General features: G+C 44.6%; 2 protein-coding genes across 2 annotated transcripts; one reads left to right on the top strand and one right to left on the bottom strand.

Annotated features, from left to right (window-relative positions):
* The first annotated feature begins 60,505 nt into the window (after positions 1 to 60,505).
* On the top strand, positions 60,506 to 202,859 carry LOC147683760 (arylacetamide deacetylase-like). The gene is made up of 5 exons (XM_086944129.1): positions 60,506 to 60,775; positions 112,703 to 112,925; positions 153,443 to 153,512; positions 154,137 to 154,308; positions 201,427 to 202,859. The coding sequence occupies exons 1-5, from the start codon at positions 60,638 to 60,640 to the stop codon at positions 202,033 to 202,035; spliced, it is 1,212 nt and encodes a 403-aa protein (XP_086800255.1). The 5' UTR covers positions 60,506 to 60,637; the 3' UTR covers positions 202,036 to 202,859.
* A 51,941-nt stretch (positions 202,860 to 254,800) lies between these two features.
* Positions 254,801 to 836,009, bottom strand: LEKR1 (leucine, glutamate and lysine rich 1). Its single transcript, XM_086944128.1, has 12 exons — positions 835,912 to 836,009; positions 708,058 to 708,272; positions 568,584 to 568,703; positions 546,067 to 546,242; positions 506,363 to 506,548; positions 392,578 to 392,659; positions 374,950 to 375,027; positions 370,095 to 370,298; positions 352,648 to 352,741; positions 340,801 to 340,965; positions 290,569 to 290,868; positions 254,801 to 255,314 (listed from the first exon to the last, which is right to left on the bottom strand). The coding sequence occupies exons 1-12, from the start codon at positions 835,957 to 835,959 to the stop codon at positions 254,913 to 254,915; spliced, it is 2,070 nt and encodes a 689-aa protein (XP_086800254.1). The 5' UTR covers positions 835,960 to 836,009; the 3' UTR covers positions 254,801 to 254,912.
* Between the last annotated feature and the right edge of the window lie 241,574 nt (positions 836,010 to 1,077,583).

Here is a 1,077,583-nt window from a genome sequence, read left to right as displayed (position 1 = left end):
ATGTCCCTGTGGAGTCAGATGTAGTTTCTTGAAAAGTCTTCCACAAAGATGTAATCATCCAAGACATTTCTAGATGTGCCTCTTGAGTCAGATGTAACTGTCTGCAATGTATTTCACAATGCTTCAGTATTGTAGTAACTGACTCCAGGTAGCTGTAATGTATTTCAAGGAAATGTATTGAGTTAGTTACAAGAGGAAGAGTTTTAGAGTTGCAGCCCCACCAGGAGCAGTCTGCCTGCTGCTCAGTCCATACTCCAAATGACACACTCAAGCATCCAGGCACCCAAACATTCCATTCAAGACTCTCACACCAACATTCTATGCATCACATTCACACTGGCTGAGCAGCTAGGAAGTAAGTATCCAGATAAATACAACACAGGTTACAACATAAAACAAAAATAGCAACCACAAAGAAGAAGAAGGTTCAAACAAGGAGAACCCAAAAAAATAGAAAAATGGAAAAGTAGAATAAAAGCGAGAAGAAAGTGAACCCAAAGCTTGAAAGGATCATAGCAAAGAAACCAAGAAAAGTCAAGTGTGAGCAAAGAAGAAACTACCACGGAGATATCAAGAGTAAGTACCAGAGAAAATGAAATAACAGATTAAGACTGAAGTATATGAGAAATGGAAAGAAAGAATAAACAATGTAGGAAAGAATAAACAATGTAGAAGAAGTTCATAGAGAAATATACAATATATATATCACCCACCCATCATCCTCAAATGATATATATTTTTTAAACATTAGAAATCGCTGACGGACACCCGTACAGACTTTCCCCAAAATACAGGTGAATAAACAGACCACAAAAATGGAACACCAACACCCAACAACAACGGAAGAAAATAGTTAGGGAAAGGAAAGAAGACTGCTGTCCTTAAAGCTAATCTGACCAAGGGGAAAACAACAGCGCATGTGGCACATGGTAACAACACACTACACAAAATATTCCTCAAAGAAGGGTATGTAAAGGTAATTCACAAACATGGGACACAAACCCATTGGACACCCTGAGGTAGGGGTTGTGTGAATAAACACAGTGCAATAATAATACACATGGGACTTACACCCACTAAAACTCCAATGTGGAGGTTAGCAATGTGCACACAACAATAGAATACATGGGACTGGTACCCAGTGAAACCCCTGTGTGGAGGCTAGAAACATTAAGCACTGAACAAAAGAACACGTGGGACTTGTATCCTTCGGAACTACGTAGATGGGCCTAAAACCCACTTAGACTGCGTAGATGGGACTAACACCCACTACAAAAACAATGGAAAAAAACATGGGACTTGTACCGATTGGAACTACGTAGATAGGACTAAACCCCACTACAGACTGCATAGATGAGACTAACACCCACTACAAAAACAATGGGAAAATAAAACATGGGACTAACACCCACTACAAAAACAATGGGACTTGTACCCATTAGAACTAAGTAGATGGGACTAAAACCCACTACAGACTGCGTAGGTGGGACTGAAGCCCACTACAAAAACAAAGTGTGAAGCAAAGGGTGACCACACTCATGAACTGTAAACACATCGTTGAAAGAGACTAAAAATCATCAACTTTGAAAAGGGAGAGAAACCCCTTAAAACACCCCTCTAGTAAGGGTAAAGACTAACTGTCCATGTCTCTTGTATTACATTCCTTTAAACTAAACATTAGCCGGTGAGTGACCTCACGCTCGAGTAGTACTACTATAGACACAACCTCGTAGTGTGCACCCCACTTGAAAAGAAGATGTCAGGAGATTAGCAACTAAGAATGCTAACAATACACCGCAAAACACAGATCTAAGGTATTTTCATGTTGTGAGACCTTTGTGATAATATGTGCCCTCATCTTTTCTTTACATGCTTGTTTCTTTAAGTAAATAGTCTCACTGTGAATGAAAATAAGGCTTTATTTAGTGGCTTGTATTAAACAATAAGGTTCCATGTCACAATGTTGAAAAGAATCTTGACGTGGGCCAGTGAATCTTCACTTTAAGAACAATTGAATACGTAATAATGAAAAGAGCTCTTGAGATTTTATTTGCAAAGACTTATTTAAATTGATATTGACAGAGGACGCATTAAACGCACTTCCTCGATCTTGACATGCAGACGTACTCGATCCTGACACGCAGACGCTAAGCGATCTTGAGACGTAGACGCTAACACGGAGAGGACGTTCACTTAGACTGTGAAACGCAGCGTTCATCCAATCAAGACCGGGCATACGTATTAATACGTCATCACAGTAGTACGTCTCGAGCGTATCTCGAGCAGAATTACTTTAAAAATTATTGCTTTACTCAGGAAATCCTTCAATCCTTCAAATTTTAACTAAACCTTCCACCGTTCTCCTCACCAAATATAATCATAAAATGGTGAAAGTATCTCATGTATTCCGCCGCTGGGAAGTCACCGCTTCTCTTCTTAAATTAAACAGCCGCTGAAAGAGTGGTGCAGGTTATTTATTTCTGTGCTGAGGTTGTCGTTTCTTCAATCGTCGCCAAAGAAATGTAGTGTTTACTACATTTAAATAAGAAGCAGAAACAAGTACAGCTGAAGATGTGGGTTTATTCAACCAAGGATGAAACTGTCGAGGAATATGTGTCAACTCTCAGGAAGCTAGCGTCCTCATGCAATTTTGATCAAACGTTGGATGAAAGAATTCGAGATCAGTTTGTTTTGAGATATGCGCATGATAACATTAGAAAAGAACTTTGGTTGAAGGATGAACCTCCCCTGGAAGAGGTGTTAGTCATTGCTAAACAAGTCGAACATATGACAAAATGTGTTGATGAATTAAAAAAAGAGAAAGACAAATCAAATATTACTGACGTGAAGGAAGAAGCAAAAGTAGAAAAGGGTTGTATATCAAGTCAAGAAACAGAGTGGGAGTGCACAAGAGAAACAAAATCCTATGACAAATGTCTCTTTTGCTGGTCAAAGTAACAGATTTTCTTGTTTTAGGTGTGGACAATTTAGCTATTTAGCTAATTCTCCGAATTGTCCTGCACTAGAAGTCTTGTGCAATTCATGTGGTAAAAAAGGGCATTTTGCTAAATTTTGAAGAACAAAAACATATAAGAGTGATGTTCCAACAAAAAAATGGTCACAACTTCAAGTAAGAACCGTTAGTTTTGAAATTAATTGTAAACCTTTGGATGATCCTTCTCACCCAGTTCATGTAGAGAATTGTATGATAAATTTTACATTCGACTCTTGTTCTCAAATAACTATGATTGACGAAAAGTTGTTCAATTTAATGTTTAATACGAAAGTGATCTTGTTGAAATGTGATGTTTCTCCGTTAGGATATGCTGATAAACCTATTACAATGATAGGCTACTTCATGGCTGAAATTGAATTGGGTAGCTGAATAACTGTTGGGAAAGTTTATGTGACTAAAAAGGGTGATTCGTTGCTGGGTTGGATGCATCAGCGTGAACTTGGAGTAAAACTTGATCCTAATGCCTCACCTCAACTACAGATTCAAGAGGTAAAAGAGTTTATACAAAACAAGAAGGGTGATGAGATGTCTAATACTTTCTCCGAACAATTTCCAAATGTATTCAAAGAGAGTCTAGGGTGTTTACGGTGATACAAACATCGTATTAGATTAAAAGTCGATGCTATTCCAGTTGTGGCAAAAGTGAGGAGGATTCCTTTAGCAGAACAAGTGAAGGTACAAAAGGAAATAGAAAAGCTTGTCAAGAACAATATAATTGAGCCAGTAGAGGCTACTGAGTGGTTGGCTCCTGTAGTAATTGCCAAGAAACCCTCAGGTGAAATTCGCCTATGCATTGATTTAAGATCTCTAAACAAGGAAGTGGTGGTGGATAGATTTCCTCTACCAAACATAGATGAGATGGTTGGGAGTTTAGAAGGGGCAAGATTTTTCACTACCCTGGATCTAGCTTCCGCGTACCATCAAGTGGAGTTAGATGAGTCTTCTCAAAATCTAACTGCTTTTATTACTCCTATGGGCACTTTTAAGTTTAAGAGAATGCCATTTGGCCTCATCTCTGCAGCCTAAGTCTTTCAACCTATTATGTCTAATATTTTAAAGGGTTTAAATGGTGTTAAATGTTACCAAGATGACTTGTTAATATATGGTAACAATATTCAGGAACATAATAGGCGTGTATGTGCTGTTCTTAAGCGTTTAGATGAGGCTGGAATGTCACTAAAAAAGGACAAATGTACGTTTGGTGTAGAAGAGGTTAATTATCTAAGACATCGCATTACTAGTGAAGGTGTTTTTCCCAAGAGAGAATTGGTTGATTCAATTGACAAAGTCAAGAAGCCACTTGACAAGGAGGAGTTACTCTCTTTTCTTGGCATGGTGGAATTTTATGGGAAGTTCATTGTTAACTTTGCAGATAAAACACACAATTTGAGGAGGTTAACGGCAAAGAATGTAGTTTTTGATTGGACTTCTGTGTGCAAGAATGAGTTTGATAACATCAAGAATGAGTTAAAAAAGGCTCCCTCACTTTATGCCTTTGTTCCTGGTCTTCCCACATATTTATTTACTGATGCAAGTGACAAAGGTCTTGGTGCTCTTCTAGTTCAAAGGAAAAATGGTAATGATTCTCTCATTTTTTGTTCATCAAGATGTCTTAGAGGATCAGAATTGAACTACTCTGTGATAGAGAAGGAGTCTCTTGCTATTTTTTGGGCTTTGAGGAAATTTAAAAATTTGATTTGGGGTACTAAAGTGCGTATACTTTCAGATCATAAGCCTTTAAGGGAGGTTTTCTTAAAAAAAGGTTTAGATGCCATTTCTTCAAGGATCAGGAGGTGGATTATATCTTTACAGGAATTTGATTTTGAGGTACAATACATTCCTGGTGTAGCAAATAAGTCTGCTGATTGTTTATCGAGATTAGTTGACACTGACAATTTCGTTGAAGAAGACATGAATGAAATAGATGAGTACATCAATGTGTGTGAAGTCACTGAGGGTGCGGTGGATGAAAGTGAATGGATGAAAGAATTGGAGAAGGATGAGGAAATTTGTAGAGTTATGTCTTGTTTGAAGAATAATGCTTGTTTAGATAAGCCGTGGTCTTTAGTCTCTGGTGAACTTTCTTTTACTGATGGTTTATTAACACGAGGAACGAAATTGGTGCCTCCTCTAGGTATTAGAGGAAAATTATTATCACATGCCCATTGTGGTCACTTGGGCATTGTAAAAACCAAGGAGATTCTGTGTACGCAATTTTGGTGGCCAGGAATGAATTTTGAGATTGAGAGGTTGGTCAGAGAATGTGTAGAATGCTGTGTGAGTGACAAATATTAAAGACAAAACAGATGCCAATGGTTAGTAGAGTCTTGCCTAGTCGCCCTTGGGATGAGTTGGCTATCAACATTGTGGGACCCCTCTCTGGTGTTTCAGATACTCCGTACTTGATTGTGCTTATTGACTTATATTCAAGATGGATAGAAGTGAGTGCGGTTAGGGACATTACGTCTGATTCAGTCATCAAATTTTTGGAGAGTATTTTTAGAAAGGAGAGTTTCCCTAATAGCTTACTCTCTGACAATGGTCCTCAATTCTGTTCAAGTGTGTTCAGTGAATTTTTTAAAAAATGTGGCATTATACATAAAAGGTGTTCTTTGTATCACCCTGAGACTAATGGTGCTGTGGAAAGGGTCAACAAGACTCCTAAGGAGTCAATACAATTGGCTAGATTTTCTGGCTTGAACTGGAAGATAACTCTTCAGGACAGAATTAATGCCTATCGCTTTGCTCCTCATTCATCTACTGGGAGGTCTCCTTTTGAACTGTTTAAAGGAAGGGTTCCCAATACCCTATGGTGTCCGGGTTGAATGAAAATGAATAAAGGTTTGGTGGATAATGATATAGGTGAATGGAGGGACAGAGAGATAGATAAGCAGATTTCAATAAAAGTATATTTTGATAACAGAAAATGTGCAAAATATCAGGTGGTCAAAGTGGGTGATTTGGTAAAAATTAAAACTCCAGTTGGATGTAAACCCTGGTCCAAATATACCGATGTCCAACCTATTACAAAGGTTTTTAGCAATGCAATCAAAACACAAGATGGGAGGATATGGAATAAGAGTCGTATTGTGGTGATTCATTCTAAAAATTCTTGTCAAAATATTGGTGAGGTTCTTAATAATACTGGAAGAAATTTGTACATTCCGGATAACAACTTCTCTGATGGTGCTACCTCGTTATCTACATGTAAGAGGAGTTAAAGAACACGTAGAGCTCCTATCTATATTAAGGATTATGTTTAAACTGTTTTTTTCCTGTTCTATGATACTTACTTTTGTTTTTTGTTAGAAAGGAAGACATCTTTTCTTTACATGCTTGTTTCTTTAAGTGGTTAGAATCCCTTCATTGTATTCTCTTGTAGAATTCTGCTGTGAGGCTTGGATTTGACTTGTGTCAGTTAGTGGCTGAGGTTGAATAAACCCACATCTTCAGCTGTACTTGTTCTGCTTCTTATTTAAATGTAGTAAAGACTACACCCTTCTCACGTGTAATCCTCTCCGTAGGTCGTTAAAATATAAAATCAGGTCAAAAATTCACCCCGATCCATTCTAGGGCAGAGTGTTGCTTATGATCACTGTCTAAACAGATGCCCCGTGCCTCTCCTTGAGGTAATCTGATCAGCGCTTATTGGATTTATGCCTCGATGTTGCCAGTAGACTTTCTAACTTCGCTGTCGGGCACAGCTTGAGTGCAAATTACAATTCCATACAAACTTGCTGGCATCACCAACAATAAACCAAAAGAGAACACTGTGAGAATGTTGTGGGGCCCAAATATTGCAGCTACATACAAGGTACTCATGTGCTGTTTTGACACCTGCACCAAGCGTATTCTTTAGAAACCAAACCGTGGCCCTCGGATGAGCAGGCGTTCTGTAGGAAACATGACAAACTTGAAGGAGAACTTTCTTAGTATCCATGCCAATCACCACGCAGAAGGAAGAATGCAGCACATACATTGCGGTGCACCGGATGGCCAATACCGATCAGACCAAGCCCGCAGCTTGCGTGAAGTAACTCATTTCAAAATGGTGGCCCACATGAGTTGCATGCGGCGGGTGGCTCCAGGCGTGTGCGTGCACTAAGAGTTGCCACTTAGCAAAAACGAAGTAGTGAAGGCTGGATCATCATGAAGATTCCAGGATTGTGAAGCAATTCCATGCGACTCCCAAGCTGAAGGTAAGTGCACATGTGTAACTTGACTCGTGCCCAGTTTGAAATGTAGCGCTGTGGTTGAAATGCCAAATTAGTGTCAATCAAAAAGTCCCATACAACTCGCCTGTAACATGGCAGAATTATCAAGAATTACAAATGCAAATAGATAGTACTCACAACTAATGTGTTGCTTTTTCCACCGGCACTACATCCATGGTGCATTTGAAAACTCGGCATATGAAAAAATCATGTATTGCTCCGCATCAAAAACACATGCACTGCATGCCACACTGTCTTTCAACAAGAATGAAGACGAAAGTAACACATTCTTAAAAAGCAAAGCTGTCCTTGTTAACCGCATCCGTGCGGCGCGAATTCCCCGCCCATGCTGACTCCGCCTTGCGCGGGCGGAGTCATGACAGAACGGTTCCGTCATCAGCACAGCTCAACCGACGCTGATGACGGAACCGTTCCGTCATCAGCATCAAAAGGGTTAACCGAGAAGGCACGAAGAGGTAGTGTACAGCAACCACCACTAGAGTGTTCACACAAAGCTTACAGTTGACTGTAGCTTGTAGGTAAAACCGTTATAGATGTAGAAAGTACCCACTGAAAAGATGTGGAAGTGGTGAGGATCACACCACTTACTCACTTGAATAAATGTCAGATGTACGTTTCAAAATCTTCCACAAAGTTCCAACTCCGCAAGGCATTACTTGACTCTCCTCTCGAGTGAGATGCAACTGTGTGAATAGTCTGACACAATGATACAGTACTGCAACATGTTACTAGACATACTGCTGTACTCAGGTGTAACTGTTTAAAAAGTCTTTCTATTTCTTCAGTATTGCAACAAATTATCTAAAGTTCCAAGTCAGCTGCAACTGGTTGAATTCTTTCATAGAGCTACAGTCTTTTTTAAGACATTCCTAGATGTTTCATTTTACTCAGATGCTACTTATTCTAAACTCTTTCACAAAACTGCAGCCCTGCAAATTATTCTACATATCCATCTCCAGTCAGATGCAACTACTTGAAAAATCTTTCACAAATCTGCAATTTCTCAGCTGTTACTAGGTACCCCTTTTGAGTTATTTTCAATTACATGAGAAGTCTTTCACGGTGCTGCAGTACAGCAAACCATTAATAGAGGTTTCTCTCAACAGATTCAAAAACGTATCAAAAAGCTGCTTTCCACAATCCCCCAGCTGTTGAACAGCCCTGGCGAGGTGTGAAAACTGCTCCTATACAGAGGCAATGGCCTGGGTATGGGGAGCTGTTTTAGATCCCCACAGCTGAAAGCCCAGTTGTGCTATGCCCAAGAACCTAAGCTATTTTAAAGGGAACTTCCCTTGCACAAGCAAATGTAGATGATACCTGGCCCCTTCCTTTGTCCTCTCAGTCAGGCAGACAAAAAAACAGTGAGGGGGAAGACTGGCCCAAGAACTGGTTTGGAATGACCACAAAGACTTCACTGGGACTACTTCCATAACCTATTCAATGTTGTGGAGCCTGCTGCCATGCCACGCTGAAGGATTTTGACTTTCAGAAAAAAAGCAGACTAATCACCAAAGTGAAACCTCTGACCAGGTAGACCAGTTGATGCATCTAATCTGTGCTTCATCGCAGCGTGCCTAAAATACTCCCTAGGTCCCAGTCTACTGTTACTTTTGACTACCATTGATCCCTTACGCTTTTTAGTGATATTTTTACATACATTTTTCAAAATGTAAATCTGTGGTTCCCCTTTTTGGATTTTTGGCATTTGGGCGTCTTCTTCCTCATTAAATGTTTCTCTAATTGGAGTGGGATTTTTATTGTGCTCTATGTTTTATTTTACCTGTTATAGTATTGCTAAATGCTTTACACATTTTCTCCAAGTTATGCCTGTCTGCTCTGGTCCAAAGCTACCAAGGGTTGAGCTCAGGGTCAAATTACTTAAACCTTTTAGATGATCTAATAGGATAGGAACTTTATTACTTATGGTGGATCTTTATCCCCTCAACTAATACACCACTTTCTCACATAGGTGTTCAGTGGTGGACTCCGGAACCCGTGTTTAGTAGTACAACTCAGCTATTAAGTTGAAAACTGAACATTTCCAAATGTAATTGACAGCAACATCGATTGTTGATTTTTAATTAGATAGGGAACCCCTGAGAAAGAAGGGGCAAGGGGAAATGTGTCCCAAATTTATTTTCTGGTGCATTCTCCAGGGCTGGGATCAACACAGGCTCTGCCAGTATAAGGCCTTCTGACCTAACTATCTGACCTGGCTATCTAGCTCCTGGAGCTCAGTGACAAGTATTTGGAAGGGGAGTTGCAAGCTAAATTGGTAGCTATAGCACTGGGAGAAACGACGCCTGCACTGGAAGGAAAGACACTGGCCTTGGAGGAGAAGAATGCCAGCATAGGACTCCTGCAGTTCAATGAAGATAGTGGTAGCAATGGTGAGATGTCTTCTAGCTTTGTGGTGAGGGGTGACATTGACAAATGGATCACTTCCTCTTAAAGAGAATTGAGAATGGGCAGGTTAGGCCAACATCACGGGGGCTTACTCTGAGAAATAGTACCTTTACAGGGAGAGGGACACACCCCTGACTCTAGAAGAGGGGGTAGCAGATTCATGCACTCACATAAAAGATGCCCCAGTGCAGAGGTTTGGGCTTACACTTGAGGAGCACCGGATTTTGTAGATATCTCAGTGAAAGCACTGGAGGGATGCGTGAAAATGCAATGCATTCATTACCTATGATGTGTAATATATTCTGTTCATGAAGTAGAACATTTTGATACAAGCATCAAGTGGATTCCAAACTGTCTGACCACAGGCAGCTTGGAAATACAGTTTATGTGTGGGTAAGCACTAGGGAGCATACGAAGTCCTGGGGATGATCCCAAGAAAACAGATCCAGTTCCTGCTCAAGGGAAGGGTAGGAGCAACAAGGATAAAAATAAAAGCGTTCTCAAAGGTGCCTCAAAACCCAGATCAGGAGGGGGAGTTGTGTACTTTTCCTAAACCTAAGTGGTATGGGTACAAGGGAAAAGAGTACTGTACCACCTCTAAGGCTGGGCTGTCATAAGCCCGGCTTGAGAAGGGAGACTCTGTTTGTTCTAAGAAGCACTTCCCTCTGATGGGCAGTTCCAAGGTATTGCAAGTGTAGGAATTGGGATGTAAGTTGGCCAAGTGGAAACCAGGGTTTGAACAGAAGACACCTTAGTCTCCATGGATGTTGAAGCTATGGCCACCTTACCACCCAGCACAGCGAAGTATAGGCAATGGCCAATTATTAGTGCCCCCAGGAAGAAGCTTGAGGGATACAGGAGCCAGCATGACCACTGTGGTAGACAGGCTTGTGTAACCAGAACTAATCACCCCTGATGTTTTATATTGGGCAGTCAACCTTGACATTGAGGAGGAACTCCTTCCCATGGTGATGATCACCTTTGACAGGGGAAGGGCTACTGGCCCCAAGAAGTCAGCTGTGAACCATGCCTTTCCAGTGGAGTTCCTGTTGGGAAACTACTTTAGCTACCTTTGCTTGTGCAGAGGTGAAAAGGAGCAACCATGATGAAATGAGGGGGTCTGCCTGTGCAGGTATGCTTGGCCACAACTCATCAAATCAAAGGGAGCTAGAGTTTGAAACAATGGCTCAGGTTCCTGCAACCAAGAGGCAGTAAATGAGATGAGAGAAACCAGTCTCAAAACTACCCACGGCCCAGAAGGAATCTTAACACCAGGGAGCCTAAAGATGATGAACATCCTGTCCTGAGAGACTTGCAACAACATTTCGAATCGCGTTGGGCAGGTTGACCCTCCAGGGAGGAATTCTATGAAGTGTGGAAAGTATTCCCAACTCTTGAAAGCCTCCAGCTCTAGACAAGGTCCAAGAACAGGCAGATACCAGTAGAACCCATGGGGTTTCCTGGGAAAAGGGTGTCCTGTACAGTGAGGCTAGGGACCCATACCCTGGGACAAACAGAATTCTTCACCAGCATTTCAGGGTTTTCCTTTTAAATGTATCCCATGATATTTAATTTATTACACACAGGGGGTGAATTAACTCTAGGAGAGTTTTGATGCTCCCATTAGAAGTCCTAATATGTTTTCACATCAAAGTCACATGTGGTGCTTAAGTAGAGAGGAATCACCCTAACCACTCTAAAACCAAGACCCTACGGGCCTTAAAACATAAATGTAATCCTTAGCACACGCCTAATTAGGGAATTATTTCATCAGTAATGAACACACGAAGAGATTCTTTCTGGACTTTGTCTTTAATTTCCTGTGCCCTACTGGGCACAAGAAATTAAAGATAAAGACCAGAAAGAATCTCTTTGTGTGGTCATAACTGATGAACTAAATTCATGATATTTAATTTGCTCGCATATGTGGCCGACCAAAAGCTGGGACAGATTGGTCAATCACCTTTAATGGCCTCAGATGTCTGAAAAGGTGATGGAGATCTGTCGCTCATGCGCAATCTATCAAGCCACTATCAAGACAGGAGGACAACACAAGGCTCTCCTGACCCCTCTACTCTTGGTTGAGACATCTTTTGAGAGAGTGGGAATTGACACTGTCTAACCCCAAGACCCTAAGAAATCCTCAGAGTGCAGGTTCACCTTAGTGGCCGTGGAGAACAGCTTAAAGTACCCTGAGGTCATGCATCTGAGGATGTTTGTAGCGGGCGCTTGTAGCGGCCAAGACACTGCTTGTTATCTTTATCAGAGTAGGGTCCACAAAGAGACAATCTCAGATAGTGGGACAAACCTCATGTGTTCATACTAGAAGGGTATATGGGATGAGTGTGGGGTGACTTGCAAGTTCACTACTGATAGATTTGGGGGTCTCTAGTTGGCACAGGTCAGTACTTGTGACAAAGAGGGACCCTCTCCTCTAGTCAGGATAAGGGGGATTACACTCATAGAATAACCCCTGCTCACCCTCTAGGTTGCGTGGCGCGATCAGTCAAGGCTTATTTCAGAGGCGCTGTAAGTTGAGCAGTTCTGACCACATACAGTAACCCAGTTACAACTAAGTATGGGTGAAATTTGCGAATTTGCGGTACGCGAATTCGTGCGAATACGTACTCGCGGTCAGCAAAATTCACGAATCTGTGCGAATTTGCGGATTTTTTATTTTTACGTGTTCGCAGGTTTTTTTTCAGCGCAGCTACCGCGAAGGTACCCATGCAGTCGTACATGGGTGCGGCCATCTTGTTTTTAGTGTTCACGTTGCGTATTTCCGTTTCCGGGCGCTAGTTGCATGCTCGCGTTGGGCATTTCGTACTTGCGGGGCGCAATTACATGATCACGTCCATTTTTGTGTGCTTGCAGGGACAATATCACGCAAACTTACCCATGTGGTCGTAATGGGCGTGGCCATCTTGTTTTTCATTCATTGCTATGGTTCTGGGCATGCTTTTTCTATCCTGCTTTAATCTTTGCAATCCTTTTTTTGTTTGTTTGAACTTTTTTTTGTTCTTTTTCACTCATTATCTATCCCTCTATTTTTCTACATCTATATTTTGTGTTTTTTTAAACTTTTTGTTGCTTCAATAACTACTTTTTTTGTTTAGCTCTCTCTTTTCTTTTCTTTACTTTTTTTCCCTATTCTATTCTTCTTTCACCCAGGACCATGGCATAGGGAGCCGGCAAGTCTAGGGTGAAGGGTCCCGCACCCCGTAGCCGGCTCCCTTGCGGGCACATAAGGGGGGAGGAAGTAACTAACCGGGTGATCATTAGCACGGTGGAGGTGGCCGCACTGGTTTTCTTTGTCAAGCGCCACCTCCCCAAGACCATCGCGGCAGGTGGCAGGCCCGGTACCGAGTACGGGCTCCGGGAGTGTCGCCAGCTATGGGGAAAGGTGTGACGGGCCATGTATCGGGAGTCTGGGGCCCAGCGCACCTACAACCAGGCAACGCACCAGTGGTCCGTCATCCTGGACTGGGAACAAGACCTGCTCGACCTTCTTGGCATGGAGATCCCTGGGCTTGGTGAGTAGTAGTAGCTATTTAATCACTACTTTGTTTTCTCCTGCTCCGTGTTATTATGATATTGCAAATATTTGTTTTTTCCGAAGAGCAAGAATTCTGCTGATTACATTGCAGGTAAATTATGTTTCAAGAGCTTCTGTGATTGCAGGTGCTCGCCTGCTCTCTGGCGGTGCTACTATGCTTACTTGTTTTCAATTTTGTGCTCATTTGGCCTGGGTGATTATGTATGAGTGTACTCTACAGAAGTGTGTAATGCTAGACACTGGAGATTACATTGCAGGTAAATTATGTTTCAAAAGCTTCTGTGATTGCAGGTGCTCGCCTGCTCACTGGCGGTGCTACTATGCTTACATGTTTTTAATTTTGTTCTCATTTGGCCTGAGTGATTTTGTACGAGTGTACTTTATAGAACTGCGTAATACTAGATACTAGAGACCCAAGTCCAGTCCTTCCTTTGTACTCCTGCCACTAAGAAGGGATAGTGGTAGGGGATTGATAGTTTGAGTATATTATGACTGGTTATTTAGTAGGAAACTTTAGTGGTCTGCAATCATGACGGACTGTCTGTCACTTTGCGTGCTGCGGAGTGCTGCCTGCCAGTCCTAGTAGAACCTTTTTGTAGTTGGTTTAGTGAGTTACATAACTCTCCCAGTAGACGGTCCACAAATCCAGCCATACTTATATCCTAGTAGACCACATCAGATAGGTCAATAAATTTAGTGCAATTGTTGTCTATTTCCCTGAAATATTTTGTTATTGTTGTTTTTAAATGTTTGATTTGGTTGACAACATTCATCCATGTTTGTGTCTTTCTTTCATGTTGTACAGCTGCTCCCCCCAGGGGCCAGAGAACAGAGGAGGAGGTAGCAGGGCCAGCGGAGCAGGAACAACAGCAAGGCCAGGATAGGTCCGCCGAGGGCTCCTCTGCTGGCCCCAGTAAGTTTTCCTGTTAATATTATTAATTATACTTCTCTATCTTTTACAGCACCTATTTATTCCAAACGTTCCTCATAATTCTATTTTTCCTAAATCGTCTTTGATCTTCTTGTAGAGTGTTTCTAAATTCGTATCCTGCCTCTACCATGACTCTCTATGCTACTAAAAAATTATTATTAGTCTGTCTATGTAGCTAACTAAGCTTGCACAGTTGGCAAAAGGTGTTAAACAAAACTCCTATTCAGCAATAGCTCTAGGCACTGAGTGCAATCCTCTGGGTTGCCAATAATGTCTATTGAAGTCTTCTAAATGTTTATGCTTTGACAATTCCCAACAATAAAATGTCAATGGCCACCAAGAATAAGATACTAGTTTACTTTTTTTTGTAAAATTTGTATTTTTCATATAACAAAAAGGAAAAACACAAGAAAGCCGCACCGAGGTGCCGCACATGTCCCCACACAGGGGGAAAATAAAAAAGCAAATTAAAACGGTGGTGACGCTACATCGCGAAGATAAAGATCAGTCAATCAGTCCAGGTACTTGCAAAAAAAAAGCCATAAGAAAAAGCCACATTGGTGCTGAGTTTTGCTATATCAAAATGTCCCATCAAGCAGGTCTTCAGGCTATACAAAACCATGGAAATGCACCAACCGGTGAAAATAGGCACCTCGGTTGCAGCAGAGGAAAAGAAAGAGAAAATGCAACTCCCCGCCCCCCCCCCCACCCCCCCCCCATGACGGTGACGCATACATACCACATTCATTCAGCAGGCACACTAAATTTGGAAGAGATGTAAGGATCTCAATGATGCTGGGCAAACAGCCGAAGGCAAGCCAGTAGATAGGAAGGTTACCAAGGGACCCCACACATGCTTAAAGTTCTTGTAATTACCGAGGAAGATGTCCGCCATTCTTTCCAGGCTCAAAAGCCTCCAGAGTCTCGCGTGCCAAAGGGATATCGCTGGTGCCTCCTTCCGTTTCCAAGCCGCCGCCAGTGTGAGCTGGGCTGCCCCCAAGCACAGCCATAGAATCTTTTTATCCGAGCGTGTCTGGTGTTCAAGACCGGAGTCCCGCAGGCCCAATAGCACAAAGGCCATAGAGTCCTCAATAGGATATTGAAGGATATCCTTGATATGGGAAAGAATTTCATCCCAGTACGGCCTGATCACCGGGCAGTCCCACCAAATGTGGCGGAAGTCCCCCAGAAGTCCACATCCCCTCCAGCACTTATCCGAGGCAGCCGGATAGACACGGTGGAGTCGAGTCGGACACATATACCATTGCGTGAGAGTCTTTAAGTGAGCCTCCCGTAAGTGGATCGAGTGGTTAAATTGGTTCATATCCCTCCAAAGCGCTGACCATTCGGCGTCGGTGACATCCCTATCCACCATCTCCTCCCATTGCTCCATATATCGTGGCCTAGGTGACAATTCAGATTGAAGCAGTAACTGATATAGGAAGGAGATGGCTCCCTTCATGGTAGACGTCCGTAGCAGAAAAGCATCAAATTTCGAGGGAGGCCTCGTAGCTGCCTCCAGCACTCCTGGTGACGTGGCCCAATGTAGCAATTGGACATGCTTATACCTATCAGTCTGCGGCACCTGGTAGTCCCGCATACAGTTAGCAAAGGTCAAAGAATCAGAGCCATGAAACAGGTGAAGCAGCGCCCTGCACCCACCCTCCCTCCATGCGTCAAAGGGTCCCTCGGCAAGCGCCAGTGGAAAGGCCGGGTTGAAATGCAATGGCGTGAACGGAAATGGGAAGGTTGTCCACCGCTCATCGCTAGCCAAGGTGTCCCAGACCTTCAGCGTAGTGCCCGTGGGGGTACTGATGTAGGCATTCAAGGGGCGGTCTTTCTTCGGTTTCCAGGCTAAATCCCAGATGGACCGACCCGCCACATATGCAGCCAATGTTTTTCTGATAGCTGCTGCGACCATTCCACCATGACCCTCAATTGGGCAGCCTTATAATATAGGTGCAGGTCCGGGAGACCAACCCCACCCTCCGACCGAGGCCGGCGCATGACTGTGAAGGACAGACGGGCACGGCCCCCTTGCCAGATAAATTTCAGTATCTGCGTTTTGAGCTGTCGGAAGTAGGCGCTATCCAGCGGAATAGGTAGAGCCTGGAACAGGTATAAATATTTGGGGAGAAGGACCATTTTAGTCGCATGTATCCTACCTAACCAGGACAGGAATTTAGGTTTCCACCTCTCCAATTCTGCCCGGGTCTTCGTCAGGAGGGGTGGGAAGTTGGCCGCGAACAGTTTACCCACCGTCGGAGTCAGGTGTACTCCCAGATAAGTAATCGAACCGGATGCCCACGCCAATGGTGTCAACGCCCGTACTTGAGCCACGTCAGTTTGCGATAAAGTCAGATTCAAAATGTAAGACTTGCCATAGTTTACTTTAAATCCCGCGACATCCTCAAATTCAAGCAAAATTTCCCTAACGCAGGGCAAGGAGCCAGCCGGATCCGCCATCGAGAGCAGGACGTCGTCTGCGAAGAGCAAGATTTTATGTTGCTCTCCCGTGAACGGTATGCCCTTTACGCCTTCATGTTCCCTCACCGCCATCGCCAGAGGCTCAATACTGAGCGCGAACAGCAGGGGAGAGAGGGGACACCCCTGTCTGGTGCCCCGCGAATGTGGGAAGAAGGCCGATAGGTGGCCATTCACTGCCACTCTCGAGCGTGGGCTGCAAAAGTTTGACTTTACCATAGTGATGAATTTGTCGGAACAGCCGAAGGCCATTAGCGTATTAAACAGAAAGCCCCAATCCACTCGGTCGAAGGCCTTCTCCGCGTCCAGGCCCACCAGCACAGCCGGTATGCGGAACCTGTCCGCCTTTTCGATGAGGTGAACCACTCTACGGGTATTATCGTGGGTCTGGCGACCTTTAATAAAGCCAGATTAGTCTGGGTGGATAATCGCCGGCAACAGATCCTGTAGGCGGCTCGCCAGAATCGCCGAGTATAGTTTTGCGTCAATGTTAAGTAAGGCTATGGGGCGAAACGAAGCACAATGCTCCGGGTCCTTCCCTGGTTTCGGCAAGACCGTGATCACCGCCTCGGCCAGGGACCCTGTGTTCATTCCGGACGACGCCATATCATTAAAGAGAGCAACTAGAAAATCAAAGAGCTCGGTAGCATACGTCTTGTAAAAGACCGCAGTGTAACCATCCGGACCCGGGGCCTTGTGTAATTTCAAATTTTTTATGGCAGAGAGAACCTCTTCTCTGGAAATTGGCGCTTCCAATAGGTCGTTCCATTCTCTAGATACTCGAGGTAACGGCAAACGTTGTAAGAACCCTCTTTGTGTGTCTGCATCCAGATTGTCCCCCGTATACAACTCGACGTAAAAGCGTCCAAAAATGTCCGCCTTCGTTCCGTCCCGATGTTGCAGCACACCTGCAGCATCCCTGATCCCTCCTATGTATTCCCGCTCCCTCCTATCCTGCAGTTGCCGCGCCAGATGTTTACCAACCTTGTTACCGCATGAATATGATTGTCGCCCCAGTCGCAAAAGCGTAAGTTCGGCCCTATTGGCATAGTGCGCCTTTAATTTGCCCCTCACCGCTGTCAGCGGGCGGAGGGTCACCCTCGAGGGGTTGAGTTTGTGAGCACGTTCGAGCTCGACCACCTCAGCTTCCAAGGCCTCACGTTCCTTCCTCCGCAAGGCGTTAATTTGTGAGTTGAGTCCCAGACATGTGCCCCTGATCGTAGCTTTAAAGGCGTCCCATGTGGTCGACAGTGAGGTGTCCGACGGGGGATTAAGGTCAAAGAATTCTCTGATAGCAAGTCGCAAGGCTTTATTAGATGTATCGTCCCTGATCACTGACGCCGGGAAATACCACTTCCGATGCGACGCACCATTAGCGACCAACGAAGGCTAAGCACCAAGAGACTATGGTCGGAAACAGAGATTGGAAGAATGGTGGCATCTACCACGTCCCCGCGTAGAGATTGGCTAAGGAAAATGGAATCCAAACGGGAGTAGGAATGATGCACGTGGGAGAAGAATGTGCAATCCTTTGTGGTGGAGTGGAAAAAACGCCAGCCATCAACTAGTCCCAGCTGCCCCACCTCATGCTGTGTCGAAGCAGAAAACACCCCCGTGCCTGCCCTATGCCACCCTGAGCTGTCCATATCCTTGTCCCACACCAGATTAAAATCCCCCAGCAAGAATAGATGACCCTCCGCAAAGTCTCCAACCTTCAACAACAGATCCTGTAAATACTTATTCTGACCTACGTTGGGTAAATACACCACCACAAAAGTGCACAGTCGACCTTGAATAAGCCCTTTGACCATCAACCAACGGCCCTCCTTATCGTGACGCACCTCCATAGGTTGAAAGTGCAACGCAGCTCGGAAAAGGAGTGCCACCCCCATGTGTTTCGTAGCGGCGGAAGACCTATAAATAATGGGATAAGCCTTATGGCGGAGCCGCATCTCATCTTTCTGTGCTAAGTGGGTTTCTTGCAACCCCACTATGTCAAGGTGATGATCCACCAAATATTTCCACACCTTCTGCCTCTTCTGCGGTGAATTCCTGCCCTTAATGTTCCATGTCCCTATGCTAATCGGCATTACAGAAATGGACCCCAAAAATCTCTCCTGTCACTCCAATTGTCCCCCTCCCCATACATAGACAACCCCCGATCCAAGGGACGTCCAGGGGGGCCGCCACTCCCCCCCACCATAACCCAAAACTCGCCATCCAACCACAGCAATGTTATCCACGATGCCAACTCGCACGCACACCAGCAGCCATCCAACCAGCAGTCCCCCGTTCCCACCGTCATGGAACCCCCCCCAACACCCCAAACTCCCCAACTCCAACCCCCCCCAGTCGAAAAACAATCAATAGCAAGAACAAAAGCAAAACTGTGAAAGCAAAGACAGTACTCATCGTGTCCAGAAGTCCAGAGTCCGCAAGGGGCCTTCCTTTCAGGAAGTAGGCCGGGGGGACCAATACGGTATCCACCCATGGCCACGGTCAAGGGTGTCTCCTCCAAAAGTACATTCATACCCTCAGACCAGGAGGCCAGAACCCCTCCGGCGCCGATCCATCAGCAAGAAAGAGGTCACGCCGCTCCGGAGCTTTGCTGCGTATCAGTTAATGTAGCCGAAGCCACCAATGCCACCGCGTTGCCCCGCTCCTGCAGGCTGGTAGTGAGGTCCGGTCGCCGCCGATCAGGGGAAGCGCCCACCCTGTGCCAGGAAGACGAGCGGTGGCGCCTCCGAGATGGAGAAGCAGCTGCGTCCTGCGAAGGCGGTACATCCTCCAGGCCCAAGAGGTCCCTCGCCACCTGGAGCGAGCGAATCTGTGCGAGCCGATTCTGCCATCGAAAGATGATTCGAAATGGATGTCCTCAGGAGTAAGCGATGCCATGCTCTCTCAGAAAGGCAGTCACTGGGCGGAACTCCCTTCGTTTCCGTAGTGTGGAGGCCGCTAAATCCTGATACAGCTGAGGGCGGTGGTCCCTGAACTGCAATGACGTGATTGCCCTGGCTTTGCGGAGGATACGCTCTTTCACCTGAAAGTCATGGACACATACAAGAATGTTAGGAGGGGGCCCCCCCTCGTATGGGCAACCCCACTCTATGCACCCTGTCCATCCGAATTTCCCGCGTATCCTCTTCATCCAGTATCTGGAGGAACAGGTCTTGGACATATCCACGCAGGTCTCCTGCCTCCCCATCCCAGGGCACAGCTCGGATACGGATGTTGTTTCTGCGGGAACGGTTTTCTAAGTCCTCCGTGGGCGTCTGTAAGTCCAGGTTCTGCTCGGTGAGGCGGATGATATCCTGCTGCAAAAAGTGCACATCGTTGGCCATACTTAAATCATGGTCCTCCAGGGTCGCCACCCTCTCGCCTATACCATCCACGTCCCTCCGCACCTCCCGTAGATCGGAGGCCAATTGCGCGCGGAGCTCGGAGATGTCTTCCTTAATGGAGGCAAAGAGTTCGGTCATAAAAGCCTTTGTCACCGGCGCCTCATCGTCCGACTGCTTCGGGGAACCACTAGCTCCTGGGGATGCCGGCTGCTGGGAAGATTTCGAAGTGCCATCCTTCCCCGGGCGCCCCTTGCGCTGCACGTTAGACATGGCGGCAAGCAGCACTCCACCCAAGCGCCACGCGGCCAAACAAGATGGCCGGCCCTGCCGCTCTTCCCAGTCCAGAACTTAGGCCTGTGATCCCAGTGACCAAGCCTCGAACTATAGAACATAGTACTTCTAAAAAACGTTCACGGCCCACACAGCAGCCCGGGTCTTCGTTCCTTAGGCGTCACAGGTGACCAGGGTAAAGCTCAAGCTTGCGGACGAACCAAAGTCCAATGGCGGCCATGCACGAATGCCGCCGCTATGCCGTAGGCCGCGTCCTCCTCACGCGCAGATCCGGCCTCACCGGAGCTCGCCGACCTGGCACCGCTCTCCACCACCAGTCCCGCTCAGGGCCACAGCCACTGCCCAGTCTCACCGCCGCCGGCGTTCAGATGTCTCGGGCCTCCTCTCGGCAAACACCGCCGGGCGCTGTTAAACCTCCTCCTCCAAGCCTCGTGGGCCCGCTCCACGCCACAAGCTAGATGACTCCAAGCCACCCCTGTAGCAAAATCTGCCGCCTCGCCGACTAATACGTGGTTCTCCACCTTCAGCCAGCTCCGGAGCTTCCAGGCGGGATCCCAGGAGCTCCGCCCTCCTCCTACATCGGCCGCCAAGACCCAAGAAAGTCCGGGGTCGCGCAGGCCACAGAGCTCAGTCGATCCCATGGTCGATCTTGAAGTCTCTCCGCCCCACCGACGGCACCAAACCTCTCCGCTATGCCAGGGGGACTTCCGCAGCACTTTTGAAGTGAAACCGCTCCCTGAGGACTGTGCTATAAGATGCTTTGTCGGATCAGCGCCGGAGCGGTTCGGAAAGGCGTCCTACTCCGCTGCCATCTTGGCCACCCCCCCACTAGTTTACTTTTTGTTTGGATAGGAGGACATACTACTAGTGTTGCAGGGACTATTCTACACATACAGAACTATGGACAAGAAAAAGGGCATTGATGATGATAGGCGCAGTTAGACTTTCCACATACTTCAGTCATAACAGAAGTTGAACCCCCAATCTCCTTACAGACTAGCTAGTGTGTCAGAGAGTCATTATTTAGCTCCCGAATGCAGCGATGATCCCCAATGATTATACAACCCAGAATATAAGACTATGGAGTCAGAGTCCCAACCTCTCAGAGTCATGGACTCATGCTTGCAAATTGCAAACCTTTTCGCTCACTCACTCACTCATGACCAAAAACCACAGAGTCTATGTCAGTTTTAAAGCTTTATTAAATGTAAAACATCCAGCTCTGTGTGTACTCTGTAAAAAATTGAATTGTGCATTATATAAAAACATTTATTAAAATCAATGTCATATAACAAACGGTGAACAACTGAAAAGTAACTCATTTCACACTTAAATTGTGGGAGAACCCTCACCTGGTTGGAACTTAAAGTCTTGGTGGAGAGGAATCGTTGACGACTCCGCCTAACATATGATGATGATCTTACTCTTGTTCATAGAAGGGAAGCTTCTGTCTGTTATGAGAAAAATGGTGCCTGTTAAAAAGCAAGCATTCATCAGTTGTGCCAAAAAATGTAACATCACAAGTTATGGCTAGGCATAAATAAAAAACATCCTTCCCTGAAGAAAGGGAATTTTTTTGTTTTTAGACTAGAGAGTCACAAATTATTAATTTTGTTTATGTTGTTCTAGTAACTTTGTTTCATTCCTAGACAAAATAGGGAGTTATGTAGATGGCATCTAAACATATTTAAAACATTTTATAGGCATCGGCACAGCCAACCACCAGTGCCGGGCCAGCGTGGAGGTGGGCACTCCACGGTCGGATGAGGTGCCACAGCCAGCAGGAACTGCTTTGGGGGATGCCACGGTAGTGGCGGGCAGTGGTAAGCTATTATATTCCTTACTTATTGATATTGCAGAGTGGGCTCTCTGCAGGGGTGTATATGTTGTACAGTACATGTAGACTTTACTGTTAAGAAGACTTACAAATTTAGAATTATGTTTTTGTCAACCAGGTAGAAGACAGTCACCCTTGACTTCTCATTAGCAATAGCGGCGGGAGTTGATGAGTAGCCAATGGCCTCCTCCAAATTTGACTTCAACTCAGCTGTGAAAGTTTTTTTGAAAAGCCAAGTCAGATCAGAGATGAACTAGATGGATGGGATGGACGAAAAGAGAAAGAAGGGTGTAAGGAAGGATGAGAGAGTGAAAATTAATGACTGGCAAAGAATGATACTTGTTTTTGAATGCTGCTCGAGGTGGCTGGGAATCTGATGCATGGCCGGTTGAAGGCTGAAGCAAGTATGGGTGGAAGGGGAAAGAAAAGAGGACTGCCTGGGTGGGTGAAACAGAAACTGTATGTGTGCACAATATATCCTTTGGTTCAAATTCAAATGCAAGTCAAGCATGGATGCATGGCTGGCGTTTTACAAAATAAAATAAAAAAGGTTGTTTTTCGGTGAGAAAAAGTAAGGTTTGTCCAGTTGAGAGTCAGACATTAAGAAGAATGATTGACCTTTACTTTGAACGGATGGATGCCTGCCTGCCTGGATGGTATCTAACTCATAGTTAGCATAGGTGTATGTAGACAGAGTAGACAGTCACTGGATGAAGAGTGTTACTTTAAAGAGCATGTAACACCGCACGTCCGTGCCAGAGTAGCAAAGCCGAGGAAAGTAGAAGTTGTAATTTTTCAGAATACTACCATGACTAGTAACAGTAGTTTGCAAGCCCAACGCATATCCGGCGATTACGGTGACCACTCACTCACTACCTCTGTTAATAATTTTTTACAACTCTGTCATTCATGTGTGGCCTATTGGTGTTCACTCAATCAAAAATAAAGCACCTAAATGTCATTCCATGTGTAAGCAAATATTAAGCATGGGCAGAAAATTCGTTCCGCTCGCGGAATTTGCGGATTTTCCGTGATTTCACGATCCACGAATCTCGCGAAATCGCGGTAAAATCCGCGAATCAGCGGGGATGCATTTTCAGCCAAGCACTTACAGGGTTACAGCAGCAGGTGCAAAAGTTGAAGCTAATTTTTTGTAACCTTTTACAAAAGGGTTACAAAGAAATTAACTTTAACTTGGGCACCTGCTGCTGTAAGCCTGTAAGTGTTTCCTGGCGCCTTGTTGCCTACTTGCAACTATTCTCTGACCCTGCTCTGAACCTTGAAGCAGGGTCAGAGAATAGTTACAAGTAGGCAATGAGGCACCTGTCACGAAAATTAAACCTCAACAGGAAGCACTGACAGATATAAAAACAAGCATTTGCAATGCAATAGGTCTCGCATTAGGAAAGTTTTAGCTATTGGTCTAGTAAATGACAATTTTTTTGATTTATGTGTTGATTTTGAAAATAGCTAAATTAATAGCTTTGTCATTTACAATGCCAATAGTTATAACTTTCGCAAATGTGACACCTATAGCATTTGTAATGCATCATGTTTTGTATTTACGTGATTTAGATGTATTGACATTACAAATTACAATGGCTTTTATTTTTTTAAAATAAATAATACTTCAATAAAAGTGATTTTAATTTATAATGGCAATAGCTTAAACTTTTGCCAATAACTTTTGTGAACATTATGTTCAGTGTATTTTATTGTCACGAAAATCCAAGAACAGAAGTGAAATATTAACATCTTTTTGTGACATTTGTAATAAAGCTTGAAACATTGAGAGAACATATTTGAACCAGTTGTTGCTGAATGGTTGTGCAAATTGATGCTGGGGTAGCGCTGAGTGGTGCTGTAGTGGTGCTGAGTGGTGCTGTGGTGATGCTGAGTGGTGCTGTGGTGGTGTTGAGTGATACTGGGATGGTGCTGAGTGATGCAGGGGTGGTGCTGAGTGGTGCTGTGGAGGTGCTGAGTGGTGCTGTGGTGGTGCTGAGTGATAATGTGGTGGTGCTGAGTGATGCTGTGGTGGTGCTGAGTGATGCTGTGGTGGCGCTGAGTGGTGCTGTGGTGGCGCTAAGTGATGCTGTGGTGGCACTGAGTGGTGCTGTGGTGGTGCTGAGTGATGCTGTGGTGGTGCTGAGTGATGCTGTGGTGGCGCTGAGTGGTGCTGTGCTGGTGCTGATTGGTGCTGTGGTGGTGCTGAGTGGTGCTGTGGGGGTGCTGAGTGATAATGTGGTGGTGCTGAGTGATGCTGTGGTGGTGCTGAGTGATGCTGTGGTGGCGCTGAGTGGTGCTGTGGTGGTGCTGATTGGTTCTGTGGTAGTGCTGAGTGGTGCTGTGGTGGTGTGATGTTGTTCATGCAGTCGCAGTCTACTCACACATTGAGTCCAAGGACATTTTGCATATTAAAAAATGCAACGTAGTGGTTCCTGCAGTAGAAGTACAATTTGAATTAAACAATGTAAAACAAACAGAGTAGGCTTGAGTTACATTTAGTGTATAAAAGATTAAATAATAACAGAAGAGATATGATTCATTTCATGCACAACAAACAAACACCAATTGCTTTCATCAGAGCCAGGCAGCCAGTGCTGTCCACTGCATGCCATCTCATTATTCATTACCTGTTCCACTTTTTGTCCGCATCTTGTTCTTAAAGTGAAGGCCCACAGGGCAGCCTCTCGTGTCAATTTCAGAAGTAACTGTCAGCAATCAGCATATAGTCAGTAATTCCAGTCCCACTTCTTTTAGGAGACTCTTCTACAAAGCGACAGTTTCTTGATTCTGCGTAATCCAGCCATCTGCCTTGAGGTAAATGGATAAGGGGAGTCTGGAGGAGGAGGATAAAGGAGCATGACTGAGTTGTGAAATTGTGAACTTCAGGAATGCAGACAACGGCACCTTCAGTAAGGAAATAAGACGAAGACATTGCTGGTGATGGAAGGTAAAAGTTGCAAAACAAAGAAAGACACACAGGAATCAAACGTGAATAAGGATGAAAAAAAGGAAGTCAGTATTTCAGACCTAGGTGTCAGGGAAATAGATCTTTTCCTCAAACTCTGTGACTTGCAACGGGAGTAGGTCAGCTAACAGAGAAGAACTTCCGTCACCTGTCGGTGTCCACCTCTTCTTCCTGTGTGGATTCACGTATTTTGTAATCTGGTGGTATGAAGTGCTTATTCATCTTGATCATTGTTAACCTCTCCACATTTTTGGGTGAGAGGCGGGTCCTTTTTGAAGTTACAATGGCACCAGCAGCAATGAAAACACGTTCAGAAGACACACTTGCGAGTGGGCAAGACAAATAATTTAGAGCCAGCTTGGTGATCAGTGGCCATTGACCTCTTTTCCCAAACCAATACATCAATGGGTTGTGATCAATATAGACCTCTGTTGGGTCATCAGATAGGTCTGCACCATCCACTCAAGGCCACCCAGGGGTGCTCCACATTGCGTACCATCTGTGGACTTTGCATCAGCATTGGAACGAACAAACCCTTGATTAGTTATCCAATCCGCTTCCGACAATATTATGGCTGGGCCTGGAGCAGGTGAGGAGGATGATGATGATATGGTTGCTGCTGTGGGTAAAGGCTCTGAGACAAAGTGACTGCCTTCGGCCACAGAAGTGGACCTTGACGCCGGATGGCCTGCTGATTCAGTAGTACTTGTTGCGTTTCCTTCAAATTCCTGCCACTCTTTTTCGAACAGAGTGGCTGACAGAGCTAGCCAGTGTTTGTACTTTGAAACATCTGCTTCTGTAAAAGGAAGGAATGTATTGCTGGCCAGTGCATTTTTGTACCGTGGATCCAAAATAGTGACACAAATGTAATGTTGATCACAAGGTATTTTATAAGCCTTGCATTGTGAAGTAGGTGAGTTAATAAGCTCTCCGCCAACTGATATGCGTCTTGGTTGTCAGTATCACCTTTGAACGTTGAAGACACAGCCTTCAGTTGGTGCTCTAGGATGTGCAACAATGGGATAGCTTTGCCCAAAGTACAGTCCTCCCTGCTGACTTCACGAGTGACGACCTCAAAAGGACGACGCATGTCCGTCAGGCTTTTAACTAGGTCCCATTCCTCCACCTCTAGCCTCATGTCTTTCATAGAAGAACCCAGTGCAAAGACATACTCATTGATTACCAAGCACTGCTCAAACAGACGCTCAAGCATGTAGAAGGTTGAGTTCCAATGTGTTGCAACCTCCTGGATGAGTCCTCTGACTGCCACTCTACGGTCACGTTGAATGATCCTCAGCTGCTTCCGGGCCTTAAAAGAATGGTTGAAATGTGTGCAGATTCTTCGGCAGGTGGTCAGTAACTTGCTGACTTTCTTTTCTTTTTTCAAGAAATCTTGAACAATAATGTTAATGCTGTGCGCCAAACGCGGCACTCTGAAATAGCGTATAAGCAAAAGAGGAGTATCACCAAAAGGACCATGGAAGGTTCTAAATGGGATGTCAAAAAAGGGCATTATCCTTTTGTTAAGAAACCGCTCACTCACCAACCTGGTTGGTGACCTGCTTCATCATTGGGGTCCGACCAGATGGCCGAGTGCCATCCGGGTATGCTGCGACACCTGACTACAGTGGTGCTTGTTTTTTGTGTGAAGTGCAAAAACAGTGGTGTTAAAAATTGTCGTGGTATAACTTGGAGAAAAAAATGTAATCATAAGCTACTGGACAATAATACAAAAAAACAGAGTATAGATACAGGTAGGTTATAATGACCAGTAGTATCTATGTGTGTGTGTTATATAAAAAGATCGGTCTACATGTTTCAACCTGTAAAAGTTAATCCCAGGTTTTTGTCAGGACCAAGTAGGAAAATGGGTGGTGTACACACGCTAACGTATACCCTGTCCTAAATTACTAGTACCTGACTGCAAAATTGTGCAGCAGGCAGCCTCAAAACCTAAATAGGTGAGGAAGAAACAGAGAAACTCTATTCAAGGTTCTCAATTGCTCCGGGGGGCAGAGGGAGGCTAAACAAAACTTAATAGTTTTGTTGTCATCCGAGGTCCGGATACCTACACGCCTCTAACATGTCCCCGTTGCAAAGTGGAGCCGCTGGCGGGAGCCACCATCATTCATGGCCCAAACTATATTACTGCCAATATCCATGGAAACATAACCAATCATGCGCTTTCTTCGATGCAGCCATTCAAAGACTTTACTGTTAAACTCCTCCAAAATGTTTACTGCAGTATGAGATTTCTCCAATGCAAACATGGCTACTGTTGCATGTGTCCGAGTAGCTTGAAAAATTGTGTCTCTGTCAACACCTGCAGATAGCTTCTCTCTAACCCCTGCAAAAGAGACCCAGTGTGCAATGATTCAACTGTAATCAAGGGCTTGGCAACTGGTCCACATGTCTGTTGTCAGGTAGATAGTGTGAACAGTACTCTTCTGCAAAGCTGCCCCAATCACCTCCAGCACATCTTAATGTAGTACTGGAACCGCAACTCTGGCAAAATAGGACCGGACTGGAACCTTCCATTTAGGGCAGACTGTTGCCACAAATTCTCGAAAACCCACCCCTTCCACGAAAGAAAAAGGAAGAAGGTCCAGCGCTAACATTTTAGCCAGCATTGCATTAGAAAGACGTGCCATTGGGTGGTTGCGTTCAAATGGCGCCTCCGACCAAAACATGCTTTTAATAGTGGTCTGGACCGTTTTCTAATGTGATGAGGAGGATCCAGACCTCTTCAACCCAGTTAGGCTCATTGATGTACTCTTTCGCACTGGTATCTCTACCAGACTACTGTGCCTCCTTGATGTTGTTGGGGTAGAGGAGGGTATGGGCGCTACCACTGGAGTGCTGCTGCCAGGGGTACTGTGTGTATCAGAAAAAATGTCTCTCGGTTGTTCACCTCCCCCCTGCATGATCAGCTCCTCTTCGTCATCAGATGCAATATCAATGACTACATTTGGATTTGTACTTTTGGCTTTCCGGATTTCACTTAGGTGGGCCTCCCACTTGATAATGTGGTCTGGCCTCTGGTACCATAGTTGGTACAAAGCTTACCCCGACTAACTACTTGTTTACGAATGGAACAAATGACTATGTTTTCGTCCGTTTTGCTAATACTAAAGAAGTCCCAGACTGGAGATTTCTGGTGGTGGTGGAGGTGCTACTTTTAATGCCAGATGAAGTGGAGGATGGGCGTGGCTGAATTTGCCTTTGTTGTGCACTTACAGCACCACTACTTGAGGTAAGGGAGGGCGAGCTGGATACAGGTCCCTGCCGGCCCTTCTGACGAGAAAATATGGAAGCTGTAGGTCGTGTTGGTGTAGTAGTTACCTGTGTTGGTGGTGGTATCTGTGCCACGCTGCCCACATCCTGCACAGCAGCATTTCGGGATAGGGTAAAAATGTCTGTCTGCTGCATGCCCGCTGGGGCTGGAGTGACGACTGTGATGACTGGGTCGTCATCGTCAGACTGTTCATCAGCAGCAGAATACACCACTTCTACTTCTTGTTCGTCGTCATCATCCATAAGTGAAAGGCTTGCGGGAACCCTCCTTTTAGCTACCTTTGTCGGCTCATGGCGTGCCTCCCTCTCAGACTGCATTGGTGGGTTCCAATCAACATCTAGATCATCAGAAGGAAAGGGGCTTGAAGAAGAGCTTGTACTAGCCCTCCTTGACCTTTTTCTTGCTGGGGATCTGGAAGACAATGGATCATCAGGAGGGGTAGCTTGCTCGGATGATACCTCTGCTTGAATCTCGATTTCCTGATGTGCCCCTACTTCTGGAGGAACAAGCATTGTGGGAAGTTGTGCCTCTCCATGCACCTTTACTTGCGCCTCTACTTGCGCAACTCCTTGTGCCACTCCTTGCGCCACTTCTTGCGCCACTCCTTGCACCACGCCTTGCGCCACTTCTTGCGCCTCTACTTGCGCCTCTACTTGTGCCACTCCTTGCACCACTCCTTGCGCCTCTCCTTGGGCGACTCCTTGCGCCTCTCCTTACGCCTCTTCTTGTTGCACCTGGGGTTGTCATTGCGGCTGTGGTTGAACACTCGTCAGCTGAGTTACACCCTGCGTTGATTGGATGCTACTTTGCGATGAGTCAACGCCAATATCACTAGTCGATGGATGATGAAACAGCAATTAAAAATGCTGCCTCTGCGGCACTCATGGACTTGGGCCTAACTTGGCGTGGTGGCACTGAGACCAATGAAGCGGAGGTGCTGCTCCCCGCTGGGTCCCCGGCGGACACCGCTGCTGCAGGCGTAGTTTTTTTTCACCCAAAAAAGTGTCTGTCGGCACACCAGACTCCTTGGTAAGTGGCGCCACTTGCTTCTTCTGCTCCTTCTTACTGGCAGTGGCACTGGCAACTTTCTGAGTAGAGGAGATACGGACACCTTTCTTTGGGCCCATCTTCTTCAGATGTCAGAACAGCAGGACGCTGTTGCACGAGTTGCAGAGTTGTCTGTGGCCACCACACGTGACGTCACGTGACATTGTGCACACACCGCAGCAGGACTTATTCCTGGGACTACAGCAAGTGATGATGATAAGGATGATTTTGTCAGTCTTTTTGCACCTAAAGCAAAGGAAGCCAGAGGAACATCAGTTAAATAAATGTTGCAAATGTCGTGCTTCAATTAATATTTGCAACTAGGCATTTATTTATTATACACACCCAAAAACGGAAAGACCCAAAATAAAAATTGCAATTCTAATCCAAAATGGATGTTTAATTTAATAGATGAGAGAGACCTCACACAGAGAGAGTTGTTTAATGCACCACTGACTACCCCTGGGCATAATGGATGAAAGCAAGGTAGACTGGTTGCAGGCCTATGGCACAAAGCACACTGCCTGGCTTCAAAATGGCCCCTAGACCCCCACCCACATGGCCAGGCCCTGGACCAGGCCTCAAAATGGCCCCCCACCACAGGGCCAGGCCCTGGACCAGGCCCCAAAAACAACACCCAAAAAAATCGAAATACACACAAAAATCCCCCTAATCCAATGCCATCCATGCCTTAAATGATGTATAAAATCAAGAGACCCCACAGAAAGACTTTGCCCATGCACCACTGACTACCCCTGGGCATAATAGATGAAAGCACGGCAGACTGGGTGCAGGCCTGTGGCACAAAGCACACTGCCTGGCTCAAAATGGCCCCTAGACCCCCACCCACATGGCCAGGCCCTGGACCAGGCCTCAAAATGACCCCCACCCACATGGCCAGGCCCTGGACCATGCCCCAACAACAACACCCAAAAAATCTAAATACACACAAAAATCCCCCCAATCCAATGGCATCCATGCCTTAAATGAAGTTTAAATTCAAGAGACCCTACAGAAAGATTTTGCCCATGCACCACTGACTACGCCTGGGCATAATAGATGAAAGCAAGGCAGACTGGGTGCAGGTCTATGGCACAAAGCACACTGCCTGGCTTCAAAATGGCCCCTAGACCCCCGCCCACTTGGCCAGGCCCTGGACAAGGTCTCAAAATGGCCCCCAACCACAGGGCCAGGCCCTGGACCAGGCCCCAACAACAACACCCAAAAAATCTAAATACACACAAAAATCACCCCAATCCAATGGCATCCATGCCTTAAATGATGTTTAAAATCAAGAGACCCCACAGAAAGACTTTGCCCATGCACCACTGACTACCCCTGGGCATAATAGATGAAAGCAAGGCAGACTGGGTGCAGGCCTATGGCACAAAGCACACTGCCTGGCTTCAAAATGGCCCCTAGAGACCACCACCAACATGACCAGGCCCTGGACCAGGCCTCAAAATGGCCCCCACCCACATGGCCAGGCCCTGGACAAGGCCCCAACAAAACCCCAAAAATCGAAATACACGCAAAAATCACAACAATCCAATGGCATCCATGCCCTAAATGATGTTTAAAATCACGTGAACTCACAGAAAGGCTTGGCCCATGCACCACTGACTACCCCTGGGCCTACTTGCTAGTGTGGCTTTAACACGCACCCCAAAATTACAAAAAACATCCACACATTTAATAACAGTGAGCTATTCAATTACATGCCATAAATGATATTTAAGTTCAACAAAACTCACAGAAACAGTTGTATCATGCACCCATGACTAACCCTGGGCCTACTAGATACTGTGGCTACCCACAATATATATTTTTTAAAGTTGTGAAAAAGTTTATAAATTGTAGTTGCAGCAACTGCAATGCCCCTAACAAACAACACCAACTTACTTATAAAATCTCAAATCCAAAAGTGATCCAAACAAAAAGTCCTCAAAAACAAATATCCAGCAGCAGCCACAAAGAGTAATCCTTCCAGCTCCAGATCCAAATGAAAAGTGACCAGGACATGGACAAAGCACTGGGAGGAGCCTGCTGGACAGGAACAGGAAGTTGGAGACTCTGGGGCACTTATTTCCTCCCAACTCCGCAAAAATGCACTCCTTGCACAAGTGCAGCCAAATGTCAATCTGAGGAGTTATTCTGATCCAAATCATCAATTTCAGAAGGTTTATGCTGCCAGCGATAGATTTCTTGTGCAGAATTGCAATTTTTGCTATTTCGGGAAAGCGAGCTGTTCAAATCTCCCGCCGGATGTCAGCTGCGTGGCGCATCGACATGTTCGCAATTTTTTACTCTCGCGTTGCGTGATCGCGGGCTCTTATGACGTATTCGCGTTCTGAAAGTCTCCCAGTGCAAGATGGCGGGACGCTATGACGTACTGGCAGTCAAAAAGTCTTGTGCGATCACACCATGACGTACTCACGGTCGAAAAGTCTTGCGCGTTCACACCATGACCTAGTTGCAGTCGAAAAGTCTTGCGCGATCACGCAGCAATATCGAAAATGGCGCAGCGCATGCAAACTGGGAGGAAAACAACTCTGCGAACTCAGAATCATGGTAAGTCATCGCCACGCGCGTCAGATTGTATTTTGACCAAGCAAAAAAAATCCGGCACCTCCCGAATTGCGAATTCTTTGACAAATTTGCGCAATTCGCGGACCGCAAAATTGCCAAAAATTTGCAAATTCCGCGAGCGGAATGGATTTTCAGCCCACACTTGGTGACAACACTACAAATGGACACCACAAGGGTTTTGTATAAAAAATAAGTAGACTTTCTATAGAGTTACCACAAGACCATAAACGACAAAAATACAACTATAATTACTTTAAGATGGTAGATTTAAGCTTAGTTCAGCTCAGTTCTTAGTTGTTACACTCTGCATCAATGTACCTTAAGTTGCGCTGCGCTTCCACGACAAGCAATGTCGCAGCGATGGGAAATGCGGCAAAGTTCAGATACAAAGAAATAAAGACGTAAAGATCTTCCAGGTGCGTCACGCTTCTCGGGGATGCGAGGAGTTCTCGGTTCGATGCGTGGACTGCAGCGGCGACACCTTTACGATGAGACGACAATAGCTCCAGAGGCAACTCTCTTCTCCCACGATGCATTAAGCTTCCGCTCAATGCGACAACTACAGCCGAGACATCCAAGATGCAACGGCAGCAGCTCCGACGGCGGCGCGCTTCTCGGGTAGGCGAGGTGCTCTTGATCGATGCGGTGCAGTGCAACAGTTCCAGTGTTGACACCCTGCTTCGGAGTTACGACCGCAGGCACTGCAACGGTGACACGCTTCTTCTTGTTGAGTCGTGCTTCCAGTTCCTTGCGACACGCAGTTCTTCAGAAGGCCCAAAACAGCAGCAGGCTCTTCCACAAGAACTCTGGGGAGCTGGGGGGTGAAGTCTGTTGTCCCTGAGACTTCAGCAGGAGGCAAGCTCTTTTCCAAGGCTTTGGAGATCCTTCACAAGTTGAAAGCAAAGTACACAAAGTTCCTTTCTCCTTCCTTTGGCAGTAAGGCAACCACTGCAGGCCAATCCCCTAAGAAGCACTTCAGCTTGGGACTAGTCTCTCCTCAGTTTCTTCAGGTTCATCTCCTCAGCAAAGGTTTCTTCTCTTGTAGTCCAAAGTGATCTAATTTCTTGGGATCAGGGTCCCAATATTTATACCCCTGTTAGAAATGGGATCCCTGGTTGGCCAGGGCTTGCGCCAAAGTCAGTCAGAGACCACCATTCCTAAGTCAGGGCAAGGAAGTTACACACCAAGATAACCCCTGCTCACCCCCTTGGTAGTGTGACACGAGCAGTAAGGCTTACCTCGGAGGCAATGTAACTTAAGTATTTGCGCACGCAGCCACCAGCAACAACATCCCAGGCCCCCCACAAAAGGAACTCCACACAAGGTATATGTAAAAATAGCCTTTGTATTACAAAACACATTAGATAGTAAACACACACTTTACAATGTGCCAGAGGCACAGGCATAATTTACAGAGGATATATGTACAGGACAGGGCCACCTGGACCACTGTCAGGAATAAGCAATTTTAGAAGTAACATTTTTAAAACATAGAACATATACTAACTGGCGGCGGATACGGACCGTACCTTCCGTTATGGTTGCGCGGGATAATGCGAGTGATCTCCTCAGTAGGCCTGAGAGGGCGGTGGTGACCCGCGTGCTGCAAGCGTTTGGTCGGGGCGACCAAGGTGTGGGCTCAGAGGAGGAGGGGGGCAGGGTGCGGGCGGCCTAGCGAAGCGGACGCGGCTCAGGGGAGAGTGGCGCGGCTCGAGGCATGAGGGCGGCCCAGGCACAAGCTGCCGAGGTGCAGGATGCAGGTGGCCCAGGCTTCACAAGGAGCGGTGCGGCTCTTGGCGGGGGCGGCTAGGCACGAGCTGCAGGGGAGTGAGCGAGGCACACTTCAGGCGAGGCCCCAGCGGCCCAAGGAGATCAGACAAGTCCCAGCAATTTGTCAGGGAAGGCACAATAGAGTCCACTGGTCCTGGGACTCTGGTCAGGGGGCAAGCTCAGTATCAGGCCCTTGGAGATAGTTAAAAACCAAATAATCATGTAGCACACAACCAGTAATCACCGGTAAGAGGTAAGTACCACCTACGCAACCCTAACCAGCTTAGGAGAATGTCACGCAGGGAATCAGAACCTCCCTAGCAACACCTGTACTAGGAAGAACAACCACCTAAGTATCACTATACATTTAGGGGTATAAACACGAGAACATTACACATGATGCATCACAACATTCAGAGGTGTAGGAGTAGAAAACACATGATGCATAACTATACATTCAGCAGTGGAAGAACAAGGCACATGACGCATCAAAAAACACATTCAGAGGTGCAGTAAAGATCAATTCGCAGAAATCACATTAGCACAGAACTTACATCAAGTCCAGGTTGCGCCACTGCGCGAAAAACCTAAACGTAGCAGCTGCCCAACACTTGCTGGGCAGCTGAGTACAGGGACAGAACAGGGCCTAAACGCTGGCACTAAGTGCTGCTCAGCTGGGGAAGGCCAGGGTAGGGATGAAGGAGTGCAACTCACTCCTGAGTCCAAAGTACATGTGTCCCTAAAAGAAAGAAACCTAAACGGTGCAGCTGCCCACTACTTGCTGGGCAGCTGTGACTCAAAACTGCGACCAGGGCCCTCACTGGCCCTTAGGAACAAAGACTGCGCAGACTGCTGGAGCCATCTGGCTCTGAAATAAACCATGTGTATTTTGGGGGAGCCCTCTAGGCTCTGAACATACAGATTGCGCAAACGGTGGAGCCCTCTAGGCTCTGAACACACATGGTCCCTCTGGAGCTCGCTGGCTCCTCAAAGAACTATAGGCCCCCAAAGGTGGGGCCACGGGGCTCAGCACGGGCCCCTCTGGCCCTTTATAAACAAATGTGTCCCATGTTGGAGCCACGGGCTCTGGAAACGAGGCATGTCCCTTGGAGCTCTCTGGCTCCTAAACTAGCTATGTGCAACCCAGAAAAAGAACTGGCCCCCAAACACTGCGGAGCGCACTGGCGCTATAAATTCCGATGCACCTGTTAGAGCCACACACAGGCCTGTAGGAACAGACATGCCCCGAGGAGCCGGCTTTTAAAAATAAACATGGCCCCAAGTTGGCGCGACCCCCCTATCAGGCGGGGGTCGCTCAGGAAATCGTCCTAGCCCCATCCCCCAATGGGCACTACAAGACTCGAGCCCACTTACCGGGACTCAGTAGCAGGATTCCGGTCTCCTCTGCACATGCGGTGGGGGCAGGCACCGGCAATGTGCCTCGAGCCCCCTCTGCCTTCCAGCTGCCTTTGGTGGTGCCGGCGGGTCTCTCTCAGTCAGGGGAGCCCCGCGCAGGCAGGCGCCACCGTTTGTTCCTCCGGGCAGCTTTTTCTCATCGTGCAACCCACCCAGAGTCAGGCACGACAGTGCCTGACTTCCTATTTTTGCGGCGCGAGGGACGCAGCGGCGATTCAACAGTGGCAACATGAGGGGTGGGCACCCTCGGTTTTAAAAATAAAAGTAGAAACGGGGTGGGCACCCGTTAAAAACATATAAAAAGGGGTGGCACCCTTAAATGAACATATAATGAACATTAAGATGCAGGGTGGGCACCTGCGCACTCGGGGGAAGACAAAGGGCAGGAACGCTTCCCTCCTAGGGAAAACAACAGCGCTCTGCCCACCATTAACAATAAAGCACCCACGAGGTGCTGGGGGGGCACAGCCACTACCAAGCCCCCAAGGAAGGACCCCCAAAGCAAAGGTCCCAGCAATAAGCAGCAAAAGGTCTCCAGGAAAAGGAGCACAGTGCTCCCAGGGGTATTCAGGTTAGCAAAAGCCTCCAAGGATAAAGAAATAGTGCCAAAGTCTTTACAAGGTCCTAGATCAGAAGCTAGTCAGAAGGGTCCCAGCAACAAAGTCCATCAGCACTCCAGGGGCTGGGCAGGGCCCAGGGAGGCAAGCCTTCCCCAGGGCCCCAGCAGCAGCACGCCCCTGGTTGATTCCAGTCAGAAAACAAGAACATTTGACAATAGGTCACAGCCTCCTTTTATACAGAGAAATCCTTTGTCTAAGGTGCAGGGTGGGGGAAGAACCAGTTGCAGCTGGTCTGGGAGCACCCTTGATGTGCTCAGCCCCTCACTCTATTCACTGGCAGGGCTACGGACATTAGACACACCACAGGGGGTGGAGCCAGCGTTGTGTGGGGAAAGCCCAGCCCTATTCAGGACCCAGGTGCACTCCTCCCCAGCCATCAGCATGCTAATTTCCACACTCACCACCGGGCAGACCAATCCAGACTCCTGGAGCCAGGCTCACCAGCCAGCTCCAGCCAATCACACGCCAGCACACTCACTGCACAGACAGGCACACTTCTAGAAGTGGCACTTCCATATTAGACACAAACATGCTGCACGCATTATTGCGCAGCATTCAATCACACGAGTCCGCACATACCAGACTCGAGCCTGCACACGCCACGCATCAGGAACTACCAGGGACACATACATTCCCCATGCATTCCTATGGGACGGCAGGCCAATCTCACACACACACTCAGGGAGCGCATGCACTTTACATTGCGCCACAGTGTCAACGTGCGCAAAGACCAGAAATCACTATAAATATTTAGTAATACCAGGCAAAAAGTTCAGGGGTGAATCTGCCAGAAGGGCCAAGTCCAACAACCCCAAAATCCTTTGTTCTCTGAGGGGAGAGGGGCCTTTGCCCAGTCCAAACCAGTTCTGAAGCACTCTGTTTACCAGACTTCTCCTTTCCTTTCACAGTGCAGGGTAGGCACATCAGACACCCCACAGGAGGTGGAGCCAGAATTGTGGAAGGCAAGTGCAGTACTGGAGCACTTTGTTAACAGGATTCCTTCTCTTCTTTCAGTGTACAGGGCAGAGACATCAGCCACTCTGCAGGGGTGGAGCCAGCATTGTGGAAGGCAGGCACAGCCCTATTCAAAGGTTCAGGTGCAACTCCTCCCTCCCATCTAGATGCAGATCTCTTTATTCACCACCGGGTGACTCAGCCTGTCTCCTGGGATTACCCAGCCCTGTCACTCACAAAAACAGACATAAGAATACACAACCTAGCAGAGGCAGGGTTAAATAGTTAGACAAGCAAATACCTACTTTCTAAAAGTGGTATTTGCAAACACAGAATATTAAAATAAACTTTACTAAAATATGTATTTTATTGTTCAGGCATACTAAAATCGAATTTCTACCATGTTCTCTGAGACAGTTAGGATTATAAAATGTTATAGCTCTAACAGCCCATTCTGGCCTATGGAGAACAGGTAGCCTTGCAATAGTGAAAAACAAAATTGGCGGTAATTCACTATTAGGACATGCCACACACACCAGGGCTTGTCCTACCTTATCCTTACAATGCACCCTGCCCTTGATGATGGAGGTGTTAAAAATGAAGGTGTTAAAGATGAAAATCAAAATAAAATAAAGGGAAAGTCTCGCCGAACTTGTTGCTGAAAGAGCATGAGCTTTCCCGTTTATAGTAACTGGAAAGGGAGCTGACAGGAGTGATTCCCCAGTGTGAAAACTCAAAGGACTTGAGGAGGACTTCAGTTTCAGCTGATTATGAGCTATGGTAGCTTGAAGGTTCAATGGGGAGAAACCGTCCTCTCTGGGGACCAAAGGAGAGTATGAGTGGAGAAGGAAATTATATAGTGAGTTACCGTGCATGCAAAGCCTTTACATCAATGAATGGAATGTTAACTGATGTTAACAATAATAGCAGTTGTCACAATATGATAATTCCAAGATTATAAAAAGCATAACATTTCATACTGGTCGTTGAGACGCCTAGTCTGGTTCATGAAAGGCCAGCATGTAGCTATATACATCCTGCGGAGGTTTCCTGGGAGATTGCTCCCAGCCTTCTTTAACCAGACTCAGAGGTCCTCTGACTGGGTGTCCATAGAAAAGCTCAAAGGGACTGAACCCTAGAGATTTCTGTGGCACCTCATGGTATGCAAATAGTAGGCATGGTAAGAGGACGTCCCACTTATGTCTCATAGATTCCTCAAGACCCATAATCATGCCCTTTAGCGTTCAGTTGAAGCTTTCAACCAACCCATTTCTTGGGGGTGGCAAGGAGTGTGAACTTGTAAGTTACACTGCACTCCTGCCACAGGGACTTCATATACTTGGAACTGAAGTTGGGTCCCCGGTCAGACACTACCTTGCAAGGGAATCCCAATTGAGAGAAAATTCCCATCTGTACTCGTCCCACCACAGGGGCCGTCACTGTCCTCAGAGGTATGGCTTCCGGGTACCTGGTGGCATGGTCCACCAAGATCAGGATGAACCTATTGCCCATGCCTGTCTTGGGGTCCAGTGGCCCCACAATGTCAATCCCCACCCGCTCAAAGGAGGTACTGACCACAGGGAATGGCTGGAGGGGAGCCTTGTGCTTCCTCCCACTCTTTACACTTGCCTGGCAAGTCTGGCAAGTCCTGCAATGAGAATCAGAGCTCTTGCCGGTTGGGGCCAATGAAAGTGGGTGACAAGCCTTTCAAAGGTCTTATCCTGCCCCAAATGTCATGCTAACGGCACTTAATGAGCCAGCCCCAGTAGGAAGGCTCTAAACTTCCGGGGTACCACCAGCACACAGGTTGTCCCAGGTTCAGCAACCTTAGGCTCACTATACAGGAGACCATTCTCCCAGTAAATCAAGTGTGAACCTGACTGATCACCTGCTGCCTGGCTTGCACCCTTTTGCCGCAAGCCCACAAGAGAAGGGCACTCTCTCTGCTCCTTTCAAAATTCCTCCCTGGAGGGGCCTCCTTCTTGCTGCCAATGGGTCAGCTCAGGCAGTCCCCCAGTTCAGCTACTTGCTTCGCCAGTAGGCTCCAGAGCATTCCCCTCAGGGTCTACCTTCTCCTGGGCCGTGGGAACTTCGTGGGGCGGTTTCCCGTGCCCCTCGCCACTTCTCTCTTCAGCAGGGTCCTGGGCATCCCTCTCAGGCTTCAGGTCCTCTTGAGAACCCCTACTGGCTGACATTGACCGGGTGGTCACGCACGCGCAGTCATGCAGTCCAACCATCTTCAAGTGAGTTGTTTTCTCCACCTTTTCCCAAGGGGAGTTGTCCAAATAATTTCCCAACAAACAGTCAACAGGCATGGCGAGCCTCACAGCTACCTGAAGAGTACCAGAGACCCCCCCACTCAAAGGGAAGCTGAACCATTGGACAATGACTCTCTGGGTTGTCGGCGTTAACAACTCGGCAAAATACATGAGGGACAATATGCTCTTGAGACACCAGGTGACACCTGACAGCTGTCACACTGGCTCCTGTATCTCTAAGAGCCTCCACCTTTTGGCCATTGATGGTCACTCGCTGCCCATATTTCTTAGTGTTCCTGGGCAGCTGAGCCTTTGGGACCATCTCACTGTCTGCTAAAGAGACTAAGGTCATCTGTGTGGGACCCCACCCACCTTGGACTTCAATCTCCTCCCCCAAGGCTACACTAGCCATCTGCCGGGGCGGAGCATCATTTATTTATTTATTTAATTTGTATGGCGCGTTATAACCACAGGGGTCTCTAAGCGCTGTCTGACCAGAATTACGTGATAGATGTTATATTCACTTGAAACCAGCTGTGCACCTAAGGTCTGCTCCATGCTTGTTTGAATAGTACAGTTTTTAGTTTTTTTCTGAAGGAAAGTAAGTTACTTTCCTTCCTGAGCTCTGGATCCAATTTGTTCCATAAAGCTGGGATCGTGTTGGAGAAAGCACGGCCCCCCACCGTGGTCAATTTAAAGCGGGGCTGAGACAGAAGAGTGGCGTCCGACGAACGCAAAGTCCTACCCGGTATGTAGGGGGATAGTCGGGATTTCAGGTATTTTGGTGCTTTGCCATACAAAGCCTTGTGAGCAATGCACATTCCTTTGAAGATAATTCTCTGGCGAATTGGCAGCCAGTGCAACTCCTGCATCAAGGGAGAGGCATGGGCATTTCTGGGTTTTTTAAATATCAACCTAGCTGCATCATTCATGACTCCCTGTAGTTTGTCCAGCAGCCGCTGTGGCAAACCTAAATAAAGGGAGTTCCCGTAGTCCAGCCTAGCCAGAATTGTGGCTGAGACCACGTGTCTCAAGGTAGAGAATGAGAGTAGGGCAGCGATCTTCCTAAGTTGTCTTAACAGGCCTATACTGGTGCCTACTACGGTGGTAACTTGTTTTTCCATGGATAATTTATTATCCACATATAGGCCTAGGCTTTTAACTGCAACTGCCGGCTTTGGGGGTACACCCAGCTCCCTAGGCCAAAATTTATCACTCCAAGGGTTACCCGAGGTGGAAATGGGTAGTACTTCCGTCTTATCCGGGTTAACTTTCAGGGAGTTCTCGGACATCCAATTGACTGTAGTTTTCAATATGTCCTGTAACCTGGTGGATGCTCCTGGACCATCATCCAGCCGGATAATTATCTGGGTGTCATCGGCATAGTTGTACACTAGGCAGTCCATCCTATTCAGGAGAGCAATTAGTGGCTGCAGGTAGATGTTAAAAAGTAGTGGGGACAAGGCAGATCCCTGGGGGACCCCGCAGGTGATCGGAGCAGGGGTAGAAAGTAGATCCCCCAGCTGCACTCGTTGTGTCCTACCCTGCAGAAATGATGTGAGCCATGCATGTGCTGTACCCACGACGCCAAAGGATCTCAACCGCGACAGAAGCTGTTTATGGCACACGGTGTCAAACGCCGCGGAGAGATCCAGTAGTACCAGGGCGCTCGGTGTTTTTACATCAGCTCGCATCCTTAGCTCATCCAGAATGGATAGCATAACTAGTTCCGTGCTGTGATTAGCACGGAACCCTGCCTGATTGGTCTCCAGCACGTTGTTACTCTCTAGATGGCCCGATAATAGAGCTAACACATGCTGCTCAATTACCTTCGCCAAGAAAGGCAACTGGGAGATGGGCCGGAAATTTTTCAAACATTTTGTGTCTGCTCCAGGTTTCTTCAGTAAGGGGATCAGGCGAGCCTCTTTAAAAGCTGAAGGGATCTGTCCTGTACGAAGAGAGGTGTTCAATAGATGCAGAACCTCTTCCTCTATTCCTGGCATTGCCATCTTGAATATGTCAGGCGGGCAAGGGTCCACCAAGGAGCCTGATTTGACTCGGCCTATGATTTTGAGTAATTCCTGTTTGGAAATAAGGGATAGCTCAGCTAGAGGTGGAATGTTTAGCGGGCCAGTGGGGTCCGGTATGTGCGGACATTCGAGGGGTGCAGTTTCTGCAATTTCATCCAAGATGTCGGATATCTTCTTTATGAAGAAATCCTGGAACCTCTGACAGTCCTCCTGGGTGAACTCGGGACTTTGCTCCTTGTTCACCCTGAGCTCCGCCAGGACCCGGAAAATTTCTTTTTGCGGATTTCTAGCAGTAGTTATTCTTTCCTCAAAGAAGGCAGCCTTCCTTGATTGTATGGCTAGTTTGTACTGGGCTAAGGATGAAGTATATTCTTGTTTGGAGATGGCGTCGTACTTTTTACGCCATGCCCGTTCTTTCTTCCTCACCCCGCGTTTCATCTCTCTAAGGGAATCATTATACCAAGGCGCCCCGGCTCCTCTCGCCACCTTCTTCATCCTGCGGAGAGGTGCCACCACATCAATGGCACTCCCCAGTTTATGCTGGAGATGACTGCATAGAGCATCAACGTTGGCATCCTGCTCTTCGTCTGAAGGATGGTGTTCTAGGAGGTAGACCAGTTTTTCCCCATCAAGGTTTCTCCATTTGCGGGCCGTTTTCCAGCCCTCCTCAGGTTTGGACAGGGGGCCCCTCAATGTGAGTCTACCCTTTATTAAAAAATGATCAGACCAAGCACAAGGAAGAATTTCCATGATACCCTGGGCTGGCATGGTGGTCCAGACTAAGTCAAGCACATGACCTTTCTCATGTGTTGGTCCCTTGACCTGTTGGATAAGACCTAAGGAGGAGACCGCCTCCTCGATCTGTAATGCTTGTCCTTCTTTAGGGGACTTTTCCCAGTGATAGTTGAAGTCTCCAACGATCACCAATTTATCATATCTTGTACACAGGTCCTGGACCAATCTTACAAAGAGGGTAGGGAAGTCAGGCGACGCCCAAGGTGGCCGATAAACCACCAAGAACACCACACAGACTGCTCCCCTCCTGAGCTTAACCCCCATAACCTCAGCTCCTCCAAGGGTTTCAGAGAGGAACCTAGTGGCACGGAGGCCTGACTGATAAAAAAGGGCAACTCCTCCTCCTCTTTTAGCTCCCTCCCTGTTAAGATGAATAGCCAGATAGTTATCTGGAAGGGCCGCCACCAAATCGGGCGCTGAGCAATCCTTCAGCCATCAGTGGGTGCTTGTTTACCAAACAGGCGGCACCTGGTATCATTCGCCTTATGACCCAGGTCACCCCACTTGTAAAATTTCAGGGGCCCCTGAGGATTAGGACTATCTGTCGGGCCCCTTGCTTTCTCTCAGGGGGAGGCTGGGAACCTTTCACGGGGGACTACTTTGGGGCCCTTTGCGGAACTCCTTGTGTTTACCCTTGTCCCTTCCACTCTTCTGCTGGGGACCCTGCCCACCTTTGGCTGAGTCTCCTGTGTGACCCTTCTGGACCCAGGTGCTCACCCAACGGTCCACCTCCTTAACAAGCTTCCTAGGGTTAGTCAGCTTGCTATCTATCAGATGCTAGCGCAGCTCTGGAAAACAATTATCAGACAAGTGCTCCCATGCAATCAAATCAAAGAGACATTGAAAACCATTAGCCTTGCTGCCCTTTACCCACCCATCCAATGCTTTGCAAAAGAAAGTGACATATTCAACCCAAGTACTGTTTTCTAACTTTTTACATTTCCTGAACCTCTGCCTTTACAGCTTGGGTGTCAAACCATATCTAGACATCAATGCATCTTTCATGTGGCTGTATGAATTGTGGACATCAGAAGCCAAGCCTAACAGTGTATCCCGCCCCTCACTAAGGAACCTTCCCCACAACCCCGCTCCCCAATCTCTCTCAGGGACCCGGTAGGAAGACATGGCTACCTCATAGGCTCTGAACCACCAACTAATATCATAATTTTTGTAAAACTCCTTCACATCCTTGGGAACATACACTCTACTTTCTGTATGTACTGACTGTATGCTGCTTCCAGAGGGAGTAACTGCTAATATTTTGGTTTTAAACACCAACTCCCTCAAAACATTTTCATGCTCAAACTGCATTTTCTTTCCCTCAAGATCTAATCTTTTATTTTCTAATTCCAGCTGCCTATCCACATTGAACCTGGTCATGTGCTTTTCATACCTTCTTGATCTCTCTCTGTCCTCCAGCTCCTCTGGAGACAGACTCTCATTAGAAGCATTGCTACCTGCAGGGGAAGGTATTATCTTCCTTCCCAAGCCCAATGGCTCTTCCTGTTGTCCTTCTGCATCATTATCATCATCCTCCTCAATCTCAGGAGTTTTTCTTGCTTCTACCCAGGCCCTCAGCGCCTTGTAGAATTCTTCTTTATTGGTGCACCCAACAGTGGAAACCTTGAATTTCTTGCAAAAGTACTTCAGCTGCTTTATTGTGTAGCATTCCAGCCTCTCTTCTTCCCATTCACAATTAAGAGAGACTACAGATTCTGCTCTCTCTACTATGACTGAATCAGGCATCTTTCAAAAACAGAACAAAAATCCAAAAAGGAATCTACCAAAGAGTATGTGGTATCGTTATGGTCTGCACTCACTAAGTAGTGTTCACCGGTCACTGTACATGAGTCACAAATGCAAATTCAGAATCCTCACCTCTGACTTCCAATGTTAGATTTGGGGATCTCTAGTTGGCACAGGTAGGTACTTGTGACAAATAGGGATCCTCTCCTCTAGTCAGGATAAGGGGGATTACACTCTTAGAATAACCGCGGCTCACCTTCTAGGTTGTGTGACGCAAGCAGTCAAGACTTATTTCAGAGGCATTGTAAGTTAAGCAGTTGTGACCACATACAGTAACCCGGTGACAACACTACAAATGGACACCACACAGGTTTTGTATAAAAAATAAGTAGACTTTATATAGAGTTATCACAAGACCATAAACGACAAAAATACACACTATGATTACTTTAAGATGGTTGATTTAAGCTTAGTTCAGTTCAATTCTTAGATGAGACACTATGCGTCAATGTACCTTAAGTTGCGTTGCGCTTCCACAACGAGCAATGTCGCAGCGATGGGAAATGCAGCAAAGTTCAGATACAAAAAAATAAAGATGTGAAGATCTTCCAGATGCGGCACGCTTCTCGGGGATGCAAGAAGTTCTCGGTTCGATGCGTGGACGGCAGCGGCGACACCCTTACGATGCGTCGGCAACAGCTCCAGCGGTGACGCTCCTCTCACACGATGCGTGAAGCTTCGCTCAATGTGACAACTACAGCGGCGACATCCAAGATGCGATGGCAGCAGCACCGACAACAGCATGCTTCTTGGGGATGCGAGGTGTTCTTGATCGATGCGGTGCAGTGCGACAGTTCCGGTGGCGACACCCTCCTAAGGACTTGCAACGGCAGGCACAGCGACGGCGACACGCTCTGACCTCGTTGAGAGATTCTTCTCCTGATGCAGTGCAGTGTGATAACTACAGCGGCGACACCCTCCTTCGGAGTTGCAAAGGCAGCAGCAGCGACTGCAACACGCTTCTTCTTTGTTGCGGAACGTTTCTCTCCGATGAGGTGCAGTGCGACAGTTCCAGCGGCGACACCCTCCTTCGGAGTTGCAACGACAGACACAGCGATGGCGACACGCTTCTTCTCGTTGAGTCGCTCTTCCAGCTCCTTGCGACACGCTGTTCTTCAGAAGGCCCAAAACAGCAGCAGGCACTTCCACAAGAAATCTGGGGAGCTGGGGCGGTGAAGTCTGTTGTCCCTGAGACTTCAGCAGGAGGCACGCTCTTTTCCAAGCCCTTGGAGACCCTTCACAAGTTGAAAGCAAAGTACACAAAGTTCCTTTCTCATTCCTTTGGCAGTAAGGCAACCACTGCAGGCCAATCCCCCAAGCAGCACTTCAGCTTGGGAATATTCTCTCCTCAGTTTCTTCAGGTTCCTCTCCTCAGTAAAGGTTTGTTCTTGTAGTCCAAAGTGATCTAATTTCTTGGGATCAGGGTCCCAATATTTATACCCCAGAATCCTTTGATCTCTGAGGGGACACGGGCCTTTGCCCAGTCCAAACCAGTTCTGAAGCACTCTGTTTACCAGACTTCACTTTTTCTTTCACTGTGCAGGGTAGGCACATCAGATGTCCCACAGGAGGTTGAGCCAGCTTGGTGGAAGGGAAGTACAGTCCTGGAGCACTTTGTTTACAGGACTCCTTCTCTTCGTTCAGTGTGCAGGGCAGAGACATCAGTCGCTCCCCAGGGGGGGGAGCCAGCATTGCGGAAGGTAGGCACAGGCCTATTCAAGGTTCAGGTGCAACTCCTTCCTCCCATCTAGATGCAGATCTCTTTATTCACCACCGGGTGACTCAGCCTGTCTCCTGGGATTGCCCAGCCCTGTCACTCACAAAACCAGACATAGGAGTACACCACCTAGCAGAGGCAGGTTTGAATAGTTAGACAAGAAAATACCTACTTTCTAAAAGTGGTATTTGCAAACACAGAATATTAAAGTAAAATTTACTAGGACACGTATTGTATTATTCTGAGTTCAGGCATACTAAACTCGAATTTCTACCATGGTCACTGAGACAGTTAGGATTATAAAATGTAATAGCTTTAACAGCCCATTCTGGCCTATGGAGAACAGGTAGCCTTGCAATAGTGAAAAACAAAAATGGCAGTAATCACTATTAGGACATCCCACACAGTCCAGGGCTTGTCCTGCCTTATCCTTACAGTACACCCTGCCCTTGGGCCTACCATAGGGGTGACTGATATGAAGAAAAGGAAAGGATTAGGGACTGGCAAGTGGGTGCACTTGCCCAGTCAGCTTGACAGTACCAGACCGCACGCAGGCTCTGCAATAGCAGACCTTAGACACATTTAACAAGGCTGCTTCTGTGGGTGGCACAGCCAGTGCCAAAGCATCTAACACCAGCAAAAATACATGAGGCAACAGCAAAAATGAAAGGGAGACCCACACCAATGGTGCCAGGCCTAACAACTACCTATTTTCACCTCCAAATTAAGTGGCTTTTGGAGAGAAACAGCAAGACCATTAAAGTAATTGTTCTGGGATTATCTAAAAACTTCTACAGTATTGGATGTCCGGCTACCTTCCCTTTTATTTGCCTGCAGGGAGGTTCCACAAAATATATTGGGCTTAGCCACCTTGCACATTTGTATGGACACCCTGTGTTAGGTTCCTTAAGCCTAGAACAAGAAGGGTATGAAAAGAGTCTCAAGGAACCCAAAGACTAGATCTTGGCCTGCGCTCATGAAAGGGCTAACATAAACTTGGGGATCAGTTCGGAATGAGTCAAGAACTGGTATGGCCAAAAAGGCTACCTTGGTAGAATTCCAGCCAGGCTAAAAGGAGTGGGTTGTGGAGCTTGTGGCACTCTGGGCCTGCCAGGGCACATAGACTAAGCCCTACACAGTGCTGGAGAAGATTGGTGAAAAGGTAAAATAAAAACAATAGATAGAAGTCACACAAGAATCAAAAACACAATAGGATCGCTGCGACCTGCTACGTGCATGGCTGGGACTGTAAATGACAATTGTTGGAGGTACAGGTTGGATAGGTGCTAGGTCGGGGCCTGGGGTTGGGCGGCCGCGGGTAACAGTATTGATTGCTTTGGTAATATCCTGGGCCCTCCTCCGATCAAACGTGACATTTCTCTTACTTTTTCTTCTTCTTCATCTTTCTCCTACATTTCGGGTACTCTTTTGGGGCGACAGACACACTGCTAGGGGGGGGTTGGCCGTAGCCTCTGCATGCGTGTAGGGTGGGGGGTTATTTCTTCGATCGTTTCAGTTTCTATGGGCCTCTTTTTTCTCCCTTTTTCTCATCTTATCATTGTTATCTTTTATTCTTTTCCTTTCTTATTTCCTTGGGTCAGAGGGAGGATTGGGAACTTGCGGGTAGCGATTGGGGGTCACTATGTGGCGGTTTCATTTTCTATCCTGACTTACCTGCTTGCAGTCGATTGTTTTGCGGATAATGCTTGCTGATTATTATGATGTTCGTTGCCCACTTCTGTCCTCATCGTATTGTTTTGACTCGGATCCTTCTTGACCTTATTGCTATGGACTCATTTAAAAACTTTAAAATTAAACCTCATTATCCTGCCCCTCGGTGGCGCAATTATGTATAGTGTAACTTGGATTATTCGTGCCTGCTCCGATACGCTGCTGAGTCACCTAATTGCATGCTGATGTGCCTTTTATTGTCGAGGCCGGCCTGTGGGTTGTAGGCCCGTATCTGTTTGCACATACTGTCTAATAAAGGTTTTCCAAAAAAAATAAAACACAATAGGATTATGATCGTACAGGTATAGCTAACATATTTACAACATTTTAAGAACTTCTTTGAGGGACATGAAAGGTGATGTAATTAATTCTGGAAGTGACTTTGGAAGAGAAGAGAGTTGAGGTCAGTTTTGAAAGCCTAGGTAGAGGTGGTAGTATGGAGTAGTGGAGTAAAAAAGTTCCAGATTCTGACTGCATTGCCTGAGAAGGATTGAGCCATTGATCTTTCCCTTTTGAAGGTGGGGGCTAAAGCAGTAATTTTTCTGCATTACGTGGTCTAGAGCCTCCAGAGAGTTTTGGTTTATTTGCCAGGTATCGAGGAGAGGTAGTGTGCAAGGCTTTGTGGGTGATACATGCAGTCTTGTAGATTGATCTTGCTTCGATGGGAAGCTATTGAAGAGAAAAAAGTATGGTGTGATGTGGTCACTTTTTTTATCCCCAAAGACAAAACGAGCCACTGAATGTCCACACATAGCTGGTCACATTGGGGCATAGAGGCAATGTACAATGCTTAATATGTATAGACATTTGTGCTGAGGTTCAAAGTTTCTTTGGGAGGCAACACAGTTAAATTCCAGGGCTCATTATTACCAGGCCTGCCTAGTCTTGACTCCACCCCATGCCTCCTTCTACCACACCCCTATCATTCATGTATCTTCATCTCAATCTTGGAGGTTCTTTTTCATGCCTGCATTCTCACTTCGTCACTATTTTCCTCTGTTTATCTTTCTGCTGTTGACTTTTTTTCTCCTGTTCTGCCTTTCTATCTCTTGCTCTGAGTCATGGTTATCATAATAAGCTGCAATGGTTCAGTGTGCCGGTTCTTATGGATTTGTATTGTCTACAGACCATCTTCACCTCTAAATGTCACAGAGTTGGTGCTGCCGGCAGCAACACATGAAGACAGAGACAAGCAACCAGGGCTCAGTGTTTCTTAGCCGTGTTGTATGGAATGCACACATTTACTTTTCGAAATTGAGACCTAACTGTGCTTTAAATAGTGCAAACACATACAAATAGATGTTGTGCTCTGATGTTAATCAGGCGCAATAGCTCACGTTGCCTGCCACCTGGGAATAACAACACAAAGCAAGCACCAGAGGAAAAGAAAGAGCCTTCCCTTTTTTCATTAACTCCTCTTGTTCAGCTCCCTTGTAGTTCAAGCTTCAATTCTGATGTAGTGCTAATGTAATAAACATACATCAACAAAGCTATTAGGTCTAGCTTTTTGGGGGCGCCAATAGGGTTCTGACAGGTAGTTAGTTGGGTATCATAGAATGAGGTTTGGCTTTTGTTATCATTAATAGGCTATGGTAAACTATTCAAAGATGGCCGACCATACTTCTCAACTATTCATTCCACTCTGCCTGTTGCAATACTATACTGGAATGGTGTAGATTGGATTTTTAAAAAGTGTTTAAAACACCTTTCAAAAATAGTTTCTTAGCTTGTACATGCAGAAGTGGCCCTCTTTCTGATTTTTATTTAACTCTTTACTAATAACACATTATGTAAAACCTATTAAAGATGGCCACTGTTAGCAGTGCCCATTCAGAATGTGGATCGTTGCAATAAGAAGCGAGGCACAGTACTCGCTTCTGGGAGCTGCCTGGCTCTTGCAATTCTAAAGAAACAGATTTATTGTTTAGAAGGAAAAACAATTCTGAAAACGGAGGCACATACTGTTCCACCAGCCATGGCAATGGCAAGTAAAATGCTGTCACTTGGACAGAGGAAAATCAATGACTTAAGAAAACTGACCCAGTACCCATGAATTAAGCTGTGGCGGGTGGAAGCAAAGTGTGAAAGTCACTTTAACAGACCGGTGGATGAAGACCACGGGCCAAAAGGCACTGTACATGTTGAACACAAGTAGTCTAATGTTACCCACAGATATCTCAAAAGGCAGACTCAATTAGTACCTCAGCCAGGGGCCGCATTACTGTTTTCCTATAGCTTCCATTTGGCTGTGGCTACTTGTTCCCGGTCCTTATTCCCATTATTGTGATGCTTGCAATTTTTGATAACTTTTTCTACAGAGACACTTCAATGAAACAAGAAAAATCAGATTGGAGTCAAATATACAGAAATCTAACTTGTCTGATGAAACATTACTGCACCCAATTTTCGAAACGTCCCTTCTTCTGATTTTGTCCCTGCATCTTGATGCTTTCAGAAAAGCTTGGTAACATTATCTTGTAGTCTTAAAACGTTGTTCTAGACAGTCAGATCTGCATTGTGCAATATTTATGTGTTGTAATAATCTTTATTGTGACGTTTAGTGTACTATAAAATAGCAAAACATCTGAATAATAAATTGGCTCAGTTAAAAAATGTCACTTGCATTAGCGTGACTTGCTCAGCACTAAGGGTATGCGCACAGTCAACAACTACCCCGCAATTTCCTCTGGACAATTAATATCTGACTGTTTACATGTGCACAGGTAAGTGGCCCATCAGTTAGCATGTTCTTTTTATTAACATCACACCTAAATGATTAAGTATTTCATTGTTGCTTTGACTAAATACAACTTTAACTGCCTACTAGATCATAAATCATGAAACTACACAGAGGGGTTTTGAGGCAGCCCCTTCAGCTTTTTGTCACTTTTTGTCAAGTGAATTCAGTTATTCTTGCTGATAGTGTTTTTCCCATTGTCATTGTGAGTCAAATTGTTGCTTTTCCACATGGAGGTGAAACTGATTAGGGTGTGCACCCAACTAATGGGCCGACTATGATGCCGTCGTAAAAGGCTCCAACTCTATAGAGGCTATCGGAAAGGAATCCCACCGGTCAGTCCAGCTGGCTTCCGACGGGCTCGGAAGCCCATCGGCCAGTCCGAATGTGGTCTGTGATCCCTAGGGCGGCTCTTTCTGCCCTTGGGATTATGATGTTGGGTTGTGGCTGCCTTTCCATGCCTGCCTTTCCGACACCTTGAGGTGCCTGCCACGGGTGCAGGGATGAACTACACCTGCCATTTTACAATGAGAGCTGTTAAATTTGGGGGTCTCTAGTTAGCAGAGGCAGGTATCTTTGACCAAATAGGGACCCTTGTGTCTAGTCAGGGTAAGGGGGTACACTTCTAAAATAAACCCCGCTCACCCCTTGGTAGCTTGGTACGAGCACACAGGCTTATCTCAGAGGCAGTGTGTGAAGCATTTGTGAACACATACAGTAACCCAGTGATAATACTACAGATGGACATCACACAAGTAGTAGTATGAAAATAACTATTTTTATATAGACTTATCCCAAGACCACAAATGACAAAAAAACACAATACTGTACTTTATAAATGATAGAATTAGCTCAGTTCTCTTTAGATGTAAAATGTGACACTTTAAGTTCAATGTACCTTTAGATGTGTAACGCTTTACAACAAAAGTGTTGCAGGGAAGGTGATGTGTTGGTTCCTTACACGCAAGAACAGTGATGCGGCGGGTCCAAACTGCGCTTCCGTGGTGATGCGACCAGCAGCGCCGTGATGCGATAAAAATCCGCTGCAATGAAACAAAATGGCATCTTCTTCTTGATGCGAAAACGATGCATGCATGCCTGACGACCGTGCAGCGATTCAACGTTTCTTCTAAGCATCGACAGGCTCTGCCACACACTTCTTCGGTGATGCAATGGGTTCTGCTGCGACGGTGACACTCTTCTCCGGTGATGCGAGATTCTTCGGGTGATGCGATGGTGACAGCAGCAGCGGCGGTACGCTTCTCCGGTGATGCGGCGACGTCTGTGGCGAAGGTAACACTCTTATCTGGTGATGCGACGACAACGGCTACCGGGGCGAACCGCTTCTTCGTCTTAAGTCGCACTTCCAGCTCCAGAGACACAAAGTCTCTCAGAAGGCACAGCACAACAGCAGGCACTTCAAGTCCAAGCAAGGGAAGGCAGGGGAACTGGTTGGTGATGTCTGTTGTCCCTGAGACAATCAAGAAAATAATAAAGAAATACTGGGGCCTAGTCACATCAGAGATTGGGATCACAGAAGATCGATTGTTTGCATTTAAACGTGGACGAAACATCAGAGACATTGTAGTCAGTGCATATCTGGAAACGGCAAAACCACGACTTAAGAACACAACTCAGTTTACCCCCAGTAACTGGCGATCACAAATGTGGACACTGTAAAAGCTGCCCCCTTACCATTGAGGGAAACAGTTTTTCACACAATAATCGTACGTACACACTATCTCATTTCACTAACTGCAACAGTACCAATGTAATATATGCCATCAAATGCACTTGTGACAAACTCTTAGTGGGACAAACCACACAAAAGATCAAATGCAGGATCCTACAGCACATTAGTCAGATTAGATGCCATACTCAAGGGGCACCATTCGTTGATCATTTTGCCAATTCTTCACATCACCCAGAAAGCATTAGATGAACTGTGCTTGAAAAGGTACATCTACACCCTAGGGATGGTAACCTCTCTGCTTCTCTCAATCTAAAAGAATGCAAGTGGATCCATCTACTCAATACGGTGACTTGTGGATTGAATGAACTTGAGGAGACCAACAGACAGATGGGCCAACTTAGAAACAGATCATATTAGTCACATTCCATTCCATGACATGAATGTACCACTGAGACTAGGTACCTACTAAGCTTCTGTTTACCACTTAGGTAGCCACGTATTTCCCGACACGTGGCAACTTCCAACATCCCCAAAATAGTTGCACTCCAACGTATATTGATGTTTAACCCACATGATTTCACATCATAACATTCTTCCAAAATTCATTGTATATGTGTAGTGCTTGGCCTTTGACATACTGTGCAATTCAGACACAATAGTGTACTAATTTTGCCCACACCTTGCAAATATAAATGTGTTTGGTTTTCATATATTTATACAACATAGGGGTTAGGCCCACTGACAGGAGCCAGGTAGGGCCTAGAATACAAATTACAAAGCAGAGTACCTGGGTTCCCACTTTTTGAATTTCAGAAAAACACATTATATTCTTTTAGTGGTTGGGTTTTATTATTTAACCTCTTATTTTCTTCAATTTGAATATTTTCTGAATAGGAAATCTCTTCTATTCTCAGAAGACATATAATACAATAACAACACTTTATATATATACAATTACTCTTCGACAAAATCCGTCGAAAATGGTCCGTCGGACATGAAGAGGAATAGGCACGAAAATATCTATCTATAAGCCCTAAATATCGGAATTCTTATAGTTGAATGGAGAGTGACTGAGGCTTCGGTATTTTGCAGAGAGAAAACCGCTCGAGAGTGAAGAAAACCTCGGGGATAAAAAACGCGGGGACCGGCTCCTGGCGCGTGTCGGAAGATTCAGGTGAGAATGTTTGGTAGTGACTGGGGGAAATGGTTGAAGGTAAAGGGAGAGAATGCATAGTAATGTGTGCATTGGAATTTCTTGTGACAGGATCGGCAGAATAAAAGAAGATAGCCGCGTCCAGAAAGTCATCATAATTCTATACAGGTACGCTGAATGAAAGGCTTCACAAAAAGGGTTCGGAATATAAACCGATGGGAGAATATCGCAATGCCATATACTCTCTTTTCCACAGAGCTGACCCCAGACCCTGAACCTCTGTACCACCACGCAGTACGAAATACGATTTGAGTGCACGAACCAGAAGTAGACATAAGGTAGGCGCTGCTCCAGTGTTCGCTGTCAGAAAAACGTAATGTAGCGTAGTGCATACGATGAGTGAACTAAAACTTTGGGGCATATTACCAAGCAATAGCGATAATTATCGCTATTGCTTGGTTAGAGACAAAAATTTACCGCTGAGCTGCGGCGATTTTTACCGCAAATAAACCTTGGTATTACCAAGGTTTATCGCAAATGCGATACAAATCGCCGCAATGCATGAATATCGCTGAAAAGTCAGCGATATTCATGCATTATCGAGCTAATGCTCTTAGCCATGTTATCCACCTCCCATTGGATAACATGGCTAAGAACTGCTCAGGGCAGGTGTTAGCTTTTGGAGATATTAGCGCTTAGCGCGAATATCTCCAAAAGTTGGTAATAGGAGATAGCGATGTTAGCGACTGTTTTCAGTCACTAACATCTTGGCACGCCCACTTTGCAATTCATTAGTGATAAATATCACTGACATGCAAAGTGGGGCCCAAGATGGTCACTATCTCCTACTAGCTGCCGCTAACTGGTGTTAGCGACAGCTAGGTAATAGGGAGATAATTTTATCTCCACTTTCTTGGCTTTTAAAGCCAAAAAAGCAGAGATAAACCCCCTTGATAATATGCCCCTACGTTTTTTGCAGAATAACTATCGCTGGCTGCCACCCACACTGTGGAAACTATTAAACATCTACTACTTAGAAATCACCTCGAAGGTATGTGAAGTGACCTTCTGGGATTGATAAAAGCGCGAGAAAGGATAGAAATACCAGTGCTGATTAGTTTATTCTTATTTTTTTGCTTCACAGATTATCCATCCTTTGCCTAGAATAAGAAGCCCTGATGAAAGCCCGTGAAGAATATGTACGTGGCTGGAAACGCGTCGGCATTGTTTTCATGATTTGAATGATTTAACTAAGGGCATTTTTTCATGATTAACTAAGACATCCTAACAGATTGAAAGAATTCATTATATCGTGAAATGGTATTTTGATAAGTAGGCAAATATTTGACATGCTGCTTGTATTGATGAATTATATCAAGTAGCAGGTTGGAGCAATTGTTGTACATAAGTGTGTTAATGTTGTCAAATTGATTTCATCGAAGAGTAATTATATATATTTGTATTTAAAGTGTTGTTATTGTATTATATGTCTTCTGAGAATAGAAGAGATTTCCTATTCAGAAAATATTCAAATTGAAGAAAATAAGAGGTTAAATAATAAAACCCAACCACTAAAAGAATATAGTGTGGTTTTCTGAAATTCAAAAAGTGGGAACCCAGGTATTCTGCTTTGTAATTTGGTTTTCATATATGACATTGATGTACCCAATAGACCGATGTCTGTATTTTACACAGCCCCATGTTTCAATTTCAAAGTATATTTAGAACTGTTCATGCACTTTTGCATGTAAATGAACATAACTTAAAACCAATCTGTAGTTCAAGATTAACAGAGGAGACAACAATTGCAACATTGTATGAGCTCTGGGATCTATAATTTGCACAGCTCTCTGATGTTTTATTGTCAAAGTGTATTGAGAAATGTTGATGCATGTTCCCACTGAAATGACCATAACCACGATGCACTTTAAATCAATATGTAATTCAAATTTGACAGACGAGACAAGAATTGCAATATTGTATCAGTTCTGTTGGTACTTGCACATCAGATAGCAGAAACCATTGACATGTTGTTTAGAAACACACCAGGAGTCATCACAAACTTGACCTATCCCCGGTAAGTCTGTTTTTCATGCATACTGTCTGGTACCTGCCGGTTTTAGCTGCTGCATGCATAAAGTGCACGTAAGACGCAGGAAAATAGTACATATTTTCAGCACGCCAAGTTCCGCAGCTCCAGAACCATTTTACGGATTTCTGCCGCCAGTCAGTCACCAGATGGTACGTGTCCTGTAAATTTCTGCCCAGGGGCGGCTCTAGGCTCATGGCGACCCTGGGCAGGGAGCGTAGGTAGGGGACCCCGGAAGAGGGGGTCCAGGTGGGGCGGAGCCCCCCGGACGTCAAGATGGAGTTTTAATAAAGCGTCTAGAAAAGGCATTAGATGATCAGTACCTGTGGCTGCTCTTACCCTTTTGAATCTGTCTCAGAACAATAACATTTAGGAGGAGGAGGGTATATTGTGACACACAACTTGAGGGACTGGCACAGACGGCTGCAGTGCCAGGGTCATGAGAGGGGCCCCGGACCCACAACTGCCTCACAGAGAAAGAATCGGTGGCCTCTTTGCCAGGAAACATCCCTGCCAGGGGCCACCACGAGTATCATTCTGCTCATGGATATCATCATTATTTTGTTCTTGTTTATGGTCGTCAGCGCCTGTTTTACCTAGTGCATCAGCAGTACTCTGGCCGGAGGATTCTCCATCTTTAGGTATCTCTTGGGTGATAAAGTTCAGGATTGCTCCTTCCTAAGACGCTACGAAAGCCTGCTGAGCCGCCTTTCTCTTTTGTTTCGAATAACCAGATTTGTGTACTCGAATTCTCTTCATTTTGCTTGCAATATTATATATGCCTCTACCAGCGGGCCAGCAGTGGGTAGGGAAAAAAAGAAGCCAATCAGGAACCAGGAGGAACGCAGGCGCGGAGGCCAGTGAAGAGGGGGGAGTCAGGGTGTTTGGAAGTTGAACAGGCTGCCAAATCCCTGCCAGGGGCCACCATGCAAATATGTATCCATCCTCAGAGGATTATTATATAAAGGATATATATTGGCATGGCGGCCCCTGGGGTTTGGCGGCCCTGTGCAGGTGCGCAGCTTGCACATGCCTAAGGCCGCCCCTGCTCTGCCTTATCTAGTTTCGCATTCATTTGATGAGATAATTTAGACCCGTCCTTTCATTCCTGTTTCAAAGCCAAATGCAGCTCTGATTCATTATGATGTGGTGCATGGCTTGATTTACACGCCTGCTAGGCGAAGAATTCTAAGTCCCAGCAGTACACTCGACAGATATTTCTATGATTCACAAGATATGTGCCGTTTGGAGTCCAGCGTAACTAATACATTTTCCGCGAGATCGGGCAACACTGTCTGAGTCCCGATGTTCCTTCTTCTTTTTCCTCAATTACAATACAGCCTTGAGCTTCCATTACGATGCACTCTGTGTACTTGCATTTTGGCTTGGATTGCATTTGCCACTCCAGGTATGTCCCTCTTTGTGATGACATGCCTTCATGCCATGATTCTCATTTTAAAACATGCAGTCAACAGATTCTTTGTCAATACATTAGGCCCCCTAACGGATGAATTCATGTAATTCAATTACAAAGCTAGGGCAACCTGTGTCAGTATAATTGGACCTTGTTTCTTAGGGATGTATGTCGTTACAACGCATGCTTTTTCCACGCATGCCTTTACAATGCAGGATTTACAATGCAAGTCGTTACAACGATTTGCGTTGGGGGGCGCTGGATAGTGAATAGTTTAATTTACTATTCCAACTCCAGTCCCCGTGGATAGTAGGGAAGGTTTTGGATAGTAAATTAAACTATTACCTATCCTACAGCGCCCTCCAGCGCAAGTCGTTGTGACGACTTGCATTATAAATCCTGCATTGTAAAGGAACTGTGTGGAAAAAGTTTCGTTGTAAAGGATGTTTGCTGTTTCTTAGTATCTCTCTGTGAAATTATTTGCACAGTAATTGTTCATCCTCTTGAGTAATACACAAATTTTGTCACTTTATTACTTCACTCACTATGTCACTATTGTCACGTTCACATGCGCCGTTTTTTAATTAAGTTATCGGACAGCATTTATGTCTTGATAATTTTTGTCTTTGTTTCAAATTTTGCAAATATGAAGTAAAGTACCTTTTCTAATAAGAATAATTAGATTTTTCTCTATTGTGTTCAAGTGCACGTTGTATTTCAATCACGTTAATTGCATTGTGTATTGAGAACCACAAAGAAATTGTTTTTACCTGATAGAACCAATTGTCATATGTACAATACATGCCCAGGTTCTGAGGGATACTGGGTTACCCCATTGCTTTATATATAGTCCCTGAGACTTCAGCAGGAGGCAAACTCTTTCTCCAGCCCTTGGAGATCCTTTACAAGTTGATTTGAAAGTAGCACAAAGTCCTTTCTCCTTTCTTTGGCAGTCAAGCAACCACTGCAGGCCAATCCCCCAAACAGCACTCAGCTTAGGGATAGTCTTCTCCTTAGTTTCTCTGGTTCCTCGCAGCAAAGATTCTTCTTGTTTCCCAAAAGTGATCTAACGTTCTTGGGTCTGGGTCCCAATATTTATACTAGCAAATCCTTTGTCTTCAAAAGGCAGAGGGTCCTGTACCTAGTCCAAACCAGTTCTGTGCAGTCCTGGAGCACGTTGTTGACAAGACTCCTTCTTTCCTTTGACATTGTGGGCCAGGGACATCAGACACACAACAGAAGGTGGAGCCAGCATTGTGGAAGGCTGCCACAGCCCTATTCAGGTCCTAGGTGCTCCCCTCCCATCACTCTACATGCAGATGGGTCTATTCAGCCCTGTGCTGACTCACACTGTCTCCTGGAATCAACCCAACCCCTGTCACTCAAACTCCAAACAAGGAATACACAACATAGCAGAGGCAGGCTTGAACAGTTAGGCAAGAAAATACCTACTTTCTAAAAGTGGTATTTTCAAACACAGAATGTTAAAACCAACTTCACTAAAATATGTATTTTATCATTCTGAGTTCAGCATACTAAACTCGAATTTCTACCTGGTTCCCACAGTCAGTTATAAGATGTTATAATCAAACTGCCCATTCCGGTCTATGCAAACAGGTAGCCTTGCAATACAGAAAAACTAAATTGGCTGTAATTCACTATCAGGACATGCCACACACATCAGGGCATGTCCTACCGTTTACATGAAATGCACACTGCCATGAGGGTACCTTGAGCCTACCTTACGGGTGACTCATATGTAGAAAAGAGAAAGTTTAGAGACTGGCACTTACCAAGTCGACATGGTAGCCCAAGGCTGCACACAGGCTCCGCAATGGCAGGCCTGAGCCATATTTTACAAGCTGCTTCTGTGGGTGGCACAACCAGTGCTGCAAGTCCACCAGCATCATTTGATTTACAGGCCCTGGACACACATGGTGCACTGCACTAGGGTCTGACAAGTAAATCAAATGAGCCAATCATGGAGTCACTAATCCATTACATCAATTTGCAATAGAGAGCATATGCACTTTAGCACTGATCAGCAGTGGTAAAGTGCCCAGAGTCATAAAACCACCAAGAGCATGTCAGAAAAAATATAGGAGGAAGGCAACAATTTCAGGGATGACCCTGCAAAAAGGGCAACGTCCAAACACCTATTAACTATAAACCAGCTACTACCTACTTGCATAAAGTGATGCCCTGGACATGGGAACAAAAAATGTACATGTTATTAGTTCCACTTTAGATTGACCTATCTCCCCAGCAGATTTTTGTAGTCTCCTGGGCAGGCCACTGTCTCCATTTGAATATGCCCCAGGTCAGGACGAACAGCAACACCATTAGGAACACCTTCTTCCTTCACCCTCCTTATCAGTGAATGAATGCATGAGATATCCTTCTTTTTGCTGCAGCTATGCTGCTACTGTCCTCCACCAAATCAGGTTGAATGGCTCTACGTCTGCTACTCTAAATTCTACTGGATTTAAGTGTTGCATGGAGTTTCAAGTTTCCTAGGTAGTCCTGTTACCACCCAAAATAAAACTTTCCAACGCTCTTGTTCACATATCCTAGTCTTAAGCAAGGTGCATCATACTAAGCACATAGTTGAATATAGTGATGGCAACCATGTCTATATTTTGTATCCAACCCCATAGTGAGAGTTTCAAGTGGCTTCAGAGTTTCTGATTCCCAGGCATTTGAAGTTATAGCCCACTCATGTGGAGGGAATTGCTGGATTGTCTTATTTCAACAGTGTTTTGTGTTAAGTGATGTTCTTCATATTTACCCCTTTAATCAGTTTATTCCCTAAAAGATTGAAAAGAAATTATATCTATTAACTGCTTGAAAACTATTTGTGGATTAGAGATTGTCAACATACATGAATATTATAATTCTTTTTCTTGTTATTGAATGAAGTTCCACAGTTGGTTTTGAGTATTGGTAGGGCAACGTGTTTTCCATATCTATGTTAATGCATATACATTTCCCCTGGTGAATGTAAGTTTCGTGATTTTGCCCACTGTGATATTAAATCTACTTGACTTGCTCTCAGTAGGTATAGGATGTTCTGTAGGTTGTTTGTGCTCCAGGATGTTCTGTAGGTGGGGCATCCTGTAGAAGGAAATCACATGGCAACCTGCCACCCTCCCATGCGGTTTATGTTGTAAAGGCTGCTATGCTATAAAGATGATTTGCAAATGTGTGATTCACACACATTTGCATCTGCTGTGCAACTGAGAGTAGTCCTGGGGGCAATAGAAAAAGAGACATGAGCTCTTGACTTTGTCATAGGATTCCAAGTGTAAGCCTCAAATCAGTGCTTCATTTGTGTTGGTGTTTGCAAGTGGGGCCCATCGGCACACATTTTTGGGGATCGTGACTTTAATCCAGAAGAAGAGGCAGAAATGCAGAGAAGGATAAAGGAGGAGAAGCAGAAAGATGGGAAAATGGGCACAAATTCAGAATGCAGGAATGAAAAAGAACCTGCAAGAGTGAAATGTAAGGACAAGGAAGGTAGAGTGGTGTAATAAAGAGGAACAGTGTGGAATCCAGGCCAAGCAGCTACCCCAATATCCAGCAGGAAGACCCTTGCCTTATTCTTTACAAATTAAGCGCTACCTTAAATGTATTTGTTTGTATTTATGTATCTATTCCACCCTGCTAAAAAAGCAGGTTTAAAACAAAACATCTTAATCATCCATCTCAGAGAGGTGCAGTCCATACACAGAGAAGCCCAGTTGCAGGCTTCCCCAGTATTTTAATAATATTTAAGCACAGAGTGAACTTGAATTCTGGAGAGCATTTTGCCAGCGTGCCCTGAATGTCTCCTCAGAAAAGAGGAATTAGTGGAGGGATCAGTAATCCAACTTCAGTAATTCTGCTCCCCTGGTAATTCTTTAATTCTTCACAAAGTCCCACCCAGAAATTCTGTTTGCTGAAACTAAACAGGTGTGTCGTGTTTCCACGGCTACATAACCCCGAAAGGGCGGTAACTGCTGTTACTGGCCCCATCATATTTAGAAGCAAGAAAGCAAGTTAAATAATTGTTTAGACATAGAGTGATTTTTTCTTACGGAATAATTGTTGGCAATCTATTTTGCTGAGCATTACGATTTCCTATTTTGTTAAATGTTAAATCATAAAACAGAGCTATGTCCTTTAACTCGAATGTCTTGCATAACCACGCACTGTGCCAGGTCACACAGATAAAGCCTTGAGACAATGGCTAGCAAGCCTGTTCTTGAAGCTGCCCTGTGCAACCCCTGTTACTAATTCACAGCATGGACTGCTTGTGGTTTGCCAAACCCCTGCTCCCTTCTGATTGGACAGAGGGGACCTGAGTCCAAGTTCCACCAGGTGTCAGGTGAAAGCTGCAACTGTAGTGAAACCCCGTGTGTGGCTGTTCTGAAGGAGATTTACCTCGAGCAGCACCGAATGAGTGGGTAATTTACCATGGCCTCGAAATTACTGTTCTTCACAATCGCTGCTATTTTTGTGGCCTATTGTTTGTATAAACCCCTTCCAGAAAACACCGAGGAGAGATGGAAAATGACTGTATTAAGTTGGATGTTGGGAGCAATTACACGTGTGGTAAGTTCCAAATTGTATCTTCAGACTCTAGAAAGTAGTGTTTGCTGCTATATATATTTGAAACATTTTAAATATGTAACTAAACCCAAGAAGCTCCTCTAAAAATGATATGTCTAAATGTATTATTCGGTATCGTACATCATATGTAGCTTATTAAGGGTTACTTACATATGTTTTTTTAAGCTATGGAACGGTTTATGAACGGAATATTGTCTTCATTGCCAGAATATATTAATCTTTATTTCACAATGCTGTGGATCTATTTCCTGTACATGTCTGAGTCCTAATTTAAATAGAACAACGAAGACACAGATCTCTAATTATGCAATATTTATGCAGAGTTTAGCTAACTCCAGGAAGCGGAAGTGGAAACAGAGATTCAGTAAGTATTATACAAGCAATCACATTCAATAAACTGACTATCCGCCAGAACTATTTAATTAATCAATATCGGCCTCATGTACAAAGCAATATGGCAGTCGCAAAGTTCAAATCCGAACCTGGTATTTTTAAATGTGTGAAACTCAAATTGTGATTCGGTAACACATTACATAATCGCAGTGTGGATTGGCGAATAAATATCGAATAGGCCTTTGCAAAGGGTGTGTCAAGGGGTCCTTTCCAAATACCCATTTCTTTGTGTACTAATGATTTGAGACTGTAATCCTTTCACAAAACAGTAATATTTTACCACCAAGTCAAGGGAGATGGTAACCATTCGCCAATGAGAAGGGGTCTCCACTACGAGGATACCTTAGCTCATGTACTGTGAAGCTAAGCAAGGGGGTGCCCTAGGGCTCTTGCTTGAGCCCGGCCTCATTCAATATCTATGTGGCCCCCACGCTCTGGTACTACAATGATGGGAAACAGTAACATGTGATGGTCTGCTCCTGACATGTGCATCCTGGCTTGATAGATGGAGCTCCTTCCTGAAGCACAAATGGAGCTTACTCCCTAGAAGAGGCAAGTGATTCCCACTTTGGGTCACGGGCAGAGATCCAGGGTCAACAAACACGTCTTCAATTTGGATGCAGTGCATTTTTGTGGGCTGCCTTCTTAGGCTTTTGCAATACAGGGGACAGCTAAGAAATGGCCTGAGTGAAAGCAAGCAACCAGCTGTCATATCCACTGAAGGAACACCTGAAGGAAGACCACGATTTTGTACAAGTGTTCATATGTATGTATGTTTTGGTATTTACATAGCACAAAGCTAAATGGAGAGAAATAGACTGTTGCAATGGATGGCTGGGAGATGATTCACAGTCCGTTATATCAAGTGTAATTTAACATACTTGCAGCATACACATGTTTACATTACACAGATGCATTACATACCATTAGTAATCCACAAGGTCTCCATATCGTAGTATACAGGCACTGGTTTTCAGATCTGAATGGTACGAGTGGATGACTGGGTGTGAAGTTTCAAAGCCCAACACAGAAGCAACAGATATTCTAATCTTCTCTCATTAGATGTCCCCTCAGGCGCTTCATACTTGCCTTTGCTCTTCCCAATCAGGCCCCCAACCAATGTCTGTTCTCTCTGCATGAATTTCGGGTTTTCTCTTTGAGGAAGAGCTCTTTCTGCCCCCTCAGAAGAGGAAACTGTCCTTCACCTGTTTTCTGGTGCTCAAACTACTACCTAAAATTCTTCCATACCTTTCCAGTTAATCCTGTCATCTTGATGTGCAGGCTACTATTTTAGTCACCTGGGTTATTGCAATTCCTTATCTATAGGCTCACCCTCCTTTTTGACTCATAGACTTCAGTGAATTTCCGGTTGGCACCGAGGGTTCCTACGTCTTCTTCTTCAGCATGTCTCAATTCTTTTCATTGGTTGTCTTCGTACAAACACGTCCTTTTTAAATCGATGTCAATTGCCTTCAATGCTTTTCATTGATCTAGTTCAGCTTATCTTTAACAAAAATACTTTCGTCATTTACTTGGTTGTTCTCTTATGCCTTTTTAAGGACCAGTTGGTATCAGTTTCAAGGGTCAACCGCGTGAACAGGGGGGCCTTTGCTGTTGTGGTAGTGAAACTTTGGAACCTTCTCCCGTTTCATTGTAGGGCTCATGATCAGTTAATGTCATTTCAAAAAGCCCTGAGAACAGGTTTGCTTTCTCACCAGAAACAGTTTTCTCTGCTCTTACTTCCAAAGTACAGTATCTCTCTGTTTTCTTCTTGCTCTTCTCCGATTTGGTCTTTCTAGTGCCAGTTCACCTTTTAGATAGTTGTGTATCACTCAAAACACATGAACAAATACATCCATCCATCCATACAAAAATAATTAAATAAATATATACATACAAGAATCATGACACAAATACACAGTGCAAATTCCCAGGATGGAATTAAGGATCTCAGGGGCATATTATCAAGGGGGTTTATCTCTGCTTTTTTGGCTTTAAAAGCCAAGAAAGTGGAGAGAAAATTATCTCCCTATTACCTAGCTGTCGCTAACACCAGTTAGCGACAGCTAGTAGGAGATAGCGACCATCTTGGGCCCCGCTATGCATGTCAGAGAAATTTATCACTAATGACATGCAAAGTGGGCATGCCAAGATGTTAGCGACTGGAAAGAGTCGCTAACATCGCTATCTCCTATTACCAACTTTTGGAGATATTCGCACTAAGCGCGAATATCTCCAAAAGCTAACACCTGCCCTGAGCAGTTCTTAGCCATGTTATCCAATGGGAGGTGGATAACATGGCTAAGAACATTAGCTCGGTAATGCATGAATATCGCTGACTTTTCAGCGATAATCATGCATTGTGGACGATTTTTATCGCATTTGCGATAAACCTTGGTAATACCAAGGTTTATCTGCGATAAAAATCGCCGCAGGTCAGCGATAAATTTTTGTCTCTAACCAAGCAATAGCGATAATTATCGCTATTGCTTGGTAATATGCCCCTCAGTTCTATAGGAAAGAGTTGGTAGACTGCCTTCCCACAAGGGGTACAGGTTCAAAGGCCTGGGCCCTTGAACTAGAAACAGCTGGGAAAAACCACCAGTCTTCCCATTCCTTGAATGTGGAAGGCAGGAGCCACTATAGACTATGTACTTTTGGTCATGTCAGACTTTAAGTGGGTTAGACCCGATTTAGCAGACCCCTTTTCTCTGATGAGGGAATGCCACTGAAAATTAGGTTCTCCTGTACTGCAGTCAGAGTATGTTATTTTCTACTCATTTAAAGCCCTATGTAGATTACAAATGGTTGAACAGAGTCAGAGTCCCATAAAGTTCCTTGCCAGTGGAAAAGATTTGGGGCTAGATGTGCTAAACATTTTTTTACGCCTTCGCAAACAGTTCAGTTTGCAGAATCAGGCCATTTAAAAAACACAAAAATGCCTTTTCTTATGTACAAAGCCCATGTTGCAATTCATTAATCTGTTATCAAATCACAATTTGTGTTTGCTATTCAGTATTTGGAAGGGGTGGGTTTGGGAATTCCCTTCCAAATGCCAATTCCCACTTGTAGGTATGAATGTTTTGTGACAGAACTGCGTTTGCAAAACATTTGTACTTTACCACCAACTCAAAGTTGATGGTTATCCATTAGCAAATGGGAAGGGGCCCCCTAGGGGCCCCTTCCCCTTTGAGAATTGTTGCGTAAATATGCTTTATGAGCAGGCAGTGGTCCAAGGAACTACAGCCTACTCTTAAAAAATTAAACTTAAACATTTCCTATTTTTCTATTCAAATGCATCCAGTTTTCGTTAACACCTAGGCCCCCGTCCTCCCCAGCGTCGCGGCGGAATTACCGCTGCGGCGCTGGGGGGAAGGGGGGCCGTGCGGCGCCGCCATGCTGGTGACGGAACCACTCCGTCACCAGCCACGGGTGGGCTGTGCTAATGACGGAGTGGTTCCGTAACGGCCCGCCCACCCATTAGAACGTGCCATGCAGGTGCGAAATTAGGGCCGCGCAGGCGCGGTGGCCGGGCCGTGACGGAAACACTCCGTCATTAGCACAGCCCACCCATGGCTGGTGACGGAGTGGTTCCGTCACCAGCATGAATGGGGTTAAAGGAAAACGGGCTACGCTTAATAAAAAAGATTGCTGTATTTTAAAGCAATCACAGACATGGTGATATGCTGGCCCCACCAGGCCACCATCCCTGTGATGGCAGCAAATAGTAGTGGGTCACAAATTGCTACTTACCTCATTAATATTCATGAGGTATGTCTATTAGCGACTCTCTGCAAATGGCTAATGAAGCTCTGAATGTTGGGAATTGCCTCGTTAGACACAGGGTCAAACCACTGACTTTTAGTAGTATTAGTACCAGGAGTATTAGTAATAGTAGCATTAATAATAGTAGTAATAGTAGAAGCAAAAGTAGTAGTAGAAGCAGTAGTAGCTGTAATAGTAGTGTTAGAAATAGTAGTCGTTATCATATTAGTAGTAGAGTAATGATTCTGAATTGCTTGACTACCCTGTGGCATTTGTTAATGCTAGATGTGACACAGCAAAGCTTGGATAAACTAGAAGGAAGAACTAAGACGAAAAAGTTTTTTTAATTAGACCGTATTGTTTCCCATGGAGCCTTCAAAGTGCATTTTACATGCGTAGTATGCTACTCCATCTACGTGCCTAGAGAGGGAGGTATATGTAGAGTTAATAATAGTACATCTAGACTTAGATCTATATATTTTCCTTCACTATTATGGGGTAGGTATATTAAAGATGTAATACTTTTTTCAACCTGAAATTTTGTCTACATTTTGTTTAGATGATCCAGTTGCTCCCCTTAGTAGATTGTCTCTCCAGGAGAAACAACTTAGCAATGAGCATTTAGGAAAAGAAGTAGTTGTAAGTAAGAAACACATTTAGAAGAAATATATATATTTTGTACAGTGGTGGATAAAATAGGACTGTAAAATCAGGATTTCCACGCAAACTGTGAAATGTGTTGGCACCTTTTGGTGGCAAGATGCAAACGAGACCGATTCATTGAGTTTACACATTGTGGCTCCATTCAGAAAGGCTCATGTTAAAAAGTATATACTGACTGCCTTACAGACAATGGATGGGCAGAGATGCTGAGCAATATACAACAAATCATAATTTCTCTTTTATAAATGTGCCCTCTGTGCTATTATCTCTGAAGCCTTAGATGAAAGATGGGATACATTTAAGTATATGAGCAAATGAGGCTATGTTTTTCCACACAAACGACGTAAAAAAGAGTAAATGGAAAAGTCCACCTCCCAAATGAGAACAGGGTTTCAACTCTGGAGAAAAAGATTAGTTCAAGTTATTGAAGGCCATTTCATGCTAAATTGTGATATTTAGTTAAAAAAGGTTCCGTTGGTCAGGTCGTGAGGGATTACAGAGCAATGGACATAGAAGTGTAGTAGGGACCAGTTGGAAAGAGTCTGAAGACATATTTCTGAAACTGGGATCAGTGCCAGATATTAAGAGCAGTCCAACAATGTCACCTAAGTGAGGCTGTGTCTCCCAGGTGGCCATCCAAATGAAGATGTCATTTGGCTAAGACATTCACAGGATAATGGACTAGTGGAGAAGTGTGGCTCACTGGTTAGAGCGGCAGACCCTGATGCAGAGGTCTGACCCGGGACCAGGGTTCAATTCCTGTCGCGGCAGGGTCTTGGGCTCAATGTCTGCAAACCCGATAATTCTTGCCACGGTGCCTATTCTAATCATGGGTCCCACTCTGCAACTCTTGGCAATAGCTTGCTTAATCTCCACACCGGCTGTAATCGCTAAGGATGCCTGGCTTCACCTTGGGGTGCCCAGGAGTGGGCGCCTCACAGGAACAGACCAGGATGGGTTCCTCAGCGGTTCAGTGCGGGGACACACTGTTAAGTGTAACCAGGCGCTTTATAAACTCAGTTACTACTACTTTACTAATTCAAACAGTAGTGACTGTGAAGTGGGATTAAGGTCAGTGGTAATGTATGATTTTAGACACGCCCACCTCCAGAATGTCTAGGATTCAGAGAAACCTCCTCCCAAGATTTTAATGAAAAAGACCACTTTTAGAATTGTATAAGTAGAAGCAAATACCAGACTATTACATCTTTGCTAGAAAGTTACAATACAAAATGGCGAATTAATTAAACAAAATAAGTGGTAACATACATAAGAGGTGTTTGTGAATTTGTATTAGAAATTCATTAAGGAGGTAATCCTACTGTAGGCAATATGTATCTGAGTATTGGATAGAAAATATTTGACCAAGTTGGTAAGCATATGTTAAGGGAAGTTGTCAGCAAGCCTTCAAGGTGCCCTAACTGAGCTGCATAGAGTAGGCATAATTATATCATTTAAATCATAGAGTAAACACCTGAGTGGAAGCATATCAGGAATGTTGGTTAATTAATAACTTAGGGATATTCTAGTCTATACTTAACCCTTGTTCCATAGGCATTAGTTGCCATTTCCAGCATATGTGTCAGTGTAAAACTACCAAAACAAGGGGTGTATAGTTACGACAGAAAATGGAGTTTGCAACAAATGTACAAATGATAGATGATGCAGATTGTTTGCTCTTTCATGTGTGCACAGTTCCTGGGAAAAACACTTAGTAAATCAATGAAACAGTAGTATTGCATCACACATAATTAGGTACTAAGTACCTGGAGTGGAGCGGAGTGGCTCATTGGTTAGAGGTTGCAGACCCCAAAGCACAGGACGGCCCGGGACCAGGGTTCAATTTCCAACGCGGCAGGGTCGTGAACCAGGGTCAGCGGACTCGATAATTCTCGCCTCGTGCCTACTCTAACCAGGGATCACACTCGGCAACTCTGGGCATTAGCTTGCCTCATCTCCACAACGGCCCCCCACAAACGCCGGGGATGCCTTGTTTCACCTTGGAGATACCCAGGAGGGAACATCTCACAGGGAAAGCCAGGATGGGTTCCCCAGCGGTCTATAGCGCTAGGACGCCTCCGGGTAGCAGTGCGCTTTACAAGACACATACATTTACATTTACTACATCTGTGGCAGCAGAGACAGAGGGTCATACAACAGCAAGATAACACAGCTTCTAAATATAAAAACAAATCTGACATTGTACTAAGCTCTGTTATTAGCTCTATTTTGGCCAACGCTGGCACTGCAATGGTTGTCCATCCTAAAGGCCTTTGCTGGCCTTTCATTCAAATATCACTGTGTCACCTGTATTTGATGGCAAGTCTCTTATAGTAGGATACTTGCTACTGTAGGAAAGTGCCTCGTTTGACATGGTTAGACCCCCACTTTTTGCCTAATGTCTGATGTAATTTTGAACTGTGAGTGCACTGAGTCCCTGCTGTCCAGGTGTTCCCAGTGTCAGATCCTCATTCCCTACAACTGTACCATGATTGGCACACTATCAGGTGTCTCTGTAGGCCCCAGTAAATGCTACCCATAGTGCCCAGGGCATGAGGACAGGAGAAGGTCACCTAGGGACACCTCACCCGGTTCTGGCGGTGCTGCTATTGCAGGCTGTGTGTCAAGATACCAGACAACCTGAAGAGTAAACATGGCACACAGCCCTGTATGCCATGCGAACCCTGCACTGCACAAGATATAGGGAAGCCACCCCTATGGCAGGCCTTTATCCTTCAGGCAGGGTGCACTATATCCTATGTGAGGGCCCATCAGCACAAGCAGATGGGCTCCTATGATATACAGTCCATTCTGGGTGTTGTAAGTGAACAGGGAGGCCATAAAGAGTACATGGGCTGATTACTTGTTCACACATGTTTCCTTGCTCCATGATGACTTCACTGATTCCTAAGATGTATAGTACCAAACATCTTGTCTTAATAAATCCATGCTCATGCCAGTATTGGGATTATTACAAAATTCACACAGGAGACCCTGCTAGAGGGTCCCCTGAAACATACCAAACCCTGGTTTTGTTTCTGTCTGGTTTTAGCCAGTCTCCCATCAGACATATTTCTGTACCCGTGAGTAGAGAGCCAGAGCTCTCCTAATTCAGGAACAATGCCTGCTCTAGGCGGAGGTTATCACACCTTCCCCCCTGCAGGATCTGCCTCAGCAGAAGCATGAACTTCAAAGGACATGCTGCCTTTGCATCCTGCCCCCAGCCTCTGCTATTAGAAGCAGATGGCGCCCCCAGTCTTGCTCTAATGTTGGCTGGAGGATGGGCGGGAGGTAAAATGGAAGTCTACCTTCACCCTGCACCACCCCTCAGGTGGGGCAGATGAGGTAGACTCCACTTTTCACTATCTGTCATCTTGAGAATGGGGATAGTAGCCAGTTAGAAGTCAGGGTTTGACCACCCCCAGGAAGGCTGATCATAAAGAGGGTAGACACCTTACAAGTAGGTAGCTCATTGGCTACTACCTTGCTTCCCCTAAAAATGCCCCTAAATTCAGGTTTTCGGTGGCTCCCTGAGAATCTGACTTCAGATTCAATGGACACAGGAAGACAACAGAAGAAGACGGCTGCAGTTCAAAAACTGAGACTTGATGCAGAAGAAATAGGCATAATCCCCCACTGCTGCCATAACCCAACAATTGCAACCTCCTGTCTCTCCTGAAACCTGTGAGGCCCTCAAGAAACCATAGATCATCTCAGCCTTCTGTAAATTGCCAAAAACCTCTCTTTGTGCTAGAGGCTAAAGTCCCCAGTGTCCGCTGGTAAAGGAACCACTGTGGCGAGGACCAGCACACTCCATGTCGACACGTCTCACCACTGAAAAGGAACCTTCCAGCCTCCAGGCCTGTGGTTCACCAGTCTGGTGGAATCGACCCCTGCACGCCTCCATCAACTCAGGGGATCCTCTCTTCACAGCAACCAACGCTGCAACCAGCCCCACTCTTCAAAGCCTGTACCCTCTTGCCAGTGGCATCAACGGCATACAGCAACAACGTTAGCACAACTGCCTCTACTGGGGTAGGCTGCCCTGCATCACACCTGTGGCTTGAGAGCTGCTGGTGATCTCCGAAACCAACACCCATGTCCACTGATACATCAGATCAAAGTCCAGCCCAACTGCCTATGATACCCGAGTCCTGGACACCCAAAAACCATAAACCTTCTTGGCAAGATCACCTCTGACCTTACAATGGACCGTGGTCATCTGAAACCCATTTGCAGAGTCCTCCTTCCAGCAACTGCAACGGTAACTGAGTTGGTGAACCTCTGCTCCTAAGACTCTACACCCCCTCCAGCCACAACAACCGCTGGATTGGCAGTATTGCAAATTCATTGGCTTCCAGTGACCAGCTGCCAGTGATGGTGGCGGTAACCGTGTTGACAGCCGATTGAACTCATTTACCCTTCCATTGCGCTTCCCGCTGACGTGATGGCAACAATTTGATGGTATCAACCTCTGAATGCCTAGATAGTGAATGTACTGCATACTTTGAACTACACTGCCTTTATTTCGATCCCCGAAAGTATACACATTATTTATTCAACTATTGAGACTGTACAGAGTATATTTCCAATTTGAAGTCTTGCTAATCAAAACAAATATAAAGATTCTTGTTATTTTTATACAAAATTGGTCTCAGATTCATTCGTGAGTGAGTGTCTAATTTATCGCCTCTGTGAGTACAACAAATGCTTAACACTGTCCTCTGATAAGCTTAACGGCTTACCCACACTACCACAAAAAGAGAGTTAGTATTATCAAATTACTACCTCTATCTTCCTCTGCAGATTTATTTGACTCTCTACATATTATTCTTTATTTCAGAACACTGTACAGAGAGGGGGTATCTTACTTTGGTGGATCAGCAGTGGGGTACACAACTTTGTATTTGTTGGACCACTTTGTCAATAAGTGAACACAAGAGTGCATCCATAAAAATTGCCTTTAGATAGTCTAATTTTTGATTTGGCCTATTTCTTTCCCAAATTTCTAAAATAAACTGCTAGGGCCTTGGATAAGTCCCTGAAACACACAGTTAAAAATTTAAAAGGCAAGTACTTTAGTAAAGAGAAAGTATTTTAATTGTTTTTGTCATTTTCGTATAAAGATCCCAAATTTAGTGAAATTAAGCCTGAAACCAGTAGCCAGAACTCCTTCAGAAGACCTCCAGCTAGAAAGATTGACCAAGAAACAGATTTTAGAAAACCAGCTCCTGGAACTAGAAAGACAAAGAAAAGAGTTGGGCTTAGGATCCATGGATGGTGACAGCATACAAATAAATATGAAGAGAGAGAAATCTTTGAACCTAAAACTCCTAAAAGGAGTTGTCCCCCCCATATGTAGAGGGTGATGATATCACCAAATATTTCACTGCTTCCAAGAGAGCTTGTGTAGCAACGGAAGAAACATTGGGGCTCTCTCTCTCATGGGAACTGTCCTCAGGAAAATGTTTGGTCAGGCTCTTGACATTTAATAAGGCAGATTCTAAGACCTATGAACTCAAGAAGGCTACCCTGATTGAGCGATATTGTCTTACCACTGAAGAGTATATGATAAGGATCAGGGAAACTCGAAAAACCCAGAGTCAGTCCTGGGTCGAATTTGGAGACTTTTCATTGAAAACACTAGATGGTTGGTTAACAGGGAACAATGTGAAAGACTACGAAGGGCTTTACAATTTATTTGTGAAGGATCATCTTTTAAGTATTAGTTACAATGAGAAGCTACATTAGCATTTGGTAGACCTAGGTCCACTTTCTCCTCTAGAGTTGGGAAAGAAGGAAGACCACTGGTTCAAAACTAGGGTGACCAGAACTATCACTGGTGGGGGGAGACCAAAAGAAAGAGGCCAACAAGCCCCTGCAAAGGAAAGAGGGCAATCCTAAAAACAACAGGGCATATTAGCAAGAAATAGCGATATTTATCTCTAAATCCGCTTAGCGCATTTTTTTTTTAATCGCCGCCTACCGCTGGATATGTTAGCGGAGAAAACATGCTATTAGCAACGTTTTTCTCCATTGTGCTAAAATATCCAGCGATAGTGGCGAAATGCGTGAATATCGCTGGAAATCCAGCGATATTCAAGCATTAACGCCAATGGGGACTTCACCTGAAAATTCACCTCCCATTGGATAAACAGGTAAGTCATGTTTTTAGCAGGCGCTAGATTATAGCGATAATCATGCTTAGCCTGATTTTTTTTATCGCTATGCCTGCCTTGCTAATAGACAATAGCTTTGTTAGCGACTGCTTTCAGTCGCTAACAGTTTGGGTACACCCACTTTGCATTTCATTAGTGATAAATATCGCTGACATGCAAAGCGGGCCCCAAACCGGTCGCTATCGCCTAAAAGCTTTTGCTAATAGGGTGATAAAAATATTGCGGCTTTAGCGGCAAAAAGTGCAGCTTAAGCGGCAATAGGGCCCTTGCTAATATGCCCCAAAGAGTCTTAGTCAGGCCCCCAAAAAATCTGTTCAGGACGATGGGTCACAAGACTCTTCATAGCCTAATGGGTGGATTCCAGTGGAACAATTGAAATCCCAAGAAGGCTTGGTGCCAGGACTGTAGGTCCTTGGGGCACTGAACTGGAGACCCTGGCTGTGAACACAAGAAAATGCCTCTAGCCCTCCTGAAGTTAATGCAGTGGCCAATCTCCAAATGGGATCTTAGGAGGGCCCTGACCATGTCAGAGAGCTCACTGGGGCAACTCTCATAGAAGATATGAACTTAGCCACCTTAGTTGTCTGGCCCACTAAAATACAAAAATATGGATAGCATCCTGTGGTTAATGGTTTTAGAGTGGAAGTATTGAGAGACAGTGGTGCTTGTGCCACCAAGAGGACTCAGAATCTAATGTCTCCTGATCAGTACATATCTAGAAAGTCCAATCCAAACACCACTGCTGACAATGTGACAACAAACCATCCCATGGCAATCATGTCCTTTGACTGGGTGGGTGCTAGCAAGAAAGAGGTAGCTGTCTCTCAGACAATCCCAGTTGAATGTTTGCTTGGTAACAATTTGGACACCTCACACTGAGCTGAGTAAGAACTAAGGATACATGATGAAATCCTAGGAATCACACACAAGATATCCTAAGGGTATTCCCTTTAGGACTACCACTATCCCTGCTGTGGCTATGACCCTTATTGGTGTCTTTACCAGGGTGGGCTCCCCATACAAGGTGGTACCAGCTTCAAGTTTGGCTACCTAACACTCATGTAGAATGGGTGTGCAGTGACTTATAAATGCACTATCTTCTACCACCCACAGTGAAATGACCTTGTTGAAAGATTCAACAAGACCATGAAAGGTATGATTGGTAGACTCACTGTAACGCTCCGAAGGAAATGGGATGTTCTACTACCATGCCTACTTTTGGCCTAGAGGGAAGTGCCACAGAAAAAATGTGGGGTTCTCTCTATTCGAGCTTCTGTTTGGTCAACCTGTCAGGAGCCATTGTGTTTTGTGAAGAAGGAACAGAAGAAGTCTCTTGTCGAAAAGCAGGACATAGTGGACTATGTGCGTGGCCCCCGCTCTTGGATTGCTGAGTATATGGAAATGCAAACCACAACCTTGAGGCCAGCCAGGAGCTCCAGAAGCAATAGTATGACCAAAAGGCTGCTATTCCATCCTAGAAAGAAAAGGGGAGGTCACCTACTTGGTAGAACTTGGCACTTGCCGGAACCCCAAGCAGGTCTTCCATGTGAACTGCCTTAAATTCTATTACAACAGAGCAGATGTGACCATGTTCATCATTACACATGAGGATCAGGAAGCATACAGTGAACCCAAAAGATGGGTCAGTAGAAGGAGTGGTCTTACCAGACATCCTCACTGCCCAACAGCAGACTGATTGCAGGCAAGTCCTAAAATAGTTTGTTGAGCTCTTCTCTTTGAACCCTAGTCAGACTAGGTGGTGTACCCATGAAGTGAACACTGGTGAAAGGATACCTGTCAAAAACAAAATTTACAGCCAGTCTGATCACATGAAAGAGAGCATAAAGCTGAAGTAAGCAAAATGCAGGAATTGGGAGTAATAGATACACGATCACTCACAAGGACTGCACCAACGGAGTAGGAGGAGGAATCGCCATCGTCTACAGGAACACTCTCAAAATCTTGACAAACACCGACGACACCCTCAGCACCGCCGAACACCTGCACTTCTAGATCCAAACACTGACCCCAACACCACCCTCAGAGAAACCCTTGTCTACAGACCCCCCGGACCCCGACAACAGTTCAGTTCAGCGACTCTATCGCTGACTTCGACAGCACACATGCCTTTGCCTCCACGGACTACATCCTCCTCAGGGACCTGAACTTCCACCTCGAGAACAACAACGACTCCAACTCTTCCACCCTGATCGACAACCTCGCCAACCTCTGACTCGTCACAACACCCATCCACTCCGCTGGCCACACGCTTTACCCCATTTTCACCGCAAGCCCCATGTCTCCTTCAACCACACCGCCAAACTCCACTAGACCGACCATCGCTGCATCCACTTCTGGAAGCCCACCACGCACCACCGCACCCAACAGATCCCCTGCTGCTGCTGCTGGACCAAAGTCACCGAAGACCTGCTAACCACCACCCTCAGGGAGAAAATTACAAAAAACAATTTGATGGACAGAATGTAGATCAATGTCTTACATTCACCCCAGTACAAGGATCTGGGCCTAAATCCATCGTTTTTTGCACTCCACACCACCCTGGGTCAGATAATGGCTTTATGCAAATCAGCTCTGACCCTGTGCCCCATGGGAACAGTCCAGTCCGAACTACAACAGCCATATCTTTCCCAGACCGGAATCAAGCATCCGAGGACCGGACCGGTTTCGAGATAACACCTCTCATCAGCCCGGCTAGCTTGACTCCAGTGGTGTGGAGGCTCTGGGACCCACGTCTGAGCTACCCCAGTACACTCAGGGAGAAAATTACAAAAAACAATTTGATGGACAGAATGTAGAACAATGTCTTACATTCACCCCAGTACAAGGATCTGGGCCTAAATCCATCGTTTTTTGCACTCCACACCACCCTGGGTCAGATAATGGCTTTATGCAAATCAGCTCTGACCCTGTGCCCCATGGGAACAGTCCAGTCCGAACTACAACAGCCATATCTTTCCCAGACCGGAATCAAGCATCCGAGGACCAGACCGGTTTCGAGGTAACACCTCTCATCAGCCTGGCTAGCTTGACTCCAGTGGTGTGGAGGCTCTGGGACCCACGTCTGAGCTACCCCAGTACACTCAGGGAGAAAATTACAAAAAACAATTTCCTCGAAACCGGTCCGGTCCTCGGATGCTTGATTCCGGTCTGGGAAAGATATGGCTGTTGTAGTTCGGACTGGACTGTTCCCATGGGGCACAGGGTCAGAGCTGATTTGCATAAAGCCATTATCTGACCCAGGGTGGTGTGGAGTGCAAAAAACGATGGATTTAGGCCCAGATCCTTGTACTGGGGTGAATGTAAGACATTGATCTACATTCTGTCCATCAAATTGTTTTTTGTAATAACCACCACCCTCGCCCGGAGCCCACCCACAGACCCGACCAACCCCGCCGCAGCCGCCCGCAACCTCAAAACAGTGGTTTAACAACTGCGCCAACACCCTTGCCCCGCTCAAGAAACCCTACAAAAGCCACACCAGAAAGAAAGCGAGCTGGTTCTCTGAAGACCTCCAGGCCTGCAAGCAAACCTGCTGAAAGCCAGAGAAGAACTGGATCCATGAACGAACACCGGAAAGCTACGCAGCCTACAAGAACGCCACAGGCAGACACCACCACCTCATCAGATCCGCCAAAAGGGCCTCCTTCAAAACCCGCTTAGACAACAATGCACATGACAGCAAAGAGCTCTTTAATATCATGAAGGAACTCTCCAACCCCAGCTCCAACACCAACGACATCCCACCTTTGTAAGACCTGTGCGACTCACTGGTCACCTTCTTCCACCGCAAGATCGCAGACATCCACAACAGCTTCAATGCCGCGACCGCCCCGGCAATCGCTGAGACCCCCGCCCCCACGACCACCACCCGCACCAACCACCTGACCTCTTGGACCAACATTAACGACAACAACACCATCAAGATTATGAGCTCCGTCCATGCCAGATCCCCGTCAGACCCATGCCCACACCACATTTCAACAAAGCCAGCATCACCATCACAACCCACCTCCGGAAAGCCATCAACATCTCCTTCGAGACAGCAACCTTCCCGGAGAGCTGGACGCATGTCGAGATCAACGCCTTACTGAAGAAACCGAAAGGCGGACCCCAAGGACCTCAAGAACTTCTGACCCATCTTCCTGCTCTCGTTCCTGGCAAAGGTCATCGAGAAAGCCGTCAACAAACAACTGACCAGATTCCTTGAGGAGAACAGCATCCTGAACCCATCCTAGTCTGGGTTTTGCAGCAACCACAGCACCCAAACTGCCCTCATTGTCGCCACCGACGACATCAGGACCCTGCTAGACAACAGAGAAACTGCGGCCCTCATCCTCCTGGACCTGTCAGCTGCCTTCAACATGGTCTGCCATCGCACACTACCAACACTCCTCCACAACGCCGGGATCCAAGAGAAGGCCCTGGACTTGACCACCTCTTTCCTCTCCGGCAGAACACATAGCGTCCGCCTGCCCCCTTCCGCTTCGAAGCCACTGAGATCATCTGCGGCGTACCCAAGGACTCATCCCTTAGCCCAACACTGTTCAAGTGAAGTAGTGTGGCTCACTGGTTAGAGGCGGCAGACCCGAGAGCAGAGGACGGCCCGGGACCAGGGTTCGATTCCCGGCGCGGCAGGTTTCTGGAGCAGGGTCAGCGGACTCGATAATTCTCTCGCCTCGGTGCCCACTCTGATCAGCAATCACACTCGGCAACTCTGGGCATTAGCTTGCCTCATCTTCACTAACGGCCCCACCAGACCGCCGGGGATGCCTGGTCTCACCCTGGAGATACCCATTAAGGGACCATCTCTCAGGGAAGCCAGGAAGGGTTTCGCAGCGGTCGAAGCGCCTTGGGACCCTACGGGTAAGTAGTGCGCTATATAAATGCCTATACATTTACATTCAACATCTACATGGCACTGCTCGCCCACGTCGCCCGACTGCACAACCTCAACATCACCACCAAAACCAACCTCTACGAAGGAATGAAGGCCGTCGCCAACTAGATGAGAATCAGCCGACTGAAGATGAACTCGGACAAGATGGAGGTCCTCATCCTCGGATCCATGCCCTCGGCCTGGGATGACTCCTGGTGGCTGACCGCACTAGGAACAGCTCCAATGCCCATGACCACACACGCAACCTAGGGGTCATCCTCGACTCGACCCCCTCCAAGACGAAGCAGGTCACCACTGTCTCTTCCTCCTGCTTCAACACCCTTCGCATGTTCCGCAGGATCTACAAGTGGATCCCCACCGATACAAGAAGGACGGTCACCCAGGCCCTCGTCAGCAGCAGACTGGACTACGGAAACGCCCTCTTTGAGGAGCCTTGGACAAACTCCTGAAACTGCTCCAACGCATCCAGAATGCCTCTGCACACCTGATTCTCGACATCCCTCACCGCAGCCACATCACACCCCACCTGAGAGACCTTCACTGGCTCCCCGTCAACAAGAGGATAACCTTCAAGCTCCTCCCGCACGCACACAAAGCACTCCCCAACACCGGATCAGCATACCTCAACAGCGAATTCAGCTTCTACACCCCCACCCACCAGCTCTGCTCCACCGACCACACCCTTGCCACTGTCCCCCGTATCCAAAGAGTGACTGCCGGTGGCAAATCATTCTTCCACCTCGCCGCCAAGACATGGAACACCCTCCCCATCCGCCTACGGCAGACCCAATACCTTCTGACCTTCAGAAGACTCCTCAAGACCTGGCTTTTCGACAGTAGCAGCGTCCCCCCACCCCTTAGTGCCTTCAGACCCTCACAGGTAAGTGGTGAACTTTACAAATACCTTGATTGATTGATTGATTGATAGATCCATCTGAGAGCCCCTGTGTCAACCCAGTCATCTTAGTCCCCAAACCTCAAACCCAGGATTGTAAGAAAGAAATGAGGTTCTGTGTGGATCATAGGGGCCTCAATGCTTTGACCAAGATCAATGTATACCCAATTCCTAGGGTGACTAACTGATTGACAGGTTAGGAGCAGCCAAATATCAGAGTACTATGGATTTTACCTTAGGTACTGGCAGACAGGTCTGCCTCCAGGAGCCAAACTAGAATCTGCATTTTCAACTTCAGACGGGCATTATCTATTTAATGTAATGTATTTTGGTCTGAAAAATGCACCTGCCACTTTTAGAAGTCTTTGCTTTCTTGAAATCCTATAGTGAGGTTTATCTTGACAATATTGCTGTCCTTAAGTTCCCCTGGTCAGATCACCTGATCCACATTAGGAAAGTATTGGAGACTCTGTGCAAAGCAGGCCTCTTTATCAAGGTAAGCAAGTGCCAGACAGAGCAGGGACAGGTTGTTTATGTGGGTTACCTTGTAGGAGGAGGCCATGTCAAATATTGCAACCAAAGATACACACTATTCTGGACTGGGTAGCTCCACCAACCCAGACTCAAGCTTCCTTGGCTTGACTGGGTACTACCGGAAGTCCATGAAAATTTATGGCACCATGGTGGCCCCTCTCACAGGACTGACCCCCAAAAGAATGCCCAAAAAGTTGAACTTTATGGTGAGCTGTCAAAAGGCTGTTGAAGCTCTGAAAGAAGAGATGTGCTCTGCACCTGTACTGAAAGCTCCAGATTATGCCAAGCAAATCATTGTGCAGACTGATGATTTGGAACATGGGATAGGAGCATTCATATCCGAAATACACAATGAAGGTGAAGGCCAGCCTATCGCTTTCATAAACAGAAAGTTACTCCTCAGGGAACAGCATTGGTGTGCCATTGAGAGGGAAGCCTTTGCTGTGGTTTAGTCGTATCTGAAGAAATTGAGGCCATACCTGTTGGGCTCTCACTTCATCGTTCAAACCGACCACAGGACTTTCAGATGGTTAATGGAGATGAAAGTAGGGAACCTCAAACTGCTCAGGTGGTCCATATCCCCACAGGGAATGGACTCTGAAGTGGAACACCTATCCAGTATCCGGGACTGCCCATGCTAATGCAGATGGTCTTTCCAGGTTCTTCCACTCAGACAATGAAGACCTAGTAGGGGAAGGGTTTTCTCACCCTCTTTCATTTGGGAGGGGGTCATGTGGAAAATGCTTCTTTTGATATAGCTAGCCCCCCACTTTTTGCCTGATGTCTGATGTAATTTCGAACTGTAAGTGCACTGAGTCCCTGCTGACCAGGTTCCAAGTGCCAGCTCTCATTTCCCTAGATCTGAACCATGATTGGCACACCTTCTGTTGCCTCTGTAAGCCCCAGTAAATGGCACCCCAGTACAAAGGGCATCAGAACAGAAGGAAGTCCCCTTGGGACCCTTCGCTTAGATTTGGTAGTGCTGCTATTGCAGACTATGTGTCCAAGGTACAAGACAAACTGAAGATTTGACATGGCACACAGTCCTGTATCATCCACAATAAGGAGCTCAAGAGGGAAACAGCCAGTCAGGTCGCAGACCACTCACAAGCAACAATAAACACAATAGACCTGACTGTAAAGGACATAATCCAATTTCTATTTATAGAACCCGTGGTGGGGGACTGCTACCTCAACCCAACTGCTGATTTTTTCAATAACCAGTCTGATCCAGTCCTAAATGTCCCAAACATTATTTATTATATAAACACATATTTATCAGTCCAATCCATGTAGCTATACCCCCTCATGAAAGGTGTATACAAACAAGAAATTGTGTGAAGGGGAGAAAGTACCTCACGGAAGCTACCAATGTACAGATTTAAGGCAACCATCCCTGAATCCTAATGTATGGTGATAATTAGGCAATAAATAGCAGAAAGAACCAAGGCAATAGAAGTATTTATCAAAAATACAAATTATCATTTATTTTTATTTTTCACAAATGGATGACCTAAGATATTCAGACGTTCACATTCATATCCGTCAATCACTCTCCCATTCAGAACTATATACAGATTAAAAACATTGTTGATATGGTAACATTTTGCACCAGGTTGATAAGTTGACATGATATGTTTTAAAAATGGATTCAATCGAAACAATGTGGCACAAATTCAAATGACTGGTGGTATTTTTACCCTCCGAGCCCGCGCCCTGCCCCAGGAGTCGACACACATTACTTGGGGGGTGCAAACCCACTCTCCTCTCCTCGTCCAGCGGCTGGGCCTCCAATGCAGCTTTGTGAATTGGCAACGGCGGCTCGGGCCGGCAACTCAGCTCCTCCGGTACAGCCGGTACGGGCCGCTTCAGTTACGAAGATCTCAGGCTACCACAAAGCACACACACACAGTGTCGCTGAGTCTGCCTGGCTTTTCACTAATTAGGCTGCATAAATATTCAATCTTGGCCCCTCTGGTATGTTTCTTAACTTTAGGGCCTTGACACCTTCGGGTAGCAGCAGCGCTTTGCAAATGCAATTGACATTAACATTAACTCAACACACAGGTCTCAGGATGCACGAAGATCATGGGCACTGTGACTCACTTTAACTCCTGTGCACACGATAACAAGGTAAATCCCCACAAAGGTCACCCGCACACAGCAGCGATGAGACTCACTTGGATTCTGATACACATGATACCAAGGGAAATCTTTACAAAGGTCTCATGGTGCACACGCACACAGCGTCAATGAGACTCACTTGGATTTAGGTGCACACGATCACTGGACAATCCTCACAAAGGGGTTCAGGCTGCACAAACCACATGCACACAACGTTGCTGATCCTTCCTTGGACTCCAGGTGTCCACGATTACAAGGCACACCTTATGAGGGTCTCAGCTGCAACAGGTAAGCACTCACAGTGTCGATGAGACGTTCATGGAAACTTTTATGTTCCTGTGTGTCCGAACAGGGAGCCAGCTCCCCTCGGGCACTTGGGGATAAGTTACTTCAGGACACAGCACACAGCAAAGTCTTTCAAGCAGGGGGACACAGCACAAAGCAAAGTTCCTTTAGCATTTCCTTGGTTAAAACAGCAAACTGCAGGCCAGCCCCAGAACACACAGCAAGGGTCAGTCCTATCCTTCAGTCTCTTCAGTTGTTTCTTCCTTGGCAAAAGTCCTCTTGACCACGAAGTAGCTCCAGACTTGTTCACACTTGATCAAGCCATTCTCCAAAGTTCAGTGACTTTAGCTTTCATAGTTATACCCCTCAATGGCTTTGAAGTCTTGGTGCTTCAGAGGATACTGACCCCTGTTCAAACCAGTTCTGGGTGCCTCCCTGCCAGTGACACCTTTCTTCCTTTGATTAGTGGGGGTCTGTATTCTCAATCGCTCAGCAGGAGATGGGACAATTGTTTTATAGCAGCAACCCAGGCCTCTTCCCCTCTAGGGGCTTCTCCTCCCCCTTACAGTGGGACGTGTGGAGGATTTGTCTAAGACAGGGTCCAGTAATGCATTAAAATCACCAGCCTTTATAATAGTATTTATATTTTCTAACAGTACTTGAATTAAATCATTTAATGGGGAGGGGTCATCAATATTTGGTCCAAAATATGTGATCATCGAGTATTTTGTTTAATTGATGTTCACAATCACTATCAACCATCTCCCCCTAGGGTCTGCAATAACATCTAGTATTTTGGCTTGTGCTGAATTCTTTATTAAGATTGCCACCCCTTTTACATTACAATTTTGATTTGTGCATGCATACTGATTTATCCAGCTCTGACCTTTGACTATCTCTTCCCACTCTATTTTCCAAAGGTGAGTCTCCTGTAACATAATAATATCATTTTTTGATTGTTTTAAGAAGAGCAAAATTCTCTTTCTTCTAGCTGGCACCCTTGACCCATTCAATTTCCAACTTAATATCTTAAGACTGCGGGTAGTATTAATATTAATCATTTTAATTTATTTACCAGGGGTACAAATCCTTGGCATGCTTTGATCACAATATGTTTTTTACTGCTTGTAAGGACCACTTTTTTTTCTTTTTTCCCACTGCTCCCCACCCTGTGAATTATATACAATAGTGCGTGTGCACCGACTCTAACCCCCCCCCCCCTGAGTGCCCTCCCTTTAACCAAATAGGGCATTCTGATCTGCCCTTTCCTCACCTCTCCATATTAATCATGTTTTATTCATTTTATCCTCTACTCCTAGACTTTTAACTTTTCATTTTTTCTATTAGGTTTACAACTTCACCTGGATCCTTTATATTGAACATCTTGTTGTTCCACATTATTTTTAATGTGGCAGGGAACTTTAGTTGGGCTGTAGCACCTAGAGCTTTCAACTCCTGGATGTGTTTTCCTAATTCCCACTGTTGATTCTGAGTCTCCCTGGCTAGATCTAATTGGATCCTAAAAGACCAATCATCTTTTGTGAAAGTGCCCACTTTTAAGCCTTCGGCAAGCAGCTTCTCTTTTATAATGTAGGTGTTAAAATATACAAAAATTTTCCTTGGCTTAGATATATTGGGATTCTTTCTCAATGGATCCCTATGCACCCGTTGTATATCTCAAAAGTCTTAGCAGACGGTATTAACTCTTTTATCAGGGTTATAACAAATTCTTTTACATCTCCCCCTTCTTTCCCTTCAGGGATATTTAGGATGCTTAAGTTGTTCCTCCTAGAATGATTTTCTAATACCTCCACTTTCCCCTGTAGTAGTCTCTCGCTCGCTTTTAACTCTGCTATTTGTTTTGAATTACCTGCCGTTTCCTCTTGTACTGTCTCTAAGGCCACTTCTAAGCTTCCTATTCTTTCTGAGAGGTTTGTAAGTTTACTTTCCAAGCTCTCGCAGACATCGCAAATCTTTGCTTGATTCGCTTCCGAAAGTGTGAACCTATTTTTTATTTCTTCGGAAAGGGCACGCAAAAGACCCCCTGTATCTTGCGATATACGCACTACTCCTGTGGTTGCAACTGTTATCTCCAAAGCTGGAACCTCGGAGTCCTCTCCTAGTCTGATCTCAGAATCTAATACGTTCTCCCCAAACACTTGGAATTTATTAGAGAGAGGGAGCCCCCCCTGCCCCGTACATTTGCTCTATTCTTTAAGTGAGTGTGCCATTTCCTTGCAGGGGATTGCTTGGAGAGGGGTGTTGTGAGTAGAAGGTGGTAAAGGCAGCCCCTCCCTTTCCTCCCTTTCCTGAACCTTGAAGTAAGGTCTTAATAAGGGAGTAATTTTTATTTTCCTGATAGGTGGTTCGTGTGGGGCTGCCTGTTTTTTCCCACTTTTCTTTTTCTGCTTATGTTCAAACAATGTCCCTTTAGATGCTGAAGTTAACTTGTGAGGAAGTAGTCTGGGAGATCTTATACCAGTATGTGCGGGTACATTATTGGGGGAAATTTTCAGGCGGGATATGGCTAATTCCTCCTCCCTGGGTAAACCTAGGGAGAAATCTGCCCTTGATATCCTCAGAGTATATCTAGAGGTATCGGGAGGCTTCGGTGGCGCATCTGAGATATGTTGTGTCTTGTCAGCCTTTGTTGTTTTTTGTCCTTTCCCCCTTACAGCAGTATGGGGGTACTTTTAGGGCACATAGGCTGGGGTGCCTGGAACTCTAGTAATGGTGCATACACCCGGGGACTTGTTCTGAAGCTGCCCCCGGTGAGAGTTATTGCTTCTCATTTGGAAATTACACTTATGCAATGCAAAAGGGCAACACCAATGATATCCTAAGGGAGAGAAAGTCCTGGCAGTAGTGAAAGCCTAAAAGGTTTGGGCCTGGCAAAGCGTTTATTTTTACAGGTCAAAATGGCAGCTTAAAACTGCACATACAGGCCCTGAATTGGCAGGCCTGGAACATGTTTAAAGGGCTACTTAAGTGGGTGGTACAATCAGTTTTGCAGGCCCACTAGTAGCATTTAATTTACATGCCCAGGGCACATGCAGTGCACTTTACTAGGGACCTATAAATACATTAATTATGCCAGTTTGGTATAAGCCAATGTTACCATGTTTTAACCAGGTATTACAAGCACTCTAGCACTAGTTAACAGTGGTAAAGTGCACAAAGTCCAAAAGCCAGCAATAACAAATTTAGCGATAATTGGAGGAGTGAAGCAAAATGTTTGGGGATAACCCTGCAGGGAGGACCAGGTCCAACGCAGCCCTCATCCAGCCTAAAGCCAGGGTAGAATAATCATTACCTTGATTGACTTCCTTTCTTAGGTAGTAGGAACATGATCACTGGCCCGATAGTGCAGGGGCATTTTCCAGTTTTACAGCTCTCTAAACTCAGTTGGATCCCTCTGTCTATACTCTCCTGAGCCACTGAACTGTCCCATAGGGAAGCCTTCAATCAAACAACAGCCAAAGGTTTTTTATAACTTACCTGTTGTGATGTCACAATTTAAAACTAAAAGGCCCATTATGATGTTGGACGGATCCCTGTTCGTCTGACATTGGAAGCAGCAGTCTAACCTCTGCATTATGATGCAGATCCAATTGGGTTGTCATTGGACAGACAATCCACAAATGGTGGCAGTGGCTGCTCAGCACCGCCGTCAGGATTATTATGTCCATTTCTGACAGCCTTTCCATGTCGGACTTTCGGACATGGAAAGACTGTCGGAAAGTGACTTTGAGGGCCCCCACAGCCTCCAGTATGAGGCCTCGGGGGGCAACCTGAGGCTCTACCCCAAACATCCATCATGCATGTGGCAGGCACTGCATGGCACCTGCCACATGGTGCATGAGTGTCTTAAAAGTTTATCTTTTCTATTAAGGCTTGTGCTGCAGCCCGCAGCACAAGCCACAAAAAATATATACTTTGCGACCACTGTGAAGGCGGTCGCATCGTAATAATGGATGCGGGACCACCGACTCCTTGTCGGGCAGTCCGGTTTCCACTAAGATGTTGGTCTGGCGCTCGTCTGACCAACATTGTAATGGGCCCCTAAGCTGTTAAAATTCAGTGGTATTTGCAGCAGGAATTGCAGAGAAAGAGAGTGATCCTTTCACCTTGAAATTCAAATGAAACGTGACCAGGAGATGGACAAAGCATGGGGAGGATTCTTCTGGACAGGAAGAGGAAGTTGAAGTCTCTGCGGCACTTTCTTCTTGCTAAAAAATAAAGCAAAAAAAAGTGTGCTTTGATGTAACAAAACTACCTGAACCATCTTTTCGACTACATTATTCAGATAATAGGGTATTTTTTATTTGATATAGCAGTCTCTGTAATAGAAACTCCACTTGAGAAGCAGTCCTGACCACTGGCGACCACTAACATTACAAATGGTGCCGAAAAACTATTTGGTGACCGGAAATCATGGCACAGGCCAGACAATTTTACTTGCAAGTGCACGTTGATGGAGCTTTGCATTCTGGCCATGAACATCGTACTACTTGAACAGCAGAACAATTCTGCCACATGCCGATTGGCAGCATTTGGCAGGGAGTCTGTGTTACAAGTGTAATGCGGAGTAACCAAATTTAGCCATTTTTCCTGAATGTTGTTTAGACTTGGGGCCCTTTCAAACCATTAGAAATCCAACAATAATCTTTGTAAAAAATGTAGTAGTTGTTGTAAATATATAAGAGCATCATCTGCATACAACATTACAATATCGGGCTTCAGAGTGCCAACTCCTCTGGCTGCCCTAACAAATCTAAATTAAGGGATACTGAGGTGAACGCAGGGGAACATTGCTGCTACTGAAATTGATAATTTGCCCAGCCGCTAGCTCGTATTTTGCACAAGTCGTTTCAAGTTTTAAAAATCTGTTTTACTTTCCCCATATTACCTGACTGTATTTCTTTACCAGCCCTTCGCTCTCTGGTCTGCCACGGGTGCTCCCGTTTGTGCGGAGGGAGACTTGGGCCAAAACTCGTGATTTGGTGCGGACGCCATCTAGGGAGGAAGGGGTTAGCGGTCTAGTCGGCTGCTACTTCAGGGAAAAGAGGATAAAAGAACGAAGATGGCCTGGACGCACAGCGGACGCGCCGCTGGTGCGCCAAAGGCGCGCCTAAGGCAAGCCCGTCTGCGCCCGGTCGCCCCCATCCAGGACCAGGGGCCAGGACCCCTGTAAAAATTGCGAGGACTAGATACTCTACAGAAGATTTGTATAGACACAATTTACTCAAAGAAAATAACTGTTAACTTAGAAGGGATTTTTCAACAGGCATGCCCATAGCTAGTTATTGCAAGTGTTACAAACAGAGATGGATCACCCCTCACAATATAGAGAAGACTTATAAGGTACCAAGGAGGTCAGAAACAAGTCAGAACTGGGACTGTGGATTAATTAGTAGCAGATCCTTGCATAAACACACAATTGAATTATGTATATTACTAGAGGACACAATACTAGATGTCCTATTTGTAAATAAAAGCTGGTTCAAAGAGGACTCCTTTACTGATATAGTAAATGTTGTGCCACCAGGCTATGAGTTGAATAGACTGGATAGGATGGGCCAGATAGGAGGAGGACTAGCCATTATTGTGAAAAAGGAGCACAAATGTACAATGGAACAATTTGCTCTGAAAGGCTGTGAAAGCCTCCTATTCTCAATACATCTATCTCCAACCTTTACGTTATCAGGCCTATTAATCTATTGACCACGGCGTCCTTATGGGGAGTTCCTAGAAGAACTACCTAACACAATGGCCAGTTTGCTACTCAAAAAAGCTCACATTACGATACTTGGAGACCTGAATCTTCACATGGAAGACAAAAGAAATCCAATTATAAAGAGATTATTATCAGACCTAGAAAATCTACAACTGGTTCAGCTGGTAAAAACAGGTGCACATAATAAAGGCCACACCCTGGATGTGGTAATCTCCAACGACCCCGATCTCACTTTTGCCTCCCCTGTTCAAGTGCCTAGGTTAGAGAATTATTTTATTCCTTTCAAGGTACGCAAGTCAGGAAATGAGCACAGAAACATTGCACTGAAGAGCGTGGTAATGAAAAGTTGTTGGGTTAAGATCAATCCGGGCAATTGGGGGGACATTTTAACAGACACAGTAAACTCACAATCAGAGACACCAGGGTCAGCTGAAGTAGGCTACCCACGATGGGAATTCTGGCTCACGCGCTCTCTAGGCGTAGTAGCACCTAAGAAGACTCACAAGCATAGAATCAGAACCAGAGCAGAAGGACGGTTTAACTCCCAGCTATTGGAACAAACAAAAGAGTGTAAAACAATCTAAAGAGAGTGGAGAAAAAGTTACAGTCCCCAACTCAAATCAAGGTATAATTTGGCTATTAGAAAGTATCATGATAACATCAAAATGAGCCAAGCCAAATATTTTGAGGAAACAATCATGAGAGCTGGGAGCTCTGCAAGGGAGCTGTTTTCAATAATCAACACCCTGACCAACTCATCCATCGATAGTGGCCCATCCCAAACTTCAGAGGACACAGGTGCAATAACTTAGCTTCATACTTCCTCTTGAAGGTGACAGACATTTATAGTGGCTTCTTAACGGCTGGAGACCACATAATAGCGGAGGAGGAGGAAGAACATGTAGTAGCTTCCATACAACAGGTTATTACCAATTTCCCAAAGATGGAACAGAAGGATCTAGAAATCTTACTAGATACGGTAAAGTCTGGTTCACCTCTGGATCCAGCACCTCCACATATCCTCAAAACAGTAGCACCCATTATTGCACCAACTCTAATAAAGATCATGAATCAATCACTAAAAACAAGCACAGTTCCAATGGCCTGGAAACATGCGGTGATAAAACCACTGTTACAAAAAGCTAATGCAGATCAATCACAACCATTTCAAGTACAAGAAAACAACATCTTCTCCAAAACCATGTCTCTGAAGTGTGGAGTACCACAGGGCTCCTCACTGAGTCAAACACTTTTTAATGTGTATGTGGAACCACTTGCAAAAATTGGATTGGAATTTAATATCTCCATGACTTCATATGCCGATGATATGCAGCTGATCATCTCCCTGGACCCAACAAACTGCAGGGATGCTGAGAGAGTGTCCTCATGTCTGGTAAAAGAGAAAGAATGGATGAATGCAAGTTGCTTGAAGTTAAATGGAGAGAAAACTAAGCTATTACTCATTGGAAGCAAGGCAATACAGAGACCAATAATAAACTGGCCGGCATGCTTGGGAAAACCACCTAACCCGGCAGAAACAGTAAAAAATCTGGAGTTCTGGCTAGAAACAGATCTCTCTATGATCGCATAGGCCAATAAGGTCATAGCAACCTGCTTCGGACTTCTTAGAAGTCTACGGAACATTCTAGGCAGAATACCCACTCAACTAAGGAAAACAGTGATCCACTCGCTGGTAACCTCATGACTGGATTATGGAAATTCACTATTCCTGGGGAAACCTAAATATGTTACCCAGAGGCTAAAGATGGCCCAGAATGCTGCAGCAAGAATACTGTGCAACATACCAGCGTCGGAATCAGTAAAAAAACACCTACAGAAACTACACTGTCTCCCAGTGGAGGCAGAATAAAGTTTAAAGTTTTGGTCATAACTCACAGAGCACTGCACAATAAAGGCCAAAAAAAAGGAAGACATCTAATCCTAATTTCCCCCTACATTCCAAATAGACAGCTGCGTTCCAGCGCAGAAGAGAGGCTAGTACAGACCAAAGTTATTAGGGAAAAATGGGGAGGAAGATCTTTCTCCCACTTGGCTCCCAAATTATAAAACTCCCTATCACTGGAACTCACGCGGATAGAAGAGTAGCTGCAATTCTGCAAAAAAAATTAAAACATGGCTGTTCACGCAATATCTGTAAGGTAGAACTTGCCCAAACTCAGTACCTGGCTGCTCAGCGCTGGGAAGCATAAGGGGAGCCATGCTCTATATAAATCCATTGTTCATTCATTCAAGGGAGAGAATGCTCCCCCAGTCGGGCCCATGTTGAAGTGAAACTTGTAGGGTGCAGAAATTGCTGGACCCAGTAAGGGTAAAGGCTGTCTCCTTGTGGTTTTACCTCCTCTGTGTATTCTGCACCAATTTCAAGTTTGTCCTCTTGTGTGACCCTAGGGCATTTAAGTACTTAGGAGCCTTTAATTTGACTGAGATGATTAACACTTTCATCTTCTCCAAACAACAACAGTGTCTCTCTTTCTAAAAGTAGCAGCCTAACTCATGGACGCAAAACACATCTATAACTTTTAGGCACACTATACTAGTAAGTACCTCCAGTATGGTAATTAATGATGTGTCCTGACTCGCCTCGGCTTGGTTCAATGAGTATGTAATATACTGGCACTTTGCAGCATCTTTTCTGGAATGGACTCCTGCAGAGTATGTATAATAATGTTCTACAATGTGCAGTGTACCATCTTCCTGTACCTCTGCCCAGGGCTCATGCAGTCCTGTTGCCATGTCTCATCTCCTTCTCACTGTCAAACCACTAGGTCTATTACTACTTCTGCCCCCACAACATTACCCCCAGAGTCACAATGCTCATCAGTCCTAAACTCTCCTTCCAGCTAGTCCCATAATTCCTCAGGGTGCATAAAAAAATATAAGCACCCTCCCACGCCACTCTCAATATTGTGGGAACAAGAGAATGAACCTGATATTCAGTGATCACAGTTTCTATTTTACAGTCAAGAATTATATTTTCTCTGGGCCTGAAATTTATGTGTATAATCTGGAAGGATTCTAACGGTTTGAATCTCTAAAGGAAGGATCCCATTTTTCCAAGCCGATTCATGAATGCTATCTCTGTCTTAGTAGTTGATTAACTTTGCAATTATGGCTCATGGTGGAGCACCAGGTGGCAGACAGGTGACCAGCACTCGATTGGCTCTCTCTACTACAAAGAAAGCTGACAACCTGTCCTGTCACATAACCTCTCTGAGCCACTTCTCGCTCCTTTGTGAAGCCTATACTTCTGCGCCTGAGAAATCCCACAAATTGAAGATTACCCCACCTTAACCATCCTTCCATATCTTCCAATAGATCATCAAACCTTTCAGACAGAGTATGTACTATGACTCTTAGTTACTTCACTTCCTGAATTCAGCTGCACACGTTTTGGTCAGTTTCTAGCGAACGTACATTAACCTTCTGAAGGAGAGTCCTCTTAAAATCTGCTTTCAATGTTATGGGATCCATTTTCTCTTTGCCATGTTTGTTTTTATCCCCTGATGGCAGTCAGGATTGGCACACCTGTAGACTCTGACAATCCTAATGTGGTTAAGGGCCTGATTTAGGACTTGGTGGGACTGGTCCCATAGTTGCTTTATTGGCAGTCTTCCTGCCTGCCATCTTGGTGGTCCACCTGCCCGAATTAGATGTTGGCGGTCTGTAGGGGAAAATACTGCTGCAGTCCTGCCACCTCGGCTGAGACTCCTAATCCCATGTCAATAGCAGCGGAGCTAGAAGCAGCTTTGGGACACACCTTCCAGCCATCCAGATTATGATGTACCATTCCATTGAGCCTTTGGTGACGGGGTCAGAGCCTTGCACGGGTCGGCGGAATCTAATGGACAGAGGTGAAAACTCATTGTTTTTTGGGGCCCCACTTTGGAATCCGTCTTGTACACCATTGTCCAGGTCCATCCTGTGCTGCTGCTCCCTGCCCACGATGGTCAGCAACCCCATTGTAGCTGGAATCAAAGGTAGGCTTCCATTTCACTTGTCCTATGCAGTGTATGGCAACATTTACTTCTACCTCGTGCCAATTAATATGCAACAAAATGGACAGTACACATTAGCTACATATACATAATGACACATACACAACATATATATGTTTTTTACTATATTGATATATAGTATTTACCTGTCTTTACACCAGCAGGACCTCACTACGTCATGATTATGCTAGCAGGAGACTGCCGGCACAAGTTCTACATCTAAATCAGAGGGCGGCTGAGTACTGTCAGATAGCAGAAAAGACCTCTGCGGTGGCAGGTAGCTGCCTACCACGGCAATATCTATATACGGTGGTCAAACCGCCATGGGTATAACAGCGTCCTTAGGATGCCGTGGTGGTGGGATGGCAGTAAGACTACCAAGATCTAAATCAGGCCCTAAATCCACTTTGCTGCCAATTTATTTTGCAGTGGCCTTTCCTGTGCTTGTGAATTGTTCTATTCACATATTCTGGAGTCTTTATCAGACATAGCGCCTGATTACCACTTTGGCAGTGTAGGAGCAGGTCAACCACACCGCCCGCTCCCGCACCACCAAAGCTCCCCCTTGGCTGACCGCCAGATTCCAAGTATTTTTGTAGTCTGGCTGAACGTCCTTTGGCATTTCCACTGTGGTGATTTTCAAACAGGTACTGCAATGGGAATGTGAAATACCATTCCTGCATGGCATGGACTTAAGTCCATGCCATGCAAGAACAGGGGGTGCATGAACATAGGGGGGCATAACAGGTGCCCCCTCCATGTATCCTTAGGCCCGAGGCACAAGGGGGCCATCTAGGGTCCCCTTTGTTGACTCTGTGCCTCACTTTTCACAGTGGGCTCACTGCTGTGAAAGTAAGCTGGGGAGGAAACTCGTAATATGCTTGGTGGTGCCGCAGCAGCACCATCAAGCATATTGTAGCCTTAGGAACTCCACACCACTGCCGGGGACTGCGAGCCCCAGCAGTTGCAGTAATCCCCTCATGGTCTTACTGATACACTCATAATGCAGCAGTCGGACCACTGGTGCGGTAGTCCACAACTGCCACCGCACCTACACCACAGGTTCAGTGATCCCATGGACTGCTTAACTCGTAATCAGACCCTTACTGTGTACCCTTTTGTCCACAGGGTTCTTAATTACTCTAAGTAAGTCACCAGATCTCGAACGATTAAAAGTTTGTTATTGCATTTTGAATTTGGACCAGTCTTTTATATATATATTACAAGCCCCATAGTTGTCAGTTGGACCAATTAACAAACTTATTATGCTACTAATTAAAGCTAGCATTCGCAGTTAACATAATTCACAATTGGAAAATCTCATTCCAGAGTCACAGAATCAGCAATCAAAGCACTTTCTACTCATCAATGAAACATTCTCCCTCAAATGTATGTCTGTCTAGTGAAATTTCCATATTAACATTTCTGATCAGAGGGTCTGGTTAGTAGTCAATTAAAGGTGGGTGTAGCGCAGGATTTGGGGTGTGTACTCACCCCTTTCTTGTTCTTTACATCAGAGATCAACATGGATCCCTTTCTTTAGGTCCCCCCTTCACAGCAGCAGGTTCACCCCGAGGATTGCGACCATGTTCGTGTTGATGTATACGTGAGTTCTTTTTATACCATATACCGATTGCCTGGACAGGCCACATATGGACCAGATTCCGGCAATGTGTAGATGGTATTTTTCCACTTGTATCGTGCATATGTGTGTATCGGACATATATGCAGTCGAAATGCTCGCACAGGCATTCGTCATTCAATCAATCAATCAGGGGTTTATAAAGCGCGCTACTCACCCGTGAGGGTCTCAAGGCGCTGGTGGCGGGGGTGCAGCTCCGGATCAGTCGAAGATCGAGGTCTTGAGGCTTTTCCTGAAGGTGTACAGAGTGGGGGAGTGTCTGATGTTTACTGGGATCTTGTTCCAGGTCTTTGCTGTGACATATGACATTGATACATATGGAAAGCTAATCACTACCACAGCAAAATTTCCGCAGCCACACTGTAGGCACCATGGTAACTCGTAATACGGCAGTTGGTGTTCGGGTAGTCGGACCGTCAAACTCCTAATAAGTTCTTTAAATTTAAATCCCATAGGAAATAATGTTAAAAGTAAATTAAATAAATCCCATTAATTAACAATACAAATACAAATAATGTAATGTTTATAATTACGCATAAAAATAAAACATTTATTATTGATGAATACCATATATTAAGTTATTAATTAATATAACATTGATTTTTCTTTAAGTATAATTGCATTTCCTTTCATTAATTCTATACATAACTTTTCTTAACTATTAATACATTCTCAACATGTATTTTCTTAGTAGAGGTGGGAATACATCTTTTAATAAAAGCTTCAGAAAAATAATTGTTATTTTAGACATTGGGGCCGAATACGATGCTGGGCAGACCACAACCAAGTGACCGGCATTTGCAGTCAGCCCAACATCTGTCCCTAAGGCCTGCCCTCCACATTAAGATGCAGCTGGCGGAGGCATCGGACAGAGGGACCATCAGCAGGAGCATCAGAAAAACCTCAATCCCATAATGACTGCAGAGCCAGTTCTCGGCCCCACAGTCGAGATTATGATGTCACTTTCCGACAGTCTTTCCATCTCGGCCTTTCCTGCATGGAAAGGCTGTTGGAAAGTGACTTTGGGGGCCTCTAGCGGGGCTCCTATCTCTCCGCGCCTCTGCTATGGGGCCTGGGGGGCACCTATGATACCCCATAAACATCCCTGTACCATGTGGCAGGCACCGTATAGTGCCTGCCACACAGTGCAAAGATGTTTACAAGCATCCATTTTTCAATGGCAGCTAGTGCTGTGGGCCTTTTCTGCCCACCGCATAAGCTGCCATTGAAAAATGTATGTTTCCCACCACCCACAGGGCAGTCGCATTCAAATTATGAGGCCGGAACCGCCGACCTATGGTTGGGCAGTTCCAATCCGCAACAGTATCGTGCAGACTTACGTCCACCGACATCATAATCAGCCCCAATAAATGTAAGTTATTTATTATTTAGTTTAAAATTGAGTTGATAGTTCTGTATAGCATTTTAAAAAAAATCCACATATAAGGGGTTGATTCCGATTCGGTAAAATGCCCTCCGAATAGCCAAACTGAGCTTTTTTCCCATACAAATCGTATGTAGAACTGTACCCATACGTACGATGTGGTACGATGTGTACCTAAAGCAGTTCTCCGTACGAATCGTACCGAAGACCATACAACTCACAAATCCGTACGAATCGCATTCAGAACGCGCAGTACGCGATGTCCGTACGGATCGAAGCTGCATTTTCCAACCCAGCAAGTACGAATCATATCGACAACACTTCGTGCGACTCTTTTTCTACGGGAGCTTAAAACGTCCGTAAAAGCAGATTTTGCCCCAAAATGCGTATAAAACGGACCCCCCGGGTACGGTGCGTACACCCCTTGATTGCATGGGTACGGTGCATCGGGGTACGGTGCGTACACCCCTGGATTTCAGGGGTACGGTGCGTATGTCCCCCTGCATACAACCCATGATCGTAGGTGTACGGACTGTAGGGGTACGGTTTGTACATCCCAAGGTCGTAGGTGTATGGTGCGTACACCCCGTGCGTACACCCCTTGATTTTAGGGGGACAGTGTGTATGCGATAGTGTTGCCCTCCATACAAATTGCTCATACGCAACGTTTAACTTACGAATCGCGTACTCATTCCCCGGTCCGGATCGTACTTGGCGGGTTGTACGGCATTTTTACGAATTATACGGTTCACTGTGCCGGTCGATGTCGTATGGATTTACACTTCATTTTCGTACGGTTCGCAATGATTCGGACGTATTTTCTCGCACCGGATCGTACTACGCGATTCGGACAGATCCGTACGATTTGTACAGAAACGGCTACGAATACGCATCGTCGTACAGATTTGTTTCCCGAATCGGAATTGACCCCTTAATGTGTATATATTTGTACAATTTTTTGATATTACTATGTACATTCAAATATTTAAAATATTTCTTCAGTTAGATAAACTTTTTTACTTTTCCCTAATCTTTACCATCAGGAGAATCTAAATTTGGGATGTAGCTCTCCCCAAGGTAATGCATAGGGAAAGGTTAAAAGCATTTATGATATAAAACAATGTTCATGTTAAGTATCAAAATAATATAATTTTATATATTTATTTTAAAGGTAGAACACAAATGCTACAGCAATAATAACTTAATTTTGAAATACATATCTAATCAATTTAAATACATTAAATTTAATTAAAGTTTAAATAAAAAAGAAATTTTCACCCCAAAAAAAAAGAAACATGTTTTGTAATATGCATTAATAATAATTAAAAGTGGAGCTCGGAATAATTAAAAATATTTCAATTATATTTAATAAACTTTAACCCCTTGCATGCTGATGACGAACCCCAGCCGTCATGCACTACGGTGCTCGTGTGCTGATGACGGCTGGGGTTCGTCATGGCCCGCCCCTGTTCATTTGTTTACAGCACAGGGGCGGAAACGGGCCAGCAGTGAAGGGGTTAATTACAGTTTAATTTCTGAATTCAAGAAACATTGTACAACATTTTTTTAACAATTTTAAACATTATATTAGATTCATTTATATTTGTAAGACTTTCAATTAATTTAATTTATTTAACTAAATTTAATTTAATTTACCATTATTTCTTCTGAATTTTATTTTAATTATCTACCACCATGATTATTTCTTTTGGAGTGATTTCCAATGTATGTTCCTGAACTTACTACTGTATCTAATATCTATAAGCAAATCTTTAAGAAGCTCGTAAATAAATCTACAAAATTGCAAAGTTGGATGGCTGACAAAGATACCCTGTCTCAACGTCGCCAAGGGTGGCTGGTGTTGAAATCATATTCCACTTTAAGGGAATCAGCCTTGCTAGTTGCGCCTTACCACCCGAAGATCAAACAATTGTTTTTGACCCTAATATTTGGAGAAATACCCCCGCTAGATCTCTTGCCAGAACGGAGGATGTCCGGTCAAAGTGAAGATCAGTCTTGCCGTCTATGCCACCACGATTCAGAAAAGGGGGTGGTGATGAACAGAGTGTCTGAATTAAGCAGACCACTCTTACCCAGTCCAAAGATCAGGGCTTGATCCATCACCGTTTTTTAGCTCACTGCACCATCCCAGCTCAGAACTTGGCTATATGCAAATTAGTCTGACCCTGGCCCAGTGCATCATGGGAACAGGGCAGACCAAACTACCAAGCCAATTCTTATACTGGGAAGGAAACAAGCTACCGGGGACCGGTTTCTGGCATTTCAGCCGTCTTCGGCCCGGCTTGCTTGAATCCTGATGGTGCAATGAGCTAGGGACTCACATCTGAGTATACCCTTCCACGCTTATGGTGGACAAAAATGATTCAGAAAAGGGGGTGGTGATGAACAGAGTGTCTGAATTAAGCAGACCACTCTTACCCAGTCCAAAGATCAGGGCTTGATCCATCACCGTTTTTTAGCTCACTGCACCATCCCAGCTCAGAACTTGGCTATATGCAAATTAGTCTGACCCTGGCCCAGTGCATCATGGGAACAGGGCAGACCAAACTACCAAGCCAATTCTTATACTGGGAAGGAAACAAGCTACCGGGGACCGGTTTCTGGCATTTCAGCCGTCTTCGGCCCGGCTTGCTTGAATCCTGATGGTGCAATGAGCTAGGGACTCACATCTGAGTATACCCTTCCACGCTTATGGTGGACAAAAATGATTCAGAAAAGGGGGTGGTGATGAACAGAGTGTCTGAATTAAGCAGACCACTCTTACCCAGTCCAAAGATCAGGGCTTGATCCATCACCGTTTTTTAGCTCACTGCACCATCCCAGCTCAGAACTTGGCTATATGCAAATTAGTCTGACCCTGGCCCAGTGCATCATGGGAACAGGGCAGACCAAACTACCAAGCCAATTCTTATACTGGGAAGGAAACAAGCTACCGGGGACCGGTTTCTGGCATTTCAGCCGTCTTCGGCCCGGCTTGCTTGAATCCTGATGGTGCAATGAGCTAGGGACTCACATCTGAGTATACCCTTCCACGCTTATGGTGGACAAAAATGATTCAGAAAAGGGGGTGGTGATGAACAGAGTGTCTGAATTAAGCAGACCACTCTTACCCAGTCCAAAGATCAGGGCTTGATCCATCACCGTTTTTTAGCTCACTGCACCATCCCAGCTCAGAACTTGGCTATATGCAAATTAGTCTGACCCTGGCCCAGTGCATCATGGGAACAGGGCAGACCAAACTACCAAGCCAATTCTTATACTGGGAAGGAAACAAGCTACCGGGGACCGGTTTCTGGCATTTCAGCCGTCTTCGGCCCGGCTTGCTTGAATCCTGATGGTGCAATGAGCTAGGGACTCACATCTGAGTATACCCTTCCACGCTTATGGTGGACAAAAATGATTCAGAAAAGGGGGTGGTGATGAACAGAGTGTCTGAATTAAGCAGACCACTCTTACCCAGTCCAAAGATCAGGGCTTGATCCATCACCGTTTTTTAGCTCACTGCACCATCCCAGCTCAGAACTTGGCTATATGCAAATTAGTCTGACCCTGGCCCAGTGCATCATGGGAACAGGGCAGACCAAACTACCAAGCCAATTCTTATACTGGGAAGGAAACAAGCTACCGGGGACCGGTTTCTGGCATTTCAGCCGTCTTCGGCCCGGCTTGCTTGAATCCTGATGGTGCAATGAGCTAGGGACTCACATCTGAGTATACCCTTCCACGCTTATGGTGGACAAAAATGATTCAGAAAAGGGGGTGGTGATGAACAGAGTGTCTGAATTAAGCAGACCACTCTTACCCAGTCCAAAGATCAGGGCTTGATCCATCACCGTTTTTTTAGCTCACTGCACCATCCCAGCTCAGAACTTGGCTATATGCAAATTAGTCTGACCCTGGCCCAGTGCATCATGGGAACAGGGCAGACCAAACTACCAAGCCAATTCTTATACTGGGAAGGAAACAAGCTACCGGGGACCGGTTTCTGGCATTTCAGCCGTCTTCGGCCCGGCTTGCTTGAATCCTGATGGTGCAATGAGCTAGGGACTCACATCTGAGTATACCCTTCCACGCTTATGGTGGACAAAAATGATTCAGAAAAGGGGGTGGTGATGAACAGAGTGTCTGAATTAAGCAGACCACTCTTACCCAGTCCAAAGATCAGGGCTTGATCCATCACCGTTTTTTAGCTCACTGCACCATCCCAGCTCAGAACTTGGCTATATGCAAATTAGTCTGACCCTGGCCCAGTGCATCATGGGAACAGGGCAGACCAAACTACCAAGCCAATTCTTATACTGGGAAGGAAACAAGCTACCGGGGACCGGTTTCTGGCATTTCAGCCGTCTTCGGCCCGGCTTGCTTGAACCTTTGCTTCACATCGTCTGTGTTTGTCCCTCTTTGATGGTTCAACAAAGAGTTCTATTAAAAGACGGTAGAAGTTGGTGGTAATTTGCGATTCCTTAAGGGCATTTTGCTAAATTTTTTTTGCTACATACATTGCATTTAAGGAATTGCAAAATTTGCAATTCCTTAAATGCTATTGCAAAATAAGTAATCACAAATTTTGCGATTGCTTACTTTGCACCAGTTTTGCTTCATACATTCCATTTAGCAATTTCGGCCTTTGCGAATTCGCATGATACATATGGCCCTTAGTCATTTTACCTTGAGACTCAATTGGCCCATAAGCGTTGGTAGGTAGCCGTTTCCTAGCCACAACCTTTAGTAGTGCTTGTGACAGTAGACTCCGGATGGATTTTTTCAACTTGTAGAATTTCCAGGTTAAAGAGTTGGCAGCTGCCTGTTGTGAAGTAATGTGTGCTATGCGATGCCCCCTGCAGTCCAGCCACACACCTAGGTATTTGTATGAAGAAAATTCTTAATTCTGTTCCCTCTGCAAAGCCATGCTCCACGCGTTATTACCTTTCGATTTATGATCATCACTTTAGTTTTTGCCTTGTTGATCAATAATTAATTTTCTTGACAGTACTTGACTACTGTGTTAAATAGCCTCTTTAGCCCTACTTTTGTCTGGTCTAGTAAAACAGTATCGTCAGCAGTAGCTGGATTTTATGAGTGACCATTTTCACAAGGAATGCTCTTGTTTCTTCTAGGGCTTCCTTTAGATCAGATAGGTATAGATTGAACAGCAGGTGGGTGAGCATACAGCCTTGCTTTAGACCCTTGCTGGTGTCCACCGTTGTAGATGTTGTCCAGCCCACCATCACTTTTACTTTTACCCATGGGCTGAAATATTATGCTAATATGGCATGTTTAGATTGGCCCCAAGTTTACCCTGTGAGACACAGTCAAAGGCGACGCCAAAATCAATGAAGCCAAAGTATAAAGATTTTTATTTTTCCAACGAGCACTGTTTCTTCTATCAGGTGAGAGATGCAGAACAGATTGTCCTCAATGTGGCGCCCTTTTCTAAAAATAAGCAAACACAAGGAGATGGACGGAGCGCTGGAACTTTTCAGACACTAACCCCTAGTCACAGATCTGGTTTGAAGCAATCATCGTTCTTTAGCTCACTTCGCCACCTCAGCTCAGACCAAGCCAGGTCTTTCCTTACGTGGGTCCCTTGCTCACTTTGCCACTGGATTGAAGCTAGCCTGGCTGATGAGGAGTGTTACACCGAAACCGGTCCCATGATGCTTGTTTCCGGTCCAGGAAAGACCTGGCTTAGCAGTTCAGGCTGGACTGTTCCCATGAGGCACAAGGTCAAGACTGATTTGCATTTAGCTGGATCTGAACTGGGGTGGCGAAGAGAGCTAAAGAAAAAGGATGGATTCAACCCAGATCTGTGACTGGGAGTGAGGGTTTGAAAAGGTTCAGCACTCTGTCCATCATTTCCTTATGTTTTCCTTTTCTAAAGTCTTTTGGCATGGTGGAACCAGCTTTTTTTCCTTCAGCCCATTTTCCAGTTCCTTGTTTAAAATATTGGTGTAGCATGTTCTCCCTATATCCAGTAAAGCTATCAGTCTGTAATTCTCCGGATTTTTAGGCTCCCCTTTTTTGTGGATTGCTACTAGAATCAGAGCTACTCCAGTAATCTTGGAAGGTAAGATTGGAAAAGGAATGTTATCACCTTGGCCCTTTTTTAGATGACCTTTTAAATATGTCTGCTGGGATGCTATTGGGTCCAGGTGCCTCATTTACAAGAAAAGAGCCAATCAGCTTTTCAATTTAGGTTATGGCTCTGTTGAATGTTTGCTTACATGCTTCTTTGTTGACATTTGCGATCTGGAAGGTTGTTTGGTGCTGGATCATTGAATATTTTTTTTGTGGGCTTCCCATTGTGCTGGGGAGATGTTTGCAACCTCTTGTTTGGGGTACAGCACATTCAATGCTGTTTTTCCATGCCCAAAACCTTTTCTGGTTGTTTCATCTTATGATCTCATGTACTTGTGCCCATTTGTTTTTCTCTTCTTCCTTCCTTTTCGCGTTTAGATCGTTAGGATCTTCTTATCGCATTTGTTTTATTTCTGACAAGTTTGTTGTCGTTATTGCTCCTGTGCTGTTCCCCCAAGGCCTTGTTTAATTGTAACTTCGTTTGACTTATTTCCATGCAGAGCTTCATTGGTTGTGCATTGTTTCCCCCCTGATTTCTGCTGAATGTCGTGCAGTTAGATACAATTTTCTTGAGGAGCTGGGCCCATTTGCACCATGTAACTTCTTTTTTTCGAGCTCCCTTCACTTTGTTTTGGTTGTGGTCTAGCATTTTTTCTGTTGCCCTGCTTAGCACCTTCTGATTGCTGGTGACCCATTGTAATCTTTTTACACATTCTAGTCCCTCTGGTTTGCCAATATGCTGCTGCTGGGAGTGCCGATCAGTCAACAGAATCAGACTGCGTTTTGACATTAAGTGGTACGTGGCTATCCTGGTGTGCAACTCAAATGAGTTCACATGCTGAAAATGGGCTATTGATATCCACATGTAAAACAGGGTTGGTAATGTTCTAGATTATACAGGTATGTAGGTAGCTGGTGAATCTGTGGGGAGCCTGCCACATATGAGCCATTAGCCTATATCGTTGAGCTATGTGCTGACTTCCGTCACATGCTTGTCCTGTCGTTGGAATCTGGAGTTGATCTTAGGTATGTTCCATGTTCGATCCTCTGACTTATGCCATATGTTGTTGACTTTTATAGTCATTAAGTTTGCATTAAAATCTCCCATTAGGAGCCATAACGAGTCCATGCGTGAAACTTTGAAGGCTTTCCATGCCTGAAGAATTGAGGCCAGCGCTTTCTCACATTTGCACTTTGCTTGATGTAGATATATACTGCCTATAATTAATGGCAGACCTCTTGGTTGATTGCTTGCGGTGCTCTGTGTGATGCACATGACAATATAGTTATCCTTCCCTATTACCAGTGAAGACACTGATACCATAAGTTAATTCTTCATGCAGATGGAGACGCTCCCCAGGGCGTAGCTCCAGCTGCTGATGCAGTTGATGGGGATTCATACACCGTGAGGTCCTCCAGCCAAGGAGTAAAATCTAACCATGGGCAAAGCACTACGCTATGCTCGTGTAGTTTGCGAAGTTTGCGCTACTTCGCACTACGTGAATTGCAAGTAGCACAGTGCAAACAAGCGTGGCTTAGTGCAGCGGTCATTTTTTGCTTGCTCGCGTTCCTCAACGTCAAGTTGGCGACCGTGAGCAAGCAAAATTACATCCCGGTGAGACTTTTTCCTCGTTCGCGATCAGCAACATCAAGTTGCCGGTCGCGAGCGTGGAAAATAAACCTCCCGGCGAGCTTCTCAACATGGGGAGGTCAGGTTTCTCATTGCAAGTGGTCGGGTATGCTCGCGACCGCTCACAATAAGAAACTGCCAGACCGCGTTGAGAAAGCTGCGGCTCAAGTAAAAATCTATTTGAGCGGCAGTAAAAGAGATCTCGCACAGTGCAAGATGATGTTTTCAATGATTGCACAGTGCGGACAAGCATCCGGCACTGTGCAATCATCGTGAACAGCACACTACGCAGTCCGCGTAGTGCTACGCGTAGCTCGCGTAGTGTGAAGTGCCCTTCGCGTAGCTACCCGTAGCGCTACTTCGCCAACTACGCCCAGGGTTAGTAAAATCTAGAACCAATGTTTCATGCACTGAGATTATATCCGCCAAACTTAAGGATGATATTGCTTTACTTTTGTTGTTTGATTTTGAAAGATTCCTGGCATTTCTTTGAGGAAAATGTATACATGGATGGCTGATTCTTTCTTTTGCGCTGGGGCTCGTTGTTAGGGCACCTTGCAGCCATGGACAGTCTGTGATCTGCTTTAGGCTGGAGTTGCATGTTCAGTTGTTCCCAGAGGCTGTAGGTATGATCATTTCTTCGCCCGTGGGAACCAGTGGAGGTTTGATTGCACTTTTTGCCCCGATCTGTCTTGAATCCTGTGGTTTTTGTTCTCTGCTTGTGGATCCATCTTGCTAGCACTCTCTCCTTGCATGGTATGTTTCATGAATATAGCTGGGTATTTTGGAACTAAGGCATTTCTGATTTTTATTCCCCATTGCTCTATATGTGCTTGGTTTTCCCTCAGAGCTTGGAACTGTTTGGAACTTGTGGAGGTAACGTCTGATCACTCATTTACATCGCTGTTAGCCAGTTGGAGAAAAGCAACTGATTCAATGTCCCTTGTGTTAACTGCTACCAGGCCTGGGTTCTGAGCATAGCTTGTTTAAGAGATCCTATTTGCGCTTTGATGTTTATTCTTCGTATAGTATGGTATTTTTGTTTTACTTTGTGATCGGATGAGGATATTGCTCAGGCTCAGTATGGATGCAGTATCTGAGCTTGGGGACTTGCTTTCGGGCCTGGTTCTTTGGAGTTGATCCTTGTGTGATCTCAAGACGACATGAAATTATTTGGAGTCTCTTCCCCACTTCGTGCTGCCGCTCCAACTTTTCAAACTGTATTCTGGAGTGTGGAGTAGAAGGCGGCAAGTCATCCCCTGTGAGGCACAGTATGGGGTTTGATGTTTTCTTTTCTCTGATTTTGTCATGTGCACTGGGGGCGACTGCTTGGATCTTTGCTGCATTCTCCTGGGTGCAGCTTTCATCTTTTAGTGTAATTGGTAGTGGGCTCCTCCATGTGGGTTGTGTAATGGTTTTCTCTTCCTTTGCTCTTCCCCAACTGAAGGCTGGTGTTATCGAGTTTTCCCCAATAGGGGTAGGGTGCTACTGAGCTTCCTCCTAGACTTATTAAGCTTCTTTAATCTTTTCTTGTTTTTCCTCGACATTGGTTGTGCCTCTGGAGGTGGCCTTTCCTTGTGTTAATTTTTTCGTCCTTGCTTTTGACCTCCTGAACGTTGATTCCTGGGTTTTCAGTCGACTTTCCTCAGGTCATGTTTGTACCTGGGTTGTGCTGGGATGCATGAGTGCTTCCTTTCCACTCTGTATTGCTAAGTAATACAAAGTGCTTGGGATTGAAGGAGAGCATGCTCTTGGCTAGGGATCACATTTGAGTTCCCAGGCATGGTCTGCCTCTTGTCTGGTCCCTATCATTGACACCTTTATTTTAAGTCTTCAATAAGGGTTCCCATTATCTGCAGGAGGGAAGAAAGCTTTTCTATCAGAGGGCTACATGTGCATTGTGGTTGTCATCCTTCGATATGGCAAAAGCTTGAGTCCTCAATGTTAGTTTAGTACGTCGAGCTTCCTGTCTTATGTCATGAGGAGGTAGCCTATTGTTTGTAGGAAGGTTACTAGCATGTTCAATTTATTTGTGTGGAGTGAGGCAGCCCAGGCCATTGCAGAGATTGTGCTGCAAATTTTGCTAATTTTCTGCCTTTCTAGTTGTTTATAAGGTGCAGCCGGGGTGGGGGGTGGTCATTCACAATAAGAGCCTGCGGTGTTGGTACAGCTGATTCTGTTGCCAGAGCTTCATCATAGTCAATATTGCTGCCCCCCCCCCAGGATTCATGTACAGCTGTTCTCTATCAGTCCACTTCCAGTGTAGAGATAAGAAGTGCTTGCTTCCGTTTTATCCCGGTTAGCCTTTTCACAGAGGCTGTCAGTGGAGATTGCATGTTTCCAACTTCCACAGGTGGGTTCTTGCTCTTTAGATTGTTAGTTGGTTTGATGGATATCGAGATGTGCGCCTATAAGAAGTCGGGAACAAGGGATCCTTTTCTGGTTTAGGAACCATAGCCACCAGAGCTTCCATCATGGTGGTAGGGAGTGCCCTCCTCTCAAGAGCCTCTTTGTACACCTCCAAGAGATGATCTATCAACTGCTGGGCAAATTGTTTATAAAACTCGGTCAGAAGGCCATCACTACCAGGACATATTGCAGATTGCATGTTCATAATTACAGTTAACCTCTCCTCTTTAGCAGTTGGAGCTCCTAAGGTCTCAGCGTCCGTCTCCTCCAGGGTAGGGAGCACCTAAATAATCCGACAGGGTCTGCGAGTGGGCCGGTGGGGCTGCTGTGCTTGTCTGCTGTAAGTGATCTGCAAACGCTGCAAGAATTGCTGCTTGTGTGTGTAACATCTCCCCTTTAGCAATATGAAGTTGCAGCACCGGAGCCTGTTCAGTTTCAGTGCAAATTAATTGCGCTAGCAGTTCTGCTGATCTGTCACCCTCCATATACAGTCATTGTCTATAAGTGGTATATCTATTTAGGATTTTAGACTGGACAGAGGAAAGTGGCATTTTATCCCAGTGCCAATTGGGTTTTAGAACCAGGGTTGGGACAGTGGAACAATGTTTGAATCTTAATTTGGTTATTAACAAATATAACACCGCCCGCTCCTCCCCCATCTATTTAGCCTTTATGGACCTATCATCCGCTTTTGATTTGGTTAATAGGTCCAAACTTTGGTCTATTTTATTGAATTATGGTTTGGACCAATCATTGGTCCACTTTTTAGCATTCCTACACACTGATCTTAAAGCGCAAGTAAGGATAGGACTGGGAGGGGAGTTGTCAGGCCCAATTAAGGTAGGAAGGGGAGTTAGACAGGGGTGCCTTTTAGCACCCCTGCTCTTGATTTATTATATCAATGGACTGAGTAATCATCTGAAACAGTCAACCCCAGATGTTCCTATAATTAATGGTAAATTGTTGCCTGTACTTCTCTACGCTGACGATGCGGTCCTAATGGGCCGCACCCCGAACTCTTTGCGCACTCTGATCAAAAGTTTCGCAAAATATATGGATGGGCTGGACCTATGAGTGAATTTTAAAAAGTCATTTATTATGTCATGCGGACCAGGGAAACGTCAGCTTAATTCCATACTGGTAGGGAACGACAGACTTACTTCCACCCACAACTTTCCGTATTTGGGGATGGTCTTTGCTGCGAATGGCTCGTGGACTGGGCACTTGGCCCACTCCACGAGCAAATTCTCAAAGGCCATCAATTCTATTTTAAGCCTCCCCCAAATAAAGAAAATAGGTGCCATTGGAGCAAGTTTAAGGATTTTTAAATTGCAATGTGTCCCAGTAGCTACCTATGTGGCAGAGATATGGGGTCTGGCGAGGATTCAGTGCATCCAGCAGGAAGAAAATCGGTTCTGTAGAAAGCTGCTGGGAGCACCGATTGCCACCTCCCAATACATTTGCCATAAGGAATTAAATGTACATTTTATATGTGATTTCATTAGCACCCGACCCGCGCAATTTTGGCACTCAGTTTGGAGGAATGAATCAGCTACCCTGACCCAAGAAATTATAACTGACTGTCTTAAGTGCGAAAGAGGAATGGAAAATCCTTGGCTCTCGGGGGTCTGTAAAAGTTTGTGTAGCATTAATAAATATAGCACTTTCTTAGACCCAAACAAAACTAATTTTGTACATAAGAATGATCTGAAGAAAGCACTCTACGCACCTTACAACACAGATAGGGCCAGGGAAGAATCTAAGAAAACCACAGTCCTTACCTACATGGGCAGGGAATCATACAGGTATCCTCTATTTCTATACCTTACCCTGCCAATGATAAACTGGGAAAGAATTCTTTTGTTTTGATTGAGGGCAGGAACTGTAAGATTCTTGTTAAACTTTCCATTGGGCTATCAGCCCTCCCCCGATAATATAAGATGCCCCTGTGACGTGGTGGGCGCACAAACTGATCTGCACTTTTTCTTCGTTTGTAAATATTACTTAAAATATGTAAAATGGTTTTTAATTCCCCTTTTTAATAAACATAGACCAATTAGCATGGGGGAATCTTATCAACTGCTGCTTTCCCTGGACAATGAAGAAATAATTTGTCACTCTAGCACTTTTTTGAGAATTGCTATCCGAGCACGTAAAATGATGGATAGTCCTTGACTTTTCTCTGTTTTATAACTAGTAACATTTGTCTGAGGCCTACATGACTTAAATATTTTCATATGGATTTTATAATAATACTGTCAATTTGTGTATGTGCTTTTATGAATTCTTGGAATTCGAATAAAGAGTTAAGAACTGAACTGAACGGTATATCTATGCTTCTCCAAACAAGACCAAGCCTCAAGTAACTCTCCCTTAACACGTTGGGGCCTTATAGAGTGTGGACTCTAGTTTTTACTCATGTTTCCAAGTAGTCAATATCTGCCTTAAGTTGGTGTTGGACCCCATAGGTAGTCCTCATACAGATTCCCCTGATCACAACTTTTAGCGCTTCCCATTCAGTGGCTCTAGTAGAGGTGGAGCCCCAATTTTCCACAAAATAATGTTGAATAGCCTCCTTTACTGTTTCCACATGCGGGGAGTCCATGAGGGCCTCCGCCCGAAGCCTCCAAAGCGGGATAGCCGGTCGTCCGGGTCCGCTTGACACCGTCAATGACAGCGGAGCGTGATTGGATATATAGCGTGGCAAATAAGAAATGCCTTCCGTTGCTGCAGAAAGGCCCGTGGAAAGACAACAGTGATCAATTTGGGAGAATGTTTTAGCCACCGAAGCAGGAAAACTCTCTCATAGTTGGGTTTTGGGCTCTCCATTTGTCCCTTAAATGCATACCCTGGAGTATATCAGCTAGGGGCGCTGCCATGCGGGGTTTAGTATGTTCCCTCGTGGGCTCCCTGTCTAAGGTCCCATCAAACACAAAATTTAAATCCCCAAAGAGGAAAATTTCAGTTCCGATATAGAGAGTCACCGCCTTTAAAACTGCAGGGTAGAAATCAGCACAGTCTAGGTTGGGGGCAAAAACGTTTATGATGCAGATCTCTCTGCCCTACCATCTACCAAATACTATGACAGCTCACCCCTCTGGTTCATGTACATGCTGGATATGGTGAAATGGAACTCCAGGCACCACCCAGACGAGTGCCCCATGTGCCAAGCCTGAGTATGATGTGGCGTACAACTGTCCCCTCTCCCGTTTCAAAGGACTCAGTAGTGAATTCCCCCAGATATGTGTTTCCAGCAGTCATGCTATTGCTACGTTATATTTCTGCATATATTCTGCAGCGCGTATCTAGGGCAGATAGCTCCCAGATATTCCAGCTAAATAATTGTCTGTGCTGTCATATTGTTGTTGTAAAAAGCAGCTGGCATCTACCACCTCCCTGAGCGAAACACCTCCTCGACGGGGCCCAAATCCGTGTACCATGGCATAATGTATTGTGACCAGTAAACTTCCCCAACAAAAAAAACAACTCCCTAAAGGAAAACAATGCAATCCCTTACCCCCCCCCCCCGGGCAGTAGTAAAAGTTCACATGCGCAATGAAGAATCCACATTAGAGACAGTACGCACCACCCCAAACTTCTCCAACTCCCTTTTCCCCCAATCCTGTAATGGCTGCACAACCTTTCCAGGGCCGAGGCCCAGGCCAGCAGTATTCAACATATCAATATAAACATTAAATCAAATGCTGTGCAGGTAACGTTGAGGCGCGCAATCACTCTCAAGCTCCCTCAGCAGACCTGGGCTCTATCGGGGCGTCACCATTCCAGCAGTTCAGACAAAGCCTCCCAGACATTGTACATCAATGCACTTCCTAGGACCACGTAATATCAGATACTTGAGGACAACTTATCTGCACAGTTCAGTTGTTAATGCTCAATTCAAGAAGAGGGTCCCGACCACTGCCTAGCCCCCCATCGTCCCGCACAAGATCTGGTGTTAGCGCCACAGAGTCCGGAACCACCTCCGAATCCAAAGCGTGTAGGGTCCCATCTCGACAGACTGTGGCACGGCCTAGGCTCATTGTTCTCCTTTTAGGTTTCTGATGGCTGAACTGTCTACGACCTCCCAGTGTGGACTGCAGGAATTAGTCCCCCAGAACTCGTAGAGAGCACCAACCTCCATCCCTCCGGGACTTTGGCGTCCAACCAGTCTCTTGCCTCCTCTGCCGAGAAAAAATACAGGACACGACCTTCACTCATCACCCAAAGTTTCGCCGTGAACATAAGACTGTATTTCAAATTCTGATCCCGATGGCGGCACTTGATGGCCACGAAGGTCTTCCTCTGCTCCTGAACATGCTGTGTATAATCGGGATACACCGAGATAGAGTGGCCTTCGAAGAAGAATTGTCGTCCGCTGTGAGAGAGCTGAAGCAAAAGGTCCCGATCCCTAAAATTAAACAACTTTGCAATGATAGCCCAAGGGAGGGCACTAGGTCTCAGGGCGGTCGCCAACGCTTGATGCGCTCTCTCCACATTGAAGAACTTTGATAACTTTGTAGGGGCCATCTCTCGGGTAATCCAATCCTCCAGGAACAGATCAACTGCAGAACCCTCCACCTTTTTAGGGGAAACCCACAAAACACAGATTTCCCGGTCGGGATCGTCCTTCAGCATCTTCAGCCGGTCATCGAGCTCAGTCACTTGACATTTTAACTCCACTACCGTGGCACTAAGGCTTTTGACTTTAACTCTTAGTGCACCAGTATCTTTCTCCGTTACCGTCACTCTGTCTGAAACTTTCGGATGGTCACATCGCTGGAGATTAACGTCAATAGCCAATTTGTCAATCTTCCGAATCATCTCATCTCTAGTGGACTGGAAAGCATGCAGTGCATCCATCAGTGTTGGTGCCTCCTCTGCCCCACACTCCGCAGTACTTCTGTCCACTGCTGGTTTCTCACAAGCTTCGTCAGGGCCATGTGAGACTGGCTGGGCATAGTTTAGTATTTTATTCGCTTGCATCTTCACTGGCTTGTCCTTCCCCATGGCTCATGGAGGACTATTCAGGAACGCCTTATGAATAACACCACTCACATGGGGGAACAGCCAAAGCGCCTCTACAAGGAGCAGCAAGCGTAGCTCAGCCACGAGTGGCTCTCTTTTGCAGCCGGTTATACTCCCCATAGAATCACTGTTGAGGCACGGATCAATGAAAGCATAGCTGTTCAGTACTTTTGTAGTCCATCATTCACCGAGGCCACTGCTCAGTGACCCTAATGAATTGGGTGTGGAACTAAGACAGAGGGGCTCCTCTAGACTCTCTAATAGTGGCAGGAACTCAAAGCAGGATAATCAGAGTGCCAATTAGTGTCCAAACCATCGCCTGTCACCAATGCACCTCTTAGCGTGATCCCGAGTTCCTACAGGGATCACCTCACAGCAGGGCATGTCAGACTCACCATGCGTTCCTCACAAGGCTTCCCAGACACTTAAGGTCAGTAACATATTCCACTTAGATCTCCGTGGGGTTCCCAGCAGTGGAGCACCCAGCCTCTAATAATGAAAATGGCATGCAGAGGATCCACTGAACACCAGATAAAGTCCAAAGACTCTAAGCTTGACTTGACTTAGTTTGGACCAGCCATAGGGAGAGAGGATGGTGCAACTGTCTTGCCTACAGACTCCTCTTGGTGCAAAAGCCATACTGGCCTAGCACCGGTGCCTCCATGCACCAGGGACTCTATGCTGCTCAGCTGCCTACTCTCCCTCTCTCTCCCTCTTTCCCCTTGCCCCCTGTCCTTTTTGACCAGCTTAGTGCCAGCTTTTATGGTTATTGCTGCCACCCTCGGGCGATCACTGATGATTTGTCCAGCAGGCCCTGCCTGTACACTGCAGGACAGGGAAGCGTCCCACTTCTTGGTGACATGCAGAATATTATTGGGCATAGGGTGAGGAGGCCAACTCACCCAGTAGCCTGTATCAGTATCGTTGCTTGGAGCTCCTTGGGCTTGCCAGGAGGATCAGGTTGGGATGTCCGCTCAAGTTGCACTGTTGTTCTCATCTTGCTGCCCGCAGCTCCCGCGGTTCCGGGCTGCTTTGCAGAGAGCATACTGTTTAGTTGCGGTCACAGTCACTCCCCCAAGGTCCCCCACAAGCAGTGCGGGAGGTGGGGAATAGTAGGTGCCATGGGAGCCCCGGGGAGTGAGCTGCGTTAGGTCTGAATGGCGGCGGCTGCCATGCTGCAGTCACAGGTTTCCCCCCCTTTATGCGTCGTGGCATCGAGCCGTGCAGCGAGAATATGTTTCAAAATATAATTTAGAATTTTCAAAGCGAGGATGGAGCAAATATATAAAATATGAGAGACAATCTTGATTTGATATTTGCAAGTCTCCTCCACCAGGACCAAAGCAAGGGAGACCAAATACTTAAAAAACTGGTAGTTTTAGATTTCAAGGCAGAGGTATTGTAATCAATAATCCTCATGACACTAGGGACACCAAATGGCAAGACATTTATTGGAGACTAGAAATAGATGAGTTTAATTGAATTCTCTCCAAATGGTGCTAAACATAAGGCAAACAATAAAGGAGAACGAGGACAACCCTGTCTAGTGCAGTTTCCTCACAAAATGACTTATGGAGAATTTACAATATATCCATTTATTGAGTCTACAAAAAAATTTGCGACCTACAAAGATACATATTCAATTCATGAAAAAGAAATATGTAAAAACTTTTTCGGAAGGGGCTCTCAGAAAGCAAACATGTGCAAAAAGGACAAGAATTGACAAAATGCATGCCCGGGTTTGTAACAATAGCGAAAATAATGAGGATTTGATGCAATGATTATACATTATTTAAAGCAAAGTGACAAGATTGCAAGAATTATACAGAAACATTGGAATGTAATTATGAATGAGGAGGCACTGAGAGAACTGGTGAACAGCAGGTTATTGATGGAATCTAAAAATGATATATTAGATGACTGTTGCACACAGTACAAGTTCATATTAATTAATCATATTACAGTTAATCAAATTAGATAATATTGCTTAAAGAACTGATTAATGGATGACTGAAAGACTATTGTGAACTCAAAAAAAAATGTAGCTGTGACTTAGTGAATGATAAGCAAAAAGCATAAAAGAAATACATGACAAGTTAAGTGGTTTTTGACTTTCATAAATGATCCACAAACACTTGATTTAATCTCTGTGAGAAGAAAATGTATTTTGGGGAAAGAATTAGAGCTCACATTTCACTAAAAGTTAGAGCGGATATATAAGGCCCAGTAACATGAATAATTATAGAGTACAATGATGGACCAGTGCACATAAATACATTTAAAGACAATAATGGTAGGTGCTATCTAGAAAACTATGCTTTAATGTCTGCTTATTTATTGTTAAAATGTATTTATCCAAATAGGGAGTCTGACTTTTCTTTACTTTCTGTTTAAATTCTAAAGGTGAAAACGACCTTTCCCCTGAAGACAGAACAGTTTGTAACACATATAATAACACAATGAGAAAGTATGATATAAATAAATGAAGGAATATGAACGGAATACTTGAATAAACAAAAATAAGCATGAATGTGAAATTTTTGTAACTGTGGGGCAGATTTATGTTGTGTGAAACACCGGTGGTGCAACCTGCTGAGTGATATTTACAAGCACATGTAAAGCCAGCTTGCATAACTTTATCTGTGCTTGTAAATATCACCCATTTTCATGCAAAACTTTGGGCCATAGGAACTGCACTTTTAGTGACGTTCCCAGGGTGATAGGGGCCTTGCCTTATGTACAAGGCAGCGTTAAGCCACTTAACGTGGCTTAACGCTGCCTTGTACATAAGGCACCCTTTCACGCTAACTGAGCGTGAAAGGGGCGTGCAGTGGGTGTTGTGGTGGGCGTTCCACTGTAACACCCATTGTAGTTGATGCTGCCCCCTATGTACAAGGATGGCATACATAGGAGGCAGCAGCAAAATTAAGACTAGGCAAATCCCAGTCTTAAATTGGCGAAACGAGGAGAAATTAATTATTGCACGAAGCAGCACACATGAAAGTTACAAAATAGCATTTTAGGCTGGTTGATGTGCAGGAAGGGACACCTTCCTACACATAAACAATCCTTTCCTGAACGCGGACACCCTTGAACTCTGGTGCAAGTGTGCCTGCATGGACGCTAAGTTGTTAAACTTAGCGCCATCGCAGAGGGCAACACAAGGCTGCACCACATTCTTGTAAATATGGTGCAGCCTTGCGTTTCAGAAAGTGGCGGATCATGTCGGTAAGCCAAGGGGGGTAAAGACACGCTCTGCAACTTCACTGTACATATCCCCTTTGTGTGATAGGGGCGTGACATGGGTGTTGCTGTGGGTGCTCCCATGCAAAACCCATGTGTACTGATGCATTTGCAGATTTATGAGCAATGGTAAATTTGGGAATGCATCAGAATGCTATGCCACCCTAGGGGTCGCGTAGCGAGGTGCAACGAGGAGAAATGTTTTAATTACTCCTCGTTTTTCCCTCTTTCAATGCATGCTGCATTCTACAGGATGCAGTGGAAGAGGACATCACATTAATTGATATTTTTTTGTGCAGGGAGCTGACCCTTGCAGCACAAAAACAATCTCAGACGCAAGTATCCTTGCACCGTGGTGCAAGGGTTCCTGCCCCGGTGTATGGCAGCATTTTGTGCATCAGCGCAGGGGGAAGCACACAGATGTGTCATACTGTTGGAAACATGGCACATCCCTGTGCTTCGAAAATAATGCCCAGCGGCACAGCAAAATGACTTGCGGCACCGCTCTGCATTAGTTTCTTGTAAATCTTCCCCTGTGGGCCTTTGTGTGTTGTGAGAGTCTCATCATTAGTAGCAGTCATGTGTATGTACTTCCTATGATTTGGAGGGGATTAAGGTGCCCCTATACAGTTTTAACAAGGAGCTGAATATTATTTGTCAACCAGGAGAGAGATAAACTTGGTATTGTATTTTGTGCAGTTGTTACTCATCGAAAGCATATATAGTAACATCAATAAAGACACAAGACTATAGCCTGATTTCTTGTTTGTTCAACTTCCACCCTTTTTATTGACATTGAGCCAATGTCAAATTACTTTAAAAACTACCAAGCATTTGCATGCAACTGAATAGGTAACATTGTTTTTGTTTTGGGACATATGTGATATGGCATTCTAAGTTTTACATGTAAATTACATTTATTACATGGATATAGGATGCTGAAATTATTGTTGTTTTATTTTTTGCAGGCCGAGTTTACTGATATGATTGGGATGGTGGATTATGTGGACATTATGAAGCTTGCTGTTTCATCAAACAATGTCCCTGCAACATCAGATGAGAATGTCACAGTGACCAAGACAACATTTAATAATGTTCCTGTTTATTTATATGTTCCAAAAAAGTCCTCACATACTCAAAGGAGAGCAATGATTTATTTCCATGGTGGAGGATGGTGCATGGGAAGTCCCGGTAGGTCACATAGTAAAATATGTCATTTATAGAAATAAGATAATTAATGATTATTTATTTTTAGTTAATACTTTCTTATTCTAAGTAGTGAGTTGAATAAAATTTGAAAGAGACTGCTGTCATTTACATAATTTACCTCATGTTCAATGTGCACTTGTCGGTCTGGCAGTGTGATTTACCTCCTCTCCAAACCTCGCTCAGTGACTTCAGGTGAAGTTGAACACTGAAGAGCTCGAGGAGGAGGACACTAGAGTTTTCACATTCGTTCTTCACTCCCGTTAAGTTTATGGGTCCTTCACATGATGGATAAGTCCAGGAAGAAGCAGCGTGTTTGGAACCAAAACTGAGGTTTTTTCAGTATGTGTTTTCTTCTGTTTCGTTTTTTCCTTAGAAGGCCAGAATCAAATACAGCCAAGACTTGTAGAGTCTTAGAAGCAGAGGAGTCTATCTTGTAAATGGATTTTGGACTAATTCAGTTGTTTGTCAAGGTGTAAGAAAACGAGTGGATGTGTCTCCAGTTGACTTCTTGCAAGTGTGACTACATCCTAGGTGGATTACGACCTAAAATTAATATATAAACACCTATAATCTTGAAAACCATTGGGGGACAATACATTGATTGATATTGTATTACCCAACCTGTAGCAGCTGTTTGTTTTATTACTGTGGTTATTTGTTTATGTCCTAAGACTTTTTGTTTGTATCATGAAGTTCATGTCCAGAGATCCTGAAGCAAAAACAGAAGGAATTGGAGAAATTTGTATTGGCTGCTATTTCTAGAAAAAATGGTTGATTAGTAGGTAATTTCTCATTAAATCAAAATTCAATCAATAATTGTTTCATTGTGAGTAATTTCCATAGGCTATAATTGATCACCACCATATACCGTCTTTCTTGTTTCCTTGAGTAGAGATGTCTAGAGTTTGGCTGAGGAATATGGCCAGTACAATAGTGGGCAGCACTTTTTTCCCTTGGGTTATTCCATTCATGATACTCTACATGACAGTTTGGGCAAGTAAACAATGATCCTCCAACCAGGTTTGAATAAGGTCATTCATATGATGTCTAAATCCATCCACTGGACACAAAAAATGTATGAGGATTTGTTTGGGTTAAGGTTTTATCTCTGCCTTTTAAAAAGTATGGCAGAATTGAAAAAACAAGTCAAAAGTCAATGCCCCTTCCATCTGCCAGGTATGTCCCAGTTACGACTACTTTAGCTCACAAGAAGAGAGACATCAAAAAAAGATGATAGACCCATTGATTTCGCAATTATGTCCCAGATCCTCCAGGACCTTCTTTCTACTCCTTTCTATGTGGGCCATTAAGAACCTCTAGTTATGCCGCCCCTCCCTTATTCGCCAATATTTTAGTGGCACAAACATGCCCTGGAAAGGCAGCAATGACATTATATGAGCTCACAAATATGAATGTTAAAGATCATAGAGAGAGACGTTTTTGTATAGGTGAAGGTTATTGCGAATCTTCGTTCAACTCTCAATGCCACAGCTCATGCTCTAAATGGCATAAGGAAAAGATAGATCTCCAAGGGGACACTGGCAAACTGCATCATTTCATTTGATGATAGATTCAAGAAGTTACCTTATAAGGTATTCCCTTCCAAAGTGGACACCCTTTTGAGAAGTATTGAGCTGCAGTCTTATTATAGATAGTTTGGGCAATTTACAAGAACTGTTAGGCACAACTGTTACCAACATGAATAAGAATATAGATGGTTTCAAACCTGATGCACCACCAATTGGTCATCACTGCTCAGATATGGCCATTTGAATAGGAGAAGAAAACCTACTATAAAAACAAATGAAAGTTTCAGGGTCCTGTTCAGCATGAAGGTGTATATTTATTTTCATGAGCAATAAGGTAAATGGTGTTGTTTCGTAAATGATGTTGATGACTCTATAAGAGAAGTTAAGGATAGCCAAGGTTAGCTCACGTCAATCAGAGTAGAGGTTAGATTAGTGGATAACATGTTGGTGAGTAAAATGTGGAAACCCCTATTTATTTAAATTATGTTGTAGGTAAGAGAAAGTGGCCACAGAGAATATCATTTGAAAGTCCTTGAGGAAAGCCCCCAAAACTTATAATCCACCGAATATAACCAGGCAATTCTAGATTTTTGCTAATGGGTATGTAGGAGACAACTCCGGAAGGGCTCAATCATGTAAAGCGGAATGCCTGACTAGCTCACATCTGTTCAGATGCCCGATTTACCAGCAAAACAGGTGGAAGAAATCCACATGGAGTACTATATCATTAATTGACCATCACTTAAGGCTCAGGAAGCTTAATACCTATGGGAGGACATGAAGCAATTCTAGTAAGAGACCCAAGGAAATCAAAGACAAGGAAATCAATCTAAGTACTTGCCCCTCCAAATGCTGGTTATGCAAAGAATGTGATACTGGATACAACTTACATGTCTAATGGTAATCATGTTAAATTCATTCAGGATACTAACCTTTGACTTTCAAATATAATTTGAGGATCTGGCGTATGTTAAATGTGTTAATATTGCATTAGTAGCTTTCAGAAATGATTGCATGAACTAACATTAGTTACTTTGACAGTGAGGACTTAGTGGATTTAATTTAAGCCCACCGAGTAGTCTTCAAGGCAATACAAATTGACAAAATCATTCACTCTCATGCAAATGCACTGGGCTCATTTTCAAACACTGCTTAGGACCCTTTTAAGGCACTTGAAATTTTCTGACGTAGAGAAATGCGCATACATGATATACTGAGTTAGAGAGGTGTCTTAGGCCATAGGAAGGAAATAATTGGCCCTGGCTGGTAGGCACTGAGGAGAATGGCAGCCAAACATAAGCAGGCAAAAAAATGTGAAAAAGGCAAACTTCATATGACTAAACTGCATCTTGTGGAACATAGCTAGTCTATACATAATTTTAGAATTTTCAGATGCACTAAATTATTTGCAATATTTTGATCTTTGTGGCTTCAAGAAAGCTGGTGTGACAAAGACTCTGGAAACAGCCTCAGCGAGGTTTTTACCATGTTGTGCCTTTACCACACATTTTTTAGCATGCATATTTTTGCCACGTGCATGCCTTTACAACGCATGCCTTTACCACAGATTTAAGGTAAGTTGGGGGTGTGGGGTTCTTCCCCACAAATACATGGTTTGTATAAATAAAAACAATGCATGGTAATGGCATGCGTTGTAAAAGCATGTTTGTGGTAAAATCATGCATGGTAAAAAATGCATGGTGAAGGCATACAATGCCTTTACCTGAGTTGTACCGCCGTACATCACAAAGACTCTAATAAGCCCAAGTATCAGTCTTTTTCTCTTGATGCCACAAGGGAGTCCATATTTTATGTTTACTGTCTTTCATGTAACTGACCATTGCATGAAATATGGCACAGCACCAGCGTTAGCAAGAGTCACCTGTAGATTATGTCACTTGCAGAACTCACGCTAAATGCGGCTGTTCTGCATCATTCAGAGCTGTGTCAACAAAGGCAAACTGCTCTGTGGAGACCAGCACAGGAGTCAAATATGTAAAATGTCTGCTTTAGGATAAACAACACAAGTTACATGTACATATATCATATGATATGCCACTTGGCTCTTTGCTTGTGTCTGTTTTACTAAAATCTAAGGTTTTGTACTGGCAGTCTCCAGACACACCCTTCAGTGCAAGATCATTTTGAAATATGAGGGTTAACTGTCAGTATAAAATATGTGTTGCACAAGAAGGTTGATTAGTCACTGCTCTTTGTAGAGTTTTGTATGCCTCACTCAGAGTCCCATAAGCCCTTGCACAAATCCTTAGTATGTCTGGTCCCAAGTTTAGAAGAGTAAAGGGAGGCTGGAAATTCCAGTGTCCACTATATTTGACTGTTGAACAACAAGTTAAAAAGTACTGATCATATATGAACTTATAAATCTGCTTGTACTGTCTAGATACCATGGGGCTGATTACGATGTCGGTCGGAAAGGATCCGAATGGCATTTGGGTTCATCCGAATCTGATTCAGAACCTACCTTTCCGACCAATTCGGAAAGCCTTCCGGCCGATCGATTACGATACTCAGAAATCATTCGGATTTTCGGACTCAGTTCTAAACTGCATTTGGAGTAACAGAGTCATTGGGAGCCAACTCGTAAGGGTCTATGGAGCACGTTTCCGACCGACGTATTACGATGTCGGATTCAAACAGACTTTCCGAATCGGTTGTTCTGACACGCATTGGCTGTCGGAATACCACTTTGGGGGCCATAGCAGCCCCCCCTTCACCTGGGGCCCTACAAATGGACTCCGTGGGGGTACCCATGGAGCCCCTGTTCAATACCATGCACAGTGTGGCAGGTACCATGGGGTGCCTGCCACAGGGTGCACAATCTTCCCCACCCACCCTTTTTTTCAATGGGAGCCTGTGTAGTCGGTCAGAACACAGGCTCCTATTAAAGTCAATGGAAGTCCGACCGAACAGTGTTCGGAATCATTGTAATCGGTTGGTCGGACTCCCTGAATACGATTCGGTCAGAAACCATTCCGAGACCAAGTCGGTCGGAATGCTTTCCAACCGACATCGTAATGAGGCTCAATGTATTACTGGATAGTGACTGCTGTGGCATGCTCATTATAATGGTTGGAGGGGAATGGGAGGAGAGGGACAGTTGGGAAGTTCTGCTGTTCTATTCCTAACAACCCAACAAATGAAAATAAATTTAAAAAGTACTGATACTGTATTAACAGTCAAGTTAGCATCTGTAGATGGGAACCTGGATTGCTTTGATTATATAAATCTGAATGTCTAGATAACTGGAGAGGTGCTATTATGAATTTCCTTCAAAAAAATGTTTCTGCTTGAGCACTTAATAACTATAGATCAATCTCACTTTTAGACACTCAAGCAAATGGTATCCAGGCCAAGTTCTACAACACTTTGCAGACTGGGCTGCAAACACAACATAATTCAGCAATATCAAATGTTTTTTAGTTCAGACTTCTCTAAGGTAGATAAGATAGGAGCTTTAACCAATAATGTTCTTGATCAAGTGACAGAAAGGTATTGCAGGCTTTATGTCTGTTGAACTGTCTAGAAATACATGTGAATAAAACTAATACAGTAGTATTTTAAAAAAGGGGAGGCCCTTAGAAACCTAGGGGTTATTCTCAAACAGCATTTTGTGGGACATTTTGTAGTACTACACAACATACTACAAAATGCTATTTTCAAACCTAAGTGCAGAGTTTATTCCACTGCCATTCCCATCTTTTTCTGTAGGAAATAGGTGTGCAGTTTCTGTATGGACCTAAGTTTTTTCAGTAAATGTGCAAAGGCAGGGGAGTGGCAGGAACATGTCTGTATGTATGAATGTTTGTATATATATGGATGGATGTATATGGAATTTCTATAGTGTTAACCTAGAGAAAAGGCAGTGGAGCACTGTATATGGTCGAAGGTAAGCTTTAAGTTGGCAAGTAATTGGAGAGGAAGTTGAGTTGTGCATTGTGGGGTAGTCTTCCTTAAAGAGGGGAGTCTTCAACTCTTCACGAATTTGGAGCAGCATTGGGATAGCCCTGATTGATACAGGGATGTTGTTCCAGTTCCTGGGTGCATAGATGGAAAAGGACTGTTGTCTTATTTTGTGTTATTTACACGTCTGAAAATGGGGAATACTTATGACTAAAGGGGAGGGGAGGGGGAATGGGTGGAGTAAGTAGGGGCTCAGGAAGGGAGACTAACCACCCTCAAGAGAGAATACCCATTCCTATTAAAAAACAGCACGTCTATGTCTATGTAGGGGTATTTATAAGCGCAACTGCTACTCCAAGGAGTGTCCTGGCGCTGAATGCCAAAAGGTAACAGTGGGGGCAAGGGAGGGGATTATGGGGTAGAGAAAAGCCACGCTTTCAGCTTTTTCCGAAACAAAGGAGTAGACTTAATGCTTCTGAGGGTCAGAGGCAGTTTGTTCCAGAGGGACAGGCCCAGAAAGGAGAGGGCCTTTCCCCCTAACCTGGCTTTTTTAATACATGCAGTACTGGCTAGGAAGAGATTTGAGGAATGGAGATTTTTCTGTGGGACTTCGAGCGAGATCCTGTGTTTTAGGTAGCAAGGGCCCATTCCGTATAACGCTTTCTGGGTCACAAGTAGTGTCTTAAAGATAATTATTTTCCTTACTGGAAGCCAATAGAGACTCTTCAGAAGGTTTGATACGTGAGCATCATGGGGGAGCTCGCAGATAGTTTGGCCCGCTGCATTCTGGACCAGCTGAAGCCTGTCCATCAGATACCTGGTCTTGCCCAAGTCTTGCCCAAGTAAAGGCAGTTCCCATTATCAAGACGAGATATGATCAGGGCTTAAATCACCTGTTGCCTGGCTGCCACAGACAGAAGGAACAAAATCTTTAGAAGAAGACGCAGGAGGGCAAAGCAAGTGCCCACCACCAAATTTAAATGGGTATGAAATAGTCGCTGATTTTCAAAGTCAAAACCCAAGTTTTTCACCACGTGATTTTTGATGACGGGTAGGCACATCTGCTGCCCAGAAGGATTGCAGCTGTGTTTCTGCATGCAAGCTAAAGAAAAACAGCTTTGTCTTTTCCGCATTACATTACAGCTGGTTCACAGCCAAACACCCAAATACCGCTGAAAGACAAGTACTAATTAACTTGCCAGCGCAGGGTTCGTTGTTCTTCCACATGAACAGCAGCTGGGTGTCATCTGCGTAAGACACAATTTTTGCCCCTAAGGATTCCACCAACGTAGGCAAAGGTGTGAGGTAGACATTGAACAAGGTCGGACTCAGGGCAGAGCCCTGCGGGACACCAACCTTCAGTTGTGAGACATGGCTGAGTAGGGATTACACCATACTACCTGCCCCCTCCACTCCCCTCGAGGAAAGATGCCAGCCATTTCCAGGCCAACCCCCAATACCAATTGAGTGGAGATGTGTCAGGAAGATCTGGTGTGAGGCCATATCAAAAGCGTCTGATAGGTCTAACAAGACCATCAGCGCCCACTTCCAGACCAAGTCGGATGGAATCAACTGCCTCCAGCAGTGTTGTTTTGGTACTGTAATTAGGGCGAAAGCCTGAATGGCTGGGGTGAATTAGGCAGTAGGGTGAAGTAGGCAGTAGGGTGAAGTAGGCAGTTCCTTTCAAGGTTTAATGATAGCTGCTGGCTCACATGTTTCTCTAGAAGTTTAGAGAAGGCGGGAAGGATGGAGATTGGCCTATAGTTTAATAGGTCAGAGGGGTCTGCCTGAGCTTTTTTAAGCAGCTGGATAACCTTTGCTTGTTTTCATTTGGTAGGTACTGTGGCTGACAAGAGGGACGTTTTTAGTATCTGGTTCATGAGTGGGTTAATAGCCTCTGCCCCAAGGCAAGAATAAAGGAGTGGGCCTGATCCAGCGGGGAACCTGATTTGAGGCATTTAAGGCATGCAGAGAGCCGTCTAATTTGATTGGAGAGAAAGAGTTCATAGTGCACACTTCAATACTGATGGTTAGGTCATGGCCCGGCTCTTCCTGGCTTTCTACTAACCCTAAAGCGACACCTGGCATGTCATTTCCCACACTAGGAGGTGGAAAACTAGCCTGAATGATATCTATTTTTTCATGAAAGAACGAGGCGAGTGTCTCACACCATTCCTCTGATGGGAGTTTCTGATTGGAGGCTTATAACGGTACTTGTCCAAAAAAGGAGCTAAAACAGCAGTACAGGACTCCGGATCAGAGCTGGAGTAAGTTCAGCACCACACATGGAGTTACGGAATTAAAATAAAACCCTATAAGAAATAACATTAAATTAGATTACCTAGTCAAAAATATAAATAAATATATTTTAGTGTTCAAAATGTGTTTTTTTAATTTAATAAGAAAATATTTTGATGGTCATTTTTGCATTTAAAAAATGATGTAACAATAAATGTTATTAAAATATAAGCAAATAATATTATCAAATTCCATATATCACTGTCAATAAGTATTAATGAATACCCCAAAATATTTATTTAAATTTAGGTACAACTATATTTTTAATGTAACCTTGAGAAAAATAATGGCCAAGTAATTAAAATAGTAAAATAAATATACAAAAATAATTTACTTTCATATACTATTTTTTTTAATCCTCATTGCCCAGGTATACAAGAGTTATACTCCTTGATCACTTCCGAGATGGCGCCAACCAGTGATTTTATATTTACCAGATTGGTTCACTTTACACCTTGCCATCTACACTCAACCATAGGTGGCTGTTTCTCCCAATCGTCTATAAGACACCTCTAGAGTATTTAAGCAATATGGTATAGAGGGCTAATCAATGAACTATTATATAAATGATTGTTCCCAGTTCTCAAGGGGAGCCAAACTTCATTCTGCTTACATTTACGTTCCCTATCTAACCTATTGGTGTATTTTATTGACGCCCACCATTCTATTTTATTTGGAGGAGTTGCTTTAACCCAAATTTTGCATATTTCCCTATGAGCTAGTAAAATTAGATCAAATATCAATTTTTTGTTATGTTTTATCAATGAAACATAATTATCGGGAAACCCAAAGAAAAAACAAAGATTTGCTTACCTGGAGCATTTCTCCAAGTATTAAAAGAATTGTGTTACATCCAGCCAGAAACCTTGTATCGATGGGCATTCTACAAACATATGGATGTTACCACCTTTTATTTACTTTCATATTTTACAAAAAATATTTTTACAAACGTTCCAAGTTGAATAAAGTGCTTATTTTTTCCTTTAATTTACCATAAGGAGACTCTGCATTTGGGGTGGAGAGCTCTGCATGGCAAAGTATATGGAAAAAGTCTTCATTATTTACCACAAGGAGGTGTCCACACCAGTGGCAGAGACCTCTAGATGTTAAAATATAAGGAAAAGTAAAAAAAGTTTTTTCAACTTCGGAAAAACATAAAAAATATTTGTTATGTACAATATTGATGTAAATATTTTTCATATATTTCTTTTAATTGATGAACTAAAGAAAATGGTAATCAGCCCTTACTACGAATCAGTCACCCTGCATGTTGTTACAACGCGGTCGTTACAACGACCGCGTTGTAACAACGCATACCATTACCCCGCAAGTCGTAACAAAGACTTGTGGAAGGGGGAGAAGGTGTTGGATATAAAATCCAACACCTTCCCTACTGTCCGCACAGACTGGAGTTGGAATAGTAAATTATACTATTCCAGCATCCAGTGTATGTGTTGTAACAACCACGTTGTAACAACATCTGGAGTGACGGCAAGCGGAATTAAGTGGCATATTCAAATAAAATATATGACAGTGCTATCAACTACAAAAATGTAATTCTTTAAATTTTATTTAATTATATTAAATCTTTTGCAAGAATAAATTAAAAAATAGATTTTCATCGGAAGTCAAATATTTAAGTTTGTATTATGCATGGGGGCGTGGCTTGGTCGGCTGCAAGATGGCCGCACTCTGAGTGGGCTCTGCCGGCCAAGCTTAATGTCTGTAAAAATCCTGTTGACATCCTTACCCTGGCTGCACGCGGACGTTAAATCCAGACTCCCCCGCAAGTGAGGCGCTGAACCATTGTGCCGCTACCTCCCGGTCGGGCCCTGCGGCGGTGCTGCGCCCTTGATTAGGGATATCGGGCCTATGACCTCTGGACCACGAGGTCGGGCCTTCTCTGCCCGGAACTGATGGTGACTGCTGGGCGCCGCTGAGACCTCGTCTGCTGCCCACGGGCGAGTGGAGCCGCCTCTGTAGCTTTGCGGGCAGGGCTGGGGGCTTGCGGGCCGTTCCGCCCAACCTGTGTGCTGTGGGGTAGGCGCTGTGCATTTGGCTGCCTCCCGACTGCTCTGTGCAGCCACTGCGAGTACCCAGGCTCGGTGCAGCGAGCAGTAGGCCCCCCGTGACTCCCCACTCGCCTTTGCCGTAGTTAGGTGTGCACCCCCCTGACGGCTGTTCACTTCCAGAGCTGCGTGGGTGCTGCCTGCTGCCTTCTGTGCCCTGCCTGCCTCTAATCCTGGCTTTGATCCTCGCTTGGGGGCTGCACTGGCAAGATCGGGCCTCAGTCCTGCTGTGGCCCCGCCAGCCCCTGGCTTGTTCTCTTCTTGTCGCCACCTAACTGGCCCATCTAACATCACCACTGCTGCACCTACTGCACCCTGCTAACTGGCGCTGTGGCCCTTGTGGGCCCCTTGGGGTCGCTTGTTCCCTGCTTTACCCCCTGCAGCTCCGCCCGGTGCCTGGACTCGCCCCGCCGCTCTGGCCTCGCCTCCCAGGGTGCCCCCTGGCTGGATCATTGCCTTCTGCCTGTTGAGCCTGGTCAGGTGGCTGGGTGCATGGTGGGTCTCCACCCTGGTTCCTCCTATGGGCTCACTGACTTTTGGCTTTACAGTGCCCTCATTTGACTAGCTCACCGTGGCCCTGTGGGAATGGGCTGATTGCCTGTATTGAACTGGACTGCAACCTGTTGTGTATCCTGCTTGACAACCTCAGTAGCCTGGTGCCTCGGGGGAGCTCTTCCTGGTTGTGCCATCGTTCATCCACACCACTTCTCAATCCCAGGGGCTCGACATATATTTATTCCTTTCAAGGTTTCTCTTCTCCATTCCCCAGTGGCGTCATTGTGTGGAACCTACTTACCTCTCACTGCATTCATGCTGCCAGCTGTTGGGGGTCTGCGGGCCTCTGGCTCTTTTTAAATGTATCCTGCCTCGTGTGGGCCGCTCCTCTGCTGCCTGGGCCTCTCATCATGGGGAAAAATGACGCAAAACAACCCAGTATAGCCTTCGAGCTCTAGAGGTCCTCTTGCAAGGACGGTGCGGGCTCTGAGGGTGTCAACTCAGCTGTCACCATGGAGGCCTCTTCAAATCGTGAGGACGACCTCAAGGCTATCATGCTGGACGTAAAATCTACGGTGACGGGTATAGCTACCCAACTGGACCAACTCTCAGCCCGTTTGGACACACTGAAGGCCCGTGTCTACTCCCATGATAACCGGATACTCCACGTCGAAACCAGAGTGTCGGACGCTGAAGATGCTGCCACCCAAGACCGACAGTAACTACTACAGATGGACAAGATCTTGACCATTATCCAGGACAAGAATGAGGAGTTGGAGGCTCGCTCCTGGTGGAGCAACCTCCACATCACAAGTCTTCCGGAGTCCACCAACATTTCTAGGATGGAGGATTTTGTGGAACAGCTGATTAAGGAACTCTTCGGTGACGTCCTCTCCCCGATATTCATTGTGGAGCGTGCCCATCATTCTCTCGGCCCACGTCCCAGCCCCAGGCTGCCTCCACGCCCCAGCATCACCAAGATCTTGAATTACCACGATCGGGACGCCATTCTTCATGCCGCACGTGACAGGGGAACCATCACCCACCAGGGTAACGCACTCTCCTTCTACCCGGACTATACCCTTACCGTCCAAGCCGCCCGGAGAGAATTCCTTCCTGCCAAGTGCATTCTTCAAAAGCACGAGGTTTCGTACTCCCTGGCCTATCCGGCGAAATTGAGGGTTCGACAGGGCATAAAAACACTTGTTTTCCCTGATCTCAGCGAGGCCATGTCATTTGCCAAGAGACTGAACAAAGATGCCCGCTCCTCCCCTTCTACATCTCAGCCCAACAGGGCTGGTCGTTTCAGTGATAACGATTGAATAGTGTAGACATTACTGTTTTTTTTACCCTCTTCTTGAATGATGTCTGTCATATCTTTAGCTTTGCCACCCTGCTTTTTGACAGGGGTGTATGCCTAGCCCTGCCATGCCCTCATGGGATGATTCCCTTTTCTCCCATCGTTCCCTCCTCTCCTAGTTGGGGGTTCCTGGGGTGGGGCGAGTGGACTACTCAGCCTGATTGGGGGGATTGGAGTGGATGCAGGGTTGGTGGAGTTTCTAGGTCTGGGGTTGTTGGGCTGGGATGGGGTGCGGGGTTGTGGGGTTATTTGCTCCTCTATTGAGGAGGTGGCTTCAGTTCACCGCAGCATTGTTGTTCAGTAATGCTTCCATATGTTTCGACACTGACATTGTACTGTGCCTACTGCTTTGGTTCTTCACATTCAGTCTTGTATGCCACACTGCATTGTGCTCTCTGACTTCCTCTGTTCATGCTCACTGCTCATGTATTGATGGTCAACCTGTTGCTCCACTGGTCCCTTCCTCCCTTTATGTGCTGCATCTCCTGCAGTTTGTTCCGTGTGGTGCTATTACCGCTTCCTGTGGTGATTTGCGCTCTGAGCCATGCCTGTTAGTTGGACGCTTGTGCGCCTCTCCCGTACTGCCCAGATTGTAGAATATCCCCGTGGGCCATCTCAAGTTGCCTGCTCTCCCTCCTGCCTGTGCTACTTGCTGCCGCCCTCTTTCTTTCCTGTTCCTCAAGTGTGCTGTGCTTATTTGCGTGGCTTGCCACCTGCGCTGCGTGGTGCTGCACGTAAAACTGCCCCCCTTATGGCTGATGTAGTTTGCTGGTCCTGGAACGTTCGGGGCCTGAATGATCACCGCAAGACCTGATTGATTCACTCACACTTACAGCGACACAAAGTGGATATATGACTCTTACAGGAGAGGCACTTTTTGGCGGGGTCTATCTCCAGACTCCAATTCCGTTACTGGGGGGAATCCCACTCTGCCACCTACTTGTCATATGCCAGGGGTGTCTCCATTTTGATACGGCTGGGCCTTCCTTGCCAGACCCGGGTATTCCTTGATCTGGAAGGCAGGTATGCGATCCTCCATGGTTTACTACTTGCTCAGCCTGTTACGATTGCCTTGGTCTACAGTCCCAACTGCAATGACGCAGACTTTTTTAATCACATCTGGCACCTCAACTCCTCGTGTGGCCCTGCGGCGATACTTTGGGGGGGGGACTTTAATGTCACTTTATTGGCGACTTTGGATCGATCCGGTTCCCATACATCTCATCTGCGCGCAGCTGCAGCTCTCACATCTATTCTAACCAATAACGCTCTTTATGACGTTTGGTGCCACTCCCATCCCGACGCTCGGGAAGGCACCTGCTTCACTGGCACAAGGGGCTGTTGGTCGCGCATAGACTTTTGGCTGACCTCACCGGACGCATTGTCCTGGCTCACCGACGCAGTGCACATGGCTCGCACCTTTTCTGACCACGCGCCGGTCCGGATCTGTCTCCTCTCTCCTCATTCCCCGCGACGGACCTTTACTTGGCGCCTCCCCCCTAACGCCCTCCGAGACTCTGCTTTTTGTGCGAACATCCAAACCGCGATTACTAATTACTTTGATCTAAACGTGGGCTCTGTGGAATCTGCTTCCACCTTATGGGATGAATTTAAGGCCGTCATTCGGGGTGAATGTATTTCCAAGCCGGTCGGTGTCCTTCGATCTATTCGTACCACTCTGGCTAAGCTGTGCTTATTTGCGTGGCTTGCCGCCTGCGCTGCGTGGTGCTGCACGGAGGAATTCAAGGATCTGGATGCCGCCCAGGCGGCGCACCCCAGTCCCTAGACGCTGGCGCTACTGTGCCAAAAACACACTCAATTCTCGGATGAGGCTGGTTGTGAACTGTCCCTTTTGGGCAGAGAGGGTCGGGCGCGTCGTTTTGGCGGGGGAGACCGCCCGGGGAGCACTCTTGCTAACCTTCTATGCCCACCACGCGCCGCTTCCTATGTCACGGCCTTAAGTGATGGCAACCCGGAAAGGACTACCTCTCCGGAGGACATAAAATCCCGCTTTCTCGACTTTCATTCACAACTCTATTCTGCTGGCACTCCCCTGCCACGGGAGGATTTCGATCAATATTTCGATTCCATTGTGCTGGTCTAGTTGGAAGACTACCATCGTAAATTCCTTGACGAACCGTTCTCCAGGGAGGAAATACTGGCTGCCATCAGTAGTTTACCCGGAGATAAGGCCCCCGGCTTAGATGGCCTGCCAGCCTCGTTCTACAAAACGTTCACCGACCTCTTGGAACCACATCTGGCAGCTATGTATAATGACTCTTTCAATATCGGTCTCTTCCCGCCTTCCATGCACGAGACGCTGATAACCTTGCGCTCTTAAACCCAACACGCCTGCTGACCATCGCGACTCATACCGCCCCCTTTCTCTTATAAACATAGACAATAACATCTTTGCTAAATTGATCGCCTCCTGTCTTCTTATACTTATGCTCACCATTGCTCTCCCCGATCAATTAGGATTCATTCCCAGTAGGGCTACCTTGCACAACCTTCGTACAATTTTCTCTGTGTTGCATCAAATTAATCCTAACCTATCGGCTGTGGCTGCCTTGCTGGACGCCACAAAGGCGTTAGATACGCTGTAGTGGCCCTTTTTATTTTACATCCTGCCGCGTATGGGCTTCAGTGAAATCTTTTTGCGTAAGGTTAAACTCCTTTACACCAATCCCTTGGCACGTCTCCGCATTAAGGGCCAAGTCTCCGACCCTATTATTATTGCTTGTGGCACACGTCAAGGGGGTCCGCTATCGCCTATGCTTTTTGCTATCGCAATGGAGCCCCTGCCCGCCAGATTGCGACAGCATCACACCCACGGCGGTATTGGTTTCTCGTTCCGCTCCCTGCTTGTCTCAATGTACGAGGACAACGTTACTCTATATGTCTGCCATCCTCAAGAGAACCTTAGCCCTCTGGTCCGGGAGATCATTCGCTTTGGTGGGCTGTCGGGCATCCAGGTGAACTGGAGGAAGTCGTTTCTATTCTCCTTGAGTGATGCCACGTGCCATTCTCACCTGATTTTCCGTTTGAGTGGGCTTCTGGCCCCAGGCGCTACTTGGGTATCTGGCTGAGTAGGGATCTGGATGAACTGTGAAGGTCAAACTTTGCGTGTGCGGTAGACTGGCTGGAATCCAGGAGTCCATTGTGGAGCCAACTTCCGCTGACTCTGGCGGGCCGCATCGCAATCGCCAAAATGGTGGTCCTTCCTAAATTTCTCTACTTGTTTTTAAACATCCCTATCCCCCCCACTTCTCATTTCTTTCACAAATTATGCTCCCTAATAATTTCACTTGTTTGGGCGGGTAAAGAGCCAAGAGTAGCTTATGACATCCTTACTCTACCCATGTCTGCCGGTGGGATGGACGCGCCTGACTTCAGGATCTATGGCTTGTGCACCCAGGCCAGCTTCCTGCACTTCTGGATCTACCCCTCCCCTTATCAGCCTCATGTCGCAGTGTAGACAGATGTAGCGTCTCCCTGGCCTCTGTCCACAGCTTTGTTTGTGCATGCGGTGCGACCTCGGGCTGAGGTTGACACCTTCGAGACGCTGCAATGGGCCTGGTCTGGCCTGCGCCGACTTTCTGGCGTCCCTATGCTCTCTTCCAACTCCATACTAATAGTGAACCACCAAGACTTTCCCTCACTTCAGGCTTCCAGCATGTCTAGGAATGCGACACGCTTAGGCTTGAAGACGGTGGCTGATCTATATGCGGAGAACATCTTTTATCCGCTTCCTGACACCTCGGGCCACTGGACATGCTTTTATTCTACCAGCTGCGGGCCACTTGCCGGAAACTGCACCCCACTTTCCCTCAGCCCCCTCCCACCATGCCGGTTTTGGATTTCATCTATACTTCCTCGTCTCCACACAAATTAGTCACCAAATTATACACTCTCACCCTAGTGTATACCCCTATTTCCTCTGATCGTGCTCGGGAGGCATGGGGTGCTGATCATGGCATTGACATCTCGCAGGCTGACTGACTATATTGCTGTAATCAGACGAAGACGCTGTCACCGAACTACCGGCTTTGTCGGATCCATTTCAAGTACTTGCACAGGCTTTATCGCACCCCGGTGCAGCTACACAGGCTCGGGCTAACTCCTGGTGACAATTGTGTGCATTGCACTGCTCCTGCTGCGGACTTTGCTCATCTAGCTTGCCTATGTCCTATGGTCTCGGAGTTCTGGCAAGCGGTGTGTTCCGCCATTTCTGACATCACCGGTGCTGCAGTGCACCCCGATCCACCTCTGTGCCTTCTCGGTTTTGTCAAAATCTGTCCTGATGCTTCTCGTTGTCTTATCGTGATGCTGCTGGTCCTTGCTAGGCGCAGGGTGACCATTTGTTGGGGGAGCCAATCTTCCACCAAGGTTGAGGGTTTGTTGGAAGAAGTCTCTCGTATTAGACTCTACTATCGGAGTTCTGGGATTTAATGCCTGCCAGGTCCCGACCTGTTGACATCTGGTGCCCTCTGGTTACATACCTTCTTTCCCGTTCCCACCCCAGTGGCGCTGCCTCTCCCGTGCTCCCCGCCGGCCCTGAGTCCACGGCGGCCGCCGGCGCTGGGCAGTGCCTGCTCTCTCCCTTGCCATGGGCGCCTCCGCCCTTTTTATTTTTTTATTTTTTTAGTTCCCCAATGCTGTCGCTGCTTTGTGTGTGTTTACCCCGTGAGGGAGGGACCTCGGTGTTATGGAGCTGTGCTATCAACTTTCACGATCTTTTAATATGCTGCAAGATGTTACCTACCTTTAACTGAACTCTTGACCTGCTCTGTGTTTTGTATATTTGAACTGCAGTATGTTAAATAAATCAGATACAAGAGAAGTTTTGTACAGTGTACAGCTTGAACTCAAGTATTTCAAGGTGCTCATACATGTGATAATGCAGAAAAATAAGGCAAAGGGAAATAAATCAATTGACGAGGTTGAAGAGGGCAAGCCAGGATTAATATCAGGGTTTCTGGTTTCACATTATGAAATTCTATTTCTCTTTAATCTAATAATCAAATTACTTTCTTTGTACACCTAACTCTCTCAGTGTAGCAATAACAAGCAGAGAAAGCTTACTCCAAGGTGAGGTAGAGAGATAGCAATTAAGATACAGCATAACACAGTATTATCAAATCTATGACTGTTCTAGAGACAACCGGCTTAATTTAGAGGCCCGGATGGAATGAAACTCTCAAAATATCTCCATGAGTCACTGTCCACAACATGTACATGCTTCACTTCCCCTCCACCCACCTTCTGCCCTCCCAATGTCCACTCCCACTGTGCTCTCAACAATGTGGGGTACTGCAGACCAAACATTTACGCCCCTAGAAATTGTTTTTTCACGTACCAATGATATAGAGTAATATAATTAACTATGTGTATTTTAACTGATATAAGTTGTCATATTAAACAGATCCACATTATTTGGAACTTAAAAACTCATCAGCCCATAACCCTGATAACAAGAGTCAGAGTCAGTTCTGTATACATTGATATCATACCAGCAAATGCTGAACCTTTTCATCACATTGTATAGTATTCAAATGTACTGTTTAGTTCACTGTCAATATTAATGTGTTGACTCATCATGTTTCTTTCAATTGTAAGCGTTTGCTCTCTATCTTCACCTATATGTCCCATTACAAGTTGGATCCCTAGTATATTTATTTTCATAATCTCATTTTCTGTGTCTGTGTTGGCACATAAGCGAATTAAATGTGTGTGGTTAATTAATAAATACAACTTTTTAAAATGTATACATATCTTAAAGACTAAACAAAAAATAAATATTCCTACTGTGACATTTTAATTTGTATTTAACACATAATACATTTTGTTAAAAGTCATCTGTTGACATAACTTTAAGTATGTTTATTTCTTTAACAAAAGTTTAAAATTACACTTTAAAATTATAAAACAATTATTTAATACCTATTTATGCCACTTTCATTATACATAATTAAACGAAATGTGCAAATATATGGCAACATAATTTTATTTATTTAATGTTAGCTTCTAAGGGGTGTTCTTTCAAGTCTCAGAATCCAATATTATCTTCAGAATGTGTTGCAGCACTTGTGAGTGCCTGTCTGTGGTGTTTGACTTACTCCAATGCTTAACAGTAGTACATGTACTACTGTTTGACACCTAAGGGATGCAGTAAGTTGAGACGTATAGTTTGTGAATTTCAATGGACCTTCTTTTTGAGTTGGAGGCTTGTAGTAGCCTGTCCCTCCCTAAACCCCTCTTTATATTTTCCTTACCCCCTTCCATTTTATAGCAAGCATTACCAATTTTCATCCAGTTCCTCTTGTGCTTCACACATTTAGTAGGTAAACATAGGTATACATGTAATTGCCTTCATAAGCACTGTTTCTCTCCTATATAATGCAGGCTGCATCACAAGTTTTTGGGATTATAGATTGAAACTCCATATGAAAAAACAGGTATTACAACTGAGGAGTGGTATAAGAGTGGTATAAGTGGAGAAGTGTGGCTCAGGGGTTAGAGGCGGCAGACCCGGAAGCTGAGATCGGCCCTGGACCAGGGTTCAATTCCCTGCCTCGGCGGGTCTTGGGCTAAAAATTCCACGGTCTCGATAATTCTCGCTCCGGTGCCTTCTCGACTCACGGGTTCACGCTCTGCGACTCTGGGCAATAGCTTGCTTAATCTCCACAACGGCCCCTCGCGGCGGGATGCCTGGCTTTCACCTTGTGGATACCCTGCCGGGGCCTCTCACAGGGGAATACCAGGACGGGTTCCCTAGGCAAGCGCCAGGATGCCCTTTGTGGTGACAGGTCGCGCTAAATAAGTATACCTACATTTACATTTACATTTACATAATTCCTTTCAAAGAGTATCATTATGTTTGCATAACTGGTATGACAGACCAGGCCTGTAGACTTCGTGGGGCTTCTTCGGAGTCCTAAATGCACATTATCTGCATTTGTGAGACATTGCTATCCCAGACACGTTTCTGGTTGCACCCGATTTCCTTAGAGTTACAGATAAGATCATACCATGAAGCAATTATGGCTGTTTATCGCCGCAGCAAGATTCATGAAATTAATGCAGTATGAAATAAAGCTGCTGGAGGCAGCTTCAGATTAAGCTAGGCCACAGTAAGTGTTGCAAAATATAAGACCATCCTGTGCTGCAGCACTACGTGGCCTGTTAGTTATTAGCTGTAGTCAACATTTGGCTGGTGATGCTGAGATGAGAAAACAGTGGGACGCTTCGACTAATATGATAGTCTAAAAACTACAGAGAATAATCACTTTATAAACTTGTACTGTAGCGCTGTAATGCATTGTCACATTATTCTCTTGAATTATCATGATGTAACAAATCCCCATTGATGTAATCCAGACTGCCTAGGGTAGTTTTTATTTTGTGGATCGAAGCGGGGGTTGGAAAATTGAGGGAGCGTTCGTGCAGCATGTCAGCTTTCCCCCATTGAACTATTATGTGAGTATTTCGCAGTGACGTAGAGCGTATGGCAGTTTTTATACTTACCTATGATCTAGACTAATAGGAAAAATCAAAAAAGCTATTTTATTGTATGTTTTAGCTTGTCCCGTCGTTTTTTTATTGGTACTGAACATTTTGAATGCTTTTGTACATTTGTTACATAACAGAAACATTAATCAAATTTTGTTGCAAGGGGGGGGCGAGTGCTCCTTCTGTAGCTTATTGAATATGATTTTGTAAGACAAGAGAGGCACTACTGTAGTGCAACAGTATGTATTACAAAATGCAGTTTGTGAACAGGACCCTCTGTCAAGAGTAGTGCTCCTATCCCTGAGCCAGTCTGCCTACTAGCTAAGAAAATGCTTTTAAATCGCATACAGGATGCCTTCTCAATGTTCAGCCTGCAGGCTGAGGTTGCTTGTCGGGTGCCAATACTTTTTATTACTAGAGTGTTTCGGTTCTTTATCTATAGCACAGAACGACTCACATTGGGAATTAGCATCTGCCTTCTTGCAATTTTTAATTGTGTAAAATAGAAAAGACTCTGGTAGAGGCCAAGACAGTTTTACTGTAATTGGAAACATAACCTCCAAATAACAGTATATTTTACTGGCAAGCATTCTTACACATAAGCCATCTTCCCTGTCAATTATCTTTAGGTGACTAAGCAATTCTCTTCAATCAATAAGCAAAAAGTAGGCTTCTCTTGTTAAAAGAAGATTTTGAATTATGAGCCCTGGTGGCTAGAAAAGCAAGCAATTAATAAAGAAATATTACAATTTGGTGAGGGCAGCTGTTAGACACACTGACGATGAACTAAGGTTTATAAACAGAAAACTTTCCAATGATATGCATTAAGGTCCTAATTGCTAATTTGGAGGTGCAGTGGTGGGGCAACATACCAGTGGTGAGGCCACCTGCCAGATTAGGAGTTTCCTCTTATCTGGCGGCTTTTCTTGGTGTTCCCATGGCAATACCTCTAAAAATGGGCACCGCAACGGGAACACCAAAAACAGTTACTGCAGGGCATGGACTGAAAAGTCCATGCCATGCAGGAACTTGTGTGCATGCACACAGGGGGGCACATGTTGTGCCACCCTGTGTGCATCCACATGGCTCAGTGTCACCAGGGTCTCTGCCTGGGTGTTCATTGAAAACGAACTGCCATGAAAACCCTGGCGGAGGGGAAACTCTTAATATGGACTTCTAGAGCCGATGGTAAACCAGTAGACCTTTTTAAAGCTAATATTGTTCTTTGGAGCCCATTACTGACACAAGTCATGGCAGCATGTTTTACAATAGGATTTATTGATACCTGGTCGGAATCACTTCTATGAATATATGAAAAAGGTGACCGTCAGAATCCTGTCTGTTACCAGCCAATCTCTTTACTTGATTCATTGGTCAAGGTGGCAGGACGCATTGTACTAAATAAGCTTGAGACTGGGATGAAGCCGATTAAATCTTATCTGATTTCCCATTTGGCTTTCGACCAGGTCTTGGTACGGTGGAGCAGGGACTTAATTTGAACGTATTAATCGGGAAATACACGCTGTCCAAACAGGGTAGACTGTTTTTGGCTTTTGTAGACTTATCATCAATCTTTGTTTTTGTGGAGCACAATGAATTATGGATTATAATGGCCGATCTAGACGTTGAGCAACCGCTATTAGATTTTCTGAGGCAATCATATACTGGCATCAAAGCAAGGATATGGTATGGCACTACGGGTGAGTGTACCACATTGTTCAGCGTAGAGAGAGGGGTTAGACAGGGATGTGTTTTGGCACAATTTCTTTTTACATATGTATTAACAATTTTGGCCAGGCATTGTCTGATCAGTGCCGGGATCTACCACAAATTGTAAATCACCCAATACCTGCCCTTCTCTATGCTGATGATGCAGTGCTGATGGCACACACTCAGCAGTGGCTCCAACGTCTATTAACAAGTTTCACTACTAAAATGCAGAACTTGGGGCTGCAAGTAAATAAATTGTAGAACTTCATAATGAAATGCAGGAAAGGGAACTTAAAGTGCAGGATAATCTCGTAGACAATAAGAAGATTGACTTCACAGAGACATATTCGTCCCTGGGTATCTTATTTGACCAGAATGTCTGTTGTTTTTTAAAGCTACGACAGCCTTGGCTAACTTTTCAAGGATGTTGGTCAAATCACTGCCCGTAGAAATAATAAACATATATAAGGCCAAGTGTGTAACAACTGCTAATATGGAGCTGGTGTATGAGGCTATTGTCAGCCACCACAACTGGTGGAGAATGCCTTTTTTTAAATTTTACTAGCTGTTGCAGGTGGATGTTCCACCTATGTAAGCCATGTGGAGCTGGGACTACCTTATCTATCAGATATAATTAAGACACAGCCAATTCTTTTATGACATAAGATCTGGTCTTCAGAGAAAACCAACCTTAATAAGGATAATATAAGGGACTGTTTTAAATTACAGCAGGTACTCAGTATACATTGGATTAGGTATATCAAAGATTTCATGAGCGACCTAGGTCATCTGGGATATTATAAACAGCCGGACTCCCTAGATCTAATCAGCAGAAAAGATTTAAAAAGAGAGTGCATGATGTTACTGGAGACTCTTAGATTATCCTCGGAACTGCGAAAGCAGAATGTTTGTACCAGTCAAATGATCTTGACCACTTATGACATGCAACTGTATTTACAATACCTGGACGGGACACAAGACAGATTTGTTTTAGCCTGTTTTAGGTTGGGAAAACCTAACAAGCTTTCCTGATTGGTGATGTTCCCTTTGTAAATGTCCCTGTGACGGTACGTCACAGCAGACAACAATTCATGTTGTGCTTGTTTGTAAATTTTATGAAAAACATAGAAAGATTTGCGTTTTACCGAAATTTAAGGTTGCTTGGGTTCAGGCAATGTCGCCCAGCATTTTGTTTGCTTAATTTGTTATCCAACAAGTACATTATGTTGTCTATGGCAAGGCTTTTAAATTGTAGAAAGACCATTAGATTGTGAATTTTTGGTTACTTAAAAGTGTCTGTGTTTTATGATAAATTCTTTTTAATGATAGCGATTGTTGCTGAAGGAAATTCATTTGTAATCAAGATTTCTGTATATTTACCTAGTTTATATACAATTTTTAGCCTTGTAAATATCAACAGTTTTTTTAATATGTATTCTGCTTTTATGGTTTCCTCTGAAGAAATCGAATAAAGCCTATTTGACTTAACTTGACTCTGTGAGTCTTTGGACAATGATAAGAAATATTTTTGGGTGGAATGTATAAAAAGTTGCTACAAGAAAGAGACATCAACCAAAAAAGGGAATCTAAAATGGAGACTAAACGCGGGCCATGCGACACCCTCCCTTTAGTGAGAAAAGAGACTTATGCAGTATAAGCTAGCCACTCTAAAATCATTTAAAAGGCATAGCATTATACAATATACAAATAACATAGGCGCAATCGAAAGTCATTAGAACTGCTAATCATAAAACCCAGAAAACTACTAAAAAATCAGTAAATACAAATGATCCACAGTAGCCTGAAGAGCAACTCCAAAGACTAAACTTGGCCAGTTACATAAACAAGGGGAATCCTACTTACAGTGACTAGGAGGAGTGTTACCCACGAGGGTGTGGGCGCACTTAGTGTTTTGTAAAATACCCCTCACACACCAAAAGGCCCCTTGGTGTCATGCTTCATCATAGGGGTCTTCCCACCCCTCTAACGGGATGCGGCGTGCTGCGACCTACGACTACGTGGGAGCACTGATAGTAACGACTATGTGTGGTGCGTGTGGTGTAAGTGATAGGGATATTTATGTGAGAGGTGGGATTTAGTGAAGGGTTAAAAAGTACCTGGCTCGTGGGTGTATAGGAAAAAACTTTATTCACAACCCCGGGCTGGTACTACTAAAAGAAGTGAAGTGCGAGGTTATTATCTGTTGTGTTTATGGACAGTACCACATGTGTGCGTCGACATTTTTTGGAGCCTGTGCTCCTTCTTCAGGATGGGGGCACAACTTCCCCACCTTACTCACGTTTCACTACTTTGTTTTGTGTAAATAACAAAAAGTGAAAAATATATTTTTTAAGTCTATTAAAAATATCGGCTATAGTGTGCCTACAGCGTTTTTTTGGCTCAGGATACATGCATTTGCATGACCTGAAAAAAGGAAAAGAAAAATGGATATGGTTACCCTAATTGTGGGTGGCTCAAACAGGTGCAGTCACCTGGAACAAACCATTTGCGCAATTGGCCCTGTAAAAGAAAACAACAGACAAGACATACAACATAGAGAACACACATATTGTTTGTAAAAGAGGAAGTATTGGTCATACTCATTAGATATAGCTTGCTTGCTTGCTTCATGAGCACTCTAGAACGTCTGGAATATGTTGGTGACATGAACAACAGGCTCACTTGAGTAAAACGAACTTCAGAGTCCAGAAGGCCTTGGGAATAGGCCACACCCAGTTGGGACGGACAATCTGTTAATACATTTATGACTGTTGGGCACTCAATACCCATCATGCAAGCCTCTGAGGAAGAACAATGTATGAAACGTGTCAGGCTATGCTGTTCTACTTTTGCTGTGAGGTGCCTTGACTTTCACTGCAGCAGCTTCCATTAAATGTTTATACGGAACCAACCAGTGTGCAGGCTTGTCTGTGAGGGTAACTCTAGTGAAGGATTAAAGATGGCTAACCCAGCCGTAGAGGAGCCCCGCCACATAGCGCAGACTTAAGGCGACGCCAACCGGCGCTCGCCATTTTCGGGACTGGTGCGGACTTTGGAAGCGCTTAAATTGGACAGCGTTATGTTTCTGAACCGGTCACAGCAACCCACAAGGATTTTATGAATTGGAATATGTTGGTGACATGAACAACAGGCTCAATTGAGTAAAACGAACTACAGAGTCCAGAAGGCCTTGGGAATAGGCCACGCCCACTTGGGATGGACAATCTGTTAATAAATTTATGACTGTTTTGCACGCACTACCCATCTCGCAAGCCTCTGAGGAAGTACGATGTATGAAACGCGTCAGGCTATGCTGTTCTATTTGTGCTATGAGGTGCCTTGACTTTCGCTGCGATTCAGAAAAGGGGGTGGTGATGAACAGAGTGTCTGAATTAAGCAGACCACTCTTACCCAGTCCAAAGATCAGGGTTTGATCCATCACCGTTATTTATCTCACTGCACCATCCCAGCTCAGAACCTGGCTATATGCAAATCAGTCTGTCCCTGGCCCAGTGCATCATGGGAACAGGGCAGACTAAACTACCAAGCCAATTCTTCACCAGAAAGGAGACAAGCTACCGGGGACCGGTTTCTGGCATTTCAGCCGTATTCGGCCCGGCTTGCTTAAATCCTGATGGTGCAGTGAGAAAGGGACTCATGTCTGAGTATACCCTGCCACACCTATAGTGGCCAAAAACGATTCAGAAAAGGGGGTGGTGATGAACAGAGTGTCTGAATTAAGCAGACCACTCTTACCCAGTCCAAAGATCAGGGCTTGATCCATCACCGTTATTTATCTCACTGCACCATCCCAGCTCAGAACCTGGCTATATGCAAATCAGTCTGTCCCTGGCCCAGTGCATCATGGGAACAGGGCAGACTAAACTACCAAGCCAACTCTTCACCAGAAAGGAGACAAGCTACCGGGGACCGGTTTCTGGCATTTCAGCCGTCTTCGGACCGGCTTGCTTGAATCCTGATGGTGCAGTGAGAAAGGGACTCATGTCTGAGTATACCCTGCCACACCTGTAGTGGCCAAAAACGATTCAGAAAAGGGGGTGGTGATGAACAGAGTGTCTGAATTAAGCAGACCACTCTTACCCAGTCCAAAGATCAGGGCTTGATCCATCACCGTTATTTATCTCACTGCACCATCCCATCTCAGAACCTGGCTATATGCAAATCAGTCTGTCCCTGGCCCAGTGCATCATGGGAACTTTCGCTGCAGCAGCTTCCATTAAAATGTTTATGCGGAACCAACCAGTGTGCAGGCTACTCTGTGAGGTAACTCTTGTGATGGATTAAAGACGGCTAACCCAGCCGTAGAGGAACCCCTCCGCATAGCGCGGACCTGAGGCGATGCCAACCTGCGCAAGCCATTTACGGGACTGGTGCAGACTTTGGAAGCTCTTAAATTGGACAGTGTTATGTTTCTGAACAGGTCACAGCAAACCACAAGGATTTTATGAATTTGAATATGTTGGTGACATGAACAACAGGCTCACTTGAGTAAAACGAACTACAGAGTCCAGAAGGCCTTGGGAATAAGCCACACCCACTTGGGACGGACAATCTATTAATAAATGTATGACTATTGGGCACTTACTACCCATCATGCAAGCCTCTGAGGAAGTACGATTATGAACTGCGTCAGGCTATGCTGTTCTACTTGTGCTGTGAGGTGCCTTCACTTTCGCTGCAGCAGCTTCCATTAAAATGTTTATGCGGAACCAACCAGTGTGCAGGCTTCTCTGTGAGGGTATCTCTTGTGATGGATTAAAGACGGCTAACCCAGCAGTAGAGGAGCCCCGCCGCATAGCGCGGACCTGAGGCGATGCCAACCAGCGCACCCCATTTTCGGGACTGGTGCAGACTTTGGAAGCTCTTAAATTGGACAGCGTTATGTTTCTGAACCGGTCACAGCAACCCACAAGGATTTTATGAATTCGAATATGTTAGTGACATGAACAACAGGCTCACTTGAGTAAAACAAACTACAGAGTCCAGAAGGCCTTGGGAATAGGCCACGCCCACTTGGGTTGCACAATATGTTAATAAATTTATGACTGTTGGGCACTCACTACCCATCAAGCAAGCCTCTGAGGAAGTACGATTATGAAACGCGTCAGGCTATGCTGTTCGACTTGTGCTGTGAGGTGCCTTGACTTTCACTGCAGCAGCTTCCATTAAAATGTTTATGCGGAACCAACCAGTGTGCAGGCTACTCTGTGAGGTAACTCTTGTGATGGATTAAAGACGGCTAACCCAGCCGTAGAGGAGCCCCACCGCATAGCGCTGACCTGACGTGATGCCAACCGGCGCATGCCATTTTCAGGACTGGTGCAGACTTTGGAAGCGCTTAAATTGGACAGCGTTATGTTTCTGAACCGGTCACAGCAACCCACAAGGATTTTATGAATTGGAATATGTTGGTGACATGAACAACAGGCACAATTGAGTAAAACGAACTACAGAGTCCAGAAGGCCTTGGGAATAGGCCACACCCACTTGGGATGGACAATCTGTTAATAAATGTATGACTGTTTTTCACGCACTACCCATCACGCAAGCCTCTGAGGAAGTACGATGTATGAAATGCGTCAGGCTAAGCTGTTCTATTTGTGCTATGAGGTGCCTTGACTTTCGCTGCAGCAGCTTCCATTAAAATGTTTATGCGGAACCAACCAGTGTGCAGGCTTCTCTGTGAGGGTAACTCTTGTGATGGATTAAAGACGGCTAACCCAGCCGTAGAGGAGCCCCTCCGCATAGCACGGACCTGAGGCGATGCCAACCGGCGCAAGCCATTTTCAGGACTGGTGCAGACTTTGGAAGCTCTTAAATTGGACAGTGTTATGTTTCTGAACCGGTCACAGCAACCCACAAGGATTTTATGAATTGGAATATGTTGGTGACATGAACAACAGGCTCAATTGAGTAAAACGAACTACAGATTCCAGAAGGCCTTGGGAATAGGCCACACCCACTTGGGACGGACAATCTATTAATAAATGTATGACTGTTGGGCACTTACTACCCATCATGCAAGCCTCTGAGGAAGTACGATTATGAAACGCGTCAGGCTATGCTGTTCTACTTGTGCTGTGAGGTGCCTTCACTTTCGCTGCAGCAGCTTCCATTAAAATGTTTATGCGGAACCAACCAGTGTGCAGGCTTCTCTGTGAGGGTAACTCTTGTGATGGATTAAAGACGGCTAACCCAGCCGTAGAGGAGCCCCGCCGCATAGCGCGGACCTGAGGCGATGCCAACCAGCGCACGCCATTTTCGGGACTGGTGCAGACTTTGGAAGCTCTTAAATTGGACAGCGTTATGTTTCTGAACCGGTCACAGCAACCCACAAGGATTTTATGAATTTGAATATGTTAGTGACATGAACAACAGGCTCACTTGAGTAAAACGAACTACAGAGTCCAGAAGGCCTTGGGAATAGGCCACGCCCACTTGGGTTGCACAATATGTTAATAAATTTATGACTGTTGGGCACTCACTACCCATCATGCAAGCCTCTGAGGAAGTACGATTATGAAACGCGTCAGGCTATGCTGTTCGACTTGTGCTGTGAGGTGCCTTGACTTTCACTGCAGCAGCTTCCATTAAAATATTTATGACGAACCAACCAGTGTGCAGTCTTCTCTGTGAGGGTAACTCTTGTGATAGATTACAGACGGCTAACCCACCCATAGAGGAGCCCCGCCGCATAGCGCAGAACTGAGGCGACGCCAACCGGCGCACGCCATTTTAGTGGCTTGAGCACACTTTGAAAGCGCTTTAATTGGACAGCATTATGTTTCTAAACCGGTCACAGCAACCCACAAGGATTTTATGAATTGGAATATGTGGGTGACATGAACAACAGGCTCACTTGAGTAAAATGAACTACAGAGTCCAGAAGGCCTTGGGAATGGGCCACGCCCACTTGGGACGGACAATCTGTTAATAAATGTATGACTGTTGGGCACTCTCTACCAATCATGCAAGCCTCTGAGGAAGTACGATGTATGAAACGCGTCAGGCTATGCTGTTCTACTTGTGCTGTGAGGTTCCTTGACTTTCACTGCAACAGCTTTCATTAAAATGTTTATGCGGAACCAACCAGTGTGCAGGCTTCTCTGTGAGGGTAACTATTGTGATGGATTAAAGACGGCTAACCCAGCCGTAGAGGAGCCCCGCCGCATAGCGCGGACCTGAGGCGACGCCAACGGCGCACGCCATTTTTGGGACTCGTGCAGACTTTGGAAGCTCTTAAATTCGACAGCGTTATGTTTCTGAACCGGTCACAGCAACCCACAAGGATTTTATTAATTGGAATATGTTGGTGACATGAACAACAGGCTCACTTGAGTAAAACGAACTACAGAGTCCAGAAGGCCTTGGGAATAGGCCACGCCCACTTGGGACGGACAATCTGTTAATACAGTTATGACTGTTGGGCACTCACTAACAATTATGCACGCCTCTGAGGAAGTATGATGTATGAAACGCGTCAGGCTATGCTGTTCTACTTGTGCTGTGAGGTGCCTTGACTTTCGCTGCAGCAGCTTCCATTAAAATGTTTATGCGGAACCAACCAGTGTCCAGGCTTCTCTGTGAGGGTAACTCTTGTGATGGATTAAATACGGCTAACCCAGCTGTAGAGGAGCCCCGCAGCATAGCGCGGACCTGAGGCGACGCCAACCGGCGCACGCCATTTTCGGGACTGGTGCAGACTTTGGAAGCTCTTAAATTGGACAGCGTTATGTTTCTGAACCAGTCACAGCAAACCACAAGGATTTTATGAATTGGAAAATGTTGGTGACATGAACAACAGGCTCACTTGAGTAAAACGAACTACAGAGTCCAGAAGGCCTTGGGAATAGGCCACGCCCACTTGGGACCGACAATACGTTAATAAATTTATGACTGTTGGGCATTCACTACCCATCATGCAAGGCTCTGAGGAAGTACGATGTATGAAACGCGTCAGGCTATGCTGTTCTACTTGTGCTGTGAGGTGCCTTGACTTTCGCGGCAGCAGCTTCCATTAAAATGTTTATGCGGAACCAACCAGTGTGCAGGCTTCTCTATGAGGGTAACTCTTGTGATGGATTAAAGACGGCTAACTCAGCCGTACAGGAGCCCCACCGCATAGCGCTGACCTGACGTGATGCCAACCGGCGCATGCCATTTTCAGGACTGGTGCAGACTTTGGAAGCGCTTAAATTGGACAGCGTTATGTTTCTGAACCGGTCACAGCAACCCACAAGGATTTTATGAATTGGAATAAGTTGGTGACATGATCAACAGGCTCACTTGAGTAAAACTAACTACAGAGTCCAGAAGGCCTTGGGAATAGGCCACACCCACTTGGGACAGACAATCTGTTAATAAATTTATGATTGTTGGGCACTCACTACCCATCATGCAAGCCTCTGAGGAAGTACGATGTATGAAATGCGTCAGTCCATGCTGTTCTACTTGTGCTGTGAGGTGCCTTGACTTTCGCTGCAGCAGCTTCCATTAAAATGTTTATGCGGAACCAACCAGGGTGCAGGCTTCTCTGTGAGGGTAACTCTTGTGATAGATTAAAGACGGCTAACCCAGCCGTAGAGGAGCCCCGCCGCATAGCGCGGACCTGAGGCGACGCCAACCGGCGCACGCCCTTTTTGGGGGCTGGTGCAGACTTTGGAAGCGCTTAAATTGGACAGCGTTATGTTTCTGAACCGGTCACAGCAACCCACAAGGATTTTATGAATTGGAATAAGTTGGTGACATGATCAACAGGCTCACTTGAGTAAAACTAACTACAGAGTCCAGAAGGCCTTGGGAATGGGCCACGCCCACTTGGGACGGACAACCTGTTAATAAATTTATGACTGTTGCGCACTCACTACCCATCATGCAAGCCTCTGAGGAAGTACGATGTTCGAAACGTGTCAGGCTATGCTGTTCTACTTGTGCTGTGAGGTGCCTTGACTTTTGCTGCAGCAGCTTCCATTAAAATGTTTATGCGGAACCAACCAGTGTGCAGGCTTCTCTGTGAGGGTAACTCTTGTGATGGATATATATATGATATAGATGTAGTGAGCAAGGCGGACTTGTCCGCCGAAACGCGCCTGGTCGTCTTTCTTGTGAATAAAGAGCCTTGATTAAGAATCCCACGGAGTCGGTGCCTGTTTTTCGGAAGTCTTTGAACATAGGATTGGGTATATATATATATATATATATATATATATATATATATATATATATATATATATATATATATCCATACTAATAATATAAAGAGAGAGCCCAAACCTTTGAGGCGGGTAATCTCAGGAACCACAGCACCAATCACAACACCCAATACAGCGTTGGAAAGGGCAGTTGCAGCAGAATGACATAGGCTATACAGACGCCAACCATATACATTTAAAAGGTAAAAGAACCGTGCCAGCAAAGTAGTCCCTTGTGGGCGTGTCTGCGTTGTGCTGTGGGCGTGTGCTGGGGGCGTGACAAACACTGGGGGCGTGTGGTACTTCCACCCTTCATGCCATGTCTCATATTGTGTGCTAATCCCACCCTGCTCCCTTTAAATACCCCTGCACCCCATGATCATAACCCACCCTTACTCCTTAAAATACCCCAACACCCTTAAACACTAACCCATCTTAACCCTATAAATATACCCTGTACCCCAAAACCCAAACCTATCCCTAAACCCTAAAAATACCCCTATACCCCAAAACCCAAACCTAGCCCTGAACCCTATAAATACCCCTGTACCTCAAAACCCAAACCTACCCCATAACCCTAAAAATACCCCGGTACCCCAAAACCCAAACCTAGCCCTGAACCCTAAAAATACCACTGTAACCCAAAACCCAAACCTACCGCTGAACCCTAAAATACTGCTGTACCCCAAAACCCAAACCTACCGCTGAACCCTAAAATACCCCTGTACCCCAAAACCCAAACCTACCCCTGAACCCTAAAAATACCCCTGTACCCCAAAACCCAAACATAGCCCTGAACCCTAAAAATACCCCTGTACCCCAAAACTCAAACCTACCCCTGAACCCTAAAATACCTCTGTACCCCAAAACCCAAACCTAGCCTTGAACCCTAAAAATACCCCTGTACCCCAAAACCCAAACCTACCCCTGAACCCTAAAAATACCCCTGTACCCCAAAACCCTAACCTACTTCTGAACCCTAAAAATACCCATATACCCCAAAACCCAAACCTACAGCTGAACCCTAAAATACCCCTGTACCCCAAAACACAAACCTAGCCCTGAACCCTAAAAATACCCCTGTACCCCAAAACCCAAACCTAGCCCTGAACCCTAAAAATACCCCAGTACCCCAAAACCCAAACCTAGCCCTGAACCCTAAAAATACCCCTGTACCCCAAAACCCAAACCTAGCCCTCAACCCTAAAAATACCCCTGTACCCCAAAACCCAAACCTACCCCTGAATCCTAAAATACCTCTGTACCCCAAAACCCAAACCTTGCCCTGAACCCTAAAAATACCCCTTTACCCCAAAACGCAAACCTAGCCCTGAACCCTTAAATACCCCTGTACCCCAAAACCCAAACCTACCCCTGAACCCTAAAAATACCCCTATACCCCAAAACCCAAAACTATATCTGAACACTTAAAATACCTCTGTACCCCAAAACCCAAACCTAGCCCTGAACCCTAAAAATACCCCTGTACCCCAAAACCCAAACCTAGCCCTGAACACTTAAAATACCCCTGTACCCCAAAACCCAAACCTACCCCTGAACCCTAAAAATACCCCTATACCCCAAAACCCAAACCTAGCCCTGAACCCTAAAAATACCCCTGTACCCCTAAACCCATACCTATCCCTAAACCCTAAAACTACCCCTGTACCCCATAACCCAAAACTATATCTGAACCCTTAAAATACCCAAACACCCCAAAGCATATACCTCAGTACCCCAAAACATATACCCCTATACCCATACTTACCTTATCCAAACATTAAAAAAGAACATGCTTTTACCATTCATGCATTTACAACGAATTTCATTGTAAATGTATGCGTAGTAAAAGCATATAAAATGTAATGCCATGCGTTATAATGGCATTGCGGAGTCATGGTACTTTCGTAATTAAAGTATGCGGAGTGATGGTATGTGGAAAGAAAGTTGCGGAATAATCGGTGTTTACCCTCCCCCGGTAAGTACATTGGTGGCACGGCAGCCCACATCTCCAGCAACATACTCATATTTTTTCACCACCCATTTGAAAAATGCACAGGTCTCTCTCATTGATGGCCAGCACCAACATACACTTTTAGACACACCGCCCGCCACAAGTTCTAGAATTGCGAACTTTAGAGCTGGGGAGCTACGTTCGAATCTCGGCATCAGCTCAACATCCTGTGATTCCAGGCAAATTGCTTTGTCTCCCCGTGCCTACCACAAATGAATGTTTTCTTCTGTAATGTAAATTGGCCTTATGCCATGTTGTCGAGTTTGCGCTATATAATATTGCAAGAAAAAATAAAATAGGGAAACTCGAGTTCACACACTACTGAACGCGCACTCTTAAGTGCATCAGCAGTGCACTGTGAATCGGAGCGTTTCACAGGCCTGTCACAGATAAGAAATGCTATCAAAAGGAAATCCTAGAAAACAATATACTACTGCCCGGCAGCAATTCATACCCGGACAACATCGGCACAGGCTGCTATCAACAATGAAATCATAAACCAAGGACTTATAGAAATTGAAGACTCACTGTATCTATTAAGCGAGAAGTCCTTACAAGATTTCAGCCTGCCGCCAGCGGTCCGAACTAACCTAACTGGATACCACAATATCGCTACCGCACACAATATTCCAGAGCTAAATAACTACCTTGCTCAACACTTGCCTAACTTAGTTCCCGATCAACAACTCGCCTACAACACCATAGTTGATAGTGTTGAAAAGAAGCAAGGCAAACTATTGTTAATAGACGCCCCCGGTGGCACATGAAAGACTTACCTAATCAACCTCATACTTGCCAAAGTTCGATCTTCTGGGAATTTGGCTCTAGCTGTTGCTTCATCTGGAATAGCTGCCACTTTGCTAACAGCTGGGAAAACAGCACATTCTACCTTTGAACTGCCTCTAACAGTTTCCTTTGAAAAGGATTCAATATGCTCTATTCGGAAAAACGGACCTTTGGGGACACCGCTTCAAAATGTGTCTCTTATTATGTGGGACGAATGTACAATGACACACCGCTCACATATTGAGGCAGTTGACAGAACTCTCAAAGACATTAGAAATTCATACAACATAATTGGGGGTGTTACTTTTGTGTTTGCTGGTGACTTCCGACAAACGCTTCCTGTGGTGCCTACAGGAACGCGGGCTGATATACTAAAAGCATGCTTAAAAGCATCACACCTATGGAACTCTGTACAATCTATTACCTTGCGCACTAACATGAGGACACATTTAGGAGTTGGAGATACACAATTTGCAGATCTTCTAATAGAAGTGGCCAACGGAGACATACCTGACACAAATGGCTTTACCAACATACAAAACTTAGGTAAGCGTCTCTGTACACTACATGAACTCATACAACATGTTTACCCAGACATCAAGCATCTTCTCAGCAAAGATTACACATGGATTTGCGAAAGGTCTTTAGTTGCCACCCGAAACTCTGCGGTGCATCATAATAATGAACACATACTACAACTATTCCCAGGTGAAACCACAATATATAATTCCATTGATACAGTATTAGATACACAAGACGCTGTGCATTATCCCCAAGAATTCCTCCACTCACTTAACCAGGGCTTCCCCCTCTTACACTCCAAATGAAAGTAGGTGTTCCTATCATGTTATTACAAAACCTACATCCACCAAATCTCTGCAATGGGACGCGCCTACAAGTTAAATCTCTTTTACCTTATGTAATAGAGACTACTATTCTCACTGGCCCTGCTGCAGGACAGTTAGCCCATATTCCCTGGATACCCATGATCCCTACTGATCTACCATTTCAATTAATACGCTTACAATTCCCTATTAACATTGCTTTTGCATCCACCATTAACAAATCACAAGGTCAGACATACAAAGTCATTGGGATAGACTTACGAGAGGACTGCTTCACTCATGGACAGTTATATGTTGCGCTATCGAGGTCGGGGAATTCCGACAACCAATTTATTCTACTTCCTGATTCTCACGAAACACGAAATGTGGTGTACCGTGAAGTTTTGAAGTTAATGTTATTTATAATACTAAAACCATTGCTGCCTAGCCTTTTTTTACCCGGACAACGTCGGGACGGGCCGCTAGTATATATATAAATAAATATATATATATATATATATATATATATATATATATATATATATATATATATATATATATATATATATATGTATAAATATATATATATATATATATATATATATATATATATATATATATATATATATATATATATATATATATATATATATATATATATATATATATATATATATATATATATATATATATATATATATTACCTACTGGCGATAGCCAGTAGGTATATATAGTTAGGATTTTTTTCCTATGAGACTTTTGAAAATTCTATGTCTAATAACTTTGGCGTTTGTGGACGGAATCGGCTGAAATTTTCAGGAAAATGGCACATTTTGTTTCTGAGCAGCTCCTGAAAATTTGGGGGGGGTTCGTCAAGGGGGGGCCGAGAAAAAAGGGGGGTCCCAAAACGCGTTTTTCCCATGTTAATTTCCATAGGGCGGTTGGACTCACTTTTAGCCCGAACGGCTGAATGGATTTCCACGAAACTTGGCAAAATTGTAGGGACTGTTAGCCCGATGTGCCTTTGCTAGGTCTCAATATATGTGCTTCAGTGGATTTTGAGAAATTAACGTTTAAATCAAGATATATATCTGTAACAGCGCTCCGGGCAGCGCTCCGGTTCGCGAACTTTTCGCGTATCGGAACTTTGCAAAGCGAAGCTGATTGGCTCTCCGGTGTCTGTCAACATTCTAAACAGTCCGGTGCGGCCGCCATCTTGTCTCTCGGTAGGATCGAGAGACAAGAGGAGGCCAAAACAAAGGGGGAAATGAAGGAAAGGGGGCAAGGTAGACCCCTCCTGACCCCCTGGGATTGATGAGGGGGATATTATAGAGCCACGCCGGGCCCAAAAAAAAAAAAAAAAACATCCGATTTTTTCGCCGTAGAGACGCGTCTTGGTTCGCGAACCGGGCAGCTAACCGGGCAGCTAACCGGGAAGCTAACCGTCAGTGTAACCAAAAAAAAAAAAAAAATCCGATTTTTTCGCCGTAGAGACGCGTCTTGGTTCGCGAACCGGGCAGCTAACCGGGCAGCTAACCGGGAAGCTAACCGGCAGTGTAACCCAAAAAAAAAATCAGATTTTTTCGCCGTAGAGACGCGTCTTGGTACGCGAACCGGGCAGCTAACCGGGCAGCTAACCGGGAAGCTAACCGGCAGTGTAACGGGAGTCTGAGGAGTAGCTGATTGGCTGTCAATATTGTAAACAGTCCGGAGCGGCCGCCATCTTGTCTCTCGGTAGGATCGAGAGACAAGAGGAGGCCAAAACAAAGGGGGAAATGAAGGAAAGAGGGCAAGGTAGACCCCTTCTGACCCCCTAGGATTTATGAGGGGGATATTATAAAACCACGTGGGGCCAAAAAAAAAAAAACAAAAAAATCCGATTTTTTCGCCGTAGAGACGCGTCTTGGTACGCGAACTGGGCAGCTAACCGGGCAGCTACCGGGAAGCTACCGGGAAGCTAATCGGCAGTGTAACGGGAGTCTGAGGAGAAGCTGATTGGCTGTTATCATTGTAAACAGTCTGGAGCGGCCGCCATCTTGTCTCTCTGTGGGATCGAGAGACAAGAGGTGGGAAAAAAAAAGGTGTAAATGAATGAAAGGGGTAAGGCAGACCCCTCCTGAACCCCTAGGATTGATGAGGGGGCTATTAAAGTTCCCTGGGGGGTGAAAAAAAAAAATTTGCGATTTTCGCGGTAAAGGTGCTTCCTGGTACGTTAACCGGGCAGCTAACCGGCAGCGTAACGGGAGTCCGACATATTGTGTTTTTTGAACGTTTGTGATATGTGCACGTGTGGATTTTGTCTAATTAAGGTTAAAAAATATATATATATCTTTAAGCGTGTTCTGGCGCGCTTACGTTTTGGGTTTGGTTTGCGCTGCAGAGACGATACGTCACGGTTATGCGATGCATCATGAGGCGTCTCACGGGCTACGTGATACGTCACTTAATAAAGAATATATTTTACAGCTATAGATATTAGCTTTTAAAAAACCAATGAAATTCACAGAAAAAACCATAGGTTATAGACCATATATAGTTAGGAATTTGCATTTACAAAACCTTGAAAATTCACTGAAAAAACCATAGGTTATAGACCATATATAGTTAGGGATTAGCATTTAAAAAACCTTATTTTATTTGCACAAAACCATTGAAATTCCATATATAGTTAGTTGCACTAACTATATATCGCGGACCCGCAATCCACTGCTAATGATGTCACATATTACATCATTCATGACATGGTCAGTGACATCACTGATGACATCACTGATGACAACACCCAGTGACTGTATGTTTCTGTAAAGTTAAAATATGTCTTACATATTGAAGAATGAGTGGATGTATAAGTGTCTGGATGAAGGATTTAGTAGGTGCATGACTGACTGTATGAGAGAATGATTAAATGTGTCTCACTGAGTGCATGGGTTAGTGATTAAAGTGTCTTAATTTGGCAATCAATATTTATGTTCTTCTGTAAACTGCTGCATGTTTAAATCAGTAGCTATATCAGTAACTATATGGGTTATTGAATGGTTGCCCAAGTATTTGTATGGGAGACTGAGTGTGTGTGTGGGTGGCTGGGAGGTGTATAACTCTGTGCATAGATGTGTGAGCGGTTGATTCCCTAGGTGTATGGGTTCAAAAGTGCATGTAGAAACAGCTGTATGGACAGTTGACTGTGTGCATGAGTATATTGGTGAGTGAATGGATATCTCAGTTCTACATGTCAAAGTAAGTACATATGTAAAGCACACTCCATGTGAGAGTTGACATATATAAATAACTGAACATAAGAGTCAGTGAATGTGAGAGTGGCTGTATGAATCATTGTGAACTTGTATCAAGGATTGTATAAGAGAGTAAATATGTGTTAGTATATGTTTGAATAAGTAAGGTGTGTATAACTGTATAGTTAAGGAAATGGAGATGTGATTGATTCTTTGCATGACTGAATAGGTGTGTGAGTAACTCCATGGATGTGTGACAGTCTGTGAGTGCCTGTTTACACTGAGTGTATCAAAGGTTATATTAGAGTCTGAAGATGTATTATCACATAAATGATATCATCAGTGATGTAATCAGTAATGTCAAATGAGATGTCAGTGATGTCATCAGTGATGTCATTTGAGATGTCATCAGTGATGTCATCAGTGATGTCATTTGAGATGTCATCAGTGATGTCATCAGTGATGTCACTGACCATGTCATGAATGATGTAATATGTGACATCATTAGCAGTGGATTGCGGGTCCGCGATATATAGTTAGTGCAACTAACTATATATGGAATTTCAATGGTTTTGTGCAAATAAAATAAGGTTTTTTAAATGCTAATCCCTAACTATATATGGTCTATAACCTATGGTTTTTTCAGTGAATATATATATATATATATATATATATATATATATCGAGGAGCCCAAAAATGAATTTCACTTTGAAGCCTGTTATGGGCTTTTTGAATGTGTCAGGAAACTGTAACCTATTTAAGTGGCTCTTAAAAGGAGGGGTGGTAGCACAGATAAGGTGCAGCTTTGCATTGTGCTTATCTGCCCTGCGTACATTCATCAGTCAATATGGCATCATTTTGGGATTATATGGTCAAAAATTGTACAAATGTGACTACAAATGGGAAGCTAGGTATCTGGGTCAAAACAAAAGTGTATATCACTATTACAGTATGCCGCCTAAGGAGAGAATTTAGACCTTATATATGTCAGCAACAGAGTCTACTGCTGCACATCACAAACATACTCCTATCTCCGATCAAGTATGGAGTATGGGTCGAATCAGGTTTAGATATAACACCATCTGCCTGATTTAGAGTGGACAGTGTTATATGTTTTTTATTCATCGGAGAGATCTGCCAAACTTTTAGCAAACTGATAGGAACCACCATGATGGGGATTGCTCCCAATGACTACAGATGTCTGCAAGACTATCAGACATCGTTAAATGTGGAGGAGTACTTTGCCAGTGCAACAGTGCATTTTTTGTCATCGCCCTGACGGAGTACAACCACATTCTGTAATTTAAGTCAGGCTCTAATTCATAATTCTAGGTCTAATGGAAAAGCTTTCTCCTGATGAAAACTGGTAATAAAAGAATAGAGAAACCCTTGATGTGAAAATTGATTTTTCTTCATATGAAAAGAGAATTGAGATTAACAAAACCTGACTTGTTATTTCAATTTCTTCAAATATCGATATTGCATGGTGGCAGCCAATGCCTGAAAGGTAATGCCAAAAACTATAAATTCCAGGCCAATATATAATTGTGGAGCTACTTTGCTAAAGTCCCAAAATACTGCAGCAATAACATGGATGCTCCTACACTGCATGTCTATGATTTAAAGTAAAATAATTTCAGGATGTGAGGGAAACTCCTTTCTTATGTTCTAAAGTCTTTTTTTGAAGAGACATTGGTGCAAGCACCACAATGATTTTCTCCTGGAGTGTTCAAATTCTCCACATTCCAGACATAACGGGGAGGAGGTGATGATCACGTCCTCGACATTGCAGAGGTTATAAAACACCCTTAATTTTCTGATGTTTTCCCAGCATATTACTGGATCTCAAATACCTTTTTAACATCCTACAATTATTTTGAAGAGACGAATAAAATGTGTACTTTAACCCAAGTGTTTTTTTGTAAGTAAACCCTCATCAGAATAGGGGGTAAATGATCATACTAGAATAGTTGGATTTGCTTTGGTGCTGCCAAAGTCAAACAAATTACTTCCAGGCACATATATAAGCTTGGAATGTCAAAAAGAACTTCATTGGGAAATCTCTCCTGCATCTTTGTTAAATAGTTGAAAAATATGGGTTAATATGTAAATTGTCTTTGTGCAGAAAAAAACTTAAAGAGGACAAATTGGTCGTAGTAAAAAATTGAGAAGTAGGGCAGTGACTTCTTAATGTGTAAATTCTGAAAGGCATTTTAGCCCATATTTATGTGGATTGTGACCAGTTGAAAATATGCTGGGATGATATAGCTGTAAAAATAAGTTTAACAATTTCTCATGAAAAACAACTACTCCAAAAAGTTGTTCCATTCAATGACGACTCTAAGGGCCTGATTTACAAGTTTGGCGGACAGGTTACTCCATCACAAGCGTGACGGATATCCCGTCCACCATATTACGAGTTCTATTACAAGTAATGGAATATAATGGGACTCGTAATACGGTGGACAGGATATCCGTCACGTTTGTGATGGAGTAACCCATCCGCCAAACTCATATTCAGGCCCTAAATAAGCTGGATGAAAAAAACAGCAGAACATGTGGAGTATGAATGCCATATTGTCAGCAACAAGCATGATTATCAACCTAGAATAGGAAAATTGATAACTGAAATGTTCCAAATATCCTTGATAGAGCAAATAACGCAGTTCAGGTGTGCAGACGTATACAAATATATTCAAATCGGGAGGCCAACTATGGAATTGTATGTGAAAGTGTTCAAATGTTCTTTTACACTTTTGAGCCTTAGATGGTCTGATTGTTTAATCTTGCCCAATACTGAAGATATAAAAGAGCTTTATAAGAGTCTGTGATATGTTTAACATTCTCAGATTTTGTATTTTCTGACCATTTCCATATGCTAGTTAGCCTAATTTATGTTCTTTGTTGTATTTGAAGGTCGCAAAGATATTTTTAATATTGCAGGCTTCAGTTTGTTTTTTTGCAAAAAATCTGAAACATACAGGAAGGTTGAAAAGCTCCAGTGCAGTTGGACTTTAGTGTGAAAATGAGGAATTTTTGCAAGTATAATTTTGCACTATTAAAATTTGTTTTATATCACTGTTGAGGCAAATCCAATCCAAATATTAACTTTAATTCAAAATGCCTGTGAGTGACAAGTGAGACATGGTTCCAGACTACTAGCAAGAGAAAGCTAAACATGTCAGGCACATGCAAAAAATCTCTCTATTTCATGGACGAGAATAAAAACCAAAAACTGGGATGTCAGAAAGGAAACTACAAACAACAGTGGGCCTGGAAGCTTTATGACACTACACTCTTTGAAAAAATAACTTTGCACAACCCTAATTATTTGACAATTTATTTAACTGTGTCTAGTTTATATATCACTTACTTCACAATACCATATAATTCTGTTACTATCACAATTAACTGTATAACTTTAAATAGTAATATTGAAATAATCGTTATATATAGGCATTGTTTCGAAGTTGTGCATCATTGTTTTAAAACCTTCTAGATAAACATTTTTCTTATGATTTACCCTATTGAATTGCAGCCATGAAGCCATACGATCTTCTCATGAGATGGGTTGCGCACAGGCTAAATACAGTAGTTGTGTCAGTTGAGTAAGTATTTAGTTTTTGATGTTTTCAAAATGTGTACTCGTGTTTTATTATGATACAAACTGTGACTTTCCAATTAATTACTTAAACGTATGACTCGTGCACTGCACTCACTATTAAAATGTGCCAGTTCAAGACTCGCAGTTGTGGCTCCTCCGCTAAGGCGGAGGAGCGTTGCCCCACTGCCTTGAAGCAGTAAAAGAAAGGAAAAAATAAAATGATAATAACATAATGTTATTATCATTTTATTTTGCCCTCCTATTGCGGCATGCCTTTTTACAAAACTGCCGATTTCGAATGTATGCGGACAACTCTTGGTGATACTTTCACATTGTGACTTTACAAAAGGACTGAAAATATAACACCAATGTATTTGATTGCTATGCTCCAAATGACTAATTAACACATTTTTCATAAACATTGAAATATAATTACAAAACAAAAAAGGTTAGATTTGATGTCATTTTGTCAGAAAGGAATGACAGAAACTATAAATTTAAAAAAGCCATCTGAATTTCTGCAATCTATTACTTCATTTGAGCTTGGGGTTACATAACCACACATGGAACTGTGTGGTATCTGAAAGTCTACCAAAGAGATTGAAATAACACATTATTTCTCTTGCAGCTACCGGTTAGCACCCGCTCATCATTTTCCAGTACCATTTGAAGATGCATATGCTGCTACAAAGTATTTTCTACAAAAAGGAATTCTTCACCTGTACAATGTTGATCCAGAAAGAATTTGTGTGTCAGGGGACAGTGCTGGTGGAAACTTGGCTGCTGCTGTGACACAGCAGGTATGAGATTGTCACTTGTAAGCGAAAAGTATTCTTATGTTGTAATCGAGCCAATTACACATTGCAAGAACTGACATGGTTTACAACAGTATGTACCCTCCTTTTGTGTACCTGGTGCAGATTAGAACTGTTCCCAACAATAGAGGCACAATGATGTCTACAATGACATGAGTTAACTCTTTGATTGAACTAAAGGGAAAACTCTGAAGTCCACATTACAAGAAATATGGTAATTCCGATTTGGCCATAAACATAATAATGGTGGCTGAATCAGTATTACAAGAGTGAAGAAATATTGCACATCTGAGGGTCTTCCCTATGGAGATATTAGCAGGAAAAAACTGGTGAAATACACAAGATGGACAAAGGACTAGAAGTGGGAAGTGAGAAGAGCATGTAGGAATTCAAGTGGAAACCCATTTTCTACTAAAAGTCCCAGTTCCCATTTCCAATATACCAGACACCTAAGCTCAGTCAGAATACTACTTGCACAAAGCCATTGAATACGCAGAACCACATCCACCTGACATTTTTCTCCAACCTTGCTTCCAAAGCCTGGAATAAACTGCCTCTGCACATCAGAGCCATCTCCTCATTTCTTCTACAAGAAACTGAAGATAAGGCTCTTTGACTGGCCTCGGCCCAGGCTTGGCCTTAGCTACTCCTGCTTTTCAGCACCAAGAAACCCTCCAGGGTGAGTTGTGCTCTATACAAATAAACACATAACATTACATAACAGAGGCTCAGAGTGTCCAAGAATTCTGCACCGCAGATTGACCAAAGCCCTTAATATTGGAATTCATGGATGCTCGGTTACCAAGGTGGCATGATGCCTTAAGAGCTGCACGTGTGTTGGAAAGAGAACTATGGAGACTGAAAGTGGTGGTGCCCTCACAAATGTGTGATATTAAGCAGGTAGTCTATGGACATCTGGGTTCTTAAGGCACTTACTAAAGACACTTGTGATGGTTGCAGCTACAAACTGCACCCACAAGCACATCACTGGCCTGTCTTTGGAATGTGGCATGGATTCCATCCTATAGAGGAGTGCAGTCTTTCACTGCATATCTACATGGCGGGGTGATCAATTCTGGAGAGCTACTAGACACTTTTTACTTTCTCAGGAAAGATGGCCAGATGGTCAAATTTCTGTACACCACTTTTTTGGTGGTACACACTTAGGGGGCCGATTATGATTGCGGTTTTTCCGCATCCTCGGGGCCGGCGGAAGCCACCGCCGGGCCAGAGGATGCGGAAAAACCACAGCGGACTGACCAAGGACCCACCGCCACATTAGGATGGCTGGTGGGTCCTGGTTTCCGTCCGCAGCTTTTCCGCTGCGGTTGGCTTACAACCGCGGCGGAAAAGCTCTGATATGGTGACGGTGTCTCTCAGACATCGTCCGCCATATCAGGATGGGCTTTAAAAAGTGCTTTTCCGCGGCGGGTTTCCCGCCGTGGAAAAGCATACGGATCTTCACTGCAGGGGCCCGTTGCGGGCCCCCTAGGTGAAGGGGGGGTGGGGGGTGCACATGGGGGGTACCTATGGTACCCCCCAGCATTTGCATGCAGAAAGCGGCAGGCACCACGCGGTGCCTGCCTCGTTCTGCATGCAAATGCAATGCGTGCATTTTTAACATTGCCGCGGGTGCAGCTTGAAGCTGCACCCGCTGCAATGTTAAAAATAGAGGATGTGACCGCCAGGGTGGCGGTCACATCCTAATTGCACAGGAGGGAACTCCGCATGCCATGCGGAGGTTCCCTCCTGCTCTGGGGTCGCGGACGGACGCAAGTCCGTCCGCGATCCTAATCGACCCCTTAATACTTACAGAAGGACCTTTGTGCCCGGGCACCTGTGTCACTGTTCTAGAGCAGATGCATCGGCAAAAATGACCCTCATTTTAATGAATCTGTTCACTATCCATACATTATGAAACACCCACTCTATTATGCACAGCCACTGCGTTTGCTCCTCCACATAGAGTATCGCAGAAGAGAAAGCACAACTATTTTCATCCCTTCTGTACTATGTATTTATTTCAGGAGCAAAAAAAAACCTGTTTTGTTCACAAGTAAGACTAAGTTAAATGTTTTTCATGCACACAAAATGCAGAAATTTCAGATTATGCATATTTTGCAACATTTTACTTAATTCTTTGCTCCATTATGGTGCTGAGACAGAATATTGAGTTGGAAATATCGACTTACACAAATATCGAGTTGAAAATATCATGATCCAGAAATATCAACAGCAAGAATATCCTGGTAAAGAATATTGAATTTTAGGTAAGAAATATCATTAAAAAAATATAGAAGTCATTAATATTGTTGCAAAAATATAGATGTTTCAAATATCGATTTTTTAATTAGTTATGTATTTTACTTTATATTTTAAATGTAGTGACATATGTTTTTTGTATAAGTATTGTTTATGTTTTTAATATATGTGTTACATTTTATGAATTAAATTTTGATTTTTTTTGTTCCGTAGCAAGTTGTGGGTTTTATAGCGGAATAGGGTGGGAACTAATTTAATTATATTAAATTAAGGATTATTTTTTATTTATTTTATTTAGATTTTATAGCGTTAATTGTGGAAAGTAATTTATTTGTTAGTTAATTAACATTAATTAATTAATTGATAATTGATTATGGTAATTCTGTGATAGTTCTATGTGTGGATTGTAGGGTTTATGGGGTAAAGGGTGGGAAGAAATGTATTTTTAATTATTTGATAAATAGTTCTTAATATTAATTAATGAATTGGAAAATAAATATGGAATTTGTTTAATAATTTTAGGTGTGGTTTGTGGGGTTAATAGGGGTAAAGGGTTGAAAGTCATTTTTGTTTAATTAATCATAAATTAGTTGCTCATTAATATTAATAAATTGATTTCTATTTAATATTTGTTTATATTTTTTGTGTGTGTGATTTATTGTTATAGGGGTACAATGTGGGGATTACATTAATTTCAATTACTTTATAATTAGTTGTTAAATGCTATTCATTTTTTTTGGGGGGGATCTCTGAGGAGGGAAAGCAAGATGGCGGATTGAAGACGCCACGGAGCGGTAGCTCTTACAAGTTCTCCCTAATTCCTCAAGGTTAATGGAGAAGAATACCCTTTATGCTGTTCGAGGTGAAGGCGAACGCATAAGAAAACCTTAGAAAGAGAATTAAAAAGAAGTTCAGCGAATGAAGGAATGAGTGGATTTGAAAAATCTTCTACCTCTGCTACCTTCCAGCTGGTTGATGCTACCGCTGCTGCTCCTGCGCGCCCGATACGGTTGGAAACAACTAGGCGTCTGACCTCCGGGGGTGTTGTGCAGTGCTAGGAGGTTGCTTGATTTTTGGCTTGGCTACTTTGGTCTGGGGCCACCCATACTCTCAGACGCGGCGCTCGCGTCAAACCCAACAAACGTTTTGTTTGCAGCGGGGAAGCAAACCTGCTTGACTTCCAATACAATGGCGCCAAAACACATACCCAGGTCCACACGGGCTGGGAGAGGACCCCTGACGGAAGATTTAGCGATGGATGAAGAATCTGAAAATGCGGCCATTGTGATGGGAAAAACAGCAGCGGCGGGTGCAGGTGCGGTTCGCCTATCGTCTGCTGTCTCTGAGAAGCTGGGGAAGCCCGGTAATCCGGACCCACAGGTCGGTAAGCAGCAGCAGCAGCAGCTAATCCGTCCCCCTCTTTTTGTTGCCCCGGATAAGACTCTCTTAGCTAAAGTAAAGACTGACTTGGTCATCAGTGGTAATCCTGGCAACAATGTTGCATCTACCTCTAGTATGCCGGGACTAGGTAACAATCTTGCAGCTGATGACTATGAGAATGAAGGGGGTATTGGTAGCGATCTGAATATAGAGCTTGCTGAGGTTTCCAGCTGTAATATAGGTCAAGCGCTGAGTAGTGAGATAGCGCTAAAGCACAATTTGGCTCCGGAGAAATTGGGGGGCGCTGAGAGTATGTTGAATGGGGAAGAAGCAGAACTGGGGGTCGTCCTTGCAAATCCCACCTCTGAGGTACCCAAAGCTGTTCCTATTGAGTACTCTGAAAGAGTGACGGATGGTAGGGCGAGTACCATGAAAAGTACTATTAATATCTCTGAGAGGGGTGAGGAATACTCTAATGATGTGTATGAAGAGTGCTTGGAAGATGAAGAAGAACTAAATGGATCTCCCGTTGATGTGGCCAAACCATCAAGACGCAAAAAAGGAAGATCTAAGGCAAAAAATAAATTGAAGAAAGGAAAGAACATTAATGCCTCAGTTCTCTCTACCTCGAAAACTTCTTCAAACATACGAGGAAAGCCTATCAGAGATGAGAGCCCTCTGCAAAAGTGGATACAAGCTAAAGGGGGGGTTAAAAATATGGCATTGCGCTTAGCAGGGACTAGCCCTACTTATGGAGAAAATGTGAAAACTTCCCATAAGTCTGCTGACTGTAATGCTCCTTCCCCGGTTTTGTCTGTGGCTCCTTCTGCATCAGTCAGGTCTGATATTATTTCTACGGTTGGGACTGAGCCTCAACTTGAAAATGATAACACTATAACCACATCAGGAAGAACAGGAGTAGCAAATGAATCGTGCGTGGAAGCATGCTCACCGAACCCGCACATATCTCTAACTCAGGCAGAAGAGGACACGGCTAGTACATCATACACAATGCCTCCAGCTACTTCTGAGTCCTCATCACTCTATATAATTCTGAAAATCTTAACAGAACATCGGCAGGAAGCGCAGCAGCACTTTCTCCAATTAAGTGAGAATAATAATAACATGCAGAACTGTCTACTAGAGGTGACCAGCAAGCTTGGTGGAGTCACAAAAGAAATCGAAGAGCTCCAACAGAGGGTGGTCGGTGTTGAGGAAATGACCGTTCGTACAGAGGCTTCAACTCATCAGCATGAAGCAGAGATTAAGGTCCTCCAAAGCAAACTGGAAGACATGGAAAAAAGACAAAGGAAGCAAAACCTCAGACTTTTTGGTGTTCCAGAAGGGTCAGAGGGATCCGACCCCCGCGCATATGTGGTCAAATTATTCCAAAGGGCTTTTCTAGACTTGACCGACTGGGACTGGGACTGGCAACTTCAAAGAGTGCATAGATTACCAATAATTAATAGAAACAAAGAGAGTAAATTTCCTCGCCCCTTTTTGATTTATTTTGGTAATTTTCTACTTAGGCAGGCAGTATCTATTAAAGCTAGACCTAACTCCCCAGTTATAATCGAAAATGTAACATTCTTTGTGAGATCCGACCTCAGTAAGGCCACTATGGATAAGCGATGGAAGTTGCGTCAACTCATTGACCCTTTTAAATCGGCGGGTGGGCAAGTATACCTTCAGGAACCAGCACGTCTTAAAGTAATTAAAGCTGGCCATACATACTACTTTACTGATGTCAAAGAAGCTGAGTTACTACTCTTTAAATTTTGTTAAATTATAGGTGTGGTTTCACTTCAAGTTATGTTTTTTTTTTTTTCTTAAATATTTGCCTGCTAAGTCTTTAAGGATTTTTACTGATAAACGGTTATCCGTAATGGCTCACTGTTATTCTTTTCTTTAACACCTTTTCTTTCTTCCTTCATGTTTGATCTTTCTCTTTTTATGAGCAGGATAAAAAGCATTTGGCTGATGGAAGTTGATGTAGGAATTTTATATAGAAATCCTTGGTTTTCTGCCTTCTTATCTAGGTATTTTTCTTACTGATTGTAGTGACAGGAATTCAATAGAGGGAGACGGGAGATTTTGAGGCTACCTCTCTGTTAGGCTGCCCTTACAGCGGCAGCAGGAGATAGAGGGGGGCTTTCCCCATAGGTACAAATGGGGGGGCATGAGAGGGGAGGGTGGTAGAGGTAGGGTCAGGGAGGAGGATAAAAACATTGAAAATTACAACACGAGCACAAGGGATGTAAAAGACAAAAATAGAGGAGCTTTCACATATATGTTAAATCAGAAAAATAATAGTATATTCAGCTCAATGAAATGTATCAAATCAGATGTTTAGCCTGGAATGTTTCATGCCTTAATAGTAAAAGTAAGAGGCGACTAGTATATGAGGAATTGAGAATATATAATCCTCATTTGGTGCTACTAACAGAAACCCATATTTGTTACAAGGATAGGAAACTGTTAGAGCAATTGGGTTATGAGGTAATGACTTGCACAACACTAAGTGATTCTATTCGCGGAGTGGCTATTCTAAAGGAAAGGCAATTAAGAGTAGAGGTAATTAAAACGGCTTCCGACAAAGGAAGGAGGTGGGCAATAGCACGAATCAAACTGGAAAATTGCAAATATGTTTTTTGTGCTCTATACGGACTTAATATTGATGATCCATTTATTTTTGATTGGTTAAATATTGAATTATTAGACTGGGAAGGGGAATTGATACTTATGGGTGATTTTAATTGTGTAAGGAATTATGAACAGGATACTATGAGGCAGGGAGCTTTCCAACGTATGAGTAAGACACGAGCCGCTATATTAGAACTTTCCCGCTTACATAATATAAAAGATGTTTGGCGAAATGTATACCCCAATTTAGCAGGGTTTACTTACTACACAGCATCTCATAAAATGTGCTCACGCATTGACATGGCATGGGCTTCTGATAATATTTTAGAATCTTGCACTATGGAGATTTGCCCAAGAGTCACATCGGATCATAATCCAATTCTTCTTCGGGTCAACATCACTTCAAGGACACACAAACCTAGGCTATTTTCATTTCCAAGATACTTATTAGTGGATTCAGTATTTATTTCTCAACTTAAAGAACATATGAAAGAATTTTTAGAAATTAATACTAACTTTGCTTCACTTATCTATGTTTGGGATGCCTGTAAGGCCAGTATAAGAGGATTCGCCCAGCAGTTTATACTTAGACAGAATGCAGAACGAAGGAATGAGATTTCGGTTATGACATCTAATATTCAGACACTTGAAAAGCACTTGGCGTAAACTCTTCGACGCGGGGCACAAAGCTTGCAAAATGCCGCTCAATTAGAACTAAAACTAGTAAGTCTCCGATCTACTAATAAAAACTTCGGCAATGCAGCGTGAGAAATCAAGGTGGGAGACAGTGGCTTAGAGCTATTGGAGATTCTGGGCAATCCTAAAACCTTGCACGTTTCCGTGGGTCCTTGAATGAGGGGGAATTGGGGATGGTGTGTACAGGGGTTGGCTGTAGGTTATCTCTGCATTGATGGTTATCATATACAGTGTTGTACCGAAAAATGTCAGGAACGTATGGTTTTGGTTGTGCAGGGACTGTATGCAATGCAATGCTATATGTAATTATCCTTTATCTGAAAAATAAAGTGTTTAAAAAAATACAAATAAACACATATAACAAATACCTACAAATATTATATTAAAAAAATTAAATATAAGTTCCAAACAAATATTTTTACTTAAAATTATTTAGAAACAAAAACATTAATTATTACATATATTTACTTATTTTATTTCCTACCCTATAACACCACACAATTCACAAACCACATCTAAATTGAAAATGAATGTACTGCCTCAACTAACAATTAATTACACAATTAAAACTTATTTTCAATTAAAAAATGAATAGTATTTAACAACTAATTATAAAGTAATTGAAATTAATTTAATCCCCACATTGTACCGCTATAACAATAAAGCACGTAATTAACATTATAATGTGCGTTTTAATTTTTTTTTTATTATTAAATATATTTGTGTTCGAATTTTTAACATACTTATATATTTTTCAATTTATTTAGTTTTTTAAATATTTTTATTGTTGTTAAAATGTCGTTTGTTTTTAATTTGTAACTGACTGGAGTGAGAATAATAATTGTTACTCCTCTGCAATCCAAAACGTTCCCTACTGTTGCAGTCACTGGAGTGGGAATAGTAATTTTTACCCCTCTGCTATGCAACACCTTCCCAACTTTTACGATTATTGGAATAGTACATTTAATCCTGCCACTATCTAACTCTTTCTCAACCGTTGCACTCACTGGAGTGGGAATAGAAATTTTTAGCCCTCCGCCATCCAACACTTTCCCTACTGTTGCACTCACTGGAGTGGGAATAGTAATTATTTACCCCTTCGCAATCCAACACTTTCCCTACTGTTGCACTCATTGGAGTGGGAATAGTCATATTTACCCCTCCGATGTCCAACACTTTCCCTACTGTTAAATTCACTGGAGTCGGAATAGTAATTCCTGGCCCTCCGCTATCCAAAACTTTCCCTACTGTTGCACTTACTGGAGTGGGAATAGTAATTTTTACCCCTCGCTATCCAACACTTTCCCTACCGTTGCACTCATTGGAGTGGGATTTGTAATGTTTACCCCTCTGCTCTCCAACACTTTCCCTACCATTACACTTACTGGAGTGGGAATAGTAATTTTTACCACTCCGTTATTCAACACTTTACCTACTGTTGCACTCACTGGAGTTGGAATAGTCATTTTTACCTCTCCGCTATCCAACACTTTTCCAACTGTTGCACTCACTGGAGTGGGAATAGTAACTTTTACCCCTCCGCTATCCAACACTTTCCCTACTGTTGCACTCACTGGAGTGAGAATAGTAATTTCTACCCCTCCGCTATCCAACACTTTCCCTACCTTTTCACTCACTTGAGTGGGAATAGTAATTTCTACCCCTCCGCTATGCAACACTTTCCCAACTGTTGCACTCACTGGAGTGGGAAATGTAAGTTTGAAAATGTTTAAATACTTTAATGTTTCAATTTTTAATATATGGTTTTTTAATAGATTTTATGTTATTGGTACATATATATATTTATATATTTGCAAATTTGTATATAACTTTAAAATTATAAAATAAATGAAAATGAATAGTTTATTTATTGTTTTAAAGTAAATATATATGAATTATTAGGTATGTGTGTTTAACTTTTTTTAATTAAATATATTTATTATATTTCTAAAATTTTATATTAAATGTACTTAATTTTTTTATATTAATTTTATTATTTAACATAGTGAACATTTATTATTTTATTATATATATATATAAGTAAAATTCAATATTTTGTACAACTATAGTTTTTTACATTGATTTTTTTCAATATTTTTGTACTTACCTGTTTAAGTATAGGGAGTCAACATTTTTGCATTCTATATTTTTGCATCCATATTTTTTACTTCTATATTTTTAACATTGATATTTTATCAGTGAAACCTCCATTATTACTGGTTGAAGCACAAAATGTTTTGCAGAAGGTGTTCTCCCTGCAAAAGCTCCTGCCGGTATCTTGAGTGACTTTTGAATCGGAAGGAAGCCCTAGTAATTAATTTTCACATGAGATGCCATCAGCAAGGTAATTTCCAGATTTTTCACAAGAATGTCCTCCTGAGATACTTTTGTAAAAATGCCCATGATGTCCAACCTTTTAGTAGAGCTTACTTCCCAATTGTTTTCAGCCATAACTCAAAGAAAATGTATTAATTGACTGCATTAGATTGTGGGGTGCTTCATAAATATAGGTATAAATTCATCTTTTGTCATGTGTTGCTGTTTTTGGCTATCAAACTAAAACAAGCATTGATATGCTGGAGTGGAGTGGAGTGGTGTGGCTCACTTGTTAGAGGTGGCAGACCCGAGAGCAGAGGACGGCCCGGGACCAGGGTTCAATTCCCGATGCGGCAGGGTCGTGGACCAGGGTCAGCGGACTCGATAATTCTCACCTCGGTGCCTACTCTAACCAGGGATCACACTCGGCAACTCAGGGTATTAACTTGCCTCATCTCCACAACGGCCCCCCACATACGCCGGGGATGCCTGGTTTCACCTTGGAGATACCCAGTAGGGACAATCTCACAAGGAAAGCCAGGACGGGTTCCCCAGCGGTCTACTGCGCAGAGATACTCCTTCGGGAGTCGATTCTTGCGCATTACAAACCCACAATTAATTAATTAATTAATATATTTCTCCCTAAATGGCAAAGAAAAAAATATTCATTTGTGAGTGAGAGGTAAGATCAGACGTATCTCTCAAAAATAAATCTTTAAGTCAAAACCCTTTTCTAGATCTCCTCTCATGAGCGATCCTATGTACCTTCAACATAACATTAGACCTGGGAGAAATTTAGATTACAACAGCATCATTCGAGTAATTTTAAGAATTGCGCACCACGCCTATGATGCACAATTCATAAATTATGCCATTAAGTCACTTCACATAAATACTCTCCATTTGCTGTTACAAATGTAGCACAAATTGCTAATTATCACGGCAAATGCACTCAATCAACAGAGAGTGAGAGGGTGTTCTTTGCCGTGCTTTTGTCAAAACGCATCCTTCTGCCAAGAAATGACACAAGGATGAATTTCGCCCTAAAATATAGTGAAACATATTGTGAAAATACTCAACCCCGCCTGCTCCTGCACTTTACTTGAGACATCGGGCCGGGGGAGGACTACCCTCCCTGACTCCCCGGTCTCCTGAGATTGCCTGCTTGCCTGGAGGTGCATTAAATTGACATTGCGGCCCCGTGGCCAATGTACTCAGCCCCGCCAGCTCCTCCACTTTACCAGCGACATCGGGCCAGGGAGGACTACGCCTACCAGACTCCCCGGTCTCCTGAGATTGCCTGCGCACCTAGTGGTGCATTCAATTGGCAGCGCGGCTCCTTGGCACGGAATACTCCCAAGTTGAGCTCGGGCCAAGGGCGGGCACGTTCGCGCCGGTCAGAGCCTGGAGGAGGCTGGGCTGGGCAACCTCCATTGGTGTCTGTTCGAGGACAAAGAGTTCTTGAGGAGGACCTTGTCACCAAGCGCATATTCAATTACAGTTGCTCTTGTTCTTCCCTTTTTCTTTCTTTGAATATCTGGGAAGGGAACACACAGCTCCTTTGAGGGGGAAGCCTTACTGCCATCCTCGTCAACTGTTGTTACAGTCCCAGTGTCACTCACCTGAAGCAGGATGGGCAAACGGAAAGCCAAGGGAAGTCTGAATGATGCCCCAAACAGGCTAAATGGCCTGTTGCGAGTGCTGCAGGTAATTGCGTAGTGGACGGCATAGACACCTTAATAGAAAAAGTCAAAACCTGCTAAGTGGTCAAAAGAAGCCACACAACACTGGTCAGAAAATGGCATATATTTTCAACCAAAAAAATAAGATGAAAAAGTCACCACTCAAAGTTCCAGCTCCCTATGGGACAACTTTGTGCTCTGCTCATTCTAGTGATCTATGGAACAGGGAGTAGCCGGACCCTGTTCTCACGTGTACTTTTCCTGGAAATGGTAATATGATCACCAATATTGAGGCAACAGTTGCCTTGGACATTGAATGTAAAAATTGGTTTGTCCCTCTTGCTACATGCAAGAAGGAAGTGTCTTCCAAAAAGACAATTATTAAGATTATATCCACTCCGTGGCCCATGTGGCTGAGTCTAGGAGTATGTAGGGGAACAGACCTGGTAAAGTAGACAATAGCACTCTTTACAGTGCACTGTCTGATCTTAAAATAACAGTCAAGAAATTAACTCTAGAGGTACTATCACTGAGAAAAACTACAGGGTCTCTCACGGGCCAGCTTAGCAGGGCATGCCTAAGTACAAATAGAGGGATGAATATGGGTAACACCAACACGCAGAGTAGAGATTGGACGGATATGGGAGAGGGCCTCAGGAGCTCAGGGATCTCCACACAAACTATGATGTTTGCACCCCAGAACAAACCAGAAAACAATCACACACACCATCAGCACTATCAGCGCTTTCAAACTCCAATGCCCTCTTTTTCCAACGGCGAGAGGTTTACCTTACTTCACAATCCACAGATAGATTGGGGTTCACAGGGCAGACTCTGCAAAGACGGGAATGTTTTAGGGGAAATATACCCAGAGCCAGAACTTACCTCTGCAACTGTTTCACCAGAGGTGTTTGGTCTAAATTCCTATTTTGGGCAACCGCACTCTGTTGATGAAAATGGAAAAAGCCTGGAGGGGGGCAAACAAAGGCAGCCCATGGAGATCACTAAGAGGGCTCAGCAATAAAGTGGATATGACAAACATTCCCAAAGTGGGTTGTGCCTTAGAAGAATCGAGCGATGCGCTGATTAATAAAGTTACTCATTGGATAAGGTAGGTGAGGCAATTCCGTTCCATTATAAGGTCAGACATAATAGCTGCTAACTACTGTATCACAGACAAATAAATTGACTATATAACATTGGATTTGGTTAGTAGAGACCTAGTTAATGGTCTAGTCAATCTGGACCTGTGCACTTTACCCCTTAACAGTTCATCTATTCAATTCAAATACTTTTTACCCAGCAAGAACCTGGTATCTAATCCACAACATGTGAAATCAACTGTTAATTCCAACAATAACAACTCTAGTGGCCACTCACAACCAGTGATCAAGCATACCTGACATGTTCAGGGACTGTCTCCCCATTACGCTAGGTCATACACTTCAAAGGAAGGTGATCACTCTGTTACCCCTTCACAGATGGACCAGCCGCTGGGGGACCTCACGAATAGTTTTATGGTGAGGCAGTCCTTCTCTCCAATTACCAGGCCACAATCCACCCTTATACAGCAGCCCCCCCAAGAGGTGAGGCAATCCTTATTAACTCTTGATCCTACAAAGAAACTGAGACTTCTGTCTTGTAACCTAGAAAGTATCAGGTCTAGAATCATTAAGGAAGAGTAGGGGAAATTTGTGGATAACTACGACATATGTCTATTTTAGGAGACCTGGGCCACAGAAAAAATACCTAGGCCCCCATTAGGATGGCGGGCGGATCCTAATGCCGGAATGACCCCCACCATATTATTATGGCTGGGGGGTCCGCGGCGGACGGAAAGACCATCCGCCGCTTTTACGACCGGGTCGACCTTGTGACCGGGCGGAAAAGGGTTCTCTATGGTGGCAGTCTCTATCAGACACCGCCAGCCATATTAGTGTGTCTATTTTCCAATGCCTTTCCGTGGAAAGGCATGCGCAGTCTTTTTTGGGGCCCGTAACTCCGGGGAGGGTGGGGGGTGCACATGGGGGGTACCTATGGTACCCCCCAGCATTTCAAAGAACAACGTGGCAGGCAACGCGCGGTGCCTGTCACATTGTGCTTTGAAATGCACTACATGTATTTTTACATTGCGGCGGCACAATGCTAAAAATACAGGATGCGCCCGCCACTGTGGCGGGTGCATCCTAATTTCCCACACGGGACCCCCACCCTTGTGGCGGGCGGTCCCTTTCCACGATGGGATGGAGGGCGGGCAAAGTCCGCCCGCCATCCTAATGGGGGCCTAAGAGTGGCTTTCACCAATCATAGTGCGGAAGCTGTACCTTCAAAGAAGGGCTGCCCTGCAGGTGGATCCATTATCGGGATTAAATTGATCTGGGGCTTCGCATTACAAAAGAATGACATTGATTCAAGTAATATTTTGGCCTTGAACATCACAGGTACCACTATAAACAACTCATTGATCCTGGGTAATATTTACAACAGATTTACCTTCCAACACCACAACTCTCCCACAATTCTCGAACTAGACAATTTCCTTGGAAGGGAAGGGTCATCATATAATTTAGTCATCGCAGGGGACCTAAACACAACTTTCGAGCCCTATAAGATAATCAAAAATTTAACCATTGAAGAGGATGCCACATTAAGCATCACATCCTTGAGTCAGGAAAAGCCAGCCAAACATGTGAGGGTAGCATTTCAAGTCACCTCTCTTTCCCTGAACTTTGGGCTGAGGGCTGTCAATGGGTGTTCCTCCTCTGACTTAAAGCTTGGACATACATTCAAAAGAGCTAACTGCAAAATAGGATTGATTATTTTCTGCTCAATGTACTTCTTTGGCACAAGCTGGTTGATATGTGGGTAACTGAGAGATCCGACAGCGACCACAATGCCTTAACCTTACTATTAACAGATGTGCTTAACACATATAGGCTTCCCTCATTTACAATCCTGCCCACTCGAACTGTCCTTAGCAACAACTGAAGGAGGGTTAAGTGGCCTACTATTGTTAGCAAAGCTGACACTGTCAAAAATCTAACATATATTGGTACAATTTCTAATCAACATGAGCAGTAGGGGATCTGAGAAGCAACCTCTGGTGGTCACATTTACAAACCTACTCAGTAACATCAAAAAGATTTTTTACAAGGGAACCATAGGTAAAACAATGGTTCAACGAGTTCATGTAAGCTAGCTAGACAAACTTTGATGGAAGCGGTCAAGAAAAGCTCAAGAACCAAGGTAGCCATAAAAAAGGACAGCATATGAAAATGCTCAGACAGAGACTAATAGGAATTGGCATGAAGGTTATTGAAGAGATTTGCGAGCCACAGCACATGTCAAAGATAGTAAACAATTTTGACACCTAATATCAAAAGGTCTAAAGGTATAATTGGAGAAGAAAACTACTGCATACTGCCCCAGACCTAGGAAGAACACGTTGGCCAATTGTATGCAGGACCAAAAGATTTTAACAGAGGTATTACTGATTATCCAGCACTAGACCTTGATATAGACCCACTTATTTGTACTCTAGAAGAAACTTAGGACGATATTAACACTCTGCACTAGTGCAAAGCCTTTTTCTCTCTTAACCTAATATTTGGAGTGTGATATTAAGTTATACCTTTACCACTATTTTAAAAGGGGCAGACATTCCTAACTCTTGGCTGGGTGCCGCGTTAGTGTCCATTTTTAAATAAGGGGACAAAACCAACCGAGCAAATTAAGACCCATCTGCCTCATTGACATTTCACAAAAAATATTTTGTCTGCAATTGCTGAACAGACTTCTTGATTGGCTGAATGATGAGAATATATATTATCACCCCTGCAGGCGGGATTCAGAGGTAGTACTAGAACCACTGATCAGCTTTTTTTATTCTTATTGATATCATGGAAATATGTGACAGTTAAAAAGGTAAAAAGGATCACTTGTATGTCGTGTCTGTCGACCTATGAGCCGCATCCGATTTAGTCCCCCGCGAGAAACTGTGGGAAGTCCTAAATAAGATGGGGATTCTGAGGAATTTGCTACAAACTATCATTAGGCACCACAAGGACAATGATGTCCAGGTCAGGTGGAGGCTAGAGGGTGAGTTGACTGACCGGGTTGTGGTGAATAGAGGAGTAAAGCAAGGTTGTGTCCGCGTCTATTCTCTTCACCCTTTACATTAATGTTCTGAGTGAATGTTTAATAGACTGCAAAGGTGACCCCCCCAAATTTGCAGGACAATTAGTGCAAGCACTATGTTTTGCAGATGACAGGCTACTTATATCTAGAACTCCGTCAGGGCTGCAAAGGCTAGTGGATCTGTTTGGTGAGGCCGATGAAGAATTTGGTTGGGAAATTAACACCTCGAAAACAAAATTCATGGCAGTCAACTGCCACAAGTCATACAGGGAGAAAATAAGGCTGGGCTCTTCCCTACTTGAGAAGGTAAAGGAATTCAGCTATCTGGGGGTAAGGATGTCTAATACACAATCATGGTCCCTACAAATTGCAAAAAGTCAGCTTTCGTTACAACAGGTTGCAACTGCCCTAACTAAAAACTGAGGAACTCAACATATAGACCACGGGCACCACTGATCCAAGTTTACCATGCTCAGGACATTGGGGCGGTACTTTAAGAGCTGTAATATGGGGCCATATTAACATAACTCCCATTGAAAAAAATCAAAAACCAGTTCATAAGATCAACCATGGAGCTTCCCCGTAATGCTCCTTAGACACCGATGCGTCTTGACTTAGGACTGAAGTATGTCACTCATGTGATTGCTTTTAGGCCCCTTGCCTTTTGGATTCGCATTTGGTCAAACAACACCCTGCTACCTCTAAGAGCATATCTACTCCATGTACTAACCGTTGATACTATAGGAAGCATCAAGTGGTTTAATCTCATCAAGAACTGGATGGTCAAAGTGGGTATGAGCGACCTTTGGTTGGATCTCAATAGCATTCAAAAAAGGTCTCTGACTAGCCTTAAAAAGAGATACTGGAGTCACGTTAATGATACCTGGTTAAACATAACTATGTAAGGAAGGCTGACAGGTAGATTCATCAGTTTTAAAGATAATATGTATCAAGAAGAACTCTTAAAAAGTATAGAACCACAGTTAGCGAAATCCCTGCATTTAAAATGTAGGTATAGCATTCTACCGGTTAACAGCTTCTGTAGCAAAAAGAATGGTGCTAATACCTCCCCCTTCTGTCCTGTACGCATGACTGAATTTGAAACCGAAGCACATTTTTTATTCTTCTGCCCCAAGTATACACAGATTAGAAGAAACTGGTTAATCCCTTTCTTAAGAATTTTAGCCACAAACCGATTGGTTGAGATCAATAGGATCCTAAAGAGCGATTGCACAGACTTTCTAGTTTTTATGGTATCTAGATATCTGTTACTGGTCTGGAACCTGAGAAACAGTATACTGAAACTGTTGTGCACTAAGTGAACCAACTAGACGTTTTACATGTGTTCTCTCTTTTATCGTGATCCATTGCTCTGTAGACTAGCATTAACTTCTTTGCCCTGGGATTTTTATGAGATGTTAATTATTTTTAGAACCAAACTAGTTTTTATAATATAAACTTGCATGTAGTGGTTGAAGGATTGAATAATGCATGGATCACTGTGTGAGCATACTAGAGATATGAGAACATGCGTGACATCAGAATCTACACAACCTATCACGAGCAATGCTCTTGATGCCACATGTGGTTTTTACATTGATCCCAAGTGGATGTTGTGGGTTTTACCATTTCATTAACTACGCACGCTTGGTCTAACTTCTAATGAACTTGTTCTTATTCCAGCAATTCAATCTTTACTTAGTAACTCAAACGTAAGAATTCTGCACTTAGCCCTTGACCTACTGTTACAGCGGATAGCAGATATCTTCACTACAATGAAGCTACAACGTGAACTATGGTTAACTCCAACACTTAGTGAAATCGAACTAGACAATCAATTATTGTAACTGAATTGTATATAATCTACTTAAGTGCTGGGATTTTATCAGCTAATTCCTTGAATGGTAATTGGATCTTTTTAGTTAGTTGTTTATGTTGACTTGCTTTTATGATTTTTTTAAAATCGAATAAAGCGATTACTACTACTAGTAAAAACTAACAGTTTGCTTTTCATGTAATTATCCATAATTTTGTGAAATTTTGCTGTAATTACGCAAAAGCCAATTACACAAATGTTTGACACTAGTACAGAACAACGATATTACTTGCACAGAAATTAGCTGTAATATAACAGGGATTTTGCCAATCTGTGTTTTTTTACAAAACAGAAAATCCACAGCCATGTTCAACAAGAAAAGAAAAAGCATCATTTATTATTAGTGATTTGTAGAAATTATCCTGGAAAAAATATTTGCTGATTACCATAACCCATTATAAACAAAAGATCACTCTCCTAATTTGAAATGAACCTACTATAAAACTCCAAAAACGGAGCTGGGATTGATGGTTTAAAAAGTATCTCTTTAATTTGCTCATTCATCCTTTTTTCCATACCCACAATGCTGAGCAGGATCTGAAGGAAAGTCTTCCTTTTTGCCCTGATCATTCCCTTTTTTTTAATGATGCTGGTGGTTCCTGATTCTGAAAGTGCTCTCGACTGTGCTTACCAGGCCCAGGATCAGTTCTCCGACCTCTAAAGGTATATGGCAATTGGTGTAATTCTAATTGTCAAAGACAACCTACCTTCAAGTCCCCAGTATATGGTAGGGCATGTATGTTTAGAGATTCCAGTGAACAAGATGCACTTAAGTGTGCACTGTTATGATGCCTGGTGTAGTTTTAAAGCCAGGCCTACCTTGCAGGCTGGTTTTAGGATAAAACGATGTCCAAATTCGAAAAACCAGGGACAATATAAAATATGTTTTATATGCCCTGGGAAGGAAAAACATTAAAAGTCATGTTTCTCTACTATAGTGCCACTAGCACCATAGGCTTACATGGGGTGGCTTTATTAAACTTTATAAAGTCTATCTTTGCATTGTAGCTAGCTAACAGTACCATGTGAAGTATCAAAGTATGGTTACAATAAATCCAATGACTTGCCATGGTTAGTATTATTAGAAATACAGGAAAGTAGTTATAGAACGTACAATCCAGAAGTTACCTAAAGCAGCCCTGCGGCAGCCTCTTCTGATTGGTCAGCCTTTTGACAGCCTGAGCCAAGCTGCTCCATGAGTAGGATTGAAGATGCTTGGGACTACAACAATACAGCTATTTGGTGGGAAGAGGTTTGCTTCCTGGAGAAGCCAGGGAGAAAAACGTGACTGGGTAGATAAGCTGGACTTCAAAGGCAGGAGCCTTGGCAGAAAACAGATGTCAGAGGACCCAGACAAACCCCACTAGCCAAATGGGAGACCCCCTAATTAGATTTGAAGAGGGGCTGGAAGGGGAGTGTAGTCAGGTGTTTGCCTCACCTCTAGGTTGGATTACACAGACACACACACCAAGGAAAGATTTTCTCCATTTTTATTTTTGATAGAATAGCACATTCTGGGTCAAAAATATGCCACACTTCAGAGGATGTGGTCATAGTAGGGGAGGAAGCTTTATTCACATTGGTTGGGGTGTACCCCCTCCTCAAAGCACAGAATGAAGGATAAATGTGGCAGAGCAGCAGCACAGAAAGGGAAGGACTGCCCTGCTGGACCCATGAACTGCACCATAGAAGGCCTGTACTCTGAAAGAATGCACCTGCTACACTCACAAGGCTCCACTAAGAAAGGACTGTGCTGACTCAAAGGAAAAGAAGTGGACTCCCTAATCAGCAACATGTACAACATAGCTGGAAGAAGTCACCTACCAAAGCCAAAGAGAGGATCACCCTAGCTGACTAGTCCAACTGGATGTTTCCAGAATTCTGCAGCTGCTTTCTGGGAAAGCTGAGTTCTGGCCCCCAAGAGGTAATCCAGAGTCTCTGAAACCTTGGCATGAGCAAGTGGGCACTTATTTTCTCCAAATAAACTCAGAAGCAACCAGAATTCAAAGTTTAGAAACTTTTTGCAAACTTTTGCAGAAAAGGTCCGGGAAGAGACCGGCTCGACATCAAGCGTCAAACCGCCATTAGTGACTTACTAATCAGCCTGACCACGCTGGTTTGACCATCTGAAAGCTCTTTAACTCCTCGCCGTCGAGGAAAAGGGTTTTCACAGGTTCACTGACGGATTTTGATGCAACAGGCCTCCGTCATCAAATCAAACTTCGGATTCATGGAACCTGAAGACTTGTCATCAAGAGTAAAGCTCCAGGAAAAAGTTAAACTTTTGATTTCATCTTTAAACATTCATATCTCTGGTTCCCTACATTGGATTCCTGTCATTTTGGTGTTGTTTTGAAGATTGAAATATTTTACATTTTTATAAATTGGTATTGGGTTTTTTATTGTGTTGTGTATTTTCATATTTACTGTTTTTGTGGTATTAAATGCTTTATGCATACCTGTCTACTAAGATAAGCCTGACTGCTCGTTTGCTCAACTATCAAGGGTTGAACAAGGATTACTTTACTGAGGCTTATCTGGATCTATTAGTGATTGTAGTATTATTACTAGCTGAGAATGAATAACTGCACATGCTAATAACCCTGCTTCCTATTGTAACATTTCATCTGAGGAACCACTGATTGAACTCCAATTCCTCTTGCTGGCATTACGTCAAGTTTCTTGATTGTGGGCCCATGCAGTATGTTTTTTGGGTCCAAAAGGAAATCAGGAGACACAGATGATGAGAATGTGAGGTACAGGCCATTGAATGAAATGCACTCTGGCACTGAAGGACGTCAATATGGGGAAATAAAAATGAGCAGCACAGATAAATGACGAAATGTAATAAATAAACACAGTAGTGGGACACCTACACAATAGAGATAATTAGATAAATAAACAAACACAGAAATGAGAGGCTTAGGCACTATGGAGGGGAGCTTTAGGCACTGAGAGGTATAAACACATTGAAAATAACGGATCTATAATGCAAAGCACCCATGGCAGCACATTTTTGAAGCTCGTTTAAAGTATGGTAGGCGGCCCGCCATCTGGCAAGTTGGTTGAGAGTATATCCTCTGCCACCTTGGTTTGAACACAACTCACCATATTCAGAGATCTCTGCAGGCCCTGAGAAGATACATGTGTCTTCTGAGGATTCACTGTCACAGCTGCTCATCTGATGGCACTGAAGGTTTGGAGGGATATAAGTTCCTTTAGCATTTGTTACTATGCAAATATGTTTGAGCATACATGTTGGTACTTTTGTGTTTTTGGTTATGAACAAGCATCTCTGAGGGTCATTTTCAAATCTGAGGTGACAGCTGAAGTGGCTATAAAGGAGGTGAGTTGGAGAAGTTGAACTTAAGTTGATGGGAGGAACAGTAACACTGAGGACCAGGAATAGAAAAAAAACTTGGTTGTGCATGCAAAGTGGATGGTGCAATTTTCGTCTTTGTGAACAGTGATTGATCAAGCAGATGTGGGGAACCCTTGCACTCCTCCTAAAATCATAATAAAGTTACAAATTCAGACATAGTGTAGAGGAGGAGTACCTTCAAGTTCAGTCAATTTCTCAGCAGGGTCCACCCAAAGGCATTTTGAAATCTTCTCCATCTCTCGCTTGGCAGTTAGTGCAACAATTCCTTCAGTCCTCTCATGGAGGGAGCTAGAGAAGATACACAGAATTCTTGTAAGAAATTGGGAAATTAGTCAAAGGTGGTGACCTATAATATCAATCCAAAAGTCACTATATAAATCTGAACTCAACCTATGATAGTTATGGCCCAGTGCAGACAGGCCAACAGAGTAACACAGTCTTTAATACAGCATAATAAGAATTCAAAACAAATGAGAAAAATAGAGTACATTTTAATAAATAAAATGACAAAAATCAAATAAGGGAAACCACAGGTATAAAGTTTTAAATTTGCGAAAAGGGTGAATCACCATCCGTGGTTAACTTGAGTCAGCATAATTTGAAGTCAAATACGATGGAGTAAGCATCAGATACAAAAACCAAGTTTGATTGTGTCTGAGATTTAACATTGTGACTTTGGGCCTCATTACGATGGTGTTTGGACCCCCACCGTTGTTGTGTAGTTCCTACAAATCTATATAGGATCTGCGTGTTTCAACAACTAAAGCCAAGGGATTGGTGTCCAGACTGATTTCAGACACCACCAAAGGATAAGTTAGCCTTTAGAATAGCTAGATCACAGTGCCCTTTAACCTTACCAAGGAGCAAATGTTTCTGGCAACTATTGAACATGACAACCCTTGATCCTTCAGGGATCGTGGAAACAGTACAGTAATTTTTGCTCAGTCACTCGTACTCACTTGCTCTCAGAGAGATACACAGAATAAATTATGGGGACATTTTTAATAAGCATTTACTGAACCAGCATCATTCTAGTATAAAACATGTTTGCTGCGACAATCATTAGAAAGAAACAGATGTATAAGATGACAAGCACCAACAGAGTGAATAAAAGATAGATTTCTACCATGGTGCTAAAACAGTGAATATATTCAGGCATATAGATACATGGCAGTAATCAAGCGTTCTCCTAAGATGCAAACCCTATCTAACTGTACCTAAGTGTACCTAGCATGTATGTAGGTATAAAGCCAAGAATCCCCTAGGAAAGAGCCAACCCCATTTCCTGATCAGAGAGACTAAGGACCCTGTCTTGTCTCGAGTTGGACACCCCGCAAGGGCTGTCAGACCACTGCGTGCTACAAGTTCTGCGTGCAGGACTCTCATTGTCTTGTGTCAGCATGGAAGCTACTCCTCTGGTCACCCAGTGAAGATGTGGTTCTCTTAAACCCGAAAGGTACCCTCAGGTGTTCTACCTATATGGGTAATGGTACTGTGGGCCTGTAGTCCAAGGATGACAATAGCGGTGTGGTAGACCTGGCATCTGTTGGGTGTTTCCCCTTCCTTTCTTCTTTATGACGTCCCAGTTTTGATAATGTTTTTGCTGGTTTTGTGTCTCTGCACACTTTCTGACTGCTGTTCAGTGTTAAAGTGCAAGTGCCCCTGTTGTAAATTGTTATTATGGATTGGTGTTTCCATGATTGGCATCTTTGATTTACTGGTAAGCCCATAGTAAACTGCACTGAGTGTGCCAGGGTCTGTAAATCAAATGCTACTAGTGGGACTGAGGCACAATGTGCCACCCACATGAGTAGCCCTGAAAAGGTATCTCAGACCAGGCACTGCAGTGTCTGCGCACAGTTTGTAACTGCCATGTCAACCTGGCAAGTGCACCCACTTGCCAGGTCCTAATATTCCCTTTTCTTACATATAAGTCACCACAATCTGAGGCCCAAGGTACCCCTGTGGGCAGGATACTGTGTGTGTTAAAGGTAGAACATGTACTGGTGTGTGTGCAGCATGTTCTGTTAGTGAATTACAGTGCATTTCATTTACCTCTATGGAAAGGCTCTATGTTCCATAGGATAAAAATGGGAGTTTTACTTATAAAATCTTATAAGCATACCTTCCCATTGGGACAAGATAGGGAAATTGAGTTTAGTATGTCTTGACTCAGAATGTAAAAATGCATCTTTTAGTGATTTTTATGTTCTGTGTTTGAAAATACCTCTCTTCAAAAGCAGGTATTTTCTTGCTTAGCCATCCTGTGTTCCTCTGCTGGGTTTGTGTATTGACTGCCTAGTTTTGGAGTGATAGGGGATGGGGATGTGCATTCTCTCAGACAGCCACCGGGGGCTTGATGTGCTTCCTGCCTTTCCTGAATGACTCAGGGCTGGGCTGAATAGACCTGGGCTGCATTCAAAGTAGGTAGGGGAGTTTTCACTTGCACCTGAATAAGCCTGGTCTGCATTTAGAGTGGGGGAGAAGATTTCCATTGCACCTGATAGGCCCTGTCTGCCTTGTACAATTCTGTCTCCACCTCCTGCTTGGAAGCTGGGCCAGAGAGGACCAAACTGGTTTGAATTAAGCACAGACACTCTGCCTGAGTGAACAAAGACATTTTGAATATAAATATTGGGGCCCAGGCCCCAGAACTTTCGAACTCGCTAGAATCAAGGCACCTACAAAGAAGAAGACCTGGAAAAGCTGCGGGGAGGACACTGCCCCTTTGCTGTGTTTTTGCTTTGTTGACTTGGCCTGCAGTTACTCCTTCTGCCTTGGGCAGTGAAAGGACGGGACTGAACTTTCTTTACTTGTGCTGAGTATCCCCAAGGGCTTGAAGTAGAGCTTGCCTCCTGTTCTGCCGTCTCAGGGACTGCAAAGACTTCACCAACCTCTGGGTACCACTTTTGGAACTGCTGTTTCAGTTGCCATAGAGAAGGGAAATGCAACTGACTCTGTCACTGACTCCGTCACTGAGTCCATGTCCTGAAGGCACTGCAGAGGGCACCGCCACATCTCGCACTGCAACCCTAGTCTCACCAACGACGAAGACCGCCACCGCTGCCACCGATGCAGGGATATGTGCAATGCGTTTATTTTGGACTGCAGTGTGTGATGCAGCCTGCAGCACACATCGCAATACCAAATATACAGATTGCGACCACCTATAGGCGGTTGCATCCTAATCCCGATGGCAGGAGAACTGACAGCTAGTTGGTCGGTCCTTTTCCCGAAAGGATGGGGGCCGGACGCTCATCCGACTGCCATAGTAATCTGTCACTTTTTTTCAAAAATGGAATTCAAAAAAATCAAACGGGGCAAGGCAGCTGGTGGTAGCCAAAGAGGGCTCCATGAGTTTAAATAACCATTGAACGTGGTCCAGTGAACACATTGGTTTTGGTGGAGAAAGCTCAGAGCTTGAGAAATTTGGATTTCACACCCAGGGAAGTCCTCTTACTGGCCGGATACTTTTGGAACCTTCGCCTGGTCAGGATTTCATCTTTCGTACTTAGTCACTTTTTTTTACCTTGGAATCCTTCAGCAGGGGAGGCAAGATGGTCGCTGACAGGCCGTAGTGAGCAGTCGCCTTTTTCCTTGCTCCTACTATGCTGAATTTTTGCACTACCTCTGAGTGCCACCGAACACTGATTGCTGCTTAAAAATCAAATGGAGCACCTGGAAAGCGGGGTATGCCTCATTCATTTGAATTAATTCACTGCATTATTGCCGGGTTGGCGAGAAGTACATTGCGGCTACCACATATCTATATCCGGCAAAACACGTTAAGAATTGACGCTCCGCATCAAGGGGTAAGAGGAGCTAAGAAGCAAGCTATGGCCCCTCGACTTCAGAAACCACAGAGCGATAAGAAAAAAGAAGCGGACAAAGCTATTTTTAGTGACCCGGGCACAGCTTCGATTTCAGTCACAATGTTGACTAATCTAAGATCAGCAGCCCAGTTACGTAGAAATAGAAGACAGGAGAACATGGAGAATACGGAAATCGCTCCTCCTGAAAGAAGCACGAAGTCGAAGGATAAGGAAAAGAAGCCTGCAGCGATTAAAAAGACTACTAAACGACAGAACAGTGAAGTTTCTACCAAGGAGGCAAAGCTACGACAACCTACCCTCCGAGAATCATTTGCGACCCAAACGCCAGGACCGGTAACCTCCGCCTCACCCGCAGCCCGTAGGATAGGAGACGGCAGCGCAGGAGATCCAGTAGAGACAGAGGTGCCGCATAGCTGCATGATGACAGAACCAGGGCGGTAGAGGCCGCCGCAGCCATTGAGAACGACGTGCAGAGCTCAGAGAGGCAGCAATCATCAGCGCATCCCCCTGCGGCCACAGTCGCTGCGTGAAATCAACAAACTACAACGGCTGGCATACACGCTGGGACGGCTGACGGCAATGGTGATGCACACTCGCAAACACAGGTGATGCAAGCAGATTGCGGGGATTTCAAAAAGCAATGCAGTAAGGGGGCGCGGCTGGGGGTGAACCTGTACTATTGTCTGGGCATAATGCTGAAACTGTTGATGGTAGAGAATCCCTGCTGGAGGCTGATAGTTGCATCCTCCCCCCACCTTTATTAGTGACTCATAATGTGCATACTGATGTAAAATGCATATCTCCAATACTTGAGGTTGAAACAAGTCACTCTAGGGATCATGAGGTTTGCCCGGAGAAGGGCCCGGAGCCTACTATGTTATTACCATCGGACATAGAACAGATATCGCGTTCTAGGGATAACTACCCTGATACTGATGCGCTGAGGGTAGAGGTGGCCCAGACCCTGTTGGGTACAATATATGTACTGAACCTAAAGAACAGATCAGGGGTAGGCTGCTCAACCCAGGCTCTCCCAGCGATGATTGTTTCTACTCTGTCAATGATGAAGAGGGTGAGGAAGAGGACGATGAAAAGACAGCATCTGGCTCTACAACGGAAAGTCAGCCTGACACTTCAGAACCTGAGGGGAGAACAGATTCAGCTGCGTCATCCCATGAAAGCGCATTAGTGCACAAGGTATGCACAAAACGGAGGGCCAGGCCGTTGAGAAGTCTTAAGAGTAGATCACACAATCGGGCAAAGATTAATGTGAGTCCGACCCATGCAGAAGTATCCAAAAAACTAGACTGAGACTATTCAGCAACCTCCCAGTTTTACCAAGAAGGGGGCACTACTCTACCTCAGACCCAGAATAACAACCCTGGGCAAACAACCACCATGGATATGCTCTATGCTACTCTGAAACAAATGCAGGGGGAGGCTAGAAGTGAGTCTCGGAGGGCGAAACAGGCTAACCAAAAAATACAGGGCTCACTACGCAAGGTGAATAAACTCTATGCAGATATGGAAGCCAGGGTCACAGAAGTGGAATCAAGAACTGAGAGACTAGAGGAAGACGTTGGGAAATGGAATGAGCTCAAAACCGAGCAGGAAAAGATGGTGTTGGATGTCCATTGGAAACTTGAGGACTATGAAAATCGACAGCGAAGGAACAATGTTAGACTTCTAGGGGTCGTGGAAGGAAAAGAGGGACAGGATGTACGAGCATTTGTTGTTACCTTACTTAAGGGGGCTATCCCAGAGTTGTCTTCCTGGAATTAGGACAGTGAGATATAAAGGGCTCACAGGTTCCCTATGGTACAAAGAAAAGAGCAGACAGCGGATAAACCGAGGGCGATTCTGATATATGTAGGAAACTTTCTATTAAGGCAGGAAATTATGGATAAAGCCAAACCTGAGACCAGACGATCCTACAATGGCACGACTTTTTTTGCCCGGTCGGACTTCTGTCATGCGACAGTGGAAAGGCGATGGCGCATGAGGCAAATGATAACCCCTTTTCAAAATGCTGGTTGTGAGGCCTATTTAATGTTCCCCTGTTCGCTTAAAGTTATAGATAACAGGCAGGTTAAGATTTTCTTTTCAGAAATCAAAGCGCAGGCATATTTGGATGAGGTGAAAGGGAGGAAAGAAGGTTCAAAGTCTATGATGGAGGCCTCCAAACACCGGAAGTAATGGTGCATAGCTCAGAAAAAGGAATAGTTAGCAGCAGCAGCAACATCTAGCGGTGTGTATCTCAGAGACATGGATTTTTTGAGCAGGAGCAGGAGGGGCGGGTGACACTTGGGGCTACAGCAGTCACGTATAGGTCAGGACTGACCATTTGCCTGTAAGGGAACGGTGGGAGGGAGGAAGGGGGGGAGGGGGTGGAAGAGGGGTACAGAGCACATTGTTTTTTATTTGAGCTATCACATGCAGGGCAGTATAGAAAAATGTGATGTGTCTAATCGGGAGAAGGTATCCCAGCAATAGATAAATGTTGAAATACTGTATGTTACTGGTATGAGCTTGACGGGAAATCTACTTGATGTACACTAATGAGTATACGTGTAGTTACGGTCAATGTTTGCGGTCTAAATGACCGAATTAAAAGACAGAGGGTTGCAACCTGGTTAAGATCTCTAAATGTGGATTTGGTTTGTATGCAGGAGACCCATGTAGAAGGGGGGCAAGGTTACCTATTAGAACAACTGGGATTCACTGTACTAGCATATTCTAAGCAAGGGGCTAAGAATAGAGGAGTGGCAATATTAGCAAAGCGAGGGATATTTTAGTAAGGAGGAAGCTCGAAGACCAATGGGGGAGATGGGTCCTAATAGAGTGTAAAGTTAATGAGAAATGGATTACTGTAGGCTGCGTTTATGGCTCAATGGAAGATGATCCGGATATTCTGGATTTCTTGGATTTGGAATTAGCCACCTGGTCCTCTACTGTATTCTTGACTGGGGACTTCAATATTAATGGGGCAGGTGGACTGGGTATGACTTCCGGCGGGGGTTATCATGGTAGGAAAAAGAGAGTTTGGCGCTCACTATATAACCTTATAAGGAACAATGCGTTAGTGGATGTATGGGGGGCCCTAAAACCTGCTGAGCAGGGTTTTACTTATTACTCAGCCCCACATAAAGTCTGTGTCAGACTAGATTATTTTTTCATCTCATACTCTCTGCAACCTAAAGTTAAAATTGAAAGACTACCGCGGTAATATCCGATGACAATCCCCTGATTCTAACACTAAATATTGGGGGAAACACTGATATATTATTACACAGCCCCACATAAAGGGGGTCATTAGGATCGCGGACGGACTTGAGTCCGTCCGCGACCCCAGAGCATGAGGGAACGTCCGCATGGGCTGCGGCGTTCCCTCTGTGCAGATTAGGATGTGACCGCCAGGGTGGCGGTCACATCCTCTATTCTGAACATTGCTGCGGGTGGAGCTTCAAGCTGCACCCGCAGCAATGTTAAAAATGCATGCACAGCATTTGCGTGCACAAAGCGGCAGGCACCGCGCGGTGCCTGCTGCATTGTGCACGCAAATGCAGGGGGGTACCATAGGTACCCCCCATGTGCACCCCCCACCCCCCACTACACCTAGGGGGCCCGCAATGGGCCCCTGCAGTGCAGTTACACATGCTTTTCCACGGCGGAAAAGCCGCCGCGGAAAAGCATGTTTCCATGCACATCCTAATCTGGCTGAAGGTGTCTAAGAGACACCTTCACCATTTTAGTGCTTTTCCGCCGCGGTTGTAAGCCAGCCGCGGCGGAAAAGCTGCGGACCTAAACCATGACCCACCAGCCATCCTAATGTGGCGGTGGGTCCTGGTGGGTCCGCAGAGGATTTTCCGCATCCTCCGGGCCGGCGGTGGCTTCCGCCGGCCCGGAGGATGCGGAAAATCCTCCATCCTAATGACCCCCAAAGTCTGTGCCAGACTAGATTATTTTTTCATCTCATACTCTGCAACCTAAAGTTAAAATTGAAAGACTACCACGGATAATATCCGATCACAATCCCCTGATTCTAACACTAAATATTGGGGGAAACACTGATATGGTCTGAACTTGGACATTTGAGAGAGGGCTACTAAAGGATGATGCCTATATTATGCATATGAGGAATTGGATCAGGAGTTTCCTAGATATTAATAGAGGTAGTACGGCAACAGGGAATATGTGGGACTCTTTTAAGGTGGCCATTTGAGGGGAGACAATAAGCTTTAGTGTAGCAAGTCGAAGGGGGGACAGACAAAGGGAGGCGGAACTGGTTCAAGCAGTGGCAGAGGCAGAGGAGGAATTAACTCAGAGTGTGCTTAGAGGAGCCCCGTTAGATCAAGTATTGATTAGAATAGCAAAAGCAAGGATGGAAGCGGAGGAGGGTATAGCTAATAAGGCAGCGAAAATATATTTAGCAAACAGAGAAAGATGTTATGAATTCAATGAAACTGTTGGCCGTACGCTTGCCATCCGCACAAGACAGAATGTCTCTGTAGGGCAAATAAGAGAGATACAGGATGATGCAGGAAAAATAGTTACAGATACAGAAGGGATTCAAGAAGTCTTCAGAAAATGTTATACCTCCTTGTATGATCAAGAGTGTCTGACTGATATTATCAAAACAAGCAACTATCTACACAATATACCGGTAGTTACTCTATTAGAAGAACAGACTAATACATTGGTGGCTTTGTTTACACCAGAAGAAATATTGACTGCTTTAACCAGCCTCCCGTCAGGGAAGGCTGCAGGACCTGATCAAATCTTGCTGGAATTTTATAAAACATTTTGGGATGTAATTAAAAAGGATTTTATTACTACAGTGCAGCAAGCACAGACAGGAATATCAACTCCAAATAGTTGGGCAGGGGCGGACATTGTTATAATCTTGAAAAAGGGTAAGCCGTCAAACCAACCTGGTTCTTATAGGTCAATAACCTTAATGAACACAGACACAAAAGTATATTCAAAGATACTCGCCCTGAGAATAGCGAAGGTAATTGATTCTCTGGTTAGTATTAATCAACACGGGTTTGTACCAGGGAGGGGTACCACTCATCATACACGAAAGGTTATTACTTTATTTGATTTTGCAGAGGTTACAGGAGACCCGCTCGCAGTGATGTTATTGGATGCTGAAAAAGCTTTTGACCGGGTCTCCAGGGATTTTCTTTGGTTCATTTTGAGAAGGGTGGGATTTGGGGAGGGAACGGTGAAAGCCTTACAGGTACTATATGCAGGACCGACCGCTCGTATAAAAGTAAATGGGGGGTATACATCATCTTTCCAGATAAAGAGGGGTTCACAGCACGGGTGCCCTTGCTCCCCGCTTTTATTTGCCCTTTATATGGACCCATATATAAGGCGTATAGAACTGAATGACAATATTTCTCCAGTAGAGACAGGTATGGGCCCTTCCAAAATACTGGCCTATGCTGATGACGTGGCGATTGTAACACCTAGACCCACAGAAGCTATAGAGCTGGTTGAGGTAGAAGCGCAAGTATTTGGAGAAGTGTCTGGCTATGCCCTCAACACTGCAAAAACACAAATTATCAAAAACAATAAGATAGATTGTACTGATTCCCTGGTGGTCCAAAGTGGAGTTTACTTAGGGGTAATAATAACCCCAGATTTAGACAACCTTGTGGATTTAAATATATCGCCACTAATAAATAAAGCCAAGAAGGACTTAGACAGACTAAATAATATACATTTTTAGATAGTAGGTAGAACTAACATAGTCAAAATGATTTTTCTTCCAAAGTTTTTGTATTTATTTAGGGCATACCCCTATTATTTGAAGGAAAATAGTTTAAGCTTTTGGAACATATGGTAAACCGATTTGTGTGGGCACATGGGAAGACTCGAAGGGCGCTTAGATACATGGCATTGCCGAGGGAACGAGGGGGGTGGGCCCTACCGGATTTAAAATTTTATTATTGGGCAGCATGCCTCCAATACATGGCAGGTTTGCTTGGAGGAGCAGAGAGTGAAGGATACTCTGAGCTAGGAACGTTGGCAATTTACTCACTAGTATTGGGGGATCAAGCGGAAAATTTTCTGTTGAAGTTTACAGAGTATAGTTATTTTAAGAGAATTAAATTTAAAACGGTTATGGCCGCTTACAAGATTTGGTTTTCTTTTTTGAAAAAATTTGGTTTAGGCAAATATAATGCTTATACAAGGTTGAGTAACAATCCTAACTTTCCTGGTGATATATTCTCATGGGTAGTGTTTTCGGATTGGGGCAAACATGGGGTTTACAGATTGGGTGATCTGATGGGAGTAAAGGGGGTGATGCAGTTCAATAATTTACAAGCAATATAGGGGCTAGATACTAACCATTATTTTAAATATTTGCAAATTAGAAGCTTTATTTTGACAAAAGCTGGAGGATCGGCGGGATTTGCAACAAACTAAATTTTGGATATTATACAGGCTGGTACAGATTGCACAATTAAAAGATTTTATTCCGAATTAATAGAGTATCAACCAGATGATCTGGAAAAATATGAAGGTAAATGGATACAAAAAGTGGGTGTAGAGAAGGAAAGTTTCCATAGATCCTTGGAACTAGAGCAGAAATTATTATGCTCAGCATCACTTCAGGCACAGCATTTTAAAACGCTGTATTTTCTGTACTATACTCCATCTAGGTTGGTGCAGTGGGGAGCAGTAGCTGGCACTACATGTCCGAGATGTGACAGCACTCAGGCTGACCTAGTCCATATGTTTGCTACCTGTCCGCACTTAAAAACAACCCAAGACGAAGTATTTCCTAAAAGTTCACTAACAATAGAAATTAACCTAACTCCATAACTTGTACTCTTAGGAACAGATGATAGTCTTGGCAAGACTAATCATCAGCATTTTATCTTTTTGGCTATGGCTGTGTAAAGACTTTGTATTGCTACAGCATGGCTGGATCGATTGCCGCCCACTTTCCATCAATGGTTAAAGAAACTATTAGCTGCCTTTAACCTTGAGAAAGCGATTTATGCAAGGAGGGGCAGAAAAGGCAAGAAACTTGGAAACTAAATTTGGGATCATATACAGAAGTGGAAAGAGAGAGATCCAGGGTAGATTAGGAAATACATTGTGCTAAACCTCTGTTTTATTATAACTGTACATCTTGATTTGCCTTCATTTTTATTGTATCTTTTTGTTTGATCTATTTCTATAATTTTTCTATGATTTGTGACAAGTCCTGCATGTTAAAATATAATTAATTTTTTTATGTGTTCTATACAACGAAAATGGGGGGGGGGACTCAAATAAAAATATTTTTTAAAAAAAGGAATCCTTCAGCAGGACAAGGATGGCAGCAGATTGTAGCTGAAGAGGGTTCTGCGAGGCTGGATATCTTCTCTACAAGGTCCTGCAAAACCTGATTTGAGCTGCGGAAACACTCTAAGCAGGAGAAACCTGAATTTTCAGCTCAACTGCAATGGACTTTGGGCAGATCAGCTTGACAGGTTTGTCCCAGTCCTCTGGAGGTCTTCAAGTTTAAACATTTTCTAAGTTTCTGTTTGGAGGTAAGATAAGTCCAGCCAGGTATATGCCAAGGGTTCCATAACCTTAGGAACAGCACTTGGGGGTTTGGACTCTCTCGAGCAGACCCTAACAGTAGTCTCCACGGTTCAAGGCAGGTCCAGTAGAAACTGATCCTTTTGGCAGTTGCCAGAAAAGGACTCTTCTAGCGTTTTCTGTCCCTATACCTTGAACAGGAGGTCACCCTTCTGACCCTTAGACTGCACTTCTGGGTACAAGAAAAAGCAGGTCCAATTCTCCAAGGCCCCTTTCAGTTCATCACCAGCATGCTCAGTCCTCTTCTGTTCTTCCTCAGGTCTAGGAGTGCCACAGCACTAACCACTAGAGCAAACGTTCTGATGGGAAAACTTACAACTTTTGCAGCAGATCCTGTCTGCCCTAGTGCAAACTTACACAATGCCCCTTACTCCAAAAATCCAAATTGTGAAAGCCTTCTCCTTTTCTGCAGAGCCTGGGTGCCCACCCAGAGGCATGTCCAATGTAATGAGCAGTACCTTATCTATGGTTACTCTCTACATCCAGACCATTATTTCTGTTCTGTGGGCAGATAGTACACCTCATTCAGGGATATTGCCACCTGTGTGACACAAGATTAATACAAGATTAATACAAAGTAGCAATTGGGAGGTTCAGGCAGGGAAAAGATAACTTACTAAAAGTTAATTTTCCTTAATATTTATCAAGCACTAGACTGGCAACTCCTGGTGTGTGCCCATCAGTGTAGGGCTTCTTCTTGGGACATATAGTGTCACCCTTCTTGCACCATGACGGGAGACAGTCATAACCCCAGGGCTGGTATGATCTTCTTGGCTTCTACCCACTGAACTCTTCCATCCCATGTTCTGAAGAGGAATGGGACTGCCTTCCCTGAAAACTATTTTGGGGACCTTTAGAGAAATCCCTTGTTTTATTGGTGGCTCACTTCCTTCTGTGGAAGTAGTCCAGAACCACATTTCTTGGGGTTCCTCCCAGTTACCTTCTTGGACACTCTAGTGCTGAACTGGAGGTCAGATTCTTTCCCAAGCTCTCTGGGCACAGGTTGGAATCTATCAGGTGCTGGCACATCTCTGTAAACCTATTAGTCAAGATGTTTTCCTATATAAACAAACTGCACAGCCCATCATAATGCTTACTTTTCTGTCCTTCACTCAACCTTCAATTTCTTTGCTAAAGGCATCTACAAAGTCCAACTATGACTGGTGTGCCTGTTTCTGGTTATCTCAGAAGGTTAGGTGATAATTCTCTGAGGTAGAGCAAATCTGGTTATGAGGACCTCTTTCATGGTGCCATATTTAAGGTGGTCAGATGCATCTAGGGCCAATAATATATCCCTTTCAGCATGTACTTCTACAGGCTACCCCTCAGTCCTCCTCTGGGAATCTTGGAATTTGTAAATCACCTCATAAGCTGAAAACCACATAACAATGTCATCCCCCACATATGACTTTGGGGACTGTACTTTACCATATAGAGAATTCCACCAGCAGGCAGAAATCTCTGTTAAAGTATGGGGGAAAAAAGGTTATTTAAATACAAAACATGTTTTACATGACATATTAATGTAAAATATTTTAATATATCTAGTTGAAATGTAGAACAAAGGATAAATGCCACAGCACTATTAACTTTTTTTAATTAATTCTGTAATGAATTTATATTTATTAAATTACATACAAAAAATTATAAAAATTAAATTTTAAAATAACCCGATTGATTTTAATATACTTTAATAACTATTATAAGTGATGTATAGAATTAAATGTAATTCAATGACATTTTATAAAGTTAAGTTAATTTTCACTTTAAAAATGCTTCTTAAAATATTTTGCACCTTAATATTAAACATGTACTATTTGTATTAACATTATATTAAATGTATATATATTTTTATCTATTTAAAATAATTTGATTTAATTTAACATCATTTCCTGTGGTTCTTTTTTGTCTCTACCTCTATTATTTTCTATGGGATGGTGGTGCAGTACCAGTGGTCATATGTAGTGCTGGCCTTACTAGTACTTTGGCAGCAGTAACAAATACACTCATAAATGTGACTCTACATCCATTTTCAGTGGGTGGTACATGTGAGATACATTTTTTTAGTTCAAAAGAATTTTATTTGATAGTAATAAAAAGAGAAAATCAGGCGTCAAAACAGAATACAATGGAATACAAATTTAAAGACTCTTAAGCAATAAAAAAAAAGAAATCTGGGTACAAATTGAAAAATGAAGAAGAGATATAGGAAAAATACATGAATATAAAATATGGCAATCATAAAAACATTGAGAAAATTTGAGAAAATTATACATTGAAGGAGAAATGGAATGTATCGGGCGATTAAGGGGGTTTGGGAACTTCTTGTTGTGGAGGTAGAGGATGAAACAAACGTTTACTGCAAGAGTCCAAATAAAGTGTAACTGGAGTCCATAAGTCCATGCGTTTGACAGCCAAACATGCCGGGAAAACATGAGTGGTATCGAGCCTGTGGTTATGACATACATTAAACCACCATGCTTTGAAAGAAATTTTGGAGAAATCCTTCCAGTTAACTGTTAATTGTTGGAAAGCAGCAGCAAGTAAAAGGTCAACAATTTGGGGTTTCAAGTCAACATCATCCCAGCAAGGGGAAAGGCTACCCATAAAAATATGTGTGTGGGAGAAAGGGATAGAAGTGTGGAAAATCACATTAATTTGAGCCCAAACCTGCAACCAAAAGCTACGAACGTGAGTACATAAAAATAACATGTGGAGTAAATCAGCTTGTGGAGATGAGCAGGACCAGCATGTGTGAGGAGTATTAGGAAAGCGTTTGTGCAGGTCAGAGGGTGTGAAGAGGAGTCTGTTATAAATAAAAAATAAAGTCTGAGTGAGTGTTGCTGCCCTTGAAGATTTGCGGAGTTTGGTCCAGATTTTGTCCCAGAAGGGAACTGACCAAGAGACAGACAAATCATGCTCCCAGGACTCCTCGACTCTGGATTTAGGTCTTGGAGTATCACTGGCGTGAAGGTATTTATAAATAGCAGTAGCTCTTGGTGCAGTGCGTAAGAAGAAGTGGAGTGAGGAGGTGAGAGTGGACGGGGGAGAAGAAGGGTTGGGTTGAGTGAGGAGACCGTATTTCAGTAAAACCGTGTTTTTAAGGGATTGATATTGACGTGCAGAGGAGGCGGGTAAGTCATAAAGGATACGAAGTTCATGAAAAGATAAGAAAGAGGAGTTAGAAAAAAGTTGGGAAATCCATTGTAGACCTCGAGTATGCCAAGATTTCCAGAAAAAGGGTCTGTCCCGAATGAGTAAGGAAGTGTTATGCCATATGGGGGAGGATAGGAAATCGGCAATAGTGGTAGGGGGTGAATGAGAGGAAGAGAGGAGTATTTTTGTGGTAAACTTATGAATCGGAGTAGAAACAGATGCGGGTTTGTGAGAGAAGGAAAGGTATTCGGAAAAAGAGAAGGGAGATAGAAGAAGGCGTTCGAGTTTGGCCCATAATGGACATGGGGTATCAGGATCTTGGAGCCAAAAAGAGGCTTGTCTTAATTGGAACGCCTTGTGATAGGCTGGGAAATCAGGGAAGTTAACCCCACCCTCTGATTTAGGGCGAATCAAGCGCGCCAAGGACATTCGTGGTTTCTTTTTGTTCCAGAGAAAGGAGACTAGAATGGAGTTAATCTGTTTGAAAAATTTGGATGGGATGGGGACCGGAATATTAGAGAGCGTGTATAAGACAATGGGAGATAGCATCATTTTTATAGTGTCTAGGCGGCCCCACCAGGAGAGGTAAAGAGGATGCCATTTGGACGTGAGATCTGTCAATTTTTGAATACATTTGGACATACACAGGGAAACGGTATCCGGGATGGTGGGGGCAACATGCATTCCAAGGTACTTGATATGGGAAGGTTTCCATGTGAAGTTGGAGGCGGCAAAATCTGGTTTAAATGTAAATTTGGTTAAAGGAAGGATCTCACATTTGTCATTATTAAGTCTATAACCAGAGATTTGGGAGTAAGCATGGACTTCGGTAAGAAAAGCAGGAATGGAGAGAGAGGGGTTGGAGACAAATAACAGAATGTCATCCGCATAAGCAGCTAATTTGATGTGGGAATCTGATAATTGGTAACCATGGATGGAGGGGTTTTGACGAAGCTTGGAGAGGAAGGGTTCTAAAGCCAAGTTAAAAAGAAAGGGGGATAGGGGACATCCTTGACGAACGCCTCTTTTTAAATCAAAAAATGAAGAGATTTGACCGTTGGCGCAAACCGCTGCGCGTGGGTTAGAATAAAGCAGTGAAATTAAAGATGTGAAAAGAGGACCAAAACCGAACCATTGGAGGGTATGAAACAAGTAAGTCCACTCAACCCTATCAAACGCTTTTTCAGCGTCCAAAGCAATGGCCGCAAGAGGGTGAGGTAAAGGGCGGGATTTAGAGAGAATGTTAAATAGGAGTCTGGTGTTGTCAGTGATAAATCGGCCTTTTACAAAGCCGGACTGTTCTTCACCCAATAAGTCTGGGAGGAGAAGGTCGAGTCGTACTGCAAGAGATTTTGCGAAAATTTTGTAATCAATATTGACCAGAGAAATCGGCCTGTAATTTTTGCAATATTGAGGATCCTTCCCCTCCTTGGGTATGAGGCAGATATGGGCGTCTGAGAAGGAGCCCGAGGAAGAACCCAAGGAGAGGAAAGTGCTGATAAGAGAGTGGAGTCTGGGTATAAGAAGCTTTGAAAAGTGGAGAAAGAATTCTACTGTGAAGCCGTCAGGCCCAGGGGCTTTGTCTTTTTGGAGTGTTTGAAGTGCTTTGAGTAATTCTTGTTGGGATATATCGTGTTCTAATTGAGAAAGGTCAAGTGGAAAATGTGATGGTTTTTGTATAGTGGAAAAAAAAGTGTCCAGTGAGTGGGAAGATGGGTGAGTTTCAGAAGAATATAAGGTCTCATAGAAAGTGGAGAATGTAGTGAGAATGTCTGCGTCTGTGTGTTTAAGGTTCAAGTCAGTATCGTAGATAGATTCAATGTTTAGTTTGTTGTGTTTCACCTTCAGATAATTAGCCAAGATCTTGCCAGCCTTGTTTTTGCCCCCATAAAACTTGGCACTAGACTTTAATAAATATAATGATGCATCATCTGTAGATTTTTTGTTAAATTTCATCTTAGCATTGATAAGGGCGGTTAGAGTTTGCTGTGAGCGGGAGGTAAAATAAGAATGCTCCAATTTCTTAATATCTAGAAGGATGGTTCTAGTAGCTTCTCGAGCAGCTCTACGTTTTTTAGCAACAAAGCCAATGATAAAGTCCCTCGCTGCCGCTTTAAAAGCATCCCAAATAGTATGTTTGGGAACAGGAGAGTTATCGTTTAGGGCAAAGAATTCATGGGAGAAGGAGGTGAAGGCGGTAGTAAATTTGGGGTCCAGGAGAAGAGAATTGTTGAAACGCCAGCGTTTAGGGCCTGTTGATTTGGGCAAAAGGTCCAATTGAACTAATGTAGGGGCATGGTCAGAAAGTAAGATTGGACCTATTTCTGCGTGAGAGAGAGTCTGGGCAATATTGTGGGTAACAAAAATGTAATCGATTCGAGATTGGGAATGATGACATGGGGAGTAGAAGGTAAATTCTTGGAGACTTGGGTTACAAAGACGCCAAGCATCAGTAAGTTTATGTTGGGAAATGGTTTGGGAGAAGAATTTGTGAGGTTTGTTAGGAATGAAATGTGCTTTGGAGTTTCTGTCTAAAAAGGGATCTAAGGGCTGATTGCAGTCTCCCGCTAAAATGAAATTATCATCAATGAATCTGGTGACGTGCTGGGAAATGAATGCCAAAAGGTGGGATCGCCAGTGGTAGGGGCATAAACATTTAGAAGAGAAATTGGAACATTCTTAATGGAGAGTTTAACATAAGTCCATCGGCCTTCAGTATCTGACTCTTGAGCAATCATAGAGGGAGAGAGAGCTTTGTGACATAAAATAGCAACTCCATTGCGTTTTCCATCCCCAGGGGAAAAATAAACATCACCCACCCAGCTTCTTTTCAACTTAACAGATTCTTCAGCAGACAAATGGGTTTCTTGCAAAAAAGCAATGTCCACATTTAAACGCGAAAGATGAGACAAAATTCGTTGTCGTTTGATAGGTGAGTTGATACCCTTAACATTCCAGGTGATTATTTTAAGAGACATTTCATATCAAAGAAGAGGAAAAAAAAAGAAGAAAAGCAGAAGAAGATAAGAAAATTCGAAAGGGACCCAGAAGAGTAAGAAAAGCGTAAAAAGCCAAGAAGAATAAGGGAGTCGATGAAAATCAGCGTAGTATAATAAAGAGTAAAAGGATGAGGAAGGAAGAAAAAGAGTGAAGGAAAGGAATGTAGAAGCGAGTTGTGTAGTGAAAAGGATAAGGTAGTCCAAGAAGTAGTTAGAATGATAGGTGGAAGACAATAATAGTAGAGTATTCGAAAACCAAGAGAGAGAGACACCTGTAAAACATAAAAAATCGAGGAACATAGAAGTGAAAAAGATACAAGGAGGGAGGCGAGGAACCGGGAAGATAGGGGAAACATACTTACGGAGGGTAGAGATGGGGAGGGTTGATCACCAGGGGAGGGGTACGCGAGAAGATGAATGAGGGGGGAGCACCAGGCAGAGGAGGCAAGCGTCCAGTGCAAACGAACCAACAGGTCGGGGGAATGACGCCATAGATATCGTAAAACCTGCAAGGAAAAGGGAGAAAAACAATAATGAATGAGACAAAGGAGAGAAGGTGAGAACACAACAATAAAGAGTGACAAAAAGGCACGTAAGTATACGGCAATGAACAATGCTAACTAACGAACAAGGATAGAGGAAAGCAATGTGAGAGGAAGAGCAAGAGAACAAGAGAACAGGAGCTGCCGAAAAACATGGCAGAGACAAACAAAAATACATTCAACAAAGCACGACAAGCATGCAGAATGAATGAAATTTCAATGCTTCATCACGCCGAAATCATGGCGGAAAGGCTGATGAGGAGCTGGAGAAGTCCATATCAGAGGCTTGAGTTGCATTCAAAAAGCTCCGTAGGCGAACAGGATCTTCATATGTCGTAGTTTTGTTGTTGTAGGTCACTCTGAATAGGCAAGGATGGAAAAGACCGTATCTGGCTCCAATGGCACGAAGTTCTGGTCGCATGTCCAAAAAGGCCTTGCGGCGAGTAGCTGTGGCTTTTGCGTAATCCTGCGCAAAGAAAAGATTGGAACCAGACCATTGTAAGCGAGGTGAGGCACGAGCTGCTGAAATAACTTTGAGGAGGTCAGTATAGTCTAAGAAGTACATGATGACACCTCTTGGTCGTGAAGAGGGAGAAGAAGTAGAAGGAAGGCGACCCAACCGGTGTGCACGCTGGATGTTAAGCGTGGTATCCTCAGGTAGATGGAGAAGCTTGGGTAGAAACGATTTGAAGAAGGCGATGGGATCAGTCCCCTCAGAATTTTCCGCCAGGCCGTAAAGGCGGAGATTGTTGCGCCTGTTACGATTCTCCAACTCCTCAACTGCTTTTGAAGAGACGAAACTTGAGATTGCATGTGTGTTACTTTGGAGGATGACTCTTGTAAAGCGGTCAAGGAATGTTCTACTGTGGTTACTCTGGCATCCATCTGAGACCAATTGTCAGTGAGAACCTGCAATTTAGAATTAGTTTCCTCCATGAAGGGTCTGAGGGCTCGAATTTCTTCCAATAACAGCTCCATGGAAACAGCCGATGTGGACCCCGTTGGCGATGGAGGATCCTTTTTTAGGCGTTTTGACGTGACCTTCCCCGGAGGTTGGATGGGCCGCTCCGTGTTGGACTGCGACATTTGAGTGATAAACCCCTGGGAGGCCTCGAGGTGCGCCAACGCAGAAAAGACTTTAGAGTTTTTAATGAAGACACGTCGTGGAGGCTTGGAGGTGCGAGAGAGTGCCTTTTTTTCCATAAAGATGAAGAACAATATTATCCAGTACGAGACCAGAGGCAATGAAGAGTATGCGTTGAAGCTTCTAAGTGAAAAACTGCGCAGGATGCAGGCATGCCCTGAGGTGAGGAGAGTAGGTGAAGCAGCGACCAATTCTTTAATTGAAGGAGTTAAGACAATGATGTCGAGAGCTGAGAGCCACCATGGTGAGGAGATATAAAGAAATGGCACTTTGTAGAGCAAAGGAAGTCCGTCAAGGAGAAAACATCATGAGTGCAAGTGGAGCAATTGAAGGAAAGCGAGTAAAAACCTTGCTCAAAGCTGCCCCAAATAGTAAATACTGTTAGAAGTGCGAGCAGGAGAAAAAGCAGCGCACATTGGCATAAAATTAACGTTGTCTGAATGCACCTGCAGGGTATCTGAGGAGATAGAAGTCCATTCACTCAAAATGGCCGCCCAGGAGACACAGAGGCGAGTTAAACTCACTAAAATTCGTTAATAGGCAGCATATGGCATACGTTTGTAGTGAGGAAGTGCAGGAGCAGGAAATACCTCATTTGGAAGATATAGCGTTGTGCAGGGCTCCGTGGCAGAGTCGCAATGTTTTGGAGCGTGAGCGCCGCAGTCCGCGCTGAGAGGGAAAAAAAAAAACAAAATGGCGGGCGCGACTTTCACTCAGCCGCGTCCGCCGCAAAAACACCAAAAACGGGCATTCCGGCGCTCGAAAGGGACCCCAAATGGAAGCTCTTCGTCCGCTTCAGTTTCCGATCATGGGAAATCCGCCTTGCAAGTGCAGGTACGGTGTTGAAGGTGGCGAAAATCCCAAGCGACCGGGAGCGCTCACATCTGCGCTTCCGACCTCGCCGGGCGCCAAGCCACGCCCCCCGTGAGATACATTTTTGAGCAACTTTACACTCAGAATTTGTGAATAGTCAAAAAGTAGTAAGCTTATTAAAACGTTGAAGTCACCTTTGTGAATCTGCCCTTCTGTCAAGGTACACAGGCATGTAAAACATTTATAAATGTACTTACATGTTGAGTTAAACATAGTAAATTTGTACCTTACAGTGGTTGTTAGTATTCCACACTCAATATTGCTGCAAGTTAATATCTTGCATTCAGCTTTGTTGAAAGGTACATCTATTTTGTCACCTATATTCTCACACAGAGACCTGACTTTATATATATATATATATATATATATATATATATATATATATATATATATATATATATATATATATATATATATATATATATATATATATATATATATATATACACACACACACCAAGGTATCCTACAAACAATCCAGACAATCCAGTCCTAATGATTCCTACTCAAACTAATCTTTACTTAATCTTCCCTAAACCTGCTCTACTTGTAGATCATAACACCATACATTTTGGAAAGGTAGCAGTATCAGAATATTCTTAACAAGAGACCATCTCACCTTATCATATAATCCAGATTGCACCATCTCTTCTTTCAAAAATATGCCTTGTTCCAGAAGATCAACCCATTACCTTAGGATCTCAATCCTTGGTGGAACCGACCTGTTGCAAGATCACATTAAATTAGGACCCCTCTTGCTTTCTTAAATTATGTCTATTGCCAATAATTTCCTCAATGTGGTTGGATGTGTGCGTGTGGGCCAAATATTAGTACTAATCTTTGTACAAACACTTGCAGAAACTGGAGAGCCTGTCTATTGTGCAAAATAGTCACTAAAAGGGAAAAATAAAATCAACAGCACAGACACTACATTTATATCTAATAGTTTGTAAACTCTTGATGAGACCCAGCACCATTTTCTATAAGTCTTAGGGCAGTGGTGGCTGGTGACATTTAAAAGTGGTGGGGCGTAATAGTGACGCCTGAGTGCACCACAGCCAGCGAGCGCATTTGTATAGTCAACACAACTATGGTGTTACAACTGGTTTTAAATTATAAAAAGAGTCAGTCTTAAACTATACTGCCTACCATTATTGCTGACATGTGGCACCTGCACCATATAGTCCACTTTTGTTTTATGTAACAGTCCCTATGTAATGATTTACACACATATGCCATTGTCTCTGTATAATGTGCGTGTTTATGAGATGTAAATGGCTCTGAAATCCTACACTACACAGCACTACAAAACAAAAGAAATGCATGTGAGAGAGGAGCTATGGACAGATGGGGGAGGAGGCTATGTAGGAGCATAGTAGATGCATAGAGACAAGAGAGTCCCAGGTGGATTCGACTTACAATGATTGCATGTAAAGATGAAGCTTGTCTTAGCTCACTATTCAGTTTATGCCTTGAATAAAGATGATGATGCATAACACAATTACACGCTGTGCCATCCGTGGATTGGATTTTGTTACGAGGCATGTTTGGCTAGTTTTAGTTTATACCCCGATTACTAACTTGAATTTTACTGCTAGCGTTTGGAAGCGGCTGCTTTCAGCACAAACCAGTGTGTTTACACTTCCAAACGCAAGTAGTAAAATGCAAGCCAATTCGCATCCAACATAAGCCATCTGTCACTGCTGAGTGATTAGCCAGGTAGTACGTCTTCATCATGTACAAAATACTTAATAATTAAGGAAGCTTGATTGTTTAAATAAATACTACAAGCAGCACTCTAGTGACTCTACTTTAAAACACTAACACATAATTCCACTGTTAAACATCCAATGCTCTGCCGCTTATTCTCGATTAAAATTCAAAACATTGTTTCCTGCCCAGTCCTTTTCACTGAGTCTGATGTTAACAGTAAACTTGCTGCGTCTCGCGGCCTATCTTCTTCACACTGCTTGCTATCTGGCCAAGACGGCCTCGATCTGAAGTGCTGCATGAGTCAGTGGAGAGCACGGGCAGGAACAATAAATAGATACAATTACAGGCCTGCAGGAAGCATATTTATGTTTTTTTATTAAATCACTGCCGGCGCTTCTATCCATTTTACATATAGATTGGTAAATCACATTAAAAACATTCTTTTAGGCACGTGTATCCACAAACACAACACTTTACACTCTGGCTCAAAACTTGCAGGGGGCATCAACTGTGAAAAAAACTTAAGATGGGTAATAATAGAACGTGGCCGAATTCTTCTAAATGATTCTCTCTTCTCACGGGATTAAAAAGGAATTACGTCACTAAACAAACAAAAGCTTCTGCAACAAACTGGATCGACACAACAGTAATATGTGCTTTCACCTTCCGGCAAGGCGCGTTGTCACAAATGTACAGAAACCGACATCAAGAGCGCTGTCACGAGGGAAGGAAGACCCCGCAGAAAAACATGGGAATGTCAAACACAAATATGCAGCTTGTTCTGGGAAGATTGAATAGACTATACCAGTGCAGTGCCCAGTCTGTGTAACCCTGATCTGGGAAGTGTGACAGGGTAGAAACATATTTCGAACCGCTGCCAAGCGCTTGTGAGTACCTGCCCTGCTGCCAAATGGAATTTGAGCATTGCCGTAGACCTTTGGGGTACCTTGTGTTATCTGGGTTCTTGGTGTTGTGCTGATAATAACAGCAGGGTTTGGTTTAAGCAGTCAGGCAATCTAATCAGATCCATCGCAACAAAATGGTGTTTGCGATCGCAAAACACAGCTTCACTATTTAAGCAACACATTCTGTTTGCAATATTGCTAATCGAAAAATTAGCAATTAGCAAATATGCAAATCATACTTCATTGCGGTTTATTTGCAAAATCACAAAATGTGACAAAACAATAGCGAAACTCGCAATTATAGAGCTCACAATTTGTGATTTCGTTAAACGGAATGCATGGAAAAAAACGTAATTTGAGAATTGTCGAAATTTGCAAATTAGAGAATCGCAATTACCACCAAGTCGGAGCAGGTGGTAACCAGGTGCAAACTATTTAAAGAGGCCCACAATGCAAAAGATTTTTTCCACAATGGCTGGGCTGTATGTGATAGCCAGGAGGCTGCGACTCAGAGCTGCCTCACAGAGAAGGAGACGCCAGGAAAGGATCTTTCGAGCGAGCATAACCCTGTTCCAGTGGACTGAGGAGGAGATCCATAAAAACTACAGCCTGGATGAAGAGAGCATCCTGGAATTAATGGCGGAGCTCAAACCTATGCTTGAACACCCCACACGCAGGACAAACACCATCCCCACCCATATCCAGGTCCTGTGCTCACTGCACCACTTGGCATCAGGTAGCTTCCAGGGGGTGATAGCCACAGTAGAAGGGGTCTCACAGAGTGCATTGTCGCACTTTTTCCATGGGTTCCTTGATGCCATGGTACAGAGGCTGCATCACCACATCCACTTTCCCAGCACACTACAGGCACTAGACCAGACCAAGCAGGAGTTCTATCAAATTGCACAATTTCTCCACATCATTGGATGCATAGATGGGACCCATGTCGCCATATCTCCCCCTCCCAGAACGAGTATGTTTTCAGGAATCACAAATCCTACCATTCCCTGAACATACAGGTGGTGTGTAATGCCAAGCACATTATCACCGACATCGTCGCAAAATACCCAGGCAGCACACACAACGCTTTCATCTTCCACCACAGTGGGATACACCGTTGACTCACAAGTGGGGAGTTAGGTGAGGAATACCTACTAGGTAATTGCATTTGTTCAAAGGACCGACTAGTAAAGGACAGCATTGGCAGGACAGTGTTTAACCATATTCCTCCCACCCCACAGGTGACAGTGCGTATGCGGTCCATGAATACATACTAACTCCTTTCCTGAATCCTGCCAAAGCTGGGAAGCGGAGGTACAACAGTGCCCACATAGCAACCAGATGTACCATTGAGCAGACGTTCGGAATACTCAAGAGTCATTTCCCATGCCTATATAAGAGTAGAGGGGCTCTACAATACAGCCACCAGACCTGTTGCAAGATAGTGGTAGCGTGTGCCATGCTGCACAACATCGCCACCAAGAAAGGTACACCAGTGGAGCTCACCGAATCAGAATCATCAGATGGGGAGGGTCCAGCTCCAGGACGCATGCAAGGCAGTGTAATTGGTGCAGCTGATGGGCGCCAAAGGCGAGATGAGATCACACAGAACTATTTCTAGGTAAGAAAAGATGACACAATGCTAAATATCTATTACAAGACTGTGCTCAATTTCCTTTAGTACAGGATATATATCGGCACACAGCCTGTGTAGTACACAATGTATTGTTCAGTGTCCAACACATGTTAGATTCACAGTGAAATTGAACAATCTTGACCAATTGTCTGTGTACACTGAGCTGATGCACCCTTCTCCATGTCCAAATCTGAGAACCTCAACTGCGGCGCTGACGGCCCATAGCCCTTTGCTGTGGGTGCACAATGCCCTCTTCACCTGTCTCAGAAGCCCTTCTGTGACGCACACTACGGCGCCTGTCCGTGCGGGCGACGGTGCAATGCTGCTCCTGCCAGATTAGGCATCCTTGTCTGTTGGAGTGAGGACTCCTGGGCAAGTAGTGCCACCTGAAGCTGCATACTGATGCTGTGCCTTGACATCAAAGAGGTCGCTGTGGAAAGGCGGTTGACCGCCTTAGTGTAGAGGTCTGGGTGCTGTCTCCCCCTGCGCTTAGCAGCACTATCTGCCCTCATTTCAGCACAGAGTGCCTCCAGGGCACCCCTCATTTCCATGAAGACAACCCTGATTTGCTTCTGTATTGACCGTATGTTTCTTGCCTGCAGGCGCTGGACTTCTAACATGTGGCCCTCCAGCCCTCTGATTACTGGGTCCTCTCCTGTGACTGCTGCACTGGTGGATGCTCCTGTGACTGCTGCACTGGTGGATGGACATGCCCTGCGCCTGGATGGTATTGGCGGTATTGGATCTGCACATGCTCGAGCACAATGTTGTGGCTCTGACTGTCCCTGGACTGGTTGGACCTCGACATCGGTGTCCTGGGCTTCCTCCTCCAGCGGGGGCAATGGTGGTACTGCAATCCGCCTGCTGCATTTAGGAGGGATAACTGGGCTGCCCTCCTCCTCCCTTTCCTCCTCCTCCTCCTTCTCTTGCCCTGTCTCCTCTGGGTTGGGGGATTCATCCTCGCCTCCACTGATTGTTTCCTGTCTTTCTGTTGGTGCTGTGGACGTAAATGCACACATTAATTTTCTGTCCTGCCTTGCATTTGTCATGCATTAAATTTTACTGTTTGGAGTTACATGGGTCCTGTCTGTCTATATTTTGCCTTTCATGATGATTACATACTGGTTGAGACTGGCTGGGTGTCAATGCTCCACTGTTGGGTGCATGTGACTACATCTCCCATAATGCATTAATGTGTGTTCTTGTGTACCTTCACTGGACTTATAGTTTTGTTGTGCCCCTGGGTCTCTCCTGGGTGTGTGGGGAAAGTAGGGAGGTATCAGGAGTGTGATGGCATGCTTCTTACCTTGTCTTGGTTCTGGGGGGTTGGAGCTGTCCAGGTCTGCCATGGCCATAACACTATCCGGATGCAGGGTCCCCTCAACCATTTCCTCGAGTGATGTTGAAGCAGTGGCAGTAGAGGTCCCACCACCGGTCTTCTTAGCCTGCTCCAGCCTGGCAGAAACCTTCTCCTTTGTGCGCTGGCGCATGTCATACCAGTGCTTTCTGAGGTCTTCCACGCTTCTGCAGGTGACACTAATTGCGTTGACTTTACGCTGGATGTCTGCCCATATCATTCTCTTGTGTGTCTCAGGCACATGCAGGGACTTCTTGCCAAAGAGGAGCTCATGGATAACAACCATCTCCTGAATCAGGACCTCCAGCTCACTTTCTGAGAACTTGTGTTTCCTTTTCCTGGGTGTCTCCCCCTGCTGGTTGTCCTTGCTGGCCATGTCTCAAATCTCTGTCATTGAGTGTAGCACTGCAGTGATGCCTCACCTCCACTCCTAGTCTCTCACTGTGCTTCTGAATTTGTAATGTCATCAAACTGCACCTGAGTTTCCGATTCTCAAAATTGCGAATTTGCTTTTTTGCGATTTTTTTAATTAAGGAATCGCTATTTGGCAGATCGCAATGGAAATAGGAATTTTTACGGAATCGCTATTTTTTTGCAAGTTTTTATTTACATACCATTTTGCAATTCTCAATTCGCGATTCGCTATAAATCGCTATTTGGGAATCGTAAAAAGGGAGTTTGATAAACATGGCCCTTTGTTCCTGACATTACTCTCATTGTATTTAAGCCTGTTAACATGAGTTATAGCTTTCAGTGAACAGTTTGCATTAGGTAGTGAATAGTTGGATAAGAACATGTGCAGCAATGTATGAGCCACCTGCTTTTAATTATGTTTGTACATAAGACGTATCTCTTTTTAGCACTATTATTGAGTAATAAAGCATTTAGTATCCTACTTCCCATTGATTTGTCTGTCATGAAAATAGGCTGGATTCTAAACAAATTGCAAAAATATTGTCTTTACAGCTACAAGAGGACAGTGAAGTTGATGTTAAGCCTAAAGTTCAAGCTTTGATCTACCCTGCACTGCAGAACATTGACCTGGACACCCCATCATATCGCGATAATAGTGACATGCCTGTTCTTCAGAGGAAAAGCATGGCCAGGTTGTGGAGTACATACTTTGTCACTGACAAGTCTTTAATTGAAGCCATGGAATCCAACACACATATCACTTCAGAATCAAACAATCTTATTAAATTTGCAAACTGGAGTAACCTCTTGCCTGAAGAGCTGAAAAAAGATCATGTTTATCACAGCCCAAAAGATGGAAGATCAGAATTTCTGAAAAAGTATCCTCAGATTACAGATCCTAGGGCAGCACCGCTTTTGGTTGATGATGAAAAATTGAGCAAATTGCCCCTAACATATATAATCACCTGTATGTATGATGTCCTAAGAGATGATGGGTTTATGTATGCAGCAAGACTCAAACAAGCAGGTGTGCAAGTTATGCATGACCACTATGACAATGCATTTCATGGAATGATGGCCTTGATTACCTCTGCGACAGAACAATCACTTGGAATTAGAATGGTCGATAACTACATTAAATGGCTGAATGACAATTTGTAAAGAACATCAATTAAGAAAGCATTTTTTGGGAAAATAAACTTTTCACACTGAAAATGTTCAATAAAAAATTACAATTGAATGCAGAAGAAGGAATCCGATTAGGGGTTGTATTAGTATGTTTGTCAATGATTTTGAAAATTGTTTTCTGCAAATCATGAATAAGGTAAACAATTGAAATGTAAATCTCTTAAAGTATAAATGTCAAATTATTTTTTACTTTTTGCTTAACATTACATGCTGGGCTTGGTGATTGCAATGTGGTAAATGATTTACGATAACTGCCTAAGACAAAAAAGGCATGGTATTGAAAGCTAGTAGACTAAAATATGATTTTGCCTAATGATCTTCTGTACGATCTTGTTATTGTTGGGGAAAAATAGTTTCCACATTACAATGTAGGGTTTGTACTACGTAACACAGGTATGTCTTATTTTAGAAATTAAGCAATAGCATATTTTTTAGATATTGCGTATTTGTAATAATAGCCTCCTTCTCCCTCCTCAAGTTTATTATATTGTACAGGGAGAAATACAATAGTTAAATATTTATTTTCTGTGTACTAGAAAATTGTTATAAGTATAAACACAGACATCCGCAGTTTATGAATGTAGGGAATCACCACTTTCTGTTTTCAGTACATGGCATGGGACATAAAATGGCAAAGCAAACAGCAAACAGCAAATCCTCTAGATCTGGTTTGTAACAGAAAGTATCACTTCATTTCTTTATGCAGTTATGTGTGTGTGAAGGTTTTTTGTTGTAAAAATTACCAACTAATAAAGAGGCACGTTCAGTCACAATCCTGCACTATGAACTTGGGAAAAGCTTGTTTATGAAACGAATTTATTTCAGCACTATAGAGAATTTACTTCCAAACATGGTGATTGTGGCTACTGTCATCAGGGTGATTTGAGGTCTGTATCAATGAAGGAAAGGATTCGAAGCTATCAGCATTTTGGTAACAGTGGGTACAGAGTAGACAATTTCTTCTTTTAAATTGTTACCCATTAAAAGGGCAGGGTAATCTATGGCAAAGCACAGGAGTGCCTTTAAAGGTATCACAAGCCACTTCTGAAAGGAGTGAATCGGATTGGGCAAAGTAGTTCCATAATGTACACTACTCACTGCACTATTGATTCATATGCGATTCAATATGTTGCATATCATCGAGCCCCTGTTTTATTATCCACCTACATTGACGCTGTCAAAAACTGCGTAAACTCTGCCACGAACAAACTGGACATTTACCTATGTGTAAAGAGGTGGTCTGCATTGTCTGCGAGAACACTGCCTTAGCGTTTGTCAATGCGTTGTTGGGTTTTAGAATGTCTTGAAAACGTTGTTTGCAAAATGTAACTCACCTTAATCTTCAACTCTGTAGAGGTGTAGATGTCCACAATGTGTTTATATTCCACCCTACAGGATAGGACGGTCTTCATTCTAAATCAAAGTAATCCATTTGGACCATATTTTTCTGGTCACCACAGTTGCTTCTTAAGTTAGGGGTGGGGTCACAGCATCCTCTGCTGTGAGCAGAGAGGTTCTCACCCTTCTGCAGCCGACTGCATTTTTCCTATTCCAGACACTGATTTAAATATTATCTCATGCAGCTTTTCTTAGGATGTATGACGTTACAACGCATACTTTTACTCCGCATACCATTACAACGCGGTATTCACAACGCATACCACTACAACGCATAGCGCTTTGGGGTGCTGGATAGTGGTAAGTATGATTTACTATTCTAACTCCAGTCCCCGTGGACCCTAGGGAAGGTGTTGGATAGTAAATTAAACTTACCTCTTATCCTAGAGCGCCCCCCAGCGCTATGCGTTGTAATGGTATGCGTTGTAATGCCTGCGTTGTAGTGGTAGTGCGTTGTAAAAAATGCGTTGTAACAGGTGAATACCCTTTTCTTATGAAGCTCCTTAGCAATAATGTTGGATTCCAGCAACATTAATTTGTGCCATTGTAGACTGCAAACCTGCCAGCATATAACAAGCATTGGCAGAGGCCTGGCATGTTCAAGATCGATGCAGCTGCAGAAAAGGTCTTTTACAAGGACGCATTGCCACAGGACACTGAAGAAGTAGTGAGATGCATTTGCTTGAAAAGGCGTTCAGAATAATGCAGTACCACAACATGTTAATAGATGCCCTTCTTTAGTCAGATGTAACTGATTAAAAAGCCTCTCAGAATGTGTGGTCCCTCAAGTTGTTACAAAATTTCCCCCACAAGTAAAATGTGTTTGAAATGTCTATCACAAAGCTGCAGAGCTGCAAATAGTTACTAGATTTCCTATAGTTTTAGTGACAAAAGGCATCAATAGACATTCCTCTTGAAGCAGATGCAACTGCATGATAAGTATTTCAAAAAGCATCAGCTCCACAGGACATTACCAAATGTCCCTGTGGGCTGCATCGATCTTGAACATGCCAGACTGTTGCCAATGCTTGTTACATCCTGGCAGGTATGCAGTCTACAATGGCGCACATTAATGTTGCTTGAAAAGTCTTCCAGAAAGATATAATCATCCTAGACTTTTCTAGAGGTGCGTCTTGTGGCAGATGTAACTGCCTGAAATGTCTTTCACAATGCTTCAGTATTACAACTAATTAATAGAGGACCCTCTCAAATCAGACTGTTTGAAGTCCATAACAGAGCTGCAGTCCTTAAAACGTTCATATATATTTCACTCTAGTCAAACGCTACTGCTTGGGAAGTTTTTCACAAAATTACAGCTTCACTATATGTCCCTATTAAGCTAAATTAACTGCATACCGTCTTTCAGAAAGCTGCCGTACCTGCTCCTGTAATTACATGTTCCTTTCTAGAGAGATGCAACTGCTTAAAAAAGCTTTCGTAAAGCTGCAGTAGCACAGGATGTTACAAGATTCTCAACTAAGTCAAATTCATCTGTGGAAAAATCATTCAGAAAGGTTCAGTATCTACCACTGTTGTTGGATGTCCCTCTAGGCTGAGATGCACCTGCTTGAAAAGTCTTTCTGAAGAATTCCCTCTCAAGTCAGATGTACTGTTTGAAAATATTTCACAAAGTTCCAGTTCCGCAAGAAATTACTAGACACTCCTCTCGAGTGAGATGCAACTGTGTGAAAAGTCTGTCACAATGATACAGGACTGCAACACTTACTAGATGTACCGCAGGATCCAGGTGTAACTGTTTGAAACGTCTTTCCAAATCTTCAGTATTGCAACACATTATTTCAAGTCCCAATCAAGTCAGCTGCAACAGGTTGAATTCTTTGACGGAGCTACAGTCTTTCAAGACATTCATAGATGTCTCATTTTACTCAGATGCTACTTATTCTAAAGTCTTTCACAAAACTGCAGTACTGCAAATTGTTCTACATATCCCTCTCCAGCCTGATGCAACTGCTTGAAAATTCTTTCACAAATCTGCAGTTTCTCAGATGTTGCTAGATACCCCTTTTGAGTTATTTGCAATTACATGAAAAGTCTTTCACGGTGCTGCGATACAACACACCATTAATACACTTCTGCCAAGTAAAAGGCAACAGATTCAAAAGCTTTTCAAAAAGCTGCTTCCAAGAATCCCCCAGCTGGTGAATAGCTCTAGACAGAGGCACTGGCCTGGGTATGAGGAGCTGTTTTAAAGACCAGTTGCGTCTTGCCCAGGAACCCAAGTTATTTTAAAGGGAACTGCCCTCTCACAAGCAAATGTAGATGATACCTGAACAGGACCCTTCATTTGTACTCTCAGTCAAGCAGACATCAAACCCAGTGAGGGGGAAGACTGAACCAAGAACTGGTTTGGAGTGACCACAAAGACTTCACTGGGACATCTTCCAACACCTATTCAATGTTGTGGAGCCTTCCTCGGAAACAGCCTGCTGCCTTGCCACGCTGAAGGAGTTTGACTTTCTGAAAAAGGACTAATCACCATGGTGAAACCTCTGACGAGGTAGACTAGTTGGTGTATCGAATCTGTGCTTCTCCGCAGAATGCCTACAATCCTGCCTAGGTCCCAGTATACTGCGACATTTGAATACCATTGATGCCTTACACTTTTTGTTGATATTTTTACATAAATCTTTCAAAATGTAAACCTGTGGTTCCCCTTATTGGATTTTTGGCATTTGGGTGTCATCTTTCTCATGAAATGTTTTTCCAATAGGAGTGGGATTTTTATTGTATTGGATTTTTGATTTTACCTGTTATAGTATTGCTAAATGCTTTACATATTTTCTCCAAGTTATGTCTGTCTTATCTGTGCCATAGCTACCAAGGTTTGAGCTCAGGGTTAAATTACTTAAAACTTTTAGTTGATCTAATAGGATAGTAACTTTATTACTTGTGGTGGAGCTGTAGCCCCTCAACTAATAAACCACTTTCTCACATAGGTATTCAGTGGTGGAATCCAGAATTTGTGTTTAGTAGTACAACTCAGCTATTAAGTTAAAAACTAGAAATGTCCAAATGTAATTGACAGCAACATTGATTGTTGATTTTTAATGGTCTTTGGGCAATTTTTGACCTTTCCAAAATTATTTTTATTCCATTTTTTGTAACCTAAACCTAATGGAACAAGGAAATGGATCTGGCTACCCTCACAGTAGTGGAGATGAAGGATCTGTGAAAAGGAAGAGAACTAAAAATGTGCCTGGATGCTAGGATTCCTTCTGAAAATTAAGAGATTGAGGAACCCCTGAGGAAGATGGGGCTAGGGGAAATGTGTGCCAAAATCCATTTTCTGGTGCATTCTTCAGGCTGGGAACAACACAGGCTCTGCCAGTATAGGCCCTTCTGACCTGGCTATCTGGCAGTTGTAGCTCAGTGGCAAGTAGTTAGTGGCGGAGCTGCAAGCTAAACTGGCAGTTATAGGACTGGGGGAAAATACACCTGCACTGGAAGGAAAGAAACTGGCCTTGGAGGAGAAGAAGGCCAGCCTAGGACTCCTACAGTCCAATTTAGATAGTGTTAGCAATGCTGATATGTCTTCTACCTTTGTGGTGAGGGGTTACAGCTGACTCCTACACTCCCTAAAAGACGCCAAGTGCAGAGGTTGGGGCTTACAGTAAAGGAGCACCGGAAAAAGTCCTGGGAAACACACAAAGATTCACAACAATTCTAGGCTGATTTTGAAGATATCTCAGTGAAAGCACTGGAGGGCTGTGTGAAAAGGCAATGCATTAATTACCTATGATGTGCTATATATTCTGATCAAGAAGGAGAACATTTTGATACAAGCATCAAGTGGATTCCAAAGTGTCCGACTCCTGGTAGCTTGGAAAGACAGCCGATGTGTGAGTGCATACTAAGGTGCATACAATGTCCTGGGGATGATTCCAAGAAAACAGATCCAGTTCCCGCTCAATGGAAAGATAGGAGCAACAAGGATAAAAATAAAAGAGTTCTCAAATCAGGATGGGGCGTTGTGTACATTTCCTAAACCTAAATAGGGTGGGTACAAGGGGAAGGAGTACTTTACCACCTCTAAGGCTGGGCTGTCACAAGCCCGGGCTCAAGGTGGGAGAATCTGTTTGTTCTAATAAGCCCCTCCCACTGATGGGCAGTCCCAAGGTATTGCAACTGTAGGAATTGCAATGTAAGTTGGCTAAGTGGGAACTAGGGTTTGAAAGGAAGGCACCCTAGTCTCCATGGATGTTAAAGCTCTGGCCACCTTACCGTCCACCTTGGTGAAGTACAGGCAATGGCCAATCAATAGTGGACCCAAGTAGAAGATTGAGGCATAAAGGAGCCAACATGACCACTGTGGTAGACAGGCTTGTGTAACCAGAACTAATCATCCCTGAAGTTTTCTATAGGACAGTCACCCTTGACATTGAGGAGAAAATCCTTCACATGGTGATGGTCATCTTTTAATCAGATGAGGCTACTGGCCTCCAAGAAGGCAGACGTGAACAATGCCATTCCAGTAGAGTTTCTGTTGGGAAATTACTTTAGTTACCTTTGCTTGTGCAGAGGTGGAAAGGAGCAACCATGATGAAAAATGGGGTCTGCCTAAGTAGGTAGGACATTTACTTGATCCAATATTTTCTAACATTTCACAGTTGGAGTCGAGTCCCCCCCTTCCCCTGCCATGGTCCGATCATCTATTAGTACCGTTTGTATGGAAAATCCGCTCGGACCTACCACGCGGTACACCTGCTCGCACCTTAGAGAGGGCCTGGTCTAAGCTCTCTGTGGAGAGTCTGACCCGGACACTAGAACAATCAGCCCCTCTATTGGAGACAGACCCATTAGTGGCGGATGCTAACTTCCGGAGTTGGCTGAATAATGCTTTAGATGTGGTACTTCCGAGAAAAAATCTAACAAAGAAGAGTAGTGTCTTTAAATCACCTTGGTACACTATGGAACTTAGAAACATTAGGAAAACTTGTAAAAAATTAGAACGCCTATGGCATAAAGACTGGGCGTTGAATGATAAAGCGGCGTATCGGTCCGCCATGAGGCTTTACAAAGCTGCCCTGAAAAAGGCCCAGGTGGCCTATTTCGAAGAGAGAATTTAAACTTCTTCCAATTCGTCCGGGGAAGCGTTCAAAATAGTCAAAGAACTTCTCAAGGTCACCTCTCCCCCTATTAGGCAGGAGAGCCTTGAATCAAGGTGTAACCAACTAGCTGATTTTTTTGACACCAAGATTAAAAAAATCTTAGACAGTCTACCATATAGTGAGCCTATTCCAGATTCCTATGATCAGGCCGCTTCTTGTACTGGCCCCTCACTGGATTCTTTTACCCACATATCTAGAGAGGACTTCTGTGAAGCCCTGTCATCTATGAAAAGTGGCTCCCCAGCGGATCCTTTGCCTATGTATATTTTTAAACGGATCTCAGATGTAATCGCCCCTTTAGCCACTGAACTCGTAAATGCCTCCCTCACTTGTGGTGTGGTCCCCCCTAGCTGGAAACGGGCTAGGGTAAAGGCCCTCTTAAAAAAACCTGGGCTTGATCCTTCCGATCTGGCAAACTTCCGCCCAATATCATTACCAGGCCTTAGTAAAATCGCGGAAAGAAAGGTTAACCAGCAGCTTTCTTCCTTTTTTGGAAATTAATAAACTGCTACGTAATTCCCAAACAGGTTTTTGCCCAGGTCAGGGCACTGACTCTGCCCTGATAGCGGTAGCGGAAGAGGCAAGGTGCATCTTGGATTCAGGGGGATCTGCAGTTGCGATCCTCCTGGATCTAAGTGCAGCATTCGATACGGTGGACCACGGAATTCTAATTCAGCGCCTTGCCAAAGTTGGAGTCTCAGGCATGGCCCTGCAATGGCTCTCATCTTTTTTGAGCAATCGATCATTTCAAATCTGCGAAGGTTGCACACTCTCTAAATCTATCCCACTCCAGTGTGGAGTACCTCAGGGCTCTTCATTGAGCCCTACCCTTTTTAACGTTTATATGGCCCCAATGGAGGATGTGGTTAATCCCTTTGGGATCAAAATAGTTACCTACGCAGACGACACCCAACTAGTCGTCACGCTATCCCAACAAGAGAGGTGCTCGGAAAATCTATTTGCCTGTCTTTCGGGAATTTATTCCTGGATGACCAATTCCCGGCTCAAACTGAATGGAGCAAAAACAGAGCTTATGCTTTTTGGCCACCAATTAACATCTCTACCCAAGTCCATCTGGCCTCCCTGCATGGGTGACTTCCCTGCCCCCAAAGATGAAATCAAAAGCCTAGGGCTATGGTTTGAGCAAGACCTGACCTTCAGGACGCAAGCAAAGAAAACAGCAGGTGTTTGCTACAGCCTACTCCGGTCTGTGCGGAAGGTTCTTCCACTCTTGCCTTTTCCGTCCAGGAAACTGTTAATCCAGGGGTTAATTTTATCTAGACTGGACTACAGCAATGCCCTGTTCCTGGCAGCGCCCGAAGCCACTATTAACACTCTCCAACGTGTTCAGAATTTAGCAGCTAGGCTGCTTACCGGCTCATCAATAAGATCCTCGGCTAAGACGGCGCTGAGATCTCTTCACTGGCTGCTGATCCGTGAAAGAATTACATTTAAATCCATGTGTATAACCCACAAGTTGCTTCAGGGGAAGGGACCCCCTATTCTTAGGGATCTTATTCGCCCCTACAAGTCTTCTCGATCTCTCCGTTCAGATCTCGGAAACTTGGCCATTGTCCCCAGAGTGAAGAAAGTGCGCTTTGGGGGACGTCGTTTCTCGGTCAATGCGGCTACACTTTGGAATACTCTTCCCGCAATGATTCGAACGGAGTCTAGTCATCTGAAGTTTCGTAAGCTCCTTAAAACTTTTCTTTTTCCTAAAGAGTCTTAACTAACGGTACCCCTCTCAGCTGTTTCTTCTTGGTTCTGCAGCGCTGGGACGCTCACGGGCAGCCATGCGCTTTATAAATCAAATTTCATTTCATAGCCACAAGAGTCAAACAGCCCATCAAACCAAAGGGGCCTGGAGTTAGAAACGGTGACCCAAGTTCCCGCAACCAAGAGGAAGTAAAAGAGATGAGAGAAACCAGTCTCAAAACTTCCCACGGCCCAGAAGGAATCTGACCACCAGTGAACAGCTCTGGAGCCTAAAGAGGATGACATCCTGTCCTGAGAGACTTGCAGTAACATTTTGAGTCACTTGGGGCAGGATGACCCTCCAGGGAGGAATTCTGTGAAGTGTGGAAAGTATCCCCAACTCTTGAAGGCCTTCAGCTCTAGACAGGGTCAAAGAATAGGGGGATACGAGTGGAACCGGTAGGATTTCCTCAGAAGAGGGTGTCCCTGTACAATGAGGCTAGGAACCCAAACCCTGAGACAAACAGAAGACCGGTTCTCCCCAGCATTTCAGGGTATTCCTTTTAAAATTATCCCATGATATTTAATTTTCTCCCATATGTGGCCAACCAAAACTTGGGACAGATTTGTCAACCACCTTTACTGGCCCCAGATGTCTGAAAAGGTGAAGGAGATCTGTCGCTCATACACAATCTATCAAGCCTCTGCCATGACAGAAGGACAACACAAGGCTCTCCTGATCCCACTACCCTTGGTTGAGACATCTTTTGAGAGAGTAGGAATTGACACTGTCTAACCACAAACCCTAAGAAATCCTCAGAGTACAGGTTCACCTTAGTGGTGGTGGAGCACACCATAATGTACCATGAGGTCATGCCTCTGCGGATGGTAACTGCATCTGTGCGGCCAAAACACTGCTTGGTATCTTTATCAGAGTAGGGTCCTCTAAGAGGCAATCACAGATAGTGGTACAAATGTCATGTGTGCCTACCTGAAGGCTGTATGGGATGAGTGTAGGGTGACTTACAAGTTCACTACACATTATCACCTCCAAATCAAGTGACTTTTGGAGAAAATCAACAAGACCATAAAACTCATGGCTATGGAATTATCTAAAAACTTCAACAGTACTGGATGTCCTGCTACCTCCCCTTTTATTTGCCTACTGGGAGGTACCACAAAAGAGAGTGGGCTTAGCCACCTTGGACATTTGTATGGGCACCCTGTGTGAGGTCCCTTAAGCCTAGAGCAAGAAGGGTATGAGAAGCCTCCCAAGGAACCCAAAGTCTAGATTCTTAGCTTGCGCTCATTGAAAGAGCTAACAAAAACTTGGAGGCCAGCTAGGAGTCGATTAATAACTGGTATGGCCAAAAAGGCTACCTTGGTAGAATACCAGCCAGGTTAAAGGGAGTGGGTTGTGGAACTTGTGGCTCTCTGGGCCCTCCAGGGCACATAGTCTAAGCCCTACACAGTGCTGGAGAAGATTGCTGAGGTAACTTACTTGGTAGACCTTGGTACCACTAGACATCCACTCACGGTCATCCATGTTAACCATCTGGAGCCCCACTTTGACCGGGAATACATGACCAAGTTGATAGGTGCTGATGCAGGAGAGAAGGAGTAAAATGAACTGCTCCCAGACCTATCCCACATTGCCAAGGATGGTTCAAAAAATGAAGTAGCGTTCTCCCCTACACTGACAAAGCAGCAACAGAGAGGCTGTTGTCAATTGTTGGGCCAGTTAGCTGAATTGTTCTCCCTGATGCCTTCAATGACCCGGTGGTGTGTACAATACATTAACACTGGTGACAGTTTAACTGTCATATATAAAATCTACAGGTTGTCAGGCAAGGAATAGGCCAGCATTTAGGCGGAAGTGGCCAAGATGTTGTCCCTGAGACTGATTGAGCCCTCCAGTAGTCACTGGTCCATCCCACTGGTGCTGGAACTCAAGGTAAACCCCCAAAGAAGGCCTCAGTATTGTGGTTCTTAGTGGATAACAGAGAACTCAATGCCATCAGCAAGACTGATGCACACCATATTCTCAGAGGTTATGAGCTTATTGAGCGGTTTGGTAAGTACGTTTGAGTTGACTCCATGCACTGGCAAATTGCCCTGACTGAGGGCGCTAAGGACACATCACCATTTGCATCTCCTGAGGGGCACTTTCAATTCAAAGTCATGTACTTCAGGTTGAAGAATATCCCTGCCACCTTCCAGAGGTTGGTCAACCAGGAACCTCCTCGGCTGGAAGCTTTCAATGTCACATATTTAGATAATGTTACGGTCTTTAGCTCCACCTGTCAGGAACACCTGACCATCCTCAAAGAATTTCTTCATGACTTGCATCATCAGGGACTGACTGTCATGGTCCGAAAGTCCCAGATAGGACAAGGGCCTATGAAGTACCTAAGCCACCTAAGCCACCGAGTTGTTGGGGCTCATGTGCAGCCTCCCCAGCCCAAGTTCCAGACTGTAATGGTTTGGGAGCCTCCGAAAACCCAGACTCAAGTCAGAGCCTTCCTGGGTCTGACAAGATATTACAAGAGGTTTGTCTAGGTGTTTGCCACATTTGTGCTCCCCACAAAGCTGACTTCTATGACGAAGCCCAAGTAGGTCACATAGAGTGAGGAGGTGAGGAGAGTCAAAAGGTCTTTTACACCCTGAAAGAGGCACTGCGCACCACATCTGCCCTCATGGCATGTGATTTCAGCAAAGTGTTTGTGGTCCAAACAGATGCTTTACAACATTGGGGCAATGTTAATACAGCTTAATAATGAAGGTGAAGGTATACCTGTTGCCTTTATCAGCAACTCCTCCATAAAGAGCATTATTGGAGTACAACAGAGAAATAAATAGGACTTAGCTGTGGTTTGGACACTGAAGAAGCTGAGACCATACCTGTTTGGGACTCACTTCTGGGTTCAAACTCACCCCTGAACTTACTGGTGGCTAATGCAGGTGAAAGAATAGATCCCCAAACTGTTGATATGGTCCATTTATGTGCAGCGTAGAGTGGAGAACAGACTGGAACTGACCACCTCTATGCAGATAGCCTTTCCAGTTTCTCCTGCTTAGATGATGTAAACTGCCAGGCGAATGGCTGAGTTCCTCCTTGCCTTTCATCTGGGGCATGGGGCATGTGAGAAAGTCCCTCTTTTGTGTGGTCATCTCTATTTTTGGTGGAATTATGCTGCTGGTTTTTATTGACGCAGTGCAATGGGACACTGCTAAACAGGCCCCAGCGCATGTGATCTGATCCCTAAAACATGCAAAATTGGCTTACTCCTAATAGGCCTAACATTATTATAAAGCCATGGTATATGGTGTGCTAAAACACACCCCTGCCATGGAAAGGTAAATATTACAAATATACTACTGTTCCATCCGCTGGTGTGACAAGACAGTCATGACTCCAGGCCTGCCGCTGTAGGCTGGATGCTGCAGTTTTAAAACTGTCGTCCGGAGAAAATCTCTCTTTTAAATATTAAAAAGTCACCCCTAGGCAGGCCTTGTAGTCTGCAAGGCAGGATGATTGTATATAAAAGGAGGATATGTAGAAATTTAAAGTTAACTTGTTCTTACAGTGACTATTACCCTAAAGTTATTTGCACTATAGGAATGCTGACTGGTCCCTAGAGGCACATTGGGAAGCAATATTGTATATCAATTCTGCTGTCTTAGGCTAATGACCACAAAGAGCAATTTTGGAAATGACCGCCTTAATGACGTTGGATTTTTGGTAAATATTAAGAAAAAGGGACATTTAGAAAGTTACCTGAAGTCCTGGAGGGTGGTTTCCATTAGTCTCCAACTGTCAACCAGCTGGTGAATAGCCCTTATCGGGAGTGAAAACTGCCCCCAGAGCAGAGACAATGGGCTGGGTGTGGGGAGGTGTTTTTGTTCCACTGACAGGAAGACCAGCTGGGTTGTGCCAAGGAACCTAATTTACCCCAAAGCCCCCCGTCACAAGCAGGAATCAGTTGACATCTGAACAGGTCACCTTCCTTTGTACTCCCAGTCAGACAGGCACCAATCCCAGGTGGATGAAAGCTGCCCCCTGAACTGGTTTCAAGTGACCACAGAGGAAGAGCTGCTCATTATCCTGCCAACACCTCTGGATGGGCACTTAGGCTCTGCACAAGGAGAGAACAGCTTCTCCATCTTAAAATTTAGTAAGTAAGGGACTCTGTGGGATTATTTCCATTAGGGCACAGATGAACTGCTGCAAAAGTAGATAGGGTTGCCCTTGTGGACATTTGTCCTATTGGTAAGGAAGGGGCCATGAGCAACAGGCATCCACAAGCTAATGCCAGACTTAAATGTGGCACCCAATAGACACCTTCTTCGGAACACTCTGGACCTGTGGAAGAATAGAAGGACTGCACCTGCATTTTGAGCCTTGTGAGGGGACCTTCACTTAAATCTTTCAAAATTCACAGTTCCCCTTATTGAGTTTTTGTTGTTTTGGTGTCATTTTGGTAATTAAGTTATTCTCTATTTTATACATTGGAATTGTATTTTTATGGTTTTGAGTTTTTGACATTTTCACTATGTTGGTGCTACTAACAGCTTCACACATTTTCTCAAAGTTAAGCCTGTCTGCTCTGCGCCATAGCTATCAAGGTTGAGCTCATGTTTAAATTATTGAAACCTTTACTTGACCTAAAATATTAGTGCCTTTATTACTTGTGTTGGACCTCAATCTATTAAAACTAATAATCCATTTTCTCACACACATTTGCTGAACGCCTCAGAACTATGTCACAAATATGAAATATGCGTAAATAATTTTAACAATGCCATATTTTGTAATTTGCTCAGTGGTGGTGCACAACTATTAAAATCGGTGGGGCGCAGGTTTCCGTAAACTCACTGATATGTTGCCACTTCCGGCGACAATGATAACGAGCAGGAAGGAAGGTTGTTTAATTCCTGCTTACTAATCCAACCAATCCTGCAGCTGTTGAATGCAGCTCCAGGATTGGTTGGAGCAGGTTAACCCAGTGCTCATTTTGAGGCTGTAGGCCTGTGCCTGCAACTTATTGTCTGTTTTACAGCACTGTGATTGCATGGTTTGAAGTGCGCGTGACAGGTTGGCCGGCTGTAGACAACCAGCCAATCTGTCATGTGCACTGAGCAGTCATCCTGCTGTACACAGGAATCTGTTTGCCCCCGCCCCGTCATCATGCTTGCGCTGGCGCGACCAGCAGCAAACAGAATAATAGAATGGTAATGACCATTTTCTTATTCTGTGTGTACCTGCTGCACTCGCAGCAGGTGGAGACACTTCTCTGCCTTAATGGAGGAGCCAGCGATGAATTTGTACCCAACCTTAGTTATAATAAAAATATCAGAAAACTGCGATTCATATATTGTTATGCCAATAAAGCCTTTTATTAACAAGTGGGGCATGTAGCAGTGCTTTAGAAACTAATCTATTGATGTTGCATTCCCAAAACTTTCAGACTTTAACTGAAAAAAAGTTCCATTTGTATTCACTAGAGGGCAACAAGCAATTCCATGTCAGAGGAATAACAAAGCTAAACCTGCGTGGTTTTAGCCAGTACATTGAGCGGTACATGTTTGCTTTACAAAATTGATATTGTATAAGCTATGCACTAATTGCAGAATGCTCTTTTTTTATTTATTATTTGAGGTAAATTGTGGGGGAGGTTTTCAAAACTTTTGTGCTGGTTTAGCCTCACAAAAGTGACGCAAACAAGCGCACTTTTTTTTGCTACTTTCTTTCCAGTGCAAAACATGTTTTGCACTGGAAAGCACTCTTTAAGTAGCGTAAAGCAGCTCAAAGCACTGCTTTGCGTTACTTAGCGCGGAGGGGGCATTACATGAGTGATACATTGGCCCTCCCATGCAACCACCCATGCCTTTTGACGCAAAACCATATTTACAAATATTTGTAAACATGGTTTTGCGCCAAAAGGTAACACTCCTTCAAAGGAGGCGCTAACAGGAGAAATGCTTTTATTTGATTTGATTTGATTATTCGATTTATAAGGCGCAACGAATGCCCGGAGGCGTCTTGGCGCTGAGGACTCAAGGAGCGTGAAGCTAGTGTGTAGATGGATTAGATATCAGTTTGGAACAACCACGTTTTTACTTTTTTTCTAAATACTTGAAGATCTAAGCTGTTTTTGATTGTGAGCGAAAGGAGTTTCCAAAACTTGGCGGCTCCCAGCAAGAAGCTCCTTCCTCCCCATCGGACCTGCTTAGACCTGGGCAGTCTATGTTGTGCAGATCTGAGATTCCTGGACGGTGCATAGTATTTTAAGCGCAAGGTTAGGTAAGCAGGACCCTTTCCATGAAGTGCTTTGAATGTGATACAAAGAGTCTTAAAAATAATCCTCTTCTTAACCGGGAGCCAATGCAAGGCTTCTAACTGTTGGGAAACTGTTTCATGCTTAGGGATGTTCAATATTAATCTGTCTGCTGCGTTCTGCAAGCGTTGCATCTTTTTCAAGAGTTGGGTTTGAATCCCCACATACAGTGCATTGCTGTACTCTAGTCTAGAAAAGGCCAGCGCAGTCACCAACGTTTTTACTGCCTCCAGTGGCACAAAGGGGCAGACTTTCCGAATCATTTTAAGAATTGACCAGAAGCTGGAGATAAGGCAATTAGTTTGACTGTCAAAGGTCAACCTACAGTCAAACGTGATCCCAAGATTTTTTGCCTTAGAGACCGGTATTGGGCAATCCCCCAGATCTACAGGCCACCACTTCCGAGACCAGTTCATCGGATTAGCACCCAAGAGTAGAACTTCGGTCTTACTGCAGTTCAGTTCAAGACAATTGGATTGCATCCAAGAGTTGACATGGGTCATGTAGTTGTTAAAGCGATCAGCCACCTCCTCTTCATTATTGGTTATGGACACAACAATCTGCGTGTCATCTGCATTGGAAATTACTGTGAAACCAAACTGTCTAATCAAAGCAGCCAAGGGGGACACGCAAATATTGAACAGTGTAGGGATCAGAGACGATCCCTGTGACACTCCGCACTGAAGATTGAAGGTATAGGAACTGGCATCACCTAATTCAACTCGAAAAGATCTTTCCGTGAGGTATGATGTTAACAGAGTTGTAACGGATTCTTGGACGCCCAGATCAGACATTCTGTTAATAAGAATTTTGTGATTGAAGGTGTCGAAGGCCGCCGACAGATCTAATAATATAAAGGCGGCCTTCCCGCCCTCGTCCAATGACTTTCTTAGCTCCTCACATGCGGCGATTAGAGCAGTTTCAGTTCCATGACCCTTTCTGAACCCAAATTGAGAATGGTCGAGCAGATTGTTGGAGGAAACAAAGGCAGTAAGCTGGATGTTAAGCAGTTTCTCCAGAACCCTAGAACAGAAAGGGATTCTGGAGATTGGCTGATAATTATTAGGCTCGGCTGGGTCTAGATGAGGTTTTTTTTAGTAGCGGTAACACGAATGCTACGTTCCATACTTCAGGGAATTTTCCATGTAGTATTATTCCCGAAAATAGATCACTCAATTGTTCGCCAAGGGTCTCTGGGAAGAGATGAAAAACTTTTGGGGGGCAAGGATCAGACGGGGCCCCTGATTTTGTACCCATTATGGTTTTAGTGATTTGATCCATAGTGGGAGGGGAAAAGGAGAAACCAGGAAAGCTCGGAGTAAGAAAACTCCTTTGGGATGTGGATTCCTCAGGGAGCTTAGTAAAGGTTTTATAAACTAGTTCCACCTTGTTGGCAAAAGCCTGACCCAGTACGATACTTCTCCATCCTTTTCCGACTTTCCGTGCACACTGCACTGTGCAGCACGTATGCAAAGTGGGAAAAGCGTTGCATTGTGCCTTGTATGGTATTTTGTACAGGAAGGGTACCTTTACTGTACAAAACCTATGCTACACTCATGCACACACCTTAGCGTGGTGGCGCTAAGGTGTATGCATTTCGCACAGCTGCTGAGGAGAGAACCATATCTTAAAAAATATGGGCTCTCCTGCTCCCTCCCTGTTGCACATCACGGCGCTGTCCTGCAGGGGGGCTGCGTTGTGTTGCTCAACTTTTATGAAAACCTCCCCCTGTATTTCTTGGTAATCTACTGTTTCTGTAATAATGCAATGCAAGATACAAATAGTTGGATAACCTATAGATCGTTTGTAGAGAAGTAAGTGCAGCAGCATTACACTGGCTGCTCACAATGGACAGGTATACGTATTATTGCACACCTGCATTTGATAATAGCACATCCGCCCCTAATGTCGAAGTTCAAGTCAATGACACTGGTTAGGACTGCAGCGCCATTTATGGTACTCGAGGAACTAGACTGCGACAACTGTTTTAATTTTCTGGACAGTGGTTGGAACCACAATTCGAATCCTTGCCCCAGAAACATATACAGCAAGGGATCCAAGCAACTGTTGGAGACTGCCAAGCACATAGTCGCCACCACCGTTTTCTGTTACATTCTGTGGAGACCACAGGTGGTACAATGATGAACGAGATAATGGTGGTGCAACATTCTCTGGATGTGACAAGGCAAAAAAACAAACGCAGAAAACGAGAAAAAGTAGGACAATCACAGTTATATGTTTCTGGACTTTTTCTTTCTTCAATGTGTGCTGCATGATATGTTTTACGAACAGCCCGTAGGATATTTAAATAGCAGCAAACAGGATGGAAAACCCTAATACTAAAGCCGCATAATCCATAAACATGACTCTAGTCCTTGATATGAGCTCAGAAGTTTCGAAGCATCTGGTGACGTTGTCATGTACAAACATGCGAGACAAAATTAAAGGGAAATTACCAACAGTGGCAACTATCCATACAAGAAAATAAATAAAAATTACTTTTTTAACTGAAACAATATGGCGACAAATGAGGGATACATTACGGACGATTAAGAAAAATAAACTGGCAGTCATGTTGATGTAAAAAGCGCACAACGAAATACAACAAAGGACATCACCAAAGCACCAGCTTGCTCCAGAGTGATAGTAGAACACTCTGAATGGAAGCGTAAGAATGAAAAAGATGTCGGCCGCAGCCAGGTTCAGCAAGCAGAATGTGCCAGCACTCTTCCTTTCAACCTTTCTGCAGAACACAAACAGCGGGTCAGATTTGACATCGGGCCAATTTGGTATGGGCAGGGACTGCCGGAGGTCCCCAAACCCTTCGTTAACCATCATTATTAACCAGGACATGAGAGGGATTTCTTCGGAGTGCGCATGCGCAGAGGGCCCGTTTACCGTGGGGGTACACCCCCTCCCCGTTTACCCCCGTACGCCCTATTAACCACGCCATTCCGTCAAAGTGCGCCTGCGCAGAGGGCCCACTTACCGTGAGGGTACCTTGGCCCCCCAGTTACCACCGTACGCTCTATTAACTCCATTAAAGGGGGCCCTTGCATCTCTGCGCCGTTTACTGGCGTCATTGTGCATGTGCGGGGTGGCCAACCAGCCTAGAGAAAGCGTGAATCTCCCCTCCCCGCACCCATGTAGCCAGCAGGCTGTAACTGCCCCTGGAGTTCTAGGAGAGACAATTTGTCCCTCCCTTTGGGCGAACCCATTTGACAATGGTGCCGACCCCTAAGGACCTTAAATTAACTGCTCACCAATGATGACCTTACCGCCTGACCAAGCCATAGCAATAAATACGACGATTGATGACCTGTAATCAGGAGAAAGTTCTGAGGAACAAAACGTATTAGTCAGACACTCTTCTCATCCATAAACATTTGTAACAAAAATGTGAAAACCTTCCTAAGACACACTAGCAATCATCTGTTTCAGGAAATGGTGGGTGGGGAAAAAGAATTACAGCCTCCTAGAGGCTGGAAGGGCAGGCCATGGCGCGCAGGAGTCAAAGAGCCAGACTCTCACGCTCTAGGGCCTTTTAACCCCTCATCGGCCAGGCCGGATCGAACCGGCATGGCCTTTGTTCCCTAGTGACCCGGAAGTGACTCAATCACTTCCGGGTCACCAGGGGACCCGGGGTAGCGGGTGGGGGCCAGTGCGCCCCGCCCCTAACCGGGCCCGCCTTTTCTTATGGCCGGGGACTGCCGGAGGACCCCCACCCTTCCGTTAACCAACATTATTAACCAGGACATGAGAGGGATTTCTTTGGAGGCGGGGGGTCCTACACCCCGCCTGCCGTATTTATTAAAACATACAAATATATCAAACATTTTAGTAAACAATATTTACACAATTACGCAGAAAACATTCCATGACATTCAATTACAATTGATATATACAGATATCAGATGGCTAACTCCACAAAAGTTGATGAACAGACTCCAGATTGTCATGAATGACGCGGCCAGACTCATTTTTAATAAACCAAGAAGATCCCATGCCACCCCCCTTCTCCGCAAGCTTCATTGGCTGCCAGTGAAACAGTGGGCCAAGTTCAAGGGCCTATGCATTACGCAGAAAGCCATATACGGGCAAGCCCCTAAATATATTAAGGAACGTCTTGTCCCGTATGCCCCTAGCAGGAATCTACGATCAGTAGAGGCCGCACTGTTGGTCTGCCCACGGTTCAAACTGTCCTCTGTAGGAGGGCGCACTTTCTCCTACACAATTCCCAGTGCTTGGAATAAACTGCCAGAGAACCTGCGCAAAGAAACAAGTCTGTTGCCCTTCAGAAAAAAGCTAAAAACCGTGCTGTTTCAGGAAGCTTGGGGTACCATCTAGCTTGCTCCCCTTACAACTATGCGTCCACTCTCAGCTAAGCGCTTAGAGACCCCTGGGTGATAAGGCGCTTTACAAATCCAAAATACAAATACAAAATACAGATACAAACTTAACCTACTTCTAGTACAAGGTATTTCCTATCTGAATCTAACGTAACAGTCACATTATACAATATTTGTTTTCTGCGTATCCTATTTGGGCCTACGGCAAGGTCACTTAACTGGTGTCAGATCCTTATCACTTAAACCACACCCTCCTGTCAGAGTGCGCATGCGCAGAGGGCCCGTTTACCGTGGGGATACACCCCCTCCCCTGTTACCCCTGTACGCCCTATTAACCACACCCTCCTGTCGGAGTGCGCATGGTCAGAGGGCCCCGTTTACCGTGGGGGTACACCCCTTCCCCTTCTTCCGTCGAAGTGCGCATGAGCAGAAGGCCCACTTACCGTGAGGGTACTTTGGCCCCCCGGTTACCCCGTACGCTCTATTAACTCCATTAAAGGGGGCCCTTGCATCTCTGCGCCATTTACTGGGGTCATTGTGCACGTGTGGGGTGGCCAACCAGCCTAGAGAAAGCGTGACTCTCCCCTCCCCCGCACTCATGTAGCCAACAGGCTGTAACTGCCCCTGGAGTTCTAGGAGAGACCACTTGTCCCTCCCTTTGGCCGACCCCATTCGAGATTGGCGCCACCCCCTAAGGACCTTAAATTAACTGCTCACCAATCATGACCTTACCGCCACAGGCCAGCGTAGTTGACCGACTATCTGGCCCACCCTACCCTCCTACACTGAAAGGTCATGCCCTCCCTCAAAAATTCCATTTAGGCAAGCCATTATATTTTTTAGCCCGACTATCAGGCCCTACCAACTTACTGCAAGGTCATGCCATGTCCCTATCCGCCACTAACTAGGCAAGAAGATCCCCTGCGACGGCTTCATCTCCCGGTGTGAACAAATGGACACCGACTTTAAAGAAGCACGGCTTCCCCCATATCTACCCCTGCACTATAGTCTGTAAGTGTCAAGCCCTAGCTAGCCTCAGCAGTTTGTTACTAGGTATTTGTTTCCAACGACCCAATGGCCTCACAGACTCGCGTCCTTCCATTGGAGGCTCTGGAATGTCTGGGTGTACCCTGGTGCACCAACATGTCGCCCCACTATACAACACTAACTGGGCCTAAAGGTCTTTCTGAAAGGTTTCATTCCCTACTCCGGACGCACAGACAACATCTTTGGAATCCCTGGAGTCGCTGTTACAGGGCGTACCTTGGCCGTAGACGTGTAAAAGAAACCTACTTCAGTGTTCCTGACCACCCAATCCTGCTCAAGTTGCGGGGTCATAATGCTGGGGCTGGCCTGCGCATAGGAACTTGACACACCCCCTTGGAGCCACTACCTGGCCTCCCTCAATAGCATCCTGGTGCACCGGATATTCACGCCTCCCCTGTCAATGCTAAGCGTTGTTGGTGAAACTATACCATTGTAAGGCTAACCTCTGTGCAAGCCTACCTTCCTATTACGGAGCCTCCTAACACCACGCAGTGTCAATTATGAAGGCGCCCGCGAGCACAGGCGCTGTCATAGCAGTAACCGTTTCACAAGGGTGTTGTTGTGATGCCTCCCCCGTAATACTTGTGCTCTTGGTCAAGCTGTGACGATATACACCTGTAATACAGTGCACTGCCCATTTCCCACAACTGGCAACACAAATGGGTGACAATTACACACTTCAACTATAATGCATGGGTAGCACCATCTCATGCTGGTACTGCTTGAGCCGTTGAATTGATCGCCCATTGCTTGCCACTCCCATTCCTGATGAACGGGTCCACTTGGCTGTCCACCTCTTGCAGTTGTTGCAGTGTGGAGCACTTCCCAGGTATCCGCCATGGATCCGGTCATACATAAATGGAAAAACAAACACAAAGGATTAGTGTTTCTGGCATCCTGACAAAAGATGCAGTACACATGCCTGTATTACATTGCTGTCACATGCTAAGCCTTAGGTAAGATTAGCACCATATGCATTCCATCCAACTTGCAACTGCAAGTATTTAGCATAGCATCAGTCTGTGTCACATGCAGAGCATTTGAATTAGTATTACAGTGAGGGTGCCTGGTAATATGACCTTCATTGAAGAATAGACCTGGAGTCTACAGTAAATGCAATAGCGCCTTCATGATTACTTAAGGACAGACCCAAGTGTGAAGTGCAGTAAAATAGCGCAGCCAAGCACCTTTCTTGCCAGGCCTTTGCTATAGGTACTCCCGAAATCCATCAACACATACGTATATGAGCGTATCTGTGTGACATGACACCCGCCAAAAGTTTACATGTACCAGCACATCGTGCCCAGTGCTTTGGACACAGGCCCCCAAAATCCAATGTACCGCTGCAACTGCGCGCAGGGATACACTTGAAGGTATGACAACAGGGCCTGGGGTGTACTGTTTTGACGTCATCAGTGTTACGAGTGTACCTGAGTAACCCTCCCCGAGGCCGTTGCCAAGTAAAGAAATCACTGTAATATGCTAAGCACACTTCCCTCAGTAAGTAACAACACCCTGTTAAAAACTTGTAGCCCGCCCCAGAGGTAACCTATATGTAAAGAAAAGAATATTTTGGGCCATGTTTGGTGTTGTAAGTAAACTTGTAGGAATGACAGAGGTAGCCAGGAGGTATATTTTCATGTAGAGGGTTTATTCATAAGAAGTTACAGGTTACAAGAAGGTCTCAAGAAGATCTCATAAAGGTCTTAAGTAGGTCCTAAATTGGTCCCACCAGGAGCAGCATCTTGGCTACTCAGCCCACTCTCTCCAACTGTCATTCTCCACACAAGCAGGCACACCAACATTCCAATCTCTCTCTCATCAGGCACTCCAACATTCCAAACAGACATCACATTCATCCTGGCTGAGTAGCTAAGGAGAGGATGCATCAGGGGTAATCAAGTTACAACACATCCCCTTCCCTTGGCGAACAATGAACAAGAATAGTCTACAACTTCTGTGCAAGGAAAGAAAAAGGAAAGTAGAGTGGCAGGGAAGAAAGAAATGAATAAGTAGAACAAGGAGACTGGAAAGAAGAAAGAGTGAAACAGTGCAAAAAGCTACAGTGTAAAAAGCTTCAAGATAGCACATCCCCTTCCCTTAAGGAAAAAAAAAACAATTAATGGAAATAATCACACATTGCAAGTAAAACGTAGCATGTAAAACACTGCAAGTACAACATTCGAATAAAGCCAAGTTAAAGTACAAAGAAAAGAGAAAATAGAATAAAAATGAGAAACATATGATGAAGAGAAAGAAGCAAGAAAGTAATGAATACATTACAGATATTTGATTATATGGGGTTAGGAGTAGTTACAGACCCCATCGCGCATGAACAAAGAAAGTTGCTCATAGCACATTACATTTCTCAAATAAAGTAAGAATTAGAAACTAAAGGGCATAACACTTGAAGATGGGTACATTGCCCATAGCGCAACAAAACTAAAGGTGGATACACTGTCCACAACACGACAAATCCAAAGATGGGTACAGAGCCCACAGCGCAACAAATCCAAAGATGGGTACACTGCCCATGGCGCAACAAAACCAAAGATGGGTACACTGCCCATAGCGCAAGAAAACCAAAGATGGGTACACTGCCCAAAGCGCTAAAAACTAAAGATGGGTACACTGCCCATTGCGCAACAAAACCAAAGATGGGTACACTGCCCACAGCGCAAATGCCCATTGGGTGCAGCAAACAAATGGATGAGCACAAGAAACCGTAAATGGAAATAAAACAAGTCGTACTGTTACATGAGTACATGTAAATGGTGATGTGAGAGTGAGAAGTAAGGAAAGCTTAAGTTGCTAGACACACAAAACTAAGGGGAATGAAATCAGTGAAAAGGTGTGCACTACCCCAACTGAAAGAATGTAATAAATATAAGGAAACCAGCTCCTAAACAATAAATCCCCTAAGTAGAAGTCCTAGTGCCAAGAAAATACTTGCCATAAAACAAACTAATCAAGACTCAAGCTCTCAGTAAGACACCATAGCACGGGAAATGCTTAACACATGTGAATACTAACACAGTAAGTATGACACTCGAGACTGCAATGTTGAATAAAAATTGACTAAAGTGCCAATCAACAAAATTATAAGTAAGATGTATGCAATCCGAAAGAGATTGTATAAGAAGGTAACAATATTATACTGTATACAAAGGTATATGTGCATTTTACATGGTACAGTACATGAGAAAGAACACATTGTATTCTGACAGCAAAATGATTAAATGTAGAAGTCTGCAAAAACACGGTTCCACATTGACGGAAGCTGGTCCTGGTAAGTGTCCCACTCGAACTTAAGTGGAGACAGGAAAATTTCCACTAAAGGTTCAAGAGACAGTCCAAAGTCAATAAAAATGACGATTACTCCAACAGGAAACAATGCTAGAGATTGGGTCGTTGCTCCGATCCGATGCGTGTGAAGCGCAGACACAAAACTAGTACCTGAGGAGACTCGTTATCGCAATCGAATATAGGTGAAGACGATGCAATGTTGAAGGTTGGCAGCAAACGGCAGTTAAGTGTGACAAAAACTGCACATACATACTATGAGATAGCAAGTCCACGTACAATTCATGATGGTGGCACGCTTGTTGACGGTATGCCGGGTGGTTCACTGCACGCCAGGGCAGCAAGACGTCACATTCGCAGGACTCAGAACGTCACAGAGAAGGGCACGGCAGTGTAATTGAAATGTAGGTAAGTGCGTGCTTAAGCTCGTGGTGCATTTTCAAAGTACAAAACTGGCAGTTGCTAATGAACGTACTCGCCATGACAAAGTCTAAATTCAATCTTGAATTTATAAAAACATGTTTCACCTATCCATCGGTACTAAGCATAGACAACCAGCCAAAAGTGATCGTAACACACTGTAAGAAATAAGTCCAGTAGCCGCTTTTTTTTTCCTCGTAGGACCAACGTACAGTGCAGGTTACATTCTCCACGCTATACACTCATGAGGAAATAAGTAGGCGGTAAACAGTATTTGTGGCAAATATAAATAACACTGTTGTTTGATCACTTGCTCCATCAAAGCGCTGCCTCTAATACTAATACTGTTGGTGCCAGCTGCATAATGGATACAGTTATTCTCCAATGAAACTCATTTCATGACAACGGATAAATCAGTAGTTTGGCAGCTTAAAGTTTTCACGGCAAGTAGAATATCGATAGCTTATTAAAGGAACATGAAGCGCCCTGAGCAGGCTGTCCAAGTGGTGGAGGACACTGGTGGGACTCAGGAGGGCGTTCTTTTCCATGTATTAAATTTCTAAGTTGCTTTGCCTTGTTCCTTATACGAATAAAGTTCAGTAAAATTAAAAGTTTCCTCACCTCCTTTATTCTTGTGGCTATAACACGTAGGGTTGCTTCAAGACTGTAAGGAGGGCGTTCTTTTCCTTGTACTTATTTTTAAAGTTGCTTTGCTTTGTTTGTTGAGCGAATAAAGTTTAGAAAAATTGTAAGTTTCCTCACCTTCTATATTCTTGTGGCTGTAGCACGTAGGGTTTCTTTAAGACTGTCGCCAAAATGTTGTAAGTAAACTTGTAGGAATGACCGAGGTAGCCAGGAGGTATATTTTCATGTAGAGGGTTTATTCATAAGAAGTTACAGGTTACAAGAAGGTCTCAAGAAGATCTCATAAAGGTCTTAAGTAGGTCCTAAATTGGTCCCACCAGGAGCAGCATCTTAACTGTCATTCTCCACACAAGCAGGCACACCAACATTCCAATCTCTCTCTCATCAGGAACTCCAACATTCCAAACAGACACCACATTCATCCTGGCTGAGTAGCTAAGGAGAGAATGCATCAGGGGTAATTAAGTTACAACATTTGGCAATTCACCAACTTCGTGAGGTGGCACTAAAGTGATAGGTCTGAAAACACTTTTTTTTTCAGGACACCCCTGCAGGCGACACCATTAGTGGTGCAAGCCCACTAGCAACCTTTGGCTCACAGGCCATGGCACCCCCCCCTGTATAGCTACATAAAACCGTAAACCAACTGTGAAACCCATTCCCGCTATTTCTGTTCCTACATCGTCCCTGAGATTATACATCAGAGTACCATATTGAGGGATCTAACCCCATCAATGCGTCTGCAATTGCATGGGATACGTATAAGGGTTTCTCAGTCGTTAAACTAAAGGTAGGAAGTGTGACCCGCCGGCCAAATGTGGCTATTAAAACCAGGTTGCGTAGCCCTGTCCTCTGTTTAGAAGCTGAATAACCTAGTGCCTGTGCCATAAGTACTAGAGTCATTACCCCGCAGAGCTTGACAATGTTTGCAAGCAGCATAGCTTAGCTGATTGAAATTAGGCCTTCAATGAGAGTGCCCTTGCATAGCCCCAGTTATATACCTGGGCACCTCTTCCTAAATTACAACAAGTGATTACATGCTGTCCCTTGCGTCAACTGCTTTCCGGAACATATAAACTCCTTTTTGATTAATGCCTAGTTGTATTACCCTCTGGCTAGCTACTGAGAGCGCTTTGCCCAGCCTCGTACCATAGCTGCCAACACCGGGACAGCTCACAAACTGGCCCCCTTTAGCGACCAGACTAACAGTTCTATTCCCAAGAACAGACCTCATAATGCAAAGTACCCCCAACAGAGCAACTTGACATTGTTTGCCAGTAGAAATTGTTTAAGTGTTTGGAGTCCCTGGTACTAACCAGCATCCTTCTACAGTGCCTTGGGTGGTTGTCGCTGAATAATTTGGAGTCGTCCCAACATGTAATCTATTGCAGGTGTAAGTATCACCTATATGCCCTGAGTTTACCTTGCGCAATAGATAAAAGACCCTTCATGGCTAGGATCATGAAATGGAAGTGAGCCCTTCCCACCCTAAGGATAAGTGTACCGTATACCTGCAGAAGCCTTAATATTTAGACACCCTTTCGGAGTAACCCCAGTGGGGGATAAGGAAATAATGCCAACAGGCAATTGGATGCTAACTGCAGAGGGTGTATTGACCCCCTGTGATCCAGGACTGTTCCACTTCTGCCCCACAATTGCACCCTCCACCAGGAGACCTCAGTCTTGATTCTTCGAGGTGCTCAAGATTTAATTTGAAGCAACAGATAAAAAAAATATGTGGCAAAGATCATGAGGTTGAACATCAGCCCTGCCCCCTATAGCCAAGGGCAAGTATCCAGTCTATCTGCAGAAGCCTTCAATATTCAGACACCCCTTACGAGTAACACAGTATAATGTTGTGCGTTTGACAGAAGCTGAGAAATCATAGGAGGGTGAGTGATAGTGGACCCTTCGTGGCCTTTGAAGGATCTTCAAAGAGACTCGTTATAGTTCCCTCAGAGTATCCTCATGTCAAAACTGAAGCATTTTTAATGTTACATGCAAGGAAGCCTTATTTCGGTGCTTATTTATCATATGCAACTAACAATCATTGACAAAGCCAATAGTCCTGGCTTGTTGTGGGTGTATTTCTACTTGTATTATATATCTGGATGCAATAGCAGAAGCAGCAAAATACCAGTCAGGCGTCACACTATGCCAAGCATGGATTCTTAGCTAATGTGTTTTAAGCCCTGCCCTTAACTACCTTACACACGCCCCTTTGATGGACCACCATGTTTTTCCTCCCCCTTCAAAAACCTGGATGCGCCTGTGTATTATCATGTTCGTATGCCTGTGTGTTTGACAGAAGCTGAGAAATCATCACAACGAGTCACAATTACACATGTTCGCTGTGGCCTGCAATGCCCACCGCGGGGAATTACAGCACCTTTAGAATGCCTGGCACAGGCAATAAGAAAACTGTTGATACCAGGCTCGAAGAGGGAAGAGAACTCTGGGGTGGGGCTTCCCAATCTTAGCGCCGCCCGTGGGATTTCCTAGGGGGGTGACGAACGACTCCTTTTATGGTGCACATATCGCCCCGAACAGGAGAAAATTGCCCCAAGTCTTTTTACTTCAGCCCTGCAAGCTAGCGCGAAACTATCATATGGGTCATGCCATGTCCCTATCTCTGTTATATTTCACAATAGTAAAAACATGGTGTATAGCTGCCCTGAAGTAAATTGTTTATACATCCCAAATGCTTAATGCGATAAGCTAAGAACAATAAGCAGCCCCCCCAATGTGCGCTGCCTTTTATAAGAGCATCGGTTACGTTTATGCAAAACGTCCTGCTCCAGGTCAGGTGTGAACCCACCACCTCGGTATTGCTCCCTGCAACTACCGCTGTACAAGCACTGCTCGCCAACCGATCGCGCCATTGGCCCCACGGGGAGCAGTGCCGCAAGAGGTACTCTTCTGCTTCAAAATCCAACAAACAGTGTGATCGTGCCTTTGCGTGTCAAAGCCTGTCACTGTCCTCCTTGACTTGAGCTCCCAATAAGAAGCAATCTTTCAAAAAGTAAGGGCAACACCATTGTGGAGCGGGGGCTGCATGATTAAGGACCAGCAAAAATGCCTCTTTAATTAGAAATAAAACAACCAGTAGAAAGCCTCAATAGGGGCTCAGCAACAAAAAAGAGGCTACAGTGCTACGCTTATGGAACACTCCAGGCTCTATCGAGCTCCTGGTTCAATGCCCTGTGCAGAAAAACACGACCTTCTCTGCTGTGCTGTCTGCAAGCAACCTCTACCTTTTAGTATGCAGGCAAAACAAAAAACAGAGGCCCACACAGACATTACCCAGACAAAGACAGATACACCTGAAATTTCAGTCACGCAGCTAGAAATGATACCCGAGGACAACCTGTCATGTTTCCTCAGCACCTCTGATTCTGTCTGAGAAAGAAACATTCACTGCATTTCACAAAGCGAGGACGACTGAACTGAGGGACACACAACGCAAAGCCGCAGACCGCCTCACATAAATTATGCACTGAACGAAGTGTGCTCGCCGAACATGTGGTGGTGAATTATGACACAGCGCGCCCTTCAACGGAGCAGCTCGTAAACAAAGCATCCTTTGTAGCTCACTCATGCCTGTCGCTATGTGCAAGTGACGACTGTGGTGTTGCGCTCTAGTCTCCGGTGCTTGGGGTAATGACGTGCCGCGCCGGAGCAAGAGCGGAACACCGGCGCATGCGCGTGCAGCAAGAGTGAAAGCGCGCGAAGGCAGCAAACGGCAGAAGCGACCGGAGCTTGGGACAGCTAGACGCTCGGCGCTCTGTATAATAGCGAACTTGTAAAAAGGAAATAAAACCTTGTTCCTTCACTTGACCTGGCATCCTGTGCTCTGTGGGGGAAGTAACTATCAACTTTACAGTGGTGACGAGGACTGGGAGCACCCCACAAGCCCCTTGCAGCTACATAGGAGAATCAGGATCTGAGGACAAGACACCTACAGCAAATCAGAGACTGTTGACAGTGGCTCCTCAAGGTGAGCTCGCCCAGAGCAGCAGCGCTATTCACAACAGAGCGTGGCAGCATCGCAAACCCACAGTAGCCTGCAACCACGTGGCACCAAGCCACATCAGTGCAAGTCAGAACCAGCACGGCGCGCAGAGAGGCACGTAGCTGAGACCCTGGCAGAAAGAAGGGACAGGGAGGAGAGTAGAGCACACCTCCCCAGCGCCACACGAGGTGGAACTAGCAGTACACCGGGCAGTCCCAAAAGCCAAGGCGACGACTCGGACAGAGAAGGGAACCCCAGCGCACCTGGCAGCCCAGGGAACCGAGACGGAGGGCCCAGAACAGCGCCCAGAATGAGCAACCAGGCAACGGCTCTAACGGCATCCATCCCCTTCCTACCCAGACCATGTGAACCCCTATTGAAATGGGAGGACTGGAGGGAGTATTTCAAGAACTATGTGGAAGCCTTGGAAGACGAAAACGGTGAGCCATTCCCCAGCGCTAGGAAGAAGAGGTTGCTACTGCATAACCTGGGCCCGGAAGGTGTACGTGTGTTCGCCAACATTGTGCCTAAAGAGAGACCAGACACGGAAAATGACGTCTTCAAGAATGCTCTGGAAGACCTTGACAACCACTATCGACCGGCGGTATGCGTATCCATAGACCGGTACAACTTCCAGCAACGAAAGCAGGAAGAGGGAGAATCGATAGATGACTACGTGGCAGCCTTGAGACGATTAGCCATCAAGTGCAAATATGGGCAGCTACAGGACGAATACATCAAAGACCAAATAGTCATGCACACCACGAACAAGTCGATCCAAGACAAGTTGTGGGCACAGGGAGAAGCGTCGCTCAAAGACGTAATTGCCATGGTAAAGAAAGTGGAACTTTCGAAACCTTGCGCAGACGCAGCCAAGAAGGAAAGCACGCAGAGGCAGATGGTCAATAAAATTGACGAAGCTCCTTCAGCCTATAAGCAAAAGGGATCCACGGGAGAAAGGAAGCAGGATTCCAGGTGGACAGGGAAGCAAACATCTCCAGGTAGACAGCCCACGGACAGTAAATTCTCTTGCTACAGGTGCGGGAGTTCTGCCCACTCTGCGCAAGACAAACGGTGCCCAGCGTTTCGCGCCAGATGCTCCTTCTGTGGCCTGGTCGGCAATTTTGAGAAATTATGCCGCAAGAAAGGGAAGAAATCCATGGTGAAGTGCATAGGGCAGTCCCTGTCGGAGGACCAAACAGAGGAAGACGACGACATGGTTTTGTGTGTTGAAGACCAGGTGTTGGAGGTGACAGGCAAGCGCTCAGACAAGCCGCGCACGGGGATATATGACGGTACAACGCGTACCGTCACAACGCATACCTTTACAACGCGGCCGTGACAACGCAAGTCGTTACCACGACTTGCGTTGGGGGGCGCGGATTTCGAATAGTTTAATTTACTATTCTAACACCAGTCCCCGTGGACCCCAGGGAAGGTGTTAGGATAGTAAATTAACTATTTTTAGACCTTGAGCGCCCTCCAGCGCAAGTCGTGGTAACGACTTGCGTTGTCACAGCCGCGGTGTAAAGGTACCGCGTTGTGAAAACATCGTTGTAAACGATGTTTACCCGCGCACGGACATGCTCATAGGAGGAGTGAAAGTGCACATTGCTATTGACTCAGGTTCTCCTTACTCCATAGTACAGCGATCAGTATGGGAAGAAGACTTTGCGCCCACCCTAGGTCCGAAGTTACACCCGCCAGACATCCGTCCCATTTCATACACCAGCAATGCAATCCCCATGGTGGGTTTCCGCGCCCTGAAGTTCGAATTCAGAAGTAGATTGGCGATCTGCAAGCTATATGTGGCAGAGCGGGGACCATCTGTACTAGGCTGGAGGGACCAAGGTGACCTGGGAATCAAGTTGGATCCAGGGGGCAAAGAGCAAATCCTCTTAACAGAAGACAGCCGCTGGCCACAGCAAGACAAACTGAAGCGGGCCTTTCCCAAAGTGTTCGGAGGCACGGTTGGGAAACTGGATAAGTTCGTGCACAAGATACTCCTCAAGGAGGATGCCCGCCCGGTGTCCCACAAGGTCAGGAACATCCCCATTGCCGTCAAAGACGCAGTCCAGCAGGAGCTCCAGAGATTAGAAGACCAGGGGATAATTGAACCGATTGACAGCTCAGAATGGTTGGCCCCCTTGGTCGTAGCCAGGAAACCCAATGGCAAGGTACGTTTATGTGTGGACCTCCGCGAGCTCAACAAATGCTTAATAGTGGAGAAATTTCCCCTACCTAGGATCGAGGAAATGTTGGCAAGAACAAAAGGAGTATCATGGTTCTCTACAATTGACCTCACATCGGCGTATCATCAGATTGACTTGCACCCATCGAGCAGAAAACTAACCTCGTTCATCACACCCTTCAGGTGTTATCAGTTCCGTCGAATGCCGTTTGGTCTGGCCTCGGCAGCCGTGGTGTTCCAGAAGTTAATGCACCGTCTGTTCAAAGACCTACCAGGCGTCCAGTACTTCCAGGACGACATCCTGATCATGGGAACAAACCAAGAGGACCATGACAATAAACTGACAAAGGTGCTGACGGTACTACAAGAAAAAGGCCTCACCGCCGAGTGGAGTAAATGCAGGCTGGGCATGTCCTCCGTCACATACCTAGGTCATGAAATAGGGAGTCAAGAAATATCCCCCAAAAGGCAGAACGTGAAAGCCATTTGCGATGCCAGAGCCCCCGTCAACAAGGAGGAAGTGAGGTCGTTCCTCGGAATGGCGGAGTATTATAGTAAATTTGTAAGACACTTTGCCACCAAAACTCATAGACTCCGTCAACTCATCAGGGACAAGTCGCAGTTTAAATGGGACGAAGAAGCACAGAGCGAATTTGAAGGCCTGAAGAACGACATAAGTGGAGCAGTACCCCTACATGGACATGACCCAACAGGCAACACCATATTGACTACGGATGCCAGCGAGAAAGGATTGGGAGCAGTGCTGGCACAGGAAAGGAAGGATGGCACCATAGAAACTATCAGTTTCGCATCCAGGGCGTTATCCCCTACCGAGCAGAAATATAGCGTCATCGAAAAAGAGATGCTGGCGGTTACATGGGCCATGGGAAAATTCAGACAATTCATTTGGGGCACCCGCTTCAAACTACAAACTGACCATAAACCATTGATTAAGGTGTTGACATCCTGCGGCCACGACACAACCACCCCACGCATCGCCAAGATGACACTCAAGTTGCTGGATTATACATATGATGTGGAGTACCTGCCGGGCACACAGAATAAAGTAGCGGACTATTTGAGCAGAGCCTCCGCCATGGAAGACGCACCAGTGGCCCCACCTGACACTGACGAGATGGTGGCAGAAATGGCCGATTCGGAGAGAACGATCAGCAGGCAAGAATGGGCCCTAGCGTATGAGAAGGACGGCGAAATGGAGGAAGTCAAACAAAACCTCGTCCCTGGGTGGCCAGAAAAACTGCACCTCAAAGCGGACCTGAGGAAGTACTATCGAGATACGGGAGGAATTATCGATGAGCGACTCAGGCATTTTTATGTACCGGGGCGATAAAGTGATACCTCCAGTGACTTTAATCCCATTGCTACTGAACCAACTTCATGAAGGTCACCTAGGCATCGTGAAAACGAAGGGCAGAGTAAAACAAATGTACTGGTGGCAGGGAATGGACAGTCAAATAGAAAAGCAAGTCAGAGAATGTGTCCAATGCCAGGGAGCGGATAAAATACTGTGACCACTGAGGCCGGCTCTGAGCGACCTCAGAACCCATGGGAAGACATTGCTGTGGACATACTAGGTCCTGTCTTCGACAACAGAGGCATAGCCAAATACTTGTGCGTGGTCATAGATAAATACTCCAAATGGCCTGAGATAGATGTGCAAGAATCCATGGACACGGATGCAGTGTTGAGATTTCTCACCTCACTGTTCTTGAGGGAAGGGATACCGAGGACGATATTAAGTGACAATGGGCCACAGTTCACCTCTGATAAATGGAACAAGTACATGGAGAGGAATGGGATAAAGTCTAAACACACGGCAGTATACCATCCCGCATGTAATGGCCAAGTGGAACGGTTCAACCGTGTGCTGATGGGGTCCATACAGGCTGCCATAATGCAAGGAAAAGATTGGGAATTGGAAGTCCAAAACATGCTGTGGGCATACAGGATCACACCGACGGTGCTAGGATACAGCCCCTTCCAAGTCCTGAGAGGCAGGTTCCCATTTACAAGGGACAATGTGGTATGGAGAGAAAAAACTGTGACTAGCAAATGGTCGCCGGCAGTGGTGCAACACAACCTGGAGAAAGCCCAAAAAGTGTACGCTTCACATTACATTCACAAGGGGCACAGCACCAAAGACACCATCCTGGAAAAGGGGGAATGGGTTAGAGTTAAACTCCCAACTCTCCAAAAGAAAGGCGAAAGCAAGTACAGCAAACCTCTACAGGTTCAAGACGTGCATGGTAGAGCGGCCTTGCTCAGCGATGGGAGAGTGTGGTCCCAAGACCGCATGGCAAAGGTCAACAGGATCTTGCAGTGGCCGGCGGACAAGGAAGAAGAAACTGAGGATCAGAGGCAAACCAAGAGAGTGGAAGAGATGGAGATAAGTAAGGAGAGGCAGAAGGAAAGTCCTGCCCTAGAGGACAATGAAGGGAACGACAGATCACGAAGGAATGAAGGAGCAGAGACTAACAGGGCCCCGGCTGGGGAGAAGGAAGAAGGCACACCGAAGGACATAAGAAGTCTTCCCGGTGAAGGTAACAGGGAAGAGCTCACCCCGGTAAGACGAACCCGTGATGGGAGGGCAGTCACCCTGCCCCCTAGTTTCAGAGACTATGATATGAGTGACTATTGAACTGGAACTACTATTGTTGTTTGTGTTATTGGTAAAAGGAGGAGATATGTGGTGTTGCGCGGAGGAAGAGCGGAACACCGGCGCATGCGCGCGCAGCGAGAGTGAAAGCGCGCGAAGGCAGCAAACGGCAGAAGCGACCGGAGCTTGGGACAGCTAGACGCTCGGCGCTCTGTATAATAGCGAACTTGTAAAAAGGAAATAAAACCTTGTTCCTTCACTTGACCTGGCATCCTGAATCCCTATTTTTAACCCCACCAGAGCGCGTGTACCCACCGCTGGCCTCATCTGTCCACCAGACGACCACTGATCTCCGCCCAATTCTTTCCACTGCTGAGCACACTCGAGGCCTCCGAGCACCTACAGGACCCGTGCTGTCGATGTTCCCAGAGCACCACCATGACTTTCACATTTGCTTCCGCTCTTCCTGCCCTCTACGCTGTTCACCAAAACTGCTTCACAGCCTACAGAGGAGGGGGAAACAAAGAAGGGAGATGCTCCCCAGTCAAGAGTTTACGATCCAGCCCCTCCACACCAACTTTGATCTCCGCTGCCACGTGAAGCCAACCTGTAAAGACAAAAAAGGGAGAAAAAGAATTACAGCTGGAAGGGTAGGCCGTGGTCCGCAGGAGTCAAAGAGGCAGACTCTCGCGCTCCACAGCCTTTTAACCCCTTATCGGCCAGGCCAGATCTAACCGGTCTATCCTTTGTTGCCTAGTGACCCGGAAGTGACTCAATCACTTCTGGGTCACCAGGGGACCCGGGTAATGGGTGGGGGCTGGTGCGGCCCGCCATAACTGCGGCGGGGCCGATGTCGGCCCGCCTTTCCTAAAACCAAGGAGTAGACAAATGAGTAGATGCACTGCTTGTTGTATTCATCGTCTAGCTCACGAAGGCGTTCGTCTTCCAAAAAGAGGTCAGTTTTGGTTCTAATTTGCATGTTGAGCCTAGAAGGTAAAGAGACAAATATAGAAGGTTAATATTGCTACAATAAAGTTGTTGACATGGCCGTAAAGGTACGGAATGCGCTGTTATGATGGTTTTTTTGTGTTTTGGTTTATTTGACTCCGGATTCAGGCTACTCTACGTAACTGGTTGAAAGATCCTATATGAACCGTTTTTCAGCTATGGCTGGAATGACTTGGATGTCTATGGTGGGTTAGCTTTCATATTGGATTAAGCACTTGCATGTCCAGTTGGGCTGTTTACTATGGTGGGGTAGATTTGGATGACATTTTTCTGTAACTCTGACATTGCTCTTACCTGAACCACAGACCTCTGCCCCTTTGCTCTTCTTTGCCCATCTTTGTGGTGACCTTTTGGTGATTTGGGCTTCTGTGTCTATCTATGCTATATATGATATGTGTAATGTGCTATTGATGACATCTGGATAGGTTCTTTTTCTTTTTTCAATATGTGCTTATACTTTTTCCTGCATGGTTATCTGTGTATGTATTATGGAGAGATGCAAATTTTATTAGCAGTAACATTGTGATGTTTGTGCATTGTTCAACAATGTCTTATGTATAATTGTTTATTGTATATAGTGTGTTTATTATATCATGTTTGTTATTCCAGCCTTGAAAAAGTCTTAGTAAAAGACGAAACACGTGTTGGCTACCGTGTGCTGGGAACATTTTAAAGAAACGTTTTATACAGCTTGAATAAAGATTGCTGAACAGCAAGAATAATGTTTTGTCTGGATGCATGATTCTAATTAATGATGTTGTGTCTTGTCCACTTTTGAGTATAGGGATATATATTATAGGTCCCAATAATTGTGATCTTTACTGTTTATGATTTATATGTGACTTAAAGGAGTGCTGCTGGAGTCTCAATTTTTGGTATACTGACAATAGACGACTTGTTCTTTGGTAGTAATACTGGCTCATTGTGAATTTCTTTGAACAACTGAAAAATTGAAATATTGATTTTGCATATACATTTTCACTCCATAGATTCGGATATTTGAATTTTTGTTGTGATATGACATACGATATCTCCTGGTAACATTATGCTTCAACTTTGAATGTTTTCTTTTCTCAAATCATGGTGGAGCTAGCATATTTAAGGTTGTCAAGTGACTAAAGACACATTTAAATTGTTGCCATTTTATGTAAATGGTCACCCCTTAAATGCAGGTATTTGATATTGCTTTTAAAATACATAAGATAACTAGGTTTAAATTATGCTTAAACCTTGAATAATTCCCATAGACCAGTCATAAAGAAAAAAAGGTTCTGTAAGGTTGATATATGAATGAAACTAAAACATTCACTTGTGGCAAGGATAAATGTTATTAAAATAAATGTCTTACAGATATGGATATTTTAAGGTTATATTATAGATTCGGAAATACAGTAACATTTCCAAGTATTTAAAAACGAAAAAATATAAACTCCAGCCATTTTAAGGGGGGGGTTAATAAATAAACTCATTAAGTAATGGAGTATGTATTCATATCAGTTATTTAGGATTAATTTACATTAAACTGTACTAGCAAAGCTACCGATTATATAGCAAAAAAAAGGCTACAATAGTTGGAAGAAGATAAAAAAGCAATAGAGCATTAAATGAGTACAGATATAGTGGTGTATAGCCAGCAATGTAAAAGGGATGTGATATAATTTAGAAAATGGGAAATGCAATCATTAATATCTTTCTATCTTTTAATATTCAGTTTATTGCTCTTAAAGGATTATGGTTGGAAGCCGTTTTTTAAAATCAGAAATATACATTAGTTATTGAATTACAATTAAGCTTCTCCTTGGATCCTGTGCAAAACGAGCAAATGATGGACAGAATGCTGAACAATGCAAACATTCACCTCCAGTCAGAAGAATCCTGGTTTAATCCATCGTTCATTTGCTCACCACGACACTCCAGTTTGGACCCAACCATATGCAAATCAGTCTTGACCCTGCTCCTCATGGGAACAGCCTGAACTACCAAGACAAGTCCTCCCTGGACCGGAAACAAGCATCCTGGGACCGGTTTTAGGGCATAACCCCTTATCAGCCAGGCTAGCTTAAATTCAGTGGTGCAGTGAGCATGGGACTCACGTCTGGGCATACCCAGTAAGGGCGACAAATGCAAAAGGAACAAATGATGGACGGAAAGCTGAACAATGCAAATATTCACCCCAGTATTAAGGATCTGGGTTTAATCTATTGTTTTTAACAGGGAAATGCAGTAGGGGAACTCCGCACAGAGAAGTGCACAAGTTTCTGCAATTCAGATATTCCAATATGTACAGGTGCTCAAAGGTTATCAAACAGCGACCACCTTCCGATGTAAATATGTAGACCTAGGTCCACATGTAGTATAACAGTCGACAACCTGAGCAAAAAACACAAAGGTAAAACACACAAATACAGTCCAAGCCTCAGTCCTCAATCTTGTCTTCTTGCTTTAGTCCAAGGTTCTTATACATCCATATTATAATCTTCTTAACACTTATTGTTAACATTTGTTGTCCAAGCCACAATCCATGTCAACACGTATTTCACCTATACGGCTGTAAGCCATAGACTCCATCAGGGCACTAAAGAAATTAATCAAGCGAATACAGTCATACACTCAGGATAGAGTAATAATAGTCCAACAGAATCTTTAGTTAGAATCCAGCGAAGATAGTTGTCTCACACATTAAATCAGTCATTAACAGGACCATAAGTTCAGAGGAAGGTCATGTAAGACCACAAGTCAAAAAACGATGACACTGGACCTTAGCAACTTTCTTCAAAAAGAAGTGCGATTAGAGTCATTTTCATGCTGGAAATTGGACAAAATACAAGCTTATGAATAGGAAGAAAAGTCTATAAAAATGGCAATTCTAATTAGTGCGAGGCATTTAAAAGTGGTTATTCATAATGAGGAGTGGTACAATTGATATTTTGAATAATTTTTTGTAGAGTTGAAAAAAATCAATTTTCTGATTAAAAACAATGGCTGGGACCTTAGGAGCTTTCTCCAAATGGTTAGAAATTATGATTTTTTGAATGTTTAATCTTTTGAGTGTATGGCGGTTGGATATGAATCATCACTTTTGGAACTAAAATAGGTGTGTAGTCATTTGTATGCACGAAATAAGGTAAAATGAAAGCTTCTGATAAGGAGGAGAAGTCAATAAAAATAGCAAATTTGGTCACTGGGAGGAAAAGAAAGTGGTTATTCAAAATAAGGGGCAATACAATCGGCATTTTCAATAATTTTATGTACAGTCTAAAAAATCATTTTCTGATGAAAAACGATGATCATGGACCTTTTGATCTTTCCCCAAATGGTCAGTAAGGGTGATGTTTCTAATCTTTGATCGTTTGACTGTAAATCGTGTGAATCATTACTTTTGGAACTAAAATGAGGGTGCTTAGAGTCATTTTCATGCTTGAAATTGGACAAAATTCAATCTTCTGAGAAGGAAGAAAAGTCTTAAATAATGGCATTTTTTTCACTGTGAGCCTTAAAAAGTGGTATTCAAGATCCGGTGTGATACAATTTGTGTTTTGGATCATTGTTTGTACAGTCCAAAAAATCAATTTTTCGATGAAAAATGATGACCCCACACCTGAGGAACCTTCTCCAAATAGTCAATAATGGATATTTTTTTGATGTTTAATTGCTTAACTGTAAATGACTATCAGATGTGAATCATAACTTTTGAAACTAAAATAAGTGTGTTTAGAGTCATGCTCCCAAGCTGGCAAAATACAAGCTTCAGAGAAGGAGGAAAAGTCCATAACAATTTCCATTTGGTAACTAGGTGGCCTTATAAAGTGGTTATTTAACATGAGGCACAATACAATTTACATTTTGAATAATTTTTTGTACAGATGCCCCCCCCCCCCAATTTTTTTTTTCATGAAAGACAATGACACTGGACCTGAGGAACCATCTCTAGGTGGTCAGTAATGATGATTTATTTAATGTTTAATCTGTTGACTGTAAATGACTGTCAGATGTGAATCATCACTTTTGGAACTAAAATATCTGTCATTAGAGTCACTTTCATGTTCAAAATCAGGCAAAATACAGGTGTATGAGTAGTAGGAAAAGTCCTTAAATGGCAGTTTTGGTCACTTGGAGGCCTTACAAAGGTTATTGAACATGGTGCACGATACAGTTGACGTTTTGAATAATTTTTGTAAGTTCCAAAAATGAATATTCTGATGAAAAACAATGACCCCCGACCTGAGGTTCTATCTCCAAACGGTCAGTAATGCTGATTTTTTTAATGTTTTATCTGTTGACTGTAAATGACTGTCAGATGTTAATCATTACATTTGGAATTAAAGTAACAGTGTTTAGAGTAAGGAGTAGGAGGGAAAGAGTATGAATAAAAATGGCAATTTTGGTCACTGGGAGGCTTTAAAAAGTAGTCTTTGAACACAAGGCGCGATACAATTGATATTTTGGATACATTTTTGTACAGTCCAAAAAATCTATTTTCTGATGAAATCTACAAACCTGAAACTGAGGAACGTTCTCCGAATGGCCAGTAATGGTGTTTTTTCTGTTTAGTCTTTTGACTGTCAACGACTGTTGGATGTGAATCATCACTTTTTAGTATTTCATCTTTTTATTGAATCATCACTTTTGCAACTAAACTAAGTGTGTGGAGTCATTTTCAAACTCACATTTTGCCAAAATACAAGCTTCTGAGTAGAAGGACAAGTCTAAAATAAGTGACAATTTGGACACTGGGAGGCCTTAAAAAGAGGTTATTCAACATGAAGCTCGATACAATTGACATTTTGAATCATTTGTTGTACAATCCCCAAAAATCTTTGAACCTGGTCCTGAGAACGTTCTTCAAATGGTCAGTATGGTGACTTTTTGAATTTTTATCCTTTGGCTGTAAATAATTGTTGGGTGTGAATAACCACTTTTGGAACTAAAACAAGTGTGTTTAGAGTAATTTTCATGATCCAAATCTGGCAGAATTCAAGCTTCTGAGTAGGAGTAAAAGTATATATTAGTCACAATTTTGGTCACTTGGAGGATTTAAAAAATGTTTATTCAATAGCCAAAAAATCTATTTACCGATGAAAATCAATGACTACGGACCTTACCTAAATAGTCAGTATTGGTGGTTTGGTTGATGTTTATAATATTGATTGTAAATGAATGTCAGGTGTGAATGATCACATCACTTTTAGAACTAACATAAGTGTATAGTCTCATTTTCATGCTCAATATTTGGCAACATACAAGCTTCTGAGTAGGAGGAAAAGTCTATAAAAATTAAAATGTTGGTCTCTGTGAGGACTTAAAAAGTGGTTATTCAACATGAAGCATGAGACCATTGACACTTTGAATAATTTTTTGTACACTCCAAAAAATGAATTTTCTTATGAAAACTGATGACCCAGCACCTGAGGAACCTTCTTCAAATGGTCAGTCATGGTGATTTTTTTAATGTTTAATCTTTTTGACTGTAAATGATTGACGGATGTGAATCATCACTTTTGCAACTAAAATAAGTGTGTTTAGAGTAATTTTCATGATCGCAATCTGTCAGAATACAGGCTCCTGAGTAGGAGGTAAAGTCTATAAAAATGGCAATTTCAGTCACTGGGACGCCATAAAAAGTGGTTACTCATCATAAGGCGCAACACAATTGACATGTTGAATAATTTTTTATACAGACCAAAAAATCTATTTTCTGATGAAAAACTATAAACCCGGACTTGAGGAACATTCTCCATGTGGTCAGTAAGGGCGATTTTTTTAATGTTTAATCTTTTGACTGTAAATGATTCTCAGGTGTAAATCATCACGTTTGTAAATAACAAAAGTGTGTTGAGAGCCATTTTCATAATTGAAATCTGGCAAACTACAGGCTTCTGAGTAGGAGGAAAAGTCTTTAAAAAAGGCAATTTTGGTCACTGAGAGGCCTTAAAAAGTGGTTATTAAACATGAGGCGCGACAAAATTGAAATTTTTAATAATTTTTTGTACAGCCCAAAAAATCAGAGGCCTCATTTATGAGGCCTTACTTTGGTTTTGCGCTTTCGATGTGTCACTTTTTGTGACGCATCGGCGGCGTGAAACATGCCTCATGTTGCGCACTATTTACAAAGTGAAGCATCTAAGCAGATGCATCACTTTGTAAACCCTTTGCACTACATTATACCTGCATCAGGTATAATGTATGCAGGGGGGCATTCCCCCGCAAAAAGCCTCGTAGAAGTGACGCAGTGAAATCTATGAGATTTCCCTGCGTCACTTCTAAGACGCTGTTGCGTCAAAACCTTGCGCCTGCCTCACAGCAGGCGTAAGACTGACGCAGACCCTTTCAAATGGGGCTTGCCCCATGTGAAAGGACGCATTCTGGAGTTGCGTCACTTTTTGTGACACACTCCAGCAATGCGTCTGTATCTCCTTGCGACATGATGCGTCATACATTAAATATGACGCATCAGGTATGTCGCAAGGAGTGCGCACTGAGAAGTGACACATCGCTGCTTTCACACAGCAATGAGTCATTTCTCATAAATGAGGCCCCAAGTTTTTGGATGAAAATTGATATTTCTAGACCTGCTGAAACTTCTCCAAATGGTCAGTAATAGTAATTTTGTTTATGTTTAATATTTTTACTGCAAATGACTGTCAGATGTGAATCTTCACTTTTGTTATTAATTTAAGTGTGTTTAGAGTAATTTTCATGATCGAAATTGGTCAAAATAGAACCTTATGAGTAGCAGACAAAGTACATTAAAATGGCAATTGTGGTCGCTTCGAGGCCTTAAAAAGAGGTAACTCAAAATGAGGCATGATAAAATTGACATTTTGAATCATTTTATGTTCAGTCCTAAAATTGAATTTTTTGATGAAAAACAATGACCCCATACCTGAGGAACCATTTAAAAATGGTCAGTAATGGTGATTTGTTGATTGTTAAAAAATTTTACGGTATCAGATGTGAATCATTACTTTTAGAACTTAAATAAGTGTGTTTAGAGCCATTTTCAGGCTCGAACCAGGAAGCGTACAAGCTTTTGAATAGGAGGAAAAGTTTTTTTTTAAATTGCAATTTTGGTCACTGGGTGGCCTTAAAAAGTGGTAATTTAACATGAGGCGAGATATAATTGACATTTTGAATCATTATTTGTACTGTTCAAAAAATTAATTTTCTGATGAAAAACAATGACCCTGGACCTGAGGAGCCTTCTCCAAATGGTCAGTAATTTTAAATCTTTTGACTGTAACTGACTGCCAGATGTGAATCATCACTTTTAGAACTAAAATAAGTGTGTTTAGAGTCATTTTCATGCTCGAAATCAGAAACAATACAGGTGTCTGAGTGGGAGGAAAAATCTATAAAAATGTTAATTTTGTTCACTCTAAGGCCTAAAAAATTGGTTATTCAACATGAGGCACTATCCAATTGATTTTTTGAATCATTGATTGTACAGTTCACAAAAATCAATTTTCTGATTAAAAAACCATGACTCCAGAACTTTCTCTAGATGGTCAGTAATGGTGATTTTTGAATGTTGAGCCTCTGACTGTAAATGCCTTGCATGTGAATTATCACTTTGTGAACTAAAATAAGTGTGTTTTGACTAATTTTCCTGCCCGAAATTGGTGAAAACGAAAGCTACTGAGTAGGAGGTAAAGTCTGTAAAAATGGCAATGTTGGTCATTGTGAGACTTTTAAAAGAGCTTATTCAGCATGAAGCATGATACAATTTACATTTTGAATGATTTTATATGCATCCAAAAAAAAAACTCTGACCTCGGACCTTTCAAACTTTCTGCAGATGGTCAGTAATAGTGATTTTTGAATGTTTATTCTTTTGACTGTAAATGACTGTGTGTTTAGAGTCATTTTCCTGCCTGCAATCAGGCAAAATACAAGATTCTGAATAGGAGGAAAAGTCTATAAAAATGACAATGTTGGTCCTTGTGAGGCCTAAAAAAGTGAACATTCAACATGAGGTGAGATCCAATTGACATTTTGAGTCATTTTTATACAGTCTAAAACATACATTTTCTGATGAGAAATTATGACCCCGGACCTAACAAACTTTCTCCAGATGATCAGTAATAGTGATTTTTTGGATATTTACTCTTTTGACTGAAAATAACTCTGGGGTGTGAATTATAACTTTTGGAACTAAAATAAGTATGTTTAGAGTCATTTCCCTGCATGAAATCAGGCAAAATACAAGCTTCTGAATAGGAGGAAATGTCTATAAAAATGGCAATTTTGGAAACAGTGAGGCATAAAAAAGTGGGTATTCAACGTGGGGCACAATCCAATTGACATTTTGAATAGTTTATATAGCGTCCAAAAATCCATTTTCTGATGAAAAACTATGACCATGGACCTTACGAGCTTTCTCCACATGGTCAGTAATAGTTATTTTTTTTAATGAATTTTCACTTTTGGAAAAAGAATATGTGTGTTTAGAGTCATTATCTTGGCTGAAATCATGCAAAATACAAGCTTCTGAAAAAGGAGTAGAAGTCTAATAAAATGGTTATTCAGCATGAGGCTCTATGTAAGAAGGCCTTGGGACGATACTACATTGCTCACCAACGAGAGACGACTACTACTTTCTAAAATTCTCACTTCAGGGTGCCAACTTCAGAACGAAGTTAAGGTTATTTAAATAATAAATACGTTTGAATAAAATGTGCAAAATAATACTTAAATGTAAAAATGATAGTGAGGGTGGAATTTCTTTCAATTTTTTTTAAATAATAGTGAATATGAACGTAATTGATATATTGTATTCATGTAATTATTTATAAAACATATAATTTGATGTGTTAATGTGGTGTCATCATTTTGTTAGCTATACGTTAATTATAATTATTTTAAGTTACTTTACATTTTTATTTTCAATTACACTATTTTGATATTTCTTTAATAAATACTAAACTTTATTTTTCCCCATATTGTACCATAAGGAGATCTCCACCCGGAAGGAGGACACATCTGCTTACACAGGAAACGTTTTAGTAGTAACTTTACACTCCTAAATCCTATTCTCTGAGGCTCAAACCCCTGTTTTGAGCAGGTGAATACATGCAGGTCGGCACCTTATGGTAAATTTATACTTGGAAATGGTGACTAGCAAAAAATGTGCAAAGTTACTATTTGGAGCAGTAGTCAGTTTACATGAGTAAATTTAAGCATGTAAATTTACCTTTGTGAATAGGCCTCTAAATGGAAAAGTAAGGGGCTTTGACCTGCCCATGAACTGTGTAAAAAGACTTCCTTCGGCAAGTAGCAACAAAAAAAAATCACTCGTTTTGCAATGCTTGAGTGATCGATGGCACCCAATGGAATCTGCGTAGGTTGACACAGAACGATTTGACTAACATGGATAGGCAGGTGTTTCTAAACTGTTCATTGGCAAGCCTCACATCCTCGTTTAGCAACAATAGTTGAACACGGGTTGCTGCTGCTGCCTCTGATTACAACATTACTAAGCTGGTAATGCACTTCAGTGGATTATTTTGGTCCTGACGGGTAATTTCTGACCACCCCTCCCCTTACGCTGCTGGGGTCCAACTATTTGCATAGACCTTGATGCGTTAAATAGGAAGACGAGATATTATGGTCGAACTGGAGGACAAATAAAGTTAAACGTTACTTTTTTATGTTAAATGACGCCAGAAACACAGACTAGGACCCACATTTTTTTTTTATTAACAAAACATATTTAAAAGTAGTTACGTTGTTTGTTCTGTTTGCTGGTAGTGCTAAAGATTTATTATTTCAAAAACAAAAAAAAAATAAACATTTGTAGGTGCGGGTGTCTTGCAATACTTTGAGTTTGGAAACCAGGTGTAGGCTGCAGGGCACGTGTGCATTTTTATTGCCTGGCTAGTAACACCCATTCTCATAGCGTTCATGCATTCTGTCTCTCGGGTGCAAGACGACACCTGACATTTGGCTGTAAGCTAATGTTCTGCACATTCTTTCCATCAGCTATCTGCAAAAATAGCACACAGAAAAATAGCAGAGCGTTTTCTAAAGATGGAAGCTTGCACAGATGATGAATAGAAGATTTGAAAAGGACGCTCTGATTAATTCTAACTAATGGAAACATTTAAATGCGCCTTAAGAATGAGAACCTTTAGATTTCCATGTTCAATGCAATGTTATCTGTTGTTCAAGATTTGCTTTACACGAAAAACGCAGCTAAACACTTAAAACATATTTGCAACCACAGACGGGTAGCTCTCAATTAAGGGTTGTTTTCCACCGTGGGATTCCAAGTGAAATCAGATAGACAACAAGGAGGAGACTTGAGCAGTCAGTGATGTCATTTGGAAAGCCTTGGTGGATCTACCCTTCTACAATTTTAAGTTGGATATGGATCCCACAAATTCCCTTCTCCTACCCAGATCAGTAGCATAATAGTGGAGGCATAAGGGTGTCATTCGGTTACCGTGGATGTCCTTGTACGGCCTCTACTTCCTCAGCTCCTATACCCTGTGTTGTACCAAACTCTGAGCCCGCTCCAGGGCTATCACAATGATCCTGAACTTTTTTAGATCCCAGGGAAGTATTAGCAGAGGTAGAACACGTAGAAAAGGTGGGAGTCTAACAGAAGGCAGGGCATGTCTCTAAGGGAGCAATAAGGGAGAAAACCTCAGAGTGCAAAGGTCTCAATTTCGAGCATTCTTGGCAGTATTGAAATGATCTACCCAAGGCATACCTCACTGGGCAAAGATGCATTGAACTACCTCCAGGTGCAGACACCACTTCTGGTCAACTAGATGGGGTATGCTGAGCTCATCTGCCAATTCTTCTTCAGGGATTCCGCTAGATAGTCAACTGTCAGCGAGATCCCCTGAAGGTCCAGACAGTGCCCCAGTCTCAGTGTTTCCTGATACAGCACACATTATCCCACACCGCCCTGCTTGTTGGAGCCAATGTTGGTCATGTTGCCCATCAGAGTTTGCACAAGACTGCCCTTGAGGGAAGGCAGAAAGACTCTGAGAGCCAGCTGGATGGCACACAGCTCCCGAAGGTTGATATGGGGCCTATGCTCCAACTGAGATCAGAGGCCTCTGAATCCACTGAGTCCTTGTGACCTCCCCAGTCCAGAGCTAATGCATCTGTCACTGTGATGAGCTCTGGGTAGGGTAGGGAGACGGCCTGCTGGACCTGAGGTTGCTGTCATTCATTCCCTATTGAAAGTCCCGGACCGCTTTGTCTGACACCTAAATGTTGTTCATGAGACAACCCCATGGTTGAGCCAATTTCAAGTGGGGGTTCTACTGCAAATCGTGTGCCAATGGACATAAGGCACCGGAAGGCTACACAAGGCCAGGAGACCAAGAAACCTCAGAACCATTCGAGTTGGAATCCAGGACCAAGCTTGAATCATGTGTCCAGAAAGGCCCCTAAAAAAGAGAACCCTTTGCAACAGCCAGAGGTTTGATTTCAGCTCTTGGGTTGAGAGCCCATAGACAAATGTAGTGAGATGTTTGTTCATAGGTGGCCCAGGGTCATCTGTGATGAGCCCTCCTTCTACAGCCAGTTGTTGACATACAGGGAGCCATGCACTCCTGACCTTCCAAGATGGGCCATTAACATTGCCATCACCATTGTGAAGACATGGGGGGCAAAGTGAGCCTGATGAGAATAACAGGGAATTGAAAGTGTTCCTTACACAAGTCAGAGGAAATGTCTTTGGCCCTCAAGATGGTCACAGGAAAATACATGTCGTCCAAGCTCAAGACACAATCTTTGGCATAGCCAGTAAGCTGCCCCCTTGCTAAGTGCCACAGGCTTGCTTCAGGTGATCAAGTCTTTTTGTTTTTTAACCCTTCACTGAAAAGCCTTGTAGTGCAGGATTTGGACCGCAGAGGGAATCCCAATACCTTTCCCACTATTCCACCTCATAGAGAATCTGAATGCACTTTGCAAGAGGGCATTCTCCTCCACCAGCTAAGCTTTAGGCTCTTCAAATGTAGTATGCCTGCTAGACAGATACAGGTATGCACTCTGGACATGCCAAGTGAGATCTTACCTGCCCTCTCCGAGGAGTTTTAAAATGTATTTTCAATTGGGTCAGGGTCGGCTTGGTTGGGACTGACATGACCTTCAGTAGGGGAGTGGAGGCACAGCCTGATGTCTGTGGCAGGGGCCTTAAGGCATCATGTAGTGTAAGTGTTAGACCTGGCACCATTGGTGTAGGTCTTCCTACCATTTTTGCTGTTGCCTCATGTATTTCTGCTGGTGTTAGATGCTTTGGGCACTGGGCCACTGCTATTCAGTGCCACAGTGCAAGTGCTCCCTATTGTAAATTGATGTATGGATTAGTGATTCCATGTTTGGCTATTTTGGTTTACTTGTCAGACCCTAGTCTAGTGCACTGAGTGTGCCAGGGCGTGTAATCTAAATACTGCTGGTGGGCCTGCAGCACTGGTTGTGCTACCCACAGAAGCAGCCTTGTAAAATGTGTCTAAGGTCTGCCATTGCAGAGCCTGCGTGCAGTCTGGTACAGTCATGCTGATTGGGCAAGTGCACCCACTTCCCAGTCCATAAACCTTCCCTTTTCTTCATATCAGTCACCCCTATGGTAGGCCCAAGGCCAGGGTGTATTGCAAGTATAAGGTAGGACAAGCCCTGGTGTGTGTGGCATGTCCTAATAGTGAATTACAGCCATTTTCATTTTTCACTATTGCAAGGCTACCTATTCTCCATAGGCCAGAATGGGCTGTTAGAATTGTTACATTTTATAATCCTGACAGGCTCAGAGAACATGGTAGAAATTCGAGTTTAGTATGCCTGAACTCAGAATAATAAAATACATCTTTTAATAACGTTTATTTTAATATTCTGTTTGCAAATACCAATTTTAGATAGTAGGTATTTGATTGTCTAACCATTCAAACCTGCCTCTGCTAGTTTGTGTATTCCTAAGCCTGGTTTCTGTGAGTGACAGGGCTGTGGAATTCCAGGAGACAAGCTGAGTCACCCAGTGGTGAATAGAGAGATCTGCATCTAGATGGGAGGAAGGAGTGCACCTGAACTCTGAAGAGGGTTGTGCCTGCCTTCCAAAATGCTGGCTCCACCTCCTGTGGAGCGTCTGATGTCTCTGCCCTCACTGTGAAAGGCAAGGAGAGGTCTGGTAAACAAAGTGCTCAGGAACTGGTTTGGACTAGGCACAGGCCCCTCTCCCCTATGAGAACAAATAATTTTGGGGTATAAATATTGGGACCCCGCTCCCAAGAAATTAGATCACTTTTGGACTACAAGAAGAAACCTTTACTGAGGAGAGGAACCTGAAGAAACTGAGGAGAGACTATTCCCAAGCTGAAGTACTGCTTGGGGGATTGGCCTGCAGTGGTTGCCTTACTGCCAAAGGAAGGATAAAGGAACTTTGTGTACTTTGCTTTCAACTTGTGAAGGATGTCCAAGGGCTTGGAAAAGAGCTTGCCTCCTGCTGAAGTCTCAGGGACAACAGACTTCACCCCCCAGCTCCCCAGAGTTCTTTGGAAGTGCCTGCTGCTGTTTTGGGCCTTCTAAGGGACTGCGTGTCGCAAGGAGCTGGAAGCGCGACTCAACGAGAAGAAGCGTGTCGCCTTCGCTGTGCCTGCCGTCACAATTCCGGAGAAAGGAGGGTGTCGCCGCTGGAGCTGTTGCAGTGCACTTCATCGGAGAGAAGCGTGCCGCAACGAAGAGGAAGCATGTCGCAGTCGCTGCTGCTGCCGCCGTCGCAACTCCGAAGAAGGAGGGTGTCGCCGCTGAAGCGGTCGCACTGCACCGCATCAGGAAAAGAATCTCGCAATCAGGTCGGAGCCTATCGCCGTCGCTGTGCCTGCCGTCGCAACTTCGAAGCCGGAGGGTGTCGCCACTGGAACTGTCGCATTGCACTGCATCGACCAAGAGAACCTTGCATCCCTGAGAAGCGCGCCGCCGTCGGAGCTGCTGACGTCGCATCTTGGATGTCGCCTCTGTAGTTGTTGCATCGTGCAGAAGCTTCATGCATCGTGGGAGAAGAGCGTCGCCGCTGGAGCTGTTGCAGTCGCATCGTAAGGGTATCGCCGCTGCAGTCCACGCATCGGACCGAGAGCTTCTCGGATCCCCGAGAAGCGTGCCGCATCTTGAAGATCTTCACGTCTTTATTTCTTTGCACCTGAACTTTGTCGCATTTCCCATCGCTGCGACATTACTTGTCGTGGAAGCGCAACGCAACTTAAGGTACATTGACACAGAGTGTCGCATCTCATAACTGAACTGAACTAAGCTTAATCTACCAACTTAAAGTAATCATAGTGTGTAGTTTTGTCGTTTATGGTCTTGTGGTAACTCTACATAAAGTTTACTTATTTTTATATATAAAACCTGTTTAGTGTCCATTTGTAGAGTTGTCACTGGGTTACTGTATGTGGTCACAACTGCTTAACTTACAAAGCCTCTGAAATAAGCCTTGGCTGCTCGCGCCACGCAACCTAGAGGGTGAGCAGGGGTTATTTTAGGTGTAAGGAAGATCCTCTGGTGAAAATCAACTTGGGAGTCCTGTGGATCGAAGGTGCTCTTGGGAAACCTTGAATCACCAGGAAGAGAGAAGCATTGCTTACTGGACGCCTCTCCCTGCTGAGAAGCTGCAAATGGCCCATGATACTTGCGACACACTGACTCTAACTGCAGAATGGAGATAGAATTGGACTGCTGGCCCAGAGTCTGAACTTTTGAGTGCCAACTGCGCAAACCCTCCGTAAAGTGGAGGGACCTATTGTGTTTGTGCCAAGACTTGTCCTCAGACTTCGCTGTAGACTTACTCAAATAAGGAGACCTGGATCAGGACTTGAAGCGGGAACAGACCCATGATTTGAAGGTCGACAAGCCCTTCTACTAAAGTTGCGCCATAGTTCAAAGAAGCCACCTATCAGCACACAGAAGCAATTGCTAAAAATGTTTTTGGATTGAGTCTGGCACCTGGAGGAAATCATCAAAAGGTGAGGAATCTGTAGTTAGAAATGCCCATCAGAATTAATGGCACTCATTTTCCCTACATTAGATAGAAGGGTAACCTTGTAATCCTGCAAACCTGGGTAATTAGTAATGTAAAACAACAACTGTTCCCCTAGAGGAGGCAAAGAAGGTTATACTTCCTTTGTATCACAAATTTTATCAACATACATAAATGTTTATACAGTTATATTTATTTTTGTAAATTGTTTCTCCATACGTGTAATCAAGAGGTAGTTGCATTAGAAAACGTATTGTCCGTGAATAGTGACAGGGGTAAATAACAGTGAAGTAACGCTACTTACAAAGGAAAATTAGAAACACTGTAAACTGGTTAATAGTACAATTTTTGAATAAAATAGCTCGACTTAGATTACAGTTTTCACATACTACCATGAATACCACTCAGCAGGTAAGCATGTTGATGTTTCAACAACTATGCTAATTATGACAGGGCCTTCATCAGGACAAGGGTGGTAGGACCCTCGTGTAACAGGAATTAAACTTTGCTCTGTAGGTCCCTCAATGTCAAGGTGCAGGACAGGGGCTGTATTTATGGTGCAAAAATGAGGTTTCCTATGAAATGTTGTGTCCGCCTTGACAGAATTGTTGCAAGTGCATTTGTGTGTGTATTGGTGTGTATTTGCGATGTGAGAGAGAGCAAAAGAGAGATGCATATAACTGTTGTAATATAAATATGGAAAACAAATACATAGAACAACACACTTCAATTCATGATTTGTATTTCAAATATACTCAATTGACACTTCTGGCCCGATTTAGTTGTGTGGATGGGCACACCGTCACATACATGACAGATATTCCATCCACCTAATTGGAAGTGCGATATAGCCAATGCACTTGCAATAAGATGGGCGGGATATCAATCACATTTGTGACAGAGTAACGCTTCTGTCAAACTCTAAACAGGCCTTTTAGTTTTTGCATGTAACTGAAAAACAGCTGAACAGAAACACTAAATCAACATAAGTCACCAAAATAAGCTAGTATAATATGCTGTGTACTTTCATTCGCTCTTCTTTTTTAGTCTCTCATGCATAACGTTGCCATGGAAATATTCATGGTAAAAACATTTTTTTTGAGGTCCACCCCACTTCTACCTTTTCTCCAACATGACCAATATGGATTAAATTTGGAAAGGTTACAGCCTGCATTTGGTACCAGTTCCTTACAAAATTCAGTACTCATTAGTAATGGGAGAAAGGGGAATGCACTATTAAAGCAAAAAAAGAGTGTTCCTATTGAGTGTTGTGCCAAACCCAACTTCGGAGACATAAATGCTTTGTCAAAATCATATGTGTGTGTGATATATAACTGTTTTAATATACATATGGAAATCAAACACAGAAAATGCACAGTTCAATTTATGATTTGTATTACAAATTTATACAGTCATCTGTAATACCAATGCATCAAACAATGTCATGAATGGCATCAATGAAATTTACAAATTAGCATTGAAACAAATTTACAAAATTACAAAACAAACTTAACAAAAAAATGTGGGTTAAGAAACACTTGAGAAAGTTTGTTCCGCTTTTATCTGCAGATACATCTAATCGTTTGAGTAATTGGGTGTCAAGGTCAGACATTCTCTGAACAAATATAATCTGGTGGATCAATGGGAACTCACAAACAGGTTTCCAATCAAAACACAAAATGCTTCACCAGGCAGTCATTATTCAGAATACAAAACTTTCCCAATCGAATGCAATAATCTGTTTTTTAAGAAATCGATCTTAGTGGCTATAGTTAATGATTGTGTTATGGCAGTGAATGTTTTGAGAGTTTAGGTAACCTGGGACCTACTCTTCTATGAGAACACATTGTTGCATTGTTTACTACAAGAAAAACAGTAGCTTCAAAACTTCAACTTATGTCTTTTTCTTGTGTGCCCTTTAGAATTGGTGGACACCGATGACCCAGGAACTGCAAGTCTTGGCTCCAATCTAGATCGTCCAATTCCCACATCAGCACCAGGAGGTCTGGAACCGCTCTGTTTATATTCACAAGGAGTTAAGGTATTACTGGCCTATGATCCAGACAGAATTAATCTCCACTGGGACCGGGCGTCACCAAGCCTAGAGGCAACTGCAATTTGAATAGAGGGAATTCTCACCTCTTCAAAATAGGTCTTTGGCAGACATTTGCCCAATGTAATTGAGCCTTCCTTCAAGGGCTAATCACCCTCATCATCATCATACTCTGGGGGAATCAAGAGAAGGCAGCTTAGTAGGGAGACAATGTAATGTGGGAGGACATTGACTAGGTCAGAGAGGGAGGCCATGCCTTGTGCAACTCTTCAGTTTTTGCCATAAGCTACGCTAGGCACCTCAGAAAAATTTGTAACAGGTCCTGAAACAGACGATAGGGGGCATCTCAAAACAAGTACCCACTCATCCTGCAGTCTGTCATCTTTTCTGTGCCCAAGAGAAGGTGAAGTATAATGCAGTTTTTTTAGAAATGCGCACCAATCTTTGTCACAGTGACACAAGGCAGCCACACAGCTTAGGGTTAGACAGCTGCCCCAAATGAGAGCCCCAAGGAGCCCTGCACCAAAAGGTAAACACAAAACATGTCTGAGATGGATGATGGCAAGCACAACAGAAACACCTATGGTCAAGTGTAGCACAGCAAACAGTACGATCTGAACATGGCCAATTTGAACCATGCTGCAGGTGACATCAAACCAGTCAGCATATGTTGTGGGTGTGAGAGTCCAAGCACTGCGCCGGTACACCACAGTAGCTGCAATATATGAGCATAAGGGGTTGGACCAATCAACTGCTGCTCCCATTTACTGCTATCCACCCAAATGGGCATCATCTGCTTCTGCGACTGATTGCACCTCAAAGGAGCACAAACAGATGGTAAGTTTCACACCCACACCCAGAAAGAGAGGTAGTGATGAAGCACAAACCCCTGCATTTGTACTTTCACACCCTCAGAAGACAGAGCTTCAAACCCGCCAGAGGCTGGGGCCTCAATCCAATGACATGCACAAGAAAAAAGAGGAAGCGTGGTTGCCTCCAACACCATTTAAGCCCATAAAGCAAGTGGGACTTAATAGTAGGGTAAAGGGCAGATTACTGGAAGCAAAGTTTTGTCAACAGGGCCTTTATAGGGTATTCGTGTGGGTAGAGCGGGCCTCTCCCTATTTGAAAAAGAAATGAGACGACAAAGGAGATGGGGAGGCAATATGGCCATCTCTGGTTGTGGAGTTCACAGGTGCTCAATTACAGCATTTTCTCAGATGTTTTCATAAGCCAAAAGTATCACAAATCTTTAGAAACAATCACCTATTGAATTATTTTGTTTAACATTTTTGACATATTCCCCTGAAATATCGAATGGACATTTTTGTTACATTGTCACTACAAGGTCTTTCCACAAACCAAAGAAATGTTATACCATGCCTTTTGGTAGAATCAGAAGAGAGTTTCGTTTGTATGTTAACTTAGCTGCCTGGTTGTTGATGCTCAGTGTTAGACCGAGACCTCAGCTCAAATTAACATAGAGCAGAAAACTTGGCAAAAACGTTTGCAGGATAATGTTTTTAGAGCGTCATGGGTGTATTGCTGAAAAAAGCTAGAATCAAAACACTTAGAAAATTTTAGGTTGAACGGTGAATTCAACTGCTGGTAGTCACAGCTTCATCTCACCCTGTATGCATAGGATGTTGTAATGTATTCTAGACGTTATCGTTGACTTGACTGCCTTAGAATTGCAGTAATCCTTTTCCTTGCTTCACCTACAGAAGATGCTCTTTCCCGTGGAGGGTGTGGCGAAGGTAAGGCTGAATAACCCATTCTGTCAATACTCCTGTGCTTCGTAGGAGCAGAGGCACTAACAGGTCCTAAATCTCCATGACGTCCAATGAGTTTTGGTTCTTTACCAGCGGTTGGGTTTGTGAAGATCTTCTGTGGATTACTTTTGACTAATCCAGAGGGCAGGGTTTGACTGGTTGAAACGTGGTGGGAGGGGAACTTTTCACCAATTTTCTTTAATTCTAGAAGTTGTTCTCTCGCTAGTGTCAAAGCCTCGGTCAACTCAAACCTCTCTTCACATTCTCTTCGCACTGTTTCCTGAAGAAACGTGTTCTGCGGATATAAAGAAAATGTGTGTTTTAATGTACAGGAGCAAGTAATATATTTTATGGTCTTCTAATGCTAAAACATTGTTTTTAAAAGAGTTGTGCATAAGTAGATGTAGATAAAAAATGGAAAAGAGAAGAACAAACCAAGCGACAAAGAAAATAGAAAGTTATGCAGTAAAGGAGTGGGGGGAAAGAAGAAGGTGGAAGTGAACGAACTATAACATTTTGTCTAGGATGGTTATTGTAAAAGTTGAATCGATAATTCTGCTCGCTATAGTAGTAAGACGAGATGTGTGAACCAAGTTACAAAAAAGGAATACAATGGGAGCGGTGATATGGTAAGCAGAGTGATGGAGTAGAGGCCTCTGAAAGCCAGGGCAATTGATAGGAGATAAGGATGACCATTCTAGCACCGAAACTCTTCCGGAGAATGAAAAGGTCAATTCCTTAGAAGTCAGGACAGATGACTAGCAGCAAATTTAGGACTGAAAGCTATACAGTCACTTTGCTAGTCTCTTAACACAAGCCCACAGCAGAACTACAATTGAACAGAGGCATCAGAACTAAGGAAACTTTGTAGTTTTTTGTATTTATTATTATTTATATTTGAAGGCTATTTTCAACATGGCCTAGCTTTCAGAGTTTCGGAGCGATGGACAACAAGGCAGAGATGGTTATGCTTTGAGGAGAAAAGCATTGATTAAAAAAAAATAATAATTCAAGGAACATGGGAAATAATAGGTAGAAAAATATTTCAATATCAGGCACTGATGATAACCAACTAAGCCCTCACACAGAATAAAAAATGTAAACATTTAATTTATTGTTCGAATTAAAAAGAACCCAAAACAAAAGGATTTTTTGCAGGTTTTTGGAACAAAAGTCACAAACAGATTTGATTTATCGTCTCATAACTGGCACAGTGAAGGTTTTATAGCGGAATATTTTATAGGGAATTTTCATATGAAGGGGCTTGCTCTCTTATTTTTTTATAGTTTAAGACTCCCGTGCATAGTAGGTTTTGAGCTCAGTTTTAAAAAAAATTCAGAGTAGGAGCTTTCCTGATCAAGAGAGATTTTCTGTACAAGATGTTCAGAACTGCTCTGTGGATGCTGATGTGAAAAACATTAAGCGCATGTTCTTTCAGTTTGTAAAGTAAGTTTATTGAATAACAGGGAATAAAAATACAAAATGAGAAAAATCATACGAATATATCAACAACAAAAAAAGGAAAGGAAAAGGAGAAATAGGTAAAATGGAGAAAAAGAGTAGAATTGTATTACCGTTCCGTCATGTATATTTTGACGGAATAGTAATGCAATTAAAAAACAATATAAGCAGCAGGATAGTACATTATACAAAGCATATAACATTAATTTAAACCTAAATACGACAATATGATATCAGAAAAAGGAATGTCATGGAGGCTGGACAACCTCATGTTGAATAGGGGTCATAGAAAAAGAACGCTTAGCGCTAGCGTCAATGAGCAATGTAATTGGTGGCCATAGATTTACACGTTTTGTTGCGAAGTAAACAGGGTGAACAAAAGCTGTGTCAAGTCTATGGTTATTGTTCACAATAAGAGGACAAAGTTCCTATACCAGGGTACAAAAGTTACCCACGTATCTGAGTGCAAATAGTCACCCATGCATTAAAAACAGGGAAGAATGGGGGAAAGTAATCCTAAGGTTATAACAAACCGCATACCACCATGCTTGAAACGATAATTTATGTAAGTCTTTCCAATTTTTGGTGATTTGAGGAAGTGCAACCGCTAACAAAACATCTAGAATCTGTGTGTTATGAACTGAATCTTCTAAAGTTGGTGATAGACTTCCTAACAATAGGTGAGAAATAGAAAAAGGGAAATTAGAACCAAAAATGGTGCTAATCTGGGCACAGACAGGTCTCCAAAAGGCATGTATGGGTGCGCATGTAAAGAGAGAATTTTTCAAATCAGCGGATGGGGAGGAGCAACACTAGAAAATGTCAGGTAAGTCGAGGTGTCTTATGTAAAAGGACCAGATGAAATAAAAGTCTATTGTATATAAAAAAAAGTGTTTGAGTTGTTTTAGCAGCCCTGGAGGATTTCCTGATCTTAGTCCAAATCGTATTCTATAATAAAGTAGACTAATTCACTCTGAGGTCTTCCTCCCAAGCAAGTTCCACTTTAGTTTTTTCTCTATTTGGATGTGACATACGTATATGAGCATATATGTCTGAGGCTTTGGGATAGGAATATAGGAGAGTATGTAATTTATTGACAGAGGAAGGAATGGGATGAGTATGAGAGGAGAGTTGGGAGTATGCAGCAGCTCGAGCTTGCTTAAAAAGGTTATATTTAGAGAGAAAAGACAGAGGTAAATCAAAAAGCTGACAAGCTTTGGAAAAAGAAATAAGTATGTTTTGAGAGAAAAGGTGGTTATCCAAATTAGGCCCGTCTGTCTCCAAGATTTCCAATATATAGATTTCCCACAAATTAGTATGCATTTGTTATGCCATAGAAGAGAGTTAAATAATGAGGCTGGATCAGTAGGAGGTGGGGGTGAAGTAGAGTCTAGAAATTTACAAGTGTGCTTGAGGATGGGGATAGATAAAGATTGTGGTTTACAGGACAAAGAAAGGTATTATGAAAAGGAAAAGGAAGAGAGGACTGAGCGTTTGAAGTCTACCCACAAAGGACAATTTGACAGCGATTCATCGAGCCATCTGGAGGCTTGACAGAGTAAAAAAGATCTATGATAGTTGAGAAAGTCAGGATAATTAACACCACCTTCTGATTTAGTTTTTATTAATCTGAACAGTGACATACAAGGTTTTTTGTTATTCCACAAGAATGATAATAGGATAGAGTTTATCTTTTTGAAAAATGTTAGGGGAATTGGAGCTGGAATATTAGAGAGAGTAAATAAAATGATAGGGGAAAGCATCATTTTAATAGTGTCTGAGCGGCCCCACCATGAAAGATATAAGGGATGCCATCTAGATGTCAGTGTGGAGATTTTTTGTATGCAAGTTTCCAAACGCAACGAAACTGCAGTTGATAACAAAGGGGTAAAAGAGAGACCCATATATTTAATATGTTGGGAATTCCAAGAAAGGCTAAATAGAAAAGAAACGGGGATAGGGGGCAACCTTGGCGAACTCCTCTATTTAAGTCAAAATAAGGAGACGTATTACCGTTTACAAAAATGGCAGCTCGGGGATTAGAGTATAAAATTGAAATCAGAGAGATGATCTTTGGGCTGAAACCAAACAATTTGAGCGTCTGAAAAAGATACGACCAATTGACCTTATCAAAAGCTTTCTCTGCATCTAAGGCTATAGCTGCTAATGGTTGAGATAAATGAGCGGATTTAGAAAGGATATCAAAGAATAGGCGGGTGTTATCTAAAAGTAAGCAACCTTTTACAAATCCAGACTGTTCCGCACCGAGAAGTTGAGAGAGAAAGGTCTCTAAGCACATGGACAATGCCTTAGAGAAAATTAAACGCATGTTCTCATATTAATGTGACTGTAACCTGCTTCTGCCATGTTTTCCTCCTCAGGCTAACACTGGCCACAGGATGTGCCGATCTCTGATGCTGTAGTGCCTTGCATTTTGGCCTTTGAGGCATAGTGTGTGCTAGCTCATCGGAAAGCTGTTTATATTTCTGCTATTAGTGAAGGTTATTCTCCCAGGCACTAGAAGAAACTTGTGTGTGTTATGGTATAATTTCGAGATTAGCCTCGCTAGTCAAACTTGTCTCGCCAGTGATGTCAGTTGACTCTCTGATTCACAGACTGTTATTTTTTTTTTTCTTCAGTAAACTTTTTCAGACATCGAAAATAGTGGTAAAAAGGAAAATAAATTTTTGGATCAAAAAGATCACTTAAAATAGAAAGTGACAGGAGCAACCACAAAATGAAACAGCATGTACCAACAAAATTTGAGTCAAGGTATGGCAGCATGCCTGTGATCACAATAGTTTGCCAGATTCTCCAGGGCCATCATGAGAGCAACATATGAATACATTCAGATGAACACACTGTATGGATAAGTTAATCCCCCTGACAAAGTACATGAAGTAGAAATTCAATTGGAGGGTGACACATTGTGCAACATAAGGGTGGTTTTCTGGTATCTTTTATTGAAGGCCTGTGACTTCATCCTAACAATGGTGTTTGGCGTCTCCCCATTGATAGTGATGCACACCCGGGGAGGAAGTAATACTTGAGCCATTTTCTCCCCAGTTATCTGAGGCTTCTAGAGAAAATATGCATACAAAAAGGCTATGAAGGAGGTCTCTGCATTGTATAAGAATCAAACAGGGTGTTGCAAGGGCTTGACACCTTATGATTCCTCTCCAGAGTAAACCACAGGGTGAAGCGCAATATGTATTAAAAGAACGATGCCAGAAGTGATATAAAAGCTATCTTGACGGACCTTCAATATCAAGGAGTGATAGTGCCCTGTCACGTAACCCTGAACAGGGGTCTGTTTCCAGCAGATGAAGCCAGATAACTCAAATTATATAGTTTTGGACTATAAGAATTTGAACTCTCACACCTGCACACTCCTGCAGAATACCCAAGGTCCAGTCTTATTTAAGAAGTAAAAAAATAAAATATTATGTGGGTGTGGACAAGCAAGTTGGCAGCCAGGAAGCTCCAATGTCCCAGGTAAAATCCTGCATAATGCTCCTCTACCATACCTACTTTTACCACTCTAATTGATTCTCCTGTTGATGTGCCCTATATCTGGAAGAATTGAGTGATTGAAGAGTGTAGTGGCGACTGAGTGGCGTAGCGGGAGGCCTCAGGCTGATCTACATGGGGCTTGGGAGTGGCTCTCCGATGGTGGGACCGGGATCTGTAGGCCACAAGATTGCATGGGAGAGCCCAGATGCCTGCACCTGTTGGTACCAGGGAGACTGCAAGGGAGGAGGTCAGCCCAAATAGCTGCCAGCCACGGTCAGACTGGATACCTAAAGCAGCCCTGGCAGTTTGGTTGACCAGCAACAGGGGTGGGGGGGATGCGCAAGTGTACACTGCTGCTCTTGTTACTGGGGCCCGATATTTCAGTGCACTGCAAAACCCATCCCCAGTAACAAAACCAGTCCTGCAGCTGAAAAACCAGCCCTCACCCTTCAAACCTCCTGGGAAAATGCCTGATGCCCGCTGTGGCCAGTCCTGCCCTGTTGGCAGCTGTGAGGGAGCACAGCGCTGAGAAGATTGATGGAGCCGTGTGGCCTAGGAGAGGTGATGCCTGCCAGCCTCTGCTCCCTGAGGAGTAGTGGAGCCTTTGATGAGGTGGTCCGAGGAATGCGCTGGAAGGAGCAGCTTTGGCACTGTGCAGGAGGTGCCCAGGGAGCCCCGAGCAATTGTCATTTTATGAGAGCTGCCAAGAGGAGGTGAGGAGCGACTGCCGTGGAGATTGGATTGGTACTGGAGCAAACCGTGTATGTGGGAAGTGAACTGCCTGCTGGCAAGAACCGCTGGGGCTCCACAAACATAAGGAAATACATTGGCTGACTTACTGGCCCTCGGGGAGTGTGGGGGCATATTCTTTGGTGGCTACGGGATGAGGCGGGGAGACCTGCAGTGGTACTCCCTATATAACTGCTAAGGGGGCACCTAGATGAGTGGGGCCTTCACTCAGGACTTGCCTTGCCATATGTTGGCCCTTTAAAAGCTGTGACTTGCAGGGAGGTTTCAGGGGGCTTGCCTGGGAGACCATAGTGCACCTACTAGACTTCTTGTGCATGCTTCAAGAGGCAAAAATATAAGGGAAGCCCCATCTGCATTAGACAACTAGTGATTCTCGTGAGGACATGGCTAAACTCAGGAGAACTGGACCCCAGCAGGGCACCACCATCATGCAGTACAGGTTGCCCCAACCCATCCTCAGGAACTGTGGGATGAGACTGTTCCCCACCTGACCAAGGAACTGACCTACCACAGGGGGACCCGAAAAGAGCAGAACTGCTGGCAGCTATATAGGACCAGAGAGTGGCCCTAGAGGGAAACATTGAGACAGTGGTTTTTGACGACAATCTACTCAGGGCAGACAGTCGGAAATTATCCGATAAAGTTCCTGTAGCGAAGGAATCCATCACTGAACCCAGAATGGAGGTCACAGCCCTGAGGAAACTGATGGCGAAGATGGAGACTGAGAAGAAAACATTGGAGGTTAGGGCTTAGGATGCGGTGGAAGGAGCAGAGATGCCCTCTGCAGAGTGCTTTCTTGAGGATTCAACCTGTCAGACTTTGAGACCACAGGGCCTCTTTGCGATATTCTCAGTGAAACGAGAACTTGCGGCTTGACTAGGTGGACAGTTGGGTGTTGCTGGAGTTAGCACACACAAGACCCCACATTTCATGGTGTAAGAGGATGGGACCACATGCAATGAGGAGGTGTCATAATCGATGGAGAGTCTCACTCTCTTGAGAGACAAGAGGAGACCAGTAGTGAAAACACAGTGAAGGCTGATCTAAACGCTGCAGCTCTCGGCGAGATGGACCCCTAACTTGTTATAGCTGGTGGCCTTTATTTTCCCTTAATATGTTGACCTGTGATCAGCTCCAGCAAGGTGACTATCAAGGTGGAAGTTGACATTTTTGGTGGTGGTACTGGTGTCTGGCTGCTGAGGTTTCTGGGGTGTCCCTGAATGGCATGTTGCTGGAGGGTGACCTATGGAGAGGAGGGAGATCCTGCGGGTCTAAGGCCTATGTGAGGGAGGCCCACTGCTGTGCCCTATATGTTCTGGTTATTGGGGTGGGGGCACACCTGCTCCTGCCATAGCTTGAATAAAATTTGATTACATGAATTGAAAGTGAGACTTATGGTCTTGGTAAAACTGTATATTCTGATTGTGGAGTTGTGCAAAGTTGTTAGATCGGCCAGGTTTCAATGGGCAGACGCATATTTTTTGGTTTAATCCATGTCTCTCTGGGGTGGGACTGTAGGGAGGGAATATTTTTATGGTGTGGAAAGCTTAATTGGTTTTGCCTTGATTAGTTTGCTGCCTGTTGTTGCTCCAGTGGGTTCTTCTCTGGCCTAAACACTTTGGGTCTGTTGCAGGGAGACTAGTGTGTCTTGGGCACCTAGACTCTCCATAGCGTACATGAACCTGCTAGCAAAAGCGACAACTTTATCACCTGAAGTGTCCAAGGACTTCTATTTTCCCTGATAATACACGGGTACTCATAGTGCGGCCCGCTGGCCGCCAGCAGCCCAGCAAGCCTTCCTTGGCGGCCCGTGGACCTTGCAGACATGTACCTGTTTTAAAAAAAATTTTTTAAAGAGTATCAGCGAACACCGCCTGTTGCAGCAGTGCGGACTCCAAGATACTCTGCTCTATGGGCAGCGATATTCAGAGTGGAGATGCAGAGGCGCTAGGAAGAGCTGAAATACAACAAAGCCTCGTTAGCATATAAATGGTCTTTTAAAGACCTGTGAAGTACTCAGGTGTGGCTTTGTGTGTGCCCGGGAAGCTGTCTCAGGGCTTTGGCATGGCACGCAGGTTTATGGTGCACATATGCATAAGCTTGCTTACCCTGGCTGACAGTAGGGTTGTCCTTCACAACCTACTCTTAGGGAAGGTGGTTCGATGTGTGCTGCAAAGAGCTCTTGCTTTTCGAGACATTTCTAATGGAATGATTACACCTCGCCCAGACAGAGCGAGGGAGAGGGAGACAGAGGGAGAGATAAGGAGGGCAAGGGAGGGAGAGAGACAGAGGGAGTGAGATTGAGAGAGAGGGAGTCAGGGGAGGATCTATGGCAAAATATTGATTACAAAAATATCTACCTACAAAAATATCACAACAAAAATATCGATTACAAAAATTTCCACATCCTATTTCTAACAAGGTAAGTACAAACATATCGAAGAAAAAAATATCGATGTCCAAAAAATCGTTTTAAAATAAATGTGGTTTTTTTAAATAAAAAAGTGTGAAATAAACAAAATAATACTTATAAATGTAATAAACGTAGTTGAAAATATATTATATTTAAAATTAATAAATAATTTAATAAAAAACAAATAATAATATAGATATAATACATAGTAAATACTTCATTAATAACTAAAAATGTATTTTAATAACTTATAAATTAATAAACATATAATAAATTACAAATAAATGTATTCATATAAAATAATAATATAAATAACAATTAATAAAAATGTAAAACACATTTAAAAAAGTAAGTAAATGTTGGATAGCGTAGGGGTAAAAATTACTATTCCCACTCCAGACAGTGCAACAGTAGGGAAAGTGTTGGATAGCATAGGGGTAAAAATTACTATTTCAACTCCAGAGAGTGCAACAGTAGGGAAAGTGTTGGATAGCGTAGGGGTACCAATTACCATTCCCACTCCAGAGAATGCAACAGTAGGAAAGTGTTGGATAGCGTAGGGGTAAAAATTACTATTCCCACTCCAGAGAGTGCAGCAGTAGGGAAAGTCTTGGATAGCGTAGGGGTTAAAATTACAATTCCCACTCCAGAGAGGTGCCGCTCACAGACTGCTGCCGCTGCTGAGCCTTTTTTCCTTGTGGCTTGCGAAGAGAGGACGTCGTGGGACTTCATTGCAGCCGTCTCCTTTTGCTGCCTTGTGCGGGTCTTGCAAGGGGGAGAGTGTTCCGTCTGCCCTAGACACCGAGGGACTGCGAGGTCCAGCAGGCTCTCTGCTATTCAGCTGCTGCCTCTTCCCTCGGCGTTCCCGCCCCCCCCGTCTGTAGTGACTTAATTTCCTTTCTAATCCAGTGACGCGGGACGCGCGCGGGACTTAGCCCGGGGCTAAGCCCAGGAAAAGGGCGGGCCCTCTGAGGCCCTCCGAGGCCAGAACAGGCCGGGCTGGGCTCCTCATTTTTCTCCTGCAGACTTGTAAGCAAGGAACGCTTTTACCTGGTGCCCTTTGTATCTTTCATATTTACTTACATCACTGCCAAAACTTCTATTTCTGCTTTTTCTTATGGTTAACAGTACTTTTTATCTTCAGCTCTTTCTTGTGTGATTTTGTTACACATCGTTGAAATGTCTTCACCCATTCCTATTTTGACTGTTGAGGGGGGAGCTAAACGAGGCACGCTTGATAATTTTGTTATTAGGACGGTCTCCTCGGTCGATAGGGACCTAGTTTTAGCCGAGTGACATGCCAACAGGCGTCGCTCGATTGAACACATTAAGAACAAAAGATCCACAGAGGGCCCCACTTTCTCAGGTCTGCCTCTGCTAACTGATAGAGCTGAAGGTCCTAAGAGCCCAGAGCCTCCACTTGACTCCAGTATTCCCCTACTACTCCAGGAGAGGGTTACCCCCCCAGATTCTTTGGCTGTTTCCAAATTCTGTTATCAATCTTTCCGCCTCGCTGGTTAGCATTCTAGACGAGGTGGAACTTTTGACAGACACCCTGCCACTAGTGACTGAGCCATCTCCCAAGACTAATAAACGGCCCGTAGATGCGGATGCACACCGCTGTCATGGTCCTCCGCCTAAGAAAAGGCGAAGGATGGGACATGGCACAACTAGGAAAAAAGCTACGTTCTCCCCTGTATTAAAAAGCCAGACCACCTACCCTTAGGTTCACTCTCTCCGCCTGTTAACACTATTCTTTCTCAAGATCAGCAGGGACTAGACTTATTGGGGAGTATTGAGAAAATGGTCAGATCTTTTACTTTGCCCTTGGTGGAGAGACTCAAAGAGGATAACTGTTCAGTTGGATGAGCTAGAGAAAGTCTTTAAGGGGTCCCACAAGAGCACTAAGGGTTCAACAGGGGCGCCCTCTGCCCCTACTTCCAGTGTCGTCACCCTGGCTCCTGCGCCCCGGATCCAGGATAAATACCCCAAACAACCTAAAAGTATCCCTTCACAGGTTACTACAACTTCTGGACACGATACTAATAGGCAGGAAAAGGAAGTTATGGGGCGCGTGACACCTAGTTGTCCATTACCCAAACCCATAGTTGCAGATGTCACTGTTAAGCCCGACATTCCTAAAAGACATAGAGTCAATTTGCCCCCTGAAGCAGCCCCTTTCGTGGTAATTTTAACGGGTGTCCCAGTCTTAGATGTAGGCAAGAGAGAAGACCAAGTCCAACTTAAAAATAAAGCCATTCACTGGCTAAAACAGAACCGGACCCTACCCCTTCACTTAAATGGTGAAATACTTATGGTTCGGCGACTTGCATGGTTGGGTCCCAGCCCAAAAAGCATTATAGGGGATATAGTTATAATCAGTTTTAAAGATAAAAGGGCGGTAAGCCACATTCTGAACTGGTCCTCCCTCACAGGCAGTAGCACGATTACCCCAAGAGAACTGCCTTATTTCTATCCCAGAAATATGTTAAGTCCAGTGGTGAAGCCAAGATCGTGGGTTCCCAATGTGGAAAGTCTAGATAGACCATTTAGGCACTCGCAGGTTAACTGTATGAGGAGACAACGCTATCATCCTGAGGGCCATCATCATGTGCTTAGACCCCCATTTGTCCCGCCGTTTGTTAATCCTGCACATTCTGCCCATCAGGCCTATTCGGATCCTTGGAACCACCAGTATCTAAACGACCTTCGTGCTCCACCCGATCCTTGGTCATTTAACCGGTTCCAAATTCCCCTCCATAATCGATACGATAGTCTGCGAGACTTGGAGGGTGTGGACTGACTGAGATGTAAATTTTCCGCATCAACTTGTCCGACAAATTTTTCATCTCCAGCACCCATTAACAGCAGCCCAGATATTTCAGCTGGGCCGCGCTATGTAATCGCCCCAGTCATTGCTTCAGGGTTGCGCGATGAACCTGATTTAGCCTCCACTTGCAAATGAGGCCCTGTTATCCCCGAAGTTCCTGATACCTGTACTGAAGCTACCACTTGTAATCCAGGCCCCGTTATTCCCGAAGCTCTTGATGCTAGTACAGCTAGGCAGATTTGTGAGTTTCCTACTGTTCGTAGCAATAGAGTAACAGCTGCTAATTTTAGCTTACAAGGGAATACCGAGTTTCTATTCTGGAATATTGCAGGGATTAGGGATAGGGTCTTGGATTCTTCTTGGGTTGAGTTCGTTAGTTCATTTGGATTTCTGTGTTTCCAAGAAACCTGGACCACTGAGCCTGTTCACATAAACGGGTAAAGTACTTTTCATGCTGCTGCTCTACCATCTAAACGTGGGAGGAACAGCGGTGGGCTCTTTATATATATTTCGAACCTGCTGGGTGTTGAGAACATTAAGGTAGTCAAAGAGGGAACCTGCTATCAGATTTTATTAATTCGGTTGGTTTCTAAGGTTGACATCATCTTGATCAACATTTACAACAACTTGAACAAATGTTTAGTTGCAGATTTGGTTTCTTCACTGAGCAGGGACTTATATGGGGTTATCACCCCAAATGGGAGGGATTGTATTATTGTTTGTGGGGGGATTTTAACCATAATTTGTGTGATCTAGCGGGGGGTCTGTGGATTTACCGGGGCAGGTGTGGAAGCTTCATCTCCACACTTTTCCCACCTGGATGGGGGCGAATCACTGAACGAAATGTTGGCATCCTTTAACCTAGATTTTGTCAATAGACTGTGCTCCCCTTGTGTTGATTTCAGTGCAAACTTTTTGGGGAGAGGGCATGGTACTATTAAAGATTACATTGTTGCTTTTAAAAGTCATGCCACTTGGTATACAGATTACACTACTCACCCCGCAGGGTTTAGTGATCATCTTCCCCTTTCCTTCGCCATCAAACTACCACAGGCCCAGCATCATACATTGATAGAAAGATTGTCATGGTTAAAATTTTGTGATATGCCTAGACAAAATGGCTACGTTATCAAATGGAGTCATATTGATGTGGAGGCCATGCACAACAAGATTGTCAGGGGATCCCTTGCCGCAATCGAGAGGTGCTTAGATGTCGAGGCCTCCCACGAGGAGACCATGGCAGCCTTTGAGACTATCACACAACATCCGAGATAGTTTGTCCCGAAAGGGGACAGGTTCTATTTCTAGGCCGACGACCAATTCTTGGTTCGACGCCCCCTGTTCTAAGGCACATTCCCACCTTAAGGCTGCATTACATAAAAAGAACAGGGACCCGGCTGAGGTGGCTACCTGTAGAAAAATCTATCGTCTATCCCGAAAGAACTGCAAGAAAAACATCAAACAGGAGGCCTGGAACAATTTGGTTTCTGCTGCTCAAACCAAGGATAGTGCCCAATTTTGGCGTGCAGTTAATGCACCTTTTTTTAACGCAACAAACAATGCTAGGATAGAGTTCGCTATTAGTGAAACTTCATGGATCGACTTCTTTTCGGAAGTTTACAAGCCAGGGGAGACCACAAAGCTAGTTGATATGGAGGGCATAGAAAAGGAGGCATCTCGGATTTTCCAAAAAGTAAACCTGGGAATCTCAATTGGTGAAATGTCCACCGCCATTGAGCAGAGTAGGGGAGGTAAAGCCCCAGGAATAGATGGGGTTCCAATCGACTTGTTCAAATACTCAGCCGACATATGGTCCCCTATATTGAAGAGAGTTATGGATGCAAGTAGCGAGCTGGGTTTTCTCAGGACCTGGTCTGATTCTATCATCATTCCCATTTTCAAGAAGGGAGATAGAGAGAGCCCCTCATGTTACCGCCCTATCTCTCTTCTTGATTCTTTAATGAAGATTGTTGGAAGGGTTGTTTTGAATCGACTATCATCCTGGGTAGATAAAGCAGGAGTCCTATCCCCGGTGCAGTACGGATTCCGAGAAGGGATGGGTACTGTGGAACAGGTGCTGAACTTCACACTCCTCCAAGGGAAATACGTCCAGGCCAAGGCTGGAAAACTTTATGCAGCATTTGTTGACCTAAGTTCCGCATTCGACTGCATTAGGCACGATCGATTGTGGAAGGTGCTGGAATACCTCAAAATAGAAGAGCCTATTATCTCTTTTTTAAGGCAACTTTATGCTGGGGCCAGGGCAAGGGTGAGATTTGGAACCAGTGGGGAATGCACCAAACCCTTTTATGTGAAACGTGGAGTGAGACAAGGGTGCGTCCTCGCGCCTCTCCTTTTTAATCTATATACGAATGAATTAGAGGATGTGTTGGTGTCCAAAGTTATTGATTCACCCAGAAGAGGATTGCAGTCAGCCTTAGACACTTATATTAATTTTATGGAATCTAGGGGCTTGACTCTAAATGTAAAAAAAACCTTTGCGATGGTGTGCACTAGGGGCAAGTCCAAAACCTGCAAACTGTTTGCACGCAGGGAAAAAGTGCAGACCGCCAAAACCTTCTCATATTTGGGAGTAGTCCTTGAGGGCGGGGGACACTGGGGTCCAGCAATTAGGAGCAGAATCCTGTCGTTTAAAAAAGCCACTGCAGCACTCATGGCTTTCTCGCGTAAGATGGGAAAAAGACCCCCTGCAATCTTACTTAAGATCTACTCGGCCAAATGTGTCAGTACAGCCATTTATGGGGCAGGTGTCTGGGGTATCCTAGACACCAGGGAATTACAAACCGTAGAAAATGCTTTTTAAGGTTTATTTTAGCTGTACCTTTTAGTTTATCTGTGTTTAATTGCCACGCAGAGCTGGGGGTCCGACATATCAGTGACCTGATTGCGATGCAACCATTATTACTTTGGCATAGGGTCTGGACCGCAGTCGAGCTAGAATTAAATAGAGAGATCATTCGTGATGTTATGGCTCTTGACAAATCTCACAAAATAGCGTGATTATCATACATTCAAAAGTTTTGTCTAGATATGGGGAAACCCGAGTTTTATAACGCACCAGAGGAGCTTTGTAAGATCTCGAGGAAAGATCTAAAGAAAGATTGTTGGTTTCATCTGGAATCCCTGCGGCTAGGGGTAGTGCTGAATAAAGTTTCGGTAGTGTGGCACCAATTGTTGCTTACATCGGGCAAAATGCAACCCTATCTGAATTGGTGCACCAGGGGCTTTGACAGGTTCTTACTTACTAGGTTCAGATTTGACATCTTTTTCCGCATAGTCTCATTTCCTCATACCAATGACTGGTCAAAAAAGCTTATTAATTGTCCATGCGATGGGAGTGCTGAACAATCAACACTTCATGTGATTTGTTTTTGCGGTTTTTACCAAAAAGAGAGAGCCCGATGGATTAAACCACTCTTGAAATACTATGGTCCTTGGCACCACTGCCACCCAGCTTTACTGTATCTCCAACTTTTAATTGATGAATTGTGTGTGGCTATTATGACTGGATTTTTAAAGAGTGTTTTTAGAAAAAGGAAACATTTAATATGTTCTTAAAACTATTGTATACACAGTTACTTTTCTTTTTTCATGTATTGTTATATATGTGTACATCATGTATCGATTTATGATGATGTTGCTTTTATGATTTTTTATTTTACAAAAATCGAATAAAGCTTTTCTACTACTACTACACTCCAGAGAGTGCAACAGTAGGGAAAGTGTTGGACAGCGTAGGGATAACAATTACTATTCCCACTCCAGAGAGTGAAATAGTAGGGAAAGTGTTGGATAGCGTAGGGGTAAAAATTACTATTCCAACTCCAGAGAGTGCAACAGTAGGGAAAGTGTTGGATAGCGTAGGGGTAACAATTACTATTCCCACTCCAGAGAGTGCAACAGTAGGGAAAGTGTTGGATAGCGTAGGGGTTAAAATTATTATTCCAACTCCAGAGAGTGCAACAGTAGGGAAAGTGTTGGATAGCATAGGGGTAAAAATAACATACTAAATTAATATTTTAAAATAATAAAAAACTTAACTATTAAAAAAATATAAACCATTTACAAATACCAATACATAATTATTAAAAACATGATTAGCAATAAAAAATAACTAAAAGAAATTAATAATAGATACCAATTAATAATAATTTATTACCAAAACAATTATTTAAAAAAAATTATTAGTTAATTACATTTAAATTACTTCCTACCCTATTCCCCTATAAACCCACAACCCACTACAGGACATAATTATCAATTAATCAATTAATAAAAATTAATTACTAATTAATTAAATTAATTACCAGTTAATTAAAATTAATTTATAATAATTAATAATTAACTTAATATAATTAAATTACTTCCCACCCTATTCCCCTATAAACCCACAACCTGCCACAGAACATAATGATCAATTAATCAATTAATACAAATTAATTACCAATTAATTAAAATTAATTACCAATTAATTAAAATTAATTTATAATTCCTAATAAATAATAATTAATTTAGTTAAATTAAATTACTTCCCACCCTATTCCCCTATAAACCCACAACCCGCTACAGTACTAAAATACAAAATTTAATTAAATTACATAAATATAAATTAAAAACATAATAAATACATAATAATATACATAAAAATAATATAGAAATCGATATTGGTAACATCGAAATTATTGACATCGATATTACTAACATCGATATTTAAAACATTGATATTACTAATATCAATATTAAATCTATCTATATAACTTACCTTCTATATTATTTCCCTTCGATATTTAAACATCGACATTATTGTATGTCGATATTTAAAATTCGATATTTTGTCTGTATACCGTCAGGGGAGACACAGGGAGCGAGCGGGAGACAGACAGGGGAGACAGATAAAGGGAGAGGGAGACAGAGGGAGAGGGAGACAGAGGGAGAGGGAGACAGACAGAGGGAGACAGAAGGACCGAGACAGAGGGACGGAGACAGAGGGACAGAGACAGAGGCACTGAGACAGAGAGAGGGAGACAGAGAGGGAAACAGAGGGGTGAGGACGACAGACAGAGGGAGAAAGAGTGACGGAGACAGACAGTGGGAGGGAGACAGAGGGTGATAGGCAGAGGGAGACAGAGGGAGGAGGGCGACAGACAGAGGGAGACAGAGGGAGGGAGACAGACAGAGGAAGACAGACAGAGGGATACAGACAGAGGGAGATAGATAAATAAATTCCCCAAATAAATTGTCCGTCTGACTGTTCTCCCGGTTAACCGTTAACAGAGTAATTTCCAGCGCCAGGAAGCCTGCAAGGTGTCAGTCGCGCTTTACAAATTCTCAAAATAAATAATAAATAAGATAGACAGAGGGAGACAGACAGAGGGAGGAGGGCGACAGACAGAGCGAGACAGACAGAGGGAGGGAGAGAGATGGAGGGAGGGTGAGAGAGAGGGAGGGAGACAGAGAGATAGAGCGGGAGACAGAGTGAGTAAGACAAAGGGAGACTGAGAGAAGGAGGGAGAGGGAGAGAGAGAGAGAGATCGAGGGAGGGAGGGAGGGAGACAGAGAGAGGGAGGGAGGTAGGGAGGGCGACAGACAGAGGGAGGAGGGCGACAGACAGAGGGAGCCAGAGAGAGGGAGGGAGAGAGAGAGGAAAGGAGACAGAGAGATAGAGCAGGAGACAGAGTGAGTGAGACAGAGGGAGACAGAGAGAGGGAGGGAAGAAGAGAGAGAGAGATAGAAAGAGGCAGGGAGACAGAGAGAGAGAGAGGGATGAAGGGAGGGAGACAGAGAGAGAGAGGGAGACAGATAGAGGGAGAGATAGAGGGAGGGAGAGAGACAGACACAGAGAGGGAGACAGACACAGAGAGGGAGACAGACACAGGGAGGGAGACAGACAGAGGGAGACAGACAGAGGGAGACAGACAGAGGGAGGAGAGCGACAGACAGAGGGAGCCAGAGGGAGGGAGAGAGAGGGGAGAGAGAGAGGAAAGGAGACAGAGAGATAGAGCAGGAGACAGAGTGAGTGAGACAGAGAGAGGGAGGGAGGAAGAGAATGAGATAGAGAGAGGGAGGAAGGGAGGGAGACAGAGAGAGAGAGAGGGAGACAGAGAGAGGGAGAGATAGAGGGAGGGAGACAGACACAGAGAGGGAGACAGACACAGAGAAGGAGACAGACACAGAGAGGGAGACAGACGGAGGGAGAGACAGAGGGCAACAGACAGAGGGTGACAGACAGAAGGCGACAGACATTAGAAGGAAGACCGACAACAGAACGCTGTTAGTTCAGCTGACTACCGTTTTTAATCCATAGGTCTCAGAGTATGAGAGCATTGCTGCTAAACTATAAACTGGTGCGAGTTGATACTTGTACTGTTACGTGATTACTACGTTTAAAAAAAATTTTTTTCCCAAAGCACTGCATATTTTAAATTGATTAGAATTTACTGCACCTTATCGCCCGCATCCCTGGTACGCCACAGGAAGTCCAGTTTGTGCAGAGGGAGAGCAGGGTTAATCCAGGTCTTCAGAGTGTGCACAGCCGCCATCTTGGGAAAGGTGGGGACGCGCTCTAGCTGGTGCTACTTCCGGGGAGAGCCTACTTAGGCAAGGCTCAGCCGGACGCCCAGCATTAGAAGGAAGCCCAACAACAGAACGCTGTTAGTTCAGCTGACTACCATTTTTAATCCATAGGTCTCAGAGTATGAGAGTATTGCTGCTAAACTGAAAACTGATGCAAGTTGATACTTGTACTGTTACGTGATTACTAAGTTTTTTCAAAAAATTGTTCCCAAAGCACTGCATATTTTAAATTGATTCGAATTTACTGCACCTTATCGCCTGCATCCCGGGTCCGCCGCGGGAAGTCCCGTTTGTGCGGAGGGAGAGCAGGGTTACTCCGGGTTTTCGGAGTGAGCACAGCCGCCATCTTGGGAGAGGTGTGGACGCGCTCTAGCTGGCGCTACTTCCGGGGAGAGCCTACTTAGGCAGGGCTCAGCCGGACGTGCAGCATTAGAAGGAAGACCGACAACAGAACACTGTTAGTTCAGCTGACTACCGTTTTTAATCCATAGGTCTCAGAGTATGAGAATATTGCTGCTAAACTAAAAACTGATGCGAGTTGATACTTGTACTGTTACGTGATTACTACTTTTAAAAAAAATTGTGTTCCCAAAGCACTGCATATTTTAAATTGATTAGAATTTACTGCACCTTATCGCCCGCATCCCTGGTCCGCCGCAGGAAGTTCCGTTTGTGTGGAGGGTGAGCAGGGTTACTCCGGGTCTTCGGAGTGAGCACAGCCGCCACCTTGGGAGAGGTGGGGACGCGCTCTAGCTGGCGCTACTTCCGGGGAGACCCTACTTAGCCCAAAGCTTAGCCGGACGCGCAGCGGGCGCGCCGCCGGCGTGCCAAAGGCAAGCCTGTCTGTGCCGGTTTGTGCCGGGACCGTGCCCAGTGCCACCACCCCTGTTCATTTTTCAAAAATTAGCCTCTCTCGTGAGGAGCTGTTGGAGTCAAATACGGGTAACTGTGAAAAACCCTCCATCATGCTTGATCACTGTATTACAGTCTCCAGCGGCTGCCCTTCCTGCGGCTTCTTGCTTACAAATCCATCAGTACATCCTAGAGATGGCACTCAGCTTACAAATACCACTGGATGTAAGACTAACAATACTACCCCTACTCTGGCAACTACATGTGTAAATACAAAACTAGCCGACAGGCCCACAGGTGATAACCATAAAATAATAAAAAGTATCCTAATAAACGTTAGATCTATGTCCAAACATAAATATATGCTAGAAACCCTAATAACAGATAACTCGGCCGACCTGGTCTTCCTTACGGAAACCTGGGCGTCAGACTCATCAGGACCAGATTGGAATATCGCTGTCCCTACCGGATATTCAGTGGCACAGGTAGACAGAACAGGAGCAGTGGGGGTGGAATTGCGCTAATATATCGCTCTTACCTCAAAGTAAATGTCTTCCCACAATTAGGCTTGGAAGATGAGACTATGACTTTTAGCGTGAAGGACAAAAATCAAGAAATTCTGTCAGACTTACTGGTGTACAGGCCCCCGGGACCCAGAGCCCCTTTCATTAGAGCGCTTCAAACCTTCCTAGAATCCTGCCTCGATACAGTCACCTTCATGGTCCTAGGTGACTTTAGATACTATTTAGAGAAAAATAATGACACGGACGACGCCACCCTTATCGATAATTTCCAGGGTTTTAGGGTGGAAAAGATAGTTTCAAAACCCACGCATCAAGCGGGCCATACGCTCGATGGCATTTTTACTAACAAGGACCACATCAGGATAACATCGGTCTTATCAGTTCCTTGGTCGGACCACGCAGCCATCTTTTTTAATATAAAAACTAACCTCCCTATCACCCGCCGAAGGGATCATTCTCTTCCAGCCAAAACGCGAAAAATTAACTAAAATCCTATCTGTGAATGCCCCCTCAATAGAAGATAGCAATAGTGGGGCCAATAAATTCAACACATGGATTAGCCAGGCGATAAACGAGTTGGCCCCTTGAGGCAATAAAGAAACCAAGAAGACGACTAGTCACCTCACCATGGTATACTGCTGACGTCAAACTAATTAAACTTAAATGCCATCACTATGAGCGGATCTGGAGATCGATTACAGCATTCAACATAGGAAAGAATATACCAGCCTCTTACTTGAATACAAAATAAAGATAAAACAGGCCAAATCTGCCTTCTTTACCCAAAAAAATCAAGAGGCTTCAAATTCCTCAAAGGAATTATTTAAAACGGTATCGAAATTAGCAAAGTGTCCTCGAGACACTATCTTTGTCCCGGATCAGAATTTTGTGGATAATATGGCCCTGTTTTTCCAGCACAAAGTCCAAGCTGTCTACGACGATCTCCACAATCTTTCTACAACAATAGCAACGGACCACATGGAACAGAATGCACCCCCTGCAAATCATCTTTCTCAATTCTCCCTCCTAAACGAAAATCTGGTCACAAATCTGTTAATTCAGACTAAATCAGGATCACCCCTGGACCCCTGTCCCCCTTACACACTTCATTTGGCCCCTGAGGCAATTAGCTCTATTCTGACCCCTTTACTGAATGTGATAATAGGCTCTAGAGTCTTTCCTCAAAGATGGAAAAAGGCCTGCATAAGGCCCATTTTGAAAAAGGAATCTCTGGACCCATTGGAATCCAAAATCTATCGTCCTATATCGTGCCTTTCCTTACCGGCCAAAATACTTAAAAAAGCATTGAACCAGGAACTAATGGAATTCGTAGACCTAAATAACATCTTAGACCTTACCCAGCATGGCTTTAAGTCATGTCACTCTACTGAATCCGCTTTAATTATGGCCACTGAGGAAATTCGCAGAACCATGGATGAAGGAGGCAGAGCAGTTCTAATACTGCTAGACCTGACTGCAGCTTTTGATACCGTCAATCACGGGGTCCTATTAGATAGGCTCAGAGCAGCAGACATTACAGATATTCCCTTAATGCTACTCAGGTCTTTTTTAGAAGCCCGAGTACAGCAAATCCACTGGGAGGGCCTTCAGTCGGGAGAGTTTTTTCTCCCATGTCGCGTCCCTCAGGGATCGGCGCTCTTCCCTACCATGTTTAATTTGTACGTGACCCCACTGTCAAAACTTATAAAATCTCACGGCCTGTGTTTAGTGTCTTATGCCGATGACACCCAGTTAGTGGTGTCTCTCTCCCAGACGGTGGAAGCCACAGCCGAGCGGTTTCGCAACTGTCTCCTTGACGTAAAGAGCTGGATGAGTAAGAACTTTTTAAAGCTCAACACCGAAAAAACCGAGGTGATTGAGTTTGGCCAAAAACCCTCCATCTGGAGTCACCTATGGTGGCCTCCAGAAGCTGGCACATGCCCAGTCCCAGCAAAAAAAGTCAGGAACCTGGGCTTTAGGTTCTCCGGAAAATCCTGCCATATATACCTCTCACATTGAGGAAAACAGTGGTTGGAGCCCTGGTACAATGCTGTATAGACTACTGTAACGCTTTATATCTAGGAACTGGTGAAAAACAAATCGCAAAACTTCAATCAATTCAAAATGCGGCAGCCAGAGTCCTGCTAGATCTCCCCAAGCGTCACCCGACATCGAATGCACTACGGGTACTTCACTGGCTCCCTGTCAGGCGTAAAGTGCAATTCAAGGCCCTCTGTCTAGTCCACAAGTCCCTTAATGGAAGGGGGGCGGAGGACATGACAAATCTCTTTCCTCGCTATGTGCCGCCCCTCACATTAAGATCTAGCAGTCTGGACTTGATCTGTATGCCTAGAATAAGGAGAGTCCGATGTGGCGGAAAGTCTTTTTCCTACCAGGCAGCGAAACTATGGAGCACCATGCCCATTGCGCTCCGCTCTGATTCAAACAGGATCCGTTTTAGAAAAGCTTTGAAAATCTGGCTCTTCTCTATGGTCTAACTGGCAGTCCTGTTCACCTTCCTTCTATAGCGCCAAGATGCCTCGGCTTAAGGGCGCTTAACAAATAATTCAGTCAGTCAGTCAGTCAGAGGACGACAGAAAGAGGACGACAGACAGGGGAAAACAGACAGAGGGAAGGAAACAGATAGAGGGAGGGAGATAGAGAGAGGGAGACAGACGGAGGGTGGCGGCAGACAGAGGGAGACAGATAGCGGGAGATAGAGGAAGGGAGACAGCCAGAGGGAGACAGACAGAAGGAGGGAGAAAGAGGGAGGGAGACAGACGGAGGGAGACAGAAGGAGGAGGGAGACAGAGGAAGGGAGACAGACAGAGGGAGACAGACAGAGACAGACAGAGGAAGGGAGACAGACAGAGACAGACAGAGGAAAGGAGACAGACAGAGGGAGGCTGACAGAGGAAGACAGATGGAGGGAGACATAGGGAGGGAGAGGGAGGGAGACAGAGGGAGGGAGGAGGGCGACAGAGGGAGGGAGACAGAGAGAGGGAGACAGAGGGAGGGAAAGGGAGGGAGACAGACGGAGGGAGAGGGAGGGAGGGAGACAGAGGGAGAGAGGGAGGGAGACAAGAGAGAGAGAGGGAGGGAGAGAGAGGGAGGGAGACAGAGAGAGGGAGAGAGCGGGAGACAGAGTGAGTGAGAAGGAGGGAGACAGAGCGAGGGAGGGAGGGAGCGAGAGATAGAGAGAGGGAGGAAGGGAGAGAGAGGGAGGGAGGGAGGGAGGGAGACAGAGAGAGAGAGTGGAAGAAAGAGAAACAGATGTGTGTATGCCGGGTCTGGTTGCTTAGTGGACGAAGGCGTCCGCTGCAGGGGCCTGTGTTCAACTTCATGGTCAGTTTTTTTTTGCTCTAGCCCCGCCCCCTCTCACACTGACCCCGCCCCCACCGGTGCAGCCCTCGGCCACAAACCACACTGTAAATTTGGCCCCTGAGAGAAAGCTTATGAGTACCCATGTGATAATAGAACCACTGGCACTTAAGACTAAAACGATCTCCATGGTTAAGTGATAGAGATTGGAGAGTCCACACCTCTGGTGTTCTTGTATGCTTATGACACACTTTCTGTCTTAAGGAACCTTGAAATTCACTGCCCCACTTGATGTAACTACTGGAGGAATTTGGGCGGGGTTTCTCTGGACACCAAGTCAATCAACACAAGAGCCTACTGTTCCCCTAGTCGGCTTAGCTGGGCTGTAAAGGGAGAGACTCCCTGACCTGGGACTAAGATGTATGCTTTCCGGTACCTGGCAGTTCAAGCTGCAGCAATGGCAGACCAGCAATATGCCTATATAATGGGGAGGGTAATAGAGGGGCTTTGGGGCACTTTTGGTGCATGCTTCCACTATCCTTCATGGAAAAGGTGGCAGTAGCCAAGATGGTACTGTTACCACGTTGTTTATATCTAGAAAACACTCTCTGTCACCTAAAACTAGAAATTTTTAAGCAGATGAACAAGATCTTGGTTTGACAGGTGTAGGCGGGTGGGCATTCTAGGGTGGCACTGACAACCCCTCATGTGGACCAGGAGCTTGGAGGCCTGGAACCACCGAAACGTGAACTGTAATATTAAGCGGACCATATTCAGCATACTGCTAAGTGGTTGGGCAAGAAGGATAACTGGAAGATAAAGTAAATGTGGGGGTCCTTGCGTATACTGTTGATGAGAGGGGAAACCAATGGGCTAGGGTGCCATACAAAGTTTGATAGGCCACCCAAATCTTGGAACAAATTGTTAAGAGGATGGTCAGACATTAACTGTTTGTCAGAGACTTAGGCATCTGAGACCCGCAGCCGCCCGTTCATCAGATTAGCAATGACATGGCTGTAGCTTGATGGTGAATGAGGGATGCCAACTACTTGGATACTTATACCCTAGGGATCGGTTTAGAAGGCACAGGATACCTTAGGGGTTCACCCAGCAGTTTCTGCAGTATGCTAAACTAACTGGTACTGCGAGGGAGGTGTGGAAGGGTTTCCTTGCCTCCCTTCTTATGGCACGTGTTGTTAGGAGCCTCTTGATGTTTCGCACAGGAGGTCAACTTATAACACTAAAGTATTGGGCCCTGAAGTCCGATTCTCCTAAGCCTGAGTATAAGGATAGACATGCCTGGGATGCTGATCTTAATGCCTAGCTGACTGACAGGGACTGGATGAGGGTGTGTTTACTGGTATGGAAAGTATTGGGAAATGCACATTTTAAGCTACCACACTTTCATTTACTCCACCACATGTACCTCACCCCAAGCATATTGGCAAACATAAACCTGACCAAGTTGCGGGATGGCCCCCGTTATGGGGAGGATGGAGGGACATTCTGTACGTGGGATGCACCTGCCCGCATATGTAGGAATACTAGCTTGGGTTGTAGAGGCTGTGAAGAAGGCCACTAAAATCCCATTGCCTTTGATGATGAATCAAGATTTCTAAAGCATGCAGCTACTCTTGGGAGTGTCCCAGTGCTAAGCTCACAAGGAAAGGCAACTTAGCCTTGAGAAAAGAGCCATGTTTTAAGCCTCTTTCTAAACATGAACAGCCCCATTAAATGCTACTGGCCCTTTCTGGAATGGCCAAAGGGGGCGAAAATGCAATATATATTTCTTCAGTTGGCCCTGCAACTAGCAAAGTAATGGACTTCCACTGGGTGGGTGAGCATGTGCAGTGCCAGCACTGAGCTGTGGATACGGGATACGCTAGAGAGGACCCCAGGGGTAGAGACCCAAATAAAACTAACCAGTGAGTGCAGGATGACTTGACTACCTGGGACAACATCGTAGACCACCTCATTGACAGGGAAAGTACTGGGGAGCCAGCAGACAATCAAGATACCAACTAAGCGTCCAGTAAGATTGAGATGTAGGGAAGGTGTACGTGTGATGTCTGCACAACGCATAGCAAGTTATGATGAGTTAGAAACTCATCCAGTTGCGCACTGTGCACTTGGTGTTGTCCTACACCTTAAATATTTTTACTCGTACACTTCTTTTTACAATTGATTAACAGGTATTTATTTTCATAATCTGATTTGTTCAAATTATCATAACAAAATACATTCTTTGTGCATTAGTTCACTTTCTATCACAATTTATACAGTGCATTGTTTAGTGATACTAGTATTTCCACAATATAACCATTGATCACATTTCACATTTTTCACTCCTTGCCCAATGCATTTCGGTACCGAGGTGAGTGAGGGTGGTGAGGAGCATGGGGAGGGTAGGCCAGATGTCCAGAACTATGGGATTTATTGTAATGCATTTAACTGTACTAAATACATGGCAAAACAACAGCATGAGCACAACAGGACTGTTATTGACTGTTTTGGAATACACATCAAAAAATGACTAGCTATACCTAGTAGAATTTTTAAACCAAAATATAGACCCTGAATCACACAATTTAATGGACATCAGATTTGGCGTATCCAATATGCAAAAACACAGAAGAGTATACCTTTATAATACAATAATCAACAAAAAAGGGTGAACTCACAGTAGCCACCACCAAATGCTTAATAATGAGCAAGAAAGTAAGGAAATGAGGTGAGTACTAGCAGATGTCTTTGACCAGGCTACTTGGGACTACACTACCTCACGCACTTTTGTCATCGATTGTGCTACACTGGCCCTTAAGAGAATTTGTTTTCAATATCAGGATGCTATCTACCTGCAAAAGACAGGGACTTCTATGGGCAGCACATTTGCTCAAAGTATTGCGGGGTTATACGTTCACAACTTTGAACAGACCCACATCCTGGCAGCAAGCAATCCTTACACTCTCAATGTTATCCTGTGGCAGAGGTACATTGATGATGTGCTTTTAATCTGGCAAGGCTCTGAGGATAGCCTCCTAGCTTTTTTTGACTGGGTTAATACTTGCGACTCACATCTAAAATATACCCACCATTACCACCCAGAGACCATTGTATTTCTTGATGTCACAATAACGAGAGTCAAAGATCGTTTAACTACGAAGACTTACTACAAGCCTACCAGTAGAAATAATCTACTCCATTTTTCGAGCTTTCATCCGCGTTCCTTGCGGACTAACCAGCCATTCGGTCAGTATCTACGTATTCGTAGAAATTGTAGTGATGTAACAGATTTTAAAAAGCAAGCACAAGATCTTACTGACAAGCTGGTTAACAGAGGATACCCAAAGAAAATCCTAAAACAAGGTTGCAAAAGGGCTAGAAATCAAAACAGGGAGGCACTTTTGGAGGACTATGAAAAGGACAAGCAATCAGAGACACCACTTACATGTGTGACGACTTATAGCAATATTTCAAATGCTGTAAGCCGTGCAAATGGCAAACACTGGAATGTCTTGGCCAGCAGTGGGAGTGATTGGAAGAAACCCCTATTTTCTTATAAAAGGGAAAGGAGCCTTAAGGACGCATTAGTACATACTCAGCCAAAAAACAATGATGCAGTCCAGGACCAAAGTGTATTAAGCTCCTGGGGCCTGCCTCCTGTTAAAAAGGCCATTTCCCATGTGGCCGATGCAGTGTTTGCCACTTAACTACTGCTACAAAGACACTGAACCTGGAAGCAGACAAACTGTGGCATCTCAGAAGTCATACAAACTGTAACTCCGCTAATGTAATTTATGTAATCACGTGCCCTTGTCACCTAAGGTACATGGGCATGACCACACGAAAAATTAAATTACGCATTTACGAGCATCGCAGTAATGTGAGATGCCGCAAAGGGACAACAAAACTGACTACTCATTACCTGGACCATGGACATTGCCCCAATGACATCAGATGGACGATAATAGAACAACTCAGACAGGGCAGCGAGAACACCATCTTTGAAAAGGAACAAAGGTGGTTTTATCGTCTTTCCACACATACACACGGATTAAATGATGACATACCTTGGGGTTCTGTGATGCGACAATAGATCTGGCCCCCTTTTTCTTAATCTTTTTCTTAATCTGTTTGTGTATGGATAGGAGGCATACAACCCTTTTTGTAATTTTCACGTTAATTGTCCCAGATTTGGTTACTGACTGACAATTTATATCACATTAGCCTACATAAGATCTCTTGAATGCAAAAGGTAAAACTGTCAAAACAGTCCTTTCTATAAATCGAGAACTTCCCTCCCCCCACACACCCCCACACCCTTAACCCCCTCCACTTCCCCCCTGAATAAAGTTGTTTGAAAAGAAAAAGCGAATGATTCAAGCGTTCTTCGTTTTTTATATATCAACTTCTCTTTAAGAACTATTTGGATCGGTAACCACATGATCACAAGCCACGTACCATTAGATCACACAGATTCAGTGAATGTAATAGGCAAAACCGCTACCACAGGTTTTTCCATAAATTAGGTGCCCCACTGTTCACAAATTTTCCGATAATCTAGCTCTTGTCAGCATAATAAACTTGTTTTGAAACAAAAAAAAGAGTGATTTGGATGCTCCTCTTTCTCATAGCTCACCTTCCCCTTTAAGAACAACTCGGATTGGTAACCACGTGATTACTAACAACGCCGGGCACGTAAACATAAAAACAAATGGCGCCACCGGCTCAGTGTATACGGGCCGTGGAAGTAATCGAAGTAGGTTATCCGGCGGGGAGTCGCTCAGACGAAAGTGAGTCTCCTGTGTGTTTCATTACTTTTGGATCTAATGACTTCTGAATGTGTGACTGTCGAAATACAGTCTTATTAGTTTTGTTTTTCGAAAGGTAACCTAAGTTGAGATGTAAGGCTTATATCTTTACAGTACATCCGGGCGTGAAGGTTTCCCCTGCCATTGGCCCAAGGGGTTCTTTACCCTAATTCGAAAAGTGAGTTAACATTTTTTATTGATATAGCCTGCTCTTTCTGCTACTAAAGGTGTATTTTTAATCGTATTTTTATCATATACGGGCAACTTCTCTTTAAAGAAAAATATTGCAGATGCCATTAAAACAGAATGGATATTTTGTGGCTCCCGCTGATAGTCAACAATATAGGTGGAGTGCGTCGACAGTAAATACCGAAGTTAATCATAAAGCTTTCTTCCCGCCCTTTTTTTTACCGCTAATGGAATGACATTGGTAACAATAATTTTGTCAGAGCACCCTATCTAGAAAGGCCTGACTATATCCAGATGTCGCAAATAGGCGGAATAAAAAACGAAATTACGAGGTGGGTTCTATTAGACTGACATTTATATCTATATGAGAACTTCTTTAAGAGTGATGAAGCTGTGTTATCCCCATGCACTCAGAATAAACAAGAAAGAGTCCCCTACCCACTAAGATGCGCGCTCAATTTTCATTGAAACACAATGGTTTCTTCACAATCTTCAACAGATTCAAATGACGTCAATAAAACGATCTTTCAAAGATGACTTCCATTCATTTATTCATCAAAAGTTCAATGGTTCATAATGATATTCTTATTACTCATATCTTCCTTTTTTTCATGGTCTTTCAAAACACCCAATGCATTTCGGGTCTATCACAAGAGACCCTTCGTCAGGGGTCTGTAAAGTAAGTAATACAGGACCAAATTAGAAACTCCACATTCTAATCAATAAAACAAGTGCACGTGCAAAATGAACGCAAATATGAAGTAGATTAGTGCACAAGGCCGGTGATCGAGTGTAGTGATCCAAAGGGTCTCTTGTGATAGACCCGAAATTCATTGGGTGTTTTTAAAGACCGTTAAAAAATCGTGATCAACTCCCACCAAATTACAAATTGAGAGACCCTCTCACCAGTAGGTGATGCAATTAGCAATAGAGTTGCTGCGGCAACTGAATGGGGTGAGGTAGCGGCAGTTGTCAGCACTGCACTGCCCAGGAATAACCATGAATTTTCTGATACTGTGGTGAAACAGCTATGCAGGGAAAGCCAAGCTCTTGCTCATCTTTAAGCGTTTTATGGAGAAGTCAGGCTTCTCTCTGAATAACCGCCCACCATCAAAACCCATCAAATGACTGATATTCCCAACAGCATAGCCTTGATATCTCTTGAAAATCCAGAGGAAAGTATTCAAGCAAGCTGACGCAGCATGACAGTCATGCCCAAAGACAGTGTGACAGTGCCCACAGAGGCAAAACAAAACTTCAGGATCTGTTTTGATACATCTAGGACATCACTCACAAGGTCAGAGAATGGCTTCTTCTAATTGTCTTGCAGGCTGACAATCTTGTGTTTCTCCATTTCCTATAAAGCATAGTCATATCAGTCCAAAAGGTGGGTGGCCTTAGCTGTGTGGAGAGCCAAGCTGATGGACACATACAATTTGTAGCTCAAGGTGTCAAGATTGTTGAGTCCCCTGTCCGTGGGTGTCAAAGGAAAGGTGTTAGGGTTCTTCATTGAAGATAATGTTTGAACCACCAGACACTCCAGAAACAAGTGGAAGGGTAAAAGGTGCTGATCACCCTTTGTGTGCCTATGACATTTGGTGATGTGCCTGTGGACTCCCAGGTCACAAAGGGGTTTACCCATGCTCTTATTACAGTGCCTATGAGAGCCTCACTGTTGGGAAAAAAGGTAAAGCCAAGGCTTTTGAATATGAACTAAAAATCTCCTCCACACAGCCAAACCTTTTGCCCTTGGAAAGGTGTTCATAACGGAGTTCATTGTTTAAATTAGCCTTGACTTTTTCCTTTATAATATGAAAGACACTTCCTCTCATCAACTCCATGGCACACACCACAGTTTGCTCCATTGTTGATTGTTGCCATAAGATTGGAAATCGGTGCCCTTAAAGGGCTTGAGCAAATGAGGGACAGAACCCTAGCCAGTTTTTTTGACTTCACTATAGGCACCAAGGCTATGGAGGTGCACCAGTGGGGTCAGAGCCACCAAACCCGGAAAAACAACCTCCCTAGGAAAGAGGCTCAGTGGGTTGTGGACCTGAAAAGATCCAACCAGAAAGCCTCAACCTGTGTGGGGTGGGTTGAAGCACTGGACAACTGTGGTCTCATCCTTTTATTGGGTAGGGGCATCCAACAGTCATGATACTCTGAGTAATCCAGACGGTGGGACCACTTTCCCAGGGAAGTAAAAGACCCCTTTTTCATAAGGCCCTTTTTGTGTATTTTGTGAGAAGAACTCTTAGGACAATATTTCCTAGAAGGGACTTACCTTTGCGAGATGGGGTCTGCTTAGAAGTCTTCCTGCATGCCTTAGCCAAAAATAACTTGGACTCCTGCTCTCTGAAGTGATGTAATGTGTGAGGTCATAAGCAGTGCATTGTGGGGACATAAGTTATAGTTAGTTCAGCTAACCATAACACTTGGAGTTTCCATGGACTGTGTGTGTAAAATCTAGACCTAACTATAACGTCCCTTTAACCTGTGTTTTTTAAGTCAATATATATATATATTGTTGTCATTTAATTATAAAATATTTTAAATAATCTATAATCAACGATCTGATCAAAATGCGTTGGCTGGATGATGCTCTGTTTGTACCACCTAAATATAAATAAAGCAGATGACTGAATTGGACACTTGGCTGGACTCAATATTTGGACAGTAGCGAATTTGGGTATTGTCTAAGGTGCACCACTCCATTGATTCTTTCGGTTGTTCTGCATCTGCAGCTGCACCTAACGACGGCGAGGGCAGGGGTGTTTGTACACTAACCATTGCTATACTAAAATAAGGAAAAAAAAAAGAGTGAAGTGCGGCCATCACAGTCCGCCGTGCTTTTCTAGTAAACATGACTCACAATAGTGTCCAGTAATGCCCCTATGAACAGGTTGTGCTGAGAGGGCACCAGGTGAGATTTGGGTACGTCTAACAAAAAGCCCAAGTTGAACAACAGATGCATTGATATTTGCAAAAATGCAGAACCATCTCTGGGCACTTTGCTTTGAGCAGCCAGTCGTCCAGATAAGGAAAAACAGGAATCCCCAACCTTCTGAGATGTGCTGCTACCACCGACATCACCTTTTTGAAGACCTGCGGTGTGGAAGTAGGACCGAACGGAAGGACTGCAAACTGGTAGTGTTGAGAACCCACTGTAAAACAGAGATACTTCCAATGTGACTTCAGGATGGGAATTTGAAAACATACATCCTCCAAATCGATCAACACCATCCAGTTTTACTGCTGCAATGCCAGAAGAGCCTGAGCCAGGGTCAACATCTTGAACTCAAGACCCTGAGGTCTAGGATCGGCCTCAATCGGCCGTCCTTTTTGGGAATGAGGAAGTACTAGGAGTAGCATCCTGATACCTTTCCTGCTACCACCTCTATCGCACCTTTTTGCAGTAAAGATAGAACTTCCTGCTGAAGTAGCAACAGGTGCTCTTCTGAGCACCAATCCTGATGGGGGCGAAAGGAGGGGGGAACTCCCGGAAGGGTAGGGCATATTTATTGTTCACAAGGTTCATCACCCAGAGATCTGAAGTAACAGACCTCCAATTCCGTAGAAAACGGGACACCAGTCCTCCCATGGGACCAATATGCTCTAGGATGAAGGAGCTAGAGCTGTTTTCCTGCAGCACCAGTTGGAGGGGTAGGAGAGGAAGAGAAGAAGGAGGAGGAGACTTTCTGCTGAGCCATACCTCGCAAACGACCTCTACCTTTTGCCCTGTATGACCTGTACAGAGGGTTTGCCTGTTAATGCTGTTGCAGCTGCTGCTACTTGGCTTAAAAGGATAATGTTCTGCCAAAACTGTGAAGCCTGCGGTATCCAAACACCCCTGGACTGAGACTGGAGACCCAGTGATCTTGCTGGGGTTCTGCTATCTTTAAAGCGCTGCAGCGTCGAGTCCACTTTGGCACCTGTAGAAAAGTAGGATCTGTTTTTATGGTTACCCCCACTTTTTGCCTGGTGCTATGCAGTTTCTGACTAGGGAAGTATATAGTTTAATAAGGAATGTAAGGAGGCCCGTAGATTCCGGAGAAAGCAATAAAGGGTGGTGATATGCCTACGGTTCGGTCTGCTAGGCAGAAATACAAGAAAGCCCAGGAAGGGGCAAAGAAATCCTGGGATGATAACAGATGGCAGGAACTTAAAAGGGCCTGTGAAAATAAAAACCAGAAAGTATTCTGGGATGTAGTAAAATGGGACAGAGATGGCTGCCATGCAGAACCAATTAATTACATAAGTCAAGATCAATGGGTAAAGCACTTTCAATCACACTATGAGTGCACTAATGATGATGATATATGTTTATTATGACGGTTCTGCCTTTAGTACAGCGGATGTTGACATTGCACTGGTTACCCTGCAGGGAGGCAAAGCATCAGGTCCTGACGGAATTCCAGCCGATATTTTTCTTTTTGATAAAACTATATGGAGCCATTATATTTTAATCTTAATGAATGAAATTGCCAAAGGTGCGTCGGTTCCAGAGTACTGGAAAGGTGCTGTGATTATCCCAATATTTAAAAAGGAGGATAAGTCACATCCAGGGAATTATAGACCCATACGTTTAGTTGATTCATCTCAAAAGATCATGGGTCGCCTCGTACTAGACAAAATCCTGGATTGGCTTACGAGCAGGATATTTTAACACCTCTTCAAGCAGGCTTTCACTCAGTACCATTGACCAGACCTTTCGCTTCACTCTTCTTTACTAGAAAACGGTGGTCTTGGAAAAAGGCAGCTTGTTTGCTGCCTTTGTAGATCTAAGGGCAGCATTTGACCTCATATACCATAAAAGATTGTGGAGAGTATTGTATGATTTGAAGATGCCCCATGATCTATTATCCCTTATAGCTAGACTCCACCAGGACACCTATGCGAAAATTAGGTGGGGAAGTCAGGGTCAGGTTACCTCCTCATTCAGAGTGGATATGGGGGTAAGACAAGGTTGCGTTATGGCCCCAACTTTGTTTTCTATTTTTATAAATGGGGTTGCAAAATTCTTGGAAGATACCCCAACGGACACACCTAAATTGGCGGGCGTAAGAATCCCAATTCTTATGTTTGCCGATGATACCCTCTTAATAGCAAAAAGAGCGGCTTACAGCGTGCATTAATACTTTTTGAGGAATTTTGCCTTATGCGGGGTCTCGAGATAAATGTCTTAAAAACAAAATATTTGACATTTAATCCGCAAAAACCCTCAGGCGGAGCAATGCTGCTGAATAAGCGCCCCCTGGAGAAGGTGAAAGACTTTACATATTTAGACGTCATTATTCAGGATAATATGAACTGGGGTAAGCATCTGGACATCGCAACATTAAAACATCACCGGCTAGCAGGTATTATATTAGCCGAATTTAATGCATCCTTAACTAAACCAGTGAGTCCACCTTTGACCATTTACAATATGAAAGTTGTCAGTGCAGTTTTATATGGGGCGGAACTTTGGGGGTTTAATAATCTTTCCAAACTGTCTGTAGCGGAAAATAGCTTCCTCCGAAAAATTGTGAACCTTCCACAAAGCACCACGGGTACAGACCTTACTTTACGAGCTAGGAAGGAAGGCTTTGGCAGACAGCGCTAGATTACGCCCCCTGCTGTACTGGCAGAGTATCTGTAAAACTCCTGAATTGTCATCATATGCTGAGGGCTTTAAAGATCTAATAAGTACTGATCGTTTTAAGAAGATTTCTTGGTTACAGCAGGTTAGATCACTATTAATAAATATTGTTTTGGTGGCCCTATGGGAGAACCCTGAGGACACCTGGTTCCCGTCAAGAGAGCAAATGAAGAAAATTTACTGGGGATGGGTTGATGCCACACTTTCAGGAATTGTGATCCCTCGACATTGACGGGTCATTTCCTTATGGCTAAACCATTACAAAAATTAGAGGCTTATTGGAACGCTATCACAAAGCCACATGATAGGAAGCTCTTGTTTCAACTGAGAGTGGGCACCTTACCCGTCAAATCGTTTACGGCAAGGTGGGTGGCAGCTGTGGATACTTTTTGCCCCAGTTGCAACGAAAGCCGAGAGTCTTTGGCCCATTTGTTATTTGTGTGCCCTGCCTATATAGTTCCAAGGCAAACATGACTGGCTCCTATTTGCCGAACCCTGGGCAACATCGCATCGAGCAAATGCGACAGATCCATACCTGGAGTCTGGTAAGCAGGATATACTGGATTCAATACTGTGGGTTCTGATACCGCTGGAGGAGGCAACCTACTTGGCTCTGGCTGCTGCGCCGGAATCTCTGGAGCCGGGGGTGGTATGGCCGGCAGTGGAGGCCTTGTTTCCCTGGGCGCCGATACTTCGTCCATGTGGTGACGTCAGAGAACCGGAGACCCCGACTTTAGTGTTCCATCCTTTGATGAACGACATTGAGATAAATGGCTCTGCTGCTTTTTATGTTTACTCGAGGACTTCGAGGTATGTGGAGTCGGTGACTTGGACTAGAACAACGACCTCCATCGACCTCCTTCTACCTCTTTTCTGTTCTTTTGCCTTAGACGTAAAGAGCTTCGCCTGCACGACGAACACTGCCCGACGTCGTGGTCCGATCTTCATGGGAGTCAATAATGGACATGTGACCCTCACATTCCATGCATGGATTAAAACCAGACTTTCTCTGGGTAGCCATGATCGCTACTACAGTTACACTAAGTACTCACAACAAAGAAATTCCCTGAAATGGAGTTCTCTGGAAAAACTGTTACGCATCGATGGCGCAGAAAAAAGGGAAATGACGTCAGCACGCCGACGTGGTCTTCTTATGGCTCTGATGACATCACACTAAGTTGCGTGCCAAGCCGTACCATTGTGATGTCCTCGTCGATGTGGGAGACCTATGGAGAAAAGTTTCAGTGGAATACTGCACATGGGGTAATGCAAAAGGTGAGGAATCCACAGGGAGACATTCATCAGAACAATAACTATGTACTATTTTTATATATTTTTAACATTAAATGATACATATTTATAATTTTTAAGATTTTAAATAATTTAATTAAATATTATTTCCTGATGGGTTTAATTTTTATATCCACAGTACCAGTGGTTGGCCATTTGTGGTGCTGGACCTATTCATTTAAAAAAATTTTTTGCAATAGTACATTACAATTGCAGTTAGGAGGAGTATTGTAAATAGTCTCTTTCTGACAGAAAATTCTGCCAATTTACAGGATGCACATATTACTGAGGACAGTGGCGTAAGTCATTTTGAGGAAATGTTTTGGTCTTCTCCCATCATGAGTGAAGGTCAGAGCTTGGGTGAAGGGAAATCCGCTATTGTGTTCTCTTCTCTGCTGAAGAAGTAAGGGCACAATGGGGCTGTCCAAAAATAAGGCCCCTGGTCCACATGGGATTCCACTTGACCTTTACATTACTAATATGGACATCTGGGTACCAGCTCTTACTACTAATATTAATGCAGCAGTTGTAACTGCCCCCCTCGGTACATGGACGGCATCCACCATCGTCCAGGTTTTAAAAAAAGAAGAGAAATAGTAGCAATGTTTACAGGCCAATCTCCCTGCTCGACTCGGTGGTAAAGGTGGCTGGACACATTCTGTTAGACAGGCTTTCTGGATGGGCAGATAAAAACAATATTTTATCAGAAGTTCAATACGTCTTACGCACAGGACAGTCAAAGGTTGATCAGTGTTTGAATCTTTACATGATCCTCAACAAATATACCAATGCCCATTCCGGCTCCATCCACTTGGCCTTAATGGATCTTTTTCCCACGTTTGATCGTGTTAACAGAACCAAGCTCTGGACGATCATGCTGGCTGTTGGAGTAGATAGAAACATTGTTCTTTTTTATGAGATCTCCTTAGACGTACCAAGGTTGCGGGACCGCCACTGCCGCAACGAGTCTGGCAGTCCTCAGATGGCCATACTCGTAATCAGGCCCTAACTGTCTTTTTGGCATTTATATTTGCCACTTCAGAAAAAAACAAAACAATATCTCTTTCAAATTTAAAAATTTCTCATTCTTTATAGAAAAATGTAGTTTTGGACATAGACTCCCTATAGGATGGGTGACAAGAAATAGGAAGCTATTCCAGTGGAGAACTCTAATAACATTAAAAACGGCATGGTATAGTTGGCACACTTCAGTCAAGGGGAGCTGAACTGAATTATCTGATGTTCTCTCATTGTATTAACTGAATTTTAGATAATGCACACAAATAACATAGATTTCAATGTATCATTACACTGCCTACATTTTTCTTCATTGAATGTATTTATGTTGAACATCTCTTACCTCTTCTTGCACTAGACTGAGATTGTGCAATAGCTTATTATGTTCTTGTATTATCCTTTTTAATTCATCTGATTTTTGGTCCAATTCTTTTTTAGTTTCTTCAGAAAAGGAATACCCATTGTTCTGTTCATGTTTCAATCGCACCTCAAGTTCAGTGATCATATTTTTGAGGCTCTGCATTTCTTTTTCTTTAGCTTCCTCTCTCTGCATAAGTTTACTTTGGGCCTCCTGAAGCTTCCCCACTAATAAATCAATTTCCATTTGCTGGTCATGTCTGGTATTGCTGATCAAAACCGGAATCTGGAAGATGATTTTGAAGAGTAATATTACTGTTGGACTTTTGATTTTTATAATTTATCACATCTTTATTACATCAAACAATGCATGCCTTGTCACCCTAATGAATAAATACTACATTGCCCAAACAATATTATCAGAAGATTGATATCTTTACACCCATACATTACATGAAAAGCTGTTGCATCTTTTACCACACAGAGTCCTTCTTTAGAGGGCAGTAGAGGAACAGCTCCAAACCAGTGCCTGTCAACCATCGTCTCTGTTTACTAACCTCTTTCAGATGACAGGAAAACAGTTTTGCCTTTGTTGGAGCTGTTGCCGACTCCACCATCGAGAAAACATTTCCAGCAGAACCACACTGGGAGGAATAGCATAAGAGGTGCTACACTATTGAGCATGACAACTTCGATATCCTGTCGGACATTATCTCTTCTCTCCAGGTCCGCCAATTGATTAGCTGCATGCTGGCCTACTTACCAAACAAACTTTAAATGCATGATATCTATATTAAAGGCATAATATCTATATTTTTTATGAAGAGAAGCAGTAATGCTTCAATATGCCCTGATTTCAGCTACCACCAAATATTCCCAATTATCCAACTTTAGTATCTCAAAGTAAAGAATATATAATACTAAATACAGCTAACTAAAAGTCAATTTAGGAAAGACCTTAAACGTGTAATTCAAGCCAAACTGAATACCATGTACTCAATGTTCCTCAGTTGACATCATTCTGAGAACTTCCTTGGAAGCTCGTCATTTGCGTTCTTCTCTAAAAAGGAAAAGACTATCGGAATATTAAGGAGGTCTTAAATTAGTATAAGTCAAAATCTGCTGCTTTTTTTAAAATTGCTGCTGTATGTCATACAAAAGTATTCAAACCAATAAAGTTATGCTAATAATTAGGAACATTTTCAATGACAGGAGTTTCTCTGAACAAGAAAGGGAGCCAAGTTCTTAAAGATTAACTTGCTTTTTTCCTGGAACCCTAGAATGGTTGTCTGTCGAGGTCTCATGGAGGAGGCCCTCCCAGCCACACTAGAAATAGTTCCTTATGGGAGTTCTACCTATTGGTTTCACATGGACGTGGACAATGGTACATTCTCTTAAAACAGCTGATTAAGTTTTACCAGGAAGAAAAAGTAGAAGATTCTGGATTATGAGAGGTCTCAGCCTCACTCAGGAAAATCCTCTATGTGGAATTTTAGCTTTGCATGGCATCTTTAGAGATCAGCTGCCACTAGGTATTTACTGTAAACAGGATTTAAATCACACTGTCTGTAGTGAAGATAGGAAGACAGTGTGGCAACTGTTGTAAAACAGAGTGAAATGTCTCTAAAAAAAAATGCAACTCAGACACTTCTTAATATCACAATTTGAACTAGACTAGAATGAAGACTCTCCTAGCTCTTTCTATGGAGAATCCATATATCTAGCATTTGAGTTGTTCCTACATCTTCCTGCTTCAAGGATAATGGCCCACATGCATCAACAATGCCATTGGTGATTCCTTATTCGCGAAAAATAAGGATTCGCTAATAAGGAATAGCAAAAGGCTATGCATGAAGAAATCGCTAAAATAATTGCGATTTCTTAATATTCCTTAATTGCGACTCGCAATAGGAATGAATGGGAAGACATTCTCAATTTGCGAATCGCAATTAGCGAATCGTAACTTGAGAATGCAATGTCAAGGGTGCAGGGGTGTCCAAAAGACTCCCTGTTGCACCCCTGAAATTGATCTGTGCACATATGTTGCGCACACACATGCCCTTAGGCTTTTTTCAAAGTTTTTGCAAATTACCATGAAGTTGAACTTCATGGTAATTTGCTACTCCTATTAGCGAAATCGCTAATTTTTTTACTTTGATGCATTGCATTTAAGGAATCTCAATTTGGGATTCCTTAAATGCAATCGCAATTTAAGGAATCTCAATTTAGAGATTCCTTAAATTGCGATTCTGAGAATCTGCCCGTTTGCAACCGTTTTTTAGCTTGATGCATGTGGATGTTCGTCCGAAAATGGGGAAGTCTAGTTTTATAACTAAGCATTGAAGGACAATTGGGCCCTCGTCTGCGGTGGGCTGCCGCCAGACATGCTGGAGAACTAGCTCTCTGTAAACTGTTTCATTGAAAAAGGTCATATAAATCAAAAGGGAACTGCTGCATAGGAGAGGATTCCTAGTTAAGTGGAAAAACTTCACTCAAGAATGGGTTAGATGCAATTGTATATGGAGAGATGATCAGCTGTGGACTACCGGAACATGATGTGGGCTTAATCATACGATGAGAATCAGAGTGGTGAGTTGGGCGAACATGTAAAAACTGAGTTGTAGCAAGTAAATTATTGCAAAAATTTACATCAAGGGTATGGGGCACTAGAGACTGGCCATAAAGAATTCCTGAAGATGTATGCATGTTCTTGTAAGACTACCAGTACTTTTGTAAATAAGGGTCCTCCATAGTCAAGCCAGAAGATGGATCAATATCGAAGAAGTCAGGACCTGCATGAGACGTTTGTCAAAGCAAGTGCAATAGACCACGTGGAGATTTTAAGCATTTGCAATCTATGCTGCTCGGGGATAAGCTGACCTTGGAGATCACTTATCTATTACAGACTGGACTGGCTAAATAATTGTTTGCTCTACTGTTTTAATATGTGTATGTTAGAATCCTACAAACCAAATATCCCTGATCTTGTGTGTGACTCAAAGGATCACAAGGGGTGGTTAGGTTTGGGCAACTCTACTGAGGACCCTTGGAATTTTCTCTATTTTTCCAATTGGGATTTAATATAGATTCCTTCCCGCATTGTGCCCTAAAGGTTTGCTTTTCATTTTTTCATAACTTTTGATTTTTTAGACATTTTTCTCAGCATGGATTTTCTATATTCTTAATTTCCTAATGTTTTGTTGTTTGGTTGATTGTAACACACAACTTCTTAAGTATTTTCTCTGATATTTCTGTTGCTGGTATAGAAAGCAACCAAAAGGAGCAAAGGTTACCCTTAGTGAAACTGATCTAATCATATGGGTGCTCCTATTTGGTTCGAGTGGGAGCTCAGTCATCAACTTTCTCCAAAAATAGGTCAACATTATCAATATAAGAACACATTCTCCTAATGATGGGCAGAATCTCTAAATTGTCTAACGTGAAGTTATTATGTGTGGGTGGTACACCTCCTCCAATATCATAATACTCACTATTCCCTTTTGTATTAGCTACACACTGATGTGCCTAGTAATGATATAAGGTAAACAGTATTTATATTTTCATCCAGCATGTTTTTCCTTTATAGTCATTGAATCATGTATTTTATGCATAGAGAAATGTCTAATTATTTTGTTCTTTCTTTGTTGTTTGAACTTAAAATTCAATACAACCATATGAATGAAAAGAGTAAACAAAACATGTTTTGCTAGGTAGACTTCTTATATGGCTTGCATGGAATTATTTAACACCATCATTGCTGCAGCAATTCCCCTACTGTGCTGAAGAACTCAGAAAACAATACAATCATGACGAGTTCAGCTCGTCATGAGCGTACGAGAGGTGTACCTCATGACGAGCTGAGCTCGTCATGAGCATCAAAGGGGTTAAGGCCAGATGTACGACCACTTAATTTTGCGCCTCGCCATTTGTGACAAATTGATAGTCGCAAATTGCATGGCGCAAAATCATATGTAAAACAGTGTGTTTAACACTGTTTGTGATTCTCAATGGGGTCGCAAATTGCGAGGCTCATTGATATTAATGAGCCTCTCGCTATTCGCGAGCCCATTGAGAATGACAGGCCCTCCCAGGGATGGTGGCTTGCTAGGCTCAGCAGACCACCATGTCTTGGATTGCTTTTAAATAAAGGAAAATGGGATGAATTTTTTTTTAAATAAATTAAATGTTTTCGTTTCATTTTGTCGCTGGGACCACTACCTGCCCTTAAAAACTAATTCTGCATGCATTTTCAAAGGGGAAGGGCGTCCCCAGGGGACCCCTTTCCATTTGTGAATGCATTACCACCTACTTGAAGTAGGTGGTAATTGTGAGTGTTTTGTGACCGCAATTGGTGTAGCAAAACATTGGTACATGGGTTTGAGACTAGCTATTTGGAAGGCAACGCCCCTTCCAAATAGCGAGTTGCAAAACCTATTTAGCGAGTTGCAAATAAATTGCGACTCACTAAATAGGCTTAGTACATGGCCCATGTTGTTTCTGCATGCACAAACGGGTTCGAAAACCCGTTTGCACATGCAAAAATAGGTCGTACATCTGGCCCTCAGTTACTTAATTTCAGTTCTTCAGTTCTGGCATCTACACATATTCACATGCTTGAGTCATTCCATATACTTAGGATTCCCCAGTATTTTAAGATAGAATTAAATTAGTCATAGGCATGAGCACCCATATTTGTCTAGTAACACATTTGACACAGCCTGAACCTCAGCCATTGAAGTGAGTATGCTCAGAACTCCACTCCACTTAGAGGTTACCACAGTATAAATGGAGTCGCCTTAATTTTTCTCTGGATCTTTCATAGGCTCAAATGCCTAAATCAGAATAGCAAGCAGTAAACATAGTAGAATGTAATGAAATGGTGAATATGTTTTTCTTTAAGGAAATGGGTCATGCACTATATAAGAACATGCTGCAGCATTAATGTCCAGGCAGTAGTATTTGAGGTAAATGTGTGTCAGCTCTTCCAGGTAAAGGCTTGGCAATGTTATAGAGCGGCATTCTGAGATACAGCACCGCTGTAGTGCACATGCTTCTAGTTGAATGTGCAGTCACTGTAACCGTGAGGAGTTAATTGTCATTTGAGCTATGGCTAGGTTCGTTTGGGGACAACTACCATCTAAGTAACAGTCAGTTTAAAATACCGATTTGCATGGACATCAAGAGAATGGAATAACTGCTTGGGTTGCATCTCTATGAGCCTGGCCCATACATTCTGGAGAAGCTCGTCTGGTGTATTCAAGAAAAAGCACATAGTACAACTCTAGTGCCTGTCACAGTGTCCAGCTAATATTTGATTCTAATCTTTATGCATCAAACCATCTCGCAAAGTCCACGAGGTACATAGTATTGCAATCTCTATAAGCCCGTCTCTCTTGCACAAACACCTTGCTGAAATTAGTTCAAGGATCCAATTTTGAGTTGGGTAGAAATTAAATATCCACTGATTTCTAGATAATGTGTTAACATTAGAGAAGAAAATTAGTTACTTACCTGTAACTCTGGCTCTTCAGTATTGGTATCTTTCATAGATTCACATGCTTGAATCATTCCCCATCGTCGTAGTGGGAGTCCCACGGTACATTTAAAGCAGTAAGTAATTCCTTTAACATTGAAGTTAATGGATAATAAACATTCACTTTAATAGTTTGTCCTAGTCATTAGGAATGGTCCAAAATCCAGCCAATGAAGCGACAGAACACTCACCACAAAGGCTTCAGGCTTTCAGATTTTCTAGTGAGAATTTAAGAGTATGAGATAGCTAGGGGAGCCTCTATAGAGAGGAGGGTGAGTCACATGTGAATCTATGAAAGATACGAATACTGGAGAACCACAGTTACAGGCAAGTAACTTATTTTCTTCTCCAGAATTGGATTTTTCAAATATTCACATGCTTGAATCCGAATAGATAGCAGTGATACTATTGGAAAATATTCATAAATGAGAAAAAAACATACATAAGCTTTGTATGTATATATACAATGTATGCATATATCTCTCTCTCTATATATATAGATATAGATGTATCAACATAGATATACTCCAGTCCAATATCTATTAAATCTATTAAATCGTAACTTTGTTTTAAATAACAAGTATAATAAAACCATTAAGGAAGGTGGGAAGTAAAAGAAGCTCACCTTAGTGAAAGAGATTACTGAGAACTGCTTGTCTCACAGCTGCATCAGAGTTGTCTGCGGCATCCAGAAAGTAATGGCGAGTAAAAGTATGCCTGCTGGACCACATTGCTGCTCTGCAAATCTGTTGTATGGGCACACCGGCAAAGAGGGCTGTTGATAAGGTGACAGCTCTGGTTGAGTGGGAATTCACTATAGAAGATAGTGGTTTGCCTGCTTGTTGATGGCGAAACAGTATGGCTGATAATATCCATCATGCTATATTCTGTTTAGTAACAGGATTTCCTTTTCTGACATTTCCATATGCCACAAACCATTGGTCGGCTTTCCATATGCTGACACTCTTCTGAAAATAGAATTTAATACATCTTTTGAGATCCAGGGAATGTAGGGATCTTTCTGCTGGTGTTTGCGGATTTGGGAAAAAAGTCTTTAAGAAAACAGCCTAATTTATATGAAAATCTGATGGGATTTTAGGGATGAAAGTTGGATTAGTACGAAGGATTACACACTCCTTTGTGAACTGAAGAAAAGGTTGTCTAACACAAGATATACTTTAGCTCGGCTTTTTCATTAGGTGAGCTAACGCAATGTTGATAAGCCAAGGTGGTTGGGGCCGCTTTATTGGTGGAAACATCCTAAATAAACCCTTTAGAAACTGTTTTATGATTCCTGAAGAGCAAAGTAATTGTGAACGATTATGTCTTCGAAATCTGCATATTGCGGCAAAGGGGACTTTTATGGAAGAATGAGAGAGACCGGATCCTGCTAACGAAGGTGATACAGAAGTTTTTGCTCTGGTGGAGTTTGAGCACCAGTGACAAAATCATTTCCACTTGAGTTTTTATGTTCTACTAATGGACTGTGCCCTAGCATTAGTGAGGACTTCTCGGAAATCCAAAGGGTGGCTAAACCGGCAAACACATAGTGTTCAGGAGCCAAGCCAATAATCGAAGAGTTGTCGGATCTGAATGATGGACCTGGCCCTGATTCATCGTCAACAGGATCAGTACCGGTCGTAACTGAATGGGTTTGCAATCCGAGAGAAGAAGGTGTTCCATAAACCAGAACTGGTGGGGCCACCTGGGTGCTATGAGCAGGATCCAAAAAGGTTCTTTCTTCATTTTCCGGAGCAACCTTGGGATTAAAGAAATTGGAAGAAAAGTGTAGGTATATATCTGACCAGTCAATCAAAAACACATTCCCCCATTATCCCAGTTGGGGATGCCAACTGGTGAAGTACAGGGCTTTGCGGTTCTTGCTAGTCGCAAACAAATCCAAACTTGGTTTGCCACACAAATGAAAGAGGTGGTCTAGCATTGGTCGGTGCAATTCCCACTCGTGGCTGACAGAGCTTGCCCTGTTCAGGGAATCTGCAAGAACATTGGACACACCTGGAACGTGTTCTGCTGTTCAGTTTATAGTGTGTTGAATTGCCCAGTTCCATATTTGCTGAGCTTAGAGAGACAGTGCAGTCGATCATGTTCTGCCCTGTTTGTTTAGATAGTGCATAGTTGTAGTAGAGTCTGTTCGAATTAACATCGATGCTCCTGAGATTTTTGAAAGGAAAGATTTCAGAGCCAGGAAAATAGCCTTAAGTTCCAACAGGTTAATACGTAGGGACGGTTGTTCGATGTCCCATTTCCCCTTGACTGTCAAACCCTGTAGGTGTGCTCCTCTAACCTTCAAGGGCGGCGTCTCTCGTAATTACATATTGCGGTCAGTCGATCAAGAATGAGCGGCCTCTGGATACATTGGGGACGCCCATCCACCATTGAAGTACATCTTTCATCTGTGGTGTTATTTGAATGATATCCTCTAAGGTGCCTGAGGACTGTATACAACAAAGCGGAATATCTGGGTCATAGGATGAGATGTATAGGTATGTCCCAAGACAGAGCGATTGGAAAACTAAGAAATCAAAAAGGGAGCTAACCTAAGAGAATAATCGGTGGGTGAGAGATTCTCATCAGACCACCCAAGATGGCGGAGTGTCCTCATGTGAGATGGGATATGGATCCAGGCAACATCCTGACCGACCATCATATGACGGTATAGTTGCGGATACCAGTAGTTGTCTCCATCCAAAGCTTATTCTCAATAGGTTGCTGATGAGGTGCAGTGTTAGTGAAAGGATGTGAATTAAAATTGATTACCAGAACAAAAAGTATGTTTAATAAGTATTGATCTGGTATCAACCATAAACATTACGCCTAGTAGTCTGACAATATGACTACTGAGTAAGGCTGTGCAAGACGGTCGATATGTTTCAGCCAAAGGAAATGTATCCGGCTTTCTTCAGGACCAAAAATAAGATGAAAATACTACTGCACAGGGAGTTACATGTGAAAGTGATTATATGCACCAAGGAAAAAGAACATCCTACCCGGACCTTGGAGCCCCAATGTTTCCAGGGATGTTAGGATAATGTGATCCTTACCTATAGAGAAAAATAGTAGAGAACCACATACAAATTATAGTAAATATAGATCTCTATGTTTGCCAAACAAAACGTGCCCAGAACACACATAGAGTGATACTAACTCTATAATATACCCCACTGTAAAGCCTGAATTTGAGGTATATATACACTTTGCTAGCCCATTAACTTAAGTATTGCTAGCGGTTTGCGGAAGAATATTCGGAAATTTTTAAATAATACTTACCCAACTTTGTGTGGGTAGTAAACCTCACCTCGCCCGGCGTCCTGCTCGGGAAAATTGAGGCACCGCTCTATTGTGCAAATTACAAATACAAAGAAGGGACAATGAGAAACCTCGTCCCCACTTAGTTTACCAGTTTTAGTCTTGCACAATATATAAAAAACCTGACTGTTAGGCAGTGTGAAAATAACTGTGTATTAGGCCTTTGGAATATCGGGGTCGGTAAACATAGGCCTTTTTTGACCCTCTTCATTTTGTATTTTTGGCCTGAGGACTGTAACCAATGACTGTCCAGTTCTTCCTGTAGAGGACTCATGTGTATGCGGCAGTTGGGAATGAGAGGAATGCAGGATGAAAGCATTCCGGGTAGCAACTTGTTCCTTCGTAATTAAATATTTTACAAGGAGTAGAGTTGCCAGACTGCATATCTTTTCCTGCCTCTCCTGTGAGGATTAGACCTTTTCCTGCAGGGTGTCGATAGTTGCTCCTAATAATGTTCTGACATTCAAGGGTATTAGTTGAGACTTTTGAACATTGATGGACAGCCCTAGAGACTAGAGAAGAGATAGGCACTCTTGTGTATCTCTGTTTTCCACTGATGAGGAGGTTACTTTTATAAGGCAATCGTCGAGGTATGGGAATGTTTGAATACCTGCTTGTCGTAGATGAGCCACTGGGGCTAAGACCTTGGTAAGCACTAGAAGTGCTAAACGAAGGCCAAAATGCAAGACTCAGAACAGATAATTTGCGCCGGCCACTCTGAAGCATAACACTTTCCTGTGTTTGGGATGAATGGGAATGTGGAAATAGGCACCTAGAAGATTCAAGGTCGTCATGTAATCTCCTTGATTCAAGAATTGTAGAACTTCCTGAAGAGTACATCCAAAATGTTTGCTTCTTTAGAAACTTGTTGAGGTGGTGAAGGTCCAAAATGGGGCACAATTCTACTGATTGTTCTCCTTATGTAGTCAAATCTTGAATAAAATCCTGTCCCTCTTTACGCACTTGGTTCCACTTCGATTGTTCCCTTGCGCAACATGATGTCTATCTGAGGCGGCAATTTTGTTAGATGAGAAGGAGTAGGGCCCGAGGTGGAAAATTTGGAGGAATCTGTTGAAATTCCAATGCGTCTTCGCTGGAAACTATTTTGAAGACCCATTTGTCAGTTGTTATAGTGGACCAATTGGAGAGAAAAAAGGAAAATTTTCTAACAACCTCTAGGAAAGAGGTGTGATTTGTGACCGACACTAGAGATTCATCACTGCTTGGAGGCAGGTGGCTGTTTGTAGGATTGCTGATGCTATAGTGCAGTGGATTATCAGGATTGTCCCTGTTACGGCTGAAACTGTTTTTACTGCTTGTAACCTACCCAAAAGGAAGAAGTGTCATGGCCTCATGCTCCAAGAAATGGCTCTTTTTTAAATTGCAGGGTGCCTAGCACATTCGCTGTGTCTGCATCCTTTTTGATTGCTTGTAGAGCTTCATCAATGTGCTGAACAAATATGGATTGGCTATCATAAGGCATATCGATGACCTTAGTTTGCACCTCCTGGCGAAAAGAAGAGACTCTCAACCATCCCCGTCATCTTAATACTGCCGCCCCAGACAACTGATGGAAGCCCGTTGAGGATATATCTATTGCACAATCAATTATTTCCGCTGAGGTCCTCTTCACTCTTCACTTCCTGAAGGATCTTCCATGTTTCTGCTCTTGACTCCTCAGGCAACATATCTATATACGCTGAAATGTCCGACCAGTTTGCTTCCCTAACTGTGGTCGCTGCCAAAGCGTAGAATTTTTTACCAATGGTGTCAAGACATCTCCCGTCCATGTCTGGAGGGGCGGACTGAGGTACAGAGGGATTTCTATCGAAACTTTCAGCTGGCTGGGAAATTACAGAATCCTTCTTTGGCCTACCAATGAGGCAGGCAGGAAGGTTATCAGGTGCCTTGTATCTCTTTTCCAGCTCAGGTAAAACAGCTGGAATGGGAATCGTTGTTTGTATTACTATCAGGCCTTCCTTCTATATGAAATCCACTATGGAGATTGAACTAACTTGCCGCTTAGTCTGTTTATCAAAATCATATAGGAAACAATCAGACTGTTTTGTGATCATGGGGATCTGAAATCTCTTTGCCGCTCTTTCCATTAGAGCATGAAAACCTCGTCTGTCTACTGGAGGTGGAGTTGAAGGAGATGGTGTTTGTATTTAGTAATCATCCAGTTCTCCTTCCTCTCTTTCCTTGTCAGTAGTGCGATGATCCTCCACCTGAGCTTGCAGGGTTCTAGGAGGTAGAGTAATGGTAGGGGACGTTGGAATTGAAGATGAACTAGGAATCGGAGTTCGAGGGATTGAGGTAGCCAGTTCTGACAGTGGGAATCTGTAGTAGTAATCTTCCACAATGTGTTGTAGATTTGAAACTAAGGGAGCAGGCATTTTAATCATCTTCTCTCTCTATGTATTTTGGTGGTTAGGGTCATGAGAAAATTAGTAATATTTGTTGTCTTCCTCTTGGCATTTAATACGAAGTTCTGAAGGGCTATGTGCCACACCACACATGCCCTCCTCATGATAATCCTCATCATCATACTCAAAAAGTTCTTCTGGAAGGGGCGTGGCCAAGATGGTGGAGTAACATCGACTCCACGGAGCTCCACTTGCCAGAGCTGATATTCCGCTACAACACGGCCACCCTGGGACCCAGCATGCCGAGGAGGGGGGTCCGTGGCCCGGAGCAACAGCAGCTGGTATCAGGCTGCGCTCTTAGTGCCTGGGCGGTTCTGGGAGCCGTGCAGCGGAGACGCGGGCAGGCTGTGCGCGATACCGCTCATGTAGATGGCTGCATAAGTTGAGGAGTCAGGCGGTGCGGTGGTGAGCTTTATTGCAACCGACAACGCTGTGGGGATTCTGGACAGCGGGGGAGGACCTGTGCAAGGACAGGAGTTCCAGACGCAGGCCAGAACTGCTGTGAACGCTCTGCTGCCATTTTAGAAGGTGGGCCAGGGGAGCCCTCGGAGCCCAATTGTGAGATTCAGCTGCCTGGAGAGCGATCTGGCCTGGTAGACTTCGGGGGCGGTCTGGGTTCCTGGGAGGCGGCCCAAGCCCCTCGGCGGGTCTGCGAGGGAGGACCAAAGAGTGCAGGCCCCCAGCAATAACAATGAGGGCCAGTCCAAAGGTAGGCCGGACTTTATGCAGGGTGGCTTGAGGCCTATGGTGGGTCTGAGGGGCCACAAACATGCGGGGGCGGTAGGAGCACTACCCCCTGAGGGCAACAGAGGATATGACACCCGGGCCCTTAAAGATTACACCTGAACTCTCTACCTTGACGAACCACAGACAGGTTGCAAGTGAAGGGTCAAAATAGGGGGTGCTCACCTCCCTAGGCGGAACCAAGGACAGCATACGGTGCACCCAGGACACCAGGGGGGAAAAGGATCTGAGACTGCCCCACACTAGTGCTGGATAGAGGAAGCACAGTTGCACCCCGCTGACTCGCTGCAGACCCGGATATACCAGGCCTACTCAGGGAGGGTCCCTTAGGCCCCTGAGGGGTAGCCCGATCGAGATGACATCACATCAGGCGAGAAAAGGACCACAATCAAAGATCTTTTGCAGAAACACGGTTCTAAAAAGGTAGATGAAAGTGGCCTTGATCAGCCGCCGGCTAACTTCCAAGAGAAGGACATGGACCCTGCTTGTGAGCACAGAGAGGAACTGATCACTCGTAGCTGCCTGGAACAACTCTTTGGCACCCTCAGGCAAAACTTTGCAGGCCTAAGGCAAGATGTGGCATCTGACATTAAGCATATCAGAATAGAGATCCAGGAACTGGACCACCGCATGGACTCACTCAAGAGGACCGGCTACTGCAGAGAAGAGAAGCTCTCTGACCATGCCTGGACATGCTGGAACTCAGAGACCACAACGAGGAACTCTGCCTCCGCCTAAAAGACCTTGAAAACTGACGGAGATGGTCCAACATCTGCATCAAAGGAGTGCCACTCCAGGCAGACGGCGGGAAGCTGGAGTAGTGGGTGATTTGCCTTTCCTGACACATCACACCAGCGCTTCGGGACAAGGAGATTACCCTGGATCATTATGAACGTGACCCGAGACAAAGTGGCCATCTCATTCAAGGGAATTCAAGTCGGAATCTATCAGGACCTCTCGCCACTCACTCTGCAGTGGCGCAAAACCCTGAAACCAGTTACTGCTTTCCTACGGGACAAAGGAATCCGCTATCGATGGGGGCATCCCTTCAAACGGAACTTTGTGTGGAAGAAGGAGATGCAGGCAGTATGGTCACTAAGAGAAGCGCAGGAAGTACTTGGCATCACCTTAGAGGAGGGGAGAGTTCTGGATTCTCAAAAAGAGGACATGGCAACCCTGGGGGCACCAAAACCAGGTCGGCGGCGTGGGACCGGGAGGGTGAAGTGCACACGACCCTCTGAGTTTGAAAGGCAGAAAGAAAGAGAAGCCCTGCTTCCCAAATTGCAGAATTGAGATGGTACTGGAGAGACCTTTAACGAATGAAACAAAGGCCATGTATCCTACCTCTGTTTATGGGCAAACAAAGGCCGCCGGTGAGTTCCGGGTGGAAAACAAAATCGACCTGGGTGGATGGAGTTTGCTCCCATCAAGATGACTACCGACTGCCAGCCATATAGACCCAGACACAACAGTGATATCAATGCCCACTGGAGGGCTATTCTCGTTATATGTGTTTTCTTGTTCCGCTCTCTTCTCAACCTTTGCTCTCTTTTCTTCCCTCAGCGTTGTTTAAAGATATTTCCCCCACAGTGAGGGACCGGGTACCACCTTGACAAGCGGGTGACACAGGGAGCTCCACGTCTGTAAAGACCACAGAACCACTGGGGTAGTCTCCGACAAACACGGGGGCCTCCTTCTGGGGATGTTCTGCTTGCGATCTTCAAGGGCACTAAATCATGGAAGGTCTTACCAGGGGGTCCTCCATATGGGGCAACAGCACCAGAACCGTTGCATCTTTCTTCCCTGGACAGCGAGTGGGGTTGGGTTGGAAGAAGATTCTCACTTTCAGGACACTGCTAACCACCACTCTCCCCAGCTGGTGCTTTTTGGGGGGAGACCACGAGCCCCCTATAAGTCTATCCCCGATACACCCCTTGGCTTTCCCTTGAACTACCCCCATGGGACCCCTTAAGATTGTGATACTGAGCTCTAATGTCCGGGGCCTAAACTCACCTCTCAATAGGTGCCCGCTTCTTGCACTGCTTAGACATACACACTGTGACATCTGCCTACTGCAGGAGTCTCACCTTGTATGCACTGACTAGAAATGCCTCCGGTCAAAATGGTTTGACCAACAATATTTTTCTTCTGTGGCGGGGAGTGGCCATCCTCCTGGCAACAGACTTTCCGGGAACAGTGCTAAGTATGCTTGCGGAAACGCTGGATAGGATGTTATCCATATGGGTCACACCTACACTATTGCCTCCCTATACAGCCCAAATAAACACTAAGACGCATTTCTCAAGGAAACTGACTACTATCCTCGAATCCCCGGACAAGGACCTAATACTGGGAGGAGATTTCAATTAAGTATCTGACTCCCAAATGGTTAGGTCTAAACAACGGGTGGGATACTCAGGCTCCCTTTCGGACTCTAAGAAACAGAGGCAGAGAGACGTTGGATTGGCGGATGCCTGGAGACATCGCTATACCACTGCCGTGGAATACACTTTCTTCTCTGTAGCCCACCAAACCTATGTCCGCATTGTCTCTTCATGACTTGCCCACAAGTCAAGAGGGACACGTGGGAGGTCTAGATAGGTACAGCTGCTCTTTCGGACCACTCCCCGATTTCCCTTGAGTTACAGCTAGCTGGGGAACATCCACGTCAGAAAAAATTGAGATTAAACCACAAACATTAAAGAAATCTGAGAGGCCATACAAACTTACTTAACAACTAACGATGGTGGTTCGGCTTCCGTTTCCCTGGTATGGGGCACACTCAAGGCAGTTATAAGAGGACAGTTTTTAGCTGTAGCAGCTAGCCTGAACAAGGATAGGAGAGACAAAAGGACCAACTGGAGTCATAGATCAGGGAGTTGGAAGGGGTACATCGCTGCACTGGATAGGTCAAAGTCAAAGTAAGAAGGTCTTGTATAGCGCAACATATCACTGTTAGGTCTCAGGACGCTTGCAGATATAATCAGACTCACCAGGTTGCATTAGTTGGGGAACAGCCAGGTCTTTAATTCCCTACGGAAGGACGGATGATCTGAGATGGACGAGATATGTGGAGGAAACTTGTTCCAAAGATGGGGGCGAGATAAGAAAAAGATCAACCGCCATGTCTTGCGGTGTATATCCTTAAAGGGTTTAAAAGACATTTAGAACTAGATCTCAAAGTTCTAGTAGGCTGGTATTTTTGCAACTTTTTGCCAAGGTACGCTGGGCCAGTGTGATAGAGACTCTTACGTATGAGGCAAAGAGTCTTAAATTTGCCTCTCAACCTGATTGGTAGCCAATGAAGAGATTTCAGATTGGCACAGGAAGATGATCTCATAGGTAGATCCAGAATAAGTCTAGCAGCAGTGTTTTGGAGGGTTTGTAGTTTGGCATAAAGGTGGTTGTTGATAGAAGCCAGTAGGACATTGCCGTAGTCTACTCGACTCATGATTAGGCCCTGAATAAGTGGCTTGTGAGATTCGATTGGTAGCCACTTGAAAATCTTCCGCAATTTGCGCAAGATGCCATAGCAGGTGCACACTACACTGTTTACATGAGCTTTCATCGAAGTTTTATTGTCGATAGTGATCCCCAGATTGCATATAGTTGGTTTAGGAGATGGACAGAGGCTCAGTGACTGGGGCCACCAGTCGCTAGACCAATGATCTTCAGCTCTGCCAAACAGAATTATCTCGGTTTTGCTGCAGTTCAGTTGCAGTTTATTTTGACACATCCAGCTGTCAATGTGGGTCATGCATTTCTTGAACCGATGATAGTGTCCGAAGGGTCAGGGCCGAAGGATATCAGCAATTGGGTATCATTGGCGTATGATACCGTTTCAAAGTCATAGGATCTAATTATCTTGGCCAAAGGAGTAACATACAGATTGAAAAGCATGGGACTCAAAATGGATCCCTGCGGTACGCCGAAGCATACTGATCTGCTGCATGCTGCCATGGGGCCAAGGTGCACAGTGGTAGAGCGATCTTTTAAATAGTTGTTGAACCAATCCAAGGCCTACCCCTGGACCCCCATCTCCCAGAGTTGTTGTAACAAAATGTCATGGGAGATGGTGTCAAAAGCGGCTGATAGATCCAGCAGCACCAGAATAGCTGATTCCTTCTTATCTAGGGCAAGCCTGATATTGTCGATCATTTCGACTACCGCCGTTTCGGTGCTGTTCGCCGCACGGAACCCCGATTGAGAGGGATCGAGAAGACTATGCCCTTCTAGATGGCTAGTTAGTTGTCTATTTACTAAGGCTTCAAGGACTTTCCCAAAATAGGGCAACAACGAGATGGGACTTAGCGACACTGGGGCCCTCACCCTACAATGTTTATGGCCGAGGTAGTGGTGATACCTAAGCCGGGTAAAGACCCATCAGATTGTGCTTTATACCACCCCATATACCTATTAAATGGGGATTTAAAAATACTCACTAGCATTCTTGCAACTCGTCTGGCCCCCTATATGCAAGGTCTCTTGGACCTGGACCAATCCGGCTTTATCCCGGAAAGCAGCTGTAGTGATGGGACATGGCGAATGTGCCATCTCTTGATAAAATTCAGCACACACAGCAACCCGCTCTGCTCCTGTCCGTGGATGCAGAGAAGGCTTTTGATAGGGTTCACTGGCCATACTTTAAACAGGTGCTATCTAGATTTGGTATAGGCAAACGGTTCTTGAGGTGGGTGGACTGTATATACAGTAGACCAGAAGCGCGCATCAGGGTGAACAGGGTTGCTTCTCTGCACTTCCGGAATGTGAGGGGTACCCGCCAGGGGTGCCAGCTATCGCCTCTACTATCAGAGCCTTTTGCCAAAAGAGTCCACCACGACCCACTATCACCAGGATTCAGATGGGAGATAGGGAACACAAAGTCTCGCTTTATGCGCATGATGTGGTGCTCTTACTCACGCAGCCTTTTGCCTTCTTACCTCCCCTCCTAGGAGACATAGAAGCCTTTAACCAAGCCTACAGCTTTAAAATTAACATTCAGAAAATGCAAGCCTTCAGCTTAACCATCCCCAAAGCTGACCAAAACAAGCTGACGGCGCAGTTCTCATTTATGTGGGCTTCGGGGGGGGTTTCCTTACCTGACGCTTCAAATATTCCCTACAGTCGAAAAAAACGGCCCAGGTGAACTATTCAACGCTCTTATCTGAGACTCGAAAGGAGCTCCTGACTTGGAGGAAACAAAAAATGTGATGGTTAGGCAGGCTAGCTGCTATTAAATGACTCTCTTGCCATGCATCGTGTATGTGATGCAGACTCTCCCACTATAGCCTCCATCATGGCTGGTGGCCCAACTACAGCACCTTATCTGGTGACTTAATCAGGTGAGGGAGGAGAGCTCAAATGGCACGTCACCAAAAATATCTGAGACAGGAGGACGTGGGACCCGGTGGTCCGTACTTGGAGAGATACTTTCAAGTGGCACAATCGCGATTTATGATCGAATGGTTTAAATCTGCGTCAGAGAAACACTGGTGCTTTATCGACCGTTCAATCGCAGGCATGCATATTTGGAAGGTATTTGGAAGGTACCCTGACTTCCTATCTCCCCAGTTTTGCAGTCCACCCTCAGGGCATGGGACATGGTGCAGGAGTCCTGTGTACTCTCAAACCCCATTTCACTATTGACCCCCTTCATAGGAAACCCAGACTTCCCCCCGGCTAGAGAGGGGAATAGCTATCTCAAATGAAGGCCAACTGCAAAAGAATTGGTGATCTTTTTGACGAGAAGGGGGTAATGGAATTTTCCCAACTCATCTTTGAGTTTGGAGCACCCAGAGATGCGTACTGGCAATATCTTGCTTTGCAACACTGGGAGACTCAAGCACAGGTGTGCCCCGATGCTAGCCGCACACTAACCAAGTTTGAAAATGTTACATAACCTGAAGTTCAGATAAGCTCATGCTCTCAGATATATATGCCTTCTTGAATATGCCTAAACATAGTACTAAATCCCCTGCGCAGCATCAGTGGGAGCCCAAACTTGAACATGGGTTCTGCACCAGAGAATGGCATCATATTATCCATAGGGCCACGGCTTCCTCCTGTAGCACTGCTGGGAAGGAAATGTTCCTCAAAATAGCACATTACTGGTACTACACCCAAGCCAAAATCGCGTGGTGGAAGCCTTGAGGGGACAATCGTTGCTGGTGCCACTGCAGGCAGATCGGCAATCTCACACAAGTTCTCTGGCAATGCCCGAAGATACAAGCTTATTGGGACTCAATCATGCTGGACATAGACACCATTTATCACACAGAAAAACAGATTCCCAAGCTACACCTTATTGGGACTCCCTAATTCGCTTACCTACCGCCTTAAGTCTTGTCGAGGGAGAGTGATCACTTTAGCGGTGGGCGCCGCTAAGCTGGTGTTGCTGTCTAAATGGGGAACAGACAAGCTATAATATGGGTCTTTTCATTGATGTGTGAACCCATGATGATGGTGGGAGTACTCTCCTCCTTTTGAATTCACCCTACATATATTAATCCGGACCATTTTTTATGTCCAATCAAGATATCTATTTGACAAAACTCGTCAGATTACTGAAGGATATGTACTGTATATATTCTTATTAGACCCATATTATATGGGCCCACACCCAAGTTCTGTAATGTGTAATGTGGTGAATTTATCTACAGAGATTTGTGCTTGCCCTGAGGTACTCGTCGGGTGATTCTACCCGAGATGAAACGTGTGTCAGCTATTGGCTACATTTGGTGATGTTATGCACATCAACTTACCCACTATGAATTTATTTATTATACTTCTACGTTTATGATAAGGACAACGGAAAATAAGAAAATAAAGAGAAGAATATTATTTGAGAATATTTTGAATCTGGACAACTTTATTGGACTGATTATTCAATATGTTTCAACTCTGAATGTTAATTTGCTTTCTACTCGGGAGCGATATTTTGTTTACTGTTTATCTGCTGTGGACTTTTAGTTACAGAGGATTTTAGGAACGTGGGTGGCAGTTTACATTTGGTTCCATGGAGCAATCTCGAGAGAATTTTGGTCATATTTCTACTTAAATATTGGTTTTGAGCAAAGTGTAACCTAGCCATGTTTCTACATTTACTATCACTGGAGTACAGATCACCCTCAGCTATCCGGTCTCCTCTATCCTCCGACTTTCCCCTTTTTCATTCTATCTCCTTTCACTGCATCTCCCAAAAATAAGCATTGTCATATCGCTCCCCGCCGGCCAGTGTATGTAGGTGGCGGCTACTGTTACTTTTGCATTCTTAAAAATATTAACAGATTTAAACCACAAAACGTTCTTCTGGAGGACTAGGGGTACCTTACTAGGAGAGGTATGCACAGGTAAAACATTTTGATGTGAAGATCTTAGTTTAGGCTGGGATAATGCAGATGTAAGCGCCTTAACTATTTGTACATTCGTCGACGTAAGCTGATATATTTTTCTGTGTAGTAGACAAAATCGTCGATGAAGGAACTGTCAACGAAGTACCCGGCAATGGAATAGTTGCTGCCAAAAAACAACCACCGACGGGGCCCCCGTCGACAGAGCAGCCGCCGATGAATCTTCCATCGATATCTTGGACTTCATTGATGTCCGTCGTTGCAAGCCTGTAGTAAAATTATTTGGGTCTGCTGACGGAGCCACCCTTGATGCAGTCGAAGTTGGCAAAAGATTTTTGGGTTTGAGGGGTGTGGACAACTGCAGCAACGATGAAAGAGCCATCTACAAATCTTTCGACAATGCTCCTTTTTCTGAAGAGGCCGCATCCGTCCACGATGAAGTTTTGTATATTTTCATCAATGTTTTCCTAGAAGATGTTGCTGTCGATGTAGAAGGTTTCACCTTCACAGACACTATTGTTAATGGAGATGTAGAAGAGAACATGATAAGTTTAGACTGTGAAGATTAAACGGTCGATGTTGTTGTAGCAGAAGTGACGACGAAATCTGTCACCGACAAGGGGGTTGAAGACGTTTACGTCAACGGTAAACTTATATTCAACTTCTGAGGTGATAAAATTGTCTCCGGTAGAGATTTTGAAGTCATGTTGACCTTAGTGGAGGTTGTAGAAGGCATCAAGGGTAACCAATGTCCCTTATGAGAGGTGCACTCCTTCCTGGAGGTGGTAGGCTGATCCTCAGCCTTCAACGAATGGTGCTGCCTCTTTATGATCTTAAAAGCCTTAGAGGAGATGATTTCTACATCACCTGCTCTCTTTTTTGAGGCAATAGTTTTGAGGGAGGTATCGCTGTCATCATCAGACAGGGGGTTGTCCTTGGTTTTTAACTTCTGCAGCCACAAAAGAAATCTTCCCTCGCTAGCTCTCAAAGTCGCCTGAGAGAAAGTTCTTCAGATTTTGCAATCTTTCACCTGGTGATCAGGGTGATGGCAGTAAATGCATTTCTTGTGAGGATTGTCTGAATGGAGCATCACCTTTCCAAGGCATCACAGTGCCTCTGCAGAATCACCTTTCCAAGGCATCACAGTGCCTAAACAGAGATCTTTTAGTTGTAGACATGTTGTTTAGAAGAAAGATTTGTCAAGTAGGCCAGAAAAAACAGTACTGAGCATAGCTCAGGGAGACTCCCTTCACATGATGTTCAGTCGAGAATCTAAAAGCCTGGAGCCTCTATGGTTAGGGTTCTACAGGGTACTGTTGCCTGATTGGCTGGACTTTAGACCATTTCTAATGACTAGGATGAGCTATTAAAGTAAATGTTTTTCTCCATTAACTTCAATATTACAGTCATTACTTACTGCTTTATATGGACCGTGGGACTTCCACTTTGACGATGGGGAATGTTTGAAGCATGTGAATCTATGAAAGAACCAATGCTGAAGAACTATATACTAGTGGAATTCACTCTACAGTCCTTTTTCTACGTTGAAGAAATTAATATCAATGGATTTTCTTCTGATTTCAACATTCGATAACAACAATCAGGAATCAAAGACTTAATCATTGCAACCAAATTAAAACCAGGCCTCAAAGATTCTCGGAATCCCAATCTGGCAGAACCTATGGGAAGGCATTGGGGCGCATATGTACCAAGGCATTTTGCATTCCCAAAAAGGTGCGAATCACAGTTTTGGGCCATTAGGACATGTAAAATGTCATTTTGGTATGTACGAAATGCATTTTCTATCAAGTAGCAATCGCATTTTGGAAATCGCTAAACAGGAAATTGCTAAAAGGGATTCCCAAATAGCGAATCCCCAACCACATGTACAAAGGGGTTCCTAATTGTGAATAGTCACAAAATGGCCTTTTAGGAAATACAACTACCATCAATCTGGATCAGGTGATAACCATGTGAAAACTATAAAAAGGCACACAAAATGCATCTGGCTCTCTCAGAATGGCGTCCCTCTATGTTTTGGTGAGGAGTACGAGGAGTTTGCTGGCAGAGAACAAGGAGACGGGACAGGCTACTTAGTGTGAGAGTCGCCCTGTTTGAACAGAGAGAGGAAGAGATTTCTGAGAAGTACAGACTCAGTAGTTAGGTAATCCTAGACATACCTTCTGAATTACAACCTCTGCTTCCGACCCAAACACTCAGGAGAAATGCAACCTAACTACGTGTACAGGTATAGTGTTGTCTACAACTCTTAGCTTCTGGTAGTTACCAGGGGGTCATAGCAGTGGCAAGGGGTGTCCCAAACCACCGCTTCCAGGTTGTTTCGTAGGTATCTGGACATCATGGTTAGCAAAGTTAACCAATACATATATTTCAAAACCTCCCATAACTATTGCAACAGGTTAAATTAATGTTCTACCAGGTAGCACAGTTCCCCAATGTCATAGGCTGTGTTGATGGCAGACATATAGTCATATGTCCCCCCTCAGCAACTTAATTCATATATAGAACAGGAAAAACTCTCACTCACTCAATGTGCAGGTAGTGTGTGATGACTCCCATATCATAACAAACTTTCCAAACAGCACCACTTCATTTTCCGACACAATGGAATACCAAACCGACTGTCACAAGGGGAAATTGGTGATGGTTTTTTACAAGGTAAGAGAATTGCTGACTCAATGAATACAAAGCTAGAACTGTTTGTGTAATGTGACCTAAAGGCATTCCTTATCATGCTTTTAAGGAGACAGCACATTTGCCTTGCGTCCCTGGATACTCACACCGGATTTCAAGGACAAGAACTGAAGTACAGTACAACAGGGCACACAGGACAATGCACTCCTTCATTGAGAGGACCTTTGGGATACTGAAGTACAGGTTTCCCTGCCTCCACAAGACAGAAGGAGCACTACTGTACAGACCTGAGATATGCAGTAAAACCATGCCACCTGTGCCATGCTACACAATATCGCCATGAGGAGGGGTCCGCACAACATCAGCATTGAGGACGAATCTGACCCAGATGATGAATTACCACCACTACACGTGCATTAGGATGGGACTCGTGCAGCAGAGGGCAGTTAATGACACACAGAAATCAACAACTATTTTTGAGGTAAGAGTGATTCCAACATCTAAGAAATGGATATCACACATGATGGTAATGAATGGTGAATAACTGAAACATTGCCCTTTATTCAGGTTGTGACAATAATGCAACTCTCCTGAATCAACACTATCTATTGCAGATTTGCCATTGTGCCAAATAGGCAACAAAGTATTTAACTACAAACAAAAAATTAGTGTACAGACACATGACTCTGAGTGTTCAGTGGATTCACTTATTCCGGCTTCTGCGGTTGGCTGCCTTGTCAGCCACACTGACCTGTAGAAGATTGCAAATGTCGGACCTAGAATTGTTTCAGAGTGTATTCCTGGTAATGCCTGCCTCCTGCAAAGATGTGCCACTGAGGCTAGAGCCTTTTTGCTCTCAGGTGGGGGCAGAATGTTGGGGACACAGAGTTTGTGGGTTCCTTTATTTTCAAGGGATGTAGCCACTCACCTGACCTGCAATAAAGTGCTACCACTAGCCTGGACAGACCACACCGCCATTCAGTTCAAACTGGCACCTTCCAACCCCCATCAACACAAGGTAGAGCCCAAAAAAGAGAAAGTAACAAGAGCCTGGAAGAAAGTTAAAGGCTCTGAGTTAGTAGGCCAACTAAAGACAACGGCCCGCCCTCTTCCCTCAGTAGTAGAGGACGCCACCACCGCCTACACTGAGTAGATAGATATAGCGTGCAATAAATTAGCCCCAGCGAAACTATAGACTCCAAAGGGCTCTCAATCATCAGCCCCTTGGTTTTCTAAAGAACAGAGGAAGCAAAATCACGCCTGCAAACGCTCAGAGCGTGCTTGAAGAAGAGGCTATAGTAATGCTGACAAAGAGTCCTATAGGCTGAGCCTTACCCTCACTAAAAAAATACTATTTAATACTAAAAGGCCGTTTTTTTACAGAGCAAATCACTCAGGCAAAATCCTCTCCTAAAGAACTTTTTAAAACAATAATAAAACTAACCACCCCAGACACCCCTAAAAATCAGAGCTGTCCGATTCATGTTAGAACATAGCCACCTTCTTTCAGCAGAAGGTGGAAGCCATCTTTTGCTCATTTAAGCTCTCCCAAACAGTGGAGACACTGGTTTCAGCTGTGCAGGTGTTCAGTGCAACCAAGTCACAATCCACTCTAGACAGATTCTCACCACTAGAGGAGCAGGATTCCATTAATCTCCTGGCCTCCATCCAATCGTGATCACCATATGACCCATGCCCAGTGTCAGTGCTCCAACAAGTCCCAGAGCTTATTGGTGCGGTACTCATCCCACTGTTTGATGCCATGTTTGAGTCTGGCCAGTATCCCCAAAGATAGAAAATAGCATCCATTCTTCTGCTGCTTAAAAAACAATATCTTGATCCTAAGGACCCTAACAACTATAGACCAATCTCTTGTCACCCCCTACCGGCTAAAATGATTGAAAAAGTAATGAATACTCAACTAAGCACGTTCCTCCAAACAAACAATATATTAGACCTGATGCAATATGGATTCAGGACAGAGCACAGCACAGAGCTTACCTTGATAAAATCCACAGAAGAAATGAGAGAAGCTCTGCACCAAGGAGGTAACACAGCATTGATTATGTTGGATCTCTCGGCGGCCTTCGACACAGTCTATCATGATGTTTTGATGAACCGTTTATCAGAAGGCAGGGTACAAGGTAACGTCTGGAACCGCCTGAAATCTTTCCTCACAGAAAGAATTCAAACTGTGGACTTAGATCTAGTCCACTCAAAACCTTTTTCCTCTCTGAGTGGAGTAGCACAGGGCTCGTCCCTTAGTCCCACACTTTTTAATGTCTATGTGACACACCTGGTGACCTTGATAAGATCTTTTTCGTTCCAGCTTTTATCTTACATAGATGATATGCAAAGAGTGCTGGCACTTAGGCCTGGGCAAGAGGCTAAGACAGGAAGAAGATTATAAGATTGCATGAAAGTGGTCAGGTTGTGGATGTCTACGAACTGCTTAAAACTCAACTCAAGCAAAATGGAGGTCATTATTTTTGGCAACAATACCAACTTCTGGACGCCAGACTGGTGGCTAGAAGAATTGGGGACCCTCCCCGAACCAACTAAGAAAGCAAAGAATCTGGAGGTCATAGTTGACAACAAACTCACCTTCGATGACCAGGTAAATGTGGTTGTCTCAGCTAGCTTTCATCTTCTAAGAATGATAAGGAAGGTAAAGTCATTTTTACTGGCAGATAGTCACAGGACGGTGGTTACTTCACTTATCATGTCGCTGTTGGACTACTGCAACAGTCTATACCTAAATATCCAAAGAAAGCACCTAAATAGGTTCCAACTAGTGCACAATGTGGCAGCCAGATAGCTGACTGGGACCCCTGAGTTTGTCTCTGTTAAAAAAGAATTAAAACAGTTACATTGATTCCAGGTCAAACAACGGATTCAATTCAAAGCTCTCTGCACGGTTTTTAAGGCACTCCAGGGAGCTGACCCCGACCATTTGAAACAGCGTTTTCAATGGTACGTTCCCAGAAGGAGGCTCTGCTCCATGGGAGCAAAAGCAGTGATTGTACCCCCAGCCAAAAAAAGTTAACTAGGGTGGTAGATGTTTTATCACATGTGCCGCAAGGGGCTGGAATGCACTTCCATTCCATCTTATGAATACCACTGAGCTCATTACTTTCAGGAAAGGACTGAAAACTTAGCTTTTCACCTTATAGGCACCATACGCCTCAGCAATCGATAGGCATTGATCAGCGCCAGGACACCCTAGGGTAACCGTTGTGCTTAAGAAAGTGAATTAAAATAACTATTACATTTATATATATTTATAAAAAAAAGAATTGTACCACATTTTATTTTGCCAAATGCAGCAGTCACTAAAAGGAATGTGTCAAACAACTGGATAAGCCAGTTGGATTCTTTCTTCCATGAGGAAATCTCTGAGATTCAAAAATTAGCTACCTCGGAGGTGTCACAGGGCGACTCTCTTTTTTCCCTCCTATCACCCTGGAGCATTCTCTGACCATAATGAACAACTTAAAATCGGGGTCTCGGTACGATCCCTGCCCTGCAAAAATACTTGCGGCTATGGAAGAGATCATTAACCCAGAGGTTAACAAGGTTCTGAACTTGTCATTGAGTAGTGGTCATGTCCCGTTTGGAAGAGGGCCAAAATCCTCCGCCTGCTAAAAAAAACTACTGCGGATCCTACTATAACACCTAACTACAGGCCTATTTCCCTCCTGCCTTTCTTTGCGAAATCTATTGAAAAATAAGTGAATTCTATAATCACCGATTTCACGGAAACTAACAGCCTTCTCCACATGAGCCAATCTGGTTTCCGTGCTAATTTTAGCACGGAGACAGCCTTACTTGAGATATCAGAATCCATTAAGGAGACCCTCAACACAGGAGGAAGAGCAGTCCTATTCCTATTAGATCTGTCCGCTGCTTTCGACATCGTGCCCCATGACCGTCTCCTGCAGAAGTTAAGGGAGTGTGGTCTTGGTGGCACTGTGTTAGAATGGTTCTCCTCCTTCTTGGAGGCTAGGAGCCAGGAGGTCTAGTCCCCCGCCTTTTGCGGCTTGCATTCCGCCCATGAAGGTAGGTGTCCCTCAGGGATCTATTTTAAGCCCTTTGTTATTCAATCTCTATCTGGCTTCCCCCGTCCCTTTGGCCGAGGCTCATGGTGCAACTATTATATCCTATGCTGACGTTACTCAGCTGTTGTTCACCTGCAAAAGGGGTGAGGAGCCCGATGGGAGAAAGGATTAACAAATGCCTAAGTGAGGTCTTTGCCTGGTTCAGATTCAACCAACTGCAATGTAACTGAGAAATCTGAGGTGATCCTTTTTGGGTCATTTACCCAGGAAGCATGGAGGCGCTGGTGTCCTAGTGATATATCACCCCCTCAGTCATCAGTAGGAGCAGTGAGAAATCTGGGGGTAAAAATGGAAGCCTCTCTTGACATGAAAACTCAAGTCAAATCAGTAGCAGGCACCTGCTATGGCATCCTGAAAATGCTCCAGAGATTTCTTCTCTTCCCCTCGCTCAACCATAGAAGGACGGTGGTCCAGGCCCTTATAACATCAAGACTGGACTACGCAAACGTCCTATACTTAGGCCTTCCGGATAGCCTCCTGCATAAACTCCAGGTTGAGCTATCCTTATGTTGGGTCCTAGAGAACAGATCTCCCTTCATCTAAAGAATTTACACTGGCTGCCTATCTGCAATAAAATTCACTTTAAGGCCCTTGTGTTGGCTTTAACACACTAGATATGCTCCCTCAATGCCTATCTATTCCTTATATCAAAAGATCTCATATGGGCTACCTAGTACATGTAAATACAACAGTGACACTTAACATTTTCATTACTTTTATTATTTCATTGTTTATATACCTTATAGTTTTTCATTTTCATTTTTATTTTTTGCATTCCATGTATTTTTTTCACAAATAAAGAAAAGCTATTTATACAAATGTATACAAAGAGAAAAAATTCATATGAACAATTGCATAAAATGTACATAATACCAATTCACATACACAAATACACATAAAGAAAAACAACAACCCTGGACTGACAATTAAATACATCCATATCACAACCAATCAAACGCATAACACTCTCACAAACTTCATTCAAACAGTATCTGAGTAAGGGGGAGGTTATGTATGACAAAAATACATCCACAACCAGATAGATTCTTGTATACAGAGCACAAGGCTAAGCATCAGGTCCACGCCCCTTCATCAGGACCTTTCCAGATACCCACATCAATTTCACAGCACCCAGGGGACAGAATTAGAGGATTTTTATTAATATGGACAGATCAGCTATACAGTCAAATGTTCAGGGAAAATATCTTCCTTAGTTCACGACAAGTCCTCCCGCTCTCTCCAGAACAATGTCCTAAGACAATGCGAAGTTCTATATGTATCTTTCCTATAAACCAGTGCGAGAAGAGGCCGAACATTTTCTTAAAATTGCAGGAATGTAGTATCAGAGGGAACCTTCTTCACATTATCATTCGAAATGCTTTATTTTCTTCCGCTGAACATTCCAACTACGTTCTATAAAGTTTCAAAGCAGTGACAGTTTGTGTACTCTACTTCATGAAGACCGACGCCTCATACTTCTTCAAACATGTGTTAGCCTTTAAAGCACTTCATGGCACTGGAGCCCCATACATGAGGAAGCGGGCGTCTTTCTATACTCTGAGTAGAAATGTAAGATCTTCTCAACTACATCTGATGACGGTGCCTAGGTTTGTCTGCTCGCACAGAGGCGCCCGCTCCTTTCAAGTACAATCGGCTCGCCTCTGGAATGGGCTGCCTACTACACTCAGACAATTGGATGATTTAGGGCTCTTCAAAAAACAACTCAAAACATGGTTATTCCTTGATCAATCCATCTAGAGAGTCTGCCTCGTATTGTTTTTGCACGCTCAGCTTAGTACCGGGACACTCTAGCGAGTAGCTGTGCACTTTATAAATAATTAAATAACATAACATAACATAACTCAAACTAGCCCACATGACACATCCTGACAGCAGTGCCCGTGTGAGCCTGTATGTTTACAGGTCCCTTGCTAGAGTTCTTGAGACTACTGCCAATTGGTGTATGGAATGGATGAAGGCATCAAAGCGTGCCAGGTATTGCCTGTGCCTCTGTGTCTGCAAATGGTGCTCCTTCTCCATGGCAGCAATCCACCGATTCTGCCCTTTCTGCATGCATTCTTAGCAGATGCCTATTGAAAGTTTATCATTTGGTTTGTAGGTGAGGTATAAAGATGATTGAGTTCTCCAGGCCATCAAACCCAGGAGAACTCTCTGCCATGTCGTCATTGACATTCACATTGTGGACTGTTGCTGGGTGGCATCTATGCTGTCTGTGTGTCTAGCCCACAGATGTTGTTGTGTCCTTGCTTTGGGACTGTCCCTCATCACCGTCCACAATGTCTGGTAGTGGGGCAACAGCTGCTGTCCTAGCAGTTGGAGATGGAGTGTTGGGCATAGGAATTGGTAATATGCTGTCCGCCATTTCCACGTGTGCCAGTAACTTCTTCAGCCTCAATTGTTTCTGACACATCCTGGGTGGGATATGTAGACATGCATATATATATATGGTTAGTGGAAATAAATGGTTAATGTCTATTCACTACATTGTTGTAGCTGTGCTTCATGTGTTTGTGACATGCTTGTGATGTAGAGATATGTATGTTATAGTCATCAGCACACCGTACAGCATTCTGGTTTGGCGCACTACAATGCCCATGATGCATTGCCAAGGTAGGTCAAGCATCTCAATGGAGTTATTTATGCTGTGATGTTTTATTTTGGGAAGCACAAACATTATGTTGTACTACTTAAGTAAAGGGGAGTGCACTTCCCTAGGTGCTGTCTTCAGGATTGGAAGTGTCAATGTCTGACACTCCCACCACACTTTCAAGTTCCAGTGTCCCCTCCATGAGTGTCTCCATGGGTGTGAGAGGGGGTGTTTGTATTGTCCTCCACCTATGCCAAGACCCTTAACCATCCTGCTGGCCACCTTCTCCTTTGTGCTTGATCTCAAATTATACCAGTGTTTGCGTTTCTCTGGGTGGTCCTCCGTTTGACATCTAGGGAGTTAACTTTCTCCAAGATGCTGTTCTATATCTTGTTGTTTTGGCGCTCTGGAACAGTGAAAGAGGCTTTCTCAAATAGCTTGTCCATATGTGCTACACATTCATCTGTGAAGAGCTCCAGCTCCTTTTCAGAAAACCTGACATTTCTCTTCCTGCTCCCAGAATCCTTGTCCCCATCTTCCTTGGACATGGTGCAGTTCAGTCACAGGTATTCCCTTGCTAGTGGTGATGCAGATGCACTCCTTCCTTCCAATACCTTCCTAGGCTTCTGTGTTGTGGCCACATGCTGTATTTCTTAACTTCCTGGTCTGACATCATCATTCTACATCTAAAATATGACTTTTCCTACATTTTAAATTTCCTATTAGGAGATCACAATTTTGCGATTTCCTAATTGTGATTGCAAATCCATAGGAATCGCTATTAGAGAATCATCAGTTTCATAAATCTCGTTTTGGAATTCCATTAAGGCGATTTCTACAGATTCGCTATATAGAAATCTCAAATCCTAACTTTTATACATAAGGCCCTTGGTTTCAGCTTTGCCAATGAAGCCTGAAATAAGACTTTAAGATGAGCAGCAAGACAATTGGGCTAACTGCCTACTGCCCTCTGACGGCAGCACTGACTTCGTCTTCATTCAGGCCTCTGCCACTGTCTCCACCAAGGCCTCATCAAGGCACCAATAAAAGGCAAGATGGGAGATCCAAAGGAGTGATTTCCTGACTTAATAAGAAATTTCCCAAATAAATCAGAATGAGTCTAGGGAATCTACTATCCTTGTTTTTAGAAAACATTGCAATCTGTGAGCTCTTTGTATTTGGGAATCCCAATCCCAATCGGATAAATCTGGGAAAGCTTTATGCAAGAGCTTAACCATGTATGCTCGGGCGTCGGCCCCTTCTGACCCCTCGGGAATTCCAAAAAAGCGCAGGTTCTGGCGCCTTTGGTGATTTTCCAGGTCCTCAACCTTGTTCTTAAGTGTCATAATATCTCTATCCTGGCAATCTGAGGATATAACAGTGGTAGCCAGAGTTTCCTCTACAGTGACAATCCTCTGTTGAATTTCAACTATCTCCTCCGTAACATTATGCAGTTTGCCTGTGACCTCATGCAGACAGCTCTGCATTTTGCAGTTGTCTTCCCTTAGTTGAGAGGCAATCTCTATTAAGGCTAGACCCAACTCCCCAGTGACTGTGGATAATGTTACATTTTTTACAAAATCAGATCTTAGCAAGGCCACAATGGACAAGCGGTGGGAACTGCGCAAACTGATAGACCCTTTAAAATCTATGGGGGCAGTGGTCTATCTCCAGGAGCCCGCCAGGCTTAAAGTTATAAAAGCAGGCCACACACGTATATTCAATGATTTCAAGGAGGCCGAACAATTCCTGGCCTCATTGGCAGCTGATCACTAACCACCAGAAATATTGTTTTTGATTGTTCACAGATAGCTGATTGGTTATTCCTTTTTTCTGTTTCTTATTTTCACTCATATTGTTCATGCGCTCTATTCCTTCAATATGATACCTATGTATGATTTAACACGGAGGGAGAGGGTCCTTGGGGAGCTCCCACTGACTGGCTGCCCATCCAGCGGCAGCAGAAGATAGGGTTAGGCTTCCGGGTAGGTACAGGTTGGGGGAAGGGATTTAGGCCTAGGCCAGGGGGAGGTTGTGGGAGGGGTGGGGGGGCAACTGAAAAGGGTGGCACAAGCAGGCACGATGTGTGGTACAAATTTATAATCTTAGAATTGGTATATTTTTTTGCTGAAGCAGTTATTCAAAACATCTCTGAATTAAGACATGTGTCAAGTTAACTGCCTTGCATGGAATGTTTCAGGGCTCAATAATAGAAGCAAAAGACAGCTTGTGTTTGAAGAGTTAAGAATGTACAATCCTCATTTTGCATTATTAAATGAAACACATATACGATACCAAGATAGGAAAATGCTGGAGCAAGGGGGGTATGAGCTTGTAAACTGTACACCTCTGAATGCGTCTACCCGTGGAGTGGCTATACTTAAGAAAAAATTATTCAAGGCTGAGATCAATAGGGTCGCATCTGATAAAGCCGGAAGATGGGTAATCGCTCAAATCACGCTATCTAGTCTCAAATATACCTTATGTGCAGTATACAGATCTAATTACGACGATGCAGCAGTTTTCGACCGTCTAAATATTGAACTATTAGGGTGGGAGGGAGAGATACTACTTATGGGGGATTTTAACTGTGTCATAAATTACGCAAAAGATACAACTAAGAGCACTACCTCACATCGAATGTGCAAGACCAGGGCATCTATTTTAGAGCTAGCCCGTATACATAAATTGAAAGATGTCTGGAGACATTTATATCCTACCTTGGCCGGATACACTTACCACTCTATACCCCATAAAATGTATTCACGCATAGATATGGCTTGGGCAACGAGTCATATTTTGGAGAGCTGCAAAATGGAGATTTGCCCAAAGGTAACATCGGACCATAATCCCCTAGTGGTAACCTTTAAGATTAAATCTAAAAAGAAGGAACCTAGATTATTTTCTTTCCCCAGACATCTGATATCCGATATTTCGTTTATTCCTCTCCTGAAAGCACATATAAAAGAATTTTTAGAGTTCAATATCGACACGGCTAAAATCACTTCAGTATGGGACTGTTGCAAGGCCAGTATCAGAGGTTTTGCCCAGCAGTTTATTATACAGCAGAATGCCAACCGGAAAGAAGAGATCGGGCGTATAACATCAGGGATAAGGGGGCTAGAAGAACACTTGGCTGAGATTGCTAGAAAAGAAGGTGCAGGTGCTTCTCACAACTTAAATAAAGATAGATTGGAATTTAAATTAACCACCCTACGCTGTGAAAATAAGACATTTTTAAGAGACACAGTCACTGCTAAACTACACAAATATAAGACTTTACAATATGAGAGTTGCGACAGAATAGGAAAAATTCTAGCTTATAAAATAGCTGACGACAGAGCCACCTCACTAATAAAGAGCATAAAAGGGGCAGACGGTACTAATTATACTCACCCTGATCAGATACTGCAACAATTTGCTGATTATTACACTAAGCTGTTCACCCCTGAGAGCGTACCCCCAATGGAGATTGTGGAAAACTATATTAGAAATAACTGGCGGTCCGAGAATGATACCGGAGATATGGAAGAACTAGAAAAAGACTTTACTAAGGAAGAACTAAAATTAGCAATTTTTTCTCTTCCATCTGGGAAGGCTGCAGGAGAGGACACTTTGCCTATTGAAATTTATAAAATTGTTGCGATGAACTTATCTCTGTACTTTGCTCGGTCATTAATCAGATTATCACAATCGATGGGGCCCCGACCTCCTGGAATACTGCTAAAATTATCTTCTTCTTAAAGAAGATTAAAACACCTACGGAGTGCGGGTCCTACCGCCCAATTTCTGTGATCAATGCTGACGCTAAGGTATTTGCTAAATTAATAGCCATAAGACTCTCCCCCTTTATGACTAGATTGGTCAGTGAACATCAGCATGGTTTTGTAGTAGGCAGGGATACAACTCAGCATGTAAACACGGCTATCACAGTGTTGGATATGGCTGCTACTAATCCCTCCCCACTTGGTATGATATTACTTGACGCTGAAAAAGCCTTTGACCGAGTGGGGTGGGATTATCTATGGGCAATTCTGAAAGCAATGGGGTTCAAAATTAAATTTTTAACGAAGATCCAGGCACTTTATTACCTCCCTAACGCTCTAATAGGTTACGACTGCTTACTCTCTACTAAATTCCCAATAAAAAGAGGGACCCGGCAGGGATGCCCATTATCACCTCCATTATTTGCTCTCGCCATGGAACCCTTCATTAATGCCATACAATCCCAGGCGATGATAAAACCATTTACATCTGGGGCAAACTCGCTTAAAATTACAGCTTACGCAGACGATTTGGCAGTTTATACAAGTGATATGATTGAATCTATGGCAGGAATCATCAAAGAGGCAGAATCTTTTGGAGAAGTTTCGGGATATAGGTTAAACTTGGGAAAGACTCAAATTATAGTTAATTACAAACCACTGATACAAGTAACAGGAATATGCCATGCTGCTACCTATTTAGGCATCAAGATAACATCTAATATTAGGGATATCCTGTCTTTGAATTATGATGCTTTATTAAAAGATACCCAAGCTCTCCTTAAAAAATGGCATAAACTGCCTTTAAATCTTATTGGGAGAATCAATCTTATTAAAATGAACATCTTGCCAAGATTCTTGTACTTATTTAGATGCATTCCTCTGAAGATAAATAAAATATTTTTCAGGAAACTTGATGGCATACTAGGCAGCTTTATATGGGGCTTTAAAAAGAACCGCAGAGCACTCTCTTCTTTGAAACTACCATTTATAAAAGGAGGGCTAAACTTCCCAGATTTCAGAATGTACTACTTTGCCTCATTTTTGGGGCGGCTACAGAGCTTGTTTAACTCCAGCAACCCATATTTTTTCCATCGATTCATGCTAGGATCAGATTGCTTACAGTTTTTGGCTAGAAATAATGACCCGAATTACTTTAAAAGAGTGAGGTTTAAGACTGTGAAAGATATAATCAGTATATGGAGGATATTAATGATCCAGAATAAAGTATCATTTTACCATCCTCTTTTAAGTCTTTGGAACAATCCGGGCTTACTGAGTATCTTTATTGATTTAGGATGTAAGATATGGGCAAAACAAGGCATAATGAAATTGGGGGACTTATACGGCTCATCAGGCTTTTTGGAGTTTGATACACTAAGGTTATTATACAAGTTACCAGACCACACTTATTTTAAGTATATACAAATACGCGATTTCCTTATAGGGAAACAAAAACTTAAAGAGATTGTGGAGTCAGATTTTTGGCAATGTATGTATAAAGGAGTGGGGGATAAGAAAGCCACCATTAGCGAAGGATACAGATGCTTTACTGAAAACAAATCAGATGAATGCCCCAAAATAGCACAGAAATGGGCTTTACGGTTTCCTACTGGTATTACTTCGAATGAAATCTCCTCCTTCTTATACAAAATTGACACGTTAGTCCACTCCTCAAGCTTAAAACTACAAGCATACAAAACAATATGCCAACTTTATCATACCCCCTTACAAATAAGTAAATGGGCCTCTAATAATGCTCTTAATGATCGCACTAAGTGCCCAAAGTGCCACCTCCAAGCTGCTGACTTAGAACATATGTTGGTCCTCTGTCCAGTTCTTGCTCCGTTTTGGGACAGCTTAGAAAGAATTCTGAGATTGAAAAAAAATTATTGATGCACCATTAACATTTGAAATGATCCTCTTAGGTCTTCAGCCTACTCCATCTCCATTTCAAAATTAAATTTTTGTTCTGTTAGGATGCGCAAGGCTGGTTTTAGCTAGAGCTTGGATTGCGGATCACTCGCCTCATGTAAATGAATGGTGGTGCTTGGTCAAAGAGATACATCATATGGAGTTATCTTTAGCTAGGAAAAGAGGTGTTAAAGCAATGACTAAAATAGAGAGAATCTGGGGATGCATGTTTCCTACTTGTGAACTAAATTAATGTGATTTGAAGCCCTGTTAAATCTTAATTTTGATTTTACATTTTATTTGTGCCAATTTCTCTCATTTATCTTATTTTCTGCTTCTTGTAATTTCAGCGCAGATGCTGGATGTATTGTAAAATGAAATACTGTTTTCTGTTTGTGTTAAAATTTGCTTGTGACACCCATAAAATAAAAATGTGATTTCCTGAACAAAGGCACTAAATAAACAGGTTGTATTTGGCTTTAACTGCAGATACAGTCAAGCGCAGAGCTTCTCTGCCTCTTTGACCACAAACATAAAACATGATCGTTCTTGAGAAGGCAGGGCAGGAGGAACTGGAAATTCGTCTTCTGGGGATGTTTCAGCTCTGTTGCCATTTTGGAAGTCTACTATTTTGCAGTTATTATGCCATCTGCATTGTTCTCCTGGTCCCAGACTCTTCCCGAATATAGCTCTGAATACCTCCAAGCATCAGCTTGAGATCCAGAAACATACAGAGGGCTAATTTGTCAGGCCAGGTAACCGTCTTGACCGGGATCTTGTCATTAGAAAATAACTTATGCTCTATTTTTAGAAGGTTTCATGGCAATATTGGTAACAGGCAAGGGTATCATAGGAATTTGGATGACCCAACACTAATGTTGAAGCAGATGGCACCTAATTCAATTCTGTAGGTTCCATCACTGGCACACAGCCTTAAGTGGATCTTGAAATCTTGACGGTGTCATTACCAGAGGCAAGGGAAAGGTCAATAAAGGGTGCAGACCCAGATCTGAAGCAACCGATGTTGTAACAGTACCAGGAGGTGACAAAAAGACAACAAAGAACTGGCAAAGCCCATAGTTCTCGGCAATCCAAGAGTTATAGGCGTTGGCAATGTTAATGCATTTATGTACGGCTTTGAGATCCCAGCAGTAGTATTCATTCATGGGCAGTGCCCCCTACCCTTCCACCAATTCATGATCAGTAAATTGACTATGAATTTGGGAAATAGCGACACCTGTAACTTGCACTGTTTAGAGCAAGCATTGGCAGAGCAAATAGGTCTGGTTTTGACTATTATCTTTTGGTTTTGCCCATATTTGTCAACGTTTTTCCAAAACTGAAAAAGTGGACTACTGTTTGTGTGTACGGGTAAAAGCAGAATGTCATCTCTCACAGAGAGGTGGGCTAATTACTAAAGAGGTCTGACTCATTGACTAATCAAGTATGATGTGATGGGTGGAAATAAAATGGGAATTACACAAGAGACCAACGGAAGAGGAGAATTGGTAAAATTCCCTATATGTTAGTACATATTAGTGCCTAGCCGTGCCTAAGCCAAGCCACGCCCCGCCAGACCAAGTGCTGCAATCGCCGAGCTCCAAGCGCCGAGCGGGAGTAAGGAGCAGGAGCGGGGGGTCACGGAGCAAGAGGACACGGAGCAAGCCTACGACAGCCGGACACTAGCGGCAAGCGGGCAGGCGGGCAAACCGCTACAGATTTCCACCCCAGCCTCGGATCATAGCGGAGCCCTCGGGGCGAGGCAGGGTGAGACGAGGGGAGCGGGAGCGGCGCGAGCTGGAGGGCTCGCCGAGCGCCACAAGACTCTGCACACGCACCTGAAGCAGAGAACGCCGCCGACCGCCAGCCCCCATTTAGCCCCCTTTCAGCCCCCATTTTGCAGACTCGGACATTCAGCTGGATCAGTGAATTCAGCAGAGTCTGCAAGGCAAAACCTTGTAAAACTTCGGAGGCTCCTAAATGTGTAAGCTGGCAATAAAAAAGGGCGTTTAATTGAAGCACCAGCCCTAAGAAGACTAAGCACTACGGAGAAGTCGGAGATTTATTAAACACGACAGAAAATATAAGTGTGGCAAGGCAGCAGGCGGAAGGCAATAAAGGCAGAACAGAGGTAAGTGAACAACTCTTAACAAAAGTAAAAATTAATAATTAAGAGTTACCACCTTTAGTTGAACAACAGTTTTTTACCTAGAAATGGTACCTAAAAGAGGGCAAAAATTACGTACGGTGGATGAACTAGGAAGGAGTAAATCATTGGAGGGCTCAAAATCTCTGGATGAGAGCCAGGAAAGTCATGTATCATCTATGGATATTAGTAAGGGGAGACGAAAGAAAAGAAAAGTCAAAAGAGCAACGAAGAATGCCCAGAAGGCAAAAAGAGGCTGCAATCAAAGACTAATAAACAGAAAGAGAACACGGCAGCGTCAAAGTCCATAAAGGAGTTTGTAGGCAAACACTATAAATCATTAAACCCAGCAATAACATCGGATCTAGATGGAGAAATAGTGGAAATTGGCGGAGAAATTGGTGAAAATTCAGGCTTGCCAGATGAAAATCAAAGACGGTCAGATAAGGGAGAATACCAGGAAGAAGTTAATCTTGACACCGAAGAAGAAGGGGTGAACCGCAAATCTTTAAACCAGACACTGCAGAGCCAAAACCATCAAATCTCGGCGCCTTGACTATCATCATCAACAAAGATGTTCTCACTGTTGTCACCAGGGAATGAAGGTCACAGGGGAAATGAAGGCCAGAACCAGAGCGTTATCTGGGGAGGCGCGCCAGATCAATTTCAACAGCAACATCCACCGCAAAAATCCCCAATACATCAAGAGAGCATAAGGACAAGTTACCCAGTAAACCCTGTCAGAAATACTACACAGGATTCGGTGCTCTCTGAAACTCCTACATCTTCGCTGATGGATTTAATCTTGTTACTTCAGAAGGCACTTCAAGGAATCCTGGAAGTAACTCTCTCAAACAACGGAGTGATGAAAGCTCAGAAACAACATCTAAAGAAAATAGAAGAAGAACTAGGAGAAATAAAGAGCCAATTGCCAAGCAGGGTAAAGCCAACTGATATAGCCCCACCAAGGGAGGAAAGTGACATGATAATACCGGAAGAAGAAAGCATGGTAATTTTTGAAAGATCGACTAAACCCACAGAACAAACAGCAAAGGAAGCTGCAGAGTCTGCGGACAGTGTGTATATATCAAAAAGACCTATGCTGATAAAAAGGCGCGGGGGTATGTCACACTCGGGGCCAGGAACAGGATAGGAAAATCCAGGCAAGTGAAACATGCAGGAATGAGAAAGGGGAAGGAAACAACGACGGGGGGGGGGGGTGCAGTCAGGATTAAATGCCTCAGCTCCGACATTCATAACACATAGACTTACACATGTAGAGGCAAAAACTTCAAAGTCTCCAAAGACCCCGAGAGAACCAAGGAAAAAGCAGATTCGCAAGGAGGCCACTGAGAACCCCCCCTCCATCCGTACGACGAGACAAAAAGTAAGGCCAATGGATGAACGTGTTACTGAACAAAGGTCAGTAAGACCACAGGTACACGAAGAACCCAACATGAGAAAGAAAGGACGGCAAGTAGGGAGAACAATCGCCAGTCAACAGGCGCATGAAATAAACACAAATTTATATGAGAGAGATGATAACAAATGGCTATTTCTGGACCTGATACCAGCTGGGAGGAAAGAGAAGCCGACAAGAAAAACTAGTCCCCTGAATAGGGCACTGATCTTGACCGTATTTGCAAAATGCGGCAGTCTGAGGGGGATCGGTACTAAAGACCTCCAGCATGTTGGCTTTGTAGAAAACAGATATGGAAAGGAAATAACAAAAATCACCCTTTATTCAGACCTGGTTAAAAGGGCAATCCAGAAAGCCTCAAATGAGATAACGCAACAAAGAATAAGGATTATCCCAGAGAGCGAAATAAAAACCTCTAAAGATAACAATTTCTTAAAACAGCATGCCGGGCTACAGAAGAGACAAGTGATTCTCTATAAAGAAATAAAAGGTGATCGAAGCTGTCTGAACGTTTTAATAGACAACACAGGGAATGATTCCTCATGGGGCAACTGGTCGTTACATAGTAATCCCATGGGAGAATGCAATGAAAGTAATTCGGTGGATACAGAAGAAGAAGGTGGTTTGAGTGACGTTGAATAGGATGGAGGGGGTTCGCAAGAACTAGGTCTCTTAACCTGGAATGTAAATGGGCTAGGCAATGAGCAAAAACGGGAATATATAAAGGAATCCATAAATAAAGTGGAAATTGCCTGCCTGCAAGAGACCTGGTTATGCGACGACACCCCAACCTTTGATGGATACGCCCAGATACATCAGCCTGCCATAAAGAAAAATCGTGGGAGGCCCTCGGGGGGGCTGTTGACATTGGTATCAACAAAAGTAATGAGGGAATTAAAACTGTTGAATACAAAATGTAAATGGGTTCAATCAAGTAGAATAGAACTCATGACGGTGGAACTGACCTACAAAATGTTGATTTTAATGAATGTATACATGCAGTGGGATAATGGGGAGGAGTATGAAAGGGAAATGAGGTGTTTTAAAGAGGATGTAGACAGTACTCTAGAAAAATATCCCGCAGACATAATAATAATAATGGGCGATTTCAATCATAAACTAAACCCAAAAAAGGCAGACCTTTGGAATAGGGAACAGTTAGAGGTATACAGAATAAACCCGGCTAGGTTCCCAGCTGGGGAAACTTCGAAACAAGACCTAGAACTAATACACACCTTAGGAGGCAGGGGATTTCACTGCGTAAATGGGAGAATAGAGACAGACTCACTGGCAGGAAAAACGTTTATCCAAGGGCAACAGAACTGCCCAATTGACTATATATTCTTGCAGGCCTGGAATTTCTACCAGATTAGGGACTTTAGGTTAGAACAAAAAGAGGTGAGTGATCACAAACTCCTACACATAGTAATATCGGAGGTCGAGTACCCCAAACGGGTGATGACACGTTTAACTGAGGAATATATGGAAAAACTGAAGGCCATGCAAATAAAAATGGCACCTGAAAACTGTGAGAATAAAAAACTGGAATGGTTTATTGGAAAATTAGAAGTTGTTCAATGCCTAAAGATAAAATTAAAATGGGATAATCCCATAAGGGTAAAACAAATAAACCGAGGTAAAGGGTTCTCTGTGGCGTGCCAAAATAAGAAAAGGGAGATAAGAGCAGTACAAAGAAGACAAAAAAAGAACTTTACACAAGAGAGACAGGAACAGCTAGTTAAGCAGAAAAAAGAATTCAAGCAAATGGTATTCACCGCAAAAAGAATATATAAAGAAAAATGCTGGTTAGAACTATTAGAAGCCATAGAGAATAAAAATCTAAGGCAATTTTGGAAACTAGTAAAGGCTGCAGCTGGAACAACGGATGGAGAATTAAATTGTGTGGTGAGTGAGGCAGCATGGGAAGTGTACATAAGGGAACTGTATGGGGCAAGGACTCCCAGAGAGGAGGTGGAGATCAAAATATGGCAAGAAATCTCAGAAGACCTATTATTTAAATTTAATGAAGAACAAGTTGAGCTCACAATAAAAGAACTTAAGCTAACTCGGGCAGCAGGCCCAGATAATCTTCCTGCAATAATTCTGAAGACCGAGGTTAAATGGTGGGCAAGATTCCTTGCCAAGATGTTCCAGGTAGTCCTAAAAGAAGGTGTAATGCCTCCAACCTGGAAGGGGGCCATAATTAGGCCAATCCACAAGAAAAGGAGCAAAGAGGCGCCACAAAACTACCGGCTGATTAATCTCCTAGATATAGGTGAGAAAGTGTTTTCTAAAATTGTACTGAAACAACTGAATGCATGGGTAGACGAGTTCCAAATAATTCCCACAGAACAGGGTGGATTTAGAGCGGGCTACTCTACAATAGACCACGGATTTGCTCTATGGGCGATGGCGAGGAAGTCGACGGAACAAAATGGTAAGCTATGCTGCTGTTTCGTCGACTTCAGAGCAGCCTTTGATTCTGTGGATCGGGCCTGCCTATGGGAGACCCTAAAGAGGTTAAATATTCCTAAAGACCTCCTCACAATAATAAAAGAACTACACAGGGAAAACTGGGGGCAAGTAATCAAGGATACGGTGGGTTCTCTGACCCCAAAAATACCCATTGCTAATGGATTAAGACAGGGCTGTGTGCTGGCCCCCCAGCTTTTCTCGATCTTCCTGTCAGATCTCCCGGCACATCTAGAGGTGGAGGTTAGTGCCAGCCCTAAAATGGATGGAAACAAGATACCCTGTTTATTGTACGCGGATGATCTGGTAATAGTAGATCAGACTGAGAGAGCCTCCAAAGGAAGCTTAATGCTTTCAATACATATTGTGCTAGTAGATATTTAACTATCAATCTGGATAAAACTAAAACCCTATGCTTTGGGAAAAAGATAAGCAGATTCAGTTGGTATATAGGTGATCTCAAATTGGAGACAGTTAATGAGTACCGATACCTGGGTATATAGTTCGATAGGACTCTAAATTGGAATACCCATTTGGAAACTCAAAAAGCAAAGGCACTCTCTTCCATATGTGGCCTGAAAAGGTTTAATGGGGACTATGGTGAGATGTCACACCGACCAATGCTTAGAGCTTTTGAGGCAATGATCCCCCCTCAAGTTTTATATGGCGCAGAGATCCTTTATTTGAGCGGTAAGGGATCCTGGGACGTGATAGAGGGGAATTGCATAAAAAGGCTCCTATCGCTTCCTCAATCTTCTATGATACAAGCCATCAGAACAGAAATAGGCACAAAGTCCTGGGTGATACAAACCCAGATGGCTGTGATCAGATTTTGGAAGAGATTAGAAGACCCTGAAAGTCAAAAAGTAGCACACTGGTGTCGCAAAGAAATTCAGAAAAGTGAGCTAAAATGGGCAAAGGTCAGTAGGGAAAAATTGAAGGGAATCTGTAATTCATTAGAGATCGACTTGGACCTGGAAACATATCAAATCCTTAGTGCCAAAGGTGATCTGAAGCAAAGGGGGAAAGAAGTTTCCAAATCGCTTGATATAGGCTATTTAAGAAAGAAAAAATCAGTGGCGCATATGCTAAATGCTTGGTCCTATGAAAACTGGTTCCCCTACCTTGATAGATTACCCAATCGCGGGTTCAGGCAAGAGATCCTGAGGCTTCGAATTGGGATTAACCCATGGCTAATAAACAGAGACCTTAAAATAAAAATGTTAGATCAGGAAGGTCGCTGCAGGTGTAAGCTGGGAACTAAGGGAGACCTGCTGCATATCCTGTTAGATTGTCTGGCACTCCTAGATCAGAGAAAACTTTGGCTGCGCCCAGTTTTTTTAAAATATGATATAAAAACAAGGTCGCAGGCAGCCAGCCTCTTAACAGAAATCCCAGCCATCGATATTGCAATTGCCCTCGGGAAATTTATAAAGGTGGCCCTGAGTGCATTGAGATCCAAAGAATAACATGTACTGTATGAATTTTAGCGGAATGAAATTGTTTGTAGTGGTAAGAATGTGAATAGGTTTTTAACATACAAATATAAGATTTAAGATAATTGTAACTTTTATTGGCATTTTGTACTTTTGATAATGGTGTGTAGGATCTTTTTAATGGACAAATTTTTTTAAAATAATTTTATGAAGTTATTGTGCATACTCCATACTGCGTCATGTTCACTGCATTGGTTAAAGACTATGGTCATAATAAACATATATTTTGACTTGGAAAAATATAATTGTATTAACACCAGAAGATTTTGGCTAACAGTAGACTTTAAAATCAGAAGTGCGGGATGAAACGCTATATGCATAACAGGTTATTAGTATTGGAAGTGTTGGGGGAGGACATCAGTCAGAGACTAAGTACAAAACAAGTTATCAGTCAAGTTACATTCACTGAAGCAATACGAACATAGATGCACAGGGAGTGCATGCACCACAGAAATGAGGTTGGTCGCAGTATGCCTTGGTTGCTTTCCTAGCTCCCGGCCTGGATGACAGAGCTGCCAGATTATGAGCACTTAAAGAGATATCCCATATAGGTAGGCCTCTGGGAAGGTTGTTTAGATACCGACCTTCCATTAATTCCCCACATGTTATTATTTCTCAGTTCAACTTGACGCCAAGAAAATGAGTACCACTGACTGAATGTCAGACTGTATTTGTAAAGCGTCCAGCCACTCTGGGCCTCTTGGCAATGACATTTGAAAACCTTTCTGTGGTGTTTGTCTTGGTAGGCCTTGTAACACCCGCGCCAAGCAGCACAGTTGGACAGTGAGTGATTTACAAGTGCAGTTAGTCAAAGGTACACATTTTCTTGGCTTCTTAATGGTATGAAATGCTAAGGCGCCTTGATAAGTGACTGACGGCCCCATGGCGATTTAAAGGCATTGTAAGTAGGGGCTTTCCTCGTGGACCAGTGAGCCTCATTCACACCACCATCACACTGCTTTAAGTCCAGAGAATCATTATTAATTGCCTGACCCAGGCATCTGCCCTGTGCCGGGTTTCACCAAGGTGACTCAGGGGCGCAAAGGGGGTTAGCAAGATACCCTGAGCATACAGAAGAGACATCAAGGTAACCACTGGTAAAGGAGGGGGAAACAAATGAGCCTGTGGAATAACCAACGCGCCCTTGGGACACGCAGGGGATATTAAGCTGCCCACAGATCGCTCAAGTAATAAAGTGCACATCGGACTCCGAAGGGGCAGGAAGAAGCCCTCAGGGCCCAGGAGAAGCACCTACGTGCCCTGGTGATGAAAGTGCCTCAGAAGGCAATCATGACATGAAGCATCAGGATGGTACCAGGATGCACTAAGGACTGCGAGATGGCACGGTGCAGTAGATACCCAGAGGTGCCTTCAGGACCAGGAGAGGAGATTGAAGACCCTGCTGAGTGCCTAACAGGATCTGAGGAGATCCCAGCACGCAGTTGGGGGTTACAAGGAACCCTCGTGGTGAGGAGGATGCAGAAACCACAACAAAACACCCCAAGGATGCACCTGAAGCCGATGTACCGGTTCAGCCACATGGGATGGGTCAGGGGACCCAGCCTTCTGTCGGGCATTCTTTTCACCTGGAACATGCATGGTGGGCCCTTGTCAGCCTGGATTCCAGACTAGGGCCTTCTTGCTCCCCAGCAGTCTCTGTTTGTGAAAACCAATCAATCAATCAGTACATTTATAGAGCGCACTACTCACCCGTGAGGGTTTCAAGGGCTGAGGGTGGGTTGCTACTACTGCTCGAACAGCCAGGTCTTGAGGCCCTTTCCACTGGCAAGGAGGCAGCTCACATGACAGAATGCAGCAAAGCCTGCACCGAGAGCCAGACCAACCATGCCACAAGCCAACCAGGGGCTCCAAGGAAGAGCAGGTGTTTCATGAATAGGGCCCAGAGCAGCACATCCACAGACTGAGTGGGGCCTAAGAACTGCAGATGCACTGGTGGCAGGGGGAGGTCGGCATGCAAAACCAGTGCACGCAAAGCCCACAGATTGCATCACACTGTATACTGACACAGGCTGACTCAGGGTACAGGGGCAGCCTCTCCACACAGGGACAGGTTGCACACACAGTGAACAACCCTCTTCTCCATCTTGGGGTCACTTGGAGGTGCTCAGCATGCGTCACCAACAAAAAAATCCTTTCATCCGCATGGCCTGGGCAAGGCGGGCGGCAAGAGGCATGGCTTAGCAGCAAGCGCTACCAACCAATGAGGTCGTAGCAGTGGAACTAATGACAGGCATTTACACAGTGTGCACTAGAAACTGGCTGGTCCTTCAGTTCTCCCATTATGTACACCTCAAGGGTGAAAGTGTGAACCTGCCCTGCATGGAGTCAAACCTAAGACCTGTGTAGGAAACGGGTGAATCGATGAGATACATAACTGATTGTGCCACTTGTAACATCCTGGTTACACACTATAGGCATCTCTACGCTTTGCTAAGAATGAAATATGGCTGGGTCTAAACTGGGGTGGCTTGGTGAACAAAAGAATGATGGATTTAACCCAGATCTCTTGACTTGGGGTGAATGTATGATTTGTTCAGGATTCCGTCCATCACATGTTTGTGTAGCACTTTTTGCCCTAAGTGGGATGGGTATGCCCAGACGTGGGGCCCTTGCTCACTTTGCAATGGATTCCAGCTAGCCTGGCTGATGAAGGGTAATACCCAGAAATCGGTACCAGGATCAGGGCCGGACTGGCAGTAGCGGGCACCAGGCAATCCCCCGGTGCGCCGCACGGGTGGGGGGCCGGTTTGGGGCCCCTGGGGGCACTTTTTGTTACAGGGCTTTTTTGCAGCTAGCTGCAAAATCGGCCCTGTATCAAAATCGGCCATAAACCGGCCCTGGCAAAGCGCTCGGCGGCACCCACAGCCCCCGGGGGGAGGAGGGCTGGCTGAGCACTTTGCCAGGGCCGGTTTTGGTTCCCAGTCCGGCCCTTCCCAGGATGCTTGTTTCCGGTCCAGGGAAGACCTGGCTTGGCAGTTCGGTCTGGACTGTTCGAATGAAGCACAGGGTCAAGACTGATTTGCATATGGCCAGTTCTAAACTGGGGTAGCATTGTGAGCAAAAGAATGATGGATTTAACCCAGATCTCTTGACTGGGAGTGAATGTATGATTAATTCTGCATTCCGACCATCATTTGTTTACAGGCCGATTAGGCGGGGCCTGAGAGGGAGGGCAGTGGCAGTGGAAGACTTTTTTTAAGACCACGTAATACGTGGGTTGGATGGATCTAACTCAAATGTGGTAAATTCTGGGGCAAGGAAGGGTAACTGAAGTAATGAAGGTCACCAGTAAGCAATCCGCGCACTTGTAGACTTACTGCCTGTGAATCTCATAATTGGATCTTACGAACAGTAGTTCAGTTCTAATCCTGAATTTCCTCTACGTTCCCCCCAACCGTGTGTGATCTTATACAGATCACTTCATCTCCCTTGACTTCAGTACTGAAACTGTTACATCAGCTAAAAGCCTGCGTTCTTAAAAAACGTTTTAATCTGCCCATTTCTGTTTACAATCACTGCCCGACAGAGGATGCCGAGCCATACAGCGGTATTTGAAATTAGCACAGACAACAAACATGCTGTCAGCCTAACCCAGCCTCTCAGTACAGCATGCTTATTCCTACACCATATCTGAATGCGAGGACAAGATGAGGGAGGGGGGTCAAATAAACAACAGAGCTGTTGTGGATGACATTCAAGCTCAACTTTCACCCGCTTATTCACTCGCTCCCTCACTTAAGCACAAATGTGGTTGAGAATCGACCTAGTTTAATAACCCTGACTCAACGTACTAATGAACAAACCAGTGCTCCTAATGTGGGGGAAACAGCCTGAACAAGGGTTTTTTAACAATAAGTGGCCTAAACGATTCATAAACAACGACCTGCAACTGAACCACGACCTCCTCAACAACTACTTCATTAAACGAGTGACCTTAACAACAACTTTAAACACGAACAATAATGTAATAAATTTAAAGAACACTTCAATTGAAAACTAGAAAGTTTTAATTTACCTTGTGAGGCCAGTAGATGGCACTGTAGGATTGTTTTCAAATGATGTTTTTATGCTGACCTGTTTTTTTTAATCGCTTTAAATAGTGCATTTGGTTTTAATTTTCCGTTTGATATGCCGCTAAATAAGTTAGCAATCTAGCTGTGACCACTTTCACATCCCAGCTTCACAGTGTCATTCTGTGTGATCTCTGCCATTTTGCACTTTTTTTATTCAGAATCGATTACTCAGTGCTAAAAAATAAAGTAAGTTGATGTGGCATCAAGCAGCTACTGGAATATATATTATCATTTTGAGAACAGACCACCCGGCACTAACGCTTTTTTATCTGATTCTAGCAGTTTTTTTTTTCATCACTACCATCGCCCTTTTCGCGGGTTTCATTACTTACTTTTTCTCCATTCTTCTCTGTTTTCTGCCATTATTTCTGTAGCTCTAGGAATGGCTCTGCTTTGAGTAATTACATGCTTGATAACAACATCCTAAAACAGCGTGGCCCAGTTCGCAAAGTGAAAATAGATTTTCCTTAATCAAAAGTCAATACCAGCAATATTTTTCTTTATTTCAAGGCTGGAAATTAAAAGTTTGTAGCATTGTAGAAAGTGACATTAAAATCTGAGGTAAGTGTCTACGTGTAAATATTAGTATTGGTAAAAAAGAAAAACACTGTAAGAGTGGCATTTTCAAAGATAGAAGGTTTTCATTTCCACTAGTTAAAAAATATGGGTAGATTCTCTTTGTATGTCAAAAGGAATGTTTTCGTAGTTCAATTAAGTCGTTGTTCAATACTTAGTGGTTAGCATTTGGTCGTTGTTTAGCCTTCGTGGTTTAGGCACTCGAGATTTCAGAGGTAGTTGTTTAATCATACAACCCCTAATGTGTGCTGGACCTGTCGCTCACGTAACAAAAATTACAAAGTAGTCCCGAAATAGATGAAAATGGCCACTGCGTATGCTTAAAAAGTATTTGGGCGGTGTGCTAGAGGAGGGCTAAACACTGGAAGAGGCATGACGTATGCACGGCATTGACAAATTGGAAGGCCTAAAATTAGGGTGATAATGGTGCCAGCAAATGGCAAGCCTATGGGCTGGGCTGTAAGTCCAGAAGTAGATTCTGCATGTCTCGGTTCGAGAGAGCGCATGCGCGCTGTCTAGAGATGATGCCTAGCAAGGAGTGATAAACCCACAGAACACAGTGAGGTAGCCGATCTCGCTTGAGAATTATCGTTATTCATCAATGCCCAACTGAAGGCCTGAGTCTGCTTAGGCTTAGAAGAAACAGGCAAACAGTGAACTTACTCAGTTGGTTCATTTTAAAGAAGTGGAATAGGATCTGAAGAAAAATCTGACAGGACTTTGTGGGTCTGCCTTTTTTATGCTGAAGTCTTTCCTCATTGCTCAAACTCCAATTTTTTGGAGGAACAGGAGTGTTTCGGTTTCTTGTGCTTTTGTCATTGAGAATGGCATCTTCAATTATTCTTGTGTGAACAGACAAAAGAAAGAGTAATTGGCCCTGGGATGGAACTGAGGGCCTGATTTATATATATTGGCAGAGAGGGTACTTGTAGGAAATTGGATTACTGGTTGAGATGGTGATTCTCAAGTCGTAACCACAATTCCTGTCAGGGTGAAGACACAAGCAAACTCCAAACCTGTACTTAAAACTTTGGTAGCTTAGCACAAAAGCAGTCAGGCTTAACTTAGTGGCAATGTGTAAAGTATTTATGCAGTAATTCAAACAGCAATAAAGTGAAAACGCAAAACAGAAAAATCCCACACCAATTTAAAAAAATGCACTAAAATGTATAAATTATTTGACACCAAAACGAAATCAAAATCCAATCAGTATCAAAGAAGATTTGTTTTAAAATGTTTAGTAAAAATAGCACCTAAAAGTACAAAGCTCCAACTGTGGTTATCTGGTTACACCGGACTGGATACAGTGACCAAGTTAGGCTCGCTGAGCAAATTATCTTAAATCCTGGTTGCGGAGTGTTGCAAGGTCCTGCATCGAGAATGCGTCATGCAGGAGCGGTTCAGGGCTGAGATGTCAAAGTCCTGCATCAAGGGTGCCTTACGCAACGGCGGTTCCGAGGAACTGCGGGTCCGGGATACAAAATTCTGTGGCGAGAATGCATTGTGCAACAGCAGTTCCGAGGAGCTGGAGGGCTGTAATGTGAGGTCCTGTTTCGAGGATAGATTGCACATCGACGATTCCGAGGAGCAGTAGGACTAGAATGTGAGGTCCTACATTGAAGATGTGTCGCACAGTGGCGGTTCAGAGTAGCTGCGGGCTGTGATGCAAGGTCGTGCTTTGAGGTTGCGGCGGTTTCAAGGAGCTGCGAGGTCCTGCAATGGGATGCGTTGCGCAGTGGCTGTTCCGATGCGAAGCTGTGAGTCAATGTAGGTTCTGCTTGGACCACAGCTGGGCTGGTAGAGAACCTTCAGGCCCACTTTAAAGTGCTCTGTGTTGGTACAAGAAGATGCTAACTTTCTAAAAGCGTCATTTTCTGAATTGTGAATCAAAATCCAACTTTACCATTAAAAAGGGTTTTAAATTACAATATTTCAGACACCAACCTCAACATTCCTACCTACTGCCAATTGAAAGTTATCACTTATAATAATCCAGTGTTATCCTATGGGACAGGCAGGCCTTGCAGTAGTGAAAAACAAATTTAAAAGTACAAATAATAAAAAGGAAAGATTAAGCCTGGCAAAAAGGTTTATTTTGACAGGTCAAAATGGCAGATCAAAACTGCACTCACAGGCTGCAATGGCAAGCCTGAGACCTGTTTAAAGGGCTACTTAAGTGGGTGGAATAATGAGTTCTGCTGGCCTACTAGTAGCATTTAACTTATAGGCCCTGGGTACATGTAGTACCACTTTGCTAGGAACTTACAGGTAAATTAACTGTGCTAATTTTGCCATTTTTTAAGGAGGGAACTCATGCACTTTAGCACTGAAGGAGTAAGGGAAAACGTTTGGGGAAAGACCACTGTAAGGTTGACATGTCTAACAGTACTTCGTTGCAACATCGAATGAGTTCCCTCTCTGCCATTATAGTGGCCCACCTGCCAAATGTAATTGTCGGAAGACCTTAAGTTTGGCCACTGCGTATCAACTGTGGCCAAACTTCTCTGACATTCTGACAGAGGGAGCGTAGGTAGGGGGCCCCGGAAGAGGGGGGGGGTCAGGGTGTTTGGAAGTGGAACAGAGCCGGAGGCCGCCAAATCCCTGCAAGGGGCCACCACACAGATATGTATCCATCCTCAGAGGATTATTATATCAAGGATATATATTGGCGTGGGGGCCCCTGGGGTTTGGCGCCCCTGTGAAGGTGCACAGCTTGCACATGCCTAAGGCCGCCCCTGTTGGAATCAAATAAAATGCAGAGCAATGGCTTGGCAAGCTCCGGATTCCAACATCTATTACATATGGAAAAGAGGTACTAAACCCACTTTTTCCACTTACGATCTGACAGATCCTTGCCCCATGCCATCAATCAGGGTAGGGATAGGGGAGGTATTACTTCAAATAATGTACGGATCTAGTCAGCAGCCTGCAGAAACGTCACCGCGAAGTGCTCCAGTTAGCTAAAATATCAAACTCCAAAGCATGTAACATTGCTGAGACCAGGTGCCCTCCAACTCCAATGATTAGTTTGGATATATACAGAAAGTGCATTTTAATAGCTCCTCCTCTGAATTTTAGTCCTTGACAAGATGGGACTCTGGCAATTAATTGTCAAATGATCTGTTTAGCTGGCCCTTTCAGAATATAAGACACCTTTTGCGAAATCAGTCACTGTGCACATTTGCGTACATCTTTGTGAATAGGTCCAATTGTGTTTACTTTAATAGAAAAATTAAGTTGCAAACAATTAGCATTTCTTAAAGTGGTAAACCACACCAGGAATTTAGGGAGAGAACAGAATGTACTGTGTGAATAAAATGTAAGCGAAAGTAAAAGTAGGCACCTTCAAAGAAAACAGTGTATTGTGTGAACCATAATCAAATACAAACCAGACCAATACACAAATGGAAGAAATACATTGCTTAGGCAATCGTGTTTTGCATACACTTTGTGAAAAAGATTCATTCCACGAGTTACCAGCATTATTACAAACTGAAAAGAAATGTTTCCATAGTAAAGTTCTTTCTTCTTACAATCCCTACTGCTATTACCAATGTTCCTCAGTTTCACACACACCTTCTTCTGCATTTCCTCCTGATCTTTTTGGTACATCCGTATTAATTCCTGATGCTTTTGTTTCTCAATGTCTAATTCAATCATTGCCTCTTCTTTCAATCGAGAGGTGAGCTCAGCAATTTCCGATGAATGTGTTGCTCGTTGTTTATTGAGTTCAGATTCCATCTGTAAGATAAAAGATAAGACAAACACAATATTTCCATGTGCATGATATTTAAGTATTCCACCTACTCCAAGTCTTAGTGGACTATGTTGTAACTCGATGGTGCTAGTCTCAATAAATATCCTAATTAGATAAATAAAAGTGATATAAACATAAGTAATACTTCACACACTGTTAGTAATGGGATTTTTGGTAGGCTAGGGCATGTGCCAAAGCCGGGCAGAAACCACCACTTTAGTCAGGATAAGGGAGTTACACTCTTAAAATAACCCCTGCTCACCCCCTTGGTAGCTTGGCACGAGCAGCCAGGCTTATCTTAGAGGTAGTGTGTAAAGCATTTGCAACTAGCCAACAGTAATACAGAGTAAGCACTACAAAAGGACACCACACCAGTTTAGAAAAATATCCAATATTTTTATATACTTAAGACAAGACCAAAAATGATAAAAATCCACAATACAGTACTTAGAAATCTTCGGTTATCAAAATATGCTTGAAAATCAGTTCCTTGATTTTGATAGTTCCATCTGGGGCTATCACGGCGCTGTGAGCAAACAAATCTAAACAGTTCTGGCTGACCGTTGGGTCGTGGGCCAGCTACGATGTAGGGAAGACCCGCAAACAGCAACTTTTAGAAATGCAGGGCATCAGTGATCTGCCATTGAGCTTCTGAAAGCACTGCGTCTGCAGGCGTCTGTGCAGGAGTCATCGGGCCCTCGAAGTCACACACGTTGCAGATCGAACTCCTCTCAATTGAAGTCAGGAGCGCTGACGTCTACAGGCGTCGGGTGCTACGGTGCGAAGTGCAGTAGTGCGGCGTGCGGTGCCCTGAGGTCGCGTTGTGAGCAGCGGCTCGGTGGCGGCCTCAGACGGCATCGTTGGTGAGACCACGGTCATGCTGCATAGTGAATACGGTGCTCGTCGCTGTGCTGGCAGGTTGCGGTGCAAGCAGAGGCGTCATCGTTGCTGAAGCGCTGCCGGCGTCTGATGAACTGTAGTCGATGGTGCCGGTAGGCCAAGGCTGCAGTACGGGATGAGGACAGTGCGTTGTGTAACTTTACGAGCGATGCCCTCGAACCATGGTGCAAGCAGCGGCGTAGATTTTAGCGTGGAGAGGGGATGTTGGGGATACCAATGCGTCGTCATGAAGTGAGGCGGTGCGGAGTGCAGTACCCAAAGGTTGCGGTGTGAACAGCGGCTCGGTGGCGGCATCAGCAGGCGGCGTCGATTAGACCAGGGTCGCGGTGAAGCCTTGTGGTGGGCCCTCTGTGGTGCCTTCAGGACACGTAGTCGGCAGCGGCGGCGTAGTAGACGGCATCGGGTTGCTTTTTCTTCTGTTGCAGCACAAAACACACAGTCCCCAGTGGTGAGGGCAGAAGAACTTGAACTTCCAAAAATAGCTGGTGTTTCCCATCTTATGTTTGCAGATGGACTTGAAATACAGCAGACGAGTACCTCCCACTATACAGCATACATAGGACGTTTTATTTCTTGGCTTGGAGAACTAATTTCTTTACTTTTAACCAATTCCACATTACAAGATATACTGCTTTGGGATTATCATTTGGTGAAAGGCTTGTTTGTAGAAGCATCAGTAGTAAGAATGTACACTTACATTTACTCAAACTAAAGGTGTACCTTCTCAATCAAGTGAGGGTGTAGAATCATGGGCCTTTTCAGTAGTATGTACTACAGCAAAAAATGTTTGGGGAAAAATGATGAAGGATTTCCCCACTTAAGTACAAAAGTATTGTAATTGAGCTAACCCAGAAAGTCCCTCCCTCAGAGGCTGATATCCCTCGGAGGATGCTTTCCAAAAGACAAATTTGATTCAGGAATGGTCCATCCTATTCTTAAATACAACTATTTCGCAAATTCCACAAATTTTCAGAAATAAATGGTAAATGGTAGTAGGTATCTTGATTAATTCTCAGACTGACTAATACAAAAAGCTCTCTGCTGTGGACTTCCTATAATGAAGATTAAAAGGCCTTGAGAGTACAGAACTTTGGAGTATGTTTGGCTGAGTCGTATGGAAAATACAATAAGAAATTTGTATGTAAGAATCATCCTCATCATAAACTTTATTTAGATCACCAAGATCATAAAAGTACATCACAAATAGATATTTCATATGAAAATTCATAAAACATGATAGCAATGGGTCGTAGAAACATATGCAACAAGCATAGGGACCTCGCAGGCTACAGCACTTGAGATACAAATGAAATCGCATTAGCAACAGAAGAAAATATGATGAAAATGCGCTGGCCCGTCCTATTCCATAAATTAATCCAGCACACTAGTTAAAAAGCACACACACCTTTGAACCAAAATATATATTAGGTCCGTGGATAGCAGTGGCAGCATACATTAAGTTGCCTCGGTATAAAGAGTGGTGTGGTGTGGCTCACTGGTTAGAGGCGGCAGACCCGGGCGCAGAGCCAGCACGGCATCAGGGTTCAATTCCCTACGCGGCAGGGTCGTGGACCAGGGTCAGCGGACTCGATTATTCTCACCTCGGTGCCTACTCTAACCAGGGATCACACTCGGCAACTCTGGGCATTAGCTTGCCTCATCTCCACAACGGCCCGCCACATACACCAGGGATGCCTGGTTTCACCTTGCAGATACCCAGTAGGGACCATCTCACAGGGAAAGCCAGGACGGGTTCCCCAGCGGTCTACTGCGCAGAGATACTCCTTCGGGAGTCGATTCTAGCATATTAGAAACCCACAGTTAATTAATTAATTAAAGTGTCCCGTACCATAACCACATGTATCAATCAGAAACCAGGGCCGGCTTTAGGGCAGTGCAACTGGTGCGGCTGCAATGGGCACTAGGCTGTGGAGGGGACCCTGATCTCAGGGGAGGGTGCTTTATTTAGCAATAACTTATGATTGTCGAGATGAAAGGCACTTGTGCCCTGTGGAAGTGAGAGAATCAAAAGAGGCGGTCATGTGGGGGGGCGCCAAAAATGATGGTCACATCGGACCGGCCCTGTCAGAAATACAGGCCATTCAGAAAATGGCAACATCCCGTAGACCATTTTCAGTATAAAGAGCTCAGTGCAATTACAGTTTGAATGGGTCAATAACACACGGCGTACAAACAAACTGTATATAAGATCCCTGAGACACCTTAGCAACATAAATTAAATCGAACCAATAGAAAGTGACCGATGAAGTTACAGTTTGTTTCAGTCAATGAGCTGGGAAGGAGACAAAAAAAGTTTCGAAATCCCCAGGTCATTGTTCAATTAGCAATAAAAACATACAGTAGAAATGATCTCAGTATAAAGGGCGCGTGTAATTGCATCATAAATACGTCATAGACCACAGGAAGAGATATAATAAAATAGCTCAGGCCCACAGTGAAACCTTTCATCTCTCCAACACATTTATTAAGAGGACGCTTGCCTTGCAAGCAGAGTTCCTAAAATCCTAGGAGATGAGTATCAGCATGCAATAAATTGTCTCTATGTTATTACAAAATAAATCGATGAATGCCCTGGGGAGGGAAATTAACGATTTTGCAATCCCCAGGCCCGTATCCCACTTCATTTCGCCCACAAACGTATATGTACTAAAGCGGCAAGCTATGAAGCGTAAACATCAATCAATCACTTTCTTTATGCAAGCCAAATAGTTACTTTTCAGTGGCAAGGTTACCTCGAAGATTATGTACCTGACACACACATCTATTCAGGGTGATGCACACAACGTTATCTTAAAGCAGTATGTACTTGGAAGAGGGCTAAACTTTAGTAAGAGAAGCAACCAACAAGCACCAAACCTATATTTGTCTCCCATGGGGAGAAGATTGTTGTAAGTTAGGGACAAGATGCTGGAATGGCTTCCCTCTCCTTTTCAGGCCCACAACATCCAATCTTGGAAATTACTAAAACTTCATTTGTTTAAGGGCAGAAGTCCAGTGCCTAATGGCTGATTAGATCCGCAAAGGCATTAATAATTGTGAACACTCACTCATCTATTTATACCATATACACTGAAGACAGAAGCATATACAGTGGCTCTTAATATTCGAGTTGCTGGGTTAATTACATATAAACAGATGCAAAAGTATGAAGAGGGTCTGAGGGGAAACTCAATTTATAGACCAACTTGCACCCTGTCCCCCAACTAAACCATCAAAAAACACTAAAGGGGGTGCAAAGAGTCTCAAAAGATACTGTGGAAAAAACTACACACTCAAAAGTAGTGTAACATCAAGAGGTAAAGGAACCAACCCAAAGGAGATAGAGAAAGCACAAGTAAGAGTACCCATCAGCCCACCCGTGGGCGGAACCTCATCATTTGGGTTTTTTTAAGATGTAAACTGGTATCCACTAGAACAATTAAGGATCTAGTGGATACCAGTTTACATCTTAAAAAAACCCAGATGATGAGGTTCCGCCCACTTGTGCTTTCTCTATCTCCTTTGGGTTGGTTCCTTTACCTCTTGATGTTACACTACTTTTGAGTGTGTAGTTTTTTCCACAGTATCTTTTGAGACTCTTTGCACCCCCTTTAGTGTTTTTTGATGGTTTAATTACATATAACCAGTCCCAATATGTTTACATATGCTGAGGCTGGTGTCAAAAAATATTTAAAAGAACACAGGAATGTGGTGAGCCCCCACTGATTGACGAGGTGGAAAAAAGCAGCTTCCCAAATGTTGCTCCCCACATGCAGGCAACACTTGTCTGCTTAGATCTAGTTACACTTATCCACAGGAAGCTTGGAAGCATTCAAATGATTCCCTTAGACGCACTTCCAGAGACAAGGAAATTCAGGCCAAGGATCCAATCGTGAAAACTGTGACATCTGAATACTGTTGGGAGAGTAGTATATGCTTCAACTGTCTTTTTGATACCTTACACACTCCTTCCCCAATAGAGGAGGCATCATAGAGCTGTGAGTAACTTCATAAGGAACAGGTTGAAAGAATGATTATTTCTTCAGTTTCAGACAGCGAGAGGAAGTCAATTCAAAAGCAGTGCTCATATCCCTGTAAAATTCTGAATCCTACATCCCAACTACAAACATAACTACATAGCCAATCTAAATTAAGTCAGCACATTCAGCAGCACAGATATAGATTTGCCTGATGGTGGACCTTTTCAAAAATATACAAATGACGGAGCAGAGTTAATTTGGCTCCAAATCACAAGTTCAGCAATGTATCTGCTTCATACTGGATGAGATGGCCACCATAAGAATAAATACCCCAAACTAATTGGTGCCTTTGGGGTAATTAAGGCGGTATTATCATATAATAGCAAAGTGGTGATCTAGTTGCTATTTCCATCAAACTTGTTTTGTGCTATGTAGTTATTTCCAGTTCCCATGAGACACACCGCCCATGGTAGTAAGTGTAAAAGTGATTAGAGTGCTTGTAGGTAGGTGCACATGCCTTTCTGGTGTGCACGTTTGGCGCTTTAGTGCACGCAATGACTGGTGCTGCTGCAGAGGTGCAACATACCCAGACTATGAAGACCCCAGCCCTGTGAGTGCATGTCCATTTCACTTCCAACTGCTAAGGTGTATGGTGCATCCTGGCATTCAGTGATCTCGCTGGGATGGCGCTGGGTGTAATGTGTTGGTTGTATGTCCTCTTAATGTGCTTACGGCTATACTGGTGTGAGGCTATGCTTGTGCTTCATGAGTACTCTGATCATAATGTCTGATGTCACTAGCTCCACTGGTGCTACAGTGATGCTACTCTCCACTGCCCCTTTCACATTACTATGCCATTCATTTTAGTCTCCTCCTTTCTCTCTCTCTATATATATAATTTTTTCAAATTGTCAGATTTCTCCCTCCTCCCATACTGTCATAATGAATTAAACAGAATAAAGTGAACTCAATTTAATTAAAATTAATTTATTTTATTTGTGAGTACTCGAGAATGTGTGCAGGTGATGCATTCTCGGTGGAGAGCGTGTGGATGGGTCTGCAGGTGAGCACAGTCACCTGCTGGCCCAATGTCTATGCTAACATGCTGTGCACCAGTGTGCTCATGTATGAAGGTGGGCATGCCTGTGTGTTCCAAGGGCCATGTATGGGCTGACATTCAGGGTAGCGAGTCTTTTTATCCCGCTCAAGGAGCTCTTCTGCTTCCACTATATCTCGGCATAGCTTATACCTTTGTATGCTTCAGGACAGCAGTTTAAATGCAAAAAATAAATATGCCTATTATAATAGTGCATAATATACATTGTGATCATGATGCAGTTATTATGTTGTATTTATATCATGCTTGCTACTGCACTGCCTGTGTTTGTCAGTACTGCAAATAATAAGCAAAATTGTTACCCAACTGAATGGTAGTCAACTTAATACCCATGAAAGGGGAACATCTGAGATTACACTGCAGCACGTGATATCTGTGCTGAATGAGCAATTCACTAAAACGTAAGATCTTTGTTTTTCTAAAAAATCAGGTACGGTAAAGAGAAAAGCGGTACAAACATAATCTATGCGGCATTTCCACACTAACCTACCTTTGGGAGGACCATCTCTACCTACATAGATGGATGCTCAGGCTCCATTTATTTCCAGTCACCCACAGAGGCAGCAGTTTAGGTTTTGCCTTTTTGTGATATGAATGCCTTCACAAGGGCATCCCAGCTCAGGAAACCATGTCTACCAGACTTCAATCAGGGATAGATTTAGTTGACCTGACTCGAGCTCAATCAGCCACACACATGCAAAACTCGTTCTAAACAAGGGCTTACCTTTTACCTCATTCTTCTCCACTTTGCAATCTAGACGTTTATCAGGCAAGCTTCATAGCTCTCTCAGAAAGGCACAACCTTTTATTGGTACAGGTTGTTGTGGCCAAACTGGGGCCTGTGTAGCTCACTTTGGGATTCTAAATGATTCTCTTTGCAGTACTTTATTAAAAAGGTACTCCACCAGAATATCAACTACAAAATATTATGTGGCCAAAATATTGTGGCAAAAATATTGAGGACCTGAATATCCTGAACGTCGGTGTACATAGGTTAGCACTGGTTTATTATATTTAACTCTACAGCTATATACCTGGATGACACATAGATATTCAAGGTACATGGATGTGCAGTGAAGGATGTAAATGTAAATGTAAATTGATACTTGTATAGCGCACTACTCACCCGCAAGGGTCTCAAGGCGCTTGTACGAATACCGCTGTGGAACCCATCCTGGCTTTCCCTGTGAGGCGTCCACTCCTGGGCAGCCCCAAGGTGGAGGCCAGGCATCCTTAGCGTTGTGGGGGCCATTGTGGAGATTAAGCAAGCTATTGCCCAGAGTTGTAGAGTGGGACTCCAAGATTGGACTAGGCACCGAGGCGAGAATTATCAGGTCCGTGGAATTTTGAGCCCAAGACCCGCCGAGGCGGGGAATTGAACCCTGGTCCTGGGCTAGATCTCTGCATCAGGGTCTGCCGCTCTAATCATTGAGCCACACTTCTCAATCATTGAGCCACACTTCTAGTAGATCTATACTTACCTCAGTGGCGTAGCTGGGAGGGGGACAGGGTAAGCAAGTTGTGTCTGGCGACTACCACCATGCTCCTGTGAACAAGTAGTCTGCCGGCCGCCAGACGGCGCCCCCCCCCTCGAACAATGCGTCTGTTAGCTGTCACGCCCCACCGCTCTTACCTGCACCAGGCATAACACTTAGGGTCCCCCGGGTGGCAGTAGGTCTATCTACGCCACTGACTTACCTATATGCACTTACCTTCTCGATATTTTGGACCTTGACATTTGTGCACAATATTTTGGCCCCATAACATTTTTGGCTTCGATATTCCATCAAACAACTATGTCTGGTGGAGGATATGAGGGAGGAGGGAATAGAGGGATATAACAAGCATTTGCAATGCAATAGGTCTCGCAGTTATGCGAGTTTGAGCTATTGACATTGAAAATTACAATGTCTTTTATTTTTGTTTTTGTTTTAAAAACATAAATAAAAGGCATTGTCATTTACAATGCCAATAGCTTAAACTTGTGTAACAGCGAGACTATTGCATTGCAAATGCTTGTCTAGACTTGGCTAAAGAGGGGAACAGGGACAGTAGTTCACCTTGGATGAGGGTCTCTAGCTGACATTTCTGTGGATGGAGTCTTGCAACATTCCATGCTCTTGCCCTACCTTCTAGGTAACTAAAACAAAGGTCAGCAATTTTTTAAAACAATGCAACCACACGGATACAATTGTGGCGTTAGTAAGGACGTGTGTAAATTGCACAGGAATGCTGGTGCTCCCATCGGGCTTTGCAAAACAGACATTACCTGCAGCAGCTTCGCTTCCAGGAAGTCAAACGAGGTCACGTTGCAAGCTACCAAGCTGGAAACCAGCTGGGATGTCAGGCATGCCTACAAAATAAATGCAATGCTGAACAAACCATTCATTGTCGTTGAAGTAGTTCAGTGCTTAACGCACCCTTATAGAAGGGTCAGACTGGTGGTGTGTGTTCAGTTCTAAAGCCCCTAAAGACCTCCACGGCTGACTGCGCGTTACGGCAGACTTTCTCACAGTCCTTTCCCCCCTTTGAAAGAATGAAATACACACACTAAACGTAAACAAACAGCTGCTTATGGACATAGAAGGTTGTCCTCTCCACTTACACCTGAGCCTGAATGAGCAACCGGAGAGACTGTAGTAGGAGGGGCCAGGAAGTGTTTCTCTGGAAGGCAGGTCCCTGCCCTGGCGGTGGGCGGCAGTCAGCACGGGAAGCAGCAGTGGCGCTGTCAGCCTGCAGCAGGTCGCGAGCACCATCCTTCTAAACGGCAGAGTGCCCGCACGCTGCCTTTACCAGTCAACACAACTCGAGTCAGTTGAGGCAGAGCGCAGCTCCAAACGCCGCCCCAGCAGAGTGTGCAGCGCGACTCCTGTAGAGGTGATGAGATCCGCTGTTTGTTTTTTGTGTTTCTTTCGGAGATGTTACCGTATTTTTAAGCGGTGGCACTCACAAATGAGATGCAGCTAAAGCAGGGAAAGCCTTAACTCAAGTTAGCTGCCTCCTGTCTGGGAGGCGACGACGTTGCAGAGTGCCACCTCCCACCCTGATAGTGCCGCCCATGGAGGTGTAGATTGTGGTTGTGCATCTCTTGTGACGCCGTGCACATCAGACGCTGTGCGCGCACATCATTGCTCTTGTCTGCCGTATGTGTTATAAATGCATCACGCTTTCACCTTAAGTGAAAGCGCGATGCATATATAAACACGCGTGTCTGTAAGAGATGCCGTGCACGAGCGTGCACAAGCGAAATCTCCAGTCCAGGTGGGCCGGGCCTAATGCCGACAGGGCAGACACCAACCCCGCTTCCAGAGAAGCCGGACACAAAAGCAACGACAATAGATCTCGCCAAGGAGTAGCAGCGCTTGCGGGCTGCAATGCAGGCGAGACCTAAAAAGCAGGGAACAATTGTTGTCCGTGTTTTTCTTCTCTATCACTTTATTGTTATTTGTAGGTCATATGGGCCATGTTGAATATAACAATCTCAAAACAAATAAAATGTGTTATAAAAAGAAAAAAAGAACCAGTTATTAGATGTTAGAAATGGGGGTCTCTAATTGGCAGAGGTAGGTACCTTTGTCCAAATAGGGACCCTTGCTTCTAGTCAGAGTAAGGGGATACACACTTTAGATAACCCCTACTCACCCTCTTGGTAGCTTGGCACGAGCAGACAAGCTTATCCCAAAGGCAATGTGTAAAGTATTTGTACCAACAATCACAGTAACACAGTGAAAACACCACAAATGGACACCACACCAGCTTAGAAAATAAAATCCTTGTATATACATTAAACAAAACCAAAACGACAAAAATCCAGCATACACATTTAAAAATATGACTTTCAAAAGGTTTCAAGAACTTTTACTATGGAAAATGATAAATGCATGACTTTTCACCAAAGTACCTGTAGATGTGTCAAAGTTCCAAAGCCAAACAGCTGCATAGTCGGAAAACAAAGGGATACAACACTCCTGAGACCTTGGGGAGGCGATGCGACAGTTCTGCAACACGCAGAGGATGAGTGAGTTGCGTTGAATCCGGTCTGTATGGGGAGTGATGCGTTGATTCTTCGTGAAGGTTCCAGTTCACAGGTGATGCTTTGGGAAAGCAAACCCGCACAGGTACAATGCGTGGAATTCCGGGATGCATCGGCGATCGATGCGGTGGCATTGAGCAGCGCTGCAACGGTCCTCTTCAGCTGCAATCACTCGATGTGTCGATTCTTGCAGCGGCGACAGGCGCTGCAACGGTTTTCGCAGGGGCGCCGGGATGCATGGAAATTCTTCTCGCAGCAGATTTCTGGGGAGCTGGGGGTGAAGTCTTTGTGTCCCTGAGACTTCAGAACAGGAGGCCAGCACACTTAAGGTCCTTGGAGATCTCCTCTAGCAGGGGACACAGCACACAGCAAGTCCTTCTCATTTTCTTGGCAGAAACAGCAACTGTAGGCCGACCCCAGACACACAGCAAGGGCAGTACTTCTCCTCAGTTTCTCCAACTCTTCTCCTTGGCAAAGGCTCATCTTGAGTTCCAGGAATTATCTAAAGTTCAGGGGTTTTAGGTCTAATACTCATAACCCAAAATGTATTTGTTCTCTTTGTGCAAGGGGCTCTGAGCCCAGTTCAAACCAGTTCTGGGGGGCACTCTGCAAGTGCACAACAACATCCATTGTCAATATGAGCCTTGGCTCCAGACACACCACAGGGGGGCGGAGCCAGCATTGTGGAAGGCAGGCACAGCCCTATTCAGGTACAGGTGCTACTCCTTCCACCACTCCAAATGCACATCAGGCCTATTCAGCCTAGTGCTGACTCATCCAGACTCCCGGAGCCACTGCACCTCCCTAGCCCCTGTCACTCCAAAACCAGACAGTCAATCCACAAACAGGCAGAGGTACACAGGACGGATGACAAGAAAATAGCCACTATTTTCAAACACACAATTTAAAAAACAGCTTTACTAAAAGATGTATTATTAAATCCGGAGTTCAGGGATCCCAAACTCAATTTTTCAATCTTATCCCTATGAGAAGATATGCTTGTAAAATGATACAATGCATTCCCCATTCTGTCCAAAGGGGAAAGATAGTCTTTCAATAGTGAAAAACAAAATTGGCAGTATTTCACTATCAGGACATGTTACACACACCAGTACATGTCCTACCTTTCACATACACTGCACCGTGCCAATGGGGGTACCTAGGGCCGACCATAGGGGTGCCCTATATGTAAGAAAAGGGAAGATTAGGGCCTGGCAAGTGGGTGCACTTGCCAAGTCGACATGGCAGTTAACAAACCCGCGCACAGGCAACGCGGTGGCAGGCCTGAGACATCCTTTCAGGGCTACTCATGAGGGTGGCACAATCAGAGCTGCAAGCCCACTAGTAGCATCTGATTTACCAGCCCTGGCACACTCAGTGCGCTTTACTAGGAGCCTACTAGTAAAACAAATATGCCAATCAGGAGGAAACAATCACAATAACAATTTACAGAGAGAGCATATGCACTTTAGCACTGTTCAGCAGTGGTAAAGTGCCCAGAGTCCTATAGCCAACAAACACAGGTCAGGAACAAATAGGAGGAAGAAGCAAAAGGTTTGGGGACAACCCTGCAAAAAGGGTCATTTCCAACACCAGAAAAAACGAATCCACTGCTCTGATCAGAACACGTGATTACCTTTGCTCTCCAGCCATCATCATTCAGCATCTTCTGCCTGAAGCCTTCTTGGAGCTGCTCGATCCTGTTCTGATGAGACATCATTATCGACTCTCTGGAAAAAAAACAAGCGCTGAGAATGCGGAAAAATAACAACACTAAACAAAAGACCTCTAACTACACTGTCGGTTCCAAGCAATTTTAATGCTATTCCTTTTTCTCTAGTGCCTGAGCTGAAATTAAAGTAAGTCTATGTAAATGCTACCTATACACGAATCTTTGGGCTTGTTTCTCTATGCTTACAGAAAATTGAGACATTTAAATGATTATTTTCATACAATTCTAGTTCATGAGTGCTTTTTGTGATTATACGATGATTGGCATATTCAAGCTGCAGCATCAAAAAAGGCCTGGGAACTAACATATACAGAAACTATTTAATGGGAATTTCTCACATTGTCAATGCCCAAACTATTTTCTTCAAGCTTTGTGGTGGTGCAACAGATTTAATTAATACTGCAGCCACTAATAGATAACCCTTTCCTCCAAAATGTGCAAGGGACAACAGTTTTTAACAGGCCTTGAGAAAGCCACTAGATTTAAATGTTTGCAGTGTAAAGACTTTTATGGTGTTTAGTGGTAGAAAGGCATTTCGAAATTAAAAGTCGTCATGACCGCGACTAAGATTCTGCAGACTAGTACCTTTGCTGGACTTCTGCCCATAGAAACAATCTGATTGGCTGAGGGGGGCTTCTTTTCCCATCTGTCACATTACTCCTAAGGGAACAAAAATGTCCTGCGAACTCTCACAGGAGCTTACGCTGAGATTTGCTTGACACAACATGAACAGAAATGTTGCAGTAGCCATTTTAGGATGTGGGGGACTCACGGGCCTTACATATTGTAATAAAATATTACTTTAAATTGAAAACAACCCTAGTAATTCACTGAAAAAAAAACAAAGGTTAAACTGACATTATAGTTAGGTGTGGTAATATTATCTTACTGTGCCTTGAAAGAACCAACTCAGAAATTCACCGACAAAAAACAAAGGTTGAAATGATGTTATATTGTCAGTTTAAACGTAATGTTTTAAACTAAAAAAAGCACTTAAATTCAACTTTTCTAGGTATTTCAAGTAACTATTATTCCCGTCCTCGCCTTGCACTCCTTGTGACCTCACATATTACATCATTCATGACGCGTTTCATGACATCATTGGTGACATTACTGATGACAGCTGAACTGACATCATTGACGACAATCCTGTGCATGGCAGGGGCGCAAGTTATAGTTGCTTGAAATAACCTTGATACTGCTCTCAGACTGGGGCAAAACAGGTGGGAAGGTAGCTAAAAGAACTTAGCAGATAGTGGCTCTATCAGCAGATTACATATAGCATTATTGACAAAGTTGAAGTGACGTTTTCCTACATTTATAGGAATTGTGGGGATTTTACAGCAGCTGTGGAAAAGTGTTAAACTAATAAACTCGAGACAAAAAAGCATTCCATTCCCCTAACGTTCATTTTATGCAGTGTTTAGGAATCGGGAACTGAAATCTGGTAGTGGAGCACGATAGGACCAATCAATAGTGGTGCACATTTCTTTGAATGTAATTCACATTTTAACCGGCAAACACTGCAGTCTCATTAGTGATAGGCTATTGGGGTAATCTATTCTTTAGTAGGCTGTAAGCCAGCTCTGGGTCAGCAGAGACATTTTCCTCCGCCCCAACCCCGCTTAGAGAACAACCTGACAAGCAGGCAGGGATCTCTTTGCTGAAAATGTACCAGTTGGTGTGGGGGATGCTTTTTATGAAAAGCAGAATGTTGAGAGAGATGCATATTGGTAAAGCCACCCAGCATTCAATTTTATTTTTTAGAAACAAATACACAAAGAAGGAGTTTACTTCCGAAACGCTAATGACTTAATTTAATTTTAATGATAACTTTATTTCGGTCGAAAAGACCATAAAAGTGCAGATAAAATACATACAAGGCACAGTTCATTTTAAAACAATAAATAGAGAACCAATCAATATTAAGATAAAAAATTGATTAAACTCAGCAGTTATCAAAAGATCAAAAAATATAAAAGTCGTAATTAATCACAGGCATTATAGAATTTTTTTCCTTCTGCGCCACATACCAATTAGAAAACGAGATACAGCAAATACTATGGGAGAAGAAGTATCATACATTAGAACCCTGCAGGCCTGTATACAATGTCTGAACCCCAGGTTCCTACATAAAGGGATCAGCCAGCCTTTCCTTATTGTTACATACGCTGGACAGAAAAACATGACATGAGGGACATCTTCTCGTTTATAATTGCATGCCGGGCAGACTCCATTCTCTGACTTAGCCCATTTAGAAGTAAATGCCCTGACTGGTAGGCTACTGTGCCTTAGTTGAGTGTATAACTTCCTCGCAAGAGGCGGTTGGATTGCATCTAGGAATTCCTCTAGTCGTGTTTCCGATTTTACTAAGAGGAACTCTACATACAGCCTCCCCAGAGTAGCTGATCTCTGTAGGGCTAAGTAATTTTGCCGCTTCCGCAGATTTCGGAGTTCCAATCTGGATATCCTCGGGCAACTCAACTCCGGGGTCTCCCAAAGCTCAGGCAACCCAATCTGGGCACTAAGAGCCTTAATATGAATTAACCACGGGATATTTTTGCTTTTTTAATAGACCCTAAACCTCCAAGAATTCCGCTCTATAGGAGGCCAGCTCAGGGACTGACCCGAGCCTCCTCCAATAGAGCAAGGGCCGTGCAGCTACCAACTCCTCTATCGACTCCAGGCCCAAATCAAATCGTAGAGGAATAAGTGGTGTACTTTGTGGTAAATCTACCACATTCCCCATAAAACACTGTTCCACCCTCAAGAGGTTAGATGTATTCTTATGGCTCCAAAGTTCAGCACCGTACGTTGAGGTTGTTCTCGCCTGGAGTCGATATATTTCAAGCACCGGAGCTGCCGGTTTGAAGTCTGATGTTCTGTGGAGCTTACTAATACCCCCTGCTATTTGTGTTAGCCTGAGAGCTGACTTAGAAAGTTTCAAGCCCCAATCAAAATCTTCTGTCAAAGTAATACCAAGATAGACAAAGGGTTTGACACGTTCCAGGGGTTTACTATTAAGGACGGGCTTTGGGCGGGTCTGCCTCGGGGGATTGAATATCATATACTTGGTCTTGTCCAAGTTGACCTCCAATCCACGCAAAGCACAGAAAGTTGCAAAACCGTCCAGAATACGCTGGATGCCTGATGATGTTTTGGATAACAGCAGAGTGTCATCCGCAAACATCAGAGTGGGCACCCGTCCGGTAACCAGCCTTGGAGCGTCATTGTCTATTACACCATTTAAGTGGTCCACAAGACCATTGATGTAAAGACAGAATAGCGTGGGAGCCAGGACGCACCACTGTCGTATACCCTTTGAAACTGGAAAGGGTGCAGAGAGATCTCCATACCTCCCACACCTAACTAGGGCATAATTGCCAGTGGGTAATCTAATTAGGATATTCAATAAATAAGACGGGAGACCCAAGTCTGTTAGAACTTTCCAAAGCTTTTCCCTAGGCATGAGGTCGAAGGCGGTCCGCAGGTCGACAAAGACAAGTTAGAGGCTGCCACCCTCTACTCTTGCCGTTTTCCAAAATAAAGTCTGCAGCCGAAAAATTTGGTCCAGGGTTTAAATACCCAGGCGCGCAACACCCATTGGGCTGAACGGGCTTCAGCCCCCCCCCGTCGTCATCTTCAGCCCGGGCTGCCAAGGTTCAGATGACAGCCCGACACACTTTCCTGATTTACAATGATGTAAAATAATGAAAGTATTAAAACCGTTTCTCCAGTTTCATTTGTATTGAAGGCTCCACTTTTATTCTCGGATGCTTTAGTATCCGAGATTGTGATTTAATGACCCCTTCTAAGAGGCCCAGAACCAGCCCGAGCCAGCCGCCTCTGAAGGTTTCAGTGACCCTCCCTGCCCCCTACCTTTTGGTTTCTTTCAGAGGGGTGCCACCGAGGTGATTTCCTTGCCTGAAGCAGGGATTTCACCTAAGCACGTTTGATGTGCGGTGCAGCATGGAGTGTGAAGATGTGCACAGCAGGGGGATGTGACGCCAGCAGGAATTCCTTTACAAAGGAAAAGCGTCACCTGCACTGGCCATTCCTTTACCCCTGCTGTGCACATCTTCGCACTCTCTGCTCCAAGAGTCCTGTTGTGCGAGCTTGAGTTTCATGACTCACCTCTCAAGTGAGGCCCGCCTGCCCTGCGCATTTTGGACACAGCTTTTCGAGGAACACCTCAACTGATTTTTTTTCTCAGGAGCTGTCCTCACTTGTATCCAGTCTGTACTTGGAGCATTCAACCCGCAGATCTGCACGAGGAGAGGAGACACACTGCAATGGTAAATGTTAGAGGGGTGTGTTAAGAGCACCACACTTGCGTCCTGTGGGTCCTGTACGGGCATTCTTCATGTGACCCGCCGCTGTGCGCAAAGTACATCCCAGGTTTACGCGCATTATCAGTTTCCCGACTGAACACAGTGAATAGGGGCGCACAATAGTGCTGCTCATTCATCCTATGGCCCCTTCATTGGTTGGAAGTGATTGTTGGGGTGGAGAGGAGCTGTGAATGTGCGTAAGCACGGATATAGCACCTAGTGGGTTTTCAGGCGCGGTGCGTCCATAGGGGCGTGGGGGCGTAGCCCCCCCCCCGCCCGCAGCCGCCCGCAGGAGACACCGAGGGAGAACTGACAATGCATGCCAGTCAGCATGACGTCGGGAGGCGTCATGTTGATTGACATGATTGTCACCTGGCAGGCAGCAACACGAGTGCCCATGCGTGGGGACAGAGGGTGAATTTTTTACCCCTGCCCACGCATGCGCACTTGTGTTCGTGCTTTTTTGCGCATGCCCATTAGGAGCCCTTCGGTCTCCTAATGGGCGTGCTGTGGGCGTAGAGTAACCTGTGCCCCTGCAGCGCCAGGATTGGCTGCAAGGGGCTGCCAGTGCCATTTGACGACGTGAAGGTGCCAAGGGGTTGAGGAGAAGAGGAGGTGCGGACCCGGACTTGTTGTCATCATTCTGTTTTACACTGGTACTAATAATGTTGAAACCTACGCCCGACTGTGTTAACAAGTGTTAAAATGACAACATAATGCATTAATACTTTCACAAAATTACATCCATTATGGCACATAATTTGCCATTTCTTGCTACATTATTTAGTCCTCCCTTGCCGCGTATTTAAAGTCACCCTGGCAATAGTTGTTTCTGTACATAGTCAAAAATTTAAAAGTATCTAGAACAATACACAAATGACTGTGACACTCTAGAATATAAGGTCTGAGCTGTACTAATGTGTATTCGGGATTGGAGGACTCAGGTTCGAATTCCAGCTAGATAGATCAGGGAGTAATGTACCTACAGCAGTGATCTTTCTGTAACCTGCAGGTCACATAACTGATGAATGAATGATGTATGGATGCAGGATGGGTGGGTGGGTGGGTGGATGGATGGGTGGATGCATGAATGATGTATGGATGGATGCATGGATGCATGCATGATGGATGGATGGGTGGATGCATGGATGGATTGTGTATGGATGCAGGATGGGTGGGTGGGTGGATGGATTGGTGGATGCATGAATGATGTATGGATGGATGCATGCATGATGGGTGGATGCATGATGGATGGATGGGTGGATGCATGAATGAATGATGTATGGAAGCAGGATGGGTGGGTGGATGCATGAATGATGTATGGATGGATGCAGGGATGCATGCATGATGGATGGATGGGTGGATGCATGAATGGATTGTGTATGGATGCAGGATGGGTGGGTGGGTGGATGGATTGGTGGATGCATGAATGATGTATGGATGGATGCATGGATGCATGCATGATGGGTGGATGCATGATGGATGGATGGGTGGATGCATGATGGATGGATGGGTGGATGCATGAATGAATGATGTATGGATGCAGGATGGGTAGGTGGGTGGATGGATGGGTGGATGCATGAATGATGTATGGATGGATGCATGGATGCATGCATGATGGGTGGATGCATGATGGATGGATGGGTGGATGCATGATGGATGGATGGGTGGATGCATGAATGAATGGTGGATGGATGCAGGATGGGTGGGTGGGTGGATGGATGGGTGGATGCATGAATGATGTATGGATGGATGCATGGATGCATGCATGATGGATGGATGGGTGGATGCATGAATGAATGGTGGATGGATGCAGGATGGGTGGGTGGGTGGATGGATGGATGGGTGGATGCATGAATGATGTATGGATGGATGCATGGATGCATGCATGCATGATGGGTGGATGCATGATGGATGGATGGGTGGATGCATGAATGAATGATGTATGGATGCAGGATGGGTGGGTGGGTGGATGGATGGGTGGATGCATGAATGATGTATGGATAGATGCAAGGTGGTTCGGGCTCGCTCGCTGCAGTGCAATATGCAAATTAGTTTACGCCTCACCACTTTCAAATGTCACCAGCCGCCCCTGTGGGTTTTGGCACTGGTGACAGTGCTCGTGCTGGCTATGAAAGAGGCACATTGAGGTAGGGTGCATGGAAGCACCTACAGTTGGTACCTGGGGTTGCACTGTCGCCAGATGCTGGCAACAGTGGCCCAACTTCTAATAGGAAGGCGCTACCAGCTGAGCAGAAAGCAACTCTAATTTAATGCTTGACTGGTCCGTTCTATAATCAATCCGATTTTATTATTTTTAACAAATCTTGCCACTGGAGGGCCTTACTTGGTTGGAAATAACATGTTGGGCCGTGGTACCCCACAATATTTGTGCATCGATGGATGTAGGTGCTTGGATTCGGTTTCTGCACTCCTGGGTGGGCTGTAGGGTCACATGGTGAAGTGAGAGCAGAGATCCTGCGTTGAGAATGATGGCTGTGAAGTTGTGCGACACCTGGTGTGTCCTCACCTTACACCAAAAGTGTAATGGAGGTGGTGGTCAGGAGCGCGTGCTAGGCCTCAGTTCAGCTGTGTGGGCTTGGGGCAGTGATGCCTCAGATACCTGCCCCCATGTCTGCTGAGTGGGCCGGACAGTGGTACTATGGAAGGGTGGTACTTGCAAGTGATGCTGTTGCAAAGCAGATCGTAGCCTCATTTTCAATTAGCTAATCGCAAATAAGGAATCAGTGGGAATCTCAATTAATATTGCGATTCCTACATGATTACCGTTTTGCGAGTCTCAAATAGCGATTCCTTATGATTCGCTATTTGAGCCTCGCAAAACGGCCCGATCATGAATCAGGCTGTTACAGCCTTATTCATGAAGGCTAAATCGGCTCGCAAAGGGCCGGATTCTGAGAATCCGGCCCTTTGCGAGTGCGATTTTTGCATTTGGGATTCAGCATCCCAAATGCAAAAATCGGTAATTGCTAAATCGCTAAATTGCGAGGAATTACATTTAAGGAATCTCTATTTGAGATTCCTTAAATGCAATTCATGAAGCATTTGAAAATTGCGAAAATGCAATTTTGGGCCGCTATTTACCGAGAGGTCAGACCTCTCGGTAAATAGCAAAAACTTAGAAAAATGCTTTTAAAAGCATTTTTCTAAGTTGCATGTTGCACACACACATGTCCTTTGGACATGTGTGTGCGCAACACCTGTTTCAATTTGCATTTAAGGGGTGCTACAGGGTGTCCTTTGGACACCCCTGGCACCCTGTAAATCGCTATCTTATTTGCGAGTAGCAAATTGCTAATCGCAAATAAGGAATACTCCCCATGCATTCCTATGGGCCTTTTGGCCCATAGGAATGCATGGGGAGTTATTCCTGATTTGCAATTAGCAATTAGCTAATCGCAAATAAGGAATCAGTGGGAATCGCAATTAATATTGCGATTCCTACATGATTACCGTTTTGCGAGTCTCAAATAGCGATTCCTTATGATTCGCTATTTGAGCCTCGCAAAACGGCCCGATCATGAATCAGGCTGTAAGATTTCCACCACTCAGATTAATTTCATATTTCCCTGTATCAGTCCCCACTAATTCTGTTTGGGTTCCAGAGTAGCGTGCTACCCACCAAAAAGCGCTTCAACACCTCATATGGGGTAGTAAGTGCTATATAAATGCAAACCTTTTCCCTCTTCTATCCCTGCGCTATCCTTCTCAATCCAAATAACAGACTAACATGTCCAGTGCTCAAATTACTTTCATATTTCATTATACTAATTCACCACTGATCCTCTATGGGTCCTAAAGTAGCGTGCTACTCACCGAAAAAGCGCTTTATCGCCTCATCAGGGTTAGTGAGCGCTATATAAATGCAATTATAATAGGAGCTGCGCCAGCCGAAGAGTCCCCTTTTTTGTGTGAATTATATCTGTGAACAGTCTAGGTTTTTCAGAGAGTAGCATGTTGTTCTGGGCTCTTTTGACCCAGTTTCATGGGCATTCCATTAGAAAAAAGGGTGTAATTTTAACCATCTACATAATATTGTTGTGAGAAAATTTAATGTATTTGAGTGACACTTTATTGCAAGATGAACACATCCCTTGTCTGTTATATAAATGGTTCACATTACCCTCTGTTCTCCAATTGAATTCTCATAAAACTGATTGTTGTCTAGTTTCGAATGCAGAATTTGCCATTTCTTTTTCTTAGCTTGGCCTGAGCATTACCCGATCCTGATTGTCTGCCATTTTAGCCCCGCCCCCATTGATTAACATGTTAACCACGCCCCTTTGTATGTCATGTTAGCCCCCCCCGAACTTAAGACCTAGTTGCGCCCCTGTAAATACCTGACCTAAACCCTGCCTGGAGTGTACTCAGTATATCGTTTTCCTCCATCCACCCTTGGATCCTATCCAAGATGATCCTGCCCATTAGTTTTTGTGTTGTATCTATGAGGCTAATGGGCATATAGTTAAATGGGGTTAGTGGGCAACCTTTCTTATAAATGGGGACGATCTCGGCTCCTAGCCAGGTGCCTGGTAGATCAGTCCCCCTAAGGATTGCATTAAATAGAACAACCAAGTATGGTGCCCATATTTTGGGTTAAGAACAAAATAAATCCCCAAGCAGTTTATCAAGGCCAGGGGCTTTGTTAGAAAGTAGCCTTGCTAATGCAAACTCAACCTCCTTCAGAGTAATACTCTCAGGTATTACAAGATGGCACCCCTCCTGATCATTCCAGAAGCCCTGCCACCGGTCGTCGCCCAGATCCCCCGCCAATCGATACTCATGGCGGGGGCCTGGGGTGAGGAACGAAGGAGGCTCCGTAGCTTCACCCATGATCTGGTCCGTCACCCCCACCAAACTATACTCCTGACAGAGTTTAAGACCCGAAGGGGGCACAGCCTCTAAGTCCAGGTCGGCATATAGTGCTCCAAAGTGTGCTTCCCACACTGAGGGTGCTATGTTCTGGGTTAGAGCCGAACTTCCCCATCTCACACCTTAGGCAACAAGAGCCCAAAATGACTTGGAGTCCTTACATGAGAGTGCTGATCTAAGCTCCTCCCACCTAGTCTCCTCCCAATCCCACTTTCCCCTAATGATTGCCTTTTTGTAGAGCAATCGTGAAATCCTGATTCCTGCTCTGTCATTAGTTTTAATTGCAATGAGCAGGTCTTTTTTGCTTTCCTGTAGGAGGTGCCATACCAGGGATGTGTCTTGACCTGCTGGTACTTGTTCCTACTCACAGGGCAAAACACATCCACTAGCGCTACAGCCAACTGCTCGTGGATTTCCACAGCTCTACCCTGGGAACCCGGATCCTCCATCTCAGAAATCAAAGGTATAGCTATCTGATAGATTTCGGCAAGTTTGGTGGGAGAGTCCTGGAAATGGGGCCATTTAACCCTGCGCCTATTGTTGAATATCATAAGAGGCAGGGGTTCAGAATTAAATTCGGGTCCAGGATTTGTCAGCCCAAAACTCCCTGGCTTGAGTGTTCGGACAATGGCATTGTGGTCACTGTCTTGTCTTGGGAGAACCCTGAATTCTAGAAGTCTATCCCAGTGTTTAACCTCCATCATTATATATTCAATCGTTGAGGTTTGCTCTAGTCTGTTAAACGTAACTGACCCCGGTCTGTCAGGTTCCAGCCTCCCATTACACGCCCGCAGAGACGCTGCAAGAGAGAATGATTTAATTTGGAGGACCAACGGGGTCCATGCCCTGACAGGAGGGATCAGGGGATCAAGGACATGCCAAAACAGGTCCTCCTCGTCCTGTTTACCCGACTCTATGCTAATAAGGGGCTCAAACTGACAATTAAAGTCACCACCAAGCACTATTACGATCGAAGGATCAAGTGCCTGGATAAAGTGTTTTAATATATTAATTGTGTCAGATTCCTGCCCATATTTGACTGGCCTTGAGTAAATATTTAATAAGGCCACCTGGAGCATATTTGAGGGGTTAAGAGTACACACTGAACATCTAGGGAGTTAGTTGGTATTTGGACAGCCTGGACTCCCAGGTGCGTGCCCACCCATATTGATAGGCCTCCCGATGGTCTCCCCCTGCCCCTGGTTGTTGCCAGAATGTCAAAGGTTGCATAACCGGGACTTCCACTATCCTCCAAGGCCCATGTTTCCTGCATCAAGCAGATATCGTGCATTACCATAAAGGAGCTCCACTCAGACAAGAGCAATTTATGTTTCATCCCGGCCACATTCCAGGATAAAAATGTTATACTTCCAACAGCTACCCCACCATTTGCTGACAGTTTCCCCTTAGCTCTCTCAGGACAGCTATCACCAATGGCATCCATAGACTGTATTCTCTCGTCCCTAGTCTCACCACCAGCTAATGCGACATCAGGGGTACATGCTCCCAAGTGATGTACCCTCGCTCCCAATTCCATACTAGACTCAGTAGTCGAATGTTGAGCTGTTATTACATTATCGGGGACAGTAGTAGCAACATTATCCTCCAGTGCAATTGCTAGGGTACATAGACTACTGATGGTTTGTAATCTAGAGTCTTGCCGCTTCGGGCGTCAATCCACCTGTTCCAGCAAAATAAATCTATTTCTTTGGGGGAATAGCGAGGGTAAAGGGGTATACGACTCAGAGCCCTCCCAAGTTGCTCTCCCCTGGTGGAATCTATGTGGTGGATAATTTTGGCCCCCTTCATACTGGACACCCCTGCTCTGACCACTCCTCTTCTGGGGAGTGGGATAGAAGTATGACAAGTGAAGGGTAACAATTTGGGAGTTTGACCAGGTTGGCAACCCACTGCAGATGTGTTCTACAGCACATCTGTGCATAAAGTTAAGTACAACACAATTTCCTGCAATAGTTTTTGGTCCTAACCCAATCCACTCTACTCTCCTGACACATAGTATTTCCCCAGAACCATTAGTGGGAGAAGGCCTGTTGGTGTTAAGCCAGTTTATACATTTATTTTTGAGATCAGTGTGATCCTCCCTTTTTCCCTGGCTTAGGGGAGGAACCCCAGCAAGCACCACAACATATCATATGGTAGAGACTCGGGAGGGAGATTAATGGAGGGTAGCTCAATTGAAGACCCCTTTGCTAGGGTATTTCTACTAGATTGGGTTTGTTGATCCGAGTGCTTTGTACCCACTTCAGGCACCCCCTTCACCACTACATTACTTCCACTACCGACTTTTCCAACCCCAGTCAGAGGAAAAGCTGTTTCAGGGGTAGGATTACCACTTGCCTGAAGGGGTACGGCTGGAATATTGTTACTGGCTGGTAGGCTTTTTGGATCAAAAGTTTATTTGGTGATGGTGGGAGTCAATTCAGTGACTGGAATCCCAGCAGCTTTATGACTGGCTGGGGTGGGTTTAGGGTGAAGAGTAGTCTTAATGTTGCTAGGGATCTCCCTAACAGCCTGTTTCCCCAGTGGACTGGTAGGCTGAACTCTCCCTGGACCCATATTATTCATTGTAGAAACTAATCTATCCAGTCTGGATGACAAGGATTTGATATGTGTACCAATGAAATGTTCCATATGGGCCTGGAAGTCAGCAAGTAAATGAGTAACCCATATGGGTGTTCCCATGAATGGTTGAGATGGACCAGCAACAACTGGTATACAATCAGGTATAAACATGTTTTTTTTCTTCGATTTTTGGGGGGGGGTTTTGGTTTCTTGCCTCTAGGCTGGAATTTAGGGACTTTTTCTACTACAGGATGTGGGGGTGATTTAGCAACCTCGGGGCTGTCAATTACGTCAAGAACAACCTGAGCACAAGGTAGCTCAGCGAAGCAAGACGTAAGAAAAAAACTAGAGTCAGGGGGAATAGCTGTGATTACTGAGAACTTCGCTCACTTGCTGCAACGGAGGGACTGCAGGAGTAATTGATAAACGCCTTTCTGTATTTTCTATGACAGTAGCCACAACCCCGATAGTCTTCTGTAGCATCTTGTCTATGGCTGTCAGGGTCGGGAGTGGTTGTGTCTTAGCCGCCTGATGCCTGGTCATAGAGCAGGAATTAACAGATTTAGCGTTTTTACCCTTGTCGCTCATTGTTATCTGCTAGAAAGAGCAGCTCCCACTGTACACAGTATTTCTTCCCTACAATATTCAAGTTCAAACTACACACCGAGAGGAATATTTATATAAACAACCATGTGGTCAAGTGCATATACATTAAAACGAAAAGTCCATTTGGAGATTTTGTCAGTACCTTACAGATAGTTCAGTCTCCAAACAGTGGTGCGGGTGTTAGGGGGGTGGCCCAGCCCGGCCTCCTCTGGCCTCGGACGGCCACAGACGGTCCCGCCCTTGTCCTGGGCTTCTCCCGGGACGCTCCCGCGCAGCGGATACGGTGGCTTATTTTATATCACATGTGGTGTCTGGTGGGCGGGGCTGGTAGCTGAATGTAGGACCAGGTGATATTGGTCAGGCAGGGACTCCTGGTAGTTCGAGTCCCTGCGTGCTGCAGCGCAAGTGTTCCTATCCCCCAGCGTTTCCTCCAAGGCACAGATAGCACGGAAGCCAAAATCACAAGTATGCCTCTCCCAACTCCTGCTGACGATGCAGCACCCCTAATGACAATAACCACATGTAGGAAGATGGCTCTCTATATAGTGTACTAAAACGAAGAACACTGTGCAGAGTGCCCAGTGGATCCCGAATTGGTATACAGAGGTAAAAGCAGATAATTCTAATGTTCCATTTGTGGTAGTGTGAGAAGCAGTTAGGCATACAAGTGTGTAGTGCTAAGCATTCTTTGTACTTATAGAGGCAATAAATTAGATACACACTCAAGAATAAATCCAAGAACAATATATAAAAATAGTATCGATTTTTATCGACATCACAACAGGCAGGGACTTTTCTCCCTGCATGTTGCGGCATTTGTCTGTATTTCCAGCCTGGGACCCATTCAGGGTAACGATGCATCAGCCCCTAATAGGAAGCACATCATAATGCATAAAAGGCTACTGCCCTGTGGCAAATGGCTGTCCACGTTGGTTGTAGCTCTACGATTAGTCAATCAGCGGTTCTCCCACCTTTAGATGAGTATGCAGGGCAGGAGAACTGTCAATTTACAGTTCTCCTTGTGAGCCAAACTCTAACGTACCAAATGGTCTTGCTTCAAGTTTGCGGACAGGGTACCCGACCACAAACATGGTGGAGAGGCCATTTTGCCAAACTGACTATTCGCCCACTATATTTAGAATCGAGCAGAGCATCATGCATTTGCTGGCAGAAGCCTCAAACTGACCGCCCAATGGACTTTGGGCCATTGGTGTAAGTACATCAGATCATCCATCTTATTTAGGATGGACATTCTGATGTACTTTTCTTCTGTTCAGGTACCACCCGGATAACACACACAACAATGAACAGAAAGCGATAACCCCAACCTGCTTGAACATACTTCTAGGGATTCAGAGTAATTTGCTTTTTCAAAAACAAACTCCCACTTTGGAAGTTTGTTATTATCTGAAAAAGAGTTTCTGAGCGGGTACATAAAACATGGCTTCTGTTCATTGAAATGTCACTGTCTTCAGCTGAGCTGCTAGGCGGCGTCTGCTCTGAAGGCATAGAGACCTCCACCAGTCAGTTTGCAACCTCTAAATATGGTGATCTGAATGTCCATTTGGGCAGCGGAGTCCATCATTCGGCTGCACTGGAAGAATGAAGCATAGGCAGCCAGGGTCCAAATGCCCACCAAAATCTTTTCTTCATTAGAAGAAAAGTTTACTGCACCAGACAAGGCATAAAAGGGGCACTTCACAAATCTATTTTTAAATGTGGGAGCTTTATTCGTAGTAGGTTTCATACTACGATTTGAGTATATTGCTTTCTTTTTGGGATTTCCTAAAAATCTTCAGAAGTGCTCATTTAAGCTACCACAATTGTAGATTTACACAAGCACTCCTTATGCCTTACAATTACTGCTTTGATGGGCAATACAGCACACTAATGTGGATTAGCACATCAAATTATTTTTATTTTTTCTGTGCAGGAAAATATTTTTGAGAGTGGTAAACTGTCCTTTCTCAACTACTTACCCTAAAATATGAATATGTTTGGGGAACGCTTACACTCCATTTGCATTCTTCTGCTTTTTAGTGTACTTTTACACAAGTAATTGGGACGAAAACAAATACATGCAGACGGTATTGGAATAATCACGATGTTACAGCTTTGTTAATATTAGGTGCCTCCTTAAAGGCAACTCCACAGTGAATGGAGAGTTGCTCCTCTGCCTCTCCAATCGCTTATCTGTAGAGGCAACTCCACTCCGCTCCTGGGAAAACCCATTTCATACCTCTAGCAGGATTTCCATGGTAAGACATTCCATCTACTCTCCCTTTTCTACTGAAATTTACAGCAAATGAGTCTCTTCTACTTACCTTTGACAAGTGGCTTTCAGAAGCACAGAGACACCCAGTTTGGGTATCTGCGCACTATATAACATCTCTGGAAAAGCATACATTAAAAAAATCATCTGATAGCAGAAATATCCACAAATTCATATTCTATGAATCAGCATATGCCATTTACAACTACAGTTACGTTGTATTTGCTCCTAACTTGGGGTCTATTCACAAAGGCATTTCATCTTCATTATCAATCAACTTTATTTCGGCTTACTGTTCCATAAAAGTGTATATTACAAGATAATAAATATACCTAAAAACATTATAATACAAATCTCTCGTCGTTGTTATATAAATATGTAAAACAATCATACTAGATCAATTATCAGAAGGCTACCACAATACTCAGACACAAGACCATGGAACAAAAACCTAAAAAAAAGCCCTTAAAAGAGGGCTCATTACGGGTCCACTATGTTACCCCAATTATCTGAGTCATTGTCTAGAGTGGGGAGCTCAGACATACTCATTGAGATGGATAAGCTAAATCTGTGCACTATGATAATCGATAAAGTATGATTTGTAAGACAAAACCTAAATATAATTTTGCTTGTGGATTTCTCCCAGCAGTCCTTGTCCTATTATTGATCACTTCTCTGTGTTCATTACTTCATTTGGACCTTATTATAACTTTTGAAAACCCTAAGAGATCATCAGAACATTAAGAATGCATAAACTAATTATATGCAAGTTAAAATCCTTATAAAATGTAAAAATATTTGGTAATTGAAATTTGCAGTCATACAACGTAATTTATTACTTTTTGTCCACCAAGACCTGATATCGAAATCGAGAGCCATAGCTACTTAGCACAGGAAGTAGTACTCTAGAAGGCCTACTTCACATACTCACAAATGCCATTCACAGACCTCCAGTTGGCGATATCCTCCTTTGCCTTACCAATCGCTTGTCTGTAGAGATCGCTGCCATGAGTGTGAAGATCTTCACACAAAAAGGTCTCTGTTTCAGTAGTAAATGTGGGATGGAAAGAGGGAGTGACAGGAAAATAAGGACTATTTGCTACAAAATGGGAAGGGTTCAGGGAGGGAGATCTAAATAATAAAACACACCCACAAAGGAATAAAACAATTGCTTTTTCCAAAAGTCGAATTGAAATCTTTTACAATTGTATTGTTGATAAAACAGGCTTAAATTTACTTTAGCCAAGCATAGGAGTATGTAAAGCACCACACGTGGCCACTCACTGGCACAGCAAAACACTATCATGGAAATCAAGACAAGCAACAAATAACATTGAGCTTCTAAAAATATTAGTTTTCTAATTTGACATTAATAGTTTTTTTCAACATGATCAGAAAATGTCAAGGACAGTTTTAAGTGCAAGTAACATAAATCACTATTTAAAACAGGGAATCAAAAACATGCAACACACAGGAAGTACTTGGAACGTGGAGGTGAACAGTCAATACTCGCATCCATAAACAGGAGAAACTAATTACAACAACAACCCCTCATACACAGTCTGTCCACATAAGAGAGCAATGTGATGGATACAGAATATAGGGCCACCTCAAGCAAGCACATGTGCTGCCTATATCCTGGAAAAGTTCTCCTTCACCAATCTCCTCTTTTGCCATTTCCTGAGGTTACGCTCAGTCCCTACCATGTGGCTGTTCTCTGCTACTGTCTGGCAGACCATGTAGTTCCTTGTAATGACCCACAACAATGGCAGATATAATGAATGTCTCCTTCTCAGTGATCTTGCTGTTGCTGTCTGCATCTTGGAATATGTATGTGTTATGTGGCCTTCTGTTAGTCAGGAAGTCCAAGCGGGAGAAGGAAGAGATTGGTGTGAATGTTTTATTTATATGTTTGGAGAGGTACTGTGTGTATGGTGTTTGTGTATTCGATCATGTGTATGCTATTTACCTATTCCCTTCCAATCAAAGTTTCAGCCCCCAGCATTGGAGATCTCCACCACTGAGGTGGAAAATTCCTAAAATAGGCATTGAGAAGATGCCTACCCATAAATATACTATAAGCTTGTAATTGCTATCTATAGTAGAATGCTCCACCACCTCATATTAGGGGGTGAAACTCATTAATCCTACTACTAGGAGGATATTTCTGGCCGGGATTGGTGAATATCATCATGGCGGAGTTCTCTTCATAGGTAGAGATCTCTCTACTTGCGGAATTTCACTTTGTAAATAGTCTCAAAGGACATTAAAGGATGTACATTCTACAAGCACTCAAAGATGGATGTACGTTGTTACAACGCATGCTTTTACCACGCATGCCTTTACAACGCAGGTTTTTCAACGCAAGTCGTTACAACAACTTGCGTTGGGGGGTGCTGGATAGTGAATAGTTTAATTTACTATTCCAACTCCAGTCCCCGTGGATAGTAGGGAAGGTGTTGGATAGTAAATTAAACTATTACCTATCCTACAGCGCCCCCCAGCGCAATTTGTGTAATGACTTGCGTTGAAAAACCTGCGTTGTAAAGGCACTGCGTGGTAAAAGTTGCCTCATAAAGGATGTTTCCCCTCAAAGATTTTTAAAACACGGACATCCAGTCATACACAAACGTGCAAAGCAAAATGTCAAACTTTGTCTCATTTACCTTTCTTGTTTCAGCATTGCTACTTCTTCTTCTGCCTGCCTTGCAATAGTTTTCATTACTGCAAGTTCATTATCTGAGTGTGAGACTCTTCTAATTATATTTTCCTCATTTCTTTTCTTTTCTGACAACTCTTCTAACACCTGTTTGTACTTTTGCTGGTAATCCATTAAAAACATTTCTTTTTCTCGTAGATCGGCAGCAAATCTACGGAGAAGGGTGATACAAACACAAAAATGTCATTTAATTCTATCACAAAGTGCCATCTGGTGTTTTACTATAGGAACTTCAATATGGCATTATCTGAACACATGTGACAATATTTAGCATCCAATCAGATGATTTGCTTGTCCTGCACCTTCACACACAATTAAAGTAACCTATTACATTGCTTGATCCTAGGATATAAACACAAAGGGCCTGATTCCCAAAGGCAAACTTACACCTTTGAGTAAGTTTACAAGTGTTTGCTCTTCACAAAGGTATTTTACTAGTAGTACCTTTACAACTGCAGAGGCTACCCACCTAAAATGGACTGCAGTGGTGGTGCTAAGTGTAATGAAGCAATCCTGATAAATAAATGGTAAAGCTGCTTGTTTAGTGACAAAATCAGCCAATCATGAAAGAATATAAGACCAAATGTACATAGATATGTGTTGCAAAATGTGGTTTCAAATTGTGACCTATTTTTTTGTGACCAACATCTAATTTTGTGAAGCAAACTTTGTAGTAAAAGGTCGGTTTGCAAAATAAGGAATAGTAGGGGGTTGTCAGACCTGCCTTGTGAATATTAATTAAGCATCTCAAAATTTGAAAAATGTTTGTTATTTTAAAGCAGCCTCATTTGTTTGAAGAAACCAGGGTTGCTTTAAAAAAAAAAAAAAAGAACTTTTTACATTTAAAAAAACTTCAGTTAGCTTTGCTGGGTAACTGATCAATTGTACGAGACCGTAATTACGGCGACAAACCATTGATACATAGGGTTCAGATTTGGCATTTTGAATCCATTTTGCCATTCAGAAAAATAATTCTGTATTGTAAAATGTGTTTAGTATATTAGAAACAACTCTTGCCCTGGTTGCAAACCCTCTGAGGGTCTACGACTGGTGAAACGTTTTGTACATCTGAACCTTAGTTCTTTCATGTTATGAAGAGATATGTAGTCTGTATTAAACCTGTGCAAAAGCATGTACTGTAAATCGACTACAATCTGTGGGTATGGTTGATTTTGTCTTGACTCAAATCTATTTTATTTGTGTTGCTCCTCTAATTAAAATAGGGATATTTTGCATGCTAAGGTTATGTTTTAGTTAGAAGTGTAAGGTTGCTTCTACAGAATGTAGCACAAGGTTGTTGAAGAAAAGAAATATTTGGCAAGGCCCCACGTTATGATAAAAGAACACAGGGAGCAAAAATAGTTATTGCAATTTATGTGTTACTAAAGTTGTGCAACATGAACTGAATTGGAACTTTTTTGAGGGCATACCTGTTCAGAAATGTTAATTTGAGCACATATATTTTAATTAATTTGATGTGTATAAACAATATATTGGTTCTCATCCAATTGTTTTTAGATATTGCAAGCTTGAGATGCTGGTGGCCTTGAATCATCGGTAACCTGTTGGGATGTTACAACACAAGTCAGTTAAGCGATACATAGGCCATCACATGGGCCTAGAACATGGACTGCAATGACCCCAGTCCTACGTTTACCAATACTAGAGGTACCGGAATGGGGGAAATCAGCTCCATTATGAATGGACTCTGAGGGACGACTTAGGACAATGGAATTACCAGGCAATTTGTAATTCACGATTCTTAGCCGAAATCGCTCTGTGAAAGTAAAGACAAACGAGGCTGGGTCCGATGGGGACGCTAAATGCTGTTAAAAGCCCCATCGGAATACAGAGGCCACTCGTAATGAGTGTCTTGGATAAACCATGAGGAGATATTCCAAATTGAGTAATATTGCTGTTTGAGAAGCCTGTTTTTGTTGCATAGCTAAATAGTCTTTTTTGAATCTAAGGTTGTAACTGCAGACATCTGTCATCTTAAGGTATTTGGTATTCAGAAGCAGTCTAGTGAGTTAAATCATGCAGGCATGTATCTTTATTAAGAAGAACTGCAAAGTGGGTTTGGAAACAGGTTAAGATTAAGTGGTGCATTTTAGAAGATTCCAAACATTGTTTCTATTAAAGTGTTTCTTTACTCCTCTTACCCCTCTCTCCTACGGCCTTCTTTCTCTCTCTCTTTATTATTTCATTTCCACTCGCTTTTCCAAGAAATGCAATCTCTGTTTGTGTTAACACTAATATCTCTAAAACTGAAAGTGTAGCTTCCGGGTATTAGTATTATTGAATCTAGAGCTCATTTCAGTATCATCAGAGAATGAAGAATTAATTAAGGCACACACTGACCAAAATCTTTTAGCAGGTCGTAAATGTGACATGTGTGTGGGGACTTCTGTCTAGGGTGGAGGAAGAGGGAAGGGGGTGTGGAGACTAGAGAAGGGAGGAGGTAGGTTAGGTCTAGAGGGGTGCATTGAAGGTGAAAAAAGTCAGGGGGGAACGAGGTTAGGCTGTCGTAACAGCGAAAGCCTCATGGAGGTTTACTAGCTAGAATTACCAGCTGATAAAATCGGGTCCGGTATTCCAGCACCCAGGAAAACCTTGCGCAGGTACAACAGGTCAGCGGTGAGCAGTAGTTCTGCTAAGACTGACTCGTAATAAGGGACATCGTTTTCAAACTAGGCAAAGCTTGGTGGAGAACGCAATATTAGATCATGTGTGGCACATGGTGAACTTCAGCAACTTTCATAACAAAACAAGCAGTGATGTTGACAAAAGGTCTTACCTTTAAAGATGAGTCAAGACCTTTTGGCTTTGACAATAGTGGGTTTAATCTTTCTGGCATTTATTGAAGCATGTCCACCTCTTCTGGTATCATCCAAAGCCCAGTCTCTCAAATAATATTCAAATACCTCGGTAGCTTAGTAAATGTAATACTTGTCAGTTGAAAAGTCTTGGCCTACTCTTGAAGAAGGTTTAGAACTCCAATTGGTAACATTAAAGCAGCTTCACCAGTTAAGGAATTACAGATTACCTTGGCGATGTCATATAAATTGTCACATGCAATATGTATTTTGGACAAGTTAAGGTTGCACATCTAAAGGGAATTTCCCTTCTTTTTACAAACCAATGTATAGTTTATTAGATGAGTTAAACAGCTTCTAGTTACAACAAGCTTCATAACATACTTTAATTTGTTGATATTGTTTCTATGAGATACTCTAGCAAATATCTGCTCTTATAGAGGCAGAAACTGTGAAGTGGGCAATAACTTCTTCCCTCATGCCCCCCGGCTCTTAGTCCAATCAAAACCTGCATTGCATGTGTTGATAAAGCGTCAATACACCAAACTAGAAAGGACGTGGGAGACCCTTTGCTAAATTAAGGAGAGAGACCTTACACTAATGGATAAGGAGGGAGAGAGAGTGCCCTAATTCTGACCATGGAGGGTCGATAGCTATAGTGGAGGAGGGGAAAACCTGCACCAATGGGAAGCTATCACGAAAAAAACTCTTCACTATTAGAGGTGGGAGGGAAATTGAGGTAAGGGAGAAAACGTAGGCTGGGTCTCACCTAGATGGTGACTAGCGCTCTCTGTCACTAAAAGTGAAATGAGAAAATCAAGAGCCCTCTTGGCCAGTGGGAAGATCTCTTCACTGTGTGGCAACCCAGATCTAATAGTGTCTGGGGATGAGTGCCTGAAACATTTCAGCACACCATCCATCATCTCTTTGTGTTTGTATTGTTCGTCCTAAGTTGGCAGGGTATGCCCGGATGTGGGTCCCTTGCTCACTTTGTCCCTGGATTCAAGCTAGCTTGACTGATGAGGGGTGTCCGAAACCTGTACCAGGATGCTTGGTTCTTGTCCAGGGAAGACCGGACTTGGCAGTTGGGGCTGGACTGTTCCCATGAGGACGGGGTAAAGACTGATTTGCATATGGTTAGGTCTGAACTGGGGTGGCGCAATGAGCTAAAGAACGATGATGTATTAAACCCAGATCTAATAGTGACTGGGGGTGAGCGTCTGAAAAGTTTCAGCGATCCGTCCATCATCTCCTTGTCTTTGCTTTATTTGCACTAAGTTGGCAGGGTATGCCCAGATGTGGGTCCCTTGCTCACTTTGCCACTGGATTCCAGCTAGCCTAGCTGATGATGGGTGTTACCCCAAAAAACAGTCCCAGGATGCTCGTTTCTGGTCCAAGGAATACCTGGCTTGGCAGTTCAGGCTGGACTATTCACATGAGGAACAGGCTCAATACTGATATGCATATACATAGCTCTGAACTGTGGTGGCGAAGTGAGCTAAAGAACGATGACGGATTCAACCTAGATCTAATAGTGACTGGGAGGGAGCGTCTGAAAAGTTTCAGTACTCCGTCCATCATCTCCTTGTGTTTACTTTGGCAAGAAGAAGTGCCAGAAAGAAGGCACCGAACGATAAGCTGTCCGTTATCCTAGTAAGGTTACCATTATTATTAAAATGTTGGTCAAAGCTCTACAACAGAGCAAATAATCTTATCCACTTTATATAACCTGGAAGGGGTCGAAAAGGCCATTCATGAATAAAAGATATATGATGTGTAAATACAATAGAGTTAAACCTGCTTGCCTGCTCCACTCAGCACAAGTATCTCATAGTAAAGACGAGCCAATGCAAAGTTTACAGCTGCAAATATTATTTCATCTACCAATATTTGAAGGTGTCAAATTCCTAGATGTACAGAAAAACGGTGTTTATGTATGATAAACAGTAGCACTTTGAGGGACAGAAGTCATCAACAAAAATGTACCGTGACTTGTCATCTTCGGCATCACGCTCCAGTCGTTCAAGTTTTGCCTGGTATTCGTCCGTGTCCTTTGATTTCATCCTGGCCCATTGAAAAATAAAGCACAACGTGTGACTTCTATTAAACACGTGAAAGCAAAGTGGATCATCTGTTTCAGCTCTCATATAAAAATGAAATAGCACATCCTGGGTAGATTAAACATATAATCCCTAGTGTTTTGTTCACTCCATGTGACTCATCATTTCATCATGAGGGCGCTGGCATCCCCGCCCCTCCCCCCAGCATTCCCAGCACTAAATTACATGTACAGTCAGTATTTGCTTCAGAATACATACAGTCTGTACATCCCCGGTGCTCCAATTATGTTATTCCAAGAAATCTAGCATTTCGCTCTCAAAATCACTGCATTTATTCTCCGGTGACTCAGTATTTCACCCCCAGTGCGTCACTCTTTGCTGCAGAATGGCTCTCTGAAAGTGTCTCAATTTTCTACAAAAAAGCTCTTCGCGTTCCCTAGAAAGCCATCACCGGTGAGCTATTCACCCTGTCTATGACATTTATATGTTCATTTTTGAGGCCGAGACCATTATTTATAGATGTAATTCTACTTATTCATATAATGTAATCAACAGAAGCCACACAGATTGTGTGCAGTTCTCTGAAGTTTTCAAGGGTCTAATTGCCATCCCCTGGGATTTGATTGTTGTGCTCTTGTCAAGCTAATTCACATCCTGTCACCACTCCATTGATAGCCCTATAGTCTGCATCCCCAGTACCCCAGCACTAGGTAGTTAATACCCTGGCATGTCTGAAGCTCATTACACTTGTAAAAGCATCTTCCAAGCCTCTCACAAATGTAATCTTAATTCACCCCCAAAAATTTCCCCTCAATGTGAGAGTAGTTCCATCAGTATTCAGCAATACATTCAGAAAGCCTACTTCTAAAAGGATAATTTAGGTGTTTCAAAGTGCCTGTGATTCTTCTATTCTATTGTGTGTATCGGACGAGAGCTTACTTTTTTGTAGTTAACATTTTTTTTAAAATTTAAAATATTAGAATATAAAAAAAACTCACAACAGATTTCACACATAGGCAAACCAAATCGTTATGAACAAAGTTAACCTCATCAGCACTCTAATTAGAGGAAAAAGGGAAAGTAGTACACATTCTTCTAAAAATATAAAATAATAATAATTGCCAATAGGATGACGAGCCAAGATACACCAAAGGAGCACTTGTATTCATATGCCATGAACTTAATACCCAAATCAATCAACATGTCAAACAGGTGATATGGCTAAACCTTAAGTATTGCTCAATGCACCATGTGCATCACGACTTCTCTGACTTTTGAGGGGCCAGTTAGAGTCTGTCCTGTAAAGTGTTGGGTGTGGATATGAAGTAACTTTTAGGAAGAAAGAATTGTGAGTGAAATATGCACTTCTGAACCTCAACTCTTTGCATTGCATTGTTTATTAAAAAGAAAATAGAGGCAGAGCTAGAAAAACAATGAGCTACATGCATAAAAATTGTAAATTGCAAGTCCCAATTGCGAATTCCTGAGAATCACAACTAGATAATCGTAATTTACAATGTATGAGAGGTCAGATAGCGATTCCTAGGGGTTCACAAATTGCTCCACCTCTAATATTAATGAGGTAGGTCGCATTTTGCGAGCCCCTAGGAATCGCAAAATTCACAGGGATGGTGGACTGCTGAGGCAACCTGGCAGGAATGCCTAGCAACAAATTTCCAAATTGCTCATCATTTCATATATTACATGCTACTTCCAGCACCATTAGGAACAACATCCTGCAAAGGCACCACTTGTGCAACTGCACCTCTTCACCTCCAGGGGATGTCTCAAACGACATCCCAAGTTCAGCCTTCACACCTTGATGCAGTCCTACACACCTGCACTCAACTACAGAACAAAAGTTCTAGCAAAAGGTTGGCTTTAGATTTACTGCAGCTAAACTGTGGAATTCTTTACCTTTTTCTCTGAGAATCGTAGAGGTTCTTTCCTCCTTTAAAAAAGGTTTAAAAACCTATCTCTTTCCTAGGACAGTGTAACTGCCACGACAGCATAACATCACGTATGGTGTTCTAAGAGTCAAAGCGCCAGGATACCCTTTGGGTGACAGTACGCGCGGTACAAATAGGCGATACATACTTTAAAGCATGGCTGAACCCTTGAGGGGTTGTTTCCTTTAAGTCCCCTGAGACTTAGGGGGGACTTTCCTCTCTTGTGCTGGGGGAGTCTGCATTGCTCCTGCAGTTCACCCTGCACCTTTACACACAAATGGTGGTGGCCCCATCCTCCTGGGGCCACCACACCCAAAACAAACAGGTTTCCTTGCAGGCTTCTGTATGCCTTGCAAGGCATTAAGGGGTGCTTTCACACTTTGCGTGAATATCCTAGCAACTCTTTAGGGGCCCGGGCCCCACACCTTCAGATAAGTGAGGGAGCAACTCAGGGAGTCCACCTACGGGTGCTCCCAACTGGCCAGCACCTTCGCGTGCTGCCGGGGGAGCCAGCTTTCCATACTGGTCTGCCCGAGCAGACACGGATGATGCTGCCAGTCGGGCGGGGCCTCTGGCAGTGAGGTGGCACTCCCCCCTCCTTTCTCTTGCTGCGGGAGAGTGCGCGGGCACTCACCCCTCCTTTCCACTCACACTGGGGCCCGAGTTGGGGGTCCCGGGCCCCCGGAATTCCTTCATGGGGAAGGTATTGGGAGGTCTTCTGTGGGGCCCGGAGTTGGGAGGTCCTGGGCCTCTCGCACCATTTCCTCGGGGATGTGAAGGCGCTCCCCTACCTCCATTCTCGTTGGGGGAAGGGTGGGCTCATTGCACCCCGGAGGTGCTATTTCATGGGGAACGCAACGGCGCTCCCTGACTTTACTTCGAGGAAGGCCCAGGTTGAAGAGACTGGGCCCTGTGGTACCTTCACGGGGGATCAACAGCACTCCCTGGCTTCACTTTCTTCTGAGGGCATCGCCTCTGACCTGACCCACCCGGGGGCACATCCAAGACCCGTGGAAGTGCCTTGCGCGCTTCGTCGTTGGTCTGATCAGAGGTGAAAAGCTGCCTAAATTCTGGGGGGATATCTCAGCCCCCAGGGGACCGATTTTCACAATCTTGGCCTCTTCTTGCTCCTGGTGGCAACCTTCTCACGTGGCCTAATTAAAACTATCGCTTTAAGAATGATGAGAAAGTAAAAGAACCACCAGAGCCAAAGGCAGAGGTTCCAGTGTGAAACTGTTGTGGCTGTGGCATTTGCCATATCTGTAGCTTCCAGTTTCTCCACTGATCTTAACAGAGCACCCCCTATTCCAATTAAAGTTCAACTAAAGTTGCAAGTAGTGATTTGGTTTGACCATCTTTGTATGGTAAGCCCCGGTGCTCCTCCCTACCAAGCTGGTTTCCTGGAACCTTCCTGGCATTAAAACAAAATTGCCATGTCCAGAGTAGTGTAGCTTTGTGGATCGATTCGATCTATGTTTGTTCCAGCGAACATGGGCTGTCACACCACAGTTTCAGACTGGGTTCTCCAGTTTTGACTGACCTGCTCACTCCTCAGGGAAGGGCAGACAATCAGGGGGCCTTGCACTTTGGGTAAAAACTACTGTGGCTTGTACTTCTAAAGTTATAGATCTTGGTCCCCTGATGTGCTATGTATACTCTTGCAACTCACTCAAGGGTTTACATAATGGTTGTACAATGCTTATTGTAGGCACAAAGGTAACAGGGTTGGTTTCACTGCTATTGATATAATCAACATGCATCTTTCATCTCCCCCAGCTGGTGTATTTAGAATTGTGCCCTGGGATTTTAATTGCAATTTTAAACCCCTTTGCATTTTCACTGACACACTTAGTGGAGAGGAGGACGAAGTATGGAGAATTCAGGATCTTACACTCTACCTAATCAAAAAATGGTCTTCAGCAGTTCTGCAATTAAATACCTTTACCCTAAAAAATGGTCCGCGAGCCTGCAATGGGAGGATCCCATCAGATAAGAGAGGATGGTCACTGTTAATCACCAGTGTGGGGCAAGTCGCATAGGTTATATATTGATGGATGTCAGGTTGTGCTCGCAAGAAATTGATGGAGGTGGTCTCCAGGCAAGACCGCACCCATAATGCCTTGAAGCTCAACTTGAGCTCGCTGGGCCCTACTACTTCACTTCATGACTTAGAACCCTTAGATAGGAGACTTTTGCCAACCAGTAAAAGATGTAGGCTGAGCTTGAATGCTATTGCTGCTACTCCAACTATACAGGCCCAGCTATATGAGGCCATTGCTGCAGCTTTGGAAGCAGTTCACTTTCAGTGTCCTCATAGGAAGACATTAACGACACCCATAGTTCCTTGTTCTGCACCATACAGGAGTTTTTTTTGGTAGAAGCTAGGACTCTTCCAAAACTGGCTCATGCGGCAAAATGGTTTACAAAGTTATGTTGGGTAGCGAGGCAGGCCCTGATGGTAGCTATCAAGGGAGGGACTAGAGCTGTAACCCAGAAAGCTACAGATTCCTATAAAGCTGTATTGGCCAGGGCCAAAAGAGATCATGAGATGGCTAGATGGCAGACATTGCTGGCTGCATCTAAGGGAAAAGACCATTGTTCCTTTTGGCAAATGGTGGCTAATAAAGGTCTGTACCCCATAGCCCTGCTATGCAGTAAGTAATATAACAGCTGCTGCTTGGATTCAACACTTCTCAGGTCCATACACCCATGACGTGGGGATGATGAGTAGACTTTGGTGTCAACCGTTGGCCCCATACTGAGTTCAGTTTGAAGGTCACATGAGGGTGTGGCCTTGGCCACACACGCAGAAGGGCCAGCCACCCAAGTGATTGAACAAATGAGTGTCAATCATCAGGTGTCTCGCTTGTGATCCCAGACCTATCTGCGTGAGTGAAGTTGTTGTGGCTTTTAATTGGATCTCACCAGGAAAAGCGTTGGGCCTTGATATGGTGCCTGGGACTCGTTTAAAGCCAAGAAAGAGATTTTTGTACCCATATTTTGTGCTTCTCTTCAATAACATCATGAATGGGCTTACCATACTGCGGACCTGGGTAGGGGTTGACATTGTCTCATTCTATCAGAAGGGCCTTAGGTCTGTCCCGTCGAAATACCGCTCTTTTAGTTTCCATGACAGCTTACATAGGCTCTGTAGCTGCATTCTGTTGAGCAGGTTACAGGCTTGTATTGATAATGTAGGAGTGCTAACTCCTCTCAAAGCTGGACTAAGGGCTGGGACAAGCATCCTTGACCAAGTGTTCCAAATACAACTAATCTACTTGAAGAATGTCATGCTGGAGGGTGGGTGCCTCTATGTCATCTTTTTCGACCTTTGTTCGGCCTCTGATCTAGTTGCCAGGGAAGGCTTGGGGGCAGTTCTTTTTTTTGTCCTCATCTCACCTATAAGCATATTTGCAGAATGTTACAGCCGTTGTTATGGACCTGGGCTACCTCCAGCCAACAGCGCTTGCTTAGGTCTCCCGACTGACCCCTTACACTGGAGTTAAGGTGTAATCATAGGACCGGGTCCCTTCGCGCTTAGTTACCAAAACAGTCTCAGGTCTCGGCCCACGGTGATAAGGGGTTGCCAGAGGCTGATTGAAGTGCTGCTGGAACTGGCAGGGTCAAGGCGAGCCATTGCAAATGCTGAATTCAGCCAATCCTCTGTTCTTGGGGGGTTGGGTCTTTCCATTTCACACAGATTTCTCTGCGCGCCAGCAAGATAAGGCATAATAATAGTCCTCTATCCTTCACTGCCAGGTCCTTTGATGAGGAACAATCATCCGCAAAAAAGACTAAAGACCCATTGACCACGATGTTTATGTCAAAAATCCTGCACAGATATTCCCCAATCCCTTTCCAAAATGCTCCCAGCTCTGCGCACCCAAAAATAATATGAATATCGTTTGCTTTAGGGGCCATACATCTGTGACATTTCGGCTCAGGAATTGGGGGGAATTTTGCTATTTTAGCTGGGGTATAATAGATACGATTGGTCACAAAAAAATTATTTTTCTTTAAACTAGCTGATTTTGTGAATTTATAAAGAGGTTTTAAGGAAGGTTCTAAAAGCTCCCCTATTACAGATTCAAAGGGCGATTGATTCCACTCCGAAGCCTGTGATGGAATACCCTTATCGCCTGCTTCAACCAGCTTTCTATACCAAATCGAAACCTCTTTCTTCAGCAGATGGTCCGATGTGAAAAGAAGGTCTGTGTCCCAATCTCCCCTTATACCCCCGCTTTCTGCCTCGAACCAGGATTTCAGTTGTAAAAACTTAAATTTGGATATGCCAGGGCCTATCTTAGCTCTCAATATTTCCCACGAATGAATACTGTTTGCGTCCCCCAAATCTGACCAAGTAGAAGCTCCAGCTCTCCTAATAGGGGCAGCCAATCCGTCTTTAAGACAGAGAGGAGTCCCCGGGGAGTCCCAAACAGGGGCATGGTCTGAATAGTAGCCTTTCCCACACCTAGTCCTTACTTTGAACCAGATTCCTAATGCATTCTTTAGGACCTTCAGGCGCAATCTTTAAAAAAGAATTTGGTGAACAAAATTTATAGAGAAACCTTTCTGCCTTGCCCCCTCTTCGTTGTTTATCAGCTCACTAAGCAGAAGCCCCCAAGCTGAGACCGCAGGTTTTGTCAAAAGCTTCCGGGTGGCTTTAAATTGAAATGCTACCAGGTACCAACTGATATCTGGGAGGGCTAACCCGCCTTTGACCAACCTCCGCCTCAGCTTCTTCCATGACAACCTCACTCCTTTATCCCCCATACCAAACTCCAGATCTTGCTCTGTATTTTCAAAATGCCCTGTTGGGGGAACATCAGGGGAACAGCGTTGAAGATATATGTCAACTTGGGGAGGATAGCCATTTTTACTAAGTTTACCTTACCATATATGGTTAGGGAGAGATTCTTCCACCTTGCGAACAAAAGGTCTAATTCATTAATGACTTTTTTCAAATTCAAAGGGGCAATCTTATCCAGCTCGCTTACTATGGTGATGCCGAGATATTTAAACTCTGTACTGATCTGCCCCCTCCATTGTGTCATATTCCAGCACATTACCTCCGTCTTGGAGGAGTTGGCTAGGTATCCAGAAATTGAGCCAAACTCTCCCAAGAGGGTCTCAACCCTTGGCATTGTTATTACTGGATCGCTGGAATAGAGGATAATATCATCGGCATAGAGTGCTATATTTGATGAATACTGCTGAGATTTAAAGGGCAGGATTCGTTCATCTAACCTTATTGCCTGGGCTAACGGCTCTATGTATAAGTCAAACAGCAGGAGAGAGATGGGACACCCCTGCCTAGTTCCCCTCTGAATCTCAAAGCTGGAAGTGAGCGACCCATTTATCAGGATTTTTGCTGAGGCTCCCTGGTAGCATTGTCTTAGGGTATGAATGAACACGGGGCCAAAGCCCATTGCTTCCAGTACCTCCCAAAGAAAGGACCAACAGACCCTATTGAACGCCTTGGCGGCATCTAAAGCAATTACCACCAAGGGTTCTGATCTCGCTGTGGCCAGATCTATGTTGCCAATGAGAAGCTGCGTCTGGATGTAGCTCCCATAAATAAACCCCTTTTGGTCGGAATTGACCAGTCCAGGAGCCAATTTAGCCAGTCTCCCTGCTAATATACCCATAAAGATTTTATAGTCGGAGTTTAGCAGGGAGATTGGCCGATAGAGTCAGCTCTCAGAGGGTCCTTCCGAGGTTTGGGTATCAATACAATGGTTGCTTCTCTCCATGAGCTGGGGATTTTCCCTGTTGAACTATAAATTGGCTGAAATAAAGTCCCCAATATCGGGGCTACCTTGTCTGCCAGAAGTTTATAAACCTCGTTTGGGAGGGCATCCAGACCAGATGCTTTCTTATTTTTAGAAACCCTTATTTGAGTTTTTATCTCCTCCAACGAGATCGGGGACTCCAAAAGGTCTCGCCTGCGTTAAGGAAGATAGAGATTTAGTGCTCAACCATGTCTGTATTTGATGTTTTGAAGGATTCAGGTCCTCCTTATAGAGATCTGTAAAGAGGGAGAGAAGGCAGTTCTTTATGTCCTCTATATCTGGGGATTAATCCCTACTGCTGTTTATAACTAGCTCGCTAATGTTGTTTTTAGTGTGGTCAGTTCTAGCTTTCCATGCTAACAAGGCACTGGCCTTCTCACCATATTCTTAGTTCTCCATATTCTTATTTAGCCATTGAGCCTTACATTTCTCGTCTAACTTCCCTCTAAAGTCTAGCCTAGCTATCTCAAGATCCTCTTGCACTTTACCCACCCTTTCAGGTGGACCTCCTATCGCCAGTAGAAGTTCAGCTTCTAACTTCTTAATTTTATCCTCTCTCCATGTTAACTCACGGCCTTTAGCTTGATTTTTAGAGCATATAAGGCCATGTAGCCGAACCCTGAGATTAGCCCTAAAGGCGTCCCAAACAACCTCCATAGCCGTTGAGCCAATGTTGATCTAAAAACACTCTAGAGAGGAAGCTTTGATGGTCAGGATGATATCGGGGTCTGTTAGCATTCCCCTATTGAGTGTCCATCTCGTCTGGATGGAATTTGTTATTATTTTGCATGAAAACGAGACAGGGGCATGATCGGAAAGGTGGCTTGGGAGAATAGAAACAGCAGAGGTTTTAGTCAGGAGTTCTCTACTCACTAATATATAATTGATCCTAGAAAAATTATGGTATCTTTTACTGTAAAACGTGAACCCAGCTACCTCTCCCATCATGCCCCTACAGACATCTACCAAACCTAGGTTGTGCATCAAGTTTTTCATACCACGCCAGATAAGAGGTGCCCCTATATAGTGGCCTTGATTTGATCTGTCCTTAAGGGGGTCTAGGAGGACATTAAAGTCCCCCCCACGATTATTGGAGGATTCTCCAGAATTAGTTTTGAATACAGTTTAGAGATATATGATGAATCGTCCACATTTGGGCCGTAAAAAGAAGCACAGACTAAGTCCATGCCCTCAAGGTCCAAATGCGCGATGACCCACCTCCCAGTTTGGTCTGTCTGAAATGATTTTATGGAACACGCTAACCCTCGCTTTATCAAAATTGCAACTCCACGAGTATTTATTGTTTGGTTAGAAGAACAAAATCTCTCAACCCAATGAATGTTAGAAAACAATTTTTTAGATTCCTCAGCAGTTAAGTGTGTTTCTTGTAGGATGCATATCTGTGCCTCAGAGAGCTCTAAATACTTCATTATCAATCTCTGTCTCCTTTGACATCTTAGTCCGTTAACATTCCGGGAGATAAAGCTATTCTTACTGCGCTGAGTTACTACTCCTACCATTCAATCAAAAATCTTTGACCTAGAGCCACTGGCCCATATGCTAAACTCCTAAGGTGAGATGAGTATTTTTTCATTTTATCCCTTGGCTCCCCACCCAGTGCCCCCTGCCAACCAACCCACCCTCCTGTGCCCCTTCACTCCCATGAGGAACCCTCCCTTTTTAAATAGGCGAAGCCTATTTAGTCCCGCCCACCTCAAATTAGAAAAAGATTTTTACAAATGGAAAAAGATGAATGAAAGATCTTAGCTACCGTGATGAAAATCAATTTATACTATTGTCGTACCCCCATAGTAACACCTTCTCTTAGTTATTTCCCGGATTCCCTCCTCTGATTTTTGCCATGAGCTCATCTAACTCTTCGGTTGTACAAACCTTATGCATTTGATTATTAAACATAGCTCAAAGCTGAGCTGGAAACTTCAGCTGGGCCTTAACACCTAAGCTTTTTAGCTCTTCTAACCTACTCAGAAGCTCCCATTGCCTGTTAGCTGTTGTATGGTATATATCTGATCTTATCTGAAAGGTAATTGGCTCTTGCCCTGTAAGTGAAAAGGAGACTGAGCCCTCCCTGAGGCCTGCAGACAATATTTGTTCTTTAACAGCATAGAAGAGAAAGTTAACCAAGATATTCCTGGGCTTATGTTGGCCAGGCTTCTTCCTAAACGGATCTCGATGGACTCTTTGGATCTCCTGTACTAGGTTTATATCCAGAAAACTCTTGAGGACTGTCCCCTGTAACAACAAAATAATAAATCCCTTTGGATCTGTCCCTTCAAGAGTCTCTGGGATATTGAAAAGTCTCAAATTATTTTTCCAGGAGTGATTCTCCAGCCTTTCTAGATCATCTCTTAACGCCCTATTCTGAGCTGCCAGCTTTGCCATGTCTGTTGTGGCGGAGCTTATTGCCTTCTTAATGACTGGAATCTCTGCTTCAATTTGGTCTGTTCTTGCTGCCACCTCCTCCAGTTTCTGGGCCAGCACCTCACAAGAGGATTTAATTGCCACCTGGTTTGCTTCGGAGACAGAAAATCTGCTCACCAGTTCAGCCTGATTCATTTCTGAGAACTTGAAACTAGTTATCATCTCCCCCTTCATTACAAACAGGATGTACGACAAAAAATGCGCCACAGATTCATTATTTCCGGGCATCCCGAGGTTTTCAGACTCAGCTTCCCCAGTTTCGGTGGTCATAGTTATACCATCAGAAGAGGTTCCCCCAGAAATTAATGTCTCATTCACCCTTTCTTGTGTGCCATAGGAGTCCAAGGGGGGGTTGTGCTGGATATGCGGGTCCTGAACTTCTAAGGCCTTGAATCTGTTATACAACATAACCTCTGCGTGAGGTTGAGATTCAGGCGAGATCAGAGATAAATTTACACTAGGTTGTTTAGTCCCCCTCTGCTTACATTGCTGGAACGGGGTCAAAAGAGGAGGGGATTCATTGTCGCCATCTGGTGTCTTAGTTTTAGATTTACTTTTAGATTCAGAAATCCCTCCATCCTGCTCTACTTGAGTGTTCATTTCAGCTGCATTACACAAGTTTGCAGTGCAGGACATGACTCTCTGATAGGTTTTTAGAGAGGGTTATTTTAGTTTTTAGAGCAATCCTTTTCTTTCCCCTGCCTTTCCCTCTACTTTTTGGAACCTCCCTTGTTTTTATTTCCACTTCCCTCATCGTGACGCTCCGCTTCTTCTGCTGACCCCTAATATTGGTCTCAAAAATGGGGGGGGGATATTTTGGGGGTCACTATGGGCTGAATTATATCCTCGTTTTGTACCGAGTGAGCTGCCCTGGCCCTAAGAGTATAGCGACCTATTTTTGGAGGAGATAGAGACCCTTTAACCTCCTCAGCCACCCTTTGCTCTTCAGGCTCCACTCTCCTCACCTCCATACAAAGGGAGGAACAATTCCCAGGAACAAAGCCAGCCTCCCAGTCCCTATATATCGGGGGGGGGGGTCGCTCCACCAGGGCCCCCACCGCTGAAGAAACCGGTACTCAAAATCACCGCTGGCAGGCTCACCCGCTGCGAATTACATACACTGACCTCTAGCGCCGCTTGCATCGGGGGCGCGTTACACAGCCTCGACAGGCTCGGCATACCTACAGAAACAGACCCAGCGTAACCAGTTCCATAGCTTCCTGCCCCCACTTTGTTTATATTATACACTAATGACCTGAAAACCTCTCTAGAGCAGTGCAAGCATGATGCCCCACATCTGGCAAACAGGAAGGTCCTAGCATTCCTGTTTGCGGACGACACCTAAAATCCCATTTTTGTAAAGCGCAAACTACTCACCCTTACAAGTCTCAAGGCCCTGGGTGCCATCGTGGAAATTAAGTGAGCTATTGCCCAGAATCACATGGTGCTAAGCTGAGCTGAGCTGCCGCCGGAGCTAGGGATCGAACCGTGAACCCTGTGCTTTGAAGTCAGCTGCCCTGGCCGCTGCACCACACCGCTCCACTTTACTGGTTTTGAGAGCCCCGATGTGTATCCAAATTTTATTGGGACCAGTTTGGCGTCTTCTGCAAGCAGAGAGGGCTGGAGATCAACCTTATCAAAACAAAATATATGGTATTGAATCCCTGCCAGATGACTTGATTGCACCCAGTCCTTAAGGGTTGTTCACTGGAGAGGGTCTGTGCCTTTAAATACCTGGGCACACCCTCAATGAGCATTTTGGTTCGACATCCCAGATCAAAAAGTGTAAACTCAGACAAAAACATTATATTGATGGTATACTGAGAGGCTCAAAGGGCTCCAGCTTTCGCCAATAACACCCTCATTGAAATTTAGAACTTGAAAGGTGGGTGGGGTCTCTATATGGTGGGTAACTCCTGAGGCACGTCAATGTCAATGTTATGAAACTGATGATAAATCATTTTCTCTGAATCCCCACCAATCTTCCTGCCAGCACTTCATTAGTTCCACTCTGATTAGACCTTGGTATTTTACCACTTACCCTCAGAGTAAAACTCAGACCCCTTCTGTATTGAAGGGGGATCTGATCCTCAGCAGACGTATTGTCCTTTCGGATGGGACTAGAAGAACTCTTAAAACTTCCTGGGATCCCATAGTTGGGGTATATTAGATGATGTCTTGAAGAAACTGGGTGCGGAAATATGTGGGCCCATCTGGAAACGTCATGTGGCATTTCCATGTCCATGATTAAGGTGCTGCATTGGAGACATGCAGATGGTAGATCTAAAGGACTAGGGGCGCAGGTAGACTGACCACAGCTTTTCTGGAATTTAAATCCACCTACTGTCTGGAAGAGTAAATGGAAAGAATCGAGCCCCAGGCTGCCAGATTTCTTTATATCAAGTTCGGCATCAGGACCTTGCCGATGTGATCATTTATTGCCAAGTGGCAACGTCTCCACAGCGATGCTGTACCCAACCTCAGCTGTCTTTTTGCCCTGAGGCTAAGGAAATTGTAGGCCATGGTTTGTATTTTTGTCCGAAATATCATGTAAATAGGAGGAAGTGGATCTTGCTGCTGTGTCGCAATCTCAGCTTTAGGGACTGAAAAATTGCAACTAGGATACTTAAGGCAGACCCTGCTCAACCAATTGTATTTGCTGTTTCTCGCTTTCTTACATATATGTGGAGACACAGACAGGAAAGGGTCAGCCTGTTGCTGCTTAATGCCTAGGGTCCCGAATCTGTGTGTTGTATTTTGCAGTTTCTGGTGATTTTATAAATTGTATTCTGTTTTGGAATATGCTCTTCCAGGGCATGTTACAGTGCAATTATGTCTAGGTGTTTTGAAATGAACTTTGCCTCATACTTTTAATTGTTGCGATTTCGGTCTCTTATGCTGTTAATTCTTATGTCCCTTTTTGTTTTTAACTATTTTATATCTCATGATTATATGGATTTTAATGATTTTATTGTTTTAACTTATTGTTATATCTGCCTTTATGGCAATTGCCGAAATAAAGTCTAATAAAGGCTTAAGGATAAGATTATGATTAAGAATACAAATTAAAATACAGATCCTACGAAACTAAATAAATACTTTTCCATCCAGCTTCTGAAGGAACTTTAGATAATTTCACATGGGAAGAACAAAAAATCTTTAAAAAAAGGAATTAGTTACAAAACAGAGCAGGGAAATGTGCTGGAAAAAACTAATAAGGCACCATAGAGGGCCAGTAAATTATGTTATCTACGTAACCAAAAAATGATGCATTTCTGAAAATATATTAAGAGAAAATTGGTACCAATAACTACAGGTACATGTTAACTTTTTTTCCTCCTTGAGCGAAAGGAGAATTCAAACACTAATAAGCAGATATAGTGCCATTACATCCTCGGGTCACAAACCTGATTTATTTGGTAATCTATTATACACACATGTGCGCGCGCGCGCGTGCACACACACACACACACACACATGCATGACAGTACATCTGTCCTTTGTGAATGCTAGTCCACCCTCTATCTCCTCGATTGCCGTACCGTGCAGTATAGTCACTTGTTTAACAGAGCAGAGGGGGATGTTATAGTACAATATTTTACTCTGACAATGTGTTCATTTGTTTATAAAACACCTAAATAAACTAAGTAATCCATAATCCAGCAGTCAAAATATTGCACATCTGTTAACTGACCAAGAATTCTTCAGATCTTACTTTTGCATCATTCTGAATACTCACTTGTGCGTAGTCTCACTAAGATTGAAAAGAACAGATGGACATCTGTGAATACAAATAACCTGCGTGGATTCAGAACCCAAACAAATATTTAATGGGAAAATATTAGCTGAATAGAATCATTTAACAAAGCATCCGTAATTATGCGTCAGCACCAACTAAATATATGATGTTTACAGCTTCTGTGGTTGTGTATGCCCTTTGTGTGTTTGGTAAATGGCTAAACTTAAATCATTCCTAACTCACCGGTATTTAAATACGAGCAGATTTTAAAATATGACTAGGAATGAGGGGTTACTTGACAGTAATTTTCAAAATTGCATAACAGATTTCCTCCGCTTTGTGAAACCCTTGAGTATTTAGTAACATAAGCAATCAGTGAGAGATCTGTCACAGAATTACTATTGTTCCAATCTTAATATGCAAATATGGGCTGCAACCACCAAACCATTCTTGTCATTTGTTTTCCAAATCATTTTCATTGGACAGTTTCATTTCCAGAACAATACATTCTCATGATTTGTATTATGTTGATGAAAACGTTCTGACATAGATACCGAGTCTTCTTCTCCTTGTAGAGAGTCTGAAGTTTTCTAGGTTAAGCTTAACAGATGGGAACATAACAGACAAGATTCCCAGACAAGCTGCCGGCCATAAGACATGATTTATGTTTGAGATTTGCTAATTATTGAATCCTGACATCCACAAACAGCTTCTTACCCTGGCCACGTTCATCACAAATGATACGTGTTTGGCAAATCACACTTTGCTAATATATTTTGAACCTTAAGGGAACCTTCTTGCCTTCAACTGAACCATTCAAAGGTAGTATATGCTTTGCAAGTTGGATCGTTCTTAGACTTATGTCTTACATGGGAAACAACCTTAACAACATGGGCATCACATCTTGATGCCACTACAAAGCGGTCATTACAACGACTGTGTTCTTACCACGCAATGCCATTACTGCGCAAGTCATTACATAGACTTGCAGTAGATGACATGCTAACATTAGAAATAGTATAGTTTACTATTCCAACACCTTCCCTACTGTAACGTAGGCTGGACTTAGTATAGTAAATTATACATTCCTAATGTCAGCGTGCCATCCACTGCAAGTTGATGTAATGACTTGCGTCGCAGTGGTTTTACGTGGTAACAACGCAGTCGTTGTAACGACCGCGTTCTAATGGCACGCGTTGTGATAACTCGCATTGTAACGAGTCATATTGGTCTTACATACGTCAGCATAGGCTTTACCTTTTATTCTTCATAGGGACCCAATGTACCATTTCCTGCATATATAGTAAGTAGTGCTGGATGAAATCCAACACTTTTTGTGATCTCGACTTCCGTACTGTACATAGCTTGCGTAATCTCGGTGCTGTTAGCTAAACGTAAATCAATGACATTTGGGCTCAAAAACATTTCGAGCTGAAGGCAAGGCAAGGCAAGGCAGGTCAGTGAGTTATACACTCACCACTGACATCTTCTGAAACCTGCCGGTCATGGATTTAAATGTCAGCAAGACCAAGTAAGCCTTCTAGCCTTTAGAAGTCAACCAATTGGGTATCATAACTTTGGGTAACATTTTTTATGTTCAGTGATTAGAGCAAGCAAAGACTGTTCCACAAAATTCTATAAACAAATACTTATCCTCATTTTAATTTTTCATACTTTCAATCTATTTTTATCTATGTATTTAAATCTCTGGTGGGATCGTTCTTCCCTGCCCTCAACGCCCTTTGCTGATCTACAGTTTGTTTTGCACCTGCTGATCAGAGAACTAGTTCCTATGGCTCTCTGATCAGAACACTAGTTCTCTGGGCTTCCTGATCAGAAAACCACTCTTGGGGCTCCAAATTAAGGTGCTGATTAGCATGGCAGGCGGACTTTGTCCGCCCGTCATAGCCCCAGGAAATGGGACCGCCCGCAATACATCCGGAGGTCCCGCATTTGCAATTTGGATGTGCCCGCAACACTGGCGGCCGCATCCCGCATTTTTAACATTGCGTCAGGCGGTGCTGCCAGCAGCACCCATCGCAAGGTTAAAAATGCAAGTTGTGCATTTGAATGCACAACGTGACAGGCACCGCGTGGGCCTGCCACGTTGTACATGCAAATGCAGGGGGTACCATAGGTACCCCCCATGTGCACCCTCCACCCCCAAAATACCTGTGGGCCCGCTAGGGGCCCCCAATGTCAAGGACTGCATGCCTTGCGCCACAGAAAGGCAAATCCCCGCACGTATCCTAATATGGATGGCGTGTCTACCAGACACGTCACCATATTAAAACCTTTTCCACCCGGTCTTTCCGTCCGCCGGGGTCCCCCCCGCCATGTAATGTAAATGTAAATGTCTTTGCACTTGTATAGCGCACAGCTACCTGCAGTGGGTCTCCCGGGGCTTGTACGAATACCGCAAGGGAACCCTTCCTGGTTTTCCGTGTGAAGTGTCCACTCCTGGGCACCCCCATGGTGAAACCAGGCATCCCCGGTGCTGTGGGGGCCGTTGTGGAGACTAAGCAAGCTATTGCCCAGAGTTGCAGCGTGGGACCCATGATTAGAATAGGCACTGAGGCGAGAATATCCGGTCAGAGGAATTTATGAGCCCAAGACCCGGCGAGGCGGGAATCGAACCCTGGTCCCTGGCCGGAGCTCTGCATCAAGGTCTGCCTGCTCTAACCATTGAGCCACACTTCTCCACCAATGCCCCCCGCCATAGTAATATGGCGGGGGGGGAATTGGGTGGCGGACAGTGGATTATGGCGGGCGGATGGCCATCGCCAGGCAGGCAGTGGCGATCCGCCCGCCATTGTAATCGACCCCTTAGTGTTTTTTATGCTAACTCTACTAATTAATTAATTACACATACAATTGCAGTCCTTAAATATTCGTACATTTTTTTCAGGAAAAGTGACTGATGACTATTACCGTAGATATAATTTTACATTTATTTTGGCTTGAGGATATTTACACTTTCAGATCATGTCGACGGTAAATGTAATTTATCTTCTTTTGAAACGGTTGGATTGACATGTTGGATCACAAACATGTACCGAGGTGACAAGGTTGGCCACATTGGACATCACATATTGATCTTACTCGGTAATATGTCAGATTATCCTATATAAAAAAATACATTTTGTAACATAAACACTGTGTCCTAAAAATATCGTCCCATTTGAGGGTTGGTATTGATTAACTCCAGTGGGGAGATCTTTTTTTAATGATATTGATATGTTCAGAAGTTCCTCAAATACAGTTCCTGTCTATATTATATATATGTTCTGCTGCACCTAGAGCAAAAGCATGCCATTCTGAAAACACATCTTTCTTTATAAGGGGCCAAGGGGAAAGGTTTACCCTTCACTCTGAATATCTCTATCTGAACGTTGTAAAACAGTGTGAAATATTGCACACGTGCATTGATTTTCCAAAGAGGGAGATGTTGCAACTTTAGACCAAAAACGGCTGTCCTATGAAATAGGACTTTTGTGCTTGATGACTTTCAAAAACATCAGACACTCACAGTGATAAAAATGGGGGCAACACAGCTAAACAATGGACTGAATTGCTTGAAGAATATCCCACGTATAAATATTTTTATAAGCAAGAATATTTAAATAACTCACAGAAGCATATCTTTGTAGTGCTGCATTTCACTAGTCACTTTTTGAAGATTGAATTCTGCTGTCTTCAGTTGGTTCTGCAAATCTGTAGAAAGAAAATGACTTCCGATGAATGACTAATTGAGCATGAGACTGACACCATTTAGATAGCAGCATATGAATTTCTTCTCAGGTGCCTTTTACAAGAAGACCAACACGCAGACATGAATGGAGAATTCGCAGCACTGAATATTTATGTGTATTTGATATGCCAGTGCAGGGCTTCTTCCTTTCACAAATTTGAAAGTGTTAAGAATGTTTCTGTAATCACGAAGAGTTTTTTTAATTGATTTGTTGTAAAATCATTTTTTGCAGACATTTTAGTAGATTTTGTTACTGAAAGTGTGCAAAACTATTTTAACAGATGAATTTCATATCTAAACTGATTTCACTTTAGGTTCAAACAAAATATAGAGTTTCAGTGGTGTATGAAGCCTATTTTCAGCTTTAGAATGCTTAAGAAAATATTTGCCCTCTAAGTATCAAAGACATTGGGTCAAATGTCCAAACTGTGCATAACAATCAGAGCAAATCCAATATTACTACACCCCAACTTCCCTTTCCATGTCTGGGCAGTCATACTTATTTGCCTTACTTCCGCTTTCAGACACAATCTCTACTTTCTGCCATGCCTTCTAATGTTCTCCTCCTTTCTTGTATTTGCTACCCTTCACCTGTTTCTCATCCCACTTTTTATTTATTAATTTAAAGAGTTTTATATAGCGCTAGCTAGACCCCAGGGTATCAGAGCGCTTTACATGAGTTCAACAATGTTACAGAGTTACATTCAGTTACACTTACATTAGTTACAGATACAAACATTTAAAGAGCATAGAAGACTCGGAAATGCAGTGGAAGAAAGGGAAAGGGGTATGGTAAAAGGGGTAGGAGGGAGATATGACGGAGACGAAGGGAAAGTCTGCCCAAGGTCTGGTTGGGTAGGTGAGGGCCGAGGGGGAAGTCCACAGCCCATCTCCTCTATAGCTATCCAGTAGCTCCACGGGGCATCGGCCAAATGGCTAGGTCTCAACAGAAAAACAGTTAACCCCTTCGATGCTCATGACGGAACGGTTCCGTCATGAGCATCGGTTGAGCTGTGCTCATGACGGAACCGTTCAGTCATGACCACACCCATTTCCATTAGGGGTCAGCACCGGGCGGTAAATCGTACCGCACCGATGTGGTTAAAGAGTATAGAAGATGAGATTAAAGGAGCGTAGAGTGGTAGGGGTTAATGTAAAGAGGTGAGAGGGAGGTACGCTCCCTATTTCATGTTACTACAGCCTAGCTTCTCCACCTCTCTCCCTTCTCCAGTCACTATTCTCTTGCATCTCTTCCAAGCTACTTCCTCTATATCCTAATTCTAATTTACCATCAGGTGCCCTCATCCAGTAATCGCCTCAACTACCTCAGTCCTCTGCTCTCTTTCCTCCTCTTGTTCCTGACCTTAGCCTACATTTTGCATCAAACGGGGTAAGCAGTCTGGTCGGCTTATTATTGACGCAATCCAACAACAGCCACCTTTTGCAGCCTGATCAGTGCCAAAATGCACCTTAATTCGATGTTCACCTCCCAGGTGGAAAATGTATTTGGTATGATTGAACATCAGCACCATGAGTTCGGAGCAAAGGCTGGATGCCTTCTCGCTCAACAGCTGAAGCAGGAGGAGGCCCACCGCTCCATTCCAGCTCTCAAAACACAAGGAGGCTTTATCACTAACCTTATCCAGATCTCAGAAGAAGTTGCATCTTTTTTATAAGGACCTTCATTCCTCAGAAGTTGAAGACTCAATTTCAGAGGGGAAATCGGAGGTTGGACTCCCTATCAAATACTATAAGATAAAGGAACAGACTGTGCTGCCATTATTGACTATGGGCCAGATGTAGGTAGACATTTACCGACCGGTAACGGCCGATTCGACCGTTACCGACCGGTAAATGGCTATTCTAGATGTAGGTGGCCTATTTTACCGAATCGGTAAATTTACCGAATCGGTAAAATACCGAATCGGTATTTTTACCGAGTCAGTAATTTTGAAATGTAGGTCTGACTCTTCTGAATCCCACAGGCCTTACCGATTCGGTATTTTACCACCCAATCCAATTGGGTGGTAAATTATCGATTCCAGGTGTGCACGCACATGTGTGCATGCACACCTATGGCATGTGACAGACGGACATGCCCTTAGGGCATGTCTGTGTGCCACATGTCACACATGCCTTAAATCGGGGTGCTAGAGGGTGTCAAAGTGACACCCCCTGCACCCTTGCAAAATTCGGTATTTACCGAATCGGTAAATACCGATTCGGTAATGACCATTGATTCCTATGGGCTTCAATGCCCATAGGAATCAATGGGCATTACCGAATCGGTATTTACCGATTCGGTAAATACTGATTCTTACAGAATCGGTAATTCAATTACCGATTCTTTCTACATCTCCCCCTTCTATTTTACCAATTCATAAATACCGAATCGGTAACATTCGGTATTTATGAATCTGTAAAATATACTTACCTACATCTGGCCCTATGTTTTGAAAAGACGTATGATTCAGATACTATACATCTGGAGTTAAATAGAGCTAACATTGTATTTCTTCCAAAGCCGAATAAAGGCCCTCTTCAATGTGAATACTATCACCCCATCTCTCTTATAAATACAGACTTAAAAATACTGGGTAATGTATTGGCCACCTGCTTAAAGAAATTAATCCCATCTTCAATTAATAGATCCCAAGTGGGTTTTGCTCCAAGACGCTAGTCTTCAGCCTCCTGTTCCACTTCATTTGGTTGGCCTACAATTATCATGGCAATAAAGTGGCGATTTCCTTAGAAGCCAAGAAGGCATTCAATAGGGTTGAATGTTCTTATTTATTACGAGTCTTACTGAGAGCGAGATTCAAAGATCGCTTCATCCCAAAGGTAAATCTTCTATACCATTCCCCAATGGTGACCCTCAGTTGTACAGATTTCAATGCAAACCATTGGCATTGCACAGAAAACCAGTCAAGGCTGCCCCCTCTCCCAGGTCCTTTTTCTGTTGGCACATGAACCTTTGGCTGCTAAACTTCAAGCATCCAATACTATTCCCAGGCATCCATACAGCGGAGGGGAAAGTGAAAATTCTATATGTGGATGACATCTTACTTCTACTCGACTACCCAGACCTCACCATTCCATTTCTCCTAGACATTCTCAACAAAGTTGGACACTAATCTGGCTATCAAATTAAATGAATAAAAGTGAGGCTCAACCTCTAAATCTAATGGCATCAGCAAAAGTTCTGGCAGTGCTACCTTGTAGATGGTCCACTCTGATAATCAGATACCTAAGCATGATGATAGGCAATAACTTGACGTAGACAGCACAGGAAAGCACAAAAGTCCTGCTTACAGATCTCAACAAGAAATGTCTACTCTAGGGCTGTCGAAGTAGGGTCGAATTCAAACAGTGAAGATGGTGACTGCACCTTTCTTTAACTATCTCTTTGGAATTACTCCAACCGCCATTCCGGCATACATGAGTCACAAACTTGACAACCTCTTCTAACACTACGTGTGGAACTAATGGAAACTTACACTTAAAATAGGTAAGCTACAGGCCGTCACAGGAACAGGAGGTCTCCGCCTGCCAGATATGTCACTCGACTATGAAGTGCACCAACTGGCTTATCTCTACTCGAAAGACCTGAAAAGTGCAACTAGCATGAACTCTCCTCATTGGGGTGAATGCCCACACTGCTCCTTACAATGCTACACCCACGGCTGAGGGTAAAATAAATACTGAGCTAACTGAGCTGATCCAAGTATGGGAAACCACAGATCAGCTTCTTAAGGTCCATGCCTACGTCAAAGCCCTGCTCTGGAAAAACAAATTGATCCACATTGATGGTCAATGATAAAGTGGAAGGACGGAGCAGACCGTGGAATTCACACTATGGATCAACTTTGGCTTGTGGAGGGTCATAAGTCCTTTGGAGATCTACAGGAGTAATTCCATCTAGGCAACTCTGGAAATATCTACAACTCAAACACTGACTACAATGTGCTAAGATGCCCTTGGACAATCCTCAGTGCTGGTCAGTCAGCATACGATTCAAAAATATTTACACAAGTGCCCCACAGCAGTGGGAGAAAAGAAAGGGAAGGTAAAAGTGCATTAAGTGGGGGTTGTAAAGGTGTAAGGGAAAGGTGGTGAAATTGTTATCATGACAAAATTAATTACAATGGAAGTGGCTTGTATTTGCCACAAGATATCATGATCATTTTTAACATTGCCATGCTTGAAAGTATATACAATATCACAGTTGTAAATCACTGTTTGTAGTGGCGGGCATAGAACAGAAACACAGTCGACGTTTCGACCCTCAATATAGTGTAGGTTGTTGTGATCCTTACAGAGGGGTCTTCCTCGGGACTAGGAAAAAGGGGCACCTGGGAAAATGAAAAAATGAGTACTAAGTCTAAATTGTGCGATCCATAAATTAAAAATGAAAGGGGAGGGTAAAATAACACTAAGCAACTACCATGCGCCACCCTTGGCATGAGGTGGTTAAAGTGCGATCAGGCCCATAGGCTTACTTGGACAAAGAGCAGAGGGCTGGCACCTAAAATGAGAATTGGATGCCATCAGAATAAATCAAACAAATTAGATTCATGGAGGTACCGGGGACATGAAAATAAATCAAAACCTACTAGAATTAGGTGGAAGCTGCAAAAGATTCTTCAATTTACAAAAGGCATGGACCCAAAGGGTCACGTACTCAATTTGATAAATCAGAAACAAAAAAGAAGAAAGAGGACCCCCACTTAATGCACTTTTACCTTCCCTTTCTTTTCTCCCACTGCTGTGGGGTACTTGTGTAAATATTTTTTAATCGTATGCTGACTGACCAGCACTGAGGATTGTTCAATGTGATTAAAGAACATTGAACATAATAATCTGTACTGCATTAGGGTTATGTTGTTTTATTTGGTTGAAATTTTCATTGTCTCTAGTGATTGCACACTGGGACCTTTTCTCCATGTACTGCTTCATACACAGGTCCCAGTGACTTATTTGGGTCTACCCTTTATTTATAACTAAGATGCCCTTGAAGGCAGCGCTTCCTGAATCAGTGATACATGATCACCTATGAAAGTGGAGCTCCTTCACTGGACTTATCTCTGGCTTACATAAAGTACTAATAGATAAATTCCACTCTACTCATCTCCGACGCATACTATGAGGCAAATGGCAAGGTCAAACAGGCAAACTTTAATCTGAAGCACGATTCAAGTTTTATTTTTTCAAACTGCTGCAAGACCGTTATTGGTCTCCGCACCATCTAACAATGGCTAATTGGACTCCTACAGTAGTGTGTTGGAGATGCAATCATCCAGATGGTGACATTTTGCATATAATGTACTCCTCCTGTCCCTCTATTCAGACATACTGGCAGCAAATCTAAAATACATTGAACTCATGCAATGATTTGGCTTTACATCCTTCTTTGGAATTCATGTTTACCCACGACACATGGAAAGTGGCAAATTTTAATAATCATACGAAATGATGGATTGACATAGTGCTTGATGTGGCCTCAATGGTCATCCTCTGCCCTTGGAAACAAGTGACACTCCCCTCTCATACTGACTGAATGAAAGATGGGTACTACACCACGCTACACATTGAAATTGGAACACTTATTGGACACCGTTCACCTTCAATTTCTCCCACATGAAGAGACATTGCTTTTTTGAAGAATAATCCAACTCTGATGAAGTCTGCATGGACGAAACGCGCTGGCTGGGCTGATGTGCATATGTAATACACTGCAGTAAAGCGGATTTGTAATAGACGAATAAGACTACCGAATAACATCTGTATCCTATTGTACTTTCAATCAAGTTATACATATTAAGAAATTGTAAGCTTTTTTTCATTTTTGTTCATCAGTGTTTGGATTTTCTGTGACTTCTAAGCAGTGGGTACCATTAAATACTAATGGGGTTCTCACAGAGAAAGTCAAGGACATGGGAATCTATACAGTGTAAGCAACACTTGGTTCTGGCTTATCCTTCCAGTCCACCTGAAATGCACAGGACTGCAAAAATCAATTCAAACGGTCATACAGAGAGTTATTCCATAATTAGATTATAGTCACAGAGAGAAAGACCAAGGACATCAATATTTATATGAAACAAATCTCATTTTTATATAATCTTTACAAAAAACAGTACTTAGTCAATCATTTTAACATTAGGCGGTTGTCAGAAGTGAAGTGAAAAGGAAGTGCTCATGTGCAATGTGAATGTGAAAGGAAAAAAGAACAATCAGGAAAAAAAAAGAGCAGAGATATCCTATTTAATATGGTTGGTTGGTTGGTTGATAGCTTTATTTCGATATGCAAATATCATAAAAGCATTACAAGGAATATATAAAATAGCACATCGAGGCAAGAAAACTGTACAAGTTAAAAACCAAGTCGAATAAAAGTTCTATAAACTGTACAACAATAAATTATTTTAAAAAGAATTAAATTGATATAGACAGTCTTTTCGAGCAAATCAACCATGCCCATTTTAGGAATTTGGAAACGCCACAAACTATAGGGGAGGATGTATCGGTTAGTAAAATCCGTAAGGCCACCATATACTGGCGAGTTCCCAATTGTCTACAGAGAGGTTTGAGCCAGTGTCTTCTTGGGCGGGTGTAATCAGGGCATTCAAAAAAGAAACGAGCCACAGTTTCAGGCCTAGTTGTGCATAGTGCGCAGTACGGTGACATCTGCGCGGGCGTATTCCATCGTGAGAGCAGGTCTCCTAGAGGTAAGTTGCCTACTCTAAATTTAATGTAAAGTGCCCGGTTAGCTGAAATTGTAATTAGATCCAAATATGGCTCATAAGCAATGACCTCTTTTATTTTCAAATAGGCTGCGGTGGTATTGCAGTGATGTGGGTTGCTAATGAGCTCGGCAGAGACCCACTCCCAATATAGTTTTTTCAGAGTTGCTTTCGGCGGGGCAGATCGTGTAGTCCAGCAAGACCCCAGACCTAGATCTCCCAGGAGGTTTTTAATGTCCCTGAGCCACTTGATCTTGTGCCAGCCACCCATTCCCATCACCTCTGACAGCCCATCCGCATATGATTTCAGTTCAGGGACCCTCCACAGACGAGCCCATAGAAGGAGGGGCCGGAGGCGAGCCTGGTCCTTAATTGATTTGCAGCCCGCATCCAAGAGCACCGGAACTGTTGGAGTGCTCAGCGGAATGGCCAGAAGGTCCTTCAGAAATTTGTTCTCAGCCTTGGATAGGGCTTCCAAATTACCAAGGCCCCATAGCTCAGCCCCATAGAGGGATGCCGTGACAGCTCAAGCTTTGTAGATGTCGATTACTGGAGCCACACATTGCTTCGAGGATTTACGGTACTCTCTCAACAAAGCACCCCCAACCCTTTTGTGGCTAAGGGTCATTTTGTCAATGTGGGGTAACCAGCTCATGACATCACTCACTCGGATCCCTAGATAGTCGAATTCTGGAACTCTCTCCAGGGGAACAGAGTTCAGTACTGGAGGACGGCCAAACCTGCGTGGAGGGTGCATGATCAAGTATTTGGTTTTGTCCACATTGATGGCAAGCCCTCTTTTTGAGCAGAAATCCTGAAAACGGTTCAAAAGCTTCAGGAGGCCCTATTTAATGTATACAACACTGGTTGGATTAGGTGATTTAGTCGACTGAACAAATGTTAGGACTATATTCAATATCAATCCACTTTCCTATCCCTTGGATGGCCTCTGGATATTACGCTAGGGTCAAAAGAATAGTAATACAGGCCAAAGAAAGTGAATGTCGACGTTTCGACTAGTCTTCCGTGATAGGGGTTATTTCTTCCTCCGCATGCGGTTCTTCATCAGGACAAAAGGACAACCGTTATGTGGGCCTGGACAAAACCATAAACCATATGTTGTCCAAGTTGGATAGTTCTTTATTTGTAGAAAAGCTGAAAGGGTGGTCCCCACGACAGGAGAGAAGGACCCCCCTATGATGCCTCCAAAAATGTTATACTGCAGGGTAAGTAGCTCAGTTGTTGCTTGTTATACAGTCAACTCATCAGACAATTCTTTGTATATATCTCCAGGGGGCCTTAGTTTAAAGAATGTGGAGAGGAATGCAATCCTTCCAAAAAGGGGGCCAAATCCCTATCGCAGTCAAGATCCCCACGTTACCGCGCTAGCACATGGATGCTGAAAATCTTGTCCGCATCGGAATGGGGCCGTCTAAGCAGTGGGGTCACGAAAAGCAGAGCATAGAGAATTGAGATATTGACTGAAAGTTTATACTAGTGCAACATTGAATGGCCCCCACTGCTAGTATTTGTATATTGAATGAAATATATGGTGGGGCCTGCCTAACAAGAACAAATAATTTACAGCCTTCTGGATAAACTCCCCAGTTCAAAAGCATATCGTGCTTTTTTGTCTCTAAGGCATTCGTCCCTTTCTGAACCTTGGCACTCTCTTCTTCTTTCTTGTTAAAGACTTCATTCAGTGTTCACTGTGGATGCACAATTTGATCTGATTGCTTATATTGAACATTTTTAATAACATAGACTCGTCGGAATGAGGGAGGCCATACAGTAATATTATGACTTACTAGCGACTAGTTTTTCATTTGACGTTTCTTTTCTATTCAGTAATTAATTTGTAAAAAAAATAAGTGCCGGGGCTCTCGCCAGGAGGCAGCTTGCAGCAGCACATTTCTCCTGTTAGCGCTGCCTAATACAGAACCAACTACTAACAATGAAAGTGGGGTGAGGATGTGGAATAAAGGCCAGAGCTGCCTACTTTGGAGCTGGGGGCACCAGTATCGAGTCTCAGCATAGGCTCAACATCCTATGATTCTGGGCAAGACTCTTAGGGCCAGATGTAGGAAGCCAAATAGCGACGCCAAAATTTGCAGAATTTCAGCCTTTGCGATTCCAATTTGGCTTTGAGCAATGTAGGTAAGATTAAACCTACTCGCAAAATAAGGAATCGCAAAATTGTGATTCCCTATTTTGCGACTGCATTTAAGGAATCGCAAACTGCGATTTCTTAAATGCAATGTAAGTATCACAAAACAAAGTGCACTTTAGCCTTAAGGAATCACTAATTATCACCAACTTCAAGTTGGTGGTAATTAGCGAGTTCCTTTTAAAAAACCCTTTTACACAAGTAATGCAGCCATGATCCAGGAGAGGTACAAATACACGTGGAGGAAGGGAGGCTACGCCAGATGACCTATAAGAAGCAAGTGATGAGAGTGACAATGAAGCCAACAGATGGTAAGAAGTGGGCAGTCTCCAAGCCCACTGATAGAAAACACAAAGGGCCTCATTACAATGTCAATCAGAAAGCAATCCGACCGACTCCTTGTCGGAATCGTTTACTACATACTGGGGTTTGGCGAGCCCGATCAATCGATCACGATGATTCCGAACACCGTTCAGTCGGACTCCTGTTGACTTCACTGGGGGGCCTGTGTTCCGACCAACAACACACTGCTCCCATTGAAAAATGGGGTGGTTACGTAAAACCTTGCACCCTGTGGTGGGCCCCCTATGGTGCCTACCACACGGTGCATGGTTGTAAAGAGTAAAGCGGAGGCCTCCGTGTAAAGGGGGTCCTGCTATGGGCCCCCAAAGTCAGTTTCCAACAGCTGTTCAATGACAGACAGACTGATTCGGAAAGAGTGTCTAAATCAGACATCGTAATACGTCGGTCGGAAACAAGGTCAATAGTGCTGTACGATACAGCACCGACCGACTCTGAGACTCCGAATGCCGGTTGGAACCGAGTCGGAAATACTGAACCGTTAACTTTTATCGCAATTGGTCGGTCGGAAACATGAGTACCGACACAGGTTAGGAAAATCCAAATGCTGTTCGGAGCCTTTCCATCCGTCATCGTAATGAGGCCCAAAGTGTTGATGAGACAGCATATGCACTGCCTAAAAGACCTAAAAAGGGAAGGAGCACTGTGCTTCAACAACATCAAAGCAATAAGCACAGGTGTTCAAATACGAAAAAAATCAGCAATGGCATATAATTTGTTAATAGCAAATTCACAGCAGCAAATGAATACGGTCATATATTCAATGATGGTAAAAAAAAGTTCTGTCCATAGCCTGCATTGCTTTCATGACATCAAATGATTGCATTTTGTGACCAGATCACTATTCTTTTGCATGCAAGTAAGTCTACAAATAAAAAGACCTAAACAGAATTAAACAAACCTGGTGATAGTACAAATCATGAGAAATTATGACCATCCGTTAACTTGTGCTTAACCAATCCTAGAACTATACCAGTGGATGATTCAAATAAATGGCTTTTCAAAGGATCTCCCACATATGGAGCATGAAAGTACCACTGAGTAAACACCAACTTTCTACCATTGCAATTTCTGGACATCCTACTATGTTCTACAGGTTTGCACCTTATTCCTTGCAGTGCTACTTGGCTTCGGACATTGGTTTTACTACTATCCTACGCAGCTCTACCACATTCAGGCCAAGGGACAAGTAATAACTACAGCATTCTACCCCACAGGGAATCATATATTCCTGCCTGGCTCTTGGTTATTCAATAAACGTGGTCAAATGTATGTGCAGTAATTATTAATCAAAGCTTAGCAGATTCCCCTTTCATGATACTTTTCTAGTTCCATGTTTATTCTGCTAAAACTCTATTATTTATTTTAAAGCTAAATCTGAAGAATTTACGCCCAGATTGTATTTATCCTCAATGAGGTCCACCTTATATTAAACCAGGAGACCTCCTAGAAGATAGGATTATTTCTGCTCTGGTCATGTCTTGTAACAGCCCCAGAGATATTTCGGAAGCATTTCACTTCATGCTCTATGACACAGGTTTTATCATAACACATACTTAACTAATCCAGCTAGGCCTACAGATTGGATTTGCCTTTAAATATTTGACTGGACTACCATAACAAATCCAGGCTGATGACCAGAGCAACAACTGTAGTATGTTAGAAACTGTCCTAGCACCATAAAAGGACATGCAGAGCTATGTTTTCTTCCTTTGTAATTTCCACAAGTCAGAGATGGAGGCAGTGCTTAATTTGGTGCTCAGCAGCGGCACTTCATTGGTTTCCGGTGCTCGGCACCGGGATTTAATTGTCAACACTGCACTTAGGACAGTCTGCCACATGGTGGCGCTGTTCATCTAATTTAGAGGTGAGCAGAACAACGATTGTTTATAAATACAATATACATAAAAAAATTGCTAATACCTGCCTCCCCAGAAATTTCTTTAGCTTTGGGGACCTGGAAAAATCTGATCTGTCGCACTTGCAGGTCAGAGAGATGGTTAGTAGTTGGCAGTGATGACAGGAGCGATGGGTGATGCAAGCTGCAGTGGCCTCCTGGTCAAGGCCCTGGCACTTATTGTTTTACAAATTAAGCACCGGATGGCGGAATAAATATGTGGACCTCAATTTCTTGCTCCCATTCCATCTGCTCCTATTTAATTACAAACTCTATCACTATAAGACATTTTGGTCTGGATGCCAATTAATGTTAGTCAATATTTTCTTAGACCTTCTAGTAGCCAAAGCCTCAAATGCCAGAAACAGTAAACACACCCAATAAGCAATTTACTTTTATTTTTCGTGCCTGCCTCCCGACTTGCCATTGCTAGCTGAGCTAAACAGGAGACATATACCAGCTTAAAAAAGCAGGAGATATATACCAGCTTTGTAGGAAAATTGGGTCTGCAACTTATGGTTACCCCATTTTTTTTTTAATCTAATGCTGTTTTTGACTAGTCTGAATGGAATCCTGCTTATCAGGACCCCAGTCTATCTGCTTTCTAGCTAAACTGTTGTGTTAGTATCTAGGTGCAATCCCAGATTGGATACTGGGGTACCCTTATCAGTCCATAACATATGGTACCTATATACCCAGGGCATAGGTACCAGGGAGATCTTACATGGGCTGCAGCTTGTAATGTGCCACCCATGAGAGACCATTTAAAATGGACCTACAGGCCTGCCATTGCAGCCTGTGTACGTTGGTGCATGCACCACTTACTTAAGATATAGGTTTACTATATCTAAGGGCCACTGCACATAAAACCTATAAGCCACCCCTCTAGCAGGCCTTTGCAATCCTGAGGCCAGGGTGCTTGGTTCTAAGTGAGAGGGTGCGCCTTCATAAGCAGGATACCTGAAGCCTACGGAGTCTGTTCTCCCGGGTTGCCAGTGAAGCAGCCATATACTAATACAGAGGGGCATTACGTGCCCTCGAGCTGATCATCTCGAAAATGGCGGTAACACACCCTATTGTGTTTGGTGTCAATCATACCCACACACCGGTAACCCATGTGAGAAGTATGATTCCACCCACCGGGAGAGCCCTCCCTTAAGCTCTCAGTGTTCCCGGTACCATCCTTCTAGTCTCGAACAGCACAAAATGGTTGCTGCCGACCAGAGACACATTTCTGTCCTCCTGCTGCTAAGCCAAGCTCAAGCAGGAGAAGGCAGGACAATAGGCATCCTGTCACAGGGAAATGTGACCACCTCCCAGACAAGATTTAGTGTATTGGGGCTGGGTGGATGTGTTTGCCAGCGCCTGGAAATCTGCATGAGAGGCACTATTGGTGTCCCTCTACATAGTCCAGGGCAAACCAGTCCTGGGAGCCTTTGGCTCCCGCTCTGGTGCGAAACTGGACAAAGGACATGGTAGAAACCTCCCCCTGTCCAGACCCTCTCCTGGGTGGGTCCACTGAATCTTCCCAACCCTTTCCTTAGGGTACTTAAGGGCTTACCTGAGTGTAGGTACCAAGATTCATCATGGACAAGATTCAGAACTGAAACCACTGCACCTCGACCGTCTGGGCACTCTGGACTTCGCTGGACTTCGTTTGGGCCTGACTTCATCTTCCTCTCAATCTGCTGCCTCGTCTGCACCTGTGCACCATAAAGGATCCGTGTAGGGCCTGGGAAGCTTCCAAGATACCTGAAGATAATCTCCCTTGCAGTGAAGGAGTAACTCCCCTGCATTTGCAGGTACTGCAACACTGCTGACCGGTCTGCTGATCTCGAGCTCCTATGGACTCCGAAGGGTTCAACAACACAGGAAGTGGGTTTCTATGTCCCTTGAGGCCCGAGCTGCCCTCTCACCCAGTTTGAGGTCAGAATCCCTCGTGGGGGCTGTAATACTCGAACCCCTGTGCACTGCATACTTTTGCAAGTGCAAATGCTTGTTGACAATTCTGCTGCAAGCGCATTGTGCTCCAAGTTGCCCCAACCTCTGACAACTTCTCCTTCAAAGATCTTCAACCACATCACACTGTGTGCTCCCTGGCCTGTTGTTGTTGTAAGGCTGCCCGAGGTAATCCTGCGACTCCAGTGACTTCGACTTGTGGGTCATGTGGATGGTCAACTATGTCTTCTTTGGGCTCCCCTGATTGCTCTGGGCTTGCCCTGACTCCACTGCTTGTGGTAAGTCTCCAGGACCTTGCTGGGCCCCTTCCTGCAACTTATTTTTCCTGTGTGGGGTGCTTTTGCCAAGGCTTTTTGGTGCTCCTGCCGGACACCGACCCCTCACCACTCAACATCTTCTGTGGGACAGCTCGTATCCAGCTCCTGGTTATCCTCAGCATCGACTGGTCCCCACAGCTGCAGAGTCAATGTCATCGACACCTATCCTGACGCACCCAACAATGGTGGGCATTGGTCTACTGAGCCCCCCGTCACTCTCAAGGGACCCAGACTCTGTCCCCTCTGCTTTCTGGTACTCTTCACCAAGTACCCACATTTGGATTCCCACGGGCACTTTCTAATCTTCCAGCAGCGGCACTTTCCTGAAGTCCTCCATGGGGTTTGAAAGCGGTTTCCAACCCTACTTCACACCTATGCACCCGGCTTCACTGGGATAGGTAACTTGGGTACCACGGTATCCACGGGTGGGGTGGCTCTCCAACCTTCTGTCTTCCAAGGGGTTTCTCCAGGGTCCACTAGGAAGGGTCCTTAATCTTTAAAAATTCAAACGGGACTTGCACATAGACTTGTACGGAGCACGCAGTTGTGTACTCACACTGCACACACTCTCCATGATGTCCCTATCTACTCACCTTCTGTGGTTCCTTGGGGTTCCAGAAAGTCTACATCCTCTCGATATTGTCCTGACTTGAGTCGTGGTGCTTATACCACTTTGGTTTGCCCCCCCATGGCCCGCTGTGTATTAGTGCTATTTACTGTGATTTCTTTGCTATAGTATTGTGTGATTTGTGTATATCTCTGTGTGGGAGATACTGGAACATAACCGAGAGCATTAGAGAATAAATACATATTTTTATAAATTCCTTGTATGGTTCACTTTCATGTAATCTAGACTATAAGATTGCATTCTGGTAAACAAGCTACTTTACACTCTTTCAAGACTAAGCCTGAAGGATACTCTCCACCGTTACCACTTGGATAGCTTTCTAAGGTTGTCTGAAACCTCTTAAATCACCATAAGGGTTGTCTGGACAGGTGCAAGGTGGCCACTTACATTAGTGGACACCATATCACCAGGCCAGCCTCTCACAAGCTTACAAAGTAAAATATTCTTACACAGGGCCTCAAAATTCATGTAGACATCTCCATACTACCAGATTTTTTTATGACTGTGACACAGACATTTTTCAGCTCACACATAAGGGCAATAAATAAAACCACAGCTCTAACCAAAAAAAAGCTCTGTAAAGGCCCCCTAAATATAATTTGCTTTTATGTAAATATTTCACATAAATTACACGTAATGCACACTAGCACTTAGCACTGTATATTAGTGCAAAATGGATGTATTTCACACTAAAAATATAGCTAAAACATAACTGCTGTGAACAACACTTGCTGATGTTATTGTAATTTGTGTTGATCCCATGTTGCTGTGTGGCGTAATGTTATAATTTCATGAATTTCGTGTTACAAATGTAAAACAAAAATAAGGGGCCCACAAAAAAATGTATGTCTAAACTGCCTAATGTTTGCAACATAGGAAGGTGAGATTAGAGAGTGTGCAGAAACATTGGTGGTGTTTTGATTATTTTCTGTGGTTCAAATACAGCAGGTTGAATTAAAAAAATGATATAATTGGATGAACTCATATTGAGAGAGAATCTATCATGCAATGTGTTTTACACATGAAATGCTGTGCATTGCGGTAGCAGTTCACATTAAATTATTCTGTTGCGTACTGCTTATCGATGAATTTAGCTGCACAATTAATACAATCCCACTGGTCAGTCAGTCAGCAGACTAGAAATAGAGAGCTGACTGACTGAGTCGGAAGAAGAGCAGTGTATGGAGGGGCGGGGCTGGACATAGCAGGTGGGAGTGGTAGGCGCACTGTACGTGCGCATGTATGTTTGGCCGGTTTTCTTAGGCCAGCCAAACAGACACACGCATTTAGGTTTCTCCAACCCTGTGTTGCACAGCCGGATTGGATAAACGTCACAGGTGCCTAGGCACTGTCTGAGCATCAAACTACCCTGCTCAGACCAGTCTTGGTCTCATAGCAGGAGAGCAGCGCTGGGATTGGGTGGGGAGCCTGAGCCCCAGTGCATGCTGGGACTCCAGGAAAGCTGGAGAAGAGGACCAAGGCAGCCATGTACTCAGGTAAGTTAACTTTAAATTATTATTCCCCTGTCCCACCCCCTACTTCGGTATTGTGGCAGCCTCCACTGGTATATTATATGCCTCAAAGACGGTAGTGTTGAATTCTGAAAAATTTGAAATGTAGAGCTCAGTTTCTGGTCACTGGAGGGATCAGCAGTTAGATTGTGCTGACAGCTATATGCTGAAATGTTGAGATTTTCAGATCAGACAATAAGACGCCTGGAGGTTCCATGTAAATGTTGAGCAGCAAGAAATATATAATCCAGGCCCTGGAACAGGGCACAGGGAAGGACACATAGGTGAGAGTGGTGGATCTCTATTTGAACACATTGGGGTCCTCCGGAAGAGGACAAAAAACTATCCAAAGGTCTTTCCCAAAGAACTCTCTGCATACAGGATGGCCTGGAAATCCTTAAGGTGACTTTTCCTGCTATCCGAAGGACTGCATTCTCAGCGATACACTAATGTGCGCAACCTGATTAATGAGTGAAGGTGATTGTTTAAGTTGATGGATTTTACATGTTCCTCTGCAACACTTTCCTCTGTAATTCTCATACGAAGCACCATTTGTGCCTTTACTCAAATGTAACAGATTAGAATTGTTCAGATTTTTCCTGAGTTGGTGTAGGACTAGATGATGAGAGGTTGCCTTACCATAGCATAGCATTGGCAATGTGGAGCTGGAAGAGTGCTGCAGCAGTATTCAGTTATTGTTGTAGTTATGTAGATGGTTTGCAGGTTTGTAAAATGTTTTAAAGATCAACAATAATCACAGCTTTAGATTGAGTGAGATCCTGGATCCAGCAGGTAGTGGTCCACTGCACAGGAGATCTATTTTCGGGTGTAAGGGATTTTGTTCTTGGAAGAGCATAAAATTGGTCTCCAAAATGTAGCTTTGAGACCAATGTCTGTAATAGGTTAATGACAGTGGTTGTCCTCTCCAAGTATAAAAAACAGAGGGCACCATCTTTCACCAACTTGCCTCCCTAGGTACATCTAGGGGCCAAATGTAGGAAGCCTAATTCCGGTCGGTAATGGCCGAAATTACCGAATTTCGGCCGTTACCGACCAGAATTAGGCTTCTGTGATGTAGGTAGCCAATTTACAGATTTGGTAAATACCGAATTCGTATTTACCGATTCGGTATTTACCGAATCATTATTTACCGATTCGGTATTTACCGAATCAGTAAATGACTTGTAGGAAGCACTTTGAAGAGTGCTTCTGTGCTTTAAGGATTCGTTATTTACCACCAACTATTAGTTGGTGGTAAATAAGGAATACCTCTGTAAATGCAAATCAGTGCATTTACACCAGAGCCATGTGGCAGACATACATGCCCTTAGGGCATGTATGTGTGCCACATGTGCACACAAGCACTATTCAGGGGTGCAACAGGGTGTCAATGTGACACCCTGCCACCCTTGACTCTTTCCCTATTTTACCAAATTGGTATTTACCGATTTGGTAATTCACATTAATTCCTATGGGCCTCCCAACCCATAGGAAGGAATGGGAATTACTGAATAGGTAAATACCGATTCTGTAAATACCGAATTGTACCGATTCGGTAATTTTTACCGATTTTTTTCCTACATAGCATTTACCGATTCTAAAATACCGAATCGGTAAAATTCTGTATTTTAGAATCGGTAAATGTACTTTACCTACAGCTAGCCCTAGGTTCTTAAGCACCGTTTTAATGAAGAACAGGAATTTTCTTTATGTGTAGCTCTAGTTATGGCTTCAGAATACATTTGTGACTTTTATTTTAATTGAGTTTGCACATCTTGTCAACACAAATCAATAAAACAACTCTGAACAGAAAAAAGCAATTTCGGTCACAGTAGGTGGCTGAGTCTCCTTTCACATTTTGCAGAATTCACAGTCCCAGAAGCTTAGTGTTGAGAATGCAAATTACGTTTTACAAAATAAAAATGATTGCTTGGGACATCTGCTAAGGATTTTAAGAGGTAGAAGTGGAGAAAGAACACACTACTCAAAACAATGAGAAGGTAAACAATACAGAACTGCTTCATCTGTAGAATCCTATCCTTACACTTGGACCGCTGTTAAAACTACTCTCTGGCTTTATTATATGATTGAACTCAGTGTACTGAGCCCTTGTGTTTAGTGTGACCAGTCCATGTTCATATTCTGTTCTCCTCGGTATAACACATTCTTGTGTATGCTCTTGGCTGTGACTAGCACTGCTTTCCCTTGCACTATATTAGAGTCTGTATTATGAGTAAGTATGGGCGAAAAATTCGTTCAGCTCGCGGAAATTGCAAATTTTTGGCAATTACACGATCCGCAAATCGCGCGAAATTGCCCAAAAATCCGCAATTCGCGGAGTTTTTTTTCTTGTTCTCGTTTCAAAAATACAATCTTGCGCGCGTGGCATAGACGTACCATGATTCTGCGTTTGCTGATGAGTTTTCCTCCCTGTTCGCGTGCGCTGCAAGATTTTGGTAGCTGGCCGATCGATGCCGCGATCGCGTACACGTCATTGCGACACGAAACAGGAAATTGCGAACACGAACATGTCATTGTGACCCAAAACAGGAAATTGCGAACGCGTCATTGCAACCCGAAACAGGAAAAAGGCATCGCGAGCAGGCTGGTAAAGTGGAAACAACATGTTCGCAACCGTTGCAACCACATGCGCAAGTTCTCGTTCCCGCACTGGTAAAAAAATCTCGCAAACAATAAATTTGCAAGCTCGCGGAATTTGGCAGATTTTTGCGAATCGCGATTACGAATTTGCGCGAATTTGCGTATCCCGAATTCGCAAATTCTGCCCATGCTTAATTATGAGTGCTGTATTCTGTTATCAATGGTTGTTCTTCTGAATATAGTAATACCTTCAAGTGCTGGTGATTTTGTAGTTGCTTGCAATTTTTGTGTAACAATCTGCTTTTGTTTATGTATTATATGGGGTACAGGTGTTTGGACAGGATAACCCATTTTCTTTTGTTCAAGGTACTAGTCATTAGCTACAGTCATTCCGCCCACGCCGTTTACGTACAGTCAGGTATGGCGGCCGATCCTTTTCATATCTGGGTCCTTTTCACTGGAACAGACTCCCACTTCACATTCACGTTTGTTCTGATTTTGTCTGCTTCAAACGGCTATTAAAAACCCGGCTCTTTTGATAGCATTTCTTTTCTTTCACTTTCCTTTGGGTCTGTCCTTCAGCACTGAGAAACCCCTTTGGGGGCGATTCGTCACATTATATCAAGTTTTGGTAACATAGCATAACATTCCCATGAACATGTGGTCATAGTTTGGTTGACTACTCCTCTCCTTTCCCTAAGTTTAAAAGATCCCTCAAATTACATTTTAGAACTATCAATATTAATAAAGTTACACTGATTATTTGCCCCATCAATCTACTTTTTCCTATTGACCTGGGCTTGATCGGGAGCACCATTTTTAAAGACTTTTTAAAAACTTGATTTGCCTGCGGATAAATTCCCCCCAAAATCGAAAATACTCATGAAACACCCTATTACATGAGAAGATTTCCCTGGGCCCTGCTATCTTTACACATATTATGCACTTGTTTTTTCCCAAATTCCACACTGGATGGAGGAAAGCAGGAAAGCATCATGTGCTTGAACAGCACTAAAAGCAAGAGACGTCACTTAAGTGGCCTACAACCCAGGGCCGGACTGGCTACCGGTCGTTTTAGCATGCTGCTGAGCTGGGGGCTGATGTCACTGCGGTGGGGGCTACTTTTGTTGATAGAGAGCTGCATGTGCTACGAAATAAACAAAGCAAAACAAATTTTGTTCAGCACACGCAGGTCCCCATCAATGAAATCAGACCCCAGCTCGGCAGCATGCTAAAACGCCTGGTAGCCAGTCTGGCCCTGCTACAACCCACGCCAAAATCCATACAGAGCTACTTGTGCTCAGATGCAATGCAACCTTCTAGGGCAGACCTTTATTTATATATTGCTTGCCTCACGCTGTAAAGTCATTGAGTCGTTAAAACAATGGACTGAAATATGCTCGGACCATTTACATGGGGCTCAAACTGGAAAGAAAATTTCGGTCTATCACTTTTTGATTTCTAAGTGAGATGTGCCCAGGTGTGGGTATACATTTATCTGTTTGAGGCTTTTCACTTCACCAAGCTGACCTTTATAGACAGAGGTCAGATTTACTAAAAATTCCTGCAACTCGGCACAGCAACAAGAATTGCTGCTGATGCACTGCCCTGCATGAAAAGGAGAGAGCAGCCGTGCTCCAGCACACACACATGTTCCACAGTGGAAGGGTGTGTGCGTTACTTAAGGAATAGGTTTTGTACCCTTCCAGTACAAAAAGTACCCTTTAACACTTTTGCTGCTTGGTATATATGTGCTGTACAATGCCAGAATGAACTGGCAGAATGGCTGGAGTCTTCCAATCAGCTGCTACCTAGTTTCAAGTCCTCTCAGTTCGACCTTTCACTCACGCCATTACATAAAGCAGAAACACAGTTCAGTTATACATGACAAGAGACTCAAACTCAGTGAGGGCCTGATACTGAGAGCCAAACCCCAAAGGGCACTTGACCAGTAGCAGAGAGAAGGCACTGAAAAAATATGCAAGGGTCTTGGAGCGAAAAAAGGAATGTAGAACAGTGGTTCTTAACCTTTTGACTACTGAGGACACCCACTTAACCATTACTGGATCCCTGGGACCACCACTAAATCATTATTGGAATCCAGGGACCCCCCACTGAGTCATTACTGGAAGCAGGTGACCCTGGCCAAAGCTTTTTTTATGATTTGAACCACATAACAAAACACACAAAAAGCAGAATAATGCATCCATCAAACTAACACATAAAATATGTAATCATATATTTAATTCACAAACAAATATGAAGAAATAAATGCATTTTAATTTCAATGGGAAGGTTGGAGCATTTCTAAATCCAATTGCCGATGATACTCAGCTCAGATCTACATCAAAATCTCATTACTAGAGGAGATCAACTATTTGAATTAGGCTAGTCAATTGACTGTTCAATGGCTCCCCAGCAACCAACTCAAACTAAATACACAAAAAACGGAGTTCCTCTCATCCCACCCCCCTCCCAAAGCACTACTGGCATCCAGGAATGGACTAACTCGACAACAGCACTAAACTCTACACCGACCATAGTAGAATCTGCCAAATCTCTCAGTATAACCCTGGACAGCAACCTGAATATGCGTGACCACATCAACTCGATGTTGAACAACAAAGTGGTTCTGTTGGGGAACGCAATTGCTTTGAAAACGTATTAAATGCAAAAGATATATGTGGTGTGATATATCAGAAAATAAATAGACACACTGACCACAACTGAATAAGAAGGTAAATCTTTAGTATTTAGCCTTTAAGTTAGTTTTCAAAGAGCATGGTGCTCACTGTCCAAAACAACAATACAAAAACAAAGGTTACATTAAGTGAATGAGTAGTGATAAGTGACTGAGTGCTCCAAACGATTATACAAAAACTAAACACATCATACATATAAACAAAAAACAAAAATTATGCAAACTATCCACTGTACAACACAATAGTTTTCAGGGAAATAAATTCTTTCTTTGGTAGTTGAAAATCTGTGTAGTTGGATATATAGACAGAATGTCGACGTTTCGACCCTAGATAAAATGTGGTGTTTTAAGTACATCCATGGCGGGTCTTCATCAGGACTGGAAATTTGTAGGAAAGCCTCAATTTATGCCGGTGTATCATTCATTGGTTCTTCTACTTGAGGTGGAGATTGTCCTACCTTCTCATTCAATTGTGGTCAGTGTGTCTATTTAGTTTCTGATATATTACACCAGATATAGCTTTTGTATTTAATACGTTTTCAAAGCAATTGCGTTCCCCAACAGAACCACTTTGTTGTTCAATTTCCCTGACCCAGGTTCTGAGGGTACTGGGTTGCCCCATTGGTTTTAATGGCATCAACTTGATGGCCAAAACGGCCAGGTCTCACCTGAGCTACTTGAGGAAACTCAAACCTTTCCTTGATGCTGCGGACCTAAAAACCGCAGTTCAGGCCTTAGTTACCTCCAGAATTGAATATGGTTGCTCAACCCTATCTGGCTTACCCAAGATCTCCACAGCCCCACTAAAATCTTGCCTCAACGCTGCAGCAAGACTCTTAATATGCTCAAAAACATTTGACCACATTTCACCGCATCTGAAGGCACTGAACTGGCTTCCTTTTGAAGCCAGAATCCAACTCAAATTTGCCTGCATCACGCACAAAGCGCCCTCACACAAATTCCCCTGTATATCTCGCCCAGAAAATCTTGGTATCTGGGGGAGTCAGAAACTCCCGGTCTGCCAGAGACCTTGTGCTCCAGCCACCTCGCTTCCGTAATGAAAACGTGTATAATCGTGCCTTCTCTGGGGCCAAATCAAGAGTCTGAAACTCGCTGCCACCCTCTATCAGAAGAATACCTTCACTGTCAAAAAAGGAAGCTAAAACGTTCCTAATGAGCAAGTTCCTCCCATAAATCGCATTCATTGCCCACACCGCCCTGCGGCATTGCTTTTTGTTTTCTGCAAAATTCTAGTCTGTTTGGTTGCTCTTGTCTTTGTTCTGATTTATTACTCCCTCAAATATAATTGCTAGTTATCTCTGCATATTGCTTGCATGTTGCAGCTCTGAATATTGCATATGCCCTGTTATGCCTGAATGTAGTCACTTCCATTTATCCCTATCCATGTTTATTGCCTATGTCAAACTTCTATTTAACGTGTTATCCCTGTAAAGCGCTTTGACACCCTAACGGGTCACGTTTGTGCTCTATAAAACCTTAAATAAATAAATTGAAGCCATTAGACTGCCTACAACATCCTGTTTGATGCATTTGCACTGCTCCCATAAATAAATCTGAGGATATAACTTGGTTTTTAGCCTCCAATATCAAATTCCTTCACTTTTGCAGAACTTTCTAAAAATGTCAGTCTTACGTTTAGCTTTTTTTCTCATACACACCTTTTTAATCTGTTAATATAATTTTATGTACTCCCTAAAAAACAACACTCCCAGCACATTAGACCAACTTAGGAGCTGATAGAAGGGATGGATCGGGTACCTTCAGGAGGAAGACTGGAGAGATGCACTGATAGCACCCAAAACAGTCACCACTTCAGCCAGACTCTGTCTGATCCAATTGTACTACCTACATGCTGCATACCTAACACCAAAACAACTTCATAGCGCAGGCCTGAGACTAAATGCACGCATTGCATACAGGACCAAGCGGACTGCTACCACATGGTGTGGTCCTGCCCTGCTATAGCACGATATTGGGACTCCATCGAAAAGGAACTCTCAGAGGTTCTGGGCTGGAAGGTCCCATATAATCCGTTAAATGGGCTCCTGTGAATCACGGATTGGTCTAGGTGGCGCCAGATCTGACAAGTTGTTCCTAAACACAGCTATGGTAGTGGCCAAGAGGAATGTTGCAGCGAACTGGTCAAACTCTGTCCCACACACTATAACGAAATGGCACAGGGGGGGTGGACTAGTCTGCCACACAAGAGAAGGCTTTGTATGAGGCCAGAGGGTGCCCAGCGAAACATCACAAAGTCTGGGGCAGATAGAATAACAGCACCCCACCATAGGAAATGTGAGCAGTGTTCGAGGTTTAATGAGACTATGTATTGTTGGTGCTTTTCTTCACATGTAACATGAGGATTTTTATAACTGCTGAAACATGCTGCATCTGATTGCTGCTGGTTTATTTTCTCATCCCTGTGTAAAATCAATAAAAGTGATTATAAAAAAAAATGATTTAATGTATCAAGCAGCACCATGCGAGTTGGCATCGTGGACACCCAGGGAGTCCTGGACTACATGTTAAGAATCACTGATATAAGGCAGGCCACAACATTAGAGCCATTAATAAAATACATTCACAAGTAGAACCGGTGCATACATGAACAGCAGAACAGCTCCAGTGTATGTAGCAGTGAAAGACAACGAGAGAGGCTAGAAGATGGCTCCAAGCAGAGGTGGAATAGGTGCCGCCCCTGGAACTTCAATCCAACTCTTTGATTTTGGCCTGTTTCACGAACTTTCCACCAGGTGGCAGTGTTTCCTAGCATATAGAAATGGAGAAACCTGAAAAGTAGACTTTTTCTCTCAGGATAGTGTAAACACTGCAAAGATAAATAAATAACAAATCAGCAGTCTTTACTTTGCTGTTGAAAGGATTCGATTTTGTGGTGAATCTGATTTGTGATGATGGATTATTATATATGGTAATTTGATATAGTACAGCGTGCAATTCAATTTTATATTAAGTGCAAATCGTATTACGTTTTATACCGCCTTTCTAAAAAACATTTACTTCACATTATTCCTAATCAAGCAACATTCTGTTTATTGAATTTGCTGAAAAAAAGAGTGCACCAGATTATGTCAACTCGACAAGATTTTTAAAGTATGTCAAAATGAATTTGACCTGTTACATTTTCACTGAACATTCAGGCAATTTGTTAATGTTTTGACACGTTTCATGGAATACTGTTTTCCAATTTTCAGCTGAGATTTAACCTTATGAAAGAGAAGACAGAGAGAATATGGGGCATATCAGAGAAACATTGCAACGTAAAAAAGATATGTCCACTTGCACCATTTCTGCTGCTTGTGAAGTAAAGTATGAGCCAACTGATTTTGCTCCCCTCCAAATCACAGAAAGTTATTTGCACTAGAGCAAGCACTGAGAAAGTGGATTATAATGTAATAATAATAACCTAACACTAAGCCACAGATTTTTTCTCACATAGCCCTTTATAATACCAGTAGCAGCTGCTACCGGACAGAGGTGGTTGGGAGAGGGTGGGAGTGGGGGCGGGGGGGGGTGAGTGAGGGGGGAGTGAGGGGGGGGGGAGAGATTAGGCAAGCGGGGTGGGGTGGACGAGGGGGTGGACGAGTGGTCAGGGGGATTAAGAAACAAAAAAAACCTTACCTTGGAACAACCGGCCGCCTTCCTCTCCTGCGTCCTCTTCCATCTTCTTTTCTCCAGTCTGGCCGGCAGCAGGTAGCACCCGGGCACACAGGCTCCTGTGACCCAATCAAGCTACAATGCAGCGTTATGTTTAAGCAGGGGCGGAAAATCCGTTCCGCTCGCGGATTTCGCGGATTTTCGGTAAATTTGCAATCCGCGAGATTTGCGAATTTCCCGCAAAATCCGCGAGCGGAACGGATTGGGTCAAAAGTTCAAACTGACTTTTGTAACTCTTTTAGAATGGCGCTGGCAAGCTACCAGAGCCATTCTAAAATAGTTTAAAAAGTCAGCTTCAACAGGAAGCTCTAATAGATAAAGTAAAGCAGGTGCTGCTCAAATTCAGTTCACAATCATTAATCACCCCAAACTTGGGGTGATTAATGATTGTGTAACTTAATTTGACCTTCAACTGGAGCACCTGCTTTACTTTATCCATTAGTGCTTCCTGTTGAAGCTATTTCTAGCTATTTTAGAATGGCGCTGGCAGCTTGCTGAGTGGGGCTGAGGGCAGAAGGGCACAAAAGTGGGACAGAGGGCAGAAGGGGACAAAAATGAGTGGGGCAGAGGGCAGAAGGGCATAAAAAACGAGAGGGTGGCAGTGATTAAGCAGGCAAAAAAAAAAACCTGCAAAATTGCAAAACGCCTCGCGAACACCCACGAACCCGCAAAGTGCCTCGCGAACACCCGCGAACATGCAAAAATAAAAAATCCGCAAAGTCGCGCAAATTCGCAAATTTGGCGGATTGCCAATTTGCAAATCCGCAAATTCGCGAATTGCCAATTCGCAAAATTCGCCCATGCTTAGTTATGTTGGTCTGAGCGCCGTAGTTCGGCGCTCAGATGAAAACAGGGAGCCTGTGTATGTTCCCCACCAGGCTGCTGCCATTACAGCCAGGTGGGGAGCATTTAAAGTGCGTACGAACTGTTTGTCCAGCCCAAGAGAGGTGGACAAATAGTTAATGCTCACTTAGGGAGTGCAAACTACTCCTCCCCTGCTCTGGCCAGCACCATCTCACATTGAACAAGGCCACGGTCTGCATGCATTAGGAAAAATAAAATGATAATAACAATACGTTATTGTCTTTTTGTTTTTCCTTTTTGCACAGTGCGGCCATGCTCCTCCGCCTTAGCGGAGGTGCCACCACTGTATAATACATGTCTGTAGACCCAGGGGCATATTTGTAAGGAGTTAACATCACCAGAAAGTCACTTTTCTGCAACGTTCTGGTGGCGTTATGTCCTTCGCCTTATTTACAAGGTGGCATTAAGCCACTTAACGCGGCTTAACCCTGCCTTGTAAATAATGCCCCTATTCATAAAGCACTTAGCGTGAAAGGGGCAGGCAATGGGTGTTGCAGTGGGCGTTCCACTGCAACACCAATTGCTTTTTTGACGCTGACCCATATGTACAAGGTATGGGGCCGCGCCAAAAAGACCGTGAAATACTTAGCCTTAAACAGGCGATAAGAGGAGAAATGCTTTATTTCTCCTCGTATGTTGCTCTTGCGGGAGGAAATATAGGGTAGAAGCAAGTCAGTCAAGATGTTTTGAAATGCAAGTTTCAGGACTTTAAAGTCTATACATAGGGACTTAAACTTGATTCGCTTAGCCATAGGCAACTAGTGGAGACGGTGAATGGCGCTAGTCACTGAGCAGGCTCTACGCAGACCAAGGAGAGATCTTGTGGCCGCATTCTGGACTCTCTGTAGCCTCTGTATTTCTGACTTGTTTGCACCCAGATACAGTGAGCTGGTGTAGTCAAGTCTTGACATGATCAGGGCCTGGATGATGATCTGCCTGGTAAAGGCATCAAAAAAGCCCAGGATGGGGTTGAGTCCTCGCAACAATCCAAAGCAGGTTCCCGACACCTTTTTAGCTTGAGTCTAGAAGTTAAGCAAAGCATCCATCTAGACACCTAAATTATTCACTGCCTGCTTGGGGGTAGGGGAGGTGGCAGTACCTAGGCTCTTGGACCACAGAGCTCATTCCATAGGCCATGGTATCACCCGTGCCAGTTTCCAGGCTGTAGCAAGACCATTTTCCTCAGAGACCTATTCATCACCTGTACTAAAGGACGCAGGATAGTGGGAAGAATGGTCCGACATGGTCGGGCTTCAGTGAATCGACTGGAGAGCCCGACTTGATTTTAGAACAAAGGGTGAGCAATAGATCCGGAAGAATAGGAGAAAGGCCTCTAGTGTACCATTAGTCAGATTGCGAGATGCCTCAGGGGGGTCGAGTTGGACCATAGGATTAAGGTGTCCTTTCCTGCAATCACCCCTACAGCACATGCACCCTTTCAAAATGGCACTAGGGGGCCTGCGCTGACGCTAGGCAGCTTGTTTAGTGCCAGCGATAGAGGAAACACAGGTGTGCGCCACATTTTTGTAAATATACGGCGCATCCCTGTGTTTTGAAACTGACGGAGCATGGCGTTACCAATTTTTGCATAACTCCTCACACTGCGAGTTTCTTGTACATATGCCCCCAAGTCTTCCAGTTTAATGGTACTCATGCTCCATTTACTGATGCCCGAAGATTTGAAGGTCAGGATCTAGAGATCCGGCAAGGTGTCCAAAGCGAGCATTTAACTCACCGATCTATATGCCAGGTATGCAATCATTTACAAAATATTTTAATCCTGGGCGTTTTAATTAACAAATCCTGATCCATGAAAAACACCGTCGTTAAAAAACGAAGGCAAACTGATTTTGTCCCATTTATTCTTTTTAAGTAGTTAAAAAGTAGAACGACCGCATTTTGACTCAAACACAAGCCCTTATTTCACTTTTAAAAAGTGAAAGAAAAGTCTTGGCACGTAAAGAGTAAAACCATCGTGCAGCGAGTTTACTCTATGGTTGTACTGAGAAGGCTTTCTACAGAATTTCTCAAGTAAAACAGCATTGGTGAAAACGTACCAAGAAGGAAGTGAAATTGGAATGAGACCAAAAATAAATTCTGCAGAATTTCTGGCCAGAAGAGACAACATAGTAAATGTTTACAATAGCTACCACGAAGACTGTTTTGCTGAGTGAAGGCAATTAGCAAGGGAAGGACTCGCTCAGTGGAAGATAGTGAACGGCTACACACAGCCATAATCATGAAATCAAAGAGACGACAAGCTACTGCCCTCCACCACCACACCTCAACCACAACATCTAATGAAGCGTGGTCATGGGTGAAGCATTCCATGGGCAAAGGACCACCGATCTGACACTCTGGAGTAAAACAGTCACTGTGGCACCAAAGAAAGACACATTAACTGGTGATGTGTGGCATTAAGGCCATGTCAGCTAATTAGCATGCATGGTGTTTATTCATGCACATGCATGATTATTTTTATAAACCTGGCATAAAACGATGAGCATTCTTGCTGTTACCCTAAGGATGGTCACGTGCTGGGGTACAGCGTGTGCCAGAGCCTGTACAGCATTATGCACAACCTAAAACTAGGGCTGGGCGTAGTTTGCGAAGTAGCACTTCGCGAAGCTACGGGAAGTGCACTTCGCACTACGCGAGCTACACGTAGCAATACTCAAACTGCGTAGTAGCCTATTTGCACTGTGCAAGAAGCCTTTTGCAATGATTGCACAGTGCGGACAAGCATCCGGCACTGTGCAATCATTGAAAACGGTATCTTGCTCAGTGCGAGCTGTCGTTTTCGCCTGCTCGAGTATATATTTTTACTCGAGCGGCAGCTTTCGCTACGCGGACTGGTAGTTTCTCATCGTGAGCGGTCACGAGCATCCGCGACCACTCGCAATGAGAAACCTGACCTCCCCGCGTTGAGAATCTCGCCGGGAGGTTTATTTTCCATGTTCGCGATCAGCAACTTGATGTTGCTGATCGCAAACGATGAAAAAGTCTCGCCGGCATGTCATTTTGCTTGCTCGCGGTCACCAACTTGACGTTGAGGACCGCAAGCAAGCAAAAAATGACCGCTGCACTATGCTACGCTACACAACGCATGTTTGCACTGTGCTACGTGCAGTTCACGTAGTGCGAAGTAGCGCAAACTTCGCAAACTACGCGAGCGTAGCGTAGTGCTTCGCCTAGGCTTACCTAAAACCATGAAATATGGGCTCCTGCAATGTTCCATTTTATACAGCCGGCTGCTTAATATGGACGTGTCTTCTCTATCTGGGTTGCTTAGGAAAATGGAGTAAAATTCTACATGTATGCATAGGCTATGCAAATCGTTTTTGATCTGCGTCTGCCGTGGAATTCAAGTTTTAATAGTCTTACATCTGTGACAATTTGAACCCCCATCCTACCAGGGCTGGAATGGGATTCCAAAGCAGCCCAGGCAATTTTGTCAGACCAGCCTCCCCACTTCCCAGGGGGAGGAGTTGTGCAAGTGTAAAGCACTGCTAGCTGCTTTTGTTAATGATTGCCGATATTGCAGCACTGTTGCAGAACTGTCCCGACTAACAAAACCGTCCCCACCGCTACAAAACCAGCCCCCACACTTCCAGCCTCAGGGGAGAAACGCCCGATGCTCGCTACGTCCAGTCCGGCCCTGCATCCTACTTATTAGTCAACACTGGATGGCCAAAAATGTTCTAAAGCTCAATGCCTCTAAGACAATATATATTATTGGCAAAGATCCAGCAACTACACTTCCTTGCTCCTCCATCTGGCTTGATACAAGGGGGCCATCTCCACCTCCTGCACAAGCAGTGTGCAATTTGGAAATAACAATTTATGTGGAGTTGAAATGGATAAATATCTGCTGCATTCTATAGATAAAGACTTGTATGCTCTACTAATGTCTACCATAAAGACTGGGAGGTCGCCTGTCTTGAGGATTTAATGAACATTTGTCCTGTGTTGCAATGGGTATCAATATGGAGAATAAAAATGTGGCTACTGCTAGCAGCCTGCAGGTTGTACATATATGCATTGTTTTAATGGGTGGTGGAGTATATCCTGTACTGAAGTACTGATTCACCATCTGCAGTTAAGTATTGATTGGACACACTGAGGAAATACAAGATCCAAACTGGAGATGATAGCAAGTCTCTGGTGAAAAGAATTTGAAACAATCAAGTCGGTCCAGGGCCCCCAGTTAACCAGGGATAAATAGTTATGTTGCATTTAACCCCTTTGACGCTCATGACGAGCTCAGCTCGTCATGAGTTACGCCTGTCGTACGCTCATGATGAGCTCAGCTCGTCATGAACCGCGGGTTTTCGCAAAAGTCAGCGCACAGCGGGAAAACGCGTAGCGAGCATGGGGTTAAAATAAAACATATATATCAGTGTGTATTTCCTGATGAAGTTGGGATGAACTAAGAAACAACCGAAATGATGTGTCAACAATAGTTTTGGAAAATAATGTTATGATCAGTTTGGATACTCTTGGAATTCTCTTTAGGATTAAATCTGTATGTATTATTAGATGAGCATGAACCATAGAATGGGATGCGAAATATTGTGATTAGTTTATGTATTCTGAATAATATTAATATTAGTAATTAGTTTAGGTATTTTAAATACAGATTGTTTATATTCAATGGATGTTAAAATAAATAAGAATGATGTTTTCATGTATATAATTTTAAGTTGTATTTATGTTGTTTAGGTATACAGAAAGAAAATTACTAATGATTACATGTACATTTATATAGTGTTAATTTGATACCACCATAGAAAGTGTATTTTGTTTATGTGACATACATCAGGATTTAGGCATCTGTAAAATTGTCATGTGTAGTTTCTACATTTGTATTTTGGTTGTGAAAAGCGCATTTTTTATATTAGAAGATCTGTATGTAAACAATGATTCAGCACCAATTTATGTCTCGCATATATTTGTAAAAAGCTGAGAAATGGCTCGGCAGCAGATATACATTGGAAGAGATTGTCTCAGAGTAAGAATGATAAAATGAGAATTACAAGTATTGCACAGTTTTTTAGTTCTTCCCTTCACAAATTTCTTCAGGCAGAGTATCTAAGATTAAAAATGTAATATTGAGACATCTAGCTTTCTTTGCAATGCTACTGTGCATAGAAAAGCTTTGCATAATCTAAACTTTCTGAGAAGAATTATGGACACATTTTCCAGACGAAATATACTGCAAGTATGCAAGTACTGCATATTACACTTTGTGGGTCCTGTTCAGCTTGGCTGGGCACATATAGCATGACAATGTATTTCGCTATACAAAGAAATAACTTAGCACCGGCACAGCCCAATGGAAACAGGGACAATGTGCAAGCAGAACCAAGGGTGGAATTCAGAAACTTGGCAAAACTTTACAGATGAAAAACGTTGTACACACCTAATTTCCAGCACAATGTGGGCGAACATTCGTAACCAAGTGCACATTTCATTCCCATGTCAATAGACAATAGGCAGCTCATGGGAAGAATGCAGAACAGTGAAGAGGAAATTTAAATACTTGAGAGAAAAAATGAAAACAGGTAATTGTCTCTTGAAAGTCAAGATATATCCCACTGTACTAATGCGTTTTTCATGCCAGAAAATACAATTTTATATACACCGCAGTGACCGCATGTAAGGACCTGCATCAACTAAATACACAGTTGTTTCTTTTTACACTCTATTTCTATTGGAAACACTACAGAAAAAAAACTTTATTTAAGAGACTGGCATTAACACACAGATCTTGCATTTAAAGAAATAGCACAATCACTACCACTTATGTTAGCTATTTTACACTCAAATCTATGATCCATGGTCCACAGCACCAGACCAATAATCACAGCTGAAGGCTCTTCGTGCTAACAATCTCTGTAAAAACACTAAAGCACCACAAATCAAACTTCTTTTATGGTAAGGTCCACTCTCTGCTCCACTGTACACTCCAGTTTAGCACCCATCATGCCCCTCCCAAAGCCTCAGGATTCCCACCTTGACTTCTAGGAGTGGGTCATCTCTCTCCAGCCTTTAATCGCGTACCAATGCTTCAAACCTTTTGGCTATAACCCTAGGACCTCTAGATCTTTGGCACACAAGGATACCATAGTTTTGATCAATACTCCAGTCCATCATTTCCCAAGTACATTCTAGAAACTACAACTTGCTAGGAGCTAATTACTTAGGGCCTGATTTAGAGTGTAGTAGACAGGCTACTCCATCCCACACCTGACAGATATCCCATCTGCTTTATTGCAAGTGTATTTTATATTATGGTAATAAGGCGGACAGGATATCCGTCATTCTTGTAGCAGAGAATCCATCTACCAATTATACATACAAGTGTCTCTTTAAGGAGAAGACAGGCCTTAGTGGGGGGGGGGGGGGGGGCGGGGAGCCGATTTCATTATCTGTGAGCATACTAAAAGAAGATTTGGTTGCTGGTGTGGCCCTTCTGTGATTTTTGGATTTCAAGTTTGGCGAGCAGGTATCTTTGTGTTCCTGGTTGCCTCCTGAGAATTTGAGCTTATTTGGTATGGAGTCCATTTAATAGAGGATGTTACATTTGCGCTAACGTGATTGGTAAATCAAGTCTGCTCTCAGAATGATGGTAATGTAACATGTTACACATCAGTAGCACAACTAATACCCCGGCCTGTCCCAAAAAGGAGAAAAAAATACATCAGAATGTCCTCCTAAATAGGGCAGATGGTCTGAGGTACATAGACTGATAGTCCGTTGGCCCATGGATCTAAAATGTATTCCGGATGAACCAGCTGGGCACTGCCAGTGGAAACATGATGGTCTGCCCAATTCTAAATAAACCAGATAGACCATCAGTTTGGTAGACAGTGTATACCCCAACATTTGTGGCCGAATACCTATATCCATCAAACTTTAATTAACCCATCGGTTTCTTGATTGGCGAACAAAGAACGCTCTGAAAAACGAAGAACAGGAGCCTAAGATGGCCACCACGTTTGCAAGTTGAAAGAGTCTAGTGGCACCTTGGAACTTGTAGTCTGTCTTGACTCCATCTGTATTTTTCAAGTAGTGTGTGTGTTGAAGCCACAAAGCCTCCCACCAAGCAACTCCCACAGGTTGCATGTAATACTGACCTCTTCTACTGTGAAAGATCCATGCACAGAGAAAGATCTGAGGAGTGGATCTCCTCTCCCATCCAGTATATACAGGTGAGTGCGATCTACAGATAATACAAGAGGACTAACTAGAATCATAATTTATAATGGACGCAAGGAGAAAGCAGGATATAATGTTGTTTTGAGGTGGGTGAAAACACTGTCTTTGGTTGTTGATATAGTGGAGTCCTTCATGTAGTATAATCTTTAGTGATAGCAATGTGATGCTTGTTATGAAGACTAGGAAAGTCAATGTGAGATAGATCAAGGTTGTGGACAATGGAGCAAAATGGGTTTTGTGGGTGAAAAGTCTTGGATTTGTCCAGTAGCATGAATTGGAACCAGGCTGTGTGGGCTCCTTTCCTAACATGATTTTTGAAAAATGGTTGAGTCAAAAATATCCTCAGGGATTTTGCACAGGACGAGGTGAACGTTCAGAAACCTCCCAGATTCATGCTGGTGAGCCAGCCCTGGGCTTGCGAATGTCACATCATTATAGATGATAAACACAGTCTTGGCCAGACTGAGTTTAATGCAAGCAGTAGACTTCCATGTATGGACGGTGCCCAGGCATGGCCTGAGCTTATGGATGTCACTCGCCAATGACACTTTAAAGTAACGTTGAGTGTTGTTAGCTTACTGAAAAGGGCAAACAATGACCTGCTGACTGAACAGCTCACCTAGTAAGAGGCATTCTACAGCGGTGCAGAACCAAATAAAAGGCCATGGCTAAATTCTGAGCAAACCCCTGCTGGCTTAATAGCAGTTTACTGACTGTCAACCACTACATGGTAATTTACCAGCTTGCACACACATACTTTCTTGATATCCTACCTTTGAGATTTTCTCTCTTTTGGAAATCTTTCCTCAGTTATTAACTAAAACAGCTTTATGTTGCTCAAATAATCCATGTTTTTGACCTGTGTTGCCAGAGTTTCTTAAGTTTGAATATCCCAGTCAAATTTGGCAAAGTGTACTGCAATCCATTTGTGATCTGCAACCAGTGTCTACTGTTTTTTCCAACATCCATCTATTCTATCTTGTTATATCTTTGGAAGCCTGCATTTTAGCAATCTACCCTCTTTCTCATCATATTTCTGTTTTTGTAAACAGATGTTTTCTCTTACTAAGAGTTATATGCAGTTAACTTGATGCTATTCCTAATCCTATCAATGTCTCCTCCATTTCCCACCAATCCTATGTTCTACAAGACTCCATAGTCTTTACTCTGTAGCTCTGGTTTCCACCACAGGACCAATCATAATGACTTCATGTGCCTCGCATACTAGGTCTTTTGTAACCTAGATCCTCTTTGTCATCCTTAATCTTGAATGCCTGCTAAGAATTTCATCCAGTGTCTTGATAAAACAAAATATTACGCAGCGATTTCCTTTGTACTTTCCCTACTGGTCAATCCCTCATTTTCACAAGAGCATAGTTGTGATCCGTCCATGGAATGTGCACTATTATTTCATCTTCATAAGTATTTGGTTCTACAATACTTTTAGTTGGATGGTGAAATTTTGTCAAACAAGCATGCACGCATGATTGTCTAAATGGTAAGTGAGGATGATGGCTGGGATGTACCGTTCACAAACTGAAAGGGGAACATATGGATTTATGTGTCCATTCATGCCCATATTGGGTTTTGGCTAATTCTATGCTTAAATCTCATCCACAATACATTATAGCAGCAGTGTCTACCTCCATATGAACAATGGCCCAGATGTACTAAGTATTTCATTTGTCACAAATGCTCTTAATTGGCATTTGTGACCAATAAAATGATTTCTCCTATGTACTAATTTTTTTTGTAAGTGCCGGGAAAAATTGTCCAACTCCTAAAATGGGATAAATGAGATTCCAAATGGATACGGCTTTGGTATCTGTAAAGGGCGAGTTAAATGTGTCCCATACAAATACTTAATTACCATTTTATGTATCAATGTTTTGCGACTAAAATATAGTTGCAAAACATTGATATTTTATAGACAACTGAAAGAAGGTGGTCCCTTTAGATTCTCTCCCTGTTTGTGAATTGTAAAAGAGAATAATGGTTTGTGGAGGAGTAGGCAGTATTCTGGGCAACCCCTGCCATTCTCTGTGCTCCTTATCTATTGTTCTGCTAAAAACATCAACATTTTGTTAGGAAAGAGTTGCAAGCAGTTCTGTGGAGCAGACTGCAACAGGCTTTGGCTTTGAGCCACAACCTATTTTGAAGCACACCTCTGAAACCCACATCAGGTACACTCAGCCCCCAACTTGTTCAATGTGGTGTAATACTTTCACCCAAAACATTAGTGATATGTAAATGGGGCACCATATAACTTGCAACATGCACAATTTCAATTGTCTACAAGGCTTACACTGTTTCCCGCTATGGATTCACGCATGTACGACTATTGTGTTATCAGCGATGTCATCAATTATGTAATTTGAGATGTGATCAGCGATGTAATCTGTGATGTCATCAATTATGTCATTTAACATGTCACGAGTGATGTAATTTGTGAGGTCATAGGCAGTGCATGGCTGGTGCGCAAGCCATAATTTGCACAGTTAATCATAACTAGCAAATTTCAGAATTGTTCTTTATTTATAAACATTAGTGTTTGTGTTATTTCAACACCTAACTATAACATCACTTTAACGTTTGTTTTCTATATGTCATTTCCACAGAACTATTTATCATTCTTTTTCTGACTGAAATGAACAGTGTTTGCCAAAAGTGCAGCAGATTCCAACCTTGAGGCACAGCATCTCATGACAGGAGGTATTTGCCAAGTTAAAGATGAGTTTAGCTGGGCCGCACGGAGCCAGATGACTTGCCTAAGGGTGTTATCATTCAGAGGCTCTGCCCAGGTTGGAACTCTTTCCTCTAGACAGTATTTCCTCGGCACCAGCTACTGACTACATTCTTGTATTATTATTAACCTATTTACATGGCAAATAATCAGATTTATGGATCAAAGACAGGGGATGGCAACAGTCTCAAAACATGTTCAAACACAGTTCCCTTTTCCCTGTGAAAAATTAATCAGACATTGTTAACATTCAAATGTTTATGTTCTAATTTATTTTATTGGAACAATTATAAACGTAGTGCTTACAACAAAACGCAAGAAAATTAATTTTAGCCGGCCAGGAACATAGAACTAACTATCACCTGGCAATTTGAACATAAGCATTTTTAGTGGCACGGGTTTCCTCTTTATTGACCCCTAACAATGTGTATCTCTTTGGTTGATTTATTTATTTGTTAGCTTAATTCAGTATGAGCATTTCCAAAATCGGTCAAATTGCATGGCATTTCCTAGTCACATGAGGCTGGTGGTATTGGTTTGCAAGATTGTGCCTTATGGCTAAAGTACAGTAAAAATTCTAAGTGTTTCACTATAAATGCCATCTGTGAACACGTTTTACAGGTGATCAATTTTTTACTTTAGTGCTGTCTGCACTTTTACGAAAAAGTGGTAACCACAAACTACACAAGCCACAGATCTTCTCAGTTGTTAATTATGGCGTGCAAAGAAAACAGACTTTTCTGCCATTCGGAGGAGAAATTTCCATGAACAATCAAGCTCCAGCCCAGCGAGATATGTTCAAGAGAGTAAAAACTAAAACTGCATCTCCCATATTTCTTATCTGAGGTGGCTCCTATGAATAAATTGTTCCTGGGAAATCAGGATCTCACCATACTGCTCATTTCCACTATGTGCCAGTCTGTAATACTGAATGAAAATATCATACTGTTCCTTTATGAAAAGATAAACGTAATACATGACTAAATTAAGCCAGCTCAACAAGCCTTAACCATTGTGACTTCTCCCAGCACCTGAGCAACAAGCATCCTGTCTTCAGTAGACCTCAAAACCTTTGCATTGTTCATTAGTAAATTAATATGGAATGCAGTTACATATTTATAAATACATTTTATGTATTCATGCTGCATCCTTCCTGCCAGGGCCGGACTGGCTGTAGCGGGCACTGGGCATTTCCCTGGGGGACAGGAGGGTTGGGGGCCGGTTTTGTGCCCAAGGGGGCCGGATTTGTCACTGGGGACTGGCTTTGCAGCAGTGCTGCAATATCGGCCCTCTGTAACAAAAGCGGGAGCGGTGCTTCATGCTAGCCCTCCCCCCTCCAGATCCTGGGACCGGTCAAGCAGCAATCTGCCAGTGCTGGTTGCTGTTCCCAGTCCGACCCTGCTTCCTGCTAGGGCTGCGGTGCCTGAAAAATGGCCCAGGTTAAAGGTACCTGGGGTTTTGGTAAATCCGTAGATGGGGAGAATCCAGGCCATTACAAGTGGACCCTGAGGGTCCCCTTAGAAATCAGAAACTACCCAGGCATCGGTAATTGCAGCTCCCATTTCCATGGTATTTCCTCATTTTGCACCCAGATTTGACCACTGAGATTAAATCTGCTTTCCTCAGCTGACAGCTCCATGTAAAAATAAAGAGATCCACGGAAACATTATGGGTCTTCTTTTACCGTCCTCATCACTCTAGTGAGGGTCTACTTGGCTTCAAAGCACAAAATATACACCAAATCAGGGAACAAAGCCTAGATGATAGAGATTACCTGCATCTAATAAAAGGCAATGCTCCTTGAAATCCTGTCTGTCAACAAATCTTAAAGGCCTAATATATGTGTCAGCGCTTTTTACATTTAAAGGGGCTGATTGAAGTATTGAGGCTATGTGTGAGTCTATTTCAAACAAGTGCCCTACAATTAGCCTAACATTTACCAGGAGGATAAAGAATTTGCACTCAGATCCAAAGAAGGAAGGATTCAAAGAACAAACCATGAAGGATTATTAAAAACTAGCAGCCGTTCGACGTTGCCCGGGAGCAATTAGGCTTCAGGGCCCCCTCCCGCCCCACTTTTTTAACCTGCATACATCACTTTTTCTTCCTGTAATTTACTTTGCTTCAGGGCCCCCGCCCGCCCCACTTTTGTAACCTGCACACGTCACTTTTTCCTCGTGCACACGTTATCCACCCCCTTACCTCCACTCCACCCAAGGGACGCAGGTTAAAATTCCTCTGGCTACACGTCACTTTTTCCTCCTTTTCCTCCTGTAATGCACCGTTTGTCTGACATTTGTAGTGCACCGTTTGCGTCCTCTTTCTTGTCCTCAGGCTTCCCCGACCGCCGCCCGCCCGTCCCGTCCCCCGCCCGGCCCGGCCCGGCCCGTCCCCTGCCAGGCCCGGCCTGTCCCGTCCCCCGCCTGCCCCTACATGAGTGCCCTTACCTCTGCCGGCGCTGCTCCCGCGTGTACGCTCGCACCACCGCTCCTCCCCTGCGCCATGTCCGCCGCTCCTCCTCCGCCGCCGGTCCTCTGCTCCTGACGTCACCGCTCCTCCCCTGCGCCATGTCCGCCACTCCTCGGACCCGCTCCTCCCCGTGCTCCTAACGTGACCACGCACGTCGCGGCCGGCGCTACTTTTGAGGGACTACTTTTTGTTTAATCTAAAATTTTAAATAACGTTTATTTTTTTAATTTATGTAGCCTATAACCATCTACACACCCTGCCGATTTCAACGGTGTATCGGGTGTGTAGATTGGCGCAGTGGTTTCAGAGTTTACCCGCCTCAAAGCCTGAAAGTTTCTGCTTTATTATAGTAGTATAGATTAAGAAACGATAGGGAAGGTAAAAAGCACTAGTCGAATCATATCAAAATGCTTGAAATGCAAATAAATATGAAATACCATTGGCAGTGGAAACTAAGGTATAATCCACTTGATAGGCAGCATCAACACATTCTGGCACAAGGTAAATGAGAAACAAGCAATACACGTCTGTATCTGAAAATGATTCCAAGTACAGAGTGTTGAGGTAGCATGGAGTCTATTCTCTAAGGGGGTCGAGAAAGACCTGGCTTGTTTCACAAAAGATGGGGTTGTATAACTTTCTAGACAGAGAAACTGCGCTCAAGGTGGCCGTGAGCGGAGAACGGCCCCCGGCCGTCCGAACCCTGCCCACTCATTAAAACCTCAGCACCGCGGCGGAATTTGCGCCGCGGTCAAGGGGTTAACAACCTATAGGTAAGTGGAAAGCACATCACATGGTAATATTGACATTTGGCCTAAATATAGTGAATCTGCTGTACTATGCCTTACACAGAAAACAATACCACATCCAAAATATAAACATCGCCTCCATTTGGCTAAGGAAGTTGCTTCAATTTGTATACAATTGTAAAATCTGTCAGGTCTGGGAATATCAGAAACACAATACATTACATTTTATAAATGTTACAGTGCGAGCTCGACCATAGAACTAACTCAGGGCCTGATTTAGAGCTCAGCGGACGTTTATTCCATCGCAAACATGACGGACATCCCATCCGCCATATCACAAGTGCCATTGGATAAAATAAATTTGTAAAGCGGCCAATGGAAAATCCTGTTACAGGGTAGCCCGTCTGCCCAACTCTAAATCAGTTGTCAAAAAAGGAGGGGTTTGGCCCAAAGGATTAGAGGGTAGGTAGGGTCAGTTGTACTACATAAGAAAAAAATTACCTAAGCCTCTAGTGACTTCACAACACTTATTCATATGAAGTAAGATGAACGAAAACTAATACGTTTAACTTAGCAGTAATTTCTGCCTTTTATTTCATTTTTTTTAAATTAATATCTTTGATCACAAAAAGAACACATAGTCAACTAAACGAAATACCACATTAGTACTTACACAGTGAAAATGAACAACGTGAAAATGTGTTTTGACATACAATTACAAATAAACTCATAATAATCAAATATCAATACAAACAAATGAAATGTCACAAAGAACAATCAATATATACACAATACGAAATACAAAGGTGTCATCCACAATGATAAATTAGACAACTAGCACCCTTCTATTTGGGATAAATCAAATCCTTTGAAATATCAGGGACACAAGGGGGTGTATTTGCGATATTTAACCAAGGAGTTGACAGACAAAGGAACTGAACTCCTTGGTTAAATATTGCAAATACACCCCCTTGTGTCCCTGATATTTCAGAGGATTTGATTTATCCCAAATAGAAGGGTGCTAGTTGTCTAATTTTATAAATCACAATAGACACATTGAGTTTGTGACGATTTAGTATTATTACGTAAGAATAATTACTAATTGTGGTATCTGCGGCCATACACAATTTCAAACATATACAATTCAACACTAATTAATTATTTGGTCTTTGACCTAAGTCATAGTGACACAGTTGCTAAAAAACAAGCATTTGCAATGCAAAAGGTCTCGCATTTGCGAGCGTTTGAGCTATTGGCATTGTAAATGCCAATGCCTTTTATTTATGTATTGTAAAAACCTGGTAGTGGTGCGTAAACACGCACTTTGTACTTACCGACGTTGCTTACGAAAAGCAATGCTGGCAGTAACTAAGCCTGTTTTACTGCCAGCTGTGCTTTTCGTAAGCAAGGACTATAAGTTAAAAAAAAGTGCATGTTTATGCACCGCTCGCAGTCCCTCGTGGTGCTCTGCAATGCACTTTGAGAAATCTCTGTTGTGCGCCCAATTTTCATTTGATTCACACTTCGAAACTGTACTGGAGGAGGAATCTGAGACAAATTTGGTACCTACCGCTACCTAACACTTCCAGGTACTTAAAGACTGAGCTGACGGTGCAATCATTTCAGTGCAGACGGCCCAGCTACACATGAACCCCGGCTTCCAACTAACCACAAAACGATCCCTCAGCACCTTAGGGCACGGCACACCAGTGCTAAGAGCTTGCTGTAGAAATCCAAATACATCTAAAAACTTCCTAATAAACTCCATAATGACAAAATACCCGGCTGTGCTACCGACTTAATATGTAAATTCCTGAATGTGCATGTATACACTTAATTCTGGGGCCTTTTTAGTCTTTGGGGCGCTCAATTTTGCCAAGAAACATATGGCACAGAAAAATCCGCCATTTGCTCTTTCGCCGAGCTTCACTTCATTTACATGTCAAAACCGGGAGCCCTGGTGCTCCGGGAAAGGGGCAAATCCTCACTATGAAAAGGTCTCTAAAAGTAGGCGTTTGCAGAGCAGAAAAAAGTGCTGCACAGCAACGCGAAAATACATTTAAAGGTTTTTTTTTTTATGGATTGTGGAGGCGGAGCCTGGAAGTCGATGGCGCCTGATGCGGCTGCGGCTCTGGGATCTGCATGTCTTCATCTAACACATTTTAATATTGGCAGCGCTGTGAAGTCCTGGCTGACTTGTGGGAGGTGGATGTTTGTGAAGGAGTGGCACTAATTAACAAGCATTTGCAATGCAATAGGTCTCGCATTTACAAGAGTTTGCGCTATTGGCATTGTAATGAGAATGCCTTTTATTTATGTTTCGGTTTTTAACCAGTTAACCGCGGCGGTAATTCCGCCGCGGTGCGGGCGTTTCCGTGGGCGGGCGGGGCCGCGTTGGCCATTGGCCGACGGCTGCACTGGGAAGGTAGTCCTGCCGTCGGCCACTGGCCGACGGCAGCAAGGAAAGGGTTAAAACATAAATAAAAAGGCATTGTCATTTACAATGCCAATAGCTCAAACTAACGCAAATGCGAGACCTATTGCGTTTTGGTTTAGGTTGATCTCATAAGGTCTGACAACAGCTGCGCTGTCAACCCCGACCTTAAAAGGGCACAGAGGAGCTGGTGTCATATAGGTTTATCAGGTTTCTTCAAAGAGCAGCAAAAACAGCGAGCAGAGTTATGCTCCATAGGCAGTAATCTTGGGGTGAAGAGGAAGAAGCGGTCCCCAAGGCAGGTGAGTGCTGCCTGAAAGTCGAATTCTAGGCATTTGCCTTGTGGTATGTAGCACAGAGGCGCATGGCACAGGGATCATTATAATCCTATTTGATAGACTTTTGTGCATTCATTTACAAAGTGGCCCATAATTTAGGATTTCTTGTAAAGCTTCCATGCACTGACCTAATTGAATCTATGCTGCATGCAAAGGGAAGCTTACACAGCAAAAGCCATGACTTTAAACAATCTAAAAAAAACAGCAGTGCCAGGTAAAAAAAAATGGATATCCTCATTTCAATCCTTTCTGCTGTATTTAGACAGCTAACTTTATCATCCAAAGCTTACGGGAGTTCCCATCAAGGTGTTGCTTTCAGCTGAGACCAGATTCCAGGTAGTTTTCAAACACAAATGTTTGATGAGTGAAGCCAAGTCTCGATTGACGGTTTTTAAGAGAAGCTCAGGGCGCATTTCAAGACGGCATACGATATGAGAAATGAATTCAAAAGCAATGGAATATGCATAATGTCCATGTCTAAGAAGGTCTTTGCTGTCTCCTCCTCCTGCTACAACACCCTCTGCATGCTTTGCAGGATCTACAAGTGGATCCCGACTGAAACAAGAAGAACGGTGACACAGGCCCTCGTCAGCACAAGACTGGACTACGGCAACGCACTCTACGCAGGAATCCCAGCCAAACACCTACAACAACTACAACGCATCCAAAACGCCTCCGCCCGACTGATCGTCAAAAAAGGGGTGGTTGGGGAAAACCTTGCACCCTGTGGCTGGTACTCCATGGTACCTACCACATTGGGCATGGTTGGGGAGAGGGGTCCCTTGGGTACCCCCTTGGGCTACATTCGTAAGTCTCAGTATGAAGGGGGTCCACAACGGGCTCCCAAAGACAGATTCTGGCTGCTGTTTTGTCTCGAACAAACTAAATCAGAACGGCAGTCCGAATTTGTCATCGTAATCATTTGTCCGGAAACCATGCCCATAGAGCTGGACGAATTCGGTCTGAAAGACTCAGGCTGTCCGGATGCCTTTTGAAACCAATTTGGTCTAATCGATTGGTTTCCGGGGATCGTAATCAGTCATTGGGAAATCTGTACGATTCTGTAGGAAACAAGGGTTCCGAACTGGTTTCTACAATACCAAATCCCATCCGGAGCCTTTCCCAACGACCTCTTAATCAGCCCCTTAGTAGCAAAGGAGTGAGAGACACCTGCCGAATTCCCTTTTGCTGAAAAGGTTGTACTCTTATTTGAGGACTAAGGAAATCCAATGTGACCCTAATATTTTGGGTGTAAAACAACAACACATTTACTCATGGGAGCCCTGTACTTATTATCAAGAGAATTGAAAACCGCTGACTCTGAGTTCTCTTTCTTCAAGAATTCTTGAACCTACTTAAGTATCAAGTAAGTCAAAGGCAGTAAATTAAGCTTTTTTTTGGTGAGGAGGACACCAGACTATACATGTCCTTATTCTTTGATGTAAACAATGGTTTCTTAATGACCAGACCCAAAAAAGCTTTTCAATCACTTATAATCTTCATGGACCAGTGATTGTGATCTTTTGTGATTAGTGAATTATGTTGCATAACACAGATTACACTATTTTCTCGCTTATCCTTTGTTGATTTTCAGAATGAGCTAATGCACAGTACACTCAGAACTGCATTTGGCTTCCGGTGCAAATTTGTAAATTTTCCACACTTTTTAAAACTCTCAATACACTGAGTGATGACAAAAATGTGCAAGAAAGCCTTTTCTTTTTAAAATCTTTCATGATATTACCAGGTGAGTAATGAAAAGTAGCATGTGCCTGTACCAAGAACTGTGCCTCAGGAACCACAGGCCGACTTAACCTTAGACACCTCAAAGTTTGATAAAGTGAATACCACGGAGTTGGATACCATATATACTGCGCCACAAGAAAACGAATTTCCTCAGAGCAGCCTAAGAAGCAATGTTTCACCTATATTGCCAATCAGAAATACTGAGCTTCAACAACTATATTTACATGGCTGTACATTGCTGTAGATTCTCCCGCTCCACTATATAGTTGTCCTCTTGACTTCTTGTTTCCCCTATGGACTGCTGATCTAATGTTTATGATATAAAACAATTTTTTTTTTTACAATAATTGATGCATGAGAAAATGTGATGTAAAATTAACTACTTTGGTTACAAATAAATTACGAAAACGAGGTAGGAGAAAAAAAAGACACTGGACTATGAAAATATTGGCGCTTCAAATATTGTGTCAGTAGATCAATGTCCATGGAAAATATGAACCCCTAAAGAACACTGTTTTTTCTGTTTTATATAGCGCAACCTCGACCAAAAGGTACTAGAGCACTTTACATGAGCCTCAGTTACTTTACACAAGGCCACTTTTTTTTTTTTAAAGGCACATGGAGATTGATCTACTCAGAATCACAGGATATTGAGACAATGCTCAGACTCTTAAGTTGTGCCGGTGTTTGCCGGTGCTCGGCACTGGCACCTATTTGTAAACACCAGCATATAGTATGTATGAGAATTTACCACAAGGTGGCGACTTATGAGTATTTTTAAACAGAGTTCATTACTAGAGCAATTAACTATTTAAGCCTACTTCAACCTATAGTTTAAAGTGACATATGGGTAGTGCCAGCTGCAGTGTACCCGTGTGAAATCCCTTGGGCACTCACACTTGATGTTTTACAAATCCAGCACTCTTCAAAGTTCTAAAGTTGACGGCTCTGGGCTTAATGCCACATTCTGGCCTGTGCCAGAACAATATGTATGAGGTAGGAAGCCTTCTGCGACCCCACCTTGTAGAAGAGATTGCCAGAGGCCTGCGAGGAACAGCAGACCTCCAGCCCTGCATTCCAAGTCACAGAACGTTGACATTTACTCTTAAAAGCACCACTTATCCCTAAAGGGACAAAAGCTGCTTTCAAGAATAAACGTCGGCATTCAGTGCGCAGTCTACAAGCAGGGGTTTGGCTCATTCAGGAAGAGATGTCGTTTTACAGAAAAACGACCTCCAGTCACCCATCAATCCTAAAGCTCAATTACTTGTGAATTTACTGGCTCTTGAACTTTCCCCCAGATGCATCAATAACACATTTTGCTATTACTTATTAGTGAAAAATAACGATTCGCTAATAAGGAATAGCTAAATGCTATGCATGAAGAAATCACTAAAACAATAGCGATTTCTTAAAATTCCTTAATTTCGACTCGCAAATTGTGAGTCGCAATTAAGGAATACCTCCCCATTCATTCCTATGGGCCTCTGAATGGGAAGACAATCTCAATTTGCGATTCTCAATTAGAGAATCGCAAATTGAGATTGCAATTTCAAGGGTGCCAGGGTGTCAAAAGGGGATGTATGTCGTTACAACGCGGTTTTACATCGCAGTACTTTACGACGCATGTTTTACAACGCAAGTCGTTACCACGACTTGCGTTGTTGGGGGCTCGATAGTGAATAGTTTAATTTACTATTCCAACTCCAGTCCCCGTGGATAGTAGGGAAGGAGTTGGATAGTAAATTAAATTATTTACTATACTGGAGTGCCCCCCAGCGCAATTCGTTGTTACAACTTGCGTTGTAAAAGTTGCGTCGTAAGGGAACTGCGGTGTAACATCCGCATTGTAAAGGATGTTCCCCGTCAAAAGGACACCCTGTTGCTCCCCTGAAATCTGCATATGGGTACATCTTGCACACACACATGCCCTAAGGGCATGTTTGTGTGTAAAATGGAACTTTGAAAAAAGCACTTTAGTGCATTTTTCAAAGTTTTTGCAAATTACCATGAAGTTCAACTTCATGGTAATTTGCTATCCCTATTAGCGAAATCGCTAATTTTGTTAACTTTAATGCATTGCATTTAATGAATCTCAATTTAAATTCCTTAAATGCAAGTAATCGCAATTTTGCGATTTCTTAATTTGCGATTTTTGCATTTGGGATGATGCATCCCAAATGCAAAAATACCGGTCGCAAAGGGGCAGATTCTTAGAATCTGCCCCTTTGCGAGCGGATTTTACCTTGATGCATCTGGGCCTTTGTCTCATGTCAGACTCATTTCTTCTTTAAAAAAAAATAATTTTGTTTAAAAAGCAGATGACAAACCTGTGTGACTATCATTCTTGAAACTCTATATTAATGAAGAATTCTACACCTTCAAAAAGGTAATTGGGCAAAAAAATTCCTCACTTCCACAACTCGCCATCAAATGGGCCTCTGGAAAATCGCTCAACAATGAGCAATTTGAGCCACTTTTTACGACAGATAAGGTTACAAAGTTAAAGAGAAACACAGACAACAACAACCTCACCAGTGTCACCATTTATTAAAGTCCAAAAGATCAACTACAGGGGCTACGCTGCCAAGAGCTACACTGCAGTCACTGTGGCACAGAAAGAATGATAGACAGATCAGATCAGATACACTTTATTTTGGCGTAAAAACACACCCATAAACACACATTACAAATATAAAAAGTCTTTAAAACAAATCCACATCTCAAACAATCAACAAATGAATAAATACATGATAAAACACTCGGAATAAAAACATACGGAAAGTACCAGTGATATACAGCTTTAATGTATTAAAATACCAATTGTTTTCTCTTGGCAAGGACACTCTTTAAAAATGAACAAACACTACTTCAGAGTGTAGGTGAGTTAAATGATTGCAAGTACAGCAGACCCTCTGATCATCTTCTAATACCACATGCTCTGATTTAGTTTTTTGGTTGTTTTTTTTTTGGGGGGGGGGGTTATAAACCGCAAACTGAACCTGAAGGTATTAGAGCACTTTACATAAGCATCAGTTGCATTACACACGAACACATTAATTGTGTTAGGCACAGGGAGATTAAGTGATTTGCCCAGAATCACAGGATGCTGAGTGTCCCTGCAGAGACTCGAACCCAGCTCTCTAGTTTCAAGGTCGACTGTTCTGGCTGTTAGGCCACATCCTTTCCCCTGATTAAAGGGACTAAAAACCTTTTAGGGTAAGTGTAGGAAGCTGGCTCTGTACATACTATACCAAAGTGAGGTATAGTGTGCACAGAGTCCAGTGCAACCCCAAAGGTAGGCAGAGGTAAAAGTAGATAGCACCTTACTCTCTATTTGTGGTAGAGGGGTTGAGCAGTAAGGCTTTATCAGAGCGTAGAGTTAAGCATTTGTTGTACACACTCAATTAGCAAATGATATCACACACTCAAAGACTGAACTTCAGACCAACTGGTTTTGTATAAAAATATTATTTTAGTCATTTTATTTCCTAGAACCAAGCAATCCTGGCACAGGTAAGTGATAAGTACTCTGCAGTAATAATACAGTTTGTAAACAGTTTGTATTGCAGTTGTAACAATACTTTTGGTTTGATTACAGTAGAACTACTGGTAATGCAATGCTTTGAAATATTGTACATGTACTTTGTATTGGCTTTTCAGTAGAATATCAATGCGATTACTTTACAGATTACTTTTCATACACAGTGCTGTATACCTAGATACTACACAGTGCAGTAATACCTGGATACTGCACTAGAACATTTCCTGTAAACAGGTAAGTAAAAGCGTTTTGGTTTTTGTGTTACAATTTTAGAGACTTTTATAGATTTTCCAACTCCACACTTAGAAAATTTTCACAGAAAAACAGTCAATGTTATCCTACATAGGAAATAGGTTTGTCGGTTCAAAGGTAAGTATTCGGTTGTGGGAGTTGGTATTCTGGGGGTAGACTCAGGGGTCCCCCAAGGCCAAGGTTGCACTCTTGTTACACCCTCAGCGGCATTAGGGTGGCCAGGTGCAGAGTGTTGAGGCCCAATGTTATCCAATAGGGGATAGGGGGCCTCTGGTTGGTGGCTGCTTACAAGCAGGCCATACGGTTGTGGGAGAAAAGCTCCTGGACTTAAGCTCAGGGCAAATGGGGATTCAAGCCAGCCCAAAAGGTGGACACTCAGCAGCACTGGGGCTGAGTTTTAGAGTGCTGTTTTGGCTTCAGGCGTCCAGTAGCTTTCAATGGAGAATCTCCAGTTTGCAAACATACTGCAGGCTCGGGACGAAGGTCTTCTGGGTGCGACCACCACTTGGAGAGGTAAGTTGGGATGCTTGGGGTTGGGTAAACACCATCGGTTGGGCCACCCAAGGCCGTGGGGCATTGGGTTCAAGGGTGTCTTTTAGGGTTGGATCTTCTTAACAGCTCCTGGTCGCGGCTGGGGGGTGGGCTTCCGGATTTAGGCTCCAGGTGTCGGCTGGAGGCTTGAGGCAGGTCAGAGATCACCAGATCTTGGGTCAGGATCACCGGGGAGACCTCCTCGTGGTAGTGGGCCACTCAAACTAGGGCCATGGGTGTCAGGTGCAGAGTGGTGCAGACTTGCAGATCTTTCCAGAGCTGGAGTGTGTTGGTGAATAAATACGGTGTTCACAGGAGACAGAGTCTTTACTTTTAAGGCAGGGCAGGTCCTCTGGATTCTTGAGGCTGCTGGCTGCAAGACACACAGGAGTTTCGCTTCTGCAGGTTCGAGGTGGGGTCAGGCCGGTAGGGCTGGGCCAAGTCAGTAGGCATCCTCCTCTTAGCTTCAGCATGGCTGTTCGGTCCTTCTTATTATTTTCTTCTTGTAGTTTCTTGTCTGAGGAGGCAAGATTCAGGGTTCCCCCTAATACTAGATTTAGGGCCGTTTTAGGTAAGTAAAGGTGAGGACCAATGGGTCTCTTCCTTGGGGTGATACACTCCTTATTATGCCAACCTCCAGTGGGAGGGGGCATATGCCTCAGTCTGGTTGGCCAGGGTCCCCCATCTGCAAGATGGCAGGAACTGAGAGTTGTGCTTCACCTCGCCTCCCCCACCTAAGGGGTGGGGTTGGCAAAGGTGGGCATACCTCTTTTCCTCACTTATGTTTCCAGCCGATTATCCCGCCCAAAGTGGGGGTGAGAACTGGTGGGGGCCAGTTCCGAAAGCAGCAACAGGCCTGGGGAAGCTCACAAAGTCGGCAGGCCTTTGAAGCTTCCCCTTCGTGGACCCTGCCCACCCTGAGGGAAAAGGCTCAGCAACTCGTCCATGGAGGTGCATTGTTTCAGGCCCCCAGGAGCACCAGGCTCTCGACCCAGGGGTCGAGAAACATGTCTGGTGGTTGCAGCTGAAAGCAGCCACTCACCCTGGACACTATTGGTAGGTAGATTTTCGGGGGGCATCTAAGATGCCCTCCGTGAGCATTTTTCACTAAATCCTACACTGGCATCAGTGTGGGTTTAATGTGCTGAGAAGTTTGGTACTAAACTTCTCAAGTTTTCATTGCAGCCATTATGGTACTGTGGAGTTCGTAATGACAAACTCCCAGCATCATATACTCTTAATGGCAACACTGCACTTACAATGTCTAAGAATTGACTTAGACACTGTAAGGGTACAGGGATATGCACTTCTACCCTCCCCACTGGTATGGTCTCCCCAGCTAGAGGGGTGACTGATCTATGTCAGGGTAGTGGGTTGTAAGGCATGTTTTACACAGGGATGTGTGCCATGTCGACTCTTCACTTTGTTCTGCACCAAAACTTGCAACCTGCCAAGGCAGTGTGTGAGTGTAAAGGTACAGGACCTCTAAGGGTGGTACAATAAGTGCTTCTCCCATTTAGGCCTTACCTGGTCACAGTGCCCTGGGTACCTGGGGTACTATTTAACAGGGTCTCGTCCTGATTAGGAACGCTATCCTGACCCAAGTAAGATTGGCCTAAGATAGACAGGAGGGGGAGGAAAGGAACTCAGCTTTCCCCAAGTCAGACGTTTCCTATTTGATATACTGCAGCCTGGGAATGGCTAGGTGTAGAAAAGTGCCCCTTTTTGCATGGTTGCCCCCACTTTTTGCCTAATGTTAATGTACTTTGGCTGAGTGTGCCCTGGGTCCCTGCCAACCAGGTACCCAGGGTCTATGTTCTTTCCCTAAAACTGTACTGTTGCAAAGCCCAATTGGCAACTCTCTGGACACATGTAAGCCCCTTGTAAAAGGTCCCATAGGTACCAATGGCAATGTGACCCAGAAACACCTCTAAGGGCTGAGGCACATATTGTGCCACCTTGACAGGCCCTGTACCTTTGCACACACATACTGGAATTACAGGCTGAGTGTCTTGGTGCAGAACAAAGTGAAGAGTCGACATGGCACACATCCCTGTGTGGCATGCCTACAACCCACTACCCTGGCCTAGGTACGTCACCCTTCTAGCTGGGTGCACTATACCCGTGGTGAGGGTACAGGTGAATGAGGCCTGTACCCCTACAGTGTCTAAGTCAATTCTTAGACATTGTAAGTGCAGTAATGGCATAAAAGGTAAATGGTCTGGTAGTATGCCATTACGAACTCCAGAGTACCTTAAGTGCTTTACTGAAAACTGGGGAGTTTGATATCACATTTCTCAGCACATGAAACGTGTGGGATTTAATGAAAAATGCACTCAGAGGGCATTTTAGAGATGCCCCTTGAAAAATTACCTACATCTTGTGTCCCGGATAAGTGGCTGCTTGCGAGCTGGCAACAAAAGACATGTTTCTGGACCCTTTGGTCGAGAGCCTGCTGCTCTCGGGGTCCTGAAATAAAGTACATTCTGGCACGTGGTGCCAAGCCTACTCCCCACTGGAGGATGCCATAATGGGGGTGTACCTACCCCAAGGATGGGACCTATTGGTCTCGACCTGTACCGACCTGAAACACCCCTAAATTTGGTATTTTTGGGCAACCCTGAACCTTGCCTCCTTAGACCAGAGCCGAAAAGAAGAAGCAAGAAGAAGAAGGACTGAAAAGCCATGCAGAGAGAAAAAGAGGATCAGACCAACCTACTTGGCCCCAGTCCTACCGGCCTGTCCCGACCTCAGACTCCTCCAACTAAACCATGGTGTGTTCTGTAGTCAGCAGTCCTCCAAAACAGGGAGAACCGGGGGCGGAGCCAGGCCGGGGGCCAAGATGGTCGCCCGGGCTCCCGGCTCAGTCGACCATCTCCCCCTGCTGCTGGATCTAGCTGTCGAGGCGGCGCTGCCGACACCTTCCTGGACGTCGGAGAAGGACCTGACCCGCCGAGAGTGACTCCGGAGGCTCTCCGAGCTTAAGGGACTTAGATATGCCTTCCCGGTCGGTGTGGTCTACGCGGGTCTCGGAGCCGGGACCTCGCGTGATACTGCAGCCGGCCGCGAGTGGAACAACAACGGCCGGGAAGACCCGGAAAGAGCCGGTCACCCGCCATGGCGTTCTGACCCGCCCCGAACAACAACCTAGCGTTCGTTGCTGTGTGCCGTCCCCCCATGCCAGACAGAACCCCCACCCCTCCCCCGAATGCTGCCTTGCTAAATGAAGACGTGTGACGCCGCTCTTTGTCTCCCTGATGGAGCTTAGTGCGACCCGCTTGCAGCTGCCTGTATCCCGCGCTTCAGGTGATCAGGGCCGGTTGATGCATGGCGATTTGGCGTCGCTCGACGCACTGGGTGGCACAGATGGGACCTTCGGTGGGGCAGTTGAGATGGCTACCACATCGTGTGCAACCGGTGGGACGCTCGGATGGTGTGGACTCCGGCGGCATTTATGCCGTGAGCCCCATTTGGTAGCGATATCCCCATGGAGCCGTACCCACCCGTGGTGATGGCGACGCGCATTTCAACAGGAGCGCGGAGATCGGATGCTCCCTCCCGTGTTTTAGCAGCACAGCGTGTGGATTGGGTTCACGTGGCGATCAGACCCCGGCACAAGTGGAAGTACGAGAGAGCCTGATGTCGGTATTTTCTCCATGTGCCTTTGTTCAGTGACTCCCTCTACAATCTTTGGTAAGGCCCGGATGGGTGTCTCTACGCGACCCTACATGTTGCTGAGAAGTGATAGTTTGTGTGTGGGGTCTACTTGATCGTTACAAAGGGCATCGTCGAAATGGCGCTTGGTCCATGGGCACATGGAGTGGTCGGGGATTCCATCGGATGTGAGGCTTGTGGGGACTCATTTGTTGCCCTTTCCCATGTGGCTGACATCGTCATGCAACCCAGACAAATTGAACTGCCTACTCTTTCTGAACCGGACTTTGTCTTGCTGCGCGGGAGGCGGTCGTGGGCTGTGAACGGCTCTGGAATATGTCGTGTCCTGGTGTACTGCAAGATTTCCTGCCCCTCTCCGGACATCCTTGACTATTGTACTCTTGGTGTTTTGTTGGCAACGCATTGTGCGAACTGGGACACGTCTCTGATTAAGGCCGAGTGGGTCTGGGTTTCAAAATGGTGATCGTTTTCCTCAGATGCTGAAAGGGGGGGCCCTCATTGAGGTTGGGTGACTGGGTGAGCTGGCGGGGCAACTACTGTTCTGTTTCGGTGGGTGCCCCGGATATTCTGTAACAGCGCTGTTATACTTGTAAGCTATGCGGGGGGGCCGGGGGCCTGTACTGGGGGACCCCCCATTATATCTTTTTCTTTTATATTTCCTCTCTCTTCTATATTTCGGGTTCCATACACTGGGGGACAGGCACGCTGCTAAGGGGGAGGCCGTAGCTGTAGGCAGGGGTGCAGGGTGGGGGTTAGGGGGGGGGGGTACTACTGTTTTCCTTTTTATGTTTCTAGGGCCTCTTTTTTCTCCTATGTCTCTCTCGGCCTTCCCTTCACTTTTCCTCTTCTTCACTTCTTCTGGGAACCGAGTAATAGGCTGCTCTCTGTACGTCCTAGTGGTACAGATTACAGGGGTGGATGTCTCTACAAAGTTTTATGTTGCAGCGGGCATATACTGTATTAGTGGGCGAAATGTATAGCTTATTGTTTATCCTGATTAAGGTGCGTTAGCGCCAACGTCCTGCCTACAGTAGTCCTGACTGTGAATATCCTGATCTGTGATAACCCTTTGCTTTTGTATTATTGGATTGTGCGGCATCAGTTCCTGTTTTTTCCTAAAACTCTCAAAGAAACCTCTTTAATCCTGGTACCAATATGGTACAGACATTATCCTGAGCTACAACGGGGCATTTGTGAGGCGGATTGTTGCACTCTTATGGCTTGATTGATTTGCTTTGACCGTCTCTGTACTACTGGCCGGCTGTGATGGTTTTAGGCCCGTGATTGTAACTGCTTCATGTAACAATAAAGGTTTACCAAAAATTTAAAAAAAACCAAAAAAACAGGGAGAAACTGCCCTGCCTTTGCGACTAAATAGGACTTTGTCTTGTGAGAACCGGACTCACTCAAAAGTAACCGACTCTGACTTCAGCCGAGTCCGTGAGTCACCAACACTCTGCTTTCGGCTCCCCAAGCCTAAGTGACCCAATAAACGCAGCAGGCCCTTCTGACAATCCTAGTCCACAAACGCTGCGGTCACAGAACGACGATTCCCAAAGATCCCCTTCACCTCATCAGCCACTGACAGACTCCAAGGGATCCTCGACCGAATCTGCAGCTTCAGCCAAGACTGCATCCTACACCCGGCTACCTCGGTGCCAGTGGCGGTGTAGTTCCACCGTTGACCAAGGGGCCTTACCATGCTGATCTCAACCCCAGGAGCTTTTTGCTTTCCAATCTGGTGGCCTGCTTGCCACAGTCCCCAAACCCACGACTGTGCTTAGCCCATTGGCTAACGTATGGTCCTGCACTTGGCATCCAGCCGCCTCTGTGCCTCTGGAGGTGCGATTCGAGTACCAATTTGACCGAATCCTTCCCATTGACCCTTAAATCCTGGTTCTGCCTTATCAGGACTAAATGTGGCTTAGGAGTAACACTGTAAACCTGTGTTGAGTTTGCAAAGCACATTGTCTCATTTTTCCTTCCCTCAGGAAATGCACCAGCCTTGCATCTAGAGATACCAGGCTGCGTAAGAAAAGTAATTAAAAAGTAATTCTGACTATCTGCAAATACAAAGTAATTCTACTGTAAAATAATTCACTGTATCCAAACTCAATTTAAATTGCATATGCTTGCAGGGTATTTGTATACCTACTTGTACCAGCCCTGGCTTGGTGCTACAAAAGAAATATAACTAAATAATCTTTTTACACAAAGCAAATTGGTCAAAGTTCAGTACTTGGGTGTGTGTAATCATTCCTTGCCTGGGTGTGTACAATAAATGCTTAGCACTACCCTCTGATAAGGCCTTACTGCTCACCCATACTACCACAAATAGAGAGTAAGGTACTATCAACTTTAACCTTTGCCTACCTTTGTGAATCCACTGAGCTCTGTGCACACTATACCTTCCTTTGGTATAGTATATACAGAGCCAGCTTCCTACACTAGGTGTCTATCACAGGCAAAGGCAGTCTAAGATCACCTTCCTGTTCAGGACTGCATGTAGGATCATCCAGATGGTGTACCATCTGGACCAATTTGATAAGATATTTGGCAAACCCAACACCAAGCTCCTGACAGACAATATAGGTGGCTTTGGCCGGGAGTACACCCAGGAGGCGACACAGGACCCCGTTCTCTTCTACAGCCGCGGCCGGTAGTGGGAGTACCGGCTGGGCGGTGACATGGGAAGGGGGAGGGGCAGGGTGGGGGGTAGTAATGTATGGATTACGGAGTTTAACAAGTAAGTAAACATATAAATAAATAAAACAAATTTAGTTGCGCGCACTGCATCGCATTTGGTGATGCAGTGCACACAACGAAATTCGTTTTATTTATTTATATGTTTACTTACCTGTTAAACTCAGTAATCCATACATTACTGCCCCCCACCCTGCCCCTCCTCCTCCCCGCGTCATCGCCCGTCCGGTACTCCCACTACTGGCCGCAGCTGCTCTTCTATCTGGAGGGCAGAGATGTAGCCTCAAATGCCAGCCCCATAAGAGAGACTGGGGAGCCATTTGAGTCTAAATAGCTCCAACAGGGGGCAATGGGCTTTTTGCTGATGCGGCAGGCTAAGCTGTAATAAAGCCAGCAGCGCAAGCAAACCTTTGAGAGGCTTTGTACTTACAGGGACCACAGATTCCCTTGGCATAGAGGACCACCACCAGATAAGAAAACTCCTGGGTAGAGGCAACCTGATGGCTTTTGGGGATATATATACTTCCTGGCAGCCACGACTCCTCCACTATAGCGGAGGAGCGTCCCCCCCAAAAACAGCAAGAAAGGAAAAATAAAACAACAATAATTTTATTTCTCCTTTCCTGTTGTCTTAAGGCCGGGGTCTAGGGGGTGACAACATTGAGGGGAGGGAGTGTGCACTACCTTCAGTGCACATGACGGTTTGGCTGGCCATCTCAGGCCAGCCAAACCATCATGTGCAGTGAAGCTCAACTCCAGCTATATTGCAGAGGGTGGCAAGAGCAGACACAGGCTCCCAGTCTGTCCTGGAGTGCTTATCGAGAGCGCTCAGGCCAGTCCTAAAGCTGCTCTCATGCGAAGGTATTTTAATCATTTTTTTTATCACCCTCCTTCGTGACCCCTATGCCTCCCTAACGCCCCCTCACCGCACTGCCACTTCTAGCAAACATCGGCCGCTACTGATTCTTGGTTTCATAGATTTGGGCCCACAAAGCATGATGTAGGTTTTCAAGCGATTAGTGGTTAGGCCCAAACACCCCATGAAACCAACACATTTCTGAAAAAGGGTGTTTAGGCTCTTATGTGTTCTTCTCATTAAAACAGCGCCATCCATGTAAAGTAACGTGGAGACTTTTATTTCTGTTCACCATCAGGACATCAGAAGCACAGGCAGACAAAATCTCCTCAAGACCGTTGATATACAACAGAAAGAGGATCGGGGCATTTGGCACCCCTGGTGAACGCTCTTCCCAAATGGAAAGTTGGAGGTGCATTTGCCTGCAGGACCGTACCTAAGAGACACAGATAGATCAAAGTGTAAGGCTCACAAAAATTGGACAAGCCCAAGGTTAACTCCCAGATCACTCAGCAAAGCCTACAGCTTAGACCTAAGGTGCTAGACAGGTCTATGAAGGTCAGGCAGATAAACCCCTACTTAGCGATGGTATCAGTGGCAGCCGGCATGGTTCGCGGTGCTGGCACTGGTGGTTGCAAGGGGCTTGCGGGGGGGAGATATTTTAATTGTTTTAACTTATCTCGAAGCCAGGTCCCGCGTCTCTGGTCCTGCCTCCTACTCCAGGAACAGATAGCAGGCAGCCAGTCTCCCTCTCCTAAGCCAATCACAACACTGCAAGTCAGCGTTGTGATTGGCCAGAGCCCTGTAACACTGCGCTCAGCCAGGGGCTGGAGGGGTGGGCATGTTCTCCATGCAGACTGTAATGCAGCCTGCATGGAGACCGGGGAAAGTGTGCATGACTGCTTTGGGCAGCCCGAGAGGGCTGACTAAACAGCCATTGCGCACTTCGCAGTGGGCAAACCACTCCTCCACTGCTCTGAAAGCAGAGCAGCCTCACTCACCCGCAAAGCAGCAGGACACGAAACATAAAGTGATAATAACTCTATGTTATTATCATTATATGTTTCTACTTGGTACTGCTTAAAAGCAGTGAGACGATGCTACTCTGCCACAGCCGAGGAGCTGCCACTGTATGGTATGCTTGCTAATTCCGAAGATGTAAATTAAGACATTATCCCACTGTAGGAAAGTAGGATATGCTTCTTATGGTTACCCCCACATTTTGCTTGATGTGATGCTGTTTTTGACTAGTCTGACTGAGATCCTGCTAATCAGGCCCCCAGTCTATTTTTTTCTCCTTAAACTGTTATGTTAGTACCTAGGTACAATCCCAGATTGGATACTGGGGTACCCTTATTAGCCCCCGGTATATGGGACGCATGTACCCAGGATATAGGTACCCCAGAGGTCTCCCATAGGCTGCAGCATGTATTATGCCACTCATGAGTGACCATTCAAAATGGAATTACAGGCCTGCCATTGCAGCCTGTGTAAGTTGGTGCACGCACAACTTACTTAAGATATAGGTTTACTATATCTAAGGGTCACTGCACTTAAAAACTATAAGTCACCAATCTATCAGGTCTTTAAAATCCTGGAGGCAGGGTGCTTGGTTCTAAGTGAGGGGGTGCATGAACAGGACACCCCTGCAGCCTTTGGAGTCCTTTCAGAGTCCATTCTCCCAGGTTGACACTGCAGCAGCCATATAGAGGGGCATAATGCGACGTGACGACCATCTCGAAAACGTATGCAACAAACTCTATCGTGTTTGGTGTCAAATATGTTTGAATCATACCCCCACACTGGTAACTGATGTGGGTGGTATGATTCCACCTGTCAGAAGTGCCCTTCATGGGGTTCCCGGTGTTCCCAGTACCAGCCTTCTAGTCCCCGACAGCACAAAATTGTTTGCTGCCGACCAGAGACACCTTTCTGCCCTCCTGCTGCTGAGCCAAGCTCGAGCAGGGGAAGGCGGGACAATAGGCATCCTGTCACAGGGAGGTGTGACCACCTCCTAGACAGCATTCAGTGTATTAGAGTTGGGTGGATGTACTTGCCAGCGCCTGAAAGTCTGCATGAGGAGCACATTTGGTGTCCCTGTGCATAGTCCAGTTCATATTAGTCCTGGGAGCCGCTGGCTCTCACTCTGGCGCGAGACTGGGCAAAGGGCATGGGAGTAACCTCCCCTCTGTCCAGGCCCTCCCCAAAGAGGGTCCCCTTACTCATCCCAACCCTTTCCTTAGGGTACTTAAGGGCTTACCTGGATGAAGGACTTTAAATTAATTGTGGACAAGATTCAGAACTGAAACCACTGCACTTCGACCGCCTGGGCACTCTGGACTTCGCTGGACTTTGTTTGGGCCTGATTTCATCACCCTCTCAGTCTGCTGCATTGTCTTTGCTTCTGCACCGTACAGGATCCGTGCAGGACCTATGGAGCATCCAAGACACCTGAAGATAATCTCCCTTGGAGTGACGGAGTCACTCTCCTATATTCGCAGGCACCACAACACTACTGAATGTCTGCTTATCCCAGGCTCCTACGGACTCCGAAGGGTTCAACAACACAGGAGGTGGGTTCCTACGTCCCTCGAGGCTGGAGCTGCCCTCTTACCCAGTTGGAGGACAGTATTTCTCATGGGGGGTTCATTATCTGAACCCCTGTGTACCGCATACTTTAGCAAGTGCATGTGCTTGTTGACAACTCTGTGACAAGTGCATTGGGCTCCAAGTAGCCCCAACCTCTGGCAGCTTCTCCTACAAAGATCTTCAACCACCTCGCACTGTGTGCTCCGTGGCCTGTTGTTTTGTGAAGCTGCTCGAGAACCTCTTGCGACTCCTGTGCCTCTGGACTGTGGGTCCAATTGAGGGTCATCTTTGTTTTCCTAGGGCTCCTCTGATTGCTCTGGGCTATCCCAGACTCCCCTGGTTGTGGTGAGTTTCCAGGATCTTGCTGATCCGAACCGTACACTTCCGTGACTTCCTACATGGGTAGCTTTTGCCAAGGCTTGTTGGTGCTCCCGCCAGACACCAACTTGTCAACACTCGACATCCTTCGTGGGACAGCTCGTATCCAGCTCCTGGTCATCCTCCGCATCACCTGGTCCCCGCTGCAGAGTCAAGATCACCGTCAACTATCTTGAAGCTCCCGACATCGGTGGGCATTTGTCTACCGAGCCCCTGGTTACTCTCAAGTGACCCACACTCTGTCCCCTCTGCTTTCAGACACACTTCGACAAGAATCCATGTTTGGATTCCAATGGACACTTTCTCCTCTTCCAGCAGTGGCACTTTCTCGAAGTCCTCCACTGGGGTCGACGACAGTTTCTGACGCCACTTCACACCTATGCACCCGGCTCCCCTGGGCAAGATAACTTGGGTACTTCAGTAACCACAGGTGGGGTGGCTCTCCAACCTTCTATCTTCCAACTGTATTAAACGAATGGTGGTCCTGAAGTCCGCCAAAGGCACTCCCCTGCTGTCTTGCTGTTACAGGAGACACAGCAGGCTGGGAACCAGTTGTACTCTCGTAATCCGGTATGGGTATGAGAGGGTATTCCATGCATAACACACAAGGAGCTTTGGAGGGTCAGAAATCCGTCTACACAAAACAATCCACTATGTAGTCTCCCATGAGTCCCATGATTCTTGGGGCAGATATGTGGTGTTCAAGGGAACACTAGTGCGGTGCCCTGCATCTATCCTGAATGTATACACCCCCCCTACTTCTGAGTAAGGACACATTAGTGTAACTCCAAGTCCTGATATTAGAACTGCCACCATGAACTAATATCGTAGGACATAACTTTAATGATGTGGTAGACCCAGGGATGGACTCCACGGGTCCTATGAGTTCTGTAAACAAGTCTGGGGGAGTCAGCGGGATTGGATAGCCAGAACAGGACTCTGTGACACTTGGAGGGCATGGAACCCCTATGAGCAGATCTACAGACATTCATTGGGCACTCACAAAACGCTATCATGGATCGATCTTATAATACTCCCAGCACTTGACCTGCCACGCACAATGGAGCCCCATATTCTGCCCCGGGTATTTCCAACTACTCTCTTGCAACACTGCACTTTGCCTCCCCGAGAGAGGCACTTACCCGTTCTGATGCCTCAGTGCATAGCACCTCATTAACCCTCCCTTTACGAAATAGCTCTCACAGGAAATTTTAACATTTCTCGCAACTAATAAAAACTCTGCCTCCTCCCCTGCACTGTGTTTTGGGCTGTGGGGAAGGCTACCATATGAGGCACGGAGAGGACATAACTTGGTGTAGGCAATGGGATGTGTGCCAATGAGTGGCCGACTTAGAGAAGGAAGTGATACAGCTAGAATACTACTATCAGAAATGGCTGTCCAAACAGAAAAAATGCCATCCAAAGAGGGTCAGGGCGTCCATCTCACATTTGGCATGTGACGAGGCCCGGAGATGCTGGGTGGCCTCGACCAAGTTGGTATACAAATGGTGCGATAAATTGAGGAGGTTATTGTACTGGCTGGCTCCGAGGGACACCTCCCCTCGCATGGTTAGCTGGGTAATCAATGGCCACAGAAACAATCAGTAAAAGTGGTGGATAAAGCAGCAACATTCGTGACATACTTTTGCAGGCTCTACACGGCTCATCCACAAACCTACAGAGAAACGACCCACTCACTTATGGAGAACTTACCCCTGCCAGAACTATGATCATCCAACCGCCAGGAACTTGAGCAGCCACAGTATGCTGAGGAAATTCAGCAGGCTATCCAGGGGATAAACAGTGGGAAAATACCAGGCCAGGATGACTATCCGGTTGAATGCGACTGTTCATTTAGCGATGCCTCCTGCCCCTCCTCCTTGATATGCATCAAGAAGCAATTAACAGGGGATATGTTCCTCCAGAATTTGATTCGGCCACCACAGTAGTACTACACAAGCCTGGCAACCCCGCAGACCAATGCTAATCCTACCAGCCAATATCTCTCATTAATAATGAACTTAAAATGTACTCCAAGGTACTGTCCAATTCGCTTCTTCCTTTGCTGTCCCACCCGGTTCACCCCGACCGAAGAGGTTTTATGCTGCATCGGAGCACCAGACATTGCTTTCAAGGGTACAGCGGCTCTGGCTCATTTATCATAGCTAAAAGGGCCTTGCCACCCTACTGTTGCTGGACTTTGAGAAGGCTTTTGATTCTGTTGACTAGCTCTTCATGGAGGATGTCCTAATATGACTGGGCTTTGATCTGTGATTCTGTTCATATGTCAAGATCCTCTGGCACAGGTCCACATCAATGGCACTCTCTTGTATCCCTTCCCAATCGGGCGGAGCACCCGACAGGGATGTCCAGACTCCCCTTCCTTATGCACTCTGGTTATAAAGCCACTGACAATAAGGGACCGATGCAACACCCAGGTTCTGCCCGTTTCTTCACAGCCACCGAGTCAATGAATGAAATTGATAGCTTCCTGACATTACCAGTGTATAGAAATGCCCAAACAGTCACTGAGTTACTAGGCTCATCCATCTCCCCTTCCCTTTTATGGTTAAGATGCCTAGGTCGCTAGTTCCTTATAGAAGTGTACTATATAAATGTTATATTAGAATAAATGAAGTTCAGAGTCAGAGTCAAAAACACTTTATTCGATTAAGTTAAAATCATAAAAGTATGCTACACATCCAATATTGATCACAGGAATATAGAAAAACTTTTATATAGAAAACGTTAAAACAAGAGACATTATGTACAAATTTTCAATAATAATCAAAATATATGTACAGAAATTTTATACAGCTACATCATATTTACACTGACTATAGATTCCTTCGAGTTTTTCAGTTCATTTACACAGATTGTACTAATGAGTTTGCTAAATGATCTATTTACAATTATATTTACAGATCTATAATACAATCATTTTATAGCACCTATAATACAATCATTTTATAGCACTACCCTGACAGGGCGTACAGACTTTTACAGGGAACTAAATCAAATAGTCGGTGATTGGAGTCTTTTTTGCCTGGACCGAATAGACGTTGTAAGAAAATTGGCTACCCCATACATTATTAAAGGTGTTTCCATTAGCTGTAGGAACAGGAAAGCCGGTTTGACTTGAATAAACCTTTGATCTTTCAGTATAGGCTTGATATATTTCTCTCTAGCATTTCTAAAAAAGGGACAAAAAAAGAGAAAATGCAAAGAATCCTGATCTGAGAAATCATCACACTTGCAGGGGGCGTTCTCATGGGGCTTACACCACTTACTATATTCACCCAGCAGAAAGTGAGCCTGGTTGAAACGAAATTTAGTGAGAAGCCACCGGTGGAAAGGTTTATTTACTATCGCCAGATATGGTTCGATAGCTAGAGATGTAATAGTCAAAAAATGTGACCTTACAGTTGGCTTCATAATTTCGCATGACTCTCTTTCAGCTTCCCTTTTCTTTGTATATTCAGACTTTACCCAACTAATGTCCTCTTTTTTTAGACCTTCTGGGTTAGTATATAGGTCGGGCGGCCCAGATATCCTGCTGTTTTTTTTATGTATGAGAGCCACTCAATCTCTGCCACTCGATCCCGCCCCATACAATCTCTGATAATCTTGTGATTAAGTGTTAAGTTGGGATTAAGCCAAGTTTTAATCCATGCCCTTAGTGGCGCCAGGGACAACATGTCTTCAATATAACCTACCCCCAGTTCCATATGGACTGAAAAAGCAGGTGTGGATTTTGGTAGACCCATAACGGATCGCAGGAACATATTCTCCGTTCTTTGAATGTGGGTTGTGTTCTTATAACCCCAAATAGAGGCTCCATACCTGGCTATTGCCAGGGTTTTAGCTTTGTAGATGGATAGAATAGCCTCTGGTGGTTTACCGCCAAGGCGTTTTGCGAACCCCAGTATAGCAGCAGATGATCTTTTTACTGCAGCGGCCTTGTTCTGAATTTGTGGTGCCCATGTCCCTTTCTCGTCGAACACCACTCCTAAGTAAGTAAAAGCTTTAACTTTGGTAAGTGCGGAACCATTACAAGACAGGGTTCTGATGTTATTCTTGCGATTACCCACAGCCATAACATGTGATTTTCCTACGTTAATTACTAAATCCAGATCTTGCATGAAAGCCCCAAATGTATTTAATAAATGTTGTAGACCCCTAGGGGTCCTTGACAGCAGTACCGTGTCGTCGGCATATAAAAGTACCGGCATCATGGAACCGCCCATGCGGGGTACGTCTATAGAGGCCGCTTCTAGGGACTCTCCCAGTGACTTGATATAAAGGGAGAAGAGCATAGGTGCCAAGATGCACCCTTGGCGCACCCCCTTCCAGATTTAAAGAAAGCGGTACAGTTCCCTTCTTGAGACATGCGGATAGTTGCCCTTAAGTCACTGTGGAGTCGCGCCAAAAAATCCACAAGTGCTCGGTCCAGTCCCTTGTCAAGGAGTATTGTCCACAGCTTTGACCTATTAACTAGGTCAAAAGCTGTGGACAAGTCCATGAAGGCCAAATACATCATCCCCCTTGATGCTACAGTATATTTGCTCAGTATAAGGTGTAAATTAAGGCATTGATCTTCTGTACCTCTGGCAGATCGAAAGCCATACTGAGCTTCACACAAGATGTCTTTATCAGTGGTCCAAGCTGAGATTCTTTCTAGTATTATTTTACCAAGGATTTTAAATGAGGAATCTAGCAGTGATATGGGCCTGTAGCATCTAGGGTCCCCCCTTTGACCCTTCTTAAATATGGGGATGATGACAGACTGTGACCAGGTAGTTGGGGGTCTTATCTTGTCTATACCAACTACATTAAAAACATTAGCAAGTACAACTGACCACATAGCTGAGTTAGTTTTAAACATATCGGCGGGTACGCCATCTGGACCGGGGGCCTTCTGTGATGCCATATCCTCAATTGCCCTCTGTACCTCTTTAATGGTAAAGCTTGATAGGGTGTCATGTGTGTAAATCAGTGTTAGGTCTGATTGTCCTAAATCAAGATTGCTGCCATAAATTCTTTGGAAATGATCCAGCCATTCCTTCTCAGGGATATTTACCTCCAGTGGCGCATTTTCTTTCCCATTGAACAGAGGGGTATTGACAATGGTCCAGAATTTTGCGCTATCCCTCAAGGTAGCTTTTTCATACAGATCCTCCCAAGCCTGTTTCTTTATTTCCCTTTTCCTCATTAAGATATCCAGGTTATACTGTTTCCTAAGCCTAGCCACCTCCAATCTATCACGGGGTACCTTTTTCAAAGCTTTATGCAGTTCTCGATGTGATTTGGAGCATTCATTGTTAAACCACCCCTCTACCTTTTTCTCTCTCTTTTTAGTTTTACATTTTAGGTCATCTGCCACCTGGCGGCAGATGGATTCAAAGGACCCAATAATATTCCCTCTAAATTTCAGTGGTTCCCTGCAGACATTAATATCACTACCCACTTTCTCATTTAGGGAGTAAAGGAAATCCTCTGGTATAACTTTGCTCCATTTCACCCGTCTCCCCTGATCCTTTGTAATTATATCTGCAGCGATGTCTACTTCAGGATTTTTATTAAATAAAAACAGGTTGTTATCCTCCATGTTCAGCACAACCGGGTTGTGATCACTGTGTGTAGTGTGTATAGCATTATAAAAAATAACATTATGCAACATAACCGGTGAGATGAATATATAATCGATGATAGTATTACAATCCCTAGCACTATAGGTTGGGACCCTTTCGTTACTATCAAAGAACTCTGGTTCATATAGTTCATTCTCTAGAAGAAGATCTTCTAGAGCAGCCCCTTTAACAGAATGTTCAAAATGTGGGGGTAGAAACATATCTAAATTCAGGGTATCTCTTAACTGACAGTTTTGTGGACATAGATGTACATTAAAATCTCCCAACAATATAAAATATACCGGCGTAGTTTGACTCTCTTTAAAATTATACATGAACTCATTCAGGGAATTGACATTTTCAATATCATCTGTGCTTTGGGTGGTATTATAAAAATTAATATAAACACATTTGGATTTATTAGTCAATGTGACTTCCACAACTAAATAGTTTTGGGATGACGTATGTAATACCTTCGCAGATCCATTCATTTTAACTGATATTAAAAACTGCAACCCTCCTTTATTACGTCCTGAGTTCGAAGGTTGTGCTGCTAGGAAATAGGATGTATACCCATCTAACCAGAAATCGCAGTCCATGTCCCACGTCTCCTGTAGAGCTATCACATCATATTCTTTTAATAGATCTAACCATTTTATATCATCCCTTTTCGAGCGGAGTCCTGCGATATTCCAGCTCATTAAATTAGCAGTAATACCCTTTTTGTTTCTAGTGTTAGATGTGGGCAATAGGTCACAGAGATTATCACAGGTAGCTAGTCAATCAATGTCCTCCAAATTAGATAGAGCAGAGAACCTGTTTGTTAGCTCCAAGCCACTTCTTGTTTCGCATCCCTGTATTACATGGGTTTTAGGTAACATGCCAGTTGTTTGGGTCGCCCAAGAGCTAATAGAATGGGTTTTAGTTGGAATTACATTGCAGGTAGCCCTTTCAGGGAGCATCTTAGGTGGTGCTGGTGGGGGGTAGAAGAAACCTAAGGGGACTGCTCTAATCCTATCTTCTTTGACCTCTGTAGCATCCCAGAATAAACGGGAGGCCTCATGGGGTCTGTTAAAGTTAACAATCAAAAAATCACCAGAAAGTTTTTTCTTAGAATATCCCACCCAGTCCACACGTCTACCTGTCTGGATGCATTCAGAGATATTATTTGGGCCAGTACAGTTTGCATCACACCATGTTTTTATATTAGCCAACTGTGTGTCATTGGACTCAGATTCCCCTGGTTTTAATGCAGGTATATTCACCAGAACAGCAACAAAAGGTGTAGCTTCTGGTGGAAGGTGAACTGGCGGTCTCGGGCGCTGTCTTCTGGGCCCTGCTGAGTTATGCCCATCTTGAGAGGGTACCATGGATTCAGCCTGGGGTGGACAAGGTTTAGGTGCCAAAGGTAACTTAGTGGTAGATGTACTATCCACTTGCCTAGTGCCACGACCATTTGACGTTTGTGGTGGAGCAGGTGGAATCTGGGGATACGTTATTACAGTATTCCCCTGCTCCATAGGGGATTGGGGTTGTCTCTGAAGGTTAGAAAAAGACTGTGGGGTGGTTTTGGGTAGTGGGCACCGAGGATCTTTCTCGAAAGATGTTATATATTTATTAATCCTATCACATTTCTTTAGAATATCAGAAACACATTCCCTTAGAGTGTCTATAATGTCAGTGGAGATTTGTATGAGTACCCCTTCAAGCTTGTCAACAAGGACCTTCTCCACCATGTCCTTGATAGAAATTTCCAGGGCACTCAATGAGGTATTTTGTTGCTTACAACGCGGTGCACCATGTGTCTTTTGTTTGTTAGTGCGCTTGGTAATCTGGGGTTCGGACTCAGGCTCCTGGGTGCAATCATGTGAAGAGTGCTGAAGGACTTGGCTATTGTTCACTTGACCCTCTTGACCCTCTTGTTCCGGTGCATTGTCTGTGTCTAGTTGCCTAGTGATAGGTGCTTTTTCAATCAATATTACCGGGTCCAAAGGGATTGGTTGTCTAGTCAGTGTAGACAAGGTTTGACTATTCACCAATATTGGGTCCAAGCCTAGTTCACGTTCTTTATCAGAAATTTCCTGGTTCAGCTTGCCAACAGCTGAGGTCAAGAAAGTCATTATATTAGATGATGCTGGTGCTTTTCGCGCAATTTTAGCCTTAGTTGTGCCCCATTGATAGATGTTTGAAGTTTGCGCTTACCCATTTTCCGAGGTGTAGATTGAAGGGGGGGTGCCCGTCCCATCCCCTGATGTCCCCGGACGGCCACAGACGGCCCGCCCTCTGCCCGGGCTCCGCCCGGCGCCGCCCGCGCGCGTCCGCGATGCGGAGGAAGCTGTCGCCTTTTGTAGCGCCTCCTGGCGCTTGTGCAGGAAGTGGGCGGTGGGTTCAGCAGGGCTCGCTGGGAGTTGTGGTCCGCTCCGCTCCGCGGCCGTGCGATGGCGCTGCACAGCGGCGGGGGCGACCACAACGTCAGGGACCCAGTGGCGCTGTGCGGTAAAGGTGGTGGAAGCGACCCCTCCTGGAGCCGGTAAGTTCTTGTTTTGTCCCCCGCTCCTCTCCGGGAGCTGTCGCCTTTTGTAGCGCCTCCTGGCGCTTGTGCAGGAAGTGGGCGGTGGGTTCAGCAGGGCTCGCTGGGAGTTGTGGTCCGCTCCGCTCCGCGGCCGTGCGATGGCGCTGCACAGCGGCGGGGGCGACCACAACGTCAGGGACCCAGTGGCGCTGCGCGGTAAAGGTGGTGGAAGCGACCCCTCCTGGAGCCGGTAAGTTCTTGTTTTGTCCCCCGCTCCTCTCTGGGAGCTGTCGCCTTTTGTAGCGCCTCCTGGCGCTTGTGCAGGAAGTGGGCGGTGGGTTCAGCAGGGCTCGCTGGGAGTTGTGGTCCGCTCCGCTCCGCGGCCATGCGATGGCGCTGCACAGCGGCGGGGGCGACCACAACGTCAGGGACCCAGTGGCGCTGCACGGTAAAGGTGGTTGAAGCGACCCCTCCTGGAGCCGGTAAGTTCTTGTTTTGTCCCCCGCTCCTCTCCGGGAGCTGTCGCCTTTTGTAGCGCCTCCTGGCGCTTGTGCAGGAAGTGGGCGGTGGGTTCAGCAGGGCTCGCTGGGAGTTGTGGTCCGCTCCGCTCCGCGGCCGTGCGATGGCGCTGCACAGCGGCGGGGGCGACCACAACATCAGGGACCCAGTGGCGCTGCGCGGTAAAGGTGGTGGAAGCGACCCCTCCTGGAGCCGGTAAGTTCTTGTTTGGTCCCCCGCTCCTCTCCGGGAGCTGTCGCCTTTTGTAGCGCCTCCTGGCACTTGTGCAGGAAGTGGGCGGTGGGTTCAGCAGGGCTCGCTGGGAGTTGTGGTCCGCTCCGCTCCGCGGCTGTGCGATGGCGCTGCACAGCGGCGGGGGCGACCACAACGTCAGGGACCCAGTGGCGCTGCGCGGTAAAGGTGGTGGAAGCGACCCCTCCTGGAGCCGGTAAGTTCTTTTGTCCCCCGCTCCTCTCCGGGAGCTGTTGCCTTTTGTAGCGCCTCCTGGCGCTTGTGCAGGAAGTGGGCGGTGGGTTCAGCAGGGCTCGCTGGGAGTTGTGGTCCGCTCCGCTCCGCGGCCGTGCGATGGCGCTGCACAGCGGCGGGGGCGACCACAACGTCAGGGACCCAGTGGCGCTGCGCAGTAAAGGTGGTGGAAGCGACCCCTCCTGGAGCCGGTAAGTTCTTGTTTTGTCCCCCGCTCCTCTCCGGGAGCTGTCGCCTTTTGTAGCGCCTCCTGGCGCTTGTGCAGGAAGTGGGCGGTGGGTTCAGCAGGGCTCGCTGGGAGTTGTGGTCCGCTCCGCTCCGCGGCCGTGCGATGGCGCTGCACAGCGGCGGGGGCGACCACAACGTCAGGGACCCAGTGGCGCTGCGCGGTAAAGGTGGTGGAAGCGACCCCTCCTGGAGCCGGTGTGTTCTTGTTTTGTCCCCCGCTCCTCTCCGGGAGCTGTCGCCTTTTGTAGCGCCTCCTGGCGCTTGTGCAGGAAGTGGGCGGTGGGTTCAGCAGGGCTCGCTGGGAGTTGTGGTCCGCTCCGCTCCGCGGCCGTGCGATGGCGCTGCACAGCGGCGGGGGCGACCACAACGTCAGGGACCCAGTGGCGCTGCGCGGTAAAGGTGGTGGAAGCGACCCCTCCTGGAGCCGGTAAGTTCTTGTTTTGTCCCCCGCTCCTCTCTGGGAGCTGACGCCTTTTGTAGCGCCTCCTGGCACTTGTGCAGGAAGTGGGCGGTGGGTTCAGCAGGGCTCGCTGGGAGTTGTGGTCCGCTCCACTCCGCGGCCGTGCGATGGCGCTGCACAGCGACGGGGGCGACCACAACGTCAGGGACCCAGTGGCGCTGCGCGGTAAAGGTGGTGGATGCGACCCCTCCTGGAGCCGGTAAGTTCTTGTTTTGTAAATGAAGTTACAACGCATATCATTACAACACGCGCTTTTACAATTCAGTTTTTGCAACAGCAAAGCCATTACAACTCCTATTTTTACAATGCAAGCTATTACAACGCACATTCATTGACATACATAAAGATGACCATTACAACGCCAACCATTATAATGCATACCATTACATTGAATAACAGTACCAAGACTAATAATTATCCTATGTAAAACATGCACATATAACACTTTTTTTAAAAATAAGTAAATTTTGTTGTAATGGCATGCGTTGTGACAGCATGCGCTGCAATGGAACATTCGTTGTAATGGTTGCGTTGTAAAAGCATTACATTGCAATGCATGCGTTGTAATGGATGTTTCCCGTTATTTTCATCACCTCTGACGGTGAAGCGCAGTGGGGGCCTCTACAAGTGGGAGAGGGGAAAGAAGGAAACGAGAAAGCCACTTGCGTGGCCTACTACTTAGGGCCAGATGTAGGTAGGCTTTTACCGGTCGGTAACGGCCGAAATCGGCCGTTACGGACCGGTAAAAGCCTTTTTCTATGTAGGAGGCTTATTTACAGATTCGGTAAATTCCGAATTGGTAAATGCTGATTCGGTATTTACCGAATTGGTATTTTCCGGAATCGGTAAATAAGATGTAGGAGGCACTTAAAAGAGTGCTTCTGGACTTTAAGAATTCGTTATTTACCACCAACTATTAGTTGGTGGTAAATAAAGAATTCCTATGTAAATGCATAAATGTGCATTTACACCTGTGCCATGTGACAGCCATGTGCATGTATGACAGACATACATGCCCTTAGGGCATGTATGTATGCCAAATGTGCACACCAACATTGATCAGGGGTGCAACAGGGTGTCAAAGTGACACCCTGCCATCCTTGACTAATTCACAATTTTACCGAATCGGTAATTACCGATTCGGTAATTGACATACATTCCTATTGGCCTCCAGGCCCATAGGAATCAATGGCAAATACCGAATCGGTAAATACCGATTCGGTGAATACCGCATCTTACCGATTCGGTATTTGTTACCGAATTTTTTATCTACATTGCAATTACTGATTCGGAAATACCGAATCGCTAAAATTCGGTATTTCCGAATCGGTAATTGTAAATTACCTACATCTAGCCCTTAGTTCTTTAGAATGTGCCACAACAAGTCAATGTAGTCTCCCTTTTTGTGGAAAAAATTTCAATGTATTGCTTCCTTAGTGGTATTATGATTCTTGACACATTGCAAGATTCTGAGCCATGCAAAGCAGAGGCGGGTCGATTGATCCGAACAACGCGCATGGTGACAACACACGCTGCCATACGAGACTCCGAAGACTTTTTAAGTATGCAACCATGGAGAAAGGATTTTCTCTATATTTCTACTAACTACTATCCTTTAAGCACACACTACGCCCAGAGGAAGCCCCAGGCCAGAAGGCCAATGTGAGGGGGCGAAAGACGTGTTGGCTGTTAAATGTTCTTTCTCTTTGTCTTGGGGATCTTTTAATCCGCCTCTGCTTTGCATGACTCAGAATCTTCAAATGAGTCAAGTATCATAATACCACTAAGGAAGCAATAAATTGGAATTTTTTCCACAAAAAGAGTGACTGCATTGGCTTGTTCTGGCGCATCCTAAAGTTCTGTTCTAGAAATGGGGAGGGGGTTCCATTGTCAAAAACAAGTAACCCACACCATATATGCTCTATTAACGCAGGATTGCTAAGGATCTGGACCCATTGCCCCCCCCCCCCCTTTCTCTGACTACTACTTAGTTCGTCGCCTGTCACATCAACACAGTTAACTTCAAATCCCGGCATCCCCACTTTCTGTGATCCTCTGCACATCATGGAACGCGGTCATCTCAGCTGAGAGCTTTGGGTGTGTTCCGAGGCGTGCGCACACAATAAACTGTTTATTTGCATTCTCGGAAATAAAAAAAAAAGGACACAGAGGACACATTACGCTTTGGCAGGCATACGGGGAAAGCCGACAGCAGACTCGATTCGCAAGCTGCACCCAGAAGACTTCTTATCACTCGCCTGCATTCGCATTCGCATTTGTCCGGGTGCTTGGAAGGGAGCATTGTCTGTAATGCTTTGACACCACAAATACCGAGGCGCCCTGTGCACGCAGTAAACTGTCATTTTACAATTTGCTCCTGGCTGCTGTATTTAATGAGTCTCAACATCATGTACTGTCAACGGATAAAATCCTCTGCTTGCTGTACCGATATGGGTGCCTGCTAGACTGAAAAAGTAGGGGGGGAGAGTGGCAACAAAAGGGATTGACTCTGTATTTGGCAGGAGGCTGAGGAATGGTACGGAGAAGAGATGTAAACAATATCCTAGAGCAATTGGCTCTGTTAATGTCTTTTAGGTATGCTGTGTAGACTAGCACGGCTGCGGGGCTGCATGGCTAACAGTTTTTTTTTTTAAAGAAGCTTCATGGCGCGGCCAGCGCTGGCTGCCTCATGGCGCTTTTTTTTTTTTTTTTTTAATGGGTTTAGAACGATTTGAGGATAATCATAGATAGGGCACGTGGGGTCATCTGTCCACCCTCAGCAGTTAAATGATCATGATAATGATAATTACGCACTTATATAGCGCACGACTACCCGGAGGCATCTCAGCGCTTGTACGAATACCGCCGAGGAACCCTTCCTGGCCTTTCCCTGTGAGGAGCCCACTCCTGGGCACCCCCAAGGTGAAGTCAGGCATCCTCAGCGTTGTTGGGGCCGTTGTAAAGATTAAGCAAGCTATTGCCCAGAGGTGCAGAGTGGGGCTCATGATCAGAATAGGCACCGAGGCGAGAATTATCAGGTGCGAGGAAATTGAGCCCTAGACCCGCCGAGGCGGGTATTGAACCCTGGTCCCGGCCAGACCTCTGCATCAGGGTCTGCCGCTCTAACCATTGAACCACAGTTCTCTATAAATCTGTAGACATCAACACTAACAGGTAGTCGGCACCGCTGAGTGCATTATTACAGAATGTATGGCATAGCATTGGTACCCTGAGAATACACGTAACTTCTAAGGGCCTCATTTATGAAAAGTGACGCATCGCTGCGTGAAAACAGCGATGCGTCACTTTTCATAGCGCCCTCCTTGCGACACCAATGTCGTATTTACAGTATGACGCATCATGGCGCAAGGAGTTGCAGATACGTCAGTATTTCTGACGTATCTGTAGGCGCAAACATGATGCATTGCTGGAGTGTGTCACAAAAGTGAACCAACTCCAGCAATGGGTCATTACACATGAGCAAGTCCCATGTTCAATGTGCCTGCGTCAAAGGCGTAAGATCTTGACGCATTTGAGTCCTAAAAGTGGTGCAGTGAAATCTCATAGATTTCACTGCGTCCCTTCCTACGACCCTTTCTTGCGTTGGAACGCCCCACCTGCATACATTATACCTGGCGCAGGTATAATGTGGAGCAGGGCTTTACAAAGTGACACATCTATCTAGATGCGCCACTTTGTAAATATGACGCAACATGGCTCATTTGTTCCACAACTGGTGAGTGACAAAAAGTGACGCACCAGCGGCGTAAAAATGACGCAAGGCCTCCTAAATAAGGCCCTAACTGGTCATTACAAATGTTCAGCGAGGCGAAATTTTGGGGACAACATTATATCGGAAAAAGTACCTTTCTTAAGAGATTAATCCACAACAGACATTCCAACAGACACAACCATGGGCATATATATGAGCATATTTCATTCATTGCATGTGCCATAAGACTCTGGCGCCTTACGTCATAGCTAATTGAAGTTACAGGTGGTGAGATGTCCTTTGGCCCTGGTAGAGCATACATTTGGGATGTTGAAGAGCAGATTCAGCTGCCTTTGCAAGAGCAGAGGAGCCGTGCAGAATGCCCCAGGCACATCAGGCAACATGATAGCCTGTTGCAAAGCTTCGAAACACGTCAACTCGAAAAAAGGCTTCCCATTGAGCTAACTGACGTGTAATCAGATGATGAAGAGAACCCCCCACCCCAGACACGATGCAGCAAAAAAGGGCGGGAACAACAATAACCAGGGCACGCATCCTAACCAACCCCTTCTTATGTAACAATATGCAATTCATTCATGTAAAATAATCACACAAGGGACCTATTTGCTAGAGTCTGCAGACAGAAAGGTTACCTGCATGATTAACAGTTAGTCAGTGATGACATCACCTGATACTATGGAAATAGTACAATGTGAAATGTAAGGTGTGCGAATTTCAGTTGATTTGCTTTTATGCAATTGTGCGAAATCACAGCTATATTACAAGGCAATGCCTATAAGAAAGTAAAACTCAAAACATGCATTTGAAGCTGTACTTTAGCTCAAAATGAGTGCATGAATCCACTCTGGAGGCGAGGATGCATTTCACGTAAAAAAAAAATGCAAAAACACATAAGGACTGCGAACAGCCACTTATGCTTTGTTGTTCATTATGGTCCCATGCGCCATGCAAGAGGCTTGGAAAATGGCCTCCCATTCAGCCATATTACAAGACTATCTCAAACGGCAAGTTATAGTGAATAACAAACAATTGTCAACAATATTTTCAGCAATTGGCATCTGATAAAGAGGGAGGGACACATCAGTGCAAACGACAACCAAATATGCACCCAAGAATAAGTTAAGACTTGGATTCAGAGCCTTTAACTGTTCACATAGGGAAGGAAACTAATGCATGGATCAACTTAGTAAATGTATGGGAGGTGTGATAGAAACAAGTGTTGAAAGAATAATGTGATTACAGAATTGAAAAGATCAGGAGTGCCAGGAGCCACAGGCAGAAAGTAGGCAAGAAGTAGCAGAGGGAGACTAAGAAAAAGAGCTGTACAAAATACTCTGTAAATACATCAAGAGTGGACCTGCCTTGGCTACCGTAATGGATAATTTACGGATGCGTGCCGACAAGGGAGATTCTTCTGTTCTAGAACTACTGAGCCACACAGTATTGGCAGAAAGGCTAAAAAACATGGGGATAAAAGGACGAGCCTTGCAGTGCACACAATCTTATCTATCAGGGAGGAAACAGGCTGTGAATATGCCACCGTTTGACTCCAGTCAGTCCCCAGTACTTCACAGGGTTCCGCAGGGGTCTGCGATAAGCCCCATTCTCTTCAATATCTACCTGCGTCCTCTACTCTCTCTAATCAAGTCTTACGGAATCGGCCAGGTTAACTACGCCGGCGACCCCCAATTGGTGTTTTCCCTGGAAGGGAAACAGGCGGTGTCCATGGAAAAGTTTCAGGAGTGTATGCTCCAGACAGTAGGCTGGCTCAGGCAAAATTCCTTGCAATTTAATGATGGAAAAACAGAAGTGATATTCTGCCCGCCCACCAGCTTGCATCAACATCCAATGATGGAATTTAAGCTCACCCCAGAGGATGATCCTCTGGTTCCTGCCAAAACAGTGCGCAACTTGGGGGTACTAGTGGATGGTAGTCTCCAAATTGAGTCCCAGGCAAATAAAACTGCTAACGTTTGCTTTTCTCTGATGCAGATGTTACGACAGATCCTCCTGCTTCTGCCCAAAGATACCCGCTCGCTTGTAGTAAGGAGCCCAATTCTTAGCAGACTGGACTACTGCAATGCCCTGTATTTGGGAGCACAGCAGTACATCTTACAGAGACTGCAGAGTGTCCAGTCAATGGCAGCAAAGCTGGGGCTGAATAGGCAATGTAGGGCCTCTACGACCGGAGCCCTGAGAGACATACACTGGTGGCCTATTAAAGAGAGAATCTGTTTCAAATCTCCTTGCATTGTGTATAGAGCGGCGCATGACGTTGGCCCTATTCCACTACAGGAAAGGTTTACCTGGCATAATCAGGGAAAAGGCAGATCCGCTCCTCTAATTGAAACCTGATAAGGACCACCAGATTTAAGAAAACCAGGATGGGGTGGCAGCCGCATGACTTTGGAATGACTTGCCCCAGACCATCAGACAGGCCACTTTGTTGACCTGTTTCAGAAATATTCTGAAAATGTGGTTATTTCCACGGGCGGAAAACTAGACCATCTACTGCCAATTTAGGTTTGCTCAAGTGCTGACTACTCTGAAGTCTAAGAGACAGGATACCCGTAGGGTGACAGTTTTGCGCTATATAAATGCATAATACAATGCAATACAAATCATGAACATTAATACAGCAGGCTGCACCCAAGTAGGCACAGGCCCATGGAAGGCGCTGCTAGAAAATGGAAACGAGATGAGCAACACATGGTCTGAATAAACTAACTGTGCTCAAGAGAAAACTGGGCTGCTTCTAACTCAATGAAATATCAGAAAACAAGAGGATGAAGGTAATCAACAATGATCGAAAAAGAAGGAACATTTAAAGAACTGCTAGCAATGCAGCAACTATGAGGATGCTAAAGCCCAGCAGGAAGGCAGGATGCCATGCAGAAATGGAAGGGAGAGGACAGAAACAATGGAAATCAATGGAGAGTAAGAGGCAAGGCAGTTAACACCATGTAAAATGCTACACAATGGAGGCAAAGGAAACAAGGCACCAAACTGCAAACACAGTAGCAGGAATCAGGGTTCTTTCGTTCTCCAATACAGGAAAATGAAGCACCAGCTTCGGTGTAAGCAGATGTTAGGACAATTTTCATATGAAGAAAGTGTTCTTTAGTAAACCCTTCTAGTTCACAGTGACAACGACTAGGGTTGACAGCAACACAGACCAGATTAGAGATGGATACCACTTGAAGTTCCACTGCCCCCAAGATCCCTACCTGAAAGAATGCATACTTGCTGTTAGACCTGGTATCTTTTGGCATGGTTTCCCCTGTGTGAGAAGCTGGCTTGGTATATGAGGTACACTTATGTGTGGTGACTGAAGGATAACCTGTAAGTGATCACTGGTATCCAACAATTCTTTCTTCTGTTTTGGTTAGATGATTTGACACGGTTCTGTTAGTTTAATGACCCACACATAGGTTAACTAGACCCTCTGAGACCAAACCATATATTGAAATAGTGGTATGCGAACCCAGTCTGGAGTCATGATGTAGAAGTGCCAGGGACCCATGGAGCCACCCATGGTAAGTAACCAGGAGCACCACAGAGGCTGTGTGCAGAGTGGGAACACGCCACTGGATCAATGCAAGTCAATGGGTAAGTTGCAGTTGCAATTTTAAAGAAGAAGGACTCTTCCCAGTGGATTCTGAAGAAACATCAAAGAAGACAGAAGGTTGGAGAGCCATCCCACCCGTGGATTCCCTAGGAACTAGGATACCTACACTAGGGAAGCCGGGTACATATGTTTACAGTGGCGTAGGGAACCACACTCCAACCCAATGGAGGAATTCAGGAAGATGCAGCTGCTGGAGAAGGTGAAAGTGTTGGTGAAACCCAAAGGTGGATTCAGGAAGAAAAGTACCTGCAAGCAGAGGGGACAGAGTCTATGCCACTCAGGAGTGACCAGGAGGCACAGAAGACGAGTGCCCACTGATGTCGAGTGTTAAAGGGAAGCTGATGAGGACCTTCAAACTAAAGCTGTGCGGACCAGGCCATGCTGAGATGACCAGGAGCCGGGTACGAGATGTCCCACGTCGGATGTCGAGAGTTGAGGTGCCAGTGTACGTCGGAAGCACCAACAATCCTTGGCAACTGCAACCAACATGGAAGTTGAAGAAGGTATAATATCGGGACCAGCAAGGTGCAGGAGACTCGCCAACAACAGGGTAGTCAGGACACCCCCCAGGCAATCAGGGTAGCCCAATAGAATTCAAAGATGACCCTCAATAGGACCCACAGGCTGGAGGCGCTGGAGTCGCAAAAGGACCTCGAGCAGCACACCAAAGATGCAAGCCCACAATGCAAGTGATGTGCTGAGGACGAAGATCTTGGTCACTGGAGATGCTTGAGGTTGGGGCTACTTGGAGCCCAAAGATCTTGGTGGAAGGAAGCCAACAATCCTTTGCAACTGCAAGTCGACACGGTGCACAGGGGTTTGATTCCGGCAGCTCCGAGGGATACTTATCAAAACAAAAATTATTTCAATTACTACAAGGCCACTAGGATGATGATTGAAAACCCAGTTTAATCAATCAAATATGGTATTTTATCCAAATGCGAAACATACAATGTCATATCACATGGTTATCATCAGACAGGAAGTGGTATGTGACCCCTACACTTGGAAAACAGAAGACATTACACTGTGAAAATAGCAGTCAGAAATGTACTATGTTATACTGTTTGTATAGGGGTAGGCCTCAACTGCAATGAGAGACCGTACCAATACCTCGTTAGTCTAGGACCACTTGTATCTTGTACCAACAAATACCCAGGTCCTCTGACTTTACTGGGTTACCCCATTTTTCATAATGGTAGCTCTGAGGGATACTGGCCTCAAACTTGGTGAGAGGACTGGGCAGGCCTCGAGGGATGTGAAGAACCACCACATGTGTTGCTGAGCCTTTCGGAGTCTGTGGGAGCCCAGGAACAGCAGACTGGTCAGCTTAGTTGAGAATAAGAAGTGGTGTTTGAAATTAATCTTGTCCCACGAGGAATCTAGCGCCCCACCCTCAGGTAAGCCCTTAAATACCCTAATTGAAAGGTTGGGACACTAAACCTTGTCTGGGAGGTGGTCACACCTCCCTGTGATAGGATACCTATTGTTCTGCCTTCCCCTGTCCGAGCTTGGGTCAGCAACAGGAGGGCAGAAATGTGTCTCTGGCCGGCAGCAGCCCTAGCTTGCTGTCCGGTTCTGGAAGACTGGTACCTGGAACACCAAGGGCCTCCCAAAGGAGCTTTACTGTGTATGGAATCATACCTCTGACATCGTTTACAGTGTGGGGGTATGATTCCAACATGTTTGATACCAAACACGATAGGATTAGTTACAGCCAATTTCGAGATGGTCATTGTGTAGCGACGCAGTGCCCTTCTATATGGCTGTCTCACTTACAACCTGGGAGAATGGACTTCGTAGGCTGTAGGGGTGGCCTGTTCATGCAGAGGCACCCTCACACTTAGACCTAGCACCCTGCCTTAAGGATTGAAAGGCATTCCTTAGGGGTGACTGATAGGTTTTAAGTGCAGTAACCTTAGATATAGGGAAATCTATATCTTACATAAGGGGTGCTAGCACCAGCTTACACAGGCGGCAATGGCAGGCCTGTAGTTATATATTGAGTGGTCTTCCATGGATGGCATAATGCATGTCTCAGCCCATAGGGGACCCCTGGTGTACCCAAGCCCTGGGTACCTTTGTACCAAATACTAGGGACTGAAAAACTTACACCAGTGTCCAATCTGAGATGTGAGAAAGTACTTACATTACCAATTTAGGGGAGAAAGCACAGAGACTGGGGTTCTGATTAGCAGTATTCCAGTCAGGATAGTCAGAAACAGCATTACATCAAGCAAGAAGTGGGGGTAACCATAAAATCAGATTGTACTTTCCAACAACCTGTATTTTTGCTTTATGACCTCCTGTTTTTGGCTTAGTTTTTGCTGGTCTTAGGACTTTTGGCACTTCACCTCTGCTTACCTGTGCTAAAGTGCATGTGTGCTTTCTGCCTAAACGGTATTGGCATTTGGTGTACTAATAAGTCCCTACTTCAGTGCACTGTGTGTGCCCAAAGCCTGTAAATCAAATGCTACTAGTGGGCCTGCAGCACTAATTGTGCTACCCACATGAATAGCCCCTTAAATATGTCTCATGCCTGCCACTGTCTGTCCAGTTTTAAACTGCCCTGTCAATCTGTCACATTCACCTACTTCCTAGGCCCAACCCTTCTCTTTTACTGAATGTAAGGCACCCCTAAGGGAGTGCCCTAGGAAGCCCCATAGGCAAAGTGCAATGTATTAACTACAGCAAGACCTATCTCTCCCATAGGTTAGCATTGGAGATGCTATGTAACATTTTAGGAGTGTATCTTCCAATTGTGAACCAATAGAAAATTGGAGTCTTTGGACATACAATTTAGAAACACATCTTTTAGTGAATTTGTTTTTTGAATTACAAGTCTGAAGATGCCCCTTTCAGAAAGTTGCCATTTTCTTACTTGAACCATTCTGTGCCTCTGCCTGTTCCTAGAATACACGTCTGGGTTGGATGGCGGTTGGGCTTTGTGAATTCACTCTAGGCAGTCACACACAAAGGGAGCTGTGGTGTGCCCTGCATATCCTGATGCCTCATCACCAGGCAAATTGGTCTTACGGAGCTACAGTGGTGTGAGGAGTTGACACTTGCACCTCAATAGGGCTGTGCCTGTCCCCGCACAAAGAGCTGCAAACCCCCTGTAGTGTGTATGGAGCCAGGGCCAGGAAGGGCAGGGTCTTGTACACTACAAAGACCTTTCTTTGAAGTCTCCCTACTTCAAATGATAAATTGGGTATAAGTACTAGACCTCTGACACCATGTACTCAGAACACTTCTGGACAGAGGACATACTGCCAGGAAGAAGAGCAGTTGTGCTGCCAGGAGGGACTGCCACTTTGCTGCTTGTTTTGCTGCGTTTGCCAGCTGCCTACTGCTTCGTGCCTGGAAATGAAAGGACTGGACTTGGCTCTCTGCACCCTGCTTTCTAAGGTTCCTTAAGGGGTTGACTGAGCTTGCCTCCTGTTGCTGAATCTCAAGGGACCTCAAAGACTTCACCTACATCTTGCAACCAGTACCTGGTCCTCTGCTGTGAGTCCTGACCTGCCCAGTGGTGCCAAGCCCAGTACTGGGCCCTTGGAGGTGGATTTGGTAGGGCAACTAAGAAACTGACGCATCAGCTCCAAAGTGTCAGTTCGGAAATGGCGCATTCCTGTGAAATCAACGCATCAACGCTGCCTGCAACGAAACCATGCACATCGCTGGACAAGAGCGCGATACACCGACCTCTACTTTCAATGCAGCCCTAATTGCCGTAGCACCTCCGAAGAACCGCCACTGCGTGAATCTCGAGCACCACTTTACTAGTCCGTGACGCACCGCTCTGACTCCAACGCAGTCCTAGCCCTATGTGTCTTTCAACTGATGCATCCCCTTTGGCCCATCAGTTCGACTTCAACGCGGTAGAGTCAACACATTGCGCAGGTGACATCAACGCACAATCGATGCCAGGTCCCCTTCGGGAACAAGGCCTTGCACCCATAACCAGCAAATCACCTCCTCTGCACAACACATTGTTCCGGAGCTGCAAAGCTCGAACAACCCTGCACCGTCTTAAGGAACTGACACATCATCTGCATCTGCGACGCTTCACCTCCTCTGCGTGACACATATTTTTTGATTTCTGATGCATCCAAGGACCTGTAAGGACCTGTGTGATCCCTGTATCTGGCCCGTGCTCCATTATGGTCGGACTGAACTTTTGGGTTCGTCCAGGTCAAGCACGACCAAATAGCCCCAGTTAAAACTATATCCTTCTAAGCACTGCACTTTATTTTAATCTTTAAAAAGTTCATATCTTGACTTGAGTATATTGGATTTTTGCCTTGTTTTACTCATAAAAATATTGGGCATTTTTCTAAACTGGTGTGGAGTACTTTTGTAGTGTTTTCACTGTGTTACTGTGTGAGTGTGTGTGTGTGAGTGTGTGTGAGAGAGTGTGTGTGAGAGTGTGTGTGTGTGTGTAGGCGTGTGTGTGTGTGTGAAAATACTTTACACATTGCCTCTTTAGTTTAGCCCGACTGCTCTGTGCCAAGCTACCTGAGGGTGAGCACAGGTAAACATTTTGTATGTACTACACTAACCCTGACTAGAGAGTGGGTCCCTACTTGGACAGGGTGCATACCTCTGCCAAATGGAGACCCCATATCTAATCAGTGGCGTAGCTAGGCCTTATGCCACCTTGGAGGCCCCTACATTTGCCATCCCAAGAGGCCGAATATAAGAGTGGTGGGGTGCTGGCGATTCCTGCCTTTGCCGCCCGCAACGCCTGCAGGTAAGAGCGGGGGCAGGCCACCACCCTCCTAAAACTTGTGCTGCCCAGGGTGGACCGCCTCCCCCCTCCCCCTTGCTACACTACTGTGTCTAATAGGTATTTGAAAGCAACAGATGAATATGGGTAAAATCCATAATAAAACATAGAACAGGCATATTTCAGCTCCTGGCAAGGATGCAGATAAGCACACAGCCATGGTATGGGTTAAAACGTATGGCTTAAGGTCAAAGGAGACTCCTGGAAACCGTTCCTCCAGCTCTAAGCTTAAACCAGGCACACAACTACCAGATCACAACAGATAATTGCATCCAAAATACTGACAAAACCTGCAATGGGTCCACTGCCCAACACTACACAAGAAACGACGTGGATGCATGAAGGAGTGTAGTACGTGTTTCAGACTCAGGAGCGGCCCCTGCAGGTAAGAGTGGTGAGCCGGGTGAAGGGGACTCGACGGAGGACGACGAGGGAAAATGAAATAAATAATATATTTCCCCTTGTCGTCTGTCGAGTCCCCCCTTCATCCCGCGCAACCTCTAACCTGCACGGGCCGCTCCTGTTCAGTCATCCTACTGCAGGGAGAGTGACAAATAGCCTCCCGGCTCAGCTATGTGGCTCTAGGGTCCAATCACATGGGTGGAAACGCATCGCAGGGCAGGAAATACAGTGAGAAACGCACAAGACATATTCATGTTTCATCCAATGCACAGTGTTTTTTATATTTTTTTCCAATTTGAGTATGCTGTTAGGGATTGCATTTGTCCTTTAAAAATAGATTTTTTTTTGTGAATGCTACAATTGCATACAGCCAGACTTCCCTGCCGGCCAAAACAAAATCCAGGTGGGGGCCATTTGCATTTGACCTTTATTTGATATCCCCCCCCCCGCCCACCCACCCATGAGCATCTGTAAATTTAGATGTATATATTTTAGTCAAAGCAACCTCTAAAAATTAAAGGCGGTATATACCACTACAAGCCACGATCTAATTGGTCATCTCAAGGTATGCCTTCCTGGACAGAAAAACATGCTTTAACTCTATTGTTTTATTATTCTGAATGCTTCGGGATAGTAAATCAAACTAATGCATGAACCCAGAGGGAGGAAGTGGATATAGACAGGCGTGCTTCAAACACTGAGCAGATGCAAGTCAAACACCTGGTAGCAATCCAGTGTTACAGCAGCAAAGCCTGACTTGCTGCATAAGCATTATCCGAGGAACATATGAGTTTAGCTGAGTAAAACAAAATGGAGGGACCCCTGGGCCAGGAACCCAGCTGCTGATTAATAGCTGGCTCAGTTATCTGTTATACAACATTAGTCATTTCAAAGATTCCATCGACTCCAAAGGCTTCAGACATTGTCAGATCACTTGCTCCATTTGCAGGGCTCATGCCAAAAGAATCGTTCCACACATGGCCTGAAAACACTGACACCCAGGGCCAGTGGTTAATTTGTAAGGGGCACTCGTCAAGAGGCCACCACAGTTTGCAGAACACATTGACACTGTACCAGGGCACAAGTGCCAAAAAAAGAAGTGGGGGGACGCTGACGTCACAACAGGAAGTGACATCACGAAAGGTGGCATGCACTCAGTTGCAGTTTATAGTTATCGAGCTCCCGGTAAAATAAGTGGGGGGACGCCGTCCACCCGCGTGGAACCCCGACTCGAGCGCTGCACTGTACCTTCCGCAACTACTTAACCATCACATTGAAGTGTGACAATTCAGACTGTTAGAGGCCGCTTTAAGAATGGCTTGGGTGGCAGTTGTTGTTAATTTATTTTGAATTAACAAACAATTGTTTCTCTGCTTATCTTTAAATTGCACAAACAGCGCCACCATGTGGCAGCTGTCATACGTACAGGTTCAGGCAACTTATTAAGTGCCCGTGCTGAGCACCAGAAACCGCCGACTCAAATTGAGCACTGCCCGGGCAAATTCTGAGCACCCCAGAATCCAAACAGTTAATACCACACCCAGTAAATAGCGATCTCGCTCGGTGCATTTCGAGTTCCACACGTCGGATTAGAGATTAACACAGTAGTTTCCCATGTTCTGAGCTGCAAAACTCTGAACCTGGTGTATTTTCACTGCACACATACTGGCGATCTCACACGGTGAAGTATTGCACAGGAAAAACATTTCCTATTATTGTACAAATTGCAATCCTCATTTAAGCAAACTCCAGTTTGGTGTGCACCATGAATATCGATGGGCCACAATATCAAGGACAAAATATTTTAAAAAAAAATAGAGATAGGTAAATAAGTCTAGAATTTTTATACCTCACTCGACATATATGTATCTAAGCTGTACACATATCTTTAAGGTACATGGATGTCGAATTAGGAATAGTAAATCAATACTACACTATTTGCACTTACCATCTGATATTTTGTCCCGCAATATTCTCTTCTTGATACTTTTCTATCTCTATATTGTTGCTGTGGGTATTCGGTAGTACAACCTTCTGTTTGCACCTGAACTGGCTCTACTCCTAGCACTGAAATGAGGCTCGAAGTGTAACATCCCATAAATACATTTACCAAGTAAGAGTTGCTCCAACGTTCGATTGAGTGGTCTTTTGACCCTGGTGGTTCACCCTTGAGAAAGACAGCCTGGAGCATTCTAGAGTCTATCAGAAGTCCATAATAAATTCCTATCTTTGCACTCAAATTATAAGGATACTTTCTATAGTCTCGAATTGCATGCAATCTCAAAATCAACCTCAATATTTCCAAATCCGGCTTGAAACCCGTTTTTGACTTAAACTTTTTTGATTGTCGTCTCTCCTCTTTCAAATGGCACTCCCTTTTAATTTCATTTACTGAATGTCTCTCCTCTCTGAGCTCAACCTCCTCAAAGTCACATGCGTGTCTACCTTAATCTCTATGATTCTGTTTCAGAAAACGGCACACAACTCAAATGAAAGATCACAACCTTCTCTATGATGAAAGTCATACCCCCATAAGACAACAATATTTAATCTCTTCAAGCGCATCTGCTCACCCCATCAACCATATGCATGAATCCACGTAACCCCTTACTAATGATCCCACCTAACTCATATTAGTGTAATCACAAATAAACTAGAATGGATGCACGGTGTGGTTTGCTAAGCAGACAAGACTAATTTCGATAACTAACAATGCACTGGACTAACCACTAACCTTGGGTTCTGGAGCAGCGTGCTGCCCAGCGTAAAGTGCTTCAACGCCTTGTCAGGGGTAGTAGGCGCTATATAAATGCAAATACAATTACAAATACCATTTGCACTAGGAATCAGATGTGCTTAGCATCCGATTGCACTTTGGTGGTTAAAAATGGGTAGTAACACACTCCAACGACGTATGCCCTTCTTCTGCACATTTAAGTACCCATTTCTATTTTTACTTTTTGTGCAGATAGTTAATACCAGCTCCAAGCTGGTGCACAGGTTTAACACTAAGATCGTGATAGCCTCTAATGATAAAACAACCATAAATACGTCTGTCTCCCTTGCCATCACTGCTGCTTGGGTCTGGCTGACCCCACACATTATAAAGGAATACATTGGATCAAACTGAAAAAAAAATCCGCCTCAACCCGGGGACCTGTGAGCTGATGAAACTGGTTTTGATGGTTGAATAGTGCTTGGCATGCGGGCATTGTTCGCTGTCATTTTTCAGAAACGCTCCAGCTTCTGCCTTGTGCTGCAAACAATCGCGGTAAAGTACATGAAAGGCGTGAGTGTTCTTTTTGCTGCGGGAGTATTACACGGTGTATTTGTTGTGATAGAGCTTTTTTGTGTGCTGAGGTACAACCCGTCCTGTGGGAACCTAATATGCAGTCCTTCTGTCCTGCCGACTGCGGCAAATCAGCATTGTGAAAACATTTCAGCGGGTGCCACACAGTTCCTTATTTATACTAAGGGTAGGGGTCACATTATTGGCGGGAAGTCAGCATTTGTCTGCCTGCGTGCGCCTCTTAAATATCCTGTGGGTCACTGTAAACTTACTAGACAAGCAACAGTCGTGACATAAAACAATGCCTTCTCTCTCTCTATATATATATATATATATATATATATATATATATATATATATATATATATATATATATATATATATATATATATATATATATATATATATATATATGAATATATAAGAATATATATATATATATATATATATATGAATATATAAGAATATATATATATATATATATATATATATATATATATGAATATATAAGAATATATATATATATATATATATATATATATATATATATATATATATATATATATATATATATATATATATATATATATATATATGCATATATATATTCAATGAAGAAACAAAAGTTAATGTAATGCTAAAGTTAGGGGAAAATATCAGAGTAACGTTTGAAACATACAAATCCCTGAAATTCACCATCTATGACTATTACAAGTAATTATAACTTGAGGCACCGCCATTGCACAATCTCGGCATAAATAATAATATTTCAAATGCTGTAGTGATGTAATCAACTATGTTATAGAACATATTATGAGTGATTTAATATGTGGGGAAATTAGCTGTGGACGGGGAGGGCGCGCGTTATAGTTATCTCAGGACAAGAGTTATAGGGCCATATGTAAAACTTTTAGGGATTGCGATTTCCTAATTGCGATTCTTTGGGAATTGCAATTAGAAAATGGCAACTCCTAATGCATGAAACCCATTGAGTTTCATTTATTGATTTCTAATGGGTCGCAATCAACCTACCTCATGAATATTAATGAGGTAAGTCACAATGAGTCTACCCATTAGGAAACGCAGCCATCACAGGGATGGTGACGTGCTGGGTCAGCAGACCACCATGTCTGTGATTGCTTTTTAAGAATGCTGCCATTTTGTGTTTTTTTAATGCAGCCCATTTTCCTTAATAGAAAACGGGATGTGTTTCAAAAAAGAAAACAAAATGTTTAGGTTTCATTTCTTAAGGGTAGGCAGTGGTCTCTTGGACCACAGCCTCCTCTTAAAAAATATTTATTACATCATTCACAAGGGGAAGGGGTCCCATAGGGACCTCTTCCGATTTACGAATGTTTACCACCGGCCTTGAGGTGTCAATAAAAAATTAATATTTTTCAACCCCAATTCGGTCGCAAAACCTTGATACATGCAACTACAATTCAGTATTTGGAAGGGACACCCTAAACACACCTCTTCCAAAAACAAAATTACAAATCCAAATTGCGTTTTGGGAACAGGTTACCAAATCACAATTTGTGTTTTGAGCACATGAAAAAGCATTTTTACGGTCGCAAATGGCCCAATTCAGTGAATCGGGCCATTACCGACAGCAAAAAAAGCTTTTGTACATATGGCTCATAGATATTTGTCACTGAAACTCTCACCTAACTATAATGTTGAATTAACCTTTGAATTTTTTTTTCTAGTGTGTTTTTTTTAACATAAAGTAATATTTTATTACCGTAGATAAAGCCAGCCCTCTGCCACGCATGGCCCACAGCGTGGCCAATCCCATGCCATACACGGCCTTCCCCCGTGTGCAGCTCCACTCCCGAAGCCTCAGGGCCCCCATCTCCTGGGAATTTTTTTTTATTAAGTGGTGGGGGTGGATTGCCCCTCCCTGAGCCAATAGTGGCTCCAGGGACCCCATCCCCCAGGGATAAAACATATATGTTGAGGGGAGGAGGGTGCGCAGCCACCGTCCCTCAGCCGTAATAGGCCCCTGGGACCCCATCTCCTGGGTTTGCACTTAACTGAAAGGGGAGGAGGATGCGTGCCCCCCACCAAACCTATTATGGCCCTGCGAACCCCATACCTGGGGCCTGTCTTTCTTTTAGGAGGGTGCCCACTCATGACACCCACCAAACAACAAATTGGGGTCCCTGTGGCCTCCGTCGGATCCTGGACTGCTGCAGGTGCTGGCATTGCTCCTGCAGGAGCAGATGTTTGTTTTTGTTCCTGCCAGGCGAGAGCAATGAATGTTTCCCAGCTTGAATTCTTGTGGGGATGTCATGTCTGCTCCCACCCAGCGGATGGGAGCAAGCAGGTCTCCCTCCCACTCTAAGGCAAGGAAACTACTGTGTACTGGGGCTGGGCTCTCTGGCAGACAGTAATTCAGCCAGCCCCAGGGATGGAGTCCCCAAGGCCTTTACAGGCTCAGAGAGGGGGACACAAAGTCCCCTTCCTTTAAAGTTCACTTCAGCCCCAAGGGATGGGGACCCTAAGGAATATTAGGGCTCAGGGAAGGGGCCATGTTGTTCCCTCCCCTTTTATAAGGCACTAGCGGCCCGTCCCGACGTTGTCCGGGTAAAAAAAGGCTAAGCAGCAATGGTTTTAGTATTGAAAATAACATTTACTTCAAAACTTCATGGTAGACGACATTTCGTGTTTCATGAGAATCAGGAAGTTAAATAAATTGGTTGTCGGAATTCCCCGACCTCGATAGCGCGACATATAACTGTCCATGAGTGAAGCAGTCCTCTCGTAAGTCTATTCCAATGACTTTGTATGTCTGACTTTGTGATTTGTTAATGGTGGATGCAAAAGCAATGTTATTAGGGAATTGTAAGCGTTTGAATTGAAATGGTAGATCAGTAGGGATCATGGGTATCCAGGGAATATGGGCTAACTGTCCTGCAGCAGGGCCAGTGAGAATAGTAGTCTCTATTACATAAGGTAAAAGAGATTTAACTTGTAGGCGCGACCCATTGCAGAGATTTGGTGGATGTAGGTTTTGTAATAACATGATAGGAACACCTACTTTCATTTGGAGTGTATGAGGAGGAAGGCCTGAAGGGTTAAGTGAGTGGAGGAATTCTTGGGGATAATGCACAGCTTCTTGTGTATCTAATACTGTATTAATGGAATTATATATTGTGGTTTCACCTGGGAATAGTTGTAGTATGTGTTCATTAATATGATGCACTGCAGAGTTTCGGGCGGCAACTATAGACCTTTCGCAAATCCATGTGTAATCTTTGCTGAGAAGATGCTTGATGTCTGGGTAAACATGTTGTATGAGTTCATTTAGGGTACAGAGACGCATACCTAAGTTTTGTATGTTGATAAAGCCATTTGTGTCAGGTATGTCTCCGTTGGCCACTTCTATTAGAAGATCTGCAAATTGTGTATCTCCACCTCCTAAATGTGTCCTCATGTTAGTGCGCAAGGTAATAGATTGTACAGAGTTCCATAGGTGTGATGCTTTTAAGCATGCTTTTAGTATATCAGCCCGCGTTCCTGTAGGCACCACAGGTAGAGTTTGTCGGAAGTCTCCAGCAAACACAAAAGTAACACCTCTAATTATGTTGTATTAATCTCTAATGTCTTTGAGAGTTCTGTCAACTGCCTCAATATGTGAGCGGTGTGTAATTGTACATTCGTCCCACATGATAAGAGACACATTTTGAAGCAGTGTCCCCAAAGGTCAGTTTTTCCGAATAGAGCATATTGAATGCTTTTCAAGGGGGACTGTTAGAGGCAGTTCAAAGGTAGAATGTGCTGTTTTCCCAGATGTTAGCAAAGTGGCAATTGGCAAGTATGAGGTTGATTAGGTAAGTCTTTCCTGTGCCACTGGGGGCGTATATGAACAATAGTTTGCCTTGCTTCTTTTCAACACTATCAAATATGGTGTGGTAGGCGAGTTGTTGATCGGGAACTAAGTTAGGCAAGTGTTGAGCAAGGTAGTTATTTAGCTCTGCAATATTGTGTGCGGTAGCGATATTGTGGTATCCAGTTAGGTTAGTTCGGACCGCTGGGGGCAGGCTGAAATCTTGTAAGGATTTCTCGCTTAATATATACAGCGAGTCTTCAATTTCTATAAGTCCTTGGTTTATGATTTCATTGTTGATAGCAGCCCGTGCTGACGTTGTCCAGGTATGAATTGCTGCCGGCCAGTAGTATATTGTTTTGTAGGATTTCGTTTTGATAGCATTTCTTATATGTGACAAGCCTGTGAAACGCTCCGATTCACAGTGCACTGCTGATGCACTTAAGAGTGCGCGGTCAGTAGTGTGTGAACTCGAGTTTCCCTACTTTATTTTTCCTTGCAATATTATATAGCGCAAACTCGACAACATGGCATAAGCACAATTTACATTACAGAAGAACACATTCATTTGTGGTAGGCACGGGGAGCAAAGCGATTTGCCTGGAATCACAGGATGTTGAGCTGATGCCGAGATTCGAACGTAGCTCCCCAGCTCTAAAGTTCACAATTCTAGAACTTGTGGCGGGAGGTGTGTCTAAAAGTGTATGTTGGTGCTGGCCATCAATGAGAGAGACCTGTGCATTTTTCAAATGGGTGGTGAAAAAATATGAGTATGTTGCTGGAGATGTGGGCCGCCGTGCCACCAATGTACATACTGGGGGAGGGTAAACACCGATTATTCCGCAACTTTCTTTCCGCATACCATCACTCCGCATACTTTCATTACGAAAGTACCATGACTCCGCAATGCCATTATAACGCATGGCATTACATTTTATATGCTTTTACTACGCATACATTTACAACGAAATTCGGTGTGAATGCATGAATGGTAAAAGCATGTTTTTTTTAATGTTTGGATAAGGTAAGTATGGGTATAGGGGTATATGTTTTGGGGTACTGAGGTATATGTTTTGCGGTGTTTGGGTATTTTAAGGGTTCAGATATAGTTTTGGGGTATGGGGTACAGGGGTGGGTTTAGGGATAGGAATGGGTTTTGGGGTACAGGGGTATTTTTAGGGTTCAGGGGTAGGTTTGGGGTACAGGGGTATTTTAAGGGTTCAGGGCTAGGTTTGGGTTTTGAGGTACAGGGGTATTTTTAGGGTTCAGTGCTAGGTTTGGGTTTTGGGGTACAGGGGTATTTTAAGGGTTCAGATATAGTTTTGGGTTTTGGGGTATAGTGGTATTTTTAGGGTTCAGGGGTAGGTTTGGGTTTTGGGGTACAGGGATATTTTAAGGGTTCAGGGCTAGGTTTGGGTTTTGGGGTACAGGGGTATTTTTAGGGCTCAGGGCTAGGTTTGGGTTTTGGGGTACAGGGGTATTTTTAGGGTTCAGGGCTAGGTTTGGGTTTTGGGGTACAGAGGTATTTTAGGGTTCAGGGGTAGGTTTGGGTTTTGGGGTACAGGGGTATTTTTAGGGTTCAGGGCTCGGTTTGGGTTTTGGGGTACAGGGGTATTTTAAGGGTTCAGATATAGTTTTGGGTTTTGGGATATAGGGGTATTTTTAGGGTTCAGGGGTGGGTTTGGGTTTTGGGGTACAGGGGTATTTTAAGGGTTCAGGGCTAGGTTTGGGTTTTGGGGTACAGGGGTATTTTTAGGGTTCAGGGCTAAGTTTGGGTTTTGGGGTACAGAGGTATTTTAGGGTTCAGGGGTAGGTTTGGGTTTAGGGGTACAGGGGTATTTTTTGGGTTCAGGGTTAGGTTTGGGTTTTGGGGTACAGGGGTATTTTTAGGGTTCAGGGGTAGGTTTGGGTTTTGGGGCACAGGAGTATTTTAAGGGTTCAGGGCTACGTTTGTGTTTTGGGGTACAGGGGTATTTTAGGGTTTTGCGGTAGGTTTGGGTTTTGGGGTACAGTGGTATTTTTAGGGTTCAGGGCTAGGTTTGGGTTTTGGGGTACACAGGTATTTTTAGGGTTCAGGGGTAGGTTTGGGTTTTGAGGTACAGGGGTATTTATAGGGTTCAGGGCTAGGTTTGGGTTTTGGGGTAAAGGGGTATTTTTAGGGTTTAGGGATATGTTTGGGTTTTGGGGTACAGGGTATATTTTAAAGGGTTAAGATGGGTTAGTGTTTAAGGGTGTTGGGGTATTTAAAGGGAGCAGGGTGGGATTAGCACAAAATATGAGACATGGCATGAAGGGTGGACCGTACTACACGCCCCCAGTGTTTGTCACGCCCCCAGCACACGCCCCCAGCACACGCCCACAGCACAACGCAGACACGCCCACAAGGGACTACTTTGCTGGCACGGTTCTTTTACCTTTTAAATGTATATGGTGGGCGTCTGTATAGCCTATGTCCTTCTGCTGCAACTGCCCTTTCCAACGCTGTATTGGGTGTTTTGATTGGTGCTGTGGTTCCTGAGATTACCCGCCTCAAAGGTTTGGGCTCTCTCTTTATATTATTAGTATGGATTCAGGTTCAGGGGATGGCACATCCAAGGCTTATAAATGATAGGGGGCACGTGCCCCCTGCCCTTATTTGAGGAATTCAGCCATGGAAGATGGGGTTCTGAGGCCCATTAAGGGTCTTAAGGCTGTGGGAGGGGAGCGGCGGGCCCCCGTCAATATTAGAACAATTAGGCCCGGGGTCTATTAAGGGTCTGGGATGAGGCTAACCCCCACTCCTATCTTTTACCATGACAGCCCCGGGAGATGGGGTTCCTGGGGCTTACCAGAGTCGCAGGTAGGGGGACCATGTGCCCCCTCTCCGAAATACAATGTTTTGCGCCGTATCCCCGAGTCCTGGCCCGCCATCTTTAACTGTAGTGTGGGAGCAGATGCTTTTTTCAAGTTTTGATGCGGATTTCACAGATCCTCCATGAATTCACAGAGAAATGTAAAAAAGTTTTGACAAGCCTAGGGGGTCAGGGAAGGCCTACCATGTCCCTGTATGTCTCTTTTGTGACCTTTCTTTGGGAATCGGACTGAGTCCCGAGTCCTAAGATGGCTTTTGCCACATTCTTTTTGATGCCATTGAAGCCAATCTGATCTCACTATGAGATCTGTCGTCCCGGAGGATCCTCAGCGGAGTGAAATATACAAAGTTTCTGAGCCTTGATTGCTCAATAACTACTGAACGGATTTACGCCAAATCACAAAAAGTACTCTTTCTAGACCAAGATCTAGCTTTCTGCCAAATTTGATGTAAATTGGTTCAGCCGATTGGGCTGTAGCTTTGTCTAAAATTCCTATGGAAAAATGAATGGGGAAAACACGTTTTGAGAACCACACTTTTTCTTGGCCCCCACTTGATGGATCGCCACAAAACTTTCCAGGAAAGAGCTGAAATGGAAGAACTTTTTTTTAAATGTTTAGTGAAGATTCGTCAAATGGCACCAAAGTTATAAGCAAACGAAAAGAAATGTATTGTCGGGAAACACAATCCTAATTATACCTACTAAGCCACTGGGAGACATATATATCATCATAATAGCTTTATTTCGATCAACTAGATCATGAAAGTTGACCATACATAAATCCAGCATAATGGGATACAATGCAGCATGGAAGTGGAGCAAATAAAAACCTAAGCAACAATTAGTCTTGAACCCGAGAGCCCCCACACAGATGCTTATTGGTATGCTAGAGCTGGTACAAAAAACCTGATAAAGGGCAACACATCCATGGATGATTACATTTAGATACACCATTTGATAGTTAAGAACATTAAAAAGTGTTAAAAAAGAATTAAGATCTATTAGTTGAATAGGAGTTATATACTTGTACTTTCTTTATAGGTGTGTGCTAAGGGTAGACACAATAAATGCACAACAGAGTACGGCAAAGGGCCAAATTCCAAGTAGACATACAAGTTAGTATGCAGGCTTCTAATAATAGGCCATTTGGTCTGCACTAATAAGAGCATGCTATCTTGCAAATACCAAAACAGTGGTTTATAGTTAGCCTACTCCCTTTTTTGGAAATTGCAAAAAGCGCTAAAAACACTCAAATACAAACATAGTTTTTAAAACAGCCATGGTTAAACATTAATTTGATGTAGAATCTCCTAATGATAGGCCATTTGGACAACACATGCAGGAGCAAACATACTTTTACTACACCATCTGCCAACCCTCTTCGTTGGAAGGTGCAAAACTCAAAATTCACACATCATTTAAAACAGCCAATGTTATGACAACAAGGACCACACTATGCATACCTGGGTGTATTAAAAGGATGTACCATGTTACTCCGCATACTTTTACTCCGCATACCGTTACAACGCGACTTTTACAACGCATACCATTACAACGCATAGCGCTTTGGGGTGCTGGATAGTGGTAAGTATAATTTACTATTCTAACTCCAGTCCCCGTGGACCCTAGGGAAGGTGTTGGATAGTAAATTATACTTATTCCCTATCCTAGAGCGCCCCCCAGCGCAATGCGTTGTAATGGTATGCGGAGTAAAAGTCGCGTTGTAATGGTAGTGCGGAGTAAAAGATGCGTTGTAACGGGTGTATACCGTATTAAAATACCTGAGTTAATACATAGGTTCTAGGAGACATAGGATTCTAGCAGTTTCTCTCCCTTCTTTAACCCCTTCACGGCGGCGGCTATTCCGCCGCAGTGCTAAGGGGGCTGGGCGGAAGAGCAGCAGGCGCATGCTGGTGACGAAACCGCTCCGTCACCAGCCGCGGTTGCGCTGTGCTCATGACGGAGCGGATCTGTCACGGCCCCGCCCGCTCAATAGAACGTTCTGCGCAGGCGCGGAATCCGCGCAGAGCAGGTGTTCCGAGCGGGCCGTGATGGAACCGCTAAGTCATCAGCACAGCGCGACTGCGGCTGATGACGGAGTGGTTCCATCACCAGCAGGGGAGGGGTTAAAAGTGCCAACATGCAATGAATGCCAAAGTGCATGATCAATATAAAGTGCTGCACAATTATTGACCAGTTACAAAAAGCGTAGAGCAGTCAACAAAAGCTCAAGTTATGCTGTATTAGCTAAAACAAAAATGAAGAGGTCCACAACTCGACTCAGTAAGTGTTCACTGGCTAATTCTTTTAAACAAACAATAGTCTCCAGCGCCCACTTTGCTAAGGACATGGACGCGACAACCGCTCACTGATTTGTATACACTTGTAACGTCTAATCCATAATGAGAACAGAAATTTGGCCATGGAGAAAACCACCCTTTAGAGACATCAACACAGGATCCTAAGGGCCTCTATATGCCGTGTGGTACCCAAGTTCTTCCACAAATTGATCAATTGGAGAAGCAAGAATTCTAAACAGATCTTTTTTTTGCTAAGTCTGTAACTGAACCACTAGCACTCATGACCTCATCCTATCCCCAATTCTCATGGTCCCATGCTGAAAAAGATAGGTAGCATTATATAGTTTATGTACGGAAAAGCGTTAGTGACAAGTTTGAGGACATTATTTTCCAAGGAATAACATTCTGGGAGTCAATACATTTCCTGCTACAATCTGTGAGTTTGTAAATATTTTTATTTAACAAAAATCTACTTTTTATTTTTAAAGATCATTATCTTTGATCTGGTCAAATAAATTTCCAAATGAAACATGCAGATGTCTTTGCTGGTGTTCAATAATAATTCACTGCAATGCTGTCGAAAATTTCCCTATGAAGTCTTGCTTTCTCCCCTTTACAACTCTATGTTTTTAGCAGCTATGTAGTGCCTTAAAATGCTCCACCAGGCTATAAGACACATTCTCTTGGGCAGAATGCGCCAAAGATACCTTCAAAATGTCAGGATTACCGATTGTATTGAACTGCAGTTGCATATACATCCGGGTTCATAACTGGGACGAGGCCACAAAGCATTTGTCAGGCAGGTAAACATGTCTCTCCGTCGGATGTGTACGGTTGCAAGGGTGCAGGATTGCAGTGTGGCCCATGTGGTAAGTGTTTTTCTGTGTTATGATTGATAACCAGAATGATGCTTGTGAATCAACGAGGGGTGAGGGATAGAATGCTTATGCTTTCTAGTGTTATGTCTGGTTGGATGCATGTGAGTTGCAAGTGTGGCCTATGCGGGAGTTGTTTCATAATCATCAGTGATGACCAGATTTTTGCTCTTATTGAGATATATCACTGCATTTGGGTCTGTGGTGGAGTGTAAACTAGCTAAGATTAAAGATAATTAGGCTTATAAGGAGTTGTATCTGATTGGAAGGGCATGGGTATGCAATTTGGCTATGTGAGAAGTTTTTGTGTTCTGAATGATGCATGTTTGGCAGTAGCTACTCCTACTGTGTTGGTGAAACCAAGCCCCTGCTCTTATGCACGGAATTGAGTGAAGTAGAGTGAAAGATGGCAGCACATAGGGTCATTCCAATCATCCTTGTGAGAGATTAGATTAGGATTCTGAGTCCAGTGCCACCCATACCTTCCTTTGATGTGACTGGTTCTATCTGTTGTTAGATGCAGTTCACAATTATATGTTGGGCAAGAACCAAATCTTTACTGTCATTGTAAAATCCGGTTAGCCTTGGGTGCTTTTTCAGTCTGAGCCAAGAGTGAGTTCTATCATTTTATCTCCCTTTTGGAGATGGTGATTCAACTACTGTGTCCTTCTTGTAGAGGAGCACCATAAGTCTAGGTACCATTCAAGAGTGGAGAGTTCTGTGACAACCTTTGCACTTTTACTTGAAGGAAGGTTGGTCCGTTGCCCAAGACAGGAAAGTGAGCAATTTGAGGGACTTGAAGACAAAGCATCTGACCAACAGTAGCCACTGAAGTTTCTGTAGAGATGATGTATTGAGGTCACACAAGATCCTGAGCAAGATCTTGGCGACGCGCCTGCTTCCCCACATGGCCACTCTGATCCACGTGGACCAATCGGGCTTTATCCCGACCCGCAATACCGCGCTCAACATACGGCGGCTTCTCCACGTTCTGGAAGCTGACACCTACGAAGTGGACGAGGCAGCGGTGTTTGCCGTTGACATGGAGAAGGCCTTTGACAGCCTGGAATGGCCGTATCTTTTCCATGTTATGCGTGCCATGGGGCTGGGTACGGAGTTTGTGGACTGGACGGCACTCTTATACAAGAACGCTACGGCGAGAGTCCGAACGGGAGGTGTAATATCGGAGGCTTGTGTAGTGGGAAGGGGCACGTGGCAGGGTTGCCCACTTTCGCCCCTGTTGTTCGCCATAGCGATCGAACCCTTAGCGGCGCGTGCCCGTTTGAGACGGGCGTATCAGCGGTTGGACGTGTATGGACAGGTGCATTATATCGCGTTATATGCTGATGACCTCCTGCTGTTTTTGGCGAACACCGCGGCCTCTCTGCGGGGAGCTAAGGCCTTACTTCAGGCATTGAGCAGGGTGTCGGGCCTCAGAGTGAACTGGGCAAAGTCATACCTGTTCCCGACTCGGGCGCGCGAACCATGTTCACCCTCTTCGAAAGGAGTGGCCTGGGAGAAGAGGAGCCTGCGGTACTTGGGCACTTTGATCTACCATACCAGCATAGACACTCTGGAGGGTAACATCGGAGCAGCGTTACGTCTCACTAAAACAAACTTTGACGTCTGGGGCACACTCCCCCTATCCCTGGCGGGACGGGTGGCACTCCTTAAGATGGTGACACTGCCGCGGCTGCTCTATTTTTTTCGGACCCTCCCGGTCTGGGTCCCGGCGAGCTATTTTCGTCGGCTGCAAACCATGGTGACCGGTTTTCTGTGGGGCTCGGGTAGGCGCAGGGTGGCACTGTCCACGCTTCAACGGCCTCGAGCTGACGGGGGGCTTGCGGTGCCGGACTACGAGCTGTACTACCTGGCGGCCCAGTTGCAGTGGTTGACGCAGTGGACAGCGAGAGCCACGAGGGAAGAGGACGGGTCCGGTGAACCAATGGGGCCAGTGCAGGTGATCTTCCGGATTATACTGGGTCTGCCGATGGGGGACCTCCACCTTACGCAGGAATTTGCAACGGTTCGGAAGTGTTGGAACAGATATCTGCGGAGAACTCACATTGCGGTGCCATATGCTTCGGAGATCCCGCTCAAACTATGCAGGGCGCTCCCGCACGAGGGCTCATGGCACCGACTGGAGAACTGGGAACACCAGGGACTTATGACCATTGGAGATCTATATGACGACGGCGCTCTGATGTCCTTCGACCTCTTGCGGGATCGATTCGCACTGCCGAGGGGAGATTTCCTCCTTCATGCGGCACTGACCGCGGCGATCCGCAAACACTGGAAGGCGGGTTTGGTGGAGCCTCCGCTATCCACGGGATGTCAGTAAGTGGTGGTGGCCGCGGGGACGGTTAAGGCCATAACGTGCCTCTACAAACGCATAACTGCAGAGGCTCAGGCCCCACTATCAGCCCTGAAGGCGAAATGGGAGGAGGATTTAACGATGGAGATCCCTGAAACGGCGTGGCCTGGGATAGTAGAACGGGCCTGGCATTTTTACATCCTACACAGAGCATATCTGACCCCTGACAAACTCCATAGGTATTTCCCGACACACTCAGCGGCCTGTCCACGCTGTCCGGCAGAGGTGGCTGATTTCCCGCACATGTTCTGGTCCTGCCCAGCTCTGGGCTCCTTTTGGCAAGGGGTGGTAGACGTTTCTGCAGGCGGTCACTGAATGGGATTTGCAATACACTGGTTCCCACACACATCAAAAAACAAAATCACTAGTAAACTCCTGGACCTGGGTCTGCTGTTAGCGAAGAGAGCCTTAACGTCCCAATGGAAAGCAAATAAGGGGCCCTCACTGGAGAGATGGAGGGCGGAGCTCGCTAGATGAGCCAGCTGTGAGGGAGAGGTTCGTCTGCAACTGGCGATTAGGGCGGGCTCTGATGCTGTTCTGGAGAGGGCCCGGGCCTGGGAACGGCTGGTACTAGAACTCACGCTGCCGGCCTCTGACAGCGAGGGCTCCCCCGCGGGCAGCCCTGGCCCTTAGACACCACGGCTTAGGTAGGTGCTCGGCCCACTTCTTTCCTGGGATCGCCCCGCGCCCCACGTGTTGACTGCACTTTCCTACTGACTCATCCTGATTGTCGGTCTCGGACCTGATCTACCCGGGTGGTCTCGGGCTTGCTCTTGTGGACCTCTAACACGTCGGGGGGGAGGGAATTGGAGGGGGGTGGGATAAGGGGCTAAGGGGATAGGGGGTGTTTGGGGTTGGGGAGGCAGGACTGGGAGGGGGTAGGGAGGTGTTTGGTATTGCTCAGGGCTCGTTGGACCGGGTGTGAGGGGATCTGGATGGTCGGAAAAGCAGCTTTATGCACTACCTGGAAAACAGTTATTTGTGTGTACCCTTACAGTTCCTGGCGAATGATAAGTCTACTGTATACTGCCGCTCGACCTCCGGGGTGTGAGCTGAATGGCCGTGTTAGACTAAGGGTACCACATCAGAACTTGTGTGTCATGACTATCAGATACTGACCTCGTTGACGGCCTAATTGTACTCATACTTCTGCTGCAATAAAAATTATTTAAAAAAAAAAAAAGAAAAATTATGTATTCAGGTCACGTCACCAAAAGGTGTAGGGCATTTCTTGCTACAGCATTCTGGATGCTAAACATTCTTTAGATTATGAAGAGTGTTGGTGTACTGCAGATGAGAAATTACAAGGGTGGTGGTAGTTTGCAGCTTCTTTGAAAATCCTAGGTGGTGGAAGACACAGCAAAGTGTTTGCATGGTTTCATGGTGTAGAAAGTGCTTCTTGGCACTTGGTTAACTTTAGGGAACTGGTACAGGCTTACGAATTATCGGTTTTGTATGATTGAAATCTGAGCCTAATTATAATGTCCTGTGACCTTTGGTGTTTTCAATGAATTTCTTTTTTTTTTTAAACATTTTTTTATTTCCCATCTATAATGTCCCTGTAACCTTCGGTTTTTTTCAGTTAATTTGTACTTTTTTTCAAATTATATTTCCTAACTATAACGTCCCTGTAGCCTTTGTTTTTTCATTTCATTTCTTCACTTTTTATTATTTCCCCAATTTGTAATCTCTGAAATTTGAGAATGGGTGTGTGAGTGGTGCATAGGTCAGTGGCAGGGTGTATGAGTAGCTGTATGGTTAAAACACAATTGAGAGAGGACAAGGGTAAGGCACTGTACTTCCCTTTATGAACAGTAAACACAACAAAATTGTATGGTGTCAGTGATAAACCAAGAAAAAAGGGTGTATCTAGAGCATCAGAGCAATTATGCCCGCTTTGGAGCTGAGACCTCAGATTCCTAACTTATGGGGGAGTCATCCTTTATGGAAGAGGAAACCTCACACACTTATTAGTGTCATGCTTCATCATAGGAATCCTCACCCCAACCTGGTAGGGTAATGCCACCCGGGAAGGCTAAACAACCTCGAAGACTGACTAGTTAGGAGGGAGTTCTTGCATAAATCCTACTGGACAACTCCATAGAACAGGGATCCAGATGAAAACTTTAAAAATACCTGAGAGTTCCCAGGGGAATATTACCTTTATTCATGGAACACTAGTTAAGAATAAAAACGAAAAAAACATTTGGGTAATGGAGTACTATGTCTCACCCCCAAATTATTGCCAACATGTCTCTGCCCACTATCATCATCTGATGCTCTAGATACACCCTTTTTTCTTGGTCTATCACTGACACAAAAACAATTTTGTTGTGTTTACTGAGCAGCTTTGTGGCTCTGTGAGCGGGTGTGAGTGGCTTTGTTTGTGGATCTGTGAGTGGTGCTATGGGTTAGTGAGTCGGTGTGTGAGTGTCTTTGTGGATCTATGACTGAGACTGAATGCTGCTATGGGTCTGTGAGTGGTTGCATTAATCTATGAGTGGGCCTGTGAGTGGATGCATGAGTCTCTGAATGGGTCTGTCAGTGGGCATGAGTGACTGCATGAGAAAATGAATGGGTCTGTGAGTGAATGTGCAAGTGTCCGCATCGGTCTCTCTGTGAGTGTATGAGAATATGAGTGGGTCTCTGAGTGAGTGCATGAGAGTTTGAGTGGATCTGTGAGTGGATGTGTCAGTCTAAATGGGTCTGTGAGTGGGTGTGTGAATCTCTGAGTGGGTCTATGAGTGTCTGAGTCTGTGGGTGGGTACATGAATCTCTGAGTGGGTCTGTCAGTTGGGGCATCTGTCTCTGAGTGGGTGTGTGACTGGGTGCATGAGTCACTGTGAGTGGGTGTCTCAGTGAGTGCCCCAGTCTCTGACAGGGTCTGTGAGTGGACGCATGCGTCTGACTGGGTCTGTGAGTGGGTGTATGAGCATTTGAGTGAGTGTGTGAGTCTCTGAGTGGGTATGTGAGTGGGTATATGAGTCTGAGTGGGTGTGTGAGTGTGTGTATGAGTATCCGAGTGGGCCTGTGTGTGGGTGTGTGAGTCTCTGAGTGGGTGCATGAATCACTGTGGGTAAGAGAATGGATTCATAAGTGTGCGAGTGGGTCTGTGAATGGTGGCATGAGCATTCGACCGGAGGCACATTTGTGTTTAAATATATGAGTACGGGGAGCATGCCCTGGGTGGTCTTTAGACCTCCTCTAGCCCCTATTTTGTGTATCTAAAATTCAACACAGCCAATAGATCTTGCATAAGCGAAGCCTACTGGCTTTGCCAATGCTTGTTTCCTTTCATTGTTAGAGTTTAATATTATGTGGATGCAGCCCAAAGATACTTGAACACTTTACATTACACCAGTTACATTACACAATGTCAGATCAATGTTTTTTAGGCACAGGGAGATTAAGGGGTCTATTACAATGTCGGGCGGATCCACCTGACAGAGTCTCCCGCCCGCCTCCCATTTACCTCCCCCATATTATGATGGCGGGGGGTATCGCGGCAGACGGGAAGACCGTCCGCCGCTTTTCCGCCCAGTCGACCAATCGACCGGGCAGAAAAGGGTTGAATATGGTGGCGGTTTCTGCTAGACACCGCCATCCATATTACAATGGCTGCGGAAACCAGCCTTTCATCACGGAAAGGCATGCAGTTTTTGCAGTTTCGGACCCTAGGATTTTGGGGGTATGGGGGGGGCACATGGGGGGTACCACCATTTGCATGCACGACGTGCCACGTTGTTCATGCAAATGCACAGATGCCTTTTTTGCATCGCGGCGGGTGGTGCTGACAGCACCGCCTGCCGCAATGCAAAAAAAGTGGGATGCGCCCGCCAGTTTGGCAGGCGCATCCTAATTGTACATGCGGGACCACCGCACACATAGCTGGTGGTCCCATCTCCCGGTGCGATTGCGGGCGGACTTTGCCCGCCCACCATCGTAATAGACCCCTAAGGGATTTGCTCAGAATCACAGATTGTTGAGCTGATGCTGGGAATTGAACCTGGTTTCTCAGTTCCAATGTTGGCAGCTCTCATGGTTAGGCCACATCTCCTCCCTTTTAGAATAAAATGGCAACGATAACAATTACCTCCATACACCTTCATTAGCGACATCGATGCTAGGCATTTTCCCCTGCTGTGCTGGGGAATATCCAAAACAATGGTTTCATGACGAGCTCAGCTCGTCATCAGTGTACCAGCAGCACACTGCATGACGAGCTGAGCTCGTCATGAGTGTCGAAGGTGTTAGAGAAACACAGACAGACAGACACACATAAAAAAATAGATAATCTTATCCTTTTATGGGAGGAGACTCCGCAGTTGTAAAGATACTACTCGTAAAATACCTTTGTTAATAACAAACAATTATAAACGTACACAAAAATGTAAGTTTACCATCATGAATCAGGCCAGGTGGTCTCTATCTTCCTTCAAAGTCTGTTTTTCTTTGCCTTTATAGATGCCATATCATCCTATTGTGTTAGCAGAGACCTTAAGTAGATTTTATTTTTTTGTAGTGAGCGGGAAAATGGGACGGCAAAAAAGCCAAACAAAATTGTAAAACAATACACAAAACACCAAAAACAACTACTTAATGATAAAACGGTGAAATGGATAAAGCATGGCTGGAAGGAGCACTGAAAATGTGCAATTAAAAAAGGCACTGCATGAAACAACTGATTGAGACCTATGCACAACACCCTTCAAGGACATTAATTCTTACTTAGCACCCCAGACATTTAAACTGAATGAACTCTCTTAATAAATATCTACCAGTCCTCTCAAAGGTTGCTTAATCTCTAGTATTTATCATTGACAGTCTCCTAACCCTAAACCCTCAACACAAGAACATGTCCCAAAGGGTAAATTACTTCCTACATGCTTGTAAACATGAAGCATCCACTGACTCCTCAACTAAGAGTTGTGCCTCACTGCCTAATCATCTCCTGCTTGTACTATGCCAATATCATTCTCGCTAGAAGCTCCAATGGCTATACTTATCCAATCAAGGCAGCCTTCTGTGGAACAGCTTGGTTGATTTTATTTTCAAATTAATATGATCATATGACTACAGTGCTGAAGAAACTCCAAAGACTCCCCATCCAAAAGACAGTTCAAAAGTGGATGTCTCACTCACAAGGTCATTCCTCTGAAGACCCCTCCCTATATTGCAGTTCCTCCCACCATATCGGATAGAGAGGGTGGGCTTGGAAGCAAGAACACTCTCTGTCTGCAAAGTCTGGCTTGGAACACTTACTTAGTGCTAAGAGGCTCATTCTCTGGAACCCAATCTGACCTACTCACCTTCAAGAAACTAATAAAAGCCCACCTCTCCATATTTTCCCTTTCATTACAGTCTTCTTACTCTATTGTTACTGTCTTTGATACTGTGTCTCTTGGTTAATTGTAAAGCACGCTTAACTCCTTCTTATAGATGTACTACAGACGACTGTAAATACTGTTTATAGTTAATTCAAATTCTAAACTGCGGCAAAGAAAAGAGACACTGCAGCTCTTGAAGAAGTAAAATGAAACAGAGAAGATACAAACGTCTCAATTAATCAAACTTAAATATGAAACTTCCTGCCACCGTCCAAAATCTAATTTAAAAAATAAAACGTTGGCATTTGTTTACTGAACAATCATTCAGCCAATCAACATATTTATAAAGTGCACAGCTGCCAACCAGCGTCCCGGCACTAGAGCACAGGAAAGGACCCAAAAACTGAGGGATTTGTCTTGGTCAAAGAGCCAGGTCTTGAGTTGTGACCTAAACAGGCTTTCCTCCTTAAAGAGATGAAATGTTAAAGGGAGCTCGTTCCAGGCTCTGGCGGCTAACACCCAAAAGGAGAAGCCTCCTCTAGTTGTCAAGCAAAATCAAGGACATTTTAGAAAAAGAGCATGTTCTGAGAGTAGAGTGTGGTTTGGCAAATAATGTCTAAGTCTGTTGCACAGATATCTGGGGGCTAACTGGTGAAAGGCTCAATATGCAGTAACTAGTGGCTTTAAAAGTAATACGTTTAATGATCGGGAGCCACTGAAATCTTTTCAGATGAGACCGGACCAAGTGAGATTTACCAAAGGAGAAAAGAAGCTGAGTATTGCCGGCATATGAAAATAATTTAAAACCATATTTGTCAATGATGTGCAAGAGGAGTCATTTACAAATTAAATAATTTGAGACTCAACAAAGAGCCCTGAGGGACACTGTACTTCATTTGCTCCAAATACACTTCTTGTTCTCTGCTAGATAAAAACGATTGGATCCTCTTCTAGACTCAATGACCAATCCCCAGATAAGACAATCTGGAGAGTCAAAATCGATGGTAAATTATGTCATAAGCTGCCAACAGATTAAAAAAACATGAGAGCAACGATTGGCCATTAACCCGTTTCTACAGGACTTTTGCAGCTGGGGGAAGTAGAGAAATAGGGTGGAAGGTTTCCAATGTGATTGGATCTGCAGAAGGGTTTTACAGTACAGGAATAACCACTGCCTGTTTCCAGAAATTAGGAATCAATTCATGAGTAAGAGAAGAGTTAAAAACATGGTTAAATGCAGGATTGACAAGATCGATAGTGTGAGCTCACAAATTCGAAGGAGAAGGGTCTAAAGGACTACCAGATTTGCACTGATGGATCGCTATCCACGATTCGTCTAGGAACATTTGATCAAAATGCAAAAGAGAACACTTAGTATTCCGTTCATAATGATTCTCCCTAAATAGTGATACCTCCACTGAGGTGAGAAAAGAGACCTGTAAGTTTTCACAAAGAAAGCAGCCAGCTGGTCACAACGTTCCTTAGAAGCGGGAATCTAAGCAGAGCAGGCATTCAGCTGAAGAAAATGCAGAACTGTTTTACAATTTAAAAAAATTCATAAGACGAGTTCTCTAATTTCCTAATTGACCCCACATACAATTCAGCTTGTGTCAACTTGATTTTTCCCTTTTAAAGCCAGTTTATATCTTATTTTATGGTCTTTACTGTATCTTACCTCCAAAAAAACAGTTTACAAAGCTTTTTTCTACAATCAGGAGAAAACCACAGGGCAAATGGTCATTTTACCCGACAAATTAACATAGCATGGAGGAGCGGCCTGGTTATCTACATCAGCGTACCAATTGAAGACTGACCACCAAATCTCCTCAGGGAAGTCTGCAAGTACCGGATAAGAATCCTGCAAGGCCAACTAAACCTCTAATAGCAATACAGAATGAAATCATTTTTTTTTCTAATTTTCTTTTTACTTTCTATCCACTTCGTCCTTGCCCAGCGTCCATTTTACTGTATTTTACTTTATTTGTAGGATGCCATAACGGTACTTAAGGTATAGGGACTTAGCCAATTGTGGCTGTATTTCATCTATTAAGGGTTCGAAATTCCAAGCTATTTTCATTTGGAGAAATTGTGTGGTCAATGACCCAACCCTAGAAGAATGGGACATTGAGTTGTGTATGAAGGACCAATAGTTTTCCTTCAAAAGCTTCTTTTAGGCCAACGTCAAATCAGACAGCTCATCCCAGTAATGCCTTAATCCCAATTTAAGGAACCAATCGTGAATGTGTTTTAACCAAGGCAAACCCATACATTTATTTAATCCCAGAATTTCTTCTAGACCCTCCCTGTAGTGGATAAGCTCTTCTGTGCTCCATAGGCGCACCCAAAATAACAGTGGTTTAAGGTTAGCCTGGTCGTCCACACGAATAAAATTTAAATCCATCAGCACAGGAGTCAATGGTGTCCGTATGATGGAGAACGAGGCACACCTATTGTTCTTCTGTCCGGCCTACGCGAACTGTAGGAATAAATGGGTAAAACCTATTTGCCGTTTGCTTGGTACTAGATCTTGCCTTGAAGCAGAAAGACTATTACGTTCCGACACTAGACAGCCTGTGGTTTTTAGTGTCAGTCGATATCTGTTTGGTGTGAGGTTGATAAGGAAAAGGGATTGTCTGAAACTCTAGGCTGAGAACATTTATGAAAAGTTAGTATGAACTAGGCACGTGCACTTTACTAGAACAAATGAAATATATATTTTCTTTATATCATGTAAAAAGCCAGTTTTAAGAGAACATCTTTTGTAACAAATTGTATTTTATTGGTATTTTCTTTATATAGGTATTCATTTTAAGGCTGCCCTGAAAGAGTAGTTCCTCAAATCTGTCTTTTACTAACATTTTTTAATTATTTAACATTTATGAACTTGTAAATACCGCTAGAACATTGTCTAATTAGTTGGTTGGATCTAGGTTTTCCCTATAATGAATTATGTAGCATTATATTTTACTTCGCATAGGATGTATTCTGGAAATAATTGTATTGTTTTGTGTAATCTTTTATGGTTATTCTTAACCGAAATAAAGAATAAAAAAAAAAAGAATGAATCATTATTTGGTAATCAGGCACTTAATTATACACTAGAAGTCACCATTGATCCTGCTGTAAAATATCTCTTTCCCTCTTTTATATTTATGCCTATGTGTGTGTGTATGTATGTATGTATATCTACATATATATATATATATATATATATATGTATATATATATATATTTTCAATGAAAAAACCACAGGTTTCAGGGACATTTTAGTTAGGCTGACATTTCACTCATGCAAAACCAGAGAAATTCAGCCGTTATAGTTAGATGAGATAACTAGAACACACGACCCAGTAATGCACTGTTGATGACATCACATGTTACATCACTCATGACATGGTCAGTGACTGAATGTTTCTAAAAAGTTTAAGAATGTTATATATATATAAGGGGACGGACCAGAGGGCGGACTCGTTGTTTGGAGGGCGGCTGTTGCCGTCATTGCGCCCTGCTTACAGGTGCCGCAGTGGACATTCCATTCCACACTTTCCCCATTACACCAGCCCAGGGCGCTCTCATCATGTGGCATCCTGGGAGTTGAAGTCCTGGATTTACCCACAAACTTGAACAGGTGTTCAGCATTGTCTGGGGGGAGGGGCGGACCTACGCCAGTCATCTAGAGGCAGCAGGAGCTCACGAACATCACAAGACTTGCATCAGGTGTTGGGCACTGAAGAAGGCAGTCCTTGCCGAAATGCATCTGCCGCCACCGTAACTGCTGTCTGAACAATAAAGTCTGCCTCACCTGTTCCCCTCCGGGTCCTGCTTCGTTCTTGTTGGGAGGAAGTTTACCGTTATATATATATATATATATATATATATACACACACACACACACACACACACACGCCAAGGTGTATTGAAGAATGAGTGGGTGTATGAGTGTCTGAATGGATGAATTAGATGGTGTGTCACTGACTGTTTAAGTGGGTGAATAAACATGTCTTAGTGAACCCATGGGTGAATGACTAATCTGTGTGAATGGTGAATGTCTGTATCAGTCTTTCAGATGGCTGTCTGGGTTGGTGAGTAGCAACATGAGTGCCCATATGGGTTAATGATTGGGTGTCCGAGTACTTCTATGGCTGCCTGACTGTGTGTAGAGACTCCCTACATGGATGTGTAAGGAGGTGATTCACTGGGTGTATGGGTTCATGACTGTATCTGCGAGGGGCTGTATGGGTGAGTGAGTGTGCGTATTGCTGTGTTGGTGAGTGAATGGTTGTCTCACTGGTATATGTATGAGTAATTACATATGTGAAAGGCAGTATATGTGAGTGTTGGAGTATATAAGTGACTATATGTGAGAGTAAGTGACTGTGAGAGTGGCTGTATGGATGAGTGTGTGCTTGTGTAGTGATTTTATAAGAGAGTAAGTATGTGTTAGTATCTGTTTGAATAAGTGAGGTGGTGTTTGTATAACTGTATAGGTGAGTAAATGGCAGTGTGATTGATTCTTTGGGTGACTGACTAGGTGTGTGAGTAACTATGGGGGAGTGGCGGTGTATGAGTGTCTGTATGGTTATATGAGTGCATAAATCAGTGGCTGTATTGATGAGTGCCTGGGTGAATGAGTGACTGTATGGGTGAGTGAGTGGATGAGTGTATAGACCTATGAATCAGTGACTGGGTATGTACTAACTGGTATTGGCGTGTCTATGTTTTCGAGGATGGTAGTCTGTATTTTAGAGTTGGTGTATGAAAGGTTACATTAGGGTGTGAGGAGGTGCATCAGATATTATGTGGATGATGTAATCAGTGATGTCATTTGAGATGTCATCAGTGATGTCATCAGTGATGTCATCCGTGATGTCACTGACCATGTCATGAGTGATCTAATATGTGACGTTGAGTTATAGTTAGCTCAGCTAACTATAACGTCTGAATTTCTCTGGTTTTGTACGAATGAAATGTCAGCCTAACTATAACTTGCCTGAAACCTGTGGTTTTTTCACTGCATTTCTAAAGTTTTTTAAATGCTAATTCCTAACTATAACGTCCCTGAAACCTGTGGATTTTTCAGAGAATTTTTAAGGTTTCCTTAAAAGCTAATCCCCAACTATAACGTCCCTGAAACCTGTGGTTTTTCCAGTGAAATTCTGACGTTCTTTAATTGCTAATTTCTAACTATGCCTACATTGGTAGAACATGTACAGAAAGAGGAAGAAAGGCACAGAAAGAAGCAAGAGAAATGCAGAAAGAGGGAAAAAAGAGGTGCAGAAAAAGATATAAAGATGCAGAAAGAAGCAAGAAAATGCATAAAGAGGCAACTGAAGTCCTGAAAGAAGAAGAAAGGTGGAGAAAAAAATGCAAGAGAAGTGCAGTCAGAAGCAACAGAGTTGCAGAAAGAGGCCTACTTCAACTGTACCTTACCACATACTCATACAAAGTAGCCTAATAACTAATCCTTCTCCCAAGATGTATTAAACCTCACTTTTCTCTTGAAGGTACACTATTCATCAACTGCTCAGAATGTTAGGCCTACCAAATGTAAAACAACAATCCTAACCATATCACAGTTGTAAGTCTGACCAAGTTTGTGAAGGTATGCATACGTGTGTCTGTGCTCTTACCTATAGCATGTATCACATTCACACACAAAGCACTACACGACAACACCCCAAGATATCTAGCCAAGAAAATTCAGTTGTCCGGTGGCAACCGACCAGCTAGGAGTGCTGAGGAGTTGCTGCTACGGCCAGCCTTCTTCCGAAAGAAAAAACCTATGACAGAGGGTTCTCAGGAGCTGCCCCCAGAATATGGAACTCACTCCCTCCAAACATCAGGAAGATCCAGAATCTGGTAACATTCAAGCGGGAAGTGAAGAGCCTGCTGATGAATAGATACATTACCTAGTGAAGAGCACTGTTCATGGTTCTGATATACTACTGCCTTAGTACAGATCATGTACGCCATTAGAAAGGGAAGCATAGTCAATACTATGAGGAATACGTATCCTATGATATGAGAACAATCTAAAGGCCACTAGTAATGGCTATTTTGATTGAACAGGAGAACAGCATCTTTCATGAACCTATACCGAGCCACCTCATATTTGTTATATATACATGTTTTTGTTATTAATTTAGTCATAGCATATTATTTACGCTAACGTCACATGTGTTACGAATATATATATATCATCTACCTCACAGCGGTTGCGCTTTAACTGTTTATATATATGTTAACCCTTTTCCTCTCTCATGTTAAGCGCTCTGATACCCACGGGTCTTGTTCGCGCTATACAAAACTTTATAATAAATAAAATTAAAAAAAATTGACCTGTTACATAAAAATAAACATAGAAATACTTGAATACCTGAGTTTCAAATAGCATACTCTGTAAATGTATGTGTAAACCAGTGTATGTATTTCTTTCTGCTCATAATACAGGGCACATGGGTATTCTAACACCTATATACATAAGACATGTCGGCCTGTGCAACCAAATAACAGAGCAGAACTAAGAAGATTTGACCATCTATAAAAGAAGCTGTCCGCTTTTTAAGCTACCATCTACAGATGCATAACATGTGAAAATACATGTACAAGTAGACATATACCTCAGTCATGCTAGCACGTAGACCTTTAATCTTGACAGCTTGCACTTCACATTTGAATTTAGAAACAGGTGGAAGAAATACAGAAAGAAGCAAGAGAATTGCAGAAAAAAACAAGAGAGGCGCAGAAAGAGTAAAAAATGTGCAGAAAGAGGCAAGAGAATTGCAGAAAGAAGCACAAGAGGTGTAGAACCATGCAAGAGAGGTGCAGAAACAGGCATGAGAAGTGCTGAAAGAAGCAATAGAGGTGTAGAAAAAAGAAAGAGAAGTGATGAAACAAACAAGAGAGTTGCGGAAAGAAACAAGAGACATGCAGAAAAAAGCAAAAGACGTGCAGAAAGGCATGTGAAGTACAGAGAGGCAAGAGAGTTGTAGAAAAAGACAAGAGAGGTACAGAAAGAGACAAGTGATGTGCAGAGACAGGCAAGAGAGGTGGTGAAAGAAGAAAGAGAAGTGCAGAAACAGACAACAGAGATGCAGAACAGGCAACAGTGGGGTGCGGGAAGAGAAGTGCAGAGAAAAGCAAGAGAGGTAAAGAAAGAAGCAAGAGAAGTACGGAAAGAGACAAGAGGGGTACAGAAGGAGGTATGAGAGGTATAGAAAAAGGGAAGACTAGTGCAGAAAGAGGCAACAGGGATGCAGAAAGAGGCAAGAGAAGTGCAGAAAGAGGCAAGAGAGATGCAGGAAGGGACAAGAGAGATGTAGGAAGAGGCAAGAGAGGTGCAGAAATAGGGAAAAGAGGTACAGAAAGAAGCAAGAGAAGTACAGAAAGAAGCAATAAGAGTTCAAAAAGAGGCTAGAGCAGTGCCGAAAGAGGCAAGAGAACTGAAGAAAAAAGCATCAGAGGCACAGAAGGAGGAAAGAGAACTGCAGAAAGAGGCATCAGAGTTGCAGAAACAGGCAAAAGAGGTGCAGAAAGAGGGAAGAGGGGTTAAGAAAGAAGCAATAGGGGCGCAAAAATATGCAAGAGAGGCACACAAAGGTGCAAGAGCAGTGCAGAAAGAAGCAACAGAGGGGCAGAAATAGACAAGAGGGGTGCAGAAAGAGGCTAGAGAAGTACAGAAAGAGGCAAGAGAGGAGCACAAAGAAGGAAGAAGGGTACAGAAAGAGGCAAGAGGGGTGCCGAAAAAAGAACAAGAGGTCCAGAAAAAAGTAAGAGAAGTGCATAAAGAAGCAACAGAGGAGCTGAAAGAGGCAAGAGGGGTGCATAAAGAGGCAAGAGAAATACAGAAAGAAGCAACAGAAATTCAGAAAGAGGCAAGAGAAGTGCAGAAAGAGGCAAAGGAGGTGCAGAAATAGGCAGGATAGGTGCAAAACAGGCAAGAGTAGTGCAGAAAGAGGGAAGAAACATGCAAGAGAGGTACAAAAACAGGCAAGAGAAGTGTAGAAAGAGGCAAGAGAAGTGCTAAAAGAAGCAACAGAGGTATAGAAAGAAACTAGAGAAGTGATGAAAGAGACAAAAGAGTTGGCAGTAAGAAACAAGAGAAGTTCAGAAAAAAGCAAGAGAAGTGCTGAAAGAGGCAAGAGATTTGCAGAAAGAGGCAAGAGAGGTGCAGAAAGAGGCAAGTGAGGTACAGGAATAGGCAGATGAGGCGCAAAACAGACAAGAAATGCGCTGAAAGAGCAAGAGAAGTGCTGAAAGAAGCAACAGAGGTGTAGAAAGACGCAAGAGAATTGATGAAAGAGACAAAAGAGTTGCAGAAAGAAACAAGAGAGGTGCAGAAAAAAGCAAGAGAAGTGCAGAAAGAGGCAAGTAAGGTGCAGAAAGAGGCAAGCGAGGTGCAGAAAGAGGCAGGAGAGGTTCAGAAAGAGGCAAGTGAGGTACAGAAACAGGCAAGAGGGGTACAGAAAGAAGCAATACAAATCCATAAAGAGGCAAGGAAAGTGCAGAAAGGCAATAGAAGTACAGCAATAGGTCAAGAGAGGTGCAGAAACGGGCAACAGAAGTGCGGAAAAAGGGAAGAGGGGTGCAGAAAGAGAGAAGAGGAGTACAGAAAGCAGCAAGAGAGGTGCAGAAAGATACAAGAGAAGTGCAGAATGAGGCAATGAGGTGCAGAAAGAGGCAGGAGGTGCAGAAAGAGGTAAGAGGGTGCAGAAAGAGGCAAGAGAAGTGCAGAAATAATCAACGGAAGTGCATAAAGAGGTAAGAGAGTTGCAAAATAAAGAAGCAAGAGAGGTGCAGAAAGAGAGAAGAGGGGTGCAGAAAGCATCAAGAGAGGTGCAGAAAGAGGCAAGAGAAGAGCAGAAAGAGGCAAGAGAGGTAAAGAAGGGAGATGCAGAAAGCGGAAGAGATGTGCAGAAAGAGGCAAGAGAAGTGCATAAAAAGGAAAAAGGTGCCGAAAGACGAGAAATGCAGAAAGAGGCAAGAGAGGCAGAGAAAGAAGCAAGAGTGGTTTGCACACCATTAGTAACAATTTAACACCCACATTTAGCAATAAGTAACATGTGACCATTCTATGTTTGCCAAGGGCCTTCCACCACACTGTAACATTTGCATTTTTGGTAACGTTTGAGCTAGAAACAAGGTTTTTTTTGTTCTAATCAACATATTATGCAGCAGATGATGGATTATGTGGTAAATGCAGAAATTGTATAACTGTGCGAAAGTCGGTGCAGCCAAACAGTAGCATAATTCCAGTTGCCCTGCTCATACCTCTGACTAGGTCCAGAAGTGTTCCTCAGTGGTTCCTTCATTTATTTTGTTTCATTGAGTATTTAATTAAGCTTCAATGGAAACGAGGAAGACTAAACCTGAGGTTACCACTCCACAACACAGACTGCCATCCCACATAATTACTCTCCCTAACACATAATCCCACTCTGCATAATTCCTATACACTAAATACCACATACTTTCTATCCACATAATTTCACTGCACAACATACCACATAATTCCACTACACACAACGTATATCCACTCCACTCCAAAACACATTAGTAAAAAAAGTTTACATTTACAAAATCAATAGCTCTAACTCTAGCAAATGCAAGACCTATTACATTGCAAATGCTTCTTTAACTAGTAGTCGCATTTGCAGAGATGGGCCTCTGACCAGCGCTCTGAAATACCGCTGCGTATGACTTACAGGACGTACCAGAAGTGGCTTCTTAGCCCCCAAAGTCCCTCAGGAGTAAAGTGGACTTCATCTCTAAACCAGTAGTTTGCCCGGAGGCGTATTTACAGAATGGTGGAGAAAGGGGGACGTGGCCTCCGAAGACCGTTTAGCAATCCCACTGTGTGGGACTTACTGGAGGTAACAGGAGAGGTAGTTGGCCCATAGAAACATGGGGGCCATCTACCCCTCCTATTACTTCCAGTAAGTTCCACTCAGCAGAATTAATAAGTTCTCATAGCAGGCTACGCCCCCTTTGCCCACCACGCTGCAAACACGCTCCCTGGCGCGCTCATGGATGGGGATTGAAGTCCCCTTTGCTTAGGGGCCAACTAGCCTACCTGTTACCTCCAGTAATCCCCAAACAGTGAGATTGCTCAAAGGTGGACACAGGGCATGCCCCCTTTCTCCGCCACTCTGCAAACACACCACCTGGCGCGCTCTTGTTTGGAGATGAAGTCCTCTTGCCTCCTGATGGTCTCAGGGGGCCAACTAGCCCTCCTGCTACTTTTAGTAAGCCACACACAGCTGGATTGCTGAGAGTGGTTAGAGGCACTCCCCCTTTTTACACCACTCTACAGACGTGCCTCCTGGCACACTGCTACTTGAGGGATGAAGGCCACTTTAGTCCTGAAGTCCTCAGGACATAAGGGGATCTCATCGCCCCACCAGCACTGCACCAAGAGGCGCATTTGCAGAGTGGTGTGAAAAGGGGTGTGGCTACAACACCTCTTAGCAATCCCACTGTGTGGGAGGATTACTGGAGGTACCTGGTGGGCTAGTTGGCCCCTAAGGACCTTCAGTAGCAATGGGGATTTCCGCGCCGAGCCCAGGGTGCGCCAGGAGGCGCTTTTGCAGAGTAGCTCGGGGCCTCCAGTGGGATGCCGGCTTCTCTTTTCTGCCTTCTTCCATTAATACTTTTTACGCCCTGGGGACCCCATTTGTTTTTTTAAACGGGAAGAAGGCTGTGGGGCTCCCCTCCCAAGGCCGTTTTCGGCCCCGTGTACCCCATCCTCCGGGGCATGGCCACTTCTATTTTAACAAACAAAACTATATTTAAAGGAGGGGGCCATGTGGCCCCCCTACTGAGGCCATTTTCGGCCACAGGGACCCAATCCCTCGGAACTTTGCCTCTTTTTTTTCTTTTTAAATACATTTTTCATTTTGAGGGAGGGGGGCTGAGTGTCCCCCCCTCCTGGTTCACTTTCGGCCCCTAATAACCCACCGACAGGAGCAGGGTTATGATATGCAGGACCGAGGGGTGAGCACCAATGCCCCCACGGTCCCTGCTGGCTCCAGGCCTCCTGCGGGAGCCAGCATTGCTTCTCAGCAGAGGGAGCTGCTAACATGCAGCTCCCTTTTCCCAAAAGTAATTCTGCTTCGCTTCATGGAAGATAGAGCAGTTTTTCTGCTCTAGCTTCATGAAGCAAAGCAGAAGTTTGCTATAACTGCTCCTGCCCTGCCATAGCAAACTGCAATGTCCCGGGGGTGAGCACCCCGGGACATTGTTGAGCCGGCTCTGGGGGGTGGCGATCCCCAGGGCCAAGGAGGGCTCCTGGATGGGGGGCGCACGACCCCCTTCCCAACACCTTTAAAGCCCCGGGGAGGTGGTGATCCCCGGGGTAGTGTGGGGGGGGGGGGGGGCAGGAGCCCCCTAAACTTAATTTAAAAGATTGAAGCCCCGGGAGGTGGCGGTCCCTGGGTGCAAGGCTCCCCCCACATTTCAACATTAAAGCCCCGGGGAGGGGGCAGTCCCCGAGGCTTGGCAGGGCCCATGAGGAACCCTAATTAAGGAATGTCCTGGGGAGGTGGTGGTCCCCGGTACAGTGTAGGGGGCAGGAGCCCACCCACACGTTTTCATTATTAAAAAGCCCCGGGAAGGTGGCGGTCCCCGGGCTGCGGGGCCCACACAGCCCGCATGTATTTTAAACATTGCCCCCGGGACCTGGCCCACCCGGGTGTTAATGTAATCAAAGCGCGAGAGACCGCGCTTCAGTTTTTTGGGGGGTTTCGGCGGGATTAGCGCACCCTACGCAAATTCCACTGAAAATATTTTTAAAAAAAGCTTCTTGGGGCCCTTGGGATCCCTGTGGCACCCACTGAGCAGGCCTAGGGGGTCAGGGTTTTTCTACCCTGCCCCCTTTTCTTGTTTTTTTAATATTTTTTACCTGTTTACTTGTGACTCGGTTCAACCGAGTCACAAGACGGCTGCCAACACTTCCTAATTTGAAGTGTTGGGAGCCAATCAGGATCAAGCTCTCGATCGGGAGGGTTCGCAGATCCATTGTGATCACCAGATACGAATATTTTTATATATATAAATTTCTAAGGAACTACTGAACGGGTTTACACCATTTAAAGCAAGTAGTGCACTCTGGACCAAGAGCTAGCTTTCTGCCTAATGTGGTGTCATTCCGTTCAGCAGTTCGGTCTGTAGCTGCGACAAAAGTTCACTATAGAAATTAAAATGGAGAAAACAAGTTTTGGGTCCCCCCTTTTATCTCAGCACCTGCTTGACGAATCACCCCGGAACTTTCAAGACAGGAGCTGACCTGAGCGGGCCATTCGTTTTGAAAATTGCGCTAAGATTCGTCAAACCGCGCCAGAGATATTGGCAAAAGAAAAAACACTTTTTAAATAGAAGCAAAGTCCTAACTTTAACTATCTACTTGCGACTGCCAGTAGGTAACATATATATATCTATGCTCGGCCCACCCCCAATTTATACAAAAAGGGGTAGTTAATACTTAGGAACAAGGCATTTATTGTGGTTCTAACCTTCAGTGTTGGACTGGCCTTTCAGGCAGTCTGGCATTGCCAGATTTACCAACTTGAAAGAGCAAGTTTGCGGGCTGATTTTTTTTAGTATCTTCACGGCCACTGGGACCAAACAAACAGACCACTCACTCTTCCTTTCAAGGTGGTCTATCTGGCAGTGGCAGACAAACACACTGCCCAAAAGGCCAGACCAACACTGCTGGTCGTATACATCCCCAGACAATATTAAAGGGAAGATGGTATCCCACTGCAATACCCACCATAGATTCTCACCTAAAGTTTTGTTTTCCAGGTTCTGACATCGATTTCGCAACTCATTTTCATTTTTGAGTGATTTCTGCAGCTCTTGTGCTTTCGATACAAATGACTCAGACACCAGTTGTAATTCTTTCACCTCATCACGTAGGCATACATTTTCATTTTGGGATTCTGCCAGGCTTCCACGTAGTTTTCCAAGTTCTGAGAAAAAAAATATTAGATTATTACAGAGAATCACTAAACCTATTCGCACCCCTGGCTCAATATATTTAATAAAGGTTGTACATAGCGCTGGCTAGACCCGGAGGTATCAGAGAACTTTACATGAGCATCAGATCATAGTTACAGGTTACATTGTTACAAAGGTTGCACAGTTATTAGAGCATGGCAACATAGTTACTTGTATGGTTGAGATAAACAATAAGCACAAATACGTAAGGGGAAAAGCAGGCAGGGGGAAAGATTCAGGAAGGGGGAAGGAGCTGGGGAAGTAGACAGGTAATGAAGGCGGGAAAGAGGAGCGAAGGGTGAAGGACACCGCATGGGAAGAGATGGGGAAGGGCGCCGGGGAACACAAACCGGTAGACGAGTCAAAGCAACGTCCAAAGTCCAGTAAGCTGTGATCCCAGGGGAAGTGGTATCACTTCCCTATCTCAGTTGCGGGAGGCACCCTTTACGCAGTGGACTCTCTCAGAGGGGTCTCTGAGACTCCAAGGCCTACATTCTGGATCCTTCCGCAAAAGGGGGAGAGGTAGTGCTTTGGCAAGAAGTGCCATACTCTACCTCAGCTGTGAATGGCTCCCTTGGCACCGTGGACTCTCTCAGCGGGTTCGCTGAGACTCCAGAGTATAAATTTTGGATCTTTCCGTGTTTAGTCAAAGGGCACAAAGGACAGGGGGCTAGGCAGACTAGCAAGCAAGATGAGAGATTCAGGGGAGAGGGGATAGGAGATAGGGAGGTAGACAAAGAGAAAAAGAGTACTAAATTGAAACAAATTTAATTAATGAGTTATTATATAGCGCTGGTTAGACCCGAGGGAATCAGAGCGCCTTACATGAGGAACAATAATGTTGTGATTTACATCAGTTAAAAGTTACCTACCTAAGTATCAAGAAAAGCGTTTAAAGAACATAGGGGGCAAGGTGAATGGAGCAAGGAAGGGTAAGGGGATAGGGTAAAGGGGTAGGAGGAAGATAGGATGTAGAGATGAGGGGAAAATCTGCCCAAGGTCTGGCTGGGTAGGTGACGGCATGGGGGGGGGAGAGTCCACAATCCATCTCCTCTTTAGCTATATGGTAGCTCCACCGGGCATCAGCCAAATCGCTAGGTCTCCACAGTCTGGGGTGAGTTCCGCAGGTTCCAAGGCCTGATGTGTAGGCAGGTTAGGGGATAGGTTCAAGGTCTGGTCAATGTCCAATTGTTGTCCCGGGGAAGTAAAACAACGTGTAGGGGGGGTCATTATGGAAGCCATCTTGGGGTCAGGCAGGGGACTGTACTGTACACTGGTACACTGGTGGCCATCCTAAGGTCAGACATCTGGCAGTTAAAGTCAATATCCAGGACAGCAGCCGGCGGGGAATAACAAATCCAGCGTGCACACGCCATCACACGCACAGACATGCACAAGCACACACAAATTTGAGCAAACACTCTCATATGCAGTGACGCACACACACAAGCACATAGACAGAAAACATCCAAGAACACAAGCACACATAAAATCCCATGTTCTAATACAAAAACACCCAAATACATGCACACGCAAACATCGTCACATGCACAGACATGCACAAGCACACACAAATGCGCTCATACTCTCACACATACAGAAACTATCAAAAACACAGACACTCATACAATCACAAGCTCCAGAACAAAAATACCCAAGGACGTACAGTAAAATACATGCACACACACACCATCACATGCACAGACATGCACAAGCACACACAAATGTGCGCACACACTCTCATACGTGAACAGAGGGCGCATACAAGTACGCATACAGAAACATCCACACGCACAAGCACACATACAATCCCATGTTCTAAAACAAAGACACTCAAATACATGCACACACCATCATACGCGCAGACATAAGCACACAAACAGAAACATCTGCTAGCACAAGCACACATAGAATCACATGCTCTAATACAAAAACACCCAAATACATGTCCACACCATCACACGCACAGACATGCACAAGCACACAGAAATGTGAACATAGTCTTTCATACACTTACAGGCACACACACACACACATGCGTCTGCACACACCTCCTCATACACGCACAGACGCGCACACAAAAGCACTTCCATGACACATTTCTCCAGGACTGCCGCAGCATTGATGGCAAACAATGGCAGGTTTGGACAGACTAATGAAAGAAGGATAGTTGTACATGCAGGAAACGATTGAGGCCAACAAGATGGTGGGTCCAGAGTAAGAGTCACAGCAAGCTTGGCATAAAATGGTGGCCCCCAGATCAACAGAAAATGCAAGCCAAAGTACAGCTCCAAACTCCCCCACAACCAAGCACATCCTGTGTAGTCTATTATGTGCACCATCTTCACCACCACGTTCTCGTGGCCCCTGGGAACAGCGTTGATTCCCTCTCCCCATCAGGCCGTACAAACAGCCATCACCGACGTGGGGGAGGCAGTCTTCAGCGCCCACAGGCTCAGTCAGCTGCTCCACGTCACATAGCAGCCCATGCAGCAATCCCCCAGCAGCACGTCCAGCGGGCCACAAGTACTGCTCGGTCCCTCCTCACCTTCCCAGCAGTTTCCACTGGTCTCTTCTTCATTCAACTTCCAACTCTACAACACTAATGTCGTCTTCTTTCACCAGGACATAGCCAAAAGAAATGTACCATTAGGTGGATGAAAACAATGGCATTCTTTACTTTCATTTTCGATGTCAGCATTGGAGTAGTGTAGTGCCAAGATTCAGGCAATCTTGCTTCCTGAGCGCACAGTGAGAACGTTTTTTGCAAGATTGGTAGCCATTAGGAAATGACCATTATAAAGAAGTCATCAGGAAAAAGGTAGAAAACATGGTATTCTCATCTACTTGGTCAAATGCTCTGCAAAGGACATGGTTAGACCATGGGCACCCACAGTATGTATAACACACAGGCAAACATAGCTTCTAATAAATATAAATAAAAGAAGGGTTGACCGGTTGTCTATTTAACCTGAATGGAGGACTAACCTTTCACACAAATTGTTTTAGCTTCTCCTAAAGAGACTTTTCTTAGATAATGGGGAAGTATGATGTAATTTATCTGATATTTAAAGGGTATGAAATGTCCTTGAAATGTTTGATCCATATCCTGATGCAATGACATAAATGGGGGTTAATTTCATTGTTGTAGTGCCGAATGACAATATTTTGCACAAAGTCTTTAAGTCCTACTTACGCACACAGCTTGTACAATTTTTTTGAAAAGCGTCTGCATTTTAAACTTACTCAAGATTCTTTTTTCCCTTAATGATGTGATTTTACCTGTATCCAGGCAAGCATGTACGTTTTTATTTCGCATGCAGTTTCCAGGCAATAATTGCAGTTCTTCAACTTGTTTGTAGACGTCTAATTTTTCTCTGTATTAAAAGTGGGAAACATCCATTACAACGCAGGCATTACAACGCAATGTCTTTATATCGCAGTCAGTACAACGCAGGATCCATTACAACGCATCCCATTACAACGCATGTCTCTCACTGATCAGCACCTTCCCAGAGGTAAGCACCCGGCGGTGTTAGAATAGTAATTTTCGTTGTAATGGAATATGCGTTGTAATGGTTTGCGCTGTTATGGTATGCGCTGTAATGGAAGATGTATTGTATTGACCATGTTGCAAAGGTATGCGTTTTAATAGTTTTCATTGTAATATCATAGAGTCATTCAAACTATGGGTGGATCTCAATGTATCTTAATCCAGCGGACTGCAACGGGTAAATCCTGATCTATATGTAAGGACTCTCAGTGGGTACCCCCCTCCCCTCCCCCCACACCCATTCCATCCTAAACTAGCTGTCGAACTACAGTCATTTTAACTCTTTCCTTAACCGAAAACCTTGGACAGGGTCCTATGTCACCAGTGGCCTCTACGAGCATCTGCAAGGCAAGCACCAATGTCAGCTACTGCGATGGGATCCCTATATTTTGGGAAATGGTACTCTTTTAGGATACTACATTTGTGGAGGTGACTGCTTTTATTGTTGTCTTGGGTACTGGAATCTCAGCTGCAGGCTCACCGTCTGGCTTAATCGACCGAAACAGAGACACCTACGATAACAAATGCCATAAAACGAATGATATGACAAATCTAGTCTGAGCTTATAGGGGCTATATTAACGTTTGTAGTCCTACTTAGGTCCCCAAAATCCTCTATTTCCTGGTTTTCAGTATGTGTCCTATCATGTAGTGATCTATTTACCCACATGTTAATAAAAAGTAATTTTACTCTTCAAATTAAAGAACTGACTGATATTGTCTGTGTCATACTGCATCTGGGGTGCTAAAAGAAAGTTGTTCCTACAAGGAGGACCCAAAGGGAGTAACTTGGCTATTAAACTGAAGTGCTTTAATATTGGGTCCCTGGGCCTAAAGAGGTAAACGACAATACTGATGGGAAGCCACTGCATGCCACCTGGCCCCAGAAAAGGCCCCAGAGGGTGGTTATCTGTTTTCCTGAACCAAACTCAAACAAACTGCATCTAGTGACTGATGACTATTGATGAAAAGCAAGCAGACCATAATTACATTTTGCAGCTGATGTTTGGACACAAAGCTTTCACCTCAGCCTGATGAGATCAGGATTTTCACCCGAGCTGAGCGATAATTGTGCATTATTGCTAAAGCAGATCCCATTTCAAATCTCACTTTATTTCATTATTAACTATATTTCTATAAATAAAATGAAAATGATTACTTAGGGATGTGGGATCGTGATGTCCCGTTTAAAACACATCTAGAAAGGAAGCGGAAATATCAGCTTTTTACTCAGTCTGGTTTTGGCATGTTTATGGCCATTGTTACTTTATCCTAATCCTTATAGGGACTGCAAGACTGTGAGAAAATCTGATGGAAAGTTCATAGAGAGTGAGTCAAGTGGAGGGAATGTGTGCGCATTTCTCTTACTAAATATCTTAAAAATCAGGATCTCTGCACAAACAAGAGCACAGGGAATGACATTACAAGTTGGTGCTGCAGTTTTTCCCTGAGAGATTGTGGCAGGTTAAACCTGGTTAAATTTACCTGGGGAAATTGCAAAACTTGGAGCTAGGGGGCATATGTAGGTAATTCACATTTTGCGATTCTCAAATAGCGATTTTTAAGGAATCGCTATTTGAGAATTGCAAAATGGAATATGAGTGGCCCATTCATTTCTATGGGCCAAGAGGCCCATAGGAATGAATGGGGATACATTCTCAAATTGTGATTTTCTATGAGAAAATCGCAATTTGAGAATCGCAATTCCAAGGGTGCCAGGGTATCCAAAGGAAACCTGTTGCACCCCTGGAATGTGCCTGTAAGTACATGTGGCGCACATACATGCCCTAAGGGCATGTCTGTGCGCCACATGGCACTTTGAATTTAAAAAAAAATCATTTTGGAAGGAAATCGCTAAATACCATCTACTTGGAGTAGGTGGTATTTTGCGATTCTTTAAGCCCAAATCGCTATTTCAAAGGCACCCCTACATAGCATCTAAGGAATCGCAAAATTGCGATTCCTTAAATGCTTTAGCAAAATAAGGAATCGCAATTTTTGCGATTCCTTATTTTGCTATGTGGCACCTACATACCAAATTGCTGTTTGCGATTCGCAAACATCTACCTACATATGCCTCTTGGTGTGTTAAAATCAGATGCTATATGTTATGCGTCCTTTTCCTGTTGAAAGCTCAGTAGGCTTTTGCCATACGTGGTTAATGGTAAATGACATGTGTTATAACTGCCCCACTGTATTCCATCCAACTTGCAAAATAGGCCATAGTATTCTTTACATAGAAATGCACCATGGGATTTTGCCATAAGACAGTAAACTATCCATGGGAGTTGTGCTTTCTTTAGTGATTATTTACCTTCTTGCTGTGGTATACCACACCCAGTACAGATACCAGAGCACTTTAATGAGGTACAAAAGATGTAGGTTATACTGAGTGCAAAAATATATATTCAGCAAATAGAAATAGCAACAATGAATAGGAAACAAGTTTTGTCAAAACAGAGGGTAACATAAAAAAGGATTATGTGTGTACAAGGGCAATAAAAATGTGGGAGACTCAGATACTGGATCAGTAGACATTATAGCTAAGTAATTAACTCATTCAGTGCTATGGGCGTGCTAGAGATGTCCATAGCGCCTGTGCACGGATGCTTAGGATGATTCCCACAACGTCCAGGCACCCAACTGCGGGGGATTACTGACACCCCCCCCCCCCCTCCCCCAGCATGTCTCTCCTCCAACATGCTTTCAGGATGGATGTCAGTGAAAGAGCTTCTGCTGCTACACAACCCACTAGACACCAGGGAATAAGTTGATGTATATGGGCAGAGCTGCCACTGGGGTAAGGGCTCGTTCCATTCTAGGGTACCAATTTTTTTTCTTTGCTTTGTGCCTCCTTAGGTGTAGATCAGTCTTTATTGATTCAAAATTGCCCTTATTATAAATGTTTAATTTGTTACCATGTAATAATAATAATAATAATTCTTTATTCGGTTAATCACAAAGAAAACCATAAAAGAAGCAATCAGCATAAAAAGGTCCATACATACACAAGTAAAAAGACATTTCATAGGAACGTTTTTACAATAAGGAAGAAAAAACAGCTGTCATTTGTTTAAAAAGAAGACGAGTTTTGCTTCTAAAAATCATTATTTTTTTCCTGGTGCAGTTTGCTAAAGGTTTTTTCTATGGTTCATAATACATTTTAAAAAGTTTAAGACCAGGTAACAGACTTCTTCAGACTCTAAGGTTTGCAGTCTAAGGAAGGCCGGACGACATTGTCTGAGGCCCCATCGCCTACATAGCGGAAGTATCCAAAGTTTTCTGTGGGGTTGGTAAAATTTACAAAAGATAATCACGTGGATATTGGATTGAGTTGATTTCGCATCGCAGGGACACGGAGGCAGGTTTGAGTCCCAGGCCTTATTTAGGGGAAAAGCAACCAGTCTGAAAAAGAGGTTCAGTCTGAGCCTGGTGAGCAGCATCCTCTCATATGTTTTGGTATGCAGAGTAAGATACAGTTGAATGCCAAAAGTTTGCTGCACTGTGTTCGCGTGAACCACTGAAGGTTTTGCGGCCTCGGTTGACAGTCTTAGTGTTTCCAGATGTCGTAGTGCAAGTTCCTTGAGCTCCTTTTTTGGGAGGGCAACAATCGATTCTGGGTGAAGATAATATTTTTCGAGGCCAAGGTCAGTAAAAAAGTTTCTAATGTAGCGGAGCCATTTTAATCTAAGGGAGTGGTCAAGTGACATTGTATCGGCCACTATCGACTGTGATAGCATATTAGCATCCGAAGTCCATATACGCCTCCACAAAAGCAATGGCTGGATTTTGAGGAGATCCTGCAAGTAAGGAATTCCCAGTTCCATGTGGGAGGCATAGGTTGGTGAGCCTTTTGGGGTGGCGAGAAGAAATCTTATAAATAGGTTTTCAATTTTTTGTAGGGCTCCAACGTCTGTATGGCCCCAGACCCCTGCTCCATAGAGAGCAATCGCCTGGCACTTGGCATTGTAGATTCTTAACAGTTCTGCTGGACGCCTCCTTCCCAATTTCCGTGAGAATGTCTGCAGGGCTGCTATTGAGCGCTTAAAAAGGTGGCATCTCGTTTCTACTGCTGGTTTCCATGTTAGTTTGTCATCGATCATGATCCCGAGGTATGGATATTGTGTGGCGATCTCCAGTGGTTGACTATCAAGAAAGATGTTTTTTTTGCCTTTCTTCGCCCCCCCGTGATCATGACGAACGTTTTTTTTACATTAACCTTTAGATCCAGGACGTTCATGAAGGTGGTGTATCTATTTAGTGAATGCTGGAGTTCGCGCGGCGTTCGGGCCAGGATGACGGCGTCATCCGCGTAGAGGAGCGCTGGAATCGGTCTCTGTTTCATTTTTGGGAGGTCCTGGGCCCCCCTCAGCATCGCCTCCTCCAAGCCATTTGTGTAGAGCGAGAAAAGGAAGGGGGCCAGGACACAGCCCTGCCTAACTCCTCGCTCCACGCCAAATGATGCTGTCAGCTCACCTATTTGTTACCATGTGCATTTGTGACCTTGATAGAATTCACTTTTCGATGCCCTAATTACCCTATGATGACGAGTGAGTTAGCATCATATGACTAACTAATGCATTTACGTAAACACACTCATGCTGAATTCTGAATTCATATTCTCACCTATTTCTTATATATGTGTGACCATATTAGTTTCTTAGCTTAGCTTGTGTGCCACCATTTTGTGTAACTCTCTGTGCCTGCGGCCTCTGCTCGCTCATGCCCCTCCCGCAGGAATACAGAAAATATACTAAGACAGCAGTTTTCGTTTCTCGGCTCACTGTGCCCGAAACTAACAACTCATGTTATCAGTAATGTTCTCATGCCCAGAGACGCCGAAGCCTAGCTCCATGGCCTTGAGCAAGAGATAATGATGTATCCCTTGCAGGTGCAGATGCCTGCTGTATGAGAGCATTGTCCACTGGTCCGGGGCTCGGTAACTTTCCACAAGGGGCGTACCCCATTTACTGTATTGCATTATAATGTATTGCTGTGATGCAGAGAGTCAGTCCTCTCGTTCGCACTCCTAGGAGTGAGGTCGGACAGGGCCCTCTCATATGAGTGTTGTTTGGCCTAATAAAGACTTTTGTTATACTTCTCCACTGTCCGGCTGACTTCCTATAAGGTAATTATAGGTGAGTGCTGTAAGTCACTCCAGTGGATTTGAGCCACGCTTATCAGATGGCGCCCGAATAGGGACCCCGCGATAAGGATCTTTCTCACCCGTAAGTGGGTAGCAGAAGACCGGGGACCCGCTGGTCGGCACGGTGGGCCCGGGATCCCATTTGATGCCGAGCTTGGTTCTCGCAGCGCTGCCCCACCCTGCTGATCGGGAGAGGTCCCGGTTCGGATCTTACGCCGGGGTCCAGAAGGCGGAACTTGAAGCTGACCGTGTTGGTCCTGACAGCCGGAGGTGGAGAACGGTAGAGGTCGGTGCCGCATACGGAAGGTGAGTGGTCCACCTGTGATTGTTGCAGGAACGGGAGTGTTCCGGGAGACTAGAGTGTCTCTGATGATTTGAGGAGCCGGTGTGCTTCTGGGGCTAGTGTGCTCCGGGGAACTCAGAGTACGAGTCGGTACTCTGACAGACTTGACGGGGTTGGGGACGTATTTCGAGGTAATTGTTAGTAGCGATCCGACCGAATGGTACTGTGGTGAAGGCGTGGCTCATGGTGGGTAGACTCTGGTGCGCTTACCCTGAACTCCTAGTGTGGTGATTCAGTGGCGGTGTGATCCGGGTTTCCCGCGGTAAAGTGCGCAGCGATCCATAGTGCCGCACGGGTGGCGGATCCGTTCCCCGTCCTCAGAACAGTTAGCGTACTGTTCGGTCTGCGGTTGAGTCCAGGTTCCCCAGGACTTGGTCGACGGGCCTTGTCCCATTTGGTAACACGTGTTTTGGAGATATTGTATATGTACATGTGGTTCGTTTATATGTTTGTGTGTGTGAATGAATTTGAGTTGTGATTCGAGTTCGAGTAAAGATGCCGTGTTTTAGCAAGTTGCGATGTTTTGGATGCTGTTGTCGACCCTCAGATACTAGACTGGCCGAGAGCCAACCCGCACCTCCTGAAGGGACACCGAGTTTTGATATGTATGTTAAACATGGACTGGTCCCGATTTTGTTTGGTACTTTGTGGCATCGATACACTGCTGATAATGTGGATTTACAATGGCCTTTGACGGGTTCTTTTGATGAAGCTAAATTGGATTATTTGCAAGATAAACTGTTTGCTAGGCGTAGCCGCCAGAGTATGTTCGACTCTTTACGAGTGTGGCAGAAAGAGGCCAGGAAGCGTAAGATGCGAGAGGAGAAAGAGGAGTATAAAAAATCCACGCAGACTATGGCGCAGAAAGCGAGGGAACAGGTGGGGAATGAGAATGCACAACGCATGGAGCGCGCAGATCGACTCTGTAGGTTAAAAGAAAATAAAAGTTACGTAGTACGTGAGGACGACCCAGATGAGATGGAGGACATTTTGAATGCCCGACCCCCTCCCCCTTATGCCCCGCAGCCATTGTACCCCTCCTTGCCACTTTCGGCCCCTAGTAGCGCCATTCCAGGTCCTTCAGTGAGCGCCCCCCAACAATCCCTGCCCTCGACACCCCTCGTTTCTCTACTTCAGCCCACTTCACCCGCCCCCTCGCCATTTTCTTTAGCACTCCCTACTGTCTCAGCTAGCACCACCCCCAGTCAGGAGATGCTAACACCGAGTCGCGGCGCAGGTAGCGGGTTGCTCTCACAGGTACGGAAACTGCTTACACGTTCTACAGTTGGTTTGGATGAAAAAAGTTTGGTGGCTAACCAGGCATGTCAATGGGCCAGAAATAATATTTATTCGTTCGAAGATATCTGGTCCACCATGAAAGATTTTGAGCCGTTAATGCAGCAACACGCTTTGTGGCACATGGCTAGCGTATTGATACCGCTATGGGAGCAGGGATATGGAGGTGTGGCTCCGGCGGTTTTGCGGGATATACAGGCTGGAGCGTACAGAACGAACACGGGGGTGAAGGAAGTGATGAGTAGTCTGCGCGCGCTTTTGCAATACAGGAATGAATTGCCCTCTGCCGGTACACCCCATTTCCCAGGTCTCCACCCAATGCGAGAGGTACACCCTATTTTTCATCCTGAGGTCCCCGAGTTGTTAGACCCAGTCACGAAGGCTGTTACAAGGAACAGAATTGATGCGCATTTTCAGGAGCAATGGGTGTATACGCCATGGAAGAGAAGTGAGGTGTTGTCATTGAAGGCTCAGCTGCCGGATTCTAGAAAGAATCCAACTGCCTATTACAAAGAGCTTACGGAAGCGGCGTCTTCTACTGTGATGACGTTGGCTGACGTTGAATTGTTTTTCGGGCTTTTGGTCCCGGTTGATGTGTGGCGACAAGTTAAAGGTACGGATCATACGGAGGAGCTGGGTGGTACATGGTAGGAGTTGCAGGATTGGGACAAGGAGCGTAAGCCAGGGGAGAAGCCGAAGGCTGAGATATTGGCTTTGCCAGGGCGTATTATAAAATATATGCATTCCCTCATCCCCCCGAAGAAGGTGGATTGGGACAAATTAACGGCTTGTAAGCAGAAAAAGGATGAGGCGGTCTCTGATTTCTTCACGAGGTTTGAGGAAACGTTTATGGATTTTAGTGGGCAGGATGTGTCACAGGATGGAGGGTTACGACTCTTCGTCAACAGGTTTGTCACAAACTTATTACCTGAAATATCAGCTAGACTGCAAGCGTCGGAGAGCACGTGGACGACGTCCTCTCCTTCGGGAATACTAAGTATGGCGCAATATTATGAACACGGGGAAAATGAGAACAAGGATAAGCAGGAGAAAAAGGCTAAAGATTTGAAGACGAGGGTTTTGTTGCAGCAGGTGGCAAGAGGCAGAGGAAGGGGTGCGGGGCCGAGCCGCGGAGGTGGATTTGGAAGAGGTGAGAGCAGGGACAGGCTGGGACCGAATCAGTGCGCGAAGTGCAAGCAGGAGGGGCACTGGTGGAGGGATTGTCCGCTGCTTCAGGCGAGCGCTGGTGTAGGACGCGGACGAGGAAGAAGTGGTGGTGATATCGGAAGACAGGTGGTACGATCGGAAGGAGTCAGGAGGCCGGGGGGCAACTACTTCGACAATAATACAAACAGGCAACAGTTGCAGAGTGATGGTGCCCAATACTATAACGATGATTACTCAGTTGATGATTTGACAGGGTTTTCCCACAACTAGGACAGCGTAGGACAGAGCATGGGACCAGTACTTATGGAAGTTGATCAGAGGGGACCTTATGTCGAAGCCGACTTACTAGGGTCTCAACAGAAATTTCTAGTGGATACGGGTGCAATGAAAAGTTCAGTGGCTCGTTCTCGGGTCCCAGGGGCGGCTCTGTCTGGCAAGAATAACATATCTGTGGGTTTCGCAGGAACTCCGGTGATTAGCCCCATTTCTAAACCTCTCACGTTAACGATTGGTCCTTTTACTGTTGATTCACCGTTTTTATTGACATCAAATTGTGGTGAAAATTTGTTGGGTTTAGACTTATTGAAGAGATTGCATGCTACCATCTACTGTTCCCCGGATGGCGTGTACCTTACTCTAGGCCCCAATGTTGCCCGCCCACTACAGTGCTTTTCAAAAGACGACCCGCTGCCACCTGAGTTTCGAGGCATACCAGACAGCTTGTGGGCCGTCAGTGATAATGATGTGGGAAGAATGGACATTGCCCCGGTGTCAATAAGAGTGAAGGTGGGAGCCAAATTGCCCAGAATACCGCAATACAAAATACCTAGGGAAAGGGAGAAGGCATTGTTACAAATAATTCATGATTTAATACAGTCTGGAGTAGTGGAAGAGACTGATTCGAATGTATGTAACAGTCCTATTTTGCCTGTACTTAAAAGACGGTCACCTGATGCAACTGATAATACTCCTGATGTCTATAGATTTGTGATTGATTTGCGTCAGGTAAATAGAGTAGTGGAGCCACAGTATCCGGTGGTCTCGGACATCACTACGATATTGACAATGATTCCACCTTCAGCCAAATATTTCTCTGTCCTGGATTTGAAAAACGCTTTCTTCAGTATTCCTGTACATGAAGATAGCAGGTATCTTTTCGGATTCTCATTGGCTGGCCGTAGCTTCCGCTTCAAGAGAATTCTTCAGGGGTACACTGAGAGTCCTAGTATATACAGTCAAGCTCTGAAGGCACAATTGGATGATTTGGAACTTCCACCGGGCAATGTGATGTTGCAGTACGTGGATGATATCCTAATAGCATCGGATGAAGAGCAGGGTTGTCGGGATGCTACTGTACAATTGTTACACCACTTGGCTAAAAGGGGGCATAAAGTGTCCCTTCCGAAATTCCAATACTGTCGAACGGAGGTCACCTATCTCGGTCACCTCCTTTCGAAAGTGGGGAGGAGATTGACGCCGGAGCGCATAAAAGCGATCACTAACATGCAGGTACCTAACACGCAGCGAGAGGTGCGCGCGTTCCTAGGCATAACATCGTATTGTCGTCAGTGGATACCTAACTATGCGTTACTAACAAAACCCCTATTGTATCTGACTACCAAAGAAGTGCGCGAACCCCTACCCTGGACCCCCGCATGTCAGGAAGCGTTTGAGTTACTAAAAGAGTCTCTGTGTTCTGCGCCAGTTCTTGGAACACCTGATTACCAGAAGCCTTTTGTCCTTTACGTGCACGAGGCGGAAGGTTGCGCGTTGTCTGTCCTAACTCAGTGTTTTGGGGGAAAGCAGAGACCGTGTGCGTATTTCTCTGCAATGCTCGATAATGTGGCAAGAGCGCTGCCGAGTTGTCTGAGAGCCACGGCGGCTGCTGCGGTCTCTATAAGACAATCGGCAGGGCTCGTGCTGGGAACAGATCTCACAGTAATGGTACCGCATGCTGTGGATATTTTACTAAACAGGACACAGACGCAGCATTTAACAAGCGCTCGTCTGACGGGTTACGAGATGACTCTTTTTGCACCCCATGTAACAATAAAAAGGTGTGCCACATTGAACCCCGCCACCTTGTTACCTATCCCCACAGATAGTGACACACATGATAATGACATACATGACTGTTTGTATAAGACTGAGGAGGAGACAAAGGGGAGGGTGGATCTGACAGACAGGCCCATGGAAGAACCAGATGGGGAACTGTATGTTGATGGATCCTGTTTTAAATTACCAGATGGGACATCGACAGCAGCATATGCCATAACGACATTACAGACGGTGGTAGAGACTTCTAGAATACCTTACAATTCTGCCCAGGCTGCTGAAATTATTGCCTTACTGAGAGCATGTGAGTTGAGTGAGGGGTTGGATGTCAACATTTACACTGATAGCCAATACGCCTTTGGCGTCGCTCATAATTATGGGCGACTTTGGGCAGAACGGGGATTCTTGACCTCCCATGGACAACGCATCCAACATGGCCCACTGATATTACGACTGCTAACGGCACTGACTTTACCCAAAAGATTGGCTGTGATAAAATGTAGTGCACACAAGACGATAGTGGACGATGTCGGGCGAGGCAACGCTTTTGCCGACGAGACAGCAAAAGAGACTGCTAGAGAAAAATTACCACGAATGTTTGTGGCAGGGCCAGCACGATGGGTCCCAGATATTCATATGTTCGCAGACACGGTACAGAGTGTCAAGAACATACAGGGCAAGGCGACGGATGAGGAATTGAGAGCATGGAAGGATGGGCAGGGACGACTGGATGCGGATGAATGTTGGACAGATGTGACAGACAAGAGACGATGGATGTTACCGAATGCGTATGTCCTTCCAGTAGTGACGATGGCACACGGACCTGCTCATGTGAGTGCGAAAGGCATTTGCAAATTACTAGACCCGGTATGGAGTAATAAGAATATCTCTAAGATGGCCACCAATTTGGTTCGTCAGTGTATGGTGTGTTTGAGACACAATCCTGGAAAGGGTACCCCTGTCCCAACTGGAAATTTTGCACCCCCCTCTTTTCCTTTTGAGGTGATTCAGATGGATTACATCGAAATGGAAAGAGTCAACAACTTGAAATACGTCCTTGTAGTCGTATGCGCCTTTAGTAGATGGGTGGAGGCGTTCCCAACGAAGGACTGCACGGCTATGTCTACTGCAAAAATGTTGATAAAGGAGTATTTCTCCCGTTTCGGATTACCTAGGGTGATCTGGAGTGATAATGGCACGTCCTTTAATGCCGAACTAGTGAAGAATATATGCAAAGGTCTACACATCACCCAGAAGTTCCACTCAGCCTTGCACCCTCAGGCAGCAGGACTGGTGGAACGGTTTAACGGCACACTCAAGTTAAAAATGGCCAAGATATGTGAGAGTACAGGTCTCCGTTGGCCAGATGCACTTCCCTTAGCGTTGCTTTCCACAAGAGTCACTGTAAATGCAAAAATGGGCGTCTCCCCGCACGAGGTGGTATTTGGCCGCCCGGCCAATATCTGGGGAGTGCCCCGACCTAAGTGTTTTTCAGAAGTACCTTACCCTCTGTTGACAGATTATCTGTATGCTTTGACTAAAGATCTTCGTTCTATTCATCAGCAGGTAGCAGACACTCTGAAGCCGTTGCCGGAGGGGCCTGGACACACCATCCACCCAGGGGATTGGGTCGTGGTGCGACGATACCAGCGGAAGTCCTGTTTGGAGCCGAGGTGGTCAGAGCCTCGTCAGGTGCTCCTCACCACGCGCACGGCGCTGCGGATCGACGGCAGAAAGGCGTGGACCCATGCCTCTCATGTAAAAAGGGTCCCGCTCCCGTTACCCTATGACCAATGGGTACAAGACGGCATCGCTGACCAGGAGTTTGAACATATCCCGAGGTATGTTCCTTTCTCGGATGCTTCACTGATTGGAGAAGAGCAAAGCGGAATTGAAGATACTGTGAGCTCTACCACTCCTTTTGTTGCTAGCAAAGAGATATCGGAAAGTTCAGCATCTGCCACTGATACACCTGCTTTGTTTTCTGATCCTGAAGTGCCAGGGAGCACTCGTTATAATTTCAGGCCCCGAAGAAAATAAGTACAGTGCTGAAAGATAATGGACTAAATACTGGAAGAAGGGCTTAGTGGACATTCTGAAAAGAAGATTTAGTGATAGGGATGGACTTGTAAGAGCCCTGGTGTTTAGCCGAAGATTGTGTTCTTTGAGACTAAAGCGTGGTGCGGGGCCCGAATAAAGTGCTTCCCTTATTTCAAAGTGTTGACAAGCGACGTGGGAATAGGTATGAACGGTAAAAGCCTGCCTGTGAGGCTTTGAAGGACACAGGGAAGAAGATCCCTTTTTAAGGGTTGAAGAACCCCTCTGGCCCGTTGAGGATTGTCTGGGACTATTTTTTTTATTAGTAGTAGTGCGATTTTTATTTTTTTTTGATTTTTGGTGTTGAAAAAGCATACAGAATGTATCCCTTTGGGCGGCCAATTCCTGATGAGGAGCAGCCTTTTGCAGCTCCCCCGAGACGTGAGCCTGATTCCCCTTGGTTGGCCCTTTCCCGAAAAGGGAAAATTGTAGTGGTTGTAATATTTTTAATTGCCTTTCTGGTGACTCTTGGAATACTGTTTTTCGTAGATAAATACTATCCTGTTCATACATTTGCACCCACACCTACTGCTGTTCCGGAACACAAAATGTTAACAGTTGAATATGGTGAGAGAATGATACGTGCAAATTATAAAGATAATGTTTTTATTAAGACTTTGCATCATGCACATGCCACTACCAACATGACAGACTGCTGGGTTTGTGGGCTTTTGCCTTCTGCTGCTTATAAGAAAGATAGGTTCCTTGCTCTTCCTTTGACTCCGGTAAATAGTTGTGTGGGATGGTATACTCTTATAGGTCTTGTCAAATATTTCCAACAGCCAGATTCCCTAACTCCCCGACTGCAGAACAGGGGGTGGACGATGACAATGCGAGTACGCCCTTTGCCTTCAGCTTCCCTTGGACGAATATATACTGACGGACGTTTTGACCAGACCTTTATAGAGACATGTGAGAAAAAGTTGGGCCGATTCTTGACACCTAATGATACTGATCGACTCAGGGATAGTTTCATGAAATTGAACGCCACTTTGTCATATAGGCATCCCCCTAAGAGTAACGACAGCTCCAAGTCTTTGATACCCCTGGCTGTGGTGGGTCCCCCTCCGTTTTTCTGTATAGAGGGAAGGGGTCCCATAAAGGTTGGAAATAGCTCTTGTAATGTGACTGCTTCAATACGCCTGCACGTTAGCCCCTCATTGATTGCCCCACCCAGTGTCTATTTTGTATGCGGTGAAAATGGATACTTATGGTTGCCCGAGGGTTGGGGTGGGGTGTGTTACCTGGCTTATCTGATTCCTCCCGTATATGTGGCCCCCTCTGATTACCACAGAACGCATCGACGATTCCCCAGTTCCCAAGAGCAGTCGCGAGAGCAGCGTAAAAGGAGGGAACTTCAGGTAGAGGACGTTGATCAGACAGATACTTCTTATCAGCAATGGACTGATTTTTCTATGGGTTTGCTTCCTTTCTGGGGTCCTATATTCAACAGTAGAGCTATTAGACGACTCTCTAGGGTAATGGAAAAGGTGGTTCTGGTTGAGGCTGACATTACGACTAACATCTCTGTTGAGGTTCAGGCTATGAGGTTATTTACGATCCAGAATAGGATGGTCCTTGACGTCATACTAGCTGATAGGGGCGGGGCCTGTCGCGTCATCGGGACCTCTTGCTGTGTCTATATACCTGACTCCGCCCCGACTGTTAACTTGGCAGTGCAGAAATTACATAGATTAGCGACTGAACTACACCAAGATAATGGAACATGGTCCCTCCAAGGGTGGCTCTGGGGCGCCTTTTCTTCCTGGGGCTGGAAAATACTGATGGGTTTGGTTGGAGTGGTGAGTGTAATTTTGTCATGCTGCCTTTGCATATATTGCCTCCCTCCATGTTGCTCAATGTGTGCTGCAAATATACGTCCGAAAAAGAAGTTACATGGTCAATATACCACTTCTATGATTACTGAAATACCTGCTGATGCAAGTTGGTTGATGTTTATTGCAGAAGACGTTCTCGATTAAAGTACTATAGGCCTACCCCTAGAATGTATGTCGACACTACCTTTTGGCAAATAAATGAGGCTATAGTTAGCCAATGATGCTAAAAGGAGGGTCTGATAGAATTCACTTTTCGATGCCCTAATTACCCTATGATGACGAGTGAGTTAGCATCATATGACTAACTAATGCATTTACGTAAACACACTCATGCTGAATTCTGAATTCATATTCTCACCTATTTCTTATATATGTGTGACCATATTAGTTTCTTAGCTTAGCTTGTGTGCCACCATTTTGTGTAACTCTCTGTGCCTGCGGCCTCTGCTCGCTCATGCCCCTCCCGCAGGAATACAGAAAATATACTAAGACAGCAGTTTTCGTTTCTCGGCTCACTGTGCCCGAAACTAACAACTCATGTTATCAGTAATGTTCTCATGCCCAGAGACGCCGAAGCCTAGCTCCATGGCCTTGAGCAAGAGATAATGATGTATCCCTTGCAGGTGCAGATGCCTGCTGTATGAGAGCATTGTCCACTGGTCCGGGGCTCGGTAACTTTCCACAAGGGGCGTACCCCATTTACTGTATTGCATTATAATGTATTGCTGTGATGCAGAGAGTCAGTCCTCTCGTTCGCACTCCTAGGAGTGAGGTCGGACAGGGCCCTCTCATATGAGTGTTGTTTGGCCTAATAAAGACTTTTGTTATACTTCTCCACTGTCCGGCTGACTTCCTATAAGGTAATTATAGGTGAGTGCTGTAAGTCACTCCAGTGGATTTGAGCCACGCTTATCAACCTTAACGATTTTTTTCTTTTTATTATAGTGCAAAGCTTTTGCATATTTTGGGGCATATCCTCCTACTTGCTTTTTTGCATTGTAATGTTGTAAACGCATGTGTGCAGTACACAAACTTCTTTTTGTAATGTTAACTTTAAATGAGTATCATTGCCATGCTAGAATTTATTTTTTGTTTTACTGTTGCAATAAATTTAGCATATTCTGCATATGGTTCATTGTCTTTCAAATTCACATTTGGATTTGCAAAAGTTCTATGTGTTGTCCTGTGTTTTTGTTATTCCTTTCTAGTGGGATATCTTTGTTGCTTGCTGTGTCTGTGCAGAGTAGGTACAGTGATCCTCATTCTAGGTGTCTGCTGCAAGTAAGAGGTATCTAGGTATATTTTTGTAATAGAAAGTTAATTGTGTGTTTTGTATTGATAGTTTCTTTCCAGATCGTGAAATTTCAATAGTTGCAGTTACTGTTTGATACAGCCACAGTGTGTTGAGTTATAATTATTTTATAGTTGTTTTTTGTTTTGTTGTGACAGTTTTATTAGTGCGCATTATTGCTGCTCATTGCCTGACCAAACAGCAGGTTTTTGGTTCGATTTTTTACTCTGCCTCTGAATGTAACCTTGAGACTGACTGCATCTGAGGAAGCGGATCAAGTGCAAGATTCTGGCAGTAAATGTTCTTTCCGAGAGGAATCATCTGTTGATGAATACACTACTAGCAATGATGAAGTGCCTCATTTAGAGGAGAACTTTGATGTGCCTTTAATGCACCATGAGTAAGGTGACTGCAGCCAGGGCCTGGAGGGCTTCCTGTTGGAAGTGCAGAAGCCTGGACTGCCCCTAACATGGTGTAGTCTGTCGTGCACACTTGCAGCGCTGTTGCAGGGTGTAGAGTTAATACGGAGAACCTTTCCAGCTTTTTATTGATAATGTGTTTTTGGATGATACTGTTGAGCAGACCAATTTGTATACACAACTGTTTTGAGAGACATCAGTGCAAAGCTTAAGACCCACTCTAGGATCACCCAGTGAACTCCTACAAATCTCCATGAGATGTTATGTTATGTTACGGGGTTTTATAGAGCGCACAGTTGCCACAGCAGCGGGGCGTCCCAGCACCATAATGCAACTGTCATGAGCAAGCCAAAAACGCACAGAAAGCAGTTATGCGGGGAAGAGGTACATTTTAATGGCTTTATGGAAGAGAGAATGATTTTGCATGTTTCTGATATGTGCGGGTAGGGAGTTCCAAAGCTTAGGAGTACAAACGCGGAAGGAGAGTTGTTGGACTTGGCCCTTTCTGCAGGGTCATTCCTGAACTTTTTGCCTTCCTCCAATATTCTCTCTGACCTGTTTTTGTTGGTTTAATGACTCTGGGCACTTTACCACTGCTGACCAGTGCTAAAGTGCATGTGCTCTCCCTATGAAAATGTGTATATTAATTGATTTCCCTGATTGGCTCATTTGATTAACTGTCAGTCCCCAGTAAAGTGCACCAGGAGCGCCAGGGCTTGTTTTAAAATGTGTCGTCTGCCATTGCAGAACCTGATTGCAGTCCGGTACTGTCATGCTGACTGCGCAAGTGCAATCCCTTGCCAGCCTCTAAACCTTCCCTTTACTTCATGTGAGTCACCCCTATGGTAGGCCCTAGGGCAGGGTGCATTGTAAGCATAAGGTAGGACAAGCCCTGATGTGTGTGGCATGTCCTAATAGTGAATTACAGCCATTTTCGTTTTTCACTATTGTAAGGCTACCTGTTCTCATAGGCCAAGATGGGCAGCTGGAATTATTACACCCTATAATCCCAGCAGGATCAGGGAACATGGTAGAAGGTCGAATTTAGTATGCCTAAACTCAGAATAATAAAATACTTCTTTTAGTAAAGTTTATTTTAATATCCTGGATTTGCAAATGCTACTTTTAGAAAGCTAGCATTTGCTTGCCTAACCATTTCAGCCCGCCTCTGCCAGGATGTGTATCTGCTGTCTGGGTTTCGTGAGTGACAGGGCTGGGGAAGACAGGTGGTGAATAGAGGGATCACACCAAGGTGGGTGGTGGGAGTGCCCCTTGACTCTGAATAGGGCTGTGCCCACAATGCTGGCTCCGCCCCCTGGGGAGCGACTGACGACTCTGCCCAACACCTGGGCCAGGAAGAGGGAAGACTGTACTTGTCATCTGAATGCTGGCTCCACCTCCTGTGTAGCGTCTGTTGTCCCTGCCCTGCTCCTTCAAAGCAGAAACCTGAGTTGACAAAACAAAGTGCTCAGAGACTGAAAGAAACTATGCGCAGGCCCCCCTGGCCTGCCAAGACAAAAGAAATACTGTATAAAAGAAGGAGCCCTGCTCTCAAGAGATCAGATCCCGTCAGCCCTCAGAAGAATCTCTGCTGTAGGAGAAACTACCTTGCTCCTAAGAAGACCAGAAGAAACCTGCAAGGCCCCCTTGAGCTCCCCCCTTGCCTTGTTCCTGCAAACCTGGGGCCTCTGACGATCTCCAAGGGCCTGTAGCTGAGCTGGTCCCCTGACCAGAGTCCCATGGCCATTGGACTCTGCCTGTTCCTCTTTTGGACCCGCTGCTGGGCCCCCCTCTGGATTGCCTCGCTCTCCCCTTTGCAGCCTGTGCCTGGCCGCTCCTGCCTTGAGCCCCCACCGCTCCCTCCAGGAGCCGTGACACGCTCGGCCGGCCCACCCCGCACCCTGCACCTCGGCAGCTGTGCCCGGTCGTTCCCGCCTTGAGCCCGCCCCGCTCCCTCCAGGAGCCGTGACCCGCTCGGCCGGACCGCCCCGCACCCTCGGCAGCTTGTGCCTGGCCCCCGCCTTGAGCCCGCCCCGCTCCCTCCAGGAGCCATGACCCGCTCAGCCGGACCGCCCCGCACCCTGCACACGGCTCTCCTCTGAGCCACACTTCCCAAAGAGCCCCTACCGCTGGAAACGACAGGCTGAGGCCGCGGAGAAGAAGATGACATCGCCCGCCTCGCCTTCAAGAAGTACGCTTGCCTTTCCTCATCGCACTGAACATCTGCACAAGGATTATTGAGCCATCACCTGACTCGGGGCCCGCAACGTTTGATTTCCCTGTTTGAACTGTACGCTCTCATCACCTACTGATCGGTGTGCCACGTATGTGCGCTGGTATTCCCAGTCGAGAACTGTGCACATTGAAGAGTACGCCCCCTACCCCCCTTGAGAGCCGTATGCTGGAAATCTCCTCATTGATAACCGTATGCCTCATACTGCCTTTAGTGAACTGTACGCTTCATATTGCATTAAGAAGCTGTACGCCGCGTCCGCCTGCTCACGCAAGATGCATGAGCATCGGTAGGGCCTTGGGATTTCTCCAGTTCTAAGCGCACAAGAGCTCTACTAAGTGTACAACTCGCCCAAACAGGGCTGAAACCTGGCATTAAGGGTTTTTTGACATTAGGGGAGTGTTGAAACCTGCATCTTAGGCATTAGGAAGAACTATGGTAATTGAAAGTAACCGTACAAAGAACACTTGCCATTTTTTTTAACTACTGTGGCCCTAATTTGAAAACGTTATAACAGGTCGTGTGATAATTTGCCTGCATATATAAAATTTTACATAAAGTCTACGTATTTTTATAGAAATACCGCCTGGTGTCCATTTGTGGGGTAATCATTGGATTTGCTGTGTATTCATAAATCCTTAACTGACAGCGCCCCGAAGTTTAGCCTTGTCTGCTCGCGCCACGCACCTAGAGGGTGAGCAAGGGTTATTCTTGAGGGGTAATCTCCCACCCTGATTGGAGGTGAGGGTCCCTGCTTGTCGCTGGTACTTACCTGCGCCAACCAGAGGCCCCCATTTCCAACAAGAGTCGCCCGGCGCATACTCTCTTAAACCGGGGAACAACAGCCAGTTGCAGGTCCATGGAGCGTAACTGGCGGCTGGCTCTGTAGGGGTTGAGCCACAATAGCGGCAGATTGGAAAAACATGATTCTGTGGGCGATACAGAAAGTCTTAAATTGAATATGTTTCTCCACCGGCAGCCAATGTAATTTGCGGATGGAAAGAGCGATGGAACAGATTCTCAGCAGACCAAGGAGAGCCTGGATTCCTACATTTTGTGCCCTTTGTAGACGCAGTATCTCTGCCTTATTAGCCCAGATATATAGGGAGCTCAGATAGTCAAGTCTAGAATGGACTGTGGCCTGAAGGATCACCTGATGGGTGGTAGGGTCAAAGAAACTCAGCAAAGGTATGAGCCTATGTAGGAGCCCGAAACATACCCCGGCTACTACCTTAGTTTGGGTATAAAACGAAGGAGCAGAGTCTATCCAGACTCCTAGATTTTTTACTGACAGTTTAGGAGCCGGCAGAGGGCCCAGAGAAGCAGGCCACCAGAGGTCACTGCACAGATAGATGTCTGTGCCCACCACCAAGATCTCAGATGTGTTGGCATTGAGTTGGAGACAATTAGCCATCATCCAATCTGCGATGGCTGTTAGATCTTCCTTAAACTTGAGTGCACCCTGCCCAGAGTCATCAGATAGTGCTACCACCAACTGTGTGTAATCTGCGTAAAATACCACAGCTAATCCTCTGTTCCTGGCCACTGCTGCCAGAGGTTGGATATAGATGTTAAAAAGGGTTGGGATTAAAACCGAACCATGCGGATCCCCTTGGTGGACAGCATGTACCTGAGAGCAAGGGACAGACACCTGGAAGGTACGCACTGCTAGGAAGGAAGTGAGCCAGCCAAGGGCTGAACCGCCAACACCGATGTCCTCCAAGCACTGCAGCAGAATCTGGAGGGACACTATGTTGAACGCAGCACTGAGATCCAATAAAATTAAAGCTGAGGTGCGACTGACATCTAATGTGCCCCTCAGATGTTCCGCTACAGCCAGAAGGGTGGACTCAGTGCTATGACGAGGCTGGAAAACGTTCTGGGATGGGTCAAGCAGATTGTTGTCTTCTAAAAACTTTGTAAGGGTGGCATTGATGTGGGCTTTGGTGATCTTGGAGACCAGTGGGAGGATGGAGATAGGGCGGAAGCTCTCTGGTTTAGAGGCATCCAGAGTGGGCTTCTTTAACAGAGGGACCACCTTGGCATGTTTCCATGAAGTTGGAACCACCGCAGAAGACAGAGATAGATTGACGAGTTTACAAAAGGGGGAAAGACGTTGAGGTAAAAATGTCTGGCATTTATCCAGCTTGAGAGGGTCTGCAGGGGATCCTGATTTCAATTTATTAAAAATCGTGCACATCGCTTCTTGAGTGAGCACCAGGAAAACAGAGAGTGCCTGGGCACTGCAGAACTGCAGAGAGGGGCTGGCCCTAATCTAGTGTGGGGACGAATTTTATAAATGTCCTCGACCTTATTGATAAAGAAGGCCGCAAGGCTCCCACACTGCAGATTGGAAGAAGGGGTGGGGGGTGGCTTGAGGTTGCCCTGAGGATGTATGGTCCTTGAGCAAAGAAAAGACACGTTTAGCAGGATTGCTGCTAAGTCTGATCTCATTGGCATAATAAGCAGCTCTTTTCTTCTGAATGGCTCTATGATAGTTCTTAGTAGCTGCACGATATTGTGTTTTGAGGATAGGGTCATAGAGTCTTGCCTCCATGCCCGTTCCAGCAGTTCTGGGGTTTAATTTTTTTTACGCGAATGCTAAGAAAGCTATAATTGTTTTTATATAGGTCTGCTATTCCCTTGATGGAAACTGCTATTTTTCCAGCAACCATTGGTCGAAATTGGTAGTCCCTTCTGTACAACATGCTTCATTTTGTGGGTAATACTACAGCGTTGCCTCAATATCACCCTGATGGTGATGGTCTCTTCAGGATTTGACCTGTCATTGACCATTTAGTTGATCATTGTTCAGAAACCTATGTTCCAAGTCAAGCTATATCTGTAGCAAGTCACATTTCAAGGGCTGTTAGGTTGTCAGACAATGCATACCCAGCAAGACAGGACATTATGGTATTAAGCTGTATATGTTGTGTGAAAGTGTCACTGGATATGCGTATAATTTCAGGGTGTACACTAATAGAATTCTTCAATTCAGCACCCTGGTTGTCCTTCCCTTTTTAGTCAGTCAAATTGTGTGGGAGCTTGCCAGAACACTTTCTCACAAAGGTCACCATTTATATGTTGACAATTTCTACACAGGAGTGCAATTATTTAAAGAGTTGTTCAAACTGGGCACTGTGGCACAATCGCTCTAGCCTTAAAGGTTACCCTAAAGAGCTTGTGTGTAAGAAACTTTAAATGGGAGAGAGCAATGCCATGCATAACAATGAACTGATTGCTTTGCAATGTACAGACAGAAGAGATGTCCTCATGCTTACAACTATTGACAATATAAGTACTTCACCTGTGACTGTTTGGAGTTCGGCAACAGAAGTGCACAAACCAGTGTGCATACTACACTACAATAAGTATATGGGAGGTATAGATAGAGGAGATCAAAGACTGGAGCCTTACAAGGCTGCTTGAAAGTCATACATTTTGTAGAAGATGTTGCCTGTTCATTTGTTTAATTTGACACCTTTCACTGCTTATATTATTTTCAAAGATGGTTCTCCAGATTCCAAGGTGCATTTTGTACAGCTTCAGCAGTCTGTAATAGGCACCTTTGTTGCAGTAGAGCAAGCATGTGTTTATAGAATCATAGTGGTTTAGGATGTGGCTAAACTGAAAGATTGACACTTTCTAAATGCAATCCTCCAACACCTACATAATACTTTTGTTGTCGGAGATGTAGAGTCTGTGTCCAAAGGGGAGTACCAAAGGAGAGCCCTATGTACTGCCCTGAGTAACCTTCAAATCCTGGCCTATGTTTATTTATTTATTTATTTAATTTGTATAGCGCGTTATAACCACCGGGGTCTCTAAGCGCTGATTGTCCAAATTACCTAGTGGGGCTCAGCATATTACTTGATCTTGGCAGTGCACCTAGTGGCTGCTCTATGCTTGTTTAAACAAAACAGTTTTTAGCTTTTTTCTGAAGGTTAACAAATTGCGTTCCTTCCTTAGATCTGGGGTCAGTTTGTTCCACAGAGCTGGGAGTGTTTTAGAAAAAGCACGTCCCCCCACCGTGGTCAATTTAAACCGGGGTTGGGATAGGAGAGTAGCATCTGATGAACGTAAAGTCCTACTCGGCGTATAGAGGGATATTCGGGACTTCAGGTATTTTGGTGCATTCCCGTACAGCGCCTTATGCACTATACACAGTCCTTTGAATGCTACTCTCTGCCGAATTGGGAGCCAATGAAGCTCCTGCATCAGAGGGGACGAGTGGGTCATCCTGGGTTTCTTGTAAATCAGCCTGGCTGCGTCGTTCATAACCCCCTGTAGCTTATCCAGCAACCGCTGTGGTAGCCCTATGTACAGAGAGTTCCATAATCCAGCCTGGCCAAGATTATAGCTGAAACCACATGTTTCAGGGTGGAAAACGATAGCAGTGCCGATATTTTTCTCAATTGCCGCATTAAGCCAATACAGGTACCTACTACAGTCGTGACCTGTTTTTCCATGGAAAGTTTTCCATCCATGTACAGACCCAGACTTTTAACTGCAACCGCTGGTTTCGGTGGTACACCCAGCTCTACAGGCCAGAATTTCTCGTTCCAGGGGTTGCCCGTGATGGAAATGGGCAACACTTCCGTCTTGTCCGGGTTAATTTTTAGGGAGTTTTTAGACATCCAATTAACCGTGGCTTTAAGTATGTCCTGTAGCCTGGTAGACGCTCCAGGACCTTCATCCAACCGGATGATAATCTGGGTGTCATCAGCGTAGTTATATACTAGGCAGTCCATCCTGTTCAGGAGTGCAATCAATGGCTGCAAATAGATGTTGAAGAGTAGGGGTGACAAAGCAGAACCCTGTGGGACCCCGCAAGTAATAGGCGCGGAGGTGGAAAGCAGGTCCCCCAGTTGTACTCTTTGTGTCCTGCCCTGCAGAAATGATGCAAGCCATGCCAGAGCTGTACCCCTGATACCAAAAGACCTCAACCGCGACAAAAGTTGTTCATGACACACGGTGTCAAAGGCCGCGGAGAGATCTAGTAGTACCAGGGCGCTAGGTGTTTTTGTATCTGCCCGGCTCCTCAATTCATCCAGAATTGATAGCATGACTAGTTCCGTGCTATGGTTAGCACGGAACCCTGCCTGATTGGCCTCCAGCAGGTTGTTACTCTCTAGATGTTTTGAGAGCGATACCAACACATGCTGCTCAATTACCTTAGCCAGAAAAGGCAACTGGGAGATGGGACGAAAGTTCTTTAGACACTTTGTGTCCGAACCAGGTTTTTTTAATAAAGGGATCAGTCGAGCCTCTTTAAATGCTAGAGGGACCTGTCCTGTGTAAAGAGAAGTATTCAGTAAGTGCAAGACTTCTTCCTCGATGCCGGGTAGTGCTAGCTTGAATACTTCAGGCGGGCATGGATCCACCAATGAACCGGATTTAACTTGGTCCGTAATCTTGGCCAGTTCCTGCTTTACAATTGAAGGGAACTCGGCTAGCGGAGTGAGAACCGGCGGAACAGTGTAGTCAGGTGGGCTAGGACAATCGAGGGGTATAGTTGCAGCGATTTCTCCCAGAATGTCGGAGATCTTACTCACAAAGAAGTCCTGGAACCTCTGACAATCCTGCTGGGTGAACTCAGTGCTTTGCTCTTTGTTTGTCCTGAGTTCTGACAAAACCCGAAAGATTTCCTTCTGTGGATTCCTAGCTGCAACTATTCTCTCCTCGAAAAAGACCGCCTTTCTGGTTTGGATGGCTGATTTGTAGGTCGCCAGGGAAGACATATAGTCTTTCTTGGCAGTGGCGTCATACTCCTTCCGCCATGCACGTTCTTTCCTCCTCACCCCACGTTTCATGTCACGTAGGGAGTCGTTATACCAAGGGGCCCCAGCTCCCCTATCCACCTTCTTCATCCCACGTGTTTTAAACTGTACCATAAATGTTAGACCATCAGCCTTAGGGTGGCCTTCCCCCAAACGCTTTGCCTTTTGCCTTCACTCCTCATATTTTTGCTGATCACGTTTCTGTTGTCTATATACTTTATCACCGCTAACCAGTGCTAAAATTCTGCCTCCCCAAGCATGGTAGTGCTTGTTTACAACAAATAGAAACATTTAAATTGCTTGAAAGTCCCTAGTAAAATGGTACTGCGTGTACCCAGGGCCTGTACATTAAATGCTACTAGTGGGCAGCAACACTTATTGTGCCACTCATTTAAGTAGCATTTTTAAACTTGTCTCAGGGCTGCCATTGCAGCATGTGGGTGCAGTTTTTAACTGCCATTCCGTTCTGGCAAATAAACCTTTTGCAAGGGCCAAACATTCCATTTTAATACATATGTCACCCCTAAAATAGTCCCCGGAAAGCCCAGAGGGCAGGGTGCAATATATTTAAAAAGTTGGACATGTACTCTTAAGTCTTACATGTCCTAATAGTGAGAAACTCTTAAACTTGTTTTTCACTACTGCAAGGCCTACCCCTTCCAAATGATAACATTGGGTTACCTTGATTTGATTTGATTTATGATTTATAGAGCACACAAATTCCCTAGGGTGTCTTGACGCAAATGTCTGCAATTTACTATGGTGAGGCAGAGCGGGGAGACAAAGAATTACAGAAGAAATTAAAACAACAAGGATTTCAGATGTATACTAAAGCATGTCATGTTCTATTGACATTAGAGATGCCAGGATTGTTGAATCCTGTCGGAGGGAAGGTCGGAAACAGAAGCGAGGAGGCCGTATGGGTTGAATAGTGTGGGTTTATTTAGGTTGTTTGACAATTGTTCGTGAATGGGGTGGTTAAAAAGGTGATTGTCTTTGGGCAAAAACAGGTAAAAGATGGTTCCAGAGTTCTCTTTGAAGTGTCTTCTCCTGCTATAGTGTCAGGTGGTCCTAGGAGTCCTGGTCTTCCACAGGGTACCGAGCCACTCGAAAGAAGAGAGAACAGCAGTCACTGTTTATCCCTGTTTTAATTAGGCTTTTCTAGTCCGTCACCATACCGTGTGTAAATGGGGATACTATAAAGTGTGAAGGAGGGGTTGTCTTATGAAAGGGGTGATTTATCTTTTAGAGTTGCTGACAAAGCTAGGGAGCTTACGCCGGGGTCATGTTTATGCTGAGGGGAAGGTATAAAGGTACGGTTTTAGGAAAGGTGCCAGGGAATAAACAAAACAGTGCCCGGTATCCCTCTCTCTGCCTCCCAGCCTCCCCCCCCTCACTCCTTCCCTTTTGAGCCCGTCTTAACCGCTACGTACCGCTGTCTGCCACAACTCTCCTGAGTTGTGGCGGCTCGTGCGTGTCTCCCGGGCTCCACCAGTCTTCAGTCCAAACGTCAGGATCCTCTGGCTCCTCCACTGTAGTCACCTCCTTGTCCTCTCGGGTGGCGTCCGCATACTTGGCTCCTTCTGCAGGCTCCTCGGTGATGTCGACGTTGTCCTTAGTGAGGTCGGCGTCTCCTCCCGGCGTTGCAGGCCAGGTTCAGCGAGCGCACCAACTGTGTTTTCTTCCGGCTTTTTCTGCGTCCCTTGACCTTGCTGCGACGTTCCCGATTGGTCCGTTCGATGAGGCCCACCTCCTGGGAGAATCGCTTCCGGTTCGAGTCCGGCGTACTGTGAGGCGGGGAAAAGAGGCTTGGTTATTGTGCAAGCCGAGGCGGGGAAGAAAGCCTTTGAAGGGATGGGGGAATTGATGTCTTCACTTTCATCAGGACGGTAAGGGATCCACTTTCCTTTGTGCTTACCACCCGGTTCCTCCTCACAAATCCATAGTCGACAGGTGGAATGAACAAAGCTCCTGCCACCCCAAGCGATTTCCTTGACTTTGGAACAATAACAGTTTTGAAAGCTGCAGAGCTCAACAATCTATTTGGTGTGTACCATATGATTTTATTTTTCAAGTACTCGGATCCAGAATCGTGAATTGCTTTGTGCACCAAGCAGAGTACCTTAAAGACCATTTCCTTTATTACTGGAAGCCAGTGAAGCTCTAATGAGGCACCTGAGACTGATTTAAACTTCAGTATTTTCTTAAGGATATGGGCAGCTGCATTCTCCAGTATCTGAAGTTTATTTAGAGAATGTTGATGTATGCTCAAGTAAAGGGTAATGCAGCAATCCTACCGCGATAACACCAATGCAATGATGACTGATTTCTGTAAGTCAAAAGGAACAAAAGGCAGAACTTTCCTCAAAGATCTCAGCAGAAAAAAGAAAGATGAGGTCAATATGTTGATCCTGTCAGTGAAATGTTAGAATAAAAAAATCACCCCTAAATTCCTGACTTAGGGTACTGGCATAGGAGGAACACCCTGAGTATGTGGCCACCAAGATTGATTCTAAAAGGAGGTATCCATCCCAAAGAGGAGAACCTCTGTTTTTATCTAGTTTAACTTGGGGCAGTTACCACTCACGGAAGATGCCAGAGGTCTCTGTTTAATTTAAACTCCTATATAGAACCTGTAAAGTGTTCTGCATAGGTAGTAGGACCAAAAGGTTACTACAGAAAAGAAGGAACACAGGAGAGACTCAGGAGAAAAGTTCAGAATCTGAACCCAGAAAAATTACCCATCAGCCCACTCAATAGTGGAACTTCGTCATCTGGGATTTCACGTTGGAAAATGGTGTCCAGTAAGCCCTTCCCCAAGAAAAACTCGAGGCTAGCTGTCCTTGGACCCAATGGTTGAACCATCAACCGAAACAGATGACAGAGTCTAGGCTGGTAGGGCTTAGTTGCAGTGCTCAGAAAAGTGTGAAAAAATGAAACAGAAAGGAAAATGATCCAAGTGATTAAAAATACCTATCTTGATGTCATCAAGAAACTTTATTGGGTCTGTCCATCAAGATTCTCCGACCTCCCCCTCGGCTTAGCTAAGCACGAGGCAACGACGGAGAGTGCGTGGCCTCCTTTATCCTGAGCCGTCGCCAGGTGAGGTGAGGTTTTTCTTCCCAAAAATTTGGGAGATGATGGCACATCAATCCAGAGAATGTCTGTAGATTGTCATTCACAGCACAATAAGTAAGTGTTGCAGTAGTGAATCATAGGTCCTGACGAAAGCCTATAAAGGCTGAAACATGTTGACCACTAAACATCTATGGTAAATAGCAATTTCTTGCACGCTATTATCACTCTGCTTTTAATTATACCATCTTGATGGACAGACCCAATAAAGTTTCTTTATGACATCAAGATAGGTATTTTTAATCACTTGGATCATTTTCCTTTCTGTTTCATTTTTTCACACTTTTCTGAGCACTGCAACTAAGCCCTACCAGCCTAGACTCTGTCATCTGTTTCGGTTGATGGTTCAACCATTGGGTCCAAGGACAGCTAGCCTCGAGTTTTTCTTGGGGAAGGGCTTACTGGACACCATTTTCCAACGTGAAATCCCAGATGACGAAGTTCCACTATTGAGTGGGCTGATGGGTAATTTTTCTGGGTTCAGATTCTGAACTTTTCTCCTGAGTCTCTCCTGTGTTCCTTCTTTTCTGTAGTAACCTTTTGGTCCTACTACCTATGCAGAACACTTTACAGGTTCTATATAGGAGTTTAAATTAAACAGAGACCTCTGGCATCTTCCGTTGTTTAACTTTGTAGTTGGGGGACAAGATACCAGCAGGTCTATAAATAAATTTTCCCCTCGGGCCCTTCACCACCCTGTGTTTTTCCTGCAGTTACCACTCATCCAGCTGACAATTGCACACATGCATCTATCAAAGCGATCAGCGACCTCATCAACATTACTAGAGATCAACACTACAATTTGAGAATCGTCGGCATAGGACACTGTAGTGAAGGCAAGGGAATGGATCAACTTGGCTAAGGGAGCCACATATGTATTGAAAAGTGTTGGGCTCAATGATGACCCCTGAGGGACACCACGAGGCAAGGAGAAAGATTTTGAAATAAACTCTCCGAGGGTCACAGACTGTTCTCTACTAGGTATAAATGAGGCAAGGAAATTAAGAGCTGATCCAGCAACCCAAATTTGTGCTACATGCTCCAACAGGACTGCATGGCTCACGGTGTCGAAGGATGTGGATAGGTCCAGAAGGATCACTGCTACCCTCCCTCCATAATCCAATAGGTGTGCTATCTCTTCAGAGACCATAACCAGAGCCAACTCAGTACTGTAACTTGTTTTGAAGCCGAACTGCCCTCTGTCCAGGTCCTCGTTTTTATCTAAATACTCTAAGAGAGTGATATTTAGAAGCTTCTCAAGGATCTTCGCTGGCATAGGTAGGCTTGAGATGGTACAAGATTTTTCATCATTACGGTTGAGGGAGGGCTTTTTTTAGCAGTGGAAGATTGGAAGCCTTTTTCCATCTCATAGGAAAGTTACCAGCAATAATACTGGTGTTTAAAAGAGAGGTGAGAGCTGTAGCTACAGATTCAGCTATGTCATGTAGAAATTTAGGTGGGCAGGGGTCTGAGGGGGCTCCTGATTTACTGTGTCCGATCAATTCTAGCACTCAAAAGTCAGAAGTTGAAGGGTTCAGAGCTCGTTATTTTTAAGGTTTAAGGGGGTAATCTCAAAGTTTATGACACAGAGAAGAATCAAGTTCTTCATAAAATCCCTCTACTTTAATTTTGGAAAATTCGGCTTGTTTCTCACAAAATGACTGGCTGGGATGCAGAGCGTTGGCAATGTCATGGCTTACACTTAATAAGTGATAACTTTCAGTTGGGAGCAGGTGGACAGGTTGAGTCTGGTGTCAAAGAATTGTAATTAAAAGCCCGTTTTAATGGTAAAGTCAGATTTTAAGTTACAATTCAGAAAATTCCCACTTTTAGAAAGTTGGAAAAAAACAAATGGTGGACCGAAAGCTGAAAAATGTCAAATACTCACCCCAGTACAGAGATCTGAGTCTAAACCCATTATTTTTTGCTCATCACGTCATTCCAGTTTGGACCCAGCCATATGCATATCAGTCTTGACCCTGCTCCCCATGGGAACAGTCCAGTTCGAACTACAAGTCCTCCCTGGACTTGAAAAATCATCCTAGGACCAATTTTTCAGGTATCACTCCTCATCATCCAAGATAGCTTGACTCCAGTGGCATGGCGAGCATGGGACGTCTGGGTATACCACTCCCAATTCGGACAAATGCAAAAAGAAAAAATGATCAACAGAATTCTGAACCATGTCAAACACTCAGCCCCGTAAAGAGATCTGGGCCTAAATCCATTCATTTTTTACTGACCACGCATTTCTAGCTGGGACGCAGCCATATATGAAATTCAGGCTTGGCCCTGCTCCCCATGGGAACAGACCAGCCCGAACTGCCAGGTCAGGTCCTCCCTAGATCAGGGGAAATGATCCTAGGACCCACGTCAGGGGGCGGAAGCCTCCAGAAACTTCTCCTACTTCGAACTGGGCACCAGGTATAACTAGTTAACCTTTGACCCCAACTCTTCAGTACACATCTGGACCTTTGGAAGACTCACATTATTGAATACTGTGCTGATTCTGCTGACCTGCTGTCCTGCTGCCCTCCTGCCTGAGGGAGAAAGACTGTACTTGCATCTTCAACCCAGGGCCACCAGTGAGTCAAGGACTAGCTGACCAGGCTCCTCTTCAGAAGCAAACACGAGCATTTGATGGGCGGAGCACTGACATTTTTCAGACACTCATCCCTAGTCACAGATCTGGGTTCAATCCATTATCGTTCTTTAGTTAACTTTGCCACCCCAGTTCAGACCTAGGCATATGCAAATCATCCTTGACCCTATTCTTCATGGGAGCAGTCCAGCCCAAACTGCCAAGCAAGGTCTTCCCTGGACCGGAAACAAGCATCCTGGGATCAGTTTTGGGGTAACACCCCTCATCAGCCAGGCTAGCTCCTCTTCAGAAGCCTCAGGGACAGATTGTGTTTATCCATCTCAGCATCTGGACTCCTGCCCTCCCAAGTGGTGCCACCTCAGTCCAGGACCCTTGAAAGTGGGCCTGAAGGTGCTCTGCCAGTCCGATTTTGGTGCCAGCGGAACCTACGCATCGTGACATTACCTCCAGAAAACTCTGTATCAGCGCTGCTGCGTGACACATCGCCTAACCAAACTTTGCATTGGAACACCTGAATGACGCATCACAAGCGCAGTACTTCGAATCAATGCTCGCAGCCGTCAGGAACTGACGCTGCAAGACGTATCCTCGATGCAGGCCTTCGCATTGCAAGCCGCTCATTGACTGCATCCTCGATGAGTATGCAGGACTCTGCATTGGACATCCCGCAGCCTGTTCAGAACCAACCGGTGCACAACTCACCTTTGATGCAGTACTTTAAATCGCAAGCTCCTAATCAACAGCATCTTCGACGACACAGGGCCTCGCATCGCAGTCTTGCAGCTCCTAGGAACCACTGCTGCGTGAGGCATCCTCAACTCTGGACTTGTATAGCTCCGCAACCAAGATTTTAGGTATTCTGTTCAGCTGGCCTAACTGCGTCATCATGGTCGGCCTGAACTTGTCCTGGTCCGGCGTGACAAAATAACCACAGTTGGCACTTTATGGTGCTACTTTCACTTAAATCTTTAAATTTGCATAACTAGGGTTCTACTGATTGGATTTGTGTTGTTTTGGTCTTAAATTATTGATAATACATTTGACACTATTTTTCTAATTTGGTGTGGAATATTTCATGTGTTGGGTTTCAGTTTATTACTGTTAGAAGTGTTGTATAAATACTTGACACATTACCTCTAAGTTAAGCCTGAAAGCGTGTCTGCCAAGCTACCAGAGGGTTAAGCACAAGTTAATTTCGGGTTTTCTTGTGACTTCACCCTGACAAGGATTGTGGTTGCTGCTTTAGTAGCGTTTCGCTCCCTCAACCAGTAACCCAATTTCTCACAATAAGCAACTCAAGTATTAGGAGTACCATGAGAGTAAAAGGCAACTGACACTATGGTCTCTAGTGCTTTATATTTTCTGTTTTGCACCAGGTTGCCAATTATTTGATGTGTTTAGTAACACCTGTTGTGCATGCAGACATAGTTGGATTTTGATCTTCTACCAGCAGGTGGGTTATATTAATTTGAAAAAAAAGTTAAATGAATGTACCATCTCAAGCTGAATGCGAATTTGTTTTCCTCCTGTATCTGCTTTGTATGTGGAATCTGTTCATTCTGGGAGTGTTTTAGAAATGAAAGTGACATGGACCTACATTGTGACAACTGAGTGGTGGTTGGTTGTTGGTGTGTGCGTGTGCTTGTGTCTGGTGGGAACTGTATGAAGTGGTGGTTAATTCACAGTGTGTGCATAGTAGGGGCTGATTGGCGGTGGTGTGTGTGTGTGTGTGTAGGGTGGTTGATTGGCAGTGTGAGTAGAGGTGGTGTGTGTGTATCTTGATGATTGACTCGCTGTGTGTGTGTTTGTAGTGGTAGTAGACTGGTGATGTCTGGGTGTGTAGTGGGGGTTGACTTGCAGTATCCAATTGTGCGTAGAGGCGGTTGACTGGCGGAGTGTGTGTGAAGACTTGTGTTTGGAAGTTGGTTGATTTCTGGGTGATTGGTGACATGATTGGTGTGTCAGTTATTGGGCACTAAGCATGGGCGGAAAATCCGTTCCGCTCGCGGATTTTGCGGATTTTCGGTAAATTCGCAATCCGCGAACGCTCGCGAATTTACCGAAAATCCGCAAATTCGCACGCAGCGGATATTTTTTTCTTGGTGATACAATTTTGCGGCGTGCAGTGTAAGTTCGCAATTGCGAACATGTAGGTGCGGCGGGCAGCAACAATCTCGGACTCGCGAAATTACAAAAATTGCAATTCTGCACAAGAAATCCACGAGCAAGCAGCATAGACCTTCTGAAAATGATGATTTTTATGAGAATAACTCCTCAGGTTGACATTTGCCTGCACTTTTTTGGATTTGAGGCCTTTTGACTTTCTTTGGATCACTTTTGGATTAGAAATCAACTTTCACAAGTAAGCTTGTTTGGGGCATTACAGTTGCTGTAATGCTGTTCTGCAGAAAAACGAGTTTTGCTAAACTGAAAGCACTCAGCAGGTGCAAAAGTTCAAATTCATCATTAGTAACCATTCCCTGTAGTGCTTCCTGACTGGGGCCCCTCCAGAGTTCAGTTGCTAGTTGCAACAATTGTATGACCCTGCTCTGACCTTCACAGCCGGATCATAGAATCGCTACAAGTAGGCCACAAAGGTCCTGGAAAAAACAATTGCACTGCAACAGAAAGCAAATTACAGATAAGGAAGCAGGTGCCAGACTGGAATTTTAAAACAGTGACACATTAATAAATAAACCCCAAATTAATTCATGTCAGTTGAAGCAGGCAGGTGTGCTTGCTTTTTCCCCCCATAATCTGCAGTGATGTTGAACCAGAGGGTGGCATTGATGTACCAGAGGGTGGCATGGGTGAAACAGAGGGTGGCAGGGGTGAAACAGAGGGTGCTGGGAACCTGTGATGATGAACCAGACGTAGAAACAACATAATCGCGACCGTTGGGAGCCGACATGTAAGTTCGCAATTGCGAACTGGTACAAAACCCTCGCGAACTGGCAGAAATCCTTGCGAACAAAAAAAAAAGAAATCTGCAAATTCGCGAGAATTCGCGGATTTTGCGGATTGCGAGTTCGCAAATTCGCAAAATTCGTGAACGCCAGATTCGCAAAATTCGCCCATGCTTAATGGGCACATGAGAGTGAAAGGACCTTGAATGGTGCCATTTGTGGTGTAAGTGTTTTAATGTGTTGGGCTCACAGCTAACAGCCTGATTTTTTTTGTGTGTACTACCTGAAAAGCATGTGAATTACCTATAATGTTGTTGGTGCCTTGTCATTATTTTACAGCTCATGAGCTGTGAGTCTCAGATTCAATATTCTGAAATTATAATTATCTTATAGACAATGATTTGTGTTTTATTTTTTGTGAAATCATTTGTTAGTAAAATTTACATTTTGAAGTTTTCACTCACCCTTGTGCCAAATCCAACCAGTAGCTGTGTGTACACTTGAGTAGTATGTGCTGTAACACTTGTCTTTTCTGACTTTCACTGCCTGGGTGTACATTGTCTCCAGGGAAAACCTACCAACCCGAGATATTTTTGTAAACTAGACACCATGGAACTCCAGGGCAGTATTCTTCACAAAGATCCCACAAGCATTTCCTACCCAGAGGCCCTTGCAAACTTTAAACATTGGCTAAAAACACATTTGCTTCATATTTTTTGTGAATAAATATACTGGAATCTGCGGGGACCCACAAATTTCCTACTATCCAGCGCTCCCACATCTCCCCATGAAAATGTTAGCTCAATTGTGTGGGTCGGCATAGCGCCAATGGCAGAAAAGGAACTAAAACCCAATACTGATACATCAACATTCCTATCAAAAAATGACCTGATGTGGCACTGCAGGTAGCTGAAGCATTTGGGTCTGGGTTCGGCAGCTACCCAGGAAAACCTACCCAAACACATTTCTGAAAAATACACACCCAGAGGTTGGCGTACCTTGCATGGATCCCGCAATATTTTCTTACCCACAATGCCCTCCAAACCTCAAACTTTGCTTAAATGTACACGTTTTTTCTTACATATCTGTGACGTAAAGTTACGGAATTTGCTGGAATTTACAAAATTCTGACCACCCAGTGTTCCCCCACTTGTCCTGATAAAAACACTACCCCAGTTGTGTGGCTGGGCCTAGTTTCCGTGACAGGAACAGATTAAATCATGATCAGTGGGAGTCCTCCTTTTTGAAAACTGCAAAGAAGGGATTTGGTCTGATTGCAGGATGGGTGGGTGGATGGATGGATTGGAGGAGTGCCATAGATTGGGGGGCTCCCAGTGAATAGCTGGTTTTGTATTATAAGAAAGACCTAGGGCCTGATTTAGAACTTGGCAGATGGGTTACTCAGTCACATCCGTGGCGGATATTCCATCCGCCGAAATCTAAATCCCGTAAGATATAATGGGATTTAGATTTTGGCGGATATCCTTCACCGTTTTGATGGAGTAACCCATCCGCCAAGTTCTAAATCAGGGCTCTAGTCTGTCCTCTGAGGGAAACAGAATGCACCTGAGATGGTCAATTTTGGCCACTTATTGCAGTATTACAGAATGAAAGATTTTATATACAATACAGCTCAACTTAAATATACTCCTGGCTCTAAGGGGAAGCTGGTCAATGGTGACTGGAACTGAAGTGATGTGGTCAAAACTTTGAGTTTCTGAGACTAACCACAGCTGCATGAACAACAGCCTTCAATGGTGCCAGGTGAAGTCTGGTGACACCTGTCAGCAGTGTGATATCATAATAAATCTGAGTTCGTACTAGGGAGAGTAGTACAAACTAAAGACGTCATAAATTGGGGCTAGTGATTTTTTCAGGATAAAGTCTGATTTCACTAATAGACCTGGAATAAAAGGCTGAAGAGCAAGTTCGGAGTCTTACGGATCTATTACATAAATTTGGATTTCTAACTCATCTGGAAATAAAAAGACCCTGTACATAACAATCTTTAAAGCAGAGATGCAAACCCAAGAGAAATTCATGGGCAAGAACCAAAAACTCGAAAAGAAATTGCAACACATTCAGAACGCCTCTGCCAGACTTATCCTGGACAGCCCCTGCCAAAGCCACAACGGCAGTCACCTGAGTGACCTCCACTGGCTTCAGATCAACAAAAGAATCCCTTTCAAGCTCCTCACGCATGCCTACAATGCCCTCCATAACACCGGATCCAAATACTTCAACCACAGCCACTCCTTCTACACACTGACAGACATCTCCTCTCCGTCCATCTGGGCTGGGCCACTATCCCACGGATATGCAAGACCTCGGTTGGAGGAAGATCCTTCTCCTACCTCACTGCGAAGACCTGGAAAGCACTACCTCTGCATCTCGGGCAATCACCATCACTGCCTCGATTCAGGAAGGACAACAAGACCCGACTCTTTGACTCAACTGCAGAATCCCACGACCCCTCCCCCCAGCACCTTGAGACCCTTGCAGGTGATTAGTCGCACTCTAAAAGAACCCTGATTGATTGATTGACATGTTTCTTTACCTTTTTTCCTGGAAGGAAAATCCTTTTAATATTTTCTTTCTCAACCAAAAATATATTTTTCTCATGTACACATTGTCAATCTGTCATCAGTTCGAGCCACAGCCAATCTTCGGTATAAAGTTCTCAACCTGAGTGACAAGCCAAAGAGGTGCAGTAAAAACGTATGAGCATTTAGGACTACTGTGTTTCACTATCAGTTTCTTCATAAAAGGTTTGTATTCAATGCAATGAGCTAGATTATTTCTCTTCTCATAAAAAGTCTTTTATGCAGACTTTTGCACCTAGGGTAAGATGTATGAATATCTGGTTGCAAAATACTGGTAGCAAACTATGACCAGTATTTTTGTGGCCAGTAAAGATTCTTCCCATCCAACCTATGCACTAATAGGTGGATTCTTAAAACTCCGAATTATAGTGGGTCGGAATTCGAACTACCTCATAAATATAGATGAGGCAGGTCCCAAATTGTGACTCAGTATGACTGAATGCCATCACACGGATTGTGGCCTGCTGGGGTCAGCGGCCACAGCGCCTGTGATCGTATTTCAATACAGTTAACTTTTTAAAATGTAGTCCAGATTCCTTTAAATGTAGTTCATTCCCGCAGCAAGGAATCCAGTCTGCATTTAAAAAGGAGAGCTTACTTCTTTTTTTTTTGGTGTTCATATTAGATGAAATGAGCAGTGGGGCACAATAGAAGCAGAAACTAGGCCAGAAGACAGAAGAGGGTGCATGGTAAAGAAGCAAGATTCATGAAACAAAGCTAGCGAGAACATTAGGGATTATGAGGTCAGTAAAGTAATCCTCATATCCTAAAACAGGCTATGTATGCAAAATGTGCTTTGTTAATAAGACCTGAAGATAAAAGTGTCTACAGGATGTAGAAAAGGTTTCAATGGAGGAGCATGTGACAGTATCTGCTGCTTTGGACAAAAAGAAATGTACAGGTCTGTAAAATGGCTGAAGAAGAGGATCGCAAAAAATCAGAGGGGTATGAGCTTAGATCAAAATTAAAAGTAAGGTAAAAAACAAAAATAGGATTGCATCACTCTAGAAACACCTTGATGACCCACCTGTCAAAGCAGCTTTGGCTGCATCTTCAACTTCAACAAGAAGTTTCCTCTTCATTGTTGCCCAATTTTCGAAAATGTAAAGCACCTCTTTTCTGACTGCTATCATCTCTGATTTGGCAAAGCGAAGTAGTGGCACTATCTTGTTCAGGGCTACATGCTGCCGGGTTATTCTCTCTCTGGAAAGGAATAAAGATGCTCAAGATATTATTTAATCTTCAAGTCAGTTAGCCCAACAGATCTTTTCAAAGTTCCATTTTACAACTCTACTAGAAAGATGATTCTTCTAGATTGACCCATTACAGCACCTGCATGGCTTTAACATCAATTATTGCAGTATTACTTTGTTGCTTAGAGAATGATTACGAGTTTGTCTCAGTTGCACCAGCTCTCTGCCGGCACAGCTGCCCCGAACCCTCGCAAGGACCGGCTGCTGTATTACGAGTTGAACTTGTGTACGGCGGATGGTCCTTCGCCTTTCCAATGGCGGTGCCTAGAGAACAGGCACCGCAATGTGAATGGCAAAAAAGTTCCGACATGGACGGTGCTGGAACTATGGGGGTATTTTTATAGAGAAAAGGGTCCTAGACACACACAAAAGAATTGCTATTGTACACATCTCTCATAGCTCACAATGCATGTATAACTAAAGATTTGATTTAAATACATTACAGTATATGCTGAAAAAACTTTAAAAATAAAGTGGCCCGGAAAAAAACGAATAATTAGGAAACAATCAATAGAACAAATTGAGAGTATACCAATTATCTGGATATTAGATTGAGAGAGCCTCACTGTGGAAAGAATCTCCGACTGCAGACACAGCCTTTATTAAAAGTAGTACCGATCCAGAATTCTAACCAGTGCAAAACACAGATTTCACCTTTTTTCCATATTTGCAGTTGTGGGGCAAATCCAATCCTATGCAATACATAATCTTGCTACGGTAATGGCTATAAAGACAACGGGAGCAAATGTCTGAGGAATATTTCAATTGCTACCTGTTAGATCTGGGGGTCTCTAGTTGGCAGAGGTAAGTACATTTGTCCAAATAGTGACCCTTACTTCTACTCAGGGTTAGGGGGATACACACTGTTGATAACCCCTGCTCACCCACTTGGTAGCTTGGCACGAGCAGACAGGCTTATCCCCAAGGCAATGTGTAAAGTATTTGTACTAACACCCACAGTAATGTAGTGAAACACTGCAAATGGACGCCACACAAGTTATTTATAAAAAAATAAATCACTTTAACTTGATTAGGCAGAGTCAAAACGGCATCTGTCCTGATCACAGGCCGGCAGCGGTGATGCACGTTGCGCTCTTGGTACTTGGGGAGAGCAGACGAGCGTGCCAGCAAGTCCGCCTGCACAGTGGAACAAAACGACGTCCTTGGACACACAGACAGCCCCAGAGACAGCAGGGACAGCGGAGCACGATGTAGGGAGAGTTGTAGAGGTCCTTGGCAAACTTTTATATCCCTGAGTTTCAACAGGAGGCCAGCTCTTCTCAGGCCCTTGGAGACAGGTATACTTCAGTGGGGGCAAAGTACACAGCACAGCTGCTCTTCAAGCAAGGGGGACACAGCAAAAAGTCCCTTATTCCTCTTCCTCAGCAATCACGGCAACTGCAGGTCAGCTTCCAGACACTCAGCAATGGCAGCACTTTTCCTCAGTCTTCCTGGCTGTTCTTGTTTGGCAGGGATTCCCTCTTGATCACGTAGTGTTTCCTAATCTAGCTTCTAGGGGTTTCAGCTCAGATATTTATACACCAAAAGTCTTTCTTCTTCATGTGTGAGGGGTCCTGGACCCAGTCCAAACCAGTTCTGGGTGCACTCTCCCAGTGCACATCTTCCTTTGTGAGTGTGGGCCAGGGCCATCAGCGGTGCACAGGAGGTGGAGCCAGCTTTTTGGAAGGCAGGCACAGCCCTATTCAGACCCGGGTGCTATTCCTCCCACAACTCTACATGGAGATAGGTCTATTCAGCCTATTGTTTACTCACCCAGCCTCCTGGAGCCACCCCAGCCTCTGTCACTCACAAACCAGACAGTTAATCCACAAACAGGCAGAGGCACACAGAAAGGTTGAATAAGAAAATAGCAACTTTCCAAAAGTGATATTTCCAAACTTAGAACTTAAAAACCATCTTCATTAAAAGATGTGTTATTAAATTCTGAGTTCAGGGATACCAGATTCCAACTATCTATCTTGCCGCTATGGGAAGATATGCAGGTAAGCATGCTACACAGCATTTCCCATGTTATCCTAAGGGGAAGATAGACTTTCAATAGTGAAAACGAATTTGGCAGTATTTCACTATCAGGACATATTACCCACACTAGTACATGTCCTACCTTTTACATACACTGCATCCTGCCCAGGAGGGTACCTTTGACCTACCATAAGGTTGTCTAATGTGTAAGAAAAGGGAAGGGTCAGGTCTGGCAAGTGTGTACACTGACCTGGACAACATGGCAGTTCACAGACTGCGCACAGGCACTGCAGTGGCAGGCCTGAGACACCATTTTAGGGCTACTCATGTGGGTGGCACAATCAGTGCTGCAGGCCCACCAGTAGTATTTGAATCACCAGCCCTGGCACTCACAGTGCACTTTACTAGGGACCTACTGGTAAAACAAATATGCCAATCATGGCCAGCCACTCACAATAATAATTTAACCAGGGAGCACTTGCACTTTGGCACTGATTAGCAGTGGCAAAGTGCCCAAAGCATCTCAACCAGCATAAACGGATTCCAGCACAGTGTCAAAAATACAGGAGGTAGAGGCAAAAAGCCATGGAAAACCATGCCAGGTCTAACAGTACCCAACATATTATATGGTTAAAAGCAGAATATGGTTAAATATGGTAGAATATTTCCAAGTTATATTTGTGAAGAACTCATGCAGATTCTGAAAAAACACAAACTTATGAAGATCACCTGCATTTGGGTACCCACATCATGAACTATCTAAATCTGTTCTAATTATCCACTGATACAGATTATTGTGTGTATAATACAACTGGTATACCGTTCCTTGGATGCGTGCAAAATGTTCCCACAGTGGGGGAAAATTTCGCGCGTGCGCAATTCGGACGGCTCCCGGCCATCCGACGCACACGCCACCCTTAGCAACGGATGGCTGGGAGCCATCCGATGCATCCAAAGGGTTAAACAGTTAAAGCTTTACATTAAATCACTTGAAAGTTATGCATTCTCAATATCAGTAGAAGATATTACAGCCCCAAGTTTCTCAGACCATTTGCGGGCAACATGATTAGTGCCATGAAACCTCTGGTGACCGTGCACTTTATAAGTAACTGTTAACATTAACATTCAAATTAACATCATCTTAAGTAGGTCAGACAAAAATAATAAAAAACCTTTGATAGGGATTTTTTTCGATTGCTCCCCATTACTTCTAAAAGATCTGTGTGTTCTATATTAATATTATCTGTGAATGTTTTCAAAGTAATTGCATATCTACAAATATATGAACACCTCCTGTACCTTTCTGATTCTTGTCCCCACTTCACACTCTTACTGACATCAGAATGCAGGAAAATAGCAATAGTTGACACCAACGTTGTAGGTATTCTGAGCAGATATAATTTCATGCAGGTCTACTAATAGAAATGTATGCCCATGCACTAAATCTGACTTTGCCATCATTGCCACGCGCCATGACCAAAAGCATGGGATTTTGAGTTTTGTATCCATATCAAGGCCCTGGTTACAATTTGGGTCTAAAATTGTAATCCCTGTGCAAGATCGGAATTCCAATTTGTGTGATAATTATCAAACCTTGTAGTGTTGCTCTGACTAATTACAGCTGGTCAAACATGCCAAAATATATTGGGGAACAGGCCCAAAAGGACAAAAAAGTCAAAACATGCGAAGTGCAGAGGAGTGCAAGTATCACAAAAAAAAAAAAGTGGCCCTGCGTTCTCCATCCCATGCCAGCTCGCATCAGGTATGGATTGCATATCACCACACTGTTTCATATATCAACATCATGTGGTTCTTCATCCTTAAACAAGCAATGGCAAAGCCAACAGCGTGCTGACCAGTTTTGTATGCCTTGTTGGAACTACCACTCCTGTGCATTATATTTTTCAGTTTTATTTTACCATACTAAAATTGTTGAAAAGGAAAATTAGGAAGTGGGTAGAAGGTGTCCCTACTGTTGTTGGGAACACACTAGGTGTTTTTGGGTACCCCTCACACACCAACAGGCCCCTTGGTGTCATGCTTCATCATTGGGGTCCTCTTCGCTGCCCCTTACGCCAGCTCAGTTGGTTGTGGGATTCTCCTCAACAGAACAGTCAGCTAAATAGCGGTTGTTCAGTAGGTACATTAATATACCTGCACTTATAAATTCCACTTTTTTAGAAATATAAAAAGCTATAAAATAGAAAAACGTGAGTAAGGTGGGGATTTGTGTACCCCAGTCCTGAAGAAGATGTTTTTACATCGAAACATGTTGACACACACATAGGAGGTGGCGCACATAGGTTACGCCAATACCTCCTCCTTCACCTTTTTCCCAGTACCAGCCCGGGGGCCAATTAAAGTTTTTTGCTACCCCACGAGCCAGGCACTTTTTAAACTCCACTCACTATCTTAAACCCCACCACAGCACTCACTTATAATTTCCCTCACCAACATCACGCATAGTCAAAATAAGTGCTCCCACACAACCGTCGGTCGCAGCACGCCGCATCCCGTAGAGGGGTGCGAGGACCCCAATGATGAAGCATGACACCAAGGGGCCTGTTGGTGTGTGAGGGGTACCCAAAAACACCTAGTGTGTTCCCAACCACAGTAGGGACACCTTCTACCCACTTCCTAATGGATTCCTCTTGTTTATGAATATAACTTAGGGTCTCACGACCAGCACCGACAACACCCTGACCACCGCCGAACACCTGCATTTCCAGATCCACACCAACCCGAACACCACCCTCAGAGGCACCCTGATCTACCGACCCCCTGGACCACGCACACAATTCAGCGAGGACATCACCGACTTCGTCAGCCCGCATGCCCTCCCCTCCGCTGACTACATCCTCCTGGGAGACCTCAACTTCCACCTGGAGAACAACAACGACCGCAACACCACCACCCTGCTGGACAACCTCGCTAACCTGGGACTCAAGCAACTGGTGTCCACCCCCACCCACCTCGCCGGACACACACTCGACGCAGTCTTCTCTTCCAGCACAGACATCGACTTCAGCCACGCCACAGAGCTTCAATGGACGGACCACAGCTGCGTCCACTTCACCTTCAAGAGAACGACGACCCACCACCACCAGCAACAGGCCGCCCGCAGAAGCTGGAACAAGATCACAGCAGACCAGCTCGCCACCTCCCTGAGCCAGCACCCTCCTGCCAGCTCAGCGAACCCCAGCCAGGCCGCCGACAACCTCACGAAGTGGATCAGCATCTGCGCGGACGAGCTCGCCCCGCTGAGGACCCCGCCCAGCAGACCCGGAAGCAAGAAAGCCCCGTGGTTCACCGACGAACTCAAGAGCTCCAAGAAGAACTGCAGAGCCCTCGAGAAAGTCTGGAGAAGGGAACCTACACCGGACAACAGGACCTCCTTCAAACTTGCCACCCGGAAGCACCACCAGCTGATCCGCGCCGCCAAGAAAACAGCATTCAAGGAACGGTTGGACAACAACGCACACAACTGCAAGGAACTCTTCAACATCGTGAAAGAGCTTTCCAGCCCCAGCGCAGGAAACAACGACATCACCCCATCGCAAGACCTCTGCAACTCCCTCGCTTCATACTTCCACAACAAGATCGCGGACATACACAACAGCTTCAACAACCAACCAACGCACACCTTGACAGAACAGCCACCCCCCACCACCACCCTCCACGCCTGGACCCCGATCAGCACCGAAGACACCATCCGCACGATGAACTCCATCCACTCCGGATCACCGACCGACCCCTGCCCTCACCACGTCTTCAACAAGGCCGACGCTGTCATCGCACCCCACCTGCGAGACATCATCAACACATCATTCGACACCGCCACCTTCCCTGAGAGCTGGAAACACGCCGAACTCAGCGCCCTACTCAAGAAACCAACAGCGGACCCCACCAAACTCAAGAACTACCGCCCCATCTCGCTCCTCCCGTTTCCTGCCAAAGTCATCGAGAAGACCGTCAACAAGCAGATGGTCGCCTTCCTCGAGACGAACGGATCCCTCGACCCCTCACAGTCCGGCTTCCGAGCCAATCACAGCACCGAGACCGCCCTCACCGCCGCCACCGATGACATCCGAGCCCTGATGGACAATGGAGAAACAGCGGCCCTCATCCTCCTAGACCTCTCCGCGGCATTCGACACGGTCTGCCACCGCACCCTAGTACAGCGCCTCAGCAACATCGGAATCCAGGACAAGGCGCTGGAATGGATCATCTCCTTCCTCGACGGAAGAACACAGAGAGTCCGCCTACCACCGTACAAGTCAGAGGCCTCCGAAGTCATCTGCGGCGTCCCTCAAGGATCATCTCTGAGCCCCACCCTCTTCAACGTCTACATGAGCCCCCTCGCGGCCATCGTACGCAAACACAACCTCAGCATAATCTCCTACGCCGACGACACCCAGCTGATCCTCTCCCTGACCAACGACCCCGCCTCCGCCAGAGCCAACCTGCACAAAGGGATGAAAGAGGTAGCCGAGTGGATGACGACCAGCCGCCTGAAACTGAACTCTGACAAGACGGAGGTCCTCATCCTGGGCTCTTCCCCCTCCGCCTGGGACGACTCTTGGTGGCCTCCCGCCCTGGGCACCGCACCCAAACCGACAGACCATGCACGCAACCTGGGCTTCATCCTGGACTCCTCCCTCTCCATGACCAGGCAAGTCAACAACGTCTCCTCGGCGTGCTTCAACATCCTACGCATGCTACGGAAGATCTTCCGGTGGATCCCCACCGAGACCAGGAAGACCGTCACCCAGGCCCTCGTCACCAGCCGACTGGACTACGGCAACGCCCTCTACGCCGGTACCACCGCCAAGCTCCAGAAGAGACTCCAGCGGATCCAGAACACCTCAGCCAGACTCATCCTCGACATCCCACGAACCAGCCACATCACCGGACATCTGAGAGACCTTCACTGGCTCCCCGTCAACAAAAGAATCACCTTCCGCCTCCTCACCCACGCACACAAAGCCCTACACGACCAAGGCCCGAGCTACCTCAACAGCCGGATCAACTTCTACGCTCCCAAACGCCACCTCCGTTCAGCAAACCACGCCCTCGCCGCCGTCCCCCGCATCCGAAGAGCGACTACAGGAGGAAGGTCCTTCTCCTACCTGGCCGCCAAGACCTGGAACTCCCTCCCGACCGACCTGCGCCTGACCCAAGACCACCTCTCCTTCAGGAAGAAGCTGAAGACCTGGCTGTTCGAGCAGTAGCGGCACCCCCCCCCCCAACCCCCCCCCCCCCAGCGCCTTGAGACCCTACGGGTATGTAGCGCGCTCTATAAGTGTCACTGATTGATTGATTGATTGATAGAACGAATCAATTTCAAGGGAATATTCTCTCACCACCACTTTTTGTTAATATTGAAAAGGAATATTAACTATACAAAAAAGGCCACTAGAGCGTTATAACGCAGGTGCGTATCACAAAACCATCACAGAATGACATTTCTTTTTCTTTATGAGAAAAAAACATTCCGAGATGGCTGCCAGTGAATCAGCATACATAAGTAGGATTTTCTCCTAAAGAAAAAGGAAAAACATTACAAAATGGCCACCAATTGAACGCATGCATGCAAATGCATCCTTACACACCAGGGGCCATTTTAGCATTTTTAATTTATTATTTCAACAATGCAGGTGGCTGTTTTAGATCAGTAAAATAAAATAAAATAATAATAATAAATTGGGTAGAAACACCAATAAAAGAAGTAAGCTGCCTGGTAGAATTGTGCAGCTTCTGGGCCCTTGTAAATAAAACACTGTAAAAATAACAAAAAAAAAATTTAAATGGGGAGCAGGACTGGGAGGCACAAGAGAGTGCTAGGTTAACAGGGAAGAATCAGACTGAGAGAGTAGGATGGGGTGACAGACCTAAGCAGAATATTAGTTAATATATGGAGGGTGGAAGAGGAAGCAGTCTGTCTGGAGGCAAGGTGTACCGCTGCTCTTCAGAGGAGTATGGATGTACAATGTTTCAAACTCTATCGCACTGAACACATTTGGTGAGCACACAGGTGGCAGTATGTACTACATATCACTGACAGAGAATAGACAACACTTACCAGAGGCCCCTGAACTCTCATGACAGCTGGAGATAATGACATAAGCATCAAGGATTGAAGATTACAACTTTCCTTGTGTTTAACAGCATCCTTGCTAGCAATGAACAATGTTTCTGCAGCCAGGATTGCTATTTTGTGGATTTGTGTTACAGAAACAGCCTTCTTTCTTGGAAGTTTGTAATGGAATGAATGAATGAATGAATGAATGAATGAATGAATGAATGAATGAATGAATGAATGAATACTTTATTGTTTGGTTACTCAAAACCATTACATTAGGAACCAGAATACAAAATTACAAAAGTGAAAACCAAGAGTGTGTCAACGAGCGAGTCTTTTTGGTAGTTCCCAGTGCGCTGGTGGGCACGGGCAATAAGGTTCATGGAAAACAGCCCGACGTGTGTCTGCAAAGTCTCTATTCGTGTGTGCGCTGAATGGCCATCAGCTTGGACCGTGTCTGATGGATGAACTTTCCAAAAGAGCAAATCTGTTTTACCATAGACAATGTATATAGTTGGTAGATCACCTCCTTTGCGGTGCGTGACCCCGTCTGTCTTAAGATGGGCCTAAGATAAAGGCTGCGAGCTGTTCGCAGAGCCGGGCAACAAAATAGAAGATGGGGCAATGACTCTAGTTTATACCTGCAGAGCCTGCATTCCCCAGCTCCTGGTCCAGCCTGTCCAAAGGCGTATAGTTCTTTTAGGGGCAGAGGGTGTAGTCTGTAGGCTAAAATCTTGTGAAGGGCTGTGCGGCCCACGGCCTGCGTGAGATGGTGTTTGGGGTTATGCACAGTATGCAGCAGGCATAGAGACTCATGGAAGTCTCTTTTTGCCAGTAACTCCAAGTCCAGTTCCCGCGAATGCGTGCGTACTCGTTTTTTAATCACGTTTTTAATGGCAGTGTAATTAACGTGTTTGGGGTCCCAAGACTCGGTGGCAAGATTAAGAATGTCCTTTGCCGCATTAAGAGTGGCCGACCAGGGATTCCCAGGTTCTGTAAAGATGTATTTCAGGACTGCTTTGATTGTGTTCTCGTGTGCCGCTGTTGTGAGGAAGTAGTATTTACTTTGGGTGGCCATCTCTTCGAGGTTTTGCTGGTTGAGCGAGAATTCTAGGCAGACGAGGGTGTTTCTGCTGCACCTTGGTAAGTGAAACAGTCTCTTGTAGGCTCTGCAATGGATTTTTTCTAGGTCCTTGTTGAGTTTGCCCGGGAAAGCCTGTTGAGCGTAATTGAGGGCAGGCATTAGCTTAGCTTTGAGTACTCTTTGGGTAGCCGTTGTAGATGGGCTATATAAGGAGGCTTGTAACTTGCAGAGGGCGTAGGTGATGGTTTTCCCTTTGCCTTGGATTTTCTTTAAGTGGGCGCCAGAAAGCCCCGACTCATGGTAACAGATGCCCAAATAGGTGTATCGCTGTGTGCTTTCCAAGGAGAGATGACCAACCCTCCATCTTGCTGATTTTTTCTTGGGATAGTGTCCGAAGATGATTATTTTTGACTTGGAAGGATTTGCTACCAGCCTGTTTTCGATGTTGTATGCTGCGAGTGCCGTCAGCGCCTTTTGTAGCCTAATTTTGGTGTGATCCAGGAGTACCAAATCGTCAGCATATTGCATGAATTGGATTTTGGTACCTCCAATCTTTGGAGTGGCTAAGGCTGCCCCCGACAAGACCCTCTCCATGTCTGCTGTATATAGATTGAACAACAGTGGGGCCACAACGCACCCTTGTTTTAGGCCTCGATCTGTTTCAATCCTCGCAGATGTGGAGTCCCTCGAGAGTTTGATTCTCCCCCATGTTTTTTGGTACAAAGACTGGACCGCTCTTAGCAGGGATGGGTTGATGTTCCATTGAGCCAGCGTTCTCCACAGAATGGAGCGATCTACCCCATCAAACGCTGCCGAGTAGTCAATAAAGCAGGCAAATAGTGGGGGACATTTGCGTGACCGCGTTTGGTGGGCCAAGAAAGAAAGTGCGGTGATGTTATCTACTGTGGCAGACCCAGGTCTAAATCCGGTTTGGCAGAATGGGAGAAGGCCTTCTTCACTTGTCCAATCTGCAAGGTCCCTCAGGATGGCACTAGCATAGGCTTTGTCCTCGATGTCCAGGAGGGCGATCATGCGGTAGTATGATGGATCTGTTTTGGGGCCTTTCTTGTGGATTGGGTGTAAGAGCGAACCTCTCCATGAGCCTGGCACGTCCCCCAAGAGCCAGCATTCAGCGTACAGATGGGTCAGATTTTCGGACAAGAATTCAATGTTCGCTTTAAATAGGTGACCAGGAAGGCCGTTAGGGCCCGGTGCGCCGTTTTGACTGATGTTTTTTAGGATTTTAGGCACTAACAGTTTTCCAGGCGGGGTCTTCTTTTCGGTGACAAAGTCTGGGTCATCGCCTGCTATTGGTGCATCATTTTGCTGATTGACAGCTCTGTCTTCGTTATAAAGTGCTTTTACATGGGCAACACAGATGGAGGCTTCGAGCGAGTTTTCTCTGTGGTTTATAGCTCATCCGAGTTTGCTTAGGTAACTCCAGAACTCTTGCGTTTTCCCGGGACTCAGCAGGTCGAAGATTTTCAGCCATTGTGCTTCACAGTGGTCTCGTTTTGCAGCCCACACCTTCTTGGGGTGGATTTTTATGGCTTCTTGTAATACTTTTTTATTTACACTTGAGCCAATTTTACAGAAGGCTTTTCGTTTCATGTTCAGTTGTTTGGCACTTTTTTAAATTACTTCATTATATCCATATGCAGTTGGAGGGTGCCAATGGGTTGTTCTATCTGTGTACCCGCGTAGTGTCACCACCGGGTTCCCAGTTATGCCATTTCATGTTGCTATTGCCCCCTTCTTCTGTTCACTCAGTGGCCAGCCTATCCACGAATTTGCCCAGCTGTTAAATGTAGTGGTTGCAGCCTGCCCCCATTTGATTCTTCTGGGTAGCTTTATCAGTTCTTCGCCGTTGGGTGCACCAATACATTCTAGCCTATGGCGTAATTTCACTGTTAAGTTGAGCGTGATTATTAAGGCTGCATGATCGCTGTCACTACGCGGATGAACTGAGAAGTTTGACATTAGGGGTTGCAATTTATCACTTAAGATGATATAGTCAATCGTCTGGTTGTTATACGTAGGACCAACAAAGGCCCCTGGGCTGTTCTTTAGATGAACTGAGTGCGCTGTCACCAGTTTGTAGGATTTTAATAAGTCATTCAGTGCGTTAGTAGCCCCAGACTGATGACTTTGTGTAGTTCGTACCCCTATGTTGTGGATGTTAAAGTCACCAAGGATAATACTTTCTAGTGACTGAAATTGGAGCAATAAGGACTCCAAATAGTTTGTTAGCGTGAGCGAGTTGGCTATAGATTCATGTGGATTATAATAAATATTGATTAGTAAAATTGAGAAATTTCCGTTAATCGAGTGGCGGCTTTTCAGGATGCCAGCCTGAAGGGTGTCTGGAAGGTTGTTTATTTCCATGAATTCAAGTTTCAACGAATGCTTAATGTAGACGCATATCCCCCCCGATGGTCTTCCAAAAATGTTGGTCTTTTTTGCTGGTTTACCATATTCTGCATATCCTCTTAGTGAGAGAGGGTTGATCAGCCAGGATTCTTGTATGCAGATTATGTCCGCCTCCTCCATAAATTTCACTGCGGCTTGGTTTTGTAACAACTTTTTGAACCCTGCAACGTTCCAGGTCATAATTTTCAAACTGTAAGAAGTCCGGATTTTGTTTGAGGGTTTCGCTTGCTAGTTGGTCGTGCATTGATAGAGTTGGCCTGTGTCTTCAGGGCAATGCCTGTTAGGAGCTGGGGTTTAATGCTAGCGGCAGCAAAGACCAGTCTTTGCTTGCACACCCCTTTGTTACAAATAAACGTTTGCCTTGGCTCGGGTTGGTTGTTATCTTGATTGGGGTTCCGTTGATTAGGCCTGTATTTGTGCTGCCTTTGGACCCCTGAAGGATAGACGCCGCATTTGGCACGTGAGTGGAGGGAGCGTTCGAGCATAGGTGCCCTCCAGCTGGCTGTTCTAGGCTTTCCGGCTGAAAGTGCGGGAAATTAGTTTTCAGAATTAGGGGATATTTTTGCACGGGCTTGGACATTATTTTTATACCCCAGCTTTCCAGTAGGGTTTGTTGACTTTTCAGGACCTCAACCATATCTGAGCTGGTGAAGGTTAGCTCTTTGGTTTCGTTTTTTTCTCCTCCGGGTCTGGCGGCAAAAAAGAGATGGTCTCAATGTCTGTGGTTTTTGTCCCTTCCAGCCCTGGAATGTTTGCACAAAGTGTTAGCAAGTTGCTCCGATTGAGGATGTCCCACTTTCCCTGTGAGTCAAAGTCGGGGTACAGCATTATTTTCAGGTCCTAGGATTGTTTACGATTTCGTTGGCTGGCAGAGTCTGCGTCCTTCCACTTTTTTGCCTGGGCGCCGATTAGTAGTGGCTGTACCGCGCCGGGTGGATGGACGTTTGCCTGATTTATTAGCCCTGTTGTCTGCTGGAGAGCCGCCATAAGCGGTGAGCTGGACGGGCCGTTGTTAGATGGCGTGTTCTCGGCGTACTCAGGTTTGATGATATCCGATGGCACTTGGATCACTCTACACGTCATGATCTTTATTGGAGCGACGGGCTAGGAGCTTGTAGAGCACAGGTCATAGACGCATGGTGGGGCTTAGTTCACTTCCCGATTGCGTTGTCCTTGCGAGTTATTGACTTGGTTTTGTGTTAATGATGCTGGAGCTAGCTGAGGAGCTGCGAGGGAAACCAGCATCATCGGATCTATTGCTGCAATAATTGTGTATGAGGCTTCTGGGGTTGGCCCATTTATTTCTACAATTTTAGTAGTCACTGCCGGTTGGATCGTTTGCTGACTCTCGGTGTGACCAGGCGTCTGGTTATCAGGCCGTAACCATTGCTAAATAGATCTGGAAGCGTAAGATTTGTTTTTGTTCGCCTTGTTGAGTTTTTTTTGTTTTTTCTTGTTTTTCCTGGATAGGTTTAGGGGTTCTGGGATGGTCGGTTTGATAGTGTGTAGAGGATCTTGATTTTTAGCCTGGTTCAGGGTGGCGTTTGTTCTGCTCGTATTATTCGTTGTTGGAGGCGTCGCCCAGGCGATCTTTTCTCCTTTATGAGTTTCTGTGCTACAGCTTTGAAGATTTGTTGTGCCTTGTGTTTTTGGGGAAACCTGGGCAGGGTCCATGTGCGGGTGAGTTCTGGTTCTTACTTGCTTCTTTCTTGAGATCTTCTACTAAAGTGGTCATGATGTTTGGGAGTTTTTCTAAGCTGTGCAGAATTGGACTACAACTGCATGACTCTAGCTTGAAATGTGTCCTATCCTGTGCTCTGCGGATCAGAGAATTCAAGTGATCCAGTTTGGAGTCAATCCCAGAGATCAGGTTTGCGACAGTTTGTAATATATTAATTTGGACGTCAGGCTTGTCAGCATGCATTATTGCTGCGCTTGTCATTGAAATGAGGGCCTCATTAATCAGTGATAGATGATCTGTGATTGCTGGGGGCTTCTCCCCCCTGTCCACGCGGCTACTCGCTGATGTTGGTCACTAGGCCGTTTTACCTTGTTCCGTGGTGCTCCATCTCGACAGGTTCAATGAACGATTTTCAAGGGCGGCCGATGATTCTGGGGTTCCTCCTTCGTTGGCTACATGGATGCTATTAGGCGTGTCGGGCATATGTGCTCCGTTTACCGGGGCTCTTCTTTCGTTTTCAGAATGAGTTCTGTTAGATGCGTCGAGCGTGAATGCTCCGTTTGGAGTCGGGCTCAGTTGAGAGTCCTCCAATTGTTGGTAGGTCGGGGCTGTGGTTCTAATGTGAGCGGACCTGGGTGCAACCCTGTCTAATGACTTTAATTTATGGGGATTTCCACCCCGGAGCATGGTTATTATTGGTGAAAAAGGTATACCTAGTGCCTGGGTGGCAGTGGGGCTTGAGATCTGCCCGTCCTCCATTGCCTTTTTGGGCGATGAGTTATTTGAAGTCCTGAGGGGTTCGGTTGAGCTAGTTATTTTGGGACACATAAAGCTTCTTATATCTCTGTTTCCTGCGGTCCCATTAGCGGTTTCTTTTGCGCCGGGCCGAGGCGTGTGGGGGGCTGGCTTGAGCGGACTATGGGTTTCCCCCGATGGAGGTGCGGGGTTTGGGGCTGGGATCGATGTCGGAGCTGGAAGCGCGATGGATGGTCCCGGGGACATCGGCGTTGCTCCGGTGGCTCCGGATGATCCTGAAAGTTCCCCGTCCCAATGCCCTAGCCCTAGGTACGAGCCCCCTGCTCCTGGGGGGTAGAAAAGCTTTGCCTTCCGTCTCCTAGCTGATCTATGGGGGCGGAGCTTTTCCTGTGGTTGTATTAAGGTCGAATTTCTGGTCCTCATTATTTGCCCAGTTTAGTTATCTGACCTTGCCCGGTTTAATTGTCTGTCCTTGTCCGGTTCAACCAGGAAGCGTGCCCACTGCAGTGGAGGGGTGGAGGCGCGGCCGAGGTCTGCGTGTTCTCCTGAGAGGGGGTGACCTGCAGCCTTGGTGTAACTGATGAGGTTGTCCCTGCCCTCGCCGCACGCTGCTACTGTTCCTGCTACAGTTCCTGCTGCTACTGTACAGCTCCTGCTCGGTCCTGCTTAATGCCGCACAGGACCGCTGCCTCTGTTCCAATAGTTCCAATGGCTGCCCAAAGGGTTGAGACTCTAGCTTGCTGCGTATGCCCCAGCCCCAGCCAGCACCGAGCTCCACGCCTTGCTGCCTTGCCGCTGACTCACCAGCTCACAAGGCTCACAAGTCCTCCTGGCTCCTGGCTCCTGGTTCCTAGCTCTCCCCGGGTTTACTCAGTTTGTGGCACCTCAGCAATGGGGCTGGTGAATCTGGTGGGGCTGGTGGGGGGGCCAAGCCCTGGCACGGCGCGGCACGGCACGGCAGTGACTCCCCCCTCTTGGCAATGCAGCGGTGTTGTTTTCTCAGCGCTTAACTCAGCGCTCACACCTGCTGCTTTTCCAGCGGGACTGCAGAGCAGCTTCAACAGCTTCAGCGGCCCAAAGATAGCTTTCTTGGCCAAAGCAGACAGGCGGTCGATGGAAGCCGGCGGCGGCCGGTAGCCGGTAACCCGTGTTTTTTCTGTAGCCGTTTTTTCCGTTTCTACGCAGCAGCGTCTGATCGGAGATGGCGTTCTGGCCTTCTGTTGATTTGGAGCTCACAGCTCTCTAGAGAACTCTAGAGGGATTCTGAAGCAACACTGTATGAACAAGTGTAATGTGTGAGAGTTTGTAATGGGGCATTCTTTATTCTGGAAATCAAGCTGAGGCAAAACTAATTTGATTTTTTTTTTTAAACTTAGACTTATTTGATCCAAGATTTGGACATCTGCATTCCTTTTTGAACTTTTTTTTTTGGTAATATATTTTTATGTTTTTCTTTAACAAGATACAGGTATACATGTAACATTAAGAACATTGTTTATCTTCTGAACGGCTGAATTCGTATTCTTGTGAATTAACAGAATAATTCTAGCTTTGAAAATATCAGCATGCGTGTACACTTGAAACTGGGGGTAGTTATCTTGCCTTTTGGGAGGTAGGTCATTAAGCATTTCTGTAATCAATTATGTCTCACTATATTTCAGTTATATGAAAACAGCTTTAGATCAATCACATCAGATCTGGTTACACGGAGATAGCTAGAGGTATAACACTGTGAGAAAGTTAGATGCTCAACATACATGGAAGATTACTAAATATCTCTTATTTGCCTTTCAATATCCATTCCAAACGGAAGACACCATGACCTAGCAGAAGAGGTATATCCAGTGTTTGTTTTCTCTCTAAATCCATTCCCCTTTCCATGTTTCTAGTACACGTCAAACATATTACACCATATGTAATATAGTGGTTGTAGTGAGGGGCAGAACAGCGCCTCACTACAAAGTGTAATGTTAAAGCAGAAAGAGGACACAGCGTGGAGATATGTGGGACAACACCTGGATGGGGATGAAAGCAAGGAAAGAGTCATTGCTATAAAGTGATGAAAGATAAAAAAGAGAACCTGAACAGTAGAGGGAGAAAACTCTTGCAACCAAAATCAATTTAAAGCTGCAATGTTGCAGGGACGGGACGACAAACACAAACACAAAGAAGGGATGATAAGCATTGAATAAGGGACAGAAAACTGAGATAGACTAAAAGGACATCCAATCATAAGAAGGGGGCTGACCCAAATCCCACTCAATTTATTGTATTACAGTTACAGCTTAAATGTTGAGGTTAGCTCTCTAAGATAAGGCTTCTAAGCTACACCGTATCTTAGAAGGATTTACACCTTGCTTCGAAATTACAATTTTGCTCACCTCGTTTTATCAGTTCACACATATAGTTACAATTTAATAGAATTATATTTGCACTTAACTTTCACGGCTCCATTTCCACATGCACATTAGAGATTCACGCGTTTTTCAGCGCACATGGTCTTTGAGCTGTAATCAGCTGGTTATCTATCTTATAACATTATTTTTTAAACTTATGTTGCCCTTGATGTATACGATTGTTGGTGTAACTTTTTTTTGTGTGCTGTAGATATGAAACGCTTTACTCTTGATAAAGCTCATGGCCTAAGAGCATTGGATAACAATGTGATGGCTAGTTTAAAGTACTGTACTCATTATGGGTGTGTTAGTGTTAAGTTCTAACCACCTACCTTGCATTTGGTGTCTGATCAGAGACTTGGTATCTGACCGCGAACTGCAAATGTTCTTCCAGAGCCGTCATATGCAAGTCAACATGCACAAGTTAAACAACGCTTGTGGCCTAGCTCAGAGCTTTGAGGATGGAGTCAACAGCACTTGCTGCCGATTTTAGGGGATGAATCTGGCGTGGTCGACAATGCCACAATCATCTACTTCGCTGTCCTCAGGCCATGATCATGTGCAGATCTTGAATATAAATCCTTACCTTTTGTTACCCTATACTCCAGTCCTTGTTTTTTTGGGGCAAAACTGAAAATGCTACCATAAAGTCTTCCCAATTCAAGATACTGGTTATTTCATCCGGAAGAATTAGTTGTTTCTTGTGGCTTTGACTATAAAGCTAGCACTGGTGACTGTTTCAGTGCATTGCAACATTGATCCTTTGTTGCTTGTTCTGAACACTTCTTCCATCGTTGTTTGATATCACATCTCCCTCTGTTCCTGATTCTGGGTTGGGCTCTCATGCTTCTTGACTGCCTCCAGAGTTTTCTTTTTTTTAATCTACTAAGATGTTTTTTTCTGGTTATTAACAGTTAACTCTATAGTTTGTTTAGATTCTAATGTTTCTAATTCCATCTGTAGTTTGATCAGACAGATTAAAGCAAAAGACCTCATACTGGAGCCAAGTGATGAAAGACTACTCTACCAGCCAAAAGGCCAGATCTTAACAGTCAGGACAAATGCAAACTGTATAATTTCATGTCAAGCAACAGCCACAATCCCGGTCAGGGTAAACCAAAAAAGTCACTTAATAACCTGTGCTTCACACTCTTGTAGCCGTACATAAAAGCAGCTGGGTTTAACTCAGAGCAATGTGTAAAGCATTCATGCAGTACACCAACAGCAATAAAGTGATAACACAACACAAGAAATATCCCACATCAATGTATAGAAATAGTAAATGTTCATAAATTATTTTATACTAAAATGACAAGAATCCAGTCAGTAGAACTGGAGTTAGGAATTTTGAAAATGTAGGATGAAAAATATGGCCCAATATATTAAAGTGCCTAACGCGGACATCTAGTTTTTGAGACCGGGTCAAAGTCGAAAAATATGGCCAACCGTGATGGAGGGCAAGTCGGACACATAAAGTGGATTGTGCCTGAATGGTGCTTTTTTCAGACTTTGAAAAATGTCATCAAAAATGTTCTGAGAGGGTAAAGTTTAGCAAGCCAAGGATGCAGGCGGTGTCTGAGGAGGGAGCCTTGTTGTCGGGGAGCTGCTGGACGAAGTCACAGTGAAGATTTCTAGATTCTGACTTAGTCTCTTTTTTAGAAATTAAAAATGTCTCTCAGGACAAGGCAGGAGGTTGTAGACAATAAGAGTCCCACAAGGCTGGATAGCCCTTTGGCATCGGACCGCTGAATAACATTTGCTGCTATGGATCAGAAAGTAGCAGGAGGTGTCGCAAAATCATGCTGACCAGTACCTTGGGCGGATAGATGAGCAGGTTGGTCCTAGTATTCTCTCAGTTCTCAGAGCAGTTTTTAAATTTGGCTATCTGGGCACCTTCAGCACCACCACCAAGGGTCCAGGACTGGTAGGGAACTACTTGGTGTGTTAGGACTCACTCAGGCTGCGTCCAGGTGTGGATTCAAGATGGTTGGAGCCTGTTCTGTCCCTAAGACTCTGATCAAGAAGCTAGCCACTTAGCCCTTGGAGTCATTCTGGTAGCCCTGGGGCAACTAATGAAACAGGGCTCGAGCAGGAGGGCAGGCCTCATAGGGTTTCAAGGCAGGCTCCCGGCAGCAAAGCAGTCCTTACAAGTGCAGCAAAGCATCCTTGTGGAGTACCCAGCAGGCTACAGCAGTAGGCAGCCCTGGGAGAATCCTTCTGCAGGTCCCGAAAGTGAACTGAAGAGTGGGTCAGAAGGTCACCTTTTAATACATGGTGCCTTGTTTGAAGCAGGAGAAATTTCTACAGAATTACCTTTGAAGTGCTTGAAATTTCCTGATTCCCCTGCCCTGACTCCAACCTGACTGCAAGAACAATGCAGGGGCATGAAGCCCTTTGTGTGAAGGCAGCGCACAGCAATAAAGTGATAACACAACACAGATGGGACTGTGCCCAGCTCCGCCACTCTCCATCCTGCCTGTTGATGGTCCATCCAGGGACACCTAACCCTTCTATTGTGTGGCTGTCTGGTAGAAATAAACAAATTCCAACTGCCAAATACACCCAGTCATTTGACCCAGGCTGCAGGCACCAAATAGTTTAGGGCAGGAAAATGCCAACTTTCTAAAAGGGCTGTGGCAACAAATGATGGACGGAATCCTGAATTAATCAAACATTCACCCCAGTCAAGACATCTGGGTTAAATCTATCAATCTTTTGCTCAATACGTCACCCCAGTTTGGGACCAGCCATATCAAAATCATACTTGACCCTTCTCCTCATGGGAACAGTCCAGTCTGAACTGCTGAGCTGGGTTAGCCCGAAATAGCATCCTGGGACCGGTTTCGGGGTATTACCCCTCATCATCCAGGCTAGCTGAATCCAGTGGGACAGCAAGCAGGAGACACACATTTAGGCATACCCATCCAACTTAGGGCAAAAAATGCTGCAGCAACAAATGATGGACGGAATGCTGAATGAATCAAACCTTCCCCCACCAAGATAAGAGATCTGGGTTAAATCCATTCTTCTTTTTCTCACTACGTAACCCCAGTTTGGGCCCAGCCATGTGCAAATCAGATTTGACCCTGCTCCTGATGGGAACAGTCCAGACTGAAATGCCAAGCTGGGTCCTCCCTGGACTGGAAAAAAAGCATCCTGGGACTGGTTTTGGGGTTCGCCCTTCATCAGCCAGGCTAGCTTGAATCCAGTGGTACCGCAACCAGGAGATCCACGTCTGTGCATACCTATCCCACGTAGGGTGAACATAGCAAACACAACAAGATGACGGAGTGAGTGCTGAAATTTTTCAACCACTCACCCCCAGTCAAGAGACTGGCCTGGCAGTTCGGGCTGGACTGTTCCCTTTAGGGGCAGGGTCAAAACAGATTTGCAATTAGCTGAGTCAAAACTGGGGTGGCATAGTGAGCAAAAGAACGTTTGCTTAAACCCAGATCTGTTGACTGGGGGTGAGTGTTTGAAATATTTCAGCAGCTCTTGACATTGTATCAGGTATGATCTTATTAAGGGCCTTGGTAGAAGTGAAACTCAGGAGAGAGACTCCAATTTTCTCTGAGGTCCCATGTTTCCCTGCCAGGATTGTTTGGGTTCTCTTCGGACATAATCTTATATTGTGTTGATCTGAACCACATTACATGCACAGCTTTGTGGGATTTTTCTGTTATTTTTCTCCATTAGATAAAGTTAGACACACTGGCCCGATTTGTATGAGGTGTGGCGAGGGCAGTCTCTTTTTCTCTGCCATGATCCATTAGGAGTACTAAATCTATTAACTTCTCACAATTAATGATTTGATTGATGAACGATTTCAGCTATAGAGTAGAAAAGGGAGGCGAAGGTGACATAAGGCTATGACAGACAGAGATTGGGACAAGGGACAGGGGCAGAGGAGACAAGGGGAAAGGGTGACAGAGGAGATGGGCAGAAAGAAGAGGCAGGTAACATGAGACTAAGAAACAGGAAAAACAGGGAGAAAGTGGAGAAGATGTGCCTGCTGGACAGGAAAGACAAGGGGTTGAGACTACCAGCAATGGGGGGGGGGGGGGGGTGGGGGGAGAAGATTGGGGTAGAGGAGACCAGTGGCAGTAGAAAAAAGGAACAGAGAGAGGACAAGAGAGAGAGACAATTGGGAGAGTGGGCATGGGGACTGGGATACAAAGAGAATTATATGGCCGACTGGGGCGTTGGCAGGTGGACAGGGAAGAGAGTGCTGCAAGTGCTGCATGTTATTTTACCTATATGGCCATATCAGGGTGGCAGTGCACAGTGGTTAATTTGTGGAAAAATACGTGCCAGGGCTCTCGTCAGAAGGCAGCTTGCACCAGCCCATTGCTCCTATTGGTGGAGAGGATGTGGTGTAACGGGCAGAGCTGCCGACCTTGGAGCAGTTAAACCAGGTTTGAATCTCGGCGTCGGCTTGACATCGTCAAATTCTGGACAAATCACTTTATCTCCCCAGGCATACAAAAAAATGAATGTGTCTTTAAACTAGTGCTCACAAAAAGCGCTCCAATATCTTTGGGTCGTGTTTGCACCATAAGCGCTGGTGATGCCAAATAAGTGCCGGTGCAGGGTACCGGAAAAACGGACTTAAGTTAAGCGCTGCCAGTGCAGCATTTGTGTGTGGATAACTCTACTGTCTCTTGTGCTGTGATAATGTGTAGTAGACACGATCCTTGTCTGCCACCAGGAAATGTAGCTGCCACATACATCTCACTTTATTGCTGGAAGGCAGCCACTTGCATGGGCGTCCACAAAAATATTTTCAAGGGCAGCATAATCTTACTGTCATCCATAAAGGGCAAGTGGAAAATCCAGAGACCCCACCCCCCCCCCCCCATAACCCTCCCCTGCGGACGCCCATGGCCACGTGGTCTGCCTTTGTGAATCAGGCCTTAGGCTTGGGATATCTCCATAAACTCGACACGCCAGACCAAAGGTGTCTACTTATAAATGAATTCGGGGGAAAAAAACAGATTGGGAAGTGGAAAAAGGCCTGGTTAAGTATCTGCAACAGTCAGGGCACATAAAATTGTCGAGCTCACAAAGGGATGTATTTTATCCTCCACTACACAGCTAGTTACCACTCAATGCACGTATACTTTGAGTCACGAAAATATATTGGTTGGATTAAATCTTATTCCCACTGCATGCAGTGCACTCGATACGAACCTCGTATGATCTTATTAAATTGAGATTAATAATACATATTTCTACAGTAGACCACTTGTACTTATGACAGCTTTGTTCCCCATGCTGTGTGACACAATACAAAAAAATCTAATTAAGGCTCCCAGCAGTTGTTTCACAGCTGTTAGCTTCTTCCTGCCGATGGTCCCTTATCCCACCAAGCAATGAAGCAAAAAATCTATCATGCAAGACATTTACATAGGAAGGGATTTTCAAGTCTAGCGTTACCCACCATCTTTTCTTTCCACCAACATTAGATTTTCAATATACTTGCTTATAGGGGCTTTCAGCCAGACTTCTTTATCGATTCATTCACATGTATTCTTCTGTCCACTAGAGCATATAGCATGGGACAGTGGGTCAAGCCCACTTTACCCACTGGATGACTTCACTGCGAGGGATGGCATTCTGCTCTGTTACAAGGAGCACATCACATACAAAGTAGCTCCCCACAGGGCATAGACTACCATGGAAATGTGTTTTTTGAGACCAAACAATATTTTTGCTTTTAGACAACGTTTTTCTTTAGATTTACAAGGGACCAGCAGATTCCCTAAAAATAAAGTTTTACAAAAACTAGGACACAGCAAAACAAGCACTGGCAAAGCCAAAGGGCTGGAAGTCAAAGCGTTGACAATTCTTGCTCAATCAAGGAAGCTCAAAATCCTCACCTGAACAGCTGTGACTGGCTGTGTGCTTCTTTTAACTGTTCTTCAAGACATTGTTGAGCATCACACACACTTCGCAAGTCATTCTGTTGTTTTTCTAGTTGTACCTTTAAATTCTGAATTCTACAAGCAGAACAAAAAAAAGGATAAGTCTATGATCTTTACAAAGAGGCAACTGGGTGTCTGAGTGTATTTATGAGCACACACTTCCTTCACAGTGACCTGCGCTCACATCATACCCATGATCACATGTTAAAATGGTGCTCAACTGTCTTCACAGGATATATATTGACAACAGTACAAAACCAATCAGCTCGATTTATAACTAGGGTAGACCCATGTTTTATTATATTTAACATAACTTTTATATTATTTAGCCTACATAAATTACTTCATCAAATACCATGCTGCACATCAGCTGGTCATTCAAGATCAGGATACGCTATCCTAGCCAATGTAGAGACACATTATGTATCCCAAAGCTAAATGTCTCAATTTTTTTTGAAAAATAATGTGGAGTATATGAAAGTCACTTATTAGGACAAAATAAAATTGGGCTAAAAACATCACTGCTAAGAGATGAATAGCTACTCAAGATATTCAAAGGAACGTAAAATATTGGAAAATATTTATAATCTAAATAACACAATAACATTCGTTTTTGTACTCAATGCTAAATAACTATGAAACCAAAATAGCAGAAGTAAGTATGCTTGCTAAAAGGTCCAACATATACAATGTGGTTAGTTGCATCATATTAAAAAAATATACCAGATATCAAAATAACTTGTCATCCAAAGGCCATTCTAGTAACAAAAAAAAGAATATATGCATCGTTAGAAGTGACACGCATGATCTAAGTTGAGTAAGAAATGCACCAGCAAATAGGGTTGCATGACAACGACCCACAGTCAAGAGAACAGTCCACAGAGGCAAACAAAGGTAAACAGATGACTAAGTAATCTTTGCTAGTTTTTATTTATTGGCCGTGTGAGGTGAGGCAAATTTCAGTAAGAAAAAAAATGACTAAGGCATGTTTTATCAAAATATTAAAATATAATAATAATAAAAAAAAAACAGGAGAAGACGTCAAAGGAAATAGCAGAACAAAGGAATACCAATAAACTTTTAATGTGTGGTACCTAGGGCTGGGTGGCACTAGGCTGTCTCCTCATCACCTCTTTTCACCCATGCCCATAGGATCTCCAGGTCCGAGGTTCTCATTTGGGACACGCAGTGTTTCTACTGTCCCCAGTCCATCTATAGAGTTTTATGGCCTTGCTTTGTCCTCCTTTAGTGGATCTTTCGGTAGGACAACTGTTCGAGTAAAATTAAGAATGTGACCAATGATGAATGGTTTCCATAAAGCATTCTCCTCATTTTGGCCTCTCTAATTGGGAAGTGTCTCCACATTCTTAGAGAGAAGGGACAAAATAAGTTACATTCGAAATTAGTATAAAACCATAATAATAAAAACTTCACTTACTCAAATCAATGTTACAAAGCATTGAATGAAACTTCAGTGAAAATCAAAAAGTGCATACAAATCACTACAAAAATGTATGGCGAACACTTAACACTGAAAATCACTGGTAAACCAATCATCCCCAATGTAAAAATAAATAATAGTAAAAGACATTTCTTAAAAATCAGGGGACAACTAAAAGCATGGAACAAATAGTGAGGTTTCTAATGGTTGGACTTAGAGGAGAGCAAGAATTGGAATTCCGCCATGCCACTGGAGGAATTCCAGCCCGCACCATCAGTGATGTGTTTCCTACTTAGTGTTTTCATAATGGCAAGCATCATGCCAGTGGCCCGCCAAGCTGTGAGTCTAAAACACATCTTGATGTTAGAGGATAAACCAACTGATATAGAGTCACTGATCCACCACCAGGCAGAGCAGAATAGCTGCTGAAGAGTCCATCAAGGGAAGCAGGCAGATTTTTACACCAAGGTAAGCTGAATGTCTCTGACATGCTGGCAAGTACACCTCAGCATTTCCAGGAAACAATCTATGAACACATGCTAACATTGTACACTACCTCCAGCACATTCCTAGGGTCTTCATTTGAAGGCTGCTTGAGCAGAGAAACTGCCTCTAATCTAATTAGAAACACAAACCCCCAGATTCATCATGCTCCTCTTTTGCGAGTCCTTAATAGCGATTATTAAGGAATCGCTATTAAAGATTCGCAAAACGGGATGCATGTAGAAAGCGCAAAATTTATAGCGATTTCTACATCTTCCTTATTTGCGATTCGCTAATTGCTAATCGCAAATAAGGAATAACTCCCCATTCATTCCTATGGGGCTAAAGATTTTCCGTTGATGAATCTACCTGTAAGTCTGGCAGGCTTGGGTGGAGTAGAGAAGCCTACTGCAATAGTGGACGGAAACGGCTCTAGCTGAACTCTTACGCAGGGCCTGACTGCTTCACTGTTTCACAAGGGTGGGCACCACCAGCACAAGGTCCTGGTGAACCAGGAAGGTCCATATTGCCAAGTTCACAGTGATACACGTTCACTTGTTTTACGCCTTTGATTTTTTTGCTCTTCTACATTTGGCTTTGGTTACGCTATACAAAAACTGGGATTAATGCTTCTTAATTGTAGTAGCCAGCCACCTTTAGCGGCATAGTAAACTGTGCATAGAAATGGAGTTAACTCGACTGAAAAGCCCCAGGATTTGATGGCTTCAATATGTGTGGGGAATGGGTTACTTAGTCCAACTGACTGTAAACAGGTGGCACTCTATACGTGTTGATTGTTGTTTACAAGATCTGTTGGGGCTCATCAGTCCCTTCACAGGCATTTCTCTCTAGCCTGAGGCTAAGTTTCGGTTAGTTAGAAAGTCAAACTTCATTTTGCTTCCCCCCGTTATGCAGTTACCACTAGGCACCCACCTTTACTTTCAACCAAGGACTCAAGTGAGAAGGTCAGAGTTGCTTTGCACAGTAGATTTATTTTGAGATGTTATCTATGGTTACTTTTAGGTGGCAAAAAGGCACAGAAAATAAATTCAAATTGTGACATTTGTCAAAATGCAAGTATTTTTTTTAATTTAAATTCTGTTACATGAATGAAATGTTATTATCCTTAGTATTTTTTTAAACATGAAAGCCTTGCTCATCGTTAATCACTACTTTTTGAATACTTAAGGTGGTTTTACGAACTTTGTCTAGTAAATCCATACTAGAGCAATACAGAAGTACCAATAACATAATGGAAGCTCCTGTAGGCATTGCCTACACACTTTTCCTTCACAGTGCCCACTGCCAAGTCTCTCTCAATACCCAGACTGCAATTTCGCTGAAGCGCAATCTCTAAGTGTGTCCAAACTTGTCAAATATTTGGGAAAATCATACTTTTAAAGTGTTGGTTAGGTTGAAAAGTTTGATTCAGCCTTTAATGCTTTCACCTATTTACGCTATTTTGTTTTTGTTAACCTTTCGGACTGGTTTTTTCCTGTCATGATCAAAACATGCTTCTCATTACAGTTGTTGCTACCCATATCACGCATTAATAATCTTAAACCACATCCCACAAAATCAACAAAAATGTGTACATTATGGGAGAGATTAACAATAATCTTGTTGTCCCTATGGGGCCAGTAACTCCCATTACTGGCTTCATTTGGAGTATTGTGAAGGCCTAAGTGTGTGTTTGTTTGCATATGCGCATACTAGTTTAGGCAGAGAAGAAATTATCTGCGTAGACAGAAGAAAACCCTTAACAATATAACTCGCATCCAAACACAACAGCTACTACACAAACACACCTATTAGATACTCTACAAAAAAGTAAGCAAATAAAGTGAAAACACATAGGGCCTTATTATGAGTTTGGGGGTGAGGAAGCGAGACGGCCTGCTCCAACACTGCCAAACACAAGTGCACACCGCCCGCCAGATCAAACTTTTTTCGTCACTGCAGGGCCCTCTTTGTTTCCTCTCAAGCACAGTTTTCATGGCGGGCTCACCGCCATGAAAATTGGGGCGGAGAGTTAACTTGTGATATGCTTGGCGGAGCTGCAGTGGCCCGCCAAGCTTATTGCCGCCCCAAGACCACCACAACACTGCCAGGGATTGCAGATCCCTGTCGGCAGTAGTGTCCCATGGCAGCCCGACCACTCCACTTGTTATAGGGCAGTCGGACCACTGATGCGTCGGTAGCTGCACCGCCACCATGAGATTGGCAGTTCATCGGACTGCCAAACTCATACTAAGGCCCATAGACAAGGCTTGCACACACATACATGCACATGTACTTCCATGCTTAAAAGCCACACACACACGAAATACCTATAATAAATTTCCTATACTCCGTAATTTACATGTCCACAAGTATACAGTGTATGACGTAAAACATATTTCTCATTCTGTTGGGTTTTAAGGTTCAGCTCGTTGGGGTGCCTACAATAGTTAAAATTTTGCAGCAATGAGAAATCTATCAACCAATTATATTTCAGCAAATTAAGATACATTTTACAGCAGGTACAGCATAGCTTTTAGAGTTGATGAGGATCAGGCTGAAAAAAAGGTAAGGTGTATGATCATCCAAGTCCCCAGCGGCCCGGATTGGCCATAGCGGGCACCCGGCAATCTCCCGGTGCGCCGCACGGGTGGGGGCCGGTTTTGGGCCCCTGGGGCCGTTCTTGATACAGGGCCGTTTTTGCAAGCGGGGAGGGGGGCCGGCCAAGCACTTTGCCAGGGCCGGTTGTGGTTCCCAGTCCGGCCCTTGCCATAGTGGTGATCTTTCAAGTTGGGCATGTGTGTGTGGGAGTGCATGAAGGTTAGGTACTTTGTAAGTGGACAGGCACAAACGGTCCGTTTGAACTCAGTACGCGAACAATGTAAGCCATTTCAACTTCCCTTTAGGTGATACGAAGGGATTCTTCCCCCAAAAATGTAAGTAGTGCATTTTTGATCTAACTTTTCAAATCGGTTGACTGAAACAACATAGGTTTTACAGGCAGTTATGGAGGGGCATTCATTGACATTTTCAAATCTATTTTACAAAGTGTCAAACAGGCCAGGTCCTGAGAAAGTATGTTAAATGGCTTTACCCTAAGACAACTGGAAACAATTATTATTATTATTATTATTATTATTATTATTATTATTATTATTGAGTCTTGTATAGCGCATGGTTACCCTTGGGCATCCCAGCGCTCATCCAGAGTACACACAATGGCAACGTGAGTAGGTCTCACAGGTGACACAGAGTGCAGACCTACGGATTTTGCTAATGTGGATTGCCTTTTTTCTTTTTTAAACCACACCAAGATAGCCACCAAACTTGTGCATTCACAGTGTAGCGTCCTCCCCATCCCGGTAGGATGCGAATGACAACGCCACACACGGAGATCTGTAGTGCATGTATTTAATCTTCAGAATGCAACCGTTAAGTGACTCGCCAACTTTATTTAACCACACCTAAACAAATGCCAACACTTACGTCATTCCTACAGAGTCCTTCGGGGATTAGAAGGGTCCCACTATACAAATATATACAAGACACTACACGTGGCAGCCATCTTGTAATCTTTTTTCAACAAAAACATACATGTTAGAGACTCATCCTTGCCCCCCCCACCAACCCCCCTCGTGCCTCCCCCCGGCCAATGCCTCTGCAAGGGTGATAGTGTGCTTTACATCAGAAATAAAAAAAGACAAACAGCATATTATGAATCAACTAAGGGCAGGAGTACATGAAACAAAATAAATAGGAGGGGCATCACTGAGGAAGGACACATCAAAAATAGCTAAAATGTTCCTATGGGAGGTCCTTTGTAAGCTACTGATTGTAAGGCTCAGTAGTGCAAAGTAAAAATTTTAACTCTTTAGTCCTCTTTTGAAATCCCTCTCAGTTAACAAGTTGAATACATGATTAGAGAGAATTCCATGTTCTGGGACCATTTCAAGGTGAAATATTTCTTCATCGGGTGATTTAAGCATTGAAATATGAAGCTGTAGCGGTTTAGGCTCTAGCGGATGACAACAAATGTCCATGTTTATGTATGTATCTGTATTACGATGATGCAAGAAGAGTTGATTTACTTTATATTATTTGCATTTTTGTAATTGTTTATCGATAACTGAATCGAATAATTTCTGTAACGGAAGAATTACTGTAATGTCTTTCCTTTTGTTTTTCTACTTCAATAAAAACGACCTGAATTAAAAAACAAGAAAAAATATGAAGCTGTACAGGGATCCTTTAAGTACATGGATCCTGCAGCTAAGGAAACTGGTGCTCTGGGCAGGTATGGGCTTTAGCAAGTTGGCAGGACACAGAAAGTAGCAACTGGAAAACCTGTCTGTAAAAAGTGCCACAAGGGTGAAGAAGAATCTGGTCTAAGCACTGCAAAATGGAGGGGAAAAGAGGCACCAATTAGAAGGCAACGGGGACTAAGCAGGAGGAAGTGCAGGAATAGAAAATCTAACCCATTTTGGATAGAGGAAATTGAAAACCTGAATCCTCATGGCCTACAACATGCATGTCTTCCACCTTTTCCAATGAAGGATCTGCACTATACAGAGAAAGTGAGAATACTGGGGAATATAGAGCCAGCCTGGAAAAGGAGTGCTCAAAAATCTTCAGCCAGCCTACCCAGGGGTGAAAATAGCAAACAAATAATCAAAAAGGACCGCCACCTACTTGACTGGATAACTTTGGAAAAGGGGTCTGCAAAACCAAGTAGATACAAAGCACCAACAATGCTTCTGTTGTTTCGAAGGGTCAAAAAGGTCTGTTATACTGCCTGGTCTCAGAAAGGCCAGGATCAAGGGCAAAGCTATTAAAAACAGTCACAGTGGGTAGGGGGGGGTAAAGAAATGAAGATCAGTATATCCTCTGACACATTTGTTATTACCATTGGGACTCTGGTGCAGCATTCACATATGAGAACAAAAAGTGTACTGTTCCTAGGTGGGGATCTAGGTCAAGAGGATGGCCAGCAGAGGGGCGTGCTCCTTTTAGGAGCAATGGCCCTTTGTTCTCATAACTGCAGGGGCCCGTGTGCTGGACCTTAAAAATCCCCAGCCCCTGCTTCCTTGTTTTGATTGACAGCATTCACATAATCACATCTGGGGGAAAACACATTTGTGAGTGGCAGAGATTAACCAAGTGTCCTCTGGTGCTCTGGGGAGGGTTACAATTGGGGAGGGTTACAATTGGAAGGAAGTCACAATTTAGTGTGTCACTGAGCTAATACCTAGAATCTCTCTGTGTTTCTTGCAGTTGGAAAGCATCACCGACAGGCAGCCCATGTTAGGTATCTAAGATTAAAACCTGGTAAGGCACAAGCCCCAAAATGAGTCCATCATGCAGTTTTGATAAACACGCTCTAGGTTGCCCAAGGAAAGGATGAGTCCTCAATATAGCCAGGGTGTCAACCTGCACAGAACAATATACCTGAAAGGTTTCACACATCTTCCTTAGAGCATCGCAGTTAGGAGGAAAAACCCAAAGAGGAGAAACAAACCTTCTTTGGCAAACTAGTAATTCTTGATTGGAGATGGAAGAAGACCTGGAGAAATCAGAAAAGAAATGCCTTGCAAGGCATCTTCCTTTCATAAAACCTCACTTATATATGCTATAAACAGAGACTGACATCACAGGAATAGACTCCCCAACATCTGGGATTTGGAGACTCAGAAAGATATCATCAAATGGACAGATCATCATATTGAGAAGATCTGTTTCTACTCTAACTCAGGAATTCAAGGCATTCTTTTAACTATGAACAATTCTAATTTTGACATCCTGCACAGAATTCTAGAATTTCGCTGCCGTCCTTTGCTCTCTGCCCTCCATGTGACTAGAGGATAATCCCTCAGGGTCACTGCCAGAGCAGACCCATTGGTACGACTGAGGCAGCAAGGATGCTCTGCAGCAGTTTGAGCGCGGTGTGTGGTAATATGGTCATGGAGAGCGAGTGGAACACTTCTTTTCCTTGTAAGCCCAGATAATGTTAGTACTATCCTCTGTACAGATCCCAGTAGACTGTAATATCAAGGTTTCTTGAAGCTTGAAGCTCGATTGTTAGGTACAGTTGAGACTGTGAAGCCACTCCCAGTAGGGAACCCACCCTAGTGGTCCACCAAACGACTACAAGAGCCCTTTCCAAGTTAGGGAAACATGAGTTCTCTCCCCTCTTCTCCACAGTACTCATGGGGATAATCTTGAACCGTGTGTCTTCACACGTGACCTGTATACCTACCTACCTTTAGCTGACACTGCTCTCACCAATGTCTCAAACCTATAATTTACTATGCAGTAGAACCTCAACTTCCATTTTTGATCCTCATAGAACCCTCTGCAGACTTCTCCTTATTCTTTGGCATTGTGGATCAGACCACTAACATAAAACAATGGTTCTTCTAGGAAACTCGACCACTTCAATCACTGGTTCACCTTTTACATCTTAGATCAACCTTGGCATACAGGAGCGCTGACTAATATCATTAGGTACGGCACAGTTCAGGAATAGCCAATGAGTGCGGATTCCAAACTGGAGAACTGGTATTCTTTGAATCCATGATCCTGTAGCAAAAGCTGGCGAATGGAAAGGCTACCAAAAAACTGGCTGGAGAAATAAAATCTAGGTAAACAAAAACAAAATTTGACAGGTCAGCAGCATCACTTAAGGCAGGAGTTCTGAAGAATCCCCTCAAGTGGGAAAAAAGTTATGAATTTGGCGACACCAAAAGGCATACTGGTGGGCAGAGTTAGGTGCAGCAAGGGACATGCATGCACCAGAGCATCCAAATGGCTATTACTTTCTGCTGCTGCTGCTATGTGCAGGAGTCTCCTGTACAAGGTGAGATCGCAAGACTCAGAAGGACCCAGGGTTGGACTGGCCTATGCAGCAATCTGGCAGTGCCAGAATGACTAATCTGGCATATCAGTATGTGGGTTCTTTTTTTATTTTTGTGGGCCTGTAATATGGTCTGGTGGGCTTGTTTTCACTATTGATTTTGCTACTATTATCTCAAAAATAGAGTGCAGCAAACACAAATGCATGCAATCTTCCATACCTTGCAAGGCATCTATATAGCACGTCTTTACAAGCTCAAAACTGCCCTTTTACTATGGTGCCCGGGCCCCAGAAGGACCTGATCGTAGGACTCTGAAATCCTAGTCCTATGCGCCCTTTCTGGTTTCACTGTGTATGACTCTACCTGTTGCACATATTAACTCCAAGCCATCAAACAGTAAAACTGCCCTTTCCTAACAAGCCATAAGTTTGGTCAGTCGCACAACTATGGAAAGAAATGGTACTGGCATTTATAAAGCGGTTACTAACCCTGACAAGGCTGCTCCAGAGTGCCTGCAACTTTAAAAACGTCATCAAAGTCATCTGTTTAGCAAACTTTCTATCATCCAATTAATCATACATTGTAATCAACAGTATATGACAGTAAAGCTTGAACTTTCTTTCTATATGAGGCTGCAAACATGAAATACTCGTACTGCACACTGCCTTTAAGCGGATGACCGGGCATCCTATTAGACAAACATTTAAGCCTCTTCACAACAAATGAGATTCACAAGGAGCTTCTGCAAACCTTCCGGCACTTGCTTTCAAACAGGACAAATCTTATCCTAAACAGTGATAAAGTAGGTCCTTTATTCTTGCACAATAGGGCAAGAGGCAGATTTAAAGGAAAAGAATAGTGACTTCTGCCCGAAATCGGCCTAAGATCCACTGGCCCTCCCCAGGGTTCTATCACACTCTGGTGAGAAAGGGGAAGATGGCTGATCCGAAGGCATAGCTTCTCCAACTGGAGCTGGGGGAGCTATGCTTTGGGGAAGATGCTGCCTGAAATGATGGAGGACAAGCTGCCAACTCTGATGTGGTGTGCTGCGATCGCTTCTGCCAGCATCAACATTGTGAAAGAACGGCATGCAGTCCATCGTGTTCTTTCACGAACTGGGCAATAAAATGTACCTGGAATGCAATCTCGAAACGTGTCAGGGCAACTTGAAATGAGGGATTAGGAATGTAACCCCAACTTGAGGGTACATTCCCAGTGCCTACATGTGGTGGCGAAATTCGACCATGATGCACGACTGTTGGAACTCCTAACAGTTTCATCCCCATAGATCGCTCCTCAAAGACCAGCGAGGCGCCACCTTTGAGGGCATCTTTAAATATGGCTTTCACCACCAGCAGTGATGTAACCCCCAGAACTCTAAGTCAATCCCTAAATCTTCCAAGCAACAAAATCAAACCACTTGGCGCTTCCAGGACTTTAACATCAGTTTAATGCGAAGAGAATGCTAACTCTCAATACAAGGGAACATCTCGTTCCATAAAGATTCCTGTGGAAGACATCTGCTTCTGTCCTTGGCCTGGGGGCTTCACTGGGAAGAAACAGTCTGAAAGTGCAGTTTGCTCTTTACTCTTTGCTTCTCATCTATCATTTCTCCTGGATCGCCCAGACCCAATTTACACAATCCAGCAACAACCCTGTGAACTGCATGAAATGATGCATGATCCGTTAAATGTCCTTTGTCCAAAAGTATTTCTCCCACCGGTAACATTCTCAGAACACAATTTATAAAACAATGGGATAAGAAGCATTCTGTTAAGTGAACATAACCTATTCATTGCATCTGCGCCATGAAAACTGTGATTCAATTCACTGAAAAGAAGTCCTGGGCAGACAGCCAATGTTAAGTACTGCATGTTCAGAAGAAGCTCAGAAGCACACTCATTGGGACCCATATTAATTAGAACAATGACTCTGAGCTCAACACTACATTGTACTGACACTGGAGGTTTACAATGGGAACTAGCTCTCAGTGCCCCAATCCAACACCGTCCTGTGCGTTTTCGATCATGAATATTTCTACAAAGTAGAATTTTTTGTGTACGGCCTCATTCTTTGATGCCTAAAATTGTTTTGCAAACTCATTGCCAATCTGTGCTTGAAGCATTACTCAAAAATAGACCCTGGCTCTGAAGTCTTGGCAGTTTGGAAAGAAGCCATTTTGCAGCCTATCAGAAAGTGCACATCTCGGCTGTCCATATAACTCTCAAGCAGGAGAAACTTGATCAAGTTATTCGCTTCCTGCTGAGGTCTGATTGAATTTTGAAGTTCTTTGCTTGACAAAAAGGCTGCTAAAGCAACTAGCACTGGAGGAAGACTGCACAGCAGACATCAGAGCCCTGGTCCCATATCAACTCAACGGAGGCCACACCGTACTCGTCTGTGTCACCGAATTTGACTTGACCCATCTGAAAAGTGTCCTTAATGCCACAGCTGTACTTACCATGGAAATTACAAGGTTCAACAGAATCTCATCTACTCTTATAAAACTGCAACCGTTACCACAACTGTTGTACATTACTTTAAAAACCTGGAGATCCACTTATCTGTCACCTAAAACACACCACAGTACCCAATAAGTAAGATCTTGGAAAGGAAACTTGACATGCACTGCAGTGAAATCATTAGGCTCAAGGCAAGAAAATATAGAAAGGAGAAGACAAGATGCCACACATTCTGTTACGCTTCTGTGATCTGGAAATCCCGCACCACGCAAATTATCAATCTTCTTCATATCTGAAAAAACTAGAAGACCATCTTTTTCAATGAATGCGTAATGCATATATAATCATCAAGATGATAGACTCCCCTCCAACAATAACCAATCCTCTTCACTCCACAATACAGGTATACCTCTGCTGTACTCCACATGTGAATAGCGCTGCGGTGCATTTATCACTTTGTTCTTCACAATATATGTACCTCAAAATACCTAGCTGCTTCCACCACTCCTCATTCGATCATTTCTACATTATGGTTTCAGAGAGATTTAATTTGTCTTTAGGTTTTTAGTTAGCAAAACAAATTCTCTGGAAAAATAATACTGAAAACAAGTGGTATTTTCTTTAGGAAACTTCCAACAACCCATATCTTCCATAGAGATCAGTCAGTTGGGGGTTCAACTGGGCAAGATGCCTAGTTTCAAGACTTTGCATTTTCCTCCGGTTGTTCTTTATAAATGTACTTAGAAAATCATTCAATTTTTGAAAAATGAGCTCCTTTTTTATTTTCTCTTTTTTTAAATTGAGTGGCTCCTGAAACGCTGCGTCTAATATTTCTAAGGGTCATGTACTAGCTTGCCAGATTTTCTGAAAAAAATATCAAATTCTGGTCAACATTCTCAATAGCCCCTTTTTCACATATCGCTTGCAATCACAATTTTGCAGTTCCGGACAGTATATATAACCTGTACTACTACCACTGATTTGATTCATAAGCAATTTGTCAAGATCAGAAGTCTTAAATAATTTATTTTGAAGCACATATTTAGAAGGTAAACTCTAGAAACAAAACCCAGTCTAGAGACTAAACAAGGTGATTCTCTCCCTCATCGACGAACCTACAGCCGCCAAGAAAAAATTCCACAGTGGAATTAAGGCAGTTGCAACCTGGATGAAGGAAAGCTACCTCAAGCTCAACTCAGACAAGACCAAAGTCCTCATCCTGGGCCCCACATTGTCCACCTTGGATGACTTCTGGTGGCCCGCAGCAGGTGGAACCCCCCCAAACCCACGGACCACACATGAAACCTCAGCATCATCCTGGACAACTAGTTCTCAATAAACTGCCAGATCAATGCAGTCTTATCCTCCTGCTTCCACACACTCCACCTGCTCCGGAATATCTTCAAGTGGATACCAACAGAGTCCAGGAAAATGGTCTTCCATGCAATAGTCAGCAGCAGACTCGACTACAGCAAATCACTCTATGCCGGCACCACGCAAAAACTCAGAAAGAAGCTGCAAAATGTCCGAAACGCCTCTGCTAGACTTATCCTGAACATCCCCCGCCACAGCCATATCGCCAGCCACCTGAGAGACCTTCACAGTCTCCCGGTCAACAAAAGGATCACCTATAAACTCATGCCTAAAAAGTTATCCACAATGCTGGGCCAGCATACCTCAACCACCGCCTCTCCATCCACACTCCCACCAGACATCTCTACTCTGACCATCAAGCCCTGTCCAACATCCCACAGATCCGCAGGACCACTGCTGGAGGTAGATCCTTTACCTATCTCGTTGCAAAGACCCCGAACTCCCATCCTCTGCATCTCAGGCAATCTCCATCTCTGCCTAAGTTCAGGAAGGACCTCAAGACCTGGCTCTTCCTCTTAACAACAGATTCCCTCCCCCTCACCCCACTCCCTTAGCGCCTTCCGACCCTTATGGGTAAGTAGTCGCACTTTACAAAAACACTGATTGAATGATTGAAACCCGTTGTATATCCCATGTACGATGCATGACATATATACTTCACTGCGTTTTGCACTTTTTTGTTTTATAGAAAACTCATAAGCAAACAAGAAGGCTATGTGAAAATTGCATACTAACTGAAATGTTAATTAAATGTATAAAGTTAAGGGTGTATTATTAAACTTGCTTCCTTAACATGAATTTAAATGTAAGAGCAAGGATTGTGGAATCTTACCGTGCGTACTTAAGTTACAGAGGGGACTCCACGGATGGTTCACCAGTGGCACCCATGCTAGAATTTAACGATATTCATAATGATTACATTAACATAGAACAGATCTAAGTGTGAATAATTTACTTAGTCAATAGTTATCCTTAACATCTGTCATAGATCTGGATTTAGTGGATCAGTTCTTCACCATTTACAATTCAACGACTACCTTCATGAAAAGAAATGGTTCTCCACCTTTAATGAAACAGCCAATGAGAAAGATTACCATCAGTGACCCCATGTCTAAGTATAGATGAATTGTGTGTCCCTTATTAAGTGGAGAAGAACTTGTTGAGCTGAAACTAGAATACTGGCGAAGCGTTCAAATGAGGAGCAGCCATTGTAGGATGTGTGTGGGCCTGCTGTTGCGCTCCCAAATTCAGACCAACAAATGAGAGTCTCCGAACATTGAAACCAATGGAGAGAGGAATTGTACCCCACCACCTCCAGTGAGGAGCATAAAAGGCTGCAGTGGAGCTCGAGCCTCGATAATAGGGAGGTGCTCACCTCTAGGTCAGAAAACAGACCTCAAAAGCTGATGAGATTCTGGGAGAGGGGTGGAAGATTTGCCTATCACCACCCACCTATGCCAACCATGAACGACGCCCTCCCTCCCTCGGAGTAGAAGGGACCACAGATGCTGAGGGGACTTCGGTGAGGGGGGAGCTTCCACAACTACTCACTAGTGGTGTGTTGGATGAAGGAGGCTGATTGAGATGGAGAATGGAGATGTGGAGCTGCAGTTCAGCCAGAGGCCTCAATTAAATAAACCACGAGGACGGATGGGGCAAGCTGGAAGGCCACAGGAATGCAGCAGAGTGAAGGGTGATTGAAGGAGTTCCCTCCCAGAAAGTCAGCGGTGGGTAACACGCCCCATGAGTCAAAATAAATGCTCCTGGGCTTACCATACTTTTAGTAGGGGGTAGTCAGGTGTCACGGGGAGGCAGACGGCGTGCAGCCAGACAGGTAACTTGCCTATTCCTCCCTGTTTCTGCACGTTTGGCCGGTCTCGCACAGAGATAGGGCATTTGGGTAAGACTCACCACAGTACTGATGAAAATGGACAAAGACAAGCGGTCAAGAACTGCCAGCAAAATAAGATAAACAAATATGCCATTGTACCCCCTCCTCTTTGGATATCTCAGCTCTATAGCGCGGGGATGCCTCCGGGTCACCAGGCGCTTTATAAATTTATAAATAAATAAATAAATAAATAAATAAATACAGACAGGGGCATCCAGTGCCTCTTTAATGAAGATGGATTCCACCCAGAAATCCATGAAGGAAGACCAGGATAAAGCTAAACGATTACTGAAGGATATCATGCTGGCGATGCATGAGGTCAAGCTGATATTGGATTCTAAAAAAGTCTCTGTTACCGTTGAAGTCAGACTAAATTGGAACGAATGTTAGGAAGATAAACTAAGGGGTCTTTCACAATGAACAGTCACTCACCTCAGTGAAAGGAGGAACCAAGGTGTTGTGAGAAATAGTCTACCGACTCTAGAAAATTAAATGGTGCAAGCAAAACTTTAAGACTCCAAGGGACACTCAAGGTGCAACAACATAAGAGTTGTGGGAATGCCATAGAAAGTGGGAGGCCCCAGTTTTGAGCAATTCTTGGAAGACTTCATCCTCAAACTCCTGAAATGAAGAGCCTCTCAAAATAGTTGTTAAGAGAAGGGGCCTACAGATCTTTGGTCCTGCCTCCGAAAACAGGCCTCCTCCATCTTATGATAGTTGTCCGCATACTCAAATATCATGACAGAGAACTCATCATCATCAAGACGGCCAGGCGACAGGAACACCAAAGGGTTTCACCGAACTTTATGTTAACAGTCCAAAGACTGAGGCACTACTATGGCGAGGTTAAATGCTGCAAGAAAAAAACATTAAATACATGATGCTGTTCTCTGCCAGATTGGATAATATAGCAGAGGGCAAGCATGGAAGTTCACAATGCCTAAAGAAGATTGGAAATTGATAGAGCGGTGTGGGCCATCTGGGAGGGGAGATAAGCAACTAAGAGACAGAACAACAGAAGTGCTGCACCTGGGGATAGGATGTCAGAAAGAAAGTAATGTTCGCCTCCCCGTTTAATCCTCAAGATGGGAGCTACACATGTAAAGAATTTGAGTGGAAGCAGTGTTTGGTAGCCAACAGTCTGTGATGTGAAATGGGGATAAAGAAAGCCAGCAACAACCTATGAACAAGCATTGAAAATGCAATAGGTCTCGCCCTCGTTTAAGTTAAAGCAATTCTGTTTGTAATTAGGTGGTTTTCTAGCTTTGCATTTTATTAGTGTTTTTCAAACTTTCATGTACATAACATGCATATGTATGCACATATGTATATGTATGCATGCATTTAAATAGATATGCAGATGTACATATATGTTTATATATGTATGTATATATACACATGTACATACAAATATATAAATGCATATATATATATATATATATATATATATATTACGAAAACGCCATTCATCGCCAGTTCCTTAAGAATAACGAGAGTGAGCCCAGAATACGAGCAAGTTCATCGGTGATTTATTTTTCAATCACACCAGCCATCCGTCATAACGCGTTTCACCTCTCAAACGAGGCTTGATCACTTTATATATATGGCCGCCGTGCATATGGCACGTCTTCCCGCTATCACATTTCTTTTGATGCGACCATCGTTTGCTGTAAGAGGATGGAGTGACAGCAAATTGAGGCGTGTACACCCAAACCATTGGGAGTAATTCATGCACAGGACTCTTGTGTTTATTGGGGCGCGTCCTACCGCTATGCAGCCTACTGAAGGTAAAATAAAAGACAGAGCAGAACTTAACAGAACCACTCGAACTTACTGAAAGGAGGACATCGTCTCAGCATATACGGACTACAAGTCCCAGATAAAGTTGATGAAAGCCTGCACTGAGCACACGCCCACCAAGGGGCTTGTTTGAATAAATAAAACCGGATATGCAAGTAAAGCTGTTCCCGAGTGTGATGTTTGCCAGCCCATGAGGAAGGGGTTTTCACCTCGAAACGCGTTGGGCGCATCAAAAGAAATGTGATAGCGGGAAGACGTGCCATTAAGTGGGAAGCCCGGAGGGCAGAGAACTGTTGTGTGCCTTTCGAATGCTTTGGCGTTTTGGTGATTCATATATATATATATATATATCAAAAATACTGTCTCTGCACCTCCAGCGCTGGCGAACAGAAAAACCAAGGCGAGTCCCACAATATTCAGGCAAGATGTTTATTTCATAGATTACAGCACAACTGTCTGACGCGTTTCGGGCGGATGCCCTTGCTCACATGCTATATATATGTGTGTGTGTGCATATGTGTGCACGTAGAGAAAGGTAGAGAGGTAGATGTGGAGAGTAGTAGATAGAGAGAGGTAGAGAATAGAGAGTAGAGAGTGAGTAGTAGAGAGTAGTAGAGAGTGTGTAGTAGAGAGTGTGTAGTAGAGTGTGTAGTAGAGTGAGTAGTAGAGAGTGTGTAGTAGAGTGAGTAGTAGAGCGTGTGTAGTAGAGAATGTGTAGTAGAGAATGTGTAGTAGAGAGTGAGTGGTAGAGAGTGAGTGGTAGAGAGAGTAGTAGAGAGTGAGTAGAGTAGTAGAGATTGAGTAGAAGAGTAGTAGAGAGTGTGTAGTAGTGAGTGTGTAGTAGAGTGTGGAGAGTAGTGGAGTAGAAGAGAGTGTGTAGTAGAGAGTGAGTAGTAGAGAATGTGTAGTAGAGAATGTGTAGTAGAGAGTGTGCAGTAGTGAGTGTGTAGTAGTGAGAGTGTAATAGAGAGTGTGTAGTAGTGAGTGTGTAGTAGAGAGTGTGTAGTAGAGAGTAGTACAGTGAGTGGTAGAGATCGAGTAGTAGAGGGTGTGTAGTAGAGAGTGTGAGAGAGTGTAGTAGAGTGTGTTGTAGAGAGTATGTAGTAGAGAGTGTGTAGTAGAGAGTAGTGAGTGTCTAAAGGTGAGTGTGTAGTAGAGTGTGTAGTAGAGAGTAGTAGAGTGGTACAGAGTGAGTAGTAGAGTAGTAGAGAGTGTGCAGTAGAGTGTGTAGTAGAGAGTGAGTAGTAGAGTGAGTAGTAGAGAGTGAGTAGTAAAGAGTAGTAGAGAGTGAGTAGTTGAGAGTGAGTAGAAGAGGAGTGAGTGTGTAGTAGAGAGTGTGTAGTACTGAGTAGTAGAGCGAGTAGTAAAAAGTGTGTAGTAAAGTAGTAGAGAGTGTGTAGAAGAGAGTGAGTAGTAGAGAGTGAGTAGTAGAGAGTGTGTAGTAGAGAGTGTGTAGTAGAGTGTGTAGTAGAGTAGTGAGTGTGTAATATAGGGTGAAAAGTAGAGAATAGCAGTAAGAGTGTGTAATAGAGAGTGTGTAATATAGAGTGAGTAGTAGAGAATAGTAAAGAGTAGTAGAGAGTGTGTAGTGGAGAGTGTGTAGTAGAGAGTAGTGAGTGTGTAGTAGAGAGTGTGTAGTAGTAAGTGTGTAGTAGAGTGAGTCCAAAAGATAGGCACATGCCAAGAAAAAAGTTATAAAAAGAACTAAAAAATCCCTTCCCACGACAAAGCCGGCTTCAAAACATTACTGTTGTAATCTTATCTAGTTTACTTATGTAGATGGTATGTTCCTAACCCCCTCCTCCTTCACCTCGTATTGGGTGTTCCATGGAATGTTGACAGGGCGTCTGTGATAGAACGTTCACTGAGGTGAGCGGAGTGCATGAGACCGGACGTGAAATAAACCAGCTCTTCTTCATCTACGTGTGGCTGTGTATTATTCTAACAAATTGGCGACGGGGCTGCGCGGGGGGCAGGTCCGGGTCTTCCCCCGTTTATCCAGCACTGCCGTGAACCACGACGCTTCAAGGAAAGTAACCGTGAGTCTGCTAAGGATGCGCAACTGTTTTTCGCTAGCGAGTAGTATCAGAGCCTAAGCGCGTTTTCATCCTCTCCGCTATGCTCCACACTCGGCTCCTGAAGTGGTTTACTTTCTCATGGTTTTGAAGGCGTTTGTGACTGAGGCCGATGCTTTTGACAGCTGTGCATCGGCCGCTCTGTGAACTGTCTAAGGGAATCTGAAGGCGTGTGTGACTTGTGGCTTGTGCTTTTGATATTTGCGCATCGGCCGCTTCATGATCTGTCTGAGGGAATTGCCTGTGGAGGATTTGTCCGTGTTCGTGGTTCTTCACCAGATCACGATGTCGGAATAAGTCTACTGCTGTGTTCCTTTCACAATATCCCGTTGTGACAGTTTCGTGAATTTTCCTTCAAGATTTCAGTCAGCTGGAATTCCAACCCTGATGCCACCCTGTGTCAACAGCCGTTACTGCAGAGCGAGCGTTTCTGATATTGTGCTTTTACGGCAGTCAGTGTTGCCATCAGTTGTGGGAGGTGCTGAGGTATCTACGTTTCTAGTGGGTGCTGGCACAGAGGTTATGTGCGTGAGGAACGTTATTGCACCTGACAATTAGACAGATTCTTCGTGGGAGGCCAAGGGGAACGTGAACCCTGCATCATTGCATGAGTGAAAGCCCATTGGAAATTGCACGGCATTGAATAGGAGCTGCTGTTTTGGTCACGCTGACAGGCACAGCTTACGTCCAAGAAGCTTGTCAGAGTTGTTATTGCGCACCACGCTGATAAGCACAGCTGAAGATTTGGAATATCACGGTATCATTTACCATGTATTTCAGGAGCCTGTTGTTTTGATCACGCTGACAGGCACAGCTTTCATCCAAGAAGCGTGTTCAGTGCACATCACGCTGATAAGCACAGCTATAAGGGGGAGACTCTTTATTTCTTCAAGGTGCTTTGCTACATAGACTCATACTGTGTTCCTTTTGACATTCTTGGTGTTATCTCCAAGCATTTATGCTTAAATGTCAACCTTGAAAGAGTTTAATATATTGAGGTGTCAGGTCTAGTGTGTTCAGTCTTACCAATTTTGTCCATCCCAGTTTAGTACTGTTGGGGGTGAGTAGGGCATTGAAATTCGTAGTATGGCTACTGCAACGTCGATGTCACAACCCCCTCCCTTTCTCAATGATGATGGGGAACCCCTCACTCCATGGAAGAATTGGGAGAGGATTTTTGAATCTTATTTGATAGCTATTGGAGGCAACAGATTTTCATCAGAAAGGAAATTGCACATATTGTTACACAATTTGGGTAAGCATGCTAGAGAAATGTATGATAATTTACCTGAAATTGAAATTGAAAGCAGTGGTGGAGGGGGAGAAGGTGATGCTCCGCCAGATGTGTATCGTATCGCTTTGAAAAAATTAGAAGTTCAGTTTGGAAAAAAAATTAATGTTGTATTGGAGCGACACAAATTTTTTTCAAGGTCTCAAGGGAAACAAGAAAGGGTGGTGAATTACATAGCAGTCCTTAGAGGGTTGTCTTCCACCTGTGATTTTGGAAACCTCACAGATTCACTTATCAGAGACCAGTTGGTCAGGTGCACTTCTGATAGGAAAATACAAGAAAAATTGCTTGCTGATGCCCCTGATTTGAAGCAAGCGATAGATATAGCTAAAAGAATTGAACACACGGCATTCTGTATGAATGAAATGAAAGAGGCTGTTGAGGTGAAGCAAGTGTGTGAGGATGAAGTCCTGAAAGTGTCCAATAAGCAAGACAAGGGTAAATATGTGCAAAAAGGTAGTACAAACCTTAAGGATGAGTCCCAAAAGATGAAATGTTTCCGTTGTGGTTATCCTAATCATCTTGCTAATAGTGTAAAATGTCCAGCAAGGGGCGCCATGTGCAGGAAATGCAACAAAAGGGGACATTTCACCAAGGTGTGTCATGATATAAAGAAAGAAGTGACCCATATGATTTGGGATGATGAGGAGCCAAGGGGGGACATTGTATTCATGGTTAATGAATTGCTTGAAAATGCAGGATGTAGCTACCCAGAATGTGTGATTATGCTTGATGATGTGGCTTATAATGTATATGCGGATTCGTGTTCACCATACACTCTTATAAATGAAACCACATTTAAGACCAGGTCAGTTGACAAAGTTTATGAAGTGTTGCCTCCAGACATCAACCCAGGAGGCTACAATCATGACACTATACCTGTAGTGGGAATGATCATTATGCACATCAGATTTAAAGAAAGAGCAACTGTGGGTAAAGTGTATCTAACTAAGAAAGGTTCGTGCTTACTGGGTATAAGATTAGACCCCAATGCCTCAGAACCTGTCTACTTGATTGATCAACCCAATATTGGTAATGAGGTGTGTGAGGAGTTCCCTGAGGTATTTTCCAGTGAGTTAGGGTTATTAAAAGGATTCCTTCATAAAATAAAACTTAAAAAGCATTGCAAGCCCACAGTACACAGAGCTAGATCAGTGCCATTAGTGGTGAGAGATTCCCTGCAAAAAGAATTGGAAAAATTGGAGTCCATGGGGGTGATTGAAAAGATTGAGAGTTCAGAGTGGTTAGCCCCCATTGTGGTAGCTTCTAAAGGTGGTGGTAAAGGGATTCGTTTATGTGTGGATCTCAGGGATCTTAATGCCAATATCTGGGTAGAGAGGCATCCCCTCCCTAGAATAAACGAGATGCTCAGTGTGATTAAGGGGGCAACATTTTTCAGTGTGTTGGATCTCTCGGCGGCATACCACCAGGTTGCCCTTCATCCGGAGTCCAAAAGCCTTACTTCTTTCATTACGCCATTCGGAGCATACCAGTATAATCGTATGCCCTTCGGGTTGGCGTCCGCGGCGGCGGTTTTTCAACGCATTATGCAACATATCCTGGAAGACCTCAGTAAGGTTCTGTGCTTTCAGGACGATATATTAATTTATGGAGACTCAGAGTGCGAACACAACTCTAATCTAAGAGTAGTCTTATGCAAATTGAGTAAGGCTGGTTTTACCACACAAAAGGACAAATGCAAGATTGGAGTCAAATCTGTGACCTACCTTGGGCATACCATATCTGGCGAGGGGATAAAACCTAAAACCAGTCTGGTAGATGCTGTATCGTTGGCACCCCCTCCGTCAACGAAAGAGGAGGTTAGATCCTTCCTGGGATTAGTTGAGTACATGAGTAAGTTCGTTGAGAATTTTTCTAGCCACACAAGCAACATGAGGGAGCTTTTGAAAAAAGGTAGCACTTTTGGTTGGAGTGAGGAGTGCGATAAAGAATTCAAGTATATTAAGTCAGCCATCGCAAGTGCACCCACATTGGGGATGTTTGATCCCAATGAAAAAACCACTCTGACTACGGATGCTAGCAACAAGGGCTTAGGGGCATCCCTCACCCAAACTATTGGTGGATGCGAGAGGGTCATTGCTTTCGCTTCCAGGACACTGAAGGACCCAGAGTCCAATTACTCCACCATTGAACGGGAAGCCTTAGCGTGTTACTGGGCTATAAACCACTTTAAATTCTTTCTGTGGGGTATCCCTTTCACTCTAAGGTCTGACCATAAACCGTTAATTCCTTTATTTTCCACCAAGAACTTGGAGAGGGCCACTCCACGTATCGCCAAATGGGTACTTGCATTACAAGGGTACAATTTCTCGATGTGTTATGTGGCTGGAGAGAAAAATACCATTGCAGACTGTATGTCTAGGTTGCCCATAAAAGGAGAAGACAGTGTGAGTGAACCACCAGATGAGGCTATTCTTGCGGTGGAACTTCCAGCCATCAGTAAAGAGGAATGGGAGAGTGGTTCCCAAAGTGACCCAGAGTTAAAGGAACTTATGAAGTTGGTTGAGAATGGGTGGCCTGAGCACAATAGAGAGTTAGCTGAAAACCTCAAACCTTATTGGTCAGTGAGGAATGAAATATCCAGCATGAATGGTCAGCTTTGGAGAGGGAACAAGGTCATTCCCCCGGCTGGCATGAGAAACAGGATCATTGTGTTAGCACATGAGGGTCACCCAGGAAGAAGCATGACGAAGAGCAAAGTGAGACAACACTATTGGTTCCCAGGCATGGATGGGTTGGTGGAGAGCATGGTTAAAGACTGTGAAGCGTGTGGTAGAAGTGACAAATCCAAGGTTGTACATAAAGCCCCCCTCAGTCCTATAGATGTTCCAAGTAAACCATGGGACAAGCTGGGGATTGACATCATAGGGCCCATGAATTTTCTCAGTGTCAACCAGAGATTTATGTTTGTAATTATAGATTACCATTCTCATTGGATCAGCACTAAGTTTGTACATTCCATAACTACACATGATATGGTAGAATTCCTAAAGGAAGTGTTTGCTACTGAAGGTATTCCCAGCACCTTGGTGACGGACAATGGTGTCCAATTTACGTCAGAGGTTATGAAAAAGTTCTTGTCAGAATTAGCCATCTCACACATAAGAACACCCCTTTACTGTCCCAAAGCTAATGGTATGGTGGAAAGGGCGAACAGGATGGTGAAGAACTCTATTCAAATGGCAGTCACAATGTGTGAACCAGTAGAAGAAGCAGTTAGGAAAACTCTATGGTCATATCATTCTGCCCCCAATGCCGTCACTGGTGTATCCCCATTTGTTTCCCTAAAAGGAAGAGACCCAGGGTCTAAGCTTAACCCTAATTGGTTGAATGGGGGCAGTCCAGTGTGGGTGGACAGTATGTCTGTGAAGGACAAAGTGGAGCAACATCAAAGGGAGTACAAAACCAAATATGACCAGAAATGGGGAACCACTTCCAGGAAGTTCTCTGTTGGACAATGGGTTGTGGTCAAAAGACCTGCTACGGGACGAGCAAAGGTGTCCTCCTTCTCAAAACCTGTAAGGATACAGAGAGTGAACAGTAACTCGCTGTTGCTGGAAGATGGAAGCACATGGAGCATGGACAATATAAGTGCATGCCCTGATGTGTGTGTGCCAATGACCACTGGTGAGGAGAACCAAGATGGAAATTCATTGGATAGTCAGGAAACCAGAGTGACCAGGATGCGCCAGCCACCTAGATGGCAGAAAGACTATGTTACTTAAGTTGCTTAAATTTTTCCTCTCTGGATAACCTATTACATAAGTTGTTTTTCCCATACAAAGGGAGATGTGTTGTAATCTTATCTAGTTTACTTATGTAGATGGTATGTTCCTAACCCCCTTCTCCTTCACCTCGTATTGGGTGTTCCATGGAATGTTGACAGGGCGTCTGTGATAGAACGTTCACTGAGGTGAGCGGAGTGCATGAGACCGGACGTGAAATAAACCAGCTCTTCTTCATCTACGTGTGGCTGTGTATTATTCTAACAATTACCAAATGACAGTGCGCCCCCTCAGCCCTGAGGAGCCCTCAGAAGTTGGGGCGATAAAAGAAGACTGCCGCCGTTGCTACGGGGGCTGTTTACCCCTAGCTTGGGCAGTGAAGGCGGGCCTGAGACCAGTGCTTGCCCGCGCCTGCTACCGAGCCTGGAATTCCGCCGGGTCACTGCATTCGGGTCCTGCTGTCCTCGCAGAAGAAGAAAATAAAATATGATAACTGCAGAAACATAAGCACATTTGCGCCCCCACCTCCCCCGGCTCCCTCATCCTCTCATGACCCCGGCAGCCTTCCCCCCCCAGCCAACTGGCAGCGTGTTTTCAATTAAGGGATCCGGGTTCGACGATTCAAAGCTCGCATTGTGCGCGCTATCTGAGCGCCAATGCTCCAGTGTCTGCCCTTGTGGAAACCAACACCGTGCATGTCTGCATTGTTGTGGCTACGGGCATGCCAAGAGGAAGGGCAGTGTGGACGTGGCCATGGTGGGGGAGGGGGGAGGAGGAGGCTGTGGGGGCTGGGGGGAGAGCTGACGGGTCAGAGGAGAGCGTGGTCTGGTCAAGACATGCCCCTTCAGATGTATCCCCGTCACCGACTCACACCGAAGCTTCTCTAATCTAACCCTATGTCCATATTCACTGTTCTCTCCCCTCATCCAATAATACACACATCTGTCAGTCCTTTTCTTCATTCATTCACTCATCCATTCCAAACAAACCATCCATCCACCCAACCCAAAACTGCCCATCCATCCTTTACTTCACCCATCCATTCATCCTTCTTGTCACCCATCCCCATGCATCTGTCCATCTACCCAGTGGCCCATACACCCAACACGGGTTTTAATCTTTCTTACTCAGTGTTGATCTGGTATAAAAATGATACTTTAAAACGGCTTCTTCTTTGTGCACAAGCGCTAGTGACTGCAGGCGAGCCCAAAGAACCACAGCCCCTTCTTCATCCATGTTGCTAAGAACAGTGCACTTGTGGACAAGCACAGCCTGCATGACAAGCACAGTGCAGGCTGTGTGCCAACATTGATATCAAGAGTGCAGCGCCTAGAGGCAACACATAGCTGTCACCTACAGGGCACACCAGGAAGAGAGATCCTTGATGCCGGGTGTTTCGGGGCTAACATGCTGTGGAATGGAGAGGGAGGAGTCGATGGAAAAGTAGGATTCCCATGTAAGAGCATGAATCTCTCATGGCGTCCGTCACAAAGTGGTGAAACACATGCACCTTTTCACCACAGTTGGAAATATTCACCTTCAGCTGAAATAGAAACGTAAATGCGGACAGAGCTAAAGATGCCATGTGTGGTTTGGAGGGGGACAGAGCAGGAGGGCGACCTGGGACTGGACGAAAATAGGGCCAGGGCACAGGACTGTTCACTGCTGGTTCCAGAGATGGGAGATCCGCACGGGCAAAGATCTGGCAGAGATGTGCAAGAATCGAGCAGAAGTATGGTGAGTCCCGCAAACTGCTCACACCGCCTGCCCTGCTATCACAAGCCAGGCTGGAAGTCGGTGCACACCGCCTGTCCTCCTATCACAGGCCAGGCTGGGGGTCTGTGCACACCGCCTGTCCAGCTATCACCAGCCAGGCTGGAGGCTAAAAGAGGTCTGTGCACACTGCATATCTTCCCATCAGAAGCCCGGCTGGTGGTTAAAAGCGGTCTGTGCACACGGATGAGAAACAATACTATAACAAAGTCTACATGAGACACGCGACCTTCGTAGAATGTCCGCTGTCCCAGGTGTGCAGTGAAGAAGAACTGACTCCACTCTGCAGCAGCAGGGAGCAGTGATCGCGGTACCCTCCTCTCTGCTGTACTCGCTGCTGTGGCACTCTGGATGCCATCAAAGGCAACGGAGAAGCCCCATAAACCAACCCGAATAAACACCACTGGGTATGGGCTCCCAAGCAGCAAGGCCAAGCAACAGCCTAATGTATCAACAATAGAAAAACGCCAATGCTGCCATTAATTGTTTATCATAGTATCATCATCTCACAATTGATTTAAACATAAAGTGAGGGGATCTAAGTCTCTTGAATAAATCTTCAGTTTTATTGACTTTTTACTTCATTTGAGTTTTTTTGATTTTTTCTAGATAATTTCTCAATTCGACAAAACATATAACATACAAAATATGAAACACATTATGTACATTTAAAACACTCCCCTTCCAACACTCACACGTACACTCACTTGTGAATCACAGTCAAACACTCTCAAGCACACTCTACATTACATGATACATACTAACAGTTGTTCAAAGTCAAAATCGACTGTTTATCTATAATGCCATAGATATTACTTGGAGCCTATTTGTAAATTTTCACAGGAAGTTTATGTATTCTTTAACATTCTTATGGCATGAAACAACCAACCCAACATTCCTTTCCTGTCGCAGGATCGAGCTGGAGCTTGACTTTATGGGGCCATGTGTTTGAAACACATGGCGTCATAAAGATAACAAAGCTTTTACGGCAGAAGGAAGTCAGACGAGCCCGGCCAAGTGGGCCGTTTGCAAAAGAGAAAAGTATATGTCATCAACACCTCTTTCCCAATGGCTGGCCACCGTTTAGCATAAACGGTGACGCTGGCCAATGGGAAAGAGGGGCGGGGCTTAAAGCACAATACTGAAGCTCCCTCTAAATCATTAAATCTCGTCAGCGAGACTGTGCATGTGCGCAGCCCACGCTAGTCTTCGACCTAAAAAAGTTTTGAAGCAAGACAGCACAAAAGAATTGAGAGCTTTTGGAAGTGCATTTAGAGATTGACTAAATCGGGGAAATGCAACATGAGGAAGGAACAAGTCAATAAGGGACTAACTGGTTAAAATAATATAGCAGTAGCAGGAAGCTTGCAGCCCTCAACACAAGGCAGCAGGTAATGTTGACTTGGGGGTAGGGTGACTAAGGAACGTGTTTGTGGCTTGTTAATTCACTGCAAAAATGGAAACGCAGGTGCTTTGAGTGTTGTAGGGGAACGTACTTTGAGGCAGCAAGAGAGGAAGGGAGACCAGGCTGGGGTCAAGAGTCAACTTAGAACTGCCAAATGACATGGACTGCTGTCACCTGAATGTTTTGTCCAAGAACCTCAATGGGCTGGGCAGCAGAATAAAAGGGGTAGTCTCCCAATATCTCAAAAATCATTGGCAGATGTTTTCTTGCTTCATGCTTTAAGGTAATCAATAGTAAGTCTCTAGAGAGAAGAGGATATTCCAAACATTCTCAAACACTGCACAGGTACAATAGCTCAAAGTCTGCAGCAGAGATACAAGACTTCCCAAAGGATATTAACGCAACCAGATTCCCAAAAGAAGACAGGCTTCACCTAGATTTAGACATTAGGGTAGACAATTACAGATCTACAACCAGTCAAAGCGCCAGAACCCAAGAGTGGAGTTCTAGAAAGAAATGGTCAGCAAACTTTCCTCTGAGAATGTTCTCTGAGGCCTGCAAGTAGGCCCTGCTGTCATCAAATTAGCAATATTAAAAGAGGGGAAGCAGCTTCATGACTTTGTACCTCACCCAGGCTCTTATTCTTATTCAATGCAGGGGTTGATATTCTGACACAGGCATTGGCAATATGATTGAAGAGGGTGGTTTCTACCTTTGTGCATCCTGACCAGTTGGGCGTCACCTCACTTCCTCACTCCTCCTCACATCTGGAGTTCTGCAAGAAGCAGAGGACCTGGCTGTTCGAATAACTCTACGTGCACCACACGCCTATACATCTCCTCAAGCTCAAGGATACCCTGCTGGGTGATTTGTGCACTATACAAATCGACATACCATGAGACAGAAGTACTAGACTGAACCTGAGGCAGCAGTATGGATGCATCTGTTAGACAGAAAGTGGCTTTGTCACTTGATGCTACCAAGGCGTTCAAGTAATTGAATTGACCCACATGTTTGGGAGCTTAGAGAGGATGGGAACTTGATCCCGATACAGCACCCATTTGAATTCATTTCAACTGGAAACAGAACAGGGTGCTACCTGCCCCCATGATTTTTGTGCTTGTTATGGAGCCCCGGGTGTGCTGGAAACAGGAGGATACCCTGGTGAAGGACTTCCTTCAAAACAATCTATGCATATCAATAGCTAAATTCAGCAGCGAAATGAGGCATTGGAGGTCACTACCACTGTGGCTATTGTGTCTGGCAGCTACGTTCAAGATGATGCTCCACCTAAGTTCCTTTAGATAATGCAAAATATCCATATGAATATGGACTCCCCAGGATTTTTCGGGAAGCTGGAGAGAGAGGATAGGCTGCTGCTTTGAATGGAAGGCACCACACAAACTTCAATAAACTGATGAAAGGGGTCTACAATGGGGGGTCGGGTCACGCTCCAAGACAAGGAAGTACTATTGGCGGTCCAGCTTGTAACGGTTAATGAGTGGGTGTTCTCCACACAGGGTGATAAAGACTTACGGGTCGATAGACTTACGAAGGAAACCAGAGGCTATCCTGCAGCCCTTTATAGAGCCAAAACAGTTAAAGAATTACGTACACACACAAAATCTGTATGCTTACAGCATAGTAGGAAATAAGTGAGTCCTGGGGAATGAAATGCCACTGTGAACAGTGTTGTACTTACAGAGGTTGGAAAGTTGAAATATTTCCTCAGTGATATCAAATAAGAATTAAGCAAACTAGGCAACATCTGGTAGGGTGGAGCACCTGTGCCACTGTTACTTCAGCAAGATTACCAACTGGCATACATGGAAGTTTATAGATTCATTTAAGTTGGACATGAACCAACTCATACTGCAGTGGGCTCGATCACAGAGAATTCTTCCCCATTGCATAGGATCCTCGTTAAACCTCTATACAAAAAGGCTGTCTCGTTGAGCTTCAAAAAGAGTTAACAACTTCCTTAATCCCTTGGAGACGATAAGAAGTGACTGGAAGAGGACAAATGGGAGGAGGGTCTAACTGCCACTAGGATGCCTTGGCCTAAACGTGGCGAAAAGGAGGATTACCAGAAAATTTGGAGCGAGTACCCAGGATATGAATTGGTGTCTGCTGACCGAAAAGCAAGTGAGAGAGTAAAGAGGAAGTCAAAAAAGTATAAAAAAAATATGGCAATCAGGCTGGCACTATATAAACAAAAGGATTCTATCAATGTGTGGTAGTGATTATTTTTATTAATTTTTATTAATTATTATTTTGCTGTGTATAGTGTGATCCTAGGCTCTCTCTTAGATCTGAAAAGACGAGAGCACTGTGTGCTTTTTAAAATACCCCTCACACACTAAAAAGTCCTTTAGTGTCATGCTTCATCATGGGGGTCTTCCCGTCCCTCTAGCGGGGCGGGGCGTGCTGCGACCTACGAACTACGCAGGAGCACTGTTTTTTTCAGGCTGGCACTACAGAGAGCTGAAATAACTCATATTGGAAGCTGCTGAGACTTAAACCAGTAGAACAGTACTGGCCGTAGTGGCACAGACTACATCAAACAGAAGTTCACATAGCAAGACGAATTGCTTCTTGTCTCTGGTAAAAGTTATTGTGTGATCTTGTGGTGACTATATTATTATTTCTAACGAAGTGTTAAAAACAAGATAAAAAAATATTTACAAAAAAACTACTGAGCTAAATATACAGGGCCCGATGTAGGTAAACTCCAATTTGCCACTTCTTAAATACCGAATCATACCGATTCGGTATTTAAGAAGTGGTAAATTGGAGGGGGGGAGATGTGGGTATTTCAGAATCGGTAAATACCGAATCTGTAAGATTCGGTATTTACCGATTCTGTAAATACCGAATCGGTATCCCCCATTGATTCCTATGGGCCTTGAAGCCCATAGGAATCAATGTGCATTACCGAATCGGTATTTACCTATTCGGTAATTACCGATTTCTGCAAGGGTGCAGGGGGTGTCACTTTGACACCCTCTAGCACCCACAATACTGGCTTGTGTGCCATGTGGCACACAGACATGCCCTAAGGGCATGTCTGTCTGTCACATGGCATAGGTGTGCATGCACACATGTGCATGCACACCTGGATTCGGTATTTTAACACCCAATTGGATTGGGTGTTAAAATACCGAATCTGAAGGGCCTGTGGGACTGAAAGTAGTCCCACCTACATCCCGAATTTTAAAACTCGGTAAACTTACCGATTCGGTATTTTTCAAATTCGGTAATTTTACCGAATTGGTAAAATACCGAATCAGACAAAAAAAGGTCCCCTAAATCTCAAAAGGCCAAATACCGGTCGGAAACGGCCGAAATCGGCCGTTTCCGACCGGTATTGGCCACCTACATCGGGCCCACAGAGTCGCTGGTTCATAGTTGCAACAGTGAGGCGCAGGAATAGTGGTTCTGCTGCTACAGTGCTTCAACAGGAAGAACAGCTTGAATTCTGACCTCTAGATGAATTCTTCGAAGGAGGCAGTGAGATGCAATTATTCCTAGAAGAACAAACAGTGCGGACTGCTGGACATCACACTCTGCACAGTAGTTAAAAATAAGAATGAATAGGAAACATTCATACATTAAATATTAATAATAAAGATTTGTGGACTTTGTCCCAATCACATCAAAGGCAGCAGTCTTCCGATACTAGGATCAAGCTCACAAATCGGATAGCTATTGATACCAATAACATTTTTATTATAGCTAAGCGGGAACAAGGAAACAAGGAAGATTTCATAGTCACATAGCTTCCATCCTTGCCTAAAACATATGGTAATGCAAATTACATTATCAAAGGAAAACTTATGATTTTTAAGGTAATCTAGTGAAAATTCTAAATTAAGTTGATATTTGTTAATTAAATCCTGTTAAATGGAATATTTTTATGCTTCCAAAGGCTTTCACTCTTGATCAGATCTAAACTTAGGACAGCCAACATAACAGATGTTTCATTAATTAATGTAGCTAAACACTGTGTACCTGCTGCTTCAACTTTACTTAAACTACACAGACCCAATTCAACACAGACAGATAACTTCAGCTCACCTCAAGCATGTGCTCTCCACCAACATCCACTTTGAAACTTATGACAATTTAAAGAGCACTGTAAAATTGAAGCTAAAGTCTGAAACACATAAACAACACCCCAGACACCATGGCTGTAGCTTGACCTGCAGAAGATGAACTCAGAGCTGGAATTAGTTAACCCTAGCACCTATTTCACCTGCTACATAAATTCACTAATGACTGATTATGCAAACAAAGCCATAGTTCAACTAACTGCACCTTCACTGATTAGGTCCAACAAGACCAAAACAAGTATGGGTCATGTTCTGCGGCTGAGTGATCCATGCCTACAGTTTGAGCTGAACTACTTGGTTTGGGGCAAGACCAAGGCCGATCTACATATGGCTGAGCCCTGTCAGTAGTGGCAGAATGAGCAAATAAACGAGTGGCTGGAATGCATCCCAGAGAGCTCAATTCAAGCATGTCACCCATCACTGTCACCAATGATATCACCTGAGAGGTCATAAGTGGGAATCAACAATGTCATTTCGAATTTCATGAGTGTTGTAAAATTGGACAAGAGAGGGAGGGCTGCACTGATCTTGCTGGACCCTTCAGCTGTGTTTGACACGGTTAACAATCAAGTGCTCATCAACCGGCTAGAGAGGGTGGGATCAACAGTGAAGCTCCTACCTGTCCTTGCTATATTAACAGCGAACTGACTGTTGCGCTCTGTGGGCACACCTCTAATTCCTTTAGTCTTCCTTGTGAGGTGCCTCAGGGATCATCGATATCCCTAACGCTTTTTGCCATCTATATCACTCCCTTGGCAAAACTTATCTGATCACATGGTTTTTCTGCAACATCCCATGTTGAGGATACGCAGATAGTCATATCAATTACATCTGATGTTGACGTTGTAGCCAAAGAATGTAACAGCTGTCTGGCACATATCACAATCTAGATGCAAGGAAAACTGTCTTAAGCTACATACAGTGAAGGCAGAGATGATATTCTTTAGGAATGACATCTCTTTTTGGAATAATTCTTGGTAGCCTGTTAACTCGGGTCTGCTTCCATCTCCAGTTTGGAAAGGGAAAAACCATGGGATCATATTTGAGGGCCAACTCTGTTTCTCTGAACAGATCGATCATATTACATATTCATGTTTCTCTCTATTGAAGAAACTTAAAAAGGTCTTGCCATTTAGTCCATTAGACATGCAAAAAAAACAGTAATGGTTGCCTTGGTTGTGTCTAGGATAGCCTATTGCAACACTCTCTACTTTGGAATTCCCAAATGACTCCAATCAAAGCTATAGTCTCTGCAGAGTGCGGCAGCCTGTATGCTTGTAAAAAAAAACGAATTTAGCTAGTTCCATTTCAAAAAGTCTTCGAACCCTCTACTAGCTGCCTATTGGTGCATGGGTGAAACGTAAGGCCATGTTTATAGTACACAAAGCACTGCATGGAATTGACCCTCTCTACTTTTAGAAAATCTTTCCATGACATGTCCCTCAATGTGACCTAAGATAATCGGCTGCTACTTGGTGGTAATTCCTAAAATAAAAAGGCTAATTGGGTTGGCAGGAGCTTCTCTTATCTAGCCTACAAGCTATGGAATTCTATGACCTTCTCTTTGAGATCCCAAACAAATAGGGTTCTCTTTAGGAAATATTTGAAGACAGCTCTTTGTCTCCAGCATTAAGTAGGCCTCTGTCTTTGCCAGCTCAATTTCAGCATGCTAGCGCTAAGACGCTTCAGCATTTGCATGCTCTAAAAAAACCTTACTCACTTACTTTTGAGGGTATAAGCAGAGCATGACGGAAGCACAAGGTATGTCACGTTTGCCAGACCATATATGGTGAAGTTTAATGGTTTTTAGGTTTTATTTAGTAACCATAAGTGCAATATAAATGTGTTTTGTCAGTGAATTTCAGAAAAGTTTTCTTATACATCACGGTTTACAAGTAAAGCAGACCATAACTTTACTTTAACCTTTATTTTGTTCTGTGATTTTCAGTTTTTTTTATCGTATTCCACATGGAACTGTTTCTTGGACCACACCTTTTTATGGCTAACCATCACTGCGCAAAGAGTTCAGCTGTGTAAAGTAGGTACGGGCTGTGGGCAAGCCAACCAATGCAGTGCATGGCCTTTAACCATGTGAAGCAGGAGTTGGCTGTAAGGCATGACCAATGGCCAGGCCTTACGCCCTAATCATCATTTGCAGCCAACCCCTGCTACAATCTATGCCAACCCCTGCTACACTCTGTGCATGCAAACCATATGGCTAACATGTTGCAGGGCTCGTAATGCAAACCATAACTCGCACACCAAATGCACTGCTGATGATCTCACCCTTAATGATATGGATGCAATTACAAATGTAAATGATCTCACAGAGACAACTATGAATGTAGAATCATTTATTGGCTTGATTACGGTTTGATGTTTACAAAGAAGTTCCCCCTGAGCACTTCAAAATCAATCATTTAAAGTACATGTATTCTTATAACACAGGGATTTAAATATAAGTGCAAAAGCAGTCCAGATATTTCTTTCTTCAATTTTCAAAATAAAGTTCATGTAATAAAGTTCCAATTGTAGAACACCAAAGCTCAACTATCCAGCAAGACAAGTACATCCAGAAGAAGTTTAATAGTTGTCATGCAAAAGAATTTCTTAGCAGCCAACACGTGTTTCGTCATGCCCAATTTACATGCATCATTGACTTCATCAGGGCTCAAATACTAATCCATGTATTATAAAAGCAAGAGTAATCGCAAATCAATATGAATCTGAATATCCAAAATATACTCTGTATTCAGGTATTCGAACTATACACTATTTAGACACATGTTGGAAAGATCCAATCGTAAGGTTCACCGGGTTCAGTAATTTTCAATATCTCCTAAATCCAATAATCCAAACTTGTCCCATATGGTTAATCCGTGATTAACCCAATCGGTAAAGAAGTAGCAAACCTGTATATCGTAGGTAAGAGTTCACAATTTGAGGGAAGACACGAGTACGTGTATCGGCTCAAAGACACGCCGTATCCTATAACGGTAATCGCAATTTAGTTGTGCGCCCGAGCTTATACCTGGTTACCATTATTCATAATAACATTTTGATGTTTAATATACATTTTGCGTTATGTGTTGCTAGTTGTAGAAATAATGTGAGGTCATGAGCATTTTTTGCCTTTGGTGTACAAGTTATGGCTTTCATGGCTGTTGTGAGACCGTAATTAAATTTGGCTGATGCTTACCCTGTTTAGCTCACACTTTATATGGTGCTTCATATTATTCCATCAACAGTGGGCACACCTCTAGGGGCAAGAAGTGTACATTTGATAAAAAGGTGCTAACCTGCCACAGACTGCTAGCCCTTGCTGTCCACATTTCACTTTGCCTCCCATTCTTGGAGCTTCATGAACCGCGAGATTCCTGCACTGGGCTTAATGCACTGATAGCCTGCAAAAATGCATGCAGATTCATTACAGAGCACCAACATTATTACCATATAAAATTATGCTGACCCCTGATGGACCTTGATGAAAACTGCCATACCAAAAGAAGATTAAACAAGCACAGGTTCTGTCAAATGTATGTAGATTCGCCAAATTATGCCATAGTTATTAGCAACTGAACACCTTATTACATTGCTCTACAAACTACGCTTGGCTAACCCTTTAACAGAAATGCTAATGCCTTTGCTTGTAAAATGAATAAAAATACTTTGAATTTAAAAAGAATTAAGAAATTCCATTCTGCAAAACATGCTAATGATCCATCAAATGCTATGCAAAATCACCATAGAGCACTAATGATGTGCGCAAAAGAAAAATATATCTCTCCAATATTCAAGCTTTTTCTAAAGTGTAAGCAGACCGCAACATTTTTTTAAATGCTAATTTCCGGAAAACTACTGAACGGTTTTAATATTACACCAAACCAAGCAAAGAAAGACACTTGCTAAAGTAAAGTTCTACTTACATGCCAAGTTTGGTGCAATTCTGTTTAGCTGATTCTCTGTTTGTGACCGCTAAACATGGTGGTACATGCTGCACCCCCAAGTCTGGCCCACCTTAAAAGTCAGTTTTTCTAGCAGAAATTGTAAGCACTGGATCACAACAATGCTATCCACGCTGCACTAGAAAAGCAACAAAGCCTGTTGCTATTTTTGCAGGAAAATCTTTAAGCACAGGATTTGCTACTGCTCTCCACAGTGAGCTGACAAAGTAATGTTACCATCCCAGGTTGAGTATTACAGCTCTGGAATAGTATCATGCCATCCAAGCCAACCTAAGCTACAGAATCATTGTTTCCCTCTCAAAACTCATCCTGACCCAAGTAGGAGACAAACTATGCCTCTTCTGAACCATCACTTCTTGGTATTAACTGCTCACATGGTGGACCTACGCAATGAGATTGTACCTGGGTTTTTAAAACAACCTTTGATGCTCATGACGAGCTCAGCTCGTCATGAGGCACAGTGGAGCTGTGCTGATGACGAGCTGAGCTCGTCATGAACAATGGCAGTGATGAAATATCAGCACAGGAGGAAAATATCAATAGCAGCGAAGGTGTTAATACCCGCTGTTTTAACTGATGAACGTGAAGCACCAGCATGACATCAACAATACACGCTGATAGGAATAAACGATTTACTGCTATGATTGTGGCAGAAAGCAGCATGAGCACTTAAGGCTTCACTTCTGAGTCATGGCCCCTTCCCACACTGTACAAACATAATAGCATATTATATTCTGTGCATCTGCAAACACACTATGTGCTTGCGTGTCACTCTATCATGTCTGTGTTCTGATACAAAATGTAATCAGGCTTTGATGTGCCTTCCTGGATCTGAAAGGTGAGTCAGCAACATTTTGCTGCTGAGAAGTTCATGCAGATGCACTTGCTTAACTATAACAAAAAATGGAACAACTTTAAAATGAAGACAAGGAATCATCGACTATCCTCAAACTGTTCCAGTCAACACTTTCAGTACTTTTGCAACTGCGGGTGCGTGGAAAAATGACTGTTACTGGCACTGAACTGTTCACATTAGCATCTCTGACTGGAAAGCAGCTTCTCTTCTGAGAGTCACGAGAAGGAGGTGTGGAGGAAGTTAGTGAAACAGGAACAAAAATGAGCTGCCGTGCAATGTTTGGCAACCCTGGTCGCTTATTTGGATGGTGGGTAAACTGGTATTTAAAATTATGTATATTTCTAACTGCCAGTCGTGAGGAATCCCATAACGTTATTTTTCTTCAGTCTAATCACCAGAGATGATTATGCCTACACCAGTCATGGGAAAACCGCAGCTTAGGCTCAAAAAACATGGCGATCAAAGTGAGGGTGCCAAACAAAACATGGTGAGCAAAGTGAGGGTGCCAAACAAAACATGGCGATCAAAATGAGGGTGCCAGACAAAACATGGCGAGCAAAGTGAGGGTGCCAGACAAAACATGGCGAGCAAAGTGAGGGTGCCAAACAAAATATGGGGATCAATATGAGGGTGCTAGGCAAAACATGGCGAGCAAAGTGAGGGTGCCAAAGAAAACATGGCGAGCAAAATGAGGGTGCCAGACAAAACATGGCGAGCAAAGTGAGGGTGCCAAACAAAACATGGTGAGCAAAGTGAGGGTGCCAAACAAAACATGGCGATCAAAATGAGGGTGCCAGACAAAACATGGCGAGCACAGTGAGGGTGCCAAACAAAATATGGGGATCAATATGAGGGTGCTAGGCAAAACATGGCGAGCATAGTGAGGGTGCCAAACAAAACATGGCGATCAAAATGAGGGTGACAGACAAAACATGGCAAGCAAAGTGAGGGTGCCAAAAAAGAGAGTCAGATAGTGAAATAGAAACAAAAATTACTACAGTAACCAAAAAAGGAGTCACCTGTCTTTCCTGTGAATGCCTCAAAGGTGAATGATGTAAAGTCTCCCAACAGGGTTTAAATCACTCTAAATTGGACCCAACCTTGGACAGGGCTTAGACATGAGGATGAGGCTACAAAACAACAATCAGTAGGCAGCAGCAAACTGGGCTGGCAAAATACTACTAGAGAAGGTGTGAAGACACAGATGGATTGATTCACGGTGGAGTAAAAATGCTAATTTGCACTCTAAACATGCGTCTAAAAATTTTAAATAACAGTTCTTTTGTGGGTAGCTGTTATCCTTTTTGCATCTTTGATTAAATAATTACCAGCAGGTAAATAGCTAGTGTGGATTACCTGAGTAAAACCCACAAGAGTGAGTTTCCCACTCAAATCTCGGTTGTCGCTGGTTCAACAATGGACTTGAGTTGAGTTTGAACTATTTTTACTACTACCACTTTGGTGTAATGGACCCAAAGGGGCACAATGTCTGTTTCACTTAGGGCACTATTAGAGTAGAGATTGACCCTGTTTTTCCATGGATTTGCTCTTTGATAAAAGAGAGAACTGATTTGGTGCGGGTTGTTGGGGAAGAGTATAATCAAGGTTTTCAGTGGTGAAAATTCATTTCAAAACATGCATTGTGATCACTTATATTACCATAGTTTTCTACCAAAAGATCTGTACAACCACTAGATGCATGATTATCCCTTTTGGTGCTCTCTGCCGCCCTCTAGCGGAACTGCTAATACATTTGCAAATGTCTAAAGCTAACATATATGTGTGGACATTAAAGATGTCAAGCTTAACATGTCCCCTAACAGTGCAGAAAAATATTTCACTGTGAAAACAGTTGCACGGAGCATACGAAACAGGCAAGTGTATGTGTTAATGCATGGGCTTTTACAACAGTTATGCAAGCATATGTGCAATCCAGTGGACTTTGTGCTAAGAGAGGTGAAAGACATATTTAGGCTAGAATAGTATGCGACTGAGCAGTGAACTCTGCTCCGTTTGCGGAGTTTTTGCATCGCTCATGCTCGCCAACATTAAGTCGCAGAGCGCAAGTGAGGAAAATCCAACACTGGACCAACCTCCAGCGAGATTTCTCAAAACGGGAGTTTGTGGATGGTCACGACCGCTTGCATTGGGAAACCATCTGTTCGTGTTGAGGAAGCTGCCACTCGAGTGTAACATCTACTGAGTGGCAGAAAGAAGCAGCGCCCCCTTGCGCTGCGCATGGTGTCATTCGCGCTGATTCTCCAGCACCGAACAAACACCAAGAGCTAAAAATAAGCGTGAATAGAGCAACCTAACGCACTCCGTGCTTGCGGAACTCTATGTAGCGCGGCAGAGTTTTTTGGTCACTTCAGGAAGTTCCGCATAGCAGAACTCTGCGAACTCCGCCCAAGTTTTTACGTGAATGAGGATATGGCACCCTGCAAGCCCCACTTGGCAGTTGCCCGGGTACAACACATTCCCATGCCAGCAGCATCAGAGGGGTTGAGATCATCAGCCCATGCAGCAGTAGTAGTGAAGGGTGAAGAGGACCTTGATTTTGAACACTCCTCATCCCCCTTAGTCAGGGTCAGTGAGTATCATAACAGGCAAAAGGAGGACAAATAAAGTTGTTGACACAAGATGGAGACAAAATTATAACCTGGGTGGCTCGTGAAACTGCAGAACACCGTGGATGTGCTCCCATCACCCTTGAGAATGGGGAGTCCAGGCATGTCTCTGGCCACAATGCATCATGGGCTCTCACACACTTACAACTACCAATGGCTAAAGGGCCCTCTATCTCTGTGTTTTGTACTTCTGGTATAAGCCCTGGGAGACAGAAAGTGCTGTCCCTTGCCAAACCTAGACAGCCATGCAAAGTACGTTACAAAGAAGTGCTGCCCTATTCTTTCACCTTGTTTATATGTCAAAAAAAGAAATGCCTGCAGTCCCTACTGCCCCATAGCACATACTTTTGCTATAACACCTTCTATCTTGATGGATGTTATAATCTAAAATGATTTTTTTAAAACAAGTTGCCAGAGAAAATGTTTTGAAAAGGAACTGTACATTTCTTAGTATTAAAAACATTTTTACATTCCAATGCATGCATAAAGAATTTAGGTACACTTTTTTACTTTACAAATGCGAAGCGAACTTGACGTGTGTTTTTATGCTGTATTTTAAACATGGGTCTTGCACCAAAGTCACTGTTGATTGTTACACATTTTAAATCCTACTTTCCAACCCACAAATAAATACAAACCTCATTCATCAAATAATCATGAAGTAATACTGGAATTGCGACCAAACAGTGACAATGTCAATAATTACCTCCCCAGCCCTATTGTCGTACCAGTACTTACTTATTCAAGCTGCTTCAATTCCTGCCGAGGCACCACATGAGCCAGCATACAAAATACTTATAAAATTTGACCCCCTGCCCTCCGTCTCCCTTTAACTGTGCAAATAATATTGACAAGGCCCACGACACTTCCTGTTTCTTTTGTCTACTTCCTGTGTACAGACATCACGTGACCCGATGGGTCAGGCTTAGAGATCCAGAGTTAAGGCCTGTGGTAAACCTAGGTAAGATCTTGGGTTGCTGGGCACTGTAGATGAGTTTTACTCTTTCTTCTCGGACCTTCTGTTGAGTAGTAGGATTGGTGGCTGAGCACACCTCCTGCCATCAGCCTGGCGTCCTTTATATTCATTGTTATAAGACAAGTGTTGCTGTATGACGCGCTTGTGGATTCGGAGACTTCAGGAAAGGAGGGCACACTCTAGCGAATAGTGATTTCCTTTTTAGTACCAACCGAGAGGGCTTGCAAAAGGCTTCTCCTCTTTCAATTCTCTTGCCTGGTATCAGTGCAGTACAAAAGGGGGGGTGGTGATGGACGGAGCATCTGAATCAATCAAACACTCACACCCAGTCAAAAGATCTGGGTTTAATCCATCACCGTTCTTTAGCCCACTCTGCCACCCCAGTTCAGACATGGCTATATGCAAATCAGTCTGACCCTGTGCCTCATGGGAACAGTCCAGCCCGAACTGCCAAGCCATGTCTTCCCTGGACCGGAAACAAGCTTCCGAGGACCGGTTTCTGGCATTCCAGCCGTCTTCAGCCCGGCTTGCTTGAATCCAGTGGCAAAGTGAGCAAGGGACTCACGTCTGAGCATACCCTGCCACACTTATGGCGGCCAAAAGAGGTACAAAAGGGGGTGGTGATGGACGGACCATCTGAATCAATCAAACACTCACACCCAGTCAAAAGATCTGGGTTTAATCCATCACCGTTCTTTAGCCCACTTTGCCACCCCAGTTCAGACATGGCTATATGCAAATCAGTCTGACCCTGTGCCTCATGGGAACAGTCCAGCCCGAACTGCCAAGCCATGTCTTCCCTGGACCGGAAACAAGCTTCCGAGGACCGGTTTCTGGCATTCCAGCCATCTTCAGCCCGGCTTGCTTGAATCCAGTGGCAAAGTGAGCAAGGGACTCACGTCTGAGCATACCCTGCCACACTTATGGCGGCCAAAAGAGGTACAAAAGGGGGTGGTGATGGACGGAGCATCTGGATCAATCAAACACTCACACCCAGTCAAAAGATCTGGGTTTAATCCATCACCATTCTTTAGCCCACTTTGCCACCCCAGTTCAGACATGGCTATATGCAAATCAGTCTGACCCTGTGCCTCATGGGAACAGTCTAGCCCGAACTGCCAAGCCATGTCTTCCCTGGACCGGAAACAAGCTTCCGAGGACCTGTTTCTGGCATTCCAGCCGTCTTCAGCCCGGCTTGCTTGAATTCAGTGGCAAAGTGAGCAAGGGACTCACGTCTGAGCATACCCTGCCACACTTATGGCGGCCAAAAGCGGTACAAAAGGGGGTGGTGATGGATGGAGCATCTGAATCAATCAAACACTCACACCCAGTCAAAAGATCTGGGTTTAATCCATCACCGTTCTTTAGCCCACTCTGCCACCCCAGTTCAGACATGGCTATATGCAAATCAGTCTGAACCTGTGCCTCATGGGAACAGTCCAGCCCGAACTGCCAAGCCATGTCTTCCCTGGACCGGAAACAAGCTTCCGAGGACCGGTTTCTGGCATTCCAGCCGTCTTCAGCCCGGCTTGCTTGAATCCAGTGGCAAAGTGAGCAAGGGACTCACGTCTGAGCATACCCTGCCACACTTATGGCGGCCAAAAGCGGTACAAAAGGGGGTGGTGATGGACGGTGCATCTGAATCAATCAAACACTCACACCCAGTCAAAAGATCTGGGTTTAATCCATCACCGTTCTTTAGCCCACTCTGACACCCCAGTTCAGACATGGCTATATGCAAATCAGTCTGACCCTGTGCCTCATGGGAACAGTCTAGCCCGAACTGCCACGCCATGTCTTCCCTGGACCGGAAACAAGCTTCCGAGGACCGGTTTCTGGCATTCCAGCCGTCTTGAGCCCGGCTTGCTTGAATCCAGTGGCAAAGTGAGCAAGGGACTCACGTCTGAGCATACCCTGCCACACTTATGGCGGCCAAAAGCGGTACAAAAGGGGGTGGTGATGGATGGAGCATCTGAATCAATCAAACACTCACACCCAGTCAAAAGATCTGGGTTTAATCCATCACCGTTCTTTAGCCCACTCTGCCACCCCAGTTCAGACATGGCTATATGCAAATCAGTCTGAACCTGTGCCTCATGGGAACAGTCCAGCCGAACTGCCAAGCCATGTCTTCCCTGGACCGGAAACAAGCTTCCGAGGACCGGTTTCTGGCATTCCAGCCGTCTTCAGCCCGGCTTGCTTGAATCCAGTGGCAAAGTGAGCAAGGGACTCACGTCTGAGCATACCCTGCCACACTTATGGCGGCCAAAAGCGGTACAAAAGGGGGTGGTGATGGACGGAGCATCTGAATCAATCAAATACTCACACCCGGTCAAAAGATCTGGGTTTAATCCATCACCGTTCTTTAGCCCAATCTGCCACCCCAGTTCAGACATGGCTATATGCAAATCAGTCTAACCCTGTGCCTCATGGGAACAGTCCAGCCCGAACTGCCAAGCCATGTCTTCCCTGGACCGGAAACAAGCTTCCGAGGACCGGTTTCTGGCATTCCGTGCAGGCACCCAACAATGTATGCGTTGAACTCAGTGATGCTGGGATTAGGGATGCGCTGGGTGCTACATCACTCCCCATAAAACTTGAAAGAGTTTAGATGGAGAATGAACAATAAATGGGCCCTTCAAAACATTTTCTTCTGACAGTCCTTTTGTTTTAAAATAAACACGGTAAACTATCCCCAAGGCATTTAGTGTACTGACATTATTAGTCAGCACCTCCACTCAAAAAATAATTCCAGCACCACTGTTTAAATTAAAGTCCTTGTTAGAGATCAACATGGCGCGTCTCTGTGCTTGCCTGTTTTCTTTTTTTTGAATAGTGAGGGAACATCAGAAGGTGGGCGTCCCTGAGGACAGGGGCAGCTCTTACATTATGGCGGAGGAGCGTTATCCCACCTGTTGCCAGCACAGCAGGCATGCACATTTTTTTATTGTGTTTTGGTGTTGGGGTGAATACTGTGTTGCCAAGACTGCTTGTTTGAAGGGCACGTACCTGCATAGTTGCACACTTGGGGGGGGGGGGGGGTCACTTGATCTCTCACCAAACATCCGCCCTGTACTACCGCGGCTGTCGTGCCGATTGAGCGGTGGGCGTGTTTCAGTTTCTCTCAGCCTTGCGGTGGGCAGTGAAGGTGTCAGTTTCTCTCAGCCTCACGCATCGGCATTTCCGGGTTTTGCACTACTTAAATCCATGCCGTGGTGGGTGCACAGCGGGTGCGCTGCTGGCGCGCCTAAGGCAAGCCCGTCTGCACCCGTCTGCGCCTGCTCATCGCTAGACGCCGGTTATGCTGTCGGTTTTACTAGAGGTGCAGTGCGGTACTCATTGGACGACGGCCTGGAAATTAGGAAGGGACTTAGTTTGTGTAGGTGCATGCCCTGTTTTTGCTAAGAGGGCCCTTTTTGTTGTATTTCTTGTGGCTACAATTCTTAGCCTTTGTCTGCACCGTCCTGTCCCCTGTCTAGCCATAGGCCCAAAATAAAACATTTGAGCCTATATTGCCGCTCTTTAGTTAAACATTATCTGGATGTCTATGACCTGCTCCAGAACGAATCCCCTGATGTTCTCTTTCTAACTGAGACAAGGTTATCAGAGGACACAGTGGCTGAACAAGGCCTGGCTCTTTTCCAGGGCTTTAGCATTCTGACGCTCAACAGAGGCTCTAGGGGGGTGGCATAGCGGTGGTTTTTAAGTCCTGCTACCTGTGTACTCTTGTAAAGGAGCTTGTGATCGGGTGTGAACGCGGACGTTTTCGGATTTCGTTCAACGCCAGCTACACTATGTCTTGGTTACTAATCTACCGCCCGCCAGGACCCTCTAAGGAGTTTAGAGCCGCTCTCATTGAAGCTGTAAGCCCCCTACCGATGAAAGCTGCCAACTTCAGTGTTATCGGTGACTTGAATTTGCACCTTGATAGCTTTCAGGATATGGAAGTCACCAATTTTTTAGCGGATTGTCAACTGAGCCAACGGTTCCAGGGCAACAGCACTCCGGAGGTCATTTATTAGACCCCGTTTTTTCCAATCTGTCTTCCCTTATCGTCCACACCCCTTTACTGGTATGTTGGTCTGATCATTTACTAATATCTATGGCACTGGCAGAGGTTGAGATCACAATTTAGGAAGAATGAAAATACTGGTGGACCTAAATATCAATTGTAGACAACATGTACATGCAACCTCAGTGGAATAGTATCAAGAATATTTGTATTTGAATCATTGTTATCCATAAATAAAGCTAAATACAAAACAAATGAATAAAACATTCCAATCCTCTTATATTTGTACTTGATTCAAACAATCCCATTACTATTTTTTTGAAGCAACCTGAGATTAAATAAGGTATATGCAGTGTCTATCATGGATATATGTAGACCTGTGTACAAATATTCAAGTTACATCAAAAACATAAAGACAGAATAGTCAAATCATTTATACAGAGGACAATCATTTCTGTCATGGCTCTTGAAAATCTGTGTCCTACGCGCGTTTCGGCTGTGTGCCTTCATCAGGAAGCCATGTACATATAAAATGAAACCTAGAAAGGAGGATGCATGTACAATAAACCATCAAGAAGAATTTAAAAAGGCGGTCCTACTATGTTATTAGAAACCACAGAAGTTGAGATGATTATAAACTCATGCAAAAGAAAGGAAATAAAGACAATAATTGCAAGCCACATATTGATTAAACTGAACATTGTACCAAATATGCTAGGTATCCTTCACCAAAAAATAAGAAAAGACCACAGTAACAAGACACCTAAAGGTGCATGATGGAATAGAAAAGTGATATCCCAAACAGTGAATAGAAGTGCTAGATCTGAATACACAATAAGTTATTGTGATAAATAGTGGGAAAGAGAGAAGAAAGAGGGTGATTCACTCAAAAACCGAGTATCTTACAAGGGTACATAAATGAATTATTCATAAGGGCAGACATGGGTAATGATACCTCATGGAATCCCACAGGTGTTTGAACTGAGGGTCATATGAACCTTGACACCAGGTGGATGAATCTATAGAAAGACAATAAGTCCTGGCATGAATGGAATAGAAAATAACTATGCCAGTGCTACAGGTGAAAACGGTGGCCAGGCCGGATACATTACCTATCGTTGAGGTAAACCCAATGATATAAATGAGTCTAGATGTAACATTTAGATAATCCAGGTCAGATGAGCAAAAGATGTAGAAGACTGTGATAGGCTTGCGTTAAATATACACCACTGTAATGTAAAGATAACAAGCTCAAAGATATTTGGTTGCTCGAAGTGGTGGCCTAGGTCAAAAGAAAGGGAGGGGGAGGGGAGAGAAAAGGTGTGGGGGACAAAAAAAGGGGGGGATTTTCTTGTATCCTGAACACTTGGTTCATATCTTGCTGTATGATAAAATTATGTACAGAGCATGAGACTCACTAAATGAATAAAGCAATAATACTGAGAGTGAACCATGAAGAAATTCTTAGCAAAACCATGAATAGGGAAACATACTAAATAATATATGGCAGCGTTGATGGTTAAAGCTTCCCCAAATGAAACATGGGGAGAGATCATTTACAGGGCATACAAAGTATACGAATATTAATGCTGTCGACAAATGTAAAAACGTTTTTACATACGTCAACAGGATTAATATTTGTATACTTTGTATACGAATAGGATAGGAAATTTCAGATCTACTACCAAAAGTCACCAGGAGACTTCAGACGAATTACTAATAAATCAAAAGAGGCTCAGTCGATTCCGGAAGAAAATCCACTCCAAAATCACTTAAAAAGCAAAACACTGTAGAAAAGAATTCTCTTTGGACATCCAGCAGAGTGGAGGACAGCATTGGATCTTTAAGATGCCTACCTTCATATCCTGCTATTTCCGCCAAATCTGAAATTCCACAGATTTTAGACGGAGGGCCACCACGGGCCTTTCCAAGTACTTCTATTTAGTCTGACATTTTTAACAAGGGTCTACGGAAAAGATCTTGCACAGCTGGTTGCCCTACTGCATGAAAAAGAGATCTTAGTCCACTCTCACCTGGACAACTGGTAAATACAGTCATCATCAACAGTCAAAGATCAGGAGATCAGGAACATAAGGACATGGTATATCAGATGTTAATGTAGCATGGATTCCTAATAAACACAAGAAGACTCTTCTTGTACCCACTCAGGAGCAGTAGTTCATTAGAGTACAATTCTAGACTCATATAGGATACATATGTCTAGTGCACCTGAGAGCTCCCCGACTGCGTGTACCAACTTCTTTTCAAACTGGGACAGACTTTCTGGAAGGAAATAGCTCTGAATTCACTCTCCCTGGAGGGTGTTCAAGGGGTAGGAGGCTGCACGGGTGTGCAGGGGATGGGTCAAAACCTGTGTCACTTTTTGTTTGTAATGGTCTAAAAGATTTTGTTCTTATAGCTTCTTGTATCTTCTTTCAAGGTTCATGAGTACCATTGTCTCTCCTCCGTCTTTCCATGGTGATTCAACACATTTAATCATTGGAATATTTAATCTCAAAGCCTGGACTATCATTTACTTGTAACAAACAAGATTTATGGGGAATAACAGTAGTGGATGGTACCTTCAAAAATTCAGCAGGGGATGTCTTTTCCTTTACCTACTCCACTAAAACACAAACAAGATTAGTTGCAGGTGGCACCCTACTGCATCAATCAATATTAGGGAAATGGCCCCAGAGGAGTGGTCCACTTTCCTTGAACTGAAGGGAAACGAAAGCAGTTTATTATGCCCTTGTATGTTCCTCTCTTCTTCTGCAGAATCAGGTAGTTCTGGTGAGAACAGGCAGTATGTTCACCAAGTCTTGCTTCAACAAACAATTGGGGACAGATTCTCTCTTCTTGACAACCCTAGCAAATCAGATAATCAGCTGTGCAGAATTTACCTAATCTTCTTTGCACTGTTGTACATTCAGTGGAAGGAGAATGTAGTAGCAAACAGACTACGAAGATTATTGTTTTACTTCGCACAGCTTTAGTCTGGCTCTACAAATATTCGAGAGAATAGATCAAAGGTTTGGAGCCCACAAGGTAGACCTTTAGCCAGTACAAAAAATACTCTTCTGCCAGGGTTTCAGGCCAGATTTTCAGGGAAAGAACCCTGGGGACTAGATGCTCTGATATGCATCTGGCCTGCACTACTCATCTGTGTATTTCCTCCATTGCCATTAATAGCCCAACTACTGTTTCTTCTTAGGAGGGTGAAGGTTGATCTAATTGTTTGCCTAATAGATTCTTTTACAATCACCATTTTGCTTCCTTTTCTGCTTGGTATGCTGAAATATATTTGGATTCACATAAATGTGAACCTAAGTGGATACTGCAATTCCTTCAAGATGACTTCAATAACGGATTGGCAGTCACGATGCTGAGAGCTTAACCCCTTCCATGCTGATGACAGCCGGGAGCCGTCATGGCACACAGTGCTCGTGTGCTGATGACGGCTCCTGGCCGTCATGACCGCCCCCGCGATTGGAATGTGCCTCACAGGCGCAGAATCGCGGCCGCAGCCAGGGGGTTAATGGTCTGCCGTTAAGGCCATTAGAACCCCTTGGGAGGGCTTGCTGCACCGCAGTCCTTGGGCAGTAGAATATTAACAGGTTTTTTCTCAGTTTTGGCCATCTTTGAAATCGATGGTTCCATTCTGGGACTTTCCCTTCATGCTTAGGGTATTGCAATCCCCTCCTTTAGAACCCTTCTCTGATACAGTTCATAAACATCTGATGTTTAAGGTTTACCTCCTAGTCACAACAACATTAGCACATCTACTGAAGATAATAGGATCTTTATCAATTAGACAGCCATATTTGAGGATATTCAGAGACAGATTGTTTCTGAAATTATGAACAGGATTTTATCCTAAAATAAAAACTGCCTTTTATCAGTAGCAGGAGATAATTCTCCCTTCATATTTAATTCTCCTTCAATAACTAAGGAAGAAGATCTGTTGATTTGCTTAACAAGATCTCAGGCTTACAGACAGTGTGAGAATATTTTCCAAAATGTTGAAGTCTTTTTGATATGAGTTGAACACTTCCACTTCAATAATGAGCAGGAGGGTTAAGACTTTAATATCCATGGTGTTTGTGTCTCAAGATTCTGCCCTACACAGTTTGGTCTACATGAGGAATAGCTACCTCTTGAGCTGAAGCACATAGGGCCTCTATCCCTGATATATTAAATAAGCTACTTGGGCCACTCCATCTACTTTCATCTCCTAGTACAGGTTGGCCAAACAAGACTTACAACTCATTCACTAAAATGTGTATTTGGAGTACTGACAGCCGCTATTTGCTGGATGACTTTCCTTTCCTATGTGATTGTCGCAAAGCTCATTTAAATTTTGAATAATTCCTTGCATCTTCCACAAATTGCGTTGTTTCTCTGGGAATCAAGGGCCCGATGTAGGTAAATCCCATTTACCGAATTTGAAATACCGAATTTTACCGATTCGGTATTTCAAAATCGGTAAATGGGATGTAGGTCCCAACATCTGGAATCGTTACCGATTCCTTACAAATTCGGTATTTACCGATTCGGTAAATACCGAATCGGTATTTGCTATTGAATCCTATGGGCCTTTGAAGCCCATAGGATTAAAGTCAAATACCGAATCGGTATTTACCGAATCGGTAAATACCGAATTTGGCAAGGGTGCAGGGGGTGTCACTTTGACACCCTCTAGCACCCCCAAAACGGGCATGTGTGCAATGTGGCACACAGACATGCCCTAAGGGCACGTCTGTCTGTCACATGGCACATGTGTACATGCACAGATGTGCATGTACACAGGAATCGGTATTTTACCATGGATTTGTATTCCATGGTAAAATACCGATTCTGTAAGCCATGTGCTGATGGAACATTGGCTACCTACATTGCATTTTCGGTAATTTTACCGAATCGTTATCATTACCGAATCGGTAAATATTACCGATTCGGTAAATTTACCGATTCGGTAATGATAACGATTTGGTAAAATTACCGAAAATGTGCCCCTACATCTCGATAGCCCTTTACCGATCGGAAACGGCCGAAAATCGGTATTTTCGGCCGATTCCGATCGGTAAAGGGCTACCTACATCGGGCCCCAAGTTCCCATGGCTTCTCCAGTATAGCCTTGAATAAGCAAGTATTGGTACAAGAATAGAGTTGAGAAGGTAATGCCTCCAGTACTTAAAGCCCTCCATCATTTCCCACTTGCAACATCGATTCCCTTCAGCTTTGTGATGACAGCAAGTGTTGTGTGTTTCTACCCATTTAGGGCCAGATGTAGGTAGCCCTTTACCGATCGGAATCGGCCGAAAATACCGATTTTCGGCCGTTTCCGATCGGTAAAGGGCTATTGAGATGTAGGGGCACATTTTGGGTAATTTTACCGAATCGGTATCATTACCGAATCGGTAAATTTACTGATTCGGTAATATGTACCGAATCGGTAAAATAATTACCGATTCGGTAATATTTACCGATTCGGTAAAATTACCGAAAATGCAATGTAGGTAGGCAATGTACCTTCTGCACATGGCTTACAGAATCGGTATTTTACCATGGAATACAAATCCATGGTAAAATACCGATTCCGGTGTGCATGCACATGTGTGCATGCACACCTATGCCATGTGACAGGCAGACCTCCCCTTAGGGCAGGTATGCCTGCCACATGGCACCCGTGCCTGTTTTGGGGGTTCCAGGGGGTGTCAAAGTGACACCCCCTGCACCCTTGTGAATTCGGTATTTACCGATTCGGTAAATACCGAATCGGTAATGCCCATTCATTCCTATGGGCTTCATCCGATTCGGTATTCCAGCACATCTGGAATACCTACATATCAGACCCATAGATTTACCGAATTTAAATTACCGAATCGGTAAAATTCGGTAATTTAAATTCGGTAAATCTTTTCTACCTACATCTAGCCCTTAGCTATTTAACTGCACAGGTAAAAGCAAGGTTATGCGGTGGGGGCAGTAGTGGGCAGGCATCAGATTCTTACACGTTTTTTATTTTCTTATGCTGGCTTGTGCAGTGCATGGGTGGGAGTTGAAACAACTTGAATAAGTTAGTACTGGTACAAGAAAATGGCATTCAGACTAACTATGGTTACTGAATCAGCCTTTTAAAATGGGCTAGCATGGTGTGTTACAATGATTTCATTCGTAGTTGTCTACCTTCAAGAGGTTATGTATAAATGCATGAGTGCTGGCTCACATATTCTTTAAGGAAATGTGTCACATGCAATCCCCTCCTGAAAACAAACGATCACTTTGAGACAAAAGGAAACTAGGCTGAAAAGACTATCTAATCAAGCTCTTCTGAACAGACCAAGCCTCTGCGACCCCTAAATGGCCCCTGTAGACTTTAGCCTTAGTTGAAATGTAGTAGTGTGCATGCATTTTTAAAGCACACTTTACAAAGTCAGCAGTTCATTTTATTATGCTGGCTGGGGACAGTAACAAGCATCAACCTTTCCTCTTTTCAGATCCATGAGTTAAATGCTTATCTTAGGAATTACAGCAACACAATGTCTTTAGTTGAGTCACTCTTTCAATATTTCAAGCTTTTGCTTCTTGATCAGCAAGCCAGGAGGTGATGCAGATGCCTAATTTCACAGCTGGAATATTAAAAGCTGCTGTGAATCAATAATCTGTTTGATGAAAGTTCTTACTCCAACTTTGCAAACGGCCCCACAAAACCCCATGCGTTTGTGGGGAGAGAGGGACTGCCACCTTTTGATGATCGGGCAACTCCTGCTTCGTGGGTCCAGTCAACTTCAGAGGTTCTACCAATGTTCTACCAGTGCTCTGCTGTCAAGTACAGCAGTACAGGAAACATGTTCAGTGTTTCCTGACTCAAGCGAGAACCAACACTTGGGCTCTCCTTAGGCCACCAGTGGCAGGGCAGAAGAAACCCTACTGGATTACTGTATATCATGTCTTGCTCTAAACTGGTAGCAAATTCCACCGCACAATCTAGGAGAATGAGGACAGGAGCCTGGGCAGAGAGGAAGCTTACTTGGGATGGTGATCATCTTATCTTGGTCTCCGCTTCCTTTTAATAAACTAGAGAAGATTTATTTCAGAGTGGGATTTTTAATGCCGGTTGTGGGAAAACATTGCTGCTAGGTAGCTGCCCGGCTCCTGATGCCCTGCTAGCATTCGTCGTGACCTTGCCTCTGGAAACTTTGTTTTTGTATTTTCTTAGGGGTGCAGGCTGTTAGTGTGGATGAAAGTGTTCCAGGCTCTCAAGGAAAGTGGGAAACCTGCCCCAATCTGGATTCCCATCACAGTTTGGTGTGTTGTGTCAGTGTGCATATCACTGGTCTCTAGGATGCTGCGGAAATAGCAATTTGTTGGATTTCTAGCACCAGCGGCAGTGAGGTGCTCTTGAAGAATTGGAACTAGACTCAGTAGGAATTTTCACTTAATTGCCTGAGAGAACTAGCCAACAACGTATTATAATTATCGTTGCTTTCCAACTCAGTGATAGACTGATAGTGATGAAAAAGGGCCTCCCTTTCCAGGGGTTTATGGGGTGGCATACGCTTGTGTTGGTGGAAGGTGTCCCAATGAACAAAACAAGGTTTAGAGACTGCTGATGCTGTGCCATAAACCAGATTGACAGACTGGTTGATGCTTAGGGTTGATGGTCCCTATAAAATAAACATCAAATTGGTGGTCCATGGTGTCAACTAATGATATGTATCAAGAAGGATACCCACGTTAGTTTCAAAGGTGTCATTTGAACAAAAATATTTTTTTCTGCATCTAACATCTCACCAATTGCTACTGGGCGTGCCCAATGTGAAGCAAGCTGGGGACTGATTACTTCAGGTGGGGGTTCTTGAGTGGAAAGTGACAAAGCATGGCTACGGGCTGTTTCCATGGTAGAAGTAGAACATTTGATGCGGAAAACCTGTTTTGGTCCCCAGTATCCTTACAGGAGTGACAGAAGACACACTTAAAAATCACCAGACTAGATACACACATTTCTCTGTTCTTTGCTTTCAAATGAAAATGTAGAAGTGGTGCTGGCGTAGCCTCAAAGAAAGAAACAAGAAAAGTGCAACTGGCATGCATAAGCTGCTGATCAACTTGATACAGAATAAGGAACCTGCCCCAAGTGAATGTTGCATAAGATGAGCCCTTACAGCTGCCAATAGGAAGAATGATAAAGAAAAACAGACAGAAAACCAATTTATTAAAAGAAATAGCAGGCAAATAAAGATCCTAATTTAGGTTTTATAACTGGCATTTTCCCCCGAAAGAACTCTTCACATTCAACACATGATGTAGATGGAGGTAGCTTCCTGGAACCCCTAACTACAGCCAGAAAGGCTGTTCTCTAGAACACTAGACCACTGCCACCCTTTAAACGTTTAAAATACAGTCTCATTTCCTTTAAGAAAAACAGGCTGCATATACATGGAAGTCTGCTTTATTAAAAAGCAATCACAGACATAATGGTGTGCTGACCCCAGAATGCCAACATCCCTGTGATGGCCTCCAATTGCAGAGAGTCTGAACTTGCACCTACCTCATTAATATCCATGTGGTAAGTCTCAATCTGACCCACGATTCATATTTTTAGGAACTGACCTATTTGTACATAGCTCGCTTCTTAAAAATCTTGACTAGTCTTAAAAATAGTGGTAGCAAATTGTAACCACCATTTTGCAACGAGATATTAGTACAAATGGCACCTTTGATCATAATTAATTCAGTGACCTTTATATTAATAATGCAGTGTAAAACTGGCCCAACAGGATAGTGCATTAGAAAGCATTTTCAAACACATTAAAGCAGGTTCACAAGTTATAAAATTAGCAGATCTCAGCGAAGGTGCAGTAGGAAATTGCAATATTTATTTTTAAATAACCACAGATAAAGGTACAGTTCATTAAATGTTGCATAGAACAGTGATCACAGCGACAAAGGTCAAGTGGTCTAAGTTGAGCTCAACCTTTGGGCTATGTCAATATATAATGAATAATGCCCATTCTGAAGCTGATGAATAAAGCATGTTCATAACTATTTGATATTAGATATAGATATGGCGACATACCTACCCAGTGTTGTTTTCAGCAGCAAAAATGATCTAACTGAAGGTTTGATCAACTTCCTGCAATCTCTTGCTACATGTCTATGCTGTAAAAAAGCACCCCAATGCACTTTCACTGATTTTCACAAAATGTTGAGGTAACAGAAATAAATCAGAACCATTTAATTCAAAACCAATATCATGAATGTACTTTAGCCACAGTGTTCTTAGAAGGGAAACATCCTTTACAATGCAACCATTAAATTGCACTACACCTACAACCCAGTCACTAAATCGCAACATCATTTACAAGGCATGTCACTACAACGCAGGCATTACAACACATGACACTACATCGCATGTCACTACAATGCAGGCATTACAACACATGCCATTACAGTGCATAATACCCCTACACTATCCAAAACTTACCCTACTGTTGCACCTCCTGGAGTTAGAATAGTAATTTTTATCCCTACACTATCCAACACTTACCCTACTGTTGCACCCCCTGTAGTTAGAATAGTAATTTTTACCCCTATACTATCCAATACTTACCTTACATGCAATGTAATGGTATGCGTTGTAATGGTCTGCGTTGTAAAAGTATAATGCCATGTATTGGAATGTGTTGTAAAGGTAGTTTCTAACAATGCGATGTAGTGTCATGCGATGTAATGGGAGTGCGTTGCAAAGGATGTTGCGATGTAAAAACTGCGTTGTAAAGGCATGTGTTGTAAATGTATGCGTTGTAATGTCATACGATCTTCTTAGATAGCTATCAGATTGCAAACAGTCCACTGTAATCTCATGGTTATGGTCACAGAGTTCTCTAAACAGGACACCCCCAACTCTTCATGGCAATTAAAATGGGGAGTACTCTGTGAAAGTCCCAGAAGCCGCCATATAATATGTATTCCGCAACCTGTAGATTCTTTGTATTAGCATACCCTCAAACGCCCACGCCATGGCAGGATGATTTCTGTAAATATCAAATATGTAGAGAAGAGGTTTACTACCTAGTTGAATGGCAAAATTAAACAAGGTTCCCAATGATTGGTTGAGTGTAGGAAATCAGACCAGCAGCAGGAGTTACCAAGGGTCATTTCCAAATAAGAAACATTGACTTCCTCTAGTCTAAGAGAACTCTCATCATACAGCCACGCCATATTAGTCCTTGTTTTCTTATGTTTGTTAATATTATTCAAATGTTTTAACAATGATGTTCTTGTATTTTCCATTGTTTAGATTAAATTGTTCACGAAATCATAATAACTAGACAATGAATGTACCAGTTTTGATTTGTAATATATTCTTTGTATCTGAAATTATTTCTAAAACGCATCCTTTTTAACAAAAAATATGAATAAAATGAAATTTTGTATGTTTTAACAAGTTGTTTTTCCTTTACACTGAGTTCAAAACTATCGTTTGAGTGATGATGAAAATATGCTGATGAAAACTGCACTTTTTAACTGCCTAGGAATTTTTCTGCTATTGTTACAATACCCTGTCCTAGGAGCTCTAGATTTACTACAGGGGGTTCTTGTTATTTGCACGACTTCCTCTAGTCTAAGCCATGATTATTAAATTAAAAAGATTTTAGATCTTAGGTAGATTGGTTTTGGGATCGCGACCATACATTAAGGAAACATAACTTCTGATTTTTTCTTTTTGTAATTACCTGTTTGAACCATAAAAAGTGCATCATTTGCCTAAAGCAAGACAGTAACAGATTTATTACTTAAATAAAAGATATCAAACCCATGCTTCTTTACGCCATGCAGAAGTTCATTTGTATAAAGTGTAAGAAACAGGGGTTCGAAAACACACCTCTCCCTTTGTGAGACAAACATTATTGGTACATTTACCATCTGGCTCAAATCTGCCCTTGGCAGTAAGATTCGAGTCCAAAAGGAGCAGGAAATCAATGCTATCAATGCGAGATGAATGACACCCCCAGCATAACTGTATATTTACTAATCAGTAGGTTTGGATTTATAACGCTTTTTATTACAGGAAGAAATAAGTACAATACAGCGATAATTGTAGACCTGTACATTACAGCACTAAACATGTCCACTGCAGCCCTTCCAACGTGCAGCCCAGTGGCCAGCAGCCAAAATGTCCACACTATAGCAGGACTTTATGTTTCAAAAAGGAATACAAACATAGTATTGCAATGACTATAGACACATGTCATTTTGTAATAAGTCTGCCCATTGCCGTGTATACCTCATGATGACTATTGGCACCAAACCATGTGGTATTGCCTTCGGCTCAGTCATGGTCTTCCCAAGCCCTCCCATGTTTGCGGGACTGCCCTCTCAACTGGTGTGCATAGCATTCCTCTTTTCTCATTACATCTTCCCCAGATCTTTGTCCATTTATGGGGACACCCTCTACCCTCATTGACGCCCTTTTCACCTGCATACACCAGTCCATGCCGGCTTTCCAGTCACTCAATTGTGGCGCTGACGGCGCCTTCCACAACCAGTAGGTGTGGATTTAAGCATTTTTCAGCAGTGCCCAAGACTGCTGTAAAGCCTTCCTAGGTTTCCACGAAAATATATGTATCCAGTGACCTTTACTATAAAATCTATTAATGATACAGGACGGTAGAAATGAGGTTCCCTCTTATTTCCTTATTTAAAGATTGGCACAAAGATTGCCAGAGACCAAGAGGTCTGTAGAAGTGGCACTTGATCGATTCACTAATCTAGTACCAAGAGCTGCCCACAAGTTAGGTTCATGTTTCAATAAACTCCTGGGAACTGCACTGGGCCTGGAGTTTTACCTCAAGAACTCGCTTGACTTGCCTAGATGATCTGTGCAGATAAAAAAACTATCATAGCATCAAGGCTGGTACAGCTCACGATGCAATGTACTGGATATGCTTATGTAACAGATGCTACCAAACTAGGCTACCCACATGCCAACAATGATATGTACATTTAAAGATGGCCAATCTGCATTTTGGGAAAATTCACTGTTAACAGTGTTCCAAAAGGTTTTAGATTCCTTATTGGTGCAAGCAGTTAATAGGACTTTTCCCTGGATATCTAACTTATGATTTTTAAGAGTCTCTTTACATGTCATACTAAGAATAGAAACATCTTCCCTGTTACAGGAAGATCTGTTCAGAGCATGATCTGAAATACAATTGACAAAGTAGCTAGGCCAACCAACATATTTAGGAGCTAAAGGAACTTTGCTATTCTAGTGGGAGCTCTAAAGAGATCAAGTGCCTCTGATCAAAAAGACAGAAGGCATTTAGCACAGACCATTTGTAATATCACACACATATCAAACTCCTAATATGTGGTTTTTATCAATTTCTCTAAAAACAATTTCATGACAAGGAATAGATCTGGAAAACGTTTCTTAGCCAAAGTGGGCAGAGTCCGGGTGTTAATGGGTTATGGTTAGGGTTTTCCGGTTTTCCGTTTAAATGGATTTTTACATATAAATACAGACAGTAAAATATTTTTCCTTAGTCTGTATTTATATGTAGAAATGGCAAAATACAAGTACATTTTGCTGCGCTGCCGTGGTTCAGAGTTGTCGTGCCACGCCCCTGTTCTGATGCTGGGAATTCCTTTTAGTGACGTACTGTGAACCTATTGGTTCAGGGTCTTTTAGTGACAGCCGTGACCCTGGGCCAATCCTGTTCGTATTGAAGCGTCACAGTGTGGGCAGTGCTAACACCTTCAGCCCCGCACTGGTAACGTTTGCCCTTTATTTTGGGGGCTCACCTGCCTGTTTTTCCTTTTTTGCCTGCACTATGGACCACCACGTTTGAAGATGCCTTCCAGTTCGGCATTTGCAGGGATCCAGGACTCCGCCGCTCAAATTAGCTCTGTGCCAGCCCACCGCCCAAGTTAGCCTGCGACAGCCCTCCGCCATCTGTACTTCCAAAGTATGTGTATTTGCCCTATGTATGTTGCCTCAGGGTACATATCAATACGCCTTGAAAGCCGCTCCTGCCTCTCTCTGTCCCTCTACACCCTTGGGCACCTGCCCTCCCTCCCCCACCCCACGTATGAGGCCAGGTTTTCGCATCCCCCATCTTGTGGTGTCGTTTTTTTAAAAAAATTTCTTGTGATCGGTGTGTCTGCTTGGCTGCCGCACTGTAACCCTTGTCGTGTGGTGTCGTTTTGGTGATCGTGTGTCTGCTTGGCTTCGTAACTTTATTGGGTGGGACATCTGGCTGCAGGAAATATGGATCCGGTGAAGCTAATTTCACCTCAAGCAAAGTGGGGCGAATCAAACATTATGTGCCTGTTTTTCTGCAAAAGTGAATTTCCCTGTCTTTGTGGGCTTAGTGTAAAGCTTAAGAGACTAATTTGCCGTGTTTTGCCTTTCCAATGAAGACCCCGAGTTGATTGCCTCCCAAAGAAGAGGCCCATCACCACCACACCAAACAGTGTTGTCAGGGAAATCGCAGATTGGGTGTGACTCCAGACTGTTGTCCAGGTCTGCAAAACCGCTGGTCCAGGGGGGAACTGCGTGAACAGCCAGGTGGTGTCACGGCGCTCCCACTGGCAGGAGGGAGGCCAATGTTGAAGACAGTTGGTAGGGGCCCTGCCCACAGGCATCCACCATCACAGGAGAAGGATGTTCAGGCCACTCAGAGTACCTCTATCTACTTGCAGCGCAGTGCAGCAACCTTTGCCCAGCCCCCACACCATCCGAGAGCTTCCTGCCCTGAGTCTCAAAGTTATTTTCAAAATTGCTTCCTTGACCCACCACTCTTGTGATTTTGATAAATCAGTTATACAATTAACGTTCTGAATACCTTATCATTTTAAACTGGAGACATTTTTAAAGTAAGTCTTACTGTATATCCCCATTTTAACATATCCAGAGTCAAAGCTTTTTCTTCCCATTGAATACTAAAAAGAAATATCAACACGAGGCATCATCAGGTTTTTCGTAAATTTCAGTCAATTTGAGTAAATGTGGAAAAATACTACCTGTAGCGTTGTCTTTTGCTTGTGGCAAAAATAAATATGGATAAATACAGGCGGAAAAGGCCAAAAAATAAATATCATAAAACCGGGAGCCCTAGTTATTATGATCACTAAAAGATGAAGGAATTACAGAGTAATGACATACTTTTCCCAATAGGCTTCCAAATACAAAAATCTAGTCTATAATACTTGAAAGGCCTCTCACTTTAAAGGTGAGACTAGACGAGCTCCTCTGGAAATGAATCTGTTTGTTGAAGATAGTAAAAATGCACCCTGTCTTCGATATGTGAAAAAAACAGACTTTTCATTCTTTAAAGAAGGTCTTTCAACATATTTGGGCAGAGACATGAAGGATGACTTGTCAATCATCCAAGTCAATGGAAGACAGAGGAGAAAATCTATTTCATAGTGGAGACTGAGATGGAAATGGTTGATGCACAGCATTACAATGTCCAGGCTGGTTAGTTTCGACAGGGATGGGCAATGACCAGATTAAAAAAAAAAGGAATGTGGCTCAACGATCTTTTCAACATAAAGGAACTGCCAACATTGACCACTATACAATCCTCAGAAAAACATATTCTAGTATTTCCAATCCATGATACTCATCTGACCATCTTTACATTTCCAAACAAAAATCTAGTTCTTCCAGCATTAGCCTGCAACCAATGAATAGTTTTGTTTTTCAGTTGTACATAATATTCCTTCTGAGAACTCCTAAGAGGGTGTACACCAACCAAAATCATTACATAGGGTGTTGGCTGGGGTAATTGAATAAAAGGTAGAGTATCAGAACGAATAGCCCAACTCTAAATCCTTGTTCTCCAAGGACGTAGAGACCCTGCTTGTGACTGATAAGAAATGTTTGGTATTATTGGCAGAAACAGCAGATGTTTTTGAGATGAGGTTGTATGGGTCTTTGTTGCATGTTCTTTATATGAAACTGGACTTTAAGAGGGTGGTACTGAACACTGAATAGGGTTCCCACCAGAATAAAACGTGGATTAAATTGCAATCTTTCCTCAAGTTTATTAAAAAAGCACTGTACAAAAGTCAAGCGTTTCGCCATAACACGATAATCATTTTGTACAGGTGGTGAAGTAGATTTTAAGCCACAGCCACTAGCAGAAATCTGTTTCCTTGGTAAAGCAGGTGTACGTTGCTCAGAAATAGATGTTAGAGGTACTGGAGGCGAGATACCGGTGCCGTAACATATACTTCCAGACTGGGGGGGCATAGCAGGTTCTATCTCGTCAGAGGCGCCTTATGCACACCAACTTCTACTACAATATTAGAATTCACAAGAATATATCTATTTTGACCCTCCACAGTATTAAAACTAGTGGGGCCACAGTGGAGAGAGTTCCGCAGTTTTGAGGCTATCGAGTCACAAAACTGTGGAACTCACTCCATGCTGAGCTAAAGCTAGAAAGGTCCAAAACTATCTTCCGGAAAAAACTAAAGACTCAGGGCCAGATGTATCAAGGCTTTTGCGACTCGCAAACGGCCGATTTGCATTTTTTCATATGTATGAAAAAATCGCAATTTAAGGAATCGCAATTATTTGCGATTCCTTATTTTGCCATAGCATTTAAGGAATCGCAAATTTTGCGATTCCTTAAATGATATGTATGACACATTTTGAAATTGCGATTTTGTGTTAAGAAATCGCAAATTACCACCAACTTGTACTTGGTGGTAATTTGCGATTTCTTTTAAAAATGCCCTATTTGGCATTTGTGAGGGTGGCTTGTGACACATGTATGTGTGCCACATGCACACACATGTAAATTTCAGGGGTGCAGCAGGGTGTCTTTGAGACACCCCTGCACCCTTGAAATAATTCTCAAATTGCGATTAGCAAATTGCGAATCATTCCTATGGGCCTCCTGGCCCATAGGAATGCATTGGAAATTATTCTTTATTTGCGAATTCGCAAAATGCGAATTCGCAAATAAAGAATTATAAGGAATCGCTAAAAAATAGCGATTTTGTACATACATTCCGTTTTGCGAATTCTAAATAGCGATTCGCAAAAAATCGCTATTTAGGATTCGCAAAACGGAATCTTGATACATCTGGCCCACGATTCTTCAGACAACCGTGATATCTTCATCATTCATTAGCTCTTCTATGTTCACTGGTAAAATGTGGAATTTTAGCGTGAGGACACTCCGTTGCAGTAAACACAGCGCTTTACAAGTGCGATAACATAACATTAACCGAGCACTGTATCCAACTATTAGTGACTTGCACAGCACTAATATGACTTTCTGTCTCCAAAATGTTGTTAACTGCCCACCTGTTAATTCAAGAAAGCTTTCAATCAGTGTACTAGGCTGCTGCTTATTGCCTGGTAACTGGGCCTTTGGACTGCTCATAATGTATTATACGAGAATAAAAATCTTTAAGTGCCCTAAATACCAAATCTCCTCTGATCTGTTCGGTTCTGCTTCTATGCCCTTACCTCCTCACATGGCCTTACACAGCTCCTTCTTTCAGGCACAGTTTAAGAGCATCAAGATAACACCAAGATACTGGGGAGAATCCCACTAACTACAGGCAGGACTACATACAGCTAAGAAACCAAAGTTACAGGAGCACAGAAATTAGAAGGTCAAAAGAGTCCCAAAGTGGCCCTAGCTGCTGAATCCCCAAACCAAATCAAAATACTTAAAAGTACGTCGAGGTCAGTTGAGATTGAGTGTATACATGTTTGAGGGTTTCTGGGGTCTTGAAAAGTCAGAAAAAACAGCGAAGCAAACAGGAGCCAGGAAATCCAAAAGACCAAAGGCCCAAATTTCCAAAGGCACCTCGGCAGCTCCCACACTGTCACGATTGCATGTTGTATTGCGCTAAGGGGGAACAGCTGCGTGGTCATGAAGAGAAGGCTGTACTTACACGTGAAGTATAGAAATGGCCAGCTTAAAAAAAAATCTGAGAGAAACATTTAGATAAAAGGCGTCAGGTGGCTAGCACCGCAGAAATCATATCAAATACATTCCAACTGGCAAATATTGAACTTGGCACGGAAGATACAGAAAAACAGCAACCCTACCATGTCACGCTTGATTAAAAGGGATTCAACTGGCGATCCTCTGTGTGCTTTTATCGGGGGACTGATACGAGTGCCACACCAGGGAGTGGTCCGAAAAATGTACTACCCCCCCAACCCCCCCCAAATGTTTCTGTCTTTCTTTTTTTCTGTCCATTCTTCTTTCAGGTGTCTTGAGCTTTCTGCCCTTCTTTAAATTCATGATTCATTTTCCTTTCTGCTTTCCATCTTTTCTTGCCTTTGTCCTATGCTCACATTCTTGTTTCTTTCTTTCTTCTTATCATCCTATCCTCGCTTTGCCCCTTCGCTCATCCATCTTTCTTCTTGAATTCCATTCATTTGCTAATTCATTATTTTTTTCCTTTCACCACCCTATCACCAGTCTCTCATTTCTACTTTGCATTATGTCTTCTCTTTTCTGCTTTTCCGCTTTTCTTTCTCTCCTTCCATTTCTATTTCAGTTTCTCTCTCCTCCTTTCCATTCTTCTTTCGCGCCCACATTGTTATGTTATGTTATTTTATGTTAAGGGAAATTTATAGAGCGCACATACACCAACAGGTCTCTTGGCGGTGAGATAGTTAGCCACCGTCGTCTGAACCCACAACTAGCTATAGGCTTGAGTAAATATCCATGTTTTCAGAATCTTTCTAAAGCACTTGTAGGTTGTTGCTTGTCTGATTGCGATGGGCAGAGAGTTCCAAAGTTCGGAGCCTAGCGTGGAGAACCGTGCCCCTCCCATCCTTTTGCGCTTATATCTCAGGACCACCAGTAAATTCATTTGAGCAGATCTGAGATTGCGTTTCAGGGATTATCTATGGATCCTTGTGGATAAGTATTTGGGGCCTTTGCTATGGAACGCTTTAAAAAGAATGCACCCTGTTTTAAACATGGGAGCCAATGAAGCTTCTTCATTAGAGGCTCCGTGTGGCAATATTTTGGTTACTGGAAAATGATTCTTTCCAACAATCCAGCCTGCTCCCTTTTAACTTTCCTTCTTTCTTTTCTTGTTTGCATTCTTCTTTCCTTCCTTCAAGCTATTTCGTTGTATTTGCCTCTGACTTATTTTTTTCTTTGATAAGCAAAACATTTCTCTTCTATTCTGTCACCATTTTAACCTTTTTTTTGTTTTAACTCCACCAATTCTCCATCCCACAGTTGTGCTTATTTATTCTTTCAGAAAGTATATATCTTTATTTCTGCCTTGCAACGACCCGCTAGCCAGAGATACAGTTAAAAAGGGCCGTAAATCAATCTAAACGGTTCCAGTCCTGTTCCATTCAGGGTTCATTCAGTACCTCCACACAGATATGGCGGCTGTGGCGTGATCGCACCAGAGCGTCCTGCACAAACATGCTCTTCTTGACTGACTGTACTTTACCGCTCACTGACTTGTGAAAATCTATATTAGTCAACAGTTGAGACGAGCAGTACGTCATTCTGTTTTTCAACGAGGCCTCTACTTGGCACCAAATCTTACTGGAAGCAAAGCTATTTATACAATCCGCAGTATCACCGACCTTCGAAATGTGTTACATCGTGCGGTGTCAAACTTGTGATGCGCCTGTCTGCAACTCAAGTGTGCGGCTAAAAACGTACAATCTAGCTTTGCAGTATATCAGTCTATAAATACTGAGCGTAGACCACAGTGCGAGCTATCTACTGTGGCTGCCATTTTGTTTCACTATTTGCAATCCTCAAGCATACATTTACATTAAATAAATCCATTGTGAGTCTTGCTATACTTGATAAATACAAACCACTGGATGTCTAGAATACATCTCAAACACAAAGTAAGTAGGGCTAGGCTGCGTTTCGTTGGTCACAAATCATGGAAAATATGTTCTATTACATTAAGACACCCCAGAAATGCATATAAATGTAAATGTAGTGCTTTTATATAGCGCACGTATCACCCCCGAAGGGGTCTTAAGGTGCTGTGCACATACCGCTATGGAACCCTTCATGGCCTTTCCCTGTGAAGTGCCCGCTCCTGGGCACCCCCAAGGTGAAGCCAGGCATCCTAGCGTTGTTAGGGCCGTTGTGGACATTAAGTAAGCTATTGCCCAGAGTTGCAGAGTAGGACCCATGATTAGAATAGGCACAGAGGCGAGAATTATCAGGTCTGGGGAAATTGAGCCCAAGACCCGCTGAGGCGGGAATTGAACCCTGGTCCAGGCCAGACCTCTGTTATAATTAAAGAACCTACATCAAGCCTTTGTATTTTGAGATCTTCTGAGTTGGTTGGCTGGAAGAAACGACCAGGAGGACACAGGACTATTGTATTGTAATTGCATTTATATAGCGCTTACTACCCCTGATGAGGAGTCGGAGCACACTTTGGGAGAGTAGCAAGGTACTCCGGAACAAATAAAGGATTAGTGGTGAATTAGTATAGTGAAATAGGAAAGTATATTTAGTGGTGGATATGTTAGTCAGTTATTTGGACTATAATCTTTTTTAAAAGGGTAAGCGTGTCAAAATGGGTGCGATGTTAAGGTTGTAAAATTGGCGAAGTGTAGGTATGTGTTTCTAACTAAGGTGATTTGCAGTTTTCAGTTTTTTGTTATGTTATAGTCAGTTCATATTACTTACTACAAAAGCTCTTAACATTTTTTTTTACCTCAGAAGGTTGAATGGCTGAGCCTGCCTTAGGGGATCTTGAACTTTTGACCCTCAGGTCTGTACACTTTGTACTGTAGGCGGTTTAACCTACTGTGTCAAGTCACTGGCAAAAAGGTTTTCAAATACCACCAATAAGGTTCGGGCCCATCACATGCTGCTCATGGTATGTGAAAGCCTCTACGTCCAAAAGTACCAAATCGGTATCCTAATGCACTTGAATACAGAGTACCAAATGAATACGACGGCTATGAATAGCTACTATGTGCCAACATATGGGTGATGAAGCGGCACTGAGCTTGACCGATGACTCAGTCTCCCAACAGACTGCCATGCCTTCAGCAATCAGGAAGTTAAATGTGGTCCATTTGACCATATATAGTTGTGTACTGGCAAAGAGCCACAACAATTGTGAGAATGCTTCAATAGAACCCCGGGATACCCACGATGACAGGTATCCAGTTGCACCGCACTCTGTGATCGAAGAACACAAGAACTCCGACACCTGGTTGTGGCAGAGCTGTAAACATGCCAGGAACCCAAAGTTTAGTGGTTAGGTGTTAGACTGTCCTCACTATACCTCTTAAGCAGTGCTTTAAACTTCTCTTTGTCCAAAGAGAGTACCGGTACTCATGGGGATGTAAGCCAATCTCAGTGAAATTGCCATTTACAAAAAAGCGCAACAAAGCTGACAACGAGTGGGTCCGTTTTCCTGAAGCACTCTGATCACGTGCTAATCTCCCCTTTCAATGTGCTAATTGAGCCGCAGCCTGTAGGCATTCATTCAGAGCTGGCAGGTAGTTTGGGAGGGGCCAGATCCTCACTGTGATGCTTGAGGCAGTGTCCACTCAGGCTCTTTGTAGTCCATAGCACTGTAGGTGTGAGAGCAAACTTTAGTAAAGAGGGCAACAACTAATGTATGCATTTCTAAAATACATGTACTGAATGCCCTGTCTGCATGCATGAATGCTTAAAAGGTGCCCCTGGACGGATCCCTACAGTGCTATGGACTACAAAGAGCCTGAGTGGACACTGCCTCAAGCATCACAGTGAGGATCTGGCCCCTCCCAAACTACCTGCCAGCTCTGAATGAATGCCTACAGGCTGCGGCTCAATTAGCACATTGAAAGGGGAGATTAGCACGTGATCAGAGTGCTTCAGGAAAACGGACCCACTCGTTGTCAGCTTTGTTGCGCTTTTTTGTAAATGGCAATTTCACTGAGATTGGCTTACATCCCCATGAGTCCAATCTGCGGACAGATTTCCAGACCCACCGCCATTCTAATATGGCGGTGGGTCTTTTGTGGCTCGGCAATGGTTTTCCCGCGGAAGCCACTGCCGGCCCGGAGAATGCGGGAAAACCGCGATCCTAATCCACCCCTTAATTTGGTGAGTACCTGCACTTATTTTTTTCCATTTAAAGCACTGCTCTTAAGCAACTTATTTCCTCTGATGAGACCTTCCACCTAGTATCATGTAGCTGAGATTTACCCAACAAGACTATTCATCGGAGGAGATGCTAACCTTTCCACACTCCCAACAACCCGCCCCAAACATTTCCTACTCAACTACAATACCCAACGTATTATTTTTAGACATCTCGTCTTCCCCTGACCCTTCTTGCACTCCTCCACCCGGTTGCCCTGCTCATTCAATACACTGACTGACTAGGTTCCTGACACCTCTTCGAAGTACTCTGCTCATTCCTCTTGCCTCCTTTCGATAATATCCTGATTAACAGTGAAAATGATTAACCTTCTTGAAAGTCAATTCACCTCTTACTATATATCAATGAGATCCAGATGTTACTAAGCTAAAGTGTAGGGAACAATCTTCTTGGCGGAATTCATTTTCACTTAATGTTGTAATTATGTCACATCTCAAAACCCTTTCTCAAAACTGAAAATGAATCCTGTGCAGCTGACTCCCCATATATTCTATTGTTTGATGACAGTATATCAAATGTATAAATATACTGCCTCTCTCATTCCAGTACCTCTTCCCATTTCTCATATAAGTACCAGCATTGATTATGCTATTCACTATCAGCCAAATTCATCAAGCGAAATGCGCTCGCAAAAGGGCCAGATTCTGAGAATCTGGCCCTTTGCGAGTGCAATTTTTGCAGTTGGGATTCATCATCCCAAATGCAAAAATCGCTACTAAAGAATTCGCAAATTTGAGAGGATTAGTATTTAAGGAATCTCTATTAGAGATTACTTAAATGCTATTCATGAAACATTTAAAAATTGCGAATTCGCAATTTAGGACCGCTATTTACCACAAAGTCACACCTCGTGGTAAAGAGCGAAAACTTGGAAAAATGCATTTAAATGCATTTTTCCATGTTGCATGTTGCGCACACACATGTCCAAAGGACATGTGTGTGCGCAACACCAATGTAGATTGCATTTCAGGGGTGCTTCAGGGTGTCCTTTGGACACCCCTGGCACCCTTGAAATCGCATACTTATTTGCGATTAGCAAATTGCTAATCGCAAATAAGGAATTACTCCCTATTCATTCCTATGGGCCTTTAGGCCCATAGGAATGAATGGGGAGTTATTCCTTATTTGCGATTAGCAATTTGCTAATCGCAAATAAGGAATGTGTAGGAATCGCAATTTATTTAGCAATTTCTACATGAATCCCGTTTTGCAAGTCCTTAATAGCGATTCCTTAATAATCACTATTAAGGACTCGCAAATCGGGACATTGATGAATCTGGCCGTATACTCTATATATGTTATATGAAACTGTAAATTAAAGCATTTTGATGCCCTGGTATTTGTATAAAACTCCATTCTGTACATAACTGTGATTTGTATTGGAGTGTATTAGGATGTAAAATTCCAGTCCTTTGATGTGTTTTGGGACAGAGTCTGTTACAATAAAAGTCCCTCAAAATAAATAGCAAAAACAAATAAAAATTGAGGAACTGGTTGTTATGAACAGGATGGAGTCCAGGCAGAACTGGGAAAAGTAGATTGTATTACGTCAGCGTATGAGCCAAGCAGCAAGGCAATGAATTAGAGTGGAAAGGAAATTATGCTATATTTGGGGCTTTAATGTGATTGGTTGGTAGGGTTAAGATTCATCGTTTTCGAGAAAGGGGATGGGAGAAATGTTGCAGTGCTGCGGGAATCATTGCCTGAATGAAGGGTGTTTTTAAAGCCTGAAAGCTGAAGAGCTTGGGAGTAGTTAATTTCTGCAGTCGGACAGATAAAGAATCTGCCGTGAATAAGGATGTATCCATGTTAAGATACACAAAGGGAAGAACAAATGGAGCTGGGGGTATGGAGGATGTGAATACTCTTGCTTGGCATTTGATATGGGGGAAGATGCCGCAAGAGCTACTGGTGCCTGAATGGCATGTCTGAAACCTATTAGCATAGTGATTAATAGTTAAAGATGTAAACTTCATGAAGAAATTCAACATGAAAGTTTCTTCAATTCTCATGTATCTTCTGCTGGCGCCTGGCCTCATAAGGCCAATTGTGCTTCTTGCCCTGATGACATTCCTGCACACTGTTGTGGCTCTGCTCATTTCACTCTGGTTGTGATGTTGGAGAGCCAGACGTTTGGTTGTGTGCGGTTCTTAATTTGTAAAAAAAACACAAGTGCCAGGGCCCTCATCAGGAGGCCACCTTAGCTTGCACTACCTATTGCCCCTGCCAGTGCTGCCAATGACAGTACCCACCCAACTAACTATCACAATCCCACAAGTGTGACAATTCAGGCTATTCCGGGCACCCAAAGCTTGGGTGGCAGGTACCGAAATTTTCATGTATATTGAATTAATAAACAACTCTTGTGGTGCTTATCTCTAAATTAGACAAACAGCGCCACGATGTGACAGACTGTCATATGTTCCACTCTTGACAATTAAGTGCCGGTTCCGGGCACCGGAAATCACCGGCACAAATTAAGCACGGGCTGTGTGCAAAAGTAGCAAAATTAGCAGGTGGTGGGTTGCAGATCGATTTCCAACCGCACATCATGTTCCAGTAGAATTAAATCATTGTGCTGTAGATCTTCATTAAAAGAATCTACATATTATAAAGAAACGGACAATATAAATCCCTTTTAATCATAAGTATTGAAAAAAACTCCCTAAAGTTCAGAAGTACCAGCCTCATCATATACAATTTACTGGTCCATATTAATACAGGAATTTGTGGCTCGATTCCCAGAAGAAGGTGCTGCTATAGCGCCGAAACGCGCATCGGAACTCATTTCAGCTTCGCCACATTTTTGTCTATTAGAGTAGACAAAGGAATCTTTTTGTTTTTAATTGTGATATTATATTGATTGTATCATATTTTGACTGTACATTTTGCATTTACTATTAACTGTTGAATTTATTGTATTTTTATTGCAATCTCATTTATTTTTTCATTTTTTAAATAAATATAGATCTTTTATATACTCTCCTTGCTTGACATTACATTTCTTCTGCTCAGGAATGACAATTTATATTTAGACGTTTAGCAATTATAACTGTCTAGGAAGATACTCACATCGTGTTTTACCCTGTCCTAGAAGTACCTTACTTAGTCAGGGGGTCCTTGTTATCTTAACTATAAAGCTATTAGAACATTCAGTCCCATCAGGGCAGAATGTTCCAATTCGTAAAACAAAGGCCTCGGGCTCAGAGAGGCCTTTGCTCACAGCTCTTGCTGTGAATCTTCTACAGTCAACAGCTGCACGCAGGTCATGGCTGTTAGCTTTTGAACATTCACAGCAAGAGGTGTGAAAAGGGGCTGAAGTCAGCCCCTGTTTCAAAGCAGTTCAGCCAAGCCAGGGAGACCCAGGAGCTGATCAGCATTCACCCCTCCTTCCATCTGAAGCCCTAGTGTGACTGAGTTACAGGAGGAGGGAAAGGGGAAGGCTGCGTGTGACGTCCTGCATGGCCTCTGCCTTTCTTTTACCATGGCTTAATTGATATATTTTGGAGAGGCAAGGAAAGAGTAAGGCAGAGGCTGTGTATTAGGACGTTGAAATGTTGAGAGGAGCGGGCCCATACCAATTCATATAGGCCCCTGCCGCTCCATTTTCTTCAATGGAGCTCTCGACATTGAATGTTCTAATATAGCCTTAGAGTCTGACCTAGCAGACTATACTGGACATTAAAGGCCCGCTCCAGCATTAAAGGTCTGTCCCGAAGGCAAGGGTCTTTAACAAGGTAATGGGCCTTTAATGGCTGATAGAGCCCGCTAGGAAGGCTATAAGGCTATACGAACATTCTGCCCCAGAGGGTAGAATGTTCTAATTAGTAAAAACAAAAGCCTCTCAGAGCCCAAGGGGTGTTTACATTCCCTCGGTCTCTGAGAGGCCTTTGTTCACAGCAACAGCTGTGAAAGGAAAACGGCATTGGGATGTTATCCTCAGGCTTCTACTAGCCAGTAGAAGCCCAGAGTGCTCCATTGTCTACAATGGAGCGCTCAACATTCCAATAATCTAATATCATGTTTGTTGTACGGTTTTATTTTTGGTAGTGGCAGGTGTGATATTTGCCTCTATTAGTTTGGATATATTCTGTTCTTGGTTGGCTTATAATACAAAAGTAAAGCAGAAAGAAAAGGGAGCTAGTGGGGGAAACTGAGACAATGGGGCACCCTCCACTCATATAGACTCAGAAACAAAAGAACCCATTATGCAGAACCCCAACAAAAAAAGTAAATGTGACCCGGCTCATCTGACCTTAGCCAGCTGTGTGGATCTGTTCAAGCTCTGGTTATACTTAAAGTCAGTCAAACAAGGGGTATGTATATATATTGTATGAAAGAATATATGGTGTAAAGGGGCAGACCCACTTATTGAGAAAAAATATTCTTAACAAATAGAAAGTGCCTCACGGAAGCAACCACCAAAAGTCTGTTGGCTAGCGCTTACCAACCGGCTCATTTCAGTATCACTGGCACTTTCCTATTCAAGCAGGAAAACCTATATAGTATGAAAGTGTATATCTAAATATGTAATTGTAGTGAAATTATCATAACTGAGCTATTACACCACTATTCTGCATCTAATGTGTAATGGGGTCCTCATACTGCATGGCCTAGTCTGTTACTCTAATAAAAATAAAAAATAAATAAAAAAAAGATTGAAAAACGAGTCCACTGGGAATTTCTCAACCTTTTTAATGTCTTAATGCCTATGCCGGGCACATGTATACAATTATATGACAGCATTTTTTTAAATAAAAAATACAGTATCGAAAGGAAGTTGGACTGTCAAAATTAAGAGAAGTACAGGTAATTTAGATACAGAAATAAGATAATAACGGTATAGATGAAGTCTTATGCATTTTTCAAATTATAGGTGTTGTACAAAATATGCAACATGTTCAAGAGAAGAGGACATTTTAGTCAAGGACATAGGAACGTAGGGGGAAAAGAAATTAACATGGCAGTAAAGAAAATGGAAAAGGTGATACCTTAAACTGGAATCCTAACAAACTCACAAGGTCTTAGAAATATATTTGACTACTGATGTTCTTCACTACAGACTCATCATGCTGTCCCTATTTCATTTTTTTTTAATTCACTACACCAACTTCAAATTAAAGACAAACCCGCTGATTTTTTTTTTAAAAACGAGGCCTTGCTCTTTGAAGATGGATAAACTGAGTAGCATGAGGAACACAGAAACGTGCAGCGTGTGGCAGAGTAAGACCGGCCATGATCTTTGCTGTATGTTCTCAAATCCCAGAAAAATATCGCGCAACCAACAGTGGTTAGAGCAGCAGGGGCGGTGTGTCAACTCACAATTACTGCGACCAAAACAATTTACAACTGTGTCAAAAAAGTGGGTCCTTCTCTAAAAAGCGTAAGTGAAGGATCAGAAAAAATGCAAACTCTGCAGGTGAGATTTCTAAACCGCTACGCCCCTCTAACTGACCCCGAACCCCATCCCCCAGCCCAACTGCATGCAAGAAATGTGCGCAAGCCATGGCTGCTCCGGCGAGGGACAGAGATGTTGCGGCCCGTATAACAAAACAAAGGAGCCAAATGCTCATAAACCAAAGTAGTAGACAGGAAACAATAACACGCCCGAAGTAAGTACGTGTTAAAAGAAACAACAACGAGCTGGTGACAATAAAGAGAGGAAAAAAATAATCATAATCTGCAGCGAAGAGGAGGAATGACGACAGGACATGCTTATGAAGAGTGGCCTATACATTTGGTCCATTTACTTGCTGCTAGAGTTTCTGAGAAAATAAGATAGTTATGACTGATCCTCTGGTCATGCTGCAGAATCCATTTTTGCATAATATACCTATCTACGCAGGCTGGCTGACACCCTTTTAAATAAGGCGATGCTGTGTCATTCTGCACTCGGATCCTTTTGTGTCCTGTTGTACACGTGCACAATGACTGCCGTTCCTCGCCCACAGCCCAACATCCGCAATGAAGGCCAATCTCGTGTGTTCAGCAGCGCTCTCGACATGAGACAGAAGACTTTTCTTTGTTGGCTTACGCCTTACGCAGTCCTCACTGAGTCATCCTCCTCCTCCTCGCACGCCCCATACATGAGATCACTGTTTAGGATCATCGTGACCTGACCCTAAATCAATAGCGCTCTGAAGCTACTGCGGTGCCTTGCAGCGCTTCTAAAACATACAGGTAATACCCGTAGATGATCATGGCACCCTATTACTGAGCGCTCCTGCGGCAGATCGAAACTTAGCACTTTCTTCATAACACTGCCCCCAGCCTCCAGTTGCCATGGCAAACTGCACGTGCCTCTGCATGAAAGGCCATGAATTTTAAAGGCGCATTGCATATCAAAGTAGGTCGTGCAATGGTTAGGTGGCCACTGTGGGAGGAGGGGGGAGGTTAGAAAAACTGGTGGTACACTCATTGGGGATACATTTGGGTCCATTAAGACACTCAGGTCACACTTTGTGTTGCCTCAATCACAACTCGGGAAGTACTGGTAATTGTGGTACTGTCGGAGGGGTAAACTGTGTAGAAACCCTATCTTTCCTCCTGAGTCCCCTTTCTGGGCTATATGAGGAAACAGGGACCCCCCCCCCCCCCCCCCAAGGGGCACTGTTTACAACCTATTGTGGATCCTTATTCTGATTTGCACTCCTAAGGTACATGGCTGGAGATCCAAAATGACTGCCGTGTTACGTTAGTAGTGGCCTCATCGGTTGAGAGTGGACAAACTCCTGTCTTAGCATGATCGCATCCTACAGGAAGCCCAGTTGAAGTACTCCTATTTTATGATCCTCAACAATTGCTATTGGTCCGTGCACAGAGCCAGATTGAGGCTCAGTGATGCATGCTGGAGGAGTGCCAGCGAGGGTTGCGATCTTTACCATGCAATCTGGTCTTGTCCATGGCTGGCTCCTCACTGATGTGATATATGGTGTACATTACATGCCATTAGCTCTGTCCACTTTGAGGACTGCCAAGCTCACCATGTGACAGGATTCCTCGGATGTTAGAGGATGCCACCTCACATTGGCGGAGATGAATGTCCACAGCCCTCATGGTTGCAAAGATCAGCACATTAAGGCATTGGTGATCACGGCGACACCAACAAACCGGAAGTGGCTTACTGGACTTCATAGACTGGCCATTTACAAAAGGTGTATATAAAAGATCCAAGACCAAATGTGCTTGTTTGATAATGTTTGAGGCCTCTTTATACACCTCTGGGAACCTTAGAGTGGGTCTTGAGCGGCACACTCCCCCTTCTATTCCTTCTATTGTACTCACGCCCTCTGGATATGGGCGTAGTAAGGAAGGACTGCGCTAAACATCTGGGTAGGCGTTTTGGGTGGGACACACTGGAGGTCTCTCACGCACTTGACCGGGAAAGTGTTCAGGAACAGAGGGAGCGGGCGTGGATATTCTAACTGTGAAGGAGGACTTTGCCTTATCAACGTTTGTCACGGGTGGAGAGTGTGCTTGCATCATATTTTGGGGGTGGAGTCGGCAGGTGAATTGTGGGCAATTTAACTTACAGTTTGTAGCCCCCAGATTACAAGCGATGTCTGTTTTAGTCACTGTTGCAATGTCATCAGTAGGGTGAGTTGTGATTTAGTTGTGTCGTGGAATATATGGGAGATTTGTTGACTGTCTGTGGTGTGTATATTATGTACCTTAACCCTTTGGGGTTTTCCTATTTTCTTGCCTTCCTTCACTCATTTTCTGCCTTAGTTATGCCTGTAAGTGTTATATCCTAGTCTTCTCTCATGTATATGCAAATCTGTGGTCCTCACAGTGGGACTGTGTTGAAGTGGAAAATCAATAAAGTAATATGTAAAAAAAATGCATATTGTATGGTAAAATACAAAGATTGGTTGTCTCTTTAAAAAGAACAAAGAGATTAAGAACATTCATGATGTACCTCGTTCTGTGGTGGCCGAATGTGATCATGAGCTGTGGTGGAATCAGAGGAAGATTGTACTGTTCTGTTTTGGCGGAATGTGATGATGAGCTGTGGGGGAATCAGAGGACAAATGTCTTCTTCTGCTTTGGTGAAATGTGATGATGAGCAGTGATAGAATCAGAGGAAGAGTGTTCTGTTCAGCTTTAATGGAATGTGATGATGAGCTGTGGTAGAATCTGATGATGTACGTCGTTCTGCTGTCAACGGAATGTGATGATGAGCTGTGGTGAAATCAGAGGACGAGTGTTCTGTACTGCTTTGGTGGAATGTGATGATGAGCTTTGGGTAGAATCAGAGGACGAGTGTTCTGTTCTGCTTTGGTGGAATGTGATGATGAGCTGTGGTGGAATCAGAAAACGAGTGTTCTTGTGGTTCCGTGATTTGAGGGTCTGTGGTTCGGAGGTTCCGAACCTGTTCAATGAAGGTCGTCGGACATAGACGATTTTGGTATCCGTAAACCGCAAATGACAAGTGCTGTGTGTACTCGTGTTTGCGTCATAACCGATCAGTGAGAACACTACGTATTCAGGGATTTCGTTTGAACTCTCGGGTTCCATTTTGTGTGCGGCAGCCATTTTGTGTGGTTGCCCTCACATAGGCCGATGACTATGGCCGAACGAGTCCTTGGGACACGTACACCTTAGCTGACTCTTGTGTGACCTGGCCGAACTGACTCCTTGCCCGAGGCTGACCTCGCTGAGCCAGTTCCTTGTTAAGCAGCTGGTCAGATAAAGATCAAAGAGCAGGACATTTCTGAGTTTATGGTACATGCACACACCCTACTATCTTGCTTCTCATCTGTTTCTGCTCCTTCCTTTATAGCTTAATTACTGATTTGGGTTGAGGTCTTTATGATGGGTTTGTCCGGCCTGATCGAACAGGAAAGTTGGAATTTGCTTGGTCATTTCTGGTGGGTTTGACAACAGAAAGTGGGATTGTCGTCATGCGATACTTTTGAAATGTCATGTTTCCATTGGTCAGTTTGTATGTAATTGATGCTAGCCTAGAATGTGATTTTTGGCATAAAAGACGATGCTCCACTCCTTGAATTTGTGCAGTCTCTGGCGAACCACCCGTGTTGTGCTTTGTAGATCTCTGTTCCTGGTTGCAGCCAATAAACTTTGGTCTTTGACGTCATCAAGAAGTGTCCCGTGTCTCTGTTTGCCGAGGCAGGGGAATCCGAAGACATCAGGCGTTATCCCTGGCACCACTGGGTTCAAAAACCCGGTTCTTCATTCTGTTCTGCTTTGGTGGAATGTGATGAGCTGTGGTGGAATCAGAAAACAAGTGTTCTGTTCTGCTTTGGTGGAATGTGATGATGAGCTGTGGTGGAATCAGAAGATGAATGTTCTGCTGTGGCGGAATGCGATGATGAGCTGTGGTGGAATCAGAGGACGAGTGTTCTGTTCTGCTTTGGTGGAATATGATGATGAGCCATGTTAGAATCTGATGATGTGCGTCGTTCTGCTGTGGACGGAATGTGATAAGCTGTGTTTGAATATGAGGACGAGTGTTCTGTTCTGCTTTTCTGCTTTGGTCTTGAATGCGATCTTGAGCTGTGGTGGAATCAGAGGACAAGTGTTCTGCTGTGGAGGAATGTGATGATGACCTGTGGTGGAATCAGAGGACGAGTGATCTGGCTGAATGGGATGGTGAGCTGTGGTGGAATCAGAGGACGAGTCTTCTGTTCAGGTCTGTTGGAATGTGATGATGAGCTGTGGTAGAATCTGATGATGAGCTTCATTTTGCTGTGGACGGAATGTGATCATGAGCTGTGGTGGAAGCAGAGGATGAATTGCTGTGGCAGAAAGGTCGAAAATTCGGTTTTGCTTTAGTGTAATGTGATGATGAGCTATGGTAGAATCTTAGGATGTGTGTCATTCTTCTGTGGCAAATGTGATGGTGAGCTGTAGTGGATTCAGAGTACGAGTGTTCTCTTCTGCTGTGGCGAAATGTGATGAGGAGCTGTGGGGGAATCAGAGGACGAGTGTTCTGTTCTACTTTGGTGGAATGTGATGACCAGCTGTGGTGGAATCTTTTGATGCGAGTCGTTCTGCTTTGGAGGAATGTGATGATAAGCTGTGGTGGATTCTGATGATGTTGTCGTTCTGGTGTGTCAGAATGTGATGATGAGCTATGGTAGAATTAGATGATGAGTATTCTGTTCTGCTGTGGCAGAATGTTATGATGAGCTGTGGTTGATTCAGTCGACAAATGTTCTGCTGTGGCGGAATGTGATGATGAGCTGTGGTGGAATCAGAGGACGAGTGTTCTGTTCTGCTTTGGTGAAATTTGATGATGAGCTGTGTTAGGATCTGATGATGTGCATTGTTCTACTGTGGCAGAATGTGATTAGGAGCTGTGGTGGAATCAGAGGACGAGTGTTCTGTTCTGCTGTGGCAGAATGTGATGATGAGCTGTGGTGGAATTAGATGATGAGTATTCTGTTCTGCTGTGGCAGAATGTTATGATGAGCTGTGGTTGATTCAGAGGACAAATGTTCTGCTGTGGAGGAATGTGATGATGAGCTGTGGTGGAATCAGAGGACAAGTGTTCTGTTCTGCTTTGGTGAAATTTGATGATGAGCTGTGTTAGGATCTGATGATGTCCATTGTTCTACTGTGGCAGAATGTGATCATGAGCTGTGGTGGAATCAGAGGACGAGTGTTCTGTTCTGCTGTGGCAGAATGTGATGATGAGCTGTGGTGAAATGTGAGGACGAGTGTTTTGCTGTGGCGGAATGTGATGATGAGCTGTGGTGGAATCAGAGGACGAGTGTTCTGTTCTGCTGTGGCAGAATGTGATGATGAGCCGTGGTGGAATCTGAGGACGAGTGTTTTGCTGTGGCGGAATGCGATGATGAGCTGTGGTGGATTCAGAGGACGAGTGTTCTGTTCTGCTGTGGCAGAATGTGATGATGAGCTGTGGTGGAATCTGATGATGTGCATTGTTCTACTGTGGTAGAATGTGATTAGGAGCTGTGGTGGAATCAGAGGACGAGTGTTCTGTTCTGCTGTGGCAGAATGTGATGATGAGCTGTGGTGGATTCAGAGGACGAGTGTTCTGTTCTGCTTTAGGGGAATGTCACGAATGCTTTTAATTTCCATCCCTTAATTCTACTACAACCCAATAACCTTTGTTGAGGCTCCGACATTTAAGCTTCCAATCAATAGGTTACATTTTCCTTCACATCTCTGAAAATAGAACTACACGGACTTATTCAGATGAAAGCAATTACTTCCTGAACAGCATGTCACGCTGAGGTTGAATACAATTTGCACACTTCATGTACTGCGTGTTAAAAGGAACCACAAACAAGATCAAGTTGTTTGCATAATGTAAGTTCTCTCAGAACAGAAACTGATCAAAAAAACAAGCGAGCACGCTCTTACAGGAATAAAGCAGAGGGTAGAACAGTTGTGAAAACGTGTGGTTTAAACACGAGAAACCATAATCTTTCCAGAATGTGGGTGTTACCCTGTGAACATTTGAGACTGGGTGGGCTGGAATAACAGAACAATCTACAGACCAAGGGCTGTGGTAACCTATGGATAAAGTGCCAGAGGCAATGTGACACTGTGCTCACAAGTTTGGTACAGTTATCGCATGCTGAACCACATATCGGCGCCTGCTTATCTCACATGCTCTATTTCTGAGGTGTTCAGTGAATTTCGGAGAAGCAGATAAACGTCAGAAAGCACTGCACTCGCCAACCTACCTCTCTGTGCCCTTTAAGTTTATTTATTCAGTGTTTTCTACAATGCAAGTATATGATCTGATTTAGTGTTCGGCAGACGGAGTAATGCCCGTCAGGGGGATGGGGTGCTTTACTCCATGCCCTGATGCACATCCGGTCCACTAAATGTAGAGACTTCTGCAGGCCTCACGGACATCTCCCTACATTGACAGGAACCACCTCTAAAATGTAGGGAACGTTTGGCAGATGTCAGCCTTGACAGCCAGCTTCCAAACTTTTCAAAATGTTTTTGTTTTTCAAAAACAAACTCCCAAAGGGGGGATTTGCGAAAAGCAAAAAATAATGACTACACCCCCCTGGGAGCTTTCCCCCAGGGAGTAGGGGTCGTTATTGATTTTTTTCCTGTCCTTCACTGCCATGTTTATTTCCTGTCAGTGAGAGACAGAAAAATGACATTAAACCCTAAAAATGGTGGACAGTGTAATATCCTTCCACCAGTGGCGTAGCAAGGTGGGGGTGGAGAGGGGCGGTTCGCCCCAGGTGCAACGGGTTTTGGGTGCGGGGGCTACAGCCCCACCCACACTCTTCAGTGCGGCCATGGGCGACATAGGCAGGGACCGCCACAGGCGGTAGAGTGCCTAGCTACGCCACTGCCTTCCACCGATTGCTCGGACTCCGTCGGGTCTTCGGAGGAGTACTGATGGGCAACCCTTCTCTAAATGAGGAGGTGGACCCATAGTTTGGTGGGAGAAGTAAGTTGCTCCGCCATGTTTGCAGAGAAGAACCCTGCCCGCCAAACTCTTAACTCAGGTGCATACTTTCTAAAGGCAGATAGATTTGTAGCATCAAGATCTTTGTACAAGGAAAATCTTTTAACAAATTACAAAAAAGTATCGCAATTGTAGTCACCATTTTGGTCAGATGCTGCATTCGAGACATCAGCAGAGGCGAGGGCTGGCACACAACATCATCGTAACATTTAATCTAATTTAGTGATTGGGCAGTTCAGCCACTATTGTGCACAAGGCCCTCGCTATAAGAGGCCACTTAATTCCAATGGGCTGGCAACAGCAATTACTAGTCCTATCGAAATTATGAAATGTTTTATTTTACCAGGAGTTTTCAGTTGCTGAGAGCAACAGAAAGTTCTGGGTGAAAAACTAGGTCAAAATGTGGAACTAAAACGGGACATGAAACCAGAATTAGCTGTACCCCTGTAGTTCCAACTTCGATAGTAGAACCTGAGACTCCAATTTGTGTTGGGCTGGATTTTGCCTTCCTCAGGAGTTACCAGTACCCCAAGTAACTGTAACTCAGCAGGTGAGGAAATACTGGCCCACTGGCAATGAGAGTCCAAGTGGTGAGACTGAAGATAGAAGAGGTGACCAAGGAGAGAGAGGAGATGGAGAGACATGGATAAGCGGGAGATCCTCAGCGGCGAAATCGATGAAGTAGAGGACCTGAAGCCGGTGTCCCATCAGTGTGGTCTTTAAGGAAAGGAAAGATGGGTGGCATATAATCTGTTGGTTGTACTATGGCATACTCTGGGCTCAAATCATGAAAATGAGTGGGCTAGGGTACAGGCTTTAGCACATCTGGTGGAAAAGTGAGTGTTTTCTCTACCCGCGTAGCTTTCTGCAGCTGCCTGAAATGTTGAGGTTTTGATTAAGGTATTTGGATGTGTTCAGAGAAAGGGTGCTTGAGAGCTTTGAAAATGATGCGTGGAGACCTGGCAATGAAAGGGACATTTAAGGGCAACCCTTTTGAGCTAAGAAAGCACAGGAGATTAACATCGACACTTATCACATTGAGTTCTCTGCAGGTTGTGTGGGTTGTAAAGTAGCCTGGCAGCTGCCAACCTGTGCCATTCTGGCCATTTCCATCCTGAAGCATGCACAACTGAATATGTCGCAGAAGTTGTATGGCATTCTATTTATGTACCACTACCTCCGAGGAGGTGCTGAAGCACTTTGCGAATGAGTAGCACACTGCTCCACGAGACCCCAGTGTTAATGATGTAGTGAGGCACAATTGATAAGGTTATTCAGGATGTTTCCATTCAGTGTCATGCTAGTTGGAGTATTTTTCTCATGTAATTTTTTTCAGCTTTGTACTGGTTCCACATGTAGATGTTAGTTAATGTATTTTAGTTAATTGGATGCTTCACTCTATTAGTAACACTGCCAGGCACAGCGGATACCATAATTGGAAATATTTGTCAGGTCGTTCGTGCACAATTCTTCATGTCAATATATGTGAAGACATATTCTGTTATATAAGAAGAGTGGAAAGAGTAACAGCCTGATTCATCATTGGGAAGTTTTGCGAGTCTGAAATAGCGATTAATAAGGAATCGCTATTTCAGACTCGCAAAACGGGATTCATGTAGGAATCGCAATGTAGGAATCGCAATATTTATTGCGATTCCTACAGCTTCCTTATTTGCGATTAGCTAATTGCTAATCGCAAATAAGGAATAACTCGCCATTCATTCCTATGGGCCTAAAGGCCCATAGGAATGAATGGGGAGTCATTCCTTATTTGCGATTAGCAATTAGCTGATCGCAAATGAGATTGCGATTTCAAGGGTGCAGGGGTGTCCAAAGGACACCCTGTAACACCCCTGAAATGTAAATTTACACAGATGTTACACACACACATGTCCAAAGGACATGTGTGTGTGTAACATGCAACTTAGAAAAATGCATTTAAATGCATTTTTCTAAGTTTTCGCTATTTACCACGAGGTTTGACCTCGCAGTAAATAGAGGCCCGAAATTGCGAATTCGCAATTATTAAATGTTTGAAGTATAGCATTTAAGGAATCTCTAATAGAGATTCCTTAAATGCTATTCCTCGCAAATTTGCGAGTTCTTAAATAGCGATTTTTGCATTTGGGATGATGAATCCCAAATGCAAAAATTGCCCTCGCAAAGGGCCAGATTCTCAGAATCTGGCCCTTTGCGAGCGCAATTTCGCTTCATGAATCTGCCTGATAGTTACTTACGTAATCCTAGTTCTCTTCCAGGAGAATTCTCATCAAAGTCATAAACAGTGAATATTCCCGCTCATGTGCGGGAATATTCAATGCATATGACTACTGATGAGGATTCCCTGAAAGTGAAGTGTCAAATATCCTGGTGGGTATGAACGTTTAAAGCTATAGTAAATACTTATATTCACTGGGAAGGTAAACTACTTGGAGTTATTAAAACAATTAGCGAGAAAAAAACAAAAGAAGGAAACAGAAGAATACGGTTTCTGTAACTCCTGACTTAGAGGACATTAAAACATGGTGGAAATGTACCCCGACGGCCATTTTGTGAACCGCAGATCTTAATGTAGCATACTCTAAATATCCCGAAAATAACTCTTCCAGGACCTACTTTTTGCTGAAATATCTTGGTTGCTCCTCATTTAATGTCGAGTGCAAACTGACTGCTTGCATCAGGTTAGAGATTCAGCGGTAGTGACGTCATCATGCTCAGCAGAGGATGCTCTTAGTAGCAAGAGACAATGCAGCCGAGGTACAACAATTCGCTCACTAGGGCAAGAGATCTTAGCTGAAACAGTAGCTCATCCATGAAGTGTTAAAGCATGCAGATTGCGAACTAAAGTAGGAAAATGTCCGGAAAATACAGAAATATGCGGTTCTTGGTACGATAAGCACTAAAATACAAGTTACGCGAAGGCAAACCATGTTATAGGTCGTAAATACGCACCCGATAAATTCCGAACACCTCAGTTGCAGAGTGCAGACTATGATGGAACACCTGAAGGGAAGGGTTTAGGGGTGTCTGTAAAATGAACAATATGAGCACTGTATGTGCAAGTGCCACGTCATATCCTCAGAGGAAGATATCAACATGTAAAGCTGCTCTGCGTACAGTGTGCTGTTGCAGGTGCAATGGGTGCAGACGCATGTCGCGTGGCCCAGGCGCTGCCCCGTAGAGTTCCCTCACAGGGCTACGTTTTCGAGAAGCTTCCTTTGCTCTGGTGGAATGCACTGTGACGCCCTTAGGCCAGGGCTGACCCTGACAGCGGAAGAAAGCTATGCAAGAAATGGGCCTGGGATTCCAGAAACCCTGGAAGTATGCATGCCAGGGGAGGAACCACCGACAGGCATAAGCAGGTGAGATGATGTAAACCCCTGTGTTTTTTTTTTCAGTGGAGGCTGTGAATGTCTCAGCCCGCACAGGCTCACTGGGAAGCTTGAGTCCTCCGATTGCAAACCTGCCAAGCTCTCTCACATTTTAAAGAACAAAAAAAATCCTATTTAAAAAAAAATATATATGTGTTATGCGTTTTTATATAGCGCGGACTTTACCCGAAGGTGTCAGAGCGCTTCACAATATGAACAATAGTGTTTCAAGAGGAGAACATTACAAGTGGGCATGTTACAAAAGCAAATGGTACATTACATGAGGCAGAGGTGACAATTGTGCATGTATCAAAAGCAAACAAAATACAAGAAGAGGTAGCAAACGATACGTTACAAGAGGGAAAATAAAAATAAGTGACATGTGTGCAGATTACATAAGCGTACAGAATACAAGTAGAGTTACACAACTGCAACAAATGGCAGACACTCAAAACACAATAACACACTGGGAAGGCACTTCTATAGGCATGGAGTATAGAATGTCTTAAAGTGGAAGAACTTCCTTCAGGGAATAGAGAGGGCGTGAATTAGATTTGGAAGTGTCTTTGAAGGAGGAGGACTTTGTGGTCAGCTTTGAAGGACCGGGAAGAGGTGGTGGTCCGGAGCTGAGGCAGAAGTGAGTTCCAGATTCTCACCGCGTTGCCTAAAAAGGATTGGGCCATCGATCTTTCCTTTTTGAAAGTGGGAGGTTCAAGCAATAAATTATCAGCATTGCGTGATGGTCTAGTTTGAAGGGAGGGACCCAATAGATTGGAGTAGGGTGCTTTATGTACAACTTGGGCACTAAGTACAGGTGTCCGCCATCATCCTCCCTTCCCACACTTCACCTCTTTAAATTTTGTAGATTTCCTTTGTTACAAAGATACTATAGCAGTTAATACCTTATAACTGCATAGAAATTAAAAAAAGGTTGACTTTACTGTTGGATTATCCTCATCACTCATAGGTCCTCATTACGAGTGGCCAGGTCAATTGCGATATGTACAGAAACTCCTCTTCCCACATGGATGACAATTAGGAGTTTGGTGGCTAACCCTGCATTCCTGCAGTCTTCCACTGATACTTTTCAGGTGAAATTTATCAGTTGAATAATGTCTGCTAATTATTAGGGCATGCAGATTTTGATGGATTAAGCACCAAAATTCCCAAATTATTGCCCCTATTAGGGGGCAGAAATGCCTAATGCGGAGTTATTTATCGGACCTGATTAATTCCGATTCAGTGGAGTCAGATGTTATCAGTTGAAATAAATATTGGCTCAAACAGTGAGCCACTTATGATTAGGGACGTCGTTTTCACGTCATCACAGCATTATTGAGTTAGTTTTTTGTCCTTAGAGGACTATTACCTCTCAATGTATGTTTTCCAGGTGCTTTGTCACAAGTTCGGTCTTTCTGAGATAGACTGGTCTAGGATTCTCAGTTCGGTCTTTCTGAGATAGACTGGTCTAGGATTCTCAAACCACATGCTTTGTGAGTCGATATGCTGGTGTCGCGATAGTGTCTGAGGAAAGGCACACAGGAGTGCCTGAGACCATGGTGATAGTGGCACATCCATGATGAGGTCTAAAAGACAACTATGCAGTGGGTTAGGTAATCGTTCCTGCATCTTTTAAGTCAAAAATGACTCTTAGGGAGCAACACAACTCTTCTAGGTTACCAAAGGACCACGTATATCCTAGCGCAGCATTCCAAGTCATGGCTTCTCCTTGTAGAAACCAATGGAATCAAGTACAAGAGGCCAATGGTGCACCAAGTGTGAATCTAGAGTACAACTCCCAGAATGCAGTTCGTTGTTAGATGAAAGCAGAAGAATTTAAACCAGGTGTCCTAGTCACAAGCAGGAGTAACATCAAATCTGCTATTTCTCGTGCTATAAAGCCCAGGACTATGGCTGTCAGTACTACATAATAAATGTTACCTACAGGATGGCAATTGTCTATTCGTCTATTCAAAAAATCAAGAGGAGCGAAAAAGCTTGCATGGATTTGAACATTGTCACTCTACTTGAGAAAACTCTAGACCGATGCAACACTAGCAAATAAAAGCATCCATGGAAAGGCGCCATCATGGAGTGTGAGAATTAGTTGAACTCTAGAGAATGTGTGCTGCAATGCCAATAGAGATATTCACTGCAAGTAGAGGTGCATATACATGTGGACATCATAAATGACTGCATGAGGTCAGCGTTTATCGCATCAAACATACAGGCACGCGACAAATGTTGCAGACCGCCCTTGTCACACAGCAGCTTTTGCTTCCTGTGGTCAGAACTGCATACATAGGCCACCTACACCCTGGTTAAAGCACCTCCACGATGTTAACACCTGAAATTCAAGTGCTCACAGCTGTGCCCCCTGCCCTGGCACCTAAGAACTGCTGAACCCATAGGACACTTCAGACACCTTATTGCCATGACAATGACACTTAGTAGTCTTACATCTCCATTAAGGGTCAGTATACCGCTCCAAATAGTCTTACATCTCCATGAAGGGCTACGATACCACCTTCTCGTACTTTTACATCTCCATGGAGGGCCCGCATACCGCCTCCAAGTAGTCTTACACCTCCATGATGGGCCCCTATACCGCCTCCAAGTAGTCTTACATCTCCATGAAGGGCCAGGATACTGCCTCCAAATGTGGTCTTACATCTCCATGAAGGGCCGGGATACCACCTCCAAGTGGTCTTACATCTCCATGAAGGGCCGGGATACCGCCTCCAAGTGGTCTTACATCTCCATGAAGGCCAGGATACCACCTCCAAGTGGTCTTAAACCTCTCCCTGGAGGGCCGGGATACCACCTCCAAGTACTCTTACATCTCCATGAAGGGCCAGGATACCATCTCCAAGTGGTCTTACATCTCCCTAAAGGGCTGGGATACTGCTTCCAAGTAGTCTTACATCTCCATGAAAGGCAGGGATACCACTTCCATGTAGTCTTACATCTCCATGAAGGGCCGAGGTATACCGCCTCCATGTAGTCTTACATCTCCATGAAGGACCAGGATACCGCCTTCTAGTAGTCTTACATCTCCAAGTAGGGCCCGGATACCGTCTCCAAGTAGTGTTACATCTCCAATAAGGACCAGGATACCGCCTTCTAGTAGTCTTACATCTCCAAGAAGGGCCCGGATACCGCCTCCAAGTAGTCTTACACCTCCATGATCGGCCTCTATACCGCCTCCAAGTAGTCTAACATCTACATGAAGAGCCGGGTTACGCCTCCATGTAGTCTTACCTCTCCATGAAAGGCTGGGATGCCACCTCCAAATAGTCCTACATGTCCATGAAGGGCCAGGATACCAGGAGTATGGCGGAGTTGCTGAATGGACTTCTCACCAACATCACTGCTTCTCAATCCTTATTAATTCGGACTCTGATGAAAGCAGCAAAAAACGGTCAATCAACATGTTTTACACTGCAAATAAGGAACGCTTGTTGAGCGGCCTGATGGAAATACGAAAGACGCTGCCTTCTAGTAGTCTTACATCTCCATGAAGGGCCAGGATACCGCCTCCAAGTAGTCTTACATCTCCATGAAGGACCAGGATACTGCCTTCTAGTAGTCTTACATCTCCATGAAGGGCCAGGATACCGCCTCCAAGTAGTCTTACATCTCCATGAAGGGCCAGGATAGCGCCTTCTAGTAGTCTTACATCTCCATGAAGGCTCAGGATACCGCCTCCTAGTGGTCTTACATCTCCATGAAGGGCCGGGATACCGCCTCCAAGTAGTATTACATCTCCATGAAGGGCCAGGATATCGCCTCCAAGTAGTCTTACATCTCCATGAAGGGCCAGGATACCGCTCCAAGTAGTCTTACATCTCCATGAAGGGCCAGGATACCGCTCCAAGTAGTCTTACATCTCCATGAAGGGCCGGGATACCGCCTCCAAGTAGTATTACATCTCCATGAAGGGCCAGGATGCTACCTCCAAGTAGTCTTACATCTCCATGAAGGGCCAGGATATCGCCTCCAAGTAGTCTTACATCTCCATGAAGGGCCAGGATACAGCTCCAAGTAGTCTTACATCTCCATGAAGGGCCAGGATACCAGGAGTATGCCAGAGTTGCTGAATGGACTTCTCTTCAACATCACTGCTTCTCAATCCTTATTAATTCGGACTCCGATGAAAGCAGCAAAAAACGGTCAATCAACATGTCTTACACTGCAAATAAGGAACGCTTGTTGAGCGGCCTGATGGAAATATGAAAGACGCTGCCTTTCTAGTGGTCTTACATCTCCATGAAGGCCCAAGATACCACCTCCAAGAAGTCTTACACCTCCATGATGGGCCCCTATACCGCCTCCAAGTAGTCTTACATCTCCATGAAGGGCCAGGATACCGCCTCCAAATGTGGTCTTACATCTCCATGAATGGCCGGGATACTGCCTCCAAGTGGTCTTACATCTCCATGAAGGGCCAGGATACTACCTCCAAGTGGTCCTACATCTCCATGGAGGGCCGGGATACCGCCTCCAAGTAGTCTTACATCTCCATGAAGGGCCAGGATACCGACTCCAAGTGGTCTTACATCTCCCTGAAGGGCTGGGATACCGCTTCCAAGTAGTCTTACATCTCCATGAAAGACAGGGATACCTCCTCCAAGTAGTCTTACATCTCCATGAAGGACCAGGATACCATCTTCTAGTAGTCTTACATAAACAAGAAGGGCCCGGATACAGCCTCCAAGTAGTCTTACACCTCCATAATGGGCCCCTATACCGCCTCCAAGTAGTCTTACTTCTCCATGAAGGGCCGGGATACCGCCTCCAAGTAGTCTTACATCTCCATGAAGGGCCAGGATACCGCCTCCAAGTAGTCTTACATCTCCATGAAGGGCCAGGATACCGCCTCCAAGTAGTCTTGCATCTCCATAAAGGGTCAGGATACCGCCTCCAAGTGGTCTTACATCTCCATGAAGGACCAGGATACCGCTCCAAGTAGTTTTACATCTCCATGAAGGGCCAGTATACCAGGAGTATGGCGGAGCAGGTGAATGAACTTCTCTTCAACATCATTGCTTCTCAATACTTATTAATTCGGACTCAGATGAAAGCAGCAAAATTCGGTCAATCTACAAGTCTAACACTGAAAATAAGGAACGCTTGTGGAGCGGTCCGATGGAAATACGAAAGACGCTGGCAAAGGAGAAATGGCAGAGAGGGGCTGACTCACTGCCCCATTCTGTGTATGTTTCTCTGTAGGCTGGTCCAACTTGTGCATGACATAGCTACTGAAAAACGGCTAAAGAGTGCTGACCCAAAGGTATAGGTAATACTTTGTTATGTATTATTTTTTGTGATTTTAATAGCCAGCCAGACGGCTAACAATGGCAGCAAGGCAGACTGAACCATGACTGGATGATCTGCTCTCATCTGGCATGGCACAACTTTCAGACATTACCCTGCGCCCAGCTAGTACCCATCAGTGGCTGTCTGTAGTTAGACACTGCCTTGCTGCAAGTCACCCTGTTCCTCATAATCCATAAAGCTATGTGCCCCCGAGCTGTATATCACTCGGTGCTCCCTGATAAACAACAGTAAGTGTTCCACTCAGTTCAATTCAATTCAAGCAAGCTTTATTCGACAAATGTCATAAAAGCATAAAATAGATAAAATTCATCTCAAATGTTAAAAAAGCTTAAAATACATAATATCTAAAAGACAATTAATCATAAAAAGGGCATAGAACTCATATTAACAGTGTACCACAAAATACCACAAAAGCTACTCAGCTCTGAGTTGTGGGCTGACCTGTTGTGAGCTGGGCTGTGCGCTGGGCTTGTGCTGAAGTTGGGCCCCTGTCTGCTCCTTGGAACACGGCTCTGTTGAGGGAGCTGCCGCCGTCGGAAGAAGGACCCGCCCTCACCGCCCACACCGCTGCGGGACTGCGAGGCAGTCTCACACCTGCAGCCTCTTCCCGCAGCGGCCCCGCCCCCCCGCCTGGTGTTGTAATAACTTTCGCAGCACCCGCTGCGCGGGTGCTACTCAGCTCTGAGTTGTGGGCTGACGTGTTGTGCGCTGGGCTGTGCGCTGGGCTTGTGCTGAAGTTGGACCCCTGTCTGCTCCTTGGAACGCGGCTCTGTTGAGGGAGCTGCCGCCGTCGGAAGAAGGACCCGCCCTCACCGCCCACACCGCTGCGGGACTGCGAGGCAGTCTCACACCTGCAGCCTCTTCCCGTAGCGGCCCCGCCCCCCGCCTGGTGTTGTAATAACTTTCGCAGCACCCGCTGCGCGGGTGCTACTCAGCTCTGAGTTGTGGGCTGACCTGTTGTGCGCTGGGCTGTGCGCTGGGCTTGTGCTGAAGTTGGACCCCTGTCTGCTCCTTGGAACGCGGCTCTGTTGAGGGAGCTGCCGCCGTCGGAAGAAGGACCCGCCCTCACCGCCCACACCGCTGCGGGACTGCGAGGCAGTCTCACACCTGCAGCCTCTTCCCGCAGCGGCCCCGCCCCCCGCCTGGTGTTGTAATAACTTTCGCAGCACCCGCTGCGCGGGTGCTACTCAGCTCTGAGTTGTGGGCTGACCTGTTGTGCGCTGGGCTGTGCGCTGGGCTTGTGCTGAAGTTGGACCCCTGTCTGCTCCTTGGAACGCGGCTCTGTTGAGGGAGCTGCCGCCGTCGGAAGAAGGACCCGCCCTCACCGCCCACACCGCTGCGGGACTGCGAGGCAGTCTCACACCTGCAGCCTCTTCCCGCAGCGGCCCCGCCTCCCCCTCTACCTAGGGGTATAAAATCATTCTAACCATCTCGCGCAGCGGGACGCGCAGCGGGACGCGCAGCGGGACGCGCGCGGGACGGAGCCCGGTGCGAAGCCCGGGCAAAGGGCGGGCCCTCTGAGGCCAGAGTAGGCCAGAGTAGGCTGGGCTGGGCCTATCCCTTAACATCTGCAGTACAGTGGCCCGTGCCCTGTCATACGTTGGATATGTCGACAGAAGAGGAAACCCCTGGAAAAAAAGGAAGACTAAGCAATGGGTCATTGGATAATTATTTTCCCAAGGTTCGGAGTGAGGGTGATAAGGATTCTATCTTAGCTGAGCGCAGGGCTGAACGGCGTCGCTCTGTTGAGAGCATGAAACATAGCCCCCTCATTGACAGTACCCCTCTTGTTTCGACCCGGGAGGGTGGCTCACTAGACTTGAGTGGGGATAATGCTAGTCAAGAAGGTGTTCCCCTTTTGTTTCGTGATTTTGCATCCACACCATGTTTGCCCTTGGATAACATTATAATTGTTTCCCCTACCCCTAGCCCCGGTCGCATCACTGTCACAACCAAGCCTAGGAAACAGAAACCTAAGCATTTAGTTGCTGCCCAGATCCACCGTCCACCACCTAGTAAAAAAAGAAGGAAACTAAGGGTGGCACTAGGTAAAGCTAAAATCCCGCATACTGATTTTGGTAAAGGGCCAAAAACCCTCAATCCAATCGAGACTACCCTAGCAGAGGGGCCGGATCTTCCACCAGCAGTAGTACCACCTTTGGTAAATAGCTCACTTGAAGCAGCTGCACAGGCGGTGGTTCCTGACAGCAATGATGGGGTTATAGCATCAGTTATTCCACCTCCCCCCACATTAATAGGGAACTTGGAGTTTTTGCTGAGATCACTCCTTTTACCTATTAATGAGTCTATTAAAAAGGTTGAAATTAGACTGACCATACTGGAGACTGCTATAAATAGCATGGTTACTCTGACCAAAGCCCAGGGGAGCGGGATGGCGCATCCCATACCTCTGGCCAGGCCCCCCACTACCACTGTTCCTAATATTCCAACTGCCCCGTCTCAGCCGACTAAACACAATACACAGCCCCAGGGTAGGGTCGACCTTCCCTCCCAAAATCCACTGCCTCCTAAACAGTTAAACACACCAGCAATAGAAACGGGTGGTGACCCCAAAAAACCAGTCTCAAAGGCCCGAAAAATAATAACCTGAACGACCAAGGGGAAGGTAGATATACTAGAGTCCCACGGAAAAAGGTGCCACAAGTGGAGATTCCCCCAGAAGCAGTGCCCTTTGTGGTGGTCTTGACTGGGGTCCCCCCGTTAGCAGAAAATAAGAAGGAGGGATACGTTGATCTCAAAAATAAAATCATTCATTGGTTGAGGACATATAGGCCGATAGCACCCAATATAGATGGGGATATAGTTCATGTCAGACGGATTAATTGGCTGGGGAGCAGAACTAAAGATATAGAGGGGGACCTAGTGGTGGTTAACTTTAGAGATCCCCGGGCAGTAGATTATATCTTAAATTGGCCACCTGGAAACGGGGAAACTCGTATCATCCCTCGGGCCCTAACGCATTTCTATCCCAAGTCAGAGGCTATTCCTCCTAAATATCCAAATAAGTTCCAACCCTATAGGCCACCCCCTACCTTGCCTTATAACAACAATTATCCCCAGTATGGGCAACACCTTGCCTTGGTGGCTGATCAGCATTCTGCCTGGTCCACGGTGCCCTATAGACACACGATGAACCACGTCACCAGGATGGAACACCTAAGACCCTTTACTCCCTTGGACACTTACAATTGGTTTTCGCAGCTCTCTGGGCTGGAAGATTGCGATTGAAGTTCAGCGCCCAGGGGGGAGAGATGTGACCTCCCTGGTGAGGAGGCCCCACGACTTCGTGGCAGTATAGACACAGGGCAAGTTAGTCCACCTTTATCTCAAATTGCCATTACTAACACCATTACTGAGGCTTTCCAGATAGCCGGGTCTATGGCCAGCATGGCTAGCTGTCCTGCAAACCCTATTCCCTTGGTCCAGGAGGGGGGGTAGCTGAATGATCATGGTGGATAATGAGGGTGTGAATAACGGGGTTCACACCAAAGTGCCCAAGGGTCGGCAGGAAATAAACCTCCTATCTTTGAACGTTGCGGGGTTAAAAAGGAAGTTAGATATACCAGAATGGCACATATTCATCGAGAAGTTCGATGTTTGCCTGTTTCAGGAAACCTGGAGCCTATTACCCCTAAATAAATCAGGGTACACCACCCACTTTTTGCCAGCAGTAAGTTACGGGAAGGGTAGACCGGCGGGAGGCCTCATGGTCTGGATTAAAATAGATCTAGACTGGGAGGTCACACGCCACAATTTGGAGTGTAGTGATATACTTCACCTCTCTTCTAGAGGAAACGCAGAGGGAAGTAGGCTTGATATATTTAACGTTTATGCCAGAGGGACACCCGGGGACACCGCCTCTTCAATTTTAACAGCTCTGGATTCAGCCTTAGCTAACTGCCCTTCATCAGCAAAAATCATCGTGGGGGGTGATTTCAACTGTACGTTTGAACCCCTCCTCGGAGATGACCCCCTGGGTATTGAAGACGAAGATTCAAAGTGGTCTATCCCAACCCTATCCCTGCCCCTTTTAGAAAGTGGTCAGCTAGGGCAATCCAAATCAATGCACTAACTAGGGACCATAAGTTAAGAGCCCTCAACGGCAGGACTATATCCGACCGGGCAGTTGCACTGACCTTCAATAGACTTACTGGGCCGTCCCGAATTGACTACATCCTAATGGATGTTAGTTTATGGGCAGACCTTATTGATATGGAGGTGCTCCCAAGTCAGGATAGCGACCATAATCCCCTGTGTTGTAAGTTTAATTGGGGCATCTTTAAAGACAGGAGGGTGAATGCCCCCATAAAGACATCCAAAGAGATCATCCCATACAATAACAACCGCAGATTGAAATGGGACAAGACTAACCTGAAGGAGGATGACCTAATGACTATTAAATCCCTGGTAGAGGGCCTGTACTTTGATCTGGAGGCCTTGGACTGTGAAAACCAGATTAGTATGTTTCCGCACTCTTCCCTTGACTCAGCTTATAAAGCGACAATAGAACACGTTAGTCAATTTTTTACCTCGAAAGGGAAAAGTCACAATTTGGTCGAATTACCCCTTCATCATTTTACTCCCAATAGTCCAGAACCACCCTAGGAACTTTGCCGCTGCTATATATACAGGAGGGTTAGTACTTGTACAAATAATTTTAATAGCTACCATACCACTCCTGGTACCCATTAGTCTACACATTGGGTGCAACCATGCCCTGCGGGGAGTGGAATATGCAGGGCACCCAAATAGCATGTGCCCAATTGATTCCAGGGCGGCCGGGCAACAGGGACAAGATACCTTTCCACCATTTGACCACCTCGATGTGAATGCTCTGATTGGTAAACTACCAATTCTGAGTTGGAAATAGAGTTTTCTATCCAGAGCCTTGGTTATGTCGTCCCAGAATGATTCTAAAATGATCTCATCTTTAAAATCCAGGAAAATCCCTGCAAGCGAGAGTGGAGCAGTAGTCCTGAAAGCTTTCAAAACCACCAACTCCCAGTACCTACCCTTAAGGACTTTTTTCGGTGGAAACCTAGCATTGAGTGGATCCTCCCACCGCTCTTGCACTCCTAACTCTACAATGATCTGCCCAATGCCATATAACCATTTAATTTTGTGGAAGGTATCATTTTTAATTATGTCCATGAGTCCTGCAGCAAATATTCTTAGTTCAGGAGTTGACCATAAGCGCCTCCAGTACAACACTGGGCGCAAGTTAGCAATAAGTTCTATTGGTCTCAATCCTAAATCATAGAATACAGGACACATAGGGGTACTCTGGAGTAAGTTGATGAGATTGCGTAGGAACCTATTTTCGGATGCAGTCATTTTACCCAAATTCTCAAAACCCCAAATCTCTACGCCATAAAGGGCTGAGCTAACCACCTTTGCGTCGTAAACACGTAGAGCAGGGGCAACTGGTTTGGTAAAAGACTTTGAATGCTCTAGGGTCAACGCTCCAGCCAGTTGGAGATGCTTAAGCGTTGCCAGCTCAACCTGTTGGTTCCACCTCAAATCATGTTGGATGCTCTCACTCAGGTAGCTGAAAGCTTTGACTTGCTCAAGGGGTAAACCATTCATGAATATATTGCCCTTATGTGATTTATGTTGATTAAAAGACATACATTTGGATTTTAAAACATTTACTTCCAGACCTCGGTTTGTGCAAATATTTTCAAAGATACCAAGTGCTTTTTGAAATCCACTTAGGGTCTTGGCAATAATTAGACAATCGTCAGCAAACATTAGGATGGGTACTTTTGCCCCTGCTAGAATTGGGGCATCAACATTAGCTTCAGTCAGTAGTTTGGCCACGTCATTTATATATAGTGAAAACAGGGTTAGCGCTAGCACGCAGCCTTGTCGCACCCCTCTTTCTACTGGAAACTGGCTGGTAACACTTCCAGGAGGACCCCATCTTATACTCGCATAATTATGCTCATGGAGTCTCATAAATAACGAGAGGAGGGCACGAGGCATACCCATATCGTGTAGAACAGACCACAGGACCGAGCGGGGGACGAGATCAAAGGCTGCCCTCAGATCAATGAAGGCAGCATATAAACTACCCCCACCTAGCTGGTCAGTCTTCCAATGAAGCATTGCAAAATGCAGTATTTGGTCAACTGTTCTAATACAGGCTCTAAACACTGCTTGAAGGTGGGACAAGATGTTCTGTTCACGCTCCCATTCCTGTACTTTGTTCAGAATCAGTCTACCAAAGATCTTTTGCATGGTATCAATCAAACTGATTGGGCGGTAGTTACCTAGGAGTGACTTATCTCCCTTCTTAAAAACAGGTATAATTTCCACACCATTCCACGATTGGGGTATAGGTGCTCCCTTTGCTATTAGATTTACAAGCAATAATATATACCTTCCCCAAGATTCCCTATCATGTAAAAAGGTATCTGCTGGTACTCCATCTATGCCTGGCGCCCTGCCAGGTACCACGGAGTCTAGGGCACAATTTATATCTCCAATGTTAAATGGGTCTTCCAAGAAGGGTGAGCATATAACCTCTGTACTTGCATTTGGTTCCACACTTTTTGCATATTGGGCTTAAAATAAGCCACCCACTCTTCTTCGGCTACCCAGTTTTGCTGCTTTTCAGTTTGGCCCTCACTACCCCACTTAAGTATATTCCAAAAACATTTGGAATTCTTTGAGGCGCTAGCTTCCTTGAGCTCCTGCAATCTCTTCTCATCCCAAGCTTGCTTTGATTTGGATATAGCACTTTTGTAGGCTGCCCTTGCATGGCGTACAGTGTTACTAGATACAGACTTTAAAGCTTTACGCAGATCATGGCGTGCCTGTCTACATTCTTTTGAATACCAGCGTGGAAAGTAATTCGTTTGTATCTTGTTCACGTTACATGGTCTAACAAACAAACCTTTTAACTGATTGACTAGTATTTCATGTATCCTAGTACCAGTTTCCAAATCTAGATCCACACCATCACTACTGTCATGTACCTCCAGCTCCCTTGTTGCTTGCTCTAGCATGCTTGAAATAAAATCTATATGCTCCTGGCATTCTAGCAATTTTACCCATTTTATGTGGCGCATATCATTCAAAAGAACTATATTAGGGGGGGACAACTAATTTTTTTCCCCTGGCAGGCGTAGGCGCCTTCCAGTAAGACAAGAACATGCATAAAGGATTGTGATCGCTCTCTAACCGATCAACAACCATCATATCATCTAGGTGATTCCACATTCTGAGGCTCACTAAAATATAATCAATTCTGCTTTCCCGAAGGCCACTCTTGAAAGTGGTAGCACCCAGATTGTCCTGCGACGTTCTGCCTTTAATTGCCTTCACCCCCTTGTTCAAGCACATAGAATTAATCTGGATTGTCAACTCAGTCCATCTTTTCACAGGTTCCTGTTCTAATTCAGGAACTCCCCACTGCTTATCTTCTTCATCCGTGAGGTTCCAGTGTCCACTTAACAACGGCTCAAAAGTCGTATTAAAATCACCTGCTACAATTATATGTGATTGTGTGGAGTATCTTTCTATGAGTTCTTCTAGGGCAGCGATAGTCTCTGATTTTTTGCCCCCTGTACTCCTAGCATATACATTGTAGATATCTACAGGTTTAACCTGTCTGGACTTAAGGGTAACAATCTGTATATCCCTATGATTTGAAGGGAGCGCCTTTGCACTAACTTCTACGTCCTGCCTGATCCAGATAGCTAAAACCCCTGAAGGTCGCCCTCTTTAACCCTTTTCCGCTGGTACACTAAAATTTAGGAACCCCCGAGAAGTACTATGCTTCAAGTAGCCAAGTTTCTTGGAAAAGACAGATATTATACAAACTAATACACGAGGTCCACTCCGGAGATTGAATCTTCGTATTCAAACCTGCAACATTCCAATATAAAAGTGAGGCGAACTTACCTAGACCATCAGGGGACTTAGAATTCATACTTAGATTTAGGCCCTCTAAGGCGCAACCTGACAAGGGGTTATCATGATCTTCCAGCAACCATGTTGTTGCTGGTGTGCAATAAATGCCTGGATTAGGATCTACATGCAGGATTGGACTTTTCACTATGATAGAAACTGGGAAGCCTGATTGGTCACCTTTATCTAGTAGTCAATCATTGAACTCTAAGCCCGAACTGCCTTGTTCACTTTCGAATATTCTCTTGCTAGTTTTAGCCAACCAATGTATCGGAGGAGAAGATCTCATTTGAATGGTAGAATAATCTGGGGAGCAACTTCTGAATTCCAACAATATTACATTTTCTGCTATGTTTTCCTGCTTAAAGACCAATTCAATACAGTCTGTTTTGCCCCCTTGAATTATAAGCCTTTGTGCCTGACAATATCATCTGTTATCACGGATCGGCAGCCCCTAGTATGCCTGATCCAGTGGATAGCCTTATTAATTAGAGATTCACTTGATTCTCGATCCCTGCCAGGGCCCAGTTTCTGGACATTCACCAAATAAACTTTCGGTGTTTCATTCAGATTGACATGATGTTGTTGATTACCTCTGGCCACTGTAGCAGCTTTTTTATTAATTTGTTCGGGCAAGCTAGCTTGGCCACAATCTCTACTGTTCGATTTAGAACCACCGCCTTTTGCCCATCTCTGGGTTTCCACTGTCGTTGCATTAGATTGTTTGGCAGCATCAGCATACGGGACTTGCTTCACCCCCTTCCTTTCCCTAGCTACTTCACTATACAAAGAACCAGCCTGGTTCAAGACACTTTCTCTACTTGGATGAGACACAATGCTTTTGGTTGCCACCTTTCCCTGATCTGCCGGTATACCACTAGATTTCTTGTTTGCTAGACAGGTAAACCAAGGACCACAACCTAACATGGTGTTATTTACTGTGGCGGTAAGGCTATCGATCTTAACCTGCATGCCCTCAATCAGTTTACATAATTCTTTGACCACAGCGGTCAGAGTACTACTGTCTTCCTTAACGGGAACGAGAGCGTCGAGAAGACCCTCCCCAGTGGTAAATCGCTAGCTCCCTGGGGAACAGCCATTTCATGTATACTTGGTTGTGCTCCTTCACCCCCAATCATTAAACTTGAAATATCAATATTTTCTTGGACTGAGAACCTATTCTTACAAATAATAATTGGATCAATCACAAGGGGGCATGTTGCTCTTTGTTCTATGCCAGAATTGATGATCAGATTTTCCCCCTCAACATTCCTTGGTTCTTTGGCTCTGCCACCTTGTTTACTCCCTAGGAACATGTCAGGGCCCACTATTGAACCTTCTTTAATCCCCCCCACTCAGTGCTTCCTCGGGGCTCACAGATCCCCTTGCTGGCTTCTGTTTGGGGAGGTAGCTGGTCGTAAGTAGTGCTCCACCTTCCTCGATCAAATCATCGATACGATCCATAACACAATTCCCCCCTGCATGCATTGCAACTTTTTTAGCCTTTCGTGCTTTCTTCCTCTTTGTCAACATGCTTGGGCCCTCACCCCCTCCCTCCATACCTTTTCCATTCCCCATTACTTTGAGCTACTTAATATTATAGTACTCGTTCAATGTCAACAGTACCTTCTGGGGGTAGTAACAAGGGGGTGGCCCAGCCCGGCCTCCTCCGCCCCCCCCGACGGCCACTGACGGCCCGCCCTTTGCCCGAGCTTAGCCCGGCGCCCGCCCGCGAGCGTCCCGCGTGGCGGGGTGGGCTAGTTGCTTTTAGACCTTCCGGTAGGAGGGGGGAGGGGCGAGTTGTCAGGTGCCATGTAGCGTCCTGGACCTTGCAGTCCTCGTCCTCTTCAGGCCCCCACAGGCAGTGGTGATGAGTCCAAAGTGAAGCATCTCCCGCGGAGCGGGAGACGCAAGAAGTAGATATAGCCCCCGGTAGCAGGGGGGAGGGGGGAATTGTCAGGTGCCCCGCAGCATCCTGGACCTTTCAGTCCTCGTCCTCTTCAGGCCCCCACAGGCAGTGGTGATGAGTCCAAAGCATAGCGTCTTCCGCGGTGCGGGAGACGCGAGAAGTAAATATAGCCCCCAGTAGCAGGGGGGAGGGGCGAGTTGTCAGGTGCCCTGCAGCATCCTGGACCTTTCAGTCCTCGTCCTCTTCAGGCCCCCACAGGCAGCGGTGATAAGTCCATAGCGAACGCGAGAAGTAGATATAGCCCCCAGTCGCAGGGGGAGGGGCGGGTTGTCAGGTGCCCCGCAGAGTCCTGGACCTTGCAGTACTCGTCCTCTTCAGGCCCCCACAGGCAGCGGTGATGAGTCCAAAGCGAAGCGTCTCCCGCGGACTGGGAGACACGAGAAGTAGATATAGCCCCCGGTAGCAGGGGGAGGGGCGAATTGTCAGGTGCCCCGCAGCGTCCTGGACCTTGCAGTCCTCGTCCTCTTCAGGTCCCCACAGGCAGCGGTGATGAGTCCAAAGCATATTGCACAGTGGTTAAGAGGCACATCGCACAGTGCTCACAGGGGGAACAACACCCAGTGCTCCCTGAGGTACTTTATCCTCTGCCCTTCTGTGGAGTACCGCTCAGTGCTCCCCTGATGCACATTTCTCAGCGCTCCCTGAGGTGCTTTACCTATTGCCCTCCTGTGTCCTAACGCTCAGTGCTCCCCTGATGCACATTTCCCAGTGCTCCCTGAAATGCTTTACCTATTGCCCTCCTGTGGCGCACCACTTAGTGCTCCCCTGATGCAAATTTCCCAGTGCTCCCTGAGGTGCTTTACCCATTGCCTTTCTGTGGTGCACCACTCGGTGCTCCCCTGATGCACATTTCCCAGTGCTCCCTGAGGTGCTTTACCCATTAGCCTCCCGTGGTGCACCGCTCGGTACTCCCCTGATGCACATTTCCCGTCGCTCCCTGAGGTGCTTTACCTATTGCCCTCCTGTGGCGTACCGTTCAGTGCTCCACTGGGGCACATTTCCCAGTGCTCCCTGAGTTACTTTACCCATTGCCCTCGGGTAGCGCACCTCTCAGTGCTCCCTGATACACAACACTAAGTGCTCCCTGAGGTGGTTTACCCACTGCCCTCCTGTGGTGCACCGCTCAGTGCTCCCCTGATGCACATTTCCCAGTGCTCCCTTAGGGGCTTTAGTCATTGCCCTCCTGTGGCGGACCGCTTAATGCTCCCCTGAAGCACATTTCCCAGTGCTCCCAGAGGTGCATTACCTATTGCCCTCCTGTGGTGTACCGCTCAGTGCTCCCCTGATGCACATTTCCCAGTGCTCCCTGAGGTGCTTTACCCACTGCCCTGCTGTGGTGCACCGCTCAGTTCTCCCCTGATGCACATTTCCCAGTGCTCCCTAGGGTGCTTTACCTATTGCCCTCCTGTGGTGTACCGCTCAGTGCTCCCCTGATGCACATTTCCCAGTGCTCCCTGAGGTGCTTTACCCACTGCCCTCCAGTGGTGCACCGCTCAGTGCTCCCCTGATGCACATTTCCCAGTGCTCCCTGAGGTGCTTTACCCACTGCCCTCTGTGGTGCACCGCTCAGTGCTCCCCTGATGCACATTTCCCAGTGCTCCCTGAGGTGCTTTACCCATTACCCTCCTAAACTGAGAAAAACCCTAACTTTAAGACTTTCGGTATTCACAGAAGGCATTTAGGAGTCCTAAAGTTAGGAGTCCTAACTTCTGTGAATACCGAAATGAGTAAGTGCCTTCTGTGAATACCAAAAGGGTAGTAAGTTTAGGATTTTGTCTTAAGATAGTTCTGTGAATCAGGCCCTTAGTTCCCATCATGGAGGCATAAGAGTGGGGTAAGGAAGATCAAGCAGAAGAGTTTGGAAATATACAAGAGGAAGGAACTTCAAAAACAAACCAAAATATACCAAACAGCAAAGGGACAGGAAAATGAGCACTGGGCCTTTGCGAAACACTGAGGAAACAGGGGTATATGGAAAGGTTGGGCCATCAGACATGAGGTCAGGCAGAATATTATTGAGGACATCAACCTACACCTGCAGAAACGATCAGTCCACTCTGGTAGCACGCCACCTTTAGGCTCAGACGAAGAACAACTAGCTAAGGAATGTGAATGTAATTTCTTTGGGAGCTCCTGCTAAACCTTTAGACAGAATGTGGCTAGGAGGAAGTGTGTCAACTGCACAGACCACTGGATTGGTTCCACCAGACATTCTAGCAGCCAAATTAAGCTGGCACAAGCCCTCCCGTGCACTGCCTCCCCTCCATTACTGGCAGGTAAACATACCTTTATACGGCCATAGTAGGGCTTTCGCCATTCACGACACACACCATGTAGTACGCCTTAGCTCTGGATTTAAAAGCTGAAGGATCTCTGACTAGATTTTGAAAAGACTTAAAAACTTTGCTTCTCGCTCACAAAAAAAGCTGAACCTGCCTCAACCCCGCCCCCCAATTCTAAGGCAAGCAAGTGGGTTATCTTTTAGTTAGACTTTTATCTCACCAGTTTCTATTAAGGACTTTATCCTTTTTAGCGACTGCCAACAAACGGCCTTAGCAGTCGTAGTAAGAGCTAACATGAACAGCACAGGGCCAGGGCAGTTCTCGGACAATCACTTGGTGCCTTTGACTCTACATTGTGGCTTTGGTGATGTGACAAAGTGGTTTCTTGTTGCATACAAACCCGGTGGAGATGTGCAAGCAGTAGAAGCAGCTTCTTAAAGCCTGGCAAGTGGTTCACGCTAAAGGCAGGCAGTCCCAATATCTACTCTCCCAGCCCCCTTCACCTGAAAGCTGCTATGCTGCTATGCAAAGGTAATTTTTCACAGAGCTCTTCAGAAAGTGCAAGCCTTTGGATTTGTCAGTGCTTCCTTATAGTGGTCATCATCTATCTATAGTTTCCCGGTCATTTTAAGAAGCATGTTACTAAGTGCCAAGAAGCCCTGTGGTAGTGTGCTCGACGAATAAAGTTAATATAACCTTGTAAGTGAGCATATTTTACAGCCAACATTGTCCCTCCGCCACCTGCACAATAACCCAACGACACACAAAAAAACAATACTCGGCTTCTGCAGTGCAGAGCAGAGGTGCAACTAGAGTGAAATTTCAGGGAGGAGGGGGGACTAGTAACAATTTTGGAGAGGGGGCGTAATTCTTCTAGCACTAGGCAAAGTGGAGATGCAGGGGCTCTAAGAAGGGGTGAAAGAACAACAAAGCCTCGTTAACAAGTATATGTTCTTTTAAAGACCTGTGAAGTACTCGGGTGCGGCTGTTTTTGCCTGGTAAGCTGTCTCAGCCCGGGCTGTCACACACGACGGGGGGAAGGGGGGTATGGGGAGGGGGCGGTTAGGCCCTTTGAGCCCCATGGGCGTTGCACGCCTGGTGCAGGGTCTGGTGAGGACTGCATTAGCACTGCTAGGTAGAGGGTGAGGATTGGTGCTCCTCGATAGCACCCCCTCCCCCCCTTTGTCCCCTCCTCCCCCCTTTCAGCCCCACGCCACTTGCCACCTACTTCCTGCAGACAACCCAGACATATATCATCAACTTCACATATCATCAACTTCACATGGGTCTGGAGAGCAGGCTGCCAGGCCCATCTCCCTAGGGGCCCTGGCACAGCCACACAACCCTGCACTCAGGGCTTTAAGTGGGATGAAAAAACTGGGGGGGGGTCTCTCAAAGGGTCATGGTCAATGTAATTAAGGGTGTGGCTTAAAAACACGTAAGCTAAAAATCTGTGTTTAGCAGTGTGCCGCCCGACTTGTATTTTGCTGTTCTTGTCATTGTGTCCAGATATATGATACAACTCACATCTTTCCTACAAGTCAGGACTATTGGCGTTGTCAATGGTTGCTAGTTGCATAAGATAAATAAGCAGCAACTATGCCTTGTATATAATATTGAAAAAACTTCCACTTAAAGCCCTGGTGACACCACAACGTTGCTGCTCCTGAGTTTCAAAAAGAGAAGGGAAATCCATAGAGAAAATTACTCTCTTTAAAGGATTTCCCATCCTCTACAACGGTCACCACACGCACATCATGTGCCTGCTGTCACTGCAGTCTGGAAATAAAAAACGGACCGCCTGTGCCAGGGCACAAACAGAACTCGATAGAGACCCGTTTCGAGGCCCCCTTGAAAAAACAGTCGGTCATCATACCCGGTGAGACCCGGCCCACTTAAAGCCCTGTCTGCAATGTTGATAAGCCTACAGACAAGCTCTGCACCAAAGCGCCTATAGCCCAAGTACTTGGTGACGTATGCACCATACAAAAAAAACGGGTTTACATTACCACACGGAAGTAATCCATTTAAACATACCAGGCTAAACTATAGAAAATCACACTGCAGAGCACAGTTCAATAATAAGAGCAGAGTGCACTGAAATTTGGAACCGCAAGAGGAATGTGCTGGAGTAAACGTAGAGGGCGCTAGGGGGCGCAAGAGAGCTTAGAAGTCTCCCATCAGAACTTATCACAGTAGCGTTGAAACAGAATAACTAATTTCCAGTTCACGGTGTAGCATACAGTCGTTGCCAGTAAATTGCCAATCACAAGGAAGCTGCTTGGAGGAGCAGAGAGAAAACAACCCATCAGGTGAATGTTTGAAGAACAGATTGACCCAAAAGTGGAACAATTGACAAGTTGTAAAAGGTCACTTGAGGGTCACCCAGTAATACCATGTCTCCGACATGTAAACAAGAATTCTCAGAAAACAAATCAAATCCTACTCTCTGTTTTAATGTTGCAAACTCCCAATTTAAAACAGCTTTAGGTGTACTTGGTTTTTTATCACTAGACAAAAAAAACCCCTCTCTTCATTACACATCCATTCTAGAGTTGAAACGAGACATTTAAATGAATTAGGGCGCTGTGAATTGTATTGTTCTGCAGCATTTATATAGCCAGCCGTGGCCCATCCAGGTAAGAGCGGTGGGGACGTGTGGGGGTTATTTCGACAGACAATGACGCCAGAAAATTAAATAAATAATCAATGTTCCTCGTCATCGTCCGTCGAAATACCCCCCACACGGCCCCACCGCTCTTACCTGCACGGGCCCGCGGTGTATAAAGCGCTTTCTGTCCTTATGTGGGGCGCTGAAGTGCTTGACTATGTAAGCAGCAAACTACGTAGCGTAGGGACGTGGTACATTGTCTTTGTTTTGATCCTATAGGAAGTCTTTTCATGTCATGCGTGACGACCACCAAGGTTATCCTGTCATGGGCCGCAGCGCATAGCAGTATCTTGGATGATGAAGTGTCAGAGACAGACACACCGCTTTATGGTTTTAAGTCTGTTGGTCGCTTTAAACATCTCTGCAGGCCCCTTTACTGTACTTTATGGTATGGCTTATGATATAGGCGGATTAGGTCGTATCTGCACTGGGTTGTCCATTCTGAGAATTTGTGTGTAGTTGTGGTACTGAGCTGGCTTGGTTGGAGCGAGAGAGAAATGGAGAGATCTGCAGATAGACATTTTTATTATCATCCCACATCTGAGTGAATTTGTGAGATGTAAAGAAGGGGTCAGATTGTATAGATATTTAGGACCTGCAGTGGTGGACTACATTAAAGTCCCCGGAATTGTCCAGCAATATGTGACAGATCTCTTCAATTATTCTAGGCCTGTTTGTTTGGGGATGGCTATCTATTTTGGCTGGACAGTGCTGGTGATGGAAAAACCTCAGAGCAGATATGCTTTTGTGAATTTAAGAAGTGTAAGTTATATTTTGCTGCTGACAGCTGCACATCCTGGTTTTAGTATTATTGTTAGACATGACTGTTATATATGTAAGTACGAAACTATATAAAGTTACAGCGAATCATAGGTCAGACATTCCTAGTTTACCTGCATATCAAAAGCAATTTGTTGGTTGAGCTGTTTGAACTTCGCGGGTTGTAATCATAGGATTACACTTGAGGGGGCAACTGTTTTCTGGGTTCTGTTGCCAGGATGTGGATGGGACAGCTATCTAGCAAGTAACCCTTTTTTCAAACGTCTTCAGAAGTCTATGTGCTCCTGGGTGCTTCTAATGTTGGCTGGTAGTGAGTTCCAGAGCTTGGCAGCTTGTACTGAGATAGTAGTGCCTCCTATTGGATTTCTTAAGGTAAGGTGGCATGATGATCAATCAATCAGTTTTTTTAAAAGCGCGCTACGGTTTCAAGGCGCAGGCGGGGGAGGGGGGGGGATCAGTGCAGCTCCGGTTTCAGTCGAAGAGCCAGGTCTTGAGGTCATTCGTGAACAGATGCAGGGTCAGGGAGCGTCTGATGTTCACTGGAAGCTGGATCCAGATTTTGGCTGCGATGTAGGAGAAGGCTCTTCCGTCTGCTCGGCTTCTACGGATGCGGGGGTTCCTCTTGGGTACGTGGAAGGAGACTCTCTTGTTGAGGTATTTGAGACCGATGTTGTGGAGGGATTTGTAGGCGTGAGTAGCAGTTTGAAGGTGACTCTTCTTGATGGGGAGCAAGTGGAGGTCTCACAGGTGTTGGGTTTTGTGTTCGTGTCTTGGTGTCCCGAGGACGAGTCTGGCTGCAGTGTTCTGGATGGTTTGGAGCTTGTGTAGGAGAGTTCTGTTGATTCGAGCGTAGAGGGTATTGCCGTAGTCCAGCCTGCTGGTGATGAGCGCATGGGTGACAGTCCTCCTGCATTCGTGGGGAATCCATTTGGAGGTCGCGGATGATGCCGTGGTTCCGTGCATGGTCGGTAGGGGTGAGTGGGCTACCGAGGGTGGAGGGCCACCAGGTATTGTCCCAGGCGGTGCAAGCATGGATCACAGTGTTCAGTTTGTATTGCCTGAATTTAACTTGAAGGTTTAGAGGTCCTGCTCCTTGGGACTCTTCAAGAATAATGTAAAGTGCCTTGAACATAGCCATTCTAGCAAAAGGTAGCCAGTGAAGCGAATGTAGAACTGGAGCCATGAGTTGTCTTGGGTGAAGGTGGTAAAGAAGCTTTGGGGTAGCATTTTGGATGTGTTTATTTTATTTTTTTTAAACAATTTGTATTGATTTTCTGATGTTACAGAGCACATTATAGGCATGACAATACATAAATAAAATTAGCAGAAATGTATAAGTTACCCGTGGGTCTATTTATTCTAAGCAACAGGTAGTTGTCACCACAGGGGATATTGGTTCAGTTCGTACCTTATTAACATACACTAATGAAAGAAAGGCAATAAGCAGGTCATAACAGACACTTACAGTCAAAAACCCTGTGCGAATTGCGGGTAGGTAGTTTGGCACCAGTAAAGAGTGCAAAGGAGAGCAACTCTGAGAAGTTTGTGGCTAGAATAGTGCAATCACCACATTAGAGGGAGAGAAGTTTGCAGCATCATATAGGTATGTTATGTTATGTTAACAAGGATTTCTATAGCGCACGTACACCGAGAGGTTTCACAGCGCCTGCTTTGGGTAATGTCAAGGCAGAAACGGATTTACGCATGAGCCTTCTCAAACAACCATGTCTTGAGCATTTTTCTGAACCCCAGGAGGTTGTTCAGGACTGGATTACTGGTGGTAGGGAGTTCCATAGTTTAGGGGCCAGATAGGAGAACCTACACCCTCCCTGGCGTTTGAGCTTGAAGGCAGGGGTAGATAACAGCTGAAGGTGGGCTGAGCGCAGGTTGCGGGGGGTACATGCCTCGATATCATGCAGCTGATGAATTTAGGGCTCCAGCAGTGCAGGGCCTTAAAGATTAGGCACCTTGTTTTGAAGGTCGCACGTTGGGCGATAGGGAGCCAGTGAAGTTTTAATAATAAGGGTCTGGCAGATTGCCATCTTGGTTATTGTGGATTAGTCTTGCAGCTTGGTTCTGTACCAGCTGGAGACTTTTAAGTAGAAACAGTGGCAGGCCGAGGTAGACAGAATTAGAAAAGTCAAGATGAGAGAGTACCAGGGCAATCACTACCTGTGTGAGAGCGGTGTGAGTGGGCAGGTGGCTGATCTTCCTGATTTTGCGCAACTGGAAAAAGCAGGTAGAGACCACTGCCCCAACTTGGGCTCCGAGGGAGAGATCAGCATTTATGGTGACCCCTAGGCTTTTTACGGAGGAGGACAGGGCGGGGGAGGTCCCAGTTCAGTCGGACAGTAGTGTGGGCCCCAGAAGATCTGACCTTTCCCGGGCAGGACTAGTTGGGTCTTGCCCGGGTTAAGTTTGAGATGGTTGAAGTCCATCCAACCTTGGATATGAAGCATGGTGGTTTGAAATTCCTGGATTGAGTCAGGGGAATTGTCGATCGTAAAAACAAGCTGAAGGTCATTAATGTAGTTACATTTTACCTTCCTGAATCAAGGGCAGGAGGTAGAGATTGAACAGATGGGGAGACAGCGACGATACCTGTGGGACCCCAAAGGGGCAAGGCGTACTGCTTATGTGCGGCCCTCGAGGAAGAACTTGAGCCAGTTGAAGGCTGATCCTTGTATGCCGGCCTGTCTGACAAGGTCCATCAGGATTTTATGGTCGACCATGTCAAAAGCGGCCGACAGATCCAGGAGCACCAAGGCCTGAGGGATGCCCTTGTCCGCATTTGCTCGTAAGGCGTCCAATACTGCGAGAATTACTGACTCAGTGGAGTGAGCGGAGCGGAAACCTGTTTGGTAAAGATCTAAGTGTTCAGAATGTTCAATGAAATTGGATAGACACCTAGCGACATGAGCCTCAAAGAAGGGAAGCAGGGAGATGGGGCGATAGTTAGATAGGTTCAGGGAGTCGCCCCCTGGTTTCTTTAGGAGTGGGACCACTATCGCATTCTTGAATGGGTTGGGGACCCTGCCCTGCGAAAGAGACTCATTTGGAAAGGGCAGCACTGTATGTGGCAGGGCAGAGAAGGTGTCCTTTAGAATGTGAGGGGGGCAGCAGTCGCTGGGGAAGCCAGATTTGATTCGGGACAGCAAATATAGGAAGTCCTGTAGGCATATACCAGGGAAGTGGTCTAAGGTGGCTGTATGGTTGTCATGGGGTTGGGGGGCTCTGTGTGTCCGGGAGTGGGGATGCTGGCTATAATGTCAGAGATTTTGTCCACGAAATAGTCATTCAGTGAGTTGCATAAATCTGGGGTAGGCGTCTGTTTTGGGATGATTCTTTCAGCATTACATAGGTCGTTGACTAATTTCCTTCAACCTGTTATGGGAGCTCAGGATTCTGGCAGAGAAGTAGGCGGCCTTGGCTGCAGTTATGGCATTTTTATACTCTTTGCGAGTCTTTGAGTACTGGAGGCTTTCTTCGAGGGAGTATCTAAGTCTCCATCTCCTTTCTTTTTGGCGGTGCGCTAGTTTTTGCGTTTTTAGCTCAACAGAGAACCATTTCTGGGCGTTGGCTCGGCGGGCACGGTTGAGTTTCGTAAGCGGGGCATGTGTATTACAGGCCGCTAGTAGCCAGGCCGAAATTTCCTCTTCTGTGGAGTTAATATCGGGGTTAAGGGCAGGCACTGAGCTGGCAAGGTGTCATTGAATTCCTGTTCATTGAGAGCCCTCCACTTTCTTATCATGCCACCCTCCGCCGTGTGGGTCTTAATGTTGAGGGGAAGCGTTGCTGTGAATTTTATTAAATGATGATCCGACCATATGCCAGGTCACCGATAGAGTTAGATTGGTGGACCAGATTTAGTCCAGAGTGTGCCCTTTGATATGAGTGGCAGAGGATATGTGCTGAGTAAAGTTAAGGTTGGAAAGTAAATCAGATAATTCTGCGGCCTGCGGCCCACCAAGGGCGTTGTTACACCAGTAGTTCATGCCGCCTAGAAGTAGTATGTTGGCGTAGTTCATGGCCAGATTAGCCATTTGTTCACTCAGAGAGAGAGGGAATAGGAGCATGTGCTGTGGGGGCCTGTAGACAAGAACACAGATGAGAGGTCCAGAATTGGATGCCATTTTAATGGCAATGTTCTCCACCGCCGGGAGACTAAGGGGGGTGATGTTAGTGAAATTGTGGTCTTTATGGATGATGGTAGCTACTCCGCCACCCGTTTTACCGGGAGGCCGATTTCCATGTAGCATGTAATAGTCCTGAGATAGCGCCGCTAGCATTTCCGGGGTTGAATCATGGTTTAGCCAGGTTTCCGTGACCAGAAAAACTTCTGGGTTTTCAAAAAATGTCCAGCTGGTATTTAACCATGGAGCGGGTATTAAGATAGAAAATACGTAGGGCAGTGTTTTTTACTTTGGTAGGGCCGGGAGCTTGAAAGCAGTAAGGGGTGGGAGATGGTAGATCTACACGGGATTTACGTGGTTGAGAGATGCCATTGAATCTGATGCGCTTGTGGTTAGAGGGATCAAGTGGGAAGGCCAGCTGGCCCATTGATCTCAGTTCCTCAGAGGAGTATTAAAAAAATTGGCCATGGTTCATTGCCTCTGGTTCAGGGCGCAGACGGGTGCAGACGGGCTTGCCTTTGGCGCGCCCGCTGCGCTCCCACGCTGTGGCGTGCATTTGTACCCAGGCCCGCCTCTGACTCCTCCCCCTTCTGGCAAGATTGGCTAATGCCGAGGGGTTGTGCTGAGCAGAGCGTAAGGGGTCCGCCCGCTAATGCAAGGAGCCAGAGACTGGTTTAAATTTTTAAAAACACAAGTCGTAAAAAGACAGTTTTAAAAACAGAGCGCAGGCAGCAGTGGTCCGCGCTGCAATCACACAACTCAAATTGCCCGGTAGGTAGCAATACTCTGGGAGGCAAGCATAAAGGTGGAAAAACAAGAAAAGGGAGAGCGTAATAAGGGAACAAAGGGATTATTCAACATGTGTCACAGAATGGCATACAGAGTAAAAATCGGTCACAGACCCCGATCCAACATGCGATCTCGGATTTCTTCAGAAAGCACCTGTAACTCATGCAACAGTGTCCATATGTCCATATGTCCCTTGTCCATATGAAGGTCCCCAGCATACCATGTAATGTGCGAAAGGTGAATTTCGGTATGTGAACCGGTAGATTATGAAAATAATAAAGAAGACATGGGAGCATTACCATTTTGGATAACGAGACCCGACCCTGCACCATAAGGGGAAGCATGATCCAGAATGTTAACTACGGTTTCAGGGAGACAATGGCCCGGGTCAGGTTACCATTTATTCAATTATGAGGGTTTATGGTATATCCGAATACCAAGATATTGGAATGTGTAAGGCTCCCATCTCACTAGGTGATGTCCCACCATTAAATGATGGGGTGGGCAATCAAGGCTGGCAGGGAACAGGCAATGTCTTCGCCCAGTTCACACCCAATCCAAAACCTTCCCTAAATTCAGCCATGGCCGTCTGGACTCTCCCAAGTCCTTGTCTAATGTCGCAGATATAAATGAGGACATAGTCCACATAGAGTGAGACTGCGTGCTACTCATCCCCCCAAACAAATTTCTCAGTCCTCCCCAGTGCATCGCAGATGCTGGTTCCACTGCAAGCGCAAATAAGAGCGATGATAGTCGGGGTCCCTGGCTGCTCTCCATCGGGGTCGAAATGAGTTGGCCTATCTTAACTTAGGCAATGGGAGCTGTGTAAAACAAGCTATTGAGGCACAACAAACGAACGGAATTGCAAACATGTAAGCCCAGTCAACAGTATCAAACGCCCGCTCGAAGTCAATCACTAGGCAGGCTGCATATGGCCACTTGGACAGGGGCTGCTCCAATACTCTATGGAGTTTGCGGACGTCAAGGGTAGTGGAAAAGCTAGGGATGAAGCAGTTTTGGTCAGTTTGTACCAGCCGGGGCTTTTGTTCCAGGACATGGCCAGCAATTACCTTTTTGAGCATCTTATAATCTGTGTCCAACAGGGGCACCTCTAATGGGTTTTTGTCAGGTTTCGGCAGTAAAATTACAATGGATTTACGAAGTGTTGGCGGTAATCCTCCCTTCTCCAAGGCAGCCTGATATAGTTCTAGTAATTTAGGGACTAGGTCACCTTCATAAGCCTTATAAAACTCAACTTGATGGCTGTCCAGACCAGGAGCTGCAGGTCTCCTCCAGCCAATATATCTACAGTGGGCAACACATGATTCTCTAATAAGGCCCGAATGCAAGTCATCTGGTCAGTGGCCGGAGGTCGTACGTTCTGCAAGTGGCGTGAATGCCCAACTGGCTTGCGACGCTATAGATCGGGGATTAGCAGATCATAGTGATAGGCGTATTTGGGCTAACACTTCGGAGCAGTCAAGCCAATAGTCCACCAGACTTGTCTCCCTCAGCGTGCATCTTAGCCTGATAGGCCCGGAAATCAAAGCATTTCAGTTGGGCATCAAGTTGGGTATGTTGCTCCCTGGCATCCACAAATGGGCGGCGATACGCAAGGATTTTGCGAGATGCCACCTCTAATGCGCAAAGGAACAGTTCCAGGTCCTTTATTTTTCCCTGTACAAGTCGGCCCGCACTCCCACCACGACATTAATGCAGCGCCCCCGGAGCACTACTTTCAATATCTCCCATTCTATTGGTCTGGACGTTGTTGTGCCTCAATTCTCTGCCATGTATTGAGTCAGCTCCTCCAAGTTGCTTCCCGGAGCACACTATCCTCCAAACGGGCTGGTTAAAACCACCAAGTGGGCACCGGCAGCTCCCCAGTCTAAGTGTCACTGTAGCAGGTTATGATCAGAGACGGTCTGACCAAGGTTTCCTCCAGTCACTCTCTTCGCATGGACAGCTGGGTGGCAGAGAATACAGTCTAAATATACATGCAAGTCATGGGATGGGGAGTAGTAGGAATAGACCTTCGCATCTGCGTATAATGTACGCCAGCTGTACAGGAGAGACCAATGGGCGAGCCACTGCGCGAGTCTCACGGCAGTCACCACTACAGGGGAGGTCTGTAGCGTGGGGTGTGAACCATCACGGACAGGGTCAAGCACACTGTCCAAGTCTCCACCAAGGAGCGATGGCATGTGTTTCCACTTCGTAAGCATAACCGTGAGATGACCCAGGAAGGCCCGCTGGGTTACATTTGGTGCATACATGCTGCCCAGTTGGAGTGGACAGCCATCAAGCTGGCCCTTCACAAATATGTATCTTTCCACAGGGTCAATTTCCATGGCAAGGCATTTAAAAGGAACAGAAGGACGTATCCAAACCAATGCCCCTCAGGCTAACCAAGAGTACGTAGTGCAATAACAAGTCCTTCTTCACCGTTTGTGTAACCAGACATTTTCACCCCTGCCAAGCATGGTCCATGTCCCTACGCATATTAGGGGCCATACGCTAGATAACATTTTCTCTAATAGTGCTTAGGTGGAAGGTCTGCCACCTGGGCCTGTTTTATGGTCTGATCATTCGATTCTTTTTTTTAAGATTAAGAATCCTAGGACGGTCTCTGGCCAACTGAAAAAGCCTTCGGAGTCTAACTGGACCCAGAAATGGTCCCTACTAACCCCTGACTCTTTCACTGTCAAACTGGCCTTGAGCACGCCGGAACTGGAGGCCTCCACCCAGATAGCTGACAAAGAAACCTCTTCTTGGATTAAAGAGGCAGTAGACTCCTTAACACCTCTGAAACTCTGCAATCGTTTCCGCTCAAATCCCTCAGCGGAATGGTTCTCAGAGGAGTTAGTGATATCTAAAAAAGAATGTAAATGTCTTGAACGTTGCTGGATGATGAATTATCTGCCAGAGACCAAGTTGAAATATCTCAAAGCACTAAAACAATACCATAAATAAATCAGGAGAACACATAGGGATTTCTATACCCATAAAATTAAATCTGCTAAGAACGCCCCTAAAGACATCTTTCGTTTTATTAAAGAACTTACCTACTTGGAGCGAGTTATAGCAGTGTTGCCGACATCTACGAAGTACTGTAATAAAGTAGCTAGTTTCTTTTTGAAAAAAATAGAGAAGATATATGCCACCTTCCCAGGAACTAGTAGGAACTTTACTTTCACTCCCCCAAGGAGTGAAACTTTTCAGGAGAGAATTTTTGCCTTCCAACTACCAGTCGAAAGAGATATACTACAGCGTATGTCAGTAGTAAAATCAGGCTCTCCCATGGATATTATCCCCCCAAATATGCTATTACGTGAGAAGGAAGCCATTGCACCGGTGCTTACAAATCTGCTGAACTCATCTATCAGCTCGGGGCAAGTTCCTAATAACTGGAATTACACAATGATGGTTCCATTATTGAAGAAACCGCCCTTAGATCCTGAGCTCCCAGAAAATCAGAGACCAGTTTCTCTGTTACCTTTCTTCTCTAAAATTTCGGAGAAATTTCTCAACTCCCAACTGACTAAGTTTATGGTAGAAAACCAGGTACTTCATGAAACTCAGTCAGGTTTAAGGGCCTTATATAGCACTGAATCTGCTTTACTCATGGCCTCTGAGGCACTAAAAATAGCAGCAGATGAAGGTAGGACAGCAGCACCGATCCTATTGGATTTAAGTGCGGCTTTTGATACAGTATCCCACGGCCTTCTTTTGGAACAGTTATGGGATGCCGGTATCAGAGGCAGCACATGGGAACGGATCAACCACTTCCTACAAGACAGATCCTTTCAAGTCCAGCAACAGCCCTTTAAGTCAGAGATCCATTCCTTGTTACAAGGGGTGCCACAGGGTTCAGTCCTTAGCTCAACGTTATTTAACGTGCATATGAGCCCACTAGTGGACATAGTACTGAATCGTGGGCTGAAGCTGGTGTCATATGCTGATGACACTCAGCTGATCATCACGTTAGAACAGAAGGATGTAGAGGCTGTGCCTAAATTCAAAGCTTGCTTATTCGATCTGGCTAACTGGATGAATCTCAGCTGCCTTCAATTAAATGCAGGCAAGACTGACATCATGGTAGTTGGTAAACAGCCTTCCATCTGGTCGCATATTTGGTGGCTGGAAGAATTAGGGCTGACCCTGGTTCCCAAACCTAAGATCAAAAATCTGGTTTAAAAATAAGGTATCTTTAATGGAACAGATATCAGCTTTGGCCGGTACTTGCTTTGGCCTCTTAAAGATGCAATGGAAAATCTTAGATCTTTTACCTCTAGACGCTAAAAAGACCATTATTCAGGCTTTGATTACATCTTGATTGGATTACTGCAACATTCTCTACTTAGGGGTCACTAAAAACGAGAATGTTGCAGAAAGTTTAGAATGCTGCAGCCCGGAGGTTATTGAGCATCCCAAGGCGAACCCCGTGGGAGCGGCCCTGGGGGAACTACACTGGCTACCGATGCAGAACAGAGTAACTTTCAAAGCTCTGTGCTTCTACCATAGGATTTTGAATGAGAAAGGACCAAGCTATCTTTGGCCCTTACTCACCCCCTACAGACCTATCCGGAATCTCAGGTCAGCGGGCACTGCAAAGTTGACAGTGCCTAAAATTCAAAAGGCACGTTGAGGAGGCAGATCCTTTAGCTTTTTAGCAGCTAAAGCCTGGCATGAACTGCTGTTGGAGCTGAGGATGCTGCCTCAGAAGTGCTGGTCCGTGGAAAACTCAAAACATGGTCCTTTTGGTCGCTTCCAGTGGATTGGGGCTAATTTTCAGTTTTTTGGATAGGGCCCCACAATACTGACAGGAGGAATTCTTAGCGTGGGGACACTCCATTGGAGTAACCAGGTGCTTTACAAGCTTTTAATCTAATCTAATCTAATCCATGTGTGTTTCCTGGAGAAATGATGTGAGTGCTGCGCTGCCATATGAATTGTTGAACTAAGTATTGCTTATGGGCTGTCCCCATTCCCTGCATGTTCCAGGTAAGTACCTGTAGTTTAGTCATGGTGCATTAGAGGAGTGGGGTTGATGCGCAACCCAGTGCCGAGAAGATGTCTGGTGTATGACTTGCACAAAAGCAAACTGTAAGATTAACATAATCGGCACCTTCAATGTATAAATATGCCAACACATGCCATAGCAAAGACGCAGTGGTTTGGAGCAGTTCGACTATCTACTTGCCCGATGCGCCCTGCTACTGCAAGTGCCGAAGGAAGCCGACCCTCCAGCAGACGCACTGAGAGAGACGCTGTCTTTTCTCCTGCCGAGAAATCCAGCTCCAGTATTTCCAAACTACCCTTGCGGGTTGTTGGGAACGCGAGTCCTGAGCCTAACCTTCTTCGTTCCAAATCAAGGTACGGAGCTGATTAGACCCCAAGAGAAATCTTGGACAGATTCTGGGCAAAAGAATACTACATTCATGCTACACTTCACTTACTTCTTCCTTTGTACTAAGCTTAGGTTAGGTACATCGGGGTAGGCGTATTTTAGAAGCACCAGTTGAGTACTTTTAGCCTCTGTATTTATTTATCTATGGTTTAGGAACCATACAATGCTTTTACAGTATTTTTTTATTCTACTCTATCTACTGTATGAATTATATTTTGCAACCAGTTTTACGATTGTGGCAGTTCATTTCTTACGCTTGAGAAAGAAGACTGTTCAATAAATCCTTTTATTGAAAACGCCCGGCTATCTATTTCTCTGCACCTCTGGTGAAATGAAGCATGCATGATTGGCTGAGTGAAATATCTATCTATTGTTTCCACGACTCTGAAGATCAGTTTTATCTTGGGGAAACAAAGTTGTCAAGTGTATGCGGTTGTCAGAAACTAAATACCTTCTTGTGAATTCGAGAAAGTTTCTAGTGACCTCTAAACTAGCTGGCACTCACAATTAAGTCTAATATATTCGATAGAGACCTAGTAGACATACGTCCTATGTCACATCTATAGGATATATTATTCCAATGCGCAGAGCCTATTGGGAATATAGGAATTGCACTACAGGGGGCTGCAGCAACTAGGAACGTAGGCCAGTCTCTTAATATGGGAGAGTAGTGGTAAAGAACACTAGGTGAACTTACTCCTCCAGGCTTGCCCCACCCAGTGTTGTAAGATAAATGGACAGTTGAAGTGTGTGCCAGCTTCAGTGGCAGGGTAGGTGACTAGCAAAGCGGTACAATAGTGGAGCGAAAGGAAGGCCTCATTCACTCAAACATACATGCTTCATTAACAAACAAAGTATCTAAGCTAACAATTTTTCAGTTTGCGGGGTGACATTTAGTAGGACCATTGAAGAGTTACTGCTCAACGAAACGATAGAGCTAGAGTTTGAATGCGAATCTTCAGGGAACTGTGGCGGAGAGGGGAGGAACGCAACACCGCCAGATGCGACACAGCCGCCAGTGTGTGTTGCTGCTAGAACTTTGCCTGCGTTGGGAAGGAAGCCCCTCCACACGCAACACTGCATCGACTAGGCTCCACCGGCTTCTCAATCGCCGTCGTCCCTTTGTGCGAGACCCCAGTACCAGAGGGTCCTGAGTTGATGATTCATAGTGGCGTTGTTCCACCCAGTCCCAGATGTCAGCAGGGTTTGTGAAAAAGTAACTGGTCTGGTTAGGCTTCGCTGGGTACAACTAAAAGTAGGCAAGGCCTACCTGCCTCAGGGGCTATCTAATTCCCAAGAAAGAAGCCCTATGACATTACACCATCAGTGTGTAATTCTGGAAAAGGAAGATAGGTGCATTGGCTTATAGTAGGGGACCTACATTGCGGGCAGGTCTTAGTGTGGTCTCTTTGTCCCGAAGGTTCAGGAGGCGGATCACCACCAGTCTAGGAGACTATCCCAGAGACGGATTTCTCGCCAGGTCCTTGTGCGCTCCCTCCACCTGGTAGTGGGCAGAAAGAGTCACTGGGGCAAGGACCTCTGCCAGCCAGCGTTCGAAAAAGACAGGATCTTGGCCCTCAGCCCCCTCAGGAAAACCAACAACAAGAGTATCCCTCGAAGTCTTCTCTCCTGTCCTCCAACTCCCACACCATAGTCACCAATGATCAAACCTAACTTTCAAGGTCCGCAACCACAGATTGCAGCTCCTTAACTGTGCACTCTGTCTGGGTGACTTGTACCGACAGCTTCCTACAGTCCCCACATAGTAAGCCCCCCTCGACTGCCACAGCATCGACCGTGGTGAGTAGGTCCTGCCGGGTCTCTGCTATGGCTGCTAGTATTTTGTCCAATTTATCAGCGGAGGGAAGGTCACTACCACCCAGCCTGCTCTGCTTTGGAGATCGCACCACCTGTCAACCCAGTGATTGGGGCCACTGTCCTCACGCCTCCCCATAGTCTGACACCACAAGTCAGGCACCCTAGAAGATGTGTGCAGGTCAGGCCAGAGTGGGGGGAAGAAAGAAGGCCAAGGTAGCTGCTCAGCACTCAAGGGCTATTTCAGACCACCAAGGCATCCACTTAGGCAGCAGCAAGGCGCAGATTATGAGGGTGATTGCCGCTCCAACGCAAAGCACACGTGCAAAGTGTAGACCAGGGACCAGGGGTTAACTGGTGCAAGTTAGGAGAAGGATCTTCTCTGGTCCTGAACTTAAGGCATATCTCTACGGGTGTGTTGACAGTCCATTTGCCGGTCATAACCAAAGAAGGGACAAACTCACCTCTCGGCAATATAAGGGTGGCTGGGGAAGAAATGGTCACAAGCAGTCCACAACTCTTAGAGCTACACAAAGCACTTTATAGTCATCTGAAAGAGAAGGGGCAGTATTGCCGGCAGTGTTGAGCCCCAACATCGATTCAGAGCATCCTCCAGTATCCCCTGCCCTGCATCTCTTCGCCGCATATGGCTGACGATCAGGCCCCGGCCCAGGCAGCGGAACCAACGCCCCAAAGACGATCAGGCCTTACTCTTCCAGAAAGTAGAGGGAAGGGGTGGGAGTGGCAGCTCCTCACTGCCGTCAAGATACAGTGGCATTGTTCAGTCTAAAGGTAATCCTGATGATCTGGCTGCAATGATAATATTGAGGACATTTATTTGTGACAGGCTATTTAACGTGTGCCTGGATGGATGATTACTGGTGTCTCTTTGTGTGGGGGTTAGGTCATGTGTTGTTATGTATGGTGCTGTCTGTGTTCTCCTACGGTAATGTTCAATCTTTCAAATTTTTTACATGAATTCTTTGGAGTTATTGTCTCTGTGGTGTTTCTGGGCTTAGGCAGTCTGGATTGAGGAATTCTGTTCGAATTTTAAGGAGTTCTTTAGAAAGGCAGACTGCTTCAGTTATGCACATTGAGGAGTGGTGTCTTTCTATGGTTCTGATGGTTCTTTTGTATGCTCTGTTATAGCGGCATAGTGTGCATTTGACTGTTCCATCTTCTGATTTTCTCCATTTGCATTGCAGTATGTTGAACTGTGTTTTCATTATTTTAATGTTGTCGTTTCTGCTTTTTGTGGTTGACTATGGATGTGGTTTTTGGTGGTGTCCAGTTCAGTTGAGGTCCATTTGTGAAAGGTGTGTATTTCTTTCGGCATCATGTTTATTGAGGTTCTTCCAAGGTGGGTGGCTGTTGAATGTCTGTTTTTTTCAATGGTCTGTACGATCAGTTGTTGGGTTTTGTTGTCTTCATATTGTAATTATTGATAGGAGTGTCGAGCCTGAAAATGCTGATGTTGTGGCCGCTTCACCTTATGGGGTAGATGTCTGTAACTGTGGCTTGTCCTATGGGTGCAAATATGACACCTAGCATGTGTCTTGTGCCAGAAACGATTTTTTGTAGTTATAAGGCTTCAAGGTTGGTTATGATAGCTATGTTTGTAGTTAGATTCTTCTTGTCAAACCATATGTTAAGGTCTCCTAGAATGTATAGGTGTGGATGGTCCAGATGGGTGTCGATTACTGTATCAAATTGGATAGCTTTAAAGTTGGCATTGCTGCATGATGATCTATTTATTAAGACAAAGGAATAAGTAATAGTTGAGGTGAGGTGACATTTTATTGTGAAGGATTCAAAGCCACCCATGGTAAGATTTTCAAATATTATTATTTGTAGTGTTATTTTTTATGGATGACAACAAGGCCTTCTCGAATTTTGTAAATATGATTTTTATTAATGAAGTAAAAATCAGGAGGGATAGGTTCATGGCAGGTGGGTGCAGAATCTTTGCTGGGCCATGTTTCTGTAATGAAGATGAAATTCTGTCTTATTTCTTGGAGTAAGGGCATGATTACGAGTTTGGCAGTCCTGCAGCGGCCGCCATGCCAGCGCCCCGCTCCAGGACCGCCAAACCAGTTGTCTGAGTTTTCTGGCGGTCTGGCGGGCAGTATTTTGGCATTCCCACAGCGGTGCCTATTAAAAAGGCACTTCAATGGGATCACCAAAGCCCTTTTCTGCACGGCACAGGCTGTAATGTCCATGCGGGGCAAAACAGGGGGGTGTATGCAGACAGGGGCGCACACCCAATGGCACCACCAGCATATTACTGCCTCACACCACTGCAACACTGCAGACGAACGGTGGTTCCCCAGCGGTTGCAGTGGGCCTCTGGCGGTATGACCGTCAAACTCAAAATTGAGCAGTAGTGCCGCCGGTGGGGCGCCACTGTGGGTTTGGCGGTTCTATAGACCGCCAAACTCGTTAGTCAAAGATGTTAAAGCAATTTTTGTTAATGGATCTTGCGCTCAAAACAAAAGCAGGCATTTTAGTTTTTGTGTTCTCTATTTTTAGTAAGGTGGAGGGGCATAGCGCATTTTGATGTAGCTGGGTTAGGGTTCTATTGTGTACCAGCTGCATATGGACTGATGCAAATCACCATAGCTCCATAGTTTAAATTTCATAGTATAACTGATAGCTTGGACCACGTCAAAGGCCTGCTACCGAAAGGCATAGAGCACATCTTTTAAATTAGAAAAATACTCTTCACACTATAGGACTATCTATAAGATTAATGCTAATGCAAGTATCAAAAACGTTATGTCATATAAAAGGCAGTGCGCTTAAAACTTCTATAAGGACAATGTCTGATATATCTTCAGATATGAAATAGTTAAGTTGGCTTCCCATGGTGCTGACCATTAGAGAAAAAGCCAAGAGGAGAGGAAGAGATAGAGAGAAGTTGCAAGTTAGTGAAAGGGAGTTTCTCTAGAAAGGAAAGGTAACGTTAGACCATTGGAACTGTACCACTATTTACTTTTCAATTTATAGGTTATGTCGCTAAATCTACAATCCCAGGGGGCACAGCTAGCGCTGCCTAATGAATATTAAGAATATGAATAATTTGAACAATTCCTTTTTACAACCCCTGTGATTGGCTACAAGGATGGTAGCCTGCAGGGAAAAGCAGATCACCATCCCTGTTTTTCCATTCCCACATTAGATTTTTTTTTTTTTAAGCATTCTGTGTTCCTTAACCCCTTAATCGCTGAGGCTCCCCCTAACCACTGAAGAACCCCACCCAAGTGATTACCCTGTTTTATGTATGGAACGTAACATTTATGTGTTCACTAGTTTGCTTTACACAAAAAGTATCCAGGCTAAATGTGCATCCTTTTACCTCACACTTTGAGGCACCCAGGGTTCGTAGGTACCTCTGGAGGGAACCGAGAAAATAACCAGAATTTATTTTTAAAAACAAATCGGGGGAGGAGGGGAGAGGGGGGAATGTGGGAAAACTGTTGTGCAAGATATATATGTTTGTTTATAAACATGACAACATCAAATGTTTGCTCTGAGAAGATCCCTCTTGTCTCTGCTTTCGGCAAAGTTGCTAAAACAATCACTTATTTTTTGATTTTTTTTTGTGTGTGCATTTTTCGAAGTAGTAATTGTTTTTTAAAGTTTTCATGTGGTTTATAGAGACTTGTAGTTTGTGGTTTAAACTGTTTTAAAGGATAAATGTGGTACAGCAATACATTACTGGAAAATAGACAAAATTGGGAATTAAGCAAGGGGTCATGCCTGTAGATCGCCCAGGGTTTTCCCAAAGGAACTTATTGCTGAAATAAGAAAAATAATGACAATAAGTAGGAAGAAAGAGAAAAAAGGTGAGAACATAATCTGTAATATTTGTCACAAAGGCCACTTAAAAAAATTAATATACAGTTAACTCAGTCAGACCCTTCTGGTCTCCGGTTTATACAGCATTTGTTGGTTTCCAAAAGCACATAACAGCAAATAACTTATCTGCAGGTTATAATGATTTCTCACAGTGTACTGTTGCTGTGGAAAATTTCTCTGCAAGATAATGGATGTCACCCCTGCCGAGTGCCCAACTGTACTGATGCTTGGATCCCTAATGCTGATTTTTGTTGTTGTAGGCAAATATGGATCATGTGTGTACTCCATGACATATGCCTGTCACGGTTTGCAATTTTGTTAAACTGGGAGGGGCAGCCAAAGAGCAACCCTCATAGTGGTGAGAAACTTCTGCCTTCACTAGGAGTAAAGCAGCACAACCGTAGTGGTGGCACCATAGCGTGTACAGCCCTACCAAGTGCCACATACGTGATAGACATTGCGCCTACTGTAGCGCCGCTAATTCACTGCTGACTGTAACTAATGCTAGAGTGGTGCACTGCTGTGCTCCCAGCAGGCTTTGGGGCCACTGGGCTGAGTTGCTTGCCACAATGTAACAATAGGATTTTCCAGACACTGCGCGGCAACACTTGGTTACATGGCTGACGCTAGGAGAGGCAGTGCCCAATGCCATGGTCACTGGTCAGGACATACGTTGTGTGACAGAGAGAGGTGGAACATCTGTTGTTTGTATGAATCTAGGACCCTAGTGTAATCTTCCAGATTCATGCCCTTATATAGGTATAAATTACTCGGTCCTTATATAGGCATAGAAATCATTACCATATTTGGACTGAGCCTATGCAGCCCAAATACATCATGGCTACTTCCACTATGGGACCTATTAGGATGGCTGACGGACCTGCGTCCGTCCGCCACCCCACAGGAGGAGGGACCGTCCGCAGGTGCAGCCGCGGTCCCTCCATGCTAATTGAAGCAGCACATGCCGCAATGTTAAAAAAACCATGTTTACCTTTGCGTGCACGAAGCTGCAGGCACCGCGTGGTACCTGCCGCTTCGTGCACGCAATGGCAGGGGGGTACCATAGGTACCCCCCATGTGCACCCCCCACCCCACCCCCCCTTCACCCCTGGGGGCCCGCAACGGGCCCCCGAAGACAACACCGTATGCCTTTCCTTGGCGGAAATGCCGCTGTGGAAAGGTATATGACCGCAGCTATTGTAATATGGCTGGCGGTGTCTTATAGACACCGTCAGCCATGTTAGAGCTTTTCCGCCGCGGTCGGAAGGCAACCGCGGCGGAAAAGCGGCGGACGGAAAATAGATCCCCAGCCATCCTAATCTGGCGGGGGTAATTTTCCAGTCAGCAGTGGATAATCCGCATCCTCCCGGCCGGCGGTGGCTTCCGCCGGTCTGGAAGACGCGGATTATCCGCAATCCTAATGAGCCCCTAAGTTCCGAGAATCAACAACGATTTCTTAGAAAAACCCGCCTTCAGCAGCTAGGGACTTCCCCTCGCCTGAATACTAATTTATCTGGGAAATCATGGAGTTTTCAAAGAACTGAGTCTTTGAGTGACGTTATTAAGTCTAATCATACATCAAACTCGACACATTCAAAGTATAAATATGCCTACATTTCCCAGACAAACACACGGTGGTTTGGAGCAGATCGACAAACTACTTGCCCAACGCCCTGCAGCAGCAAGTGCCGAAGGAAGCCGACCCTCCAGCTGACGCACTGAGAGACGCTGTCTTTTCTCTTGCCGAGAAATCCAGCTCCAGTGTTTCCAGGCTACCCTTGTGGGTTGCTGGGAAATCAAGTCCTGAGAGAGAGATACAAGACCTCCTTCATTCTAAAACCAAGGTACGGAGCTGATTAGACCCTTAGAGAATTCTTGGATAGATCCTTGGCAGAGAAATACTAAACTTAAGCTACTCTTCACTTACTTTTTCCCTTGTACTAGACTTAGATTAGGTACACCGGGGTAGGCGTATTTTAGAAGCACCAGTTGAGTACTTTTAGTCATTATTCCATTATTATTAATATTATTAGTTATTATTATTTAGTTATTATTCTTCCAGAATTCAGCCCACCAGAAGGCAAGCTCCTGATGGGGGACTTAGGTGATCACAAAATATCGAAAATCTACCAAACCTTGGTTACGAATAACCCCACTACCTTAGCTACCCTAAGAGCAACATGGAATACTAATGTGGGACCTATAGATGGCGATGACTGAGCTGAGGCACTCCAATCACCACGAGAAGCGGTAATCTCTACCCGACTCAGTCTCATACATTCAAACATCTACACAGGGTATATTACACCAGACATAGATTATGGATGGAGGGTAAATCAGGTGTCAGTGAGAAGTGCGCACATTCATACACACGATTTGGACATGTCCTGCCCTAGATCACTTCTAAATTGGAGTGTTAATTTGCCTCACAGTAACGCTAGCATGAGACTTACCTAGATCCCCGCAACATACACTCCTACACTGTGCAGAAGGGCTAGGGTGAAATAGATACAAAAGGCACCTACTATGTTTAAGCCTCCACTAGCAAAACAAGACATTGCCAGACAATGGAAGGCAAATGCCCCACCCCATATAATCCTTTGGAAGAAATGCATGGACTTTGATATGAAATTAGAACTCCCTGTCTTTATCACAAGTGGATGCGAACAGAAACACAATTAAATATGGTAGGTGGGCCACCTACAAGAATATTCCCTTGGAGACACACAATACAGCAGATTGTCAAACAGAAAACAAGATATTAACGTATGAGCATGAATAGCGGGATAAAAGCTATTAAATTGTCTATACCCGGGACGCGAGAGACCAAGACAATAATGTATCATGATATGGCGCATAGTTAGATGTTAGTTGATACCTGTGTTATTGTATTATGTTTCCAGCCAGCATGTTCATGTAGTGATGAGGACTAATGGTATTTTCGGATATATCCTACAGATGAAGTGTATGTCCCATGTCGCCCAGGTATTCTAGGTCTGCTATTATAAAAATCAATAAAATGTGTTCACAAAAAAAACATATTCCGTAAGTACCTTCTACAACGCCACCACAAGACACCTATGACAGATCAGTTTCAATATTTCCGAAGCACTCACCAGTAAGGTTACCACCTGTTTTGAGTGGATGGGTGAAGGGTGGATGGCTCATTGGCAGCTCTGAAGGTAAACTCATGTCATACTCCAGCAATTTTCTGCAAAACTGAATTATGTTCATGGCCTCAGAATATTATTAGCTCAATAAAAATACTGACAAGCTGAACCACAAATGTTTTCCGTATCACAGATGCAATACTCAATACTGTGTCGCTACCACCGCTACCAAAAGAATAATGCCAACCAATCCTCATCGTTCTCGCCCACCTATTCCTCTAGTCTCTTACTCTGGCATCAGATTCTACGCAAAAGGAAGTATCACACTTGGACTTTCATTTGCTCATGTTGGTACTATGCTTTGTATGTCTATGAGCAGACCTACCATTATCACTTCTACCTCCTTCCGTGCCACTGCCATTCCAGTCCTGAGCTTTTATGGTACAAATCATTATAACCTAATATGCTGGATCAATTGCAGCAAACCAATATTACAACCTCCAAAACACATTCATTTGTCATAAGAAATTCCAGGGATGGAAGTGTACTTGGTGAGACAAGGCAAGGTAACAACCATACCTTGACCCCCAAGAACAGAAAGCAGGATTGTAGTGTGCATACATTTACAGAAATGTATTATGCACAATGTTAAGAAGTGGACCCATTACAATGGAGGGAAAGACTTTTTACTATCATAGTTACACATTTGTTTAACAGTATGATCAGGTTACAAGGGCACTAGGTTAGTGCCCTACCATTTCTGGTGCTATGAAGCAGTTTTAATATGATCTTAGAGTTTTTCATTGCTCAATGGGTGTCGTTTCTGAAATGTATACTTTTCCCTCATCTTCACTGCTTGATTTTTGTATGCGAGTAAGTGTCACTTATAGTCGCTGAAATGTCACTCATAATTACAGTGAAATTATGAAAATGGCAATCTGAAACCTTGGCAGCTATGTGTGTACTGATCAGTAGAAGTGAACAGGTCCTTTTTAATGTGTCACTGGAGTGAAGCCTACCGACGCACTCATTTTTAAAGTTCTGCTGCTGTGTGCTTAACTCACCCTTGTCCTACATCGGTTTGTTTTGAAGTGCAGCATAATGCAGGATTGGTGTGTCTGAACTGGGTCTATGTGTGCCTAGGAAGGGTACACTATGGAGAGGATGCAGTACTGAGCAGTGCATGCATAGTGAGTGCATGTGCTTGGTGTATGAGTGGTACAATACATTAAAGATGTAGTGCTGTGCATTGCATGCATGGTAAATGCATGCACTGGATGTATGTGTGCTCATAAGTGGTACAGTACATGAGGGATACAGTGCTGTGCAGTTTGTGTAGGTAGTATACATGCACTGGATGTATGTGTGCATGTGGATGGTACAATACATGGAGGGCCCTGTGTTAAATGTTTGGAGACCCAGGCCTGCAAGGTGAAACATGGAAAGGAGGTAGATAAATGCCCCCAAACAGATGTGCGTATTGCTGTATTCCTGTAAGGTAGGAGGGATATACACTAGAGAGGGGAGAGCCAGACTTCCCCTGCATACTTCGTAGGGTGCAGGTCCCATTTACCATCTCTACTTGAAGTCTCTCTCTATTAGCAGAAGCCCTGAAGAAGTCCCTCTTTGGGACGAAACGCGTCGGCTGTATGGTGCTTCACCTTTTATGAAATAAAGAAATCAAATCGAGGAACTTCATTCTCCGTGATTAATTGAAATTGTAAATAAAATATAAAATGTTGTGGTGCACCTGTGCTGTTGTGATTAATTTACTCAGTTCCTCAGGGAACAAGCACTGTTACAGTGGGTGTTATTCAGTGTGCACACAAACCCCATGTAAACATTAGGGGTACCAATTACAATTTGAGGGTATTTTTTGTTAGGTGCTGTTCTCAAGAAGGTTCCACTGTTAGGTCTCTTTTATCACTATATCAAATATACTTTAACTTTTTTGAGACAGTAGTCCTTTGAACTACAGCAAAATGGGAGGCCTATATTGGCAAACCAATGCCACTGGACTTTTGGAACTACTGCTGTGCTCAAGCTAACCTTATTTCCAACAATTACAGGCACATACAATTTCTGTTTTTAAACAGGCTGTATTGTACCCCTGTTTTTCATATACAATTAACCCCACTGAGTCTCCACGCTGTTAACAGTGTGGGACCAAGCCAACAGGGTTCTAAAATTTAGTGTGGGAGTGCCAGGGGATCTCGAGGTACTGAGGGGTGTTGCATCCTCATTTGGGGAAATGTACCAGCCAGTCATCTATTCATATGGTAACATCTATTGAGTAAAAACTGGTTATGCAGGAAACCTATGCATTTTAAAAAATGTGTCCAAGATATTGAGCTTAGAAATAGTGGTTAACGGTACAACACTGAAATTGCAGTTGCTTATACTATTGTGTGATTTTGAGGGCATTTTCAAAATATGTTATTTCTTGTACATTAGCTCTTCATTTGAAAGCCAAAAATGGAGAGAAATTAAATGGATAATAACAAATGTTCTACTATTCTGTGTTTCCACACTTCTTCTGAATGAAATGGTACCCCAATTGCTTGGCTGGTCCTGTAACCTGCAAGGGGAAAAGACCCAAAATGCAACGTAAAGAAATTAGGTTTTCACATTGAAAACTGACCTTATTTTGGCAATTTGGGTAACTACAATATATGAGCCACGCTTCGCCGCCATCCATCGAAACATACCAAACTCAAACATTTCAGAAACGTAGAGACTCAGAGAACTCCAGGGTGTTTTGACTTGCATATATCCCACAATGTTCCTTACCCAGAATACCCTTCAAACATAAACCTTTGAGGGGGAAAGTTCTGGTGTCTGTGGGGATTCTCGAGATTCCCATCACCCACAGTTTTCTCATTTGTCCTGATAAAAACAGTATCCAACTTGCGTGACTGGGCAAAACGACAAGAACGGCCCTAAAATGCTAGGTGGACATGTCAAGTGTTTGCTTTGGAAACTGAGCATATTTAACTAAATAGGTAGCAGAGTTATTTGGGTCCGTGCTAGGCCGCCACCCCAGTAAACCTACCTAATCCAGAAGTTTCTGAAAACTAGATACCCAGGGGAGTTCAGGGTGGTCTGATTTCCGTGGGCCAAGCTACGTTTTCTTACCCAGAGTACCCTAAAAATGTCAACCTCTGATTAAAATCATGCATTTTTCCTCACATTTTATGAGGAAATGCTTCAGAATTTGAGTTAGTCACAACATTCCTACTATGCAACATTCCCACATTCTTCCCTATGAAGACAGTAACCCATGTGTGTGGCAGGATCTAGTGCCTGCAACAGGAATGTCCCAAAATCAAGAGTGGACACATCACATTTTCAGCATGAAATGTAACACTTTTTGGTGATGTAGGTAGCTGTGGTATTTGGGCCCAGGCGCCACCCAGGTAAACCTAACAAATACAGGAGTTTAATAAAACAAGATACTTATGGGATTCCAGGGTGGGGTGACCTGCCTGGATCCTGCTAGAATTTCATACAAAGAATACCCTGCAAACATCAGGCTTTTGCTAAAATCAAAGCAAACACAAGGAGATGATGGACGGAGAGCTGAAACTTTTCAGACACTCACCCCTAGTCACACATCTAGGTTGAATCCATGATCGTTCTTTAGCTCACTTCGCCGCCCCAGTTTAGACACAGCTATTCGCAAATCAGTCTTGACCCTGTGCCTCATGGGAACAGTCCAACCCGACCTGCCAGGCCATGTCTTCCCTGGACCAGCTAACAGCCCTCATCAACCAGGCTAGCTTGAATCCAGTGGCAAAGTGAGCAAGGGACCCACGTCTGGGCCTACCCTGCCAACCAATGGCAAACAAAGCAAACACAAGGAGATGATGGACTGAGTGCTGAAAACACACATTTTCCTTACATTTCAATGAGGAGGCATCAGAAAGACTGGTGGACCATTTAGGGGGTGGAGAAAAGGACCGATGCCTTGGTCGGTCGCCCCCACCCCACTCTTTGTCTTTAAATAAACCCTTCATGGGTATCTGGCTTTCTGTCATCCTGAGGAGGGAAAAATGACTGTGGGGGGTTTTAGGGATTGAAGTGCAGCACAATTCCTAGATAGGTTTCTCCAACCCATTTCTTTAATTAAAAAATATTACCTGGTCTAGTGGGCTGAGCACATTGGAAATAAACCATGCAATCTGCCTACCAATGTGGCAGAAAGACGCTTGGGCCCTCTAACGTTTGGGTAGGACTCCATGCTTTGGCAAGCTGCCCCCACACCATGTTTTTAAAGAAATGTCTACTGAGCTTCCATCCTACTTCACCCGGCCTGTCATGAAGGCAGATTGGGGTAAACTACCCAATTGGCCCCCATGGTGGAGAAGCAAGACCGCAGGGCCATTTAGGGGTTGATGGAATGGCCTGATGCTCAATGTTTAAATTTAAAATAAACGTCCCTGGCACTAGTGGGCTTTCTGCCCCACTGAGGGCAGATTGGAGGTAAACACCAAATAGCATTAACCAGAGAGGAGAGGCGCTGAAATATATTTCTTGGGGGAGAGAACTAGCCTATGCCTGGGGGCAACTGGCACCATCCCTGGTGTACAGCGGGTGAATCCCTGCTTAGGGATCGCCCTTCTCCAGAGATGCCAAAGGATGGATCTCCTAGTGAAAGGTAAAGTTTGAAAGTGGACACTGTCCCCTTCAAAAATGTACCTCTCTTGCATTAATCAGTGCTCAAATGGATATATATACCCCCTGAGCACCAATGAAAGTGAAAGAAGACAATGCCTAATTGCGCCAACTACTTTCCATTTCAATCAGTGTGGCACCAGTGCATGGTGTTTCCACCTCCTCTGAGGAGTAAGTAACATTTCAATGGTTTGCCCCCGTCAATGAAGTCACAAAGTACTGATACTTCTCATTGCAAATCAAAAATAGGAGTTGACGTCCGTTTCCCATCCTGTCCTATTTGCAATTTTACAGAGGTTTTTACAGCTATTTTGTGATATTGAAAGAATTTAATTAATTGCATAATGGGTTTAATACATTACAAACACCATTTTGCAAGTACATACCACATGCACTGAAAAATTACTTTGCATTTAAAGCACAGTTGCGGGGAGGTAGCCTAACAGTTCATTTGAAGCGTTTTTGCACTGCCATGTATGATAGTAAGACCTTTAAAAAGCACTACAGAGAGAGACGGGCTTTGTCGAAATGTTGAAATCTAGAGTACAAGTTCTGGTTAGGCTGAAGTTATGTGCTTCTGATTAAAAAGAGTGCTGTGATGCTCTTTTTGTCCTGTTGGAAGGCCACAACATAGCATGATTGAGGAATTTTATGGGGAAAACATTGATCAAGGCTATAGGTACGATCTGCCAATTACGAAAAATTGGGGAAAGAATATGCTAAAGCCAATAGGCATTTAAGGGTGGATTGTCATTACATTGCACTCAGCTATTTGTTTAACAGGAAATCTCACAGATTAAGACAATAGTAATGGGGTTTGGTGCTGGTTACCCCAGTAACAAACTCTCAGGGTGGAAGATTAGCACTTTGAGAATAGCTGCCGTGCCACTTTAGGAAGGCTTCTGTATTCTTTTGCCTAGGGTAATTTTGTAACTATTTGTAATGTATTGACTAATGACTGAGGAGCCTCGGCTCCACCTAAATATTGATTATCTTCTGTGAAAGGTTTGTTTAAGGCGAAGTTATGTGCTTCTGCTCACAAAGAGAGCTTGTATTGCAATTTATGCCTTGTGTAAAAATGTATGTTTATTACAGCAGGGCTGTGTTGGGTGTATTTATAAGCAATTGGTCAAGGCTAGATGCCCAATTTGTTTTTATATGAAAAGAGTTGTCAGGCAGTAGTTCTGATACATTTATTGTGAAAAGCAGATGTTACATCCAATAGATCTTTAAGGGTGAATTGTTGTTACACTGAGTTAAAAACTATAGACAGGTATTTTATTTCATGGAATCTCAAATATTACTTAAGTAGACCAGGCCTTTGGTGTTGCTTATCACCAGTGACAAACCATGGGGGTAGATGTGTTCTTTCAGAATTCTTGTTATGCAGACTTAGGAGGGGTTGTATTGTTTTTTTTTAAATCTTTCTTTCTAACAAAGGAAGGGACAGGGAGGGCTTTGTTAACGTGGTACAGTGTATATGCCCTGACAACAGTTTAACAAAAAGAGTACGCAGTTCCCCTGGAAAAAACTATTTAGACAGTTGAAAACAAAGTGAGTGAAGGCACACAGGAGGGGGATCACTTTGAACATAACAGCATGAAACATGTCGACCACCATTATATAGGGTAGGTTTTTGCTTTCCCGGACTTTTAAGCCTGAAAAGCAACCACTCGTCTTGTTTTTAGTGAGATAGGTTACCACTTTATTAAAAGTACATTGTGGACTACCCAACCTCTTTTAATCAATAGCACACATCTACACCATTCACTGTTTTCCCTAGGGCCCTCACACCCACAGCACCATACGGCAGGAACAAAAGATCCCCGAAAAAGAGCCCCTTATGGGTTCCCGTCAGGTATTGCACCGCCGACCCAACGAGGGGCAAACCAAATGATGAAGCATGACACCTAGCTTGCTGGGTGTGTGAGGACTCTAGTTCCGACAAGGGGTTTTATTGTTTTACCAGCTCTAATTGTGTACAGAGTTATAATTATACAACTGTTTATGTGATGGTTGCCTAGTAGGGAAGCGTATGCTCAATATAGTAGGCCAGATATTGTTTGGTCACAGGCCAAATAAAAAGGCTAAAGGCCTAAATGGTTCATTGCGTAAATGTATGTCAGATGTTATAGATCTGATCAGTTATTATGAAAGGTTAGGAAAAAAACAGTAGGTGTGATGTATATATTGTGAAACCCGTATGTTAAAGCCAATAGACTTTAAAAGGTGGATTGGAATGACCTGTTAACAGGTTATTGTGTTATGTGCATTCTTATAGATGACAAAAGTAGGCAAGGGGTCTGGTATTGGTTACCACTCTGCCATACCCATGGGGTAGAATATCTGCATTGTGAGAATCCATGTCAGGCCCTATTAGGAGGGAGTGCATATTGATTTTCCAAGTCTATTTTTGTACATATTTCTAACTTCATGACTGCATACTTGATGGCTACCTTATGAAAAAGTGCATGTTTATTATACTAGGCCTTTGCTGGTTATGGGGATGAGCCACTGACTGATGCAAGGTACAAGCCTTATTGGTTGATTAGGAAACGTTATTGGAGGTGTCATTGGTCCGATTTGTTTAGTGTGAACATTGCAACAAAGGCAGAAGACCTGACATATTTATTAAGAAAATCATATGTTACAGACAATACGTCCTTATGTGTGGTGTTAGAACTGGCATATTTTGGCATGGTTTCCTCTGGCTCTTTACATCTGACCTCCTGTTTTTGACTGTGTGCTGCATTTTGTTTTTGATGGTGTTAGGCCTCTAGGCCATTTACTACTGCTGACCTGTGCTAAAGTGCAAGTTCTCCCTAACTTAAATGTAATAATATTTGTCTTCTCCATGATTGACCTATTTGATTTGCTAGTACGTCCCTAGCACAGAGCACCATGTGTGCCCAAGGCCTGTAAATCAAATGCTACTAGTGGGCCTGCAGCACAAATTGTGTCATCCACATGGGTACCCTTGCAAACAGCCACAGACCTGCCACTGCAGTGTCTGTGTGTGCAGTTCTAAACTGCCATTTCGATCTCGCAAGTGTGCCTGCTTGCCAGGCCAAAACCTTCCCTTTTTCTACATGTAAGGCACCCCTAAGGTAGGCCCAAGGTAGCCAAGTGGGCAGGATGCAGTGTTTTAAAGGTAGGATATTTACTGTTCTGTTTTACATCTCTTGCTAGCGAAATACTGCTACTTTCGTTTTTCACGGCACTAAGACCCATCTCTCCCATAGTTTAGCATTGGAGCTGCATTGTAACATCTTACAAGTGTAACTGCCATTTGGGAGCCAATAGAAAATTTGAGTTTGGTGTCTCTGGAATCACAATTTAAAAATACATATTTTATTGAAATTAATTCTTAAATTGCAGGTCTGAAAATGCCACTTTTAGAAAGTTGGTATTTTCTTACTGTAACCATTCTGTGCCTCTGCCTGCATCTGAATACACATCTGGGTCAGGATGACAGTTGGCTTGTTTGTGCATTCACTCTCGAAAGTCATAAAAAGGGGCCAACCAACCATTACATCGCGGTCATTACAACGTGATATCATCACAACGCGGTTGTTACAACGCAAATGTTTTTACAACGCATGACCCTCTCAACGCAGTTTTTTACATGCATACGCTTTTTTAACGCTTGCCTTTACAATGATCTTTGCTGTAAACGCATGAATGGTAAAGGAAGAAGCTTTTCGAATGTAAGTATTAGATATGTATGGGTAATTTTAGGATTTTGGGATGGTATGGGTTTTGAGGTGGCATGGGTAATTTTAGGGTTTAGGGTGGGTACGGGTTTTTAGGATGGCAAGGGTAAATTTAGGGTTTAGGGTGGGTATGGGTTTTGGGGTGGCATGGGTAATTTTAGGGTTTAGGGTGGGTATGTCCTTTTTGGGTGGCAAGAGTAATTTTAGAGTTTAGGGTGGGTATGGTTTTTGGGGTAGCAAGGGAAATGTTAGGGTTTAGGGTGGTTATTGGTTCTGGGGTGGCAAGGGTAATTTTAGGCCTTGGTATGGGTTTTGGGGTGGCAATGTAAGTTTAGGGTGGGTAGGGGTTTTGGGGTGGCGAGGGTCATTATAGAGTTTAGGGTGGGTAAAGGGCTTAGGGTGGCAAGGGTAACTTTAGGGCTTAGGGTGGGTATGGGTTTTGGGGTGGCAAGGGTCATTTTAAGGTGGGTATGGGTTTTGGGTGGTATGGGTAGTTTTAGGGTTTAGGGTGGGTATGGGTTTTAGGGTAGCATGGGTAATTTTAGGATTTAGGGTGGGAACGGGTTTTTGGGTAGCAAGGGTAATTATAGGGTTTAGGGTGGGTTTGACGTTTTGGGTGGCAGGGGTGTTTTTGGGGTTAGGGTGACTATGGGTTTTGGGTTGGCAAGGGTAATTTTAGGGTTTATGGTGGTTATGGGTTTTGGGTGGCAAGGATAATGTTAGGGTTTAGGGTGGCTATGGGATTTGGGGTGGCATGGGTAATTTTAGGGTTTAGGGTGGGTAGGGTTTTGGGGTGGCAAGGGTAATTTTAGGGTTTAGAGTGGGTAGGGTTTTGGGGTGGCATGGGTAATTTTAGGGTTTAGGGTGGCTAGGGGTTTTTGGGTGGAAAGTATAATTTTCAGGGGTGGGTAGGGATTTTTGGATGTTAAGTATGATTTTAGGGTGGGTAGGGGTTGAGGGGTTGTTGGATTTGTCTATAGCTTGCTGCATCCTGTTTGTGGGCTATGGTTAACCTAGCCAGCCATCATGGAATGGTATTGTCTATAATGTATCACTGTCCAACTATTCTAAGATAACCACCATGTTTAGAAGCATTTTGTAGGCTACATTGGATCAATAAAACAGCCATACACTTTAACATTTGAAGATGGTCGCCCAATGCAATATTTAGTGAGCAGCCATCTTGGGAATGATATTGTGCGGACTGTATCATAATTTGTACCTCTCCATAGTGGTCAATATATTGCTTATAAGCATTGCTCCTATGTTGGAACTTTAAAACAATACTAAACTATTTATAATACCATTGCCAGTCAGCCTCTCGCTGCTATGTTTAATTTTGTTTTTTATTGCAATTATATGTCCGCCACATTTATGTGGGACACGCTATCTATTTTTCTACCATTTTTCTTTTATTAATGTTCCATTTGCTTTTGTTTGTGTGTCTTTTTTTGTGGGTTTTTAACTGAGTAAAAGCAAGAATGAGCCTGTGCATGGATGAATAGATGCATGTGTGCAAGGATTAGTGACAGTGCATATATAATAACTTATTGAGTGCCTAAACTCATCAGTAGATGAAGATGCACTTACAGTTATAGGCACGGTCTAGTGGCATTGCTAATGCTTGTTTAACTTTCACCACCACACATACTAACATATGCAGTACTGTTGGCCTTGTTGTCCTTTTAAAAAAATTACAACCTTACACCAAATATGCATTAGTCAATTCCCTTTTTGAAACACAATTGTAGATGTTGGACAGTAGTAGTGGTAAAGGAATCACAACTACTGACATAACACAATTCAGTGGATTAGTTAATATTATACAAAAGTAAGGTCATGGTGCTATACCTTGATATCAAGACACCCTACTATCAAAGGTGTCCAAAGGCAATATGTCTGAGGACCACTGAACAATAACTACAAACAAAAGATATCACAGCCCTCAGAATACAATCTGATAAACAGTCTACTATGTAGAGTTAAATGAGCAATCTAGCAGTCCAATAAGTAAGAATTCTAATTTAATCCAATTTTTCTTATTGTATGTAAATTGAAATCTTCAACAACACAAGGTAACTGATGTCATGACGCACAGCCAACATGTTTCGCCACACAAGTGACTTCTTCAAGGCTCTTGTTGTGATCAATATCACAAAAGTAGTCAATGTGTAGTCAATTAGCTTTCAGGACAGATTCTAGTACAACCATCCATGATGCATATCCAGAAATTAGAAGGACATAGCTCAACTAGGCAGCATCAATCTCTGTCAGGTATATTGACATATTTCATAGTTTATCTGCCCTACACCACAAGTGCAGTTTTCATGATCATAAATTCTCACGGTCCCAATGCAGTATGTTTACAGGGTAATTAATGGGTACAATTACTAATAATTGATAACATTTTGTGACCTTAGCATCCACTTTTCCTTATTATAAGTTCATTTCTCATTTACAAAGCAATGCATGATAGCAAAAAATAAGGTGAAGAGTAGAACCAATAAAACATACATTTAGTATTGTATTTCTGGCACTAAGAGAAATTCCCATTCAATATAGTTTGTTTAACACATTCTCAGTACTATTATGTTCCTGCACAGTTGCTAAGATAGTCTGGGCTATTCCCAAGTGAAGTAGCAATATATTAAGGTTTCAAATCTTGCGCGTTGCCAAATCGAATTGCCAGTGTAGGCTAAGAGGAAGCTTGACTGGTTAAAATATATCCAAGCATGTTGTCACTAACTTAGTCCAATATATTAGAAACTGTGTGAAAATCTAGGACAGATGAAATAAATCAACTGTGCCTGGTTGCAGTCTCCTACAGTTATCAAGATATGTGTAATTTAATCTTTGCAAATTATGAGTATCCAACAACCTGTGTAGCGATGTATAATAACCAGGAGGACAATAAAACATTACCGGTTAAAGCCACAATTATACATCATTGGCTACAAATATAACAACCTTTTGTGTCAGTAACTCATTTCTGATAAAATGGCATCACTGAAATAAGATCTTCCTCCAGAACTACTGCATTAGTGTAGAGTTTCTCTTTATGGAGTCAGCAGATTGTATGATAAAAAGTTCAGTTCAAGATGTTTGTGATAACTAGAGGAAATTTAAATTTAAATTGTTTATTTTATTGTTCAGTTAGTTAAAACCATAACAATATACCAAATTTTGATTTTAAAAAGTCTATGTCACATTAAAATTACATCTCTGTAAAAGCATAAAATCCTAGAAGTTATATAATTGTAAAAATTCTTATCATATTATTACTATAATTTAACATTCAGTTCGTGCTTGTGGATTCGTAAAAATGTAATCAATTTGCAGTTCATTTTGGGGTCATTGGACTCTAGCCCACATATGATAGCTGACCTGCCCGATCTTATGCCTCTGTCCTGAAATTCTCGCCGCAATATTGTGGTTCGGGCTGGTTGCAATGTCTTACAGTGACATACAAGATGAATCAAATCTTCTTTTTTATAACCACAATGGCGGCAATTTTCGTTTTCTTTTAGTTTCCAGTGTGGGGCTTCCGCAATAGTAGGGAACTGACCGAACCTTAACATTAATAATTTCTTCTTTACGTAGATGTAATAAGTAGAGTCAAGATAGGCTGCTTGTTTCAAGGTTTTATAGGTGTTGATCAGTGTCCACGAGTGACTTCTTGTGCGAAAAAGATCTTTATGGGTCAGTAATGAGTGGAACCTTGCAACTTTATTTATTATTAATTTGAATGCTTGGTAAGGCATTTATTTACTCCACAGCTCCCGTGTGCATGTGATCTTTAGGGAGTGTTCAAGAAATGTGTGTGCTGGTGAATATTTATCTTGATCCATTTCCTGCCATAGGGATTCATTAAGGCCGTTTTTTTCTACATTTTGTTTTATTTGATATCATGCTTTAATGTATGAGTAGAGCCTACCCAATGTTTCATTCATTAACCCGAACTCCAAGCGTATCTGAGCTGGTGAGGCAGTCTTTGGAAGTAGAAGAACCTTTTTGTAAATGCGCGTTATTAGACTGTTTAGGGTTTCTGCGTCGTTTCCATGCATTGCAGCGCTGGTGTATGATAATGTTGGCAGAGCTTTGGCTGACATTATCGTTAGTAGTGGTTTCAAGGACGGACCCTCCAACTTCTTTGCCAGGGTTTTAAGGGCAAATGTTAGGGCCCCTTCTCATTGTTTCGTGTACTTTTGGTGATCACGAAATGAAAGTTTGTCGTCAATGAAAAATCCCAGATATTTATAGCATGATACTTTCTCCAGCGAGTTACCCTTTAGTCTTATTCGTTGAGTCGTAGCTGTCCGAATTGTAATAAGCATCATTTTGGTTTTTGAGAGATTCAATTCCAGGTTGTTTGCCCACAGAAATTCGGAGAGTTCATTTAATAACCTTGTCAGATCTACCTTAGTCAGGCTTAAGAGAACAATATAATCTGCGTAGGCCAGGTGCGATAGTAGAAGTTTCCTAATTTAGGTGGGTATGAGTTAATTCCATCTAATTTTCTTGAAAGGTCTGAAATAAATAAATTTAAAAAGTGTGGTGCTAGTATGCACCCCTGCTTTAGACCCATGTGGGTGTGCAATTTCCTTGATAGTCTGGCTCCATTTCCAAGTTTCATACGTACCCAGGTATCTGTATAAAAAAGTAGGAGACCATTCAATATCCTTTCGGGTATACCCCAGGATTTTAATTTGGACCACATGAGTTCCCGATCGACACTGTCGAAGGCAGCTTTTAGATCGATGTAACCCAGATGGAGATCTTGTTTTCTGTTTTTACATCTTTCTGCGATCAACGAAAGCGGCAATATATTTGTAGTGGTTCCGATTCCCTTCCTAAATCCAGTTTGATTGATTGGTATTAGGTTACAATCACTAGACCATTCAGATAGATATTTAAGGATTAGTGAGGCAAAATATTTGGCTTCAACATCCTGTAAGGCGATTAGCCTATAATTTTTTGGACTCGATCTGTCCCCTCCTTTGTAAATGGGAGTAATGATTGATCCTTGACAGCTTTCTGGGATTTGATTGAATAATTCTACATCAGTGTATAGTTTCCCTAGTATTAGGCTCCAGTACTCCAAATCATATTTAAAAGTAGCCTGGGGAATGCCATTTGGACCGGGAGCACCATCAATTTTGCCTGTCTTTATAATGTTTGTTATTTCTTCTGTTGAGTAGTTTACTCCAGTGATCTGCGATTTTATTCCTTTTTCACTGGTGTGCTTCACAGTTGGAAAATGGAAGTTGTCCAGGCCATGTGGTTGTTCTTCTTTAAATTGCTGCCTGAGGAAATTAACCCACTCCTACTCCTGTATATGCGATGTTGAAATATTTCGAGGTCTCCACAGGTTGTTTATTGACTGACAGAATTTATTTAAATTTGAATGTCTTAAATCATAAACTAGTTTAAACCAGAAGCTCTCAGCCTTCTCTCTTTTATGTTCCCATATTCTTTTTTTGAATTGTATTCCCATTTGTTGAAATGCTTTCCAGCATACTCTCTTGGATTTTTCCTGCCTCAGTTTCCTTTGAGCTTTTCTTAGTTCTTTCTTTAACGCTTGCAGATCTTTTGGTAGATTTCTTGGCTGGTCATTGCTTTGGACCCTAGCTTCTACCTCTTTCATGGTTTTCGCTAGTTTATCTAAGAATAGCGACCAGGCTTGTATTCCATTAATGGGTTCTAGGGTTAACTCGGCCAAGATACTCTTTATTGTTAAAAACAATTTTGTTTTATTCATGTTTGTCCATTTCAGGCATCTTAGATTAACTGAGGTGAGTTTGCCCTCAGGCAAATTGTTAGGTTGATGTCTTGGTGTATCTAGATTTAAGATGACATGCTGGATTGAGTGATCACTCAGTGGGGTAAATTCTATGTAAAAACAATCTAATATCGGTATTAAGGGGAGAGTCTAATGTTGAATCCGCCCTTGGACCATAATATGTTTTTTCTGGGGGGCGATCTTCGTCATTTCTTCCGTTAAGGACCTGCATACCTTGAAATGCAATATCTGTAACCAGTTGTTGACCAATACGGTCCGTGCGGTTGATCCCTGTAATGTCTTGCTGTGGTAAACCCCAAAATGAGTTCTCTGCAATCAGAATATCATCGTCATCTGACGTGAATATCAAGTTTTAATTAAAATCACCTGTTACAATCATATTCAACGTCGGGTCCTCGCAAAGTAGTCTTGATATTGTTTTAATTAGAAGGGCCTTTTTCTTCCTTTTTATTTGAGCATTAGGTTGTGTATAGTAATTAATTAATATTATCGTATTAGTTATATTTAAATTTTGATCTGAGAATTTTACATTTTGTTTGCTGGGATCCGGAGATTTCAGCTGTTCTGTTGATATTTTTAACGCTGTTGATACATACACAGTCAGTCCTCCTATTGCCCTGCCGTAGAGCTTGCTTTTTTCTCAGCTACTGTGTAGTGGACATAGCCTGCTATTGGAATGTCCTTTTGCAACCAAGTCTCTTGCAGGGCTATGATGTCACAATTTGCCCACTCCTTGAGCGGGAGGCCCTCACCAATTAATTGCCTGGCTCCTGCTATATTCCAAGATATCATGTTTATTGAGTTTGACTTTGAAATCGAGGGCCATAGCTCCCTTATGTCAGACACCTTGGTTTTTTAATATACTTGGTAGCCAGTTCCATTGTTCTAGCTTTCTGTCACTTGACCCATATTCTCTTCTTATTGACATTACCGGAGTCTGAGCTGTAACACGCATGCCTTTTGCGTTACGTAGAACTGAGTATGCCTGTTCCGCGTGTTTCTTATGATTTATTATCCTGTTTGTATCCTGCTGCTCCGTTTCTCTCAATGGGAATGATAATGATAACGCGGTCTTGTTTTTTTTTTAATTGAATGCCCCAGTCTGAAAATTATTTAGAGCTACTTAGTATAAACTGCACCAGTTCTGGTGTCTACCACGTTGTTAATGTTCGTTCTTTTGTTGATTTGATCTCTCCTGGGAGAAATTGCACTGCAGCTAGGTCCGACGTATTCATATGTTTTAGTTCCTCAATTTCGGCCAGAAGCTTCAAGATATTGCCTCTGTTTAAGGCATCACAGATTCCCTGTGTTTCATATTCCGGTATCCATATCAACTGGTGATCTACCTGGTCTTTGGTTCTTCTTGCTGTTAAGGTATCTTTATCCTCCACTATTTTAATCTTGGATTTGACTTGGGTAGGAATGCAGGCACTAAGTTGACCGTCTCCTGAGTTATGATGCCTGGTTGGTATAAGATTTTGCAGAGGTCCTAGGAAACATTGAGTGTCCTCTTCTTTTACTACATGGCAATTTATGGGCCTCGAATTTGCTTTCTCAGCATATGTAATTTTCCTTACTTCAGATTTCCGGCTGTTAGAATCAGTAGGTTTGTAGGTTAGAGCTAAAGCCTTCTGTTTTTGGGTGCTGGGCAGAGTTGCTTGCTTTATTTCGCTTCCATTTTTGACATATTTGGGTTGTCCTCTTTGACGTTCATCCTTTTACAGGCTTCCTCCTGAGTTCCGTTTTCATTTTTATGTAACCATATCTATAACGGTATGTTCTCCATCCCCGAATTATTGATGTCAACTACGTTATTTAATTGATTGTATGATGTATCATCTGCTTGCTTTGCATTTGCAGCTTCCGGTTGTTCCATAAGCTTGGTGTTTTTAGGACTTTTTGGAGACTCCAGTATACAATCATCGGGTTCCCTTGAGGTGGTTTTATTGGTATGGTTCCCAGAAGCTTCCCACTTTGTCTTTAATAGTCTCCTTATTTTTTTATAAAGATGGGCTTCATCTCTTGTATCAGTATCCTGAATTGGTTCTGGAGACTTTTCCTTTTGATGTTCATTTGCTGTTGTTGTGACAAAGATGGGATATACCTTTTTATCTACACAATGTTAAATTCGGTATGCCTATTTCTTGCCTTTCTTTTTTTGTCTTCTGGACTGTGGCCTTAGATTCCCTGGTTGTTTAGTGCTGGCACTCTAATTGGTTTCCTGTGCAACCCCGTTTTACAGGTGTAAGTTTAAGGTTCTTTCATTTGGTCCTGGTCATTGTTTACTGGTCCCTGTACTTCCCTAGTCTCACAGGTGTTAGTCTGAGGTTCTTTCATTTGGTCAGTTTTTGCTGGCCCATGAACATTATTTGGAATTCTTTTTTCCACAATTACTGATGTAATCGTGGGCTCTAGATTCTCAGCCGGTAGGACCAAGAGCTTATTTAGACGGACTATCTGTTCCATTATGTTAGGTAGAAAACCTAATTTATCTATTATTGGTCCACATGTACGACTTGATTCCTGCAGAGTATAAACTGATTGTACCCTTTTTATTAATTTGGTTAAGTCTTCAAGTTTTGTGTTTATTCCGGCTCGTCCCACGCGCTGTTGAAGTATATACCGGTGTGCAGGGAGGCGGGGCTCCTCCGAGGTGGAGACACGCACAGGCTCCTGGTCTCTGGAGTCCCGTGTGGCGTGTGGGTTTCAAAGTTTCTGCCCCTCAGCAAGGATTTAGGCGAACTGCCCTCGACGAAGAGCCTCTCCGAGCAGCAACAGCTCTGATGACAGGGAGCTTAGAGGACGAAGCGGGACCCAAAGTGATTTATTGGCAGACCCCCTGCCCCCTCCAACAGTTTCGCCTTGCGGATTCGTCAGTGTCGGTAAGTGTGTCTAAGAGCAACCATTATATCAGCCACCATTACCCCACCTCTCTAGTAGAAAGTGAGAGCGGACTACCTCTCCATGTCCCCAACAGTGGCCATCTTACAGTGTATTAGAAAATAGGACATGGGTTCTCTTTTTACATAAAAACAATGGTTTCAAAAGGTGCAAGTGCAATATTAAAACGATATTTTCTCACACAAAACTTTTTGTTAAGTATATCCTTATACAAACAACACAAACATTAATCAGGGAATAACTTAAGAATAACTATTTGCATTTCATTTCTGCAGAACCGTACAGATTCCTAAAGACAATATTCTCTAGTAGAGTAGTTCACTTATTATTTTATAAAAATATATATTACACTCTCATTGGTAATTCCATGAATATCTGTACCTTTACATGAATTACTACCATACTAATTCAGATTTTATAAGAATTAATCTATTTATCCCCGTCTTTATTGTTTGTGTATGTTTCTGTATCGTGCCCTGTATGGGCCAGCTCAACTCTTTTTTTCAGCCCTGTATGGGCCAGTTGTGCAATTTCATTTAGTCCCCGGATTCACGAAAGTGGAATTGGCTAATTGATTGATTCAAACCTGTTATCATTTTCTTACAGAGACTTGTGGCTAATTGATGTTGCTCTATCCTATTCATTTTCAGTTTTCAATGTGATCCCACTTGAAAACCATTCCTCCATCCCACTATTCTTTTCATTTGCATGTCTCCCGTGTTCTTCGCATTTAGTGTCTCGTTTTCATTCTAAGTGGACCCACAATTCTTCATCATTATTTATCCCTATTGGGTATATATATATATATATATATATATATATATATATATATATATATATATATATATATATATATATATATATATATATATATATATATATATATATATTCAGGCTCCATATATATATCCACGAATCTCCAAAAGTATCGAAGGAAACAGGACACCCAGAGCTCCAGTTTAAGATTATTTCATCTGCCAAATAAATTTTTTAACTGGAACTCTGGGTGTCCTGTTTTCTTCGATACTTTTGGAGACACACACACACATATATATTTTACATATGTATATATATATATACATACATATATATATATATATTACATATATATACATAGTAGATATAAATACATATATATATACATAAGATTCGCAACCACCCGCAGCCTCCTGACGGAGATGAAGAGACGGACCACAGGGTATCAGGCAAGATGTTTTATTGCGACCTTCTCCTCACAAAACGATGACGCCTTTCGGGCTCAGACAGCCCTTGTTCACATACCAATATATATATATATATATATATATATATATATATATATATATATATATATATATATATATATATATGAATTCAGCTTTTCTCCTTGCAGAGAAGTTTGTTCCTCGTGCACTCCCGTGTGTAATTCAAATTAAACCACACTGTTTTTTAGTCGATTGTAAGCTTTATTTCCAGCAACCAGCAACACCTTACCCGTTTCGGTCTCTACGGAGACCTTGCTCACAGGTTAACTGAGTCGAAATGTTTTTGCATTTAAATAAAGTGAAAAAATGTTTTTTTCTGAAGTTACATCACTTCCTGTTTACCACACAGGCTTTGTGGGACATGTAGTTTATGGTGATAATTTCTAAATTACAGTGTGTCCTACCAATTATTATCACGCAATTCTATACATTGGCAGGTGTCATTTTAAATGAGGGAAGCAATCACCAGTAACATTTTGGGCGTCTGAGGAAGGCAGTGGTTTGCCGAAATGCATTATGCCAGCACAATTCGAATAAAATGCTCCCAAACTACTCCCCGCTGTGGCCCTTGCTTCTTTGCTAGTTGGAGAAGAGTGTTTGGATATATATATATATATATATATATACACGCATCATATTTTGTCAATGCACAGGCAATTTGTTTTGACAGTTTAGTCCAGTTTAGGGGCCTTTTAATATGCTTCGCCCATGTTTTTATTATGACAAACAAGGTTTCGTAAATTCGAAACAATAACAGTGAATAAAGTTGTCATCTAAAGGTTAGAAACTCAGGCACACTGATGTTCATCTTTGCAATTTACATGTATTATAAGAGGTATAGCATTAACTTGTCAATCTATATGTTACATGTCCCAAAAAAAGCATGATAGTTACAAAGTATGTTGAGTTCCTACCTTTCACTTTGGAAGGCATTGTCAGTCTTGCTCTGTTCAAACTGCAGACTTAGAGAATGAAGTTCAGCTTGAAGTATTTTTTCACGTTCTACACTTCCTCTGTAAAACTGCATTTCCTTTTCTATTGCTTTTACTTTTTCTTCCATTAATTTGTACTCGTGAAGAATCAAATAACTAACCCCACAATATTTACAGACTGTTTCATCCCTAGCCATCTAGAAAAAAGAAGAAAAGTAAAACTGATAAATGACAAAATACAATATACTAATACATTTTGGAGCAGTTTTCATTTGCTTTATTTTAAATATTCACATAGGATTAATCTTGCTAACTAGATCGCCCACATGGAACTGTACATAAATAAAATAGAGTAAAAACAACAGCATACAATAACAATGAAATATTAGTATTGAAAGTACATAATACTTTCATTTCACCATTAAAACAAATTTTATGTTCAAGTGACTACACAAAATATTCTCAAAAAGCGGTGTTTTTTTATAGATGGAAAAGAATTCCTTGTCTGGGAGAGGTAATGCAAACGGCCAGGCCCCCAAAACTCTCCCTGTTTAGTATGACTGCAGATTTTGCCTCCATGCCGTCCATATCCTCAGACTCCTCCTTGGATGCCTGACTGTGAAACTCAAGGTTGGGGAGTCGCTGTGGTCTACAGCTCTACATCCCAGTGCGGCACCGGTCAAAGTTGGTACAGCTGTTGCACCAGAGGACAGGCCCATTGCCCCAGTCTCCCATACTCAACAATAATGCTAGTTACTGGAAAATGACACTAAATCACAGAATGTTATTGGTTAGTTCAAGGACCTGCTTCCAACCAGACACAAACATGATGTCTTGTAAATTACTCTGATTGGTGCTGTCCATTGAAACCCCGATACCCACATCAGCGAATGAGAGCATCTGTGTGTTGGTGGAAGCTGTGCCTCCTCCACTGAAACAAGCACTAACTATTGCACAATAGGATTTCAAGCAGGCTCAGGCAATATGGAGGTAGTCTTTTTCTTTACTTGTCATCTGAAAAACCTTGACAACTAGTATAGAGTCTTCTGGGATAATACTGTCTTTGTTTCAGAAAATTATTCATGGAAGGTCAAATCCAAGTATATCAGATAACCTGGGCGTCTCTGCAGTGAAAAATGGCTCTGCTTTAAAAATTTAATGGTCCCTCTATCCAGACCATATCTACCCCAGTCAGCATTCTAAGAATTGTGCTGGCAGTATTGGGGAACTTCCATCGATGAGGAATTGAGTACATTGTGTGCCTAAATGAAGCAATTATATTGCACACACTATTTATTTGCAAGGAACAAGAAAGGATCTTCAACCTGCATTAGACTTCTGTGATTTAAACCAGTTCCACCTCTGGCAGAAGTTCAAGATGCTAATTCTTTAAAACAATCAAACACTGTGCCATCACCTTACCTGAACCTCCTATCCTACTCTAGACAGGCAAATGCAATGTCATCAGCCGCTTTTTCAATGAAAAAGTACACAGTGCCTGACTGCACATCAACAACACCAAACCTGCTTCTCCTCTTAGCCCCACCCCTTCTTATAGCATCCTGCAAGTCATCAGTCAAAGCCCTAGCTCTCACAAATTTCACCAATATACTCAAGTCCCTCAAAGTCCTCTCATTTGAAGATGATGTCTTACCATCGTCCTTCATCACACCCCACTTGAACAAACTGTCACCTAAACTTACCATTTTCAATGTATTCCTCATTCAAGGCATATTTGCAAAAGCCATCAATCCAGGCAAGATCCTTCTACTCCTGAAGAAGACCAAACTACACCTTCAGGACCTCACCAATTACTGGCCTATTACCCACATACCCTTTATTGGGAAGGTCATTTAAAAAACAGGCTATGTTCAACTCCAAAATCACATTACCAGCAACCATTTTTTCACAACTACTAATCTGACTTCAGATCACCCTTTAACACAGACACAACCACCATACACATCATATAATATGACCTCCAGACTACAGGTGGACATGACCCTTGCCTCTTCATACTACTGACCCTCTAAAACATGTTTGATCATGTTGACCATCCCACCCTCATCTACACCCTGCAATCACCAATGGATTAACTAGCAACATCCTTCACTGGTTAACCTCTTACTTATCCAATCAACTCCAGTTAGCTCAAATGGGCCCCTTCATTTCCAACACCTGCAGAGTCCCTCAGGTTCATTTACTGATCTATGATATGGTTACACCAAGGTGTTATCAAAAGCCTCTGGGACTGCCTGTGTCCTGCATAAGGTTGGTAACCATGTCACGATCTATAGCTCGTGAGCTACTGGTAGCTCTCTCAGTAGCTTTTGCTTCATTGAATTAAAACATTTATACCAAAATTGAAAACTATTTATTAGAGACAAAAATGTGTTGTCAGAACTTATAAACTGATGTTTGAAGAAAAAATATAGAATTTCTAATATATTTTTTTCAGCTGATATTTTGAGTTATAAATGATGTGACATTGGTGAGACTTATTGTTATTATTAGCATTGTATCATGGTGCCACGAGGCTTGAACTATGGCTGTTGTGTATTAACTATTAAGACATTCCAAAGTGACAAAGACATTTTTACATTTCTGCCGTCAACCCTCGCTGGTTGTAATATTGCATATGGTAGAAACTAACAAAACGTTTTCTGATGTGGTCACTTTTACAGCACTAATAGTATTAGTAGCTCTAGATGAATTTCTTTTAAAATAAGTAGCTCTTATAACACTAAAGGATGGAAACCCCTGATATAGTGCAATTGTACAGGCTCTTGGTAAGTTCCTCTTGATCTCATTGGGCCATGGAGCTCTCAAAAAAGTGGTATTACTGGTCCAGCATTGGACTATACCCACTACGGCTTCTTTTTTAATGAAAGGAGCTGGCAAAAAGGTTCATGAATACAGGGATGACAGCATACCTAGATTGATGCATACATGTGTGCTCCGGCCATTGGGCAATGTTTAAACAGCTACAAACGTAGATTCTGGCGGCAGTAAGCCCACAAAGTGATAAACAGAACAAGTATTGAGGTAAGAGTACCAAAGCCACTGTTTAAAAAAACAAAAGTTCCCTTGCTTGTTTATCGTCAATTAACAAGTTATATATCTATCTTGAGCTCATTTGGCTTTTACAGCTACTGTTGTGTTGTCAACAACGTCTGTACATTTACTAAACCGGAAAATGGCAAAGAATAAAGCAGTTATGATCTGCCTAACAAATGTAGAGAGCTGCTATTCAACCATTTGACAGCTGTTCAAAGAAAGTTCCTAAGGGAGCTTGAATAAGAAAGTATACTTACAGAACCACATCCAGAATTAATGTTAATTTCTCCCCAAGAGCAATCTGCACCATATTCTGCAATAGGACCCCCTTGTTTATTTAACAATTCTTATTGAAAGACGAGTTAACACTAGCAATGAGGTTCAAACGTATTTGCAATCCAGCTACCAAAAAAGTGCCTTTCTTTTGTAGCAAATTTCTCAATCTCAAATACAGATGTGTGCATGCTGCTCATTAATGTATCATTCAATAGGAAATGTAACATTCAATGTACATCCTTAATTAGTAACTTTTGTCTCCTCGACCAATTTCCACAAACAATGGAAGACACATTGCACAATATGTATTGTGTCAAATTTAGTGCAAATCTATCAAAAGGGTGTTGACTTACAAAGGGGGGACTCAAACAAAAGATTCCATTCACAATCTGCATTACATAGATCTACAATAGTACTACTAACGAACTACAAAATGCAATTCACAAACTTGCATGTAAGGCGGATTCAGCCTGCCTCTCCTACGTTTTTCTGTGCAGAGATCGCCACTCCAACTGTGGAGTCTACGCGCATGTATGGTTATGTTTTAATAGGAAATGTGGTAGGGACAGCAAGGAGTTGTGGTAAAATGGGGAATAATTATGTGCAACGCGGAAGAAATTTGCTGGAGTAAGGGGGGGTTTCAGAAAAGTTACGGATGGGTTTTGGAAGGGCCATGCACCCATAAATTTTTTCAAATACTTTACTATAAGGAGATTCCGCAGTCGGGGTGGAAATCTTTGCCTTGGGTAAAGTATAGGGAAAACTGAATAAAAAGTTTATTGAACTTTATAAAAGAATAGTAAAACATTTTTATGCAAAACATTAATGTAAACAAATTTTATATATTTACTTTAAATGTAGAGCAAAATACTACTGCACTATGAACTTAAATCTTAAATCTGTAATTCATTTAAATATATAAAAATACATTACAATTATTTTTCTGGAGTTTAAATTAAAAAATAAATTAATTTACAATCTGAAGTACAAAGATATAATTTTTTTATTTTGCATTAATAATTATATGTGATGTATTGAATTAACACCTTCCATGCTCATGACGAGCTGAGCTCGTCATGAGGCACGGCGCTCCGGTGCTCATGACGAGCTCGGCTCGTCATGAGCCGTGGAACGCTCGCATGCGGGGATAATACCCCTGCTGTGCTGAGCGTTCCACGGGAACGGGTGCAGCTGTGATGAGCTAAGCTCGTCATGAGCACTCGAGCGCCGTGCCTCATGACGAGCTGAACTCGTCATGAGCGCCGGGGTGCTGTACGTGCCCCGCCGCCCCCCAGCACAGCAGGGGGGTTACCCCCCGCAGTGAAGGTCCTAAATAAAATTGATGTAATTATAGTTTACTAAAAATGTATGTAGCATTCATATTTACATTACAAAATGTTTAAATATTTTATATTTCAATTGTTTAAATTAAATGAAATGTATTATATTTTTAGCTATTTTAAATATTTTAATTTAATTTCAAAGTATTTCCTATGGACTTCTATTTAAAGTCCCTACTTACATTATTTTCTACGGAAGGGTCTGCAGTATCTGGAGTTGGCCACGTGTAATGCTGGACTAACTACTTATTCTTTTTGGCAGTAGTACCTTACAGCCGAAAGTTTGCTCCACCTGTAGTTTCAGGGGGTGGATATGTGTAATTCTACATTTTTGAGTAACTTTGCACTAAAATTTTATGACTAGACAAAAGTAGTAAAGTTACTCAAAAGTGTATGAGTAAACTTAAACGTGTAAACTACTCACAAGTGAAATTTATCTTTGTGAATAGCCGCAAAAGTATATTTGTTTTACATCTGACATGGGAATTCCTATAAGAGATTTTTTCATGAAAAAAAGAAAAAGTGCTAAACAGAAATACACCATAGTTCACAGACTTGTGGTGATAAATATAATATGGTTCTTATATATTTTGGTGTATATCTTTGGAACAGTTTATAAGTAGTAAAGAAAAATATAATTGGCAATGAGCATTTACGAGTTATGTACATCTATGATAATGGTCGCAAACACTGTCACCTTTTTTTTAATGAAAAGATTATATCCAGTTGAAATATTTGTGAAAATCACATGTGATTGGTTGAAATTCTTCACAGTGATTCCAGTAAAGCACACTGTGGCATTGGATGGAAATCTACATGCATATACCTTACATTGCATTATGCATAAGCAGACTGTCTTTGACCTTGCCACTTAGTCAGATTTCTCACTGCCCTGTATAACGGGTTGAGAGAAATCAAAAACAGATAATGGTCAATCACACCCACACCACCCAAATCAGTGGAGGGTAGTACCACAGTGAAAAAGCATCCACTGGCCTTGGCACTGGACCTGGAGTTGAAAGAAAATACTCCCCACAATTGCCAAGCTGACAAAGAGAACTGTGTTGACCACCTCCCCCTCTATTTCAAGCGTCTCTTCTAATCCAAGGATAGGAGAAATATTAAATGTTCACTGAGGCAGAGCTGCTTCAGTGACATTTCTCCCTTTTAGTTCTGCCCAGGTCATGGATGGGTTGGTTTTGACCACAGTCAAAGGGTAGCGAGGTCTTCGGGCCTAAGTGCCCAGAGAGTCTTGGGTCCCCCCTCTTACTCAAAGACAAGAGGGCAATTTAGTGTTCACCTGCCTTCCTCAAGGGTGAGTGTAATGTCCTGTGCATAGCAATATCCACCCCAACTCACAATTGGTATAGACCACATGTGACGCCACCATGTGTATAAACAAATCATGCCCGCCTATTTCAGCGGTCAGGGATACAGTTAGTAATAGTATCCTGTAATAGTAATCCTGTGCATCACAGCCATTCTGTGCCGCCCATGACGCCCACTTTGGTGGGGACCCTGTTAACCCAACAACCTCGAAAAATAAAAATAAAAATAATTTAAACCCCAGTGGGTTGATTAGAATGTCCCACTCCTGAGATCGCTGCACACAGAACGTCTTCCATTAAAACATGCAGTCCCGATAATGACTGCCAGTTGATGTCATCACAGGTCCGCACGAGGAAGCAGACCTGTGATGACATCAACTGGCAGTCATTATCGGGATGGCAGGTTTTGATGTAAGATGCTCTATGTGCAGCCATTTCAGGAGTTGGACAGTCTGAACAACCAACAGGGTGTAAATGTTTTTTATTTTTGGAGCAACGACAAACCCACTGGGGTGAAATGTATGCAGTACTACCATTAGCATAATGCTTTGCACTTACAGGAAGGCCCACTTTGGGCAGACCTGTTATTTAAATGTACATTTGGGGACAGCAATGAATTGCTGTGGATTCCGATTTGGCCTGTGAGCAAAGGCGTTGTAGCCTGAAACGCATCAGGCCGCTGTTGAAATGATTTAAGGCCTACTGTGGCTACGCTACAGTCTCCATTAAAGAAGTGAAACCTACCTGGGAGTGCATCTCCATTCGATGCAACCTTTTTTGTTCATATATATATATTCACTGAAAAAAACATAGGTTTCAGCCACGTCATAGTTAGGAATTATGTGATGACGTCATCAGCAGTGCATTGCGGGCGTGCGAGTTATAGTTAACTGAACTAACTATAACGGGGGAATGTCAATGGTTTTGTATGAGTGAAATGCCCAGCTAACTATAACATGTATGAAACCTATGTTTTTTCAGTGAATTTCTAAGGTTTTTTAAAGGCTAATTCCTAACTATAAGGTGGCTGAAACCTATGGTTTTTTCAGTGAATTTCTAAGGTTTTTTAAATGCGAATTCCTAACTATAACTTGGCTGAAACCTATGTTTTTTTCAGTGAATTTCAAACGTTTTGCAAAAGATAATTTTTAAACGTATAAATTGTTATTTTTTTATACTGATTTACTACATTATTTTAAATTATTTATTTTTAGATATTTTATTTTTAAATTATATTACATATTTTTTATATAAATTGAAAAATAAATGTTTTTAAAAATATTGAAATTGTAATATATATATTTTTTATATTTTTTTTAATGTATATATATTTTATATAGCGGGCAATGATATCCTATGGAAGGAAATTCAAGTTACTGTAAGTATGGTTCCAATTACTTTTCAGGATCAGTAGTCGGCTGAAAGATGCAGCACTGAGGTCTCTCCTGATAACAGGTGAGTAAATCGTAATTCGTAGTTCGGCTGATTTTAGAGGAATTTTTTAAAGTTCCAAAACTCCACTTAGAAAAATTTCCAAGTGAAACCAGTCAATGTTAGCCTATGGAAGGAAATTCAAGTTACTGTAACTACGGTTAGAATTACTTTTTCAGAATCAATAGTGGGCTGAAAGATGCAGCACTGAGGTCTCTCCTGATAACAGGTGAGTAAATCAGAATTCGTAGTTCGGCTGATTTTAGAGGAATTTTTGAAAGTTCCAAAACTCCACACTTAAAAAAATTTCCAAGTGAAACCAGTCAATGTTAGCCTATGGAAGGAAATTCAAGTTACTGTAAGTATGGTTAGAATTACTTTTCAGGATCAGTAGTGCGCTCAAAGATGCAGCACTGACGTCTCTTGTGGTAACAGGTGAGTAAATCGAAATTCGTAGTTCGGCTGATTTTACATGAATATTTTGCTCAATAGTGAAGGAAGGGGGCGGGGCCTGAGGTAACATGTGTGCAAACACGCCCTGTGGCGCGCTTTAGGTTGGGGAATTAATTCCTCTTCAATCCTGAGGTCTCCTGTGAGCCAACTAGCCCACCAGGTACCTCCAATATGCGCCAGGGAGCTGTGTTGCAGACATGTGTTCAGAGGGAACACCCCCTTTTTACAACAATCTGCAACGCAGCTCCATGATGCTTACTGGAGGTACCTGTTGGACTAGTTGTCCCCTAGGGGACCTCTGGATTGAAGAAGAATTAATTCCCCAACTTAAAACGTGCCACAGGGCATGTTTGCACACATATCACCTCTAGCCCCGCCCCAACCTTCACCATGGTGCAAACACACCCCGTATCGTGTTTTAAGTTGGGGGATTAAGTCCCCTTGCATACTGGGGGTCCATGGGGGGCAACTAGCCCACCAGAAACCTCCAGTATGTGCCAGGTGGCTGAGTTGCGGAGAGGTGTAAAAAGGGGCATGGTCTCATTACACCTCTCTGGAACACAGACCCCTGGTGCATTTGCAGAGGGGAAACTAATTCCCCTTGTACACTGGGGGTCCCTGGCGGCCAACTAGCCCACCAGGAACCTCCAGTATGCGCCAGGGGGCTGCGTTGCAGAGAGGTGCAATGAGGCCACGCCTTTTCTTACACCTCTCTGCAACGCAGCCCCCTGGTGCTTTTTTAGAGGGGGAACTAAATCCCCTTGCATACTGGGGGCCTGCGTGCGTGTGCAATCCATACCAACTTAATAAAGGTTAAGGGTCATACCTTCGCAGCAGTTTGAGTGTTCCCTCTTGCGTGTGGCAGACCCAGGAGCAGGATACTATGACGGCAGCCCAGCCGTGAGGAGAGCACCACCCTTTGTAAAACGGGGGCCACGAGAATGGAAATTCACCTATCTCGGTGTGGTGCAGTTGCGATGGATAAGGATTAAAGCGCATGTGGGGGCTCATTCAGAGCTTGGACCCTTAGAAGAGTGGCAGTTATGAAAGTGCGTCCATTAAGGGAATTAAAGACTTCAACTCCCATAAGGCTGTGGCCACGATATGGCTTAAGAAATTAACATGTGGGAGTTTGCACGAGATCTCCGTCGCTAAGCCTCTGAGGAAGAATCATTTGAAACGCGTCAGACGTGACGAAGGTACTGCTATCCTGCCTACGTGCGTGTGCAATCCATACTAACTGAATAAAGGTTAAGGGTCATATCTTCGCAGCTGTTTGATTATTCCCTCTTGCGTGTGTCAGACCCAGGAGCAGGATATATATATATATATTTTTTTGTTGTTGTTTTTTTTGTTTTCCAAATATGGTCCGGGACATTGTGATGTTAAAAGGGGATTTGACAAGAAGGAACACTGACATTGACGAAGGCCCGGTGGCCGAAGCGCGTTTGTCAGAAGTGGTCGCATTTATTAATAAATCTTACTTTAAATGCCCATGAGTGCTCAGTGTCATCCTTGGACCATATTTGGAAATAGTGACGCGAGTCTGTCCTCGAGAACTGTGGCACCAGCTGCATGGAGAGCTGCGAAATTAGGACGGAGAACGCCACATATATATGTATATTTTTCAATTTTAAAAAAGGTTAAAGCTTGGTAATAGGTATGAATACTTATTTTCCCAATACAAACCAAGTTTAAACTACACAAACTTTAAACATTCTAAAGTTATAGTTATAACTTTAGTTATAACTTTCATTTGCAATATATCCAGCATCTTCAACCTAATATAAGTTGCGAACCTGTTACACACTCTTTTCAGATCGCTAACCAGACAACACTAACCATTACTCACCATTCTACCATGCACCGTGTTCTCACAAATGGTGTGTCATCAGATATGTAATTTGAGATTTCATCAGTGATGTCACTGACCATGTCATGAGTGATGTAATGTGTGAGGTCAATAGCAGTGCTTTGCGGGGACATCAGTTATAGTTAGCTCAGGTAACTATTAGTGCTGAATTTCTAAGGTTTGTGTATGTGTAAAATGTGAACCCAACTATAATGTCCCTGTAACCTTTGGTTTTTCAGTGAATTTCTAAGGTTTTCTTAAATTCTATTTCCTAACTATAACGTCCCTGTAACCTTTGTTTTTTTTCAGTGAATATATAAAGGTAAATATGCCTGGTTAATAACCCCTTGTAAATACCACCTGAAGCATTGAGCTCTGAGGAAGGCTGTTCAAATATATTAGACAGTGACTGTCAATGGGACCACCTGTGCACTTTTAGCTGCATGACATAGAGGCTGCAGCCAATCACAGTGCTCTACTGTATGTGACACAGTTAGCTGAATAGCGTTTGGCTGAGGGCCTCGCTGGCAGTGCACTGAGAGACCGGGGATGCCCAAACTGCATTTGTGTCCACTTTCACATGCTAAAAGGCAATTACATGGATTAGGGCTTGCACTGTCCCTCTGAGAGGGAAAGAGCGAAAGAGGCAGGTGCCTGCTGGAAAGGGAGCAGCACTAAGGCACAGAGTCCAGCTCTGCTGTAAAGCTTGCACACACTTACAATGTGCAGCTTGTGCAGAGGGGGGCACCCCACCTCTAGGTGGCTGTGGCAGTTCACTGGCAGCGCCAATGGTAACTAAGCTCTTCCTGGTTAAGACGCCTGGCTGTGTTTTGTCACAGCACTCACATTCCTTCCACTTTAGAACAAACTTCCCACACAATGACAGAGCAACTAAGGTGGAAGGGGTGGAGATTAAGGATGTATGTGCAGTGCTTTAAATGAGCCGGTACTCACAGGTACTGAGTACCGGCACTTCTTGTTTTAATCAAGCTGAGTACCGGCACTTTTCCAGTGCCAAGGAGCGTACCGGTTAAGCATGGGCGAATTTTGCGAATCTCGCGTTCGCGAATTTTGCGGATTTGCGAACTCGCAATCCGCAAAATCTGCGAATTCCCGCGAATTTGCGGATTTTTTTTTTTTGTGTTCGCGCGTGTTTCTGCCAGTTCGCGAGGGTTTTTACAATTTCGCAATTTGCGAACTTACCTGTCGGGTCGCAAGTTTTGCGAACTTGTTGTTTCTACGTGTCCAGCCTGTTTGGGACACTCTTCTTCATCACTGCCACTCTCTGTCACCACTGCCACTCTCTGACTACTCATGCCACCCTCTGGCCCACCCATGCCACCCTCTGTTTCATCACCACACCCTCTGGTTGTCCAGTGTACATTATTTTCGGCAAAGCAAAGCACACCTTCCCTGCCTCAAGTGACCTGAATTAATTTGGGGCTGATTAATGTGTCACAGAATATTTTTTTAGCTGGCACCTGCTTCCTTAGTGCTTCCTGATTAGTGATCTTTTGCACTTGCTAAGTGCTTTCATTGTTGCAAAATTAGTTACAACACCTGCCCTGCCCCAACTGACAATAATGAATTAGGGGCTGATTAATGGATTTTAACTTCCAGCCTGGCTCCTGCTTGTCTCCCTTAGCTGTAATTCAGGACCTTTGTGGCATATGTGTAACTATTCTGAGGTTCAGAGCAGGGTCACATAATAGTTGCAACTGGCAACTGAACTCTGGAGGGGCCCCTCAGGAAGCACTACAGGAAATGGCTACTAATGATGAGCCTGAACTTTTGAACCTGGTAAGTAGTTTCAGTTTTGCTAAGATCGTATTTCTGCAATTTAGCACTTACTCACGGGGTGCGAAGTTGTACTGGCAAGCCGCGAACTCACGCGAACAGTGCGAGCAAGCCATAAAATCCGCTGCTCGCGGATTTGCGGATTTTGCGGGAGATTCGCGGATCTCGCGGATTGCGAATTTACCGAAAATCCGCAAAATCCGCGAGCGAAACGGATTTTCCGCCCATGCTTAGTACCGGTGCTCGGATTGATCAGAGGGGAACTGGGCTGATGCCTAAGTGCCAGCTGTGGCACGTTTATTTTGCAGCATGTTTGTCATTTTGGCGCCTGCTGGAGGCCTGCTGCAGGGGTAAGTGGGCCTCCGCTCCCGAACTCTCATTGTCTTCAACCTCCGCCTGCCGGGCCTCCATGCTGGGTCATCTTGTTAGTGGATTGGACATCGGCTGACAGGGGCACAGTGCTGTGTGCAGCCTGAATGGGTGGAAGAGAAGAGAGCCTGCATAAGTGACCATGCCATTAAACATTTGGCCTCCCACTGAGGCCTGGCACTTGCTCCTGCAATTCACCTCTGTCTATCTGCTGGGACATTGACAGGGATGAGGTGGTGGAGAGGGCCTGCCTACACAGCCTGCCTGGAGCCCAGGTGAGGTGGGAGGAGGTGTACTGACCTGCCCATCAAAGGCCAGTATTGTTCTTCCCCTGACCTCTGCCCTACTGGACTCTGCACATGCTCACGACACTGCAGTGCTCACTGCCTGCCACTGCAGGCTCTCCGGCCGTGTGGCCTTCTGTCGAGGGAAGAGGAAGGAGAATTGGGTGAAAGAAGGTAAAGAGTGAGGGGGCAGAGATAGAAGGAGCAGTGAAGAGTTTAAAGGAGGTAAACATAGAGACAGAAGGGGTAAGTACAGACAAAGATGGGGAAGAGTTCGAGATGGCTATTGAAAGAGTATCAGAGACATGATTAGAAATAGAAAGAGTGATATTTGAGGATTATAGGATACCTTAAGGGTCAAGAGAGTGGGGCAGCAAGAGAAATTGATACAAATGGGAGATAAGTGAGTGGGGGAGGGATCGAGAGTTAGAGATGTGAGGATTAATAGAGAGTATTTGTCTGCTTGTTTGTGTGTGTTTGCCTGGTTTTGTGTATGTTTGTGTGTGAGAGAGAAACTAATCAGAGAGGAAGAGAATCAGCACACCCAGGAGGTATTTGAAAAGAAATGTGTCTAATACTTCTTATTAATGATGCTATGCCAGTCTCTCTCATCCTGATGCACATTGATTCTTAGCCTGGAAGGGCTAATAGTACTGTTAACGGCTTGGCTCCATTCAGGGTTTAGAAGCTCCTTACAATGCTCCCAGAAGTACTTCACACCACCCTTTATTAGCATATGTACCTGTTAATCTGCCCATATTGAAAGTTTGAGACAACTGTCAAGGGCAATACATGGGCAAAATGGATACTCAATAAATGTGTTTCTATCATCATGTCTCACCCCGCCTCTAACCCCGCCCGCTAGCCACGCCCCAACTCAATTTAATGAGTACCTGCACTTATTTTTTTTCCATTTAAAGCACTGTGTATGTGTATAGAAATATAAAATGTTAATGTGTCAAGTATAGATCCTCAACTAAGAATATTTTCTGTGACGGATTATTATACATAAAATGACAGTATCGGAGGCACTAATATTATCTGCAGGGTTTGCAAATACACTATTTTTACTGTCTTGGCAATGTGTTATTACACCTCCACACATCAGCAACAGAATAATGACATGCTGCCAGATTTTACAATAGAACAAAATGGTGTATACACTGGAAATGTATTACTTAATTCTGTAATGAGAAGACACCTTATCATGTTGTCATGTGCTTACAGCTTCGTGCAACTTTTCCTTTACACAATATTCATGATCAGCTAATGAAACCTAGTTGTTAAGCACAATGGTTCATGGCTGTACAAGGTAACACATTACTTCAACAAGTAACCTAGATCGTTACTGACTCCTAAACAACATTGTAACCATAACAAGGGGGGTTTGGTTCCCTCCTACAAACTGGATGAAAAGTCTGTCTAGGCAATGGGTATTCACCGGTAGGCCGACATTTTTTTTACGTTTCTCACTCCCAACAGATAGGCCTCTTAGTGGGCTCACGCCAAACCCTGCACTCCATTTTGTTATTAAAATCAGTTTATTGCTCCTTAACCCTTTCTATCTGCCACCCCCTCTCTACCATGAAACCCTGCCCCCACCTAATATCACATCCTTTCATTGAAAATTGCAACATACGGTCTAATCACTCCATTATCTTTTATTTCTCAGTGTTATAGTGTTCTGTCCTCCATGGTCATGTGTAGCAAAGTTTTATTGCAGCACTCTGTTCCTTGGGTCTAGTTTACACAAACGAAAAAAGTAAGCAAATTCATCAATTGAAAACAATAAAAGTTATATTTATTGCATCCTGAGAAATTCAGTTCTGGGCCTACATTTAGCGGACTCTGGCCGTCATTATCAGCCTGATTCATCAATCATATTTGAGCTCGCAAAGGGCCAGATTCTGAGAATCTGGCCCTTTGCGAGTGGAAGTTTTGCATTTGGGATTCATCATCCCAAATGCAAAAATCGCTATTTAGAAACTCGCAAATTTGCGAGGAATAGCATTTAAGGAATCTCTATTAGAGATTCCTTAAATGCGATTCTTGAAACATTTTAAAAATGCGAATTCGCAAATTTCGGCCGCTATTTACCGCGAGGTCAAACCTCGTGGTAAATAGCGAAAACTTAGAAAAATGCTTTTAAAAGCATTTTTCTAAGTTGCATGTTACACACACACATGTCCTTAGGACATGTGTGTGCGCAACACCTGTTGAAATGTGCATTTAAGGGGTGCTACAGGGTGTCCTTTGGACACCCCTGGCACCCTTCAAATCGCTATCTTATTTGCGATTAGCAAATTGCTAATCGCAAATAAGGAATACTCCCCATTCATTCCTATGGGCCTTCATTGTTGTCCTGCCGAAATTGAACAATTGACGCGAACTTTATCGCACCCAGTAATTACCGAATGTGATAATCTTCACATCACTTGTGATTCCGATCCCTGGACAAATCAGAATGTACACAGAGATTGGAATTACCCAGGCCACTCGCAATGAGGGCCCTTACATTGAGATGGTCCACAATCATTGTGAAATACAAAACTTTGGATTGGGTGATAATGAAATAAACTGAAACAGTAAAACCAGCTACATAGAAGTAAAAATATAAAATAGAAATTCAGTTTTCACCTCAGTTAAAATGTAAAAAAATAAAATAAACAAAAGCACCCTTGTTGAAGGTGCGTTGTTTTCTTTCAAAAGGTAAAATGCCTTCTTAAAAAGGTGGAGGGCAAGGGCTTGGTGAAGTTGTAGGTCTTCACTTACATTATACTTGTTTCCCTTGGAACACCCAAAACGTCACATGCCCGAACATTTTTTTAAGGGAACTAAAACAAGCAAAATGTCATATTAAGGAAGGGGAGAGGATGTAGCCTAATGGCTAGAGCGGTCGACCTCAAAGCTGGAAAACCGGGTTCAAGTCTCTGCATCGACGCTCAACCACCTGTAATACTGGGAAAATCACAAACTCCCCGTGCCTAACAAAAAACAAGCATTTGCAATGCAAAAGGTCTCGCATTATTAAAGTTTGAGCTATTGGCATTGCTAAACAATGCAACACTAATAGCTCAAACTTTAATAATGCGAGACCTATTGCATTGCAAATGCTTGTTTCTGATGGAGGCAGGTAAACGAACAGCCACAAGAGGGGAAGGGGTCAGGGGTAGCAACGACGAAGGAGAGAGTGTCAGGTACTAGGTGAACGACAACAGGAGTGAGAGCATCGGGATATGGGACAAGTAACAATAGGAGGGAGGAGGGTGAGGGGACAGGTCAAGCGCTGACAGGGGAGAAGTGTGGTGTATGGAAGCAAGGAAAGATAGGGGGGGATGGGGAGGGATGAGGAAAGCAAAACAACAAAATGCATAGGTGGGTGGGAGGGACAAGGACGAGGGGAGAGAGTGGGAGGGGCGGGAGCTGGCAACCATGTAATGTGGGAGGGGTGGCACCTCTTCCCATTCGGGAGTTGATGTGGATAGGAGCCACTTGCAGTCACAACATTTTTCCAGGAAGGAAAACTTTGTTCCTCTTAAATCAGCCCAGGTTTTTTTTAAGAAACTCTGGCTGCTTGAAAAAAATATATATTTTAGAAAGCTGGGAGGATGATGTTTTCCCTTGCAGGCCACCACAGGGCCGGACCCTGGTTGGAGGCGGGGGGGGGGGCTTGGAGGGGGTGGTACTAGTAAAAAGCACTGCTTCGCCCGGTGCCCGCTACAGCCAGTCGGGCCCTGGGCCACCATCTCTTAAATAGTGATTAAAGTCAATCACACGAGGTTGGCAAATTGCAACCTACTTAAACCGGCTACTTATTATTTATGAGGCAGGTGTTTCTGCAATCTAATAAGACAACTTTTTGCTGATGTAATCTTCCTACATCAGGCCTTTAGTTCACAAACCCAGAATGTACACACCACACTGTTCAGTAGCGGAATTTACAAGGTGAGCAAAGGTCAAAATGAGGCTCTCAGAATCTTAAAACAGGAGCGTGAGAAAAGACCTGAGACAAGCTGCGCATCAGCATGTGGGAGATCATCACGCAAGCAGCGTCAGCTCTCAGTCTCGAGATGAGATGTACTCCGGAGAATCCCTTCAGCGATAAGAGGATCATCCGCAGCCGGAGACCTGGCATGTGACACTTGGACCCAGCTGATGCAAAGCCTCCAGTGGCTGGATTGGGATGACATCATGGGGGGCCCTGAGCCTGGTAATTACATGAAGACTATAGCGAGAGTCAGCAAAACCCTGCGGAATGGACTCCATTTTGCATTCCTGGAAAACTGACATTCCATTTCCTACAATACAATATCAAAGCAATCGAAAAAAGGCCCTAAACAGCTGCACAGTGAAAGCAATCGCGAAAGCGATCGCTATTGTAATAAAAAGAAAAACACGCCCGCTAGTAGTGCGCACGCACCATAGCGTGGTTTCAATTATCGCACCCGATCTGGGCACGATAATTGAAACCATGTGGGCTTTGGTGCGTGTAACAGACACCAATAGGCCATGGGTGGAGCACTGCGCACACCTTTAGCCTATTGCGTGCTGTCTTTGATTACAAGATGCACACAAAGGCCAATAGCGTGGCACAAAAGGAATCGCGCACGCACGAGCAAGAGCGATTCCTAGGTCAGTGCTGAAACCCGGTTTTTCAGCTCCTAAATGTCTCATGCTGCGCACTGCAACGCTAGGCGCGAGACCTAAAAAGTATGCGTGAGTTTCAAGCGCACTCTGCCTGAGGATTCAAGATGTGCCCCAGTGATGAGGCCCAACAAACCTAAATCTGGTGTCCGTTACTGTGTTCTACTTCAGGTGGGACGTGGCCTGGGGGTTTTGGGCTCTGCTGTCCATGTTGGGGGCACGTAGGAGAAGACTGATTTGAATATGGTAGGTCCCAGTGTTTAATTGGAACTGGTGGTTTTCTGTGCTCGGCCCAGCACTTAATTGTCAACACCGGCGCTTGTGACAGTCTGTCACAAGGTGGCACTGCCTGGCTAACCACAACAACAGGTAATTACTAATTCAATATACATTAAAAACTACTATTACTGAGCCATTCTTGTAGCTTTGGAAGCCTGAATAGTCAGAATTGTCACACGTGTAGGAGTCTAATGGTTATTAGTTGTATTGGTACTATCATTGGCAGCATGGCACGGGAAATGTGTGGTGCAATCTGCAGTGGCCTTCTGTTGAGAGCCCTGGCATTTATTTTATTACAAATAAAGCACTGGTAGGTCCTCATTTGTAATGGTACAGACGAGCAAGAAAGAATGAACTGGAATGTGGCCTAAAGCAATTACCAGTGGCTGAGGTTAAGTCAGGCTTCCGACCCATGACTTTTTTGTGCCATCTTTGTAAACAAATGCATTCTTCTTGGCAGGTAAATATTGGATTGATAAATTTGATTGCAAAAGTCACACAAATGAAGGACGGAATGCAGAACAAATCAAAACATTCACCCTCAGACAAGAGATCTGGGTTAAATCCATTGTTCTTTTGCTCACCATGCTACCACAATTTGATTGCCATTCGGTAGGCAGACACATGAAAAAACAGCTGGCGTCTGGTTTGACGGAGGATCATATTGGATGATTCACCCAAGATTCCACCCATGCAGTTCTTCTAAAAGGGCAAATCAAATATGCATGCCCGTCCATCGCTTTGTGAAACAGAGCCACGTCATTTTTTCATTCCTATCCAAGAAGCCTGTTTTTTTCGTATTTGAAATGCCCAAAACACCTGAGGTGTTGCCATGGAAATGGTCAACTGGTGTAGGGGGCATTGTGTAAGGGAATATCAGCTGTGGTTCCAGGTCCCTTTGGCGGCTCAAATGGATGCACTGTAATTGTATAGGGCAAACTCACCGATCAATGACAGCTTATTATAAGGCATGCTGTACAAGTATTAGATGTCACTTTCTTACTACCTCACTTGGAGCAAGTGAAAGCTCTCTGGGCTTGCCGTCAGTAAGCTATGACTGTCCAACATTAGCCAACGAGGGGTTGATCCTCGGCTGACCTTCAGGATAACTAGAGGAGATATGCTCAAATACAATGAATCTAAATGGGACTCGTATGCACATTCAGGGCCACTGGCATTATGAGATTCTGCAGCCACAGCCTTTTGCCACGTTTGCCACACAATCCATCATCTGCTCCATAATCTGCAGATTTTAACAACAATATTTGCTCCTAGCTCAAAAGGATAAAAAATAAGGCGACATGTTTGTGCACAGTGGAAAGCTCTTCATTTGTTAAACTGGTACAAATTAGGTGAAATCTCTACCCAGACAGTATTAAAATATGCAAAAATAACACAAAATAATAAAGTAATATATAAAAACCAGTGTCACTTATGACCCACAATTTGCCATTTTTGCTACATAAACCTGCTGCACAGTTTGGTACTCCGCTGTCGATTAATTCCAGTGGCCCTGGTTATATTGAAAATCAGGCATGGATTTGGCTCTTATATACCAACATTGGGCTCCCTTCTCTAAACCCTAACTATGATGGTATCTCTATCAACACACTGTGTGACTAGGACCCTAATCCTGATTGCAGAGCAAATGTTGAGTTGGCACCAAGGCTTGGTTATACTCGACTTAGTATTGCTACACTGGCACAAATTGCACATGCCATAGAGTTTCTACCCAGCAGATGCTCGTAAGGTCAAACATGTAGCAGCTGTGCACTGTTTGCAGAACTCTGAATGGAAGAGAACATGTACTGTTAGCTTCTTCGACCTCAGTTCAGTTTTAAGTGCGTAAAGAGGAATTGGGTGCAAGCTGAGATGTTAAAGAGATGTGCAAACTGGAGTGTTTTTCTTTGCTAAATGTCATGAAAATGTTGTAAAACTATGCTGTACTTTTGTAGCCAAATGTGTGCGGTCTGCTAGTATCTTAAATCCCTTCATTTACGCAGGTGCACACCTCGCATTAAAACAGTCTCGTAAGATTTGTCTTGTAAGCCAATATCCGGCTAGTATCGTGAGCAATTTCCTTATTTGAGGTGTAAATAAAGTTTTGCAAAATCGTGAAATGTGCATTTTTTTTAATTTGATCAATTAAAGGAAATGCGGGAACTTTGAAAAGGTTGCCTGTGGGATTAAAACGTCCCTAACGCCTAGTTACTGTATCCTGGACAACTGATATTTGCCAGGTGTGCCAATTGCGCCCAATAGGCCACACAATTTTCTGGCCTGTGGTAATCGGGCCTGATCGTCAGGCCCCTCAGGGTAGGATTGCCTGGCCCCTTGGAGGCTATTGTCTGGGCCCTATGGCACCTCGTTGTGTGAATGTCTGGTTCCTCGGAGTTGGATTGCCAGGCCCTTGATTGCCTGGCCCTTCAGGGTGCGATTGCCTAGCCCCTCGGGGTGCGATTGCCTAGCCCCTCGGGTTGCGATTGCCTAGCCCCTCGGGGTGCGGTTGCCTGGCCACTGGGGTGCCATTGCCTGGCCCCTCGGGGTGCCATTGCCTGGCCCCTATGTAACCTCGGGGTGTGAATGTGATTGCCTGGCCCCTCGGGTGCGATTGCCTAGCCCCTCAGGGTGCGGTTGCCTGGCCACTGGGGTGCCATTGCCTGGCCCCTCGGGGTGCCATTGCCTGGCCCCTATGTAACCTCGGGGTGTGAATGTGATTGCCTGGCCCCTCGGGTGCGATTGCCTAGCCCCTCAGGGTGCGGTTGCCTGGCCACTGGGGTGCCATTGCCTGGCCCCTCGGGGTGCCATTGCCTGGCCCCTATGTAACCTCGGGGTGTGAATGTGATTGCCTGGCCCCTTGGGGTGCAATTGCCTGGCTACTTGGAGGCGATTGTCTGGGCCCTATGGCACCTCGGGTGTGAATGTCTGGTCCCTCGGGTGTGATTGCCAGCCCTTGATTGCCTCGCCCTTCAGGGTGCGATTGCCTAGCCCCTCGGGGAGCGGTTGCCTGGCCACTGGGGTGCCATTAACTATAACAGCAAAGGTGCACCACCACATTTAGTATTCAATATTAAAGATTCAAGAAGGATAGTATTCTTCAATTTGAAATCCTTTTTTCAAAACCACAGTTGAAGCACCATACAGCAGACGCGTTTCGTCCCAACAAGGGGACTTCTTCAGGGCTTATACAATTGATGTGGAGATCGATCAATGTTGGGAAGACCAAGATGGAAGGTGTGGCCCATAGTTGGCGTCCGTTCGTCTCCTTGTATGTAAGCTTAAGATATAGCTCTAGTTGTATTCAGGTCAAGTTTGTTTCTGATATTTGTAAAGGTCTGTAACAGTGAAGAATCGAGTCAATGGAGTGGTTTCCTCGAATCAATTGTAATTGGACAATCTAAAATCCTAAATATTTCCAAGAAGCTGAAAAAAGGTGAGCAGATAATGCAGCTATCGGTCTATAATAGGACCGCAGAGCAAAACTCCAAAGCTACCGACCACGATGCGTCCTTCAGCAATGGGGTGCCATTGTCTGGCCCCTCTGGGTGCAATTGCCTGGCCCCTATGTCACCTCGGGGTGTGAATGTGATTGCCTAGCCCCCACGGGGTGCGATTGTGTGGCAATCCCTGCTTGGCTCGCGCAGCAACATTGCCTGCGCTGATGCTGGCAAAGACGTTGATTGATTGCGCAAATTAATTAAAAGCCCTTCATTTCTTCACAGCCATGTTGGGTACTTCACACTTCTTTTCACTCTGGTCTGTTCCATCGGGTTGTCAGTGGCTGTCACAACTCGTTTGCAATGAAGGATGTTGGATTGGAACTAAGGGAGTGCAGCGGAGGCAAGCCCAGGCGCACAGCCTCCCTGCGAGTGGCACCTTGTTTCACGTTGTCCTCCTGGCTTTCTATTCAGCTCACGTCCTCCTGGGCCACAGGTGACCAGCTTTTTCAGGGCCGCTTTCAAAATTAGAACTGTTCGTCAACTGATTTGTATGCAAATTACCCTCATGAATATGCATTCCAGAGGGCCGGGTAAAGTTAGCTTGCATGAGATGAGCTCACAGACGCACAATGAACTTTCAGAAACTGCCACAAGGGGGTGATCTTATCTGACGCATTTTGAAGAGACCTTTCACCCCATCCAACATACACACACTAAAGCCAGGGCCTCTGGAACCATGCAGCAGGGGAGGGCCAAATTATGTGGCAGGGCTTACTAAACTCTTTTGAGGAGCCCAACAGCTGTTGTTTAATAATTAAATATACATTAAAATCACTAACATGTGCCACCTAAAGCTATAAGAATAGGTTATGTGAAATGTATTAGTAATTTTAATGTATAATTAAAGTCTGAATTGTCAAACTTGTGTGAGTGTGATGGGTAGTAGTGATAGTACTGTCATTGGCAGGGCTAGTGGGTGCAATGGGTGGGGCGAGCTGCAGTGGCTTCCAGGCAAGGGCCCTGACACTTACTTTTTTTTTTTTTTTACAAATGTAGCACTGGTCCATGGAATGTTTTCACTTAAAGTGTGCCTGGCTGCTTCATTTTTGCAATGCCTCAGTAGGCTGTAATTGAGGAGTCAGTCCGCTGCTTTACTTTAAACGACTGTAAAAAGGAAATGTAAATTTCAATAGCTTTTTTTAACCTGCCGGAGGGAGAACAGACAATTGTCTCATGAACTCAGGGTGCCTTCCCCTGCTCCCCAAGTTCCTCGGTTCATCTCCAGCATGTGTCAAATGACAAAGGAACATGTGTGACTATTGACACCGAAGGCTGCAGATGCCAGAGAGAAAGAAATGGGTAGTTCCAAAAGTCAAACCCAGAAAATATTTATTGGGCATTAAAAGTCCCTTGGGCGCTTGCTTCTCCATGGCAGTTGATGCCATTCCACATATTCCCAAGGTAGAGCCGAGGTAAATTAGAACCGGTGAAAACAAAACTGCGAATTTTATCCAAGTTTCAGGGATCTCAGGGGCTAATGAACAAATCTAGTATGGGATATGATAACCTTTGAGACGCAATCCGGAGGTTGTGGGCTTAGGACCAGAGCTGCCGACTTTGAAGCTGGGGAAGCTGGGGAAGCTGGGGAACCTGGTTCGAGCCGGGGCTCGGCTCAATAAACTTTGATTCTGGGCAAATCACTAATCTCCCCGTACCTACCAAAAAATGATTGTGTCCTTTTATAACGTAACAAGTGCTCATATACAGCTAGATTCATGAAAGAGCCGTTTTGCGAGTCCTTAATAGCGATTATTAAGGAATCGCTATTAAGGACTTGCAAAACGGGATTCATGTAGGAATCGCTAAATAAATTGTGATTCCTACACATTCCTTATTTGCGATTAGCAAATTGCTAATCGCAAATAAGAAATAACTCCCCATTCATTCCTATGGGCCTAAAGGCCCATAGGAATGAATGGGGAGTATTCCTTATTTGCGAATGGGGAGTATTCCTTATTGGCGATTAGCAATTTGCTAATCGCAAATAAGATAGCGATTTCAAGGGTGCCAGGGGTATCCAAAGGACACCCTGTAGCACCCCTGAAATGCAAATTTACACAGGTGTTGCGCACACACATGTCCAAAGGACATGTGTGTGTGTAACATGCAACAGAGAAAAATGCACTCAAGTGCATTTTTCTATTTTTTCGCTATTTACCACGAAGTCAGACTTCGTGGTAAATAGCGGCCAAATATTGCGAATTCGCAATTTAAAATTGGTTAATGAATTGCATTTAAGGAATCTCTAATAGAGATTCCTTAAATGCTATTCCTTGCAAATATGCGATTTCGCAAATAGCGATTTTTGCATTTGGGATGATGAATCCCAAATGCAAAAATTGCGCTCGCAAAGGGCCAGATTCTCAGAATCTGGCCCTTTGCGAGCGCAATTTCCATTCATGAATCTGGCTAATAAAGCATTCCAATACCTTCGGGTCGAGTTTGTGCTATATAAATCTGTAACAAAAAATACGGACTCTACTTAGCACTAGCCTTTCAGAGATGAGCAGGACTTAAAAGTGACTTTTCTCATTCACTAGTAACCTTTTAGTGGTGAGCTTGACTTGAAACTGACGTATCTCAAGCTCTAGTGACCTTTCAGTGGTGAGCCTGACTTGAAACTGACGTGTCTCAAGCACTAGTGACGTTTCACCTCAAGCACTAGCAGCCTTTCATAGGGAAAGACTGACTTGTCATTGGATTTCCACATTCCCTTTCAGAACTTGGACCAGACAGGATTAGTGACTTGTCCCATTTACTAGCAGCCTTTCAGAGGTGAGCCGGACATGAAACCGACATGTCCGGAATACTAGAGACAACTCAGAGGTGACATGCATGTTACTGACAACTCTGGGCGCCAGGTTCCATACAAAGGTGAGTCTGGCATGAGAGTGACTCAGGTCTAGAGGCCTTGAAGAGGTAAGAGGTTGTGCCAGGCGTTCGGACCCTTTCCGAACTGACCCTCATGTTACTGTTAATCTTCCAGCACTTGCATCTTTTCAGACATAAACCTATTACTGCCTTTTGCACCAGTGCTAACAGCCTATCAGAGATGAGCCTGACAAAACACGGACTGCCACGCCACTAGGGACTTTACACACCTTTCGCAAACTACCCCGTGGTCTTTCAGAGATGATCGACCGTCACAGCCTGCAAGCCATTCAGAGGCACCAGCCTACCACCTTGAACAGCGAGGGGCACAAAGAATTGCCACGGTAAGCAATAAAGGATGCCCACGTGGGGGCGGGGAAGAGAGGAAGGACAGATGCCAGCATTTGAATTTCTGGGTGTGGCAGATTTTCCTGCACCCACCGGCATGCGGTTGAGGCCTCTGTTCCCAGTAGTCCTCTGGGCGGACAAAGAACATGCTATGGCGACCCGGCTACCACTCATGCAGCAGACTAGACTGCAGCTCCTCGGCATCGGCACGTACACAGCTTGATGAATTAATTAGCACCGCCTCCTTGCGGGGGCCAGTCACCGCGCCAGAGGTGCCGGGGCGATCCATCACAAGCGCACCCGTCGTGCCCCTTACAAACGAGTAACAAACAATATACATCCAATAGGACAATATTTGTAAATGATTTTGAAAGCACAATATTTATGTCAGACAATGTGACGACCAACTGTGAAATGTATTTTTTAGATTCGTATTTCAGTGGTTTTAGTAGCAATGGCTACTGTATGTTACCATGGCAGTATTTCCACTGTTTCTTTAAAGTGGCATGCCATTAAGTCAATAGGCATCAGTACTGTGGTCAATTCATTTCTGACGCCTTCTGCCCTCTCTCTGCCCGCCTCACATGATTTCATTTAACACGCGGCTTCGAGGCCCTAAGTCCCCGGTTGCTGAGTGGGCTCCAGCCCAGAGGATATGGTGCTGCTCTAGCGTGCCTGACCTGACCGCAGGCGGGGCTGAGAGAGAGGCCGCCCACTACCGCAAAGCCCGGAGTAATGCTTTAAGCAGAACTAAGACCCAGGTAACTCCCTGAGATGAAAAATAACAATGTCCTTGCATAGCATAACGTAACTGCCACTTATGATGTTCTTTTAAAACACTCGACTTGTCCACTAATTTGAAGCAACTAAGACATTAGGCGAATTCAGTTGAACATTGGAAATAAACACGCCATCACTGTAATGAGTGGCTGCACGCCGCAGCTGCAGCAACAAGTCCACGGTATGTCTGGACAGGAAAGAGAGCACCGAAGTGGATACCTGCTTTGGCATGGGAGAACTACTAAGTGCACCCGAGCCTGAAAGCACTCAGGCAGGTGTCTCTTTGTGCCTCGGTGGTACTAAGACATGCTCGCTTGACTGGAGCGGGGAGCACGACAAAAAGTACGTCAGAGGATCTCCACAGCCAGGATGCCAGTGCGCCGATACCACTGCACTCGGAAAGCGCTGCAGAAATGCTGGGAATGCCGAATATAGCAAACTGCTACTTATTTTCCACAAGCTGTGGTGAAGAAAATTGTAAACAAGCGTGCGCCTCATGCGGCAGAAGGGGGAGGAGGGGGAGCGCTGCACGATTCACTTGCGGGAGCGATAATTGCTCCCATATGGCGGCGCTCGCTCCCGCAAGTGAATCTCCAGAGGTGCATGCGTTGCCAATGAAGGCATTGAAACGCGTGCAAGTGTTTGGCTGAAAAGCCAAAGCGATAGCAATAGGTCTTTTTGCCTATGCAGCGCATGCGCGTTGCGTAGGCGAGACCCAATGAGTGTGTCCTCCTGTAACGAAACCGGCGCTCTTGTAAAGCGCTCTGATACCTGCTATCTACGGGTCTAGGTCGCCCTATGTAAAACTCAAAAAAAAAAAGGAAGAAATCTTCTAGCAAAGTCTTTGACACAGAAATGAATATAGGAAATGAGCGTTCATGGGGCAGCATTACGTTGTACACCACAACCAGGCTCTTATGTGATCCTAAGGATCATGCATGAGAGTAAATCCCAAATTGTGTTCCTGTAATTGTGGACATTTTTCCTTTGAAAATGTGTTGTTCTCTATTTTAGTCAGCTTTGTTTTGTAGGCTCTTTTTTGACTCTGTGTTCTTGCATTCTGTTCTTTGAGCCTGACTTTGTCAGTTTTGAAAGAGCCTTTTTAGGACTCGCGCCCTGCGTTGCACTGTGCAGCGCGAGCCCTTTAGTAAGTGAAAAAAGGGGTTTGTAAGCTGCCCTAGGTATCACACACGCTCGTGTGTGTGCTTTTCCTTTTGCGGGCAGCTATTGGCCTTTGCGTGCGTCTTTTGATGAAAGACTACACGCAATAGGCCACAGGCGGCCGCATTGCTCTGCCCATGGCCTATTGGTGTCTATTATGCGCTTGGTGCGTGTAATAGACACCATGTGGTCAGGTGTGTCGCAGTGGCGTGCGCGAGCGCACAACTCGCGGGCTTGTTAGCAGCAGAGGCTCTTCAACAGACACTGGCTGACACAGTCACGCTTGCTCTTTAACTCAAATCTTTTCCTCTGGATTCAATTGATGTTTTAGATTTTTGGACCTGTATAAGTTTCATTATGTTTTAACAGTAATTTTTTTACTTCACCGGAGTCTCAAGTTTATATTAAATTACATCTCCGGGCTCTGTTGCCTTAAGTTTCTTAAGCTGTGCGCAGGCGCAAAGGAGTCAAGTATATTAGTTTGCGCGCTCGTCTGAAAGAGTAGTACATCACGACGTAGCGTCCTCCCTCGTATCTTGCTGTGCGCATGCGATCAGTATTTCATGTTGGGGTTCCTGGGTGATTTTTGCCTGATTCGCTGCTTGTTTCACCAGGCAGCATATTACTCCTGTTTTCCAGGTTTTTTTTCTGTTGCTTACTAAAACACCTCCTGTCTGCGCCACAGACTCCTACTCAGACATGAAGCAGTATCTTAAGCATTGCATGTTTGTTAATAGCTGCACAGTGTAACCCGATCCTCACAGAGGGCCTTTGAACAAGCACTTACTCTGCCTTTCCCTTCCCTCTGCTGTAGGATGCAGGAAGCTGTTTTCCTGTGCTAGTCATGCCAAATGCAGTATATATTTGTTTTCGGATGACAAAGGAAAAATACAAAGGGAAAGTGAACCTCAGTTTTTAAGAGATACATAAAAATGTAGGATATCCCACATGTGCAAATGTATGATCTAGATATTAATATTCGTAATGTTTTAAATTAATCTATTACAAAACTACCAAACGATCATAGTTGGGAGGGTATAACCTTTTATAAAGCAACATCAGAACTAATTGTACGGTTAAATAGAATTAAATTGAGGCATTCTAGGTGTGCCATGATACTGCCTCAACCACCACTACAATATAACTGTATTTTACACAGCACCTTTTACTATGGGTCTGCCATTTCTAAACCCTTCAAGTAGCAGGTGTTAACATTATCCAATTTACCAGTCAATTTAGTAGACTCAGGGACACAAACGTCTGACCTGCAGAGCACTGCATGTTTCAGCAGTGAGCGTTCACCTCAATGACCTATCCTGCGGTCTAATATAATCGCCACCTACCTAAAATGAAGTAAGCAGAAGTGACATGATACACTTGGAGACATGATGCCTTTGCTCAGATGATGCAAAGGGATGGCCAGTGCAGTCCCTATAACTGCAGCACAGTGCAGCCTCGCTTCAGTTCAGTGCGCGGGGTGGAATACTACAGAAGCTACACAGATCATGGAGGCGTCGCTCGTCTGCTCCTAATGTACTGCCATCTTACCTCGGCAGGAAGTCGTAACAAAGACGCACTGGGCGTTCAGAGACAGAATTGTATTCACCAGAGTAACAAGATGTGCGCTCAGAAACACACACACTGCACAATTTTCAAATCATAACAATGTTAAAACACAGGAAACGTGTCAACGTAGCATCAGCAAAGCACAGGAGGATACAGGGGCACACCTACCATTTCTATTAACTCCACATGCAAGATGCAAAACCCACATTGCACACTGAAGCCACATCCGAACCACAAAAAAAGCAAAGTGTGTCTACCATCACCAACCTCCATGTTGTAGCCTACCAAGAGTTAACCCTTGCCCAAGTAAGCAATAAGGTGGCCGGGTGACAAAGCCTACGTGTTTGAGGGATTGGCTTGGGCAAGGCCTTCTCTGTGTGAGATCTTTAACAAGCGAGTCTTGATGTGGAGTTTTGAACATGTAGTGGTCCTTGCGTTCCATTGACACCCGTCTGGGAAACCTAGACCCAGTCCAAAAGAGGTCCCGTGGCTACTACATGGCCAGGTAAATAAGCATTTGCAATGCAATAGGTCTCGCATTTGTTAAAGTTAGAGCTGTTGGCGTTGAAAATGACAATGTTTTTTATTTTTGCTTTTTTATACAAATAGCTCTAACTTTAATAAATGTGAGACCTATTGCATTGCAAATGCTTGTTTATAACCCCAATGAATCTTTTTCCATTTATTGGACCGTAATAGTTTTTTACCTTTTTATTAGGTCTTGCCTGCTTTTGCTGTGTTCTGTGTGCTGTCGAAAGACCTATTAAGTACAGTATCAAAACTGACAACGAGGTTTCAGTCAACCTACTGCTATAATTGGTTGAACTTCTTGTCAGTCTCATCTGCTTATTCTTATTTGATGGCTTTGCTTCTTATTCTTGTATTTGTCCCTACCCTGTACCATAGCTTCTTTACCATCGGAGTGCATACATGTTCTTGCTTTCCCTCTTGCCTAAGTGTGCTTTCCACTTCACATCCCCCATTTGCTCTCGGTGGTGCTCCCCCACTCTTCCATTGCTTCCACATACCTTCTCATTCTGCTTTGCTATTTTTTTTAATATCTCAGCTCCTCCATTGCTCTACTACCACACCCAGCTCACCGCCTGTTGCCACAGGTGCTGACTTGCTCCCACATCCTGTGGGCTGCATGCATGTGTACATGTCATCACCCTACAGCAACACGATGTCTGCAAGTACGTGCATGGTGACATCATCGCTCTAGTCCAAGCGCTATTTACTTTTTTTGACAATGCTATTGAGCATTAGCAAAAAGCACTGGGCGAGCCAAAAGATCAGCTAACAGCTTTCCAAAGAAGGTGTGATCTATTGGATCTGCCAAGACTTGTCTTTATGAGGGAAGATTCGAGGCAGAAGCAGCTAGATCTCGGTAGATGAGGACTCCTGTGTGGTTCAATGTGTGAAAAGGTCCTTGCCTTCCATCTTGGAATGGGGAGGGAGAACCTATACAATGATGAAGCACTGTTGGACTACGTTGTCCACTGAATGACTGTTGACCAGCATTCAGTGGACAGTGGCTAGTCAGGCAGGGCAACTACCGGTGTGCAAACATTCATTTTTTGGAGGGAAATCTGTCACACCAGAAGGTGGAGGTGCATTGAGACTCCTAGTAACAGATAAGAGCAATGTATACACAAACATACATTCATGACCTGATGTGCGGAACCCTTCAGACCAAGCTCCCCCCCCCCACCCCCCCCCCCCCGCCCCCTGCACAGCCTTTATCTCTGGAAACATTTGTCCTTTTTCGAACTTCTTGCTCTTTCCACTTATTTACTATTGTCCGTTTCCCTGGAACAACATCCATAATCATCATCTTCTCCACGCCCCCTTACAAAACCTTCTAGCAATGTCATTCTAGTCTTCCCCTCCTTTCGTTTAAGATCCCTCTCAAGATTCCCTAACATCACTCTAAAAGTGTACAGTGGACTAAACATAGATAACCCAACTCATGAGCATATTTCATCCGAACAATGATGGCCCCTGCAAGGATAGCTTCAGTTGGCAGGCTGCCTTTGAATTACATGTTGGGCATGCTGAGTGGCCAGGAGGGATGGTGAAGATACTTCCAGGTGCAGCCTTATTGGAAAAGCCTAGGCCAGGAGGTTTAAGTTCACAGGGGGGGAAGGGTGATTGAAGGTCTCTTCTAAAAGGACCAGTGATGCCCTGACGGGGGTTGCAGAAGAAAGTGGGAAAAGAACAGACAAATTCAGGGATTCCTCAGGGTAGGGCATTTTTTGTACCTTCCTTAAACCAATAGACACCCTGGGTAGCCACCAATGCTGTACAAGAAAAGGAATACATCGAGCTTCAGAGAGGTGGCCCAGCAGAGGACAGGGCACTCGTGTATTCTGCCTGTCTGGTTGTTTCCAAATATCAAGTTTGCCTGCCATCTCTATAATTCAAACCTGCTATTTATTATATAGGATTCCCATTACCTATGTTCAGCGTGTGCTGCTTAGATGGTCAGCATGTGCCCTAGCAGCGTTCCATAGATTCATCAAACAGTATGCACAGAACACAGCAATACCACCTGGCACCTAAACCACTGAACTTAAACATAAATTCATAGAGAAAACAATAGACACAAATCTGTCCAACACAAATGGGTTGTGCTTCATAGCTGGGTGTCAATGTGAGGACAACACTTACCATTGATAAACAACACACGCGAACTTCCAACACAAAATATTAGAACACCTGGCACACAACTAAGACATGTAAGTTGATAACAGCATGGCCATAACAGCATCTACATATAACAGCACCACACACCATCATCCAGTAGTACACATACACACATATCTCATATTACCCCCTATCATAGTCCAGCCAACCTTCCGTTTTACTTAACAAGCATCTGTAAATGCAATAGGTCTAGCATTAGGAAAGTGTGAGCTATTGGTATTGTAAATGACCATTTTTTTATTTATGTGTTGCTTTTGAAAATAGCGAAATTATTAGCTTTGCCATTTACAATGCCAATACTTTTAACTTTCGCAAATGTGACACCTACAGCATTTGTAATGCAATATTAATTGTATTTACATGACTTAGATGTATTGATATTACAAATAACAATTGCTTTTTAAAAAAAATAATTAATACATAAATAAAAGTTATTGTAATTTATAATGGCAATAGCTTACACTTTTGTAAATAACTTTTGTGAAAATTATGTTCAGCGTATTTTATTGTGTCGAAAATCCAAGAACAGAAGTGAAATATTAACATCTTTTTGTGACATTTGTAATAAAGCTTGAAACATTGAGAGAACATATTAGAACCAGTTGTTGTTGAATGGTTGCACAGATTGATGCTGTGGTAGCGCATAGATGATGTTGTGGTGCCCCTGATTGATGCTGTGGTAGCGCATAGATGATGTTGTGGTGCCCCTGATTGATGCTGTGGTGGTGCTGAGTGATGCTGTGGTGATGCGATAGATAGATAGAGAGAGGGTGATCGATAGATAGATAGATAGATAGATAGATAGATAGATAGATAGATAGATAGATAGATAGATAGATAGATAGATAGATAGATAGATAGATAGATAGATAGATAGATAGATAGATAGATAGATAGATAGAGTGAGGGTGATAAGTAGAGTGAGGGCAATAAATAGATAGATAGATTGATAGAGTGAGAGGCAATAGATAGATAGATAGAGTGAGGGCAATAGATAGGTAGAGTGAGGGCGATAGATAGATAGCTAGAGTGAGGGCGATAGATAGATTGATAGTGTGAGGGGCGATAGATAGATAGATAGATAGAGTGAGGGCGATAGATAGGTAGAGTGAGGGCGATAGAGTGAGATAGATAAATAGATAGAGTGAGTGAGTGAGTGAGTGAGTGAGTGAGTGAGTGAGTGAGTGAGTGAGTGAGTGAGTGAGTGAGTGAGTGAGTGAGTGAGTGAGTGAGTGAGATAGATAGATAGATAGATAGATAGATAGATAGATAGATAGATAGATAGATAGATAGATAGATAGATAGATAGATAGATAGATAGATAGATAGATAGATAGATAGATAGATAGATAGATAGATAGATAGATAGATAGAGTGAGGGTGATAAGTAGAGTGAGGGCGATAAATAGATAGATAGATTGATAGAGTGAGAGGCAATAGATAGATAGATAGAGTGAGAGGCAATAGATAGATAGATAGAGTGAGGGCAATAGATAGGTAGAGTGAGGGCGATAGATAGATAGCTAGAGTGAGGGCGATAGATAGATTGATAGTGTGAGGGGCGATAGATAGATAGATAGATAGATAGAGTGAGGGCGATAGATAGGTAGAGTGAGGGCGATAGAGTGAGATAGATAAATAGATAGAGTGAGTGAGTGAGTGAGTGAGTGAGTGAGTGAGATAGATAGATAGATAGATAGATAGATAGATAGATAGATAGATAGATAGATAGATAGATAGATAGATAGATAGATAGATAGATAGATAGATAGATAGATAGATAGATAGATAGAGCAATTATGTGGCGTGTAATTATGTGGCACTGAGTGGTATTTGGAGTGTATGTTGCGTTGAGCGCAGTGTAATTATGTAGCATATAATTATGTGGTATTGTGTGAAGTGTGTGTTGCATTCAGTACAGTGTAATTATGTGGTGTGTAATTATGTGGCACTGAGTGGTATTTGGAGTGTAACTTGCGTTGAGCTCAATGTAATTATGTAGCATATAATTATGTGGCACTAAGTGGTATTGTGTGGAGTGTATGTTATATTCAGTAGAGTGTAATTGTGTGGTGTGTAATTATGCGGTACTGAGTGGTATTGTTTGGAGTGTATGTTGCATTGAGTACAGTGTAATTATGTAGCATATAATTATGTGGCACTGAGTGGTATTGTGTGGAGTGTGTGTTGCATTCAGTAGAGTGTAATTATGTGGTGTGTAATTATGTGGCACTGAGTGGTATTTGGAGTGTATGTTGCATTGAGTGCAGTGTAATTATGTTGCATATAACTATGTGGCCCTGAGTGGTATTTGGAGTGTATGCTGCATTGAGAGCTCTATAATTATGTGGCGTGTAATTATGTGGTACAGAGTGGGATTTGGAGTGTATGTTGCATTGAGTGCAGTGTAATTATGTGGAGTGTAATTGTGTGGCACTCAGTGGTATTTGGAGTGTATGTTACATTGAGTGCAGTGTAATTATGTGGCGTGTAATTATATAGCACTGAGTGGTATTTGGAGTATATGTTGCATTGAGTGCAGTGTAATTATGTGGCTTGTAATTATGTAGCACTGAGTAGTATTTGGAGTGTATGTTGCATTGAGTGCAGTGTAATTATGTGGCATGTAATTATGTGACACTGAGCGGTATTTGGAGAGTATGTTGCGTTGAGCACAGTGTAATTATGTGGCGTGTAATTATGTGGTACTGAGTGGTATTTGCAGTGTATGGTGCGTTGAGCACAGTGTAATTATGTGGCATGTAATATATGGCACTGAGTGGTATTTGGAGTGTATGTTGCACTGAGCGCAGTGTAAATATGTAGCATATAATTATGTGGCACTGAGTGGTATTTGGAGTGTATGTTGCATTGAGCACAGTGTAATTATGTGGCGTGTAATTATATGGCACTGAGTGGTATTTGGAGTGTATGTTGCGTTGAGTGCAGTGTAAATATGTAGCATATAATTATGTGGCACTGAGTGGTATTTAGAGTGTATGTTGCATTGAGTGCAGTGTAATTATGTGGCCTTCTTATTATGTGGCACTGAGTGGTATTTGGAGTGTATGTTGCGTTGAGCGCAGTGTAATTATGGAGCATATAATTATGTGGCACTGAGTGTTATGAGGAGTTTATGTTGTATTCAGTAGAGTGTAATTGTGTGTCGTGTAATTATGTGGCACTGAGTGGTATTTGGAGTGTATGTTGCGTTGAGCGCAGTGTAATTATGTAGCATATAATTATGTGGCACTGAGTGGTATTGTGTGGAGTGTATGTTGTATTCAGTAGAGTGTAATTGTGTGTGAGGGTGCAGAGTGTGTGAGGGTGCGGAGTGTGAGGGTGCATTGTGTGTGGCCTAAAGTAGTGTGAGGGCACAGTGTGTGTGGCCTAAAGTAGTGTAAGGGCGCAGTGTGTGTGGCCTAAAGTAGTGTGAGGGCGCAGTGTGTGTGTCCTAAAATAGTGTGAGGGCGCACTGTGTGTGGCCTAAAGTAGTGTGAGGGTGCAGTGTGTGTGGCCTAAAATAGTGTGTGGGCTCAGTGTGTCTGGCCTAAAGTAGTGTCAGGGCGCGGTGTGTGAGTGCGCAGTGTGTGAGTGCGCAGTGTGAGAGTGCACAGTCTGTGTGGCCTAAAGTAGTGTGAGGGCACAGTGTGTGAGTGCGCAGTGTGTGTGGCCTAAAGTAGTGTGAGAGCACAGTGTGTGAGTGCGCTGTGTGAGTGCGTGCAGTGTGTGAGTGCGCAGTGTGTTAAAGACGTGCGTGCCCAAGAGGTAAAATTCAACTGAGGAGGAAGAGATGAGGTTTGAGAGAAACATTTAAAAACTTCAGTGGTATAAAAACAGCAGAGGAGGGGAAACGAGACATTTGTCTGCTTCAGGGATATAAATATAGCAATCGCTGGGGGAGCTTTGCCAGAGGCATTTAATTACCTCAGGGTATACATACAGCTGATTATGGATTGAGGAGCGGTAAGGGAGTCTTCTGAATACTCCCAAGCAGTATAATTGCAGCACTAGACGGGGACGTAATACATCAGGGGAGCATTTTTAAATACATCTGGGTGTAAAATCAGCAGAAAGGAGAGAGAGAGACGCCGTGAGAGAGACATCTGAATACAAGCAGGAAGTGGGATAAGGGAGGGGGTGACAAATGGTGAGTATTTCGCAGCCGCTTGTATGTTCTCAGTGGCCGCGCGGCTCACTGAGAACATCAAAGCGTCTGCGAAAATGCTTCCAAAGGCTGTAGGCGGACAAATGGTGCGCGCGCCCGGCGGCGCACATGCACTGTGCCCGATCTGCCTACAGACTTTGGGAGCATTTTTGAAAGCCCCCTTACTATAACTCTCGCAGAACAACGCATGCGCGTTGGTTCAGCGAGAGCTAAAAACGAGGTGGCAGACTCCGTGACCACTTCCAAATCAAGAGGCAAGAAGAGCTGGGGGGTTTGGTGGAGGACCTTACCACGTCTTCCCACCAAAATTTACCATCATAATTATCTTATTCACAGTATCACCTGCTTGGTGACAATCTTAATAAGTATGAGTTTTTAGCTTTTGCTGCTTTACTGCCTAGGGCCACTCACAACAGAGCAGCAAGGTATTCTGGCATAACATTGTGGGGAATTTTGTAATTCCACTGCCTACGGCTTACCTGTTCAATGGCAATGCTCTTGTACAGCAAGTGAGCACCAAAATAACATAAAATAAATGTATGCATCAATTTTAAAATAACGCTATCAGATTTCAATTCGAGAGGAATTTCAAGTTGATGGTCTGGCTGTAGGTAAGAAGAAAACAGCTCTAGTAATTCTAAAAATCTAGTTCCCTGCCAGTTAGCATCTCTGGATTTATGGCATGGGTAAAAATAAACTGGGAAAATAGTGATGACACGACCTATTGCATAGCTCAACAGTGTGATTAAGCTTCGGATCACATTCCTTCACGTATCTCTCAAAATATCTAGAAGAAAGGGTCAGGGAAATCTTATATCTGACACAATCCATTGGACTATTTTGGGTTTAGCCAATAATTCTGAGCAATAGGACGACCCCTGGTTAATACCAACATTACGTAGAGCGGCATCTAACTAAGTGTATTATTACTGTATCATTCTAGGTTTTTCTGTAAAATGTGACGCACCCCGATTCCTTATTTTGTGATTCGATATTTTTACACAAAAGTCGGTTCGCAGAAAATGTAGGGGGCGCAGAATGTCGGCAGGCAGATTTTAGCAACTTTTTGCAACCCCATTTTTACCACATATGGCTCAAAATGCGGCACTGGGGGTCAGCACACGATTTTGCAGATTGTCCGCCTTTTTGAAAAGTTTTTCCCGCTCACGGTTCACTAGCTTTTTTCCTGGTGAAAAACGGGTAACTGGCTTGCACCCTATTACTCAAACGCGTGACTCGGTAGGAGGCTCGCACGCATATATACATTTTTTTTTTTTAATCATCGACTAACCTTGTTGATTAAAAATAAATATGTTTTATTTAAAGCATGAGCAAAGCTTTGGGCCCACAATGGGTTTACAGTTCAACATAATCCCTTGATCCAATGCTGGATGCCATGGCAGTAATTACATTTACCTCTTTCCGCCCGCACCGTAAACCGTGACCTTACCTATGACCCTGAATCTGAAACCCAGCTCTGTTTTACTTGGCAGTTACAACGTGTGCCCGGAGGCTGGATATAAAATCCACAGAGGATTGATATCGTGAGCTTCAGAACAGAGCTGCGTGGCCTTTATTGGGAGGAAGAGGACAACTCGATCTGTAATGGGGGTGTTAGCACAGTGTGTGTTCATGCCCCATCACTTCTCTGATCAAAATAAATAATTATGGATCCTTCTGCTGAACTTCGTGTTCGAGCACGGAGTGTCCCTTCCACTGAGCTGAAACAAGTACTGATAGAGAACTGTCTTTGTTCTTGATTAGAGAGAATAATGGCTGTAAAATATTAGATTCGACGTGTAGTTGTGTAGAAACGACTTCCTTTTCACGGGGGAAAGTATTCAGAAATGTGAAAATGAACATATTGAAATTACCCAAACGGACAAGTGGTGAGCACAGTTTGTTCCCTGGATGGTTAATTGCTAAAGCTCCCGTTTTCAAAAAAAATAATATATATATATGCACATAGCTCACATGATGAAATAATTCAGCAAGCACACCAGCGGCCTAGGAAATGATAAAGGTAAACGTGTTTAAAATGGAGAATTTATCAGACTAATCTTGGTAAAATTTAGAGGCATCGGTTCGGTACTCTGCCCCTATGCAGGGTTGAAGGCTAGAAGCCCCCATGCAGGGCTGAAGGCTAGACGCCCCCCTGTCAACTGTGGTGAATCTTAGGTTTCACAGGTTAGAAAAGCCCTTCCATAGGGAATCCATGACAAACCCGTTGTGTTGGCGGTATCCGCCCCACATCATTGGACCTGCCTTTCTCCTCTGCTTCAGTCTGTTTTGATCAATTTCAGAGCCCAAAAAAGTCCTGAAGAGAACCAGATACACACTGCCATGGATTCAGCAGCAAGGTAGGCAAACATCAACCGGGGCCTTTGGCACTGTGGCCCTCATTCCAAGAGGCGAGGAAATCAAACGTTAGCCACAAACTGCGTTTGGGGTGCCACATTGTGAGGAGAGTCGGAGAGGCTGACCCTTTGCTCTTTGCTGTTGTCCCGGTTCTTTTGGACATTGGAGGGGGGCTTTGAACACTACGCGTTGAAACGCACATAGGGACTCGGAGTCCCAGGAGTCCCAGCCTGACTCTGCGCACCTGTCTCCGTGTTCGGACTCCAGCTCCGCCCACTGGATACTACACGTGATATAACAAGTTCACGCACCCGCTGTGCAGGAGCGTCCCGGGAGAAGCCCGGGACAAGGGCCGGACCGTCTGAGGCCGTCCGAGGCTAGAAGAGGCTGGGCTGGGCCATTTCCCCGACATTTTAGACAGTATGGTCAGTAGTAGTTTTCATTTTATGCACGGTGGCGATCGGCGAGTTCCAGAGCCCTCTTGAAAATACTATCTTCATCTACTTACTCTGAGCTTTTCAAGTGTGTATTGTAATAGGAGGGCCTTGTTTATGTTGGTTTTATGTATTTGATTGCATGTTGTAATCACTCTATCTAGGCGTATTTAAGTGTTTCCCAGATACTTAATAGCTCCTTATATTGCATGATAAAATCTCCCTTGAGCACACTTGGATATTTTAAATCTTACAAGGTGTATAGCGTAATTCGGGGGTCACAGCCTCTAAGCATAATGTAGTGGGGCCAAAATCATGGGCTGGGGGAAGTTTTGTTGGTACTATGGAAGCCTTTCTGGTTGGAGCTGGGAATATGCTCCAGCATGAAATAACGCTAACAGAGAAAAGGCTTTCATTAGGAGTTTATGCTGCCCAACAAAGATCCTCTATGGGCCATATTCAACTTGTTAAGTCTCCAGAGCCTACGGCCCAACCTTTAATTCATGTAGATATTTTAGATCATTCACAGAGGGCCACGGGGGAAATAGCCCTAAGTCCTATAATTGAAGTGAGGGCTGGGTATAATTAATCATCTGCTGAGCGCATTACTGATGTGGTAAACACTGTTTCTGTGGTTGTTGAAGACAGGAGTATCACACCCCTAAATCCCCCTATTGTGCCCAGTCGTCCTGATGAGATTCCCTCTGATATCAACACTCATGCAACAATTAACATGAGGGAAATTTGTGACACTTGATCTACTAGGCCAAAAAGGCCGGCCAGTGAATGTATTGGAGCAAATGGTGGGCGGGTTGCGCCTTTGGCAAAACGTACAAGGGGTGGCCCAGCAACTCGGTCACAAAATAAGACCAAAGGGAAAAGTGAAGCCCCCAAGACCAAAACGAATATTTTGATGCCAGGGATAATCATGAGGATGCTGTCACCTCTATTGTAAGTGACCCAAGCGACCCAGGGGGCTCCCAGGCTTTCTGGGTGCGCATGGAGTCACTGATATCGTCTTCTCTTGCCCCTTTTTGGTCAACGCTAGAGGTCTTGGAGAGTAAGATTAGTAGTTTGGCCAAAGAGTTTAAAGAAGGAATTAGCGTACACAAATTAAATGCTAGGGGAGAAGGCCTAACCTCTAATCCTATAGGGAATTTAGAGTTAGGTGGGACTTTGGGCAAGCAGGGAAATTCTATGGCTGCAAACCCTGTGAACTTAGGGAATGCTAGGAAAGTTGCCCCAAAACCACTAGTGCCAGATGGGAGCATCCCTTTTGATAGCCAGACACAAGCAGTTGATCAATCACTACAGAATCCAGCCCAAAAAAGTAATTTACAGCATCCAGGGGTGAACCATGTGCAAGCTGTGAATAACCCAAGTGGACTGAAAAACGTGCCCAAATCAGGGCAAGCATGTGGGCCTGAAAATCAAATCCACGACTGTGGGCTAAAACCAGCTCAAGACGTCATAGATTTACCCCCAGCAGCAAGACCCCTGGTGGTAGTCTTGGCTGGTGTCCCCTCATTGAGGATAGACCAAACTGAGACATGGGCCGAGTTAAAGAACAAAACGATGGACTGGCTTATTAGTCACAAAGGCTTTAGACCCTTTCTTTCAAATCATATTTTGATGGTTCATAGAGTGACCTGGCTTGGGAACTCGCCTAAAAAAATAAGGGGCGACTGTGTTATTATTAATTTTAATAGGTGTGATTTTGTTCAAACGGTTTTGGAAGCACAGGATTATTCTTTTATTACCACATGTATTGCTGCCCTACCTTTGGGCTATTTTCACAAACCACAAGCAAGATTACAGGAGGGGGTCAATTTACCAACTCCGACCTCAAACAGATATGAGGTCCTGTCTGGTTTAGATGACCAAGGCTGACTGCAGGACAGGCACGAGCCTGAAATGCCACAGTCAGTTAGTAGACAAATGGTAGAGGGGAGTTTGACGTCCATTATAGCTGACCATTAAAAGCACTGTCCTTATTTTTAGACGACTTTGAAGCAAAAAATGATGCTCCTTACCATCTTATAATCCTTGGAGATTTTAATATTCATGTTTGTCACCTAAATTGCTTGCAAAGTATTGAGCATGAACTTGCCCCGCAGGGGCTCACACATTTTGAGCATATGAGAAGCGGGTTGTATCTAGAGAGTCTTTTAGCTGCCCACTACCTGTTTTGCACTGAGCAATCAGACACTTTAAACCCGATCCCAACGTATATAGGTCAAGGCCATGATAGCATTACTGATAACATTTTAGTGTCATGTCCCTTATTGGACCGTATCGGCTCTTTCGGAGTTAGACAATTTGGGATGAGTGATCATAATCCCCTTAGGATGGACATTACAATCGAGGCCTTTAAATGTGAGTGACATCTGACTCTTATTTCATATTCTAATATAGCTGCTAATTGCCAGGGTCAAAGGCTGAGATGGGGGGTAATTGCTCCGGTTGATTTTCTTGGTAACTTGTATAATAGTAACCGTGAAGATTTTAGCCTCTGTTCTAATATGGGCGCTGAATCCAAAGATATCTTAGGTGCCTTTGACCGCATTACTAACCAAATAGCGGTCAATCTGACTCGGTGGGGCAAACCAAGGCCAAAGAAATTTTAAAATTGGTTTGACCAGGTGTGCACTACTGCACATAATGCCCTAATGGTGGCCCTGAAGGATTCTGTAAGGGACACTATTAGGATCACCGAAGCTAGGAGGATCTATAAAAACGCAATTAGATCACGGAAATGTGAGCTCAAAGAGATGGCTTGGGACGAACTGAGTCAAGCTAGTACCCTAAAAAGTAGTACCCATTTCTGGAAGGTAATAAACAGTCCAGTTTTCGATGAGGCAGACAATACTATCAAGGACTGCCTCATCTCCCCAGAAAGATGGGTGGAACATTTTAGTGGCCTGTACTCTGTGAGTACTCACCTGTTACCTACTCCTCAAAGGGAGTCAAATCGGGCTCCAAAAATTATTTTCCGGGAGGAGGAAGTCATGGAGGCAATTGCATCCACAGCCAAGGGGAAAGCACCGGGTCCAGATGGGGTCCCGGCGGATTTGTACAGGGCTGATCCAGGTGTGTGGGCAAAGATCTTAACTTGTGTTTTTAATGCTGCCACCAAGGCCAAAAAGACTGTTCCATAAATAATAAAATTCCTTAATCCTGCTCTAAATATAACATATAAAAATAAGACCTTCATGAATACAATTAAAATGTAAACATGACATATAATATGAAAACAATTAAATAGTCAGGCTCCGAATACGAGATTAAAATTTAGTTTCCTTGTAAAGAATAAGACCTTTCTTCCAGGACACCTAGCATAATAGATAAAAATATAAATAGAGTTTCTAACACGCATGCATGTAAATAAACATTCGCCATTTTGCATAAACGTGCTACTCAAAAACGGGACCTTTCCCTTTAAGAAAATAGGCAAGAGGTGGACCAATTGACATCCTCCTTATATAAGGAGCTTCAGAAATGAGCGCGATGTTACTCCATTGGAAAACTGAATCGCGAGATTGTGTACCCGGATACGTCGCACCACAGTGCATTTACCGGTAAGAGATAGTCACCTTCTCACCCCTCAACTTAGTTTAATAAAGTCGTTTCTTGCTTAAATATATATGGTCTCCTTTTTTTAAACTAGACATATCGTATATACGGGCTGGGAACAATGAAGTAGAAATCAACATCTCCCCACCCTGAAACGCCGCATTAAAGTGCAATTACCGGTAAGAAATTATCACTGTTAGATCTTTTAACTTAATTGAATAATGGTGGATGATGCCTAAGATATAGGCCCTTTTCTCATCTAATTAGATATATCGTGCACACGGCTTATAAACAACGGACGAATAAGCATCACACACCCACGCCGCTACTCAACACGTTTAGACCAAACAAAAAGTTTGAAGTTGGATCATTTTGGCCTAACGCCTCATATTTTAGGTAAGCTTTAGCGTGAAAAAACATTTAACTGATGTTCCACGCGTATTTTGGTCTACAACTACCTATCATTTTTATGTTTATAGATTAAACCTCTACAAAATTATAATTTGAAGATTTCGCTGCTTCGCTTTCTATGGAGTCATAATCTATATGAAAATTATGTTAAGAGAGGTTATGTCTTCGTGTAAATGGAACATTGAAATGATTTCCTTAGAGGAGTCACCAACATAATAATGTTTCTTGTCTATAGGCAATCGTTGTGTAGTGAACTCTACTGTTTTCATGTTTTCAAAAAGAAAACCTAAACCTGTAGATAAGATATGGTTATTAAATTAGGGTTGAAATTATCTTTTTTAAAAAGTGGAACCAATCGCCATAGCCTAAAATTAATAATGTGAAGGTCAGGCCCTGAAAAATTACAACATTTTTTTCGCCTGCAGATAATTGAAAAATTAATTCTGGAATTTTGAAATCGGAATATCCAACTTTACACCAGGTTAAACTACCCTGATACAATTTTAGAAAGGTAAGAATCTGGAACGGGTATATAATGCGACTAAGTATATTTCTTGGAACTAGACCTCTGACTGTGGTATATGCCCGTACTCAGGTGTGTGAATATCTAGCTTGAAACGAACATAAGACTAGCAGGAAATCTTTTAGGTATATTGTTTCGAACCTAGCTATATAGACACTCGAATATGGATGTATTTAGATATTGAAATTTTAACTTTATAGTACTCTCAGTTCAAAAATGATATAACACACAGAGTATAGGAACAGTTACTCTAACTTACTTGCTACTTACCATTTGTCTCTCTTTACTTGTTCTACTCCTAATTTTCATGCTAAAATCTCTCTATTTTCTAATGTTAGTAAAATATTAGTTTTGTTGATGAATTATTATCAAAATCCTAAACAGAATTATGAAATGTTAACGACTTATGTAGTAACGAATGTATCCAGCTAATATGAGCAAGTAGGAAATGTTAACCTTATGTGTTAATAAGAAAAAGAGAAAAACTTAACCATATATTATATCAAGTGTGGCTACAGGTTGAAGACATTTGTGTTTTACTTGTAAAAATTGTAGAGAACATATAATGCATAGGTACTTGACATGAATACAGGCTTTTGACTATTGAGCGGTACATCAGGATCTGGATAAATAATTGGCAATAGAATTTTTTGGCAAACGTAAACTGATTCAACTTTACTGTTACAACATTAAGAAATTAAATAGTAAAACATTCTTATAATCTTTTTTCACAGAGATATGATGGTAAAAGTCCTGATGAAGGCATAGTGTGTATGTCGAAACGCGTCGACAGGAAACCATCTATTTTTCTTAAAAACGACTTTTATTGTGACAACATATGTATTAGTACAATGTTATTTTATCAATGTGGATCAATGTATTGATTTTTATCGTATGTCTTTATCATATTAAAAATGTATTTTTTCATATTGAATTAGTTGTGTGTTTGCCTTAGTCTAGTGTGCCATTACCTTGGTTGTATGCCTGGGATTGTTACCTCACATATATGGAACATTTTAGTGGCCTGTACTCTGTGAGTACTCACCTGTTACCTACTCCTCAAAGGGAGTCAAATCGGGCTCCAAAAATTATTTTCCGGGAGGAGGAAGTCATGGAGGCAATTGCATCCACAGCCAAGGGGAAAGCACCGGGTCCAGATGGAGTCCCGGCGGATTTGTACAGGGCTGATCCAGGTGTGTGGGCAAAGATCTTAACTTGTGTTTTTAATGCTGCCACCAAGGCTGGTTTCCCAGCATCCTGGGGCAAAGCAGTCATAGTCCCAATATATAAAAAAGGTTCAAGAGAAGATCCGGCCTGTTATAGGCCAATCTCACTCTTGAACTCTGCTGCTAAGATAATGGGAAAAGTCATACTAGCACGTCTTACAGATTGGCATGATAAAAACTCTGTTATTTCTGACTTGCAGTATGGTTTCAGACAGGGGAAAAGTACGGTAGGCCAATGCCTTAATTTACATTTGCAAAAACAACAGGTGATGGACCGAATGAGGATCAATGTCACACATTCAACCCAGTCAAAAGATCTGGGTCCTAATCCATCATTTTTTTGCACTCCACACCACCCTGGGTTAGACAATGGCGATATGCAAATCAGCTCTGACCCTGTGCCCCATGGGAACAGTCCAGTCCGAACTACAAAAGCCATGTCCTTCCCAGAACGGAATCAAGCATCCGAGGACCGGACCGGTTTCGAGGTAACACCTCTCATCAGCCCGGCTAGCTTGACTCCAGTGGTGTGGAGTGCCTGGGACCCACGTCTGGGCATCCCCAGTACACTTATAGCGAGTTTGCAAAAACAACAGGTGATGGACCGAATGAGGATCAATGTCACACATTCAACCCAGTCAAAAGATCTGGGTCCTAATCCATCATTTTTTTGCACTCCACACCACCCTGGGTTAGACAATGGCGATATGCAAATCAGCTCTGACCCTGTGCCCCATGGGAACAGTCCAGTCCGAACTACAAAAGCCATGTCCTTCCCAGAACGGAATCAAGCATCCGAGGACCGGACCGGTTCCGAGGTAACACCTCTCATCAGCCCGGCTAGCTTGACTCCAGTGGTGTGGAGTGCCTGGGACCCACGTCTGGGCATCCCCAGTACACTTATAGCGAGTTTGCAAAAACAACAGGTGATGGACCGAATGAGGATCAATGTCACACATTCAACCCAGTCAAAAGATCTGGGTCCTAATCCATCATTTTTTTGCACTCCACACCACCCTGGGTTAGACAATGGCGATATGCAAATCAGCTCTGACCCTGTGCCCCATGGGAACAGTCCAGTCCGAACTACAAAAGCCATGTCCTTCCCAGAACGGAATCAAGCATCCGAGGACCGGACCGGTTTCGAGGTAACACCTCTCATCAGCCCGGCTAGCTTGACTCCAGTGGTGTGGAGTGCCTGGGACACACGTCTGGGCATCCCCAGTACACTTATAGCGAGTTTGCAAAAACAACAGGTGATGGACCGAATGAGGATCAATGTCACACATTCAACCCAGTCAAAAGATCTGGGTCCTAATCCATCATTTTTTTGCACTCCACACCACCCTGGGTTAGACAATGGCGATATGCAAATCAGCTCTGACCCTGTGCCCCATGGGAACAGTCCAGTCCGAACTACAAAAGCCATGTCCTTCCCAGAACGGAATCAAGCATCCGAGGACCGGACCGGTTTCGAGGTAACACCTCTCATCAGCCCGGCTAGCTTGACTCCAGTGGTGTGGAGTGCCTGGGACCCACGTCTGGGCATCCCCAGTACACTTATAGCGAGTTTGCAAAAACAACAGGTGATGGACCGAATGAGGATCAATGTCACACATTCAACCCAGTCAAAAGATCTGGGTCCTAATCCATCATTTTTTTGCACTCCACACCACCCTGGGTTAGACAATGGCGATATGCAAATCAGCTCTGACCCTGTGCCCCATGGGAACAGTCCAGTCCGAACTACAAAAGCCATGTCCTTCCCAGAACGGAATCAAGCATCCGAGGACCGGACCGGTTTCGAGGTAACACCTCTCATCAGCCCGGCTAGCTTGACTCCAGTGGTGTGGAGTGCCTGGGACCCACGTCTGGGCATCCCCAGTACACTTATAGCGAGTTTGCAAAAACAACAGGTGATGGACCGAATGAGGATCAATGTCACACATTCAACCCAGTCAAAAGATCTGGGTCCTAATCCATCATTTTTTTTTTTACATTTGGTCATAGGAAAATACACGGTCGCAAACAAGGGGACATCCATTTAGCTTTTATGGATTTGTCCACTGCTTTTGACCTTGTAAATAGGCAAAAGTTATGGGCCTCTCTTTCTGACATTGGGCTGGAACCTACTCTAGTATCCTTCCTGGCTGATATACATGCGAATAATACTGCAGCGGTTCGTTATAATGGAAATGGGAGTATAACTGAAGCGTGGCCAGTTAAATGCGGAGTAAGGCAAGGATGTATCCTTGCCCCTTTACTGTTCTCGCTTTACATAAATAACTTGGGAGACACATTAATATCATCTTGCAAAGATATCCCAAGGGTAGGTTTAAAAAAGATTCCAGCACTACTATATGCAGACGATGCAGTTTTGGTGGCTAGAACAGCAAGAGGGCTGCAATTTCTTTTAAATCGTTTTATTAGTTTTATGGACTCTCTCGATTTAATAACCAATTTCAAAAAGTCACATTCTATGACGATAGGTGGGAAGCGGGCGAAAAAAGCATGGTTTTTCTGCAAAGGCCTGGAACTTACTAAAGTACCAACCTTCCCATATCTAGGGATAGTATTTGATGAAAGAAGGTCATGGGCTATGCAGCGTATTCTTAAAAAGAACAGCCTTTCTAGGTCTACGGGTGCTGTCTTGGGTTTTGCAAAGCGGATAGGTTCAAAGCCACTCCCAGCCCTTATGAAAATATATAACGCAAAGTGTGTCCCCATGGCATTATAAGGGAGTGAGGTTTGGGGCTACACAGATGTAAGTGAAATACAAGTAGCAGAAAGTATATTTTTACGAAAATTGCTGTCGCTCCCAGCTTCTGCTGCTACTTTTAACATAAACGGGGACGTGGGTGTTGGCTATTTTCAAGATCAGATTGCTGTGGCCCCATTATTAGGCTGGCTAAGAATCTGGGTGCAGCAATCACCTAACCTAAATCAATTGATAATCCAGGACTGTATGTCCCTAGACAGAGCCCTTGACATTCCTTGGCTCAGATATATTAAAACACAAATGGATATAGTGGGCAGTCTCGACCTGTTTACAAACCCGAGGGCGTTAAGCAAGGTGGCTATTAAAGCCATAAAATCCCAGTTTCTAAACAGATCAATGTTAATAAGGGAAGAAGGGGAGTTGGTTAAACCTTTAGTCAGGAGCTTTGTAATGCTGAGCATCGGAAGAGGAATTCAGCCATACTTGACCTATATAAACAAGCCATTTCATTTGTTTGTATTGACAAGATTCAAGTATAACATGGTCCCATGGCTATTATCTTCCCCAAAAGGTTTTTCCAAGGAGGGGGTTCTTGGGCCCTGCCCTTGTGATAATTTCTTAGAGCAGAATACTTTACACATGGTTTTTTTCTGCGGTTTTTATACGTAAGAAATTGATATTGCCATTGTTAAAAGGCTGTAACTTTGAACAGGTTAGGCCGGCCTTGGCTTATTTGCAATGCCTGAGGTCCCCGTTGGTGTGCTTTGGGGTAGCTAGCAACATCACGGGGGCAATTAGACAAAGAAACAAGATGTAGTAACTGTGACACCAATTCCCCACCTTTGTACATATAGTGACTTTATGAAAGAGGAAATGTTTATTGATACGAAAATTTATTAAATGATTAGGGTATTTTAGAAAGTACATTCAATGGGTGACAACATTTTTTAAATTATTTATCTGAACTCCAAGTATTATTTTATCGTGGGGTTAGGCAATATTGTGGATTATATTCAATGATCGTATGTAGTGTATTTTTATGCTATGAAATTTTGTTGTACTGTGCTTTGATAGTTTTAAAATTTTAACCGAATAAAGTTGTATTGACTTGACTTGACACAAACTGCGTTTACACCGGATTTCCCATCATGAGTCGCTCAGTGATTGAACAGCTCAAGGTTTGTCCCAACACTAATTCCCAAGTGTGTACCTGAGGAATGCGAACAGGGAAAAGTGGCCAGCAGTGGGGTGAAATGTGTAGACACAATAGCCCTCATCAATGCTATCACATACCAGGTGGTTAGAATATAAGAATCTGGCCAGTATCCCTGCCCCAAATTTCAGTAATCACAAGTTTTTGTTGTCCACCAAAATGTGCCCAGACCTTTTAATACTGGGTTCCTTTTCAGGAAGCTTTTCCTTTTTCTGGGGAAACACCACTGACATTTCCTGCCTCTGCGGAGGTGGAAAGTGTAAGCGGCATGGTCTATGGGGGTGTGGAGCAGGTGTAGGCAGACTTTTGACTGTCAAGTGGAGCATTGTGTGCTCCGTCAGTACTGCTGCGTAGACCAGGTGGCAGCTGGTCTGTGATGCTGCTCACAGTCCCTGAACTTGAAGCAGTACAAACAGGCCCATGAACTTATGGCCCAAAATGATTCCCTCATAATGATGGAAGCAGAATTTCACCCATCGTTATTGCTCTTGGAACCACAAGTTATAATGAGGGCCTGTTTGTGGTAACAATTCAATTGCATGGTACTGTCCGTTCTGAACTCACTCACAAACTTGGAATTTGGTGGTAAAATTGTCCCAGCAATAGCCCCTAGGCCCAAAACTAGACTTACCTCAGGGAGACTTTACTGTCTAGTAAATCAGTGGGGCTCAGATGATTCCAGGTGTCTCAACCCACAACATCCATGTAGGTTCCGACTCTGTAAATGTCACAGGAGGTGGTTTCATAAACTTTGAAAGGACTTTGGCAAGGTCCATGTGGCAGATTCAATGCAAAGAGCCCTATAGGCAAAGGCAAGGTCAAGAGTGACTGTAGGGTGGAGAAAAGGAGGAGGTTGAGTGCTTGGGGTCGTCTGGTGGGCAATAATGGTGAAATAAGGGTTACATGCTAGCTACAAGTTGTTTCCTTTTTTAAAATGTCTCTCTTACACTGTTAGCTCACTGTAACAATGTAGAGATTGCACTAAGGTTGGAACCTGTGGCCAACAGTTTACATACAAACCTAAGCAGTAGGTGATTTAAACGGGCAGTGCCATTAGTTGTAAAATAGCACTGGCCTATCCTATATGTGAAACCTACCTGATAAGTGGTCAGCTATCTGCATCCTCCCCCACGCCCCTTGAATTGTCATATTGCATTGGTATTTATATATCACTTTCTTACCATGTGCAAAGCCCAAAACAAAATGCACCTAAATCTGCATATCTAAATTACACCTATATCCACTAAGTAACCTACCATATACTTATGTACATCTACTCCTAACACCTTCTGGGCATAGCCTTTAGACATGCTCAGTGGTCAGAGAATACAGGGCTTGCTTCCAGGGAACACACAGACTCAAGTGATCTCCTGCAGTTAATTACATCATTTGAAAAACAATAATCTTGCAACAAGTATCTATACAACAGAGACAATATTTCATCTCTTTCAATGTTTTCAGACTTGAACAACTTAAAAACGAGCCTGATGTAGTAATTAAACCAGCAGACACAGTGTGGGGGATTGTTATGCAACTGAGCTGATTTTTGTGCGTCATGAAAGTCAGATCAATAAATACAGATGCCTTTAAAGTCTGTGTTTAAGTTGTCACACTTGTCTGTGATTAAAAGACAGAGTTCCAATGTCAGGCAGCTTGTTTTCTTTTCTTTCTCTGACTGCAAAGTGAGAAGAGTTTTTAAAGTGAATTATGTGACAATGTATGATTTTTTTCAGGCAGTGGATCGACGACTGCGCCAACACCCTCGCCCCGTTCAAGAAACCCTGCCAACAGCCACACCAGCAAGAAAGCCAGCTGGTTCACTGAAGACCTCCAGGCTTCCAAGCAAACCTGCCGAGAGCTAGAGAAGAACTGGCACCGCGAACCAACACCGGACAGCTACGCAGCCCACAAGAACGCCACCCGCAGACACCATCACTTCATCAGATCCGCCAAAAGGGCCTCCATCAAAGACCGCCTACACAACAATGCACACAACAGCAAAGAGCTCTTCAACATCGTGAAGGAACTCTCCAACCCCAGCTCCAACTACAACGACATCCCACCTTCACAAGACCGGTGCGACTCGCTTGCCACCTTCTTCCATCGCAAGATCGCAGACATCCATGACAGATTAATGCCACGACTGCCACAACAACCACTGAGACCTCCGTCCCCAAGACCACCATCCACACCGACCGCCTACTCTCCTGGACGAACATAAACGACAACAACACCATCAAAATCATGAACACCATCCACTGTTGGATGGTGCAAGGGTCTGGAGGAGATCCGGAATCTCCGTCAGACTCTTGCCCACACCACATCTTCAACAAAGCCAGCGACGCCATCGTACCCCATCTCCGGAAAGCCATCAACATTTCCTTCGAGACAGCAACCTTCCCGGAGAGCTGGCAGCACGCCGAGATCAACGCCTTACTCAAGAAACCCAAAGCGGACACCAAGCACCTCAAGAACTTCTGGCCCATCTCCCTGCTGCTGTTCCCAGCGAAGGTCATCGAGAAGACCGTCAACAAATAACTGGCCCGCTACCTTGAGGAGAACTGCATCCTGGACCCGTCCCAGTCCGGGTTCCGCAACAACCACAGCACCAAAACTGCCCTCATCGCCGCCACCGATGACATCAGGGCCCTGCTAGACACCGGAGAAACAGCGGCCCTCATCCTCCTGGACCGATCAGCTGCCTTCAACACGGTCTGCCACCTCACACTACGCACACGCCTCCACGACGCCGGGATCCCAGGGAAGGCCCTGGACTGGACCACCTCCTTTCTCTTCGGTAGAACACAGAGCGTCTACCTCCCCCACTTCTGCTCCGAAGCCGCCAAGATCATCTGCAGCGTACCCCAGGGCTCATCTCTCAGCCCAACGCTGTTTAACATCTACATGGCACCCCTTGCCCTCGTTGCCCGACTGCACAATCTCAACATCATCTCTTACGCCAATGACACCCAGCTGATCCTCTCCCTCACCAAGGACGCCCACACCACCGCCAAAACCAACCTCCATGAAGGCATGAAAGCCGTCGCCAAGTGGCTGAAGAACAGCCGACTGAAGCTGAACTCGGACAAGACGGAGGTCCTCATCCTTGGATCCACCCCCTCGTCCTGGGACGACTCCTGGTGGCCGACCGCACAGGGAACAGCCCAACACCCACCAACCACGCACGCCTAGGGGTCATCCTCGACCCACCCTCTCCATGACAAAGCAGGTCAACTCCGTCTACTCCTCCTGCTGCTTCAACACCCTCCGCATGCTCCGCAAGATCTACAAGTGGATCCCCACCGAAATGAGAAGATCGGTCACCCAGGCCCTCGTCAGCAGCAGGTTGGACTACGGAAACACCCTCTACACAGGAGCCTCGGCCAAACCCCTGAAACTACTTCAACGCTTTCAGAACGCCTCTGCATGCCTGATCCTCGACATCCCTTGCCGCAGCCACATCACACCCCACCTGAGAGACCTGCACTGGCTCCCCGTCAACAAGAGGATAACCTTCAAGGTGCTCACCCACGCACACAAGGCACTCCACAACACCAGACCAGCGTACCTCACCAGATGACTCAGCTTCTGCACCCCCACCCGCAAGCTTCGCTCCTCCGACCTCCCCCTCGCCACAGTCCCTCGCATCCGAAGAGCGACCTCCGGCGGCAGACCTGAAACCTGAAACCCCTCCCCATTCACCTACGGCAGACCCAAGACCTGCTGACCTTCAGAAGACTCCTCAAGACCTGGCTTTTTGAGCAGTAGCAGCGTTCCCCCCCCCCCCCCCCCCGCACCATGAGACCCTCACGGGTAAGTAGTGCGCTTTACAAATGCTATAATTGATCGATTGCAATGCACAACAAAGTGTAAATACCTGTAAATTAACTGTATGCATCCAGCAGTTAGGAAAGCAAAAAAAATTCACTTTTTTCATAATTCTGAAGTATGCTGGAAACAGAGATTTTAATAGGAGCAAAATAAATCAAGACACTTACTCATTGATGCACACATCATAACTATGCATAGTGCATAGAAACCCAATTTCCACACATTATCATTTGTGTGCTATATAAGGGGTAAGGTACCCCCTGCTGTACATTAAAAGGATATTGCAAGTGACTGAGGAGTTCTACAACCATACAGAGCAACAGAGCTGAAGGCCGGTTTCCTTTCTAAGGTAATGGAAATCATCTTGTACACTAGGGAGTACTTAATCCCATAGAATACATGATTCCACCATCACCTTTCCCACAAAACAGTCGCGCACATACTATTAGACCTGGGTGCGGCGTTTGATACTGTATCCCATTCATTACTTGTAAATACACTGGAGTCTTTTGGTATCTGTGGCACAGCTTTAAAATGGCTAATTTCCTTCTTGAATGACCGCACCATCCAAATCTTCTCCACAACTGCAAGCTCCGACAAGCACTGCCTACCTCACAGGGTGCCCCAGGGATCCATCCTTAGCCCTTTTCTCTTTACCCTGTATGTCAGACCCTTAGCTGGCATTGCAGAAGAGGCAGGACTAACTCTCTTTTCTTACGCTGATGATTCTCAAGTTATCTTCTCTCTCTCTATTGCAAATACCCGTGCCTCATCTCCTCTTCAGATTGGATTAGGGAAAATAGCGCTGTGGATGCACACCAACTTCCTAAAACTAAACGGAGATAAAACTGAGGTCCTGATACATGGAAAAAATGAAGATTTATGGAGCCCACAACATTGGCTTGATTAGATGGGTACACTTCCCCGTCCATCTAGCTAGGAACTTAGGCGTAACCATCGTCGACTCGGTCTCCATGCACAACCAGGCAGTCAAGGTCACGGCCACATGTTTTACCATTCTAAAGTGGCTCAGAAAAATCATCTGGATGCTGCCAGAGCCTACCCAGAGAACGGTAGTCCAAGCCCTTATCACCCCACGGCTAGACTATGGAAATGTTCTTTATCTTGGGTCCAGCAAAGCTGTGATGCGCAGGTTACAAATGGTACAAAACTCGGCAGCAAGACTTCTCTGCAGGATCCCCAGAGCCTCACCCATCTCTAGCCACATAGAGAATCTTCATTGGCTCAGGGTGGAGAACCAGATCAAGTTCAAAGCCCTGGGCTAAATGTTTAAAATTAAGTCTAGCAAGGCACCACAGTACCTACAATCTTTGGTCAACCCTTATGTGTCTACCCATCACCTTCGCTCATCAACCCACGAGAATTTCATTGTACCCAAATTTAAACTATCCAGGAAGGGGGGCAGATCTTTCGTGTATCTCGGCCCCTCTCTTTGGAATTCACTACCCGCAGCTATCTGGAAAGAAACAGTCTACACCGCTTTGAAGACCTGGTTGTTTAACCAATAATTCATCTCAAGCCACCCTTTTGAGTAGCTGTTGCGCCTTACAAATTTAACTAATAAATAAATAACCACTTAAACCTTGGTATGTAGCTCTTTCATATGAAAGACCGAGCATGTTTACAAACATCAAGAATAAAAATTAAACTTCTAGTGCAAAATTAAACACATCAAAAGCCTGTTAAATATTTGTTACATATATACACAGAGAAAGGAGGGGGGCGAGGAGATTTAAACGACCAGCGAGGGCGAACTGCCAAATTGTAATCACAAAATACATGGGAGCCCTTGGGTATGTCAAGAGAGAAAGAAAGGCAAAAGAGGCTGACTAAAAAGAAGGAGTTCCTTTAAAGGACGGTTTTCCTCGCACACCAGAGGTGGAATGCTTCATCATAGGGAATCCTCTTTTCGATCTAACTTGCATGCAAAAAGATCTAATGGTTCCTGTCATACCTCTTGTTCTCTTTGCTGTTTTTAGTCCTAGCACAATGCAGCCAGAATAAAATGATGTGGTAAACTTTGTAGCTAGTTTTAATTCACTTTCATTAGCACTTCACCCTTCACAACACTTTATTAGCTCACATTGGGTCTTAGTGAGAACCACTCTGAAAACAAAACATCCCTGAGTTCCTCCCTTGCAGCAAGGGGGTCGCAGCCCGCACCATGACTAGGCTTTACCGTGCGAGGAGGATTCCGTATGATGAAGCATGCCACCTCTGGTGGGTGAGGCAAACCGTCCTTTAAAGGGACGCCTTTTTTTTAGTCAGCCTCTTTTGCCTTTCTTTCTCTCCTGACAGACCCGAAGGCTCTCGTGTATTTTGTGGAAATATTTGTTGCAGACAAGTATTGTAAACAGTTCAATTCAAGTCAGTCTAAAAACAGAAAATCTGCAGTAGCTCCGAAGGTGTAGAAGCACTCAGAAAGATTCTAGCTTTCCTCTAATGAATGCAAAAAATAGACATATTCTCTCTGCTTGTCATTGTAAGCTATTAAAATAGAGCAGAAGAAAGAAAAGCAATGTTCTGTTTTTCTTGCTTTAAACAGATGCTTCAATTATGCTCCTAGACCTGACCTGCCTTTTACCTCAGCTGCTGGCTCTGACAGCAGGCATTGTGACATAAGAACTCAACTGTTATAACTTATCTTAGGCCAGTTCTGACATCTTTTCTCTATAATCAGCGGCTGGGTGCGTCACAAATCGCTGATTATAAAGAAAACCCAGTTGCCAATTATAAAGAAATTAGAGACGGCTGTTTACACAGGGATTACAGAATACTGAATATTATATAGTTTTATCAGTAAAACTGTATGTCTTCAAACTTAATGGCCATTTCAGTGGAAAATGTGTTGTCTGTAAATGACAATGCACTATCATACAATGCTCTAGTTGCATTCAAAAAACGCCGCCTTATGTCCACTAAAGGTAGGTGGTTCACAAACGTTTGTTGTTCTAATAATCAAGGTTGTGGTTCTAAAAAGTTCGGGAACCACTCTTCTGGACATTGACAAATACAGAAAGGAGATTCTGAGAGAACGTAGCAAGACTCAACACTGATGTACGTTACAATAGAGCCCTAGCAAAACTATACAAAAAGAGATCTTCCAACTTATCGCACATGCCAAGAAGGAAAGCTTTTAAGCAATAATGAATTTTGTTTTCTTTATGTTAAAACCCCTAGAACACCAGTCATTTTTACATTTCCCAAGATTCATAGGAATACTGACTCCTCTCCAGACATACCTATAATTTCTGGGTGTAGTTCCATTTTGAAAATTATTTGAAGGTACTTGTGCCCACATGCATCATTGAGAATTGCATTCGCAAACGGTGCGAATCGCAATTTTCAGCCGTTTGCGAATGCAATTCTCAAACTTGGGATGCATCATGCTTTTCGCAATTTTTGGAATCACAACCATGTTGCGATTTCTAAAATTGCGATTGCACTTAAGAAATCGCAATTTGAGATTTCTTAAATGCAATGCATGAACATTTTTAATTTGCGAATTTGCAAATAGGAAGGGGTAAATTAGCATGAAGTTGACCTTCATGCTAATTTGCGAAAACGTACAAAAATGCACAAAAATGCATTTTTGAAAGTTTCATGTTACACACACACATGTCCTTGGGACATGTGTGTGTGAAACTTGCACTTAAAGTTACATTTCAGGGGTGCACCCTTGAAAATGCATTCACAAATTGCGATTCGCAAAATGCTAATCGCAATTTGTGAATGCCTTCCCATTCATTCCTATGGGTCTCTTGGCCTATAGGAATCAATGGTAAGGGATTCCATAATTGCGATTCGCAAATTGTGAATCGCAATTAAGGAATTTTTAGAAATCGCAAATAAAAATGCGATTTTTTGATGCATAGCAATTTGCGATTTCTTAATTGCGATTCCTTAATTTTCGCAATTAAGAAATCGCAAATGCTAACTGTGATGCATGTGGCCGATAGATTTCGTGATCAAAACCTTTGTACCACTTACCTATTGCTATATGCATTACAGCACTAGTTTTGGCAAAATTGTTGAAGACAACTCGGTTGATACCTCCCTTTAAATGTTGATTCATTTGTTTGCTTTATGTACGGTCGTTCTGAAAACCATTTTGTGTTATGCAGTGGAATTACTTTATCACAGGTTGTACCAAGCATGAGCGCTGAGCACTTTCGCCAATTTTAAGTTCTTTGTTTACAAAATTGAGACCTATATCTATGGGTTAAATATATCTTTTATAACTTCATCATATATGCCAAATATTCTTTCTCTGAATTTTCTTTTTTAATTGCATATTTATAGTGGAGCTGATTTGAATTGATAGGTACCCCTTCTCTCTCAAAAATACTCCTTCAGCTCCTGGCTTCATTTAAGAATTTTAAAAAAGCATCCTCGTGATCAAGAGCTGATCACACTAATTTCTTATATAAATTCCCTCCTTTCAGGGAGCAAAATAAAACAAGCATCTGCAATGCAATAGGTTTCGTATTTACGCGAGTTTGAGCTATTGACATTGCAAATAATGCCTTTCATTTTTGTTTTTGTTTTAAAACATAAATAAAAGGCATTGCCATTTACAATGCCAATAGCTTAAACTCGCGTAAATGCGATACCTTTTGCATTACAAATGCTTATTTGATTTGAGTTTCACACTCCATGAGAATGCGTGTATTTCCCAGCTGTCTCACTCATGTGCTTCTCTCTTCTTGCACTTGGTGTTGCTCTCTGTCACCCATGTGCTTAACGCCGCCCACTCCATGATGTACAAGCCTTCTGTACCTCCCCCCCTTTGCGGTCTTGCCCGTGTGCTTCTCTCATACCCGCTCAATGCTGTTCTTTCCCCGGTTTACTCTCAGATGCTCCACTTTGCTCTCAACGTATCTTGTGCTGTCCTCCCCGCCTGCGCCCTCCATGTTGCTTATTCACACTGCGCCCTCCGTTTTGCCTCCCTGCACCCCCACCGCCCCATGAGGCTTGCCCCCTGCCTGCACACTCATGTTTTCTTCATGCCCCTTGTGTTATTGCCTCTCCTCCTGTCCCCAGTGTTGCCGTCACCTTCACTGCTTCAGCCTCCCAAACTCAAATCTTGATTTTATGCGTTTTTGTTTTTTTTAGTGACCAACCCAACTTGGATCCGGAACTAAAGAAATAGAAAGTGATTGTGTCATTTTGTAGGCGAGTACATGCATGGTGTTTGCACCCAGAAACATGTTTTCTTTTCTTTAGTCACACTGCTCAGCATCGTGGATAATGTGCAGCAAACCAGTGCAGAGTCGACTCTAGTCTATTGTAGGCAGAAGGGGAGACTGGCCCTGCAGAGGGGGGGTGGGGGTGGGGGTACAGACAGGAGGATGCTCATGTACCGGCATGATGCCGGCGGGGTAAGAAGAGGGGTGACAGGCACGAGAGATGCAGGATATTCAAAAGGAGCACCGCCAGCTGGACACAGGAGGAGAGGGTGACAACACCCGCAGACAGACAGCGAGACAGACAGCGCGACAGCCAGAGATAGGTGGGGTGAGAAGGGCACAGAGTAAAGCAGAGGGGTGAGAGGCGCGGGGCGCCCTCAGGGACCCAATCACTCACCACGTAGGAGGACCCGCCCTCCCCGCTGCGGGTCTCGGTCTCTGGGATGGAGAAGTGCATGTCCCCCGGTCTCGCGCACCACGCTCCTCTTTCCAGGCACGGCACGTGCCGTCTCGCGTCTACCCCTCCCACACACCTTCCCCTCTCCTCACAGCATCACAGACAGTGGGCGGGCGGGAGGTGGCACGGACAGTGGGCGGGCGGGAGGGAGAAGGCAGGACAACGGGAGGGAGGGGTATTTTATTTATTTATTTTATTTATGCATATTTATATAGCGTGGACTTTACCCGAAGGCATCGAACACGGACAGTGGGCGGGCGGGAGGGAGGAGGCACGGACAGTGGGCGGGCGGGCGGGAGGGAGAAGGCAGGACAACGGGAGGGAGGGGGATTTTATGTATTTCTTTTATTTATGCATATTTATATAGCGCGGACTTTACCCGAAGGCATCGAACACGGACAGTGGGAGGGAGGAGGCACGGACAGTGGGCGGGCGGGCGGGAGGGAGAAGGCAGGACAACGGGAGGGAGGGGGATTTTATTTATTTCTTTTATTTATGCATATTTATATAGCGGACTTTACCCGAAGGCATCGAACACGGACAGTGGGTGGGCGGGAGGGAGGAGGCACGGACAGTGGGCGGACGGGAGAGAGACGGCTAAAAAAACAAGGCCAAGGGAGAGAGGGAGGGCGAGGACATGGGAATGAATGGACGGGGGTGGGATGGGAGTGCGTGTAGAGATTCGGGGGCGTGTTTTTCGTGCTCTCCCCTTCCCATTGGCTGGAAGGTAAAATTCCAGCCAATGGGAAGAGGAGAGGGCGGGGCTTAAAAAAAGACCCAGAAACGCCCCCGAATCGCGTTCTCACTGGGAAAGACTGATTGACCACGCTGTCTTCCAATGGCTAGCCTCCATTTATGGAGCTAGCCAATGGGAGAAGGGGCGGATTCAAGTCCCCCATAATGTAAACAATAGCTTTCGCCTGGGCGTAGCCCTGCTTCGCAGAGCTACGGCCAGGTCGAAACCTAAAAACGATCGTGGGGAAGAAAAGTAAGATGTTGTGGTACGAATAAAGTCCAAGGTTGATGTCCCCATAATACAGTGTGATCTGCAGTTTGCACAGCGATCTCCGCAACATTGAGACCAGCCCACTGAGCTTTGTGGCTGAGATTTAAACCTGTGACCAGCAGGCTATATACACATACCTCAGCAGTAGGTAATTTAACTTACTCATCTATAGCACGCCAAGGCTGGAACTGGTGAAATGCAAGATACACATACTCTCTGCCATAGACATATTAACGCAGTGAGGTGCTTCTTTATAATTTACCACGAAACATGCACTCCGATGACTCATCTTTTGATTTTTTTCCCTTGTGTTTTCCTCCTTTTCTATTCATGTCTTCGAGCCTTAATTGTTTTATGTCAGCATTATTGCTTTACACCTGTCTTCCCTACGTAATTTCATTTGTGTCAGTCTTCTACATCTGTCGATAATTATCGTTTTTTCCTTGTCATTTTATAGCTTTATCTCATTCTCTTTCTCCGACACTGTATTTCTTCTGACAAACTTTGCGTTTTCTGCCATTTTTATACTAATCATTGGTTCGTTCATATTCTCTCTTTCCGGTCCCCATTTCTCCAGTTTCTTTTTCATGTATTAGTATCTACATTTTTAGGTCTGGCCTAAGAGACTGCTTTAGCTTCCTCATCTGCCTTATGAAATAAAAAAAATACTATAAACTACAGACACCTAGAGGGGATTTGAGTCAATCCTCTTCATCCATTGGACTGTTAATGTGTCATCCACATTTTGTTCCACTCATCACAGCATACACGCTGGTGCAATGGATCACCCTACTTCAGCCAATTAACCTTGCACTTTCTGAAAGGACAGCTGTACTAAACACGGCGATTATATCTTCCCTGAACCTTCCTTTCATGCTTGCCTCGCTGAGATGCGATACTCTGGAATAGATAGCATGAACGTTGTTTTTCTTATTAAAAGCTGCATTATTATACGATTTTTAGACATTATTTTAAGTTACTTTCATAGCTCAAAAGCATGCCCCAAGCAGCTGGGCTTTACTGAAAACAGTGTTCTGCCTCACATCAAAGAAGGAAGCCTTTCTGTCTTCGTGTTTAACCCCTTGGGCGCGGCCACGATTCTGCGCCTGTGAGGCCGTTTTTAAGAGTGGGCGGGTTCATGACGGTCCCCAGCCGTCATCAGCACACGAGCACCGTGATGCATGACGCCTGGGGGCCGTCATCAGCATGGAAGGGGTTAACATGATTTATCACATTTTGCGTTTGACTTTCAGAATTTGACAGCATCGATTTCTGAAACATGTTCATAGCGCTGAAGCTCAATCGCATGTAAGGAAGCCCTTAAGTTAGAGCTTAAGAGACGCGGAAATCAAACTGATGCGCCATCAGCTCTCCCCCATAGATGAAGTGCCTGCCAATCTTCCTGGCATGAGCTAGTAAGTCCGTTCACTGCTCATGGCTTTCAAAGAACACAAGGTCCACATCTCCCCTTGTAACACAAAGTACAGATTCATCACACTGCGCTTCATGACCACAAATAAATTAGACTTTCCTATGTCCAACGTTTGCTTCTTTTGGTTTACTTACACAAATTGCAGCCTGCATGTAGGTTTATTTAACCCCTTCTCATGCATTTAAGATTCAATCTACAGCAACTGATAGTGGAATATCCTTGCCTGCCCCTTGAGGCATAACCCTTTCCACCCGCCCCCCCCCCCCCCCCCCCATTCTTCTACAGCTGAACATATGGCTTTGTAGCCATCTTCGAGCACTGAGTGTTGGTACAACCAACAATAAGGATTCCAGAACACCACTTTGTTTTATAGTAGTGGTTTGTGTCTCTGAACTTTTCCTGGTGTCTTTGACTAGATGGTCCCTTTATTTTTCTAAACTATTATCGACATAACTGACAAATCGTGAGCACATTCCAAAAACGTCTGGTCTTCCCCTCTGTCATTTCATGTAGCTGTTCCCTTTCTGGCATTTTGTCCTTTCTCTATTTCTGAGGGCACCCGTTCGAAATTGTCTCAGACAGCTGACTGTGTTAGTGAGGTGCCCATTCCTAGCACATCTGCCCTTGAGGCACCCACCATTCTCAATTTTCCATCCATTTCCATGAAGGCTGGGTCCCCGGTCGATCCTTGTCCACCCAGGCTTCGTGCTTAAGTGGCCTAGGCTATTAACCCTGTTTTAAATAGAGTCTTAAATGTGTCACTAACTTCTGGAAGGGTGCCTTCCAAATGGAAACATGCTACAATCCTACTGCTACTCAAAAAGCCGCTGGCCGACTATAAGGCCTTGCCAACTACAGACCAATCTCTCTTCCTCCAGCTTTTTAAAGTGTTGGAAAAACATGTGAATTCCCTCATTTCAGGGTACCTTGAAAGTAATACTCTTCTACATCCTAGTCAATTGCAGTACTGTAACAGCTCTGTTAGATGTAACAGACTACACTAAAGACAAGCTTGGTAAAGGGGGCAAGGCTGTTTTAATTACATTGGATCTATCAACGGCCTTCAATACTTTCCCTACGAAAGACTGTTGGCTCGGCTACATTCCATTAGGTTTGGAATTAAAGTGGATGAACTCCTTCTTGGACAACAGCAAGAACTCAACCCTTTTTTTCCAATTCCCATTGCTGGAAAGAAATATAGTAACGTCTTTCTCTAATCTGTGAGCACATGCAATAGACCTGTAACAGAAACAATGTAAAAACTGAAAACAAATCTGGTCTATTTCTGAGTAAAAACAACCAACATATAAAGTTATTGCATGGGGAGTGTATATTCCTTAGTGCCTTACATCAGGTACCTGTAAGTGGCTGTGGTGCATCATAGTTGCTTTGATATTTATTGGTATTTAGTAGGTTTCAATAAAGAATGTAACCACTCCCTAACCGAGCATTGAAAAACTCTGGTGGGATGTTTAGTTATTTTTGTAATAACTTTTTTTGTAAGCAGATAGCCACCACTTTTCACCGGCATCAATTTTCTTTTTTTTTTTAAACTCGTATTCTTTAAATTTATCCGTCATGTGGTCGCAAAGAAAAAAAAATACAAGCGTCACAGAAGAATTTCTTTGACTGATAAGGCCAGACCTACTGGCTTTGCTAATGCTTGTTGTTTCTCTGTTGCTTCTTTCTAGAGACATTATTTAGCTTCTCTTATTTTCTCTCTTCACAGTGCTTTACCTTCATTGTGCAGTCTTTCTCGAAATTTATCTCTACCCCTCCTCTTTCTTTGTGCCTCATCTTGTACAATGGTACTGATAAATGAAAAATTCAACTACTCTTAAAAATGTTTGCTCCTCTACACTGGTCAGGTGGAAGAAAGTTATCTTCAAAGGGAAAGCTGTTTTTGCTGTTGTGCAGTATCACTGCATAGAGTGCATGCACCTGTAGCAGAAAACAACAAAATGGTGACAGAGTGGAGTTGGAAAACACTAATCTATGAGACAGGCCCAAGGGTCCAGGCTTCGTTGACAGGACCAATCTACGTTTAAATGCCTCGCCATCATGTCAAATGCAATTATAAGGGGGCAAGGGTCCTACACAAAACATAAAAAGGTACTATTGTGGCACCGGCAAATTCTTACAACACCCCAATGGTGGAATTGCACCTTTGATTAAGTGATTAGGCAGTTCCGGAACTCATCACCCATACTGCAAGAATGCTGAGAAGAGAGCAACGAAAATGCAGCCCCTCTCTTTAAACAAGCATTGGCAAAGCCAATAAGTCTTGCCCTTGCAAGGTGTTAGCTTTGCCAGAGCTTGTGTCTGATGCTGCTTAATACTGGCATAAAGTATAAAAATGCCGATGCTCCAAAAACAACAAAGTGATGGAAGGAATGCTTGAGTTAATCTCAACCACTGGTGATCACAGAGAGCCGCATCCTAGACCCTGTCTTTTTTGCTCAGCATACCACTTCAGACAGCTGCAATATGCAAATCAGTCTTAGTCCTGTTCTAATAGGAACAGTCTAGACCAACCTGAGAGGCCATGTCCCCATCTGGACAAAAAACACGAGCAAGTGAAACACGTAAGTTGCAAGCATTTACACAGTCTCTCATTTTAGGCCCCTGCTGGCTCACATCCTAAGCTTCTTTCTGCTTTAATTCACTTGATTCCCAGTTTATGGAAGAAGTCATGAAGAAGAGCTTGTAGAAGAAACATCACTCCTCTCCTCAGTGCCATGCTCATAATAGCTGTGGGCTATCATGAGCATGGTGTTAGGAGAAGTTATCAAAGATCTGCTCATTCTCCTACTGTGTCAACACAGTCTCTACAAGCATAGGAAAAGCCTCTGTCTGAATTCATTTAATAGACAGTGGGATATGCCATCCTCCCCTCATAGCAACTCTGAAGATTCAGACAATTCACGATTTCTTATTTCGCACCTTCTGCATTATCCTCCTCATTAACTTCCCCTCAATATGATGACAAAGATCCAGGTTTCCCAGGTGATTACTTTTCTGTTAGATTGAAATATAGACAGAAGCAGGATCTGCAGCTGGTAGTCTCCTATTAGTCACCCAACTTTCAACTTTTTCCTAATCAGGAGCATCAAACACCAGTGAAGAGGTGTCCTGGCAATCCTACACAATTTTTTTCCAAAAGATTTTAGCTACATGTATTCAGGAAGAACACTAATCTCAGCAGCTTGCATAAAGGCCCAAGCTAAGTGTTTATCAGAAGATGCTTTTGATAACTTGAGAGAATCAGCTAGGACATTAAGTGGGGCGGCAGCTACCCATCAACATCTACATTTGAGAAGATGCACAAAGTGGAGACATCCCTGAGAAATGAAGGAGGCTTTTTTTTTTTAAAGCAGCAGGCTTTTTGAAGAACTTCAATCAGCTGTCCACAAATCTTTGAAAAATCAGAAACCTAATCTACTTTTTTGTTACAAGACCAAAATCTGTTGAGAGGAACAGGAAATCCTTTGAGGGAAGACGACATAGGAAACCAGAGTTTCTGTCTAAAAATAATGAATCTGAGATTACTGGCTTTATCACGGGGCAGAAATATTATGTGAATGAGCATTTGTAATACAGGCCAGTTTTGACTTGTGAGACGTCGTCGAACAAGGAGTTATGCCAGTTGTAATATTACTGTTAAATAAAAAACACTTACACATCCTGAAGTTGGTCTGTTGACCTGCTGAAGATCTCAATCATTGAAGGGGAAGTGATGAACCAGACTGCTCCAGATCCAACTACCTACAGAATGCCCTCGTTGCTCACACAACACAGCATGTACAATTTAAATGGCCAAGCAACACCAGAACATCCCACAACAGTGCCATTGACTTTGCCAACATCTTCTCAAGCAATCTAATCTTTGTTTATTGTTCTTTTCTTGTCCCCTGGCAATCTGGCCTACATCTTAAGAACATCTATTTCAACCCCCAGAAATGGTAAGACCGTGTCCGGCCCTGCTGTCTTCTCCACTGCCAACGAAACTCCCACATACACCATCAGACCATTGAAATTATCCTGCATCCTCTGGCAGTCTGTTTAATTGGCCTAACCATGAAAAAATAGATTGTCCAAGTAATGTGTCACCATCCCTTGTATTTTTTGTTCGCATTGCATAAGCACGGATGTGCACCAGATTTGGAGCACTTGTGCCTGAATTTGCAAAACTCCTTGCTACAAAACTGTCAAAGACCTAGCAAGGGCAAACCTGCTCTGCCTGCCTCCTGCCCATAGTCCCCATCTCTTCTTTGGTGGGACAAGCCTGAAAGAGCTGATAAACCGCGGCCAGACCACTTGCTGTGTGGTCAGCACGGGTGGGAGTGCTGAACGTTGAAATGTGGAGAGGACGTTAGGCAGGGCTACATAAAAAGAAAGTCTTTTTTCTTTGGTAGTAGGTTTTTACAGGATGTGAAACGGTCAAAAGGAGTGGCATTCCAGTTTGGGGGGGGAGGGCGTTGAAGACCTTGACAGTTCAGCAGACAGGAAGATCAAAGTTTGCACAGTTAGGAAGCTAAACACAGTTCAGGTTGCAGGGAAAAGATGATGAAACATACATGGGTAATATTTAGAGATGCTGGTAGTTTTGGAGTAGGCAGTGGAGGCTCCTCTTTATGGGCCTCATGAACTACACCACTTGTTTCTGGCTGGTTTGTTTTTATTATACCAGGATTGAATAATAATTTATTATTCACTAAAGGTGTAATAGAAATGGCTCCTTCAGGACCAGCAACAATCTCTGTCTGATGGCAGGCACAAGGGCACAAAGGCACCTGCATCGACCTTCAGAGAGATCATCAGGATTGAAGAAACTCCATCCCTTGCCTTGGGGCCCTGCATGCCTCTCTGCCTCCCTGATTTGTGACAAGCTAAGCATCACAGCTAAATGTTCCCCCGGCTACACGCCAATCCACCTGACAACCCTACTCTTCTCCAACTTGTCACAGAGATCGGAAAGGGTAGGGTGAAAGAGCAGAGACTAAAACCCCAAATCTGCGACTGCTCAGGTTCAAGGTTACAGTTTCATGCTTCACTACCAGAGGTTGAAACGAACAATAGTCCAAACAGGACCCGCAACAGAGTAAGTAAAAGAAAAAAAGCTGAGTCTGAATGAGTGCGACTGGGTAGGAGTGAGTGAGAATGATCAAGACTAGGAGAGTCAGTGTGATTGAGTCAGTGAGATTGAGTCTGAGTTCGATTGATTGATTGAGAATGAATGAAAATGAGTGGGACTAAATGAAACTGGCTGAGAATGAGTGACACCAAGTGAGTCACAGTCCGAGGGAGACAGTGAATGAGTGGGACTAAGTGGAAATGAGTGAGACTGGGTGAGACTAGGAAAGTTAGGTGAAATTGAGTGATATACGAGTCAGAATGAGATTGACTGAGTCAGAATGAGTGGAGCTGAGAAGTAATGCGATTGAGTGAGAATGAGTGAGACTAACTGAATGAGCCAGAGTGAGAATGAGACAGTGAGTGAGTCACAATGAAAGTGAGTGAGTCAGAGTGGGACTGAGTGAGCCCCCCTTCGGTACTCACTGAGAAATCAGACTCGCTCACTAGAATTCGATCCAAAGATTATGCCACACTACTTTTAAATGTCACTAACCATCACTGGGTGTAGGCTACATGCATGTTCCATGACGTGTATTTACTCTGCACGACTACAAGTCAAGGGCTATTGATTCTAAGGCACACCTGCTTCATTAATACAGCCTTTTTCACACACATGGGTTGCTCTGTCGTTGTGTCTGCACCATCCTGCCCAATAGGGTCTCGGGTAGCCCTTCTCCGGAGCTTTACCGCCCTGGTATTTTGGGTGTGTGGTGCATTCCAGGAGACTGAAGGGAGTCAACTGGCTTATTAGGGGTAGGTGATGCACATGTTATATTAAGTGGTGAGGGGGGAAACTGGTCATCCTTCGAAGGTGACAGGAGGTTACGCAGTACGACAGAATTACACCTGGCATTTTAGTGGGTTTACCCCAGACATTTTGCTTTTCAGCATCCTGTTTTTGACCAATTGGTTGTTGGTTTTAGGGCTCTGGACACTTTACCACTGCTATTCAGTGCTAAAGAGCATATGCTGCCCATGTAAATTGTGTTACTGATTGATGCATCCATGATTGGCATATTTGAATTACTAGTAAGTCCATAGTAATGCGCACAGGTGTGCCCAGGGCCTGTAAATCAAATGCTACTAATGGGCCATCAGCACTGAGAGTGTCTCCCACACAAGTAGCTCTTCCAATGTGTCTCTGACCTGCCACTGCAGTGTCTGCACCGCAGTTTTGAACTGCCATAGCGACTTGGCAAGTTCACCCACTTGCCAGGCCTATCCCATCCATGTTATTACATATATGTCACCTCTAAGGCAGCCCTATGGGCAGGGTACAGTGTACTTAAAAGGTAGGACATGTAGTGGCGTGTTTTACATGTCCTGATAGTGACATACTGTGCATTACGTTTTTCACTTTTGCAAGGCTATCTCGTCCATAGGTTAACATGGGGCCTGGCTAAAAACACTTTTCTAGTGCAAATTCTCATTGGAATATGACAGAAAGTTAGGAGTTTGGGATGTCTGTATTCACAATTTAAAAATAAACCTTTCAGTAAAGATGGTTTTTAAATTGCGTGTTTGAAAATGTCACTTTTAGAAAGTGGGCATTTTCTTGCTTAAACCATTCTGTGCCTGTCTATGGAACCCACGTCTGGTTTAGACTGACAGGGGCTTTTTTGTGCATTCACTCTAGACAGTCACACAAAAGAGAGCTGAGGTGTGTCCTGCCTATCCTGATGGCCCAATACCAGGCTAATGGGTCTTCCGGAGCGAAGAGTGGTGGGAGGAGTTGTCACTGACACCTGAATAGGGATGTGCCTGCCTTTCATAATGCTGTCTCCACCCCCTGTAGTGTGGCTGAACCCGGGAGGACAGAACTGGTCATATTAACAAGAGAGACTTTCTTTGAAGCCTGCATACTTCAAAGGCTGAAATTAGATAAAGTAGTGGGGCTCTTACCCCAGAACTTTAGATTACTGCTGGACAAAGGAACCAGGCAGGAAGAATGGCTAGAAAAGCTGTCAGGAGGAACTGCCACTTTGTTTCGTGCTTTGCTGTGTTGGCCTGCTACTTGCTGCTTCTGTCTTTGACAGTGAGAGGACTGGCCCATACTCTTATATTCCTGCTGTCCAAGTTTCTCCAGGGGCTTGAAGTAGACCTTGCCTCTTGTTGGAAGTCTCAGGAACATCAAAGACTTCAAGAGAACTCTTTTGGATTAAGGAACCGGCCAAGAAGAAGAGCTGAAGAAGCTGTCAGGAAGAACTTCCATTTTGCTGTGTGCTTTGCTGTGTTGGCCTACTGCTTGCTGCGTCTGTCTTGGGCAGTGAGAGAACTGGACTGTACCCCTAGCATCCTGCTGTCTAAGTATCTCCAAGGGCTTGAAGTAGAGCTTGCCTCCTGTTGGAAGTCTCAGGAACATCAAAGACTTCAACAGAACTTTTTTGGACGAAGGAACCTGCCAAGAAGAAGAGCTGGAGAAGATGTCAGGAGAGACTTCCACTTTGCTGCAATCTTTTCTGTGTTGGCCTGCTACTTGCTGTTTCTGTCTCGGGCAGTTAAAGGACTGGACTGAACTTTCTGCAACTTATTTCCTGAGTTTCTTCAAGGGTGTGAAGTAGAGCTTGCCTCCTGTTGGAAGTCTCAGGAACATCATAGAATTCAAGTTCATCTGTCAACAACACTGGGAACTGTGTGTTTTGTGCTTTAACAGATGAAAAACAACTACAATGCCGTCAATGATGCTGCTGCCGGCTCCGTGACATGAAAGCACCGTCCAGAGCATAACTCTGATTTACAACGCAACCTTGGCTTCACCAATGCCGCCATACGGCACTGCTGCTTGCACCGTGACCTGTGGGCACCGCACCTCGCATCACCTCACTTCACATCACCACTGCCCTCACCGATGCGGATGCTCCACGCGGACCTCAATGCTGCTGCCTGCACCATAGCCCCATAGCCTGTGGACACCGCTTGTGAGGTACACGAAGAATCGCCCATCCCACACGCTGCCCTGGGCCACCAATGTCAGCACCATCTTCTCCAGGCTAGTCAACCGATGTCGCTGCTTGCACCACGACCTGTGGGCACCACACAAAGCATCGCCCCACTTTGCATTGCATCCTTGTGTCTACTAAGAACAGCGCTTCAGCAACACATGTAACTTTATTATCCTGACCAGGAGGAGGGGTCCTTCTTTGGATAGGATACACACCTGACAACGAGAGACCCCCATTTCTCACAGACGGGGACAGTTTTCAGGCAATGCCCAGCTCCATCTTGTTTAAAGGGTTAGGAGGAGCTCATTATGGGAAGGAGGCACATGCGACAATGATTCAGGTGCTCAGTTGTCAGCTATGCTGGTTATGTTTTTGTTTTTGACACTGATGGACAGGTGCATGTTTTTGCATGATTTTTTATGGTTAGAGGGAGTTGCCTTCCAGTTTGGGGTGAACAAAGCAATTTGGGTCAGTGTGAAGGGGCGTTTAAGTACTTGACAGTTCTGTACACAGGATCATCTACACAGGAAGCTAAATAGAGTTCAGGTTGCAGGGAAATGGTGATGAGACACAGTAGAGTTGGGGATGCTTGTGGTAATATTTATGGATGGGATAAGTGAGGGGTAGGATAAATGCATGTTGAGTGATGTATATTTAGTTTGTACGGCTATATTGCAAGCGTTATTGATTGTAATTCGCACCTCCTTCATTAAAGAAGCTTTTCCCACAAACATGTTGTAGGAGACATATGTGGCTGTTCCATCAGACCCAAATCACAAGTTATCTCAAAGGTACAGGAGACAGCAGCACTTCCACCCTGTGTTTCTGTGCAGCTCGGTTTGCAGCACTTGCATAAGCCCAGAGGACCAATGTGGCCTAAACTTTTCTTTTAACCTTCTGTGTAGATATATTTTAGCATGCATATTTGAATCCATCTAGTGAATTTACCTGTAGTAATATTTATATTAATGCATAATGCGATTATAGAAGTCTATAATTCAAGACAGGTCACTTTACAAGCAGCATAGCCCTGGAGAGACTAGACATAATGTCCTACATTAAATGGATAGAAACAGAAAGAGGAATATTGGAATGTTGGAGAAGAAAGTCTTTACCAGCCATTATTCACCCTTTGACACAATCTTGTCTTTATTGGATCTTACCACATGCCATTTTTGTTATATAGCCGTATGGCCTGCCATAGGGAGCACCACTGGCCAATAAAGGTTTATTTCCGCATTATAAGGATCGGGATTTTAATGACTGGTATGGCCAGCTACGGCGGGCAATAGGATTATTAGAACATTCTGCCCCATGAGTATGGAATGAGAATGTGCTAATTAGAAAGATCAGCCTCCTAAGAGCCCAGGAACTATGTGGCTCAATACTTTGAGCCTTTCACAGCTTCCGTTGGCTAATCTAACAGCGTCCGCCAGTGCATGGCCACTCCAGTAACCGTCACACATGGATGGCACAAGCTGGGAAAGTGGGCAGCAGTAAGCCCCTAATTCTCCATGGGCTCTGCCAAACTGCTTTTCTTTATTTGGCAGAGCCAAGGGAAACATGAGCTAAGGAAAATTCCGCACTCCCTCCTTCCACAACTTCAGTGATACTGTGGAGCACATGAGCAGGAAGGGGCAAGACTCGCTCATGCCCTTCCCCATTGACTTTGCCCATCTCCATTCCCCCATGCAATGCACACATAACGAGGAGATGTAGAGAAGAGGTAAAGTCGCATGCTGTATATTTGGGCATTGAAATGTTTTCAGCAGCCGGTCTATACAACTGAGCAGTCAACATTTCAATATACTAATCCTTTGTACCGAATAATGAATTCTGAATCTTGTTGTTTTTGTATTTTTTAACTGGAAACATTTATAAATAAAAGTTGAAAAAAACAAAAAACATTTCAATATACTAATGAAACAGTATAGGTGATTGCAGTGGTCTATACTTTTTGTTACTGAGTTACATGACTGAGCTACCAGCAAGAGGTTATAATACTTGAGAAGACTTTTAACAACTGGTGTAGCCTGAAGAAGAATACAAATGAGGCTATTTGAACATTCTGCCGATTGAGGGTAGAATATTATATATTAAACAGTAAAAAATAGAAAGACAAATATTGAAATGTTGGAAAAGAATGCCTATAAGAGTAATTATTAGCTCTTGTCCACAGTACTGTCATCACATTCTAATGTTCTAATTATACGTGGTGATGTCTTGCTAGTGGTTCTGTATGTAATATCTCCCAATGCAGAATTTGTGAAAAAATATAATCATATTAGAAAAATGCATTTCCCTTCTTATAGGAAAATATCGACAGAGACGTGAAGAAGATGTACAAGGAGTGGAGTCAGAACCTATGATAAAAGCTGTACACATACATATATATATATATAGCAACTGAAGTACACATTTTAAACATCTCTGTAGAGGACTATAATCTTTTCAAGTGGATATGGTCTATCTGTTTCCATCAAGCTAGCAAAGTCACGGAGTCGAAACAAGAGGAGTGTAAGATATTATTGGCTGTTATTCATCAAATACCAGGAAAGAAACTCCCAACTATAAAAATGTAAGTTTTACCTATTGAAACCTAGGCTGGATACGTTTAGCTAGGAAACTATTTGACCCATTTAGGAGTGGCTGATTTGAACACCAGGGGCCGTATTACACAAGTTGCCCCGGGGTGCAAAAGGCATTTGCACCCGCTTTGCGAGTCACCGGGGCACTTTAGTATTACAGTGCGTCCCCTTTTGTAATACTGAAAGCGCTGGAGCACATACAACGCCAGCACTTCCTCAAGAGGGCATTCCCTCATTTGCATGGGGGCGTGGCCCATGCAAATGAGGGAATCCTTTGCCTCTGCGCCCGCGCTGAATTAACGACACGGGCGCAGAGGCAAAAAAGCCCTCAGGAGGCAAACTGACAGTGCGCTACTGAAAAAGGTGGCCCACTGCCAGTGCGCTCCCTGAGAGCAGCCGTCTGGAGGGAGGAAAGGGGGTCCTATGGACCCCCAGACATCCCCTTGCAGGAGGGTGCAGTCACTGACTGCACCCGCCTGCAAGGGGATCCCTAATCCCCTTTTAAAAGTGAAGGCGGATGGCCGCCTGCCCTGTGAAACACGTAGCGGCTGCTTTAAAGCTGCTCCATATTTCACTTGCATGCGCTGCCCTGGGAGCAGAGCATTCTATGTAATAGGGCACACTTTCCCTGTTTGCACCCAGCACGCCTGTTTTGCGGTACGCCAGGGCGCAAACATAGAAAGTACGCCTTTTACATAATAGGGAGGGCCCCTCGTCTGTAGTTTGCTTCCAGAAAGTAATATTTACAGAAGGCCTAACTGGTCTTTTTGTTGCAGCAGCTTTAAATATTTTAGATAAATTAAAGGTCACTTAGGAGAGTTGCTGTACAAGGCAGACAAAAGCTGAATGCAGAATTATTTGTCGATATTGGAACAAAGCTACATGTAAAAATCTAGCTACCTCATGTCTGCATAGGTAAACAAAAGTTTCCTTTTTAAATGTTTTGTGATTCTGAAATCATCACTGGTAAAATGTATTTCTTTATTTGTGCATTTATTAAATTTACAACAAATGTAAATAACTGCCTAGTAATGAGAGTCCATGGAGGAGCGGTTGTGTACAGAGTGCTTGAGTAATCTTATCCATTTCCATAAAAGAATATAAACAATGACTATGGTGGGACAAGGAGCACCTGAATTCATTACAGATTTCTATGTAGTCTTCTGTTCCCTGTTCATTGATGAAGAGGAGTTACCCCCGGATTCTTTGTGAATGAATAGGAATGCCTCTTTGAAGAGACTTGTTTTAACTTCTTAAGTATTCAGTACTGGCAGATTCGAAATATTCCTGCGGTATAGTCTCAATGCGTTCCAGATTTGCACACCCAGAACTCAATTTATCTCCCTTTGTTTCTTATAATTGGCTTGAACAATTTAGTTAGTTTTTTAATAGAAACACGATGTTGTTCAGACCTCATTGTATTCCATTTATAGGTGGTCTATGTGGCCTAGCTGCTCAGGTTGAACAGCTGCTTTTGGAGAAAGGCGGTGCGAAGACAAGACTAATTTGTGTAGAGCTGGTCCTCTTCTAGAATGGTATGGATAAGACAACAAGCTATAAACCATGTGAAATTTCCAGTGGGTAAGACTGATTCAAGCTTTTTCATCCATCTTTTTTGCTGTTTCTTTTTCTAAAGGCCACATCAGAGCTGGGAGGTTTTGGTATGGCCACATGCTATGGGACAAAGTCAATGATAAGTGGGCTGAGTTTATCAAGTGTTGCCCCACATGGTTGCCAATGAATAGTGATGTAATAACGTGATCAAAATGATCGCGGTATGTTACATCGCAGTCTTTACAACGCAAGTCGTTACAACGACTTGCGCTGGAGGGCGCTGGACTTAGGAATAGAAAGATTTACTATTCCAACACCAGTCTACATACAGCAGGGAAGGTGTTGGAATAGTAAATCTAAATATTCCTTAGGTTATAGCGCCATCCAGCGCAAGTCGATGTAACGCTTGCGTTGTAACGGGTGTGTTGCAATTGCATCGCGGTGTAATCACCGAGATGTAAAGGATGTTTCCCATTGTGAATGGATAACTCTGCAGAAGCATTTTTTTCTAAGGAAAAGTCGTCACGAATGTGCTAGATGGACAGATTTGCATCTTACGCATCTTTCTCAGTTTGCTCTACAACCATGCTTTCCTACTGAAAAACCATAATTTAATTTATTTTATTTGGACATTTTATTAATGCAGGAAAAGCCTAAGCTGAAAGCTAATTTAACTGGGAGACCCTTACCCAAATTCAGATCCCTCAGATTAAACTAGAGCACACCACAGCAATATATTATGTCAGAGAACACAATAAAGAAGTATTCCACCTGCACAACTGTTTGTACAGAATGCTTGCAAAGATGAGCGGTCTTGCTGTACATAGAAAAATAAAAACTAAAGTCGGGCTCTTAACAAAACCTCAAGTCTGGCTGCAGTTCAAATTTCAGTTAACTACACCCAGAAACAGGGACATCCGGATGATTACTGATAGTGAATGACTTTAACCCCTTGGCCGCAGGGGTAATTCTCCCACTGTGCTGGGGGGAGGGGGGGGGGGGGGGCGTGCACAGCGCCCCGGTGCTCATGGTGGCCGTGTGCTCATGACGAGCTGAGCTCGTCACGGCCACACCCGTTTCTTTGGAACGCTCAGTACAGCGGGGGAATTATCCCCGCGTGCGAGCGTTGCGGCCGTTATGAGCACACGGCCACCGTGGCTCATGACGAGCTGAGCTCGTCATGAGCATGGGAGGGGTTAGAGTAGACAGATTACCTGCTGAATTTTATATTGAGCATGTTACGCATTCGGCTTCTCGCCTGTTAACTCTATTCGAGGTGTCCAAAGATAAAGACAAATTGCCTGTATCAATGAGGGAGGAATTGTTGGTGGTCTTCGAAAACAGGAAAGGGATCTCCTGAATGTTGGCTCGTACCGTCCTCTACCTTTGCTCAATTTAAACCACAAGGTGTTGGGAAAGATTCTGGCCAATCGCCTGATACCCATAGCTCAAACAATAGTGAAGCCCGATCAGACAGGCTTCAACCCTGGCAGGAACATGTTGAGGCGGGTATTCATAATCATGGTCTGGGCTAGGTTTGAATGAGATGGACACTAGGTGACCTCCCTGAACATTGAGGAGCCCTTCCACACTTTTAGCTGGCCCTATCTTTTAGAAGTGTTGGGCAGAATGGGAATAGGGCCTGAGTTTCTGGGATGGATTTGGGTATTCTATACTGAACCAATGGCAAGGGTTCGCACAGGAAATGTGATCTCCAAGATTTTTCCAACAGGGAGGGGCACTAGGCAAGGCTGCGTACTTTGGCCTATTATTTTTGGACTTGCCATGGAACTAATGGCATACTTGTTGCATACTAAGCACTCAGATTGGTGAATATGGTCCACAAACACATAGCACTTTATATCCAGGGCCACTGAAATTATGTAGCATAAGACGGGTAAATTAAGCGGCATGGTTGAGCAAATTATGCAGCAAGAAAAGGCAAATTATGCAGCATAATGCAGCTCATTTTGCATAGTATTACTCATTTGTCATAATTTTTCAACGTAGTAACACCTCATTAGTACCAGGTTAGCATCCAAATATAGCAATAGAGCAACAGATTGGAAGTCAGTCCAGCTTTGCAAAAGAGCTTCCACTGTGCTGTAACATGTGTTGTCTCATTTTTAGTAACTTTTGAACCATTTGAGCAAGAAACAAAAATATTTTAGACATTATATGACGGATGAAGGATTATGTGGCAAAAAAAGCAAATCGCTGCAGCCGCATAATCACATAATTCCAGTGGCCCTGATTATATCTCTAGTTGGCAGTGGTATGCACCTTGTCCAAGTATGGACCCTTACTTCTAGTCAGGATAAGGAAGCTATTCACCTCGATAACTTCTAATCATTTCCTTGGTGGCTTGGCATGAGCAGACAGGCTTATCTCAGAGGCAATGTGTAAAGTATTTGTACACAACACACACAGTAACACAGTGAAAACACTAGAAATGGACACCACATTAGAAAAATAAACTATCTTTATCTAAACCAAACAAGGACAAAACGGCAAAAACTCCAACATATACAACTCAAAAGACGACTTTTAAAAGGTTCCCAGCTATTCTGTCCATAGATATTTATGGATACGTGATTTTGACACAAAGTTCCTCAAAAGGGTCAAAATCCACAAGCGTTGGAAAACACAGCAAGGTGTTAGTTTCTGATTCCTTGGGGAGGTGAGGCTACAGTTCTACTGCACACAGGAGAAGGAAAGCGTCAAATCCGGAGTGTAGGAGAAAGTGAGGTGTCGATTTTCAAAGTGATTCTGATCTGGTCAGGGGGTGTTGCGTCAGAAGAATTTGACGCTCCCATGCGCTGCATGAGAAAATTCAGGTGCTAAAGATAGATGCAGCGGTGATCCAGGCACTGCGTCGATTTTTGTAGCAGCCAACGGGTGATACGTTGATTCTTTTAGCTACACGATTATTATCAACAATTGGTTCATTCGGGTAAAATATATTTCTTTACTTATCTCATGTTGGCACACACTATTATTCATTCATTATCAACTGGATAATTCAGAACAGGATCATTTAAGAGAAAATGAGAATGAGAATCCAAGCAATTCATGAGTTATAATGATATTTTATAAGTTATGATCATCTATAAATTCATTCATTTATAAACGTACATGAAGTACCAAGGCTGAAAGTGCTGTACAATAGTAAGCAGGTAGTGACATGGGTGACAATCATATGACTGCCCAGGTTCTTAGGGATACTGGGTTACCCCATTTGTGACTTAGCTCTTTTACCTACAGAGCAGGGCCTGCTCCAGGTTGAGTGCGGAGGTCTCAGACTTCTCAGAACTGTGCGTTGAATTTGGTCTGCAGCAATTGTTGGACCACTCGCAGGCCCTGTGATGATTTTTTCAACCACCCTGGGCTGTGTGGCAGGATTTTCTCCAGCACTGCAGTGCTGCATCGGAACATTTAGCTGCAAGAAAAGTGAAGCATTGATTTTGCAGATTTCTTCGCATCTGTGTAGATCTTCGCAGCAGGAACAACCTTCAAGGACCCAGACTGGATTTGGCAGCACAAGGCAGTTCTGAACTCCTATCAGTGGAGTTCAAAGATGATGCAGGTGAAGTTGATGTGTCCCTGAGACTTCAAAACAGGAGGCAAACATACACAAGCCCTTGGAGAAACTTCACAAGCAGGAAAGCAGGAATGTCCAGTCCTTTTCCTCTTCTTGGCAAAAGCAGTAATTGCAGGCCAACCCAGCACACCAACACACAGCAAAAGGGGCAGTACTCCTCCTTACAGCTCTTCAACTCTTCTCCTTGGCAGAGGTTCCTCTTGATTCCAGAAGTAGTCAAAAATTCTGGGGTTTTAGATCTAATACTTAGACCTCTTTTTCCCTTTGAAGTCTTTGTTCAGAAAGTCTCTTTTGCTCAGTAAAACCAGTTCTGTCCTACCTGGTCCAGTTTCACTACAGGAGGTGGAGACAGCATTGTGCAGGGCAGCCACAGCTTATTCAGGTCTCAGTGACAATTCCCCCTACCACTCTAGCCCAGGATGGCCCTTCAGCATATGCAGGGCACACCTCAGCTCCCTTTGTGAGAGGGTCTGGAGTGAATGCAAAAACAGCCCTAGTCAGTCTAAAACCAGAAGGATGAATCCACAATTAGGCAGAGTCACAATGGATGGTTAAACAAGAAAATGCCCACTTTCTAAAGGAGGCATTTTCAAACACACTATTTAAAAACTACCTTTACTAACTAGGGTGTTATTAAATTCTGAGTTCAGAGAGCCTAAACTCCAAATCTCTAGCTGGTCCCAATGGAAAGTTACACTTGTAAAATGGTATAAAGCTGCTCAAATGATAGCCTATGGGAGAGCTAATCCATGCAATAGTGAAATACACAGTATTTCACTATTGGAACATGTAAAACACACCAGTATATGTCCTACCTTTAACATACACTGCACCCTGCCCATGGGGGTACCTTGGGCCTACCTTAGTGGTGACCTACATGTAAGAAAAGGAAAGGTTAGGTGCATTTGCCAGATCGACATGGCAGTTAAAAACTGCGCGCACAGCCACTGCAGTGGGAGGTCTGTGACACATATGAAAGGATCCTGGTGTGGGTGGTACAATCAGTGCTGAATGCCTACTAGTAGCATTTGATTGGAAGGCACTGGGCACATACAGTGCATTTTACTATGGACTAACCAGTAAATCAAATATGCCAATCATGGATAACCAATCATATTCATAATATACACAGGGAGCACTTGCAATTTGGCACTGATCAGCAGTGACAATGTGCCCAGGGTACCTAAACCAGCAAAAACAAATCCAGCATACAGTCAAAAATACATGAGGCTGAGGCAAAAAGTCAGTGGAAACCACGCCAAGGATTCCAGGTCTAACACGTGTCTTATCCAGCTGGGAGTTCTCATCACTAAGGTGGAAGAATCTGGACAGACCATCAGCACTAGCATGTTCTGTACCAGGGTGGTGTTCCACCATAAAGTCCATCCCCTATAGGGAAATGGAGCACCTCAACAGTTTTGGGTCCTCACCCCTCATTTGCATCAACCATCTGAGGGGCCTGTGGTCTGTCTGAACCCAGAAGTGAGTCCCAGACAAGTAGGGTCTTAGCTTCATCAGCGTCCAGACCACAGCAAAAGCTTCTTGCTCAATTGCACCCCACTTCTGTTCCCTGGGAAGTAACCTCCTGTTAATGAAGGCTACAGGTTGGTTTAGGCCCTCATCGTTCAGTTGTGAGAGTACCACTCCCACACAAGGCACTGAAGCATCTGTCTGCACACCAAATTCTTGAGAGAAGTCAGGGGTCTGAGCAAGGGCACCGTGCACATGGCAGATTTCAGGGCATCAAAAGCAGTCTGACAGGCATCTGTCCAGATCACTTTTCTTGGCTGCTTACTGGAAGTCAGCTCAGTCAAGAAGGCAACAATGGTGCCATATCTCTTGACAAACCTCCTGTAATAGCCGGTGAGAACTAAATAGGCTCTCACTTCAGTTTGGGTCTTAGGTGGCTCCCAAGCCAGAATGGTGTCAATCTTAGGTTGTAGGGGCACCACCTGGCTGCTCTTACCCGGTGCCATAATACACCACAGACCCCTGCCCTATCTGGCACTTACTGGCCTTGATAGTGAGGCCTGCCTTCTGCAGAGCCTTCAACACTTCCCAGAGGTTCTGCAAGTGATCTACCCAGATGAAACTGAACACTACAAGGTCATCCAGGTATGCAGCACTGAAATCTTCCAGTCCATCCAACATCTGGTTGACCAACCTCTGAAAGGTAGGAGGGGCATTCTTCAACCCAAACGGCATGACCTGGAATTGGTAGTGGACCTCTGGTGTTGAGAATGCAGACCTATCCTTGGCCCCATCAGTCAAGGCAATCTGCTAGTACCTAGACATTTATTCAAACATGCTGAGGAACTTGGTAGCTCCCAACCGATCTATGAGCTCATCAGCTCTGGGGATGGGGTGTCTGTCAGTCCTGATGATGGAATTGAGCCCACGGTAGTCCATGCAGAACCGAAGTTCATGGGTGGCACTGCGTGCGGCAGCTTTTGGGGCCAAGACCACTGGGCTGGCCCACGGATTGTTGGAGGGCTCAATCACCCCTGACATCAACATCTTAGAGACTTCTTTTTGATGCTGGCCTTGACCCAGTCAGTGAGCCTGTAAATTGTGTGTTTTACAGGAGGGTGGTCCCCCAGATTCTACTTCATGTGCACCAGTGGGTGACACCTGGGGTCAGAGAAAACAGAGAGGCAAACCCTCCCAACAGCTGGTAACAGTCACTCTGCTGTTCAGAGGTCATTGCAAGGGAGAGGTTCACAACTTCCACTGACCCATCTTGCTCCTTGGCAGACAGGAGGTCAGGAATAGGTTCACTCTGCTCTTCCACCCCATCATCTGTAGCCAAGAGCATTTTCACTTCAGGCTTCTCAAAGTGAGGCTTGAGGCTGTTCACATGTAGGAGCTTCAAAGGGTTCCTTGGAGCTTGCAAGTTCACCAGCTAGGTGACATAACTCTTGCGCTCCGCCACCTCAAAAGGCCCAGTCCACTTGTCCAGGAAAGCGCAAGGCTCTACTGGGGCCATGACCCACACTTTCTGGCCAGTCTGAAACTCAACCACTGTGGCATTTTCACTTCAGGCTTCTCAAAGTGAGGCTTGAGGCTGTTCACATGTAGGAGCTTCAAAAGGTTCCTGGGAGCTTGCAAGTTCACCAGCTAGGTGACATCACGCTTGTGCTACGCCACCTCAAAAGGCCCAGTCCACTTGTCCAGGAGAGCACAAGGCTCTACCGGGGCCATGACCCACACTTTCTGGCCAGTCTGAAACTCAACCAGTGTGGCATTCTGGTCGTACCATCATTTCATATCTTCCTGGCTTGTTTCCGGGTTCTCCTGAGTGAGCTTCCTGAAGCAAGCAGTCTGGTTTTTTAAGGACAGCATGTAGCTAAATACATATTGGGGAAGTTAACTGAGAGCTTTCTCCCAGCCTTCTTTCACCAGACTAAGAGGTCATCTTACATGATGCCCATACAAAAATTTAAAGGGGCTGAACCCTAAGGATTTCTGTGGTACCTCTCTGTAAGCAAACTGAAGGCATTGCAAATTGACGTTCCACTTACACCTCATGGGTTCTGCAAGATCCTCAATCAAGCCTTTCAAGGTTAGGTTGAATCTCTCAACCAAACCATTACTTTGAGGGTGGTAAGGAGTAGTGAACTTAGAGGTTACACCACACTCCTCCCACAGAGACATCATGTACTTGGATATGAAGTAGGTACCCCAGTAAGATACCACCTCTTTGGGGAAACTCACACGGGAAAAGATCTCCATTAATGCCCGGCCCGCCATGGGCACTGTCATTGTTCTCAGAGGGATAGCCTCAGGGTACCGGATGGCATGGTCCACCAAGACCCAGTTTACCCAGTAGCCTGTTTTCCCTGTATGTACTTGTTTTGCATTCTGTCCTTTCTGTCCTTTCTTTTATCGGTGTTATGTTATTGTGTTGCAGCCTTCCTTCTCCAATAAAGCGCCGGGACACTCTTTTTGAGTAGCCGTGCGCTATACAAAAGAATAAATAACATAACATAACATAACATAACAAGACCAGGAAGTACCTGTTGCCTATGGATGTCTTGGGGTCCAGGGGCCCCACTTTATCAATTCTCACCCACTCAAAAGGGTTGCTCACCACACAAAAAGGTTGTAAAGGATCCTTCACTTTCCTTACTCTCTTACAACAAGCCTGGCACGTTTGGCAAGACCTACAATGTGTATCAGAGCGCCTTCGCATTTAGGGCCAAAAGAAGTGGGTGACAAGCCTGTCAAAGATCTTGTCCTGCCCTAAATGTCCTGCCAAAGGCACATCATGAACCAGACCCAATAGGAAGGTTCTGAAGCGCAGGAGCACCACCAGCACACGGGCTAACCCTGGCTCAACAATCTTAGGCTCACTGTACAGGAGATCGTTCTCCCAGTAGATCCAATGTGGTCCAGACTGATAACCAGCTGCCTGGTCTGCAGCCTGAACCAGCAGACCAAGAGGAGGGTACTCCATCTGCTCCTTGCAGAATTCCTCTCTGGTGGGTCCCCCCTCCTGCCGACAATGGGTCAGCTTGGGTAGGTCTCCCAGTTGGGCCACTTGCTCCCCTGTAGACTCCAGGGTTTCCCCCTCAAGTTCTTCCTCCTCCTGGACCGTGGGATTGTTTTCCATGCACCCCTTGCACTTCCCCTTTTGGGTAGGCACCTGGGCCACTCTATCAGGCTGCAGGTCCACTTGATCTCCCCTACTGGCTGCCATTGGCCGAGTGGTCGCACAGGCCCACTCAGGCAGACCCAACATGTCCAGGTGAGACCGCTGTTCCACCTTCTCCCAAGGGGAGCTCTCCAGTTCATTGCCAATCAGACAATTAACAGGCATGGTTGGACTCACAACTACTCCTAAGGTACCAGAGACCCCCCCCCATTCAAAGAGAACCTGAACCACCTTACACAAGCGCTCAGATGTATCTGCTGCAATTACAGGATGAAGTGCATTGGGGCACATGTGCTCCTCAGAAACCAGCTGACACCTGACAGATGTCACACTGGCTCCAGTGTCTCTCAGAGCTTCCACCCTCTGTCCATTGATGGTCACCCACTCCCTGTATATTTTAGTGTTATCAGGCACAAGGGTCCTCTGGACCAGCTCACTGTTCCCTAGTGAGACAAGGGTCATCTCAGCTGGCTCTCACCCTTCACATGGAACCAACTCCTCCCCCAGCACTCCTCCCCCAGCACTACACCAACCAACCCACGTGACAGTGCACCAGTGGATGCTGACTCCTTATTACATGTAAAGCACTTACAGGTTCCCCTTCTTGACACTCACAGTGCACTTTTCTAGGGATTTAACAGCAAATCAAATATGCCAATCATAGTTAACAAATAATTTATACAGGGAGCACTTACACTTTGGCACTGATTAGCAGTGGCAAAGTGCCCAGAGTGCCTAAACCAGCAAAAACAAATCCAGCACACAGTCACAAATACAGGAGGTAGAGGCAAAAAGTCTGGGGAAAGCACGCCAAGGATGCCAGGTCGAACAATCCTTATATGCGGACAACACAATGATATACCTCTGAAATGATAGTCATAACTTACAGTGACTCCTTGGATGAGTTTGGAAGGGTGCAGGATTAAAGATAAACTGGGATGTAATATTGCATGTTCCCCCTGATTAGACTCTCAGTTGAACAACCTCAATTATCTAGGGTTGGGTTTCAATGGCGATGCGATGCAATTAAATATTTGAGATTGCATCGACCTAACTCGCCCTAATAGAAGGTAATCAAGGTTGGGCACTGCAGACAGTAAGATTAATTCAATATTGGTGCATGCTACCTCTGTTTCTCTTGGGCCAGCTTGCAATTTCGAAAATGCTGGTCCTTCCCAGGTTGCTGATCTTTTTAGCTGCATCGCCAGTAGTGCTCAAAAAGGCATTCTTTAACGAATTAAGATGGTTGCTTATATTACCTATATGGGGCATGGGAAGACGCAGGGTGGCTATTGCGAAGACATATCCCCCGCTTGTGGGTTGGGGGTGGGGTGAGGGATTGGGTGAGCCGAATTATAAACTTCATTATGAATGCATGAATGAACAGTGTTTTATAATGCGCTACTTAGCCCAATGGGCGTCAAGGCGCCTAATCCAAATAACCGGTCTTATGCCCGGTGAAAGCTTACTAGTAGGTCTCTTTAAAATACCAAGTTTTTAAAGCCTTTTTAAAGAGGGACAGCGACGGTTGCGCCTTAATCTCCACAGGCAGGGAATTCCACAATCGAGGAGCCACAGTAACAAAAGCCCTTCCTCCCCATCTGACCTTCCTAATACGAGGAACGCACAGAAGATTCCTGTTGGAGGAGCGAAGGTTCCTGCAGGGAGTATAACACGTTAGCAAGGAGCCTAAGGCATCTGAGGGGCCCGCAAATAAGGCTCTGAAAACCAGACACAGGATTTTAAACGAAATTCTAAACTGGATCGGGAGCCCATGAAGGTCCTTCCTGGCTAGCGTGGCAGAGGAAAAGATGGGAATGTCCAGAACAAATCTGGCGGCCGCGTTCTGAACACTCTGCAGTCGTTGGATCAGGGCCTTATTGATATTTGCATACAAAGCGTTGTAATAATCTAGCCGGGAAGAGACCAGCGCGACCACGGTCTGTTTTCGAGCCTGGGGGGACATATCTCCTAAGAATCCTAATAACTCCCCAGCATGTGGCCACAGTTCTATCTACCTGAAGGTTCATAGACAGCGAGGTGTCTATAAGAACACCCAGGTTCCTGGCTGAGTGCGATGGAGTAGGACAGGCTCCCAATGAAGGGGGCCACCACTCACTAGACCACACATCCCGGTCCTTGCCGAAGATCAGCACCTCGGTGCTTTAATGAATTTTGAATTATCCATTCAGAAACTGCTTGCATGCAGTTCCTGAAGCTGAATGCAACGGTGTCAACCGAATGAGCCAAGGACACCATGATCGGAGTATCATCTGCATATGATACCACCTCCATCCCCTGCGATTTTACAAACCTAGCAAGTGGGGCCACATAGATGTTAAACAGGGTCGGGCTTAACCCCGACCCTTGCGGCACCCCACATTGCACTGGTTTGGCAGGGGAGAGGAACTCTCCAAGCTTGACCCTCTGTTCTCTTAGAGCTAGAAACGAGGACATAAGGCCAAGCGCTGGGCCCTGTACCCCTATCTCCCTCAGACGAGCTGTTAAAGTCGAGGGAGACAGGGTATCAAATGCAGCCGTCAGATCAAGTAGGACTAACAATGTGGTCTGTCCTTGGTCCACCTTCGCTCGAATGTTATTCATCACCACCGTAAGTGCTGACTCAGTACTGTGGAGTTTCCTGCACCCATGTTGGGACTGGTCCAGGAACCCAGAGGAGTCAAGAAAGGTGGAAAATGAGAATTAAGGTGGGATTCCAACATTTTAGCTGGTGCATGCAGCAAGGAAATGGGTCTAAAATTTTTGAGTGTATTCGGGTCCAGGGTGGGCTTTTTAAGTAAGGGCTTAACTATCGCCTTTTTCCAGGCTACCGGGAAAATTCCCTGAAGTATCGCACCATTCATCACCTCCAATAATGGAGGTAGCAAGGTGTCCCTACATTCCTTCAAAACTTTCAACGGACAGGGGTCCAGTGGAGAGCCATATTTAATTTTATTCCGTAGGGAATCCAGATCTTCAACATTAAGAGGTGGAAAGACTGTAAGAGTCTTGGATGGATCTCTAGTCCAAGAATCTAGGCTAGTGTGGACAGGGCTGGGGCTAACCGCTAACGTCCTTCATTGTGCTTCTAGCGTCAGATGAATATCTGCGATTTTAGTATGAAAGAAGTCTGAGATCCTGTCGCAGAGCTCCTGCGAGCCCACGACCGGGTCAGGCTCTTGCAGGGAGCACAGGGAGTCAACGATCCTGAAAAGCTCCCTTGATGAAGTGAGGGACGTCGTCCGCTTAGTAAAATATTCCTGCTTTTCCTTAATAATCCTAGCCTTATACCCTGCCAGCATCCACTTAAAGGAATCTCTGTCAGAGGGCTCCCAGGTTTTACGCCATTTTCTCTCCCGCCTCCTACAGCTCTGTCTCAGGAGCCTCAAGGGCTCTGTGAACCAGGGGGCAGTGGGTTTGGCCCTTGCTGAGTAGCGAAGAGAAGCTGGGGCTATCACATCCACTGCTCTAAAGATGGAATTGTGAAGTTCCTGTGCAGCAGCACTGGCATCCCTAGAAGCCAGGAGGCCAACAGACCCTATTAGGGGGGCAAGGGCATTATTTGAGATGTTCCCATAGCATCTCTTAAGAGTTTTCTTGACGTGGACCAACGTGGACCGTGGTTCAGAGGGAGATGTCAGTTCTAGGGGTACAGCCAAATGATCTGACCAAGCCAAAGGTACTGGGGGACCCGTGAAGAGCCTCGGGTCATTGGAAAACACCCCTTCCAAGATATGGCCAGCCAGATAAGTAGGGCTGTTCACCAACTGAAGCAGACCACATGTGGAAAGTGGGTCCGTCAGGGACAGAGCATCTTTCGAGCTCATGTCATCTAGATGGAAATTCAGATCCCCCAGAATGGTAAAATGAGATTTACCAAAATAGGGTTCCAGGATTCTAAAGAGATCATGGCTAAAATCAGATCTGGGGCCAGGAGGTCTGTAAATGAGAAGACCTGTGAAGGAAATCGAAGGGGAGGAAGCAATAACAAAATGTAGAGCCTGAAAGGAGTCGGAGGGCTCGGAGAGAACATTAATGCGGCAGACAGCAGAGGTTTTATAGAGAATGGCTAAGCCTCCCCCTCTTTGTCTCAATCTGTCCGATCTCTGTAACGCATAACCTTCCGGGATTGCATTTAAAAGATCTGGACCCGATGACTCCATAGCCCAGGTTTCCGTCACAAAAACCCAGGAAGGGTCCCTAGCCACAACAAAACCATGAAAGGCTATATTATTCTTGATCAATGATCGAGCGTTAATCAAGAACCCCTTTCCGAAGATAAAAGCTCCCTATAAGGAGAAAGAAGGTGTTCGCTACCAGCAGGCGAAACAGAAGGGGTGTCGCTGTAACACACACATAGGGCAGATGGGAGTGTTCAGAAGGTCCTCTAGGGTGGACCCAAAATGACAAGGTTGAAAGGAAGGTTTCAAAGCCCACATATCCCCAGCGGAGTAAGCGTAAAGTACCTGATGTGCGGTCAACGGCAAAACATCCTCCATTAGCTGCCCGTCCTGCAGCCCGTCCTCAGCGCGGACAGGCGCAGACGGGCAGAACTCAGGCATAACTCCGGCAGAAATCCGGCGATCCCGCAGCGCGAGTCCGCTGCGCGTCGGTATGACCTCCTTAAGTAGATGACTAGCGTCCTTGTGACGACTAGACCGTCACCGCGTCAGAATAGCGCCGCCGGACGTGCCTCTACCCCCCCAATATGGCCGCCAAGGTGCTACAATGCCGGGAATACCGGGGAAAAGGACCCGCCAAACAGCGGTGCATTCACCGATTATAGTGCAAGTGAGAGCGCTAGTCTAGCCCCAATGGCCAATGCGCTGGCTGTCTGGTGTGTCTAGCTCAGATCGAGATGAAGTTCTGGCAGGATTGGGTGATATTAACATATTGGGCTGGTTGCTAGACACAACATTGAGAAACGTCTCGGGAAATATGCTTATGATGGTGGCAAAATGGTGTTGGAAGTCATATGTACAACCTAGGTCTGGCTCGTCTTCCTTTGCCCCGAAACTTCCCCGGTAGTCGCTGCCTGGTTGTGGCCAGTTAAAAGCTTTCCATGATGTTTATCAGTGGAGTAAAGAGAAGATAATCGTATGGACTGACTTCTTTAGAAAAAGGATGCTAAACTCGTTTCAGGACTAGAGGAAGAGATACGATCTGGGCCCGGGCAATTTCCTACTTTATAATGCACTCATGCACCAGATGATTCGGTACTGGGGGGCTACAAGAGGCAGCTAACAAGTTGTTAGTTCTACAGCTACTCTTGACACATGGGTATGCACGAAGGGCAATCACTAATCATTATGGTGCCCTAAATTAGACAGTTTAAAGAATGGCGAGAGATTCATTTACATGCAGAATTATTGGCTGATAAATGGTTAAGATGCTTGGGGTAGTATTGGGTCGATCTAAAAAAACATCAACCTGAAATACACTCAAATCAATTATATCCATCATACTTATTTAACCACAAAATGTACATGTACTGTGGTACCTCAAAGGCATGCACAAGATGCCCCGAAACTGAAGCGGACTTCTGCCATATGGTCTCACAATGCCCTAGAATATCCTGATTTTGGGAGAGGTCCTGGGTTGTCTCTCTGATTTAACTGGTAAGTTGAATACAAAAGAGGCAACACTCTTTCTACCTGGCCTTTCGATATGCACAAAAAAAAGACAAAACATGCATGTGGTTTCTGGATTAGCAGTCGTACTGGCAGAGCGGTGCATAGCCATTGCATGGCAGGCTTCATCCACACTATAAATATGTGATTGGCAAGAAAGGGAGGCGCAATGACCTGTGGAACAAATATTTGTAGAAAATAGAGGACAAATCAAATGTAAACCCCCTTTGAGACAATATTGTTTTTTTTTTATTTATTGGAATGTAATATTGGATTCTTGCATGTGTTATATGGTGTAGATAGGTGGATATGATTGTCGTTAGTAGCAAAAAATACACCTTCAGCAGGTAAACATGATTAGGGACGTAAATGTAATGACTTTTGAAGAAATATTTCACTGAAGAGAGAGATAAGATGCAGGTTTTTGACTGTACTTGTATTATTCGTTTATTACTCATACAGTTCCTTTTTTATCAGTTGTCTTGCTCAAAATAACCAAAAAGGCCCGACTCGGCAAGGAGATGTGTTATCAACGTGAACACAAGGAAATATCCATAGGTGGAAGTGGTATACCTGTGTATTTAATCTATGTAATGAAACAAACTATGACTAACAACCTAATAAAGAAATAATGAAACAACTGGCATTAATCTTCATCTGAATATCTAATACACTTCACAGGAGAAGTACTTCACTACTCTGTTGGCAGAAGGTAATGGGTCTTGAGAGGCCACTAATCCAATGGAAAATCATTAGATTCCCCCAAGAGGGTTGTCCATCAGGTGAACCCCCACATGGGAATAGCAACCAAACTCCCCTTCAGGCAGCAGCAGCATGTAACCAACCAAAACGAAAACTTTCTGGGAGGCAAAAAAAGCGTATCAACAGGGTATACAGAGACAACAGGGCCGCAGCAGTGCAGAGGGTGGACGGAAGAGCATCATGACCAGAGGCTCCCACTACAGCTATTTCAGTTTTCATGGGCTGGTTTTGCTGGGCCCCTGTGTACCAGCCAGCCAACAGGAGATGAACCAGACTAGGAGCAGACTGGGCGGTCATGCCCAACACAAGAAGTCAGGAGCTCAACTGCACGTGATCCAAACCGTCATCCCCCTCCAAGCTCTCTGTATCCCTCCTGAATGAATTAACAAATCTTTCCCCCTACTGACCCTAAGGAAAAATGTATCTCTGCTCTGGCTCCAACCTAGGACCGGGAGCAACCAAAAAATCATTCCTGGCCACATCAATCCATGAGTATACATCTCTTAACCAATCCCTAATGACTGAAACGAAGGGCCTCATCACAATGGCGATCGGATCAGCTTCTGCGGTCCTGTCGGAGGCAGTCAGACTGCCACGGTCTCGTCGGAATCATCTGTCTGATCACCGGATTACGAAGCATGCATTGTGTACTCCGACTGACCGCTGAAGACCACCGACTCTGACAGCCTCTCAGTGGTCGGAGAAAATCAGCAGCCATAGAGCTGTACCGGGAGTTCCGACCGCTGTCTGGATTACGATGTGCATTACCAACAAGCCAGCCATTGCAATCCGACTGGCTGCCTCGACTCGTGGGAAATCAAGGATTTGGGGTGCATACTCGACCAAATCAGCTTCTCCCTGACAGTCTCTGGTGTGGATCCCTTTCCCGAGGCCCCCCTACACTACAGCAGCTGAACTCCAAAGACTAAAACCCTGTGGGCGCCGGAATGAAGGTAAGTCTGTAGGTGGTATGTATCTCCAATGACTGGACTATGCATGGTTTGCCACACTCCAGCAATGGGTCACATGCAGCACAAGGCATATCTCCACATATGTCATGCATGTGTGTGTACATATGACTTGTTTTCTGTGAGTTTGTATGCACTTGCTGCAACATATTTGGGGATTTGGGCACCGCCCTAGATGAGACCGCTGCAGTACCAGCGAGTGCATCGTCATACGGTGGGGGGAACTTCCTGGCCTTAGCGGTAGGAACCGGACGTCGGCACTCAGTCCAACCGACATCGTAATGAGTCCCTAAATCAGGTACTCCTGCCTTGCAGACTCCCCCGAGGACACACTCTCATAGTTACATCTCTGCGGATGTGCAGTGCACAGTCGCTCCCCTACTCCCATCCATCTCACTTCCTTACCAGATCCAACAGGGCACCTGTGTTCTAAGCTCAGCCCATCAGGATGGGGCTGTGCTATGACTAGCCATGCAGACTAACTTTTAAAATACGCTCTATGTGTAGAACCTATTTCAGAGTCATGAATGTACCTCTTCTTCCCGACTGCTCCCACACCCTCTGGAATGAGGGACAAGAGGCATCAGGATTGAAGGAAGTTTGAGAGATAGTTACTGTAACTTTTCACAGGACTCAAAGTCTAGCTAGGAAAAGCACCAGCCTCCCGACAATATTGGCCTAAAGCCCCTTATGTACAACTTTAAAATCACACAGGCAACCCACTGTCCTTCTCAGGTGGGAGAGAGGATTCTTAGGAAGGAGGCTGCAAAAGATGCAACTCCAAACAGCCGCTAGATACTCAGAGATGCTCAGAGGCAAAGTGAACAGACACCTAATGCTATTCAAAAAGTATGTCAGCAAGAATGGCCCAAAAGAACGGAAAAGGGAGAAAGGAAGTCTTTAAGACTCAGTAAGAGAGTGTAAATGTTTGCATGTGCAGAGATCTTCATACAAGCAGGCTGATTTGAATTGGGAGAGCATGACAAGGTGTGATAAAAGGTTAAGTGTAGCCAGACTATGCTCACCATTATCTGCGGTCTGTGTGTCTGTCTGGCAAAAGCATATAATGTAGGGTCGCTTTTCTGGAAGTGAGGGTTGGTTGACCTCCTTCAAAAAGGGGGGAAATGAAGGGTGCCAGTTGTGGTGGATCTGGACTGGTACCCTCCCCTTGGTAAGAAGTAAATACCAAACCAAGTAATGGTTAGTCTTCAACACACACGAGTTTGGGTTAACTTAGATGCATGCAGGCATCTTTACTGTATGCAACAGAATTTCCATCAGCCAGAGTTAGTGAAACAATCAGTAATTACATTGTACAGCTTCAATGTACTAAGGGATACCTGGAACCTCTTCAGAATTGCATTTCAGATTTGATAGCACTACCTCCAAATGTGATTTCCAAATATGTAGCATAAATAAATTATTACAGGATTTACAATGCAAAATACGGATTCTGGATTATGAGACACTTGCTATGACCGCAGACGTATGTATCTTCTGGTCAGACGGCTCTAGGCACAAGATAAGCATTCAAAATAAGTTTAACCGAAAATTGGCACTGGGTCAGTACCTTGAGAGAGTTGAACATATGTCAGGCTAAGAATATGAACCTGCTTATGCCTTCCAAATAATTTGAGTGAGTCAATTGCAGTGCTTCCCTCAAGCTGAGGCAAAATAATAATATCATAATAATACTTCTGGTATAAAAATATTCCTTGTTAATGAAACAGACACTCCATCATTATCATCAAGTACCAGGTGTCTGGCGTGGGCGGGTCACACGGTCCAGTAGTGCTTGCCTGAGCTTCCTCAAGGTTCCCTCACTTCTCACTCTTCAGAGCGGTTTTGGTGTTCCTGGTTCATGGCACCTAGGCCTCTAAGTCTAGCTGATTCTCTGATCAGCCTCAGAAAGTGAGGGAGAGATGGGTTAAGCTGTGAGATTGGACTGCTGACATCTGCCCTAGCTGGTGACAATGCCGTGAGTACCGTTGCCATTCTGTTATACAACTTGCTTTTTCTGTCATTTGCCCTCATTTTACTGCTGCCCTAATCTGCTGATTTGGGGGGCTATATGCGGTTATAAGGTGACACAAGATTGTAAGGCCACAGCTACATATGGCTGAGCCCTAATGTTTAGTGCATAATGCACTGTGTACTGTGCGGCTGCAAGCCCACTCCAGCAATAGGGCCCTGGGACTATACAGTAGGACACCTAATCATAGACGTTGAGCAGTTGGCCTGCGCTGGGCTGGACTATAGAGTCCAGAGATCAGTGTTTCGTGTAAATCCTTGGTATTAAGGAAGACTTGCTGGATTGTCCCCAGCACACAGAGGACTCTCCTCTGTGGTGCTAGAGACAAAAAGAGAGCCATTAATGATCAGATCAGACTAAAGACCAACAGTGGTCTGTGTAGGCAGGGTCTGGGCTGGGTCATGGCTACCATTCTTGGCCCTGGTTTTTGGCTCCATCTTGACTCCCTTGGCTTCATATCATAGTGGTGTATGAAGGTCGTCAGCATAATGGGGAGAAGGATGGGGATATGCCCAGTTCTTTTGCTAGCTTCATTTCTAGCGCCTCGGGTCTATTGAACACAAATTTCATGTTGTTGTGGAACAGCTAATCAACGCAAATGGGGTAAAGAAGATCATACAAGGGCCCACTACCAGCTCAGGTACTAACAGTGTAACTCGCAGTATTTGCGCCAGCTGTAATTTGGTTAACACTTCACGTTCTTCAGAAATGCCGGCAAGTAGACCTAAGAGCAGTAATAAAAAGCGGAAACCCCAGGTGACTGATGCTCCATTGTTGCAAGTCCAAGAAGGTAATATGGCATCCAAAGTACTGCCTCTTTGCGCACACCACCTCCAACCGAGGGGTCAAAGGGGAATAATGTTCTATCTCGTGGTTGAGGGAAGCTAGTCCAGTGCGGCCAACAGCTAGCACCTCTGACAATTGCAAGACCCTTAGGGGAGAGAAAGCTCATAAAGACTTCTCCCTCCTTTGCTCTTCGTTGGAGAAACTGGAGGATCGATTGATACTTTTTATGGAGATTGTCTCAAAAAGACTGTGGGCAAATGGAAAACTAATCATGGGTTAAGGTGCTTGTGTGGGTCGCATGATTAGCCCATCTAATAAAGTTGTTTCAATGCTAACATATGAGGAATAGTCGTCACACAGGCAAGGCCCTGTCAATCCAATTGCCATCGCAAGGAACAAGCAATAGCCACTCTATTGTGCCAAGCCTGCATGTGTAGCATCTGGCCAGGGAAGAGACTCTGCTAACTCTCCATGTGTACCAGGCAAAGGGTAGCAGTGTGTGCTGCAACTTCCGCCTGAAGCTACGGCATTTACCATATTACATAAGGGTGTTTCACCTCTTGGTCCAGAACAGGTGTAATGACATATCAAATTAGTCACCAAAGTAACTCTCTTTTTTAAGGGGCGAGTAAGGGACAGAGAGGCACTTCACAAGGCTATAATGATGCTGTAGAGTGTCATGGATTGGAAATAGTCAAAAAACAGACACTAATGATTGCATTATTGTCAAATTTAGACAGAAAGCTATTTGTAAGAAACATTTTTACTATGCTTAACACAGTGGTGTAACAAGGGGAGGTGCTTCGCGCCGGGTGGCATGAGTTTTGGGGGCGGCACCCCCCCCCCCCCTCTTACCTGCGGTCGTCGTGGTGCGACCATTGCAGGAATCGCCAGCACCCTCCCCCTGCTCTTGCATGCGGCCGTCGTGAGGTAGCAATTGCAGGGACCGCCACTGACGGCCAAGAGTCTAGCAACGCCACTGGCTTAACACCATTAACTCGAACCGAAGTATGATAGAGGCTATCCCTGATAAGCGTGGCTCAAATCCACTGGAGTGACTTACAGCACTCACCTATAATTACCTTATAGGAAGTCAGCCGGACAGTGGAGAAGTATAACAAAAGTCTTTATTAGGCCAAACAACACTCATATGAGAGGGCCCTGTCCGACCTCACTCCTAGGAGTGCGAACGAGAGGACTGACTCTCTGCATCACAGCAATACATTATAATGCAATACAGTAAATGGGGTACGCCCCTTGTGGAAAGTTACCGAGCCCCGGACCAGTGGACAATGCTCTCATACAGCAGGCATCTGCACCTGCAAGGGATACATTATTATCTCTGCTCAAGGCCATGGAGCTAGGCTTCGGCGTCTCTGGGCATGAGAACATTACTGATAACATGAATAGTTAGTTTCGGCCACAGTGAGCCGAGAAACGAAAACTGCTGTCTTAGTATAATTCTTTCTGTATTCCTGCGGGAGGGGCATGAGCGAGCAGAGGCCGCAGGCACAGAGAGTTACACAAAATGGTGGCACACAAGCTAAGCTAAGAAACTAATATGATCACACATATATACGAGAATAGGTGAGAATATGAATTCAGCATAAGTGTGTTTACGTAAATGCATTAGTTAGTCATATGATGCTAACTCATACGTCATCATAGGTTAATTAGAGCATCGAAAAGTGAATTCTATCAGACCCTCCTTTTAGCATCATTGGCTAACTATGGCCTCATTTATTTGCCAAAAGGTAGTGTCGACATACATTCTAGGGGCAGGCCTACATTACTTCAGTCGAGAACATCTTCTGCAATAAACATTAACCAACTTGCATCAGCAGGAATTTCAGTAATCATAGAAGTGGTATATTGACCATGTAACTTCTTTTTCGGACGTATATTTGCAGCACACATTGAACAACATGGAGGGAGGCAATATATGCAAAGGCAGCATGACAGAATTACACTCACCACTCCAACCAAACCCATTAGTATTTTCCAGCCCCAGGAAGAAAAGGCACCCCAGAGCCACCCTTGGAGAGACCATGTCCCATTATCTTGGTGCAGTTCAGTTGCTAATCTATGCAATTTTTGCACTGCCAAGTTAACAGTCGGGGCGGAGTCAGGAATATAAACGCAACAAGAGGTCCCGATGACGCGACAGGCCCCGCCCCTATCAGCTAGTATGACGTCAAGGACCATCCTATTCTGGATCGTAAATAATCTCATAGCCTGAACCTCAACAGAGATGTTAGTCGTAATGTCAGCCTCAACCAGAACCACCTTTTCCATTACCCTAGAAAGTCGTCTAATAGCTCTACTGTTGAATATAGGACCCCAGAAAGGAAGTAAACCCTTAGAAAAATCAGTCCATTGCTGATATGAGGTATCCGTCTGATCAACGTCCTCTACCTGAAGTTCCCTCCTTTTACGCTGCTCTCGCGGCTTCTCTTGAGGACTGGGGAATCGTCGATGAGTTCTGTGGTAATCAGAAGGGGCCACATACACAGGAGGAATCAAATAAGCCAGGTAACACACCCCACCCCAACCCTCGGGCAACCATAAGTATCCATTTTCACCGCATACAAAATAGACACTGGGTGGGGCAATCAATGAAGGGCTAACGGGCAGGCGTATTGAAGCAGTCACGTTACAAGAGCTATTTCCAACCTTGATGGGACCCCTTCCCTCTATACAGAAAAATGGAGGAGGACCCACCACAGCCAAGGGTATCAAACTTTTGGAGCTGTCGTTACTCTTAGGGGGATGCCTATAAGACAAGGTGGCATTCAATTTCATGAAACTATCCCTGAGTCGATCAGTATCATTAGGTGTCAAGAATCGACCCAACTTTTTCTCACATGTCTCTATAAAGGTCTGGTCAAAACGTCCGTCAGTATATATTCGTCCAAGGGAAGCTGAAGGCAAAGGGCGTACTCGCATTGTCATTGTCCACCCCCTATTCTGCAGTCGGGGAGTTAGGGAATCTGGCTGTTGGAAATATTTGACAAGACCTATAAGAGTATACCATCCCACACAACTATTTACCGGAGTCAAAGGAAGAGCAAGGAATCTATCTTTCTTATAAGCAGCAGAAGGCAAAAGCCCACAAACCCAGCAATCTGTCATGTTGGTAGTGGCATGTGCATGATGCAAAGTCTTAATAAAAACATTATCTTTATAATTTGCACGTATCATTCTTTCACCATATTCAACTGTTAACATTTTGTGTTCCGGAACAGCAGTAGGTGTGGGTGCAAATGTATGAACAGGATAGTATTTATCAACGAAAAACAGTATTCCAAGAGTCACCAAAAAGGCAATTAAAAATGTTACAACCACCACTATTTTCCCATTTCGGGAAAGGGCCAACCAAGGGGAATCAGGCTCACGTCTCGGGGGAGCTGCAAAAGGCTGCTCCTCATCAGGAATGGGCCGCCCAAAGGGATACATTCTGTATGCTTTTCAACACCAAAAATCAAAAATAAAAATAGTAAAAAGAAATCGCACTACTACTAAAAAAATAGTCCCAGACAATCCTCAACCGGCCAGAGGGGTTCTTCAACCCTTAAGAGGGATCTTCTTCCCTGTGTCCTTCAAAGCCTCACAGGCAGGCTTTTACCGTTCATACCTATTCCCACGTCATTTGTCAACACTTTGAAATAAGGGAAGCACTTTATTCGGGCCCCGCACCACGCTTTAGTCTCAAAGAACACAATCTTCGGCTAAACACCAGGGCTCTTACAAGTCCATCCCTACCACTAAATCTTCTTTTCAGAATGTCCACTAAGCCCTTCTTCCAGTATTTAGTCCATCATATTTCAGCACTGTACTTATTTTCTTCGGGGCCGGAAATTATAACGAGTGCTCCCTGGCACTTCGGGGTCGGAGAACAAAGCAGGTGTCTCCGTGGCAGATGCTGAACTTTCCGGTATCTCTTTGCTAGCAACAAGAGGAGTGGTAGAGCTCACAGAATTTTCAATGCTGCTTCGCTCTTCTCCAATCAGTGAAGCATCCGAGAAAGGAACATACCTCGGGATATGTTCACACTCTTGGTCAGCGATGCCGTCTTGCACCCATTGATCATAGGGCAACGGGAGCGGGACCCTCTTCACATGAGAGGCATGAGTCCACGCCTTTCTGCCGTCGATCCGCAGCGCCGTGCGCGTGGTGAGGAGCACCTGACGAGGCTCTGACCACCTTGGCTCCAAGCAAGACTTCCGCTGGTATCGTCGCACCACGACCCAATCCCCTGGGTGGATGGTGTGTCCGGGCCCCTCCGGCAACGGCTTCAGAGTGTCTGCTACCAGCTGATGAATAGAACGAAGATCTTTAGTCAAAGCATACAGATAATCTGTCAACAGAGGGTAAGGTACTTCTGAAAAACATTTTGGACGGGGCACTCCCCAGATATTGGCCGGGCGGCCAAATACCACCTCGTGCGGGGAGACGCCCATTTTTGCATTTACAGTGACTCTTGTGGAAAGCAACGCTAAGGGAAGTGCATCTGGCCAACGGAGACCTGTACTCTCACATATCTTGGCCATTTTTAACTTGAGTGTGCCGTTAAACCGTTCCACCAGTCCTGCTGCCTGAGGATGCAAGGCTGAGTGGAACTTCTGGGTGATATGTAGGCCTTTGCATATATTCTTCACCAACTCAGCATTAAAGGACGTGCCATTATCACTCCAGATCACCCTAGGTAATCCGAAGCGGGAGAAATACTCCTTTATCAACATTTTAGCAGTAGACATAGCCGTGCAGTCCTTGGTTGGGAACGCCTCCACCCACCTACTAAAGGCACATACGACTACAAGGACGTACTTCAAGTTGTTGACTCTTTCCATTTCGATGTAATCCATCTGAATCACCTCAAAAGGGAAAGAGGGGGGTGCAAAATTTCCAGCTGGGACAGGGGTACCCTTTCCAGGATTGTGTCTCAAACACACCATACATTGACGAACCAAATTGGTGGCCATCTTAGAGATGTTTTTATTGCTCCACACCGGGTCTAATAGTTTGCAGATACCCTTCGCACTCACGTGAGCAGGCCCGTGTGCCATCGTCACTACTGGAAGGACATACGCATTCGGTAACATCCATCGTCTCTTGTCTGTCACATCTGTCCAACATTCATCCGCATCCAGTCGTCCCTGCCCATCCTTCCATGCTCTCAATTCCTCATCCGTCGCCTTGCCCTGTATGTTCTTGACACTCTGTACCGTGTCTGCGAACATATAATTATCTGGGACCCATCGTGCTGGCCCTGCCACAAACATTTGTGGTAATTTTTCTCTAGCAGTCTCTTTTGCTGTCTCGTCGGCAAAAGCGTTGCCTCGCCCGACATCGTCCACTATCGTCTTGTGTGCACTACATTTTATCACAGCCAATCTTTTGGGTAAAGTCAGTGCCGTTAGCAGTCGTAATATCAGTGGACCATGTTGGATGCGTTGTCCATGGGAGGTCAAGAATCCCCGTTCTGCCCAAAGTCGCCCATAATTATGAACCACGCCAAAGGCGTATTGGCTATCAGTGTAAATGTTGACATCCAACCCCTCACTCAACTCACATGCTCTCAGTAAGGCGATAATCTCAGCAGCCTGAGCAGAATTGTAAGGTATCCTAGAAGTTTCTACCACCGTCTGTAATGTCGTTATGGCATATGCTGCAGTCGATGTCCCGTCTGGTAATTTAAAACAGGATCCATCAACATACAGTTCCCCATCTGGTTCTTCCATGGGCCTGTCTGTCAAATCCACCCTCCCCTTTGTCTCCTCTTCAGTCTTATACAAACAGTCATGTATGTCATCATCATGTGTGTCACTATCTGTGGGGATAGGTAACAAGGTGGCGGGGTTCAATGTGGCACACCTTTTAATTGTCACATGGGGTGCAAAAAGAGTCATCTCGTAACCCGTCAGACGAGCGCTTGTTAAATGCTGCGTCTGTGTCCTGTTCAGTAAAATATCCACAGCATGCGGTACCATTACTGTGAGATCTGTTCCCAGCACGAGCCCTGCCGATTGTCTTATAGAGACCGCAGCAGCCGCCGTGGCTCTCAGACAGCTCGGCAGCGCTCTTGCCACATTATCGAGCATTGCAGAGAAATACGCACACGGTCTCTGCTTCCCCCCAAAACACTGAGTTAGGACAGACAACGCGCAACCTTCCGCCTCGTGCACGTAAAGAACAAAAGGCTTCTGGTAATCAGGTGTTCCAAGAACTGGCGCAGAACACAGAGACTCTTTTAGTAACTCAAACGCTTCCTGACATGCGGGGGTCCAGGGTAGGGGTTCGCGCACTTCTTTGGTAGTCAGATACAATAGGGGTTTTGTTAGTAACGCATAGTTAGGTATCCACTGACGACAATACGATGTTATGCCTAGGAACGCGCGCACCTCTCGCTGCGTGTTAGGTACCTGCATGTTAGTGATCGCTTTTATGCGCTCCGGCGTCAATCTCCTCCCCACTTTCGAAAGGAGGTGACCGAGGTAGGTGACCTCCGTTCGACAGTATTGGAATTTCGGAAGGGACACTTTATGCCCCCTTTTAGCCAAATGGTGTAACAATTTCACAGTAGCATCCCGACAACCCTGTTCGTCATCCGATGCTATCAGGATATCATCCACGTACTGCAACATCACGTTGCCAGGTGGAAGTTCCAAATCATCCAATTGTGCCTTCAGAGCTTGACTGTATATACTAGGACTCTCAGTGTACCCCTGAGGAATTCTCTTGAAGCGGAAGCTACGGCCAGCCAATGAGAATCCGAAAAGGTACCTGCTATCTTCATGTACTGGAATACTGAAGAAAGCGTTTTTCAAATCAAGGACAGAGAAATATTTGGCCGAAGGTGGAATCATTGTCAATATCGTAGTGATGTCCGAGACCACCGGATACTGTGGCTCCACTACTCTATTCACCTGACGCAAATCAATCACAAATCTATAGACATCAGGAGTATTATCAGTGGCATCAGGTGACCGTCTTTTAAGTACAGGCAAAATAGGGCTGTTACATATATTCGAATCAGTCTCTTCCACTACTCCAGACTGTATTAAATCATGAATTATTTGTAACAATGCCTTCTCACCCTCCCTAGGTATTTTGTATTGCGGTATTCTGGGCAATTTGGCTCCCACCTTCACTCTGATTGACACCGGGGCAATGTCCATTCGTCCCACATCATTATCACTGACGGCCCACAAGCTGTCTGGTATGCCTCGAAACTCAGGTGGCAGCGGGTCGTCTTTTGAAAAGCACTGTAGTGGGCGGGCAACATTGGGTCCTAGAGTAAGGTACACGCCATCCGGGGAACAATAGATGGTAGCATGCAATCTCTTCAATAAGTCTAAACCCAACAAATTTTCACCACAATTTGATGTCAATAAAAACGGTGAATCAACAGTAAAAGGACCAATCGTTAACGTGAGAGGTTTAGAAATGGGGCTAATCACCGGAGTTCCTGCGAAACCCACGGATATGTTATTCTTGCCAGACAGAGCCGCCCCTGGGACCCGAGAACGAGCCACTGAACTTTTCATTGCACCCGTATCCACTAGAAATTTCTGTTGAGACCCTAGTAAGTCGGCTTCGACATAAGGTCCCCTCTGATCAACTTCCATAAGTACTGGTCCCATGCTCTGTCCTACGCTGTCCTAGTTGTGGGAGAACCCTGTCAAATCATCAACTGAGTAATCATCGTTATAGTACTGGCCCCCGCTCCTCTGCGACTGTTGTCTATCTGTCCCACTGTCAAAGTAATTGCCTCCCGGTCTCCCGCCTCCTTCTGATCGCGCAGCCTGTCTCCCAAAATCACCGCCACCTCTTCCTCGTCCGCGCCCTACGCCAGCGCTTGCCTGAAGCAGCGGGCAATCCCTCCACCAGTGCCCCTCCTGCTTGCACTTCGCGCACTGATTCGGTCCCAGCCTGTCCCTGCTCTCACCTCTTCCAAATCCACCTCCGCGGCTCGGCCCCGCACCCCTTCCTCTGCCTCTTGCCACCTGCTGTAACAAAACCCTCGTCTTCAAATCTTTAGCCTTCTTTTCCTGTTTGTCCTTATTTTCATTTTCCCTGTGCTCGTAATATTGCGCCATACTTAGTATTCCCGAAGGAGAGGACGTTGTCCACGTGCTCTCCGACGCTTGCAGTCTGGCCGATATCTCAGGCAATAAGTTTGTGACAAACCTGTTGACGAAGAGCCGTAACCCTCCATCCTGTGACACATCCTGCCCACTAAAATCCATAAACGTTTCCTCAAACCTCGTGAAGAAATCAGAGACCGCCTCATCCTTTTTCTGCTTGCAAGCCGTCAATTTGTCCCAATCTACCTTTTTCGGGGGGATGAGGGAATGCATATATTTTTATAATACGCCCTGGCAAAGCCAATATCTCAGCCTTCGGCTTCTCCCCTGGCTTACGCTCCTTGTCCCAATCCTGCAACTCCTGCCATGTACCACCCAGTTCCTCCGTATGATCCGTACCTTTCACTTGTCGCCACACATCAACCGGGACCAAAAGCCCGAAAAACAATTCGACGTCAGCCAACGTCATCACAGTAGAAGACGCCGCTTCCGTAAGCTCTTTGTAATAGGCTGTTGGATTCTTTCTAGAATCCGGCAGTTGAGCCTTCAATGACAACACCTCACTTCTCTTCCATGGCGTATACACCCATTGCTCCTGAAAATGCGCATCAATTCTGTTCCTTGTAACAGCCTTCGTGACTGGATCTAACAACTCGGGGATCTCAGGATGAAAAATAGGGTGTACCTCTCGCATTGGGTGGAGACCTGGGAAATGGGGTGTACCTGCAGAGGGCAACTCATTCCTGTATTGCAAAAGCGCGCGCAGACTACTCATCACTTCCTTCACCCCCGTGTTCGTTCTGTACGCTCCAGCCTGTATATCCCGCAAAACCGCCGGAGCCACACCTCCATATCCCTGCTCCCATAGCGGTATCAATACGCTAGCCATGTGCCACAGAGCGTGCTGCTGCATTAACGGCTCAAAATCTTTCATGGTGGACCAGATATCATCAAACGAATAAATATTATTCCTGGCCCATTGACATGCCTGGTTAGCCACCAAACTTTTTTCATCCAAACCAACAGTAGAACGCGTAAGCAGCTTCCGTACCTGTGAGAACAATCCGCTACCTGCGCCGCGACTCGGTGTTAGCATCTCCTGACTGGGGGTGGTGCTGGCTGAAACTGTAGGGAGTGCTAAAGAAAATGGCGAGGGGGCGGGGGAAGTGGGCTGAAGTAGAGAAACGAGGGGTGTCGAGGGCAGGGATTGTTGGGGGGCACTCGCTGAAGGACCTGGAATGGCGCTACTAGGGGCCGAAAGTGGCAATGAGGGGTACAATGGCTGCGGGGCATAAGGGGGAGGGGGTCGGGCATTCAAAATGTCCTCCATCTCATCTGGGTCGTCCTCTCTCACTACGTAACTTTTATTTTCCTTCAACCTACAAAGTCTATCTGCGCGCTCCATGCGTAATGCATTCTCATTCCCCACCTGTTCTCTCGCCTTCTGCGCCATAGTCTGGGTGGACTTTTTATACTCCTCTTTCTCCTCTCGCATCTTACGTTTCCTGACCTCTTTCTGCCATATTCGCAAAGAGTCGAACATACTCTGGCGGCTACGCCTAGCAAACAGTTTATCTTGCAAATAATCCAATTTAGCTTCATCAAAAGAACCCGTCAAAGGCCATTGTAAATCCACATTATCAGCAGTGTATCGATGCCACAAAGTGCCAAACAAAATCGGAACCAGTCCGTGTTTAACATACATATCAAAACTCGGTGTCCCTTCAGGGGGTGCGGGTTGGCTCTCGGCCAGTCTAGTATCTGAGGGTCGACAACAACATCCAAAACATCTCAACTTGCTAAAACACGGCATCTTTACTTTATCTTGAATCTCAACTCGAGTTCATTCACACACAAACATATAGACGTACACCAAAGAACCACGTACACATATACAATATCTCCAAACACGTGTTACCAAATGGGACAAGGCCCGTCGACCAAGTCCTGGGGAACCTGGACTCTACCGCAGACCGAACAGTACACTAACTGTTCTGAGGACGGGGAACGAATCCGCCACCCGTGCGGCACTATGGATCGCTGCGCACTTTACTGCGGGAAACCCAGATCACACCTCCACTGAATCACCACACTAGGAGTTCAGGGTAAGCGCACCAGAGTCTACCCACAATGAGCCACGCCTTCACCACAGTACCATCCGGTCGGATCACTACAAACAATTACCTCGAAATACGTCCCCAACCCCATCAAGTCTGTCAGAGCACCGACTCGTACTCTGAGTTCCCCGGAGCACACTAGCCCCAGGAGCACACCGGCTCCTCAAACCATCGGAGACACTCTAGTCTCCCGGAACGCTCCTGTTCCTGCAGCAATCACAGGTGGGCCACTCACCTTCCGTTGGCGGCACCGACCTCTACCGTTCTCCACCTCCGGCTGCCAGGACCAACACGGTCAGCTTCAAGTTCCGCCTTCTGGACCCCGGCGTAAGATCCGAACCGGGACCTCTCCCGATCAGCAGGGTGGGGCAGCGCTGCGAGAACCAAGCTCGGCATCAAATGGGATCCCGGGCCCACCGTGCCGACCAGCGGGTCCCCGGTCTTCTGCTACCCACTTACGGGTGAGAAAGATCCTTATCGCGGGGTCCCTATTCGGGCGCCATCTGATAAGCGTGGCTCAAATCCACTGGAGTGACTTACAGCACTCACCTATAATTACCTTATAGGAAGTCAGCCGGACAGTGGAGAAGTATAACAAAAGTCTTTATTAGGCCAAACAACACTCATATGAGAGGGCCCTGTCCGACCTCACTCCTAGGAGTGCGAACGAGAGGACTGACTCTCTGCATCACAGCAATACATTATAATGCAATACAGTAAATGGGGTACGCCCCTTGTGGAAAGTTACCGAGCCCCGGACCAGTGGACAATGCTCTCATACAGCAGGCATCTGCACCTGCAAGGGATACATTATTATCTCTGCTCAAGGCCATGGAGCTAGGCTTCGGCGTCTCTGGGCATGAGAACATTACTGATAACATGAATAGTTAGTTTCGGCCACAGTGAGCCGAGAAACGAAAACTGCTGTCTTAGTATAATTCTTTCTGTATTCCTGCGGGAGGGGCATGAGCGAGCAGAGGCCGCAGGCACAGAGAGTTACACAAAATGGTGGCACACAAGCTAAGCTAAGAAACTAATACTAATATGATCACACATATATACGAGAATAGGTGAGAATATGAATTCAGCATAAGTGTGTTTACGTAAATGCATTAGTTAGTCATATGATGCTAACTCATACGTCATCATAGGGTAATTAGAGCATCGAAAAGTGAATTCTATCAATCCCCTTTGAGGTTTTTTTACTGGCCAAGGAATGATCCTGGTTTTCCCTTTACAGCCAGGGATATGTTGCGAGGTTATCCTCCTGTTTAAGTTTTTTCAGTATCGCTTCATAACAAATATGCAATTCTTGCTCAGAGTGTATAGATTGAAAAACAACTAACCACGTTTGATGTTTACCATCAATAAGGAAGGGGGAGAGCCATATACTTAGTGATGGTGAGGGTTCATCCTGCATCCATGGCACCTTTAGTACAATGGACATTACTAATATTGCCAATCAAGATGGCATAATTCCAAACAAAAACAGCCATACTTTACTCAAATTATTAGGGAAAGTTGCCATTTGGAACCTTGCAGGTTTGAATTCTGAGAAAAAGAATTCACAATGTTTGGAGCACATAAGTGGATACTTTACTTTACAAACTTTATTCGATCTTTTTCAGTTAAGATCATAAAAGTATATAAGAACAGAAAAATACGAAAACATCAGCAATCAATATACAGTCCCAATTCGTGGTAATAAAAGGTAGCCTGAATAAAAATCCATTACAAAATTCCGTGTACATATGTACAAATAACCACTTAAAATGTAAGTTGAAATACAAATTGCCTGTAGTTAAATTTGTGTCAGAGCAGAATAATGGAAAAGACCATATCCTGCTTATGAGCCCAACTGCTTTCTTTTTTTCATACATACCCACAAAAATGTCACTACCGAGAAGCAGACTAAAGGATCAGACAGGGATTTTAAGCAGTATAGTGCAACTCGACATTATTTAAAATTGTGATGCTTCAAAATCGGAACAATAAATTCCTTTCTTTCCTTCTGATAAAAGCCACAGAAAAAAACAGGTGAAGGTAATGGACATTACTAATATTGCCAATCAAGATGGCATAATTCCAAACAAAAGCAGCCGCACTTTACTAAAATTATTAGGGAAAATTGCCATTTGGAACCTTGCAGGTTTGAATTCTGAGAACAATAATTCACAATGTTTGGAGCTCGTAGGTGGATACAATATTATCTTTTTACAAGAGACATGGGCTGAATGTCCATACAGTGTCCATGGATTTACATCATGTTTCAACTAGCAACCCCTGGATTTCAGGGAACGCAATGGATAGAGTCATTAAGACAAATCAAGCTTCCCCCTATTTCCAACTTCTTTGGATGCAGTTTGAAACAAATATGTTTCTGTTAATTACTTTCTATAACAACTTTAATGTTAATAACACTGGGATTGTTAATACCATGAGCATGGAAATTGAAGGGTTTTGATCTACATCCAAAGAGCCTATCTCACTATTGTGGGCAGCCGTGGCCTGTGCGGGTAAGATCGGTGGGGCAGGGTGGCGGAGGGATTTCGATGGACAATGTCGAGGACAAATTATTTATTTATTTAATTTTCCATCGTCATCGTCCGTCGAAATCCCACCCAACCAGCCCCATCGCTCTAACCTGCACGGGCCGTGGGTGATTGTGGGTGGGAGACTTTAATACTCCGCACTGCAATTGATCAGGAACCATCACGCATGGTATTACAGAACTTTAGAGAGAAACTCAAATCCATTTCTTCCATTCCCCAGATGGTGAAGCTCCTAACCTGCTTATTAGCACATACAGTCTCGAGTTTGCTCTTGATTCATTTGCTAAATCTCCGATCTTAGGGGCCGATTACGATGGCGGGCGGACAAAGTCTGCCTGCCATCGCAGATGCAAAAGGGACCGCCCGCCATAGGTGCGGCGGTCCCGCTATACGAAGTAGAATGCGCCCGCCACACTGGCGGGCGCATCCTGTATTTTTACATTGCGGCAGGCGTCAGCGCCCACCTCAATGTAAAAATATATGTTTGAATGCATAACGTGACAGGCACTGTGCAGTGCCTGCCACCTTGTACATGCAAATGCAGGGAGGTACCATAGGCACCCCCTATGTGCAGCACTCCAAAAGGGGGCCCGCAACAGCCCCCTAATGATTCTCCGCCTGTCTTTTTGTCTTTTTGCGGCTGGATCTCCGCCGAAAAAGACAGGCATCGTAATGCCCACGGCGGCGCCTGCATGGCACCGCTGCCATTGCCCCATTGTACCGTGTCCCGCAAGGCGGGCGGAAAAGGACCGCCTTGCAAGACCAAGGCGGACAGTCTTTCCGTCTGCCGCAGTACCATTCCCATTCCCACCCCCATCCTGATGTGGTGGTGGGTATATTCAGGTTGATGGTGGACCGCCCGCCCGCCATCGTAATCGGCTCTTTAAACCCGACCTACACAGTAAGGAATTATTACTGTATTTTTGATTTTATCTTGTAAAACAATTATATACTTATTTTCTTTTGTAAATATGCTGTAGTACAAAATATGTTTAGTGATCACAATCTACTTCTATTGCAGCCTAAACCCTCTGGAGATTCAGCACAACGTTGTACCTTTAGTGGCTTCAAAAACACAAGGGCGTATTGGAGAGATGGGAGCAAGTAGACAAGCAAAAACCTACTTCACAGTATTACTGGTAATAGGTGGAATTTTCTAAATATTTGTACGAGGAAAGGGGATCAGCTGAAAATTTGAGATGTTTTAATTCACTTTGGGCCATACGTAGGAAGCCAAATTGCAATCGCAAACGCAGAAACTTGCAGAATTTCAGAGTTTGCGATCGCAATTTGGGCAGTGTGCTATGTAGCAGACAAAAACCCACTCGCAAAATAATGAATCGCAATATTTGTGATTCCCTATTTTGTGAATGAACTTAAGGAATCCCAAATTGCGATTCCTTAAATGCAATGTAGGAAGAACCAAAGTTGTGCGATTTTAGCTTAAGGAATCGCAAATTACCACCAACTTCAAGTTGGTGGTAATTTGCGATTTTCTACAAAAAAGCCCTTTGTGCAATTTGGCGCACATACATGCCGTTAGGGATGCATATTTCAGGTGTGCACCAGGGTGTCATTTTAGCACCCTTGCAACATTGAAATTGCATTCTGAATTTGCGATTCTCTAATAGGGAATCGCAATTTGAGAATGTCATCCCATTCATTCCTACGGGCCTTCTAGCCCATAGGAATGAATGGGAAGGTATTCCTTATTTGCGAATCTCAATTTGCGATTCGCAAATAAGGAAAATTTAGGATTTGCTCAATATTTTGCAAATCATACCGACATTGCGTTTTGCGATTCTCTAATTGTGATTACCTAAAAATCGCAATTAGAGAATCGCAAAAAACGTTTTACCTACATATGGCCCTTTGTCTCTCAATCAGGGAACTACTGACTGTCCCCGTTTCCGTTTGTGAGCCGAAACCCCATAGAAAGTTTGATCCATATGGCTCAAAAAAACATGCTGAATTGTTAAAAGCTATCAAGATGGTATTATGAATATTGAATCGTGGGCACCTATTCTAAAAAACGTTATTAATGTTTTTTTTGTAAAATAGGGCCTTCCAGATTTGTGGTCACACTCCACTATAGTTTTTTTAAACAGTTGCATAACAAAGTTACTGCAAGCGTGAGATGTGGCCCAAAGGTACCATTAAACTGTACCATTTAACTTAGCTAGGAGAGTGCGACAGGGTTTTGTGTTGGCACCATTAATATTGACATTATACACAAGTGGACTTGAAAGACAGCTAGTCACCTTGAATTTGGACATCCCACGTGTTGGATCCTGCCCTGCCCTATCCCTACATTACTTATGCGGATGATGCAGTGCTTATTGCCAGGCCCCACTTGGGCGTCAGAAGCTGCTTGACAAATTCACTCACTTTATGACACATCTTGAGCTAACACTGAATCAGTCAAAGACACACATTATGGTCTATGGACCAAAGCAAAATAGAAACACGTTTTGTGGTTAATAATTGTAAAATAACATCTCTTCCAACCTTTCTTTATGTAGGTGCATTGTTTGAAGATAACTGTACCTGGAAATAGGATGTACTACAGGAGCAAACTTCTCTAGAAGCGTAGAGGCAATGTTTAAGTTTGTAATGAATTGGGATGCAAACATCCCCCCCCCAAAGAATTAGTGGAAGTTTCTAAAGCTTAATGTATATCAATCACCACTTATGGCTCAGGGATATGGGGAATCAAGGATTACCCGAATATCCAGACAATTGAGAACATGTGCCTCAGAAGATTCCTGACAGTTCCTCAGAGAACTGTAACCAATATTGCCATTTAGAACCTGTCCTTCATTATGTATTTGACCATATCAAACTCCGCCTGCTTCTTTTCTGGCTGTCCATATGGACTAAGCCTCAAACCAGCTTCAGTCGAATGATTTTGTTGGACTGTATGAAACATGACAAGGCAATGAAGATCCCTTGGCTAACCACCATAAAAAGGGTGAGCTTCAGTTTGAATGTCTCAGAATTATACACCAATCCAGAGGCCCTTTTACCTTTGTGCAAACCTAACATTGAAGGCTTGCTTCTGGACATGGAGAAGGAACTGGAGGGATTCTCTGAAAGTCTGTAATCTACTGAATTACAGTGCAGCTCTATAAACTGTAACAACCCAGGTATGGAATTGCATCTAACTTGGGCTACAAAAAATTACTATAGGGCTTTACTTATCAGATTGAGACAGAGCACACTGCAGTTTCAAATTCCATTTCCCATCCCACATGCAACTAGTTTGATTATGTGTTTATGTGTTGGCTATTCTTTGCAGTACACTTTTCATTGTATGCTACTTTGTAAATATTATACAGATATGAGCAAATAATATTAATTACCACATCAGAGGAAGGCTAATTGTAGATGTAATAGGCAAGCCATGCTTTATGTACAATCACTGCCTTCACTTAATTTTTGCCTAGCGTATTCAATTATTTTCAGTGTGCACTCAAATAGAGGACCAAATTTGGGATTTTGTGATGCTTACAAGGCAATTTGCACTTGATATATTATAGTTGTATTATGATATCATTACAACGTTCTTAATATTAGTATTAACCGTGATGTGTTTTTTTTAATAACAGATAGTTATGATTGTTTTGTTGTGATGCTTTTTAAGATTTTGTTATTTTTGGGATGCTTCTACTTTGATACTATGTTCTTTTGTTGGTATGGCTTACTAATGGCCCAGTAAGGAATTACGGACTGACAGACTGGCTGGTAAAGCTGACCAATGATTAATCCAAAGCCATCTGAATTCCGAATGTGTACCATTTCAAGAAGAGCAAGTCCTCTGTGAGTTCAAAAAACGATATTGCATATGGTGGTGAAGGCGAGCGCTATGTTCCTGGAAAAGCATGGGGACACTAAACAAAATTATTTATATTTTGGTATGGGGCTATGGAGGCTTTGGTGTTTCAAAGTCCCAAATTACTCAAAGAGGCATCATTTGAAAGCTAGCACATGTAGCGTTCAGGCAGGCAGAGGCCGGATCTTTCTTAAACATAAAAATGAGCAAGGCTTAATCCTGGAAGCAACAATACGTTCAGAGTGAGTTGATGTTATGTATAGTATACGCTTGTTTTTAACCTGCCTAGGGATGTCATTTGTACTTGTGTCCAAAAAGGTTTAATACTATTTTAATTGCATATTTATTTATGTTTTTATCTTTGTATACTTTGATGGTGTTTTGTACAAATGACCGAATAAAGTTATATGATTGATTGATTGATTGATTGAGTGAGTTGATGTTCTGCTTTGCTGTGTAAAAGTTCATTGTTATAAAGTAGGGTGTATAACTATTTGTGCTGCTAATTAGTATGCTCCAGAGAATAATGCCAAGAGCAAAACAACACAAGCCCATGGCCACGGATTGAAATACCTTACCATTCAAGCTTCCAAAGACAATAGCCAATGAAAATAGCAAACATGTTCACTGGGTAAAGCACTTTTGCTATATGTGCTATACATTTGTCGAATACTGTGAATAATGGTTTTGTGGATGAAAAAGTGGTCATTGCAAAGGTTTTTAATGTGACGGTGGTGGCTTTTATATTATACATGCAGTGTATTTGTAGATATGTATCCCCAAATAAAGGCATTTATTGATTTTTTGTAAAACTGCTTGTGCAATAGGTACATTTTGCTGGTTTCAAGGTAAAATGTGGAGCCTTTGTTCCATTTCTGTGGCCAGTCTTCTGGCAAAGATTGCCTAGATATGTCCAGGAATGAAATAGGTCATGTGAAGATAAGGGGAATGGGATTTCTTCTTCTGCTGACAGGCCGATTCCACAAATTATTGTTTTGAGACTGGAGGGACAAACTTTTAATAGGAATCCGGTGGTATTTGGTCAGTGAAAAGTAATGGCTGGACACAGGATAGACATAATAATGGCTGTAAGGAATGAGACAGGTGAACATAACAACCTAAACATGGGAAAGCCCTTGCTCACTAAGCCACTGGAGGCAAGCTATCCTGGCTGATAGCCAGAAACCGGTCCTAGGATGCTTGATTCCAGTCCAGGGAAGACATCACTTGGCAGTTCGGTCTAGACTGTTCCCATGAGGCACAGGGTCAAGATTGACTTGCATATGGCCATGTCTGAACTCGGGTGGCTTGGTGAGCACAATAACAATGGATTAAACCCTGATCTGTGACTGGAGGTGAATGTTTTGCCATTGTGCAACATTCCGTCCATCATCTTGTGTGTTTTGCTGTTCACCCTATGTGGGAAGGGTATGACCAGACGTGGGTCCCGTGCTCACTAAGCCACTGGAGTCAAGCTATCCTGGCTGATGGAGAATGATAGCCAGAAACCGGTCCTAGGATGCTTGTTTCCGGTTCAGGGAAGACATGGCTTGGCAGTTCGGTCTACACTGTTCCCATGAGGGACAGGGTCAAGACTGATTTGCATATGGCCATGTCTGAACTGGGGTGGCTTGGTGAGCAAAACAACAATGGATTAAACCCAGATCTGTGACTAGGGGTGAATGTTTTGCCATTGTGCAACATTCCGTCCATCATCTTGTGTGTTTTACATGACTAACAAGCCTTCACTCTAGACCAATGATTTGTCAGTCAAATTTACTCAGTCTTCTTGTGCACCAAACTCACATAAATGTCCATCAATGAAGTGTTCCATATGCCACTCGTTATTTCCGTGGATCTGCATTTCTGTTACATAACTCTTTTTTTGTAAATTATTAATTTCTACAAATTGAAATAGACTAGAAATAAAACTAACCTATTATCAATTCAAGCTACATTATTCCTGCCCCACACAACACACTATGACACACACAATAAATTGATCTTATTAACTAACCTTTGTAGATTTTCAGTTGTCTTTTTGTATTGTCATGTCCTCATCCGATTCATGTGCCAACGCAGTTGTCTTTTTGTATTGTCATGTCCTCACCAGATTCATGTGCCAACGCTAATTTGTCATCCATTTCCAACTGCTAAACTTGTGGGCTCCACACACATCTGATCTTGTCATTTTCCCACATCTACAAATTTGGGGGCTGGCTGTTCCTTCTGAAGCTACAGTAGTGGTATTTTTCAGGAAAGTAAAGTGTGTACCCTTCTAAACCTAGACCCCCCTTTTCTTCTTCAGCAAAGGTCTCAATATATAATGCCCCCTCCCCCTACTAATTTGCATTCAAAGGAAAGGTCTCATACCTGTTTCTTGAATCGATCAGCCCCACCTTGGGCATCTGCTTTGTCAACTGAAAATGCACAGTCCTCCACTTCTTCTCATTTTACATGGTTCAAGTTCAAGTTCAAGTATTTATATAGCGCACTACTCACCCAGAGGGTCTCAAGGCGCTTGGGGAAGGGGTTTGTTATTTGTCGAATAACCAGGTTTTGAGTTCTTTTCTGAAGGAGATGTGGTTCTGTGTGAGGCGGAGGTGAGTGGGGAGTGAGTTCCAGGTCTTGGCCGCCAAGTAGGAGAAGGATCTACCTCCCATGGTGGATCTTTGAATACGTGGAACTGCGGCGAGGCCTTGGTTGGAGGATCTTAGTTGGCGGGTGGGTGTGTAGAAGGATAGTCGAGTGCTGAGGCATTCGGGCCCTAGTTTATAGAGGGCCTTGTGTGCGTGGGTGAGGAGACGGAATGTTATTCTCTTGTTGACGGGAAGCCAGTGGAGGTTTTTCAGGTGGCCGGTAATATGATCTTGGCGAGGGATGTCCAAAATGAGTCTCGCTGATGCGTTTTGGATGCGTTGGAGTTTTTTCTGTAATTTGGCTGTGATTCCGGCGTAGAGGGTGTTTCCGTAGTCTAGTTGACTCGTGACCAGTGCGTGGGTGACGGTCTTTCTTGTCTCGGCGGGGATCCAGTGGAAGATTTTTTTGAGCATACGAAGTACGTTGAAGCAAGAGGATGAGACGGCGTTGACTTGTCTGGTCATCGAGAGGGAGGAGTCTAGGATGAAGCCAAGGTTGCGTGCGTGGTCTGTGGGTGTGGGTGTGGGTGCCGTGCCCAGGGCCGAAGGCCACCATGAGTCATCCCAGGCAGAGGGAGAAGATCCTAGGATGAGCACTTCCGTTTTGTCTGAGTTAAGTTTTAGGCGGCTGTTTTTCATCCATACGGCTACTTCTTTCATGCCTTCGTGAAGATTGGTTTTGGCAGTGTTGGGGTCTTTGGTGAGGGAGAAGATCAGCTGGGTGTCGTCTGCGTAGGAGATGATGTTAAGGTTGTGTTGACGCGCGATAGAAGCGAGTGGACTCATGTAAACGTTAAATAGGGTGGGACTGAGTGAAGATCCTTGTGGTACGCCACAGATGACTTCAGTGGCCTCTGAGTTGAGTGGGGGGAGTCGGACTCTCTGAGTTCTCCCAGCTAGGAACGAGATGATCCAGTCCAAGGCTTTTCCTTTTATGCCGATGTTCCTGAGGCGTTGTATGAGGGTGCTGTGACAGACAGTGTCGAAGGCGGCGGAAAGATCGAGTAGAATGAGGGCCACTGTTTCTCCGTTGTCTAGTAGTGTTCTGATGTCGTCTGTTGCTGCGATGAGGGCGGTTTCGTGCTATGTTTGGCTCGGAAGCCGGACTTGAGGGATCGAGGGAGTTGTTGGATTCGAGGAAGAAGGCGAGTTGGCTGTTGACGGCTTTCTCGATGACTTTGGCCGGGAATGGGAGGAGGGATATGGGGCGGTAGTTTTTGAGTTCAGAGGGGTCTGCTGTGGGTTTCTTCAGGAGGGCGCTGACTTCGGCATGTTTCCAGCTTTCTGGGAAGGTAGCAGAGTTGAAGGAGCAGTTGATGACATCACGGAGATGGGGTGCGATGATGGAGTCTGCTTTGTTGAAGATGTGGTGGGGACATGGGTCGGTTGGCGAGCCAGAGTAGATGGAATTCATTAAGCGGATGGTGTCTTCGGTGGTGATTGGGTTCCAGGCGCTGAGATTGTTAGAGGGTGGTTTGGGTTCTGAGGGGGGTGGAGAGGATTGTTCATTGGAACTGGTTTTGAAACTGTTATGTATGTCGGCAATTTTGTTGTAGAAGAAGGAGGATAACGAATCGCAGAGGTCTTGGGAGGGAGTGATGTCGTTTGAGGCTGCGGTGGGGTTGGTGAATTCTTTGACGATGTTGAATAGTTCTTTGCTGTTATTGGCATTGTAGTCGATTCGATCCTTGAGTGCTGAGTTCTTGGTGGATCGAATTAGCTGGTGGTGTTTGCGGGTGGCTGCCTTGAAGGTGGTCATGTTGTCGGTGGTTGGGTTTTTTCTCCAAGTTTTCTCAAGAGTACGGCATGGCTTCTTGGATTTCTTGAGGTCATCGTTGAACCAGGGGACCTTTTTGCAGTCTTGTTTGGTGTGATGGTTATTCAAGGGTGCTAATTCGTCAGCGCAGTGAGTGATCCATTGTTTGAGTTTGATGGCAGCATGGTTTGGGTCCGATGAGAGGGCGGGTTGGTTTTGGTTGAGCGATGTGAGGAGTTGGTCGGTGGTGATTTTGGTCCATTTGCTTCGGGGAATAGGTTGTGGGTTGAGGTGGTTTTGTAGCTGAAGTGAACACATCTGTGGTCCGTCCAATGGAGAGCTGTGGTGCGATCGAAGGAGATGTGTTTGCTGGAAGTGAAGATTGGGTCGAGCGTATGTCCGGCTATATGAGTGGGGGTGTAAACGAGTTGTTTGAGGCCGAGATTGGCCAGGTTGTCTAGAAGGGTGGTGGTGTTGCTGTCGTTTTTCTTTTCCAGGTGGAAGTTGAGGTCTCCTAGTAGAATGTAGTTCATGGAGGCGAGGGCGTGTGGACTGATGAAGTCAGTGATGTCCTCGCTGAATTGTTTACGTGTTCCTGGAGGCCTGTAGATGAGGGTGCCTCTGAGTGTGGTCCTAGGGTCGGTGTGGATCTGGAAGTGGAAGTGTTCGGCGGTAGTAAGGTGATCGTCGGAGCTAATCGTGATTTTGATGGTGTTCTTATGGACAATGGCGATGCCTCCCCCTGTTTGGGCGGTGCGGTCTTTTCGGATGATCTTGTAGTTGTCCGGGATGGCTATGGCGATGTCGGGTGTTGATGAAGCGTTCATCCATGTTTCAGTAAGGAAGGCGACGTCCGGTGATGTAGTGTCGAGTAGATCCCAGAGTTCGATGGCGTGTCTGTGGACCGAGCGGGTGTTCAGCAGGATGCACTTCAGGTGGTTAGAGTCGGAGCTGTGTTTGGGGTTGGTGGATGTGGTATGGGTCTTGATGCTGGTGAATTTGCAGGAGTGGCAAGCGAAGGGACCGTGGGTACGTCCTGGGGCGGCTTCGTAGCATTGAGGTGAACGTCCGGGGTTAAGGGCTAGGAGGGTGGCGGCGTCATACGTAATGCGGGAGGAGTGCGGATTGTGGGGACCAGGGGGTCCGGCGCTGGGCGCTGTCCAGGCACGGACGGGCGTATACGGGCTTACCTTTGGCGCACCTTCGGCGCGACTGGGGCGCGACCGCTGCGCGTGAACGCTGCGCGCTAAAGCATCTGTCATATATGGATAGTGGAGGGGGAGGGGCGAGGGAGGGTCAGCTGGGAAGCGGGGCGGAGGTCCGGGCAGGGAGGGACAACAACAAAGCACAAAATGGCAGCAGGACAGTAAACGAAACTGAAATGGAGGTACAGCCTGAAGGCGAAGCTATGCACAATTGCACTTTTGCACCAAAATAAACAGATGTAGCCAAGCACAAGACAATCCTCCTGGCTGCGCGCTTTCAGAGAGTGGCGCGACGCTAATTATTTCACTATGCAGTAGACCGGTTCCAAAGCACCTAAACAAGCTTAAGCGCTACGAGTAGTGAATAATGCAGATGGGCGGCTGTAATTGCACTAATGCTCGTAGGCGCTGCGATGTCACTACAGCAATGGCGCGCTACGCTTACACAGATGATGATACCGCGATACGCTACAAATGGCAGACAGTCAAGACAGTACAAAGTAATGAGGGGGCGATGCGGGTGAGCGCAAGCAGATAGGCAATCACAATAATGGATAAACAGCGAGAAATGCAGGTGAGCGCTACAATACCACAGTGTACAGTGCTGGGAGCTGCGAGGGGAGGGACCGTAGCTGAGGGTATCAGGGTGGTCACAGCGTGTGTGCCGGAAGGAAATGCTGATAGTATCTGTGGGAGGGAGGGTCAGCTGGGAGGCGGGGCGGAGGTTCGGGCAGGGAGGGACAACAACAAAGCACAAAATGGCAGGCGGACAGTAAACGAAACTGAAATGGAGGTACAGCCTGAAGGCGACGCTATGCACAATTGCACTTTTGCACCAAAATAAACAGATGTAGCCAAGCACAAGACAATCCTCCTGGCTGCGCGCTTTCAGAGAGTGGCGCGACGCTAGTAGAGTGGTGTGGCTCACTGGTTAGAGGCGGCAGACCCGGAAGCAGAGAACGGCCCGGGACCAGGGTTCAATTCCCGACGCGGCAAGGTCGTGGACCAGGGTCAGCGGACTCGATAATTCTCCCCTCGGTGCCTACTCTAACCAGGGATCACACTCGGCAACTCTGGGCATTAGCTTGCCTCATCTCTACAACTGCCCCCCACATTCGCCGGGGATGCCTGGTTTCACCTTGGAGATACCCAGTAGGGACCATCTCACAGGGATAGCCAGGACGGGTTCCCCAGCGGTCTACAGCGCCACGACGCCTCAGGGCAGCAGTGCGCTTTACAAGACACATACATTTACATACATTTACAATTATTTCACTATGCAGTAGACAGGTTCCAAAGCGCCTAAACAAGCTCAAGCGCTACGAGTAGTGAATAATGCAGACAGGCGGCTATAATTGCACTAATGCTCGTAGGCGCTGCGATGTCACTACAGCAATGGCGCGCTACGCTTACACAGATGATGATACCGCGATACGCTACAAATGGCAGACAGTCAAGACAGTACAAAGTAATGAGGGGGCAATGCGGGTGAGCGCAAGCAGATAGGCAATCACAATAATGGATAAACAGCGAGAAATGCAGGTGAGTGCTACAATACCACAGTGTACAGTGCTGGGAGCTGCGAGGGGAGCGACCGTAGCTGAGGGTATCAGCAATTGTTGACTCTCTTACCACTCTCAATATGCTTTACCCCATACCAGACCTGGTAGTACTCCCAAACCTTCCTGGAGCTGGACCAGATTAATCTACATGAGAGCATATCCAATGGTCCCTTCCTAGAATCCCCTTTAGTGGTTCTTCCCAGGCATGACTGTCCTTCTAAGCTGGTAGACGCATTACATGATAGGATGTTGTTAAGCCTAAATTTGCACGCTTTGTCAGCTGATGTATGTCCTGCATGCATCTGTGAAACCTGTGCTTCATATTGAATTCCATTAAATCTCATTCTCCTAAAATGGCAACATGTTTCAAGTAGATATCACTGACACAAACCATGCAGATTCCATCCTTGGAAAGCACTGATCCATATTTAACTCTTTACACTACTACCCCCCTCTTCTCCTTTCCTGGTCTTTATCCATTATCATATTTGAGCCAGGGTTTGCCACGTTTACACCAGTGTCTTCCTGATACCCCTATTATGGATTTAAACAAGGCAGCTTAACTTTCTAGGAGCTTTTGCAGCATAAACTGACATAAATTAAGACCACTGTACTCAATATCAGTTGCTGTGGGCCATTCAGCCTCCCCACAAAACTGCTCTAATACTCTATGTATTCCTCCTCACAATATACTTCCCTCCATGGAGATTTAAAATCTTTACTAGCTTCCTTTTTAAATTTTTCTTCCTGGACAACATCTAGTAAGCAGCAGCGTAATTCACTCTATGTATTAGCGTATTAGTGCCTTTCTGTGTTGTACACTATTTTCAGGCCATATCATATGCATTTTCTTCAGATTTTTCCCACTTGCCAATTTGCATGAGGCCAATTATCGTTTAACCAAGCCCACCCCTTCCTACATACCTCAATGAGACTTACCTCAAAAAGCCTTGTTCCCAAACACCATTGTGATGACCCCACACAATTATTCATCTCCCAATCTTACATTCTCCTGGTGCACCATCATTGTTTGCCTCACCTTCATGTCCTCCTGCATCATCCACCGCTTCCGGTGTATTTCAGACATTCTGATGGGTCACTGATTGGCTCCAGCTGCGACATGTTTTTTGGGCGGTAAGAACGTACATGTTTGACCTTCACTTTCTTTTCTTCCTTAACATGTTCACTGCCTGATCAGACTGAGCCCACATCTGACTACACGGATCGCACAGCACTATTTATGGTCTATCAATAGTTGTGTGTAGACCCTGCTGGCATTACCCAAGCGCAACTAGGTCGGGGGCCTTAGTATTGAGAATCTGTGTCACCCTCAAATCTATCCAGCTAATGGCCAGCAACCTTCATTCCACCTTTCATAACTGGGCCCTTGACAGCATTTGCATAGGTCTCTTCAAGTAACCTGCACCCTTCTTTTTTTAGGCCGGTGTCCCTTGTTACATTTTCAGGAGTGGGGCTCAAGCTACCCTGGCTAACCTACCACCCAAAAGCTTGGCTTTTGTTTGCTGCTCTATGTAACACCTAATTGTAATGGGATTCAATGACTCCACTTACCTGCTACCATAGTCTCCTTCTAAAATCATTGCATGCCAAATTACCTAACTTTGCATTCATTTTGTGTGTACTCATTATTTTTCCAAGATTTATATGATATGAAGCTTAAGGTTCCTTAGTTTTCTCCAGTGATTTGTTTGGGTGGTTTTGTAATTAAACATCTTTTTAAAAGCATGTTCATGGACCATCTTCACATAAATCAAATCGCTCCAGGTGTTTCTTCCTGTGGTCCTTCGGTATGACAATATGCGAGTCCCAATTTCTTCCTAATTGTTTCACGGATATCTTCCATCACCTTGTTTGAGCAGCAAAGATGGTTCTTTAACTTGCCAATCTTTGGATTTCTTTTACCTCTCAATATTACCCGTAACATAGCTCTTTGTTTATTGTGGTGGTCCTCTGTGTAACATTTCTGAATCAACTCTATGAGTTCTGGCTCTCTCCTTTCTCAGGTAAGCCAGTTAGCAGCATAATTGAAAATCTAAAATCGTTTTCTCTTCGCTGCAGATAAGTTCTATTCCAGGATTTTGTTTATCATATTTAACTACTTGTTAACTATATCCCAGAAGTGCATCCAACCAGTTTTTAAAAGTGCTGGCATTGCTTTTACTTTTCCATCCTCTGTGCTTTTTAAATTTGCTACATCAAACTTTTGGAGTCTTTTTAGCATGGTTGTTGACTAATATTGGAAAAAGTATTGTTTTTAACTGTGTTCGAATAAAAGTTTGCTAATGCTCTGCATTTCCATTGCATACATTCTATTGCACTGCTAATGATGATGGACACATGCTTATTCTTAACGTTGTTGGGCATAGTACTCTCAATCAATGATATTTTAAGTGTAATACTTATGCTTCTACCAACGATGTATCAATGCCTCGTCCGGTGGGAAAGTGATATCATGGTGAAAACTATTTCAGCCACAAGGCTCCTCCCATTCCCTCCATCAAGTACCATGATTTGCTATTTTTTGGGCTTAAGTGAGTTCTATAATTCAACTTTGCTCTTGGGTGACATTTGTCGGTCATAAAGGAAAATTACTACTTGTCACTTTTGGATGGATTCCTCAGGCACACACTATGGTTAGATACATAATACCTGTTAGAAAAGGGGTTTCTGGTTGGCAGAGGCTTGCACACTGTCTAATCATGAACCACCACTCTGTTCAGGGTAAGCTAGATACACACTTAGAGATAACCTGTGCTCACACTCCGGCAGCTTAGCACAGAGCTGTCAGGCTTATCTAAAGAGGCAATGTGTAAGGTATTTGTGTAACCCAATGAAAAGACCACAAAAGACTCCACAGAGGTTTAGAAAAATAGTCAATATTTTATGAATAAATCAAGACCGAAAAGGTAAAAATCCAATATGTAGAACCTGAGTTAGGAATTTGTAAAGATTAAATCAACATATTGCTTAGAGTCATAAAGCACCAACCAGGGACGTCTGGTGGCGCTAGACCAGGGTAAATTAAAAGTTCAGGCCAACCGTGATGGAGCACCGGCTGGCCACAGGACTCACACAGGTCCAACTGAAAAGGATCTCCGGTGGAAGAAGTGTCGAAAACCTGATGTGAAGAGCAGAGGAGGCGATGTGTCATCGTCAATCCTGTGGATAAAGGCGATGTTTCAGTTCTGATTTGTGCAGTTAGCGAGACTTCATCAACAAACCCCTTTGCGATGAAGGCGATGCATCGCCGTCAAGATGCACAGTCAGGCGTCGTCGAGCAGCGCAATCCATTGAAGTGATGTCGCCAGGAAGCAGCTGTATCGGCGTCAAAGAGAGATGTAAGGGTTCCGATTGGTGCACAGTTGATGTTGTAGGGATTCTGCTGAATCAGCACAGAAAAGTCCCTTCCAAGGGCCCACCACTGGGTTGGCACCACTTGACAAGGCAGGACGTACAGATGGCAGAGTCTAGGTGATGGCAGAGCCTAGGTGCTGTTGCTGGGTTTAAGGAAGTCTTTGATGGTCCTGAGACTTCAGAACAGGGAGCAAGCCAGCAACCCCCTGTGGGTTCAAGTAATATGGTTCCAGTCCAATTCCTAAGCAGGGCAGAGGGCAGCAAGTAGCAGGCAAGGTAGCACAGCAGGGAAGAAAAGCAGTTCATCCATAGCAGCAGTCCAGCAGAGTGGCAGTCCTTGTAGCAGCACAGCAGTCCTCCTTTCTGGCAAAGTTCTTCACAGGTCCAGTAGAGTACTGACTTGATATGGTCAGAGATCTATTAGTATACCAAGTTGAGCCTATGAAGTGGGAGTGACATCAAAGAAGGGTATTTCAAGTGCACAGAAACTCTTTCTTTCCAGCCCTGGCTCTGGACTATCAGTAGGGGGTAATCAGCCCTGTGTGGGGGGACAAGACACTACCTATTCAGTTGCAATTGCCAGTTCCTCCCTCTGTTCCTGGCCAGGAAGGGCCAGCAGAATGCAGATGAGTGCTCAGACACACCTAACCTTCTGTGTTTGTGGCTGTCTACAGGGAATGCACAAAATGAAGCGGTCAGCCACCCCAGACGTGTACTAGAGACAGGCTGCAGGCACACAGACCAGTAAGAGCAGAGAAATGCTCACTTTCTAAAAGTAGAATTTCTAAAATAGTAATGTTAAATCCCACTTTACTAGTCACAAGGATTTATCATTGCCATTCCAATGATATAGCACATGACACTGCAACTCCTTTCTGATCAGGAAATACAGCTTAAAAGTATATTAAGGAATTCCCCATGAGAAGAGTAGGTCTCACAGTAGTGAAAAAAGAATCTGGGGTTTTGTCACAACCAGGACATGCAAAGCCTAACAGTATATGTCCTACCTTTTACTTATACAACACTCTGCTCTATGGGCTACCTAGGGCCTACCTTAGGGGCAACTTATGTGTAATAAAAAGATAATTTAAGGCATGGCAAAGGATTTTAAATGCCAAGTCAAAGAGGCAGTAAACTGCACACGCAGGCCCTGCAGTAGCAGGCCTGAGACAAGTTTGAAAGGCTGCTTGTGTGGGTGGCCAATTAGTGCTGCAGGCCCACTAGTAGAATTTAATTTCAGGCCCTGGGTATATGGTATTTCACTTTACAGAGACTTACACGTCAATTAAATATGCCAATTGTGTATACATCAATGTTACCATTTTAAGGGGAGAAGCACATGCACTTTAGCACTGGTCAGCAGTGATAAAGTGCTCAGAGTCCTATGGCCAACAAAAAGATACAGCAAAAAGAGGAGGTAAACAGGCTAAAGGTTTGGGGTAAGACCACCTTAAGGATGACCGGTCTAACATTACAATACCAATTCCATGTCTGATGTAGAATGCCAACTGCTACTGGTTGCTCTCTGCCAGTACTGGGTGCACTCCACGGGCACACACCGTGGCTGGTTATATAATGCCCATTTCTGTTGGCTGCTCGTGTAATGTTATCTCTTGTGGGTTGCTCCCTACCACTACCTAATAACTCCCCAGAAAGGCACCATACATAATGGCCATTCCTTTCAGTTGCTTCTCTCCCACTCATGATTCAACACCTCAGGCATACACTATGGCTGGCCACAAAATGTTTGCCCCCCTTTCGTGCCACGGTGGACTCCTCAGGGCATATACCATTGTAGGTTACTAAGCGTTGTTTATCTGCGGCTCTTGCATGTAAGCCTCAGTGCACTGACAGGACTGGTTGCATAATACCTATGCCTATGAATTGCTACCTATCGCTCCTGGATGGACTCATCAGAGCACATCCAATTGATGACTCCATACTGCCTGTTCCTCCTATCAGCTGTGTTCCTGACGACCCTGTGTGAACTACAGAAAACATACTATTGCTAATGGAAGTGCACACCTCCATAGGATAGCACCATCTATCTCTGGGAACTCTGCTCTTCACATTGAGCGTGGTTAAAATTGTATGATACAGACTATTCCAGAGGTGGTAGGTAGCCGCATAAGGAAGTGTTTGTATTTTCACACGTTTCTCCTAAACCCATGTTTATGTACTGTTAGATGTATGTTGAACAAGCACTGGCATAGCCAATAGGTCTCACCTTTGGAACCTTATAAGTATTTAATTATGCAGCACAATATCCTTGGTGCAACAACAACTATTGCATGGCTAAACACTTATAATGCCCCAAATGCATGACCTATTAGCTATGCCAATATGGTTGGGATACCCGACACCCCCTCTCAACACAATCCCCAAGAATGGGAAGACGGAAACGGTTCTGAACTTTTGGAAGGCGGGAGGGAGTTACCCTCCCGGCCGTATTTATTAAAATATGAAACAAAATTAAAACATTAAAATAACAGTTTCATATCAGGTACAATTTCATTTACACATTACGATGTTCTTGGCTAACCTTAACACATCTCTAATACAAAGGTTCTCCTAGCCGATACTAACATCCTGTAAATGTATTTCTCAAAATTGAAATTGTACATCCTAACATTACGGGCCAACGGCAAGGTCGTAACCGGTGTCAGATCCCTAATACCAGAACTGCCCCCTCACCTGTGAGGGGCGGACGCACAGAGGACTGTACCTCTGTGCCAACTTCCGATTTCCCTTGTCTTAACGGGGGCCCCTGTTTACTCGACGCCATCTTAGTGGTCGTCCGAGGACTCGTGTGAGGTGTCTAGAAGGTAGCGTAGACCCCCCTCCCACCCCACACTGCTCACCACATCTGCCGTCGCAGATGTCCTGGCCCCGGGAAATTCCCAGGAGGGGCCCATAGCCCCTCCTCCCCAGGGAGGGGCCTTGACCGCCTTCCCTTTCGGCGTCCCCATCCTTAGAAGGGGACCGCCTCCCCGTTTGAGGGGCCAATGGCCGCCTCCCCCCGGGCGCTCCCATCCATAATGGGTGACGCCCCACCTCTAGGGATCTTCCAATTACTGCTCACCGATCATGACCTTACCGCCCGACCAAAAAATAAATACGACATTTTAAACTAGGAGAGAAAACAACAGACAATTATACTGAGCAATTCAAAGTATAACTTCCACTAAGAATTACATTCAACTCTGCTACAATTACTTGTCAAAATACATGCTGAAAGATCAACCACTTTATTACATATCGAATTCTTCAACTTTATTCACAACAACCTGTAAAAGAAACAGTATCATGTCACTCGACTTTATTCAACACAAATCGCTGTCATCAGGGGCTGGTGGGTGGGTCAAAATTGGCTCTTCGTTCCGTCTCGAGCTCACGTGCAAAGGGGAGGTGCAGCTTCAGAGCACAGGAACAAGAGGATGCTTCCTTGGCTTGTTGCTCCTTTTATCCTTCTTCGGGCGGGCGTGTACCCTTCTCCAATCCGCCTACGGGGCGTGGCCAACGGTGTAGGTGTCTAGGACAGCCCCCTCTTGGGCGGGAAAAGGCGCGCCCCGGCTACGCCGCTTCGGGCATACCAGCCGAGACTCGCCTCCCGCCCAAAATGGCTTCCCGGGGGGATCGGGGTACTCCACCATACGTTCGGGGGGACCGAGCGGTCGCCCCTTTCCATATGGTTGGGATACCCGACACCCCCTCTCAACACAATCCCCAAGAATGGGAAGACGGAAACGGTTCTGAACTTTTGGAAGGCGGGAGGGAGTTACCCTCCCGGCCGTATTTATTAAAATATGAAACAAAATTAAAACATTAAAATAACAGTTTCATATCAGGTACAATTTCATTTACACATTACGATGTTCTTGGCTAACCTTAACACATCTCTAATACAAAGGTTCTCTAAGCCGATACTAACATCCTGTAAATGTATTTCTCAAAATTGAAATTGTACATCCTAACATTACGGGCCAACGGCAAGGTCGTAACCGGTGTCAGATCCCTAATACCAGAACTCCCCCCTCACCTGTGAGGGGCGGACGCACAGAGGACTGTACCTCTGTGCCAACTTCCGATTTCCCTTGTCTTAACGGGGGCCCCTGTTTACTCGACGCCATCTTAGTGGTCGTCCGAGGACTCGTGTGAGGTGTCTAGAAGGTAGCGTAGACCCCCCTCCCACCCCACACTGCTCACCACATCTGCCGTCGCAGATGTCCTAGCCCCGGGAAATTCCCAGGAGGGGCCCATAGCCCCTCCTCCCCAGGGAGGGGCCTTGACCGCCTTCCCTTTCGGCGTCCCCATCCTTAGAAGGGGACCACCTCCCCGTTTGAGGGGCCAATGGCCGCCTCCCCCCGGGCGCTCCCATCCATAATGGGTGACGCCCCACCTCTAGGGATCTTCCAATTACTGCTCACCGATCATGACCTTACCGCCACAGGCCGGATAGTTGACCGGCTATCCGGACCCCCCCGAACTCCTACTTAAAGGTCATGGCTGCACAAACTCATTAACCAAGCTACGAAGTCTCCTATGAGTAAAGCATTCCCCTCCCGGGACAAATGAACCCCATCCTCCAGGTACATATGGTCCCCCCTGATACATCCATGAGGAATAGAATGCAATGTACATGTCCGGAACAACCTACCAAGTTTATTATTCACTTTCTTTACCGACTGGTTCAAAGCTGGCACAGACATAGCCCCCCGCCAAACCTTCCGTGGAATCATGTGGGACCATGCAATCGTGCACCCCGGAACCCTTCTCGCCAACCAACTTACTGTGGATAAAATTAATTCGAGAAGTACTCGCCGACCCGTAGTCACCAAATCATTGCCCCCAAGATGCACTATGACTACAGACGGCGGTGACCTTGTCCGCCCTAACAGACCCTCCATAAAATTTTGAAACTGGTCAATACAGAGCCCGCCCCTTCCGTAGAAGGTCACCCTGTACCCGTATTCCCCAGCCACGTGAATCATGACACCTGCTTTGAATACGTCTGCGGCACGCCTCACGTATGAGTGGCCGACGACCCACACCACTCTTCTCTCAGCCGGTGATCTTTGACCGCTGGTCCCCAGGTGTCGGGTCAACTGCACAGTCCGCCCCGCAAAGCCTGCTCGCGAAACTGAAAACCAAACAAAAACAAGAAGCGTGAGTGCATGACATTAGCTTCACAACATGTGCAACCGCACATACCTCTTATAACAATTCGAGGACCAACGCCCCAACTGTTTCACTTTATCCACACTCAAACCCCTGGCTGTAGCTTCTGTAGCAGCACCTATCCGGAATGAGTGGGTTCCAAAATCGCCCGGGTTCAAGCCCGCTGCCGCGATTGCCATTGTCAACACCCGCTGAAACTGAAACCTGGTCAGTGGGGTGGCGTCGATATGTCTCAGCAAGCTCCCCCCCCATGATGCCGCCCTCTGCGCTAAATACTCCTCCACGCATTTCACCGGGCACATGGGAGACCCAGGAATCCGCTGGACTATCACACTGTCCCCGATCGCTCCCTGATCGCTCTTGGATCTGGCAATTGAGACTACCATTGTCTCCCCCTTAATTTGAATGTGATCTCGACACAAACCTCCCCCCGTATCCTGCTTGTTCCTCGCTACCAATTCGCTTACCCGCATAGCCCCATGGAATGCTAATGCAAAAGCGGCCCGGAACAGCACTGTCTCTGATTGAGATGAACATGTCGCAGGAAGTACGGACATTAATAGGGACAACCTTTCCAAACCTATCGGGTGCCTCTCATCCACTCTGCGACCCTCAAGGCGTTGCCACCCACGCAGCCATGAGCCCGTGCCATGAAAGAAATGGCGGCCCGGTGCCTATTGGCCGTAGCCACTGATCTGCCTGCCTGATGTAAAGATACCAGAAATTTCAGGACATACTCTTCCTGCCCCCAGTGCTCCCCCCTAGCTGAACCCAAAAAGGACCAATAAGAACGGAACGCCCCTTCATATGCCTTCCTTGTCCTGGGTGCTAGACTCTCTCCCACGAGGTTTTGTAATCCGGGGCCCCGAGAGACCAGAGAGCTTCGGGAAATGGTGCCGCCACCGAGTCCGCTGAGGGCAGAAAACCCCGGAAGGCCTGCATATGGGAACGAGAGAGCGCATCAGCGGCCTGGTTTAGTACCCCTGGCACGTGTCTTGCCCTAAAGTGGACGTTTAGTCTCATACATAGCAGGACAATTTCCTTCAGTAATCTCAAAATCCATTTGCAGCGTGCTGCCTGACTATTGATACACTCAACCACGGTCATATTATCAGACCAGAATACCACAGAGCGATCACGAAACCCCTCTGGCCAAGTTTCCAAGGCCACCAGAATGGGGAAGAGTTCCAGAAACCCAATGTTACCAGTGAGTCCATTATCGTGCCACCAATCAGGCCAGGTTCGTGCCGACCATTGATTGCCGAATATCGCACCAAAACCTACACTCCCCGTCGAGTCGGTCCACAACCCCAGTTCTTCCGATGAAACTGGTGGTTCGGTCCACACAACTCGACCGTTGAAATCCGCCAGAAATGCCAGCCATATAAGCATATCCTGGCGAACCTCAGTTGACAGTCTCGTGCGGTGGTGCCCTTCCCTGAGGCCCACCATGGCTTGTGCGATAGAACGGGAAAAGGGGCGAGCCATCGGTATTACTCTCAGGGCAAAGTTAAGCTGACCCACAGCCTGTTATAACTGATGAAGAGTTACTTTCCTTTCGCCGAGACAAGTCTTTAGCGAGGCCCTGAACTTCATCACCTTCTCTCTGGGCAAGCGGAAGCACCCCTCTACAGAATCGAGCTCAATTCCCAGAAACTCGAGTGTAGTGGATGGCCCTACCGTCTTACCGGGTGCCAGCGGCACGCCAAACTCCTCCATCAGATTACAGAATTCCCTCAAGGCCTGTGTACATTCAGTGTCCCCGTCTGCCCCCAGAAACAGAAAATCATCAAGATAATGCATAACATGCGTAAAGCCCGTGGCTCTTGTGAACGCCCATTGCAAAAAACTACTGAATTTCTCAAAATACGCACAAGAGATGGAACAACCCATTGGCATACATTTATCCATGTAATAGCGTCCCTGAAACATAAAACCTAGGAGACGCTGATCATCTGGGTGTACCGGGAGCAATCGGAACGCTGACTCGATGTCTGATTTAGCCATCAGCGCTCCGGGCCCCAGGCGATTCAAAATGGCGACGGCCTCATCAAAGGATGCGTACCGCACCGAACAGACTCCTGGGTCAATCGCATCGATCACCGAAAGGCCCCTAGGAGCTGACAAATTATGTATTAACCTGAACTCCCCTGGGTCCTTTTTGGGGACCACTCCCAAAGGTGAACAAACAAAATTGCCAACCGGTGGTATGTCATATGGTCCAGCAACCCGACCTCGGGCCACTTCCTTCCCAATCTTTGCCTGTACCACCGCCGTATTCTGTTGAACCGATAGTTGGTTCTTACATTGTGCTTCCCCCCGAAAATCCCCCGCCGGGATGCGGAAACCATATGAGAAACCGTCTCGCAACACCCCGGCGGAGATATGATCAGGGTATTCGTTCAGCCAAGGGATCAGTGCCATAATATCAACCGGGGTAGGTAATGACGCCCCTTGGTCTACTTTAGACCTGTTTGGCGCCTCCTCTACCTCCCGTATCACCAGTCTTGGCTCTGCCCATACTCTCGGGGTGCGAGGACTGTCCACACCCTGCACACTCATGCCTGAACCTGCAAGAACCTTGTGGCCTGGAACACTTGCCTCTGTTAAAGCTCCAGCAGACCCCTTTCTTACCCGAGTTGCCATTATTCTTTGTGATCTGATCACTGCTTATCCCCTCTCGAAAGGGCGCCCCCAAAGAATGGCGGGAAGGCTCAAACCCGTTTCTGCCTAAAGATGGCGACTTCGCCGTGCTCGACCTCTCAATTTTTTGCCAGGAAATGGAGTCGAAACAATCCCACGTCAGGGATGAGTCGTGCTCCTTGGACTTACGGAATATGCTATCATAACAACACCATTTACTGCCCCCGTATGTTTCATAAAATTCCATGATACGTGTCTGATAAACGGCTAATTCAACCAATAATTCGGGCCTACGTTCCCCCATAATTGCAGTGAACATTCCAAACGCTCTGGCCCAATTGGCGATCGTTTTATCTACTCTGAAACCCGCCATCTTTGCACGCCATACACTAGGATGCAAAAACTCTTTCTGGTTTTTTACATGCTCAATCTCATAGTGATCGGTCAACAAGGAAAACATATTCACATATTTATCCGCCCAAATCCTCTCTTTCACATCAATTGGGATATGTTGAACGACTTTTTCCCTCCTTGAGGGTACCGATCCCTCCCCCGCCATTGGCAATGGCTGCTTACCTGGACCGGTAGCTGTGACCGTTGTCGCTGCCGACCCAACGCCCGATACTGGTTGTTCCACGGGAGCCTGCGGGGAAACAAGAGGACAGGGTGCCTTCACAGCATCTTTCGATTGCCGCAACTGCTTCATTATCGACCTGGCTTCCTCAGCCGTGGCCTCCTCATTCTCTCTGCCCAACCATGCTGGGCAGCCAGCTCAGGAGGCATATCTTCCTTGTTCCCAGGAGTGACCACCACAGGGATCGGTTGTCCCGCGTTCGGGACCGGAACTGGGGCCTCGATCGGGGTGACCGGGTTCGCTGGAGGTGATTCGGGAACCGGGGCCTCCCCACCCGATGCCCCCTTCTTGGGCCTTCTACCTCTCCCGTTAGGGACCACTCCCGGCAATGCTGGTCCGACGACTCTCTTTGGTCCACCCGCTCCATTCATTGCCGCCATCTGCTTCTTCATATCCGCCATGTCCTTTATCAGCATACGAAGCATCTGGTCGGTTCCGACCCTCTTTCCGACCTTCTTGCCAGGCATCGTCCACAGATACTCCTCGAGGTCCTAAGTCAGGAAGCTTCGAACTCGCTGAAAGAAGAAACACAAAATTAAATCCTCAAAATTGGCTCTTCGTTCCGTCTCGAGCTCACGTGCAACGGGGAGGTGCAGCTTCAGAGCACAGGAACAAGAGGATGCTTCCTTGGCTTGTTGCTCCTTTTATCCTTCTTCGGGCGGGCGTGTACCCTCCTCCAATCCGCCTACGGGGCGTGGCCAACGGTGTAGGTGTCTAGGACAGCCCCCTCTTGGGCGGGAAAAGGCGCGCCCCAGCTACGCCGCTTCGGGCATACCAGCCGAGACTCGCCTCCCGCCCAAAATGGCTTCCCGGGGGATCGGGGTACTCCACCATACGTTCGGGGGGACCGAGTGGTCGCCCCTTTCCATACTTGTTGGTGGATGGGATGAAGCCAGCCATGGAATCTGCAGCCGAGGAAGTCACTGTACAGGGCCAGGAGAAAAAGGTATCCAACATATTGTAGCTGTTAGCAACAGTTGTTTGTGCCGTGCATGGTTGCCTCGTGCAGCTTTTAAGTGAAAATGAACAAATAGGTGAAAAACACAGATAAGGATTTGAGCACATTTTGCATTGGATGACTGACTATAGATAACCGACTAGGGGATTATTTAACTTCATAGTGAATGTGTGAAGATAGAACGAGTCTAGAATGATCCCAGAAGCTCTGCATGCATTTCTGGTTTTATTGTCTCGACCCCTTGGTGGGCAGCCTTTTGCTCGCTCGCATTAGCTTACGATGAAAATAATTGGTTGGGAGGTTTTCAGTTATGCTTATCTCGGGTGATTGATTGCTCAACAGTTTCTCACAGGGGTGATTTCATCTCTGGTGAGGTTGCCAGGTTTTGGGTATGTTCACAGGAAGACACCCCGTCAACCGAGCAGGTGGCACCGTTTGTTCAATGAGAACATTTAGCCTCTTAAAACAAACATATTGAAGCTGTTCACTGTGGCCCCATAACAGCCGGCGTGACAGCCCAAAGCCTCGGAGGAAGTATTGCATATTTTCTGCAAAGCCCTGGCGCTGGGCAGTGACAGCATCTTAATCTGGAGGTTTTTTCAAGACTGCTCGCAGATGGCCGTGATTATCTTTCTGCAAGATAAACTCCAATTCCTCATAAAAGAGGATAGCTGAAGAGATGTAACCTTTAATGACATGGCTTTGCGCTGGTTCTTCTGTAAAGTGTTTGCCAAGTATTTGATCTATAGGCTTCAAACAACGCGACTTCCCACATTTTATATTCCAGTAGGAGTGGAATAGCGCAACCTATGTGTTTAGTGCCACGAAGCCACAGTAATGCTAGAACGCACACTATATGCAAACGCAGATAACACAACATGCTTCAACTTAAATTATAAAGTTGGCAAGTGGGCTAGAGTTAAAATATAACATAACTGCACTTTAACATCGGCCAAATAGCTAATAAAATAGCGTGTGGGAGCCAGTCAATCTTTTTTTATGGAATGTTACTGTTTAAAAGCGATGATACAGATGCTGAAAATAAGCGCGCGTGCCTCGGGTTGAAAAAAAAAAAAGGCATGCAGGCTGCAGCATTAGGGACTTCAGAGAGGGCGAGAGAGGCGGAGGGGTGCACCCGCGAATGGTGTGCGCGCGCTTGGGAGAGCATTGAACAACGATAATGTAGCACAATGACGTAGGCAATAATGACTGTTTTGAAGCACACTTGTGCTTGTGGCACCATCCGCCTTGCGGGAGCGAGCAACAGCCAATTAGCATGCGTGCCGCTGCTCGCTCCCGCAAGGTGATGCCGCCACAAGCACGAGTGTGTGCTTCAAAAAGAGCAGAGCGACGGCTAAAGGCTCTCCTAGCACATGCGCGCTGCATAGGCGAGACCTAAAAATGTCTTGTGAAGTCTCTACCACACAAACACACATACATGTGATGCCAAAAATGTTCCCACATACGCCACCACACTGCTCACAGTCTATCTGTTAGTTCACCAGCACCTAATGCTTAAGAAGTCAATCTCACACTCGTTCTCGATTCAATTTACACCTGGTACAGCAACAAAATGTGAAGGGAGCACTCTGATTCTCATGCACAACATCAAAACACTGCCCATGATGTGGGCCACGTAACATACCCAGATTCTTCCAGCCAAAGCACTTTCATGGAGCAGGGTGCTATCTTTCCTAGAAATGCACTTTGGTGCTTTGTCATGGGTATGAAGTACTATATATGAATGTAACTGTAATAGAATAGAATAAATGCTACACTAACAACCAGCGTAACTTAGCATGACCTCATTAACATGTAGAATGAAAAGAAACAACAGTATTTTAGTCAGCTACATTGTAATAAAACACAAAAAATATGACCTTTGTTCCTACTCATGGAGGGAATATTCAATGTGGAAAGACTGCAAACAAATATTCAAATTAGCATGATTACAATTTAGTGTAATAGTCTTTTCCTCAAATAACTCTTACATATTATACATGTTTTCAAGAGCACAGACAGAATTTAAGCAAACAGCATACCTTCTGTATTTCTTCTGGTAAGGGGTGCATGGGAATATGTTGGTCCATGATGCTCTGAGATGTAGGTACTTTGTTTAGGTGTAAACTCAAAAACGTAGTTGGAGATCATAAACTGTTAAAACAAATAGACTAGATTTTAAACAGCGAACGTTCTTTGAGGATTGGTATTTGTTTCTTTCTACTGTCATTTTTCAGTGCTACTCATTTTAAAAGACCATTCACACCTAAATAAATACAGTTACAGTAACTAACACAATTCACATATTTTTGAAAAATATTAGACATTTACTTGCTGATACGACGTGACCTATTTAGCTCTACCTCTATCCAGGACTATTCCTGGTGTCCCTCAGCTTTATCCTCACCAAGGCCACTAAATATTATGATGAGCCATGGCCTAAGAATGGTGGGCTAGTGCTGGTCTAAGTTAGTGTGTTCCCTTGGTGAGGTGTTGTTGACTGTGACCATTAGTAGGGTGTATCTGTATGTGAATATGTGGTTGATCTAGTGTCTCTAAAGGGATAGCTAATTTTTGACTATTCAGACTGTTTGGTGCCCTGTCCCTTTTGAGTAGGGGGGCCCCTCGCCTTGTTTTCAAGGTCACAAATGTAAATGCCATCCAAAATAAAATTTCAGGACAACAACTAGCCATTGAACTGCCTTATATTAACAGAACAGTCCAGAAACAATGGCCCTGAACCAATGTTCAATTGATCACTCAGGTGTTGGTGTTGTGTGGTAGAGGGTATATAGAACTTTTTCCAGCAAGACCTGGAATAACCCTGGTCAGGTGGCCCCATCATATGAAACCTTCTTCCAGAGATCCTGGAACCTCAGCACCAAGTACCCCTTTGCTTCTAGAGATGGAGAGTGGGGGTTAGAGTTGTTTACTCCAATATACTGGGCAGAAAGCAGCACAGGGTTGACTGACGTAGGGTTCATCCTCTGATGAATTGGTAGTACCACCTGTTACTTACCTACTAAGGCTTTGCCGATAAAAGAATCAAACAATGATAACAAGGCTTTATTAAAGCACAGGATCAGCGCTTCACCTTTCAGTTTTCTGAACATCCTAGGGGAGCACTATGTTACATGATCAAGTGCTGTTGTGTATTAACTTTATTCATATTGGTGATTTGACATCTCCCCTTATTATCACCCTTATCAGTCTTTCCTTTACTGTTCCTCTTTCCTTGTGTTCCTCTGCACATGAAACACTGGCCTTTAGTCTTTAGAATGTTGATTGTGGCGGTTGGGAGAGAACAGTTGAGGGAGGCATTTAAGTGTTGACTAGCAATGTGTGTAGAGGCTTAATAAATACTTTAAAATACTTGATGCTCCAGTGATTCCTACAGGGCTCATTTGGCGAAGAGTGTGTGATTGTGTCATGTCTGCTGTTCTTCTGCTACTGTTGCCTGTCATGAGTAGGCCTGAAACCTTGCCTACTGTGCCCCTGACCACGCCAACATCACCACACTCTTCAGTGCGGTGTTGGCCAACTTAGTGCATGGCTTTTCCGCATAAATAGAAGAATATCTTAACATAACCTTGTGTTATTATGCAATGTCATAACTTCTATTATAGGTACTAGTCACAGGGTCAATCCATAGAAGCATATGCAACAACATTACGCATATTGGCATCTCTATTTTTTCTATAACGCAGACAAAATGATACATGCCAGATGGTTATGTGTACCACTTGTATAAAAGCACAAGAAAGGTTATTATGCTAGATGGACCACGTCTTGAAAAAGTGATCATCAATACTAAAAATTACGAACGACCAAACAAAAGCATCAAAATGCTTAATAAGCCAGGTGAGTCATCTGATGACATAAACCTGCTGTGCACCAATGTCCAAGTATGAAATTTCAAAGATTAAAAGGAAAAACATCCAGCCAAAGTTGAAACATGAAGATGATAGCAAGAATGAATGCTATCTTTGCAAATGCAGTAACCATAAGTATGTTGTGTAATTGGTCAACTAAGGAAGGTATTTGTGGTCGAAGAAGGAGACAGTAAGGTGAATGAAATGAATGAACATCTCGGAGATCTCATTTCGATGGCAGCAATTTTGGATAAGTACAAGACAAATGAGCAAGCAAAGTATTCTTTGTCAATCAGAAAGTAGTGGAATTTCTTGTTGATACTGGATCACCCATTACAATAATTTCAAAGGAAGTGTATGACATTCTGCAATCTTAAGGGGCACTTCAACCTAGCTTTGTTACAGCAGGTGCACATGAGAATAAAATCTACCATGAGGGTGTCTTCAACGCACGTCTCGTTTTTTAATTACAGAACTGCCAAGGATAGAGATTATAGAGTCAACGGTGGAATCTCCATATTAGGTTGGACTAAAGAACAAAATATCAGTGTTAGTGCAAGGCATCATATGTGTTTACTGTTGCTGAAGCAGATCCTGAAGATATTCTACAATAACTTAGTTCTGTCTGTACTGAGAAACTAGGAAACTAGGAAAAGTAAAGGATTTCCAACATTTCATTGATCGAAAAGAACATTTTGTACCAGTCAAACAGAAAGTGTGCAGTGTACTCTTTCCGCTTGCAAGGAAGTAGACAATTTATTGAACAATTGGCAGGTAGAAGGAATAATAGAACCCATATCAGCATCTTCACGTTTAAAGGCGAGATTTGACTATGCATTGACTAACGCCAGTAAAATCGGCAGGTGGTTGTAGAAAGTCAACCGTTACCCCATTTGCATGAATTAGTAGCCACCTTGGACAAAGCAAATATATTTTCTACACTCAAATTTACAGCCGCTTATCAACTGATAATGTTGCAAAAGGATTCACAAGATTCCTTCATCACTCTAATGAGGTCTTTTAGATTTGGCTGCATGCCTTTTGGCCTAAATGCAGCTTCAGCTGTATTTCAGAAAGTTATGAATCAACTATATGAAGGTATGGCAGGTGTAGGAGCCTTCTAGGACAATGCAATGGTATTCTCTGAAGTTCAGGAAGGCCATCAAGAAATTCGTAAAGGAAGTACTTAACAGTATCCAAGCAAGCAGTTCAATCCTAAAAAGGGAAATAAGCAAGTTTTTCAAATAAAAGGTGGAATATCTAGGTCACATGATTGGTCCGGTGGAGTTAAGCACAAGCCTAATTTAATCTCTGCAATTGTCAATTCGCCACAGCCTTCCAACAAAGTTGAAGTAATATCTTTCCTTGGTTTATCCCAATTTTAACCAAAATCCATTAAAAACTATTCAAACAAGCATTGACATACCCAAAAGGTCTTGCCTTTGGGGTCTTATAAGTGTTTAGCCAGAGCTATTGACTTTGCCAATGTGCTTAAGCTGTGCTGTAGAGAAGTGTGGCTGCTGTGCAGCATGCTGAAAAGTTGTAATAAAAAAGTGCTAGAAGTATTTTTGTTACCTTATATATGACCAAGAAAACATTATGTCCAAAGCACTGGCAAAGGCAATTGGTCTCGCCTATGTGGGATCTACTTACTGTGCCAATTTTCTTAGTGAGAGCCCATACAGTTATAAATAAACACAAACCCAGATTGATAATATCTGAATGGTGGTGATTAACAATTAGTATAGAATGAAGTGAAGGTTATAGTATGAGATAGTATAGTGACAACGAAGATGTGTTTTAGCAATATTGATGAAGGTTTGATACTCATACCTATTAGGACTTCATCTAATTTAGAAAAGATATTCTGGCTATGATTTTGGGACACAAATTAAATAACTTTGGAGCTCTATTGAGTCACATAAGTTGTTGACAAGGAAAATGTATAAATGTGCCTGGTTTATATAATAAGAAATAAAGAGAAGAATATCAAGGGTTGTTCATACGCAAAAAGGTGCTAAATGGTAGCGGAAGAGAGACAAGAAACGATACCTTCAGGAGTTTGAGTCTGTAGGTATTTTCTTTATCAATAATTTCGTTTTTTTTATATCATTGTGTACTGGAAAATATATCACTAAGTGTTAAGTATTAAATTAAATATTTATTTTTTGTTGTGCCCTAATAGGCTTAAAAACAAGAAACAAAAATATGATAATTAGTAATGGCATGAGTCAACTTCTTGAGAGTAAAAGTAATTGAAAATGAAAAACATTAAACACAAGTGCGATCAATCAGTGATTAGTGAAGCGTATATATACTAGTATTAACAATGCAGGTTTAAGGTGAAATGAAAGAGAGAGATGAAGAGAGGTAAAGGTTGTAACCAAGAAGACGTTACGCTGACAGGTTGCTATAGCGTTGTATGAGGAGATAAAGTGCTATAAGCCTTGCCAATTTAACAGTAATTGGCGTTTATTTGGAGATTATTACAGTCACGATATATGCAAAATTGAGTGTGGAAGCCCGTATAAGGAATACAAATATGGGCGATCTAGTAGTCGCAGCATAAGCGCAGACAGAAGCACATGATTTGAAAAAGGAGCTGCGGACAATGCAGAAATCATAGCAAAAACTGTGTCATACGTTTTAACTTTGAAACAATTGGGGGATCTTCAAACTATTTCATAACTTCCAGATGAAGTAAAGGCAGAAGTGCAATCTTAAACTTGTAACCACTGCGGAGACTCTTAAAACACTGAGATAGTTCGCCACATATGGAAAGAGCATGCAGGCGATGTAGAATCACAGCACGGACTTTAACCTCCACTGGAACGATCGCAATGACGCGGTGGTAAATAGTCTTAAAAATTTCCTCGACGCCCTTAACCTCACCCAAATATGCAACAGCCCGACCCATGAGAAAGGCTCTATCCTTGACCTGATCATCTCCAAAGAGGACTCTATCCTACTCGAGTCCATCCAACCCTGTGATTGGTCAGATCACCATATTATCACATTCTTCATCAATGAAAAAGTTAAAGTTAACCTGGCTCAACTCTCCAAGCCGAAAGTCTGGAAAAGAGACATGAAAAAACTCAACCCAGGCTCTTTGCCCCCTATCAGGTGCAATCTCCTACTTCCACCGACAGGCGATACGGACGTTCAGACCCTGACTGACCACTATCTCAACGCTATGACCTCAATAATTAATGAGGCTGCACCTATGCAGCTAAAAAGAGTCTCTACTAAAATCTCCAACCCATGGTACGACGGGAGTCTCAATGAGGATAGACGAGACATGCGAATGGCAGAGCGTATCTGGAGATCAGCTCCCTCTGCAATGCACCTAAAAGACCTGAAGAAAAAGAGAAACGCCTACTTCAGGAAAATAAAACGTACAAAATCAGACTTCTTCAGCCTCCAGCTCGACCAAGCAAAAAACCGCCCGAGAAAACTGTTTGAGCTAATCAGATCACAATCCAAGGAACAACCCCAACCACTCAACACTGTGAGTAAAGCACCCTCCTGTGAAGACTTCGCTGCTTTCTTTATCCAAAAAACTGACAACATAAAAAGCGATCTCCTTATTGACGCAAGCCTCCACTCCAAACCCCAGTGCCTAGCACCCGCTGAACCAAAAAACAATGCTACATGGTCAACCTTTGGCACATACTCGGAAGAAGAAATTGGCAAACTGCTCAGCACCCTGAAACCATCCAATCACCTCACGGACCCCCTTCCTGCTTCTGCAGTAAAAGACTTTACCCCTTTGCTTCTCCCTCTCTGGACTAAAATTGTCAACAGCTCTCTCCAACAAGGAAGCATACCTGACTCCCTCAAAGTTGGTCAAGTCACACCTCTACTAAAGAAACCCACAGCCGACCCCTCTGATCTCAACAACTACCGACCCATTACCAATATTCCCACTCTCGCCAAACTACTGGAAAAATGCGCACAACTACAATTGACTAAACACATTGAACAATTTGATCTCCTCAACCCTCACCAGTCAGGCTTCCGAGCAGGACACAGTACAGAAACGGCCATGACGCACATAATTGACGACGCACTTCAAATGCTAGACCAAAACGACACTTGCCTCCTCATCCTTCTTGATCTCTCTTCAGCATTTGACACCGTTAAACATGAGAATCTGCTAGAACTACTAAATACAAGAATGGGTTTATCTGGAACTGTTCTCAAGTGGTTCACTTCCTTTCTTCACAACAGGTCGCAGAAATTCAAGAGCAACAACCTGATGTCCTCGCCAATACCTGTAACGCTAGGCTTCCCCCAGGGCTCCTCTTTATCCCCAACTCTGTTCAACCTAGTCATGGAACCACTCACCACCTTGCTACAAGCATCCAATGTACACTTTCACAAGTACGCACGATGACACCCAACTTTATCTCAAATTACAATCCCCCAATGACATCCTGCTCCTGAACTCAACAATCAGATGCACCCAATCCTGGCTTGCCGATAATCACCTCAAACTCAATGCCCTGAAAACAGAGTTCCTTCTGATCTCACCTCCAGCTAAGATCTCCACCACTCAAACCTGGCTTAAACACCTAACTGCACTCAATGTCCAACCCACCATCGTGGACTCAGCAAAATCTTTAGGCATAACACTCGACACCAATCTCAACATGCAGCAACATATCAGCAAGGCAACTAAGGGAGCGAACTTCCAGATCAATACTCTGAGGAAACTTAAACCCTTCCTCCCAGCCAAAGACTTCCAAACCGCAGTACAAGCAATAGTCATCCCCCGAATTGAATACGGTAGCACCGCCCTATGCGGACTCCCCCTAACCACAACCGCACCACTAAGAGCTTCCCTAAACGCTGCAGCGAAACTCATCACTGGGTCAAAAAAGCACTCCCACATTACCCCTGACTTGAAATCCCTGAACTGGCTGCCATTTGAATCCAGAATACACCTGAAAATCGCCTGCATGACACACAAGGCGGTTCACCTAAAATCACCCGGCTACCTCGCCCAGAAAGTGACAATCTCTGGCGGAACCAGAAACACTAGGGGCACACACAATCTTCTGCTGAAACCGCGAAGATTCCGGAAGGAAAAAACATATAAGCGCTCCTTCTCGGGAATGGCACCTAGGATCTGGAACTCACTCCCTTCAGAAACCAGGCTTATCTCTTCCACTACACTCTTTAAAAAAGAAGTAAAAGCTATCCTCATGGCTAAATGCACTTGAACCAGTATCTAGAACTCTGTTAACACTCGACACCGATCTGTACTACATGCTTGACCCCTTTGCCTACTTGTATGAGTTGTCTCATTGCTCACATGATTGGCTTTGCAGTCACCCATTTGTACTGTTTGATTTACTGACTTATCTATCTGACTATGATCCCTCATATACCCCTTTATGTAACCTATTTGTACTGTTTAATTTATTGATTTATCTATCTGACTATGCCCCCTCATATACCCCTCTATGTAACCTATTTGTACTGTTTTGATCTACTGATTTATTTGTATGATTACGCCCCCTCATGTACCCCTCTATGTAAAGCGCTCTGATATCTGCAAAGATATTGTCCGCGCTATATAACACTTTTAAAATAAAATAAAATAAAAAATAAAGTCTCCCCCACAGTGCCATACGCCGCCCTTCTGCCCTTTTTATTAATAAGCGCTGTGACTAACAGATGTTAGGAGTAAACACATCAGTGGCAATCAGCTTACCAACCAACCTTGAAAGAGTGAAAGGTTGAATAGTTGCCTTTAGCATTATGTTAGCTATCAAGAAGCAGGCTGCGGATGATGTAATGTTTCTAAATAAAATAGTATATATTTTAAGGCAACAAGAGAACCCAAACAAGTCGACCAGGGACCTTGGGAGTTAATTCTTTTATACAACAGTGGCCCCTAGAGAAGGGAGAGTATTAAAGCAATGAATATAGACTCAGTCGTTGCTATATTGAATTGACATGTCCAGCCGGACAGAGGGCTAATATTTACTTTTAGAAATAAAGAAGGTTTGTACAAAACAATATAAAAAGTGGGACACAAGCCTGTGCCCTACTTAACACATGAAAGCCAAATACAAACAGAGGAAAACGACAAATAGGGGGCTTTAGGCAAAGCTTAACTGTTTGTTATACTTGAGTATTGCACAGTGTCAAAAGGCAACAAATCCCATTAAACACCTTTACAATTTGAGTACACACAAAGTTTGAATGTATAAGGCGTTTCAAAGTGACGATGGAGTTTCGATCCGCCATTGAATTACGCGGATCATCATCAGGACATAGATATTATGCCTAATAATAAGAAGCCTCATTTGCCTGGGGAGAAAAAAAGGGAGGGAACATACAAGAATGCAGAAATTAAGAAGCGTAGCATTGGAGGCAGGAATTAAGAATGACAACGTAGCATGCGTAGCTCAATTCTACCCAAAGGCTCTTCGGGGTAGGTGTGGGCAAATATCACACATTGTGCATGGCGATAACTAGTGTGGGAGGGCGCAGGAGTCCAGATGGTGTGATTGGTTTACCTGCATGGGGCTGTGAGTTGGTGAATGTTTGCTCAGTGTCGTGCAGTGGAAGGTGTGTATGAACAGTCGTTGTGGGGACAGTGATAGTTGGAATGCGAGGGTTCATTAGTCTAGGAGTGGGGGGAATAAGGAAGGCGCTGTTTCTTCCGGGAAAGGTTATGGCAGACAGGTTGCGAGAGATAAGAACCACGTTCCCGACAGATGGCCTAAGCAGCATACAGGTAGCTGAACACAAGGGACATTGTTTATACAGGAGAGTGGCATGCAGTACGTGAAGAGTAGGACAGGTTGTGTATGATAAGAGTCAACTGCCCAAATCATGGCTTATGCATCATCCAAGAAACTGATCGTGATGGACATTGTAGATGCAAGGGGGTGTCATGCAATTCGTGAAGAGTAAGGCATCATTCACGACGGAAATTGTAAATTCAAGGAGGTGTCATGCAATTATTGAAGACTAAGGCACAATTCATTGACTGGTACAAATAGTTGAATTGCATGCTGGCAGAGTCATGAATAAAAACACAATAATTTAAAGATCTATGGTGTACATTACGAGACCCGTTAAACAGAATTATTGCAATGCATGCTGGCAAGATCATGAATACAAAAACAATGGACGAGAGACAATTCACGCATATCCGAGAGCCATTAAGTTTGATTATTGCAGGATTGATCACGGTGAGCAAGATGGATAGTAGCCTGTAATGTGCTAGAGGCAATAAAAGAGAAACAACATGTGAGCCCTATGCAGGTGGCCTCATGCGGCGGACATTATAACGTGATTCAAACGGCCGAAGTAATGACGGCGGACCACGTGGAAATGGCGGAATGCGTGCAGGCTTACCAGGGGGCTTGGCGGGAGAATTAAATAAGATGGAGTGCCCGGACGATAGAGGGCAGCTCATGAGCCGGTCTGGTACTTAATTAAACCAGAGAGGAGATTCAGCACATTCACGGGTGTGCAGGGCTAGCTCTAAGGAGAAAAGAGGGTGTTAGCCTTAGTGTGAATTATAGTGTGGTATCGCCATTACGTGACGGGAGTCAATGCACTTGCCGAGTAGCTGAAAGTATATACTCTGGATTAGTAGAGCCGGCACGGTGGCCTGCTAAGGAAAGGGGGAGGGTAGAGTCAGAAGGGGTTGCTCAAGCGATCGTGCAATTAGGGCCGTGCAGGGGGAGATTCCTCTTACCAGTCTCTTAGGTTAACCAGCAGCTCAATGACTGAGTCTGTAAGGAGATGTTCCAAGGGAAAGCCAGAAAGTGGCTTTAAAGAGGCAGGGCATGCACTCTCATTGGGCCACGAGGTCAGGTGACCGCAGTGAAGAGTAAGAAAGGACTCAGTTAATCGTGATCAAAAAGGGACTAATGGGGGAATGAGGATGGTAACCATCTTAGGGAGTGATTTAGGGTGAAAAATGTGAAGTGACATAGTAGAAATACAAAACATTGGACTGTGGTACAGTTTCTGAAACATTGAAGGACAATTAGTCAGTAGAGCACAATAATGGAGAACAAATATTATATTAATGCTGTCCACTCCTCAAGGCGGTTCAATCCTGTATTTGGACTGTCTGTTTTCAAAATCCATTTCAGTTCTTCCTTATTCAATATTCTGGCAATTTCGCCACCTCTAGGTGGCAGTTTAACCACAGTGATTACAGTCCACCGAATATCATTTTCTCTGTGTCCATTTTGTTCCAAGTGTTCAACCAATGGTGCGTTTGCTGTTTTGCATCTCACTCTGCTTCGAATTTGGGAGCAGCGTAGGCGAATTTTCTGCATGATCTGCCCAACATATATTTTGTCACACGGACAAAAGATTGCGTATATCACATTACAAGTATTGCAGTTTGTAAACATTTTCAGTTCATTCCGGACGTCTTTGAACACAGACTCTTTGTACTCTAGTGTAAATTCACAAACCACACAATTGCCACATTTTTAGTGTCCCTTCAGTGGTGCAAGGGACCAAAGGTCGTGCAGAGTGGGGTTGCGATTTTTCGTGGTGGGTAAAGCTGCGCGCACCAGATTATCTTTAATATTTTTGCTTTTCTTAAAAGCAAACATAGGCAGTTCTAGATATAGAGAGCGGGCATTCAGAACAGGCCAGTTTTTCTTGATGGATTTGCGAATAGCATTGGACACTGGGGAGAAGGTAGTTACGCATACCAAGCGCTCTGTTGGAGTTTTGATCTTGGGCTCTAGTAGGGCCTCGCTGGCACAGTACCATGATCTTTTCATTGCGTTGCGCACAAGTCAACGTGGGTATCCTCTACAGGTGAGCTTGGAGCACAGTGTTTTAGCCTCAGTGAAGTAATCAGTTTTAAGTGAGCAGTTTCTCCAGATCCTAAGGAATTGTGAGAATGGGAGACTGTCTCTAAGTGCCCGGGGATGATTACTATTGTAGCCGAGTAATGTGTTTCGCTCGGTTGGTTTTCGGAATAGTCCAGTTATGAGAGTTCTGTCAACATGCTTGATAAGTAGGTCAAAAAGGGGATGGTTGTCTTATTATGGGTTAGGGTAAATCTGAGTCCACCACAGTTGTTATTTATCCAGTGGAGAAATGATTCCAGTGTGGAAACATCACCTTTCCAGATGAGAAAGATGTTGTCTATGTAGCGCCTCCATTTAATGATGTATGTGTAGAATGGATTTGTGTCTGACAGAATGTTGTTGCGTTCAAGTGAGTCCATATACAGAATGGCAAGATTGGGAGCAAAAATAGCCCCCATCGATGTACCTCTTACTTGTTGATAAGATTGCTCTTCAAAAAGAAAGAAATTTCTAGTAAGGCAATCCTCTAAAAGTTGGAGAATGAAGTTGGTAGGGTCTGTATGAGGTCTAGGTCTTTGGTTGTCGTATTCCTCTGTTTGTACTTGGCTTTCATGTGTTGAGTAGGGCACAGGCTTGTGTCCCACTTTTCGTATTGTTTTGTACAAACCTTTCTTTATTTCTAAAAGTAAATAATATTAGACCTCTGTCCAGCTGGACATGTCAATTCAATATAGCAACGACTGAGTCTATATTCATTGCTTTAATACTTTCCCTTCTCCAGGGCCACTGTTGCCTAAATAAAATAGGACAACAAAAACCAACAAGCCCGGGTGTTGTGTGCGCGTGCGCACTGATAGAAAAAAAAAAGTTTGCGAGTGGTGCGCGCGCCGGCAAAAGTAAAACAAGAAAAGACAAGGGAGTGCGCCTCACGTTGCAAGTTAAACAAGCAACAGAACATTGAAAAGGCGGAGCAAGGCGCGCGCGCTTGTGCGCTTAAGAGCAAGTTGGTGGCTGCCTTTGTCAGCACTTTAAAAACCCGCTTACATAATCTCTCGCCAGACCAGCGCATGCGCTGGCTGTAGTGAGACCTAAAAAGGTTGAAACCATGCAACTTTTGACAAAGAAAGATGTTGAATTTACATGGGACAAGTGGTAACAGGAACTGATACACAAACTTAAGGAAGAAGTACAGAGTGCTCTGTTGTTGCGTACATTTGACGAATCTCTCCATTCTGTAATTACTGTTGGCGTAAGTAAAAAGGTTTGGGAACTGTGCTGAGCCAGAAGGACCCGACAGCGAACAATTGATAGCCTTTGCTTCACGGAAGTTAAGGGAACCTGAAATGGAGTACTCTGTGGTAGAATGTGAACTCCTAGCATCTGTGTGGGATGTATCCAAATGTATGGTGGTGACAAGTTTAGTGGTCCCATGTGAATAGTTAGATCCTCTGGGTTAGCTATAATGTTGGAGAATGGGAGCTGGAGGAATGTTTCACATGCTGCACTAGTTGCTCCCCATTGTAGTGCCCTGAACCTTGTTCAACTGTTAGAAATAGTGGGTTTGTGGGATTTGACATGGACAGTACCTCTTTCATTAACTGCTCCTCAGTCATCGTACAATCACCGTCTCTTGGGGGCATGCCTGGGGGTCCTATTGAATCTACATGTAATGTTAATAACAGAAAACAAAGTGTATCAGTTGGAAGAACCTCACATAAAAACGTCATGCCTGCTAGATTAAAAAACTATGTACTGAACTAATTACCGCTGAGAGAGGGAGAAGATGTTATATTGTCAAGTATTGTTGTATATTAACTTTATTAATTTTGATGACTAGCCATCGTCCCTTCTCATCACTCTTCTCAGTCTTTCCTTTACCCGTTCCTCCTTCCTTGTGTTAATGTGCAAGTGGAATTCTGGTGTGCAGTCGTTAGAATGTTGAAGTTGGGAGTTGGGAGAGAATAGTTGATGGAGGCATTTGAGTGGTGACTAGTGACACCTCTGGACGCTTAACAAATACTTTATCCTGCTTGAGTCTACTGTGATTCTGACACACAACGGCTGGAACAGCTCCCGGAGGCTAATAATACCACTGCAGCCAGTCCAGCTCGGGCTCAAGATACGATTATTGCGTGAGGGGTTAGGGGGTCAGAAAATGCTAGAGCTAGGACCATTTTTGGATGCAATTATTTTTACCTTGAGCATTGTTGCTGAACATCAATGACTACAGCTGGTTTTCACAGAGGGAATGCAGATGTGGAAAGTAAGTTAGAGATGGTTTGGCTCAGCTCTAAGGTTGTGCGTCCCCAGATTTTTTTTTCATTCCTAGTGCTTGATATTGACTTTCATTGATGGCTGAGGTATGCATTTTTTTTTGTTTCGTCTTCTATGGTCCACTGTTGAATGGTATTATTCTGCCTTGTGCATACACACACTTATAATGGCCTGCTGTCAGTCAAGCAAGATGGCGGGGAAAAAAAGCACACACTTTTCATTGAAAGTGAACATTTGTGTTACTTTAAAGGTAGGCTGGCAAGAAATGTAATTTCTCTCCAAGTGCTCCTCTTTGAATAACACTCGACTTTGCCAAGCAAGGGGATGCCATGAATAACTACCTACTGGTATTATTATATGGAAATATTGTTAAATGCGGAGCTGGAGAAAGCTTAACATTGCCACACCTAAGGATTACAAATTGCAACATAAGAAATTTAGCTTGTCATATATACTGCCAGCTTGACAAGAACTGCCTTGGTAGCAGTCTCAGATTTCAAAACCTTTGCAGATTACTTGAATACACAGAAGAGAAGAGCTTTTCTCTGTTACACCACAGTTCCCATTGGCCCGTATTTGCCTACATGGGTCGGAGAAGCCAACTCCACAAACCACTTGTTGGCCCAAAGGAGTGGTCCACTTTCCGTTGCTTATTTTTGGACCCCAAGCGCAAGTGTTAGATGTGGACTGCAGAGACTGCAGTATCAGAAAGCGTGGCTTCTTGAAACATTGTGCCTTCTGTGCGTAAGAGTGATATAGACGTGTGGCACACAGTAGACGTTTATTTTGCCACGTTCTGCCTACTTGGCAACTAGATTTAAAAGGCGTGAAGAAACCTCCACCTGCCAGCTGCAGAATCCACCTGCTTTGGCAAGAGCTTGAGGATCTCAGGCTACTAAACTTCGTTCTACCGCATCCTATACTTCAAGCCAGCTGACCGTCAGGCAGGTACTACTGAAGCATGCCCTCTCCCTCTTTTCAGTGTTCACCCACTCTACTGACTTCATCTGGGCACAGAAGGATAAATAAAGCTGAATTATTGCCGAAAGGTATAGATTTTCTACTAATGGGTTTCAATGGCAGCATAAAAACTTGAAAGCTTATACTAATGGAGCGGGTTAATATATGAGACAATGTGTCATGGCAGACTATACTCACAAAACAACTACCCCGCAAGTGTCATAGTTCGCACTCAAATCATAAAAAAGACTGCTGGCTCCTACTACTGTTTATTTTACAGCAAACAATGAGGAAACATATATTTCCAGTCTCCAGTTCTTTTAAATCTCCTAATATACTCTATTCACACAGATACATCAGTTTTTGAACAAAGGTCAGCAAACTAAAAGGTACTCATTAGAAACCAAACACTGATAGTAGACAAACTAATCTTCAGTGAAAATAATATCTGCGGATAAAATCAAAGGGGTAGGATACAACTGTAGGAGGCGGTCTTGAGAAAGCGGTAGTTGTACTAGAAAATGTTTTCTCGAGAGTTCATTTCTGCAGGACTGAGCTTTTGTTCCATAAATAGATGTAGCTGAATGGAACAGAATTGTCCAGAAAATGTAAAAGAACTAGAAGACTAAACCAATTATGTTGCTTCATTAATTGCCGTCGCGTAGATAAAAGTGGGAGATTTCTTGTTGATTTAAATTTTTTAAGTCTACATATGCCCGTAACCACAGTAGGTTGTGTATTCACCACATGTGCTTGGTGGACAATGAAGTTGTGCATTGACGAAGATAAAATGAACATCGACACAGAGAACTGGCATACATCTACCATTTTCTCAGACCCACCGATCTGCGTGAAACAACCTTGGCTTGCTGAGACAATCTATTGGATACTCCTGTGAAAAGGATATTTATTATGCAGAATTTGAATTTTCTGTCTTTTCCATGCAAAATGCTTAGTAAATGATTACAATATTTTCCTTCAATAGAGATGATTTAAATGGTGTTTCCTCCCCACAAATATTTACAAAGGATGGCTATCTTTACTTTTTGAGATGATACCCAAGTGTTTTCTCATGTAATAAGACATCAGTCCGAAAAGCATTGAGCTACTTCAAACTTTCAGTTTCCTGGTGAATTAGGACCTTCTGAATACCCTCAGTTTATTGGGTCTCTCTTTTGTTTGGCACATGGTGTTTATCCCATCAGAAAGGATGCTGCAACAAGCACTTGGTATCCTGTTTCAGAAACAACCAGCATCAGTCAGATAAGGGTACATATGCAGGGATGTTGGTGATGATGACAGCAGTACTGATGTGTGCTTAATTACACCTACAACCTTTGGTAAACTAACCTGTAGCGATCTGGGAACCCATGAATGCAAATTTGGATTCCTAGTGACAGTTAAACAGGGAATTACGCTGGTATTACAGTTGTGGCAATAGCTCTGTCATATGAGAAAGGGATCTCCCTATGTCTAATTCTGCCCCTCATCGTCACATTGAATGCCAGTTGCATATGGTGGAAAGCCATCGCTGATCAATTCAGTTCATGAGAAATGGTCTCTTGTTGAGTGTCACCAGTCTCCTAACTGGTAAAAAATGTCACACCTTCAACAAGTTCAGTAAGCCAAACCCGATAATTTGGTGTCACTCAGTGCTACTGAATTAGGACAAAGTGGTAGCGCGAGCTTGCGTGAACAGAGCCACCCTGGGTGCTGTCTTAAATTCCATCTTCCAAAACCTCTGTCTATTGATGTAAGGAATCTCCTTTTGTGCTCAATAGTTTATCTTCTCAATAAAAAGAAAAGCAGATCAACTCAGCAGGATTATCCCTCTTTAGCACTGTCATACGTTCATTGTGTTTCAACTCATCAAGTAGGTCTTTAGGTCCCAGTGGCTGGACTCACTCACATGCCACAGTAGACAAACTGGTCCCTCATTTCAGGACTAAGGATGTGATGGAGTTGGCCTGGACGAAGGACGCCCTCTCCTTTCTATCAAAATGATGTCTATTCTCAAACTACATTTCATAGCAGATAATTAGTAGCACTAATATTACTACCACACAAATACTACAAAATAAAGTCCCTTCTTATGAACAAACTTCCCTTCTACAGTTACTACAGGCAAAATTACCCGAAACAGTTGTAAATTTACTTAAGTTCAGAGCTGGCGTAAGCCTAAAACAACTCATGACCACTGACAGTACTGAAGCACCCTCAAAGAGATAATCTAAAAGTAAGGACTTAAAATTAAACCCAATAGGAACTAATGTTAAAATATATTACATTATTTAAATTGTACAAATACATTTTATTTAATGTTTAAAAAATCTAAAAATAAAACATAATTCTATGTCAGGACAGGAGGCTAGGATTATGCTGAAGTCTTTTATTACAGCAGCCATTTTTTAAAACACATCCCTTTCGTTGAAAAAAGCGATAAAACTACCAGTACCACGATTCTCTGGGAGTGGTATCAAATAACAACCAATTACATAACAATGGAAGTCCATTATAAGATTAAATCAAGATCTCCTGGTGTCTGTAACAGTCCTTCCTTTCTTTCTTTTGAGGCCCCTCTTTCTTCGCTGCTCACAGACACAAGATAAGTCGTTTTTTAGGTCTCGCCTGAGCCAGCGCATGCGCTGCCCTGCGAGACATTCAGTAACAGGGCTTTTAAAAGTGCTACTACAGCTTTTGCTGGCCTAGCGCTTGCGATGACGCGCGTAGCTGCCAGCTGTCAGCGCGCGATCAGGCGCCATCTGGAGCGCGATCACTTTCACTTTTGACGCTGCTGCGCGTGCACCAATTGCGTTGTTTTTTTTTCTTCCTTTTGTGCGTGTGCGCGCACACAATTCGCTCACCACTCTGGTTTTTTTTTATTTCCTTTTTGCGCGCGCGCACACACAACTCCCGGGCTTGTTTCTTGTAATCGTTATGCTTACCAACACTTGTACAGCATGGACTTGCTTCATCAGCCTTTTACAGCCTGCATCTGGAAACTGACGATTGCACCTTTTCGAAGGCCTGGGCGCTACTTAAGAGTGAGAGTTTTTATTGGCTTTGCCAATGCTTGTTTTTTTGTATTTTATTTTTTAAGCTGGGCTGTTAATCCGACGGAGTGTTTTTCAGTTGAAGTCGCCGGCCGGGCCTTGGTTTTTCCTGTGACAGCTGGGACTGCTGCTGAGCCGCGCTGCATTGTGTAGCCGGCCCTGGCCGGCAGCTGCGAGCCTTGTGAACCGGCCGACCGGGGGCTCTTTGTTCCCGGCCCTTCCGCGCAAGCCTTCTTTCCACACAAGTTTGTCTGTTCCTGAACAGGGCCGGTTCGCTTTTCTCTCAACGTTTGTGTGAAGAGATAAGAAACCCCTGTACTTCGTTTGAAGAAGGCTGCCCTTGTGTTTTTTTATTCCTGGAAAATGCACATTTCCTGCTGGGTTTCTACAAAATATTCCATCAGTTCAGTGCATTTCAAAGTAAAACATTAGGATGGGGTCTGGGTTTTAAATGTGCAATCGTTGCAGTTGTGTCTCTTGATGGGGTAGATAGTGAACTTCTCAATAATGTTTTAAGTCACTGAACGCCGAAGTGTAGGTAATGCGTTTTAAATGTACCTAGAAATGCTACTTTAAATGGTTTTAAGAGCAGGCTAGTGTTAAACCGTGCCATTTGTGGCTTTTATGAGTTATCCTTTGTTTTCCTTCATACTGGGTTAAAGAAGGGGCCATCAACCCATATCCCTCAAGAATGTTTTCTTTATGTTTTGTAGATTTATTTTCTTCCAGATTTTCCCACACTTGACTTGACTTAACGTGATAACAATGAAAAGAGAATTTAGGAACCCCAAAATAACGATTGCACAGGAGAATTAACTTGCTTTTTTGTATATTATTGCCTCTTCTTGGAAACGAAGTACCTTATAAGCTTTAGAAGGGAGTTCATGTCTTGTATCAGACAATCTTGTGTATCTTGTGTTTGTTTTTTTATTTAAATTTTATGTAAATACTTCCTAACTGTAAGGGTTCACTACTAGGAATGATATTGCACTCTGAAAATGGACTCCATTGTGCGTCACAGTGTATAAAATCTCCAAATAAATGACATTTTGTTTTAGTTTTCAGACCAAAGCCACCTCATAAAGTGTAATTATGAGCCCCCCGCTTGTTATTGACTTTTCCTCCCTCTCATTTCAGCCTGAACCCTCTTTGTTTTTTTAAATACATTTTTATTCAGTTTTTATAGTTGTTACAGCATTGGCCCAAGGGCCTACACACCAATAACAGTTTGATATAAATGTCACCTTGCACCAATTAAGAATAACACAAAACAATCATTGGCATAGCCAATAGGTCTTGCCTTTGGGACCTTATAAGTGTTCAGTCATGCAACACTTGATGTTGTTGCACCAAGGATTTTGTGCTGTATAACTAAACACTTATAAGGTCCCAAAGGCGAGACCTATTGGCTATGCCAAGGCTTGTTCCTTGTCTCATGTGTCAGAGTGAGCATTTAACAGTGTTTACAGTTTTACAAATGTTCCCATTTCTCTTAGTATTTTCATTGTGAACAGGCGAAGCGGGCGCGGGAACGCTCTGAGCTCCTTCGCGGACGATAGTTAAGTGCTGCTCCGCATCACGGTGTGGTCATCTACCAGCTAGTTGTACCTGGGGCACCCGGGATACGCGATTCCAGTAAATTACTTCTCTGCCGGGATCGAAGTCCCGCGCCTGGTGCAGCCTCTCGTCGGGAGCCTTTGCCGGTCTGGAAAGTGACACCTTACAAGGTGGGGTCTGTATTTACTCAAGTTTCTTGCCTGACAGAGGAGACTGACACCCTACCCAGGGGCTGTATCTTAAGTCTTTGATGCCCTGACGGGGTCTGTTTGTATAAGCTTCACACAAGGGAACACAAACCCAGAATTTGTACCTCACCAATAGTGCACCAGGGGTGTGTTCTCGGGGTATAGACCTCTCCTGTGCAGCTCTGCCAATGCCGAATTATTGACTGTGCCTGCAGTCCTAATATGACAGTTTACTACCTGCACATTTTTGTCCCAGTAAGGGCTGTGTCACAGGAGTGGCACCTATTCCGATCATTGCTTGTTCTCAGTATTTCGCAGCATAATAGCCTTTCCACATGGAGGACTCAGGTGTCGCCTATGAAGATCCCTTGATGTACCTGCCTTGGGATGATGATTTCTATAACATGGGGATACCTCCATTTACCAGGCGGTGGATGAGGCTATGGGCCCCATGGAGGAGTGCCTTGCGCAACTCATTGAGTGTGAATGTGTCAAAAGACCTCTGTACCTGCGGACGCTGGCTCACAACCGGCGAAACAGGCTAAGAGGGGAGGGTGTTGATCTAGATTCTTTCACACGGCTAAAACAGGCCTTTTTAGCCCAAAAGGTACCACCCCTTTCCGCACCTCAATTGGAAACAACGCAGGCCCAGACTGCACCGCTCACTCCGGACCCCCAAGATGACGAGTCACCCTAGGACAAGGAAGCAGGTTCCACCAGGCTATGGCATTCCCTCCCAGGAAAGCACACCAGGCTGCGGCTGCGTTGAACATGCTGGATCCTGACTAAGTCGTTCACCAAACGTCAGCTGAATGGGTCCCCTGTGACATAGTGGCGCAGTACATGGCCAAACGCCTCCGCAGACCACTAGATAAGGAAGCCCATAGCTGCCAGAGCGCAGAGTGTCCGCGGCCCAATCTGGCAGGGAAAGTCACCCTAACCCCTGAAATTGATCCCAGGATGGCCACCTTCCTGCCAAAATTCATAAACGATCCAAAGAAAGAGATAGACCGGTCCTGGAGACCTTGCAAGGACAAGCTTTTATACATTGTGGGCCCATTGACCAAGATACTGAACATGGCAGAGGATACCAAGGCTTCGGGCTCCATGATCTCGCCGGAGAGGCTTTCACAATGGGCGCACACAGCAGTTATCTTTCTGGGTAACGCAAACTGTGCTCTGTCTGTGAAACAGCGTTGTTTGCTGTTGATCAAGGTGGACCCGAAGCTTGGGGACCTCGCTACTCCCAAGATGGAGGCAAGGGCCAAGGTGGGCTGTTCAGGGAGCAATTTATAAAAGAACTGGGAAAGTTTGTAAATACTTTCACTTCCTCGGACAATGCCCAGCCATCTATAAAGAAGGTTTTCTCACTCTGGGTTTTCCATGGGGCCAGCTGTGGTAGGGGCCGCTCAGCCGGCCGCATTGCACCCCAGAACTTCTCCAGAGCACAAGGCTCCAGGCGAGGCTGTTACCAGGATCAATTCTAGTTCACAAACTTTTACCCCATGAGAGGCCAGCGCTTCAGAGGCAGAGGCTCCAAAGGACAATCCAACCAGACCAATCCCGTTGAGTGTTCACCTTTCTTCTTCGGTCCAAGTTGGGGGCAGACGGGGAGCTTTCATTCACACCTGGTGGGTGAAAGCACATCAGACGCTTGTGTTCTGCTAATGATTCAGGGGCTTCAAATAGAGTTTTATGGTACCCATTTTCAGCTGCACAGACCAGCTCAATCCAATTATCTTCAGAAGAGGCCGTTCTGATAGCTCTGACGTGGAGGTTCAGGCCTTGTTGACCAAGCAGGCTATTCACCCAATGACCTTTCATCCCAGCGGCTTTGGCAGTAATCTTTTCCTGGTGGACAAAACTGATGGAGGGCAGCGACCTGTAATACATTTTCGGGAATTAAACGAATGGTTAATATACAGGCATTTCAAGATGGAAGGTATCCATCTTAAACAAGATGTCCTTCACCCGTCTGACTGGATGGCTCGTTTGGACCTCAAGGACACCTACCTGGCAGCCCCCATCTTTCCACCGAATAGACGGTTCCTTCAGTTTATTTTGGCTCCAACAGGCTTTCGAGTTTTCCTGCCTTCCCTTCTAACTCTCCTTTGCTCCTTAGTGTTTCACCCAGGTCCTCAGACCAGTGGTGGGACACCTTTGGGCACAGTGGATACGCCTCATTGTCTATTTAGACGACATGCTTCTCATGGCCCAGTGTCCCCATCAACTGTCACGCCAGTTGCAGATCACGGTGGATCTCAAAGAAAACCTGGGATTTGTAATCAACACATTAGAGTCTCTTCTGGTTCCCTCCCAGAGGGCAACCTTCTTGGGATTCACAATAGACTCCACTACTTCTACTCTCAGCCTACTGTCTTGAAAGATGACAAAGATCAGACACAAGTTGCAGCGGACTCTGGCGAAGCCCAAACTTCGTTGTGATATATGGCCCGCTTAGTGGGGCTCCTCTCCTCTTCGATTCAGGTCATCTTTCCAGGTCCTTTGCACTATTCTGCCAGCAACACACATTTGCAGGGGCCTTACTTACTCTCAGACAGTCTCCAACACAGACAAAGTGAGGGAGGAAATTTCCTGGTGGCTCTTACACATAGAAGCATGAAATGGGAGAGTGAATTTTGGTTCAGCCCCGGACCTCATCATAGAGTCAGATGCCAGCAGGTCTGGCTTGGGCACACGTTGTGGCGAGTTCGCTACGAGGGCAGTGGTCTCCTCAGGAGCAATCTTTGCACATCAACTGCTTGGAGCTCCTGGAAGGCTCGTTCGTGATCCGACGTTGGATGAAAGACAGGGCCCAATCTTGGGTTCTGCTCAAAATGGACAATGTCTCAGCTGTCAGATACATCAACCACCTGAGGGGAACACGCTCCAAAGTTCTTTTGGACCTCGCAACCACTTTTTGGCAATATTGTCTGGCCCATCATGTCTCAGTGACAGCGGAATACCTTCCGGGCCAAGCGAATCAGGTGGCGAACTTGTACTCCCGTCACTTTTGAGACTGTGATTTGTAGAACAGGTGGAGCCCGTTCTCGGTGGGCTTGTTTGCATCCTGGCTTGACCACCAGCTGTCCAGTTGAATAAGGGTGGACAATCTTTTCTTTCAAATTCAGGGTAAGCGCATTTAAGTTTTGCAGCTTACTTTCCATTGACCTATACGACATGGATCGTTTACCATATCCTTTCGTTTTACAGCTGACCTTATGCTTAAACACGCCAGTTACGCAACACAACGAGCCGCGTAACATCATACTGTGAGTTTTTCCGTTTTTAAACTTGCAACCTTATTCATCACTTGGATTTAATTCTTGGCATTTTAACGTTGCAATAACGGTTCCCACATTGCTTTATCAGGTTTCATATTGTTAAAGTTGGAAAAGATGTCCTCCATGACATATCATGGATTAGTGGACAGGTAGCGTAAGTAATGATTGCTTCTTTCTAAATTAGTCTATCGCTGGTGGGGTCCTGGGCGCTTTCAGCAATCACTTGTTCTCATATCACGGAGCACCGCATATTTATTAACTCTATTTTGAGTTGGTTTTTTTCGTTATTCTTTCAGCCTATTTTGCGCATGATACACTATATCGTGATTCACTATCTTGTAACATATTGTCAACAATCAAACACATCATTTACACATCGTTTACCCCGTTTACAATAGATGCCACTTTCCACAGGTCATTTTCTTACATGACTCACTATTTCTTGGCACAATGTTTTCGTTTTTCCTGTTCCTTATACAAAACTTTATGAGTCACGGACACGCACCAATACCCACCAAAAAACCACGGCAAAAAGTCTATATTTTGGGGTTATTAGGTACCCAACCAGTTACTGTATTACATATTGATTGCACAGGCACAAACCAAAAAGTTTTTTTACTTTATGTTTACCCATTACAGATAATAAGTACCCTAAAGAAGGGCAGAGCCCGAAATGCATAGGGCATACCATATATAAAAAATATGATGAAAATAATCATTGTTGAAAAGATTTGAATAAATTCATTGAAGAAAATATACAGAAGAATCGTCTGAAAGTTATTGAAATTATTTGTTGAGTGCATCCTGGGGACGTTTCCACTAGAAGGGATAACGCAAGTCTTGGACCATCAGCTGCCCAGATTCTTCAGCTGGAGGCCAGACCCTCAGGGGGAGGCCACCGAAGCCTTTCTCCAAGATTGGGCTCTGGAGCAGGGCTATGCCTTTTCCCCCATTTGCAATGATCACGCGAGCCTCGGCACAGATTCAACGGCAGTGAGCGCATGTCGTAATGATCACACCACTGTGGAGGTCACAAGTATGGTTTCCAGTTCTTCTGGAACTTACCTGAGATTCTCCAAGCCGACTCCCACAGTTTCCTCACCTCCTTCTGAATCCGGATCAGCTTTCTCATCAGAAAGTGCTGGAGTGCATCCTGACCCTAATGGCTTGAAGGATTACAGAAGACGCTGGTCGGTCCCAACCCTTTAGCAACAGGCTGAGGAACTCAATCTCCAAGGCATGGGAAGACTGTACAGTCAAGTGGTAAAAATCAGCTTGGACTCGATGGACACATTGGGGTCTGCAAAGGGGTTTGGATCCCATGGGCGTTGACGTAGTCCAGGTGTTGAATTTCCTGGCTCGTCTGGCAACTAACATTTTGGCTTACCAGTCCATTAACACCTATTGTTCTGCCATTTCAGCCTGTAACATTCCAGTGGATGGCACGCCGATAGTAAAACAGCCTTTCCTGTGCAGACTCTTGAGAGGAATCCGCTTATCCCTCCCTCCAGCTCTGAGATATTCGGCCTTACGGAATGCCAACCAGGTGATAAATTAATGTTTGTCCTGGCAACCAAATAGATACTTATCTTGGAAAGAACTTTCTGCCAAGCTGGCGATGTTAATATGTCTCATCTCCAGTAGGCGAGTTTCAGAAGTCTGGGCTCTGGCTATCACAGGCAGGATATCATTCCTCACGTGGGTGTCCTTCGCCGGTTTGTAGACGAACAAAGTCCAATACCAGGACCATTGTATACCCTGCCTTTCCAGACTCTTTAATTTGTGCGTTGTGCAATGCCTGAAGGCTTACAAAGAAATGTCTGAAGAGTTCAGACCCCCAGGAGAAAGGCAACTTCTTATTGCTATCAAGAAACCGTATAAGGCAGTGTCTTCTCTCACCATCGCACAATTAGTACACTGGGTGATGCAGGAGGTAGATATCGATGTGTCCGCCTTCCAGGCGCATTCCACTAGAGGAGCCATGGCTTCCAAGGCATTTTCACTTGGGATGAGATTGGAGGACATTATGAATGCAGTGGACTGATCCTCAGACTCTACTTTTAAAAGATTCTACTTCAAGCGTTGCTGGATATGGCTCAGTTGGTCGTCAGCAAGCTTTGAACGAGCATAATCCTTGCATCTGGTCCTGACGTAGAATGAAAATGAATCCTAACTAAGGAAAGTTTCACTTCTATTAGGGACAAAGAGGTGAGTATTATCCCACCTGGCGATAAGGTTGCTTCTCGACAGAGATCCCTACCTAGAGATTAAGTAAGCACTTCCAAGACAATTATACTGTTTAGTACTCTGGTGATTAATAATCTTAGTAGTAATGTTTTTCGGAACTGCTGTATTGCATTTTGGACATAAAAGAGCAGTTCCATACAGTTTTTTTCTTTTTCTTTGCTCGTAGCTTCAGATGGCGGCTAGCAGGACCAGTAAAGAAGGTCTTAAGGTCTGACTCGTGCGACAAAAGAGTGAGCTCAACAGAAAGAAAGGACTGTTAAAGACACGAGAAGAGCCTTATTGGATCTTATAATGGACTTCCATTGTTATGTGATTGGTTGTTATTTGATAACACTCCCAGGGAATCCTGGGACTGGTAGTTTCTTTGCTTTTTTTCAATGAAAGAGATGTGCTTTGAAAAATGGCTGCTGTAATAAAAAGCAAAGAGAGTTCAACATAATCCTTGCCTCTGTGTCCTTAAAAGAATTGAAACTTTCCTACACAATAGTTAGGAATAATTGTCATTCTTATTTTTAAAATATTTGATAAAACTTTGAAATATAAACATTAAGGTATCATTATTATGTGTTAAAAATAATGACATTTCTGTTAATTTTTTACATCACTTGCAGCAACTACAAATACATCACAATTCGTTTATTTTAGGTAGGATTTTGTTTTATTAAATTTCTGAAAAATTGTTTTTCAAATTAAAAATATTCAAAATATTATTTTTTCATCTAAAATTAAGTTAATATTGTTCAAACTTTTATATTATTCTACATTTAAAATACATATATACAAATAATTAACATGAATATGCAACACAAAAAACGTTATCTCTTTTTAAAAGTTTAATGAACTCTTAAACTTTTCCGTATATTTTACCAGAGGGAGACCTCAGCCCCGGTGCCAGAGATCACTGCCTATGCGTGAGAAGTTGCAAGTAGTAACTTTACACTCATAAATTAGGCTTGCCCCACCACCCTCCTCCGAATTCAGGGAGAAGGGACATGTAGGCCTTCACTTAACTTTACACTAGATTTAACCCCTGTGCTGAAAATGATGATTGAGAAGCCAGTCACTCTGATTCTAGTTGTATTTGTCAACAAATATCTCCTTTCCCAATGCCTCAGTCAAACTCTCCCTCATCAATCAATAATGCATATCAGATCATGCCTTGAAAGTTTAGGGGCAGGGGCTGCTGTCAAAGACTATTGAAGAGATGTAACTATTTACTTTCAGAATGCACGAAACCCTTCAATAAGAGCAAATTACAAAAAGAATGGGGCCTTTCCTCTCCTTGTTTAGTAACACATATTTCCATTGCCAGCAGTGCCAGGACTTCCAAACCTTAATGTTCTAAAAGCGTCTTTTGAGAAAGGATTAGCCAACCCACCCGTTTGTTGCAATTTGGCAGGTAACTGGTCTTTGAGATAACAGAATGGTGTCCATGGCTGAAATCAAACCTTTAGTTCTGTAGGTCCTGCATATTTTCCATAACATGTATTAGGTCTTTAATCCATCAGTGCCTTGCTGAGATTAACATTCAGTGCTGAAGGCAACTCTTTTTGAGCCACTGGAGAGAGCCCCTTTCAATTTGGTCACAGTAAATTAAAACCTTTTGTGGTCAGAAGATTTCTCAAGCTAAGGCAGCTTAGAGATCAGGTCCATCTGCTCCTACCAAGGCTGGGCCAAAGACCCAGGGGCAAAGAAAATGTTTACATGTTTTTCTCTTGATACTTAGTCAGATAATGAGTGGGGCTTCACTTTTGGATGTTCAAAGAGCTATTCTACACTATTTGTAAAATAATTGTTCTTTCACTTCTTCTGTTTTAAGTTTCATTTGCCTTTGGATACGATGGGAAGGGTAAACACCAACTTCTACCAACTCTGGCCACTCAAACAAGTCTGCTGTTGTGAATAATACGAGTTAGCAGCTGTTAGTTTTCACCCAGGCATTCAGGCTTGCTCTACCAGAGGAAGGGGGTATTGAACTCATGGGCAGAATCTAAGTGATCTCTAATCTGGAAATGTGTAGGACAGCAACCTGGGGCTCTCAAAATAACTGTATTCAACCTTATTGTTTCCCTAGCATGTCGGAGATGTCCTTTGACAAATCTCTTTTGCTCTACACATTTGATTGCTCTTTCCATATCTGCTTAACAACACTGCATGAGAAGGAAAAGCCTGGCAGCAGGAAGGGCCATTAAATGTTCACTGCTTCACACACAAGCAAGCTTTTTCACCCACTTGTCAAGCATTATGCATTCGAAGAATTGTGATAAGTACTGTGATGGTGGGCCACTGAAGGTACAGTGGTAGATACGGCTCTCGAGACTGCAGGCCCATCGGTCTCCTGAATTAGGTGGAGTAAAGTTCACTTCTCCAAAAATCAAAGACACCAACATGCTAGATGCAGATGATACCCTTGGAGATGGAGCGGTGATCAGTGAAACGACTGCCACTAGGCACTAGAGGAGCGAAGTGGCAACACTTGGCGGAAGTGAAACAGGATGCCATTCTGAGACTGATCGATCTGTTGCATGGTTTGTCTCTGGGAAATCTATCACAGTCAAAGTGTGAACCAGTATATAGCTAGTATATAGCCATCAACGTATTTATGGGGAGATTTCCACAGACTGAATAGCAGGGGTCTAGTTACTGCCAGGAGATGCACTACCAAATGACTCCTATGATAATGTGTTAAAGAATGAAAAGGAAATGATAAAGTGCATGACAATATTATGAAAAATGTGGACAAGGATAAGAAAACAGTATCAACCGTAGAGTCACAAATGGTGACAATAGAAGACAGAGTGTCCTGGTGGAGGTTGCTGTGACCACAATAGAGAAGTTAAAATAATTAAACAACAGGGGGTGGTGATGGACAGAGTTTCTGAATTAAGCAGAATACTCTCACCCAGTCAAGAGATCAGGGCTTAATCCAACACCGTTTTTTAGCTCACTGCACCATCCCAGCTCAGAACCTGGCTATATGCAAATTAGTCTGTCCCTGGGCCCAGTGTATCATGGGAACGGGGCAAACCAAACTACCAAGCCAATTCTTTCACTGGGAAGGAAACAAGCTACCAGGGACCGGTTTCTGGCATTTCAGCCGTCTTCGGCCCGGCTTGCTTGAATCCTGATGGTGCAATGTGTTAGGGACTCACGTCTGAGTATACACTTCCACGCTTATGGTGGACAAAATAATTAAACAACAGGGTGTGGTGAGGGACAGAGTTTCTGAATTAAGCAGAATACTCTCACCCAGTCAAGAGATCAGGGCTTAATCCAACACCGTTTTTTAGCTCACTGCACCATCCCAGCTCAGAACCTGGCTATATGCAAATTAGTCTGTCCCTGGCCCAGTGTATCATGGGAACAGGGCAAACCAAACTACCAAGCCAATTCTTTCACTGGGAAGGAAACAAGCTACCGGGGACCGGTTTCTGGCATTTCAGCCGTCTTCGGCCCGGCTTGCTTGAATCCTGATGGTGCAATGAGCTAGGGACTCACGTCTGAGTATACCCTTCCACGCTTATGGTGGACAAAATAATTAAACAACAGGGGGTGGTGATGGACAGAGTTTCTGAATTAAGCAGAATACTCTCACCCAGTCAAGAGATCAGGGCTTAATCCAACACCGTTTTTTAGCTCCTATCCTGAAGCTGTGCTTTTGAGCTTTGTGAGCGCCACTCATCTGTGTGGCCACTATTACTCAGTCAGCACAGGTCAGCAGCGGATAGGGGAAACAGTGGTTGGTGGTGCAGGGATGAACATATCTGCATAGCTCCTCAGGGCTAGTTGAAATAAGCCACATTTTCATAATTTCACCAGTGTGGTACCAGCACTTGTTGAGTTTAGCCAAATACTAAAATAGTATGGTTAGATTTGTGGCTGATAAGTAACATTGTCATACTTTCACCAGCATGTTTTAGAGCTTGTTGACTTTTGACAAATATTAGAATTGTTTCGCTAAAGTTGAGGCAGATGTGGATGCCTTAAATCACCCAGAGTATCTAGTCTTTAAGCATTTCCACTTCTGATGAGATACCACATCTGAAGAGGCCCATGGAGTTTCAGAAGTGCACATTTATAGTAATGGCTCTTTCTGTGCAAGCTGATGATAGCCCTTATTGAAATCCAGTTCTGAGGAATAGTTGAACCCCTTTGACTTGGTGTATCATGTCCTGGGTGTGGGAAGCCCAATGTGACAAACTCTGTATTGCTTAGGTAGGCTATCTAATGTCAATGCATATACAAAGGTGTCGCCTGGTCTCTCTCTTCAGCATTGCACCTTTCAGACTACCCATGTAGTTGGCCTGCCAGCTTATTTGAACAAGTCTTATTGCAGCAGGTTCTTGATTTCTGGTTCCACCTGTTTCTGAATGTTGAACTCGATGCGCCTGTAGTGTTGAGAAACAGGCTACATGCATTATCAGGGTGCAGCTGTTGCAGTCTGCTTTTCAGTTTTCTGAGCCAATATGTTGGCTCATAGAATAGTTTAAATGTCAAGTATCAAAGCATCCTCCACTCTCACACTGAGTTGAAAGAGTGCATGCAGCAAGGTGAGCTTGATCTATGAGCGAAAGCAGAACAGGCAATCTGTCAGCTGCAGCATCAATAATGCAGTTATCAAAATCACCATAATACACTTTGTGGGAGAGTGACGTGCAATAACATCCTTCGCAGGTAAGCGGAGTGCATTACAGCTATAGGTATAAATGTTTAGATTTGTAGCTTTGCTTGCACAGTCTGATCCTCTGCGACACCACAGCGCCTCGAGACCCTCACGTGTGAGTAGCCACACTTTGCAAACTCTGATTGATTGATACATTAGCACATTTCTGGGATGTTTTCTGAAATAAGCATCCTTCATGAACTTTATGGCAGCTCCATAGTCAACAAGCAATGGAATGATTGTATTAGGTACAGCGCAAGTTGTACCCATTATGCTCAGTTAATAGAGCTCTTAGGGTTGAGTACAAGTCATGAGGTGAGGTACGCCAACAGCCGGAGGATTGATTGCAGATTGATGGTTTTCATTGATTTTTTTGGTGTGGTATTGTGTTCTGGCTCCCTGCTTTGCCACCTTCATCACAACTCTCAGTGAATAGGTGGTGATGCAGGACAGCGGGACATTTTGGCGTCTTTCTTGGTCCGGCACATTTTCCAGAAGTGTCCCACCACCGCTACTCATCACAATATTTAGCGAGGGCCGGGCTGTCACCGGAGTGTCGAGTCCTAAAACACCACGAGGGTCCAACCATGCCAAGGCTTTGTTTCTTAGAGTGCGAGTGTCACACATAGCAGAGCTCACAATGATTACAGTGCTCATGAACTGATGCAGCACCTTGGTTTTGAGATCTGCAGTCAGAGCTTGATGGTTCATGGACATTTAAACATCTCCCAAAATCTGCATCCTTCTGAAAGAGGATGACGCTGAAACAGCAATTTTTGGAATGTATTTGCTTTGTCACATTTCTGAAACTTCCAACTCTCTATGCGAGCTCACAGATGTTTCAAATATACATCACTTGTCGCACGTGCTTTCTAGTGACTTGAATGGAATATGCATGATCGAAAATCCACATTCCTCTGAATCGGAATGTCCATCTGAAGTCCTTGAGACCAGCATAAGTCAATTTTTAGGGATTCAAATGTGATGTGCTCAGTGGCAGATCACACTCAATACATCAGCAATACTCTCATGACTTCCTCTTCAATACCTCTGCAGCGATGTACATCTCACAATTTTTGATCCACTAGACCCATTAGGAACTCAGTTCTAAGACTCACATCAAAGTGTGTCAGAGTCCAAAAAGTACCCATGTGGAAAGCAGCATTATATTTATTGTCATTATGCAACTCTGATAGCACTGTGGTCTTGATATACAGACGGTCAACGTGGGAGGACATCACGGAAGGACACATAATAGGCCACTATGCATGTACTCATCCAAAGTTGGCAGGTGCCCCCCACTGTTCACGCACCTGACTGTATTCATTGACTTTAATTGTGTTGCTCACTTTACAAATCTATTTCACATGCCTAAAAAAGTGTAAATTTACCCAATTACTCTAATGGAATCACACCTGACTTAACCTGCATTTTAAAGGCAAGAGCAGTGGTGAAAGTGGGCAAGATCTAAGGGGCACAACATGCCCATGCTTTTTTAAATTTAATAAAAAACAGTCCCCTTACTTTTTTTATGGATAAGCAACGGTCCCATGATGGTTAATTCCGACAGTTGAAATACTTCAGCTGAAGTGTAAGAGAGGGAGTCTCCTGTGTTGATAAACCAAGAGAGAGGCAGACAGCTAAACAAGCCCTCTTGCCAGGTGCCTGCTTGCCTGGAAGAAATGTAAATGTGCACAGCTGATGAATCTGCAATTGTAAAGGGTGCTTGGAAGTCAGTATTTGCTTTAATTGGTGGAATCACTTGAAGCTTCCTGATAATAAGGATTTATTCTTTTTGAGTGGTATTGCAAGGGAGTTACCAGCTGAGCTGTGAAGTGTGTGCTTATAAAGAACAGTTATAAAACAAGCATTGGCATAGCCAATAGGTCTCACCTTTGAGACCGTATAAGTGTTTAGCCAGAGCTATTGGCTTTCCCAATGTCTGTAAGCTATATTCTAGAATATGGTGGCTGCTGTGCAGCATGTTGAAAAGTTATAATAAAAAAGTGTTATAAGTATTTGTGTCACCGACATAGCCAAGAAGAAATGTTCAATGTACAATGGAATGATCCTATTAAAAAAAGAATTAACATAAAAAATGTCTTCTAGTTTTTTTTGGCCTTGCAATGATGTCAACTTCTTCCTGCATGTTACAATGCTTTTCCTTTTTTTGCTTTTCTTTTGGTAAAGGTGGGGAGGGGTGGGGGACATAAGTAACAGGAGGGTGGAGGTTGGGAAATATTATCTGATTTGCAACACGAGCAGCAGACGGAAACTAGTGGAGAATTAACCGATGTCAGATTTCGAGGGCAGACTGAGGTGGTGCAGAGTGATGCTGAGGTGGTGGTGTGCTGGTGAGGAGTTGATGCGCAGGTGGTGCTGAGTGATGAGGTGGTGCTAAGGTGGTAATGAGTGAGAATGAGGTGGTGCTGAGTGAGGCTGAGGTGGTGCTGAGTCATGCTGAGATGGCAGTACTACACTGGTGCTCAGGTGGTGTTGAAAGATGCTGAGTTGGGTTGTGCTGAGGTGATGCTGTGCTGAAGCTCAGGTGGTGCTGCACTAATGCTGAAGTAGTGCTGCATTGGTGGTGAATTGCTGCTGAGGTGGGGTTGCAACTTCCCTAACCAATGCTGGTGCTGCTCTCACCAGCATGAGTGCAGCGCCAGGATTGGAAGGAGCAGCCTCATTCAGCACTCTCAAAAGCACTGGAGGCCTGGGCTTTCTCTAACCCTGCTGTCTAAAACAGCTAGGTTAGAGAAGTTTAAAATGCGCATGTTTGGCTGGCCGTCGCCAGAGAGGCATGCGCATTTTAAAGCGCACAGCTCCTTGCTGCCACTCTGCAGCACTGGCTCGCCCTGTGCTGTCACTCAGGTCAGGATGGGTCAGTTGCTGAAAAGAAATGGCACTAAATAAACTTTATTACCATTTTTTTTTATTTTTACGGAGGAGCTGCCACTAAGAATCTTGCTCAATGAATACGCATCTGGGATGTGTCCAAACCAAGGGTTGGATGTGCCAACATGACAGCAGCAGTAAGGGAAAAGGGCACTTTTCATTCTTTTTCATTTTAACTTTGGGTTTGCAGTGAGATTTTTGGGGAATCACTGTTTATGTAAAGATGTTTTTATTTTTATTGTCACTGGGGAAGTATTGATATTTTACTGCCATTATCTATTGGAAACTTTGCTATATTTCTATTGTGTGCAATGTCCTTGGTAAGGAGTTAGAGTTAAAGTAATGCACAACTAAGCACTGTCAAAGTAAACATGAGCTGCAAGGGCTCAACAGGACTCTGAGCAATGGCTCACACAGAACTCCTCCAGCGAGACGACCCCTGTTTCTACCCTGGGTTTCTAAGCACTGTGAAGAAGAGGAAAGGTGAAACGCTGGCGCTACTCTAAGCTGAAAATATTTTAAAACAAGAAGCGAGGGCCAAACAAAAGTTAAATAAAACAAGCACTGTCAAAGGGTCGACCAGCTTGATCACACTGAAGCGGGGCGACTGTTAATCGGGTGTCGTATGGGAAGTGCTCGGCGTCAATGTAAAAAAAAAAGTTCCAAAGACAGGACATATAATAGCGCAAATAGAAGAGGACAAGTCTTGGGGGTGATTCATAGGAGTCCACAATTGAGAAAAAAGGTGGGACAAGCAAGAACCATTACCCAATTAGAAGCAAACATTTTTAAAGGGCACTAATAATAGCGAGCCAGAAGCTAGAGGCGGGCTGGGCTGTAAGACCCCTGACTGAAAACAGCATTTGGAGAGGCAGCCCATGCGCTGCCTAGGCTCGACCTAAAAAAGTACACTAAGTAAAGTCTGGGTATTACTGAAATCTATATTTTTGAAGCTCGTTTTTATCTTAAACCTTTTTGTGCATTTCATAGAAGCTTAACTTCTACTGTGTACAATACAAGTTAAAAATAATTACATATATTCACTGTGCTTTATGCTACAGACTTGAACCTCGCAGCACTAACGATACACGTCAGTATTTTCCACTGCATCAACCAGACTTTAATTCTATGGCTCTCTGGTTACAGACACAGAGATCTGTAGCACATTAAGTAAGAGAGGGTTCATAATGTACTATCGTGCATTTCCCACTGATTAACTTAACTTGCATTTATTTTTCATTTAAGCTGTGCGTTATTTTATATGTAGTTACCTGACGGTGAACGACCAATAAAAGTTACAGAATATTTTGTGTCTTTTAGCCACGCCTTTCACCCCACCCAAAAGTTCATTCACCCCGCCCCCATTTACGCACAGCATCAGGCATCAAACTTTTTTTAATGCACTTCGACCACTGTGCAAGAGGTTGGTAGGTATTTAGTGAAGACACCCTTGTTTAGAATGTACGATGCCAGTAAGAGAAGAAGTATGTAAAAACAATAACAAGGTCAATATTCTGCATACACTCAAAGGGATGGATGGCTGAAACATAACGGTACAATTACTAGATGACTTCAGGTCATCAGGTCCACAAAATGCATACCTTTCTTTTACAAATCATAATTTGCAGGTGTGCTAGTACCATAGGTTCAGTTAAAAATAGCCAATATTAGAAATCCCAGAATACATTAAGTTGTTAAATGAAAGCCCAGAGCTGGAAGATGGACATGGAGTCAACGGGTGCTCCTTGGTAAATGACCTTGTGTGCACAGTATCATTGCTAAATTAAACACTACTTCACAAAATGCATTGGAGGAAATTAATATTTCCTCATTTTAGAAAATATGCACATAATCTGCATTACCTTTTAAAATACATGTTCCGTCACTTACCTCATTAGTGTTGGCTGCCTCTGGTTGCAAGGTTTCCTCCCTCAGACCCAAAACATAACAAGCTGTCGGTCAGCAATTGCCGAACCAAAGTCCGGGATTGTAATGGAAAAGTACATTTTTAACTAGGAACGCTCATAAGCTATATATAAATTGTTTAGCAATGCTGACTACTAAGAAACGAGATGTACGATTCAAAAGAGAGCAGTACTATATTTGCCTGTAAATCTTTAGAGACTTCTAAAACGGCACAGGAATCGTCGTAATCATCTCATGTGTATGTTGACGTACACCAGTAAAACCGCAAAGATGGACCCTAATTATAGTCAGGATTTTAATGCTAAACTAGAACTGAAAAGTGAAACTTCGCAGTAGGCGAAACAGGCGCCCATGTCTTTTCAGGTTCCCTTGGCAACCGCGTGGGATAAGGGGGTGGAGCATCTCCCTCGGAAACCCGGAAGAGCAACTCTGTCTTAAAGGGACAGTGTTGTGATAATTATTAAACACGTTTAGAAAGTAATCGAAAACTGCAGAGCCATTGCCAGGGCCGGACTGGTGCTTTCGGGCTTTTAGGCTGGGTGGGGTGGGGTGGGGTGGGGGCCGGTTTTCAAACAGGGGGCCGGTTTTGTGGTTGGGGGGCCGATTTTCAGTCCGACCGTCATTCACTTCAAAGAGAAGTCACCAGGTGTTGTGTGTGTGTGTCTGACAGACACACACACCTGGTGACTTCTCTCTGAAGTGAGTGACGGTCAAACAGAAAATCGCCCCCCCAGCCAAATACATACAAATACTACAGGCCTGAATAGTGTCCGACCGAGTCCACTCAGCTCTGTAGCTGCAGGGAAAACAGGCCAGCAGCGCCAGCAAGCCTGATTGACCGGTGTGTGTGCACAGTACAACCAAACACCGTTTCAAGAGGAGGAGGAGGAGGTGCATGTGCGCAGCGCGCAGAATTATGCACTGTCTCCTCCTCCGCCGTGTCTGCACGCCTGTAGTGTGCGGTTGATTATGTTCCCTCATGCGCATTGAGCAATTAAAACTGCGGGTGACTGCTGCATCACGAGTGACGAGAGAACAGAGGAGGTGCGCATTTGTTGACCGGAGCGGGCATAATTTATTTATTCTACTTGTTTGCCGAGCTGAAGCCCCCCTGTGTCTGCCACCAACTGCAGAGGTGAGGAAGTAAGTTTTTCCGCCCCGGGCCGGCACCAAATCAATTAGATGATTGTCATGTCTTGCCTTCACACTATGGGCCATCAGGCGAGCGGGGGCCTACAGCTCCGACCTTGAGCCGTGGCCCTATTGTACTGATGTTTCGGTGAGCTATGGATTACACTTTACACACAACAAAAGTGCCCCGGATGTCCGTCCCGAAGCAATTCACAGTGCACTACCATTTCCCTTTCACGTGTCGCTTCGATGCCGTAACGTGAGCACTGCGCACCCTGTTGATCACTGTGCGAGATCTGACACAAACTCCCAAAGGCGTTCCATTCCTAGGCGGTAATAAAGCAGAGTACACCATTATTTTTGGCAGGCCTTGTAATAAGGTAAAACAAAATTCAGTTCAAGGCCTTCCGGCGAGAGGCCTCAGCATGCTGCCCTGCTACTCCTCCTGCTGGGCTTCGAGCCTCGCACCGTGGTGGTGGTGGTCTGACTCACTCTGGTCTGGATTGGAGATTCCCCCCATTACCACTGACCGTATATGCACAGCACAGCTCTGTAGATGAGGCCTCGCTCTCGCCTGTTAGCGCCTTCAGCCTTGCTTCAATGAGCGTAGCTACCCATTCCTGAGCTGAGCTCACAACTCAGGCTGAGGAGGGCATCCTCGGCCTGAGTTGTGAGCTCAGCTCAGGAATGGGTTACTGCTGGGGCCGAAGATACAATGGAGATTTCATTAAAGGCGCTTCGTTCACAGGAGGCCATGAATTCAATCAACCATACTAACTCGGCATAGTCCGCATCAGGCGACAACAATATTCCACAAGAAACATGTATTTACCCCATGAGGCTTATACAGCGGGCAGCAGATCTGGGTATTCTTGGCTAAATTGTAATTAGAATACAACGCACTTCGGACAAACTGCAGAAGTGCAATCAGTGAATGTAGGCAAACCCAAGGTGAGGGTATTTGGAAAACTAAAGAGTAAGCTAACTCAGTATTGGAGCAGAGGCCAGTTAAAAATAGGAGAGGCTGCAACATATCCTCATCTGGGTTTATGGTTTTCAGCGATACCGACTGTCACTAAAGCCAAACTCATTCCAAGATCCTTTGGCCTGCCTCTCGCTCAAAGCTCCCTCAGCGCCTGGATACAATCCAGGGCACAACTTTCAGGCGCTTCTCTTGCTCCCACAACACACTCTACAGGCGCAAGGACGGTTTTGGTCTTCTGAGACAGGACCTGGATTGTGAGACCTCTCTCTTCCAATCACACCATCACGTTATGAATGCCTAATCAGATACATTCAAGATGTCTTTCATTAAATGACTAATCCATGGTCAAGTTCTCTCTCCATGTAAAAACCCAAAAATTAGCTCCAGGGGCTGCAGGTTTTGCAACACTGGGGGAGAGTCGATTTCACACACACTTTGTTGTCCTGAATTCGTAAGTTAGTATTGCTAGTACAACTTGCAGAGGGGCATTGGCATGTTTCTTCTGATACTAACGATCCCACAAAAAGTGCACAGTCTGGAAAATGTGTAAATGCAGTATGCAATAAAATGAAGACCAAACCACCTCACACAGTTTTAGAGTGAAGGAATAGTAGCGCATAATGCATAATTAATTATCAGACGATTATTAGCAACATAAAGAACTCTAGTCCAATATTGGCACTGCTGTGGTTTGTAACCAATGAGTTATTTTAGGATTTATATTTGTTGTTAACTGTTTTAGCATTGGATATATTGTGTGGTATGGATTTACTGATTTTTAATAATTGAACCTAGAAAATGTATTCTTTCACTCATAAACATATGGTGCAAGCTGATGATAGATTACCTTGATGGTAATCTTATGATCACACATTTGTTTGCACTTTGAGGAGCAAAGAAAAGTGAGGCTGACAAACGTGATGTAAAAAAGTTGTCTCTTCCTTTGGATCTGCTGCAGTTTACAACAAGTTTTGAATTGCTGACTCGGAGGCGTCCAAGTTTGGTCCAGGAAAGCTGGATCCTTGGCTGTTGTTGGGATAAGCACAGACTGTGTAATGTGTTCCATTTCAGACTCGGCGGTGTGCATTTATCTCATGTCCATACCCTTAAAACGTCTCTATGACTATGAACCTTTTAGTTTAAGTTTTGCCTGCTGTCAAGTCAAGTCAAAGATAGCTTTATTCGGTATTTGTTAAAAGACCATAAAAGCACATAAAAGAATTAAAAAAATGATTTCATCCACAAAATACTATGGTACAATTTGATAGATTATTTTACATAAAAACATTAAAAAGGGAACAATTAAACCTTCTTTAAAAGCACTGGAAAATCCAGGATAATTAATATATACTATTGAGTATGTTGATAAACAGTACAATCATACAATCATTATGCCATCGAGCCTCTACATCTTACTACATATTTCAAAAAATTAACAGCTGCGACCATGGTAAGTTCGTCTTGTAACATGTATAGTCTGATGTCAATATTGTGACGTACAGGTAGCACAGTCGTGCTCTGTCTGGCATGCATGTTGCCCCATAGGTAGCTGAAGCAGAGCCAGTCTGGGGTGGAGAGATGAAAGGAAGAAGAAAAGACAAATGCAGACAGAAAAGTGAACAGTATGATCTCTCTCTCTCTCTGTCTCTCTCTGTCTCTCTCTCTCTCTCTCTCTCTTTCTCTCTCTCTTTCTCTCTCTCTTTCTCTCTCTCTCTCTTTTCTCTCTCTTCTCTCTCTGTCTCTCTATCTCTTTCTCTCTCTCCTCGCTCTCCTTCCATCTTATCCCCTCTCTCTGTATCCCTCTCTTTCTCTATCCCTCTCCCCCTCCCACTCTCGCTCCCCCTCTCTTTCGCCCTCCTTCTCCCTCCCTCTCTTTCTCTCCCTCTCTTGCTCCCTCCCCCCTCTCTCTATATATTACTCTATCCATCTCTCTCGCTCCCTCACACGCTCTCTATTTATCCCTCTCACTCTCTCTATAACTATCCCTCTCTCGCTCTCTCACTCTCTCCTCTCCCTCCCTCTATCCACCCTCTCCCCCTCTCTATCCCCATATATCTCACGGTTCCTCTCTCACTCTCTATTCCTTTCTCTCTATCCTTTTCTCTCTCTCCCTTTCTCTATCCCTCCTTCTCTCTCTTTTCTATCCCTGTATTTCACTCTCCCCCTTCTCTCTCTCCCTCTATCTCCCCCTCCCTCTCTCCCCTCTCTATCTTTCCTCTCTCTCCCTATGCGAGGCCATATGTCCTGTCATCCTAGATGTCTTAAATTCGTCTATCATCTCCAGCTTGGTCCCTGCCCAGTGGAAATGTGCGATGGTAAGGGCCCTTCTTAAAAAGCCCACATTAGATCAGAACAACCTGGCAAGTTTTCGCCCTATCTCCCTCCTCCCTTGGATGAGTAAGTTGCTGGAGAGACACATCAATAACATCTTGGTAGACTATTTGGAGTCCAATGGTCTGCTGTGTGCCTCCCAGACTGGATTCCGCCCTCAACATGGTACCGAAACCGCCTTACTCGCGGTAACGGAAGAAACAAGATCTGTGCTGGACCGGGGAGGGAAGGCGGCCATTATACTGTTAGATCTCAGTGCCGTGTTCGACACGGTTAACCATGCCACATTATTACATCGTTTGAGTGGCATGGGCGTGTCGGGCGCGGCCCTGGAATGGCTGACCTCCTTCCTGGATGAGCGCTTCTTCCAGGTGTTTGAGGGCGAGGCAGTATCCTTGAAACATCCACTGAGCTGTGGGGTGCCTCAGGGCTCGGCCCTGAGCCCCACGCTCTTTAATGTCTACATGAGTCCTCTAGCAGGAATTGTTCAGCCCTTCGGTGTGCGTATCATCACCTACGCGGATGATACCCAACTGGTGGTCTCATTGGATCACACAGAGGGTTCATCCAACACCTTGGGGCCCTGTCTAGAGGCAGTAGCCAAGTGGATGCATTCCTCATGTCTTAGACTCAACGGGGAAAAGACAGAGATCATGTTATTGGGCAATTTTGCACCGACCACTCTGGTTTCCATCTGGCCCACATGTCTTGGTCCTCCTCCCTCACCGAAACCCCACATCAAGAGCCTTGGAGTCTGGCTTGATAAAGCATTAGATTTTTCGGTGCAGGCCACCAAAACTGCTTCCATCTGCATTGGACTGTTGAAAATGCTCCGGAAGATCCTCCCATTACTTCCTTTCCAGGCGAGGAGAATCATGGTTCAGGCCTTGATACTCTCCCGCCTGGATTATGGAAATGCGTTATATCTGGGAGCTCCGGTAGCAGTGACCAACAGACTCCAAGTCACACAAAATTGTGCTGCCCGACTTCTGTTCGGTATCCCCCACTGGCAATCAGCAAGGAAGGCCCTAAAAGAACTCCACTGGCTCCCTATTGCTGCCAGAACACACTTCAAAGCTATGTGCATTGTGCACAAAGCATTTCACCGAACAGGTTCAGCTATCCTGCGTTCTTTGGTTGTAACCTACATTCCATCGAGAACCCTTCGTTCCAGCATCTTGCATATTGCCACCACAACCAAAGTCAATAAGGCTCGTTGGGGAGGCCGGGCTTTTTCACACATGGCGGCAAAGATGTGGAACTCGCTCCCGCCGAACATGCGGGAGATTAGCGACCTGATGGTCTTCAGGAAAACATTAAAAACTTACCTGTTTGCTAAAATGTGCTAAATACCCTGCTATCCTGCTCACCACATTATTCAGCTCAAGCGCTGCGAGGCCTCCGGGTATGTATGCGCTATATAAATATAATTTTTCATTTCATTTCTCCCTCTATCTCCCCCTCCCTCTCTCTCGTCCCTCTCTCTATGGCTCCCTCTTTCTCTTTCCATCCCTCTCCCCATCTTTCTCTCATTTCTCTCCTTCCTAAAATCTCTCATTCTCTTCCTCTTTTTCTCCCTCTTCTACTCTCTTTCCCCCTCTCTCTCTCCCCTTCTTTCCCCCCTCTCTCTCCCCTTCTTTCCCCCCTCTCTCTCCCCCCCTTTCCCCCCTCTCTCTCCCCCCATGTAAAAACATAGCCAGATCTATTGCCGCAGTCGGAGCTTGTTCATGCTTCCAGCGTTTCTATAAAATATTTTTTGTCAATGAATGTATTATGCACTCGTCTTCATTTGTTTTTCATGAGTGTTCAGACCTCTTGACGGATCCGCCTGGGGGTTGGGGTAGAGGGGGCAGGAGTCTCATCACTATTTAGAACACGTGTTTTCGGAACAACTGATCTTGCACAAAGTGCTTAAATTCAGAGGAATAATTGCAATCATTATTAAGAGTTACACTGTGATGTTTCCATAGATCCTGGCCTCTGTGCCCTAGGTGCTAGTTATCAGATGATTATGTGTGACATTTCCACCGTTTCCCCCTACCATGTGAGGGCTGGTCTCACTTTTACTTTGTTCTCTCTGATTCACTACTTGTGTCTATTTTTGGTGCTATGGGTACATATGACTGGGTGGGTAACCTGATGTTCTTTAAGGTCATCCTCTACTATTTACTGTGCTTTGAAAGTTGATACAATTTGAATATGTAATGAAAAATGTGCTGTAAAATTCACCATTTTGGTCTGTCGTTTTCCAAAATTACCTGGTGGCGGTCGGCCTCGCTCGCTACGCGCCGTACGGGGGCTGGTCTGACAAATTTTGCCAGGGCTGCTTTCAGTTCCCAGTCCGGCCCTGGCCATTGCACATCCACTCTTATCTTATTTTTTTGTAAATAAATAATTTCAGTAACTTATTTTCTTCTTAAACTCCCAAGTAATGGACTGGAGGAGTTTACATTCTGTAGATCTGCCAAGTCATTCGATATTCTGATTGTGAGAAAGTGGATTATTAGTTGGATGGTTGTGAAACCTCACCAAGTAATAATTTCACTATTCAGTATTAAGGACCAGTTAGTTTTCTTTAAATTAAATCTTAGCTCGGTCCTGGGTAGCTGTGGCACAGAACAGTCATGTTTAACTCAAAGTAAAACAAGTGCAAAACATTTGTTATCTCCCAAAGGCGTAATAAGTAAATAACACAAAAAATTAAAACTCTACTCAGATTTCTAAAAATAGTACATATTTTTATCTTTAACTAGACACCAAAACCACAAAAATGCGGTAAAGGGTACAAGAGTTATGATTTTTAGAAGGTTTCCATAAATCAGTGCAATTCACTCCAAAAAGTTTTATAAAAAACTGCTTTTCACTCTTAGAGCTAGTATATAAGCCTCGAACGCGAGGGAGGAAGGCAAAAGTCAAAGTTTCAGGCAAACCACGATGGAGAGCGGGTAGGATGCAGAGGGCGGGTTGGTCCAGGTCAAACTTTTACTATCACACTTAGAAACTTTTCTAGTTTTTTTTCATGATGATGTGCCTGCAGGCTGAATCCTCCGCTGTTTGAGTTCGATGTTGGGTTTGACGTTGATGGACAGGCAAAGTCCAGTGACTGGTGGAAGCCTTTGATCTAATTGGAGTTCGAGGGTACTTACAAACCGGCAAGTATATGAGCTTCTGTCTCAGTGCCCACAAGTTGCAGTTCTGTTGGGAGAGAGAGTACACTCTAGCATCAGCCAAGGGTCCAGGACCTGAGAAGCACCTCTTTAGAATGAGGACTCAATCTCAAGGCCACACTAGTGGAGTCCAGTGCAAGTCCAGTGACAACTGGTCAGCTGGGCACTGTATCAGTGCATATAGCTTCTTCAGCGTTTGTGTCCCTGAAGCTTAACAGGAGGCAAGCCAACTAGCCTTTGGCGTCCACTCAGTAGTCTGTGGCACAAGTGGGAGCAGGTCCAGCCCTTTTGGTCTCTCACCACTGGTTCAACAGCAGGTGCAGTTCTTTCTTTCTGAAGTCCACTCTCGGTTCAGCAGGTGCAGTCTTTCTTGGGGTAGCTTTTTTTTCTGAGGTCCACAAGTTCTTCAGGTGCAGTCCTTATTCTTTTCTTTCCATGCCCACCAGTGTTCTAAGGCTAGAGGCCAGGGGTGCCACTTTAATGCCCATTTTCAGTTTGTGGGTGGGGAGGACTCCCTAAACATTGGGGCAAAATTCAGACATGGCAACCCTACCCATTATTACATAATTTCCTGGGGCATTGGATTTAAACAATCCCACAGTGTATCTCTCTGCCTAAATCCAAGATGTTGGGACGCTTCTTCCTTGGGTGATAGATATGGGCACACACTTCAAGTGTGTCTAATATAATGAACCTTTTCCTCCTGCAAAACTGTTTCCACAAGGTTTTCCCCTATGGAACAGATGCCACCCGTCTACCTACACAAAGGAGCAGGCAAGATAAGGTATGACTTGGTGAGGTACAGTTAGTTCCTCATTCCACAATGGCCTGTGGTACCTACATCTGGGCATACCTGTTCCATGTAGAGCAACTCCTGAGAAAAGCAACAAGTGATGCACAATCCCATCAACCACTTCTTCAATTAAATCTACAGAAGATCCAACAGCACATTGACAATACCAAACGTTCATCTCTGACAACGATACTCACCACTACATCCCACAATGTTCATCCATGAAACCTTTTCTCTCAGGGACCTCACTGAGATCCGCAACTCCTTCAAGCCCCTCACCTATAAAGAATATACCTTTGCTTCATCTTTCAACAAATTCTACTGACAATTGTCAATGCCTCCCTTAGTCAAGGCATCTTCCCTGAAGCTTGACAGGACGAAGATGTAGATTATGTGATTATCACAGTGAGACCTTGTGCCACCTCCTGTGCACGTGTGAGTCTTCTAAAGAAGAAAGGAAAATTTTACTGAAACCAATTTTTAATATGCTACAGATCCGTACCTGCAGGCAAGCTGTGACCAGCTGGATGGGAGCAGGTTCAAACATTCTAATATGCCGCGGGGTAAAGTTCATGAATTCTGTAGAGACCCAGCTTCAAAAAGCAGAATTAGACCACCGACAATGACTGGGTTAGTTTGTAAATGAAAAAACGAGAAAATACATTTTTAACTAAAGGAACTTTTAAGTGTTTGCTATTTTAAATTGTTTTTGGATATGTATGCTTTATGGTTATGGAATACCAAATAAAGTAATTTTTTGACAGGACAGGTCCTCCCTCTCCTTAAAAAACTCACACTGGACCCTTACAACCTTACCAACTGCCTGACTATCACTCATCAACCCTTCAATGGCAAGATGATCAACAAGATATATATGTGCAACTTCATGATCAAATCAACACCAACCGTGTCCTGCACAACTGTCAATCTGGCTTCAAAACATGCTATAACACGGAGCAGCTACCTTACAAGTTGTGCACGATGCTCTTCTGAAAACAGATAGATCCCTGCATTCGGGTTTTATCCAATCACCCCACCTTCAACCGCGCCCTGAAGTCTCCCTTTAGGATTCACTGGAAACATCCTCCTTTGGTTCTCCTCCTACTTATCCAACTGGCAACAGTTTGTTCCTATGGCTGTCTCCTGGTCCCAGGAAATCCCAATAATCTGTGGAGTTCCCCAGAGTTCCATCTTGTCCGTCATCAACTTCAACATCCACACAGAGCCGCTTTGGGTTCTTCTCACAGACCACAACAAAATTCACCATTATGCCAATGACACAGGACTATATTTGAAAGCCTTTTCTGCTTCAGGCTGTGGGTGCATCAAACACTGCCTGCACCTAATTGAGACCTGGATGTTCAACACCAACCTGAAGCCTAACACAACCAAAACTAAATTCCTAATATTTGCAAGAACAAGAAGCAAGATCTAGGCTAACCTGGCTCAACAATATGAACTTGGTAGGATTTGAATCTTAACCTTCGCCCAATGCCATGTCACTAATATTCACTCTGGTCACCAATTGTACCGTCAAGGAACACAGCTCCAACAAAATTAAGACAGTGTCTTATGCCGGTTCCCTATATTTAACAAAATGAAAACATTCTTGGTAGCAAGTGGATTTAGAACTATGGTTCAAACCATTGCACTCTCGAATCTTGATGGCAGCAATGTTCTTCCTATCAAACTCCCAACTGACTGCACCCTTATGGCACCCTCCATGCTGTGGCATGCTTCACTAATGGCTTGAAGAAATATCGCCATGCCATCCCCAACCTGCTGAAAACTTACTGTCCCCCCTTGCCAGCCACACCATCTTCTAATTGAGCTGCATAATCTGCAACCAGCGCCCACAGCTACCTATCTGACGAGCTTGCATCTCTATCTCTAAGTGGCTATTGCACCCCTCAGTCAAACTCTAGACAAAGAAGTGCAAACAAAAAATAGGCATCAGGCCTTCACCAGCTATGCACTCAGGGTCTGAAATGTCACCCCCATATGCATCAGGACTCCCGCAACCCTGCTCCAATTTTGGAAAGGGCTGAAAAATCACCTCTGTAAAAAAAACATTACATCATGATGCAGTAAACCAGATACCCTCCCTATCATATGTTGACTGTATCTTTTTCTTCGACTGTGCAGCTTTTTTGTTACCTTTGGGCTGAGTTTGCACTACATAAGTAGCACATACTGTTACAAATGGTATTCCTGACGTATGAACCCAGGCAGGAACCACCACTCAAGCCAGGGTAGGCTAGAAACACGCTAAAGGATAACCTGTGCTTCCCATCTGGTATCTTGGAACAGAGCAGTCAAGCTTATCTAAAGAAGCAATGTGTATAGTATTTGTGCAACACACACACAGTAACACAATGAAGAGACTACAAAATGATTCAACACAGGTTTAGAAAAATAGATTATTCTATTCTGAACAAGACAAACATCCAATGTACAGAAGTTGAGATGTTGAATTGTAATTGAAAAAATATAGTAAAGCGCTTAGAAGCAAGTAACGCTTAAAAGGTTACTTAGGTTACGCTAGACAAGGACAAAGTCAAAGTTCGGGCCTACAGCAATGGAGCATCACTTGGTCACAGGACCCTCGTAGGCCTTGGTGAACAAAGTATGTTTCGTGGTCACAAACAAGACGCGTCAATCTTTTCTACGTAGAGAAGGCAATGCGTCAGTAACGAAGACAGGTGCCGTAGTCGAGAGGCGTCAAGTGATGCGCCAGATTCTGTCACGCAGTCAAGGGGATAAGCCGATCTCACCAAGCTGCAGCGGCGGCGATACGCTCTCCGATGCGTCAATCTCTGGGAGGCAAATCGCTGATTTCGATGCAATGCACCAATTTTACTCCACAAACAGGCCGATATCCAGTTCTGCTACACGCAGACAGGATATGTGTCAAAGTCCATCTTGCAAGTATCTGGGCCATGTCCAGTGAACCAGGAACAGGAGCAGGGGTAGAGAAATTGATATTCCTGAGTCTTAAGCAACAGGAGGCAAGTCAACAAGCCCTTGGAGATCACTTGGAGTGAAGACAGGGTCCAGCTCTCATTTAGCAGAGTCAGAGAGAAGCAGGCAGCATGGTAACAAAAACAGAAAAACAGGCCTTCCAGAATAGCAGCCTAGTTGAGCCCTTTAAGAAGCACAGCAGTTTTTCTGGCAGAGTTACAGTTCCAAGTGCAGTAGTGTCTGTTTTTTTAGTGGGTCAGAGACCCAGTACTAATACCAAAAAGTGCCTTTGATGTGGGGGGTGACTTCAAAGCAGCTCTGTGGAGTGCACAAGTATCCCTATCAACCCAGCCCTGTCTGACAGATGATCTGTGGGGGTAATCAGTCCTTTGTGTGGGGACAGGACACAGCCTATTCAAGTGAAGTGCTAGCCCCACCCTTCTCTATCTTGCCCAAGCAAGGCAGTCAGAATGCAGATGTATGTAGCTGGTACTCAGACACACCTATCCTTCCTGTGTTGTGGCTGTCCAGAAGGAATGCACAAAGTGTAGCTGTCACCCAACCCAGACATGTATTGGAGACAGTCTGTCAGGCACACAGAGTAGTAAGTGCAGAGAAATGTCCATTCCTAAAACAGTAAGGTTAAATCCAACTTCACCAGTAAGGAGGATTTATCATTACCATTCCAAACATATGAAACATGAAACACCTACTTCTCTCTGATCGGGAATTACAGCTTAAAAGTGTCTTAAAGGAATTCCAAATGCTAGCCTATGAGAGAAGTAGGCCTCACAGTAGTGAACTTGTCTGTTTGTCCCTTTCAGGACATGCAAAATATAAAGGTACAAAACTTACCTTTTACTTACATATCACCCTGCCCTCAGGGTCACTCAGTGACAATTGACAAGAGACACAGGAAGGACAAACTGACAAAAGGGGGAGGAAGCCACAAGCTTATTTGTTTAATGATTTCCATTCACACATCCTTTCCTAGTGACCATTGTTTCTCTCTCTAGCATGTCTTTTAGTTTCTCCATCTCATGATGATCTCACATCATCTTTAGTCTGTATAGTCTGACCCATTTGATCCCAGTGATTTACTCAAGCCAAAACATTTTCGTTCATGGCTCCTACTGCTATGGTTGTATCCTCTTCTTTCCCCATGAAGTCAAATGTTTCTAACAACTCTTCAACCGTGGGGGGATAATTTGCTTCCACTGCATAGCTATTTCTTGCTTGGCTAAGACCAATGCTAAATCTTGGCTTCCACCCACAGCCCCCCAATGAGGGACGGTCTGTGGGGTACACCAGGTGGGCACCAGCACACTACACATTTAAAAAAGGGACTGGTTGAGGCATGCCCCAGGGCACGCCACTTTCAATAAAAACATGCCAGCTCCTGCAAGAGCAGGAAGCCGGCTGTCATGCACTCACCTGGTCCCAACCATCGAGACGACACTGGAGTCGATGCTGGACCTCCTACCCCTCTCAAGAAAACATGAGATCCAGGGACGAGACCACTAAATCACACACTATCCCAAAGGGGAAGAGGGTAGGGCCAAAATAAGAAAAGAGAGATTTGAGTTTCTGGCACTCCCCTGGTTACACTCGAAACATGGGCTGAAGTTTCTGGCACTCTCAAGGTTACACTCGAAACATAGGTTGGAGTTTCTGACACTCCCAGGGTTACACTCAAAACATGGGTTTGCAGCTTATGGCACTGCCACGGTTACATTCAAAAACGGGTTGGAGTTTCTGGCCCTCCCAGGGTTACTAAGAACACAAGGTGTTGTTAACAGCACTCCCAAGGTATACTAGGAACACAGATTGGAGTTATTACACTCCCAAGGTATACTAGGAACACCGATTTGAGTTATGACACTCCCAAGGTACACTAGTAACACAAGTTGGAGTATGGCACTCCCAAGGTATACCAAGAACAGTGATCTCAGTACAAAGATCGCACATGAGTCAAATGCTCTGAGGAGAATCTCTTGGCACAGTTGTTCATCAGAGAAACACAGTCATGAGCCCTTGTATAAAAACAGTTCAAAGGCCTACATTGCAAGAAGGATCCAGAGCAAGTGCAATCAAGGAACTGGAGGGAAGTCACTGAGAGGAAACTTAAAGACAAGTCTATAGTCTTGAAGACCCTGATACTCCAGCCTACTTATTGCTATGAAAGGATAGTGCGCATGTTAGACCTGGCTTTTCCAGTGGGTTTATCCCCATACTTTTAGCTTTTTGGCCTTCTGTTTCTGACCTGTTTCTGTTGGTTTTATGACATCTGGGCACTTTAACACTGCTGATCAGTGCTAAAGTGCATCTGTTCTCCCTGTGAATTGTTATGATAGATTGATGTTTCCATAATTGGTTATTTGATTTACTACTAAGTCCCTGGTGCAATGCACTGTGTTCCTAGGGCCTGTAAATCAAATGCTATTAGTGGGCCTGCAGCCCTGATTGTGCCACCCACACAGGCAGCCTTTCAAAGATAACTCAGATCTGCCACTGCAGTGTCTTTGCACAGTTTTGTACTGCCATGTCAACCTGGCAAGTGCACCCACTTGTCAGGCCCTAACCTTCCCTTTTCTTACATGGGAGTCACCCCCAAGATAGGCCCAAGGTGCCCCTGTGGGCAGGGTGCAGAGTCTGCGAAAGGTAGGACATGTTTTGAAGTGTGTAACATGTCCTGATAGTGAACTACAGCCAACGTTTCACTATTGAAAGGCTATTTGTCCCATAGGATAGAATGGGAGTTTATTTGTAACATCTTATGAATATAATTTCCCAATGGGACAAGATAGAAGTTGGGGTTTACTATGCCTTAATTCAGAAAGAATATAAAACTGCATCTTTTAGGAAACATGATTTTTATAATTTGTGTTGGAAAATACCACTTTTAGTAAGTGGGTATTTTCTTGCTTAGCCATCCTGTGTGCCTCTGCTGGCTTGTGTATTGACCGTCCAGCTTGGAGTGACAGGGGCTGGGGATGCGTATTCTCTCAGACAGCCACGGGGGAGTTTGATGTGTGTGCTGTTTTTCCTAAATGAGTCAGGGCTGTGCTGAATAGACCTGGGCTGCATTTAGAGGATGAGGGTCTGGTCTGCTTTGGACAATGCTATCTCCACCCCCAGCCGGGAAGCTGCACCAGGGAGGAAATAACTAATTTTGACTTAACACAAAGCCTCTCTGACACCAGAGAACAAAGCGAAATGGACTATAAATGTTGGGGCCCAGACCCCTGAACTTTAGATTACTTCTGTGATTCAAGAGGAACCTTTGCCCAGGAGAAGAGCTGGAGAAACTGAGAAGAAGTCCTGCCCCTTTGCTGTGTGCCGTCAGGGGTTGGTTTGCAGTGGCTGTTTCTGCCAAGGAAAGGACAAGAACTTTGCTGTGTGCTCTGTCCCCTGCTTGAGGAAGATCTTCAAAGGCTTGAACCAGAGCTTGCCTCCTGTTTTTGAACTCTCACTGACCATGTCATGAGTGATGTAATATGTGACGTCATCAGCAGTGCATTGCGGGCACACGAGTTATAGTTAGCTGAACTAACTATAATGGGGGAATTTCAATGGTTTTGTATGAATGAAATGTCCAGCTAACTATAATGCCCCTCAAACGTATGTTTTGTCAGTGAATTTCTAAGGTTTTTTAAATGCTAATTCCTAACTATAACATGCCTGAAACCTATGTTTTTTTCAGTGAATTTCAATGGTCTTTTAAATGATCACTTCTAACCTTAGTATGACTCAAACCTATGCTTTTTTCAGTGAATTTCAAAAGTTTTTTAATGCTAATTTCTAACTATGCCTACAGAGATGTGAAGAAAGAAGAAAAATTGCACAGAAAGAAAAATTGAAATGCACCAAGAAGCAACAGAAGTCCTCAAAGACTAAGAAAAGTACAGGAAGAAGGAAAATATGCAGAAAGAACAAACAGAAGAGCAGAAAGAAGCCTTGTTGCAAAATCATCCTGTACCCTCAACTTTTTCAGACGGATACTGGTGGTAACTGAGTCTTACTAACCAGTCCTAGAGCCAGTGCTATGTTAAAAGAAACTTAGAATACAGGGAAAACACCGACATACACTAGGGAACACTATGCGTTGGGGTCTCCCTGTGATTAACATGACCTCCTCTGTAAGCCCCTAGTATATAATAGGTCAGGGGGATTAAAACTACCTCTCAAAATGCGCCACAGGGTGTGTTTGCACACGTCACCTCAGGCCCCGTCCACTCCCTTCACCACTGTGCAAAAACGCTCTGTGGGCATTTTAAGTTGGGAGATTAAGTCCCCTTGAATCCTTTGGGTCCCTAGATTCCAACTAGCCCACTAGGTACCTCCAGTAAGACCCACAGAGCATCGTTGCAGAGAGATGTAAAAAGGGGCATGGCCTAGACCACCTTTCTGCAACGCAGGGCAGTGGCGCTTACTGGAAGCACATGGTGGACTAGTTGGCCCCCAGGGTCCCTCAGGATTGAAGGAAAAAATTTTTTCCAACTTAAAACGTGCCACAGGGCGTGTTTGCACACGTCACCTCAGGCCCCGTCCCCTCCCTTCACCACTGTGTAAACACACCATGTGGCCGTTTTAGGTTGGGAAATTAAGTCCCCTTGCATCAAGAGGGTCCATAGGGTCCAACTAGCCCACTAGGTACCTCCAGTAAGCCCCACAGAGCAGCGTTGCAGACAGGTGTAAAAAGGGGCACGTCCTAGACCACCTCTCTGCAATGCAGCGCAGAGGTGCTTACTGGAAGCACCTGGTGGGCTAGTTGGCCCCCCGGAGCCCTCAGGATTGAAGGGGAATTATTTCCCCAACTTAAAACGCGACACAGGGCATGTTTGCACACGTCACCTCAGGCCCTGTCCCCTCCCTTCACCACTGTGTAAACGCGCCCTGTGGCCATTCCAAGTTGAGAGATTAAGTCCCCTTAAATCCTAAGGATCCCAGTAAGCGCCACAGAGCAGCGTTGCAGAGAGGTGTAAAAAGTGGCCTGGCCTCTGAACAACTGTCTGCAACGCAGCTCCCTGGCGCATACTGGAGCTATCTGTTGGGCTAGTTGGCCCTCAGTGACCCTCAGTATTGAAAGAGAATTAATTCCCCAACTTACAACTCGCCACGGGGCGCGTTTGCACAATGGTGAAGGAAGGGGGCGTGGCCTGAGATGACATGTCTGCAAACGCGCCCTGTGGAGGGTTTCAAGTTGGAAAATTAATTCCTCCTCAATCCTGAGGGTTTCTGGGGGCGAACTAGCCCACCAGGTACCTCCAGTATGCGCCAGAGAGCTGCGCTGCAGAGAGGTGTTCAGAGGCCATGCCCCTTTTTATTACACTCTGCAACGCAGCTCTGTGGCGCTTACTGGAGGTACCTGGTGGGTTAAATGGCCACCAGGGACCCTCAGGATTGAAGAAGGAATTAATTCCCCAACTTAAACCGCGCCACAGGGTGTGTTTGCACACATGTCAACTCAGGCCCCGCCCCCTCCCTTCACCACGGTGCAAACGCGCCCATGGCCTGTTTTAAGTTGGGGGATTAACTCCCCTTGAATTCTGAGGGTCCCTGGGGTGCAACTAACCCACCAGCTACCTCCATTAAGCGCCACAGAGCTGCGTTGCAGAGAGGTGTAAAAGGGGGCATGGCCTCAGAACACCTCTCTGCAATGCAGCCCCCTGGCGCATACTGGAGCTTCCTGGTGGGCTAGTTGGCCCCCAGGAACCCCCAGTATTCAAGGGGAATTCGTTCCCAATCTGCAAACGCGCCAGGGTGCGCTTTTGTGAAGTGCTGCAAAGAGGGGGTGTGGCCTCCAGTACACTGACGGCCTTTTTTTTGTTTATAAAGAAGGGGGGCTGTGTAGCCCCCTTTCTTTTTCAAATGTTTTGGTCCTGGGGACCCCATCCCCCAAGGCCTGCCCCCTAATTTTTTTTTAAAAAAACAAAAATTTGGGAAGGGGGCCGCGACCCCATCCCCCGGGGCATGGCCCTTTTTAAAAAATATATTTTTGGAGGGGGCTGCCTTGCACCCCTCCTTAGGCCATTTATGGTCCCGGCGACCCCATCCCCCGGGGCCGGCCTTTGGTTTTTTTTTTAATATAAAAAATATTTGCCCACCTCCTGGGCCACTAATAGCCCCTGGGCTGGCCCTCTCCATTGGGGACTGTTGGGGGGGGGCCCCAATTACCCCAAGGTCCCACCAGGTCCCCGCGTCCTGCTTGAGCCGGCATTGCTTTTCCACATGGGGAGCTGCTGAGATGCAGCTCCCCGTGTGGAAAAGCTATTGGGTTTGCATTTTGGAAGAGAGAGCAGGTTTTGCTATGACAGGGCGGGAGACGCAAGGCTCCCGCCATGTCATAGCAAACTACAGTGTCCCGGGGGTGGGCACCCCGGGACACTGCAGAAGCCGTCCGTGGGGGGTGGCGGTCCCCAGGGCCATCAAAGCCTCCAGGAGGGGGCCGGCGTGGCCTCTCTCCCACCATTTCCAAAGCCCCGGGGAGGTGGTGGTCCTCGGGGCGTGTGGGGGGGGGGCTCGAGCCCCCCCCCACACAGGTTTTTTTTAGATGTCTCCAAAAACAAACCCGGGGGGGTGGCGCTCCTGGGGCTGCGGGGGGCGTGAGGCCCCTGCATATATTGTGATAAAGCCCCGGGGGTGGAGGTCCCCGGGGCTTGGGGGGTCTTTGAGCCCCCCACCCGGTTATTTTGAAAGCCCTGGGGGTGGGGGTCTTACAGTAACTTGAATTTCCTTCCATAGGCTAACATTGACTGGTTTCACTTGGAAATTCTTCTAAGTGTGGAGTTTTGGAACTTTAAAATATTCCTCTAAAATCAGCTGAACTACGAATTCCGATTTACCCACCTGTTATCAGGAGAGACCTCGGTGCTGCATCTTTCAGCCCAGTACTGATCCTGAAAAGTAATTTTAACCGTACTTACCAGTAACTTGAATTTCCTTCCAAAGAAAATCATTGCCTGCTGTATAAAATATATATAAATTAAAAAATATATAAAATTAAAAAAGAAAAATTAAAATTTCAATATTTTTAAAAACATTTTTTTCAATTTATATTAAAACTATGTAACATAATTTAAATATAAAATATGTAAAAATAAATTGTTTAAAACAATGTAGTAAATCAGTATAAAAAAATATAACAATTAATACATTTAAAAATTATCATATACAAAACCTTTGAAATTCACAGAAAAAACCATGAGTTTCAGCCACGTTATGTCAGTAATTAGCATTTAAAAATCCTTATAAATTCACTGAAAAAACCATAGGTTTCACACATGTTATAGTTAGCTGGACATTTCACTCATACAAAACCATTGAAATTACCCCATTATAGTTAGTTCAGCTAATTATAACTCACGTGCCTGCGATGTACTGCTGATGATGTCACATATTACATCACTCATGACATGGTCAACGACATCACTCATGACATCACTGATGACATCTCAAATGACATCACTGATGACATCATCCTTGTGAAAGAGTGGCAGACCTCCTCTCACGTAATATAACCTTTGATACATACATTCAAAAATATAAACTAACATTTTCAAAACCATGGCGATACCAATACCAGTTACAACAACCTATTCAGTAGTTCCAAAATCTACATACACATCCACTCATTCACCAACAGTTCTATATAGTCACTCATACATGTACTCACTCATCATATGTACTCATACACCTATACATCCTGTTACACACCGACACTCATCCATAGTTATTCGCACACATATTCACACATGCAAGTAAACTATCAAACATCCATTTACTTGCCTATACAGCTATACACACACCACTACACCTACGTCTACAGAAACATACACATACTTACTCTCTTATACAATCCCTTATAGAAACACATACTTATTTATACAGGAACTCTTCCAATCTCTCACTCTCACATATACTCACTTATATACAGCAATACTTACATATACTAGTTTAAAACATATGTAGTTGCTCATAAAGATACTATTGAGACAGTCATTCACTCACTAACACACCCATACACACACTCATCCACCCATACAGTACTGCACACATGCTGTCTTCAACATACAAACAGTGAGTCAGCCATTTATGCATCTATGCACTAAGTAATATCCCCCACCGAACCATACAGACACTCATACTGATACTCAAAAAACCAACCAACCAATTTTAGCGCCGGGAAACCCTACTTGGGTAGCTGTCGCGCTCTAGAAACTGAAAAAATAAGTAAATAAATAAACTAATAACCCATATACACACTCATGTAACTACTCACCAACCCATGAAGCCACTTATACACAAAGTGAGACACTGATACATATATTTACATATTTAAACATTACTCACTAATACATGTATTCACTAAGATACACTTGAGAAGTCAGTTATACAATTAATTTTACAAAACAAACCATCCATTTAGACACTTATTTACCCATTTATTCTTCCATCAACCTTTAGATATACATATATAAAAATATTTATTTTTCAGAAAGACACACATTCACTGGATGATGTCATCAGTGATGTCATTTGTGATGCCATCAGTGATGTCATGAGTAATGTCAATGACCATGTCATGAGTGATGTAATATGTGACGTCATAAGCAGTGCATTGCGGGCGCGCGAGTTATAGTTAGCTGAACTAACTATAAACGGGGAATTTCAATGGTTTTGTAAAAGAGGAAGACATAATAAAGAAGAGAAAAACTTGTAAATTTGAGCGGGACAGATTAGATTACCTTCACGGACAAATCTTTACCTTTGCGCGCCGTTACGATAATATTAAGGCGCAGGTCAGCATAGGCGGTCTAAAAATTGAGGCAAGGCATTGCTGCATCTGCTTCCTCGACGGATCTCAGTTCAGCCGCTGAAAGCGACTCTGATAATGACCCCAGAAAAAACGTGCAGGCGGGGTTTACCAAATTGTCTCTGGCGCAGGAGGTAAATTGCCTCTGCCAAAGTCGCCGAGACACGCTGAGATCAAAATCGAAAGTAGACCCCAAACAAAACAGCAAAGGGCCAATAACAAGCGGCTCCAACGACGGAAGTGCCATCAGAGGAAATACAGGTGGAGGGAAGAGGGGCAATCGGGGAAACAGAGGCAAATGGAACCGATTCCAGAATCAGACACAAGCCCTAGCTCAACAGCATTCATAAATTTGACTAATATTGTCCTAACTCCTAAGGAAAAACAGATCTTGGGACTTGGTTTATCGTACTGCCCCCGAGCAATATGAATTATGCTACTTTGAGAATAGACACTTTCAGATTTATTAGAAAACTAAAATTAAGCAAGTACCATTGTTTGCAACCATACAGGAAACAAAAAAATCTGACTGTACAAAGTCCCATTTTGATTACAACAGGAGCCGACATATCCCTGAACGAAATATGGGATTTGCAGCAGGAGGGCCAAGATGAAAGACAGTCCTCGGTATCAAGTGCGCATTCTGATAATGCTCCAGGTCATACTTCCTTTAAAAAGAAATTAACTTTCTTGCCAATCATGACACATGACAGTCTGGACCTATATCAGGATTTTGTTATACAAGACTTAAAGAAAATATATACCACTACCAACAAAAAACATACCATCATAAGTCGACAGAATCAATGCGATAATAACTTGATTGAGAAACTTAAATCCGACAATAATGTAATTGTGAAACAAGCAGACAAAGGGGGAAATATTGTTCTTTGGCACCGTGATGATTATGTAAAGGAAGCCGAATTACAATTAGGAGACCCTGATTGTTACAAAAAGAGTAACATTACAGCAATAAAAGCGGCTTGGCCAGAACAGACTTCCAAATTGATGGCGTGGAGAAATGGGGGATTAATCTCTAATGTTGAATTCAGATATTTGAAGAAGGACTGTCCTGTGATACTGACCCTATATTTATTGCCGAAAGTTCACAAGGACAAACAAACACCACCTGGAAGACCAATCTTATTGGCAATAAACAGTTCCACGGAGAACATTTAAAAATATATTGACTTTTTTTTACAAGAATGGGTAAAAATGTTGCCTTCTTATGTGAGAGACACAACAGATTTTATCTGTAAACTGAGTGAGCTAGAATGGGATGCCAGTTATATTCTAGATTCCGATGTTTATATCCCCCCACCCTGCCCCTCCCCCATCCCACCTGCCTACCTCACCACAACTCCCTCCACAGGCCGCGGCTGAGTCAGTTACTTGTACTTACCGTAAGCATAATAAATAATAAAAAAATATATATTATGAAATTATCACCTGTGGAAGATACAAAAAAACACAGTTACAATATATATTTTACAACACAAAAAAATGTGTAAAATATTTCATTTGCATTTTTTGCTGTTCTCAGAATATATTGAATTTCACTACAAACAGTGAGTCCAATAGTACTCATCACATAACAGCGGGCAAAAAAAAGATAATCAAGAAGATTATCTTAACACCTTCGACGCTCATGACGAGCTGAGCTCGTCATGAGCCACGACGCCCCGGTGCTCATAACGAGCTCAGCTCGTCATGACCCGTGGAACGCTCAGTGCGGGGAGAATTCCCCTGCTGTACTGAGCGTTCCACGGGAGTCAATACACCTGTGCACCGGAGCGCCGTAGCTCGTGACGAGCTGAGCTCGTCATGAGCATGGGGGCGCTGTGCGCGCCCCCCTCCCCCCAGCACAGCGGGAGAATAACCCCTGCAGCGAAGGGGTTAAAAAACCCAGTCAACATTCTCAATAACAATATAAAAAATAGAAATAAAACATATCTTAAATGTTTTTTTCTAAGAGCAATTTCTTACGTAAATATAACATATCTCAAACAATCATAAAATAACAATACATTATGATTAATTTTCTTACACTGTAAATAATGTTACTTACAAATACATGGTGACAAAATACACAGCAAAAAGTCCTTAATGGTTTCGCACACTTTTCCTTAGGGCCAAATAGTATGCATCAAGTGCTTTGTTTGGAAGTTGTTCAATAGTAATCCTGAACGTCCGCCTCCCAGCCTTATGATCCAAAACCACCAACATCATCTACGGGTCCCCCAGGACTCATCCATCAGTCCGACGCTGTTCAACATCTACATGGCCACCTCACACAAGTAGCCCACCATCACAACTTCAACAACATCTCCTCCACAAAGAACACCCAGCTCATCCTCTTCCTCAGCAAGAAGCCACATACCACCAAAAGCAACCTCCACGACAGAATGAAGGACGTCACCAACTACATGATGAGCAGCACTGTAAACACAAATTGGCACAAGATTAAGGTACTCATCCTCAGACTCACCCCATCAGCCTCAGACAACTCCTGCTACCTGACTACACTGTGAACAGTAGCAACACCTACCAACCATGTTCACAACATAGGATTCAACCTCAAATCCTCCCTCTCCATGTGTAACCAAGTCTACACCGTCTCCTCGTACTGCTACAACACTCTCCACATGCTCCGCAACATTTATAAGTGGATCCTAACCAAAAGAAGAAGAAGAATGACACAGGCCCTCATCAGCAGGAGACTACATTGTGTTAAACACTCTACACATGAATTCTAGCCAAACACCTACAACAACTACAACAAATCCAAAAGACTTCCACCTGAGTGATCATCAATGTCCCTGGCTGCACCCACATCACCCACCACCTGATACACCTACACTGCCTCAATATCAACAAAAGGATCACCTTCAAGCTCCTCAGCTTCACTTACAAAATACTCTACAACACCAGACTAATCTACCTTAACAGCACTAATCCTAGAGGGCACATTTTGATCTTAAAAATATTAGGTAAGAATTTGGTAACTCTTTGGGCAAATGTTGCTTAAAAACCAATTGAGTATCATTACACTGTATCCAACCTTTCAGACATTTTAAATAAACAATGTAATGTCCAGATGTGGTAGAAGGTCCATCATGAAAAATAATAGCAACAGCTATAAAAGTTCTTCCTGATATTGAACATTGACCAGCTACAAAAAAAAAGAATTTGTGTTCAAATCGTTTTTATTGAAGAAAAGGAACATACAATGAAACAGAAAGTAAATGATAAAAGGCATAATACAAAAACTACATACAATACATACTGGTGTGGCAGGCATTGAATTCACTTGACAAATGATGTGTAGGATAACATTATAAAGATATACATTTATGACATTATACCTGTACTATACAGCCATGAAATTGTTCTACAAGACTGAACAAAATATACACGGAATAAATAAATAAAGTGTAAAGCATATAGTATAAAATACACAAGTACTTGAAAGGAAAGTTATAAAAAACACATGACCTGGTACTTAACGGCAAGATATCGAATATAGCTCATACTAAGTTCTTGTCAGTGTCACAATACTACAGTGTAGGGGGGAGCAAGCCACCAACTATGTCTCTCAGGGCATATTCGGGTCACATTCATGCAAGTAAGTGAAACTAGCACTCCCTCTACGGGGGGTCGAAAGAGAAGGAGGAAGCATCCAGAGATTTCCAGAGTTTTTTAGCAGATGCACGCCAGGGGGAGGATTGTAAGGCACTATTGTCTACTCCTCTGATACAAGATACCCATTCTCGCCACATCTTAAAGAAGACTTCCTCAGCATTCTTCCATTTACACAGTATAGCCCTTACATGCCAGGGTGAGAAGCAGGTCTAGCAGTTGTCGGTCATACTCATTAGCCACAGTTGGGTCCACAGCACCTAGAATGACATAAATAAATTCTCTCCTTGGCTTGATTTTAAAAATATGTTCTATGCAATTGAAAATGTTATTCCAATAGTTGTTTAGAGAAGGGCAATGAAAAAACATATGTGACAGGTCACCTTCAGCCTGATTACAGTTCCAGCACTTTGGGCTGTCCCTTAAGTTAAGTTTAAACAGTTTTTGGGGAGTCCAGAACACCCTGTTAAGCAGCATAAACTTTGTTTGTGATAGGATCGGAGAGACTTTGTTCACAAAAGCTGTTGCATGAATTCTATCCCAGTCTAGTTCAATTCCCGTATTGTTGGGTTCTTCTTCCCATTTTAGTTCATTACGTTTTTGGGCTTTCCCGGCTTTTGGGATAAGTAGTTTGTAAACTTTTGACACAAAATGACCTGTTGCTTGGAGATGTGATAGTTGTGGTTTAAGCCATGGCTCAAAGGGTTTGAGCGAACGTGTAGCTAGGACTGTTTTCAGTTTTAGGAAGGCGTAAAAGTCCGTTGGCGTAAGGCAGTGCGTTGCCTGGATCGCCGAGTAGGGGAGTGGTGATCGTCCGTCATATAGATCAGACACCATGTTTATGCCTTTCGCCGACCAGTGTTCCCAGTGTAGGGATTCTCCATTGATTCGAATAGCAGGGTTGTGCCACAAGGCTAAGGAGGTAGTGTTTTTTATCTTTGGCCCCGTCAAGTGTGTTTGATCTAGTCTTAGAAGTGCTCGCTTAGTGTTTAACATGATGTATTTAGAGTGAGGGAGGTGCGCCAGATCCATGGAGAGTAGTGCAGGGAGGGGAGCATCGCCAACGATGGATTTCTCTATCTTTATCCACAATGGGACATATAATGGATCCTCTACAAACCAGGATGCTCCTTGCTTGCACAAGAATGCTGTCTGGTAGTTTCTAAAATTGGGAAGCCCCAGGCTGCCCTTTTCTTTAGCTAGCTGTAGCTTTTTCATTGATACCCTGGGTTTCTTCCCCTGCCATAAAAATGTACCGAACAGTTTATCTATTTTGTGCAGGAAGTCATCCGTGAACGTCATAGGGGGCATGCTCGCCAGATAGTTTACCAAGGGTGTTACCATCATCTTTAGGGTCTCAGCTCTCCCCCACCACGATAGGAACTTAGGAGACCAGCCATCTAGTAATTTTGTTAGTTTCTTTAGGAGGCGCTCCTCATTGACTCGTAGTGTCGTAATTAGGTCTTTATCAAAATCTAAACCCAGATATTTAAAGCAATCCGGTTGCCAAGTTAAGCCAGAATCCCCCAAAATCTCTTTATTGTCTATATTATTCAATAACTTTACCTCAGTTTTTTCTTTATTTAAGGAATATCCGGAAACTTCCGAAAATTCCTCTATGGTGGTCATAAGAGCTGATATTGCCTCATCTGCTTTCTCGGACATGACTAGGACGTCATCTGCATATGCTGTAAGCTTGATGACGCAGTCATTAAAGGCGATTCCAGGGATGCTATTGTTATTACGGATTTGGTATAGGAAGGGTTCTATGGCCAACAGGAAAAGCGAAGGGGACAGGGGGCATCCCTGTCTAGTTCCCTGTTGTAATTTGAATGAAGAGGAGAAGGCTCCTCCCGCTCGAAGCCTGGCCGAGGGGCAGAAATAAAGGGACATGACCAGTTTTATGAATGATGGTCCTAAGTTAAATTTATATAAAACAGCCTCCAGATATGTCCAATCTACCTTATCGAAGGCTTTTTCTGCGTCGAGTGTTATCGCTGCAGTGGGCGTGGAGAGGAGTTTAGCTTTTTCAAGGACGTGTGCTAATATTCTAGTGTTGTCGCTGGACAATCTATGTTTCAGAAAGCCAGCTTGTGAGGGGTGGATTAGTTTCGGTAGAATTTTCTGAATTAGGTTTGCCAGGATTGAGGCCAAAAGCTTGCAATCTAAGTTGATGAGCGAGATGGGCCTGTAGTTTTTCGGGAACTTCGGATCCTTGCCCTCCTTTGGTAATACTGCTATAACCGCTTCCGCCAATGTGCCTCTTACCTCCCCCGTTTCGTTAATTTCATGGAACATATAAAGCAGAGGTGAGGCTAAGTCGAGGAAAAGCATTTGTAGAATTTAGCTGTAAACCCATCGGTACCTGGGGCTTTCCCGCAACGTAGTGATTTTATGGCTTCTACCACTTTGGACTGTGATATCGGGTTGTTGAGCACCTCCCGGTCCTCTGTAGGAAGGGTGGGCAGATGTCAGGAACCTAATTGCAGTTACAGGATCAGAGGGTGAGGCACAGGTGAAGCGTTATAGATCTAAAAGGGTAAAAGTACTGCCACTCTGGAAAAAAAAGTTTCTTTGTGTCCAAATTAATGTTCAGGCAATGTTTGCAGTCACTAGTGATTACCACCAGCATGGCCGCCAAATGTCCCGAGCACGCAGTTCTGAAGTTGCAGTCTAGCGGTAATGGTAGCGCGACTGTCGAGCCGCTTCAGAACTGTGAAGTAATTTAGAACTGCGCATTTCAACTGAATTACGCACTGGGAGCGTGAGTTTCATGAAGCCAGCAGTTCGTTTATGAGCAAGTTTATTTTAGAGCCTGTTAGTGGAACGCTTAGTCTCTGAGACATTTACAGCACCACCTGTCATCATCGCATGCGCAACGAGGGAGCAGAAACCAGTCTAGCAGCGGATTTGCCACGAGTATTCCTCGAGTCGAGAAGCAACTTGGGGAACCGTGAGTTATAACCGACAAGCTGGTGTTTTAGCTCAGAGCGCCTCCTGCTGGTATTTATTGACATTTGTCCTTTTGAAAGTTTCATTCCGCAAGCTTATTTTTTGAAGACAAGTACAAGTATCCTTGCTATTTGGTGTGTTCTCATTTAGTGACTGCAGCATTAGTTTTTTTTATATGAACATTTTACAGTAGTTGAAGAAGCATTCAACTGGACTACTTTATTTACTGCAATTTATTAAAAACATTATTGGTAAGTCTAGGTTCAGGACTGGGTTTGGGAGAGTTGAGGGTTAGCTCTCGATAGGTAATTCTTATGTGAGTTTGCAGACGCTGTATACCCTAACCACTGAGTATAGAAGTCAGTCTAAACTGCATGGGAGAGAAGCTACAAGCCAGGCTTTGCAGGTAATACAAGTCTCCATAGGTTTTTGGATAAAAGTATACATTGAGTGTGGGTGTTAAGTGTTGTCTTTATACAGGTGCAGTATTCAACTTCACCAGCGAAGACAGAAGACCAGAGAAGCAAGTTCTCTATCTGGCAGTCTCTCTCTCTGTCCACTTCCCCTTTCCCCCCGCTTCAGCAGTGGCCTAGATTTTAATTTCTGGCGGCTTCTGAGGTGAATGGGCATTGAAGTGCCACTGTTTCCATCTGAGCCACGATGGCAGAGGGTTTAGACCTTAAGACTCTGGCCGGAATTTTGGATGGACTGCAAAGCCAGTTAACCCAATCCGCAGAGGATAATAGGGCATTGAGAGAAGAAATAAAAAGGTCCCATCAAGAGAATCATATAATTAGAACTAAAATGGAGGAGCTACTGGCTGGAGGTTCTTCGCAATCCAGTCGGAGCTCCGCTTCCGAGGTTGCGACGCAAGTGATTCAGTCCATTGCGCCAGTTGGTCCATTGGCTAACCCTGAGAGGTTTGGGGGGACCCACACAAGGCACAGATATTCCTGACCCAGTGTTCGTTGCATTTTTTGTGCAGACCTGTGGTGTTTAAGGATGACAAGGTGAAGGTTGCGTTCATGCTGTCCTACATGAGCGGTGATGCGGCTGCCTGGTCGATGCCTCTGATTTCCAGAGACGACCCTGCCTTGTACAACTTTGATGTGTTTAAGAAGGAATTTCTACGCATTTTTGATCGGAGAACGGAAGAACAAGCTACAGATAATGAACTCCTGGACCTGAAACAGGGAAACCGGGAGTTGATAGCATATATTGCCCAATTTAACAAGCTAATTGGGGAGACGGGGTGGCCAGAAAGTAAATGTTCCGCTATCTTTTACCGTGGATTAAAAGACGAATTAAAAGACGCTCTGGCGCAGATTCCAAAAAGGCCACGGGAGATATCGGAACTGAGTGACCTGGTCTTGCAGCTGGAACATAGATTGTCTAAATGGAAGTCAGAAAAGAAGAAAGATTTTCGGGCATACTTTCCACGGCTAGACTGAGCAAAAAGTGAATTTACAAAAACAGAAAACGTCGTTTGGGAAGAACCAATGCAGATTGGCTCAATCAGAGGACCTTTGTCCAAGGAGGAAAAGGAAAAAAGACGAGCTAATAATTTGTGCCTTTATTGTGGCGTATCAGGTCATTTTGTGAAAGACTGCCCCAAAAAACCCAAAATCAGTGTGGCTTTAAAAGCCAAATCCCACCAGTAGAGGAGGTTGCTCTGCTGGGAAAACAAGGGAAGTCGGCTTCTGAAATACAACAGTTGATAAACACTCTACAATCTGCAGTGCCCCATTTAACTGTATCATTTGTCATGAGGTTCGGAACCAGGGAGGTGAAAGACATATCGGTAATGATCGACTCCGGGGCCACCGGAAATTTTTGTGATCTCACTTATGCGAAGGAAATGGGCATTCGAGCATTAAAAAAAAAACATAGTGAGGTAGTTAAGGCTGTGGACGGCACCAACCTCATGTCCGGACCAATTACTGAAGAAACGGAAACCTTGGAGTTGGTGGGACTTCAGGGTCATCATGAATTCCTGCGTTTCAACTTAATCGATGCGCCGCAGTTCCAATTAATATTGGGATTGCCTTGGCTTACGGAGCATAACCCAAAAACTGACTGGGAAAGCAGATCGGTGGAGATGACTTCAGAACATTGCCGTAGAAATTGTTACTCGACATGTACGCAGAAAATGGAGAGCTCGCCTGCTCGAGAATTGTCCCAACTTACACGCCAAGTGTGTGTTTTGGAAACAAAAGAAATTCCTGGTGATTATCAGGACTTGCAAGTGTTTTTGATAAGGGTAATGCAGAGAAACTCCCACCCCACCGGGAGTATGACAGCAAGATTTAATTAGAACCAGGTGCCAAGTTGCCGTGCAGTCGAATTTATGCACTCACTGAGGCGGAAAACCAGTTCCTGAAAAAATGTTTGGAGGATTATCTAAAAATTGGATTCATACGTCCATCGCAATCGCCAGTTTCCTTGCCACTGTTTTTCCAGCCGAAAAAGGACAGCACATTGCGCACCTGTATTGACTACAGAGCTTTGAATCTTGTTACCATCAAAAACCGTTATCCACTACCTCTTATCTCCCAGCTGTTGGATCAGGTGAAGGGGGCGAGGGTTTATACAAAGCTGGATCTTCGCGGCGCCTATCATCTGGTGAGAGTTGCTGAGGGAGAGGAGTGGAAAACGGCGTTTCGCACAAAGTATGGCCTCTACGAATATAAGGTGATGCCTTTTGGGTTGAGCAACGCCCCGGCAGCTTTTCAACACTTCGTGAATGATGTATTAAGAGAATTCTTGGATCGTGTGGCGGTTGTCTATATTGATGACATATTGATTTTCTCAGATTGCATTGAGAATCACATCCCACATGTGAGAGCCATCTTGCAGAAGTTGTTAGACAATCATCTGTACGTAAAGCTGGAGAAGTGTTCATTCCATGTGAGTCAAGTGGAATTCTTGGGGTTCATCCTGTCTGCGGAGGGGGTGGCTATGGACCCACCAAAAGTGCAGGCAATTCAGGATTGTTATCTCCCAGGAATGCAAAGGACATTCAGAGTTTCCTTGGCTTTGCCAATTTCTACAGGAGGTTTATTCAAGACTTCTCTGCTAAGGTCCAGCCAATCACGTAACTTCTAAGAAAAGGGAAGGCGTTCATCTGTTCAGACGAAGCGGAGGAAGCTTTTCAGTTTCTAAAAAGAGCATTTGTTTTGGCGCCAATTTTGATGCATCCAAATCCTGAGGAGGAGTTCTTTGTGGAAACCGATGCTTCCGACTTCGCCACTGGTGGGATTTTGTCGCATAGAAATAAGATGACCGGGCAACTCTATCCTGTGGCTTTTCGATCAAGGAAGTTATCAGAAACAGAGTTTAATTATTCCATCGCGGATAAGGAACTGCTAGCGGTCAAGGAGGCTTTTCAGGATTGGCGTCATTATTTACTGGGGGCTAAGCACAAGGTGACAGTGTATACAGACCATCGGAACCTGCAATTTCTGAAGTCAGCCAAAACTCTTACCCCGCGCCAACTGAGGTGGTTTCTGTATTTCTCTGAGTTCGACTTTGTCATCACCTACAAACCGGGAGTGAAGAATGGGAAGGCAGACGCCCTATCCCGAATGAACTGTTCTGAGGACAAGAGAATTCCAGTGGAGGAACCAATTATTCCATTGGAGAAAATTGTGGGAATAATTCATTTGGAAGATTTCGCCAAGGAAATCCGAAGGCATTGTCCTCTCCAGGAACTGGAAAAATGGGCAGCGGATGATAAGAGAAAATCCATCAAAAACTCCCTGCCATATTATCATGACGCCTTGTATTTATCCACCTGTGAGTTGCAAAAAAAAGCATTAGAAGGTTGTCATGATGATCAGTTGGCGGATCACAAGGGGACTAAGAAGACCTTGCAGTTGATACAGAGACATTTTTGGTGGTCTGGTATGGCAGCTCAAGTGGGGCAGTATGTCGCAACCTGTGAATTATGTATAAAGAGTAAACCAACTAGACAGTCCCCGCAGGGACTATTACAACCACTTCCTAATGCTCCAGGTCCCGGGCACACTGTATCATTAGATTTTAAAGTAGATTTGCCACGCAGCCAGGGGTATACAGCCATTCTAGTACTGGTAGACACATTCTCAAAAATGAGTCATTTTGTCCCCTTAGAAAAGATTCCCACCGCTCCTCAGTTGGTAAGGTTATTCAATCAGCATGTGGTTCATGCTCACGGTATTCCACAAATCATAGTTTCAGATAGAGGAGCTCAGTTTGTGTCCAAGTTCTGGAAAAACTATATGCATAGTTTGGGTATGGACACTCGTCTCTCAACCAGTTTCCATCCAGAGACTGATGGGCAGACTGAACGTGTAAATCAGGAGCTGGAACAATATCTAAGACTGTACTTGATGGAGCAGGAATGGAATTGGTCTGACCTTTTGTGGTCGGCTGAGTTCGCTTATAACAATGCTATACACGCATACACACATGTTCACTCCGTTTTACTTGAATTATGGTCGGCACCCAACTTTGATGCTAGGAAAACTGACTGAGGAGTGCCCAACTGTGGTGGAGTGGATAGCGGGCATAAAAAGGTCTTATCAGCAAGCACAAGCAAACCTTACCAAGGCAAAGTTATCATATAAACAGCAGGCAGACAAAAAGAGACGTGTGGGTGTGGAGTTTGCAGTTGGGGATCAGGCTTGGTTATCCACCAAGCATTTAAAGCTGAAGGGTAATCGGACGTTTCAGCCAAGGTTTATCGGGCCGTTTAAGGTTCAAAAGATAATTAATCCAGTGGCAGTGAAATTACAACTTCCAAGTTGTTTAAAAATTCACCCAACTTTTCACATTTCCTTGCTAAAAAGAAATCCACCCAATGTCCGGCATAAAGGGAAACCAGCTTCAATCAGAATAGAGTCTGAGGAGGAATTTGAGGTCAGCAGAATCTTAGACTCAAAGATTTCTAGGAAAAAACTGTACTACTTGGTAGAATGGAAGGGTTTTGGTCCGGAAGAGAGGTCTTGGGAACCCTCAGATAACGTTCATGCTCCAAGATTAGTGATGCTTTTCCATAAAACTTACCCTACTAAACCAAAATTGGGAGGGCCCCCTTTGGAGGGAGGTACTGTCAGGAACCTAATTGCAGTTACAGGATCAGAGGGTGAGGCACAGGTGAAGCGGTATAGATCTAAAAGGATAAAAGTACTGCCACGCTGGAAGAAAAGTTTCATTGTGTCCAAATTAATGTTCAGGCAATGTTTGCGGTCACTAGTGATTACCACCAGCATGGCCGCCAAATGTCCCGAGCACGCAGTTCTGAAGTTGCAGTCTAGTGGTAGTGGTCGCGCGACTGTCGAGCCGCTTAAGAACTGTGAAGGAATTTAGAACTGCGCACTTCAACTGAATTACGCACTGGGAGCGTGCGTTTCATGAAGCCTGCAGTTTGTTTATGAGCAAGTTTATTTTAGAGCCTGTTAGTGGAACGCTTAGTCTGGGAGACATTTACAGCACTACCTGTCATCATCGCATGCGCAACGAGGGAGCAGAAACCAGTCTAGCAGCGGATTTGCCACAAGTATTCCTCGAGTCGAGAAGCAACTTGGGGAACCGTGAGTTATAACCGACAAGCTGGTGTTTTAGCTCAGAGCGTCTACTGCTGGTATTTATTGACATTTGTCCTTTTGAAAGTTTCATTCCGCAAGCTTATTTTTTGAAGACAAGTACAAGTATCCTTGCTATCTGGTGTGTTCTCATTTAGTGACTGCAGCATTAGTTTTTTTTATATGAACATTTTACAGTAGTTGAAGAAGCATTCAACTAGACTACTTTATTTACTGCAACAGTTTAGACAACTTTGATAAGTCTAGGTTCAGGACTGGGTTCGGGAGAGTTGAGGGTTAGCTCTCGATAAGTAATTCTTATGTGTGTTTGCAGACGCTGTATACCCTAACCACTGAGTATAGAAGTCAGTCTAAACTGCATGGGAGAGAAGCTACAAGCCAGGCTTTGCAGGTAATACAAGTCTCCATAGGTTTTTGGATAAAAGTATACATTGAGTGTGGGTGTTAAGTGTTGTCTTTATACAGGTGCAGTATTCAACTTCACCAGCAAAGACAGAAGACCAGAGAAGCAAGTTCTCTATCTGGCAGTCTCTCTCTCTGTCCACTTCCCCTTTCCCCCCCGCTTCAGCAGTGGCCTAGATTTTAATTTCTGGCGGCTTCTGAGGTGGATGGGCATTGGGAGCATTGTCGGCTTCGATGGATTTCGAGTGAGTCATCTGACAGCAGATCACATTTGTCTAAGTAATGTTTAACCTTATTGTTTTCTACATTTTTGTTCCTCGCGTATAAACCCTCATAAAACTCTTTGAATATATCGTAAATTGTGAGGGGGTCAGTCCAGGCCACTGCTTTATTATCTTATATTGAGCTGATTATGTTTTTCTGTATTTTAAATTTAAGATAGGCCGCTAGGCCTTTTCCCGCCTTATTAGATTCACAGATCTTTATAACGCTTCCTCCTATCCAACCACACCCCGGCCCTTTCACTTATTATTTTATTGTATGCGTATTTTTGGTTGGTGAGTTTATTTAGCGTTGCATCTGTCCTATTCTGTAGATAACTGGCCTCCAATGCGGAAATGTCAGCCTCTAGTGTCTCTAAGGGCGCGTTGTAGTTTTTGTTTATGGCGGATTTGAGTTTAATGATGACTCCTCGTATAGTGCTCTTTAGAGCCTCCCAACGGGTGGAGTCTGTAGTGTCACCTCTCTTGTTATCTGTTAGATAATCTTTTATTGCGACTTCAATAGTATTCCTATGTTTCTCGCCCCCCAGTATTTCTTCGTTTAGACGCCATAAACATTGGCGGAGTGTTGGCTTTATATTGGAGACCGTGAGTGAAATGCAGGAATGATCTGAGACAACCCTCGGTTCTATGCTTGTGTCCTCAATTCTGGCTATGGCATTTTTAGTGTTAAATAAATAATCAATTCAGGAGAATGAGTCATGTGGAGGGGAGTAGAACGTATAGTCCCTCCCATCCGGGTTTTGTAGACGCCATGAGTCTGTCATGTGGAATCTGCTACAGAGTTTGGTGAAGGCCTTATGTGCCTTGTTGCTGTGGAAAGGGCACTTAGAATCCCTGTCGAGGGTGGGGTCAGCCGGCAGATTAAAGTCACCCGCGAGAATGTGTACAGCTGTGTCGGGGATAGTGTCCATCTGTTATGTAAGATCTGACCAGAATGGCAGATCACATGTGTTTGGGGCATAGACGTTAGTAACGTAGAATTCAGTGTCATCCTTAAGTAATTTAGACGTGACCCATCTGCCTTTATTATCCGTTGTTGATGAAATGACTTCTACATTAGCCTTCCTAGCGATCAGTATTACCACCCCATTTTTCTTCGTAATTGCTTTGGACCCTACTACCTCTGTAAAAAATTTGTTCCTGAGTGTGTGGAATTGTTTGGCCTCTAGTTTCGATTCTTGCAACAAGGCAATATCACCTTTCTGCCTACGTAGGTAGTCTAGGATTTTCTGTCTTTTAACAGGTTGGTTCAATCCTTTCACATTAAGTGATAGGATTTTTAAGTTACCTATTTTCATCGTCCCCATGGGCGTATCAATTGTTGGTGTCATCATGTTTGTGCATCAAAACATCCATGATCAGATGGTGAACATGTGTGCCTGGATATGTCAGGCCATGGGGCGCTCCTGTGTAAGTTTGCGACAGGCTCCTTGTTTAATCCCTTCACCAACCCCCATTGTATCTTCCCCATTTTGAGCAGCATGCCGGTCGTGACACGGCTGGTTTTAGTACTGAAAGTTAGGTTGTGCGAGCATTATGGTAACGACAAGTATTCCTTGGGCATAGTGTGTACCCAGAGTGAGTTGTGAGCGTAAGTACCAGTGAGAGTAAAAATAGTAGCTAAGATCAAAAACAAGAACAACAGAAAGAAAAATCCCATACCCAACCCTTCCTCGCTTCCCCTCCCGCTTCCCGCCTCCCTCTCCCTCTACCCACCCTTCCCAGCCCAATTGTAGAAATAGGACATGGCGATTCAGGAAAAACAACAGCAAATTCGCCTCAATAGCAACATTTTATAATTGATATGCGATGGGAACAACATGAAATACCCAAACTTCAAAAACTTCAAAAGGAATCATATATGACTCGAACAGTCAACTACCTCCATAGGCAGGTCACATAGTGCAATAACTTGTATTATCTGTAGAGATCATGTAAATCCGGAATACACCTGAGTACCTGAGTACACATACCTGCAACATGCAACATGTAAGTAAGGCACCCCAAGTATTACTCCCGCAAGGTAGCAGAACATCTGAAATCTGCTGTATTATTGTAAGGTAACGTATTCTGCTGTTGCATGCTAGAAGAAAATCACAATATTGCTGTATTGTTGTATGGTGACTTACACTACTTTTACAAACGACTATGATACCTCTGCTTTACTGCATTATTGTGAGGTAGCTTACCGCACCATTGTAAGGCAACTTCAGAAACTTAGAACATTTTGCAATGTGTTAACTACAAAGTGAGTTTGTAGGGTTCACAACACATTAGAGCCAAAAGAGCAAAAAGAGCAACCTGTGAGAAAAAAGGATATTCACTTCTAGCCAGTGGCAGACGCTCCTGCCGTTTCTGTTGCTGAAACGTCCATGCACACTTCTTCTGAGTTGTGTAGCAGGCGCTTGAGCTTTTGTGGGTCTACAAATATGTGGGATATTCCTTGTATGGTCACTTTGAACTTAGCCGGTCCGACAAACCCATATTGGTGACCCAATGCTCATAGTTGTGGGCGTAGTGCAAGAAATGCTTTCCTTATGTCTACAGTTTCTTTAATGTAATCTTGTGATATGTAGATCTTATTTCCTTTCCACAGAACATGGTTGCTTCTGCGCACAAATGCAAGGATCTGCTCTACATGTTGAAACCTCAAGGGTTTGCAGAAAATAGCTCTCAGGCCTTTTTGACTTTTTGTAATCCTGCCTGGAACTCTATGGGCCCTGTCAAATTCCAATGCCTGGACGAAAGTAAGGTTGGTGGCCTGTGCGAACCATGTCTCTAAGAAGGCAATACATGAGCCATAGGATTCTTCTGAATTTTCCAGAGTGCCGAAAATTCTAAGGTTTCCCCTCTGATTCCTGTCCTCTAACTCCGAGAGTCTCCTTGTGACGTGGTCAGAGGTTATAGTGAGATGTTTGAGAGCTCCGCAGGTCTTGACGTCTGAGTCCTCACGTCTACTGATCCTTGTCTCAGTTTCGGTTATTCTGGAGTTAATGTCTTTAATATCTTGCCTGACTGCCACTACCTCTTCTTTTGTAGACCTAGCCAAATCTCTTACTTCCTCCAGCCTACTCAAGATGGTATCCATTGCATCACTGAAGTCCTTCTTGCCTTTGAACGGTGATAACGGGTTTGGTGGTTCAGCCTTAGGGCATTTAAGACCTTTATTATTTTCCTTAACACCCATGATTCTTCCGTCCTATTCAGGGCGTCAAGTTAGTCTGACCTCAAACGGTGATCAGTTGTATGAGCACTCAGCAGCACCACTACAGTATGTTTGCCCACTTGCCTGGCTTGTCCAGCTTGTCTAGTCCTGCTTCATCCTGACAATCAAGCTGTCACAGCATTTAAATGGATTAATACACTTTTAGCACCAGAGACACAATTTGCATCACAATGTTCTTCCGTCTCTCATAGCATCACTCACTTTACATGTGTTGGCAACAGCCCATTACAAGTGACCTGGGTTTTCAATGGGAGCAGAGTTGAGCTTAGAACATTGAGCAACACACATCAGCTCCCCCCTATTGGATCTTATCAGTAACTTGTTGTTGTTGGTTATTGCATGCGCACCTGAAGCGCGTTGGTGACAGTGCAGTTTATGGTGTGATCGGGCAGGGCACCGCATCCATTATGTGATTAAACATGAGGCTCTGAGTCTATGCCTGGTGCCTGGTGCCCGCCATTTTTGTATGCGCTGCGCTTACGCCTGCACACAACAAAGTTCCATCAGTGGCTGCATTTAGTGGCGCGTTACTTAGCTAACAGCGCTTGTTCAGTCGAGAGGTATGGCCGGGTGCTGTTGTAGTGCCTCCACGATAGCTTAAGCTATGTCGGGTGACCCGCCATTTTGTGTGATCTGCGCCCGAAGTAGTTCTATCAGCGGCGTTTATTTAGAGCATTTACAGCTCAGTTCTTGGCTGGATATTCTTAATGGTGTTCGAGTGCTGATATCGTGTGGCCCCGGGTTGTGTGATGCTTTTACTTCACTCGCTTCCTTAGTCTACACCGGGCACCCTGCCATTTTGCGGGCTCCGTGGCCGGGACCTAAACAGTTCCCTATGCAGTGTTCAATCCCGTGCTCTCAGTGAGGGTCCCTTCCGATCCATGTACTCACCCCCACAGCCTTGTGCCTGCTCTCTAGGTTGAAAGCACGCGGTTAGGGTGTCCTTCAGAGCCTCAGGGCTGTCATCTTCACAGCCGATGATTCTTCGGTATCTCTGCGCCTCCGTCCCGCCCCTCATGCACGGGAGCAACGGAAAGGATCACATTTCGTTCATGCATGGCTCGAGGCTGCTCAAAAGACACACACAGGCAGCTCCAGCCTTCCGATGCCTGAAAGTCTCTTCAGATCCGGCTTTTAGGAAGTTTAAGCTGTCCCCAGCTTCAAGAAACTTAGTCGCTACGGAGGAGCAAAGTCTCACGCCGCCATTCCTCCCGGCGTCCAAGCCACGGCCCCCCAGCTACAAAAATTTTAATTAAAGTTTTCAATTTTGTTCCATCAGTTCTACAACGCTGCAGCATTAAAATAACATACTGTCCATATCTTTGCATAAGTATTGTTGATGCAAGTCAGAAAGAAATTCCCTTCGGGTAAATTCACAAAGGTACATAAATACTCACAGAACATACATTAAACTATTGACATGGAAGCAATGTAAACATTACAATATATGTGAAAACACTATGACAAAGAAATAAAGTATAAAACAATTTATTATGCACACATTACATCAGTTAAAAACTAAAAGTAGGGAAACATATATAGGACGGTACATTTAATAATAAAAACACCAATTCAGTTAAAAAGGAGTGCACAGGGAAAAGGATTAAACCCAAACACAAATATTGATTTTGAATTTCTCCTTGACTTATAGTCCCTGATTAGCTCCTAGGGCGTCGACGCGTTTCGGCGGTACAATCAATCAGATCCGCCTTCATCAGGACATTATACATATACTGTTTCCCAGACAATTTCTCGAAATAGATGATAGATAAAGCAGTATGTCAAAAAAAGGGGTATTCCGCCTCCTTCTTTGAGGTTTTTCGTCCAGCGAATATTCCTCTGTTTGAATTCAAAGTATTCATAAAATTATCAACAAATCATTGTATATGCTTTGCATGGGGGTAACGAGCACGCATCCAGCTAGATTTCTGGAAGACAGCAAATAAAATAGCTGCCACATGAACACGCGGTAGTTCTGGATACGATTCCAAATACCATTTAATACACCACCTTATGTCAGCAATTAATGGCAGCACACAGAGAGGTTAACGTTCCGGTCCTGCTCGTCACCTCGGCTACCGAGCCGAGGTGACGAGCAGGACCACACGCGGGACGTACATCTATCAAACTCGGAAGGGCGATCAGAGAGGGTATCTCCCCGGATAACACACGAGTAGACAGAGACCGGAACGTTAACCTCTCTGTGTGCTGCCATTAATTGCTGACATAAGGTGGTGTATTAAACGGTATTTGGAATCGTATCCAGAACTACCGCGTGTTCATGTGGCAGCTATTTTATTTGCTGTCTTCCAGAAATCTAGCTGGATGCGTGCTCGTTACCCCCATGCAAAGCATATACAATGATTTGTTGATAATTTTATGAATACTTTGAATTCAAACAGAGGAATATTCGCTGGACGAAAAACCTCAAAGAAGGAGGCGGAATACCCCTTTTTTTGACATACTGCTTTATCTATCATCTATTTCGAGAAATTGTCTGGGAAACAGTATATGTATAATGTCCTGATGAAGGCGGATCTGATTGATTGTACCGCCGAAACGCGTCGACGCCCTAGGAGCTAATCAGGGACTATAAGTCAAGGAGAAATTCAAAATCAATATTTGTGTTTGGGTTTAATCCTTTTGCCTGTGCACTCCTTTTTAACTGAATTGGTGTTTTTATTATTAAATGTACCGTCCTATATATGTTTCCCTACTTTTAGTTTTTAACTGATGTAATGTGTGCATAATAAATTGTTTTATACTTTATTTCTTTGTCATAGTGTTTTCACATATATTGTAATGTTTACATTGCTTCCATGTCAATAGTTTAATGTATGTTCTGTGAGTATTTATGTACCTTTGTGAATTTACCCAAAGGGAATTTCTTTCTGACTTCCGTCATTCGTGGAACCCTATCCCTTTGGTTTTTGGGGTCCCTCTCTCTTTTATTAGAGAGTAAGTATTGTTGATGACATTTCTGATTTACACTGCATGTTTTGGCTTGCTCCTCTAATTAGATTGTTAAATGACACTGATTGACAGTCAGGTAAAGTCAAATATATGAATCTCTCAGTGTCTATGTCAGTGCTACATGTAAACAAACAATTTTGACAGTCATGTTGCCATTTATAAGAAAGGCCAAAAAGGTTTTCAATATCTATACCTTCATCTTCCAGTACACCAAGCATAAACATTAAACATTCCTGACAATCTTGCTGAATATTCTGCGTAAATTGACTAGAACCAGAACATATGTCCAAAACATGTTAAATATATGGAACACTTTGTATTTTACTTTTATCACTACTACATTTGTCATAAACAGAATTCAACAATGAAAAGAATCTTTTGTCCCGATTTTCGAAAATTTGCTGTTGGAAACCTTCAAGAAAAAAAACAACATTAACCACTACATTAGCATAGCAGTTGACATCAGAACTATTTTCAAACCGATAACCAACATTCTCTTCAACACTGTCCTTTTTCTTTTTGCTTGCAAGCGCAACTTCATCTTGTTTTTTTTCTTTCTGTACAGTTTCACAACAGATATTCTCAAATCTTAATTTTCTACCCACCACACGCTTTACAATCACTGGATATTGACCTAAATTGGGTGCATATTCTCTTCTTAACCTATTATACTCCTTTCACACAGTTTGCATCTGTAGAAACCTTTGTCTCATCAAAATCAATCAAGTACAATCCAGATAAAGTTCTGACTCGAGACAAAGCAACATATGCCATATCTTCTTTAAACACTGTACTTCCAATATTTATTAAAGCACAATCTACACTTAAACCTTGAGATTTATGAATGGTCACCGCATATACCAAACAAACAGGAAACTGTTTTCTGCAGACATACAAATCTTTTACAAGCAAAAAACGAGCTGCACAATGACTAACTTGTTGTACTTCAGCAATTTCATCAAATTTGATTTTCAAAAATTCAATCCCACCTCTATTTACATAATTAACAAAATCAATAATTTTACCCATTGCTCCATTTACTAAACCTTTTTGCACATTCAAATTACGTCGCAAAGTTACTCTACAATTTACACATGCATACAAATTCTTTTCTAAACCAGCAGTTTTACTTATCGATTTCTCTAAACAATCCAATTTCCTCTTCAAGTTTTCACTCAAAATAATACTGATTCCTTCATGTTGTATTTTATCAATTGCTTCCAATTTTATAATTTCTTCATTTTCCAACTTTAACATTTCTTCATTGAATATAGAACATTCACGCAGTGTTGGCATTAAGCAGATTACAGATTTGTTTTTTGCAATTCTTAAGTATATTTTCTCTGGGACAATATTTGCATTTGGAAACAAATTGGAAAGTAATCGTATCTGTAAAGCTTGTTTGCCATGTTCGGTTAATTTTCCAATTCTTATATCTTGAAGAATTGTACCATAATCAACATCATTTGCTTGTCGCATATTTCTAGTAAGTTCCTTATACTGAAAATATGACCAAATGTTTACATTGCCAATACTCCCCAAAGACTTTCTAGTATCTTCATGTACCAGTGTTTTAAACATTGGCTTTTACAGGAGTAAGTTGTAGAAGATCTCCAAAAACTATGACGTGTTTTCCTCCGAATATTACGTCATACTCTGTTTTAAGAATTTGCTGCATTCTTAAATGCACAAAGGTAAGCATTAAGTTTGAGACCATGATTACCTCATCAATAATGAATAGCTTCATTTTCCTCAACACTCTTGAAACTTCACAAGAAGCTTCTCCAGATAGCTTGTGGTATTGTAATTTGTTGTCATGCTCTACTGGTAGCATTAATAAACTATGTAAAGTAATTTCTTTAATATTGTGAGCTGCTAATCCAGTTGGAGCAGTGACAACACAAGACAAATGTGACTCAGTTCTTTTCTGTAGAAAACTTGTGATTACTTTAATTAAAAAACGTTTTCCTGTTCAAGCTTGTCCACTCACATACATACGGATAGGTTCAAATGATGAGCAAGAGCACTCTTTCTTCTCATGAAAAAACCCATGGTCAATCTGTTCTCTCACTTGCTCATATATTTCTTTCTGCTCAAGATTTAGTTGTTGTTCCAAGTTTCCTAAGTTTGTTAGATCTTTTTGACCTTGATACATTATTGTTTCCACCTCTTCCATAGCAGTTGCTGCTTCATTTAGAACACTTGGTTCTCCTAATGGGTCCTGACTCAATGGAGCATATGGCTGAGATACCCGCCACCCCCTCTCAACACAATCCCCAAGGATGGGAAACCGGAAACAGTTCTGAACTTTTGGAAGGCGGGAGGGAGTGACCCTCCCGGCCATATTTATTAAAATATGAAACAAAATCAAAACATTAAAATAACAGTTTCATATTATGTACAATTTCATTTCCACATTACGATGTTTTGGCTAACCTTAACATATTTCTAATACAAAGGTTCTCCTAGCCGAAACTAACATCCTACAAAATAAATTTTAACTTGAAATTGTACATCCTAACGTTAAGGGCCAACGGCAAGGTCGTAACTGGTGTCAGATCCCTAAACCAGAATTACCCCCTCACTTGCGAGGGGCGACCGCGCAGAGGGCTGTACCTCATGTGCACATACCAATTTCCCTTGACTTGACGGGGGCCCCAATAAACTCGACGCCATTTTCTGGTCGTCCGAGGACTCGTGTGAGGTGTCTAGAAGGTAGCGTAAACCCCCCTCCCCACCCCACACAACTTACCACATCTGCCGTCGCAGATGTCCTTGCCCCGGGAAATTCCCCGGAGGGGCCCGTAGCCCCTCCTATCCAGGGAGGGGCCTTGACCGCCTTCCCTTTCCTTTCGGCGTCCCGTCCTTAGAAGGGACCGCCTCCCCGTTGAGGGGCCAATGGCCACCTCCCCCCGGTCGCTCCCATCCGTAATGGGTGACGCCCCCACCATAGGGATCTTCCAATTACTGCTCACCGATCATGACCTTACCGCCCGACCAAAATAAATACGACATTAGCTAGCAATACTAAATTAAAAACAAAACAATAACCGCTTCAAGTATGGCTATTGAAACATCATTACACTGGTGCAAAATATTTTATTCGAAAAACATACTGTAAGGAATCATTCACTTTATTGCCTACTAAAAACCACACTTTAATCACAACAACCTGTAAGAGATAGAGTTACCACATCAAAACTTTATTTCAAAACCACTTGCTGTCTCCAGGGGCTGGTGGGTGGGTCAAAATTGGCTCTTCGTTCCGTCTCGAGCTCACGTGCAGCGGGGAGGTGCAGCTTCAGAGCACAGGAACAAGAGGATGCCTCCTTGGCTTGTTGCTACTTTTATCCTTCTTCGGGCGGGCGTAAACCCGCCTCCGCCCGCCTCCGGGGGCGTGGCTGGCGGCTTCAGTGTCTAGGACAACCCACTCTGGGGCGGGAAAAGGCGCGCCCCGGCTACGCCGCTTCGGGCATACCAGCCGAGACTCGCCTCCCGCTCAAGATGGCTTCCCGGGGGGATCGGGGTACTCCACCATACGTTCGGGGGGACCGAGTGGTCGCCCCTTTCCATATGGCTGAGATACCCGCCACCCCCTCTCAACACAATCCCCAAGGATGGGAAACCGGAAACAGTTCTGAACTTTTGGAAGGCGGGAGGGAGTGACCCTCCCGGCCGTATTTATTAAAATATGAAACAAAATCAAAACATTAAAATAACAGTTTCATATTATGTACAATTTCATTTCCACATTACGATGTTTTGGCTAACCTTAACATATTTCTAATACAAAGGTTCTCCTAGCCGAAACTAACATCCTACAAAATACATTTTAACTTGAAATTGTACATCCTAACGTTAAGGGCCAACGGCAAGGTCGTAACCGGTGTCAGATCCCTAAACCAGAATTACCCCTCACTTGCGAGGGGCGACCGCGCAGAGGGCTGTACCTCATGTGCACATACCAATTTCCCTTGACTTGACGGGGGCCCCAATGAACTCGACGCCATTTTCTGGTCGTCCGAGGACTCGTGTGAGGTGTCTAGAAGGTAGCGTAAACCCCCCTCCCCACCCCACACAACTTACCACATCTGCCGTCGCAGATGTCCTTGCCCCGGGAAATTCCCCGGAGGGGCCCGTAGCCCCTCCTATCCAGGGAGGGGCCTTGACCGCCTTCCCTTTCCTTTCGGCGTCCCGTCCTTAGAAGGGACCGCCTCCCCGTTGAGGGGCCAATGGCCACCTCCCCCCGGGCGCTCCCATCCGTAATGGGTGACGCCCCCACCATAGGGATCTTCCAATTACTGCTCACCGATCATGACCTTACCGCCACAGGCCGGATAGTTGACCGGCTATCCGGACCCCCCACAACACTCCTGCCTAAAGGTCATGCTGTAAACTCTTTAACCAAGCTATGAGGTCTCCTATGAGTAACACATTCCCTACCCGGGACAAATGGACCCCATCCTCCAAATACATCCCGTCCCCCTTGATACACCCATGAGGGATAGAATGCAATGCATTTGAACGAAACAATCTACCCAATTTATTATTTATTTTCTTCACCGAATGATTTATCGCAGACACCGAATCCGCCCCCCGCCACACCTTACGTGGAATCATATGGGACCATGCAATTGTGCACCCTGGAACCCTTCTCGCCAACCAACTTACTGTGGAAAGTATCGCCTCGAGAAGGAGTCGTCTACCAGTGGTCACCAAATCGTTGCCCCCAAGATGGACTATGATTACAGATGGCGGTGACCTTGTCCGCCCTAACAAACCCTCGAAAAAGGATTGAAACTGGTCAATACAGAGCCCGCCCCTTCCGTAGAAGGTTACCCTGTACCCGTATTCCCCAGCCATGTGAATCATGTCACCTGCTTTGAATACGTCCGCGGCACGCCTCACGTATGAGTGGCCCACGACCCACACCACTTTTTCCGCAGCCGGTGATGTTTGACCGCTGGTTCCCAGGTGTCGGGTCGACTGCACAGTCCGCCCCGCCTCGTAAGCTTGCGAAACTGAAAACCAAACAAAAACAAGAAGCGTGAGTACATGATAGCAGCTTCACAACATGTGCAACCGCACATACCTTTTGTAACAATTCGAGGACCAACGCCCCAATCGTTTCACCTTTTCCACACTCAGACCCCTGGCTGTAGCCTCAGTAGCAGCCCCTATCCGAAAGGAATGGGTCCCAAACTCGCCGGGGTTCAAGCCCGCGGCCGAAATTGCCATTGTAAGCACCCGCTGGAACTGAAACCTCGTCAGTGGGGTGGCATCAGCGTGTCTCAACAAGGTCCCTCCCCATGATGCCGCCCTCTGCGCTAAATATTCCTCTACGCAAACAACAGGGCACATGGGAGATCCGGGAATCCGATGTATGACTACGCAATCCCCAATCGCACCCTGATCGGCTTTGGACCTGACAAACGAGACAGTCATCGTCTCCCCCTTAACCTGAATGTGCTCTCGGCACAGTCCTCCCACCGTATCCCGCTTGTTCTTCGCCACCAGTTCGCTTACCCGCATCGCCCCATGGAATGCTAACGCAAAAGCGGCCCGGAACAACACTGTTTCATACTGGGATAAACATGTCGCAGGGAGTACGGATAATAACAGGGCCAACCTATCCAGACCTATCGGGTGCCTCTCATCTACTCTGCGACCCTCAAGGCGTTGCCACCCACGTAGCGCTTTCTGCACAACGAAAGACGCTGTCGGGTCCTGGATCCCATGAGCCCTTGCCATAAAGGAAATGGCGGCCCGATGCCTCTGGGCCGTAGCTACTGATTTGCCTGCCTGATGTAAAGACAGCAAAAATTTTACGACAAACTCTTCCTGGCCCCAAAGCTCCCCCCTAGCAGCACCCAAAAAGGACCAATAGGAACGGAACGCCCCTTCATATGCCTTCCTTGTCCTGGGTGCTAAACTCTCTCCCACGAGGTTTTGTAGTTCGGGGCACCGAGAGACCAGAGAGCTTCGGGAAAGGGTGCCGCCACCGGGTCCGCTGTGGGCAGAAAACCCCAGAAGGCCTGCATACGGAAACGAGAAAGCGCATCAGCCGCTTGGTTCAGTACCCCCGGCACATGTCTTGCCCTAAACAGCACATTCAATTGCATACACAATAACACAATTTCTTTAAGCAATCTCAGAATCCATTTGCATCGTGCTGCCTGACTATTGATACACTCAACCACGGTCATGTTATCGGACCAGAACACCACAGAGTGATCCCGAAACCCCACAGGCCATGTTTTCATAGGGAAAAGTTCGAGAAAAGCAATGTTACTCGTCAGCCCGCCTTCGTGCCACCATGACGGCCATTTTTGAGCCGACCATTGATTACCGAATATGGCGCCAAAACCTATGCTCCCCGCCGAATCTGTCCACAGCCCCAGCTCCTCGGAGGACACCGCCGGCTTGTTCCAGACAATTCGACCATTGAAATCCGCCAGGAATGCCAACCAAATGCGCATGTCCTGGCGAATCTCTGCCGAGAGCCTCGTGCGGTGGTGTCCCTCTTTAAGACCGACCATGGCTTGTGCAATCGAGCGGGAAAAGGGGCGGGCCATTGGCATTACTCTAAGGGCAAAATTCAACTGACCCACAGTTTGCTGCAATTGATGCAAGTACACCTTAGGCTCCCGAATACATGTTTCAAGGGAGGCCCTGAATTTCACCACCTTTTCCTTGGGTAGCCTAAAGCAACCTTCTTCTGAATCGAGCTCTATTCCAAGAAACTCGAGCGAAGTTGATGGCCCCACAGTCTTACCTGGTGCCAATGGCACACCAAAATGACTCATCAGGCCACAAAATTCTTTTAAAGCCTGTGCACATTCTGTATCCCCAGCTGCCCCCAGGAACAGGAAATCATCCAGATAATGCATAACATGCTGACAACCCGTCTTTCTCGTGAATACCCATTGCAGAAAACAACTGAATTTTTCAAAATAAGCACAAGATATTGAGCATCTCATTGGCATACATTTATCCATGTAATAGCGCACCTGAAACATAAAACCAAGGAGACGCTGATCGTCTGGGTGTACCGGGAGCAACCGGAACGCTGACTCGATGTCTGATTTTGCCATCAGCGCTCCGGGCCCTAGGCGATTCAACATGGCGACGGCCTCATCGAAAGATGCGTACCGCACCGAACACACTTCCGGGTCTATTGCATCATTCACGGAAAAACCTCGTGGGGCGGACAAATTATGTATTAGTCTAAACTCACCCGGGTCCTTCTTGGGGACCACACCTAAGGGGGAACAAACAAAGTTAGCAACTGGTGGTATATCGAATGGTCCGGCAACCCGCCCTCGAGTCACCTCTTTCCCAATCTTTACCTGTACCACCGCCATATTCTGCAGGACCGACAGTTGGTTCTTACAACGTGCCATACCCTGAAAATTCCCCACTGGAATGCGGAAACCATACGAAAACCCGTCTCGCAACACCCCAGCGGAGACATGATCCGGGTATTCATTGAGCCAAGGAATCATTGCCATGGTATCAACCGGGGTAGGTAAAGGCGCCCCTCGGACTATTTCAGACCTGTTTGGCGCTTCCCCTACCACCGTTATCACCCGTTTTGGCTCTGCACATGGTCTCAGGATGCGAGGACTGTCCACACCCCCCACAGTCGTGCCTAAACTTGCATGACCCCTGGGGCCTTGTACATTTTCCCCTATTAAAATTCCAACAGATCCCCTTTTTTCCGGCGTTGCCACTCGACTTCGAGTGATGCTCGCTACCTGCCCCCGTCCGAAAGGGCGTCCCAGACGAATGGCGGGAAAACTCACTCCTGTTACCCCCCGACAATGGTGCCCTTAACATGCCTGAATTCTCCATCTTTTGCCAAGAAATGGAGTCGTAACAATCCCAGGTTAATGCTGAGTCGTGCTCCTTGGCCTTCCGAAAAACATTATCATAGCAAAACCACTGATTGCCCTCATACGATTGAGAATACTCCATAATACGTGACTGATATATAGGCAACTCGGTCAACATCTCAGGCCTTCGTTCCCCCATAATTGAAGTGAATATGCCAAACGCTCTGCCCCAATTACCTATGTTCTCATCGACCTTAAAGGCGGCCATCTTTGCGCGCCAAACACTCGGATGCAGAAACTCTTTTTGACCTTTCACATGCTCGATCTCGTAGTGATCGGTAAGCAAAGAAAACATGTTTACATACTTATCAGCCCAAATCTTTTCCTTGACTTCAATTGGAATATGCTGGGCCACTTTCTCCCTCCGTGAGGGTACAGACCCCTCCCCCGCAATCGGCAGTAGCCGCTTACCTAAATTAGAAGCTGTAGTCGCTGCCGAACTCGTGCCCGCTGCGGTTTCACCCACCGGAGCCTGTGGGGGAACGGAAGATGATGCCTTCGCAGCCTCCCTAGATTCTCGCAGTTGCCTCATTACTGCCCTGGCGTCATCTGCCGTGGTGCCCTCACTATCTTTCCCCAACCACGCTGCCAGTTGTGCAGCCAACTCGGGAGGCATATCCCCCCCGTCCACAGGGGTGATTACGACGGGGATCGGTTGCCCCTCCTTCGGAACCGAGACTGGCTCCTCAATCGGTGTATCGGGAACCGGGGCCTCTCCCCCAAATGCCCCCCTCTTGGACCTCTTGCCTCTACCGCTGGGGACTACACCCGGCAATGCTGGCCCGATGATGCGCTTCGGGCCTCCTGCCCCGTTCATTGCCGCCATCTGCTTCTTCATCCCGGCCATATCCTTCACGAGCATGCGGAGCATCTGATCGGTACCGACCCGCTTTCCGACCTTCTTGCCCGGCATTCCCCAACGATGATGTCTGAAAAAACAAAGACAAAATTACAACGCTCAAAATTGGCTCTTCGTTCCGTCTCGAGCTCACGTGCAGCGGGGAGGTGCAGATTCAGAGCACAGGAACAAGAGGATGCTTCCTTGGCTTGTTGCTCCTTTTATCCTTCTTTGGGCGGGCGTAAACCCGCCTCCGCCCGCCTCCGGGGGCGTGGCTGGCGGCTTCAGTGTCTAGGACAACCCACTCTGGGGCGGGAAAAGGCGCGCCCCGGCTACGCCGCTTCGGGCATACCAGCCGAGACTCGCCTCCCGCCCAAGATGGCTTCCCGGGGGGATCGGGGTACTCCACCATACGTTCGGGGGGACCGAGTGGTCGCCCCTTTCCAGAAGTTTCACTGTCTTAAGAACTGTCTCTAGCAATCTCAGCTGCAATTGAAGCTTCTTGCTCAATTTCGTCATTCAACATTTTGACATAATTAGCAAAAACAGGACATGCTATAGTATCTTTAGTTGCAGTGAAGGAATCTTCATAGCTCTCAAAATCTCCAAGTAATTGCAATTCCCGACGCCATGGTTTGAAAAGTTGCACAAGAGCTAAATAGTAAAATTCCCTTTTGTCAGGTGTTTCGCAACTCAGTTTACGGTGATTAATCAAATGTCCCTTTGTTTCACCAGACATCCTTCAGTACCAACAACGGCATATATACCAATATGAATGTTTTCAGTTATATTCCATTTAAAAAATAAGGGGTCGATTATGATTGCTGTGAATCCGCATCCTCCGGGCCGGTGGAAGCCCCCCCCGGACCGGAGGATGCGGATTCATCGCTGTGGACCTGCAAAGCACCCACCGCCAGATTATGATGGAGGTGGGAGCAGCGGCGGACGGCAGGTCCGTCAGCCGCTGATCCGCGGGTGTTGGCAGCAATTTGGTGGCGGTGTCTGCAAGACACAGCCAGCCAAATTACAATGGGTATGTAAACATGCTTTTCCGCTGTGGATTTTCCGCCGTGGAAAAGCTTCTGGACATTAGCTTCTGGGGGGCCCTTGCGGGCCCCCAGGGTGTCGGGGTTGAGGGGTGCACATGGGGGGTACCTATGTTTGCCCCCTGCATTTGCATGTGCAAAGCGGCAGGCACGCGCGGTGCCTGCCGCTTTGTGCATGCAAATGCAAAGCATGCATATTTAACCTTGCGGAGGGTGCTGCGCAAAGCAGCATCCGCCGCAATGTTAAATTACAGGATCACATCCTAATCCCAATGGAGGGAACGCCGCTGCCCCTGCGCACGGTCCCTCCAACTCGGGGGTGGCGGACGGACGCAAGTCCGTCCGCCATCCTAATCGACCACATAGTTTTGCAGCACTTCATAGAGACAAATGTTCTCAGGATGATGACTTCCATTTGGATAATATGTATCCAACATATTTGTTTTCACAATATCAGTACTTTCTGGCTCTTTTTCAGCTAAATATTCAATTTCTTGTACAGATTTAAGACCTCGGTTTTGTTTTGCAGCAAGACCTAGACTCGCCCAAATGATTCTTCTAGATTTAGAGTACAGACTTGCAGATGATAAGCGATCCGAGTATTCATACGCTCTAATTTCTCGATGAGATAACATCTTCAAACTGTAACTGTATAATTTCTTACTTAGACTCTTCTCATGGGAAATCTCTTCCCACATTTCCTTCAATTCCGTCTTTTCTGACTTTGTTATGTACAATGCCACATATCGAGCAACAGCAATGGAATTATCTGCAACATATTGAATATCCATATTAGCATTCCACATAGACAAAATCACTGTGTTATAGTCATTTATGTATTTTGACTCTTCATTTCTTCTTAAGTTGAAGGTATTTTTTGGAGACTTCCTTGTGATATTATGTCGCAAAGATGACATAAAACTGTTCACTCTTCCTTTCGATATTACACGTCGAGGAAATGCAAAACGGCATTTGCTGTAGAATTTGTCCTTAGATTTGTACTTTCGACGACAGTATTTACCACAACAATGGCTTTGGAATCGTAAGACTTGTTGTCTTAAGTTGTTATCTTCTGTACTTTTGGGTATATCACATGTAGCGTATTCTGCAATAAAAGACAACACAGTGTCATCTGAGTCTGTTCCAAATTTGGGAGCATCTTTGATCCATAATAGCATATGTATGTGAGGAGCACCTCTTGCTTGATACTCCTTTCTCCAAAAGAAATCCAGAACCTCTCCAAGAGGAGGAATTTTTTTATTGGTGATAAAAGACATCATAGCTTGGAATCTATGATTGAAATACCTGCATACATTAACAGGATCCAAGGAGCACAATTCTCCAGGTCTCTTGTATTCGATATTTGGTATATTTGGATTTGCCTCTCGTAGAAATTGAAGTAAATTGTCGCAAGCATATTCAGCACAGCTTAGAGTAAGGAACCATGTAGGAGTTCCTAAGTTCCTTAGCATACATTTAAGTTCTCCATGTCGACGGTACCAGTACTCATTAGTACCACGCTGACATGCCATCAGATTATTCAGCTGACTTTCCAAAACATTATCTTTCTGTTGTACTTTATCCATAAATTCCTTTGCCGAAACATTTTGCAGATGTACACCTGTTTTCAATATATGGTTTACTGCATAAGAAAGTCCAGACAAATCACTCTCAAATAAAAGATGAAACAAATATGGAATACATTGTCAAAATCTTGCATCTTCTGCATATAATCTTGATGTCGGTATTCAGATGCGGAATCTGCACAGGTCGTTCATCATATTGTCCTCCTTTTCCTGTAGGAAACAACTGAGGGAAACAACAAGCTTCCAAGCTTTTTTCCCATACACTAATGGGACTTCCTTTTGCTTCTTTATTTGAAATAACTCTATAGCATTCCCCATCATTTCTTTGGAATGCAATGGATAAACACTGTAATGTTCGTAGATTTGTTCAGTTCTGGACACATCCACTTTTTCAATTTGTCCAGATGGCAAGTCACTATCTTCTTGTACAGTTATTTCTTCTTCTCCTACATACACATTTTTGTAATATTGATTATTTTATAGCGTTGCCTTTTTCACTTTCCTAACATCCACTAATTCTTGCCAGATTTTCTTACTCTTAGTAGGAACACCATTAACAAGAATAACTAAAGGTTCATCCTCTACATTTTCTACACCAATAGTTTCAATAATTTTTCTTTAAATCTAGAGGCAAATATACAACTCTTCCCTTTAATCCTCTCTGTAAATCAGAAGGAGGCAATTTTCCTGTCCTAGGCTCCATACGAACAATAGCCTGAAATGGATGCACACATTGAATAAGAATTGATTCATAGGTATTTAAATCCATCCGTTCCGAAGGAATATTTACCAACTCAAGATTACTATGCACAGATCTAGCAGGCATTTTGTTCTCATCTAATTTGTTATAACAATATTTACAAATACACTGATCAGAACCCAAATCAAAACAATTCTCTACCAACAAATAAGTTGCAAAATCCTTCCACTCATTATTATTTTCCTTTTCACTTTTTTAAATACAGATCAACAGTCCTGATCTGATTTTTACAATGAATTTGTCGACAACAGATACAAGAATAATTTGGCCTTTCACCTGAAATCCCCATAAACTGTATAAAGTCTTGCTCAAAATTTTCTACACTGCACTGTCCTACATTCTCTTCTACATTTTCTTCTATTAATCTCTCAGTTTCTCCACTGTCTTCCTGAGGACCAAAGTAACTAATCTCAATTTTATCACAAACATTTGTTACATCTGATACAGATCCACGTAAAAGAGCACTGTTCAACTTTTTAACATTAGTGCTGGACTTTTTGCGTAATACAATGTTCTGACTAATTTCCTCATCTGAGTATGATGAACTACTAACATCCTGAAATGGTGGAAAACACTTTGACATACTTTTTTATAAAGACAAGGCAGAGAATGACCTTGCAAACCAGTATTTTCTCTCCCTCTGCAAAGGTCTAGTCCTTGTAACATCTTAATCTTTTGTTTAACACTTTTTTCGGTATAGTTACGTAAGAAATTGCGTAAAAAATCAATAGATTCTTGCCGCACACTGCAAATGCTACTACAATTCCAAGTGTACACTGGAGCTTTAGGACGTCTCCCTAAAACTTCACCAGCTAACACCTCTTCTGCATTTCTAGGAACAATTTTCTCTTTCTCAATAGGACAACCATTTCTTACCTCATAAGCATGACCAGTAGTGTCAACTGCATGCAACAAATCATTACTCTGAAGATAACTTTCATCATTAAAAAAAGGCTCAGAACTTGAATTGTGTTTCCATTCACCCAAAAAAAACTCACAAAAAATATTTCTGTTAATTAATCTTCTCAACCTACTTTTGCCTTTCATTAAATGGATTGGTTTATTTAGTGATCTAATTCTATTGATTACTAAAATAAACTGTTTTCTTTTCAATTCCAAAGCTTTCTCAACTACATTTTCTATAGTGTTCTTCTTCTTACCTTTATTTCTTTCATTAAATTTGATACTAATCTATTATAAAACATTTTTTCCTAATTTCTATGAATAGATATTTCCTCCTTGTACTATACACAGTTTTGTCTGCACTTGATTTTCCATTATTCTTTTCTTTATTAGTAGCTTTTTTTCGTTGCTGATACACTAGACATTTTTCTATTTCTGAACACTACTCTTTTTTTTTTTTTTTGAAAACCTTTATTTATCAAATGCACAATACACAGCGTCTGCCTACAACCCATTCGGGCCGGCCGCTATGACAAGAGAGCAAAGTATCCACCACATTACACTGCGGAAAAGGCCGTATATCGCTTCATTACGGTGTAGAGGCATAAAACATCATATAAAGGATACTGAAGGTTCAATTTTTGTAATTTTGTCGAGGTCAAACAAACAACAAAAACAAACACATGGTAAAGCAATGGCAAGTTCACAGGAGGGGAGGAAAAGCGGGAAATCAGTATATAAGAATGGAAGCAGGTCTACTAGGGGAGGGAAACAATGAAAGGATTGTTAAGAATGGACGCTGATTAAGGGAACGTCAATTATGGGGAGGAGGGAATGGTGTCAGTGTAATCAAGTGGCGGGGTACAAATGTCACCACGGTATTCGTTCCATTGCGCCCAGATTCTACCCCATTTCCTAGGACGACCCAGAGCCTCATAAACCGTCTTCTCCCGAAACATGCACCAATCCATGTTATCTTTCCAGGCACTGAGTCCAGGCGGTCTGTGGGAGCCCCAGAGCTGCGCTATGTCCCTCTTGGCAACCATGTTGCCCAGGGTGATCCAAAAGGTCTGAGCGGCCGTACAATCCGTAGGCTCCCATACATTAAGCAGGCAGCGCCTCGCCTCAGGAAGGAGGGGGGCCCCAGTAACACGCCCCATCACATCATGGATCCTAGACCAGAAAGCAGAAATAACCGGGCATTCCCACAAAATATGAAGAAAAGTACCATTCATACCACAGCCACGCCTACACAATCCATCAGTTGCGAGCCCCATTCGTACCAGTCGCATACCAGTCACATAGACTCGATGGAGGATCTTCAATTGCACAAAACGGAGCCGAGCCGGAATAGCCACCTCTTTAGGGGAGGAAATCGCCATTTGCCAGTCTTCGTCATCCAATTCGAGACCATCTGCTACCCAGGAGGCCCGAAGCTTCACCAGAAGGTCAGCCTTAGTGTTAATGAGTTTTTTATAAATTAAGGAAATCGTACTATCCGGGACATGGCCGTCAAGAATACGACCTTCCAGCGGGGACGACTGAGGGATTTCCATCCCGGGGGGAAAAGCAGAGAGCAGGGCGTGCCGCACCTGAAGGTAACAAAAATACTCCTTGTCATCAAGTTGATACTCTACCTTCAGGGCCTCAAAGGATTTTACTGTTCCTCTGGCCCAAAGATCCTCCACCTTGCTAATACCAATCATATCCCATCTATCAAACCCGTTCGTCCGCCACAGGTTACCCAGCAGTTCAGAATCATACAGCGGGGTCATGCGCGTCAATCTATCGCCCCAACCTGTAGCCACAGTCGCATCCTTCCAGGCACTTACGGCACACTTCGTGGGACCGGTCAAGAGCCGGAGTGGTGACTTCGAATATAAGGCTCTATTGAAGTTGCCGCCCGGCAACAGGAGTTTATCCATAGCGAAAGCGGGAGCGGGGCCTGGAGAATACGTCACATGGTTAATTGTACTTAATTGTGAGGCCCAGTAATAACGTCTGATGTCAGGCAGAGCAATACCGCCATCGTACCAGGGGAGCGTGAGTTTTGATAGGGAGATACGGGCTCGTATGTCCCAAATCAACTGCCTCTGAAGGCCTTCAACCTCAAGGAAATAGCGAGCGGGAACAGGATCGAAAAAGTTCTGTAAGGCATATAAAAACCGGTGGAGGGACATCATTTTAAAAAGTGCCGCTCGTCCCAATGGAGACAAGGGCAAATCACGCCACCTTCGTACATCCTGCTTGAGGCGACGAAGAGGAGCGTAAAGATTACGATCATAGCGCACTGAGGAGTCTATGGAAATGAAAATTCCCAAATATTTAAAGCCATCTTCTGCCACCTGGATCGGGAACCTACGAGGCAGCGGAGGCAACACCCCCGCTATAACATAGACACATGACTTGGTCCAGTTAATAACTAGCCCGGAGTTCTTACCAAAGGAGGTGAGAACATCGAAGAGCACGTTTAGAGACTTCTGAGGTGAGGTGAAATAGAGAAGGATATCGTCAGCGTAGAGTCAGATGCGATCCTCCAGATCCGGTGTCCACCGGATCCCTTTAATCGAAGGCTCCCAGCGAAGCCACGCTGCAAGGGGTTCCAATGCCAATGCGAAGAGAAGTGGGGAGAGCGGGCACCCCTGACGGGTGCAACGTCCCAATGGAAATGAATCGGAGCCTCTACCGTTCACCACGACTTGGGCTAACGGTTGTTCATATAGGAGCCGCACCCATGCAATGAAGCTACGACCAAAACCAAACTTGGAAAGGGCCGCCCACAAATATGGCCACTCAATGGTGTCGAAGGCCATTGTAGCATCCAGGGAGGCCACTACTGCAGGCTCAGTGAGAGCCTCAGCTCTCGAGAGAACGCTGTGGAGTCTACGGAGATTAAGAGCTGTGTTTCGATGGGGAATGAAACCGGACTGATCCGGATGGATCAAGTCGCACATTACAGACAATAGACGATTAGCCAGGACTTTGGCCAGAATTTTAGGCTTGGTGTTGAGCAACGAGATGGGGCGATAAGAGGTGCACGAGGCTTGCCATCCTTGTAGATGACCACTATGGTAGCCAAGCGCTGTTCGGATGGAAGGACGCCCGCCTCGAATGCATCAAGAAACATAGTGCGCAAATGGGCAGCCATTTTGTCCGGTCGGAGTTTATAGAGCTCGATAGGCAAACCATTGGGCCCCATCGCTTTGCCCGATCGCAAGGACCTAATGGCAAGAGCGATCTCGTCCACTGTGATAGTAGCCTCCAGAGCTAATCTATCCTCCTCCGAGACACAAGGCAGTGCAATGTTGCGCAAAAGTAAACAGGAGTCAGCCTCATCACGGTCACTCACTGATCTGTACACCGTTTGGAAATGATCCACAAAACATTCAACGATCTCCCCCGGATCAGTCACACATTCACCATTCTCACGGGTGATAACGGGCACCACATGGTTCAGTCTCTCAGCCTTGTCCAGCCACGCCAGGAGTTTACTAGTCTTGTCACCCACATCGTAAAGGCGGCCTAGCTGATTCATACGCATCACCTTAGCAGCATCAGTCACCAGGGCTCTATAATCTGCCTGCTTCAGTTCTAAGGAGTGTAAAAGTGCAGGTGTATCATCTCCACCCAACCCACTTTCGAGCGTAGTTATTTTGGCCTCAAGGGCCGACACAGCCTCCCTCCTAGCCTTCCTATCAGCTGCAATAAGGGACAACGCGGAACCCCGTATAACAGTTTTAAAGGCCTCCCACAAGGTTGTAGGGGAAGCGACCGAACCCACATTCTCATCGAAATAACAATCGATCTCCTTAACCAAATTCGAGCGAAGCTGAGGATTCCTAAAGTGCCAGGGGGGAACAGGAGGGACTCTGCTTCCGGAAAAGCCTCCCACCGAAACCTCGAGTAACAAGGGGGAATGGTCAGAGATACCCCTAGGGAGATGCCGGATTTCACGCACCAAGGAGGAGTTAGCAGTTAGCATCAAAAAATAATCAATCCTTGAGAGGCTGCCATGAGCACCAGAGTGAAAAGTGTGCTGAGTTTGTGAGGGGTGCAACATCCGCCAGACATCAACCAACCCGAAGGTTTCAGTCAAGTCAGTAAGCCACATCTGGGACAACGGCAGAACTCTAGGGGGCAGCCGGTCCACTCGCCCGACATTACCGAATTGAAATCCCCACCTATGATGAGGAGACCATCTGGAAGCCCTAGAAGAGTCCTACCAAGGTCAGCATAAGTGGTAGCCTGCAGTCCCGGGGGAACATAAACAGCAACAATTACAATCAGCCTCCCCTCCCATCTCCCCGAGACAGCAGCATATCGACCCCGATCATCGAGGGTGACATCATCTATTTCAAGGGCCAAGGAGGATTTCACCATTATACCAACCCCTCGGGAACCGGATGTAAAGCCAGCGTGAGCCACAAGTCGATAACCTCGGCGGTCAAGAGCTTTACAAGCATTGCCTATCAAGTGGGTTTCCTGGAGTAAAACAACATCAGGGGAATGACGTCTGATAAATTGCAGCACAATACCACGTTTGACCCTGTCTCCCAAACCATTAACGTTCCAAGATAGCACTTTCATGTCACCCCCCCATTCCAGTAGGACTCCCAAACCACCCCCTCCCGGAGCCTCAGAGCAAGGATACATGCAAGCGATACAGTACCATGTGAAAAAGAAAACATAGAACACAAAACACAACCAAGACCCCACCTCCCACCCCCCAACCAAGAACCCGTTACAACACCCCCCACCCTGCACCCCTGCTGACTCATGAGCCACCCCAAACTGCAGTGTGCCTGTCACCCCTTCCGAAATCTACACGAAGAACCCCTGAGGAGGAAGGGAGAGACAACCCCAACCCGCCCCACCCCTGGGCCTAAAGGTGAAAGCATATAAAAATACTCTGCAAAAAGTTACAACCCAAAATCGGACCTCAGGACCCAAAGTCATTCCTGCGCCGTTGCGCCTCCGTCCGCGCCTCCGGGGCCTCCGCTCTCGGCGTCATCCTTTGGCAATGAGTCCAGCCAGTCACTGACACTGTCCAGTTGATCGAAGAAGAAAGCACGTTCCCTGTACTCCATACGTAGGCGAGCGGGGAACAGCATCGCATATTTAAGTCCCAAGTCTCTCAGGCGACGTTTCACTCCCAGGAATCCGGATCGTTGCCGCTGCACTTGAGGAGTAAAGTCAGGGTAGATAGAAATGGAGCTGTTCTCAAACTTCAGCGGGCCGTGCTTGCGAGAGGCCTGAAGAATGGCGTCCCTGTCCTGAAAGTGAAATAGCCTAGCAATAATAGGCCTCGGGGGAGCCCCCGGCTTGACCTGTCCACCCGGGAAGGGGTACGCACGCTCAACCGCAAAGAACTTACTAAGGCCTGCGGGAGCAAGTTTGGCAACAATTAATTCCTCGACCAGTAAATCGATCGAGGCGGCACCACTGTCCTCCGGTACCCCGACCAGGCGGATGTTGTTCCGTCGGGCCCTGTTATCGTACTCCTCCATACGTCTGGCCAGCAGATCATGCGACGACCGCAGATTCCCGATCTCCGACTGCGCTACCGCCATTTCTATCACCAGACTGGTAGCTTTAAGGTCCAATGCCTTGACCCTCTCATTAGTTTTAGCCAAGTCGGCTCGAATAAGGGTAACATCAACCGCCACCGTGTCTATCTTGGACACGATGGCCTCGTATTGCTGACCCATATCTGCCTTGAGTCCTGTAATGGCGGCCAGTAGGTCTTGAAGGGACACCTCCGATGTGGCTGTCATGTCCGTCCTCGGGTCCTCAATACTGCGGCTGGCAGCGCTGGGGAATCCTCTTGGCTGAGTATAACGATCTATCACGTTAGACTGGACCGATCCCCCACGATTGGTGACTTCCCTGCACTTCTCCAGCTCGGGTTTCATCGCCATCAAGGAATCAGCACCCCGTTGGGCTTCCCGGGTGCGATAAAATGGCAGCGACCCTCCGTAATCCGAAATTTGCAGTCTCACAAAAAATCACAGACCGCTGGTCCGGGGCTGTGATGAAGACGTACAGCTGGGTAGACCACCAAAGCCAGGAGTGCAGATTAGGTCCCAGGCAGTCAGTTCAAGGATGGAAGAGAAACCGAAAGTGAGAGTGACACACCACTGGTTGAGCAGATGCCAGGCGACCGTTGTTGTTGAATTACTGCTCGGCCATCCAAAGCAGCAGAGTCCCCGGTCCCGTCCGGAGCTAGGCCAGAAAACTTAGGACGACGTAGATATGGTTCCCGAAGTCCGATCTCGGCCCCCAAAAGTGCAGCAGCATCAGCAAGAGTAGCACTTCAAAAGCCCATCAAAGTAACCAGGATTTAGGAAGGATAGATCAATAAGGGCGGCGGGGGTCTCGGGAGCTCTCTGCTCACACGACCATCTTGGATGCCCCCGTAGCTCCTCCTCCTGAACACTACTCTTAGTGTTTAATATTTTTCTCAAAAAGGTGCCCTTGCTCTTACCAGGACTTTCTTTCTGTTTGTTAAGACATCTCTCTTCATGTAAATCTTCTTGGTGAGTTCTCTTCAAATACACACTTTTCTTTCGTTGCTTCCTCTTTTGGTACTTCGTTGGCATGATGCAGTATTTTTAGTATCGATAAACACAACCTATAATAAAAAATATATATAACATTACAACAAAAAAATATATCAAATTTTCTATTATATTACTTACAAGAACAGAGGGAGGAGTATGAGGACAAACCTCGGACTATAAAAATAAAAGGAGTTACAACAAAAGAACAAGGAGTATGAAACAAGGAAAAATTAATAAAAAAATTAGAGTATAAATAGACAGTACTATATAACGGAATAAAGAAACAGCCCATGGAGGGAGTTGTGATGGGGCAGGCAGGCGGGGCGGAGGAGGGGACAGGGTGAGGAGTGATAAACAACGGAATCTGGGGGCTTTTAACCAACAAGTAGCGATATTTATCGCTAAATAGGGTTAGCGACGATTTTTTATCGCTGCCTATCGCTGGATATGTTAGCGCCCGACATGCTATTAGCAACGTTTTTCTCCATTGTGCTAAAATATCCAGCGATAGCGGCGAACTGCGTGAATATCGCTGAGAATACAGCGATATTCATGCATTAGAGACAAAATGGTCTTAGCCATGTTATCCACCTCCCATTGGATAACATGGCTAAGAACTGGTCTGGGCAGGTGTTAGTATTTGGAGATATTCGCGGTTAGCGCAAATATTTCCAACCCTACGCCTGCCTTGCTAATAGGCGATAGCAACGTTAGCGACTGCTTTCAATCACTAACTGGTTGGGTACGCCCACTTTGCATGTCATTAGCGATAAACATCGCTAATGACATGCAAAGCGGGCCCCAAACCGCTCGCTATCGCTTAAAAGCTGTCGCTAACATCAGTTAGCGACAGGTTGCTAATAGTGCGATAGAATTATCGCCGCTTAGCGGCCGAAAACGGATGCTAAATCGGCGATAATTGCCTATTGCCCCCCCTTGGCAATATGCTCTCTGGATCATTACAGGTAAGTAAACAATTAAATTAAAAAAACGAATTTCGACGGCCATGGAAGCGGTCATGGCGGAAAACAAGCTCCTTAAAGACAAACTCGACGATCAGGAGGGCCGTTCCAGGCGGAACAATGTGCGCATTCTTGGCGTTCCGGAGACTGAAGGTGTGAGGGCGATGGATTTGTACGTGGAGGATCTCATCAAAACTCATCTCCAACCTAAAGGCCTGTCGGCCTTCTTTTCTGTGGAGCGGGCCCACAGGGTCCCGGGGGGTCAACCGAAACCAGGGGCCTCGCCTAGGCCGATCCTAGCAAGACTGTTTAACTACCGCGACCGGGACGTCATCCTCCAGGCGGCACGTATCTCACCACCGGTGAAAATCCTCAACTCAACGGTGGCATTTTTCCCAGACTACACGGCGGAGGTGGCCAGGCGGCGAAAAACATTCTTGGATGTTAAAAAGGAACTTAGGAAACGTGAACTCTCTTACTCCATGATCTTCCCAGCCAGGCTCCGGGTGGTGGCGGAGAACAGAACCTGGTTTTTTGACGACCCTGGAACTGCACGAGACTGGCTGGACGGCTGGCGTCCTGCCTCCCACTCTCGCCGCCCTGGACGGACTAAGAACGGCTCGCATCAATCTGACGATGCTGGAGACGCTGGTACGAACAGTGGCAGAAGCTCACCGGTACGAGACGAGGCTGACCTAAGTCAGGAGGTGGACCCTTGAACACATGTACGTGACATTGATGTTTGGGACTGCGGCTGGAACCGCCAAGGACACTGGGCCGAGGGCCTCCGTGGATGGTACGAGGGGTCGCTAATTCCGGAGTGCTCCTCACCCCCAACGAGCAAGTAACTGTGTGTTTTCTTTGGGGTGGGTTTAAGCACTCTGCTAAATTGGGGTGGCGGGCAGTTTGGAGTCCGTGTAGCAGGGAAGCAGGGTGGGTGGGGATGTTGGGAACGGGGGGGTTAGGTTGGTTTGCTTGTTTGAATTGTTCGGCTCTATTCATCATTTTGAAAATGCTAGTAGTCACATATGACCGTATTCCTGGCACCGGGTATGTCGCCTCTGATCCTCAGACACTGATATGGAGCAAACGTATGAATAATTGCACAGGGATGGGAAATGTAATCAATGTGGCTCCATCCTACCCTCTGGGACACCAACTTGCACGCACGATTACAAAATGGCGGATCTCTCACGACCTACTATCGTAACGCCTGACACTGGGGTGGGGGCTGTGCCACCGCTACAGGTAATGTCATGGAATGTTCGGGGGTTAGGAGATAAAGTGAAGAGGGGGCTGGTCTTACAATGTATTAAGAGACTGAATTGTGATATCGCCCTCCTTCAGGAAACGCACTTAGTGGGGACGGCCACCAAAGCTCTGGATAGGAGAGGGTATCGCATGGTAATACATTCGGACTTCACTTCAGGGTCCCGGGGGACGGGTGTCTGGGTGAAAAGAACGTCACGCTTCATACATCACTCCACGAAAGCAGACAAGCATGGCCGCTTTGCGGCGGTGTGTGGGCAGTGGGAGGGCGTGCCCATTAATGTGGTGTCTGCGTACATCCCACCAGCGCTACATTCATCGGCACTCCCGGAAGGGGACCTGCTGGTGGGCGGAGACTTCAATGCACTGGCTAACACTGACATGGACAGGTTTCCGGCTCGCTCCCCCCCCACTGGCCCAACGAAATTCAGGGACTTCTTGGAGGCACAGGGTCTGGTCGACATTTGGAGATAGCTTCACCCTACTGATCGCCACTATTGATACTATTCCTCCACCCATGACTGCCTGTCTCGCATTGACTATTTTCTCACACTGGGGGATGGCAGACTCACTTTTGCCGATGTACAGATTGCACCACGGGGTATATCAGACCACTCCCCCTTGATCGCTACACTGTCCTGCTCGGCCACGGCTCGCAAACGACTCTATCCCATTTACCCCGGTTACCTTAAAATCCCTCCGATCCGAAAATCCCTCAAAACCGCCACTAAGCATTACTTCCAGGAGAACTCCGGATCGGTGTCCTCACCGACAATACTCTGGGAGGCATACAAGACAGTATTGAGGGGCCAGGCAATTGCGACCATAACCGATCATAAACGTAAACAAAAACAAGAACTGGTAGAACTGGAACTGCAGTTGGAACAGGCTAATGTGACTCATATGACCACACCGTCAGAAGACACTCGACACACGCTGACCCTCTGTCAGCAAAGACACGGCGACCTTCTCCGTCGACGGGTATTAGAGCATATAGAGTCGACTGCATGCAGAGTTTATGATGTGGGCGACAAAGCCAACAAATTGCTGGCCTGGTTGGACAAGAAACGGGACGGAGGCAGGCACATTCTGCAGTTGCGGGACCAAGAAGGGACGTGTCACACGCACCCTCCTAAAATCGTCGACCTCTTAGCAGACCATTTCCAAGGGGTGTACACCCCAGAGGTGGTGGTCACGGCAAAGACGGTAGAATTAGCACTCCAAGTTGTAGAATTAGAGATATTAACACCGGAGGAGCGGACCGAGTTGGAAGCGGACCTCACGGTAGAGGAACTCCGTATGGCGATGGGTGCACTGCACACAGGCAGAGCATTGGGCCCCAATGGGATACCAATCGAATGGTTTCAAACGATGTCAGACACACTGGGCCCGCCAATGCTGGCCATGTTTGAGAACTGCCGTGAGACCGGAACACTGCCTTTAGACCAGCGCTTGGCGACGATAGTAGCTATTCCAAAACCTGGCAGACCTCCAGAGCACTGTACGTCTTATCGCCCGATCTCGCTCATCAATGCAGAGGCGAAGATCCTAGCGAAGTTGATTGCTAATAGGCTGACTCCATATCTCTCCCAGCTGATCCACCCCGACCAATCCGGCTTTATGCCACACAGGAGTACATCGTTAAATCTCCGTAGAGTGCACGGCGCACTGGCACGAGCCCATTCCCTGAAAGAACCGGCGGCCATTTTGTCACTGGACGCCAGGATGGCTTTTGACATGGTAGAGTGGCAATACCTGTTCGCAGTTCTAAATCGGATGGGCTTCGGACCGAAGTTTCTATCATGGGTCTGACTACTCTACACAGGCCCGGTAGCCCACGTGGCGGCCAATGGCCACATCTCACGAGCGATTTCTCTAGCGCGTGGGACTCGCCAGGGCTGCCCTCTATCCCCGTTATTATTCGCACTGGTCCTTGAACCTCTCGCGATTGTTATCAGAAAGACACCACTACTGAAGGGTATTAGATGGACGGAGACCTGGGAAGATAGAGTATCATTATATGCCGATGATATGTTGGTGTACTTGTCTGCCCCCGAATCGAGTGTTCCGATTCTACTGGCACTCTGCGATAAACACGGCGCGGCCTCTGGCTATACAATCACCCGGACGAAATCGGTCCTTTATGTTCTGAAGGGCCCCTGGCCAGTCCTCCCTGAACACTGTCCTTTGGTGTTGACCGATGTCTCCTTCAAGTATTTCGGCATTCATGTCACCAGCGATACGGCCGTATTCTACGACCGGAACTTGGCACCCCCCTCCTCCGTCTGAAGGCAGACGTGCGACATTGGTCATCCCTGCCGCTCACGCTCCTGGGCCGCGCTGCCCTGTTTAAAATGATGGCGCTTCCGCGCCTCCTGTACATTTTGGAAAATACCCCAGATGTAATCCCGCCCTCCTACTTTCAAAGAATCACCGCAGTTGTCACCACCTTGCTATGGGGCGAGCGTCCTCCGAGAATAGCTCACCTCAAACTTAACCGCGGTTGGTACGATGGAGGGATAGCACTACCGAATGTGCAGCTATACTATTGGGCATCTCAACTCAAGGTACTCAACCAGTGGATCCATGCATCGCACAATGACCCGGCATATCTGGCTGACAGGGCCCAACTGGGAACGCAAAGTCTGTTGGCCCCCCTATATAACCCAAGCCTCCTCAAGGACCTGATTGGCCCTACTAAACACACAGTCACCTTATGGTACAAGGCGCTCACCAGGCTACAATGGAAGGGAATCATCACGAAGCTTACCCCGCTTTGGGATACCAAGAAACTGGGCTGCCTCAGGACCAGTAAGGGGTTCACCCAGTGGGATAATATAGGCATATCTACGGTGGGGGATCTCTGGTCGTCCACAGGGGTGATTCCATTCGAGCAACTTCAACAGCAATATGCCCTAGGCCCCACTGAAACATACAGATACATCCAAATCAGACACGCTCTCCTGGCGGTGTTGGAACCAGGAACTACGGTCCCGGAGTCCTCACCCCTGGAAGACCGGCTTCTTACGGATTTTTTGCAATCACGGGCCACCTCGCTCACATACTGCAAACTGATGAATAATCTTCCAGACCCCCTACAGAAACTGCGAGAAAAGTGGGAGGATGAGTTGGGTGCTATGGATGAGACGGATTGGAATGCTGCTATGGCGTCTCCGAGAGAGGCTGGGGTATCGGCCAGGTTCAGACTCATACAGTTAAAAGTGCTGCTCAGAGTGTTCTATACAAGGACCACCTTACACAAAATGCACAGGGCTGATTCCCCTCACTGTCTCAGGGGATGTGGGGAGGACGGCACATTGTTACACACGCTGTGGGGTTGCCCTCTCATCGCCGGATATTGGCAACAGGTCATGCGCACAATCTCACAGGCCCTTGATACCTCCCTTACACCAGAGCCACGCCTTTGTCTCCTGAATATATGGGAGGGCACTGATCTTAACCTCCGACAACAGCAGTGGGTTACAATTGGCACAATGGTGGCAAAGCGCGATGTGGCGCAGAGATGGGGGATGGCGGAGTTACCTACTTTGGCGTTGTGGTGCAAGACCATGGACAAATTGATGCTAACTGAAAGAACTGTATATAAACTCAAAGCGAACCCAAAGAAATGGAATAAGGTATGGGAGGCATGGAATAGATACAGGGGGGACCTGTGCGACCCGCTGCAGGAGGATGAAGACGAGGACTCAGATGATGAGGAGGAAATGATTGATTAACCTGTAGGATGCCATGGGGTGGGATTAGAATTGTAATCTTGTCGTTGAGAATTCGGCTCACGCTGTGCTTGGGGGTGAAGGGGGGTGGCCTGGGGTTGGGGGTCGGCGTGTTCTACTAGCAACTCTTTTTCCATATTGCTTTATGTCTATTCACTACAAATGAGCCACTACGTTTGGTTTGGTTTTTGTTTTCATAAAAAGGAACAAAACAAAAATGAACTTTAAAAGTAAAACTTCATGGCTCCGAAAACTGCATCCTGAAGATTTGCCATATCATCCTCATCATGTGCTGCCGGACCGGAGGGTTGTCGGCTGAATAGCTGTGTAAATGTACGTGATGTTCTCTTGTCTCACACCATGCTTACTGTATAAATGTACTGCTGTTACTTGGATGATGACTGTCAATAAAAGTTTTACACCAAAAAAAAAAAAAAAAAAAAAAAAACAACGAATTTCGGGACATATTATCAACAAAAGGCGATAGATTATCGTCGTTTTTATCGGCAGGAAAATGTCGATAAAGCGACGATAATGACCTTGATAATATGCCCTTGAGAATTCCCATACCAGCCCAGGTTAACACCAAAACTTGGGCTTCTATAGCAATTTACAATAACGTATTGTCAAGCCCATTTTCGTAGTTTTATCAGCAGTTTCCTGCACATAAAATGTCGATAATTTTAACACTGGTCCTTAATAATATGACTGTCAGTGCCACATTATCAGTAAAGGGTGATACATTATCGCCGCTTTTACCGGCAGGAAACTGCCACTAAAGCGGCGATAATGGTCTTGATAATATATCCTTGTGAATTCCCATAGAAGCCCAGGTTAACACCATAACCTGAGCATCTATGGGAATTCACAAGGATATATTATCGAGAGCATTATGACTGCTTTACCGGCAGTTTCCTATCGATAAAAGCCGCGATAATGTATCGTCCTTTATTGATAATATGGCCCATAATCCCTTAATGTACAGAGAGGCACAAAATGGTATTAAAGAAAAAAACATAACAGCATGCATTATAGCAAAACACATTTACTACTATAAAACGTTTAACAACGGACGAATATAGGAGCACATTATCATTATTCCTGCCGATAAAGTGGCGATAATTGTATCACCGAGTCTTGATAATATACCCCATAATTCGTTAATGTACAAAGATACACTGCACACACGCAGTCCCATAAAACTTTTCAACTCATCTTTCAAATTGAATTCTAGATGAACAGGAATACCACTCACACAGTGGATATTCTTCTGCAAGATCTCTGGAGTTCAGTGTTTGCAGCACAACCATCAAATTGAACATTTTCCCTCTCATTTTACGCATACATACATATAAATAACCAATTAAAATCCTGTACACAATAATTCAAAAGAAAACACACATTTCTATTGATTTAACATTACAAACCTTTCCAACTAATAGAACTTTCAACTCTTCCCCCATTACACAATCTGCCAGTTACCATAGAAACACTTCAGGGAACACCTAACTCAGCACACAGGTGAAAAGTTCATCATACATTGTTGCAAATTGAGACAGCAAGTATGCTTGGCTGGAGAATATACCAGCTTATTTTATGTAACGTTCTTTTCTATCACTTTTTCTGAACCAATAAAAATAAGGCTTTTAAAAAACAGAAAGATGGAACCTAGTTTTCTGTAAAGTGTTGTCAAACAACCAATCATGTCTTTTCTTTTTTTGAAAACTGCATGTTGTCCACCATTTTAGAAAAATCTTACTTTTCAAACTACCATTTCATTTACAGACGCCATCAGAGTGCATCCAGACCTCTCTTCAAAATGCTTACAGTGTGGATTGAGGGACACAGCTATATTTTCTGGAGTCAAAGGTACGCACAACAGAAAAGAATTCACAAGGACCTAGGTTTACCAAATTTAGACATTAAATGGATTGGACAGAGAGGATTAAAGTTGTGCCAATTGATGCCATTGGTGAAATCCTGTATGCATCTCCAACACCCTGACCTCATAATTGTGCACTGTGGTGGCAATGACCTAGGCACTTTGACTGGGGGTGGCCCTGGGGTAGCTCTGGAAATGCTCATGAAGGACACCTTTGCACAATAGATGACACTGTTCCCCAAAACTGTCTTTGTATATTGTAATATATGCCAAAGGCAGAAATGGAAGCGGTTCAACCACTATTGTCCACAGTTTGAAAAAGCTAGGAAACATGTGAATAAATCTGCTTCTGCCTTTCTCTGAGGCTATCGAATGGGGTCCATTTACAACAACAATCTGCGTTTCAATGTGCATGGCATCTATAGGAGAGATGGTGTACATTTTACAGATGAGGTGAACAGAGTCTTCCTCATAAACTTAAGAAGACCCTGCATCGGTACTTACTTGTAGGTACTAAAATCTCGCAATAAACACAACAGCTCTTATTAGAGCCACACAACACATAAATAAATACACTTCATAAATATCTAAAATAATTTTTATTTTTCCTGCTTACCTACGCTTTCAACATTACAGCTGTAGGTCGTCCATATGTGGTTGGTACGCGTACAATAAATCTACCACTCCCTGAGCAACACTGAAACGCTCTCCCTACCAGCCCCCCCCCCCACCCCCCCCCCCAGCGCCTTGAGACCCTCACGGGTATGTTGCACACTTTAGAAATGCAGTGATTGATTGATTGATTGATTGATTGATTGTTTGATAGGTTCAGAATGTTTCTATCCTGCCCCCTTTCCTTATTTCTCAACTTTGTTTTAATGTTTCCTTGTGACTCGGCTGCCGTGACAAATAAGATGGCTTGCAACACTTCCTGGTTTGGAGTATTGACAGCTAATCAGCATGCAGCTCCTGCTCGTAATTGTACATATTTCTGTACGCGTACGCTGCGATTTGTCTTGAAACAAAATAGAGCCTAAACATGCATGTACGACCTTCTAACCACACGTGAAAGTCACCACGAAGCCATTAGCATGCATTTCGGGTCATATTATCAACAAAACGAGATGGATTATCGCCGCTTTATCGCCACTTTCCTGGTGATAAAAGCGGGGATAATGTGTTGCCTTTTGTTGATATCGCGTTTTGTTAATAATATGGCCCAAAATTCATTTTAATAATGTAATTGTTTACTTACCTGCAATCATCCAGATTCGGTTGTTTATCACCCCTCACCCTGCCCCTCCCCCGCCCCCCCCTGCCTGCCTCATCGCAACTCCCTGCACGGGCCGCGGCTGAAAGACGCAGTTGTGATCTAGTCATTTACCACAGAGTTGTGGGGAATCCTTGGTGAGGCGCACGCTCACTAATGAGTGCGCACTTCACCGAAGACGTTCCGGAGTTCAGACCCGTTTTCAATTGCTCCTTGGACATTCCTGAAGAGAAAGTGGAAATATTTCAGTGAGAGTTAAAGAACGTTGTTTGACAAGTTAGTGAGTAAGTAAAGTTACCTGACATTATAGACAATATTGAATGTACTCAGTCGATGTATTTTTTCTAACTTAAAAGAAGAAACGATAAAATTCGTGTTAAGCAAGGTCTTAAAGGAAAAGAACACATTGAATAAGGAATACTACTAGAAAGACTTTTGAATGAAGAAGGAACATTAATTAATTAATGTTACGTAATTATAGGTTAAAAGCAGTGAGAAAAATAAAGAACCGTAAGCTACAAGGTTGCAGATAAATACTAGAGGAGAGGCTAGTTCGAAATTGGAAGGGGTAGGCAATTAGTAGGGTTAGACTAAGTTATAGATGAGGAATAGAGATAGAGTAAACACGTGAAGTATTTAAAATGTAGTGTGATAATGATGTCTAAATATACACAGATACACAGTGTTGTTCAGGACAATGAATAGTATCTTTTCCATTATAGTAAAACACATTTAGGGCCTGATGTAGGTAATCCCAGATTACTGATTCTTAAATAACGAATCATACCGATTTGGTATTTAAGAACTGGCAATCGGGATGTAGGTAATTTTACCAATTTAATTACCGAATCGGTATGATTTGGTAATTACCGAATCGGTATTTACCGATTCAGTAATTGCCATTCATTCCTATGGGCCTGGAGGCCCATAGGAATGAATGTCAATTACCGAATTGGTAAATACCTATTCGGTAATTGGGGGAAACATAGAAGGGTGGCAGGGAGTCACTTTGACACCCTGCTGCACCCCTAAATTGTGCATGGGTGCACATGTTGCAGACATACATGCCCTTAGGGCATGTATGTCTGCAACAAGGCACTGTTTTAAAAGCAAAAACATTTTTTTAAAGGTTTTCCATTATTTACCACCAACTTCCAGTTGGTGGTAAATAACGAATTCTTAAACCCCTGTAGCACATATTACAGTGCTACCTACATGTCAAGATACAGATTCAGTAATTTTACAGAATCGGTATTTTACCGAATCGGTAAAATTACTGATTTGGTAAAATTACCGAATCTGTATCTTGACATGCCCCTACATCCCAAACTCCAAATACAGGTCGGTAACGGCCGAAATTGCCCGTTACCGGCCGGTATTTGCCTTCCTACATCTGGCCCTTACTGTTTTGGAAAGGGTAAGGTGAATAGACATATTCTACATTTTTTAGTAGTGTATTTTACTATAACAGCCTGAGTCTTTTCCTATAGTCATAAGGAGTGACTGCTTTCAAAATTTAGTAAAAGCTAAGAACAGGATATCATTATAAGTAATTATAGTTGTATAATTTTGCAAAGGACTAAAACTCTACTAATGGAATGTTATTAGATAATGGTATTTATATAGTATTTTTTGTAGGCCAAAATAGGTGAAAACAGTAGTTTTGTATTATATATTACGAAAAGTGATAAAATTAACTGTTTATATTTTTATACAAGGAGCAAGAACATAAAGGAAAAATTATGGAAAGCGAACAGCCTCATACTCAGGAGATTTTGGATATTATCTTGAGTGTAATTGAATAACTAATCGTATCTGTCACAGGCAATGAGAGTGAAGAAGGGGAAATTAGTGCTGCAGACATGAATTGTAATTTTGAAGACGAAAGCTTTAATGTAGATTTTGTTGAAGTTTTAAATTATGTTGAAATTTTAGAACACATTAAATCAGAACCTGCTGACGAGGAAATTGATCTGAATGACATATCTGATGAAGTTGCATTGGAATGTCTGTTAAATTATGAGATGTTGCAAGAATACATTTATTGTTGAAAAATAATAAAGGTTTGAGCACTATCTACTAATGTATTTATTGTACTAAAAGTGAAGCAGTTATAGATTCAGTTATATATTCTTTAAATGTTTGTATTGATTAATACCATCAATGCTGATGGTATTCCCCTCCTGGTGCTGACCATGATTTATTCCCATTGTTCATGACGAGCTCAGCTCCTCATGAGCACACGACCAGTGTACTGCATGACGAGCTGAGCTCGTCATGAGAATAGAAGGGGTTAAGCATGGGCGGAAAATCCGTTCCGCTCGCGGATTTTGCGGATTTTCGGTAAATTCGCAATCCGCGAACTCTTGCGGATTTACCGAAAATCCGCAAATTTGCACGCAGCGGATTTTTTTTCTTGGTGATACAATATCGTGGCGGGCGGCGTTCACTTACCGTCATTCAGCGTTTGCCGAGTTGTTTTTCTCGATATTTTGTGAGTGCTGCGCCATTTTGGATCTTGCTGCGGGATCCAGAGGGAGTTTGGCGACGCATCGCGAGAGTTCACAATTGCAAACATGTAGGTGCGGCGGGCAGCAACAATCTCGCACTCGCGAAATTACAAAATTTGCAATTCTGCACAAGAAATCCACTAGCAAGCAGCATAGACCTTCTGAAAATGATGATTTTTATCAGAATAACTCCTCAGGTTGACATTTGCCTGCAGTTTTTTGGATCTGAGGCCTTTTGACTTTCTTTGGATCACTTTTGGATTAGAAATCAACTTTCACAAGTAAGTTTGTTTGGGGCATTACAGTTGCTGTTCTGCAGAAAAACGAGTTTTGCAAAACTGAAAGCATTCAGCAGGTGCAAAAGTTCACTCATCATTAGTAACCATTCCCTGTAGTACTTCCTGAGGGGCCCCTCCAGAGTTCAGTTGCCTATATTTGTTTGGGGCACTACAGTTGCTGTTCTGCAGAAAAATGAGTTTTGCAAAACTGAAAGCACTCAGCAGGCGCAAAAGTTCAAACTCATCATTAGTAACCATTCCCTGTAGTGCTTCCTGACTTGGGCCCCTCCAGAGTTCAGTTGCTAGTTGCAACAATTCTATGACCCTGCTCTGACCCTCACAGCAGGCTCATAGAATAGCTACAAGTAGGCCACAAAGGTCCTGGAAAAAAAAATTGCACTGCAACAGAAAGCAAATTACAGATAAGGAAGCAGGTGCCAGACTGGAATTTTAAAACAGTGACACATTAATAAATCAACCCCAAATTAATTCATGTCAGTTGAAGCAGGGCAGGTGTGCTTGCTTTTCCCCCCCATAATCTACAGTGATGAACCAGAGGGTGGCATTGATGTACCAGAGGGTGGCATGGGTGAAACAGGGTGGCAGTGGTGAAACAGAGGGTGCTGTGAACCTGTGATGATGAACCAGACGTAGAAACAACATAGTCGCGACCGGTGCGAGCCGACAAGTAAGTTCGCAATTGCGAACTGGTACAAAACCCTCGCGAACTGGCAGAAACCCTTGCAAACACAAAAAAAATCCGCAAATTCGCGAGAATTCACGGATTTTGCGGATTGCGAGTTTGCAAATACGCAAATTCGCGAACGCCAGATTCGCAAAATTCGCCCATGCTTAGTATTGATTTAAAATATGCAAAGTGGGTTTGAGGGTATCGATTTCTTTAAAATCCGTATGGAGTATACATGCTGTCTTGTATGCAGGTGCAAACTTGTGTTTTATGCCTTCAATTCCCCAGTCTGTATCCTTAGACTTTCACCAAACACCCTGCCACTGCTATTTTAGTATTGTAATGAGCCACTCAGCAGTATGTTCTTTTTGATTGTACGGTGGTAAAACTGAAGCTGTAATAAATTTAGTGAGGAACTTTCTTTGCAGAAGTGTAATGATCCAGTCAGTATCTAGATAGTCATGGATTAAAAGAGGACTTAGTGCATAGGCTGTTTCAAACCTCTATGGACTGTGGATGCACTGTTCTATGCACCAGCAAACTTATGTTTTATACGTTCAATTCCTCAATGTGTATCCTAATACTTCCACCAAACATTCTCACACTACTGTTTCAATATTGTAGTGAGCCATTCAGCAGTATGTGTGTATCTGTATACTGTGGTACAACTGAGGCTGTTATAAATTCAATAACTTTCTTTCCTTGCAGTCTTGTAATCATCCACTCACTATCTAAGTACTCATGCATTAAAATAGGCCTTAGGGCATAGACTGTTTCAAAATCCTTATAGACGATGTATGCAGTCTTCTATGTACTTGAAAATTTGTGTTTTATACGTTCAATTTACTAGTTTGTATCGTTACACTTCCAGCAAACACTCTGTCACTGTTGTTTTAGTTTTGTAGTGACTCATTCATCGGTATGTAGGAATCCTATCACTACATTAAAACACTAATGGGCACATATACAATAACTGGCATATCCCCAGGAATATGTCAGTTATTGTGCTCCGTGACACCATCACCATGGATGCGCCGTATTTACAATGCGGTGTACCATGGGATAAAAATTGCACATATATGTAATGTATCTGTGCTGTAAAGGTGGTGCATAGTTCGAGTTATGTTGGAAGTGCAACGTATCTCCAGCAATGGTCTGGAGGCCCTATGCTCAGACTGCTGTGTCAATCCTTACACCTGCTTCAAGGTAGTGCAGGGTTTTGACACAGCATGAGCCCAAAAGTGACAAAGTGAAATCTTGTAGATTGTAGTCAGCCACTTTTAGGAGGTGTTTCTGTGCAGGAACGCCCCCCCCCATGTAGGAATGTGTCCTTCTTGTACACAGATTTATAATGTGACGTACCTCCCAGATACACGTCACATTCTAAATGGCACATATCGTGGTGCATCTTTTGCACCACTGCTTCATCAGAAAAGTGATGCAACAGTGGTGTAAAAGAGGCACAAGGGTGTTGTAAATCTGCCTCTAACAAACACTTACAAATTCACCGAGGCAGTTTCACTAGCACTGCATTCTTTTTGAATTTACATTTGTTATTATTTTAGATTAAAAATATGAAATGTAACTTTAAAAATAAAATATATATATATAAGTATTTATAATAAGAAATTACCATAAAAAGAAAGAAATATAATAATTAGTATATTTCAAAATTATCATTTACAAAACCTTTGAAATTCACTGAAAAAACCATAGGTTTCACACATGTTATAGTTAGGAATTAGCATTTAAAAAACCGACGGTGCCAGGATTCTACCGGGTTAGTCAGTAGTTTGGTCTGTTTCCTGGCGTGACAGGAAACAGACCGAACTACCGACTAACCCGGTAAAATCCTGGCACAGTCGGATTACGCTATTGTAACGCGGTTCAACTCAATTTTGCCCGATTCTGGGCTTACCTGCCTTCATAAGGCTACCACCCCTTTACCTGCATCGGCTGATTATATCGCCCTGGCAATTAAAGGCTCAATAACGTTAAGGCATTAAATAAATGTCCTGATGATGGTCCCCATGATTAAGTAGGGGGACCGAAATGCAGTCGACCTGTCTAGCACCCTATACAAAACTTGATTTATATGTGATGTAATGGTGCTTTTTTGATACTTCTGTACAATTGAATTTTAAACAGAAAACATTACTTTTTCCTTAAAAAGCCCTTCTATGTTCTTAATCTACCTTCTGTATTTGATCTGATAGTGTTTGGGCACAGGCTTGTGCACCACACTGGTGAATTGTTGAAGGTATTCTTTCTGTATTTTGTTCATTGTGTAAATTTGAAGACCTCTGTCCGGCTGGATATGTCGCTCAAAATATAGATCTGATTCTGTCTATATTTATTGTTTCATATATACTTACATGCATGGGACCGTTGTGTTCTAAAAAGTATGTTTTGAAGACAGCATGTGTGCAGGAATGTAAAGGTGGATGAATGTGTGTATGTGTGGTATCCTGGTTTGGATGCCATGTCCCTTTCTCACTAACCTGCCTTGCTGCTCAGCCTATGTGTATGAATGGTGGAATATTGGAGTGTGTGAGGTAATATAGAATGTGTGGGATGCCTGGTGGATGGATGACAGTTGGAAGAGAGGGCTGAAAAGCAAAAGAGCTGCTCCTGGTGGGGCTTTAATGCTTATATGATTTAACCTGATTATTCATCAATAAACCATCTTTAATCAGCACAACTCGGCTACAGTCTATCATATTACATTTGGCGACGATTGGACTTACCTACACGGCATGTAACTTCAAGAATCTTAAAGAAACTTTGTGATCAAGATTAACAAGTAAGATAAAATAATTTATTTAAAGCTACTCAAGTTTACTGGCACCCCAACCAACAAAGCCCCACCAGTGACCTACCACTGGTCGCCCACAATTTTGTATGTGCCAGTTTCTGCAAGCATACAGCTTAAGTATGCCAGTCCGTGCCTATTTACAGTGCAGCGCTTCTTCATGCCTGTCCCTACTTGACATAGAGGACACCACCTGGTTAATGCAGAAGAGCGTCAAGGACTTTTACAGTTTTCATATATATATATTTCGAGCATTACCCATGAGGGTCTCAGAGAGCGCTGTACAGGTGGGTTAAGTAAGAGACAAGTAGGAGACTAGATAACAGTTGCATATACAAGAGAGGTAAAGTCAGACAACATTAAGAAGTTGAGGAACTAGGCCTCCATAGGAAATCATCAAGATAGTAGTCATGATCAACAAATGACGAATAGTCAGGGGTGAGACCAAGAGACAAAGGTGTGATCAAATGCAAAAATGTGTTCATCAAAATAGTTTTCACTTCTATTTTGAAGCTGGTGATAGACAGGATCAGACAGATTTCCAGAGGCAGAGAGTTCCACATTTTTGGGGCGATACCCGAGAAGGCTCTGTTGCAGGATTTCTTTTTGTGGAAAAGCTGTGGCTTTAGCAGAATAGACCTGGTGCTTCACAAAGATCTACATTGACCGGAAAAGTCGAGTTTTTGTGGAGGTCTGTGAGTGGCTGTATTGGTGAGTAAGTAGCTGTCTGAGTATGTGTATATGTAAGTGAGTAGATGTGCGTGGCTGTATTGAAGAGTCAATGTCTGTGTGAGTGATTGTAAGGGTGAATGAGTGGATGTGTGAGTGGTTGTATGGATGTGCGAATGGGTATGTAAGTGGTTCTGTAGGCATGTGAGTGGGTGTGTCAGTGGCTGTAAGGGTAAGTGAGTAGGTGTGTGAGCAGCTGTATTGTTGAGTAAATGGCAGTGTGCATGACAGCATGGGTGAGCATGTGGGTATTTGAGTACCTATATGGGTGAGTGTACGGCTGCATGAGTTTCTGTGTGAGTGATTGGATGGGTGTGTAAGTGTATGTATGTCTGTATGACTGAATGTGTAAGTGGCTGTATTGGTGAGTGGGTACATGAATGGCTGTATGGGTGAGTTAGTAGGTATGTGAGTGGCTGTGTGAGTGAGTGGATATGTGAGGGGCTCTACAGATGAGTGAATGGTTGTCTGACTACTGGCATGAGTCTGTGAATGGGTATGTGAGGGGGTATGTGACAGTGGGAGTGGGCATATGAGAGGTTCTATGGGTATATGACTGGATGTCTGAGTGGTTCTGTGGATGATGTCACTAGTGATGTCACTGACCATGTCATGAGTGATGTAATATGTGAGATCATAAGCAATGCATAGCGGTGGTATAAGTTATAGTTAGCCCAGGTAACTATAACTGCTGGATTTTACAGGTTTTGTATGAGTGAAATCTGAGTCTAACCATAACGTTAATGTTAGTTGCATTTGTAAAGCGCTACTGTTACCTGAAGGTGTCCTGGTGCTAGGTGAAGGCCTTCCAGTGGAGAAGTGGTTGTGAAGTAGTGGGACCTAGTTTGTCAAAAGCCATGTTTTTAACGCCTTCCTAAAGGCCATCAAATTGGACATGTGTCTAAGATATAGGGGTAGGGTATTCCAAGCCTTAGCTGCATTAGCAATGAAACTCCTGCCACCCCATTTAGCTTTTTTCATCTGGGGCATTATCCCTAGTTTGGCGTCTGATAACCGAAGTGCTCTTTTAGGGTAATACTAATGGAAGTGTTGTTTTAGGAATTCAGGTCCTGTTCCCTGCAGAGCCTTGAAGATCAAGCACAGGGCCTTGAACTGTGTGTGTTTTCTGACTGGCAGCCAATGAAGTTTTTTGATTGATCCTTTGATTGATGCATTCCTCTGTGTTCCCGTGAGGAGCCTTGCGGCTGCGTTCTGCAGGATTTGTAATTTGTTCATGGATTCTTCTTGTAACTTGAGGTAAAGAGTATTGCAAGGATGTATGTCGTTACAACGCATACTTTTACAACGATACCTTTACAACGCATTTTTTACACCGCAACATCCATTACAATGCATTCCATTACAAAGCATGCCATTACAACGAAATCTTTGAAACTACCTTTACAACGCATTCCACTACAACGCATACTACATTTAAAACGCATACCATTACAACGCATACCATTACATTGCATGTATGGTAAGTATTGGATAGTGTAGGGGTAAAAATAATTATTCTAACTCCAGGGAGGTGCAACAGTAGGGTAAGTGTTGGATAGTGTAGGGGTAAAAATTACTATTCTAACTCCAGGGGGTGCAACAGTAGGGTAAGTGTTGGATAGTGTAGGTATGCGTTGTAATGGTATGCATTGTAATGACTGCGTTGTAATGACATGCGTTGTAGTGGTATGCGTTGTAGTGACATGCTTTGTAATGGTTGCGTTGTAATGGCATGCGTTGTAATGGATGTTGCGTTGTAAAAGTTTTGTTGTAAAGGTAGTGCGTTGTAAAAGTTGTGTTGTAAGTGTTGGTTCCCCTATTGCAATAGTCCAGTATGGACATTATTAATGCAGTGACCACTGTTTGTTGTGCGTCTTTGGGAAGTAGGGGCATTATTTTGTTACAGGATCTTAGGATGAACGAAGTGGCGAATTCCATAGCATTCACCTGGTCCTTAAAACTGAGTGTATCGTCTATCCAGACTCCCAGGTTCTTCACCTTCCTGCTCAGGGCGGCAGAGATACTAGAGCGTCTGGCCAACAGTCGGGGGTCCAGAAGGAAGGATTGTTACGAAAGAGCACAACTTCAGTCTTGTTGGAGTTTAACTTTAAACAGTTCTGTGCCATCCACTTTCCCACCGCACTCATGAAGTATTGTAGTCTAGATTTGGTGACTTGTGACTGTTCTGGGCGAATTGACACCACAATTTGTTTGTCGTCTTCGTAGGATTTCAAGCTAATACCACAGGATTTAATGAGGGGGACTAGCCAGGACACATAAATATTAAAAAGTGTCGGACTCAGTGAGGACCCCTGCGGCACTCCACAAGGAAGGGAGAAAGAATCTGCCTCAAATTTATCTAGTTTGACCATCTCTATTATTTCAGAGGGAGGATTCGAGGAGTTTTCGGGTTAAGCCCTTCACTCCTATCTCTTCTACACGATCCACCAGCAAGAAATGGTGGACTGTGTCAAATGCTGCTGAGAGGTCCAACAGGGTCCGTGCTGTGATCCTCTCTGAAACCATGTTGAGTAGAGTCCAGTGCTTGCGATGATTTTAGAAACTTATTAAGTTGGGTATTCATGTTTCTTTCAATTATTTTTGCTGGGAGTGGAGTGGAAGTCTGGAAATGGGCCAGAAGTCGTTCGGGTCTTTGGCATCTAGGTTGGATTTCTTTAATAATGGCAGTATGGAAGCTTGTTTCCAGTCTCCTGGGAAGTATCCCTCTTTGTACATTCGATTGAAGATGGAAGTGCGTTTGCCCACCACTATCCCTGGCGCGAGTTTTAATGTTTCTATTGGGCATGGGTCGTACGGGGAACCTGACTTCATTTTAACAAGGAGATTCATGGTATCCTCCTCAGTGAGAGGGCTGAAACTGTTGTGTCCAGTTTTATCTTTTATTTCTTTCATTGAGCAGCTGGGAGAGTCCAATGTTCTATTAGATAAGTCTGAGAATGTTTAAAAAGTGACATTAACTTCATCAAAGAAGAATTTGGCTATATTATCACATAGTTCTTGACTTGTTGGTATAAATGGAGTGCTGGGACGGGCTAGGGTATTAACTGTTTTAAACAGTGCCTTGGACAAGTTTTTCACCTCGTAAATCTTTTTCGTAAAATACTTTTGTTTGGTATCTTGAAGAAGCTGTTTATATTGAGCTAACCTTGCTTTGTATTCCTTTTTTTCTTCATCTTTGTATTCCTTCCTCCAGCTTCTTTCCTGGTGTTTACAGACAAGTTTAAGGTCCTTGAGCTCCTGCGAGTATCATGGTGCGGAGGGTCGTTGCCTTTGGAGGCGTATCCACTTTTTAGGGGCTAGCTCATTTCCTGCATTTTCAAGCCACCTGGTGTAAGATTTGGTTGCCTGGTCAAGATCTGTCAGTGGTGGGGTATTAGTTGAGAATAGAAGTTTTTGTAGATCCTCCGCTACAGTGGGCCTGATTCATAGAACTAACTTAAGACAAAATCCTAAACTTACTACTTTTGGTATTCACAGAATGCACTTACTACTTTTGGTATTCACAGAATGCACTTATAACTTTTGGTATTCACAGAACGGATGTACGACTACTAACTTTACGTCCGCACTTGGGCTGGAAATTCCATCCGGGAGGCGGAGCTTCTGGCCAGGAGGCGGAGCTTCCGGCCAAGCGGCGGAACTTCTGGCTTGGAGGCAGGGCTTCCGGCCCGGAGGCGGAGCTTCGGCTCAGATGTGGGGATTCTAGCCAGTGGCGGAGATTCAGCCATGGCTGAAATCTCCACCTCCGGGCCGGAAGCTCCGCCTCCAAGCCAGAAACTCCGCCTCTGGACCGGAAGGTCCGCCTCCTGGACGGAATTTCCAGCTCGAGTGCGGACGTAAAGTTAGTAGTCGTAAATCCATTCTGTGAATACCAAAAGTAGTAAGTGCATTCTGTGAATACCAAAAGTAGTAAGTGCATTCTGTGAATACCAAAAATAGTAAGTTTAGGATTTTGTCTTAAGTTAGTTCTATGAATCGGGCCCTATGTTTTTCCAAACTCTAGTTTCCAGATATTTTGTAGTGGGTTTTTTGCCCGAAACATTAGACATGGTAAGCTTAAAGAGTACTGCAGAGTGATCAGACCAAGTTAGAGGGAGTAGGTTTGTGAAGTATAAGTGGGGGTTATTCGAGAAGATGCCATTGAGAGTGTGACCCGCTTGATGGGTGGCTCCTGTTACCAGTTGCTCTAAATGTCCCCTCATCATGAGGTCTAGTAGGTTGGCTGTGTCTGGGTCTGCGTCTGACTCAAGATGGTAGTTGAAATCACCTAGGATTGTGTAAGAATAAGCATTTAACCCTATTTCTATGAAGTTGGCGGCTTGAGTTATGAAATGGTTTCTCAGGCCTGGGGGCCTATAGATAAGGGAGCCTCTAAAGGAGTCATGATGTGTGATGTAAAGACAGAACTCTAGCGCTTCACATTCCTCATTCACCAGAGGGTTAAAGGATGATGTGATTGTGTTATGATGTATGATCGCTAGTCCAGCACCTTTCTTCTGTGGTCTGTTAAGCGAGTAGCAGAGATAGTCGGGTGGCGTGGCTTTCACCAGATCTGGACCAGACGCCTTGTCTGTCCAAATCTCTGTGACGAAAGCGAACATTATCCCCTCGTCCTCCAAGAAGGAAGCAAATTCGGTGCTGTACTTAACCAGGGACCTTGCATTAATGAGGACATAATCCCATGCTGTTCCTATGTCGGCTTTACTTGTCCTTTTCTGTAACCTCTTAGGGCCAACCGCTACTTGAGAGAATATTTTCGGTAGTTTGATATTGCAACCTGGGCACATCTTTAAGTTTTGAGTAAAGCTGAATTCTGGGTGAAATCTATGGCAATTCCTGTCTGCTTTTTTGGGGGTTAATTGCTTTCAGATCGATACCTGAGTATGCAAGTGTTGTGGATTTCCCTGGAGTCAATTGGGCAGGGGGGCTGGCACTGAGCTAATGTGGACGGGCGCAGAAAGGGCTTGCCTTTGGCGTGCCTTCAGCGTGCTGGCTGCGCGCACACGCTAGCATCTGGTTAAGCACTGCCAAGGGCTTCAGGAGACTAGCCCACAGACCAGAATACCCCTAAAATGGCTGCGGTCCCACGCTGAAGCTGTGGGGGACTTTGGGCATTCTCAGCGTGCAAATGTGCAAATTAAAAGTGTTTGTTTTTTTCAGTGAATTTCCAAGGTTTATTTCATTCTATTTCCTAACTATAACCTTTGGTTTTTTAAGTAAATTTCTAAAGTTTTTAAATTTTATTTCCTAACTGTAACCTCTAACCTTTCAGAGTGAGTGTGTGTGCATGAGTGTCTCAGTGCATGTGTGAGTGAGTGTATGAGTGTCTGAGTAGGTCTGTGAGTCAGTGTGAGAGTATCTGAGTTGGTTTGCGAGTGCCTCCAGGTATGTGTGAGTCAGTCTGTAAGTAAGTGCATTAGTGTCTGAATGGGTCTGTGAGTGAGTGTGTGAATGTGTCACTGGGTTCATCAGTGGGTGCATGAGTATATGAGTGGGTCTATGAGTGGGTGTGTGAGGTTCTGAGTGGGTCTGTGAGTCTCTGAATGGGTCTGTGAGTAAGTGTGAGTATCTGAGTGGGTTTGCAAGTTCCTCCATAAGCATGTCAGTCAGTCTGTGAGTGACTGTATGAGTGTCTGAGTGGGTGCATGAGTCTCTGAATGAGTCTGTGAGTAGGTGAGAGAGAGTATGAGTGATTCTGTAAGTGGGTCTGTGAGTGGGTGTGAGAGTGTCTGCGTTGTTCTGTGAGTGGGTGCATGATTGCTTGAGTGGGTTTTGCTCATTCTCTGCTAGTTTTCGGCCTTTTCTGCTCAATTCTGACCTTCAGTTTGCATCTTTCTGCTTGTTTCTGGCCTTTAGTTGGCATCTTTCAGCTTTCTTCTGCCCTCTATTTGCATCTATCTGCTAGTTTCTTATCTCTGTTTTGCCTCTTTTTGATCATTGCTGGCCAATATTTTGCCTCTTTCTGCTCGTCGCTGACCGTTGTTTTCCTTCTTTCTGCTAATTCCTGACCTTCATTTTGCCTCTTTTTGCTCCTTGCTGATCTTTATTTGGCCTCTTTCTGGTCGCAGCTGACCTTTATTCTGACTCTTGCTGCTCACTTCTGACCTTAATTTTGCCTCTTGCTTCTCCTTGCTGATCTGTATTTTGCCTCTTTCTCCTCGTCACTGACCTTTACTCTGTCTCTTTCTGCTCATTTCTAACCTTTATCTTGTCTATTTCTGCTAGTTGTTGAACTTTATCTAGCCTCTGTCTTCTTGTTTCTGACCTTTATTCTGCCTCCTACTGATCATTTCTGACCTCTATTTTGCCTCTTTCTGCTCATTTCTGAACTTTATTCTGCCTCTTTCTGCTTGTTTGTGACCTTTAGTCTGACTCTTGCTGCTTGTTTCTGACCTCTATTTTGCCTTTCTGCTTGCTTCAGACCTTTATTCTGCCCCTTTCGGCTCCTTTCTCACCTTTATTTTGCCCTTTCTGCTCGTTTCTGTCCTTTATTTTGCCTCTTTCTGCTCATTGTTGACCTTTAGTCTGACTCTTTCTGCTCACTTCTGACCTTTATTCTGCCTCTTTCTGCTTGTTTCTCACCTTATCTTGCCTCTTTCTGCTCATTGCTGACCTTTCTTCTCACTCTTTCTGCTCACATCTGGCCTTTATTCTGCCTCTTTCTGCTCATTTCTGACCTTTATTTTTCCTCTTTCTCCTTTTTCCCCGGGACCATGGGGAGCCTCAAGATCTCCAGGGTTTTAGCCGGCTACCGACTCCTGCAGGAATGCTTGAAATAGCAATTCCCTCCTTGTGAGAGCAATGTTTTCATTTCTTTCCCTGCACACATATCTGCGTGTAGGGAAATAGATAAAAACTCCACCTTCTGCAAGCCAGAACTGTTTGACAGTGCAGAAATGTTTGCTTTTGCTTGCTGGGAGCTATTAGCTCCCTTCAAGGAATAGCAAACGGCTACCTCCCTAGGGTGCGTACCTTAGGAGGTAGCAGGATCTGGCTCTTGTAGGTCTCAGTCCCTAGGGCCATATATGGCACCACATGTTCCCACTCCATCCGAAATCTTTGCCCCGGGGATGTGGCAGTGCCCGTGGCCTTGGGTTTTTTTCAGTGAATTAAACATTTTTTTAATGCTATTTCATAACTGTAATGTCTCTGTAACCTTTGGTTTTTAGTCAATTTCACAAGTTTTCTTTTAATATGAATTGTACTACAATTTCACTTATAAATTCAATTTAGTAATATACATTTTTACAAGTTTATAAATACATTTTATTCACACATTTACTCTTAATATACAAATCAAGGTAAGTTAACTTATGTAGTGTATTCTTTCTGTATATGCACCACACCAAGTTTATCCCTTTTTTTATTCATTTGATGGATCCGCAGAGCGACTGCAATCTAGAAGAGGGAGCCCATATGAGTACTCTATGGTTACTATAATAAAATAGTGGTGGATCTGCTAATTTGATTAAATGTTATAAAAATATAAACATTGTAAACAGGTATCACAAATGTTAACATTTACATCAGAAAAATCTTATCCATCCATTAATATTTTGAAACTATCTGCATTTCACAACATGTTTATTTTAAGAGTGTGGCGAATCTGCATATCCAAAGCGAAGTTACCACGGATCTGCCACACTTTCAGGAACACATCCAAACCTCAACTTCTCATTGGTAATGGTAAGTCTCCGCCCTTTCACATTGAAAACCACATCCTAAATCAGTTATTTGGGTTTCACACCTCTCTGGAGACAGACTGAGAACCACTTCACCATCCTTTTTTTGGCTTTCCTTCAAAAGTATACAGTTTCTAAAATCAGGATGTCTTCTGCTGAGGATAGAGAAGAAGAGCAGAGTGAAGAAGAAGGAGACTTCCCACCGACATAGAAGTCTTCTAAAATGTAGAAATATGTTTCCATCCTCTCAGGAGGAGTGAAAGTTTTTGCAAAAGTTGTCCAATGCAGTATATGCAGCAAGAAACTGTCAAGCGGTATAAGGAAGTTTTCACATGACACATCATCTATGTGGAAATATCTGAAAAACATCATGCAAGGACATATGACAAGATGATGAAAGAGAGAAGGTGGTGCATCATCATCATCAGCAGCTGGATCATCTGTAGGACCCTTACCACCCGACCGGATGATTGCCTTCCCCACTGTTTCACCAAAACTGCAAGAAATGGGGCCTCATTGCAGCAAAGGACATATGCCAGTTGCACTAGAAATGTCATCTGGTGCCCATTTTATGAATGCTGTCAACAAGAATAATTGTTATTTTTTTGCACCTCACCGTTCTACCTTCCATTCCTCTTTAAACACAGTAGATATCTGATAAGCAAATACAGACTACATCTAACTTTACCTTATAAACTATTAGATTACAAACTATAAGCAAGTGAGACGCTACATAAGTGGGCATGTCAGTGTGTAAGAGTCTGTGTACGTTTCTGAGTATGGGTGTATTAATTGGTGTATGAGTGACTGTACAGTTGGGTGACAGGGTCGGTGAGTGGTTGAGTGGATATATGAGTGAGTGTATCAGTGTATCCGTCATTGGATGTGTAAGTAGCTGTGTGTGTGTGTTACTGGTTATGTTAGTGACTGTATGGGTGTCTATATGGATATATAAGTGACTATATGGATTGGTAACTGCCTGTGTAATTGGGTGTTTGGGTGTGTAACTGTGTGTGCAAGTGGCTCAGTTAGTGGTGGATACATAAGTGACTGTGTGGGTGTGTGAGGGGATGTATAAATGCCTCAGTCTTTTTCTGACTAGGTGTGTGAGTGTTTGTATGGTTTTATAAAAATAGATATGTGAGTGACAGTATGGGTGGGTGACTAGGTGAATAACAGGGTGTATGGGTGTGCACGTGTGTGTGTGTAACTGATTGTCTGAGTGTTGGGTACATGAATGGCTGAATAAGTGTGTTAGTGGGTGTGACGATGCCTGTATGGGTGTGTGAATGACTATGTAATAGATTATAGATGTATAGATTAATAAATGGATATGTAAATGCTTTTATGGGTGTGTGACTGAGTGTGTCAGTCACTGGCTATGTGAGTGGTAGGTACATAATTGCTATTGTGGGAGTGTAACAGGGTGCGTGAGTGTCTGTCTGACTGTGTGAGTGGGTAGAAATTACATACTATTACATACTATTAAATTACAAACTATAAGCAAGAACCCACATCTAATTTCAAACACATTCATCCATACCTTCCTCCTTTGCTGCTTTATAAATTTTTAGTTAAAGTTCTCATCTTTTTTTTTAAGTTTAAGTTTATTAAGAAAAAAATGAATAAACATAAGAAAACTTCATATATAAAGAGATATAACATAATAGGATTATAATCTTCAGCAAATAACAATTTATAAAAAGGAAAAAGAAGTGGTAAACATGGGGGAGTCAGGAAGGGAAAAAGAAACAAGGGAAGAAAAGACGATAAAATATTACATCATCAGAAATAGAAACAACACCTAAGTTCAAACTTTATAGGCATGGAAAAGCAGGTTTTAAAATGTATGGATTAACTGTAATTAAAACAATACAACAAAAGGATTAATCATGAGTGTATGTGTATGTGTGAGTGAAATAAAAAGACCACAATTACATCAAGGAGGTTTCAGGACTTCATCGGAAGAGTTAACTGATGTAATGTTGGTAGATGCAAGGCAAGTTAGATAGGAGGATAGTGGGAGCCATAAAAGGTCTATTTTAATGGAAAGAGATATGGGAGTGACATAGCTAGTGTCCAGTCTATGATGAAAACAAACAGCATTCCACCATGCTTTGAATGTGACTTTGTCTGCCTGTTTCCACTTAGAAGTTATCAAATGGAAGGCTATTGCTAATAATAAATCAACTAGTTTGAAGTTGGGAGATAGAGAAAGAAAATGTTGACTGTAAACCCAAAAAGGATATAGCGATGTTATTGATTAGTAATTGGGAGATCCAAAGTAACCCTTTGAGTCTCCACGTTTTCCAATAAATGGTGCGAATATTAATGCATAATGAATTATTATGCCAAATGGGCTGCTGATCTAATGAAAAAGATGAAGGATAAGAAGAAGTAAGAAGAGGGGCAAGGATTCTACTCGCATGGGAGATGACAGGAGAGCGAAAAAGTGAGTTATTGCTAGTAAAGGCAAGAAATTCTTTATTTTCAAAAGGGGATAGAAAATATTTTTCTATATTCAACCAAAATAGGAGGGTGAATATGTTGATCATCAGAGACCCAGCGAGAGGATTGTTTTAGAGAAAAGGCATAATGATATGATTTAAAATCAGGAAATTTAAGGCCTTCAGCGGACTTATCCGCCTTTAAAGCAGATAGAGCAATTCAAGAACGCTTATTTTTCCATAGGAATTTGGTTAAAAGAGAGTCCATTTTCTTAAAATAGAAAGCAGGAATATGAACCGGAATCATAGAGAGAAGATAAAGAATCAAAGGAGAGAGCATCATCTTGATGGAATCTAAACGTCCCCACCAAGAGAGAAAAAGTGGGTGCCAGCAATCAAAAGAATCTGATAGAATTTTTATAATACTATCAAAATTTATCTTTAAGGTTTCTGGGATGCTGGAGGAGAACCACAAGCCTAGATATTTAATCTTAGCGGTTTGCCAGGAAAAGCCTGTTTTTATGAAGTCTTTTGAGACAGAGAACATTTAGAGGCTAAACCTCACATTTATCCGAATTGAGACGATACCAAGCTAATCGAGAGAAAATGTTAACTTGAGACAAAAAGGAAGGGATGGAGGTAGTCGGATTGGAACAATACAAAAGGATATCATCCGCATAAATGTATAATTTTACATGAGAGGATTGGAGTTGGAAGCTAGTAATCTTTTCATCCAATCTAATTTTAGTTAAAAAGGGTTCTAAAGCTATTATGAACAAAAAGAGGAGAGATGTGGCATCCTTGACGCACTCCTCTAAAAAGTGGAAAATAATCTGAAGTTTTGCCATTCACAAAAATAGAAGCTTTGGGACCTGAATATAATATAGAAATAAGAGATATTAGTTTAGGAGGAAATCCTATCCATTTAGTGCCTGAAACATAAAATCCCAACCAATCCTATCAAACGTCTTTTCTGCGTCTAATGCCATAGCAGCAATGGGATAATCAAGAGACGACGCTTTGCTGAGGATGTTAAAAAATACTCTGGAATTTTCAGAAGACAGACGACCTTTTACAAATCCCGATTTGCCGGGCTGTTAAGATATGGTAAAATAGGATCAATGCAAAGCGCCAGGATTTTTGCAAAGATATTATAATCCAAATTGACTAGAGAAATTGGCCTATAATTTTTACAGGTAGATGGATCTTTATTCTCTTTAGGTATTAAACAAATCATGGCCTCTTGAAAGGTCCCAGACGAAAAACCACTACAGATAAAAGCATTGTAAAGTTATAGGAGATGAGGGAATAAGAGATTTGCAAAATGAGTGCAATATTCCATGGTAAATCCATCTAGACCCGGAGCCTTCCCTCTTTTCAGTAGTGAAATAGTGCGTGTAATTTCAGATGTAGTGATATCTGTTTCTAAGGAAGAAAAGTCTGTATAATAGGGCAAGGGGGGCTCAATAGACTGAAAGTAAGTAGAGAGATCTGTTGGATTTGGTTGTTGTTCAGGGGTATATACATTTTTATAAAAAGAAAAATGAATTCAATATATCATTGTCTTTAAAGAAAGATAAACCAGTGTCATTCCGTATAGATTCTATTTTGGTCCGTTCAAGCCTAATTTTCAAGTAATTCGCTAACAATTTCCCCATTTTATGTAGGCCTCCATAGTATCGAGCACTGCTTTTTAAACGATAAGAGGAAGCAGCTTCAGTACATATTTTATTGAATTTGAATTTTGCTTCAATAAGGTTCTTTAATGCGGATACAGAGTTCAAATGGTAGTATGTATATTCAAGTTGTTTGATTTTAGCAAGTAACTGGGAGTTTTTATCTTGAAAAGCTTTTTTCTTTTGTGAAACAAAATGTATAATAAAGCCTCTTGCGGCAGCTTTAAAAGAGTCTCAAATCATTACATGAGAAGAGTACGGGGTAGAGTTAAATGAAAAGAATTCAGAAGCAAAAGATGTGAATTGGCTTGTGAAGTTAGGATCTGATACAACACATTGTTAAAACGCCATCTACCTGCATGGGGGGTAAAAGGGAGTAACTCAAGATAAACTAAAACTGGAACGTGGTCTGATATTGAAATAGACCAAATTTCAGAATGATAGACTTGTTGAGATAGGGGTTCACTAGAAAAGAGATACTCTATACAGGATTGTGAGTGGTGAGGAGGAAAATAAAAGCTGTACTCTCGAATATCAGGGTTGCAGAGCCTCCATATATCAACTAAGGATTTGCGACAAATGGAGGAAGTAAACTGTGAGTGCATCTTTGTGTTAGAAAATTTAACAGAAGATTGTCTATCTAAAATAGAGTCAAAACCTGATTACAATCCCCACCAAAAATAATGTATTCATCATCGAACAAAAGAAGTTTATCAGATACCTGTGTCCAAAATGTATTGTCCACATTGACTGGTGCATACACATTAAAACGAATTAGAGGTATTTGCGTTACCAGAATTTTGACAGTTACCCAGCGACCCTCTAAATCAGGTTCTTGATGGGCAACTGTAATCTTGTATTTCTTATGACATAAGATAGAAACTCAATTTTTTTACCTAAAGCAGGGGAAGAAAAGACATTGCCTACCCAACTTTGTTTCAATTTAGAAGCTTCATTGTCAGATAAACGCGTTTCTTGAGTTAATGCAATATCAGTGTTTAATCTAGCTAAATGTGTTAGTACCCGTTGTCTTTTGGGGTTATTTACTCCTTTAACATTCCAAGTTACAACTCTAAAAATAAACCATCAAATGGAACATAAACAGTTGTTATGCAAACAGTATAAGAATTAGGATTCCTACTATATGAGAGAAAGAAATTAGAGAAAAAAGATTGCGAAAAAAAACTCAGGAATGAGGAGAGGAAGGAGATAAGTATAAGAAGAGTATTGTAAGGGGTAGAGAAGTAGGGAAAGAAAAAGAGAAAAGGGAGAAACATGAAAGGAAATAACTAAGAGAGAGGGAAACACAGAACAAAAATACAATACAAATCCAACATTTGACAATAAAGAAAGATGTCAAAAAGACACACCACAAAAAACAATGAGACTGGGGATGGTGGAACCACATGAGGAAGGCAGCACACCGGACTGAAGACTCCATGAGAACGCGGCAAAGGGATAATGACCTCCAGGCAAACATGAAGATCACATAAATCAAGGGATCACAAAACCGCATCTAAAAGAATCCAAAGAGAAATAATAATAACAACAAATCTCACAACGGAACAAAATACAGCAGGGAGGAGGAGATAACAAAAACCATGACACAACATTACTTGTATTATCAGAATAATTATGTTTGAGGGATGTCCATAGATTTATTTCTGCAAGAGTCTAGAAATTGTTGAAGTATCACCGGGTCTTCATAATTCATCGTCTTGTTGTTATAAGTCACTTTAAAGAGGCAAGGGTGGAGTAAGCCATAACGAGCATTCAAGGAGCGAAGATCAGGCCTCATCTCCAGAAATTTCTTCCGACGATCTGTTGTAACTTTGGCGTAATCTTGTGCAAAGAAAAGATTAGAGCCATTCCAAGTAATCTTCCCTTTCTGTTTGGCAGCCTGAAGAACTTTAAGTAGATCTCTATATTCTAAAAATTACAAGATAAGACTCCTAGTTTTTGTTGAAGAAGAAGAGGAAGTAGAGGAACGAGAAATTGGACCTAAACGGTGCACTCGTTGAATGTTCAAAGCTGGAGAACTTGGGAGACCAAGCAGCGTAGGCAAAAATGATTGAAAAAATTATATGGAATTCGATCCCTCAAGGCCTTCCGCAAGCCCGTAGATTCGTAGGTTGTAACACCTATTTCGATTTTCTAAATTTTAAACTTGTTGCTTAAGATTTTTTATTTCTCTGTGCATGCAGGGAACTTGGTCAGTGACTACTTGAACTAAAGTGACTTTTCTCTCAAGATTCTCAACTTTTTGTTCAGTGTGTGACCAGTTATTTTCAAGAATTTGGCCCCGCCATCTTCTTGCGGTGGTGCATCTCGTGGCCGGGCCGTCCGTGTTTTCCGAAGTACGGCAATATAAAAAGGGATATTTGGAGCACAGTGTCATCTACACCATGTGATGCCTCTGATGAGGGCGGTGGCCCAAAACACTCTGCACATTCCTGCGTTGCGCGTCAGGCATGTTTTGGTAGAGTTAAGGACTCCCTATCACCGTTTCCAGGTGAGGATCAACCAGCCGATGAATGCATCTCACCAGGGGCCACTCTTTATGTAACATTTTAGCGGCCGGCTCACCCTCGAGATGCACCACCGCAACAAGATGGTGGGCCACGCCCGCCCTCTTGGGTGGGTCTGATGTGGCACAGCTGGACTCAGTTGAACTTGGTGGCGTGAGATGGGCGTCTTCGCCAGTGATAGTTTCTGAGGCAAGCTTGGTGATGACAGCCCACTGGGGTTGAATTGGTCTGCACTACGTTACCCAGGAATCACAGCAATTGCCGTCCATGTTTTTGGAAGTACGGCGATATAGGAAGGGATATTTGGAGTGAAGTGTCATCTGCACCACGTGATGCCTCTGATGAAGGCGCATTCCTGCGTTGTGCGTCAGGCATGTTTGGCAGAGTTAAGGACTCCCTATCACCGTTTCCAGGTGAGGATCAACAAGACGATGAGTGCATCTCACCAGGGGCAACTCTTGTGTAACTTATAAGTGTTTAGTTATCCAGCATAATATCCTTTGTGCAACAACATCAAGTGTTGCAAGGCTAAACACTTATAAGGTATCAAAGGCGAGACCTATTGGCAATGCCAATGCTTCTTTTGAGTGAGTGGCTCATGCAGGTATGCCACTGTGAGGTAGAGATGCTGTGTCTGCTGTTGCAGGAGCCCCTGTGACATTGTGCCTCTTCAAAATGTATCTTTGGGTCTGATGTAATACTTCTAGCCCCTATTTCCACAACCAAAGCATACTTAAATGTCCCATGCACAGCCGAGGTTGACACTCCTATAACCCCTGCCCTCCAGTGACACTTTACCCGTCATAATTGGTGGTGGTGGACATGGTGGTGGTGGAGTACGTGATGTTGGTGGACATGGTGGTGGTGGATGTGGTAGTGGTGGTGGTCGTTGTGGATGTGGTGGTGGACATGGTGGTTGTGGACATGGTGGTGGTGGATGTGGTGGTGGAGGTAGAGGTGGTGGACATGGGGGTGGTGGACATGGTGGTGGTTGACATGGTGGTGGTGTTGGACATGGTGGTGGTGGTGGACATGGTGGGGGTGGTGGACGTGGTGGTGGTGGATGCAGTAGTTGGTATGGTGGTGATGGATGTGGTGGTAGTTGACGTGGTGGTGGTGGATGTGGTGGTGCTGGACATGGTGGTGGACGTGGTGGTGGTGGACATGATGATGGTGGTGGACATGGTGGTGGTGGATGTGGTGGTGGTGTTGGACGTGGTGGACATGGTGGGACGTGGTGGTGGTAGACGTGTTGGTGGTGGATATGGTAGTAGTGGATGTGATGTTTGAGGACATGGTGGTGGTGGACGTGGTGGGGATGTGGTGGTGATGGGCTTGGTGGTGGTGGACATGGTGGTGGATGACATGGTGGTGGACTTGGTGGATGTGGTGGTGGTGGACATGGTGGTGGTGGGTGTGGTGGTGGTGGACATGGTGGTGGACGTGGTGGACATGGTGGTAGTGGATGTGGGCATGGTGGTGGCCATGGTGGTGGACGCGGTGGAGGACATGGCGGTGGTGGTGGTGAACGTGGTGGTGGACTTGGTGGTGGGGGTGGATTTGGTGGTGGTGGCGGTGGTGGATTTGATGGTGGTGGACGTGGTGGTTGTGGTTGATGTGGTGGTGGTGGACATGGTGGTGGTGTACATGGTGGTGGACGTGGTGGTGGATGTGGTGGTGCTGGATGTGGTGAAGGTGGTGGATGTGGTGGACATGGTGGTGGATGTGGTGGTGGATGTGGTGGACGTGGTGGTGGATGTGGTGGTGGTGGATGTGGTGGTGGTGGATGTGGTGGTGGTGGATATGGTGGTGGTGTACGTGGTGGTGGTGGATGTGGTGGTGGATGTGGTGGTGGTGGACATGGTGGTGGTGGACATGGTGGTGGTGGATGTGGTGGTGGTGGACGTGGTGGTGGTGGACATGTTGGTGGTGGATGTGGTGGACGTGGTGGATGTGGTGGTGGAGGAAATGAAGGTGGTTGACCTGGTGGACATGGTGGTGATGAACGTGGTGGTGGTGGTGGATGGGGTGGTGGACATTGTGGTTGTGGACATGGTGTTGGTGGACGTGGTTGTGGGGTTGACGTGGTGTTGGTGGTGGTGGACGTAGTGGTGGAGGACGTAGTGGTGGTAGACATGGTGGTGGTGGACTTGGTGGTGATGAACATGGTAGTGGTGGTAGACGTGGTGGTGGTGGAGGACGTGGTGGTGATGGTGGACGTGGTCATGGTTGTGGTGGACATGGTGGTGGTGGAGGTGGTGGACATGGTGGACATGGGTGGTGGTAGTGGTGGTGGTGGACGTGGATGTGATGGTGGTGGACATGGTGGTGGATGTGTTGGTAGTGGACGTGGTGGTGGACGTGGTGGTGGATATGGTGGTGGACGTGGTGGTGGTGGATGTGGCGGTGGACATGGTGGTGGATGTGGTGGTGGTGGATGTGATGGTGGTGGACGTGGTGATGGTAAAAATCCAGTATTTGTAAAACCAGTATTTGTAAAGCGCACAACTACCCGGAGGCATCCCAGCGCCGGGGGCCGTCGGGAAGATTAAGCGAGCTATTGCTCAGAGTGACATGGTGCTGGGTAGACCCAAGCCGCTGGTGCCGGGGATCGAACCAAGATCCCCAGCATCCAGCATCCATAGCCCTGTCCGCTGTGCCACACCTCTTCCCACACGGTGGAGGACTTGGTGGTACTGCACTTGGTGGTGGACATGGTGGTGGTGGACGTGGTGGTGGATGTGGTGGTGGTGGACATGGTGGTGGTTTACGTGGTGGTGGTGGACCTGGTGGTGGACATGGTGGTGGTTGCGGACTTGGTGGTGGTAGACGTGGTGGTGGTGGATGTGGTGGTGGTGGTGGAGGACCGTTGCTTCATAGCTCATCTGTTGTTAACATGGTTGTTAACATGGTTAACACTACAGTTCCATGTTTCCCTAACACTGCACAAAACCAGGGTCTCTTGGCTGGGTAGTAACTAATTATTTTTTTTCAAGAACCCATGTTTTTTGGACCAGTCCATCACCTTTTCACCACCAAGCTTTTTTCTCCTGCAATGTCACAATATCAGTCCAATATTCCTGGTTTCACACATACCTTGTCAAGAGTCAGAAACCATGCCATTGTTATCAATGATTTCATGCCAGTTGTATTAAACATTTGAGAGGGTACTAGGAGGACGTGGTGGTGGTGGACGTGGTGGTGGTGGACATGGTGGTGGTGGACGTGGTGGTGGATGTGGTAGTGGTGGTGGTGGACGTAGTGGTGGTGGTGGACGTGGTGGTGGACATGGTGGTGGACGTGGTGGTGGTGGACGTGGTGGTGGATGTGGTGGTGGTGGACATGGTGGTGGTTTACGTGGTGGTGGTGGACCTGGTGGTGGACATGGTGGTGGTTGCGGACTTGGTGGTGGTAGATGTGGTGGTGGTGGATGTGGTGGTGGTGGTGGAGGACCGTTGCTTCATAGCTCATCTGTTGTTAACATGGTTGTTAACATGGTTAACACTACAGTTCCATGTTTCCCTAACACTGCACAAAACCAGGGTCTCTTGGCTGGGTAGTAACTATTTTTTTTTTCAAGAACCCATGTTTTTTGGACCAGTCCATCACCTTTTCACCACCAAGCTTTTTTCTCCTGCAATGTCACAATATCAGTCCAATATTCCTTGTTTCACACATACCTTGTCAAGAGTCAGAAACCATGCCATTGTTATCAATGATTTCATGCCAGTTGTATTAAACATTTGAGAGGGAACTAGGAGGACGTGGTGGTGGTGGACGTGGTGGTGGTGGACATGGTGGTGGTGGACGTGGTGGTGGATGTGGTAGTGGTGGTGGTGGACGTAGTGGTGGTGGTGGACGTGGTGGTGGACATGGTGGTGGACGTGGTGGTGGTGGATGTGCTGGTGGTGGACAACTATTGAGTAGGAGGGTGCTGGTATAATGCGGAAGGAGAGGAGGATCTCAAAGGGGGCACATGGAAGAGCAGAAAGAGTCTGAATATTAGAAACAAACATGCGCTGAAGAAAAGAAAAGCGCACGGCTGCCATTGTTCAGCTTAGCAAGTGCAGCTGTCGAGCTGGTTTAATAAACCTTAAAAAGCAGCAACGGAAGAGAGGCAGTGACAGGTGGAAGTGCTTCACGATTTAACAAGCAGTCTTCATTGTCTTCACTTTTCAAGCACTCGTGCTTGTGGTGACATCCACCTTGCGGGAGCGAGCAGTGGCTATATGTTTGTAATTAACGTGGCCGCGCCGCTGCTCGCTCCCACAATGTGGATGCTGCCACAAGCACGAGTTCAGTGCTTGAAAAGTGAAGACCGATGGCTAAAGGCAGTCCTAGCGCAGTGCATGCCTGCTGCCTAGGCGAGACCTAAAAAGGGAGCCACTGGCAGTTGCACCTCTGCATGATTGGCTTTACTAGTTTTTGGGAATTGAAAGCTAAATATTTTTAGAGATTCCTTATTGTCCTCTACTCAATAAATGGATTTGGGTGGCTGGTTTGAAGTTTCCTTAGTCTCTCTCTCTTATTCCACACAGTGAGGGGGCAGAGTCTGCTATACATCTCTCAGTGATATCATTATTGCTATTGAGTCGCATGCTGCCCTCTTAGCAAAGGTTAATATTCCTAATGTTATTTTTAGAGTTTCATAGCTCCTTTAACGTTTCCCTAATACTGCACAAAACCAGGGTCTCTTGCCTGGGTAGCACAATCTACTTAATTATAGCGAATTCTTTTTTCAAGAACCTATGTTTTTTGGACTAGTCCATCATCTTTTCACCACCAAGCTTTTTTCTCCTGCAATGTCACAATATCAGTCCAATATTCCTGGTTTCACACATACCTAGTCAAGAGTTAGAAACCTTGGCATCTTTATCAATGATTTCATGCCAGTTGTATTAAACATTTGAGAGGGTACTCTTGGCTGCTGACCTCCACTTCTAATTACCAGGTGCATTTTCACAAGATTGTATGGCTCTCCCTTTATAGCATGTGTCCTGGTATCCTAGAGGCCCTTGCGAGAATTTTGTCCTTTTCACCTTTGGGGTAAATTCAGGGTGACATGTATTGGGGTTAAAGGTTCTGCGAAAGCAATGAGTGCTTTCATTATCACAATACTGTCTCAGATGTCCAGTATGGTGCTAGTGATATGACTATAGTGAGAATTCTGTGGACTGTACCACCAAAGCATCCATAGGATATCTGTGTATCGTCTTCCTGGCAGTTCTTTTTTCATATTCACCCAATATTGACTTCCTTTGTGTCCATTTCCCTAAAAATACAAAGTTATGTAAGCCTGTAGTACTGTAGTAGGTCTGGAAAGACCAGTCATCCTTTGAGATAATTCAATAAATTAGCTTACATCGAGAGTCTTTTTCCAGGCCACACAAACATGAAGAGCTCCTTTGAAGCACTTCCAAAACTGTGTTTCTGATTCTTATAGGTGGGTTTGGAAGGCTTACTAAGCTTGCAGGTTAAACTAATTTTGACTGTGTTGAACATCGCACTGAAAACCCTGAAAGTTACTGCTACTTAGAAGGACCTGTCATAATTTGTTCCAGCAATTCTGTCATTATATGGATGCCCAATAATTTTATGGAGGACATTCCAGTTTTAATGGGGCATATCCAATGAACAGCCTTCTGGTATATATCCGACTTGGTCATGCTTATCTTTAACCCTGATGGCTACTCAAAGACCGTTGTCTCCCACACTAGGCCTATGATAGACTTCAAAAGAAGCAGTAGGGGAAACCAGTGAACATCAAAGTTGGTGTTCCAGTTTTCCAAATACGATTCCATTTCCCACTTGAGTGACCAATAGTTTCACTGTTTATTCTTTTTTAGTAAGGACAAACAGCAGGAGAAGATCAGGCAGCTCTTTCTATTACCCCTCTTTTGGGGCTTTCTCTAGAAATATGTTCATTCACCACCACTGTTGCCATTGTGAAATGTAGTTAGAATGCCCATGTTAAAAGGATTTGCCAAAATCCAAATGTTTGCATGGCCCTCTTAATAAAGGACCATTGGGTGGAGGAGTTCTGGAGATGTGGGTGTGGTTCCTCATTTATCTAGGTGCTAAGGCTTCTGGGAAGCAGAGGCACTTAGGTTAGAGGAGGTTTCCTTCAAAGGGAGCTGAAGGCCTTGTTTTAGCACTTGCCCAGCTTAGTGTTGACTCAACATTGTATTCAAACCTCAAGACCTCACCCTATATTTTCCATCTCTTTCTAGCTTTGAGGCCGCTTGTTATCTCCTATATTATCCAGTTTCTTGTGTTATTCATGTATAGGTCTTTAGTGAACATTAGTCAAACAGATCATGTCATGATGATGAAGGTTCCATCAATTAGGATTTGTAGAGCGTGGCTACTTCACCCTTGAGGGTCTCGAGGCATTGTAAGATAATGTTGCCTGTGCTCATATTGGTAGAACATCCTTGTCTTGAGGTCCTTCATAAATTGCTGGAGTGAGGGTGAGGCTCTGAGGTGAAAGGAGAGGTCATTCCAGGTCTTGGCTGCCAGATGAGTGAATCCAGATCTGAGATTCCTGGTTGGCTGGTGAAAGGTCACGCGTTGGTTGAGGTATGGGGGGTCCTTCATTGCATAGAGCCTTGTAGGCGTGGGTGAGTAGTATGTACTGGCATCTCTTTGCGACTGGAAGGCAGTGGAGTTTCCTGAGGTGAGGGGCTAGGTGCATCCACCTGGGGAGGTTGAGGATGAGCCTGGCCACTATGTACTGGATTGTCTGGAATTCCTCCTTCATGAGTTGGGCTGTTATTCCTACATAGGGGTAGTTGTTGTTGTCGAGTCTGCTGGTGACGAGCGTTTGCATGACAGTTCACCTGGTGTTGGTCTAGTGTCATCTGAAAACCTTTCTGAACATGTGGAGCATGAGGAAGCAGGCAGTGGAAACAATGCATACTTGCTTCTTCATGGATAGCTGTCTGTCTAGGATAATGCTGAGGTTGCGGTCGTGTTCAAGTGAGTATTGGGGTTGAGCCCAGCTCTGGGGGCCACCATTCGTTGTTCCATTGTGTGTCCTTGCCTTTCCTGAAGAAAACTACTTCTGTCTTGTTGGTGTTGAGTTTGAGACAGTTGTTGTTCATCCCATTGGCAAAGTCTTTCATTCATCTTTGGAACTTGTCTTGGATGGTTGTTGGATTACTAGTCAGAGTGAGGATGAGTTGGGTGTCATCTACAGTTGATAATGGTGGCCAGGGAGGTCATGTATATGTTCAAGAGGGTTGGGATAAGCCTTGCGGTCCCCTGCAGGTAGTGTTCTTGGGGAGCAAGGATGGTTTTCTGCGTTGTTCTTGTGATGTTTGATGCAATGCACTTGAGGACTGCTCCTTGGATTCTGATCTGGTGGAGCCTATTGATCGGAGTGTGGTGGGATATAGTGTCAAAATCTACTGACAGGTCAAGAAGGATGAGGGCCACTTTTTCTCCCTGGTCTAGCAGCATTCAGATGCCATCTGCGGCTGAGACTAGAGTTGTCTCTGTGCTGTGGTTTGTTCTGTATCCATATTGGGAGATGTCCAGGATATTGTGGTTTTCCAGATGTTTGGTGAGCTGGATGTTTATTGCCTTCTCAATGACCTTGGCTGGGAAGGGTAGTAAAGAGATGGGACTGTAGTTCATCAGTTCCTTTGGGTCCTCGGATGGCTTCTTCAGCATGGACTTCAGGCCAGCGTATTTTCACTTCTGGAGGAAGTGGGCTGTGGTGATCGAGGAGTTGAGGACCTTGGTGAGTTCTCTGCTGATGGATTGATTGCTGAAGTTGAAAGTGTGGTGTGGACAGGGGTCTGCAGGGGCCCCGGAGTGGATGGACCTCAGGATGATCGCTGTTTCCTTCTTGGTAAGGGGGTTCCATGAGGTGAGCTGATGTCGGTGGGCATCCATTGACGTAAGGAAATTGCTGCTGTCTGCGGCAGGGGGTTGGGTGTGAAGTCTTGGTAGATGGTGTTCATTTTGTTGTGGAAAAAGTCCGCCAAGTCATCGCAGAGATCTTGCGAGGGAGTGATGTTGTTTTCTATTGCTGCGGGGGTGGGGGTGAATTCCTTAACTATTTAAAAAAAGTTCCTAGCCATTTTTGGAGCTGTCTTTCATGCTAGTGGCTAGGGTGGTCTTCTTGGTGTTTTTCAGAGGTGGTGGTAGCGGATGAGGGTGGCTTTGAAGCGTATTTGTTTCTCAAGGGTTTTACTGGAGTGCCAACTTCTTTCAGTCTGCCTGCAGTTGCGTTTCTGGGTTTTAAGTTCCCCCATGAACCAGTAGGGGTGCTGTGTTCGTTTCTTGGGGTTGGTGGGTTTCATAGGGTTGACTTCATCAGCGCTTGCAGTGATCTAGCTTGTGAAGTTGTACACTGCTTTATCTGTGTCCTCGGAGGTGGTGGGTAGGTTGGAGTTGAGGGCAATGGTCCAAAGTTGTTCTGACAACTTGGACCAGCTGTGTCGTATTTCGCTGGAGGTGGAGGTGGGGGTGTTCAGGGGTTCCGAGAGGTCAAAGTGGATGCAGTGGGGGTCAGTTCAGGTGAGCACTTCAGTATGGGTGTACTTAACCCTGCTGCTGGCAGTGAAAATAGGTTTGAGCATGTTACCTGCGATGTGGGTGGGGTCGGTGACCAGTTGCTTAAGCCAGAGGTTGGCCAGACTATGTAGGATGTTGGTTGTGTTGGTGTTGTCAGTGTTCTCAAGGTGAAAGTTGAGGTCTCCTAGAAGATGTACAGATTTGAGTTGATGGCGACAGGACCGATGAAGTCAGGGATGGCTTTGCAGAAAGGAGAATGGGATCCTGGAGGTCTGTAAGTGAGGGTGCCTAAGATTGTGGTTTTGCTGTTCGTTTGGTGCTGGAAGTACAGGTGCTCCACGAAAGGGGTTGTGTTGTCTGTAGTAGTTGTGCATTTGAGGGTCTCTTTGTAGATTAGGTTATGCCGCCATTGTTTCTGTTGGTGCAGTCACGGTGCATGGGATTAGTATTTGTTAAGATGTGTTTATTTAGTCTCCTGCTTCTTGTAGCACAAGGTCATGTTGGGATGGAAAGTTCAGTGTTGTGTTGTGTTGTGTTGGATGACTGTTGAGAATGTTTGCAGCAAAAACTTGAAGGTGAAAAGCACCATCTGTCTGAGCTCTTGTTGATTCCAACAAACCTGCTGTCCAAAGCTAGATGTGCCCTGTGCGCCTTGGTGTGCCCCCTAAACATCTACTCAACAATATAATTAGGACAGAATATAGAAAATAAAATATTGACAGGTACAATTTTCTACACCTAACTCCACATATATGTACCTACGCGGTACATATATCTTTAAGGTACATTTTTGTGGAATTAGAAATAATAGATCTATTCTACCCTTGTATGCACTTACCTTTCGATATTTTGTCCCTTGATATTCTGTACTCGATTTTAGTAGGCCACAATAGTTAATGTTGATATTCAATAATACAATTGTATTCCTTTAATCTGACGACAATCCGACTAAACACCTTTGTGCCATGAGCCCCTTCCAGGACTGGAGTTCGTAAGTACAAAAATACAAAACACAAGTTGATGTAAACAATTTATATTTGTTGAAAGACAATAGCATTTTCACAAGAATCACATAGGTCTCTGTGGGACTGATGTATGTGATAAGGCTCCTGCATTCCTGAAAGGCAGAAAATAAGAACTGAGCCTGGTTACAAACCTTTTGAATTTCTTCTAGCTTTTTGCCCCATGGCATTTATTGGAATTACCTACAGAGTAGTTTCAAAAGCGCCTACTTGATCCAGAGGTGGCAGCGCGACATATATTGGAAATATTGTACAATATCAAACACTATATATGTGGCAGGTAGATCTAGCACTAACCAAATGTAAATGCAATCACCGCTCACTGCTTAGTCCATTCTACATTATTATCCCCTCGTCACAACGATTAGGCATGTTCTGTAAAATGTATCACTGGGAGGAGAGTGTGTGGCGGGCAGTGAGCGTACATCGCTGTAACTAAGTGGTTATTACAAATGTTTATATACGAACAGAATGACATCCATGCATTCCCACATAGAAGATCAACTCAATGGCATAGGGCTAGAATGGATCAAGGGACTGGCCAGAGTTTTTCTAGAGGAGCAGATAGATTCCCAGGAATGGATGCTCATTATACAGAGATTTGGGGAAGGGAAGGCACCAGGCTTGGATGGCCTGACAGCTGAGTTCTATAAAGCCTAGACGTCCCGGTTGGCTCCTCATCTGGCAGTTCTAGTTCAGGAGGCAGCTGAGAAGGCAATCTTCCCTCCAACTGTCAAAGAAGCATTAATGATGGTTATTCTAAAACAAGGAAAGGACCCCCAGGATTGCGGCTCGTAGAGACCACTGACAATTTGCATAGTAAAATCCTTGCTTGCATAATAGCAAACCGACTTAGTCCACTAATTCGGAGCTGTGCGCTTCCCTCACAGTCCAGCGTTATACCTAGGCAGTCTACTTGCAACAATTTAAGAACGCTGTTTACCCTTATGGACCAGATACGAACCAAAGTTGATGCCTTGTCGTTTTTTTTTTAGATTTGGAGAAGGCATTTGACTCTCTGGAGTGGCCATATGTCATTGCAGTGTTTCACAGATTGAGCCTAAGTGCCAATGTCCTCGTACATATAAAGTTATTACATGAAGAGCCCATTGTAAAGATATATGTAAAGGGATTCGGGCCTTTAAAGTCTACAAAGGTACGTGGCAGGGCTGCACGCTCTTGCCACTCCTTTTTTGCAGTACTCTTGCAGCCCTTGGTGACATGGCTGCGGCAACTCTAAATACATAGAGGTATTCCACTGCTGTTTCATCAAGTATTGTTATCACTATATGTGGGTGTCATCGCGCTGTACGTTAGCCACCCAGCTCTGGCCTTGACTTCCCTTATTTAGGAACCAGTACTTTTTGAGAAGGTTTGAGGATACAGATTAACTGGGAGAAGTCCTAATTGTTCCAGTTGACAGTGGTTGCATGCAGACCACAGCTCGATTTTCATCTACTGTGGTGTGACAGGTTTGTCAGACATCTGAGAATATTGATCAATGGAGATGTTATGTGGGGAAAGTATGGTCCTTCTAATCACAAACAGGGTTTTCTAAGAGTGTTGCATCACACTTCCTCTGTCCCTGCAAGCTGAGTGGCCCTCATCAAAATTATGGTCTCCCCTGATTTCTCTACCTGTTCAACAACATTCCCATAGCCCTAGGTCAAACTTTGTCACTAAACTATGATCATTACTTACCAGACTAGTGTGGTGTGGGAGTCACCTTACACTGGTTTGGACCTCCTTACCCACTCATATGAGTTTGGGGATTTGCAGTTCCAGACTAATATTATCATGCAGCACAAATGCACTATGCCACATATTGGTCTGACTTGCAGAGTAGGGTCACTCACTTACCTAGAGAGAGGAATCAAATAGAGATTGGTGTTCTGCAGACATTTATGGAGATACAATGAGGTTGACACCTACAGCTGATTCAATGGTTAGATGCACAAACTGGTTACTCTGGACTATGGCCAGAATACAGCAACGTAAAAGTCTTTATTCTCCTGAAATGGCTCTCGGGGATAATGCAACCTTTCTACCCAATCTAGATAAGGGGGTATGGTGCTGTTGAAAGCTGGTCTCCTTAAGGCTGGTAAGCTTTATTCTGAACATAAATTTCCTACTTTAGACCAATTTAAGAGCGAGATATAACTTATCTCCATTGATGTATTTGACTATTAACAACTGAGATACATGGTGAGGGCTTACTGACAAACCTTTCTCAAGTCAAGTCAAGTCAGAGATTTATATAGCGCGCTACATACCCGGAGGGTCTCAAGGCGCTTGGAGAAGGGTGGGGAGTTACTTGTCGAATATCCAGGTTTTAAGTTGCTTTCTGAATGCTAGGTGGTTCTGAGTGAGACGAAGGTGAGTGGGGAGTGAGTTCCAGGTTTTAGCTGCGAGGTAGGAGAAGGATCTACCTCCCATGGTGGTTTTATTGATGCGAGGTACGGTAGCAAGCACACACAGTCCCTCCTGAGTTCCCCCAGTAACTCTCATGATCAAAGACCCAATGGGAAGAGGATGGATCTCTAGTCTTTATGAAATATACTTTAACTCAACTTAGGTCGGAGCCCTTTGAACTATAGTAAAATGGGAGGCATATATTTGCAAACCGAAGCCGCTGGACTGATGGAACTGCTGCGCTCAAACAAAACTAATTTCCTTCACCTATAGGCACAGTCTCATAAACTACGTTTTTAAACACACACTACTGTTCTCCTAGTTTAATATTTTTACATTAGATTGACACCACTGAGTCTCCCTGATGGCGGCATTGTGGGACCAAGGCAGCGGGTTCTATAATTTAGCATGGGAGAGTCCGGGAAATAAGAGGTGCTGGAAGGGCACTGCATGCTCGACTGGGGGAAACATCAGAAATCTCTGTGGAATGTACCCCTTGGATCATGTTGATGGGATATACTAAAGACGTACCTCTGTTTGTTGGGAGACTAGTGGCAATAAGGGCATTAAGTTAGCCAGGTCCGACCGGTGCTCAGCACTGGCAGCTCAACAAGCACTAATAAAGCCAATAGATTTACACCTATGCAAGAGCTATTAGCTTTGCCAATATGTTTTAGCAATGTTGGACACCAGAGTGGCTGCCGTTCAGCATGGCAAAAGTTGGTGGGGTAGAAGAGAGTGGCGTGGAGTGGGGCAGAGTGTCATGGAGTGGAGTAGAGGGGCAAGGAGAGGAGTGAAGTGAAGTGTAGTGTAGTGTCAGGGAGTAGCATACAGTGTTGTGAAATGTTATAAAGGGAGTAGAGTTGAGTAGAGTGGAAGGGCGTACAGTTGAGTGGTGTAGAGTGGAGTACAGTTTCAAGTTGAGTAGACTGTCATAGAGCGGAGTGGCATGGAGAGTCGTAGAGTGGTGTAGAGCAGAGTGGAGTGACGTAGAGGGTGTTGCATAGAGTGGAGTAGAGTCTTGTAGATTAGAGTGGCGTAGAGCGGATTAGATTGTCAGTGTGGAGTGGAGTAGTGTGTCGTAGAATAGAGTGATGTAAAGTGGTATGGAGCAGCACAGGGAGAGTTGCATAGAGCATCATAGAGGGGAGTAGTATTTTAGAATGGTATAGAGTAGAGTAGAGTGCTGTAGAGTGAAGAGGCATAGAGTGGAGTAGAATATCAGTGAAGCGTAGTTTAAAGGAGAAGAGCATCACAGAGAGGAGTATCGTGTAGTGAAGGGTCGTAGAGTGGAGTGTAGTAGAATGGCCTAGAGTGAAGTGGCGTAAAGTACAGTGGTGCAGAGTATATTGGGGTAGAGTGCATGGCGTAGAGTGCATTGGTGTTGAGTAAAGTGGTGTTAAGGGCATTGGCATAGAGTGCAGTGACATAGAACAGCGGACAGTGCAATGGCATAGAGTAGAGAGGTTCGGAGTAGATTGCAGTGGTGTAGAGTGCAATGCAGTAGACAGGAGTGGTGCAGAGTGAAGTGGCTTAGAGTGAAGTGCTGCAGGGTGGAGTGGAGTAGTGCAGGGTACAGTGCAGTGGCATAGAAAAGAGTGGCGAAGAGTGAGGTAGAGTTGAGCTGAGTTCAGTGGTGCAGAGTAGAGTGCAGAAGCATAGAGTTCAGAGGCATAGATGGAGTCATGCAGAGTAGAGTGTCAGAGTGCAGGGATATAATGTGCAGGGTCGTAGAGTGGTGCAAAGTAGAGTGGTGAAGAGAGCAGTGGCAGAGTTCAGTGGTGTAGAGTAAAATAGAGTAGCATTAAGTGTAGTGACAGAGTTCAATGGTGTTGAGTGATGTAGGGTGCTTTGGGGTAGAGTGCAGTGGCATAGACTAGAGTGTTGTAGAGAATAGTGGCATAACGTGCAGTGGCACAATGTAGTTGGTGTAGGTGCAGTGGTATAGGGTGCACTGGTTGTGACTAAAGACGTGTAGAGTGTAGTGGCATAGAGTGCAGTGGTTTAGAGTACAGCGACATAGCATAGACTGCAGGGGCATAGAGTGGTGCAGCGTAGAATGCTGTGCCATACAATGCCGTAGAGTGCTGTGGCAAAGAGAGTAGTGGCATAGACTAGATTGTTTCAGAGTAGAGTGGAGTGGTGCAGGGAAGAGTATAGTGGTGCAGGGTAGAGTGCAGTGGCAAAGAGTGGAGTGGTGCAGAGTAAAGTAGAGTGGTGCAGGGTCGAGTGCTGTGGCACAGAGTGGAGTGATGCAGAGTAGAGTGGCGTCGATTGCATTGGCTTAGAGTAGTGTGGTCCAGTGGCATAGAGTACAGTGCAATAGGGTGGCATAGAGTGCAGTAGAGTGGCATAGAAAGCAGAGGCGTAGCCTGCAGTAGAGTTGCGTAGAATGCAGGGGCGTAGAGTGGTGCAGCGTAAAGTGGAGCAGACAACAGTGACAGAGTACAGTGGTTCAGAAAACAATACCTGGCGTACAGTGCAGTGATGTAGAGCACTATGGGGTAGAGTGATAGAGCGTGCAATGGTGTAGAGTGTTGTGGCATAGAGTCGAATGGTGAAGAGTATAGGGGTGTAAAAGTGCAGTGGTTCAAAGTTTTTGAAATAGGTACACTGGCGTAGGGTGCATTGGTTTTAAGTAAATGTAAATGTATGTATACTTGTAAAGCGCACTATCACCTTACAGGCATCCTGGCGCTGTATACCGCTGTGGAACCCTTCCTGGCTTTCCCTGTGAGATGCCCCCTACTGGGCACCCCCAAAGTGAAGCCAGGCATCCCAGCGCTTTCGGGCCGTTGTGGAGATTAAGCAAGCTATTGCCCAGAGTTGCAGAGTGGGACCCGTGATTGGAGTAGGCACCGAGGCGAGAATTATCAAGTCTGTGGACATTGAGCCCAAGAGTGAAGTGAAGTAGAATTAATTGTCGTAAGAGTGCAGTGGTTCAGAGTAGAGTAGTGCAGCGTAGAGTGCAGTGGTGCAGAGTGGAGTTGAGTGGCATAGAATGCAGTGTCATAAAGTTCAGTGGAACAGAGCAGATTGTTTCAGAGTAGATTGAAGTGGAGTGGAGTGGAGAGGTGCAGGGTAGATTATAGAAGTGTGGGGTAGAGTGCAGTGGCATAGAGTAGTGGTGTAGAGTGCTGAGGTGTAAAGTAGAGTGGCGTAGAGTTAAGTGGTGCAGCACCGATTGCAGGGGAGTGGAGTGGCACATAGTAGAGTAGAGTGGCATAAAGTGCAGTGGCATAGAGTGCTGTGGTGTCAGATAGACAGTTTCAGAGTACAGTGAAGTGGCGTAGAGGGGTGCACGGTAGAGTGGAGTGATATAGTGTAGTGGCATAGAGTGCATTGCTGTAGAGTGAAGTGTTGCAGAGTGGAGTGGCGTAGAGTGAAGTGTTGCAGAGTGGCATGGTGCAGAGTGGAGTGGCCTACACAGGTGTGGTGTAGAGTGCAGTAGTGCATAGTAGAGTGGGCTAGGGTGCCCTGGCAAGAGTATAGCAGTGCAGAGTAGAAAGTGAAGTGGTGCACAGTAGATGAGAGTGGCGGAGAGTGCATTGAAGTACAGTGGCAAAGAGTGGGGCAGAATAGAGTGCAGTGGCATTACCTTTAGTGGTGCAGAGTAGAGGCATAGATTTCATTGGCTGAGAGTGCAGTGCTGCAGAGTAGAGTATCGTGGAGTGCAGTGGTATAGAGTAGAGTGGCATAGAGAACAGTGGTGCAGAGTAAAGTGACGTAGAGTTCAATGTGTAGAGTAGAATGGTGTAGACCACAGTGGCGTAGAATATAGTGGCGTACAGAGCAGAGTACATTGTCATAGAGTGCAGTGGTGTAGAGTGTCTCGATTTTCCGTAAAGTGGTGCAGAGTGCATGGCGCAAAGGGCAGTGACGCAAAATGCTGTGGCGTAGAGTGCAGTTGTGTAGTGGCGAGGTGTGGAGTGACATGGCGTGGAATAGAGTGGCATAGACTGCAGTGGCATAGAGTCGATTGTTTCAGAGTAGAGTGAAGTGGCACAGAATACAGTGGTATAGAGTAGAGTGCAGTGGTGCACAGTAGATTAGAGTGGCTTTGAGTGGATTGGCGTAGAGTTCAGTGGCGTGGAGTGATGCTGAGTTCTGTGAAATAAAGTTCAGTGGCGTAGAATGGCATAAAATAAATTGCCAGAGAGTGTTGCAGAGTATACTTTCGTAGAGTGCTGTGGTGTGTAGTAAATTGGCGTGGAGTGCATTTGCTTAGAGTGAAGTGGAACAGAGTAGAGTGGCTTAGAGTACAGCTGTGCAGAGTCTAGTGATGCTGAGTAGACCAGAGTGTCGTAGAGGGCAATGGCGTAGAGTATATTGCCGTAGATTAGAAAAGAGTGGCATAGAGGACAATAGCGTAGAGTATAATGGCATAGATTGCAGTGGTGCAGAGTAGATTGGGGTAAAGTGCATTGGTTTTGAGTAAAGTGGCGTAGGGTGCACTGGCATAGAGTGCAGTGGCATAGAGTGGTGCAGACTAGGGTGGAGCGGTGCTGAGTGCAGAGGTGCCAAGTGTAGGCGTAGAGTAGATTGTTTCAGAGTAGAGTGCAGTGGTGCAGAGTAGATCAGAGTGGCGTAGAAGGGATTAACATAGAGTGCACTGGCATACAGTGGAGTGGTACAGAGTAAAGTACATTAAAGTAGAGTGCAGTGGAAAGGGTGCAGTGTTGCAGAGTAGGGTGGCATAGGGTGGAGTGGTGCGGTATGGTGTAGAGTGTAGCGGTGAAGAGTGCAGTGGTGCATAGTAGAGTAGTGTGGGGTAGAGTGCAGTGGCATAGACTGCAGTGTTGTAGAGAAGAGTGCAGTGACACAATGTGGAGTGGAGTGGCATAGTGTGGAGTGGTGCAGAGTACAGTGTAGTTGCGTAGAGTGACACAGGGTAAACGTCGTCCCACTGCTCTCAGAGCAGTGTAAAAGCACAAATTAAATGATAATAACAGAAGTTATTTTTGTTATAATCCTTTTATTTTTAGTATCAGCCAGGTTCGGTGGGGTGGTCCTGGGCTCCCGTGATGTCCGGGAGGGGGAGTGGCTCCTGCATGCCAAAGTGCCCATGACTGAGGTCAAACAATCATGCGCACTTTGCATGTTCCCCACCAGGCTGCATTACACAGCCTGGTGAAGAACATGCCCAGCCTTGCATTCCCCGCCTGAGCGCAGAGCCACGGCGCTCAGACCAATCACTACACTGCATTGCAGTGTTGTGATTGGCTTAGGGGAGGGAGCCTGTGTGCTTCCTGCTTCCGGCCACAGAGAGACGACGGGGAACGACAAAGGAGGGACGACTGAGAACTCAAGACGCGGTGAGGAGGAGAGCGTTTTTTTTTATTGTGTACCCTTCCTCCCGCTACTTCCCCCCACCTCTCCACTCTTGTTGACTGCCAGCCGTACTGGGAGTGTGCATGGTATGGTAGCACACTGCTATTAAAGACAACACATCTTCAGTTGAAATGACCATTACATTTGCACTCCCCTACAGTTTAACTGATAAAAGTATGCAATATTGTGTGGAAATGTCATCACCCAATGTATTGATTTGATCAACAGCACATTTCATTTACAGATATTTATATTTTGTTGTGTGCTTGGAAAAAAAAGCTAGACAGCTTAAAGCAAATAAAGCTAGCAACTAGAAAGCCAGAAAATGTGAGCTACAAACTACAAAGCCAGTGGAAAGCAACGGGTGGAATGCATTCCTAGGTCAACTTTCTGAATGACCTCAAGATGTCTGTAGCAAACCATACAGCAGCAATGTCTGGTAGTCTGCGACCTAAAAAACATGTGCTGAGGTGGGTCCCTGTAGGGCTCTACATGTTTGCCCTTGCCCTCAGAGCTAAATAACAATCTTAACTCTGCAGCACTATCACCCTTCACCGGCCTTTAATGTAACTTCAAAGAGACTCATTCATAGTTATCTCACAGTCTCATCATTTCAGAATTGAAGCATTTTCAATATTATAAACAAGAAAGTAATTGTTGCTACTCATTTATCTTATGCAACTAACAGCCATTGACAAAGCCAATAGTCCTGGCATGTGTTAGGTGTAATGTCAAATGTTGTATTATATATCTGAAACAAATAACAGAAAGAGGTAGCAAAATAGCAGTTGGGCGAAACAGTAATCTAAGCACAGATTTTTAGTTGTCTCTCGACATGCTGTATTCAGTCTATGGGCTTACAGTCCGCCTCCAGCTTCTGATTGGCTTTTGTCTGTGTCTTTTAAAAAACAATGCTTCTAATTGGATAATGGATCCTGATTGTTCCACCCTTTTTCTCAAGTGTTGACTCCCATGGATCACCCCCAGGACTTGTTCTTTTCCACTTGTCCTATTTTATTTTAGGCTCTGGAACTTTTTTTTTTATCAGCTCTTCACATATGCGAACGCTGGCTCCCTCTCCTCGGGCTGCAGCTGCCCCCACCTCCCACCTACTTGTCAGGTTATTTTCTTCCCTGCAGCCCATGCAGAGCTGCTGATATCCAACAGCCCACATTTTCTTGCAGTTTTATGTAGTGTGACCTCGATCCGGAGGTATTGGAGCACGTTATAGCAGTACTAGTTTCACTCATGATTTTTTAAGGCACGTGGAGATTAATTGGTTTTACCAGAATCACAGGATGTTGTCTGACGCCGAGACTCTAATCTAGTAGCATGTTCAAAAGTAATCAGATCTTGTCGCAACCCCACATTGTGCCCCTAGCCATCAGTTAACATCATTTAAAAAGCAAAGTGTCTTATGATACGCATCATATGCCTTTATTTAAATATCTATAACTTGGATTTTCAAGCCTGCTGTGACCTTCTCTTACATCTCAATACTTCAAATAGCAGGCATGTACAGTTCTCCCAAGAATTCTTAATTTTTTTTCCCCATCATTTAAGGACAGGTTTCCCTAGTTCTCCTTTGTCATTACGTAGCAATGGGATCAGATCATTTTGCTTTCTGCTGTCCCGAAGTCAGTCAATAGTGATAATAAAATGATAATAAATAATGTGAATAGGCTGGCGTCTCCTGAAAAACGACTGAACAGCATCCCTGGCAATTGGTAAACCTGTTATTTGTGCTATCAGGTAAGTTGGCTCCAATGGTGCACTGTGTGTTACAGCAATCACTTCTAGGGCGCAAAAAAGATATTTTTTTAAATTGTATAAATACTCTTGGAGTTATAATCTGTAAATAAATGTCATCAGTTAACTTAGCTCCTTCCACTAAATCCATGATCTTGGTAAGGTACTCCAACATTACCAGCAACATGTCCGAGCTCCCACCCCAGGCTTACTCTTAGGACCCCTTAAGTAATCGTACATAGAATTACAAAGTCAGGAGACCAACTGCACAGTGGCCATCAGACTATGTTTGCTGAGTCTGGTACACTGTACTCGACTGTGCGCCTTTCATTCAGCAAGAGAAACACACGAGACGGTGGACTACCCTTCCTGCACCTCCTGCCAGTTTCCTATTTTATAAAGAGGACCCGCGCTACAGACCCAGACACCAACCGCCCTATGGTGCCACTGTTTTCCAGACCATAGAGCAATTCTTAAATGGTGTGCGCAGGAATACAAGTAATATCCAGGAATTTGCTCTGAGAATTTTCAAAGTGGATCATCGACAGGCGGGGGAAGAACATGGCGGCAGCGCACTAGCTCGCCGCAGTGCTTCAGGTCGGTCCCCGCAGGACAGTCCCGCTGAACTATGATTGTGCGACCGCGGAGGCCCTGAATAAGGCATTTTCCTGATTTGTGTAAACGGAAAAAAATTGAAAGCATTTTCACTTACTTTTGATGGATCCCTTTTCTCTTTTTTCCGTCCCGATGGTGGTTGCCTGGCGAAGCGGCTGGTGCAGAGCAGGAGTCCTCTTTCCACCTCCATGCTCCCTTGCTCTCGATCTCGGCTGGAAGGTATGCAGCGAGGAGGACGGCTGCGGGTGTGGCGGCAGAGGTAACGGGTGTAGCGGGGGAGTTGGTGAGGCTTCAGCAGCCAAGGGTAAGTTGCTTGTTTCTGCTCTGAACTTTGGAGTCTGCTGCAGTCGGAGCGGTGGTGAACCGAGTGGAGAAGGTTTTGAAACTATTTGCACTATTTGTACTCCACATCAATCAGGATTTGGCAACAACTTCATATCACCCCCAACTCCCTTAACTCCTACTAACAAGTGCTTAAATACATCGGGCATTTTATTTAGTCTGAGGATCTGCACTGTTTAAAACCAGATCCTTTTTATTAGATGCCATGAGACAGCAAGGGTTCGTCGACGTCTGGCGGCAAAGATCAGGAAACCAACAGGGGGTCTCTTATAGGAATAATAAGTATCACCATAAGTCTAGGATAGACTACATTTTAATGACCCAAAGACTGGTCGATTCAGTTAGAACAATAGAATATCTCCCGTCTCACCTCTCAGATCATTCTGCTGTTAAATTGGTGATGAGTCTTCGTAGGAAAAAAACTTTGACTGTCTGGTCCTTTGATCGTTCCTTGCTCACTAATGAGGAGGACATTTCGTTTTTAAAAACAGAGACACGTAATCTCTTCCTATCTAATGATGGTACTGCGTCTGATAAAATTATCTGGGATTCATATAAGGCAACATTGAGAGGGTTGATTGTTGCCAAAGTAGCCTTCCAGAAAAAGAGTTACAACGAAACGATCTCTTCTATAGAATCAGATATGGCTTCTATTGAACGGGAAATTGATCTAAGTAATGGATCTTCAAGGTCAACATTAGACTCCCTACATAACAAACTCGCGACCCTGAAGGGGACCCTGGCATCAACTCTGAGTTTGAGAGTCCATTAGAGGTGGGAAGCCAGCAAGCTGGCCCACTTCGAATATAGTGAAGGTGCAGGCAAACTTCTGGCCTGGAAGACTAAAGTAGACCAGGTCCGGAACAACATTGCAACCATAAAAATAGGTAACACTAATCTCTCTTCCGATGACGACATCAGGGAGGCATTTAGGGAATTCTTTCAGGTTATCTATAATGAAGACAAAGTGATATCGGCTGAGTCTGTCAAGAGCTGGTTGGATAATATTACCTTACCTTCCCTCTCTCTAGAACATTCCCAATATTTGGACAGCCCCATTACTGAGAGTGAGGTGATATCAGCCATTAAGAAATCCAAGAAGGGGAAAGCATCGGGTCCCGACGGCCTTCCGGCTGAATTATATAAATTTTTAGACTCAGAGATTGCTTCTTTTCTCACAAAGTTGTTTAACCAAATTCTCTTAGAAGGTATGTCTCCTCCAACATCTTGGGATAGTGCCTCTATTACCCTTATCTTAAAACCAGGTAAACCGAAGGAAGAATGTGGGTCGTATAGGCCAATATCTATTCTGAATGTGGATTATAAAATCTTTACCACTGTTTTATCATCAAGATTAGCCAAAATCGCACCATCGGTCCTTCATCTGGATCAAAAGGGATTCTTAAGGGGAAGACAACTATATGAACTGACCTTTGATCTAATTGGCGCCATAGATATAGCAACATCTAATAAGCCTCCATTGGCAGCCCTGACGCTGGACGCAACCAAGGCCTTCAACAGGGTTAATTGGGTTTACCTGTCGGAGGCCTTGGCCAAGTTTGGTGTGGGTGGTGGTTTTCGTAGGGTGATCAGTCTCTTGTACAGCAATCCCTCGGCATCTCTTCTCGTTAATGGTGAATTATCAAGTCCTTTTTCTATCACCAGGGGAACTCGACAGGGCTGTCCACTCTCCCCCTTACTTTTTGATTTTTACATCGAACCTTTTGCGCAATATTTAAGGGAGGAGCCCACCATTAAACCTTTTCATTATCAAGGTTGGACGAGAAAGGTGGCATTATATGCCGACGATGTACTTATTTTAACATCAGAGGCCGTTACGGCTCTCCCTGCCATAGTGAAGCTAGCTACCGCTTTTGGACAGGTGTCGGGGTATGAGATAAACGCAACCAAAACCAAAATGCTTATCTGGAATGATGAGAATCCACCTATAGAACTTCATCCCAGCACCTCAATGTTACTTAGGTTTAACAATTGTAAAAGACATAAATAAAATAGTCCAGGTTAATTTATCCACAGTACTTAAAGACTGTCGGAAGCTTCTTCAATCTTGGTTACATCTTCCCCTCTCATTAATAGGTAGGGTAAATCTTATCAAGATGTCTATTCTTCCAAAGATTTCTTTTTTATTTAATACCATTCCCCTATATTTTGATCAAAAAATCTTAGCTAAATTTCAATCAAACGTCTCTTCTTTTATCTGGCACAACCACCTTCCACGAATTGCCTGGAAAAAACTAAGACGGAGCCGTGAAAAGGGAGGGTTGGCGGCTCCAGATTTAAAAATCTATGCCTGGGCCTTTCAACTATCCCACTCAAGGATGTTGTTAAAGAATCCTGACTCCTTGGGGGTGGGTATGATGTATGCAGCAATGCTGGAAGGTGGAAAATATCAATCACTCTAGTTTTCTTTTTAAGTTTGGAAATCCTAAGTTTTTTAAAAAGATTAAACTGAAGATCTTACAGGGTCTTGCACGAACATGGGCAGACATCATGAAAGCTATAAAAGTAAACTACCTTTGCGAAAAAACCCCCGTTGTGGGGCTTACCCGAAGGTCCGGTTTGGCTTGATGACATCCTGGCAGTCCCTTTGAGGGAGGCGGGCATGGAGGTGTGGGGGGACCTTTTCTACGAGGGAGACTTATTTCCATGGGAATATTTGCAAGCCAAGATCGGTCCTAACTTTTCTCGCTTCAAATATAACCAGATTTATAGTTGGACAGCAGCCTATAAAACATCTCCTGCTAATAAAAATAAGTTCAAACTGGGTGGACATAGCCCCTTTATCTCCGATCTACTAAGCAGAGGGCCAGAAAAGAAATAAATATCTAGATGGTACAACTCTATAATGGAGGAGGTAGATGGAGACTTCGTTTTACCAGAGTCAGTATGGGGTTCTGTCCTGGGGGATGTGAACCTACAAATACTTTGGAAATCTTCCTTCGAGCTCTTGTGGAGTATCGTCAAGCCATCATGGCTTCGTAGAAACCACATTTTTACCCTATATAGGGCGTATTACTCCCCCTCTAGACTTTCTAAATTTACAGGTGGTCAGACAGTGTCCTGCGCAAAATGTGGTCAAATCGCTGCTTCGGATACACATATGTTTTTGGAATGCCCGACACTAATATCTTTTTGGCAAGATATTAGCAACAGCCTCACTGAGTCCTTAGGAAGACATGTCACAATGGATCTGTCCCTGATTATTTTTGGAGTGTTGGAAGGAGTACAACATCTACCTAAATGTTTAGTTTTTTATTCCATCCTGCTCGCAAGAAGAGAGATCTGCAGGAAATGGAAGGACTCCTCACCTCCTACCTTTAGAGACTGGCAAGACTCTGTATTGCGGACATCAGTCATGGATTTGGCTAGATCTGGAAATCGCAGAAAAAGGGCATTTTGGCATTTGATAAAGTGGTCTCAGTGATATATTCGTTTTTTTCTTTCTTTTTTTCCCCGAGTCCAATGATTGATCTCCTATGGTGCTCTTTGTGTTTAGCACCACTGGAACAGCTGTTACCCGGTTTATGCCCGGCTCCTATATGGCTGCCAAAACTACTCCGAGATTTGCTGTGGGATGGCAAATTAAGATCTAGTGGAAAAAAAACAGTGGAAAAAAACAACCTAGGCGGAAGTCTTAAAATGCCTACACAATGGTTACAGGACAAAAAAACGGTAGAAAAAGGGGGGGGGGGGGGGGCTGGGGGGCAGTTACCAATAAAAAATTATAATACTTATTTATATACTAAATAAATTTTATTTTTAAACAAACAGTGTAAAAATGCATATATTTCAATACAAAGTAAAAATGCAATTCATAAACAAGAGAACATAATAAAAGACACATAAATTTCTGTTACAAAATTTTTTTTACAAATTCCAAAAAAGTGGTGTGTCAAGTTGAATGTCAACGCGTTTCGGCGTCCAGCGCCTTTGTCAAGACAGAAAACACTCCCTATAGCTGAAAAACAGCTCAGAAACGACTTGCGAAGCTGGTAGTTTCCTTACGGTTCGTTTAAAATAATGAAAGGAATCTATTATCTATTTAATTTTCATATATTATTCGTCATTGATCTATTTTTTCTTTGCTTTGATCCAGCTTTATGATTTGGTACTCAATTATTCAATAAACCTGATGTATTAAAACCATGTGCCTCCGCCTCCACGGTGATGTAGCGATTTAAAATGGGTTAAAATTGGCGTCTCTCAGTTGCACCTAAAATATTTAATTTCCTGTTATCGAGTGGCCACGGATAAATGCTCCTCGAGTTGTTAAGTGTTTTAACACAATGGCAGCATTGCTCTGCTCACGGTCAAAGAAAAAGGCCAATACTCGCGAGCAAAAATGCTTCCGAGGCGTAGTCTTGAAGTTGACAAACGCTGGGCGGGCTGAAATATCCTCGCTTTGCTTTATGAAGCTTCGCCCCGTAGTTGGCGAACGCTCAGGCGGAGAGTCTTCGAATTCTATTGATGTTTTCGCTGATTGTATCGCGTGGAGGCGGTAGTCTCTATCAAACGGGTCTTGCATTCCCGAGACCCGTTTGATAGAGACTACCGCCTCCACGCGATACAATCAGCGAAAACATCAATAGAATTCGAAGACTCTCCGCCTGAGCGTTCGCCAACTACGGGGCGAAGCTTCATAAAGCAAAGCGAGGATATTTCAGCCCGCCCAGCGTTTGTCAACTTCAAGACTACGCCTCGGAAGCATTTTTGCTCGCGAGTATTGGCCTTTTTCTTTGACCGTGAGCAGAGCAATGCTGCCATTGTGTTAAAACACTTAACAACTCGAGGAGCATTTATCCGTGGCCACTCGATAACAGGAAATTAAATATTTTAGGTGCAACTGAGAGACGCCAATTTTAACCCATTTTAAATCGCTACATCACCGTGGAGGCGGAGGCACATGGTTTTAATACATCAGGTTTATTGAATAATTGAGTACCAAATCATAAAGCTGGATCAAAGCAAAGAAAAAATAGATCAATGACGAATAATATATGAAAATTAAATAGATAATAGATTCCTTTCATTATTTTAAACGAACCGTAAGGAAACTACCAGCTTCGCAAGTCGTTTCTGAGCTGTTTTTCAGCTATAGGGAGTGTTTTCTGTCTTGACAAAGGCGCTGGACGCCGAAACGCGTTGACATTCAACTTGACACACCACTTTTTTGGAATTTGTAAAAAAAATTTTGTAACAGAAATTTATGTGTCGTTTATTATGTTCTCTTGTTTATGAATTGCATTTTTACTTTGTATTGAAATATATGCATTTTTACACTGTTTGTTTAAAAATAAAATTTATTTAGTATATAAATAAGTATTATAATTTTTTATTGGTAACTGCCCCCCAGCCCCCCCTCCCCCCCCCCTTTTTCTACCGTTTTTTTGTCCTGTAACCATTGTGTAGGCATTTTAAGACTTCCGCCTAGGTTGTTTTTTTCCACTGTGCATTTTCCCTGACCTAGGGGTATGGTTTATTTGTGTATACAGGGAACCCTTGTTTGAAGCAAGTGAAATTAAGATCTAGTGCCTCTTCGGATTACGGTGGAAGACTGTGGGATAGATGGCCTTCAAGATATGTGTCCCCACCAGTTTTAACTGAGCCAGTTTTTCTCCGTTGATTCCTTTTTGGCACTGGTCTAAACGGTGGTTATGAGGACAAACAAAAAAAAAAAAACAAGAGAAAAAAAAAAGAGAGAATTTTCAAAGTTTCTTTATTGATGAATTTTAAACGGTTCAGAGAAAGACAGGGAATTTCAGCCAATGTTCATGGAGAACTTAATCAGGGCATCTCAGGGAAATACCCTTCTCGAAGGAGAGAACATCCAGGTTCTCAAAGGTTATCATAAGAAAATGATATCATGTACAACGAACCTGAAATGACTTGGACAGTGATGTAACCTTGAAAAATAGTAGAATTCCAAATGTAATCACAATCCTGGGCTATGTAAGAAGATCCAAAGAAGAGTCTTCTATCAGCAAGGTTTAAGTCAATCTAAATTCGATGCAATGTGTGAATGATTTTCACTGAGGAGACGTGTGGCTCAATGATTAGAGCGGCAGACCCTGATGCAGAGGTCTAGCCCGGGACCAGGGTTCAATTCCCCGCCTCGGCCAGTCTTGGGCTCAAAATTCCACAGACCTGATAATTCTCGCCTTGGTGCCTATACCAATCATGGAGTCCCACTCTGCAACTCTGGGCAATAGCTTGCTTAATCTCCACAATGGCCCCCACAACGCTAAGGATGCCTGGCCTCCACCTTGGGGGTGCCCAGGAGTGGATGCCTCACAGAGAAAGCCAGGATGGGTTCCACAGCGCTATTCGTACAAGCGCCTTGAGACCCTTGCGGGTGAGTAGTGCGCTATACAAGTATCAATTTACAATTTACTGTCCAAGTTGCTTTTAAAACGAAGTCCATTCACACAAAATGTTCAATAGCGGTGGATCCCAGTATCCATCTTTGTATTAGTCCGGTACAGGAGCCCATTAATGTGTGGCATCCGATCGGATTATTTCTTGTTCAAGTATAGTAGATCTGCTAGTAGCAGTTGCAAAAAATGGCAATAAATCCTGAAGACTCCCGGTGATATTACTGAAGCCTAGCATGGGAACTAACCCAGTGGCCACGATACGGCCTGACGGATTCCAGCACCGCGTCCGAAATGCCGAACTGTGCGCCTTTCATTGTAAACATTTCCAAAGCTTGTATGTTTACCTATCCCACTGTACAGAAATGGGAACGCAATAAGAGCGGCAAGGGTGCAGGATCTTCTTTGCATAAAATATTACACAGACCTCTTTCGCAGAATGCTCTCCTTCCAGAAGTGCAGGGAAAGAGGGTTGTCTGATAAATCTACCTGCGTATGAACCCCTGAATGGAATCAGCCCACTGAGAACCACTGAACAAGTGAGGCGAGTCACTAGTGGGGGAGCAGGTCCACTCCTCAAGAAAGGTTCGATGAGCTTACCCAAAGAATACTTTACGGTTGTTGAACGTTGCCTGAGTAACTTGGAAATCAGCTGGAGTAGGGGTTGGAAAAGAGTGGAAAGTTTACTCTTACAGAAATACAGACTGGGTTGCAGATCACCCCAAATCTGTACAAGACATTTCCCCAATTGAGCTATCTGCCCACAAGCAGAGAGAGCGATAAGCTTGAGACTTGAGCTACCACTAAACGGGGGCAGTGGGTGCAACATTCCAGCTTTCATCAGAGCCAGCCTATAATGACTTTCATACCTATGGTATCACTTACCGATGACCAATTAGACCCTTTTAACATTTTGAAGCAGTTCACTATGAGGCGAACTAGGGATCTACATGCCAGCCGCTAGTCAGGGGTGTCCTCGCTTGTGTAAAAGCCAGCACAACAGCTTGGTGCCCTGTCCAGTTCCACACTTTGGAGCTTTGAAGATAATGCAAGAATGCATAGCTCTTCCTCTCTCCCTACAACCAAAGTGGCTGGACAGGCCTCATACTGTTCCATTCAATGCCTAAAGCAAGAGACACCGCCAACACATAACAACAAAATAAAATAGCTGCTGTGTTCTGTCTATGCCAATGCTTGTTAGCTTATGTGTTTATGTGTTTAAGCCATTGACCACGCCCATCTGGAATCTGGAAGACTCCTCGACACCCCCCCCCCCCACACACACACACACACACGCGCATAGTTTTTTTTCTTTCCACTAAATTCCCTGTTGACAAATCTGATATTGTTAGCTAACATCCTCAGACCAGACCCCTTGATGTATGGGGGTCCTCTGCGGGATTTCCTATACAGACGCGAGAGGATGGTGGGGATTCCGAAGAAAATTTACTCTAGAGAGAGCCGAGGGCCCGTAGCTGATGGTAAAAGCGAGGTCCCTTCACGTGTGTGAAACAAATATATATTTTTTCTTAACCTGGATTTCTTTTGAAATGCTGAGGGACGTTCCCACCAACGAGCGTGAATCAGCAGGCGTTGGCTACCTGGAAATGCTGCTTATCAATGAGAAAGCAACTTTCTAATCGGAAGACATTCCAGCGATCGATTGCAGTGCCCCCCAGTGGCGAGTTTAGGTGTTCACATTCAACATATCGTTAGAGTATTTTAAAGGAATTACTGCCTAATAGTGGGTTGTGACGTCTAACTATATTATTTTTTACTTGCGTGCTTACGAAATGATCCTTACTGCTGACGTTGCAGGCACTCAACATAATTGCCAAAACAATTAAAAATCATAAACGTGTTATTAACTGTTTAAAGGAAACCATGCAGCTTAACTGCCATTCATAAACTGCTGAACGACTTTGCCAGCAAGCCGGAGAAATCACGCCGCGGAACTGCCGGTGCTCCAGATAACATATCAAAGAACATCTGTCGCGGCTTCCAGGGAAAGATTAGTGAAACATTTATTCAGGGCTGTACAAGAGCCAAGGTGTCACGCGGCGCTCCCTCGTGACGCAGTCATATGAAACTTCCGCACATGTAGTGGGGCGGAAGAGAGAGGGTCCCTTGATAATTCAGTCATCATGGCTGGCGGGTGTCACACTCCCCTTTTTACGTCGAAGTCTACTATTTACTAAGGACATCTCGAGGACATTTGGAATGCTTGACTGGGAATCCGTTCATTTCCCCTGTTGGTTTCCACTGGCTTTTGGTTTGAAACTCACATTTTCTTGCTTTCTATTTGCTGCCTTTGTTTTCAAAGAATGCTCACTTTCTGTAAACAGGCCTCTTGTTCTCACCTTGTCATGTTTTCTGTACATTTCAATACAGAGGTCAGATGTCAGGCTCTGTCTTACAGGGAGCTTAGTATTTCAGTTTCTTCCTCTGACTTCATTCAAAGCTAGAGAATTTATGTGACCGTCGTACTGGCTCCTGGAGGTTATTGTGAAGTGTGGTGGAAACACATATTTTAATACCATCAAATCAATACACTAGGTGATAACATTTCAACGCATTATGGTTTGTGCACGGTATCATTTTATTACTAAAACTGTATGTCTGTGCAAATGTACTGGTCATTTCAACTGAAGATGTTCTGTCTGTAATAGCAGAGCGCTATCACACCATGCATACTCCACTTTATCCCACCCCACTCTATTCTGCACCTATCACATTATGTCACTCCTCTCTAAACCACTCCACACTACCACTGAACTCTACTCTGCACCTTTTAACTCCATGTCGCCTCAGTCTTCCCCATTGCAATCTACAACACTCTCCTCTACTATGCACCACTGCACTCTACACAACTCCTTTCTATGTCACTCTACTCTGAAACACTGCACTCTATGCCATCCACTCTGCACCACTGCACTCTATGCACTGCACCACTTCACTCCTCCATGCACTATTCCTCTTTATCCCACTCCACTCTTCTCTGAAACAATCTACTCTGCGCCATTCCACTCTACACCACTGCAATCTATGCTGCAAAACTCCACTCTGTACCACTCTACACCACCGCACTCTACTCTAATCACTGCACGCTACACCAATCTACTCTGCACCACTACACTCTATGCCAGTACACTCTACGCCACTGCACTCTACACCATTGTACTCTACGCCACTCTGTTCTACTCTGCACCAATGCTCTTTATGCCATTCAACTCTGCACCACTTTGCTCCATGCCAATGTACTCTACTCTGCACCACTTTTCTCTACGCCTCTCTATCCCAATGCACTCTACATCACTGTACTCTGCACCGCTCCACTCTACGCTAATCCACTCTAAATCCATTTAATCTACTCTGCACCACTGCACTCTAGGGCACTCTCCTCTATGATACTGCACTCTACGCCGCTTCACCCTAAGTCACTCTATTCTTCTCTGCATCACCATACTCTACACCTCTGCTCTCTATGCCACTTTACTCTGCACCACTGTACTCTATACCACTGCACGCTACACCACTCTAGACCATTGCACTCTCTGCCATTGCACTTTATGTCACTGCACCACTCTACTCTATGCCAATGCGCTCTACCCCACTCTAATGTTCTGTGCACCACTGCACTCCATGCCACTTCACTCTACACCTTTGTACTCAACTCTGCACCACTCTACTCTATGCCAATGCACTCTACTTTACTATGTACAACTACATTACACCACACCAGTATAGGCCACTCCACTACACTCTGCACCACTCCACTATATTCCAGTGTGCACTGTCACTCCACTCTACCCTGCAGCACTCCACTCTATGCCACTTCACTCTAGTCTGAAAGAATGTACTTTACACCACAGCAGTCTCTGGCACTATACTCTATGCTGCGTCACTCTACCCTATGCCACTGCGCTTTGCGCCACTCTACTCTAAACCAATGCACTCTACCCAATGTAATCTACACCACTTTATTCAAAACCAAAACACTCTACACCTGTCTGCTACGCCACTGTGCACCACTGTACTCTACGTCACTCTATGCAACTCTGCACCACTGTATGTCACTGCTCTCTACAACACTCTACTCTGCAACTCTACACTAGGCCTCTGCACTCAATGCCACCCTACTCTGCAAGACTGCACTCTCTGCTACTGAACTCGACGTTAATTTGCACCACTGCACTTTATTCTGTGCCACTCACTCTACGCCAATGCACTCTGCACCACTGCACTCTGATGAATGCACTCTATCCTGCACCACTCCACTTTATCGTGCACCACCTCACTTTATCCTGAAACAATCTACTCTACGCCAATCTACTCCTCCCCGCGCCACTCCATTATATGACATTACAGGCTACGCCACTGCAATCTATGCCACACCACTCCACTCTACGCCACTCTACTCTGCGCTATTTTACTCTGTGCCAATTCAACTATGCCATTGCACTCTACACCACTTTACTCAAAACCACTGCACTTTATTCCAATCTACTCTGCAACACTATTCTATAGGCCACTCTACTCCACTCTATGACGCTCTAATCCATCAAAACTATACTCTAGGCCACTCAACTCCACTCTATGACGCTCTAATCCATTAAACTGTATTCCACTCTTTGCCACTCTACAATACTACTACACTCTATGATGCTCCACGCAACTCCCTCTACACCACTCCTGCCTCTTTACTTCACTCTACTCTATGACCCACTACTCTACTCTACTCCTCCACTCTCTGACACTAAGTACTCCACTATACGCTACTCCACTCATGCCACTCTACTCCATTCCACTCTATACTACTCCACTCGATACCACTCCACTTTACGACAATTTACTCTGCTCTACATCACTCCATGAAAATCTACTCTGCTCTACACCACTCTAAAACACTATACTCCTCTCTATGCAACACCCTCTACACCACTCCACAATACTCTATACCACTCAACTCAACGACACTCTACTCCACTCTACAACTCTACTCCCTCCACAACACTCCACAACACTCTACACCTCTGTACTCTACTCTGCACCACTCTACTCTATGCCAAGACACTCTGCTTTACTACGCACCACTGCACTCTACACCACTACAGGCTAGGCCATTCCACTACACTCTGCACCACTCCACTCTACCCTGCAGCACTTCACTTTACGCCACTTCCCTCTACTCTAAAACAATCTACTCTACACCACAGCACTCTATGCAACTCTACTCTATGCTGCGCCACTCTACCACATGCCACTCTACTCTAAACCACTGCACTCTATACAATGTACTGTACACCGCTGTACTCAAAACCAATGCTATCTAGGCGAACTACTCTGCTCCACTGCACTCTGCGCCACTGTATTCTACATCACTTTATGCCACTGTACTCTATGACACTCTACACCATTGTGCTCTATGTCACTGTGCCCTATGCCCCTCTATTCTACTCTGCACTACTGCACTGTATGCCAATGCTCTCTACAGCACTCTACTCTACGCCACTGCAGTCTATGCCAATGCACTCTACAACACTGCACTCTAAGACACTATACTCTGCAAGACTGCACTATCTGTCACGAAACTCTTCGCCGCTGCGCGCTATGCAGCTCTAAACCATTGAACTGTAAGTCACCGCACTCTACGCAGCTCTATTCTACTCTGCACCCCTGTACTGTATGGCACTGCTCTCTACAGCAGCACTCTGCTCTCAAACACCACGCCACTACACTACTGCACCTTAAGACATTTTACTCTGCCAGACTGCACTCTCCGCCACTGAACTCTACTCTACTCTGCCCCACTATACTCTACTCTGCATCACTCATCTCTATGCCAATGCACTCTACACCACTCCAATCTACGCCACTCTACTCTACCACTCCACTTTACCCTGCAACACTTATCTCTACTCTGAAACAATCTACTGTACACCACGGCAATCCACGCCACTCAACTCCACCCTGAGTCACTCCAATCTACGACACTGCAGTCTACACTGCACCACTCCAATCTAATCTGCGCCACTCTGCTCTATGCCAATGCACTCTACACCACTGTACTCAAAACCAATGCACTCTGAGCCACACACTCCACGCAGATCTACTCTGCACCATTGTACTTTATGCCACTTCACACTAGGCCACTCTTCTCTAATCTTCAACATTCCAATCTTCTCCATTAAACTCTACTCTACTATATGACACTACTCCACTCTGTGACGCTGTACGAAACGCCCGCTACGCGACTCCATGAAGTTTTACTCCACTATATTCTACAACACATTACTCCACTCTAGGCCACTCCACTCCTCCCCTCTACTCTACGACAATCTACTCCTCTCTACTCTACAACCCTCTACGTCATTCCACTCTGCTCTTCACCACTCCACAACACTCTATGCCACTTACCTATACTCCACTCTAACCACTCAACAAGACTCTCCTCCACTCTACTTCCTTCCACTCTACGACACTCTACTCCCTCCACAATACACTATAACACTATGCCACTCCATGACACTCTTCACTTTGCTCCACTCTACACCACTCCACGACTCTCTACACCACTCCATAACACTCCACGCCACTCTCCTTTATACCATGAGCTTTTTTAGCCATGCTGACCAGCTGGTGTACAACATGGCTAAAACATATTGCCAATAGCTCTTGCATAGGTGAGACCTACTGGCTTTGCCAATGCTTGTTAAAGGATAGTCATCTTCCCAAAAAATCAACTAATCCGTGAGGTCACCCTGTTTCCAACCCCTCCAAAATGTTTTTTTCTATTCACTTTGATGGGATCTTCTTAAACCCCTGGCCTCACTGTCCTTTGAAAGCCAAACAGGCTGGTTGGTATGTTCATTGTATTTGCACACATAAATAAGCTATCTATTCTTAGATCCACACACAGTGCAAGTGGGTGGCGGGAGGCGCTGTTGATTAATGTTTCTACCCAAGGTTAGTATATTGATAATCTGGGTTACTTTCAAAGAGTAAGAAATGAATCGGAAATGTGATAAACCGGAGCAACTGGTTTTATTCAAACCCAACGTGTCTACAACTTGAAGGGCATAACCTTTTCATCGTATCAACGATTTGGACACCTGAATTATGGCTCGCTTTCTCTTCCTTTATTCTGTTTTTCCATCCAGTAGATGTACCATGGATAACAACTCCCAGAATGCCACGGGAAGCAGAATAAACATCACGCACTCCCCGATGATGCCATGCACAGGCAGCACAAGTAAAATATCACGCACTCATTGGCCCCGGATGACACCATACACGGGCAGCAGAGTAATATCACGCACCCACTGACCCCCTGATGACACCACGCAGGGGCAGCAGAAGTAACATCACGCACCAATTGACCCCCTGGTGACACCAGATTGACTCCTTGCCCAGAACCTCCTTAGCCCAACAGTTTGTTGGCTGTTTCAGTGTTTTCTTCATGCTTTGTCCCAGAGCTCCGGATTGTTTCAGTAATGTTCAAAGCACATGGAAACAGTAAGTGATTGTAAACGGCGCACGCACTGCCGGGCGCACTGATCTGACCCTATCTCTCGGTGGCACGGCAGCAGCTGGTTATTAGAGAACCCGTGTGTCCCATCTGCCCCGGCGCTAGCGTGACTCCTTCCCCCCGGGCTGGGACCGCGAACCCGAGGGCTCTCATGTGAGCTGCACCTGTGCCCTTCCCCGGCAGGAAGAGGCTTAAAGGGCGGCAGCTGATCCGCACGCAATGCGTGCGCGAGGCAGCCCGGGAGATTCGGCCCGCACGCGACGCCCTAACAGGACAGTACCGGAGCGTGTGTCCTCCAGCACCGGGGAGGCGTGTTCAACGTTGTGAAAGAGGAAGAGGACTCATATGATGGGGCTCGAGGGAAGACTTAGCGGTCCAGTGCACGCATTGTTGAAAAGCCGCGGGGTGAGGATAACGTGGACACCTTCTCGAGCTAATACGCCCGGCGTCCGGTCTGGTGAATTAAAAGCTTTAGGGTCGCCCGCTGCTGCTTTGCGTCACCTCGCTGCAGGCGATCCATGCCCTCTTTTTAGAGGCATGACTGAAGATAAATGGTTTCTATATATAAATTAAGAAGGGGCCCGTTGAGAGGCACTGTGACGCAGCTCATATTAATAGTGCGCACCTTTCTTAGAGCGCCTCCCGTCCCCGTGCCCATGGGACTCTACTCTCGCCCGGAGGTAGGCATGAGAGGGAGCAGCGGCAAAACTAGGGAAGCGGTGGTGTCAGATAAAGCTAGCGAGGCGCGATGGCACCCCGCCCCATTTGTATTAAGGGAAAGGGCATCTGCATCGTGCCCATGATGGTTCTTACCAGATGGATTTCGGTTTACGCTACATTAACGTTGCGAAAGACACAGCGGCGATTTAAGGCATGGGCTAAGTGGGCTCTGGCCAGGGGCCCCGGCCATAGAGGGCGCCTCCAGATAGAGCTAGCTCTGTTCTGCAGAGAGCCATGTTGATGACCTGGAATAGTTCTTAAAAAGATACCGTTTTCCTTTAATTTATTTTTAATGTGGGAGATGTGTGAAATTCTATTTCAGACATTTTGCACAGAAATGTTGTTTGTTTCATGCCACATCCCTAAAGAAAGGTTTCTTATAGATCACAATAGAACCTCGCATATGAGAAATGGGAGGGCGTCACAGAGATTATTTGAGTAATATTAGTAATCTGATGCATGTTACACCATTTAAAACACACATCACTATCCCTGAATATTTAGATTGTAAACACATTTAGAATTTGGACTATTTTGGCCCTGCACTGTCAGTGACCTGGCCAATGATGGCATGAAAGATCTGAAATTGAATCATAAATTCAAACCTGTTCTGAACAGGGGCCCCCAACATAGGTTTTGCCTAGGGCTCCTAAAATCCTTAAAATGTCCCTGGAAAGACACTGTCCAACCTGCGCAAATCAAAACCAGTGATTATTTCTAACGTACTGCCGTTGCAGTGCCAGTGGCTTCAGTTAGAGCTCATAGGCCGTTGTGAAGGAGGCAGACCCCACCCTTCATGCTGACTCATGACTGTTGCATAGTCATTATTGTACATTATCTTGCCGAGAAAGAGCCTCATTATTAGATCACCCGCAGTGGTTACACCGACAACTTCGGAGTGTTAAGTCACATTGCCTTGTGCGTTAAAGGAGACATCACATTGTGGCTCTAAACCACTTCTTAGCACTCGCAGCTAAAATCTTGTAGAACTATGAAACGCCTACAAGCCGGGCTTTAAGTGGGCTGGGTCTCACCAGTCATAAGCACCAGCATTTTTTTTAAAGGTGGCCTCGAAAACGGGTCTCTATCGGGCTCTGTTTTGTGCCCTGGCACAGGCGGTCTGTTTTTTTCCGGACTGCAGTGAGAGCAGACACATGGATGTGCGCCTGCTCACACTGCTCACTTCTCACCTTTGGAGAAGTTACGGCGTGCCATCATGCAGGTGAGCGTTGTAGAGGAAGGGAAATCCTTTAAAGAGAGTAATTTTCTATCTGGATTTCCCTCTCTTTTTAAAACTCAGGAGCAGCAACATTGTTGTGGTGTCACCAGGGCTTTAAGAGGAAGCTTTTTCAATATTATATACAAGTCATAGTTGCTGCGTATTTATCTCATGCAACTAACAACCATTGACAAAGCCAATAGTCCTGACTGTTGTAGGTATAATGCTACTTGTTGTATCATATATCTGAATGCAATGACCAGAAACAGCAAAATACAATTTGGGCGGCACACTATGCAAAGCACAGATTTTTAGCTTACGTGTTTTAAGCCACACCCTTAATTACATTGGCCACACCCCTTTGAAAGACCTCCAGTTTTTTTTATCCCACTTAAAGCCCTGCCTACAGGGAAGTAATACCACATTCTTGGTTGAGCCCAATTTCGCGTTTAGTTCATTCACCCAGTAAAAACATATTGCATCGGGGCACTTCCCCAGTCATACCTGCCGCCTTCCCTGACTGCCCAGCTGTCTCCTGTCTCCCCTCCCGCCGCCACACCTCATCCACCCACCAGCGGCTGCAGTGAGGAGGGGGGCCCAGGGGCATCGGGACTACAGATCCCAGACGCCCTAGCGGCGGGAGCCGCTGCCACACGCATTTCCGGCGCCAGGAGGCGAACAAAAAGGAACTCAGCCCCGGTGGAGCGGGGGACCACATTGCATCGGGGGCACTTCGCCAGTCATACCTGCCGCCTTTCCTGACTGCCCAGCTGTCTCCTGTCTCCCCTCCCGCCGCCACATCTCATCCACCCACCAGCAGCCGCAGTGAGGAGGGGGGGCCAGGGGCATCGGGACTACAGATCCCAGACGCCCTAGCGGCGGGAGCCGCCGCCACCCGCATTTCCGGCGCCAGGAGGCAAACAAAAAGGAACTCAGCCCCCGCGTCGCGGGATCCCGCGCGGGTCTACGCCCGGGCAAAGGGCAGGCCGTCTGTGGCCGTCAGGGGCCAGAAGAGGCCGTGCTGGGCCAGCCCCCTGATATTTCAAGATGGGTAAGCGCAAGAAAGCAACTAATGCTGAGGAGGGGGGAAGAAGGCTAAGGTGCCTAGACATTCTGAGTCAATCATTTTTTATCTATCTTCCGCCGTGGGGGCTCTTACGAAGGAAATTGCTAATGCAGAGCAAGAACTCGGCCTAACTCCCTTGCCCCTCACTAACTGTACGCAGGGTGTTGACAATGTGCAAGTACTGCATATACCACTAGAGCCTGAGGTGGTAGTGACTCATCCAAGGAACATTGCTGCCCCTTCTGTTTGTCTTTCCCCTGGCAATTCCCGACCCCCACCATTGGAACGTCGTATCCAGGTCACTGGTCATGACCCAAAGAGGATCACCAAAAGGAGAAAAAAACAGATGCCTTATCAAATAGTGAGACTGTGACTAATGACAATCTTGGAGCTCAGCTAGAGTCCATATTTTTAGCACGCATAGAGCCTTTATTATTGGGCATAGCGAAAGACATTGTGGACACTTTGAATACTTGTTTAGCTGGTCTTCTTAAGAAATGCGCCTTAATAGATACATATGCCAAAAATTGCACTCTAGGTCAGGAAGCGCATCTGCCTGACGCTGACCCCCCATTTAAAAATCCCAAGGAGGACTCCAGACCCTCTAGACCTCTGCTGACTAATGATGGGGTGGCCTCTGTTAATGTTAGAAGCCGGGACACCCATATTACACTTAGTAGCACAGATTCCATCTCCGCGAGGCCATGCCTCTTGGCTAGTAGTGCACCGACACCCCTCCCCGGTCCTAGCACGCCACCAAGAGGTTGCAAAGTACAGTTGGATTTGCCCCCGGAGGCCGCTCCCTTAGTGGCCACATTTATTGGGGACCCCCCGCTACAAGAGGGAGAGGGTGAATCAGTTTTTGACTTGATGAAAAAGGCCAGGGCATGGTGTAATGAGTCCTGCAGCGGAGGGTTAAACATCTCAGATAGGATTATCATGGCAAGAAGGGTGGGTTGGGTTGGGAAACGCCCAAAGAAAATAGAAGGGGACTGTGTTATTGTCAATTTCAATAGTGTGGATCTGGCAGACAGGTTGTTCTGGGATGGCTCAGAGACTATACATACTGGGCAAATGAGACCCGTCCCCCTGGGTTTTTTCTATCCACCTCCAATCTTACACCATGGGTTACGGGGCACAGTGACGGACTGGAGGGCACGGGGCATAGATCTGGGACGTATACGGACTTCGGGGACCCACTCATACCCCTCGGATGGGGACTTGGGCTCTCCGGTGGCACCTCATCCTCAGTCAACTTGTACACCTTTAGAGCCCCGTGGACTGGCCCTGAGTAACCGATTTGCTCCCCTTTCAGGTATTGAAGAGATCGATTGACTGGCAGCTTTGACACCGTCTAACACTCATGATGTTTTTAATCCAGATGCGTTAGTGGAGTGTAAAATTATCAGCTGGAATGTAGCCAGCATTAGATCAAAAAGGGCAGACATAGCTTGGGTTGACTTTGTCTCTAGTCATGATATAATATCAATGCAGGAAACCTGGAATGCTTCCTCTACCTTCTGGTTGGATGGCTTTACCAGCTTTGTCGTCCCGGCCATTCCAAGCACTGCAGGAAGAGTAAAAGGTGGTCTTATTACGCTTTTCTCCCTAAAACTTATGGGGACACAAAAATTGGTGGAGGTTGGGTCCCCCAATCTCTTAATTGTTGAATGGGTTGTCTCGTCCACTTGTAACTGCATTTTAATTAACATCTATAACTCTTGGGATAGGGATGATAGCACTCAACATATTGCCTTGCTGGAATTTTTTTTAATTAACCTCAGTCAAACATACTACACTAATTTCGAGCTCATCTTAATGGGCGATTTTAATATTCATCCATGCAGTGACGTTTGCCATTTAGGGAATCAGGAGGGCCCAGTAGGTTCAGTGGTTCCTCACTTCGAGCACTCCAGACAAGAAGAGGCCCTTGAGAAACTGCTGACTAAGTTTAATATTTTTGAATCTAGCAGCATCGAGGGTGAAGTAAGGACAGTCACCTTTAAAGGTACGGACCCAGGTTCGGTGTTAGATTACATCTTTGTGTCCCCTGGCATCATACGAAGGGTTGTAACCTATAAAGTAATTATGTCGATATACAGTGACCATAACCCGGTCCTGCTTGAGCTGTGGTGGAGCAACCCCTTAGGGACCAGGACCAGCCTCCCCCAAAATGAGCTTGCCATCCTCCCAAAGGACCAAGGGAGAAGGCTTAAGTGGGCCAAGGTCGTACCAGATAATTTTCTTAAGGAACTACTCCCTAAAATAGAAGGCAATATGGCACTTTGTCAGGACTGTAATGCTCCTAAAGAGGCAATCATGGGCGCTTTTGAGTCAATATGCGCACAAATCTTGCATGATTTGACGCTCAAATCTCGCAAAGGAGTTAATTACCCCCACAAATGGTTTGATTCTAATTGTACCAAAGCACATAGGGACCTATTGCAAGCTCTGAAAACCATTCCAAGAGATAAGGTTGCCATCGCTGAGAGGAGGAAGAGATATAGGCTAACGATCAACAAAAGGAAATGTGCCATAAAAAAGGATACATGGGACAAATTACTGTCAATTGATGTTTTGCGTGACAGCAACCAGTTCTGGGCGACAATTAACCAGCTTTTTTTTCAGACTCAGATAACACAGTCATGGACTGTGTAATCTCTGACGACAAATGGCTTAGTCACTTTAGAGAAGTCTATGGAGAATCAGAGTCTGGCGCCTCAAGTAGCCCATTGATGGTCTCTGAGTCAGCACCCCTACACTTTGACTGTGATGAAGTTGAGAGAGCAATCACTGAGACATCAAAAAACAAGGCCCCTGGGCCGGACGGTGTTCTCTCAGATCTTTATAGACACTCACCCAAACTGTGGGCCAAGGTGCTCACAAATGTCTTCAATGCGGCTAATGGTAATATTTTTCCTGCCTCATGGGCCACTTCAATCATCGTCCCGATTTTTAAAAAAGGGCAGCGAGATGACCCAGCTTGTTACAGACCCATTTCCCTGCTTGACTCTGCAATTAAGATACTAGGCAGATTCTTATTGTACAAACTAAGGGACAACATTGAGAGTAGTGGGGTTCTGTCAAACCTACAATATGGGTTCAGAGAAAAAAGAGGTACCCTGGATCAGTGTTCAAATTTGCACCTTTTAACTTCTAAATATACAGTAGCTAAGGAGGGGTCGTTATACTTTGCCTTTATGGACCTCTCCTCAGCTTTCGATATGGGGAATGGAGATAAGCTGTGGCCAATCCTCTTGGATATAGGGATTGACCCCCCCCTTGTTAATTTTATGGCGTCCCTCCACCAGGAGTTATTCGCTAAGGTAAGGGTCACAACGGAGGGCAGGTGTACGAGCCGCTTTAAATCAGAGCGGGGTACGACAGGGCTGTATCCTAGCCCCCTCCTTTTCACTATCTACATTAATGGTTTAGGCAACTTTTTAGATGCACTAGGGGTGGATGTGCCGTGTGTAGGAGATGCCGTTATACCAGCTCTCCTATACGCGGACGACGCAGTCTTATTAGCCCACACTGGGGTGGGACTCCAGAGATTGTTGGACCTATTTGGGATCTTTATGGATCGTCTGGATCTAAAGATAAATGCTAAAAAATCTCACTCAATGGTGGTTGGCCATCAAAGACATAAGTGTAAACTTAAAACCTTTATTTGTTAGGGAGAGGTGGTTTCCAGGGTGGCAGCATTTTCTTACCTTGGTGTTCTCTATGAGAAGGGGTCATGGGCCCCCCAAATCAAGGCTAAAAGTATTGCCATGGCAAGATCTACGTCAGCTCTCATAGGCTTCTCAAAAAGGTTTGGGAATAGGCCTATGGAGGCTCTTTTAAAAGTTTATAATTCAAAATGTATACCAATCGCCACATATGGTGCTTCTGTTTGGGGCTATGTTTCAATTGATAAGATTCAAAGAGTTGAGAACAGGTTTTTAAGATACCTCCTGTCTGTTCCCCAGTCCACCCCCACCTTCTCAATCCATTCTGAGCTGGGTTTGGATTACGTTTCAGATAAACTGAAACTAGCCCCATTAATCTTCTGGTTAAAAACATGGCTCAACCCAGAAATAACTTTGAATCATGCTATTTTGAAAAATGTCATGGTATTGGATCACGCAAAAAAAAATACCCTGGCTTGAATACTTGAGATATTCTTTTTGTCCGTTAGGACGCCCAGAGCTCTTTTCAACCCCTTCTTGTATCAGAAGGGAGGACGTCAACTGGACTAAGTTACACTTTTCAAATAGGCTTATATTGGCCCATGAGGAGTTGGAATTTCTGAAACCCTCAGTTAGACGGCACTATATGCTAACAATCTCTCCGGGACTCAAGCCATATCTTAAGACTGTAACCATACCCTTCCATAGAGTCCTACTGACTAAATTCAGATTCAACCTGATACACTATTCTTTGGGTAGTTATCAATCGTGGTGCAAACCAGAAGATGGTCCGCCCTGTAATTGCGACAACTTTTCGCAACAAGACACCATGCATTTCATCATGTTTTGTGGGTACTATGCGGGGATAAGGAAAAAATATTTGCTACCAATTCTGAAAGAGGCTGGCTTTATTCAAGTCAGACCTGCTCTCATCCACCTTCAGACGTTGTGTAGCACCCGCATTACTTTCCATGTGGCTAGTTTTCTAGTGGCAGCAATTAGAATTAAAATGAAAAGTATACCATCGAATGTATTATTCTGATTGTTTTTATCAACCAATTTTTAATTCATCCAGCAATGTATATGTTTCAATAGAGCTTTCGCACTGAGTTTGTAAATACATGAATTACTCTATTTTTTTGAATGTATGTACATTTTTATACCTTTTATGATTTTAACAAATCGAATAAAGTGTATTTGACTGACTGATATTGCAGGGGTTTTGCATTTGCTGGATGACCGCTTTACCAGCAGCCCATGGTTTAATACACAAAAGGGTAATGTACATGGGATGGATATGAGCCCTTGTGGCATGGCTGGAGCACTTAGTGGGCAGGGATCATTTAACTGGAGAGGAGCAATCGGGAGGGTGCTAAGGAGCCCACTTTGCTGGACAGAAGCTCTTTGAAGACTTAACACATGTATGCAAATGCTAGACAAAGCTTTATAGTGGGTGTCAGACTGACATGCTTGGCCTGGTATTCCTCCACACTTTTTGCCTCCACTTACTCACTTTACTGAGTTCGCTTTTGTTGGCATTAGGACTCTGTGCACTTTACCCCTGCTAACCATGGCTAAAGTGCTTTCTCATAAAAACATGGTTAAACTGGCCTACGCCCAATTGGCACATTGAATTTGCTTATTAGCCTCCAGTAACTGGTACTACCTGTACCCAGGGCCCGTAAAGTTAATGCTAATAGAGGACATCGTCACTCAAATTGTCACCTATTAATGACGCCCTGTAAAACATGTCTCAGGCCTGCCAATGCGGTCTGTAGTGAAGTTTTAAGCTGCCATTACGGCCTGGCGAAATAAACCTTCCTCCAGACCTAAACCGTCATTTTTTTAATACCTAGTGACCACCCCAAAGGAAGGCCCTAAGTGCTCAAAGGGCAGCGTGCATGATGTTTACAAAGTGGGACATGTGTGTTTAAGTTTTCAATGTCCTGACAGTGAAAACAGCTTAAAGTAGTTTTTCAACGTTGTGAGGTCTATCTCGCCCAGAGACTAAAACTGGCTTACCTTATTACACTTAAAAAGTGCTACCTTTAGTTTGGGACTACATAGAGATATACTGTTTACATTCAAATTAAATGTAATTTAAAGTCTTCTTAATGATAAAGTAATATTTTAAGTTAAAATTCTAAAAAATGACACTTTTAGAAAGTTGGCATTTTTCTGCCCAAACCAACTCTGCGTTTCTGTCAGTGTTCTGGGTCACATGACTGAATGGCTCTTCTGTTGACAGTTATGTGTTCCTTCCAAACACTTAGACAAAAGAAACCAAGGTGTAAGGGGAGATGGACTTCCTGGCAGGATGGCTGGGGAGAAGCTGTCCACCCTGATTATGCTACAAAAGACCCTGCATGCAGCCCACACACAGGAATCTGACACAAGGCCTGCCCTTTCCTTTGTCACCCTAGATAGTTGGGAGACAGGACAGATGTGCATGGGCCATCAACATTGGAACTGAACGGGGGAAAATTGTCAAGTAAGATCAACACCAGTAATCATCTAGCTAAATAGGAGTTCTAATGCCCTGCAGCTTGGACGGGAGTCTGTATCAATGCACATGTCCAAAATAATTATATGCTGTACAAGAGCCAACATTGTGTTCTTCAGCAGGGACCAGCGGTGCAGACTGAAACCAACACCGTGGCACACCAGGGGGGATATGAGCCCTTAGCAGGCTTAACAGCAGTCTGTGAGGAGGAAGACTGAATTCCTCTTGAGGCAGAACATGAGCCCTTGTCGTTGTCATTGTGGACAGGACATTACTCTTTAACTGTGTAGTTTTCAGCATGGCAAATTGGAGAGGAGCCACACATAAAATGCTGGACATTAGACAAAGGCATAGTGGTAAGCAGAGAGGCCTTTAGAAAGGAGGGCTAGACAGGATGCTTCCTTGCTCTGGTCATGAGCTCTCAGTTCCAAAGGCAGGGCTTTCTCTCAAGAAGTAACAATGCTTTGACTCCCTTTTATTAGGTCTCATCCTACGCAACGTGCATGCGTTGCATAGGAGGGGACCAAATGCCATCGGCAGAGCTTTTTCTTCAAAGAAGTGCACGCAATGCATTGCTTGCAATGCAACGTGTGCACATCTTGGCGATTTCCTTTTGGGAGCGTGCTGCGCCATATGGTCATACGCTCCTGAAAGGAAAACGCCCTTGCCCCCTCCCCCTGCTGCCACTTTCACTGCCGCGCGGCTTTACTGCTGCGTGGCCAATGCAGAGAATCGTGCCCTCCCCCCTCTTCTCTCCCCCTGCGCTCGTGTTTGTTGCTTGTTCTCTCTCCTGTAGTGGCAGTTGTGGTATGAAGGCTACTGTTCCCTGCCTATCTCTGGGTGACAGGCACCCCTGATGGACTGTGAAGGGCAGGGCATGTCGCCCTCACCTACTCCCCATCCGGGCTGCCCTTTGAAGCCTCTACTCTTGGAGGCAGGGGAGCGCAGGGCTGGGCTGTGAGCGATAACGAGCTCCCCAGCTTTAATCACTGAATTGTTGAGTTCGGCAATTTCTTAAATGTTTACCGCCGACCTAGCGGCACAAGCACGGAGTCGATCCATCCGGGAATGCTGGCGGGGGAATGGCCGGGATTCCAAATGACATCTACGGTGCCCCGTGCGTGACATTCTTTGAATAACACACAGTTCGAAGTTCTCTGGCGGTGCCAGATGTGCGCAGCTTTACTCTCAGGTTGAGTCTCTACCTCTACAGTTAAGTGCAGCATAGGTGTAGTGTATTTTGTAAAGCGCACAGCTGCCCCAACGGGGCGTCCCGGCGCTGTAAAACGCTGTGGAACCCTTCCTGGCTCTCCCTGTGAGATGCCTCTCCTGGGCACCCCCAAGGTGAAGCCAGGCATCCCAGTGTTGTAGGGGCCGTTGTGGAGATTAAGCAAGCTATTGCCCAGAGTTGCAGCGTGGGACCCATGATTAGAGTAGGCGCCAATGCGAGAATTATCAAGTCCGCGGACATTGAGCCCAAGACCCTGCCGCATATGCACCTTAAGCCTCCGGTAGCTCCTTCTCTGTCCCTCAGAGCTCCTAACAGCATGTGCCCGAGGTACCATCGGTGCCCCGAACTCTCTAGGTGACCCATGTGCACCCAGTGAGCTTGTTTGTGCCCCGGTGCGTTCCTGTACGCCAGAGAGCTCCTGTAGTTTCGGAAACAACTCTAAACTGCAGCAACTAATATGCCACGAAGAACCTCTTGGGTTTCTAATGTTAAACCTGTGCCTAAAACAGATCATAGTCAATGCCCCCACACAGCTCCTAGAAAATAGTGCCCAATAAAGCTCCTATGGCGCGGTTCGCCCGAGAGCTTGACTGCGGCGCACAGAAGAACTCCGCTCTACTGCAATTCAATGACTAGGGAGTTCCTCGAGTGCCATGATGACCCATAACCTCATTGAGCGCTATCCAGACAACTCTCGGGCAACTCTGCTCCGGAGGGCTCGTGGCTTTCTTGGGCCAGAAAAACCCTGGAGTCCTCCTCCTATGCCTTCGAGAGCGAGAGCTACTTAGGAGCTCAGTTCTAGGAGCTCTTAGAGTGATGTGCGCCCAACAGCTCCTAGAAGCGAATATCCCAGCTAGCTCCCACCGTCTATACTTAAACCCTTCATACTTGCTTATAAAGCACTCGTGCACACAAAGCATGACACCCCGAGCCACACAAAAGGAATGGGAATGTACCGGCCAACTTCAAATGGAGTTTGCAGTTGTAAAGGGCTGACCGTGGTTTATGTGGCTTCACGATCTGCTCTATAAGTTCCCTTCGGAAGCTTCCCTTATTAACCATGCGAAGTACATGCTCAATGTGTGCTAAAGCATTAAATAATTGTCTGGCGTTGATTTACATTTAAACTGCATTTGTCGTTGGTTAGCAGTTGTGAGTAATACGTCATTTTAAGCAGCTTTGGTGAACCACGCTCTCCCTCCCTCGCCCCTCCCCCTCTCTATAGCCACACATGCTCGAGCTGGGCCTTCGTTTTTTTGCCAGTTTTTTTGTCTAGCAGTTGTGAAAAGTTTAGCTATATTGTGATTCAGAATTCTCATCCCTTCCTTCCAACGGGACTTGCATTTATCTGACTCACGGTAAAAAGAAGAATATATATATATATATATATATATATATATATATATATATATATATATATATATATATATATATATATATATATATATATATATATATATATATATATATAATATATATATTGTGCAACGTGTAAATGTTAATCCCATTGAGAGGACTGAAACGAGAATAAGAAAGCCATTGATCAAACATTGATAATTATTTTAAAGTCTCATTTTCAACCATTACTTTCAAATGTTTTTATGACACTGTCAAACCTTTCATTCATCGTTTTTCTCTAGAAACAAAGTTACTGTTTCAAACAGAAATGTAGAAAGTGTAACAAACTTTCGTGAAACTTTCGAAATGAGTAACATTTGAAGACAAATAAACATACAACTGTGGCTCGGTGAGTGTGTACCACGGTTTCAACTGCATTTTTACCAGAAAAAACGCGAGAAATGCACATACCTGCTCGAAAGATATTAATAAAAAACTCATAGCTAGGCAACTAAGTTCACTTAATGTTTTTGTAATGAATAACAATAAGCCTGATCCTAAATGAAAGTTCTGTATTGCCATTTTGGAGGCATTTCATGGAGGAAAGGAGTCTGGAATTTGGGGAATTGTTGGGGGGAGGGGGGAGGTTAATATTTTGCAGGCATTTGTGAACAACTGCTAGGTTTGCTTTGCAATATATTTACCTGAATCACTATTTGAGAAAGCAGGCTTTCATCGTCCTCATAAAAGTATAGCCTTTCAAAGTTTACTGCTTGATAACTGGATAACCACTCACCTACCCCTCTGCTACATCTCTACTACCCTTTTACACCTCTACTAGCCCTATACTACACCCCTACTTTCCACTTTTACATCTCTACTACCCTGCTTCTATCCCTCTATTACACCTCTACTACAACTCTCCTACACTCTACTGCCCCTCTACTGTCCCTCTACTACCCGACCTCTACCCATCTTCTACCCCTCTACTCCTTTACCACTCACTGCAACAATATTACTTCTAAATAAACACTTAAGGTCCCAAAAGCGAGACCTATTAGCTATGCCAATACATGTTTGAAGTGTTATTGAACTTTTTATCATTGCAACAGTCCATGTTCATGTTATCTATCACTGTCTCTTAACCTAACATCTAGTCAAATTAATCAGTGCTGTTAGCTGAATGCCCTGCCCTTCAGCCTTCTGTTCACTCAGCCTCACAATGATACTCACTTTATCAACCCGAAGGCCATAAAATGAGCAGATTTGACTTACATAATGCTAAAACCCATTCCCTCCTTTTCCCGTTCCTAGCACCATCCTTATTTATGTGTGAATGTGACCATTGTCTACATACTTCTCACCACTTCCCAAGCTGTTTTTTATTTCTATCCCTAGCATGGGGATTTACCCATATAAATTCCCTCTATCTTCTCAATCTCTGCCTATTGTTTTTGTGTGTGCCATTGTCACTTCCTGAAAGCGGCTGGGAGAGTCTTTTGGCAACTTCCTTACTTCTAAGGGTGCTGGGGCCAACTGAATTAAACATCCAATGGTTACGGTAGGAGTTTCCTCTGGTTTGTTATGGTTCAGGTTTTCTAATGGGTATGGAGGACTCCTGTTCTGCTCAATTTTCTAGCATGCTGTTTATTTTGAATTATGCCCATGTTATGTTTTTCAGTCTCTGGGGGCTGCGGGTGATGCCGTTTGGAAATAAAACCAGGCGAGGCTGCATTGGCACTGTGGCCTTTGTTTAGATTGTAAGCCGGATCAACACTATTTCTGAACCACTTTCCATGTTTAAATCAAGTGGTCTGCACGGTTATGACTGGTGCCGCCTGTTTGCATATTGTAAAACCATGCTGCTTGATATGCTTGATAAGCAATCAGTATCAAGCGGCCGGTGTGGCTGCAGCTGGCACTGACTGTATATATATTTGTAAAACATGGCATCTTGGTAAGTGAAATGGTGCTTGGTTTGCTGGTGCGATTTATACTTCAGTTATGACCGTCGCTCTTTTCTGCACCGATGTTTCAGCAGGCACCGCTTGTTAACAAATTCAGATATTGGATTATGGCTAATAGATTACTGATTTTTTCTTGGAAGCTCCTGGAGCACCATGCTTTTTTCGTAAATTGTTCTTTTTTCAAGAATTTTATCACATTCAAGAGTAACAAGCATTTACAATGCAATGGTCTCGGCATTATTAAAGGTAGAGCTATTGGCATTGCTCATGACATTTAAAAAAAAAAATCATAAATAAATAGCATTGTCATTTACAATGCCAATAGCTTAATCGTTAAAAAAAATGGCATTGTCATTTACAATAACAATAGCTTAATCGCTCGCATATTCATTACCTATTGCATTTACACCCACACAGAGCCACACACACACACAGGGCCACCCACACAGAGTCATTCACATAGAGCTACCCACACACACAGAGCCACCTACACAGAGTCAACCTCACACACACAGAGCCACCTACACAGAGCCACCCTCACACACACAGAGCCACCCACACAGAGCCACCCACACAAAGCCACCTACACACACACACACAGAGCCACCCTCACACAGACAGAGCTACCCACACACAGAGCCACCTACAAAAAAGCTACCCACACAGAGCCACACACACACACACACAGATCCCCCCCCACACACACACACACAGATCCCCACATACACACAGAGATCCCCACACACACACAGATCCCCCAACACACAGAGGATGGGCAAAGCCAGAGAGACGTTTTCATTTTCTACATTCATTCCTCTGTATTTACACCGTCTAATGTGTAAAGAAAAACCTGAAGAATAATTTTGTACATTTGATTCGAACAAACAACCCACAGGGCCACTGACACTATGCAACAACGGAAGATTTAATTATGTGGCAAAGTTCGCTAACTTATGCGAACAATAAAAGTCACATTATTTGGCACAAAGTGGCACATTCTGTGTCAGTATTGTACTTTTTTGAAACTTTGACAGACACTACCTCAGCAATATTTTCCTTTCAAAAGTACCAGTTTACAGCCGGAGTATAAAAATAACAAGATGACCAGCTAACATTTGCAAAGGGTCTACATCTTTGGTACTTACTTTGAGGTACCTTTTAATATATTTGAGCTAAAAGCAACTTTTTGGGCGTGAAATGTGCAAATTATGCAGCTGATGCCTGATTATTTGGCACAGGCGGTAAATAAATATTTATGCAGAAAACACTGCAAAAGCAGAAGTGCATCATTTCAGTGGCGCCGCCTGTATGTCTGCAATCAAAACGACAAAGCACCTGTTTTGAAAACTGAATGCTGGTTTTAAATTGGGCAAAAATTCATAATACAAAAAATATCAAATATGGTCATGGTGTTGTTAAAGTCAATGAAGAGCAAACGATTGGTTTATCACCACTTCCACGAGTCGACGAGCGCAAAGGAGACATCAACGACTCTGGCTGATGAAGCACGCGTTAAGAATGCACCCTATACACCACTATTTCGGTTTAAGTGTGAAGAAGTGACTCCTCATGTCGTGTTTGCAGCAGGATACGGACAACACAGCAGAACAGCCTCAATATTACATGTAGATGCTTTACTGCTTATTTACTGCTGTATTTCTTTAACGATGTGTCTTCGTGTCATCAAGAAAACAATGCTTAAGCGGCTTTTATAAACTTTCAGAAAAAAAATACGTTTTATTTTTGCATGTCTCTTGGCTCTTCTTCGTGGGCCTCCCCGATGGCAGATCACTTCCTGGGAGACACAGACATGGAGACAGAGTGACTTTTGGAGGCAGCCTCGGCTCTTCCCCTGGATGCCGACCGAGAGCGGGATGTCGATCGGCGAGTGGGTGATCTCGTGCGAGATCTGGACCTCCGAGCAGAGGAGCGGGGCGGGTGAGGCGATGGGCTCCGCGTTCTCCTGCGGGGAGATGGGCTGCCGCGCCTTCCGCAGCTCCTGCTCGGGGATCGTGAACACCGTCCTCGAAGAAAAAAACAATGTACCAGCACCCTTCTTCCTGAGCGTCTGCCTTTGATCCAAACTTGAATGGTGCAGCACTTACTGCAGGTGATGTCCCGCAATTGCCACCAGTGTTAGGCACTTAGACCAAAGACATAATAAGAGCATCCCTCTGGTTAATCACGTACAATACCGAAATGAGTGGCAAATTGACCACACTTCAAATATAGCAAACTAAGCTCTCTCTCACGGTATAGCAAGCTACCCACCAGACAATGCGCTTGGCACTTCAGAGATAGAGTGCTCTCTTCCTTGTAGTCACCACAGGCTCTGTGCAGCCTCTGGCAGAGGTACCTTGCCCTGCAACCGGATTACTCTAGGCGCCATGTAGCCTGTGCAGAGCTCGCCTGCAGTCTTTAGATATTACAAGCTCCCTGCAGTATCATGTAGAGCTCATGTTTAATCCTGCTACCTACAAACACAACCATACCGAGTAAGGCTACTGCGCTTCAGAGCGCTGTGGAGGCAGGGTCAGAGACGAGGACCAAAAAAACAAACAAATAAGTTAAATAAAACCAACCATGTTTCTCCGAGGTGAGGAAGAAATGCCTCGGAGAAAGCACTGTCATTTTCGCATTCGGGGGCGTGGTTTTCTTTCTCTCCTCTTCCCATTGGCTGGAAGGTAAAATTCCAGCCAATGGGAAGAGGAGAGAGAGAGAAAACAAGAAAGAACCTTAAAAAAATGCCCCGAATCCGAAAAAGACGGGGCTTGGACCGAGTGACGCCCCTCTCCTCCAATGGTTGGCCAGCATTTACTAGGCCAGCCAATGGAGAAGAGGGGCGGGTTCCAAGCCCCCTCTAAGAAACATTAAATCTTCGGGCTCCACCCACACTGCTTACAGCAGTGCGACGGAGTCCTGGACCTAAAAACCAGAGTCTGTGCTAGTTGCTCACCTGGTGTTAGCTGGTGTGAAAGGGAACTACTGTTTTTCCGCACTATTGTTGGCCGCACTCCACTGAGAAAGCCCCTCCACCTTGGACCTTACAGAGGCTATGTGGACAGTCACTTTTAAAATACATTTTAGGCGTTTGTGTTCATGTCTGATCCTGGGGTTTTTGGGTCAAGTAATTGGGGGGCTTCAAAAGCAGAGGACCCAGGTGCATACTTGAGAAAGGTCCAGTTTGTTTGGAGTTGTGATTCCTTGAATTGCAACTGCTTGCTGTTAACATGGAGAAACACACTAGATCACCATTCTTGGAGAAATACTTATGTTGCTTGAATATGAATTTACCTTGAAAAACAAAGACAAGAGGCGTTTGGCAAAACATAAACAGTTGGTTTAATCAATTACTACGACTGGAGTGCAGCATACAGAAACTGGTCAGAGGACTGACTCAAACGACAATCGTTTTGGATGTCTTTTTATACATTTCTTGAAGCAACATAAAACAATTCATCGATCCTGTTTTGGAAGTGGAATGTAGAGCTTGTCATGACGCCATAAATTACTCCCACCTGATGACAAATGCAGTTGGGTCTCGGCTGACTGGTGGCCATCGGCCCTCGGAGTATGTCCCACGCCCACCCTCGCAGCGCGCAATCTAGGAGTTATACTTGACACCACACTTTCCCTTGATAGACAAGTTAATAGAACTGTCTCCACCTGCTGCGGGGTGCTAAGGATCCTCCGTAAACTTTCAGACTGTCTTTCCTTGGACTCCAGGAAACAACTTGCGGTGGCCCTTATCTCCTTACGCCTAGATTCTTGTAATGCCCTCTATCTGGGCATAAACAAGAGTCTGATTCAACGCCTGCAGGTCGTGCAGAATGCTGCTGCCAGGTTTGTTGTCAACGCCCCTAGACGCTCTTCCGGTTCGGCCATAAGAAAACATCTCCATTGGCTCCCGATGCTGTCCAGGATAGACTTCAAGGTTTTATGTCTGACTCACAGTGCCCTTCATGAATCCGGTGCAGAGGACATTAGGTCCCTTGTATCCCTCTATACCCCTGGTAGGGTCCTGCGCTCTGCCAACAGGAACCTCCTGTCCACTCCCCAGACGAAGAAGGCCAGATGGGGAGGGAAGGCCTTCTCTGCTCTTGCCCCGAAGCTCTGGAACCTCCTCCCGGATAAGCTCAAGGGCCTCGCATCACTTGATCAATTTCGCAAAGCCTTAAAGACCTGGCTCTTCACTAAAGCTTACCAGTAGTTCCCTCTTCCGTCTTGTGCATCGTTTCCAGATCTTCCATTCTATGTGCCTTGATGCCCCTGGGCAAAGTTCTGCGCAATACAAATCTATTTTCATTCATTCATTCATTCAGCATGGAGAGCACATAATCACTGCATGTGTAGTGTGCGCTGTGTCCTGTTGGGCTGAGTGTTCCTAACTCCATGTGGCATCTAACTTTATGGAGTTTTGGGAAAGCGCTCTCCTTGGCCATGTGCGTTTTATTGGGGCCAATCTCCCAGGACCATTGTGCGGTTGCTGCCTTTCTGTGGGACTAATCTGGGTTTTTCCTGTTCACACGTTTGTCCTGCTGGTTACATGACACCCCACCGGTGTTTTGTTAATCAGTAGCCTTACGCCGAGGCTGCTATCTGTTGGGACACGTAAAGCCTGTCTCTGCCTACTGCATGTGGTATCTGCAAACAAACAAAGCATGACCCGGAAGATGTCTGGGTGCCCACGGCAATCATGTGCTGATAACGTTTGTTGTGTAAGAGTGCGCTGTGTAATGTGTGTGGAATACTAATGCTGTGTTCAGTGTAATCATAGGTAACATGGGAGAGGTCCTTATGCAAGCGCTGTGCAAATGTCAGGGTGGACTTAATTTGACTAGGCAGCTCTTTGGCAACATGTGGATGCGGCCACACCAACAGTACTTATTATAGTAACATTCCTAGGCAACTAAAGACCAGATGAAAATCAGGTCCTATACATAATGAATGATAAACACAGGCTCAGTGTACTACCATTAAACAGTTAAAAACAGTTCATTTTATTTATACAAATTTTAAAATTCTGACATTAACATCCATAATGACAAAACAATATCAGAAACAATATACCAATACATATAAAAAATGAATTCACATACATTTATAGAGCAAAGAGCTCAACAACATATAAGACATACATTCATTTTAGGGTGGTATAGACCACAGGGGGCTTAGCTTTGTAGATGTAGATAGTATTTGCTACAAGGGTTTCGGCATGAACTTGAACGAGATCACCACCGACCAGCTCACCGCATCACTGAACCAGAACCCTACTGCCAGATCATCGGACCCCAACCAAGCAGCCCACAACCTCGCACAATGGATCACCAACTGCGCCGACGACCTCGCACCCTTGAAAACCCATCCCAGCAGGCCCGGAAGCAAGAAATCCCCGTGGTTCAACGACGACCTCAAGAACTCCAAGAAGAACTGCCGCACCCTCGAGAGAACCTGGCGAAAGAACCCGACCACAGACAACATGACCGCCCTCAAGCACGCCACCCGCAAACACCACCAGCTGATCCACACCACCAGGAAGACGGCTTTCAAGGAACGATTAGACAACAACGCACACAACAGCAAGGAGCTCTTCAGCATCGTCAAAGAGCTCTCCAACCCCAGCGCTGGAAACCACGACATCACTCCCTCACAAGACCTCTGCGACTCACTGGCCACGTTCTTTCATGACAAGATCGCAGACATACACAACAGCTTCGGCGAACAGACCACGCACCCAACCACAGGACCAACACTCCCCACCACCACCCTCCGCGACTGGACCCCAGTCAACACCGAAGACACCATCCGAACGATGAACACCATCCACTCCGGATCACCAACCGACCCATGCCCTCACCACGTCTTCAACAAGGCAGACTCCGTCATCGCACCCCAACTCCGGGACATCATCAACTGCTCCTTCAACACCGCCACCTTCCCGGAAAGCTGGAAGCACGCCAAACTCAGCGCCCTCCTGAAGAAACCATCAGCAGACCCCACCGACCTCAAGAACTACTGCCCCATCTCGCTGCTCCTGTTTCCCGCCAAAGTCATCGAGAAGACCGTCAACAGACAGCTGGCCGCCTTCCTCGAGAAGAATGGATCCCTCGACCACTCACAGTCCGGCTTACGAGCCAACCACAGCACTGAGACTGCCCTCATCGCAGCCACTGACGACATTCAAACCCTGCTTGACAACGGGGATACAGCAGCCCTCATCCTCCTGGACCTCTCCGCAGCGTTCGATACTGTCTGCCACCGCACCCTAGTTCAACGTCTCAGCAACGTCGGAATCCAGGAGAAGGCACTGGAGTGGATCATCTCGTTCCTCGCCGGAAGAACCCAGAGAGTCTGCCTCCCCCCGTTCAGATCTGAGGCCACCGAAGTCATCTGCGGCGTTCCTCAAGGTTCATCACTCAGCCCCACCCTCTTCAACGTGTACATGAGCCCCCTCGCAGCCATCGCACGCCAACACAGCCTCAACATCATCTCCTACGCCGACGACACCCAACTGATCCTCTCCCTCACCAACGACCCCGCCACCGCCAGAACAAACCTACACGAAGGGATGAAAGAAGTAGCCGAGCGGATGAAGAACAGCCGCCTGAAACTGAACTCAGACAAGACAGAAGTCCTCATCCTTGGATCAACACCATCAGCCTGGGACGACTCCTGTTGGCCCTCGGCCCTAGGCTGCGCACCCAAACCAACGGCCCACGCACGCAACCTGGGCTTCATCCTCGACTCCTCCCTGTCGATGACCAGACAAGTCAACGCCGTCTCGTCTTCATGCTTCAACATCCTACGCATGCTCCGAAAGATCTTCAGATGGATCCTCACCGAAACCAGGAAGACGGTCACCCAGGCTCTTGTGTTGTTATTAGAAGAGAGAGGAACCCCTTGAAAATCAAGGGAAGTAGGGTGGTAGACCAAAGAAATAAACTGGTTCCCTTGAGAACTATACGGAATAAGCTAAAACTTAGCCTTAAGTTATAAAGATAAAATCATGAACTAATGCGGCCTAAAGCATGAAATACAACAAAATGTATTAAAGTAACAAGAATAAAAACAGTTCACATTTATGCATCATAAGGTTCCTAAGCATAACAATTAAAATTCCAATTAATAATACAATCTATTGTGACCTGCACAATACAAAAAGACAGACAAAAGATTTGTAAAACATAAAAAATTGTAAAATACAATTGGTACATTCAGCATTGTAATTTCATCACACCCTTGTTGTATAGCCACAAATTTCATATAGACAAGGGAGGAAAGGTCTTGAATTGTACAATGGTTGTGCGTCGATGCGTTTCGGTGGTACTGGACGTGAATATGCTCCACCTTTATCAAGACTAAGGTTTGATGTCTGTCTTGTTACCGGGTCTGAGAAATTACCCTATAATAGATATACATACGATTAATCGTCCATTCACTTCAAAGGTTTCCACGGTTGTGATACTTATTCAATACATAACATTTCAATATCACATTGTTACCTAACATTTCCTATTTACAGGACATATTTTGCGACTGGCATGGTACAGCTATGGTATATTTTTACTATCATGCATTATCTCTATTGCCTCCATCATTGCTAACTGTTGTTGAGAAAAATCATAAAGTTTGCTGGGAAGTTGGTAAGTAAAGGGTCATCCTCTATTCTTTATCACACTACTCCCTTTTACACTAACATATTCTATTAAAATGTTTACCTGACCGTCTTGGGTGGTTGTCTGGGCACCCTACTACTGTTGGTGTCTATGTACCCATCCTGACGGGGTGGGACCTTGTGCATATAAAGTGTTAAGGAAGGGAACTTCATGAAATGTCTTCCACTTATTGGAAACCTAGATACTATTATAATATGGATAATTAAATTTCCATCTTACCTCTAATAATCAGCAATGCGTGTTTGAATTAAGTCTGGGGGCCTGATCTCAATCGTGTTTCTTGTATGCCATGTGGGCCAAATGTCTTCTGTTTAAAATGGAAATTATTCGGAACATCTGCAGGGACAAGACAATTTTATAAACTACATTTTGCACAATAATAGTGTATTATTTGGATCTCTTTCCCTAAGTTGTATTTTGCACGGTGATTGGGAGGTGATCAGACGGCCTGAGCTACTATTACTCTAGATTAGTTGAGGATGTGGCTTATATACAGGATTACTGGAAGTACATACTGAAATTTTTTTTGACTTGTGTTATCTTTTAAGAATATTGTGTGGGAGCACTTTTAAGGTTGCGACCGTAAATAGTTCCTGTTGAGATTAGCTCTTGTTCTATCTGGGAGGGAGAGAGCACAGAGACATCTGATGAGGAAATTGTAATTATACAATTGCCAGATTATGTTGTGTAGGCCTTAATGCAAATACCTCCAATGTAGAATACTTCGTTCTCTCCGGATTTTGGGAAGAGAAGAATACTGCACTGTATCCGCAGTCTTGAGCAATTGCGGTGCCTGTGACTGCTGAGAATTGCAGGTATTTTAAGGCTGTGCGCTCTGGTGTTGGAGGGAAAAACTTCCACAAACAGGATTTGGATGGCCCCTAATAGAATTAGAAACAAGATGGGAGATATGTCGATTAGGATGGGATCTTAAAGTAAAAGGGAGCTAGAGAATAACCTATGTGCCAAGTCTCGGGTGTAATGGCAGGTAGAATCTTACCTTCTCCTGCGGATGAATCACGCCGTCTCAGGGGTTCTAGAAGAAATGATCTAATAGTCAGCAGCCACCCTTGTTTAAGTATTAGGTGCCGTGATACGATTGGTCTGTGTAAATTTCTGTGTCGACCAATCATCTTTGCCTATTTGGAGGTGAGGAATTAGCATAATGCGCTTAAGGTTCGCACAATCCTATTGGTTGCTTATCGCTACTGTGTCGGCCCTCCTCTATGCGTAGGTTCGGTTTCCACCGAGGTCCTCCCGTTGTGTGTGTGTTTCGATGCCCTATTTAAAGGTATATTAAGATTGGTCTTGCTTTAAATATCACACGCCTTAAATATAATTCCTTCAATATTGGCGTTCAAACGCCTCTATCCTAGAGGTGAAATCAGTCCTATAATCATACAAACGGGATATTTCTTTGGAAAAGGTCAGATTACTTGCATGCGTAAACTGATAATCATAAGTGCTGGCTGACTGCACTCGGAGATATGGATTGTACCAAAATGATTAATCTATCGTCTGTGGCATATTTGGATGTCGTCTGAAAGGTCTCCGAATTCAAGTTATAACGCGCTGTGATAAATGGAGGCTTTGTAGTCCTTTACTGCGCAAATGCTGTCACGTGCCCTGGTTTGAGGATTTTGCACAGAACAGCTTTTTCCGAAATAATCAAGTAGATATGTTGTGTAATAATTACTTAATAGGCAAAACTACCGAATCTAGTCCTGATTTAAAATATAGGGAATACAAATTATTCGGGAAAGAATGTTGTTCCTATCGTTTTCCACATGGGGCCAGAAAAAGGTGGATCTAATGCATAACACATCGTCCACCCTTACACTGTGGGCGAAATACTAGTGTGGAGGTCAGACTCCTATAGGTGTATAAATTCAATATTGATGCTGGGAAGCGCGTTTATAGGCATTTAGCCCAATCTTCCCGGGTATTAAGGCCTCTGTCGATGGTGTTGAGATGGCAAAAATACCATTGCTCTCTTACCTTTCTGAGTCTAACTAAGTCTCCCCCTCTTCTGTTGATTTTAATCTTCTCTAAAATGAACCACCTAATGTCATCACAAGAGTGGTTCATAGTTTTGAAGTGGTCAGTGAGGGGCGCATTTATTTTGGAGGTGCCTATCGCAGACTTATGCTCTAACACTCTGATACGTAGTTCCTTGCCAGTTTCGCCCACGTAACCGAGGTTACATGGACAAAGTAGGAGGTACACTACGTTTTGACTGCGGCAGTTATTGAATGTAGTCGGTTGAAGTTTCTTGCCGTTGTATTCTGCGGCATTGCTCTCAATGCAATGAGGGCAGACTGAGCAGGTTCCGCATTTATAGTTGCCTGATGCTACATGTCCTGATAGTGTTAGTTGGTTTTCTTTAGGGGCAGTATAAGTGTGTACAAGACTACTCTTGATTGTCTTGTTACGGCGAAATGAGAAAAGTGGTTTATTTAACTGGGTATCACTATTGTGATTAAGTATTTTCCAATGTTTGTTCACAACATTCTTGATTTGATTGCTCAAATGGGAATATTGGGTAACAAATACAATCCTGTCTAAGGGTAAGTTTTTGTTATTTGATTTCCTTTGTGGGTCCAAGAGACTGTCACGATCGTAAAATCGAGCACGTTTGAGTGCGTTTTTGATCAGTTTCTTGGGATAACCTATATTTTCTAACGTAGTTTTTAACGTAGTGTTCTCTGCATGTTTGTAAAAATCGTTTAGATTGGTACAGTTCCTGTGTAGTCTCAGGAACTCCCCAAATGGTACGTTGTCTTTTTGTGCTTTGGGGTGATTGCTTGTGTACAAGAGGAGGGTGTTCTTATCAGTGGGTTTTGTGAAAAGTTCCACTTTTAGAATTCCCTCCTCTTCTTTGATGATAATATCAAGGAAGGTAACTTGTTGATTACTATGGTGTCCCGTGAATTTAAGGTTGGGATCACCCAGGTTGAGCCACTCTAGAAAGTTAGTGAGGGTCTCACTGGCACCGCTCCAGATGAAGATGATATCATCTATTTAGCGGTGCCAGCAAGTGATATTCTCGAAGTATGGGGCAACCTCATTATATATATGCCTATCCTCGAAATTACTGACATACAAACATGCCAGACTGGGGGCACATGTGGCCCCCAGTTATGATTATCAGTTTACGCATGCAAGTAATCTGTCCTTTTCCAAAGAAATATCCCGTTTGTATGATTATAGGACTGATTTCACCTCTAGGATAGAGGCGTTTGAACGCCAATATTGAAGCAATTATATTTAAGGCGTGTGATATTTAAAGCAAGACCAATCTTAATATACCTTTAAATAGGGCATCGAAACACACACACAACGGGAGGACCTCGGTGGAAACCGAACCTACGCATAGAGGAGGGCTGACACAGTAGCGATAAGCAACCAATAGGATTGTGCGAACCTTAAGCGCATTATGCAAATCCCTCACCTCCAAATAGGCAAAGACGATTGGTCGACACAGAAATTGACACAGACCAATCGTATCACGGCACCTAATACTTAAACAAGGGTGGCTGCTGACTATTAGATCATTTCTTCGAGAACCCCCGAGACGGCGTGATTCATCCGCAGGAGAAGGTAAGATTCTACCTGCCATTACACCCGAGACTTGGCACATAGGCTATTCTCTAGCTCCCTTTTACTTTAAGATCCCATCCTAATCGACATATCTCCCATCTCGTTTCTAATTCTATTAGGGGCCATCCAAATCCTGTTTGTGGAAGTTTTTCCCTCCAACACCAGAGCGCACAGCCTTAAAATACCTGCAATTCTCAGCAGTCACAGGCACCGCAATTGCTCAAGACTGCGGATACAGTGCAGTATTCTTCTCTTCCCAAAATCCGGAGAGAACGAAGTATTCTACATTGGAGGTATGTGCATTAAGGCCTACACAACATAATCTGGCAATTGTATAATTACAATTTCCTCATCAGATGTGTCTGTGCTCTCTCCCTCCCAGATAGAACAAGAGCTAATCTCAACAGGAACTATTTACGGTCGCATCCTTAAAAGTGCTCCCACACAATATTCTTAAAAGATAACACAGGTAAAAAATAAATTCAATATGTACTTCCAGTAATCCTGTATATAAGCCACATCCTCAACTAATCTAGAGTAATAGTAGCTCAGGCCCTCTGATCACCTCCCAATCACTGTGCAAAATACAACTTAGGGAAAGAGATCCAAATAATACACTATTAGTGTGCAAAATTTAGTTTAGAAAATTGTCTTGTCCCTGCAGATGTTCCGAATAATTTCCATTTTAAGTAGAAGACATTTGGCCCACATGGCATACAAGAAACGCAATTGAGATCAGGCCCCCAGACTTAATTCAAACACGCATTGCTGATTATTAGAGGCAAGATGGAAATTTAATTATCCATATTATAATAGTATCTAGGTTTCCAATAAGTGGAAGACATTTCATGAAGTTCCCTTCCTTATCACTTTATATGCACAAGGTCCCACCCCGTCAGGATGGGTACATAGACACCAACAGTAGTAGGGTGCCCAGACAACCACCCAAGACGGTCAGGTAAAAATTTTAATAGAATATGTTAGTGTAAAAGGGAGTAGTGTGATAAAGAATAGAGGATGACCCTTTACTTACCAATTTCCCAGCAAACTTTATGATTTTTCTCAACAACAGTTAGCAATGATGGAGGCAATAGAGATAATGCATGATAGTAAAAATATACCATAGCTGTACCATGCCAGTCGCAAAATATGTCCTGTAAATAGGAAATGTTAGGTAACAATGTGATATTAAAATGTTATGTATTGAATAAGTATCACAACTGTGGAAACCTTTGAAGTGAATGGACGATTAATCGTATGTATATCTATTATAGGGTAATTTCTCAGACCCGGTAACAAGACAGACATCAAACCTAAGTCTTGATAAAGGAGGAGCATATTCACTTCCAGTACCACCGAAACGCGTCGACGCACAACCATTGTACAATTCAAGACCTTTCCTCCGTTGTCTATATGAAATTTGTGGCTATACAACAAGGGTGTGATGAAATTACAACGCTGAATGTACCAATTGTATTTTACAATTTTTTATGTTTTACAAATCTTTTGTCGGTCTTTTTGTATTGTGCAGGTCTCAATAGATTGTATTATTAATTGGAATTTTAATTGTTATGCTTAGGAACCTTATGATGCATAAATGTGAACTGTTACTTTAATAAATTTTGTTGTATTTCATGCTTTAGACTGCATTAGTTCATGATTTTATCTTTTTGACTTAAGGCTAAGTTTTAGCTTATTCCGTATAGTTCTCAAGGGAACCAGTTTATTACCCAGGCTCTTGTCACCAGCCGACTAGACTACGGAAACACCCTCTACACCGGAACCACAGCCATACTGCAGAAAAGACTCCAAAGCATCCAGAACGCCTCCGCACGACTCATCCTGGATATCCCCCGCCACAGCCACATCTCCAGACACCTGAGAGACCTGCATTGGCTCCCCGTCAGCAAAAGAAACACGTTCCACCTCCTCACCCACGCACACAAAGCCCTCCTCGACCTGGGCCCCAGGTACCTTAACAACTGCATGATCTTCTACACTCCCACCCGCCAACTACGATCGACCAACCACGCCCTCGCCGCCGTCCCACGCATCCGAAGAACCACCATGGGAGGAAGATCCTTCTCCTACCTGGAAGCCAAGACCTGGAGTTCCCTCCCCATCCACCTCCGCCTCACCCAAGACCACCTCTCCTTCAGGAAACAACTGAAGACCTGGCTGTTCGAGCAGCAGCGCCCCCCCCCCCAGCGCCTTGAGACCCTCCGGGTGAGTAGCGCGCTATACAAATTTCTTGTTTGATTAATTGATTGACACACACCTTCTTTAGGAGAAGCCACTTTAATATCTGTATGGAAAGATCATATAACATAAAACATATGACAATGCAGTACAATGAGTCTGTTAAAAGATATAGGCTGTACACTATACATACATGCGGTAGACTCCATATATACGAAAGAATTTGCCTGAAGAAAACAAAACTTGTCCAGTGCTTCAGGTATATAAGAAAGTAGGAAAAAGAATACTCAGAAGTTCCACACCTAATGGAGTGGAACAATAGCAAAACTTATGATGTGAAAAAAAGGAAGAAGAAAAAAATAAATACTATAAGTGGACCCTATAATCTAGATGCAGCTTACCTAAAAACCAAGTAGAAACCAGGTAATAGCAATAACTCTTTAGAAAGCGAATAAAGCTGTTGAGAGCCCTCAATCCGTCGAATCTATGCTTTATTTAGAATGTTGAATGGTGAAAATTTCAAAACAGGATCTAAAGAGAATATAACCATGTATTACAAATAATATGTAAAGATAAATTCCAAGGAGTTATTTCGAGGACTGAATAACAGAAATTCACCTGGAAAAAAATGATAACGATCTCTGATAATACAAACAGAAATACTGAATTGACGCTTGAGCCCAAGACATCCGTTTGAAAGTTCCTAGGGGGTGATGAAAATGGCAGACCACTTTCACATATATCTGCAGGAGGCAAAGTAATATATCTTAGCACAACCTTGATTCCATAATTAACGAAATGCGGTAAGTATCAATGTCATAATAAACTTGGAAATACCTATTGTCTTCAGGCTATAAGTCCTATCATGATAGCACAGGATAGCCAGGGCACGTAATGGTGTTAGGAGACAAAGAGACGGTGCGGGGCGTTACTCTGTTATAAGGATATAATGCTTTTTAGAGCCACATATACATAAAAATATTGCTCAAAGAAACACCTGCTAATGTGAGGCTACATGACGCGTCTCTAGAGAAAAAGACATAATGCTTATATCACGCCAAAATTGCATCAGTATGCTGCTTAAAGAAACTTATACTGATATGGGACTTTACGGACCATCTTTAAATATGGCGATAGAATGTCCGCTACTCAACGCAAAAGTTCTATGAAATGCGGGCATGTAGCGCTAGAGACTCGATCGCAGTTCTGTAAAAGGAGCAACTCTAATCTCAACAGGGTGCTCCAGTATAATGGCATGCACCTTACAGCAAGAAACATTAAGCAGTTAATTATGCCATAAAAGGCTCTGTGCATGTGTCAAGCTGAGAATTACGCTCAATATATTAAAATGTATAGACGTGCCCCGCATCATACACAAGTGGTTAGAGCTATAATACCTCGAACGAAAATGTTAAACACACTATTAAGTAGTCCTCAAAGCACACAGAGTTTTTACGCGTTGCAACGACGATAAAAGCCCACCCGACATTCAACAGTAAGCAAGAAGTTTTCAACTGCAAGAATCCTTAAGTAGCTGTTGGGAAGGGAAGTCTCCTGCATGTCTCTGGAGCGAGTGCTTCCCCTGCCTTATGCTAATCTCCAGGCAAGTCACTCAAAAGCTACTGTATAGTTTGTAGATCCTACCTCAGTGAGCATGACAATCATACATGTCCACTGAGGGTCTCCCTGTTTACATGGATTGAGACCCTAGAGCTTGGCTCTGAGGTCGAGGGGGCATACCTAGTGCACCCCTATTTTTCAGAGAGTGGCTACTGCCCTCTCCATTGAGGCTGTGGTAGACTGACAGTGGTGGCAGCAATAAATCTATAGTCAGGAGGGGTGAGTCCCTAGGCACCCTCCAGACCAAGTCTGTGCAGTTTTCCATGCCTATGGGCCTGTTGCCTTTGTCTGGCTGATGTGTGTTTGAGAGCCCGTGGGTGTACAGGGGAAGAATGGGGATTTGAGCCAGTGTGAGGAATGCGAGCTGTTATGCTGGACATCACAGCTCCCCCGCGCCCCTCCCTATTTCCTTGGAAAGGCCTGGTGGGCTGGGGGAGACACTCAGCTCTTATATGGGGTTAGCTGCACTAACTGTGTGGAGAGGACCCTCCCCCACTGGTCAGGGCCTCCTGGGCTGGAGTTAATTAAAATTCCTCTCTAGGGAGTTTCACAGCCTGATACAGAAAGGGACCTGGTACATGCTTTACCCATGCATTGAACACGCGGTGAATGGTTTGTGATTAGAGGCGTATTCAGGATGCAAAAGTAAGCAGATACTCTGATTGGATGAGCCTATCAATCAGAGGTGATACAAGTCTGGCCTGAGTGGTCAGCTGTTGTTCAAGACTGGTCTATGACTGAGGAGGGGGCCACATGAGAACCCTCTGACGGTAACCAGCCGCGACCCCGCGGTGTGAAGGCAGAAGATAAGACTTTGTTCACTGCAGTCTGGAAGGAAGGCATCAGCAACATTAAGGCCAGCTGTTTTTGTGAGGCTTGGAGGAGCGTTCACTTTGGACCGAGGAAATTACAGACAGCTGCCCAAGGTGTGGAAAGGAAGCTTGCGGCACATTGCCCAAGGTGTGGAAAGGAAGCTTACAGGACATCACAGAGCCTGGTGGAAATAAGCTTGCAGTATTGACGAGAGCCAGAGAGGAGGATGCTTGATTCTAGTCTTTGAAGGTGAGATCAAATCCCCTCTAGGCTCCTCCCTTGCGCTGTGGGAGCCTGTACAAGCAGTAACTGGGAATAGAGGCCAGTGAAGCAGGCCCCCACCTTTCTTTTTGTAAACTCCGAGGGTATCAGGGTGAACTGGCACTCTGCCCAGCCACTACCCTCCTACAGCTAGCCAGTGACTAGTGGGACTCCAGTAAACTGTGCCAAGACATCCGGCACCTTTTATCAGATCCCTGACACCACTAGAGCGGTGTCCTCACTCACAATGGGAGGGCACTTCTGTTGCTTTGGGAGGGGGGTTATGGGGCTGATCACGAACATTTAACTTCACATCATATGCTGAAACTATATCCTTTCAATACAAAGTTTGGTATCAAGGCTCTAGTGAATGAGAACAGCCCTGTGTAACATGATCTGTAATCTGCAATGCTTACTGTGGGTTTTCATGTTAACTGTGTTTTTATAGTGCTTGGCGTCTAGGCGCTATAATACTGTTTGGGGTCAGAACTCTGTCCCAGAGGGTTGTAGAGACTTCTGGTTTTCACTGCTTATCCTAGTTCTATGTGTAGTATAATTATCTTATGTGTATTAAAGTACTTTTCTTTATAAAAAGTAAAGCACTGACTGGACATTGAGTTTATCAGCTGGTGGTACGGTTTACACTGTATTCTGAATGTCTAACCCCACCTCACCTCCTTGAGTAAGCCTTGGACTACTCTGTCTCGCTACCCTGAGAGAGGCAAGTGCTGGAGAGGAGTACTTGGTTATCCAGTTTTGGGTCCCTTAGTACTGAGGCCCCAGGACATCAGTGAGGGAACACTCCAGTTGATGTGATTGGAGCGCAGTTACCCCGGAGTGCCCTGGTGCCCAGGAAGCCGGGTCTAACATTGGTGGCAAGCGGTGAGGGATCACTAGACTTCAGGCTCAGTGGACACTGAGGCCAGTTGATAATTCCAGCAGATATCCATAAGCTATATGTAAAATGGCAGATAACATTGGAGAGGAATTGGAACTGCAGAACTTGACTGTGGAGCAATTAAAGCAAATGTGTGCTGAAAGGGGGTGGAAGGTCCCAAGGTCTAAGGACAGGGAGCACTTGATTAGCCACATGAGAAAATGCTTTGAGCAAGAGGTCACTGTTGTGCAAGACTTGGAGAGTACTGTTACCACAAGCCTGCCAAGTCAGTCAGTGCAGGCTTCTCCTGTACCAGCGCCAAAGGCATTCCCCAAGGCTTTCCCCTATGCTTTCCCCTAGGTATTCCCCTAGACCTGCCCCTAGACTTTCACCTCCCCCTATCTCCGGGGCTACCTTTTCTCCTGTCCCAGGATTCGCCTCCTTAGGAGGGACTGATCTAGCAGAGACCCTTAAACTTCAGCTGAAACTCCAGGAAGCTATGGATTTAGCAGGGGAGAAAGCAAGGGAGTTTGAAAGGGAGAAGCTAAGGATGTCCCGCCAGGCAGAAGAGGAGCAGCGAAGGGTCAGACAGGAAGAGTGGGCTTGGAAGGAGAAAGAGAAAGAAAGGGAGAGACAGGAGAAAGAGAAGGAGAGGGAAAGGGAGATCCTGGAGAAAGAAAAGGAGAGACAGGAGAAAGAGAAGGATAGGGAATTGGAGAAAGAGTGGATAGCCCTGGAGAAAGAGAAGCTCAAGTCAGCAGCTGATAGAAGGCTTAGCTCTGTGGATGGTGCATCCACTTCAAAGTCCCAGGGAAAGGAAAATACCACCAAGGCACCAAAAGAATTAATACACATGTATGTCCCTGGCACTGATATTCTCAGTTGGATGCGTGCCTTTCATCTAGCATGTAAGGCTCAAGGTCTTAATGGTCAGTCCAAAGGAGCGACTTTACTGAGTCGCCTCCCTCGGGAAGGGACTGAAGTGATTGAAAGGATGCCTGAGAAAGACAGTCTGACATATGAGTGCATGAAGGATGCTTTGATTAGGCGGTTTGGGTTGAAACCAGCCCAGTGCTTGCAGAGGTTCCTTGAGAACAAGAAGGCAGAGGGTGTTCCTTTTGAGAATTGGGTCCATGACATAGCAAGAGACTGGAATGAGTGGGTGAGAGGGATGGAAGCAAATGATTACCAGTCCCTAAATCAGGTGATGATTGCAGAACGTCTCCGGGAGGAGTGCTCTGTCCCACTCAGACAGTATTTGTCTGACCTTCCTGAGAGGGATCCTGAGAAACTTGCAGTGATGGCAGATAAGTGGCTTGCCAACAGAGTGAACAGGGGGCAGGGGCAACCCCTTTCTAACCCCAAGGGGGAGAAAAACTCCCAGCAGGCTGGCCCTAAACCAGAGGGGAAGGGCCAGAACGGTTCCCAAGGCTCTCAGTCAGGACAAGAGTCTAAGGGAATGGGTCCTCTAGTCAGTACCAGGAGGGGAAAGGAGGTAAGTGTCCTTTCACTCCAACGATGATTACTTGCTATAAGTGCCACCAAGAGGACACTTAAAGCCAGACTGCCCAGTGAAGGACGTGGTGCCAGTGGCACCCGTGATAGCAAGTGTGCTTTCAGTGGGGGCAGACATGAAGGGAGGCCCAAGTGAGTTTAACTTAGTCACCAGGGACATCTGGGAACTTGACCCAGAAGCTCTTAAGCATATTCACCCTGACTCAACGGGGTATATGAGTGTGGCAAGTATCAATGGAAGGAAGGTTCCTGCCATGAGGGATACTGGTGCCCACAGGACTATGGTTGAACGTAAATATCTCAAACCTGAAGAGATCATTCCTGGTTCCAAGGGGTATGGACTTGTAGATAGCGGTGATGACATGGAGTACCCTCTTGCTAGAGTGCAGGTAGGGGTGAATGGCAGGAAGGCCATGGTCAATGTCAGGGTGCGAGAGAAGCAGGGTGCTGGGTGCTTTCTGGGGAATGATCTTGTTGAACCCGGGTTAGTACCAGGCCCTGAGGCCTATATGGCCTGGATTTCATCAGCTGTGCTCACTAGGGCACAGTCTGAAAAACTGCTACCTAGTGAAGTGGGGACTACTTTAGTGGAAGAGACACTAGAGGGGAACAGGCCAGAACAAGGACCAAGGGCAGATTCTGAGAAGGCACCGGTCCTGGTGTCTGCACCTCCTGCTCCAGTGGGAGAGGAGGGTGAGCATCCAGAGGCTGATAAGGTGTTGGAGTCTGGGTCCCGTCAGAGCTGCATGAGCTGCTTGTGGCAGGAGGACCGTCCCGTGAGGAGTTTTGTAAGGCACAGGCTGAGTGTCCTACACTTGTTGGCCTGCGGACGACTGCTCAGGAGCAGGTCTCCACTGGAGTAGTCGGAAAGCACAAGGTGTCTTGGGAAGATGGATTCCTTTACAGTGAGCCTCCTGTCCCAGAGCCAGGAACCAGCAAAAGGTTGGTGGTTACTCAGGTGCGCAGGAATTTCCTGCTGCATCTAGCCCATGATGTACCCCTGGCTGGTCACTTGGGCATCAAAAAGACAAAGGACAGGTTAGCACCTCTGTTTTATTGGCCAGGAGTAGGTCAGGATGTGGAGAAGTTTTGCCATACCTGTCTGGTCTGTCAGGCCAGCAGCATGTCTGGTGGCCCGATGAAGGCACCCTTGGTTCCCCTACCAGTCGTGGAGGTACACTTAGAGAGGGTGGTGTGTCTTCCCAGGAAGGACACGGTTTCTTTACTTCCAATGGCAGAAGAGTTGGAAGAGGAGAGTGATTCCCTCCCTGACTTATTGCAAGGTGATGAGAAGGATGTTTTACTTGAGGGAGTTAAGCTTGCCTCTGAACTGGCACCGGAACAGCAGGTGGAGTGTAAAGAGCTGCTGGGGAGATTGTCCCGTCTCTTTTCACTTACCCCTGGGCTGACGCCTGTCTGTGCGCTTGACACAGTCACAGGGGACACCCTGCCTGCTATGAAGCAGCCCAGGAAGGTGATCTGGTCTGAAGAGTGTCAGAAGCCATTTGATGAATTGTAGACTGCACTATGCAATGCACCTGTATTGAAGGTCCCTGATAACAGTCAGACCTTCATTGTGCAGACAGATGCTTCAGACAAGGGAGTTGGAGCAGTTCTTGCCCAGCTCAATGAAAAGGGAAGGGAGCATCCAGTGGCCTTTATCAGCCGCCGACTACTCCCCAGGGAGCAGAACTGGTCTGCAGTTGAAAAAGAATGCTTTGCCATAGTGTGGGCCCTTCGAAGATTCAGGCCTTACTTGTTTGGTGCAAGGTTTGTGGTTCAGACAGATCACAAGCCCCTTAAGTGGCTTATGGCAATGAAGGGGGATAACCCAAAGTTGCTCAGGAGGTTCATATCTCTGCAGGGACTAGATTTTACTGTGGAACATAAAGCAGGCTTACAGCACTGTAATGCAGATGGACTTTCCCGCCGGTTCATCCAATCAGATGATCGGTCTTCTCCCACTGGGAAGTAAGTACCGGCCATTCTGAACTGGGGAGGGCATATGTTGGGACGGGAAGTCTCCTGCATGTCTCTGGAGAGAGTGCTTCCCCTGCCTTATGCTAATCTCCAGGCAAGTCACTCAAAAGCTACTGTATAGTTTCTAGACCCTACCTCAGTGAGCATGACAATCATACATGTCCACTGAGGGTCTCCCTGTTTACATGGATTGAGACCCTAGAGCTTGGCTTTGAGGTCGAGGGGGCATACCTAGTGCACCCCTATTTTTCAGAGAGTGGCTACTGCCCTCTCTATTAAGGCTGTGGTAGACTGACAGTGATGGCAGCAATAAATCTATAGTCAGGAGGGGTGAGTCCCTAGGCACCCTCCTGACTAAGTCTGTGTAGTGTTCCATACCTGTGGGCCTGTTGCCTTTGTCTGACTGATGTGTGTTTGAGAGCCCGTTGGTGTACAGGGGAAGAATAGGGATTTGAGCCAGTGTGAGGAATGCGAGCTGTTCTGCTGGACATCCCAGCTCCCCCGCGCCCCTCCCTATTTCCTTGGAAAGGCCTGGTGGGCTGGGGGAGACACTCAGCTCTTATCTGGGGTTATCTGCACTAACTGTGTGGAGAGGACCCTCCCCCACTGGTCAGGGCCTCCTGGGCTGGAGTTAATTACAATTCCTCTCTAGGGAGTTGCACAGCCTGTTACAGAAAGGTACCTGGTACATGCTTTACCCATGCATTGAACACGCGGTTAATGGTTTGTGATTGGAGGTGTATTCAGGATGCAAAAGTAAGCAGACCCTCTGATTGGATGAGCCTATCAATCAGAGGTGATAAAAGTCTGGCCTGAGTGGTCAGCTGTTGTTCAAGACTGGTCTATGACTGAGGAGGGGGCCACATGAGAGCCCTCTGACGGTAACCAGCCGCGACCCCGCGGTGTGAAGGCAGAAGATAAGACTCTGTTCACTGCGGTCTGGAAGGAAGGCATCAGCAACATTAAGGACCAGCTGTTTTTGTGAGGCTTGGAGGAGCGTACGCCTTGGACCAAGGAAATTACAGACAGCTGCCCAAGGTGTGGAAAGGAAGCTTGCGGCACATCACCCAAGGTGTGGAAAGGAAGCTTACTGCACATCACAGAGGCTGGTGGAAAGAAGCTTGCAGCACATGACGAGAGCCAGAGAGGAGGATGCTTGATTCTAGTCTTTGAAGGTGAGATCAAATCCCCTCTAGGCTCCTCCCTTGCGCTGTGGGAGCCTGTAAAAGCAGTAACTGGGAATAGAGGCCAGTGAAGCAGGCCCCCACCTTTCTTTTTGTGAACTCCGAGGGTATGAAATGAAATGAAATGAAATGAAACGGGTCTTATCATGCGCAACTAAGCCCGGAGGCATCAAGGCGCCTAAAGAAAAAGATCAAAAATAGCCAGATAACAAGCACTACGGATACGCCTTGGAGAATAGCCACGTTTTCAGTGCTTTCCGAAAGTTCTGGACTGACGGCTGGGTTTTAATTCCAAGCGGCAGGCTATTCCACAGTTTGGGGGGCTATTGCTGAAAATGCCCTCCCACCCCATTTGGTTCTGCGAACGCGGGGAACCACCAACAGACTCTTGGTTGAGGATCGGAGAGCTCTCTCCGGAGCGTATGGATGCAGCAGTTTCCTCACGCCCTCAGCCCCCTTACCAGTAAGCGCCCCATAGGTCATACAGAGAGTCTTAAAGGCAATCCTAGACTCAATAGGGAGCCAGTTTAAGGTTTTCCTGGCCGCCATGGCGGAAGATAGTCTAGGAGCGTCCAGCACAAATTTAGCCACCGCGTTCTGTACTGTCTGGAGGCGCTGCAAAAGACCTTTGTTAGCCCCCGTGTAAAGAGCATTACAATAATCAAGTCGCGAGGGTATCAGGGTGAACTAGCACTATGCCCAGCCACTACCCTCCTACAGCTAACCAGTGACTAGTGGGACTCCAGTAAACTGTGCCAAGACATCCAGCACCATTGATCAGATCCCTGACACCACTAGAGCGGTGTCCTCACTCACAATGGGAGGGCACTTCTGTTGCTTTGGGTGGGCGGTTATGGGGCTGATCAGAATATTTGACTTCACATCATATGCTGAAACTATATCCTTTCAATATAAAGTTTGGTATCAAGGCTCTAGTGAATGAGAACAGCCCTGTGTAACATGATCTGTAATGTGCAATGCTTACTGTGTGTTTTCATGTTAACTGTGTTTTTATAGTGCTTGGCGTCTAGGTGCTATAATACTGTTTGGGGTCAGAACTCTGTCCCAGAGGTTGTAGAGACTTCTGGTTTTCACTGTTTATCCTAGTTTTATGTGTAGTATAATTATCTTATGTGTATTAAAGTACTTTTCTTTTATAAAAAGTAAAGCACTGACTGAACATTGAGTTTATCAGCTGGTGGTACAGTTTACGTTGTATTCAGAATGTCTAACCCCACTTCACCTCCTTGAGTAAGCCTTAGACTGCTCTGTCTCGCTACCCTGAGAGAGTCAAGTGCTGGAGAGGAGTACTTGGTTATCCAGTTTTGGGTCCCTTAGTACTGAGGCCCCAGGAGATCAGTGAGGGAACACTCCAGTTAATGCGATTGGAGCGCAGTTACCCCTGAGTGCCCTGGTTCCCAGGAAGCCGGGTCTAACATTGGTGGCAAGCGGTGAGGGATCACTAGACTTCAGGCTCAGTGGACACTGAGGCCAGTTGGTAATTCCAGCAGATATCCATAAGCTATATGTAAAATGGCAGATAACATTGGAGAGGAATTGGGACTGCAGAACTTGACTGTGGAGCAATTAAAACAAATGTGTGCTTAAAGGGGGTGGAAGGTCCCAAGGTCTAAGGACAGGGAGCACTTGATTAGTCACATGAGAAAATGCTTTGAGCAAGAGGTCACTGTTGTGCAAGAGTTGGAGAGTACTGTTACCACAAGCCTGCCAAGTCAGTCAGTGCCGGCTTCTCTTGTACCAGCCCCAAAGGCATTCCCCAAGGCTTTCCCCTATGCTTTCCCCTAGGTATTCCCCTAGACATGCCCCTAGACTTTCACCTCCCCCTATCTCCAGGGCTCCCTTTTCCCCTGTCCCAGGATTCGCCTCCTTAGGAGGGACTGAGCTAGCAGAGACCCTTAAACGTCCGCTGAAACTCCAGGAAGCTAAGGATTTAGCAGAGGAGAAAGCAAGGGAGTTTGAAAGGGAGAAGATAAGGATGTCCCGCCGGGCAGAAGAGGAGCAGCGAAGGGTCAGACAGGAAGAGTGGGCTTGGAAGGAGAAAGAGAAAGTAAGGGAGAGACAGGAGAAAGAGAAGGAGAGGGAAAGGGAGATCCTGGAGAAAGAAAGAGAGAGACAGGAGAAAGAGATGGCTAGGGAATTGGAGAAAGAGCGGATAGCCCTGGAGAAAGAGAAGCTCAAGTCAGCAGCTGATAGAGGGCTTAGCTCTGTGGATGGTGCATCCACTTCAAAGTCCCAGGGAAAGGAAAATACCACCAATGTACCAAAAGAATTAATACACATGTATGTCCCTGGCACTGATATTCTCAGTTGGATGCATACCTTTTATCTAGCATGTAAGGCTCAAGGTCTTAATGGTCAGTCCAAAGCAGCGACTTTACTGAGTCGCCTCCCTCGGGAAGGGACTGAAGTGATTGAAAGGATGCCTAAGAAAGACAGTCTGACATATGAGTGCATGAAGGATGCTTTGATTAGGCGGTTTGGGTTGAAACCAGCCCAGTGCTTGCAGAGGTTCCTTGAGAACAAGAAGGCAGAGGGGGTTCCTTTTGAGAATAGGGTCCATGACATAGCGAGAAACTGGAATGAGTGGGTGAGAGGGATGGCAGCAAATGATTACCAGTCCCTAAATCAGGTGATGATTGCAGAACGTCTCCGGGAGGAGTGCTCTGTCCCACTCAGACAGTATTTTTCTGACCTTCCTGAGAGGGATCCTGAGAAACCTGCAGTGATGGCAGATAAGTGGCTTGCCAACAGAGTGAACAGGGGGCAGGGGCAACCCCTTTCCAAGCCCAAGGGGGAGAAGAACTCCCAGCAGGCTGGCCCTAAACCAGAGGGGAAGTGCCAGAACGGTTCCCAAGGCTCTCAGTCCGGACAAGAGTCCAAGGGGAATGGGTCCTCTATTCAGTACCAGGAGGGGAAAGGAGGTATGGGTCATTTCACTCCAACGGTGATTACATGCTATAAGTGCCACCGAGAGGACACTTAAAGCCAGACTGCCCAGTGAAGGACGTGGTGCCAGTGGCACCCGTGATAGCAAGTGTGCTTTCAGTGGGGGCAGACATGAAGGGAGGCCCAAGTGAGTTTAACTTAGTCACCAGGGACATCTGGGAACTTGACCCAGAAGCCCTTAAGCATATTCACCCTAACTTAACGGGGTATATGAGTGTTGCACATATCAATGGAAGGAAGATTCCTGCCATGAGGGATACTGGTGCCCACAGGACTATGGTTGAACGTAAATATCTCAAACCTGAAGAGATCATTTCTGGTTCCAAGGGGTATGGACTTGTAGCTAGTGGTGATGACATGGAGTACCCTCTTGCTAGAGTGCAGGTAGGGGTGAATGGCAGTAAGGCTAGGTCAATGTCGGGGTGCGAGAGAAGCAGGGTGCTGGGTGCTTTCTGGGGAATGATCTTGTTGAACCCGGGTTAGTACCAGGCCCTGAGGCCTATATGGCCTGGATTTCATCAGCTGTGCTCACTAGGGCACAGTCTGAAAAACTGCTTCCTAGTGAAGTGGGGACCACTTTAGTGAAAGAGACACTGGAGGGGAACAGGCCAGAACAAGGACCAAGGGCAGATTCTGAGAAGGCACCGGTCCTGGTGTCTGCACCTCCTGCTCCAGTGGGAGAGGAGGGTGAGCATCCAGAGGCTGATAATGTGTTGGAGTCTGGGTCCCTGTCAGAGCTGCAGGAGCTGCTTGTGGCAGGAGGACCGTCCCGTGAGGAGTTTTGTAAGGCACAGGCTGAGTGTCCTACACTTGTTGGCCTGCGGACGACTGCTCAGGAGCAGGTCTTCACTGGAGTAGTCGGAAAGCACAAGGTGTCTTGGGAAGATGGACTCCTTTACAGTGAGCCTCCTGACCCAGCGCTAGGAACCAGCAAAAGGTTGGTGGTTACTCAGGTGCACAGGAATTTCCTGCTGCATCTAGCCCATGATGTACCCCTAGCTGGTCACTTGGGCATCAAAAAGACAAAGGACAGGTTAGCACCGCTGTTTTATTGGCCAGGAGTAGGTCAGGATGTGGAGAAGTTTTGCCATACCTGTCTGGTCTGTCAGGCCAGCAGCATGTCTGGTGGCCCGATGAAGGCACCCTTGGTTCCCCTACCAGTCGTGGAGGTACACTTAGAGAGGGTGGTGTGTCTTCCCAGATAGGACACGGTTTCTTTACTTCCAATGGCTGAAGAGTTGGAAGAGGAGAGTGATTCCCTCCCTGACTTATTGCAAGGTGATGAGAAGGATGTTTTACTTGAGGGAGTTAAGCTTGCCTCTGAACTGACACCTGAAAGCAGGTGGAGTGTAAAGAGCTGCTGGGGAGATTGTCCCGTCTCTTTTCACTTACCCCTGGGCTGACGCCTGTCTGTGCGCTTGACACAGTCGCAGGGGACACCCTGCCTGCTAAGAAGCAGCCCAGGAAGGTGATCTGGTCTGAAGAGTGTCAGAAGCCATTTGATGAATTGAAGACTGCACTATGCAATGCACCTGTGTTGAAGGTCCCTGATAACAGTCAGACCTTCATTGTGCAGACAGATGCTTCAGACAAGGGAGTTGGGGCAGTTCTTGCCCAGCTCAATGAAAAGGGAAGGGAGCATTCGGTGGCCTTTATCAGCCGCCGACTACTCCCCAGGGAGCAGAACTGGTCTGCAGTTGAAAAAGAATGCTTTGCCATAGTGTGGGCCCTTCGAAGATTCAGGCCTTACTTGTTTGGTGCAAGGTTTGTGGTTCAGACAGATCACAAGCCCCTCAAGTGGCTTATGGCATTGAAGGGGTATAACCCAAAGTTGCTCAGGTTCTCCATATCTCTGCAGGGACTAGATTTTACTGTGGAACATAAAGCAGGCTTACAGTACTGTAATGCAGATGGACTTTCCCGCCGGTTCATCCAATCAGATGATCGGTCTTCTCCCACTGGGAAGTAAGTACCGGCCATTCTGATCTGGGGAGGGCATATGTTGGGACGGGAAGTCTCCTGCATGTCTCTGGAGAGAGTGCTTCCCCTGCCTTATGCTAATCTCCAGGCAAGTCACTCAAAAGCTACTGTATAGTTTCTAGATCCTACCTCAGTGAGCATGACAATCATACATGTTCACAGACGGTCTCCATGTTTACATGGATTGAGACCCTAGAGCTTGGCTTTGAGGTCGAGGGGGCATACCTAGTGCACCCCTATTTTTCAGAGAGTGGCTACTGCCCTCTCTATTAAGGCTGTGGTAGACTGACAGTGGCGGCAGCAATACATTTATAGTCAGGAGGGGTGAGTCCCTAGGCACCCTCCTGACCAAGTCTGTGCAGTGTTCCATGCCTCTGGGCCTGTTGCCTTTGTCTGACTGATGTGTGTTTGAGAGCCCGTGGGTGTACAGGGGAAGAATGGGGATTTGAGCCAGTGTGAGGAATGTGAGCTTTTCTGCTGGACATCCCAGCTCCCCCGCGCCCCTCCCTATTTCCTTGGAAAGGCCTTGCTTCACTAGATGGCATGTGTATGGCCTTGTGTTTTGTCAGCTTGATCGCTAGGTCGGATACAGTGGTGAGCCTATTTCTGAGTACTTTGCAGAGAACTGTGATGTTTTTTTGCAGACTCTCCTTTTCACTGCACCCCTTTCCTTTAGACTACGTCCTAACTAAGAGTTTTGGGCCTGCTGTCCCTAGCTGTGGTCAGAGGCTTCCAACTGGTGACACGTTACCTTTGATGCTTTGGAGGGACATGACATGACCTGACAGGCAGGCTTTGGGTGATTGGAGAACTTTGAGGGAAAGGAGGGGGCAGAATATTGCTCAGTACAGAGTCTGATGTGATGCTAAAACTCATCAAATTTTGCCCGAAGCTGTTAACAGACTGGGATGATCGATTGTTCTGGTGGACTCCCTACTGACTTGGCTCCATGCAGCGGTTTGTGAATGGTCGGAGTTTTGTGGGTGCTATGGATGTTATGGGGTCTTCATTATTCCAAGTGTGCGGGAGAACTGGCTCCCAACTCTGGAACATTGCCTTGTTTTTTAACCGAAATGCGGCCTCTATTGGCCTGGAGGCTATTGGCTGTGGTTGGGACCACACATTCCATGAAGGAATTTGGGTCCCAGGCCAGAGGCCTAAGAATGGGATCCGTTTGATCTGGCCATAGGAACCCATCCCAGTTGGACTTGGGTGAGGGGATCGGGGAGCCGCCTTTCCCCCTCATCAGACTGCTCTCCACCCAGAGCATGGCCAGCCAACCCCACCCTGGGGGATCAAAAGCACAGTGGGGTCCGGGCTTCTGAAATGTGGACTCTAGTGTGGATTCCTGATTGAAAGAACGTACAACAGCCCTGAGTTTCCCGAACACAAGTAAAGGCTTGGAATTCCTAATGTTGTCTTACTAGGCTTTAATTTTTAAATGCGTGTTAAGGTGTGCGTGATGTGAATGGTCTGCAGTGGAGGTTGTAATCTACTGTGTAGGTGGGTTTTGTGATTGTGCAAAGGCACTGCCTCCTAATTCAGTTAGCCCCCCTGCTGTGGTACTTGTTGGGCTGGGTTCTTTGCGTGTTCCCTGTTGCAGAGGTGCGAGGCTGTCTGATCTTGTAACTGAAAGTATGGTGCATTCGAGCCACCTTGGGCATGATTTTGAGGATGGGATTCTGCAGAGACTGACCCCGATTTATCAACCCCTTTTCATGATAAGCTTTTAAGCAGCATCTCTCAGCCATGTGGCCCATAAGGTGGAAATAATAACATTTTCTGAAGTCCGGCTGCTGCCAACTTCCCAGGCCTCTGCCGTTATAACAGGGTTGAAACACTCTGGGGTTTTGCGGTGGAGCCCGCTTCAAGACTCGTGCCATTTGAATGCTAGTGGCACATGCAGCCCCCCACAAGGGCGGTCTTTGTCAATTTTTGTTGGTCCAATCTGGCGGTGTCTCTCCGGGCTTGCGCCTGCTTTTTCCTGTCCTTTTCCTTTTTTTTATCATAGTGTAATATGTGGGTCTCTATTTCCTGCCAGGGTGTGGTGTCTAACCCTTCTACGCTGTTGCATTTGCTTTGTATTTCGGTGGGTAGCCCCTTTTGAGGATGTTGTAGAAAAATGCAATGTGGGCCCGTATCGGTCCAAGGCTGGCCTGTCTCTTGTCCCCATCGTTCCCTCATTCTATCTGGAAAGTTCTCTGGTCTCCCTAGGCTTTATACTTTCTGCCATCAATCCTCCTGTATCTGGGCGATCAGGGAATATTTCCCTCGGGACCAACCATATTGGGTGTATGTCTCTGAGAGGATAAGACATCGATGCAGCTAGAGGTCGAACAATCATGTCTTTAGATTCCTACTAAAATTACTGTTATCACTTATGGTGCGTAGCAGCGTAGGTGTAAAGGTAATTTATTCTAGAAAGACGGAGCAAGGAAGGAGAAAGAACGCCCTCCACCAGTAGTGGTGCGTACTCTGGGAGACACAAGGAGCGCTTGATTGCTGGATCCCAAAGTTCTAACAGGGTGATACCAGGTTAGTTTTTTTGCCCAGAAAGCTGGGTCTTTTACGTACATATTCTTATGCGTCAAGCAAAGTACCTTAAAACATATGTGTTTTCGCACAGGCAACCAGTGCACAAGTTCTGGTCTCGATCTCCCATGGGGTCAGTTTGTCTAGATGGTGCATTTGGGAGGAGCAGTGGGTGTCTTTGTTGCAGATTTCCTCATGCGCACATAATTGTTCCATGTTGCTTATCCTACTTCTTAATTGAGTCTGTGTCAGGTTACCTTGATCCCTCATTACCTGTTTGGCCCCTTCTCTACTTTGATGATCTGGTGAGGCTCAGGCCCCAGGCAGAAGCCTTCCTTCTTCCTCAGATTCCTTTCCAAGGGCTGTTCCAAATCTATCTCACCCTCCTCAGGTGGAGGGCGCACTGCTCTGTTCTCTTGTTGAGTTCCCAGGGTGAGAGAGCTCTCTCTCTCCATCCTTAATTCACGCCTCTCCTCTAACTCCCACCTGAGTTGTCTCCTTCGTTCTGAGCTAGGTGCTGTTTTTCTGGTAAGAAAGTTGCTCTCTCCTTTTGCATTTGTGTGTCTTTGGCCTTTGGGTTGACCGGATTAATGTAAATAACCCTTTGTAATCATGGTATCTTGGTGATTTGCTGGTACTTTCTGTGAAATCAATAGAAAAGTTTTTATCAAAAACATAAATTTGCTCTCAATCTTGCTTTCTGTTGTCCCTTCAGCTGCCTGAGCCTACCCTGCAGCTCCCCCCTCATCATCTGATTCTGGGGGACTGGGGCCCCTCTCTTCCCGAGTGCGTTGACTGAGAAGAGTGGAAGTGCATATTCTCCGTGTCATTGGGGTTCGATGAATCGAGTGCAACGGAAGGAGGTTTGAGCTTCCAGACACTAGGCTGGTGTGATGCTGGGATTGCCTGAGTCTGGGGGTCTGTTGGCCCCCCTCGACCAGATCTGGTAGTTTGTTGTTCGGTGGGGGTCCCCCCGGCTCCCTCGACATGTAGATTGGTATAACGTAATGCAGGGATGGCAGGCATGCGAGAGAGCAACTCCATTCCTATATACGGTGGGAAGGCGCAGATGCCTTGCTTGCAGGTTCTAGTATAGGATTGTCAGTCTAGGCATCCTTAAAGATGGCCCATTGTTTTAGTAATGGCTCTCGCCAGGTCTTCTTCTGTCCTTCACATTTGGTCCAAATGTGTGTTCTCGTATGTTCAAATATGTTGGTGTTGTCAGGAATGTAGTGGCCAGTGTACATCGTAAAAAGAGAAAGCTTAGATTGGAAAGGGCTTGTAGTATCCGCAGTGGAAGAGACTTAGTCTCTTGTTTTCTTTTGAAACTTTTCTTGCAGGCTTGCAATATTCTGCGGTATCGGGATGAAGGCCGCCATCTTGGAAATTTCTAGGGCAGCGCTCTAGTTGTTGTAGCGCGTGAAGTTGTCAACCTGCATGACACTCGTGAATTGAAAATGAACTGTGCACTTCAACTGTAATTTTCTGTGGCGCAGCAGTTTGTTCAGTGAGCTCCGGTTTTATACAAAGTTGCCAATTAATGTTCTCTTCCAAGAGAAATCTGAGTTTGGATGAAGTTTTGAAGAGCAGCTTCTCAGCCTCGCGATGCTTAAAATTTCAGTGGAGGAGTCTATGGAGAGTTTATTTAAAGCCGCTTGAAGTGTTTGTGAAATAAGAAGACACCTCAGGTACTTGTAAGTACATGAACTGTTAGCAGTGAAATTGAGTCTTCACAACTGACAGACAGTAAGACGCTTGATCGATTGTCAAGGCAAAACAAGAACATTAAGAAAAGGAAATGTATATGTACATTAGACAGAGCTCTGCAACATGTAGTACAGAATAGTGTTCAATTAGAAGACAAGACACAAATAGAACAAAACTTCAAAGTTCACACTGAAAGAAGACAAAGGTCAAGCAAAGAAAGACTTGTCAGAAAGAAGGCAATTCAAGAGTCAATTCTTGATTTAATTAAGAGAGGGGCATTTGCCTGGACATTTTGGATAAATAGTTAAATATATAAGGATTGCTTGTGAGAGATAGAATTTGTTAATGCAAGAGTTCTGGCATATATGTATATATCTTGTAAACCTTGTTCCCACTGCAGGTGCTGTCTGATACAAAGGTTCTATAGAAGATTTCACCAAGAAGAGTAGAACATTGAACTGTTGAGGCGAAGAACCGAAAAGGCAGTCTCTCATTTCTTATCCACTTCCCCTTTCCCCCAAACTGTTGTTAAGGCCAGAAGATAAGCACATCTTCGGATTTGGCACTGGTAAAGGGGCGTTGGGTCCATCTTCTGCTCCTGAGGAATTGCGTAGGAAAAGGTACTCTGACAGATTGAAGTACCAAAATATATAACTTTCACCTGAGTAGAAGATGGCGGAGGGGTTGGATTTGAAGGCTTTGGCAGGAATTTTAGATTCCATGCAGAAGCAAATAAGTCAAACAATAGAGGTGAATAGGACTTTAAAGGATTTTTTTTTTTAAATATATTTTTATTGCAGGAATTAGCCAAAGTTACATGATAGATCAGCGACATAACTTCAAAGGAAAAGAAAAACATCAGATCCCCCGTGAGGAGGTATTTCCCATACACAGCCATTCAGCCCACAACCCGAGGGTCGGGCGTCGTCTGCGATTAGGTCGCATACGGGGGTCCGGTAGTTTGCTGGGGTTGATCCAAATAAACGAGCAATCTTCATCTGCTTTTCTAAATCATCCTATAAAACCCCCCCTAACACCCTCCCAAACCAACGTCCCCCGAAGGAGCGGGGACTAACCACTTAACGTGAAAGGACTCAGAATGATAGTAAAATTAAATGAAAGCGATCTACGCCCCCCCTACATCCAACTACCCCCCTCCCCCCGCCCAGCCCGCCATCATTGTGGTGTGTGTGTAAGAAGAGCTTGTGGATAGAAACCTTAAACAACTGCGTGGAAGCCAGTGTTATGGACACCTAATGGGACTCAGGTTGTGCTGCGTCATCACTCTCGGAATCGCTGGAAGCGCTGTAATCTCGCAAGGCCTGCACTAAAGTCTCCCATTCCAGTGCAGCTTCTAGCGCCCTCTCATTCTGCTGTCGCCTCGCCAGCTGGTATCGCAGGGTGCTCTCCCCCGTAGCCCACTTCAGAAGTTCATTGTGCCATTTAGTGCCTGTTGGACCAACTCGTGCCTTCCAATGCCTGGTTATCTCTCTCTTTGCTAGAATGAGCCCTAGGTCAATAAACTTACTAGAGATCTTGTTTTTAGGGGTATGAGGGAACCAATGTAGGATCCCCACCGCCGCGTCAAAGGTCAGGGATCTCCCAGTGACCCCATTGAGGGTGTCCCCTATCAGGAGCCAGTAGGAGGACAGCGCTGGGCAGGACCACAGCATATGAATAAGGTCCGCCGCAGGAGATCGGCATCTGGGGCAAGCCGCCGTGTCTGAGGCGAAGTATTGTTGGATTTTTGCTGGAGTCAGGTAGGCCCTGTGAAGTACGTAAAAGTGAACCAATTGAAACTGGGCGTGGCGCGTGCCTTTCCAGGCACGTCGCATTAGTTGTGCCCACACCCTTTCCGGTATATCCTTCCCTATGTCAGCTTCCCACCGGGTCCGTAGTATGTCGAGCGGGGGGAGCCTCTCATTGATTAATCTAGTATATAAACACGTGACCGCCTTGACCGTCCCCGAGGACGTCATAACATATTGGCACACCGGTGATGTTGGCGGTTCCAGTGCGTCTGAATCGCTCGAATAACTGCAGTGTGAAGGAGGAAGTCGCCTCGGGGAACGTCGAAGCGGTCTAAAATCTCCTGGAAGGGCAGTAACACCCCATCTTCATAGAGGTCTCCCACTAATTGCAACCCTGCATCTTCCCAGTGTCCTAGGCGCGACCAGTCACCACCCTGCAGCAAGGCAGTGATCATCCCCAACGGAATCTCTGGAGCATACGGGAGTTTCAGCTTCCCCCGACCATGTGCACGATTCCAGCACCGCCGTATAGTTCGTTCCTCGAGCGTAAGGTCTTTCAGAGCTAAGCGCTGGCGTAAAGCAATGTAGGAGATAATGTGTCTGGGCATTCCCCTATCTCTCCCATCTTCCGGGCCTCGGAACTCTCTCGCTACCTCCTGAGTAAAGGTTTGCAATTGAGCCGCTAGATAGTATTTTTCGAAGTCCGGCACCGCTTGGCCGCCCTCCGCTTTTGGTCTCATCAGGGTCTTGAGCGCCACCCTTCGGCGGCCCGACCCCCAGCATAGATCTCAAGAGCCGGAAGGTGGCCGGCGGAACCCAAATCGGGAGCGCTCGGAAATAATATATCAGCCGAGGGAGTGCCACCATTTTCAGCAGTGCTATACGCCCAGCCACCGATAGCGGCAAGGTGGCCCAAAAGTCCATGCTGCCTCGTAGCGCGCGAATACAGCGGGCAATATTGCCGTCTAGGAGATCGGCAGGGTCATGGTATACATATACCCCCAGGTACTTGAGGCAGGTAGGTTCCCATCTAATCTCTCTAGCGGTGTCAGGTCTGGACTCCCCCTTTCGAACCGGGAATAGGCAAGTCTTGGCCCAGTTCACCTTGAGGCCCGAGACCTCTCCAAATGTCGTGAGAGCCGCTTCAGCCCCAACCAGAGCATTGCTCGAGTCCTCGAGGAAGAGCAGCAGGTCATCGGCATAAAGAGAGATGTATTGTTGTCCCGATAAAGTCCGCAGCCCGCCGAAGTAGGTTCCAGTCCGGACCGATAACGCTAGCGGTTCTACCGCAAGCGCAAAGAGCAGAGGGGACAACGAGCATCCTTGTCTCGTGCCTCGTTCCACTGGGTATTGTTGGGAGACCAGCGGGCCCGTTCTCACTCTGGCCGTCGCCGAGGCATATAGTACCATGGTCCATCTGACAAATCCCTCTCCCAGACCGAAACGCATTAACACCCTACGTAAATATTCCCATTCCAGGCTGTCGAAGGCCTTTTCCAGGTCATTCGAAAGGATTAAGGGGCACGGGGCCTCCGTGTGTGGTTCCTCAAGTAACCGGAACAAGCGACGAATATTCATAGTTGTATTGCGTTTAGGGATGAATCCTGCCTGATCTTCATGTACTAAGGAACGCATGTGCCCCAACAGTCTCGACGCTAATATGCTGCTCAGAATTTTATTATCAACCGTTAGCATCGATAGCGGTCGATAGGACGCCGGGTCATCGGATTCCCTACCAGGTTTGAGGAGGGGGACTACCAAGGCTTCACACATCGAACCGGGGAGGCGTCCCAAGCGTTTCGCTTCCTTATAGACCACTAACAGTCGGGGAGCCAAGAGGTCCACGTAGGCTGAGTAGAATTCCACCGGGAGCCCGTCGAGGCCCGGAGTCTTGTTTCTCGCCATCCCTTTTATGGCGCTACGGATTTCCCCAATCTCTATGTCTTTGCCCAAGTCCTTCGCTAATTCAGGTTCCAGTGCGGGGATCTCTAAGGATTGTAAGTAGTCATCAATCAGGACAGGATCATGAGTCAGCCTACTACGGTACAGCCTTTCATAATACCTCAAATAGCAATCGAGTATCTCCGGTTGGGTGCGTACCTCAGCTCCCTCCGCGGTGCGCATGGACACCGTCGGGGTGGTCTTGTCTCATGGGGTTGGCTAGCCAGGCTAGGAGTGCACCCGACTTGTCCCCTTCTGTGAGCGATCTGGTGACATAGGCCTTATAATCGAAACACCGCAATCGTTCGACCTCCGCCGCCACCGCCTCCCTCGCTGCAGCAGTTCATTCCTGAAGTTCTGGGCGGCCGGGGCGTCGAAGCTCCAACTCGCGGAGCCTCCGGTCTGCGTTGGCCAGGTCATCGAGGATTACTCGTCGCATTCCCACTTTCTTGGCTATACAATAGCCCCTGACCACCACTTTAAAAGCATCCCACTCCGAGGCTCTCGACCCAGCTGTGCCCCCATTTGTCGCAAAATAGTCAGTAATCCTATCCTCTAGGTCCGCCTTGAAGACTATATCCTCCAATATCTCGGGGCGCAGTTTCCAAGTGGGTACACTAGGGACCCCCGGAAACCATCTGAAATCCACTAACAGGGGGTTATGATCAGAGATGGTCCTAGCCAAGTATTCAGATCTCACAGTCGCGGACACCAGTTCCGTCGACCCCAGAAACCCATCTAATCTCACATGCAGTTCATGCATACCAGAAAAGTATGAGTAATCTCTAGCATAGGGGTGCTGCGCTCGCCAGATGTCTGTCAGCCCCCATTGGGCCTGCCATTCCTTCCTGCCTTTAGCTGCCCGCCGGACTGGGGAATCTGAAAGGGGGGGTGCGAACGATCGATGTCAACATCCACCACCGAGTTAAAATCTCCTCCCATCAGGAGGGTCCCCGACAGGAAATGGGCCAAGGAGCCCGATAACGCGGTCAGGAAGGCGAGTTGGTCCACGTTAGGCGCATAAACGCAACAAATATTCAGAGCCCTACCCCCCAATGTGCCAGAAATTGCCACGTATCGTCCCTCCGGATCCACCACAGATTTGGAAACCTGTAGGGGTATCCCAGCCCTCACCCAGATCAACACTCCTCTTGCGTAAGCTGAATATGTGGTGTAGTATACCTGCCCCCTCCACCTACGCTGTAGCGCTATCCCTTCCGCCTTAGTAAGATGTGTCTCCTGCAGTAACGCTATCTGTACCCCTCTACGCACCAGATAGGGGTGAATTTTGTGCCATCTGGACATAGTGTGAAGGCCTCGCACATTCCAAGTGACGCATTTCAAATTAGTGATCTCAACCATTGTCCCAAATTGTCACATCCAGGTTCCCCCAGCAATGCTCAGTCATGGATCGTTCAATAGTCGATTCAACACCAATGGCGGTCTCTCCCCCCAAAAACAACAAAACTTCCCCCTGAAACAAACCCCCTCCCACCCACCCCAGAATAGGACCCAAATAGCGCCATCTAGTTCCCATCCAAACCGTACCCTCAGTAAACCCCCCTTTCCCAACTAATCCTACGGTAGCCACCGTAGGTAAGCCTTAAGGGCCGAGTGGGGGTCGGGCGCCAGCAATGGGTCACCGAGTCTCAGGCTGCCAAGACTAGACCGAGCACCAGATCATGAGTATCAGGCATAACAAGGCCCCCCAACCCCTCCAGTGATCCGTGGTCCAGCAGCAACTTCTATAACCCCTGCACCCCCCGCCACATTCCCCCACCCAAATGGAGTCATCTCACCCGAGTTCATCCCTGCCCATCCAGCAAGCCCTCTGCCGAGTCCGGAGTAACCACAGGTAAGTTCACACTATCAGTCTCCGAATCCTCAGTGTCCGAATGGACCCCCTCTCCACCGGGTTCCGAATCTTCGAGGATGGGTCCGCCCTGGGAGCCAGATAAGTTGGAAACCCTTTCCAACACTCCTCGCCGCTCGGCCATAGTCTCTATCGTCGAGGGCTTGCTCGGTTTACCGCGGTGGCTCCGAAGTCTTTTGGATCTCCGTTGCTGTCCAGTCTCCGACGTCGCTTGAAAGGAGGAGCCGAAGCCATCTTTACCAGCCCTGTACAGTTCAAGCCAATTGCAAACGTCCTCCGGAGTTTCAAAAAATGTGGTCGTATCATCAAGGATGATGCGGAGTCTCGCTGGAAAGAGCAGGGAGTACTGTATACCCTCGCTCCGCAGTTCTCGTTTGACCGCTAGAAAAGAGGTCCGCTTACGCTAGGTCTCGTAAGTATAGTCCGGGAAAATGTTCACTTGACTGTTCTCCACCTGGTATGGGCCGTTGTGTCTGGCGGCATTGAGGAGAAGATCCCTGTCCCGGAAATGCAACAGTCGCGCCACCACCGGGCACGGGGCACGGCCTTGTTGAGGAGGTTTGGCCGGTACCCTGTGTGCACGCTCCAGGGTATAGAAGGAGGAGAGACCTTCCGGTGCCACTACAGTTCGGAGCCAAGATTCCAGATAGGTCACCATGTCGCCATTTTCAATTTTCTCCGGTAGGCCCACCACACGAATATTGTTCCTCCTATTACGCCCTTCAGCGTCCTCCGCCCGTCTCTCCAAGTCACCGATCCGGGTCAGGGCATCCTTCATCACAGCAGCCAGGGTCTTTTGCGCTGGTTCTAGGATCTTCACCGAGCTCTCTACCTCTTTGACTCTGTCCGAGAGCTTACCGTGGTCCGCTCTGAGGAGGCCCAAGCTCGTCGCAACTTGGGCGATGTCTTGTTGTAGGGCCGATCGTGTATCTGCGATCGCCTCCAGGATCCTATCAAATTGCTGCTGTAGGTGAGGGCTTCCAGAACTCTCCGGGTCATGTCGATCATCCTTATCCGGAGCCTCCGTGTCCGAGGCGGCTGGAGTGGTCCCTTTAGGTCCCCTTGGTTTCCCCATGGCGGACATGCTCTGTAGAATGAGGCTCGGCAGACGACCCGCCAAGGAGGGGGGCCTCAGCTGCTGATCTTCCGGTGAGCGGCCGCGGTGGCACGGGCCTTCAACCGATCTCAGCGTAGTGGCGCAGAGTTCTGCCCCTAACCAGATCTCTCGGGAAGAATCACCACCGAGTCCCCGGAGGCCACTAGTGGGGAAGTGGGGGCGATCACCGCCAGTCGACGTAGTCCCGTCGGGTCGAGTGAGGCCTCGGTCTGCTGCCACCGACAAAGCCGGGTCCCCGACAAGGCAGTATCGTATTGTCTCTCAAGAAGTTCCTCGGGACCCGGGGGGGCCGAAGTCGCGGCGTCGGGCACCCTCACCGATGATTACAGGATCTCAGCGGAGTAAAGTCAACCGTCTCGGGCGGCTCGGCGTCTCCAGCCACGCCCTTCGGCCGCTAAGGTCTACTCAACGCCGAAAAATCTACTAAAAAAAAAACCTTCCAGAGATGTCTACGGTGTCCGGAAACTCCCAGGTCGTCGGATGGATTGTCGTCTCTCGGAGAGAGGAGATGTAGAGAAAGCAAGTGCAGAGCCTGCGGGCTCTTCCGGGCCGGGGTTCTCGGCAGTTCTATCGAGCCGGTCCGGGCGCCATCTTGAGTTCCGCTCCGCTCCCTCCGCAACTCCGCTTTTCGACAAGATCAGTCGATTTACGGGTTTCCTCAGGCGCCTCACCAGGTCGGCCCCAACTCGATCTTCAATTTGTGGGGATCGGGGCGCCCAAAACCCTCGAAATTCAGGATAAATGCGGGCTCAGTCTCGGAGCCGAGCTCTCAGGCGACCATCGCCATCGGCGTCCAAGCCACGCCCCCCTGAATAGGACTTTAAAGGATGAGATAAAAAGATTCCAACAAGAAACGCATGTAATGTCACAAAAGATGGATGAGTTTATGACTGGAGCTTCTTCTATATCTCGAGTTATTGAGAATTCAAAGCCATTTCTCCTATCACTCCTTTAGCTCCACCAGAACGGTTTCAGGGAGATCCAAATAAGGCACAAATGTTTTTGACTCAATGCTCCTTGCACTTTCTCTGTAGACCTGTAATATTTTCTGAAGATCAGTCCAAGGTAGCATTTGTTCTATCTTATTTGAGTGGTGATGCTGCGACGTGGTCAATGCCTTTAGTTTCATGTAATCATTCTATTCTTTATGATTTGGAAGGTTTTAAAGCAGAATTTCTTCGAATTTTTGATAGGCATAGTGCTTCACAAGCAACTGACAATGAATTATTGGAGTTACGACAGGGAAACCGAGATCTAATTTCATATTTGGTACAATTTAATAAATTAGTAGTAGAAACAAATTGGCCTGAAAGAAAAATAGCTGTTATTTTTTATAGAGGCCTCAAGGATGAATTAAAGGACGCTCCTTCACAGATTCCTAAGAGACCGCAAAATAATTAGGAGTTAATAGATTTAGTTTTGCAGATTGACCATCGGTTAAGTCAGAAGAAACCAGAGAAAAGAAGGGATTTTAGGCCTATTCCACCACGTTTTGACAGGGTCAAGGTCAATGTTCCCTCTAATTTTTTTCCTCTGTGTGCGGCAGTGGAGGGTCTCTGTGCGCTGCAACCATGGCTATGTGCGCCAGGAACCAAACAGCGCGTGTCTGCGGCGCCAAATGGCACTCCAAAATTTTTCTTTAAAAAGCGAAAAGATAGTGCATTTTCACACATACAGCGCCACAATAAGGGTCTTAAGGGCAGTTTGCAATATTGGATAAGCACGCCATGACATGAACTGGTTACACTTGCAAGTACACTTCAAGTTTAGAAAAGCACAAGACTTCAATGGTGGTACCATCATTAGATTTTAATAAATATTCTTAACTGGAGCACAGTTCATTGGATGGGGAAATGCTGCGAGCCTATACAATATCACATATACACAAGAAGGTAGAGGGCTGTTCAGACACGTCAAGTGGCGTCACTAGATGGGTGACAGGGTTGCTTCTCACGGCGATCCTTGCCATTTTTCCAGTGCTGATAAACTCGGTCTAGGTCAACTTTCCCGTTCAGGAGGTAGGCCTTTGTCCTCATCAGCATGTCCAAATGCTTCTGCTCTAGTCTATTCCTCAATTTGCTCTTGATAGTATTCATGAGGCTGAATCCTCGTTCACAGTCTGCACTAGATGCTTGAAATGTTGCGCAGACATCAACAAGCTGAGACACGACACTATACTGAGCAGCATTGCGTACAGTGAAAGTCACCATGTCTTGAAAGGTGGTAAATAACCCACCCTTAACATGTTCTGCCACCACATATTTATAGTCTCTGTACTGTCGAACAACATCTTCTGGTGTTTCACAATCACCCAGGGCCAAGACATTTTTATACTTTTCAACAAGTCTTTCAATATTCTCAGTCCCAAAATCAAAATGCGATTGTGTGGCTATTGCCTGGATCTCAAAACTTGCCCATTCTTTTAGCTCACCCTCAGGGAACCTTTTTTGCATGTGCTCACAAAGAAGGGAAACAAAAGACAAAATAGGCCCACTGTCAAACTCTTGCCTATCCTTGTACAAAACCATCAGCTCTCTTACATTGCTGCTCCAAAAGACAGTGTCCCTCAAATACTGTTGCTTAATTTGGCCAATCTTCGCTCTTGCATACTGTACGGCTTCAACAGTAGTTAAAGAACTTTTTTGGAATAGTTTGCACAAAGATGCAAATTCACCCAGAATGTCATTAAGTACTGCAAGGGAAATATGGTAGTTGGAGTCCGATAGCTTTTTATAACAATATTTAGCAATTGGATCATTCTCCTCAACTTTCTCATGCTCAAAGTACTTAAGAACAGTTTCGTAATTACGAATTAGTGCACCAACAGCAAAATGCCTTGAAAGCCACCGGACTTCATTCAGTGGTCGAAAAGAGACAACTTCACATTCAGTGACCGATGCAATTTCATCCAGCTTGGACTTCCTTGCAGGAGATCTGGAGAACACAGTGTAGACAGTCCTCAATAATGTCTCCATCTCTTTAATCATTGGAACCCTCTTCCAGGCATCATCAACTCCCAAATCTTCTCGATGGGCGACACAATGCTGCTCAACTAGATGAGGAATGGATTGTTTAAAGCGAGTAGCAACACCATTATTCTTCCCCAGCATCACAGATGCACCATCAGATGTGAACATGACCATTTTCATGAGGTCCAGTTCATTGGCAGTGTAGAATTCTTTCACGGCAGTAGTGATAGCCTCAGCATTACAGCTAGTCAGCTTCACTATGCCCCCAAACTGCGTTTTATGCTCAGTTGATGTTACAGGTCGGAACTTGAAATACAGGATGAGCATTTTTGAAACAGAAATATCTGTGCTCTCATCAATTATCAAGGTGTGATACAAAGCTTGCCGAAGTTCTGTCATAGCTTCACAGTGTATCACGCTATTGATGGCCTCAAGGAACTCAAAGGCATAGTTCTTGCTCCTCCAGCTGTCTGGTATCTTCACATACAAAGCTAAGTGGTCATGGATGTCTTGTACAGATACCATTGAAGTGTTCATCTTGACTGCCAGCAACACGTTGTTGATGAGAATCTTTATCTCCTCAGGCATAGATCTTTGGCGTTCAACTACTTCCATTCTATTTGCTTTGTCTGTGGCAGTTTCTGTCAGCATTGCCCGTACTCCAAAACCAAACCCCGCAGCAGCACTTCTGTTTCTCAATATCACCATGGCAGACTCGTGTACTTTGCTAAGTAGATGGCGTTTCATGTAGTCCAGTTTCCAGCCATCACTCCATTTCTTCCCTGTGGAAAAGTCCCCAACAATCTTGGCTTCGGCACATGCTTTGCAAATCAAGCCCACATCCGGACTGTATTGAAATAGTTCCCCGAGTTGCATGCGGACCTTGCTTCGTGACTTCTGTGTCTCAGCCTCCACAATTTCCTTCATCCACTCTTCCTTGAATACAAGGCAACATTTCTTCCTTTGTGGTGAAGCACTGCACTCTCCCGAAGTTACAGCTTTGCGCTTGAACATTTCCGTACCCGCCGGTTTGAGCCTGCTGTCCCACAAAGCCTGCAAAATAAGGAAACATGGCTTACGTTGACGCCTAGCTCATGAATGCAAACTGTTATACTACAATGTTCAAGATGCACCACAGTTTAACTCAACCCAACAATTACCTCTTCTGCCTGCACTCACGTGCGCCTCTTTAAATGTATGGGGTTCTTGCTGTGAAACCTGCAACAGAAGAAAACATCGGTAAGTATATATGGTACTACAATGTTCAAGACGCACCACAGTTTAACTCAACCCAACAATTACCTCTTCTGCCTGCACTCACGTGCGCCTCTTTAAATGTATGGGGTTCTGGCTGTGAAACCTGCAACAGAAGAAAACATCGGTAAGTATATATGGTACTACAATGTTCAAGACGCACCACAGTTTAACTCAACCCAACAATTACCTCTTCTGCCTGCACTCACGTGCGCCTCTTTAAATGTATGGGGTTCTGGCTGTGAAACCTGCAACAGAAGAAAACATCGGTAAGTATATATGGTACTACAATGTTCAAGACGCACCACAGTTTAACTCAACCCAACAATTACCTCTTCTGCCTGCACTCACGTGCGCCTCTTTAAATGTATGGGGTTCTGGCTGTGAAACCTGCAACAGAAGAAAACATCGGTAAGTATATATGGTACTACAATGTTCAAGACGCACCACTGTTTAACTCAACCCAACAATTACCTCTTCTGCCTGCACTCACGTCTGCCTGTGCAATTGTCTTTGTAGTACGGTCTCACGAACCTACAAAAGAAAAAAGGGTGCAGATTGTGAATCTATTTACCCAGCAACCCCCAACCCAACGAGGAACGTAAACAGAATTACCTTGTCTTTGTGGTACTCGCACCTGACCACTGTAATCCAAATACCGTACAGACTGGAAACCTACAAGTGAAGACAAGTAAGTCAGCAAACGCCTGAAGAATTACAAACTGTGCATGGAACCGGTCAAGAGGCCCAAGACAAAAAATGACCAAATAATTACCTGGGATTTCAGCCTAGGACAAACAGGGGTGTGCCCATGTGTTCCATTATTAGCATCCATTATCTTAAACTGGTCTATAAATGTGAATCCCAGGGGAAAGCGGCATTACAGAAGGTGTAGCACAAAATACAAACTGCAAATGGTTGAGGTGGGTGAACAAGGTAACCCACAGGATGGCTGAGAAGCACACAATCCATCAAAAGATCCCACCTGAAGCTGCTGCAGTGGCGCGCCAAAAATATGATTGACTACGTTCAAGCAATTTTCAGGCAACCATAAATATGTCAAGATAACTGAAGAATGATGGACCTGCTGCAGAGAGATCTCAGTTTTGCCTACTGGAAGTTGACTCAATAAGTAGCTGAGGAGGTTAAAATGCCTGGTGAAAAGCTGGTGAACCATGCAGGATTGGAAGCAGAACTGGAGTACATCATGTTGGCTTGATGCCAACAAAGTCTTTCTTTGCGCATGGCTACTTGAAGGTTTTCGCTACATTTACTGTTTATATACGGACTTCTTGGCTCACAAGGGTTATATGCTGTTCCGTGAGCCGAGACGCCATGATTGACTTTGCAGGTAAGCGTGTTAGCACAGTGGAAGTTTTGGTGCCACTACATCTCTTTGGAGTATGTTATCGTCTCTCCTCAAGGTACACACGATTGTCAATGAGCACTAACACAGCATCATTTATACCATTTCGGCATTAGTCAACACCACTAGTTTTTCCCTGTTGCTCTCATCTTTATCTGCCCCATGGTTACTCCTTTCCCAGGTCTATCTCCATTGCTCTGCCTTTCACCTCTCATGCCTCTCTCCCAAACTCATCTTCTCCCTTTCTATGCTCAACTCTCTCCCTTTCTATAATGTCAGACACCCTCTCCTGCTTCTCTCTTGCTTCGCTCTTGGGCTCCCTGTCCGTACTTCTCGCCCCTGATACACTCTGTCTCCCTCTCCATGCTTCTGTCCCCTGCTGCACTCTGAGGCTCCCTGTCCGTGCATCTCACCCTTGCTTCACTCTTGGGCTCCCTCTGCGTGCTTCCCTTCCTTGCTGCACTCTCTGTGCTTCTCTCCCCTGCTGCACGCTCGTGCTCTCTAGAGATGTGGCCTAACGACCAGAGCTGCCATCTAAGTCACGTACATACAAAACATGTTGCACTCCAAATGCTATAGGTGTCACATTCGCTGAAGTTATAACTATTGGCATTGTAAATGACAAAGCTATCCATTTAGCTATTTTAAAAACCAACACATAAAGAAAATATTTGTCATTTACAAGACCAATAGCTCCAACGTTTCTAATGCGAGACCTATTGCATTTCCAATGCTTGTTGTGCCTTTCTGTCCTGTGTCCAACTCGTTTTTTGTGCCTTTATGCCCTGTATCTCACTCGTTTTTTGTGCCTTTCTGGCCTGTGCATCACTCGTTTTTTGTGCCTTTCTGTCCTGTGCCTCAGTCGTTTTTTGTGCCTTTCTGACCTGTTCATCACTCGTTTTTTGTGCCTTTATGCCCTGTATCTCACTCGTTTTTTGTGCCTTTCTGTCCTGTGCCTCAGTCGTTTTTTGTGCCTTTCTGACCTGTGCATCACTCGTTTTTTGTGCCTTTCTGACCTGTGTGACACACGTTTTTTGAGTCTGCTGTGGCCTTTTGTTTAAATATTGCTGACAATCAGAGCCCCCTCATGGGCTCCGATTAACAGCTTTCTATCGGAAATATCCTCAAGGCCATTTGATAGCACATATTAGGAGGTGATGACAACATGAACTATTTCAAATAGTGATAGTATATTTTTGATATACACTTGGGAAATCAATCCTGGCATGTGCTACCTCTCCAGAATCCGAAAGGGAAGCCTTCCTGTGAGGAAAAATACACTATAATTGGCAGGAATTGCCATTTTTTTATCACAAATGACACCTGAACCAGGGTTTAGGTAAATTATAGTTGACAGAGTCTGAGAAGTTTAATTATGTGTTTACGAGATACAATCTGTTAATTTCACAGTTTGATGAAAACACTGTAATTAATTCATATTGTTTCTAGACACAAGTAGAGATAGAAATATGTAACCCTTTACACACAGGAAAACACATTTTGTATATGTTTCAGTGGCTTGGTCAAAGGCGCTGAAGTATGTATGTAACTTGCAATACTTAGCTTTGAACCCAATTAGAATGACAAAATTGCCTCTTCATTTGTTCAAATACAAGAGCTACCATTACAAAACGTATTGACACCCTTTGCATGTAGGGTGTAAGGATAAGTCATCACTTTTGTAATCAAAAGTGAGCACTTCAGGTTTATCGATGTTATTAAATCCTAGCACAGTGATACTGCTGCTATTGTTTGCCACAAGTTTGTTCTAGGAAATTGGGTAATTAGTGGTGCAGGATATGAGGTCTGCACAAACACTAGAAATCATCATAACATATGTCTGAGACTTTAACACTCCGCGTTCACATACAAAGCAGCTATAGGACCCGTAACTAGGAGCTTCTGCTCTCTCAAGTTGTACAGGAAAGGCTCAATCCAAGAGGAAAATGATGAAAAATTATCCACAGGTCATGCTCGATGTTGTCGCTGCGTCCTCCCTACCCTACGCCCATCCTGCCCAGTTCCTCCCGCTTCCCGCCTCCCGCCTCCCGCCTCGGTAAATACATTCTCCTCCCGCCTCCCGCTTCCCGCCTCCCGCCTCCCGCCTCCCGCCTCCCGCCTCGGTAAATACATTCTCCTCCCGCCTCCCGCTTCCCGCCTCCCGCCGTGTTAAATACATTCTCCTCCCGCCTCCCTCCTCCCGCCTCCCGCCTCCCGCCTCGGTAAATACATTCTCCTTACCTGCAACTTCTCACGCCCGCACCGCCGCCAACCGCCGCCACCACCACTGGAAATGTGCTGCATGTCATGTTCGCGCCGCTCGCTTTTTAAAAGCGGCGGGCGGCGCGAATCTCTTGCGACGGCCTGTGTGCGCGCTCCACGATAGGTGGTGCGCGCTGACGTCAGGGAAGGTGCGCGCGCGCGCGGCCTAGAGGGAACAGTGGTCAAGGTTGAAGTCGCCAAGAGTGATTGAACCTCGTCTGAGGAACCCAGGCAAATTGGTTCTACAAAGGGTCCAATTTCCAAGGAAAAAAATGAGAGAAAGAAGATCTAAAAATGTGCATCTGTACTGTGGGAATTTTGTTGGAGATTGTCTGAAGAAGCCGAAGATTAATTCTTTGGGAAAAGACAGACTCCATCAGTAAAGGGAGTTGCCCTGATGGGAGTGAGTGTTGAGACAACTTCAGAAGATCAATTAGTGGCAAATACTTTGCAGTCGGCTGCTCCACATCTTGTATTAACTTTCACTGTAAGGTTTAGAAATTTAGAAATAAAGAATGTCTCCTTCATGATAGATTCGGGAGCCACCGGAAATGTTTGTGATATAAAATACGCACAGAAGATTGGATTACAATTTCTTCTGAAAAAAAGATTTGAAGTGGTCAGAGCAGTTGATGGGACAAATCGTACGTTAGGTCCTATCACTAAAGAAACTAAAATCATTGAGTTGTTGGGTTTTAAGGGGCATCGGAAAAGTTTACGGTTCAATCTAATAGATGCTCCGAAATTCTAATTGATTTTGGGATTGCCATGGTTAATGGAACACAATCCAAGAATAGATTGGAGACTGTGGAAATGGCTTCATATTAATGAAAAGAACATTGTTTTCTTGACTCATGGGAGTAGCCTAAAAGCTCACCTGTTACTAAGCGTGTTTATCATCCTAGCAGGGTTTGTGTGGTGGAAATGACAGAGATCCCTGAAGAATATCAAGATCTGGCTACAGTTTTTGACAAAGTAAAGGCGGAAGAGTTGCCCCCTCACAGGGATTACGATTGCAATATAGAGTTGGCACCAGGAGCAAATCAGCGTGTTGTCGCATTTATGCACTAACAGAATCCGAAAACCAATATTTTAAAGAATATTTTGAGTTATTTTTAGAAAATGCTTTATTCGTCCCTCTCAGTCTCCTGTATCCTCTCCTTTGTTTTTTATTCCTAAGAAGGATGGCAGTCTGAGGACTTGCATTACCTATAGAGCGTTAAATCAAGTGAGAATTAAAAATAGATATCCTTTACCTTTGATTTCGGAACTTTTAGATCAAGTGAATGGAATAAAAATGTATACTAAGTTGGATTTGAGGGGGGCTTATCATCTTGTGAGAGTAGCTAAGGGAGATGAGTGGAAGACAGCTTTTAGAACTAGACATATCTCAATGAATATCAAGTGATGCCTTTTGACTTATGTAACGCTTCAGCAGCCTTTCAACATTTTGTAAATTACATTCTAAGAGAATTTTTGGATAGGTTTGCTGTGGTATATATATATCGATGATATATTGATATTTTCCAACAACCACGAAGAACATGTACAGCATGTAAGGAAGATTTTAGAAAAGTTGATGGACAATCATTTGTACGTAAAACTGGAGAAATTTACTTTTCATGCTGAGCAGGTGGAATTTTTGGGTTTCGTTCTTTCTCCGAATACAGTATCAATGGATCTAAAGAATGTAAACGCAATTTGTGAATGGCCAGCTCCAAGAAATGTAAAAGAAATTCAAAGCTTTATAGGTTTTTCAAATTTTTATCAGAGATTTATTAACAATTTTTCTCAAAGGTTAGTCCTATTACTCAGCTGTTAAAGGATATACATTTTTGTGGCCAGGAGAGGCTGAAAATGCTTTAAATTTTTTAAAGGAAGTTTTTACCACTGCTCCCATTTTGTTTCATCTGGATCCTGAAGAGGCCTTTTATGTAGAGACCGATGCTTCAGATTTAGCTACAAGGGGAATACTCTCTCAGGGTGATAAGTTCACTGGGCAGTTGCATCTTGTAGCTTTTCGTTCCAGAAAGTTAACAGTAGCAGAAATCAATTATTCCATTGCGGATAAGGAATTGTTAGCTGTCAAAGATGCGTTTCAGGATTGGAGAAATTACCTTTTAGGAGGAAAACATGTTGTTACAGTTCTTACTGACCATAGGAACCTTCTGTTTCTGACGTCTGCTAGAACGCTCACTCCTAGACAATTAAGGTGGTCTTTTTATTTTCCTGATTTCAATTATGTGATTACTTACAAGTCTGAAGCTTCTAATGGAAAGGCAGACGCGTGATCACAGACTGTAGCGGCATCGAAAATTGGTCATTTAAGTCTAGGCATGCCTCTCTACCTAGCCGTAATCATTTAGACCGCCTGATCTCTGGATTTTACACTTTGTTTTTAAAATAATTGCTAATTTGCACATCACCTCAGGAAATTGTACTTTGCTCACCTGCACTTTCCTGCCCTGTCCTGCCGCCTGCACCCCGGTCCACCACGGGTTATCCCGATTGTTGTGGATGGTGCAGGCTGACACAGGCAGCAGTACCTCTTCCATGGCAGTTGGGGGCGGAGCTCCACGACTAGCGCCAAACTCGCAGCCTATATCTTCCTATGTGTTACCCGTTGCGCAGCGGACGCGAGCAGCGGGCGCGCCAAAGGCGCGCCAAAGACAAGCCCGTCTGCGCCCGTCCGCGACCGGCCGGGGTCAGGGGCCACGCACTCTGCCCAATTCCCCCTCCATTACTCTCGAGCCAAATTTCACTGTAGTCATTTCAGGCCATCTCCCCTGACACCAGTAAAACTTTGAAGGAATTTGGGCTGCTATCACCCAGGACCATGGTTGGGAATACCACCCCCTCCTACCAGACTCCCCCTCATGCGTCAAGCTCCAAAGGGATATCCTCCCCACACCTCCTTCCTCTCTGAGAATGCAGACCCGTGATAGACTGTCCATTTTGTACCTTAATACCCGATTAATGGTCAAGCATCAATTAGAGATTTTCTATCTATTAGATACCCACAAGCCCGACATTTTACTCTTAACGGAAACCTGGCAGACAGAGGAATCATCACCAGATATGTTTGCAGCCATCCCCAATAACTAATATGCCCTCCAGACTAACAGATCAGAGTCAAAGGCAGGTGGTGGGGTGGCGGCCATAATCTCACAAGCCCACAAATTTACCTCCCTTTCTACCTCACAGATCCCTTTGGTAGACTGCCTTCTCTGTAAACTTGACTCACCCGCTTTCCCATTGGTGTGTGCATTAGTCTACAGACCTTCCAGCCACATGCCTACTTTCCCGCAAGTTTTTGAAAACACTGTCGCAGAACTTGCCATAAATCATGCTAGGTTATTAATTATTGGTGATTTCAACTATTGGCCATGCGATGCGCGTGAGAGCTCCTCTTCAGTGGCTTTTATGGAGGTACTGGCCGGGATGAATCTTACACAGCACACCAAGGTTGCCACCCACACCAAAGGGCATATACTGGACCAGGTCTGGTCTTCCAACTTGGAGATCTTAGACATACAGGTCAATCCCTGTACCTGGTCGGATCACCATTTCATTTCTTTTTCCATCCCGACCCCCCCCCCCCTATCAAAACCTCTCTCCCAGGGACCGGCCAGGAAAGGAACTGGAGCCGGGTTGACATCTCCGAGCTCTGCTCCCTTTTAGCTACCTCTAAACCCCCCAGTTCCCCACCCAATGGCCCCCAATCATCGCCCCATGTCCAGGCAGATAACATCAATGCCTGGCTGGCTACAGCCATAGATAGTTTGGCCCCTCTCAGGAATGTAAATTGCAGAAGACCACATGATGCACAACGCTAGTTTACCAACAACCTAAAAGAGATGAAACTGACCCTGCGCCAATCGGAGCGCAAGTGGAGACGAAACTATTGCCCTACAAAAAAATCTTCCTTCATGCTGGTTCTCAAGGAATACAAAGCTGCCATTCTAAAAGCCAAATCAGATTACTTCTCATTAAAAATCCTTAACTCCACTAACAAAGCTAAATACATTTTCTTTATCGTGGACGAACTCGTCAAGCCCGACCGTATTACCACCAAACTAGTCCCCTCACAACAGCTCTGTGACTCCCTCAACACTTATTTTTTCGACAAAATTTCCAAAATCAAAGCCAGCATCCCCAAGATTGTCTCCCCCCGGAGCCTGCCCTGACATATCGCAACCCGCTCTCATTTGACTTTTTCCCACCTATCACTCGAGACTTTCTTTTCCCTCCTTAAAAAAGTCCATTCTGGTTCCCCCACAGATAGCTGACCCCCCCCCCACATTGCCCGTGAGATTTTTCTCCAGCTCCCCGAACTCCCATTATCCCTCCTTCACAACTCCCTGTCCACAGGCATTGTTCCTACCTGTTTTAAAACGGGCGAAGTCAGACCCATCCTGAAAAAAGCAGGGGCTGACCCTGTCTTTCCCAGCAATTTCGGACCCATCTCGCTTTTACCCTTCTTGGGGAAAATCCTGGAAGCTTATGTCGCAAGCTGCCTCAGTGCTTTTGTGGAACACTCACACTATTTGGATCCACACCAAGCGGGTTTTAGACCCGAACACTCGACCGAATCCATCATGTTGGCAGTCCATGATGAACTAAGAAAGGGGGCGGACCAAAACATCTTGCAGGCTCTTGTCCTCCTGGATTTGTCGGCGGCCTTCAACACCGTCGACCACAGCCTATTGGTTGAATGAGTCGAGGGCGCCAGCATCCAGGGCAACCCCCTAAAATGATTCACCTCTTTCCTCACCAACCGCCATCAAGCTGTCCGCCTATCCGACTTCACTTCAGAGAAAAAAAAACTCATTTGTGGGGTCCCCCAGGGTTCTTCTCTTTCCCCGCTCCTATTCAACCTATATATCCTGCCACTGATCTCAGATCTACGGAGGAGAGACATAGCTATCTTCAACTACGCCGACGACATCCAGCTCGTCTTTACAATTGACCCTTCCCCATCCGTAATGGAAACTTTTCAGTCTACCAAGACGTTCATCAGAAATTGGATGAACCTAAGCCAACTAAAATTAAATCCAGTCAAGACGGAGCTGGTACTCACTAGGCCCTCATTCAACCCCTGGAACCATAACTTCTGGCCACCCACTCTGGGCCCTCCACCTTCCCCTGTTAGTGTGGTCAAAAGTCTTGGTGTCACAATCAGCAGTGATCTCACCCTAAAGACTCAGGTCAACTCGGTAGTCTCCTCCTGCTTTTTCCACTTACGCAGGATCCAGAAAATTAGTAGATTTCTTTCCTTAGAGGCCCTTGTTCAGGTCATTTTGGCCTTAGTCATGTCACAAATTGACTATTCCAACTGCTTATATGCTGGAATCCCCGCCTACCAGTTACAGCGGCTTCAACTGGTGCAGAACCAAGCGGCCAGACTCGTATACGGCCAACCCAGGTCGCACCACGTAAAACCCCTGCTGAAAAGTCTTCACTGGCTCCCAGTTGCCCAGCGTTGCCTTTTCAAACTAGGCTGTCTGATCCACAGAGCTCTGTCATCCCATGGGCCAGTCTTCATAGCTAACAGAATTCAGCAATATATCGCCCGCAGCGCCCTTCTCTCTGGCAGCTCCAATCTCCTGACACCCCATTCCTTTAAACGTAAGAAACATGGTGGACTTCGAATTACGTTCCTGGCACCCCAGTTCTGGAACACACTACCGCCTGAACTACGTCAAATCGAGTCTTACTCCATGTTCAGGAAAGGTCTCAAAACATGGCTATCCTCCCAGGCCTACGACCAATAACTTACCCGCTCCGCCAGTCCACGCACCCCCCTGCCTAGCGCCAAGAAACCATTGGTGAACGAGCACTCTATAAAACCCCATTATCATATCATCAGATGCTTTATCTCGCCTAAATACTGAAGGAGAATCTAAAATATTGCAGAAGGAAAGAATTATTCACATTTAAAAAATTGTGTGTGCAACTCAGTATGCTGTTTTTGCAAATGAAATCAAGGACACTTTATCTACGAAAGATTTAGACAATTGTGCGAAAGAAGATTTAGATAGGAAACTTCTGAATGAACTCCCATTTTACAAAGAAGCCCTATATTTACCAAGTAAGAAATTACAAGAGTTAGCTATGGAAATCTGTCATGACAATAAATTAGCTGGGCACAAAGGTGGGAAGAAAACTTTGGAAATAGTGAAGAGACATGTTTGGTGCCCGGGCATGGGCACTCAAGTAAGACAGTACATTTAAACTTGTGAGAACAGTATCAAAGGAAAGTCAGATCGACAAGTTCCATAAGGCCTTTTACAACCATTGCCAGTAGCTCCTTACCCTTGGCATACAGTTACTCTAGTTTTAATTATAGATCTTCCTTCTAGTCATGGCTTCAATTCAATTTTGACCTTAGTGGATACCTTTTCTAAGATGAGCCACTGTATTCCGTTAAAGACTATTCCTACAGCTTCTCAGCTAGCACAAGTTTTTACCCAACATGTTGTAAAAGCTCATGGGATTTCAAGGGTGGTGATTTTTGATCTCAATTTGTTTCTAGATTTTGGAGGGCTTTTATGAAACGTTTGGGGGTAGATGCAAGAGTCTCTTCCAGTTATTACCCTGAAACAGACGGTCAATCTGAGAGCGTGAATCAGGAGATAGAGCAGAATTTCGCTTGTTTCTTGTGGATCAAGAGGGTGAGTGGCCAGATTTGTTGTGGACGGCAGAGTTTGCTTATAACAATGCTGTGCATTGTTCAACTGGATATTCACCTTTTTACTTAAACTCTGGTAGACATCCTAATATGAAACGTAGGAAGATCTAAGAATTCGGTTCCGCCAGTTGACGAAATATTGAAAGCTTTACAAACAGCTTATCAATAAGCAAAAAAGAATTTGTGAAGGGCTAAGGCAAGTAATAAAAAGTATGATGATAAAAAGAGAAAAGCAGGTTTACCCTTTAGTAAAGTAGACAAGGTTTGGTTATCTACTAAACATTTGCATTTAAAGGGGAACCGTAAATTTCAACCTAGGTATATTGGTCCTTTTAGTGTGGAAAGAATGTGAAATCCTGTGACAGTTAAATTACAACTTCCATTTCGGATTAAAATGCATCCGACTTTTAAAGAGAAGCCCATCAAAATTAGGATTGCATAAAGCTCCAGGCCTTTTAAGGTAGATTAAGAAGAGTATGAGAAAACTAGAATCTTAGATTCAAAGTTTAAAAAAGGGACTTTATTTTATTTGGTTGACTGGAAAGGATTTGGTCCTGAAGAAAGATCTTGGGAACCTCATCATCATATTCATGCTTCCAGATTGCTAAGAACAGTTCATTAAACATTTCCAATGAAACCCAGACTGGGAGGGCTCCCTTTGGAGGGGGATACTGTCGGGAATGGAGTGGCCTGTGTACATCGTAAAAAGAGAAACCTTAGATTGAAAAAGGCTTGTAGGTATCCACAGTGGAAGAGACTTAGAAGAGTCTCTTGTTTTCTTTTGAAACTTTTCTTGCAGACTCGCAGAGGTTGCGGTATTCTGCAGTTTTGGGATGGAGGTCGCCATCTTGGAAATTTCTAGGGCAGCACTCTAGTTGTACTCATTCAAATTGCCAACCTGCATGACACTCGTAAATTAAAAAAGAACTGTACACTTCAACTGGAATTTTCTGTGGCACAGCAGTTTGTTCAGTGAGCTCCGGTTTTAGAAAAAGTTGCCAATTAATGTTCTCCCTTCCGGTAGAAATCTGAGTTTGGAGGAAGTTTTGAAGAGCAGCATCTCAGCCTCCATCGTTTTCAAAATTTCAGAGGAGGAGTCTACAGAGAGTTTCTTTAAAGCTGCTTGAAGTCGTTGTGAAAAACGAAGATACCTGAAGTACTTGTAAGTACATGAACTGTTGGCAGTGGAATTGAGTCTTCACAACTGATAGAGGGTAAGACGCTCAATCGATCATCAAGGAAAAATTTAAGATCGCTGCAAGTGTAGATCAGAATAGTGTTTAATGACAAGACACAAATAGAACAAAACTTCAAAGTACACACTGAAAGAAGACAAAGGTCAAGCAAAGAAAGACTTGTCAGAAAGAAGTCAAATCAAGAGTCAAATCTTGATTTAATTAAGAGAGGGGCATTCGCCTGGACATTTGGGTAAATAGTTAAATGTATAAGGATCGCTTGTGAGAGATAGAATTTGTTAATGTAAGAGTTCAGGCATATGTGTCTAGACAAGAGGTGTTTGGCAAAACAGCAATAGGTGGTTTAATCATACACTGCAGATGGGAGTGCAGCATATAGAAATGACTCAAAGTACAATTGTGTTGAATGTCTTTTTATACATTTCTTAAAGCATCATAAATCAATTCATAGATCCTGTTTTAAGAGTGGAATGTGGGTCTTCTAATGAAACCATAAATGACTCCCACCTGATGACAAAAGCAGTGGGTAACATGTCCAGATTTCTGCATGGGGAGTGCCTACTCACTGTGTTTGTAGTATGTGCTGTGTGCTGAGTGTTTCTAACTTGGCATCTAACTTCATCATGTGCATTTTAGAAGAATAGAGATCTAAGCCCAATTTTATTCAATACTAGTTTTGAAAATCCAAAGGCATTGGCAATGGCTTCAGCTGATGTGGCTGCTACCAGACACCTTTTACACGTAAGGAACTGGAAAGAGTATGCCACCAAGAAGGACAGTCTGTTGTGAATGCCCTTTCAGGCTCAAAGTTCTTCAAGGAGCAGTTGGAGGAGATTTTGCGTGAATCTATTCACAGCCAAAAGCATACACATCCATTTCACCAAAAATAGAAATCTTGGTATGGTGGCAAGAAGTCATCACACCAGTAAGAGGAGAAGAACAGACTTTTTCCAGAATAAAAGTTGTTTTCAACCTAAAGGCTCACAGTAATATCGTTTGTCGCATCATCTTGCACGGGAGGACTCCCTTGCCTTTGGAGAGAGGGACCACCCTCTTTGCTTACCCGAACTCCAGAGCGGGAGCAGAACTAGCAGCCCAGATAACTCAGGTTCATGGAGAGGGGACAGAATGAGAGAGATCCTCCCACTGGAACCAATGTCAGTCTGGAGAAAAATTCAAGTTTCCTCGCAAGTGGTGAAAGCAGTGGCTTTATTACTATACACACTGATAATATGGTAGCAATGTCTTACCTGAATCGTCAGTTCAGAATGTTCTCCACCTCCCTAATCAGATTATTCAGCAGATTTGCACTTGGGCTGAACATAATCTGCTGAACTTCAGAGATGTTCACATCAATGAATCCCAGAATATTCAGACAGGCTGTCTCAACAGGGATTTTCCAAGCTCCCAGGACCTAGTCCTCAGTCCTGCAATCTTCCAGGAGATATGCAGGTGATGGGGAGTTCCCATAATAGACTTGTTTGCCACCTATCAAAACTCTCAGCTCCCACAATTTCTGTCAAGTTTCTAGGATCAGAGAGCGGCAGGGATATGCACCCTGACTAATCCTTGGTCGGAAAGGCATCTGTATGCCTTTCCGCATTCCAATAACACCAATGATCTTGACAAGACTCCAGAGAGAGATAGAGAGAGCCAGTGAAGATTATTGTAGTCCTTCTCTTCTGAACGTGGGGGGGAAGGGGGGTGGGTTGGTGGTGATTTCCGCTCCTGTGACTTATAGCATTGTATTTGTAACAGGAATGGATTATAGCATTGTCTCCACTATTGCATCCCCATCTTCTAGATGTCTTGGCCCGCCTAAGGCTATTGGTCTGGAGGCTGAGGTCTCTCTCAGTTTCTAGATCATTACAGGCTTCCAGAAGGGATTCCACAAGTGAGGTTTATGGCCTTGTGGTGAGGACACCGACTCTATCCCACTGCCCGAGATGTCCGAGAACTCCAACATGGCCGCCGGTGTACCACTGACAGGAAGTAGTGGTGCCGGTCTAGACTTTCTACCCCTCAGCGCCGGAAGCAGGAACCTGGAGGAGGGACAAAAGGCAGAGATGGAGGAACGAGAATAGGGCAAGTCGCAGGAAGCCGGAGAGAAGGAAGAAGACGAAGAAGACGGCCCGAGTCCAGCAGAACTGAGGGAACAACAATGGATACCGAAGAAGACCCCCAACCTGGCCGATCGGTGGAAGGCGGAGGCGAGGACGCGAGTAACGCCCACAGGACCGGCTCTCCTGGAAGGGACACAGAGGCGGGTTCCCCCTACACCACGGCCCTGGAGGATCATGGCACCACGCAAGTTACAGCCACAGCTCCATTTTCTATAAGGGATGGTGGGCGGGTCTGAGGGCCACACAGAGACCAGCACGTTAAACCTCCCTCACATAGGCACCGCACTTTAAGGACACCAGTGGTGGAACACAACCTTCCCCCCCTCTTAGTATTGGAAAAAGAATAGCTGAGTTAAAGCAGTTTTGTTTCTTTTTTATTGCTTTGCTTACCCTGTCCCTTCATTCCGAGGCACCAGCCACAGAGGAAACAGATCGGGACCCCGCCATAGGGAGAAAAGAACCCCAGAGAAAGCCCAGATGTTTGAGTTATGGAGAGAAAGACCTTGATTTCATTGGATTTGTTTTGTCCCTTCCTCACCTGCGATTTTTGGAGATTCTGTGTTGTTAAAAAACCAAAATAAAGAACTTGCTGATACCAAAACCTATTGTCTCAACCTCCTCTGGGTAAAAAGTGTAGGAGTTAGTGGACTTACCTTAGGGGCAAATATACGACATTGGTGTCAGAAGTGGGATTTGTGATCCTGACACAATGACCCAACCCATAACTATGGAGGGCATCATAGCTCAGTTAGCAGAGGGACAACACCATCTGCAGTTGGTCATGGAACAACAATTCAAACAGGCAAAAAAGGACCGGGAGGACTTCCAGGTAGCCCTCAAAGACCAGGCTACGCTCTTAACCAATAATCAGCAGGTACAAGATACAGCCATCCTGAGTCTCACAGACCCTATATCTAGCGCCAGGGTAAATCCCAACGTGCCTTGGCCTGAACTACAAAAATTCCAAAGTGGGGACGATCCTGATTATTTCTTTGTTAACTTTGAACGTGTCGCAACCACCGCCTCCTAGCCTCAGGAAAGATGGGGTCAATATATAGCACCCCTGCTCTCAGGAGAGCTGCAAGCGGACTATCAGGCAGCCAACCCGGCAGGAGCAACCAGCTATCCTGATATCAAAAAGGCTGTACTAGAGAGGCTTGGGTGTGATCAAGAGTATTACCGTAGCCGATTCAGGAAGGAAAAGTGGACTGTCGGGGATAACCCTCCAGCGCTAAGTTTTCGGATCCGGGATACCGTTGGTTGCAACCCACAGTAGCAACCCCAGATGAGATAGCAGAAAAATATACCTGGAGCAATAGCTGGACGCTCTCCCTTATAACACTCGAGTATGGATCAAACAACACCCCAACCTTTCTGTGACTCTGGCAGTAGACCTGGCCTGTGCCTACCATTGCTCCCCCGATTTCAAAAACCCAACACATCGACCCCCTATGTCTTCACCGAAACCCCTGAGTAAAACAGCCCCATAGCAGATAGATCCCAAAACTCCTTTTTCAAAAAGTCCCCTAAGATCTTCTCCAGTCACAATACCGACATAGGGATCCCAATGCTTCCACTGTGCGGAGTGGAGGCATATAGCCCTGCACTGTCCTACACGTACACCCGCCCCAGAACCCATGGAGGTAGGATACGCCCGCGGACGGGCATTGGTCACAGGAAGAGAACCCATTTATTACCAGATGAAAATACTCATAAATGGGAAGACTGTAACAGCCTTCCTTGACACTGGCTGCTATTCTACAGTGGTCTCTCAGGAACTTGTTCCCAAGACACAAATAGTAACAGGGGAGTTTGTTCCGGTTACATGTGTCCATGGGGAGAAGAAATTATATCCATTGGCAGAAGTGGTAATAGAGACTAATGGGGAACCCCAACTGAGGAATGTGGGGGTCGTACCTAAAATGCCCGAGTTGCCTCTCTTAGGAACTTACTTGCCCAGGTTCCATGAATATTTACAATTACTGGGTCCCCCTGCCCCATCAGTAGAGTGGTTAGAAAGCGCTCCATTTTCTAACAGTGACATAGGGGCTCCTTTTGCTACTAGCCAATTGCTAACACGCAGTGAAAAAAGAAAGGAGACAGCGTTATACAACCTTTCTAAAAACGTCCTATCTGTACCTATCCTTACTTCCTCAGAGGCAACCCAAGACCCTCCTCAGAATTTTCGTCAGGCCCAGAGGAATGACTCCGCCTTGCAAAATGCCTGGGGACAAGTCCTAGACGAACAGCCAGGAAAGGTAGGTCCCTATTTCTTTGTCAAAAAGGGCCTTCTCTATACGGGTACATGTGATAATAACCAAGGAAAAGAACAGTTAGTTGTCCCCAAAGCATTTCGCGAACAAGTATTATCCCTAGCTCACGGCCAAGTAGGGGGAGGTCATTACAGAAAGGAAAATACCCTCAAATATTTACTGGGAAGATTCTACTTGCCTGGGGTATATCAGGAAGTGGCTAGGTTCTGTGCCTCATGTGTAAGATGCCAACTAGTTAACCCTGTACTACCCAGTGCTCCACTCCAACCCCTTCAAATTATTGATATCCCATTCAGGAGGGTAGGGATGTACTTGGTGGGACTCTTGATTTCTTCTGTCCGAGGCCACCGATTTGTACTTGTCTTTGTAGACTACGCCACCCGGTATCCGGAAGCGGTCCCCCTGACTACTACCATCACAAAGGCAGTGGCACAAGCCATGATTACCTTGTTTTCACGTGTTGGGTTACCACACAAACTGCTTACAGATCAAGGAACTCCCTTCATGTCCCAATTGATGAAACAGGTGTGTGCCTTGTTAGGGATCAAATAGATAAGAACAGCAGTATATCATCCCCAAACGGATGGCCTCGTAGAACGGTACAACCAAACCATCAAAACGATGTTGAAGAAAAGTATCAATTGGGCTGGGAGTTATTGGGACCAATAGCTATCCCTAGTCCTTTTTGGGATCTGGACGCATGAACAGAAGTCTACGGGGTTCTCACCGTTTGAGTTATTGTTTGGACGGAGGCCCCGTACACTCCTGGACATGGCCGGAAGAAAAAGATGAGGCAAAACCTCTGTTACAGTATAGCGCATCCCTTAGAGATACTTTGTCATCATTATGGAAAGAGGTACACACGAATGTGGAGAAGGCCCAAAATCAACAGAAATGGTATTATGACCGAAATGCCAAGCTGAGGGAATTCGCAGTAGGAGACCAGGTTCTGGTCTTACTACCTACAACCGAAAAAAAGCTGTTAGCCACCTGGCAGGGCCCACTTCCTATTTTAAGCAAGGTCACCCCAGTTACCTACCCGGTAGCCATCCCACATCGAAACAAAATCAGTCAGTCGGAAATTACCTATTAAGGGAAGAAATTATGGCAAAGGCAAAACCCCAGGCTAAATGCAAATACAAAGATGTCGAATTGTTTGCTAGGCCCGATTTTTGCCACACAACAGTTAAGAGGAGATGAAAGATGAGGGAGCTAATAACCCCATTTCAAAAACTAGGATGTGAGGCATACTTGATGTTCCCTAGTAGACTAAAGGTAGTCAAAAATGGACAATTTAAGGTTTTTTATTCAGAGATTAAGGCCCAAGAATATCTGGTGTGGTTGAAGGAAAATAGATCTCAGGATGGTACAATGGCTCTGATTCCACATGGAAATCGGAAAACTTAAACAATAGAGTTCAAAAAGAGGATCACAAGATTGCTACATATTTAAGAATCTCTGGCTATGACATAAGAATAGTAGAGAGAAGGACAGTGTAGGGGAGAAAAAAAAAGAGGGGGGAGACGGGGGAAGGATAAAAGAAATAAGGGGAAGTGGTGTGCTTTTTGGGAGGTGCAGGGGTAAGGGAGATGAGTGAGAGGGAGCGTCACTCTTGAGGGGTCAGAGTCGCCACATATAGGTCTTATGGACCTATTTTCCAGTAGGGGGGTGGGACAGTCGGGGGGGCTCACAGGGGGGGGTGGGGACCTTTTGGGGGCAAGGGGCACAACATGGAAATAATGTATATAAAAATGCAAACAAAACAAAGGAAAATAAACTATAAGGAAATGTGGAGGCTATATCTGGTGAAACAAATATCTGAGTTGAAATGGCTAAAAAGGATTGGATATGTGTTCGTTGTTTACCAATGGCTGTACGAATAATGACATGGAATATATGTGGCTTGAATGAGAGGCAGAAGAGGCACAAGGTATCTCTTCTATTAAAAAATACGAGAGTTGATTTTTTACTCTTACAAGAAACACACATTATGGCATCTGAAATATATCTCTTGGAGCTACTGGGTTTTGTAATCTTAGCCTTCACGAGACAGGGCTCTAGAAATAGGGGGGTGCCAATACTATCAAGGCGCTGGGATATTACTACAAGGAAGAAATTAGAGGATGCTTGGGGGAGATGGGCGCTGGTAGAGTGTATGATTGGAGAAGAGTGGATCACTCTAGGCTCGATTTATGGTTCCACAGGGGATGACCCTGACATTTTTGAGCACCTGGATGTAGAGCTGGCTACATGGGCACCTTGTATTATTCTTGGAGGTGACTTTAATATTAATGGTGCAGGGGGGCTAGGATTAACGGCAGGATCCCAAACAACGTATAAAGGTAGGAAGAGAAGAGTATTCCGAGCAATTTGCTCTATGGCTAGGAATAATGCATTAATAGATTTATGGGATAATTTAAAACCACAAGAGAAGGGATACTATTCCGCCCCACATAGGGTGAGTGTAAGATTAGATTACTTCCTCTTAGCAAGTAATTGTTTATCTAAATCTCAGATTGAGAGGATGCCTCGCTTATTGTCTGACCATAATCCATTAATTTTAAACTATACTGCCATGTTGAGCTCTAGGGAGGCTACAAGGTGGACATTTGAAAGAGTGCTCCAAGAGGATGAGATTTATATTCAACATATGACGCAATGGATTGAGGAGTATTTGACAACAAATAGAGGTACTGCATCAGATGGTATTGTATGGGATAGTTTCAAGGCAGGGATAAGGGGGGAGACCATCAGCTATAGTGTGAACAAACGTAAACAGGAGCGGCTTAGAATCCAAACAGTTAAATCACAGTTGCTCTTAGCCGAGGAGGAGTTAAATGAATGTATAGTAACAGGTAAATCGCCGGAGTTCTCTCTTACTAAATTAGCAAAGATAAGGATGGAGGCAGAGGAAGATATAGCAACTAAGGCGGCAAAAATATATGTGGCCAACAGAGAGAAGTGCTATGAAGCTAGTGAAAAGGTGGGACGAACATTGGCAATACGAGCAAGGCAAAAAATGGCGTTAGGAGAGATAAGGGCGATCAAAGACAGTTCAGGGAATGAGGTAACAGATACACAGGAGATTAAAGAAGTTTTCAGACAGTTTTATATGAAATTATACGAACAGCAGCAATGAAAAGACCCAGTGGAAATTGCACTTTACCTAGAGAGTATTGAAAAAGTGATGTTAGAGGAGGAAGAACGACAAAGACTAGATTTACCCTTAGAGTCTCAGGAGATTGAAGCCGCTCTTATGAGTTTACCATCAGGAAAGGCAGCAGGGCCTGATCAAATACCTACAGAGTTTTTTAAGGTATTTTGGAAAGCACTAGGAAAGGACATGGTGAAAACCTTGCAACAAGCACAGATAGGGGTATCTGTTCCAGGCTCGTGGTCAGGCGTAGAAATTGTGGTTATTTTAAAAAAAGGGAAATCATCTAAGGAACCTGGCTCTTATAGACCTATCACACTCATGAACGCTGATACAAAGGTCTATTCTAAGGCATTAGCAGTAAGGTTCGCTAATGTGATAACACCACAAGTTTCCATCAATCAGCATGGATTTATTCCAGGGCGGGGAAGGACTCACCATACTTGGAAACTTATTACCTTACTGGACACCATGGAAGTCTCAGGGGGCCCGATGGCGGCAATGTTTTTAGATGCCGAGAAGGCTTTTGATCGGGTTTCCTGGGACTATCTATGGTGTGTTTTAAAACGAGTGGGATTCGGGGAGGGATTCGTTAAAGCAATAAAAACACTCTATAGGAATCCGGTAGCTGCTGTAAGGGTAAACTCGGGGTTGACTAGGGAGATTCAAATTAAGAGGGGGACAAGACAGGGGTGCCCATGCTCCCCTCTGTTGTTTGCTATGTCCTTGGACCCCTTGATTCGGAGGATGGAAAGAAATGAAGATATAGCTCCACTGATTACGCATAGGGGGGAATGCAAAATACTTGCTTATGCCGATGATGTGGCAGTTCTTACATGATCTCCCACGGAAGCTATTCGAAGAGTGGAAATAGAGGCAAAAAAATTTGGAAGGGTTTCAGGCTATTCTCTGAACACTAATAAAACGCAAATAATTAAGAATAATAATGCAGTATGTCATGATCATAGGGTTGCTCAAACAGGCGTTTATCTTGGTATTACAATTGCCTCAGAATTGGACAAAGTGGTGGAATTGAATATAGTTCTTATTATAGCTAAGGTTTGAAGGGACCTAGACAGACTGCATAACCTCCAACTCTAATTAGTTGGTAGAACAAATATTATCAAGATGCTAGTGTTACCAAAGTTTCTATATATATTTAGGGCAATCCCACTGATGTTTGAAAACTCCTGGTTTAAAAAGTTAGAAGCCATGATTAATAGGTTTATATGGTCCAAAGGAAAGACTAGAAGAGCACTACGTTTCATGGCACTCCCAAGACAACGAGGAGGATGGGCACTACCAGATTTGAAACTATATTATTGGGCTGCTGCCTTGCAAAATATGGTGGGGCTAATCGGTGGTGCAGAAATGGAGGGGGATGATGAGTTAGGAACCCTGGCAATATATGGTCTCCTGCTGGGAGAAGATGTTAACAATGTACTCCTTAGATATTTCGATTCAGCATACTATAAGAGAACTCGTTTTAAGACACTCATGGCAGCATATAATATCTGGAAAGCCTTCAGTAAGAGATATGGCTTAGGTAAAAATAATAGATACACAAGAATGAAGAATAATTCAAATTTTCCTAATGAAATTTTTTCTGATCTAGCATTCACGGTTTGGGTACAAAAAGGAATTATTAAAATTGGTGATATGATGGGATCTGATGGTCTCATGCAGTTCTCAGAGATTCAAGCAAAATATGGGATAGAAACAAGGAATTTTTTAAGTACCTTCAAGTGAGAAGTTTTTTGTTAAATAAAAGAGGGGGAACTGCTGGATTTGAGAAAAACAATATTCTGGAGCTGGTACAGGATGGAATTGATTGTAGTATTAAAAGGTTCTATTATGAATTAATAGAATCAAAACAAGATGATTTGGAGAAATGGGGGGAAAGCTGGGCAACTAAATTAGATGCTGAAATAGATTGCTTTAATATGTCATTAGAGTTGGGTCAGAATGTTCTGTGTTCTGCAACATTGCAGGCGCAACACTACAAGACATTGCATCGGTTATATTATACTCCGGCAAAAATTGCACAATGGGGAGCTACAACCGGTATTAATTGTGCAAGATGTGGAAGCCTGCAAGCTAATATTATACATGTTTTTGCAACATGCCCATTATTATGTACAATTTTGAAGGAAATAGAGACTTATATGCAAAGGGCGCTGAGAATAACAGTTAATTTGACCCCCACTTTAATCCTGTTGGGTGTAAATTCAGACGGAACACAGGGGGAAGAATGTTATTTTATTATTGTGGCCATGGCAATATTAAGGTTATGTATTGCTTCAGCTTGGCTTGACCCAGCACCACCGACATATCAACAATGGTTGGCAAGGATTTTGAATATATATAATTTGTAAAAAGCAATCTACGCTAGAAGGGGAAAGAAAGGGAGGAAACTGGGATTGAAAATATGGGAACCAATAACTAGATGGAAAGATGAGATCTAGGATAATTGAATTGTATATAGAGATGTATTGATGAACGATGTCATTAATTATTGAGATAAGCTGTATTAGCTATGATGTATTTATGTTATTACCTTTTTATTTTCTATTATTCCTTGGTCCTTGTTTGTATATCTTTGGGATTCTTGAATTTATTCTTCACTTGTGTATGTACAAAGGAAATTTCATTTCATGACATTTTGTGCTTCTTGCCCTCGGTTTAGGGGGTAAAATTGTTAAAAAAATTCAATAAAAATATTTTTTGAAAACGAAACAAAACCAGTCAAGTATATCACGTCAACCTGTTGAAGGCGTGGGAGGGACCGATCCCAGTATCTCTCTATGTTACCCTGAACAAACCCCCTAGAGGTATCCCTGATGCCCCTAAAAACAACAGACCAACCTCAGCCCAATTGGGGACCCCAAACCACAAACGAACAAAAAAAACAACTGAAGACTCTGTGTGTCTCTTACCCATCTGTCCTATCCGGTATACCCAAAAGGACATCCCTTGTAGAACATGACATAATTACCACCACCTCACAACCAATCAAGCAACGGCCCTATCGTATTCCCTTCAGCCAGACGAGAGGCGGTAGAACAAGAGATAAAAGCAATGTTAGAAGCGGATGTAATCGAACCTTCACATAGCGCATGGTCCCCTCTGATTGTGTTAGTTCCAAAATCCGATGGGAGCATACGTTTCTGCATCGACTTTTGCAAACTCAATGCAGTGTCATAATTTGATGCATATCCCACGCCCCGGGTGGACGAGCTTATATAAAAACTCGGAGATGCCAAAATAATGTCCACTATAGACCTCACAAAACGTATTGGCAGATTCCCCTAAAACCTAACATCAGAGACAAGACCGCCTTTTCTACACCTTTCGGCTTGTTTCAGTTTAAAGTCCTCCCCTTTGGTCTCCATGGAGCCCCGGACACCTTTCAGAGGCTTATGGACACGATTCTCTCTCCACACCAGACGTATGCTATGGCATATCTAGATGACATTGTGATTTACAGCCCGGGTTGGGATACCCGTTCAACTCATCTCAAAAGTATTTTGAAAACATTACAAAATGCAGGTCTCACAATCAATCCTAAAAAGACAACCCTTGGGGCAGACTATATCAAGTATGTTGAGTATAACATCAGGTCTGGAGAGATAAGACCCCAAGTAAACAAGGTAGAAGCCATCGCCAAAGTGCCACGACCCACTTCTAGGAAGGAGATACGGTCCTTCCTAGTCGGGTATTATAGATGGTTTATTCAGGGTTTCTCAGAAATAGCCAGTCTTCTTACAGACCTCCTCACCAAGGCACAATCCAACTGCAAGTTTCAGTGGACCGAGGCACAAGGGCGGAGCTTCTGCTTACTCAAGGATTCTCTTTGCCACAATCCAGTACTTGCCTGCCCAAACTTCAACTCCACATTCGTCTTACAGACCGATGCATCTGGTAGGGGTATAGGAGCCATCCTGTCACAACCCGACACCCTAGGTGAACTCCACCCCATCTTGTTTCTTAGCCGTAAACTCTTCCCCCGGGAGTTAGGCTACGCCACCATTGAGAAAGAATGCCTCGCCATAAAATGGGCAAAAGAGGCCCTTCTGTACTACCTTTTAGGCCGACATTTCATATTGCTCACTGACCATGCACCCCTTACCTGATTGTCCCTTCATAAAGATACAAACCCTAAAGTTCTTCGGTGGTTTCTTGCCCTGCAGCCCTTTTCATTTGACACCCTCCACGTCCCCGGTAAACTACAAGGAAATGTTGACTTCCTCTCCAGATGCCCCATGGCCGAATGGCCCACACGTCCATTCCGGGGGGAAGGCAGTGTGGTAAGGACACCGACTCTATCCCACCGCCCGAGACGTCCGAGAACTCCAACATGGCCGTCGGTGTACCACTGACAGGAAGTAGTGGTGCCGGTCTAGACTTTCTCCCCCTCAGCGCCGGAAGCAAGAACCTGGAGGAGGGACTAAAGGCAGAGATGGAGGAACGAGACTCGGGCAAGTCCCGGGAAGCTGGAGAGAAGGAAGAAGACAAGGAAGGCGGCCCGAGTCCAGCAGAACGGAGGGAACAACAATGGATACCGAAAAAGACAACCCCCAACCTGGTCGATCGGTGGAAGGAGGCGAGGACGCGCGTAACGCCCACAGGACCGGCTCTCCTGGAAGGGACATGGAGGCGGTTTCTCCCTACACCACGCCCTGGAGGGTCGTGGCACCAGGCAAGGTACAGCCACACCTCCATTTTCTATAAGGGGGTGTTGGGCAGGTCTGAGGGCCACACAGAGACCAGCACGTTAAATCTCCTTCACGTAGCAACCGCACTTTAAGGACACCGGTGGTGGAACACAACCTTCCCCCCTCTTAGTATTTGAAAAATAATAGCTGAATTAAAGCAGTTTTATTTCTTTTTTTGCTTTCCTTACCCTGTCCATTCATTCGGAGGCACCAGCCACAGAGGAAAATTATTGGGACCCCGACATAAGGAGAAAAGAACCCCAGAGAAAGCCCAGATGTTTGAGTTATGGAGAGAAAGACCTTGATTTCATTGGATTTGTTTTGTTCTTTCCTCACCAGCGATTTCTGGAGATTCTGTGTTGTTAAACAAACAAAATAAAGAACTTACTCATACCATAACTTAGTATTTCAACTTCATCTGGGTAAAAAGCGTAGGAGGTAGAGGACTTACCTTAGGGGCAAAAATACGACAGGCCACCATTGCTTTTCCTTTGATTCTTGGTGCAAAGAGAGGTCTTTTTTCCAGTTCAGAAATACCTCAGTCCTGATATTATCCAGTTTCAGCAGGAGGGCTTTGATGAGGGGCTAGCGAATTTCACCCTTATACTTCAATAGTCTGTAATAAGGGCATTCAAATTCCCATGGGAGACATTATCCTCAATTAAACACCTAGGGCCCCATTAGGATGGCGGGCGGATTGCCCCTGCCAGGCCGGCGGTAGTCACCGCCGGCCCGGCGGGGGCAATCCGCCCACCATCCCTGTACAAAAGACCCCTGCCATATTATTATGGCTGGGTGGTCCGCGGCGGTCGGAAAGAACGTCCGCCGCATTTCCACCCCGATCGACTTGTGACCGGGCGGAAAAGGCTGCAATATGGTGGCGGTGTCTGTTTGACACAGCCGGCCATATTACAATGTGCTTTTGGGAATGCCTTTCTGTGGCGGCAATGCTGCCACGGAAAGCCATGCGGAGTCTGCTTGGGGGGCCCGTTGCGGGCACCCAGGGACTTCGGGGAGGTGAGGGTGGCACATGGTGGGTACCTATGGTACCCCCCAGCAGTTCCATGCACACATGGCATGCACCGCTCGGTGCCTGCCATGTTGTGCATGGAAGTGCACAACATGCCTTCCTGGCATTGTGGTGGGTGGTGCTGTTTGTACCGCCCGCCACAATGTCAGGAATACTTGATGCGCCCGCCACTGTGGCGGGCGAATCCAAATAGCAGGCACGGGACCCCTGCCCTTATGACGGCAGTCCCTCTGTACAACAGGATGGCGGGCCCTAATGTGCCCCCTAGTGTCAAGACTAAGGGATTTGCAGGCATATGCATCAAAGTAAATACCAGGAGCAAAGGGGCAAGATCTCAGAATCTGCCCCTTTGCTCCCGGTATTTTTGCATTTGGGATGCATCATCCCAAATGCAAAACTCACAATTTAAGGAATCTCTAAATTGAGATTCCTTAAATTGCGATTGCATTTTAGGAATCCCAAATTGAGATTCCTTAAATGCAATGCATGAAAGTAAAAAAAATAGCGAATTTGCTAATAGGAGTAGCAAATTACCATGAAGTTGAAATTCATGGTAATTTGCTAAAACTTCGAAAAAGGCACTTTTGTGCATTTTTCAAAGTTTCATGTTGCGCACACACATGCCCTTAGGGCATGTGTGTGTGCAACATATGTACAGAGATGTATTTCAGGGGTGCAACAGGGTGTCATTTTGACACCCTTGCACCCTTGAAATTGCATGAGCAATTTGCGAGTATCTACTGGTACTCGCAAATTGCTCATGCAATCTCCAATACATTCCTATGGGCCTGTAGGCTCATGGGAATGAATGGGACAGCATTCCTTAATTGCGACTAGCAATTTGCGAGTAGCAATTAAGGAATGTTTAGGAATCGCTATTTTAATAGCGATTCTTACATGCATAGGCTTTTGCTATTCCTGAATAGCAATTCCTTGAAAATCGCTATTTAGGAATAGCAAAAGGCTACGTTGATGCTTTGATTTCTTAAGACCTAAGAACTGTAACTCCGTTTCAGCCTGGGATCTTTCCTTAGTCTTATCCTTTCCTCAGAGGGTGCTGTTCAAACCTCTGGCATCATCATCTGAGAAGCTCCTTACTCTTAAGGCCATCTGTCTACTTGCTATCACCTCAGCTTGGTTTTTAGGTGCTTTGGTGTGTTGTCACCCATACCTTAGGGTTTTTAAGGATCGGGTGGTCCTATACCTAGCTCCCAAATTGTTTCTGAAGATGAATACTGACTTCATAGTAACCAAGAGAGTATTCCCCCCTTAACTATAGAAAGCACCAGAGTCCATCTGCTTGATGTGGCAAGGGCAGTTTAAATCTACCTTAAGATGTCAGCAATGAATAGAGTTTTCAGATACCTCGTTTGTTTATTTCAGCCCGGTCAAAAGGTGAGAGAAACATTCTTCCACTCTGGAAATGTGGTTAAATTAAATAAACTTTCATGCCGAACATACAGTGGAAGAAAATTTCCAGAGACAATAAGATCTCAATTCACAAGAGAATTGGTAGCTTTTTTAGCTGAATGGGCGGGGGTTTTCATCAAAGAGATCTGTAAAGCTGCAACACAAAACTATCCTTCTATGTTTATTTTACATTAGAGATTTAATATAACTCTGGACTCTAAGTTAACCTTTAGACCAAAGCTGATGACACCCAACTCATCCTCTTGCTGTCAGAAGACCCCTACACCACTAGAGCCAACTTCCACAGTTGCATGATGAACGTCTCCGACTGGATGATGAACAACTGTCTCAAGCTCAACTTTCACAAGATGAAAGTCCTAATCTTTGGGAGCAACACGTTGCTACGGAACAACACATTCTGGCCTGATGAGCTTGGCCCATCCCCCACCCAACAGACCACACCCACAACCTCTGCATCTTCTTGGTCAACAAGTTATATATGATGAAACAGGTAAACACAGTCTCATCTACTTGCTTCCAAACCCTACGCATGCTCTGCAAGAGCACCAGGTGGCTCTCAATCAGCAACAGAAGGACTATCATGCAGGCACTTCTCACAAGTAGGCTAGAATAAGGGAACACACTCTACGTAGGAATCAGCGCATGCCTCCTGAAGAGATGACAATATAAAACTCAGCAGCAAGACTCATCCTCAATCTCCCCAGATGGTCCCACATCACACCCCACTTCAAGAAGCTACACTGGCTCCTGATCCAGAAGAGATGCCAGTTCAAGATGTTGACGTATGCATACAAAGCCCTGCACAATGAAGGACCAGCATACATCAACAAACGCCTGACCTTCCACCAACCGTTCAGACAAATATCATCCACCTCCTCTTCCTCTAAGATACTGCCCCGATCTGTCAAAGCAACAGTGGATGACGCTTCTTCTCACACCTGGTGGCCAAAGCATGGAACAACCTTCCCCTGCTCCTCAGAACAGCCTCATCGCTTGAGCAATTCAGGAAAGAACTCAAGACCTGGCTGTTTGAAGGAACAGATCACCACGAAGCAGCTATCAAGCCAGCACCTTGAGACCTTCAGGGGTGATTTGCCATGCTCTATAAATCCCTGATGGATTGATTGAAGCTTATTTTGGGTTCCAGGTGGGCTTAAAGACAATATTTCTTTTTTATTTATTATTATTAATTATGAGAAGCCCTCAGCAGACACAACCAACCTCAAGAACTACTGTCCCATCTCGCTCCTCCTCTTCGCAGCTAAAGTTGCAGAGAAAACAGTCAACAGGGAACTGATGTGATTCATCGAAGACAATGCCATCCTCGATCCGTCCCAATCCAGATTCCGAAGCAACCACAGCACCGAGACCGCCCTACTTGCCGCCACAGATGACAGCCACACCCTCCTGGACCAAGGCCACTCTGCAGCCCTTATCCTACTCGACCTATCAGCGGCCGTCGACACTGTCTCCCACCGCACACTAGTCGCCAGGCTACATGCCACCGGCATACATGGAACAGATCTGGCCTGGATCCAATTATTCCTCACCGGAAGAAGCCAAAGGGTAAGACTGCCACCCTACCTCTTCGATCCCACAAAAATCACCTGCAGAGTCCCAGAGGGGTCATCACTGAGCCCGACCCTCTTTAACATCTACATGGCCCCCCTCGCCGCCATCGTCCAACAACATGGTCTCAACATCGTCTCCTACGCTGACGACCCTCAGCTCATCATCTCCCTCACCAAAGACCCCACCACCGCCAAACTCAACTTCCAGAAAGGAATGCAAGACGTCATATTCTGGATGACCAACAGCAGCCTGAAGCTCAACGCAGAGAAGATGCATGGGACAACACCTTGTGGCTGACAGCCCTCTGAAGCCCACCTACCCCCTCAGACCACGCAAAAAAACATCAGTATCGTGCTTGACTCAATACTCACCATGAACCAGCAGGTCAACGCTGTCACGTCCAGCTGCTTCAACACCCTCGGCATCCCTCGCAAGACCCTCAAATTGATCCCGCCTGAGTCAAGGAAGACAGTCACCCACGCACTCATCACCAGCAGACTGGACTATGGAAACGCACTATACGCCGGCATCAACATGTCCCTACTTTGCAAACTCCAGACAATACAGAACACTGCCGCTAGGCTCATCCTCTGCATTCCCCGGCACAAACACATCAGCCAACACCTACGAAGACTCCACTGACTCCCTGTTGAGAAAAGAGTCACCTTCAAGATCCTCACTCACGCCTACAAATGCCTACACAGCAACAGACCCAAATACCTCAACAACAGAATCAACTTCCACGTACCCAAAAGAAAACTCTGATCGTCCAACCTCGCACTGGCCGAAACCCCGCGCATCCACAGAGCCAGAGCAGGTGGAAGATCCTTCTCTCACATTTCAGCCAAGACCTGGAACGAGCTACCGGCAGACATCAGATGTGCCCCCTACCTGAATACCTTCAGGAAGACCCTCAAGACTTGGCTCTTCAGCTAGACAGATCTGGGGACCCCCCTCAGCGCCTTGAGACCCTCACAGGTGAGTAGCTCGCTTACAATTACCCTGACTGATTGTTTGATAGAATGATAAAAAGCTAGGGTTCCCTGCCAAGGTCAAAAGTGATATCTTGTTAGAATTTAGCGCACTCTACTATGTCACTGGCTAGATATTAAGTTCAGCGAATTCCAATGGAAAATATAACCTGGACAAGGCAAGCACTTCCATGTCAGAGATTTCTTATTAGCTGTGATGTGCTGAGAGTGTCAGCACGCAAACTCATACATTAAGTTTCCTCCTCAGTGCTCTGCCACCAGATCAGGAGCATTGTAGTCCCTGATGGACTTTGGTGCACCCCGCTGGACTAGTCTCTCTTAGTAAGCTAGGTAGGTAATGCGAAGAAGGCAAAAATAAAGCATTCCTGGTAAGGCACGACATACAAGGTTCTTTGTTTTAAGATTTACTCAATTAGTT

Source organism: Lissotriton vulgaris, chromosome 11, assembly GCF_964263255.1.
Source record: "Lissotriton vulgaris chromosome 11, aLisVul1.2, whole genome shotgun sequence".
In the NCBI taxonomy this organism is placed as follows: Eukaryota; Metazoa; Chordata; class Amphibia; order Caudata; family Salamandridae; genus Lissotriton; species Lissotriton vulgaris.
This window is presented reverse-complemented; position numbering and strand designations above follow the sequence as displayed.

Bases quoted from the DNA above. Each gene is read 5' to 3' on its own strand.
- LEKR1 (XM_086944128.1), bottom strand. From the start codon at position 835,959: ATGGACCAACATATTCCCATGCACCCCTTACCAGAAGAAATACAGAAG. The intron at 506,549-546,066 runs GTGGGTCATCAA...TTTTTTTCTCAG, and splicing joins AGCCAAAGCTGCTTTGACAG to AACTTGGAAAACTACGTGGA. The intron at 352,742-370,094 runs GTAAATGAGACA...TTTTTTTTCCAG, and splicing joins GCAATGCTGAAACAAGAAAG to AGAGTCGATAATGATGTCTC.
- LOC147683760 (XM_086944129.1), top strand. From the start codon at position 60,638: ATGGCCTCGAAATTACTGTTCTTCACAATCGCTGCTATTTTTGTGGCC. The intron at 153,513-154,136 runs GTAAGTATTTAG...TTTCTCTTGCAG, and splicing joins ACAGTAGTTGTGTCAGTTGA to CTACCGGTTAGCACCCGCTC. The intron at 154,309-201,426 runs GTATGAGATTGT...TTGTCTTTACAG, and splicing joins CTGCTGCTGTGACACAGCAG to CTACAAGAGGACAGTGAAGT.